At 47.6% G+C, this 1,153,433-nt stretch overlaps 11 protein-coding genes, 3 long non-coding RNA genes, 2 other non-coding genes and 1 pseudogene across 34 annotated transcripts; 10 read left to right on the forward strand and 7 right to left on the reverse strand.

Moving 5' to 3' along the window:
- Positions 1-5,798: 5,798 nt before the first annotated feature.
- AZIN2 (antizyme inhibitor 2) lies at positions 5,799-41,333 on the forward strand. Its single transcript, XM_012765356.2, has 11 exons — positions 5,799-5,975; positions 6,069-6,189; positions 6,865-7,036; positions 8,609-8,782; positions 15,921-16,093; positions 16,968-17,102; positions 17,907-18,072; positions 20,326-20,488; positions 21,739-21,851; positions 37,770-37,984; positions 40,981-41,333. Exons 3-11 carry the CDS (start codon positions 6,932-6,934, stop codon positions 41,117-41,119), a joined length of 1,383 nt encoding a protein of 460 aa, XP_012620810.2. The 5' UTR covers positions 5,799-5,975; positions 6,069-6,189; positions 6,865-6,931; the 3' UTR covers positions 41,120-41,333.
- LOC105871790 (uncharacterized) lies at positions 19,381-45,946 on the reverse strand. Its single transcript, XR_012914010.1, has 3 exons — positions 45,671-45,946; positions 43,130-43,195; positions 19,381-19,875 (listed from the first exon to the last, which is right to left on the reverse strand). It is a non-coding gene; the product is annotated as an uncharacterized LOC105871790 (long non-coding RNA).
- Positions 45,947-61,577: 15,631 nt separating this feature from the next.
- Positions 61,578-92,024, reverse strand: TRIM62 (tripartite motif containing 62). 2 transcript variants are annotated; one of them, XM_012765354.2, is made up of 6 exons: positions 91,916-92,024; positions 90,980-91,413; positions 78,846-78,941; positions 74,212-74,468; positions 73,256-73,371; positions 61,578-63,921 (listed from the first exon to the last, which is right to left on the reverse strand). In XM_012765354.2, exons 2-6 carry the CDS (start codon positions 91,385-91,387, stop codon positions 63,371-63,373), a joined length of 1,428 nt encoding a protein of 475 aa, XP_012620808.1. In that variant the 5' UTR covers positions 91,388-91,413; positions 91,916-92,024; the 3' UTR covers positions 61,578-63,370. The 2 variants fall into 2 exon arrangements, with proteins under 2 accessions (XP_012620808.1, XP_012620809.1); XM_012765355.2 differs by having other exon boundaries at positions 90,980-91,504; positions 91,916-91,992.
- Positions 92,025-120,663: 28,639 nt separating this feature from the next.
- LOC142869869 (small Cajal body-specific RNA 1) lies at positions 120,664-120,817 on the forward strand. Its single transcript, XR_012918419.1, has one exon.
- A 27,062-nt stretch (positions 120,818-147,879) lies between these two features.
- ZNF362 (zinc finger protein 362) lies at positions 147,880-187,046 on the forward strand. Of its 3 annotated transcripts, XM_012765349.3 has the most exons (9): positions 147,880-148,205; positions 161,464-161,589; positions 166,876-166,939; positions 167,124-167,370; positions 170,746-171,073; positions 171,833-172,057; positions 181,866-181,944; positions 182,058-182,216; positions 185,240-187,046. In XM_012765349.3, the coding sequence occupies exons 2-9, from the start codon at positions 161,552-161,554 to the stop codon at positions 185,354-185,356; spliced, it is 1,257 nt and encodes a 418-aa protein (XP_012620803.1). In that variant the 5' UTR covers positions 147,880-148,205; positions 161,464-161,551; the 3' UTR covers positions 185,357-187,046. The 3 variants fall into 3 exon arrangements, with proteins under 3 accessions (XP_012620803.1, XP_075852430.1, XP_012620801.2); XM_075996315.1 differs by lacking the exon at positions 161,464-161,589 and having other exon boundaries at positions 147,881-148,205; positions 185,240-185,378; XM_012765347.3 differs by lacking the exons at positions 147,880-148,205; positions 161,464-161,589 and adding an exon at positions 161,606-163,247 and having other exon boundaries at positions 185,240-185,378.
- On the reverse strand, positions 185,756-187,462 carry LOC142863119 (uncharacterized). Its single transcript, XR_012914019.1, has 3 exons — positions 187,037-187,462; positions 186,804-186,909; positions 185,756-185,842 (listed from the first exon to the last, which is right to left on the reverse strand). It is a non-coding gene; the product is annotated as an uncharacterized LOC142863119 (long non-coding RNA).
- On the forward strand, positions 186,044-187,046 carry LOC105871786 (uncharacterized). The gene is given in 2 exon segments (XM_075996323.1): positions 186,044-186,392; positions 186,395-187,046. Coding segments are annotated over 2 exon segments (618 nt in total). The 3' UTR covers positions 186,664-187,046.
- A 9,447-nt stretch (positions 187,463-196,909) lies between the features above and the next one.
- A3GALT2 (alpha 1,3-galactosyltransferase 2) lies at positions 196,910-210,030 on the reverse strand. Of its 3 annotated transcripts, XM_012765351.3 has the most exons (5): positions 208,947-210,008; positions 202,040-202,123; positions 201,743-201,832; positions 201,338-201,475; positions 196,910-198,701 (listed from the first exon to the last, which is right to left on the reverse strand). In XM_012765351.3, exons 1-5 carry the CDS (start codon positions 208,967-208,969, stop codon positions 198,014-198,016), a joined length of 1,023 nt encoding a protein of 340 aa, XP_012620805.1. In that variant the 5' UTR covers positions 208,970-210,008; the 3' UTR covers positions 196,910-198,013. The 3 variants fall into 3 exon arrangements, with proteins under 3 accessions (XP_012620805.1, XP_012620806.1, XP_075852487.1); XM_012765352.3 differs by lacking the exon at positions 201,338-201,475 and having other exon boundaries at positions 208,947-210,030; XM_075996372.1 differs by lacking the exon at positions 202,040-202,123 and having other exon boundaries at positions 208,947-210,015.
- Positions 202,384-202,507, forward strand: LOC142869632 (uncharacterized; annotated as a pseudogene).
- A 2,122-nt stretch (positions 210,031-212,152) lies between the features above and the next one.
- PHC2 (polyhomeotic homolog 2) lies at positions 212,153-321,216 on the reverse strand. Of its 11 annotated transcripts, none has more exons than XM_012765328.3 (16): positions 321,097-321,203; positions 265,099-265,326; positions 262,180-262,338; positions 261,075-261,152; positions 260,494-260,658; positions 258,620-258,706; positions 257,193-257,505; positions 254,865-254,933; positions 245,140-245,540; positions 244,704-244,869; positions 223,049-223,251; positions 221,248-221,377; positions 220,289-220,403; positions 218,526-218,667; positions 217,283-217,559; positions 212,153-213,558 (listed from the first exon to the last, which is right to left on the reverse strand). In XM_012765328.3, exons 2-16 carry the CDS (start codon positions 265,270-265,272, stop codon positions 213,404-213,406), a joined length of 2,634 nt encoding a protein of 877 aa, XP_012620782.2. In that variant the 5' UTR covers positions 265,273-265,326; positions 321,097-321,203; the 3' UTR covers positions 212,153-213,403. The 11 variants fall into 11 exon arrangements, with proteins under 11 accessions (XP_012620782.2, XP_075852455.1, XP_012620786.2 ...); XM_075996340.1 differs by lacking the exon at positions 321,097-321,203 and adding an exon at positions 320,310-320,587; XM_012765332.2 differs by lacking the exon at positions 254,865-254,933 and having other exon boundaries at positions 321,097-321,216.
- Positions 292,194-292,356, reverse strand: LOC142869628 (U1 spliceosomal RNA). Its single transcript, XR_012918223.1, has one exon. It is a non-coding gene; the product is annotated as a U1 spliceosomal RNA (small nuclear RNA).
- A 38,525-nt stretch (positions 321,217-359,741) lies between the features above and the next one.
- On the forward strand, positions 359,742-362,434 carry LOC142875553 (toll-like receptor 12). The gene is given in 2 exon segments (XM_076010121.1): positions 359,742-361,023; positions 361,026-362,434. Coding segments are annotated over 2 exon segments (2,691 nt in total).
- A 3,963-nt stretch (positions 362,435-366,397) lies between these two features.
- Positions 366,398-387,595, forward strand: ZSCAN20 (zinc finger and SCAN domain containing 20). Of its 2 annotated transcripts, none has more exons than XM_012765319.2 (8): positions 366,398-366,491; positions 372,765-373,291; positions 380,001-380,187; positions 380,641-380,717; positions 381,012-381,096; positions 383,195-383,881; positions 385,009-385,437; positions 386,008-387,595. In XM_012765319.2, exons 2-8 carry the CDS (start codon positions 372,875-372,877, stop codon positions 387,276-387,278), a joined length of 3,153 nt encoding a protein of 1,050 aa, XP_012620773.2. In that variant the 5' UTR covers positions 366,398-366,491; positions 372,765-372,874; the 3' UTR covers positions 387,279-387,595. The 2 variants fall into 2 exon arrangements, with proteins under 2 accessions (XP_012620773.2, XP_012620777.2); XM_012765323.2 differs by having other exon boundaries at positions 385,012-385,437.
- A 7,395-nt stretch (positions 387,596-394,990) lies between these two features.
- CSMD2 (CUB and Sushi multiple domains 2) lies at positions 394,991-965,264 on the reverse strand. Of its 3 annotated transcripts, XM_075996375.1 has the most exons (71): positions 964,884-965,264; positions 902,147-902,363; positions 856,493-856,605; positions 769,357-769,551; positions 757,070-757,277; positions 690,870-690,982; positions 677,620-677,697; positions 672,406-672,493; positions 671,591-671,715; positions 662,725-662,846; positions 647,493-647,596; positions 644,032-644,144; positions 629,036-629,218; positions 604,990-605,316; positions 602,130-602,324; positions 589,905-590,043; positions 588,717-588,904; positions 587,798-587,986; positions 587,478-587,594; positions 581,204-581,419; positions 579,581-579,769; positions 573,818-573,987; positions 563,983-564,139; positions 562,121-562,312; positions 558,502-558,628; positions 538,657-538,859; positions 533,129-533,320; positions 528,400-528,538; positions 524,541-524,728; positions 514,719-514,913; positions 513,621-513,737; positions 510,291-510,404; positions 503,556-503,651; positions 498,658-498,861; positions 498,173-498,297; positions 497,954-498,050; positions 496,877-496,981; positions 492,364-492,482; positions 491,780-491,849; positions 489,714-489,830; positions 486,580-486,789; positions 482,459-482,647; positions 479,187-479,364; positions 477,730-477,875; positions 470,051-470,131; positions 469,481-469,594; positions 464,932-465,120; positions 462,312-462,458; positions 458,948-459,136; positions 454,245-454,430; positions 453,301-453,495; positions 451,404-451,577; positions 450,017-450,190; positions 442,886-443,059; positions 440,912-441,100; positions 430,137-430,310; positions 427,446-427,628; positions 423,295-423,471; positions 421,955-422,134; positions 421,375-421,548; positions 418,732-418,905; positions 418,323-418,396; positions 416,785-416,896; positions 416,070-416,249; positions 410,190-410,255; positions 407,846-408,007; positions 406,240-406,352; positions 405,220-405,307; positions 403,436-403,574; positions 401,994-402,206; positions 394,991-398,441 (listed from the first exon to the last, which is right to left on the reverse strand). In XM_075996375.1, exons 1-70 carry the CDS (start codon positions 965,068-965,070, stop codon positions 402,047-402,049), a joined length of 10,824 nt encoding a protein of 3,607 aa, XP_075852490.1. In that variant the 5' UTR covers positions 965,071-965,264; the 3' UTR covers positions 394,991-398,441; positions 401,994-402,046. The 3 variants fall into 3 exon arrangements, with proteins under 3 accessions (XP_075852490.1, XP_075852488.1, XP_075852489.1); XM_075996373.1 differs by lacking the exons at positions 394,991-398,441; positions 401,994-402,206; positions 403,436-403,574; positions 405,220-405,307 and having other exon boundaries at positions 405,974-406,352; XM_075996374.1 differs by lacking the exons at positions 394,991-398,441; positions 401,994-402,206; positions 403,436-403,574; ... (5 more) ...; positions 671,591-671,715; positions 672,406-672,493 and having other exon boundaries at positions 405,974-406,352; positions 964,884-964,948.
- LOC105871778 (uncharacterized) lies at positions 698,851-703,410 on the forward strand. The gene is made up of 3 exons (XR_012914132.1): positions 698,851-698,938; positions 702,228-702,309; positions 703,323-703,410. It is a non-coding gene; the product is annotated as an uncharacterized LOC105871778 (long non-coding RNA).
- On the forward strand, positions 708,232-708,842 carry HMGB4 (high mobility group box 4). Its single transcript, XM_012765317.3, has one exon. It carries the CDS (start codon positions 708,232-708,234, stop codon positions 708,787-708,789), a length of 558 nt encoding a protein of 185 aa, XP_012620771.1. The 3' UTR covers positions 708,790-708,842.
- A 12,685-nt stretch (positions 965,265-977,949) lies between the features above and the next one.
- Positions 977,950-1,016,469, forward strand: C2H1orf94 (chromosome 2 C1orf94 homolog). Its single transcript, XM_012765313.3, has 7 exons — positions 977,950-979,110; positions 997,108-997,799; positions 1,000,919-1,001,179; positions 1,002,265-1,002,440; positions 1,007,234-1,007,314; positions 1,010,745-1,010,941; positions 1,016,058-1,016,469. Exons 1-7 carry the CDS (start codon positions 978,782-978,784, stop codon positions 1,016,131-1,016,133), a joined length of 1,812 nt encoding a protein of 603 aa, XP_012620767.2. The 5' UTR covers positions 977,950-978,781; the 3' UTR covers positions 1,016,134-1,016,469.
- Positions 1,016,470-1,153,433: the final 136,964 nt, after the last annotated feature.

The following is a 1,153,433-nucleotide window of genomic DNA, read 5'->3' on the forward strand; positions in this document are numbered from 1 at the left end:
CAAGGAAATCCAAACTACGGAACTCAGCATCTTAGCATTTCGTCCGTGTAGGGGAGGGTGGTGACTGTAATTCCCCATTCAGCCAACACTGCGACTCTGCCTTCTCAGTGCTGGGTCCTGGGCTGGGTTCTGAGGCACACACGGGGCCTCTGCCTGCCTGTCCCTGTGTCGGGGGACACAAACACCTCTAAAACTTAGAATTCAGGCTCTTAAGGGTTGGGGCCCAATACTTTGCTTCAATATGACCCTGGGACTCACCAATTCAAATTCCTCACCAGTGCACAGCCCTGAGTTTGAGTCCAGGCTCTGCCACTTACTTGCTGTGTGATCTTGGGCAAGTTACTTGGCCTCTCTGTGCTTCAGATGAATGAGAGTAATAATTTCCACCTTGCAGGCTTGTTTTGAAGATGGAGAAAATGAGTGTAGTGTATTAGTTGTGTGACCTTGAGCAAGTTAGTTATGCTTGTTTCCACTCTTGTAACATGGGGTTACTGATAGCACATACCTGATAAGGTTGTTGTAGAGTTAAAGGTTATATAAATCTGCAAACAAGGCTGCGTGATAGTAAGGACTCTAGGAATGTTAGCTGCTCCTGTTATTAGGCACATGGTACAGTGCCTGGAGCGGAGTAGATGCTCAATAATTGGTGGCTACTGTTGTCATTAGTTTCCATCCTTAACCTGCAGACAGCTCCAACCTTATAAAGCCCTAAGGCTGCTTTTCTGTTTCTGGTTTCTAGTTACTTCAGGGTCTCCATCCAAATGATGCCTTCAAGGAGTCTGCAGCGCAGTGGAGCCCTCACGACCTAAACACCTCCCATTAGGCCCACCTCCTAATATTGTCTCATTGGGGATAAAGTTTCCAACGCATGCTTTTTAGGGTATACATTCAAATCATAGCAACTGGTATACTGACCTTAAAAGAGGGGAAGTCATCTTCCCTACATATGACAGAGACTGACGGCTGGCCCACAATATCTCGTCTCCTTGTCTTCTTTAGTATGTCAACTTTATCTGGGGTTGGTAGGAAAAGCAATGTACCCAACTAAAGACTATGTCTTCCCACCTCCCTTGTAACTAAGTGTCACCATGGATATATGTTTTGGCCAATGATATGAAAAGAAGTGTTTGATCATAGTATGGGTTGAATTGTGTCTCTCCAAAAAGTTATGTTAAAGTCCTAACCCTTAGTACCACAGAATGTGACCTTATTTGGAAACAGGGACTTTGCAGAGGTCATTAGGGGAGGCCCTAATCCGATATGGCTAGTGTCCTTATTCCTTGGAGAAAATTTGGACACAGAAACAGACATCATCAAGAGAGGTGGTGATGTGAAGAGACAGGGAGAAGACAGCTCTGTGACTGGACTGATGTATCTCCAAGCCAAGGGATGCCAAGGACTCATGGCAAACACCAGAGGCTGGAAGAAGCAAAGAAAGATTCTCTCCTTGGCTGGGTGTGGTGGCTCACGCCTGTAATCCTAGCACTCTGGGAGGCCGAGGCGGGCAGATTGCTCGAGGTCAGGAGTTCAAAACCAGCCTGCGCAAAAGCAAGACCCTGTCTCTACTATAAATAGAAAGAAATTAATTGGCCAACTATCATATATAGAAAAAATTAGACCGGGCGCTGTGGCTCACGCCTGTAATCCTAGCTCTTGGGAGGCCGAGGCGGGCGGATTGCTCAAGGTCAGGAGTTCAAAACCAGCCTGAGCAAGAGCGAGACCCCGTCTCTACTATAAACAGAAAGAAATTAATTGGCCAACTGATATATATATATATAAAAAATTAGCCGGGCATAGTGGCGCATGCCTGTAGTCCCAGCTACTCGGGAGGCTGAGGCAGAAGGATCACTCGAGCCCAGGAGTTTGAGGTTGCTGTGAGCTAGGCTGACGCCACGGCACTCACTCTAGCCTGGACAACAAAGTAAGACTCTGTCTCAAAAAAAGAAAAATTAGCCGGGCATGGTGGCTCATGCCTGTAGTCCCAGCTACTCGGGAGGCTGAGGCAGGAGGATCGCTTGAGCCCAGGAGTTTGAGGTTGCTGTGAGCTAGGCTGACGCCACGGCACTCACTCTAGCCTGGGCAACAAAGTGAGACTCTGTCTCAAAAAAAAAAAGAAAGATTCTCTCTTAGAACCATCAGAGAAAACACGCCCTACCAACACCTTGATTTCAGGTTTCTAGCCTCGGAAGTGTGAGGCAATATGTTTTCATTGTTTTGAACCACCAGTTTTTGGTACTTAATTACAGTGGCTCTAAGAAATTAACAGAGGTAGACTTTTGGAAAGCCTGAATAAATTGATGAATGGGGAAGTATTTCACAAACTCTCCAGTTCTATGCGCATGTAAGGCATTTTTATTATTGCAATGTTTGTGACTGTATGATTTAGGAAGAATAAGGTGAATCTAGCTGACAGGATCCTGACCGGAGATCAAAGGCTCTTCATCCCGCTTCAGCTCCCCGTTCTTGAGGGTGTGGCACAGCAACCATGGACGCTAAGGTGACAGTGACATGAGAGACCAGCAGAAGAGGCGCCACCAGCCTTTGGGTTGGATGCCAGCAAGCTGACTGGGTAACTTTTGCTGAGCTGGGGCCAGAATCCTCAGCTACTGGTTGGCAGTCAGTCAAGCACAGAGGTTAAGGGTCAGGACAGACGTGGGTTGAAATCTGGGCTCCACCCTTACTTGCTGTGCAAGTTACTGCACTTCTCTGACCTTTGGATTCCTCATCTGTAAAATGGGAACAGTTATAGCTCCTATGCCATAGTGTTGTCATGGAGATTCAGTGACATCACATACCCAGTAAGGAAAAACACAAAGCTACGGCCTATCTGTGCCCAGTCCAGCATGCAGATTTTTCTTCTCTGATTCCTCACCCTTGACAGATTACACATGAACAGGCAAGATCCCTGTTTGGGCCTTCTTACCTCTATTGATTCCTTCAGTAAGCACACTGAAGGTACCTATTAAGTGCCTACTGTGTACTAGGTGATGAAAAAGCTGGTGAGGCAGACCCAGACCAGGCATCCACATGCAGCCAGATCAAAGAATGATTAAGCCAAAAAGTTGAGCCAAAATTATTTGGGTGCCCCTCCCCTCCTCTTAGTTTCATCTTTTGAGGTTTCTGCCAACGCCGTCTTCATCTTTCCCCGGTCAGTAGATGCCTCTTCTCAGGAGGATCTTGTGATCTTGTTCCTTATGAGAGGATAAGGATTCTTGTTCTCATACTATGGTGCAAATGACTACCAATCTCTCAAAGCATGGACCTGCCCATGATGCTCCTGTAAAGTTGCTTCCTGAAAGGCTGTTCATAGGCATAGAAAGCAAGAAGGTTCCAGGCAGAAAGGCCCAGCGAATTCAGTTTGAACCTTCTCAGTTCTCACAGGGAGAAATCAAGCTAGGCGGAAGTGACCCAGGTCTAGCCAAGGACACCCAGCAGTCATGTGGCCCAGCTGAGTGGGGAGCAGAACATGGCTCTCCCTGATTCCCTGGTCACTGCCCTACTCCCTCTGTGTACTCAGCATGTTCTAACTAGGTTGTGCAGAGTGTCCTGGGGAGATACTGAGGCAGGACAAGAAGTGCCACTGGCTTTCAAAAAGCCTACAGCCTAGGCCGGGCGCGGTGGCTCACGCCGGTAACCCTAGCACTCTGGGAGGGCGGGCGGGAGGATCGTTTGAACTCAGGAGTTTGAGACCAGCCTGAGTAAGAGTGAGACCTGTTTCTACTAAAAATAGATAGAAATTATCCGGACAACAAAAAATATACATATAAAAAATTAGGCGGGAGTGGTGGCGGATGCCTGTAGTCCCAGCTACTCGGGAGGCTGAGGCAGAAGGATTGCTTGAGCACAGGAGTTTGAGGTTGCTGTGAGCTAGACTGACACCATGGGACTCAACAAAGTGAGATTCTGTCTCAAAAAAAAAAAAAGCCTATAGCCTGGCATGGGTCACGAAGACTTGTTGTAGACCAAAACACCTTGTGCCCCAAAGATTTGAAATGCTGTCTTCATTGTGTACTAAATTCTCCAATGTGTACAAGATTGTTCTAGATTCTGTTCTGTTCTACCACTGTCTCTTCCTGTTCCAGCACCATGATTTAAATACTATAGCTTTATTAAAACATTTTGACCTGGCAAAGTGGCTCACACCGGTAACCCTAGCACTCCAGGAGGATTGCTCGAGGTCAGGAGTTTGAGACCAGCCTAAGCAAAAGCAAGATCCAGTCTCTACTAAAAAAATATAAAGAAATTAGCCAGAGAACTAAAAATATATATAGAAAAAATAGCCGGGCATGGTGGCGCATGCCTGTAGTCCTGGCTACTTGGGAGGCTGAGGCAGAAGGATTGCTTGAGCCCAGGAGTTTGAGGTTGCTGTGAGCTAGGCTAACGCCACAGCACTCTAGCTCAGGCAACAGAGCAAGACTCTGTCTCAAAACAAATAAAAACAAAACAAAGACAAAAAACTATAGCTTTATTAAAAAATTTTGGCCAGGCACAGTGGCTCACACCTGTAATCCTAGGACTTTGGGAGGCCAAGGTGGGAGGTTTGCTTGAGGCCAGGAATTTGAGACCAGCCTGGGCAACATAGAAAGAACATGGCTAAAAAATTTGCCAGGAGTGGTGGCACATACCTGTAGTCCCAGCTACTTGGGAGGCTGAAGCAGGAGGATCCCTTGAGCCCAGGAATTTGAGGTTGCAGTGAGCTATGATGACACCACTGCATTGAAGCCCAGGCAACAGAGCAAGACCCTGTCTTAAACAAAACAAAACAAATCAAAAAATACAAAAAGAAACCCCTTTTGATATCTGGTAGAGGAAGTCCTCTTTCTTCTTTTTCAAGAATGTCTTTTCCAGATGAACTTTTGAATTAGCTTGTGAGTAAGTAACACAGTTACTGAATCTTCTTGAGCACTCTTGGTCACACCAGGCACTGGGCAGTCTGGGGAGCCAGGCACTCAGTCCTTGCCCTTGGGAGCTAACAAACTAGGTTCTAAGTGTAACCAAACAAGAACTGTACAGCGACAACAGGACTCTCTTGCTATGGGTAGCAAGAACCAAAGGAGTGAGGATTTCAGATAGGTGTAAGTGCTGTGACTTCCATCGTTCCTTGGGGCTGGGAAAGTCAGGAAAGGCTCAGCAGAGGAGGTGACATTATACTGGACTTTGACGGATGAGCTTGTTGGTGTACAAGAGAAGAAATATTTTGAGTTGAGGAAGTCAGAGAAAGTTTCTTGGAGAAGGAGACACATTTCACTTGAGAGGTAAGAACTGGCTGGGTTCAGAGGACAGGATAAAGGGAGGGGTTGCCTGAGCTGGAAAAGTTGAAAAAAAGGCTGAAGACATGTTAGCTGCCTTTGGAGTTGGAGGAACCAGAGAAGATGCCTGGAAGAGGCAATTACATATAGGATTTACTATAAACGTGATACGAGGAGATGACATTTGACCTGGGATTCGAAGAATGAGAGAGCAGTTAACCAGGCAGAGAAGAAGAGAGGCACCACGTTGAGGCAGTGACAGAAAAGGCAAATGCCCGCCCTCTAAGACCTAAGGTGCGGGATCTAAGGGTCCCCCCGCGGGGGCTCTCGGTATTCGAGGTGGCTGCGCTGCGGAGCCGGTATCCCGGCGTGTGGCGGACACGGAGACCGCCCCTCCGAGGACTGCGGCGCAGGTCTGCGGAGGCTGCCCGCTGAGCTGAATGCTTTATGCCGGAATCGACCAATGGGATGGCGGCACTCGGTTGTCAGGGCTACGGAGGGGGCGACCGAGCGGAGGCGGGGCTTGGGCTCCGGGGGCGGGGCCTGGGCGGGGCTTATATAAGCGGACAGCGGGCAGAAGGCGGGGCGTGGGGTCGGTGGCTGCTGGGCGGGCGGGGCGCAGGCCGCGGGGCCCGAGCCGGGGGGAGCGAGCGAACGGAGGCGCCGAGGATCCGATTCACTCGCTTGGGAGACCTATGGGCCGAAGCCGTGTAAATGCGTTTTAAGGCGAGTGCGGGGAGTGGCTTGGGGAGCCTCGGCGAGCGGTCGTCCTCGGCTCCGGTGCTGACCTGTCCCATGGCCCCTCTTGCCTCCTCTCAGCAGGGGCCTCGGCTCCGCAACTGCCACTCCTCCTCGGGGTGTTGCACAAGTTTCGAGGTCACCGGCGACCCCCCCTAGCAGCACGCCTGGCTCTGGCCCCCGCGAAGGAGGACGGGGCTTGGTAAGGGGACCTGGGCGGGGGAGGGTGCGGGACCTTGGCCCTGCACTCGGGAGGGGTCACCGGACAGAAAAAGAACCTCCGTCATCTGTCCTCTCCGGGGAGCCCGCAGCCACCACCCACCGTGTGGCGCCCCCGTGCACGCTTAGAATTCTAGCACGTCAGGGTCAGTCCGGCTCCCATTTACAAACGGGGAAACTGAGGCTCGGAGAGGGGTTGGAGTGTACCCAAGGTCACGCAGCTGAGAGCAGACGCAAACTTTAGCTCCTGCTCTAGGTCTGTGAACATTTGGTGTGGCCACTGGCAACCTCTCTAGGTGGGCGTGGTCAGGACTGGGGGTGCCCTGGAAACTTCCCCACCCAAGCTTCTCAGATTTCCTGCTCCCCCTCTCTCATTCTTTCCCTCTTTCCTAAAACTCAGACTTTCAGGACTGGAAAATATCTCCAAAACAACTCATCCATTTTACAGATGGGGCAACTAAGTGAGGCTCAGAGAGGCGGTGACATCTGGGCATCCTTGTCCCAGCCTAGAATCCAGTAGTAGAGACCTTCTCCACCCTTCCCAGTGAACCTAAGTTCCCAGGCTTCTGCTGGGGGACGGGGCTGGAAGCCCTGGCCCGGGGAGGTGAGGGACACAGCAGATATGGCCCGCCAGCTGTCCTCTTCATGTCTCCCGCAGTGTGTTGCATACTTCTAAGCGGCGGCTGCGGCAGCGGCTACATCCAGCCCTTCAGCTCCTCCAAGGCATGGCTGGCTACCTGAGTGAATCGGACTTTGTGATGGTGGAGGAGGGCTTCAGCACCCGAGACCTGCTGGAGGAGCTCACTCTGGGGGCCTCACAGGCCACCACGGTGAGGGACTGGGAGTGTGGGTGGGTCCCTTGTCCCCTGTGCAGGCCCAGCTGCCTCCCCTGGAATTTGTCCCGAAGGCCCTCATCTTATGCTTTCAGTTATTTGGTATGCAGTTCTTGCTATTGGCAAGAGACAGCCTCATTTTACCCTCAGTTCCTGGTCCTTGCCCCCAAACCTGCCGCTCCTATGTTCTCTGCCTTGAGGAACAGCACCACCATCATCTACCCAGCCTTCCAGGCCAGAAGCCTGGGAGTCCTCTCCTCCCACCCTAGGCATCACCACACTCTGTGAATTCTGCCTCCATAAATAACCCTCCATTGTGCTCAGGTAGAGCCTCACTTTGTAGTTCAGTCCTCACCTCTCTAAAGCCCCCCTGACCTCCTCCCTGTCTCATCCCACCCCTTCCAACTCTGTCACAGGTCCGCTCAAAATCAGAATTCTTTGGCAATTCCTGGTTGCCTACAGGATCAAGTCAGAACTTCCCTGCCTCCATAGTCCCGATTCCAGCTTTTCCCACAGTATACATTACACTCCATTAGAGCTGAGCTATTCTATTTGAATTTCCCAGTGATACCAATGCCATATGCTCTGTTACCATGCCTTTGTCCATGCTGTTCCCTCTGCCTGGAACATTCTTCTCTCAGCTTCTCTGCCCTTTACCCATTTCTAGTCAGTCTCTACTTCTCATCAGTGTTGCCTTTTCCTGATTGCCCCAGGCAGATTTTGTATTTTCTTTCTCCTGGGCCACCCACTGTACTTGGTAGAGACTCCCATCTAGCATTTATTGCATGGACTTGTAATTACCTAAGGAGTTCATTCTCTACCATACCCAAACCGCTGCAGGGCTACAGTCCTGTTTGGTCATCTCTGTTCCTTAGCATTATGTTTGGCACCAAGTGGGTGTCAGTAAAAAATGGTGCATAGAAGGGAAACTGAGTCCCAGGGAAGGTTTAAGCAATGTGGTCTCACCCACAGCCTCATACATGTTCAGCTTTCAGCAAATTTGATGACCAGTTGTCCACAGGCATAGTTGGCTATGGCAGTGGGACTTCCTTGGCTTCACTGAGCACCTGTATGTGAAAGACTTCATTGAGCACCAACAGTGGGCTGTAGGCCATAGCTTCTGCCTTCAAAGAATTCACCCTTTTCTGGACTAGACAGATGTATATACAGTTCAATACTTGGGAAGCATATGTAAAATGCTTGCTAAGGGAAAGTAGCATTTGAGCTGAAACTTGAGGGTGGATTAGGATTTTACCAGACACAGTGGGGGAAACGTATCCTACATAGAAGGCATCGTGGGAACAAAAGCTTGGAGGTGGCAAATGATTCAGCCTACTCTGGAGTAGGCTGCATTGAGGGGAGGGACTGGAGCAGGATCACAGAGCTCTCTGGATGGCAGGCTGAGGAGTTTGCCTTCTGTCCTATAGGTTTGGGGAGCCCCAGCAACTTTACAGCAGGGTAGCTTTGTGACCACAGCTGAGCTAGGCAGGCACTTGGAAGGACCAGGGACTGCATGCACAGCAAGGGAGCTGACTGGGGTCTCATATTCATCTACCTCTTGTCACACAGGGTGACGTTGCTGCCTTCTTCGTGGCGGACCTGGGTGCCGTCGTGAGGAGGCACTTCTGCTTTCTGAAGTGCCTTCCGCGAGTCCGGCCCTTTTACACTGTCAAGTGCAACAGCAGTCCGGGTGTGCTGAAGGTCCTGGCCGAGCTGGGGCTGGGCTTCAGTTGTGCCAACAAGGTGAGCCCCTGCCCCTACCGTGCACTGACCCTCGGTGCTTACTAAACACACATATGTCCGGGTTGGTACGGGTGGGCTCCGGGAGTATCTTCTATGTAGGATACGTTTCCCCCACTGTGTCTGGTAAAATCCTAATCCACCCTCAAGTTTCAGCTCAGTGACCTATAGTTGGCCCACTCTGGGAGGGCCACCTACTCAGGAGGGGGCTCACGGGATGAGGGAGGGAGAAACGAGCATGGAATTTGTCAGCCTTCAAGTTCCAGACTGGAACTTTGTGTGTTACTGGGTAGGTGGGTCACCTCTGTAATGGTGATTCTCAATTTTTTTTGCATAGAGCTATATGTGCTATTCTTCTAATTAAAACAAAACATCTTTATATTGTTGGATTTATTTTCTTTTTTTTTTTTATTTATTATTATTTTTTTTTGGTTTCTGTATTTAACTTCTATGGATTTATTTTCTTATTTCTTTTATAATCTTAATAATATATGGCCGTGTGTTTTCTTAACTTATCCTTTTAGAGTTTTGTTGTTGTTGCCACCGATTCTACTGTCTTTCTAATCTGATTTCTGCTGTCTTAATTCCCTCCTGCTCTCTTTCGGTTAACTTTGCTTATATACTATCCTTCAGTATTCACTGAACTCCTGCAATGTCACTGTGCTAGATGGAGCTGGCAACACAGCATTGGGCAAGGCAGACTCTGTTGTCCTTGATTTGAATGCTTAGCTCATCTGTTTTCATTCTGTTCTTATTAGGTAAAAGCCTTTAAGCTATAAAGTTTCCTCAGAGTAGAGCTTTGAAACTATCTCATTTATTCATTCAGCGAACATTTATTAAGTCCCTCCTCTGGGGCCAAGTACTATTCTAGGTGGGGATTTAGCAGTGAACAAAACAAAACAACAAAAGCTCTTCCTTCATGGAGGTTGCTTTAAAAAAAAGTAAACAGGCCGGGCGTGGTGGCTCACGCCTGTAATCCTAGCTCTCTGGGAGGCCGAGGCGGGCGGATTGCTCGAGGTCAGGAGTTCGAGACCAGCCTGAGCAAGAGTGAGACCCCGTCTCTACTATAAATAGAAAGAAATTAATTGGCCAACTAATACATACAAAAAAAAAAAAAATTAGCCGGGCATGGTGGCGCATGCCTGTAGTCCCAGCTACTCGGGAGGCTGAGGCAGGAGGATCCCTTGAGCCCAGGAGTTTGAGGTTGCTGTGAGCGAGGCTGACGCCACGGCACTCACTCTAGCCTGGGCAACAAAGAGAGACTCTGTCTCAAAAAAAAAAAAAAAAAAAAAAAAAGTAAACAAATTAAACAATGAAAATGTATAGTATTTTAGATGGTACGTGCTGTGGAGAAAAAGCAGGAAAGGGAAATAGGGAATGTTGGGAGGCAGGATCACACTTTTAAATAGTTTGGTCAGGGAAGGCTTCACTGAGATTTGAATATGGACCTGAAGAGCTAAGAGATCAAGCCAGGCTGATAACCAGGGGAAGAATATTCCAGGCAGAGGGAACAGCAAGTGCAAAGGCCCTGAGGCGGGGGCAAGCCTGGTCCACATTTGTTTGTGATATTGTCATTACCATCATTTTCTCGATAGTTAATAATGAGTGTTTTCAAGGGAACCCCTTTTTAATCCTGGTCAGCAATATGGCTGGATGGTGTGAGGAGAGTTCTAGAAAGGGCTTCTGGAAGAGAAAGGAGGAGAGTTAGCCTGGGCACATGACAAGGCTGGAGCAATTCCAGGTTGGGAAGAAGCATGCACCAGAGCAGGATGATCAGAATGAGCAGATTAACCTGTACAAGGCACCAAATGTGAACACTATAGTAGATGAGGTGCTCTGTCTTGTCTTTGCTTTGATTCTTGCTTTGCACACCTTGTTCTGTGCATGTCTTACATAAAGCCCTGTGAGGTACACAGGGAGAGATGCTGCTACTTTACAGTTGAGCAACCTGAGGGTCCAACTGCACGTGGCTGTGGGTGGCAGAGCCAGGACTCTCCCTGCTCCCTCCTGCAGGAGGTCAGGCCTCCATGTGGATGAGAAGGAAGAGGATCCTTTTTGGTGGCCTGGGTCTAGGGGTGAAGAATAGGACCAAACCCCCCTGATGAGAGTTCTCTCTTCAGGAAACCTAGGGGGGAGGCACTGGGTCCCCTAGCCTTGGGGGCTGGCCTCCCAAGGGCAGAGTTGTGGGGTGTTAGGGCTCAGGAAGACCTTGAAGACAGAGACTGGGGAGACATCTACCATTGGCTGAGTGCGTCTGTCATGCCAGGTGCTTTTCCAAGCGTGTTCCATACATGATCTCGTTTCATTCTCACAAAAACCCTGTAAGGGAATTATTTTTTACTGGAATTGTGAAGATAGCCTGGTGAGGACACATTTAACAGATAAAGAAATGAAGCACAGAGGTTGTGCACCAGGGTCACTTGCTGGGAGGTGGCAGCTTGAGTCTAGTAGCAACCCGGTCTCAGCGCCTATCGCTACCATTGTTTCCATTCCTCACAGAGGGACGGCTGAGCTGGGACTTGGAGGTGATGAATGCCCTCCACTAACTGCCAGGGCAGAGAGGCCTAAGCCCCGTCCCTGCTGGGGATCATGCAGACTCTCCGGTGTACTTACGGAGAGGCGGTGCCCAGCACTTACAGCTTTTCTCGGAAGGCGGAGGCTGCCCTCTCCTGGTCAGCTCTAGTGGGTGGCCATGTGCAACAGCGCCGTGCCTTAGTGGATGCTGACCAGGGCCCAGGGCCCAGCACGAGCTAGGGCTCGATGTATGACAGACGCACATTTGACAGGCGCCAGGGCCAGGGGCACAGGCCACCCAGCCACCTTCCCAGGGACCTGGTGTCATCTCTCCTGTCCCTTCCCTTCCCCTCTCTTTGTCTCCCTCAGCATCCTCCCATCTTTTTTTTTTTTTTTTTTTTTTGAGACAGAGTCTCACTTTGTTGCCCAGGCTAGAGTGAGTGCCGTGGCATCAGCCTAGCTCACAGCAACCTCAAACTCCTGGGCTCAAGTAATCCTTCTGCCTCAGCCTCCCGAGTAGCTGGGACTACAGGCATGTGCCACCATGCCCGGCTAATTTATATATATATATATTAGTTGGCCAATTAATTTCTTTCTATTTATAGTAGAGATGGGGTCTCGCTCTTGCTCAGGCTGGTTTCGAACTCCTGACCTCGAGCAATCCGCCCGCCTTGGCCTCCCAGAGTGCTAGGATTACAGGCGTGAGCCACCGCGCCCGGCCAGCATCCTCCCATCTTAAAAAGCCTTCCCTGGACATCACATCTTCTTCCAGCCCAGTCCCTCTCCCCGTCTTCGTGGCTAAACTCAACAGAGTTGTCTACACTTGTGTGTCTGCCCTCATTGTTTCTTTCCCGAAGCACCTGTTCCTAGAGCTTCCTGGCCTCCACTCTCACTGCTCCAATGAATTTCCTCTTACCAAGGTTCCCAGTGATCTTCAAGATCCAATGAGCACTTTACTTTAAACATAAATTGTGGAATTATTCAAATAATACATTGATTCATTCACCCAAAAAGAAAGTAGGACATCAGCTTTATGCTTCCACAGATAATCACTATTATGGGTTTAGTAGATATATAATATTTAAAAATACCTACATAAATGATCTACCGAAAATATATAAAATATTTGGTGATTTTTTTTTGTAACAAAATATAAAAGGTGTTTATGTGGCATGTACTGTTCCACAACAGCTTTAAACTCAGCAGATTCTGAAAATATGTCCGTGTTGATGCATTTAGACCCAGTCTGGGGGACACTTATTACCTCTTATTATCTGACCTCTCAACAACATTCAGCACAGCAACATATTCCTTTTCAAAAATACTCGACAATAACATACACTCCTACTTATAAAGACTTCAGAAGTATATAAGATGAAAGCAAATGCTGCTCTACCTGCTGCACTTGTGACAGTCGAGGCAGCTCCTTCCAGCCTAATGCAAGCTGTAAGACAAGGTTTGCTTTTACAGGAATGGCATTATAATCTGCCTGTTGTTCTCCCTCCTCACCTCTGCAGGTCCTGGAAGCTGGCTCTTCCTGTCTTCTACTGCTCTCTAAAGGGTAGCATTCCTCTGGATTCTGTCTCAGGCCTCCCTCTCTTGAAAATCTTTCTTGTTAGGGAATTTCTTCTCCTCCCATGGCTTTAAATGCCATCAATACACCACCACCTCCCACAATTTAGTCTACAGCCCAGACCTGTATATCCAGCTGACGTGATACCAGAAGACGCTTGGAACCCAGCATGTTCAAATGCACAGCTGACCTCTCCCCGCCCCCATCTGCTGGGTGTGGGGAATGCCCTCAGACACCCTCTCCCCTCCCTCCCACGTGCAACCCATCACCCAGCTTGCCAGCCCTGCCCCCAGAACTCATCTCCTGACCTTTTTAGAGCTGGCTCTGTCATCTCTCCCAGGGCGATTGTGACAGCCACTAACCAGTGACCAGAATCCCCTCTGGCCCTCCTTTGGGTAGCCAGAGTGACAGGCATCTAGACCTTGTATTTAAAATGTAAATCTGACCACATCATTTCCCTTACTGAAACCTTCAAACTCTTTCCCATCACATGCCTGGTGAAACACAAATCCATATACAGCTTTCCTGGTTTCCTGGGTGGCTCTGCCCCTTCCCTCTGGCCTCGTCTTCCCCACTGCACTTACCCTGCTGGAGCCACTTCAGCATTCTCTGTTCCTTGGTCAGGCTGAGCACCTTCTTGCCTTAGGACCGCTGCACAGGCCACTTCCTCTACTGGGAACATTCTTACATTCTTTCCTTCCTCCTTGGCCTTGTGGAGTTCAACTTAACTTTCTGACCCTCAGAAAGGCTGTCCTTCGCCCCTCACACCCAGATCTCTCTGTCCCACATCCTCTCGCAGCCTATACTTTTCTTCACGGCTCTTGACCATTTGTAATTCCATCATTATTCAGTGTTCATTTGGGACTACCTGTCTTCCCCACCAGGCTGAAAGCTCCATGGGATCAGAGACCCTGTCTGTTTTGTTCACCACTTGTTTTCACTAGCTAGCACCAATCACAGAGCCTGGCAACTCAATAGATACCTCTCAGTGTAGCATTGAGGTCATAGTCCCCATTAGAGCACTGTGGTTAAGAGCTGGTATGCTTAGGCTTGATGGAATCCCAACGGTGCCACTTACAAGCTGTGTGACTGCACAAGTCACTTAACCTCTCTGAACTTATGTTTCCTACTTGATAAGATTGTTATGAAGATTAAATGAGAATATACATAAAATATTTAATGCAGTGGCTGGCATAGGATAAACCTTCAGTGAATGACTATACTTATTAAAGTATTTATAATGAAAGCTAAATCACAGAGCCCCAAAGTGCTACCATTGCCTCTTCTTCTCACCTCACATGGAGGGGCAGGGAGCAAAAACACATTTTCACATCCATTCACACTCGGGGTGGTGGCTCATCTGCCTCTGGGAAGCCAGTTGTGATGGCAGCAACTCCAGCTCTGGAGCTGGACCTCTGGGTCCCACTCTGCATGGCTGTGTCACCACAGATGGGTGGATCTCTCTGAACTCAATTTTGCCCTTTGTACAATGTGGCCAATACATATTTCATAGCATAGTTATAGGGATTATATGAAATAATGCATATAAATACCTAATGCTGAAAAGTTGCTAAATTAAAATTAGAGTCTTATTGCAAACTCAGGATGGCTAAAAATGGCTCTTAAGTCTCCTACCATCTTCCAAAACTGGCTCCCTCGTGACTTTTTTCCTTTATTCGTGGAGAGTCAGACTTGAGTTTGAAAGTTGGCTCTGCCATCCACTTGCTATGTAGTCTCTTTAAGCATCAGTTTCCTTCTCTGTAGTTTAGAGCTAATAGCCATCGGAATGGGTTATTATAAGGATTAAACAAAACAGTGAATCTAAATCAGGTTGGCAGGTTGGGAACGGTTGCTCACGCCTGTAATCCTAGCACTGTGGGAGGCTGAGGTGGGAGGATCACTTGAGGTCAGGACTTGGAGGCCAGCCTTAGCAACATAGGGAGACCCCGTCTCTACAAAAAATTTAAAAATTAGTCTGTAACTTGAATGCAGCAATCAGGTGGAGCCACACTCTGTAAAGGTGAGCAGGAGGGGCCTGCGGGGAGAGGGCTGAGCCAGCACACCCAGCACTGGGCCACCTTTGGAGTTGGGTGATTCCTGCCAAAAAGACCCTTGGTCTGGTTGGCTTTCTAATATACCAGTAGTATTCTGATTTACTTATTTATTGAGTTGGCACATAAAAATTGTATATATTTATGTTGTACAACATGCTTTTTTGGTATATGTATATGTATACATTTCTGAATGGTAAAATCAAGCTGACATACACATTAATTCATATATCATTTTTTTTGGTGGGAAGAACACCTAAACTCTACTCTCTTAGAAATTCCCAGGTATACAATATACATTGTTATTAACTATGGTCAATATGAGGAACAATAGATCTCTTGAATTTAATCCTCCTCACTAAAACTTCGTATCCTTTGACCAACATCTTCCCACTCTCCTCCTCCCCCAGTCCCTGGTAACCACCATTCTACTTTCTGATTCTCTAAGTTTGACTTTTTTCAATTCCATATATAAATATCTTTCTGTGCCTGGCTTATTTCACTTAGCATCATGTCCTCCAGGTTCAACCATGTTTCCACAAATGACAGGGCTTCCTTTTTGTAAAGGTGGAATAATATTCCATTGTGTATATAGACATTTTCTTTATCCACTCATTGTGGCTATTGTGAATAACACTGCAGTGAACATGGCAGTGCAGATATCTCTTCTACACACTGATTTCATTTCCTTTGGATATAGACCCAGTATGGGATTGCTGGATCATATGGTAGTTCTATTTTTAGTTTTCTGAGGAACCTCCATACTGTTTTCCAAGTAATACTCTTTTAAACATTTAAAGCTGCAAGGAAAATGTTTCAGAAGCCTACTTTAAGGGCTACCATGAGTCCATGTGTGCCTTTGTGTGAATTAGAAAATGTACCCCTTCCTTTTGACACTTAATTGTTATAATGATAAATACACTGCTTTTGTTAGAATGAGGGAGGCAGGGTTTACCCACCAGAGGCCCTGGTACCTCCTTACCACCACCTTTGGGACCCACAGGCAGAGATGGAGTTGGTCCAGCATATTGGTATCCCTGCCAGTAAGGTCATCTACACCAACCCCTGTAAGCAAATCGCACAGATCAAGTATGCTGCCAAGCATGGGATCCGGCTGCTGAGCTTTGACAACGAGATGGAGCTGGCAAAGGTGGTAAAAAGCCACCCCAGTGCCCAGTAAGCTGGGAACCACTTGTGTGGGGAGGTCCGGCCGGTGGGTGAGGGTGGAGGGGGTGGACGAGTGGGACTGGGGCAGAGGACCCTGACCTGGCCCTGGTCTCAGGAGGTTGGGTCAGGTCCTCCTGGACTAGGTCCATGGTATTATGGAGGTCAAAGTCACAGGCGTGAGAGAGCCAGAGGGAGTGGTCGGGAAAGCTTCATGGAGGAGGTCGCATTTGAAGTTGTCCTTGAGGAAGGAATAGAATTTGGGTGGGGGGCAAAAATAGTGACCTGCATAAGTAAACGCAAACCCTAATAGCATGGGGTGTTCGAGGGACAAGGAGAAGTTCAGTGTGGCTGGAATATGCCACATGAAAGGAATGAAGGAGACAGTGAATGACACTGGTCACAGGGCAGGGGCTTTGGAAGGGGTCAGGGCTGGTGTAGCTTTTACATGGTTACTGGATACCCCGAGGATTTCAGGGAAGGGCCTTGGGGTGAAAGGGAGGCCAGGTGGTGGATCATTCCTGTTCACCCAAAGCAGCTTCCATCATGATATTGGGGTTCTCCCTTAAGACACTGTTTAAAAATGGCTCCTCTCATACATGAAAAGTTGAAAACTCTGACTGGTATAGAGGCTGATTTGGAGGGATTGGAGCTGCCCAGAGGAGAGTCGGTGAGGCCTGGACCAGGGCAGGGGCTGCAGGGATGGGCCCAGGGATGTTTAGGGAATGGATTGGACAGGACTTGGAGGTTGATTGGCTGTGCAGGGAGAGGAAGGGGTCAGGGAGACTGTGGGGTTGGCAGCTCTGAGCCACGCAGTTCATAGCCCTTGATTCAGAGAGGGCTGGTTGGCGTGGGGAGGCAGGTTTACCCATACATGTCTCATCAGGATGGTTCTGTGCATTGCCACCGATGACTCCCACTCCCTGAGCCGCCTGAGCCTCAAGTTTGGCGCGTCACTGGAATCCTGCAGACACCTGCTTGAAAATGCCAAGAGGAGCCACGTGGAGGTGGTGGGTGTGAGGTGAGCACTGGGAACCCCTGCCGTTCCCACCCACGCCAGCCCATTGCCTCTTTCCCGGGACTGAATCAGTTCTGTATGAGACCTTCCCCAGGGCCTCCAACCAGGGCCTGTCCTTGGGCCTGGAATTCTGCCATTTGAGAATTTCCTCTGTTTGGAAAGAAGGTTTAGAATGGCTCCTACCCCCACAGTCTCTAGCAGGTCTTGTCCCAGCAAGTTCTACCCAGGGACCTGGCTTTGAGGGAGTTTTCCCAGCCTGTAGGACAAGGACTGTGCAGCCACATCCTTGATGTGCCTCTTTTCTTACAGGGACGTGGAAGAAATAATAATAATGACCTAATACATAGCTTCATTTCTTCTGTATTCAGGATGTGTCAGGCGCTGTGCTAAGTGCTTCATGTACATTATCTCACTTCCTAGTGTGGCCTGGGTCTTATCCTCACATTGTAGGTGGGGAAACTAAAACAAGACAGGCTGAGTACTTTGATAAGGCCATACTGCTGAGAGGCATATCCAGATCTGGCCAACTTTCTGGCCCTGGCTCTAATTCCAGAAAGTTCATCTCCAGGGGCAGCATGAAGAGATGAGAGGAGCACCAAGTGCTGAGAGACCTTGGATCTAGCCTCCTGTCCACTCCTCACTTGCTGTGTGGCCCTTGAAAACCCATTTAATGTTTCAGGCCCTCCGTTACTGCATCTGTAAAATGGGCAGTGTCCCATGTGCCCGCCCAAGGTCACTCCTGGCTGGGGCTGAGGTGGTGGCACCCAGGGCTCTGCACGTAAGCTAAGGCTCTTCCTCCCTTCTCAGTTTTCACATTGGCAGTGGCTGTCCCGACCCTCAAGCGTATGCTCGGTCCATCGCAGACGCCCGGCTTGTGTTTGAAATGGGCACCGAGCTGGGCCACAGGATGCACATCCTGGACCTTGGCGGCGGCTTCCCTGGCATGGAGGGGGACAAAGTGAGATTCGAAGAGGTAACCCTGGAGCCAGGAGTATGGTGCTGTGTGGGTGTGGGGGTGGAGGGTGTGGTGCTCACAGGAAGCCCACTGGCAGTGGATCCTATGTACCACATGCTGTGCTTGGTGCTTGCCCTGCGCTAAGTAGGCCGAGGCTCACAGAGGCTACAGCACTTCCTGAGTCCACAACAGAGCTGGCTGCACACCTGGCTCTATTTGAGGCTCAACCAGGATATATTTGCATAAGTCATAAAGCCCTTTAAGGGTCTGGGTATGTCTATTCTCATAAAGAAAATCAGGTGAAAAGGCAGGGGAAGGAAAAATGAACTTCGGTCCCCTCCCAGTTTAGTTCATTCTCTTCCATTCTGTCTCCTTCCCACCTGAGAGTTGATATCAAGAAAAATGTGTCCCAGCACTTTCTATTCAAACCACTAGAGGTCGCTTCTCCTTAGAAAGAGCCTCCTTCCGGAATATTCATACCTAGGAATTGACCCTAAGGAAATTTGGATGGACAGAAAGAATTTGCCTCAAAGATGATTGTTGTGACTTTGCTCATAACAGAAGTCCAGTGACTTCCCTGGTCCACATAATACTCAGGATTGGTTAAATTACGATTCATTATGTGATGGAAACATTTATTTACGTGGGGAGGTCATTCAATTTAATCTATTGATTAAAACATGTAAAAACATACATAGAGACTTACTGTGTTTATAATAAAAATGGTGTTTGTATAAGAAATAATTAAAGGAGCTACTCCAAAGAATTAGGGGTCACTTTTATCTTATTTTCCTTTTCTATATTTTCTAAAGTTTCTGTAACCAAATATATTACAGTTGACTATTTTTTTTTTTGAGACAGAGTCTCGCTCTGTTGCCCAGGCTAGAGTGCTGTGGTGTCGGCCTAGCTCACAGCAACATCAAATTCCTGGGCTCAAGCAATCCTACTGCCTCAGCCTCCCAAGTAGCTGGGACTACAGGCATGCACCACCATGCCCAGCTAATTTTTTCTATATATTTTTAGTTGGCCAATTAATTTCTTTCTATTTTTTTAGTAGAGACGGGGTCTTGCTCTTGCTTAGGCTGGTTTTGAACTCCTGACCTCGAGCGATCCGCCCACCTTGGCCTCCCAGAGTGCCAGGATTACAGGCGTGAGCCACCGTGCCCGGCCAACAGCTGCCTCTTGAACCATATGGGGCTGAGGGGTACCCACCCCCAGTGCAGTAAAAAATCTGCGTGTCACTTTTGACTCCCCCAAGACTTGACTACTAATAGCCCACTGTTGATCGAAGCCTTACTGACAACATAAACAGTTGATTAACACAAATTTTGATGTTATTTGTATTATATACTGTATTTTCACAATAAACTAGAGAAAAGAAAATATTAATATTAAGAAAATCATAAGGAAAATATATTTACAGTTCATTTAGTGGAATTGGATCATCATAAAGGTGTTCATCCTCATCGTCTTAACGTTGAGTAGGCTGAGGAGGAGGAGCAGGAGGAGCAGGAGGGGTTGGTCTTGCTGTCTCAGGGATGGCAGAGGTGGAAGAAAATCTGTGTATAAGTGGACTCACACAGTTCAAGCTTGTGTGGTTCAAGGGTCAGTTGTATTCAACAAATTGGTTATTTATGAAAGAAAGATCCACATCAGGGCTTCTAGAACCTGAGTACCAAGTGTGATATGAAGCGTGCCCCTTCCCATTGTGGGGGCATTGAGGAGGGTGATGTACACAAGCATGAGGGTCTCGACACTACCTTCTTGGTCAGCTGTCTGCAGTTACCGGCTGGGGCTGTAGCAGCTTCCAAGTCCTTCTTCCTGAAATCAAAGAAGCTTTCAAGATAGATTTGGAGCTGTAGCAAGTCTTCAGCATAACCCCCACATCTCAAACACATGATTTATTTATTTATTTTTGAGACAGTCTCGCTTTGTTGCCCAGGCTAGAGTGAGTGCCGTGGCATCAGCCTAGCTCACAGAAACCTCAAACTCTTGGGCTCAAGTAATCCTACTGCCTCAGCCTCCTGAATAGCTGGGACTACAGGCATGTGCCACCATGTCTGGCTAATTTTTTTCTATATATATCAGTTGGCCAATTAATTTATTTCTATTTATAGTAGAGATGGGGGTCTCGCTCTTGCTCAGGCTGGTTTTGAACTCCTGACCTCGAGCAATCCTCCCACCTCGGCCTCCCAGACTGCTAGGATTACAGGCGTGAGCCACCGCGCCCGGCCTCAAACACATGATTGTTCCCCACCTCACTCTCACCAGATTGCTTCTGTGATCAACTCAGCCTTGGACCTGTACTTCCCAGAGGGCTGTGGCGTGGACATCCTTGCTGAGCTGGGGCGCTACTACGTGACCTCAGCCTTCACCGTGGCAGTCAGCATCATTGCCAAGAAGGAGGCTCTTCTGGACCAGCCCAGCAGGGAGGGTAGGTGCCAGATGGGCAGCAGAGCTCCATTCTCCCCCGAAGCTGGGGACAGTTGATGGCCAAGCAGGGTTTGGTTTTAGACTCAGTGGCAGGGGGTGAGGGAATGTGGAGAATGGGTCTTTGCTTTAGGGAAACTTACAATCAAATTCTCTCACCCCAAGACACTTATTTAGAATCTTTTTTCCTAGGTATATTCATATTTTGTGATGATTGAGATCAAAACAACCTTAGGGAGAATATATACATTATTGATCCTATTTTATAGATGAAGAAACTGAAAGCCAAAGAGAATACAAGTGAATTGCTTAATAGCTAGTAAGAGCTAACGCCTGCATTTGACCCCATGTCTGTCTCCAAAATACAGGCTCTTACTCACCTTACGGCTTCTCATAATGTAATGAAAATAATTAATGACAACTTATGGTTGTTTAAGTCTACTCTATAGATGACAGAACATAGGCAGCGTGAGGTTGAGTCACTAGCCCAAGGTCACACAGCTGATCAGGGGCAGTGCTGGGATTCAAGTTCATGTCAGGCTGACTTGGTTCAGAGCTCCTCGGCCCACATTGCTAACATCAAAGCTCTTCCCTGCCCTTCCAGATAGATCAGTCCTCCCAGTGTCCCTGTGAATGAGAGGGGTGAGGGACTGTGATCTTGGGGCTTTGCTCTCTGCCCTGGGACCCTCAGACATGAGGGCCTCAGGACTGTGTGCCCCTCTTCAGAGAGAATTCATGTGGAGGGGAGGTGGACTCCAGAAAGAATGTCCTCTGTGTGTGTGTGTGTGTGTGTGTGTGTGTGTGTGTAGGAAATGGCATTCTTCTGGCTTCCTTTATAGACCTGAGGATTGTCCCATCTAGTCCAACCAGGAGACCTGACTTCTCATTCCAGCTCCTCCACTGCCCTATCATGTGCCTCTGAGCGAGTGGCCTAACCTCTTGGGGTCTCAAGTTTGGGTGGGCTGTTTTTCTGCCATGGCTGGGACATCTAGGGGCTCAGATGCAGGCTGGGGAGTGTGTTCTGGGCAGGGTTGCTCCATTGCAAGGGTGAGTGTTCCTAACACGGCAGTGAGCCCATGCCATCAGGATGACTGTTGGTGGCTCCTGTTGCAGGGTCCATTGTGGGGCTGAGGAAGGGGCAGGCCTTTTGCTTGATAGACTGTCATCCTTGCTGAGCCTACTGTCGTGCCAGCTCCCCACTATCATCCCCTCACACTGCTGCTTGTGCTGCCCTGCCCCCTCCCCTCCCTGCAGAGGAAAACGGTTCCGCCCCCAAGACCATCGTGTACCACCTTGATGAGGGCGTGTATGGGATCTTCAACTCAGTCCTGTTTGACAACATCTGCCCTACCCCCATCCTGCAGAAGGTGAGCCTACCCCATGTGGGCCTGTTTTCAATTGTGTATTTTTTTCAATAACATTTGTTGTGTTTTAATTAAATTTTTAAACAGCAAAACACATTCATTGTAGAAAATAGACAACGATGAAGGTTACCTCCCATAATCCCACCACAGAGATATACTCTGTGAACATTATATTTATTTTCATTCTTTTAAAAATGTATTATACTTTTTTTCATAAAGTTGGGATCATATTCTTTTATAACCTGCTTTTTTCATTTATATGGGGTATAGCTATTTCCATGCCATGAACTAATTTTTGACAACATGCTTTTTGGTGACTACATAGTATTTTAACCAATCTAACTCTAGTGGTTGGCCATTTGGTTTCCTGTTTTTGAGCACTGTGAATATATGTTGACATACGTCTCTGATTACTGCTCTGGGGTAAATTCCTCGAAGTAAAAATAAACGGTTCATGTGTAATGGGTTTTTCTACATTAACAGGGGAGTAGGAATGGACAAAACATTCCTCCTAGCTGGTAGAGCCCAGCCAGGGCCTCCAGCAGCTTTAAAAGGCATCTTTAAGAAAAGAAAGAAAACCAGACATACCATTGTATTTTCTATCTTTAGACCTTTGTTTGTGTGGCTTTTCTTCCCAGGAGGAAACTTTCTGGAAAGTGCCTAGCCAGCACCCTTGTGAGTGCTCAGTATATTTTTTCCCTCCCTTCCTATCCCAGCCACTGTCCAATTGCAGATCAGATGGGTCTGTAAAGTCAGCTCCTCTTTGTGGCTCTCCCTGCCCCTTATCCCACTGCTGGCAGAGGGAACCCTCCCGGTGCTCAGGCGCCCAGGCACGGTGGACATGTGTGAAGGCCTCATTCCATAATGAAGTATGGTTACATCCACCGGGCTGAGTAAACTTCCCTGATGTGTTGTGGAATTCAGAGTTTTCTGCCCTGACACACAGCGTTGCCTGCATTCTTGTGGCAGCCCACATCCTACTGCACAGAGAAGGGACCGGGCCAGCCTGAGCCAGCCAAGCCCAGGATATAGAGCAGGCGGCAGCTGCTTCCTGGTTCCTCCCCCTCATCCTGTTGCATGCCTGGTTTCATCCATTCTCCATTTCCTTGTGGCTCCTCAGAAGAGCAGAACTATGGGCCCAGCCCACTACCATACCCCCCAACCCCCAACCCCAGGATCTCTACTTTGACTTATCTCTACTTGGCATTCCTGACTTGGGCACCAGCATGTTACGTTCTCTCTTTGTGGTCTGTGCTGTTCCTTCTTTGGATGATGCCATGGTTTCTTCCTTTAGGCTGTCAATCACTCTCTGACTCTGGCGACATAAGCGGGTCCAGGGTGGGACCTACAGTCTGGTGGTGGAGAGAGACATTTCATAGATGACAATGACATAACAAATTAGCTCCAGTTGTGCTGGGAGTGTGTCGCCTGGCTAGGGGTATCTACACCTTCGTCCCCAAGGAAGGTCCCCCTCATGAGTGGTTATAGTAGCTTTGCATCCCTGCTCTTCCCTCCCAGGGAGTTTGTTTTTAGACCTCAGGTATCAAAAATTATATTAAACATAATCCTTGGCTCAAGATATATTTCTTATCATTGCACCACACTTGGCCCTTTCTTGTTTGTATTTTTTAAATTCAACAACTATTTGAGTATCCTCAATATAGAAAGCACCATGCTGAGGCCTGCAGAGGATAGTAGGTGAGTAAGAATTATCTGTGCTTTGGAAATACAGTACTGGTGGATAGAAACGTGTGTGTGTGTGTGTGTGTGTGATTAGTACACAAACTTCAACCATGTCATGAGAAAAGTACAGAATAAAAATTACTGGATTTTTTTCAAGAATATTTTAATACTGTATATATATCTAAAAGTTAAAGACTTTGAAAAAAAATCACAATTCCATTATCTACTTTAAAAAGTAACAATTCCATAGCATCCTCCATTATCTGTGTTCCGATATCCCCAATTGTCTCATAAGAGATTTTAATAGTTGATTTGCTGAAATCAGAAGCCAAAGAAGGTCCACAAAATGCACTTGCTTGGCATGTTCCTCTTAACCTACTGGTTTCCCCACACTATTTTTAAATCGTTAATTTTTTTTGGTAACTTATTTGTTGATGAAACTGAGTTGTTTGTCCTGTGGAGTTTCCTGCATTCCAGATTTTTCTGATTGGTGAATTTCCTGGATTTCCTCTTGGAGCTCTTGAATGTGCTTCTCTGTGCCCAGTATTTTTTTGAAATTAGGCAGATTTAGCAGTTTGAATAGATTTTCAGTTTCAGAATAAAAGCACCTCCTGGGAGGTGTTGTTGTTATTTTCTTTCTAGTATAATGAGCATCCTCATCATTTTACCACCCCATCTCTGTTACCTGTGCAGAGACCACTCTCTTGACCTGTGCATGATCATTCTCTTGCTTTCTTTTTTAAATACAGATTTATCACATCCAAGTCTATTCCCAAAATGTATTTGAAATTTATTATACTTGTTTTGTTTTACTTTATAAAAAAAGATACTTTGATGTATGTAATCATTTTGGGCTTTTTCTCCTTTAATATCACAGTCTAAGGTTCATCAATACTGCTGCATGTCTCTAGAGTCCATTCATTTCACTGCTGTGTAACACTCTTTTGGTGAGTATGTCACAGTTTATTTGTCCATCCTGCTCTCAAGGCATTTGAATTGTCTCTGGGTTTTTGCTAGTGTGAATACTGCCAGTGTGAATTCTGGTTCCTACCTCTGTGACACTTAGCAAGGAGAGGAATGGCTGGGGATAGGGCGTGGAATGTTCAGCTTCATGAGACAGTGCCAAACAGTTTTCTGAAGTGGTTGTACTAATTGATAATCCCCCCAGCAGTGTATAAGACACCCAGTGGATCTACATTTTCCCCAGCACTTGGTATGTCAGACTAAAAACATTTTCTCAATAGAATGAATCTAAAATGGTATCTCATTGTGTCTTGGTTTGCATTTCCCTGATCACTAGCAAAGTAGGACACCTCTTTGTATAGTTACTGCCATACACATTTCCTCTTCTTCCAGCGACTTTGTAAGTTGGCCATGCCCTTCACATCCAGAAGGTCTCCACTGAGTGTCTGCACTCACTGCCCCAGCTCATATGGCTCTATGTGCTCTTCTGACTTCTCCAATCTGGTATCTGTCCCATAACTCCATGGAAGGTGCTACTGAAAGTCACTTCCATGCTGCTGGCTCTTCCATGTGGCTCTTCTGTCCTCAGCAGCCGGTCTTCCTCCATCTTCACACTTCCTCTTTGGCTTCCGTGGCAACATCCCAGGTTTTGCCTACTCCTCTGCTGTTCCCACCTTGTCTCTCTGGCACTTCTTCTACCTCTCACCTTCCAAGTGTTGACTGTTGCAGGCCTCAGTCCTTGATTCCTAGGTGAATGCTTCCAGACTGAAGTTTTCAATATCTTCTTTACTCTCATCACTTCCAAATTTATATTTCTATCCTGGATTGCACCCCTGCACTCCAGACTTGTATATCCAACTACCCGCTTGACATTTCTACTGGGATCTCACAGGCAACTCAAATTTAACTTGTTTGGAACTGAATTCTTGGTTTTCAACCCCACACTACTCTCAGTAAATAGCACCAACACTAGCCAACTGTTTAAGCTAAAAAGTTGACATTATTCTTTTTTTTTTTTTTCAGACAGAGTCTTGCTTTGTTGCCCAGGCTAGAGTGAGTGCAGTAGCGTAAGCCTAACTCACAGCAACCTCAAACTCCTGGGCTCAAGCGATTCTACTGCTTCAGACTCCTGAATAGCTGGGACTACAGGCATGTGCCACCATGCCCGGCTAATTTTTTTATATATATATCAGTTGGCCAATTAATTTCTTTCTATTTATAGTAGAGACAGGGTCTCGCTCTTGCTCAGACTGGTTTTGAACTCCTGACCTCGAGCAATCTGCCTCGGCCTCCCAGAGAGCTAGGATTACAGGCGTGAGCCACCACGCCCGGCCAGGCATTATTATTTTTTTTTTTTTGAGACAGAGTCTCACTTTGTTGCCCAGGCTAGAATGAGTGCCGTGGCGTCAGTCTAGCTCACAGCAACCTCAATCTCCGGGGCTCAGCGATCCTGCTGCCTCAGCCTCCTGAGTAGCTGGGACTACAGGCATGCGCCACCATGCCCGGCTAATTTTTTTTTTTTTTTTTTTTTTTGAGACAGAGTCTCACTTTTGTTGCCCTGGCTAGAGTGAGTGCCGTGGCATCAGCCTAGCTCACAGCAACCTCAAACTCCTCCTGGGCTCAAGCGATCCTCCTGCCTCAGCCTCCCAAGTAGCTGGGACTACAGGCATGCACCACCATGCCCGGCTAATTTTTTGTGTATATATTTTTAGTTGGTCAATTAATTTCTTTCTATTTTTAATAGAGACGGGGTCTCACTCAGGCTGGTTTCGAACTCCCGACCTCGAGCAATCCGCCCGCCTCGGCCTCCCAGAGTGCTAGGATTACAGGCGTGAGCCACCGTGCCTGGCCTAATTTTTTTTTTTTTTTGTATATATTTTTAGTTGGTCAATTAATTTATTTCTATTTTTGGTAGAGACGGGGTCTCGCTCAGGCTGGTTTCGAACTGACCTTGAGCAATCTGCCCCCTGGGCCTCCCAAAGTGCTAGGATTACAAGCATGAGCCACCACGCCCAGCCTCAGGCATTATTCTTTATTCTTGCTTTCCCTCTCTTCTCACATGCAGTTCTCCTGCAATTCTTTTTTTTTTTTTTGAGACAGGGTCTCACTCTGTCACCTGGGCTAGAGTGCAGTGGTGTCATCATAGCTCACTGCAACCTCAAACTCCTGGGCTTAAGTGATCCTCCCACCTCAGCCTCCTGAGTAGCTGGAGCTACAGGCGTGCCACCACACCCAGCTAGTTTTTCCGTTTTTTATAGAGGCTGGGTCTCACTATTGCTAAGGCTGGTCTCCAACTCCTGGGCTCAAGCGATCCTCCTGCCTCGGCCTCCTAAAGTGTTTGGATTACAGGCGCGAGCCACCATGCCTGGCCTCATCTGCAATTCTTGAATTTAGTCCCCAAATACATCTTGAATTCATCTAATTCTTTCTCTGCCACCACCCTAATGCAAGCCACCATCACCTCCTGTCTGGGCTATTGCAGTAACTACTAACTGGTCTTCTGGCCCCTACTCCTGCCTTTTTACTGTCCATTCATCACATGGCAGACAAGACCATCCTTTAAAAATCCAAAGATCGTGTTCCGCCTCTGCTTAACACCTTCTGTGGCTTCCCACTGCTCTCAGAATATAATCTAGAGCCGGCATGGTGGTGTGCACCTGTAGTCCAGCTACACAGGAGGCTGGGGAGGGAGGCTAGCTTGAGCCCAGGAGTTCAAGATCTGCCTGGGTAACATAGCAAGGCCCCATCTCTCTCTAAAAAAAAAAAGAATCCAGACTCCTCACCACAGTTAGTAAGGTTCTTGCCCATCTTTCCAGCTGCCTCTGTCCTTACCCCTCCCCCTCGCTCACCTGCTCCAGCCTCACTGGCCTCCTTTCCTGGAACACATAAGCTCTTTTTGACTTGTGGGCCTTTGCATGTGCTCTGCCCAGAATGTTCTTGCATTCACTCCTGAGATGTTCCCTTCTTCTCTTCCTTTATGTCTCAGCTCAGATGTTACCTCTTCAGGGAGACCTTTCTTGACTACTCTTTCTAAAGTGGCCTCGTCTCTCACCATGAGATAATTTTGTCACCCTGTGTATTTTCTTTATAACATCTCATAATCTGTAATTACCTCGTTTGTTTTTGTTTACTTGCTTATAGTCTGTCTTCTCCATTAGTGGATAGGCTTCTATGCAGCCACCTTGTCCAATAAGTTCTGAGTTCCCAGCACCTGACACAGTGCCTGGCATGTAGGAGATACTTAATAAATATCTGTTGAATGAATTATGAATTATCCACTATATTGTGAGACCTTGAGGGAAGAAACTGTTCACATATATTTCCCCAGTACACAACTTGGCACACAGTAGTGCTTAGTATATGTTGGAATTGAATATATATATATATATGTAATTTTTTTTTTTTTTTTTTAGATAGGGTCTTGTTCTGTTGCCTAGGCTGGTGTGATGCAGTGGCATCATCACAGCTCATTGTTACCTCAAAATCCTGAGCTCAAATGATCCTCCTGCCTCAGCTTCCCAAATAGCTTGGACTACAGGCTTGTGCCACCATGCTTGGCTAATTTTACAAAAATTTTGTAGATTAAAAAAAAAAAAAAATTTTGTAGAGATGGGAGTTTTGTGATGTTATCCATGCTGGCCTCAACAAATCCTCTTGCCTTGGCCTCCCAAAGTGCAAGGGTTACATGTGTGAACCACTATGCCCAGCCAGGAATAGAATAGATTTTTAAAAATATATGTGAGCAACTTAAAATATAAAGGAACTTTTAACTCTACAATCCTCTACTCTAAAGCAACCCTGTTCATTTGTCTCTAACAATATGTCTTCTTTTACCATACACACATAGTGTTGTGTGGTTGCAAACCTCACTTATGCATTGGTAGTGACTAAAGTCATTGTGCACTTTTGGTAGCAGGTGCTGTACTAAGCATTTTACATAGCATTACTCTCTTAATTTTTATAATCATCCTATAGGGTAGATATAGTCATGGGTTGCTTAATGATGGGGATATACTCTGAGAAATGCGTGCTTAAGTGATTTCATCTTTGTGTGAACATCATAGCATGTACTTACACAACCTAGATGGTCTAACCTACTATACACTGAGGCTGTATGGTATAGCCTATTGCTTCTAGGTTACAAGCCTGTACAGCATGTTACTGTACTGAATACTGTAGGCAACTGTAACAAAAACATAACTATTTGTGTATTCAAACACAAAAAAGATAGAGTAAAAATATGACATCAAAGACAAAAAATGGTATACCTGTATAGGGCACTTAGCATGAATGGAGTTTGTGGGACTGGAAGTTGCTCTGGGTGAGTCAGTGAGTGAGGTCGTATGGGACCAGTTGTATATATACGCAGTTCACTGTTGACTGAAATGTCTTTATGTGGCACATGATTACCATTATCAATTTGCCATTTTATGGAGAAAACTGAGGCTTAAGTATCTTGCTTAAAACCACATAGTTAATATGGAATAATGCTTATTAATTATAGACTGTGAGCCCCATGGGGATATTCACCTTTGATTATCTATCTAGTACCAGAGGAAAAGCTCTTAACTACTTTTCTATAAAATTACCACCTTCCTATAAATTTGCTCTATCATTGGGCATTTAGGCATTGCTAATTTTTTATTATTCTTACTCATGCTTTCATGAATATACCCTCTGCCTAGAATGCCCTTTGTTAATCTCTCTGATGGCTGGCTTGATTTACACGCTTAAAGTATATTCACTTTTAAAAATTATTTTCTTATGCTAAGTCCCTGGAATAGGATTACCAGGCAAAAAGGCATGAGCATTTTTAGGTCTCTTGATACATATTGCCAGATTGTTTCCCAAAAGCTTGGATAGATAAGTAGTTACCAGTGTGCCCATTTCACAATAAGCTCACAGGCATTGCCTACTATGAACTCTTTCTTGTTGGCTAATTTATCTGAAATGGTATACATCAGTATTTCTTTCCTTACTATGTCTTTGACAAGGATAAACCATTTTGGTTTTGTTTGTTGTTTTATTTCCTTTGTTGTCTATGCCTTTTTATATCCTCTGTTCACCTAATTTGGGAGGTCTTAAAGCTTCTTACAAATAAAGATGAGCTTGCATGAGCATGTTTGCATGTATTTAATGTGATGTTTGATACAAATATTTTTTCAATCTGTTGATTTATTATTCCAGTTTTGTGATTCTTTTTTATTCTTTCATAGAATTTTCAACACATTATCATGTGCCTTAACTAAGTGTGCTGTAATTAATATTAATGAAATCTGTCTCTTTCTTTTGTGCTCTGGGAGTTATAGATTACCTTTATTTTATTTTATCTTGTTTTATTTATTTTTGAGATAGGTCTCATTCTGTTGCCTAGGCTAGAGTATAGTGGCGTCATCATAGGTCACTGTGACCTCAAACTCCCAGGCTCAAGCAATCCTCCTGCCCTAGCCTTCCAAGTAGCTGGGACTACAGGTGTATGCCACCACACCTAGCTAATTTTACTTTTTTAAAATGGAGACGGGGTCTTGCTGTGTTGTTCAGGCTGGTCTCAAACTCCTGGCCTTATGTGATCTTCCTGCCTTGGTCTCCCAAAGTGCTAGGAATATAGATGTGAGCCACTGCTCCTGGCCCACCTTTATTTTATATATTAAGCTTTTTCTCTTATAAAAATAGAAGGTTTATTATAGAAAATTTAGTACAAACAGTAAAATAAAATAATTCACTCATCCAACCATTCAGTGATGATGACAATTGTTAAAATTTATGTTGATGTCTACTTTTTTTTTTTTTTTTTTTCGAGACAGAGTCTCACTTTTGTTGTCCGGGCTAGAGTGCCATGGCGTCAGCCTAGCTCACAGCAACCTCAAACTCCTGGGCTCAGGCAGTCCTTCTGCCTCAGCCTCACGAGTAGCTGGGACTACAGGCATGGGCCACCAAACCCGGCTAATATATATATATATATATATATATATATATAAAATTTAGTTGGCCAATTAATTTCTTTCTATTTATAGTAGAGACGGGGTCTCGCTCTTGCTCAGGCTGGTTTCAAACTCCTGACCTTGAGCAGTCCACCCACCTCGGCCTCCCAGAGTTCTAGGATTACAGGCATGAGCCACCACACCTGGTCCTAATTGGGAGGATTTGATTACTGATTCAGATTCCTTATTCATTAATGGTCTCTTCAGATTTTATACTTCATTATGATTCAGTCTTGAGAGCTAACTTCAGTCTTGGTATGTCTCTAGGAATTTATCCGTTTTGTCTAGGTTATCCAATTTGTTGGTGTATAATTATTCATAGTAATCTCTTATGACCTTTTGTATTTCTGTGATAACAGTTGCAATTTCTCCTTTTTCATTTATAACTTTATTTATTAGAGTCTTCTATCTTCTAAATCTAGATCCACACTTGATAAGTGTTATTGCAATATGTTTCAGATAGACTCATACTTTGTAAAGTATAAACAACTAGAATAAAATGGAATGACAAGGAATGACAAGGAAGAAAGCCCAGTTCTGGCAATAGAAGGTCTCTCCATGTGGAGTGGGGTGACTAGAAATTATACTCTGAATTTTGCCCCCTAAGATTCTCATAAAACTCCCATGCTGCTTGTTCTCACTGTGTTCCTCCCTATTCCCAACCATACCTTGCATTTATGAAGTGCTGATACATATTTGTTGAATTTGTTGAATTACAACTTTATACTCTAAATATATGTCATTTTAGAAAACTGAATGAACATTTAAAATGTTTATATATAAACATTTTATATAAACATTATATATATATATATGTGGGAGGATTGCTTAAGGCCAGGAGTTTGAGATCAGCCTGGGCAACGCAGTGAGACCCTGTGTCTACAAAAAAATAAAAAATCAGCCAGGTGTGGTGGCATGTGCCTGTAGTTCCACTGCTCAGGAGACCAAGGCAGGAGGATCACTTGAGCTCAGGAGTTTGAGGTTGCAATGATCTATGATGCTAACTCCAGCTTGGGCAACAGAGGGAGACCCTGTCTCAAAAAAAAAAAAAAAAAAATTATCCCAACAAAAACCCTAGGACCTGATGGTATCATTGATGAATTCTACCAAACATGTGAAGAAAAACTGATGTCAGTTCTTCTCAAACTCTTCCAAAAAACTGAAGAGAACACTTCCATACTCATTCTACCAGGCCAGCTTCACCTTGATCCCAAAGATAGGAACACACAGCCTACCAAAGGCAAAGAAACTTGTTAGAGGGTGCCCAGTGTGACTGAATCACAGGAACAGCCTCCTGCTGAGTGGAGGAGAAACTTGCTAGAAGGTGCAGGCCAATGCTGAACTGTGAGGGCCACTAGGATGCATGCTATAATACTATATACTAGCTGTGCAACCTTAGGCAAGTGACTTAATCTCTCTGAGCTTTATTTTTCTAGCTCTTCGTTTGGAAAAAGAGGGGGCTTAATTTTAATTAGTAAGGTTGCTTTTGGTTCTGAAATGAGGCCATTCTAGTGTATCTTCACGAAGTTAGAGTTAGCTCCTTATTTAAAATATTCTCTTTTCCTTGTGGGGTTTTGTTTTGATTTGTCTGAAGTTTTAATCAAGAATAGATGCTACAAGCTATTGAATGCCATGTTGACATGTATGATAAAATGTAAATGTCTAGAGTAACCACTAAAAGAATAGAAGTAGATAATATAACTTCTAACATACAGGGTAATTAAAATAGTTTAGTTTTGACACCAGTATAAAAAAATAGGTCAGTGAAACATAGTTGAGGCAGTCATAAACTGGGAGAAATAGCGAAACCCATATATAATTGATAAGGGATTAGTATACAGAATATATGAAGAATTCTTAAATAAGAAATAGGCACAAATAAGAATCTTAGGAAAATAAGTAAAAAAGCAACCCAAAAGAAATATAGGCAAAAGACTTTACTAGGCAGTTCACAGAAGAGGAAAGCCAAACAGAAAATGAGAAGGTGCTCACTAGTAATCAAGGAAATGTAAATTAAAAATGAAAATGAGATACCATTTTATACCAACTAGATTAGAAAAAAATTAAAAGCATGATAATGCCAAGTGTTGGCAAGGATATGGTGTAGTTGGATCTGGTATATCTACTTTGGGAAACAAGTAGGCATTATTTAGATAAATTTAACCATAATGTATGCCCTACCTTCCAGCAAGTTCCTAGGTCTATATTGTAAAGAAACTCTTGGCATGTGTGTTTGAGAAGTATATCAGAACGTTCATAGGAGCAATCTTTACAATATAAAACACTGGAAAAACCTTAATGTTTGTTGGCAGGGTAATACAAATAAATAAATTACAGTATATCACATACAATGAATTTTACACAGCCTATTGTGTGAACTATGGCTATGTGCATTAATTCGATCAATCTTGGTAATGTAAGTTTCAACAACAAAAAAGATGGTTGCAGAGATCACATACTCTATGACTTCATTTATATAATTTCAAAAATGTGCAACACTAAACAATATATTATTTAGGGTTAGTTACACTCATGGAAAACCAAGAGAATGATGTGCACAGAATTGAAGATAGTGGTTACTTCTGAAGAGGTTAGGGGAGGGGAATGTCTTGGGGTAGGCCACATAGGGAGTTTCAAAGATGCTATAAATTTTATATTTCTTTAGCTGGGTGGTAAAATGACAGTCATTTTATTGTCATTCTTTTTATTTTATACATGATGTACTCATTTGTATGAATTACATAAACAAAAACTGAATCTGTTATTGCTTTATTAATATTCTTTGGTAGGCTCACATTTATTCTTTTATCACACAGCTTCTAATGTTTAGAAAATATCTTGAGGATTTTAATTAGTAATAGTTTATTTAATCTATTTATTAAATTATGGAGAATTCTCTTTTTTGCTTTACTGAGATTTGCCAGCTAGGAAAGGGTAGAGCTCATATATTTTATTTCCCTCATTAAGGTTTTATTATTTTCTTTGAATAAGTATTATTGTGGCCCAAGAACCTCCAAGAATTTAACTTAATGCTTTTATTACTATTGTGAGTGGAAACTTTTCCCTTTCTTTTTGAGCTGAGACATTGCCTTTCGTGCTAAACTCATTGATGTCCTCTATAAACTGTGCTTTGGATTTTTTTTTTTTTTTTTTTTTTTTTTTTTTTTTTGAGACAGAGTCTCGCTTTGTTGTCCAGGCTAGAGTGAGTGCCATGGCATCAGCCTAGCTCACAGCAACCTCAAACTCCTGGGCTCAAGCAATCCTTCTGCCTCAGCCTCCCGAGTAGCTGGGACTACAGGCATGAGCCACCATGCCCGGCTAATTTTTTATATATATATATCAGTTGGCCAATTAGTTTCTTTCTATTTATAGTAGAGACGGGGTCTCGCTCTTGCTCAGGCTGGTTTTGAACTCCTGACCTTGAGCAATCCGCCCGCCTCGGCCTCCCAAGAGCTAGGATTACAGGCGTGAGCCACCGCGCCCGGCCTGTGCTTTGGATTTTAACCTCACTTTGGATTTTCCAGGTGGGCAAATGTTATCTACAATGTAATATTTTATTTCTTCATTTTCTATATACCTTTTTGTTTCTTTTTTTCCTTTTAGCTATTGCCAGCATTTCTCATGATATACAAAATAGGAACAATGACACAAAGCTTCATACTTGGAGTCAGAAGACAGGGTAGCTAAGTAACCTCAGGCAATTTACTTAATCTCTCTGAGCCTTGTTTCTCTAGTTTCTTCATTTGGAAAATGAGGGGACTTTAATAACTAAGTTTGCTCTAGTTCTGAAATGAGGCCATTCTAGGGTATTTCCATGAAGTTAAGAGTTGGCTCCTTATTTAAAAGTCTCTCTCCATTGCAGAGTTTTGTTTTGTCAGTAGTTTTAATCAAGAGTAGGTGCTACAGGCTAGGCGCAGTGGCTCACACCTGTAATCCTAGCACTCTGGGAGGCCAAGGCGGGCGGATTACTCAAGGTCAGGAGTTTGACCAGCCTGAGCAAGAGCAAGACCCTGTCTCTACTAAAAATAGAAAGAAATTAATTGGCCAACTAAAAAATATATATATAGAAAAAAATTAGCCAGGCATGGTGGCGCATGCCTATAATCCCAGCTACTTGGGAGGCTGAGGCAGGAGGATTGCTTGAGTCCAGGAGTTGGAGGTTGCTATGAGCTAGGCCGACACCACGGCACTCTAGCCCAGGCAACAGAGTGAGACTCTGTCTGTCTCAAAAACAAACAAACAAAAAAAAAACAGTAGGTGCTGCAGGGTATTGAATGCCATGCTGACATACATTGGTAAAATTAAATTTGAACTGTAGATCTATAGTTTCCATATTATGAAGCCAGTGACTGACTTTGTTCCTATTATCTCTGCCTTTCATTTTAGAGATGAATTATCTCTTCATTGAAGATGATTCTTTGAATATGAGTATGGATTTGCTTAGCTAAGATTGCATGTCAAATTTCTGCTGTAAAAAAAAAATTTCTGCTATATGTTTATAATGAGATTTTGAGGGTTCCCTCCCTTTTTGAGTATTCCCCTTGTTCATTTAATTTTTTATTTTAAAATATTTTTGTATACTTTATGTAGTATAGGAATTTATTCTTTAAAACTTGGGGAATTATTTAGGAACTTCACCAGGACCATGTGCCTTTTTCACTGTTTGATCTTATTTCTCTTGTGCATCTGCTCATATACTGGACCTCTTTGAGGAAGGCGGCCAGGTGCAGCCAACAGGCCCCTGGTCTGAAACTGCTCAGAGTTCCATTACTAATGCTCTCCAGAACCTGGGGCAGGTACCCTCCCTTCTGAGTTTTCCCATCTGTAAAATGGGAATTGCAGCTGTGCCACCTGCCTCCCAGTTGAGATGTGAAGTAGTGGTGGAAAACTTTGTAAATGAGGAACCCCCTGCCCTCTCTCACAGAGGGGTCTAGTGGCTGGTAGACAGGGCATCTCGCACTTTTACAGATGCTTGTCCATTTCCACTCAGTTATCAGACTTGTAAACAGAGTTGAGATTTACAAGCTTGTTGCCACATGCTTTGGGAATATTTTGCAGATTTCTTTTTTTTTTTTTTTTAAGTAAAAGAGTAGCTTTGTATTATTTCCTGTGATGTTTTAAAATCATTTTTCTATCTATTTTTTATTTACACCGCTAATAAGAAGTGAGAGAATGCTAACTTTTTATAACTCAAGGGTGCCTTTTCTCTTTACTATGGATGAACTTTAAAACTTATTTTCTCAAAGATCCTTGTGGCTACATTTATAGAGCACCTCCCCTATCCCATCTTAAAAAGTTTTTTAATGATTGGGGTTACGAGTAATAATTCAGAGTGACTGAAATTAATTGTACTCATTAATAAAAAGCCTGTGAACAAGAATGTTAAGTTATATGAATAAGTATATATTTATCTGTCTCTCCTTCCTAAGAACATGAGCATTATGAGCACAGGAACTTTGTGTTTTTTTTTTTTTTTTTTTTTTTGTGGTTCACTGTGGCATCTTTAGCTCCTAGGTAAGAGCCTGGCACATAGTAGGTGCTCAATAAATACCTATTGAATGAATAAATTCATAAATATAGGATAGTTCTCATTCTTGATTTAAATAACTTGTGCATATTTTTATTAATGGGACTAATAGCTTATAATTTTTTTGTCAAATATATGAATTATTTCTGCTTATGGAACTATGACTTTTCTTTCTCAATTTTACTCATTCCTGCCCCTGGTTAAGGTATTGAAATGCCTTCCCTTTTGTCTCCATTGGTCTTCTTCATGGCCTCCTTCTATGCTCATTAGATGGCTTTTTAGTCATATCTCCCTCCCTCCCTCCCTCCCTCCCTCCCTCCCTCCCTCCCTCCCTCCCTTCCTTCCTTCCTTCCTTCCTTCCTTCCTTTCTTTCTTCTTTCTCTTTCTCATCACTCATGTATACCTATTCATTAATTCATTTCTTTTAAAAAATTTTTGTTCAAGTAAGCACCTACTATATGCCAGAATACTAGGAGGAGGAGGAGGAGATAGGGATGAATAAAACTACAGGATCCCTGGGCTCATGGAATTTATAGTCTGGCAGGGAAGACGGGCCTGAGAAGGTAGTTCACAAATATTCAATTATGAATTATAGCAAATACTGTGCAGGCAAAGGTTGGGGAGCATGGAGCTTTAGAAAAGGCTTCCCTGAGGCCATTTCAGCTGAGATCAAAGGAAAAATAAGAGTTGGCAGACTTGGGGCCTCAGGGAACAGTGTAGGGGAAGACAGGAGGTTGGGAAGGGAAGTAGGGTTTACTTGGGGGAGCCCAGAGCAACTGGAGTAACTGGAACACAGCAAGTACAGTGGAAAGTGGAACCAGGGACCGTGAAGGGCTGAGTCAGGATCCATCTTTCAGTTGTGACTCCTCCAGCATCTGCCTTGTCCACAAATGGTCTGTTATAGATTTCTTTCCTGGATTTGCAGTTATTTAAGAAAACAATTAAAAAATCTGTGCCACTGGCAGCTGTGTCTTTGGGCAAGTCACCTTAACCTCTCAGAGCCTCAGTTTCCTTGAAATGGGAATACTCATGTTTACCCCATGGCGTCCTCTGTGACCTGTGACAGGCCATGCAGTGACTATTTGTTGGAGACCTGACTTCCTTACCACCCTGAGAGCCCAGCTGAGGGTGGGTCTAACTCACCCATGTATTTTTGGCTCCTGTTACTGGGCCTGATGTGGAATGAGGGCATCCAGGAGGCCTTCATAGAAGGGGGAACCCCAGGGCTGGGCCCAGAAGACAGGCTGGATTTGAGGGTAGCGTAAAGACACTACGCTCAATGTGGATGTGTAGACACATTGAGGTCTGGAAAGTGGCCAGTGAAGACTGAAGCACAGAGATGGTAACAACAATAATCACAATAATAACAGTAATAATAATGCTAACTTACTGGACTCTTGCCATGTGGCAGACATTGTTCTAAATGCTCTACATACACTACCTCATTTGTTTTCTCAGTACCCCACTGAGGTAGGTAATGTTATTACTCCCACTTTACAAGTGAGCAAGTGGAGGCACAGAGAGATTAAGTAGCTTGCCCAAGGTCACACAGCTAGCAAGTGTTGGAACCTGGATATAAGACCTCTGTGGCTTCAGAGTGTAAGAGGCAACAAATGCAGAGAAGTGAGGAGGGCCTTAAATGCCAGGCTAGGAGGCCATCAGTTTTCATCCTGTTGGCTATGGGAGTCATGGAAGGCTTCTGAGGGAGGGAATCCTAAGGCTGTGTTATGCCCAGGTGAGCTGACGTGCCACTCCTTTTTCCTACAGAAATCATCCACAGAGCAGCCGCTATATAGCAGCAGTCTGTGGGGCCCGGTGGCTGATGGCTGTGACTGTGTGGCTGAGGGCCTGTGGCTGCCGCAACTACAAGTAGGGGACTGGCTGGTCTTTGACAACATGGGCGCCTACACCGTGGGCACAGGTTCCCTCCTCGGGGGGACCCGGGCCTGCCGCATCACCTATGCCATGTCCCGGGTGGCCTGGTAAGGGGGCTTTGCTGGGAAATGTGGGGGTGGGGGGAGCTGGGTGGAAGCAACAAGGGAAACCTGAGATTTGAGACTCTGCCTCCATGTAGTCCAATTTGACAAGCAGCTCTTGAGGAAGTGGGAGTCAGCAAACAGGAGGCAGGAAGGGGTGGGCAGGGGCTTCCCAGCTGAAGGAGCAGAGAACAATGGATTGTGTTCAAGGCACTCATGGAGGTTGGTCGTGACTGGAGAGGGAGGCAGGGTTGGATCTGTGAAGGCCTTGAAGGCCAAGTGAAGGACTTGGAGAGCAGAGGGAAGCATGGATCAGTTTGGAGCAAGGGAGTAACATGGTCTGATTTGCACTTTGGAAGGACCATCCTAGCTACTGTGTGGATTATGGGAGGACACAGGCAGATGCAGACAGAGCTGACCAGTCTGGGAAAGACTTGGTCTGCCTGCTTGCTGAGCCTCGGTCTCCCCATCTAGAATATGGGTGTAACAGTAGCCCTACCTGCCTCACCAGGTTAGGGCTGGCACCCAGTTAGGCAAGAAGTGTGCAAGACAGGAAAAGTCATGCTTGTTGAACCCTGACATCTAGGCATTTTAGGATTTATACTAGGCATTTTAGGATTATTTCCTTTCACCCACACAAAACTCTGTGGGGATCAGTATTATCACCAACAAAGAGGTCATTCTTCTGAGGTCACACAGCTGGTCAGTGGTGAAGTGCCCCTTTTGGGGGAGTGGAGAGGGCTGCGGAAAGCAAGGATGTTATGCTGGGCCCTGAGGAGTGAGTGAGCCCATGTCCTGAGGGACATGCTGGGTGCTTGACGGCCCCCAGGAACAATGTCACCAAGCCCTAGACTTGATGGGGCATCAGATAGGCTGATATAGCCTTTGTCATCAGGAGTGTTTTGATAAGGCCTGAAAAACAAACTTGAAAAACAATCTCCATACAGACTTCCTTATCACATCCCTGGCACCATCATCAGCAAGCACAGGTCGATAAGGCTGCAGAGTCAGCTGCACTCATTCCTAGGAACAAAAAATTCTGATGTGTAGAAACAGACATGTCAAAAAATTTCCCACGTCAAAGATGCCTCATCAAAATGTTCTGCTTTAGTGCCTGGCTCTGTGCGAGGTCCTGATGGGTACAGGAGCATCGGAGATAGCATGGTGGGCCCAGGTGCAGACTTGCACACACAGACACCAGCACAGAGTGAAAAGGCCACTGGGGAGGGAGGGACAGTGAGCTGGGGAGGGACAGTCAGGGCAGCTTCTCAGGAAGTACCACTTCACCAGCAAGGAGTCAGCCAGGCACAGGAAGGCCAAGCAAGCTGAGAGGACAGTGGTCTAGCCGAGAGGAGAGTCCGGTTGATTCAAAGAACTGTAAATTGCTCTATGTGCAAGGAGTGGGATGTGGGGAAGACTGGACCCAGAAAGATACTGGAGGTCCAGATTGGACTTGAAGTTGAGGCAGGAGGAGGCACTGAGGTGGATCAACCCCTTTTTAAGGATAAGGAGACAGAGGCTCAGCTACAGGGTGCTTGGCCTAGAGAGCCTCCCACGGGAAGAGAACAGCCTGGCTGGGCTTTGTATGAAGATATGACTACTAATTTACTGTTGAATTGTTCATAGCAGCAAAGAGGGGGCCTTCCTGCAGTTTGGGGGTGAGGGGACTGGAACGCACTGGAGCGATGGAGGGAGTGGAGGGAGCAGCTGGATAGAAGAGGGAGGGTCTTGTGGTGAAACAGATCCCTGCAAAAGTAAAGGACAAGCTGGCATGGCCCCTCCAGGCCTCTGGACACTGGACCCAGTGCTCTTTCCCCATCTTCTCGCCCAGTGTTGCCCCTTCCCACCGAGTAAGTGCTTGCCAGGTGCTGGCCGGCTGTGGGGCACCAGCAGTGAGGAGCTGAGATGTATCCCCTGCCCTGCTGTGGTTGAAGGAACTTCAGGGTGCAGATACTGAATCATTATTGTTACCAAGGAGAGGTACCCTGTGTATTTCACTCTGCTGTGTCCTGATTTCCCTGAGATTGTCACTGAAGCTGAGACCTGGAGACTGAGGAAGAATTAGGCAGGTGAGGGGTGATGATACAGGCAGAGACGAGCACAGGAACAGGCCAGGGATGGGATATGTGTGTGAGCCTGAAAGATGGCCATTGTGGATGGCACCCAGCTGGTATGCGGTGGTGCAGGTGAGTGTGGTAAGAAAGGAGGGCAGGGCCGGGTCTCCCAGGGCCTGAGAGTGGAGGGAAGCTGCTGGTGGCTCAAGAGCAGGGATTTGCCTTTTGGAAACATGAATCCAGGCCAGTGCTGAGAACTGTCTGGAAGGGGCAAGAGTGTATTGGGGAGAGTGGCTAGAGATAGTGGTGTCCGTGGGAATGGAGACAAGTGGGTACTGTGAGGAGCTGGGCTCAGAAGGGCTTGACTGGGTATAGAAATGAGATTCCCAGCTGTGGTGAGAGCAGCTGCCCCTATGGTGCAGCCATTTATCAACATCGGTAAGTGGGCAGAGAAATAGTTTGTGGGACTATATGAGGGGCAGAACATGATTTTTTTCAAGTCCTAAGCCTGGGATATGAAGAATGTGGGCTTTGGAGTGAGAGAGTTGGGTTCTATCCTAATTCTACCACCACTAGGGGTGTGATCACAGGTGGGACACTTCTGAGTCTCAGTTTGCTCATCAGCGAAATGGGGGTGATAATGCCTCCCTCATAGGACTGTTGGGAGGATACGATTAGATAATATAGGCAAAGTGCCCAGCAGGATGTCTGCCACATAGTAAGTGCTCAATCAATGTGGGTTCCTTTTCCTTGTTGGGGGATGGGAACCACAAGGGAGGAGGGAACCATGGGAGAGGGGTCAGCAGGCCTGCCCCTGCCCCTGCCCTCGGCTGGGCTCAGGCTCAGGTGAGAGCCCTGTGCCTGATGGGGCCAGTTCAGGGGCTGTGAGGAACCCCAGGCCTGTGGGACCCATGCCAGCTGCCAACAGCACCCCTCTCTCACCCACAGGGAAGTGCTGCGAGGGCAGCTGCTGCCTGCAGAACAGGATGAGGATGCCGAGGGTGTGTGCAAGCCTCTGTCCTGTGGCTGGGAGATCACGGACACCCTGTGCGTGGGCCCTGTCTTCACCCCGGCGAGCATCATGTGAGCGGGTCCCGTCCCCCCATGGAGAACCCCAGCGGGGCCGCAGTGATGCCTCTGGGAGAGGTGGGGAAGATGGCAGGCAAGGGCACCCTCTGGCCAGGACTCTGGTGCCCGCTCTGCCGCTCCCACGCTCCACCTGTAGTGTTTCTGCCCTGTAAATAGGACCAGTCTTACACTCGCTGTAGTTCAAGTATGCAACATAAATCCTGTCCCTTCCAGCCGTGTCTGCCTCCTCTGCAGCGCGAGGGGCCTGGCCAGCCAGGTGTGGGGGTGTTCTTGGGGTCTCCCTCTGTCTCCTTCCCACCTTTGTAAATATGAAGCAAATAAATATTTAGGTTTTTTTTAATACTCCAGTGGAATCCAGCAGTTCCATTCACAAAGCAGCCTGGGCTAGGCCTGGGGTGAGACTTCCCCATGCTGCACAAATGAGCCCATGCCCTCCACCTCAGTCCTGACTGTGCTCCCAAGTCCAGCTGCAGTGCAGGCCTCCTCCACCTGCACCCACCTTCTCAGACTCATCTCTCCTCCTCACGGGCCCCCAGGCCTGGCGCCACAAGGAAAGGGGAGCTGTCGGGGTTCAGGTGGGCAGTCAGAGTTGCCTCCCTTCATGCAGCTCATGACTAGCGAGTGGCCTCTGTGTGAACCCCACATCCAGCCTAAAGCCTGGCCCAAAGGAGGGGCAACTGAATACTTGATACAGGTGTGGAAATTCATACCAAAGGTACAGAGCCAAGAGATGGGTGTCCAGGGGGTTTTGAGTAGACCCTGCACTCTTGCTGTCCTTGCAGGCTGGCCAGGCAGTAAGAGTAATATGAACATGGGGTCATCTGTTTTGCTTATATGGGCAGTAACCATTAGAACAGCGCTGGACACAGAGTACTGCTGTGTCCAGTGTGGATAGATCTGATGTCCGCTCAGATGGCAGTGCTTATCAGGACAAAGGCTCCTTCACACTGCCAGGGTCCCCAGCTATGTACCTACAGTGTGTTAGCTGCTGAGCAAAGCAGTTCAAGTTTCAGAGTTCCCCCAGCTGCTGCAGGGGACCCTAAAGATTTTTCTTCTGCAATTAAAAAATTTGAAATATAATTCACACACTATAAAATTCACACTTATAAAGTATAGAGGTCAATGGCCTTTAGTATATTAACAGAGTTATGCAACCATCAATTCTAGAACATATTCACCACTCCAGAAAGAAACCCTATACCTGTTAGAAGTCACTCTCCATTTTGCCTTTCCCCCAGCCCCTGGCAACATTAAGCTATTTTCCATCTCTATGGATGTGCTTATTCTGGAGATTTCATTGTGACAGCTTTTATATCTTCACTTGGGCTTCTCTCTGGGCCAGCCTGGACATCCTGCTTCAGTATCTCATTCAGGCCTGGGACCTGCTCCTGCCTCTGGGGTCATCCAATGAGCAATGTGCCAGGTGTTTAGAGTGAACTTGGTGTGTGCCCAAAGCTGGGGTGTCTCCCTTTTCGAGGCTGGGCCTAGTTTCTGACACTTTGACAATAAATAGGCTGAAACCGCAAGACATCAAGACTCAGAGCAGTCAGAAAGGGTTGCTCTACTGCCCCTCTGTGATCCACCATGTTTTACAGTTACTGCCATGCGGTCTCAGCTCTCTACCAGACCATTTCTGAGATTACTTCCATTTCAGATCTCCAAGCAGATCTGGACGTGCTAATACTTTTTTTTCTTTTCTTTTTTTTTTTTTTTGAGGAGGGGGACAAACAGGTTTTTCTGATGGAGCTGGGCATGTGCTGCCAAAGGTGTGGGAGCCCCAGGGAGACACAGCTGGCTACGCTGAGACCCAGGTGTAACTCATTCCCTCATGTGAGGCAGGTTCACAGTGGGGGGAATGACACTGATTTTTACTGCTTTTGAAGTGACAGTAGCTGGCATGGAGTCCGAACAAATTTCTCACTGGAACCTTTCTAGAGTTTCATGTTCCATTTGTGCTGAGAATGTGAAATTTCACAGAAAGATATACACAAAACTAGATGTGACTTACTTGAGAATAATAGTTAACAGTCTTCTCTTTTCAGTTTTCGTTTTTGTTTCTTATTTCCACCTTTTTCTAAAGAGAAAGAAAAAAAAAAGCATTAAATGTGGAGAATGTTAAGGAGCTTTAGGTCTTTACAGCGGAATCTACCCTGGCTGCAAAGGCACAGCCTCCTCTGAGCTCCTCCCTAAGAAATCCACTGGCACTGGCCCCTGCTGCCATCTGGCTGTGTCTTGCTGGCCTCTCACAGACGTCTTGCCTGGAACCTCACCTGAGAGACATCTTCCTCCCAACCTCAGCACCTGCAACGTACCTGCACCTCCCCAAAGTCCTCCTGTGTGCTCATTCACTTTTTCTCTCTTTCACTCCTTCCTGGAGGTTAAGGAGCCTGCCACTGCCCAGACTGAGTGTCCATCCTCTCCCACTCAGGCCTGGCCTCCCCATCTTCCCTCTTCCCCTCCACAGTGCACCCTCCACTCAGCAGCCAGATCCTGTCACTCTTGTGATTCCACTGCACCAAGAATGAAATTGAAAGTCCTGCTGGGCGTGGTGGCTCACGCCTGTAATCCTAGCACTCTGGGAGGCCGAGGTGGGTGGATTGCTCAAGGTTAGGAGTTCGAAACCAGCCTGAGCAAGAGCGAGACCCCATCTCTACTATAAGTAGAAAGAAATTAATTGGCCAACTAATATATATATATGGAAAAAATTAGCCAGGCATGGTGGTGCATGCCTGTAGTCCCAGCTACTCGGGAGGCTGAGGCAAAAGGATCGCTTGAGCCCAGGAGTTTGAGGTTGCTGTGAGCTAGGCTGATGCCACGGCACTCACTCTAGCCTGGGCAACAAAGCGAGACTCTGTCTCAAAAAAAAAAAAAAAAGAAAGAAAAAGAAATTGAAAGTCCTCACCCAACTTCCTCTCTGACTCCCACTCCTCCCTCTCACTCAGTGTGGATGCCGGCCACAGTGGCCTCTTCTGTTCCTCAGACACTACACTGCTGGACCTGCATCTACCATCCCCTTGCTCTAGAATGATCTTCCTGGGTTATGTGTGGGGCTTGATCACTTCATTCGGGTTTTGCTCAAATGTTTTCTTTAATTCTAGTGCTCTGGGAGGCTGAGGCAGGAGAATTGCTTGAGGTCAGTAGTTCAAGACCAGCCTGAGCAAGAGTAAGACCTGGTCTCTACTAAAAAGAGAAAAATCAGCCAGGTGTTGTGGCATGTGCTTGTAGTCCCAGTTACTCGGGAGGCTGAGGCAGGAGGATCACTTAAATACAGAAGTTTTAGGCTGCAGTGAGCAATAATTATGCCACTGCACTCGAGCCTGGGCAAAAGAGCGGGAACCAGTCTCAAAAAAAAAAAAAAAAAAAAAGATTGTGATTGCAAGTATGAATCTTTCAGGCTCAGCTTGGGCATCTCTTCCTTCTCCCTTACTTTCTATGCCTTTATGCCTTGGTTAGGTATTGCTCTTCTGGGGTTTCGTCCATACTCCTCTGTGCTTTCATCTATCTTGTATTTGCCCCTATTAAAAAATAACTGATTACAATATACTGTAAATTTTTCTCTTTACAAACTTGTCTTTCTATCTAATGCTGTTAATTCCATGAAGACAGGTGTATTTTTCCTACTTGCTAGCATGATCTAGAGCCTGGGTCTGTGCCTGGCACACAGTAGGTACTTAGTGTCTTTTGCATAAACTAGGCTTTGAAGGTGTGGGTAGGGGGCCATCTGGCCCCGTCTCTGCTCCTGAATAGGCCTAGATCCTGCAGTAGGGAAAACACTCAGTGGAACGAAATAATGGGGGCCTTTAAAATAACCTCAGGGTTGCACTTGGAAAACACTAGTGAGCCCTAGCCGGGGAGGCACACAGGCATACAGGACGCTTCAATAGCTTTCTGCTCTTCCACTCAGCTAGGTGACTTTGGAGTCGGATCGCCAGATAAAATACAGGGCACCCAGTTAAATTTGAATTCGGATAAACGAATAATTTTTTAGCATACGTATGTCCTATGCAATATTTCGGACATTCTTATACTAAAACATGACTCATTATTTATCTGAAATTCAACTTTGAGCATCCTGCATTTTCTTTTTTTTTTTTTTTCTTTTTGAGACAGAGTCTCGCTTTGTTGCCCAGGCTAGAGTGAGTGCCGTGGCGTCAGCCTAGCTCACAGCAACCTCAAACTCCTGGGCTCAGGCGATCCTCCTGCCTCAGCTCCCAAGTAGTTGGGACTACAGGCATGCGCCACCATGCCCGGCTAAAGTTATACATTTATATTTTTAGTTGTCCAGCTAATTTCTTTCTATTTTTTTAGTAGAGACGGGGTCTTGCTGTTGCTCAGGCTGGTCTCGAACTGCCGAGCTCAAACGATCCGCCCGCCTCGGCCTCTCTGAGTGCTAGTATTACAGGCGTGAGCCACCGCGCCCGGCCGGCATCCTGCATTTATATTTGCTAAATCCAGCAACCTTATTCTGGCAAGTCCCTGTACGCTGGATGTCCCTCTCTGGGTTTCATTTTCCCCATCTGAGGAATGGGGATATTTCTGTGAGACTTGCCTCAGGGAGTCCTCAGAGCAACCCCTCCCAAAGGGTCGTCCTAGCCCTTTGAGGAGTCATGTGAGAAGCGCGCCGGTCTGGGGTGGCTTCTCGCTGAGTGAATACGAGAAGCCCCTTCCTCTACGGGCTTCGGTTTCCTCATCCGAGCATAGGAGATCGTCGAAGTTGGAAACCACACTCTAAACCATCGCTTGGCGGAACTACAATTTCCCAGCTTCCAGCCTCCGGAAGCCCTCACAACAGCCACTAGTCTTTGAGGCAGTGGACTTCCGGTGGCGTGACGTCACTTCCATAGCTAAGAGCCTCCTAGGCTTCGAGCCACGCACTCTCGCGCCCTCTGCCGGCTCGGAGGAGGGACCGACTTTACCAAACAGTGATAAGAAACGGCGGAGTCCATTGGTTGAAAGACGGAAAGACGCAGGTCCGCCTCCTCAGCCGTCACCAATGGAAAACCGAACCTTCGCCGAGGGCGGGGCTCCCACGGGAAAGGGGTCAACCCGGGACGGAGGCGGCCTGGGAAGGGGGCGATCTGCTCTCCGCCGGGCTAGAAGGGCCCAGTAACGCCGGAAGCGGGCTCCTTTGCTTATCAGCCACTTCCTCTTTCACTTAGGGAGAATCCGAATGAAAGAATCGGAAAGCTGTGCGGTTCTAGGAAGACTAGTCTCCGGTGTTCTCCTCACCCATTCATTTCATATCCGAGAGAAGACACCTGCTGAGTTCACGCAGAAAATGAGGGGCTTTGTAAGAATTCTTGGTTTCCAGGGCGAGGAGTTTTACATTTTAAAATTAAGAGCACCTGCTGTCCTCCCTTAGCCCTCACGCTTTATTCATGTAATCCACCCAAGCCTGTGAGGTGAATGTTATGACACGGACTCCGACTCCTCACTGCCTATGGCTCTGCCGGTTATTAGCTGTGTATCCTGGCCCCAGTAACTCTCTGCCCAGTTTCTGTGTCTGTAAAGCAATGGGATAATAGCACCTACCTTATACCATTGTTTTAAGGATTAAATAAATAACATTTAAAAAACACTCAGAACATCACCTGGCATAGTAACCACATAAGTTATTTCCATTTACAAATTAGGAAATTGAGGCTTAGATATGAAGTAACTTAGAACAGATAGCACCTAGTGGAGGCAGGTTGAGAAGTGTCTGTGCCTAAGCTGAGGGACCTCTCAATCACTATACCCATCCAGCTCTCTTCCTGTGTTTAAAGGAAGTCTGTGATGACCATAATTGTCTTTATAGCACCATGTGTATTTAGTAGCACCCTATTACCAAATGGCTGCTGTCTGGGCGTTTTAATAACTCTAATGAAGTTGGTGAGGTTCCATAACTTGTCCCTTAGTCCAGGGGCAAAGCTTCTGGGAGAAGTCAGAATGGATGGCTACAAGATCCATGTCCTGCTAAGCCCATTGATGGAAAATCAACTTCTGAACGTTATTATAAATTCAAGATCCTGTGAGATATATAAGTGGAGATAATTGTGATTTGATCTGGTAAGAGCTGTGTTAGTGGAAAGCACAGGCCGCCAAGGGAGGTCTGATTAGGGATGGACAAAACTGCCTGCTAGGATTAGGACAGACTTGGCAGAAGCAGCGGGTCTTGATGTGTGAGTAGAAGCTGGCCAAGTAGAAATGGGAAGGTTGAGGGGAGCATTCCAGACCAAGGTAATGGCGTGTACAGGGCGATAGTAGTGTGATGATTCAGAGCCCTTTCTTGAGAACTAGAGTACAGGATGGAAGATGAGAATGCAATGGAGTTTGAGGACATATGAAGGGTTATATTGTGGAGGTATCAGCAGGTCATCAGAATTTCTGAGCAAGCAAGAGAGGAGGTCAGCTTTGCACTTTATATGACACACGAGGAGGCAATGAAGAGGGCGTGTTAGGCAGTCTCTAAGACATTCTCAGTGATCCCACACCTCAGTATTCATACCATGGATAATTCTGTCCCCTTGAGCATGGACTGGGTTTATTGATTCTATTCCAATGTATAGAATATGTTAAAAGTGATGGGTTGTCATTTATGAGACTAAATTACAAAAAGGCTGTGGCTTCTGTCTGCCTTGCTTGTCAAAGAACTGAAGACTCTGATCAATGTCCAGCAAGGACTTGAGGCCTTCTAACAGCTGTGTGAGCTTGGAATTGGATCCTCCCCCAGGCAAGCTTTGGAATGACCACAGCCCTGACTGCAGCCATGTGAGAGGCCCTGAGCCAGAGGACCCAGCTGAACCACACCCAGACTGAGATAATAAATGTTAGTGGTTTTAAGTTTTACCTAATTTTAAGGTAATTTTTGGTGCAACAACAGATAACTGACACAGAGGGATTAGCAGCAGCGAGAGAAAGCAAGAAAATTAGGAGATTGTTGCTGTAGGCCATCTGTTTGATGATAAGAACCTGAATTGAGCAGCGGATGTGAGGGTGAAGAGCAGGGGATGAATTTGAGATATGTCTGGAAAAAGAATGGAAGACGTTTGGCAATGGAATTGGATGTGGGAACAAGGGAGAAGGTAGAGGAGAGAGCAGTGCCAGTGTTTGGTAACATGGGGGTTGGTATTTGCTAGAGCTGCCAGCAGGCAGGTCACAGGGGATGAGTTTAAAAAGTAGCTCCTTGAGATTTCTGGCAACAACAAGATAGATCAACAAAACAGACTCAGGTTGGACAAAGAAAATAGTCACTGTGAAAGAAATAATGCAGAAAAATAGAATTGAGCAAGAGCTAGAGGGAACTCTCTTCCCTGAGTTAGATTTACTTGTCAAAGTATATGGTAGACCATTCTATTCATCCAGTCATTCATTTAGCAAATATTTACTAAGTGCCTTCTCTGTGTTGGGCATTGTTTCAGGCACTGGGAGGAGAAAAGTGAACACAAAAGTCCCTGTCTTCATGGTGTACATAATTTGGCTGCAGGGAAGAATCAATAAGATTTTTAGCTTCTGGATGTCACTATCTCTAACATTGCTTAACTGTCTTAATCTTTGAGAATGTAAATACACACAGAGAGAAGATCCTTCCAATACTCTGTCTTCTCAGTTTCTTGACTTCCTTCAAAGCTCTGTCCTCGGCCACTCACTCCCATGGTCATACCCTAGACCATGCCATGAATCTAATTCTCTCATTATCACTTTGTGTTTCCAGTTATTCTTTCTCATATTCTGACTCCAACAGTCCTTCAACACCAGGAACTGCAACCTATTAATCCTACATTTTGCATTATTTCTCTCCCTGTTAATGTCCTTTCTTCTAACTATGTAAGTCAGAATAAGCTAAGTGGTGCTGCAACAACAAACAATCCCAAAATTTCAGTGGCTTACATTTCAAGCTTTAAGAGAAGACTTTCTTGAGGAAGAAAGAAACATTTATTTGTTGATCCCCTACTGTGAACCCCTTTGTGTGTGTAACTACCATGGACTATGCCTCAAAGATTTAGGAGGATTTGCTTTTTTGCTTGCCAGAGAGACAAAGGGAAGATATTTGAGATGGTGGGGAGGAAATGTACTAAGGTATGCAGGTGATGGCTTTAGTGCGTGGGCAACAATGATGATAAGCCACGTTGCCTCGGCCTTCTAAACATCTCTTGAGTTCAATTACTTCTCAGTATCCTGCTGCTACAGCCAAGGGTCCAAGTTACCATCATCTCCTATCTCTCACATCATCTTCAACTGCCCCTGAACCCATCTCCCCAACTACAGCCTTAATTCCTCTCCCATCCATTCTTCCAGTGGAAGTCAGAGTGATTGCCCTAAAATGAAAATTTGATCATGTTCCTTGCTTGAATCATGCCTTCTGCATGACGCTAGGACTTTTAAGCCAGTCCTGCACAGCTCTGAGGGTCTAAATCTGTGTGTCCATTAAGTTAGCCACCAGCTTCCTGCATCCATGGGGCACTTGAAACGTGGCTAGTTCAAATTGAGATGTGCTAAAAGTGAAAATACACCCCAGATTTCAAAGATGTAGTCCATAAGAAAATACTATAAAAGATTTCATTATAATTTTTACAAATACTGACTACATACTGAAAAAATTATATTTTGCAGGTATTGGGTTAAATAAAATATATTGTTAGAATTAATTTCACTCATTTCCTTTTACTTTTTTATGTGGCTATTAGGAAGTTTAAAATGATATATACATCTCACATTATATTTATATTGGACTTCGCTAAGCCCATATTCCTCTAGCTTCATCTTTCTTCATTCCTTTACTTTTAGTAAATGAAAAGTGTTTTTTTTTTTTTTTTTGAGACAGAGTCTCGCTTTGTTGCCCAGGCTAGAGTGAGTGCCGTGGCGTCAGCCTAGCTTACAGCAACCTCAAACTCCTGGGCTCGAGTGATCCTTCTGCCTCAGCCTCCCGGGTAGCTGGGACTACAGGCATGAGCCACCATGCCCGGCTAATTTTTTATATAAATATCAGTTGGCCAATTAATTTCTTTCTATTTATAGTAGAGACGGGGTCTCGCTCTTGCTCAGGCTGGTTTTGAACTCCTGACCTCGAGCAATCCGCCCGCCTCGGCCTCCCAAGAGCTAGGATTACAGGCGTGAGCCACAGCGCCCGGCCCGAAAAGTGTTTTTTTTTCCCTTGAAAGTAACAGAAAATGACTGAGGGCAATTGAAAATTAAAACTTAGGAGAATTGGTTGCAAGGGCCTTCTGAGTCAAAGGAATTGTTGATTGACCAGTCTGGGGAAGGAGCAGGGCAGCTCGAAGGCCTGAGTGGCAGAGGTTCACAGACATTAATGTGACTCAGCTCCATTTCTGGGTCTAACATCCCACATTCCAAATTCCTGGGAAGAGAGGATCTGATTAGCTCAGTTTAAATCAGGTGCATGTACTCTGGATCAGTCCTCTATGGCTACAGGAAAAGCTAGCTGTGAGCTGCCTACTGCTTATTTCCCACCCCTGCCTTGCAGCTAGTTTCCTAAAAGGCAGCATGAGCTCTCTAACCTCTAGGGGTCAGCAGATGTTTTCTGTCAAGGGCCAGATAGTCAATATATATATTTTTGCTTTGTAATCCATAGCGTTTCCTTTGCAACTACTCTGCTGTGCAGAGCAAAAGCAGCCAGAGACAATACATAAATGATTGGATGTGGCTGTGTTTCAATAAAACTTTATTTACAAAACCAGGCAGTGGGCCATAGTTTGATATAACCCCTACACTGCCCTTTCTGTTTTTTCTGTTCCTGGACTATCCTTTTGCTTTTTCCTTCCAGCAGGCTCCTAGTCATCCTTCAGGTCTTGGTTTAGACACCACTTTTTTCTTTTTTTGAGACAGAATCTCACTCTGTTGCTCGGGCTAGAGTGCTGTAGCGTCAGCCTAGCTCACAGCAACCTCACATTCCTGGGCTCAAGTGATCCTCCTGCCTCAGCCTCCTGAGTAGCTGGGACTACAGGCATGCGCCACCATGCCCAACTAATTTATATATATATATATATTATTTTTTTCAGTTGTCCAGCTAATTTCTTTCTATTTTTTTTTAGTAGAGACGAGGTCTTGCTCTTGCTCAGGCTGGTCTCGAACTCCTGAGCTCAAACGATCTGCCCGTCTCGGCCTCCCAGAGTGCTAGGATTATAGGCGTGAGCCACCACGCCCAGCCTAGACACCACTTCTTGAAAGTTTTCCCTAACCCTCCTCTTGTGACCAGTTAGTTGTTCTTTCTCTGTGCTCCCACAGACCAGTACCCCATCACTTCTCATGCTCTGATGTCATTGTTCGGTTCTAACCACTAGCTTACTAGTTCTGGGTCTCATTCATTATAAACTCAGCCCTTGTAATGCCTGGTACATGGTAGACATTTGAGTACCATTGGAAGAGTGGAAGAAGCCATGAACCTTGTGGCTGGCAGACAATCAGAACTAACATCCTGAGATCTTGGGCAATGGTGAGAATTCTGGACTTTTTTTTTTTTATTGGCTATGTGAGAGCCTCCTCCTGAAACTCTCTTACCTCAGCAAAGCACAGGTAATGTGACTACTTTAAGATAGGAGAAGTGGACAATTCTAAGGACTGTGAGCCCTGGAAAATGTGAGTCTGGGGTGAAATCAGGAGTGTGCCCATCCACTGCCTGGGGGAGACTTTCTGCTCCTTGGAAAGTTTCCCTGTGGGGCCCCACAGACCCAGGGGGCCCCAAGGAGGCAGGGGGAGGCAGTGTGTGGCCAAGGGCAGCCTTGGCCCACACTCACTCAGGGCCACAGTTTCGGGGTGGCAGAATGAACTTCCTGGACCCGAGGGGTTGGTCAGTAACGTCTGACAGAACCTGGCCAAGGGCAAGGGAGGCTGTGCGGCCCCGCCCCACGATTGTGGCCTCTGTGAGGCTTTGTCCAGCTGAGCACATCTTCCCTGTTGCTTCAAGACAGTAAGGAGAGTTTCTCCTCTTAATGTCACACCTAAATGCCATACCTTTGGGCCATACAGATGTGACAGGGTTTTCCCCAAGCATTTTGCACAAGGAGACTAAGAGTAAAAGAGAAATGGATCCTCCCTGTCATTGTGGTCCTTGAGTGGCTTACCTGAGCCCCTCATGGGGACGGCGGGCTGGGCCAGGTGACCCGCAACCACCGGCGGCATGTCTTCCACAGGATGCAGCTGACGATCAGCAGAGTGGACGAGGAGAGCAGGGCTGGGATAGCGATCAGCACAGCTTGCAGGCCACCCACGTCTGGCCAAAGGGACGGGGCGTCAGGGTAGGGGTAGTGGACTGCTCCCCGCGGGCAGGTGTGCCCCTGCCCTCAGCCGCTGTGGCCCACATGACATTGGGCTGCCACACATGGAGGAGGCATGGCGCAGGGCGAGAACAGGCTAGGGACAAAGAATGAGGGACCTTGGGCAAGTGGCCAGTTGTCCTTTCCTTTAGTTTTTGGAACTTGGAAAGTGCTTGGTACATGTTTGGGGACCAAAAGGGAGAGATGTGATACTGATGACACCGGGTACATGACATGTCATATCTTACTCATCCTGGCAAGCTGCCTCTGCTGTTACCACTTACCAATTGGGGAAGCTGTGACGCAGAGGCTGGCTTCTCTGAGCTTGTGACATTTATAAGGGGCAGAGGCAGGATTTGGACCCAGGTCTGCATGCGGCCAGGGCTTCACGCTATCCAGGTGTTTCCCTACACGCATGTCCTGAACGTTTACCATGAGCCAGGCATGTGGCCCAGCCCAGTAAGACAATACCTGGCATGTGGGAGGCCATCAGTAAATTCTAGCTGTCATTAGGCATTACTACTATTTGACTCATTCGGTCCTCACAGCAACCCAGCAAGGGTAGATATTTTTATTCCTATTTTCCAGATGGGAAGACTGAGGCTAGTGAGGTGAAGTGTCTTGCCTAAGGTCACATGGCTGGTAAGTGGCAAGGCCAAGATGCAAACACAGGCCAACTCCCTTTCTCTATGCCAGCGAAGGTGCCTGGGTAGCAGAGGCATCCAATATTACTGCCTCCGTTTATTCAGCTGAAGAATGGGAAGGAGTCGCTGGAGAAGGAGTAAACAGAGGACCTTTAATGGCTGTTGTCCAGAAAGGAGATCAGTCCTATCTGGGGGCTCAGAGGACAGAGCCAGGACCAGTGGAGACACGTGGGGACCCGTGTAAAGAAAGACAGCCTAATAATTATTGTCAAGTAGCGGGATGGGCTGCTGCACAGGTAGTGAGCTCCCTGTCACTGGAAGCATTCTGTGGTATGGGAGACTGCATGAATCACATTCCAGGAATACCTGTGGGCGCTCTGGGTTCTTGTCCCACAGCAGCTGCCAGCTTGCTGTGCTTGTCCTCTCTGGGGCTCTATGACCTAGGGGTGTGAGGAGTTGTCAAGCTTTGACACAGACACCAGTGCTCCCAGGAGAAATTCCCAGCTCCTCACCCCTTCCATCTTTCCCTTCCTCCACCCCAGCCCAGGCTTCAGCCTCCCTGGGCTCCCTGCCTCCAGCTTTGCTGCACCCTGCACAAATGTGACCATGCTCCTTCCTGCTGAGAACCTGCCATGGCTCCCCATGGCCCCCAGGATGGCTCACGCATGGCCTGACCCCAGCTTGCTTTCCTCTCCAGCTCCATCACTCTGCCCTTTCCTCACATTTGACCCTCAGTCACATGGTCTCATTTCTGGCCCCCTGTCCCTCACAGAGGCTGTTCCCCTTTCCTGGAACACCTTGCCCATCACCTAGCCTGCAGGTCTCAGCTTGTGCAGTATTTCCTCCAGGAGGCCTCTCCCCTCTGAGCTCCTGTGACCCCCTCTTCTCCCACCTGAGTGTTCAGCATATGTGTGCTGTGTTTGCCTGGTCGCCATGCACTCTTTGATAAATACCTGGGACGGTCTGTTGTTGCTTATCCCAGTGGCTAGCGCACAGCAGACACTCAGTAGGGTTTGTTGAGTGAGTGATTACATGAGGGAGTGGAGGCATGAAGAGCACAGTGGGGCTGTCTTAGAAGAGGGTGGAGAAGAAGTAGGGGGTCACTGGCCCAGACCTCCCCTACCCTGTAGGTAATGTCACCTTTTCTTTCTTTCTCTCTTTTTTTTTAAGACAGAGTCTCGCTTTGTTGCCCAGGCTAGAGTGAGTGCCGTGGCATCAGCCTAGCTCACAGCAACCTCAAACTCCTGGGCTCAAGCGATCCTCCTGCCTCAGCCTCCCGAGTAGCTGGGACTACAGGCATGCACCACCATGCCCGGCTAATTTTTTCTATATATATTAGTTGGCCAATTAATATCTTTCTATTTATAGTAGAGACAGGGTCTCGCTCTTGCTCAGGCTGGTTTCAAACTCCTGACCTCGAGCAATCTGCCCGCCTCGGCCTCCCAGAGTACTAGGATTACAGGCGTGAGCCACCACACCCTGCCAACCTTTTCTTTCTTGAGGACCTGCCCAAAGACAGTGCTTCTCTGGATTGAGTTGGAGGAAAGTAACCCCAGGGTGGGCTGCACAAACATGGCCTTCTATACCTGACTGCCCCAACCTTGTCCAATTCTGGGCATTTGGCTCCAGCCCAGGTACTATTTCTGGTTCACCTGCATCCCTCCGTGAAACCTGGCCAGTGCTAGGAGCACAAAGCCTGGATTCACACAGCTGTGCTGTGATCTTGCTATGTGACCCAGAGGAAGCCATCTCCCCTCTCTGGCCTTAGTTTCTTCAACCATAGCAAGGGAAAAAGTATCCCTACATCCATCACAGAGTAGTATGGGGCTTGGAGGAATAATGGAAGCATAGGTTTGGGCATCATGCAGCCCTGGGTTCAAATCCGAGCTTGACCATTTAATTGGAAAAATCATCTTAACTCTCCAGACTTTATATTCTCATCTGTGAAATGGGGATTAAAATAGTATCCCCTCCTAGGCTTATTGTGAGGGTTAAATGAGATGACAGCCAATAATAACTATTATGTTAATGATATCTCAAACAAGACCTGGTGCACAACTGGATCCAGCAAATCACTAGGTGTGCAGGGACTTGGAGAGAAAAGAGAGCATTTGAAGATGTGGGTTCCAATTGGGTTATAGAGACCAGAGCTAGGGAGGTGCCTTAGGAATCATATGGTCTGTATTTCCCCTTATATAACTGGCGAGGAGACTGAGATCCCCAGACAAGGAGGGGTCTTGCCCAGGATCATACTTAATCCCACACTATGTGGCTAGTAAGTTCCTTGGGCAGAGCGTGGGCTTGGGCCAGGACATTGGGTATTTTCTTTGGGAATCCAAAAACGTTCAAGTGGCTCAGCCCCCTTCCCATCCCACCCCTGGTACCCACCTGCTCTTGCCCCTTTCCCAGTCCCACCAGTCTGAGGGAAAGTGGCCCAGGAACAAGGGCTAGTGGCACTGCCTTCTACCCAGCCTGTGTCTAGGGGCCCTCCCCTCCTCACAATCAGGACCATCCAAGCCTCCCACTACCTCTGTCCCCACTCAGGGGTCTAGGCAAGTGGCAGAGGAGAGAGGTGAGCATTTACTTACTGTGCCGGTGGGCAGCACTGGAGAAGTTGCAGGGCAGCTGCATCCCCTTCATGGGGTGCTGGGACTTCAGCTCAGGAGAGTGGAGGCGGTAGGTGCTCAAGGCCTTCCCAAGGCATTTTATTTCTGAAAGGAAGCGGCAGGCAGAGGTTGCATCCCGGAGCAACAGGGTTCCTGCCACCTGCTGCAGCGGGCTCCAGACTCAGAATGGGGGTCAGGAAAAGTAGGCACCTGGGGCGCCCTGAGGTCAAACACCATGTTAAATTGATGGCTGTAGAAGAGTATCTAATGGCGTGGGAAAATGCTCACAGTCTTATTAAGTGTTGGTGGTGGGGGGAACAACAGGCTATGGAATGACAATTGGTAGAGTGTTTCAATTTTTTAAAAATTGACTCACTTTATAGAAAGACTATAAACCTTATCACCAAAATGCTAGTAGTGATAATCTCTGGATAGTGGCTGATGGCTAATTTTTACTTTGTATATCTCAACTGTATTTTACAAATTTTCTAAAATGAGCATGCTACAAGAAAAAATTACACAGGAAAGCAACACATTTCAAATGAGCAAACCTTTTGACCAACAATTCCATTTGTGGGAATTTACTCCATAGAATGCATAGAAAGACGAAGAATAGTATGTGAAGGAAAATCGTATTTTTGTAAAAGAAAATGACATTTTGTTTATGCATAAGCAAAAATTCCTGAAGGGACTTGCTCCAGCTGTTAACAGCTGCTGACTTCTAGTCTCTGTTGGTTATCCCTGCACAAAATCTGGCTGCGGGGTGGTCAGTGAGGCTTGTCTTGGGGGCTCAGCTTCTATCAGAACATCTTTACGGAGCGGTTATCTCTGGTCTCTAAGATTCCTCCCAATTTGGAGATGGGGTGGTTTTCATGATTCCAGCTTGACTTTAGCCAGTTTCAGCCTGAATCTGAGGCCCTCTCTGCCCCCAGTGGGAAGAACAGTAGGACACGATGCCCGCCTCAAGATGCTTAGGGTCTAGCGGTGGTGGGAGACCCAAAGTCCTTCTTTGAAAGCATGGGAGCAATGAATTCTGCTGGACCTAGTGACTGGCACAGCCTGCCTTGAGTAGCTCATGACAGATGGGTAAGATTTCAACCGGAAGGGAAAGGAGGGAAGAGTATTCCTAAAGCAGCTGTTTCAGGCCAAAAACCACGCTCACCATTCTCTGCTTGGGAGCCCAATAGTCCAATTGCTCTGATTCTAACATCCTATGCACTGTGTTTTCCCTCCTGCAGACAGAAACGCTGTGGTGTGTGGCCATTATTAGCCTGTGTCGGGGTGCTGGTGAGGACGGGGCCAAGCGCAGGACAGACCCTCTTGGTAAACAGGAGCCACCACCATGTCTGGCCTGGTCTGTGCCCACAGTCACAGCTGTAGCACTGCCCACATGGTGTCATAAGAAGTCCCCTCTCCCTTCCTATCCTCCCCATGGTCTTTCCCCCACTGCTTGTCAGGGTGCCTGAAATGCCACCCTTGGCCACTCTTTTGGGAGCAGTTCCTATTATAAATGTGCATAGATCAGGGAGGGGGAAACATCCCAAACCATAAGCCCATTGCCCTGAGGAACACGGGAGGGTCAATTTTGATGGAGGAATGAAGGACTCGGGGAAGGGCTTTCCGTGAGTGTGGTGGAGGGAGGTCCCCAAAGAGGAACAGGGAAGGTGAGTGGGTACTATTGAGCAAACCCCAGGAAGCTGCCTCAGGTTAGAACCTTAGCCCGTCCCTCTTGCTGAGCCAGTGAGGAACAGAGACCCTTGAAGTGGCGATGAAGGGAGCTGTCCAGGGTCACTGGTGAGCCAGGGACGGAGCCAGGGCCCACCCCAGGTCACCCACGTCTCTACCTGCAGCCCCGCACGGGTGAGATGCACATACCTTCGGCCTGTCTGGGCTTTTTCTGAGGCCTCTGGGGCTCTTACGTGTGTCTCCGTTGTCCCACTGGCAGGAAAAGAGCTGCTGGGCCCTGGGACCTTGCTCCTGGCACTTGGTCAGGCCAGGGCTTGGCCTGGGGTGGGCAGTGGGCAGGAGAAGCAGGCCTAGGGTCTCAGCCTGCAGGGAGTGAAGGGTGCAAACGTCCCTTTTCTGGCAAAAAAAGACTCTAAAACCTCCAAAGCACCTGCGGTCCCAGGGCACCCCCTTGGGCCATCAGTCTCAAAGCCCTCGCTTACCTGGAAATCCCTGCGGCTCCAGCAGCTGCCTGGGCTGGGCTGTGTCCCTGCTGGGGCTGGTGCAGCTGTGGACTCCGTTGCCGGCAAGCGAGGGGTCCAGGCCAGCTCTCCCCAGTCCCTGGGGAGGAGGACAGAGGACGGCTCCCAGCTCTTGGTGCCTGGGGCTGTGGGGGCCTTGTTCACTCCTCTTCTCCTTCTGCTTAGGTGCCGGGGTCCCCGGGGGAAGGAGGAGGCACCAGAACCCACAAGGGGGGTTGCAGGTTGCATGAGAAGAGCCGGTGGCTGGGAGTCAGGAGACCGGGGGCTGGGCTTGACTGGGCTCCACCGCCTGGTGTCTTCGCATCTGGGTCTCAGTTTTCTTCCGTGTCAGTGGTGGGGCTGAGGGCAGTGGTCTGTCCGCAGCCGTGCTGGGGTCTGTGATGCTGCCCAGCCTGCTTAGCTAGGCTGTCTCCACCCCTGACAGAACTCCTTGATTCTGTCCCCACTTTGTCCCCCACTTCCCCTCTCTGAGGAGCTGCGGTCCCCAACTCTGCTAGGCACCCCTACACCCCTTCCTAGGCATGAGGACTTTTCCCTGTGAGCACCCCCTCCTCAGCCTGCCCCTTCCCCTTCTATCCTACCTCCGTGCTCTCGGCTCGTCAGTCTCCCTCCCCTGTGTGTGCCTGGGAACCAGGACACCTGAGTTCTGGGCTCAGCTCTGCGGTGTGCTGTGTGGCCTGGAGCTAGAAACTAACCCTCTCTGGGCTTCGGGTTGGGCTGAGGATCACCTAGACCCTTCCAGCATTCAGACTTGATCACATCTAGTCCCACAGTTTTGGGGCACTCACCAGGACCTGGGGGGCTTTGTGTCTCTGACTCCAGCCTCCCGAAAGGCCCTCCCTGGTCCTGACATGAGGGTAGGAAGCCCCTGGGCCTCTAGCCCAGAGCCTCAACCTTCCCCTACTTCACCCAATTCCTAGGGCGAGCAGGGAGCATTTTGTAACAGTCAGAAATACGATAAAACTGCCAAAATTTTGAAAGCTGACAGAAGACTGTGTGTTCTACTCTGTATCTAGGGTTAAAAAAACACATAATTTTCATCACCATGGAAAAGAAAAACAAAGAAAAATGAATATATTTCAAAATAAAAGTATCCCCTCCCACCTCCTGCTATCTATTTTTTTGGAGGCTGTGTCTCCTGATTGCATCTCTCTCTCTCTCCCCTCTCCCCTCTTTTCCTCTCTCTGTCCCCCTCTCTTCCTTCCTCTCCTCTCTCTCTCCCTCTGTCTCTCCCTCTCTCCCTCCATCTCCTTCTCTCTCTCTCTGGGTTCCTGCTCTGCTTTCCATCATCTCCTCTTCCCTTTTGTGGCTCAGGATTACAGGGATATTGGGTGGAATCACTGGTGTCCCAGAGTAAGGAGAAATTACGGTGTCCTGGTGGGAATGACGATTCAGCACCCTGGCTAGTACTCCACCTCCCTCTCCCCCCTCCCCCTTCCTCTCCTATATACCCCCCAACCCCCAGGTAACTGACCTCCTGGTGGTGTGCTTGGGGGTGGCGAACAGAGCTGGGACCCAGGCAGGCTGTACTGCCCTTTTGTGAGCAGTCAGCCTCCCGGGATGGCCTCCCTGGCAGGAGGGAAGGCCTGTCCCCAGAGTCCCTGAGCCAAGCTCTGTGTTGCCAAGAGACCTTATCTCTGTTGTTTTCTGTCTCTGCTGCCACCCCAGAGAGAAGGATCCAGAGCTAATGGCCTTTAATTAGGTGCTGAGCAGGGCAAGCCGTGGGACCCAACATTGGACTTACAGAATCCTGCACCGTTAGAGCTGGGGCGCTGGCCATCAGTCAACTAGATCCCTAACTCCTCCCCAGAAGAGTCAGGGAAACTGAGGACCAGGGAAGGAGAGAGTCCTGCTCAGGGTCACATGGGGCCTCCAAAAGACACCCTTGGCCCCAGGAGACACATGAAGCGTGACCCACAGTTGACTCACAATCGCACAGTTCCACAATGGATGGAGTGTGGTTTAAGCTCCCGCTTTGAATCCCGGGGGGATCCCAGTTCTGGTGGCTGCTGCCTGTCGTGAAAGCAGCCCTCAGAGTTGAGAAGCGTTTCCAGAGAGGTCCAGCAAGGTGCTTTGCTTTAGCTTTGAATGGGCCTGGTCTGATTTTTAGTTCTGCTGCGCGCTGGCCACAGGTCCTCTGGGAAGTAATGTTTCCCTGCTCCAACGATGGTGCAGTAATAGCAACCTCACGGGCGTGTGGATGGTTAGGTAAGGGGTAAAAAGTGCCAGCGCTTTGCTTGCCATCCACAAATGGGGACTCCAAGGTGGGTGGTGGCCATTCAATCCATTTTTTTCCAGCCCAGGGGCCCGAGACTGGGCTGCCTTCGTCTCTGCTCTTCACTAAACCGTGTTAACTGGGGGTTCCCGGCATCAGCCTGACAACTCCAACTTGTTCATTCAGGAATTCTCTGGACACATATGCAAATATACCTCTTGGAGGCACCCTAATTTCCTGGAGTCCCCAGTTGGTATGCAAATTAGGCCCCCCCAGGCACTCCCAGACACTTGGAAACGGAGAGGGAAGCCTGGGAAGTCCAGCTCTTCTTGGGGCTGGGCTGAGGCTGAGTGGGGAACAGGCGGGAGGGCCGTGGGGGCTGCCCTCCTCCAGAGGGAGAAGGCACAGTGAACACAGAGCCCCTGGGCAAAAATGGGAGGGCACGGTTTTTGGGGAGTCATAGGACCTGAGAGAAGGGGGAGGTTGGGGGTGCTTTAGCCTCAGAATCGCCCCCCCCCATGACTTACTTGTAAACTGGGATACTCTCCACCCATCAGAGAGCCCCTGCCCACCCCTCGCTCACATCCCTCTTCCTAGAAACCCAAGCAAGTCAGTGACCTGCTCCTTTCTCCCCACCTCCAGGCTAGAGATGGAGACAGACCTGGTGCCTTGGAGAGCATCCAGTCTGGTCTCCCCCATTCTGCAGGTGAGGAGACTGAGGAATGGACCTCCAGGGTGAAAATGAGCCAACGAAAAGCCAAGATTAGGCCCAGGACCCCTGCCTCCAAGGCTGCTGCACTCCCGGGTCCTCCTCCTTCGGGGTGTCCACGTGCAGGGCCTGCCGGTTCCTAGCCTGGCTGCTTCCCCGTCAGGCTGGGAGTGGGACAGATGGACCCCCTTCGACATGGCAGACCTGGGGACTTTCCTGGCCCGGGTGATCCCATACCCCTCCCAGGGCACAGGGAAGAAGAGAGACTCCTTAGGGTCAGAGCCAGAGGCTCAGGGGACCCACCGAGCTCCAGGCACCGACTCTGGGAGGCAGCTGGAGGGAGAGGCAGGGCCTCCCTAAGTGCTCTGCACTTTACAGCTTTCCAATAAATCACATGAAATTGGTGTTATTATCCTCATTTTCCATGTGGAAAAACTGAGGCCCAGAGAGGTAAAGGCATGTTTCTAGTCACCCAATGAAAGAGCGTGGATTCGAGTCCAGGTCTGTGTGGCTCCAGAGACCAGGCTTTTGCCACCGTCCCATGGGCAACCCTCTGCCTGCTCCCCAGGCAAAGACCGACAGTCTTCCCTGGCTGGGAAGTGTCTGGACAGGCTCGTGGTGTGGTGTTTACTAGTGCGGGACGTAGGACTCCAGGCCAGTCACATCCTCTCTCTGAACCTCTTCTTTCCTCCCCTGTAAGATGAGCATCATATACTATTAACATTCACCCAGGAGAGCATGGATTAGCCATGCTCGTGTACGTACACCACCCGGGACAGAACAGGTGGGCCGCTGTGTTGTCAAAATGAATGGAAATGACGACTGACATCCTGTAACTTTAATACAAATCGATCATAACTCACAAAATGGGTGACATTTTAAATAAAAATACTGCTGGGGTGGCCCAGATTCTGGTAGTGGAAGGGGCTGGGTGGGGCTGAGGATTATTCTTGCTCAGGGAGGCCCCAGTGGGCAGCAGCTGTTGAGTAAGAGCCCCTCAAGTCCAGCTCCTCTGGCTCCTTTGGGATGGTGTGTTCAGAGGCCCCAAGTACAGAATCGAGGCCCCACGACTAGGAGAGAAGCCGAGGCCGGGAGACGTTTCTGCTCCGTCTTGCAGCCCACGCCTCGAGTGCCCGCCTCTGGGCAGGGACAGAGCCACAGGACAGGCCTAGAGGTGGGCTCCAGTCTCTCCGGAGTTCTTCACATCAAGTGCTGTGGCAACAAATGCAGATGGGCTTAACGTCCCTCCTAGCTTCCTCCTTTTGTGTGCCTGACACTGGGAAGGTGAAAATTACGTTTCCCGGACTCCCTTGTGGCCAAGGTTCTGGATCTGACTTCAGTGTCCCCAAACAGAATCCCTCGTATAGCTCTGGGTTTGGAAACTGGGTTAAGTGGGAGAGAGGCAGGCCCTGGGACACTCATTTGCTGGCAGGGCTGCTGGCAGAGGGAGCAAGCACAGTTCCGCAGTCAGCAGCTTTCTGATGCAGCGGCTTCCTGCAGACGGGAGCAGTGTTCCCGGTCACAACAGACATGATGAATTTGGTGGCTGGGAGCTGTTCTTGGAAATTCAGTCGAGTCTGCTCCTCCAGCCCTTCCAAGGATTTTGCAGGCCACCAGGGACCAGGTAATAAATCCTTGTCTAATTAAGCCAGCTAAAGTGGCGCTTGTTTTCTGCAACAGGATCCTAACTGAGATAGACGCCAAGTCTGGCGAGGGGTCCCAGCCAACAGCTCCTCCCAGCGCTTGGGTCCTAATGGTAACAACTATTCCCAGCAGCCTCCCCACACTCTAGAAGGTCACGGGGTCTGGCTGATGAGGGCTGGCTGGACCCTTCTCCAGAGCTGCTGGGGACCTTGATCATCCGGTGAGGCTTGTTCTGCAGGTGGCTTTAGGCTGATGGGCTCTGCACCAGCCTGGGCTGTGCCCTTATTCTGCCCTTAGGCCTGTGGGTGGAAGGTGGTGGCACAGTGACTGCAACATCTGGGCCTGACTACTGGGCACCTTCCACAGGCCCCAGCACCACTGCTCCCCTGCAGATCTGTGGGAAAAGCAGGAACCTCATAGTTCTTGGGATGGGGGTGACAGGAGAGGGTGGTTCTCAGACAAGCCTAGGACCAGCTACCGCCTGTGTCCACTGCGGGCTGGGGTCCAGGGTAAAGTGGCCCATCACTAGCTCGGTCAGGTGCAGGTCTTAGGCCACAGGGCATAGGAGGGCTCTGTGTATCCTTTGGGTCGCCAACCACTGGCCACACTCTGACATTTCCTGAGGCCAGGGCAGCTGGGCAGGAGGGAGACATAGGGAGGTAGTCCCCTGCCCCTGAGAGGATGGGGATGAGGGTTGGGCAGGGGTTGCCCTGAGGAGAAGCCAAGTCACATCCTTGGACCAAAGCTGTATCCCCATCAAGGTCAGAGCTACAGAACACGGATGCTGGAAGACAGGTCAGGAATCATGGGGCACAAATTCCATTTTACAGACAGAGAAATGGAGGCTGATGGGTAAACAACTGGCCTGAGGTCTCAGAGTGGCCAAGGTGGGCCAGAGTCCAGTCTCCCATCTCCTGGGCAGGGCTCTTGCTGGTGGCAGTGGCCCCAGAAGGCTGTGGTCTCTTGCCGCGACTAGATCCGGACAGTGTTGATCCGCAGTGGCTGGACATTCTTGCCATTGGCGTGGCTCTGGCCGGGGCTGAAGTAGGAGCAGAGCTTGCCAGGGAACTTCTCGCGGAAGGTATAGAGCCAGGACATGTCATCGGCATTGTAGAAGATGAGCAAGCCTTGGTCATAGTCCAGGAAGACACCCACCTTGTCGAGCTTGTCCCGGACGTTGAGCCGCGTCCAGGGCTCCGTGCAGGCGCTGTACTGGTTGCCGTCGTGCATGACGATGCAGTAGAAGCCGCGGCTGGGCTGGATCTGGATGCTGCCCTTGCGGCTAGCGGCTTCATGGGCCAGCCCGATCACCCACTGGGTCTTCTCCGCCACCACCACCTCCCAGTAGTGGACGCCGCTACTGAAGGCTTCAGAGCCCAGCACTGACACCTCCACGTCAAAGCGCTTCGGCGAGTCCTGCAGTGGCTGTGGGTGCAGGTTGCCATAGGCCACAATGGTGCAGTCATCAGACAGGATCAGGCGCTGGTGGGCAGTGCCTGGGTCCAGGGTCAGAGCAGCTGGCACTGCAGGGCAAAGGAGGGACAGAAGATGAGTAGAGAGAAGGCTGTTCATCCTCTATGCAGTGCCTCCCTGACGGCAGGGTTCCTGGTACAACCAGGTTCCTGGTTGGTACCAAGGAAGCCACTGCCTGCTGTATGACCCTGAATATAAGCTCACCCTCTCTGGGCCTCCTCTTCCTCCTCTGTAAGGGTGATGGCTAAGGTCCTTCCAGATTTAAATTTGGCTGTAGGGGAGCAGGGGCTATGGCTGCTTGTTCATTGTCTGATGCCTGGGGCAAGACACATATTGGGCACTCACAAATGTGTACCCAGTTAACTAGAACAAGGTCCAGAATTAGGAACTTTTCAAGCTGAAAGGAAGCTCAAAGATCATGTAGGTGCTACTACCTGGTAGGGGGTGATTTGGAAATTTGTGGGGGTGTTGGGTTTGTTCCAATGACAGGTGGGACCCAGGCATGCTAAAGACCCGGAGGAAATGCACAGGACAGTCTTACACAGGGAACTTCTGTCCACACCTTCCCCCACCCCCAGGGATTTCACACCAGCCATTTACGTGGATGAAAAATCTTTTTTTATAATGACCCGAAGCTACAACCTAACTCCATTTTATGTATGAACATGAAATCATTTTTGCAGTTTTTATACTGGATATTTTGGAATACTATCATGTAAACTGAGAGAAGGCTGGATTTGTTTTGTTTGGAACTTCACTAAGAATTTTTGGGTTTTTTGGAAAATACATCTCGAAGGACGACAGCACTGACTGACACAACCTACCTGTTCAGGACTGCACATGAGGGAGAATGGCGTTGATCTTTAACAAGAGCCCCTGACTACTTCATTTCTGGCGTGGTTGAGAGTGAACATCTACATATTGACATATGAAATGTTTTATTATAAATAATTCCCTTCTGCTTTTCCTTTACAGTATAGCCAGAGTATGTATATACCCGCATCACACTTGAGATTGTGAGAAAAGGTTATACTTGAAATTGTAGAAAGGTCATATTATCTTTGAGACATTCCAAATTATTTGTTAGGAAAAGTACACAAGGGCTCCTTTTTCTGTTACTGTTGGGCTCCGGCGCACGTTTGAATAGAAGAGAGCTCACTCCTGGAAATGTTTTTCAGATGTAAGCTCAAAGGAGCTTACTGGTGGGAGAATGAGACAAGATCCATCTTTCTGCAAAGCCAGCATTGAAATGATGCTCCAGCATCTCATAACCTTTCCTGAGGAACTCAACTGCCTGCCAGGGTGAATACAGATCATCCCAGTGATAGTATGTCCCTCTATCTTAGGATGCATGCCAATCTGCCCAAGGTCAAGCTTCTAGGAAGAGTTGAAAGTGGAGCAGCCTGTTCCTGTGTCTATTGAAAAAGCCTTTGAAGTTGAGAGGTACTATGACCAGTAACCTGCTTGTTGGTTCCAAGGTCCAGCACCTTGTCTGAAGCACTCAAAATGATTTAAGGGAACCTAAGCCATGTTTCTGCAGAGTTCTTCACTGAAATTAGTGGTCTGAGAAAAGGACAAAACACACACCTGAATGCTAAACAAGCACTGCCCTTGGGATAAGCAATAGGAGCTCATTCAACACCAGACTTCCTATACCACAAGCCATAACTACAGCTTTAATCGGACAAGAGACTGATTTCAGTAATATTTTTCCTGAGTGGCCACCAACAATGAGCTGCTGCATCCTTGAGTGCATTTGTGCCCCTGCTTCACCGTTTGAGGCATAGGGCCCCAATGTGATAATTTCAACATAAGTTTCCACCCCAGAGTGAATATGGGTCTTATGTAAGTAACATGCAAAGATAAAGTTCTCCTTCATTACATTTGTAGATCTCATGATTTTCCACTTTATAAATTGGAGAACATCAGAAAGGGAATTTGTAAGTCCTTTGTTGTACAACCTAGTTGTCTGAGTATACTATCATGTCTTAGTTTTCACAATAAAGTTGCCTTTTTTTTTAAATTTTTTTAAGTCAACCAGATCAACAGAATTTTTTTTTTTAAAACAAAAAAAGTACACAAAGATCTGAAAAGGTTGAAAAACACTAATTCTAGGCCAACTCTTCCATTTGACAGATGGGGAAACTGAGACCCAGAGAGAAGACATGACTAGTCTCAGAAGACATGGCCAGTCCCAAATACCGGCCAAGCGGGGACTCACCAAGGCCATCTGCAATCTGGCCCCAGTGATTGTCTCACTGCCACTCCCCACCCCACTCAGGCCCACAACAAAAGCCCCTGCTCACACTGTTCCCCCCCCCCCAACCTCCTTGCTGCTTGTTGCAACCACACCCATGAGGCTCAATTCAAACAGCCCATCCTTAGAAAGTCTCCCTGGTCACCCAGCATGTTTGCTTATGAAATTCCTTAACTTTGTTTGTGCCCTGTCACCAGCATGGGGTATACAGTCTTCTGTGCTCACATCACATCTTGTCCCATTTGCACCAGGAGTGCAGGGACTGTGCACCATGTAACTAGGCCCTCTCCTGCGTGTCCAGGGCCCAGCACAGGGCCTGGCATGAGGCGGGTATCCAGAAAGACAGAGCAAGTTAAATTGGCTCCATTCGTGGTAGGCAGGTGGCACAGGCTGGGTCACCTGGCTCTGGGCTGGCCACACCCGCTTAGCAGGTCTGGCTCTAAAAATCTCAGGACCTCTCCTCAAGACCTCTGCATACTCCTTCCTCCCCGGGGGACTTGGTGACCAGCCAAAGGAGGAGGGGAGCCTAGGACTGGCTCTCCTCAGCCTGGACAACCATTTCCAGGCCAGAGTGAGACAGAGGTGAGGAAAGGTGGGGAGAAGGAAGCCCGCCGCCGTTCCTCAGAGCGAAGGCCTTCTGCGTCCATTCTCCCGCTCTTTCCGTCTCTGGTGGGGTGGGGACACGACTATGCTCGGCAGGAGCACTGTCCCCGCTTTCATCACCTCTGTTGGCTGCGCCCACACACAGAGATAAGATGCCTCAGTGGCGGTGACTGTCCCCGTCAGGGAGTGCCCGCCGGTCCCTGAGCTGTGCTTCTGTTCATACACCCTGACAAAGCTCACTGCTCCTTCCAAGATCTCTGTCAGGAGTAAACGTAGCTTTGCATTTTACACTTTTCTTTCCTCTCCTTAGAACTCAGAGTGCTGTATGGAAACAATTAGCCCTGTGAAGAGAGGGGTCACTGGAAACACGACCCTCTGTCCAGGGACACGAAGGGGGGGGGGCGTGAGAAGACAGATGTGGAGCGTGAGGGTCCAAGGGTGGACGCCTGGCCCTGCAGGCTGACCGGTCACAGGGCGGCATGTCAGAGCCAGCAGGCTCCTGCCCCGCATTGCGGGGAATTCCCACCGTGGGGTGGCGGTAGGAGGGGACGAGGTGTGAGGTGTGCTGTGGCAGGAGAGCTGGGGAGGGAAGAAGAACCTAATCAGATATAGACGGGCAGCCCCTACGGCAGGGGGATGGGTCACACTCAGGTGTCTACAGCAGAGGGCCGAGGGGCAGAGCAGGCCAGTGTCCCGGCGAGAGTGGCAGCAGTTCTGAGTGCCAGGGGGGACCTGGGCCTTGTAGCCAAGGTGCCCAGGATGACTGAGACCAGCAATAGGCAGGAACCGAGGCTCAGGGCAGAAAGGCCCTGCAAGGGGTGGGGGCTCAGCCTCAGCCTACGCAGAGTAAAGGGGGCATGGCAACACCCCCCCTCCTCTGAGAAGTCTGTCCCTGTGTAGCCACTGGCAATCCCTCCACCCACCCTTATCCTCAGGGGATGTGACAGGCTCAGCACAACAAAAGCAGTCCCCTGGGGCTCACTGTTTTATAGGTCAGAGCTCATTTCTAGGTCCCAGGACACTGAGTTTCATAAAAACAAAAAGCCAGGCACTGAGCAGCCCGTCTGGTCTCCAGGTGTGTTCTCCACCCCTTTAAGCCTCTCTGAGACCTCAAGGTCAAAGGCACTCAGGAAGTCATGGACTGTGGAGGCCTCAGGAAATGTTTCCCGGCCACCGGTCGGTCAACCACTGTGCAGCGGCCCAAGCAGCAGAGAAAACCCTCCCAGGACACAGCCCAGCACCTTCCCACGGCAGCCAGTAGCTCCTGTTTCTTTGTTCTCAGAGACTCGGATTCAAGCCTGACAGGACAGGAAAAGCCTTCGGCTGTTTCCTCTGGCCCGGCCTTTGAGAAATTGCTCCCTCAGGCCCTCCACTTCTCAGGCCCTCAGCCGCATAGGGCAGGCGTTTACAAAACACCCTCACACCCACTAGCTCATGGGAACACCACAGCAGTCCCAGGGGCACAAACCACTGTAACCATTTTTCAGAAGAGGAGACTGAGGCTCCAAGGAGACCTCTGTGAGTTAAGTAGCTTGCTCAAGTTGCTGCTTGGGGTGGAAGCAGAGTTGGAACTTGAGCTGAGGTCTTTTTATATCCTGTTCTTTCCGTCACGTGGCCTCAGAAAGCCTGTTCGGCAAGACGGACGAACCATCATATGATTCACGATCATAACAGTAACAAACAGGTATCAAGTACCTACAAAGTCATAGGACTGTCATCACGAATAAATACTTTAATTTTCATACCTACCCTGGGAGACTATCCCTGTCTGATAGATGAGGAAATGAAGGCTCAGAGAGGGAAGCGCTTTGCCCTGGGTCACACAGCCAGGCATGACTGTGCTGGGACCCGAAATGATTGGATTCAGCTAAGCAGGGGTTGGGGGGGGGGCTTTTCCCAGAGCAGGAGCTGGTGAGAGCGAGCGAGCGGGGCAGTGTCTGATGTCCTTGGGACAATGGGCTGCCTGGCCCGGCTGGGGAGGCAGTGTGTGCTGGGAGCTGGGGAATCCAGACCAGGCGGGCGGAAGGGTGCACGGGAGGAAGGCTTTCTGACACTAGGCTGGGGCAGGGGCAGGGGGTGGGGGGTGGTCGACAGTGGAAGTTCCAGAGCAGGGGAGTGACAGGTGCTAAATGGGGTTTTCAGGTGACCTAGTGGGAAGCCTGGGCCGGGGGTGGGGGGAGGGAGGGGCAGACAGGAAGCTGCTAGAATCTGTGGGCTAGGTCTCTGGGGGCACCGCTCCCATCTGGACATAAAGGGCTTTGGTGCTGGCAGAGGAGCCAGAGTGACTTCACAGGCCCCACAGACAAAGGAAGGGGCCCAGCCAACCAGGCCACTGTTCTCTGAACTCCCCAGGGGCCTCTGCTCCCAGCAGGATGTTCGGGGCACATGCTACTGGCTGCCACTCTCTCGGCCCTTCTCCTGCAGGCAGCTTTCTCTGGGGCAGTGCTTTTCAACTGGGGCCATTTTGCTGCTCAGGGAACATTTGGCAACGTCCAGGGACATTTTTGTTTGTTACAGCTGAGAGGGGTGGCAGCTAGCACGCAGTGGATGGAGGCCGGGGATGCTGCTAAACATCCCATGCTGCACAGGACGGTGCCTATGACAAGGAATCATCCAGCCTCCGGTATCAACAGTGCTGAGGGTGAGAAGCCCCACTCTGGGGCAAGCAGCAAGCCCCACATCCATCTGCTCACCTGTGAGCGGGTCGAGAAGGGGATCCCAGCATCCCTGCTTTACAAAGGAGGAAACTGAGGCTCAGGGGAAGAAGTCTGCAGCAAGTTCCTTCGTTCAACAAATATTTATTGAGTGCCTGCTTTATGCTGGGCACTATTCTAGCAGCAGAAATGGGACTCACTCATTTCTTTCTTCATTCATCAACAAACTTTTACTGTGCTGGCTGCTGGGGAAGAATCAGAGCCGGCCCCTGACCCCTCTGAGCTCGCAGGCCAGTGAGGGTGACAGCCACGCCGACAATGAATGATAAAACAGTGAGACCAGGAAAGCCCAGGGTGGTCTGGAGAAACCCAGGAAGGCTTCTCAGAGGAGGTGTTTATAAACTAAGTGAAAGAGAGTAAGGGTTGGCCATCAAAGACTGGGGACTGTGTAGAGGGATCCAGGCAAAGGGAACGGCATGTGCAAAAATGTGCAGGAGGGGGAATATGGCTCATTTAAGAACTAAAGGATGGTTCATTGTAGCTGAGAATGAAACTGAGGGGAGAATGAGAAGTTGGCAAGGCCCAGATCTTACAGGGCCTTGGATATCAGGCTAAGGTGCCTGGTCTGAGCTGAGACAGGGATGGAGCAGGTGGCAGCTGGGACAGTGAGCTCCCTAGAACCCCTGCTCGAGGGGCTCCCCTGGGTCAGTGACTAGGCAGGGAAGAAGAGCCTCGGATGTGCTTCTTGCCTCCTGGAATTATGGCCCTCGCCCTGCTGGGCCCCAGTGTGGAAGTCCCTCTAAGGCTGAGAGCACGCAGAGACCCCTGCCCCAGGAGGACAGCCCAGAGCCACCAGCCAGTCTGCTGGGAAGTGGGCCCTTCGCCCCACTCTGGCCCCCTCTGTCAATGAGGGCACAGGACCAAGTTTAAGAGAAGTCGGAGGTGCCCTTCCCCTTCTGTGAAATCAGTAACAACTTATGGCACCCACAGGGAGCCCAGCTCTGTGGCTGTCCCAGCCCCTCCCCATCCCTACCCGAGGGCACAATCCGTGACTTGCTGGGATCATCCTGTTCCCAGAGCTGGGGACTGTCCTGATCCCTCATCCCCCACCACGGCGCTCAGTTCAAACATGGTCTGTCTGTGCCTTCTCTGGCCCGTCTCCTGCCCCCTCTGGGCTCCCATGGCGCCATGCAAGTCCCTTGTCACGGCCCTTGTCCCACTGGACTGTCAGATTCTGGCTGCCCCTCTATTTCCCCTGACTCCTCAAAGAGCCTGGAGGGGCTGTTCATGTCTGTAGGGCAGAAGAATGAATCCAGACAGGTGGAAAGAACTCTGGCTCCTGTGTGACCTTAGGACATCAGTGAGCCTCTCTGAGCCGCTCTCCCCAGCTACCTGTGCGTGTGTGTGAGGCCAGAGAATGGCCAGTTAGCTTAGTAGGTAAGGACCCAGGCTCTGGGATCTGACACCAGGTTTAAATTCTGGCTGTACCATTTACAGGCTGTGACCACAGTCAAGTTCCAAACAGCTCTATGCCTCAAATTTCTTCATCAGAAAAAATGATTATAATAATGGTGCTTACCTCAGGGAGAATTCCCTTCTGTATCTATGTCTCTCCTCTAAAGGACATGGGGAACACACAAGGTTCCCCGCTGCAGTCAGCCTGGATCTGCACTGTGGGCTTGTGATTTGGGGAAGGCATTGATCTCCCAGTCCCAGGGGCTGCTAACTCTTCCAAACACCTGCTTCGGACCTTCTCTCCTCTCTGCAAACCTCCCATCACCTCCTCCCTTGCCCAGCCGATCGTCTGGCTTCCCACCTCCCCGGGAAGGGTGCAGCCATCAGAAGAGGATTCCAAGTTCGCACCACGGCCCCTCGGCTTTGGCGTCCACTTGTCCCACCTGTCTGTGCCCCCTGCAGAGGCTGGCCCTTGGCTGCGTAGCAGGTCCCACTGGTGGGTGGCAGTCAAGGCTGCCACTCCTGCAACTCTCTCTCCTTCGTCCTCAACTCTGCCCCCTCTACTGTATCTTTCCATCATCCCGCAAATGCGCTGTAGTTTTTCTATCTTAAAAAAAAAAAAAAAACAGCCGCTGCCACATTCCGCCTCCTTCCCTTTAAATAAAATTGCTTGAAAGCACAGCCTCTACCCACTGTCTCCACTCTCTGATGGGCTCCAAATAGGCTTTTACCGCCATCACTCTGTCAAAACGGCTTTTCTCAAGGTCACCAATGACCTCCACGTTGCTACACCTGGAGAACAGCCCATTCTGGGTCTCCCACGCCTGGCTCTGCAGCCTTTGCCACTGTTGACCACTCTCTCCTCCACCTGCCCACCACGTGGCTTCCAGGACAGGCCCAGGTTGCCCTCCTGGCCCACTGACTGCTCCCTCTTAGTCTCCTGGGCTTGGTCCCCTCCTGCCCCTGACTTCTAGGAGTGCCCCAGGGCTCCAGATGTTAAGAGTGGCATTCTCTCTTTTCTATCTACCCTCCTTCCTCAGTGACCTCATCCAGGCTCACTAAATACTGTCCACATGTTAAGGACACCAGCCCTGACCTTTCTCCTGCACCGCTGACTTGTCAAACCAATGACCTTTTCCACATCAGCAGTGAGACATCACAAACCTCACAGGCTTCTAGTGATCTCGGCCCAAATCCTTGTTACTTTCCTTGTCTTCCTTCTTTTAAAAATATTTTTTATTATTACTATTTTTATTTCAAAATATTATAGGGGTACAAATGTTTTTGGTTACACAGATTTCTTTTGTAATGTTTGAGTCAGGGCTATCAGTGTGCCTGCCACCCAGACAGTGTTTGTTGTACCTGTTCCTTGTCTTCTTTCTCTCACACCTGAGACACAGGATTAGCAAATACAGTTGGCTGTCCCTTCAAAATATATCCTAAATCTGACTCCTTCTTGCCTCCTCCCCTCCTACCCTCTGGCTCTGCACTGTCACTTCTCCCTGGATAATGCAGTAGTCTCCTAGCCAGTTCCCCAGACTCCATCCTTCACCCCCTTCAGTCTATTCTCAGCCCACTAGCCTGAGGGATCCCCTAAAAACCCAAGCCGGCTCCTGTCACTTCACTGCCCCAGCCCTCCAATGGCTCTCATCTCACTCAGCATAAAGTTCTCACAACGGCCGACAGGCCCTTAAGGTCTGGCCACTGCTGCCTGTCTTACCTCCTCCCCTCACTTTCCGTCTCACTCATTCCACTCTAGCCACACTGGCCTGGCTGGTCCTTAAACATGCCAGACACGCTCCTGCCTCAGGGCCTTTGCACATGCTGCTGCCATGCCAGGGAACTCTTCTCTCAGGTATCTACCCGGTAGCACCCTCCTTCTCAGTGAGGCCTTCGTACTGGATCCCCTATCTCAATTTCTGTCCTACCTCAACCTCCCCTGGCTGCTTTCCTTATCCTGTCTCAGTATATAATGCACTGTGGATTCTATGCATTTACTGTCTTTCTCATACCCTAGCATGTAAGATCCAGGAGGGCAGGGATTTTTTTTTTGCCTGTTTTGCTCACTGCTGTATCTCCAGCACCTAGAATAGTGCCTGGCGTCAGGTAGGTGCTTATATATACTATACATGGAGAATGAGTCAGTGGAGTACTCGGCGCCTCAGTCTCCTCATCTGAAGAGTGGGTATGATAATGGAATCTACCTCATGGAATTTTATGAAGATTCACTGAGCTGACTGGTTGTGCAGGTGCCCAGCACAGACCTCACAGCAGGTGCTCAGCAATGCACTCTGCTCACTTCCCCGCCTTCCCCCTGCTGTGTTTAGGGCAGGGGGGCTGGGCTGGGCTGGGCTGGGCTGGGCCGGGCTGGGCCATGCCTCACCCAGCTCTGGCCCGTAGCCATCCATGCCTTACCTGGGTGGATGTCCTGGAACAGGGACTTCCAGATGGTGTACTGCAGAGGGCCTGTGTACTTGGAAGTTGGGAAGTCTTCATAGGTGAGGTTGGTCTCATGGATTTTCCCCTTGAGCCTGGAAGAAGAGCAGGAGAGGAGGCCGCACTGGGGACTGGATTCCCAATGCCCTGTGCCCTGAGTCACCTTCAAGGCAGCTGACACGGGGCAGGGTCAAAAGTGAGCAGTCTGCGGGACTCAGATTCAAGCGCCTGCCTGTGCCACCTCTGATCTCTCTAGCCATTAACCTCAGTTCTCTCGTCTTTTGAATGCTGTGCTAGCTCCAGCCTTCTGGGCTTGCTGTGAGGATTACGTGGCATAACGTATAGAAAGTGCTTAGCACAGTGCTTGGCTCAAGGTCAACACCAAAACTCACGATGTTAGTGATCAGTGTGGATCACCAACAAGCCAATGACTGAGTGTTATTCTTACTAAGGGAGCCTTTGAGGGCCACAGAGCCTGGGCTTGAATCCTGGCCCCGCCACTTACCAGATGAGGGGCTTTGGCCAACTGATCTAGCACCTCTGAGCCTCAGTTTCTACATGTGTGAAATGAGGATGACAGTGGTCACTACCTTCAAGGGGCTGGGAGGGTTACAGTAATATAAAGCTTTTATATATATAAAAACATGCATTATCACCATTATAAGTAACACATACAGTATATTTATAATATATGCAATATACTTAATATTATTAAATATCACCTATGATCTGTAATATACATGACATATCACATATAAACACACGAAGCCTTGAGCCCAGGCTCTGGCGCACAGCAGACATCCCATAAATGTTTGATGAAGGTCTGAATGAATGGCTTCTCTGCTAACGGCTCCGTCTGCCTCCGCTCCCACCACCCCGCACAGGCCAGGGAGGGGACACCCACCCGGGGAAGATCCCCAGCAGGTGGCACTTACCGCTCTGACAGGGAGGCCACCCCGGCCAGGAAGGTGTGCCGGTCGGTCTCGGCCAGCCGCTCCTGCAGGATCTGGGCCCCCTCCTGCACCTTGCGCAGCTGCTGGCTGTAGCGCTGGACTTTCTGCTCGATGTCGGTCAGCGTGCGGGCTGTGTCCGCCTCCAGCTCCTCCAGCATGGCCTTCTGCCGCTCGCGCAGCAGCCGGTGCAGCCGCTCGAAGGCCTCGCCGATGGTGGTCCGCAGGCTCTTGGTGGAAGACTGTGGGGGACAGTCATCAGGGATTACGGGAGGGGAGGTGCGGATGGGTGCTCCCTGGGTGAGAGGAGGAAACCGAGAGCCCTGACACGCAGAGGGGAAAGGGTGGGGAAGGGCACACGTGGTGGGGGATGGCACGTGCAAAGGCACCGGGGGTCTGGAACGACTGGCACGGCCAGGCACAGCATGGAGTTCTATGAGGCCCTGTAGGAGGCTGACCAAACCTTCCAGGAGAAGCCGATGAGGCTTGAACCAGAGGAGCAGTGGCGATGGGGAGCGACAGGGTTTGAAAGACATCTAGAGGGCAGCCTCTTTGGCCTTGGTGGCTGATTGGCTACAGAGGGGCAGGGAGAAAGGAGCTGAGGACAGTGCCCAGCTTTCTAGCTCAGGGGTAGGAGGGATGGGGAAGCTGGGGTTACAGGTAGGAGCAGGAGAAGATGCTGGGTTCAGTCTGGTATATAGTGAAGTCTTTATTTAAAAAAAAAAATCATTCATGAGGCTCATTCGTGAGACTCCAGGCAAGATGACAAGGGGATCACAGATGTCAAAAAGCTTTATGAACTGCAACGTGCTGGGTAAACCTTGGTGGTCACTCGCCCTGTCCTGCCACCCCTATGACTCTCTGGCTAAGGAACATGGTGTTAGGGCCATGATCAGAGGAGGTTAGGGTGGACTTGCATGATTCTGTCCCCAAGGGACCATGAGTGGGTGGAGGGAGGAAGGGCACTTGTTGGGTGCCCATCAGCCTGCGGAAAGAGTCTAGCTCTGGGTCTCCAGCTGTGGAAACTCAATTGCATAAGATCTATGAACCTTAGTTTTCTTATCTGTGAAAGGAGCAACAAAAATGACATTGCAGGGTTGGGGTGAAGATGAAATGGGGATGTTCATAAAATGCATGGAATAGTCCAAAGGGCAGAGAAAGAGCCTGGTGACTGAAGAAGTTGTCATTGAGAGATGGCTCCTGAGCTGAGGCCTGAGGGATCGGCAGGATATCAGCTGGGAGATGGGGGAACAGGCGGAGGGAACAGTGTCAGTGAAGATGAGAGTCAGGATGACACCGGGCACGGAAGCGCGGCCAGGCTGCAGCAGCATGTGGGGCCTGCCTCTGCAATTTTACTTTGTGGGATTCTGGCTGGGAGTTCATGGAGTCAGAAACCCCACTGTGTTCAGTGCCCAGGGCTCTGTGGGAGGCTCGACAAAGGCTCAATTAGGGCCTGTTCCCTCCCCGACACTGCTGCTGGCCTGCAGGAAGAACTGCTGGCAGCGGGCCAGCCTCCCTGCGCGCATGCCCACCCAGGACGCAGGCAGACAAAGGGGGTGGAGGAGAGGCTGCGGTGGCCTCCCCGAGCCCCTCAGCTGGGGAGGGCTGAGGCTCCCGCAACGGCACATTGCCGATGGGGAACATGGGTTTGTCCTCCCCACCCCACCTGGAGCTGCCCTCCAAAGGCCCCCAGGCCCCATGGCCACCCCTCTGGTTCTAGCCAGACCGCTCTGCAGCAGCATGGCCCACTGGCAACCCTCTACTCACTGAAAGTTCTGCTTTTCGTCCCATCTCTGCACCTGCCACCTTGCTGCCACCCATGCCCCTCAGGGCTCATCCAGGCCAGCTCCTCCCATTGTCACCCTTCACGCCTCCCCCATCTGCAGCTCCCACTGCTTTGAGGATGGCTGCCAAGTCTGCACGGAGGGCCTTGTGTGTCTCCTGAGCGCCATGCCCATTTTTCCAACTGTCTCCCCAACACGTCCTCCTAGGGTCTCCCAGGTCCCTCCAACTCAGTCCACAAAGCAACTCCTGTCTTTGCCAACAAACTCACCACCAGAGTGACCCTTCTAGAGCACAAGCTGGGTCACAGCCGATCCTGTGTTTAGGAACCTTCCTTGGCTCCTTAATGACTGTAAAATGACAATTCCTTAGCTGGGCATTCAGAGCCTTTTTCAATATGATTCTAACTTACCTCCCTAGTGCCACTGCATTGCAATTCCACCTGCCTAGAATGACCTCTCACCCAAACCCTTTATTCAACTGGCAAACTCCTACTCATCCTGCAAGACTTAGCTTGAAAGCTATTAATGCCTCTTCTGAGATTCCTTCTCTAACTTTTCCAGGCAGTTAGATGTTCCCAGAGCCTTCTGTAAACACTCTTAATACACTGTCCCACATTTTGTGTTTTCCTGCCTGATGAGCAGGAATGACATCTTCCTCAGCCCTGCACCCCCATGCCTGTCCCAGGGCCTGGCCCAAGGCTGGCAGCCAGGAGCTGCTTGATGGGGGAGGGAGGCCAGGAGGGAAGGGTCCTGCCCAAGACTGCTGCACGGAGCTGAGTGCAGGCTCTATCTGCTGTCCAGGCTGGGGGTCTGGTGTCTCCAGGACAAGAGGGGAGAGGCAGGAGAGGGTAGCTCAGAAGCGGAACATCAGAGTGACAGCCACCCCAGAAGCCTCAAGCACACTCCCAATGGTCCTGCTGACCTACCCGGCTTGCTGACCACAAAGCCATTGCTCTCACTGAGAAATCCTGGGGGACATCCCAGCACGAGGCTGAAACACACACTGGGCTCTGACAGAACAAATAGTAAGCTCCCAATTTGCCACTCACTACCTGTGGGGCTTCAGGCTGGTCCTTTGACCTCTCCGTGCCTCAGTTTCCATGCTGATAAGATTGAGATAACAACACTTTCTTTCCCAAAGGATTTTTTTTTCTTTTCACTCATTTGTTCTACAAGCACTTATTGTGTGCCAGGCACTGTGTGAAGTTTTGGGGAGTCCTGCTGTCATAGAGGTGACATTCTGTAGGGTTTGGCAAGACAATGATGGGGAAATACAACCCTCAGCACAGAGAAAGCTTCTGCTCCGCTGCTGTGCCTGGTTTATTCTAGTTCTTTCTAGGGCAGAGCCCACCTCCCTTCAGTGCTGGGGCTGGGGAAGCAGCCCCCATCCCAGCCCCCCAAATCTGCTGGAACACCCTGGGGCCTGGGGGAGCTGGGGCCCTTTCAGAAAGAGACCCTGCCAAGAATGTGTCATCAGGGCCAACCAAGGAAAACACAGGGCCCGAGGAGGGAGAGCAGAAAGGCCCTCAGGCTGGGCCATTGGAGGGGCAGGCGCCGCAAGAAAGCCGAGTCAGGCACCAGGTGAAATATGACCTCCAAAGCGTCCATAGGCATTTCTTGTATAAACACCCCAGTCCAGACAGGAAGCGGGGCTGGGGGAACTGGAGGGGGAGGTGGCCCCACAGGACCCCCCAGAGGCAGACAGATGGACAGGAAAGCGGGGGAGGAAGAGGTCAGTAGAGAAAAACAATGGGGGGTGGAGAGAGAAGAGAATTCTTCTGGGGGGGAGAAACAGACCCTAATATTCCCTTCTCATCTAGACAGAGGCTTCCATTTGCTTCTGATCAGCTGAGAAGTACAGAGTCACCAGATGGATGGGGAAACTGAGGCTGTGGGAAGCAATTAAGCCAGAGTCCTGTGACTGTTTCTCATTTGCCGCCCACTGAGGGTCCTGCCCAGAGACATTCTGGAATGTTCTATGAAGAAATGTTTGTCATGACCTTCCTGAGACCCCACAGCGGGTTGGTGGCCAAGCTAGAGCACAGATCTGGGTTTCCAGTGGCCTCTCCAGCCCCCAGGATGACCTCCGGAGCCCCGAGCATTCCTAAGGCTCAGCTCCAGCTCCTGCCGGCAGTGGAGCCAGCCTGGGGTCGCCTGGACTTTGCCGTGCACAGAGCTGCTCTGTGCAGCGGGGACTCTGCATCCCCCTGCCAGCCCTGAAGCTCGGGGAGGAGGGGGGGCTGGCAGTCCCCACTGTGCAGATGGGAAGACCAGGGGCCCAGGAAAGTGTGCAATTTACCCAAAATCTCACAGTGAGTTAGTGGTGAGAGACACCACGTCCTTCCTTCCTCTCAGGCCAAGGAAAAAGTTTTCCCCCCAGAGACCACCGTAGCCAAAGACGGCAGGGTCTGGCCCTACTTTCCATGGCCTGGGCCTAAGGGGTGATGATACCAGGGAGGGGCCACAAACCGTCAGAAGGGCTTCGATGGGACATGCTCAGGGTTGGCTTCTCCCTCGAGGGGCGTTTTTAATAAGGGGAGAGGGAAAAAGAGAGTAGGTACCGTTCTCCCAGCCTTTCAGGACGCCAGGGGTTTCTGGATGGCCCTGGTCCCACCCTAACTTTCACACAAAGTTGGAAACGGAGAAATGGCCCCATCCTGAACCCAGGCAACCAACTCAAATCCTAGCCCTGGGTCCCCTTGGGGTGGATCGGCCCCGTTTACCTTCAGGGAAGCCCCACCTTGGGCCCCGCCCTGCCCCCTCACTCTAGGTCTGGTCCCTTGAAGCCCCGCCCCATCCCTGCAGGCCCCACCCCCGCGCCCGGGCCAGCCTCACCTTGGTCTCCGCCAGTTGTCGCTTGAGCAGCTGCAGCGCCTCCGTGTGCTCCCGCTCGCTGTCCTGAAGGGCCTGAAGCTGCTCCTTCAGCTCCCTCTGAAACACACACGGCGGCGCGGGGATGGGATGCGGGCCACACCTGGCCCAGGCATCCCGTGGTGACAAGGAGCCTGGCCCTGACCGCTGCGAGGGGCGGGGGTTATCCTGTCCCTGTCTCCTGCCCCCCAACGCTTGCCTCCCCGTCACACTCCAGCCACTACCAGGTCCTATAGGGTCTGTCTCCTAAATATCCCCAGGGCCTGTCCCCATCTTTCACCCTGATCTTTGCAACAGCCTCCTCTCTGGCCATCCTAGGAGCTTCCTGTCTCCCTGTCACAATCACCTGCCACCTACACCCCTCGCCCCGCCCACACTTGGCCGCGCTCCCTGCTTAGAATCCTCTGATGCCATCCGAGGCTGTACCCAGTCCCTCAGATTACCTCCGACATCCTCCAAGGGCTCACAGTGGGCTAGACGCTGCTCTCTTACTTGGAGCCTCTCAGTCACCCTAAGGGAGGCATTACTATGATCCCCACTTTCCGATGGACAGAAAGATACAGGGAAGTCAAGAAACTGGCCCCAAAGCACACAGCTACGCATGGAAGGGTAAAGCCTGGCTCTGGAGACCATCATTGGGACGCCAGGCGATACATTTTCTACCGCAATGACAGCCACGGTGAGCAACAAATCCACAACAGACAGGATGACATTTTACATAAAAGCAGGATCAGTATTACGACTGGTTCTTTCCTTTGCCTCAGGTTCCAGTATGGTTTTGCAGGGCACTGCTAGTGATCTTGATAACATTTTCATATTTTATTCATCATGGATTTTTTGCATTAATTTTGATTTAAGAAATACTGCATCCAATACTAGTCATCTCGATTACTGAGTTTTAGGCACCTGCTTCAATCTTGGGCCTCCTTCACTCTAGGCCCATCCTTGTCTCCTGCGTCCTCCCCCCTCACTCCCACCCAGCAGGAGTGGCCTTCTCCCTGTCCCTCCACCACGCTGAGCTGGTTCCAGCCTTAAGACTTTGCACTTGGATCTCCTCTGGCTGGCGCCCTCCACTCTCAAGAGTTTCTCACAGCCTTTGTATCATTAGCTTATCAGCTCAGATGCCACCTCCCTGAAGAGTCTTGCCTGAGCACCCCGGGTACAGTGTCACCTCCTTATACCCCCTGTCACACACCTTGGTTCATGGTCTTCATAGCACCTCCCGCTGTCTGGAATGACAGACCTTACTCGCTTACTGGCCTATAGCTATGGCACATCTCCCTCCTAGCATGCAAGTTTCATGAGGGCAGGAACCTTGTCTGGCATGTTCCCGGCTGTATCCCTAGTATCTAGAACAGGGCCCAGCATGTGGCAGGGACTCAGGAATTATCTGGCCAATGACAAATGGGGTGTGGAGGTGGGTGCTCCCCGCACAGGGTCCAGCTGCCAGCACTTACGGGGAATCTAGCCCATGGGGTCATAGCCAGTTGTTCTCCTATCTGTCCCTCTGCCATCCCCATATTAGCCTGTGAGTCTTCCAGGGCAGTCCTCACTGCTCCCTCTCTTATGCCCGCCCCCCCCCAGCCTGGCACTGAGATGGGGCTCAAGGAAGCAGGAAGCCTGCCATGCGAATTAATTTCCTGGAAACAGCCTCTGAGTTCGCCAGTCGGCCTGGGCTGTGAGTGGTGCCCGGGAGGCTGACTTACCTGTTCACAGTCCCCTCCCTCCCACTCATTCAGCTGGTCAGACCAGGGAGGGTCCCCAGAAAATGTCTAGTTCGATTAATTTTACAGACCAGGTAGCGACATGGGAAATGGGCATGCTGACATGCTAAGGGAAGAATGCAGAAAACAAAATTATCTTTGCTTACTATTGCTTAGTCAGTGAACAGATATCTATTGAGCAGCTACTATGTACAGGCACTATTGAGGCACTGGGATACAGTAGTGACCAAGACGGACACAGTCCCCACTCCTACAGACTAGTCTAGTGGGGAACACAGACAACAAACAAAGAAAATAATAAAAGAGTGAGATAATTACCAATATGGTACATTCCCTAGAGAAAATAAAGCAGTGTGGGATGGGGGGAGTGGCTTTAGGTAGGGTGGTCAGTGAAGGCTTCTCTAAGGAGGTAACACCACAGATGACAGCTGAAGGATGAGAAAAGCCAGCCACAGAAACAGGGGAAGATAGAAAAATGGGAGCAGCTTGTTCTGCAAGAGTAGAGAGTCACACAGACACGATGGCTGGAACTCCGGCAGCCATCTCAGGCCACGAAGCAACTGTGAAGACGGAAGGCACAAGCTGAAACCAGAAGAGCAGAAGGAAGAGGAACCTGGGTCCCAGATGACCGCGGGGCCGCCACACCATCACTAGACTCAGTGACATGCTAGGAAGATGGCTCTCTAGGAAAAAAAAGCCCCCATAAGTGTCAATTGCCAATTTCCGTGGTATAAATGCTCCTGCCAAGGTGAATTTCAAGCTCTTAACTACTGTAAGGTAACCAGACACAGAGTTGGGAAGAAATGTGCGCGGTCAGCTCCCTGAGCTGGTGCAGCCGGCTCTAGCGCATCCGCCTGGCGTCCTTTCCCATAGACTTGCTTTACACGGGAGAGAAATGCACCCCATCTAATTTCAGCTACTTTAGTCAGATCTGTTACTAACAGCTGAAAGTCATTCCAATGTGTTCACGTGCAGCTGAGTCCTTGCAGCAGATGACTCTCTTTGCCTAAGAGTGCAGAAGGATCACTCCTCCGGATGGCCCTGGGGCCGTGCAGCTTGGGACACTGTGTGGCTGAGATGCAGATGTTTGAGGAGATGGGCCCAGTGCTAGAATTCTCCCCCTTGGTGGTCCCTGTGGCTCTCTACACAGAACCCAGCCACCCAGGCAGCTCTTCAGCATTTCTGAGAAATCGCCCTGGAGGCCACGTTCCTCACATTGCTCAGGGCACCCGAGGGACCTGGACAAATTCCTCTCTGATTTTGGAGTCAGGGAACAAGAACAGCTGGCTTGCTCCTTCCTCCTGGACCCTGGGAGCAAAGGAACACTTACTGGCCCATTCCACAAACATGTGCTGGGCACCACGTGGTGTGGTGTCAGGGATGGGGAGAGTGATGAGGGACAAGCTCCAACCCATGATGCCACGAGGTGCACATGAGTCGGGGAGACAGAGACACAGATGCTTACATCACAGTGAATACTGGGGTAGTGTTAGGGGCCCCAAACCTGACCATCCCCTCATGTTTCCCATCTTGGGAAGTGCACGCCCAACCCCCCACTGCCACCCAAGCCAGAAACCTGGGAGTTGTCTTGGACGCCCACTGCCCCCAAACCAGTCTGCCCAGTCATCAGGTTTGCCCTGGAATTTGTTGTCTTCTCTCTACACCCACTGCCCCTGGTTCATCACTTCTTTTCTGGACTGTGGCCCCAGGTTCCCCCCTACCTCCTGCCTCTGTGCTCTCCCACCGCTCCAAGCACCCCACACGGCAGGTGCAGCGAGCATTCTAAAGAGCAGATCAGCAAAAGCTCCCCCCACCCACTCCCCTCTGCAGGATTTCTATATTATCCAGGAAGAAAGGCACAAAACCTTAGGGCGGCATTCAAGGCTATTCACCATCGGCTCCAACCTTCCCCTCCAGTCTTATCTCTGGTCCAGACTTGTGCTGTCTAATATGGGATCCACCAGTCACATATGGATATTTACGTTACCCAATGAAATAAAATGGAAAATTCAGATCTGTGGTTGCACTGGCCACATTTCAAGTGCTCAATAGCTACATGCGACTAGTGGCTACTGTATCAGACAGTGCAACTGCAGAACTTTGCGTCACCCTGGACAGTTCTAGTGGACGGCACTGCTCCAGACTCACTCAGCATCTTGCAGCGCTCTCCTCCGGGCCTCTGCTTGTGCTGTGCCCTCTGGCCACGTTCTTCCTCCACTTGTTGGACTCCTAAGCATCTCTTAAGACCCAGATCAAATGTCACCTCCACTGGGAATCCATATCCCAAACTCCTCACGCTGTCACCAGATACTCCTCTGTGTGCACAGTGCCCCACACTTGTACCCTGATGGCTCACACTGCATTTTAATTGCAAGGTTATCTGTCAGTCTCCCCTGCGGGCCCTTGAGGGCAGGGACAGTGAGGGAGAGTCTCACACTCTCAGTACCGAGGACAGGGCTGGGCACAGCAGCCTCCGTAAGAGTTTGCAGGATGAACCTGCCCAGGGAAGAGACGGGCCTGGGTCAGAGCTCACCTCTGAAAGGGTGGGAGGGGTGAGAGGGCCCGGGCAGGCAGCCCTCCCTAGGTGGGCTAGGTGCAGAGCCCGAGGGAACAGTTTACTTGGGAAATCCAAACCCTAGAGCCCACAAGGCAGGACTTGGGAGGCAGCCTGAGCTCTGGGTCATCCACCCTCTATACCTGTCTCCTTCCAGGCCTGGGGTCAGACAGGCTGGCTCTGCTGTGTAACCCTGTGATGTCACCTAACCTCTCCATGCCCAGTCTCTCATCTGTGAAATGGGGTAATCATCCCTCCCAAGGTTGGGTTTAGCCTCGCAGGGCACAGGGCCTGGCACACACTGGGTGCTCGGGAGATGGAGCGGTCACCGCGTCCCATCTGAGGCTCCCCAGTCACTTCTTCAGGTCCTCACCCCTCACTGTGTCCAGGCGTCCCCTGCCCCTGCCTCCTTAGATGGCCAGAGCAGGACGGGCCCGGAGGGACCATCTGGTCCAAGCCCTTGAATTGCCAGAATAGGGAACACAGCCCAAGGAAAGGGACCTGATGGCCCACGGCCACACTGCTTGACAGAGAAGAACAAACTGGAAATTTTACTCCCAGCAGTGTGAGGTCAGACAGGAAACAGGAACCTGCTGATAAACTCCCAAGTAATAGAGCTAACCCCAAGGAAGGACACTGGTGACGGCAGAGGCTCAGGACCAGAGGGAGTGAGGGGGTGGCTTGGGTTTGAACTTCACAGGCATCTGGCCACCTCATTCTCACCACAGTCCACAAGATTAGGGCCTTTATTGCCTCCATCTCACAGAGGGGGAGACTGAGGCTCAGAGAGGTTAGTTAAACAGCTTGCCTAAGATCACACAACTAGTAAGAGGCAGAGGTGAGGTTCTCGGTGACTCTAAAAATCTGTGTTCGAAACCTCTTGGCCTCTCTGCCTCCTGTTCAGTTCAACGCAGCAACGATTTCTGAGCACTCACTGAGGGTCAGGCTTTGTGCTGCCCCATAGGGCTGCTGTGAGGATTAAATGACTTAATTCATGACCTGACACGATGCACAGGGTGAGCTCAATCCACTTTACTTGCTGTCATCATCACCATAGTAATTATTTGTGAAATAGGGACTCAGAGCCGAGGAGCTGCAAGGACAGTTTATTTCTGACGGAAGTGCCAGGGAAGATGATGGGCAGGGCTCCTGCCGGTCTCCAGGGAGGCCAGGGCATGGCAGGTGGGGAGAACTAGTCAGGCAGGGGCACACCTGGTATGTGCAGAATGTGGGGGCAGTCGGGGATGGCCGCAGCCAGGCATGTGACACATGGGTGGGGTCACAAGCTGGAAAGGCCAGTTGGGGCTAGCTGAGGCAGGGGCGGGTGTCGGAGGAGGCCTTGAATGTCAGCGTGGGGAACTGAACTGTGCAGGGCCCCATCAGAGCTGGGGCAAGGCCGGCTGAGGGCACTGGGGAGGACACACCTCAGAGGGCAGAGCCACAGCTCTCTGCCCCTACTGCTGGAAGGAGTCAGGGCTGGTGCAGCTCTGAGCGTACAATGATGCAGATACATCAGCTGCCAGGCTCTGGGGCTCCCACTGGTTTGAAGAGGCCAGGACCCCAAGGCCAGACCTCCCCTCCTTTGAGGCTACCCCTCTCCCCAGCCCAGGGGACAAAGCTGCTGTGGAAAGCCACCTCAGCTCTGGCTTCAGGGATCCTTCTTGTTCTGATGGAGACAGCACGACTGGAGTCAGAGAAGCCTGAATTCAAATCCTGACTGGATGACCTTGGGCAAATCACTTCTTCCCCTCTCAGGGCCCACCTCCAAGAGCCTCATTGTAAAATGGGGATAAGAACCCCTTCACAGAGGTGTGGTGAGAGCTAAATGAGATGGCACCTAGGCCAGGGCCCAGTGTGGTGCTGGCAGCCAGCAGGTGCTCAAGCCTCTGCTCTTCTCCATGCCCAGGGCTGCCCTCTGTTTCCCTCTCTGGCCCAAGGATGCCTGAAATCTGGGCATGGCAAACTGAACTTGACCTTCCCTCAATCCTGCACCTGTGCTTAGACCCCAGATGCTCCTCCTCCTCCTCCCAATATCCTCGAATTCTTCTGTATCCTCGAGCCCCAGCCCTCACTGTGCACTTCTGAGCCGCACAGTCTCTGGCAACCCCGGCTGCTCCCTGCCTCCGGGCTCTCCCAACAGCCCACCCTGCACACTGCCCGGTCCATCTGACCCGGCAGATGTGACCCAGCCACACTCATCTGCTCAAACCCTTCTGGGCTCCCAGCATCTTCAGGATCAAGCCCACACTCCCAGGGTGCTCCCAGGCCCTCCCTGAGCTGGCCAAGCCTCACTTTCCCATTGTTACCTCCCTGCCCCGTACCCTCCCCTCCAGCCACAACAAACCACCTGACTGTGTATTCATGCCCATGCCTGTCTCTGGTCAGACTCAGATAACCTGAGTTCAAGTTCCAGCTTCAGTGACACTTGGCCCTGTGACCTCAGGCATAGTTTCTGAACCTCAGTTTCCTTGTTTGTAAAACGGGGCAATGAGACCCACCTCATAGGGATGCTAGGAGGAATAAATGAGAGGGAGAGCGAGTGCCTGCCTACCAAAGCACTGAACCCTGTTCCTGGCACCTTCTGTACCCAGGCCATGGAAGCTGTGCACGTTTTTATTCCCTCTGCTCATCACCGCGTCTTCTCCTCTGCTCCCTGGCCTCAAGCACTCAGCACGTCCTTCAGGACTCAGCTCAACAGGGTAAGCCTCAGTGACAGCAACCTGCCAGTGTATGGCCTGTCACCCAGGACCATGGCAGGCCCAGCTCTCCTGTGGCTCTTTCCTGGGCCCGCATGGCGCTGGACTTCGGTAGCCACAGCAGGAGTGTAGACCAAAGAAATGATCAAATGAATCTCTGAATCCATGGAACCCACCTCCAAACCTTCCACATCCACCCTGAGTGTCCAAGCAGAGCTCAAGGTCGGGAAGGTAAATGATGCTGTGAAAACACCACTGGCCCGAGAGTCGGAGGGGCTGAGCTCTGGTCTAACCTGGGGCAAGCCGGTTTCCCATGGGTCTGTAATGTGAGGAGAGGGATGGCCAGATGGTTTCTGAGGTCCTCCACATTTGGATGGACCTCGGGCAGTTAGAGCATGCAAAGGAGGGTGAATTCTGAGTCAGAACGACCAGTTCGGATCCCAGCTCTTCTTCCTACTTGCAGTGTGACCTTGGGAAAGTTCCCGAATCTCTCAGCTACAATGTCTTCATCTGTGGAATGGCGCTGATCCCAGTTCCATGCAGGGAGTACGGAAAAGAAAAAGGGCTCTGTGAGGGTTAAATGCCCAAGACACAGTACCTGGCCCGTGGTACGTGCCCAATAACTTACTTTTTGCCCCCAAACTTTGGCCATTATTTTTAGAGTCATTATTCTGTCGTTGTCACTCCCTACTAGATCTTTTTTTTTTTTCTATAAAATAAAGATCTTGGGGCTCCCAACTTCAGTCCTCAATTTCTACACTGTGGCCTGCGCTACACCAAAGTGTCCCAGTGCCCCTAGGACAAGGGAAGTGGGGATGCTAGCAGCCAGCTCTGGATTTGACCCACAGCCAGATCCTGCCCTCTCCTGGGAAAAGTAACAGCAGAGGCTGCTTCCCTGGACACGGACGACCTAGCTGCCTCCCTGTCCACAGTTCAACATAAAGTGCCTCCACATCTGTCATTTCTTTGGATGGGCAGCGACTCTCTCTCTATACACATGAGGCGGGCAGTCTTGCTCACTCTGCCACCCCCCAGACTGGGTACCAAGGTGCAGAGAAGGCAATGCCTTCCAGTCTGCTGGAAGAAGCCAGAGCCAAGATTTGAACCCAGTCCCCTACCCCTGCTCTCTCCTTGGGTGGCGTCTCTGGATCCCACACCCCGCTTGCCAGGGCTCCCGTCCAAGCCTGATCCACTGCTGTCTTCACTGGCATGGAGGAGGACTTAGGAAAGGCTCCAACGCTCCCATGAGTCACGGAGTGGGTCGCCGAGACTGAATTGGATCCCCTCTCTGGAGGTTAGGATCCTGAGATTGCCAGAGGGCCGGATGACATGCCTGACCATGGTGACATGCCAGCCACCTGCCCTCAGGGTGTCAGCTGGCATGGACAGACCTTGTCCCAAGCCTAGCCCTGTGCCCAGTGCTCTCAAAACAAAGATAGGCAGGGTGGGAGGGAGACAGTTACCCAGTGCTCAGGGGCTGCATGTGGCCCAGTCAGACTGGCTTCAAAATCAGGCCCTGCCATTTATCAGCTTGGTGACTAAACAAGTCACTTAATTCCTCCAGCCTCTGTTTCCTCACCTGTAAATGGAATAGATAATAGTATCTGCTTGGCAGGGTGCTATGAAAACTGAACAAAGTAATACAAGAAAAGCTCTTAGCATAGACCCAGACATTGAGCTAAGGATCAATGAGTTTTGGCTGAGAAGCCCCAAATCCTTTGGAGATGGGGTCCCCTTGCTCCCCTTTGCTCAGTGGAGGGAGGGTTGGCGTTTGCTACTGGTATTTAGTAGGTAGAGGCCAGGGATGCTGCTAAACTTCCTACAATGCATAGGACAGCCCCGCACAACAAACAATTGTCCAGCACCGAATGTCAACAGTGCCGAGCACGATGTCATGTACTATAGCTGTCATTTGTTGGGTGCTCCTATGTGCCAAGGGCAGACAACATCAAGGGTAAACAACATCTTGTTTAATCCTAAACGCATTACTTCCATACTATCAATGAAGGACCCAAGGCACAGAGATGGTAAGTAAGTAACTTTCCTAAGGTTACATGGCCAGTAAATGGTAGAGCCAGGATTGGAGCTACCTGAGTACAGAGCCAGAGCTTTTGATCTTTCTGCTCTGCTGCCTCAGGGATTTATAATAAATGTAAAAGCTCCAGGCCAACTGCTAGGTAAGGTGTCAGGGGACTCAGGCTGAGTGCAGGCCTGGCCTCCTCTGGCTTCGAGGTCTTGGGCAAGTCCCCTCCCTCCCTCCCCTCCACTATTTCCCCATCTGTCAAGTGAATGCTACACCAGATGATCTCCAAGGCCCTGCCAGCTCTGAGTCAGTAATTCTCCAGGGGAGGTCCAGCAGCCACCAGCTGCTGGGGGAGGAGGGGATGTGAGGGGTGGGCTCAGCTTCATGCCCAGGGCATAAATTGCTAATGAGCCCTGCTTTCCCACCAGGAGGGAGAGGCAGGTGGGGATGGAAGGTGGCTTGAACCTCACCCAGGAGCATATCCTCTGCGGGAGAGGGGGGGGGCAGGTTTCTCTGCCACCACCTTGCCAAGCCCATAGGGGACATCAAAGCAAGGCCTTCCTTCTCAGGACAGAGAGGCAGATCTAGGCTTTCACCCCTCTGGGCACATGAGCTCTGACAAGCAGGAGAAAGGATGGGAATGCGTGTGGTCTCAGCCCTTACTGTGTGCCTGGGACCTCAAACAGCAGGTTCATCCCAGGTTAGCCTCATGAAATTCCTGGTAGGAAGGAATCCTGACCCCATTTCACAGACTGAGCATCAAAGTTTACATGAAGTGACTTGCCAAGGTACACAGATAGTGCCTGACACAGGTTTGGAACCCAAGTCTGTCTGACCCAGGACAGTATGCTAGAGAGTAAACAAGTGGCAGTCCTGTTTTTCTTTTCACCCAAGAATGAAAGCATTTCAATAATGTTTGTAGAAAATATATGTTCAATTTCTCCTGCATTCCACTGGTCACAGAATGGAGTGCAAAAGCTCAAAGCATAATAATTCAGATTTCCTGGTTTGCAGAAAGAACAAAGGCTCTGAAGCAGAGGCTAGAAAGTCAGGGTGGGGAGAGGGTGAGCAGCAGGGAGAGATCTGGGTCAGGCTGTGCCTTCCAGCCCTGGCCCTCTGGCAGTGTAGCTTTGGGGAAGTCATATCACCTCTCCAGACCTCAGTTTCACATCTATCTAATGAAGAGGTTGGATAGATGCTTTCAGACAGTCCCTTCAAACTCTCACAACTGGCACCCAGTCCTGTCAAAGGTTCGCTCCTCCTCCCTGTTCATGTGACTTCACAGACGGGGAGATGGGGACACTAGCAGTACCTGGCATAGAGGGCTCTGGAAGTGGAGGGCCAATGCTGGCCACATGGCAGCGCCCAGAGTCCCAGGGCTTGCTCACCCTCTGATGGGGCCTCCATCCTCAGATAGCTAGACAGGAAGGGGGTCAGTCATGTTTTCGGGATGAAAGGGACAGGGAGGGGGCAATGGTGAACATGGGCCATTTCTCCTGGGGCCCATGGGCATCTGCTGGGTGCTCACAGGAGCTCACTTATGGAGGGATTGGGACCCCCCTAATACAGGTAGAAGTAGTTATTTAGCTCCTGCTTAAATATTTTGAGGGCCAGAGAGCTCATTATCTCCCAAGTTATCCCAATTTTCACAAAATGTTTCAGCCAAAAGCCTTCTGCTTCTGAACACCCCACAGTCTGGGCCAGCTTAGGCTAGAGTTAGTCATTCATTCATTCAACCTTTACTGGTGTGTACTATGGGCCAGACTTTGGGGCCATAGATAAGAGACTATCCCTGGCCTTGAAGAAGTGTGTGCTAGGCTGGTATCCCAAGGCCAGGAATGATGTGAGGCTGCTGGATTTAAATGGTTTAGCTTGAGAAAAGGATTCCAGACTCAAATAATCTTGGGAACCATTTTATTAAACACAGTAAAATGGGTTTCTTTGCTACAAAACTTCTCCAAGGCTTTAATATGTAAATACATACTGGGAATCCTCCAAAGGAGCCCATACAGGAAATATACTATATTTCCTAAATAAAGCTGATCTTTGAATACTTTTTAAAACATCATACTTATTAGTACAGGGCATTTGGAGAATTGCAGCTCTAATGTTATTTTTTTTAGCCAGTGGAACTTGGGAAGGCTTCAGAGAGAGGACGTTTAAGCAGGGCTTTGCAAGTTGAGTAGGAGTTTTTCAGTGAAGAGAAGGCTTAAGGGAGACCAATTAGAGTCCTAGCACAACTATGCTCAGGTTTCTTTACGTGTACTGTTTCACTTAGTCTTCAAAGGTCCTGATGTGGGTGACAGAGCCAAGGAGGGCATCAAAATCCCCTGGAGACTACTAGAGGTCTACCTCCCCTCCTTGAATCACTTCACTTCTGGGCCTTATTCTCCAAATCTTGAATCTTCAAGTCCTGGCGCCTCTCTCATCCTGGCCCCTACTCTGGTTTAAATCCAAAATGGTCCTTACAGTATCCGGACTTGGTCCCAGCCTTAACCCCTTATACATCTTGGCCTGACCCTTGGCACCCTAACAGGCCCGCTCAGCAGCTTGCCGCCCTAATTTAGACTCCTCTCTTAGGTTTAATCCTCACCCGCCCAGCATGGTCTAGCCCCGTACTCCCCCTAGGCCCTGAAGCACACCTGATCGAGGCCCCGCCCCATCGGGTCCCCCAGCCTGCAGGAGCTCAGCCACTCTGTTCAGCACAAACCCACCCTCGCGGCGCCGCCCCCTGACGGTGGCCCTGCTTTGCTCACCTCTGACAGGGCTCCAGTCACAACCCTACCCCAGCCCAGTACCTGGTCCAGTTCCGATCTCACTTGTCCCTGCCGGCCCAGCCCCACCCTCGCCCTCTCCCGCACCCCAGTCGCTGAGCGGCCCCCAGTCCGGGTCTATCTGACACCGCCGGGTACGCACGGCCCCGCCCCAAGACCCCGCCCCTCGGCGCGGCCCCGCCCCGCCCTGCCCCGTGTTAATTCTGATAGGGCCCTGACCCTGCCGGCGCCCCGCCCCGTGCCAGTTCTGACTGGGCCCGGCCCCCGGTCCAGCCCCGCCCCCACCCCCGCGCCCCGCCCCCGCCCCGGGCCGGCCGGGCAGCGCACCTGCAGCTCCTCGAAGGCATCGTCGATGCCGGTGACCTGGTGCTGCTCGTGCAGCGCGGGCTCGTCGCAGAAGAAGCAGAGCAGCGCGCGGTCCGTGAGGCAGAAGAGCTTGACCTTGTCGTGCGCCTGGCAGGGTCGCGCGGCGCGGCGCGCGCTGAGGATGGCGTCCAGCGGGAAGGCGCTGTAGCGCTCCACTATGTTGGCCAGCTTGAGGCTGGGCGCGAGCGCGGGCTCGGCGAACGTGCGCCGGCACTCGGGGCAGTCGCGGGCGCCCTGCGCCTCCTGCCGCACCCAGTGCTCGGTGATGCAGCGGCGGCAGAAGTAGTGCTCGCAGCCCAGGCTCACCGGGTCCTGGTAGATGCTCAGGCAGATGGAGCAGAGCAGCTCGTCCTTGAGGCTGCACGCCATGGCGCCAGGGGCGGCGGAGAGGGGGCCTGCGAGGCAGGGGCGGCTGAGACGCGGCGCTGTCGGGGGCAGCGCCGAGCCACGGGCGCGGGGACGAGGCCCGCACAGGCAGGGTCGGAGCTAGCGGAGAAGGAAGAGGGCGCTGCCGGGAGGAGGGTAACGCGAGGAAGGGGCGCAGGGTAGCAACTACCCGGGACGAGCGCCCAGGAGGGCAGTCTCGAGGTGGCGGGCAACCCAGAACGATGGGTGCCGGAGGCAAGGGGCTCCAGGCGAGGAGGTTCTAGGGGGCGGGTCAGTCCGAAGGGACCGGAGCTGGGAGAGGGGGATCCAGAAGGGGGCGGAGACCCTGAGGTGTAGAAATCCCGGGTTGGGGGCGGTGGGGGGAGGGGGAGAAGCTGGGGATGGGAAATTCTGGGGGAGGGGGAAGCCAGGCCAAGCCGCACCGCAGCTGTGCCGGGCAGAGAAGAGGCGGGGTGCCAGCGCGCTCAGCTGCCGATCTCCGCCCCAACCCCGGCCGGCGCGGCCCCTTACCCTGGCGGGTTCAGCAGCCACAGCTTGGGTCCAGCGCAGCCTCTCAACCCGGAACCAGCCGAATCCGAGCTGCTGGTGGCCTCGGGTCCCTCCCCGCCCCCGTGGGCGGGACCCAAGCGACTCCGCCCCCGCAGCGGGCGGGGGGCGGGGCGGGGCCTCCAGCCTATTGACCCCCGCCCCGCCCCCACCGTCCTCTGGCTCCCGGGGAAGCGAAAACCAGCTGTTTCTCCGGGTCTCCGAACTGCATCTAAGTCTCGCTTAGGATCCCCGCGGCGGGACAGAGAGGGGACAGCAGATAATTTGAAAGGACATCAAATAAACTAGGAGCATCTTTCTGGATCATCAATTTGAAGGTTTAGGAAGAATAATATTTTGTATTAAAACAAGAACATGCCGTGCGATCTGCATAGAATACAATTATTGCACAGAGAAATGCCCTGCTTGCCTAGAGCAGGGTCAAGGGCCTCGCACTCCTAAACCCTCGGGTCCCATTTCCTCTTCCCTTAAGGAGAGCTTGCGGGAGAAGTTTGGGAAACCGTGGCTAATGTCTGACTCAGGGGGTTCCCTCCGTTCGGCACACATTTCTGGAGTGCTGTATTTGTGTGTGTGTGTGTGTACGCGCGCGTGTGCGTGCGTAAGGGGGGCGTAGAGCAGGAGGCGGAGGGAGAGAGAAGGTAATAAGACACCTTGCCCGGTGTGCCAGATGGAGAGGGGATAAGGGATTTCCAGGCAGAGGGGGAGCATGTGCAAAAGCATAGAGGCGGGAAAGGGGAGGACACATTGAGGGGAGTGCAAGTAATTCTGTACTGTTGTGGGCGTGGGGGGGAGGGGCTTGCGTGAGGTGGAGGAGGATGAAGGCCATAGTAAAAAATTTCTTGAAGGTGTTGGGCTTTCCAGCAGGGGAATGAGCTGGTCCAATTTGGTTTTCAGTAAGTCTCAGAGATGCTCGTTATATTATACCATCAGCAAGGTGAAGAACCCTTTCCCATGTCCAGGAGCAGACGTCTGTATAAGCACGGTGCTCAGCACACAGTAAAGGTGTGTAGCTGAGTAACAGCAGCAAAGATGTGGATTGCAGGAGGGAGGAAAGACTGAGCACCGATGAGGTGGCTGTTGCCATTGTGCCTGCAGGAGACAAGACCTGAACTGAGGCCCTGACAGTGGGTAAGGAGAGAAGGCCAAGGTATTGAAGTACAGGCATTATGAAATTTGGTGATGGATATGGGGGTGAGGGAGAGGAGGCATTGAGGGTGGCTCCCCAGTTTTTGCATCCTCCAGACATGTCTTCACTGGAGTTAAACTGTATTGGCATACAATTTAAGAAACAGCTCTAAGTTTAGTGTTTTGCTCTTAATGTGTCCTCTATGACACCCTCAGCTGGCCCAGTGTGTGCATCATTGCCAGAAAAATGTTGGTTGCTCATGCAACAGCCATTCCGCGACTTTTCCTTGTGGTCAGAGCCCTGATTTTGTTTATGTGTCCCCCTTCCCCATGTGACCAAGAAAAGGCTGACCCCAGCCCACCTCCAGCAGTGAGTCCTGTTTGGTCTATGTCCATCATGGTGGTTGAATTCCTCTTGCCAATGATGGTTTGGGGAACCTCTGGCCTGAAAAACCAGGGGGAAGCCTATGGCAGAGAGGGGTCTTCTGGAAAGGATCTCTTTACTTTCATAACAGTTGGCCCCCTTTCTGGGATGTGTTTGGTGGCTATGCTTGGAATTGCAACAGCCATCTTGCTCCCAGTCTGAGGATGCAGCCAATACATGAGGTAGGGAGGGGCTAAGAGAGTCCTAGGGAAGAGCAGCTTTTACTCTGACAAAGAGCCTGGGCTTTAGGACACGTGAGATGGTTCATCCTACTGCCTAAGCAAGTTTAATACTAGTATATTGTCACCTGACAACCCAGAGAATCCCAGCTGATACATTGACATGCACCCCAATTTTGGGGACATAAACAGGTTAGAGTCTAAATTATTGAAGCATTTGAAATGAAATGAAAGAAGGCTTGATGATGAATGAAACGGCGGCTTTGTTATTCAACATGTATTTGCTGATATTGACTCTGGGCAGGCCTGTGTGAAGGGAGGGAATAAACTATGCTGCTTGCTCCCAAGGAGCTGGTGGTCTAGAGGAAAACACAATGAGAAATTCGTAGCAGCACAGTAGGGTTTACTAAGCACTCTCACATGTATTCTTGGATCTGAGTCTCGAAGCAATCTTAACTAGTATATATTATTTTATAGAGGAAGATATTGAGGCTCAGAAAAAGGAGATGTGGTGGAAATTGCTAGATGTCCACCAAAATCCATCCTCCTGTTCTTCTACAGTAATAGAATAGCAGTTGGAGGAAGCAGCTGGCTCACTAGAGACTGTACATCCCAGGGCTCCTGCAGCCCAGTGAGACTTTGTGACTAAGTTCTTTCCAATAGTAAGAAAATAGAAATAGACCTTAAGGCATTGGGCTTTTGCTCTTCCATGTTCCATTTCCTTTTCTCCATGAGTTGGAACACAGGTGTGCCAGGGATCCAGTTTTAATAATGCTTCAGAAGGGCTGACAGAGCAAAGACATGGAAGGAACCTGGGTTCCTGAATGACACACGGAGTAGAGCCACCCACCAACGTGGTCTAGAGAATGGGAAATAAACTTACTTTCTATAAACCATTGTAATTTTGGTATCTTTATTGCAGCAGCGTAGTCTTCCTCAAGCTATTTAACAGCTGGTTTTGGAAGAGGTTTTGGTACTACTTTATGCTCTTGTGTAAATCTTTTCAGTACATAAATTCCTCTTAGCATCTAGCTCCAGTCACCTCCAAAGGGTATTGAATATGGTTTTCTCTGGTTGAAAGTCACAGTCTGTTTTATCTTTCACAATATTTTCCACTTTTTAGTCTTTTCTAAAGACTTTGAGCTGTTCTTCCCCTGATCTTCTTGCATCTCAGTTAAGATGCAGAACACAAAAACTGTTGGTTATATTTAAGTTTGGTAAGTCATTGCTCTCTCTGCACCTCTGTGTTCTCATCTGATGCAGTTGAGGGGTGTAAACTGAGACTTAGAGATTCTGACTGCAGTGTATGCTACCTGCTTCCATTCATACTCTAAAAAATAACATTTAGGAATCTTTTTTGAAAGCGGTCCAAGAAATATTGTTGAGTGAAAGAGAAAGAAAGAAAGACCTGAACACACACACACACAGACTTCCACATGCACGCAGGTATCACCCGTATAACATAAATTCTGTAGAACTATATAGCAATCCTAACTGTGTTCATCTATGGCCTGCATGATGGGGGGACATTAACTTTTACATCAGATAGCTCTGTTTATTCTATTAATTTTGTAATCAGAAAAATAAAGATACAGTTGATCCTCATTATTCCTGGATTCCATATTTGCAAATTTACCTCCTTCTAAAATTTATTTGTGACCCTCAAAGCAATACTTAAGGTATGTTTGCAGTTATTTTTGGACATATCTTTACACAGTGAGGTGAAGATTTTGAGTTGCCCACATGTATGTTCCCAGCTGAGGTTGAACAAGGTGACACTCTGCCTTCCTATTTCAGCTCTAATAGTGCAAACAAGTATCCTCTTAGTGATCTATTTAGGGCCACATTTTTCTTATTTTTGTGCTTTCTGTTGGTGATTTTGCTATTTAAAATGACCCCCAAGCATTGTGTTAAAGTGCTATCTAGTGTTGCTAAGCACAAGAAGGCTATGATGTGCCTTAGGGAGAAAATACATGTGTTAGATAAGTTTCGTTCAGACATGAGTTACTGTACCATTGGCCATGATTCAATGTTAATGAATCAATGATGTGTGTGTGTGTGTGTGTGTGTGTGTGTGTAGTTAGGTGTCTTTAAACAGAAACACATTTAAAACAAGATTGTGTATCAATCAATTGCTGAAAATGTGGCCAGAGACTCACAGGAACCTGACGTGTTTTCTCTAGAGGCAATGATTCATTATTTGCTAATTCAGTTTTTGCAGTGACTTTATAGGATATAAAAAGCACTCTGAATAATGACAGTCAACCGTATTTAAAATTGTTGTAACAGGCCAGGTGCGGTGGCTCACACCTGTAATACCAGTACTTTGGGAGGCCAAGTCAGGAGGATCGCCTGAGGCCAGGAGTTTAAGACCAGCCTAGGCAACATGGTGAGACCGCGTCTCTACAAAACACTTAAAAATTAGCCAGGCATGCTGGTACATGCCTGTAGACCCAGCTACTCAGGAGGCTGAGGCAGGAAGATCCCCTGATCCCAGGAGTTTGAGGCTGCAGTGAGCTAGGACTGTGTAACTGGGATTACAAAGCAAGACCCTGTCTCAAAAACAAAAACAAACAAAAAAAACCAGTTGTAACAGTATCCACCAATACAAAGTCCCAACCCCCACGTCCCTTTCCATGCAGGTCACACTCACTCAAGCCCACTTGAAGGCAGAGGGCAGGAGAACAAACATTGCTTAAGCAGCTCCCCGGTGCTGGGTGCTTCACGTTCATTATTTTATTTGAGCCCCACAACAGTCTCCAGACTTGACCTTTCCCTCCCCATTGGCAGATGAGGAATCTGCAGCTCAGAGTGGGGAAGTGACTTACCCAAAGCCAGAGCAGGTGGCAACACGGCCTTCTCCACCTCAATCTGCCGCAGAAGCTCCCACAGCGGTGCAGCCTGGAGCTGGGCCGTATCTGGGTGGTCGGCCCCTGTCCAGGAGACTTTATAAATGGTCCAGCTGGGCTCCCCTCTCAGAGCTTCCTGCCATTCCAAACCTCTGCCCGACCCCTCTGACCCCCCAGAGACACTCCTGCTCCATCTGGAGGGAGGGACCTTGCCTCCCTCCACAGAGAAAGCAGAGCCTCTCCAGGGGGCTTCTCAACCTCCAGTCCCTTCAACCTATCACTTTACCTAGAGGAAAGCCTCAAGTCCTCTGAGAAATGAGGCAGAGTGTAAAACAAACACACGGATGCAGCAAATGCATCTCTACCTTTCTTCATCCTCACCCCCTGGCCCCTGGTCCCAGAGGATGAAGCCTGCCTTCTGCTCAAAACTGGTTCCCCCACCTGGGCCCTGCTCTAATCCCCTCGGGCCTCCTCTGGGCCCTGACACCTTCAATTACCCCCCTCTCCACTCTGGGTTTTTGTCTCTTTCTTTGTCGTAGGCTGCTTTTCTGCGGCCTATAAACGTGTTCACGTTTCTTTTAACATGATGCTCTCCAGTCCCCACCCTCAGCTGCCACCTCATTTCGTGCCTTTCTCTGGCCCAGCTTCTCGAGAGAGGCGCCTGCGCAGCCTCCCGGCCACTGTCAACACACCGCGCCTGGCCCCGGCCCCATCACTCCACCGAGCTCGCCAATAATCTCCTAATTGCCAATTAAAAAGTTTCTGATACACAGTCGCTGCTGTAGAAAAACAAAATGAGAAGAAAACTAAGAAGATAATTGAAATATTCGTGATTCTACCACCCAGAAAGAAATATTGCTAATGCTTGGATTATATCCTTAACGACCTTTTCCACGTGTTATATATGCGCATGCACACGCACAGGCGAACACAGGAGTTGGTGGGGAGAGGAGGCAGGAAGAGGGGGGCAAGGGGGAGTGGGGAAAGAGAGAGAGAGATTTTTCAAAAATAGAAATGAGTTCACTCTCTAAATCAGTGCTTCTCAAAGCACAGTCCTGAACCACACGTGTCTTAGCATGGGTGCTAACTTTGAGGGCTGACTTTGAGATACGGAATGGAGCGAAAACAGTTCATTTGGGGAGTACAAGTGACACTAACAGGGAAGTGGGAAAGTGACACAGAGGAGAAAAGGCAGCCCTGTGAGGGTGCGTTATTGTCACAGCGGGCAATCGAACATTTATCTTGCGTGGAAACTCTAAGAAACGGTGCAAAAGCACGTGCCTCAGAAGTGTCCCATCCACAGGCAAGGGAGCCGGGGCATGTGTACTCCATCCTTGAGTGTTGAGGCCGCTCCCGGTGGTGTTTAATTCCCTGGCGCTTGTGAACTCACGTGTGCAGTCAGTGTCTGTATTTCTGGGGAACTGATCCCTCAGCCAGGATACAGATGCTAGAAATCAGAAGTCTTGGGAACACACTGATGGGTTTGAGGGACACGGGCAGGGCAGTGGCAGTGGCAGTGGCAGTGTCTGTTATATCTGACCACAGAGGACTGCACAGCTTGCCTGCAAGATACACCAGCCCTTGCACCTGCTCAAACTTGCACCTACATTAAGTTTCATGTTCTGTCACTGCTTTTTCAGTTGGTAGAAAGTCATAATTTATTAATAGAAGAGAAAGAAGAGGAGGAGGAAGGAGAAGAAGAGAAGAGGAGAGAAGAACAAGCCCCAGGCCCCCCTGCTGTAGGTGGTCCTGAGCAGTAACTGAATCTCATCATCTTTCTCTACCACCCACTCTAGACACCCCTCGCTTGGGCCGGGAGGGGCCACTTACTCCTGCCAGTCCGGAAGTCCTTTCTTTGCCTGCTGCTTTACTGGCATGAAGAGCCCAAAATTGCCAGGGGAGAGATATCATTTTAGGTTTAGTAAAACCATTATTATGTCCTTTGGTAAGAGCGTTCTCCCCCTACCCTCTGGCAACTAGAGGGTTCTCCAAGCTACAGAGGCATAGGCAGAGAAACTAGGATCTCCAAGCTACAGAGGCATAAAGTTTGGGGAAGAAAGCATATATCTGCAGAGCAGGTCGACAGGAATAAATGTGAGCGTGGCCACTCACTTCTGGGTTCCCAGACTTGTGTATCCCGCCTATCAGGGATACAGCAGCACATATATAATGGCTAGTGGCTCAAGGTATATAAATACATTGAAGGACAGCATCTCAACCCCGTCTTCAAGCTGATGCCATAACTATGGCTTCAAGTGGTTATTCCAACATTTTCTTAGGATGGTAGCTTCTGGGTAATATAGCACATAGAAGAACCAGTAAATAGCATGGTGCACTTCCTCCATGGTTATGTTATGGGGGATCTCAAGAGGATAAATCCTATACTCTGGGAACTCTCAGATAGTGGTGCTAGCTAAGATGTTGTGGACAGAGAAGGCAAATCTGTTATCAGTCCCACGAAGTTATAGAGGAATCATGGCCCCTGCAGGATGACTGTAGCCAACGTAACCAACCTGGCATCATGTGGCCAGGTGCTTTCCTTGAGGGATGGTATGGTATTAAGAGCTCAGCCTCAGTCTCTGCTCTGACGGATTGGACACGTAGCAGTAGTAATCCCTAGGTCAGCCTTGGAGAGAGGGAGCCCATGCTGTTGGGCCATGCATGGTTCCATCCCTGCCACATGGCTACTCGATTCACAGGCCCACTGTGCACGCTGTGGGGTGGCTGAGGAGAGGTAAACTCATTTCCACTGGTTAATTATCCTGGCTGTTCAGTGCCCCCTCTGCAAGGGGCACTGTCTGGTAGACAATGAAATAAGACAGAGATACACATATGTTGTGTCTTCTCTCAAAGATCAGTCCACATGCTTCTTCCCCAGACCTTATCAACTGCAATTTTTTAGTCTGGTTCTCTGCAGGTCCCTGAGCAATTAGCCAAACTGTTCACCACTGCCCTGGTGTCCTAATCTCGGTCACCTCTCTTTCTGCACCAAGTTGGTGGCTCAATATACTGCTTCAAGTTCTGCCCCTGGGAAAAAGTCCCTTTACCACTGCCCTTCGGGAGCCCGAGTGGGGCTGTACCACAGCAGAAGTGTATTTTGCTTTCTACCTGTCTACTATGCCAACCTGTCCATACACCAGACCCAAGTTCTTTCCTCCTCTGTCATCCGGTCATAAGGACCCCCCAGTTCATAGGTATGAGCTGAGGGAGAGGCTCCAGTGCAAACAGAGGTGCCAACCCGGGGGTCTGGGCTTGCTTCTGTAATTTATTTGTGACCTCCAGTCCTGCTCAGGTCTAATCCTGAATGTTCTATTTCCAATCTGCGATGGATTGCTGTTGCACCTGCCCAACTTTATCGCTTGGTAGATCTGATAGTACACAACTTACATGGCTCTGGCTACATGGTCAGTAGATCTTTCATGGTCAATTGCTCTGTATCTATTAGAACCCAGCAGCATGCCGGGCATTGGTTGTCACATATTGAGTGGTTCCTTGCTGCAAATGCCCCTACTCCAAAATCCTAGAAGTCTGCACTAAACCTCGTACTGGGTCCTGCCAAAGGTTCCCTCTGCATCTTCATCTACTATGAACTTCTATCACATGGCATCTATATGAACTTCTATGTTCCACTATGAACTTCTATCATGTGGCATCTGATAAGTATAATAGCTTGGAGCAGCATCCCCAGAATAAATGCGTGGAGCAGTATTCCCACATGAGATGTATGCCGTCTCCCAAATCCAAACAGGTCTACTGAGCGGCTCTTTCGTGGTAGTAAGACGTGCAAGGTACAATTACTTGTCCATTACTTTGGGGGGTATGTCTTTGCATGTCCTAGATCACCGAACCCTAAAACCTTAACTGTTGGGTCAGACCCCAAATCTGTTCATCTCCCACCCTCTCATGGCTTAGGGGGCGTCCAGGTTACCTGCCACTCGTTCTTCTGCAGGTCTGATTAATATGGTATCATCAACATTGACAACCACTATGGTGTTCTGAGGAATGGCAGGAACCACCCTGTGACAGAGTAGGAAAGGGAACAGCCCTGGGGCAAGACCACAGCCTATACTGCTGTCTGTTCCAAGTAAATGCAAACTGCTCTGAACATCCTTCCTGAAAATGACTGGGGAGAAAGGAAATGTATTTGTCAGACAACTGTTGCATACCAAGTGCCAGAGGTTATCTTGGTGACTTTTAATCAAGATACCCCACCTGGCACAGAATTTGCAGCTGAAGCTATCATTTGGTTAGGTTTGCGGTAGTACACAATCACACACCATGATCTATCTTTTTAAAAAATTTTTATTTTTGCAGTGGCCAGTGTGGTGAATAAAATAGGGATACCGTGGGGGCAACCACCCCTGCATTCTTTAAATCTTTGAGGGTGGTGCTAATCTCTGACATTCACTACAGAATGAAGAATTACTTCTAAATTACTCTCTTGTTTGGGGTATGTGTGTACAATTCCAGATCCTTACACTTGGTCTTCTTACCATTATGGATCTTTCTTTAAATATTAAGAAACTAATGTGAGGTTTCTATCACCTGCTGAGTTTATTAATCCCAATTAAGTACTCAGGGATTGAGAAATGGTCACAGGTGGGTATGCAGACCCACGAGACCCACTGTGAAGTGGGTTTTGGCAAAGCCTCCATTTGTCATCTTGCCTCTGTATCCCCTGCTTTAACTGGAGGGTCATAGTGGCAATTCGGATTCCCTGGTACTGGTGTCAGTCCAGACCCTGTATCCCAAAACCATAGAAATATCTGGATATGTTCATTCTCCAGTGTAAAGTTACTCTGGTTAAGTGGCTGTAGGTCCCTTTGGGGAAAGACTGGGGGAATTAATTCTGCGTATATATCCTGTGGCATTGTGGGACTTTTCCTTAAAGGAACCCAGTCTTTCTTTTAAACAATGGGCCCTGGGTCTGAAGACTGGCTTAAGCAGGGAAAATGGGTGAAGGATAGTGATTTTCCATTGTGAGGGCTCACATCAGTCTTCGGATCACATGTTCTTGATCTGTTTTGATTATATTTGTCAACAGTACCCTTGTTGGTTGTCCACTGATCTCACCCTTAGGAACTCCAGGGTCTAGTGGCCACCTCACAGATCCCTGTGGGAAAGGACCCCTTGGTTGACTTTCTAGCTTTGCTGCCCACCATGGTAATTCCATCCATCTTGCCTTTGATGGTCAAGTACTGCTACCTGGCCTCTGCTGTTCTGGAATCTTATTGTCACCATTAACAAACACTAGGGAGTCCTGTTTCATAGCAGCTTCACCTACAACATAGCTTAGAAAGGACAGCCACCACTGAGATGCTCAGTGACGCCAGTGGCCCCCTCACGAGCTCATTCCCTATTGTTCCAGTGAAGGGAGCATACTGGAGACACACTCAGCTGGTGGCCTTTTGGTTTAAAGCAATAAATTTCTTCTCTGAACCTTTGACTGCCTTCGCCAGTTCTGGCAGTTCATGTGTTTCTACATAGTTTATTGTTAGCAGTTTTTTTTGTCATTCATTAAGCTATTGCCTCTTAGGGTCTCTTAGCATTGCTCCCATTCTTCTACACCAAGTCGTGTCATGCTGGAGCCGGGGCTCAGAGATTCACATTCCAGCTCTGCCAAATGCTGCCTGTTACCCACTGCCACTGAGGAGTGCGGGGGAGTTGCCCAGGCTGAGGCAGGAAGGAAGGACTCGCTTCTTCCTATTGACTTCTGGTCAGCCTCTTGTTCCTGTGAGCATCACCCTAACAACGCTTCTTCACCCTGGCACCAGCAGTGCCTCCCCTTAGCAGATGCTGAACCCAGTTTGCAGTTTTTCCAACACTTCCTAGCACCAGCTTCCAACACTTTGATGCCCCTCTTCACAGATCTGGGTTTCAGTTTCTTGGAATCCCTCCTCTAAGCTAATTCCACCTCTAACCTTGTTTAACCACCCCTGGGCATGGTATCTGCTCCTGTCCTTACTACCTTTGTGATAACTTAGGGCTCTATACCTTCCTAACAATATTTTATATTAGAGTCTCTGTTTAAATTTGTAGTGTGTAGTCTGCTTCTTGATTTGACCTTAACAATTTTCTCCCCAAGTTCCAAGGAACCCTCCCAGCTCCAAGTGTTCATGCCAGGTGGTAGATCCAGAGGTCCAGGATAGAGCAGTCTCAGTCAACAGTCTCTTCTCTCCTCCACCTCTATGTTCCATTCCCCGTCCCAACTCAACACCCTCAATATCTATTCCCAGGCATGTCCTCCAGCTTTCTGTTGGTACCTACTAGCAAGGTCCTGCAGTTCTTTTAGTAGAAATCCTGTTTCTCTAGCCAGAGAGAGTACTTCCTCGGTGGTACCATGGGGAGACTTGACCCTAGTGATTGACCTAGAAGACACAGAAGAGGTAGGAGCAGGTCTTGAAGAGGGAAGATGTCATCTTGCAAGGTATCTGCCCTAGGTGAGGCCTCTGCACAGTCTCTGGGCAGGGGGACAGAGCCTCCTATCCTCTAGGAAAGGGGAGTGGGACACTCTTGCTGCTCTCGTCATTAGGTCGTGGACATGGTTTTTTAGCCCTAGCTGCCCTCCAGCTGCAGGAAATTAGGGGATTTAAAAATGCTGTCTTAGCAGTTTTCTGGCCTTCATACTGTGCCCTAGGTTGGTAGTGGACCAATTTCACCCGATCATTTCTTCCTTTAGCACATCAGTTGTGTTTAACAACTGCCAATGGATTCCACCAGTTCTTTAACTACCACTGCCTCCACATCTCTCAGATGCTGAGTAGACTTCAGAAATGCTGTATCCCCCTATACCTGTATCCTCGCCCCCAATTCACCATAGAGAAGAGTCCTTATAATGAGGCTTCTACAACATGGTAAGGGCTACTGACAATGGGGTCCTGTTGACATTGGCTGGCAAGTTATCCAAATCTAGAACCCACCCTTAGGATCTGCTTTCTAAGACCACTTCTGGTCTTAGCTTAGGAGACCAGAAGCAGATCCTAAGACAAAGATTTCAGTTAAATTAACTTACTTGAGAAGTGATAATTGGTAGGGAACTAGGAAGTGATAAAGCAAAGGAAGGCAACGAATAAAAGTGTACCATCAAGCCAGGGACTGCAGTTGGTTATTAAAGCTTGATTCAGCAGGGAAACCCTGAGAAATGGTGCAAAATGTGTCTCAGAAACAACTCATCTGTGGGGCGAGGGAACTGGGGTATTTACGTACCAACGCTGAGAGTCCTTGGTTCAGGGTGGATGCTAACAGTGGGCAAGAAAGGTCCCAGGGCTGTGGATGGGGACTTGATAGTGTCTGCAACAACCTGCATCTGCATCTGAGTCATCTGCTTCCTTGTTTAAAATGCAGATTGCTGACCGGGGAAACTGTGTGAAGCATACACGGGACTTTTCTGCAACTTCCTACAAATCTATAATTATTTCAAAATAAAAAGTTAATCATGGATAGGATGACTAAGGAAACAAATTATGTGTAAATGCAGTTAACTATATATATATATATATATATATATGAATTTAATGCAGGTTTCTGGGTTTACTTTCAGTGAGGATGGGGTACTATAGGAAGAACAGAAGTCCCTTCCATCTCTTACTTTAAATAAATAAAAATTCCAGATAAAATGTAACAGACATATTTAAAAATAAGTAGCTGAGCTCAAAAGCTGTAGACAGAGTTACCTGGGAGCAATTGTAATCACAGCCTGCATGAATGTGGGTGTGAGGGTTAAGTTTGCATTAACTGTGTAATGGTGGTAGTGGTTGGTGGGGGGAACCCTCGTCAAGAAATTGACATAATATTTGTCTTCGAACTGGTTAAACTAATGAAGCATCTTATGAAACTACCTATGGCACTCCTCTGCAATGCAGGGCATGTGGGATGTCTATAGAAAACAACTCCCACTGAAGATAATCTCATAGTAAAACTACTACAAAGTGCATGAGGAGGAAGATTGCTAAGAGAGAAAGTCATAAGATGAAACAACTTGGATCAATTCACATGCTGTGTTAGTTGGGTCCTCCAGAAGGTAAATGCAGAGATGCAAGGGGTTTATTGAGGGGTAATGCCTATAAAAGATAAAGTGGGGAAGAAGCAAATTTGGACAGGGAGAGCCTTAGACAGGATGCAGCTCTGACAGAGTCTTGGCCAACCCAAAGGGGAGCTATAGAACAAATACTGCTTGTTAGAGGAGTGCCATGTTGTGCAGAAATGGCAAGATACTAGTACCCTTGCCATGCTCAGTTATTGCTTAGGTGTGGCCTTAAATAAAAAACTGAGTTAGATCCTAAAGGCATTAACAGCTTGAGGTTATCAGCTAACTGCACTCCTTGTAGCTGAATAGCAAGCTCCTTCTTGAAGGGAGATCTGGGTGGTTATATATGCCAAAAAATTAGGATTATAGAATATTCTGAAAGACTTTAATGTAACTATGTTTAAAAGAGATGAAATTGGGAGTAGAAAACAGAAGGCAGGATGAAGAGCTTATCAAAAAAGAACCAAATAGAAATAGTAGAAATGAAATGAAAACTCTAAAAACTATTTAAAAACTCAATACAGTGGGATGCAGTGGCTTACAGCAAGCACTTTGGGAGGCCAAGGTGGGATGATTGCTTGAGTCCAGGAGTTTGTGACCAGCCTGAGCAACATGGGCAGACACTGTCTCTACAAAAAATAAAAATAAAAAAATACACACACACACACACACACACACACACACACACACACATACATTAACTAGGCATGGTGGCACATGCCTGTAGTCCCAGCTACTGGTGAAGATAAGGCAGGAGAATCCTAGGAGGTCAAAGTTACAGTAAGCTATTATCTAGCCACTGTACTCCAACCTGGTTGGCAGAGTGAGACCCTGTCTCAAAAAACAAAAAACAAACAAACAAAAAACCCCCACAAAAAACCTTCAGTAGAAGTTTCAAAGAGTAGATTCGACCCAGCTGGAGAGAGAATTAATATAGTGCAATGAATCTGAGGAAACCACCCAGAACGCAGCACAAAGATGAAAGAAATTATGATAGACGGTGTCGAATATTAGCGTAGTGAAAAACGGCTCTGAAGCCACACACCTGACATTAAATCTCACCTCTGCTACTTACTCGTAGTAAGGACTCAGGCATGTTTTTAAACCTGTATCTCAATGTTCTCACCTATAAAATGGTGATACACTAGTACCTACCTCATGGTGTTGCTACGAGGATTAAATGAGTGTGTAGTTCTTGCCACATAGTGAGTGCTCAGGATTTAGTATTATAGTTAATATTATAGAGGAATGGAAAATATGAAGAAGAAAAATCATGGAGGAGAAAATAAGAAGTTACAACATTCATATTAGATCAGTAGTTATACAAGGAGAAAACCGACAAGCATCTTTAGAAAAAATTATGGTGAAGAATTTTCTGTAAGTGAAGAAAAATGAAAAGGCATACTGAGTTCTGAGTAGGATAAAAAAATTCCATTCCTAGACATGTTTAAAAGAAGTTAAAAGAATTAAGAAAAATCTGAAAAGCTGTCAAAAAGAAAACATTATGCACAAATGAATGACCTTCTGCCTCAAGATAATTTCCTATCAGCAACAATAGGTGCCAATGGACTAATAGCTTCAAAGTAATCAGAAAAACAATTATTAATAGAATTCTACATTCAGCTAACCAACATTTAAGGTTGAATGTAAAATAGAGGTATTTTCAGATATACTCTGACAGAGATTTTACTAATTTCGGATTTTTGCTCAAAGATTTATAAGGGATGAACTTTAGCAAGAAGAAAATTAAGCACAGAAGGAAAGAAATTCTCTACCAGTCCAAATGGAATAACAAGAACCAGATTTACCCTCCCACCTGGAGGAACAAAGACAAAAAAACTGGACAAAATGCAGTCTTTATTTATTATTATGAACGACAAGGATGCATCCTGAGAAACACATTGTCAGGTAATTTCGTTGAGTGTACTTATTCAAACCTAGATGGTATAGCTTACTATACACCTAGGCTAAATAATGGCATAGCCTACTGCCCCTAGACTACAAACCTGTACAGCATGTTACTATACTGAATACTGTAGAAAACTATAACACAATGGTATGTATTTGTGTATCTAAAGATACCTAAACATAGAAAAGGTAGAGTAAAAATATAGCATAAATAACAAAAAGTAGTACACCTGTAGAGGACACTTACCATGAATAGAGCTTGCAGGACTGAAAGTGGCTCTGGGAGCATCAGGGAGTGAGTGGTGAGAGGATGTGAAGACCAAGGACATTACTGTACACTACTGTAGATGTTATAAACACTATGCACCTAGGCTACACGACATTTATTAAAATATTTTTCTTTCTTTAATAATAAATTAACCTTAGGTTACTGTAACTTTTTTACTTTATAAACTTTTTTTTTTTTTTTGAGACAGAGTCTCGCTTAATTGCCCAGGCTAGAGTGAGTGCCATGGCATCAGCCTAGCTCACAGCAACCTCAAACTCCTGGGCTCAAGCAATCCTCCTACCTCAGCCTCCCCAGTAGCTGGGACTACAGGCATGCGCCACCATGCCTGGCTAATTTTTTCTATATATATCAGATGGCCAATTAATTTCTTTCTATTTATAGTAGAGACGGGGTCTCACTCTTGCTCAGGATGGTTTCGAACTCCTGACCTCGAGCGATCCACCTGCCTCGGCCTCCCAAAGTGCTGGGATTACAGGCGTGAGCCATCTTGCCCGGCTATAAACGTTTTAATATTTTTAACTTTTTGACTCTTTTCTAATAACACTTAAAACACAGACACATTATACAGCTGTACAAAAATATTTTCTTTCTTTATATCCTTATTCTATAAGATTTTTTCTATTTTTAAAATTATTATTTTTTAATTTTTTAAACTTTTTTTAGTACAAACTAAAATACAAACACACAGGTTAGCCTAGGCTTACACAGGATCAGGGTCATCAGTATCACTGTGTTCTACCTCCACATCTTGTCCCACTGGAAGGTCCTCAGGGGCAATATAACCTGCCTGGATCTGTCATCTCCTATGATAACAGTGCCTTCTCTGGAATACCTACCTGAGGCTGTTTTATAGTTAACTTATTTTTATAAGTAGAAGGAATACATTCTAAAATAATGACAAAAAATATAGCATAGTAAATACATACACTAGTAACATAGTTGTTTATTCTCATTATCAATTATTAGGTACTGTACATAATTGTGTGTGCTATGATTTTATACAACTGGCAGCATAGTATTAATAGGTTTACCCTAGCATCACCACAAACATATGAGTAATGGGTTGCACTGTGATGTTACAATGACTATGACATCACTAGGGGATAGGAGTTTTCAGTTCCATTATAATCTTATGGGACCACTGTCACATATGTAGTCCTTCATTGACTGAAACATCATTATACGGAGCATGACTGTGTATGAAACAATGGTTCCCATTATACTGGACACCAGACAGCAAAGGGTAGTGATCTCTGAGAGATGGGAGACAAGCAAGGTGAGCTCTGCAATTTCCTTGGCTTACTCCCTAGAGAAAATTTCCAGGCCATGGTGCAGAGAGGGGGGATATGGACAGAGCTTAGAGGTTATTCTGAGATGAAGAGACAGAGCTTGGAGGCCAAGGAGGCCAAGGAAGCCAGAGTTTGCAGGGCAGAGTGCCAGAGGGGTGGAGAGCTTCACAGTACTGAGTACTGATCAACATGAGGAAATGACCCAAGCCTGAGGAAAGAACCTCCTAAAAATACTAGAGAAAAAAATTCTCAGAGTTCACACATAGCCAGGAATAGTGCCCTTCCCACCAGGCACAGTGGAAAATTCTCATAATACTTGGGATATTAGGTAGAGAACTCAGAAGGGTTTTGCCTCAATAATAGGGAACAATAACTCTAGACTAAATGCTACTCTTGTCCTGCCAAAGATGTTAAAATAAGACCTAGAAAGATCAAATTATTTCCAAGTAACTTAATTACGTTCAAAACAAAGCTGAAGAATATTCAAAGAAATACAAAAAGTATCCAGGACTCAAAAAGGTAAAATTTACAATGTCTGGCATCCAATGAAAAAATCCCCAGGCAAGTAAAGAAGAAAAAAAAATACTATTTACAAAGAAAAATTAATCAATCAAAACTAACACAGAAATGACATGTGATAGAATTAGGAGGAAAAAACATTAAAACACCTATTGTAATTAAATTTCATATTTTTAAGATGCTAGAAGAAAGAATAAACATGTTGAATAGAGTAATAGAAGATATAAAAAAGAGCTAAATCAAATATTTAGAGATGAAAATCACAATGTTTAAGGTGAAAAATATATTGAATAGTATTGATGGGAATTTTGACACTGTGGAAGAACTGATTTGTGAACTTAGAGATATTAGCAATAGAAACTATCCAAAATAAAACACAGAAAAAAAATTAAAAGAATATTAATGAGTCATGGGATAATTAAATTAGCCTAATGTATGTGTATTTGGAGTCCCTAAAGGAGAGAAGAGAGGGAAGAACAGAAAAAAAAAATTGAAGAAATGTCTGAAAATGTTCCAAATCTGATAAAAAATATAAACTCACAGATCCAAGAAACTCAACAAACTACAAACACATGAACCATAAAGAAAAATACACCAAGGCACATCACAATCAAACTGCTTAAAACAAGTGATAATGAGAATATCTTAAAATCAATTAGAGGAATAAGACATATTACGTACAGAGGAACAAAGAATGACAGTAGATTTTTTTTATTATAAGCAATGCAAGCTAGAAGACAGTGGCTCAACATCTTTAAAGCACTGAAAGAAAAAAAACCTGTCAACCTAGAATTCTATACCCATTGAAAATACATTTCAAAAATGAAGGTGAAATAAATACATTTCCAGACATATGAAAGGTGAAAGATTTCATCAGCAGAAGACTGAAAGTTTAAAGGAAGTTCTTTAAACAGAAAGAAAATGGTACCAGATGGAAATCTGGACCCACACAACAAAATGAAATGCACTGGAAATGGCAACCATATGGGTAAAAATAATGATTCTTTTTCTAATTACTTAAATCCTTAAAAACTATAACAAACTGAAGCAAAAGTACTAACAATGTATTGTTAATGTGGGGTTGTAACATAAGTAGAAGCATAATATCTGACAACAATAACACAATGGCCAGGAGGGGCTAAGTAGAGCTGTACTGTTATAAGGTTCTTATACTTTATGGGAAATGGTATACTATCACCTGCAGGTAGGCTGTTGTCTTAGTCCATTCCTGCTGCTATGAAAAACACCTTAGATTGGGCAATTTATAAACAAAAGAAATTTATTTGTCACAGTTCTGGAGGCCAGGAAGTCCAAGGTCAAGGCACTGACAGATTGAATGTTGGGTGAAAGCTCGCTCTCTACTTCCAAGACGGTGACTTATTGGTGAATCCTCCAGAGGGGACAAATGCAGACTAGATGGAAGGGCTAACTAGCTCCCTTCAATTCCTTTTATAAAGCATGTATTCCATCCTTGAGGGTGGAGTCATCATGGTCTAATCACCTCCCAAAGGCCCCACTCTTTAATATTGTTCCACTGGAGATGAAGCTTCAACATGAATGTTGGAGGGGACACAAACATTGAAACTATAGCAGCTGTAATAAGTTAAAGATGTATACTACAAATGCTAAAGCAACTACTAGACTCATACAACAAATTGTTAGCTAATAAGTCAACAAAAGAGATAAAATGTAATCACAGAAAATATTCAATCCAAAGAAGTCAGAAAAAGAGAAAAAAGAGAATAAAAACAAAATAGGACAAGTAGAAATCAGATAGCAAAATTTAAACCCAACCATATCAATGATCACATTAAATGTAAAAGGTTTAAATACCCAAATTAAACAGCAGAGATTTACAGATTGAATAAAAATGCAAGGCACAGCTATATGCCTACCATTTATTTTAAAAAAAAAAAAAAACGGCCAGGCGAGGTGGCTCATGCCTATAATCCTAGCACTCTGGGAGGCCAAGGCGAGAGTGGATTGCTCGAGGTCAGATGTTAGAAACCAGCCTGAGCAAGAGCGAGACCCTGTCTGTACTATAAATAAAAAGAAATTCATTGGCCAACTAATACATATAGAAAAAATTAGCCAGGCATGGTGGTGCATGCCTGTAGTCCTAGCTACTCGGGAGGCTGAGGCAGGAGGATTGCTTGAGCCCAGGAGTTTGAGGTTGCTGTGAGCTAGGCTGATGCCACGGCACTCACTCTAGCCTGGGGAACAAAGCGAGACTCTGTCTCAAAAAAAAAAAAAAAAAAATTGATAGAACTGCAAGAAGAAAAAGACAAATTCACAATTTCAGGAAGAGATTTCAACACTCTTCTACCAAAAGTTGATAGAAAAAGCAGGCACAAATCAGCAAAGATATAGAAGAGTTAAATAATTGACCTGATGGCCAACTTCATCTGATAGACATTTATAGAACATGTCGTCCAACATCAACAGCATATACATTAATTTCAGCTAACACAGAACATTTATCAAGACAGGCCATGTTCTGGGCCATGAAATAAGCATCAGTAAATTTAAACGGACTCAATTCATATAAAGTAAATATTTTTTGATAACAATGAAATGAAATTAAAAGTCCATAACAGAAAGATCTCTAGAAGATTTCCAAATAATTGGAAGCTAAATAACATACTTCTAAACAACCCATGGGCTAAAGAACAAATCGAAAGACAAATTAAAAGTATTTTGAATGGAATTAAAATGGTAAAACGCATATTAAAATTTGTAGGATGCTGCTAACATAGTACATAGAGGGAAAGTCAGAGCACTAAATGCCTATGTTAGAAAAGAAGAAAGATGTCAGCCAAAGGCCTCAGCTTTCCCCTTCAGAAACAAGAAAAAAGAGAAAATTAAATGTAATCAGTAAAAAGAAATAATAAAGATGCAAGCAAAATTCAGTGAAATAGAAAACAAAGGTAACACGTAAAATCAATGACAACAAAAGCTGGTTCACAGAGAAGACCAATAAAATTGACAAATCTCTATCTAGACTGATCAGGGAAAAAAGAGAGAATATACAAATTATCAATACCAGGAATGAAAGAGGTGACATCACTACAGATTCTAAATATATCAAAAGGATAATAAGGTAGTGGCATGAGCAACTTTGTGCCAATAAGTTTGATAACTTAAATGAAATGGACAAGTTCCTTAAAATATATAAACTGCCAAAGTTCATTCAAGAAGAAATAGATGATGTGAATAGCCCTACAAATGTTACATACATTGAATTTGTATTTAAAAGCCTTTCCACAGAGAAAACTCTAGGTCCAGGTGGCTTCACTGAGGAATTCTTTCAAACATGTAAGAAGGAAATAATACCAATTCCACATAAAGTGTTCCATAAAATTGAAGAGAAAGGAATGATTTCCATTTCATTCTATAAGGCCAGCAAATTAAATTCAACAATATATAAAGAAGATACTACATCATGGCCAAAAGGCTAACACACTTCAGGAATGTAAGGTTGGTGTAAGCATCCAAAAGCAATCACTATAATTCCCCATATTAACAGACTGAGAAAGAAAAGCCATATGACTGTCTTAATAGATGGGGAAAAAAAAAAAAACATTTAAAAAAAGCCAACTTCTAATCCTGATTTTAACACTCTCAGTGTGCTAGGAATAATATGAACATTCCCCAACCTGATAAAGATAATTTATTTTTTAAAAATAAATTGTATATATTGTATAAATTGTATATATTATTGTATATATTTAAAGTGTATGGCATGATGTTTTGATGTACGTACACATAGTGGAATAGTTAGTATAGTGAAGCAAATTAACATAGCCATCATCTTACATAGTTACCCTCCTCTTTTGTGGCAAGAGCACATAAAATCTACTCTTTTAACACAAATTCCAAATACAATCCAATATTATTAACTATAGTCCTCATGTGGTACATTAGATCCTACATCCCCAGACTTCTTCATCCTGCGACGTGTCCTTTGACATACATGTCCCTATTTACTCCTTCTTCCCAACTACTGTTTTATTCTCTATTTCTCTGTGTTTGGCTCTCCTCCTTTTCTTTTTAAACATTCTACATGTAAGTGAGATTATATAGTATTTTTCTTTCTGTGTCTGGCTTATTTCACTTAGCACAATGTCCTCCAGGTTTATCCATGTTCTGGTAAATGCCAGCATCTCGTTTTTTTGTTTGTTTGTTTGTTTGTTTTAAGGCTGAATAATATCCCATTGTATATACGTAGCACAGTGTCTTTACCTATTCATCCATCAGTGGACATTTCAGTTGTTTTCATAACTTGGCTATTGTGAATAATGCTGCAATGAACGTGGGAGTGCAAACAACTCAATAGAGACAACGCAAACAAATCAGTAGAAAGAAAAGAAATAATCTAATCTAAAAATGGGCAAAGGACTGAATAGTCATTTCTTCAAATAAGACATTAAAATGGACAGCGGGTATACGAAAAGGTGCTCAACATCACTAGGCATCAGGGAAATGCAAATCAAAACCACAATGAGATATAACCTCACACCTGTTAGGATGGCTATTAGCAAAAGGACAAGAGAGGCCGGGCGCGGTGGCTCACGCCTGTAATCCTAGCTCTCTGGGAGGCTGAGGCGGGCGGATTGCTCGAGGTCAGGAGTTCAAAACCAGCCTGAGCAAGAGTGAGACCCCGTCTCTACTATAAATAGAAAGAAATTAATTGGCCAACTAATATATATATACAAAAAATTAGCCGGGCATGGTGGTGCATGCCTGTAGTCCCAGCTACTTGGGAGGCTGAGGCAGGAGGATTGCTTGAGCCCAGGAGTTTGAGGTTGCTGTGAGCTAGGCTGACGCCACGGCACTCACTCTAGCCTGGGCAACAAAGTGAGACTCTGTCTCAAAAAAAAAAAAAAAAAAAAAAAAAGACAAGAGATAACAAGTGTTGGTGAATGGAGAAAAGAGAACCCTAGTTACGCTGTTGGCGGGAATGTAGTTTGGGGCTGGGAGATGGGTGAGGAAGGCAGAGGGGAGGCCACCACCCATCCCTCTACTCATGTGGCACAAAGTGTCCCAACCCACCAGCACGCCCTCCTAGCAGGGCCACTCCCTATCCCACCACTGGGCTCCACCGCCTGGGGAAGCAAGACCCTCTGCTTGCTTTCTTTCCTCAAAATGAAAATAGCTTTATTGTTGTCATCGCAAAAATAATATCGCTCATTGTTAAAAATTTGTAAGTATAGAGGAGAAAGTCGAATTCAAGTGAAATCCTATTATACAAAGGCCATTAAAATCTTGGTGATAGTCTTCCAGATAACTCCTTATGTTCACACACACACACACACACACACACACACACACACACACTTGGTGTAAACTGGATCGTAGTATTTTAACCATGGTGCAATCCAAGGTTTTTACTCAATATGTCATGGGCATCTATGTAAAAAAATATTTATCTTGTTATTTTCAAAAATTTGCTTCAATTAAATAGTCACATACAACAGTACAATTTGCATAAATGTGTCCATGTGATCATCATGAACATAGGCAGAATCCAGTCATCCCTTTATTTTTAGTGACCCCCCTATTTTTTTATGTAAATAGATGGACCAAAAACACTGCTGCAATGAACATCTTTAAATATATATCTTTTTGCATTTTTAGGAAAAATTTCCAGATATGGAATTATTGGGTCAAAAATGTGAATATTAAAATTTTTTAATATTGACATCCAAAAAGGCCCCAGGGCTAGGGCAAGTTAGTACCAATTCTCACTTCTACCATCAATACGGGAGTGCCTATTTCTCAGCACGCTTTCTGAAAGAAGACATTATTAATTTGTAATCTAATATGTGAACATATTCTCTCATTATTTTAATGGTCCTTTTTTGGTAATCAGCGAAATTGATCATCTGCTTATTGACTGTTGGATGCTTTCTTTTGTAAAATGGCCTATTTGTGTCCTTTGCCTATTTTTCTATTGAGTACCTTTGTTTGTTTCTTATTGCTTTTTAAGAGCTCTTTGTATATTAGGGATCTGACCTTAGACCATCTGGATTCTCAGGGTTTCTGGAGTTGGGCAATGCGGTCCCCGGTGAGGTCAGATTCCCAAGAGACTGGAGCAGTTCTGCCTCTGGTCAGCGGAGGGCAGCAGTGGGCAAGATTCGCTTTCAGGCCGGATGCTCAGGACTGCCCAGGAGCTGGACAGACACACACACACACACACACACACACACACACACACCCCTTCCTTCCAGGAGAGCTTCTCAGGAAACCACTTAGTCCACTGACCTTTAAAGGCCCACCACACAGATTAGTTTCCCTCAGTCTGCAGAGAAAGCTCCGGACAGTGAGGACAATCAGGCTCTAAAGCCAGGCTGGAGTCAGAATCCAACTCCTCCGACTCCTGGCTGTAGGTTGGGTGTGGCCTTCATGACCTCCCTACCCCTTGCTTTGTCCATCTGTAAAATGGGTCCAGTGGTAGCCACCGTCGCCAGGTGGTAAAGGTAAAGAGCACTGAGGAATGCGCTAGTTGTTCAGAGCGTGTTAGCCCTGTGCTGGGGCCCCCAGCCCACTCCCCATCCTCTGCTCCCATTTGCTCCTTGGCTGAGCAGAGAGAAGACGGTCACTGCAGTCACCGCTGGGGTTGCCCCTTCCCAAGCCCACCCCCTTGATTAGTTCCTTGCGTAAGGAAGATTCCCTTTGGGTTTGTAGGGAAGGAGCCTGCCAGGAAACAGACCAGCGAGGAGGGGGAGGGCTGATAAGGACCTAAACCAGGACGGCGGGGACAGCAAGGACCAGTCAGGCAGCAAAGGCCAGATCTGGCGATGGATGAGATGTGCTGGCCAGAGTGGGGGACGGGGGTGGGCACTCCCAGGTTTTCTACCCGAAGGACTGGGTGGACGGCCAGGGGAGCTGCAGAGATGAGTTCTGCTTGCATTGTGCTGAGTCTGAGGGGCTGGAGGGACTTCCCAGCAATGGGAAATCATGGCTCTAGCGTGACCTCTCTCTTCTTCCCCACCCCTCGCCCCCGCAAACCTGGGCCCATCCCCGCCCAGGGATCAGAGCTGCTCTAGACTAATTCGGGCCAAGGGAGGGGGTTGCCTCTTCCCCAATTCCTCTCCCATCTTCCTTGCTCCTCCAACTCCCCCTGGGTCCCCTTTTCCAGCTCAAGGCCCCCCACCTCTCCCTCATTCTGTGAGCGAGGCATGGCCCAGGGCTCAGGAGGGGAAACTGGAAAAATGGGTTTCTGCCAGGCACAGCTATGGCCTGGGGGTGGGTGGCTCATCAGAGTCGGCAGAGGGAGAGGGCAGGGGGGCAGGGGAAGGGGGCTGGGCCCAGGCTTTGCGGGGAGGTGAGGGGAGCAGGGAAGAGGTGGTGCTGCCTGAGGACTCCACAATGGGGGGGGGGCTGTCCCTGGGTGTCCCTCAAACTCCAGCTTGCTCCCAGGGCTAAGGCAGGATTATAGACTTTTATTCCTGTGTTTATATTAATAATGACGGCAATAACAGGTCTGTTTGTAGGTTGCCTACTATATGCTGCCTTCTGCTAAGGTCTCTAAAACATTATTTCTTCTGACCCTCACTTACCTTATGATTGATCTCCATTTGAAGATGAGGACACAGAAGCTCAGAGAGGTTAATCCACTTGCCCCAGGTCAAGCAGAGCAGGTGGAGCCTGTTGCCCTCAGAGGCTCAGGACACCCCTCCTTGTCCCTTCACCCCCACCTCCACTGTCATGGTGGGCTGTGTCCTGCACTGACCAGAAGGTGCCTCTGTGGCTGTGGAGGTGCCACCTGGGGGAGACTTGTCCTCAGGGCAGGTTGGGGACAGAGAGGCCAGGCCTTAGGAGTCTGGCCTGCAGCACCTTCCACTGCTCCGCCAGGCCTGACTATGGCTCAGGCAAGTGCCTCCTGCTCTCTGGTCCTGGATTTCCTCCTCTGTCCAACAAGATCAGCAGTTTCCAATGTGGGGTCCTAGGCACCCAGTGTCTCTGGAGTTATAAGCAAGGTGAAGGAGCCCGGAGGAGGATGGGTACATTCACCCGCCACTAGGTCACCCTAGCCATGGTGTTCCAATTGCCGCAAATTCTGAGCAAGTTCTCTTTAGTTTGTGGGTTTCATGGGGAGGAAAGGAATGAAACTGGTTGGTGCTCAGTGAGGAACGTGGTGGGGGGCTGACAAGGTAAGAGTTGGCAAGAGAGTGGCAAGGCTCTTTTGGTTTCTCCAAGAGCTGTGCTGTTCTATGAAGAAGGGACAGAGGAATGGAGCTGGGGGGCGCTGTGGGCCCGCTGTGTGGAGGGGGGAGGCCACCCCTCCTATCCAGCCTGAGGCAGGGCAGTGGGTGGCAGGGTGGGTGTGGCATCCGGAATCTTATCAATCCCGCTGGAATGTGTGAGGCTTGGCAGAGGAGCAGGTGCCGGCCAGGACCTGTCCTGGCTGTGGGTGGGGTCCTGGGGAGAGCCTCCACCAGGCAGGTTGGGCGGAGGCCAAGGAACTGCACAGCCACGACCATCAGGCATCCCTACCTCCGCCCCAAACTGGCTCCTCCTCCCAGCCACCAGGCTGCACCCCAGCTTCTCACCTCCCCGCCCATTTCGCCAAAATCATACCCTCGAGCTTGCTCCAGCCTTTGTTATGTCTTCACTTAGCATGGGGCACCTAAACTGTACCAGGCTTTTCTCATCAAGATCTTGTAATTAAATTCTCATAACCCATCCAATTATATATTTTTAATCACTAGTTTATAGATGAGCACTATAAGTCTCAGAGAGGTTAAGTAACTTATCCAAGCCCAGACAGCCACTAAATGTCAGAGCCACGTACTGGCTGACTCCAAAGCCAATTCATTTTTCATTTCGCTAAGCTGGGAGTTCAGGGAGACTAAGACCTGGGCGTTAACTTTAAGGTGTCCAGTCTGTTTCTAGAGGGATAGACAGACAGACAGTCTTGCACAGCATGAATGGTGACAGTGGATTCGGTGGATAGGCTGTGGGAAGGCTACCTTTTCTCCTACTGTAGACAGTTTTCTCCACTGTGGTGTATGGCTGTAGTCACGTCAGCATCAAATCAGCCCAGCAAATAAGGAAGAGGAAAAAAAAAGAAGGAGGTGGAGGAGGGGGAGAAGGAGGCAGAAAGAAGAGCAAGATAGTGCATGTGCTCTGATGATGGTTACAGTGCCTGGATCCAGCTTTCCATGAGCCTGTATTTCCCAAGAGTGTTATCCAACAATTTCCCATTTTTGCTTAAGCTAGTTTGACACTTGCAACCAAAGACACCAAATTAATGCCACTTGTATAGCATTTAAATGGCTTCAAAATGGAACTCTTGACTTTTATCTCCAAAACCTATGCTTTCCCTGTATTTCTACATCTTTGTATATAGCTCCGCCATCAACCCAATTGCTCAAGCCCTTTTGTCTCTATGCCAACTCCATATCTAACCTAGCAACAAGCTCTGTGAATCCTACAGAGGATCCAAAATATATCTCATCTCCATCTATCTCTCTTCATTTGCACTGCATCCTAGTCCAGGCCACCATTATCTCTCATCCAGATTACTGTGAATACCCTTATCACTAGTCTCTCTCCTTCAAGTTTATTTCTCCATAAATTATTTCTCCACATAACAGCCAAAGTGACGTTCCAAAAACATTAACCATATTATGTCACTCTCTTGTGTAAAATTCTTCAATAATTTCCCACTACATTTGAAATGAAATCCACACTCTTTGTCAAGGCTTCTAATAGGTAGCTCTTCTCTACCCTGTAATATCATCCTGCCTTCTTTCCATTCCATGAAGCTGCCAAACTCATTTCTGCTTCAGGGCCCTTGTATTTGCTGCTTACTCTGTTTAGAAGAATCTACATCTTCACATGGCTGTTTTCTTCTTATCATTCAGGTTGGGCCTTAAGTGCCACCTCTTATAGAGGCTTTCCTTGAGTACCCTCACTGATGCAGCATCCACTTCTCACTCTCACTGCAAATTACCTTCTGTTCTATCACCCTGTTTGCCTCCTTCATAGCACTTTTCAGCTTGTAATTTGAGGTGAGTCAGAAATAGACTAACCATCACAAAAACTAAAGATGAGCTTTGGATCAGCTCAGTCTCTGATTGCATTAAGGTGATCTGCCTCTACTACCTGTCAAAAGTAAAAATATATCCTCTCTTGAGGAAGAAAACATGATCCAGAGGTTCAAACTATCTCCACATTTTTCATACACAATGTCAAAATTTAATCAAAAGTTACCAAATATGCAAAGAGATATCAACTGACCAAAATATCAATAGAAAAAATAGATAGCAGAAACAGATCCACAGGAGACCTAGATATTGGCATTATTAGACTTTTAAATAGCAATGATTAAATGACAAGATGGGAAATTTCAGCAGAGAACTAGAAACTATGAAAATTATCAAAAATAAATTCTAGAACTAAAAAATATAACAATTGAAATAAAGAACTCCATAAATTGTTTGACAGCAGATAAGACACTATTGGAGAGAAAATTAGTTGGCTGGAAATAGGCCAAAAGAAAAATGTCTAGACCTAAGTAGGGAGAGCCTAAAAGATGTGAAAATACAAAAACAATGTAGGAGATATATGAAACACAGTGAAAATGTCTAAATTATATGTAATTGGATCTCATAGTGAAAGGAAAGAGAAAATAGGGCAGATGCAATATTTGAAGAGATGATGGTTGGGAATTTCCAAAACTGAATAAAGATATAAAGTCATAAGATACATGCATGAACTCTAGACAGAATGAATGTAAAGAAAACCATATTCAGGGACACAATAGTAAAACTTTGAAAACCAAAGACAAAGAGAAAATTTTACAAGTAGCCAGAGGAAAAATATATATTAATATATTATCTTCAAATAATCTACAATAAGACTGGCAACAGACTTCTCTACAGAAACCATGGAAACCAGAAGACAATGGAATGAATGATACCCTCAAATTGCTGAAAGAAAATACTTGAATTCTATATCCCTTACTACTATGAGGGTAGTAAGGGATATAGATATCTCTTTTCCCCTTTACTCATTCAATCCCAGTCATACTGTCTTTGTTATTCCTTGTGCATTCTTAACATGTTCACAGTGTAAGCTCTTTGCACTGATGGTTTCCTCCTGATTCATTCTTACCTCAGATATTGTTATGGCTATTGCTCTCATCACTTTCAAGTCTTTTCTTAAATGTCACCATTTCAATGAGGCCCACCTTGACCACTCCATTTACTTCACCTGGCACTCCTCGTCCCTCTTCCCTGAATTATTTTTCTCTACACAGTATTATCTTCTGCCATATTATATATTTTACTTATTTATAGTTTTTTGTTGGTCTCCTTTGACATAAATGTAAGCTGATATATGCAACTGATTCCTTTAAAAATGTGTATTTAAAATAATTCAAGCCGGGAGTGGTGGCTCACGCCTATAATCCTAACATTCTGGGAGGCCGAAGCAGATGAATTGCTCGAGGTCAGGAGTTTGAAACCAGCCTGAGCAAGACCCTGTCTCTACTAAAAATAGAAAGAAATTAATTGACCAACTAAAAATATATATACAAAAAATTAGCCAGGCATGGTGGCGCATGCCTGTAGTCCCAGCTACTCGGGAGGCTGAGGCAGTAGGATTGCTTGAGCCCAGGAGTTTGAGGTTGCTGTGAGCTAGGCTGATGCCATGGCACTCACTCTAGCCCAGGCAACAAAGTAAGACTCTGTCTCAAAAAATAATAATAATAATAATAATTCGAGCTCTTTTTATCAGGAGGGTCACTCAGGATATGTAGCATGCCACGATACCAGAAACATAAGTGTTGCTTCATTATTTGTTTACCCTTGTATTGGTTTCTTCATTGTCTTTTATTATAAAGTAAGACTAATTTTCTCTGGAAATAGATGGGATAGATAGACACTGATATGTGTTTAAATATGAATATTTCCAGTTGCAAAGTATACAAAACCTAACTACAAGTGACCTACAGAAAAAAGACACTTATTATCTCACATAAGAAGTCATCCAGAGGCAAGAATTCTCCAGTGTTAGCTCAATGATGACATCAATTTTCTGTCCATTTTCAAATTTTTGTTACACTGAGCAAGCTGATTGCTGTGCAGTTTCATAAGCAGGCATGAAAATATCTCACCAAAGAGGATGGTTGGCTTACGATGTGTTGTGATATCTGAGTTTAAGAGGTGCAATATTAAAACAAAAGCATGAGTCTTTTAAGCCCAGTGTGTAAAAATCTACTCTGAATTATAACTCAAAGGCACAACTGGAAAAATAGAAAAGAAAAACCTGTATGACTAGAATGGGACTAGGGGGAAAAAAGAGTTTTCAGAAAGATGGGGGGTGGGGATTGGTGCTGAGTAGACCAAACAGTAGGTGACCACAGCAGTGACACAGAGCAAGTGGCAGATCAGAAGAGAAGCCCAGGTCTTCAGACTAAATCCTCACTAGCACAAGCAAACTATTAAGTACTTCCCACACAAAAGGAAGGCCCTATCTCTGCAAGGGCCTTGGGAGACTGCATTATCACATGTGAGTCTGGGGTTAGACTTTGAGTCACCAGAAGTTGGGTGACAAGCCACTTGAAAGCAAGACTTAAAGGAAAACCACTTAGGCCTATGTCTTCTGCCTGTGCTTCCTTGTTAATATCAAGGGGATTGAAGGATGAAGACTTAAATAAATGTTATTTGTGGATTCAAAAACAAAAAAAGAGGATGGTTTCTTCTTGCATACCTTTTGTGGGTCTAACATACTTATTTACTGTGGCGCTGCCCTGGAGACCTCCCTGTCTCACATGCCAGTAATGCATTTCTAGACTGTTCCAAAACCATTTATAGGCAAAGACAATGGATTACTGTGACTGGCTTAGACTTATTTGGCTGCTCTGGTGGGAGGGGTCCAGCCTCCATGAGGCAGATGGCTGCTTGACACCTGACCAAAGTCAGGGTTCTGTTACCGAGAAAGGGTGTGCTGTTGGGTGAGTAGCTCATAGATCTCTTACAAATCATCTCTCAGTTTATCATTGAAAAAATCTCGTCACATACTTGAGTTCATCAATCCTCACCCGCCTGGGCATATTTTATCATCCTATTTTGCAGATGAACCTCAGAGATATTGGGTGACTTTCTGGAGGTTCCAAGGCTAAGAAATGTCAAAATCCTGTTTGGGGTCCACCAGCCTTGGATGTCCTGCCTGTGGGTCAGCAATAATTTAAAAACTGGGCCCACAACACATGTATATGAATATTTGTGGCAGCACTATGCGTGAATTAAAAGGTAGAAACTGCCTAAATGTCTATCAACCAATGAATGGATAAACAAAATGGAGTGTATTCATACAACTAAATATTATTTGGCCGTAAAAATGTATGAAGCACTGGTACATCCTATGACATTGATGAACCTTGAACACATTAGGCCAAGTGAAGGAAGACCACATACTGCATGGTTTCATTTAAATGAACTGTTCTGAAAAGGCATATCCATAGATTACTGGTTACCAGGGGCTGGGAGAAGGGCTGAAAATACTGAGGACAATGATAACTAAAAGGTACAACATTTCTTTTGGGGGGTGATGAAATGTTCTAAAATTGATTGTGTTGATGGGTGGCACAACTCTGTGAATATACTAAAACCATTTAATTATGATTTTAAATGACTGAATTGCACGGTATGTGAATTATATCTCAATAAAACTGTTACTAAAAAAATTGGCTGCAAATTGTTTGCAACTCCTTCTATGAACAGTGGTGTCTATGTCCCCTGTCTTTGAATCTGAGTGGGCTTGTGTCTACTTTGACCAACAGAGCATGGCAGAAGGGACACTATGTGACTTTCGAGGCTACCCTTTCAGCACCTTCTTCCCGGCTGTCCTCAGACACTGACTCTTGAGACATTGCCTCGCAGAACCCAACTGCCATGCTGTGAGAAGCCCAAGCCACACTGAAAAGCCACATGCGGGCCATCCAGGGGGCATTCCCAGCTAAGCCCAGCCTTCAGCCATCCAATGCCAGGACCCAGACACATGAGTGAAGGAGCCCCCGGCCCCTGGAGTCTTCCCAGTTAAAGTCACAGATATCAAGAGGCAGAGACAAGTGATTCCTGCTGTGCTCTGTCCAAATTTCTGATCCTTGCAGCCATGAGCATAACATTATGAAAAAGTTGTTTCATACTGCCAGGCTGGGGTGGTTTGTTATGCAGCAATAGACCATATAGAACCACTTTTCTACCCCTGGCTCTTCAACTCCTACCTCTGTCCTATCTGGTCCCTTCCCAGGTCTCTCAAGAGTCCCTCATTCAGGTGTCCTGGAGGAGCAGGTGGTGCTCAGACCTGGAGAAGGAAAGGGTCAGTTCTTTTCTTAGAGTGTTTTCTTCTACTATATGTGGTTGAAATTCACCTGTGGTTTCAAATTCCTATTAATCCCTGGAACACCTGCATTGACATCTGTTTGCCCTGGGAATTATGAACAGAGCTCTGGTTTGTATAGATTTGCATTTCTTTTACATAAATTTGCTGGGGCCTCAGTTAAACCCTGGCTCTGTCTCTTGTCCAGACCTCTCTTCTGAGCAAGACCTTCTCTTGCTCATGACCTCTAAACCCAGCTGCATGGCAGGCACTCCTTACCCCTCTGTGTCGTCCTACAGCACCTCAGCTCAGCTCATCCACAACAAACACATCGTCCTCCCTTCAACGCCCCCTCCTCCTCCTGTGTCCTCAATCTTTGAAGAAGGAAAACCATCCTCCCTGTGGCCCAAGCCTGAGACCCAGAAATCACCCTTCCCTTCCTATACTCACTCCTAGACCTTTTTATCTAGCGCCTGGGCTTTAAACATGTGTACTTTGATGACTCCTAAATGTTCATCTCTGGTCCTGACCTTTCCTCTGAACTTCTTTCCAGTGCGTCCACCTGTCTACGTGACCTGTCCACACGGACACCCCAAAGGTATCGCAAACTCAATGTTTCCAACACCACCTCCTGGTTTCCCTTCCACAAATCTGGTTCTCAGGTAGTCTTTCTCCTCTCGGGAAATGTCAACTGCAATCTCTCAGCTGCACCACCCACAAATTTTGGACTTAGCCTTGACCCCTCTTCTGCACCACGAATCCAGTAAGTCAGGAAACACTGTCGACTCTATTCAAAGTACATCCAGAATCCAAGCGCTGCCGGGCGTGACCCTATCACTCTGGAAGCCGCTGTCATCTCTCTCCAGGAGTACTGCAAAGGCCTCCTGACAGGTGCCACTGCTTTCAACTTTACCTTTGTCTGTTTCTCACACAGCAGCCCAGTGATCTTTTAAAATGAAGGTCGAGCCTGTCATTCCTCTGCTGGAACCTCCACTGCTTCTCACCTCCCTCGGAATAAAGCCACGGCCTGACAGTGGCTGTGGCTTTAACCCCATCTCCTATTGCTGACTCCCTCCCCTCTCCAGCCACCATGGCCCTCCTCCCTCTTCCTCGAAGATGCTCCTGCTGCAAAGCCTTCGTGCTGCTCTTCCCTCTGCAAGGAATGGTTTTCCTCAAGATATTTGTAGGGCTCGTTCTCTCATTCCCTTCTATCTCTGCTCCAGTGTTTCTAAAGGGGAGGGTTGGCATCCCGGGCTGCCCTCCACCCACTTGGCAGTCTCCAGCCCCTCCCCCAGCTTTCCTTTCCTCCATAAACCTTAGTATCCCACACTTCATGCAGTGACTTATTTTTTCCCAGTTGAATGGAAGCTCCATGAGCTGAGGGATTTATCCATCCTGTGAAACCCTGGTTCCTAGAGCAGCGCCCAGAACGCTAGAAGGCACCTTAATAGTCATCTGCAGAATGAATGAATGGATCCCAGACAGCTCCCTCACCCATTCCAATCAGTCACAAAGTCATTTGGATTCTGCCTTCTAAAAATTGCCTGTATCCATCCTCCCCCTCCCACCCCTCCAGCCCCCCAGTCGACAGCCTGGTTCCACACCCACCTTCTCCTCTCCCAACTATTGCAATTGTCTATGAACCCATACTCCTCACTCTGTCCCCTGTCCATCTAGGCTCTTGCCATGGCCATTTAAAACATTAATTTTCATTATTTTCCCCCAATATAAAAGTAATACATGTTGCTAATGGAAAATTTAGAAGACACAGATAAATGAGAAAAGAAGGGAAAAACCCCACCCATATTCCTACCATTTAATGATAAGCACCATTCACATTTTGAAGTGTTTTTCTGTGCACAAGCAAGGACACTCTTTTACATACAGTTGTGCTTCCACTGACTCTTCAGATTAATGCCCTATTTTGAAAAAAACCTATCATCATAGCAGCTGATGTTTACATTTCCTGTGTAACTTTATGTTGTTTATCTAACCGTTCAATGCCTCAGTTTCCTCACCTGTAAAATGGGAATAGTGTTAATACCCCCCCCTCATTAGCAGGTGATCAGCATCAAATCTGGACAGTAACCCTGGTAAGTGCCCAATAAGCGTTAGCTGTCATTCTCGTTGTTGCTACTGAGCACTCCTGCTGTACCAGACACCATCCCAAACGCATTCCACGCACCGACTCATGGGATCCTCACCGCCACTCTAGGAAGCAGGTGCAGTAATGACACAATAACCTAAAGAGGTTTTACAAAGGAAAGCAAAGCTGGTCATTGCTCTCCCCAGCTCGCAAGAGTCTGATGCTCCCACAATCCGTAGGATACAAAGTACTAATAACAGTAGCTGGCATTCACCAAATGCTTAACCTCTGTTGGGGCCACAGTGCCAGTTTTCATAACCGACCTGTTCGTAGCCTGATGGATCAATTAGGGAACATAATTTGCATCCTTCGGCTTGCGATTGGTTCGACACCAGCGCAGGCTGGAAGCAGCCTGCAAGCCGCAGCTGCCACGTGGCTGCTGGCTGGGTTTTGCTTTGTTTATCCTAACAATGGCTGCTCAAGGTGTGTTAGCGATGCTGGCGAGCGAAACAGCACTCCAGAAGAAAACCTAGATGTAATCAAAGCCCAGGGATGCTCAGAGATGTTTAAGTTTCATAACTATGCACATATTGCGATGACAAACACCTTTATGATTAAGATATCCACAAGAAAAATGACTGCAACTGCTAGACTGAGAATCTCTCACCCGAACACATTTTCAAATTTGTTGTTATGATTAATTTCAGAAGAAACAATACTAATAATAACCACGAACTTTTATTGAACTTACTATGTGTCAGGCTCTGTACAAAGAGCTTTATGTACACGATCCATTTAATCTTTACGACAACCCTCTTTGCTATTCACTCCATTTTACAGGAGGAGAAACTGAGGCAGAGAGAGACGAGAAGATTGCTCTGTGTCAAACACTTAGGAGAAAGCAGAGCTGGGCTTGAGCCTGAAGCCACAACCATTGTGCTGCACTGCAGGATTGTTGACAGTTCAAGGTTTCTTTCTTTTTTTTTTTTTTTGAGACAGAGTCTCACTTTGTTGCCCAGGCTAGAGTGAGTGCCATGGCGTCAGCCTAGCTCACAGCAACCTCAAACTCCTGGGCTCAAACGATCCTCCTGCCTCAGCCTCCCGAGTAGCTGGGACTACAGGCATGCGCCACCATGACCAGCTAATTTTTCTATATATATTAGTTGGCCAATTAATTTCTTTCTATTTATAGTAGAGACGGGGTCTCACTCTTGCTCAGGCTGGTTTCGAACTCCTGACCTCGAGCAATCCGCCCACCGCAGCCTCCCAGAGTGCTAGGATTACAGGCGTGAGCCACCGCGCCCTGCCTAGTGCAAGGTTTCTTAAAAGTGCATGATAATTAGATAGGCCACATTATTTCATTTAGTTTGCCTGACAATCCTAGGAGACAGGTACTGCTACTTCTGCTGTTTCTCAATGACAACCAAGGCACAGAGATGGCAAACAAATTGCCTTGGCAAAGTCAGACAGCCAGTGAGTGGCTGAGCCTGGGCACCAAATGACACCTGCCGAATCCAATGTCGTCGACCTCCCTGCTGGGGTGAAATTCTGATATTTCCTCTCATGGCACCACTCACCTGTCAGTCCACAGTTGTCATTTTACACACACCTGTGTGGTTATTCGATTGTCTCTCCAACTAGAGCGTGAGCTTTGTAATAGCAGGGTCCATGTCGAGTTTTGGTCATTTGTGTCCCCACAACAAAGTAGGTGCCTAATTAATATCTGTGGGCTGAGTGAGGAAATAATGGATTCCTCCAGAGGCACTGAGCTGGACTCAGCAGGTGTGGGGGACACACCTAGCTCCTTCTATCCACTGAGGCAGTTTCTAAGGCTCAGGATGTTGGGCTCAGCCTGTCTGGACCTCAAGGGCCGTAGAAGGATGTCAGTGCCTGAGCCCACCAATAGGTGGGGCCTGAAATTTCCTTTAATGCCCAGAGCTTGGACTCAGGTTCTTGCAGTCCCAGATAATGTTGACGGCCTACTCAATCCATCCCTTCTTCTTCCTGGCTGGGAAGACCTGTTTTCTTTGTATCCTGCACCCTCAACCAAGCACTCAAAGAGGACAGGCCCCTCCTCAGTGCTGGGGCATGAATCATGATGGGTCTGAGCCAATCACGGTGATTCCATTCCCTTCGCCAGATACTGGTGTAGGGAAAAGGATGTGATCCAATCCTGGCCAATGACAGCTGAGAGGAAGTCTGATGGGGAGGCTTCCAGTAAGGGGCTTCTTTTCTTAAAGATGCATAGGAGGAAATGCTTTTTTCCCTGAATGTTGTCATGTCTGTGGGTGATGGCAGGCACTGCTGCATTCATCTTGTGACCATGAGGCAAAATACTGCCAATATGTGAAAGAGGTTAACACCTCTTTGAAGTCACCATTGAACCACTGAAATTCCAAATGCCAAAGCTTCTCTCCCTTATCATCGTGTGAGAAAGTGAACTTCTTATGGCTTAAATCATATTTAACTGGGATTTCTGTTTCTTGCTGCTTGAAGCCTTCTGATTGGCACACAGTAAGCCTCCTGAGGCTGTGGCATTTGTCTATTTGTTCAGCTGTGTCTCTGTGTTTTGGTTCTTCATTTCAGGAGCAGAGGCTAGAAACTAACATTTGCAAGGGCCCTACTACAAATGCATTGTCTTATTTCTTCCACTCCATATCTACAAGTGTGCAAAATAGACTATTTGACTCCTAATTTATTGAGAAGGAAACTGAAATGCAGTCAGGTGAAGTGACTTGTCCAGGGCCACACATGGAGGCTCTCCATTGCCAGTAGGATAAAACCCAAACTTTTTAACATGGCATTCAGTGCCCTTCAGGCTCCTTTGTCCATTCTGCCCTCTCAGCTTCAAATATCCGATTCTGACTCAGTGGTGCAAAGACAGTATATGTAACCAAAGCATTTGTACCCCCGTAATATTCTGAAAATTTTAAGAAAACACCCCAAAAACCAAATATCCCATTTTGCCCCGCCTCACTCCAAGCTCCCCACCTCACTCCAAGCTCCAGCCAGACCTTCACATCCCCTCTCCTGCCCTTGCATATGTTGTGCCCTCTGCCTGGGATAGACTATTTCCTTTCTGCCTGGCCAAGTGTGGTTCACCCTTCAGGCATTGAGCTCATAGTCACGTCCTCTCTGAAGCCTTTCCTGACGGCCCAAGCGTGAGCCTGCCCCTCCTCTGCATGGCTTCTGTGCCTGGCACTCCTTCACCTGTCACTTGTCACACTTTATTAGAATTACCTGGCGTCATGTCTGTCTTCCCATGAGACTTGGAGCTTTTGGAGGGCAGTGTGGTGCAGTGGTCCAGAGCATGGGCTGTGACGCCAGAGTGTGACTCCCCCTCCATCACTGCCTAGCTATGGTGTATGCTCTCACCCTCCGTGCCTCACTGTCCCTCCCTATACAATGAGGATATTTTACAGTTTCCACCTTGCATAATTGCTGTGGGGACTCAATGAGTTCATGCATGTAAGATACACAGGGTGGGGCCTGGCACACGGGAGGTACTCAATACGCCTTGTCTATTTTTATTGTTATTCCCATACTCACAGAACTTGGCACCTCCCACACCAGGGGACCTCAAACTATGACCTGCGGGCCACATGCAGCCCGCTGAGGACATTTATCTGGTCCCCCAGGTGTTTTTGCCACCGCTGCCTGTCCTGCTTAGCAACCGACTTGTCCGGGGCCCACAGTGCGCATGTGTGGAATGTGCGCTGCACTCTCCAACAGTCTGAGGGACAGTGAACTGGTCCCCGGTTTAAAATATTTGAGGATCCCTGTCCCACACATTCAGCAAGTGTTTGTTGAAAGAACGAACGAGGAGTGGAACTCAGGTTACCCAGAACACAGCCCCTAGGGCTCTGATGTGGCCCACAGTGAAACACTGTTAAGGCTCTTGAATCAGACAAAACCTGGGCTCAAATCCTAACTGCGTGACCTGGAGCAACCCACTCCACCTCCCCGTATCTGCATTTCCTCATCTGTAAAATGAAACCAACACCTCCCAGGAAAGATTGTTATGTCTGCAAAAGATTCACCTGGCACAGAGCCTGGCTACAGTAGGAGCTCAAATGCCTCGAGTTTCCTTCCACCACGTCCCCTCTATGTCATCATTTTTGCCAAGGGCCACATCAGAGGAAAGAATTTTAGGAAATTGGCTTCTGTCCACTTAAAAAATCTCAAAGGATAAAGTAGTCTTTGTAATTTAAAGCCCCCCTCCCCACCTTGTGCTGTCAGATTCCCTGACCATTCTGGGGCCTTTGAACTCACTCAGCTTTGGCAGGAAACTGACCCCCCACAGCAGAGAGATCGGAAAGAGGGGGCCCTCCCTGCTGGCTTCCCGCTGAGCGACAGGAAGCAGGAGGAATGGGGAGGTCCCAGGCAAGCGCTGCGGCCCAGACACTGGTCCCGACTTGCCCACTGGCTCGCTGTGCAACCTTGACCAAGGCCTGTGCCTCTCACGGCTCTATTGGCCCCATATGTCCAATGGGGTTGGGTCCACGACCTCTGAGGTCCTTTCCGGAGCAGGCATTCTGGGATGCAGGAAGTGGGACCCCTCGGCTGCCAGGAGATCAAAGGGTGGTTTCCCAGAGGAGGCCCCACAGCTGCCTGCTCCAAGCAGCTCCTGGCTTCCTGCTCTGCACGCAGCCTGCTGTGCAGCCCTGGGAACTCGGAGGCCTTGGCTGAGGTCGGACGTCCGGGCTTCCTTACTCCCACCGGCAGTCCTGGGCCATAGGTTTCAGATGCTTGACTCCATTTTCCTCTCTTAGCCACCTGCAAGGGAGGCACCATGCCGCGTGCTCTGCAAGTTTAAGTCATAGGAAATGCCTGTCTGCACCTTAGGACACTTGTGGAACTTCTCGCTTTACCCTTCTGGAACCTCCTAGGACTCTGCATGGTAATGATCACACGCCTCCTCATCTGGCCTCTGACCTGTGACACCTGCTTTGTCTGGCGCCCCATCCTCAGATCCAGGCTGGCTGGTGTCTCCTCTGCTCAATGCTCCTTCTGTGCATTTGCAAGTGCCGTCCAGTCCTGCTCTCCCCTTCCCCCAGGCACTCACGCTCAACACATGATTATTATTTTCCTAGGTCATCACTCACCCCTGCAGAAGACTCTGAAGGGGACATTATTGCCATCTTCATTTTCCAGAAGGAGGAAACAGAGACTCAGAAAGGCAAGGTGTCCTTTCTTAGGTCTCCTGCAAGCCCCAGGTTAAGCCTGGTCTAGAGGACCTGGCCTCCTCTCTCCACATCCAGCACCCTGTTAAAGAAAAAATTATTCAACAATGATTTTTTTCCTGGGAGTAGATATATTTATTTCTGGTGACATACTTTAAGTGGCACTAATTACACAGTAACTATAAGGCAACTAACATGAAATGCAACAGAAACCACAGAAATGCAACTTGACCACAGCTGCATAGACTTGGGTCTTTCCGGCTGAGCACATTTTTAAAAAACTGGATGCCCACCCCAGAGCTATGCCGGTGAAATCTGTTAAGGAGCAAAGCTCTGAAGTGGTGACTCACCAGAGTACCTTGCAGCTGACAGATGATGGGCAGGGCATGTTAGTTATAAAGGAGTTACAGCCCAATTCACAAAAGTTACCAACTGTTTCTCTTTCCGGAAAGAAGAAGTCATTAAGAAATCCCTTCAATTAGGGTCTGGTGTGTCAGGTGGGAGTGCAGGGGAGGGGTGTTAGAGCAGTGTCAGAAGGACCCTGGTGGGCCAGACGGGGTGGGCATCATTAATAATCATGGTTGGCTTCTCAATACTGGTAGCAGGATGACTTCTGATTTGTAATCTTAGGCAAATTATAGATAAATGAAAAAGGGCAGTAGTCATACACGAAGATTAATAAACAGCACTCCAAAACTAACTGTGTAAGGGCTGTGCTTGCAGCAATGTTTCACCTATTCAACAGTACTTGCTAAAGCTTGGTAAGGTGCACGTTACACAGGACCATCGCGATAGGTATAGGGACCACAATAGGTATAGGGATCCAATGGGATTTTGCAGTGGGGAGAGAGATTGGGCTCAACTCTGAATACAGCACCAGCAAGTGGGAATTTATAGCAAAGGAATCGGGGTGCAGGGTGTCTGTGGATGGAAAGTTACTTAGAGGAAACATCACGGATAAGAGCAATCCTGGCTAAACTGACCTAACCGGATTCTTGCCAAAGACAGGCCAGGGTGACCACACATCACCTGGGGGATGGTGGAGGATGAGGGACCTGATCAGAGATCAAGGGTGAGGGGGTTCTTGCTAAATTGACTCATCAGAGTTCTTGCAAAAGCTGGATTTTACAAGAAAATGCATCGGTGGATCTAGGATAAGGTTCGGGAGCCTGACTAGAGTCTGGTTAAGCAGAGAATCTTCATCAGCCTAGTGATGCTCCCCTTCCTTCCTTCTGTTGGTCAGGACTCTTGGGTTTGCACAGCACAGAAATCCAACTTGAAGAAGCTTAAGCCAAAGGGGAAGTCACTGATTTATTGGAAGAATATTAGAGTAGATCTTAGAGTGAGACTCGGGGTGGCGGTGCAAATGGTGACTGTGTCACTTCCTAATTGTGCAGCCCACAGCAAGTAAGGTCACCTCTTGACTTCCCTATCTGTAGGATGGAGCCCATAATAATACCGCCTCATTGGGTTGTTGGGAGGGGCCAGTGAATTAGGCCAGTGACTGCAGCCCAGGGTAAGATATTTCATATTGTGGCCCAGTACACTCACACACACAAATGTAAAACAGAAGTCCATAAAACAGTATTCGTCCTTATGATGTGTGATATACACCGATATTCTCTTTCTACTTTAGCCTATCATAGTCTATTTTGTTTATTTAAAAAGTGCTGGTACCAAATATTTTCACCACAAAAATATGGTAAGTAGGTGAGGTGATGGATTTGTTAATTAGGCTGATTTAATTATTCTACAATGGAAACATATATCAAGACATCACATTGAACTTCATAAATATATATAATTATTATTTGTCCATTAAAAATGAAATGTAGCCGGGCGCGGTGGCTCACGCCTGTAATCCTGGGAGGCTGAGGCGGGCGGATTGCTCGAGGTCAGGAGTTCGAAACCAGCCTGAGCAAGAGCAAGACCCCGTCTCTACTATAAAGAGAAAGAAATTAATTGGCCAACTGATATATATATAAAAATTAGCCAGGCATGGTGGCGCATGCCTGTAGTCCCAGCTACTCGGGAGGCTGAGGCAGGAGGATCGCCTGAGCCCAGGAGTTTGAGGTTGCTGTGAGCTAGGCTGACGTCATGGCACTCACTCTAGCCTGGGCAACAAGCGAGACTCTGTCTCAGAAAAAAAAAAAAATGAAATGTAAAAAAATTTGTTAAATGCTGGTACCAACTCTTTAAAATGATTTTATGATTCCTCCCCCTGTCATGGGTTGTGGTTTGAGTTCAAAAATCATCCATGTCAATTAAGAGCCTAACAAATCATCTGGCATGTAACAAGGCTTAATAAATGTTAGCTGCTATTATTATTGTCGTTGTTATCAAGAGCAAGCTGGCCAGGACCGCAGAAGGACAGGCTTGATGGCAGCAGGCATTTCAGGACAGCCAGGACTGTCCGGCCTCTGTCTCTAGCCTCGGCTGCTCGGTCCGTGTGGCAGCTTCTCCTCCTTACCCCGGCTTTCTCCGTGCAGTAGGAGCTGCGACTGCAGGCTGCTCGGAGATGACATGGACACAGCTCTACCACCAGGCAGGAAAAGAGTGCTTTCCTCTCCCCCTGCAGCCCCAGTGACAACCATGGCCAACATCTATTGTGTGCTTATGAGGGCCAGACAACGTCTTCCCAGTAGTATGGGTCTTTGTGGGGACCTATGGAGGGGTCCTAGGCAGAGGATGGCTGTGGGCCCATTTCCTCTTCTCGGGCCCACAAGTGAACATTTCCCAGGTGCCTTGTAGCCAGATGGACTCACATGACTAGTTCTGGCCAATGAAATATGAGTAGAAGTGACTCATGGCCTGAGGCAGCTGAGAGTGACTTCTACCTCTCCACGCTCTCTTGCTTTCTTTAATCTGCCAGCTGCTGAAGACAGGGCAGCTTAGGAGCCATGTGTTAAAGATGCTGGGAACACATGATAGAAATGAGCATCTATGAAGTCTATAGGTGACTTCGTAGAGCTTTTACCTGCAAGGGCAGAATTTAACATAGAATTGATAGTTGTGACAGAGACCATATCCCCCTTCCCCCCACTAAGCCAAAAAATATTTACTATCTAGGCTTTTATTTAAAAAAAAAAAAACTTGCAACACCCCTGCTTCAAACTAAAAAATAAAATCCCTTGGAAAGCCAATTTGAGTCATGTGAACTTGGTTGGACCAATCACAGTCGTTGAGGAAATGAGGTGCTGTGGTTGGCCAAGCTTGAGTCAGGTGCTTGCCCCTCGGCCAATCAATGCAGCTAGGAAGGCAGGATCCTATAGCTGGACATGTCATGGACTGAATTGGGTCTCCCCAAAATTCTTATGTTAAGCCCTACTGCCCAATGTGGCTGTATTCGGAGATAGAGCCTTTAAGGGGGTAACTAAGGTTTAGTGAGGCCATAAGGGTACAGTCCTAATCCAATAGGACTGGAGACCTTGTAAGAAGAGGAAGAGACACCACAAGGGCACGTGTGTTCTCTCTCTCTCTCTCCATGTGTGTGCAGAAGAGGCCATGTGAGGACACAAGGAAAAGACTCTGTCTGCAAGTTGAGGAGAAAGTCTCACCAGAAACCAACCCTGCTGGCACCTTGATCCCGGACTTCCAGCCTCTAGAACTGTGAGGAAATAAGTTTCTGTTGTTTAAGCCACCTGGTCTGTGGCATTTTGTTATGGCAACCCAAGCAGACTAGACAGGAGGCACGGTTTCCCAGAAGGTATGTGCTGGTCAAGGGCAGGGTGACTACAGACATAGTAAATTAGCACTGGAAAAACCACTGCAAGCCAGGTAACAATTACTCCATCCCCCAGTTCGTGTCTGCTGCACTATTATCAAATACGATTAACACTAGATTATTGTGCACAGGAATATTTATGCCACTGGACAGCAATGGCAGCACTGTGGGGAGTTGCAGACAAAGCTAAGAGTAGATCTCAGATTTGCTTTCTCCTGCTCTCTCCAATATTCTTGGCAAGGCCCCACAAATGGGCTCCAAAGGGGGCCCTAAACATTCTCTGTGGGGTCCCCTAGATACTTTCTTGGTACTCATATACTTATTGGTACATAGATGCATATAGATTTTTATATAGATATTGACACACAGAAGAAAGTACGGAGGTGCTCAAAAGAATGGGAATATGTCAAAAGGACACAGGAGCTAGCCTGAAGAGGCTTCCACTGGCCAATCAGGGACCAATTTGAAAATCAAAATAATAATGACAGTAATATACTATCATTGGAAAAATAAGAATCATATCATGAGTTCATATGATGTAAATAAGTAAATACACTGGAGGAGAAGGGAATACTTTTTCCTTCAGTAGAATGCCAACAACTAAAGATAGACATGAGTTAGAAAGTCATCAGAGGATGGCAGAATTTGGTGAAATCCTGATGAGGAACAAGATATCAGTGTGGTCTCAGAGTATCTCCCAATGTTACATGTCGATTACAAAGGGAAACTTGGTAACTTTACAGGGTACTCTACCTTCATCAGATGATCAAAGTAAACATCACCTATATTGGGACAGAGTGACATCATGTGCTTCCTGATATGATGCACTGAATCAGTGGCATACCAACAGTGGGGGTGGGTGGTGGGAGTCGTCTGCCCCGGGTGCAGGCAGTAAGAGGATGAATGGTATTTTTTTTAAGAATGATAAAAATAGTAAAATGGACTAACATAGAATTGCTTTTTATTATTGCCATGTGCCAGTGATTTGGTGATAAAACAGTCCTCCCTGAAAACAGTTAAGCAATTGCTGTCATTACTTTTTGAGCTTTAATTATATATTATTCAGTATCTATATAAACACACACATACACACACATACACATATACGTATATGATTCAAATTAGCAAATTCTAATTAGTTATCTTTTAATAAATGTTGGGTTCAAAGTATAAATTTATTTGGAGAATTCCTAGGTATACAGTTAGCCCTGGCATAGGTGGACTCTGCAAAATGTGTTTGTTTTCAGAGCAAGTTCATTTTGGTTCTTCCTGTTGAAGCTAACTTTGGTGCAATTTGCATCTCTAACCCCTGTCATATCACATATCCCTGTGTTTAAATCGTAGACTCAAAATAAGCAATGACAACAGCAAAGTGATGGCAAGGAAACTAAACCTGAGCTAAATTCTGACTTGCCATGTGATTACCTGGAGTTTTTCCCCCATGGGTGACACTTTTGGAAACTTTGAAAAAAATGTACTCATGCTTTTCAGTCTCACTTCACTGATGGAAAAATGCTGCGGAATAAGGATGCAACAGTGAAAAGACCTTCCCAGACAAAATGATTGCACCACAGGAAGCTGTGCATGCAGTGGAGAAAAGCTAACCCAAGTCTTTGAAGTGCTGGGAGATCCAAAGTGGGATGCGTTCAGAGATTGCTCTCTGCTGTATGTGACAATCTTTGTTCCCTGAGTAGTCTGTTTTCTAGTGTGAAGTTTTAGGTGAGGCGAACCAGACACAAAAATATTTGGAATCGCCAGAATCAGACCTGATTACTGTACAGTAAAATATTAAGCTTTAAAAATTAGATATGAATAAATACATTATTAACAATTGTTTACAAGTTATATTTACACTAAGTAAATAAATAAACAAACAAATAAAATTGTTCCTTGAAGACTGGTGTAGAGAAATCAGGAAGTTCACTAATTATGCAACAAGAAAATGTAAGGAAATGAACATTTACACAAAACAAATAATCAAATCTCAAAGAAGAGAGCTGGGAGAAACCAACAGAAGATGCTGGTCTTATGGTGCCAGAAGAAATAAAAGGGAAATGTTTGAATGCCACGATTGTTTTCACCAAGAATTGAATACTCTTCAAAGACAATGAATCAAATAATGTCAATGTTAAGCCATTTTGTCTGTTTTTGCAAAAAAGGGAAAACATTGGAAAAATTTTTTAATCAAATATAAAAGAAATATTTGACGAATTTTCTGGTGAATGTATTTTAGTGAAAATTTTTGGATCGTGGAAATGTTTAAATCAGTATTAATCCCAAAGAAACAAAGCCATAAGTGACATTGTAATTTCTTTCATAATTATGAAAAGGGATTTTTATGAGTCTCTTCCAAACTTACCCCTAAGTTTACCACTTTTTCTAACTATTTGTATATATGTTGATTCATGTGAAATAAATTTTTCTAAATTAAAATTAAGAAAAAGTATTTTTCATCAGCGATGTGTGAAGATAGATTTATTAATCTGGCTATATTTTATTGAACATGAGTGTATGAAGGAGATCAATTTTGATGAAGTCATGAGAAATTTATAGAAGTTAAGGCATGAAAACAGAAACTGGAAGCTAATTGTACTTTTCTGTGACAGACCAGTATGTAGGTTTTTCCCCTTTCTTTTAAAAACTATACTAATGTAATTAAAAACTACTAATCCAATTAATTTTTCCTCTTTTTGTCCTATGATTTTTTTAATATTTTGTTTTCTCATTTTTTTACTGGAATATCTGTGTTTCTTTAATGGCCATTGTCATCATTGACATGATTTCATGATTCTTTCTGAAAATAATTGTGTCATGTAGAAGAGAAAGTGTTAATAAAAGATCCGTGCTGGGTGTTGAATGCCCTAGGTAAGCCGCTAAGGATACAACTTGCAGTTCTATTCCTACCAAAAATGTATGATCTGACTGTAAGCATGAGGAAACATCAGACAAACCCACACTGAAAGACATTTTACAAAATAAATGGCCCATGGGATCGTCAACAATGTCAAGGTCAAGGAAAACAAAGAAAAGCTCAGGAATTGTTTCAGATTAAAGGACACTAAAGAGATGTAATAATTAAATGCAATGTGCCATCTGGATTGGATCCTGAACCTGGAAAAAATAATTATGAAGGACGTTATTGGAATGATTGACAAAATTCAAACATGAACTGTGGATTAGACAACAGAATTGTATCAATGCTAAATTTCCTGTTTTGCATGATTGTATTATTGTTTTTGAAGAGAATACTGTTGGTCTTAGGAAATATACTCTGAAATATTTAGTGAAAAAGGGGCACAATGTCTCCATGGGAGTGTGTGTTTGTGTGTGTGCATGCGAAGATACGTATTTAAGTAGCACAAGAGAGAGTGACAGACTGGGGCAAAATGAAAACAATGGGTGAACCTGGATAAAAGATATTTGGGAGTTTCTTGTGCTATTCTTGCAACCTTTCTGTAAATTTGAAATTATTTCAAAATGAAAATTTATCAAAAGAAACCCTGAAAACCAAAATCCCCCCAAAACCAAACAAGTTAAGCTGAACCCAGTGGCACGTGAGGTAAAGGAAAAAGAAGAGGTAAAGGTGGCCCCAAGCTACATGGGTGAATGGAAGAGAGGAGAGAGGGAGAATGAGAGAATATCAATCCAGCAAGAAGAATGAATTCAGGGAAAGGTGATGAAGAGGCTATGGACATATGGAATCTCGGATTCTCAAGGGATGTGGCAGGGTTCAACAGTAAGCCACTGGGTCTATGGTCCAAACCAAGGGAGGTAAGAATTTCAAGCAGGAGGGAAGGGGTCACTATGGACAAATGCTGGTCCTATTTGACTATGAAAGATCAAATAGGATAAGGACAAACTTTTGTTTGGATTCTATCTTTCCACACTGTATACATATATCATAGCATCACTTTGTACCCTATAAATATACATGATTATAATTTGTCAATAACAAATAAATAAAGTCGTTTCCAGCAAGCAGTTAGTGATATATACCCACTAACATACCTAGGAAGACACAGATAAAGACAAAAACTCATCAAGATACTGAAAAAAATCAAACCATCGTCAGAATCAAGACTTCCACTGATTAGAAAGTGATGGAGGCGGGTTGAGATGAGAAGAGAAATTAGCGAACCCCCTGTGATTTTTTTTTTCTTTTTTAGAGACAGGGTATCGCTCTGTTGGCCTGGCATGCAGTGGCATAATTATAGCTCCCTGCAACCTCAGGCTCCTGGGCTCAATTGATCCTCTGGCTCAGCCTCCTGAGTAACTGGGACTACAGGCATGTGCCACCATGCCCAAATACTTTTTCTATATTTTGTAGAGATGGGGTCTTGCTCTTGCTCAGGTTGGTCTTGAACTCCTGGCCTTCAAGGGATCCTCCAATCCTGGCCTCCCAAAGTTCTGAGATTATAGGCACCAGCCACCAAGCAGCCTCCCTATATAATATTTGATAAAAAAGTGCAAGATATCTCACTCTTTCCTCACTCTCTGCTCCTGGTTCAGAAACTTAAGATTTATGTTGCAACCAGCAAAATGGGCAGTTGTGTTTCTGAGGTGTGGGTGATGCTTTGGGGGAGCCAGTGTTATTTTCCCTCCTCTGCATGGGTCCTAAACATAATCATTAAAAACCACAAGTCCTAGAAAAGCAGGGACCTGGGCTGTCTCCAGAATTGGAAGATTCTTGTTAACATTAATTTTTCTTTTTTTCTTTATGTCCTATTCCCCCTCCCATGACCATGTATTATAAGAAGAAAGACGTTCACAATAATTACATATGTTTATATATTACCAAACGATCACAACTTTTAAAAATGCCCAGCAAAAAAATTGGAAGAAAATACATTAAAATATTAGTTATTACTAAGTGAAGAGCCCAGAAGAGATTTTTTTCCCTGTCATCCTTTGACTTTTATTTATTTTCAAATGTTTCTATCAAGAGCAGGCATTGTTTTTGTAATGGAAAAAAAATTAATGGAATTTTAAAAACAAAAAAGGAAAAAGAAACATGAGAATGAACCGATGGATTTGGAGAATGGTGAAAGAATTGTCAGTTGAGGGATGGGATGGGGGAAACAGGATTGAGGTTCCTATTAATAATTGCTGAAATTTCTAGAGCACTTTCTGTTTTTCCAAGTGCTTACACAAAGCGGAGAGCTTTGTTTTTGCTTCCCCTCTGACTCTCCCTCCCGCTTCTCTCATTCCCAGGGGGGGCAGCTTGGGGAGATGTCTTTTCTAGTATCAGCAATGGAACTTTTTCCTCTTCTATCATGTGTTCTCCCAACCCTCTGGTCTTCTGTCTGGCCGCAGGGTGTTGACATTCAAATATCTACAACATGACCCCTCTGGTGTCTGTGTCATCACATCATCCCTTCCCTAAGGCGCGAACCACTGGAATGCCTTAGCTAATTGAATCCATTCATTCTACAAGTATTTATTGAGTGTCAACTATGTGCCAGGCACTATTTTAATCACTGGGTACACAATTGTGAACAGGACAAAATCTGATGGAGGAAGGACTGAGGGTACAAGGGTCTGTCATGGGGGGAAGCTGCTCAGTTAGTATTTCAGCATACTGCCTCACCATGGTTCTAATGGCTCTGATGCCACCCTGGGTGGGAAGGAGACCCTCGAAGGGCAGTTGTCACTGTTGACATGACAGGTGTGGAGCTGTACCAGGCTCCACACAGTTCATTGCTGTGTAGCCTTAAATGACTGACTTCTCTTGGAAGCTTGGCAAGTCTGTTGGTAAAATAGGGATCAGAAGAACCACCTCATAGAATTGTGGTGAGGATTGAAGGGTGGGGTAGGGGGATCCAGGGGTTAAGTGGAGCCTGGCTCAGAGGAGGTACCCAATATGGAGCAGCTATTCAATATGGTGCTAGGCATTTTGTTTTTTTAAATCTCTAGGATTTTCTTCGTGGGACTACAAACCTCATTTTGTCAGCCTCCAAATTCCTGTCATTCAACAAGCTGACAGACTTGGCAAGAGGCTCTAGCCCTAAGCTCTGCAGAAGCAGAAATTTGATTCTGTCAGGTCCAGAGGGTCCAGTCTGGGTGAACTTAGGCTGACAATACACTTGGGAATTTGATGGAGGAACCAGGTGTCACGTGGCTGAGCTGCAAATCTGCCCAGTGTCCTGAGTACCCATACCCACCATCGAGGCTGGAGGCGAACTCTTAGGGGCTGTCAGCTGTGAGGCTGGGTCTGACCCACAACCCTTCACTTAATCCATTGAACAACGCAGTCCACGGATGGTACTAGGCCCATGTTTACAGGTGGATAGCAAAACCTGAGGCTCAGGGAAAGACTGCATTCCCACAAAGGCATTGGAGTTAGTTATTAAAATGTTGCTTAGAGTCTGGGACCAGAACAAAAGGGAGGAGGACTGATTTATCCCATGAAAGACCAGGAGAAGGATTCTGATTGGCCTGGCTCGGGTTATGTGACCCTCTAGCCCCAGCTAGAACCACGCCCAAGGAAGGGGCCTGGAAGACAGCCCCAAATGTCTCACAGGGCATTTCACCCAGGCCACAGAGAAGCCTGGGAACTGCTTCTCTCCAGGTTGGTGTAGTGTTCAAAGGGGATGCTGAATTAGGACCAGGCCCCCAGCTCAGAGAGCTCGGGTCTGATATCAAGTCTACCTTGGATGGTATAGCTCTCTCCTTCCGCATCTCAGGAGATCCTCTAGTATCTCTGTGTTCCTGGAGATTTATGCTGTTGCTTGGGTTTTACGGCACCTTCCCTGTTCAGCAGGCCACGTGCAGGAAGTTTGTTTTAGTGGATGACTATCTGTTGCCTGCCTAGTGGCCCCTACTTCTTCTGGACCTGGCCCCTACCCTTACTCCACAGGACATTGGAGACCCTGCCTCACCGGATGCAGTTGATTGGTCCAGGGGTGGGCATGTGACTCAAGCCAGACCAATGAACGCAGATGCCCTTAGGGGGCTGATGCTCTGAATGGCAGCATGGGGCAGCTGTTGGTACCCATGCCTCTCCCCCTCTGGAGCAAGGCAGAGAAAGAATAAAGCTAATGTTCAAGGGAGGCCTGAGATGTCCTGGTCCCTGGTTTGATTTTTCCTGAGACCTCTGCTTTTTTCACAGTTTGGCTCTTCAATCCTTTCTTGGATTCAGTGAGTGGGTAACCTCCTTTTTCTGCTTATTTGCTAGTCTGAGATGGATTTGCAGCCCAAAGTGTGCAAAAAGAATTTCCCATTATTATATGTGAACAGAATAAAGCCTGGAATAATAGACTCAAGGCAGGCCAAGTGTTGGCTCCATCTCATTTTACATATGGGGAGACTGAAGTCCAGAGTGGGGCATGAATCTCCCAAGCCACACAGCCAAAAAGCAGGCCCCCAGCTGTCTGCCAAAGGACTTTGCCCTAACTATGACAATCTAGCCTTATTTCCCTCTGCCTCAGTTTCCCTGTCCTGTCCCTGTGGTCATTCAATTCTTGACAAAAGGTAGAACCAGATGTGGGCCACTTTGAGTTCTCAGGGCCAACAAAGGCTATTATTATTTAATTACTGCAAATTGTAATTAGGAGGGAAGGTAATTGCCTGCCCTTTCATTATGGCACTTCTGCCCTTTCCCTCTGGCAGCTCGGGGCAGTCATAGAAGGGAGCTGGGCCGGGGTCTGCTGTGAGGGTCCAGCACAGAGGGACTGCGAGCCTAGCTAGGGGGAGGGGCTGCGAACAGCTACTGCCCTCAGCCTCACTTTCCCAAGGTGATTTGTGGACGATAAAGCCCTTCCATACCCATGAATTCCTTCGACTCTACAGGAAAAAGGGGCTCACTCACTGAGCACTGGCTGTCTCATGGGCACAGTGCTGGGCTCTCTACCTTCTCTGGGTGAGATCATGCCCATCAAGTGCCCAGCAAGATGCCTCGCTTATAGCAAATGCCTGGGAAGTGGCAGCTGTGTGCTATTTCTAATCCCAGCCCACTGCCCCGGAGTGAGGACTATCAACCCTATTTTATAAATGGGATACCCTGGGTCCTAAAGCTACTGGGGACCAAGATTTGAACCCTGTGTGCCTGACCTTAAAGCACTTGCCTTACAACTTGCCTGAGTTACTGTTGGCCCATTTCACAGCTGAAGACATGGAGGCCTAGAGATGCAGCATGGCTTGCCCAAGTCTGATCCGGGATTTAACGGAGTCAGGACCTGTCTAGTCGAGGCTCTGACTTGCTACCGGTTCCCCTCTGCCCTCCTGCCCTTCCCCTCTGCCACCTCCCTTTATCCCATAACCCCCAGCTCACTACTGATGGTGACTGATGGCAAAAGATGACCAAGACTTAGTCTACACCCTCTGGCTAAGCTAAATTGCAGACCTGGGAGCCCCTGAATAAGGTCGACCTCTGCAACAGCTGTCACTGCCCGTGACAGACATTGCTAATCAGTCACAGCATTCTTCCTGTTGAGAGCCCAGTTTCCTAGCCCTTTGAGATTTAGATAAAAATTGACTGGAATTTCCTATCTCACATTTTGTGGAAATCCAATGATGTCCCTGAGATCTCTTTAAATTCCAGCAATTTTCAAAGTCCTGGTCACTTCCAGCTCCAACTTCCTACTCCCAGCCACCTTTGTCCTCTCCTCTCCCATCTTTTGTCTCTGCTCAGTGCCAAGCCAGGCAAGGCAGTGCCAGCCTAACACCCAGCAGGCAGCCCGTTTTACTGAGGCTTAAGGAGAGAGCGCGGGGTTGTAGCACAGCAACTCGAAGGGCGGAAGTGGAGTAATGGACATCCCTGTTCTCACAAGTCCTTCGGCCACTGGCCACCGGCCACTGCTCCCAGGCTCTCCCATGTTACTGATCATCCCGCACTTCAGGACAATGCTCACATATTTCAGCTTGTCCGTTTTCTGAGCCCCTTCACCTTCAGAAATTCAATCCCCATCACCTTTTATGGAGTGAATGAACAAATATTTATTGAGTATACAATCTGATATCAAATCACATGATTAGAAATCTGAATGCAGAATTGCAGCTGGGATAAGTACGCAAAAAAAAAAAAAAAAAAAAATGGAGAGGTCCGTGGAGCTAGGAGAGCATCCTGAAGGTAGCAGAAGGCCGCCCTCAGGATGTGGCTACGAGCCAGGACACATTGGGTGAGTAGGAGCTCACTTGGTGAAGGGGCAGAGATGGTGGGTGTGGTCAGGTGGGGGAGCACATTCCAAGAGGAGGGGACAGCCTGTGCAAAGGCCCTGTGACAAAAGGAGTCAAGATGTCTTCCATTAACTCACAGGGATCTTGTGTGGCTGGAGCAGAGGCCAAGAGGATGAAGGGGTTGGCAGGGGCCAGACCGTGTAGAGACTTGGAGGCCATATTCCCCATCGTGTTCTCACGGGGAGCAATTTAGACCTCCATCTCCTGCCCAGCTCACGGACAACCTTGGCATGGCCAAAGCTCCATTAACGTCTCTGCTTAACAGAGGGGCATATGATACTCAGCATCTCCTCAGAGAAAGTGGTAGAAGTTTTCCCCTCCCTGCCCCACCTCCCAATGGGAAGAGTAGAGCACAGAGAGATTCCATTTCGCACCAACAGGAATTATGCCACCACCCTAAGAAGGCAGAGCAGCCCGTTTGGAGTTCAAATGACACTTTTCCTTGGGTCATAACGAGGGAGGGACAGATGAGAAGGGCTGGAGAAGTTCCTTTGAGGGTAGGCAAATGTGGGCTGGTGTTCTCAGGGAAGATTTTCCAGGGGAGATGGGGTAGGAGTGGGTCCTCAAAGGACAGGTAGTCAACATTATTATGGCCAAACCCACACAATCTCTTTTAATACCTGCCCTGTGAAGTAGACATTAGTATGCTCAATTTGCACAGGAAAAAACTGAAGCCCAGAGAGAGGAAGAAACCTGGCTAAAATCACCAGCCTTTAAGTGACATAGCTAGAGTTCAAAACCAGCTCCAGGGCCGGGCGAGGTGACTCACGCCTGTAATCCTAGCACTCTGGGAGGCCGAGGCGGGCGGATTGCTCAAGGTCAGGAGTTCAAAACCAGCCTGAGCAAGAGCGAGACCCCGTCTCTACTATAAATAGAAAGAAATTAATTGACCAACCAAAAATATATGTAGAAAAAATTAGCGGGGCATGGTGGCACATGCCTGTAGTCCCAGCTACTTGGGAGGCTGAGGCAGGAGGATTGCTTGAGCCCAGGAGTTTGAGGTTGCTGTGAGCTAGGCTGACACCATGGCACTCACTCTAACCTGGGCAACAATGCAAGACTCTGTCTCAAAAAAAAAAAAAAAAAAAAAAAAAAACCCAGCTCCATTGGACACTTAAGCCTAATCTATTAACTCAACTCTATAGCCTCCTTGAGGGAAACAATCAACCATGGGATTCATTCATTCTCTCAGTTGATATACCACGTAGCACCACCACGCACCAAGCACTGCAGCAGAAGCAGCTCTGGACCAGCAGCTCTGGACCTTGACTAGAGGCCTGGCCCTGAGATTTAAACACTTCTCTTCTCTAGGTCTCAGTTTCCCCCTCTGCAAAATGGGGATAATGTTTCTGACAACCTCCATCTCCGGACTACTATGGGGGAGTCCAAGCAGAAAGTGCATGTGTTGGTGCTTGAGATTGCCTTTAGTTCTGATGGGAGGTACACCCAGTGTGAGAGACAAGGAGTGGCTGGCTAGCTTGACTAAAGGGACATGTAAACTGAGACTAGGGAAGAATGTTTCTGACAGAGAATATTGTGTAAAGCCTCTGAGGCAGGGAGGAGCTTGCCACGTTGAAGGGACAGAAAGGACAGAGGAGCTGGAGTGGAATGGGGGGAACCGTGAAATCATACGGAGAGCTTATAGACACAACAGTTAGAACACAATTAGGGGCTAAATGGTAAAAGTTAAAGAAAGGGAGGGAGGTCGATGGGCTGGAACACATGGAGGGCTTTCTAGAGGAGAGTAAGGAAGATTTGCAGAACTGGAGAGCATGAGAGCGGGCTTGCTGTCCATCCATTCAGCAAACATTTATTCTAACGCACCATGATAAGCGCTTTGCCAGGAGTGTGGCCAAAGGACCATGGAGGTCTTGGGAACCAAAGGAAGGTGCCCCTTTCCATGCAGAGGATCTAGAATGGCTTCCCAGAGGAGGTGATGTTTGAGCTGAGCCTTGACAAGTAGGTGTCATTAGAGAGATAAGAGATGGGGAGAAACGGACTAAGCATTCCAGGCAGAGGGAACAGCATGTGCAGAGGCTGGGCGACCTGAAGGTGGACAGTGTGTGATGTTTTCAGGGACAGGGTGGCATCTGGTGTGGCCGGATTTGGGGGAGATGAGTCTGGGTGCCAGTGGCACAGAGCTGAGTTCAGTCTCTCAATCCCTGGCTTCCTGCACCTCGCCCCACACTGCCTTCTTTCACACCATATTAATAGCATCTCGGAAGGTTCTGGAAGGCTTTTTAGAGACTTTCTAAGCTAAGACCTGAAGGATAAGTTGAAGGTGGCCAGGAGAGGTGGGGTGAAAGGGTAAGGAAGGGTGTTCCAGGCAGAGGGAACAGCATATGCAAAGGTTTTAGAAGGGAGATGGCAAGGCCTGAGGTGGCAGCTCACTTGGGCTGGCTGGAGCATGGCTTTGCAGGTGGTTAGAGAGGAGGCTGGTGAGGCAGAGATGGGCCAGATCATGTTACCCTCCCCCCTTAAATCCCTTCCAAAGGCCCCCACCTCAGCAGCCAAAGCCTTCAGGATGTGTCTCCCGTCTTCCGCTCCACCCTAAACTTCTGTGCCTTTGCTCGTGCTGTTATAAGTGCCTAGAATGATGCTGATGATAACACAACTTTTTGGAGGCCCTTAGAATGTGTTAGGTGTGTGACGAGCCTTATTTCACTGAACCTCTCAGAACGCCATGGTTGGTATCTTTTTTTCTTTTTTTAGATTTTTTTCCTTTTTAGTAGACTTAATATTTTTAGAACATGTTTAGATTTACAAAAAAATTGAGAGGATATTACAGGGAATTCCCATATACCTTGTCTAATTTTCCCTATGAGTAACATCTTACGTTACTATTCGTTACAGTCTGTTACAATCATTGATGGATACTTTTGTTGATACATTATTATTAACTGAAGTTCGTAGTTTATTTAGATTCTCTTAGTTTGTACTTGATGGCTTTTTTCTGTCCCTCTCATCTAGATTACCATGTTACAATTAGTTGTTACATCTGTTTAGGCTCCTCTAGGCTGTGACGGTTTTTCAGACTTCACGTTTTTATGACCCTGACAGTTTTGAGGTGCACTAGTCAGGTATTTTGTTGGTTGCTCCATTATTGGATTTTGTCTGTGTTTCTCATGACGAGACTGGGCTTGCGGGTTGCTGGGAGGATGCCCACAGAGGTAAAGTGCCATTTTCATCACATCATGTCACGCGTCCATGCTATCAACATGGTATTGTGACTGTTGATGTTGGCCTTGATGGCTTGTCTGAGGTCGCAGTTGTCAGGTTTCTCCGATGCAAAGTTACTCTTTTGTCCCCTCCCTTCCCAGACTGTACTCTTTGGGAGAAGTCAGTATGTACAGCTCACCCCTACAGGAGTGATTTGTCTCTTCACCCCCACTTATTAATCGACGATCTCAAGGAACCTCTCAACAATGGGTTGGTACTTTTTTATCATCCTCATTTCTGGAAACTGGAAGGCCTTCCTTTCTCCTGCCTGCCCTCCCACTCCCTCACCCCAGCGCCAATTTCCGAAGACTTGGCCCACCTCTCTGGGAAAAAGAGTGGCCTCTTCTGTGTTCTCCCACCGTGCTTTGTAATTCCAGCTAATCCGTGTCACACGTTTATTGTGGCCCTGCTCTGGGCCAGGCACTGTGCTTGGGGCTTGGGGCTTGAGAAGCAGCGGCCCCTGGGGGCCCTGTCCTCAAGTTGCTCCCAGTGTTTGCCACCCTGTGCTAGACTAGCACCTTCCTGAGGGCTGGGACTTTGTCCAGCGTGTTCCCAGCTCACAGGGTCTGATGCTTAGGAGGTCCTCAGTACCTATTGACTGAGTTGGGAAATGCTCTCTGGAGAACAACACTGGCAGATGATTGTGTGTGTGTCCTTCCCCGGGGACTGTGCGCTCCCTGAGGGCAGGGACAGCCCCGATTCATCCTGGCGCAGAGGCTGGGCCACAGGGTGGCTTGGGTGCCGCGAAATCCAAGCTGGTGGAAGGACCCAGGAACTGGCCGCCTCCTCAGGTGGAAGTGAAGTTTGGAAGCTGACACAGCCCGGGAGGCCGAATCAGGAGGACTTGGTGACTGATTGGCTGGGGAGGGTGAGGCGGGAGGAGGAGTCACACAGATGGCTCTGAGGTCTGGAGCTGGGGGACAGCCGGTGCCACCTCTGACAGACTCTGCGAGAAGAGCCGCTGCCAGCTTCAGGCCGCCCCATCCGTTGGGGTTCAGGCCTAGGGCCAGGGAGGGGTGGCCTGGCCTGTGCAAACTTCTGCCCCCCACCTCCATGTCCTCGTCTTTAAAAAAAAAATCTCAGCTTGGATTTTGAGCGAGATCGTTTGTTATCAGGTGTGAGGGTCCATTCTGGGGGTCCCCTCCAGCCTGCCGTCTTCGAGGGAGACCCCCAGGGGCAGCCTGGCACCGCGAGCGCTCGGCCTGCTCAGGGCCGTAGCCGCCAGGCCCGGGTCCCCGGCCCGCCATCTCCCGGGAGGGGGGTGGCGAGGCGGCGGCCGGGCCTGGGCGGGACAATGGCCGCGGCCGCCGGGGCCCGGGAGCCCCCGCGCTGGGGAAGGGGCTGTCCTAGGGCCGGGCGCCGGTGCCCTCCCCGCGCGGCTCGGGCGGGCGGAGGGGGGCGAGGAGTTCCTTTGTGGCTCTGCCTCCGGCGCGGCGCGGGCGGGGGGCGCAGTGCAACTTTGCGAGGCGGCGGCGGCGGCGAGCGCGAGACGAGGCCCCGGGGCCCGAGCGGGGCCCCCAGCGCGCGGCCCGCCCCCGCCCCCCGCCCGGCCCCCTCCCCTCGCGCGCCGTCGCCAGCGCCCGGCGCTGCCCACTCGCGGGAGCCCCCGGGGCCGGACGGGCTGCGCAGCCGGAGAGGCGGGGGCCCGACGCGGCCCCCCCGGAGCCGGGCGCCTGGCGCGGGGGCTCGCCGAGCGCACGGGGGGCCGCGCGGCGCTGCAGACCCAGCCTCCCGCCGCCGCCGCCTCGGCGCTTGCAGAACCCAGAAGTGAACAGCAGGCGACCCGGAAGGTTTGCGCGCGGCTCCGCACCGAGCCGGAGCCGGAGCCCGAGCCCGGAGCCTGAGCCGGAGCCCCAGCCCGGCCCTGCTCGGGCCGCCGGGCGCGGGGCTGCGGCCGCGTCCCGGAGGCGCCGCCAGCACAGCCAGGTCCGTGCGGGCCCGGGGCGCGCGGGGAGCGGGCCCAGCGGCGCCGGGCGCCTGCCCGCGGGAAAGTTGCGCCGAGTTGCGGGCGGGGGCCGGGCCGGGGCGCGGGCGCTGTCAGCGCGGGCCGGGGCGCTCCGAGGGCCCGGGCCGCCTGCGCCTGGGGCCCGGCCCGGAGCGGCGGCGGCGGCGGCGGGGCGCGCGGGGTAGGAAGTGTCTCCCGCGGCGTGTCTGGGGCTGGTCTCCGAGTGCGTGTGTGTGTGTGCGCGCGCGTGTGTGTGTTTTCTTAAGCCGGGCTATTCAAACCTGCTGCAATTCTCCGGTAAACAATGATTCATGGGGCTTAATGCAAATAAACGGATTGCAAACGGCGCGGTTCGCGCACTTTGCAGCCGGCCCGGTGGAGCGGCCAGTGCCGGATTTCTCCCTTTTTTTGCAGATCTGCAGAATATGGCGTCCCTGTCCTGTTTTAAAAATAAGCCAGGCTGCCATTTTTGTTTTTCTTTTGTCTGAAAATTTTAATAAAACTGTCTGAGAATGTGGGAGAGGCGGCTGGAAGCAGAGGGGGCACCCGAAGGGTTGGCTTTTTTTCCTTTTCTTTGGCGAGAGCCGCGAGCCTTTCGGGGAGGTGAGACACAATGCAATTGCACTTTAAAGAAAAAAAAAGGGGAAGCTGCCGGGCGATTTGGGGGGCAGGGCTGAGAATTTAAAGTTAACTCCGAAAGTTTTCTTTTCTTTTCTTTTCTTTTTTTTTTTTGAAAGGCAGTGAAATGCCGCGAAAGGATCCCGGGGCCCATTTCTCCCCCCAGCCAGCTGCCTTTGCAGGGTTTTTGGGAAAAGTTAACTGCCGGTTTCCTCGGAGCTGCGCTGGGGATGTGGAGGCTTGGGGATGGGAGTTTGGGGGGAAGCGGGAAACGTCTGTTGGAAGGAGCTCTACAAAAATGCCATTGTACAGAACTGTGTCCTCAGATCTGGGGGAGAGGGCTGGCAATTGGGGTTCGTAGCTAGCCTAGGGTTTCCAGCTAAGACCCCTGGCTTGAGGAAATAATCCTGTTCTCCCACCACCCTGCCCTGGAGCAGTGTGGAACCTTCGGGAGCGGTGTGTGTGTGGGGGGGTGGGCCTGTTTCCTTCATGGGTGGCCAGGCCCCCCTGGTAGGTGGCGATCCTGCCAGGCCCTGGGGTGACTCCCAGGCCCTTCACTCAAGTGTGCTTGGCTGTCTGCAGTTGCAGAGCCCCTTCCCCAACCTGGTGGTCTGCTTGGCCCCCAGAGGTGACATCTGGTGGTGAATAGCCCCACAGCTGCCCGTTGTGGGCTTTTGGCTGGGTGCAGGCCTGCAGCCCCAGCGGGTCCTGTCTGAGGGGAGTGGCAGGAGAGGTTGTCTGCTCTGCTGGTCACCAGAGCTGTGAGCTCTCCCCTGTGGTGGGCTCTTATCCCTTTCTGCCACCCCTGCCCTACACCCGGCAGTTTGAACTTCAGATAAGTTCCTAAAGTATCTCGCTGGACAGGTCAGGGCCTGCTGGCTCTGCACGCTGCTGAGGGGGTCTGAGGCAGGTCTGCAAGGTCTGGGGTGGCTGGTGGACAGTGTCAGCTCCCTGAAGACAGAGTCAGGTGTTGATGGCTGGGGTTTAGAGGTTCAGGGCTGTGGAACTTGGCACGCCTGAGCCAGAGGGTAACCAAGCCAGGCGCTGTTTAGATGGAGAAACTGAGGTCCAGAAAGTGGAAGTGACTTGCCCAAAGTCACACTGCCAGGTAGAAGAAGAGCTGAGCCAGGAGCCCAGATGTTCAGACTCCCATGGCGGGGGTGTCTCCCCTGTTCTGCACTGGGGGCCAAGACCCCTGGAAGATTCGTTTTGGACAGAACTGGACTGGAGTAGGGCAGCATGACCCCTTTACTCCCCCTCTAATTCCACCATCATAATCCTTCCTGAGAGGATTGGACTTTACAGTTTGTACAGCATGGTGTACAGTTGTTACCATGACTTAGGAAACCACGGCTGGGAGAGGTTGAACAGTGGCAGAGGTGGCTTAAACTCAGGCCTGCAGACTCCTTGTCTGCGACTTTTCCCAGGTGGACTTCAGTGCTCGTGGGCACATTTGAGAGAATTTGGTCTCTGAAATTCTTCTGCTGACCCTAGTGACTGTGTAAAAATACAGAGGCCCATCCCCCAAAGAATGTCAGAGCTAGAAAGGCCCTTTGAGGTCATCTGGGCTCAGAGAAGGGAAACCACCAGCTGGAAGTCACCTAATGATTTGGGGCCCAGCTAGGACCAGAGTCCTGGTCTACTGTCTCCATTCCTCTGTGAGATGCTCAGAGGGAGAGTGAACCACTCCAGCCACTGCCAGGCTCCACTGGGCCCAGGAGAGCATCGGTGGCTGGGGGTGATGCTCTACGGAGATGGGACTGTGGAATGATGACCAACACTTGGCGGAGACATGGGGACGTCTCCCCATCTTTAGTCTTGGGAAGCAGGCTGGTCCCAGGTGGCAAGGAGGAAGCTGAGATGTGGGTGAGGTGTGGACTGGGTCTGAAGCCAGGCTGGCCCCAGCCCTTCCCTGAGCAGACACCACCGTGCCCTGCCCCTCTGGCCATTCCTTCCTCCCTCCATCTGTTCATTCTTCCACCACTGATTAGTTTATTCACTCATTTGTTGCTAGATCATTCCTTTATTCTTTCATTGTCCATTCATTAGTTTATTGGTTAGTCATCTCAGAAGTCCATCTGTCTGTCTGTCCATCCATCCTCACCTCGGCTCACCCAGCCCAGGTTGGACAGACATGTGAGATACAAGTATAGTCCTCTAGGGCTCTAAAGCCAATGAGAAAGAAGAGGTGAGATTGCAGGTGCCTAAAGCGCTACCCAGGGCAGTATTCACTGGGTGCCTACGTGAGTCCCCAGGGAAGTTCTCAGAGAATAGGAGGCTTGAAAACAGCAAGGGGGTTCCACAGACCATCGCAGTGTTGGACCTGGGGCCGGAGATCAAGTCCATGGTGTCACATGGCTGTGTGACTCTGAATACATTCTTTCCCTCTCTGAGCCTCAGTTTCCTCATCTCTGAAATGGGGTACTCTCCGTGAATCTCTCATGGGTTGTTGGGAGAGTTAGCAAGACAGTGTCTGCCATGTCTCCCAGCCCTGGCACAGGCACGGGGTTGGAGCTCTGTATACGCCCACCAAATGATGAGGATTGTTGGTTACCGTTCTAGGCCCTGCCTTGATTTTGAGAAACATGTTGGTTTCAGAATAAGCCAAATGATCTGGGGACCCTGAAAGCCCGCTCTGCCTTGTCATTCTCCTGCTGAAACTTCTAATGTTTCCTAGGCATTTAGAAGAAAAAACATCCCAGGGCCTTTTTGGGCCTACAAAGCTCTTCATGGTCTGGGCCCTGCCCACCTGTCAGCTCTCCCTCCTCACCCTGGAATCTCACCACCTCCAGCTTCTTTCCGCACCTAGAGTTTACAAAGCCTGTTGGCAGGGCCTTTGCACATTCCCCCGCCTGGAGTGCTTTTCCCTAAGTGTTTGCATGGCTGGCACCTTCTTATTTCACAGGTTTCCGCTTGAATGTCACCTCCTCGGAGAGGCTTCCCAGACCACTTGCTCTAAAATAGCTTCCCACTGCCACTCCCTGTCACATCAGCCTCTTTGAATTTTCTCTTGTGGCTCTTATCAGCATCTGAGACCTTTTCATCTGTTTATTTGCACTTCTTGCCTGTCTGCACCACTAGAACATGCCGAAACCCCCTGCGCGCGCATGAGCAGGTAGTTCTGCCATGGTGTGGCTGGGGCCTTAGCAGAGGTGAGGCAAGGCGAGCCAGTCCAGGTGTGGCGGCAGCCCTGGCCGACGGGCAGTGCCTGGGAGATGCAGTTCTCCTTCCCCTGGGAGGCTCAGGGCTGTTGTCAGGAAATAACAAGATGATTAAATCACGGAATCTAAGGATCTCAGTCTCTTCCAACCTCAGAACCTTAGATTCTCAAAAGCATCTGCGAAGCTTTCCAGCTCAGAACCTGTGGACACTTGAAGTTTTAACATGATATGATCTTAGATTTAAACTCTTGCAAGGTGAACTTTCAACTGCCTTATTTATTTAGTGGCTCAGAGCAATCACTTTGTGCCAGGCCAAAGGCTTTATAAATATTCACATAGTTAATTCCCATTTTACAGATGAGGAAACCGAGCCATAGAGAGATTAGGTGACTTGCTCAAGGTTGTGGTGCTCATTGGGGCTGTTGCTGGGATTTGAACCCAGCACTCTAGGACTCCTCCTTAGAATCTTTCAGCTGTTGAGGGGAAGCCCAGCCTCACCTCACCTGACCCCTGCACAGACCAAGATTCCCTTTCCCACACCCTCTACAAAAGGGCCTCTGGTCTCTGCTAGAAACCCACTCCAGTGAGCACCCTCCTCACCAGGGCCCCCCCCATCCCCCATTGTGACACAATTCTCATGGCTGGGGAGATTTCCTCCTTTACAAAGTGTAAAGTGCTGTACCTCCCCATATGCCTGCGACGTGATGTTAGTGTTAGGGTTTCCCAGTGCCTTGACCCTGTGGTTTCAGGGCTTCAGTAGCCTCTCTCTTCCCACTGGTTTGTGAACTTCTTGAGGGCAGGCAGCCTCCGTGCACAGCATTGAATGTGTGAATGAATGAATGGGTGTGCAGACACCAGGCAGGCAGCCTCCGTGCACAGCACTGAACATGTGAATGAATGAATGGGTATACAAACACCGGGCAGGCAGCCTCCATGTGTTAAACGTGTGCGTGAATGAGTGAATGGGTGTACAGACACCAGGCGGGCAGCCTCAGTGCACGGTGTCGACTGTGTGGATGAGTGAATGGGTGTACCAACACCGCATGGACCCTCAGTGTTTCCCGAGCCCCTCCCATCTCTGTAGCCCAGTGCTTGACACTTACCCAGGGTATGTGGACAGGCTTGGTGTACTCAGGGAAAGGACACAACAGTATCCCTCCAATAAAGTCTGCACCAGATGACACTTAAGTACACAAATCTTGGAGAATTATGTGAGAGCCAAAGTCATGCCCTGTTAGGAGAGAAGTAGACTTCCACACCATCGAGTCAAACCTCATTTTACCCGTTGGGGAAACTGAAGTGGGAAGGCAGAGGGGCGGGCCTCGTCCAAAGCCACGTGCATCTGCGGAGGCTTTACCTGGTGGGCTTTCTGCTCCCCAGGTGCCAGCAGGCTGCCACAGTGTCAGCCTTGGGTTCAAAGGCAGGGGAAAGCCCCTGCTGGGGCAGCCGCTCCCTCTCTGGCACCAGTTTCCTCCACACTCCACAATGGGGACAACATTCCTAGATGTCCAGGGCTGTGCGTGGCACTCGGGTGGGGCTGAGGAAGCTGTCCGCGGTGAAAGTGGGTTGCGGCCATGGTGGTGGGGATGGCTTTCCGGAACTCGTGGCTGGAGCTGGCTGGATTTGGGGAGGTGACTGAGTAGGATCTTCCGTGGATAAGGTCATGGGGAAGGCTGAGGGATTTGGCTCTGGGGCCTGCATGGTCCTGCCGTGTCCCTGCTTCATGTGTGTGGGCATAAGTGTGTCCTTGGTGGGCTCCCACCATCTGGGTCCTTTTCTGAGCTTTGGGCAAAGGCTTCAGGGTCCTCGAGGGGACAGTCTAGCCAGCCATCCAGGTTCTGGGATTCTGTGGGGGCAACACCTGGCTGGGGGGCACACCCCTCCACACTCAAATACCCACATTCATACATATTCACATTATCGGCTATTCCACTGCATGCTGACCCTCCCACCCACCCCACCTTTGCCAATTTGAGGTTCTCCCTTGCTGTTTCAGAAATACCCCTGCAGATGCCCTGAATTGGGCTGCCAGGAGTTGAGGAGGCACGTCTGCTGGAGTGTGCAGCCACACACGGTGCGCACACGCCATACAGGAGCACGTGCATACACTCCTGCCACCTGCAGGATCACACACCTGGCCATGCACCCATGTGTGCCCTCCCAGGAAGCAACATGCAGCCGCATGCCCATTCATCTGCACGCCTCTCACACTCTTGATACACGCCCTGCTCGTCTGCACACACAGCTCTGTGCACCCAGGCCTACTTGGGCACGCCTGTGTTTTTCCACATAGTGTGTCTTGCACACACGTGCTCATTTACACCTGTGAGAACGTGACCTTACATTCTGGGCCTCGAACATGCACCCTCATGCACACTCCTGCACTCGGGCATGTGCCTTACACCCTGCCTGGCTCTGCTCGAAGTGGTGGGGCAGGCAGCTCATTTCCACCCCCACCTTCCTCCAGGGGTATTCTTGAGCACTTACTGTATACCAGCCCTGTGCTAAGCTAAGCCCTGTGCTAAGGTGCGCAGAAAACAGATGTACGCAGACAGGGAAACAGACGTCATACAAAAGGCCACACAAATAATTGTGTGATTACAGATTCTGGTCAGTGCTGGGAAGGAACTACTTTTCCATAAGGGCTTCCCTGTAGCCTCCTGCTTCTACATTCACTACGAGCAGGGTGACAGTGGTGGTGTTGGGGTGCTGGGAGGAATGGATACCTGGACTGTGACATTTTCTAGGTGAAGGGCATTCCAGGCAGAGGGAACAGCCTGCCCTGGGCCAAGACCTTGAGGTGGGACATCCAGGACTGCAGAGAAGGTGGTAGCCCTGCCACCTGGGGGAGGGCGTAGGGAGGAAGGGGCAGGTGGGGCCCAGTCTGGTAGGGCCTGGTATGTTGACCCCACCCACATGCCCACCCCAGACGCTGCCCACTCCTTTCTCTGACCAGCCCAACCTTCCTTCGCTGCCTTGCACTGCGCAGGGCCCACCCTGTCTGCCGCCTCCACCCCAGGCCCCACAGGCTGCGTGCTTGGCCGGGGTGGGGGGTGGGGTGGGGGGTGAGGCAGCAGGAGAGCAGGCGTATGGCCTCCTGCCAGGAGTTCCCTGCCCCAGGACCCCTGAGACCTGTCTAGAAAGCTCCTGGGGGCCAGGCCAGAGCTGGGGTTAGCAGTTGGCTTTCTTGTTTTGAGTTAATCCCAGATCTGGACCTCTGCCAGTCAGCTGGGCGGCCCCTGTGGGTCCTGAAAACTGCCCAGAGCTACTCCCCCCTACCTCCCAGGTAGCATCACTGGTTGGTCAGTTTTCCATGCCAGTCTGTGGAATGCTGGGAAAGGCTCTCAGGCCTTAGAGACCCTAACAACGATGACAACTGCTAATGCTTACAGAGTCCTTACTGTGTGCCAGGCACTATTCTAAAGACTTTGTATATATTAACTCATTTAATCCTCACAACAACCCCGTGGAAATACCATTATCATTCCCAGTTTACAGATGAGAAAACTGAGGCTTGGGGATTTAGGTAACAATACTAAGGGCCCAAGCTGGGGCTCTTTGGGCCCAGAAGCAGTACTTTTAACCCCTGAGCTGCTACCTTGTCCCTCTGAGGGTCCAGGAACCCAGGCTGTGATTTACTTGAACTCCTCCATCTTATAGAGGAGGGCGTGGAGGCCCAGAGCAGAAATGGACTTGCCAGAAAGTTCTGTCCCCACTGCCCTCCTATGCTGCATGACCTGGGACAGGCTAATACCCCTCTGAGCCTCATTCCTGACCCCAAACAAGGAAGAGATCATCACAGAAGCTTCGGGGGACAGGAGGGGACTGTAACTGATGAGGGACTAGAGGTGAAGGCTTCTTAGTTACCCTGGATGTGTGCTTCCTGGTAAGTCATTGGGCTGTCCGTGTATGTTCTAAGCATCTTTCTGCATATGTGTTTCAAAGAGATGTTCACAGCATCTATCTTAGGGGTCAGTGGAAGCCTGGGTCAGAGAAATGCTTGTGAAGCCTTACATGCCTTGTGCGGAGGAAGTATTATTATTATTGTTATTGTTATCATTTCAGGAGTTCCTATGGGGATGGGAGCTGGGCGTCCCCTGGGGAGATGGAAGTAGGGAGGGGCATGTGCTCAAAGCCTGCAGAACATTCTCCCAGCCTGGATGAGGGCCCTGGGGAGACCGGTGGCTGGGGTGGGGCTGGGGGGAGGTCCAGAGGGCAAAGGGATGGGGAGTAGAGGGCAGGGAGGGGGAGAGGCAGCCTGCCAGCTCTCACTGACCCCGGTGCAGAAAGTACCCCTCCCACTCTGATCAGCCCTGCCCAGCCCCGCAGGGCTGCGGAAACCCAGCCTAATTGGATCCAGGACCTTTGGAGCTCTGTCCTCACAGGAAGTTCCCAGGGGCAAGTTTCTAAGGCTGGCCGTGCTTGGCCAGGGTCTTGGGGGTGGGGCGGCACAGCACTGGGGCTCAGGGCTCCAGGCTGCAGAGTGGGGGGCCAAGGGAGGCAAACTGTGCATTTGGGGGACTCAGGAGCTGTAAAGATGGGAAACCTCAGCTTCTCCTAGACCATCTACCTGTCCCCTCCAGGTCATCATTCTGGCCCCATAATGACCTGTCCATTGAAAATTGTGACCGTGACCCTCCCTTGCTCAGGGACTTCCCATGGCCCCCAATGGCCTTTCACCCAGGCACCTTAGCTTGGAACTCTAGCCCCTTGTGAGTGGCCCTGGCCACCTTTCCCTCTTTCCCCTGTGAATTCCCGTACCATACCCACCCCTGACCAACATGTGGCCGTGCACTTGCCTGCCCCTGGGCCTTTGCACATGCAGTGCTTGCTACTTGCCCTCCCCTTGCATCTCCCTCTAGAAATTTCCCCTTCCATCTATCAGTAAGTCCCACCTCCGTGGAGTCTTTGTTCCTCCTTCAGTGGGATGAGCCCCCTCTTCTAGGAACACTGCCACTGCCCTCCCTCCCTGCCCTGGCCAGAACACAGCAGGAGCTGTGCCCCTCTCAGGGGCAGGGACCGTGTGTGAGCCTTTGCTGTCCTAGGAAGCTAGCGTTTTTGCACGCCTTTGCGCACACTGCCTCTCTGCTGGGAACTCTCTCCTGGCAGACTTCTGGGTCTTCAAGGCCTGCATATAAAGACCCCTCCTCTCATCGATTTTCTCAATGAACATTTATTGAGCACCCAGTGTGTACTAGGCACATGAGCACCTACTGTGCAGCCAGCTTGGCTCTGGGGCTGCAGCGGTGCCCCTGCCCCTGTGGGTCACGGCAGATGGGGAGGTAGGCCTGCAGGAGTATTTAGAGGCATGATATAAAGGTGGGGTTGGGAGAACGCAGGGGGCCATGGGAGTGTATAACAGGGTAGCCCATTTCCTATGGGGGAAAGGTCAGAAAGTGACCTTTCAGCTGGGACCTTAGGGAAGAGCCAGGTGAGCTGGGGGGGGGCTGAGTGGGGGAATGGGGCTGTCACCAAGAACCAGGCCCAGCCCTGCTCTTGGGGAGCTCACTTGGGGGACTGGATAGATCAGTATTAATAACCAGACATGTCACTCACAACAGTGACAGCTAAGTTTTGAGGGCAGGGTTCCAGCTAGGTGGGCCCCAGATGAAGGGACACAGCCTGTGCAGAAGCTTGGTGTATCAGTGCACCTTGTCTGGGGGCCCTGGAGAGACAGGTGCAGAGGGAAGGGTAGAGAGTGAGTGTGGCTGGCAAGATGTTCTTGGCAAAAGCCTGGGTGTCAGGCTGTGGACTTTGAACTGTCCCCAAAGTGATGGGACTCTAAGAAGGATTTTAAGCAGGAGCCTGAGTGCCCTGGGCAGGCTCTCCTTTGGCCTGGTGCTCCCTGCCAGAGCCCCTGGATGTGATGGGGAGTCCCCTCCTGACCCTGCTATCCTGGCTGGGGTCAGGGTGAGCCTTTGAATAGCCCCCTGCCTCTCCCTGAGCTCCTGTCTCTTGTGTTACAGGTGCACTCTAGCCTGGGTGACAAAGTAAGACCCTGTCCCCAAAACAAAAATACCTCACCTCCGTCTCTGTCCTCACCCCAAGCCTGAAACACCACCAAACTTGCAGGGCCTGAGGCCAGAATCCTATGTGAGGCGGGTGGGCTGGGCTCTGGGGTTTCTTTCTTTGCCAAAGCTTGCTGAACCTTTGGTTTTATTAAAAATATTCCTTAAAAAAATCAAATAACAGTACTTCTCCAGGCCTACCTCCCCATCAGCTGTGACATGCAGAAAAACCAGAAAATAGGGAGATGAAATAAATAAAAACCCACTTCTGGCTGGGCATGGCAGCTCACACCTGTAATCCCAGCATTCTGGGAGGCCGAGGCAGGAGGATTGCTTGAACCCAGGAATTTGAGGTTGCAGTTAGCTATGATGACACCACCATACTCTAGCCTGGGTGACAAAGTGAGACCCTGTCCCCAAAATAAAAAAAAACACCATCTCCATCTCTGTCCCCACCCCAAGCCTGAAACACCACCCCTGTTAGCATTTTCATCCCCTCTTTTCTCTCAATACCTGGTTTCTATGTAGATGCCATTACTTTGTCTATACAGATCATTTTTTAAATCTCTTCCTTTTCCCCCTGACTGTTGTATTACAAGTATTTTTTAAATGGCTGCAGAGTGGTTTGAATCCTTCTTAAGGGATCCGGTGTCAGGGTGGGAGGTACGGACTCCAGAGCCCAGTTGTCTGGATTCAAATCCTCCACTTACTGCTTGAATTCAGGCAAGTTTCCGGAGATATCTGTGCCTCAGTTCTTAATAGGGTGACATGAGTGTTAAATGAGTTGTTACAATGCCAGCAACATTGGCTATTATTAATGACCGTGGACTACGTTTCTGAGTAACTTCACTACAGAACCATCTCCCTGTTATTTAAAATTTTGGCAGATCCAGGTTTTTGCTATTGTAAAAAACCACTGAAGCAAACAGCCTTGTGCATATAACTTTTTCTATTTTGGGGTTATTTTCTAGGGATGGATGAACAAGAATGGGCTCGCTAGGCCAGGAAGTTTGAACATTTTTAGAGCTCTTGACACATTACTGCCAGATTGTTTTCAGAAATGATTGTTCCAATTTATACTCCCACCAGAAATACACGGGAGTGCTAATTTCACCATATCCTCACTAGTATTGAGTGTTATCATTTTCGTATTTCTTTTTGCTATTTTGACAGGTGAAGCTCATTGCATTTTCACTGCTAGGGAAAATAAACTGCTGTGTTTATTAGCTGTTAACATCCCTTTTGGGTCCACCAGTCTTTACAGAGCACACACAACCCCTTTTCAGATCAATTAGGAAGGTAGGACTTAGATACAGGAAATAGGGAACAGTGTGACACAGGGGACAACACACTGCCAGAGTGGGTGGAGAAGACTCAGAGCAGGGGGAGGGGGTTTTCTTCTGTCCAGGCCACAGCACTTTCAGTTCTCTCCACCTAAGCCTTCATTCATTCATTCAAAATTTACTAGGCACTGTGCGGGGCATAAAAGGTAAATGACTCAGCCTTGATCCCCCCCTGACCGAGTGCATATCTAGCAGCAGAGATGGATGAGAAAACAGACATAAAACGGGGTAAGAGGTGTAGTGATGATTGAAATCACAGGGTGCCAGGGAGCAAAGAGGAAGGTACCCAGCACAGCCCAGGAGTGGAGGTGGAGCAGTCCCCGAGGGCTTCCAGGAAGAAAAGGCCTGTAAGCTGGGGCCTGAGGGATGAGTTGGAATTAACCAGTGGCATGGGGAGGGCAGAAGGCACCAGGGAGAGGATGCAGCCTGTGCAAGGTGAGGAGACAAGGAGGGGAGCCTGTTGGTCTGGCTGGGCAGGGCAAGGTGGAGCAGCTGGCGAGGCCAGGGGACCCAGCAGGAGCTGGGCATGCAAGGCCAAAGCCACGCAGACATTGTTTGGAGGGAAGTAGGGAGCCATGGGAGGTTCTGAGTAGGGCAGGGTCGTGATCAGACTTACATTTTAGAGCTATCACAGTGGCTGTGGTAGGAGAGAGGAGCAGGGGAAGAAGGTGGAAGTGGGGAAACCTGTGAGGAGGCTCTTGCAACAGTTGAAGCCAGGGCTGAAGGGGGCCTAGCCCAGGGCAGGGGAGGTGGTGGAGACCCTCTTCTCTCCCCACCCTGTGGGGTCCTAACCAGCTGCAAAGTGTGGATGGAATGTCACCTCTTCCAGGTAGCCCTTGCGGACACCCCATTCCCTCCCTCGTCTGTGTGCCTCGAGCCTGGGGCTGTGCAGGGCCTGGCGTGCCAAGGTCAATCAAGTGCCCACCGGCAACTCACCCTGACCTCTCCCCTGCCCCTCTCTGCCTCCAGACCCCCCCATCTGTTTCCCGCCCCCATCCTTGGGCTGCCACTCACTTTCTTTCTTTCCTTTTTTAAGAATGATTTTATTGTTTTCATTATAAAAGCGACTGCACAGCATTGCTGAGAATTTGGAAACCAGAGAAACAAAGACAAGAAAACAAGATCAGCCCCAGCTGCCTCCCCCCACCCCATGCTCCCAGCCTCCCTCTGGGCGTGGTTCCCTGCAGCTTGCTTTTTCTGACGCAGGTTTTTATTTTTGCCTCCTTGTAATCATAGTGTCCGGACGGTTTTGGGTCCTGCTCTCTCCGGCTTGCTCTGTGAGGAGCTAGTTCCCATGTGGCCTTGGGGTCTGGGCAAATCTTGTTTTTAAACGTGTGTGGGATGGGCTGGGGAAGGGGGGCTGGGACAGAAGTTGCTTCACTGCACCCCCTGTCCTCCAGTGGGCAAGGCTCATTCCATTCCGTCCTGGGCTGCCCGTCCGCTTTGTGTCCGTCTGTCTAGGTCTGAACGTCCCCAGGTGGCAGGGCTTGGGACCTGGTGTCCCCCTCCCTCAGCGCCCCTGCCCCCGTGCCCTTTGTGGAGATGGCTGGGCTGGCCTCAGAGACCACCCTCCTGGGAAAGGGTGAGGGACAGACCTGGTTTCAAATCCAGACTCAGCTCTGTGATCTCAGGCAAGTTGCTTAGTCTCTCTGGACCTTAGTTTCCTTATCTGTGCAATGGGTCTACTTTAACAGTAAAATAATGGCTATAAAATATCCTGACGCACTTCTTGGCCCATAGTAAGTAACCCCCTTGGGCTACATGCCCGCAGAGGTGAATGAGCGCCAACCCTGCCTGTGAAGAGCATGAAGTCTGGTGGGGAAGACACCCAGGGAAACAGATAACCACGCCAGAGTGCGATCAGCCCTGTAGCGCGGGCCCAGACCTGTGTGCCATACTAACTCCATCACTTACTAGCTGTGTGACTTGGGGCAAGTTGGTCAACTTCTCTGAGCTGCAATTATTTTTTTTGTTAAATGCACATCTCACAGAGCGATTGGGGAGATTCAGTGACATGAATCATGACATATTCAACACGTGGGTGTTGAAATCAATGGTAGCTGCCATTTTATTATCATTATTATTGTTATTGTTATTCCCATATACAAGGTGCTGTTGGGAACACAGAGGAAGTGACTGACTGGGGGTTCAGGGAAAGCTCCGTAGAAGAGGGAACACTTGAGCTGGGTCTTGAAGGATGAGTAGAAGTTCACCAAGTGGGAAAGGACACTCTAGGTAAGGAGCCTGTGCTTCCAGGTTGCGATCTGTCAATGAGGGGTTTGTGCTTCGGGGGCCTGGGACATTGTGTCATCCCAACTTCCCTGAGCGCCCCACTGCTGCCGTCTGGGCCTGCCCTGCGGGAGGCGTGTCCCTCCCCGGCTGTAGCAGCCTCCTGTGGTCTGGTGGCCGTGGGTCCCTGCTCACGGCAGTTGCTGGATCCCTGTCAGTCCGTGTTTGGGGCTGCAGGTCTGTGTCTGTCACGTGCGTCTGGGTTTGGTGCTGTCTGTCTGCATGTTCCCGTGGCCGTGTTTGTCAGCGTTGGTATCCTGAGGGCCTCCCCGGCTCCACGTGGGGGCAGCCTGCATGCGTCCTCGGCCCCCAGCTCTAAGCAGTGAGCCTCTGTGGCCACTGTCCTCTCCCCTCCACTCGCCCGCAGCCTCTGCTGCCTCCTCTCCTGGCCGTCCAGTCCCTTCCACACGCGGCACCCGGAAGGGCCGCTCTCAGCCACAGGTTCCATCCCTCTGCCCGCTGCTTTAAGTCCAGCCGCCAGGCCTGGGGGTCAGGGAGCAACCTTCTCTGTCTGGCCCTGGCCGGTGGCTCCAGCCTCATTCCCGTGTCCCAGCCAACACTGCCCGCCCAGTGCTCCCTGCACACGCCTCTGCTTCTCACCTGCGGGCCTTTGCTCGAGCCGCTGCTTCTGCCGGGAGTGCTCCCCACTCCTTTGCCTGGCTAACTCCCACTCATCCTTGAAGACCCAGGAAGGCATCACCTCCCCTGGGAAGTCCTCCCGGGTCTCTGCAGGCTGGGTCAGTCCCTGGCTCTGGGCTGCTAGTCTCTAACATGGGGGCAGGAGCAAGCGACTAGCCCAGGATCACACAGCTGGTGAGTCGGAGCCGAGATCTGAACCTGGCAGGCTGTTCCGTGGTCCAGGCAAGGCGACGGTGGCTGGGAGCCTTGGAGAGGAGGGCGGGTTTGAGAGAGATGTCAGAGTGGAGTCCTGAAGTGTTGTGGGTCACAGTGTGTCTTGGCAGAGTATCTGGGCAGGGGGGGTGTCCCTCTCAGAGTCGGGGAGGACCAAGTCCAGCTTAGGCCTGCTGAGTCTGCAGCCTGTGAGACAGCCAAGGGAGGTGCCGGGGAGGCCACTGGAGCTGGGCCTGGAGCTCCAGGGAGAGCTGGGGGGGCGACTTGGGGCTTGGCTGGCCTTTAGAGTCCTAGAGGGGATGGGCCACCAGGGACTGAGGCCGGTGGGAGAAGGGGGCTCCCGCCCCACCCTGAGGGGCCCAGCAGATGGGGGTAGGAGCTCGGCAGCTGTGAAGGCAGCTGAGAAGGTGAGGAACCCATGGGTCATGGCACACAGGTGTTCTCCAAGGGCCCGGGTGGCAAGGAGGCCACGGAGGATAGGCCTGGAGGGCGGCCCATTGGCTCTGCCCACATGGCGGTCATTGGTGGTGTGTGGTGGGTCTCACAGGTTTTTGCAGAAGCTTGTGGGTCACTTGTCTGCTTCCTTCACTTAGCTCGGGGCCCCCAGAGGGCAGGGATCTTCCCAGTTGCCTCAGGTTCCCCAGCACTGGCCCCCAGTTTGGCCCAGAGGATGTGTCCGGTGCAAATGGTGGACGGATGGACAGATGGGCCAGCGGCCATCAGCAGGCTGTTCTCAGTAGCCGCTCTAGGAGGTGTGTCATTCGTCCAGCCATTCAACTCTTTTCACCTTTTAGAATAAGAAAAATGGGCCCCACTGCAGGGATCAGGGCTGTGTCTCGGGGCTCACGGTACGGAGTCTTGGCTTCTGCCTGGTGCTTGTGGCCCCGCCCAGACTGCCTGTCCTGCCCGAACACTGGCGTGTCACTCGCTGCCCACCCTGGCATGCACAATCATGCCCAGCCCCAACCGTCACCAGCACACAGGCTTCTCCCTGACCTCAGTGGTCCCCTGCTTCATAGCTTCCCTGGCCTGGCATACTCCCCGTTGCCTTCTCGCCACCGACATTGCCACCCAACCTCTTAGCATGGCATTCAGTGCCCTGCTGGCTGGCCCGTGTCTCTGGCCACCTCATCACTCTGCAGCTGTCATTGGTGCCTGCGGTGGCTACCTACTGTCCCTAGCCTGCCTGTGCTGCACACCTCATGCCTCTGCTCAAGCTGCTTCCTGTGCTGAAAAAGCCCTTCTGCCTTGCCCAGCCGTCTCAGACACACATCCGACCGCGTGTCGCTCCTGCTTCAAACCCCTCCCCCAGACCAGGCTCTGTGCGGCTTAGCCTGGCCCTGGCCACCTCCCCCGCCCCTGCCCTGCCCTCTCGTGCAGGGCCCAGGCCTGCACAGGGGCTCACATGAGATACTGGTGGCGAGCACCTAGCGATGTGTCTGACACCCAGTAGGAGCTCAGCAGATGCTTGGCCCTGCCCCGCCTTTCCTGCAGCTGGCACACAGTAGGTGGACGCCAGGGCTAGGGTCACTGACTGAATTCCTTATGACCGGCCAGACAAGGATGCAGAGAAATCAGGCAGAGGCTGTGCAGATCAGATTGAGTGACCAGGGCAGACCCCTGCTCCTCTGTGGGCCTGGTTCCCCAACTAAGGTGAGGGGTGGTCCCTAAGGACCTAAGAGGCCTAAGTGGCAGAGAGGATGCCTTGACCCAGATATGGGACTCTGGGCAAGGCCCCTCTTCCCCATAGCTCCCTGACCAGCGTATTGGCTCTGAACTTAATACTGAACTGAAAAGGAGGAGGAAGAAATGGCTCCTCCAGCACTGTCTGAGGAGCAGCCGGATACAGCAGGCAGAGTCCCGGGCCAAGGCAGCAACAAGGCAGGGCAGCTTGTTTTACCCCATTTTACAGATGAGGAAAACTGAGGCTTAGAGAGTCGACACCCAGCATTGCAGCACAGTGCTGCTTCCTGTTTCCCATCCATGTGGCCTGGAGCAAGGTGCCTCCCTCCTGGTGCCTAGTTTCTTCCTCTGAGAAATGGGGGTGAAAATTCTTCCCTGTTTGCCATCCTCCTAATGAGAATGCCAGTGGGCGCAGAAAAGCTTTGCAAATTGTGAACAGCATTAGATAATTGTGTGGGATTGTGTTTATGTAATTACTGAAGAAGGGATTCATTTACTCATTCTGTCATGCAACTCTCATTATTGATAACCTGTGGGCCTGCCTGGGTGCTGGGGATACCCAGATGAATGAAACAGGCCCCCCTGGAGGAGCTCCCCAGCTGCCTGTCCTCACCCTGGCTTTACAGCTCAGTCCCCTCCTCGTTTCCCTCTGTGGCCAACAGCAGGGTTGGGACAGGTCCTGAGACTGCCGAGTGAGTGGGTGCTCACTGTGGGGGTGCAGGCATGCATGCAGTCAGGATGCTTTGTCATAGCCCCAAATGGCCAAGAGATTGATGAGCCAGACTTTGGAGTCAGGCAGATTAGCATGGGAATCTCAGCTCTCTGCTTACTTCTGTGTGACCTCAAGCAAGTCACTCCACCTCTCTGAACTTCAGTTTCCTCACTTGTAAATTGGGGATGATGAGAGTTCCCTACCTGCCTTTCGGTGTCAGTGTGCCTGGCACCAGGTAGGCACTTGGTAACTTGCATCCTCCTCCCTGTTATTGTTTTGAAGTTTTTCTGGGAAAGGAGAAGTCCCGGGGATCTGGAGCAGGCAGGAGAACTCCAGGCAGGAAGTACTCTTGTGTCGGGCTGCAAGGGCTGGGCAGGGTTGGGATGGGCAGAGGGAAGGGCATCTTGGTGCCTGTGGGTGGTGGGAGCAGGAGGGCTGACAGACAGCAGGAGCTGCCCCAGCCGCTCCAGAGGAGGTTCTCTGACCCCCAGCCTGGCCAGGCTCAGATCCAAACCCCAGCCCTCAGACCAGGAATGAGGGGCGAGGACTTTTGCATATAGATATTGAGCCATTTGAATGTGGGTGTTTGCTCTATCAAGGTCTACGGTTTGCAAAGCAAATTCTCCAGGGGAACCAGCTTGAGCAAATCTCATTTCTAGTCTTGACTCTGGCACCTTGGCCCTGTGGTCGTAGATAGTCTCTTTTCCCCTCCAGCCTCAGTTTCTTCACCTATAAAATAGGATAACATTTCCTCTTGTGCCTACTTTCCAAGTAAAGATCACAAAAGATAATTCATAAAAAAGTTATTTCTTAAAATGTTGAGATTAGATTGTGTCCTTATTCAAGTTTTTCTTCTGAAACCCTATGGCTACATTTCTAGTAGGGGCTTCTCAAACTATTAGGACCAGGAAAAGAGGTTGAAGACACTTATTTTGTCCTTTCCAGTCAAAATAAACAATATCATTTAAGCAACAATAGCAGTTAGGTAAGTAATGTTTGTCAGCGAGTTAAGAGAAACTTGATAGGGAGCAAGACTTAATGGAACACCTCTGTGCAGCATGGTCCCTGTAAGTCACTTCTTGACTTACTCTAGGGTCGCAGGAAGACTCAAACCCTCTGGAAGACTGAGATATCCCTGAAGGCCCATCCTTCATACTGCCCTGGCTGAAAAGGCCTTCTAACTGCATAGGCCTGCCATGGAACTTGCCAGAGGTGAGGGCCACCAGACAGATTGTCACACACTTTGTCATACACTTTTACTAAGGACCCCTAACCTGCCCTAGTTTCAGGCCTCTCCCTAATTAGGCACAGCACTCGGATGCACATCCTTGTACGACCAAATGTTGCACATGGTCTTGTATGGCCAAATGTTGCATGTTTCTTGAAGGTAAATTTCCAGAAGTACAATTTTTTGAGTCAAAGGGCAATAATCATTTGGGTCTCTGTAAATCATCCTGCCAAACTGCCCTTCAGATAGGCTATATCTGGTGACCCTGAGTTGCCCTCTGTATTTTGATGAGGATGTCTGTACTTCAGGGGACAGAAGGGCAGGGGGCAGGGATGGGCAGTTGCTTCTACTCTGTGGCTATTTGCAGAGTTGCTCCAGGACTCCCCGGTTTGTCTCTGGGCTGGGCTGGGGGCTTCTGTGTGGAATACCTGGGTCCGTGAGGTTGGCTGTGCAGGCTAGGGCCCTCCTGGGGATGGAGATTGGTCTGCTGGCATCAGGGGGTGGGGTGGGGGTGGGCTGGGAGCACTCAAGCTGGATGTGACCTTTGTCCGCTGGGGCCCACTGAGGGGCACACTGAATTCCAGACTCTTCAGCCTGGAGATGTGGCTTCCCAGGCCTGGTGGGAGGCTGCTCTGCTGTGAGGCTGGGGGTCCCACGGGGATGGGGGCCCCGACTAGAGTGGGTGCAGCTGACCTGAGCTGGCCCCAGGCCGGAGGGGAGGGCTCCCTTCCCCGTGACAGTCGCTCTCTCTCCGCAGGATGGCCGAGCCTCGATTTAACAACCCCTACTTCTGGCCCCCTCCTCCCACCATGCCCAGCCAGGTAAGACTGACGTCGTAGGTAAGACCCTGCAGCTGCCCTCCCGCAGCGGAGCTGCTTCGCTGTGCCTGGGCTTTGGCTGTGGCCTGCGGGGCGAGGCCCGAGGGGGCTCGCGAGTGGGCTGGTGGCCGGGGAAGGCGGGGACACAGCCCAGGCCGCCTCAGTCCCTCTCCTCTCCGGCCCGCAGCTGGACAACCTGGTCCTGATTAACAAGATCAAGGAGCAGCTGATGGCCGAGAAGATCCGGCCGCCTCACCTGCCGCCCACGTCGGCCTCGTCGCAGCAGCCGCTGCTAGTGCCGCCGGCGCCCGCCGAGAGCAGCCAGGCCGTCATGTCGCTGCCCAAGCTGCAGCAGGTGCCCGGGCTGCACCCGCAGGCAGTGCCGCAGCCCGACGTGGCGCTGCACGCGCGGCCGGCCACCAGCACCGTCACAGGTGCGCGGCGGGGGCGGGGCCTGGGGGGCGGGGCTGTGGGGCGGGGCGGGGCCAGGTGAGAGCTGGCGGCACCGCCCAGGGCAGCTGGTCTGACGCGCACTGGAAGGACCCTCCTCCCCGCAGTGGACTGGACGGGGGCGGGTCACCGTCCGCTGGGGGCTCACCCTGGAAAGCCAAGTTAGCATGGAGAACTTGGGGGATCCGGCGAACAACCCTGGCCAGATTTGGGGGTGAGAGAAGACTTCCTTGGAGGAGTCGAAACGTCAGGAAAGGCTGGCGGCAAACTAGGGAAGTGGGGCAGGAAGAGGGGTGTGTAGGAAGCAAGAGGAGGACAGTCTGGGGTGGGGAGGGCCAGTCGATGATGATGGTGATGGCAGCGAACCCGAGGTGAGCACCTGTATGTGTTTACCGATAGTCATCGCATCACCCGCAGCAGCCTGGTGAGATGGGTGCTGTTAGTATTAGGTTGAACAGTGGACCATTTTGACTTACACAAACAGCAGTTTCACCCTAATCTGTCCATTCAACAGGTGAGGAAACTGAGGCAGAGAAAGGTAAAGCCACGTGCAACCATGGATTATAGCCAGTGAGAGGCAGGGGCAGGCAGTGTGGTTCCAGAGCCCATTTCTTAGCCCTTTTTCTACACCCAGTTCTCCTGTATGGCCCGGTGGGCCATGCTTAGCAGCTTGAACTCTACCCCTGGGCAGTGGGGAGCCGTGGGAGGTTTCTAAGTAGGGGAGGGACATGCTCAGATTTGGCAGGAGAAAGCTGAGTCTGGCTGCAAGGTAGAGACTGGGATGTCAGGGGACAAACATGGAAGCAGGGAGAACGTCAGGAGAGCCTGGTGGCCTAGGCAAGACAGTGGCAGTGGGGTTGGAGAGAAGTGCACAGATCTGAGGCACACTGAGGGGAAGAGTGGACAGGGCTTGGTGCTGGAGAGGGGGGAGATGAGAGAGTCTCCCAGGGCACTGCCCTGCCATGGGATCACAGAGGAAGAGCAGGACTGGGGACAGATGTGAGCTGAGTCTTGGATAGGTCGGGGAGGCTGGGGTGCCAGAGGGACATCCTGGGGTAGTGTCAGGGGGCTGCAGCCAACTGGTGCCCTCCTTGGAGGCTGGTGGACAGGCTTCCTTCAGAGGCCACTGCCGCAGGGCTTTTGTCCCCCTCCCGCCCAGCTCAGCCCGTCGCCAGCCAGGCGCCTCTCGCTCTCTCCCTCCTCGTCTCAGAGACACACTGTACACATCCCCAGTTATTATGATTTTATTAAATTTATTTTTTCATTATAAAAGTAATATTAAAAAAGTAATATAAGCATATTAAGGGAAATTTGGAGAAAAGAGAAACGAACGAAAAAAAAATCACTCATAATCCCCAGCTCCCAGCCCAGCAGCTTAGAGAGCCTTTTGGTCCATTTCCTTCCTTTTCCATATTTTTTGTTTGTTTTTTTAATATGCATGTGTGTTTTGCTGAGCGTGTGCTAGGACTGAACCCATGACTTTACCTTGCTTTTCCTACTAACCATTCTATCATAAACATATTTATTCATGTTTTATTATAAAGCTAATACATAGTCATTATAGAAAATATAGAAATTGCCGACAAGTTGGAAGGAGGAAAAATTAGCCTTAGTCGTACTACTGTTAGAATTTTTATGTTTTCTCTATAATTTATTGTATTTTATCCTTTAATCACAGATGTAAAAAATGGATGAATTTGCCAGGTAAAAGATTCAAATAACATAGAAGCAGATAGAAAAAATATGAAAATCTCCTTTTACCAAAAATTTCTTCTCCCTCCCTAGAAAGAACCACGGTTAGCAGTTTGATGTGTCTCTTCTCAGATCTCTCCCTGTGCACTCACACACATGTATATTGTCCTTATACACATATGTACATGTATGTAGTTTGCATTGTTTAAAATAGATGGGCTCATAATGTCAGTGGTTTGCTTTTTTCACCTGACAGCACATTTTGGCATTCTCTCTTGTCACTGCATCACCTCAATCTTATTTTAGTGGCTGTGCAGTCCTCCATATTGAGGACAGACCTCATCTGTTTGCAAAGCCCCTACTGAGGACAAACAGGTTGTGTCCAGTTTTGTCTGATCACAGTTTTATATGGAAGGCCCATGTACACAGATATTTGTGCTCATGTGGGCACATTTCTTAATGGTAGACTTTTAGACGCAGAATTGCTCAGTCAAAAGTTTATGTACATTTAAAATTGTAATGGCTGTTGCCAAACTACCCTCCATTAAGGCTGCACAAATGTGTACTCCCACCACCAGTGTATGATACAAAACATACTGGGCTGACTCCATATTAGCTTTTTCAGTGCACAGATTTTTAGTTCCTTTTTTAAAAAAGAAAAGTTTGAACCACATGATAGATACCATTTTTATCTTTTTATCTACTTAACTTGATATATATATATATATCAAATATATATATATATTTTTTTTTTATGAGACAGAGTCTCACTTTGTTGCCAGGCTAGAGTGTCGTGGCATCAGCCTAGCTCACAGCAACCTCAAATTCCTGGACTCAAGCGATCCTTCTGCCTCAGCCTCCCGAGTACCTGGGACTACAGGAATGCACCACCATGCCTGGCTAATTTTTTCTATATATTTTTAGTTGGCCAATTAATTTATTTCTATTTTTAGTAGAGATGGGGTCTCGCTCTTGCTCAGGCTGGTCTTGAACTCCTGACCTTGAGCAATCCGTCTGTCTCGGTCTCCCAGAGTGCTAGGATTACAGGCATGAGCCACTGCGCCCTGCCCTACTTGATATTGCTAATATTTCTGGTTCCTTCATTTTTAAAAGAATATCATTTATTACAGGAGTTTTTAAAAAGTTCATTGTCAAAGACTCAGGAAGTACAGTTAAGCCAAATTTTTAAAAAATGACTCCTAATTCTACCATCCACATCACATTTTGGCACATCCTCTCCTACTTATTTTTCTGTGGGTACATGTGCAATTTGTTTAAACAAACACAACCTCCCTTTTAATGGGCTGTTCAGTAGAGGAGGTTGATCACTGTTTAGTGAACCCTTCCTAATGTTGCATATTTCAATTTGCCTCTAAATTTTTGCCATTATGAATAAGATAGTAGTGAACACCCTTGCGCACACTCTTTTTCTGTGTCTCGAATTATTTCCAAAGGGCCTCTGTTACCTAACTCAATTTAGCGTTAAGGTACGGAAGGCATCTTACACATAACATGAGCTCGCATTTAGCTACCCCTGGGTAATAACTGAGGAATGGGAAGGGGAGGCTCAGAGGCCGGCGGCCTGCCCAAGTCACACAGCTGGGCGGGTGGGGCCGGGCGGGTCTCTGAGGCTCCCCTCACCGCGCCCCCACAACGTGTCTTCGCAGGTCTGGGGCTCTCTTCCCGGACCCCGGCCGTAAGCACGTCGGAGTCGAGCGCGGGCACGGGCACGGGCACCAGCACCCCGTCCACACCCACCACCACCAGCCAGAGCCGCCTCATCGCCTCGTCCCCCACCCTCATCTCAGGGATCACCAGCCCCCCACTCCTGGACTCCATCAAGACAATCCAGGGCCACGGCCTGCTTGGCCCCCCCAAGTCCGAACGCGGCCGCAAAAAGATCAAGGCGGAGAACCCAGGGGGTCCGCCTGTCCTAGTAGTCCCCTACCCCATCCTGGCCTCGGGCGAGACTGCCAAGGAGGGCAAGACATACAGGTGGGGGTCTCAATGAGACGGGGGTCCGGGTGGGCTTGGGACTGCAGCTTGGGCCAGGGCTGTCCTAGGAGCCCAGCACCTGGCTGAAGGGTGGGGCTAAGGTGCAGGAGGCGGGGTCTCCTGTGGAGCCCCGCCCACGTCCTAGCCCTGGTAGGGGGCGGGGCCTGGAGAGGGGTTACTGGAACCTTAGCCCCTCTTGGTGGTCTGTGGCTGGTAGTCACCCCCACAGCCTGGGGTTGTGAGGGTCTGTCCTCTTCCCTTTAAGCAATGTTCTAAACCCTGGCCACCTTAAAATCATATGAAGAGCTTTCAAAAATGCTAATGCTGGGACTGCACCTCCAGAAATTCCAACTTGATTTGTTGAGGGTGTAGGGTATGGAGGGGCAGGCATTGGTGGTTCTTGGAAGCTTTGCAGACAATCGTAATGTGCAGTGAGGTTGAGAACTATCTAGAGTGTTAGAGCCTTATCCCCTCCATCCCTGGGACGCGGCCCTGGGCAAACCCTCAAACCCGGGATCATGGGGTTTCCCTTTGAGCTGCAAATGCTCCCCCAGATGTAAGAGCTTCCTCTTCCAGATTGGAGGGTGCCCAGGCTGGGAGCCTGCCCCCCATCTTTCAGGTGGGTCTGTGACTCCTGGGTTCCTCCCAGGAAAGATCTGTCACAGGTGCAAGTTCTCTCTGCTATAGAAGGTCTCCTTGAGATGTACAGGCAGGGGCTGGGGAATCTCCCCAGGTGTGAACCTGCCTCTTGCCCCGCAGGTGTAAGGTCTGCCCACTGACCTTTTTCACCAAGTCGGAGATGCAGATCCACTCCAAGTCGCACACAGAGGCCAAGCCCCACAAGTGCCCGCACTGCTCCAAGTCCTTTGCCAACGCCTCCTACCTGGCCCAGCACCTGCGCATCCACCTGGGCGTCAAGCCCTACCACTGCTCCTACTGTGATAAGTCCTTCCGACAGCTCTCCCACCTCCAGCAGCACACCAGGTGAGTGGCCTGCCTGGTGCCGCCTACTGCAGCCTGTGGCCTGGTGTACCACAGCTCAGCACCTGTGGCCTGGTGCATGGAGCTGGTGCAAAGAAGGACAGGGGCCTTCTCTAGGTGCCATTTGCCCTTGGGGTCAAGACCAAATTCCTTTGCTTGGCATCTGAGGCCTTGTATGCAATGGTCCTTGTGGGCCTCACTCGCCTCTGCTCTCACTACTGCACTACCTTCCTGCTGCTTCTCTTCTCCGGGTCTGTGCACATGCTGTGTCCTTTACTGGAGACACTATCCCCTCCTTTTCCCTGTTTCTCAGGCTGTCTCCTATCCATTTCTCAGCCCAGCTTCCTCCAGGAAGCCCTCCCTGATCCCTCGAGCTGGGTAAGGGGTCTAGCCTCTGTTCCCATGCGCCGTGGTGTGTGTGCCCATCACAGCAGCTAGACTGTCACATACGTGTCCGTTTCTTTGCCCAATCTACTGGGGAGTTCTCCAGGGCAAGGGCTTGGTGTCCTCCCTTTCCGCATCCCCAGTGTGTGGCACACGATAAGCATTAGGCATTTGTTAAATATTTGTGGAATAAATAGGACTAGCTTCTATAGAACACATGATTCATGCATTTAGCAAATATTTACATTACTCTATGCCAGACACTGTGTCAGGCGCTGAGGATCCAGCAACTAGCCAGACAGACAGAAGTCCCTGCCCTCATGAGGTGTGCAGTCTTGTTGCATGTGTGGAAGGGCGGTTCAAAGATAGAAATGCTGTAAGGAAGGAAAAGTTTATTCGGGGGAGTACAGAGATCAGGAAGACTGGCTCACCAAATGAAATGCCAATAGGTATTTTCAAAAACCAGCCAAAGATGACCAAGATTGGAGTTCATCTGCTCAGAGGGGAGGAAACAGTTTTCCCACATGATGACTGTCACTTCTGGGAGCATTGTCACGTGTTTGCCAATATCAGCATTGTAAAAGTTAGGGCTAAAATTATGTCAGTTGTGGTGTTTGTGGCTTAAAGAGCTCTATTTTGAGGACTAATGCTATACAGAAGTCCCTATTTTTTAAAATCTAGTTATGTATTTAGGTTTTTGTCCCTTATTAATTTATCTCCATTGTCCTTATATCCTTTGTCCCATGGTGCAAAATGTTTCACCTCATCTGTCTCTCTGGCTTTGGGGCCTGATGTGCAGGTTGACAGTAAGAAGCCAATGGCGGCGTGTTATCGGGGTGGGGTGTCTGTTTTCTCATCCTCATGCCTCCTAAGGCATGGGTCTCACCCCACCAGTTTGTTTCAGCATTTTCTGATTTGGTTATTGCTTTGGTATTTTTTAATTTGGCCAAGTTTATGTAGATGGTGTGTGTAAAAAGGTGTTGATTAATAAAGAAAGTCCTGCTGGTTCCATGGTTCTTAAAATTAGGGCATGTGATACAAAGGCTTGAGCGTTAACTCTGTCAGGAGACTTTGTAAAGCTCCTGGTCAGGATTTTAATCATGTGCGAGTCTGTGTGTGTGTGTGTGTGTGTGTGTGTGTGTGTGTGTGTGTGTGTGAAATTCTTAACATATTTTCAGAGATCAGGAACCTAGAACCATCTAATTCATCTCTGCCAGATTGTGCCTATACAACCTGTAACATTGGGGGCACCTCTTTTTAGAAGATCCTTCAGGTTGCCAGTATTACTGGACTAGCAGGAATTAATATTTTTGTTTTTTTTTTTTTTTAATAACCGTAAAGGCTGGAATTCCACAAGCCATGAAGCAGGAGGCCTGGGGAGGCCACATTCCCACGTTTTGAAGCATAGTCCTTGTTTCTCTCTATCAGGCTTGTCATAGTAAATTAGTAAATTAAATGAGATTTGTCTTTAAATGTGCCATTTCTGGCAGGGTCATGGTTACAAATTTGATTTACCCAATTATATCCTATTAGGAAGCCAGACGGATTCTTACTGAACCTGTTTATAGAACTAATGATCATGAAAAGAAAAGGGTCTCCATAAAGGCATTTGGAATATTTTTTAGTAATTATTCCAAGTAGTTTTGTAAATAAGGCCAATTACGTATATTGTTTTTTTCTTTCTTTTTTTTTTTTTTTTTTTTGAGACAGAGTCTCACTTTATTGCCCAGGCTAGAGTGAGTGCCGTGGTGTCAGCCTAGCTCACAGCAACCTCAAACTCCTGGCTCAAGCAATCCTCCTGCCTCAGCCTCCCAAGTAGCTGGGACTACAGGCATTCGCCACCATGCCCAGCTAATTTTTTGTATATATATATTAGTTGGCCAATTAATTTCTTTCTATTTATAGTAGAGACGGGGTCTCGCTCTTGCTCAGGCTGGTTTGGAACTCCTGACCTCAAGCAATCCGCCCACCTCGGCCTCCCAGAGAGCTAGGATTACAGGCGTGAGCCACCGCGCCCGGCCTGTTTTTTTCTTTTTTGAGACAGAGTCTCGCTCTGTTGCCCGGGCTAGAGTGCCGTGGCGTCAGCCTAACTCATAGCACCCTCAAACTCCTGGGCTCAAGCAATCCTCCTGCCTCAGCCTCCCGAGTAGCTGGGACTACAAGCATGTGCCACCATGCCCGGCTAATTTTTTCTGTATATTTTTAGTTGGCCGATTAATTTCTTTCTATTTTTAGTAAAGACGGGGTTTCGCTCTTGCTCAGGCTGATTTTGAACTCCTGACCTTGAGCGATCCGCCTGCCTCAGCCTCCCAGAGTGTTAGGATTATAGGCATGAGCCACTGCGCCTGGCCCGGTATATTGTTTTCAATAGAATTATTATTTTTAAGTTTCTTTGATATCTAATTAGTTTATATCTACCTATATTTAAATTTTTATAGTCTCCCCCCACTCCAGAATTCTGAAGATTTAGTTGGAACAAGGCACCATTTAAGGAATATTTTATTCTGGTTTTTGAAATACAGCCTCCTAAATCAGGAATTAGAGATAAATCAAAGAAAGAATTTTCTCATATGCCATTAGAAAATAGAACATTAACCACAATGAAACAAGTTTCATCCAATACTAGGTAATAATTCCTGTTCCTCTGACCCTGGGTTAGTCCACTTTGCAAAGTTATCTGCTTCTGGACTAAGGACTCTCAGACCCTGCCTTGGCCTCTGGCAGTTTCTGGTCCTGTGGGGGTGTCAGCTAGGGAGCCTGTACCCATTTGTCTGTTCCCTAGTATAAAGAGCCAAGTGTATGTGTTACAGTCTTGGACTGGAGCTGTCATTCTCTTGATGTTTCTTTCAGAAGATTCAATTTCTGACCTGCAGCTCCAAGCAGAAGACTTTAGGCAAGTGTGAGGGGTAGGGGGAATCAAACCAGTTGATAAGACTAAATCAGGTATGATGTGTGATCAATTTTGCAGATTAAAAACACTATAGGGGCTGGGCGTGGTGGCTCACTCCTGTAATCCTAGCACTTTGGGAGGCCAAGGCGGGAGGATCGCTCAAGGTCAGGAGTTTGAAACCAGCCTGAGCAAGAGTGAGACCCTGTCTCTACTATAAATAGAAATAAAATTAATTGACTAACTAAAATATATAGAAAAAATTAGCCGGGCATGGTGGCACATGCCTGTAGTCCCAGCTACTCGGGAGGCTGAGGCAGGAGGATTGCTTGAGCCCAGGAGTTTGAGGTTGCTGTGAGCTAGTCTGGTGCCATGGGACTCTAACCCAGGCAAGAGAGTGAGACTCTGTTTCAAAAAAAAACCACTATAGGCAGCAAAGGCTCTGGCCCATCTTCAGGGTCTTTTAATTTATCTCATAAAGATGGGTTAGGATTTTCACTAACTGATAAGGGTATTTTAAATCTAGAGACAAAATTGTTTTAAAAGAAATGTCTTTGTTGTTTACTATGCCAGTCTCTGTACATTAAAATAGTTTTTTGTCCATATTAAAAAGCTCACAGAAACATAAATATTCATATTACATATTATATATTTATGTACATACACAATTAACCCAGAGAGGTTGAGTTCCTCTTCTTCTGATTTGCCAGCTTTTTATACCGCAACCTCCAAAGAGCAGCTGTCACTCTAGTGTTTGGCTAATTAAAAATAGGGAGAATACAAAACAACCCCAAACATTGCGAGTATCCCTGTTTTTATAAAGTGAGGGATCAAATCTTTGGTGTTGCCCCGTGGCTATCTGGAAACCCCAAGAGCATTCGCATGTAAAAGACACCTTGACAATCTTGTCCTTCTGAATCAGGGGCCTAGATTTGAGAAAGGCAGTAGCACACAGTTGGCAGAATGGGCCAGCTAATAAACACAGTAAGAAGTGATAGTCATGATTAAGAATTTTGTTTTCTTCACAAGTAGGCTTCGTTTAAAAATATCATTTAAGAACATGACCCAAAAAAGCAACAAAACACTAACAGGCCCTTGAAGGAGAGTATTTTGCCAGAATATTCCTTGACGTAGGGATTCCTCTTCATTCCTGAGGATACAATATTCTCTCTCTCTCTCTTTCTCTCTCTCTCTCTCTCTTTTTCTTTTCAGTGATTTGAGTTCATAAGGATAGGAAACCAAACAAACAACATAAGAGGATTCTGTCAACAATTGGAAGACGATTTATAAGTCACTAGGCACTGGCACATATAATTAAACTGATGTGTCCTAACGCCATGGCAGGGAGGCCCAGATTCCCAAAAGTCTCAGAATTCTTTAGACAAACAACTAAAAAAAAAACCCCCAAAGCTAAAGAAGTAACCAGATTCCTTGTCCTCTGCTATTCCACTGAGACCCCTTCCCACTTACTTGTCCCTTGGCAGAGACCCAGACATCAGATCATAGAATCAAATCTGTCTTCCCAATGTGACAGCCACCAATGAAGGGAATAAAGGTCATGTCCAAAACAGAGCCAGCCTGGTGAAGCAACAGAGGTAGAATTAGAAAGCGGGGTAAGCAAGATCCGCCCTGGGAGTTGAGAAAGATGAGCCTGGTGGCACTGTCGACGTGGCCGAGTGGCGTTGGTGACTCTGTTGCACCCGGCCTGCAGTGCGGAAAGGAAGGCCCGACAAGTAAAGAAAAGTAGGTGACTTGCAAAGTGTTGCATGTCCAAACCTCAGAAGGATGAGCCTTTTCACAAATAAATACCACAAGGCTTTATGGAGAGAATAAACAGAACATTTTCTGTTGTAGTTAATCTGATCATGGTAGAAAAACAGCAATTGCCGTGCAATTAGTGTGGACATAAGGGTCCTCATGTACCCGTAGACATCATGGTGCAAAAGTCAGGGCTGACATTGTTTGGGGAGGGCATTAGTAAATTATAGGAAAGGGCTCCAAGTTTTATTTATTTTCGGAACTAGTGCTAGACGGAGTGACTCTGGATTTGTTTGTTTATTTGGGGTGCAAAGTGTTTTTTGGTTTTGTTTTTCTTTCCCTGGCTGTGTGATGTTATGTACACGTGTAATAATAAGTGCAGCTGGGGAAGGTACCGTTTTATTTTCTCAAGCCTGACGATTTGTAGTAATAATAATAACAACAACTGTTCCTTGGCGGAGAGCTCCCATGTGCCTGGTCCCACATAGAGCGCTTTAGTACGAGGTGTCCAAAAGTCCTCATACGGTGCGAATTTATATTTCTTCATAAGAGATCAGGAATTTGAAAATGGGGAAAATCTCAAGGAATGTTTAACTTTTACTATCTCTGCCATCATTTTGGTTACAAAGCACAATATGGGGTGGGAGGGCTGTGAGGGGAGAAAAAGAAAATAAAAAATAATAAAAACAAAGCACAACATGGCTGAACCCATTCAGTATAACACGCAGCTTAATGCCTGAGAAAGGAAAGTGTTTGGCAGGGCGTGGTGGCTCACGCCTGTCATCCCAGCGCTCTGGGAGGCCGAGGAGGGCGGATCTTTTGAGCTCAGGAGTTTGAGACCAACCTGAGCAAGAGCGAGACCCCATCTCTACTAAAAAAATAGAAAGAAATTAGCTGGACAACTAAAAATACATAGAAAAAATGAGCCGGGCATGGCGGCGCATGTCTGTAGTCCCGGCTACTCAGGAGGCTGAGGCAGGAGGATCTCTTTAGCCCAGGAGTTTGAGGTTGCTGTGAGCTGGGCTGATGCCACAGCACTCTCTAGCCCGGGCAACAGAGTGAGACTCTGTCTCAAAAAAAGAAAAAAAAAAAAAAAGAAAAGTGTTAATTAATGAATCCTTAATTTTATTTAAACATTGAATAAATTCCCTCTTTGTCATAAATTATTTGTCTTCAATAGAAATTAATGTATTAAAAACTAACCCTGCAGAAGTATTTTATGAACACCTTTTATATGAAGTTACTTAATCCTTACAATTCTTACTATCTTTATTGTTATCCCCATATTAGAGAGGAGGAACTGGGGCTGAGGGAGGCAAAGTCTCTTGCCCAGCGTCACCCAGCTAAGAGGTGGCGGAAGTGAGGTTCAAGCGCGCGCCAGGGAGCAGCGTGTGCTCAGGGAGCAGGAGTGGCCGGGGAGTCAGGCTGCAGGAGGCGCTCGCGTGTGGCAGACGTGCCAGGCAAGAGAGCAGAGGGGGTCTTTGGAGCCCCTGGGGTGGGACTGGGGCAGTCCAGGGGCCCCGGCTTCAGCTCAGCTTCCCTGCACTGCCCAAGGAAGAGTGACCGTCTGGAATCAGGGTGAGCCTCCCACTAGCGTGATGTGGGAGGCAGGGCCAGGCGCCCCCCTAGTGGGAAGGCACCCTACAAAGGAAGGATGCTGTCGTTCAAATAGAGGGCTTGGGCTGAAGACAAGAGCTTGGTGGCCAGTGAGAACTGGCCGCTTGTTCAGTTTCACCCGGCAGTTGCTCCCTGAAGCTCTCTCTGAGCCAGCCCAGTGCCAGATGGGCGCAGGGACAAATGGGTGGTCAGAGGCTGGGAGGCTGGTGGATGCAGAAACTCCCATCAGAGGAGTAGGAGATGAGTCGGTGGGTCATCTGGGTTGGCAGTGGGGGCAGCTAGCACAGGCCCAGAGACTTGCTGGGGGGCGGCGTGTGTTGGGGGAGGTTGGTAATATGCCCCGCTGGGGAGCACAGTGGCAAAGGAGGAGGCTTTAGAAACCGAGGGCCAGAATGTGAAGGGCCTTGAAAGCTGGGAACAGGGTTTGGACTCTGTCCTGGAAAAGAGGCAGTCAGTGGGGGCTGCCAAGCAGGGCTGTGACAAGGTCAGACGCCTACAGCTACTGCCATGGGCGGGCCGGGCAGGGAGAGGCTGAGGCTGGGAGACCAGGGAGGAGTCTGGGCAGTTGTTGCACTTGGATTGGAGGAGGCCGGAGGGGCAGCTTGTTGGTCGAGAGGGCTTGGCTGTGTCTCTGAGGAAGGACCTGAAGTGCCTGGGGACTGTCTGTCAGTCAGTCAACAAACACTCACAAAATACACCTCAGGCATGGAAGTTTTTGATTATGTGGAGCATCTTTCTGTTGTCAGTGACTGACTTCAGAGAGAAAGAACTCACTTTCCTTCACTCAATCCACAGCTATGCAGGGGCTCCCCTCTGTGCCAAGCCTGTGCCAGGTACTGACTGGGGCGAGGGTGGTGAATGAGCCCGAGGGAGTTCTTGCTCTCGATGAGGCAGCCAAGAAAAAGTGACCAGACATTCACAAAATGAGTACCTGTGCCCAGACCTCTGGGAAGGGGGTGTCTTTGGTGCTTGGGGGCTGGGCTGCAGGGGGCCCAACCTAGCCTGGGGGATCAGGGAAGGCTGTCCTGATGAGGGGGCTTTTATACTGAGAACAGCAATGTGAGTTTTAGTCAGGTATTAGCTGAGAGACAAGTGTGGCTGGTGGAGGGAACAGCCTGGACAAAGGATTGGAGGTAGGAAGGAGCTCAGAGTGCCAGAGGAGTCAGTAAGGCCAGTGGGGCTTGGCTTCCAGGCAGGGGCGAGGAGTGTCTTGAGCAGAGGACCCAAGAGGTGGGTGTTGTGGGTGCTTTTTGGTTTTATTTTGTTTTTTTTTTTTTTTTAGAGACAAGGTCTTGCTCTGTTGCCTAGGCTGGAGTACAGTGGCACAATCATAACTCACTGCAACCTCAAACTGCCAGGCTCAAGCGATCCTCCTGCCTCAGCCTCCCAAGTGGCACGCACCACCACCCCTGGCTAAATGTTTTTTTTTAAAGATGGGGTCTCACTATGTTGCCTGTGCTGGTCATGAACTCCTGGCCTCAAGTGATCCTCCTGCCTTGGCCTCCCCAGGTGCTGGGATTACAGGTGTGAGGTACCATGGCCAGCCAGTTGTGGAGTTTAAAACAAAGTCATCATGTGTCCCAGGGACCCTTAGACCCCTCTGCCATCCTGGAGAGGAGTGAGGACGGATGCAGTGGAGGGGATGCTGGCACCAGCTGGAGTTGGTCCACATGACCCTTGAGGGGTCAATATAGAGGCAGAGTGCAGTAGCCTGAGATAATGTCCCCAAACATGTGGCACCCACAATGTACAGGTAGAATCCAGGTTCTCAGAACTGGCTCAGCCTAGCTGATGGGCAGAGCAAACCCAGTGGGTGAGATGGGCCAGGGCCTTGGTGGAGGGACAGATACCATGTGGCCGGATCTGGATTTTGCCTCCACTTAATGTTCCTTAGCACATTAAGCAAAGAGGTGCGGGCCCAGCCCGAAGGTCACTGCCCACCTGCTTGGCACAGGGGATTTGCCAGAGCAGGTGATTCAAGGCAAGCCCGGGGGACAGGGCAGGGGCTGGAGTGCGGACAGCAGTGAAGGCTGCTGTCCATGGGCGCCAGGCTCTGAGCTGCAGAGCCATGTGCAGACCTCATCTCTCAGGCCACTGCGTCCTCACCTGGGCTGCTGGACAAGCACTGTTGCCCAGTGTCACCTTCTTCATGAGGCTCCCCTGGCCACCCTTTTGAAAACTGCACCCCTCCCTCCCCTGGCACTCACAGTCCCCCTCACCTTGTTCTGCTTTCCTCGTGGCGTTTGTCACCTTCTGCGTGTGCTTTATTTACTTATTTCATGCTTGTGTGTTTCCACCGGGCAGTGGTTTTTGTCTGTTTTGTTCACTGGTGCATTCCAGGTAGCTAGCATGGTGCCTGGCACATGGGTGCCCGTTGTGGTAAATGTCGAATGGATGAATAATAGTAACACTGGCAAACGTTTACTGAGTGCTGACTTTGTGCCAACTCTAGGCTAAGCCCCCTACATGTGTTATCTGATGTAATCTTCACAAAGTCCAGTGAGGTAGGGAGCATATTTTTATACCCATTTTGCAGATGAGGAAACTGAGAGGATCAGTGATTTGCCCAAGTAAGTAGTAATAAATTGTAGAGCCAGGATGAGAACTCAGGAATGGGGGGACAGAAGGGTTCCCAGGAAGGACACAAGGGAGCTGAGCTTCAGGGTAACGCTGTCCTGCATAATCTCAGTTACTCATGGACAGGGGACTGGGCCAATGAGAGGGAGATGTCTCCTTCTTCGGGAAGGAAGTGGGGCAGCCAGGGAAAGTCCCTACAAAGGTGTGAATTTATGTTCTTTCCAATGGGTGGCCTGCAGGGTGGAGTTTTTAGAAGAATGCAATCAAAGCAGGCCCCTACGAGCTGGAGGCCTAGACTGGGTCTCTGAGTGGGCGCTGGTGGTGGGTGAGGGGCAGTGGGGACCTCTGGGGCGTGGGGAGGCTCTGGTCAGACTAGCAGTGGAGGCCAAAGGAGGAAGGGGGAGATGGTGGCCTTTGAAGTCCCCAGCTCTTGCCTGGGGCTCACCATTGGCCACTAGGGAGAGTGGGTGGACTGGGGACCCGGAAGCTTGGGGGCCAGAGGTCTGTCCCAGGCCAGCCAAGGGCCGGGGGACTGGAGTGTCTGGGGTATGTGTCAGGGACTTTCCCTCACCGGGCTGCCCGTTGCAGAATCCACACAGGCGACAGACCCTACAAGTGCCCACATCCTGGCTGCGAAAAGGCTTTCACTCAGCTCTCCAACCTCCAGGTGAGTGCTGCCTCCCGCCCACCCGGTGCACGGCTGCCCCCTCCCAGGGAGCATAACAAGGGGCTGGGGCTGGGGCGCCCTGCCCATGTGTGACCCTGCTGTGCTCCCTGCAGTCTCACCAGCGCCAGCACAACAAGGACAAGCCCTACAAGTGTCCCAACTGCTACCGGGCCTACTCCGACTCCGCCTCCCTGCAGATCCACCTCTCAGCCCACGCCATCAAGCACGCCAAGGCTTACTGCTGCAGCATGTGTGGGCGGGCCTACACCTCGGTGAGTGCCAGCGAGTGCCAGCCGCCTGCGCCTGCGGCCCAGAGAGCTGCTTCCTCTTCCTGGGCCTCATGCGGCCTCCTCCTCAGATCTGTACTGACTCTTCCCATTTTCCAGACAGAGAAACTGAGGCCTAGACAGGGGAAGTGATTCTCTAAGATCACAGGGAATCTCAGAGCCAGGGCCTCTGCTTCCCACTTCTGTTTCCGGCTGCCCCTGGCGCAGCCCCCAGCCTCCTGCCTGACTGTAGCCTGGGTTCCCCGGCCCTGGGATACTCAAGGCAGGGGTGGGGGGCCTTCCACCAACAGCGAGGGAGAGAGAAAGGCCTTCCTGCTCCTGGGGAAGCTGCAGCCCCCATTGTGGCCACACGGTGGCACAGTGACTTGGCCCAGAGCCACCCTTGTTTCTGGAAAGGCCTGAACTGCACTAGAAATAGCATCCAGCCCCTTGTCCCTGGGTGGGGATTTCCCCAAACAAGGGCCTTTTGGCATCCAGGTGAGTCACTGTGTGTGTTCTTCCGGCTAATCAAATATTCCAGTTGACAGAACTCCTATTCCCAACATAAAGGTCACTGAGCCTCGATTTCCTCATCTGTAAGATGGATTAACTCATAGGGCTGTTGGCTGGTGGAGCAGTGGCTAACTAGCCTGAGCTCGGTGTGTGCTAAACGCTTGCGCCCAGCTCTCGGGAATCAGGATGAACCAGACAGACATATTTTTTGCCCCCAGGGAGGTTAGAGACTACTGTTAGAGACAGGTATGAAACAAGTGACCACACAATAAACATTAATGGAAATTGTGGTAATTGCTTTGAAGCAGAGTTCCCAACCCTAGTCCGTATCAGCGTTTGGGTGCAATTACTTTTTGTCGCAGGGCACTCTCCCGTGCCGGGGAGGATGTTAAGCAGCATCCGTGAGATGCCAGTAGCAACCCCCTCCCCATTGCAACAACCAAAAATGTCTCCAGACTTTGCTAGATGTCCCTAGGGGGCAAAATTGCCTCAACTGAGAAGCACTGCTCTGAAGGAGGAGCACGCTTTGAAAGGCTGCAGCAGGGAGGACAGAGGAGTTGGGGAGGGGGTGGGTCCAGAGAGGCCACTTGGGGAAGGACCATGCAGCCGAAGCCTTGAAGGATGGTTAGATGGGGTTGGGGGGAAAGAGGGGAAAGAACCTTCCATGCAGGGAACAGTGAGTACAAACACATTGAGGTGGAACAAACTTGGTGTGTTACAAGAACTGAAGGAAAATTAGGTCCTGTGGGCCCTTGGGGGCCCTGTTTGAGAGTTTGGATACTTTTCCAGGTGAAATGGGAAGCCATTGGGAGGGGACCTTTGGTTTTTGTTTTAGAGATGGGATCTCGCTATGTTGCCCAGGCTGGATGCAAACTCCTGGACTCAAGTGATCCTCCCACTGCAACCTCCAGAGTAGCCGGGGCTACAAGCACTCGCCACTGTACCTGGCGGGGAGGGTGATTTTGAGAGGTCACTGGCCAGAGGCAGCGCATGGATTGTAGGCAGGGTGGTCAGCAGCACTTGTCGGGTGCCACCAGTGCTGCTGCTTGCTAAGTGCTGAGCCTGTGACATTTATTCTTCTCTGGAGTTCAGGGGGCAGAAGAGGTTGGAGAGGCTGAGGACAGAACCTGTAGGGACGAGGGCCCCAAGCAGGTGGGGGAGACCCCACTGGGCTGACTGATCTCCAGTCTGTCCCTGCTTCTCTCCAAGACTCAAGTTCTCCGTGGCCCCTACACCACCAGCCACTCCTGCGTCATCCATATCCCTGTTTTTCCAAGTGAAACCCTGACATCATATCATTTTATTTGTACAGATTTCAGTTTGTGTTTCTAAAGATAAAGACTCCTTTTGAGCATCTGCACAATACCTTTAGAATATCTAAAAGTAATTAACTGAAGTCCTTATCATCATCAAACACCCATTCAGCACTGACATTTTCATTTGTCTCATGAATGCCATGGTTTTGTATATTTACAATATTAATTTCTAATCAAGATCCAAATAAGGTTCCTACATTGTCCTGGGTCAGTATACCTTTTCATCTTGAGGGCCCCTCCTCTCCTTTTCTTCCTTTTGCTCTTTATTCACTGTAGAATCGTTTCCTAGATTGGGATTTGCTGACTTCTTCCCTCTGGTATTGTTTAACAGCACGTTGCCACCACATTTAGGGACTTCCTCTGCTGGCTTCTGAGCATGTTGGGGTCTGAGGCCAAGAAGTGGCAGTTGGGGCCGGGAGTACCGCCTCTGTTCCTGGCAAAGGCCGTTGGAAGGATGTGGCTTAGTGTGAGGGCCTCTGGGCCTGCAATGAGCCCTGGGCCACCTTGCCCACCCAGCCCTGGTGCCTCAGATCACAGCCGGCAGAGCCAGTGGGGGGCTTAGGGCTGGGTTCTGCCCCCGGGAGGATGGAATGGGGGGTGGTACAGAGGCCAGACTGGGGAAGGCGTGGTCCCCTCAACCCTTGCTGCATGCTAAGGGCTATATCTGTGTCACCATCGCAGCCTTTGAGGTTGTTCCTCCCCCATCCCTGCTTACAGAGGAGGAAACTGAGGCTTGGAGAGACAAGCTGACTTGTCCAATTTCCCGCTGCTAAGAAACGGCAGAACTAGGCTCAAACCCAGGCCTGCTGCCTTGCTCTTGCTGGAGTCGCCAGGCAGAGGTGGGCGTGGTGTAGACGCACAGGCAGGGCTGAGGGGCAGCTGGTGCACCCTGTCACGCCAGCTGGTAGAGGGCTGGGGGCCCGGCCCTGGGCAGCCACAGGTGGCGCTGCTGAGGGGTGAGCTGTGCTTGCTGGCTCCCCACACAGCCCTCTGGGCTTGTACTCTGGCAAGGGCCAGCACTCACCCCTGGCAGTATCGCTGGAACAATGCCGGGTGCCCATCTGACCCCCAAAGCCGTGGCCACCCACCACCAGCTGGCGCACTGACCAAGGAGCCCTCTAGTGGCCGCCTGTGGGAACCGCGGCCTCCCCTGCCTCCCTTACCAGCGGTTCCATGTTCTGATCTCGCCCCCGCCCGCAGGAGACCTACCTGATGAAGCACATGTCCAAACACACGGTGGTGGAGCACCTGGTGAGCCATCACTCGCCCCAGAGGACGGAGTCCCCCGGCATCCCGGTGCGAATCTCTCTCATCTGAGCCCACGGGAGGCGCCGCCCCGCCCGGCCCACTGGCAGACAGACCCAGGCAGCACCGGCCCTGACTCCCTCCAGGGGCCCTCCTGGAACCGCCGAGCTCCTCACGACCTTCCCAACCTTCCAGAACGCTTGGTCCGCAGAAGCCCTGCCTGGTCCAGCTCCGGGGCGGCCAGGCCAACTGCAAGATTCTGGACTGTTTTGGTAGCATCCAAAGACGATCTCAGAGCACTTTGAACCTCTCTGTTGGGTTTTCTTTTTGTTCCCCACCCTTCACTTGCTTCACTGTTTTTTTTTTTTGTTGTTTTTTTTTTTTAAGTTTGTTTTGGAAATAACAAAAAAGATATTTATTGGCCAGGAAGTTGGTGCTGCTAAGACCGAGAAATTAAAAGAATCGGACAGATGGACGCAGAGAACCACAGGGCAGCGTGGGACCTTCTCTTGCCGTGGCCTCAGGTCTTGAGGGAAGGCTCGGGCCTGCGTTTCTGGACTGCAAAGGGGACCACGAGGTGAGGGGGGCAGGGGGTCGTTGGAGTGCGCCCCTCGCCCCCGGGTGCCCCGCTCGGCCCTCTCGAGCTGTGCCCCGGGCGTCGCCCAGCAGAGGGATGCGGCAGCCGCCGGGGCTGCCCAGGCTTCCGGAGGCGGCGACGAGAGAGGGGCCCCGAGATCCGCAGGACCAAAGGGTGCAGTGATGGGCTGGGTGGCGGGCCCAGGGACGTGGGGTGGGGGCGGGCTGGGTAAGACCTGGCCCTCCCTCGCTGCCCTGAAGACCACCCCAGTCTACCTCGGTGCTGGCCAGGAAACCTATAGGCTACCTCTCCCGCCATCCCAGACTGTGGGCAGGGGGATGGGGAGGGAGTGGGCCTGGGCCTGGGACCCCCCTCCAGAATTTCCTCCAGATGGGGGCAGTGCCCAGGGAGGGGTCATTTGTCTTCCCTGCCATGGAGGGGGAATCCCCAACCCAGGCCCTAGGCCCCTCAGCAGGGAAGGGATCCTCGGGGAGGCGGGTCCCAGGAGCAGACCCTGTCCCCAGCCCCCACGGCACACCCCAATCTGAAAGCCATGCGTGTCCGTGTATATAGGAACCATGTACAGAGCCCGGAGAAGCCCCCCACGTCCCCCCGGGAAAAAAAGAAAACTAGACAGAAACTCATCTATATATTCTGTATCTGGAGTTCCGTTTTGAATATTAACTGTGTTATTTTTATACACTTTTTAAGCCTTAACTCGCCATTGATTTACCAGTTTAACGTTTCCTGGGGTTTCTTTTCCCATGGGGTTCTCTGGCCCCACCCCCACCCCTTTGTTTGACTTGCGTCGTCTGATAAACTCAGTATTGTAGCTTTTTGTCCGCATGTTACTACCCTGTAAATACGCTGTTATACATACTGTTAACACCCCTTTGCTTTTTTCTATGGGACCTCCAGGCCACCATATTTAGAACTAGTTACCTTATTAAAAAAGAGAAAACAGTCTGTTGGCTTCTCAGTCTGCATCTTGGTGGCAGGGAGGTGAGGGCAGGTGCCCCTCAGACACTTCAGGAAAGAAGTTTGCATTCTATTTAAAAAGGGGGTGGGGAGCAAAATAATCAAATGTGGGGGGAGAACACTAAAGGGGGCAAGAAACAAAGGAATTACAAACCCTCTGCTCTTTGTATTTCTCTGTTGTGAAGAATAAACTGTACCTGCACCCGGGTGGCGGCAGTGTGTGGCGTGCTCTGTGCGAGGGTGGGGCTGGGGGGCACCTTTCCACTGCTCCTCTCCCCGCCCCCGCCCCCAGATTGGGGAAGGAAGGAAACGGTTCCCTACTGTGGGCCTCTAGGTGGGGCATTGAGTGTTTCGTGTTGGTTGCCTCACCACTCTCCTAGCAAGTGAGTAGCAAACTGACTGAGGCTTTGTGCTAAGGATCATGGTGTAATTAAGCGGTGGGGACATACATTTACCACAAATTGTCTAGTTCTGGAGCCTTTTTGGATGTATTGGGTCCACCATGAGTCTCACTTCCCTGTTCCCTGAGGGGCACCCCACCCTCTCTGGGGGTCTATGGTAAGTGCCTGTTTTATGGAAGCTATTCTAGTGATAGGGGAGGGGTCAAGACTCCCCCTCACTTACATCCTCCCCCCCACCCCAGGTCAGTGTTTTGATTGCCTAGGAGGGAAATGCAGGAATTCCCCCAAAGTTTCTCAGGGCTGGCCCTATGGAGACATTGTGAGGGAGACAGAAATGACTCAGCTGCGAGTCAGTGTGGAACTCATCATCCGGAACTTGTTCCTCTGAGTCCTCACAGTCCTGTGTGTCAAGACTTGGCTGTGAATGATAGAAAGTTCAAACGGGAATTTATTGACTCACGTCACAGGATGGTGGTCAGGCCAACCTCAGGGCCCACAGGACGTGTCTCCGGCTCCTTCTGGCTCTGCTGAGTCAGCTGCAACCTCAGGCTCCTGTGGGGTCAGCAGCTCTAGCCCCAGGTTCCCAGAAATCAAGCCTGTCTCTCTGCCAGAAGCCCCAGTGTCTCAGTCTGTTTTATGGACTGGGTTATACCACAGATTGGGTAATTTATAATGAACAGCAATGTATTTGACAGTTCTGGAGGCCGGAAATCCAAGCATGGCACCAGTATCTGCTGAGGGCCTCCATGCTGCATCATCCCATGGTGGAAGGCAGAAGGGCAAGAGAGGGTTAGAGTGAGAGAGGTGGAACGCTCAGCCTCCAGCCCCTTTATAATCAGCATTAATCCATTCATGCAGGTGGAGCCCTCACGACCTAAACGCCTCCCATTGAGCACCATCTACCAACACTGTTGCATTGGAGAGTAAGTTTCCAACACATGCTTTTGGGGCACACGTTCAAATCATAACACCCAGGGAAAGTCTAGTTGGGTCCTCCTGGTTCTGACCGGTTGCGCTATGTGCTTGTTTGGCTTGGGCCTAGAGTCCATGCCCTAAGCCTGGAGCAGAGGGTGAAACGCCCATCCCAAGAGGAAACCAGACTCTGTTACCATCAGAAGGAGAAGTGGATGTGGGGTAGCCAAGAACCAGTATGTTTTCAGTAATCTCACCGGCCTCATCTCTCTCTGAAATTGACCTCCCATAGCCTGCTGTGCCATGAAGGGATGGGTGGTGGCAGCCATATCTGTGCCACATGACTCCATTGCAGCCACAGCTGATTGGCTGTGCTGATTGGCCAGCAGTGGACACCTGACTTGGTGACTTGATCCATGGATGCAGCCAGTGTGTGTAATGGCCATCCTGGTTCATTTGAGCAAATTGTGCACACCCCGTCCCAACTATGCATTCAGTGAGTACTAGTAGCTCGAAATCAGCCATGGCGTGATTTACACCACGGAAACTGGCAAATGCTATGAACCAGGGCTTGCTTTCCCCTTGAAGAACCAGTTGCTAGACGTCTGTTCCATGAGTCAGGAACAAGTTGGTTAGGAAACAGTGGGCACCTGAAATGCACGGCCCCGTGGACTGGGGGCTGGGTGGCTGTGCTGAGCCAAACACTAGCAGGAGAACAAAGGAGGCAGAGAGAAAAGCAGAAATGGACAGAGGAGACCAAGACCCTGACTGTCAGTCTTCATCCTCTGGTCATGTTTAATTTCCTTTTTGTTCTCACGTGAATTTAAGTTGCTAATAGTGTGATATTGGATTAGTTACTTAACCTCTCTCTGCCTGATTTCCTCATATGTAAAATGTAGATAATAGTGACCAATTTATAGCGTGGATGTGAGGATTAAATGAATCAGTACATGCCTACTGCTTAGAACTGTGCCTGGCACATGGTAAGTACCTGGTAAATATGCATGTTGTCATTGCTATCAATTGACTTAGCTCTAGTGGACCCATGTTCCTTGCAATTATTGATCCTTGACCAAGACAGCTGAAGATGTTTGGGAATTTCTGGAGGTGGCATCTGAACTGGCAGGCAGGGTGGGCCAGCATGAAGCAATGAGGACACTGAGGACAGAGGGCTGATTTTCATGTGCTCACCTGGGGACTGTGTGAGCACCACCGTCCCTGTGGGGCCCAGGATGGGTGCTGACGGCCATGGAGGTAGCAGCAAAAGGAGCTTTATTCTTCTTCCTGTTTCAGCCCCGAGTCCCTCTATACCCCCCACCTCCTTAGGCCTCTGGGGTCCCTAGGAGAGAGCCATTCTCAGAAGGGTTGTCCACCCTGAAGCTTCCTCAAACCCTCCCCCTTCTGAGGAAGATGTCCATCAACAGCACAAGGCTGCCCCTAGCCCAGGGCCTAGAAATTCCTGACGATCAGAAATTCCTTTATGGTCAGAAATGGCTGTTGCCTGATGAATCCTTTGCACTCCATGAACTTGCTAAGGGGAAGTCAGGGAAAGGGAGGCAAGTCATGTTTTCTGGAGCACGACAACAACCCCTGCAGGAGGGCAACTGGCACCCCCATTTTACATATGGGAAAACTGAGACCCAGCAGAGGCAAGGAACTTGCCCACAGACAGGGAGTTAGAAGAGGAGCTGGTTCACATCCAGACCTCATGGGCCCATGCTCAGCTCGCTGGTGGCCCAAGGGTTGTTAGGGTTGGCACACGTAGCACTTGGAATGATGCAGGATAAGATGAAGGACACACACTCTCCCACCTGAGGAAGTTATGCGCCAGCTCACAGCCAGCAAATAACCACCTATTCTTAGGCACACCTGGTCCGATCTCATCTCTAATCCCAACTCCAGACGGCCTTCCAGGTTTTGCTAATCTAATTTGGTTGGAGGCATTTCAAATTGCTTTTGACAGGAGAGATCTCTTATTGTGCATCATCAATAACCGAACCTACTTGTACAAATGATCATATTGTAAAAATCATATCAGTGTTGGACCAGGTAAATAGCCAGAATTGCTGCCCTGGCTGGGAACAGTGAAGGCTATTAAAAATGCAAAGTTCAGCCAGGCGCAGTGGCTCACACCTGTAATCCTAGCTAGCACTCTGGGGGGCCGAGGCCGGAGGATTGCTCAAGATTAGGAGTTCAAGACCAGTCTGAGCAAGAGTGGGACCCTCCCCCCCATCGCTACTAAAAATAGAAAGAAATTAATTGGACAACTAAAAATATATAGAAAAAATTAGCTGGACATTGGTGGCTCATGCCTGTAGTCCCAGCTACTCGGGAGGCTGAGGCAGGAGGATCGCTTGAGCTGAGGAGTTTGAGGTTGCTGTGAGGCTAGGCTAATGCCACGGCACTCTAGCCTGGGCAACTGAATGAGACTCTGTGTCAGAGAAAAAAAAAATGCAAGGTTGGAGAGAACACTACATAAAGGATTCAGAAGACCTGGAGTGAAATCCCAGTCTCTTAGGGGGCCTCAGTTTTCCTAACTGTGTGACAAAATCTCAGGAGCTTCTAGTGGCAACCTTCCCTATCTCCTCAGCTCTGTGACCACCTTCCCAGGAGGGTCTGACCACATCACAAACTCCTGTTCACAGCCTGTGTTTTTTCTGGTTGAGGATGAGGATCTGGACAGCAGCCATGGCTGCAGAAACTTACCTGCCAGATACTGTGGCCAAACTTAGCCCTACCATCCTGAGGCCAGAAAATGTCATTTTTGTGGATGTAGGAGAGAAAAAGGACATAAGGACAAGTTAGGAATGTCTAAATTAAGTTTTTAGAGAATTAAAGTTAGTTTTATTTAGAAGTCTTATCGAGGACTACAGACTGAGGGCTACAACAAGGGAACAGTCTTTTAGAGAGGTTTTATCAGACTGTTTTGATGTAGTATTTTTGTTCATAGTTTATATACAGGTAAAGATTTAGTATGTATAAAATTATACCTAAGTTTGGGTGTAAGATTGTACCTCGTTATAGTTTATAGAAGCATAATCACCCTGTCATACGTTATCTTATGTGTAGGAAAAGGCAAGGACTGGAGTCATTTTTTTTATTTTTTATTTTAATTTTTTTAGAGACTGGGTCTAGCTCTGTCACCCAGGCTGGAGTGCACCATAGTTCACTGCAGCCTTGAACTCCTGGGTTCAAACCATCCTTCTGCCTTAGCCTCCTGAGCAGCTGGGACTACAGGTGTGAGACACCATGCCCTGCTAATTTTTTATTATTTGTAGAGATGGGGTCTTACAATGTTGACCAGGCTGATCCCAAACTCCTGGCCTCAAGCACTTCTTCTCCCTCATTCCCTCAAAAGCAGGTCATTTATTTTTTAAGGAATGTAGTGACTCAGGCAAGAGAGAAGGGGGGGGCATGTTTCTTATTTTGTTTTGTCTTGAAAGTATCTTTCTTGAGAGCTAAATGTTTTCATAGAGTCAGAGACTTTGTGAAAGGATTTTGGCAAGTAAAAATGAACAAACATGGATTTTTGTGCTTGTTATTTTGCCTTATAAGTTTTTTCTTTTGGTAATAAATTATTTGGTGGCATTTATAAGATTAATGTTGGCTGTCTTCTATAGCTAGGAAGGGTCGTTTTTAGGAAGATCAATAGTCTTTAGTAGTAGTTGTAAAGAATGAGTATTAGGCCTGGCATGTATATTTGTCTATTTATTGAAAAACTTTGGATTGTATTTATTTTTTATTTAGTATTATTTGGTTTTTTTTAACATTGTCTTTTTTATATTTAATATATAAATTATAATAGGACTATTTTAGGATATTATAGATTATATATAGCAGTATATATTTAATAGTATTAAAGTGAGTTACAGATTGGAAAAATATAACTATTTAATAAAATTGGAATATATATTTGTTTATTAAATTATTATTTTTGTATTTATATTTATTAGGGTTTTTTCATGAAAAGTAATTTTGGACTAGAGGTGATTGAAAATGTTTTGTTTTTTGAGACAGGGTCTTGCTCTGTTGCATAGGCTAGAGGACAGTGTCATCATCATAGCTCACTGCAGCCTCGAACTCCTGGGCTCAAGTGATCCTCCTGCCTTGGCCTCACAAAGGCTCAAGTGATCCTCCTGCCTAGGATCACAGGTGTAAGCAACCACGCCCAGTCCTGAAAATATTTTTAGAGAGGAATTTAGTATAATAATTGTGAATGGCAAAAATTTAAAATAGTCATGGTTAAAATTTGATGCAAGTTTTTAATTGACAAGGAAATTTAGTTTTTGTTGTATGTAGTATTTAAAAATAATAACTAGAATTATGACTATGTCATATCAGGACTATTAGACTTTTATAATTTTACATAATTTTTAGAATATTTATATTAGTATATTCATATAAATATGATTATAGAAAATAGTATAATAAGTAAAATGACTGACAATGTATGCTTTTAGGAATTTATATGGTTTTTAGAATATTTATAGTTATATTAATAATATAACTATAAATATAAAAGAAATATCTAGTAGTATTTATTATTTGATAGTATCTTTCATATAATTTACTAAATAAGTTTAATTATTTAATATCTCTATAGGATGAGAGATATATTTTTTGAGGCTGCTTAGGGTCCCATGTGGAAAATTTTAAAGTTAATTTTAGGCCAAAAAGAGTTAATTTATAATTCTGATCTGGAGGAAATCTGTCAAAGATGTCAAAAGGTTTAAAATATTTGATTAGAATAGAATTATTGGTCATTGTGAAATAACATTTATGTATTTAATTATAGTAATAATTAAAAGACTGAAAAAGCAATATAGAAAGTTATATGGATGTAAAAATCTTTACCCTTTTAATGCTCAGTTTTTTTTAAGTAATCAAAAACCTAATAAAGACAAGATAACAATTATCTTGATAAAATATAAAATCTTTATTTTTTTCAGCCAGCTACCAAAAAGGTAAAGAAAAATCTCTTGTAGTGTCATTCTTTCTCTTTATGGGAAGTCTATGTAGATAAATCAGAAGTCCAACCTGCTAAAAAGAGCATTTGAATTGAATCAGACATGGGTATGTCCAGAAGAGTATGTCCAGAATTAGGAGTATATGTTATATGTTATAATGTAAACAAAAAAATTAGTAACTCGGCTAGGGAAATAGATGGCTGTTAGTAACAGTATGAAAGTTTTTTGGTTATAATTGAATAATTTAGACATATTAAGAGTGCCAAGAATATAGAATTAAGTTATACTGGAAGAAAATATTGTGTTTTTTAGACTTTTAAGGTAACTGTTTTAGTGTCAGGCTACAACAATAGAGTTAGAACCAAAGAAAAAAGTCACAGGAGTTGATGAAAGGTTGAAGGAGAGTGTTATCATCTTAGTCAAGCAAAAAAGATAAATCTTTTTAAGGAGAAAAGGAACAGAAGGCAATGATGTTTGGCTTGTAAATCATGTGTAGTGAGGTATAGGAAAAATAGATTTTTTGAGAGATAAATTTGAGAAGTTTTAGAAAGGAATATATTTTAGAATTAAAAATTAAAGTCTCTTGTAATTTTATTAAGAATAAATTAATTATTTTATGAAAACCTTGTTTTAATATAGACGACCAAAGTTTTAGTTTTGTATTCATGTATTTTTAATATTAAAGCTTAATTTTTAGAAACATAAATAATTTTTAAATTATAGTTAATTTTATATATAAAATTTTTTAATAATTTTTTTTCCTAGCCTGCCATTAAGCCAGAAAAGGATATTAATAAATTTTTTTATGAATCTTAGTATAAGTTATCTAAACCATTATGACTTGTTTGGATTTTTTGTTTTGTGTTATATTTTTTAAAAATTGGTCATTTTAGGAAAAAATTTATTATATATGATTTTTTTCATATAAAACTATTTTTAAAATAAAAAATTAATAGTATATCTTTATATTTATAATTTTTGTCTTTTTCTTATTTATTGGTGTTTAAAAATTTGTTTTGAAAATAATCTTTGAATAATCTCTGAATTAGGCAAAATTATTTTTTATAAAGAACATATGCCTTTTAATACTTTTTAAAATTAACTTTTTTGGTGTGTTATGTATGAGATTATATTAATCATATCTTAATTAGAAATTTTAATTCTTAGTAATCTTAAATTTTACTAAAAATCTAGGAAGAAAGTTTGAATTGTCTGTCACATATCAGTTTTATAGATGAGAATCATTCTATAATTAAAAAAATATTTTTATAACAATTTTTAAAAAGTGGAAATGACCCAAATATTTAATGAGTATCTATTATTTAACTTTAAGATTTTAAATGTTATGAAAAGTTTAAGTTTATATATATTATGAAAACTGAGGTATTAGACAAATGAAGTCATCATTTTAAGTTATTTTCCTGTTTTACTTTTATAGCTTGTAAATATCAGGTATTTAAGTAAGAATCTTAAAGTTAAATATACGGGTATTTTTGTTGGTAACTTAGAAGATATAACTGTTTGTATTAAATTAACAATGTTAAATTCATCTTTATTACAAATTATATAAACAAAGATTATTTTGTTTTGAGCTGTATTTATAGCTTTACAACTTTTTTTTTTTTTTTTTGAGACAGTCTCGCTTTGTTGCCCAGGCTAGAGTGAGTGCCGTGGCATCAGCCTAGCTCACAGCAACCTCAAACTCCTGGGCTTGAGTGATCCTTCTGCCTCAGCCTCCCGAGTAGCTGGGACTACAGGCATGTGCCACCATGCCCGGCTAATTTTTTTTTTTATATATATATATATCAGTTGGCCAATTAATTTCTTTCTATTTATAGTAGAGACGGGGTCTCGCTCTAGCTCAGGCTGGTTTTGAACTCCTGACCTTGAGCAATCCGCCCGCCTCGGCCTCCCAGAGAGCTAGGATTACAGGCGTGAGCCACCGCGCCCGGCCAGCTTTACAACTTTTAATGTCAAGTTCTGACAGCTCAAAGTATCGAGTAGAGAGAAATATAAAATTGTCTGACCAGTAAACCTAAGCAAAAAGATATATTGACAATTTAAGATATTTTTATTTTTATTTTATCAATAATTTTAAAGCCAGCTTATTTATTAAAGTTTATTTAAGTCAAATGAACTTCAAAAATATTTCAGCTTATTAATTTATGAGCGCTCATTATTTTATGTTACTTTGGTATTACGTAGATACAACATATGTGTGTATATATATATATACACATTTAAAAATAAATATATACATATACACACACACAAATGAAGATCTTATAGCTGTTATTTTAGAAGTTTAGTGATGAGATAGTAATATAGCCTCACTGGCTTATAAAAGATGGTTGGATTCAAAGTATTTTTGACAAAATTGGGAACTGTTTATATGGCTACACTTTATTTGTCCTGAAGGTAATCTTATGAAGGCTATGGAGCAAAATTTTGGATAAAGTATTAAATAGTTTTAATGACAGTTTGATTTAAAAACCTCTTTTGCTCTTTTTTTTTCCCTTCAGTTTTAAGTGAGCGTAGGGTTATATCTTTAATGTTTACATTTTAGCTACAACTGGCTGAATTGTGTAAGAAAAATAAAATCTCTAAGTAGCCTTGAAGTAGTAACACCATTAAGTAGTCAGTTTTATCTTACAACCAGTAGAAAAGACTGCAGATTTAAAATAGGCAGAAAAAAAAAAAAATAGGGAGATGGAGAACTTATAAGACTCTACATGTTAACTCCATATTGTAGGTTTTTTGAATAATGATCATTTGAGTTTTGAATTTTTCTTGATGTAATTTGTCTATCAATTTAAAAATGTGTACAGGAACAGGCCATAACATATAGTTTGCTGAAGTCCTAACAAATCTGGCATGCCTTCATGTCTGAGAATCCCATTTTTGGCCATTATAGTGTTAAATCTCTTTTAGTAAACTCCCATCCGGGGAGATACTTGCAAGCAGAGGCTCATATGTGTTATCCATGAAGCCTGGGGAGCACTGACTGAAGGTTGGTTGTCTGGCATCCCTGTGGTTTCAGTTTCGGATGATTTATTTCCCATCGTGAGAGCCTTGTTTATGGAGTCCAGTTGAAAGGGAAAGAAAGCGCTGTCACAACCTAGCCAATCAGACAGCCTCACACATCTGTTCCTTCCTAGCATCTTTCAAGCAGGATTCCTCTTCTTGAGAAACAAAATTCTCCAGGAAGGACTTATCCTTTCCTCAAGGAGTGAGAGCAACTAGCTGATTAAAAACTCAAGACGGTCAACCAAGTGGGAGGCCCGAGACTCAGGAGAAACTCACCCAGTTTGCAACCTTTGGGGAGCTGGAGGGGCTCAAAGGGTAGGTGCTGGCACCAAGGATCTGGGTCCCCAAAATGTTTTGGACAACCCTTGACAGTCTGCTCTGGATCCCTTTGTGGTTGCCATGATTGTCTATTAAAGAAAAAAAAAAATCAAGCTTTTTTTGAGTCAGAGTCTCACTCTGTTGCCCGGGCTAGAGTGCCGTGGTGTCAGCCTAGCTCACAGCAACCTCAAACTCTGGGCTCAAGCAATCCTCCTGCCTCAGCCTCTCGAGTAACTGGGACTACAGACATGAGCCACCATGCCTGGCTAATTTTTTCTATATATTTTTAGTTGGCCAATTAATTTCTTTCTATTTTTGGTAGAGACGGGGTCTTGTTCTTGCTCAGGCTGGTTTTGAACTCCTGACCTTCAGCGATCCACCCACCTCGGTCTCCCAGAGTGTTAGGATGACAGGCGTGAACCACCACGCCAGGCCAGAATCAAGCTTTTAAAGAACTTACGTTGGTTTTATTTAGATGTCTTACTGAGGACTACAGACTGAAGTCTACAGCCCGGTACCAGCCTTTACAGAGGTTCTAGTGGACTGTTTTAATGCAGTATTTTAGCTTACAGTTTATATATAGGTGGTGGAGATTTAGAGTACATCTGGTTATAGTTTAGAAAAGCATCACCACCAACTTCCTCAGACGTATGTGGAGGAAAAGGCCAGGATGAATGCAGTCGTAGGAAGCCCTGTGCTCTAAACTGTTTTGTCTTCAAAGCATCTTTCTGGAAAGCTGTTCGTGGTCTCAGAGTCACACGCTTTGTGAAATGCCGCTGGCAAGCAGAGATGAGCAGTCGGTGGCTTCTTACGTTTGCTATTTTGTCTCACAGGAACAATTTATGACAACATGATTCAAATAAGTATAAACTATGCTTATGGGTAGGGGAGGTAAAAAGGCAGAGCTCATGGCGAGGCCACCTGTGTTCCTCCCTGTGGCTCAGGCCCAGAGGCAGCTGTAAGTGCCCAAGGGGCCAGTCCTGGATCTCCAACTGCCAGGGTTACATAGTCTGTGTCCTTGGGTGGTTATATTTTTACCTACCCTGCCTCTTTATGCCTCAGTCTCCTTATTAAAAAAAGGAGGGGTGGGAGAGACTAAAATATCTCTCCAAGAGGCAGTAAGGCCAGAGGTGAAAGGTCTATAGACTGCTTGTACCAGGCACTGTTGCAGTTGTGCTTCAGCCACTGTTGACAGTGTGGGAAGGGTTGGCTAACGCCCATAACATAAACAAAATTTAAAAATAAAAAATTATAAAGTGAAGGAGGGGATTTTTCTCTTCAAGTATGAGGCTCCCAAGGCTAGGACCTCCTCCTCCCACTCACACAGACGGGCACACAAGGGAGCGAGTAGGGCTTTTTTCTACCAATATCTCTCTGCCCCCCAAAGTGCCATGCCGCTTCAGAAGGGACTTCGACTGGCTTCAGGATCTCCGTCCTGTGGCCACGGCCGGTGGGAACGGCCCTGGCGCTGGGCCCGAGAGGCGGGGAGGGCCAGGCGCCAGCTGAGGCCGGGCTCTGTCCTGGGCGCGCCGAGGCCCGGGCGGCGGCGCTAGTCCCGCAGCAGGTGGTACTCCTTGGGTGCCCAGAGCAGGCGCGGGCGGCGGATCTCGGCCCGCCGGCCGATTTCCGGGCTCCAGCAGAACTCGGGCGACAGCACCTTGGCGGGCTTGTGCAGCCAGAAGAACTTGTTGAGGTGGCTCTCGTCGTGCCAGCGCGCCTCCAGGCCGCGCGCGCGGTCCCGCCGCAGGCCCTGCGCGCAGTGCGCCGTCAGCTCGCGCAGCGCCGCCACGCTGCCCCCGAACACGGCCGCGTGGTAGTAGAAGTCGCCCTCGCCCGGCGCCAGCGCGGCGGCCGAGCGCCCGTCGCGCTCGAAGGGCAGCAGCAGGCGCGGCCAGTGGTAGTGCCAGGCGTGCAGCTGCGCCACCGACTCGGCCAGCGCCTCGGGCCCGAAGGCGCCGCTGAAGTGCTGGTCCACGTCCATGCAGAACACGAAGCTCGCCTCGCGGCCCAGCCGCCCGCCCAGCGCCGCGTGCAGCGTGCGCATGCGCCCCATGCACACGTCCTGCCAGCGCCCCTCACGCGCCACTAGCTCCACGCGCAGCCGGCGGCCCGGGCCCAGCGCCACGCGCGGCACGGCGGCCGGCCGCTCGGTGAACACGTAGTACACCACGCGCTGGCCCACCATGAAGTGCTGCTCGGCCGTCTCCAGGAAGCGCGCCAGGTACTTCTCCAGGTACCTGCCAGGCGGGGCGGGCGGCACGGTCAGCCTGAAAGCGGCGCCCCGCGCGGCGTGGCCGCCCCTCCCTCACCCCTTCATGCCGCCCGGTGCTCCCCATGCCAGTCCGTGGGACTGCGGAACCTTCCAGTCCTGGAATCGTTCAGCTTTGGGGAGGGTCGGGTTAAAGATGCTTGCCACACTTGCGCTGTGCTGGCCCTGTGAGGGACTGGCAGCAGTCGTCTCTTTAGAGCTCTGCCATGATGTGAGGAAGCCCAACCTAGCAGTGAGGAAGAGGGGCCCCACCAGTTTTCAGCAGTTGGTCTCCCATTTGAGACCTAGGCATTTGGGACCGGTGGGGAGCCCTTCCTGCTGAATCCTGTCTGAATTCCCGACTCACAAAATTATTGTGTGAGCTATAATTATAAGTTGTTTTAAGTCACTGGGTTTGTTTCTTTATCCAGATAACCAGACTGCTTGGAATACTGGACACTTTATATTAACAGACCTCGAGATTAAATAGTAATAACGCCTAATATTGTGAACATTTATCATGTGGCAGACACAGTTGAGTCTGTGTGTTATCTCATTTAAAGAGCTTCAGTAACTTGTACAAGTATGCACAGTGGTAGAGCCAGGATTTGAACCAGCTTGGCATTGGATCCTGTACCTTTACTCACAGTTTGCTCCATTTCTGGTGGAACTGTGGGAAACGAATCAGAGACCTAGGAAATAGCATCCCAGGGTGTTGGACTCATACCATCTTGGAACTCAAGATCCTGGAATTTCTTTTCCTTGAGACCCTGACCCCTAGGACTGATGCAGAAACACCCTACTCGGTATGCATAATGGAAGTGGAGGCATCAAGGCCCTGGGAGAGGCCAAGGCCCCAAGTGGCTTACTGTGAATAGTTCTGCCCATCTGGTCCATGGGTCATTCTTGGCCCTGTTTGCCCCCTTGCCTTTCTTTTTCTTTTCTTTTCTTTCTTTCTTTCTTTTTTTTTTTTTTTTTGTTGAGACAGAGTCTCGCTTTGTTGCCCAGGCTAGAGTGAGTGCCATGGTGTCAGCCTAGCTCACAGCAACCTCAAATTCCTGGGCTCAAGCGATCCTGCTGCCTCAGCCTCCCGAGTAGCTGGGACTACAGGCATGCACCACCATGCCCGGCTAATTTTTTCTATATATATTAGTTGGCCAATTAATTTCTTTCTATTTATAGTAGAGACGGGGTCTCACTCTTGCTCAGGCTGGTTTCGAACTCCTGACCTCGAGCAATCCGCCCGCCTCAGCCTCCCAGAGTGCTAGGATTACAGGCGTGAGCCACCACGCCCGGCCGCCCCCTTGCCTTTCAACAGCCCTCCTGGGGTGTAGGGACAGACTTGGAGGAGCCTTGAACAGTTGTCTGGGGTATCTGATAACAAAATTCCCTCCCCAGAGTTTCCAGTATCTCTTCCTGGATGGGAAGCTCTTACTGCCTTCCCAAAGCAGTCTATTCCATTATTAGGAATGCTTCCTTTAATTACCCTGAACTTTGTTCTCTGTATCTTGGGGGATGTAGGATCTGATTGCCACACTAGGCCAGGAGTCCCTTTTGCATCACTTGTGGCAGGTGGACACCTGGCTTGGACACCCCGTCCCGTCTATAATGGGGAGGTCAATGCCCCTTCCATTTCTTCTGCACACCTAGAAGCCCATCCATTGCCCGGGTGCCTCGGTCCTGTGATTGCCCTCTCTGCAGTGGTTCTGTCCTCCTCCCTCCTTCATCACCTGCTCGCATGGCCACTTCCTTGACTTGGTCATACCAGTGTCTGTCCCACTCTGTGAGGACTACATCCTTCTGTTCTCATTTGTTTTTTTGTTTGTTTTGGGGGCCATTGAGGCCCATGAAGGTCCAGGAGTGGGACTGCAGAGGGTATTCGGGCCACTGGCCCTAGCCTAGCCATCCAGGCTGCTGTTGCTGGGGTCTGGGGCCCAGAGCCTTGGTGGTGCTTGCTCTGGTGCTGTGACCTCATCCTTCTAGCTCACTTACTCTGATTACTGCCTCTCTCCCTTCCCCACAAACAGTCCTCCCTCACTGAGTCCTCTAATCTGGCGACCCTGCCACTCTCTCAGTGTCTGTCACCCTCTTCTCTTTATTTCCCTCTTTACCCAGTTTGGATTCACTCCCTTGAAAAACTCCTCAGCTCCCCAGTCCCTCTCCCTCCATCAGGCATGCTTGGCACCCCCAATTCCCACTATGTGCCTGCACCTTAGCCCCTGACCTCCAGTGGGCACTTACTGCAGAAGATCATCCCTGTACTTACGCAGTCACTCGCCCTCTCTTGTCATCACTCTCACTTGAAAGACTTCATGATTTTCTCACCACAAACCCAGTGTCTCCAGATGGACCAGCTCCAGCCCCTGGGCAGCCCCTTCTAGACATGGTTCTGACCCCCTGGCTACCTGTGTTGGGTGGGCTGTATGTTGCTAGTGTCCAGGGAGGCGGAGAAGGGTGGTCCTGTGCTCACCGTGAGTGCCTGGGACAAGGGGTACTGTCCTCTTGCTTCACTTTGAGATCCGATGGCACAGGGCACAGGGGAACAGAGTGCCCCACTTCCTACATCACATGCATACACCTCCCACTCCCTGCCTGGGCAGCACCACTCCCCTACCCAGGCCTTACCTGCCTATAGCAAAGACAGTCAGCCCAATGGTGAGGTTCTTCTGTCCAGCCTTTTTCTGGACCACATCTGGGTCGAAGGTGCCATCCCAAATAATGGGAGCCCCCCAGGAGGTACACGTCAGGACTTCAGGCCGGGCCCTGGCCAGGGTAGGGATGGGAGACAGCTCCATTCATCTGCCCACTTGGTGCATGCTCACTGCCACCTTCATTCCTTCTTCCACCCACAGATGGATCAGTCCCTGTCCCTAGAAGCCCTTAGCTTAGAACAACAGTTAGAGGACTGGACAATGTGTGGCCTGATGGGGCTGCTGGGGTTGACGGGCAGAGCGCCTGGCTCTGCTGGGGTGGGGCAGAACTCTGTAGGGTTGGGGGTGCTCTCAGAGTGGGAGGGATGGTAGCTCTTACCAGGGACGCAGGACACCTGTGAAGTTGTCTCTCAGCAAGGACATTGTGGCCGCTGGGCAGACGCCCATGGGGATGAGAACTTCCAGATGCCTGTGGGGTGGGGACAGAAATGAGGGATGGGTCGGCCTGCTCAGGAGCCTTCTTGCTGTGCTCCTTACAAGGAGGGAGAGCCCACGAGGACATGTGCCCCAGCCGAGCTAGCCACCACCCTTCATCCCTCGGGAGGCACTCGGAAAGACTCACTTTAACCCTGACCCTGGTGGTCCCACCTCAAGGGCTGGGGGAAGTGGCTTGTACCTGACACTAGGGAGCCCATACAGGAGTAGGCCTAAGAGGCCAAGTGCAAGTAGGATCCGTCGCCAGAAGATTCTCTTCCAGGCCCTGAGGGGAAAGGCATTTGTTTATATCTATCCACACTTATTTATATGTACATGTATATGAGAAATTATTTGTATAATTTTAACGTTTCATTTTATTTGCCTTTTTAAATGAGAATATATTCTATTCACATGGTACAGACATTCAGAGGGATAAAAGAGTATACACGTGAAAAGTATTTTCTGTTTCTGCTGACTGGTTCCTCTGCATGGAGGCAGCTGGTGTTACCAGTTTTTGTGTGTCCTTCAAGAGATGGTTTACACATTGCTTCTTGGCTTTTGGGCTAAGATCAAGTGTAGTATCTGTTCTTATCAATTGAATATCTGATATGTCCTAAAATTTAAAAAATTTAACAACAATGGTTTATGCATACACAGGCAAATTCTTTCTCTCTCTCTCTTCGTCTTTCTTTGTTGCCCCCACAAATGGCAGCACAGTGGACAAGCCATTCTGCAGTTTTCCTTTTTCAGTGACCATTACATCTATGAGGCTAGTCCATCTTGGTACTTAAGGAACATCCTTCCCCTTTTGTCCAGCTGCCACTGACTGGAGAAGGCATAATTTGCCTGGCCAGGGCCCTGAGGATGAGCATCTAGATGGCCAGTCCTTTGCTTTCCTCAGCAATGCTGCAGGGCATGACTTTGGGCACGTTTAGGGGCAGTAACCTTGTGGGTTGGGGTGCTTAGCCTGGATGGGGGGGTGAGACTGACCTCGGCCCGGAGGAGAAGGCCAGGGGAGGGTGCAGAGGTGTTTGTGGGTTTATAACTGGGGATTGAGAGCTGCCTGGGTCTTAGAGACTAGTCTCGGGGCTGGCTGTAGTCAGAGACCACGTGTCTGTGGTGGCTCTAGTCACTGGGCCGGTGAGTTCCTCCATTCCTGGCTCAGAGGATGTGGGCTTTGGGATTTGTCCATGGTTAGTTAGTTGTTTTCCAGGAAGGGCCCCAAGTGTTGAGAATTTTGACGAGCTCCTCCTGGGGGGCATTCTCCCCTCTTCTGCTGTGTGCCCACATCTCTAGTGACACAGGAACCATGTGTAGGGAGCACAGACACTGGGGCCACATTCCTGGGTTTGAATCCCAGCTCCAACACTCATTAGCTGTCTGGCCTTGGGCAAGGTCAGTCTCCTCATCTGTAAGATGGGGATAATGAGAATACCAGCCTCCTAGGGCTGTCATGGGCATTGAGTAACACAGCTAAGTGACTAGAACAGGCTTTGCCCATTGTTCTTGTGGGCTCACTAAACTTCAGCTTTTGCTGCTGCTGCTGCTGCTGCTGCTGCTCCTTTTTCCTGAACACACTTCATTGTCCCCCGGGCAAACTCTTAGCTCTACTTGCTGCCTGACAAATCCTTCCAAAGTCTGGCTCCCCTGGTCTCCTTTTTGAAATCTGCTTGCCTCAAACCCTCCTGCCCCAGCCTTGTCTGCTACCCTGTAACCATTCCTCACTGGGTGTAACTAGAAAAGAGCTCTGAGACCTACCTTGCAGGGGGGTGTGTGTGCCCATGTCCACCTGGGCACATCTCAGCACATAGCACCTCATTCTCTTCACTCAGCCAAGCCAGAAACCCAGCCCCACCCCAACCATCCCCTCCCCCACCCACCGTCTGCCACCAGCCCCCAGGTTGGACTGACTTGGCCTCCTTGATCTCTGCCCCTCCTCCTCCCTGCAGCCCCAGTGACTCCCATGGTGACACTGGCCTGCTTGTCTGTCACCAGGACCATTGCAGTAGATCCCTTCCTGCTTCTGCTCAGTCCCTACACATCCCCAGAATCATCTTGCCTTAACAGTTCCCATGTCACACAGACAGGTGAATCCCCAAAGAAGAAATACATTCAGTATTCAAACATATGGAAAAATGTTCACTCTCACCAGTAATCAAAGACATACAAATTAGAACATGGTGGTATGTTTTGCCTATAAAATGAGCACTTAAAAAAAAGCTGTAATGAAAATAGCCAGGCTGCAAGAGCACAGTGAGCTAGGCACTCTTACACTTGTGGTGGGAGTGTGGTTGCCACAGCCCTTTGGAAAGCTACTTAGCTATGGAAATTGAAAGCTTTCGATATTCATCCTGTTTGATTCAGTAATTCCCAACTTCTGGGACTATGTTCAAAGGAGATAATCTTCAGTGGGAAAAGTTTATATATCGAGATGTTCGACATGTATCAAGCACTATGCCAGGTCATAGAATTTTTTTTTTTTGAGACAAAGTCTTTTTCTGTTTCCCTGGGTAGGGAGCCACAGCTTACAGCAACCTCAAACTACAGGGCTCAAGCAATCCTACTGCTTCAGCCTACTGAGTAGCTGGGACTATAGGTGTGCACCACCATGCCTGGCTAATCTTTCTATTTTTAGTAGAGATGGGGTCTCACTCTCGTTCAGGCTGGTCTTGGAACTTCTGAACTCAAGCAGTCCTCCAGCCTTAGCCTCCCAGAGTGCTAGGATTATAGGTGTGAGCCACTGCACCTGGCCCAGGTCTTGGATTTCAAGGTGAATGAGACACAGACTTTGTCCTCAGGGTGTGAAGTCAAGGAGACATGGGTGTGGGTGAGGGAATTACTCTCAAGCCACACTGAAAACAGATGAATGGACAGTTGGGGAGGAAGTCAGGAGGCTTTCTGGAGGAGGTGACCTCTGAGGTAGGACCTGGAGAATTAGAAGTGATCCAGGCAAAGAAGTCAGTGGAGGGGAAAGAAGGACCATGAAAAGGAAACAACAATGTGCAAAAAAATGAGGAAGTGCAATGTGCAAAAAAATGAGAAAGCTTGGAATGTACCCTCTAGGGGTGGAGTGTAGAGTGCGATGGGGGTGGGGAGAGGCGAGGCTGCAGAGGTGAGCCGGGACCAGGGCACCCAGGGCCTGCAGTCCAGCCTCAGGGGTTTGGGCTTCATCTCCAAGGCCATGGGGAGTCCTGAAAGGTGTTTCCTCCAGGAAGTGACACAGTCACATTTTTGTCTGAAAAAAACCAGAAGTACCTCCAGCTGAACTGTTGAGCCTGACTCTGGTGGGGTGGGAGGGAGGGCACGATGGAGGCAGGAAGAGGAGTTAGGGGCCAGGGTGCCAGCCCATGGGAGCTACCGGGGCATGAACCAGGGTGTTGGTGGCTGAGTGGGGAGGAATAGGTGGAGTAGGGCTGTTGGGGCGTGGGGGAGGATGGGCAGGACTTGGCCATTGATGAGAGGGACAGGGCCGGAGGACTGGAAATCCCTGGTTGTCTGGCAGGAGGTAGGGGCTGGAGCCCAAAGGTGGGCAGGGACATTACATCATGGGAGAGGGAGACCCAGTGGGTAGAGGTGCAGGGGTGGAGGAGGGTTGGGGCGACTCCAGAAGTTTGGCTGTGAGGTCTAAGACAGGATAGAAACTGGAGGCGGCAGGGGGTTGGGATTGATGGAGGTGTGTTTGTTTCTGAAGGGTCTGGCTTAATAAACTTGTTATGAAGACTCTGCATTCATGTGGAAAAATGGTTACACAGGAACATTATAGGGAAAAAAGCAGGATCTAAAATCGATGTGCACCATGATCATAGTTTATCAAGAATAAAAATATGCGTTAGAAAATAAGTCTAGAAGGAAACACTTAAGTGTGCAATAAGATTACAGTAGAGTTTTTCTTTATTTTTCTCTCCAGTTGTCTATGATGTACTTATATTGCTTTTTTTAATAAAGGAAAATTTCAAAGTTAGTAATTTACCAGAAACCCAAGTTGTTTTATGACTTCCTGCTGACTGCAGGACAAAGACCCATCTCCTAGCCATGCCTAAGAAGCCTTCCAGATCTGTCCCCTCCACTGTAGCCTTGTCAGTGCTCACCGGCCCCTGGCCCAGTTTTCCTGCCTCTGGGAATGGCGACTCCACAGTGATCAGTCCAAGGATGGTCCCATAGCACCGTGTGAAAAGCAAATGGATATAAACAGCCTCAAGTTCATCAGTTGGGAACTGGATGAATGAATTATGCGTATCTATGGCAGGTTGAGTATCTCATTAATGCTTGAGACCAGAAGTGTTTTGGATTTTTTCAGATTTTGAAACATTTGCATTATACTTAACATCCAAACGTCCCTAATCTCAAAATCTGAAATCTGAAATGTTCCAGTGAGCATTTCCTCTGAATGTTCTGTTGGCACTCAAAGAGTTTTGGATTTTAAAGTGTTTCGGATTTCAGATTTTTGGATTAGAGATACTCAACCTGTACCATAGAGATCAAGGTGAACATTAAAAAGCATGAGATAGTTTTATATGTACTCTCTGAAAACAGACCCTAATCAGTGGAAAAGGGAGTAACATCACCAGTATGTGGAGGCCAGCTGTGCCTGTGGGAGGGAGAGCTCCTAACCTGTGTCCCTGTTTACAGTCATGTATGTCCGTAAAATACAGTCACATGTTTTATGTGTAGGAAGAGATCTGGAATAGTATTATCCAATAGAAATATGTGAGCCACATAAGTAATTTAAAATTTTCTAGTAGCCACATTTAAAAAGTGAAAAGAGACAGGTGTAATTTGAGACATGTTGGGTTAAATAAAAATATTGTTAAAGTTAATTGGTTTTAATTTTTCAATCTGTATACCTATGAGTCCTTCCTGACTCCTCTGAGTCCTGACACGCACCCACCAGCAATCCCTGTGGGTGCTGCCCACACCCAGCCTCCTCTCCTTCTGCTCCAGGCCACTATGTCCCTCACCTGGACAGCCTTCCCAGCTCCCCACCAGCCTCCTGCTTCTGCTCTTGCCCCTGCAGCTGCTGACGTGCATGCGAACACTGCCCTCCCCTCTTCAAGGCCTCCCTTCTCACTGCTCTTAGAGCCTAACTCACGCCCTGGACTCTAGTCTGCTCAGCTCCGTGGCTTCTGGCCTCTGCCACCTCCTGTCTCATCCCGCCGCTCTGCCCCTTCACAAGGCCGCCTGGCCTTCCAGCTCACCTCTGCAAGGCTTGTCCTCTCATCGTTCTAGTCTCAGTTACACATGTCCATCCTTCACCCTGCACCATGAAGTTTCCTAAGCTAGCAACGACTGTTTCCTTCCATTCTATATGTAGATTGTGCCTTTCCTGTCATCTACCAGCAAGCTCTGAATCATTCTGCAGTGCCAGCTTGCTCTTGTGTGGCACCTTGCTTGACATCCCCTTCCACTCCCTCCCCTAGTTTGCGCCTCTGTACCTCTTCCAGACCTCTCCTCCCGTCCTTGGAGACTCTCTACCCTGCCGCTAGGCTGTGAGTTTCTTTGTTTTAGTAGACTTTGTATTCTTGGTGCCAAATCCCAGAGCCTGCCTTGTAATTCATAGTATTAATAATTATTTGTTCATAAACTGTAACCCAGCCACAAAAAAAAAAAAAAAGAAAAAGAAAAAAGAAAAAAAAAATAATTATTTGTTCAGTAAATGAATGGAGCAATGAATGGGTCTTTGTCTTCATTCTCTTTTCTAAACTGTTACTTCTTTGCTTAAAACCCCATTTTCTTCAGGATTAAGTCTGCATTCCTTATTAATAATCCCAGACACCTACTGAGCCAGACATTTTGCCAAGTGTTTTATGTGCCTGTCTCATTGAGGTCTGACCACAGTCCCTTGAAGGAGATGCTGATTATCTCTACTGTATAAATGAGGAAACTGAAGCTCAGAAAGGTTAAACCACTTGCTCAGGGGTGCACAGTTGGTCAGTGGTGGGGCAAGCTTTGGGCAGGTCTGTCTGACTCCTGAGCCAGAACTTCCAGCGTGGATGGCATTTGGGCTCCTTTTGACCTGGCCCCAGCTCAGCCTTGAGGCTCCTCTTCCAAGGGTCCCAGCCTTGCTAGTTTTCGCTATAGGCTTGGCTTTTCCCAGGTCACCTCACGTTTCCAGCCGGTCACTGTCTATGCTGCAAGAGGCCTCCCCCTCCCCGCTCCATCTTCACTTCCTGTCCGAGCCAGGGCTGGCAACAGCTGGGGTTTTCCGGCTCCTGGAAGCCCCGTCAAAGCTGATACTGGCAGCTGGCATGATTGCCTCGGGGGTGCACTCTGGGGATGCAGGGCACTATGCAGGGGCTACAGGGCAGGAAAAGGCTGGAGGGGCCTCTGCCTGCCCTTGGTGGCTGCTCCAACCCTCTGCACCAGCCCCCTCCCAACCAGGGTAGGGCAGGCCGATACTTATCTCAGGCACTGGGCCGCAGCCAGGCAGAGCTAGTCCTGGGTGGCTCAGACAAGCTCCAGTGATCAGATCCGAGAGGGTGTGGAGACCCAGGCCTGGGGTAGGGACCCACCAGCTCCTCCTGCCCCTTTCCGTAGCCCAGTCTGGAAGCCCTCAGTCTATGGAGGCCCCTGCCTGGCCCACCCCCCACATTCCTTGAGTAGATATTTCCAGAAGGACCCAGTCCCACCCCAGCTCTACCTGGAGAAGGTGGGCCCTTAAGCCCCACACTGTGCCCTGCTCCCCACTCTCCTTGCTTTTAAGAAAAGGTTAAAGATCAGCCATTGGTTCTTAAGGGGGAACAAGTTTCCAGTCCTGGGCGGTCAGCCCCAGTGGGGATAGAGAGAGCTCTGAGTTCCAGTGGGGAAGGAACGTGCCTTGGGCCTTTGCTTTGTGGCTCGCTAAGGGGGTTTAGAGGAAGCAGGAGGAGTCCAGCTTTCATCAGCTACAAGATCTCCTGGGGTACGGCCTCCCCCACCTCAGTATCCATCTGCACAGACTATCCGTCTTTCTACTCCTTGGACGACGTCCCCTCTGTGAGTCACCTTTTCCCAGGACCTGTACTTTTCTCTGTACTCAGCTAGTACTCAGTGGCTAGCTTTGGTACCTCCCGTTTGGACTGTTTTGGCCACCAGACCGGACCCCTCTTAAGTCAACAGTCCCCACTCACCCGAGTCCCTCTTTGAGAGCCATTATCGAGAGGCTGATAGGACAGACTGCAACGAACTCTCTCAGCTCAGAGCCAGGGAGGAAATGGCCTCTTGCTCGAGAAGCGGCAAAGCAGCTCCTGCCCGCTGTGTCAGGAACCACCCTCACAGGAGCGAGCAGGGATGGACTGTCTGAGAGGGACCTGCCCGGGGCGGGCCCTCCTGGAGGAAACTGGCCCCAGGTGCCCGTGGGGCTGGCAGCCCCTTTGGGACCAATCACCTGGAAGAGGGTGGATCTGAGTAGGCCAGCTCTGGTTGGCTGGAGGGAGTGTTTTTGTGTAGACTCCTCGCCCTTCCCCAGGGGTCAGGGTATGGTGTTTGCCACCCAAGGGAAACCTGGTTCTGCACAGAGCCTCAGCTCAGGCTGAGCTGCAGGGCACTGGGCACTTGATTGTGACCTTGGACAGTTCGCCACATGGAGTCCTTTACCTCCTCAGTAAAATGGTGTACATACACCAGTCCCCAGGAGAGTGTGAGATCACGGATGTGGAGCAGTTCTGGAAAGTTTACTCTGGGCAGCATTTTTAAAAGTGAGCTGCGACCCATCAGAGGGCTGTGAAATCAGATTAGTGGATTGCGACCAAGATTTAAGAGTATGAACAGGAAGAGAAGTGAAAAGAAAATATCGGAATGTATTGTGTATAAGGGTAGGTTTTGTTTCATGAAATCTTTCCATTAATATATATTTAAGTGTGTATACAAGGTTGGGAAATATTTTTCAAAACGGTCACAATTGGTGTGGTGGCTCACACCTGTAATTTTAGCACTTAGGGTGGCTAAGGTGGGAGGGTTGCTTGAGGCTAGGAGTTCAAGACCAGCCTGAGCAAGAGTGAGACCACCTCTACCCCAATCTCTACAAAAAATAGAGAAAAAATTTAGCCGGGCGTGTTGGTACGTACCTGTAGTCCCAGCTACTCAGGAGGCTGAGGTGGAAGGATCATTTGAGCCCAGGAGTTCAAGGTTGCAGTGACCTGTGATGAGGCCACTGTACTCCAGTCTGGGCCACAGAGCAAGACTGTCTGGGGGTGGGGAGGGAACTGGGTCATGATCAAAAAGCATTTGCAGGCCAGGCGCGGTGGCTCACGCCTGTAATCCTAGCTCTCTGGGAGGCTGAGGCGGCTGGATTGCTCGAGGTTGGGAGTTCGAAACCAGCCTGAGCAAGAGCGAGACCCGTCTCTACTATAAATAGAAAGAAACTAATTGGCCAACTAACATATATAAAAAAATTAGCCGGGCATGGTGGCTCATGCCTGTAGTCCCAGCTACTTGGGAGGCTGAGACAGAAGGATCGCTTGAGCCCAGGAGTTTGAGGTTGCTGTGAGCTAGGCTGACGCCATGGCACTCACTCTAGCCTAGGCAACAAAGCGAGACTCTGTCTCAAAAAAAAAAACAAAAACAAAAACAAAAAACAAAAAGCATTTGCAAAATTCTGTGTAAAATGTAAATGATAGGAGCAAATTTATTTTTAAGGACATACCCTTCAAACTTGGAATAGGTTGGGACTTTTCAAATAAAGTAAAGAACATGGATACTTACTTATCTGTGAGTTGGAGTGGTTTTGCTTCCCTCCCTCTTAACCACATATATAAGAACAAACTCAGGTGAGGCCTGATCTTCATTTTCTTCCATAAAGGGAAACTCTAGGTCCAGGAGGTAAATGGCCCAGAGTCCTGGAGGCCAGCAGAGCAGCTGCGTCACATGGCCCTCATCCCTTAGCATGTGAGCCCCCTGCCAGCTCAGGGTCCTGCTAGCTACTCCCTGCCTCCTGAGACACATGGCTTTCCAGCCCCTCCTTCTACCCTTTGGGGATTAACTAATGGGTTTCTTTCTCCTCCTCCTCCAGATAATGGTTACATTTTAACAGGCATTCCAGAGAGCAGTTATCAAGATACGAGGAGTATTGGTTCTGTGCTTAATCTTCCTTTAGAGGTTCTGATTCAGTAGGTTGGGGCCTGGCTCTCAAAACCCATTTTTTTTTTTTTATTTCAGCATATTATGGGGAAAACCCATATTCTTAATAGGTGGAAACACTGCCTTAAGGACAAGCGTGAGGCTGGGCGCGGTGGCTCACGCCTGTAATCCTAGCACTCTGGGAGGCTGAGGCGGGCGGATTACTCAAGGTCAGGAGTTCGAAACTACCCTGAGCAAGAGCGAGACCCCGTCTCTACTAAAAATAGAAAGAAATTAATTGGTCAACTAAAAATAGATAGAAAAAATTAGCTGGGCATGGTGGCGCATGCCTGTAGTCCCTGCTACTTGGGAGGCTGAGGCAGGAGGATTGCTTGAGCCCAGGGGTTTGAGGTTGCTGTGAGCTAGGCTGACACCACGGCACCCTAGCCCAGGCAACAAGAGTGAGACGCTGACTCAAAAAAAAAAAAAAAAAAGATAATAAGCATGGTCAAGAGGAAGGAACAGTGAGGCCAGCTGCCTCCTCTTCCGTTCCCCCAAGGATGCAGGGATTTCGCCATACAGGACAGGGGATGCAGTGCTTGTTTTCACCCTCAGCCTGGTTTCTAGCGCAGGGCCTGGTTCACAGAGGCCGTGGTCAGCACATGCCGTTAGCAGCACACATGGCATCCTGTCCAGCTGGCTTGACTCCCACTCACCCACATGGCAATGTTCCCGCTTCTGCCTTTGCACATGCGGCCTTGGTCTGCAACGCCCTTTCTCCTCCTTTATTCAAGGCTTAGGTGTTACCTCCTCTGTTCTTATCATTTTCTACTTCAGCATCCAAAAAATGCTTCAAAAGTGCTTTGTGAACCAAAGCTGTCCCAAGGGCTCTTCTGGACACTGGGTAGCTCTATCCAGAGCTGTTTGTTGGAGGTTGGGAGTCTGAGGTCTGCCCCAGGTGTTCCAGATGCTGCTGGCCCAACAGAGTCCGTCTCCCAAGTGGGAATGGGTAGTGGGGCTGACAGTCTTAAGTGGCTTCTGGATCCTCCCAATTCAAAGGACACTCGTGTGAAAAACAGCTGGTATTGACTTTTCCCCCAGTGTGAACTGGGGTTAAGGGCATCCTCAAATGACCTGGCCCCAGCAAAGTGTGGAGAGTATGCTGTCTAGTTAAGGCCACTTCCCAGCCCAGGGACCCACCTCTCTCTGTATGGGTGAAAAGTAGCCATTTGGGCCTAGAGATAGGCACCCCTACTGAAGAAAGGCACAGAGGAGATGATGGATTTTACAGATTTATTTTTAAAAAACAAAAAAGGTTAAAAAAGTCCTTCATTTCCAACCCTGGCTGGGGGTGCGGGTGGGGAATAGAACAAGCTGAGAAAGGTGCCCACCCCCTTTCTGCAAAGGACACCCCCAGGAGCCTGCAAAGGACAGGGCAAGTCAGAGGCAGGCCCTCGCCCTTCCTGCCCTGCCGCCTCCTCAGGCAGCTCCAACTGCTGCTAGCAAGTTTTATAGGCAAAGAAGTGTGGGAGCGGGAGGCCAAGAGCTGCCTTCCTCACATCACATCACGGTCACATCAGCGGTTCTCTCCCCTCAGCGTTCACTGGGGCTTGCAGGGCAGCCGGGCAGGCGGGCTTTGCGGCCCAGCCCACCGCAGCTTGCTTAATGCTGTTTGTGAGCCAGGAGGGCGGTCAGGGGAGCTTCACAGTGTGGGGCAGGGGGTCAGAGACACCTTGACCAGTCTGGAAAGGGAAATCTCCCGATCTCTGTCTTTCTCTGATCTTGCCTCTCTGCACCGGGCTGTCCTTCTTTGCTATTCCCCATCCTGAGACCGAGTGGAGTCCAGGACAAAGCACTAAGTGGCTGTTTGCTACAAAACACCTGGAGATGCCAGAGGCTGGCCCTTGGCCCATCTGTCAGTCCAGGCTCCCACACAGTCATACAGTCATACACACAGCGTTAAGGCGTCTGTGCCAGCAGGCATGGCCCAACTGGGCCCAGCTTCTCTCTCTCCACCTGCAGAGGGTATGGGGGGAAACCCCGGCTGCTGCAGAAGCAGGCTGAAGGGGGAGAAGCTGGCAACGGAAGAGTTAACCAGGCCCGGAGAAAGAAGTGGGAGGAAGGAAGGCAAGGGCTTTCTAGGCCTCTATCCAGGCCTGCTGGCTGCCCTTGGAAGTAACCCAACTCAGGTTGGGGAGCCCTGACCATATACCCCCTGGAAAATGGGGGACAGAGAAAGGGGAAGAGAGCGGGGCTAGAGGATTGGGACTTTGGAGGAAGCCAGTGCTATCAATATTTACAAGCATAAAGCCCCATCTTCTTTGCCACCTACCTCTCTGCCCCTCCCACAGAAATGAAAGGCCCCTGAGAGCCACGGAGGAGGTGCCCAGACCTCCTCACCAGCCATGCCCCTAGGGAGAGCCCCTTCCCTCCGACTGGCCCCATTTCTGGGCCCCTCAGGAATGTCTGTCTGGCTCTGCTCAGTCGGGAGGAGGAAGCCTGGGCCAGAATGCTGGCTGCCCGGCCAGCCCTAGGAGTCCTTGAGCATGCTGATGCGAGCGTAGATCTTCAGGGCGGGCCCCAGCTTGATGTTCATGGCACTCATCAGGTGGTCCTCCTTGAGCAGCAGCAGAGCTTGCCCGTCGATTTCCTGGGCACGGAATTCCTCTGCTATCTCTTGGCAGCCTGAGGGAGACACCACCGAAGACGGTATCAGCCAGAGCTGCCAGTATTTACTCTTGGCAGCCACTGCACTTCAGACACATTGTCTTGTTTAATCCTCATAACCATACCTTGAGGAAGGTATTGCTATTCTTATTTTGCAGCTTGCAAGAAGCTAAGTGACTTACCTACCCATGGTAGCCTTGATCCATGCCTTCTTGTTTGTGCCCTTGTTCAGATCTCCCTCCAGGAACTGGACTGGCACTAGTGACCACTAAGGTGTTGTGGAAGTGACATCGTGTGATTTCCAAGGCTAGCTCAAAAAGGGCACAGTAGTTTTCACCTTGCTCTTTTGGATAATTTATTTTGGAGTAAGTCAGCCACTATGATGAGGACACACACTCAAGCAGCCCTCTAGAGAGGCCACATGGAGAGCAACTGAGGCCTCTTGCCAATAGCCTGCCATGTGAGTGAGCCACCTTGGAAGCAGATCCTCTGGCTCCAAACCTTCAGCAAAGTACAGTCCTGGCTGACGTCTTAACTGAGATCTCAGAGAGACCCCAAGCCAGAATTGTCCAGCTAAGCCGCTCCGAATTCCTGACGCACAGAGCCCATGAGAGAATAAGTGATGATTGTTTAAAGCCACTCAGTTCTGGACTAATTTGCATCACAGCAATAGGTAACTGGTACTGGGACAGGAGCGCTGCCGTGCACGCTGAGATGTGGCCATGTGTCAGAACTGGCAGTGGGCAGGAGCTGGACAGACTTGGAGGAGAGTGTTAGTGAGTGTTTAAGGTATCTTGCGAGACTAAGTAGATGGCCTTTGAGGAAGCTGCTGCGGAGGCCTACAGCAAAGTGAGGAAACTTAGTGGAGTTCGGTAAAAACAGAATCCCTGTTATGAAATGGAAAATTCTGCAACACTGTTGGTGGTGGTAACCCGGTAAGTTTAATGTACCTAAATGGACTGAGCTAAGGAGATTTTTGGGCAGAATACTGAAGGTGTCGCTTGGTTTCTTATAGCTGCTCATAGTAAAGTAAGAGGAGAGACAGAGAAAGTGAAAAAAAAAAATGTTCAACATAAAGGGGCTAGGATTTAAAAATGCCCAGCCTCTCCAGATGGTAAATGATGCTAAAATTAAGAAATGGTTTCTAGGCAAAGATCAAATCCAGGGCACAGTCAAGAAAACATGGCCAGGCCGGGTACGGTGGCTCATGCCTGTAATCCTAGTGCTCTGGGAGGCCAAGGGGGAAGGATTGTTTGAGCTCAGGAGTTCAAGACTAGCCTGAGCAAGAATGAGACCCCATCTCTACTAAAAAAATAGAAAGAAATTTGCTGGACAACTACATATATATATTAAAAAAAAATTAGCTAGGTGTGGTGGTGCATGCTTGTAGTCCCAGCTACTCGGGAGGCTGAGGCAGGAGGATTGCTTGAACCCAGGAGTTTGAGGTTGCTGTGGGCAGAGCTGATGCCATGGCACTCTAGCCTAGGCAAGAGAGTGAGACTCTATCTAAAAAAAAAAAAAAAAAAAATTAAAAAAGAAAACATGGCCAGGTGACACAGAGGGTGTGAATTAAATCTTTTGTTAAGACCTCAGAGAGATCCAGTGCAATTCCTCTAAGAATTGTCAATCCAAAGGCTCCCTAAGGAGTTTCTGGGGAGGCCTCACAGACCTCTGTTCAATAGCAGAACTAAGAATTGTTAAGGGCGCTCTCCCTCAGCTGCCAAAAAAGCCAATGTACATAAAGGATTATCTCGAAGACAATTCTGGGTGTGGTTTTTGTCTAATGGAATGGACCCCCAATAAGATTCACAGCCCATAACGATTTTAAGAAATACTGAACTACTGATTTTAAGGGTCAGAGGTGATATAAACTAAAAAGCAGCAGGAAGGAGGCTGAGAAGACTACTATGCTGACAACAGGCTACCTTTCAGAGAAAAGGAAGGATGACTCAGAGGCCAGTACCAAGAGTGAAAGAGAATCATTCTCAGGCTTGGAGTCGTAATCAGGGAAACACCAGCATGTGCCCTACTAGATTTCAGAACTGGTATGGATCTGTGACTCTTGTATGTTCCCCGTTTCTTCCCTTTTTGAGTGAGCAGGTGTACAGGGGTTATCCTGCACCTACCCCACTACAGATTGGGTTGGGGAGGGAGGGGAGCAGATAACCTGTCTCTAGTTTGCATGTCTTCAGATTGAGAGGAACCACACTTGAAGAGCTGGACCCAAGGAGCCTCATCCGTTATCTGTGTTTGAGTTAGAATTGTGATGGATGAGATGCTTTAATGACATGGGAGACTCTTGGGGAGTTTGGTAGGGGGCCGAGGGTATGTTGTGTGAGGAAGGAACATGAATCCCTAGGGTTCAGTAGAGAACTAGGGGAGCCTGTCTGTGAATGGCTGCCAGTGATCCCTGCTCCCCAGTATTCATGCCTCGTGAGTCTCCTCACAGCGAACATGAATGACCCAGGTGACCACTAGGATACAGCGAAAATGCCAGCATGTGTCTTCTGAGGCTAGGTGTAAAGGGCATGATGGCTCTGCCTTGCTCTTTCAGATCACCACCTGTGGGGAAACCTGCTGCCACGCGTGTCCTGAGAACACCTGGCAGACTGTGGAGAGGCCCATGTGGACAGGAAGTGAGACCTCTTGCCACCAGCCAGCCCCTGCTTGTAGATCACATGAGGTACCTTGAAAAAGTGTCCTACAGCCCTAGTGAAGCCTTCAGATAACCTCAGCTATCTTAACTGCAACCTCACAAGAGACCCTGCAGCAAAACAGCCCAGCTAAGCCACTCCTGCCTGAATTCCTTATCTACAGCAACTGTGTGGTGACAAATTTGGGGCATGTAGCATTAGATAAGTAACACACTGGGTGAAGCAACAGAGCCAGGATTTGGACCAGTTCTGTGTGACTCAGAAGTCTGTTCTTAACCACATTCCCCTCTCTGAGTAAGAGGCCTGTGGTTGCATCAGTCCCTGACCAGGTCGTGCACAGTGAGACTGGCAGACAGCAGAGAAGGTCCAGAAAGCATCTGAGTGGCGAGGCTCGCCTCTTCAGGTTCACGTCTGGATTCTCACAGCCTGCACGCCGCCACACAGGGCTCTTTCATGTCTTCCTGCCTCTGCTCACGTGCTCCCTCACATGGTCTCTCCCTCTCCCAAAGCACACCTGTCCACTGCCATTCAGCTTACATTTTCTTAATTTTGATATTCTCCTTGACAGATTTCCTATACTCCCACCTGACTCCCCTTCCCAACCTGCCCCAGGAGAGAGACAAGGTTAATTACATTATCATCTCTGCATTTCACACAGACCACTTACCATGCCAGAAAATATACTGAGTTATAGCTGTGGAATTTTATTTTTTGAGATGGGGGTCTTGCTCTGTTGCCCAGGCTAGAGTGCAGTGGCTATTCACAGGCCTGATCAGAGCTCACTGCAGCCTGGAACTCCTGGGCTCAAGTGATTCTCCCACTTAGCCTCCCAAGTATCTGGGACTACAGGTGTACACCACCGTGTCCTACTAGCTATGGAATATTAGGAATATTATTTTTGTTTGTGTTCTGCACTAGAATATAATCCCTTCCAGGCAGGACCTCCTCTTGTTGATCTCTGTACCTAAGTTTCTGGACCTGAGTCATTAACTGAACTACCTAATCCTCCTGGTGGGGGGAGATGAAATCTCTCACCCCCTCCCATTCCTTGCTATTCGAGGCAGGCATGGAACTTCCAAGGGCCTTACCTGGCAGAGAGCGGATGAATTCGTAGACATCTTCCACGTTCCATTTGGTGGGCTCACTTGGCAGGAAGTGATGTCCCATGCCCACCAGGTCCCGCATGTGCATGTCGGGGAGCTCCAGGTCCCGCTGGCCTTGTCGCCGGCGGGAGGTGGATGAGCTGGCTGAGATGGGTGACAGGGGTTCCTCATAGCTTGAGTTATCTGAGCAACGGCTAGAGTCTTCCTGGCTGTGTGTTAGCTGCAAGGCAGCAGTAACTGAAAGGGGTACAGTGCCTGTTGGCTGGGAGCAGAGAGAAACAGTTTTTTTTCAGGAAATAAACCATCTGTAACAGCAGTGCGGGGCACAGGCAAGCGTTTCTCTCTTCTCTACCTGGGTTACTACTCCATATCTTTGAGTTCCTAGATCAGGTATCATTTTCTGTGCTGTCCCCTCTCTGACCCTAGGCAGAGTTAGTCCCTCCCAGTATTGTCGCAGGTACCACACTGTACTGCAGTTATCTGACTACATGCCTATCTTTTCTTCTAGACGCAGGGTTTTAAATTTGGGCTCTGTGGGTTTCAGGAAGTGGTCTATGGACCACCTGAAATAGCATGTAAAATGTCTTTTGTATGTACATTTTGGGCCACAGCTTTCATCATTCTTCAGGAGGTTTAAGATAAAAATAATAAAAACAAGCAAAATACACATAAGGTTATGAAACATCATACTAGGCTGTGAGTTTCTTCAGGGCAGGACTGTCCTTAGAGCCTCAGTGCCTAACAGAGTTCCTGGCATGTGGCTGATGCTAAAAAGTTATTTAATGACTGAATCCTCATGTTTTTGGTAGGGACCGTCAAGAATTCACTGCTCTAGTATTCAAGGAGGCAAAAAGGTGGCAGATAAAGGGTGTAGGCTGCCTTCTCACCTACCTCCATGTCAGACAGGAGGTGACCTGAACAGCCTAGGGGAGACCCCATTTCCATGACCCCAGAAGTCAAGGATAGAGGCAAACCGGAAGGTGAGGGGTGATGGTGGGACAAGGCCAGTGAGGGGAGTAAAGGTCCTCATAAGCACCCATGGATCTAAAGGAAGGGACCTACTAAGGGACATGGGGAAGGCTTGATTGGACAGATCTGTGAGAGATGAGAACACAATAGAGTGTACTGAAACCACGCTGGAAGGGAACTTGAGTGTCTAGGGTCATGTATGAAGGGCAGCTGGTGGGAACTCATGGGAATGGAGTGTCGGGCTCTGCCAGCATCTCACCTGCTTCTTGGTATCCTTGGTAAGTGTTGGCAGACTGGCTTTGCTGGCCCGACGGCGGTTGTGGGTTGTGGCTCCTGCCTTCTGCAGCTTGCTCCGGTCAGAGTGGAACAGACCCACGCGTTTGGTGCATCCCACGTTGTACCTGTCAGAGACGAGGGACTGGGGAGTCAGAGCAGTTGTGGGGCTTATGGTCTCAGAATGAGAGCAGCCATGCTATCTGGCAAAACCAGAGTCCATCTATGGTTCCACTCGTAACTCTGCCACTTATCACTAGCTGTGTGACTGGGCAAGTCACTTGAGCACTGAGCCTCGGTTTCCTTATCTGGAGTTGGGGGTAATACCACTCACTTTCGAAGACTGGTTACACATGACATGAGACTGTGAACTGTTTGACACGCTGACTTGGATCACAGTGAGAACTCACAGCTACATGTGCTACTGTAAATATCACCCGTGCCAGGAAACTACTGTTCACTGTCCTGCCGGAGAGCAGCTTGGCAAAGCTCGACAAAGGCACCTGGGCTATCTCCAGCACAGCCCAAGGGGAAGAGGGCTGAAGACAGCTGAACTCTAGCTTGGCATGCAGAGCACCTGCCTGGCACCTAGAGATTTCTTCTCTTTTGGGGGCTTAGGGCTTCAAGGTTATCCGCCTCTACCCACTTGGTACAGAGACCACTGAAGGCCTTAGAATCAGGTGAGTATAAATCTCTAGGTCTGTGACTTAGCAGCTATGTCATATTAGGCACAACTTCTCCTTTATGCCTTAGTTTGCCAACCTGTATAAAGGGGACAGTAGTAATACCCGTCTTGTGGAGTTATTTTGAAGATGAGATGATGCATATCGATTGACTAGGACAGTGCCCAGCAAATGGCAGCTTCTCAATAAATGAAGGTAGTTTTTATTATAACCATTGGTTTTCTAAGCAGGGCGAAAGCTCGCAAAGGGAACGCTATAGTGAGTGCCACGGTTCTGGACAAGGCTTCCCATGGAGGATACCCGAAGGCAGTGGGAGCTGCCAAGGGCAGGAAAGGGGAATGGGTGCTAGTGGGGCCCAGGAGGGCCAGCTGGCCAAGCCAAAGCGCTGCTTCCTTTCCTTGGACTCTTCTGCCCTCTCTCCATCTGCTCTTAGGTTCTGGTTTCTCATGTGTGTGTGGTGGATTAGGGATGTAACCCTGCTTCCACACAGGCCAAGGAAATAGGAAGCTGGATAAGCCACACATGTGGCCTTGCAGGTGGACTACTACCGTGTTTCCCCAAAAATAAGACCTACCCATAAAAGTCCTAGCAGGAATTCTAAGCATTTGCACAATATAAGCCCTACCCCAAAAATAATACCTAGTGATGGGTGTGGCTGTGCAGCGTATTTGCACAACCCGTGCACTTTGTGGCGGAGCGGTAAAGAAGATGAGCAGCCCTTCTCATCTGCCCCATGAGAGCTCTATTGCTCGACATGAGAGACTGGGGCCAATGGTTCTAAAGGAAATAGAGTCACAAGAAATTGAGGATGGAATTTGGGGTTTGGAGAGTTATGATGATGTTCCAGAAGAAAATGACTTAACTGTATTTGAATAAATGTAGATTATTATACTGGACTTAAAAAAATAATACATCTCCTGAAACCCTAGGGTGTCTTCTTGAGGAAAAATAAATATAAGACCCTGTCTTATTTTCCGGGAAACATGGTACTGGAAAGAGGAGACAAAGGCACAATGCTGAGGAAATGGAATGGGCTGGGCATGGCAGCAGGGCTGAGGTCACTCACCTCTTTGCACAAGCCATGGAACAGAAGCGCTTGGAACGCTTGAACTTGTAGGCAAAGTCCACCCGGCCACAGAGCTCACACTTGAGTTTGAGGGGTGTACCCTCCTCTTTGGATTCTGAAAAGCATGGAAACAGCAAAGTGTAGAGAATGAGAAACTCCTGCAGGACTGCAGACAGCCCCACCACAGACCTCCCTACGTCATCCTGCCTCTTCCTCCAGCTCCCACAGCTGTGAAACACAGCAGCAAGCTAGCTTGGAAAATGTCAAATTGTTCTCATTACTGTTTTTATAACAACTACATCCTCTCCCCCATAAAGCACCCAAGTGTCTGATGATGCCACTTGTATAGTTGACATTTTTCTCTTCCAAGAGCTATAAGCCTGAGGCAAAACACAAGTGGGGAAGAAACAGCCCCTTCTTAAGACAGTGGAAGAAGGCAGGGGGCTTGCAGGAAAAGCTCTGGATGCTGGGATCACACCATCCCACCTCACTCCATCTAGCTGGCGGCTGACCTGGGTAGCAGAACCCAGAGGCCTAAGCTGCCGTCACTGCACAGCACTGCTAGTCAGTGGTTCAGGTGGAAAATGCAGCTCTTGCCTGGCTGCTGCTGTGCCTCTGAGTGACCCCAGTCCCGTGCACAGGCTCCCCAGGCAGTAATGAAGGGCTCAACTTGCCTAGCGCGGGTCCTACACTCACTCCTGCAACTTGCCAGTGATTCCCAGGGAGAATCAACTCTTAGCAACTTGTGGGTGGCTGGAGTGGGGTTGTAGAAGCAGGGGACAAATGGTTCCCCTGATTTCTCCCATCCCTGTTTTCTAGGGAGAGAGGCTGAGGGCACTGGGGAAAGTATTTACATACTCCCTGGCTCAGAGTTCCTCTATAGATATCAAGAAACAAAGCAGGGCCTGCCTTTCCAGCCCCATTGGAAGGCTATAAGATTGAGGGTCTGAGATGCCTACCTTGCAGATAGGGCTCTTCCATCTCCGAGTCAGTGGTGGTTGTGTGCTCTTGCTGTGGAAGTTTCTCAGGCAAGAACCCCTGTGCATACTTCTTCTTGAGATTCCCCACCAGCAGGGACGAACGTCCCACCTAGAGGACAGGTGATACGGAGGCCGTGAGGGTAGGTGGAGATGCTTCCATGCTGTCCAGCCTTATCACAATTACATATATAAAGTATCCAGGTGCAGATGCTAGCCCTGCTCCAACCTCCCCCCAGGTCATCATCCATGTGTGCCCTGCTCAAGGCCTTATTTTGCTGTTTAGCTCATGAGGCAAGATGCTAATGGGCAACAAAGTACAGAAATGGCTTCAGGCCAGGACCAATGGATCATTGCTCAGGAGTCTAAGGGCAGAGATCAGGTTTCCCACAGCTCCAGATCAAGTGCCAAGACCCAGTGCTCACATGGTGCCAGGCAGGGACAGGGCTGAGTCTGTGTGAAAGTGTGTGTATGAAAGACAGACTCAGCACTCGTTTTTTAATTTCTTAGTGTTGTCTACCTTACCACCGCCCCACCCAAGCCCAAGGTAAGGGCCGCTGTGAAAGAGAGCAGGATGACACAGACCGGGGCCACACAGCCCTCTGTGGTCGTCAGGATCCCAGAATGGCTTGTTCATGCTTTTGGCTCTCCCTTTGCTGCCTTTGTTCAGGCAGTCTGGTGGCTAGATCACATGGCGTCCGACTCTAGGGCGATGCTAGCCGTGCTATTCAATCTGCCTCCACCCTGTGAGCTCAGCTGGTTTCTAGTGTTACTCCCGGAGGCCCAGGGCAGCACCCAGTCTAATGAGGGAAAGGATGTAACAGAGCTACTTATGGCTAAGGTGCTCCGGGTAGATTTCTTTGCCATTGGCTTTGGACAACTTCCAGAGGGAAAGAGGACAAAAACCTTTCTGTCTTTTGGTTTTTAAGAACTGTTCACCCATCTCAGTTAATCAAGTTCAGGGTCTTCTGCTGACTAATCACACCATTCATGGATCCAAAGAATGAGCAAAAGGCAGATGGTATCCCAGGAAGATGGTGTATGTCTAACAGCCAGATACTTTTCATCATAGGCTAGTGTGCACCTGGCTCTAGGCTCCTCCCCACCTATAGAGCAGTACCACCTGTCCTCCAGGTCACACTGCTCAAAATCAGCTCTGGGGCTGTGTTCTAATAACCCATCTTTGTGATTCTCTTACATTTTCCTTTGTTCTTATGCTTTCATTGGAGGCACTTGCTTGTGCCCTTTCTGAATGGCCCTCAGTCTCATTCACTCATCTTTCAAGGCCCCCAGGTAAAAAGCCTCAGGTTGTGACCCTATTCCTCCTTACTTTCCCATATACGTATCTTGAGAATTCTGTTCTATGCAGGTTCCTGTTGTTTTCTAACTGGCTGAAGTTTTGCCATTCAGAGGTTCTGACATTCAAAACTCAATGAGGTCTAATTTCCCAAAGGCCATCTTCCCTCACCAAATATCCCAGAGTGAACTCTCTTTTAACCAAGGTGTCCCACGTCACCAGGCAGGGACATGGCTGAGTCTGTGTGTGGAAACTCTAACCCAGGGGTCTTGCTAATAATTCTTGATCACTGACCCCGCTTCTGGACCACGGGAAGATAATCCTAGAAGGAAATGGCTCTGACATTCTTTGGGGGAGGAAATTAACAAGGAAAGAGCAAATTGTTCACATTTTTAGAAATTTTACATGGAAATGTAAAAATATTCTAATACACATCCAAAATATACTTAAAAAAAAAAAAAAGAGGGGAAAAGAAGTAGTCCGTACCGGGAAAGGCTCCGCCCCCTCCTGGATCACAAACCCTTCGATAACATGCGTCAGGATTTGGGGTTTCACAATGGCCTGTGGTGGTTTATTCTCACCATTCTGGGGGGCAGTGCCGGCGATGCTGGAGGCAGAATTTCCGTTCCCTGAGGTCATGCCGGGGCTGCTGAGGTCGGTCAGTGCATGAACAATGCCCTGCCCTGTCTCTGCACAAGGGAGAGCAGGAAGACAAAGCAGGAGACATCAGAACCAGAGTCCAGGGCCAGAGAGGGACACTGAGGACTCACACTGCACCTGGCTTTTTCCATGGAGCCAAACGGCAATGCAAACCAAGCAGTGCCCTCCCTCAATCACCCATTTAAAAGTGGTGCAGTTGCAATGGATCACCAAGGTGAGTGCAGTCAGTTCTGCGACGATCTAGCTGATCAGCTGGCAATGTTTCTTCATTTCCCAACAGTGCTAAGAACAGTTTAACCAGGTTAAACAGACAAGAATTCTGTGTTGGCCGGGCGCTGTGGCTCACGCCTGTAATCCTAGCTCTTGGGAGGCCGAGGCGGGCGGATTGCTCAAGGTCAGGAGTTCAAAACCAGCCTGAGCAAGAGCGAGACCCCGTCTCTACTATAAATAGAAAGAAATTAATTGGCCAACTGATATATATATAAAAAATTAGCCTGGCATGGTGGCGCATGCCTGTAGTCCCAGCTACTCGGGAGGCTGAGGCAGAAGGATCACTCAAGCCCAGGAGTTTGAGGTTGCTGTGAGCTAGGCTGACGCCACGGCACTCACTCTAGCCTGGACAACAAAGTGAGACTCTGTCTCAAAAAAAAAAAAAAAAAAGAATTCTGTGTTGGAGGAGGTAAGACCTTGGTTGATACTGATTTGGACAAATAAGGTAACATTCAGTTTGAGGGAGAAAATTAAGTATTCAAGGTGACATCTGAAATCAGGATATGAAGCTGAACTATGTATAGAGCTTAGAGTAAGACAGAGTTTGGGTTAAGAGGTTAAATAAACCTTCCATGTCATACCTTGGAAGAAGATGAGATTTTAAGAGCCCTGTGGAAATGTCAAAGCACTGAGCCTCAGAAATTGAGGCCAAGGGAATTTGGGGGCTGAACCTCAAGTGCACACTATCATGCAGATCTGATTTCAAAGACTGTATATTTGGGGGTCACTGCATTAAGATAAGCATATATTCTATTTTTCCAAGGAAGCTGCTAGGCAGAGCTGAGATTTTCTATGCTGTTTCTCCTGGCCCAGTGCTCTCAACCAAGCCTCTTGCCCAGTTCTCAGCTATATACCAAATCTGATCATCAGCAAATCATAGACCCCTCCCCTCCATCTTTCTGTGGACAGCCTTTCCTGAGTTCTCCTTCTCCATGGGCTGCTAGCCTTCCTCTAAAAGACCTAACAGAGTGTTCTGCAAAGTGTGACGAGGGGTCGACACACAACCGCACCACGGTAGACTTCCTCTCTCCCACTTCAGACAGCATCTCTCATAAACTGCCTTATGTGGTAGGGGTGTGAGACTTCCTCTCCTCACTGTGTAACTCACTCCCTGCCCCCTTCCCAGGGCTCTTCCCACCACCAACTGCCCCGGAGCTGGGGTTGCCTTCAACAGAACTTCCTAAAAAAGCAAAAGCAAAGAAAGGGCCATTTCTTTATTGTAATAAGCCCATAAATATAGCCCAGTGTAGGGGGGGTGTGTATGAGAGAGACAGAGATTATTTGTTTTTAAAGTATGTTAGTACATTTGTTACTTAAGTAATTTTTATATAAAACTTTATATGAAGATGTTCTTATTTCATGTTAAAGATTCAAAATCCCATTACAGAATAGAAATTCACAGTGCTTAATTATATACTTGGAGAAATCAAGATAGATACATTTTAGAAAAGGTTTATAACTGGGTCACAATGGATGCTGATCCACTCAAGCTCATTTTCTTACTAATAGTCCTAATGCTCAGTAAACCAGGATAAATACTTTTTAATGAAAGAGAGTTGGCTATGACACACATCTTTAGTACTCAGTCCTCCGTAATGCAACTATATAATAAACTTCAGAGCTGAGCAAGAATCATCCAAGACATAGGACTGATGAGGTTTTGGGTTTTTTTTTTAAAAAACGAATTTTGTTTGAGACAGTCACCAGCAAGTTAGAAAATTTCTATTATGTCTATATTCATTTGAAAAAAATTTTTTTAAACAGCTTTGGCTTTCCTATAGAGATGGAGAAATTCCCCCTTTTAAAATCAGTCTTTCTAAATTGTAAAGGTGTTTGGGAACTGAAAAAAGAAATCTATGAAAAAGTAGGAGAACTGAGTTAATGACATAATCAAATTAAGTTTCTCTGCTTTTAACTTTAAAATATTAAGTCTGCGTTCACACAATTATATTTTTCTTATTTTATTTAATATTTTAAATATGCAAAGGAATAAAATATATTGTTTAAAATGATGAGTAAGTGTTGTTAAAATACAAAGCTTACTATGAAAGCTAAAATTTTATTTTTAGATGATGGCTATTTCCTCCTAATTAGAGCCTAGTAAAATATTCTCTGATGAATCTAATAAACTATGGATTATAGAATCACAGGATTGGAAAGTCTAGTTCAATGTCTTATCAATGCTTGAATGTTCCCTGTAATAGCCACCCCCCACCACCATTGAATTTCTGGCATTTGTCTGAATACCTCTAGTGACAAAGGAACTCACTACCCCTCAAGCAGTTTGTTCCCACCTTGAACAGCTCATTAGTTCTTCCTTATAATGAGCTGAAAATCTGTTCTCCTGTTAATTTCTTCCCAGTTATCCTGGTTCTGTTTCTTAAGCCCATAGAGAACAAGGTCAGTTAGATTTGTATTATGAGCAAAAACACAGGCTTAGACCTGGCTTAGAGACTGGTCTCTACTACTGAGTGAACCACGGACAAGTCACTGTCCCTCTCTGAGCCTCAGTTCATTGGATACTACATACCTTCGGTGTTGCTGTGAAGACTAAATGAGACAGTGAGTAGCAATGCAGTGCTAGCTGAGGAAGAAATGCTCAAGAGATGCTCCTGGTATCATGAAAGATGTCTTTCAGGACACCCAATATATTCTCTCCTCAAGGCCAGACCCCCTCTGCTCTCTTTCACCTACTAGGGTCTTGCTCTATTGCGTAGGCTGGAGTGCAGTGGTGCTATCATAGCTCACTGTAACCTTGATCTCCTAGGCTCTCAAGGTGACCCTCCTGCCTCAGCCTCCAGAGTAGCTGGGACTACAGGCGTGTGCCACCATACCTGGCTAATTTTTAAATTTTTTTGTAGAGACAGGGTATTGCTATGTTGCCCAAGCTGATCTCAAATTCCTGGCCTCAAGCAGTTCTCCTACCTCGGCCTCCCAAAGTGCTGGGATTATAGACTTGAGCCACTTCGCCCAGCCCTTTCAAGGATTCTTATACAGAAGGGTCGCAAGTTAACCATCTTCCTAGGTCCTGTTTGCTTATATCTTTTAGTGTCAGGTACCCGGTCAATACTAAGCATAATCTAAGAGATACGGTTAGTAAGATTTTTGGGTTTTTGTATTTGTTTTACACATGGTCACATCTCTGACTGAGAGCTCTGGTAGAGGTAAATTAGTGACTCCCTCATTTCAGTTTAATCAATTCCTCCTTGGAATTAACCCACTCTTCTCTAAATTCTGGGAGGACTCTCACCTCCAACCTTTCACTGATATTCCTCACAAAGCAGCTTCTGATACCTTGTCTCCTTTTATGGGATCTCTCTGTCCTTGCTTAACTTCTCTCCTCGCCCCTCCTTCCTGTCTCTCAGATCTGTGCCAGTTCTGTACAGTGCAAGACAGTGGACTAGCTCTTGAGGTCAGATTCTTTCCTCATGCCAAATACACTAGTGAACAGGTAAGTCACCAGCTTAGAGCAGCGCTCCCCAACCTTTTTGGCACCAGGAACTGGTTTCGTGGAAGACAACTTTTCCAGACTGGCGGGGGGGCTGGTTTCAGGACGACTCAAGCACATTACATGTATTGTGCAGTCAAACCTCTCTGCTAATGATGAGCTGTTTGCAGCGGCTCCCCAGTGCCAGCATCACCTCCTCAGCTCCACCTCAGACCATCAGGGATTAGATTCTCGTAAGAGGCTGGGCGCGGTGGCTCACGCCTGTAATCCTAGCACTCTGGGAGGCCAGGGTGGGCAGATCGCTTTAACTCAGGAGTCCAGCCTGAGCAAGAGCGAGACCCGTCTCTACCAAAAATAGAAAAGAAGTTAATTGGACAGCTAAAAATATATATAGGAAAAATTAGCCAGGCATGGTGGTGCATGCCTGTAGTCCCAGCTACTCGGGAGGCTGAGGCAGGAGGATCACTTGAGCCCAGGAGTTTGAGGTTGCTGTGAGCTAGGCTGATGCCATGGCACTCTAGCCCGGGCAACAGAGTGAGGCTGTCTCAAAAAAAAAAAAGATTCTCCTAAGGAGCACAACCTAGATCTAATTCCGCCACTGATCTGACAGGAGGCAGAGCTTATGTGGTGAGACACGCGATGGGGAGCGGCTGTAAATACAGATGAAGCTTCACTTGCTGGCTCGCCACTCACCTCCTGCTGTGCGGCCTGGTTCCTCACAGGCCAGGGACTCGTACCAGTCTGCAGCCCGGGGTTTGGGGACCACAGGCTTAGAGGATACAGAGTCAATGCTTAACTCTGGGAAGCAAAGACTTTTTGGAATCTGAGTTTTTAAAAAAGAAGATATTATTAAGATAGAGAACAAACTAAAAAACTCTTTCACCACAACATTAGAAACTATCACTCCCCATTATAACCCTGGGGAAGGTTACAGGAGAGAGAGAATCCAAGAGACAGAATGGAGAGTATTTTATGACTATACAAAAGGTTTGCAGCCCTTTTGCTTTGCAGTCATCTTGCAGGCCAACAGCTCATCATCTGCTTTAGTAACAAAGGAGTTTGGGCTATTTCTGGAATAATCAAACACAATCTCACCCCCTGCCAAGCTCAGTGCTCTGAGATTAATTTAATCTGCTTCCCGCTCTCCCAGACTTCTTTGCAGACTGCTTTGCGGCCTGCTAGGGGGAAAGCAGCTTAACAGTGAAACTTGCAGAAACCTGCCCTGCTGGCCCTGAGGCCAGATAAAAGAAACAAAGAAATACTCTATCTTCCCTACTCCATTCTCAGCCAGGCCTGAGGCTGTAAGTGCTGCCCAGGATTCCCACAGGTCTCAAGTGCCAGTCTGTAGTCAGGAACCTGAAACTGAAAGGTGGAGAAAGGACACCTTGGGCAGGAGAGGCTGGGGGAGGGGAGCAAAGCCAGGCTTCAGTGGGGGAAGGGGGCAGGCAGACTCTTGACTGCAGTTGAAGCTGACCACAAAGGGCCAAGTATGCAGGTCACAATGAACAGAGCAGCATGTTCTAGGAAGTCTTACATAAAATATGTCTCAATCCCTAGGCTGCTTCTCGTTCACAGCTCTGGCAGAAGTAGCCCTTATAGGGGCAGGATAAAATAGGAAGGACTACCCAGTGGCCCTTCTCTCTGCTCCTATTTGTTAAATTATCTGCTTTGGGGTTGGTCACCTCTGCTAAGTGAGCAGGTTTTTCTAGGCAAGGGACCTCTAGATTTTGAGGGGCTAATCCAATGTCCAAAATATGTCTGTTAACCTGGAAAGGATGGAACCCATGGCCTGTCTTCATTGCCCTCATAAAGAGTACAGGTCTCCCTAGTACCAAAACAAGCAGCTGGGCACCAGCTGAGATTTGCAGATTACTTTCTGAAACTATGATGATTTGAGAGCAGCTAGGCTGGTAGTACCTGCCTATAAGAGTGGTGTTTCTGGGTATCTGGCTATAAGAAGGTATAAGGGCTATTCTTTGGCCTACTTCTTCTTAATACATGAGGATTTCCTCAGCAAAAGGGAGGTACAGCATTAAGTCTACCCCTAAAGATTGGAGTTGAGCCCCCATATCCAGACCTGTGGATTCCCCGTCCCCTCTGAAACATTTATGCAGGATCCAAGCACTTGGCAAGGCAGGGGTGACCTCTAGAGGCAGAGGCAGGGAGGCTCCTGGAAAAATGGCCCCACCCTCACGACCAGTTGGTAGGTAAGTGTCCAGGGAGGCCAAGCTCTCGAGCCTGCTGAAGACAGAGGGCAGGCTGATCCCAGCTATGCCAAATTTGGCTGCTTCAGAAGCAGTTCTGATATTCAGTTATACTGGAATATGGTTTAGTACATGCTGGGTATCCCTTATCTGAAATGCTTGAGACTAGAAGTGTTTCAGATTTTGGATTTTTCAGATTTTAGAATACTGAATTTGAATTATATTTGAAAAAATATTTGAATTATATGCTTGAATATCCCAAATTCAAAACTCCAAACTGCTCCAATAAGCACTCCTTTGGGTATCAAGTTGGTACTAAAAATTTTTCAGATTTTGGATTTTAGGATTTGGGATGCTCAACCTGTACTCATCTGCAATGTGTAGTTTGGATGACCTAGCACTCATTCTGATTGCCCCTACAGACCTTGAGGGCTCAGCTTCAGAGGAAATGGAGACCAAGCAGAGCTTCTTCTAGCCTTTAGCTTGGTCAATGGCTGATTTCTTTCCACTTTCTCTGTCATGAGAAGGAGGGAGTATATATTTTAATTTAAAAGACTTCTAACTACTCCTGCTTGGCTGGAGTAGTTAGTAGGAGTAAGACAGAGCTAACGAAGTAGATAAATACTTTAAGGAAGCATAAAACAGCAACTTAAAGTACTGTAAAAAAAATGTAAGAAAGCAGAGTAGGTGATAACATGGATGATTTTCTTACAGTAAATTCTGTCAACCAATGGCAAAACAAGGTCTCATATAAAACACGGAGCACTCTCCAAGCCCCTGGCACTGAGGTCATGCTCACTGTGCGTCAGCTTGGCAGGCCCAGCCATGTGGCCAGGGTGGGGACAGCAGGGTTCCTAAGGAACTACTTACTCAGGAGGGAGCCTGAGTGCAGCACCTGCAAAGTGATGCCCTGTGAAACCATATCCAGGAGCCAGACGGCAGCGGACGTAGCTCGCAGCTGGTCCAAGCAGCAGGCTGTACTACAGCACAGTAAGCTGAGGGCAGAATACCCAGTCCTTGTAGAAAGGTCTGGGGAACGCTCTTTACAGTCTCTTTAGTTATATGGGCCTCGAAGAAATTAGTGCCACTCTGAAAGTGCAGGAAGCAAGATATGTCATTAGCACCGATTTGTTGACAATTTGTTTCCTACCCAGGGGAGGGTAGAAAAAGTAATCCTAGCTCTTGGGAGGCCGAGGCGGGCGGATTGCTCAAGGTCAGGAGTTCAAAACCAGCCTGAGCAAGAGCGAGACCCCGTCTCTACTATAAATAGAAAGAAATTAATTGGCCAACTGATATATATATAAAAAATTAGCCGGGCATGGTGGCGCATGCCTGTAGTCCCAGCTACCCGGGAGGCTGAGGCAGAAGGATCACTCAAGCCCAGGAGTTTGAGGTTGCTGTGAGCTAGACGCCATGGCACTCACTCTAGCCTGGGCAACAAAGCGAGACTCTGTCTCAAAAAAAAAACACAAAAAAAAAAAAAAGTAAAGGGGAGGGAGAGAGGGGAGAGGGCAGGTAGAAGAGGACAGGCAGGCTCCAGCTCTATCCTGACACCCCCGGCAGAGTCCATCGATTAAAGAGATTCATTTGGTTAACAACCTTCTTTAAAATGCAAGTAAGTCTCTACAGTCATTCACACCTTACTGTGAATCACTTGACCCACATAAGCAGATAGCTTTCCTCCCAATTTAGGGAGGGTTACTTGGGAGGGGGTGGGAAGTGATTGTTTTGGATCACCCAGCACTGGATCACAGAGGATTAGAGTTAAAAAGGCCCTGACTCTAACATCTTAATTTCCCAGTAGAAACAACTTGGCCTTGGGAATGAGGTGACTTACCCAAGGTCACAAAAGGCAGGCAGTGGCAGAAGCCAGTGCTTTAGACTTCCCTGGGTGGGCTGTGCTTTATTAGCCATGGGACAGCATGAAGGCACTTGGGAAAAGAGGACAGAACATGTAAACTGCGCTCTGAGACATATTGAAGCAGGGGCCAGACGTCGCACAAGGGCTGGAGCATTCTTGGGCTGAGAAGGGTGGGATGATTTAGAAGGGTGGTTACCAAACTGGGATTCCTATACTAAGGAAGGGATCCCTGATCAAAGCAGGATCCACAAGCCAGATTCAAGATTTTAAGAAGCCTAAAAGGAAATAGCATATATACCTGCAATAGGGCAAAATGTGCTATAATTTCATGCCATGTTTCCCAAATTCTAAAACGCTATCAGTTGTTAAGATGACCCATCATCTCCCCCATAAGAGTTTTTATACTCAGCTCGCATTGATTACACATGCATCTCAAGTGCACACTGTACATGTTACAAGTGTGCACTTTAGAACTGTCAAGAGTGAAGGCCATTTATTTGGAAGATGGCATCTTCTAAAACACACACAAAATGAGCTTTTGGTGGTGGGAAAATTGTAGGCCTCTTCTTACCCTGGGTCCTCTGCGTACCAAGGTGGGAGGAACCAAGGCCAAATGTTTGTAACTTTTCAACTCCGCTAAGGACAGAGCTGTCAGGCAGGCAAGCCCTCCTTGCCTGGAGGACACACAGCAGGCTGTGGCTCCCACACAGGATACACCACCACTTCCCTGCCCCTCAGGGCACCTTCCTCAGCTCGTCAAACAAGGGCAGTCTGCTCTGAAGAGCCTCTCAGCCACAGGGGAAGAAGACAGAGCAGTGACAGGAGGATCCCTCTGGGGCTCTGCTGAGGGTCACGGGGAGGTGTGGCCCTGGATCCACACCCAGGTTCTTTGCAGGAGAGCCAGCCAGAGGAATTGAAATATAGGCTGAGTCAGGGGAACAACCCCCTCTTCCCGCTTCTACCCCCCAGTGTCACTGCAAAATGCCCTTGTTGGGTCTGGGTTAGAAGGACTGGAGAGCAGATGGCCTTGGCCTTGGACCTTAAGCATCTAGGCTGACCATCTCCACTTAAGGCATCTGGTAGGGACAGGGCTCCTCCCTTACTGGCAGCCATTACCATACAGCTGACTTTCATGCTGTCTCTCAGGACTCAGGCAAAGAGAGCAGCCCTTCTGACTCACCCACAATCCCCAGCTGAAGTGTACATAAGCTGAATTGTAAACAGCTGAAGGTTTTCCAAGCTGTCACCCCCAGCTATGAGGGAAGGAATCAATGGAGCGGACAGCCGCCCTCCCCCGTGCAGTTCGGGACAACGGGAGCAATGGGGGATTTCCAGACAGCTGCTTGAACTGCTTCCCAGCCCATGGCTGTGGCTGCGACAGCGACAGGGGCCTTGGGTCAAACTCGGCAGCAACACCTGCAGGACCACAGGGTGGCTTCCAACAGGCCAGCGCACCAGGGAACAATAGCTAACCCTGACTGCAGGGAGTCAAGGGGGAGTTTTCAAAGAGTTGCACTTAACACTGGTGACAGAGGCCAGTCCGATGGTATCCACTGCCAGGGGCCAGGGCTCCCAGAGAGTCTCACATCACAGTGCTGTCAGATACCATGATGTCAAAAGGCAAAATGTCTAGCGCCAACAGGAGAGGTTATACAGCAGATACCGGGTCACAGGACGGAAAGGAAGAATGGCAGAGGGGAAAGAGCACTGGCTCTGGGGGTCAGACCTGGGCTTACATTCTGGTTCCATCTTTGGAACCAGATGTGACTGGTTATCTGTGTGGCTTCAAGCACTTAGTACCTGCTCCGAGTCTTAAGTTTCTCCATCTGTAAAAATTAGGATCATACTGCTTGCCTATCTTGTGAAATTACAGTAACTATTAGAGTGTGTACATGTAACATACCTGCACTGAATACATGTAGGAACTGTGACACATGGCAGTTAAGACTGAGATCAAAAGACCATAGGCTTAAATCCTATCTTGTAATGCCAGGCCAGTTACTCTAGGCCTCAGTTTCCTCATCTACGAAATGGGGTCTTATATGGCTATGGTGAGGATTAAGATAATGCAGGTAGAACAAAGTGGAATAAGCTTGGCTGGGCCACAGGAGTGCCAACAGTACTAAGACCTGAGAGATTAGGAAATCACCCTAATCTTACTTTCACTGAGCCTGGCCTCTTACAGCCTTAGAACAGAGCTGTTCTTCCAGTGGCCCAAACTTAGGGATCACTGTGTTCCTTAAGTGCCTTGGTCTAAGCAGGGTGTCCCGTCCTTGCCCTCTTGAGGTCAGGCTTCAGGCAGAAATGTTACCTCTACTGTGAATACAACATAACAGAAATGCTTCTGCCCTTTAGGGCAAGCCAAAGTCTCAATTCATTGTCATTGGCTATTAATCCAAAGGACAAGAAGACAAACACCAGAATTCCTTTCTAGATAGTTCTTTTATAAAGAGTCCCAGGGCATCAAGTAGACAGTGTAGAAGAATGCCAGAAACCAGAAAAGAGGCTAACTCTGAGACAAATAAAAGGAAGCACCATTTTACCTAGAAAATAGCAAATTTATGGAACTTATAATGCCAGGAGGTGATTTATCCTGTGAGAAGAAATCAGTTTAAAAGTCTAAACTCATGGAAAATGAATTTCTACCAGTTTACAAAAGAAATCTTGAAATGTTTAGTAAAAATCCCTAATTATTTTCAGGTTGATAACAAGAAAAGACAACCATGTTCTCCAATATGATGACTTATTTAATTTATGTGTTACCAACTTCAGGATCACTAATACTTTTAGACAAATGACAGAGATGGTGGTGGAGACAGAGTGGGGAGTGCTAAGCCTCAGTTGTCTCTATAATGGAGTAAATAATACATATCTTTTTTTTTTTGGAGACAGAGTCTCGCTTTGTTGCCCAGGCTAGAGTGAGTGCCATGGTGTCAGAATAATACATATCTTGCAAATCAATCCTACAGATAAATTCTGCTCCTGGAAAACATGACCCTCTTCCTTCTTGTAACCATTGTTTAAGTTTTCAATCACCCTACTTAACTGATAGAACAGATTATTACTGGAGAACTAAAAATGTGCATTTAATCAAATTTTTTAAAAAAGTATTTGCTTCACATAATTTTCTTTTAACTTACAGTGTCATTGCTTTGACTGTTTAAAAATGTCTTAATATAGCTGTGTGGCTTTAGGCCACATATAGATGGTTTCAAATATACTAAAGATATCAGTAACTAGGGATAATTATACAGTATTTGAGACATAATGGCCATGCAACTAGAGCTTTAAAAATAACTCGCAGCAGTCACGGACTTTCATTTTCTTGCCAACAGTTCCAATATTCAGTATCAAGCCTTGTCCTCCTAATATACTGGAGAGCTGGTTATGACGTGGCATCTAATAGTCATTCTGCTTAATAGAAATGATAATAATGTCCACTGCTGAAGAGAAAATCATCCAAGAAACAGACATTTGCTTATGCTTTAAAGAAAGTCATAAGAGCAAACTGGGACTCTTTTCAACATCTGGATTCATCTTAGAACACTGGCGATCTGTGTTTAACAGCAGTCATTTCTTTAGCAGATGTAGAAAAGAAATGTTCTCTTCTTTTGGAAATCTAAACTAAAATATCACTTGGAAACTGAAAGCATAGGAAAGCACATCGTTTTTTTTTTTTTTGAGACAGAGTCTCGCTTTCTTGCCTAGGCTAGAGTGAGTGCCGTGGCATCAGCCTAGCTCACAGCAACCTCAAACTCCTGGGCTCAAGCAATCCTACTGCCTCAGCCTCCCAAGTTGCTGGGACTACAGGCACGAGCCACCATGCCAGGCTAATTTTTTATATATATATATTAGTTGGCCAATTGATTTCTTTCTATTTTTATAGTAGAGACGGGGTCTCGCTCAGGCTGGTTTTGAACTCCTGACCTTGAGCAATCCGCCCGCCTCGGCCTCCCAGAGTGCTAGGATTACAAGCGTGAGCCACCGCGCCTGGCCTAAGCACATCATTTTTTTACTGTCGATAAATAATTTGGAAGTTTGGAAAAAACACTACGAAGTTTTCTACGCTGGCCTAGAAGGTCTTATAATAAATCCCCTAATGATTGAAATTATATGCTATATTTTGCTGTAGTTTTATCTTCAAAAATGAATACTTTTTAATTGTGTAATTCTTGATTAACTATAAAGTAGCCCATTTCCTGATCATGTCAATTACATTTTATTTTTCTTATTGATGGGGAAAAAAAGTCCAGAATTTGTAAGAAAGTTGTCTTAGGTAAGCAACTGGTTGATTATATTCCTAACAAGTCCCAAAATATCCATGTTGTAAAGTAGAATTAAAGGTTTGCCTCTGAATATCTTTACAGATATCAAATCAGTGTTCTGATGTAGCTAAAATAATTTTAAATAAATCAATGTTTAATAAAATGAAACCTACATCTATTTGAGGTGTGAATAAGTAATCAATTATCTCAAACAGGCAATCTTTTTTTTTTAAACAGAGAACATACTCAAAAAGAGTTTTAACTGGTGACTCACAATATAGTTTAAGTCATGCCATAATAACATTTAGAACATAAATCCATGTATGTTCAGATTTCTATCTTGAGGGGCAGTCCAGCTTTGGCTTCCACCAAACAAGGTGCTAAATCACTGAAAAGAGCCATTTCTGTCATTGGCACAACGGCCCCACATCACAGTGGATTACATAAGGCAGTCAGTCCTCACCCTGCGTCTCCATGGGTTGGGAGTGGGGTGAGCTGGAAGGGGTGGGCAGGCTGACACGAGCCTTCATTTCAGGACAGTCTCCTGAGGGGTACGCGAAAGCCCTTCTATATAACCACTTTTGTGGGAGTCCACCTGGCCGTAGAAAATCATCTTCATCCTTCCAGTTGCAAAATGGCACAAAATAAAAGGAATGAAAGAGAAACTATTATTTACGAAGACTCCTTATTCTCATTTCCCTACTCTCGTCTCTAGTAGGTATCTTTTCAGAAGAGAATCTTTTTGTAGGTGGGCCTAGATCTGTCTGGAGATTAAATATTGAAGGCCGGGCACGGTGGCTCACGCCTGTAATCCTAGCACTATGGGAGGCCAAGGCGGGCGGATTGCTTAAGGTCAGGAGTTTGAAACCACCCTGAGCAAGACTGAGACCCCCGTCTCTACTAAAAATAGAAAGAAATTAATTGGCCAACTAAATATATATAGAAAAAATTAACCAGGTATGGTGGCACATGCTGTAGTTCTAGCTACTCAGGAGGCTGAGGCAAGTGGATCGCTTGAGCCCAGGAGTTTAAGGTTGCTGTGAGCTAGGCTGATGCCACGGCACTCTAGCTGGGGCAACAGAGTGAGACTCTGTCTCAAAAAAATAAATAAATAAATATCAAACAGCTGAGAGAACTTTAATATAAATTTAGAGTGACTCAAGATGAGGGAAAAAATCCTTGGTAAATATCATACTAACATGGAGCAATATTCACCAGAACTGGAACCACGAACCTATTCCCTAGTTTTTTTTTCAAGTTTAATTTTATTGTGGCTTGCTGATCCATGCTAGTGAAGGAAGGACTCTGATAGGTGGGTGAACTTTACTCAGCACATGGTTACTGAATGCCTAGCATGAGGCCCACAGCCTAAGCAAGACAGAGACTTACAGAAGAGTCACTTTAAGGCAGTCAAGTAATCCTCCTTATATATTCAGAACAGAAAAAAATAGAGATAAAAAGACATTCATGAGCACACCAGTAGAGGTTCTTAATTCTGAGATAGTAATCATTTTGTGTGTGTTTCCTTAAATAAAAAAATCTAGGGAGGGGACAACCTATGTAAGAACATGCAAGGCCAGAGGCAAGAAGAGTTCAATTTTAGAAGATCTCTATCCCTTTATTCCTCTTCTCTTATGTATTCCCACTCCCTTGGAAAGATCAGAACCAAGGGATCCAAAGTATCTGAGACAGGAAATGAGTAAGGCAGGAAAAAGGATGTGGTCTGAAAAAGAGTGGATTCTGGGGCTGAGCCAGAGCAAGTAACAACAGGCAGAGCTGGGGGAAGGGGTCTTGGTGATGACAGGAAGAGAAATCTCAGGGTCAGTCAGCTTAGATGAGAAAGTCAATGACAGAGGAGATAAGTCTGCAGAGGCAAAACAACACCTTCCTAAGCAGTTATCCCTCCCTGAAGGATGCAGAGAAACAATGACTGAAGAGACCTACAGGCAGGAGAATCACTACTGAGACAGAAGGAAGAGGGGCTGGAGTGTCCTCTTTACTTTGAGGGAAGTGGAAATAATATATATGGAGTGTGCTTGACAAAGGTAAATTAAAAATTAACCCAGGAACAGGGAGAGAAGTGGACAGGGCAGAGAGATGGGTACATGATGAAACACCAACATTTATTAGGCACCTATGTGCCACATGTCAAGTAAAGAACAGTTGAGGGAGTGAAGGGGGTGAGAACAAGAGAGACTGCTCATGAAAATGCAGTTGGACAACTGAGAAACCAACTCAAGAACAACAGAAGAGTGAGCTAAGAAACTACCCACTTTCTCAAGATTAAGGCTAGAGAAAAAAGGCATCTATTCTTCCTCGTATGTGGACGTGCCTAGAAACAGATCCTGGGTGGGCTGAGAGGCAGAGCTCACTTGATGAAGAGTGCCTGGAAAGGGCAGGTGCCCAAAGAGCACCACTCCCCATCTGCCGGACCCTCTGCGGAACAAGCCTGCCCTTGTGAGTGAGCCAAGCCAGAAGCCATGGTTCCCGCCTTGTGGGGGCTGGAACTTAGGTGCAGAAATCAGCAGCGGAAAACACTATTTATCAGCTGATTCATAAGTGTGAATATTCCCAAAAACAGATCCAGATGTTGAGGACTATGTGTTAAAATCACTTCTATATTCTCCAGTGTTTAGGGCAGTCTGTACATAAAGCAGAAAGCTAATAATAAAGGTGTGTTAAGTCTAACCAAATGAAACCAAAACTACTTAGCTGTGCTGGTATCTTAAGATTCAAGACAGAATCTCTTGCCCTATAACCAACATAGTAAGGTACCTTCTTTCTATTCTAGAGTCAAGATCCTTTGAAGCCCTCCATCCCTCGTGACTAAATCTAAACTCTCATCAATAGGCTCTGCCACAGGTCTATTTTGTCCTGTACTAGAATAAAAAATGTGGTGGAGGGGGCTGAAATACAAGAACAAGAAGGAATTTCCTTGCCTCATTAGCCTGTAGTGTTCATGCTGACCTAGAAATCCCGGCAGTTCCAACATTTGGGTTGACTCAGGAGGGGAAGAAAAATCCCAGGTGAATGATAATTGGATTACCCAGTCATGCCCAAGAGCCAAATGGCTGGAAAAGGCCAGGTCAATAGGGTCTCCTACAGTTAAACTGACATTATTTTCTAAAACAAAAATCAAGACGCTTGGGCTGATAAACAATGGGATGGAATAGTTCAAATAGGGGCTGTCCTAGAAAAATTGGGGACATATGATGGATTTAGGTCGGTAGCTTATTTCACAAGGGACTCTCTGGGCCCAATATGCTAATGGACAGGAGATTAAGGATCAAAGAGGGGAGATATCTGAGGGGAAAGCTGTCACTGATTTGTAAAGCAGGAAAAAGAAAGGAGTATGCTCTGTAGACAGCACAGGAAGGTAAATATTTCAAGTATGCAGTAGGAAGGAAAGTAAAGTTGATCAAAACTGAAAGTGTGTTAGTGAAATCTGTCCAGGTATCAAAGGCGGCGGTGAGAGTGGGAAGCTGAAGGTTGGGAGGGTGGGGGTACCACTGGCACAAACTGGTATCCAAAACCACAGGAGTCCAGGGGCTAGATCAGATTGTAGCTTCACCACTGGTTTGCAACCTGACAAATTATTTTCCTCTCTGTAGATTTCAATTTAACTCTGTAGATTTCAATTTAAATAGAGAATCTCACATATCTTGATTTTAATGTAAAGAGGGAACAAATATAGTATACCTTCATTTGGCACAGGAAGGAGAGAAAAGGCTCTTCTAAAAATGGAAGAGAGGACACAGAACAGCTTGTCCCTTTCCATCCAATTAAAAACCTCGTGAGACTGAACTAGGTTAAAAACAAAACTCCGGCGAAGCCGCAGGCGCCTACCAAGGTAGGAAGCCCACCACCGATGAAGCGCAGCAGATGCCAGCAGTCTTGCCCCTCAACGGACCGTCCATCGCGGGGAGATCGCCCTCCCGGGGAGGACGCGACGTGTTAGGGTGGGGGTGTGTGGGGACTCGAGCAGGGACGGGGACACACGGAAGCGGGTGGCACGCCGAGGTTGACACAACGGCTTGCAGGGGTGCGGGCGGGCAGGGTCCCCAGGCGGGGGAGGCAGAGGAGCAGGGCACCTCCCAGGCGCCGAGAGGGCGAGAGCCGCGGCTGGCACGGCCTGGCAGCCGAGTAGGCCCGGGCCGCGAGGGGCACCGGAGGGCGGTGCCCGGTTTCCAGTGCGGCGAGCGCGGCCCCGGGCCCCCCTCCTGGCGAGAACCCCTCCCCCGCCCCGGCACTGACCTGTCCAGGGCCCGGCTGGGCCTGGCCGGGCGGGGCCTACGCAGCCCCTCGGCCGGGCGCCGCCTGGCGCGGGGTCCCGGGCCCGGGCGGGCCGCCTCCTCTCCGCCGGGAGCCTCCGAGCCGGGGCCCGGGGCTGCCGCGGCGCATCCGACCGCACCGGCCTGGCCGGCGTCAACAAAGGCGGCGGGGGCGCGAGGCCGGGGCGGGGGCGCGGGCGGCGGCCGGGATTGCGCGCGCGCGGCGGGCGCTAGAGGGCTGCAGCCGCCGCGGAGACAATGCGGCGCGTCCGGGACGGCTCCCGCGGCCGCCTCCGCCGGGGGCGGGGCGCGGGCCGGGGCGGGGCGGCGCGGGGCGGGGCGGCGCGGGGCGGAGCCGGCGCGGACGCGGGCCGCGCGCTTCCTTTGTGCGCCGCGCCCCGCCCCGCGGCCTCCGGAAGGCGCGTTAGGGACCCGGTTTCGGTTTGGGCAGGCGGGCGGCGCGCCACGAGGACTGCTGCCCGTGCCCTGGCGAAAGTTCCCCTTGGCGGGGTGGACTGTGCCTCCCGCCTGGACAGTTCACTCCCTGTGGGGCCTTGGAGGCGATCCTGACAATAATAGCGACCACCCGTCATTGAGTGCTTAATGTGTGCCAAGCCCTGCGTGCCCACGCTCTCCCCCTCATTGTCCACGATAACCCCGCCGTAGTCGTTACCCTCCCCACTGGGAACCGAGGAACGGAGGCGTGAAGCAATGACCGGAGTCACCCAGTCACACCTCCATAAACAGCTTTGGGCTTGCTGTGAAGGTTAACTGAGGAAGTAGATACCAATCGCCTGCAGTGCCCCGCACACAGTTGGAGCTCAATAAATATTGGTTCTCTTCCCAAAACACACTGGTTTAACCTGAGTCGTCCTAATGAAGCATATCCATTCAGTTAACATGCTAGGAGCTGTGGGAGTACAAAAGACGTCCAATGAGGCACACAATCCTCATCCCTGGGAGCTTTATGCGCCAGAGAGCTGCTGGATGGACGACAAATTTCTCAATTTTTGACGTCTCTCTATTCCCAACGTTTCTCCATATTCTTGCCTTCCTTAGCCTCTCTTTCCTCTCCTGGCCTTTCTCCCCTTAGGCCTCAGCTCATTTTCTTTGTTACCCTGTTTTACATTTATTTTATATTCCCTGGATGTTTACTTCTCCTCTTTTCCCCATTTCCTTTCTTTCTCTTTTACTATTTTTCAAATTTTCAAATCCTTTTTTATTAATATTCACAATCCCTTCCCCTGCCTCTGCATTTCTTACCTTACATTTTGTTTTATAAACTAAGTCAACACCGGACTGAACAGGCAACTTCTCTCTATTGCCCAACCATGCCCACACTTTACTACCTCCCTGCCTAATTTCCACTAGGCGTTCCTGGAATGCTTGTCCCCCAACTTTGCATGTCCAGGTCCTACCTACCCTTCGAGGTCTAGCCTCAAGAGCAGCAGTTGCAAACTCTGTAAAGGACCAAATAGTAGACATTTTAGACTTTGCAGGCCATATGGTTTGTCACAGTTACTCAGCTCTGCTATTGTGGTATGAAAGCAACCACAGCCAACATGTACGTAAGTGTGGCTGTGTTCCAATAGAACTTTATCTGTGGACACTAACATTTGAATTTCACATAATTTTCATGTCAAATAAATTTCACATATTTTCATCACAAAATAGTATTCCTTTGATTTTTTAAAAAAAATTTTAAATGTAAAAATCATTATCAGTTCATAGGATGTACAAATACTGGCAATGTGATGGTTTTGGCCCTGGGGTTGTAGTTTGCCAACCCCTGCTCTAGGAACAATGTCACTTCCTCCCTGAAATTTAGCTTGCTAATCTCTAGTTGGCAGTAACTTTTCCCTGTTTGCAACTTTTAAAGCATTTATCTAAAATCCCTCTGTGGCATCTATTGCATTTTAGTTTTTATTGTAAGTTTTTTTTCCTGTGCATTTTTCATCTTTTACAGCAGAACTTAAGCTCCTTGAAGGTAGGGTACAGAGCAGACCTTATTTCTCTCCATATTACCTCCCACCCCACAGTGCTTTTGCATGGAACAGGCATTCAAACATAAATAGAATGCAGCCGGGTGCAGTGGCTCACGCCTGTAATCCTAGCACTCTGGGAAGTAAGACAGGAGGGGGATCGCTCGAGGGCAGGAGTTCGAAACCAGCCTGAGCAAGAGCGAGACCCCATCTCTACTATAAATAGAAAGAAATTAATTGACCAACTAAAAATATATATACAAAAAACTAGCCGGGCATGGCGGTACATTCTGTAGTCCCAGCTACTCGGGAGACTGAGGCAGTAGGATCGCTTGAGCTCAGGAGATTGAGGTTGCTGTGAGCTAGAATGCCATGACACTCACTCTAGCCTGGCAACAAAGTGAGACTCTGTCTCAAAAAAGAAAAAAAAAACATATATAGAATGGATAAATATTTAACTCCTGGGTAGTTGACAATTGTTTCTACTGTGTAAAGCTACTCTCATGAGATGGGACCTCAAGAGCAGGATGCTTGTTATATCACCTTGATTAGATTTCAGAAGAAGATTTTTAAGAGCCTTATGGACGAGAAAGGTAAGCAAATGTCAGTCTTTTAGAGGTTGGTGGATAGCAAATACTTGAACAAAAAATGTTGATTATCACCAACCTGGAAACATGACATGAATCCTCAGTCGGGTATACAATACTTCTATCAGCAAATTGGTAAAAGATGAAGAAAACATGCTATTGAATTTACAAGTGGCAAAATTAAGCAGAGGAGTTAGTATAATGAGTAACATAATTCAGATATAAAAGCTTCCTGTCCCATCACTTATTGTTTCTGTGCTTCAGCTTTCTTTTTTTTTTTTTTTTTTTTTTTTTGAGACAGAGTCTCACTTTCTTGCCCAGTCTAGAGTGAGTGCCGTGGCGTCAGCCTGGCTCACAGCAACCTCAATCTCCTGGGCTCAGCAATCCTACTGCCTCAGCCTCCCTAGTAGCTGGGACTACAGGCATGCGCCACCATGCCCGGCTAATTTTTTTTGTATATATATTTTTAGTTAGTCAATTAATTTCTTTCTATATTTTGGTAGAGACGGGGTCTTGGTCAGGCTGGTTTTGAACTCCTGACCTCGAGCAATCCGCCCGCCTCGGCCTCCCAGAGTGCTAGGATTACAGGCGTGAGCCACCGCGCCCGGCCTGTGCTTCAGCTTTCTTATCTTTAAAATGGGGATAATAAAAGTTCCCACCTCAGAGGGTTATTGTCAGGATTAAATGAGGAAATATAACTATTTTTTTTTGCTAGGCTGGAACTATGGGCTAAAGTCACAAGACAACGTTTAACTGATATCATTAATTATATTTTGGTTCAAGCTATAAATTGCACAAGTTTGAGACTGAGGAGACCTGGCATGATAGCAGTTTCATGTAAAAAGAATCCTCAGAAACAAAAGCGAAATCCATCCTCTGAAGTGATTCTCCGTGAACCAACGGCATCATTCCCATGGAGGCGGAGGAGTTAATGAGGGGCCTGAGGTGCACTGCCCTGATGAAGGAAGGTGAAGGAAGGTTACTACACTAGGAGCCAGAATCATGGCACTGCCTTTTCACAGCTGTGTGACCTGGAGTCCCTTCCAGGGACTCCTCTGAATAATGGAGATAATACTACTTATCTCTCAGGGTTGTCATGAATGAGTAAAGGACTTAGAATAGTACCTGGCACATAGCAGGTGTTCAACAAATTTTAGTTCCTCCCTGCCATACCACAAGGATCTAGGAAACAGTCTTGCCCCTTAAACAAGCATATAAAGACTAGGGGCTTTTAATATTTGAAATTAATATGCTTAATTTTGAGGATCACGCTTTTAAAAAATTGATGAAAAGGTAGAATGTGGCTAGTCAAGCATGATCAGAATGGTGGGAATAGAGGTCTTAACAAATCATAGGTATCAGTAAAAAATGAAAAAAGTCTCAGATATTTAGCCTGGAGATATTCTCTTTTTTTAATGGGAGGGAGAGGTAAGAGACATGGCAACTGTCTACAAACACTGTATGAGATAAACTCTGTTACAATTCATAAGAAAGATTCACAACCAATTGTGGCAAGTTCCATGACAGCAGGTTTTGACTTAATTTGAAGAGCACCTTTCTGAGAATTACAGCAATTCTACAACAGAATGGGCTGCTTTTCAAAATGATGAACCCTTATCATTGCAACTGTGCAAATAGAGAATAGAAGACCTCTTTCCCATCTTTTAATTTTTCTACTATTCTTTCTTCACATTCTTTTTCTTTCCTTTTCCTTGATTCCATCCCCCATTCCTTATATAACAAATTATAACCATTTTGCCCTACCTTGTCCCAAAGTATTTTTCTTCTTGTTTCTCCTTCTTCAATTTCCAAACTCTTTTTCTCTTGGTTCTCCCCACCCCCACTCCCAGCACGCACTTAGCATAATGACTGGAACTGCCTCCCTGCGTTGCAGGCAGTGCATGGCTCAGAGCATCACTGAGATCGGGGCCAAGATTGCTGTTCGAACTGGCAGAGAGGGAAAGGAGAGCAAATGCATCTCTGCAGAAGGCGGAGGTACTGCTGGGACTCTCCTATCAGGCCAAGGGCTCCAGCAGAGTCTCCTGAATCCCTAGCCATGGAGAAGTGCACTTGTAGCTGAGCCCTCACAGACAGATGGGGATCGCAGAGCTGAGCATGGTTCCTGCAAAGCTGCTTTCTGTGAGCTGAGCTCATGCTGAATCCCCTTCAAGCTCTCCTTAGGCATTTCCCTTATTTTCGAGATATAGTAGCCATCTTGGCGTATTTCCAATTTCAAGAACTCCCTCTCGTACTAAAGGAAGCAGAGAACTGTGACAATTGGACACCTGCCTCAACTCTCAACTTGGCACGTGTATATGCAGATACACCTGATACCAATGACAGGTTGGCTTGGAGTCTGGCTCTAGAACCTTCCACTCTCTTTTTCTTTCCCTACCCTTTTATATTTTCTGGGTCCCCTTTCTTTATGCCTGGTTCATCTTCTCATTTCCCTCCTCTGATTCCACCCACCCAGCTTCCTTCTTGGGCTTGCAATAGTTTACCTTCCCATTCTATATGCCCAAGTGAAATATGCCAGGGGATGGCAAGGAAGATCGACTTCTCCCTTCCCCAAGTGCCCCGGTACGCTTCATACCATGAGCTGGGGACTGCTGGATGTTGGGGCTCTTGGGTACAGGCAGACCACCGGGCATGGCAGTGACAATGGCTTGCTGATGTGGTGATGGGCCAGACCGAGTCTCAGGCACACTCTTCTCCCCAGATGCCACTTCCTTCCAGTCATCAGGGGTGCACTGCTGGGGCTGTTAAGGGACAGGACAGAGAGATGGTCTTCTCATAAACTGCTTCTATATTTTTGGATGTTTTCCCTGTTTCCATGGAGCTTGGGTGGCAGGAAAGGACTTTAAGATTCAGTCACCCCCAAATTAGGGAGAACCCTCTCCTTTCTTGGAGTACCCAGTGATGGCTTCAACACTCAGCCTACCCAGAAACACATCTCAGTGGGGTCTGTGGGACTGCCTGAGCTGTGGCCTCCCCATTTGCTCCCTGGACTTTGGGGTCTGCTTACTCACCACCGGTGAAGCAGGCTGCAGCTGTAAGATGACGGCTGACGTGTGCTGGAACCTGCGTGGAGGGGTGTGGGACACGCCCTCGGGATGTCCATTCTGAGGCCCAGCATCTGGTGTGGCAGGGTGACCCTGCTGACTGCCGCCAGTCTTGTGCAGATTGGCAGTGGGGCACTGGAGTGGCAGGGCAGGCGTGACTGGGCCTAGTGGCATGGCATGGGCTTCTGAGCTGGGCTGGAGGGCCACACTGGGAGGGACAGAGGCGAGCTGGGGTTGGGTCTGGGCTTGGAGAACAGGCCGTGACTGCTGCTGCTGTGGCTGTGGCTGTGGCTGTATCACAAACTGGGGCTGCAGGTGCTTTGACGATGGCTGTGGGAGGAGCTGGTGGGGCTGCAGCTGAGCATAAGCTGAAGGGGGAAAGGCCAGGTTAGACAGCATGGCTTGACCTCGTCTTCTGCTGTCCCCCAATTGTGCCCCTCCCACACCCAAATACAAAGGGTTTCCCAAACTCATTGTCTCTTGCTTTCATTCCTTTCAGCCTTCATCTTTCATCTAGAGTTGCCATGGCCCAGCTCTCTCTTCTTGCTTTCCTCCTATGCTAACACACCGGGCTCTTTGGACTGTCCCTCAAAGCTCAGTTCAAAACTCATCTCCTCTGTGAAGGCTCCTTTGGCTGTTCCAGCTGTTCAGAGCAGCACTGGATTCTGAGTGTGCCATGTTCTCTATCTCTGCCACGCCCTTCACTCGCTGTTTCCATGCCTGCAATATCTGCAACCTCTCCACTGCCCAACCTGGCTGTGTGTAGCTGGTCCTTAACCACGCTCTGGCTGTGCTAGCCCTTCCCCAGGGAGAGCTAGTAGCCACACAGTCCTCAGACCTTGGCATCAGGCAGACCAGGGCTGGACTGCCAGTTCTTTTTGTTATATCCTGCAGGGCCTGGGACTAGCTACTCTCTGGGCCTCAGATTCTTAATCTAAAAATTGGAAATAATTACAGTTTCTGCCCAGAAAGTTGTTACAAGGATGAAATAAGAAAAAACTATGAGAATAAAATGAGAGAAAATGCCTAGAGTTTTGACAGGCTGAGGCAGGAGGATGGCTTGAGGCCAGGACTCAAGACAAGCCTGGGCAACACAGAGAGACCTCATCTCTACAAAAAAATTAAAAAATTAGCCATGTGTTATGGCATGCGCCTGTAGTACCAGCTACTTGGGAGGCCGAGGTGGGAGGATCATTTGAGCCCAGGAGTTCAAGGATGCAGTGCACTATTATTGTATCACTGCACTCCAGCCTGAGTGACAAAGTGAGACCCTGTCTCTAAAAAACTAAAAACTAAAATAATACAAGATAAAAAAATGACATAATGTGCATAGCACAGTGCCTGGCATACAGTCATGCTCAATCATTTCTAGTTATAAATATTATTTCAGTCTTGATTTAGGTTTCAAGTGTCCTGGGTTTACCTCTGTCATAATAATGCTTATCAAGATGGGCTATAATTGTTTCTTATCAATCTTCCCTTTCAGAACATGAAACCCTTGTGGTCAGAAAGTATCTATGTATCTCTTTATCCAGAATCTAAGTGCCTTACAGTAGATGAGTTTATTTACAAGTAGCAAATAAACTTATTGTCCTGATCTAGAATCTATTTGCTGCCATGTGTTGCTAGCTTTTTCTTCTTCTATTTTAATCAGGGTAACTCTTTGAGGTGAGGATTCTTGTATTTTTTAGTAATCCCTTCAGCATCTAGCTTATGTCCTGTATATGATAAGGACTCGGGAAATTCGGCTCAGAGATCGTCTTCACGCAGATCACTCTCTGTCTAGTGGCATGCCGGCTAGTTTAGGATGGGAGCAGCTCAGCTGAATCTGTCCTGCCTAAAGACTGCCCTCCACAGAGACTCCCTAGGCCAAAAAGCCAGCAGAAGGAGGCCGTGCTATGCAAATGTACCCACAGCTGGATGCTCACAAATGGTTTTTACGACCAAAGACTCATAAACAATAAAGATAAAGGCAAATCCTGGGTTCTGAGCTAACATTTTTAAAGGACCCTATGATGCTATAGGTGCAAAGTAAGCAGATTTCAAACTGAGCTAGGCAAGGTGCCTTCTTTCTTGAATTTTGTCTATGTACATGCAAGTTTCTAACTATCTCATCACAGCTCAACATGGAATTCCAAGTAGAATTCTAACAAGAGTGGGAAGGAAAGGAAAGAAACAAGAGGTGTTACAAAGGAAAAACAAATGGCCCTTGGTGGTTGCTGTCGTAGTCAGAGAAAGGGAATGCGGATGGCCTGCAGGTCTTAGTCTGGGTGACACTGGACGATGGGATGGGGAAACCTGGACACCAGTATGGTGTTGAGGGAAGGATGCTGGGTTTGAGGTGATGGTGGAACCCCTGTGGAAATTGCCAGCAGGCATTTGGTGATTATAAATTGTCCCTGACCCCAATCTAACCCTTGTCTCCTAAACCCACAGCAAACAGCTCAGAGTTTAACCACTAGGCAGAGATTGTTAATCAGGCAAACTTTACAATCAGGCATTCTTGAGAAAACTGCTGATAAGGCACTAGAGAGACACTGCAGATGCCATGTGGTGCCTTGTTAGGGTCCAGCAGCCAAAATGGTTTGCAGATGATGGGCATTATCACTGAAAAGGCAACCACACCTTTTTCTCCCTTCATATAAAATCATGGATTCCGGCACCTGGAACAGAGTCATTCTAGAAGCTGCCCCTTTGAGGTGGAAGCTGGAGCTGGTCCAGGTCAGGGACACTAAGAAGATTGGTGGCATGTCCTACCACTCGCTGGCTATGTGGCCTGAGACAAAATGCTCTTCCTTCTCAGGGCTTCACAGTTTTATCTGTGAAACAGAGAGTTGTGCTAGGTGTAGTCTCTTGCAGTTCTACAATTTGATGGGCTGGCTATAGCAGGAAAATAGTTTAAAGTTTAGGATTTATTTTTTTATTCTTTTTTTTTTTTTTTTTTTTTTTTTTGAGACAGAGTCTCACTCTGTTGCCCAGGCTAGATTGCTGTGGTGTCAGCCTAGCTCACAGCAACCTCAAACTCCTGGGCTCAAGCAATCCTTCTGCCTCAGCCTCCTGAGTAGCTGGGACTACAGGTATACACTACCATGCCTGGCTAATTTTTTCTATATATTTTTAGTCGGCCAATTAATTTCTTTCTATTTTTAGTGGAGATGGGGTCTTGCTCTTGCTTAGGCTGGTTTCGAACTCTTGACCTTGAGCTATCAACCTGCCTTGGTCTCCCAGAGTGCTAGGATTACAGGTGTGAGCCATTGTGCCCGGCCTAAAGTTTAGGATTTATAAGGTAGAAAAAAGAATGTTAGAGAGGAAAAAGGTTCTAAAACTATAGAGCATGAAGAGTATAGGTAACGACAATGCACATTTGGCCCAAAGTTGGGCACAGGAACTGCTGGCTTGGGTCTCTATTTCTGTGCTTTCCCTCCTAGTCCAGCCTCTCCCACACCCTGTGCTGCTCATGGACAACGGAAGGCAATCATTTTAGGACAAATGAGGCTAGTGTGCACCTCGGCTGGAAATAAAGCTCACAGGGCTTAAATAAGTTCATAGATCAAAGATCCCAAGGCATGAGGGGGGAGTGTAAATCCTTAACCTTTTGAGGTTCATAAAAATCAAAGACCATAATTTAACTCCAGCATTATCCCAGGTCAAAAATTCCTTTTGTATAGAGTATTGCAATGACTTTCTAACTGGTCTTCCTGATTCCAGTTTTTTCTTGCTATAATTCATCTTGTAGGTAGAATGCAAATGAATCTTCCTAGTGCACAGATCTTATCTCTGACTAAAAAACGACCAGGGACTCTCTTTTGTCTACAGTTTTCTAAAGTCCCTGGCATTCAAGATTTCTTTACATACATAAACTTTTAATTTTTATTATTTCTTTGACCCAAGCAATCCTTACTGTTCATTGTCCCCTGTACAGAGTTTATGCCTTTTCTCATACTCTCTGGAGTGCCACACATCAAATCCTAGTTGTCATTCCTGGCCCTTACAGCTGACGGGACTCTTCCCTTTCTCTGAGCTGCCACTGGGGGCTTTTGGCTTTGCACTGCCCTCAGCAGTCGGATGTGGGCTCTCGGGTCAAAATGCTTACATTTGAATCTGCTGCTTACCAGCTGTGTGACACTGGGTGAGTGTCTTGACCTCTCCATGTCATCATCTTTAAAATGGGGGTGAGGATGATACTTATCTCACAGTTATTTCAGTAAATGACTTATATCATTTAGTAGGCGGAATTTATGTGACTCATTTATTTCCTCCAAACTACCTTGAATTTAGTATATGCTCAGTCAGTATTGCTGAATGAATGACAGCATGGTGGGACTCCATTTGTGGGACTTATTTGTCCCACGGAACTTGTTCTCAAGGCTTCGAGTGTGCAGGAGATAGCTCACTGTCCTAGAGATGCTGGGACTCTTGCTCCACAGTCTCTGGGAACTGCAAGTGTGCCAGCCGCAGGCTGCAGGCCTGCTCGTGCACTCATTTTCTGAGGAGTCCACTGTAAGTGACTAGAGTTTGCAGCTACCAGGACTATAGGCAGGGGAGGATGCCTATGGGAGAGGAATGGCATATGTTTTTACTAACCATTAGTATTTGAGATTTAGAAAGTCAAGTGGAAATATAGTAAATAATTTCAGCCATTCATACTTACTCAACAAACATTTATTAAGCACCTACTATAGACCAAGCACTATACTTGGTACTGGCTAAAACATGGTCCCAGAATAGATTACAGTCTAGCAAAAGAGACAGTAGGTAGTCTCAGCATAGTTTGGCGTTATGATATGAAGAACACAGAAGAGGGCATTCAGCTTTTTTAAAAAAAGGAAAGCAGAGAAGATTTCCCAGAGGAAGTAAGTGTTTAACATGATTCAGAGTTGGGAAGATAACAAAAGGAACAGCATACAGGAAAACTCAGAAGCATAAAATACTGTGGTACATTCAGGGATTCACAGGCATCCTGCACAGTTGAAGCCCAGGGTATCTAAGGGAGAGGAGTCAGAAGATGAGGCAGTTTTAGGTTGGGTTTAAATTATGCTATTGGGAGGTTGTGGATGAGAGGATCCCTTGAGGCCAAAAATTCAATGCAAGCCTGGGCAACATAGCAAGACCCACCTCTTAAAAATAAATTATGCTAGCACAAGAGGCTGCTCATTTCCAAAGATGTCTTGTGTGATCAGACTTCAGGAAGTAACTTAGACTGAGGTTGACTCAAGGTCAGAGCTTCACATACACATAAATAGACAAGGAAGCTCTTTTTAGAAAAACCTAAAGCAATAACCACATGAATTTTCCGTGATGCATTCCCTCCAGGCTTAGGGTCGGAGGAGTTTGAGGGGCTATAGAGCTAAGGGAAGTTTTTCTGTAAGAGGAAACTAGGTTACAAAAATAGGGTTACCAACAGCAGGGGCAGTCTATGGTGGTGTATATATGCCTTAAAGTCTTCAGGCCTGCTCTGCAGCCCTCTTGCCAAACTCCCAAATACCCACCGTTTGCAAGATTCTTAGCTAAGCAGCTTGGAGCACTACAAAAGAAACTGGTATCTACATCTCTGTCCCTACTCTGCCCTTGGCAGAGGATAGCAGTTCAGCATAAGTGGTTAAAGTCAGGAGTTTTAGAGTCAGACAGATCTGGGACTGAATCTTGGCTCTGCCACTTATAGGCTGAGCAACCTTAGACAAATTGCTTAACCTCTCCGGATCTTGACTTCCTGTTCTGTAAATGGTGATACATACCACACAGGGCAACTGTTAGTATCAAATGGAGTTTTTCTCTAAACCACAAAGAAGTTCACTGCCTTTGCTCACTGCCTGGCACCCAGTAGATGCTCAGTAAATGGTAGCTATTCTTAGAATACTATCTGTTATTTATTTCTAACAATAAACCTATGAGACGACCGAGAAGTGTTTTTATTTTATAAGCAAGAACTGACAGTAGTTTCCAGGAACTTCTACAGTGTCATAGGTTAAGGAAAAATTGACATCATTTGACAGGTGAGGCATGGTGCTTTGCCTTTGGTATCAAATGTTCAAAGATGCAGATGGCTGAGTAACACACGTCAGAAAGCGCAAACTACTACAGTAAGCCTAGGAGTATTAGTTGCAGGCTGTTGAGAGGTTTGGAGGCAATTTTGGAGGGATGGATAACAAAAGGGATTTGTTATGCTAGGACATGGGGAGGTAAGAGCTATATGATGGGCCAAGTAAGTCACGGGAGTAGGAGTGGGGGAGAAGAAATAAGAGCATATTTGCTTGGCTGTAACAGAGGGTCTGCAGGAGGCAGCCCTGAGCAATCACAGTGGTGCAGTGGGCAATGTGGGGAGGGTCTTGAAGTCCCCACAGGAGTCAGGAGTCAGTCTACCAGCTGTGATTACCGTGCTATTTAGTGAGCCCTTACTACAGACTGGGCACTAATTCCCACAATCAAGTAGGAAATAAAGACACAGTGAAGTTTTTTAAACGAGAAAGAACTAACGCAGTCTCTGAGGAAGGTAATTCTAGCAGCGTGAGTAGGATGCCCTGGAGATCAGTTAAGCCTCCTACAGTCGACAGGCCTGAATGAAGCAGGAAGTCAGTGCAGAGGAAGTGTCATGAGACCCTGGCGATCAGCTGGTGATAAGCTGGGTGGTGACAGGAGGGTGGGAATAGTAGGGAGAGGGAACAGACGTCTGTCCCAAGCTTACTCTGTGCTGGTCTTTTGGCAGGCCATCTCACCCAACCTCACACCCTGTGGAAAATATAATCACCTCTGTTTTATAGATGAGGAAATTGAGGTTTATAGAGATTAAATAGCTTGATTATGGTCATTAAACTAGTAAGTGACGAAACTGGGGTCTGAAATCAGGTGAACTCCGAAGCCCGGGCTTTCCCCATTCTAGCACTCTGCCTTCCTGGCGAAGGAAAGCGATCTCAGAGTAACTCTGTGAGCCTGGGGTGCAGGAAGACCCCATGTGGACAGTGGCCTGGAAACTGGGAAAGGGGACCTTTCCATAGAGAAAGACTTCAGGGTTTTTGTTTTTGTTTTGTTTATGAATTCTCCAAATTTAAAAAATACCTTGCCTGCAGGTAGGGTGATCTCCAAGTAGGAGTATCCTATAGACAGCTGGAAATCTAGGGGGAGAGGGGACGAGGACAAGGATGGATGTGCTTTGAGAGGTCATTGGCAGATAGGTGATAGGTGTCTGAAAGGTATGCACAGACAAGCTCCTCTAGGAGTGAAACACAAAGGGGCACAGGGTTGAGTCTTTTGGAAGACCTACGGCTAATGGCAGTGGGGCAAGGGAAGGAGGAACAGGTCCCCCCCATGCACAGATGGCCACATGCACTCTGAGCTTAGGTGCTTCCCAGTGCCAGCTGAGATAATCCTCCTTCTGGTCCATTTTTGAAATGAACTCAGTTTTCAAAGCACAACTCAAATTTCCATACCCCCTACTAGAATTTAAACTCTCATTCCTCTCTATAGTATTTGTTGTGCTGAATTGAACAATCAAAGAGACAGAGGAAAACTACTCAGGGATGAGAATTAATAACTCTGTCTGAGCTGTACCTTTTCATTTGTGAAATGGAATAATCGCTGTTAGGATTAAATGAGATATGTAGGTAAAGCACTTAGTACAGCTCCTGGAACCTGGTTGTTCATTAATTGGTAATTATTATTATTAGCTGGCAGCACCCAGGGAAACAGTGTAATAGAAGGCTAGGGTGATGGATTTCAGGAAAGAAGAAATGCTCCACAATTCCAAGTCCCTTTGTGCATTGCAGTCGGCTTTCTCGCGTGCTCTCTCTCACATGCACACAACGCACACATGCAGTGAAGGATGTTAAGCAAAATATAAAACTCCTCCACTGATCATCTATATCCTATGGATCCCCCCCCCAATTTAAGAAGAGATTCTTAGTAATCTAATTTGGTCCTACAGGGGATAGTTGACATGACCTTGGCTAGTTCCATGATTTTAATATGAAAATTGTTAGGACTTTTTATTTCCAGCTAGATTACAGGACCACCTGTATGCTTTGGTTTTTATTGGATTCTCTAAGTAAAAGTGTGTTTACCCCACAGTTGGGTGGCTGTTTGGGAGGGAAATATGGTACCCAAAATCCTAGAATCAGCAGCATCCAATTGTCCAGCCAATAGACAGAAATCACTGCTCCCTGACACAGAACACCCTCTGTGTTAAAACAAAGCAGCTATGTGGCAGGCCTTCCCAACAGAGAATTCTCTCCCCTCAGCTGAGACCTGACTCGGGTGGAGGACACAGAACAAAGACCTGGCATCTGGACCCAACGGGGTGAAAAGGGCCCTGGATTTTCAATACCCGACATTTCCCTTTCATCACAGCATCTCCCTCCCGGACAGCAACTTTCTCCTCACCTTTGGGCCTGAGTGTGCACCCAAAGCCTGGAGTTTATCCACTAGAATGAGGACTCCAAGAACAAGCCTCCTATTGGGAGCTGTGGCCCAGCTCCCTTAGGACTCGGGTTCCCTGGAGGCCAGGCCCATGGGACCCTTGCTGCCTGCCCTCTTCTGCCCTCCGTTGTTCAGTCCTCATGTCACTGAGAAGGGCAAAGCCAGACCTTTTGCCTTCCCCTCCAAAGCCCAACCTCTTAGGTTCCACTCTCCCCCCTTATTCCCCTCCCCCACCTGCCCCCCCTATCCCTTTTCTGGGCATAAGGGACCTTTTCTATTTGCAGAGCCTAAAGAAGCTGGTTGCCAAGGTGACAGGAGCCAGGAGCAGCAGGGAGCTTGCCATGGGGGAGGGGCTTTGCCCCCAAACAGCTGTCAGTGGGAGCAGTCCCAGCTGGGACTGGAGGGTTTGCCTGCTCTGGGGGGAAACAGCCCCCAGGAGAACACATTCCTCTCTGCTACACCGACCCCACCCCCAACAAGTCTCCACTGGTTACTTTCCCTGGGGGCATTCAGCCAGCCAGCTCAAAAAATGCTCCAATAACAAACAAAAAATGCTCTCTCTCTCTCTCTCTCTCTCACACACACACACACACACACACACACACACACTAGCATAAGCACAAGCACCAGCAGGCTCTCCTCTCCTGCTCCCCAATCCCTTTCCTTTGCAATGGGTTGGCTGGGCAGAAGGCCAGAAGTCACCTCTGCCTGGGGAACTGTGGAGCCGACAGGTGCTGCTCCAGATCAAGTCCTAAGAATTATTTTAGTCTTTTTTGTTCCAGAGCCCCTGAGAGGATCTGCTGCTCCTAAACCTGCCCCAGCTGCCTACCATGTGGGAGGTGGGAGTGGGGGAGTGGAACCACAGGGCTTACGGAGAGGAAGGGGTGGGGGAGAAAGGAAGAATAGGACTGGACGGTGGGAGGCAGGAACAATGCAAGGCCTACTGATTTGCGTCTCTGGGGAGAGGGTCTTTGTGGGACTGCAGCTCACAGCTGCTCCATAGAAAGTTCTGTGGAGCCGCTGGGCTCTGTACTGCATTGCAGCCATGGACTGTGAGTCTTAGGCCTCACTCGCGGGCATTTAGGGTTACATGGGGTCCTCACCAGACTCTGCAAACAAAGTCTTAGAACCCCCAGATTCTTTAGACTTTGGGGTTATGAACAAGAAAGGCTCAGGAGCCCCAAATTCCTGTAAGAACTGAGGAGGGCCATCTGGCTTGATGATTAAGAACACAGGGTTTGGCTAAGACAGATACAGAGCTGGACCCCATTGCTGCCACTTACTACTTAGGTGACCTTGAGTGACGTATGTAGTAAGTTCATGGTGAGCCCTCTGAGGTTCAGTTTTCTCGTCTGTAAAATGGATAAAAATACCTACCTTGAAGGGTTCTTTCCAGGGTTTAGAGAAGTGGTATGCATAAAACATTATCCAGCACACAATGGATGTTCTGTAAATGCCAGTCCCCTTTCTGTCCAGTTTTCTTGAGAACTCAGAGTTGCCTAATAGTCTTAGGAGGAGCCCCACAACTGGTCTTTCTTTAGAACAGTCCTCAGAATTTAGAGGGCTGGATTAGATTTAGAGAGAGGATACATTTTGGCCTAGGCAGGAATGGGGTTCTCAGGAAGTCTTGAGGCCCTGACATTGCTCTAGGGTGTGTCAGTTGAATGAGAACCTGGGAGAAATGCTAATTTGGGGTCCTAGCTCTAGTCCAAGCTGCTACCGACACACTGGAAGATCCCCTAGTCATTACCCCTCTGAGCCTCATTTTCTTCTTTCATAAAAGGAAGAGGCTGGGCCAGTCTCTGGGGAAGGCAATGCCAGACAGTGAGAAACATCTGGAAGCACTGGGCAGTGAGGCCTCTGCAGGGAGGTGCCTTCCCCAGCTCAGCAGTGACCACTGGAATGCAGTGGCTGACCCAATGCCCCTGGGGGATTTCTAGAGCCTTATGAAGGTAAATAAAGGACTTTAACTTGGTTTCTTCCCAACTCATATGCCCTGTTTGTGCTTGCCTCTGTCTGGAATGCCTTTCTGTCCCTTGTCTGTTGGGTGGTTTCCTCTGCGGGATAGCATTTCTGACCCTTCCTGCCTGGCAGTGAGTCGACCCTCTGTGCCCACAACATACCTGGCACTTAGTCCTGTGATGGAATTTATGAAATCCAATGGACTTGCTTATATATCTGGCTCCCTTCTTTTGACTCCACACTCCCTTAGGTAAAGAATTCATATTTTGGCCAAGATATATTAAGATATATTCTCGAGATATATTTTCTTAAGGAAAAACTGCAGGTTGGAGTGGATGTAAGCTGGTCTGGATGAGGACAGAGGGTTACTGGTTGTCCCGCGATGTGATTGGGGTGATTCTCCCTTTCATGCAAAGCCATGTGGTCTGCTACTATATTTATTTCTGTGCTATAACAGCTTGATCTTGTTCTCTAGACTGATAGGTCTGGCTTCTAGGGCTCTTGGCAGATTTTCCCATTAAAAATTGCCCACAATAGGCCGGGTGCAGTGGCTCATGCCTGTAATCCTAGCACTCTGGGAGGTCGAGGTGGGCGGATTGCTCGAGGTCAGGAGTTCGAAACCAGCCTGAGCAAGAGCAAGATCCCGTCTCTACTATAAATAGAAAGAAATTCATTGGCCAACTAATATATAGAGAAAAAATTAGCCGGGCATGGTGGCACATGCCTGTAGTCCCAGCTACTCGGGAGGCTGAGGCAGAAGGATTGCTTGAGCCCAGGAGATTGAGGTTGCTGTGAGCTAGGCTGACACCATGGCACTCACTCTAGTCTCACAAAGCGAGACTCTGTCTCAAAAAATAAAAAAAAAAGCCCACAATAGGCAGCACTGGGGGAGTGTTAGCAGGCAGGGAAAGGAGGCTAGCCAAGGAATACTGATTCATCCCCTTCACAGAACCTGCCTCACAAGTAATCTGTTAGATTTTTTTTTTATCTGTTAAATTCATTTCCAAGTGTCATCCTCACTGGCAAGCCTTTCTTGGCTCCTTTCCTCAAGGCTAGATGGCTCCTCTGCACTCCTCCAGTGGCCAGAGCTTTGATATATCACAACCTATTGCACTGTACTTGTCTGTCTCCTCGACTAGAGCATGCCCTATTTGGAGGGCAGGGCCCAAGACTCATTTATCTCTGCACACTCAGAACTGGCAACGCGACTGGCAAACATTAATCAGCAAATGTCTGCTGGATGATGAGAAAATAAACTTCCCACTTCCCTGTCTCCCTGTGTGGCTCTTACACACTTCTGGCTAGCCCCTGTCCTTTTTGCTGAGTCTTAGAGAATTTCAGAACAGTCCCCTGCCAACCTCCCACTCACTCAAGGTTACGAGCTATGCTTGTGTATGCCAAGATTCCTCCTTGTGCCCATTGTGAAGAAGGACTTGTTTATTCCAACTGACGGCTTCCTTCCTTAAAGTTAGACTAGAAATACGAAACAGAGTCGGGAGCTGATGAGTACCTCAAGACACAGAGAAAGGAGAAAGACATGTGGCTAGTATCTTAGCAAGCCCATGGGAAAAGGGAAAGATTGAAGGTTTCCTCTTGACCCATAGTCCTGAGTTTTCTGGGCTAGGATTCCTTCTTCCTGGAGCCCTTACCTGGCGCAATGAGGGGGTGGGTAGCCACAGTGGGAACCGTCCGGCTGAGCCCAGCCCGGCCCTCCATGCTCCCTGGCACACTGCTGTTGCCATCTCCTTTCTTGAGTGGCTCCATCACACTGTCAGTTATGCCAGGCTTGCCACCTGCGGGGGAACCCTGAGCAGTGTTTCTGCCCTGTGATGGGGTAGGCAGAGGCTGGCTACCGCCAGGCGTGGGTTTCAGGGCCAAGCTGGGCAGGACAGGCTGAGTGGGGGGAGGGCCCGAGGCTGCTGCAGCTGGTGTCTGCTGTGTTCGGAGGGTCAAGTTCTGTACCTGGAAAAGAGGGGTCTGTGGGAGTCCAGAGAATGCAGGTAGGAACAATGCCAACACACAACCAAGAGAGGACAGAGTTAGGGATGGACCCAGGAATGGCTGAACAGGACAGTGGATTGTAAAATCAGAGAGAAAGGGAGAGAGAATGAGTTAGGGGCTGAAAGAGGAACCAGGAGCAGGTGGAGTTTCTAAAGAGGGCAGGAAAGTTTCCTAGTGACTTAATCCGTCAGCAGAAGAAACTGACTGCTGAGATGGACTGCAGAGGCAGGGAGGCCAGGCCCTCTCCCACCTGAGACCCTCCCTCCTTCCCCAAACTCTCAGGATTGGACAAATAACACTCAGAAATAATTCCCAGACGGGTGGGACACGGGGCTTCCTGCGGTGGGAAAGGCCAGGGCGAAAGTGAAAGTTAATTGACCAGCAGGGCCACCAGGCAAAGGATTATCTTGTCCTCAGAATGAGGCTAACAGCAGGCCTTTCCCAGACAGCCAGTCTTATTCACCCTGGTCCCTGGTGCCCTCTGCTGGACACTTGGAGGCTGTGCTACCAAGCCCGTTCTGCTCCGGGTCTCCACTCTAGCTGGGGATGGGAGATGGGAGTGGAGGGTGCTCCTTTCCCTGCTACCCACAGAATCTTCAGAGCCACTAGCATCCGTGTGCTCCCACCCACAGGTAGTACCCAGGGCGCATCTTTGCTCCTTCTTCCATGCAGTTTTCCCGATTCCTAGCAGCGCTAGCATGTGTGACCAGAGCTAGATTTCCATTTACGAAGTAGCGACAACAGAGTAAGTAACACTGAGGATGGTGTAAGGTGCAGGAGGTGGCACTGGCCACCCATCACTGGCAATCATGCTGGCCCAGGCACGCTGCTGTCTGGCTCCTGACCTATGTTTGAGGGAACGAAACAGGGTGAAGAGGAGCTGAATCCCGCTGGGCGGACGGAAGAGCAAGCCTGGGAGCGCTGGCACGTCCTGTCTCCCACCTGCTTTCCTAGACGGTCCCAGCCTCTCCAAAGGTTCAGAGCTCCTCCAGGGTGTGCGCCGTCCGTCCCCAGGATCAGTACCCGCTGCAGTGGTGCCCACCCCCCTGCCCTCCCACAAGCATGGAGTCCTCACCTGGGCGGGGGTGGGGGGCCGGGCGGGGGAGCCAGTGCCGAGCTCAGGCTGCACAGTAGCGACGGTGGCCGTGGGCGTGAAGATGAGCTGAGGGGACAAAGGAACAGTGCCGCCTAGGCTCCTAGCTACCTGCACCAGGTTACCTGGCTGGGCCTGGAATCACAGGAAACGAGGCGCCTTTTACCTGCCCAATGTGGGCTCAGCCACAGGACAGGATAGTGTAGCCTGGGAGCAGCTATGGAAGGCCAGGGAAGGAAAAATGGGAAGGCAAGGAAGGGAGAGACTGTCCTGACCCAGGCTGGGCAGTGAAGGGTGGGGTCGGGGACAGAGCCACTCTTGGGCTGCACCAAAGCCAAGGCTCCTTCAGAACCCTCTCTGAGGGGCTCATCCTAGAGGGGACCAATATTCCCAGGATACCCTGAAGTCACTATGTCCTCAGCATCCTGGGGAGCAGAGACCTTGGGCTGAGACAGATGCCCTAGGACCATTTTCTAGGTCTAACACACTGCTAAACCCATAGCTGACTCAGAAAAAAACTCTCCTCCACACGGGGAGGATATTCTTTAGATTAGATATATTCTTTTGGTCATTTTCTAGTCAAATTTAGATTGGGGTGGCGGGGCTAGAGACAACAGCAGTAGAGGAAGCAGTGGGAATCTGGTGTCTGAGTTTCAATTTGCAGGGGTGCGGGTTATATGATGTTCTCTGCATGTCACCTCGACCTCCGTGTGAGCCCAGCTCTGCGTCAGTGTGGACTTGCTGGGGCCATTTCAGGGTGCTTTCCCGAGAGCACAGGTGACGCGCCTGTGCCTGTTCTGCTGCCCTGCTTTGGAGAAGGGGCAGACAGGTGTCAGGACCCCAGCTGGGGCAGTAGAGGGGGACAAAAGTGAATTTGGGCAGTGTCACAACGTGGCTGTGCAGTGCCCTAGGGTAATGGAAGTCTGCTCCATGCCGTGCATCTAAGAGGCTGTTCCGGGAATGGTGATGTGCCTCAAAGATGAACTCAGAGCCAAGAGTAAAGTGCGGAGGCAAGACCAGAAAAGTTCAAGTTCTGGCCACAGGGGCAAAGGGAGGGGTAGGACTGTATTGTCCTCAGGGCGGCGTGTCCAGGGGCTATAGGGAGGAATCTTCAGAGTGGGAGGTATGAGATCTGAGCCCAACATGGAGCTATATGTTATTGCCTCCCAGGGAGTGTGCTGCTATTTTCTCAGGAAATTCTTCTAAATCTTAGGGACCTGTAAAGTTCCCAAGGATCTCTGCACTGCTTAGGGACAGGTGCAAAGGAGAGACTCTAGGTATGCATGTCCAGGGCTGGTGCTATCCTGAGTACATTCTGCCCAAACAAGCTCACCCTGATTAGAATGGGGGCTCAACAAGGGGGGCAATGGAGGCAGCAGCATGTCCTGAAGGTGGCTGCCCCCTTCACACCACGCCTAGGATGCACCTGTGGCCCTCAAAGTTAGAGGTGGCCATTCCGTAAGGACTGTCAGAGCAGGGGCAGATCTCCATTTCTGTAGAGCACATGGATGGCTACGCATCTACCTGTCTTACATGTCCAAGTGTTCAGAACTATCTAGGCATGCACCAGCATACTATACATGCTAATTAATTTGAGGAGTAGTTTCTGATAAATAGAGGACAATTCTGTTTCCCTCTGGGAGGAGAAGGAAAAGCGGCATCACGGGTATTCAGCCTGCACCCCACCCTCCGTGAGTCTCTGAACCTACACCAAAGCTCCCACTCAGCCCTCCAGACCCCTTCCTTATCTCCCCCAGCCCGAGTGTTTCTTCCCCACCCTCTCTAATCTCCCAGCTCCCAAAGTCTCCGCCTCTGTCCCTCCAGCGCCCAAGCCATGGCCCAGGCTGGGTACTCACCATCTGTGCCCTTAGGTACATCTGCGCTTGGCTCGCAGTCAGGCCTGGGGAAGACGTGTTGCCCAAGAGCACAGCCTGCTGGGCGATGCCCGAGGCTGCTGCGGAGTTGACGCTCTGAGCCCGGTTGAGGAGCTGGGCTGCTGCCGGGGAGGCTGCCAGATTGATCTGATGAGAGAGACACAGGAGACAGGAGGTTCTGTTGGGGAACGGTGTCCCCATCATCCACGTCTTTCTTTCCCCCCTTCTGTTCCTTCATCTACTCAGCCTCCTCTGGGACCATCTCTGGTCACCGGGCCTTGGGGCTTACCCAGTGTCTTGGTGCAGAGCCGCAGGGCGCCCAATGTTGAGGGAACTGTTATTAACAGAGAGCCTTGATCGGGAAGATGGCGGAGCTATTAATCTAAGGGTTAAGGGGGTATGTACTCTTTTTTGGTGGCAAGAACAACAGATTCCAGCCATGATTCAACATGGCTACAGACTCCCCTCAGCTGGGTCTGGGAACTCACGAGCACTGGGGGCAAGGAGGAAGGAGCTGGTCCCAGAGCTGTGGACTCTGCCTGCCGCTCCCCCGTCCTACTCACCGAAGACGACGGGGCTGGGGCCTGTGTGGACACATTGCTGCCTGAAGTGCTCCCTTGTCTGTTGGCCACCAGGCTTGCCTAGAAAAGGACACACTCCTCTCACTAGAGTCCCAGATCAACCCCAGTCAATCCTGGTCTCTCATCTTCCAAAGGAGGCACTGCAGGCCAGCGGCAGGGAGAGCAGCCTCTGGACTCAGTGCCCAGTCTGCCTCCTCTGTGTGACCTTGAGCAAGTACCCTGGCTTCCTCTTTGATAAGGTGGGGATAATGACAGTAGCTGCCCTGTAGGATTGCTGATAGGACTGGACAAGGCAGGCACTACTGGGCACTGACTGCTAGCTCCCACTGCTGCCTTCAGCCTCCACCACCATCACCCCCAGCCCCCGGCCCCATTCTGAGTTTGCAGACACTGTCTGGAATGTCCAAACTGCCCTTATCCCTTGGCGAGCTTCTTCTCATCCTTCATGCATCAGCTTCAATGTTACTCCAGCAGACAGGCCTTCCCTGACCACCCAGTGCAAGGTCATCCTCTTTGTCCTTCAGTCAGAGCAATCTGTTCTCTTCCCTTATGCTGATCACAACTTAGGTACTGAAATATTATGTTTCCTTGGCTATTTTGGTTCCTGTTTACTTGCTCTCTCCCCACCATAAGCTCCAAGAAGACACAGTTCACAGTGTATCCAGTGTCCAGTATAAATTTTGCATACAATAGGTACATAAAACATTTTGTTGAGTGAATGAATGAATGTATTCTTCTCAGCCAAGGAGGAGAGAGACTGGCAATGACAGACACGCTAAATGGGCGATGCCCCTTGCTTGTGGATGCCTCGTTGGAATCCCCGACCCCTCTCTAGACGTGCAGTGATGTGGTTAAGAAAGGGGCTCCCCCGTGCTTCTTCCCGGGGCTGGGCACGTAAGAATCCCACTGCTCCACTCTCAGGCTGTGAGGCCTGGGGCTCTGCTCCTCACCAGCCAACAGGGGGCAATGACAGGAGTGCCCCTTTCACAGGGATTCTGGGAGGACTCAGAGAGCGCAGTGCCTGCTTCCTCTCCCTTTCACTCTCACAACCACCGCCACTGGCACCAGTCGCCCCTCCGAGTCTCACCTGCTGCACGGCCGCCAGGCTCTGGAGCTGGGCGCTGCTGAGGTGCTGCTGCTGGAGGGCTGCGGTCTGCAGCATGAGGTGCTGCTGCTGCGCGGCGTACATCTGCTGCAGGTACTGAGCCGCCGTGCTCGGCTGCCTGTGCAGGGCCTGCTGGATCACCTGGGGCGGAGGGAGCCAGAGGTCTCAGTGGCTGCACAAACGCCCTTCGGCAATAATGCCCAGTCCACCATGGTTCTCCCTAACTGCTCAGAGAAGGACACCAGGACCTGTGACCACCACCGTGACCAATCACTACTGTCCAGGGGTGGGAGAAGAGCTGTGTGCAGAGCTTTATAAAAGTCTGCTGTCTATCTCGCCTCTCCCTCCGGCTTCTCCCAGCATAGTCTGCCCTGTGTCAGCTGCCCCGGGGGACAGTCAGCAGCGCACCCCTGCTCTAACCAACTCTGGGGCAGTAGGGAAGCTCAGGGGACAGAAGTGTCCCATGCCAGGCTTGTTAGGTTCTCCTCTTCCCCTACCCCACCCTGCCAGTTCCCTATCACTTTTCAGCCTCAGAGGAGGGTGAAGCTCAACAAGGCAAAGAGAAGAAGGGGTGGAAGGAAGAGCCAAGTTGGAAGGGGGCCACTCCATGGCCAGCCAGACTAACACTCAGGCAAAGGCCACACCCTTCCGTGAGGGCTGGGACTTCAAGGCAGACTTGGGGCTGCTCCCCAGGTTCTGCCCACAGCTTCCTGGAAGTCCCATCAGTCCTTACAAGAAGGTTGCCTTGGTCTTGCAGAGCAGGCCAATGCTAGAGGGATGACACATTCCTCTTTTATTTTTTCCCCTCCCTCTCTCTTTCTATCACCCCCTCCTTTTTTTTATTTTAGCGTATTCTGGGGGCACAAGTGTTAAGGTTACATATATTGCCCATGCACCCCCTCCCCCCTTAAGTACGAGCTTCAAGCGTGTCCATCCCCCAAACGTTGCACCTCTTACTCGTTGTATCACCCCCTCTTTTTCGCTACTGTCTCCCATTCCCTGGCCTTACTGCTTGTTCCCTCTTTCTTGATGGGATTGGCTGAGCAGCAGTCTCTAGGAAATGACAAAAGGTTGCTCTTTGATCCTCTCCTGCCCCCGAGAACAAAGAACAGCGAATGCCTTTCTCCAGCCCCATGATCCTCTGTCTTCTTCCCATGAGTACCAGAGACATTTCTCTTCCCTTCTTCTACTTGTCATTCTCTTGCCATCTCTTCCCAGGTGATGCCTTGCCTTGGCCAGGCTTCTGCCTACTTCTTGCCCTTAGCTCTGATGAATTCCTGACCACTGGTTATTTCCACCCATGGGCCCTATCCTGGCCAGCGAGCCTCTGGTTGGAATCTCCCCAGCTTAGTGTGGTTTCTAGGGCTGGTGACTCTAGGACAAAACAATCTCTGGGCTCAGATTTGGGGTTCTGTGAAAACAGCCTGACCTCAAAGATCCTCTATGGGCTCTGCTCCCCTGAGACAACCCCCCACCCCATCCCATTCCAACTCTTCTAAACATTTCCCCCATATTCCATGCCCCTTAAGTGTACTCTCCTCTCCAAGATTCTCTTTTACATGAACTCCATTCTTTGTATCTCCTGATTCTCCCCAGAATTATTTGTTCTTATTTCCTTTACCTAGGCCTTTATTTTAGACCCCTGAGAGTGACCTCCCCAGCAGTTCAGCCAGCAGTAGTTGAGATACGGTGACTCCTCGAGTCCAGAGAGAATGCAACCTTGGGTTATTCCACTTGCCAGAGCAGAAACCCCAGATCCCTTTTGCTGAGAGTTGTGACGGGTGAGCACATCCTAATGTCATTGCTGGAAACTAGAGCTAAAATACTCATGCATGAAGGGGTTGGGGGAGAGGGGGAAACAGGGTTTTACTAAGTATGAGATGAAAATAACTGGGAGTGGGGAGAGTCCGGCGTATCTGATGGTATCTTCTTTAACTGGATTTTTCAGGCCCTCTCACTGTGCTGTGGATTCTCTTCTATTCCCTTATCTGGGCCCAGGGCCCAAGCAGGACAAGGTCACCTTCCTAGTATATCCAAACTACAATAGCAAAGTTACTTAGAATAAACACTTCTTGGTTGTGGTCACTTTTTTTCTACATGTATTATCCAGAAACCTCAAAAAAACATTGCAGTGATTAAAAACATAGGTTCGGGGTGAGAGTTAGGTTCAAGTTTTTGCTTTATCTGAATGACCTTGGACAAGTTATTACTTTCCCTGAGTCCCAGTTTTCTCAACTCCGGAATTATACCTAATAATAACTATTCTCACAGCTGGAGGAGAAGAAGATAGACATGCAAAATGCTTAGTACAGTGCTGGGCACATAGCAGACGGCAATGCGTGGTCATGACCGCGTTGTGGAGCAGCATGCAATCACCGGGAAGGCCTCATGGATGACACTTTGCAAAGTGCTGCTTTAGGGAAGAAGCTAAAAAGCTGCAGAGACAAAGGATTGTTTGGGTTCTTTTATGGTCCTCCATCTTATAAAAAACTTAAGGATTTATTCTTTGCAGGGCAATGGTCATTTAGAGAGTGGGTTTGGTTGTGGCTAAGCAGCTCCCAGCCATGTTTTCCTGTTTGTTAATTTTACTTGTCTGCTCTTTCCACTTCCACACACTCTCCTTCCCAAACAGCACTCTAGGATCTGAACCATCGGGTAAGAAAGGAGTTTTTCTGATCTGATAAGTATTTTCCTTATCTCCAGACCTCCTTGACTGGATCCATCTTGCATCAGTTCTCCTCCTCTAACTATGCTCAGATGTAAATCCATTAATCCACTCCTTTACGCCCATGCTAGAGTTATCACACATCCGGCTATTCCATCAGACCACGCCAACTCCTCCTCCTGGCTAGCCCTGAACATGATTAAGGAATATAATTCCTGGATCAATTAGAGTCTTACCTGCACAGTCTGCCGGTCGGGGATACCACTGTATACAGAAATTTGGGGACCCGTGGGGCGGCCACTTCCACCACTGCTGCCATTGTTGCAGCCACTGCTGCTACTGGTCCCGCTGGTACTGCTGGTGACACTGGCACTGCTAGACGTATGTGAGACTGGTAGCTCATTCTCCATGGCCTGTGGGCTGGCAGGGTCAGGGCACTTGGATGGCAGAAGAGCAGGCAGATGCTAGGAAGGAAGATGCAGAAGTGAAATGTTTAACAAACGCTTACTAGAGAACACACATAGTTGACCCTTTGTATTCGTGAGTTCCACATCTGCGCATTCAACCAACCATGGATTGAGACTATCTGGAAAAAAAATTACATTTGTACTGAAGATGTACAGACTTTTTCTTATCATTATTCCCTAAACAACACAGTATAGCAACTATTTCTACAGCATTACACTATATTAGGCATTATAAGTAATCTATAGATGATTTAAAGTATTTGGAAGAATATGCTTAGGTTATATGCAAATATTATACCATCTTATGTCAGAGACTTGAGCATCAATGAATTTTGGCATCTGCAGGGGTTCCTGGAACCCGTCCCCTGTGGATACCGAGTGACAACTGTACAGTATGTGCACAGTTTTCCAAACAGCCTGGGGTGGGGCCTCTTGGGAGCTGAGGTCCTGAGACACACCTGCCCTCAGAAGGACGGGGCCAGGCTTGATTCACTAGGTGAGATTTGAGATCAGTTCTCCTGATTCTAGAGCCTATGATCTATTCATTCTGCCAGAGGAGGTAAAACTAGTAAAGGAGGCAGATTTCCCACAACGTTCTCCCTAGCAGTGATCTTAGGGCTCGTCTCTCCCCCTGCAGCCCCTTCATCTTTGAAGTGGGGAAACTGAACATCAGAGAACTTGTTATTTGTTCATTTATACAGCCAGCTAGTGAAAGAAGTAGGACTAAAAATCTACAGAGATTAGAATGAGAGAAAAAGGCAAATAAGGAGGAAATAAAATAAAATGTTGATTTTGTTTTGTTTTGTTTTCAAAGCAAAAAGAGCTCAAGTATGTTTGAAGTTTCAGTTTTCTCTATTAAGTACATACGTACCAAGTACTCTCTGACTCTAATGCTGAGTGGGTCCTATGCAGAGCGATTTGGTTAAAATCTCAGGTTTTAGAATCAGAAAGACTTGGCTTCATCCTGGCTCTGCCACTTTCTTGCTGGGAAGTCTTGGCAAGTCACACTTGTCTAACCTTCTGTTTCCTGATCTGTCAAACGTAATGGTATATGGATTGTTGTGAGCATGAAGTAAAATGATGACACAAAGTACTCGGCAGAGTGTCACACAGACTGAGCGCTCCATGAGCACTGGATGCTGTTGTGGCCTGGTTCTCACCGTCCAGAGCCAGGAGATCAGGCCTCTCCCGAGATGGAACTGGCAGAACCTCTTGGACCCTCCTGTCACCATCAGTAAGGAGTGCCAGAAATTCCTTCAGGGCCCATCCTGTGGTTCAAATACAGAACTGGAAAGTGCATATTCCCTTGAGGCTTGTGCTTGGGAGTGGAGGAGAGCTGGGAAAGAGGGGAGGGTGGCTGGAGAGGCACACCAGACCGAGGCTCAGTTTCCTCTCCTAAAATCCTCATTTTTCAATGTATAAGCTTTTCCTTCCTACATGTAAAAATATTTGTTATCCCATCATAGATATTCAATCTTCTGCTTGCAGATTATACCAATTTAATAAATGGAGAAAATATGATTTTTCGCATTAATAAAAAGTGCAAAATAGTCATTAATGTCCTGATGTTGGCTCCCCAGTCCCAGTCAGTTGGGGTTACCGTTTCGCAGGCTGCCTTCTTCAGACGGGGTGAATTTCACTGTGGGCTGATAAAAGTGTGGGTAAATGCTAAAAGACAGGAATGTTGGGAGTCAGGAAACCCAAGCCACTCCAGGTGGCAGGCAGCAAGCTGCTTTTGGCTTCCAAGGCAGTGTAGCAGTCTTCCAACTGCACTCATGACCTGGCTCTTTAAGCAGTGATTTTTTCCTAATGTTTGTATGTTTGTTTTCACTGCCAGAGGACAAGGCCCTTGTCCATGAATTCCATTTTCCCTGAACTGCACTAATTTCTGGGCCTCATTGTGGCTACTCATTTGTTAAGGATGTTTATGTTAATGATGACGCAGGAATCAATGAAACAGTGAAGTCAACAAGTACTTCCTGTGCTCTGCACTGTACAAATCTACCTTATTTTATGTTCTAGGAAGGATAGGCTAGGCTGGGTAGAAAATGGTAGAAGGCATAATTCCTGATCTTGTAGAAACTGAAAAACTGGTTATAGAGAGGAGGCTCAATTGAAATGTTAAGGATCACCGAGCAACAAATCAGGAAATGACAGTTCTGTTCAAACATGGATACCCCATAGAATCCCAAGGTCTTGCCTTAGTTCAGTGCCTCACCTCCCTTCCCCAAAGTGTTGACCAGCATTGGGCTTTGGTTCTTGCTTTTTATCTCACTCTAGGAAATCTCAACCGAAGTACTTATAAACATAAAAAATAGAGTGGAGAAACAGGGCAGCAGCCACAGCAAATAAAGAGAATAGCATAAACCCCATCCTGGATGGTCAGGCCACAGCTCTTTGTTTTTATTTTATTTGCAACTGCCACTAGGGCAGATATAGTGGACAGTATACACTGAAACCTTGTGGAGAAATAAAACAAGACAAAATTATAAAGACAGCATGTCATATCTTTATAGAAAAACTGCACAGGCAAGGACAGCCATTGCTTCTCATGTAGGAGAGAGAGACTTGCCGCAGCAAGCTGGGGACATAGGCACAGTGCACTGCCAGCACTCCTGCCCACCGGCTCTTTCCTCTGCAGGCAAGCATGTCTTTTCCTTCTCTCCTCACTCTCTCATTCTAGGCTTCACCCCTCCCCATTTGTCTTTTCTGTCCAGTAGTTTTTGCTTCTCCCCACCCCTGCCCTTGGTTTTCTGACTCTTGCTCCTCCTGCCACTTGTCCCTACCCTCTCTCACACCTGTGCTCACGCTCACTGCCCTGCACCACTGATCACTGGCACAGGCCTCGGTGTGCTCACACTTGCCTCATCCGGCTTTGACTCTCCTGCATAAGAGCATATTCCCCCTCACTCTCACCCTCTCTCACCCTCCTGCCCTCTTGTGATTGATCTCACTGGTTGCTCTGGTTCGGCTCTAATGAGCTCTCTCTCCCAATCTTGACCTCCCTGCTCTCTCCCCACGCTGTCTCCTGGCCCTACTTGGCCTCCCTCTGGCATCTGGCTCCTTCTGGCTTTCCTTGTACCTGCTCCCTGGAGGCACAGGCTCCAGTTCCCTCTCCTCTCACTTGAGCCCTCCCTCTCCCTGAGCAGCTCTCTCCCCCGAGCCTGATTAGCACATCTCTCTCTCTCTCTTTCCACCCTGTCTGTACTCTCTGTTCTAGCTGATGCTTTTATAGCCACAGCTGTCTTTCAAGTGTGCTCTCTCTCTGGCTGTCTCTCAATCACTCATGCTAAACACAGAGGAGGGGAGGATAGACTCTGACTAGAGGATTAGGGGATTAACCATTTTTAAGTGTACAATTCAGTATCATTAACTACACTCACAATGTGCAACCCATCACCACTATTTCCAGAACTTTCTCATCACCTGAAACAGGAACTCTGTAACCACTAAGCAAGAACTCCCCATTCCCCCTTGTTCCCTTGCCTAGCCCCTGGTAACCTCTAATCTACTTTCTGTCTCTATGAATTTGCCTATTCTAGATATCTCATATAAGTGGAATCATATAATATTTGTTCTTTTGTGTCTGGCTTATTTTACTTAGCATAATGTTTTCAAGGTTCATCCATGTTGTAGCATTATCAGAATTTCATTCCTTTTTATGGCTGAATAATATTCCATTCATTTTGCTTATTCATTCATCTATTCATGGACATTGGGGTGCTTCTATCATTTGGCTATCATGAATGATATTACAGTGAACATGGCATATATCTAAGTCCTTGCTTTCAATTCTTTTGGGTCTATACCTAGCAGTGAACTTGCTGGATCATATAGTAATTCTGTGTTTGGGAATGTGAATATCCAGTTGTCTCTGTACCACTTGTTGAATCACCCTGGTTCTTGGGCTCACAGTCCCCCTAAGCTGCTCAGTGGGTATATGAACCCTCCAGGATCGGACCCTGCCTGCCTTCCTGGTCTCATTTTTTTCTACCATTTTTCCATACTCCATTTTCACTGGGCTTAGCATTATTCCAAACGACCTGAAGCTTTGGACACCTCGCTCCTTCCTGCCTCTGTGGCTTACTCATGCCATTCCCTTCCCCTGAAATGCCTTCCTTCCATTTTCACTTAACCAACTCCTTAGATCTTCAGAACAACTTGAGTTTCTCCTGTGAAACATGTACCAAATGCAACCTCCTCTAACTCTTTCTTGATTTCTTCAAATGAGGTTCCAGTTTCTTCCTTTAAGCCATCCAGTTGGATGGCTGCTCCCACAACACTTTGTACTTATCTCTGTCTTAGCACTTACAATGTAATCTTACAAGAAGGTGATTTGTTTGAGGGTCTATCTTCCCCACTGGACTCTGAACTCCAGCAGAACAGGGATCATGTCATATATTCCCATATAAACATGGTGCTTCATTCCATAAATGTTTATTGAATAGAACTGCTTAAAACACACCACATTCCATCCTACTCTTCATCTGAAAGCTTACTTTCCACTTCGTCTGTGAAATTCCTCCCAACTAGTCTAAAACATAAACCACCCATGATTTAATATTAATATCTTCCATCAATGGTGTCTATACTACTAATAATGTTATATATCGAGCACCTACTTGCCAAGCACGATAGTAGATGCTTTATTATACTATGACCTCCCTTATCGGGTAGGTATTATTATCCCAATTTTGTTAATGGGAAACTTACCTAAGTAATTTATCTAGGTCATCACAGAACTGGGATTTAAAACCGGGTCTGAATCCAATGCCAGAACTCTTCCCATTACATTCCACAACTGTACCCATAATCTCACGTTAAGCCATTATTTCAATGACATTGGGTAAGGTCCATGTCAGAGCACACTAGGTTTTCAGAGTTGAAAGGAACTGATATCACTGAATTTAATCTCTAATTATTACTCAATCTTCATTAAATATTTCAAACATATAAAATAATCTATGTAATGTACACATAAATGATAATATGCATGGGTACCCAGCAGCCAGTTTAAAAAATCAAATATTACTGTAACTTTCCTCATTTTTCCCATGCAAAAACCGAGGCACAGTTTTTGGAGAAGTGAGTGACTTATTCAGGATGTCATGGCTCCTTTGACTCTCCCCAAGTACCAAGGAAGGCTCTCCCCGAAAACCTACTGGCCTCATGGTAGCAGAGATTTACTGACGAGAGGGATGGAGTTTGCCCTGAGGAGAGATCAGAAACCAGAGTCTTGCTAAATGTCACTGTCTCATTGGTCTCCTAGTAGAGAAGGGAACTTGAGTTAGAAAGAAACAGAACTGATCAGGAAGTGTGGACACATAGAGTAGCTTTCAAACTTTTTCTTCCACAGTTCCCCTCTTTGAACCAAAATTTTCAATTCATATGTCCCCAGTCCCACCGTCTTTCTGCTCACAGCGCTGTGCTGTCTGGAAGCAGAGGAGGCATGCCTGAGTCCCGGCGAGGGTCGCCGAGGCATCTGTGGCCTCTCCTTACGTCCTGCCCTCTGGTGCCCCACATTAGAAAATCTAAACCTTTATTTTATTTTTTTTTAGACAGAGTCTTGCTTTGTTGCCCAGGCTAGAGTGAGTGCTGTGGTGTCAGTCTAGCTCACAGCAACCTCAAACTCCTGGGCTCAAGCAATCCTTCTGCCTCAGCCTCCCAAGTAGCTGGGACTACAGGCATGTGCCACCATGCCCGGCTAATTTTTTCTCTATATATTAGTTGGCCAACTAATTTGTTTCTATTTATAGTAGAGATGGGGTCTCGCTCTTGCTCAGGTTGGTTTCTAACTCCTGACCTCAAGCAATCTGCTCGCCTCGGCCTCCCAGAGTGCTAGGATTATAGGCGTGAGCCACTGCGCCTGGCCGAAAATCTAAACCTTTAAACTTCCACTTTATCTAGGCTTTAAGCATTTTACCCAGCCCTATTCAATTTCCTTTTAATTTCTCCTCTTATTCTTCCCTTCTCTTCCTTCTAACTAGTTCTTCCTTTCTTTCCCAAGGCCACCCATTCCTGTGGACGCCCACTATGAACCGCGGCCAAATCTCATTAGTGGCTGACCTCCAGAACTGGAAGTCTGGTTCCAGCTCATTGTGTGGTTTTGTGTGAGCCCAGGCTCTGAAGGGCTGTGATTCCTATTTCACTCAGTTCTCCTCTCCCAACCGCAAGGGACCACACTGTGAGGTGCTGACTGTAACTGGCCAGGCGGGCGATCGTATTACAGGTCTCTGCTGCCCACAGGGCCTGCGACCAGCAGCTGGAGAAACGCTGATGCTTCTGCCCTCCCAGGAGCCGCCAAGTCTAGGAAACACTAGGCCTTTGTCCCCAGCGTCAGGGAAATCCATTTGCTGTGGATTATAGCTGTGACAGAGGTTCCAGGAAAGCAGCGGAGAAAGATACCGAAAAGAGCTTGCGAAATCTAGCCCAAAGCCCTGGGGTAAGGCGGGGTGAGGCTTTTCCTAATGGAATCAGAGCCTGACGGGAAATGAGAAGTCTAGTCAGCCCCACGATGGCTGCTGGTATTATCGTGCCTGTCGTTGCTGTGTACGGAGAGTCCGGCAAGGCAGGGGGAAGATGCTCTTTTGACATGGCCATGGCTCTGCCTCTGCTCTGCGGTTGCCTCTCTGTTGGAGACACAAGGCAGTAACAGTGCAAGATCCAGGCACCCTGGACTTAGGGGATCCAGAGGAGACTTCCTTACTCCTCCAAGTTGCTGCAGCGACACAGCATCCTGATTTGCACCATCTAATTATGCCCCTGGCAGCAGTCGGAAGCTGCTGATATGCTGGGCGCAGTCCAGATGGATTCAGCTCAAATCTCCTCAAAAAGCTCCCCGCCCCCAGTTCCCTGTGTGTTGCCACCTTTAGTGTCTCTGGAAACCAAAGATAATAAATGACGGCCAATATAAATAGAAGTGAAGGATGAGAAGTTAAAGCTGATCATATAGTCCCAGCAATCCAAATAGCATGATTTCATTGTGAAACAAAACACCATACATATAAGTGAATAAATTTTTTCTGCAACCTTACTGTTTCTTCCTAATTTATAAAAGAGAGACTATATCAAGTATTTATATTATAAGCTAGTGTGGGTTGGTTGAAGAATATGAGGAGGAAAAAGAAGGATTTGCTCCCTTTTGGAAGGGACATACAGTTAAAGCCACGTTGTGCAAGTGCTGAGTGTCTGAGGACCGAGACTTGAGGATGAGTCTGTCTAGACGTGGGCAGCTTTGGTCTTATTGCTAGAGCAATGAGGGGGATATACATTCTGTATCTTCTATAAGTCCCTCATTTAACATGAGTGGTGCCCTTATAAAAGAACACCATGTGAAGAGACAGACACACCGAGGGAGAAGATACACGCAAGACACATACAATCTCCACCACATGAACACGAGGCAGAGATTGGAGTTGTGCTGCCATAGGTTAAGGAACACCTGGGACCACCAGAAGCTAGGATAAGGCAAAGAAGGATTTCAGAGGGAGCACAGCCCTGCTGACACCTTATTCATACTTCTAGTCTCCAGAACTGAGGGACTATACATGTCTGTTGTTTTAGCCACCCAGTTTGTGGTACCTTGTTATGGCAGCCCTAGGAAACTAATACACTGCCAATACTAAACCTGACTAGCCTAAAAAGGGCAAATGAAACTAATGGTAAAAAATGATGCAAAGACATAAAAACAACCTTGTTAACATAGAGCTTGGCGTGCTCCAAGGCAGGGGTTCTCAAAATGTGCTCCCTTGGCAACTCTCCCAAAATGCAAATTTTCAGGCCGCACGTCAGACCTACTGAATCAGAAATTCTGGGAATGGGGCCCAGCAACCTGTGTTTTCACAAGCCTCCTGGCAGATTCTGATGCCCAGGAAGTTGAAAGCCATTACTCAGAAAGGCCTCATTATCAACTCTATTATGAAATTAAAAAGTGGTAGTCAAATTTATGAGATGAGATGGTCATAATGAAGTTCTTGAAAGTGGGGGCTAGAAGCGGGAGGAGTGGGATGGGGGAGGGTTACCAAACATACTTTTTCCCTGCTGAGAATCCCAAAATACCTCCATGTGGAAAGGGGAGAATGTTGGCAGCACTCACTTTAGAGATCTTCCTGTTTCTCTCCAGCCTCACTGCCTACCACGTGCCCACACACAGCAGATTCCAGAATTAGTCACACTCTGTGTCTCATGCCTTTGCCTAGACTGTTCTCTCTGCCTGGGCCACTCCCTGTGCCTCTCTCCCCCATCTCCCTGGCCAGAACCCGTCCTTCTCTGCCATGTAGCCATAACATCTGCTCGTCCTACAGGCTTCCCTTCTGTACCTCAGCCTGGATTTGGTGCCTTCTTCTCAACTTTGATAACATAGCAAGTCAGCTGATTTTTTCACTAGGCAGTGATTCTATTACTTTTAGATCCCTAATGCCTAAGATGGTACCTGGCCAGCAACAGTCTGTATTTGTTAAATGAGAAATCAAGCTTGAAGCTGTATTGAGAAACCTTTACCTCCTGATGAGGAGTCCTGGGTTATGATACTTAAGCACCCCATGAACGTACAATGTTACCTGAGAAGGTAATCTTGAAACTATTAATAGCCATTAACGCCTTTACTCAAATTTGTTGGTCCAATAAATAGGGCCTAGGACACATAAATTTTGATTTGGGAATGGAGCGAGAGGGGGAAATAAAAGATAAGTGGTGTCAAAGTGATGGGCATGGGGACTCTGGTAACCGTAAAAGGTAGTTGCAGAAGATCCTTGTCAGAAAGTCTGGGTTCTAGACCCAGCAACACCATTTCCCAGCGAGGAGCGCTGCATCAGCACCACACGGAGGTGGTATGTTACCTCCTACCTCACAGAGCTTTTGACAAAATAGATACAGAAAGCATTTTGGAAACAAAATCAAATGAATGCAAAGTATCATGGGAGAGAGTTCACAAAGAGGGAAGGATATTCTACTCCATGAAATGAACAAACATCACTAGGGCATAGTCTACACATGTGAATGCAACCCTGGCCAAGGTATTTAACCTCTCTGTGCCTCATTCTCCTCTTCTGTAAAATGGACAGATTTGTAGTACAGACTTCATTGGTTTCTTTTAAATAACAGGTGAAATACTGCACTTAAAACACCTAGCATAGCTCAGCCACAGATTGGAAAGAGAGTACATTAGGATAGGATAGCATATGACTTTTTCCCCCCCAGAATATTATAAAAGATACTCTAACTTCCTTCCATAACTCAAAGTCAGAAAAATCTTTCTCGTGTCTAGTGACAGAGTAAATTCCTTATGCCATAATCTCAATCAGTTTATCCTTGTAAACAAGGATAAACTTAGCAATGCTATGTATTTTGTGGATTTATACATAGAAGTCTCAGCAGCCAAGACCACAGAAAAGACCACTATAAAAAATCTCTCCATCTTGAATCTCTCCACAAAACACAGAAAGCACATGCACACATACAAAGCAACACACACAGCACATGCACACAAAGCATACACACAGCACATACACACAGCGCATACACACAAAGCATACACACAGCACATACACACAGCGCATACACACAAAGCATACACATAGCACATACACACAGCGCATACACACAGCACATGCACACAAAGCATACACACAGCACATACACACAGCACATACACACAGCGCATACACACAAAGCAATACACACAGCACACGTGTATACACAAGCATACACACAGTACATACACTGTGCATACACAGCACACACTCAAAGCTACCATTTCTAGTGCTTGCCATTTTCTGCCACCCCTGCTCAGCCTTGTACTGATCTGATGCTGGGTTAAACCATGCTAGGCTGATCTTTCTGCCACTGCTACGTCCTGACAAGCATAACTAAGCCAAGACAGGGGTCATGGGAAACAGCTGATTATCAGGCTTTCTGAACAAAGTTCAAGGGGCTAGAAACGTATCTAGTTTCCTTCCTTCCTTCCTTCCTTCCTTCCTTCCTTCCTTCCTTCCTTCCTTCCTTCCTTCCTTCCTTCCTTCCTTCCTTCCTTCCTCCCTCCCTCCCTCCCTCCCTCCCTCTCCTTCCTTCCTTCCTTCCTTCCTTCCTTCCTTCCTTCCTTCCTTCCTTCCTTCCTTCCTTCCTTCCTTCCTTCCTCCCTCCCTCCCTCCCTCCCTCCCTCCTCCCTCCCTCTCTCCCTCCCTCTCTCCCTCCTTCCTTCCTTCCTTTCCACCAGCCTTCTTTTCTCTTCTTCTTCTTGTTCCACCCCTCCAAACTGGGCTGTATCTCAGGCCCACCAGTGGCCCTGTGGATACCACTTAACTCTTTGTAGCACTTGGGGTCAAAGAGTTTGCTGACCTCCATGAACACTAGAGTCGAGAGTGCTGGGTGCCCTGATTTCCTGTGACCACCTGAACATGCTCCCCCAGGGCTTCTTCCAAGAGTATAGCCTTCCTCCCTCAGAGTTTCCCTTTACAGCCCTATGAGGAGATTAAGGGAATGGGGGTTTAAATACTTTGCTATATTCTAGAGAGACAAACTGCCAGGGATGGATGGCGTCTGCTGTCATGAGACTTGCATTTGGTATATAAATCATCTTTTATCCATTGGGAGGCCAGTGTTGTCAGGCCTGGTGCTGGTAAATGACAATAATTCTTGCCATTTATTGCTTGCTCAGGGATGGGAGGTTTATATGCATGATCTCATTTATTCCTCACACAACCGTATGATATAGGGATTATTTCCTCATTTTTCACATGAGAAAACTGAGCTTCATAGAGGCCCTATAACTTACCAGAGGCCACAGAGCTAGGAAATGGCAGATGTAGAATACAAAACCAGGGTTGTACGTCCATGCACAAGAAGCAGAACTATTTGTGCTGACTCCAGTGTAGGCTTCTCTGGGCCAGTCAGTGCTTATGAATTTAACGTGGCTCCTATAGTCTGCTGTATGAAAGACTATTTTGGCTGGGCATGGTAGCTCATGCCTATAATCCTAGCATTCTGGGAAGCTGAGGTGGGAGGACTACTTGAGCTTAGGAGTTTAAGACGAGCCTGAGCAGGGGAGGGTGAATTAAAAAAAAAAAAAAAAGACCAGCCTGAGCAAGAGCAAGACCCAATTTCTACTAAAAAAAAGAAAAAAAAAGAAAAAATTAGCCAAGTGTGGTGGCACACACCTGTAGTCCTAGCTACTCCAGAGGCTGAGGCCAGAGGATCACTTGAGCACAGGGATTTGAGGTTGCAGTTAGCTACAATGATGCCACTGCACTCTACCTGGGGCTGACAGAGTGAGACACTGTCTCAAAAAAAAAAAAAAAAGGACTATCTTACATGAGTCATCTCAAGCAGTAGGGTTGGTCCAAGGCAAACTTGTCAAGTGTAACTGTCCCAGGCTCTGCCTGGTATCTCAGAAATCTATCACACTTGGAGTAATAATTAGGGTATGTTTAACATTTGTAGGCTTTTCCTGTTCATAAGTATTTTCATATGTATCTACATATAAGACTGGTCCTTTTAGCAGTGTTTACAAAATCATTTGCAATCATTTAATTGAAAAGTAATATAGAGCAAAAACAACTGCTCCCCAGTGATTTGGAGAGAGGGGGTAGAGGGAGCTGACCTTTCTGAATGCCCAATATGTGCTGGGCACGGTCTCAGGGAACCAGCATGATTTATGAGAAAGAGGAAGAGGTATGTAGTCAGAGAAAGCTGTTTTGATTCCTGCCTCTGCCCCAGCTGGGAGATCTTAGACACGCTACTTAATGTCCCTGGGCCTTACTTTCCTTATCTGTAAAACAGTGGTAATCATATTGCTTATTAAGAATTACTGGGAAAAGTAAATAAGAAAATGCAAAACAAAACACTTAAGCACCACATGCAGCACAGAATAGGCACTCAGCAATGATCAACCTCCCTTTGCCTGCTTAACCTTTCTAACATTGCTTTAGAGCAGTAACTACAGACGAGGTGACAGGTTCTAGGAGGTAAAGTACTTTTCCAGGATCACAATACCATTAAGTGGCGTAAACCAGAACACTCTGAATCTAGAGCTCATGTACTTTGAATGTGGAAAAGGGAAAACTCTCAAAACATTTGGGCTTTGAATCCTTTGTAAGTATTGAACATGCTCTTGGTCCTAGCTTGGACGTAAGTTTTCTACCAGACTCTGAAAAGCCCCATTCTCAAATTCTAGTAATTTTCTTCTTGAGAAAAGAATAAAGAGAAAGGAAAAAAACCTCACCTACAAGTGAAACTGTAAGAAGTAACAATCAGGATAGGCATAAGCCACTGGGTGTGTGTCTGTGACAGGGGGTGTTCACATATGTGCAATGATGTACACATGTGTGTTGGGAAGAAAGGGGGAAGTGAGAGACTGGCGGTTAGCAACTGCTGTTACTAGATAAATCCCCCCACAACTCCAAGCTCTGTGCAGTGACAGTGCTTTAGGAAACCAAAGTGAACATTTAACGTGCATTCTTATTGGGTCTACTTTTCATGCAACGACTGACTGATCAGTTCTTAAGGTGTTTGGAGAATATTGAGCCTACATTACATTGTGAACAGGCATATAACTTGAACTTTTACCTTCCTTTTTCCACTCCCTTCTTCCATCCTGAAGGCCTCGCTGCTTTGGCCCAGCCCGCCACTGAGAGGGCCCAGCCCATCCTACGAGGTTTCCTCCTGCATTGCTTCTGCCCTAGCAACTTGTCCTGGCAGCTGTTTCATAGCTCTGGAATCACAAAGCTATTCCAGAATCCCAGGCCCAGCTCTGGGGCCTCCCACCCTCATTTATCCCAAATAATAGCCTTTAATTCCTATTAATGTTCCTTTCTAACAGAGACATACTACATGTCTGTGGTCAGCCTATGATCTCCTGTGACCACCAGCCTTTTGCTTCCTATCTTATTTGTTCTATTCCATTTCACACTCTTAAGTTTGCTTTTCCTCTCTTAGCATACCCATTGGCTTTTAGTGTCTTGTATTTCCAACCCATTCTCTACTATTTATAGGGGAAAACTGTCTAAATGGGTAGGTCCCCCTCTACCCTCCACACTCTTCCAGCCAAGTATAACTCTAAACTCTATCCTACTTCTTTCCTCATATTTATAAAACTTGGGTAGCTAATTTTAACAACTAAAGAAGGCAGAACTAGGACTAAGGGTGGAAATTATAAGGAGACAGACTTCAACTCAATAGGAAAAAGTACTTCCTAACGATTGGAGCTGCTAAACAGTGGAATGGCGCTGCTTCCAGAGAACAGCGCTCCTGCTGTGGAGGTGTCGAGGCAGACGCCGGGCAACCACGTGGCAGGTGTGACGCATGCGGCATCACCTCTAGGGCCGCTTTGCATATGGGTAGTACACAATTCCATGAAAACCTGTACTGGACACCAGAAATCCACCTGAAATTCTAAGCTTTTTCTTATATTTACCGGGTTTCCCTCAAAATAAGACAGCGTCTTACATTTATTTTTCCTCAAGAAGACACCCTAGGGCTTATTTTCAGGGGATGTGTTATTTTTTTTAAGTACGGCACAACAATCTACATTTATTCAAATATAGTTAAGTCGTCTTCTTCTGGAACATCATCATAACTCTCCACACCCCGAATTCCATCCTGAATTTCTTGTGACTCTATTTCCTTTAGAACCATTGGCCCTAATCTCTCATGTCCAGCAATAGAGCTCTCATGGGGCAAAAGAGAAGGGCTGCTCATCTTCTTTACCTCTCTGCGACGAAATGCATGGGTTGTGCAGATACGCTGCGTAGCCACGCCCATCACTAGGTCTTATTTCGGGGTAGGGCTTATATTGCACCAAATGCTTAGAAATCCTACTAGGGCTTATTTTATGGGTAGGTCTTATTTTTGGGGAAACACGGTGACTCTTCTATCTGTGAACATTTTAGATGCTAATCTTGTTTTTCAAGCTGCAGGGCAGATCCTAACTGGTTTTAATTCTAGTTATTAATGAAAACAGTGAATCCTGTTAGCATGAACTTCCTGAAGCTCATCATCAGTGGAGAAAATCACTGTTTTTATTTTATGCATGGGGCAGCCACAAAGTGGCCAAGTAGAAAAGCTCACCTTTTTTTTTGGATTCCCACAACACCTGTCAGCTACCCAACCACTCACTGACCACTACTATCCACCCTTCCCATATTTATTGAACAATTACTCTGTGCTTGGTGCTGAATGGAATACAAAAATGACTCAGATATTGACTCTGTTCTTAAGAAGTTAACAGTTTAAGAGGGGAAATAAGAAAAAGTACATATATAAATAGAACAGGAGGCAGCAAATTTTTCTGTAAAGGGCCAGATAGCATATAGGTTAGGTTTTGGAGACTACACATGGTTTCTGTTGCATATTCTTCTTTGATTCCTCTCCCCTCCCCCCACCAAAAAAAAAATTTTAAAATGTAAATATGATTCTTAGCTTGAGGGCTTTACAGAAATGGGTGACAGGCTGGATTTGGCCTTCAGGCCCCAGTTTGCCCACCCCTGAAATGTAATAAGGAAAGGGGTAACTTTCACTTGAACTGGCAAAAGTTTCATTTCGCGTAGGTCTTTAAAGATGGGTTTGATTGGGGACATTCTAGGTGGAAGGAGACCACTCACATTATACGTTATTCCCTGTTTTCTATTCTTAGAGCAGAGACTTTAAAAGGGTGGTCAATATATCACCTTTAGGCTTATTAGAAATGCAAATTTTCAGGCCCACAGTGGTTCTCAGACTTTAGCATGCTGAGCCCCACCCCACCTCAGATATCTGATGCTACAGGACCACACTTTGAAAACAACTATTTTGGTGAACATTAGGGAAGCAGAGGTGGAAGATATATAGAAGAAGATCTGTACTTGAGGGCCTGAAGATCTGCAGAGTACCAAGTTTGTTCTATGTAGTACAAATACTCAGAAAGGAGCTTCGAGCCACTGTGAATTAGAGACGGCTTTTTTCCTCCAGGGCAGGAGCTCTGAGTCTCGTGAGGCTCACCCACTGGAGACAGCAAGTCACTGTGGGGGGCTGTATGGTTAGGAGGATCTTCTCTTCTGAGTCTTGGTTATTGGCAGGTCTTGTTCCTGACATATTTGCATATTTTTACCACTCCTACAAAATGGTCCCCTCTGCATCATGCCTGGGACTATCTCCTTTGATCAGGCAAAAATAGCAGTGCTTCTATTTTAGCATTTAAATTAGATGGCTTCTAAAAATTCAGATGTAGAGCTCAGGGAGGCTGAGCTGTGGAGAGGGAAAGAAGGGAAAGACAAGCCAGAGAGAGTACACAGAGGAATTTCAGAGAAGGCTATGGGCAACCAGACACACAAGGAGTCATTAATCTGGCAGACAATGAATGGCAAAAGGCAATTAGCTTGCCTGGGGTTATAGCAAGCCAATGAAGTATGCAGTATGGCAACTGAGGGTCTAGTGTAAGGGCAGGTTCACTGCTAGGAACTCAAAAGGAGGCCAAGAAAAGGGAGGTTAGAGGTGGGAAGCCACCTGGGGCTAGCATGAAGGGAAAGGAAAGTGCTCGGGGTTTTCATGGATATTCATTATCCAGTGGAAGTGTCCAGGTGTGGCTGTGTGCTTGCCAGGATTCTACATGCCACTATCCTAGGACACAATCTGGAAGATGAACTAGATGCTTGGGTTGGGTGCACACACGTGTGCATACACACATACATGCACACACACAGATGCTCTCTTCATAGTGCTGCCTCTTCATCACCTGCTTAGTCTAAGCAGGCAGAAGGGTAGGCTGGGGAATGCCTGGCTGAGTAAGACTAGGACTGCATGCCTACACATGGGCAGAGTTATAACAGACACAGTTCTAAACTTCAGTCTATGGGGCTTCCTTCCACAATTTAAAGCATGCTTGTTTTTTCTCTCACACGCCTCATTTACATATGCGTTCTCACATTCTGTTCCTTGCAGGCGCTCACAGCCATGCTAATGGTTCTTATCTGCCTATACACGTTGTCCAGATACATTCATTTATACAACCTCACTCACAGTCATTCCCATACATTAAATACTGCCTCCTGGTTGTAAAAATCACTTCAAACGTCAAAGTTGCTTCTATAGCTTCTGTTCCTGCTGTCTGCAGGGCCCTCCTAGCTTTGTCATTCTTATAAAAAAGGAAAATGTACCCATACTGGCTTGACTGAGTAAAGAGCCCAACCCAAAACAGATTGTCCTACCGTGGGATGCAGGTTTGTGGCTGTGGTGTCCCCGCCTTCAAGACCATCCCATTTATCTCTCTTTGTTCCACTCCCTCTCTCTTCCTGAACAACACTGCAATCACACACATACTCTGTGTTGGGGGAAAAAAAAAAGGACAGCCTAATTTCCTGATGATTATGTTGTTACCTAGCAACAGCCAATCAGGGGCTGGGCTTTTTGCCTGCAGTATTTCATGCAAATAGTTTGGAGAAATTGCAGGGTAACCCAGGCTGCTTAGTCCGTCTTCTCAGGGGACACATTACAGAATAAAACCAACCCGAAAGGGGACTACTGAAGCCAGGCACATGCTTCAGATAGCAGGCCATCTGATCTCTCTCCTTGCTGCCTCTGTCCTAAACCCCGTTATAAAAGCACTAGGTTCCACAGACAGATACTTAGGGAGGCCAAAAACTTGCTCATGGGTAAAGCAGCCATCCTTTACCCTGGATCTTTGTACTGAGGACTCGCGTCCACAGCCACCTCTGATACCCTGAAAACCCTACTTCCCAGGAAGGCCAAGAATGTGGCATAGTTGCCTGTGGAGGTGGAAGGAAAGCTCCTTCTCAGCCCTCATGTTCAGAAAGGAGCCAAAGCCTGGCACTTCTAACCTGATTTATGAGCCTCATCTATGCCCATGTTGGCCTAGCTCACAGGGAAAACATGTTATGTGCAACTGCATTCTTCCTGGCGCTAACTGGCAAATCCTCATTTAAATTGGCTGAATGAGAGAAGCCATATCACTTATAAGACCTCTTAAAGAGATTTTTTTTCCTCCAATAAGCTCTGAGCATTTGATATAAAGTCTTGTCAGGAGCACACGCACTAACTTTCTGTAAGGCTCAGGGACCAGTTCAGTGAGATGACTAGTACCATATAAAGTAGACTCAGAAGACAGCCTCCAAGCCTGTCTCCTGGGGGTGGGGGGCAGGGGCAGGCTTCAGATGGTAGGGATCAGATTCAGTAGTTTTGTTATTGCTGTTGTTGACTCAATGCTAAGTAATCCAGGGACAGTGAAGGCAAGAATAAACTATGACCTCAGCCGCTAGATAGCTTTTTTTTTTTTTTTTAATTTACTTCCCTGTCCTGAAATAATGCAAGATAGCTCTTAAGTGTTCTCTTAATACCAACTCCAACCAGCAGTTTTACAAAGGTGCATTGTTGGTTACATGGGGACAGTGAATAGCTATATCAGCCCAAGCCACCATCAGGAATGGAAAACCAATTCAAAATTCCCATCTCAATGATTTGTAGTTTTTACATATCTGCAAGACTAGAGGTGATTATACTCCAATCATTACAGGAAGGTAGTACCAGCTCTGCAACCTCTGACGTTCACAGCCTCACCATCCGGAGCTGTATTATGGAACCAAAGAAAAGAACTGTCAATCTGCCTTTGTTCAGAAAGGCAGAGTTAAGGAATCCTACTCGTCTATGGTGGCAGGGAATGGGGGGTTTGGATAACTCTATTCCTACCCTGGTCCTATAGTAAATTTCAGAAAATTCTTTGATTCAGGTACTTTTATCCTCATAACTTTGGAATACACAGTAGAAATCCTGTTTTGCAGAAGAGGAAACTGATATGTAACTTGCTCAAAGTTATATGGTTACAAAATGGGAAAGCTGGGATTAAAAAGCAGGGCCTTTGACTCTAAAGCATAGACTGTGATGTCCAAACAATCCAAAACACCTCCAAGTCTTTATAGCAATAAAAAAGAGGAAAGGAAAAAAGGAAATGGCAACAGAAAGCTACTTTTCAAAGTTAAAAAAAATCAACTTTTTGTATTATAGGCACCCAAAGGTCTTTCATCTGAAGTTAAATGTTAAACATTTAGTGACTCTCACCTCCCTCTGTACATTAGGACCACCAGGTAAACATGTCGGAAGTACTGATGCCTGCCCCCGCTCTCCTGACCAATTAATTAATTAAGAATTTCTTGGAAGGTGGTGCAGAAAGGCAATGTATTTTTTAAAAGCTTCTCAGGAATAGCACAATCACTTGGGAAAATGGCCTGGTAATTTCTCATAAAACTAAACATTCACCTGCCCTATAACCCAGAAATTCCATCCCTAGGAGTTTACTCAAGCAAAATGAAAACATATGTCCATAAAAAGTCTTGTATAAATATGTTCATAGTAACTTTATTCAGAGTAGCCCCCAAACTTGCAATATAACCATACAACGAATATTACTCATCAATAAAATGAATAAACTATTGATATGTGCAACATGGATGAATTTAAAAAATACTATGCCAAATGAAGGAAGGCTTATACAAAAGTAAATACTACATAGTTCCTTTTATATGGCATTCTAAGAATAGGAAAAGTTAACTTATGGTGGAAAAAAATTAGAGCAGTGGTTGTCTTTGAAAGTGGGGTATAGAGGTAAGAAATGGCTGGGAAGAGGGCAGAGGGAATTTCCGGGGTGATGTTAATAAAAGTTTGTACTACATCAGTGTATGCATCTGTCAAAACTTGCAGAATGGAGTTCTTCAAATTTGTGCATCTCATTGCATATACATTTTACCTTAAAAGGAAAAATATAAGTATTGAACTCTAGTTTATGATATGCAGGCTGAAGTGTTTAGGGGTGAAGTATAATGATACCTACAACTTACTTTGAAATGCATTACAAAATGATGGACTGATGAATAGATAGAGGGATTGACAGTTGGATAGATATGTGCAAAGGCAAGTAAGACAAACCGCTAATTATAGATTCTGGATAGGATACATATAATGTTCACTGTTTAATTCTTTCAACTTTTTTTGTATATTTAAACATATTCATAAGAAAATTTGAGGAAAATTCCCTAGGTGATTCCAATGAGCACATGTTGGGATAAAAGACAAATTTTAATTATCTTAGTTGAAAAGTGTGAGATGAATAATACTGTGCCCCCAAATCTCCAGAGATAATTGTAATTGCACCCCTCTCAGAAGAAAAAAAATATGAAACCCTGGAATAAATGTCCAGCTTGAAACAAGAATTCCTAGAGTTAGGCTAAACATTTTAGAGACACTGTGACCTACTTCACACTGGACTTATATACGACATAGACATATCATTTGACAGATGGCTTAATGGGACAAAATGTTTGAAATCAGGACAGTTCTGGAAAATATGGGCAATATGGTAACCATACGATGCTTTTGAATTAGAAAACCTTAAGCCAGCTTCAGCAGATGTGAGAGTAAGGTACTTATTCTCCACTCAGCATATGCTTAAGGGTTCCTACTTCACCCCTGCTTCTCCTCAGGGCTTGCATCTCTAGTCTTCTCGGACTCTGGTATTGTCTCTAGCCCCGTTTTCCCAAGGCAGACTGCAAATCCACGGGGCTAATGTGGGATCAGGCATATGGAGAGGCAGAAGCTGGTGTGTAGTGCCTCGAAGGATCTGAACGGACAGTTTATTTTAATGGGGTGGGGAAGGGTGAGGGGAGGGGTACAGGGGAAATAATGCAGTCAAGTGCAATCTGGGGCCCTATTCCCTGAGCTGCCCCATTTATTCTGCATAATTGCTTCATTTCCACTGCCAGAGCATCTCAAAATGAATTTCATTACTAGTGCCTTGGATATCATATTGATTACCAGTTTCATCGATCCCTATCTTGCTAATTAGCATATAAATTAGCCATTTGGGGGAGGCATTAGGCAAAATTGAATTTTCTCCTTAATCTTCTTTCAGAAGGTAAATGAAAATGGATGTGGCCTGTTAAGGCCCATGGCCTTCCTCGACACAATCTAAGTGCTGTTCACAGCCAAGGAACCCTCTTGCTGAGGGAGGGAGAAAGCTCACAGAGGAAGCCTTCCTGCCCCATAACTGATGTAGCTGCAGTCAGAACCTCTTACAAGTTATCAAGAAAATTTGAGACAGAGGATTTGCAAGTTGAGATGTGTTTCCTTGGAAGAGACACTCTTAGCTGACAGCCAGCACTGTCCCCCTCCCACATAGACACAAGATATAGCAGTATCTTATGATAATCCTGTGATATAGCAATCCCTATGGTTCGCTTCCAAGCTAGAACAGAGAATATCATTCTGCCCTTTGGTTAAGATGAGGAATCTGGAATCAGAGGATCTGTGGGAAAGCCTGCTCTGCCTCTCACTAGCTGTGTAATCTTAAGCACATTCACCTCTCTAAGCCTTAGTTTCCTCATCTGGAAAATGGGAATAATCACTTCCTTCATTAGGTAGAGGGCGAATATACTTGGAGCAGTTAGCACAGGGGCTGGAATACAGTAGAGCTCACTGAATGTTAGCTTCCAGCTGCACCACCACCAGGCACCCAGAGGCCAGATGAAAATCTTAGGAAACTGAATGCTAGGGTTCTCCAGAAGGAGCTGTTCAGCTTTGAAGTAAATACTACTCCAAACTCCCAGGTGCTTAGTCCCTGGAACAGGTTACAGGTCAGCAGTCAGGCCACCGTAGGCCAGCAATTGAGGGCCACATCTTGAGCCCTTGGGAGTATGTTGAAAATGCAGAATTTTGGAGCCCACCCCAGACCTCCAGAATCTGAATCTACCTTGTAACAAGATCCCTTGGGTGACACATGGGCACATGAAAGCTTAAGAAGCACGTTTTGAGCCATCCTCTTAATTAAAATCTTACCCTGTTAGAAAAAGGAAGGGACTTTGGAGATTACTTAGTCAAAAACCAACCAAGGCTCAGAAAGGCTAGGTAACTTGCCTATGGTCTGTCCATGGCAGAGCCCAGATGAGGCTTCCGTCTCCTGACTCTGAGACTGATCCAGATTCAGCCATGGCCCTCCTGGGGCTGTCCCTCCAGCAGCTCAGCAGCTCTGCCCCCTTTCTTTGGGGCGGTCACAGTGGTGTTGGTTTTGACCCTGTGTCGGGATACATCCACCATGGAAAGGAGGAGATTCTGTTCCCTCTGGAATATCGTTGGGGGTTTTGAGGCCTGGTGACTTGGCTGACCTCAGCAGAGGATACTGATGTGATGGAGGAAAACACTCCTGATGACCTCTGTGAACACCTGCCCTTTGAACTCAGAACGCTTCAAATAAGGAGATATAAGAAATTGCTGACAGTGATGCCCCCAGAGAGGGCAACTCAGTGGCTGGGAGGCAGGTGGGAGGAAGGCATGCTTTTTCACTTTATACCCCTTTGTATCTTTTAGATTTTTGTTCCTTGTGCATGTAAAACATATTCAAAAATTAATTAGTCCATAATAATAAGAATGCCTCAAACAGATTGCAACTAAAACCAAGACCCCATCTGGCCCTCCATTAGATCATCTAGCTCTGCTTATGACAGCACTGCTTTTTTTTTGCTTTTCTCTTCTCCTGAAACCTGAGACTCAGAAGCACTGTGGAAAGGTTCTGAGGCTGCGGTGCAGATATAGTCTCATCTTGCCTTGGCACTATGAGCTTCCTCATTAGGATGTGAAGAGCTTTGCAAAATTTTAAATGATACTAAGTAAGTACAATTCTGGCTTAAATCTCACCTCCACCCTGCTAAATCACAGCAAGAGGAAAGATGGGACTTTCCTCTAATGGGATTTCACTAGATTTGGAATAACCAGTAAAAATGGAAGGGCACTAAGCTTGTTACAAACATAATATGCATAATATAATCCCATTTTGTTAAGTACATGTCACTTAATGTATAGCTTAGCTAGGAGGATATATACCAAAATGTTAATGATGGCTGCATCGTCTGACAGGATTACAGCTGATTTTTATTTTCTCATTTGTCCTTTTCTTTATTTTCCAAATTGTCTGTATTTTTTAAAATATCTGGGCTTGCTTAAACACCACAATATTTTTAGCACAAAACATAAATGAAAGATGAAAATGCTCGGGAAAGGATGCTCACTGTCTATCTGAACAACCTGTCATTCAGAAGCTGGTGGTGGCCAGGCACGGTGGCTCACGCCTGTAATCCTGGTACTCTGGAAGGCTGAGTGGGTAGGATTACTTGAGCTCAGGAGGATTACTTGCCAGCCTGAGCAAGAGTGAGACCCCCATCTCTACTAAAAATAGAAAAATTAGCTGGGTGTAGTGGAACGTGACTGTAGTCCCAGCCACTAGGGAGGCTGAGGCAGGAGAATTGCTTGAGCCTAGGAGTTGGAGGATGCAGTGAGCTATGACGACACCACTGCCTCCACCCAGGGCAACGGAGACTTTGTCTTAAAAAAAAAAGCTCGTGAAGGCCGGTCACAGTGGCTCACACCTGTAATCCTAGCACTCTGGGAGGCTGAGGCGGGCGGATTACTCGAGGTCAGGAGTTCGAAACCAGCCTGAGCAAGAGCGAGACCCCGTCTCTACTAAAAATAGAAAGAAATTAATTAGCCAACTAATATATATAGAAAAAATTAGCCGGGCATGGTGGCACATGCCTGTGGTCCCAGCTACTCGGGAGGCTGAGGCAGTAGGATTGCTTGAGCCCAGGAGTTTGAGGTTGCTGTGAGCTAGGCTGACGCCACGGCACTGACTCTAGCCTGGGCAACAAAGCCAGACTCTGTCTCAAAACAACAACAACAACAAAAAAGCTGGTGGTATAGGTCTGCTCTCATTGGCCCACGGTGTCCAGACAGCTGCTGCACCAGGGGTTGGAGGCTCTTCGTTTCCTAAAGCCATATTTCAATGGATCCAGGGACTATTTGGTATTTTTCAGAGCTAGAAAGCACACACAGATGGGAGGCACCAGACTCCTAGGATCACCTCCCAACAGAGAGCACAGCTGGCTAAAGTCAGCTCTAACACAGATATTGACCATGCAGTATTCCTGGGGCAAGTCCATTTTACCTTGACAGCCTCACCGAGAATGGCTTGGGGGGTAGGTGAAAAGAGCACAGTTTCTGCTTTCAAGTATTTTTACAATACTGTAAAGACAATGAAAAAAAATACAAGGCAAGATGTAAAACATTCTACCACAGATGTATGAGGTGAACAGTGGAAGAAGGCACTGTGTGGCTCTGGGATATCCAGGCCTGGATAGGATCCACCTCTGGCCTGTACTACCAGTGTGACTAGGATAAGGCGCTATTTCCTTGTCTATAAAGTGGAAATAACAATCCTTGAAGGAACACTATAAGGAATAAAGGAGATGCATGAAAAACTTATAGAATAGTACACTCCAAAAAAGGTGTTGTAATTATCATTACTTTAGGCACTGAGCTCACAAGGGCCATGCTATAGTCACATTATCATTGTTACTGTTCCGACTTAGAAAAAGTTCCAAGGAGCCATACAATGATAGATGAATGGATACCAAAAAGCTCACAGTCATTGGCTGCAAGTTTTCCTGGCAGATGCCATACGAACAGGCCAATCTTTTCATCTGCTGTAAGAGACTTAAGCACACTTGACTTTGGAGATACGTAAAGAGCCCATTTAGCCACTGGACAACTTTTCTCATTTTCCAGGCCTTCGCATAACCCAATAGGTGGTTTATGTCTAAAGACTATGACTCAACCCATTCTTTTGAAATTTCTATAGCAAGACCCTTCCATCAGCCATTGAATTTGGCAAGGAAGCTGGAAGAACAGGGGCCAGGAAGGGAATACAGAAACAGAAGTCACAGTCCCTGACCCTAAGAAACTTTAGGTGGGAATGCTTAGGATATGTGGCAGGGGAGGAAGCTTTAAAATATCTCTAAAATAATACTGAATGAATGTAAATATTTGATAATTCACAATCATCTCTAATTTCCACAATAACTACATTTCTGAAAATTGATGCATCAACGTTTTTGTTTATAAAGCATGGGGGACTCTTAGAAATCAGTTAAGAAGAAAAATATACACCTTAGCAGAAAAAATAGGCAAAAGATATGAGCAAGCAGTTATTATCTATAAAAAATTATAAATTATAAACCTATAAAAGGATGTTTAATCTCACTCATATCTAAAGAGATGCAAGTCAAAATGTCAAAATAATGACTATAAGATTGGCAAACATTTAGAAATTTGATAATGGAATCCTCTGAAACAGTTAAAAAGACTAATAAGAATTATACATGTTGGCTGGGCGCGGTGGCTCACGCCTGTAATCCTAGCACTCTGGGAGGCCGAGGCGGGTGGATCACTCCAGGTCAGGAGTTCGAGACCAGCTTGAGCAAGAGCAAGACCCCATCACTACTAAAAATAGAAACAAATTAATTGGCCAACTAAAAATATATAGAAAAAATTAGCCGGGCATGGTGGCACATGCCTGTAGTCCCAGCTACTGGGGAGGCTGAGGCAGTAGGATTGCTTAAGCCCAGGAGTTTGAGGTTGCTGTGAGCTAGGCTGACGCCACGGCACTCTAGCCAGGGTGACAGAGCGAGACTCTGTCTCAGAAAAAAAAAAATTATACATGCTGATATGGAAAGAGCTCTAAGATATATTATTAACTGAAAATATGTAGATTAGAATAATGTACTTCAGCTTGACTGCCCTTGGTGTTAGTAAAAAGGAGATATATCAATGGATCATCATATCATTCTTTACTACATTTAAAAAATAATAAATAAATAAAAGCAGTAAAGCAATTGCCTGAAAATTAAAAGACTTCAGTCTAAATATAAATGCTTTTGTAATATAAAAGTTACATCCATTTTATTTGGGTGGTAGGAGGGGGGTGGTGAATGAAAATTTTTTTGTCTTTTTGTAAGCATGAAACAAAGTTTATTGAGGAAAGACAGACAGGATAGGTTTACAGGATAGCAAGAGCAAGATATAAGTTTACAGGGTAAGAGAAAGATACGTTTGCCACAGAAAGACAAATGGACTCTGCTGTCGTAACAAAAGGGCCATGGTGAATGTAAATTTTAGAGTGGTTTTGCTAAACTACTTTATTTCTTTAGTATAGTGAGGGAATGGGAATTGAAAGAATGAGGGGAGGGTTATAAGAAAACTGGTATTGAATCTCAAAGGCCTCAAACCTAGTTGTGGATTTAAAGTGCAACACAGAACCATTACTGATTTGTTTATAAAAATAAATGATTGATATGATCACATGTTTTTGAGGAAGACTAGTCCAAAGGCTGTGTGCAGGACAGAGCAAAACTGCAGAAACATAAGAAGAACACAAGCAGAGGCCATAACAGCAATGTGAGCACAAAGTCACCGAAGTCTAGGCCCGCCTGCAGGATGTGGAATGTGTATCTGTTTGAATGAAACGTAAGTCATGTCAAGGCTCTCTGTGCATCTGGTAGCTACTCGCACAGTCTATCTTCTCTCTAATCTTTTGCATTCTGATTGCCACCACCTTTGTCTAGGCCCTCACCATAATGTGGCTGAGTAAATGCAAAAGCCTTCTCATAGGTTTTCCCTCTTTCTCTTCTAACTCATCATTTCCAGTTCCATGAGTTTAATCTTTCTGTAATATTGATTTTACAGTCCACTCCCTTAGAGACCTTAATAGCTTACCTTTAAGAAAGGTTAGTGCAATTTAGTATGATAATCACTGCCTTCCAATTGGCTCACCTAGCCAATATCCCTATTCATTCATTCAACAAAGTATTGAGCACCAACCATGTGCCAGACACTGTTCTGGGCAGCAGGGACACAGCAGTGAACAAAGTGCCTTCCTTGCGGTGTTTATATTCTAGTTGAGAGAGACAGAAAATAAATACCAGGTGTGTTAAAATGCTTTGGAGAAAAGTAAAGCAGGGCCAAGGGGATGGGATGCTGGGCTGGTAAAGGAAGTAGCTATTATATAGGGTAGTAACTGAATGACTCTCCAGTAAGGGACATGTGAGCAGAAACTTGAAAGAAAGAATGCAGTGAGCCATGTAGCTATCTGGGGGAAGAGTGTGCCTGGCAAAGGGAACAGCTGCAAACGCCCTGGGGTAGGAGCACGTTTATGTGCATAAAAACAGTAAAGACCCCAGTGTGGCAGAGCTGGGGTCAGAGGGGTTGAGTGGGGATAGCGCAGACTGCCTCACGTGGGGCAGTGGTTCTCAGCAGAGGGAGGTTTCACCTCCCAAGGGAAATATGGCACTGTCTGGAGATACTTTTGGTTGTCACAACCAGGGGTGGGATGCCACTGTAACCAGTAGGTGGAGGCTTGGAATGCTGCTAGACATCCTACAATGCACAGGGCAACCCCACATAACAAAGAATTATCTGGCCTCAAATGTCAGTAGTGTCAGGGTTGAGGAAACCCTGCGGTAGGGCCCTGCGGGCCATTTCAGGAACTTTGGCTGTCCTCCATGTGAGACAGAAAGCCGTTAGAGGGTTGGGAATAAAGGGCTGTCATCATCTCACCTCCATGTTTAAAGTGTCACTCTGGCTGCACACGGAGAACAGACCGTAGAGGGGAAGGGCTGAGGCAGGGACATGTTAGGAGGCTTTTCCAATGATCTAGGATAGAAATATGGTGGTTTGAATTGGTGCTATGATTAAGGTAGCAGGAAATGGTCTGAGGTTTGAATTGATGCTGTGATTAAGGTAGCAGGAAGTGGTCTGGTTCTAGATGTATTTTGAAGGTTGAGTGGATAGGATTTGCTGATTTCATCAAAATGAACTATAATCACTTAACCTTCTTATTCTGTTACATATATGACAAGTTCATTCCTGCCCATGCCTTTCTTATTTAGGCAAAGTCTATTCACTCTGGATTTCAAGGCTTTCATATTCCTTAACCAAAGAAACCATCTCTTTTCTAAAGCGCCTGTAGCTTTTCTAGTCTCTGCCTCCCAACTGATTTTATTTTATTTTTAAATAATTAATGAATGCAGTCCCCTACTACCACAAATCATGCAGTCCAGTGTCCCACACCTGGGGAAATCGCAGGGTGCGGCACATCCAGAGTGCAATGGATAAGCCTCGCCCTGGGAAAACCACCCTCCTGATCATGGCATGCCCCTGCTGAGTAACTTAAACCTCAATATTCTTTTTTTTTTTGAGACAGAGTTTTGCTTTGTTGCCCAGGCTAGAGTGAGTGCCATGGCATCAGCCTAGCTCACACCAACCTCAAACTCCTGGGCTCAAGCAATCCTGCTGCCTCAGCCTCCTGAGTAGCTGGGACTACAGGCACGTGCCACCATGCCTGGCTAATTTTTTCTATATATATTAGTTGGCCAATTAATTTCTTTCTATTTATAGTAGAGACAGGGTCTTGCTCTTGCTCAGGCTGGTTTCAAACTCCTGACCTTGAGCAATCTGCCCCCCTGTGCCTCCCAGAGTGCTAGGATTACAGGCGTGAGCCACTGCGCACAGCCAATATTCTTTTCAAATATGTGATGAGATGCCATACTTTACGGTTAAAACTAACTGGGTGCCTGCTACCACCACTTTGTTAATATTGTAATGGACCTCCTATCCACCACAGTAGAAGAAAAAATGAATTCAAACATGTAAAGTACAGGGAAGGAAGAAACAAAATTTCACTATTTGCAGATTACATAATTGTGTATGTAGAAAATCTGAATCTACAAAATAAGAGTTTTACAAATTTCATGTAGAAACCAAATATATTTCTAAACACTAGCAATAAAGAGTTAAAATTAAACTTTAAAAGCTACATTATTTATAATAGCAATGAAAGAATAAAGTACCTAGGAATATAACTAACAGAAGATGTACAAAATACTTTTAGAGAAAATTATAGAAATTTAGTCAAAGACATTTTAAAAGACCTACATAAATGGAGAGATATACAATGTTTATGATTTGGAAAACTCTATATTATAAAGATATTATTTCTTCCCAAATCTATCTATAGATTAAGTGTAGTAATTCCAATATAAATTCCCCCAAAAATCTTTTAAAGAAACTTAACAAGCTGATTCTAAAATTTATATGGAAATGCAAAAGACCAAGAATAGGCAAATCACTCATGAAGAGAACAATGTGAGGAGAATTGCCCTATCAGATATCAAGGTCAACTAATTAAGAAAGTTTGTTATTAGTGTGGAAATAGACCCTGTTTTTTTGTTTGGTTTTGTTTCGTTTTTGTTTTGAGACAAGAGTCTCGCTCTGTTTTCTGGGCCAGAGTGCCATGACGTCAGCCTAGCTCTCAGCAACCTCAAACTCCTGGGCTCAAGCAATCCTCCTGTCTCAGCCTCCCAGGTAGCTGAGATTACAGATGTGATCACAACTGGCCAATAGATCCTGTTCTTGACCTTCAATTGTTAACATCTCTTACCAACTCTGGCATTAACTGATGTCACATTAGAAGCCTCAAACTGGTCATGGTGAGAGTATTTATACCTGGAAATCAGCAAATACTACAAATCAGGGATTTTTGTGTATAGGATAGAAGTGGGATGAGTTAGTTGCTAAACATTTATCAGCAATGCAACCAAATAGATATTCTCAAGATAGACCCATATACTCATGAACTTTTATTACATGACAGATGGGTTTGTCAGATTTAGGAAAGGAATGGACATTTCATTAAATAGCATGGTAAAACGAGGCATCCATACAGAAAAATGAAATTGATCTCTCACCTCACAGAAAACCCCAAACTTAAAGTGGATTAAATATTTAAGTGGACTAGACAAAAATATAAGACTTTTAGAAGAAAACATAGGAGAAAATTCTAATTACTTCAGAGTAGGAAAGGATATTTTAAACAATAAAAGACTGATAAATTTGACTACATTAAGATTAAAAATTTCTGTTCATCAAAAGGCATCATAACAAGCTTTATACTGAGAAAAATATTTGTAGCATGCATAATTAAAAAGGATTTGCATCAAAAATTGTTAAATGCCTATAAATCAATAAGTGAAAGATACACAGAAAAATGGGCATTACATTTGAATTGGTTTTTTTCTTTTGGGAAATACTACATGGCCAATAAACATTTTAAAAGTTCACTTTATTAGTAATCAGGAAAATACAAACTAAATTCACAATGGGATAAAATGTCATACTCATGAAATTGGCAACAATTTTAGAGACTGACAATGTCAAATACTGGGAAGGATGTGGAACAATGGTAACCTTCATACAGAATAGGCAGGAGTGTAAATCGATACAATCACTAGAAAACAGCTTGGTATTTCACAGCAAGGTTAAACACACCAATACAGTATGACGTAGCAATTCTATTTTTATCTATGCACCTATCCCAGAAAAACTCATGCACATGTTCATGGTGGTATTCATGATGTTCACAGTGGTACTGTTTTTTTAAAGCAAAAAACTGAAAATGACCCAAATGTCCACCAAAAGCAGAAAGTAAAAATAAATTGTGGTATATTAATTCAATGGAATGGTATACAACAGCGAAAATGAATGAAATACAATCTCATGCATCGACACAATTCAAATCTCAAAAAGATAATGTTGAGCAAAAGAAGCAAGACTCAGAATGAATACAGTATGATTCCATTTATAGAGAATTCAAAACCAGTTAAAACAAAAAAGGGGCCAGGTGTGGTGGCTCATACCTGAAATCCTAGCACTCTGGGAGGCCGAGGTGGGAAGATTGCTCAAGGTCAGGAGTTCAAGACCAGCCTGAGCAAGAGCAAGACCACATCTCTACTATAAATAGAAAGAAATTAATTGGCCAACTAAAAATATATAGAAAAAATTAGTTGGGCATGGTGGCACATGCCTGTAGTCCCAGTTACTCAGGAGGCTGAGGCAGGAGGATCACCTGAGCCCAGGAGTTTGAGGTTGCTGTGAGCTAGGCTGATGCCATGGCAGTCTAGCTGGGGCAACACAGTGAGACTCTGTCTCAAAAAAAAAAAAAAAGGTATATTGTAAAAATAACAGTATATTGTTTAGGGAATCATTCATATGTGATAAAACTATAAAAGAAAAGCAAGGAGATACTTAGTGGTACTTCCCGGCAGAGTAAGAAGGTAGATGCAACCAGAAAGGGGCACACAGGTGTCTTCTAAGGTTCTACTTCCTAACTTGGGTTATGGGTAAATGTTGTTTATTTTATTCTTCAAATACTACATATACATTATACATTCTTCTGAGTAATTACACATGTCATGGTAACAACTGAAAAGACATATCATGTCTACCCTAAGCAAAGGTATGACTGATGCTAAGCTAAGACTGACTCAGATGCTATGTCCACTCTACTAAAAGTACTTTCACTGAGGTCAAAGACTTCAATGTCACTAAGGCTAATAAACATTTTTGATTCTCATTTTCCTTGACCTGTCAGCAGTATTCAACATGGCTGACTACTCTTCATTCTTCTCCCTGAAACAGTGTCTTACCTTGGCTTTCATGAAACCATATTCTCCAGGCCATTCTTTCTCAGTCTACTTCAAAGGCTTGTCTCCCACCACTCATCCATTCAATATTGGTGTTTCCTAAGGTTCCCTGGAACTTCATTTTTTTCATATTCCATTCTCTCTCACTAGACATTCACATCCATGTAAAAAAGATTTAGATCTCCAGCTCAGAACTCTCCTCTGAGCTCCAGGTGGATGTATCCCATTACCTTGTCAATATCTCTACTTGGCTATTTCAAAGCAACTAAACTTTAACCTGTTAAAAACGAAACTCATGATTTCCCTCCAAAACAGTTCTAGCATTCTTTCTCAGTGAATGACACTACCAGTCATCCTTGGCAATTTTACTTGATAAAAACAAATAGCCTTTTGTTTTTCCTTCCTTGGAATGAAAGAACTCACTCTCTTTTCTTCCTAGGAAAGGGTTGAAAATGACAAAAGTTATTTTGGTGATGACTCCAAGTTGGAATAAAAAACATCTAGTAATTTAGGTTTCCTACAAAGAGGGAACTCAATAAAGTTAGTTCCTTTCCCTCTAATTAAGAGTTTTTCCAAAACACAACAGTAATACTACATAATTAAAGTATTTTCCTCTCTCATTCTTTTAACCCCTTTGTACACATTTTCTTGTCTCTTTTTTCTACTTTGTTTTTGCACACAATAGGTTCTTAAATAGTTTCTGATTTTTCTTCATTTCCTGTTTCTACTTTTTTCCTTATTTCCCTCAGCCTCTCTCTCCATGACTGAATTAGAAGATGGTATTTCAATCAGCAAATATTCACTGAGCACCTACTACGTGCACTCTGGGATAGAGTGGTGACCAAGATAAGGTTCTTGCTCTGATGTGCATGTGTGTGTGTGTGTGTGTGGTTTTTTTTGAGATAAGAGTCTTACTCAGTTGCCCAGGTTAGAGTGCTGTGGTGTCAGTCTAGCTCCCAGCAACCTCAAACTTCTGGGCTCAAGCAATCCTTCTGCCTCAGCCTCCTGAGTAGCTGGGACCACAGGTATGCATCACCATGCCCGGCTAATCTTTTCTATATATTTTTAGTTGGCAAATTAATTTCTTTCTATTTTTCTAGTAGAGACGGGGTCTTGCTCTTGCTCAGGCTGGTTTCGAACTCCTGACCTTGTGCGATCCTCCCACCTTGGCCTCCCAGAATGCTAGGATTACAGGCGTGAGCCACTGTGCCGGGCCCTCTGGTGTGTTTTATACCTGGAGTGAGAAGCAACTAATTAAAAAGTCAGATAGTAATATGAGCTAATTTGGGAATTAAAACTGAAGGATATGGTGGAGAATAACCGGGTGACTATTTTAGATTAGGTGGTCAGGAATGGCCTTTCTGAGGCAGTAATATTTAAAACTGAGACAAGGAGATAGTCATTGCATCCATTTGCATTAGGGACTAGTGTTTTGTATCAGTTAGGGAAATTCTCTGCCACTATCTCTTCAAATATGCTCTATCCCAAAACTTTTTTTCCTTATCTTCTCGGACTTTCATTAAGGCATATTGCTAGGTATTCTCACTCTAACCTCCATGTCTCTTACCCTAGCTTGTAAATGATCTATCACTTTACCTTCTCTGCTGCATTCTGGACAATTTCTTCAGACCCATCTTCAAGTTCTGTCTTCCACTGTGCATGATCTGCTGACAAATATGTTCACTGAGTCCTTCATTTTTGTCGTTGCATTTTTCAGTTTTAGAAGTTCTGTTTCAACTCTCTCATAACATTTTTTATGGATTCCTTTCTTACAGATATTTTCAAGCTTATTAAAAATCTCTTCATACATGGTCAGCATAGTTACTTTAAAGCCTGTCTCATGATTCTAATATTTATAGTTTTTGTGGGATTCCTTGTGTTGTTTCTGCTGGTTATTACTCAAAGTATCTTGTTTTGTGGAAGGAATTATCTTTGGCTGCTGGTTATTATACTAGAAAAGAGATATTTTTAAGATTAACTTGAATTCTAGCATAATGAAACCATTCTCTAGAAAGGATTTTTCTTTGCTTCTGTCAGGCGCCAGAGGACACTACTAGTATAGAACCATCCTGGTTAAAGTCAAAAGTTTGAGGTTCCCTGGACCACCTAAGTGATATAAACCTGAACTGCTCCAGGAATGGTTACTTCTACTTCACTCTGACTCTGAAGGTATAGCTCTTTAGGGTCCCAAATTAAAGAGGGAAGGAGTTTATCAGATTTCTTACTTTGGGTAGGCTCTTAGCTTAGATTTATGTTTTCCTCTCCCCAAGAGAGTACCAAAACCTCAGCTTGACTACACAGATGGTTCTTCCAGACTAGCAAATGCCTTCAGATAAAAAGAGGGTTTGAGTGCTAAGTTTACCTCTCTGGGTTCTTACTTTACTCTAGAGTTTGTCCCACGCCTATCTTACTATTTCTCTCAGCCTTTTTAATTCTCAGTGGTCCTAATTACTTCAGTCATGATTACCAGAAGCGAAAGTCCCTAGATTAATTGTGATGGAAAGCCAATGGATGATTTTTAAGCTGGGGAGGGAGGTAATCAACTAGTTTATTTTTGTCCCATCCTTTCAGACTCCATTTATAGGCAAAAAGAATAACATATTAAAATCATTAACCAAAAAGAAGATAGTTTGAATTGTACGAATTCATTATTTGTACTAGTTTGCTTCACATTTTCATGAAACTTCATGCAAACTTTCATGTGAAAGTTTGTCCTCTCTCCTGACCAGACAGTAAGCTCTTGAAGACTAGATATCCTTTCTGTTTTTAGTAAGTTTTTAGTAAGTCTCTCACCCTTTCCCTAGGACCTAGGATGAAAAGATAAAATACCAGTCTTCTTGCCTTCCTTGTCACTACACTGGGGCTTGAGGGCCCCAGGGGAGAGAACTAGATTCTCAGGAACTCATCTCTTCCCCCATCCCCCACCTACTTGTAGTAGACCATTAGTTGAATACTGAGAATAAGGAAAACTATTTTACATTAAGTTTGAGGATTTAATCAGAGTGTAAGAATTTACAAATAGGTAAATGCAGAGTTCGATGCTGTTCAATGATATCTAGCTTAGAAATCAGACTTTCTCATACACTCACTGCTGACAGATGCATGAATTGGGGGAAATTTAAAAAATATACATCAAGAGTCATAGTAGTTTATATAACTTTTGTCTCAGTAATTATACATTTGTCTTAAAAAATAATCATGGGGGTTTACAAAGATCTTAGATACTTGGATGTCCGTCACAAGAGGGAAAATTAAAGATTTAAAATCCTAGTGGTAGGGGATGAGTAGTTGTACCTTCATATAATAGAATATTATTATATTTAATGACAAAAAAGGTTCACAATAAGGTGATTAAAGTATTTTATGGAAGATAGTGTTAGGCAAGATCTTTTTTTTTTTTTTTTTGGTAAAAAATATATATATGCTCATAAACTTAAAAAACTGGGAGGAAACAAAAACAAAATGTTAATAACATTACTCTGAAGTGCTGGGATAACAGGTTTTTTCTTGGCTTTGCTTTCTTTTTCCCTTAATTTTCTATAATGAAAAAATATACTTTTATAACAAAACAACATTGATTATTAAAAAATAAACCAGAGTTCCTTTACATCTAATCAGCTACCTCTCAGACTAGCCCTTCCCAGGTCCAATCTCTCTGTGTATCACTGATTAGCAGAGAAGTCTACATTCTCCTAATTCCATCATCTGTCCTACTTGGTCCATACACACCTTTTTGACCACCCAGAATAAACAGTAACATTCATCTGTCAGTGGGTAGGAGACTCATAATATGTATTTGTTGAACTGAACCGAACTGATTGCTAAGAGCCAGAAATGTACCCATATAATGGTAACAGAAGGTCACATATTTAAAATGTGATTGTTTTCTGCCAAATAATCTCCATTTTAAACTATCCTTGTGGTGTTACATTATCTCTCACACCCAAACTAAATAAAAATATTTTGAAAGAATACTCAAAGGGAACAGTGTTATTATAATGACTTCATATATTTTCTCTGGAAGGTCTGTTTGTTGAATATTTAGTAGTTTTGTGTAGTGCTGGTCAATAAGGCTTAATTGCCTCTGCTGCTGAATTGTCTGTCGAATGGAGAGAATCAAACCTGCCCCCACTCTATTATAGAAAAAAATGAATGCCTGGAATGAGCTGGAATTTCCAGGAAAAAATACCAGTTCAATTTGTACTAATCCTTATGGGATTACTGCACTGATGTCATTTTTAATATGCTTCGCTCTTCCCCTCTGGTACCCGATTCGTCATCTCCTTCCTCAGCTGGCTTTGCTGCTTCTCCTTAGAGAGCAGATTGTCTTTGTGAATGACTCTTTCAGGGAGCATGTGCAGAAGCCCAGAGCCTCACTCCATGGGAACGTAAGAGACAGAGCTAAAGAATGGGCTAAGAACAGCAGCTGAATGGAACAGGTCATGCTGCTTCTCAAAGCTGAAAAGGCCAATCCTGTAAAAGAGTTGATGGGAGCACCTAATCGAGTTTAACCCCACAAGCCGTGTGTGTGTGCGCGGAGAAGGCTAGAAATGTAGCTTTGCACATGAGAAGGGTAGTGATATTGCAGGGCTGCTATCCAGACACACTTACTCAGTCATCTGCTTGATTCAATTTTATTTGTACAAAGGGTTTGTTGAGGTAATGGGCAAACTAAGCCTTTAGGGATCAAGGGCTATGCAAATAAAACCTTAATGGAAGATTAAATCAGCTGATGTCCCCCCTCAGTGCTATTTGCATTTGCAGGAATGGAACTGGCAATAGGGAGAATGAATCATTCTTACTATATTTAAGCACTGATTTTAAAATGTCTTCTTTACAAAAATAGCAGTCACTATAATAACACAGGCCTGGTAATACCTAGTAACAGATAACAAAAGCACCTTCCTACAAAGAGAACGAATATCATATTGCAGTCACAGTTGAATAGCAAGCATGATAAATCAAGGCACCAACTTTTGGGGTCCTCGTTTTGTTTATTACCTGATGAAGAACCAAGTCTTTGTTCACTTGGACACTTCTGCTTATTATAATTTCTAAATATGGAGTGAATAATTTTTAAAGATGGTGTGAATTACAAAATAATTTCTAAATATGGAATGAATGACATCTTAACAGTTATGTATTACCTAGTCCATCATTATGCATTATATTCATTTCTTTAAAAAGAAATATTTCAAAAGAATCAAAATTATTTTTCTGTGAATTCTAGGAGACATAAATGATCTGGCAGCTAGTGTAAATACTATATTATTCTTCTGCTTTATATTTCACTAAAATATATTTAAATCACTAATTAGGAAGTCTCAATACAATCATTTGTTCCCCCTTCAAAGATATATTATTGTTGATTATTGTCTTTAACATTTAGTCTATACAATTGGGAGACAACAAAGAATAAACCTAGAGATTTTAAACTACCTTAAGATATTGCCAGTTTTCAAAAAACACACAGAAAAATATACTGGAATGTCTCTATTTCTTTTTTTATATTAATAAAAAGCTTAACATTTGAAAATCAATGTAAATAACCATATTAATAGAATAAAGAAGGTGATCATATCATCATCCCTATAGATGAATGAAAATCATTTGACAAAATTCAATAATCAATCTTCATAGCAACTCTCAGCAAACTAGGAATAGAAGAAAACTTCCTCAATTTCATAAAGGACAAAAACCTATAGCTAACATCATATTTATTTAGTGAAAAACTGAATGCTTTCCCCCTAATATTGAGAATGGCCATTCAATTTTCTATTCAATATTGTACTGGAGGTGCTAGATAGTGTAATATGGTAGGTAAAAATGCAAAAAGATTGGAAAGGAAGAAGTAAAACACTCTATTTGCAGACAGCATGATTGTGTTTGTACAGAACCCTAAGGAATCTACAAACAGCCTATTAGAACTAAAGTGAATTTATCAAGGTCACAGGATGCATTTACAGAGAGAGGTTACGTAACTTGACCAAGGTTACAACTACAATTAGTAATTAGAAGAGTCAAATTCAAGTCCAGGTAGTCTGGCCCTGTGGTCTTCCTCTTAACTATTACTTCTATGGTAAATTAAAAGTCAAGGTGTTACCATATACATATGTGCAAACACTAAATGTTATTTCTCCTATTCAGTGACCACTAGCTTCACCCTAAATTTTAGTGAAGGGGAATAAAAAGGTGAGTTGTGAATTCCATATCCCCATTCTATATACAAAAAGCATGATTGTTGATTGCCCAATAAAATCAAAGGTATGCATTTAATCCTTATACAGGCCAGCACATTTCACACTGAAGAAAACCTTCACTCATACAGTGCCAGATATATGTTCCATATCTAGCACCTACCCTAATAAATGGCAAACACTCAAGTTCAGTGCAACTTGTCTCTAATACTAGAAAACAAAACTTCAAAGAGTATTAATGATGCATCAGTAGCATCACTATTGTAGATGAAGGATAGCGTGCTAATTGACAAATTCAGAAACATAATTTAAAAAACTGGTGTAGACTTCAAAAGTAAGGCACTAATGCCCAATTAGTCACAAGCCAAAGTAAAGGCTGGTAGCATTTATATCTTTGCAGGAGAAACTCCGGGTTATCATTAGGGACCTTACATTTGGATTTTTAAGTAATTATAATCAAGGTTGTTTATATCATGAATAACAGAAAGAATAGGATAACAAGCACTGCTAAATTAACAAGCACTTATTGAGCCTACTAGCCAATAATGAAGTCTTGAAATAGAGCCAATCCACCAACACTGGACACTGACACATGGGCAGAAAGAAGTGACAGCAGGAGCCTGAGGTAGAGTCATCATGATGAATGAAATCAAGGAGAATGCTAGCAAAGTAGTTGATAAAGGACCTTATACAGAATGCACAGCTAGAAAACAACCATGGAAAAATCATTCCATGGTGGCAATCTATATGAAGATCATAAGTTTAAAAGACAGAGTTGCAAGCACAGTCAGACATTGCTAATAGAGACTACAACCTCAAACTAAAGGGTTTATCTTCGAGCAACAGGTGGTATAGTATTGGGCATGTGTCAGAATTTCTCAAACTGGCCTATATAGGTAATAATATATTGTCTTTACTGCTTTATTGTTGTTTTGATCCACTTATATGTAAATCATAAACTTCAAATTATTTTTCTAATAAAAGAAGCTGTGATTACCCATCCAACTCTGTTTTACAATGCCTCTTGTGGCACACAGTACATGATTGCAAGATGAATGGCTCGAGGTTGTGTTTTTGGTCTATTGACAACTGAATTATGGTGCTACTGAGGGTAATGCGGTACGGCATTGTAAGAGATATCATGGTGTAGTGGAAAAACTTGAACATGTCATTTAGTATCTCTAGATCTCAGCATTTTCACTGAGTACCTAATATGCATACCTAAAAACTGAATTTACAGGGTGATTATGAAGATTGAGATGCCCAGCATATATAAGATGCTAAATAAATGACCACTCATATTTGCACATGTATTCTCTCTCCCTCTGACAGATAGACACCCCCCCCCACACACACACACAAGGTTAATAGTTGAGGGTGATTTATTGTCCCACATAACTTGGCCAAAGGACAAACTATTATAATTATCCTCAGTTATTTTCAATGTGCTCAGCAAGGACACGGAGAAATACATTAATTCTGTGGTCAGACAGTATTTAGTGGACGCTTCCATAGTTAAAATACTATTAGCATTTATTTGTCAGATTCTGACACTATTGTTTTTGTTTGTCTGTTTTTGTTTTTTTATATATTTTTAGTTGGCCAATTAATTTCTTTCTATTTTTAGTAGAGATGGGGTCTTGCTCTTGCTCAAGCTGATTTTGAACTCCTGACCTTGAACAATCCTCCTGCGTCAGCCTCTGAGAGTGCTAGGATTATAGGGGTGAGCTACTGCACCAGGCCTGACACAATTGTTTTGATCTTTTTCTTTCAGTGGCTCAGAATGTTTTACTCCTTGTTTGAATATTGGGATGCGACATCAGAATAAACATTTAACACTAAAGACCACTGAGAAAGAATTTAAGTAGTTAGTAGGGCAGTTGAAGGGTTTATAGCCAAGACTCAGTAACCAGTTATAGCTCTGTGTAACCATAGATCCTCAGTAAATCACAATCTGGTCTTCCTGAGCCCTATTTTGAAATTCCTTTGCAATCTCCTGCCATTCTAATAGCAATGAATTATCTCTAATCATGTGGTGGATAGCATGTGGGGAAGATCAAAATCTCCTAAATCCTATTTTGATTTATCTAGATGTATGACTTTGTTACTTTAAATAGATCTACTTTTTAACTATTCAAAAACCATGTCTTAAGTGACAGAGTTTCTTTAAAGAAAAGAATCTACTGCCAACATGTATGGCCCCTAGAAAATATGTTAGAGACTTCTACTTAAAAGTTAAATAAACTGGGACCAGATTTACTCTTTTGCCTTAAACAACCAAAAAACTGAACAAAATACAGAAAGCAATGATTTTCAGACACTAGCTGACAGACAACACAAGCCTGAGACCTCTGAGAAAAGGGAAACAAAGTGAACCATATGAGTATACCAGTTTACTACTGCCTGGAGGCAATTCCAGGCTGCAGTGTAGTGAGGGAAGACCCAAACAGCCCAGTGGTCTCACTGAGTTGAGTAGACAGAAATTAGATATACAGGAGGGGAAAGTGGCTAGAATTTGTGGGACAGATAAAGACTAGGGAGGGGAAGGGAGGGAGGAGGAGAGAGGGGGGAGAAGGGGGAAAGAGGGAAGGGAGGCAGAGAGAAGGAGGAGAAGACGACTCTGATTCTAAAGATAGGCCTCCCTGGAGTCTTTGACTGAGTACTGATCTGCACATGCATGGGAGGAAAGTATTCAAGACTACTGGAAAGGAGTAGGCAGAATGATTCCCAGAGTTCATACAGGGCTGAAAATCATCTACTCAGTCAGAGTAGAAAGACCTTGTAATACACAAGGAATAGGAATCCTAAGAAGGGTATTGCCAAAGTAGTGAGGGCTAAATCAGTCCTAGACTAAAGTCTACTCTAAACTTTTATAAAGCTTAAAAACAATCTTTGAAAGGACAAAAGTGATTCCAAAGTTAATTACATTCCAAAACAAAAGCCAAACTACTCAAAGGAATATAACAGAATTCAGTAACCAAAAAGATAAAATTCACAATGCCTATATCCAATAAAAAATTATTATACATGTAAAGAAACTGGAAGATAAGACCCTTAACCAGAAGAAAAATCAATAAACAAAAACATACCCAGAAATGACAGGGATAAAAGAACTAGAAGACCAGGTTATTAAAACATCTTCAATAAATATGTCCTATATGTTCAATAAGTAGAGGAAACATGAACGTTAGGACAGAAAAAAGAAAAATGTAGCAAAGACCTAAATTAAACTTTTAAAGACTAAAAGTACAACATTTGAAATAAAAAAAAAAGACTGGATGAGATTAATAACAGATTAGAAACTTTAGAAGAAAAGATCCATGAACTTGAAGACATAGCATTAGAAATTATCCAAAGTGAAGCAGAGAGGAGGGAGAGAGAAAGAAGGAGAGAGAGGGGGGGAGAGAGAGAGAGAGGGAGAGAGAGAAGAGATTGAATAAAAATAAACAGAGCATCAGTGACACTGGGACAATATCAAGCAATCTAATATTCACAACACTGGAATTCCAGAATGAAAAGAGATCTGGGGAGAAAGGGAACATGAAAACTATAAACTCACAGATTCAAGAAGCCTAAATCCAAGCAGAATAAATATAAAGAAAATGACTCCAAAGAACATCATAATCAAATTGCTGAATTGATAAAAAGAAAATCTTAAAAGCAGCCAGAGAAAAAGAGATACATTATAGAAGACCAAAGATAAGAATTACAGCAGATTTCTTATCATAAGCTATGCAAGCTAGCAAACAATGGATAGACATCATTAAAGTCCTGGAGGGGGAAAAAAAATCTGCCAACCTATTATAGAATCCTTTACCCAGTAAAAATATTTCTCAAAATGAAGATAAAATAGAACTTTTCAGGTAGTTAAAGCCTGAAGAATTCTTTTTATTTTTTTAAGACAGAGTCTCGCTCTGTTGCCAGAATTAGAGTGCTATGGCATCAGCCTAGCTCACAGCAACCTCAAACTCCTGGGCTCAAGCAATCCTCCTGCCTCAGCCTCCTGAGTAGTTGGAACTAAAGGCATGTGCCACCAGGCCCAGCTAATTTTTTCTATTTTTAGTTGCCCAGCTAATTTTTTTCTATTTTCAGTAGAGATGGGGGTCTTGTTCCTGCTCAGGCTGGTCTTAAACTCCTGACCTTAAGTGATCCTTCCACCTTGGTCTCCCAGAGTGCTAGGATTACAGTCATGAGCCACCACACCTGGCCCAACACTGAAAGAATTAATTTCAGCATAACTTCACTACCAAAAATGCTAAAGGAAGTTCTTTGGTTAAAAGAAATCAATAATGGGAACACAAAGACATAAAAAAAGTATCTGAAACAGTAAATAAGTGAATAAATAGAAAAGTTATGTTTTATCATTATTATTATTATTTAGAGACAGGGTCTCAGTCTGTCACCTGGTCTGGAAGGCAGTGGAGTCATCATAGCTCACTATAACCTCAAATTCCTGGGCTCAAGCAATCCTCTTGCCTTAGCCACCCAAGTGGCTGGGACTACAGGTACACATATCCATGCCTGGCTAATTTAAAGAACTTTTTTTGTAGAGACAAAGTCTCACTATGTTGCCTGGCTGGTCTTGAACTCCTGGCCTCAAGCGATCCTCTCATTTTGGCCTCCCAAAGTGCTGGGATTACAGGCATGAGCCACCATGCCTGGCCTCATTTTTAAATATCTATAAAAAGATAATCATTGCCTATTTAAGACAAAAATAATAACATATTAAATAAAATACATGACAACAGCACAAAAGGCAGGAATAGAAAAATGGAAGTATATAGTTTAAAAATTCATGATACACAAAGTGATATACTATTATTTGAAGATAGACATGGATAAGTTAAAGATGTATATTATAAACAGGAAAGCAACTACTAAAAATAGAAAAAAAGATATATAGTCAATAAACCAATCATGAGAATAATATATGGGGTCATAAATAAGAAACTCAAATAGTTCAAAAAAAGCAAAAAAGATAAAAAAAGGAGAGAGAGAAAAGGAACAAACAAAAGATGGGCCAAATAGAAAACAAATAGCAAGATTGTCAATTTAAAGCTAGCCATACCTGTATTTATTATAATAAATGTAAATTGTTTAAGTATCCTAATGCATAAATTGTAATATTGGATTAAAAATCAAAGATGCGCATTCTATAGAAATACATTTAAAAATAAAGACATATAGAGGTTAAAAGTAAAATGGTGCAAAAAGTACACCATGCAAACTATAAGAAAGCTTGAACAACACTGCCAACCTAATTTATATATATACAATATTGCACTCAATAACAGAATACAGATTCTGGCTCATAAAATAAGTCTCAATAAATTTAAGAGAATTAAAGTCATACAAAGTATATTATCTGAGCATATCAGAATTATACTTGAAATTTTTAATGGAGAGACATTAAGAAAATCCTTAATATATGAAAACCAAACAGTGCATTTCAAAATAACTCATGGGTCAAAAAAGAAATCATAGGGAAATTAGAAAATATTTTAAACCTAATGAAAACTAAAACATTACATATCAAAATTTGTCAGCTATAGCTGAAGCAGTACTTAAAGAAAATTTTAAAACATCTATATTAGCAAAGAAAAAAGGTCTCAAATCATTAACCTCAGCATCTATCTCAAGAAGCTAGAAAAAGAAGACAAATGAAATGCTAAGTAAGCATAAGGAAGGAAATAATAAAGAGTGGGAATCAATGAAATAAAAAGCAGAAATAATATTAGGAAAAATCAATGAAATAAAAAGCTGGTTCTTTGAAAAGATCTATAAAATTGATAAACCTCTAGCCAGAATAATCAGAAAAAAGAGAAAACACAATTATCAATAACAAGAATGAAAGAACTCCTACAGATATTAAAAGGTTAATAAGGCAATATTATGAACTACTTTATGCCAATAAATTAAACAACTTAGGTGAAATGGACAAAGTCTTTGAAAGACACAAATTATCAGAGCTCACTCAGGAAGAAAAACTGAATAGTCCTATATGTATTAAAGAACCTGAATTCTTGGTTTAAAACCTTTCCACAAAGATAACTTCAGGCCCACATGGCTTTACTGGTGAGTTCTACTAATTAGTCAAGAAATAAATAATGCCAATACTATATAAACTCTTCTAGAAAACAGAAAAAGAGGGAAACTCCTACCTACTCATTTCGTGAGGCCAGAATTACCCTGATACCAAAACCATGCAAAGATATTAAAAAAAGAAAAGACATTAAAGACAAATGATACCTGATGGAGATGGACAAACACAGTGAACTGCAAAAAACACGGAGAAGGGAAGAGGATAGAGGACTGAAAAGACTTTAGACCTTGTCCCATTGTCCTTTGTTGAATGCTTTCCAAGTATAAAGTCCTGTATGACATAGTGTTTAATAGTATGGACTTTTGAAGCCTGGGTTCAGGTCCTGGCCCCACTAACTTACTAGTTGCATCACTTTGGTCAAGTTACCTATCTTCTCTGTGCTTCAGACACATCTATAAATGGAGATAATAATAGAACCCTCCCGCCATATGGTTGCTATGAAGATTAAATGAGTAAATACATTTCAAATGCTTGCACCAGTGCCTGGCACATGGTACTACATAAGTGTTTGCTGAAATTATTATTCTACATGTTATAATAGTTGGCTGTTGTCATTAAGTCATAATATTTTCCCTCAAAATGAACTAAGCAGTATGATAAGTGACTATCCTCACTATATTAGTTCTCCGTTGCTGCTATAACAAATTACTACAAACTTAGTGGCTTAAAACAAGAGAAATTTATTCTTTTACAGTTCTGGAGGTCAGAAGTTCAGTATTACTTTCCTTTTTTAATTTTATTTTTAATCTTTTTAATTTTTTTTTTTTTGAGACAGAGTTTCACTTTGTTGCCCAAGCTAGAGTGAGTGCTGTGCCGTCAGCCTAACTCACAGCAACCTCAAACTCCTGGGCTCAAGCGATCCTCCTGCCTCAGCCTCCTGAGTAGCTAGGACTACAGGCATGTGCCACCATGCCCGGCTAATTTTTTCTATATATTTAGTTGGCCAATTAATTTCTATTTATAGTAGAGACGGGGGTCTCGCTCTTGCTCAGGCTGGTTTCGAACTCCTGACCTTGAGCAATCCGCCCGCCTTGGCCTCCCAGAGTACTAGGATTACAGGCGTGAGCCACCCTGCCAGGCCAGAGGTTCAGTATTACTTTCACTGGGCTGAAATCAAGAGGCCAGCAGGCTGTGCTTCCTCTGTAGGTGCTAGGGAAGAATCTCCACTTCCAGGTTCTGGTAGCTGCTTTGCTGTGGCCACATCACTCTGATCTTTGCTTCGATGGTTACATTGTATCCACCTTGTCTGTATCTCCCTCTGTCTCTCTCATAAGGATACTTGTGATTGGATTTAGGGCCCATTCAGCTATCCAGGATAATCTCTCCCATGTCAAGATCCTTAACTTAATCACACTTGTAGACGCTACACTACAATCACACTTGCAGACACTTTGTCCTAATAAGGCAACATTTACAGGTTCCAGGGATTAGGACCTAATATGTTTGGATGGTTATTATTCAGCCTACTATGCTCATCACTAGGAAGAGATTGATCAAGTGTGGAAATCATAACATAAACAACATTTATTATTAAAGGATATTTAGCTCTCTCTACAACAAACCTGTTAGGAGATGCAACCATGTTACAAGGCACAATCCATTCACCTAGAGGTAGGTCCCAAAAGTGCAAGCATAATATCCACATTGAACTATAACACCTCTGTAGTACAAACATGCAAATCTATACGATTATACACTCATCACAAACTTTGGGGGAGGAGGAGCATTCTTGGAACTTATTGTGATTCAAACAAAATAACTTATTAAAATCACCAGTAAGAACCAAGAAAACTAGGAGAAACTAGATTTGATGACGGCAGTTATGACTAAAGGAAGGTTAAAAAAACTGGCTCACTCATAATGACCACAGGTACCTGCACTCAGACCCTGCATATTTACCCGACATGACACAACAGTGAAGAGCTTTGGTTCTCGAGTCAGGCCCCAGTCCAAACTCTGGCTTTCTAATGTATTCCTGATTTGACCTTGGGCAAGTTATTTCACCTTTTTGGAGCCTGTTTTTTCATCTGTAAAGTGTAAATGATATGAATGCTTACCTCACAGAGTTGCTGTGAAGATTAAGAACTCATCATGCAATGCCCTAGCACGACAATTAGCATATATAAGTGTTCAATAACTTGTAATCACAATTATTATTATGTAACAAATATTACTACTTCCAATACAACCCCATCTTCTATTTCAGGAGAAATACTGCCACATCTTCAGTTTATTTATTTTCAGGATCAGGGAAGTTATTCCTCTGGGGACTGTGATCTCATGGGGGAAAGCACCACATAGACAAAGCAAAGCAAATAATTCAGTCTGTAATTCTGGTATGGATATCCTTGGGGACATGGGAAAAGAAGAATAAAGAAAGGACTTTGTAAACTAGTGAAGAACAGGAAATAGGGTGAAGAGTTTGATGTATGACTAAGAGGACTAACATACAGTACTTGACGTTTGGGGGAAATAGGGAAATAAATTAAGACTTTAAAAGGCAGAAGTCTAAAATAAGGGATGCAACAGATTCATTCTCTATAGGAATTTATTAAATGATGATAACTTTGCACTTCGGAGAAATGAAGGCTGAGGAAGAAGTTATGACAGGGACAGTGAAATCATGAAGATAAGACAAAGTAAACACAATCTAGCTCACTTGACATACCGGAATCCCAGTACTGGGATTGAGATCAAGTGGAGGATAGACGACGAAAGCTGAAAACTAAAGAAAGTTTGTATTTAGGACAAATAAAACACTGCAAGCAACTCTAAGACATGTGTGGTGTGCTGTTTCTCTCAGTATTTCCAGCAGTTGGCCCAGTACCCATCATGTCCTCAATAAATTGGGGTTGAATGAACAAACATACATATTCAATAGCAAAAACACTGGCAATAGACGAGAAGTCAAATTAGAGGTTCCTTTGTAACTGTACGATTCTGTCTCCGGTCTCACTCCTGTCCAAACCACACTCCATATTGCTGATGGGATCTTTCTAAAAGGCAGATCTGATCACTGCTACTCCTAAAGGGCTTTCATAGCTCCCCATGGCTTCTACCATAAAGCCCAAATTCCTTAGCTTGACAAACCAAGCCTTTTGTGATTTGATGCCAGCCTACTTTTCAGCCTCATTCTGCAACTACCCTCTTCATATGTCATGCTGAGGTCCTGCTGGGTTGTTTGGAGTTCCCTACTACACCCCTCTCACACACAGACACCCAGCCCCCACACACACTGCTTGCTGTCTGCCCAAGGAGCTCCTCCCTATGCGTCAAATGTCACTTTCTCCTGAAAACTTTTCCTGACACTTCTGAGCAGGGTTAAATGATCCCTCCTCTAAGTTTTCAAAACACTTTGTCCATACTTAAGTTACAGCACGAATGATGGCACCATAATTAATGTTTCCATTAACTATGTTCCCATTAATGCTTTCATTTGGAAAATTCTGGAGTAACAGGATTGGGTTCTATTCCTCTTTGCATCCCTAGCCACTAGCATGGGGTTTAGAAGCTTTTAAAACACTTATTGAATAAATGAATAAATTGTAAAGGCCAAAAATAGAAACAAATCTTAAATATGTGAGTGAACAAGACACAGCGGGATACTAAAATAGGCAAGTCCATCCTTGTAATTGAAAGATTTTGTCATGCTTGGCAGCTACATTACTCCCTTCCAATGGTCCCTTGCTATCATGATTAGAGACCAAATTTGGGGCTATATATACTACAGGCCTAACTCAGTATGACATTCCCTATCTTACATTATTCCTAATCATTTCTCACATTCACTTTGCCTTTGAGAAAGCAATTTCATTTTCATGTACTTTAGTGCCACCATCTTTTTTTAAAGTAACGGCTATTTCAAAATGCTCTAAAAGCCAAGCTCTGCTCTCTTACTCGAATTCTCATTTTCTCTCTCTTACTAAGTGGAATGGAAAATTTCAGTTAAATTAAAGATGAGAATAATCTGAGCCCAAACTTACTGCACAACTTTAGGGAAGTTATTCTACCTCTATACATCTCAACTTTCTCCTCTTTCAAATGGAATCAACTCTACCATCTAGGAGGACACAGGAGATAATAAAAGGTGAAACTTACACAGTACTTATTATGCACTCACCTGTATTAACCTGTTTAATTCTATAATTCTTTGAGGTAGGGACTATGCAAAGACTGGAGCACAGAAAGAGTGTGGACTTCATGAAGACTGTGAGGGTCACGGTTAATGAGTGGTAGAGGCAAGGCTGGACCCCCAGCATTCTGGCTCTAACACCCCCGCAGTTAACCATTATCACCTCCTGTCTCTCTGCAGGCCAGTGAAAGGTACTGTACACAGAACAAAACCCCAGTACCTTAAAGTATGAAAGATGTTAAAAATTATTTTTTTCAAACCAATGCAAGCCTTATTTGTAACTGAAAACAAAATAAAAGTGAGAAGAAAAGGAGACACTGAATGGTAGGCTTCAGATATGGGACAGTGCTCCATATGTCAATCCAAATGCATTAAGATTTTAAACCACCCATCATTTATAGCTAAAATAAGAAGGGTCTCTGGTGATTTTAGCCATCGAGGAGATGGATTTGTCCTTCACTGGTACTATACCTACAATTAAGATGACACTGTCACTACATGAACACCTACCTTGGGGTATGGCTTTATGGATCAAGGAGTTAGGTTTTTCTCAGGAGTGACAACCAAAAAATAGAAATAACACAAGATATGTTTGTTATGCTTTTTATGCAGGAACAGAATTTTACTTTTATTTTACTTTATTTTTTGAGACAGGGTCTTGCTCTGTTGATACAGAGTGCAATGGCATCATCATAGCTCACAGCAGGCTCCAACTCCTGGGCTCAAGCAATGCTCCCGCCTCTCAAGGAGCTAGGACTGCAAGTACATATGTACCACCATGCCCAGCCCAAATTTAATTTTTAATAGAAGCATTAAAGAATTAATTAAGTGCATATCACCCTCTACCCCAAAATTAATTTAGCACAAAATTTAAGGAACATCCACTAGATGTTCCTTACCTTCAGTAATATAGTAATACAGTACCTTCAGATTGTTATCAACCTCTTAAATTTCCTTCTGGGCAATGGACCATTTAGAAAGTACTGAATAAATATTTGTTGAATAAATTAATACTATTTTAGAGATGGAGTCATAGAAGCTCTACATTTCCAGACAGTTCCTTAGAAGGAACAGGTGCCTTATAATGGCAATCATTTGCCCTAGAGAACTCTACTATTCAGTATGTCTTCAAGAGGGAGAACTTACTTAAGTCTCTTGAGAAGTCTAAAGCCACCTTTATCTGTACCCATGGTTTCTACATCTTTTTCTTCCCCCATCAGAAAGAGAACAGAGAAAGATCAGGTTACATTGCTTCTTTGAGCCTGTATAAATTCCTGTGAGGTTCTCTCTTCTTTCAGGCAAAGTTTCCCTGGCAACCATATTTACACACTCACTCAATTCCCACCCCTCCTTTGATTCACTGGTTGGTATAAAATTAATTTGCTGAAGCTTACAAGTTAATCAGTTTAATAGACTCACAAAATTCTAGATCCTGGTTTCTTCCCAAAACTTGCTTCTTAAAGAGCCTGCTCACTTTCTTGAATATAATTCTCTTTAGTTTAAATATTTTTGATCATATTTAATATGTATGATGAATGTTTATGGCTATAGGTAAAGAATATTCTCTTAAGGGCATCTGTCCAATATTATTACTTAGGAAGATCAAGAGACAAAGAGGTACCTTAGTTCCAAGTAAGTAAGGGGTCAGATTGTTACCCAGCAATGATAAGGCACTGGAAGAGAAGGGTCAGGGACCAAAACAAAAATGCTGGGGCACATGAAATGATGAATCAGGTCCAAGATTCTGGGAGATCAGAAATCAAGACCTGGATAACAGGAATGGGGCATGAGTTATCAAGAATGGAGTTTCATTAGTTCATTCACCAAGTATTGATTAAACACCTACTAGTGCTTGGTATTGGAAAAATAGTAGTGAGTAAGTCAGACATGGACTCTACCTTCAGAAAGTTTATCGTCAAATAATTGAATAGTGAACCAATGTTGATTCTGTTATTGAACCAAGTATCTTTGTGCTAGGGGCTCACTATATGATTTCCTGTAAGGGCCAGAATTGGTTTCAAAGTAGGGATAGCACAAGGATCTATAGATAGAAACAAATTCAGGAAGTCCTCACTGGAGTAGGTGAGTTGGCAAGTCAAGCAGTCTTGGACATATACAATAATTTCTTTACATTTAACCTTCAACAACAATGATACATGAGCCTTTAGATGGGGAGATGAAGAAAGGTACATTTATCACAGGGAGCAAGGCTAGATATTTTGAAGTATATCTAGGTTTTCCAAAAAATAGAGTGAAAGTAGTTAAAGATATGAGTTATTCTTAAGCCCATTCAACAACCATTTATTAAGCATCTGTGATGTTCAAGGAATAGTTTTAGGAGTTGAAGTTATGGGTATGAAAAAGACATAGTCCCTAGCAATTACGACAATGTGGTAAGTGTTATAATGAGATGGTAAAGTACAAAGGAAGATCAGAGAGGAAGGATACTAACTCTTAAAAAGCAACCTGGAGCATGCTTCTGAGAGATGTTTGAATTGAGTCTTAAAAGATAAGTGGAGAAATTTATTGTTTTAAGCTAATAAATTTGGGGATAATTTGTTATGAAGCAATGAATGGGTAACTACTACAGTGCCTTAAGGAGACTATGGTGAATACCCAGCCATGCAAACTCTGTTTCACGATGTATACCACAGGTTATACTGAAAATCTCTTCATGTTTTTTTTTTTTTTTTTTTTTGAGACAGAGTCTCACTTTGTTGTCCAGGCTAGAGTGAGTGCCGTGGCGTCAGCCTGGCTCACAGCAACCTCAATCTCCGGGGCTCAGCGATCCTACTGCCTCAGCCTCCCGAGTAGCTGGGACTACAAGCATGTGCCACCATGCCCAGCTAATTTTTTGTATATATATATTTTAGTTGGTCAATTAATTTATTTCTATTTTTGGTAGAGACGGGGTCTCGCTCAGGCTGGTTTTGAACTCCTGACCTTGAGCAATCCGCCTGCCTCGGCCTCCCAAAGTGCTAGGATTACAGGCGTGAGCTACCATGCCCGGCCTCTTCATGTTCTTAATCTCACATATTCTTAGGCTCACTTGGTCCATGTTGGGAGTAGAAAATGAGAATAAGCACTCTGAACGGGAATGAGATAGGTAACAGGAGGAGGTGACACAATCTGCCTTGTCTTATTTCCTCCACAAAGAAATCCAGGTTGGTTGGTGTAGGACTTGGTCAAATGGTCAGTTATCATCAAGTGGTGTCAGCACTTGGTCAAATCATTACTCAGAGAGACCAGGAGTAGGAGGAACAAGAGGATAAGTAAAAGTTGTTTTAGTAAGAACCACAGCCATGAAAACCAGAAAAACTTAATTTGTTATCAGTTCCAAGTAGTGATTATAAAGCCGAAAATGAGAAAAAATATTAATAAAAATTAAGATTTTTTGTTTTTCATGATTGTTGTAGGTAGATGAAGGAATAGAGGAGGCAACAAAAATAAGAGTAGATGAAGGAATAGAGGAGGCAACAAAAATAAGAGTAGAACAAGAGTGTCCCAGACAACTGTGGGAAACAGTTAAGTTCAAAGCTGCTGGGTAGTCCACGGTTTGGGGGTGAAAGGGTTGCCAGATTGCATCAGCCTGGTTTAAAAGATACCAGATCAGGGTAGGCAAGTCGTAGTATACCTGTTTCCCTCCAATTTCTGGTTCAGCAGGTTGAAAATGGTCTTCATAGTTTCCCACAAACAAATGGGTATATCTGACTACCAAAGGAATAGAAATGAACTCATGTCTCATTTAAATTGGGAGTAACAACAGCATCAGGACTGTTACTCTATCCAATAATATCCTCTGAACATGAGGGATGAGTTTCCAGAAGTCATCCTGAGTAAATAATTCCTTGCCGCTTTATTCTCTATTCTCTTCATACTGACTGGGTATCCACTTGAAGTTCAAAACATCTCCGTTTTGCCCTTGATATCACCAGACTCAAGGAGTCTAAAATGAGAGGACCACAGGAAAATGTGATTGTGCACCATGACACAGCAAGGACTTTTAGGCCACCTAACCAAACCAAAGGCTACAGAACGAAATGTTTTCCCAGCTTCAGGAGGTAGTACTGATACCTTCAGGCAGAACTGCCTATACAATTTGTGGGGCCCACTGCCAAAAGGAAATGCAGGGTTCCTTGTTAAAAAATTGTTAAGATTTTCCAGACAGCAACAACAGAGCATTAAACCAAACATGCAGCCCCTTATAACACAGAGCCCTGGGATACTGCAGAGGTCACATGCCCATGAAGGTGGCCTTGCCTTCAGAATAGTATAGCACGGTCCTTTAGAAGAGCTTTAGAGTCTGAGCTGGATCCAAATCCCATCTCTGCCACTCATGTGGGATCTTAGGCAATTTATTTAAGCCTTTCCATGCTGCCAAGAGGATGTGTGTTTATAATCCAGTATTGGGAAGATTAGATGGGATAATAAACAAAATGTATATACAAAGTGCTCAGGACAATGCCTAGCACACAGTAAGCACTCAATAAATGTTAGCTATACTATTTCTGTTCAATGAAATGCATAGTTATCAAAGCAGTAAGTTTTAAGAAATAAATTGCTGAACTGCTATTAAGAATAGAAAAGAAAGAGAAAAATATTTTAGGACAACTAAAATAATAAAGCAGATAGGGAAAATTAAATCTTCCGCTTGACTCTGCTCCCTTTTTTAACCACTTTATTTCTTTTCTTCCTTCCAGTGCCAAACATACAAAGGGTGATCTACATGCTATCTCCATTTCTTACCTGTATCTCATGCCATGGTTCCCTTTAATCTGGGCTTTTAATATCCCCATGGTCACCCCCACCCACTAAACTGAAGCTATCATTTTCAAAAAGTTCCTAGTGATCTCCTGTTTACTAAATATAATGATGTTTCACACTTTCTACACAATTTCATACTGCTGACCAATTTCTCCAGCTTGAAACCCCTTCTTCTCTGACTTCCATGATACTACACTCTCATGATTAACGGCATGTCTAACTGGCCTTGTATCTATCAGGTATACAACAGTGATGAACAGAATGCATTTGTCAGATGAATAAATCAGATGGTTCTTTTGCTTCTCTGATATTCCTTATTTTCTACCATACTGACTCTATTTCTTCTCCCTACCTCCCTAAATGTGGACAATCTCCAAGCTTCAGTCCTTGGTCTTCTATACTTCTATTTCTATGCTGTTACTAATGGTGAACCCAGCTAATCATATGGCTTCAATTATTACCTTCTATGCACGACTCCTTGACTTCTCTCTTTTGAACACTAGCCCCTCACTTCCAATACTTATGAGATGTGTCTACTGAGAAGTTCCAGCATTGCCTCAAGATATCTAGCACTTAGCTTTCCCTCCTCTCCCCCAAACTGGCTTTCTTTTCTGTCCATCCTGTTTCTGTTAATCCTTTACTTAAGGTCAAGACTATATTTAATGCTACCTTATCTCTTATCCTCCATATCCATCAGTCACAAGGTTGTGCTCACTTTCCCTTTATACTACTTATTGACCTATCTATTCTTATTTTCATTGCATTCTCCTAATTTAATTCCTTCTCCTCTCACATCTAGACTACTTAAATAACTTACTTACTAGCTGTACAGTTCTCTTTCTCATCCTACTAAAATTTATTCTCCATATTGCTGGTGAGAATCTTCTTAAAACACTACTTTAATGACCCCACACTTCCCTAACCAAAAACCATTGACTTACGATCATCTATACAGGATAAAGTCCTAACTCTTTAGTTTGGCATTCAATGCCTGCTACAATCTGGCTTCAACCAAACCTTACAACCCTCTACTTGAACCTTCTGATCTTGCCAGACTGGTTAACCTCATCAATTAGCCCCTGAGAACTTCTTCTATTTTCTGACCCTGCGTTTTATGAACATTAGTTTTCCTGTCTGAAAATCCCTTCTACCTTCCCACCACAAAATTCACCATGTATTTGAAAAAGCCTTCTTTGGTAATCATAGTCCACAATGATCTTTTCTTTTCTCCATTTCTATAATATCACATGTTTAACACCTCAAAAGTGTGCTGAATTACTATTTTACATATGTGACTTCATTTACTCCTCACAACTATATGAGGTAGGTGGCATTATTACAGATGAAGAAACTGAAGTCAAATACTTGCCCCAAGACATGAAGCAAGTACCTGGTAGAAATGGGATCCAAATCCTTGCTTAGCTGAAAATAACCCCCACACTATACCACTTCTCTCATTTTCCTGTCTCCCCCAAATCATAAATACAGCATAGTATTTGCACACAAGCAGGTGCTCGGTAAATAAGTTGATTGAGAAGATTGCTTAAATACCACCCATGATTTTCTAGCACTTACAGAATTATCAATATCAGCAGAGCTCATTAGGCATGCTACCCAGTGACTCCTTTACATAACTTGATCTGTAATATAGTTCAAACCAGGAGATTTGCCAAAAGTTCACCACGATTCATCCTAAAAATAAATTTTGGTTTGAGCAAAGCTAAAAGGCCTTTATCTGATTCAAACATTACGTGAGTTTTGGGGATGAAGTCCACCTTAATACCTCTGAACCCATCCTTGCTCTGGTTCTAAATATCAGCAAGTAAAACTAGGTTGGCTAGTTGATGGCTTATGAGGTAAAATTGACTATTTATAGTTCTAGAGATAGATGCTAAGGCAACAGAACATGATTTTCTCTGCTCTAGTAGCTAAGACCTCAGTAAAAGAAGCCCAATAAAGATGAATCATGGTTAGAAACTCAGATGAAGATAAGAAGATAATAGTAAGGAGGGAGAGAGAACAGAAAGGAGGCGGCATTGGAAATAGCCCATGGAGGAGGTGGCACTGTCCTTTTGCACATAGTTGCTTGAAGCTGTCAGATCCACTGCTGTTCTAGACAGCTGGCACCACCCAACAGTGGGCTCTATCATATTTGCATGATTCATGGTCTTAGTCCTGAACTGTTTGTCCTGACCCATATCACAGTCCAATCCTCTCTTAATCCAGATCATTCCAGCTTCTGATCTTATTATTCATTTCCCCATGCTTCGCTGATTTGACATCCATCCAGCATTGCTCCCCTGCCTATGACCTGCATCTTCCTCTTTTTTATGGTTTAGATTTATCCTCCTAGGATGCTGCCTCTTGTGCTGAAACTTTTGCCCAGCTTTTAGGCCCTCTACTTTGTAGACTGTATTGTAAACTACTCCCTTTCTACTTCTTTATGTTGGACCCTTACTTGGAAAGATGTGGGTGACAAAGACCCGAATTGAGGCTTAGAAAAACTGATGAGGGGAAAATATGAGGAAGAAAAACAATAAGAAGACAAACATCACTGGAAAATTGTGGTAGGAATTAGAAATTCCAGGTTACTTTTAAAAATTTACATTATGGAGAAAGAAAATAAGCCAAGGTTGTACTATAAAACCATTCCTCAGAGATACCATACTCTTTGTGTGACTGCATTCATTGTTCCTTTGGCTGCCCTTTCTGTCCTTTCTGATTTTCTCTGCAAGGGAAACTCCTATTCATCCTTCAATACCTTGCTTAAATGTGTTCTCCTCTGCAAAGCCTTCCCTGATCCTCTCAGCCAGCTAATCCTCTGCGTGTGCTTCCACAGCTCTTTATATTTCGCGTCTATTATGCTGTTAATCACTTTTACTAGCAATTTTATTTGTTTCTCCCACTACTTCTTTCAGGGCAAGGACTAATTATCTTATTCATCTTTGCATCACCAAGACACAGCAGAGTGCCTGGCATGTACCAAGTGTTTGTTGTGTGATAAAAGACATCAAGAGCAACGTGGAAGCGCAATTTGCACTTCACTTATAAAAATCAAATTGATTCCTGGTACTTTTCGTGTGTAACCACGTTTTTCCTTGATTTAGAAGAAACGACTTTAGATTCATAAAGGAAACTCTATTGATATCTCTGACATATTAGCCAGCTTTTCATCCCCGCTGGTGACAGAAACATTTTTTTTCTCTCCTCACACTTCCAAGAAACTCCCAGAGCAAGCTTAATATCAGTGGCACATCTCCCCTCCTACCATTTCTATTGTAGTGAAAGCTAAATTACGCTGTGAGCCTAAAGCTGCCACCAGTCTTAGTGAATTGGGGGAGGGGGATAATTACCAGAAGACACGTCGGTCTGTAGCAGACCTTAGGAGGGGGGTGGCGGAGGAAGATGAATTTAAACCTTGCCGTATAAGAAATCTGTTGGAAACTCACGTAGAACAGCCGCTTCCTCTGTACATGACAGACCCGATCCAGGTGTCCAGCAGTGACCTTTTCCCACGGGTGTCAGGTCATCACCCAGCACACAAAACAAGGGGCCAGTGCCTTTCTCGGGCATCCCTCCTTCTCAAACCTTGGGGCCTGCTTTTCCTTTAGGGGACTGTCCTCTCTTCCCAGCTCCAACAACCCCAGTTCCCTCTGCTGCGGCCCCCACGCGCGGCTTGACTCCGGGTCAAAAGTGCCGGCGGCCGGGCTGTCAGGCCGGGCCACGCAGGGGCGCCGCGGTCAGGCCCGCGCCCGGTCTCCCCGCACTCTGCGGGACGAGCAGAGGCGACGCAGGCCGCGCGAGGCCAGGGGCCGCGGCGGCGCGGGCCTCTGCGCGGAAGGGGGCTCGGTCCCCGCAGAAAGCGCGCGAGTGCCGGGACTTCAGCCGGTTCCTGTCCCCCGCGGCCGCCCGCAAGTCTCGGCCGCGGAGCTCCGCGCAGCCCTCACTGAGGCTGGGTCCCGGCCCGGTGCGCCGCCGCCAGTCGGCCGCCGGCCCCGACGGCCCGCTCCCCGCGCGGGCCCCACGCCGGGATCCCGGGTCAGGCCGCCCGCCGCCCGCCTGCCGGTGCCCACGGCGATGCCCCGCCCCGCGCGGCCCGGCCCGGCCGCCGCGCTCGCACCCGGCCGTGACAGCTGGGTGCCCAAAGGGTTAAGCCGGCAGCGCGGCGGCCGGTGTCCCCCGCGCGCTGCCCGTCCGCCGCGAGCCGGCCCCAGCGCGCACGCGCCCGCCCGTTACCTGCGGTCGCCTTCGCGCTCCTCCTCCACCTGGCCGCTCTCTCCCGGGGGCCGCCCCTCAGCCCGCCCCCTCGGCTCGGCGCCGCGCACCCTGCTGGCTACTCGGACGCGGCCCGGGGAGGAGGGGCGTGGGGGCGATTACCATATATTAGCATACCAGCGCGCATCACGTGGCCGCCGCAGCCAATGGTCACTCTGGAAAGGCGGGGATTGAGCTAACCACGCCTCCGTGCTGCTCCCGGCCTGAACCGGTGGCCATGGCAACGTCTGGGCGGGCGGGGGAGTGGGGAGACACTGGAGCCCAGTGGCCCCACGGGAGCATCTCCCCTACCTGAGCTCCGCGTGGCGACCCTTTTCCCACCTCGCGGATGGAGAGGGGCCAAATTTAGCCAGAGAGATTCAGAGTCAGCAAACATGGAGCACTTTCTACATGCCTAACACTTTTCTGCAGAATTCGATTCTGGGGTAACCCTGTGATGTCTGTACCACTAACCCCACTCGTTAGTAGGGAATGCAGAGGCTCAAAGAGGTTAGATCACTCACCCAAAGTCACAAAACCATACTAAATGGCAAAAGTGGAGATCTGAGCCCACTTTTTACTTCAGGCCCAGGGCTCCCCTGAGTTATTTTCTCCAGCAGGGGTCTCCCAGTACCTCTTCACAATTCCAGGTATACGAAGCAGTTGAGAAAACCCTCATACATAATTTGCACAGTGCTTTGCTGTTTCCTTACTATGAGCTTTGAGGTTGGTCAGCAGAACAGTTATGCTCATGTTACAGATGAGGGAAAATGAGGCCCAGAGAGGCTATGTGACATGCCTTAGGTCCAACAGCTATTAAGAGCTAATGCTTAATTACCATGATTTATACTCAAGCCCACTACTTTAGAAACTTTTAAATTCACTCTTCTCAACCCGATGGAATTGCTATGACCATTTTACAGATGAAGAAACTGGGACTTTGGGAAGTTAAGTAAATTGCTCAAGGTTACACAGCTATGAAGTAGCAGATTCAGGGTTCAAATCCAGGTTTATTTGGCTCCAAAGCTAGTCTTGTGGAGTCTCATTGTATCAGGTTTATTTAAGTTAGATTTGGACTTTAGAACCTCTTCTCTAATAGAGCTTTCTCTCCTCTCAATATGTGACTGTGTTATCTCTTAATCCTATAGTAAATATATCTTGTGATAAGTGACATATGTTAAGGTCACAGAGGTTAAATATGAAAAGAGAATAGAATCACCAGGTAGGTAGTGGCACTCTAGAATTCTGTCTCTCCCATTTTTACCACTAGGGATTTGATAGTTTAGTTAAAGGCAGAGTCGTTTAAAAGTACAAATATCTACATACAGACTTATCTCAGTGGTTCTCTAACTTTAATGAATTTATGAATTATTCGATAGGGCTGAGTGCTTCAAACTAAATATACTAAACTTTATAGACATTTTAAGGGATTAGCAAAGGTAGTTTTGAATATGTGTACATTTCGCCTTGCTGGACTGACCTAAAACCCAATTTCCTCCTAGACTGTGACTATTTGGTACTTAAGAGCACAAATGTAGAGACAGACATACTTGGGTTAAAATCCTGACTCAGTCACTCATTGGCTGTGTGACCTTGGGCAAGTTATTAATACTTAACCTCTCTGTGCCTCAATTTCCTCATTTGTAAAATAGAATAAAATGTTGTGAGAATTTAATGAGTTAATGTATAAAAAACATTTAGTACAGGTCCTGGCTCAGGAGTAAACCCTCCATAATTGTTAGCTATTGTCATTTCTGTTGTCATCCCAGGGGCTTTCCTAAAAACAGACAACTCACATGTATAGAATCTCTCTAGGCTTCCTAGCTGGCTTTGGAATTCTGAAACTGCTCCCATCCCTTGTGGCACATTAAACAGCCTGTTGTGCTGGTGAAAGCTTGTTATCTCTCCAAATGACATTCTCTCTTCTTGGGATCATAAATAATTCCTGGACTCAAAGGAGCTGGTTTCTCTTGCACATCTCCCAGCACCAAATTACCGGAGTGGCTCCTTGCAGAAGGGGATCTTGACAAACAGTGGAGCCATAAGTCAGGCTCCTTGAAACACTTTTATGAGCGCCTTAATGAGGGAGATGAGCTGTCATCAGGAACTCGTCCAGTCTTTCCTGGCCACAGGAAATGAGCTCTTTGTGCTCAAATGGTTTCCAAAGCTGAGGCGCAAAGAGTTTTCAGGAAGTAGGCCAGAGATGAGAAGCTGTTGACTCAGAGAATCCCAGGGCTAAACAGCCCCCATCCTGCCATTCACCCTGTAGGGTCAAATGACTCATGGTCTTATTGCAGCAATAGCAGCACCAAAGGGTGGTTTGTGTTTGGGGGTGTTAATCCTCCCCCGTTCCCCACTAGATGAACACTTCCACAGCCAATCCCCCGCTTCCCCTGCAAAGATACTGCAGTATAGAACAGTGATTAAGAGCATTGTTTCTGGAGCCGAAGAACCAGATTTGAATCCTGCTTCCACTACTTGATTATTTGTGTGATGTTAGGAAAGCTGCTTAACCTCTTTGCATCTCAATTTCCACATCTGTAAAATGGGAATAATAATAGTGCCCATCTTATAGGGCTTTTGCTAGGATTAAATGAGTTACTAAAATAAATTGCTTAGAACACCCTATAGTATGCACTAAGAATGTATTTGCTAATTAAACAAAATAAATGTATAAGCCCAGTATAAACAATGCCCCTTGTATAGAGGAAACTGCAGCCTTAAGAGAAGTGCCCTAGGCCCTCCCTCTCCACGTGCTTCCCCTACCCCCTTCTGACTTGCATATAAATGTTGCACAGGAATAGGAAGAGCCTGTGCTTGGGAGCTCTAGTTTGCACCTGGCTAGTTTGCAAAGCCTTTGCTCTATAAACTTGGCCAAGTTATTTTACATCTCTGAGGCTCAGTTTCATTACTTGTGAAATGAGACTAATTTCCTCTCATTCAGTAAGATAGTATCTTTCAAGAGGTGATGAGGGCCTGATCCAGACAGATGTCTTGCCTGATTCAAATCATCTTGCTCTTTTACTGAACTGTTTCTGGTGAACATCTTTGCTCTACAGATAACGAAAATAATTAACATTTACTGAGCACTTACCTTGTTCTTGTGCTATATACATCATCTTATCTAATCCTTGCAGTAGCCTAAGGCCCGAAGAGATTAAATAATTTATTCAAGGTTGCAATGGAAGTCAGTGGCAGAGCCAGGATTCAAGCCAGGACTGATTCCCAAATCCCTACTAATAATGCACCATGCTCTATATATAGGTCTCCAACTCCAGCTTGGCTCACAGGACTCAGGGAATGTGTGTTATATTTTTTTAGCATTCCTCCCCCATCCATTCACACACTCTCTTCAGTCACACACCAGCACCCGGCATAGTAAGTGCTCCATATATATTTACTGAATGAATGAAAATAAGGGATTGTGACATCCTCTTATAGTGATGAAAGCCCACTTTTTCTTGGGCTGTCCCTGGTGGGAAGAAAAGCAGCTGGCAACCCTCCTCCCCACCCCCTAGCATTTTCTTCCTGCTAATTAATAATGTGGAAGCCCTCCCTCCTTTCCCCACAGGGAAGTCAGGCTTCTTGGTTTCAGAGACCCACAATAGACACAGCGATGACTCATCTTCAGTGTACATTCGGAGAGGTGTCAGGGCCACTGGAGCTTTTTAGGGCTCTGTTAGTATGCATCAGTAAGGTGATTTCCAAATAATGGCCTTGGATAGATACATTAGTTTTCTAGAGCTTCCGTAACAAACTACCACAAACTGGGTGGCTTAAAACAACACACATTTATTTTCTCATAGTTCAGGAAGCCGTAAGTCTGAAATCAAGGTGTCATCAGGGTTGGTTCCTTCTTGGGGACTCAGAGGAAAATCTGTTCCATGCCTCTCTCCTAGCTTCTGATGGCTGCCAGCAATTCTTGGCATTCCTTAGTTTGTGGATGCATCACTCCAATCTCTGCCTCTGTTACCACATGATGTTCTCCGTGTGTATCTGTGTCCAAATTTTTCCCTCCTATAAGGACACCCCGGTCATTGGATTAGGGCCCACACTAATTCAGTATGACTTCATCTTAACTTGATTACATTTTCAAAGACCTAATATTTCCAGATAAGATCACATTCACAGGTACTGGGTAGTAGGACTTGAACATATCTTTTGGGGTACATAATTCAATTCACAAGAATATGTTTGGGGTAGAGTAGAGGGGAATGGAAAAGGAAGGAAGGGTATGAAGAGAAAGGGGAGATGGTCCATGAGGGGCAGATCACATAGACACAATGGAGTGTGACCAAAGGTCCCTTAGGAATAGGACTAATCTTTTTCTTCTTGGCCAATTCCATTCTTTTCCAAAGACATCTCTAGCTCATAGTCTTACAATAATAAAGCTGGAAGGGACTTCAGAGATGCATTCATTCACTCAACAAACATTTATCAAACACTCTGAGGAGCTGGGCATTCAGAAGGAAAAGACATGGTCTCAAGAATCGGTGGCCCAGAGAGTGCATATGAGTTATCTAAAATGATTAAGTTAAAGTACAGCCAGGAACAGAATGGGGTATCCTGAACTTCATTCCTGAGGCTTTTTGAAGTCTTCTAGGAAGGTTACCCCTACCCCTGGGCCTGCACCTCTGGCACACAGACGGATGTAAATTTTTAAAAGATATTTGTGTTCTGAGGATTATTACCAACTTCTCCAAGTTTCCATGGGTTGGTCCAGTGTTTGAGGCAACTTTGGAGCCTTGAACAGAGCTAGAAACATACCCTCTCTGAAAGTGAAATCCTGTAGCCATTCTTCTTTTTGGTTCAATTAATTGCTTGGTCTTTGAAACATCATCTCTGGATACAATAGCAAACTTGGGCAATAATAGAACTCCTTAAGGGGCAGAGACAACATCTTGTTATTTTTCTTGCCCCCACTGCTAATACAGAAGCCATCATGGAATCAGCCCTCAATAACCATTTGTTCAATGAATGAAAGAACACTGCTCCGGTTAGTACCAAGGGCTATTTATGTCTTACTCTTCTATATCCCATGCTCTGTGACAGTGCTGAGTTGGTTTAAGAATACCTGGATTACACTCTCAAAGTCACAGTTCTTTTGACACGAATATTCCATTTGTCACTACAGCATTAGAAGCAATGATATTTTAATCCCAATATCGGTGGTTGATACGCATATTGTCCTGCCTTGGGCTGTCCTGAGGTGAGATATCAGCCTGGAGAAGTGAGGCTGAAAACTGGGGCAGGCCGGGGTCAGAGATGGGGTCAACTCAGCAGGAGTTGTCAGATCAGAGCAGGGGTGAGAAGGAGGTCAGATGGGAGATCAAAGTCCAGGAACTAGGGCAGGTACAGTCCATCCTGACTCTCCCGAGGATGAGGGCCTGCTGGCCGGAGCCCCTTGGGAAGGCATCTCATAGGCAGGTCCTCTGAGCAGACCTTCTGTTTGAAGGTCCCCGGAGGATTCTTTGTAATTGATCTGGGTTTCAGTCCCCGACTCCCAAAGGGGATATAATCAGTCAACATTATGCAGCAGGCCTTATGTTCACATAATCAGATACACTTTAAAAACCTGGAAACAACCTTTTTTTTGTTCTAGCCACATGGCCCCAGGCTTACTGCTAATATTTAGATTCACAATTTTAGGTCTAATTCTAGCTGTGCATCGGAATCGTCCATGAAATTTGTTAAGATACAGATTCCCAGATCCCATCCCCAGAGATTAAGATTTCTAAATCTGGGGCAAGCTACTGACACCTCGAGAGGCAGTATGATACAGTGGCCAAGCATGATGACTCTGGAGCGAAGCTGCTCAGGTTTGATTCTGAACTTGGTGGATTTCTTAACCTTTCTGTGCCTCAGTATCTTCTCTGTAAAAGAGAATAATAATATCATTCCCTTTAATAATTCCCAACAATAATAATAATATTCAGCTCTTTGGTTTGATGTGAAGATTAATGATTTAATACATGCAAGGTCTTAGAATACTAAGCGTTCAAGAAATGTTCCTTACTATTGTTATCTTTCTTTTTACCAAGCTCTGCAAGTGATTTAGAAGCACAGTCCTTCCTTCACTGACTCCTTCATTCACTCATTTGTTCATTTGTTCTATAAATACAGAGTACTCCTACTTGCCAGGACCCATGCTATATACACATAATCCTCCCTGGTTTATGGTCTAGTGGCTAAGGCAGAATTGGGCAGTACTGTTCTACTCCTTGCCTTTAGCTCTCCAAACCTTCATTGGATTCTGAGGCTCTGGGCTTCACCTCTGGTGTCCTTAAGGCACAATGACTTTTATTTCACAACCCTAAAATGGAAAGAACTTAGTAGTCATCTGGATTTGGTGTTCCATTTTCTAGCAGAGTGACACTGGAGAAATTGCACGTAGAAGGTACCATCTGTCTACTGCCTGCTCAGCATCTTTGTTCTGGAAATGGCCTCACTTCTCCTGCATCTACAGGGCTGGAAGAACAGTCAAATACACTCATGATTTTGCCCTTCACCCCAGGCCACAGCTGATTGGTCAGGGTGGCCACCTGGCCCAAACTGAGCCAATCATATCCCTTTTCCAGGCTGCTGAAGACTTTCCGCCTGACTCAGGTGCTCTCTTGAAGGGAGGTGATGCAGGAGGAATGCAGGAGCTGTTGGCAGTGGACGTTTTCTACCATGCATCCCAAGAAAAAAGAAAAAGCCAGTTAGTCTGCAGTGAGAAAGAAAAGTAAGGCCAATGCTTGGATTTCTCAGGGTGCTAAGGGTCCAGATTGCCTCCCTACCCTGGGGTTCAGCTCCATCTTCATCCTGGGATTCTGTAACACATCCTTTATCTTTACAGTAACTCCTCTTTGTGTTTAAGTCAGCTCCAGCGGACATACTTGTTTTTACCTGGTTCTTGGAAGGTAGGCTTTACCCCCAACAGCTGGTCCTCCTGTGCTCAAGATGTCTGTTTTTCAAGGGCTGCTCAAGGGAGAAGCCAGTGCAAGGGTCTGGTCTGGAGTCTTGAGATAAAAAAGCTGTACCCCAGTTCTGGAGCCTCTGGCCCTACTTTAATGGGCTTTTGGGTCAGGGAACTTTAAAAGCACAGGGAGGAGAAGACAGTCTGGGGTCTTGAACACCAGTTGGGTGCCTGGCCATGCTTTCGTGGGAGGGACCCCAATTTTTAACTTTTCCTCATTAAAGGGAATCTTCTGGAGAGCTACAGTCTCTCCTGCCACCTGTCATGCCCAATGCTGTTCTGTTTCTTCATATTCACTCTCCTGCCACCTGTCATGCCCAGTGCTGTTCTGTTTCTTCATATTCAAGATTGCTCGGACATTGATGCCCTTTCCAAATTGAGCCATATTTCCACCACATACCTGGAATTGGTGCTTAGGACTGATCTGTTTCACTTAGGGATGGGGGTTGGGGTGGGGAGTGGGAAGGTGAAGTTCAGCCCTTTCTGTCTTAGTATTATCTAAGCTTCTGGTGTTTTCCTTATTTTAGGCCAGCCTCTCCTAGCATGTCATTGAGCTGATTTATGTTACCTCTTCCAGCATCTTTTTTAATCAGTTAGACATTAGCTCCTCCATTTTACAGATAGGGCTGAGATTTATCAATAGCTGGTTTACAACAGTACAGACTCAAGTGCTTGTTAATAGCGAAATATTTTCCTATTGATTGCTGCCACAGGGCCCCTAAGTGCCCTCCTCCCAACCTTCCCTGACACCCTCAGTTTCTCTGCTGGGACTCTCCCCCCAGACCTCTGTACCTTCCAGTGACTAAAGGGTTAATACCTGGCACAGCAGGGACCTCCAGGATACTGCTCTGCAACTTTGGCTTGAACACTTGGCATGCTTTCCCATTTGTTCCTGCCCTTGCCTTACTTGTTAGATATTTTAAATATCCTCCTTGTTTACAGATCAGGTTTAGAAAAGTTGACTAATTGAATCCATTCTTTTACTTGGTCATTCATTCATTCAACACATTTTTATCAGGTGGCATCATTGTGCCAGACCTGGGCTAAGTGCCAAGGATACAATGCCAAACAAAACTAACATAGTGAGTTCGGATTGGTGCAGAGACAGACAAAAAATTAAGAGGTAAGTAGATAAATATATACTATCAAACTCTGACAAGTACTACCAATAGAAACACTGGGGTGTTGCAAGAGAAAATCATGCAGAGACTTACTTTTAGATGGGAGGCCTCTGAAGGACTTTAACATGTTAACTGGTATTTGAGTTGTATATAACTCACTATGGGTTTTGAGCCTGGGACTTCACAAAGCATACGAAGACTCAATTCTCTGAAACAAATTCAATGAGTATGTCTTGAGTCACACACAACAATTGGCATGCAGTGTAAATGATTCTAGTACCGCATGAGTTGCATAGAACTCATGCACAGAAAACAAAAAAATACCAAATTTTTCATTAAATTAGGAAGTATCATTTTGTTTTCAAAGTTTTTATTCTATTTTCATAATAAAACACCATGGCCCCAGGGAAAAAAGTATTTTTTCCTAATATGGCAATCAATGTGTTAAGAGTTAACCAGACAAAGAAAAGGAAGAACTGTCCAGGCACAGAGGCCAAAGCATATATGAAGAATTTGGCATTAGGTGACTTCGCCAAAGGTCACCCTGCCGAGAGGGAGGAGGGCTGGGTTCTGGGCCCAGATGTGTCTGACTCTGAAGTCTGTGTTGTTTCTTTCTTCCTGGATTGTTTTGCCCCTGCTCATTCAGCCACCTTTCCTAGATCCTTGGGTGTGGACTGCAGATCTACACATTACTGCTGTACTGCCCTACTACTATATTGTAAAAACCACTCTTGCAATATAGGACACAGCCATGCCTCAGCCTCCTGCCACCTCAACAAGTGCATCTTTCACCAAATGGAGCCATCTTATCTCAAGAGCCACAAAAGAATATTAGAAAAGCTGCATAAGGAGTCTTCTAGAAGCTAAAGACTGTAATGGGGTGGGAAAAAGAGCTTTCACTCCTCAGCTATACACAGCACCTACTCTGGTGCCAGTTCTGCCCACAGCTCCTCTGAAGGCAGCTTTATGCATGATCCTGAGGCAGCTCCTCTATCCCTGGGCAGAGCTGAGTAGTTCATTGTGGGTACCTGGCACCAGGGCAGGTAAACTGTAGGCAAGGGAGAGGCAAGAACGGATGAACTGCACTCATGGATTTGGACAAAAGGAAGACTGCTTGCAGAGCAGAAAGTGAGAAAGCTGGTCTAAGGAATTGAGAAGAGAAGGCAGAAGAGATACCAAGAAACCATGGCCTGGCTGTGGCAGACACTGCTATTGCCTCTCAGTATCATCATCCTCAGTGCTGACAAATGTTTGACAATTGGCTCTTGGTGGGTGGAGGGTATGGAAAGGGTGCAGCCCAGATTCATTGTGTTTGCCAATTTCTGTGGTGTAAATACTCCCACAAAGGCTGATTTTAAGTCATGGTAATAAATGTAGAATTGGGGAAATAATATATGCAATGAGCTGGGCATAGTGGCTCATGCCTGAAATCCCAGTGACTCGGAGGCTGAGGTGGGGGGATCACTTGAGCCCATGATTTTGAGGCTGCAGTGAGCTATGATCGTGTCCACTGCACTCTAGCCTGGGTGACACCGTGAGACCCTGTCTCAAAAAAATAGAAAAAGAATGCATGAAAGCAGCTCTTATGACCCTTTGTGAGCTAGTTGCAGGATACCACCGAATTATCTCCTTTTCTTTTCTTCTTTTTTTAAAAACTAATAGGAAGTCCCCTCCAAGATTAATCAGGGCATGTGGTCACCTTTCCTAGCCTCCTTATGTTAGATAAGACCATATCAGCAAGATCCAGTCAATGGACTATGAGCAGAAGTGAAGTGGGCAACTTCTCTGTCACATCCTTAGAAAGGTTACTGGATGCCCCCTAGTTGCTCTGTTTCCTCCTTCCTGCAGGCTGGAACGCAGATATGATGCAGATGAGGACAGTACCAGAGGGGAGAGCAGGAGCAGCAAGTTGCAAAGAACTTGGAGCTTTGTGCAACCTCGTGGAGCAGAGCTGCCTGACAACCCCAGGCTACCCACGTGCCTCTGCACTATTTCCTGAGAGAGAAGCAAATGTGTGTCTTATTTCAGATTTGCCTTTGGGAGTCTCTTTATTACGGCAGCTTACTCTGAAGACTAATACTTAGCCCTGGAGCTACCCAGGGTTTGATGCATTTTGTGGATATCTTTACTACAAACCCCACCTTCCCTTTAAAAGTGTCCCACATGATTCTGTCTATATTAAAACCAGAAGATTATTAATCAGCATTTGCTAGTCTGTGCTACAGAAACCATCCCAAAGTCTCAATGGCTGACAACAATAAAATTTTATTTCTCACTTACGTTAAATGACAGCTGCAGGGCATTTAAGCTTCTGCTCTATGCTTCGTCACATTCTAGGTCTAAGATTGAAGGAGCAACCCCCATATTAGTCTGAAGACAGAGGAAAAGTGTAGTGATTGAATCTTGCAATGGCTCTTAAAGCTTCTGCTGAGATGTGGCGTGCGTCATTTCTGTTCACATTCCACTGTCCAAAGGAAGCCAACGCCTAGGCTGACACCAAGAGGGCAGTGAGGTATTCTGTCCCAACAGAGGCACTGCAAGTCTTGTTGCAATGGGCAGGGAAGGGTAATCCTTTTTCTGAGAGTCTGGCAAATAGTTAGGAATTATAATACAATCTACTGCAAGAGCCTAAAATGAAAAACATGCATCATGTCAGGGTAGGTGCTATTATTATTGCCATTTTACAGATGAGGAAACTGAGGCATAAAGAGGATAAGGGCCACATAATCATATGGTCTCATACTTGCTTTTAGAACTGAAATTTCTGAGCTCACTTCGGTTTTTATGTTATGGATCAGGTTGTTATTAATAAAACCTTGTAGATAGTCTACAATACCCCTTGCCTTGTATAGACTATTTTTGAAGCCAAGCTTGGGAGTCTGTGATGAGCTCACTTAAGGTCAGTATGCAGAAGGAGGGGAAAGGGATGTGGACTATAAATTTAAGAGATTTGGGGGCTGGTCTAGGGGCTCTCCCACTAAATCCCTGTTCAAACTCAGAAAAATGTTTAACCTCTCTAGGTCTCAATTGTCTATAAGTGGAAGGGCTCAGAGCATGCAATTAATAAGGTCTTTTCTGGCTCTAAGATGCTAATATCAAATTTCACTATTCCCAGTGAAACTTTAGAGGCCCTATTCTTTATTTATAAACTATTGAAAGACGGTATTGATAAACTGCCCATTTCTGTTCATTTGTTCATTCACTCAGTGATTCAATCAAAAGTAGATGGCGTGCTGTCTGTGCCAGGCCCGGGGGGCACAGGGGCGATCAGATCTGGTCTTTTGTTTCCAGGAGTTCACAGTCTGTTGGAGGAGACAGACAAGGGTATGGATCATGGTAAACGTGCAATAAGTGTCCTAATTACAGAGCTATAAAGAAGATTTACGAAGATGCTGTAGCAGAGCGGGAGGAAGCTGCTTCCCCAGGTTGGGAGTGGTTCTAACCGGTAGGAAGAGATATGGGGAGAGGAGTGGGCAGAATGAAGATGATGAGTTCCGCTAGGGACCTAGGGACATTCGGGAGGCCAGCAGTTAGCTGGGACTGAGGCTGGGAGGAGGTGTAGATTCAGGATGTGGATTGGGGTCATTCGCAAATAGATGGTCACTGAAGTCATGAGAACACAAGAGATTATGATTTTCCTTCCGTATATTGTCCCTGGATGTTGGGCCAAGAACAGGGCCCTGCACTCCCAGTGGCCTGACCGCACAGGATGGCCACACACACCCATATTTCCCAGAAAGGGTCCTGCAAGGGATTGACCTAAGCCGGGAGCAACAGTGTACACGTCGGCCCTGAAGGAACAAACGTGCAGCGTCAATTCCGTTTTATGGCCTTTTCTGATGCTGGAACACGTAGAGAGGGCACTAGGTCATCCTCGGTGCAACAGGGACATAAATCAGGCAGTGCCCTGCTTCCTGAGGCCCCAGGAAGACAGGACCTGCTCGGCTCTAACTGGGATCAATTACAGGCCATTCCTCCGCCTCCCGAGCTGACTTCATGGACTCGTGCAGGCCTGGCCCCAGGAGGCCCTGTGGACAAGCAGCTCCCAGACTGTGTCTGTGACAAGATGCAGAGCTCTAACCTGAGCGCGGCAAAGGAGAGAGAGCCGTTTGCCTCAGTGAGGAGGCTGAAAATAATGACGATGAGACAACAACATCTACCTTTGTTGAATGCAACGGGCCAGGCGCACGCCAAGCACTTTACCTCCATTATTTCATTTTAACCTAATAACCTTCTGAAGTAGGTTCTATTGTTGAATTCATTTTACAGATGAAGAAACTGAGGCTCGGTGAGGTTGAGTGACTTGCCCAAGGCCACCCACTTAGCAAGTGGTGGAGGCCTAAATTCAAACCCAGGCCTGTCCACCTCCAGAGGCTGAGTTCTAACAAATGGCAAAGAGACAGCAGGCATAGACAGCTTGTTCTTTGGAGTCAGAATAGTTTGGATTCAAATCCTGGCTTTGCCACTTCCTAACTGTGTGATCTGCAGCACGCTACTGAACTTCTGAAGCCTCAGTTTCTTTGGCTGTAAAATGGGGAAAGCAGAACCTACCTTTTGACATTGTTATGAAGATCAAGGATAATGTATGTAAAGTGTATATATATAAATGCTCAATAAGTGGTAATATTACTATAATCATCACTATCCTCATTCTTTGTCCCGGCCCGCGGGACCTTCTGTTACTCGTGGGGGTCAAGGGGGACCGTGCCTGAAAGAGATGGGCGAGAGAAAGGAACGAGACCAAGAAAATGGTTGTTAAGGTCTACTTTACTTAGATTCTTAGTAGGTTTTATAAGCATACAGAAACAAGGAAGTAGAAACAAAAAATGCAGTGGGGTGATGGTGAGTCTTGGGTTTGGGCTAATCAGGCCCAATCAGTATCTTAATATCGAGGTTTGTTTGTGACTGATTATCCAACCTCAACCTGGCAGGTGGTCGGGAACAATTGCAGTTAGCACACCCTGGAGCATTTCACGGCCAGCACGTCATGGGACGCATTCTTTTCGGAGCTATAGCTGGAGGGTGGGGTGCTGTTTTTGTCCTAGGAATTTTCCAGGGCGAGGCCCGCGCGTAGGACAAGTCATAGGGGAGTTGAGGGTCTTTGAGGGTCCTTGCCTCTAACATCTCCCCCTCTCTTTATTAATATGAGGGAGATTTATATAGGTTGGTGGAGAGCCTGTCTTAGGCTACGCAATGGGCTTCCGCGACCAGCACCCCAAATATAAGATTGGGCGATTAATGTGAAGGTGAGGCCTATGTCTTAGGCTATGTAGGTGGCATCTAGCTCTGGCACTTCTGATTATGAAGTGTGCCCTTGGGCATGGACCTACAATATTCCTGTCATGGAGTCACCTCACTGTCGGCGGGGTGTGCATCTGGTACACGGCATCGCGATAATCCCGTCATGGGCGTCTCCACAGCTTTTGGAACCAACTGCGTTCCATGTCTGAGGCAAGGTCTGAGAAATTTAGACCTTTAGTGGGTGTATTGGGAGACTCTTCATGGAGGTCTTTTCTGGAGCCTCTTTGTTCTAGCCGTTGGTAAAACACGGAGACTGATTTTTGGGTGGCTGCGTCTACCTGTGACTTGACAAAATCAGTTAGTTTTTTGAATGCCCAAGGCCCAAAGGTGAGGAGCAACAGAAAACCTACAAGCGGCCCTAAGACACTGGGAAGCAATGTGGATAGCCAGGGGGATGTAGAAAACCAATTTTGATACCATGCTTTACTCTGTTCTCTTCGTTTTTTTCTATCTTCTAGGCTTTGTCTAACCCTTTCAATGCTATCTTCTACCAGACCTGTTTTATCTGCGTAGAAGCAACATTCTTCTTTGAGTGCTTCGCACAAGCCTCCCTCTTGGAGGAACACTAAGTCTAGGCCTCTTCTATTTTGCAACACTACCTCAGAAAGCGAAGCGAGGGATTCTTTGAGATATTTTAGGCCCTGCTGTAGCTCTTGGAGATCATTATCGATGGCAGCAGAGAGCTGCAGGTATTGCTGGTTGGAGGTGACTAGAGAGGCTATGCCTGTTCCAGCCCCTGTGGCACCAAGGCCTAGAACAACTGCGAGTGTTATGGCCGTGATGGGCTCCCTCTTTTCTCGGGGCATTGTGGTGCCACACTCCCAAAATTTGAGCAATTTGTCAGCAGGATGTACAGTGAGTCTGGGGAAAAGCATGACTAACACACAATATTCTCTATGCTCAAGAAACGTTGCAGTGACTACATATGGGGTAAGGCCGGAAGAACAAGCAAAATAAGAGGTGTTAGATGCCTGAATATACTGAAAAGTGGAGTTGACAGTAATTGACTGATTGCATATTTTCTCTAAGGGTGCGGGAGGGAGCATTCTTGGGCTAAGAAGGCAAAGGCCTAGGCCTGTGACCTGGCTGAGTGTCAGGCCACCATGGGTCTCTAGGCCCCATCTGAGTCTGCTGGTGTTGTTAGTAAATAATCTTGGAATGGGGGAGACTCTTGTTTTCTTGGGAAATATTACAGGTGTCCGATAGAGGAACTGAATTAGTTTATCAGGGGGGTAATGATTATCTAGTTTGCCCTGGAAAGACGTACAGTTAACTGCCCAGTCATTATCATTTTGTATTAGCCACCAAATTTGAGAAGCATTGTAAGGGAGTATTATGATATCTGGATCCTTTCCAAAGAGCTTAAGGGAGTTTTCTCGCCCCAAGCAAATAATTTTAGATACTAAGTAGGGGTAGGTGGGAAGGACTTTAGGGGGGGAAGCCGATAGGTGAACCCAAAAAAGGGGCTTGCCCTGCCAGAAGAGTCCTGTGGGCGAAAAGGGGGTAGGGAGGACAATGAAGTACAAGGGGGAATCGGGGGAGAAGTAGCCAATGGCCTGGGCATTTATGGCCTGCTCGACCAAATTAAGCACTTGCTGCCCTTCTTTAGTTAGGGAGCGTGGAGAGGTTGGATAGGCATCTCCCTGCAGGATGTCAAATAGGGGTTTTAACTGTCCTGTGGTGAGTCTCAAATATGGGCGAAGCCAATTAATGTCGCCTAGAAGGCGCTGAAAATCATTAAGGCATTGAAGAGAGTCCTTTCTGATTTGTACCTTTTGGGAGAAGACCTTATTGGGGAACAATTCAAAGCCTAGGAACAGGTGAGGGGGGCAAACCTGAATCTTTTCAGAGGACTGGCGGAGGCCTCGAGCTTGTAAGGCCGAGACAACCTGCATGGTAACTTGATGTAAGGTTGTCTCGTGGGCCCCGGCAAGAAGAATGTCATCCATATAATGAATTATATATATCTGAGGATGTTGAATTCTAAAAGAATCAATTGTCTGAGCCACATATTTTTGGCAAAGGGTAGGGCTGTTGGCCATGCCTTGAGGCAATACTCGCCATTGGAAGCGCGGAGAGGGTCCTATACAGTTTACTACCGGGAGACTGAACGCGAAGTGTTTGCAGTCATCTGGGTGCAATGGTATGGAGAAAAAGCAATCTTTTAGGTCAATGACTATCTTATAGTAGCCTCTGGGGATAGCTACGGGCGAAGGCAAACCAGGCTGGAGTGCCCCCATGGGAACCATTGTTTGGTTAACAGCCCGTAAATCTTGTAGCAGCCGCCATTTGCCAGTCCTTTTTTTGATGACGAAAATGGGGGTGTTCCATGGTGAAGTAGAGGGCTCTATGTGTCCGGCAGCTAATTGTTCCTGCACTAACGCTGTAGCTGCGGCTAGTTTGTTAGACGGGAGGGGCCACTGATCGATCCAGACAGGTGAGTCACTTTTCTAAGTGATTTTATCTGCCTGAAGTGCAGGGGGATCAATGGCCCTTACGAAAAATGGTCTTTGAACCCTAGTCCTGATCTGTCTGACTTAGGGAGGGTGGTTAGGGGTGCTCTTAGTCCCTGACCCTCTTTGCCTAAACCCTGTCCTGGGAGGAATCCCTGTTTAAGCATTTGGCTGGTTATAACTTTATTGGGGCTGCACATAATTACATTCATTTGTGCAAGGATATCATGCCCCCATAAGTTAACAGGTAGGCTCGGGACTACGAAGGGTTGAGTGGTACCCCTGTTTCCCTCAGGGTCTTCCCATGTTAAAATTTTTGAGCTCTGGAGAGTATCTCTAGACTGTCCTATACCTTGTAAGTGCATAAGGGAGGGCTGCAGTGGCCATGAATCGGGCCAGGCATCTTGGGCAATAACCGTGGAATCAGCGCCTGAATCAAGAAGGCCGTTAAAAAGTTTACCATCTAATTTTAGCCGCAGGGTGGGCCGTTCTTTGGTGATAGCTTGGACCCAATAAAGATCAGAAGAGCCAGGGCAAAAAGCACCTCGGTTAGAGGCGATGGCTGGGAAGGATGTATTAAGGGGCAAGGGTAATGCCTGAGCTAAGCGCTATCCCTTAGAGACATACACAGGGCCGGTAAGCGCACTGGCTAAGATGTTAATCTCCCTGGTAAAGTCACTATCTACTATGGAGGGGTGGACTATGAGCCCCGCAAGAGTGGAGGAGGCTCGGCCCAGAATAAAAAAGAACATATAAGCTGGGGGGGGCGGTCCAAATGAGCCAGTGGACAAAATTTGAACACCATCCTCAGGTCTTAATATTGTGTCGGAGGAGGCACACAAGTCCACTCCTGCGCTCCCTGTGGTTGCTCGGAGGAGTCTAGAGTCTGGGGGCTCTCTTGTCGGCTGTTCCCTGAGGCCGACTGGAATTGAATAGGACGGGGGGCCCGGGGCTGGCCCCTCAGGCCGTTTCCCGAAAGGGGGGGCAAGGGGTTTCCAAAGACATCAGTCTTGGAGCGGCACTGATTGGCCCAATGCTTTCCCCTCTTACAGCGAGGAAGAGGGAGGGGGGCTGGGCTGGCCTGCTGGCGGCTCACTGAGGTTAGGGGTGGCCAAGGAGCACTGCCTCACAAAGTGCCCTGGTTGACCGCATTTAAAGCAGTCCCTCCGTGCCTCGGTCCCTTGGATGGCGGCCCCAACCGCAAGCTGCACGGCCTGTGATACCTTATGGGTAAAGGGGTCAACATCATTACACATTCTAATTATGTCATTAAGGTCTTTATTTTTGAGTTTGCCCCTGAGGATGGCCCTGCAGGTGCTGTTGGCATTTTCATAGGCTAACTGTTTAATAAGCCTATTATCCTCATCTTTGTGTCCGAGGGTCCGTTCAGCAGACTCTAAAAGCCTGCCCACAAATTCACTAAAAACCTCTTGAGCTCCCTGGGTGATTTTTGTCAGGGGAGTAAGAACAGATCCCGTAGAGGGAAGTGTTAGCCAGGCGCCGAAGGCGGCTGGGGCGGTCTGGGACAAAAGTCCAATTGGGAGTCTCCTTTGGCTCTGTTCAGTGGCAAATCTCTCCTGTCCGCTAAGCTTTTCAAGGGTCCAAGATGCAGAATTGGGTTTTTTTAAATTATTAGCAGCTGTGGTCTGACAGCGGTAGAGAAAGTCGGCCTTCCAAGATAGGAACTTCCCGCGAGAAAGGACCGCCTGTACTAGTTTGACCCATTCTTCGGGGAGCAGGTAGCCGCCCCCTGAGGCTGCCTCTAGGAGGGAATAGGTAAAGGGTGCATTGGGCCCACACGCCCTAACGGCAGAATTCAGTTCTTTTAAGGTTTTAAACTTTAGTCTGCGAAATTTAGTGGGCTGTTTCTTTTGGGAGGTCATCATTTTCGCTTTCTCTTTCCCTCCCTTCCGTATCCTCATTATCTGAATCTTGGGGCAGGGACTGGCTTGAAGAAGGGGCGGCAAGGTCTCCTCGCCTATTAGACCGGGTAACTACCGGGAATGCTAGGGCTTTATGGGAGGACTTTAAGGATTTCTTATTTAAGGTGGCGTATGATTGGGCAGTCTCATGATGTGGGTGGCTAATGAAGACCAAATCTTTAAGCGTATCTTGGAGGGAGGACAAGTCATTGGAAAGCTGGGCAAACTCTTTTTGAAGTTGTAAGACATCCTTTAATTGCATAACCCTTTGACTTAAGTCTTTTTTGGCATGCAAAAGTAAGGGGATTGTAAGGGGAGGCATTAACGAAGGTGCGCAAATCTGGGGCGCGTAAGGAGGCAGCCATTCGGGATTGTGATATCGGGCCGCTTCCTCTTCGAGGGCTGCCTTCCCTGCGGGGTCGAGGGACTCTTGGAGGGGTTGTTTTTTGAATATCAGGTAATTAAATGCATGAGGGGCTGTACCCTCGGGTAAGGGAGGGTAGAGGGTCTTGGTGTCTGGCCTACTAATCGGGAGCTCGTCCCTAGATGTCTGGAGCTCAGCAGAGGGGTCCTGAGGGGGCATATTAATACAAACCGAGGGGCAAGGGGAAGGGCATGTTGGTCCCTCAGGATTATTAGGGGAAGTTGACCCTTCGGCCGCCTCTAAAGACGTTCTCGAAGCGAACCGCGATACGGGTCGGAGGCAGAATTCTGCTACTGAGAGCAGCTGCTTTTTATTGGGGTCTGAATCTGCTCCCTCAACAATATTTCTGATTAGTCCCCAGTACGAGAAAATGGATACAGGGACGGCATCTGGGCCCTGATTCAGAAGTAAATTGTTTAAATCTCTGCCTACCTTCTGCCATTTGCGTGGGTGAATCTCAGGTCCACCAACAATAAACCAAGGGCAAGCACAATCAATGAACATGAAAAACTTTACTAGATCCTTTTTCTTAACTCTAATTCCTCTCTCTCTGAGTGAGGCCTTGAGATCCTTAATAAAAACGGCCTCTTTAGACAATGAATGGCCCATCTCGATGGGATGACAATGTAAAAATTTACTCACCAGTCCGTCGACTCTGTGAGCGGCAGAACGAGGGTCTCTGTAGGGTTTCCTTTGGCCGAAGAGCGCTCCGCGGCGTCACCCGACAAAGGTCCGTACCTCGGGCCCCACGTTGGGCGCCACTTGTCCCGGCTCGCGGGACCTTCTGTTACTCGTGGGGGTCAAGGGGGACCGTGCCTGAAAGAGATGGGCGAGAGAAAGGAACGAGACCAAGAAAATGGTTGTCAATGTCTACTTTACTTAGATTCTTAGTAGGTTTTATAAGCATACAGAAACAAGGAAGTAGAAACAAAAAATGCAGTGGGGTGACGGTGAGAGTCTTGGGTTTGGGCTAATCAGCCCCAATCAGTATCTTATCTGTATCGAGGTTTGTTTGTGACTGATTATCCAACCTCAACCTGGCAGGTGGTCGGGAACAATTGCAGTTAGCACACCCTGGAGCATTTTGCGGTCAGCCTGTCATGGGACGCATTCTTTTCGGAGCTATAGCTGGAGGGTGGGGTGCTGTTTTTGTCCTAGGAATTTTCCAGGGCGAGGCCCGAGCGTAGGACAAGTCATAGGGGAGTTGAGGGTCTTTGAGGGTCCTTGCCTCTAACAATTCTTGTCTCTTTTCTTTGCTTACCACATTCAAGTAGATGGAAGAGTGTGTGCAAAAGCCTGCTAGCATGAGAGAGGCAGCATACTTGGAGACCTGAAATTGGTTTCACATGGCTCAAAGTGAAGAGAGGAATAAAATAACTGAGAATTGAAAGCAAGAAGTAGACAGGGGCTGGATCGTGCAAGGTTGCTTCGCAAACCACAATGAGGATTTAGGGCCTTATTCTGAGGTCAGTTGGGAGCTACTGAAGAATTTTAAGCAGCTAGAGGAGTAGCATAGTTGATTTTGCTTCTCAAAGAGATGTGTTAGGCAGCCCATCTTGTTCCCCCTACTACTCCAATGCACACAACAGTGCCTAGGACATAGTGGTGTTCAAAAAATATTTGTTGAACAAATTTGCCCAAAGTTGCTGTTTACCCAGGTTTTATGAGAACAGGAGTACACTCTCACCAGCCCAGGGAATGATGGCATATTTTAGGGATAACAGTGGGTGCCATGTATAGAAAGCCAAGAGCAGAGACTGCAACTGGGAGGTAATCCCGGATCCAAGGTGGCTGCAGGTCGTCTGCAGACAGGATGCCCAGGTCACCACTGATGCAGTGTGCCTGCAGGTCACATCCCAGCCTCTGTCCCACCTACTGGCCCTCTCACTCTTAGTTTTGATTTTTCCAGCACTTTGGCTTGCACGTGGCCCATTATGCTTTCACTGCTCCTTCTATATTATGAACGTTCAGTCTTAGATCCTTTTGATAAGTGGCGTATAATTTGTTGTTGTTTTTTAATTCAAAGTCTACAAGAGAAAATCTAATTGGCTTAATTTCACCATTTTTCTGCAGCACGAGTCTGAATGAGGGAGGCATGCATTTCTAAATAAAATCAGGATTCTGTGAGGTTAAAAGGAGGGAGGAGGAATAGTTGCCGGGAAGGCAATCAACAGTGGCCACTGTGTTATACAAATAATGATTTGACCACACATTTTGGTAAGTGCCCTGAAGAGTATAGGGTGCTGCTATAAGGGAGTGTAACAGGAGGACCTAAATTAGATCGGGTAGGGGTGCGAGGTTTCGAAAGGCCTATGGATTGCCTGCTCTTGAGTCAATGCTAATAATGTTAAGTAGAGGGCAGGCTAAGCTGCTATAACAAAAAGTCCCAAAAGACAGTAACTTAAATGAGATATACATTTATTTTTCTCATATGCATAGTCCTGAGATGAGTAGTCCATGGCTGGCAGAGCCGGCTGTGTTCCAAGGAATCTTCTGGGACCCCGGTTGGTGGGTTGATGCTACTACCTTTAATATGGGGCTCCCACCTCTGGGTCCACAGCACCAAGGTGCCCACATCCTAGTGGCAAGAACTGGTGCCCAGTGCCACACCTAGCTGCCAAGGGGGATGGGGGAAGTAGAGCCCCGCTGGGGCTCTCTCTGTTAAGGTTTTAGGGGGTGCTGAACAAAAGAAAGGGGGATGGAGCTCACTGGGGGCAAGTCCAAGTCTCTGCCATGAGCACCCTGGCCTTGGGGGAGGAGATGGAGGGCGCAAGCTGTGCTAAATAGTCAAAGGCAGGATGGAGGTCCAGTAAGGTGAGGAAAAATGCTGCCATCTGGACTTGGCCTGTAAGTAGTTCCTATGGCCCCAGAGGGCAGGAGCCAGGTGGCAGTGGGTTGAGGGTGAGAAGTGAGAATACGGAGCTAGAAGTCCAAGACAACTGAGTAGCGTTTAGGGAAACCACAAGACAGTGCACAGGCTGAGGCTGGGGACCTCAGAGCTGCCGCCATCCCGAGGTCTGAACGTCTCAGAGGAAACAGCCATTGCTTGAGCTCAGAGGGGGCTTCATGGAGAGGGCCCCAGCAGGCGCGGAGACCTTCTACTGTGGGATGCGGCAATACACACCAGCCTTGTGGGGGAAGCCGGAGCAATACACACCCTGCCTTCCCCTCCTCCCGCCCTCCAGTCTCCTGCCAGGGCTCCTATTGGCTGAACCCAGCAGGACTCCTGAGGACAAGAGAGCTTGCTGATGCAGTGCCCGGAGACTGGCCACCTGGTGCCCAGAGCAGGGTGGAAAAAGGCAGGGAGCGGGTGTGTAGGGGCAATGTGAAGAGCACAGCAGACTCTTCCAAGATTACACCTGGCACACGTGTACCATGGACTCACCATCCTTGTCTGGATATCTATTATCTGTGACATGAAAAGAAAAGCTGGAGGCCTTACCGCTGAGGGTGGGAGAGCTCTCCAATAAGGGGAAATGTCCTCACCCTGATTTACAAGGGAGCTAACAAGAAAGATTCTGAGAAGAAAATTTGAACCATGTCTACGACTGGGGTTTAGGTAGGCATAAGTGTGTTTGGCAAACTGGGAGAGAAGAAGAAACACAGAGACAGACCACAGTGAAGAATGACAATGTGAAGAGAGACAGGGAGAAGAGCTGTCTGGAACGATCCGTCCCTCACAGCCCTTAGAAGGAACCAACCCTGCTGACACCTGGGACTCCCAGCCTCCAGGGCTGTGAGAGAATAAATTCTGTTGTTCAGGTCACTGAACAGTCAGTGGCACTGAAGTGACAGAAGTGACAGAAGGCAAATTGGAGGGGAAAACCACGAGGCAGAATCCATTCAACTGGTTTCCCAGTGGCTAGGCAGAATGGTGGCCCCCAACATGTCCATGTTTACATCCCTGAAGCCTGTGAGTACCTTACAGGGCAGAGGGGACTTTGCGGGTGGAATGAAGTTCAGGAGGTTTTGATGGAGAGATCATCCTGGCTCATCCAGGTGGGCCCAATGCAATCACAAGGGGCCTTATAAGAAGGAGGCAGGGGGATCAGGGTCAGAGAAGGAGCCATGAGAATGGAAGCAGAGGTCGGAATGAAGCAGGGCCACAAGCCAAGGAGTGCAGGAAGCCTCTAGGAGCTGGCAAAGCCAATGAAATGGATTCCCTCCTAGAACCTCCAGAAGAAATGCACCCTGCTGACCTATTTTAGACTTGTGACCTCCAGGACTATAAGATAATACATCTGTATTGTCTTTAGCCACTAAATATGTGGTAATTTGTTACAGCAGCAATAGGAATAGAATATCCCCAGTGATGATTAATATTATAGTCTCTTAAACACACTAGGGACTCAGTAAATAGCAGCTGAATGAATGAAGGAAACCGGAATGAAAAATGAGACTCAACTCGGGATCTGAGGAGTGGAGGGAGGTCATGGCTCTACTTCCAACACCTGTAGATGTGGGGGGAAAGCCCATCTCTCTAAATAACGTACCCCTTTAGGACTCCCAAGCAATCCCACTGTGGCTCCCCGCTAAGGGGGCAGAACATCGTGGAAGGAGATGAGTTTCTCTATCGTCTTTGGAATAAAAAGGCAAAGCCCAGGACGAGGGGCACAGGCATTGATCCCAGAGGGTGGCAGGCAGCAGGCCAGCAGGGCATTAAGAGGCATTGCAGGGCGAGCACTGCAAAGTGAGCACCTGTCCACGTGGAGCACCAGAGTGAGGTCAAAGGCAGCGCGGAGGAGGCAGCAGCCTCGACTGGCTCAGACGCTGAACTCCCACAGGCACGAGGGGCACGAGGGGCATGGCAACCCTGTGGTGGTCTGAGCCCTGCAGCCACCTGGGTTGGGGCGGGGCAGTACCGAGCTAGCAAAATGTGTGTCCAGATGATAATGTGGCCTCATTCGGATAAATCCAGTCTGTGGGCTCCAGGTTACCCCTGTAATAACAAGGGAAGAAGCTTGTTATGCATTGAATTATATGCCCTTCACCAAAAAAAAAAAGTTATGTTGGAGTCCTAACCTCCGGTACCTCAGAATGTGATCTTATTTGGAGGCAGGGTCTTTACAGTGGCAATTAGGTTAAAATGAGGCCATTAAGGTGGGCCCAGTGTCCTTATAAAAAGAGAAAGCTTGAACACAGAGACAGACCACAGTGAAGAATGACAATGTGAAGAGACACAGGGAGAAGAGCTGTCTGGAACGATCCGTCCCTCACAGCCCTCAGAAGGAACCAACCCTGCTGACACCTGGGACTCCCAGCCTCCAGGGCTGTGAGCGAATAAATTCTGTTGTTCAGGTCACTGAACAGTCAGTGGCACGCAGTCAGTGGCACTTTGTTACGGCAGCCCTAGCAACTGGTACACAGCCACTCTCCCCTGTTCCGCCTCCCACCTCTGCGCATCATCCAGGGGGCTCAGAGAGCCGAGGGGCCGCGTGTGAGGGACCAGGCACCCCACGGGGCAGCAGGAAGGGGCAGCTGTGCGTCCGTGCCCAGCAGGGGAGCCGGAGCAGCACAGTGTCCGGGCCCTGGCAGCACAGCTGTGGCCAGCTCTGCCTGGCAGGAGCAGCTGTGGGAAATCAGGCTGGAAAGGATGCATGGGCTCTGTCTCCGGGTGTGGGACACCCCGGGTTAGCAAGACGGCGGGGCTACGGTGGGGATGGACTTGTTTTTAGCGTAAGCGAGGCATGACCTGGGAAGTGATAACACTTGGTGGGATGTTTTACAGGGGGGCTGGAGATGACTTGATCTCTCAAAATCATGTTCACACACTCACACGGATTGTCCAGCTCCTCCTCCCCACTCTTCCCTCTCCATCAGCAGCTGAGGGTAGCACCTCTCTCATTTCCTGGAACTTCAGTGCTCAAAGTCACTGTGCCCTGCATATTTCTGGGAAGTGGCCCCCGGATCTGAAGCCTTTGGGAAGTAGGAAGAAGCTGTTCCCCATAAGAAGGTTTTGGATCCTGCTTTAGATGGGGAGAGGGAAGGAGATGCCTGGGAATCAAGGTCCCTGCGGGCCACGGAGGGAAAGGTAGTTCAGACAGAGGGAACAGTATGAGAAAAAGGTGAGATGGAGTTGGGTGTAGCAGGTGAAGAGGTTTCATGTAGCAAGGGGTGCCCACAAAGACCTAGTAGAAGATGGGATCCAAGAGGAGACCAAGGGCCAGATTGTGACTGCCAGGTGTCACAATAGTGCTACCTGCTGCTGGAAGGAGGAGTCCGAGGCTGGCCTGAGATGACACATGCTCAGGAGGACTTTTAACTGGAGTCTGCAGATGAGTAGCTTGGGATGTCTACCGACTAATGATCCATTTCTATAGACGGCTTTCCGGTGTACAAAATGCCTTCACAACCTCCCCATCTTCCAGCTATCTATTGCTACATAACACACTAGCCCAAAACGACATTCATTTTGCCCATAGACCTGCAGTCTGGGCAGGGCTTGCAGAACAGCTCACTGCTGCTCCACTCAGTGTTAGCTGGGGCAGCTGGAACCATCTGAAGTCTTTGTCCTCACAAGTCTGGCAGAGGATGCTGGGGCTGTGAGTCAGAACCCCTCCATGTGGTCTCTCTTTGTGGCCTGGGCTTTTTCTCGACTGTGGCTGGGTTCCAAGGGTGAGTGTGCTCAGAGCAAGAACCAGGTGGAAGCTTTTCTAACTTAGCTTTGCAAGTCTTGATGTACCGCCTCTGCCACGTTCTGCTCATTAGCAGCTGGCCACTATGTTCTGCGCATGTGCAAAGGGAGAGGCATTAGATGCCACCTTTTGTTAGGAGGAGTATCAAATTGTGGACATATTTAAAGCCACCAGCCTTGGGAAGTAGGCCTGATCATCTATGTACAGTCCACAGAAGCTGGGTGACTTGTCAAGATCACACAGTCACCAAGTGGCAGAAGTAGGTCTAACCATAACACACACATGCATACATGCACACAGGCAACACACCACACGCACGCACACACATGTACACATATATACACACACACATCAAGTGACTCTTGTTTGTAGGCCACGTGGATAGATTATAGTCATTTTAAGCTTAAAATTTGAAAAGCTGAACTCCTAATTTTCCTAAGCCCGTCCTCCTACAGTCTTGGTGTCACTCTTGACTTCTGTTTGCTCACATTCCATGTCAAACCCATCAGCTGATGCTGCCAATTCTATCTTCAAAATACACCCAGCCCCTAACCATGTTTTAACCCCTTACGCCCAGTCTGTCCCCATGGGCCACGCCCATGTTATCTCATACCTGAATTACGGCAGTCGCTCCTCCCTCGTCTCTGCTTCTGTCCTCACGTACCCACCAGCACCCCCAGCCATTCTGGTCTGGTCACAGCAGCCGGAATGATTCTTTGATAGTATAAATCAGATCACGTCACTCCTCTGCTCAAAACCCTATAATGACCCCGCATCTCATGCAGAATAAAAGCTGAAGTCCTTACTGAAGTCTACGCCCCCCCCAGCTGCCTGTTGCCCCCCAGACCTCTCTGACTTCATCTCCTCTCACTCTCCCTGCTCATTCAACTCAGTCTCTCTGGCCTCCTGGCTCCCACCTACCACCTCAGGGCCTTTGCACTTGCTGTTTCCTCTGCCAGAGAGCTGCGTGGCTCCTTCCCCATTCTTCAGGCGTCTGCTCAGATGTCACTTTGTTAGAAAGGTCTTCCTGGATCACACTATTTGAAATTACAACTCCATCCCTACCTCTATTCCTCACCATTCTCCATTATTGCTTTATTTTTCTCTATAGAACTCATGATTACATTACATATTATATATACTTACTTTAACAAATTGTCTGCTTTCTCCCATTAGAATCATGCCTCACAATCTCGGAGAATTTATATGTTTTGTTCTCTGTTTCTTCCCCACCACCTAGGATGGTGCTTGGCATATAGGAGGTTGTCATTTGTCGGGTGAATAAATAAAAACTACAATTGTGCTTCTGTCAACTTCTCCTTATATTTCTAAAAGCTACGGTGTGTGTGTTTTGTTGCTCTAGGAATATAGCTTTTATTACTTCAACATGACCCTCTTTAATCTCACTTAATGATTTGGTCTTAAATTCTATTTTGTTTTCATATTATTGTTATTATTACCAAGTTATGATCTTTTCATTGTTGGAAAGACTTCAAAGTGTTTGTTTTGTTTTGTTTTAGGTTCAAAGTCATGTTATCTGCCAAGAAATTAGGATGGGAGAACAGAACTCTTAATGACCTAGGAGAATTGTTTTGTCTAAAGGCGAAAAGTCCCTACAGTGGTGACCTATGTGCAAAGTCATCAGTTTTGTAGCTTTAATTCGTGGTTAGTAAACATAGTCATAGGCACGCACACACACACACACACACACACACACACACACACACACACACGCAGACACATCTACAAAACAACCAACTTCCCGAAATACAAACGCAAAATCCCTCCCAAGCATGCAGAGCTTACCAGAGAAAGGGAACCACTATTGCAAAAATCCTTGGGTGGAGGTGGGTCTGCCCTTTCTGATGAACAGAGAAAAGACCAAGTGTGGCTGGCAGAGAGAGAGAGAGAGAGAGAGAGAGAGAGAGAGAGAGAGAGAGAGAGAGAGAAAGCTGTATGGATGGTATTCGGTGGGAGGCAAGGGCTAGCTCAGGTAGGGCATTTTGGTAAAAAATTAAGTTTTATTCTAAGTGTAATGGGAAGGGAAGCCATTGCAGGGCTTAGGCAGGAGAGGGAGGTGATCTGGTTTATATTTTTAAAGGCTCACTCTGGATTCTGGGCGGAGAATGGTTTGCAGGTGTCAAGATGAAAGCAGAGAGACAAGTCCAGAGACCATTGCCATCATCTGGGCAAGAGATAATGGACAGGTGACCTCGGAGCCTAGTGGTGGAGGTGTGGAGAAGTGGGCAGATGCAGGATGGGCCTTGATGTGGCATCAGCAGGGCCAGCTGCTGGGGATGAGCAGAGAGAGGAATCAGGGGTGACTCCCTGGTTCGTGGATTGAGCAACTAAGTGGATGGTGTCATGCTACGTACTGAGACTTCCCCTGCAATGTGGACACTTGGAGAGGAGCAGGTTGGGGTGGGTGTGGCAGGGCAGGACAGGAAATCGGGAGTTTGTTTGGGTTAAGTTAAATTGGAATTGCTTATTTGACCTCTAAGTGAAAGGGACAAATAGGCAGTTGGATGTAAGAGTCTGGAGCTCAGGGAAGAGTCAGTGCTGATGAGAAAGACTTGTAAGTCATTGGCAAATAGATGGCATTTAAAAGTCATGAGCCTGGATGAGATCACCTAAGGAGAGAATGCAGAGAAAGGAGCTTGGGATCCCTGGGAATATGCTCATGTTTGGGCAAAGTTAAGTGGGAAGCAGCAGCCTGGGGAGAGAGAGGGTCCAGAGAGCAGGCCCTGCCAGAGTCCAGGCCAGCGGTCCAGTGGGGCAGACAGAAGCGGCAAGTGACAACCACAGTGAATTGGTGGCACATGTAAGATTTCTCAGAGATCCTTGGGGAAGGGAATCTGGTAAGGTCCTAATGTCCTGAAGTCTGGCAGAGGGAGGGCTCAGATGGTTGCAGTTTACACATTAAAGGGAAGTGTGGCCTGCTGGCAGGAGGAGCAAAGGGTCATCTGGGTCACTTCTCTTATTATGGGTTTGTCGTCCCCATCTACCAGGAGCCTCCGGAGGGCAGGGACTCTGCCGGCTTTGTCTCTGTACTTCAGTGCCCTGCTCAGAATAGCTGTGGCCCGGACAAGGGAAGAGAGTGAATGTATAATAGGCCTTGTACATGTGGCCTAAAAAGGAGACTGTCTAAATAATAAAATGTTCTGGCCAAAAGGACAAGAGACCCTAAGAAGCCAAGACCAGGTGACTCCTGAGGGCCCAACCTGCTAGCCCTTTCTGGGGGTAGGAGAGTGGTGTGCTTTGCTGCTCTCCCGAGTGAGTGGACGTTTTGCTTCTCTTCCCAGAACTGTCGAGAACTCCATCATCCTCAAGCAGAGCATCATGACATAGACAGGGAGCCACACGGAGAGGGAAATTTTAGCTGGCTTCTCTTTCCTCTGAGCTCCCACAGTGGGTCCCTTGGGGGCTGGGTGGGGAGAGCGTCCACATCTGCAGGAAGAGGGAGATCTCAAATAGGGGTGGTGGGTGGCTGGGGGCAAGTAGGACTACATGAGGGGACAGAGCTTCTGCACCCTCCTAGGCTGGCCTTTGGTTTCAGTTCAGCCTGGTGTTCCCTTAGGAAGGGGTGACCATTGCCAGCCATAGAAGCAGGGACAGCTGTTCAGGAGAAAAGAGATAGTTGAAGCAGAGATGAGAGAGAGTGAAACTACTGCCCTGTCTCTGATAGTTCCGCTCCCTGGCTTCAGTCCTTCCCCGGGCTCAGCTGATTTAGGGTTCTATGAGATACCCACACATCCTCCCAATAAATTCTGCTTAGGTAGTCTGCATTTGTTTCTGTTTCCTGACACAAAAAGAACCTCAACTGATGACAGATAGCACAGTCCAAGCCACCCTTGGCCTGGTCCCTTTCACTTCCCCAAAAGGGTTGCCACTGCCTCCCAGCAGGTCTGCAAGGAGCCCTTCTCTGGAAGCTTTGTCCACATGCTCCCAGCTACATTCCCATTTGTTTTGTGGATCAATGAAAATACTCCTCCTTCTACAGCCCTTGTGGAGACATCTCTGTCTATTCTTGCAGTGTTTGAAGTACCAGGAAACAAGGGCATCCTTTCTTCAAGGCTGTCTGGGAATTACACCCCAAAGCACCAAAGCCACACAGGCACTAACAACAAAGGAACTTGCAGTCAAACCCTAAATGTCTCCCGGAAACCCCAGTGGGGAAGTAATAACTGTTTGCGGAGAAAGAAACTACCTCAGGGATCTTGGCAGGCCACTGGACTCCCTGGGGCTGAAATTCTTTATCTGGAGAATTAGGGGGAAGGGGGAGTGGGATATATACACACAAAAATTGGGTCATTAAGATTAGGGGAGAGCATAGTATGGCACATAGTATGCTCTCAACAAATGCCGGTTATTTTTCTTAGTAAAAGGGATTCTGGGTAGCCAAAAAGGGGATTCTGGGAAATGAAACATTTCTGGTTATGTTGTTTAAAGTGCCTGTCAGGATGTCTGGCACATGGGAAGGTGCAAAAAATGGTAGTTTTATGAAAAATGTTCAGTGTTGGGACAAGAACTGAAGTGAACTCAGGCAAGTGAACCACTCGAATTGGTGGTGGTGGAGTTGTGAAGTGTTCTTTTTACTTAGAATTCTAATATGGTTGTGCAATGAAATTGCTGGAAACTTGCTCTGAGTAGGGGTTATATTTGCTGACCCATTAGCAGCTCGCAGCAAGGGTGGTCACTTGGGTTTGTCAGAAGTCTGCTCTCCAGGAGGACAGGAGCACCTTGGCGGGGCTGGGAAAAGGGAGGATGGAGAAAGAAAGAGAGAGGTCCCTCCAGAAAGTGGCCTCCAGACCAAAGCAAAGGCATCTATTTTCATTTCATTTATTATTTTGTTTAGTTGCAATGCTGGTTTCTGAGTTCTCTTTCTTCCCAGAGCGGTTCTCTGGGCAGCCCTGGACAGTCTGCTACATGAGAATTGGCCTGACTTCAGCCTCCTTGTACAAACTCTCCCCACTAAAGCCCAGGGAGGGGATGATTAGGCACCTGTCTTCTGGGTGTGTGTGTGTGTGGTGCAACGGGCAAGGGGCTATGGGGGAGTCTTGGGATCTAAGGACTTCACTTTTCCTCCCATGATTAGGAGGTGGAGACTGCTTGTTACCAACAACCCTCTACCCGCAGCTCTGCCACCTGCCTTCTGCTTGGCCCTGGAAAATCCCCTTCTTCTCTCTGGGCCTCAGTTTCCCCATCTGAAAAGGGAGATGTTGGACTAGATGAACAGAGAGGGCTTTTCTGGCTCAGGCAGTCTGTAAGTCTCAGACTCCTGAAGGGTGACTGGAGAAAGGAAAGAAACATGGACAGGAATCGCAAAGAATTTCCCATCAAACACTCCCTGCCCCTCCACCCCCCACTTGGGGAATTAGGGTAAAGTAAGTTAATCTCCCCACTACCATAACAAAGGGAAACTGAGGCAGTCCCATTCTACTATTTCCTTCCTTTCTACCTGACTGCAAATTCCACTCTTTTCCATTTAAAATAGGTAAAAGCCAGATGGACAATCCCCCAAAGGGTAAAGTCTACAGTTTTGCATTCTTTACCTAAATGCTCTGCATTATGGCACAGGGAGTGATACAGTCAGACATGCACCCCGGCCTCGTGCTGTGTTATAATGATCTGTTATGTATCCTTCCCCCGCTAGACTGGGGGCTCCCCAGGGACAGAGACTATGCTACATTTAGCTGTATAACTCTAATAAATATTGGAGGATCTCAATCCTCCTTTGCCATCCATAACTTATGATCAATTGAGAAATATGCTGAAGAATAAGCTGCCATCTTTACTACTGGAAAGCTGACCTTGGAGACTAGGGCTTAGAGCTGCAGACATAGAGGCTTCCTAAGAGTGACCAGAACTAGCTTTATCCATCCAGTTATAGACAGTAAAGGGAATGTGTAGCTTTTCTCAGGTGGGGGTTTGTCCTTACAAAACTGGAAGCATGAAGGAGCAGATTAAAATGTGTACTCCCAAAGGGAAAGGAAAGAGGAAGGCGGAGAGCTACACACGCCCATGTTCTTCCCCAAACTCATCAATAGTGGAAGTCCCACTTCTTCACCAAGGAGGTGTGAGGTGTGAAGGCAAGCCAGAAGCGTTATTCTAGTGGAGGTTCCCTCACATGGACAAAAACATCAGGAGTGGGTAGGAAGCATTTTCCCCTAACCACACAGTTCTAGGCATGTATCATGAACCCATTACATTTCATCCAGATAGTGGATATTTACCACCTTTTTGGCTGTCCAGGATCTGAGTCTTCTTTCTATGTTTCCTTTTGGGGGGAGATGGTTTGCTCACCCCAGGGAGGAAGAACCTGCTTCTTGCTAGGGAAGATGGAAAATGTCAGTATCTTGTTTTCTCAATCCTCTTGAACTGTAGTGGAGACTCATGGACTAGTGTTTACCAATCAGATGCACCTAATCCTGACTTTGAATTGCAAGACAGTGACATTAAAAAGCAGGAACCAAATGGAATCCTTTTTTTGGTAATGGGGTAAAGGTGGCAGAAGGTAGCTATACCTGTTTTTTTGATCTAGCAGCAGCTCCAGTGACTGGTTTCTGGTAGATTGGCAGCACAAGCCAGCCCCAGTAGCAGTGGAAGTGGTGTCCCCACAGGATCAAGTCTGTGGCATGATTTGGGGTGCTGTTCCTGGCTGTGTGGCTATGGGCTCTGGTTTTCAAGGGTCCCTGCGGATTCCATGAGCTATCCCAAAATTCTTTTCCTAAATTTCTTTTCTGCTTCAATCAGCCAGCGTCAGTTTCTGTTGCATATAATTAAACCCTGACTAATGCAGAAATTTGTACGAAGAATGGTTGTTGACAACAGATGCACAGGAAAAGAAGGGGAATCTGAGAATTGGTTATTTGGGCCTGTTGGGACCAAGGACAGTGAAAATCCAGCTTCAAGTAGAGGGACTCTGGCAGCTCAAGCATTCGTTGGTGAGACAGTCAATTAAGTTAAAACTTCTAGTTTTAACTTCTAAATCTTCTAGTTCTGGAAAGAAGTGTCCCTTGAAAGCAAGTCTTTAAGAGGCTGAGTGGCCACTGCTGTACAACAGTCTCCGGGGCACAGAAATTTCATCCCATGAGTGGGATGGCTGCTTCTGACTATGTTGTCCAGGCTCATATCCTAACTCCTCAGCTCCAGTGTCCACTAAAAGTTAAGGACTTATTATGACAGTGATGAAAGAATCTCCTTTTTATCTTTTATTTTGTGGAAGCAGGAATTCAGAAGAAGATGTAGTATTAATATTACTGGAGCCAAGAGTCAACCAGTGGAAGCTGGAACTATGGCAGCCCTGTCCTGCAGGATTTGGAGCCACGGGAGCATTGAAGTTGCTGCTGGAGGTGCCACCAAAGCGGAGAAGGAGGGGAAGAAACATCCTGACTCCTCCTTATCTCCCAACCTCTAACCTCTTATTCATACAGAAGACAGAAAATATAACTATGATATGCCTAGGATATGGAGCAGAGGAGGGAAGAAGAGGAATGGATCTGAGAAACAGGAAATGCATCTTGTCCCTAGTCAAGAGTTGTATGACTACATCAGATCCCAGGGTACCTGGAAGGCAATAGCCAAATCAAACCCAAGAGGAGAGCCAACAAGGGTAAAGTTTTGCTGCTTTATATGGGCAAAACCTAAAGAACACACATGGAAATAGACTCTGAGTGTGCTAGACTAAGGAGGGAGCAATATGATTTTAGATTGGACTGAATTTATTGATATGGGTGCCTTTACTAGAGATCCTTATTTCAATTGGCTAGTTTGAGTAATCAGAAGGGATCTTGGCTTCTCTAGTCCCAGAATGGGCCCCCAGAAGATCGTCCATTTGTGAAGTTATTGAGAAATACACAGTGACAGGAGCACTATCATGGCTGTTCTCTGTAAGGCTGGGGACAGTAGTAGGAAGCTGAAACTTGCAGTTGAAATGGGTGCCCTGACTTCATTAGGGATAAAAGGAGCTTAGGGTGGGCTGGGCGTGGTGGCTCACGCCTGTAATCCTAGCACTTTGGGAGGCCGAAGCAGGCGGATTGCTCAAGGTCAGGAGTTCGAAACCAGCCTGAGCGAGACCCCATCTCTACCAAAAAATAGAAAGAAATTAATTGACCAACTAAAAATATATATACAAAAAATTAGCTGGGCATGGTGGCGCATGCCTGTAGTCCCAGCTACTCGGGGGGCTGAGGCAGTAGGATCGCTGAGCCTCGGAGATTGAGGTTGCTGTGAGCCAGGCTGACGCCACGGCACTCACTCTAGCCTGGGCAACAAAGTGAGACTCTGTCTCAAAAAAAAAAAAAAAAAAAAAAAAAAAAAAAGGAGCTTAGGGTGGTAGACTCCAAGCAGTAGCCCTTAACCACTAGGACCCGGGGGACATAGTTACCAAGTGGGCATAGAGCAGGAGTTCAGATGCCAGATGAGTACCCAATGCCCCATGACTATCTACCCCTTCACCTGTCCCCTGACATCCCTTTCTGCTAATACCTACACTTCAATGGAAGGCTTCCACCAACTACAATGCAACCAACCATCTTTTGAAAAACTGATAACACATTCACCTATCCCCAGAGAAGTCAACCTATATCTCAGTAGGAACTATATCCAGCTGTGCTTCCACGAGCTATGGGCAATGATCATTCCTTGGGTAACACCGCTATCCTGCCTCGAAATCCTGTAATCTGTGGAATAAAGAATAAAATTAACCGTCACTAACATGCTATTAAATAATAGCGAGGGAAAGGAAAGAAGAGCAAAACTAGGTTAAAATAGTTAAATTCGCGCATTGATTGAAACTAAGAATCAGTTGTAAAACAAGCCATTATTTTATGTACCATTAAGGAAAGCTATTCCATTAAATATTGATATAATGCTTTCTCATCACTTATAACTTAGAGTCATTTTATATTTATTCAGACATAGACATAGATTTTGTTCTTATATAACCCTTGTGCATACATATAAATTAAAATATAAGAAAAATATATTGATTATGGTATTCCTCAAACTTCTTCAAATTCATAGTTATACTCTGAATTTCTGCCACATTATTTCTTCAACAAAGAATATTTGCCCCACTGTCCTCTTTCTGTGCCTTTTTGCACAGACAATAACTTTTTATTTCAATGTGGAATCATAATGTAATATTTTTGAAGACATTTTAAAGGACAATTAAACTATAATGGGTAGTACCAACAATATACATAGCTCAGTTGAGGTAATAACAATATGAATGGCTATGACCAATAAGACAATGCGCAGGCGATGGTAATTATATCATGAATGTAGCATGTTACCAGCAGTAGCAAGGTGCTATTACTTGTACGATGCAGCCCTATTGTAAAGGTGTTAAAAATATGAGAAAATGAACACCTTAGAATTGATGAAATGCAATAGTGTATATAACATACACATGACATCACAAGAAAGAAAATACAAATATGTGCTAAGTCCTTTTTTCTGATGATATATTTTACTTCTGTTCTCCAGTAACCCTTCCATGTCCCATTTGGCTTAATCTGGTACCTCAACTGTGGTTGTTTGTTTGCTTATTCTTTCTACCCAGTAGGTTAACCAAAATCTTCATTTTTGAGGGATCTGAGGCATTGATAGTTCTACCAGCAGAGTTACTGTGGAAAAAATTCTTGCCTTCCCCCCCCACATTTGTGTAATGGGTAACTTTCCTCTAGCTGCTCTTAAAATTTTCCCTTTCTCACTTATTTTCAACATTTAAATTATAAGCTTCTTTATTGTGTTTATCCTCCTTAGGGTTTCTTGAAATTCTTGGCTCTGTGGGTTTATGGTTTTCATTAAATTTGGAAAAATTCTGGCTCTTATTTTTTCATTCTCCTCCGTCACTCCACTGTGGGACTCTAATTACACACGTTAGACTGTTTGATGTGGTCCTACAGGTCACTGAGGTTTACACATTTTTCCCTGCCTTTATATTTCTGTATTCCACTTTGGATAATTTGTATTTCTAGGTCAAGTTCACTAATTATTTTCTTTTGTAGTGTGTAATCTGCTATTATCCTATCCAGTGAAATTTTAATTTCAGATATTGAATTTTTCAGGTTTAGAAGTTTCATTTAGTTTTAAAAAATATCTTCCCTTTCTCTCTTCATTATGCTCATGCTTTCCTTTAAATCTTTGAGTACAATGAGTATATTTAATATTAGCTCATTTAATATCTTTGTCTGCTAACTTCATTATCTCTCATGTCTGGGCATGTTTATATTAATTGATTTTTTTCTTGGTTATAGGTCTCATTTTCCTGCTTTTTCATGTCTTATCAATTTTTTTTAGGTGCTGAACATTGTGAATGTTACATTATTGACAAGCTGGGTTTTATCGTTTTCCTATAAAAAATATCAATATTGAAGTTTGTTTGGGCAGGCAAGCTATTTGTGGATCACCTTGATAATTATAAGACTTCCTTTTAATCCTATGCACTAGGCATGTTTAACCATGTTAATAAGCGTGACCTGATGGTTGTCTACTGAATGCTCTGTGTGTTCAACAAGGTCCCTCATCTCTGGCTAGCCAGACTGTAGCCTCTCCCAACTCTGTGAGAACTCTGGAAATTATTAATCTTATAGCTGTGCAACAGCTATTCTTTGTCCACTCCTGTGGAGTTTCGTTCTAAACATACTCAACTCAGTGTTCCCACAGAAACCCCAAGGGACCCCATGTCGATTTCCAGAGTTCTTTGTTTGTGTGGCTCTGTACTCTGTACCACAAACTGTAGTTGTCTTGACCGTCTGTTTTTTCGGCTCACTAAGACTGCTGTAATATGCTCAGGTTCCCTCTGCTTCTGTTCTGGGGTGCAGTAAATGCCTACAGGAAGAAAGTCAGGACAACTGTGGCACTTGCTCCCTTCATTTCCCTTCTTTCAGGAGTCACCATCGTATAGGTACTGCCAGCTCTACGATTTGGATGTGTCCTCTTCAAAGTCCAGGTGTTGCCAATGAGGTAGTATTAAGAGGTGGGGGATCAGGTCACAAGGGCTTCTTCACAGATGGGAATAAGGCTTTTATAAAAGAGAGTTCACACAGCTTTTGGCTGGCTTGCCCTCCGCCATGAGAGGACACGGTGTTCCTTCCTTCTGGAAGGTGCAGCAACAAGGCGCCATCTTGGAAGCAGAGAGCAGCCCTCACCAGATGCCAGAACCTGCCAGCACCTTGACCTTGCACTTCCAGCCAGAAGACTGTGAGAAATAAATCGCCCAGTCTGTGGTATTCTGTTGTCGTAGCACAAACAGACTAAGACAACGTGCTAATATCTGAAAACAGTTGTTTCATATATTCGGTCCAGTTTTATGGCTGTTCATGGTGAGAGGACTAGTCTGGTACCAGTTACTGCATAATGGGGGGAGTGGAAAGTGGAATTCTTTTTATTAATTTTTTAACTGTTCCTTTTTATAACTTTTTGAAGTTATAAAATTAATTAATTTTCAATTTTGCTGTTTGTTTGTAACATAGACATTTATGGCTGTACATTTCCCCATGGACACTGCTTTAGCTTTATCCTGCGAGTTTTGCTTTGTCAGTATTTTTGTTATTGTTCAATTAAAATATTTTCTAATTTTTATTATAGGTCCTTCTTTTACTCATGGATATAATTATATCCATTAATTTCCATATCCATGGAAAATTATATCCATTATATTCTACAACTATTAGTCCTCTGTTGAACGTATTTGTATTACAAATCCCTCTCCTGTGTGGTTTATCTTTTTACTTTTGTAGTCGTATCCTTTAATGACACAATTTCTTAATTTTAATGAAGTCCCATTTCTGAAAACTTTTTATGGCTAGTTCTTTTTATGGCCTATTTAGAAAAATTTTGCTTAAGATCATGAAGATATTCTTCTATATTTTCACTTCAATTATTTATTATTTTATTTTTCACAGTTAAGGTTATGTTGCATCTTGAGTTATCTTTTGAAGATAACTAGAATTAACCAGGTGCCTTTCTATAAATCAGGTGACTAGATACGGTTAGGTCTGTTTTTAGGCTCTATTCTGTTCCATTTATATCTTTTCCTGTGCCTTCTTAGTAAAGAATTTTTTTTCAAAGTATTATATGTTTTCTACTTTGTTGATTGTTGACTGTCATGCTGCATTTCTTTGTCCCTCCCTATCCAATTGTCCTCCCCCACTTTCTTCTTTGCCCAGGGAAGCTGATCGGAATGGACTACATTAAGGATTCTTTTCTGTCTCTGATTCTGGGCCCAGTAGAGAATCCTGGCAAGGGATCAGAGGGAGGGGAGACAGGTGGGATATTTACGCTCCGGATTGCCTTTGGTTTTGTGACTCGACCAACTGCCATTGCTCCTCTCAAGGCGGCTGATCTGGTGAAATTCCTTCTCCTTCCAGGTTCTGGTAACATCTCCCTGTCCTTCTCTCTTCAGTTCAGAGGTGACAGCTTCTATGCCTGCTAGTCCTGGGTTCCTCAACTACCCTAATCCCGGCTAACACCTTTGTGATTAGTTTCTTTGCATATAAACCTCTCAGAAGAACCTTAACTTGAACGTGCTGTTTCCTGGTGAGACCCTAACTAATGCACTGGCATGTTAGAAAGCTTTTTAAAAAATGTCTTATATTCTCTATCTTTGCTAAACATGCTTTCTTTTTTATAGTTTGTTTCTAGAAATTCTTCAATTTCTTATGTGGACAATCATAGCTTTTTGTAAACGGAGACCCTCGTGTTTCCTCCTTTAAAATACTTACAATTTTATCATTTTAATTTCTGTTCTTTTTCTTTCTTATTCTCCTGGCTGAGGCCTCCATTATAAAGTTGAGCAGAAGTAATTTTAATTGTCTCATTCCTGGCTTTAAATTGAATGCAACAAATCGTTTGCCAGTAAGAATTGTATTTGTTGTAGATCTAGGGGAGATGCCCTTTTATAAGTCAAGGAAGTTTCCTTCTCTTTGAGTTTATTATTTTTTAAAACCATTAACAGATATTGACTTCTATTGATCAGTATACTGCATTGTTTGAGAGAATAATGAAGTTCTTTAGTTCCTTTCCTTTTCTTGTTTGGCTCTCCCTTGAATCTTGGCTCCATCCTCATACAGCAAGTCAAGGTCAAAGCCATGGAGACCGTCTTTCCTTGCCCCAGGCTGAAAGGGCAGTAATGGAGCCTCAAGTGAAGCTTGGGCTTTTTGGAATCTTCTATGCAGAACATTGTAAGACGTCTGTGACGGCAACATTTCAATGTATTATTTTGCTTACGAAACATCTGCTTTTATAAAATCCCGATTTACTCCTTATTAGGAGCAAGGAGAGCAAGTAGCAAGGGGGATGATGAGCAGAGAAACCATGTTCTGATACCCATGTCACTGGCGGCAATCCTATGACCCAGGTATTGGTACACTTATTTTACAGACAAGGAAGCTGAAGCTTAGGGGGCGAAGTGCTCTGCCCAGAATAATGACCGAGTGGGATTTTGGATCTGTGGCCCTAATGTTATGCTCAGGAGCACCGCTTGCTTCCTCACAACAGAGAAGTGAAACCTGGGCCCCATCTCACCACTGGTATACTTCTTTCTCTCTCTGACCCTTGGAGCCTCAGCTACAAGTATTCTGGACCCACTCTTCCATCTAGTTCCCCAGAAGTTTACAGTTTGGAAGCACTGTGGCCCTCTAACCATGGTTCCAGACCTCCTGGGCACACTGCGGGCTGCATAGCCTGTCACTGTTGTGAGTATTGTGCATGTGTGTGTGGACAGGAGGGTAGAGTCTGGAAGAGGCAGGAGGGCAGAGTGGGATTCTGATTCTGCTTCTCTGTGGACTAGGCTTGGTACCGTGTGATGGGCAGGCACTTGCTGCTGCCTGGTCTGCTCCTGTCCCTTCCTCTGACCACAGGCTGGACCGTCTCTAACTGTCTAGTGACTGAGGGCTCCCAGCTGCCTCTGTTTTCCTGCTTCTTCCTGATCTGCCCATTGGACTTCAGCTTGCCCCTTCTTGCTGCATGCAACTCGGTGACCAACCTGACACAGACCTTGGAAGCAGTGCCACAGAATGTGGAGGGGCTCTGTCTTGGTGGTTTCACTTCTGTTCTGCCCCGGGATGCCTTCTCCAACTTCCCTGGGCTGAATCTGAATCTCACCCAGATCCTGCTAGGAGCTCTCCGGGGCTTGGGGCAGCTACGACATCTCTCCATTTCTTCCCACGTCAAGGGAAGATTTATCCTCCTACCTCCTGATGCCTTTGTTGACCTGAGATCCCTCTGGCACCTTGCTTTCCTGGGCCCCTGCCTGGATGGGAACTTGGGTGTCCGGCTGCCTCCCAGTGTACAACAGCTGTCTGTCAAGTCTGGTTGCCTTCAGGATATAGGGGTGCTGGCTGACATCTTCCCTGATCTGGTGCATGGCCCTTCCTCTGGAAATGCCTGGACTCTGGACATGTTGGATCTGTCATTCAACAGGAAGCTGACGATGACCAGGCCCGGGGCCCTCCAGGGTCTCCGGGTAGGGACTTTGAATCTGGACCACACAAAGATGAAGGCAGCTGCAGTGGTTGGACTGGGGCTGCGGAGGTTGGATGGCCTGTCTATGATATACACTGATACAGTTGAGCTGCCTGCCTGGACAGTTGCCCACGTTGAGCTGCAGGAGCTGAATTTGGGAATTAATAGGATAAGGAACATATCTTTAGAAGCCTTGGCTTCCTGCCGCAGCCTGAAGAGCTTGAATCTTCAGAGCAATTGCCTGACTGAGCTACCACCGGGGTTCCTGGCTGCCATGCCCAGGCTTCAGAAACTGAACCTCAGCAACAACCAATTGCAGAGTGCCGTGCTGTGCAGGAATGAGACAGCGGCTGTGTCTGGACTGCAGGCCTTGGATTTGTCCAATAATGGGCTGCATACCCTGCCCCCAGCCACCTTCTCCTGTTTGCCCCACCTGCGAGAGCTGTTACTTCAGGGAAACCAGTTGGTTCGCCTGGAAAGCCAGGTATTTCAGGGTCTACAGAGGCTAGAGACCTTGAATTTGGGCAAGAATCCACTGGTAACTCTGGATGAGGGCTGGTTAGCTGCTCTGCCTGCACTGAACACTCTAAGCCTACTAGACACCCGCATGGTGCCGAGCCCAGCCTGGGATGGGAGAGTCTGCGCAACTTGAGACTGCAGTTCCCCTCTGACCCTTCTGGGGTAGGGTTGTCGCTGCCCCCGAGGCTGACTAGCTTGGAGCTTCTTACAGTCTCAGGCACGAAACATTGGAATTTTTCCCCTAATGTCCTTCCATTCTTGCAGACCTTGACTTTAAAAGGCTGGGGACTGCAGCTGGAGACCCAGAATGTCTCCAAGATCTTCCCTGCCCTTAGTGAACTCTCCCTGCTTGGCAATAGCTTGCAGGCTCTCTGCTCCCAGGACACCTCCAGTTTTTTCCTGTGGCAGCTCCCCAGGCTCAAGTCCCTGAGCGTACAGGGAGATGGGCACAGCCCCAGGCCCTGCTGCATCACAGGGCTGCCCGACCTCCTAGAGCTGAAGCTGCAGACACTGCAGTCCAGAGCCCGGCCCCGCCCAGTGTGGCTTGAGGAGCTGGTGGGTGAGCTGCCGAGGCTCCAGGTGCTGCTGCTGAGTCGGACAGGGCTGGAGACACTGTCTGCGGCTGCTTTTCAGGGCCTGAGCAGTCTCCAGGTCTTGTTGCTAGACGGGGAGGAAGGCCTTGTGCTGGACGACAGCCTCCAGGACCACAGTCCTCGGATGCCCCCGTACATGTATATTCTGTTTTCATCCCTGGCCTGCCTGTGTGCCAATGCCTGGGTGGGGCCCTGGCTGGAGCGGTCCCCCAGAACATACATGCACATAGTAAGAACGCAGCTGTGCCAGCCAGAAGCTGGGGGCCGCCCCAGGGATCGCCTTTTCCCCTTTCTCCAGAGCCACTGCTCCAAAACTCTGGGGCTGGGACTCTTTTTGGGCAGCTCTGCCCTGCTGCTTCTGCTGGTCTCCCTGCCCTTCTTATGGGAAGCCAGGAGCTCCTGGATCCTCTATCTCCAGGGCTTGTTCAAGGCTTGGCTCCAGGGTCTGAAGGGTCAGAGGGATGAAGGCAAGAATCTCCTTTATGATGTGTTCGTGTCCCACTGCAGGCAAGACCAGGGCTGGGTGGTGCAGGCGCTGCTGCCCACTCTGGAGGGCTGTCCTCCAGCTGGCTGGGGGCTGCGCCTCTGCCTCCCCAAGCGGGATTTTGAGCCAGGCAAGGATGTGGCCGACAGTGTAGCAGACAGCATGGCGGGCAGCTGGGTCACACTCTGTGTGCTCAGCCGCCAAGCTCTGACCACCCCCCGCTGCCGCCTGGAGCTCCGCCTGGCCACCTCCCTCCTGCTGGCTGCCCCACGACCCCCGGTGCTGCTGCTGGTCTTCCTGGAGCCTGTCTCCCGCCACCAGCTCCCCCGCTACCATAGACTGGCCTGGCTGCTCTGCCGAGGAGACTATTGCATGTGGCCCAAGGAAGATGAAAAAAAGGGTGACTTCTGGGCAAGGCTGAGGAGCAGGCTGGAGTAGGCTGGGTGAGGGCAGATTGGAGGTGCATGTGTGTTGGAGGGTGGGGTAAGAACAGCAAGCCAGCCCGGCAGAGAGGCGGTGGGTATGTGTGGTTTGTGAGGCTGAACTTCGCTTCCCCATAGGAGGCGGGAGTGCTGCATGTGCGGGGAGTATCAAATGCTGGGAACACAGGCTTTGGAAAGACTATAGAGGCGGAATGAGAAAATTTGGGAGATGACAGGTGGCCATGTGGTATGTGATGTGATTTCAAGATCTCCAAATCTTCAATAAATTTGCTAAATCCATGAAATGGTTGGCTTGATTGAACTTTTTTTTTTTTATGGAAACCCACATGAGGCAGAAGGTGAAGAGCCTGGAGTGATGAAAGGTGGGCTTGCTAACAACCTGTCTAATAGCAGGAAATAAACTTTCAAACAGAAAGTAAGGGAAATAAATTCACAGCATATACTTACCCCTTTGAAGAGGAAACTCACAACACTTCCCTTTGTTTTGTTTAATTAAAGCACCTATGGCCTAACTGGTTATCTCTAAGAGTGACCTCAGCCTTGAGGAGCCATAAGCAGACAGTAAAGGTACAAACTCCCTGCTCCAGCTCTCTGCCTCAGTTCCTGCTAAAAACCAGATTCCGAGGACTCTGAGAAAGCCAGCCTCAAAGAGAAAAGAGAAAAATAAGGAACACCTGCAACAATGTTGCCACTGCTTCTGTTATCAGTCTGCCTACGAAGAGAAAAAAACCCATTTTTACCCTTTAAAACTCCAAGCAACTTCCCCTCAGCTGCCTGGCATTTCGACTCATGTGCTGTGGCCACTCCCTTCCTCTCTCTCTCTTTTGCATGCTCTCTTTCTTTCTTTCTTGGAGAAATAGATAAACTTTTACTTCTGTATATCCTAATCACTGTGTGAGAAATCTACGCCCTGCTCCCTGGGTATGAATTCCACACCCTTTCAAATCACAGAAACTGTAGTCTAGAAGAAATAAGGTCTAGAAGAAATTGGGAATTCAGGGAGCATATGGAGAAAGAGGGAGGGCTCTGGGAAGTCCTATGCTGTGGAATGGGTCCAGGCCAAGTTCAGCTTGATCTTCAAGAGGCAAACAGGACCCTTTTGCCATCTGGGTTATAGAGGAATTGGCAGCTGAGGACCAAAAAGCTGGATGCTGCCCAGAAGGCAGCAGACTGATTGCCTCTCCCCTCAATAAACACATGAAGCGTCTATCTCCTTCTGAGACTCATAGCAACACTGGGAGGAGGAACAGACCCCTTGTCACTCTGTGCTGTGGCCATGCTAGCCTACCTGTAGCTCCCAGAACACCGTGCACTCCTGCCTCTGGGCCTTTGCACATGCTGTTCCTGCACCAAAGAGCACCTGTCTCCTAGGGAACTCGTAAGTATTCCTTAAGATGTGGCTCAGCCATCACCTACTTCAGAGGCCTTCCCTGACCTCCCAGCCTGGGTAAGCTGTTGCCTCTGGGTTCCCACAACTTCCTGCACCTCCTTTTCTCAGAGGACTGATCTCAGGTCTGGGGATGATCACACTATAGTTTGGGAAGAAAATGTTATAACTTCTATTTCTATTTTTGAAAATCTCACCTTATTCTAAAGCTTGACTGCTTTTTAGCCATATGGCTTTGGCCTGTTACTTAACCTCTCTGTATCTCAGTTTCCTTTTCTGTGATATAGGGGAGAATTAGACCCTCCCTCAAAGGGTTTCATGAGGATTAAATGAGTTAATATGTATAAAGCACCGAGAGAAGGACCCAATAGTGCATTGTAAGTGTTCAAGAAAAGTTAGCTATTACATGCACATCATTTATAAGTGAAAAAATACACATATGTTGCGAGTGTGTGCTCAAAATGTTTTACTTATAGGAGTGCTCTATCAGGAAAGTTTAGAGATCAGGCCATGTGGGCAGAGACCAGGGCCTTCATCTCTGCATCGTTAGAGCCTGCTGTTGGCACAACTCAGAGAGTGTCTCAATGAACAACTGTGGCCATTTGGATTTGCAGACCAAATCCTGATGGGTGCTGAACCAGAGAGAACTCGGATCTGGTTGAGCTTCTGTTGCTTATTTCTATACGACACTGGAGAGAGCACTTGGCCTCCTGGGGCCTTCCTTAGTTTTCCTCTTCTGTAAAATACCAGCCTTAGACAAAGGTTCACTGAAACCATAGAATAATTCCAGGCTAGATTGGGGTGAGGTGCGCCCTCTTGTGTCCTAATGGTGTCCTCTCTCTGTGCACACACCTCCCTTCTTCCTCTAGATGATGTCGAAGTGGATGTCCTTACCTGACCTATAAAGCCGCCCCTCCAGCTTTCGATCCTGACGCTCTATCAAATATTGCCAGCCCCACTCCCAGCACTCCACACTGCCACACTGCTTCTCCCCCCTCAAATCTTCCACCTTTTCCATATATGGTTTCTTCCTCGTGCAGTGTGGGACCTTTGGAGCCACATGCCCAGGGGTTCAAATCCCAGCCCTGGCACCCATTGGCTGTGCAATAATTTCTCTAAGCCCCCATTCCCTCTTTGTAAATCAGGGATAATGATACCACCCTCATAGGGCTGTTGTGAGACTTCAGTGAGGACTGTTTACAGGCTGCTATTATGTTTACTGAGTAAAATCACATGAGTTATTACTATGAATAAGTTGGAACATGTTTCACAGAGGAGAAGGGGTTTGAACTAGGTTATTAAAACTAAAATATAGAATTCCCCCATTTTAACACTAACCAACATGTATCGAGCCCTTACCATATTCTAGGTACTGTCAATTAACCTAAGTGTCATAACCATTGATAAAACTAATAATAAGAGCTAATGACTTTAAACACTTTCTGCATGTTGGACATCTGAGCTCTTTACACACTTTCCCCCATTTATTCCTCTCAAGCAGCCTGTCAGGAAGATGTTATTACTATTATTCTTATCTTACAGATGAGGAAATTGAGATATAAAGAGGTTAAGTAATTGGCCCAAGTTTTCACAACTAATCAGTGGCAACACCTGTATCCAACATTTGAAAGTAAGAAGTTTCAGACACAAACAGCTTGGTTCCAGAGACCATGCTTTACCTACATCATCTCTTTTAATCTTCAAAACACTCTGTTGTGTAGGTTCTATTATATTACCTGTATTTTACGGATGAAAAATCCAAAGAACAACAGAGTATAAAGTAATTTGTTTTCAAGGCAACACAGCTAGGAAATAGTTGGGTTGGGATTTGGATCCATCTAACTACAAAATCCACATTCTCAATTCCAAATTAGATTGCTCATACCCCAAAGTATTCAGTGGTACAAAGCAACTACATTTATATTAGGATTATTCTGTAATAATGATTATTAATAACATTCTTCCAACACCCACGAAGTGCCAAGCTCTGTACTAACTGATTTACATAATAATAGCTAACATTTGCTGTGCATTATTAGGACCCAGGCCCTGAGCTAATCGTTTTAGGTGTATTATCTCATGGAAGTCTCACAAAAACCTGGTGACATGGATGCTATTATTATCCTAATTTTACAGGTGGAGAAAGCGAGGTTCAGAATTCATCCAAAGTCATGCAGCTTAACTGTGAGCTGGAAAGTGAAACTACAACTGTCCAATTCTCTCCTGCCCACCAGGCTGGTCACCTCTAGTCACCCTCTCTATTTCTTACTGTTTCTGCTTTGACCTCTCACGGTCTAGGGAAGCACCACGCCCCTTCAATAGGCTCCGCCCCCTTCTGCTCGAGTGGCCGCCCACTGGGCGGTACCGTTATCCCTGAGCCTATGGAAAGGGTCATCATCGCAACAGGCCCCGCCCCCAAGCATTGAACTCATTCCGATTTGTTCAGTGCCAGGGGCCGTGAGAAGATGACATATTTATTGGCTAAGGACCTCTGAAAGGCAGCAAACGGAGGGGGCTGCCCACCGGAGCTCGCGCGGTTCCTTCTGGGAGTTGTAGTCTCAGACGCTCCATTCCCGGGGTGGCGCCGTTCGGACTCCGCGTCCCAGCATTCCCTGCGCGAGTCCTGGAGCACTTCCGCCCTGTTGTGAAGTGGGTGTCTCGGTGGGTGAGTCCGGGTGGCGGGGCGGGGGCAGGAGAGACTCAGGCTCTGGGCTGGAGACTAGGAGGTGGTGGTGACACAGGGGTCTGGGGAAGGTGAAAGGGGAGAAAGAAGCTTATATATGGTGGTAGAGGGTGAGGGGCGGTCAGAGGATGAAGCGTCCGGAGATGGGAAGGGTCATAGAGGGGTCGGGGATGGGGAGGGAGATAGAGGGCCCTGGGAGTGAGACGGGTCTTAGGAGGTCTGAAGGTGAGGAGGCAGAGAGGTTTTGGAAGTGGGAGAGCTATAGAATGGTCTGGAGACCACAGAGATGATAGATGGTTCTGGGGCCCTGACAAGAAGTGAAGATAAGAGGGCCTGAGCTTGAAGCCCTACCTTATAAATAGTGCTCAGTCTCTACTTACCTTCCTAGAACAAACATACTTAATTTGATACCCTCGCTAATGGTCGTTTCTGCTGGAACCCAGTGGGTGGGACTGGCTATTGTGTTCTGCCCCAAATCTGCACTTTTGCCTATGCTTGATGGAAGTGAAAGACACCACCATGCACTTTATCTACCTACCTGCCGTATCTACTTTACCCTCTGATTCCTATTGCATTTGAAGATCCACGGATCTTGAAACCTTTCAATTTCTTTGACGTATCTTCAACCTGCCCCTTTCTTGGCAGGGTTTTTGCAGAAGCCTCCACCTTTTCACTCCCCTGGCATGAGCAGACACATTGCAGCTGGTGTGATCAGTTTAACCCACAAATCTGATTATGCCTTCTCTTAAAAACCTTCATTGGGTCCCATCATCTGTAGAATTCAGTCTGAACACTTTAGCTTGGTATTCTAGACTCTTCATAAACTCCTTTTGCAACCTGATCTCCTGCACCCCACACTCCAGGGCTGTCAGAATTTTCCCCATATCTTGGGTAGGCCATTTGCTTTTCCATCATTGTATATGCTGTTCTCTTTGCTTAGAATATTCTCCCATCCACTGTTCTCTGCCAAGAAAACTACTGTTCCTTCAACAACCCACTCAACTCTTAGTTTGTTCAATTCTCTTAAGCAGATTAAATGACCTCCAGCTCCCATGACTTCTCTTACTGTATCTGCCATGTTTGATCATAATTACCTCTGACTTTTGTTTCTTCCAGTAGACCTGTGAGCATCTCCAGGACAGGAACAATGTCTCAGTCCCCTCTGTTTCCCCATTGCCTATCCCAGAGCAGTAAACACTTGATGTAAATCAGTAAATACTTTATGGATATGTGAATAAAGACCATCCAGGGTAAGCTTTGCTATACTAGGCTTGAAGATGCTATTTCCAATGGATTTTGACAGGCAGGAGCTTTAGCCTTTTCCTGCCTGTCAGGGCTATCTGCGGGAAGATGAGACTGATTTAGTGCTGATGGGAGTTTAAGCCAGGGGTGGCAAATACATAGAATACATGCTACCACTTCTTCCTGTGTCCCTGACAGTCATGACTAATTGGTCACAGCACATATTTACACAGTACTCATAGCCCTCAGCACAGTACTTTAGGCAGCCACTTCTAGTTGATTGAAGTTTGTGCTTAAATGAAATCTATTTGCCCTTCCTGGTTTAACCACTTAAGTGTGAGGTCAGCCTGCTTAAAGCCATAGCTTGGATGATCAGGCAAGTGGGCCTGACAGCCTTTGGGAACTCCCAGTTTTTTCTCTTTGGAGGTCACAGACCAGTCCTGGCCTTTCCCATGGAATTGGGGAAGATCTTCCCATCCTACTATTCACTGAGTGGGCTTCTCATTGTCTACCTTCTTACTAACCCAGGAGCCAAGATGCCTCTCAGCTTCCCTGTGTTTGTAAAGGGATCCTGATTTTGATGGCAGTCAACACCTATCCCTTGTTGCTTGAGGGAATCTGTACCTTTTCTAGGCCTTCCTGAATATTGGAAGGGACTTTTGAGATCATTTAGCTGACAGGTGGCAAAGTGACAGCCCATGTTGAATGAACTCCACCATCATACTTTATGTAATCCTCATGGCATGTGAAACAATTTTGAGATGGTTGCCAACATTTAAAAATCTAGAGTTCTAGCTTCTTTTGGAAAAATTGGAAGGCCTAGGAACACTGTAGGCTTGTGTCCCCCTGGCACTCTGTGGTTAGCCACAGTCTGTACCCAGTTCTCTTTACTCATTGACTCATTTACATTGCTAGGCCCCTGTAGCCATTAAACTTGTAGCCACTGATTCAAGTTTCCCTGCCCTGTTCTACCCCCATCGTACTAATTGGGGAACCTGGGGCAACTGCTGAATTGGGCCAGGCTGTATAAGCTGCTGCCTAGGTAGGTAGCCACTGGGGCTACGTGACCTGTCTAGAGTCACATGGCTGATAAATGGCAGGAGTGGAACTAGAACCCCAATCTGGTCACTCGTGTCTTAATGTACTTTTTATCTTCCCATACCATCTTCTCAGGAGTTTGGATGACGAGCAGACACAGAGCTATGTGATGTGGTTAAGACAAACGGTTAGAGAAAACAGATCTGGGCTTAGATCCTAGCTCTGCCACTTGCTGGTTGTGTAACCTTAAGTGAATCTTCTTCCTAGAAGCTCAGTTTCTGTATATGTAATTGAGGATATAGTGGGAGTCATACCTTATCATATAAGCACATTCTGAAGTCAGCACAGAAGGTGAAAATCACATTTAGCCAACAATCAGCTAGTCTAAAAATCCTTTGGCAAAGAGCCATTTCAGAAATCAACACACTATCTTTCATTAAGCTAAGCAGCAAAGCCGAGTTTTTTTGTTTAAACATTAAATGAAAGAGTTGGCTTATGGTAGGGACCATGCTGTATGAAAGATACTTCATTCACACTCAGTGGAGAGAGAGGCTCAAGGGAGCCAAGATTAACCTGGGGAATAGCAAAGTCCTAGGTGTCATTACCACACACATGCTCACTCTGCAACAGACACAGTGGATGGAACTGGCTGTGCTGTTTAAATTATGCTTTCTTTTTTTTCTTTCTGGTCTTTGTATGTAGTAGAAGTTGCAGCTCAATGAAATGCAGTTCAACACTAATGACACTCCACTTGCCTACCTGGAGCATTCTGTGAAATTATGATTGTAGAACACTTAGCATTGCTCCTGGCACCTTATAGGCACTCAGTAAATGGGTACTCTTGGAGGTTGCTGCTCTGAGTGAGGCCTGGCCATTCTTGGTAGTCTCAGGACTGAGGGATGCTGCTGTCCATTTTCCCTGTTGTTGGCAGACTGTGTTGTCTTCCTTCTCCCCACAATAGGCTACTATCCATATTTTAGTCTAAAAAAGGATTGAAAAGGGTTGTGGTGATATATGGTCCCTGGGGCTTTCTGATTTCTATTTGAAACTAACCTTTGGGATTTTCAAGTCTTTCCAGAAGAAAATACCTATTGTCTAAGACTTGGCTTTAGGCCTGATGGGACTGTTAATTGCTTATTTTGTTGTAGTGTCCTATTTATGCAGCAGCAGAAATGTCTTTACGTGCTTATTGACTGTCTTTCTCACTAGACTATAATTTTTATGAAGGTAGGGATTGTCTGTCCTAGCTATTGTTGGATTTGTAGCTCCCAGCGCAGTGCAGGGTATATAGTGGGTATTCTATAAATGGTGAAATAGTCCTTGTGTGAGAAAGTGATAGTAATGTGTTTGGACTAGTGCATCAGTAAGGATATAGTTAAAAAAGAAATTTCATGAAAGGTTAATTCTTTATTATAAATTATAGATCATCCACGTCCCATTAAGCTTTGATGTACCAGATTTACCTTGTTTTTAATTGTTTTTTTTGAGACAGAGTCTCACTCTGTTGCCCAGGCTAGAGTGCTGTGGCGTCGGCCTAGCTCACAGCAACCTGAAACTCCTGAGCTGAAGCAATCCTTCTGCCTCAGCCTCCCAAGTAGCTGGGACTACAGGCATGTGCCATCATGCCTGGCTAATTTTTCATATATACATTTTTAGTTGTCCAGCTAATTTCTTCTATTTTTTTTTTTTTTTTTCAGTAGAGACGAGGTCTTTCTCTTGCTCAGGCTAGTCTCGAACTCCTGAGTTCAAACGATCTGCCCGCCTAGGCCTCCCAGAGTGCTAGGATTACAGGCGTGAGCCACCACGCCTGGCCCAGATTTACCATTTTAATAAAAGGCAATAAAACTTTTTATGGCCTTGCTATTTACCAGATACTGGGCTGGGCAGTGTGGATACAGAAATGAGGATAAAGTACTGGCCCTAGTAATATAGTCTAATGGGGCTGTCAGGTGTGGGAACAGGTAACTATAGTAGTATAGGATAACACCTACATTAGAGGTATATACCAACTGCTTTGGGAATATAGGATTGGGGAGGTAATTCTTGGAGGGGAGGAATGGAGGCAGGGCATGACAAGGGCCTGTCAAAGAACTCTTGTCAAAGGAGGTGACATTTTAAGCTGATAGCTGAAGGATGAGCAGGAAGTTGCCAGGTAGTTGTGAGTTGTGCTCTCAGCCTCTTCCTAAGTATATGGAGGTCTTTAGGACAAGCTCTTACTTTTTATCACTCTTGCCCTGTTTCCATTCAGTCTAGTCAGATGGCCTAAAATGCTAAATAGCACCCTTCCTCCATTCTCAATTTAGCTGTGTCATCCCCACTTGGAAGCAGCTAATAGCCTCCTTTGAGTGGTGTTTTTTTTTTTTTTTTGTCAGCTAGACTTGTTGGGAATGACACAAAGAGCTCATTTTCTCAGATAACCCAGCAAGGGTATTGTCAGGGAGGCTGTAATTTCCCTGGGGACATACACATATTCCTGTAATATAATGTAGAAAGTGGTAAGTGTCATAGAAGGATGGAAATAAAGAGGAGAAAGGAATTCCTTCTGGCATGAGCAGGAAGGTCATTTATTCTTTTTTTTATCTAGTGTGCACAGAAAAGGGATTAATTGTAATCCTTGCTTCATGACACGCCATCATTGTTAGTTGATCTTTCATGACTTTACTGTTTACTGAGTGCTTCCTGTGTGTGCTAAGCACTGTGATAGGTCCCCCAGGAAGCTAATGATCTAGTGGGTGAGATAATTACAATAAAGGATGATCATGGTCATGGTAGAGTAAACATAAGATGCTATGGAAGCTTGTGGCTGAGGACCAAATCTTGCTTCAGGGTACAGGGAAAGCCTTGTGGAAAAAGTGCAATTTAAGTGGCAACCTAGTTGGGTGAAGAAAGGGAGGAGACCACAGCATGGGGGAAAGTTCAGTAGCACAGTGTAGGATCTGCAAGCGGTGCTGCTGGATCACCGTGACTAGTGGAGCATGGTAAAGAGATGAGGTTGGAGACTTGGACAAGGACAGGATAAGATATAAGGTTTATATCTTATCCTGAGGGAAATGGGAGGTGAAAAGTGTTTAGCAGGGGAGTGACATAGTTAGGTTTTGATCTAGTCTGGTGGTTGTGTGAAGAATGGAGCAGGGATTGGGGTGAGGGGAGTGCAGGCAGGACATGTGTTAGGAGGCTGATCAAGTGAAAGATATGATTCTCAGGACCGACATGGTAGCATTGGAAATGTCAAGTGGACACAGCTTGGTGATGAATCGGATATAGGGGATCTTAGGGAAGGATGATGACTAGGCTCCTGGTGTGGGCATTTGATGGAAGGTGCTACTTCCCTGAATGGGGAGCTTCAGAAGGCAGACAGGTTAGCAGGAGAAATGATGAATTCATCTTTTGACCCATTGAGTTTGGGGTGCCTAAGGGACCATCAGGTGGAAATGTCATGAAAGGGTTTGGATTTTGGGTTGTGGAGGTCTGGAGACAGGTCCTGGCTGGGGTTTTGGGAGTCATGTTAAGTGACGGTGACCAATGCCAGATGTGTGAAATGACAAAGGGGCATTGTAGCGTGAAGAGGAATTTTGTAAGGAGAGCATCCTTGAAGGATGTCAACCAAGCTTTCAGGCTTAGAAAGAAAGGCCTTAAGGAGGTAGTTAACATTTGGAACTCCAACTGAGGGAAGGTTAGACTTTGGGCACATGTAGGAGTGAGGAAGGCCACACTAGGGTCAGATCATGGAGGCTTGGATGCCAGGCTAAGGTGTTGAGGCATGTCCCAGAGGACTTAATACTGTTCTGTCTTCCTCCAAAGCATACTAGCTGTCTGCTTTGGTGCCAGATTATGGATCTCACTTCCATAATGGAAAAGAGGCATCTCTTAACATCCTCGCCCCATGCACAGAGGGTGGAAGGTATAGGAGAAGTGAGGAAAGTGAGGCTTCTGGGTCCTCTTGCTCAACTCTGTCCAATGTCTTTCTGTCTTCAGAGCCATGGGGAGCAGTTCCTCTCTGAGGAGCCCCTTGAAGGACTCACCGTAGATGCAGGAAGCTGTTGGATGAGGATAGCCCAGCTGGCGTGAAGCATCCAGACTAGACCATGGCGGTGGCCTTGGAATCCCAGGCCCAGGCCTCTCCCTCACCAGAGCCTGAAGAAGTCCTCATTGTGAAACTGGAAGAGGACTCATGGGGATCAGAATCCAAATCCCAGGAGAAGGGCCAGGAGTCTGTCTCTGGCCCCGAGGCCTCCCGCCAGCGCTTCAGGCAGTTCCAGTACAGGGATGCAGCTGGACCCCACGAGGCCTTCAGCCAGCTCTGGGCTCTCTGCTGTCGTTGGCTGAGGCCAGAGATCCGCCTCAAAGAGCAGATCCTGGAGCTGCTGGTGCTAGAGCAATTCCTGACTATCTTACCCAGGGACGTCCAGACCTGGGTGCAGGCGCGCCACCCTGAGAGTGGTGAGGAGGCGGTGGCCCTGGTGGAGGATTGGCACCGGGAGGCGCGGGCTGCAGGACAGCGGGTGAGGCAAATGGTCTCTTCTTCAAGGAGGGGATCGGGCAAGGCAATGGGGCTATGACTAGGTTAATAAGTGCCCAAATCACAGTAATAATAACAATAATTATTGAGCAACTGACATTTATTGACCACTAGTGTACTCATTTAATCCTGTCAACAATTTAATAAGGTAGGTACTGTATTCCTGATTTTACCAATGAAGAAACAGAGGCAGAAAAGAGATAATTTGTTCAAGGTCACACAGCTTCTAGATGGTAGAGTCAGGATTTGAACTTGGGCATTCTGACTCTAAAGCCCGCATGTTGAATCAGTACTCTAAACTGCCTACCAGGACCATACTCACAGTGTGGTAATTTGTATTGTGTTTTGTACTTAACAAAATCTTTTTACATATATGATCTCTTTGGAAGCTTATAGCAGTTATGTAGGTAGACAGAAATAGTAGTATTTATCCCCATTTTATAGATTAAAGTAAGGCCCATAAAGTCAGGTGGCTCACAAAAGGTCACCCAGTGAGTGAACCAGAGCCTAGACTGAGATCCTTAGGTTCCAGAGTCGTCATTCTTTCTGCGACATGACAGATACCTCATCTGCAAACCATGAGAATTAAAATACGTATGAGCCATGAGGCTCAAACGAGATATTAACTGACATTTTGTGAGTACACACTGTGTATCAGGAACTGTTCTAAAGTTTTTATGTTAATATATCCCTCATCTAATCAACTCAGCAATCCAATAAGGTAGGTGTTGTTATCATTGCCATTTTTAAATGGGTAAACAGAGAGGTAAGTAAACTTGTCTAAATTTATATAACTGAGTGGTAGAACTGAGGTCAAGGAAGTGAAAGTATCGTGGATTTAACAGTCACGATTTCAACAGTTTGCAGGTGACCCTGAAGACCCACAATATAATGTATGATATTACTGTCACACAAATTTTGAATTCTGCTTTGAAGCTGGTATATGTAGAAGAGATCCTTTAGCTGGCTGCGGGCTGAGCCAGCCACCCAGAGCCTTCATCTAAACATAACTCTGTTGTTCTCTACTTGTTATAGTCAGTAATTCTTGTGTATTATCCTTAACCACATTTTGTTGGGGGAAATTATAGCTTTGGGAACATCCCTTACAAATGGCAGGGGTTTTCTGTACATTTAAACAGTAAAGCTCTATACAGATGTGAGATTGGAGGAAGGAAGGTTTGAGGTCTATGGCTTTGCTCTTTGAATTCCTTTACAAACTGGTTAAAGATACAGAAAGAATAATATTTAAAGTTCCAGAACTAAGTATGAGACAGTGTGCCTCATTTTAATATACCACCACCCTACCTTCCCCTATATTATTTCTTTTAAAGAAACCAGTTATTTGTCTTAAGTGGTAGTGCAAAAAGAAATGGAAATCTTAGGCCTTCAGAGCTGGAAGATGAAGAACTTGAGACGCAGAGAGGAGAATTCACTTAAATCAAGATCTTTATGATTCTTCTATAAAATGAGAGGGTTGGACTAGACCAAAGGTTCTCAAATTATGCTTTTGTGAACTGACCAAATGTTGAACTGCTTCTAAGATTGAGAAAAAATAAAGTAATGGAATCTTCTCTATTATGTATTTTTTTTCCCTGTGACTTTTAATTTTATTTTTTGACCCTTTAATCTGCTCCTGAGTGCTCACAGATTTCAAAACAAATGGACAAATGGCAGAGGAGCTTGTGTTTTCAGACTCTGTTGTAGCATGTGATCTTACATTGCAGAGTATGTAACTTAGTTACATTCTCTGCAAGTAATATTTTTCCAAGTCTTAATAACATTATTCCTCCGAGTAAACCACCACCTGAAAAAGGTGGTGACTACACCTTTTTAAAAAGGGCTAAATGTCCCCTAAGATATTTTCCTAAAAGAGATCTTTCAGCTCTGCTGTTTTGTGATCTTTAGCTTGTTTCTTCTATCATCACCATCTTGCAGGATCCCTCTCTCCATCAGATACATAGACATTTTTTTTTTTTAAAGTAGGCTTTATTCTTAGAGCAGTTTTAGGTTCTTGGCAAAATTGAGCAGGAGGTACAGAGAGTTCCTGGCCTTGTCCTCCAGCCTCCTCTACTATTAACATCCCTGCACCAGAGTGGTACGTACATTGTTACCATTGATGAAGCTGCATTGACATATCATTATCACCCAAGGTCTGTAGTTTACATTAGGTTCACTCTTGGCGTTGTACATTCTCTAGGTTTTGACAAATGTGTGATGGCATGTATCAACTATTGTAGTATCAGATAGAATAGTTTCACTGCTCTAAAAAATATCCTCTATGTTGTGCCTAATCACCCCTCCCTTCCCCCAACCCTTAGCAACCACTAATCTTTTTACTATTTCTATAGTTTGCCTTTTCCAGAGTATCATGTAGTTGAAATCATATAGTATATTGCCTTTTCAGATTGGCTTCTTTCATTTAGTAATATGCATTTAAATTTCCTCCATGTCTTTTCATGGCTCCATAGTTCATTTCTTTTTAGTACTAAATAATAGCCCATTGTCTAGATGTACTACAGTTTATCCACTCAGCAACTACTGATGGACATCTTGGTTGTATCCAAGTTTTGGCAGTTACGTGTAAAGCTGCTGCAAATGTGTGCAAGTTTATGTGTAGACATGAGTTTTCAGTTCATTTGGGTCAATACCAATAGTCATGATTTCTTGATTGTATGGTAAAAATATATTTACCTTTGTAAGAAACTGTCAAAGTATCTTCTAAAGTGGCTATACCGTTTTGTATTTCCACCAGCAATTCATGGGAGTTCCTGTTGCTCCACATACTTGTTAGCATTTGATGTTGTCAGTGTTTTGGATTTTGGCTATTCTAATAAGTATATGGTGGTATCTTGTTGTTTTAATGTCTAATTCCTAATAAGATGTTAAACATGTATGCATATATTTACTTGACATCTGCATATTTTCTTTGGTGAAGTATCTGTTCAAGTCTTCTGCCCATTTTTCTGTTGGGTTGTTTCTTTTCTTATTGTTGAGTTTTAAGAGTTCTTTGTATATTTTAGACAACAATCCTTTATCAGAGGTGTCTTTTGCAAACATTTTCTCCCAGTCTGTGGTTTGTCTTCTCATTCTCTTGACAGTGTCTTTCATGGAGTAGAAGTTTTTAATTTTAATGAAGTCCAGCTTATCAGTTATTTCTTTCATGGGTTGTGCCTTTGGTATTGTATCTAAAAAGTCATTGCCATACCTAAGGTCATCTCAGTTTTCTCCTAAATTATTTTCTGGGAGTTTTATAGTTTTGCATTTTATATGGGTCTATGATCTATTTTGAGTTAAAATTTTTTTTTTTTTTGAGACAGTCTCACTTTGTTGTCCAGGCTAGAGTGAGTGCCATGGCATCAGCAACCTCAAACTCCTGGGCTCAAGCGATCCTCCTACCTCTGCCTCCTGAGTAGCTGGGACTACAGGCATGCGCCACCATGCCCAGCTAATTTTTTGTATATATATTTTTAGTTGGTCAATTTCTTTCTATTTTTAGTAGAGAGAAGGTCTCGCTCAGGCTGGTCTCGAACTCCTGACCTTGAGCAATCCGCCTGCCTTGGCCTCCCAGAGTGCTAGGATTACAGGTGTGGAGTTAATTTTTTTGTGAAGGGTATAAGGTCTGTATCTAAATTCCAGTAGGATGTTGGGAAGAAATAGTGAGAGGGGATGTCCTTGCCTTGTTCTTGATCTTATTGCAAAAGTTTTGTATTTCTCATCATTAAGTAGGATCTTAGCTGTAGGGTTTTTGTAGATGTTCTTTATCAAGTTGAGAAAGTTACCCTCTGTTCCTAGTTTGCTGAGAGTTTTTATCATGAATGAGTGTTGGATTTTGTCAAATGCTTTTTTTGCATCTATTGATATCACATATGATCATGTGATTTTTTTTTTTTAGCCTGTTGATTTGATGGATTACATAAATTGATTTTCAAATGTTGAGCCAGGCTTGCATACCTGGGATAAATCCCACTTGTTTGTAGTATATAATTCTTGTTATATGTTTTTTTTTTTTTTTTTTTTTTTTTTTTTTGAGACAGAGTCTCACTTTGTTGCCAGGCTAGAGCGAGTGCCATGGCATCAGCCTAGCTCACGGCAACCTCAAACTCCTGGGCTCAAGCTATCCTTCTGCCTCAGCCTCCCGAGTAGCTGGGACCACAGGCATGTGCCACCATGTCTGGCTAATTGTTTGTATATATATTTTTAGTTGGCCAATTACTTTCTTTCTATTTATAGTAGAGACGGGGTCTTGCTCTTGCTCAGGCTGGTCTTGAACTCCTGACCTTGAGTGATCCTCCCGACTCAGCCTCCCAGAGTGCTAAGATTACAGGCGTGAGCTACTATGCCTGGCCTCTTGTTATGTGTTGTTGCATTTGATTTGCTAATATTTTGTTGAGGATTTTTGCATCTATATTCATGAGTGATATTCGTTGGTAGGTTTCTTTTCTTGTATCTTTGTCTGGTTATTAGGGTAATGCTGGCCACATAGTATGAGTAAGGAAATATTCCCTCTACTTCTATCTTCTGGAAGAGACTATAGAGAATTGATATGATTTCTTCCTTAAATGTTTGGTAGAATTCACCAGTGAACTTGTCTGAGCTTGGTGCTTTCTGTTTTGGAAGGTTATTAATTATTGTTTAAATTATTTAATAGATATAGGCCTATTCAGATTGTTTCTTTTTGTATGAGTTTTGGCAGATTCTGACTTTTAAGGAGTTGGTTATGAAATGTATGGACATAAAATTCCTTAATTATCTTTTTAATGTCTATGGGCTCTGTAGTGATGTCTCCTTTTTCATTTCTGATATTAATAATTTACATCTTCTATCTTGTTTTCTCAGACTGCCTAGAGGCTTATCAGGGTTATTGATCTTTACAAAGAACCAGCTTTTGATTTTATTGATCTTTTCTATTGATTTTGTTTTCAATTTTATTGATTTCTGCTCTAATTTTTATTATTTCTTTTTTTTCTGCATACTTTAGATTTAATTTGCTTTTCTTTTTTCTATTTTCCTGTGGTGAAAGCCTAGATCTTTCTTCTTTTTTAGTATATTCAATCAGTGCTATAAAATTTTCTCTAAGCACTGTCTTCACTGCATCCCACAAAGTTTGATAAATTATATTTTCATTTTCATTTAGTTCAAAATATTTTAAATTTTCTCTCAAGATTTCTTCTTTGATTCATGTGTTATTTAGAAGTATATTGTTTAGTCTTCAAGTATTTTGGGATTTTCTAGCTATCTTTCTATTACTGATTTCTAGTTTAATTCTGGTATGGTCTAAGAGCAAACATTGTGTGATTTCTGTTCTTTTAAATTTGTTAAGTTGTGCTTTATGGCCCAGAATGTAGTCCGTCTTGGTGAATGAAGGTTCCATGTGAGCTTGAGAAGAATGTGTTCTGCTGTTGTTGGATGAAGTAGGGTATAGATGTCAGTTATATCTAGTTGATTGATGGTGCTGTTGAGTTCAACTGTGTTCTTACTGATTTTCTGCCTGGTAGATCTGTCCATTTCTGATAGAGGGGTGTTAAAGTCTCCAACTATAATAGTGGATTCATCTAGTTCTCCTTATAGTTCTGTCAGTTTTTATCTCATGTATTTTGATGCTGTTACTTGGTGCATTAAGGATTGGTATGTCTTCTTAGAGTATTGACCTTGCATCATTATGTAATGCCCCTCTTTATCTGTGATAAGTTTCCTTGCTCTGAAATCTGCTGTATGTGAAATTAATATAGCCATTCCTATTTTCTTTTGACTAGTGTTAGCTTGTTAGCTCTTTCTTCCTCCATTTACTTTTAATCTATATGTGTCTTTATATTTAAAGTGGATTTCTTGTAGACAACATATATTTGGATCTTGTTTCTTGACCCACTCTGGCAATCTCTTTTAATTGGTATACTTAGACCATTGGAATTTAAGGTAATTATTTATATAGTCAGATTAATATTTTTTAAGTTTCTGGTCTAATAATTCCAACATTCCTGCCATTTCTGACTCTGGTTCTGATGCTTGTTGATTCTCTTCAAACTGTGTTTTGTCTTTTAGTTTGCCATTTTTGATGCTTCTGGATTATTTTTTAATGTCATGAAAATTTTACATAATTTATCTTTTATGAATCAAAAAATGTTTGAGGCTGGGCATGGTGGGTATAATCCTAGCACTTTGGGAGGCTGAGGCAGGAGGATCCTTTGAGCCTAGGAGTTTGAGACAAGCCTGGGCAACATGGTGAGACCTTGTCTCTACAGAAAATTTAAAAAATTAGCTAGGTTTGGTGGCATATGCCTGTAGTCCTAGCTATTTGGGAGGCTGAGGCAGGAGAATCCATTGAGCCCAGGAGTTCGAAGTTGCAGTGAGCTACTTTAGCCTGGGTGACAGAGTGAGACCCTGTCTCCAAAAAAAAAAAAAAAAAAATATATATATATATATATATATAAAACAGTGGCAGCCTCATTGAAACTCTTGTATAGCCACCCTACATTGAACAGATAGCACTCATTTAGTAGTATAAATGCTGGTCTATTTATTGAAGTCAGTCTGATGGTTTTCTCATCATACTTGAAGCTACCTTTGGATTTTAAGAGAACCAGTTAACCTCTGGACCACAGTTGTACTCAAAATAATATTCCCTGCCCTACCAAAGTGAGGCTTATTGAACTGACGATTGGCTGATGATCAGGAATTTTGCCCTCTGTGTGTAGGAACTGGACTTGTATGTAGAAGAGACCAAGTCCTTAAAGGCAGTGCAAGAATCTCAGAGCTTCCAGCTGCAGCCAGTGGATTCCTGGCCTGAGGGACAGTCCCAGAAGCAGTGGGTGAAGAGTACATGCTCTGGCCTTCCTAATCATCTAAATGCCAAGGTGGCACCACAGTCCTTAAAAGAAAGTGGTGAGTACCAAGAATCTGGGAACATCAGGGAATAAGCCTTCTCAGGAGAGAGGATAGGAGGTAAGGAAGGGTACATGGGGAGGAAAGATTGACAGAATTCAAGGCAAGGGACAGGATGGTGTCTGAGGGACACACTGACTGAGAGGTAAGGTAAGTAAGCATTGTAAGAGATGCCAGCACGCCCCACTGTAGCTGGAGTCCTGCAGCAGGTGCAGGCTGGGCCTGGGGTGGGAAGTGGTCACAGCAGGTCAGGGCTGGCAGCTCCCGCCTCACACACCACTTGGGGCAGCTTAGGAGCTACATGCTCTAGAAGGGAGGTGAAAGGGGAAGTTTGCACTGGCTGCAGGGATAGTCTAGTTTGATCCAAGTATGACTTTCTGAAAGCTGGATCTCAGAGGGAGGTGGTTTTTGGGAACCCGAGCTTGGGTTTCAGAGACTTTTTCTTTTCCTTAGCTGTCCTTGCTCCCCGAGTCCCTACTCTCCCAAAGATGGGGAGCGTTGGAGATTGGGAGGTGACAGCCGAGTCCCAGGTAATCTGCTACTTGTTCTTCCCTTCCCGTCATTGCTGCTCCTGTGCCTTCATCCCTGTGCTTCTCCTCTCTCTCCATGGCCTCTCCTCAGCCAGAGGGCAGGAGGCCCAGGCTGTTAGCCTTTGCCCCTCACCCCCCAGTCTTCTGGGCCTCTCTCTTTGGTCATGCTGCCCCTCATGGTGCACACACGTGGCGTCCCTCTATTCCCATTCTCTTTCTTGGAGCCTGGTAGGGTTTCCAGGCTATCTTCAAGGGTCAGTGATGTTCGAGGTCCTTCTCTTGTGCATCTTGTAGGATGCTCTTGGCCCTGGCAAGCACGTTGAGATGGAGTTCTGCAAGGACCCCCCAGGAGACGACTGTGGGAACAGCGTGTGCTTGGGTAAGGAAACATCCCCTTTGAAGATGATGTTCTTATGTTTCTGGTACATTCAGTTCCCAAATAGGGTTTCATCACTCCCTTAAGAGTTGTGGCTCTGCAGTCTCCAGAATTTCAGAGCTAGGAGGAAGACTTGTTCTCTGTAGCCCACACTGTGATGGCAGGGGTGGAGTCTGCCTGAGTAGAGGCTGGCAGGGTGGCTTCCATGAGCCTGCCCTCTTGGGGCTCATTGTGAACTTCCATACGTTCACTGCAGTTCAGAGGCCGGGCGCAGCTTGCAGTCCCAGAAATCCAAACAGGCCTCTCAGGGGCAGACTCGAGTGAACTAAGCCCATGAGACCAATGTATTAAAGCCAATGAGAAACATATATCAGTGGGCACAAAACACTTAAAGCCAATGTGACCAGCACAGACTCCTTGTTCTGTAGACACACCGATGTAGGAGGCCAAATAGTAACGGGCCATTTCCCTCTGGAGCCTGGGGTCCTTGCGGGGGAGTTAGACATGAGAACGTGGTAAGGTAGAAGAGATATGGTAGGTCTGACTATGGTAAGCTTAGATACTAGAAGCTTGTAGGCCACTTGTTTGACAGTGCAACCCCTTTTCCAGTCATGACAGCTGGGGGAAAATAGGTTCAAAGGAATAGACTTTGGGAAATGCTGAACTAGGTTATCCTTATGCGTCTTTTAGCTCTAAACTCTTTTTCATCTAGTTTTCTTCAAATATGTATTTTAATTAAAGGCTTCCTTTTTTTTTTTTTTTTTTTGAGACAGAGTCTCACTTTGTTGTCCAGGCTAGAGTGAGTGCCATGGCGTCAGCCTAGCTCACAGCACCCTCAAACTCCTGGGCTCAAGCAATCCTCCTGCCTCAGCCTCCCGAGTAGCTGGTACTACAGGCATGCGCCACCATGCCCGGCTAATTTTTTCTATATATATTAGTTGGCCAATTAATTTGTTTCTATTTATAGTAGAGACGGGGGTCTTGCTCTTGCTCAGGATGGTTTCGAACTCCTGACCTTGAGCAATTCGCCCGCCTCGGCCTCCCAGAGTGCTAGGATTACAGGCGTGAGCCACCGCGCCCGGCCAAGGCTTCCTATTTTGTTAGAGTTGGCAGCTATTGGGACAGCAGTCCTTTAAACATAGCCAGCTGTTTTGAAAAAAAGGGAATTAATTTTCTCACATTATTAGAGTCCATGAGGACATGCTCCAACCTCAGTACAGATTGGCTCAGCAGTGTCCTAACGACTCATATTCTTTCTTTCTCTCTGCCATCCTCAGCATTAGCTTCATCCTAAAGCTGTTTTGTCTCATGATCAAAAGATAGATGCCAGTGGCAATGGAGGGCTAGCAAGAGAGAGAGTCTCTCTCCTCCTCCATGTCTGTCTTCTCCCCCTCCATCTCTCTCTCACATACACATGCATGTGCACACAGAGGAACCTTTCCTCCAACCATGGAATTTAGGTCATGTGCCCATCTGTGGTCCAAATAACAATCATCTGTTATAATGCTGTTTTTTTTTTTTTTTTTTGAGACAGAGTCTTGCTTTGTTGTCCAGGCTAGAGTGAGTGCCATGGCGTCAGCCTAGCTCACAGCAACCTCAAACTCCTGGGCTCGAGTGATCCTTCTGCCTCAGCCTCCCGAGTAGCTGGGACTACAGGCATGCGCCACCATGCCCGGCTAATTTTTTATATATATATCAGTTGGCCAATTAATTTCTTTCTATTTATAGTAGAGACGGGGTCTCGCTCTTGCTCAGGCTGGTTTTGAACTCCTGACCTTGAGCAATCCGCCCGCCTCGGCCTCCCAAGAGCTAGGATTACAGGCGTGAGCCACAGCGCCCGGCCTATAATGCTGTTTTATAATAACAACAAAAAAGCAAATGAACAAGACAAACAGGTCCCTTAACATTTTTGGAATAGTGGTCCTATTACCTCTAGTTACCTCTCCCTATCCCTCCAGATATTTTAAGGATTAACATGGGTATTTTTTTATCAGCCTTTTTCAGGGAAAGGATCTATATCAAGTTTCAGGACCATTTTGGACAAACACTCATCTCAACAGATCATTTCTACTCAGTCATTTCTCTTCTTCCTTTTGTATAGGAGTTTCAGTTTCAAAACCAAGTATTATCTCCCAGAGAGAGCAAGGACCAGAATTTTTGGGTATAAGTCTTAAAAATTCTTGGAAAAGGAACAATGCAGATTACAGCCTGGAAAATGAGCAAACAAAACCAGCTCAGGCACTGGCCTGGAGGGACTCAAGGGCCTGGGAAGAGCAGTACCAATGGGACGTGGAGGACATGAAGGTGTCAGGTGTTCACTGGGGCTACGAGGAGACCAAGACTTTCCTGGCAATTTTGAGTGAGTCTCCTTTCTCCGAAAAGCTCCGTACTTGTCACCAGAACCGCCAGGTGTACCGGGCCATTGCAGAGCGGCTAAGGGCAAGGGGCTTCCTGCGGACACTGGAGCAGTGTCGCTACAGGGTCAAAAACCTCCTGCGGAATTACCGGAAAGCCAAGAGCAGCCACCCACCAGGGACCTGTCCCTTCTATGAGGAGCTAGAAGCCCTGGTGAGGGCTCGGACGGCCATCAGAGTCACAGACAGCCCAGGAGAGGCCGTGGCACTCCCCAGGCTGGGGGATAGTGACGCAGAGATGGATGAGCAGGAGGAAGGGGGCTGGGAGCCCGAGGAAACAGCAGAAGACTGCAATGGTGCTGGCCTGGTCACTGATGAGTCCGCCCAGGGGCCCAGGATTACAGGAGGCCCAGCTCTGCTCCAGAGTCGTATTGGTAAGAACCAGGGGTTTAATCAGATCCAGTTTCCAACCCTTCTGCCAGCCAGACTACTGCCTCCTGATGTCAGGACTGCAAGTCTGGTTTGATGCTACTAGAGTAAGGAGCTATGTTCCTTAGGTCATCCTCAAACTCCTTCTTTCTTCTCCCAGGACCAAGTCTCTTAGTTACAGAAGCAAACACTTTTCAAACCTTAAGGGACCTCCGAGAGCATATCCAGTATTTCCCTAAGTGTGTCACTGGTAGTATGGAGAAAATCACAGGTGCTACATGAGTGAACTTTTAATTCTCATATCTATTTCTCTTAATGTGAATGAGCACATTGACCTGTGATTTCATAGTTAGTAAATCAAGATAAGGAAGGACAGTGAGTGAAATATTAAATAGAGCAGAAATCAGGGCACCATAGGCTTGAATAATCAATATGTGGGCAACTCCTAGTCATTCATTATAAAGTGGAAACACTGACCTCTTGGATATGAGGCATTTTATGTAAAGACATACAGAGGTAGGAGCAGAGCCAGGGTCCGAGCCTATGGCCCCTTCCTGCCAGTTTTGTGTGGTTTTCCCTCCACCATGCTGCTGCCCTGGGGTGTATCATTTGCCTGCAGAGGGACTGAGACTAGACCACCTCCTTTTCATTCCTCTATGAAAGAGGACAGGACATCCTCAGTTTTACTATTGCAGGATTATCTGAAATCATTTATGCCTCGAATCTTTAGGGGTTCTCAGCTTCCATGTTTTGTTAAAAGGAGAATTGGTGAAGTAAATAGAGGATAGATATTGAACGGATACAGGGAGAATCTCACAGATCCCAATTACAGGCCTTTCCCTTAAATAATCAGCCAAAACCAGGAGGGTGAGGTCCCTTGATACAATTGACATAAGACCTCTCCTTCATCCAAGACTCTGTGTTAATAGAATCTCTTGGAAGGGGGTAGGGGTGGGAAGCTCTGGCTACTCTCCTAGCACACCCTGAAAAGCAAAGGGATATTCCCCAGGCCCCTGGGTAGTTTCTGAGATGTTTGTGTTCTAGGTATTCAGAAGGGCAGGTGGCCCCAGTCCTTGATGACATAGGCCAATCTCATTAAGTCTCACACCTCTAAACTTTTCACCCCTGACAGCAGGTGTGCACTGGGGCTACGAGGAGACCAAGGCCTTCCTGGCGATTCTCAGTGAGTCCCCGTTCTCTGAAAAGCTTCGCACCTGTCACCAGAACAGCCAGGTGTACCGGGCCATTGCAGAGCGTCTGTGTGCCATGGGCTTCCTGCGGACCCTGGAGCAGTGTCGCTACAGATTCAAAAACCTCCTTCGAAGCTACCGGAAAGCCAAGAGCAGCCACCCGCCAGGGACGTGCCCCTTCTATGAGGAGCTGGACTCGCTGATGAGGGCTCGGACCGTGGTCAGGGCCATGGGGACTGTCAGGGAGGCCTCAGGTCTCCCGCGGTGTGGGCAGAGCAGTGCTGAGGCTGATGACCAGGAACCCTGGGCTGAGATGGCAGATGAAGATGCCGTCAGACCTCCAACCCCATGTCCTAAAACCCCAGACACAGGTAAGCCTGGAGTAGTTGGATGTCAACAGAATCTTCAGGCAGGTAGAAAGAATGAGGGAGCCAGGCTTGTTATCTCTGTCTCTTAACTAGAGAGAATGGGATTGGGTAGGAAAAAGGATTTGTACTTTGCCCAAATTATCTAATCTCCGGCTTTGTGTGATCCTCCAAATCAGTCAGTCAGTCATTGAGCTTTCAGTAGGATACATCTGGGCAGTTATAGAGTTATTCAGTCTTGTGTGACTCAGGTTATACTGAATGTGCTAGAAGAAGGAGGTGTTTGTCATTGAATATTGAGATGGGGAGACTGGCTGTCTTCTTGGGCTGGGCCCTGTGGCTTACTTGGAGGGGTCACCATGTCCCAGACTCCGTTCCTCAGCTTTGCAGGTCAGAAACGTACGCATGCACTGAAACTTGATTGGTTTCATGTTAGTCACATTTATAAGATGTGAGATATGAGATACAAGATACAAATTCATGTTAGCCTAATTCGTAAGACACAATACACAGAGATATATATGTAGAATTGCTAACTGATGAATGAAGAAAATAAATTTCTGTCCATTCTTTCAGGTTTTGAGGTGAGACCTGAGGATGAAGACCAGATTTCAGAGCAGGACATTTTTGAGGGTTTGCCTGGAGCCCTGTCCACATGCACTACAGAGGCTGTCTGCCGGCCTCTTGACTGGGAGGCAGACAGTGAAAATGAAAATGAAAATGAAAATGAAGGCACACAGCAGTGGGGAAACCCCCCACAGGAGCAGTGGGAGGAATGTTCTTCTGAAGAGGACTTAGAAAAGCTCATCGACCATCAAGGCCTGTACCTTGCGGAGAAACCCTACAAGTGTGATGCATGTGTGAAGAGCTTCAGTCGGAGTTCCCACTTCCTCGCTCACCAGCGGATCCACACGGGTGAGAGGCCCTACAGATGCCTTGAATGTGGCAGGAACTTCAGCGACCGCTCCAACCTCAATACCCACCAGAGAATCCACACTGGAGAGAAGCCCTACAGATGCCTCGAATGTGGGAAAGGCTTTAGTGACCACTCCAATCTCGTCACCCACCAGAGAATCCACACAGGGGAAAAGCCCTATAAATGTGGGGAATGTTGGAAAAGCTTCAACCAGAGCTCAAACCTTCTGAAACATCAGAGAATCCACTTGGGAGAAAGTCCTGACCAGTGTAGTGAGCCTGGAGAAGACTTTGGCCAAAGCCCATCTTTTAGTGCTCACTGGAAGAGTTCTACAAAGGAGACATCTCCTGAACAACCTCAGAGTATCAGTAAGAACTTGAATTCTCCTGGCCCACACAGCACCAACTCAGGGGAGAAACTCTATGAGTGTTCTGAGTGTGGAAGAAGCTTCTCTAAAAGCTCTGCCCTCATCAGTCACCAAAGAATCCATACAGGGGAGAAACCATATGAATGTGCCGAATGTGGGAAAAGCTTCAGTAAGAGCTCCACCCTGGCCAACCACCAGCGAACCCATACGGGGGAGAAGCCGTACAAGTGCGTGGACTGTGGGAAGTGCTTCAGCGAGCGCTCCAAGCTCATCACACACCAGAGAGTGCACACGGGGGAGAAGCCCTACAAATGCCTCGAGTGTGGAAAATTCTTCCGTGACCGTTCTAACCTCATTACTCACCAGAGGATTCACACGGGAGAGAAGCCGTACAAGTGCAGAGAGTGTGGGAAGTGCTTTAACCAGAGCTCCAGTCTTATTATTCACCAGAGAATCCACACTGGGGAGAAACCCTACAAGTGTGCGGAGTGCGGCAAAAACTTCAACAACAGCTCCCACTTTAGCGCCCACCGGCGAACCCACATGGGAGGGAAAGCATCGTAGGGGACACCTCCCCCCACGACAAGGGAGAGAGAAATGTACATATCTTATGAGATGTATGCCAGAAAGAAACTTTCCAGCTTTTAAGCTTGGTGTGTACCCAAGGAAGTTACCTTGGTGTATAATCCAGGTAATTTAGAAGTGAATTATAAATACTAAGGATCCAGATTCGAAGGCACTTTTCTTAAGTGTAATTTGTTTTTCTCCTGTACAAAACCCACACACACTTCTCAGGCTATCATTGTATTTGCTGGTATGTAAGAGCTTTGTCAACATTTGAGCCAAACTGATAATTTAGGGTTAAACTGGTGGCCCTGGGCAGTGATCGTGCCTTCACACCGCCCACGTGTACACACGCCCCGCTGGCAGAGGCTCTCTTGTATTCTCAGTTGGGCACGTCCTCACGGGAGAATATTGAGACGCTGTGAGAGAGGGGCTGGCCTAGAGCAGACCACTGTGAGCTCAGCAAAGTGTGGGAACAACGGTGGCAGCCTTACAAAGCCATTAATCACAGCAGCAATAGCCGGTGTTTATTGAGCAGTTGCTGTTCGGCATGCTCTGTGTTGAGCACTCATTTCGTCCTCACAGCAGCCCTAGGAGATGATACTAGCTTTCTCCCCTTTTCCCAGAGGAGAAAAATAAGTTAAGGGACTTAACTTATTTAAGTTAAGGGAAAGTTAAGGGACTTGTATTGGTCACACATCTGAAAATGGAGGAGGCAGGATTCAACCAGATCTGTCTCCTGAGTCTGAGGTGCTCTGAACGCTGTACTGAATTCCCTTTCTCCTTAGGCAGGTAACTCAGGTGCCAGAATCTCCAAGCACTTTGTAGATCACATTTCCTGTTGTAATCACATTATGAAGTATCCTTTTAACAAATATGGAAAGTAAGAATCCCTAAAGATTAAAGGATTGGGATTTTCAGAATTGATGCAAGGCCGAGCTATTTTCAAAGTACTTGGTGTCAGTTTTCATCTTTTCAGTAATATGGGTGAGAGATATAGGTGGGTTGGGATTGGGAAGATATGTGGCCAAAGTGATTTTTCTTCCAAATAAGATGCTTCTCTGGCTGAGGAAATGGGGTTTAAGGGTTTCCCTTTCCTCAGGGTCAGTCCTGCTTCTTGGCTGAATGTAGGTTACACCTTACAGAAACCTGAGATTCCTCACCAGAGCTCACTCGTCCTTACATTTTTGCCTCTCTGACCCTTTCCCTTTGGGTACAGCAGCAGGTTTGCTCCTGCTCCCCGTCCAAGGCTGAGGTAGGAGAGAGGTGGAAGGAGTTGGTATGGATGGTCCTCCACTGGGGGGCTTTGAGACTGTAATGCATTCCAGGCTCATGGGCCATCCTGTCCCAGGCCTGCCCCGCCCTGTCCCTGCTTCCTACATGTTGTCCATTGAGACCCACCTCCCACACAGACAGGTGGAAGCAGAAAGGGTCACACAGGATGGTTTTCTAATTTGCAGCACTTGGCCTCTGGAATTTCTCCTTAGAAGTATTTAAAAATGTATGTTGACCAAGGACTTGGGTTTCCCGAGGGTTTTAAAGGAAAATCCCTCTCCTGACATCCTCTTATGACACTGGGATGCCTTTCCTACTCTGCTTATTTCGTGGACTTGGCAAGTACCTATCAGTGGACATGCTGCAACTTTGAAGAATGGAACTTTCTATGCACACGTGAGGAAGTCAATGGAGAGATTCGCTGTTCCCACACAATGAGATCACTCCCGAACGCTTCCTCTGCTTCAGAACCTCCCTTCCCAAGAACCAGATCCCCTGGTCAGCTCCTCCCCAGTTTACTGCTTCTGGCTCACATTATCTCTGGGGAGGGGGGCATTGTGGGACGAGCCCTGGCTTGAGATCAGCAGATGTCAGTAACTGCAATACGATGATGTGCGGAGTCACGTGAGCCGAGAGGAAGGGTCACAAAGGAGAGGGAGGCGTTCCAGAGAAAGGCACTGTGGTTGGAATACCCTGGGTTTGGGGTGGGTGCGGAGTGGGAGGTAAGGAACGGTGAGAGCTGATACTGGAGGGGTGCTGGGCAACGTCATGGAGGGCCTCACATGTGAGTGGGGCTCGGACATCAGGGCCAAGGCGGCTTGTTCACTTGTGCACTGTCAAAATCTAACAGCAGAATGAAACTTGCATGTGCTACAGTCAGGGTGGCCTGTTGGGATACTTATTGTTCCAGTTAAAATGTGAGGGTCTAACCCAGAGCAGCAGCACACTGAAGGGGAGGACAGCAGAGGAAGCCAGAAGATTGGGTAGAGTGTGTCCCCATTCAGAATTGGGGACACAGGAGGAGATGTAGATAGGGCAGGAAGGCAGGAGATGATTAGTTTGAGATATTTGGGACTTGAGGTGCCTAATGGAAATCTGGGTGACAATTGCCTTTGGCTATCTGGGCCTGAAGCCAGGGGAGCGGTTAGGATTAGAGCATTATCTGGGTATGCACAGTAGCTAAACTTGCAAGAAAGGGAGTATTTTGAAATCAAAGAAATATCATGTGGCTAGGACAGAACTGCTTGAGAAGCACTAAGATGGAGAGGAAGGTGCCCCTCAAAGGAGATCTAGACCACTCCTCCTACCCCCAGTCCCCACCATTTTTTGGACCCTGCTTCTCTTGCTGCTGACAACTGCATTCTCAACGTAGCTCTGAATTTTCTGGAACCTTCTCTGTGGAAGCCAAGCTGAGCTCTGTGTGGAAGTGAGATTAGGGGTCCACTTTCCCCCCTCATAGTAGTGTGCTAGTGTCCCATGTTCTCAGTGAACAGTTTTGGTGTTTATTGTCTATCACTCTTGCAGCTCTTAAGTACAGATTCAGTCATGACAGTGTGGGCCGGGGGTGAAAACTGGGCTCAGGTGGTCCCTTGCTCTCTGACTATGCAGCTTTGCCTTTGGAAGACGGACTCTTTCCAGGGCCTTTAGTGTTTGGGGCCTGACTGTGATCTTGCCGGGCACCCAGGCATCCTCCGGCAGGTCTGTGCTGCTCAAATAAACTGACATCTGGTTTGACGCATCCTGAGCTTTGTTAGTGTGAGTGTGCTCTGGGGAAGTAGAGTCATTCTGCGGAATGAGGGGATGGTTTCTCAGCCTGCCTGGCCACAGGTCAGACCCTGGTTTTGAAAAACGAGAGCAGTGAGTGCTGCTCTGGGAGGGTGTTAACATGTGAGCTGCCAAAGACAGGATCATCTCCCCAGGTGGCTGCACCCCTTACTTGGTTTCTGTACCATCCTCCCCAAGAAGGGCACTGGCTCCTCTGAAGTGACCAAAAGGTACCGGAGGGACTTTAGGCCTCCCATTCCCCAGTGCCTCAGCAGGTAATAGACACCAGGTAGGGGCAGGGAAATGTGGGACCAGGGCTTTTTTAGCTACCCGGTTTCTGCTTGGGCCTGGGCCTCTGCAGCTGAGCTCACAGTCATGGCCTCCTCGGCCTTACTGTGCCCCATAGCCTCCTCCCTGAGCCGTGTAAAGCAACCGGGTCACCCATGTTAAAGAGTGTAGAGTCAGGGCCTCTGGGCAGCCTTTCTCCCTGCCTCCGGGGCCCCGGGCCGGGATAGCTCTGTGCCTTTGGATTGCAGAAAAGAGTTTAGTCACTTTATGAAGGGCAGTGGCACCCTGTGGGGACAAGGGTGTGGTTTTGAGGTAATGAAGGCAGTGATGTCTGTAGGGGACGTGGGCATTGCAGCTGGACCTGCGTCACCCAGGCTGCCCCGGCTCTCTGTGTTCCAGAGTCTGTCCTGGGCTTCTCCGTTCACTCCATTCCAATTGCTTTTTCTTTTTTTTTTTTTTAACCACCGTGCATCATGTAGATGCTGATGACACCCAGACCTGTCTCCCACCCTGGCCTCTCCTCTTAGCAGCCCAGCTGCCTGCGGCCAGCCCTGCTTGGATGATGCTGATTGAGCACGTGCATTCATGCACACACTCAGTGCCTCCCAAGCAAGCCGCCTCCACCTCCCAGTGAACCTTACGCTTGTCCCCGACTCAGTCCTGCTAATGCACATTCTCCCTTCTAAGGGCCTTTTCAGGTGGGCTGGGATTACCCAGCTGCCTGAGAGGTTTCTCTGAATGGACTCAATACCTACAGTCAAAATGAATCATGCAAAACATCCCCTTGTCTCAATTTTCATCCATGCTTCCTTTGGATGTCCCTCTTCCCCTCCTGTTAGCAGCAAACACCAATCTCAAGCCCCTGCCCCAATCTGCTGCATACAGTTGGAGCTCAGGGAAGGCTTTGCAGGACAGGCAGGATTTGAACTGGGCCTGTAAGCCCAGATGATAGGCACTGTAGTCTAGTCTCCCCCAACACAGGTCCTGGCTGTCTGTCTCTTCACATGCCCAACATCAGTGCTGGCATGTCTGTGGCATCATTTTTTGCCCTTGGATTTTCAGCAAACCTGCATTTAGCTGCAAATGCATGTTTCAGGGGGTAAAGGCATGTTCCTTCCTTACCTGGTTAGTTGCCCCAGCCCACACTGCTGCCGAGCAGGTGACTTCGCTCCTCATTTCCCTCTGTTGCATCTCACTGGTCCCGGTCAGGAACCCTCAAGGGAACCCTCGCCCCAGTAACCCCAGTGTATACTGCTCAGAAGAGATAGAGCTCAGGAGGGCTGGATTTTTCTTAATGTATGGTCAGTTCTCCCACTTCTCAAAGCTTCTTTGTTTCAACAGCCACTTAGTTAAGTCAAGACAGAGCATTAAAAGAGTAAAAAGCAGAATGCAATTAGGTAATTTGGCCTAAACACACCGTAGTAGGCTAGAGATTCACACAGACATTGATTTTCCAATCAGGGCACTGTTGGCGGTTCTCCTTGTATATGAAGATTCTGATCCTGCCTGCCATCCTATGATCCTTATTTCCGAAGTCACATTTTCCACATTGCGTTGTAGGAGAATACCTCATAATTGTGCCACCTACAGGGTGAGGGCTACAGGAAGGGAGATTAGGAAGCAGACTCTCATTGCAGATGTATCTGAGCCCGAGCGGGAGAGGAGCCACAACTGGTTTGGACAGGACTGTTGTCACTAAAACCTTGAGAGTCACTGGGGCTCGGGGAGCCCTGACTCGGTGGCAGTCAACAAATGTGACGCAGAGGGGAAAGGGGTCTTCTCCTTCCTTCCACAGAACACAGCTGGGCTTCAGTGCTTTGGGGGATTCATGGGCCACAAAGTAGCTTGTGCATATTTACGGGCAGTGGAGACCAGCAGGGGGTGGTAGTGAGAAGTTTCTTTGAAAACTCCACTGCACACTTGAGCCGGGGGCAGGGCAGGAGAGGACGCCTCGATGCACAGCACCATGGGAAAGGGCTTGTTCACGACCATGGAGGAGGACCCCCAGAAATAGATGGAGGAGGTAAGACTAGCGGGGCTGGGGGCCCAATGTCAGCAACGAGCGGGGGTAGCTCACGCAGAAACAGGGGACGCAGGAAAGACGGTGTTCTCTCCAGGGATCTTTCTTGATCAGTCAATTTCATATGGAAACTAGCTATTTGTGATTGATTTTAGTTCCTTCTTGGTGATTTTAAAATGGATTCAATTCTGGCCACCAGGAGGCTCAGGGATTTAATGTCCAGTTCAAAAAACAGAACAATCCCTTTCGTTTGGCGATTTGTGCACCAATCCCTGGCTTCATTTTGTTTGGCTTTGTTCTCACTTCCCTGTCCTTCATTATTTTCTTTTTCCTGTACTATTATGTCTATCTCTTAAAGCTAGTCAAACCCTTTTTTGAGATGGAGTGTCCTGATAAGTTAATATATTATATTAAACTACTACTGAAAAAAAAAAAAAGGAATGTGTTTTGGATTCTTCTGGTATCTTCCTGGTCACACCGAAAGCATGCAGGAGAGAAGGAGGGAAGTCAGGAGACCCAGTGAGGCCATCAGGAAGATGGGGCCCAAGATCTCAAGCACCTCGTGCTGGGTGGGCAGCTCCTTTTCACTGCCCTCTGGTTCTTCAGACAAAGTGGTTCTTCAGGCACGTGGACAAACCCGGGAGTTGTTGGCTCTTGCCCGTACAGATGGCTCCCTGGTCTGCTGGCCTTCTCGTACATCTACTTTGATGCCCCTCCATGCTTGGAAATCTGAGATGTCCGAGACCCAAATAATGCAAGGGTGATCATAGATGAGAAGACACGCAAGAGTTCAGAGGCTTGAATCTTGCCTGGCTCTCTGATTGCCTTGCGGTGGTTTCAGGAGCCGAGCTGACGCGCCGTGCGCGAGAAGGAGGGGAGAGCCAGAGGGTCTTAACGGGGATTCTTTCTTCTCCTTCCTCCTTTTATTTTCCTTCTTCTGGTAACATTCAGAAGACTTTGTAGCTCAAGCTTGAAGTTTCTTAACTTTGCCTTATAGACCCTGTTATCCTCAAATTCTAACCATGAATCAGTACGGAAATAGTAGTATTTCAGAGTTTGACATGGGTTTGCTCAGAATCCACTGGAAGCCTGTTTTTTCCCGTAGGAGTCGGAATCTCCAGTGGAGGTGGGAGTGGCGGTCGGCACGCAGTAATATTCTGTGTCGTGGGATGAGGATGAGCTGTGAGGGGAAATGGGTCGTGGTCTCTCTGAGTAGCAAGCTCTGGGGCTTGCACATGTTTTTGTGTAACTTCTTTCTAGAAGTTGCTTTGTTACTGACCAAACCCACAGGGCTGACCTCCTTGGAAGTCAGGATGGAGGCCACAGACTCTTCATTGTCCATACTCTTGCTGTTAGCCATGGTTTGGCCTCAAGTTTGGCAGGGCATAGAGGTCAGTGATAAATGTCAGGGTCCACCAAGGCTGGCCAGCAAAGCCAGGCAGGAAGAACTGTGTTATCTGAAAGGGTCCAATGTAGGTAGCCAGAGAGCTGGCCAACGCCAGTACCATTGAGAATGTGATATTAGGGGAAAGTCCTACCTGAAGGAGGTGCCTTGTGGGCTGGGCTGATACCTGTTGGCCCCATGTCAAGAAGCTGCTGGGTGCTCACATTGCCAGAAGTTCTGGGCTGACCAGGACTCCGACTGGCAGGGCGCCTAGTCCTCAGGCAGTGGGAGTCATCAGGTGAGATTGGGACATCCTTGGGGTTGAGGTCTGGAGAAGGGAGTGAGGGGCCTGATGGTGACAGGGCTCAGGCAGCTTGAAGAAGGATTGGAGGAGAGAGGGGAGCAGGGAAGCCGGGCAGATGAGGAGTTGCAGAGGCACAGAAAAGGGAAGGGAAGGGAATGAGCAAAGGGACAGGCAGGGGAGGGGACGACCGAGATTGGAAGGCAGGAGGGGTAAGAGGTAGAAATTAGGGCCAGCTGCCCTGGGTGTCTAGTGAGTGAGGCGGGCGGACAGCCGGCACTGGGCTGTAATTGATCCAAGCACTGAGTCTGGGTGCCAGGAACTGGGAAGAAAAGTTAAAGTCCCAGTCCTAGTCTATATGTCACATCACGGGTTTTTTTAAAACAATTTTTGTTGTAGTAAAATTCATACAACATAAAATTTACCATATTACTTATTTTCAAGTGTACAGTGGTGTGAAGTACGTTCACGTTGCTGTGCAACCAATCCCCAGAACGTTTTCATCTTATCAAACTGAAGCTCCACATCCATTAAACAGCAACTCTCCGTTGCCACCTCCCTCAGCCCCCGGCAACCACCACTACACTTTCTGTCTCTGTGAATTTGACTGCTCCAGGTACTCGTGTGAGTGGAGTCATACGGTACTTGTCTGTCTGTGACTGGCTTACTTCACTTAGCATGATGTCCTCAAGGGTCGTCCATGTTGTAGCATGTGTCAGGGTTTCCTTCCTTTTTAAGGCTGACTAATATTCCCTCCTACATATGTGCTACATTTTGTGGGGCCATTATTCATCTGTTGATGGGCATGCATTGCTTCCACCTTTTTGCTATTGTGATTAATGCTGCTATGAACATTAGTGTACACATATCTCTTTGTGGCCCTACTTTCAATTCTTTTGGGTATATACACAGAAGTAAAATTGCTAGAATTGCTGGTAATATGGTAATTCTATTTTTAATTTTTTGAGGAACTACCATACTGTTTTCCATAGTGACTGCACCATTATATTCCCACCAACGGGGCACAAGGGTTCCTATTCCTCCACATCCTCACCAACACTTGTTCTTTTCTTCTTCTTCTTTTTTTTCATAGTAGCCATCCTAATGGATGTGAGGTGGTATCTCATGGTGGTTTTGAGTTGTATTTCCCTAATGATAAGTGGTGTTGAGCATCTTTTCATGTGCTCGTTGGTCATTTCTGTTTCTTTTGCAGAAATGACCATTCAAGTCTTTACATACTCTGGACATTAACCTCTTATCGGATATATGATTTGCAAATATCGTCTCCCACTCCATAGATTGCCTTTTCACTCTGTTGATTGTATCCTTTGATCACAGTTGTTCATTTTAGTGTAGTCCAATTTATTTATTTTTTCTTTTGTTGTCTATACTTTTGGTGTCGTTTCCAGGGCATCACTGCCAAATCCAATGTCATGAAGCTTTCCCCCTATGTTTTCTTATAAGAATTTTAGGTCTTACGTTTAGGTCTTTGATCCATTTTGAGTGACGTTTTGTATGTGGTGTATCCATTATCATTTTTGCTGGGAATTCCCAACATGTAGCAGTGGTAACACAATGCAGTTAAGAAAGGAATTTCTACATTTCCACTCTTGGATTTTAGCCCCAAATAGGTCTTTCCTTCTCTTCCCCAACAAACACTTGCCCCTAGTCATGAAAGAGGCCATAAAAATGTAAGAAAACCAATGCAAAAATTTATATTTTATTTGAATTCAAAAAATTTAAAATTGCTTTCAAATTCAGGAAAGTACCATAATGCAGGACCCCGGGGCGGGGGAAGCCTCATATACAGAGACAGATAAATTAAATGTATATACTGCAGACAAGCCAAGAAGGTGTGTAGATTACATATTTACAGCACTCGATGTTTTCTGAAAACCATATTTATACATTTTATTACATTTACAAAAAAGGCTTCCACTACCATTTACCTACAATAATGAAAAAAAATTTACACCTTTTTTTCTTTCTTTTTTGGTACTGTACAAACTTTGTATAATAAAAATATATCTCTGTACAAAAGATTTTTTTTTTTAAATTTTTGTGTTTGTTTTACTTTTTTTTTTCCTCTTGGGATGGTGGAGGGTGAATGTGTGAATGGTGGGGGAAAGAGCCTAATCTGCCCTGTTCCCTTCCAAGCCTTTAGAGGTGACAGAAAACGCCAGGTGGAGAGGGTGACGCACAGCAGGGTGCCAGGGCCCCACCTGCAGGTGCTCCTTGGGCATCTTGTGGGACTTACAAGAAGACACCGGAGACAGGGTGGAGGCAGGGCTGGGGCAGGAGTCCACTGGTGGTGTGAGAGGAGCGTTAAGAAGGGGAAGACAGAAAGAGCTTCCTGCCTCTGCTCCCAGGGGAAGAAAGAGATGAGCGTGTGTGTTTGTCTGCATCCGTCCCCTCCCGCCAGGCCTGGGGTGCCAGGTCCCGGCGGGGTACGCCAGGGGTGGGCGCCCGCCATTGCCAGCCTCCATTGTATCTGCCAGAAATCGACACTTCTCATTTTACTCTGGTCGTCCTGAGCAACAGTCAGAGCTTGACTTGTTCCAACCCAGAACTTGCTTAAGAACCAAGTGTCCCTGCCCCTCCACTCCCACATTTCTACTTGTTATTTCACTATGTGACATGAACATCTGAGGCCAGCATGTCACCCATGCACAGGTGCCTACGCCTATGGGGACCTTCCTGAGGACAGAGGAAGTGGCTCTAAATGCCATACTTTGATTCCTAAACTTGTTAGCTTCCCAACAATACCCATATAGAATTTATTGATGACCCAAGCACAATGAAGCTGTCAAAATAAATCAAAGCCACAGGCAAGGAGCTGGAGAGAGTGACTTGCAGTCGCTCCATTCCTTTGAGTCAGGAGCTGCCTGGCCCCTTGTCTGCTACGGTCAGGGGCTGCTGGGAGCCAAGGGGCCAGCGCCGACTCCAGGAGGCCTGGGGTGCTGGGTCCTTGCCCTGCTGCTGCCGGGTGGACAGAGCAGAACCCAGACACGACACACGGGTCCCCTGCCTGGCCTGCTAAACCTGGCCACTATAGATTCACCTGCTTCTCCCCATCCTGGGTGCCCCTTTAAACTGGGCTTTTCCGCTGGTGTACTGGACTCTGGGTCAGATCGTGTCTGAGTCCACACTAACTCTGTGGCTCATGTCTCCTCACTTTGCTGGGCTTCTGTTTTCTTACCTATAAAATGGGAATAATAGGCCCTACGTTTTGGTGACATACAGGCTGGAAATAACATAGGTGGATGTCAGGCACAGAGAAGAAGCCCAGTGCACGGTGGCCGTCACTTTCGGGTCCCGGCTGGCTTTCTCCCCTGTCCTTCCCAGCACCCCCTGCCGTCTCCATCTGGGCCACAGACTTGTTTTCTCTTCTCCTTGTCATCGACAGCCAGACTTGATCCTGGGCTCCCGGCCAGACTCCTGCCCTGTCCCCACCCCACCCTAACAACCCGTCCTTCCTTCCCAGAGCTGCCCTGGACCCCAATGACTTTTTAATCCACTGGGCTTAGGACTCAATAAAATTATGTTTGGGGAAAAAAAATGCAGAAATTGCTTTCTGAGCTATTTCCAAAGACTTGTTTCCTGCCCTTGGGGTAATCCTTGCTGTCACCGCGAAGGTGGGACCGCCCATTAGCAGACGGCTGGTTCCTGCACACTGACCACTGGGATGTGTCCGACGGGTCCAGCCGCTGTGTCCCCGCACGCGGGGCAGGTGGGGGCGTGGTGGCTGCAAGCTCACTCGACCTCCCTGTCCTCATGCCCTGTCCGCGTGTGCGGGGCGCGGGGCACACGCATCCCCCACACACACTTCTCTGTCCGAAGCCGTCGTGGTCTCTTCCACGGGCGCGCGTGGAGGAGAGGCGTGTGTGACTGTGTGCTCGGGCCTCGCACACACGTGCACACGCACAGGCCGCTCTGCTGTTCTAAGTCCAGGAACGTCCTTCCTCCCTCTGCAGCGAGTCAGGGCACGGCGCGAGTCCTCTCCGGGGTGGCGGGCGCGGACGGTGGCAGGGCGAGGGCGCGAGTCCCAGCATAGCAGACATGGGTGGGGAGACAGACGGAGACGGGCACTGGGCGCTGTGCTCGGGGAGCCTGCGTCCTGCCCCGGGGGAGCTGGGGACAGAGAGAGGCGGGGGTGGGGGTGGGGGAGGGGGTAGGGGAGGGGGGAGGGGGCAGGCAAAGCAAGGAAGGAGCGAAGGGGAAAGAAGGACAGAGAACTGGTCACCTCCATCTGCATCTTTCATTTTCAATCTTCCCAAACTGGGGTGGAGGGTGGGGAGGGTGGAGGTGGGGAGGACACACAGCAGAACGAGTTTTTCTGACTGTTGTTTTTTTCCCTTGTGGGCCGATGTACCCATTTGGCACCACAGGTCCACTGCCTGGGGGCCACCATACTCTTAGGGGGCCAGGAAAATGTTTTATTTTCATTTCTTTCAAAATCAGAGGAAAAAATGAGTAGAATAATAATGGAAATGTAATAATGGGTCCAGCGTGGATTACATTCATCTTTATAACAGCAGAATTGTAAAGTATCATTTTTAATGTTTTTTTTTAACAGAGGAGGGGCTCACGACCGTCAAAACACCGCCCTGCTCCTTGCCCCTGGGCTCACTGACCCCACAGGCCTCACTGCTTCCCTAGTAGGATTTTTTTATTTTTTATTTTTATTTATTTTTTTTTATTTTTTTATTTTTTTGAGACAGAGTCTCACTTTGTTGCCCAGGCTAGAGTGAGTGCCATGGTGTCAGCCTCGCTCACAGCAACCTCAATCTCCTGGGCTCAAGCGATCCTCCTGCCTCAGCCTCCCGAGTAGCTGGGACTACAGGCATGCGCCACCATGCCCGGCCAATTTTTTGTATATATATTTTTAGTTGGTCAATTAATTTCTTTCTATTTTTGGTAGAGACGGGGTCTCACTCAGGCTGGTTTCGAACTCCTTACCTTGAGCAATCCGCCCGCCTCGGCCTCCCAAAGTGCTAGGATTACAGGCGTGAGCCACCGCGCCCGGCCTAGATTTTTTTTTTTTTTTTTTTTTAATTTTATTTTTTTTAAGGTCGGGGTTTCACTCTGTTGCCCAGGCTGGAGTGCAGTGGCATGATTATAGCTCACTACAGCCTCAAACTCCTGGGCTCAGGCGATCCTCCTGCCTCAGCCTCCTAAGTAGCTGGGACTATAGGCATGTGTCACCATATCCAGCAGATTTTTTACTTTTTGTAGAGATGGGAACTCATTATGGTTCCCAGGCTGGTCTTGAACTCCTTGCCTCAAGGTATCCTCCCACCTGGCCTCCCAAATCACTAGGGTTATAGGTGTGAGGGTTTTTATTTTAATTATAGCTGTTCTTGTTAGGCATCATTTGAACTTACCATCTAATCACTCATTCAAACGTACCTGTGTCTGTTCAGTGTGGCCCTGAACCGTGTCCCTCCCCGAGCCACGCAGTGCCTTCTCTGTGCTCTGGCTGTGGGCAGAAGTGGTCAGGGGGCCTGGCTGCCTAGACTTGGAGCCACCCACCCCGCTGACCCAGAGGTGATGGCACTATGCTGGGACCCGGAGGAGCCCAGGTGTGGAGCGAGGCGCGTGTGTGAGGGTCACGGGGCCGTCTTGTTCTTCCTTAGACTGCTCAGCAATTCACGTGGCGACTCGATGTTCAGGTTCATCACTGACCACCCCCAAGGCCTGAGCTACCTCCTCAGAGGGGATTTTCCTTTTTCTTTTTCGCTCCCTATTTATAAAAGTTTTGAATAGGAAAAAAGGTAGGAAAAAGTAAAGATTGAGCATAAAGATGCAACCCCAGGAATAATGCTGGCGTGTCACAACAATGCCACTGGAATCATGTAGTGATTTGTTTGTTTTGGAGAGATGTGAAAAGATGGGGAAAACTCTTTTAATAACTTATTTGGATTCAAGAGCTGTCTTCATAGATTCTGAAACCAATTTTTGTTTGTGTATAAACTATCTTAATATTGACAATTTTGAACTTTGACTTAAGGAGCAGAAATACTCAAGAGGATAAAAGTGTGTGCAAAGAGGGAGGGAGCCTCCGGGGTGGCCAGCAGAGTGTTTAATAAAAGTGGATGTTTGCTGTGTCACCAACTAGCATGTTGGTGGGGACCCAGGCCGGAGACTCTCAAATGACCCTTGTTACTCTTGTCACTCTGGGCAGGTATGGTCCCACCGTCCCATCAGCCGGTCCTCACAGGAGCCTGTTCCCCTGCTGAGCTGCCACATCTGTGTCTGTCTGGCCGGGAGCCCCCACCATCCCCACTGTGCAAACAGGAGCCCAGGGTAGCCGAGGCTGCTGGGGCTTGGCCGGTGACCCGCTGGAGCTTTCCTGGGCCCTGCTGGATGCCCACCGCGCTGGCTCTGTGACTCCAGCCCTCCTCCAGCCCTGGCGAGGCTAAGGTGCGAGGAGGTACCTGAGAGGGCACCTGCCTATCCCTGCACAGTGGGATGTGCAGGAGAATACGCGGTGGCACGGACACCCTGAGGGGGCAACTCCCGAGGGTCCCCAGGTCCTAGAGGTGAGGGTACATCTAGGAGGACACTCGAGGAAGAGGCAACGCCATTCGGATTTGTCTGTTCCTTCCCTGGGGCCTGTCAGATGTGTGTGTGTGCGCGCGTGTCTGCACCTCTGTCCATGTCACGGGGGGTTCCTCCCCTCTTGGCCCCCCAGCAGGGACTGTGTCAGCCCATCCAGTGTGCCCTCCGTGGTGGTTACTTTTATCTAATGACCTGCCTGGGCTACGGCGCCCAGTTGTCTGGCCAATACCCATCTAGATGTTGCTGTGAGGCACTTTTTAGGTGTGATTAGCACTGAACCAGCGGACTGTGAATAGAGCCAACCCCCCTAAGCGGGTGGCCCAGCAGTCAGCTGAGGCCTGAAGAGAAAAGACTGAGGTGCCCTGGAGAAGAAGGAGTTCTGCCTCCTCCTGCCTTCGGGCTCAGGATGACATCAACCCTGCTGCAACTTCCAGCCTGCCAGCCTGCCCTGTGGATGCCACCTCGCCTGCCAATTCCTTAACATATTAATAAATCTCCCTATAAATATATCCATTTATATCTCTAGCTCTATATGTATTACAGCTACATATATAAATATATACATACACATCTCTACCTATAGATGTATAGCTGTAGATATATATACATCTATAGAGATATATGTTGTGTGTATATATACACAATATACCTATATATACATACATACACACACATATGTATATATGCATCTTTGTGTATCTCTATATATCTCCAGAGCTTGGCCTTGACCCAGAGGGGAGATATATATATATCTTATATTGGCTATGTTTCTCTGGAGAGCCCTGGCTAATACACTCTACTTGGACATTTTGCCAAGCCCAGGGGTTACGAGCGCAGTCTCTGGAGCCCGCCAGCTGGGTTGGATTCTGACCACACTCCTTATTAGCTGTGTGATCTTGGTCAAGTAAACTCATTTCTGTGCGCCTGAGTGTCCTCACGCAGAGCAGGGGTTCGGCAGGTGAGACCGCAGAGGGCCGGGCTCAGCACCTGGCGCAGCCGTGCTCAGGGCACGGCCCTCCTCCAGCTGGGCATGTCTGTGCGGGTGTGCGCCACTCTGTGTGTGGGCACCTGTGCATGCAGGGGTCCCCTGGATCCCAGCTGCCTCCCGCATCCCCATCTCACCGGCTGCTGGAGGCGGGGCTCTCGGTGGCGGTGGAGGCGGCGGGGCCTGGGGGCTATACCGCGGTACACACTGTGCTGACTGTGAACTCCGCCTCGTTGGCCATGATGTCTGTGGGCTGGATGTTGCGGTCATACATTGGGTTCTCAAATGTGGCCCGGACATTGGTGTTCTCGTGGCCGGCATAGCCATTGAACGGAACTTTGGGTCTTCTCCTGGGAATAAGACAGAGTGATGCAGAGAGGCTCAGGGATCTAGAGAGGGAGAGGTGGGGAGAGAGGGGGGCTTTCTTCCTTCCAGAAGGTTGCAGTTCTCCTGAGCCAAGAATGCTCCACCTGGTGCCGGCCTTGCTGTCCCCCAGCCCCGCACCCTCCTTCCCACACCTGTGCTTGTAGAGATAGAGCACGAAGCCCACGCCCTGCCTGCCCCGCACCTGTGCTTATAGAGCCAGAGCACGAAGCCCGCGCCCTCCTTCCCGCACCTGTGCTTGTAGAGCCAGAGCACGAAGCCCGCACCCTCCTGCCCGCACCTGTGCTTGTAGAGCCAGAGCACGAAGCCCGCACCCTCCTGCCCGCACCTGTGCTTGTAGAGCCAGAGCACGAAGCCCATGCCCCTCCTTCCCGCACCTGTGCTTGTAGAGATAGAGCACGAAGACCACGCCCCTCCTGCCCCCACCTGTGCTTGTAGAGCCAGAGCACGAAGCCCACACCCTCCTTCCCGCACCTGTGCTTGTAGAGCCAGAGCACGAAGCCCGCACCCTCCTTCCCGCACCTGTGCTTGTAGAGCCAGAGCACGAAGCCCGCGCCCTCCTTCCCGCACCTGTGCTTGTAGAGCCAGAGCACGAAGCCCGCGCCCTCCTTCCCGCACCTGTGCTTGTAGAGCCAGAGCACGAAGCCCGCGCCCTCCTTCCCGCACCTGTGCTTGTAGAGCCAGAGCACGAAGCCCGCACCCTCCTTCCCGCACCTGTGCTTGTAGAGATAGAGCATGAAGCCCGCACCCTCCTTCCCGCACCTGTGCTTGTAGAGCCAGAGCACGAAGCCCGCACCCTCCTTCCCGCACCTGTGCTTGTAGAGATAGAGCATGAAGCCCGCACCCTCCTTCCCGCACCTGTGCTTGTAGAGATAGAGCACGAAGCCCGCACCCTCCTTCCCGCACCTGTGCTTGTAGAGCCAGAGCACGAAGCCCGCACCCTCCTTCCCGCACCTGTGCTTGTAGAGCCAGAGCACGAAGCCCACACCCTCCTGCCCGCACCTGCGCTTGTAGAGATAGAGCAGGAAGCCCGCACCCTCCTTCCCGCACCTGTGCTTGTAGAGCCAGAGCACGAAGCCCGCACCCTCCTTCCCGCACCTGTGCTTGTAGAGATAGAGCACGAAGCCCGCACCCTCCTTCCCGCACCTGTGCTTGTAGAGCCAGAGCACGAAGCCCATGCCCCTCCTTCCCGCACCTGTGCTTGTAGAGATAGAGCACGAAGCCCGCGATGATGAGGGCGATGAAAGGCACCAGGATGGCGGCTGCCACGGAGCTGCTGTTGGAGGCAAAGTGGCGGCCGATGGACTCGGGGTCTGACTCCAACAGCCTGAGGTCTGTAAAGTCCCAAAGCACAAAACTCACGTCACAGCGACATACCCTAAGGTCCCGGGCGGCCACCCTATGCCACCACACACTCTGGGGACGTGGGGCTGAGCTTGGGATATTCCTTCCTCCAGCTCAGTGGGGTGGAGTGGAGGGCCCTGTGTGCCCACGGCCGCCACCTGCGTCCTGGCACATGCAGCCCCAGAGAGTCCCACACGCTTCTGCCTTGTGTTCGGATCACAACCAGAGCACTGTGTTCAGCCCTGGGGGTGACAATCTGCAGAGGGACCTGAAACCATGTCACTGAATAAGCTCTCAAAAGGGTGCATGCAGCCCTTTAGAAGTTTCTACACTTCTTTGGCCTTAGGAACCTTTTTCAGTTGAAACCTTACAAGGAGGCCAAAACGCAAGACAGCTGAAGGCACAGCTGCTACTTCTGGAGCAGGGGTCCTCAAACTACGGCCCACAGGCCACATGCGGCCGGCCAAGGACATTTATCCAGCCCGCTGGGTGTTTTTGCTGCCACTCCCCCGTCCCAGGCCCACAGTGCGCATGTGTGGAATGTGCGTCGCACTCTCCAACGGTCTGAGGGACAGTGAACTGGCCCTCTGTTTGAAAAGCTTGAGGACCCCTTTTTCTGGAGGGTCTCCCCGCCCAGCACTGGGAGGGCTCACAAGAACATGATTAGCCCCTGTGGCCCCTGTTAGTACCCCCCTAGCTGAGGGGACTGGGGCTCTGTGAGGGGACAGGGAGCCAGAACAAGAGCCCCCATTTTCTGAGGCCTCCCCAGTGTGCCAGGATGCGGGTAGGGGCTGCCCGCAAGGCGTGAGGGTGCCGTGTGGAAGAAGGTGGTCTCAGCCCTGCGGCTCACAGGGCGGCGCGTAGGTGACTCCGGGGAGGAGCCAAGTGGGGTGGGCAGGCGGGGAGGCGGGCTGCTGCTTCGTGCGCAGAGGTGCCTTCTGGAGCTCAGAGCTGGAGGGAACGCAACGGACTGCCTGGGTGGGCCGGGCCTGGGCATGGGAGGTGTCAGTGCCCGGGCGTACGGTGGCTGTCGTGCACCCATGACGCCCCGTCTCCCCCTCCACTGCGTCTGAGAAGCCAGGACCCCTCCTCCACCAGAGCCCAAGGCTGGGCACTAGAGGCTCTGGGCCAAAGCTCTGAAGTGTGGACATTCGACATGGATGGCATGCAGCGAGCGTTAGGACAAACGAGGGAAGCCTCCTTGACGCTCAGTTTTCTCCTCTGTAAAATGGGGACAATACCAACCTCCTCCCAGGACTGTGCTAAGGAGGAATCACAGCTAAAGGTGCCCCCCAGGACCCCAAGTTGAATGCTTCACGTTGTCTTTGTTCCTTGAGGCAGAGGTGATGCCTGAGGGCTGGCCCAAGAGTGTGGCTGGGGGCCGCATCTCAGACCCAGTGTCCCCTGAGCTGGGGGCTCTCACCTCAAGGACTGAGTGTGACACAGCCTGGCAGAGGTTGGGAGTGTCATGCACGTGTGCTTGTTCTGGGACAGAGATTCCAGAGCTCTGGTCAGAATCTCAAAGGTGTCCCTCACCCACAAGAGGCCGCGGAGTCCCCAAGCCCTCCCCGCCCCACACCCGCGGTTTCTCTCCCTCCCGAGAGCTCGCACCCCCCAGGGGCAGACACTACTGACCAAGCCTTTGAAAGCCGAACTGCCCAAAGCCGTGGCCCTTGACGGAGCCCTGGTAGATGAAGGTGCCTCCGGAGGACTCTGAGGAGACCTGTGAAGGGGGGAGCAGAAAGAATAAGATGGCAGGCATGCTAGAAGGATCTAGAACTCCGGCTGGCCAGGTCAGGCCCGGCCAATGACACGCTCATTGTCACAGGCTGTCAGAACTGCTGGTGTCACCCGCCGACCCGCTGCTCTGACACACAGAGTTTGCCTGGCCACACCTAGGCAAGGGGGGCGCGACTGGCTAGCCGGGGTGGGCCGGGGGCACCAGCTGCTTGTATGAGGCGGGGGGAGGTTTTATTTTCTACTGGTCACATCACTTGATCTGTCTGTGCTTCAGATCATTTGGAAAATGGGAATAATGACAGCAGCTATGTCACAGGGCTGCTGTGAGGATAATAATGCGGATAGTGTCAGTATAGACAAAGCACCAAGAAGCCTAATTGACAGGCCTTAGATATGCGCTGGCTACTGTCTCTAGGATGAAAAACTGACTTTGGGGGCACCATGGAACAAACTGAACCATGATTAAAATGTCCCTGGCAGATTAAAGGCACTTGGGAGAGGGCGTCACAGTTCCAGTGGCTATGAAGTTTCTGGAGGCAGCTGGGGACGGCTCCCCCTGCCACCGTGTCCCCACAATGTTCACGCATAGCCTCAGCTGCCGAGGGTGCGCTGTGGGGCTGCTCGTGCCACCACCTACTTCCAACCCTGCTCCTTTGCTGGGGCAGCCTGTCTCATGTGCTCTAGGCTGACCGTCCTACCTGTACCCCCCATACCCCACACCCTGGCTGGCTGGGGCCCCGACGGTTGGTGGCTGCCCGAGGCCATCGCTTAGCTGCTCCTGGCCCTCCAGAACCTCCTCCCAGATTTCCATGTCGATCCTGGAAGTTCCCATGCCCTTTTGTCCCTCTCTTCTGGGCAGTGACCTGGCGATTGGGGATGGGGCAGGGTACGAGGAGGCCAATTTGTCGAACTTACATGCCCATCTAAAGCCCAGTGGTCATCTTTGAACTTGTTCACAAAGATCTCCGAGGGCCCTGTAATCTGGTAAACCTGGAGCAGGAGGTGGAAATCTTCTTTCTTGTAAATTCCTGGGGAAAGGAAGTTCAGGGGGCGCACCTGAAAGATCTGGGAACATTTCAAAACCCAAATTTGTGTGTATGCGGATGTGAGTTCCTGAGCGGAATTTCAGGTGTAGATGTTAATGTAAACGTTCCCTGCATACTTTTAGGTAGGTAAGTCTAGTGTTGCATGAGAGTTTGTACAGGCTGAACGTGAGTATACATAAGGACGTGCATAAGTGTGTTAATAACTGGATTACTGGGTTGGGACTGTGATCCTGTGTACACATGCATGTGTGAGAATATAATTTTGTGTATTATAATCTGTGTGTTAATGCACTGGGATGTCTATAATTCAGTGGGTACAGGGATGCCTGAAGGCACGTGTGTGCATGGGACGATGTGAGTGTGTGTACGACTATGTATGAGAGCAAGTGAGTGAATGCGATTGTGCAGCTGTGTAGGTGTGTGCACGTATGGATGAGTGGAGAGCATTACGTGCGGGTTGTGTATTACTCTGTTCGTTCATTCTCGCATGCATCCATTTTTCTATCCATCTATTCAATCAACATTCCTTTTGTAAGTTACTTTTTCTGATTATAGAAAGATTGAAAATTGAGTACCTTTTGGAAAATGCAGAGATTCATGAAGAAAAATAAAATCCTTCCTGACTGTACTACTAAGAAATAACCATTGTTAATATGCTGGTGTAAATACTTCCAGTTTTCTTTATAAATATAACTTTTTTCTTAAAAAAGGATTCTTTTGAAAAATACATCATAATGGGTACATTTCCCCAAAAGCTGGCATAATATTTTATCCAGCAGATATATTATCATATAATTAAAATACCCATTTCTTTATTTTGAGGACATTTTCTAGTTCTAGTTTTTATGTAATACAAGTGTCCCTATAATGGGAACATCCTTTACCATAGATGTTTGCCTCCCTTCACATGAATTTCTTATGATAAAAATCTTAGAAATGCAATTAATGGATCCAATCATTTTCGAGGATCATGACATAAACTGCCAAATTGTTTTCTAGAATTGTACTATTTTAGACTTTGAACATTGCTGAACCTGACCAACACTAAGGTTTATCACTTTAAAACACTTTGAGTTGATAGAATAAGTGGAAAATGACATTTTGTGTGTACTTTTATTTTCCTTTTGATTTCTGCTAAAAAAAGAGTTTTGTTTGTTGAGTGATTGTACTTTGACTTCTGAAAACTCTCTGCTCCTATTTTTGGCTCAGTTTTAAGGCTATCAGTCTGTTTTCTCTTTGTAAGAGTTCTTTATATATTTAAGCTATTAATGTTTGCCATCTAACCATTTTCCTTTCCACACTGGCGCTTTATCAGGCAAATAAATATGAATAGACACCTCCCATTTCCCTGACCACCAGACAAGTCTGAGCCTTGCACAACAGTCCCATGCAATGACATTGCTCATCCTTGCAAAGGGTGTGGGCCCATCCTCCCTCGCCACCTACACTGCTGTCACGAGTGGCCCACTCCTTACCAGCCAAGTGCAGCTCCACACCGCTGTGGTCAATCATGGTGGCGTTGACCTTGCTGTTGGCCACCTGGAAACCAGTCACTCTGAGCATGGCTGGCTGCTTCTTCCCCTGGTACTCATAGGCCCCTTTCCACAGTGAATTCTTGGCAAAAACATCCCCAGGAACTACAGGAATTGAGAAACAGATGTGAGAGGGACTTTGCATGTGCTGATAGAATGGGGGCCACCCGATCCCAGGGATCCCAGTTCACTCCCTGAAATTGTTTCCTTTCCCCAAAGCCTAACGTGGTAGAATGGGTGGTAGAATACTCTGGCGTCTTGCGATCCCCTTGTGTTTCAGAGAGGATGGGTGGAGGTGACTGAAATCAGCATGTCGAAGAGATGTCTGTACTGCCATGTTCACTGCAGCACTATGCACAACAGCCGAGATATGGAAACTACCCAAGTGTCCATCAATGCATCAATGGATAAAGAAAATGTGATATAAATGTATATACACAAGGGGATACTACACAGCTTTTTAAAAGAAGGAAATTCTGTCATTTGCAACAACAGGGATAAACCTGGAGGACATTATGCTAAGTGAAATAAGCCAGGCACAGAAACACAAATGTGCATGATCTCACTTATCTGTGGAATCTAAACAAGTTAAACTCATAGAAGCAGAGAGAAGGATGGTGGTTACAGAGGCTGGGGCAGAGGATGTGAAGATGTTGGTTAAAGGGTACAAGTTTTAGTAAGACAGAAGGAATAAGTTTTAGTGATCTATTGCACAGCATGGTGATTGCAGTTAATAATAATGTATCATATATTTTAAAATTGCTGAAAGATTTTAAATGTTCTTGCCATAAAAAATGATAACTAGATGAGGTGATGGATATATTAGTTTGATTTAATCATTTCACAATGCATACATATATTATAATATCACATTGTATCCCATAAATACGTACATTATTTTTCAATTAAAAATAAACTAAAGAAAGAAAGGAAAAGAGAGAGGGAACTAGAAGGAAGTGAGGGAAGAAGAAAAGAGAAAAAAAGGAGTGAAGAGGAGACAGGGAAATTTGGAGACTGGGAAGAAGTGAGAAGGGAGGAAACTGCCATGTCAGTATAGCGTGGTGGGCAGGAACACGGGCTAATGAAGTCGGACAGAGCTGGATTATAATCTTAGCTCTGTCACTTATCAGTTGTTTGATCATGTGCAAGAGCCTTAAATTTCTCACCTGTACAGGCTATACTTGTAGTCCCTGTGGGTGGGAGCCATCCACTTAACTCATTAAGGTTAAATGACCTAATGTAAATTATATGCTACATAATGTTTGGTTACAAAAGCACCTAATAAGTGATAGCTACTAAAATTGTCATTTACCCTTGTAATAATTCTCTATGGCATGTATTATAATCCCTATTTTTTTTTAGATGGGGTCTTACTCTGTCACCTAGGCTGAAGTGCAGTGGTGCCATCATAGCATACTGTAGCCTTGAACTCCTGGGCTCAAGCGATCCTGATCCTCCCACTTCAGCCTTCCAAGGGCTGGGACTACAGGCACGCCCCACCATGCCTGGCTAACTTTTAAATTTTCTGTAGAGATGGCATCTTGTTATGTTATCCAAGCTGGTCTTGACCTCTTAGCTGCAAGTAATCTTCCCACCTTGGCCTCCCAAAGTGCTGGGATTATAGGCATGAACCACTGTGCCTGGTCTATGATCCCTATTTTACCAGAAGGTAAACTGAAGGTTAAAGGTGAAGCTCATGTGCCCACGGACACAGCTGGTCAGTGACCACAATGGCACTCCAACTGAGTTTTCGGTGCCAGATGTAGTCTTGTTTCCTGTGTCATACATATGTGATGCAGAAAATAAAAGTAGAAGGTTTAAAAATGGATGTGGTAGTCTGTAAGATTTTTGCCTTGGTCAGGCCACACCTGTAGTTCTGTGTTTAGTTCTGGATGTGACACTTTCAAAGACACAATACTTGTCTTAAAAATGTAACAATTTCCAGGATGCTCCCTGAGCAGGACTGGGTCTATGTGTCTGGGTGACATCCCGGCCGGTCCTGTGCCAGGAGAGGCTATAGCAATGACTGGTTCCAGTGCTGGAAGCTTTGGACACGTTTCTGGAAGGCCCTAGCTCTCTCTTCCAGATGAGGTTTCTGCTTCCTTCGGGCTCACTTCCTCCCAAAGCCTGCCTGGGCTGGGGAGGTGCGTGGGGAAATTTGCCGGGTCTGTACATAGTTTTCATGCACTTCCACTGGACACTCAGCAATTTACGTGCATGGCTCTGGCTAGCCAGGTGAAAGAAAGTAGCACCAGCTTTTTAAACCAACGATTTGGACCATACATACTCGAGGCTTGCGTGAGCGGCGGCTCCCGGGCAGTGTTGACGGGTCTCCCACTGGGCCGGACCTCTGCTGGGGAAAGAGAATGGAAGGAAACGGGTTCAGACTCTGGTTCACACTCTATTGGAAAAATAAGGGTCACCTGTCTGACATTAGGTCAAGGGGTTCTTTGACATCTTGCTTTGGACTTATCTTCTTAGACCAGGAGGTGAACTGCTTTGATGGTCTGGTGATGCCGTGGCCCTCTCTCAGAGTAATAAAATACAAAGAATGACAAAGGAAATCAATTTTATTAGTACAGTTATTAAAATATTAAACAAGACATTAGGATATGGTTGTATATATGATGCCACACTACTGCATTAAATATCAGAATTTAGCAGCAAGTTTAGTAACAACCATAATCTTGAAGTAGTCAGCAACATTAATATTTTACAATATTGGTAACAATTATAAAATAATACAAAAATGTCTGCAATTTCTACTGATGACAAATTTACAGGTATTGCCAATAATACTATGGGTGGCCATCTATATTCAAAATTAATAGAAATGTAAAATTCGAAAGCAAACACATATATTTTCCCATCCTAGTCCATGGACTCCCTGAATGCCCTTACTTGGGTTAAAAGCCCTGTCCCTGACTCTGCTTTCCTTCTAGATGCCGTGTATGAAGGAGGAACTTGTACCCATCAAAGGTGACCCCTCGGGCCCTGGTGGGTGTACTGATGGAGTGCTTTCCTCTCTTGGAGGGATGGTGTTAAGACTGAGAAGTCTTCACGGGCAAAGGCAAAGGCAAAAGCCTTGGGGCTGAGCCTGAGATCCTAGACTGCAGGTGTCCGCTGTGCCACTTACTGATTGTGTGATCTTGACTAGTCACTTGACTACTCAGAGTCTTTGTCTATCCATTGAAACATGGAAAAATACTAAAACATACATCGCAGGTCTATGCTGAATAAATGAGGTTATGAATTTGAAAGTCATGGTCAGTCAATATTAACATCTTTTCTTCTTTTGCAGAGAAACAACAGAAAATCTGCCTTGTCACCAAGTAAGGGCACACTTGCCAATGTTTCCCTTGGAGGGGAGACACAGGGCATTAGCAAAACCCCTCCATCTCTGGAGGTCAGCTCTGGGTATACAGAAAGCCATGGAGAAATTTTCCATAAAGACTCAGTGAGAGTATACTTCTGAACAGAATGCTTTATTGTCTCAGGGTCTGTAAGATGAAGGGAGCAAAGACGGAAAAAGCATTTTATGTGCAAGGCACTGTGCTAGGCATTTATTCATGTGATCTCATTTACTCCTGCTGCTGAAACTGTGAAGTAGAGATTATTGTCCCAATTTTATAGAAGACAAACTTGCTGAGAGGCGGAAAGGTGAAGGGGCTTGCTCAAGATCATACATTAAGGCCGGGTGTGGTGGCTCACGCCTGTAATCCTAGCTCTCTGGGAGGCCGAGGCGGGCGGATTGTTCGAGGTCAGGAGTTCGAAACCAGCCTGAGCAAGAGCGAGACCCTGTCTCTACTATAAATAGAAAGAAATTAATTGGCCAACTAATATATATAGAAAAAATTAGCCGGGCATGGTGGCGCATGCCTGTAGTCCCAGCTACTTGGGAGGCTGAGGCAGAAGGATTGCTTGAGCCAGGAGTTTGAGGTTGCTGTGAGCTAGGCTGACGCCACACACTCACTCTAGCCTAGGCAACAAAGTGAGACTCTGTCTCAAAAAAAAAAAAAAAAAGATCATACATTAAGGGGTTGAGTTGGGATTCAACTTCATCTACTGCATCTAAAACATTTTATATTTTTAAATATGAGTGCCTATAAATAACATCAAAAAGAATAAATTACTTATGAATAAATGAAACCAAACAAGGCAAGACTTGTACACTGAAAATTATAAAACACAACCAGAAGAAATCAAAGATTTAAATAAATAGAAAGACATTGCATGTTTATGGATTGGAAACCTGAATATTGTTCAGATGGCAACACTCCCCAAACTGATTTATAGATTCAGCACAAACGCTGTCAAAATCCCAGCTATTTTTCAGAAATTGACAAGCCAATCTTAAAACCCATATAGAAATAAAACACAAAAGAAGAACAATCTTGAAAAATAATAACAAAGTTTGAAGATTGGCAATTCCCAATTTCCAAACTTACTACAAAGCTAAAGTAATCAGGGCTGAGGAGTGCCAGCATATGATAGTCACAGAGATCAGTGGAATAGAATAGAGAATCCAGCTATGAACTCATACATTTATGGTCAAATGACTTTTGACAGGGGTGTCAAGACAATTCAGTGGGGGAAACAATAGTCTTTCCAACAAATGGTGCTGGAACAACTGGATATCCACACACAAAAGAATGAATTTGGACTCCAACCTGACACCATAAAAAATTAACTCAAAATGGATCAAAGATATAAATGTAAGACATAAAACTGTAAAACTCTTAGTGTAAAACATAGGCAAAAATATTTGTGACCTTGGGTCAGGCAAAGTTTCTTAGATATGACAGCAAAAACATAAGAAATCAAAGGAAAAATAAACTGGATTTCATAAAAATTAAAAAGTTTGGTGCTTCAAAGGATACCAACATAAAAGTGAAATGACAACCCACAAAATGAGAAAAATTTGCAAATCATGTATCTTATTAGGGCCTTGTATTCTAAATATATAAAGAACTTATATTAAGAACAACCTTAAATAGACAACCCAATTGGAGAAATGTCTATATAAATCCTTTGTCCATTTTTTAAAGAAGATATACACACATAAAAAGATGCTCATCATCATTAGCCATTAGGGAATATAAATCAAAACTACAGTGACACAGGCAACAAAAGCAAAAATAGACAAATGTTATTACATCAAACTAAAAAGCTTTTGCACAGCAAAGGAAACAATCAATAGAGTAAAGGAACAATCTATGGAATGGGATAAAATATTGGCTAACCATACATCTGATAAGAGGTTAATATCCAAAATACATAAAGAACTTAAATAACTCAATAGCAAGATATAAATAACCTGATTAAAATATATAAATAACCTGATTAAAAAATGAGCAAAGGATCTGAATAGATATTTCTCAAAAGATGACACACAAAGGGCCAACAAATATATGAAAAAATGTTCAGCATCACTAATCATCAGAGAAATGCAAATTAAAACCACAATGAGATATCACCTTACACCTGTTAGAACAGCTATTATCAATAACGTTAAAAATGACAAGTGTTGGTGAGGATATGGAGAAAAGGCAAGTTGTGTATACGGTTGGTGAGAATGTAAATCAGCACAGCCACTGTGGAAATGATATGGAGGTTTCTCAAAAAATTAAAAATTCAACTACCATATGATCCAGCAATCGCACTACTGGGTATATATCCAAAGAAAATGATATCAGTAAGTCAAAGAAATATGTGTACTCTCATGTTTATTGCAGCATTATTTACAATAGCCAAGATAGAGAAAAAGCCTAAGTGTCTATCAATGAATCAATGGAAAAAGAAAATGTGATACATCTATAACATATATATATATATATACATATATATATATATATATATAGTATAGTGTGTGTATATATAAACACACACAATGGAATACTACATAGGCTTAAAAAGGAAACAAATTCTACCATTTGCAATAACATGGATGAAACTGGAGGACATCATGGTAAGTGAAATAAGCAAGGCACAGAAAAACAAATATTGCATGATCTCATTTATATGTGGAATCTAAAAGAATTGAACTCATGCATAGAAGCAGAGAGTAGAATGGTGGTCACCAGGAGCTAGGGCAGGTGGCCGGGAGGAACTGGGGAGATGTTGGCCAAAGGAGGCACAATTTCACTTACTAGGAGATCTATTGTAGAAAATGGTGACTATAGTTAATAACAATATATTTATTGTATACTTGAAAACTGCTAAGTAGATTTTGTATTCTCACCCAAAAAATGGTGAGTATGTGAGGTAATGGATATGCTAATTAGCTTGACTTAGCCATTCCACAAGTGTTTGTATATGTATATCAAAACATCATGGTGTATATCATATTTGTTTGTCAATTAAAAACAATTAATTGGGTGAAAAAACTGAAACAAACAAAAAAACCACAATAAGATACCACTTTACACCTACTTAGGATGAATATACTAAAAAAAGATGGACAATAACAAGTGTTGACAAAGATGGAGAGAAATAGGAACTCTGGTGCCTTGTTGGGGGAGTGCAAAATGGTGCAGGCACTTTGGAAAGCAGTTTGACAGTTCCTCAAAATGTTACACATAGAATTACTCCTAGATATATAGCCAAGAGAGTAAAAAATATATCTATACAAAATGTGTGCATGTATGTCCACAGCAGCATCATTCATAATAACCAAAATATGGAAACAAACTAAATGCCCATCAGTGGATGAGGGGATAAATGGAAAGTGGTATAGCCGTCTGCAGAGCACTATACAGCCATAAAAAGGCATCAAATTCTGATAAGCTATCGCATGCACGATTCTTGAAAACAGCATGCTAAGTGAAATTAGCCAAACAAAAAGGGCAAATATTGAATGATTCCACTAACATGGGGTGTGTAGAATAGGCAAATTCACAGAGACAGAAAGTAAAATAGTGGTTACTGCTGGCTAAGGAAAAGGGGGAATAGGAAGTTATTGTTTAATGAGTACAGAGGTTCTGTTCTGGATAATGAAAAAGCTCTGGAAATGGACAGTGGTGATAGTTGCACAATATCATGAATATATCTAATACCAATTTTACCATAATAAAAACTTAAAAAATAAATGTACTTAAAAACCCTTATATTACTATCATATATGGAAAACAAATATTATTTTCCATAAATAAAAGAAATCTATGACAGTTCATACAATGAAAATGAAACAGTGTGATTAAATTCTGGCTCTGAAGGCTTCTCCCTGCAGGGCAGGGCAGCACAGTAGTTAAGAGCACGATCCTCAAGTTAGACTGTCAGGGTTTGGATCCTCAGCTCTTACCCTTTACCAGCTGGTGGCCTTGGACATGTTAATTCACATCTCTGTGCCTGAGTTTCCCCACATATTAAATAGGGATACAAACAGCCCCTGCCTCATAGGTGCCTGTGAGGATGAAACGAGTCAAGTCATACAAAGTGCTCAGGACAATGCCTGACAGGGGTGAGACCAGCTCCTGTAAGGCAGAGTTCAGTGCTACTCCAGCACCACACTGATCCTTTACCCTTGGTCCTCTCACTTAAGACTGGACTCAGACATCACCTTCCCCTGGAAGCCCTCCCTGATTTCTTCCCTGCCCCCTTTAGTGCCCTTGTTTGGTGCATCCCCCTGTCCCTTCGGGTACTGCTGTATCTGGTAACGTGTCTGTCTGCTCCAGCGGAGCGTGAGCTCCTTTAGCAGAGTCGTGGCCATCACCTCTGAATCCCCCGTCCCCTGCACAGGCATGATGCTCAGTTGAAGAACTGAGAAAGACTGAATGAAGAAGAGGGGGAGGGAGGCCTGGGATATCTTGGTAACCCCAAGGGACCCATGTGGGGGATGCTGTTTAATCAAGGTTATAACATGAGTAAGACATTATTCCAGCTTGGTGGGAGAAAGAGCGTTTGTCTGCCCGAGGATTAAGCATCATCCCGTGAGAGCGTTTCAGTTGGGGCAGAAGGCAGCAAATACAACTTGGGACTGGCTCAGTATGTGCCTCTTAGACTGCTCTGGTTTGGTCTCCTGGAGACTCATCGCCTTAGGAAACCAGAAGCAGGGCCCAGCTCCTGGAAATCCAGCTTCTTCCTTCTCTTTTGCCCTCTTTCAGCTCAAGGTCACAGCCGTCACCTTCGGCTTCCCACCCTGGCGAGGTCACCGCGCGGGCTCACTCACCCAGGCAGATGGGCGGCTTGCCTGTCCAGCTGCCGTCCGCCTTGCAGGTGCGGTGCTCGGAGCCCCCCTTGAGGGAGAAGCCCTCCTGGCAGGAGTAGATGAGCGTGTAGCCCATGGAGGGCAGGTCCAGGGCCCCGACGTTGGCATGGGTGGGCGTCTCCGGCTGCCTGCAGTGGTGGGCTGGGCGAGAGGAAAGACACTGTTGGACCTGCGGGGATGAGGGGCTTCAGGGGGCCTTTTGGACCCTCCCCCTGTTCCCTCCCTTCCTAGGCCCTTTCATGCCCAGCCCCCCTCCCCCATCCTGCCCCCCGACCCCAAGCTCCCTGTCTGTAGGAGTGGCCGACATGGAGGTCAGGCGGACACTGGCTTGGTCAGCCCTGCAGGAGCCTAGGCAGGTGGCACTTCTGAGGAAGGAGTCACCATGGTCAGAAGCCCGATATCTCTGCCCTGGGGCCTGGCCTTAGACTTGTTAGCTTTTGCTGCCACTGGATAGTTTTTTCTTTGCTAAGACACGGGGATTGCCTTCTAACATCAGAAATGCTCTCGTGTGGAAACGTCTTCTGTGAGGCCCCAAGGGGTAAGACCACAAAGAGACCGATATTAGCCCAAATGAGAGGTTGTGAGTTCCCTGTCATTCAGAGCATTCAAGCATGTCCTGGACACCCAGCAGGGGCAAGAGGAATTTTCTCGGGATGCTGGTGAAATCTGCACTCACGGACACAGTCGGGCGGGGTTCCGCTCCAGGTCAGGTTGGGGAGGCAGGTCCTGGTGGTGGAGCCCTGAAGCAGGTAACCTTTCTGACAACGGAAGAGCACTGTGCTTCCAACCTGTGGCAAGGACAGCGACGGTCCTGTCGTCCCCTTCCCTCCAGCAGTGCATCATACACCTGTCCCTGACCACTCGCTCTCCCAAGACCCAACTCTGATCGGCTGTTGCCACTGCCTGCAATGCCCTTCTGCCTCTCTGCCTGGGCCACTCTTATTTATCCACAGGCCTCGTCCGGTCCCCCGAGCCACGCTGCAATGTTACAGTCTGTCGTGGTACACAGAGCGCCTGGTTCAGAATCAGAAACTGCTGCATCTGAGTTCTGGCTTCTGTGTTTACTCCCGACAGTCTGCATGGAACTCTGCAAACCTTAGCCTTCCTCCGTGCGACGCAAGGATGACCATCCCCGCCACAGCTACGCTGGAATGTCCTGGCACTCAAGTGCGATGGTGGATTTGACAGCATTTTATAGAATGTGAACAACAGTGCAAAATAAAACTATCATTTGTGTATGTGTCCCTTTCTTCTATGAAACTGTAAATTCCTTAAGGACAGGTGACTTCTTTATAGATACAGCCCCCAAGGATCTGGCATTGTGCTTTGTAAATATCTGTTGAACAGAATTGCCAGCTCCCTCTGTCCCTCCCACTGCTCAGCTGTGTTCTCCACCTTGACACTCCACAAGCCCCTCACTGTCCCCGTCACTCACAGTCCCCGACACTGCTGCTACCACCGGCTCCAGCCCTCCTTCTCCTGTCCACCGGCGTGATGTGGCAGATCAGTTTCCCACCTTGCAACTCGGATCATACTACTTCCCAGCTTAAACACTCATGTATCCCTGTCACCCACTGGAGCAAATGCAAATGCACCATGTAACTCTTAATTTTCACGCCCTTCCTCCACGCCCAACCTGTTTCTCTCTTGGATTTCATCATGTGATTCAGCAAATGGCACCTTTATCCACGCAGCTGTGCAAATCAAGCACCTCAAGTCATCTGTGAATCCTTCAACTCCTAAGTCAGACCCATCAACGGGCCCCCATGGTTCCACCTGCAGAACGTGCCCTGAACTCTTCACTTCCCCCGTCTCCGCTGTCACTGCCACTTATCTTCCACCCAAGTCACGACGACAGTGTGCTACCTGTCTAAGTGCTTCTATTCTTAACCCCGTTGTTCACCCTCTACTCAGCAGCCTGAGTGATATTTCAAGTGATGAATCAGATTAGTCACCTTCAAATGACATTTAGAATAAAATCCAAAATATTTGTCATGGCCTCAGGGCCCTGCATGACCTAGCCCATGGCTTCCTCTTTGCAAAAACCTTCCTGTTTCTGAAGAGCATACTTTAAAGAGGCAGAGCTCTTCCTTTCTCTGCTCTCCAAGGTCTTGTCCTAGCACTGTCCCGAGGACAGTCTCTAGGTCCTCTGATGCTGACAGTGACAGGAAGGGACAGGGAGCAGGAAGGCCCCATCTTGGTTGACCCCATTACCTGGTAGCCCTGGGAATTGTTCTGAATCCCAAACTGCGGCATGCCGGGGTCTGCACACATGGTCAGCGTCGGATCTGGGTTGTCAAAACAAAGACACAGGCCACAGGGTCACTGCGGCTGTCACTGCCTTGTCTCAGTCTGGGGAGCAGGGGGAGCAAAGGAAACAGAGCCACATCCTGGCTGCCTTGCCTTTTCAGACCCCCACCCCCATCACAGCCCCAGCTGACGATTCAGTTCCCCAGAGCAGGTGAGCTCTGGCTAATTTGTGCCCTGCTCCGAGACGCTCAGAGGAGGGGGACTTGTTTCCTTTCGCAGTGAGCCCACTGAACACAGGGAAGGATGGTCAGCATCTCAGGCCCAAAAGAAGGTTCCCCCAGCTGGGGCACTCTCTGCCGCAGTGGCCTCTCACCTATGCAGCTGGGCTGGGTGCCGCTCCACGTCCCATCCGACTGGCAAAACCTGCGTGGCGAGCCCACCAGCACCAGCGGGGCATGGCAGGAGTAGGAGACAGACGACCTGTAGGAGAAGCCTCGGTCCTCTCTCCTCCCGTGGGCCGGGACACCAGGGTCTCCGCAGAACACGGCTGGGAAGACAAAGGGAGGGAGGCAGGTCAAGTGGCTTTCTGGAACCTGGTCTCCCTCTCCCGCACCCCCACCATTGTCCTCTGTGTTGCTTTCTTCCTGGTTCTGCTTGAACTCTGGGAACTGGCAGCCCCAGGTAAGGGCTTACACCTGCCTCGGTGCCACTGCTCTGTGGTCCCTCTCCCTCCTACGTTCCAAGTGCTTATTCACGGAGCACCGTTACAGGAAGTTCAGGACATTGAAAAACATAAAAAATTACAATCCCACTATCCCAAACTTCTTTCCATTTCCACACACATTCTCTTCTAGTCTCTAATCAGTTGTATGCAAACTTTCACAGACAGAGCTGAAAACCAAAGTCCAGGTGATTATGAATCTTGCTTCATTCACTTAATATTGCCCTGTAAACATTTGCCACATTTATGATGTCATTATCACTTATTGGCTACATGATTTTGCAATGGTTGGTTGTACTGTAATTACATTTTGTCATAACTATTATATTGAACATGTTCTATTATTTTAAGGTTACATATGGCTTTTCTTTCACATGTATCATTTTTTAGGAGAAGTTTTTAGGAGTGGAGTCATTATTTTTAAAGGTTTGAACATGTTCGCAGTTCTTGATGTGTACTGTCAAATTTCTTTCTCCAAAGGATGCACGTTTGCACTGCGGTGGGGAGTGTGTGGGCATATCCATTTCGTTCAGGTCACGTTAAGATCAGAGAGTGTCACTGACTACGAAATGCACAGCCCCCGACATCTCTTCAAGCATTACTTTACGCTGAGTGTCGGTGTGTGCACAGAGTCATGAGGTTCACAATCACGTGCAAAATAAAATGGAAGTTGGACCTGCAGCCCATTCCCTGGAAGCTGGGGAGTCCAGGCTGGCCATCAGCAATCGATTAAAAGCCGAGTTGATCTCAAGTTACCATATCCGGGAAGGATAAGATGTACAAACGAGTGAAGAGTGAGTGGCTCGGCCTTTCTAATAAGCAATGTGATGCCAATTAAAGTAATGAGATGTCTTTTTAAATGCCTCAGGCTGGTAAATATTTTAAAAACTGGCACAATCCATTGTTGATGAAGGTGTAATCAAGGAACATTCTCCTAAAGTGCTGTTGGTAATGTAATATGGGACACTCTTTCTAGAAGACAGTTTGTCAAGAAATGAAGAGTGACTGTCTTGGCCCAGCACTCTCACTTCTAGGACTTTGCCATAAGAGTAAAAAGAAACACAATTTTTAAGGATACTTGTTGCATAACTACATCTAACATAATTAAATTAGAGATGGCCTAAATTCAGCACCAGTAGGAGATGATTAAACAAGTAGTGGTATCTACACCAAGGAAATTCTTTAAAGCCATTAAACGTGATGACATGCAGATCAGTATCATCGAAGGTGTTGATGGAAAGGTTTTGGTGACCTATCAATGACTACAAGTTAGAAATCGCATGTACAGCACGGCCCAATACCATTCATAGAAAACTGTACCCAAATTGCTATAGATGCAGAGATGCATGGGGAACCACGTATTAACAGAAGCACAATCAGAAGCTTAATTGTGGTTATCACTGGGAAGTGATGAGTTGGATGATTTTTACTTTCTTCTTTGTATTTTCTAATGTAGTATAAATTTTTTTAATGGTGACCATAATTTATCATTAAAAAGCAATTCAGCTATCTCTCCAGAGGACAAGCAAGGTTGCTGAGTCCAGACTCAACTGTGACCCTGTGACCCTGTGACCCTGTCTGCATGTTTCCCCGGTGGTACGTGAAGGTTGGTAGACTAAAATGCGCCAAATGCCTGTGTCCACTCTGGGGCAGCTGGCCCTGAGCACTGCTGAAATTCCCAAACGGAAGCAAATTTTCAGAGGTACCCAGTGTCATGAGCACGTGGACAGTTTTCCGCAGAGTTAGATAAATTAGAAAGAAAAATCAGCTTCCTACTGTTTGTTCAAAGCATGGGCACAGCCAAACCTTCCAGACCCCATTCATGGGTGTAAATGACCTGGAACCTCAGTAAGGAATGAGCCCTGGAATGGACTTGGGGTCTTCAGGGTACAACTGGGCGAGGTGGATAAAAACTAAAGTATCGCACCAGAAAATTGAGGGTCCCCCCAGAAGTCTTCTCTGTGCAGGGTATTTTCCATGAAGACAGATACGTTCCTAGCCCTGGGTGTTCCTGGATCTTTGGGTACCAGCCCATCCAGTTAACAACCTTCAGGTCAAAAAACACCCCCCTTATCTCTGGCTTAATTTCTTTCCACTGTGACTCCAGACAACGTCTGAGGCCAGGGCTCAGTTAAGGTATTCTCGTTTTTCTTGCTCTAACCTTCCCTACCTCTTTAATAGCATCTTTGATGACGTGCCTCCCTGACTTAGGGGAGGGGTGACCTACTCTAGGCCTTCCGGCAGCCGAGCTCCGAGGCCGGCAGGGGAAGGAGCCAGCAGGTAGGAGCGACTTACGGAAACACTGAGGCAGCTCTCCGGTCCAGGATCCGTTTCCCTCGCAGGTGAGCACCGCGGGCAGGGAGAGCTGGTAGCCCTCCAGGCAGGCGTAGGTCACGCTGGAGCCCCACGTGAAGTCAGACCCCACCACCTTCCCGTTGGGGATGAGCTGAGGCGGCATGCACATGATCGCTGGGGGGAGACCAGAGCAGGCTGAGTGCTGGCGCTGTCCTGGGGACCCCAGCCCCCGTCACCATCACTGATATCACCGGCTACCTCGCACCTGCCGGGTGTCTGGGCTAAGCAGGAAGAACCAGAAGGGACCCCTGTACTGCGGAAGTCTGGTCTTCTTGCACCTTACAATGGCTTCTCTCAAGCGTGACAACCCAGGCCCCAATGTTCAAGGCCCGGGCCTTGCTTTGGTACCTTTGGCCTCCCTCCTGGCAGATGTTCAGGGACAAGTTCTCACCTTGCACACCCCTGATAGGGGTGATAAGGGCTCTGCCTTATCACCCCCTCCTTTCTAGACGCTCATGGCCTACATCTCACTTTTGCACCTTATTTGGCCCTCCGCCCACCTCTGCAGCCCCCGACGCACCTTTGCAGACGGGCTTGGTACCATTCCACGTTCGGTCCTTGGTGCAGCTCAGCACAGATACCCTGTGTGATTCCATCATGTAGCCAGGGACACACTGATAGGTCACAGTTTTGTTGTACCTGAAGTCATTGCCCAGCCGGAGGCCATTGGCTGGAATCCCAGGGTCCCCACAATTTATGACTAGAACAAAAGAGAGACAGCGGTATTCACTCCCAGCCCAGACCCCGTTTCTTCTCAGCGTTCCAATCCCACCTCTGTTACTCACTGCACACATCCTAGACGGAAGGCTGTCAGATCAGGGATGCCCAGCTGGGAATCGCCAGTTCTGAAGTCCATTTGGTCCAATGCCCCACCTTGGCCCTGCCCTTGCCCACACCATCCTTATGCACCCAGCCATTGAGCTGTGGAGACCAGCCTTCTGACTCACCCCCCACTAGGAAGTACCCAGAGAGCTCAGTCCCTAAATGAGGCTGGCGCAGAGGGAGAGGGGGTTCCAGGTTGAGGAGCCTAAGGTGTGTTAATGAACCATATAAAATGATTAATTTGTCTGTCAAGGGGCTCCTTGTCACCTGCTGTTGCGCTTAGGGGGCCTCTCTCTGCAGGCTGAATGGCCTGGAAGCAGGGTCTGTGGCCCATGAAGTGGTCCTGCCTGTGTTATGGTGGCAGAGAGGGTGGGGTTTGGTGAGCTCTGGTCCCAGAACAAAAGTGACCTGGGACTTCAGATGGAGCCCGAAATCACAGACTAGGACTTTGACTGGAGAATGTTGTCAGATTCTCTGTTCTCATCTCCTCCTTCTATCTGGGACCCAAGGAAAAGGTCTGGGGCTACCGGTGAGAGAAGAAGGACAGGGGAGCTGTGAGGCTACGCGCTGCACAGGGCCCAGGCCAGGTGGGGATGGGTACGAGGAAAGAAGGAGGTGACAAGGATGGTGGGTGGTGGCAACTTTCACGTGGAAAGAGAATTAGGCTGAGCCTGGGAGGTTAGCCCAGAAAGAGAAAAGAAAGCCCAAGGGATTGGCTAAAGCCTGAGAAATGGCCAATGTATATTCTCAACCTCCATGAGCCTCCCGCATCTTATATGTAAAATGGGGCTAATGGTAGCTACTTCATGGGCTTGTGGCGACAATCAAACAATATATGCATATAAAATAACGCACTCAGCTCAGTGGCTGCCACGCAGTGCACGCTCAATAAAGAGGCTATTCACGATTCTCTTTCAGCCTCAAGTCCTACCCCTCCAGCCGGCCTGCCCATCCCCCCACCCATACCCTTCTTTGGCATGCAGGAGCTGGGCCACCCAGGCCCCATTTGCCATGGAGTCCAGAGGGCCTGGCGCTCACCTGTGCACTCGGGGTCACTGCCTGTCCAGGTGCCATTGACCGAGCAGTGACGGCTGAGCAGGCCCGTGGCGTAGTAGCCTTCCCGACACTCGTAGACGATGGAGCTGGAGAAGACCAGGCCGTCACTGAACATGACGCGGGCGTTGCTTGGCGTCCCGGGGTTCCCACAAGAGATCACTAGGAAGCCAAAAGAGCACGCTATTTACCAAAGCTGTGGTGGGCATCACCTGGGGACCAAGAACTGCCCAGAGTGGAAACCACGTGCTACACAGGGACCCTGTGGATGGAAATGCTTCTCATGCTGTTTTCACATCGAGTTATCTCAGCCCTAGACAGGAAGGAGACACCTATATGAATCTTTTTTAATCTCTAAAAAATCCTGTCTTTTTTTTCTAGAAAAAGACTATATCTGTTTTATTATCACCCCTAAAATTTTAAACACAATTCCTTAATATCATCAAATATTCAATCAGTGCTTAATTTTCAATAGTCTCATTTTTTTTTTTTTTTTTTACAATTGATTTGTTGGAATCAGGATCCAGATAAGGTCCACGTGTGACATTCGGCTAACATGTCTCTAAGACTTTGAATCCAGAGATTACTATTCCCTCTTCTATAATGTATCTGTTGCAGAAACTGGGGCATCTGCCCTGCGGAACCTCCCACTTTCTGGGCCTTGCTAACTGCATCAGTGAGGTATAGTTTAACATGTGTCTCTGTGCCCTGCAGTTCCTGTGACCAAGTTGTGCTTTTTGGCAAAGGCACTTCATAGGTGGTTTGTATCTTTCTTATTGTGTTGGATCAGGAGGCACAGAATGTCTGTCTGTTTTCTTGTTCGTGGTGTTGAGGCTGCACGGTGGTTTCAGGTTTGCCCACCTAACCCGGCACTATAATGCTCCCATCAGTTTTTCACTTAATGGTTTTAGCAGCAATTGATGGTTGCTGGCCAGATTCATTATTCAATTAGGGACTGGAAAATGGTGATATTCTATCATTCTTTCTGCATTAGCTGGAGCTCTTTAACAAAGAAATTACCCATCATTAAATATTTGTTTACCCTGAAATACAGTTCATATGCGAAGGCCGTGTAATGCTTGATCCTTCTGATTTTTTTCTTTATCAGAATAATGAGTCAGTTTCTTAGCAAGCTACAAAGACAACCAAGGAGGTTACTTAAGAATCATTTCAAACTCGTGTATTTATGCCATACCTTGCCACTACTATTCTTATTGAAGCTCAAATTATCCCATCTTTGGCCAATGGGAGCCTTTTCAAGTTGGCTCCTAAGTTCCTCTCCTATGATCCTACTTATCAGTGGTGGATTCCTTGCTCAAGCGACAAGATATTCTATGTTTTTCTTGTATATTTCCAGCCCCAGCCCTGGAATCAGCCATGACTCCACAGAGCCTGGTTCCTTATAACAGAGAATGGATTTAGAGACCACAATCTGGGCACAACAAGGACTTATTGCTGCTGAGCTGGTCATGGGTTCTAGAATTTAAGAATGGCTAGAGCTGGGGAAAGAACTTTTTAAACTGAGAATGCATTATGAGTTTATGTTGATACTGCTAATCCAAATTTAGAACTAAGGGTTTTTCCTTAACCTCTTCATTTTTATATCTCTTTTATGCTGAAAATATTGGTTTGCAATGACAACAGATAATTTGTATTTGTCTTACACATATATATATATTATAGTAGTGCATATATTATAGCTCTGGGATAGTAATATCAATATTATTGCTAACAATATGATTGCTGAAAACAGTTTTAAGATTTCTCTGCAATTTTCTTTGTCCTTAGGATATATACCACAGCCAAATTCCATCTTTTCAACTCAGTTGAAATAATTTTCTGGGTTATTAAGTCACCAACTTGATACATAGTAAGGTTCATTTATTTTCATTACGATGCTGATATTTAGAGATTGCACATTTGTAATAACCTTTGATTTAATTTTGTAAGTATGTATATTTGCATAGTCCAAAAGTAAAATCTACAAAATGATTCCTATATAATTATCACCACAGATAGGCCTTGACATCTATTCATTCAACAAACATTTGTGCTGCCTGGGTGCCCGAAATTCAATAACAACCAAGTTATGTCCCCTGCCCGTGAGGAGTTAGTCTGTTTTAAGAAATCTGCCTATAAACAGATGAATTAAAATATGACACAATAAGTGTCACACTTGAAGGGGAAAAAGCACTAAGAAGGAAGAAGCTTATCAGGGCTGGAGTAGAATCCTTAAGGATAAGTAGGCACTTGTCAAGAGAAGTCATAAAAGCTGTGTATTTTCTCTCTCTCTCTGTCTCATAACAAACATTCATTTCAGGTCCAAACTTGTAATCATCCACTTTCTGACCCTGAACAGTCCTGACATAGTAAGTGACTCCACCTTGGGATCTGAGTGGTGAGACAGGGAAATGGGTCACATAGATATTTAAGAATATATGAAATTATCCTTTGTGTTACACTTTCCCACTACTGCACACCTCTCTTGCCATGCTTTTGAAATTCTATGGAAACCCACTTTTCAAGTAGCAACCCCAGAAAGGCAGGACTCTGGCACACAAGTGGGTGAGGGCTCTGACTCTATTTGTCTCACTTCCCAGGCGGGTGTCCCCGACGATGGGCTGGAACATCTCCCTTGCTCTTCAGGATCCTCCACAATCGAGCTCCCTGCAGCCTGCTCACCAACGCCTGCCTCTGCTCTCTCCAGCTCGCTCCCTCTGGGATTTGCACTCCGGTGACATTTTGGTCCCGTGGGGCCCATAATCCATTGATCCTGCCACTTTCTCACTGCCTCTTACTCCACTCCTAAGTCTGCTCCCTCCTTACCCAGCTTAGACGCCAAGATCCATCATAATCACTGCCTGGCATTCACCCCCTCCCCTTGCCACTTTCTGCCAATGTCTCACTTGCCTGGCAAATCCCAGCTCTGCGCCCAGCGCCCCGGCTGCTCTGTGCCTGCGCCTGTGGCACAAAGCATGCTTGAATGGAAGCACGGCCGATGCTGTCTCTCTCGCTGCAAAGTGGTGATCCCTCACGTTAAGCGGGCCCTCGGTGCTGCCTGGCACTTGCACACGTCCCCGTCCCATTCCCCCTCCCGCCTCGCTAGATGATTATTTCCTGTCACCTCCTTCCTCTTCCACATCTTCTTACTCAACCTTGCTCCCCGCTGCTCCTCCTGTTCCTGACCAGGACAGTGCCGTGCAGGCAGGACTTTAGAGAGCTCTGGGGACCAGCTGCAAAAAGCTGGACTCTGGAGAGAGAGAGAGTTTCACAAAGATTTTTTCCCCCAGACATTTAAAAGTGTGTGGAAAAATATAATTTCCTCCATTGGTGTTACCTTGGGACACATCATTGAGGGCCTAGATTACTTTGAAAGAGTTTTTAAAAATTGGATTTATATTTCTTTTGGCGCTTTGAATTATTTTTTTAAAACACAGCCTCCTCCCTTAGACTGTAAGCTCCAGGAGAGCAAGGTGTGTGTCTTAGTCTGTTCAGGCTGCTGCAACCAAATGCCATAAGCCACCCGGTGGTTTATAAGCAGCAGAATTTAGCCCTCACAGCTCTGGAGGCTGGGAAGTCCAAGATCGAGGCACTGGCAGATTCAGTGTCTGGGAAGGGCCTGTTTTCTGGGTTGGAGATGGTGCCTTCTTGCCGTGTTCTCACGTGGCAGCAGGGAAGGGAGCTTTCTGGGTGTCTTTTAAAGGACACTAATCCCATCTCATGGCCTACTAACCCCCGGCGGCCCCACCCCCTAACACTGTCACCGTGGAGGTTAGGTTTCCACATATAATTTTGGGGGGACACAAACATTCAGACTGTAGCACTGTGCCTGTCTTGGTCACCATTATCCCCAGCACGTACCACAACAGCAATCATCGCATAGTTATTGAAGGAAATTGTATGGAAAATGAAGCAATCCATGGGCTAAATTCAAATTTTTTTTTTATTTCTTTCCTTTTTAGGTGAGGGTGGGAGTACGGCTGTCTTTGGACTGCTAACGAAAATGAACGTGAGCTGCCCGTGCCTGTCCACTACCGGGCCGAGGGTTCGCATGGGGCCGCGGGAGCAGGCGCAGGCGCAGGCGGGGGAGCTCTGGGGCTGGGCAAAGGGAGGAGCAGAACGGTCACATACATTACCTCCACACTCAGGCTGCGAGCCGCTCCACGAGCCGTTGGCGTGACAGGTCCGCTCTGACGATCCCCGGAGCACGTGGCCAGCTTCGCAGCTGAAGCGCATCAGACTGCCTGGGTCGAAGCTGTCCCCCAGCCGGATGCCATGGGCCGGGACCCCAGGGTCGCCACAAAGCCCCACGCTGGTTCCTACCGGCCAGAATCAGACAAAGCCCGTTGTCTTTGCACCGGAGAAAAAGGAGCGGAGGAGTCGGAGCGAGAAAGAGATTGGGTCATGGCTAAGGGGAAGCAGCGGGTCCCACGAATGAGGGAGGTGACACCTGACTGCGCACCTAGCCCGTTACCTGGATAGCTCCTGTCTCACTACTCAATGGTCACAGAACACAAAGAGCTGAGGCCGTGGGCAAGCCCCTGGGCATCAAGCAGGAGAGGAAGCGAGGAGGCAGAGGGAAGGTTCTCTGGCCTGAGCCAGTGTGGGATTTCAGTGGTCCGAGTTGGCCCCATCTCCTTCCCCCTTCCCCTCTTCCCCATCAGCACCTGCTGATTCTGTGGTGCCCTCTCCACTCTCAATGCCACCGTCCCAGCTCAGATGTGTTGCCAAGGAAGAGTCCCTTCCTCCCCAAGCTAGGACCAGTACTTAGGAAGTCACAAAATGATGAAATCTCAGAGCCAACAGGGTTTTGGAGGTTTTCCAGTTTAGTTCTCTATCCCAGACAAGAATTGTCTCTGTAATATTTCCAGTGGGTCGTTTTCCAGCCTCTCCTAACACAACTCCAGAGAAGGGAAATGACAGTTTGGATTCCAGGCTGTGGGCCAGAATGACCACGTGGTTAGATTACAGCTCAAAACTTTCTTTCTGCTTTCTTCCTCCCCTACCCTATATATCCCTTTCCCGTGGAGAACAAAGATCCCCAAAATAAATCAAATAGACTCCGAGAACACCATTAGCCCAATGTCTTGGAGCAGTGTCTAGATGGAAGAGTTTTATGCAGAGGGATCATCACAGAAGGGACTCTTCCGAACGCCTCTTCCTCCTGGACCTTGCTCCGTGGATACCTGGGAGGTGCTTGTTTTCCCCCAGTCACTTCCACCAGGAGTCCACACAGAAGGGACCAGTTAGCAGGCCTTCCTCTAGCCTAGGCGAAAGGAGTCCTTGTGGCTCATGTGCAGTTCTCAGTTTATTAATTAGGTGATTAATGAGTTAATAAGGGAAAGAAGCCAAAGTCCTGGGTGGCCATATGGAATGGTATGTCTAGGTTTTCCTGGGCAGCCAACAGCCTTTTAAAACAGTGGCTTTGGGACTCTCTCCTTTCTGAGGAGAACTATTGTCTGGCTCAATATTCTGGCAGTGCCCTAAATTTTGGAAGACAGGCTCATCTGGGAACGTCCAACTGCAAGAACAGCTGCACATCTTATGGGTGAGGCCCCACATTGAAGAGAAGGTTTCTGCATTAGGAGCAGGTCAGGATCCTGACCTATAGAAGGGGCTGGCATGGGACGGGCTAGGGGCCCATTTCAATGCCAAGGTGGGCTCCCTGAGGAACATTAAGCTCCATGAACAGCTGCCCTCTTGGGAGAGACGTGCAGTGTGGGGTCCCTTCCTAGCGCTGGGCAGCCCCGCCTCAGAGAAGACGACTCTGCAGGGGGCTAATTTTTTAGCTTCATGGTTTCCGTTATTGGTGGGAAAATTCCCTTTCAAATATTTTGCTCTGTTACACAACATTACCCATGAATGTTAACGTGGGAGCTTTGGCAGCTCCCCACATCTGCTGTTTTGACAACATCTGTCAGTATCCTCATAGAGATTTGCAATAAAATGAATTTATTAACAGGAAATGTCTGGGGACTGGTGTTTCAGGGTAGTAGGGAAGAAGACTGTACCCCCCTAGGCAGCTGGGACATAGGACAAGTTGGGGGTGGTGGTGAGAAAGGAAGGGAGGCAAACTGGGGCCTGGGAGTCTGAGACAGGGCAGAGAGGACACAGGAATGGGGCTGACCTGGGCTGACAACGGGAAGGCTCAGACTGCCCAGGAACTCAGGGGATCAAGTGTCAGGACAGGACTCTGCCATAGGTTGACCTCAAAAGTTGTGCCTAGGCCAGGTGTGGTAGGTCACGCCTCTGTAATCCTAGTACTTTGGAAGGCCGAGGTGCATGGATTGTTTGAGGTCAGGAGTTCAGGACCAGTCTGAGCAACATAGCAAGACCCTGTCTCTACAAAAAACAGAAAAATTAGCAGGGTATGGTGGTGCATGCCTGTAGTCCCAGGTACTTGGGAGGCTGAGACAGGAGGATCGCTTGAGCCTAGGAGTTTGAGGTTGCAGTGAGCTAGGATGCTGCCACTGTACTCCAGCCTGGGGTTACAGAGTAAGACTCAAATCTCAAGAAAAAAAAAAAAAACAACAACCAAAAAGCCCCCCCCCCACCCCCCAAAACCCATTGTGCCCTTCCTAGTTTTGGTATCTCTTGGCTGCATGGGCTTGGCCAGAGCTGACTGAGGAGACCACGCTGGGCTCGGCCCACCATGGCTGAAGTCCAGCTGGGGCCTCTTCTAGTTGTGCCCTCTGCCTGCCAGGGAGGGGACAGGGCTCCAAAGGATTTCCTCCCCTCCGTCAGTCATGCTCACACCTTGCGAGCTCGGCCACCTCCCGCCAGCCACGTGGTCTGCCGGAGCCCTTCCCCCACGCCACGTGCCATACCTGAGCAGTGGGGGAGGGAGCCAGTCCAGTGTCCATCCAGCCCGCACATCCGGGTGGCGTTTCCCACCAGAGTCCGCTTGCCGGTGCAGCTGTAACGCACGACCGCCCCCACGGTGAAGCTGTCTCCGGACATCTGCGAGTGAGGCGGGGAGCCCGGGTGGCCACAGGACACCACTGTGGGGAAGAGCAAACGGCTCAGCAGCTCAGCGCAGGGAAGGACCGCCATCACACAACACACGCCAGGCTTCTTGTGGGCGGGGGCAGGAGGAAGAGAAACCCTGGGCATCTACTGAAGGACACTTCCCGCTGGAATGGGCAGGCAATGCCCACCCGCCTCACTGGGCAGCTTCCAGACGCGTGACAGGACTAGTGCCTGCTCAGCACGTGGCGGGTACACAATAACATTAGCTTCTTTGCTTTCTTGCCCCTTGTGCACTCCTCTCCCTATTTCCTCACTGCCATGGGACACACCCACGGTGTCCTTGGCAGGAAGGTGGTACACAGAGTATACATAAGACGAGACGGGAGGTCTGCCATCCTTGGACTGTCTTCATTGGCCACAGCTTCCAGAATGAGGGCCACAACATCTTACAGTCACCTCATCAACTGTCCCCAGCCTGTCCCCTGCAAGCCCCCTTTCCTGAACCGCCACGGTATAGCTGTGAAAGCCAGTGATAAGATCAGAACACCAGAGCTGAGAGGTACAGGCTAGGGCAGGGTGACACTGTCACGTCACCGGGCTTGGGTGCCTGTTGTTCTTGTCGCAGGTGGATCCCAAGCTTCTCTCATTTACTCAGCACAGAAGTATCGTGTGCCTGTTACGTGCTAGACACTGTTCTGTGTGTTTGGGAGAACAAAGTCCATGCTCTCACGGAGCTTACATTCTAGTGGGGAAGACAGACTGCACATAAGAAAATAAACAGGTAATTCCCGGGGTTGCTGCGTCAGGAAAAGGGTGTTCGGGAGCGAGGTGAAGGTGCTGTTTTTGAACAGGGTGGTTGGGGAGATCTCTCTGAGGAGGGAGACGTTGGAGCAGTGACGTGAGTGCAGGGCAGATGTGAGCCACCCATGACGCGGGGGGAGGGCCTGTGAGGGAAGGGGCATCAGGTACAGAGGCCCAGAGGCCAGAGTGAGCATGGTGGGTTTGAGGAACAGCAAGAAAGCCAGGGATGCTGGAATAGGACGAAAAGGAGACGAGGGTGTTGAGAAGTTGCTAGGAGCCAGATCACAGCATGGGGTCTGGATTTTTATTATAAACATCTGGGAAGCCACTGGAGCCCTGTGATCTGATCATACTGGTGATGGTGTGGAGAAGAGACCAGGGTGGGGCAAGCAATTGGGAACTGTCATGGATCAAGAAGAGATGAAAATTACTAGAACGAAATCTTGGGGTCTAGTAGGAGATCCTTGCGGTCCTGGCTTGCACCCAGAAAGGGCACAGGGCATGGCATGGATGCTGACCATGACAGGCGATCAACGCTGTCCTGAAAATGAAATTTTGGCAGGGTATAGGGATGGCAAGACTAGGTCTTATGTGTCTTCACTTGGTCTTAATATGGGCAAACACTGTCTAAATGCTTACGGCAGATTACCTGCAAAGACTGCTACCAGCGATTCCTCTCATCAAGAGGTGGAGTCTGTTTCCCCTCCCCTTGAATCTGGAGTGGCCCATGGTGGAAGTGATGTCAGGCCTGCTGTGTCCTACGGGGCCTGGCAGCTTCTGCCTTCATTTCTTTAAGTACTACTGCTGCCATGCAAGGAAACCTGGCCTCGACTACTGAATGATAAACAATCACGTGGAGGGGGGACCATGGAGAACAGTCACCATGCCCCAGCTGACAGCCAGCGTCAAGGTCACCAACATGTGAGTGAGGCCATTTGGCATCTTCTAGGTGCCACAACAGCCAATAACATGCGGGGCGGACATGAACGGCCTCCACTAAACCCTGCCTGAATTGCCAATCATAAGCAAGAAAAGGGTCATTGCATCAAGCCTCTAGGTTTTGGGATGATTTGTTACACAGTACATGATAGAGACAAAATGAGTATGTCGCTGCAGATCCTGGGGGTGAGGGGTTATATACCGCGTGTGGGAAGGTACAGACTGTGGTGACCAGAGGGCTGACTGTGGCACACCATCTGCAAAGGTGGCCCCCAACAATTGTCCCCATCCCTGAACATGCATGCCACCCCTCCCCTCCTAAAGGTGGAGTCTATCATTCCCCTTCCCTTCAGTCTGGACTGGCCTTGTGCCTTGCTTTGATCAACTGAATGTAATGGAATGAGGTTTTGGGAATTCTGAGATCTGGATTTAAGAGACCTTATAACTTCCCTTTTTTACCCTAGGAACCCAGCTTCCAAGTAAAGAAGACTGATCCCAACTGCTGGAGGGAGTGGCCACATGGAGAGACACCACACAGAGGAGAACGGCCTTCTCCTCAGCCCCCACCTGGCACCAAGGTCCCAAACATGTACGTGAGGCTGTCTTGGATCCTCCAGTCCTGACTGAGCTGCAAAGGGCACAGATGGGCCATCCTTGCTGTGATGGTTAGTTCTGTGCCAACTTGACTGGCCACAGGGTGCCCAGATATTTGGTCAAACATTCTAGGTGTATCTGTGAGGGTGTTTCTGGGTAAGATTGTAAATTGAATAGGTAGACTGAGTAAAGCAGAACCCCTCCCCAGTGTGAACTGGGTTCCTTCAATCCATGGAAGACCTGAATTAGACAGAAAAGACAGAGTAAGAGAGGATCCTTTCTCCCTGCCTATCTTTGAGCCGGGACATTGGTCTTCTCCTGCCCTCAGACTCAGACCCAGACCGGAGCTACACCATCAGCTCTGCTGGGTCTCCAACCGTAGAACTTGGGATTCTCGGCTTCCATAATTGCATGAGCCAACTTCTTATACGGAACCTCCCCAGAAATAGACAGATATCCCCTATTGGTTCTGTTTTTCTGGAGAACCCAAGCTAATAACACCTGCTAAGCCCTGCCTGAATATCTGGAATTTCAGGGATTTCCGACCTATGGAATTGTGAGAAAACAAACACAGTTGCTATTTTAAGCCACTAAGTTTTAAGATGTCTTGTTACATAGCAATAGACACCCGATGCCATGAGCTTCAAGCGTTATACCATTTATTCCCTAAGACGACCCTATGAGGTCGGCACCGCTTCCATCTCCATCTTACTGGGGAGGACAGCGCAGCCTGGAGAGGACAGAAACCCCCCAGCTCACAGATGTGGCCCGTGGCCGATCAGTCCTCCTGGACTCCGGAGGCCACACTCTCCCGCACACTCCAATCGACTCCCTTCTGCGGTACCGTTTCAACACTACCAACGAATTCTCTTCTTCTGAAAGGAGTGGGCTCTCCAATTATAATTTAAATGATTCTGTGATTGTTCATTAGAGATTTTCGGACTTCCAGAAATTGTCCAAGTTTAACTCTCTAATGATATTTCAAAAAAACCTCTTTTTAATGGAATTACGGCAGACATAGAGACACAATGACATAGTGCACAGCTTAGCGAATTCTCACAAAGTAACTCTCATGAAACCACCGTTCAGATGGAGAACTAGAGCATCACCAGGGCCCGGACGTCCCTCACGGCCTGTACCTGTCACACCTCCTCCTTCCCCACATGCCCTGACTTCATGCACCACTGTTAGCTTTGCCTGCCTCTGCTTCCGCACTTTATATAAATGGAGTCACACACCGCAGAGTTTATATTTGGCTTCTTTCATTCAACACTGTTTGTGAGACTCATCTACTTTGTGTGTAGCAGTAGTTCATTCACGACTAATGCAATCTAGCAGGGCTGGCAAACTTCCTGGAAGGGCCAGATTGTACATATTTTAGCCTCTGAAGGCCACAGACAGTCTCTGTTGTGTAGTCTTCTTTTTCTTCCTTTTTTGGTTTTTCAATCCTTTAAAAATGTAAAAACCATTTTTAGCCCAAGAGGCATAGAAAAACAGGCCAAGGGCTGGATTTTGCCCATGGGCCAAAGTTTATTGATTCCTGTTATATAGTGTACCATTTGTATTAGTTATCTATTGCCATATGACAAATTGACTCAAATTTAGACAATAATAAACCTTTCTTATCGCTCACAGTGTCTGTCAGCCAGGAATTTGGAGATGGCTTAGCTGAATGGTTCTAGCTCAGATGGCTCATGAGGCTGCAGCCAGGATGTCTGCTGTGTCTGCAGCCATCTGGAGGCTTGACTGACTTCCCTGAGTGACTAATCTAAGAGAGAAAGGCAGAGGTGCCACTGTCTTCCATGACCTAGGTTTGGAAGCCACACACTACCATTGCTGCCATATCCTGCTGTTCACCAGACCAACCTGATATGACGTAGGAAGATACTATATAAAGACAGTGAATACAAGAGCCAGGGACCATTGCGCTATTTTAAGCCTGGCTGCCACACCATGGCATGAATATACCATGTTTTATTTATCCATTTCCTGTTCCTAAACATTTGGGTTGTTTCTTGTTTTGGACTTTTGTGAACAAAGCTGATAGGGACATTTTTGTTCATGTCTACTGGTGTACAGATGTCCACGTTTATGTTGGCTACCTCTAAAGATTCCTGTAATAGTACTTGGCTGCATTTTCTGATGTTCTTATTTGGCTTTTTTACCCTTATCTGGGATTTGAGGATAGTGCTAACTTATGGTAATACAATAATCTCTGAAAAAGTATATGCAATGACTTCATGAAAAAAATGAAAACTATTTCATTTGTCACAGGCACACATACTTGGGTGTCTGTCAAATTAGCAACCAGATAGCTGGGTGCAGTGGCGCATGCCTGTAGTCCCAGCTCTCGAGAGGCTGAGGCAGGAGGATCACTTGAGACCAGGAATTTGAGGGCAGCCTAGACAAACATATCAAGATTCTGTCTCTAAAAACAAAAAAATTATCAACCAGTGTATACTCTATTGTTCTATTCCCTTCCTGTTCTTTTAAAAGAGGAAGTCAACAGTAATTTTTGTGACAAAACACAAAACAATGACAATACCATTTGGCTGCTGTGGATAAAGAAAACAAGACAAGAATGTGTGATACCAATGAAGGGAATGTGAATAGCTGCTACTGCATTTTGCAAATTGTCAGTAGAAAGATTTTTAAAAAATATTTCTAATGTTCATACCCATGGGTCCAAATGGGATCTCTTTAGACCATTTCAATGGCTCTCTAGCTGCTAAATGCAAATTAAGTTTAAATATGTATATGAAAATAGGCAAGGTCTTGCATTACACGGAGTACACATGTAAGAATATTGAAAAAAACTATAAAATTGTAATAAAGCAAAACCCAATAATGTAAATCAGCTGTGCTGAGTCCCACATTGAAAGGAAAAGGACTCCACACTGATTCCTACACCCTAAGTATGAGAGCTGTACTTATGGCTATTTAGCTCCCTAGACACTGGCTTCTGTTGTTTCCTAAAGCTCTAGAGCTGGACCATGCATTTTCTTTGGTCCCTGCATATCCATACCAATTAAAGCAGTTTGCCTTCAACTGGAAGGAACAGGTGATTTCCATGGACTGGCTTTGCCTCGGGATATGTAAAGTCCTCTATAGCCACAGCCCTATTCACAGGTACTTGTAACTTCTAGATGTAAACATGCAGTTAATCCACTAAAAAAGGTCAGGATAATGATGAAACATCACTGAAAATGGTTTTCCTGGGAGTCACCTGGGATCAAAAGAATTGGACTTCATTAAAATTAAAAACTTTCATGCATCAAAAGACACTATCGAGAAAGCAAAAAGATAGCCCATAGAATAGAGAAAATATTTGCAAATCATGTATCTGATAGTATCCAGAATACATAAAGAACTTTTACAACCCAGTCAATACAAAAACAACCCAATTAAAAATTGGGCAAAAGACTTGAACAGACATTTCTCCAAAGAAGATATGCAAATGACCAACAAGCACATAAAAAGATGCACAACATCATTAGTCGTTAGAGAAATGAAAATAAAAACCACAGTGAGATAGCATCTCACACATACTATAATAAAAATGGCTATAATAAAAAAGATAAACAATAACAAGTATAGGTGAGAATAGGAAGAAATTGGAACCCTCGTGCACTGCTGGTAGGACTGTAAAATGGTGCAGCCACTTTGGAAAACAGTTCGGCAGTGCCTCAGGAAGTTAAACACAGAGTTACCATATAACTCAGCAATTCCACTCCTGAGTATGTACCCAAGAGAATTTCACAACATATGTTCACACAAAAACTTTTACACAAATGTTCATAGCAGCATTATTCGTGACAGCAAAAACATAAAAACATAACAGCCCCAAAGTAGAAATATCTATTAACTGATAAATGGAAAAGCAAAATGGTATATCCTTTCAAAGGAATAGTATTTGCCCATAAAAAGGAATAAAGTACTGACACACGAATGAACTTGGAAAACCTTTTGCTAGGTGGAAGAAACCAGACACAAAAAGCCACATACATAATTCCATTTATATGACATGTCCAGAATAGGCAAATCCATGGAAATAATCCACAGAGCAGATGAGTGGTTTCTAGGGACTGGGGAGTGATTGCTAAGGGGTTCTTTTTGGGGTGTTGTAAATTTTCTGGAGTTAGACAGTGTTGTATTTGTGATGGTTGTATAACTTTGTGAATATGCTAAAATCACTGAATTGTATCTATTAAAAGACTGAATTTTATGGTGTGTGAATTATATTTCACTAAAAGAAGAAAGAAAAACTGCCAATGGATTAAAGCATCCAGCTGGAAGAAAAGATTGTCAGATAGAATTTACAAATCACAATTATATGCTTTTTATATTTAAAAGTAAAATGATAAAAAAATACATTATGCCAATACTAAATGAAGGAAGCTGGTTTTAAATTACAGGTTCACCTGTTTTATTGTACTTCACTTTATTACACTTCACAGATACTGTGTTTTTTTACAGATCGAAGGTTTTGTGAGTGACAGCTACAAGTCTCATCACAATTTTTCCAACAGCATGAACTTACTTCATATCTCTGCATCACATTTTTGGTAATTCTCATTATATTTCAAACTTTTTCATTATTATTACACATTTTGGTGATCTGTGATCAGTAACCTTTGATGTTACTGCTGTAATTGTTTTGGGGCATCACAAACTGCACCTATATAAAACGGAGAATTTAATAAATGTGTGTGTTCTGACTGCCCCACCGACTGGCCCTTCTCTCCCTCTTCTGGGGCCTCCATATTCCCTGAGACACAATAATATCAAAATGAGGACAACTGACAACCCCACAGTGGCCTCTGTGTGTTCAAGTGAAAAGAAGAGTCACACGTCTCTTATTTTAAATCAAAGCTAGTAATGATTAAGCTCAGTGAGGAAGGCATGTCGAAAGCCAAGATAGGCCAAAAGCTAGGCCTCTTCCATGGAACAGCCAAGCTGTGAATGCAACGGGAAAGTTCTTGCAGGAAATTTAAAGTGCTGCTCTTGTGATGATAAGCGAATGATAAGAAAGATAAGATAAGTGAATGATAAGAAAGCAAAACAGCTTTATTGCTGATAGGAAGAAAGTTTTAGTGGTCTGGATAAACGATCAAACCAGGCACAGCAGTCCTTTAACCAAAGCCTAGTCCAGAGCAAGGCCTTACCTCTCTTCAATTCTATGAAGGCTGAGAGAGGCGAGGAAGCTGCAGAAGAAAAGTTTGAAGCTAGCAGAGGCTGGTTCATGAGGTGTAAGGAAAGAGGCCATCTCTATAATGTAGCAGTGCAAGGTGAAGCCACAAGTGCTGATGTAGAAGCTGCAGCAAGTTACCCAGAAGATACAGCTAAGATCACTGGTGAAGGTGGCCACACTAAACAACAGATTTTCACTGCAGATGAAATAGCCTCCTACTGGAAGAAGTTGCCATCAAGGATTTTCATAGCTAGAGAGGAGAAATCAATGCCTGGCTTCAAAGGACAGGCTGACTCTCTTATAAGGGGCTAATGCAGCTGGTGGCTTTAAGTTGAAGCCAGTGTTCATTTACTATTCTGAAATCCTAGGGCCCTTAAGAATTATGCTAAATCTACTCTGCCTGTGCTCTACAAATGGAACAACAAAGCCTGGATGGTACATCTGTTTACAGGAAGGTTTATTAAATATTCTAAGCTCACAGTTGAGACCAATACTCGGGAAAAAATGTTCCTTTTGAAATATTACTGTTCGTTGACAATGCACCTAGTCACCCAAGAGCTCTGATGGAGATATACAAGGAGACTAATGTTGCTTTCATGCCTGCTAACACAACATCCATTCTGCAGCCCATGGATCAAGGAATAATTTAAACTTTCAACTATTATTATTTAAGAAATATATTTAATCATAAGACTATAGTTGCTATAGATAATGATTCCTCTGATGGATCTGAGCAAAGTAAATCAGGCAAAGTAAACCTTCTGGAAAGAATTCACCATTCAGGATGCCATTAAGAACATTCCTGATTCATGGGAGGAGGTCAAAATATCAACATGGACAGGAGTTTGGAAGAAGCTCATTCCAACTCTTGTGGACAACTTTGAGGAATTCAAGACTTCAGTGGAGGAAGTAACTGCAGATGTGGTAGAAATAGCAAGAGAAGAGAATTTGAAATGGAGCCTGAAGACATGACTGAATTGCTATAATCTCATGAGTAAACTTGAGTGGATGAGGAGTGGCTCTTTGTGGATGAGCAAAGAAAGTGGTTTCTTGAGATGGAATCTACTAATGGTGAAGATGCTGTGAACATTGTTGAAATGACAACAAAGGATTTTGAATATTACATAAATTTAGTTGTTTAGTGGCAGGATTTGAAAGCACTGACTCCAGTTTTGAAAGAAATTCTACTGTGGGTAAAATGCTATCAAACAGTCCTGCAGTAGTACTACAGAGAAATCGTGGGTGAAAGGAAGAGTTAATCAATGTGACAAACTTCACTGTTGTCTTATTTTAAGAAATTGCCGCAGCCACCACCCTGATCAGTCAGGAGCCATCAACATCGAGGCAAGACCCTCCACCAGCAAAAAGATTAGGATTGGCTGAGGGCTCAGATGATCATTAGTACTTTTTTGAGCAATAAAGCATTTTAAATTAAGGCACATACATTGTTTTTTTAGGCATAATGATATTGCACACTTAATAGACTATGGTATAAACATAACTTGTATATGCTCTGTGAAACCAAAAAAATCCATGTGACTCTGTTTATTGTAATATTTGCTTTACTGCAGTGGTCTGCAACCAAACCTGCAATATCTCCAAGATATGCTTGTATAGTAGGATAATTATCTATTAATTATGTCAATATTATTATTAACTTCAGATAAAATAAGCATTGGGGCAAAAAGTTAACATAGCTAGGGTCACTTTATTATGATAAAAGCTTCATTTGACCAGAAGGTACAATAATTTGAAACTACCAGGGGCTCTGAATCTCAGCTAGCACCACTGTATACAGGGAGTTGTCCATTTCCAGCCCGAACAATTTGTTGGTCCTAAATGGGGTGGGATGGCCTGGTCAGGGTCCTCAAGTAAGGGGCGTATGGGCAGTGAGTAGCTGTACCAGTCTCCTATTATAACAAGAGGTATAAGGGCATAAGGAAACGGAGTCGTCCAGACAGACTGCACATCATCCACCAAAGGTATGTCGCTGAACGGCCTCAGCTCAGCGCCCATCACTCCTCTGGCATCTTCACTCCACCACTGGGAAAATGAGGGAAGAGTAATGCACAGGGTTCACCTTCAGGAATCAGAGGAAGAGCAGGAGGCAAGGGACTGCTTATCTTATAAGGACATGTGAGGCCAGCAACCAGATGTCAGGATGCCAGGCATCTCCCCCACCTTTTTTAAAGACATGCTGTCCTCCTATCTTTTCTCAATAACAACTATGCAGTTACTGTTCATTGAGTAGCTACTGTGTACCAGAGACTATGCTGACACTATTTATGGATTTTTTTCATTTTGTTCTCTAATAACCCTATGGAATAGGTAATAGTGTCATTTTTATTTTATTTTTTTGAGACAGAGCCTTACTTTGTTGCTTGGGTTAGACTGTCATGGCGTCAGCCTAGCTCACAGCAACCTCAAACTCCTGGGCTCAAGCAATCCTTCTGCCTCAGCCTCCCGAGTAGCTGGAACTATAGGCATGCGCCACCATGCCTGGCTAATTTTTTCTATATTTTTAGTTGGCCAATTAATTTCTTTCTATTTTTAGTAGAGATGGTATCTCGCTCTTGCTCAGGCTGGTTTTGAACTCCTGACCTTGAGCGATCCTCCCGCTTTGGTCTCCCAGAGTGTTAGGATTCTAGGCGTGAGCCATCACACCTAGCCATATAGTGCCATTTTTATAGATGAAGAAACCAAGGCTCCAAGAGGTTAGTGGACTTCTCCCGAACCACACAGCTTGTTCAGTGGCCCGTCCCAAATTCAAATCCGGGCTGGTCTGCCTCCAGCACCTGTGGTGTTTCTGCTTCCGTCCTCCAAAGGGAAGGGGTAAAGTGGGGATATGGCGTCCTGGTAGGCAGCCAGCTCTGAAGGAAGCAAACCCCAAAGTCCGAAGAGGTTGGTGGTGGCAGCACTAGCGAGGAAAGGGACCTCTGGCCGGGAAGAGAGAGGGCATATGAACTGACATGGCAGCTAGCCTAACTGGGGCTCGAGAAGGGCTCTGATAACCAAGGCGCAGTCAGAGTGACTGTGACACACATAGGTGCCCGAGCCCACACACATGCACAGAGGGGAGGACCATTTTGAGCGGTGACATCTACTTACAGAGACACTGGGGGCGGGGACGGTCCCAGGTGCCGTCTCCCTGGCAGCTGAGCACCGGGGTGCCCAGGAGGTAGAAGCCGTGGTTGCACTGGAAGGACACGGTGGTGCCATAGCTGAACCTGTGCGGCCCGCTGGCGTGCACTTGGCGAACGCTGTTTTCTTGGTGTCCAGGGTCTGTACAGTTGATGACTACAGTCGAATAGGACAATGAGAGGCAAAAACATGGACGTGAGAATTTTCCTAAAATGATAACTCGGAAGTGAAAACACGCATATATTCCAAGTATAGCAGAACCTCCAGCCTGGAGCCAGGCAACGAACGAGGCAGATCCTATCCGGAAGGTGAGCTGGTCCTGAGGTTGCTGTGCCTCTCCCCCCTCAGTCACCTGGCCAAGGGATCCATCCTTCTGCATCCCGCTAGATACTATCTCCTTAGAGACGCCTTCCCCCTCCTCCCAGGCTGGCTAACCACCCGCTTCCCAGCACCCCCTTGCACAGGCCTCTACTGCTCCCTTCCCACCTGCACGGTGATGCATCTGAACACACAGGTCCCCCAAGGGCACGAACGTCAGTCCGTCTGCCAGATCCCAGCACAAGGTGCCTCCCGCAGAAAAACTCATCAAGTGTAAAACTGACACATTTGAACTGACTTGAACAGGGGTTGGGCTCTTTTGGAAATAGTTTTTATCACTTTTATGAGCATATCAGGGAGATATTGACATCCTGGGGGATAAATTTGACTTTGAAATGTTAAAGTGTTTTAAAAACAGTTTAACTCAAAATCAGAGTGAGATTTTAGAATAATGACAATATTATTCATAACCCATTATGTGTGCTTTTGCTTTCAAACATCTTCACATAAGTCTCAGATTCATCATATGAGGTGGGCAGGGAAGGTATTTTTAAAAAATCTTTGCTAAGTCTTTTAAGGTATAAGGTATTTTTATCATTGATGAGACTCTTTGAGGCTTCAGTACCATAAAAAGCCTTTAAAATCTTTAGAAGCTCTTCCTAAACATTCCAAGTGGGGCCAGCACACCCTTTGCCCAGCCCGCCTGCTGAGTCTTGGTTTCTTCTTTGTGCTTTTTGTCCTCCCCCAACTCTTCATCTCAACTGTTAGACACTCTGCTTTTTATTTTTCATGCCAACCCCTCTGCTACTTAAACATTTCCATCAAGAAAGGGGATCTGGCCGGGCGCGGTGGCTCACGCCTGTAATCCTAGCACTCTGGGAGGCCGAGGCGGGCGGATCACTCAAGGTCAGGAGTTCAAAACCAGCCCAGAGACCCCGTCTCTACTATAAATAGAAAGAAATTAATTGGCCACCTAATATATATAGAAAAAATTAGCTGGGCATGGTGGTGCATGCCTGTAGTCCCAGCTACTCGGGAGGCTGAGGCAGGAGGATAGCTTGAGTCCAAGAGTTTGAGGTTGCTGTGAGCTAGGCTGACGCCACGGCATTCACTCTAGCCTGGGCAACAAAGCGAGACTCTGTCTCAAAAAAAAAAAAAAAAAAAAAAAAAAGAATGGGGATCTATTAAATGTGGTTACAAAGGAGCTGTAGCAGTCATTTTGCAACCATGAGGAAAGACCAAGCTATTGCTCTTAACCTCACTGAGCAGCCACAGAAAGGATACTACTTCTAAATTTCTTGTTTATGTGAGGAAAATAAACCTATTTTTTTTTTAAAGAATGGGCTCTATATAATAAGGGTAATTTATTTGTTCTATGAAATGTAAACAAGAAGACATAAACGCTGAAACTAAGTTTCACTTTCCTTCTATAATCCTTGATGAAATTTACACAGCTGTATTTATGAGTTGACAACGTCCTCATTTCAGACCCTTCTTGCCCCAGGTCTCCCCTATCTGATCAGAATGAGGCCAGGACTGACTTCCTTGGCTTCTGCTCCTGGGCTACAGAACCACAGATAGCAGAGGCAGCGGGGAGTAGAGTGGGAGAGAAGAATGACTCACTTCTGCAGGTGGGCAGCGTGTCGCTCCACTGCCCGCTGGCCAGGCACTGGGACCGGGCAGCCCCCTCAGCCATATACCCAGGGTTGCAAACAAACTTGACCACGTCATTGAGGTTGAACTGGTTGCCCTGAGTGAGGCCATTGATAGGGTTGCCTGGGTGTCCACAGGTGATTGCTGTAAGCAAAACAGAAGAGAGGTGAGCCCTCCTATTATTCCACACCCTCCAAATTTATTCTCTTTTTACCTGGCATCGCTCATGCACATCAGTGAAGTTCAGCCCTAAGTCTAACTTCAGTCTCTTTTGATGTAAAACCTTCATTTCCTGAAATTGTCATGGGGACATTCCATCTTCCTTAAAGGCATGTCCATAGCTTGGACAACTTGAGAGAAATCATTCTGTGACTTCCCATGGGGCATTAGGCTTGGATTGCAGCTCTCTGTGGTCTGAGTGGTCAGTCCTATCTTATTTCTGCTGCCTGGGCTTTCTGGGTGCTGCAGAGTTTTACTGGGCGCTTCTCAGATTCCTGCCCTGCAGCTCTTGGGCAGCAGAGGCTTGAGGGTCTGAAACATGGCCTAGGACCAGAGCTCCTGCTGCCAGGGATGGAGGCTCTTTCTGGCTAGAACTGAGGGAGACAGCAGAACTCAGAGTGCAGTGGCTTTGCTGTGACTGAGAGGGACAGGTGGGAGCAAGTAGTGCAGGCAACTCTTTCCAGTAGCACAGCCGTGCGATGGTTAATGTTATGTGCCAACTCAGGTAGGCCACAGCACCCAGATATATGGTCGAACATTATTCTAGATATTTCTGCTTTAGATGAGACTAACATTTAAATTAGGAGACTTTGAGTAAAGTAGGTTACCCTCCATCTTGTGGGTGGGCCTCAGCCAATCAGTTGAAGGTCTTAATAGAAAAAGATTGGGCTGGGCATGGTGGCTCATGCCTGTAATCCCAGCACTTTGGGAGGCCGAGGTGGGAGGATCACTTGAGGCCAGGAGTTTGAGGCCAGCCTGAGCAACACAGTGAGACCTCATCTCTACAAAAAATAGAAAAATGAGGGGCGGGGAGTGGCGTGGTGGTGTACGCCTATAGTCCCAGCTACTTGGAAGGCTGAGGCAGGAGAATTGCTTGAGCCCAGGAGTTTGGGGCTGCAGTGAGCTCTGATGAAGCCATTGCATTCTAGCTCAGACAACAGAGTGAGATCCTGTCTCTAAATAAATAAATAAAAGAGAAAAGAAAAGAAAAAAGAAAAGACAAAGACTGACATCCCTGGAAGAAGAGGGAGTTTGGCCAGAGGCTGCTTTCAAACTTGAACTGCGGCTCCTTCCTGGGTCTCCAGCCTGCAGCCTACACTGTAGACTTTGGACTTGCCAGTATCCACAACTGAGTGAGCCAGTTCTTTAAAATAAATCCTCTGTGTATACACACACATCTGATTGGTTGTTTCTCTGCAGGATGCTGAACTAACACAGGCTGTGATGGGCAGAAGGATTAGGCACCATTGGAAGGAAAGTGGGGCCCTCGTGAAGCTGGAGTGCTTTGCAGGGTCGTGTGCACAGAAACATCTAGACCTGCCTCTCCTGAGGGCGGAGACTATGACACATTCAATTCATGTTTATCCACAACAACTGATACGTGCCTGGCACACAGGAGGTGCTAAGGAAATGTTTATTGAATATGGTCTCACAGGCTGAGAGAAGCAGTAGAAAGGGAAGGTCAGTGGTAGCAGAGGAGAGAGTTACAACTAGGCTGAGCTCACTACAGGGGCAGGAGGGCAGGAGAGCCAGAGGGGGTGGGGTGGTTAGTCCTGGGCTGGGAGAGACTCTTCTGCCGAGGCGGGAGGGAAGACAGAGGATGGCTGCAGACGGGAGGGATGTGTGGGTCCGGGAGCAGACAGTGGATTACTGTCCGATGGCTTCGATCATCTGTGCAAAATGGAAAGCAGCATTGCATGGTTAGCTAGTAACTGCTGGGGTTTGTGTGCATGGACTCATTTAATCCTCACAACCTCGAGAGGCAGGCACTGTCATTATCCCCATAGGAAAAGAGAATTTCAGAGGAGTCAAGAGACTTGTTCAAGGGGCACAGTTTCTAAACTCAGCTGAGTTTCGAACCCAGCTTCTCTGACTCCAGGCTACGTTAACTATTCACTTTAGTTATGTGCTGAGAATATAGCTAGAGGCTGTGGAGTATGGGTCTTCAGAAAAGAGGTGGAATTGTGAAATTGCTGGGTAGGGAATGACAAGAGGGGCCACTGGGGAGAGCTGGGAGGTTCTGAGAGTCTGGTTGACACTGGAAACCTTGAATTTGTATGTGATGGCAGCTAACGCGGTGCCTAGCACAGAGGAAACACTATAAACGTTTGCTCTTTTACTCTTGCCTTCCTCCTCAAGATGCTTGGGCTCGGTGTAAGAGATCCAGGATTCTGTGATGGGGCAGGGTGTCAGCATCCCCACCACCTCCAACATCAGCAGCATTGTCATGACAACAACAACAACGGTGACAAGGCCGACAGCTGCTGCCGCTCAGCGTCCGTGTCAGGCACCATTCTAACCATTTTACATGTATTGATTTAGTTAATCCTCGCCATAGCCTTTGAGGTACCTGCTTTTTATAGATGAGGATACTGAGACTGAGATAACTGACTTTTCTACAGTCACATAGCCACAGGAAATCTGGTGCTGGAGGTGAGCTGTGAACCCAAGCAATCTGGGCCCCTGTCCCAGTGCCTGACTACTTCACATGCTGCCTTTTAACACAGTCCAGTCCAACATTCAATGTCAGGGCCAGGTAGAGATTCACCAACATTCTCTATTATTATTCCCTAAATCCTTTCATGTGTACCATGTGCCAATTTCCTGAAGGCATTTGAATTTGCATCTTCTGGATGAAACTAAATATGCTTTGTTTAGACACATCTGAAGGAGTGACTGAATATAGATGGGTCTTGCCTTTTTTTTTTCTGAATGGGGTCTTTCTATGTTGCTGAGGCTGGTCTTGAACTCTTGGACTCAAGGGATTGTCCCACCTCGGCCTTCTGAGTAGCTGGGATTATAGGCATGCACCACTGTGCCCAGCTTGGATCTTGCTTTCTGTAAAGCTAATACTTAAGAAGTTATTAAGACTAATTTTCATGCATTATTTATTGAGCAAGTCTTATTATTTTATGACCCTATCCCATATATGAAAAACCAAATGAAGAAGAGCTAAAAACAAAAACCTGCCTTACAAAAATTAAGAGGAAAAACCTGCACTTTATATAAAGGCTTATTTTAAAATTTAAAAAGTGAAGAATTTTCCAAATTATTTCTAGGCAGCAGAAGATAATGGTGGTCTTAAATCCAAAAAAAAAAATGCAGATTAACCAGAAGGACAAATAAAAGTATAGAAAACTCAGGCCTGTAGCATACCTAGAATGCAGAGAATGCTACAAACTTTACATTTAAGTAGAGAAATAAACATTAAACCCAGGCAGAGTTATTTCTCATGCTTCTGTTGCAACCTTTCATGGACAGCAAGACTGTATGGAAAAGAGAAGAGAGGAAGGGGTGAAGGCCTAATACTGAACTCAAATCACTGCTAGAAAGAGAAAGACCATCTTAAATGTGACTACATTGAAAAGGAATCCTGGTATGTCAGTGCATGACGACAGGAAAGGGACATAACAGTGTGTGTGATTCTCCCCCATTGCTTCTGGAAGAAAAGAAAGAGACATCCTTTGGGCGATAAAGGGAAAAAGAAGTAAAGATGGGAAAATATGGGGTTATGCAAGGCAAAAGAGAAACAAACAAACAGACAAAAAATGAAGGACACACAGCCTCTCCCTTAACACACACATAAACGCCTCTATTAAAAAAACAAACAACAAAACAAAGCCAGGCCAACATCTATACAAATTAGAATGAGGAAAAGGAGTAAAAATCATCAAAATAATAGTCTGTTACACTGACAGAAGAGGATACTCTTGTAAACCATCCTAAAGCCACAAACTAATAGAGAACATCAGCCTAAATCTGTACAAAGCTACTCAAAGAATAAATAGGAAAGAATCAAAGTATTCGAGCTGATGAAAATCTATTCACCAAAAACAAAATACATGACGTATAAAAAACCATAGCAGCACTCTAAACTGAAATAGAGAGTGTCAAGTCGGCATTTGGAGAGATTAAAAACCACCTTGAGAATCAGAAAATCAAAAACTAAAAGCACAAGTGGATGAAAAGTCAGAAGAAAATAAAAGATAACTGATGACACACAGGAGAGAAATAGAAGAAAAAGATAAAATCAACCGAGAAATGAAGACTAAATTATAAAAAGCCCAAGGAAGAATATTCCCAAATGATAATTTAATAAGAGTTATTGAAAAAATTAGGCACATAACCAAGTGAATTAAAATGAGATAAAGAAAGAAGGAATAAGGATAGAGGATAAGAAAGAAAGAGGCTGAACTAGGAGACAGGTAAAGAAGATGCAACATACATATAATTAGAGATGATGGAGAAGGAAAACAAAACAGGAGGCCAATACTAGTGTTTAAAAGTATAGCTTAAGAAAATGTTTCAGGAATAAATGAAGACCTGAATCTATATATTCAAAGGCCCACAGAATACCTGGTAAAATTGTCTTGGAACAGTCAATTCTGAGGCATAACCTAGTAAAAATATTAGACTTTAAGGATAAAGAAAGAAACAGCAATCAGGACCCAGAAAACCACCAAATAACCTATAAGAAAAATAGAAGTAAAGTAATATTATAATTCTAAGGGTCAAATAAATAGAAACAGAGAGAACAGTGGTTACCAGAGGTGGGAAAGTGGAGAAAATGGGGAGATGTTGGTCAAATGATACAAAGTTGCAGTTATATAGGATGAATGAGTCTAGGGGTCTAATGTACAGCATGACTATAGTTAGTAATACTGTATTGTACACTGGAAATTTCCTAAAGAGTAGATTCGGGTATTCACACCCCCACCCCCAACACAAAGATAACTATGTGATGAAATGGACATGTTCATGTGCTTGGCTGTAGTAATCATTTTACTATAATATATATTAAAACACATGTTGTACACCTTAAATGTATACAATTTAAAAAAGCATGGTGCTAGAGGGAAAAAATTTAGTAATATGCAAAGCAAAATAATGATAAAGGAGAATTTTTAAGAAAGTCAAAGAAAGAAATGGTGACCAAGGCTTTTATATCCAATCCAGCTATCCTTCAAGTCTTAAGGCAGCCTCCTCAAACTACGGCCTGCGGGCCATATGCGGGTGTTTTTGCCCGTTTGTTTTTTTACTTCGAAATAAGATATGTACAGTGTGCATAGGAATTTGTTCATAGTTTTTTTTAAACTATAGTCTGGCCCTCCAATGGTCTGAGGGACAGTGAATTGGCCCCCTGTTTAAAAAGTTTGAGGACCCCTGTCTTAAGGTTTAGAACAACAGTTTTAGGCATGTAAGAATATGGAGAATATTATGCAAAGGAAGGCTAACTGAGGAATCTGCTATCGACTGAGCTGGACCCTACTAAGAGATAACTGGGAAAATAGCAGAAGCACAGGTGAGCTTTAAATACATTTAATTGTAGATCTGGGAATAAAATAAAAGTGAGGGAAAAGGGTAGAATAATAGTATATGAATACTATAATAATGTTTTATGGTCTGAAAAAGTAGAAATAATGCAACTAAAAATGGAAAGTGAAAGGAGAGAGAAAAAGGAAGAATAAGCTCATTGATTGTTATACAGCTAATAGGTGAAAGTCACAGGATACTATTAAAAATTGACAAACTAGGTAATAAAAGGTTGAATAAGAAAACAGGGGTCTAATGGCATTAAAATGTTACAAGCACAAAAGCAAACAACAGAACAAATATACAAACTTTCTTAAATACCAAAAGAAATGGGAAATAAAAAGCAAAGAAAGCACATCATACAGAGAAATACCATAAATATATTTTACACACATAATTGCATAAAACACAATAGAATTAAGACCAAATGTATCAGTCATATCGATATATATGAATGAGTTTAAGCAGTCTACTGAAAGAAAAAGATTTTCAAATTATCTCACAAGACAAGACCCAATCTATGCTGTACATAAGAGTCATACTTAATTTAAGAGATTCAGAAAGACTCAAATAAATGAATGGCCAAATGTATACCAGGCAAAAGAATGAAAGTTAGAGGTTGCAAGCCTAATATCAAGCAAGGTAAAATCCACACTAAAAAATATTAAAAGTGACAAAGAAGTCATTTTTAAAGCCTAAACCCACAATTTGCAAAGGAGATATAATAGTTAGGAATATCTATGTACCAAATAATTCAGCAATCATTGTTATATAACAGAAACCATAGAAAATGAAAGGAAAAATAGAAACACACAAATAATAGAAAACTTTAAACACATCTCTCAGAACAAAACATGTCGAGTGGACAAAAAATAAGTACGAATGCCAAAAACACAGACAACATAATAAGATACATCTTACGAATATATATAGAACATTACACCCTAATACTCTTTCTTCTCTAGTGCACATGAAACATTGATAACAACGGATGAAATAGTACGTCTCAAAGAAAACATCAGTAAATTCCATGAAGTATAATATTATATATACTGCAATAAAATTAGAAATCAATAACATAATAAAAACCAAAAAGGCCCTTCTACCTAGAAATTTAAAAATCCTTTTGTTAAAAATCTTCTAGGTAAAAGGGGAAATTAAAACCAAAATTACAGAATCTTTTTTACTTTCTTTTTCAGAATCTTTAACAAATTATTAGAATCTATGGGATACAATCGGCAGTGAGCAAAAGAAATTTCATAGCCTTAAACACATCAATAAAAATCAATACAAATGAAAGAATGAAAATATGTGAATTAAATTCCCAACTCAAAAGCTAGAACATGAACAAAAAATAAACCAAAAGAAATCACAAGGAAGGAAATAAACAATAAAGGGGGACGCAGTAATTAATGATGCACAGAACTGAAAACAACACATGGAATGATTTCATCATTGAAAACAAAGTAGCGACCATGCAAGACCCCTAGCTGATCTAATCAAGAGAAAAAGAGACCGTCCGCGCTGAGCCTGAGCCGGGCGACTAGGGGGAGTGGCTGACATACTTACGCACACAGAAAGGGGTCTTGCCCGACCAGTGGTGATCCTGCTGGCAGATGCGCACAGACATGCCGATCAGGCGGAAGCCGGCGTTGCACTGGTACACCACGCTGCCGCGGTAGTTGTAGTTCTCCCCGTTGATCTGTCCGTTGACGATGGGCTCAGGAGTCCCGCAGTGTCCGGCTTTGGTGGGGGATGGGGAGGAGCGTAAGTCAAACACGAGCTTACAGAAAACGAGGTGCAGCTCGGTCAGGGTGCGGGGAGACAGGGATGGTGGGAAAAGGACCAAGCATCCACCCCCCCATCGGCTGTCCCACCGCCCGCAGAGAGTAGCAATGCAAGAGTGACTTCAGGAATCCCGGGCATGAAAGAAATGGTGTGGACTTGGCAACTCCAACTCCCAAGGTTGCATCCTGAATGGCCATCTGTTTCTGAACTTTAGTTTCTGTCCCTGTACATGGGTGGGAAATGATCACTGTCACTTTCCCACCTCTGGGATCACCCCCTGCCTTTCTCATCAACCAGAATTTACTGGTGGGGGCACCTGTGTCTACATTAAGGCAGACGAAGCCTAGGTGCGTTGAAAAACACCACGTGAAAACTTGCTTTGGCTAAATTCATACTTCCTTCTTCTTGAGGGGCACCTAGGTGAGTTTTTATGAAATGGAGTTTGGGAAGAGTGTATTCCTGGCATTTCCACCATCTTCCTTTTGCCGTGTGGAAAAACCCATGACTGTGTCCCTAACAGGGGGGACAGCACTGTTCACTCCCCGATGGACCATCCAATCTATCCCGTAAGGTTTGTGTGGCTGGGACTCTGTTTTGGACTTGAGGGGTCTGAGAAAGGAGTGAGAGGAGAGAGAACCTTAGAATCTAAGGCTCAGGCAGGAAGTGGATTAGCCATGGGGAAATGATAACTTTGTCCTTTGTAAGCCAGGTTGTTTTTATGCTTGCCATTTGCTTAGTGTATATGTATATATATGCGTGTGTGTGTTTGTGTGTGTGTATATGTCTATACTGTCTGTAAAATTTGCTAACGTATAACATAAAAGACATTTTCAGGGTGTTGCAGGAATGTGTCTCTGGAAGTCTCCCAAAGGTGGGGACTGGGGTGCATCATATAAGGGCCATTAAGCAGGGATTGTCTTTCTGATCAGAATGAGAACCTCTCAAAGGCTTGTCCCATCAGACTCGAAGCTCTACTCATCCTTCTGGGTGCCCTAGAGAAGCTAGTTCAGCTTCTAGTCGTGCTAGACGCCCAATAGTTGGTGTTTGGATTAAGCATTTTACGTCGGCGGATGAAATGATACTGTTCAAAGACGGATCCCAGCTGTGGAAAGATGTAACCTGCCCTGAGGAGGAAAACAGGGCAGGACAGGCCCTGCGGGTCACTCACCCAGGCAGCGGACTTCAGAGCCGCTCCAGAGCCCGTTGGCCATGCACTCCCGCACCCGGGAGCCCACCAGCGTGTACCCCGAATTGCAGGAGAAGATGGCCGTCGCCCCGTAGACGGACAGCGTCCCGACGCGGTGCCCGCTGGGGGGCAGGGGCAGCTCTCCGCAGGAGATGACTGGAAGGATCACAGAGCGCCAGTGAGCCACCCGGAAGGGGGCCACGCGTGCTGCTGCTGCTCAGCGAGAATCACGGCAGCAGTGAGACCTGTCTAGCTGTCCCCACCCAGAACTGCTGACCAGGATGCGGGTGGTGACGCTGGCGCGCTGTGACGGCGCAGCTGCAGGCGTGTCCAGAAGCCCCTGAGGAGCACCCAGGCTGGTCTCGAACTCCTGGCCCCCAGGAGCCCCAGAACTGCTGGGATTACAGGCGTGAGCCACTATGCCCAGCTCTGAGGGGTTTTAAGACGCCCAGGCTGCACTGCAGACTCACGACCCACAATCTCCAGACACTGGGCCAGGCGTGTGTATTCTTACAAACCCCTCGGGTGGTTCCGACCAGCCCTGCGGCTGGAAGAGATGGCGACTCTGCGTGCTCCTTAGTGCCTGGGGCGGACACAGCAAGCGACGCTGGGGCCCTCTTTTGCTGGGCTCGGCAGCAGCCTCGCGCTCCTTCGCCACCAAGCACTGGCCAGAGCTCTGGCTGAGTGTGTGGTGAGGCCAGCCACCCAGGCATCACAGCGAGGCCGCCACATGCTGGCGACTTTACTCTGCCACACCTGGTTCCATTCCACTTTATACACCGTGTATAAAGACACAGAGTATTGGATGACAGGTGCTGGAAGACTCCGCTCCTCCTCCCACCCAGTCTCAAACTCCCCCTTCTCACTGACCAGCCACCTCCTTCTGCCTCTTTACAATCACTTCCTTCCTCTGCGACACCCTTGCTGATTACCTAAGTCTTATGAGCACGTCCCTATCATAGCGGATGCGTGGTGAGCTGCTCGGAGCCCTTTTAGGGAAAAAGGACTTATTGCCCCAGCTGCTGGCAAACACCCCTTGGCTCTTAGCTCTCTTCAGGCTGCCTTGGTTCAAGAGTCCTCCCAAGTTCCTGCTCCCTCCTGGGCCAGCCTGCATCCAGTGACTGGTCTTGCCCCAACTTGTGACAGTTCTGAAGGGCCACCCCAGCTTCAGAGGTCCTCAGGGGTGGGGTGGGGGTCAGCTAAGGCTGTCACTGATGCTGCATCAGAACTCAATTTCTCCTCACCCTACTCTGCTTCCCTTCCCTTCCTTTCCCGCCTGCAGGTGGTGATCCCAGGAGCACTCCCTATAAGCCTGTCTCAGCTGCGTCCCAGGGGCCCTGACCTTTGAAACTATATTCAAGAACCAAAGAAAAACAGTGAACAGTGAAGAAAGAAAGGCAGATAGACTTAGGTCACACTTAGGTGGCCTGTCTCCCGTGCTATGCTCATTCTTCCTACACACACTCCAATTTCAGGCATTATCACACCACATTGTCATTGCTTCTTTATTTGCCTGCTTCTCCTGGAGACGATAAAACTCCTTGTGGGCAGGAGCCACAATCTTTTACCTTCATAATCTCTGCAGTATGTGGCATATAGGGCTTACAGCAGGAGCCCAATGAATGTTCAATAAAGGAATTAGTGGATGCTCATCAGGACAAAGGTAGCTTTTAATGAGATGACAAGATGCTAAGAAGGATTAATACTTCCTTAAAGGAGTACTCAGTTTCCCAACTCCTGATTGTGGGTGAGTGTCCCAGAGAGGCACACTGCAGTCCCTGATGATACCCGCTTTCCCCTCCTAAGTCGCCCCATGCACGAGACAGTTCATGTGGCAGGCACCCCACCACACTCGCCCACCCTCCCCTCCTGGGCTTACTTTGGCAGGTGGGCATAGAGTCCCCGAGGCTCCATTTGCCATTGGCCTGGCAGCGGATGACCCTCTGGCCAGTGTAGTAGTAGCCAGGGTCACAGACCAGCATCAGCTGGGCCTGGAACTGGTACTGCGTCTCAAAGATGAGCCTCCATCGGCCGTGCTCCACACCGATGCTGCTGACATCGGGACAGGCCACAGCTGGGGGGACAAGGAGCAGGGAGCAGGATTAATTAATTGTGGAAGACACTGCTGGAGCCCTGATCTAGGGATTGGAGGCCTTCATGCAGTCATCATGGGTCCAAGAATCTCCAGTCCCCAGGTAGGTTTGGTAAATGAATGACGAGGGCTGGGTGGGGGGTGTGGCAAACTGAGGAGCACAGATCTGCCAAAAAAAAAATCTAGAAAAAGGGAGGTGGTACTGTGTCCATGGTGACTGCAAGTTCCATTCGGTCAGATCCTCATTTTGCAAGAGAAACCAGAAATCTGGACTTTTTATGTACAGTTTCCTGGTTTTAAAATGTTTCAAAGCCATTCAAAATCTGTTATAAAGCACAACGTAGGCCAAATAAAATGAAACAAACACCCGTGTCTTTGGACTGGCCATGGCCCAGTAACCTGCCAGTTTGTGACACTGGCCTGGAAGTTGTTATTTTAGAGTTTTGTGACCAAGGGACAGTCAGGCAAGCTTTCTGACAGTTTCTCCATCCACAAGGAAGTGGGCCAGGTCACTCTGAAGTTCCGTGGTGGTTTGTGGAAGCATCTCGGGGCACAGTGGCCTGTCGTTGCTTAGCGAGCAGGTTTGGCTCCCATCTCCTCTCCCTGAATGCCCAGCCTGCCCTCCACAGGTTTTCCCTCATTACTGTGCTTTTAACTCACTCCTTGCAGGAATCTTTTCAGCGGCCCACCCTGCCCTTCCTTAGACCCACCTCCAGCGCCCAAGGACTCACGGACACACTTCGGAGGGACATTGTGGTTGCTCCACAGGCCTGAGTCCAGACACTCCGCAGTGGCCTCGGCGCCTTCCTGGAGGTGGTAGCCTTCACTGCAGCTGTACACGGCCTTGGTTCCCACCGTGTACTCCTTGCCAAACACCAGCCCATTCTTGGGGGCCTCAGGAAGCCCGCAGGAAAGAGCTAGCCAAGGAAAACAGGGGCCGTGAGCATTTCTGATTAAGATGGTTTTCTGAGATATGTTTTTCTTTCCTCTCCTTCCAAGGTTCCTAATCAAATTATACTAAAAGCTTAGAAAAGGGAAAAGTCTCATAATAAAAAAGAAAATGGGATGGTTATCGGCATAAGATTTAAAAGAATTGGAAGACTGAATTATGTTGATGGATTAAGTGGAGCAAAGAAGCTCCACATATATGGGAGGGAGCCTCAGGGTGAGACCAGTTCTCCATCTGTTCTCACAAAGGCAGTATTCAGGCATTCACGCATCTACTCTCCAAACAAAATAGAGAGGGGTTTCTTCCCCACTTAAGGGGAACTCCCTTGAAAGAATTAGGGCTGCTATGTGGAAGGTGGCATCCCAGAGGAAAGCTCTTTTAATTCTAGGGCTTATGGTCTCTTGGCCTAAAGACTGGCCCTTTGCCTGCTCACCTCTGTCACCAAATCAACTTCTTATTCATGGGAGAGACCCAGTGGGCCAAGATATCTGTATATAACAACAACAGAGCTAATCCACATCTGCTGCCTGGAAAAATTATCCTAGCCTTTACTTTTTAAATATGTATAATCAAGGATCAGTATACATATGAAGAAAACTAGCGGTGTGAATGAGATAAACAAGATAAGATTTAAAAAAATGTTTAAAGCTCTGGTTTAGGAAACAGCTAATTTAAGAAACAGCAGATATATAATCTTTAAACTTCTGATCAGTATTATCTTAAGAAAGTCCAAGTGACAGATGGTATTCATAAATTGAGAACAGAATGCTTTGAAAAAAGAACAACAAAAAGAGAACAAGGAAATGCTCTTTTAAATGAAAAATATGATTGTGAAAATAAGCATTCACTAGAAGGGTTGGAAATTAAAAGTACAGGACATGTCCCAGAATATAAACCATAAAGTGACAGAAAATGAGAGAAGAGGACTGAAAACACAGAGAATCAGTCCAGGAAGTCCACCTGCCAACTGTTCAGAGCTCCAAGAAGAGAGAACAGAGAAAGTGGATGGGATGGAATTATCACAGATGAAAATTCTCAGAGCTGGAGAGAGACACAAGTCCTCAGATTGAAAGGGAGCCAGAGGCATGCAAGGAGAACAATTTTGAGATATACCATCACAGAATTTCAGAAGTCCAATGACACAAGGACATTTATACAAGTTCCTAGAGAGAGAAAGGATATGATATACCTGTGAAGGAGTGACAACCAGATTGCATCAGACTTCCCATCTGCAACACTGGGTGTTCAAAGACAATGGAACAGAGCCTTTAAACTTCAGAAGGGAATTATTTGTAACCTAGAATATCACTGAGTCAACTGGGCAAGCATGTGTGGGGGCAAAAACAAAGACATTTGCAGACATTTAAAGATTTGGAAAATTTACCTCTCATGAACGCTTTCTGAGGAATTTACTTAAGGCTATATGCCATCAAAAAGAGGGAGAAAACTAAGAAAGGGAAAGATATGGGATACAAAAAAAATGACAGAAGTAACTCAGAAGTAGAAAGAAAAGGAACCCAAGGAGACAGCTCAGGAGAGACATGTGTGCAGCAGCACGGCCAGGGCTATATCCTGTAAGGAGCAGGGTCACATTACGTTTATAGAAGGACTATACGTTACTTAGGTAAGAGTGGACCATTTGGCCTTTGAAAGAAAGTGATACTTACAAAGCATGCTTGCCCTTTGATAGCTGAGGAGCTCTTGCAGACAGAGAGATTAATCGGGGTCACAGTATCCACTACTGCCCCTCACCCCCACCCCCTCCGGCAGCTGGCCTAGAGCTCGGCCCGCCCACACCGGAGCCAGGCTGAGCCTGGGCAGAGGGAAGGCCCATCTATATAGACTAGTGGTGATGCTCGGTGCTACTGGAATCTCCAGAACCAGGAAGAGACGTCGGGACAGGGCTCCGTTATGATGTGGGGAAGGGTAGACTGTCCAGGGGGAGAGAGGCTGGAATACAAGATGGAAGGGGGAGTCGAAGGCTGCACGTGGGGCCAAAAGATGAGGACCAGGGACACAGAAGGGACGAGGAAACAAGGGAGCGTTTAAACATGAGACCCTCCTAATGCCTCGACAGCAAGACGTCGAGCTCCTTCGGTAGTAGCAGGTTAGCCAAACTGTCATATCAGATCAACTAACAGCCTAGCTCCCTTGAACCCTTTGGGAAGAAATACTTAGGTGCCCACTGACGTCTTGCGTAGACAGTCGTCCTGGCACAAGCTGGAGAAGGAAGTGGGCAGCAGCCACTTCTCACCGGCCCTGGCCTGGCCCTGCTCTCGTGGATAAGTAGGGGGACGGGAGATAACTTCCTAGCCCGAGGGATGAAAAGCCTGAGTCTCATGATCACCATGCCAAAATGCAGTGCCCCAAACCAGAGGGTAGGAGAGCAGGGGACCCCTCACAGAGCGTTGAAGGCTTGTGGTGGAATGAGATCTCTGTGGAGAGATTATGTAGACGGAGAGAACGGCTGGGGGCAGAAAGAGGAAGCATTGGGAGGCACAGGGACTCTCACGGGGAGTGGAGAAGTCACGGTTTGGAAGCCACAGTAAGGAAAGGAAAGAACAGCAGACCCTTCCTGGCCCTGAGTTATGTAGGAAATGAGGGGGAGCCGGGGCGATTAACACCCTCCACTTGAAAGGCCACACCATAAGTGCTCTCAGAGGACAGCCGCTGTCCCTGGAGGGAAGAAGTGAAGACAGGCTGCTGGGCAGTGACCAAGGGCGTATGCCTGCCGGCCGGGGAGCAGGAATTCCAGAGCACGAGAGGGAGCTGAGAGGGAGGACAGTTGTGGGAAGCTGAGGGTGGAATGGGGAGAGGACACACACAGCAGCGTGGAGACAAGTGGACAGAAGCCAGAGGGGCTGAATTTCGGGTGGCGACATGAGATAACAGAGACGAGAGGCTTGGTGGCTTCCAACTAGAGCGCCGGAAAAAAGACCCGTCCGTGTTGATGCCATTAGAGACACGGAGACGGAAGCCAAGTGACATTTGTCATTTGTGGACAGTCCGCTCTCTGTGACCTTTGCTCAGGGCTTGGAATAGAATATTAATAACGCATTGTTTTCATTCTTTGAGAAACGGCAGGCACAGGAGAGAAGGTTGTGAAGTTTGGAGGAGAAAGCTGTCATTAGAAAGTAATTCACCACACCGGGAACCAAAGAAAAACAAAATCAAACAGCAATGTGATTTCCTGTTTCTGACTATATAATTGGCAAATAACACAGCACATAACGTTGAGACCGTGGGAGAAAAGACAGTTCTCATGTGCGGCTGGGAAGGAGAAATGAGGATAAACTCTCTGGGGTGTCAAAAACTGTAATTATCAAAAGCTGCAAATTTTGCACATGTTATGATTCAACAGTCTCACTTCTGGGAATTTATTTTAAGGGGATAAATATGGAATTTCATAAAGATGAAATTATACATTTATTTATTTATTTTTCAGATGGAGTCTCTCTCTGTCACCCTGGCTAGAGTGCAGTGGTGTCAGCCTAGCTCACAGCAACCTCAAACTCCTGGGCTTAAGTGATCCTCCTGCCTCAGCCTCCCAAGTAGCTGGGATTACAAGCCCATGCCACCATGCCTGGCTAATTTTTTCTAGTTTTAGTAGAGATGGGCTCTTGCTTTTACACAGGCTGGTCTCAAACTCCTGACCTCAAGTGATCCTCCCACCCTGGCCTCCCAGAGTGCTAGGATTACAGGCCTAAACCACTGCCCCCAGTTGGAATTATAAGTTTATAGTAGCAAATACACACACACACACATATGGAAATCTATAATAGAATGATACTTGAATAAATGACAGTTTTCCCATAATGCTATGCAACCACTGAAAATAATGACAGTGAAGTGTATTTGATGATATGAAAGATGTTAACAAAATATTAAGAGTTTTATACACTGATGATCCTAGTTTTGTAATCAATATATAAAAGACCAAAGGAAAAGTGCTGTAATGTTAATAATGGTGATCTCAGGGGATATGATTACAGGTCATTTTTGCTTTTTTTCATTTGCTTCATTTAGTGTTTTTTCCCCTCAGATTTCTAGTCTGAATGGATATTACTTTAAGGGGGGAAAACCCATAAAGTATAAAAGGCAATACACGCAAACAGGCACATTTCAAGGGTTTGGTCGAGCCACTGCTCCATGAGCCCAAGCCCTTGGGCTGGGAGCCCGCCAGCTGTCCAGGAGGAGGAGGTCCCTGCTTACCCCTGGGCTCCCGCACCGTTTGAGCTCCTGATACAGCACGCCCTTCCGTGGTCACGCTGCATCCGTGTGCTCACAAACCCACCTTCCTCGTGACTCTCACAACACTGAGACCGCTACGCACATGTAAGCCCCAGGCTCGAGAGATTATGGATCCTCAATAAATGTTTGCTGAAAGAATGAATTAATTATCAAAGAGGAAACCCACACGGGGAAGTGGCTGGTCCTGGACTGGGTCCGAGCCACCCTGTGACCTGCTTCCCGCCTGTTCCTCACCTTGACAGAGAGGAATGGCCTCGCTCCACAGGTGGTAGCCCTGAGGGTGCCGGGTACAGATGGCCATGCTGTGTCCCACCAAGCGGTAGCCGGCGTTGCAGCCAAAGTGGATGGAGCCCCCGGGCTGGGTGCTGGTCTGGCCCAGGATGAAGCCGTGGAGAGGAGCCCTGGGCAGGCTGCAGTAGGGAGCTGAACAGCAAGACTAGACTCAGTACCGGCAGAGAGAGAGACGTGGCCTTTCATCTGGCCCTTCCCCTTCCTTCTCTCCCCATGTCCTTGTCTTCACCCCTGCCAGGTCCTCTGCCACTTAGGGAGGTCAACCTGGAGTTCAAGGTTGCTATGATGCTACTGCACTCTCTAGCCCAAGCAACAGAGGGAGACCTGTCTCAAAAAAAAAAAAAGAAAAAAGAAAAGAAAAAAGAAAAAAAAAAAAGAAACCTCTCAGGGGTGACTCAGGCTGAGTTGCTTGTAGCATCTCACGCAAAAGGGAAGAATAGCAGTTGAGCAGCAATTCACCATGCTGATTGCTAAGTTAAGAACTAAAAGCTATTAAGGAGTTTCAGTACCATGTGGTTGGTATTGAAAACAGCCAGTTGGTTTAGCAAAAAGCCAAAACTAAACAAAGGGAAATAAAAACCAGCTCTGGGAAGCGCTGGGTCCTGTCGCAGCCTGGAGGTAGCACCGACTCCACGGCCAAGTTCGGGCTCTCAAGTCCCCTCAGCTCCCCTCAGGCTCAGAGAGCAGAACCCGATGGGGTTGGTTCCAGAAAGGTGTGACCACGGGGGTGTGGACGTAGAAGTCAGGCAGGCCTGGGCTCAGTTCTCATTTGTGACTCGGGAAAAACCACGGGAGCTCCTTCAGCTCCAGTCCCCTCCCCTGTGAACTGGGACCGGTGATGCCCACCTCACAGGTTTTGGGACAATTTGAATAGTATATAAAGCCCCCAGCGCAGAGCAGGGCTCTTAGTGCTCAGTAAGCGGCCGGTCTCCTTCTTCCTGTCACATAGGGGAAGGGGCCGAGACGGAACTGTGGCAGCGCAGGAAACAAATACCCCGACAGTGCTACTTCCCCCAGCACACGGCTTCCACTTGTTTCATTCACGTATTCAACAGATACTGAGCGTCTGTTTTGTACCCAGCGTTGTTCTAAGTGCTGGGAATACAACAATGAAGAAAACAGACAGCAATCCCAGCCTGCGAGGAGAAGTCCCATCACAAACCCTGCCAGGTGTCCTCGGGGGAACCTGTGAGGCCGAGAAAGAGGGACGACCGAACACCACGCAGAACAGCCCCTTCGTTTGCGCCAGCCGACCTGGAGGGGTCTCCCAGGCAGCCGTGGTTAAGGCAGGATTGGGCGTGTGGCCCTCACAGCCTCCTCACGGAGAGGGCCGACGGCCTCTGATCTGATCACATGCTGCCGGGGACACTGCTGAGCTAAACGCCTCCTCGCAAGCCAGTCGGGTTCCCTTGCTCAAGATGTGTTGCATTCCTTTGTCCCCTGTGTTCTATGTATTTCGGATCTTTGTGCCTACCTGGCTCAGGAACAAGAATCTCAGCTATAAAGTATGCTTAGTCACAGTGACAGCCGCAGGTGCAAATTACCCAGGGCTATTGGATCTTAATTATTAAGTACTAATTGTTGCACCATGTAATTAATTTACTTTCTACATGGCATATGTATTGTAATTACAACTGATTCATTATCCCCAAACATGTTAACCTTTAGAACATCAAGGAAAGAGTAACTCCTTAATAGCTTTTAGTTCTTAATTTAGCAATCATCATGGTGAATTGCTGCTCAACTGCTATTTTTCCCTTTTGCGTGAGATGCTACAAGCAACTCAGCCTGAGTCACCCCTGAGAGGTCCCGTAAGGTTTCTTTTTTCTTTTCTTTTCTTTTTTTTTTTTGAGACAGGTCTCCCTCTGTTGTTTGGGCTAGAGAGTGCAGTAGCATCATAGCTCACTGCAACCTTGAACTCCAGGGCTCAAGCAATCCTTCTGCCTTTGCCTCCTGTGTAGCTGGGACTACAGGCATGCACCACCACACCTGGCTAATTTTTTTATGTTTTGTAGAGATAGGGTCTCAGTGTTGCCCAGGATATCTCAAACTCCTGGCCTCAGCGATCCTCTGCCTGGGCCTCCCAGAGTGCTAAGATTACAGTCATGGGCTACCAAGCCTTGGCCTTCAGGTTTCTATTTCATCATGAGGAAATTGAGGCCCAAAGCAGTTAAAGGTCTTGTCTAATAGGATTATAGCTATTAATAGTTAGTGACAGAGCTTGTCACTGTCCCTGGGGCACTCAGCCGGGGAGCCACCTTCCCCCCACCCTGTGTGCACCGGGGAAGGGAGGGTTTGGGCAGACTGTGTGGAGGATACGGACTCTTAGATAGCAAAGATCTGTCTCCTCCTCTTGGCGTCGCCTGGGTGGCTCTTCCCTGGAAGCCACACCAAGGGTTCTATAAGGCTGTTCAATGGGCCTCTAGGTTTCGGCTGCTCTCATGAGTGGGAGATCCACTAGGCAATGGATCGAGGCAAGTAGTACCTCAGGCAGGTTATAATCTGACATCCCTTCCAATCAGTATTCTTCAAACGTTTGTCTGGAATGGAGGCCAAATGCAGGCAGGGCACAGTGCTGAAGGGAACTGGTGTGGGGGATCTGGAACCGCTCATGGTCTTAAGCAATTCATTCTGCCTCCAAGCTTGCAGAGCCCAGCCTGCAGTTCACTGGACTCAACCACCTCCAAGGTGGGCATCAGGCAGCGTAAGTTTTCTTCCAACAGCAGACAGTAATCCCCATCATGGGAGTTCAGATAAATCCCATTTTCTCCATGACATTATATTCCCAGGATATTTCTGTGTTCCTTAAAGATTGTTGCCCAGGTCAGCCCTCAGCCCTCTGGCCGGCCTGGCCTCGGATCTGACCGTGCCTGTAAGATAGGCTTACAGAGCAAGAGAGATGCTCCTGGCCTTGAAATACAGCCCATCCTTTGCTGCTCATCTGATATTTGCCTGTTAGAGACTCGTGTCTTAGGGCTTTTTAGTTTTAAGGAACTTTTGGTAACATTTCCTGAATTTCCTAATGGGACAGGATCACCTTTCAGCATCATGAGATCAAATATAACAGTTAAGTGTATTCTAAAGAGCCAGGCTGGCAGTATGAGAAGAAGAGAGGGAAGCAGTTGAAAGTGGGGAAAGGAAAAGAAAAAGAGGTAGGAAAATGCCAAGGACTACCAGGGCAGCTTTAGGTGAGGGCGATTTAGAGGAGGGGAAAGGCTGCCCAGTCCCCACATGTGGGTGTTTTGGGTGAGCAGCATAAGGGGCTCAGGGGCCATGCCCTTCTCATGAGTCCTCACATGTTACTCACCTGAATACCGAATCTTAAAGCCCTTCCGATTGTAAGCGTGATCAGATGACCAGCGCAGGTACACAGAGTTGCTGGAGCTGGTGACCACCAGGGGAGCTGAGTAATTCCCACTGAGGGCTTTCAGCAGAGGACTTTGTCCTGAGGGCCCTGGGGAGAGAACGAAGCAGGATTGCAGAGCCTCAGAGCTGTGGCAGACAGGCTCGAGTGAAGACACTAGGGCTCAGGGGATTGGGCAGCTTGCTCGCCGTCAGCAAAACCATCTGTACCCATACTCCCCTCTGCATCCATGGGCTTTGCTCAAGGTGCCCTTTTGTCCGGAGCTCGGTGCTAAAGCCGTGCTCTAGCAAGTCTCTTCCCACCTCTAGGAGTTGGCAGGTGAGATGAAATCTGTTTGCCATGTGGAGATTTGACCAAGGTCAAGCAGCTGGTTCAATGAACAGCTGGTTCTCAAACTGGGACCTCCCTTCACTTGGCTGCCCTATTTCTCTTGTGCATGCTAAAAACAGCTCAGTGCCAGCCACAGATAAAAAAGTATTTATTGAATGCATATATAGCAATAAAGCTGGAGGAAAATGTCATATCTGATAGTCATTAGTAATGGAGATTCCCAATCTTGCTTTCTAAGGCTCTGTGAGAAAGGCCTCCTTCTTCCTTTTTCTTACCATAACTGCCTAGGATTGCATCCTGGGGGCTGGCTCAAGGGAGGCAGAACATAAAGCTGGATAATCCCTAACACAGGATTTATCACCCTGAGAAAGGCCCTAAGTGATGGGTGTAATGTGCTGCTAAGACCCTAGGAGCTTGGAGAAAGTAATGGGCCACATTAAGCACCGTCGAGCCATCAGAACTGTGTGGCAAACTATGAGGGAAGGAGGCAAAGGCTCAGAGGAATGGCACACAAACAGGTCTGCTGTGTAAGAGCAGGACACCCACTAGCTAACTGTATTTCTCAGGAGGGCCCCGAGGACACTGTTTCCTGGAGCAATCAGGAGGCGGGGAGCTGGTGAGGAGGTGAGCACCAGCATTGCTGAAAACCTGGGTCCAGGTTGTCCTCTGCAGGTGAAACTGATAGGAGGAGATGCTGTGACAGAACTGGGCTCCCTGGGAGCAATGAGGAGAGCTCAGAGTACAGAGGCCAGGTGGGAGCACTGAACCGTCAGAAGCAAGGTTGGCATAATTTCTAAAATGGGCAGAAAGGTTGGAATGGCAACTGGAAGGACCTCACCTACAGGATCTACAGAGATGGCTCATAGAACATGGTATTCTTAAGGGCAGAATAGATGGGCAGCCAAAAAAACATATATGAAGATATGAACAAAACAAAAGAGACCATGAGGACATAACCAGACGGTAGGACTTTCCCCCAGTGGAAAGTCCCAAAGCCTTGCCCAGTTTGCAGACCCAAGCCAGGTTTCATTCCCATTCCAGAACACTTTGGCTGGGGAAGAGGCTGGTCCTCTATGAAAAAGGACCCTGCAAAAAGACACCAATTGTATGTAGTAGTGATTCCTCCAGTTCTTTCCCCAAATGACCAGCCACTATTTAATCAGGCAACTGAATATTATAGAAAAGGGAATGTTCAGAAATACCTAAGACTTTTGGATACAGGATGTGAATTCAACGCTAACACTGGGGACCCAAAGTGATACCATGGCTCCTCTATTGGAGGAGAGCTGGGTGGTTATGAATGGATCTGGCCCAGGTCCCTCACATGGTACAAACTTAACCAAGTAGGAGTCTCAACTGTAGTAGCTGTGCCAGATGCGGTATCTATTTTTTAAATTTTTATTTATTTATTTATTTATTTATTTTCAGAGGCAGTATCTTAATCAGAGCAGGTTAACACAGTCTTGGTTATGCAGAATGCAGCATTAATCTGGCAATCTTTTCCATATGCTTCAGAAAGGAGGATCAGAAGCAGTGTGTATTCACGTGAAGTAGACACAGTCTACATTCATGGTTTTGCCCCAGAGCTACTATGTTAATTCTCCTGCTTTCTGTCATAATATAGTATGTAGGGATGTGGACCATCTGGACATCCTGCAGAATATAGCATATTGGTTCACTATATTGAGGACATCATTTTAATCGAATCAGATGAGTGAGAAAGGACAATTAGTGTAGATGCCTTTGCAAGATACATGTGCTCCAGAGGGTAAGAGATAAATCCTACAAAGTTGGCAGTGAGGTTTTCGGGTCTAGTGGACTGGAGCGTGCTGAGACATTCCTTGCAAATAAAAGAGCAAATTATTGCACTTGCTACCAAAGAGGAAGCACAGTGTTTGGTCAACCTTTTTGGGGCTTGGAAGCAGCACACTCTTCACTGTAGAATATTATTATGACTCATTTGTTGGTTGACATTCAAGGATGCTAGCTTCAAGTGGGGGCTAGAGTAAGGAAGGGTTCTGTAACAAGTTCCAAGCTCCAATACAAGCAGCCCTGATGCTTGGGCCATGCAACCCATCAGATCCCATGGTATCGGGGTTTCTGTGGCAGAGAAGGACAGCATGTGGAGCCTCTCTGGCGAGCTCCACTAGGAGAACAGCAGCACAGACTCCTAGGTTCTGGAGCCAGCCCATGCCATGTGAAGCAGGCACCATTCAGCATTTGACTGACTTACCATCAAAGATCTCAAACTCATCATACTGCTTCTCGCTGAGGAAGTACTCCACTGTGAGGGTGATGTTATATTCAGGCTCCACTCTCACCAGCCAAGAGCAGGTCTGGAACTGGGGGTAGCTTCCGGGGTAGCTCTGGCTCAGGATCACGCCCGTGGAGTCTGTCAGAAGCTCATTCGTTGGGCAGTGCACTGGGAGGAAGAAATAGAAATATGTTGGGTGGAGATGGAATCAGGGCCAACACATTTGCTTTTCTCCAGCACAAAAGACAATCATTGGGAAATCAGTATTTGGGTACATTCAAACAAGACCTCATATGCCCTTCATTGTACTGCTCTAGGACAGGAGGTGACCTCAGATCTTATGTGAATGTCACAGTATTTGGGGGACTCCGGCCAGACCAGTTGGTTAGAATCACTTCCAAGCTCAGTTGTGGACACACTACCTGGCTTTGGAGTAGGCGGGGATGGTACATACATACAGATAGGAGTAGACATCCCCAAGTCCGAAAGAGGTCATCTATGAAATGGGTTCAATTTGTACAAAAGTAGTACTGTATAGGGCAGAGATAAGACATGGGATCTTTGAGTCAAACACACCAGGATTTACAGCCTACCTTTACTACTTACTACCTGTGTGGTTGTGAACAAATTATTTATTCTCTGTGTAATGGCTTCTCCATCTCCAACACAGAGAGATAGCATCTACCTTACAGGGCTTTTGTATCATATAAAATATTATATCATATCATGTGAAATAATATATGTAAACATGCAACACAGTGCCTCAATAAACTGTAGAGATGATGATAGTGATGATAACTGCATCTTGAATAGAAAGGATCTCAGAGCTAGGCTGTGGCCTAATTAGTAGTAGAAACATATCAAAGAAAAAGTCACTCTGAGGAAGGCATTGCCTGTGCAAATTAGAAAAGGAGGAACCAGAAGAGCAGGGTTGGGTTTTCTGGTGTCACCATGAAGGGTAGGGGAGATGCTGGTTCAGAGAGGCCTTTAGCAGGCACTGAGGGGGTGCTCTGTCCTGGGGCACAGGGAAGTGTCATGATGCCATGCATGAAACAAATTTTAGGACAATCCACCTCCAGTTGCTGGGGTTGAGGACTCCAAAGCAAAGTTCTGAGGACTAAATTAACTTCTTTATACCTTAAAAAGGCATGCCATTGACAACAGTTGTATTCCCATCACTGCAAATGGAGAAATTGGTATGTTGCAATAGATGTACCTGTAGACAGGCTTCCTGAGTGTGCTGGATTCTGGATCACTGATAAAAGGGAGTTTCTGGGACTGCAAGGCCAAGGACTAATCCCTGGATTGTAATCTCGGGTGCTGCTACTCTAGGGAGGAGACCTTGCCATGGGCTCTGCACCCATCTCACTTCACAGAAGCAGGGCTTGCTATTGTCCCTGGGAAAGGGCTCCGAGCCCGAGGCTGGCTGTGGCTCAGAATTGCACAGGACGCAGTTAGGATGACTCCTGAGCAGTCCTGGGAGAGCTTCCTTTTTATCGTGTAAGAGGAAAAGGAAAGCAAATGCCTTCTAGGAGGAAACCCACCTGGCTGTTGACATGCTCCCTATTTCACTAACCTGATGACCGACACAGGTCATTGGGGTGTGGTGATATTTAAGTTCCCTGAGGCCTCATGGTCCTCTCCTACCTCCCCGAGGTCCACTCCCCATGTTCTTTACCTTTCTACCTGAAACTGCCTCTCTCGACAGAGAATGACCATGCTCTCAAATGAGATTGGTCCGTGGGTTTTCCTTTTGGTGTGCAACTTTATCAGATTTGGGCATTAGTGTTTACACGTTTCATTTTTTCCCCTTATGCTCAAGATTATCTGGTCTTTTAAGATATAGTGGTATTCTTCCATGAGACCATTTTTGGTATCATTTGCTGCATAACGCCCTTTTGGTTAGTGATGGCTCACATGTATGATGGTGGTCCCATGAGATTAGAATGAAGCTAAAATTTCCTGTTGCCCAGAGATGTAGCCATTGTAATGAGCCAGTGGAGCACGTGTTGGCGGTGATGCTGGTGTGAACAAACCTACCGCGCTGCCAGCCATGTAAAATTCTAACATGTACAATTATGTACAATACCTAGTACTTGATAATGATAATAAATGACTACATTACTGGCTTATGTATTTCCTATACTATACTTTTTATCATTATTAAACAAAATTAAATTAATTAATTAATTAATTATTTTTAGAGACAGGGTCTCACTGTATTACCTGGGTTGGTCTTGAACTCCTGGGCTGCAGAGATCCTCCTGCCTTAGCCTCTGGAGTAGCTGGGATTACAGGTACGTGCCACCATGTCCAGCTAATTTTTTTTTAACTTTTAGAGATAGGGTCTCCTTATTTTGCCTAGGCTAGTCTTGAACTCATGGCCTCAAGTGATCTTCCTACCTCAGCTTCCAGAGTAGATGGACTACAAATGTCAGCCACCACACCTAGTTATTGTTATTTTAGAATGTACTCTTTCTACTTATTAAAAAAAAATTAATTGTAAAACAGCCTCCAGCAGGTCCTTCAGAAGATATTCCAGAAGAAGGCACTGCTGTCATGGGAGGTGACAGCTCCATGTGTGTTATTGCCCCGGAAGACCTTCCAGTGGGACAAGATGGCAGTGATATTGATGAGACCAACCCTGCACAGGCCTAGGCTAATGTGTCTTTGTGTTTTAGTTTTACCAAAAAAATTTTAAAAAGTAAAAAATAAAAAAATTTTGAAATCCAAAAGAACTTGTAGAATAAGATATAAAGAAAGAAAATATTTTTGTACAGCTGTACGATGTTCGTGTTTTAAGCCATGTTATTACAAGAGTAGAAAAGTTAAAAAAATTAAAAAGTTTAGAAAGTAAAAACATTACAGTAAGCTAAGGTTAATTTATTATTAAAAAATTAGTTTTAATACATTAGTGTAGCCTAAGTGTACAGTGGTTATGAAGTTTATAGTGGCAGGCAGTAATGTCCTAGGCCTTCACATTCACTCTACACTCGGAGCAACTTCCAGTCCTGCGAGCTCCATTCATGGTAAGTGCCCTATACAGGTGTACCAGTTTCTATCTTCTGTATTTTTACTGTACCTTTTCTGCATTTAGATGCACAAACAGTTCCCACTGTGTTACAATTGCTTACAGTATTCAGTACAGTAACATGCTGTACAGGTTTGTAGCCTAGGAGCCATAGGCTGTACCATACAGCCCAGGCGTGTAGGTTTGTGTAAGTAACCCTATGATGTTCACACAGTGATGAAATTACCTAATGATGCATTTCTCAGAACATATCCCTGTTGTTAAACAATGCATGCCTGCACTAAAAGGTATTGAATAGTACACTTTAAGTGGGTGAATTGCATGGCATGTGAATTATATCTCACTGAGCTGCTATTAAAAAAAGACTGAAAGGTCACATCTGAAGAAGCAAGAATGACATGAAATCCCAGAGGAAAGCACAGGACTGAGAATGGGGAATAAAGCCAAGAAGACAGGGGCTACGTAGACACAGAAACAGCACCAGCGATGAGAGGCTGGAGCAAATCGAGGTGGTTCTGGAGCAGGATGAAGGCTGAAGTTCACTGTTACTGGGGGCTGTTGTTTGGCATGTGTGTGGGTCAGCCTGAATTTCTCAGTGGACTGGGCAGCCTAATTCAGCAGCTTGCAGCTCCTCCCTTCCTCATGAACAATCTATATTGCAGATTCCTCCTACTCTTGCTTTCTAAGGGCGGGGGAAAGGCTGGCCTGTCTCCCTGTAGGCTACTGAATATTTGTTGGTAGCTCTAGAAGCAGTAGCAGTATGGGTGATAATTGTCCCAGCCAACATGGAGCCGTTACTATGTGCCAGGCATAGTTCTAAACTGCTTTACATTATTAACCCATTTAATTCCTCATGATAAACCCATAGCCTAAAGTACTGTCATTCTCATCATTTTACAGGAGAGAAATTGAGGCACAGGACAGGCAGGTACCTTGCCCTAGCTCAGATGCCTAGTGAGTGGAGGATATTGTTTCTGATCTTAGCGGGGGTCACTGGGTGCAGCAAATGCATGTTCTGCGCAGGCAGTACGCTGGGATGAAGACTGCTGTGGCCCTGGGTTGCCTAGCGCGGCACACAGGGTCTCGAGGACAGCCTGGGCACTCCAGCGAGGAGGGGTCGGTGTGTGAGCCCACCCCTCCCGGAAGCCCCAGGGAGGGACTTCCTCCTTCAGTATGCAATTCCTTCCTCCTTCAGTATGCAAGGCTCAGTATGCAATTCCAAGGAGTAGCCAGGTAAGAGAAAAGGAAGACAGAAATAAATGTGGCCAGTGTGGCCAAGCCACAGCCCCAGACCTCAGAACGGGGCAGAGAATCTATCTAGAGTCATCATCATTCATTCCTCATTCACTCATTCATTCATCAGACAGCAGGCATAGGTGACCTCTCACGTTCAAGGGCAGCAACTGAACTAAGAACGGGAATAGAAAGAGAAGAAAACAAAGACTTTGTTCAGGAGGAACTTCAGGGCTCAGTAGAGACACGGCTCCACGCGATTACCTTCACATATTGGGGGTGGGCCTTCAAACTGCAGGTAGGTTCCAAGCTTGCAGGTTAGGATTTCACTCCCCACTAAGGTAAACCCAGGGAGGCATCTGTAGCGTACGATGTCACCTGTCAGAGAGAGACCAGCATGGGGGTTTTCTGGAGAAGTCCAGATAGGGCTGATGGGTGCCCCTTAGTTACCTTGAACCCTCTTCCACACAAGATAATCGGTGACGGGTCATGTTCTGCTTGGACTTGAATAACTAGCTCCCCTCTCATGGCCCAGCCTTGCCTGAACCTACGAATGTTTCATAGTCCAGGAAATTTTGTACTGTCTTGCATGGATGTATTTCTCAAAAACATGCTGACTTGAATCACAGAAGAAAAGCACTTTCCCAGCTCCTCTTCCAGGGTATGGCTAAAAGGAAAGGTGACTGTATTTTGGGTGCACGGTCAGCTGACACAATACCAACCCTCTGGCGTGGGGCCTATTGTTTCTCTCTCTGTGGAGGAGGGGGAGACGGCCCCACCTCTACCAGGTCCCTCCCCCATTCTCCCCCAGCCCTGCGGGCTTGGGACTGGTACCTATGTTGAATTCTTCATTCTCTGTGACGACTTCGGCGTTGGGGAGGATGGTGGGAGGAGGGCATTTGGTGAGTGGATAAGCTGAAAAGATACAAGCAGACAAGTCAGGGTGACAGCAGCATTCTCGGGACACGTGGCCACTCATTTGTTCAGTTCTTCACTTTCTCATTCCTCACTCACTCCTACGACAGATGCTCATGAGTATTGTCTGTACGCAGGGCAAGTTCAGCCAAGTCCTACTTTGCTTATCTTCTGTAATCCTTGCTGAAATTAACAGTAAGGAGGGGGGATCTAGGAGGAAGCCAGTGACACAGGCACCAGCACACTGAGGGCAGGAGAGGAGCAGTTGCTGAGCACCTCCTGTAGATCAGGCACTTCCAAAGGCTGCCCTCCAAGCCCCTCAACAGCTGACCACGCTGTGAGGTGTTTTACCCTACTCGTGAGCAGGTGAAGTCACTTCTCCAAGGTCGCACGGGAATTAAGTGGCACAGGCAGGATTTGAATCCAGGTCTGGCTACTCCCAAATCCAGTATTCTTCCCCCTGCTTTACCTACTGTGTGTGGCCTCTGTGAGCACCCCCTGAAGTCCGCTAACAAGCCGACCCTTCTGCAAGCCAGACAAGCCAGGCACGTCTGGCTTCTGAGAATTTTCTAAACTGGAGTCTGCCCCTACGGGCAGAGTCTGGACAGTGCTGGTGGGCAGGATGGTGTTACTGCCGCAAAGCTCAGTGCGGGCTCATAACTTGGCTTCCACTGGCCGGCACGTAGTTAAGCACTATACAAGTCTTAATTGCTATTGCTGTTATTATTATTATTACCATTCCCCAAATCACCCCACCCCCTGCTATGTTTCTAAAAAATGGTGTTCTTTTTTTAAAAATACAAATGTAATACACTGTCATTAAAGAAATGCTGAGATTTTCTTTGAAGGCCTTGGCAAAGAAAGCCAAACTCATCTATTGCCCGCTCTGAGATAACCAGTTAACCTTTTACTTTACGTTCTTAGGGTGTTTATTTTCTGAATATATAAATATTTTTCTCTTATACAATTTGCATCATATGTTATATACTTTGTGTTGATCCTTGTACACTTACTATCATATTGTAAGAATTTTTCCATATAATTAAATTTCTTTAAAAATATGATTAAAATGACTTCATTGGATTTATTATTATTATTATTTCTTTAGCTAAGACCTGGGAATCAAGAGACTTCATTAGATTTAATCATAAGGACTTAACTAGAAATTATTTAACAGATACTCTATTGCTAACCATTTAGGTTTCCAAAGTCTTGCAATTTCAAATAAAACTGTGATGAAATCCTTTATACATGCATCTTTTATGATTGTTCTCCTCTTCTTTTTTAAACTAGAAATGAATAAAGCACATGGCCCTTTTAAAAGTACAGGCATCTCCTGCTGAACGTCAGTAATGCATTCCTGGAAATCAGACGCTCTGTGTACAGATGCTAACTAGGAGCCTGTTTTTAGTGGGAGAACATTATAACGTGTTGTACGTCGATCCCAAACCCCAAAAGCAATTAAAGCACAATAAAATACTTAAATAGACACAATGAACCATTATGCTAGAAGTTAAATGCCTAAAACATCACTTCATGATCACCCAACAATTCAGGCTGTAACGAGACGGTGGCTTCGTGCGTTGTGGCGCACACACTTTGCACACTGCACCATGAACATTCAGCGCGCCAGGCCAACTTCCTCCGCGGAGAGACTCTGGGCAGAAACAAGCATCAAACACGAAAGGCTCGGGGTGGGGTGGGGTGGGGTGGGGGGGTGGGGTGTATTCGGCACCGGCACAAAGTGGAAGAGCCGGCAGCATTGGAGACACACAGCCCACGGTGGAGCTGGGGCTCTTTTCCAAATGTTCACGTGGGACTCTGACATTTCACCAACTGAAGCTGGAATGTAACGTGAGACTTCTCCTGCATGTAGATTTATTTAAAGTGTTGTTATGTTTTGGGCATCTAACTACAAATTTCTTCTATGGCTGTGTTGGCTGAAAAATGTCATATTGAGAGGTATGTAAACTTTATGAAGTGTGGGGATTACAACTAAGAAGCACTCCTGAGGTAGCCAAGAGGGTTTCACGTTGATTTAACATAAACCAGGGAGTTCTTCGTCTACGTTTGATGCGTGCTGTCCTGGAAAACTGCTCCAATTGATACTGTCAATGGAGTGACAGTTGCTCCAACACTGGGTGCCACCGTTCTTCTTTCATCCAGTTCATTTAATGATTATCTGCTGGGGGCTCAGCCTGAGTCAGCACCGTGTCAGGTGCTGAGAATGCAAGAATGAGCAGCACAGATACAGCCCTAGTCCTCACAGAACACAGAGCGCACTGGGGAAGGAAGTCACCAATCTTGATCTTTGTCAACTTGAAATACAAAAAGGCAGAATTTATTTTCTTTTAATTGGCACTTGATAGCTAATTAGGTTAAACATTTTTTTCATATTTTAATGGGCTATTTGCATTTCTCATTTTAACTGTCTATCAATGTCCTTTGCCCTTATTTTTCTTACAAACTTGAAGAACTCTATGAATATTCAATATTGACCTTAGCCTGTTAATTATATTTTCACAGTTTATTGTTTGTTTAGTTTTAGTTATGCCATGCTTTTGATTTGTACAAGTGTTAAATTTTTATTTAGCCAATTATCATTTCCCTTAATAGGATCTGTAAGAATTTTTATATCTTCCATTCTCAGTCTCATACTAACCTTTGAAACTTCTAAGGCATACTAAACTTATCCAGAAAAGAAATCAATAAAATGAAATCACTTAAACATAGACTGGATATTTTATGTTCTGTGATTGCTATTTTGATTGGGGTGATTTTCCACTACATTTTAAAATTATTTTTCCAAAAATTACAAATTTCTGCTCACTACAGACAATTTATGGAATGTTAAAAAGCAATAAAACAAAAATTCCTGAAATCCCACCATCTAGGCATAAGCATTGTGGACATTTTGCTGTCTGACCTTTGATCTTTTATAGACATTACTGCCCTTGCCAAACACACACGCAGTCTTTCAACATAGTTGGTATTCCACTGTATCTACCATGTTACTGCTACAGAACTCTAGGGCAGGGGACATTCAAGACTGACTCCTCCATTTCATTTTGTGCCTACCCTCCTTCTTCCCCTTGTTGGGGAGGCATCAATACAGATTCATCAGATTCCAGTACATATTAACATGTTAGCTGGTGGGTGGGCGGGGTCATTGCTTTATGTTAAGCAACCATCAACAACAGCCACAGTGGGCAACTGCATAATGTACTCTTTCTTGTGTCTCTTTCTGGGTATGTTCTAGCTTTTGTGTGCTTTTTTGTGATTTTCCTTTTTTTTTTTTTTTTTTTTTGAGACAGGGTCTTGATCTGTTGCCCAGGCTGGAGTGCAATGGCGTCATCATACCTCATTGCAACCTCAACTCCTAGGCTCAAGTGATTGCCCTGTTAATTTTTTTTTTATTTAATTTTTGTAGAAATGGGATCTTGCTGTGTTGCTCAGGCTGGTCTTGAAGTCCTAGCCTTAAGCAATCCTCCTGCCTTGGCCTCCCAAAGTGCTACGATTATAGGCTCATCTGAAACTTTTAAAGCCAAAATAAGCTTAGGAAAAAAATGTAAGTTTCCATGGTTGATTTAAACTTAGCAGAAGACTCAGGGCTCTGCTTTTGAGTTTGGGGTCCATGCCCAGCTAATATTAAAATGCCTTCCTTGGACTTTGTTCCTTGTATATATCTCCTTCTCAAGAACCTCACAAGGAGGGTGGGAGACAATAAGCACTGCATTTTCTGGTTATACTATTACCTGGGGTTTAAAAAAATTATCTTTTTTTTTTGACTAAACAATATAAAATAAACATTTCTCTATATCAATGAATTGTATTCTACATGAATGATTTTTCATGACTATATCTTCCCCTAGCTCTCTCACTCTGGGCATATATATAACATTTATATACCCAATCTCCTATTATCTTACATTTAGATTATTTCTAATTTCCCTGTTATATAAATAACATGTCAAGGCATATTCTTATGTACATGTCTTTGCACAATTCCCACAAGTAGGATTTCTGGGTCCTAGATTGTTGTATTAAATAGTAACCTTTGGATGCAAATAACATCTATCAACTCAGGCTAGAATAAAAGAGAACATAAGGGTGGATTTGGAGCCAGACTTCATAAAAGCAGAGGACAGGAACTGAAGAGCCACCAGAAACTAAGGCAAAATTTCCCCCATGTCTCAATCATTCTCTTTCTGCACACTGGATTGTTTTACTTCTTGGTCCACATGGAGCATAGAGGGAGGCAATCCACTGCACCTGGGTTTATGTTTTCTGTCTTCAGGAGATGGGGCCAGGTACAAGCAGAATCTCTTAGGTCCAATTTCAAGTTCCCAAGAGAGGACATCTGATTATCCCTGCTGGAGTCAGGTCAGATGTCCACAGCCAAGCTACTGTGGCTGGGGGGCAGGAGTGTGTGCGGAGGGGTGTCATGAAGTATAAACACAGCTGCCAAGTGCCCACAGATGGGGCGGTTCAGGAAATCATCATGAGTGGTGTAGGCACCACAGTGAGTTTTGATATGTAGCTAATCACATTGTGTTAAGACTGTTGGTATGTATTCTCAAGCTGCCCACCACCAAGGGGGCATCTTCCTGCAAACTTTCCAATAGGATTTTCATTAAAAAAAATTATCATTCCATATTCATACACTCATGTTTCTAGGATTATTCACAATAGCCAAAAGGTAGCAACCCAAGTGCTATCGAGGGATGAATGGATGATCAAAATGTGGCATACACATACAAAAGATTCAGCCTTACAAAGGAGGGAAACTCTGACACATGCTGTTAATCCAACATGGATGAACCTTGAACATCATGCTAAGTAAAATAAGCTGGTCACAAAAAGACTAATGAATGTATAATTTCAATTATATGAGGTACCTAGAGTAGTCAAATTCATAGAAACAGAAAGTAGCATGGTGGTTGCTGGGGGAGGGGATAATGGTGGAGTTGTTTAATGGGTATAGAGTTTAAGTTTTGCAAGATAAAAAAGTTCTGGGTATGGACGGTGGTGATGGATGTACAACAATGTAAATGTACTTAATACCACTGAAATGTACATTTAAACATGGTTGAGATGGTAAATTTTATATTAGCTGTATTTTATCATAGTTAAAAATAAAAAAAAATTTAAAATTATCATTACAGGTTATAGCAATTCTCCAGTATAAAATAATTCACCCTTTCCATAATGCTTTTTGCTTTGAATTCTATATTTTTTGTTGATTGTTACTATTGTCTTTATTTGCCTAATACACCGCTGGCCATTCTTTTATGTTTAAACTGTGTCACTTTGTCTCATATTCCTGGCATAAAAAATATAGTTGAATATTATTTAGCCTAATCTAAGAGTCTTTGCTTTTTTAATAGGGAATTGGACTTTAATAAATTTGCATTTTTCATTATAGTGGAATGATTTTATATTACTGCTTTATCTCGTGCTTCTTATATCTTTGCTTCTAAATGGTTTTCTTTGTTTTCTAGCTTTTATGTTTGAATTATGTTTTGCTTGCTTTTTCTTTTAGTGATTTAGAAGTGTTATGCTTTATTTTAAATGTATTAGTGAGCAAAATGTATATTCATCTTTTTTTTCCAAAATGTATATTCAAAACCTCTATTTCTCTAATTATCAAATTCAACAATTGAATAACATAAAACATATTGATTTCACCTTCATGAAAGATCAGGACGTTCTCCTATTCCTCTTCCATCTACTCGGGCATTTATTAACATAAAATTATAAAATTATTATTTTTAGTACTCTAAGAATTGTTGTATTTATATTTTCCTTTGAATTTATGTTTTCAGTTATTACTAAAGTCTGTGCTTAGCTAGTATCAGTGCTTCCCATTTTTATCTTTTCTTTTATCCATCTTCTCTATGTTTAGTTATTGGCTCGTCCCTCTCTGGGTGGTTACATCCTGGAGTAAAAGTTCATATTGAGACTAGGGTGGCACTAATTTTAAGCTCTTGAATCCTGCAGATGTGAAGCCCCCAACTTTTTCACCCTCTAAAACATCTATAGAAATGTCTTCTTTATTTTCTGTAATCTAATGCCAAAAATCACTCTGAGAATTGTCTGATTTGCATTCCTTTGAAGTCAACTTTTTCAGTCTGGATTCTAGTAGATTTCCTTTTATAAATCGAAATAATTGCCAGGCTGTTTACTGTTTCTCCTGGTAAACAGCAAGCTCTTTTATTCTATTAATATATACACAAGTTTTCTTTCATCTCAGAAAAGTTTTGTTTATTCATTACTCTTCCATCCATTTGGTTCCTTTCTTTCTAAACGTTTTTACCTGTATGTTAGCTCTTGTCCCTGCGTCTCCTCGTGTTCCATCCTCTCTCTGCCCTTCTCTGGGTTGAGATTTTCAGGTTTGTCCTCTGCATCGTTTCCCGACAGTGCTGGCTCTGCTCTTTGCCAATTTCTATGCCCGTGCATTTCTTTTCAGACTTATTATTCTTTTATTATCTAGCTTCTCTTATAAATAAAGTTTTAATTTGAAACAATCACAAAGGTATAGGAAAAGTTGGAAGTATAGCACAAAAACTTTTCCATGCTCCATCTGAAAGCAAGTTGCCAACATGATGCCCCATGACCCCAGAATACTTTGGCATGTATTACCTACAAATAAGCAGATTCTCTCACACAAAACAACCAGTAAGGCCTTGATCTGAGCTGGTATTTAAGGGCTGTCTTAGTCTGTTTGGGTTGCTATAACAAATTACCCTAGATTGGGTAGTTTATACACAACAGAAATTTATTTTTCACAGTTCTGGAGGCTGTCAAGTCCAAGATCAAGGCATTGACAAATTGGATGTCTGGTGAGGGCCTCCTTACTGGTTCACGGATGGCTGTCTTTTGGCTGTGTCCTCACATGGTGGAAGTGTCAAATGAGCTCCCTTGGGCCTCTTTCACAAGGGCACTAATCCCATTCACGAGGGCTCCATTGTCATGACCTACTTACTTCCCAAAGACCCTACCTCCTAATACCATAAGCCCACAAGAGAACTTTCTACATATTTTTTTCCTATGCAATTGCCCTGTAACAAATATGAGGAATCATCCAGGTCCCTAACTTGGAATTCTTAGAAGAAAAAAGACTGCCAATAAAGACAAACCCACCCTAAATTGATCATGCTCTTCCTACTTGGAATCACTATGCCTTCATTCGTGCATGAAAACACAGTACTTGTGTGAGGTCAGTCAAGGGTGTAGATTCCTTTGGAGAGGGAAAACCCTCTAGAAGGTGCTAAGGGACAAGCTGGGGCTCAGGTAAACAGACAACCCAGCCAGTGAGTCATGAGACTGAGTGGACCTGGCACCGAGGATCAGCCTCATATGCCTCTCCACCCTGGTCATGTGGAAGAGGAGGAGAACTTACATTTACGGAGCTCTGTGTGAGGAGCGCTCACACAGGCTAATACATTTAATTATCATCACTCTGGGGACACCTAGGCCCAGGGAGGCTGTACAAGTCACTCAAAGTCACGCGACTGGCGAATGGTGGAGCCAGGAGCCAAGCCCAGGCTTGACTGGAGGGCCTGGCCCCTCCCACCCCGCCAGGCTTCCATACTGACCGGAGAAGGCTGTGGCGAAGATGCCCCCTGTGGCCGCATCGCGGTGGAACTTGAGCAGGACCTGGTTGGATGAGCTGTGCAACGTCCTCTTGGCCAAGCTCCGAGTGAAGACTCCGAGCCGTGGAGCCGTCTGCTGTGGCCCATCCCTGCATGTAGGGAAGAAGGTCCTGGCATGTCACCAGTCACCATGGCTGCCTGTTCCATCTGGTGCCCTCAGTGACCTTAAGAGAGACCTGGAGTGGGGACTGTGACTCTTCTTGCACCCAAGACTTTTTCCCCAGTGGCCTAAACACCTCTCTCCAACCTCCCCTGACTCAGTATCCCAACGCACTTGATAGAATCAGTGAAGCTCACGCTGATTCTTCATTCACTGGATGCTTCGCCAGCCAGTGGGCTCTAGGGCAATGCATGCACTGTGGAGTGAGGCTGCGTGTCTCACCACAGGTCCTCTCAGCACCACGACGGGGCTGTGGAACTGCTCTAGGAATCTCCTGCTGCTATCCACGCTGGCCCCACTTCCTTGTCCCCCAGGCTAAGAGCTATCCCCACACTGCCTTTTTAGGCAAAGGATTTCTTTCCTGGAACCTTTTCTAGTCTCTCTCATCTGTTTTTAGCTATTACTTGGAAATCAAGCTAAAATCAACCCAGAGAAGTCTGGTTACAGATATCTGGCCCTGGGAACTTTGGGAGACAATCCCACTATCCTCTGATGATTCCCAGAATGGCAGTAACCTCCAAACAAAGGAATTGTAAAATTATATCTTTGTCTAAAGATCCAGTGGATTGAAAAAAACTGTCCAGGAAACCATACTTATCAAATAATAATTTGTATTCCCATTTTCTAACTTGTCATATTAACTCAAGTTCTACCATATAACTATATAACTGAGAGCCGAGCTGTCCAATTCAGTAACTACTAGCCACATGTGGCTATTTATGTCTAAATTAATTATGATTAAATAAAATTTAAAAATCAGCTCCTCAGTCAATCTAGACACATCCAAGTGCTTCCTAGTCACATGCAGCTAGTGGCCACCATATTGGACAGTGCAGCCATAGGACATTCTCATCATTGCAGAAAGTTCTGGGATAGCTCTGGCTCAGCATGAGATGACCAGCAAATTCCACCCCAAACCTCTTCTGTTAGTCTGGGTAGCTTATCTCAGGTACAAGTAGAATGCTGGTTTGAACTCAGGAAATGCTGAGAAGTCTGTATGTCCACACCCACTCCCATTCACACACCCACTGGTACCTTCCCTGGCCCGGGCAGAACAGCAGGCTGGGAGCCACTGCCCTCGTGCTCCTCTCCCTTTAAGGAATGATAATGGATAATTGAAGCTGAGCCTCATTCCACCATGCTTATTTGAAACCCAGAAAGCTAACAGCCATTTAAATCCACTCAGCTCTTAGTTTTCCGATGGGTCACCCAGTTCAGAGCCCCCGGCACCCAGCCCTACCAGACGGTGATGAAGTCTCCGGAGGGCTCTGTCTGCAGCAGGCTGAGGTTGAGGCGGATGCCATGGCCGATGGGCACGGTGATCAGCCACACACAGTCCTGGGAGCTGGAGTACGGGCTGGGGAACCCCGGGGAGTACACGGTGCCATTGGAAGAGGTGACGTTCCCACCACAGGGAACTGCCAGGGAGGGAACACAGACACACAGATGAGTGCAGGGGCCCACCCCACTTGAGGATTCAGGGACTTCCTAACCAACTCCCAGCCCCCAGCACCAGCCATCCTGTCGAGGAGGTTAGGCGGGATGGGGGAGAGGAGCCTGGGCTGGGGGTGGCCGTGCCTGGCTCTGCCCACCTGTCCCAATGCACACTGGTGGGCCTGGTCCACCTGCAGCCACCCTCTGTCTCTTTCTCATGGCAGAGACCTGCCAAGAAGGAAGGTCACACTGAAGCTACCCCTCTCTCTCCCCAGGAATGGGAGAGGGCAGAAGTTAGGGTTAGGGCTGCAGTGTTTTTGCCAGGAAGAGCTAAGAAACTGGGAAAATATCTTTCTTTCTCTCTGATGTGCTCTTTCTACAGTGGTACTTTTGGTCTTGACCTAGAGTTGAGGGTTCTTATGGTGAAGCTGGGGTTGGGTTTAAATCATAGTGAAATCATTTATTGACCAGATGCCCCTAGACAAGTAGTTGGGTCTCTCTGAGTCCCAGTTCCTCACCTGTAGAAGGGAACTAGGAAGCCCTCCCTCATCGGAAGGTGGTGGTGTGGGGAAATGAGGAGTGTGGAGCGTTCAGCCCAGGGCCCTGCTCCTAGAGGAAGAATTCGCCACCCAGGTGGCGTCCTCCCTCCTTATCCTTGGCTTCCCCAAGGGCAATACCCGATTTAAGATCCACTCTGATTTAGGATTTAGGCAGGTGGATGGAGAGCCTTGAGGTCTCCATGGTATTTGGACTCAGTCACCAGGGAACAGAATAAACAGGGATGCTGGACAAAAATCACCCTGAACACCCTGGTCCTGAATAGCGAGTGTGTTTGGCTGATATGGGGGCACCAAGCAGACGTCTGGACAGGGGCAGACGAGACTGAAGAGAGAGAATCCCAGCTGCCTCCCGGCAGAGGACAGGGGTCCTGCGAATGTAAATTAATCCAGAAAGTAGTACACAGGGACTCATCATCCCTCAACATGGCCTGCGGGGCCAGGAGGAGATGGATATTCTAGTTCTGTCCCATGGCACTCACGCTGGGGGGACACAGCCAGACTCCAGCATCTGTAGGGCAGGCTGCAGCATGCTGTTATCATGAAAGGCCACATGGACATTTGGGGGAGCCCCTCATTGGGTCTTGTGAGAGCAGGGAAGGATTCCTGGTAGAGTTCACATTTGTACTCAGAACTAACAGACGGCTAGGCTAAGTAAGCAAGGTGGGAGAGGGGAATGCCGCAAGGGGAAGGAACAGCATGTGCTAAGAACCAGAGGCAAGGAAGCACAGCACGCGGGAAGACGGAAAGCGCTTCAGCGCTGGTGTGTGAGAATGGAGACCCTGGGAGGTAAACAGGGACCAGGCTCAGAGCGACACACTGTGCTACATTCAGAGTTTGGAATTTACCCTGAGGGAGACGGGGATGCCTTGCTGGCTTCTGAGCAGGGGGTGTTGGGGCCTATGGGTGTTCCCAGGGCTCCTGCTCACTGTGGAGCGTTAAGATGGAGGAAAGCTGGGCAGTGAGGAGTGAGGTTAGACCGCAGGGGCACTCAGCTAAGCCTGGATCCTTTGTTAGATAATTAGGATGTAGGAAGCGGGACTTGGTGAATATGGGAGGTAGGGAAAAACAGAGGGTGTCTGAATGAAGGGCTGAGTAACCGGTGACTGTAGGCGCCCACTGCTAGATAGGGATTTCAGTTTAATGGCAGAAAGACAACGAGTTCAATGTGAATATGTTGGGATCTAGACGCCTCTGGATAGGAAGACATTTAGTGAGCCATTGGCTATACAGGTGTGGATCTCAGTGAAGAGATAGAGGTTGCAGATTAAGGTGGCATTTGGGGACATGGAAGTGGATGAGCGAAAGAAGAGAAGGGAGTCTAGGAAAAATTCCAAAGAATAACAACACTTCAGGGGCAGCCAGAGGAAGAGATGATGAAGAAAGGTGGCAGCACAGGCAGAAAGGAGGCTGGCAAAGTCAGAGAATATGGTGTCAAAGATGCCAAGGGAAGAACCTTTCTCAGGAGGGAGAAGAGTTTCTGGCTCAAGACGGCAGACTGAGGACGTATTGCCCTTTCTCTCTCCTGTGAGGCTGCAAAAAGATAAGCAAGGAGTACGAAGGGAACAAGGGGGATGAAGCTTGTCACATAGCACGTGATCAGCCAAAAATTCCAGAATGATCAACTGGTTATGCACCGGATGCTCTGAAAATCTGATAAAATGAACCGAGGCTACAATAGTTTTAGAAATTATAGTCTTGTATTCCAACATCAGAACAGCTCAGTTTTGCAAACAAGACCTCTTTTTCTATGGAGAGTTAACCCCGAGGGTTCGTGTCTGCGAGCGAGTCCTCTGTGGGGGCCCTGGCTCTTGAGAATCAGAGATGAGATGTCCCATTTTGCTGCAGAAGAAACTGAAGCTCAGAAAGGCAGGGCGGTTAGGGATGGAGCCTGGCGGGATCTGTCCCCAGAGTGAGGCGCTGTCCCCTGGGTGACTGTCTTGCCAAACCTTCCCCTTTCAAGACCAGCTCCTGCCTCTCCTTCAGGAAAATGCTGGACTGTCAGGATGAAGACAGAAGGAAAATGGAACCGAAGTGTGTGGACAAGGGTGGGGGCAGCATAATCTCTCTGTCATCTTCCATCCTCCTTTTGGCTAAGGAAGACCCAAGGAAGGGCCACCTCCAGCTCCTTGAGGTAAAAGGGGGCAATTGTGTTCTTAGAAAGAGGCTTCCTTCTTTCCTGCCTTCAGGACGGTGCCATGACTCCCTCTCCCTCTCTGCCCCTCAGCACACTGCTGGGCTCCTGCACCCTCGTGTGGAGCCCGTCCTTCCACTGGGGGCACCTAGACCATCAGGCTGGATCTCCCCCAGGGCTGCATGTGTCTTCCCTTCGGTGGGGCCCACATCTCCCTGAACTCTGCCACCAGGACCCTGTCCCATAGGAGAACAGGAGGGACCCAGGTGTGCCTGGACCTCCAGCACTGGTGGCCCTACGGAGCAGGCAGGTGGAATGTGGGGCTGCTTCGGATCAGTCTCCAGGACTAGCCCAGGAAGGATGAACAGGGACGAGGGAGGGACATACCTTCACACCTGGGCAGGGGGTGGTCCCAGTTCCGGTTGGTGCCATGTTGACAGGTGAGGACAGGGTGGCCGATCAGTTGATATCCTGGGAGGCACTCGAAGGTCACTGACTGTCCAACGTTGTAGCCAGCTCCCCTCACAATGCCATTGGCGAAGGGCTCTGGGTCTGGGCACTCTTGAAGTTCGTAGGCTTGAAAAGATCAGGAGAAAAGGTTACCTTATTCTCTGTGGGTATTTTCTTCCCAATCAGAATACAGGAGCAGCAGAGAGTTATCAGAATGGTAAGGCACCAAGACCTAGACTCAGATGGACCTTGGTCATTTACTAGTCCTTGGCTTTGGGTAAGTTATTTAACTTCTCAATGCCTCAGTTTTCTTATTTATAAAATGGTTAAGGTAAGGACTAAATAGGGTGATATGTGCATAGCTCTTTACACATCGCTGGCACATGGTGAGTGCTCAATAAATATTACGTTATTATTAGCAGTACTCTCTTGGGAAGGAGGCTCAAGGAAAAATTGCTGAACTGAACCTCTATTCACTGAGCCGCGTGTGGGGCCAGGCGCAGGCTGGGTCCCTTTCATGTTGCTCATCTCACGGAACCTTCATGGTGAGGATCAAGGTCACGGACAAAGGAAACAGTGGAGGTTGGATTTGAGTAGGGTCTTTCCAACCTATTGGGAAGGAAGACTTCTGGCAGGAAGATGCCAAATCTGTGGCAAGGAGTGAAGCTTTTCAGAGAGAATAGCCGGGCTAAAGGAATGCGTGACTGTCGCAAAGCAAGTCCCTGCAGAGAGCAGAGAAGCCGCTTCTGCGAGAATGGGCGGGGCTGACTCGGCAGGAGCAGATGTCTCAGCAGAAGCAGCTGAGGCCCGTCCATGGGGAGGCCGCTGAGGGACTCCCCGAGCAAAGCCTTCCGTTAATTGGGTCCACAGGACACAGGACAGCCTTCGTGGCAGTCATGGGGCCCGCTATGCACTGGAAATCGGCAGTGGGAAGAGACAGAGTGTTCTGACGGTGGCAGTTCTTAGTGGAAGCAGTTGAGATGGAATGAATGCTCCATGGAAGTGGATGCATTTATCATAGATAATAACAATATAAATAACAATGATCTTGAAGCTAACATGTCGTAAGCACTCAAAGATGGTGGCTGCGTTATGTGTTTCTGTTTAGTATCATATAGGGAGTCCCAGTGGGGGGAACAGGGCAGGTTTCCCTGGGAAATCGTTGTGGTGACTGAGTGTGTCAAAGTCCTGAGCCGCCACGTGGGAGTGGGGGCTGGTTAGTGGCAGGAGAGGCATGGGGGGCCCTGGTGGCAGAGGGGGTCTGGGCGATCTGGCAACGAAAGTCTTAGGGGGAGCAGGGAGACTCGCTCAGGGAGGCCACCAAGTGGGATGAGTCGGGCCTTTAAGGAAGCCTCTGGGGACTATGTGGAACCAAAGGTGGTGAGGAGCCTAAGGGGGTAGCTGCGTGTGGGCAGCCGGGGCAGCCTTGCTGACAGCGGCGGGGCCTCTCTCACAGGAAGCATCTCGAGTGGAAGGATCTTGGCTTTTCAAAGGGGACAGAAACTCCAGTGAGAGAGCCTCGATACTGAGAAGGATCTCAGAGTCTGTCCCCTGGAAGAAGGGAGAGGTCGGGTCTGGAGGGCAGAAATAGACCCTGAGAGGAGGAATCAGTATTAATACTTCCCCGAAGAAGGGATCCTCAGGGAGAGCAGCCAGGATGAGTGGCTTGTCACAGCGAGAGTGGCCGGTCTCATCAAAGGGACGCAGTGGGCTGAGCCTGACTAGGTGTGTGGGTGGGCGCAGGGCAGCCGCCTTGTCACAGTGACGGCACTGTCAACCCTTACGCTTATCAGAGAGGAGCATCCTCAGGGAGCGTGCACTCGGGCCTGTCAGAGGGTGTCATGGGTTGAATCATGCCCCCTCTAAGTTCATGTGTTGAAGTCTTAACCCCTAGTACCTCAGAATGTGACCTTATTGGGAAATAGGATCTTTACCTATCTTACCAAAATTAAAATAGGGTCATTAGGGTGAGCCCTCATCCAATAGGACTGGTGTCTTTATAAAAAGTGGAAATTTGGAGACAGACTGACACGCAGGGAGAATGCTCTGTGAAGACGAAGCCAGAGGTGAGAGTGACACTGTCACAAGCCAAGGACCTCCAAAGTTGCCAGCAAACCGCCAGACGCCAGGGGAGAGGCCTGAACAGATTCTCCTCACAACCCTCAGGAGAAACCACCCCGCCAACACCTTGGTCTTGGACTTCCAGCCCCAGAGCCGTCAGACAGCACATTTTTGTTGTTTAAGCCACTCTGATTATGGCACTTTATTAGGGCAGCCCTAGCAAACTAAGACACAGGGGGAGTCTTGGTGTGAGGTGGTGAATCTGTCCCTGACAGGGGACTGACCACACGGGTCCAAGTCCTGTGGCAGACCACGGCATCTGTCTGAAGCGTCAGGACCCGACTGATAAGCACGCACCTCCCGTGTGATGGGCACAGACGCTCCTGGGTAAGGCTGGCCTCAGTGACAAGCCCCACGAGGCTTCCCTGGGGGTGGCAGCTTCATTACCGCTGTCTGGGTGCGAGGCCAGTTCCTCCTGAGGCTCCCCCTGAGGTGACAAGCCCAGCCACACCCACTGACATGTTCCCTGAGATAGGCCTGGGAGCACTGTGAGGAAGAGCCCTCTGGAGAACTGGTCCAACTGCACCCACCCCATTTAAGGCTTTCCTTAAATGACAAACCTAATCCTTGCTCAGTATTCCCCTCTGACGACGGAGGAGTTCCATGCCCTATTACTCTTGGCATGAGAAAACCAAGTTTCAGAAAATTGCACATAGTGTGGTACTATTTATATAGAAAATGTGGCCAAAAAATTCTGTAAGACATTACAGAGTTTTTACAGGTACATATAATATATGTATGCCAAGGAACAGGAAAAGGTCTGGAAAGGTCACATGAAAACAACAGTAGTTATTTCTGGGGAATTATTATGGGTTTAGAGGCTGTAGACAAAGAAAGCTTTGGCTTTACTTGTAATATATATATATATATATATATATATTTTTTTTTAGATCTCAATGTGTTGGAGCTCAAGGGATCCTCCTATCTCAGCCTCCCAAGTAGCTGGGACTACAGGTGCACCACTGTACCTGGCGAATTTTTTTAAAAATTGTTTTTGTAAAGACAGGGTCTCACTATGTTGCCCAGGCTGGTCTTGAACTCCTGGTCTCAAATAATCCTGCCTCAGCCTTCCAAAGTGCTGGAATTACAGGCATGAGCCACCACGTCCAATATGTTTTAATTTTTTTTTACAATCATATATTAATATTGGTTAAAAAATCTAAAAATATATTTAAAAAATAGAAGAATCTGGGGAAGGATTTAGAACCAGGGGTTCCGTAAGTCACAACAGGAAGCATCTGAGGGAGAAAGATGGCTCATCATGTACAGCTGCACTGGTTGGGCACAATCTCCAAACCCACAGGTGATGTTAGGCCCACCGCACAGGGGAAGCCTGAGTTGGAGTGGATGGGGCCCTTTCCAGAGAAAGTGCTAGGCGGAGTGGGCCCTGTCACAGGATTCCACCTTGGAAGGTACAGCCACAGCGAGTCTGGCTGGGCCCCACACCGAAAAACCCTGTCTCACAGCGCAAGGCTGTTAGGGCTGTAGCTGGAATCTCCGTCCTGTCATAGGAAGAGCTTTGCTGAGAGTGATCGGGCCTGACACACAGGGCAGGACCCAGAGGGAGTAATTCGGTCTATCAAGCCCGCCGGGAAGGGGCTGGCTGGACGCTGGGGCATGCCTTAGAAGGGACAGACGGCCACTTGCCCAGGGAAAGCTGTCGGCTGTCGGGTCTGGACAGAGGCGGAACCTCGCAGGGTGCTGTTGGGCCTGCCACCCTGCAAGAGGCTGTGGGAGAACAAGCTGTCACACGGGTGAGACAGCCTTGGGGACAAGAGACATCCACCATGGAAAGGAAGTGTCCCTGGACGGGCCTGCCACCCACCCCGCCCCTTCTGGCACTCCATCTTCCCCACAGGGAAGGGTGGGGAGGTGGGCAGTTGGGGGTACGGGGTTGGGATGGGCAGGGGCACTAACGCGGCCCCCCTTGTCCTTACCCTGGTACTCCAGCTTGAATCCTGGCCGGTTCTGGGAGTGGTCGCTGTGGAAATACACGGTGGTCTCGTGGGACGTGGACAGCAGGGAGCCAGGGAGCTCGCTCCCACTGAATCTCCCCATCATGCGGCTGGTCTCGTAGGGCCCGTTCCGGATTTCTATGAAGTCATGGTTGGGCTCGGTGGAGAAGTTCAGGAACTGGATGTGAGCTCCTGGGAGCAAGACAGAGAGGCAGACAGTGCCCAAAGCAACACAGTCCCGCTTCAAGGGGGCAGAAAGCATCTCTCGCCAGAGCCCGCGAGTCCCTACTGCTGGCTTCCCACCCAATCACAGCTCCCAGAACACACTTTGGGAGTTGCTGGTCTAGCCAAGTCTCTTGCCTTCAGACAGGATTGATCTTAAGAGTATATTACTAATTCAAAAGTAAAGGCATCAGTCATTTCAGAGCTCCATTGGAGCCCATTTTATTTTAATAAAAACAAAGTTCAGGGTCAACACACGTTTTAGTTTGCGATTCATATGTCTAGTATCAGTATAAAGAGAGTTTTGCTAAAATCAACTTTTTACTTTAAAATAACGCCCTCTCTGCTTAATTCAAAGACATGACCTTCAATAAAGCTATTTTCTGAAAACCTTAAGATAATTCAGAAATTTCAGGCTTAGAAGCATACACTGTCCCTCCTGTTCCAATAAGAAGCCACATGAAGTTTACACTTTGGGCTCTTAGTGGATGAATAAAGATCTCCTAGCAACCTGACAGGTTAAATGATTCTAATTAAGCTATTAATGTATATATTAATATACTCTTTGGAGAATGGAGGTGTGAACATGAATATATGTTTACTGATAAGATTCTCCAAAATTAGATTACTATGGATGATGTTATTGAATAAATATATTTACTAAGCATAGGGAAATGCCCAAAATGTATTGTTAATTGTGAAAATCAGAGAGCAAAATGGTATGCGGTATACAATTATAATTTTTGTATTAAAAACATGGAAGAATATTCACTCATTTGCTAACAATATTTACTGAACATCTGCCATGCAGCAGGGCTGTGCTAGACGTCACACGGGATGAACAGGATCAAGGAAGCCCTTGTCTTCATGAGAATTACACTCTAATGGCAGAGGACTAAGCCGTCAGTGATTATCTCTGCATGATGGGATTACAGACGGGTCTTCGTTGTAAAAATATGCTCATCTGTACTTTCTAATTAGCTCAGAATGAGCACATATGTGCTTTTTTATTTTGCATCTGGTTATTTAAAGAATAAAATAAAGACTTGACATTTAGTGGTGAAGCCCCTTTGTCTCCTGCTGTGTTCCAATCCTCTCCTTCCTTCCACAGAAGCAGCCACTAACACGAATTTGGAAAATATCCATCCAGTTCATGGTTGTGGATTCCTAAATATATCTGGGTTTATGTGTTTTAAACATTTATATAAATGGTATTATACTGTACATACATTATTTTTTACATGCTATTGTGTTTTTCGAGGTTTATTCATGTTAATATACAAAAATATAGTGCATTCATTTTAACCACATGTTAATTAATTCCATTTTATGAATTATCTGACCACACACGACTTACTTCCCTACTAATGAACATGCAGATTGTTTCCAAATTCCAGATAATTTTGCAATGAGCAAGCATCTTCGTACATATAATCTGTGGAGCCCTCGCTCTGCATTCCCCACCCGTGCATCGTACCCTTGCACAAGAACACTGTGGACGGCATGCCCTTCCAAGGGGCTCTTTAAGGATTGCAGTATTTCTGAATGGAGTTGTGCAGCAAGAGCTGGACTGTGACCGACATCTAGTGGCAGAAGCATGTAGATGCAGTGACTCTTTACACACTGAAACCAGGTGCCATATTAGGGACTGGGTTGGAATCCAACATTAATTTGAAAGCATGGGACCTTGGCCTCTGTGACTGGACCCTGCAGTAGACTTATTCCCCAAAGCCTGAATAAGCACCTGCAACTTACAGATTGAGATCTCAGGGGCCGAACATAAGGACTCACAGCAAACAGTCATCTTATTTAAACTTCTGTTTGCCTTTGGATGTTTCCCTCTCCCCACCTTCTATCATCTCAGGTCCTTCTGCCCCAAGACTTGATGCAGAGACATAGGGTCTCCCAGATCCTCTTTCCTCAGTATCTCAAAATCTACAGTCTCCCAAGGCTGCCAAAGTTGTCATTACTTTGTACCCACTTTCCTTAAGAAGATGGTACAGAATAGAAGACTCCATCCTTCAGAATGTTCCCAACCTCTCTCCTCCTCTCCAATCAGATTTAGAAGGCCAGTTAGACTGCTTTCTCCTGAAAGCCTCCTCTCTAATCAGAAGACACACTCCAGGCTGAATAATAAGGGATGAAATGGGTGAACTTGGTTTCTGAGGCTCACAGACTGGGCCCTCCCAGGCCTGTGCAGGAATAATCCCCTCAGGACATTTCTTTCCTAGGAGCAGAGCAACGACTTGTGCAAGAGGTATGTGTACAGCCCATCCATCCCACATCAGCACAAAGCCTTTATCACTTCAACGTACATATTTTGGGTTAAATTATATTCCCAGTGCACAACACCTGGATCACCAGCAATTTAACTTTGTATCCACATCTGTCCTCCACCCCCTGACAACCTCCATGCCTGGCACACTCCACCAAAAGGAAAAAAAAACTCTTTCCCATCTCTGGGCCAGCTAGAATGTATGTATGAAGAATGCAAACTCAATTTCCTATTGGCTTTGGCTCAATTTAATTAGGATGATAAATTGGATATTGGAGTTTAAAACACAACTTGAGGTCCAGTCCCTTGTAAAACACATTTTTTTTTCTTTTCTAATCATCCCTGAGTAATTACTCATTCCACATTCCTGGATTTTAGTTCATTACTCAAACCATAATAATGGAACCCCCTAAGATTCCATCCCTCCCATACTTTCATTTCTGCCATTCCTAATTGATCTTCATGCCCGTACAAGAGGTCGACAGACCAGAAAACAGAGAGGCAGAGTGCTAAACTGAGTGGGCCAAGGTTATGCAGAGGGATTTTGGCAGATAGTTGTTTTACACTCAGGGGCCTGGGTGTGAGGCCCCTGTCCCGTCTAGGGTTTGCGGACACTTACCAAAGCCCACGGGCAGTGCTATCGTCCAGGCGCAGTCCATGTTACTGGGGTAGTTGCCTGGGAAGCCTGGGCTCAGGATCACCCCCTCCATCTCGTCCACTGTTCCCCCACACTGTGCTGTGACAATGACACAAGACAGGGGTTAGGACAACCTCAAGACAGGGTATAGGGCCCTGCCAGCATTTGGAAGCTCCCTTAGAGCAGCAGATTTTAACCTTTCATGACTCAGAAATCATTTGAGAATCCACAGGAATCCCCCTAAAGAAAACTGCACACACGGGCAAAATTGAATATGTAGGTTCCAGAAGGGAAGTACACCCTAGGACTGCCTAGGAGTCTATAAACCCAAGTTATGGACTCCTGGGCTTGAGCATACCCTTCACAGGTCAGTGCCCTTAGTGAGGACACAGGAAGGTGAAAGTGGCCTGCGCCAAGGCTGACCATCCCCCAGGGCTCCCTCTCCTCACTGCCTAACACGCTCTTCCAAGATGGCAGAAAACGGACAAAGGAAAGGGCTCCTCCTCTGCCTACCCTGGGCCACACACCGTGCCGGGCTCTTTACAAACACGTAGTACATGGGGCAGGGTGGCAAGGTGGTCAGCGGGTGAGGCTCACCACCAGAACCCCTCGGAAAAGTGACTGTGATGAGCATTCCATGGAAACCAACCGCAGGAGTGACCTGAGGGCTTGGGGACATCTGACACGCCAGTAGAAGTGATTTCAGGGTCATTTGAGGATGCAGGACTGGGGCACCACTGCAGCCTGGTCAGTCGGCATCAATTCTGTGCTTTCATGTCTTATTAGGAAGAGGTTGTGTGAGCGGAAAGGGGCTGGCCAGCCACGGAGGCCCAGAGACAGGAGCGGAGAGGTGGGAAGCACAAGTCCAGGCAAGCGCTTTCCGGGGAGAAAGCGGCTCGGCAGATGGACCAGAAAACAGTGCAGAGCAGGCGCTGGCCTTGACCGCCTGGGTCACAATCCCACCTTCACTTCCTATGAGGCCTCGGGCAAGTTCTAAACCCCTCCAAACCTCAGTTTCCCCCAACTGTAAAATGGAACTAGCACAGCACTTATCCAGCTGCAGCACTTATCTAGTTGTTACGAAAGTGCCACGCTTCACGTGGGACAGGGCTGGTAGACGTGATAAAGCCTCGGTGGACAGCAGCTGCTGTTACTATGACGACCTTGGCAAGGTCTCAGTCGTATGATGGGGGGAAGTGCCTTGTGCTGGCCCATCACATTTCTGACCTGCTGCATAGATGACCAGATCCTGCATCCTGGTGAAATCACAGAAGGAAAATGCCATTGTGCCCAAGTGACACTCCCTTGCCTCCCCTCACTCCCTACCCCAAGGTCAGCCTTAGGGCACTTGACTGTCACCTGGGCACCTAGAGAACCCGAAGTTTCTCTTCCTGACTCTGCCACTTTCTTTTTAATCCTAAAAGACTTAGATTTCCTATTTGCAAATGGAGGGTAAGTCATACCTCCCCTGAAGGTATCTCAGGAAACATGGAACCCCTGCCTAGCATATAGTAGATGCTCAATAAACATGCATTTCCCCTTTGTCTACCCTGACCAGAAGCCCCCAAGGAGGGAGACCCTGTCCTTTCTTCTATCTGTTGATCTCCTCATCCATCATTGCTTTAGCATAGGGTAAGAAACAAAACTGACCTATGTCCTTGTTTCACATTTAACTCTTGGCATTTCTTTAGTAGTGGATTTATCTGTCCGTCCCACAAAAAGTCATAGGGGTAAGCCCAAAGTGCCCAGAAGTTTCATTTGGGGTCTGGAGATAAGCTCATGGGGAATCAGAATGATCATCACCATGTTTTCAAATGAACAAATCTCCTGTAATTTTTCATTTGCTGGGCAGAGGATTCAAAAAGTCATGGCAGCCTTAAATGAGAGTTGGAGGTCATAAAAACATCAGTCTACAACTATCGACTTGGGACAAACCTGGAATAAGAAACATTCTTCCGGTTTGAACTTGAACTTGATGATATGCCCCTGAACTCAAATCCCTGGGAGGAAATGGATTTGCATGAACGGTGAGGTCTGGGCTCTCTTACCAATACAGAGCGGAGGAGGGTAGTTCCAGCGCCGCACGGTCCCGGGCATGCAGGAGATGTGGGCGTGGCCCTGGAGGAATCAGGAAGAGGGGTGGGCTAGCTGCCTCGCGGCAGGACTGCATGTGCAACCCACAACAGGGGGCTTGTTCAGGGGCCTCACGTTAAGGAACAAGATACGCAAAGACACACAGATCCACCGTGGGATGGCAGTAAGGCAAAAGGAGAGAGATTTGGGGGAAGGACAATTATTAACAACCATCACTAAAGAATTCTCATTACTAGAGGTTTCCTTGTGAGGTTCCTTTAATTACTAAATTCTCTGATGGCCTTCAAAGGGAAATTAAATTTTCCCAAGCCGACTCAAACCCAACTTTGCAGGAACACGTTGGTATCTGGCTGATGCCAAATTATTAAAGTCAGCAGAGTTTGTCTTTTGCATGAACAGCTCCAGGAGGGAATAATGGTCCCCAAGAGAACTGGCGGCTGCTCCCTGTTCTTTGGTGACTGTACTCGGCTGGTGCAAGGCTGGCCAACCACATCCCAGGGGACACCTGTTTTCTGTCCTGCGTGTCAAAGGGAGGTACCTGGAGGGCGTATCCCGGCTCACACTGGAAAGAGACCACGTCGTTCACCAAGTAGCGCTCGCCAGTCTTCACCCCGTTACTGGGCACGGCAGGTTCCGGACAACTGCTCAGGCCCACCGCTAGACAAGACAGAGACGGTCAGAAAGGAGAACGAGCCTGCCCAGCAGACCAGCGCCACAGCAGGCCGGGGATGCTGGCAGCAGAAGGAGGGCCTCCAGTTTGTGCTTTCTCTCAGTCTCAGGGCTGGTGCTTCCCAGCCCTCTTCACCTTGCAGCACATGGAGAAAAACAGAATGTTTAAAAGGCACACAGGCTCAACAGGCCAAAGCTCCTTGGGGCAGGAGGGTGTCATCCCAGCGACTCTGGGTGCCCTGCCCTTCGACCAAGCTCTGAGCTACAGAGCTGCCCAGCCCTGCAAACTCTCAGACCTCTCTGTAGGGCTTCTACCTCCTACTCCTGACTTCCCTCTGTCTTTCTAAGGAGACAGCTCCTGCGGGCTGAGACGTGGGGAGAGGCAGAAGAAAGGTGAGAAGGAGGTAGGGCATCTCAGCAATGCTTGGGCTAAGCCAGAGTCCCATGCTCTGGGCAGACTGTCCTGGGGCACGTTTGCGAGTGGGTAACTCTCCACGTTCTGTTTTCAAGGTCAAGCCAGCCCCTTCCGGGGCGATGCAGTGGGGGCCGCTGACACTTCGCCTGCCATGGCCAGCTCTGGCCTCACTTAGCCCTGGCTCCCATAACAGGCCCCCCCTTGTCACTACGCAGTGATAGCCACCGCTATCCAGACCACTCCGAACTCACAGGCAACTTGCGTTCCTTAAAATCTCTCCTTGGATCATGGGACTGCCTTGCTCAGCAATGTGAACCTGGTCCCTGTTACATAGATCCAACCTTCTCATCTTGACATCTACGACCTTCACCATGTTGGCCTGGTCCCTTTTCAAGATCACCTCCGTGGACTCTCAAGTCCTCCTTTGCTTCCTTTCTTGATTCTTCAAATTCAACCGTGTTCATTTATTCCTTATTCTGTACCTGGCATGGTACACAGTGCTTTGCTAGAACCCCCACCCTGACCCTCCTCCTCCTCTCCCTCCCCGCCTGCCACACCTTCATCCCAGGGGCACTCACTGAGCACCTCCCATGAGCAGTGGGGGCCAGTGACTCACACATGTCCCCTCATACCCTTCAAGCGGGTCTTGGCATTCCGTTTTACAGACGGGACACAAGCAGAGAGAGGCCCAGGAACATGCCCCTAGTAGCCACAGAGCTGGGATTCAGACCAAGCCCAGCCTGCCCCCGGGTCTGCCCAAGTGAAGGCCAAACCCCGAGGCCACGTGAGCTCAACTGCCCCTGCTCTGCCTGCCTCCCCTCCTGAAATCACCTTCTTCCTGCTTTCAGTCCCCTCCTGCCGCCTCCCACACAGCAAGCGGGAATGTAGCAGCTCCCGACTGGGGGCTTCCTGCCTCTCCTGTGCCTCACAGAAGCCCACCTACATGAGCAGGTGCTTTGGATGCACTAAGTAAATTTCCATGTGTTGCTGGACTGGGCTTGCAGGGCATCTCTCCAGGGGCAAGGGTGCAAGACTCAGGGGCAGGCACAGGGTAGCTGCAAACCGAGTTCTCCACCAATTCCCAAGGGGTCCTCCTCACCACAGGCGGCAGAAAAGAGAGGAGCATGGACTGTGGGTTTGGGTCTGACCCTGGGCACCAGCATGGCCCAGAGAGCTTGTGAGATGGCAGCCTCAGCCCTCCTAGTGGCTCCCTTGGGGGATACAGGCTCCCTGAGAAACCCATGTGTACCCAGTGCCTGCAGGGAGCCAGGGGCTCGTGGAAAAGGAACAGGGAAGGACTGGTCAGCTGAGGCTCCAGCCCCCAGCCCACCTTCTTGTGCAGCAGGTGATGGGTCCTCATGCCACACTGAGATGAGATGAGACTCTGACAACTACATGTGCTTTTGTTTCCTTCTGAGGGAAATTTATGTATAGCGAAATACACAAATCATACACATCCATGTTGTAATTGACATAACTGTGAGTGCACATGTGCTGAGATTTGAACTTGCACCTGTATAACCCACCCCCCCTACCAACACCGTGGAATATTGTTATCACCCTGGAGATTCCCTCACGTTCTTCCCAGGCAGTTTCTGGCCTACACGTGCTTTTACGATGTGGATGTGATGTTTAGAAATCAAAGCTCTTTGGGGCCTATGTCCAAAAATCTCAGCAGCTGAGACAAAAGACCTCAAAGATAAGCATTAAAACAATCATCAAACTACTTTAAGCCCTTAGTCTTGTCATTTTGTCTCTTTCTCCCCTGTATGCCAAGTAGAAGTAACTCAGGGTTTAGAGGGGTGGTCACAACCTAGCCACTAGAGACCCACTTACTGGAAAGGCAGTGGACAGAAGAAGAAGAGGCAGAGAGAGAAAGGGACACAGCAAGGACAACAGAGTGTGGTAGGAGGAAAAAAGAAATGGGGAGAGAGGTGAGGCCAGAGAACAAAGGAGGCAGATGGAGAAAAGCCCATTCTAATTTCTCTTACACTGCACAGCTTGATTTTATTTAAGCTACGCTATAACAAAAGAAAAAAATTTTTTATCATATGTAATTTATTACTTTTGAAAGCATATTGCTCCATTTCCATTCCAATTAAATAAACATTAAATATGAATCGCAGCCGTGGATGTGACTTTTCAGTACCCTTCAAAACCATTTGCCTCTATGATAGAGTTAACTCTCCAGCCTCCGTGCCCTCTTTGTAGATTATCTTACAAGACAAAATGTAACTACAGGGTCCTGGCTCCCAGGAATTCCAGTCTGTATATACCGATGAGGACCTCTGTTCTCCCCCTAGCTCTTCCCACCGTGTGTGTGGACAGCACATGAGAAGTGTCAGCTACCGAGAAAACTGCCAGTTCCCCTGGACAAAGACAACTGAGAAGAGGTGAATTCTTCCTGGGGATGAGGCAGTAGTAGAATGACAAAGTGATTTAGGAAGGAAATGTACCTTTGGAAGAAGAAAGACCAGAGAAGATTCTAAGAAACATTCAAAGACTCAAATTAAAATATTGATACAGAAATAAAACTGGCAAAAACAGAGAGGAGAGGGTAAAAGGAAAAAAATGTGACTTATTCAGAAACCCAGGAAACTTTGTCAGGTGAGTGAAGTTTTAGACATCTGCAGGAAGGAAGTCGCAGGGGTCCTTGTCCTACCTTCTACCCCTCAGGGACTTTGCTTTTGGCTGTCCTAGGTCTTTCTTGACAGGGGCATATGGCAGTCCTTTCAGGTGATGAGCTTCTTGGGATCCAGGTAATCCTCCCCAAACACATAGATAAAGTTCTTTCATTTTGGATAGTGCTGACCAATCAGGCACCTAGCACCAGCTGGGCCTTCTGTCTGCATGGGCCCATGCTGTCCTGGATGGTCAAGCCAGCCATGCCTTCCTGCATTTCTTACTTCTCATCCCAAACTTATCTCTGGCATACCAGTCTGTAAGGCTTACCTGGCTAGGTTTAGCTCCCTTCCTCTGTACTTCCGAAGTGTCTAAAGGCCACACTAAAATTACTAATTCCATGTCTTTCTCTCCTCCTAGACATTGTGCTTTTGAAGGCAGAGACTTTGCCTTATTCATCTTTGTCCTGTGGGCACCTAACACAGGGCTTGGCGCATTGCGGGTGCTCAATGTTCCTTCCTGACATTTGCATTTCTACCTGCCCCAGGAAGAAGTGACCATTCTCTGAACCACTGTTCTACCATCTAGAGACATCCATGGGAGCACATGCAATACTATGATGCACTTCTCTGTCTATTTGTCTGCCTCTCCCTAGTGGACCCTAAGGGGACAGACCCATCTCAATGTTATGCAATCCTGGCAAAAGCCAGCATCGCATCTGGTGCATTGTAAATGCTCAATAAGTATTTGCTAAACAAATGTGGAATAAATGCTGCTGGAAAGGGGATGGAGCAGGAAGTCCCAGGATGCAAGCAGTCTCCCCAGAAGACACATCCACAACTTTTCTGTTCTGAGTATTCAGTAGTGAGCCCTTAGGGGTGCTGGAAGCCAGGAAGTAGGGGTTAGAGCCTGCAGGGAGAAATCAGGTAGAAGAGGAGTGAAGTATCCAATGACGGGAGGAACTCCAAAGATAACTGCATCTCAGAGCTAGAGGTTAGAGAGGCCAGTTTTTAGGATTAGGGGAAGAAAGCACCTCCATCTTTTTATATTCTAAATTGTATACTGGGGCCTAGGCCAGTGACCAAGTCCCCTTCCCACTCCTGGTGTAGACACTGAGCAAGAACATAGGTTTTTGAATACCAGGCATCTGGGTGAGAAGCCAGCTCTGCTGTGCAGCCTTGAGGAGGTTTCAGGCCTTCTCTGTGCTTCAGCATCCTCACCTAGGTTTGTGGTCAGGCTTAAGTGGGATGGAGAATACACAGCCCCAATATTAGCTCAGAGTGGGGACTTGGTAACCCTTAGCTCCACCCTGAACACTGTACACAGCAGGACCCCAGATTCTCACTTTTGTATTCCAAGTGGAAGCCGGCTGCAGACACGCTGATGTCTGAGTAGAAGTGAAGGTAGAGCTGGTTGGAGGTGCTGTTCAGGAGGGCAGGCACGGTTGTTCCTAGGGCAAGGACACCAGGGTCATTGAGGTTTAGCTCTTCCAGGCCCCCACCCTCCTCCCTGTCCTTCTTGCTTTTGCCACCTGCTGACATTCTGCTCCCAAGGCTCCCAAATGTCCCCAGTGATCAAACTCACTAAATGACAAATTAACACCACTCAGAGGGCTAGGTCTCCAATGGCCGAGGGAGGAGAGACCCCAAAGCACTTCCCGCAAGATGAGCAGTGGCAGAGCTGTGTGCCTGTGGGACAGTGAGCTCCTCAGGAGGCCTATGAGTTTGGTCCCCTCCCCACCACCTTCAGAAAGACTCTGGCATGCAAAAGCATGCGCCATGCTACATCAGAAGTCTGCCATGGCAATGGAAAATGATGTAGCCACTTCGGAAAACCATTTGGCAGTTCCTCAAAAAGTTAAACACGGGATTACCATGTGACCCAGGAATTGCATTCCTAGGTATATACCCAAGAGAACTGACAACACATGCTCACACAGAAACTTGTGCATGAATGTTCATAGCAACATCAATTGCAATAGCACAAAAGTGGAAATGACCCATCGACTAGTGAATAGATAAACGAAATATGGTATATCCACATCACGAAGTGCTGACACACACTACAACTTGATGAACTTTGGAAGCATCATGCTAAGTGAAAGAAGCAAACATTCCATTCACATGAAATGGCTGAAATAGGCAAACCCACAGAGACAGACAACAGATTAGTGGCTACCAGAGGCTGGGGTGTGGGGGGCAGGTAGGGTGGAGAGTGAGTGAAAGTGGGTGCCTGGTTTTTTTGGGGGATGATCAAAATATTCTGGGATTAGATAGTCGTCAGGGTTGTAGAACCTGGTGAATACACTAAAAACCACTGAAGTGTCCACTTTAAAATGATGAATTTTATGGTATGTGAATTATGTCTCCATGATTATGATGACAATGTCTACCACGACCCTCCAGATTGGAAGCCACCTTACCTGAGAAACTCCCCAGCATGGTTACAGTGTTATCTGCACCGTCAAACACTTCCAGGGAGTCCCAGTTCTGCTCCGTGACAAAACTGATGACCTGAATCTGGGAGGCAGCAGGATGGCACTGTTGGTCAGGCAGCCTGTGTCTCTTCCTTCTCCCTCCTGGCTCAGGGCTTGGCAACGGCCAGCACCTGTGGGTGGCCACCCGCCCGACCAGGCCCCTACCTGGATGCCAGCGCCTTCGGGGACCATGATCTTCCACACGCAGTTGAGGCTGTTGAGGTACGGCTCCGGGAAGCCGGGGGACAGGATGGTGCCCCTGCGCTCCGTGAGGTTGCCGCCACACGGCACTGCGGGGACGGGCAGCTGTGGTCACAGGCTCCCCAAGCGGACTGCTCCCCGGGGCCAACTTCTGCTGGCAACCCCTGCCCGTGGGGCTTCCTCCTTCGTGCCAAGTCCCGCCTTCTCGCTCTGTTTTCTGCCCCCCTCAGGGACCTGGACCCCGGTTCCTCCCTTCACACGCGCCCCCGCCCCAGGACGCACGGCTGTCTCACACCAACCCGCAGGACTGGCGCTTCGGCCTGGACGGGCTTTCTGCCTAGGTCACGCTGGTGGGAAGGGGCTGCTGTGTGCCTCGGGGCACCTGCTGGGACTTGCTGCCGCCCCCAGGGAGAAAGCCCCGGCCCCAGCCCCGCGGTCCAGGCACTCACCCACACACGTGGGCGCGGAGACGTTCCACTGGGCCAGGGCCCCAGGCACCGGGAGGCACTCGATCTCTGGGGACCCCTGCAGGACGTAGCCGGAGCTGCACTCGAAGCGGACGACGGCCCCCACCGAGAAGTCGCTGCCCAGCCTCTTGCCATAGCGGGGTTCCGGCACAGAGCTGCACTGCGTGGCGCTGGTTCGGGGCACCGCTGTGGGGGACAAGGGCACTGAGGGGCAGGCCTCATCCCTCTAGAACCTGGCCCAGGGACGGACACGCATGGGACTGGAACACAGACAGTCTGGAGGGGACCCCGAGAGGCTCCCAGGTCAGGGGTGGGGACTGTCTAGGACGAGGCCCGTGTTACTGAGACACGCTTGGACACCCAGTGTCACAGCACAGCTGCTGGAGACGATGAGACACAACATGAGCCCCCGGCCCAGACTTTAGGCCCAGTTTTGTTCTTTGCCTTCCCAGTGATGCCCCTGACTGATCGGGGTCCCACAGTCCCCGACAAGGAGAATGAACTGCCCTTCCTCCCCCACTTTCAATGCCTCCGCCCTGCCTCTTGCTGTGCTCCCCATGCGCCTTAAGATCCTTCCCGGAGGCCTGCCTTCCATGACCTGAATCTTCTTTCCCTCTGCCCACACTGGTGGCTGGGACCCATCGGCCCGGCTCCAGGACGGCATCCACTATGGGAGGACTACCCCTGTGCCTATGGGAGGACTGCCCCTACATCTGTGGGAAGACTACCCCTGCCCCTATGGGAGGACTGCTCCTGCATCTGTGGGAAGACTACCCCTGCCCCTATGGGAGGACTGCCCCTACATCTGTGGGAGGACTACCCCTGCACCTATGGGAGGACTGCCCCTACATCTGTGGGAGGACTACCCCTGCACCTATGGGAGGACTACCCCTACATCTGTGGGAAGACTACCCCTGCACCTATGGGAGGACTACCCCTACATCTGTGGGAAGACTACCCCTGCACCTATGGGAGGACTGCCCCTACATCTGTGGGAAGACTACCCCTGCACCTATGGGAGGACTGCCCCTACATCTGTGGGAGGACTACCCCTGCACCTATGGGAGGACTAAACCTGTGCCTATGGGAGGACTGCCCCTGCGCCTATGGGAGGACTGCCCCTACATCTGTGGGAAGACTACCCCTGCACCTATGGGAGGACTACCCCTACATCTGTGGGAGGACTACCCCTGCACCTATGGGAGGACTGCCCCTACATCTGTGGGAAGACTACCCCTGCACCTATGGGAGGACTGCCCCTACATCTGTGGGAAGACTACCCCTGCACCTATGGGAGGACTGCCCCTACATCTGTGGGAAGACTACCCCTGCACCTATGGGAGGACTACACCTGTGCCTATGGGAGGACTGCCCCTACATCTGTGGGAAGACTACCCCTGCACCTATGGGAGGACTGCCCCTACATCTGTGGGAAGACTACCCCTGCACCTATGGGAGGACTGCCCCTACATCTGTGGTAGGACTACCCCTGCACCTATGGGAGGACTACCCCTACATCTGTGGGAAGACTACCCCTGCACCTATGGGAGGACTGCCCCTACATCTGTGGGAAGACTACCCCTGCACCTATGGGAGGACTGCCCCTACATCTGTGGGAGGACTACCCCTGCACCTATGGGAGGACTGCCCCTACATCTGTGGGAAGACTACCCCTGCACCTATGGGAGGACTGCCCCTACATCTGTGGGAAGACTACCCCTGCACCTATGGGAGGACTACACCTGTGCCTATGGGAGGACTGCCCCTACATCTGTGGGAGGACTACCCCTGCACCTATGGGAGGACTAAACCTGTGCCTATGGGAGGACTGCCCCTGCGCCTATGGGAGGACTGCCCCTACATCTGTGGGAGGACTACACTTGTGCCTATGGGAGGACTACACCTGTGCCTATGGGAGGACTACACCTGTGCCTATGGGAGGACTGCCCCTGCGCCTATGGGAGGACTGCCTGTACATCTATGGGAGGACTACCCCTGCGCCTATGGGAGGATTGCCCCTACATCTGTGGGAGGACTGCCCCTGCGCCTATGGGAGGACTGCCCCTACATCTGTGGGAGGACTACCCCTGCACCTATGGGAGGACTGCCCCTACATCTGTGGGAGGACTACCCCTGCACCTATGGGAGGACTACCCCTACATCTGTGGGAAGACTACCCCTGCACCTATGGGAGGACTACCCCTACATCTGTGGGAAGACTACCCCTGCACCTATGGGAGGACTGCCCCTACATCTGTGGGAAGACTACCCCTGCACCTATGGGAGGACTGCCCCTACATCTGTGGGAGGACTACCCCTGCACCTATGGGAGGACTAAACCTGTGCCTATGGGAGGACTGCCCCTGCGCCTATGGGAGGACTGCCCCTACATCTGTGGGAAGACTACCCCTGCACCTATGGGAGGACTACCCCTACATCTGTGGGAGGACTACCCCTGCACCTATGGGAGGACTGCCCCTACATCTGTGGGAAGACTACCCCTGCACCTATGGGAGGACTGCCCCTACATCTGTGGGAAGACTACCCCTGCACCTATGGGAGGACTGCCCCTACATCTGTGGGAAGACTACCCCTGCACCTATGGGAGGACTACACCTGTGCCTATGGGAGGACTGCCCCTACATCTGTGGGAAGACTACCCCTGCACCTATGGGAGGACTGCCCCTACATCTGTGGGAAGACTACCCCTGCACCTATGGGAGGACTGCCCCTACATCTGTGGTAGGACTACCCCTGCACCTATGGGAGGACTACCCCTACATCTGTGGGAAGACTACCCCTGCACCTATGGGAGGACTGCCCCTACATCTGTGGGAAGACTACCCCTGCACCTATGGGAGGACTGCCCCTACATCTGTGGGAGGACTACCCCTGCACCTATGGGAGGACTGCCCCTACATCTGTGGGAAGACTACCCCTGCACCTATGGGAGGACTGCCCCTACATCTGTGGGAAGACTACCCCTGCACCTATGGGAGGACTACACCTGTGCCTATGGGAGGACTGCCCCTACATCTGTGGGAGGACTACCCCTGCACCTATGGGAGGACTAAACCTGTGCCTATGGGAGGACTGCCCCTGCGCCTATGGGAGGACTGCCCCTACATCTGTGGGAGGACTACACTTGTGCCTATGGGAGGACTACACCTGTGCCTATGGGAGGACTACACCTGTGCCTATGGGAGGACTGCCCCTGCGCCTATGGGAGGACTGCCTGTACATCTATGGGAGGACTACCCCTGCGCCTATGGGAGGATTGCCCCTACATCTGTGGGAGGACTGCCCCTGCGCCTATGGGAGGACTGCCCCTACATCTGTGGGAGGACTACCCCTACATCTCTGGGAGGACTACCCCTGCGCCTATGGGAGGACTACCCCTACATCTCTGGGAGGACTACCCCTGCGCCTATGGGAGGACTACCCCTGCGCCTATGGGAGGACTACACCTGCGCCTATGGGAGGACTGCCCCTGCGCCTATGGGAGGACTACACCTGTGCCTATGGGAGGACTACCCCTGCGCCTATGGGAGGACTACCCCTGCGCCTATGGGAGGACTACCCCTGCGCCTATGGGAGGACTACCCCTGCGCCTATGGGAGGACTGCCCCTGCGCCTGTGGGAGGACTACCCTTACATCTGTGGGAGGACTGCTCCTGCACCTATGGCAGGACTACCCCTGTGCCTATGGGAGGACTACCCCTGCGCCTATGGGAGGACTGCCCCTGCGCCTATGGGAGGACTGCCCCTGCGCCTATGGGAGGACTACCCTTACATCTGTGGGAGGACTGCTCCTGCACCTATGGCAGGACTACCCCTGTGCCTATGGGAGGACTACCCCTGCGCCTATGGGAGGACTACCCCTGCGCTTATGGGAGGACTGCCCCTGCGCCTATGGGAGGACTACCCTTACATCTGTGGGAGGACTGCTCCTGCACCTATGGCAGGACTACCCCTGTGCCTATGACAGGGCTACCCCTACATCTATGGGAGAACTACCCTCGGGCCTATGGCAGGACTCCCCTGCACCTATGAGAGGACTACCCCTGTGCATATGGGAGGAGTATCCCTGGGGCTATGAGCGCACTGCCCCTGTGCCTATGGCAGGACTGCCCCACATAGGGAATGCCAGTCATCCTGGGCAGAGCCAAATGAACAGGACCATGCTTAGACCCTGGGCCCTACAAAAGTGGATGTTCTCCTGGACGAGGGGAAGTTGGGCCTGCCAGTGAAAGCCCGGGTGCTCCAAACTTTGCCTTTCTGGGCTAGTAAGAAAGAGAACTAACATGGATGAGTTACTTTGTACCAGCTATTTCACGAACTCTCTTTTAATCCTATCAGAGGCACATTATTATCTTCATTTTACCGGTGAGCAAACTGGACCTTGGAGATGTGGAGTGCCTGGTGCCCAGGTGGTGGGCTGCAATTCAGATCTATGTCCACCTCATGTCACAGCCTCTATTTGCCCACCCCTGTACTGTGCCTTGCAGACAAAACCAAGCCCATAGGTGGGAGTCTAGGGAAGAGCTTGGGTTGGTGTCCCCAGTGCCATCTGGACCACACCAGTCACTGGGTGGGGGGTGGGGGAATGGGATATGAGGGGTAGGAAGAAATTAGTTTCCCATGTCTGATTTCCTTCCTCATTGGACATACAGAACATTGGTCTAAGAAATGTCTGCTGGATAAGCGAATGCATAAGATTCAACAGAATTTCAGGAAATTGCCCCGCAATCCAGTAACTGCCCCCACGCACCCTGAGAAAGAGGCTGAGACTAGGGGTCAAAGATCCCTGTTTCTTTGGTCACCAAGTGCCCTAAGAACAGAGATTGCCTTTTCCCCTCTGGCATCTGCATCCTGCATACCTTGGTAGACAAAGTGGAAACCTCTGGCTGGGACTTGGCCTTTGGCACTGAACTTGATGAGAACTTGATTGGAGGTGGCCAAGGGCAGTGATTCTCCTGCCGAGATAAGGGGCGAGAAGCAGAAGAAGACAGTGAGTCCAGGCCAAGCAGATAAAATCCCACCAGGAAGCGGGGGCTGGCAATACCCCACGCAGCAATCCCTTCCACATTGTAGGCCTTCCTGAAGTAAAAGCTCACATTTTTACTGCACTTTACAGTTTAAAGTTTACAGAAGGCTTTTGCACCCATGGTCTTAGTGTGACCCGTGGTCAGTTGGCATGACAGGGCTCAGCATCCTCATGTAATAAAGCATGAAAGGGAGGTTCAGAATGATTAAATGTCCTGCTAGAGAGAAGAGACGCTGCTAAATATTGGGCCACAGAATGGAGAGAGTGACCATTACACCAAGCTGACTCAGTGGTTTATTTGGAAAACTGACATCAATCTGATTTTAAAAAAAAGGCACTGGCTTCTGGAAAAAGGGTCAAGTGATCATCTGCAAGCAGCTGGCCTTTCCCAGACCATGCCCCGCCACCCCTCAAAATGATCAATAACAGAGCTATTGCATAATTCATTGCTCATACTAGGACACTTGAGAGTCAAACAAAGTACTATTAATAATTATGCTGGGACAACCGAATGGAAGCTGGGACTGCCCCAGGCAAACCAGGATGTCCTGATACTCAACCAATGGCACACAAACTGGGGGAAAACCTGCATGGGCACAGGAAGGTGGTGGAGGCAGACAGCCTGTGTAGCAGAAGATGAAGGCATATCTTCTGCTTGGTGTGATACAGGTGGCCCAGGGGACAGACAGCCCCAAGAGTACCAGCAGCCATGGAATGTAGTCACCTTCCTGGAGCAGCTCAGGAAGAACACGGTGGAGGCAGTGGCATGGCCCCTCTACACGCTGCTTCTCGGGACCCCTGAGCAGGGCCATGGGCCCACTCTCAGAAAGGAAGTCGGGGTCACAGAGAGCCAGGCTAATGTCCACTGCAGCGAGGGCTGGTGTAGGGACTCACCAAGGAGCCCCTGGGAGGTTCCCACCAGTGCTTCCAGAAAGCCCATGTGATGCTACTGACCATGGGAGCAAAGAGCCTTTTTCAAAGTTTCCTTAGGTTGACATGTGACCCAGAGGGCTGAGCCTGGCTGGGAGTCACTGCCTCAGCTAACTTCTCACCGCCAAAGCAAAAAGAAACTCAGGAAGACAAAGCCTGTCTTCATGGTCACCGCCACCGCCAGCGCCTCCTCCCAGTGGAGGTGAGCAGAGCGAAGCCTCGCTTTTCCATCCGCACGTCATTTAGCCTGACGGAGGGGGATTGGGGCCCCCTGATCTCTCACAGACCCCACGTTGGCTTTGGCCCTGGACACACGCAGGCCTCCCGCTCCACGGGAAAGCGCGCCGTAAACTCACTGGGCATGAGAGGATTTCAGTTCTAAGGAAGGAGACCGCCCTAAGAAGTCAGAGCAAATACTTGTATGAGAATTACAACAAAGAACAGGCAAAAGTCTCAGAAGAGTTTCAGTCATGGTTGTCACAAGATTAAATCTAGCATTGCGTCTGTGAAGTCAGAGGAAGAAGGATCTGGGATTAATAAAAGCCACAAAGAAATGAGAAATGCTAGCACAGGGCAGCTGGATTTCACAGAAATTAAAGAGTGAAATGGAGATGAAATTTGGGAAATTCTCCCAGAATCCACAGGAAAAGGATAAAGAGATTAAAATAACGAGAGAAATGACAAGCAACATGGAAAATAGATGAAAAAAATCCAATACGCATATATCAAGAATTCCAGAGAGAGAGAAGACAGAGACATTGAAGTTCGAGAAAAAAAAATAATTTAAGAAAGAAGATACCTTTCCTAAGAATTTGGATTCAGACTGAAGTAAAATTTGCCAAGTGCCAGATCTAATTAGTGAAAAGAGAGTTCCACCACAACACATCCTAGAGGGCTTTTTAATTTTAAAAAGAAAGGAAGAATGTGAAAATCATATAGCCAGAAAAGCATAGGTTACTTATAAGGACAAAGAATCAGGTTGGACCCCAATTTGTCTGTCTGATGAAATGTTGGACTATAGTGGAACATTGACTGCATTTTTGAAAGATAAAAGTTTGTGACTCATAATTTGATTTGCAATCAAGTTGTCATTTATATGATGTGTCAAAAGGCAGGCATTCTCGTATATGCAAGGTGACAGAAAGTACTGCACAGTTATAAGCTTTACTTAAAAAAAAAAAAAACAACAAAAAACCCCAGCAAACCTAAAGTAGGAAATTTAAGAACTAGCAGGAATAAATATAACAATAACAATATAACAATAATAACAATAATAACTATTGTTAGTGAGGTAACAAAACTAAATGCAAATGTAAACACTTGTTCTTGGGGAAGAATTCCACAATTTAAAACTAATTCCTAATAACATTAATATAAAAGTCCAAATATACCTAAAAAAGTTAGAAATCAGAGATGGGTCAGGTATGAATGAAAACGTAAGGAAGCAAAATCAAAACAACACCAACAGAAACCCAGAAAGAACAAAATAAGATGACAGGTATCAGAGCAAATATTTTGCTTGTAAAGTATATAAGTAAACTTCTAATGAAAAAAAAAAGACTCTTGGAGAAAATAGGAGAAGATCTATTAGGCAAACACAGATACAAAAATTGTTAGAAACACAAGACAACAAAATATCACAACTGTAGTGGGAAATATTTTAATGCAACATTCTCAATCTTTGATATCTCAAATAGGAAAACATAAAGATTGCTGAGTAGTGGTCATTAAGCTTTTTTCCCCCCCAACACACCTCAGAGACACTGTTCATTCTCATTAGTACCCATTGTTCATTACCAGTGTTTGTCCAGATAAGGAAAGAGACTCACTGTCTGAGTATACTGATATTGGTATCTGTAAGTCTCATACCTCAGTCTATCTATCTACATTTCTATTTCTATTGGTCCTATACACCCAGGTCTATACCAAGTCTACATCTATATTTATATCTCCAGGTCCTAAATGTATACCTGTCTCTTTTCCTGTAGATCTTTTACCTATCCTTATATGTCTATGTCTATAGCTATACCTATATCTGTTTACACTTGATTTTAGCCAAAAGGCAGAGAAGCAATACTTTTACATCTATTTTTTTTATGTTTTTTGAGACAGAGTCTTACTCTGTTGCCTGGGCTAGAGTGCCATGATGTCAGCCTAGCTCACAACAAACTTAAACTCCTGGCCTCAAGTGATCCTCCTGCCTCAGCCTCCCAAGTAGCTGGGACTACAGGCATGTGCCACCACACCTGGCTAATTTTTCTATTTTTAGTAGGGATGGGGTCTCACTCTTGCTCAGGTTGGTCGTGAACTCCTGACCTCAAGGGATCCTCCCACCTTGGCCTCCTAGAGTGCTAGGATTATAGCTATACTTATATCTATATATCTCTATCACCTACCTACCTATCAAGAGATAGAGCACCCTACCCTGGGAGAACCTGAATTATACTCTTGGTTGGGTGTGTGTGGGGGGGCTGGTGTTATTAAAAAATCATGTCACTGAGAATCACTGATATAATGGATTTGAATAACAAAACTGAGTAAGACTGATCTAATGCTGCTACCAAACTCACTCCTAACAATAACTCTAGGAGGCAGAACTTTCACTCTTTCCATTTTGCAGATGAGGAAACAAGCTCAGCACCATCAGGCATCGTGCCTGAAGTCGCCTCGCCAGCAAGTAGGAGAGCTAAGCTTGGAGTCCAGCTAGTGTGACTGCAGGGCCTCAGCTTGCAGTCTTGCCTCTCGACTCTGCAGGGGACTCACATTCTTCCCAGGTACTGAGGGAACTGAACAAATGTCCGTGGCTACTGAGAGAATCTCATGAAACCCCCAAAGTATAATAGAAGTGGTATAGGTCATATTCTCCAACTATATGGCAATAAAATGAGAAATTAACACAAAAGTTTAACGCACCAAGAATAAAATCTGTGTCCTTGAGGGAAAAGAAGAGACATTCTTAACCAACGCTTGGGCAAAATGATTAAAACAACACGTGTTATCATGGGCTATTTAGAAAGTAATGATGATGAAAATAGTACATATCAAAGTTTATGGCATGAAGCCAAAACTATGCTGAGAGGTGAATATATTACTGTAAACATGCCTTTATTCTATGGAGAAAATAAGGAACATAGGTTTCGAATCAAGAAGTTAGAAAAAGAAGAAAAAAATAATCTGGAGGAAAAAAGGAGAAAGGAAATTATGAAATAAAGGTGGAGGTTAATCAGAAAATAACAAACTCCACAGAAGAATGGACAAGAATGAATACATTGGAGCAATCAGAATTTAAACAAACAAAAAACAAATACAAAACATCTGACACAACTGAGAAAAAATGGGACTATGAAGGCAGCATTTGGGAGAATAAATAAAGGCAGGGATCGACCACTAATAAAAGGAGATTAAACATCATAGTGTACTACATAAACTAGTTTGCTAAATTTAAAAGAAATCATGAAATGGATTTTTTACAATTGATAAAATGTCAACGTCTATATTAAAGTAATGTACCTGAATAGACCAATAACCATGGAAGAAAATAAAATAAAAATCGCTGAAAAGGAGGAGATAAAATAATGAGACAAATTTATTTGCAGATGAAATTGCTTCTTGCCTGGAGGGGTCAGGAGAATGAGTTGGTAATATCAGCACCATTATAAAGAGTCCAATGACTTTATAAAATGAATATGCCAAGAATGCCAGTCTTTGAATATACTAGCAAAGCCCAGTTAGAAAATATAACAGGGGAAAAAAGACCCATTTACAGCAGCAACAAAAATCTCCGTGAAATATCTAGGAATAAAGTTAAAAAAGGAATACTGCCTAAATGAAAATTATAGCACCTTCCCGAAGGTACAACAGATAAATAAATGGAGAGACATACCATGTTCTTGGATGGGAAAAAGAGTTAATGTTATAAAGACCAGAGTTCTCCCTAACTTAATCTATGTGTTTTATGAAATCGCAGTCAAAATTTTGATGCAATGTTTTTAACCTGACAAAATGATTCTAAATTTTATTTAGAGGCAAAAGTAAGCATGAATAGTCAATAAAAAATTCAAAACAAGGAATGACTATGGGGACTTCTAGTACCATAAGTTTAAAATTGTTATAATAGTAAACACTGTTGTAGTGTTACAACAACTAAAACTTAAACAAGAATAAACAGACCCTTTCAAGAAAGGAAAGAAGGCAAAAAAACAAAACAAAACAAAACAAAAAAACCTCAAAACATAAACCAGACCCTTAGAGGAAATGGATAAAAAGTCTACGAACAGACTGTTAACTTCATAAAAATTTAGTATATGTAAATCTGGCATTTTGAAAATTCTGCTAGGATAACTGATTAACTATATTTGAAAGAATATGATTAGATTCCCTACATCGAATAAAAAAATCAAAATAAATTCTAAAGGTACTACAGCAATATGATGAAACTAAGAAGTAAAAGAAAACACAGAGGATTATTTATTTGATCAGCATAAAAGCCAAGGAGAAAACTATAACAGAAAACATTCATAGATTTGATATCATGGGAAATTTACATTTTCTAACATTAAAGCACCCTGAAGAAAATTATATAGCAAATGACAAACTGGAGGGGAAGGCTTTTTATAGCATATAACAAATACAGTTTATAATGATATGGACCTCTATTCTATAAATAAGAAAATAAATGCTAATAGAAAAATTGGCACAAATTCACAAATAAATACACAAATAAAAAATGCATGGGCCAATAAACATTTCTAAAAAGGCTAACCTAGCTGTAATAAAAAAAGCAAAATCAGATGAGATACAATTCTCACTTTTCAAACTGATGACACTTTTGTTTTTTTTAATTACCTGGTTTTTGTGAGAATAAAATATGCCCTCTTATTCATTGTCAGTGAACAAAGTGACAAGATCTTTCCAGAGGGACACTTGACAATCTGTTTAAAAAGCCTTAAATACCTCGCATATTCTTTAACTTGCCAATTCCACTTCTAGCTATTCTCAGGTCACGGATGTGTATGAAGAGATATGTCTGACACTTTGAATTACTGACCATAGCGTGAGAAATTAGAAACAATCTAAATGCTCAGTAATGGGGAATCCATCACATAAATTTTAAATAACTATGTGAGAGATTACTGTGCAGAATTTAAAATCCTATTCTAGAAGAAAAAAAAATGACAGCATAAAGCTCGTAGTGAATATTTCAATGAAAATATGTATATTGGTTTGTTCAATAAAATATGTAAAAGATTAGGTCTAAGTAGATAGACTGGAAGGAAATACACTACATCTTATTGGTGGCTCTTTCTGGAGGTCTTTATTTTAATTCTCTATGTAGGTTATTTAGTTTTGTCCCTAAGTTTTATACAGTGAAAATGCAATGTTTACAATTAGAATAAAATTGGGAAATGCTGCTACACCACTTGGGGGCGTGTGGACACAGCTTGGGGGAAGCCCCCTGCTGCGCTCCCAGGAGCTGGTGGCTCCTGTCATAGAGGCAGCACCAGGGCATGACACACACAGAGCTGTGTGGTTCCACCTCACGTGGACATGTCGTCGTGCTTCCAGAGCCTCTTTCCTTTTAACCAGCCACGACGCCCCCCGCCCACCACCGTCCCCATGCTGGCCGAGCCCCAGGTACCTGTGTGGGAGCCCGAGAGGGAGCTGAGCAGCCGCGAGTGCTGGCTGTGGCCGTCGTGCACCTCCACCACGTCGTTGAGGGCCGTGTGGAAGAAGGCGAACTGGCCAAACACCACTGCGGGGAGACACGGTGCGGAGAGCTCAGCGTGGAAGACAGGGCAGGCGCTGCGGGCGAGCAGAGGGGACAGGGGGTCTGGGGGCCCCAGGCCAGGAGGAGGGCCACCCAGAGGAAGCTATTGGTTCATGTTGCTCGCTGAGCCTTTCTACTGGGCGATGAGCACACTGGCAGGACTCCCGGGCACAGGGAGGCGGGCAGCTGGGGAGGCCTGGGCTGACACATCGAGTGAGGACTGCACCCAAAGGTCTGGCCGGTGGAGGTGGCAATGCACTAACCTAATTCTTTCCCAGGAATAAACCCATGAACAGGCTTTCAGTACCATGCCCCATTGTCCGTGCGATCTTGGGACCCCATGTTCTCCCTTGCTTTTCTTCAAAGGTCCGGCAGAACAGGGCAGCCCCTCTCCCACAGCTAAGAGGAAGGGGGGGTGAGTAGCAGCCTCCTCCTGGGGAGGAGCGACTGTCCCTGGAACAGGCAATAGCTCCTCTCAGCTCCCTCTGGCAAAGCTCAGAGGGAAGAGGGAAAATGACATTTATTAAGCACCTACTGAGTGCCAGGCACCATACTTGCTATGTATATCATTTTCTTTGGCCGTGACTCTTCTGGATATTATCCATACTTTGTAGACAAGAATCTGAGGCTCAGAGGTTAAGAGAGTTCCCAAGGGCCACTCAGCTCATGTGGGGCGGGCGGCTGAAAAGCCAGTGGCCACAGCCCAGATAAGTCCCCAATCAGACAAGGTCAAAGGTCCTGGCCATTTGATGGGTATTCAGGCCCCAGTTATACATTGCAAGGGGTTTCCTGAGCCCTCCCCTTGCTGCCAGTTCCTGCTGCATAGGCTGAGGTCACTCCGGACCACAGTGGGCACAGCTCCCATTCAGCTACCTGCCAGACCCCAGGTTACTCTGCCAGCACCGGTCTCCTAGCTGGCCTGGTGCATCCGAGGGCAAGAGCCAGGGCAGACCCTTTTCCACTTTGGCTCAGAGCCTTCAGCATGTAGGAAGTAGGATGTACATGTGTGTGTTGTATATGTTGTGTGTATTGTATATGTTATGCATGCTGTGTGTTGTGTATATTCATATGTGTTGTGTATGTTATGTATGCATGCACATGCTATATCATATGTGTTATAGTATGTGTTGTGTGCATGCGTTGTATATGTTGTGTGTTCTCACACGTGTTTGCATGTCATATGTGTTGTCTGTATCATGCACGGTGTATGCTGTCTGTGCTTTGTGTATGTGTTATGTGTGCTCACATATGTCATGTATATGCTGTATGTATTGTGTGTATGTTGTATATGTTATGAGCATGTGTTGTGTGTATTGTGTATGTTTTATGCATTATGTATGTTGTATATGCATGTGTTGTTGTGTTGTATGTGTTGTGTGTACATGTGTATGTTGTGTGCACATATATATGTTGTGTGTGTTGTGTGTTTGTGTATATACACATGTCAGAGCAGAGAGGGACTTAGGCCATGGAGTAGACTGCCTGATAAAAAAAGCATTTACAATGTTGAGTACAGTAGTGAATGGAATGTAAGATTCACTGTTCTCAAATCACGGGCAGAAGAGCAGGAGGAAGAGCACATGCCCGCACCCTGAAAGTGGCTACTGAGTCAGGGCTGGTGGCAAGGGTATCTCCGTCCTCTCCTCTTGAGTGGCGAACAGGACAAGCAGGGTCTCTGCATTCACAGAGTGTACATTCTAGTGGGAAGAGACAGTCAAAACCTCCCCCAAAATTCAACCAAATGCGTAAGCAAATAGACAAGATAATCTTAGCTCGTGTTAAGTTCTGGGCATATGGATAGAATGATGGGGCGAGGCAGGCCACTTTAGATGGGGAAGCAAAGAAAGACCTCTGAGAAGATGATGCTGGTGCTGAGACCTGCGCTGGGGCCCAAGTCAGACCCAGAAGGAAAAATCTGCCCTCCATTCCCGGGCTCAGCATCATTGGCAAAGAGAAGATGCTTGGGACAGATGTCCACAGCTTTCAGCTCAATGCCACTGACCAGCTTTGGGGTTGGCTGCTTGCAGAGGCATGAGCTCCTCGCCACTGGAGGAATTCAAACACAAACTGCATGCCCACTTATCAAGGAGTCTGCTCTGGGTAGCACATCAGATTGGACAACCTTTTAGGACGTTTCTAACTGTGATCCGGCATGTCTAAAACTCCTGTGACATCAGTATGTTGGGGAGCGTGTGCAAGTGCACGTAAGTGTGCAGGTGCTGGGGCAGGAGTGGGTGCACTGATGGCTGGAGCTATGGGTGAATAGGAGACTGGGCATTTACAGAGGGCAGGGACATGCCTCGCTCATCTCTGTAGCCCAAGGACCTAGCCAAGTGCATGGCCCCTAATAGGTGCTTACTGAATGTCTGGTGAATGACTCAAGCATCAGGCCGTGGCCTGTTCTTACCCATCCCAGCTTTGAGAATAAGCAACCAGGTCTCTGTAGGTTGCCGCAAGCCTCTTCTAGGTGATTAGGACATACTGATGCCCTTTGCCACACCCAACACCAACTATGTTTAGAAATACTTGTTAGTCCTCCTATAAAGAGGAGACCCAGGGAGAGAGCAGCCCAGGCCAGTCCCCTGGTTGCCTTTCAAGATCTTCTTGAATACCTGCAGGGCTGGCAGGACTCTTGTATATCCCCACTGCCAACCAGGTAATGAGCCTGGTTCTTTCCACCTGCGTCTCTTTGAATCTGGAGGGTTCTCTCTCTTCTTAGGGCACTAGCCTGCTCCTTGCTTTTCTCTTATTTGTCCTATTTATAACCTGGACCAGGCTCTGGTTCTCAGATGGGACATCAGAATGACGTGGCTCCATCTCCCTCCATCCCATTCCTTTCTTCCTTCCTGTTCCTTGGCCACCTGCTCCTGGGTTCTCAACAGGCCTGGGTCTGCAGCGGCTCCATTCAGACTGGGGCTGTGCTGGGCAGGCCCCAAGGACACCTTGCCTTCCTCCATCCTGGCCATTCTCTCACCAGCTCTGCATCCTGGGTTCCTGCTGGGCTCACTTGTGCCCGTCTTCCTCTGTGTCAGGCATGCATCCCGCAGCTTGCTTCAGAGCATCAGCACTTGGCTGCTCTGTTTGGGAGACTGTTCTGCTGTTCCCACGATGGGAGGGGATAATTGGGAAGGACCTGAGGAGTTGCCCGTTTTGGAAGGAGGGAGAGGAGTTAGAGAGAACATAAACAAGAAAACCTCATACCATAGTCCTTGGGCACGGTGACAAAATACAAGCAGATCTGTCCACTGGTGTAGTTCTGGGGGTAGTTGGGGGACAAGACCACTCCGTCTGAACCCACGTACTGTCCCCCACAGGGAGCTGAAAGAGAAACCGGATAGAGAGACAAGTGACCCGGTGGGCCTCTCACCAATTGTCCATCCTTCATTTTGCTCCCAGCTTGAGCTTCTGGCCCAGGTGGGGCTGCCCCGAAGTGGGTGGAGAAGGGAAGTCTGAGGACGCCGCCCTGCCCTGCCCAAGGACATGCATCCCTCGCCTGGTACAGGGCCTGAAACTCACCCTGATGCTGTCAAGGGCCATCTTGGGCAGATGTCAGCCCGTGTTCTCTAACTACTAACATTAGCAATGGTTCCTGAAGGGACAGCCTTGAAGGACACAGTAGGAACTTCTTCTGCTTACAAGTGGGGTCTAGAAATGATCTGCTGCCCCATGGCCAATGTCTACACCTGGGCAGTCAGTGTCTGCGTGAGTAGGGAGCGGCAGCCCGTGCAACCCAGCCACCTTCTGTTCCCTTCCATGGTGTCTGATTTCCACATGGGTGGGCCTCAGAGCCTGCCTCTCCCACCTGGGCAAAGGAGGCCCCCTGGGCTCTTCAACTTGGGAGGTCACCATGCTCTGGGGTTCTGACACTCATTTCTGTGCCTCTTGTTAGGACCCCTCTGTGGCTAACCCAGACCTACCTGGGATCAGCCTACTCTGTAGGCCTTACTTGGACACATCTGATCCCTGAGTGATTTTCCCTATGCCTGGGAGCAAGTCCAGGGGCTTCCTTTAAACTCCCTTCTCCCTGGAGTGAGCTCCCTGGTGTGGCATGTCTGGGGGCCTCTGTTGAGGACATGAGCATCTGTCTTAATGGGGGTGGGGACACTATGTGACCTGAGAGAGATGACACTTTGACGGGGACTGCACACCTGGTGAATTATGAGCCATTCTCCTCTACAGCAAACCCAGGTTTGTCAGGCCCTGCTGGGAGGAGCCACCCTTGGGGACCATGGCCCCTTCCCATAGCCGACAGCCCCTTCTGCCCCTGGTTGCTCAGACCCCATCCCTGGCTCCCGGCACCTGTGCAGACTGGGCGGGGATTGTTCCACACGGGCTTCCCGTCAGGCCCCAGGACGCAGCTCAGGGTGGCGGAGCCCTCAACTTCGTAGCCCCCGTGGCAGTAGTAGGTGATGGAGGAGCCCAGCTTCAGGTCGGACCCCACTCTCGTGCCGTTCTTGATGGAACCAGGATCAAAACATGACTCCCGCGGGTTTTCTGGGAAGAAGAAAAACACACACATGCACACGCACAGAGGCCTGTTAGCAGCCTGTTTCTCCGGTGCAGCACCCAGGAGGAGAACCCGACTTTAGTTAGCCACAGAGAGCGCATGAGGTTCAAGACTGTTGGTCCTGTTCCCTTGGGTCTAGAAACTCCTCTAAATTTGGTTAGAAATCTAAGGCTGGAAATCATATTAAAGAGGGAGATTCCCCCTCCTCTGCCCATGTTCTCACTGTGGTGCACAGAGGAAAGAGCTCCAGCCAAACCTCCCAGGCTGTCTCTCATGCCCCCCTGGCTCTGTCCCGGAGGAAGCATGGGAGCTGACGGTGCCCGACCCATCTCAGCTGCAGGGAGGGTCACTGCGGTAGAGGCCAGTGTGCGGGTGCAGCCCACCCCCTGCTCAGCCCTGACCCCCACCACCCCCAGCGTGGCAGGCCTCCTGGACTTTTTGTCTCCAGCTGGGAAGCAGGGCGGACAGCATGCCTCTGGAGACGGCTCTTTGTCTCCCTCTCCTTCTGCCCCACACACTACTGGCTAGGGGGGATCTGGCACCTGCTCTGCAGGCCCAGTCACATCCGCCTGGTGCGAGCACTGCGGAGTGCATGGGTCCCCATACTTAGATCCAGGGAGGAAGCAGGAAACCCCACTTCCCTTCTGGTTAGGGTTTTCCAACCTCTGGGACAAGTCGAAGACTCCAATATGGTTTTCTAGGGCTTTGCACAGAGTGTTGGGTACTTGCCAGGTTATTAAAACCTCAGGATTTCCCCATTTGCCTCTTGATCCTTATGGTCTGCCCAATCAGTCATCTCGTAGATGTGCCCAATTGTCATCTGTTCTGTCTCTCTGCACCGGACAAGAACATACTTGACATTGCCTGAGGACTGGGAGCACTAGCTCTATACGTCCCTCACTATTAGCTCTGAGCCAATGCTCACGTCCATCCACTATGGCTTTCCTCAGGCCCCCTTCTAATAAGCTCACTGATGGTCAAGAAGCCTGTCCTCAGGGCTGGACAGTGGCAGGGCATGGCTGAGGCCAGACTGTACCAGGGAGATGCACTGAGAATCAGGTTTCTATTACAGTCCTGGAGGCTACGCTATGGGGGGCACCAGAGAGGTCTAAAGAGGGGAGCTCACAAAGAGGTGCTGACAGTCCTTGCAGAAGGATTCAGAAATTCAAAGAGTGGAGCTAAGGAGGAAAGAGCCAGAACAGAAGGGATCAGAGTTCATTCATTGGAGATGAATGGCTCAGGAGAAATTTTGCTGAGGGCAGTCCTTGTCACCTGGGTACCTTTTAGACAACCTGCACAGGAGGCAGCCGCTGCTTGAGGCTGTCACTCAGATGCCAATCAGGCAGCTGGTGGATCGGGTGGGACTCTGAGAGCCTATGATCCTGTCGAGCCTAGCTACTCTTGCATTTGAGCCCTTGTGACCATCTTGGTCTTTAAGTCTTCACCCATAACTGAGGGTGGAGCAGTTCTGGATGTACTATTGCATTTAAACTCAAGTGGGACCCAGACATTGGTCACTTGCCTTCATTAAATCTGTCCTCTACGTAAGCCTAGTGGCTCTGGCCAGAATATAACTGGCCATTGGGTGACCCATATGTGAATCACAGAGATAAGGGAACATGTGTGTGTACATATATACATAGGTAACTCTTCTATTTTATTGAGGAAAAGACCGCCACACATTGGCAGACAAGGCTACAACATTTTTAGTATAAATATCTAGAATTTAATTATTATGTTTTTTATGTGGATGTATCTATTTAACTAGGAAACATTTTTTATATGTTAAAATATATCCACATTTTGTGTGTATGCAGGGAACTATCACCATCTCTTAGGTTTCATCTATCCTTTTTATACATTCAAAGTGAGTCAAATCTTATTTGAAGTTCAGAAAAGTTAAGTAACTGGGAAGCAAGTTCACACAGCTCATAAGAGGCAGAAGTAGCTGTGGCCCTGATATCCATTTCCCCTCTTCGTCCTTCTATCATAGAGCCCAGATTTTATCCAGAACCTCAAGGCATTAGCTGAATTCCACATTTCCCAGCCTCCTGGGAAGCCAGGTCCGGCCAAAGAGATGTAAACACCAGTCAGACCCCATCTGCTGAAAACAATCCAGTAGTGTCCTGTCTCGTTCAGAGAAAAAGCCAAAATCCTTTCAGGCCTCTGAGGCCCTGTGCATGTGGCTCCCAATTGTCCCCTCCATGACCTCTGCTCCTGTCATCCCTTTGTGAAGTTTGCTGAGACCACACTGGCCTCTGTGTGCGGGACAATCCCCGGCTTGCATGGCTCCCTGTCTCACCCCTTTCAGGACTAAGCTCAGTGTCTCTTCCTCAGTGACTCTCCATGAGCAGCTATTTCAAATTGCAATACTCCTCTCTCCAACGCTCCCTGACACCATTCTCTGCTTTCTCTCCACTGTGATTAATACTGCCTCATCTCCTATATATTTACCTTATATTTTTCTGCCTTCCTCCACTAGAATGCAGGTCTCGGAAGGGCAGCTTTTCGGTTTTGTTCGCTGCTGTATTCCAGTGCCTGACACATGGTATGCACTTAATAAATATCTTCCGTGGATTCATGTGGAACTTCTAGAAAGTCTGCTTAAGGGAAGTTGACTCAGCTGACGAATGCTCGCTGGCCCTTCCCTCCTTCCCTCCTTCCTCTCTTGCTCCCTCAGTCTAGAACTCAGACCTGATGGCTGCAGCCTTGGTTGCCATCTTGGGTCCAAGATACCCTTGAGGTTATTTTGGGGTCAGGGACTAGCACAGGAGAGCAGAAGGACAGACGGAGACCAGGTGGAGCCTCCTCACCAACCCTAAATCATGACCTCCAGACTTCCTTTACGAGAAGGATAATAAACTTTTACCTTGTTTAAGCAACTGTGTTTTTGGGTAACAGTTGCATTGGCATTGGACCCCCACTGGGTATGACTGCCCCAGAACTTTACAGACACCACAATGTCCTTTCTTCCCTACTTTGTGTGGCAAACTCATACACTCTTCAGTGCCACCCTCTCTGAGGTTTCCTGAACTCTGCCTTCTCTCCAGCAGAATTCTGTTTTTCTTTCCCTGGCTATAGCATGCATCATATCATACTGGTAGGCTTGATAAGTGTATTTCTTTCCACTGGGCTCTGAACACTTGGAGGGCAGGTGCCAACACCTAGTCTTCTCATAACCTTGGTAACTAGCAAAGCACTTGGCACAAGGGCTGGCCATATTTGGCACATAATAGAGACTTAATAAATGGCTGCTGAACTGTCTGGCTGAATACTTTGAGGCTTGGAAAATCAACCACCACATCAATGCTTCCATCTAAAAACTCTGTTCTATATTTACTCATGTGTCAGAGCAGATGAGCTCATCATTCCAAGCATTATCACATTAATAACAACGACAAGGATAATGATGATGATGATAGCCCCTTACATAGGAGTATCACTTCATAATTTCCAAAGCACTTTCCAATCTGTTATCTCATTTGTGTCTCACAATACCCTCTGCAGAAAGCAGGGCCAGGTATGCTCATGTTCAGCTTATCGATGAAGAATGTGGTGATGAGAGAGGACAATGAGTTTCCCAAGCCATTCAACTATTTAGAGGTGGAATTACAACCCAAATCGGGTATTTAGTCTGCCAGACCAGGGCTCAGCCATGATAACACTAAATGACTCAAACATCATGATGACGATAATAAATAAACCCAAACCCTCCAAAATGGGAAAATTAAAAGAACCAGTTTCTCTGTGGTCCTAACAGATAAGGCTTACTTCCAAACTTTGCAACAGCTGGATCAGAGCCATCCACTGAAATACAAGCAGCTTTTAAAAAACATAAATCTTTGAATACTGATATGGGAAGATGCCCAAGATCTATTGTTGGGGGAAAAACAGAAAAACAAAAAAACCAGATTGCAGATTAGTACATACAGCGTTATCTCATTCATACGGAGCAGGGATCCGCAAACTGCTCAGCCTAGGTCACTGGCTGCCTGGTTTTGTAAATAAAGTTTTATTGGAACACGGCCTTTTGTTTACATATCGTCTGTGGCTGCTTTAGCATTATATCAGCAGAGCTGAGTAGTAGCGACTGAGATCATCTGGAGTAAAAGTACTGCCTCCCTGGCCAGAAAAAAAATTGCTAACCCCTGGTTATAGCATTTATATTACTTTATATTTATAGAAAATACCTGAAATGAGATAACACATTGTTAATAATGATACTTCAGGGGATGGTGATACTGGAGGATGTTAAGTTCTTAAGAGTATATCTCTTCTGCATTTACAGTGTTTGAATTTTTCCAATAAACATGTATTACTTTAAAAATAGGCAAAAAATGAAGATATTTCCATTTTGAATTTAAAAAGGATGACCCGTGGCAAGAGCAGGTGGTGGGAATGAGGGTGGTAGCAGGTGTGGAAATCTGGCCGTAGCTCCCAGGCCCACAGTGTTACTTCCAAGGGCTTGAAAGAGAAAAATAGATATTTTTTAGTACCTTCTGGTAAAAATTGATTTGCCTTGGCCTTTCCTGAGTTATTTCAGGTTCTTTAACACATGCTTGGAACTCTTCCCTCTGAAACACCCTGCGCCCCCACTCTTGCACAGAGAGGGCTTCTACTCACTTGGTAGAGCTCTAAGTGGCCCCTGCTCAGACAGGCTGTCACCACTCTGAAGTGGGCACCCTGTTTTTCTTCCTCAAAGTAGGCTGTTTTTGTTTTTGTTTTATTTTTTCTTGCTTGTCTACTCAGTTACTGTCTGTTTCCCTCACTCATCGTTAAGTCACTCTGGGGTAAGGACCATGGCCATTTGCTCACTGCTGTGCTCTCAGTATCCAGGACAGGGCGTGGCATGAAGCAAGAGTTCGCTAAACATTCGTTGAGCCATTGAAGGGTCTCATGCGTGCGCATGCATGAACGTATTATCCTGTCCCTGCCTAGTGGAGGCCGCCGCACATGCTGGAAGAAGAGAACGAAAGTCTCCCTACCTCAACCCCTTCTGCTGCTATCTCTGGTCTGGAGAAAGATAATGAACCTCCCTGGGACTTGTATCCAAAAGGCAGGGTCCTCTCTCTTCCTTTTGTCTCCTTTTAGCAAGGGTAAAGCTACCCAGCAGGAATTATTCAGATGAGAAGTGGCACTGAGCAATGGCCTCCTAGAAGTCCACAGATGGCATGGCTGCATTCAGAACCATCTCCTAGAAGGTCCAGCCAGGGACCTTCCTGACACCACAGCTACCTCCAGAGGCAACTGAACAGAGACATCTAAAAACTCGCCCTCCTTGACTTAGAATTAGGTGAGCCTCCAGCATTTCATCTGCAGGAGAAATGCCTGTGGGTCTGGTTGTCACTAGGATATGAACTCCATTGAGACTTTGGTTCCCTGCTCTGTTCTCAACCCCTATAACAACCTCTGGCACATGGTAGGTGCTCAATTAACATGTACTGAATGAACAAATGAATAAAAACGCCGGATCTGCCCTTGCCCCTTATCCAAAAGCCTCATCCCAGGCCACTGCTCAGTGGACACTCGATTTAAACCTGGACTCTCTGCTGATCTCTTTGGGATTTGGAATTGGGATATGAACTGGGATGTGATTCAAAGTCAAGAATGCGGCAGCCACGCTTATCCCAGGAGAATGGAGAAGCCAGGAACACTGATCTGCAGGGAGAAGAGAACGCAGCAAATGCTCAGAAAGGAGCGGAGGAGACAGGGTGGTCCTGGGGGTGGGTGATAACCTCACTCTCAGGTCCTGATTTTAGGCCCTTGGGAGCTTACGCTTCCTGCCCTGGAGCTCTTGTATTCTAGAAACATTTTGCCTTTTTGTGTTAGAGTGAAATTTTTGTTATCTGTATTGTTAAAATATAGAACATTTTTTCACTTAAATTAGTTTGCTTGTTAGTTGTTTTCCTATGTTTCAGCTTCCCCCTTGGGAAGCTGGTAGGACACGTGGAAAGGCCCCTGGTCGCACTGCCTTGCATGGAGGAAGGGCTGACCCTGGAGTGGTTTTCACGGCGCTAAACCCAGCTGAGTCCGGCGATATCTAGCTAGATGGGGCTCTCGTGGGCTCCCCTGACCTCCCAGAGCAGGACCCCTGAAGCCACAGCTCCCAGGAGACTCAGCATTAGCAGAGGCCAGAATCTCTCTAAAAGACAGACATAGATGGCTTCCAGATGCCAATTTTTCTCCTCCCCAGGATCCAGCCCTGCCTCATGTGTAAGTCCTCCTGGGCTACATCTCCATCTACGGTGTTCTACAGACACACAGAGTGCAGAACGTCCAATTCCTTGCTATGGACTGGAGGAGTATACAAACACACATATCACAAATTCCCATGTTACAAATAATCCACCCTCATACATGTACACGTGCAAAACATAAGCTCACACTTTATGCCTTCAGTAAACAAAAAAGAAATGTACTGTGTTCCACTGGGTTAGTCCCATGAAGAGGGGTCCATGCCCTTCTCTCTTCTCAACAAGGACACAGCAAATGAAATACCAGTTACACAGGAGAAAGGCAGTGGGATGGAAAAGAGTGGCTCAAAGTGCATGCCAAGCACCTGCTGGTACTGGGCACTCTGCTAGGTGCTGTGCCTGTTCACCAACCCTCACAATGGCTCCTCTATCTCATGTCACTGCCCCCCTTTGACTGATGAGGAAGCAGATGCTCAGAGAGGTTAGGCAACTTGTTTTAGGCCATACAGCTAATAAGTGGTGGAGCCCACCCTATGGAGAAAGATATGGACCATGGGATCTGGTAGCAAAGCAGACCCATTCCAGGGTTTCAGGGATTCTGAGACAGGGACAACATAGGGTAAGTCAGGGGCCCCCGTGTTGTCCACCAAATGGGTTATCAGAGGTAGTGGGGGTTATCTTCTGACTAGTATCAGAAGGTGTGTAGTCTGGGAAGGCAGGCTGGCAGCTTGAAGTTCTCAACAGGCACCCCCTACTCCCCAAACACCCACATTTATCTTCATCTTGGCACTTGTACTGCGTATGTTAGTGCAGTGGGGGAGGGTGAGCCAGTGGGCTGTGCCTCCTCTCTTGCCTCTCCCTGGTAACCGGCCTTCCTTCAGTTGCTTGGCTGGTTCCGATGGTAGCTGGGAAGACCTTATTCCCTGGGCTGTGTTTTGGACTTGAGGACCCATCTAGATGCCATCTTGGGCTGACAGCTGGAAGTGGAAAGAGCTCCACTGGGACAGAGGACTTGGAGGTGTGGCTCTCAGCCCATGAATTTCCCTGGAGAAAACCTGGGGGAGAGATGGCCACAGCCAGGTTGCCCTGAACCAGGTGACTGGAGAGGAGGCTGAGGGAATCTCTACCCAGTAGCTTTCTGTACCCAGGGAAGAGGAAATGAAATCATCTTATACGAATGAGGCTGACAGTGGTGCCATTTGGGGTGAAATTTTGGAATCTCTGCCAAGGAGAAGAACTCAATTGTAACAAGTCAGAGGCATCTTTGGTGGCCACTAAGGCTTAGCTGGGGTTAAAGGACATTACTTGTGGTGGCTCTAAGCATCATGTTTACTCAGCTGTCCTCAGCCGCTTAGGTGTGGATTTAACAAAGGGTGCAGTTTTGCATGGTTTATTCAATAGAAGGACTAGTGGGCAGGAAAACTGAGGGTACTGATGAGAATTTGGATAAAGATATGAATGATAACAAAATGGTGATGATGATATGGCAGTGGGAATGGTGGTGGGTAGAGCAGTGGGGGTCCCAGGCTGGGTCTAAGTCAGGTGCCTTCTGTTAGAATTCCAAAAGATCTGACTGTTTGATCTGATATCAGCACGTGGAGAAGGGTTTGGATATGGAGGTTTGCCAAATGGCAGGTACCTGGAGGAAGCGAGGAGGCAAAATATCCATTCCCCACGCTAGCCCCATGGGACACGAGGACTACAAGCAAAACATTCTCTATCCTGTGCACCAATACTCCAGAACAGTACCTGAAGAACAGCAGACAACTGAGAGCTATGGGAGTTCAGTGAATTGATGGATGTAAAGTACTTAGGGTTGCGCTGGCAGTTGGTAAACACAGAGTTAGCTGTGGTTAGGAGCATTATCTGCTCGCTCATGTGAGATATTCCCAGGGGTTCAGAAATATTTAATGAAGGGACACTTTAAAAGGTGGCTGAGGTCCTACATTATGCAAGTGGGGAATATGAGCCAGAAATTTTTTAATTTTAACTGGTAATGTGACCCCATTTGTACACACAGGCTGATGAGGCCAGGGAGAACTTGGGTTATAGTAGAAATAACAAAATCCATCATCTCTAGAGTATCTGCAGAGTGTTAGTCCACATGGGTATGATGCATACATACATATACATATAAAATATGCACGTGTAAAATATCTTTTAATCTGAGCCTTCTGCAATATAATTATTATTGCCACCATTTTGTAGACGATGTTCCAAGAGATAATAACTTGCCAAGCTCACAAATCAAGTAAGAAATGGAGCTAGGATTTGGGTAATGGGGTTTGGGATAATTAGGGAAGAATGAAAGGTCAAAAAGAGATTAACAGAGTAGAAGAAAGTGGAGTGCTCGAGAGCCTGGAACAACTCGCAGGGCTTCTGATAATATTTAAACATTATGGGATGTGTGATACGTGCCAGGCACCACACCAAGGGCTCTAATGCATGGACTCATTGATCTTTACAATATTAATATTTCTGTGAGAGAGGAATTTTCCTGCCATCATTGTACAGATGAAGAAATGGAGGTTTTGAGAGGTTAGATAAATACATGAACTTTCCATCTGACGGTCTATGCTCTTGACTAGGCAGGGACCTCGGCTGTCTTTGTAAATCAATTTTTACTGGAACACACCCACACTCATGCCATTATGTTTGGTCTGTGGCTGCTTTAGCCCTACAATGGCAGAGCTGAGTAGCTGCAACAGACAAACCTGCAATATTTGCTACCTTAAAGAGAACAATTGTTGACTCCTGCTTCTTATCCCTACACTGTGAGCTTGCCTTGATTAGTTCAAAGGTGCAGTGGGAGCAAGACATCTGGAAGGATATGCAAATGTGATCAGGAAGTATCAGAAAGTGACCAGTCTATGACAAAGTGCCACAGTATGGCCAAGGAGTGTTCTGGGGACAGAGGTCCAAGCATTGTGACCCTAGGATTGGATGGGCTGTTCATATGGGTGTTGAAGTCACATGGGATGGTGGGGGGCTTTGGGATAGAGAGGAAAGTTGAGCCTCATGTCTGAACCCTCCTTAATGAGAGGGAGTGACCAGGAAGATATTAGCTGAGAGGTACTGAGTGAGGCTATGAGACTAAAGTAGAGCTAGGAATGACCCTCTAAAAAAGGGGAGAAAAAGGGGAGAAAATGGGAGAAAAAGGGGAGAAGAGGAGTAATGGTTTGGAAGTAAAAATGAGGTGCCAGGAGAATGCTGGTGCCCTTCTCTCCCAGCCCCGGGGCACGTGGGAGTGAAGGACTAGGCCAGCTAGGGACCGCAGGGAAGGCAGGTTCTCTGCGGGTGGCAGCAGTGCCAGGGTTGGCATGGGCACCCTGTGGTCCCGCCCAGTGCTCTCCTCACTGCACTGCACTCTCCCCCTCTGCTGGTCCTGCCCTCAGCAATCTCTGGCACCAGGGCCCTTACCTGTGTAGTCGATGACGAAGCCAGCATTGCTCACAGATGCGTCGCTGCGGAAGGCGAGGAAGAGGCTGTTGCTGCTGCTTTCAATGCGGCCTGGGAGCTGGGAGCCGTAGAAGCTTCCTATGAGAGGGCTGAGAGAGTCCCGTCCGTCGTAGATATGGAGGAAGTCATAGCCAGGCTCCAAGTTAAAGCTGGGAACAAAAACATCCCACCCCCACCCACTAAGGTCAAATGAAGGCTCATGCTGGGGCCTTAGGCTCAACCACAGGATGGGGCCTCCCAGAAAGCAAGCCCCCCCCACTGGCACTCAACCCCCGAGGACTGGCTGGAGGGCGGGTGAGGATGAAGCCCCGGTGACCTCTCGGTCAGGTGAGAGGGTGGACAAGGTAGGCTTAGGGGCAGAGGAGGCAGAGTCCACAGTCAGCGTCCAAAAGTCTGGAGCTGAAAACCTAATGTCCTCCTTACACAGAAGGGAAAATGAGATGCCCACTCTAGACATCAAGTGTTTAGCGTAAGTGGGTCCAGAACGCAGGTCTCACACCTGACACTAACGTTTTTTATACTGTGTGACTGTGTATCTCCTCTCCTAAGAGGGAGGGAGACACTCTGGGAGCCAGTCCCAGGCAGGAAGGGGCCTGTGACCACGAAGGAGCCTGGCTTTGTGCCTTTATCCAGAGCCAGTCCTCTTGCTCTCCCTGGGGCTGCTACCATCCCACTCCACGCGCCCACAGGTATGCCTCTCTTTTAGCTATCCTGGCCCTGGTGTGGAGGAAAACCCATTTTAAAAATTGTCTTAGTTTAGTAATTGAATACTAGAGTTCAAGACTGTAATTCGTCCCACTGGAACAGCTGGAGTGAAAATGATGGAGCATGCCAAGTGTTGGCAAGAACGTGGAGCCCCTGGAGCTCTCACGCCCTGCTGGTGGGAGCGTGAATGGGTTCAACCACTTTGGAAGACTGTTTCGTTGTTAGCTACCAATCTGAACACATGCCTGCCCTCTGACACAGCATTCCACTCTTAAGTCTATATCCAACAGAAGCAATCGATACCCAGCAGGTGTGCCAAGATGGCAGCAATAGAAAAGTAGATGAGCTTGCAGAGAAGAGATTTTGGATGCAAATCCATCCATGCCCAGCCACGGGCTGGGATACTCAGGTACAGTAAGTCCTCAAGGACATCAATAGGCTACTGGATACTACAACGTAAAGCTAAATGACATATAACAAAACCAATTTTTTTCCTCATCAGTGTTACAAGGAAATGACATTGAATGAAACAATATTATTTGAAGACCTGCTGTACATTGTTTGGCTTAAAGTGGCAGGTTCTTGGAAATGATGTGAAACGAGGACTTCCTGTGTGCCATTTGGCTGGCCTGAGAATGAAATGGCGATTTGACCCTTTGGCTAAGACATACAGTAGAGAGAGGAGGCCACACATCTCTGCAGCTCAGGGTAAGGCTGGAGAGACAGGGTGGAGAGCTGGGGAGGGGCACAGAGCCAGCCGTACGCCGGCTTTCCTCCCGCTCTGCCCCTCTCACACTGGTGTCGGCTGCCGGGTGACACAGTGTTCTTGCACTTGTAATTCAGCTTCTACCCATCTATTTTTTCAAAAGTCACCAGGGAAGGGATTGGAGTGAGTCAGTCTTGGTCACAAATGATGGCACTGCCACTTCTTAAATAACATCTTTCTGTCTGTCCCTCCCTTCCTTCAATCATCAAATTTTATTTGCACCCTGAATATGTCCGGCACTGTGCAAGGTGCCAGGAACCCGGAGACATGCCAGACACCCCCCCTGCCTTCGGGAAGTTCACGGTGCTGCAGGAAGTGAGGAGTGAGGTTATGAGATCGAAGCAGAGCCAGGAATGACCCTCACAGAAAAAGGGGAAAAGAAGAGTAATGGTTTGGAAATAAAAATGGGGTGCAAGAAGAACGCATGCCTCCTACCCTGGGGCACATGGGGTGAAGGACTAAGATGTGTCAACAACAGAGGGAAGTACACAGCCTGCCCCAGGCAGAGCAGGAGCACAAAACAAGGTTCGTGGGGAGCGTGAAAGTGAAGCTTTCACGGAGGAGGTCAGGCTTGAGCCAAGTCTTGGCAGTTGAGAAGACCCTCAGAGGGTGGAAGGGAGGGCAAAGGAAATCGCTCTGAAGGAAGAAGCAGAGGCAAAGTCACAAGGGCACGACTAGTCTGAGCGGCCCTGGAACCGCAAGGAGTCAGGCTGGCTGGCGCTCAGGGCTTGGGACGGGCTTGGGGACTCACTGGAGAGGGGGGCAGGGGCTAGCCTGTTTGGAATGAAACTCCAGAGCTTGGCCTTTATTTATAAGCAAGAGAACTATTATGGGGTTTAAAAATAAAGGATCTATTTGTTTCTTTGTTTTTAAATCACAATATGGTTTATATACTATGAAATGATCATTCCTCTCAGTTTTGACACATGCATATCAGGACCCAGAACTGTCCCACCACTCCAGAAAGTCCCAGTGACCCTTCCCAGCCAAGCTCCCCCACGCCCAGACGCCAGCACTGATCAGAATTCTTTACCATAGATGCGTTTTGCCGATCCTACAATTTTATATGAGCTGAATCATACATTACGTGCTTTTTTGTGTCTGTCTTCTTTCACTCAGCATAATATTTCTGGGATTCATCCACGGTGTTGCATGTATCAGTAGTTCATTCTTTTTTATTGCTGAGCACTATCATTATGGGAAGTTAAAATGGAAACTGGGGTGGTTATTTCAGCATTTTTGAGTGACAAGATCACTCTGACAGCTCATTGAGGGAGAGATCGGCAGGGAAGGCGAGAGGGGGCAGAGCACCCCGTGGGGAGATGAGGGCCGTCATTTAGACGAGAGCCCAACGGCAGTGGGGGGATGGAGAAGAGGGAAGAACTCGAGGTGCGTTCAGGCTGTGGCGAAGTAGGAGAGTGGGCGCCAGGCCAGGCCTGACGTTCAGGACGGAGCCCCACGTGTGGGGAGAAGAAAGGTGCTCACGTGAGGAGCCTGCAGCCCGACAGAGCCCACACTGGACAGGGAGCCGCTGTGGGCTCCAGAGGCCGTGGGGGCGGGTGGCAGAGGGGAGTCCCTGTGACAGGAGGGCAGCGCAGCCGTGCGGGTGGCTGGGCCTCTCCAGGAAGGTGTGGGCGGGAAGGAGAGGAGGGGCCGAGACAAAGTCTGGCAAAGGCAGCGGGGTGACCACAGGCCACCGGAGTCACGGGAGGGTGTGGAGCACCCGGGGAGAGCAACCTCGCAGACGGCGGGAGGCAGCGTGAGGACGGAGGGGTGACCCGGAGGCGGAGTGGGATGAAAGGCGGCCGGTTCTGTTTGGTTTGGAGCCAGGAGTTCGTGGGCGGCTTTTATCAGAGGAGCTTCCCGTGGAACCGTGGAGGCAGAGCCAGATTCCAGGGGGCTGGGAATGAACGGGGGTGGGCGAGGAGGGAAGGCAGAGGCAGTCCTTTTGAAGAGCTCATCCGTGAGAGGCATGAAAGGGCGCAGGAGCAGGATGGGGGCTGGGGCTGTGCCAAGCTGGGGGGCGAGCGCAGCAGGGGGGCGAGGGGCCGGCACAGGCCACCTCTCTGAATCTTGGTGTCTTCAGAGGTAAGACAGAGATAATGACAGCTACTCCATAAGTGACTGTGAGGATTAAGTAAGATAACATGTGTGCAACCACTGAGAACAGTGTCCGGCACGTAGGAGATGTTCGGTCACCGCCAGTTTCTCTCTCTCCCTGTCAACTGCTTCACCTGCCATGGAATGAGACCTCTGCTCACAGACCTGCGCATACTCACCCCGAGACCCGGGGCTGGACCCGCTAGCTGCTCTGAACCCTTTGTCTCCCACCCGGGGAAAGGTACATACATGTTAAATACCAGGGCGATGACGTAGTCCGGCGAGACGGTCACTTTCCAGTCACACTCCTTGCCTGGCGGGTAGGGCTCTGGGTAATTGGGCGACAGGATGACTCCCGAGGGTCCGGTCAGGTCTCCCCCGCAGGGAGCTGGGGACAGAGGAAGAGAGTAAGGCGGTCACCCTCACCACTGACCATGTGGTAAGGCACGGTAGCGGGGGTGGGGGCTGACAGGACAAAGTTACACCCTGGCTTGAGGGGCTGAGGGGAGTGTGGAATGATGCAGTTCTGCTTTGGAGCGATGGGCACGTTTTGGAGATAGCCATGGTGGTCGGACGACATTTTGAATGTCCCGAATGCCACTGAATGGTTAATTTAAAAATAGATAATTTTATGTTATGGGCATTTCACCTTATAAAAAGAGATATATCTTCTCTGTGGGGTGGCTGTAAAGATTACTGGAGACGTCTGCTAAAGCGTTTGGTATAAAGAGTCAAGATGCACAGATGTCACTGTCTTTAGACATACGGAATATGTGGTCTCCTTCCGCTTCCTCACTCCAGTTTCCAGGTGGGCTTTGTGGGTATCTGTTCCAGCGCACTCCATGTCAGGAGGAGTGGAAAACACGCGCACGTTCACCTGCCAAGCGCAGCTGGCCTCCCACACTGCCACTGCTCTTGGCGTCTGCTCGGGCTGCAGACACCTTCCAACTTTCCAAATTGCCTCATCCAAGAGTGCGGTGTGCCTCCATTGTACGGAGACGTGACAAATCCCCAACGAGTTGCAGTGGGTGCCCTCCCCCGAGGTGACAGGCCTTTCAAGCAGGCGAGGAGGGAGGAGGTGGCCAGGCCATACAGCAACCTCCTGGGACCTCCTGGGCAGCTCCCCCAGAGCCCGAGGCAGTCTCCCCCTACTAGGCTGAGGCTGTCACACTGTGGCATGAGGACTGGACGGCATAGAAGCCAGGAAGTGTGTGGTGTCGCTAACAGGAAAAGATGGCTTAGGCTACAAATATGGCTCAGTCTGGAAACCACAGGGCACCACTGGACATTGGCAGTGGAGTTGGCAAACGGCGAGCCCACAGGGAGCACAGAGAGCCATTTAAAGGGTGGCCAGGAAATCCAGGAAGAGGACATCGGGGTGGGAGCCAAAGGGTACGTCCGAGCACCAAGGTTACGAGCAGCAGCACTTGCCTGTCGCCAAGACGGGCTTTATTGCCTCACGCTGCGGCTTTCCCTCAGGGCCAGGCTTGAAGGGCTGGGCTGGCCCCTAATAGAGTCTGAAAAAATGACTGGCCTTCAGGTCAGGACATAAAAGCTGGAAGTGGCTGAACATAAAACCTGAGTGGCCATGAGCACTGTTTTTTTTTTTTTCCCGTGGGAAAATATATCCCAAGTACCATCGTGAGTACCACGAACACTCAAGTAGGCACCTGCTACGTGTCAGACCTGACGAACGGCATTTCAGACACATTATCTCATTTGTGTCTCATGAACAACTCAGTGAATGGTGAATTATCCTTCCTGATTTACAAACGAGAAAACTGAAGCTCACAGAGGTTGTGAAACTTGCCCAGAGTCACTCTGGGACTCAAACCCGCACCAGCCTGGCTCTGAAGTCCAACGTTCTCCCTTCTCTGCGGGGTAGAGGAGAGGTCCTTCCCGAAGGCCAGCAGGGGAGAAGCCCCAGCTGTGAGAGCTCCTGTGGGTGAGGATGGTTCCTTGAGTCAGGTCTGTTTGTGCCCCACCGCCTCTCCTCCACTGAACCCTCTCGAGAGCAGAGGGCTAGATACGTGGGACTGCCCAGACGCCTGTACCATCGGGCTAGAACCTTGAACTTAGCAAAGCAAGACTGCAGTGTCCAGCCCAGACAGTGGCCCTGCCCAGGCCAGCCTAGAAACAGAGTCTGTGTAGCCAGGGAGAGCAGAAAGCCTGTGTCCTCTCAGAAGTCCCAGCTCCTTCAGGGACCCTTCCAAAGGGGACACCATGTGGCCTCCATCCTAGGCAGGGATTACCGGGCTCCACCTCCCTTTGCCAGCCTAGGGGCTTCTTCCTGCAAGCTCGCCGCAGATGGGGGAGTCTGCGTGTGTCCGAAACTGCCCCTGTGACTCTCCTGTCAACCCTCTAAGTGCTTTCAGTGTGTGTGGGTTCTAGGCCTTTGCCCTGGCACAGCTTTCTCCCCGGTGGCTCCTGGCAGCGGGCACCTGCTGCCCGCTCAGGACCCCAGCATGAGCTGCACGCACTGCCCTCTGCCAGCCACCCCAGGGCCCCGGATGGATTCCCGGGCTCCTGCTGCTCAGGGCTGCTTGAGGGGTCCAGCTGAGCTTACTAAACCTCGCTGCCCCGGCAGGAGCAGGCACACACCGCTAATCCTTTCACATGGCCAAGAAGTGGGCGGTCCATGCTGAGGCAGACAGTTGTGAAAAGGGCATTGATTTGAAAGTTGCACGGTCCTGGGTTCAAATTCTGACAAGCCACCCACTGGCTGTGCAAATTTGGGCAAGTGATCCCCCTCTCTGAGCCTCCATTTCCTCATCTATAAAATAAGAGTGATGACAATGGCTTCTAAAACCGCGCAGCGCTGACTATGAAACAGGCATGGTTCTAAGTGCTTTGCAATATTTTCTTTTTTAATCCTCAAAACAACTCCACAAGGTGAGTATTACTATTTTCTCTATTTTACTGGAGAGGAAACTAAGGCACAGGGGACGTTAAGCACTCTGTCTAAAGCCACACAGACTGTTGTGGTGAAGCCAGACGTGAATCCAGGGGGTTGGAATCCTGAGCTCTAAACTCACCACGTGGTGATTTCAATTGTGGAAATGTAGCTCACCGTCTAGCCCACTGCCTATCATGGGGAGACACTCGGTAAATATTTGTCTCCTCTCGATAATGAAGGGTTATCAAGGCCAGCTAGACCCCACATGGCAGAATGCCCGGGGAGCTGGAAATTAGAAGCTTGTCACTGGGATTTCCAGTTTGTTTGAGAGAAGAGGCAAAGGCATTTATTTTGTTGCCTGAGGAACATTTCCCAAAGCCGAGCATAGAAGAATGGGCACTGAAAGCTGAATTAACCTCTCTGCCCTGCCTGCTGCACACTTACTGCTCTCATCAGTCTAACACCGCGCGGCCCTCCTTCTCCACCTGGGACAGTCTTGTCTCAGGACCTGCTTTTCTGCAAAATAGCTAAGGCATTGCAGCCGTGCGGCATGCCGAATTTGGGAGGGGCCTCACAATTCCCTTGGCCAGATGGAATTCTGGCATAGGAAAGGGAAGTGAGTCCAAAAACTTGCAGGAAGGAAACAAAGAAGGGAAGGGAGGAAGGAGGGAGGGAAGTTAGCGTTCCTCGAGATGAAGGTTAGGTGTGTCCTCCCCCGCAGTGACATAAGGGAAGCGCATTTACCCTCCCAGATGAAATTCAGGCTCAGAGAGTTGAAGCAATTTTCCCAAGGCCACTGTACGAGTGAACGGAAGAGCCAGAAGCTAACCCTGGCTCCTCTTGCCTACTTCAATATCCCATGCTCTTTCCTATGCTGCACAATACATCGCTAAGAGCCGAGCTGGTTCTAGAACCCAGGTGTCAACCTCCTGTCCCCGTGCACTCACCATGCTCCTGACCCGCATATCTAGGTGACTCCTAATTCTCACTGAGGAACAGGAGTTAGTGTCGCAGAGTCACCACTGGCAAAGGCCAGTCCTGGACAGTGCCTCCCATCGAGCCGCGTGAAGAGGGGTGCGGGCCAGCGCAGAAGGTAGTCCCTGGCACCTGTCCCCAGCAGGGGGGTGGCGTGGGAGGTAGGAAAATGAGAGGCTTTGCATTCAGCCTGGCGTGGGTGTGAATCTTGGCTTTGCCATATTCTAGCTGTGGGATTTGGGGCAAGATATCCAAATTTGTCTAAGTTTCAGTTTCCTCAATTGTAAATGAGGAAATGGTGCTAATTTCAGAGAGCTGGCTGAGAAAGTTAAATGAGGTCACCTAAGTAAATGCCCAGTATAGGGCAGGCACACAGTAAGGGCTCAGTGACGATCGGCTTTCTTCTAACACCCAGCGCTGACATGGGAGGTAAATGCATTCGTTATTTCGCCTGAGCAGAAGAACCATGTGGAAATGAGCACCTGGACATTTTTGTTTGTATTTCTCTTTCTTTCTTGTCCTCCTCTCCCTGTCTCAAGCAGTGAGAAGGCAGGATTATGCAGGACCTACCCTTCACAAACAACATGACTATGGACAAGTCTCAGGGCCTCTGTTTCTTCATCTGTCAAATGGGGAGATTTTAAGACTGAGGCTAGATCTAAAGCACCAGGACCCAGGTAACCACTAATTTCCTTGAGAATGGGAAGAGTGAGGTTCTTTTCTTTACACCCTGGCCCTGTGGGTGTCCTGCTAGTGCTTCAGGTAGTAGAGAACCATTTGGAAGCCTGTTGACCTTCACTATCCAAGGTGACCCATCGTCCCAGAGAGAAAGGGACAGACTTGCCTGTCATGGCAATCTCTGGGACCATTTTAGCAAGTGAAGAATTCCTAGTGTTGTGTGTGCTTGGAGTATGAGCGTGTGAATGGGAGTGAGTGAGTATGGGCACACTTGCATGCAAAGCAGGGTAAACTTCGGGTTTCTGGGACTTTCATCCGTCCAATTCTCCTGGCCTCAGGCTCAAGACGCAGCCGCCCCTTCTGTGGAGGGGGCCGGAGCGCACAACCGTGGGCCCAGAGGGCAGCGTGCGCCCTGCAGCTGCTTTGTACCGATGCACGTTGGCGGGCTGGGCTGCCAGAAGAACCTGTTCTCGATCTTCACACAGCTGATCTCTGCACTTCCCTGCAGGGCGTAGCCAGGGTCACACTGGAACACCGTGGAGTCGCCGGCTTCCCAACTGTCACCGCTCCGGCTCCCATTCTGCGGGACCCCGGGGTCATTGCAGGACGTTGCTGTAGACACTGCAGCAAGAAAACAGAAGGGGGAGTGGAGTTGCCCGGGGGTTGGCTGGATAAGAAGCTTCCAGCACATCACCCTTGCTGACCGATATCACCGGTGCCACTACCTCGACCGACCACCGTCACCTCCGCACCCTTGGCGCTGGCTGGGGCAACACTGCCGTGATTCTCACTCCTGTTATCGTCACTGCCGCCACCAGCATTGTGATCGCACGCTGGCATGCTCACTGCCATCACCACCACCCTTCTACCAGTACCTGCACCATTACTGTCATCCACCTGTCATGAGATACCAGGGGTTAAGCACAATTGCACTGTTATGATTGTAGAATTGAGTTCGGTTTGATCTAAGACTACAGGCATTGTTACATAGACAAAACGTTGCAATTTTGCATAATGGAACTAACTGTGATCAGTACGAGGGAGAGACAAGATAATTAAGCCTAAACTTTCTGTATTCGATCAGAAGGTTTTGTAAAAGAGTTTGGGAGTTGGCCTGCCTGAGTGCTGAGCAGTGGTAGAGAAGTCTCAGGGAGTTACTGAAGCCAGGTGATGACCATGCTCTCTCTTGAAATGGCAAACAACCAAAGGTCCACCAGACTGAAACCATGTTCGAAGAAAAGTCAGATATTTGTAGCAAGTGGCAGAGCAGAGTTCAAAACAAACATAAGTAGCTGAGGTGTATTAAAAATCCAAAATACCCAGGAATTTGGGAAATGTTTGTTGTCTAGTACCTGACCTAGTCTAACACAGAGCAGGGGTCTTATAAGCAAATGCTGAATGCATGATAAAAGGAATGAATAAATGAAAATAGAATGAGCGAGAAAATGAATGAAAAAAAAAACGCAGCATGAAGAAACACACAGGAGGAAATGGTGCAAGAGTAAGTCCAGACAAAGGATTCGGAGGCAGCTGCAACAACTCTGACTGCCTGCACAGCATAGAGCTGACAACAGGGCCTGGTGCCTACCTATGCCATCCCTCACAGACTGTGGTCAGCAGACCAGAGGCAGAAGGTTCTGGAAGCTACAGGATAAATAATGCTCTTTTGCTTGGAGTGTCCGTGTTCTCAAAAATTTCAGGAAAAGTTACTTTTACACAAAAACAAAAGAATTTATTGGGGAGTAGAATGTAAAATTCACATTAGTTTATAAGCAAAAACATGAAGCCTCAAAGAGATTTTGTGCTTGCTACACCCTCAGTGGGATATGCATCCATTCTCTTCTGCTATTAGGAGAACTTCAGTAGAAAAGTTTGAGAAGCACCAGCCTTGGGCAACTGTAACACACTGATGTTACTAATTATGGTATCAAGGATTGTGTGTGAGTCCGGACATAGTATTTAATATCATATACTCAATAACAGCAGTATTTGGCAGTACTCAACAAACTATGGCCCACAGCCAAGTCTGGCCCTATGCTTGTTTTTGTTAATAAAGTTTTATTGGAACACAGGCACACTTATTTGTTTATATATTATCATAGCTTTCATGCTATGATGAGAGAGTTGAGTAGTAATGACAGAGACTGTATGGCCCACAAAACCTGAAATATTTACCATCTACTCTTTTATAGAAAATATCTGCCAACCTTAGTATATGGTACCCTATCTTAAGCCCCCCTCTTGAGATCACATTTAAAAACCTATCCTTTGCTTTAATCATTAACACCATCAATGATTTGCTATTAATATATTCCAGCCACATTTATAAAATCTTCCAACACAACACACTCAGTTCCCCCTTCCCTTCCTCCCTACAGGGCCTTTGTACATGCTGGTCCTTCTGCCTGGAATGAGCTTCCCGCAGATCGTCTTATGTCAATTCCATCTTGTCATTCAGTTTTCAGTTCCAATGTCACCTCCTCAGACAGGACTCTTTGATCACCTTCCTCTGGGCTTATCCCTCAATCCCCTTCCATCAATTTTATCTTATTATCCTATTTTGTTCTTTTCACAACAAAATCTGTAATAATGCTAATTTATTTGTTGCCTCTCTGTTGTGTATCACTTGTGTATCTCTATGAGAACAGAGTCTTTGGCTGTATTGCTCCCAACTGTATCTCCAGGGCTTGGGATGGAACTCAGCACACACAATAGTGCTCAGTAAATATTTGTTGAATAAATGAATGAATGAACAAATCATCACCATCTGACACTTACTGAGTTTATTTATAAAGTCAAATAAGCATCAATCTTTTTCCATCCCAATTAAAAACAGGCTCAGCTCTCAGCTCTAGCTTTACAGTACTCTGTACACATGCAAATGACTCCCTAGAATAAAAATATCTCCCTGCTCTGACCATACTCGGGAAGACTATTTATATGGGAGGCGACAGAGCACCCTCATGGGTTTGGGAACCAGACGCTTGAGTTTTGATGCAGGCACTGTGACTTATTAACTCCATGACCTTGTATGAGAGACTTCAGAGCCCACATCTGCAACACGGATTAATAATGGGGCCCACACCTTATGGTTTTTGTGTAAATTATAAGAGCTGATGTCGTGGCGAGCTTAGTGTGGCGCCCACTCAATAGATGGCTGGGATTATGCTTCCCGCTCACCTTTTTTTTTTTGTTCTCTCTTTCTCTCTTTAATGCTCCTGAATTTGAGCTGCTTGGCAAAACACCAGGGAAAGGCTGGATCCACGTGGTGCAGACAGGATGTTAGATGTTACACAGTCATGTTTACTTAATAAAGCCAAGCCTGCACTAATCGTCCCTGGCATTTCTGCACAATCCCCTGTCAAACACACACTGGAAAGTTAACATGGGGTGAGCCATTCTCTCTTCCCTAGAGTAGTCCTGGTATTTGCTAACTGATGACAGCAACAGGGAAGGTGACCTTTCCCAAGCCTCAGTTATGCCCAGAACACTGGGCCAGGCTGTCATGGCTTTTCTGGAGCCCTGGCCAGGTAGCTTTGACCACACGACTCTGTGTGGGCCTAAGCAACGCTCAGGGCAGTTTGCCCAAGGAAACCCTCGTGTAGGAGAAAACCACCCACTCGTGTGTTCATAGCTGCATGTGCTCATTTGTTCACTAAGCAATGAGTGAGCACCTGCTGCATACATACACTACGAGGGAATCCGGGAGGCATGGCGTAGCCCTAACCCTCTAAGAGCTTTTAGTGGGATGGCAAGTAGGTGGCCAGCATTAAGATAAGGCAGAATGCCTTGTGACAATGTGCTGAAGACATGGAAGTAAAGTGCTGGGGTGACATGGGCTACAGCAATATATTCTGAATGGGGAGATCAGGAGGCAGTGGCATCTGAGATGGACCTTGAAGGATGAAGAGGACTTCTAAGAGCTGGGTAATGCATGAGAGGCAGCCTGAGCACAGCGCAGGAGAGCACCCAGGGACTCTCTCCCACGTGGCTACACCCAGGACGCACCGGAGGTCAGACAATGCAAATCTGCGGGGGAATTTGTCAGCACAATTATAGGCTTTTTTTTTTTGCCTTAAAGCCATATCCTCAGTGGAAGAAAATATATGTCTGGCCTTAATTATTCATAACATGCCTTTCCCCAGAGAGTGGATGAGTAGTCTCTTCAGTATTCTACCCTCCTCACTGCTGGGAGACCCTTCCATCACTTATCCCAGCAATTTCCAAAGTTTGCTCCAGGAAATGCTAGTCTCTTGAGATGGCCTTGAAAAAAGTCACCCGTGATCAAATATGTTTGGAAATTGTGACCTGCCAGACAGCTTGTGAGTTTATATGTACCAGCACAGCAAATGTTCTCGGGGTCCCACACTCCAGACAGTCTCTTTAGGTCTGCTCAAGCTGAGCTCCTTCCCGATATTACTTGATCATGCAAACTTCCTTTTCTTACCATACCAATTAATATTCCAAGGAACTCCTGGGAATAGAGTGGAAATGCTAGACTGGAAGCTTGAACGAGTGTTAAATGGACAAGCTAATAAGTATAAACACATGCGATCCCGGAGACCCTCATCTGCTCCCCATGCTGCTAAATGCTCATCTCCACGGAGAAGACAGATGCATTAAAGAGCTAGAAGTGCGATCTGCAACCCTGTAACAGCCTCAGCAGTGCCAGGGACAGGGCCCAACCACCAACCGGGAGGGAGTGTTGGGGCAGAGCCATGGCACAGGTGTCACATAGACTTGCTATGGAATCACCATGGAAACTCCCCCCCACAGTGGAGTAAGGAGATGGTAATGAAGACAGCTGCTGTATACTAAACACAAGCAGAAACCGAGGCAGAGGCACCTGTTCAGGGAGAGGAGTAAAGGAAGACTCACTTCAGAGGAGATGAGACGATGCAGGGCCGGGTGAGGCAGGACCAGTCACATACGTTATCTAAGCCCAGGAACCGGATGCGTGAGCAGTGCCCATTCAGGGCAGCTCCTTGTCACGCTCCTCCACAATTGGCAATTGCAGTGCACAATTACTGGAATTTAGATTGCTCAGGTGTGGCTTCCAGTCCTAACTGAGACCTGCACCAAACTAAGAACCCAAGTGTGCTGCATGTCATATTAGATCTTTCATAACTGTGCCCCAAACACTGGCCAGTGTGGCATGGCCCGCATCCCTCTAGGCTCCCTGTGTCTCAGCCACAAGGGACAGCCCTGCACTTCCAGAGCCCACATTCCTGCTTCTGTGCTTGTTCATGTGTTCTTTGTACCTAAGATGCCCTTTTCTCTCTTTTCCATTTAATAGGGGTACACAAACCCTCCAAAGTCCAACTCAGTGGCACCTCTCTGTGTCATAGATCACTATTCCCTCTGGGAAACACTTTCTTTTCTTTCCTTTTTTTGAGACTGAGTCTCGCTCTGTTACTCCAGGTAGAATGCAGTGGCATCATCATAGCTCACAGCGGCATCAGCCTAGCTCACAGCAACCTCAAACTCCTGGGCTCAAGCAATTCTTCTGCCTCAGCCTCCCTGAGGCTACAGGAACACACCACCGTGCCTGGCTAATTTGTGTATTAGAGACAGGGTATCCCTCTTGCTAAGGCTGGTCTCAAATTCCTGAGCTCAAATGGTCCTCCTGCCTTGGCCTCCCAGAGTGATAGCCTCGCCCAGCCTCAACGCTTTCTGTCTTACTTGATGCTCCAAGGCGACCATTACAGCCCGTATGTCTTTATCTGGACACTTATCAGTTTGCATTTAGGCGCAGGTTAACCTGCCCGCCTGTCCCGCCACAGTGGGCTCAGCACGGATATCTGAACAAGCAGGCACTAACCACGAACCAGGCACATAGCGGATGCTCCATAAATATCTTCACATGGATGGAGAAATGGAGGAAAGGAGGGAGCAGAAGGAGGTGGGTGTCGTGTGGCAGGACACGTGGGGGGGGGCTGCAGGGGGTGTGCACAGACCTGAGAACTGGATGGCGAAGCCCTGCTTGCTGGTGAAGAAGTCGGTGCTGAACTGCAGGACGACCGAGTTGAAGGTGCTGTGCAGGTCCCTCGGCAGGGCCGGGCCGCTCAGCTCCTTCAGCAGCACCCCGCTCTCCACCGGCCCGTCCCAGACGCGCAGCACGTCGTGGACCTCCTCCGTGTCGAACACCAGGAAGTGGAGCCTGCACGGGGAAGAGGCAGCCGTCACGCCGGGCTCAAGGCAGGGAGATCTGGGGGGTCTCTGAGAAGCTGGCCTGGCCGCAGTGAAGGCCGGGGTGAGGCTGTACCTCGGTCTCCCATAGAGAGACACCCTTAGATAATCCCTGCCCACCCCAGGGGCCAGGCAGGCAGGGTCTCCACACTGGGGCCCCGCAGGCCACAGACAGCTCTCAGAGCCAGACCGCTCAGCAGTAACCTGGATTCTTCTGGGACCAAAGGTTCTGGCGGGCAAAGGTGCCTTGGCTAACAGCCTGCGTGACTCTGTTAATCGGTTTTTTTAATGTGGAATAATTTTGATTTACAGAAAAGTTGCAAAGATAATACGCGCATTCCCACAGACCCTGCACCATTTCTTCCACTGCTAACATCTTATATTTCCATGGTACATTCGTCACCGCTGAGAAGCCGACGTCCCTGTACTACTAGGAACCAAACTCCAGACTGTATTTGGGTTTCACCAGTTTCTCCACTGATGTCTTTTTTCTGTTCTAGGATCCAATCCATCTATCACCATCTCTTTTTAAAAATAGCTTCTTGAATTTTAAAAATAAGACATGCTCAAGGCAGGAAAAGGCGAACAATGTACAGATGTACTGAATTTTAAAAAGTCTCTCTTTCACAAAACCATATATATATATATTCACACATATATAGTGTTCCCTCAAAATGAGACTGTATTTTACAGTTTTATGTAACTTTCTTTCTTCACTTAATACTATATTGTGGACATATATATCTCCTTTTTTTTCTGCAGAAATGGACATTGTTATATTTCACTATTTCACATAAAACTGCAAGGAACATTTCCATCTTTATGTAGCTTTGCACATTTCTGTTAATGTTTGAATTGACTCATAGGAATAATATTTTTGGTGGGAAAAGGGTATCTGTTTAAAAATTATTAAATAAATGCTGAAAACTATGCTCTCAAATGATTGTATCAATTTATGTTCCCACTAAACAATATTAATATTACTATTCTCTCTAAACTTCACCTCACCAATGTCAGATATTATGTTATAAATATATTCTATATTAAAATACTCCCACATATGCTACACCTAAATGGAATATTATTGATGTTTTTTGAGTTTAGATAATTTAGTAAAGTTGGGTATCTTCACACAAATTCATTGGGTGTTTGTATCTCTGTACACTCTTCATCCATGTTAATTTGGTCATTGGTCTTTTAAAATTCTATTTAATTATGCATCATTATTTTTGTTTATCTTTATATATTTTGATTTCTCTTTTATATGACACATTTGTTGCTAATATTTTCTCCTAGTGTCTGGTGACATTTTTGCCTTTAAGCTTTGCTATGGTGTCTATTTTGGCATAAAAAATCATTCATTTTGTGTAATCATACATGTTAATTTTTTCCTTTAAGGATACTGGATGTCACATTATGCTTGGGCAAACCTTCATCCCCAAAATGATTAAAAAACAAAACTTTAATATTTTCCCAGAACTTGTGTTGTTTCATTTCTTGAGGTGGCTAAGTTCATTATTTGTCCAAATGGACACTCAATGGTCCCACACTGATCTAACATAGCCTCTTCTATATTTTGTCTATCAAAACATCTGTTTAGTGCCTCCTTGACATTTACCAGTCTATACTTAGCTTACCTATTTGTTTACTCTCCCTCTCCCCAACTAGAACATAATTTTCATGAATGTGGGACCATTCATGAAACCCTGTTGTAGCTTCAGTGCCCCGGAGGAGCCCGACACCGCGGGTGGTGCGTGTGAATACCTTTGAAACGATGGCACTCTTGTAACTAAATAATCCAGGTTCTACCCACTGGGTCAAATGTCCTCTTGGCCGTGGGTCTGTTTCTAGACTCTTCTCGGGTCCAGTGCTCCCTCATTTACCCCTGGACTCTACTTGCGGTACCAGGAACATAGTGACTCAGCTTACTGAGGTCATAGTCTCAAATTTTAATATTCTTACAGGACAAGTACCCTTTCATGTTTTTTCCCCAAAATTTCTTAGCTAATTTACCAAATTTACTCTTAAAGATGAACTTCGCAGTTACCAAGTTCCCTCTCCAAAAAAATCTGATTGAGATTTTAATTGGAATTGCACACATTTATTGATTAATTTGGGGGGAATTGATGTCTTTATGTTACTAATTCTCCCCTCCAGGAACACTGTAGATACCATTCATTCTTTGGAAGTCTACAAGTTTATGGGTTTTGTGAGCAAGATTAATTCTTAGTTATATTTTCTAGTTATTCTTTGTTGAACATATATATGTGTGTGTGTGTTCCTCATTTTCAATCACCAATTATTACTAGCAGGATCCAAGCCAATGTCCCGGATTCCCAGGGTAGAGCCTTTCGTAGATAGAGGTGGGGAGTCCTCAACACCAAGAGCGGTGTGAGGCTTGGGCCCCCCACTTGATGGAAAAGCAGGAGGAGCAGCTCCCCGGGCAGGAGAGCAAACACGCACACTCACTGCCGTGCCAAGCTGCCCCCTCCTTCTCTGCTTTGGGTGTTGCTCGGTGTGCCGTGAAATCAGCAGCCACCGTGAGAGTGGACCAAGCGCGAGCCATGCTGAATGTGCTCTCAGAAAAGGGAGGCTGGCAAGGCCCACACTCATCAGGGAAGGAAGGAGGCAGGAAATGAGACCTGAAGTTTGGTTAGCATGAATAGGAGTGTGTTTGCTTTGGATTTAATAATATAAGACCCAGGACAGAGGGGAGGTGAAGGTGCCTGGGAAAAAGGCAGCTGCATCCGTGAGTTCAGGTGGGGTGAGGATGTCAGAGAACAGAGCTGAACTGAGGGAGAGAAGAGAACGAGGGCCTGGGAATTAGCTACGGGAGCCAGGGCTTTGTCCTCTTCTAGTTAGAGACCGTCCGAAGTCCTTGAGGTAAACGATCGAATGAGTGAGTGAGGGAATCAATGAATGAGTGACTGAAGTCCCAGTCTGACGGGAAGTTGAGAAACCGGAGAATGTGGAGACCAAGCAGAAATGAAGGAAAACATGTTTCTGTAACAACCACTGTGTATACGACACTTTCACATTATCCCATTGAGTCTACACAAACATCTTTATTTTGTAAGTAACATGAGTCCCATCTTTAAAAATGAGAACACCTAGGCTCCTAGAGGGTCAGAAACTTGTCCAAGGTCAAGGGCTGGTTAGAGACGGAGCCAGAATGACCATTACACTATAATAACCTGGGTCAGGCCTTAGCGCTTCTTGATACCCTTTCCCCGACGCCGCCGCCCACAGCTCCGGGAGGACGGGGCCGCGGCTGCGCCAGGCCTGGCAGGAGAGGCTCTCTCAAGAAGCAGCAGTTTACATGTGCATCACACAAAGGCTCAAGGCCTGGTACTCAAGACCATGAATTAAAAATACCAGGTCATTGCGTTCAGCTTAGCTGATCTGACAGTCAGAGTCAGAGGCCTGGCGTTGACGTGCAGAGCAGCGCAGGGGAGGGGACGGCGAGCCGGTCCTCTGCGTGCAGAAATAACGCAACGTGGCAGCCAAGAGGAAGGAGGCTCAAGTTCCAAACCTTTTACAGTATCCATTTATTTAAACCCCTCCTCTGTGCTGGGTGTTGGGACGTACCAGTGACAATGACAGACAGGGTGCCATCTTCCGGGAGCTTCGGGCGATAGGTGATTCCGCTATAGACACAAACCCGCTGCAAGCTTACCAGCTGCGGCAAAAGCAGGGCAGGAAACGGCCAAGGGCTGAGGCAGAGCAGCCGTTTAGCCGGAGTGGCCGTGGAAGACCTGTCTGAGGAGGTGGCATTTAAGCAAGACGATGGGCTCAAAGAGGGGCGGCCACATGGAGAGCAGGTGCGGTGGGAGGTCGAGGGGAGCTTTCCGTGCATAAAGGGCAGCATGTGCACAGGCCCCAGAGGGAGCCGGCCCAGGACACGCGAACAGCAGGAGAGCCACAGAGGCGGAAGCTGGGCCACGGGAGGCCGGCAGAGCCACGGCTGTGGGAGGAAGTCTGGATTTGGCCCTATGAGCCAAGGGAGGTCATTGAAGGAGTTTAAGTGGAGATCTGACAGGGTCCAATTTTCATTTTAAGATCGCCCCTGCTGCCCAGGCGAGAACAGAGTGGCAGGGGTAAGAGCGGATACAGGACATCAGCGAGGGGGCTGCTCCAGGGGGCTGGCAACCCCTTTTACTATAAACCCTTGATGGCAGCCCGTGAAGACTGAGTTTTGCCAAACCGACCACATTTATTAAGACTCTTACAGAATACTTTTCTCATCTTTCAGAAATCAAAGTCGATACATGCTAACTAGAGGTTCTGGTTGATAGAGATAATTCCAGGCCAAAGCAGACATTTGGGTTTGTCTGAGCAGCTCCCCTGCTGGTGAATATTGTGGGTTTTTTTTTTTCTTTTTGGATTTTGATATACTGAAAACAGTTTGCAGCCCTGTCCCCACTGTGTTCCCAGTGGGGAGGTGCCGGAGTGAAGGAAGAGGTGGAAAGGTCTTCCCTCCCGTGGAAGCCTTGCTTGCCAGCGTGTTTGTGTCTTCGGGCCGCAGACGCGGAGCAGGCCGGCGCCGGGAGGACGGAGGAGGCGTGCTGCGTGTCAGGCTCTGCACCGGGAGTGGCCGAAACGTGTGAGGCTCTGAGTCTGCCCTGAAGGGTGCTGCTGCTTATTGAAGGAGACGCACGAGACATGATAATATGTGCGCTAGGTGCTAAAGAGTGCGATCACAAAAGTGCGATGGAAATACCTGGAGCAAAAAGAAAGCTGAACATTTGTAGGAAATCTCCTATGTGTCAACTGCTTTATGTATAGTGCCTAATAGCTTCCTAAAGCCCTGGAGTTCAGGGCCTGTTTTCACCGTTTTGCTACGGGGTTGCTGACGTTCCAAGGGGTTAACAGAGGCGATTCGAGGGGGTTAAACAGCTAGTAAGGGTCCGAGCCAGTACTCGAACCATGTCTGTCTGGTACCCAAAGCCTTTCCTTTACACTGGCTTCTTTTTATGCAGAGAGGCAGGGAGAGCTTCAGGGAGGAGGTGTCTTTGCAGTAGTTTTGAAGACAGCAAAGCAAAGCATGAGGACATTAAGGGAGAAGAAGGGGGTGTCCAGTAACAGAACGGCGTGCACAGGGGCATGAAAAGAGTAACTGGGTCTCCTGCGTCCAGCCTCCTTCCCACCCTCCTCATCCACCTCTCCCAGCAGGGCCAGTGGCGTCTTCCTGAGCCAGTCCTCTGACCCAGTCACTCCTCTGTCCCCACGGAGGAAGTCAGACGCCCAGGGGGATGCACTGCGGCTCTTACGAACAGCCCTGGCTTCCTTCCCCCCTTCTCCTCACCCTCCACCCACTTCTTTCTTAGTCTCTTGCTTTGGGGCCTCCCCTCTGCCTGGAAGGGACCCTGCCCATGCCCCCCCCCATACCACCTGTCTTGGGTTGAATTGTGCTCCCCAAATGATATGCTCTAGTCCTAACCCCTGGTACCTGCGAATGTGGCCTTGTTTGGAGAAAGGACCAGGTGTAATCAAGTATGACGATAAGGTCATACTGGATCACGGCGGGCCCTAAACCCAATGACTGATATCTTATAAAAGGAAAGAGAGGGAGATTTGGATGTGGAGACGTAGAGGAGACACAGGGATGAAGGCCCTGTGAAGGCGGGGCAGAGAACGGAGTGACACATCTACAGCCCGAGGAGTGCCAAGGATTGCCAGCCACCTCGGAAGCCAGGAGACAGACACGAAACAGGTTCTTCCCTAGAGTCTTCAGAGTGATCGTGGCTCTACTGACACTGCATTTGGGATATCTAGCCTCTAGAACTGTGAAAAAACAAATTTCTATTGTTTTAAGCCATTCGGTTTGTTAGGCAGCCCTAGTAGACCAATATAGCACCTGACTCCTAGAGGACTCCCACATCTGGGGAGGAGCTGTTCCATAGGCCTCTCCATGTCCTCCCCACACCCCAGTCTGGTGAGACGGACGCTCCCCTCTGCTCCTGCTGGATCAGCGTCACCCCCTGGCCCACCTGCCTTGCTGAGTCCCCTCCCTGCTGTGCCACGTCTCATTGACCTCTCCATCTCTGGAACCGGCACCAGGCCTGACCTGCACTAACCACTTGTCGTTTGATTGAACTGATGAAGGGATGAGTGGCTCACCAGCTTTCAGGGACCCCCCATAGTTCAGCCAGACTCACCCATTGTGCTTGCCAAGCTTGCGCCACTCTGGAGAGGCAACTGAAATTAATCCTATGTACTAAGGGGGACACTGGCTACTTCTCTGGAAGTTCTGATATCTCTCTTTACTGCCCACATCCAGCCCTTGGATATTACAACTGTACCTTGCTCTGTCACTACCAAAGATATAGGATCTAGCCACACAGACCGTGGGCCACAGCCAGCTGCTGAGTCTAAACCCAGGAGGAATTAGGGATACTACAGTCATGGTCTCACACTCTCTAAATGCAGCCTGGTAGGTTCTCTGAGCCTGTACTGGTGCTGACAGTCACACATTCAATCAACAAACGGTAGGCACTCGATGCGGAGAATATACCAGGCACTAGTGATGCAGATAGGACTGTGGCATCCTTCTGCCCATAAATATGGTGTCATGTGTACCACACACCATATGTAAAGGACAGAGAAGGCCCCTCACATGGGCCAAGGGGATGAGACCGGGCCTCTTGGAGGAGGTCACGACTAAGCTGAGCCCCGAAAGATGAACAGGACGAGCACGGATGCAAGAGGTGCAGTGTGAGAAGAAAAGGGAATGCAGGAAAAGAGGATGTGCAAGGACATGGGTGGGACAGAGAGACCGGCCACCCAGGAAACAACAGCTCTACAGGAGGCTAAGCATGGGGTGGAGCTGGGTGAGACCTGGAGCCATGGCCTAGGGAGTGGCAATAACGTCTGAGCTGCAGAGAAGCAAGGAGGATGTGGTCCCTGTGGTCCCAGTGAGGCCAGTTTCCATGGTGCTGGGGCAGGGCTGAGGGCAACGAGGGAGGAGCCTGATAAAGGAGGGGTCTTCCCTTGGTCTCAGTGTCCTAGGTCTGGTTTCTGGTTTGCCTGGGTTGCATCCTGGCACATAGTATAACCTGCGTCCAACCCCAGGGAGTAGGCCGGCTCAGGTCCCTGGGCCCCACTGTGTCCCTGGTTCTCTCTCCCATCCTCTTAGGGCTGCCCTGAGATCTGATGGCTCTGCTGCGGCTGGGCCCTGACTTCATAGCTGGCTGCAGCCTGCTGCAACTGCAGGGACATCCTGGGCGGTGGGGATGTCCCTGTTCAAGCTGGATCTCCACACACCTTTTCCTCACAGTGTTTCTAGACCATTCCCACCTCCTACAACCATCTAAGAGGTGGTTCCCAGGTAAGGGAGCTCCCACCTGGCCCTTGTCCCCTCACCTCTTCCCACCAGCCCACCACCGAGACTCCACCACGCTTTGCTGGAAAGGCTGGTGGAAGGTTCACGACACTCAGCTTCAGCAATAGGAGATTTCCTACCAGAGCCTACATCCAAGACGCTAGGAGGGCATCAGTTCTCATGGCAGGGCCCTAGCCCTCCTGAGTGCCATCCACGGGCAAAACTCACTTCTGGGATTAGTGTCCACAGTTCTCTCAGTCTGAAGGGAACTTGGACACATCAGGCATTTTTTGGACAATTCCCACCTCCCTGCTTATAGGCAGTTCCTCTGCACCCATTGCATATGGAAAGACACGCAAGAATGAGAGAAGGAAAACAATCCACGGCATCTCGATGTGTCGGTTTCACTTGCCTGCTGACTGGGCCCCAGAATACAAAAGGGCATTGGATGCTCCCCATCAACTGTCCCCAGCGCAGGGGCACCGTGGACCCTGCACGGATGCAAGTCCTGCCGGCGGATCTTTACATCAGGGGAAAGTGGCAAATGAATGAACAGCTGCTGTGGGGAGAGTGGGTCAGAAATCACTCCTGTCCCCAAATGAGAATGCAGCTTAAATTATCCTCGGTGACATTGAAGAGGACAATAGGAAAATAATACTTGTTTTATCAAATTCCCCCCTCTAAGCTACCCGAGCTGCAAACCAGCAATTAAGCCATGATCATAATAGCAGACAATAATAATTAAAGCATCATGCTATCTAAGGAGCAAAACCCAAGAAGACAGCCCAAAGCCCAAAGCCAGCACTGGTGACTAGAGCGAAATCAAAGGCTCTTCTCTCCTGGGACCAGATGGTATTCAAAAGAGAGGGAAAGAAAAGATTCTTCGGTCATTTTCAAGAGTGAAAGAATGAAACTGGGCTTCAGGTCACTGATAAAGCCGCGTGACGTTCTAGGGGGGTGACTGGTGCCCTGGACTTAGGCTGTTGCCCTGTGCTTCCTGCTCGTGTGCTGGGTGACCTTGGAGCAGGTGCCTTCTCTTCACCAACACCCTGTACCTGGGCGCTCTGCGTCTGCCTGTCCTTAGACGGAGCCTGCGTCTGTGCGAGGGACTCTGTGAGGGGCAGTCTCTGTCTTTGGAAGAAATGTTTTCTTTAAATAAAAAACACTGACTGTGGAGTAAAAGACCTGGGTTCAGATGCTAATTCTGTGATAGCTAATGTGGTGACCTTGCAGAGCCTGTTTACCCCTCTGTACAATGGCAGTACCGTCAATCCGCCAAGCAGTGTCGCTAAGAGGATTATCGTAAACGAAATCACGTACAAGGCACTTAGCACTGGACCCAATACGCAGCATGAAAAAAAACCAACAAATGGTAAAATACCTAAAACAAATTCCATTTTTGTTCTATTTTTAATTTTTTTTTTACTTGGCTAAGAGAACTGTGTTAAAGTCTCTCACAACGATTTTTAAATTTCTTGTATTTCTAATAGATTTTGTTTTATGTTTTCTAATTAGGTTACTTAGTGCATAAAGATTCATGACTGTTAGCATTACTGTGGACAATGCATTTTATCATAGGAAAGAATTCTCTCTGTCCCCTTTAATTTTTTTAATCCTAAATTGTAACTTTTTTTAAAAAAAGAAAAACAATATTTTGTTTATGTGTGTTCCTGTGCTATTATTTTGTCCCAACCTTTTATTTTAGTATTTTGTTGTTCTTCTGTGTAGCAGCATTCTTTTCTCTTTTAACCAACTCAGGCATCTCTGCCTTGCAATATGATGTTTAACATGCAGGTACCAGTTCACGGCTCCTGACAGCTCCCTCTCCCTGCCCACAGGTCTGTCAGCAGTCGTTCCACATGCCACAGTAGATCTAGGCTTCCTTTTCCCCATGTGCCATCACCTCGGGGCCTCTCTCTGGGATGCCGGATACATCAATCTGCCTTCTCCTTTTGCAGACCCTTTGCTCACCATCTGAGTTTTAAACTCTGCTCACCCACTTGACCTTGGTTCTTTGCTGATTGTTCAACGAAGCCCCTATATAGGTCATTTAGAGGCTTCATTCTATAGCACTTTGAATGATAGCACTTCTCTGCTCTGGGCCATGTATCTGTGGACCCTCAGAGTCTCTGGTCCATCTGAGCTTCGGTAACCTTGGTCTGTTCCCCCCATTCCCTTCTACCTCACATATTGTGGAATAAGAAGCCCTTTGGAGTGGTTTCACTTTTCATGAAGTTCTATCTAATTCATTGTTTGCCAGGAAACTCAATGAATCCTTTCACTTCACTGAGGATATTTTAGTGATGGTCACTCCACCCCCCACCCCTTTCTCAGAGGAGTTCACTAACCTTGTGTACTTTATTATTCCTTCTGCTCCATTTGCTCATTGCTCTTATGCAATTCTGCTGCCTAATTGGCACTCTGTCTTCCATGTTTGTCTACTTTTCTTTCATTATTTCTGCACCTTCATACTTTTTCTCTGTAGTCTTAGAGATATTCTTGAGCTTATCTACCATTTTAATGCTTTTATTCCTTACAAGATAAATCCTGTTATTGTGGATTTTAACTGTTATTATAGGTTTAATTTCTTTGCACTCCTTACTTCCCTCCATCACTGTCCATCTCAGGGACTCCCCTCCCCATTTCATCATCCATATTCTACTTATCCATAATTCTTATGTTTAAATGAGAATATTATATTTATACTCATTTACATTTTCTTTGGTCTATTAAAGCATAGCTTTTTCAGAAAATAATGTTTTTCTATTTTTTAGGAAAATGGTTCTCTTTTTGAAAAATGCTATGTTTTAAGTGGCATGATACATATTTATTTAATTTATTTTTTGCTAATTTTTTACTGTTTCCAAAGGGAAAAGGAGAGATCTATACTGGTGCAGTGTGGTGAACCAACAAGGTATGTGCATTTCTTTGTTGAACGGTTTATTCTCCTCCTAATGTTGGAATTCATTTCTGGGATTGTAAACTGGCACTCAAGTTGATGCATTCTGGCCAATTCAACTCCCCAGTGCAGCTTGCCCGGATTATTGTACATGGATAATTTCAAGTAGTTTGTATTCCTTTTTCTAGAGGTGTTCCATGAAAGAGTAAATTGCCAGAGAACACCACCATTTCTTAACACTACATTTATACCTACCAGGCTATACACATCTTCCCCTCCAAAAAACATCTGCGTTCCTTTTGGCTAGTCCCCAGTTTGCTGGAACCTTAAATCTGACAAAGGAATACCCTACTGTGCACATACTTCTCTGTTCAGGTCCTTCAGGAGGTTGGCTCTTGCAGTGCCAGTTCACAGACCTTTTCTGTTTAAGGTTTAACTCACTATTGCAGCCACAAAATAAACCTTCTGGAAGCTGCTGAACCTGCCGGCGACGATTCCTGGCAAGAGCTGTGAACACAAGCTTCACTTCCGGTACCTTCTGCCTCCTCTGGGCTGGCTGCCCATTTGCTGGTTAGAGGGAGGCAACACTGACCACAGTGGGGAATTGCTGCCCTGTTATTGATCTGAAACTGCAGCAGGGGAATCCGGGTTTCAGGCACAGCCAGATGTTTGTCCAGCCCAGCATCCTCCCAGGAAGACAAGCTTCACTGGGCAGGGGTCCTAGTTAATCAAAACTATCCCCCTTGCCTCCCCCCAACTCCCCCTGCATGGTGACCAACATCCAAGAATGGAGTTTTCAGTTATTCTATGCATTAATCATTAAGAAGCATCCCTGCAGTTTAAAAACAAGGACTATTAGCTAAATATGAGCTTTATGGGTGGTAGGCACAGAGATCAGAATGTCCAGGAGCAAGAAGTTCTCTAGCCTCATGGGCCCCAGATCTCTGCAGGGAAAGCACACCTGCAAAGGACAATCTCCTCTCCCTCCCTCCTCCCCTTCCACGCAGCCAGCCATTGAAAGCCTCAATCCCAACCAACTCAGTTCTTCTGCATGTAACCAGGACGCCTTAGTTATGGCTAGGCTCCTCCCTGGGTTCCCGGCTAGTTTATCCCCTGCACCGCTGCCATGCATCTTTTTGCCACTGCAGACAATGAGCTCTTCCAGAAGCAGCAAGCACATTCATTCACACCTTCCTCTCTTTTACCTGCCTGGGAAGTCCTTAGTCCCACTCTGCATGGGGAACTCCTACTGCTCCTCAAAGTGCAGCTGGAATAATGCTTCCTGTCTGTAGTTCCCCGCCCCCAACTGCCAACTAGAATTATGATCTCCTTTCGCAGACGCTTTTCTATTGTGTTTCGTGCATGCTTCTACTATAGCATTTATCACATTATGTTAGAATCGGTAGCAGACACCGTCGTAGGTTGGATGATCTGTACTCCATTTCCAAACCTCTCATTTGTCTCTGCTATTGAGACTCTAAAAGCAAAGCAAAATTGATTTCCCATTTTCCCTCCACCAGGCGTGGCAAGTTCTGACTAATGAGATGTAGGAAGATATCTCTAAGGATGGTGGTTCTTCCCAAATGAATACACAAACCCTCACTAGGAGAGGATGCCCTTTCCTCTTCCCTCTTCTTTTAGACTGGAACACAGACATGATGCCTGGAGCTGCAGCAGCTGACTAGGTGACCATGAGGAGGAGAGCCTCGGGATGGCAGAACAAGAAGAAGTGTTACAGCCTCCTGAGCAGTTGCAGCAGGTCTGGATGGGGCCTTCAGATTCTTGTTCCGGGAGAAAAATGAATCCCCATCTGTTGAAGCCAGCTTTAGTCAATTTTTTATTGCCATTCCTAACTGATATAATTTCTGTCTATAATACTGAGACCCTCATGAGAAAAGACTGTTTCTTATTTATATTTATACCCTCAGTGTCTGGCAGCATGCCTGGCACTGAGTAAATTCTCCAAGTTTTTGAATTGATCTGAACATTGTTATAGTCTTCAAAATGTTCCAATGGCTCCTTGTTATACTGAGAAATCCATTCAGAGTTCTCGGCTTGGCCTTCAGGGTCCTGCAGGGACCCCTCGTTACCAACACAACCTTATCTCCCCCACACGCAGCTCCAGCCACATCTAGTGGGTACCCTTTCCTAGACAGACCCCATATTTGCCCTGCATTCCTGCCTCTACTCCCCTGCCCTCCCCCCAACTGGAAAGATCGCCTCTGCACCCCCAGGCAGAACTCCTCTCTCTCCTCCATCACTGAGTCCATTGCTTGGCTTGCATTTATAGCATCTACTTTATCTTGGAGGCACCTGTTTGCTTGACTATTTCCCCACTAGAATGTGAACCCCTGGAAGACAAGGCCTGGCCTTAGTCAGTTCTTTGGGTTTTCCACTGCACAGGGGTACATGGTCTCTGGCACAGGGCAGGGATTCAGTGCATGTTTTGTTACACGGAACTAGACCAAGGCCCGAATGGCAGGCTGGAAAGAGTGACGTCTGGAGCTAGACAGAGCACATTGAAAACACACGCCACTGGGTAACGGGGAGACCTAAAGCAGGTAATTTATCCCTTCTGGGCTTTGGTGATCTCATCTATCAAGTGGGGACAACAGGAACTGGTCCAGACCTACTATGCTGTGGATATTTGATAAATATTAGGCAGAGGGGCAGAATCAAGAACAAAAGGCTTTGCATCCCTTTCTTCTCCAATTTTCATCCAAGCTGGCCCACTGATTATAAAAAGGAAAACTCAGACTCAACACTGGAAACTGAGGAGAAGTCCCTCCCACATGGGATGGAACTTCCACATTCTAAGTAGCGATGACTGTGGGCAAGAGTGCCCGGGAGGGAGCGACTCACCAGCCTGCTCTCCTGCTGGCAGCTGCCAGGCCCGGATGGAGTCTCTCGGCCACCTGCCCCATTCTTGACACTTGCCAAATGGTGCAGATGCCACTTGGGTTCAATAGAAGGGTCCTCCTGCCAGCCCACTCTTGTCAAACACATTCGGGAAGGGCCCACTTGCCAGTGTAACCACACCCAGGGTGAGCCTACAGGTTCCTGCAGTCCCCCACTGCCCGTCTTGGGGACTCCTGGGGAGGAACCATCCCTGTCCAGCTTGCTGGGGTGAGCCAGGCCACAGATCCCTCTGGTTACCCCCCCATGCTTGGTCAGGGCTGCGACAGGGTGGGGAGAGGCACCTCAAAACCTTCCCCTGCCTGGGCCCCTGGAAACAGCCTCATGGGGTGACCTGCTGCTTAGCCCTCCCACCTGGACGCCTGCTTCCACCCACCACCTGAGACCCGTAAGGGGCAACTCACAGCCTGCTGTGCTTAGGGATGCCCTGCTGGGGTAAAATGGACAACTTTCCAGCCAGCTCCTGCTTGTCCTCACATGGGAATTACGTGCCAACCATATTCTATGTGTTTTGTATGTGCTCACTCAACTCAGTCCTCATTGCAAACTTTCAGTAGTTATTATTATTACTCACCATCTTACAGATAGGAGAACTGAGGCACAGGGGGCTTGAAGAGCTCCCGAAGCAACGTTGCTAATAAGAGTGGCAGATAGTCTGGTGCCAGAGGCCAGCTCTTAGCTCTGCCTCGATACTGAATGAACAGTCAAACTCATGGGACATAAAGAATCCATCTGAGTAATCAAACCGATTGACTGCAAAATGCAGTCAATGCAGGGAGAAACAGACAACATTGTAAAACAAAACATAAACAGTATTCTCAGAGAGATGCAAGATGATAGTATATTGATAAAAACAAAAGTAGGCTGTCAAGAGCAGTCTGGAAACAAAAAATGTAGTTTCCTTGAAATAAAAACAGAAACAATAACAAGATTTCCAAAATAAAGGGGTAGTAAATAAGAGGATAATTACTGTTGAAGACTGAATTAATGAAAACACAAGATTGCTGGCAGAATAAAAACAAGATATAGAATTTTCAAATCACTAGAAGAAAAACAGAGCCAATTAAATTGGATCAGCTAACAACAGGAAGAGTTAAAAATAAAAGAAAGCAATACGGAGGCATAATATGGTTTGTTTGAAAGAAAGCATAATACAGTTTATGTAAAAAGAAATATAGATCTTTGTAATCTTTTCATATTCTTAAATATCCATGGAACATATATAAAACAAAACATTTCAAAAAATAAAAAGGCACAGTGCAGTAAAAGTAAAAATAATAGAAAAGATCTTACAAAATATATTAGCACTTGGTAACTTTTAAAAGAAATCTGAACAAATTATGGACTATTTAGAAATCAGCCTAATTGAACATTCTATACGAAAAAGACAAATTCCTTCAAGAAAATATACAAAGAACTGGAAGCAGCAAAGATAATTAAATATCATTCTGCCCACTAACTTGGTGAAGACGAAAGGGATTGACATCTAGTGACGTAGGGAAAACAGGCCTCCCATAGACTTCCGGTGCATCTGCAAATTGCTATAATATCTAGAGGGAAATTTGAGGTCACGTATCAAAATTTGCCTTCTGAGAATATATCCTAAGGAAATAAATGGAAAACTGCTCGAAGATTCATGGATAAGGATGTTCATTGGAGTGAGAAGCTGCAAATATTCACTTTATCAATAGGGGAGTAGTTAAATTATGGTTGTGCACACAACAGGTTCTCTGTAGCCATCACACAGGATGAGGCGGATCTATATATTGACATGATAAGATGATGATATATGACTAAGTGGCAAAACAAAAGGCAAGTCACTGGGCCATGCACCGAGATGATCTTATTCGAGAAACTGTGTTTATTGCATTTGCTTTATATATAAATATTGGCAGACGAAATCTTTAAAAGGATAAGTAGAACAAACAGATATCATGGTTATCCTACACGGGGTGTGAGGAGAAATAAGATTACGGAGAAAGAGCCAGGCATGGTGGCTCACACCTGTAATCCTAGCATCCTGGGAGGCTGAGGCGGGAGGATCCCTTGAGCTCAGGAGTTCAGGACCAGCCTGAGCAAGAGTAAGACCCCTGTCTCTACCAAAAATAGAAAAAAAATTAGCCAGGTGTGGTGGTGCACACCTGTAGTCTCAGCTACTTGGGAGGCTGAGCCCAGGAGTTTGAGGTTGCTGTGTGTTAGGCTAATGCACGGCACTCTAGCCAGGGTGACAGAGTGAGACTCTGTCTCAAAAAAAATAAAAAATAATAAAAAATAAATAAAAGATTACAGAGTAAGACTGTGGGAACGTTTGATTTCTACTTTATAAATTTTTTTATTGCTTGCACTTTGAAGTTTAAAAATGAGTATCTATTTTTGATAAGAAAAATTCTATACAGACATTCCTAGTGAAAGAGATAACAACTAAATAAGGACTCAAACACAAAAGGGGCTTTCTGTGTTTGTCTAATTGTAGTTATGAGTTCCCTTAACTTTGCTGCTGGTTATTCAAGAGAGGGGTATGTGTAGGGGTGGAGAAGTGAGGGAGAAAGTGGAGGAGAGAGGGAGAGAGGGGGTAGAGGGAGAGAGGGAGAGAAAGAGAGAGAATGAGAGTAAGAGAGAAAGAGGAGAAAGGGAGAAAGAAGGGAGGAGAAGAGAGATGGAGGGAGGGGGTGAGCAGGAGGGAGGGGAAGAGGAAGAGGGTGCGAGCACAGGAGTGGGGCAGCTGTGCACGTGCTGCTACACACCTGGGCTGTGGTGCAGGCTGCCTTGGGGGACCGAACGAGGCAGGGAAGGTGTCTCTCACCCCATCTCCCTCTCTCCCCAGCTTTCCTCTGAGTACTTAGCGTTAGCTCCTTTGAGGTTGCTGTGGCTTCGAGAAGCATTCCAGATTGAGGACTGATGTCATCTTCACTTTCTTCCCACTATTGCCTATCTTGGGGTCCCCACATGCACACGCAGCATGCCCCCATGACTTCCTATCTCTTGCCACATCACTCCAGAGAGGACACTTCTTGTATTTGTTTCCATCTTGTCTTCCTGAGGGCTAGGAAGGGAGCCTCCTGCACACCCAGCATTCTCAGCAGAGCAAACGGTCCTCACTCCTGCCCAGAAATCCCTCCATTGATTTCCTGCGCCTTTCAGGCCTCAGCTGCTCCTAGATCCGCTCTGCTCCCCCCCCCCCAGTTCCTGTCCTAAACTTTAATTCCCAGAGAATTAATGCTACAGCTCTGAGGTACGCTACCATTGCTATTTCATGGTGGAGTGTACCCTTCTCTTTAGAAGACGTGTGCCCAAGTATCTAAGAATGAAATATCACGGTGTTTACGACGTACTTTTGAGTCATTCAGCAAAAACGGGGGCAAAAGGATGGGAAGAAAGTAAAAAAGAGAGGAAGCACATATGGCAAAATGTCGCTGAGTCTGGGTGGTCGGTATGCAGGCGCTTGGTGTACTGTTCCTCCAACTTTTCTCTATGTTTTACATATTGTATGTTAGCCAGCAAAAAATGAGGAAAGTGAAGAACCCTCAATTTCCATATTTACTGAAGAGAGCAAGATCAGTTGGTGTGACCACCTGAATGTCCCCCGAATTTGTCCCTATTTCTCCATCTCCACTGCCAGCGCCTGGGTTCAGGCCCCCTCACCCCAGCCACACTCTGGGGACAGCCTCGTCACTGGGTTCTGGGCCCAGCCTATTCCATTCCACCATTTGCCACAGAGCTGCCAGGAGCTGCCCAAATGCAGCATCGCAGCCCCCGAGGCCCTCCTCCCGCTGTCCCAGCCTCCCCCACCAGCTTCAGCTCCCACCATGGCGCCGCCACCCAGCAAGCCGCGGGAGCCATTCCCAGCTCCTTGAGGCTGGCCACACTGCTTCACTTCCTCCGCCTGGAAGGCCCCATCCCTCCCACCAACCTTCCTCCCCCGTTACCTAGCAACCTCCTCTTCCTCCCTCAGGTCTCGGCTCTACTGTCACCTTTCCAGGATAACTTCTCCCACCTCCTCCTGCCCGCCTTCTCATTCCCCTTCTTCCCTAAGCCGCCGCCTGTTCTGTGCATACAAGTGTGACTCATCTTCGTGGACAGTGACTGGGTCTCATTCATCTACGTAACGCCCGTGCCTCGTACAGGCACCACCAGGTAGTAAACAAACAGGTAGTTGTTACAAGAGGGAATGAACGAATCAATGAATGAATGATGGTCCAAGTTAGGAAAGTGGGAAAACCTTCTCCTGATTTGCATATGTGTGAAACATTAAAGCCAAATAGTCATTATGTTCTTGATTCACTCATTGTTCACTCACTATTTATTGAAGGACTATCATCGACCCACTAGTCATAACTCCTTTTATACTTGAGTTCTGCTTCATTCATTTGTTCACTCACTCATCAAACACTTGATACTTGCTGAGCCCTGGGAACTGCAGACTTGCAAAGATCAATCAGGCATAGAACACAGCTCTGGGAGGGGAGGTCAGACACGAGCATAAATAATGGGGAAAAGTGACCAGGGTCATAAGGGAAATACAGGCCACCGGCAATGGGAGCGCAGAGGAGGGAGAAAGGACTCCTAGGAGTCCTCCAAGAGAGGGATGAGGAATGACTTCCTGGGTGAGCTGACATTTGCACTTGACTTTGACGGATGGACATTTTAGACAGAAGCCTTTGGAGGGAGGAAGGCATTCCAGATGAGGAAACAAAGGCACAGAGCTCAGCCATGAGCTTGTGTACAGGGGTCCCCAGTAACTGAGCTTCGCTGGAATGTCACTGAAGAGAAGTGGTGGAAAAGGTTGGGGAGGTAGTCTGAGGCCACAGTGCCTTGGAGCCAGGGCAGGAGCTTTCATTCTGTGAGCAAGGGGTGCCATGGAAGGTCTAATCAGAGGGTGAACGGTCCAGGTGTGCTTCCAGGTTATCCCAGCAGGGGCGTGCAGGATGATTGTGTGTATTTCACTCCTCCCCTGAAGACTGCAAAGTCCCTAAGAGCACCGCTGATCTCATTTTACACAGGGTTTAGCTTGAACACTTGCACATAGTAAACACTTAGTGCATTTCTTTAGAACCTGTGAATATATGAACATCTATTTCTCTTGCAGGGACACCCCCCTTCAGCCAGTTCTTCCTAATTGGAAACTCTCAAGGGCAGGGATCTTCTCCTAGCTACACTTCTGCCCCTTTGCTTGGCCCCCCACTCTTTCAAATCCTCAACACTTCATTCCTGAACCATTGCAATTGACTCCTGATAGATGCCTTCCTATGAGCTCTCTGCACTGCAAACAATGCTGGTGGACCAACCCTGCTCAAGAACCAACCATAGCTCCCTCTTGTTTATTGGCATTTAAGATCCTTCACAACCAGGCCACACTCTAACCCTATTTATCTCCCATTCCTTACCCACAAGTATCCCCTACTCCAGCCTGATTCTTTCCTCCCAGTTCCCTCGTTCCATCCTCCTTTTCACACTTCTGCTCATACTGCTACCCCAACCTGTTCTTCTCCTCATAGCTCACCTGAACCACAGCCCAAGGCCCAGCTTTGCCAGGAGTGTGATATAGGGTAAAGATTCAGAAAGACCTGGCTTCAGATCCCAGCTTTCTGAGTCTCTGTGCAAACTCAGACATGATAAGCATTCTCTTGGAATCTCAGTTTTCTCATCTATACAATGGGAACAATAATAACAGTGTCTATTTATTATTAGGGCTTATTATTATCAATGGAGCTATTGTGAAGAGTTAATAAGACAGGCTCTGTGCTCAATAAAGGGTGACACTCCCTTCTTTTCTGATTCCTTGGACGTTCCTCACAGGAGGAATTCCTGTGAGTCAGGTGCTAACAGAGGAAGGAAGCTGTATTTTGAGGGAGTATATACCACGTACCAGACACTGCTGGGCTTTTGTCATTTATTCCCTCTGCACCCCTAAAATACAAATATTTTTGTCCTCATCTTAAAGATGAGGAAACTCAGACTGAGAAAGGGGAGCAACCTGCCTGGGCTCACACAGCTCTAAACGGACCCTTACTAATTGTCTTAGAAATAACCACGACAACTGTTATTAAATATTTGCTATGATCCAAGAACTACGCTGAGCACCTTGCATGCAGTATCTCATTCAAGTGCTTTGTCCCGACACTCGTGCTCCACAGCAGACAGTGAGACTCAGAGAGGATAAGGGACTTGTCCAAAGTCCTGCAAACAGTCAATGGAAGGGCTGGATTCAACCCGGGGACTCAATGACTTCAAGTCCATGCCCTCGGCGGCTGCGCCGTCACTGCGCAGTCACGGCCGGCGAGGTGTGTGGACTCCGAATGCAGCCCTGTGAGGCTGAGACTGGCCTCTCCAGGTTTTCCATGGGACCTGGCCCAAGCCTGGGGTCACAGCAACCACTCCTGATCACAGGGGCCTCCAGGGGAGGCAGGTGGGGCTAGGCATCAGTGGGTGGCTTCCCTGAGCAGCTGGCAGTGTCACTTTGCCAGCCCCGACACTTACCCAATGGTGCAGCCGGCATCCGCTTCGATGATCCAGATGCAGTTGAGATTGTGTTCATAGGGAGCTGGATACCCAGGCGACAGCACCTGCCCCGACGCCTCTCCTTTCACTGTCCCTCCACACTCAGCTGAAAGAGATCCCAAAAGAGTGAGCTTTGTGGGGTGGCCTGAGCTGGCAGCAGTCACTCAGAGGCTCCTCTCGCCTGTGTGCCCCTGAGTCCCTCTGGCTCGTTCCAGGTGATCGAGCACAGCATATAAAAAGGTCCTTGGATGAGACTTGTAGCCAGAACCTATAAAGAACTCCTATAACCCAACAATAAAAAGACAAATAACCCAATTAAAAATGGGTAAAGGATTTGAATACACATTTCTCCAAAGAAGATATATAAATAGCCAATAAGCACATGAAAAGATGTTTGACATCATTAGTCATTAGGGAAATACAAATCAAAACCACAATGAGATGCCACTTCATATCCACAGGGATGGCTACAGTCAAAAAGACAGAAAATAACAATTGTAGATAAGGATGCAGAGAAACTGGGGCCCGCCTGCATTGCCGGTGGAAATGGAAAGTGGTGCAGCTACTTTCAAAAACAGTTTGCTGTTGTCTCAAAATGTTAAACATAGTTATATCAGGTCCAGCAATTCTGCTCTTAGGTATACACCCAAGAGGAATGAAAACATGTTCATATAAAACCTTGAGCATGAATGTTCATAACATTATTCATAATAATCAAAAGATGGAAACAAGTCAAATGTCTATCAATTGATGAATGGATAAACACAATGTGGTAAATCCACACGATGGAATATTATTCAACTGTAAAAAGGAATATGGGCTCTGATAAACGCTATACCATGGATGAACTTTGACAATATTAGCAAAGTGAAAGAAGCCAGACACAAAAGGTCACACATCATTGAATGAATGGATGGGTGGATGATCAAATGAACAAAAGAAGCTTATTGCTTTCCAGGCAAATTACTACAAGGGTCTGAATCAAGGGAACGTTAGTGAAAATGAAGAGGAGGATATCTATTGCAGAGCTCTTTAGGGAGGGGAGCAGTGGATTAGGCAAGATGCTAGAAGAAATAGCAGAAGGGATGAAGGTCACAAATGAAAGACTAACTCTTACCTGTTGCTACAAAGGACCTATCAAATATCTCATGGACCCCTTGCCTCACACAGGACCAGTAAAGAAGCCTTGGGGGAGGGGCCCTCTATCAGATACTTTGCTTGCTGGGATGGGAGGTGCCGACCTTATTAGAAGGCACCAGGCTGAATGTGCCCAAGGCAGGGGTAGGGTGCTGGTGAGAGGATGAACCACGATTGTAGGGAGGAGGCTTGACTGACTCCACAAACAGAGGAGATAGCTAGAAAGGTGGCAGGACATGATCCCCATCCTTGGCTAGAGCGTCCTTCTATATTCCAGACAGGGAGGTCCCTCCTGCTTCCCAGAAAGCAAGCATTCGGAGGCAGCAGCATGGGGAGCCCATTGTCACAGACACACCTGCTCCTTTCCCTGTAGGACACCTGGTCTGGGACCTAGGGGTGGGTAGGAGGGGCTGAGTAGGCCAGCATGCAGCAGATCCACCAGCACCAAGGCTGAAGACTCTGCTCTGTCTGGTCTTTTCCCTTCTTCCCATCCTGCTTCCCATCCCTGCTTCCCATCCCATGGCTGCTTTGTTTGGGCTGCAGAGTCCACTTGTAAGCAAAGAAAACTTTCGGATGCTTTAAGCTATAGCAGCCATTTCTGGTAGACCAGGATGAAGTCTACCAAACAGGACATATATAAAAATATACACATAGCCTCGCTCCCCTAACAGCAGTGGGGCCAGAGGGAGTCTCCATGGGGAAGGCCTCCAGGTTTCTAAGTATAAATGCTCATACTAACGTGGCTTGAGAGGATCCAATCAGTCCAGTCCAACTGGAATTTTTTATTCATTTTTTTTGAGATAGGGTCTCACTCTGTCATCTGGGCTAGAGTGCAGTGATGTCATCATAGTTCACTGCAACCTAAAACTCCCAGGCTCAAGGGATCCTCCTGCCTCAGCCTCCCTAGTAGCTGGGACTACAGGCGTATACCATAACGCCCTGCTAATTTTTCTACTTTTTGTAGAGCCGGGGTCTTGTTATGCTGCTCAGGTTGTTCTTAAATTCCTGGCCTGAAGCAATTCTCCTATTGTGGCCTGCCGAAATACTAGGATTACAGGTATGAGCCACCAAACCCAGCCCCAGCTAGTATATTTGATATTCAAGGAATCTTATAGTGAATTCCTTTTGCAAAGCAAATAATTATCTTATCCGTGAATCATCACCCCTCCTTTGCATTTTGTGTGCTCTGGCTTGCTTGCCTGTGGCATTAGGCTGCCTTCTGTTTATGCAGGCACCTCCCAGGCTACCTGATCTGCTTTTCTTTGACTTCCTAGTGCCTCACATAGGCCTGCTATGGGAAAGAAAGGAGGGATAAGAGGCACAAAGGGAGAAAGAGAAGGGACACACCTGTAGACTGGGTCAACCTCAAGGACAAAAGGAAAGGAAGACCCTAGAGGCTATGTAAAGGCCACTGCTTTGGTCTGTCCACTTTCTGAGAGTCTAAGTTCATGCCTTCAGCCTTTGCACCTGTTCAGGCCAGAATGTCTATATCCCCACCTTGTCCCTATTGGTGAATTCTAACCCATCTTCCAAGTCTCAATTGAAATACCACCTCCTATGCAAAACTTTCTCACATTCTCCCAACACCTTGCATATAACTCTTTTAACAGCGCTCCTCTTATACGATAATTATCTGTTAATGTGTCTGTTCTCCTTGCTATATAGTATGGTCTCCCCAAGGGCAGGGAAAAGGCTTTTTCTTTCTTTGTGGGTTTTTTTTTTGTCTCCACCCAGACATACACTTGCACCAATTCTGGCATGTGGGGCTTGTTTTTACATGTTTTTCCAGTAGATGTTTTTGTTTTTACAAGATCAGCATGGGGCCAGGGGAAGGGGTGGAGAGAGGGCGAGGCTAGGTGCTGGGGAAACAGTGTGGTGGGGATCCATGAAAAGCCTAAACAGAAGCCTCCAGAAAGCCTCGGCTGACATTCTGGAAGAACCACATGCTTGAGAAGATGCAAGTTCATTACTGTGTTCTTTCTTAGAGTGAGATCGATGCTAGTTAATGATCTTGCTCTTTCCCCTAGAGAGGGGAGCACGAGCCCCATTTTACCTATAGGGGAGCTGAAACCCAGAGTGAGCTAGAGACTCGTTTGAGTCTTGGTGTTGCAAGAAACCCTGAAACTCAGGCCAAAGCACCACCTCTCCTTTTCTAAGGGACTCTACCACCTCTTTCCCATGACTTCTGAGGGCATGACTTGGCTCTGGTCCCGCTTGCTAAATGCGTGACAAAGGCAAGCCACCCTGCCAGACTGTGCTGCAGCATGGGTGCAATGAGGTGTGAAAGCAAGGGCGTGGAGAGGGGCACGGGCGAGCCGTGATGCCTGTTAACAGGAGCATTCAGTGCAGGTAGGCAGCCAGCAGATCCTGGAGCATGGGGTCCAACCGGAAAAGGCCCAGGGCTAGAGCTTGGGGTTATCAGAGACCCGAGTAGTTTCTTGCAGAGCAAGAGGCCTCCTACCGACACAGGTGGGCAGAGGCCGGTCCCAGGTCCTGCGTTCCCCACTCAGACACAGCAGCTCCTCGCTGCCCCGAAGGCTGTATCCAGGGTCACAGCTGAAGGACACAGAGCTCCCTGCAAAATGACCTCCATCATGAACCTTATAGCCAAACTGGGGCGTTCCTGGGTCCTCACATTTGATGAGTTCAAAACCTGGTGAAGACAGAAGGGGCAGAGTGAGCAAGACCTACCGTGCGCAAACCGTGCTTCCTCTCTTCCCTCAAAGCCACGTCCTCAAGGAAGACACCTTAGCCACCACCCCCAGGCTCTGATAAACTCAACACTCAGGATTCCGGCCACATTTCCATGCAGGGTTGAGGGTGTATTAAGGAGCTCTAGTTTCCCTGTTGCTATATGTAAATGATTTCAGCTTTAATAGTTTTCAGGCCTAGGGTCTGAATTTTCTATTTCTTTTGTTTGACCCCATAGCATTTTGCTAGCAGGAGTTTTTCTTTCCATTGTGCTCACTGAGACATTCTGATAAGATAGGGTAATATGGAAACGTCACTTTAAATGTATGTTTAAGAGCTCAATTATGACTTGCTTAAACATACTCTGTCGAAAAAGGCTGGAAAAGGAAACAGACTTATTCAGAGCTCCCACTACATGGTGCTGTGTGTGTTATCTCTCGTTTATGATCCACAGGACTCTTACAGGTAGGTATAATTATCTACATTTTACAACTGAGAGCATGGACGTGGGAAGGCTAAATGAATTGTTCACACAATTGTCATATGATAGAAATGGAATTCAAAGGTGACTCTATTTAATCCTCTTTCCACTGAACCACCTGCTGTAACAGGCGAAGATCCCTCTGCCAGACGGCCTAGAGCCAGGTAAGGGGAGCCTTAAGTATACTCATTGGGTTTTTTCCCCCTGACAGCTGTATTGAGATATAATTCACTTGCCATAAATTCACCCATCTAAAGTATACAATTTGATGTATTTTGGTATATTCACAGAGTTGTGCAACTATTAGTATTACCACAATCAGTTCTAGAACATTTTCATCACTTCAAAAAGAAGCTCCATACACACTTTCCCCTGAGTCCCTCAGCCCTGGGGAACTACTCATTGATTTTCTGTCTCTATGGTTTTGCCTCTTCTGGAAAATTCATTTAAATGTGCTCATCAATATGTGGCCTTTGTGACAGGCTCCTTTAGCTTAGCATGATGTTTATAATGGTCATCCATGTTCAAGAATGTCTCAGTATTTTATTCCTTTTAGTGGCCAAATAATATTCCACTGTATGGACACATCGCATTTTGTTGATCCATTCACCTGTTGTTAGATACTCACTGGATTTTAAAACAGACTCTAAGAGCACATTCGTTGTACCGTGTTTCCCTGAAAATAAGACCTACCCATAAAATAAACCCTAGCAGGATTTCTAAGCATTTGCACGATAGAAGCCCTACCCCCAAAAATAAGACCTAGTGATGGGTGTGGCTATGCAGCGTGTCTGCACAACCCATGCATTTCGTCGCGGCAGGGTAAAGAAGACGAGCAGCCCTTCTCATCTGCCCCATCGTGACAGCTACTATCCCAGAGGTGACCAGAAAGGTGCGGGCAGCCCCACCAACAAGGTGGGCTCCCCCTGTGGGGTCCTGGCCATCCTGTGTGTGCTGCAAGCTGAGGCTTTGAGAGGAAAATAACACATCCCCTGAAAATAAGCCCTAGGGTGTCTTCTTCAGGAAAAATAAATATAAGACCCTGTTTTATTTTCGGGAAAACACGGTAGCTAGTGAGCAAGCAGAGCTCAAATAAATGAACACAGTGGGAAAGGCTACTTTCATTCCGCAAAGATGCAAGAAAGACTTACTGGAAAAGTGCAGTTCAAAGCCCTTGCTGGTGTTTTCTGCATCGGTGATGAAATCAAGCCACAGATTGCTGGATGTGCTGTTCAAAGTGACCCCCAACATCTCAGAGTGGCTGAACACACCCAGTAAGCGGGCTGAGTTGTTGTTGCCATCATAAACCTGCACACGGGAGAGACCCCAACCCAGTGTCGTCAGCACGGACTTATTTGGAACCTCGCCTTCCACCCCACAGCCCACATTTCTGGGGTTTAGCACTGATGACAACTGTTAGAGGCTCAGTGAGTCATCAGACGCAAGGAAGCCAGCAGAGGGACGCTAGCAACTGAGCAAGCTAGCTCGTTTCCCTTGGCGTCAGTTGTGTGCCCAGCCTGTCTCCAGTGTGAATCTAGTCTTTGGGAACTGTCGCTAGTCTAACCCTTGCTCCTTCAACCCCCATATGGCACCAGCTTACTCTTCAGCAGGCTGGGGAGGGGAGGTTGGGGTTGCCTGCCTCCCAAGCCATCTGTTTCTGCAGACAGGCAGGCTGAAAGCACTCAACATCGCTACATTGCTAAATCCTCAATCCTGTCCATCCCGTGGATGAGACGGCCATCCTCCCACCTGACCCCAGCCCACTGTTGCAATGGCCTGTCTTCACCACTCTGCTGGACATGATCCCTGAGCTCCAGGAAGGATGGAGTTAAAAAGATCCGCATGTCATGTTGACTTTCCCTTCCCCAAGCTCAGCCTCTGCCCCTTCCTTCCTAAAATGAGGGCTCCAGCTAGGGCCTGCTGGGCTTGCCAAGGGTGGAATCGTGCAGGCATCTGGCTTCCCCGACTCCCATCTGTCCCCTGAACTTCTGAGCACCAGCGAAGACAACAGTCATCAGAATAATGAACTGGCTCCCCAGGTTTTGAGGTTGCTGCTCCTTTCCAGATAATTGTACAAATAACAACAGAAGTTGTGATTGAGTGAAAGACCCCCTGGTGCTTTGGTAAATATCAAAGATGGGAGCTATGGGTGGGTGATGAATGTTTGTGCACGGCACACAATGTGGTGCCAGCTGCCAGCAAATTGGAACAATATTTCCATTCTACTATTTATGAAGCAAAGCTTTCTAAAAGAAGCCATCCTTCAAACGAACAGTGCTGTATATTACAGAGATTTGTTTCGGCTCTTGGGAGTGTCAAGTCTGTTTCCAGATCCTATGTGCAATTGCTTTATGTCACTGACTGACTGAGTGAAGTCTGGGATTACAGCAGACATCGGAATGGTACCAGTTCAAAGAGTTTAGCCCGGTGCTGCATCTGAATTGTAATAAAAATATTTTTACCCATTAAAATTAATGAGTAAATTGGAATTAATGGATCGAGGGATTAATCATCAATGGTTGCTAACACTGAAATAAGAAAGACAACCAGACATCATGTATTTCTTAATGGAAGACACATCACCACCTATGGAGTTATCTTGCCAAAAAAAAAAAAAAATTGAAACCAGATCAGATCATGCCACTGGATCTAATTTCCAACTTACAGGAAATATTGAGGACAGTGGAACACATGAAATGATACCCTGGAAATGTAGTCAACAAAATCTAGGATGTAGAAAATTCCACTGAACAAATGATGCGATTTCTTCAATGAATAAATTTCAAGTGGGATAAGAAAAGAGATTGAGGGAGAAACCCATTTTTAAAAAACGCAAGACAACTAACCCAATGTGTGGAGCTTATTTTAATCCTGATTCAAATAAACTGTTAATTTTAAAAGTATCATGACACTTATGAGATTATTGGAAATTTGAATATTCACTGGATATTTGATGATATTTGAGAAATTATTGTTAATTAACAAAAAGTATATGGGAACAGGATATTTTCCTTAATTTCCAAGCATAATTCATCCTGATTCATTAAGAACAAAAATGTTGGCCGGGCGGGGTGGCTCACGCCTGTAATCCTAGCTCTCTGGGAGGCTGAGGCGGGCGGATTGCTTGAGGTCAGGAGTTCGAAACCAGCCTGAGCAAGAGCGAGACCCCATCTCTACTATAAATAGAAAGAAATTAATTGGCCAACTAATATATATACAAAAAATTAGCCAGGCATGGTGGCGAATGCCCGTAGTCCCAGCTACTTGGGAGGCTGAGGCAGGAGGATTGCTTGAACCAGGAGTTTGAGGTTGCTGTGAGCTAGGCTGACACCACGGCACTCACTCTAGCCTGGGCAACAAAGCGAGACTCTGTCTCAAAAATAAAAAATAAATAAATAAAAAAAAATGTTATTTGTGTCATTTCAATAAAAGACTAATTTCAGAAAAACTTACAGAAAAACACAAAGGAAAAAAACAACTTTCAGCACTTAACATTTTGGTGACCATTTTTCCAGGCTTTGTTCTATGGATTTTTTCTATAGATTTAATTCTTTCTTATTTTATAAAAACAAGATCAAACTAGAGATACTATAGGTCAATCTTTTCTTTCACTTAATATAATGTGTGTATATTTTTAAGTCATTAAATATTTCTTCCATAACAGCATTTAAATAGCTGCAGGGATTTCTATCAAATTAACTCATATCCACAGTATAATTTTTCATATATCAGTGTCTAAATTGTGTGCCCTGGCACATAAGAGGCACTCAGTAAACCCATGATAAATAAACCAATGCTTTTTGGGGTACATTTGTTCTTAATCTACCTAGAATTTATTTTGGCTTATGAAATAAGAGTCTTCCTTATCTCCCTCCCCCTGATAGATCAGCCATTTAGCAAAACACTGTAAGTATTCCACCCACCAACAATTTTAAATCCATTTTTTTAAAAATATATAATCCATATGTTAATTGCATACATTTGGTTTTGTTTGTCAACTTTCTACTCTACTACATTTGCCTATTGTTTATTCCTGTGCATGACCCACACTGTTTTAGTTATTATAGCTTTTATAATCTATTTAAATATTTAGTAGGGAAAGCTCTCATTTGTCTTCTTTTAATTTATTGACAAAACAAATTATTCTCCCAGATTTACTTTTAGATAAACTCAAGAAGAATTTTCCCAAATTAAAAAAATAAAACAAATCTCTCTAAATAAAATGTGTAATTCTTTTTTTTTTGGAGACAGGGTCTTGCTCTGTCACTTAGGCTGGAGTACAATAGCATCATCCTAGCTCACTGCAACCTCAAATTCTTGGGCTCAAGCAATCCTCTGGCCTTGGCCTCCCAAGTAGCTGAGAGTACAGGCATAAGCCACCGCACCTGGCCCAAAATGTGTATTTCTGACTGAGTCAGATTAAATGTATGGATTGATTTGAGAAAAAAAACATGTCTGTGTGATATTAAATCTTCTTATCCATATGATATTAAGTCTTCCTATCCATATACATGGTGTCAGACTCCATTTTAATGAAGCTGAATTTTTTGTCTCTCGGTGACATTCTGTACTTATTCCTGGGTATTTTTATATTTTTGATTGCTACTGGGAATTGGGCCTTTATATACATTATTTCCAACAGGCTATTACTTGGTGGTTCAGTTCATCATCATATGCAGGTGATGGAAATGTCTCTTTCAGAAATCCAAGAGACTCTATACACATTTGTGGCATCCAATAAGGCAGGTCAGCAGCATGGCTGGTTTCAAAATGAATATGCTAAGTGGACAGCTTTTTAAACACATTTACAAGTGTAAGTATCATTTCTATGAACATTCCTGCATGCCCACTGCACACATGTGCTTGAGTTTCTCCAGGGCATACACCTGGGGTGGAGAAGCTGGTGCAGGGAAGGCACATCTTCAGCTTGGTTAGATATTGCTAGATTGTTCTCCAAAGAGGAATACCAATCTATTCTCTCACTAGCAACGCCTGACAGTTTCCATGGCTTTATATCCTTGCTGACACTTGGTATTTTCAGTCATCACGATTTTTTCCAATTTGATGGGTGTGAAATGGTATCTCACGTTTTAATTTATATTTCCTTGATTACCACTGAGGTTGAGCATCTTTTGACATGTTTATCAACAATTCTACTTTTTTCTTCTGTGAATTGCCTGTTCATATCCTCTGTTCATCCACAAGCATAAATTCTCCATGCATTTATTTTAGTTATAGTACCTTTAAAATAAAGGCTTATCATCTTCTCAGTAAAGTTATGAACATTTTTGGGGGCTTATTTCTAGGTGTCTTATAGTTTTTGTTTCTATCATAAATGAGATTTCTTCCCCTGATTACATGTTTTAATCGGTTACAGAAACATCAGCAGCTTTGCTGAATTGTCTTACTGGTTCTAGTAATTTATTAGTTGATTATGTTGCATTTTCTAAACAAAAGAGACAGTTTTTATATTCCTTCCTAATTTTTATATCTTCTTTTTTGGGGGTATAATTGTAATGGTTTGAATCTTTAGTACAATGCTGAATCCTACTGGTGATAGTAGAGCTATTGCTCTTGTTCTTGACTTTACTAAAAATCCTTAGGAAATTTAAACATTTTACTAAAATAAGAAAGTTCTAGTCACAATTTTATGAGATATTTTTAAAAATCATGAGTGGTTATTAAATTTTACCATATGATATTTTGGAGTATATTAGCAGCATAATGTGTTTTTCTTTTCTAATCTGTTTATAGGATATTAGATTAAGCCACATGAAATTGCCAATATTTGACCAGCTTTGACCTACAAAAATGGCAATTTCATATGGTTTGTCTAACAAATAACATTATGACCTTTTCTAATTTTGACGTATACTTACATTCCTAGAATCAAGCCTACGTGGTCATCTTTGTTTTAATACACAGCTAGATTCAATCTGATACTGTATCTAGAATTTTTAGATCTATGATCATAGGTGAGACTGGCCTAAGAGTTTCTGTTATTTTAATTTTAATTTTTAATTATAAATTGATAAAATTACAGCTGTATATATTTGAGGGGTATAAAGTGATATTATGATTTATGAATGCAGTGTGGAATAATTAAATCAAGCTCACTAACATAACCATCACTTCAAATACTTATCCCTTTTTCCTGGTAAGAACATTAAAAATATATTCCCTTAGTGATTTTGAAATGTGCAATATATTATAATATATGATATTTAATATTCGCCATGCTGTGCAATAGATCTCATAGAAAAACCTTATTGCTCCTGTCTGAGGTTTTGTGCCCTTATCATCCCCGCCTTCCCCCCATCAACCCCAGCTTCTCATAGCCATCATTCTACTCTCATGTCAATGCTTCTACTTGCCTCATTTTAAAAAACAAATGGGGAGGTGGATCTCTATTTTTCTCTTTTCTGAAACAGTTTGATTATTGCAAGGACTGATTGTTTCTTGAAGTTTTGTTAAAGCTTACCTGTAAAATAGTCTAGGCCTGGGCTTTTGAGAGAGAATATGAGTGAATTCCAGGTTTTTTTAATAGTTATTGGTTTTTTCCAAGTTCTCATTTTCTGAAATTAGTACTTTTTATTGATAAAAATTTCCATCTCATCTGAGCTTTCAGATTTCTTGGCTTATAGTTGTTCTTAAATATTTTATTTCCATAGTCCCGACCATATCTATGATTATGTCCCTTTTGTCATTCCTGATATCACACATTTATGGCTTCTTTATTCCTTGATCAGGCCTGCCAGGTTAGTCTATTTCATTAGTTATTTTTCAAAGAACTACTTGATTTTGCTGATATTTGCTGTTCTTTGGGTTTCTTTTTCTAGTCATTTCTGGCTTTATTGTTGAAAGTATCTTTCTCCTACTTCCTTTGGATTTATTCTGTTATATTATTCAAGCTACCCAAATCCTATTTATTTTTAACCTAGGTGATATGTCAGGGACTAACAGAGATATATTAAAATCTTCCATCATGACTGTAACTTCATTAAAATTTCCTTAGATTTCCAGAAGTTTTTATTTAATTTATTCATGCTATGTTATTTGGCACATAAAGTTTTACTGTGGATTGATTATACATTTTATTAATATAAAAGAATTCTTTTTCATTTCCTTATGAGATGTGGGAGAAGTTCTCAAATTGATCTTACAATAAACTGATTTCATTTTTCTGTGGTTTGCTATCTTCCGTTCATTACCTCCATTCCGTTTTTTAATTGGGTGATCATGTTTTTCATCTCTATTCAATCTTTCTTCATCTCAGATTGCTCTGTTTTCATTATTGCCTATTTTTATGTCATAAATATAAAATTCTCTCAAATCCTGTTAAGAATACAAATTAGAAGCCTTTAAAGTATTTTTCTTTTCTCTGTTGCCTACAGAGGGGCAATTAGCTCTGATTCCTCAGACAGGTCTCTTACTTCTGATCTACTGAATATTTACACATCCGTTTAGTTTTCTTATGGGAATGCCATACAAAGCTAGAATGGAAATGGGGAATGGAAAACCCAGTAGTCTCTAAGAGGAAACAAAAGAGCTAAACCCAAGGAAGCCATAGCAGGAGCCTTTGTTACCCCTAGTGCTGAAGAGTACATGTGTGTGCGTGCATGTGTACATGTGTGTGCATCACCCTGCTGTACCTGGCTTGTGAACAAAAGCCAAATGAAGGCCAGAATGTCACATCAAGAGAGAACTGGCTCTGCGTGGTCTCTCAGACCCAGCACACCTCTAGAGGAGCTAGCAGGATTGAGATCTGGTCCCTGTCAATGGTCCATGGCGTGTCCTCACCCTACGCTCTGCTGCTCTGAGCTAGGTGGTCTTAAGTTTCCTTAAGGCTTCTAGCACTTAATCCATAGGCAAGATTTCACTTCACTTGTGTGATTTATGGTTTGATTAGGCCCCTTCTCAATCTGGATTCTCTCTTGGGCATTTCATTTGGCAGAAATTTCTTTAAGTTGCATGTGAAAGGCACCCTTGCCTAATTTATAGTGCTGAGACCACATACCCTGTTTTTATGTCCATTTAGTCATTCTAATGGGAACCCAAAGAGGATGGAATTATATGCATGTGCTTCATTTGCTATCTTGAGCTGGAAGTTGTCTTTCTGTACCATTGTATTTAAAGACCCTTCCTGTCTTGCTCATGCCAGGGTAGCAGCAAGGGTCACCCGGCAGGTACCAAAATAATAAGAATCAGGAAGTTCTGGAGTGGGAGGGGGTGATGTTTAAGAAATCTGCAGTTATTGAGGGTAAGGAACAGATCTCAGGTCACACGTGCAAGAAAACAGGCATCTCATGGGTCAGAAATGCAAGACCACTGCAGGTTTGGAGGGTTAGTCAGATGCATGAAATACTGCATCTTTGGAGATGAGTAAAGCGTGGATGACGTGACAGGTTTCCTTGGTCAGGAGTTCAGGTGTGCATCAGGGTTTCTTGGGAGAGATAGGTCTTCAAGATTAGGAAGGTGCCAGTTATGGCAGGTGGGTCAATTATACCAGTGCAAGAGCAGGATGCTCTTGGAGTTGACTCTTCTGCTCTCCTTCTGCAGATATCTGTGTCGAGGTAGACTAGAGTGACAGGTTTAAACAGGAGGGCTGCTGCAGCTGATTGCAGTTGCAAGGGCAGTTGTGAATCCCATTTACAAAACTACAACTGAGAGTCTCTTTGATATCTGAAAGAGCTCTGGTACCTATGGATGTCTTAGGTTCTCCCTCAGGAGGGCAAGCAGCCCTGAGGAAGAGAGAACAGGAAGGTGATACATGCCACAAATCCTATATCCCTGTGTACCTTGTCCTTCCTGCCTCAGGACCTCATTCTAGAAGTTCTGTGGTGACAGGGTCCCTTGGGTGGGCTTTCAGCCAAGTCAGAAGCCACAGCCTGACCTTCTGAGGAGAACTAAAGAGGCTTAGACTCAGGAGGAAGATGCTCTCTGCCAAGAACATCAGGGCCAATATCAGAAGGCTGGGTGGCGGGGCCCACTGGGCAGGTGACAAAGTCTGAAGTCTGGGAAGTTCCTCATTGAGAAACACAGGCATTCAGGCCCCTCTCCCCACAACCCTGCAGGACTACCTGGGGTCCTGCTTCCTGCAAGAGTCCCCCCGACCTCTGACCCAGGTTTTATGCCCCATGTCTCTCCTTTCTTACCTTGACGGTCTCAGGGAGTCTCTCCTCTGCCTGTCTACTAAGCTGCTCACCTGACCCTGAGGCCAAACCGTGGCAGTGCAATGGGTGTACACACCTGTTGACTATGTCTTAAGTGTCACTCTGAATCTGACCACTCTAAGTGAGAAGCTCAGGCACTGGCCATATACCATGTGACCTCCAGCAATCTCGGAGCCATTTCTGCTGGCCCTATTTGGCCACATGAATAAAACCACTGCTCATAACTCCTTCAAAGCCCCAAACTGCAACCTATGCCTCAAAGCCACCTTTCTGTGCTGACGGCCTTCATCCAAGAAGGCCTCTGCATTGCCCAGCTCACATCACTTCCATCTATGTCACTACAGAGAGGAAGTCCCTCTGGCCCCACTGTCCCAATTGCAGTCTGTGGGGTTCTGCTGTTGGTGATTAACAAATGGATGGAGAGAAGGGTGGGTCAAGGGAGATGCCTAAAGACATGGTCGTTGGAAGGGTATGAAGCCTTGTCTTGTGCCCTCTTGTTTGCAGACACACACTGTGTTTATGTGGCGCTGGAGAGTGGAGCTCAAGAAGCCAGTGGAATTGTTCTATCCTATTTCATGCACACCCAGTCCCACCCAGTCATCTTGTGAGCACATCTTCTCAGATTCAAAAAGGATTAGGTAAGAGTGAGAAACACCTTTCTCACACACATGCACACACACACAGGAACAAGAGAACAGATGCCCCGGCAGGTGGGCCACGATGTCATCTGTACATAAAAAGGACAGAACATTTATCACTCTAGGGAGAATCCAAAAGGATGTGGATTTAATGGTTTCTCTTTGGATTTTCCAGAGTAGTGGCCTCTGGTTGTTTCAACTTTTTCCATTGTCAGACTTCTCTGGCTACAGGAAATAATAAAACTATATTATTATAGAATAAGCTAAAAAATTCCTTAGCCTAGAATGAAAATGGATACCCTATGTGTGAGATTTTCTTTATAATCCATTTTATTAAGGCAGCTCTTTAATAAATTCTCTAAAGTCAACTCTGATTACACATACACCCCCCCCCACACACAAACACGTTATTGGAAATAGCCACTTAATCACATACACACAAATAAATTACAAGATATATGTATGCTCAGAGTCTTAACAACTCCCTCTTTAAGACCCTCTCTGTAATCCAGGTCCTGTCATTTCTTTCTCTTATATATGTCTTGAATTCACTTTCTTTAACCCCACTGCCACACACAGGCCATCATCAGGGCACACTGAAGCCACTGCAGTAGCCCAGCCGTCTACCAAAGCATATACTTGAAACATGCACAAGTGCACATACACAAAATACAGGGACACAAGTATGTACAGACACGGAGGCCCAAAACCATATGAATACATAGATACCAACTCACACACATGGGGAAATGTAAATATAAAAGAATCCATATCCACATACATGTAGCTGCATAAATGAATGCACACGGGCACATGTACACACATTCTATGAGATCTTCATTGCCTGTGTTGATGGTCAGGGTTCACAATGAAAAACTGGATCCATTGCTGCTCTGACTGAATTTCTTATTATTTCTTATTATGTAGGCAACCCATACTCAATTCCATATGTATATGATAGCAGGCAGCTTCTAAGCAAACTCTTCTAAAACCATATTTTTAGACACTCTCATACCTCTCTTTTTGGTCCTCACTTTTTCCCACATGAGTGAGGACCCTATCTTGGGTCTCAGGAAGAAATGAGAGTATTTCGATTATTGACACAGAAACAAATGAGCGTTGACCGCACTTTTGCATACCATCGCATACATACCGTATGAAATTATCAGTTTTACCTTGAGGACATCTCCTTCTGAGAGTTCGAATGCCCTGGCTTTCAGCTGAATCCCCTTCCCTGGCTGGGTCTGGATGGAGTAGATGCATTCGTGATTGTTATTGTAGTTCACAGGAAAGTTGGGGGACAGCAAAGTACCCTGAGTGCCCGTGACCGAATTCCCACACTCAGCTGCAAAGAGAATCAGAACAATCGCAGATTAAGCCCCAGCAGCCGTATCCAGAAAACAACTCACAGTTCTGGAAAACCTTACAAAGATACCAAGTGGTTTGCCTGTCTACCTGCCAGGATGCCTGCACACCTGCCCATTTGCCTGCCTGTCTACAGGAATGCTGACCAAACTTCTTTTTAATACCTTCCTACCTGTAGCTCTGCCTGGTCTGTTTATCGCTTCCATTCTGTTTGTCTGTCTCTCTCTTGCAGAAACAGAAACAAACCCACCAGGCACCTTTACTTCCACAGTGCGCTAAAGCAGCCGCTCCCCACACCTGCACCCACGGTATCATAGCAACGGCAGTGACCGAGGAGGAGGCAGGCCCGGGAGGAGGGGGCAGTTAAGGGAGGAGGGGGCAGTTAAGCGAAGAGAGACAAAGCCTTTCAGTATCAGAGGATAGAAACCAAGTGGGGACAAGAGCAAATAAAAATGGCTAACCCTTTTATGCACGACACCATGACAGACACTTTACAAGGATCATTTCAGTTATTAGTCACAACAACCAACCCCATAAGGTAGGCACAATTATCCCTGTTTTAAAGATAAAGAACATGCTACTTAGCAATTTACACTACGTCTCTCAACTCGTGAAGAGGAGGGGACTGCGAACTCCAGCTCCTTGGTCCTGGAGTTCAGGACCCCCGAGGCTCTGGAGAAAGTTTTAGCAGAGTTTCATTGACCCCCTGTTTCATTCAACAGCTGATGAAATCACACCCTCCTCTGTAAATCTGCTTCTCTTCCAGCAGAATGAGTCATTCTTTCCCCATTGTTCCCATACCTTTATTTATAGCAGTCATCACATTTTACTTGACTTATTTGTTAACATTTCTCTCTCCTCCGCTGCGCTGTGGATCCTCTGGGGCTTGGGCATGTTACTGTCTCCACGACACCAGTCAGTGCGTGGGCAGGGCGTGTGCTGGGGAGCCGTGCATGTGGTTGGCTCTCTAAGATCTTAAACAATCGCAAAGCCCCTCTCTGCGCCTCCCTGTCCCAGAGCACCTGCCGCATTGCGCCCTGACTGCTTGCCACTCGCCTGTGTCCCCCACCCAGACTGCAAGTGACTGGAGGGTCATGCTTGACGAAGCTATGACTTGCCGAGGCTTAGCCCAGACCGTCTGTAAGATAAATATTTACCCAGTGAACGAATGAATGAATATGGAGTACACTGACCTCAGAAGATGTACAGTCCTAAAAATAATTAGGTTCCGGAAGGATGTAAATACAAGTCCAGATGGCGGGCCCATCATTTGTCTGGACATATGGGGAATCTGGCACATGTCTTGAATCTTTGAGGTTGTTAGTGGCAAGTCTGCTTTCTCTACATCGTCCCTCAGTGTCCTTATTCTAGGCATAGTCCTTGGCTGGAAGGACCCTGAGGTTGACCAAGGGGCCACTGCTCTGACAGAACAGTCGACCCTAGTTACTCTAAGCCAGCCGTGTCCTAGGCTGAGGCGGCACAGATGAGCCCACGGAAACATTCAGAGCTGACCCTCCTGTGGGCTTAGTGATGGGCTTCTGTGTTCTCCTGTCCACAGGGCTGTTCCCTAGTCTTTGGGGACCATATGGCCCACTACCAAGTCCCTACTTTTCAACGGGCCCTATTCCCTGGGTCCTGCCCCATTTAGTTTCCTAAGACTTTAAATAGCCCTCCTTTATTTATGTTAGAGGAGAATTCTAACTTTGAAGCGCTTAAACTTAGCCTATTTGCAAACTGACCAAATATCATGACGAATGTGCTGAGCTGGGGCATGAAACTAAGGGGGCAGCGGTGGACAGGCACCCGCGGGCAGCGGAGGCTGATAACTCACATAGATGCGTTTTCACAGTGTGTGTGTTTCCTGAGCACCCTCAGATAAGGGTGGGGAGGGCTGCTGAGGGCCACGCGCATCTAGACATTTATCAGTCACAGCACAGGGCGGCCCTCTGAAGCAGCTCTCGCACCATTCCCTCCATCTAGGCAGAGGCCCGTGGTGCAGTGGGATGGCCACAGACTTTGGAGCTAGACAAGTTTTATCAACTCTCTGACCCTCAGTCTTTTCATCTGCCTTCATCTGGACAGTAATAGCATCAGCATCAGACTGTTGGATAAATGCACGAGATTTTATATGCAAGACAGGGAAACATCTGGGGAGTGGTTGCACATAGTAGGCCCTCAACCAGTGTTATTCTCTCTCTCTTTCCCCCTCTGTCCCAGGTGAATGTATGCAGATTACCTACTTCCATTTGGAGCCCCGCTCTGGGACTGGCAAAAGCTAAGACGCTCACGGGGAGCATGTGTTATCTGCCCGAGGTTCACAGCACCCTCACGGCTCCTGCTGCCTCTTGCCCTCCACCTAGTTCCCTCAAACATGGGCTTTGGCATATCTTTGGACCTCCTTCCTGGATCTGCTTCCTGCATAAGAGCTTTATGTGTCATCTCTGCCACCGCACAACCCTCTCCTCTTTCCCACACGCCCAATACCTGCATGAGGAGGGGCTGAGAGTTTCAGATGTGGCTAGTCCTTGGCCAGTCCAAGGTCTCAACTCCCTGCCAGGCCTTTGTCCTGGGCGCCAGGGGGTTCAGGAGGGTAGAGGGACATGGCGCTTGCTTCTGGGAGACTTTCCAAAGTAACAGAGGAGGTAAGCAGATGCACCGAGAAGCCAAACGCAGGCGTAAATGGAAACAAATGAATGTTCCAGAGAAACAAACAGTCACAGGCACAGGAAAGTGCCACTGCTGATTCCAGCATCTGTGACTTCTGTCAACCCTGTTGGGAGAGGTCTCGTTAAGGGCAGGGGCTGTATCTTATCCTTCTGTGTGGGGCTCCCGAGGCAGTGGGTTAGGTCTTCTCCATCACGCCATGGCTCCCAAGGACAGGGCCATGCTGCCTACTACAGATGGGGCTCCCCTGGGGTCAGGGCTATCTCTTCCACATTGAATTCAGGGGCCCCTGAGGTCAGGGGCTGTGTCCCCCTTCCTGCCCCAATGTCACACCGTGAATTAGAGCCCAGGGCTGTTCATCTCCTTCCCAGCTGGAACGTTCCTGCTAACTGTGTGGGCTAAATCATGCAATTTACACCTACGGTGCGTGTGGCAACTGGGAGCATCTCCCGGTGGGCATTCCCACCACACCTCCAGCCCCAGCCTCTGCAGCAGGGCTGCTGGTAATTAGAGGTGATTGTAATTGCTGTGCGTTATTAATATCATGTGAAACAGAAGACAAATGTAATAATGAAAATATTGTGAGGTGTCATGAACAAACAGTAATTGGAATAATAAGTTAAAGAATGAGTTTATGTAATGAGATCAATGAGGCAAGAGCTCAAGGGCTGTGTGCATCTGTGGTCCCGGATAATCCCATTCAAGAAAAGATTCCCCCGGAACCACTTAGCTGCGGACGTTTTCCCAGACACTAAAGCAGCTGCTAGCACCCGGGTACAAACTGAACCGCCCGGGGAGGCTCCATGTGTGTCTGAGTGCCTGTGGCCAGGCCAGGGTGGGTGGGTGCCTTGGGGCATGGCTACAGGGGAAGAGGTAAACTTTGGTTTCATTTAATTGGTCAAACTAGAATTCTGCAACTCTTTGTCTTAAGGTTTTCTCTCTGAGATTGTAAAAGGTCATTGGCAAAATAATGATAATTGGTTATTTTTAAATAATGATAAGGTTACTGGCAAAATGACAATAATTAAATGGCACCTCCTGGTTTATGTAAATTGTGTCATTTAATCTAGAATAAAGGCTGTGAGTTGGATACTGTTATCTCCATTTTTTTCTTTTTTGAGACAGGGTCTTGTCTTGCTCTGTCGCTTGGGTTAGAGTACGTTGGCATCATCATAGCTCACAGCAACCTCAATCTCCTGGGCTCAAGCGATCCTCCTACTTCAGCCTCCCGAGTAGCTGGGACTACAGGCATGCACCATCATGTCTGGCCAATTTTTGTATTTTTTGTAGAGCTGGGTCTCGCTGTTGCTCATGCTGGTCTCAGACTCCTGGCCTAAAGCAATCCTGCTACCTAGGCCTCCTAGAGTGCTAGGATCACGGGCGTGAGCCACCACACCTGGACTGTTATCTCCATTTAATGAACAAGGGAGCTGAGGCCGTGGGGCGTTACTGACATGCCCGAGATGTAACTGCCAGCAAGTGGCAGAGTGGAGACTCCACCTTGGCCGGTGTGACTGCATAGCCCAGGCCACGCCCGCCCTGCCAGCCTGTCTCCACTGTCCTCTGCAGAGCCCGAGGGCTCCGTGGGGTCGTCTCAGGCAAGGCTGACATCACCCACTTTTGAGGTGCTGGTCCCTTTTTCAGTCAGTTTAGTGCTGCTTTTATCTGTTCTGTGTATTTTTATGGGGGTTTCTGTAATATTTCATTTTAAGCAGGTTCCGTGGCTAACAGTGAGCATGGTAAGTGTTCCACGGATCCAGCCAGTGTTTCATCCAGCCCTGCATTTTGAGGATCGGGCAGGCAGAACCATGACCCTTGTATGTTAGGCATAGCCAGCAATCATCCCCCCTTCCTAGACTTCCCCCTACTTCCCCTATCCCCTGGGCCTAGAGCTCTGAACAGCCTATTCGGAGCTCTCAGGAGGAGGCAGGCAAGGCCAGGTTCCAACCTCCAACCAGCTACCCCGGTTAGCATCTCCTGTCCTCCCTGTTGCTAGCTCCAGACTGGCCTCCCGGCTGTTCCCCACACACTGAACCTGCTCATAGCTCGGGGTCTTGGATTTCTGTCTCCCCTTCCCCCAGACATCTGAGAGGTTGGCTTCTTGAATTCTTGCAGATCTCTGCTAAAACATCAACTCATCATAGAGGCCCTTCCTTCCCACTCTTCCTACAAGGGCAGCCCTACTTCCAGCACTGTCTGAGATGACGGTTTTCTCTGTGCCCCTGCACCCTGCCTGACACATTGCACATCTTTGTGTTTATGGCTTGTCCCCCTGCCCCTAGAATGTGGACCATGCATGGAGAGACTTTCTCTATCTTGCTCACTTTCACACCCCCAGAAGCTGGCAGTGCGCCTGACTGACATGGAATCAGTGCTCCCTATATGACCCAGCTCCTGGCCTCGCTCCTCCCCTGCTGGAAGGATGAAATTTTTCTGGGGAGTCTCTAAGAGCGAGTACCCCCATCAAACTAGTCAGAGCACCCCCCCCAAATGGGGACTTCCTGGGGGCAAAGGCCATACCTCCTCCCTATGGGCCCACCCAGCACCCACCCAGACTGCTCCGCCAGAGGCATCCTTAAGCCATGGGTCTGTGTGTTCAGGGTGGGGAGGTGAGAGAACTGAAGTCGAGTTCAAGTGCACGGCCCTGTGGACCCACTCCGCATAGTTTAGTCTACAGAACAGCCCCACGAAGCAGGTACTGCCACCCTGGTTCACAGATGAGGAGGCTGGGGCAGAAGGAGGTTAGGTCACCTGCCCCTGCTCCCGCACAGGTAAGTGTGTGCTCAGTTCTTCCTCAAACCCAGGCCTGTTTGCCTCTTGGTCCGTGCGCAGTCCGCCACCTCACACCAATTGGCTAGCACCGGGCCCACCCCACTAGTGAAGCAAAATGAAAGCACGTGACCACCTACCAACACACCTTGGCAGAGGCGAGCTCCACAGGCGCCGTCTGCCCCCCAGGCACGTGATGCGGGCGGTGCCCTCCAGACGGTACCCGGGGAAGCAGGAGAAGGTCAAGGTGTCACCCACACCGAACTGCAGGCCCTTCCGGATGCTGTAGGCCGGGACCTCGGGCTCCTCGCAGGGCTCCAGGTCGTACTCTGCAGAGGAAGGCAGCGGGACAGTCGGGCTCAGAGACATCTCGGGAGACGCAGAGCAAGAAGATGGGCACACTCAGGCCTGAGTGCTGGGGGAAGGCCGGAGACAAAGACAGACAGAGGGACAGAAGGCGCACATGCTGGCCCATGAAAGGCGAAGGGGAAAGAGGCGAGAGCCCAGAGGAGCAGAGGCAGAGATAGAAGCGGGGAGGCGAGGGCGGTCTGCGCCCCGCTCCTACCGGCAGCGGGAATGGGCACAGCACTTCCGGAACAGGCTTCCCAGAAGGTTCCTCAGGAAGCAGCCCTCCTCTCCTCTTCCCGCTATCTCCATTTTAACCCCAAGCCTTGGGGCTGGGGCTGGCAGACTCTCCCGCCTCTTTCTCTGGGCACTGAACTAGATAAATGCAACCGGCTGGTTCCAGAGGGTCAGAATGTGTGACCCAGCCTCAGGCAACTCCCACCAGGGAGGAGACTCTATGCCTCAGCGACGCTAGCACTTGAGGCAGATGGCAAGCATGACAGGTGGCACTTGTGAGCCAGGGACCTGCCTGGTGCCTCCAGTGACAGCATAGAAGCAGCCCCTTGTCCCCAAGGCCATCTCTCCTCTGGGATGCAGTCCCCCAGGGCTCTGTGCCATGAGGAGGAGGGTCTCATCTGGGGGGAGGCACACTGGCTGGATACGTCCCATCAGCCAGGCCAGCCCAGGCACGTGGCAGGTGGCTTCTGTGTTGGAGGCCAGTGGGGATGGGGTGGGGTAGAGTTCCTAGAGGCCAGATACCTCCTGGTCCCCGCAGGAGGAATCCATCTGCTATCCCTGGTCCTGGCTGAGAAGGTGGGGTGCTCTGGGGCACAATGGGACAAGAGGGGTGGGCAACGCAATATAGAGGAGCCCAGCGTCCTCTCTCCTCCCTGAGTGCCGATTGAAAGAGCTTTCTTTTCAGGATTCCTGAACACGAGATAAATATCTAGTACTACTTAATTAGCATTGATGAGGAAGGTCCCAAACGAGACTAAACCACCGAGATATGTTAATTTCAAACCCCCTTCTCTGAAATTGTTTTAAATTGCTGGAGTTGTAAAATAGTGGAAGTGGAATCAGGAGACAAATTTGGAATTACTGGGGCAGGAAGGGACTTTATGAAGTCCTCCAGTTCAACCAGCTGGGTAGGCCACGTGCAGAGTGAATCCAAGACGCCATCAGAGAAGATGCCCAGTGAACCTGCTACCTCTTCCCAAGACCATTATAGGGAAGTTCTTCCTTGTGTCTAACTCAAATATCTTTTGCTGCAGCATTGAGATCATTCTGCCAGAGACTGGAGAGTGGGTTAGCATCCCTCTTCCTAGCAGGAAGACCAGAGACTGGCAGCAGAGTGAGAGAGCGGACCGCTCCACTGTCTCTTCCTCTTCCCCCCACCCAGGGACCCTCGCGCTCGTTACCTGAGAAGGTGATGTTGAACCCTTCGTATGACATGGAGAAGTCGGAAATGAAGCGGACCTGCGCCGTAAAGTTGCCGTAGAGCCCGGCGCTGATGGGAGCTGGCAGCCGCGAGCCAGTCAGCTGCCTCAGGGGCTGGGTGAAGCTGCCGTTCTCGGTGATGAGGAGGTAGTCGTGGCCACTCTCCAGGTGGAAGGTGTGGAAAGTAAAGAACACACCTGCCGAGAGACCACAGGGTCAGGTTGGTGACGGTGAGGTGGCTGAAGGAGCCTAGCTGTGAGATGGGATCCGCACAAACATTTCCAATCTGCAAATGTCTGTCGGTGTGTGTGATCTATTGGTATCAAGCACGCGTTGGTAAAACGTCTGGGTGACTCCGAATGAATGAACCTGAACAGGCCAGTACACGAAGAGCCAGTCAGGAGAAGGACACATCTCTATAGTGTCAAAATCTGAGAGATTCATGGCTAGGCCTATGAGAATGCTTCGTAGCCATTTACTAATTCATTCTGCAAGCATCTGTGTGTTTGTTGAGTCCTTGCTATGGGCTAAGATGCGGGGTTAGGCGAGGGGAACAAGACGTTAAATGAATAGCTGAAATCCAGAGGCGCAGATGCTATAGTATAAACCAGGTAGCTCAGCGTGCTATGGGGCAGAGTAGAAAGCAGCTGACAGAGGAAGAGAGGAGTGTGGGGTGGCTTCACCAAGGAGTGAACATGTGATGTGGGTCGTAAAAGGAGGCACAGGACTTGACCAGGTAAGAGAAGAAAGAGGTTCCAGGCAGGGGAGCTGCATGTGAAAAGGGACAGAGGCGCTGTCAATTCCAGGGCTCAGTGAGCAGCAGGGCGTGGCTGGACCCACTCAGCAAAAATACCTGGAATTGAGGCTGGACAAGTAGGCTGGGGCCAGACCCGACACCTTTCTGGAGGCAATGAGAAGCCATCCTGTCTAGAGCGGGTCAGGTTTCAGTTTTAGCAAAGTGTTGGTGGCTGTGAGGAGGAGGAAGAGGAGGCAGAGGGATCAGTTAGAGTGGCGGCTGCTCTGTGTTGGGCGTGAGCCCTGGGGTCGGGTGGACCGGGCAGCAGGCACTGGACACAAAGGAGGAATGCAAGGATGGCTGGGAGCATGCTGGCCTGAAGGATGGTGATGTCTTTCACTACCTGCAGAAGGACACACAGAAGGTAGAGGGACGGGGTGTAGAAGAGGAAGGGACTTAACCTTTTCAGCACTCAAGCAGTGGTATCCAGTGGCCGCTGCAAGGTCGGATTTGGCAAGGCGGAGGAAGGTTATGGGGCGACAGGATCTGAACACCCAAAGTAACTCTTGAACCTGTCCAGATGGCAGCTGTGTTTGGTGGGCATGTAGGCATGTGTGTGCCCACCCACAGTGACTGTGCCAAGGGAATACATACTGTGGACAGTGCCAGGGTGGGAACATGGTTAGACTAGGTGTGCTGGACCCACTTGCTACTCATGGTGCGGTCCAGGGACAAGCAGTGTGGGCATTGCCTGGGAGCTCTGTGGAAATATGGAATCTGCATGCAAACTAGATCCCCAAGTGCTCTGCAGGCACAGAGGTTTGAGAAATACTTCTCTAGATAATTACTAATATATTTTTGATAAATGGTGGTTGGATCCAAGCCCCTAATGCTGAAGCATTTTAAATGTTTTTATATTCTTGCCTCTCTGTTGAGGGAAGCTGGTGCTCCCGGAATATTTGGGCTTCTATGGGTGGGGGCGGAGGAGGCAGCACCCAGCAGAGGGGGTGGGACCAGGGATATGGCTGTGGACGCCCTGTGCCCAGGCACCTGAGATGTGCTCATGTATGCGCTGCTCAAAGGAGCAGGTCCCAAGCACCTACCCGGCGCCGAGTCTTGTGCTAAGCACTGAGAAAGATCTCCCAGCGTCACGGAGGGGACAGACAGATCAGTGGTGAGAATCCAGACGGGGCACAGAGGAGGAAGGGGTAGCTATGTCTCAAGGCTTGGGAAACTTCACAGGGGCTGTGGGCACGTGTGCCCACGCACGTGCTATACTCCTGACACACAGACACGTGTGCAAATGAGAAAACTGTCCTCAGTCTACAGAGCTTGAGAAATATACTCCTTCCCTCCTACCTACAATACCAGGTCTGGGGGAGAGAGGGTCAGAGACAGTAACAGGTGGAAACAAGTTGATTAAGCGCCACGCGCTGCACTCTGCTCTCCTAGCACGCAAATACAGCCCCTCCGAGGAGCAAACATTTGGCTAGGATTCTGAGGATGAGCAAACAACTGAGATAAAACCCCTGGGTTTCCCAGCTGTGCTGACTGCTTGGGGCTTTTTGGGCCATTGTGAGAAAAACAAGATACTGTCACAGAAATAGAGATGCCCCGTGTTGGAGTTTGAATCCAGATTTGATGTGACAGATGTACGCACGTGGGTACTTCACTGGAGTGAACCATGCAGGACCTCAGGGACGACATCGACGCCAGGCTTGGGGGAAAGAAAGGCCTGGGCTCAGGAGGAAGACAGACCTGCATAAGAGCCTGTCTACTAGCTCACGGGTCTTGGCCAAGGTTGCTTAGCACCTCCTGAGTTCCAGGGCCTCAGCTGTAGTATGTAGATGGTAATATCTCCCTCACAGGTGACACCCAATCCATAAAGTGGAGAATAGTTGGGATAGCATATGCAAAGCACCCAGCACCGTGCCTGGCACACAGTATATGTGCAACAGTAGGTGTTCTCTCTGCTTAGCTCACTTAATTCCCAGACAGCCTTGTGGGTTAAAAGAAGCCAGTTCTGGGGTCTCAGCAAGGGCACATTCTCAGGACTCCTGAATTTGCTGTTCCCCTGGGCTGGACATGTGGCAAGTTGAACTACTCTGAATTTCCCAAAGTTTTGAGTTTCCTGAGCTGTGCCTCTGCCTATTAGGGAGCAATAGAAGTCAGTGGCTTAATAGGTCTGTTAGCCCGAGATACTTTTATAAACAGAGACCGAGGAATGCCCCCTGGAGAAGGGTCTGGGCTCAGTTCAATTCGATTCATATCACCAAATACTTCTCGAGTTCCTTATTGCCAGGCACAGAGCCAGAAGCTGGGGAAACTGCAGGAAACCACACAGACCCATCTCTCAAAGAGCTCACAGTCTGCTGGGGAGACAGATGATGAGAAGGCAAGTTCTGTATGGCGGGGTAGAGTATGAAGTTGAGGAGGCGCAGGACACTGCGGGAGCCCACGGCGGGGAAGGCAGCCCAGAGGCAGGGCTGGGGACAGGGGTCAGGGAAAGCTCATGAAAGGAAGTGAGAAGGATGAAGTGTGGGCCACGCAGGGGCAGTGGTTGAGATTCTCGTTCTCCTTGCTTGGGGAGAGGAAGCGTTCCAGAGAGAAGAAAATTGTACAAACATGCAAAGCTCTAGAGGAGAAACAAAGCCTAGCAAGCTCTAGGAAGTGAGAAAACATTCTGTAGAGGGCTTGGAATGAGGCTGAGGGAGGTAGGAAAGCCCATGCGGCAATGCCAGCTATTTTACAATGTGGGGCTCTATGTTACGGGTTAGGTGACACCTTTAAATGTTTCTAAGGGAGAAAGGATCTGGCCACCATCCATGACCTCTTGTTGATTCTCTGCAGAGCCATCTTCATCCTGGCTAGTTCCTGGTCGTCCTTGAAGGCTAGCTTAAGTCCCAACTCCAGGACACCTTTCTGACTCCCAGGCTGGGCTCTGGATGCTTCCTCACCTCTAGGTGCTCTATCACACGTGGGCCATGCTATCCTGGCATCTCCATGCAAGCTGCCTGCCTCTACCACTAGACCATGAACTTCCTGAAGGCCGGCAATGGCAGAGTGGCTTGCTCAGCTGTGATTTCCCAGCAACCTGAGTAGTGCAAGTATCAAATAAGCATTTGTTAAATAGTTGATGAGCTGCATTGACTTCTAGGCAAAGACACACATAGCAGTGCATAGAGGAAGATACCCCCTAGAGTCACAGATGCCCAGACGCAGAGAAAACCATGCCCACTGTGGTGTCTTTCTAGGGTTCACGAGGGCTGCCCTTCTACCCATCCGCATGCCACGGGGTAGCTTCTGGCTCCTCTAACATCCTATTCTGACAATGCTGGGTGGAAACAGCTCTGCAGGATGAACAGGGGCACTATCCCTGTCCCTCCCTCCTTAGGAACAATACTGTGGGAGCATGGGAACAACCCCAGGCCTCCCCTTGACTGCCTGGAGGGTCCTGTCCTGCCCCAAAAAGCTCCGAGCCACGCCAGCCTGGCTTAGGCAGGCCCAGTGAAGGCCAAACTGTAGCTCGTAAGTACATGTGGTGGGACTATAAATGATTTTTCTTTCAAATTTTCTTTTGCATACAAATAGTATATTTTACATGTAATATATGTTTATTGCTCAAAATTAGAAAAAAGCCAAAAGAGGAAAATAAGAGACAACTAGAAACAACAGCTTGAGGTATCTCTTTTCCAGGCTGTTTTCTATGCATACAAAGATGTCTTATAAACTAAAAATATTCTTTTAGAAAACTTCCTTTTTTACTTAACCATGTATTGCAACCACCTCTCTAGGTCTTTAAATATGCTTTCATATTATTCCTTTTAGTAGCTACCTAGTATCTTATTCTATGGCTGTAACATATGTTTATTCAACATTTCCTTATTGATGGACATTTGAATAGTTCCCAATTTTTCAATATAATAAATAATGTCTTTAGGGGACATCCTTGCAGCTAAACATCATGTACAGTTTTACTTATTTTCTTCAGAAAATTCCAGTAAGGGGCACTGCTGGGTCCAACGGCATGTACAGTTGGCCCTCTGTGTCTGTGGGGGACTGGTTCCAGGCCCCCCCCCCCAAGCTGCGACAATCTGTAGATACTCAAGTCCCTTACAGTGTACTTTTAAGGCTTTTTGTTCATCTCACCAAACCACCCTCTGGAAAATTTGAACCATTTCAGACAAGGTCAGCAGGGAATAGTATTCATGTGTCCACACTCTCCCCCAGACTGTTAGCATTTTCTTTGATGACTTGAAAAGCGAAGTGGTATTTCATTACTGGTTGAAATTGAATTTCTTTAATTATAGCGGGGTCAATGTTTTTCCATCACAATTTTTTCTTGGCTCTTCTACACGTTAATTCTTTTAGATCAGAGGTTCTTAACAAAAGGCATGCATCAAAATTACTGGCAAAGTGTTCTAAAAACAGAGATGCCTGGTTTCCACCTCCAACACAGAAAATCAAAACCTCTAGGGTAAGGCCTGAGTGTTAGTGTATTTTCCAAAATACAAGAACCATGACTCTACATGAACTTTGGAATAAGCTTCTGAGGGTAGAGGCCATATCTGCCTGCTTACTGCTGATCCCCAGCCCCAGTATCTGCCACTTAGGCGGCATTTAATAAGCATTTGTTGGCCAGGTGCGGTGGCTCACGGCTATAATCCTGGCACTCTGGGAGGCTGAGGAGGGAGGATCGCTCAAGGTCAGGAGTTCGGAACTGCCTGAACCAAGAACCCGTCTCTACTAAAAAATAGAAAGAAATTAATTGGCCAACAAAAAAATATATAGAATATATATAAGCCGGGCATGGTGGCGCATGCCTGTAGTCCCAGCTACTTGGGAGGCTGAGGCAGTAGGACTGTTTGAGCCCAGGAGTTTGAGGTTGCTGTGAGCTAGGCTGATGCCACGGCACTCTAGTCCGGGCAACAGAGTGAGACGTTGACTCAAAAAAATAAAAAAATAAAATAAATAAGCATTTGTTGAATAAAGAGTATACACTTAATGTTTATTTGTAACCAGCACTATTACTCTGAGCTTGGACCAGTGTAGCCAAGGAATACAAAGGCATGGCATCAGAGGAGTTGAGTTATGCAAGAAGGGACCACTGTGTTCAGTATCCCAAGGGTGGACGAGGAAGAGGGAGCAGAGGTATCTAATGTTGAACGGGTTGGTGACCCCCCATCATAGGAGAGTTTAGTGGGAGGGTGTGTTGCCATCTTGTGCAGTGTGATTTAGAGCAGATTCCTGCACCGAGTGAGAATGGATAGCTGGTAACTTTTAAGATCTCTTCTAGCATGCAGATTTTAGATTCTCAAGAATATTTATTGAGTGAGTTCTGTGATTCAAAGAGATGGGAAAGTTCTGGAAGTTATTTTTCTTGTTGTTGGTGAGAAAAATTCAGACTAAGCCCAGAGGTCACTACATAGAGAGATACCCATTGAGGTCGCCTTGACCTGGAGAACTTGGGGCCCTGACCGGTTCACACCCCAATACCTGCTATGGGCCTCAACACTCACCCTTGCCGTGTGATGTTTCAATAATCCAGGTGCAGTTCAAGTTGTTGGGGTAGAAGTCAGGGAACCCTGGCGACAAGATGGTCCCACTGGAGCCTTGAATGAAGCCACCACAGAGAGCTATGGAAGGAGCGAAGAGGGCAGTGAAAGACTGGAGTGGCTCAGAGAGCTCACCCCAGGGTGCTCCTGGGATCCGCCCCCCATCTCCTCTCTACCCCCTGCCCTCACTGTTGGGGGGTGGAGTCAGTGGCCCTTTGGGCTCCTGGTGTTTCATGGCGAGAAAGGAATCTGCTACATCAGCGCCCCCTTATGGTGCGCCTCACCTTCACAGCTGGGCAGGGCCCGGCTCCACTGGAAGTTGGGCTCACACTCCAGGGGCTCCGCGTCACTTAACGTGTAGCCCGAGTCGCAGCTGAAGGTCACCAGAGCGCCCACGTAGAAGTCGTTCCCATGCCGCTGCCCATTTACGGGGATCCCTGGGTCCAGACAGTGGTCTGACTGTAGTGTGATGGCTGGAAGAGAGAGGCCACAGCTGGAGCAGACAGCTCCCTGTCACCACAGAGGGACCCCAGCCACCCCGCAGAGAGGGAGAAGAAAGCCCTGATTAATAACAGGCAGAGGTTGCTAATTACCAACTCGAGCACTGTGGCTGTCAGTGTCTGCTGAGAGGGTGTCTAAAGACACATCCCCCAGAGAACACGAGCTGGCTCAATCATTTGTTCATTCGTCTGTTTGTTCAATACGTAGCTGGGTGTCCACTGTGGTTCAGGCGCTCAGCTGAGGCTCAGGGATACAGATACGAGTAGGGAAACGACCCGTCCTCATGGCGCCCTCAACCCTAACTTTCTATGGGGGTCTACAAAGCACTGCAGTAACACAGATCTTTTTAAATGGGGGGACGAATGCAGAAGGTGGTGAGAGAGGGCGAGAGTGCACGCAGATGCCAGCTCACTTCAGCTTCGTGGTCCGTCAAATACTCAGTCCCTGAGTGCCCAGCAGAGTGATGCCCAATCAGCTGCATACACAACAGGCCATGAGGTCTGCACACTAGGACCCGGCGTGAAGGTCATGAACGACTCTAAGCTCTCATGCCCCCTGAGGGATGCTGAGAGTGGGGGAGCGCCTTCCCCAGGGCACAGCCTAACCGAGAATGCCACGGGGACGGGGCCAAGCTGGGGCCTATGGTGGAGCAGCGGTCCCCAGACATTTCACCTCTCCCTGTGCCTGGCCACTGAGACTCACTCTCATAGCGGAGCTGGAAGCCGATGTCCGAGTGGCTCTTGTCGGTGGAGAAGAGGAGGTAGAGGTAGTTGCTGGTGCTGATGAGGAACTGGGGGACCTGGGTCCCATGGTAAACCCCGATCAAGGGCGCTGAGTACGTCCGCCCATCTCGTACCTCCAGGGTGTCATAGTTGACCTCGGTTTTAAATCTGCCCAATGATGGAGATGAAGACTTCTTGAGAAACTGAAGGCTTATTAATTTGCAAATAACAAAAGCCCTGGCTGACCCAGGGCTTCAGAACAATCAGCCAGATTTGGCTGGCTGGGATCTTTAATATAATCGAGCACAGTCCCTGGCAATGCGGAAGGACCTTCTCTACTCTGTTCAGCACTCCTCCCCTCCTCCCTCTGCGGGAGCAGCTCTCTCTTCCCAGGGCCCAACCCCTCTTACGACCCAGAGGCACAGTGACCTGTCTCATGGGGTCAGAATATTCTAGGCCAGGGGTCAACAAACCAAAGTCCCAGGGCCAAATCTGGTCTACAGCCCAGAGAGCCGAGAACGGTTTTTACATTTGTAAAGAGATATTAAAAACAAAAAGCACAGAAGAATATGCGTCAGAGATCTGCAAGTGGGCAAGTGGCCCGTAAAATCTAAAATATTTACCATCTGGCTCTTCACACAAAAGTTTGTGGACTGCTATTCCAGGCCGTGAGCACTTTTGTCTGGAAGGAGTCCATGTTCTTATCTGGGTGGCTCCTTTCGCCACCCCAGGGGCACAGCCAGGGAGGGAGCTAGAAGTGGGGCACGTGAGCGGGGTTGGGCCTGAGGTCAGGGAGGCCGCTTCCTGGATTAGGGATTGCCAGGTGAATGCCCTTCAGGTGCTAACGCCTTGCTTTAACACGTGATGGTGTCTGTCTGTCCACAATCCCTTCTTGGGGCATGGCGGGGGTGGGGTGGGGGCTCTGACAATGCAAATGATACCCCAGCCTTCTCTTCGCCCCTCTTGCCATAATCCCCTAAACAGTGACAACCAAGCTCATGGGCGGAGAAGGGAAGCCCACCCACCCAGGGCAGTCGGGGCCAGTGCTCTGTGACCTTGCTGACAATTCAGCGTCAGTGCTGGTCCTCCCCACCCATTCCCAATCCCTCCCACATGGCTCCACAGAAATCCCTCCCTGCCCCTCCCCCAAGGCTGCGGTGATGGGCACCTGTCGAAGGTGATTTTGATGGGGTAGCCGGGCTGGGCTTCGATCACCCAGGCACAGCTCAAGGCGTCCTTGTAGAAGCCGGGCCAGCCCGGGGAGAGGATGGTGCCGCTGGGTGAAGTCAGGTGCCCGCCGCAGGGAGCTGGGGGGACAGAAGGGAGAGAAGCAGCTTTCTTGGGGGGACAAATGAGCAAACAAACAAAAAACCTCTCCATAAAATGTGTCAGCCAACAAGTGTTGTTTTTGTTTTTATGGAAAATTATATAAACTGTAAACTGTGAGTTTTGTCTATTGGGATTTTTATGGATATGTCCAGTTATATCATGTGGAGTTTTATTAGAAGCCAGAGGGGAGAAATGAAAAGAATCTTTTAAGCAAAGTACTTTTGTCATTCTAGAAGGGCCGAAGTATAGCTAATATTTGGGTCACACTGTTTTTTTTCTTTGTTTCTCACTCAATTGTTGGGCCAAGGCAGAGGCAGGAACCCAGCCCACCTCCTGGCATCCTCCAGCACAGGAGGGTGGTCAGGACCCCCATGCTCAGCTCACGGCTGTGCCACTGCCTGCTGCACTGTGAGCCCCGGGAGGACATGGGCTGTCCTGCTCGTCTTACACAACCAAGTATCCCCAGCATTCAGCATAGTGCTTGGCAGGCAGTCGTTCCTCAATGATTATCGGTTGGGTGAATGAATGAATGGCAGGGTGGATGAATGCAATCCTTGGCAGGCAACTCCACAAGACACTGGGTGGTCTAGGCACAGCTGCTGGCAGTCTCTGGTCTTGCCAAGCCTATTATCTGAGCCCCTTGCTCTCCCCTCTGCCCCCACACCCCTGCATCCCACCCGGGCAACCCCCTTCTCTGCTGTGTCTTCCCACCACCCCTGCCTCTTCCTGCAGCCAGACCCTTGGCCCCTGGGCTGGCTGTTAGAGCTATTCCTCCCCAGGGCACACTTCATTGCCTGCCCCTTTGGAAGTCATGCACGGCTGTGTGACTGCTTTGACCAATAAAATGAGAGCCAAAGTGAAGCATGTCACGTCCGCGCAGAAACTTTAGGAGCCAGTGCGTGATTTGCAAAGTTTCTCTCTCCGCCTTGGCGACTATGGAAGCAAGTCTCCCATCCATCGGCGAGGGCCTCTGGGTGACTCTGAGGAGCAGACACCCTGGTGACTTGTGCTAACCATGCAGCCCCAGTGGTCTGTGTGAGATACAAAGTCCTGTCTTTAAGCCACTGGGGTTTGGCGAGGGGGTGGGGGTATTGTTAACACAGTGTAGCCCAGCCCACCCTGAAGAACATACTTCCCCAAGGCTGATGATGGGATGATGACACCCGCCTCCAATGCTGCTGCCACTGCCATCACCACTGCCCTTGACAGAGAGCTGACTCCACATACACAGTCGTGTTCGCTATGCACAGGACAAAGAGCCCTGCGAGGTGGGTGCTGTTATTACTCCCTAAGAAAACTGAGGCTGACTCAGGTTCAGTAACCAGCCTTTGGTTAGCAAGTCACAGAGCCTGGATTTTCCCAGGCAAGACAGCACAAACTCAGAGATCTTGAGCTAAGTGGCCTCCCTGTTTTAAAGGAACCAACCTCTGCTTCCTTTGGACCCTCTTCCTGTAGAAATACCAGATGCCCAAACTGCCCTGAGTAAGACCGGGGAGGGAATAAAGAGATATATAGCACTCTCTCTCTGCAAAGTTTGTAGATTTCCACAGGTGATCAGGTTCATAAACTATAGCCAAATGGAGCCCACCCTTCTTCTCTTAATTCCATAACCTTCTGGAATTATCTTAAATAGTTGTCAAGCATTCTTAATAGAAAATTATATTAGGAAGTTTAACAAGATAATAATAGTAGTAGCAGTCAACTCATACTGATGACCTACTATGCTAATTGCTTTATGTGTATTATCTCATCTAAATGCACACATTTATAAAGTTATTATCCCCATTTTACAGAGGAGAAAACTAAGGCCAAGTAGGTTAAGGGACTAGATCAAGGGCACAGAGCTAATGAAGTTAAAGCTGAGATTTAACCTCAAGATTTGTACCTCTCAATCTCCCCGCAGCACCTAACAGTACGACGACCACAGCTGGCAGTAATGAGCTCGTGTGTTTCGAGAGCTTACTACATGTCAGGGCTTAACGTGGATTATCCTTGGGATAATTGCAACACTAAAAGGCACACGCTATTATTATCCTCATTTTATAGGCGGGGATTATTACCCCATTTTCAGTAAATTGAGGCTTAGAGAAAGTAAATGATTACATAGTGCCTATATGAAACATTGAGAGAGTAAATTGCATATGGGTATGGTCACTTCCTCAGCAACCCCCATTTTCAAAACCCATCTATCCATCTCACTGCAACCACTGACGCTTTCCTCTCTGTCTCCAGTGGGCATATGGGACCTTGGGGGTAGGGAGGGGCGTGCCTGTTGCTCCATCCCAGCGTCCCGTGCAAGCACTGAGTGTGTCAGCAGTGAGGAGGGGCTCTTTTCCAGTTCAGCCCAGGCCCAACCTCTCTGGTTGCTGGACTGTGAGCTCTTCGTTTACTTTCCAGGAAGCTGCAGGTCACACGTCACTGTTCCTGCCTAGGCTGCTCGCGTCCAGTGCCTACTCCATCAACAAAACCCCAGCTACAATCTCCAGGGAGAGAAACTCAGTTCCTTCCTCTGGGCGTCACCATTTTGTTTTCCTTCTCTGCTCTACTGTTTCATCGCTTTGCCTAGTTAATCTCTTCTTGTGCTCATGAGATTGTCAAATGACCTCTATGTTTCTTCAGCCCTTCTCTCGCTCTATTGTTCACCTTCATATTCCAGAGTAGTAGTTGCCTGGTAGGTATGTTGGTGGGGGAGGATTCCTAAAGGCAGTGTCTTTTCAACATTTGAAAAGATGTTCAACCTCACTCTTTTTATTTTATTTATTTATTTTTATTACTTCATATTATGAAGGTACAGATATTGTTAGAGCAACCTCATTCTTGAAAAGAAAAATACATATTAAAACTAGAATGAGACATTCTTTCTCATCCATCAGATAAGCAAAACCCTAAGTTGAATGACACAGGTGGTTGTGAGGAACCAGAAATTCTAGTACCTTGCTGGTAAAAGTGCAAAATGGCACAACCTCTATGGACAGGAATTTGGCAACACCCTGCAAAATTCATACGCATTTATTCTCTGACCCAGCAATGCTAGTTCTAGAACTCTATCCCAAAGATACACTGGAAAAAAATATGAAAAGACATATACATGCACGAGGCTATATAAGGTAGTACTGTTGTAATAGCAAAAGAAGGGAAATAGCCCAAATGTTCTTCAACAGGGATCTGACAGAATAAGCTGGGGTGATAAGCAAAATGGACTATTTATGCAGCTCTAAAACAAGAATGAGGAATATTCTATATAGGGTCATGCAGTGGTCCCCAGAATATACTGTTAATTGAATGAAAGCAAGGTAGAGAACAGAGGTATAATATGGTTCTATTTATCTAAGGAAGGACTAGGAGACATACACACATATTCATCCATATTAACAATCAATGAAAGGGTAAACCGAAACCCAAAAAGATTACCCATGAAGGAGAGTGGGAACAGAGTAGCGAGGACATAGAAGCTAAACTTTCTCAGAATATACCTTCCTTTATAGATCCAACTTTGAAAGTATATAAATATTTTATATAATTAAAAAGGTTAAATTTGATAAGTAACTTCTAAAAACTCAAAAGCACAGTGAAATACATGAACACAATACTGTATCAATTGGTGGCATAGTCACACATGAAGAAATTAGTTAAAGAGATCTTAAAACACAGTAATTTGATAGCCCATCCTTAGCAGGATATAAGGACAAAAAGAACTGGAAAAAACCACACACACACCCCAAACGTAAACTATTCTTAGTAATCACATGCTGTTGGTAGTATTGGTATTACTATTCTGAGACCTTGGGTATGTTTTATGAAATGGGAAATTATGCTGTTGGTGCTGGGAACTGGGATTTTCAGCAAGAGTGAAAGGAGATACAGATATGAAATCAAGGAAGTTAAGTAAAAAAGAAAAAGTGTTTGTACACTTGAAATGAAATGAACCTATGATGCATTTTCTTTTATAAAGTATTTCCCGGCTGTGTTCATTGAAAAGGCTTAGAAACAAAGACCAAGTCAATAGGAATAAGCAACTCTACTGTACAGATTCTAAATATCAACTTCCACTAAAAGGAACCAGGGCTCCTTGGAGAAACAATTGATTCTAGGTCAGGAGCAGAAAATGTACAAGATGAGTCTGGGCCAACTTCAAAGGGCTCCCACTAGCCAATGGACAATTTGAGCATCCATTAGAATAATAATTACAAGGGATTTAAATACATAAACTATGTTTAAATCCACTAGACTGTAATGACGTTTAAAAATGTTCAACTTTAGAAGATGTTAGGGAATCAACCCATTAATAATGAATTAATAAAAACTGATAAAGAAAAATAATGTTCTTTCTTATCCTTTCTTTTAGGTACTATATCTGAGAGTAGCCAAATAGTTGATGAGGACATGTTTTCTTTAAGCACAGTATTCCAGCTTACAAAAGAAAAATAAATGACAGAGTGTTACCATTTTGCAGTCCTTAGGCTATGATCATCAGTGCTTCCTAACAACCCCAAAGAGAGACAACCAAACATTTTGTGTTTCTGATGTAGACACAGAGCCCTGCCTATAAAATATTATGGCTAAAAAATGGAACCTGAATCTGATTAAGTTTCTAGGTCTTACTGCCAATTAAAGGAAATATAAGAGAGATAGAATCATTTAAATAGCCTCCCAAGGAAGCAATTGGCAAAATTTAGAATGCAGGAGACTCCTCATTCTGAATAATTCTCATTTATCTCAGGATAAATGACCCAACTTCTTCAACAACAACAAAAAAAAATCACAAGGGGGTAGGGCTAGACAGCTATAAATTAAAAAAGACTTGAGACATTATCAGCCAATTGTAACGCATGAACCTAACTAGAATTCTGATTTTAAAAAACTACTATAAAAGAAAATATTAGCCAGTTATGGAAATCTGATTGTATTAAGCAAATATTTTTAATTTTCAAAGATAGTAGTACTGTGGTCATGATTTGGAGTTTTTTTTATCTGTTAGAGATACATACTAAGATGTTATGGCTGAAGTATTATGTCTGAAATTTGCTTCAAAACAATCCCAGAGCGAGCAGGGTGGTGGGGGGATGGATGGGGTATGAATAAAAACAAAATAGGCCCTGAGTTTATGGTTGTTAAAGCTGAGTGATGGGTACGTTATTATTATAATTGGGGGTTATTATACTATTCTCTCTGTTTTGGTATAGATTGGAAATTTTCCTTTCAAAAAATGTTAGGGCAAAAAAGGGAAATACATGCTTATGTGCACGCACACACACACAGAGAGAGAAGAGAAAGGAAGAGAAGGGAGGGTCCTCCTTTGAATAAGGAGAAAAGCTTAGCAATAAGACACAAGAGGGGCCCTGTGGCTAACCCAGTGCCTGGCACACAGTAGGTGCTCAAGAAATGTTTGTGGAAGGAATTAAGTATTGATTGAAAAGTCTATACTAGGTGTTATGGCCTGAATTCTGTCTTTCCCGAATTCATAGGTTGAACCCCTAACCGTTATTGTGACTGCAGTTGAAGATAGCCTTCAAGGAGGTAAACGAGGTTAAAAGAGGTCACAGAGTAGATCCCCAACCCAGTGGGACTGGTGTCCTTACTAGAATAGGAAGGGACACCAGGGGTGCATGTGCTCAGAGAAAAAGGCCACATGAGAACAGACATAGAGAACGTGGGTAGCTGCAAGCCACAGAGAGAGGCCTCAGGAGAAACCAAATCTTCCAACACTTTGATCTTGGACTTCCAGCCTCAATAACTGTGAGAAAATGAATTTCTACTGTTTAAGCCGCCCAGTCTGTGGTATTTTGCTATGTTAGCCTAGGCTGACTAATACTCTGAGCTTCTCCTGAGGGTCTGGTGTCCCCCAGGAGGGAGGAGCCACCTGTCCTGACCCCTGATGCTCAAGCTGTGCAAGGCAAAGAGGAACTGGGAATGGTGACAGGGTGGGATAACACAAAGAACGAATACTCACTGGCCTTGCAATATGGCAGACTCAGTGCTTTCTGTGTGCTTTTCCTTTACCTATGTTACTCTTCACAACCACCTGTAAGGTGGGTACAGATCTTATTTCATAGCTGAGGAAACATAGCTGAGCTACGAGGAGCTTAGGTGACTGGACAGGTTCACACACTAGGAAGTGGCAGAGCCAGAATTGAAATCTAGGTGGACTGGCTCCAAAGCCGGAATTTCTAACCACTATGGTGGGCGTGGGAATGCCCACCCTGACCGCTGCTGCTGCAATAGCATGTGTGCTGCCTATAAAGGGGTTTAGTTGACTAGCTGTCCAGCACGAATGGCCAGAAGTAGTGAACATTCTCTCCTCTGACAGTGACTCTGAGTGATTATGCAGCTGGGGTGGCCTCTTACTTGCTCCAATCCTGCCTCCCCACTGCCCACCTGTTCCCCACCCTCCAATTTGGCCTCTTCCATTTGTGGTGGAATGAAAGAAGAATGAACTCTGGTCTCAGATAGACCTCATTTGGTGGTTAACAGCGATGATTCTGGAATCAGAATACCTGGACATGAACCCTGACTCTGTCATTCACTTAGCTGTGGTCTTGAGCAAGTTACTTAACCCTTTGAGCTTCAGTGTCCTCATCTGTGAAATGAGGATGACAGTACCTACTTCATAAGGTTGTCATGAGGATTCAGTAGGCCAATGTATGCAAAGCACTTGGCAGAAGTTTAAACTAAAAAGCTTCAGCACAGCAAAAGAAATAATCATCAGAGTAAACAAACGACCTACAGAATGGGGAAATATTTACAAACTCTGCATCTGACAAAGGACTAATATCCATAATCTACGAGGAACTCAAACTGAACAAGAAAAAAGCCCAAATAACCTCATTAAAAAGCGGGCAAAGAACATGAACAGACATTTTTCAAAAGAAGACATACAAATGGCCAAGAACCATGAAAACATGCTCAATATTACTAATCATCAGGGAAATGCAAATTAAAACCACAAAGAGATACCATCTTCCTCCAATTAGAAAGGAAAAAGTCAAAAAAACAATAGATGCTGGCAAGGATGTGGAGAAAAGGGAACACTTACACACTGCTGATGGGAATGTAAATTAGTACAACCTCTATGGAAAACGGTATGGAGATTCCTCAAAGGGCTAAAAATAGATCTACCATTAGATCTAGAAATTCTGCTGCTGGGTATCTACCCAAAGGAAAAGAAGTCATTATCTCAAAAAGATACCTGCTCTCATATGTTTATCGCAGCATTATTCACAATAGCAAAGATATGGAACCAATCTAAGTGTCCATCAATGGATGATTGGATAAATTTCAGAAAACGTGGTGTATATGTATACATACACACATACACACACTGTGGAATACTACTTGGCCATAAAAAAGAATAAAATTATGTCTTTCACAGCAACATGGATGGAACTGGAGGCCATTGTCTTAAATCAATACTACATGTTCTTACCTATAAGTGGGAGCTAAATAATGAGGACACATAGTAGAATAATAAACACTGGGGACTCAAAAGGGAAGGAGATGGGTGTGGGATGAGAAATAACCTAATGAGTACTATGTCCACTAGTTGGCTGAGAGTTATACAAAAACCCCAGACTTCACCACTATGCAATATATCCATGTAACAAATCAGCACACGTACCTGACAAACCAATAAAAAAGCACTTAGCGTAGTATGTAGCACAAAGTGCTTAGTTATTACTACCTGGGAGATTTGGGGCAAGTACATTTACCTCACTGGTTTTCAGAATTCTCATGTATGAAGGACAATTATATCTTTCTCACAAAAATGACAATAAGATTAAATGAGTAATTGTTAGAAACTCAATAACTACCCTTAAAATTCCTCCTTGGAGGCTTAAATAAGCTACAACCCTCACTCACTTAGGTTTCTTTATGGGAGTGGGGAGAATTGACCTTATTTCTTTACTATAGGACTTGTTTTTTCTGATTATAAAGGGAACACATTTGGTGTACAGATAGAGAAAATATGTGGATGTGTTTGCACCAAACTGTTAAACCATTTTCCTCTGGGGAGTGAGATTGAGAAATGAGTATTTTCACTTTGAACTTTACTGCTTTTGGGCATCATTTGAAATTTCTACAACTACCAAATGTTCCTTTAAAAATTAAGAAATGAAAACACACACTCACTGTAGCTAATTTATCTCATTTTTTTGTGTATTTCTTGTAAGCAGAATTTGTTTTAAAAACTCAGCTTGAGAGTCTTTGTCTTTTAATAGGGAGTTTAATTACATTTATTGTCATAACTGATATGTTTGTCTTACCACTGTCATTTTGCTTTATGCCATCAATTGCTGATGCTTCCATGTGGTGTCCTGTCTTCTTTGTCTTTTGCAATAGGCAATATGTTTCCTTTTGTTTTAATTTTCTACTGAGATGTGGAAAGTAGAAAACCTGCTTTTCATTCAATTTGTGGATGCTTTTAAGGCTTTCATAAATGTGTTGAAAGTTATATTCTCTCTAGTGATGTAATTCAAGAAAAATACAGTACCAGGGTGGCCAAGAGCCTGGATTTGAATTCTGGCTCTATCACTTAAAAGCTGGGAGGACCCTGGGCAGGTGACTTAACCTTTCTGTACCTCATTAGTGATAACCACATCTATTTCCTAGGACTGGTACAAGGTTGAAATGAGTTGACACTTGTAAAACACTTATTATAGTGGGGCATGATTGTTTGCTTCTTCCTTTAAAGAGACAAGGAAGAGATGTATGTGGGCAGCAGGGAGATAGCCATGCACTCTTGGGTAGTGGCCTTTACTACCCGGGAGTTTTTCTTTGGAAATTTCCAATTTTAAACTGATTTTGAAACTTTAGACCACAGACCCAGACAAATCTGCCCCATTCATTTATATATTGTCTAAAGCTGCTTTCGCATTATGACAGAAGAGTCAAGTAAGGACCTTATGACCCACAGAGTCAGAAATACTTCCTATCTGGCCCTTTAAGAAAAAGTTAGTCAACCCCTGCTCTAGATCTGCCAGATGATCATCCTTCTTTCTAAATTTAGGAGAAGCCATCTTCTCCCTTGTCCTATTATAGCCTCTCAAAAGCTAAGTGGCTCTTAGCATATATTAAAAGATTTTCAAAAAGACCATTAGCTTCTGCATTTAATTGTCCACAAGGTGGAGATACTTAATCAAAAACAAAATTAGAAAAAATGGAAAAGATAAAGATGCTGATTACAAAGCAAGGCTCTCCCATGGCACAGACCAAAGGAGGGGCAGGTTCCCGGGGGCTTCTATGCCCAGCTCTGTCTAAGGCTTTAACGCTGGATTTGGCCACCGTGGGCGGCATCTGGCTCTCACTCTGCCTCTCTGACACCCGCTCCTCAGGTCCCTGCGAACCAGGCTGCGTCACATGCCCATTACTTTGAGAAAACCCAGCAGGCTCTTCGCAGAGCTGAGTCAGGGTCTCCAACAGGCTGCCTCTTACTTCTGGGGCCAACCGCTCCCAAACCTACAGCATTTTCCCCTCCAGGGACAGAATGAATAAGACTGTTTTAATTTTAAAATGAGGACTTTGCTTATGAAATAGTGAGCCACTTGAAGATCCATTAACAAAGGTCAAATTCTTTCACGTGGTCTTGAGTGCTTTCCTGCATCAACAGAGCCCTGGTCTAGGAGCACCTGATTCAGGAGTGCGGGGAGTGGAGAGGAGGAATCTGCAGTTACCAAGTCCTGAGGCTTCTTCAGTGGGGCAGACTCATTTGGGACTGAGCCCCTGCAGGCTCAGGGGCAATGGAGATTTGGGCTTCTACCCCAGAACTGCCCACAATCTTGGTGGGGAGCTAAGACCAAGGCCCAGGGAACTGGTAAAGAAAAATATAATAATGGTAAGACCAAGGTCCGATAGAGTGGTCCAGTGGTGGCTCACGAAGAACAACAGGAATTAGAAGGAAGAGATCAGATGGGCTAGAGACAGCAGGGAAGATGTCAGAGGGATGAACCGACACAAAGAAAACCCCCCAAATCAGAGGTGATGGGTGCATGCAAGGGAAATGAAGGGGCTGACCTACAGGAAGGTGAAAGGCCACTGACTGGCAACCCTCTGCACGGGCACTTTGTGTGGTCACCTGTTTCTGTGGCAAACAGCTCCACCAGATATGTGAGATTATGCCCCACTGCCAATGAGGGAGCTGAGGTCTTGGGAGTTACCTAACCTAAACCTATCAGTTCCGCGGCTGGGAAGGGCTGAAGCTGGGAGTTTCATGTTGTTTCTCTAGCTCCAAAGCTTAACTTATTTCCAAAAGTGCTGACTGCACTGGGGAAGAATGGCAGGTTGTGAGGTTGTGCGGACCACATTGTGGGGATCTTGGAAGTCAGAGAGTCAAGTTTGTTCATGTCCTGGTTGGGGCGGGCAACCGGAAGGACGGAAACGCACCACTTGATCTCTCAAAGTGGAGCGAACACTGATCTAATTGGTCCAACAAAGAGATGGTTAAAATTAAGTTAATGCCAACGTCCAACCCTTAGAAGAGCGTTAATTCTCTACCAGGCACTGCTCCAAGAACTGTGCATGCCCATGATAAGATACCCCTGCAAGGAGGTTCCCATTATCAGTCTGCATTTTACAGATGGGGAAACTGAGGCACAACGAGGTCAAGTCGCTTGCCCAGGGTGACTTGGCTGGTAAGTTGTAGGGTAGTGACGGCAGGCAGCCTGGTCAGGGCTCTGTAGACCTTTCACTGACATGCTTCTTATTAGGGAGGCCCTAGCCCAGGTGAAAGGGCATTCATTCATTCAGTGATTCATCAACCAGTCCTGACTGAGCATCTACCAAGAGTCAAACAACATGCCAGGTGCAAGGATATGAGGCTGAGGAAGATTCCTTAACCTCACACAACAGAGAGCACAGCTGGCTTTATGCCAGAGACTGCCCTTTCCAAACACATTTTATTATATTATCCCTTCTTTTCTTTTTGTTTTGGCTGAAAAAAACAAAGGCTCAGAGGGGAAAAAGCGACTTGCCAGGATTCCAACCCAGTCCTCTCTGACCTGAACGCCTGCCTGGACCCCTACCCATGTGCAGTGTGTTCCCAGTGGTCTCTCCTCTCCCAGCCTCCTGCCTGTCAGCTCTGGGCGACGCTTTCTCTAAGGCAGGGCCCTCCTTCGGTCTCCCGTCCATCCCACTCGTGGCAGGGTGCTGAGATTTGGTTTTGCGGATTGAGGAAGCCGAGAGGCCTCTTAGGTCTCTATTCTCTGCCCATCACATGAGATTCGAAGGAGCAGCTCCCAAAAGGAGAGAACCGCAGCCCCTGCCTCCTTGGATGCCATCACTGCCCCCCCTCCCCAAACAGCCTTTGGGACGCTCATTCTTCGTCCATCTTCACAAATATTTACTGAGCACCTACTCTGTGCCAGGCACTGTGTTTGCAACACAAACTTCACCTCATTCCTGCCCTCAAGAAGCCTTATCTGCGTTTAAATGTCTGTAGTTTGGTAGAACAGACGGCTGGTGTGTAAACGTGAGCCCAAACCCATCCTATGTGTCGAGGGAGGACCGAGGAGAGGCCATAATGATAAGCCTTGTGTTTGCTTCAAGCTGTGTTGCTCCGGCTGGTCTGCCCGGAGCCTCCTGGGCACTGACTGTGAAGACATCGAGGCAGCATTTAACAGGGGCACAAAGGCCGAGACTGGGAGATATCCTGGGAAACTGGGGGGAATTAGCACGTGGAGAAGGCAAGGCTGGCAGGAGGCTTGAAAGATTTGAAAACTCGCAGTGCTGCCAACACTGCTTCGGGCTGCCGGGGCTCCCCGGGGAAGGAGCTGGAAACAGGGCTCCTAATGGCCGCGGTACTGAGAGTTCCCAGTTGAAAGAAGAGGTGTTTTTGATGCCTGACAGTTCAGAGCCAGCGTTTCTCCACTTTAATCTCTGATTATAATTCAAATTCCTGTGCGAAGTGGTCCTACAAAGCCCCTGATATTTTAGTGTGAGGGCAGGGGGGTGGCCCTGGGTCCTGGCAGAAGAGGAAGGATGGATACAGAAAGGGACCAGTGTGGTTGGGGCCACTCGGTCCCCCCCAGCCTCTCTGGCTGACAGCCACCGCCCCCAGCCCGCGGGCTTGTACCTTCACACCGCAGCACGGCGCTGTTCCAGACCACGCTGCCCTCCTTCAGGATGCAAGTGATGGTCTCCGAGCCCTGCGTCCCGAGGAAGCCTTCGTCACAGAGGAAGGAGATAGAGCTGCCCAGCTGGAGGCTGTCACCAAACCGTTTGCCGTTTACTGGAACGCCAGGATCCGGGCACTCGTTGTGTCGGAAGGCTGTGCAGATGTCAGGGACACGGTCAGACAGAGCTGGGGTGCAGGACTCCCGAAGAAAATGAGCTTCATCATGATGGTCAATCCTAGACCCCCACCACTTCCCCACGAACCGCCACACTGGAGAAAGAGCTCGACACCTGGGGCCTGGCATGAGGCAGGTGCTCGTTAAACTTGGTCTCTGCCTTCCCGAGCACCTGCTCCTGCTGCGTTCTATTGGACATCCATTTACAGATCAGGAGTGAGCTGAGTGTGTCTCACATGATCTCACTTACACCACATAATGATTCTGTGAAGTAGATATTGTTACCCTAGTTTACAAATGGGGAAACTGAGGGTCAAGTTGGTTAAGGAGCTGATCTGTCTCCCCAAGGTCAAATTTATTCCATGTTTCCTTAACTCCAGATGGGTATGGGATCATTTATGCTTCAGGTGAGCTGGACTCTAAATCCTGTGACCCTAATAGACACTAAGCATCATAAAGTAGGTGCCCTGGAATGGACCCTGTCTGAAGGCATTTCCTTCTTTTCCATCCTGTTGCCAGGACTGCTGCTCACTCTGCCCGGGCAGGTGACCATGCAGCGAGGTGGGAGTAGAGTTGGAGCATCACAGATATAAGAGTGCTTTGCCTCTTATTTGCCACTTGGTACTGGGCAACTTATGTCATCTTGCTGAGCCTCAGTTTCCTGACCAATGATACGGAGATCGCACCTCACATGCAGGACCGTTCTGAGATGGAAACAAAGTGACAGTTGATGTGAGTGTGAGAGTGGCGAGTGAATGGGCAGCACCTGATGGGCAATGAGCGCTCATGAAGCGGCAGCTCCCTTCCTTCCTCCCCTCCCCTCCCCACATGGAAAGACACCCTTCCTGCTCTGCATCCACCAAACCCCTTCCCCACCTTCCTCCATCTGGGGTGCCACAGCCCTCAGGCTACACGTCTCTGAAGCCAGGCCCTGTTTGCATCCCTGCTGTGGCAAGGATGGCGACTTTCCAGCGCAGACCATGCTCCATGGCTTCATGGGCATGTGACCCTTTAAAACTTCCAGGCCTCTGAAATTCCTGGAGGCTGTTGGATCTGGCTGGAGGCAAGAGGCCTGCAAACCTGGTGGTCCTTCCCCCTGTGGATGAACTGCGGGAGCCCCTGACATGGAGACGGCTGTCACGATCCCATGTAGGGCCTCGGCCCAGTCCCCAACACCCATCCCTCTGAAAGTCTATGTCAGCCTAGACTCCAGTCTCCCAACCTTTCTTGGTTAGGAACTGTGACCGTGAAGTTGCCCTGGCATTTAGAAAGACAGGGTGGGAAGGAAAGCAGTGCTTGGCATCTGGGAGCCTAGGTGTTTTCTGTTCAAAACCTGATCAGTCACACACACACGCGCACACATGCATGCACAGATCCATGCATAGATGTATGTACACACATGTGCATGTCCAGGCACACACGTGAACACACATGGCAGGGATATGGCGCTATTTCCAACATCTGGGAGCAAAAGCTCTAAGTCACCGATTAAAATCCTGCCCACTTCCACCTATGTGCCTTATCAAACCCCAGTTCCTGGCGTGTGAAAGGGGGCAGACCTTGGCTTACGGAGCTTTTGATGCGAGGCTACAGGTGACAACTCTAGGTTGCTCAGCACAGGGTTCAGAACACAGTAGGTGCCCAGTACATGGTAGTTACTGTCGTCATTGTCCATTATGCTCCTTGTGGAAGAAGGAGCTCAACGGGGCCCCAGGGACAGGTGGGACAAGCCCTCTCTGCCCAGGGTGGGCGTGGGGCTGGTGGAGCTCAGGCCTGTCAAAGAGCACCAGAGGGGCGAGCTCTGCGTGTGTGTCTGGCATGGGACAGAGCTGGCATCGTGGACTCGCCCTTCATAAGCAACCGCTGGGAAAGCATCTGGTTAGTTGCTCAGGTAGACCCAGCTCCAGCACCCTCCGACTATTGGTCGTTGGCCAAGTTCGCTGGATTTATAGCTTGTTGTGACCTGATGACCACTTCTTGCTGTCTTTGGTGGCTTGCTATTTGCAGTCTCCAAGCTTCTGTCCCTGCCCCCACCCCCACTGTAACTGTGACATACAGAAATAAAAATAATCACCACTGAGCTTCAGGCTGCTTCTAGAGAAGGGGCCTGGAATGGAGACTGGAGGTGACAACTTTCCGACAGTGGCCCAGAGGGGCTAAGAGGGAATGCCCTGAGAGGTGGCCCCAATAAGCCTCGGAGCCGAACAGAAACAGCCCCAGACCTTTGCTTCTGATTTGACGCAGGGACTAGGTGGAGCCGCTCAGACAGGGAACCGGAGCTCATGAGAACCACTGAGAGAATGACAGAGGCTTTCTTGCCCCTGGGCCCTTTCTGGTTTTGTCAGGGCCTTCTAGGAGGGGGAGAGTGGGAGGGGAAGATGAGGTTCCTGGCTCCTTTTACATTATACATCACACCCATGGGACACAAATGCTCTAAAGAGAGTGGCTCCCGGGAGAGAGCGATCTGCTTAGCAACCAGCGCTCTATGCTTTTTCCTGGTCATGCTGGGAGCTCCGTGCCTGGCACCGCAGCCCAGCGATGCCCTGGGAACCCACACCAGCCGTCCTCCGTGGGAGCACCCTGAGTCACCCGGGAGGCAGACACTCAGAGGGACTGTCAGCTGACGACAAAGGGAGGACTCACTGGTGAAGGTGATGTTGAAGCCCCTCTTCCCCGTGGAGTGGTCAGTCTGGAACTCGAGTCGGGCCACGTGGCCGCTGCTTGTGATGGAGGAGGGGAGCTGGTTTCCCGAGAAGGTGCCCAGGACCGGGGCCTCGGCAGTGGCCCCATCCTTGATGACCAGGAAATCAAACTGAGGCTCCACATCAATGTCGTTGAAGGCCAGGTGGATGCGGCTCTCGGGCCTGGCCAGGATGAGCCAGACGCAGTGGAGGTGGTTGCCGTAGTCCTCTGGGTAGTTGGGAGACAGGACGACCCCAGACGGGCTGGTGAAGTTGAAGAAGCAGGAGACTGCAAGAGAAGAGCAGGGGAGGTCAGTGACATCCCCACCATTCTGCCAGGGCGACTGAGGGCTGGCGGGGCAGCTTCTTCTTAGTCTACAGAGCCACAGAAAGAAAGGGTGGCACAGGGCTGGGCTGGACTGGCCGGGCTCTGAGCTCTAGGCATGCTGGGCTCCATGCTGGCCTTAGGACTGGGAGACCCTTTGGCAAAGGTGGGCGTAGCGGCGCTGGTCCATATACGGCTGTCAGCACGCTCACCCAGACAGTGTCTGCATGCTCTGGGCCCCTTGGGTGGGAAATACCACCATTCAAGCCTAAGTGTGGAGTCACAGTTCCTGACCTCTCTCAGCTTGGTGTGCAGCAAGAGGAAAGGACACTGCTCAATGACACAGTGGTGGTCATTCGCCAGGGGGTGCCCAGGGTGGAGACAGTCCAGGTCCATTTCTCTCCTTTAAACATTTTTGATGGGGAAACGATAGGTGTGTCACGGGGATTCTGACCACCCCAAGCTACCCCACTGTGCTAAGGAGGTGCCGGGAACACCGTTCTTCAAGACCACAGCTTCTGAGACAACTGGGGGAGGGAGGTGACAGCATCCCATTGCAATGCCCCGCCCCGTCCTGTGACCTTTCCCTACTTCGTTCACCCTAAGGATCCACCCCTGTGAAAATCCTTATTTTAAACCCTTTTCATGACAATTCCTGATAGACCCTGCAAACAAGGAGGAGGCAAGAAAAGTGCTATGAATAGAAATACAAACAAATACTAAACCAAAGTCAAAAAGGAAAATAAGTGAATGAAAAAAATAATTGCAACAGCTATGACACAGGGAAAATATAAACAATATCAGTATCAAACTACAGCTTTTACAGTTATATAAGAACATCACTGAGATGATGCTTAGAGGATTCACATGGGAGAAAATAGAAATTAATATGGTAATGCTAGGAAAAAATAAAGAAAAACTATAAAACCCAAATTGTTGGGGCTTCATGGAAACTCACACACGCATTTATTTGCAGTTGTGGAGTAAAGTTGATATAATGCTTTCTGAAGGGAGTATATGAGTTTTTATCAAGAGCCACAAAACTATTCAAACACTTTGACTCAGTAATCTCTAGGAATTAATTCAGAAGAAAAAGAGCCGCCTGGGCAAAGATGTGTACAGCGACATAATTTTATTATGGAGAAAAAATGCGAACAAACTATATGTCAGCCTAATAATGTGAGGTAAATTATAGCCTTTAATGTGATGCAGTTTGAGCGCACTCATTAAAGTGATAAATATGACCCTGTAGAAAGAGTGTTAAACATCTTTTTAAGTAAAGCAGTAGATCATAAAATTATATGTGTGCTTTTGATTATAGCTATTAAATATTTGTTTATATATGAATGAAGACTGGACATGAGCCCCCGAATAAAAATTGTATTAAGGTGGTAGGTTTCTGGGTGAGACGTTTTCAAAATGAATTAACATTTAATTTTTCTGACTGCAAAAATGAGATAGGTTCATTCTCAACATGTTCCAATATACAAAAGTACAGAGAAGATAAAAACAAACACGGATAAACATGTGAGAGTCCCTTTATAACATTTATATTGACGTTTGGTGTTAATAATATTGATGCTTAGGTGAGTACAACGTTTGACTTACTAATTATAATGAAGCTAAGATGAAACATAACAAAATCATGTTTGCCAGTGAAAAGAACCACACAGAACAAAGGGACCGGTGATTCCTTGGGGTGACTTTCTTCCTGGTTCTTACTGACTCCCACTGACTCCACCCATCTTCCCCTTTTTAACTAGAGGTATTTCTTTTCCAACATACTGCTGAAAAAGCCCTCCCAGGAAATTCAGCAAAGTAAGCCTGGGCCTAAGACACATTCAATCTCCTCCCCATAATCCCAGGATGTTTTAAGTAAAGAAAGAATTTGAGCTCAGGGGAGAGAAGGACATGAAAAAGCTTTTTGGCAATGCAAGATACAGTTAATAGCAATGATTATTATATATTATCAAGGGTCTACTAAGTGTAGGCACCATTCTAAGTGCTTTCGCCAATTACTCAATTTAGCTGTCACTATGACACTGCGCGGTAGGTAGTGTTATTAACCCCATTGAAAGATGGAGACACTGAGGCACACAGAGGGTAAGTAACTTGCCAGGGTCACACGGCCAGTAGATGTTAGTGCTAAATTCAAACCCATGCAGTTTGGTTCCAGGGACTAAGCTCTTAGCCACCCCTCAACACCATCTCCCAGGGTGAGAACCGTCCTGCCCACTGGGTCTGCTGGCGGGGGGTGGTATCCTGGAATCTGCTGAGCACCTGCCCACCCCAAGCCTTATGTCACCACTGAAGTGGGGAGGGGCTGGCCAAGGATGTCACATGTGACCATCCTGTCTCCAACTTGTGGGAGTCCAGCTAGGAAAATAATGCAAATAATCGGGATCATAACCCAAAGGCAAATACCTTAAAGACAGAGGAGCAAATGCAAAGCTCTCAGCCTGCAGAGTAAGCCCAAGGCACACTGAAGGCAAACAGAAGTGCTGGAGTTTCAAGGGAAGATGATCAGGGTGCCGTAAGCATATGAACGGATGGATTTGCTGCAGAGGAGAATCTGATTAATAATGCCCGAGCCCCCGGCCCGCCCCTACACTCTGTCCCTCTATTCTTTTTTCTCTCCAGTCTTTCTCCAGGGTCACCTTGATGTAAAGCTCCAGGTTCACCACTTTGGAATTCGAGCAGTTATATTTGATAGCTGTGCTTATTATTCTCTAAACTTGTTCACGTGTTTAGTTGTTTATGGTCAGTTCCTCCCTCCCCCCAGCATGTGCACGGATACTCCATGAGAGCAGAAATCGGGGCTGATGCCCAGTGGCTCCTACAAAGCCTGGCGCGTTGCTGGTGATCGACCAATATTTGCTGAATGAATCAATGAGTATCTAACAATTGGTACCACCTGAAAAGATGGTGATGTGTAAGCCATCCCACTTCAAACCTCAACCAACAAAGTGGACCAGAGTCTATAAAAATAGGCTGACACCTGTGTCAGTTCTGGAAAACAGGGTAAAATACTACGCCGTGACCTTTGATGCATTTCTCTTAGACACAGTGCCTCTAAATAATTTAGAGTAGAAAAGGGTGTGACCCAGCCATGTTGTCAAACACCAAAGACAACAGAAAGCTGCTCTCATGTATCAAAGGCGTCAAAAGATATGCTAGTCACATAACATTCATAAAATACCACTCAAATATGCTTTCTATCCAACCAAGAGATGAATCAAAATGAAGAACTGAAGTATGGGCAAATTGTGGCTAATAAAAAGTAAAAAAAATTAAATAAATAAATTGCCAATAAGCAAATAAACCAATATAATAACGAATTCAAATAATTGCTATAAACATAGTTATAAAATGGAATGCAAATGTAACAAATATTCCTTGGAAGAAAAGATATAAGATTTTATTCCCACCCAAACCCTAGGGTGAAATATTCCAGATTATACTGATATAAAGAGTAAAGTTAGAACAAGGAAATATGCTAATTTTCTCATCTTGCAAGAAATTCTGTTTTATAGTTTCTGCGGTTAATTTTAGAAATATAGGTTGGAGCATGTTTTTAAAGATGTTAGGTGTAATTAGTAATAGAATATGAAATAGCTTATCTTCAAAATTACCAAAGGGAAAAAAGCAAAGCAGTCAATTTAGAGAAAAAAAAGAAATTCACAGGAAACAACAAGGAAGTATAAAGGGAGGGGGAGACTGTAAATTAAGATGCTAGGAGAAAAAACAACAAAATGTCATTTATGACAATGTATACAATGTATACAATGTATATATGTAACATGTATAAATGTATACATGTTAACCTCCCAGTAATATGTAGCCCTCACTCTGGGACAAGACACACAGCTAAAACAAAGTGACTCTGAAGAGTCCAAAGTCAAGGAATGAGCCAAGATAGCTCAGGCTTGACATTAGAAGAGGTTAAAATTTACCAATGCCCACGTCCCAAGGATTCCTGTTTAAAAGCTCCCTAGGTGATCCCAGGGAGCCCAGAGTACAGCCAGGGTTTGAGAATTACTGGTGGAGACAAATATGAATAAAAAAGGAGTTTTAATATTAATATCAGACTCTTGGATATTATAATATTACACTTGACTCTTAGATGCTCCTTTTTTCAGGCCAAGAGACTTCTGGACAGCTACCAAGAGACATTTCTTTTTTGTACCTGAAAAGTGACTGGGCTGATAAACTGACAGTCAGAACAAGAATGTGGCCCTACCAGGCTCTGTCTTCCATCTCAAGAGAGCACTCATGCCTGTTGCAACAAGGGCAGGAAAAGGAAGTGTGTGTTGTCCTACAAATCTCTCTGGCTCTGGAGAATTATTCATGCACTTTACCACTTTACATCATAATGTTTCTAACACAGGAGGAGCCTGCTTCTCAGTGACCCAAGTGAGGGACCAAATAAATAAATAAATAAAAGAGTTGTAATTGGATTTCATCACTATAAATTATCCAGGTTAAGAGATAATATTGTATAACATTAGATTATTATTTAATATGATCTTGAATGGAAAATAAAAACGGTTTAAAAAACCCTCCTCTACTTGGTTTTTGTCTTTTGGTGTTGTCACTGCTGGATTCATTACTTTCAAAATGGTAATTCAATTTCTTGGGGACTGACAAAGAGAGTCTTCACTAATCCTGACAGAGACCTAAACCAAAATCCAAAGATGCTATCTAAAACATGGATGATGGGCACATTCCAAAATGAAGATACAACAGTTATGATACTTTACGCCCCGAAGCACTAAAAGGGACAAAATACAATATACTAACCTGAATCCAAAAAGTAAGTAAAGATAAAGAGGATTTGAAAAATACTACGAGTGTGTATGTGTTATACGAAGCTCTGTAGTCTTTAAACAAGGAACACGACCTTCTTTACAGGTACCCATGGAATGTTACAAAAACCGACCTTACATTAAGCTATAAGAAAATCCCCATAAATTCCACTACAAGCAAAATCTGTTAGGCCACCTTTCCTGTTTACAGTACAAAGAAATTAGAAATTAATAAAAGAACAAAGAAAAATCCATAATCACTTAAAATTTCATGAAACTCTTTCTTAAGTAAGTTCTTGAGTTCAATGAGGAAACAAAAGCTGTCAATACAGACTAATTATAATGATGATGCTACTAGGCCACAGGTATAGTAAGGAGAAAATTCACAGCCTTATTCATTATTAAATAATAAAGAAAATGAGTGAAATGAGTGTTTACACTTAAAATGTTACAAAGAGAATAATTGAACAAGATGAAGAAGAGAGAATAAAATTAGAAATGATAAAAGCAGAAAAAAATCACTGGCTTTGGCAGAGACCAATAAAAGAGAAATTTCTGATTGGTATACTCAAGAAATAAAACTAGACAAGATACATGCCCATAGAGATAGGAGGCAATAATAAAATTAAGGTGATAATTCAATCATAAAAGAATAGTATGCATAACAAGCTAATAAATTTGAAATTGTGACAAAATGGAGAATTTCTTAGGCAAATTCTAATTACCCAAAGTAGTGTCAGTGAAAAAACCTGAGGAAACAGGAAAATACTTAGGGGGTAGACGGTTGCATGGTCAATGCTTTAAAATCTTAAATATATTGCTAATAGCCATGCTACTTAAATAAATCTTGATAAAAATACTTCCATAATGATAGTATGTATAATATACATATATACCCACACATTGACACGCCTACAGTGTAAACAAATAATCCTATATACAACGTGTTAGCAAATCAAATTCAGCCCCCAAACAATAAACAAACATGACCTATATAACAAAAACAATAAAACTTTACTGATAGAAAGTTAAAAAATGGAGAGACCAACTATGTTCCTGAAAGAAAAGAGTTCACATTGCTAAGATGATGGTTATCCTCAAATCATGGTACAAAGTTAACACAATTCCAGGTAAGATCCACATCACCATTTTCCCCCTGGAACTTAAAACCATTAAGATCCATCTGTTGGAAATAAATAGCTGAAAATAGCCAAGCTGTCCTTGAGATCTCCACAGGATAATAGTGTACAAGCTGCTAGTTGGCATTCTAAGAACGTCCCGTGTCTTAACTCATTAACCCTCACAGCAGCCCTCTGAGGTGGGTATTATTATTAACCCATTTTACAGAGGCAGAAGCTGAGTCCCGGTGCTCCAGTCACATAGCCCGTAAGTGATGGGGCTGGGGTAATGAACCAGTCAAGCTGGTTCCAAGCCCAGGCTCTCAACCATGACATTTGCTTCCTCCCAGTGGAGGGAAGGCTTGCCAACTCAGATATTAAATACTAAAACATATTATAGAGCTGCAACAATACAATCTGTATTGTATTGGCTCCAAATGAGAGATCAATGGGACTAAAAAACAAACTCCAGAAATGGACACAGGAACATATGAATTTTACATGATAAAAGGGGATTTTCAAATTAGCAGGGGAAGAGCTCATTGATCAATACATGAAGCTAGGATGAATTGCTACCCAGCTGCTGAAAAAATTAGATCCACTCACTCCATGTACTGGAGAAGTACTAGAAGAAAATATAAAGGATATTTGTAAAATCTCAGAGGTGGGGAAGGACTTTCTTAGCATTATACCAAAATTAGAAAGCATAAGGGAAACAATATTTTAAACTACAGAAATGGAAAATTTTTGGATTTCAAAAATCACCATAAATAAAAGTTGAATAGTGAGGAAAAAATGGAGAGAAAATATTTGCAAATTATTACAGTTAAATATTTACTATGCACAATATATAAAGAACTGCAATTTGATGAGAAGATAAACACTCAAAATAGAAATATTGGCCAAGGATATGAAGAGGCAACTAACAAAAGAATAAAGTTGGTCAATAAAGATGTGGAAAAATGTACAATATTATTAGAAAACAAAAACATAAAACAACAGAGCTATCAACTTGGCAAAGAAAAAACGATAGGAAATTTTCAAGAGAGAGCACAGAAGCTGGCTGGGCAGACAGACCATGCAGTTAAGAGGTGGGAGAGAAAACAGGAGAGTGGTGTCATACAGACGAAGAAAGAGGGTTTCCAGAAGGAGGAGGGGCCATTTGTTTTGAAAAACTTGGAGAGTCATGTGTCATCTGGGCTGAAAATGATCTGTCAGGTTTCAGCAACAAGGAGCTCCCTGGATGGCTCGGCAAGAGCAGATTCAGAGGTGGGGTGGACACAGAAGTCGGACTGGAGTGTGGGTGACAGGTGACTAGGAGGTGGAGATGAGGAGGTGGACGCTGTGAGGCTAGACAGACATCTGCCACAGAAGTCTGGACGTGAGTGTGAAAAAAGATGCTTTTTTTTAAGATGAGAGAGGCCTGAGAAAATTTCAATATTGATGGCAAGCAACTGGCAGAAAGGGAGTGGCTGAAAAGACCAACGTAGGAGGATGAATTACGCGAGGCTCGAGGTTCAGGAGAGGTGAGAGGCGGGGGAGAATCTATAGCAAAAGGTACGAAGCAGTGGGCTGCAACCCATCAGCGACTGGTCATGAAACTGACATGGTGGGTCACGAGTTGCATGTTAAAAAACGAAACCAAACCAAACCAAAAGAGGAAGAGAATGGAAAGTATCTGAGTTAACTAAAGGTAGGAAACATACACTTGTGAAATGTACGTTTCGATTACCTGCAAGTGTGCACTGTGTTGCAATATCAAAATGCATTTCTCACTGTGACATTAAAGGTGTTTGAAGGTTCCTGAGCGAAAGCCTAAATGGTGATATGCTGAATTTTTTCCTTAATGTGTAATCTAAGGGGCATCGGCGTTTAATGAGAGAGAGGACTGGCCACCTCTGTGACAAAAGGCAGGGAGGACAGAGGAAGTGTGAGGATGGGCACGGGTCTGCAGGTCGGTGCCTTCAGCGTCAGGAAGTTGAGGGCGTTGCCTGCGAGGTGGGAGGCAAGGTCATGCTCAAGAGCAAGGGGAGGGGAGGGGGCTGTTCGAGAGTTCAAGGGGAGTGGAGAACACTTGGGATGGTTTCCAGGGAGAGGTGGCGAGCGGCTGACTTGAGAAACTCAGATGGATTGCCCGGCGCCGGTGCAGGCCTGATTGAGATTGGTGGCCATGCATCCGCAGCAGTGCCAATTTGACTGGTTGGGCGATTTTCTCCAGCAATGCTCACTCAAGCAGAAGTGGCCCAATCAGATTGTTCTGGCTTTATTGTGTGTCTCTGGGTCAGTAAACTGAGGCAGTTCTGCTGATTAATGTTAAAGCTGAGCTGGAAGCAGAGCCTTTACAGACCCACCCTTAAATTTCTTTCTCCTCTATCCTGCTCAGAAGCTTAGGGTGTATTGAATTTCTTCTCAGGTATCTTAATGTCATATTTGGCACTGGAGCTTGGTGAGAGTTACTTAACTTCATCGGTCCCAAGGAGGCTGGATGAGATTCTCAAGGTCACTTGTGTCAGGGGTGAAGCTAGTCACCAGGCAGGGCTCATTCTTAACAGAAACAAGATTAAGTTAACTTCCTCTCTAAGGAGAATACTGAGGATACCTTCTAGAAACTCACACGTCTTCCAAAAGGAGCTTCAAGAATAAACAGACAATACTGGCTGTGTAGTTCCTGAGTGCAAAGATGTAACCCAGTCCAAAAGCCACAAATTGCGCTCAGGTTTTTGCATTTTTTTTTCTGTCCAATTCCCACCTCTTAGGTAGGTAGGATTTGGGCACTGGTGTCCTGAGACAAATTAGCAAGGCATGCAACAGAGCTAGCCCCCTCCCATTCCTGAAACACTTCCGTTCTGTCTTCTGAGACATTCCCTCCATGTTTTCCACCTCCACTGACTGTCCTTTGGCAGTCATGTGAAAGCTTTCCTCTTCTATCTGGCTTTTACATTTTGAGATATGAATGGGTCTAGTTAAGGGTCATCTTCTCACTTGCCTGATCTCTTTAGGGCATCTCACCCCACGAAAGACTCCTAAATGGAGACCTCCAGGACAGACCTCTCCTCCCAGATCCAGACCCATGGATGCAGCAGTCTTTGAAATTTCCCCATCTAGCTGGAGTACAGATGGAGCACCTGCTGTGTGCTACTCACTGCTGTAGGTATGGGATGAGCAGCCCCCAAGATGGGCAAGCAAGTACTCAGTCCCCGTGACGTTTACATTCTAACAGGTGACAAGGAAAATAGGACTGGGCGAAGGAAAAAGACTGAATGGAGTGAGGGTGGGCTACTTTCAATAAGGGGGTCAGAGATGGCCTGTCTGAGGAGGTGGCCTCTGGACATCCTAAGGGAAGATCACTCTAGGCAGAAAGAATCACAAGTGCAAAGGCCCAGGGGCAGGACTGGGCTTGGTGCACGCGAGGGAGAGAAGGGAGGCCAGCATGGCAGAAGCATGGTGATGGACGGAGCAAGGGACACGAGATGCACTGAAAGGATAGCAAAGGTCTCTTAGACCCTGAGAAGGAGTTTGTATTTATCACACAGCAGCTTCAACTAAATACCTCCAAAACCAAACTCCTGGTCTTCTTCCCAGCTTCTCTAGGACCTAGAATGTTCCCTGGCTTCAATGAATGATTCAGCCCTGCCATCACCCAGGTGTGGGCTTGCCCGAGGCCCTCTCGCCACTCCCTCTGTGCCTCTGCCTCCCAAGTGAGTCCTGGTAGCCCAGACCTCCACACACGCCCGCCACACTCCAGACTTGGTGCAGAGCTGTCTGGTGTGCGTCTGCACCGGAGAGCACCCTGGCACCTTGAAGCATGCCCCAAATTGAACTCTTTATCTGTTTTCCTAAGTCTCCTTCATTCCTTATCTCCATGGATGACAACACCCAGGTGCCTAAGCAAAATACATCAACTCCCTCTCCCTCACTCTCATAGCCAATCAGTAAGGAGCGTCTGTTGATTCTCTTGTCCTTGTCACAGCCTCACATCCCTAGTAAGTGGAGGTCCTCTTCCCACTGCCATGGTCTACCTGGCCTCCTACTTGAAATCTCACTCCTTTTGTATCAGTTCTCCATATTGGCTCCAGGGCCAGTTTTGAAAATCACAAATTCTTGTGCTGTTATATCCTCCCGCTGCACAAAGGATAAAGTCTAGACTCCTCAAAGGCGCACAGAAGACTCTCAGTGACCTAAGGCCCTTGCCACTCTCTTCTATTTTTATTTCCCCATCCCCACCACTGCACCCTACATTCTAGTCAGATCAGACTACTTGTAGCTCTACAAAAGTATAAAGATAGTGCTTTTGCTCAGGTGACTTTCTTTTTCTAGAATGTTCTCTCTTCCTATCCACCTGCAAAACTCTGTTAAAGCATCATTTCTGTTGAGTGATATGTGTCCCTCCCACTCCCCTACTTATCCTTCCTAGCTGTAGTCATAGAGGGCATATATCAGGCACACCCCGTCCAGTGCCTCAGCCACCCCTGGTTACAAATCCACCAGCTCGAGGGCTGTAGAAGAAAATTCTGCTGCTAGTTGCCCCGGGTGGCCAAGCATCTTCCAAATCAAATCCTCTCCCACTCCTACCATGTTGGCCTTGTCTACATAATAGCACCAATACTAATGCTACTAATAATAGCTATAACAAAAATAGGAAACCCATACTTGCTAGGAATTTGCTACATGACTGGCACTGGGGTTGCAACAATGAACAAGACATGTACAGGCAGGTCTGCCCTCAGGGAGTTTATAGTCCAGTGAGGGTGCCAGACAATCAACAAGTAAAATAAGCATCATTTATTGTGATAGATTCTATTAACTATTCACAATCATCTGATCCCTCCCTGCCCTTGCTATACACCGCTTTAGGTGGAGCCTTCTTTCTCACCCCTGTTGACTTTGGGCTTGGCCTTGTGATTAGCTTTGGCCCATGGAACTGTGAGTGGACGCGACATAGGCATTTCCAAGCAGAGGCTTTAAATGTGCTTGAGTGGTTTGGCTCTGTCCCCTGGAGCTTTTGCCTTCTGCCATGAGAACGTGCCCAGGCACAGGCTGGTGGTTCAGCCTGGGTCTCAGATTGAGAGCCACGAGGAGCCCAGCGGAACCCTGCAGAGCTGCACCTGACTTACACCCCTCCTGGAATGTGAGAGAGAAATCACTATTTATTGTTGGAAGTCATTGGGATTTGGGGGTTGTTTATGCCACAGCTAAAGTTGGCTAATACACTTATGAAAAGGTGTATGAAGAAAATTAATAGTGAAGGATTGCTCGTTTTAATAAGGTAGCTAGAGACAGCCTCTGTGGGAAGGTGACAGTTAAGGAATGACGAGAAGGAGCCTTGTTAGAACATTCCAGCATGGCAAACTGTAGTGCAAAGGCACTGAGGCAGGAAAGAGTGTTGAAGGAAGAGTGACCTAGGCTGAGCAGAGAGCAGTAGGAAGAGGTTAATCATACAGAGCCTCGCAGACCTTTGGCTCAAGAACCCCCTTACTTGAGGCCCAATCCCTTTCTTGACACAAAGTCTGTTGGGCCATTGTTAGGGAGACCACATAATATATTTCCCAAACTGGGACACTATTGAGAATGAAAGGTGGCACTATTAATAAGTACCTCAACAAAAAGTGTGTACTGGGATTGTCCCAAGAAAATAGGGATATTTGGTCACCTACTCATGGTCCTTTTATTTCCTCCCACAAAAGTATCCTTTACCCTGTGAAAGTCATGTCTGCTTTAAGTCTCTCGTTCATAACCCAGAACTCTCTAGAACTGGAATTCTAAAGTGAAGCTCAATGGTGGGGGTCTGATGATCCTATGTCCTTATCCTCTACAGCTGGGTCCTATTCCCTGTACCCCACAGAGGTTGGCAAGGTTCCTGGTATAAATGACCTGACCGCCTATCAGTAGTACAACCTCGGGGAATGACCCATTGCCTAGAATTACCCTGCAGCCAGGATCGATTCTTGCCAGGCTTCTGGAATAACCCACCCAAACCATTCCTGGTGCTCACCCTCACCCTTAGACCCTCTTTGTCAAGATGCTCAGAGGTCTTTGCCAAGGCCAGGCTCTGAACATGATATTTATCTGTGTGCTCTTGAGCTGCTAGCGGGGGCTCTCACGGACCCGGCGCACAGGGCAGATTCTGATACCTCGTGTGGAACAGGCACGAAGAAGGCGCCTGCTCTGTGCTCCTGGGAAGTAGCTGAGTCCGCACTCCTAGGGTTCAGCTTTCACCTTGAAAACAGACCATAAATTCTTTGGAAAATGTATGTAGCCAAACCAAACCACAATGCTAAAGTTGGAGCAAATGTGCATCTTTCTAAAAAATGTGGGTATGCATGTATTTTGCATTTACTAGCAGTACACTTTGGTGGGGGAGGGAGGGGACAGCTACTTTATCTCACCAAGTCTTTTTCCACACATATAAAAATTGCATGAATAACTTCTAAATCACAGCTTTGTCACAAGGACTCAGTGGCTGAAGCCTGTGGATGCATGGAGTACGGCACTGTGCCAGGCACATGGGAGGGACACCTTCAGTTCTGGCTGAATGTGAAACAAGAGTCTTGTACCTGCTCTGCTGCTGATAGCTGTCTCCACTCACGCTTCTGCTCGGGGTATGTCCTAGCCTCAACCACCTGCTAGGGAAGCAAGAGAAGTGTCTCGACACTCCTCCCCTAGCATCATCTCCAGCAAGCGAGACCCCAGACCAACGGCTTGCTCTCTGCTTCCCAGTCCCTCTTCTCCTCAAGGGATGAACAGGTAACTCCCAGTCCAGAAGACTGACAAAACTCCTCCTTTGCAGAAATGGCTGACTGGTTGCCAACTATGACTTGGTGTGTCACCTTCTCTGGGCAACTCAACTTAGGGAAGAGAGACACTCTGTCAGCTGCGGGGGCGGGGGTCCCCTGGTGCTGAACAGCTCTGCCCTGGAGTGTCGGATGTTCTGTCAGTCTCCAGCTGTGCTGTGGGATTCTGATGAACTGTGACATGGGGGGTAACAGATAGAAGCCCTGGTGACCCAGTCTTTCCATGTCCCAAGCAGCAAAGGCTACTCAAAAGTGCTTCTCACTCCTGTAATGTTCCACAGCAGCCTGTGCTCAGCCCGTAGGATCCCTGAGCAATACTCGTAGGTCCTATCCTTGCCACATGGCTGGGTCCCAGCCAGCCTCTGTGCCCAGCAGGGGTTAGCTTCAGCTGCTCTTGCTAACCTGGTCAGCCGGACACAGGTGTTACCTTAGGAGAAAAGTATCTTGGCATGATACAAGAGCCCAAGCCTTTCCACTAGCCCAGAGGAATTCAAGAGAGAGTGTGGACTACCTCTCCAACAACTCAGGCAGTGCTCAGAAGACTGCAGGCCCAGGCCATTGGGTCTTTGAGGCCCTCGGGGAGCTGTCAGAGAGAGAGCTATGCCATGCTTTCTAAGCCTATTTAATTAGAGCATCTTCACGTAGGGCATCTAGAACCAGCTATAGTCCAGTCATGCCTCAGGCCACCAGCTGCTGAAGACTGAAAAAGAATCCTTAGTGACATAGGAAGTATGTTTGGATTTCCCTTCACAGGACTCACAGTAATCCAGGGAGTTTACAGCTAGCCTGGGAGAGCCACTTTCAAGACCATGGGGGAGGCATCTGAGTCCCAGAGCAAGATGAGAGTTAATCAGGTAGTGTAGGACTGGCAGCCCTGCTCCTGACCCCCCCCCCACCGAGACCCCCAGAAAATTGACTGTGTACATAGGACTGGAGGAAGAGCCAATACGTGCAAGAGGGTAAACCCAAGGTTCTCTTAGAAAGCCAAGCCCTAGAAAAGTAAGCAGTGCCTTCCCCGAGAACCCCAGTCTCAGGATACTCACAACATTGGGGGCTGATAGTGATGCACTTATGTCCAAGTGAGACATGAGAGGCTCAAAAATGGGGTAGATATACTGGTAGAACTCCAAGCGCCAGCTCCCGAGCCAGCTGCTGTGAAAACAGAGCTTGGCTGGCGAAACTTGGTGTCGCCTCCATAGCTCTGAGTCAGGCACAGCAGAGCACAGTAAAGGCACACGCGTAGCTTTGAACATTTCACAGAGATAATGGAACCTGCTGGCTTGATCCCAAAGGTGAGAGCTGGAGGGAGAATGACAGAGATACCCTATTCCCCCAGAAGTAGAGGTCACAGCCCAGGATTAGACTCCTAAAGCTTGCTCAGTTTCCCCAGCCCCCATTCCACCCGTGTAGCTGTGTTTCTAATATGCCTTAGACCAGGTCTCTTAATAGCAGGAATACAGCCTTTGGACTTGGCCTTGGATTAAGCTGTGTTCACAGTTGGGTCTTGGACAGATTCCTAGGTTGGATTGGATTGAAATTTTGCCTATGCTACAATCTTCCAAGAAGACTTCTGAGAATCTGCCAATTGGAATACATTTTTCTTCCTCTACATTCTGGTAGCACTTTGCGGCCACATCTATTATTGCAGTAATTCAGAGACTGCTTTATGATAGAAGCATGTGCTTATCTCATTCATTAAACGATGAGCTCTTGGAGGGTAAGAACCATGTTAGAATCATCCCCATTACTTGAACAGTGTTAAGTACAATGCCCAGTACGTGGTAGCCCCTCCCCTCCACATTTTTCTGCATTTAAATTAAATGAAAAACATCAGATAGTATTGTCAGAGCATTGGACCATGCATCCCATTCCTTGCTAGGATGTCAACATGGAGGTCAACTTTCTGTGGACCCCAGGAGACCATGATCATCATGACAACCCGGCCAGCCTTGCAGCAACGACATATGACTACAACATATTATCACATGCATCACAAGGCTGCCATCTCGTCAAGAAACCAACCCTCGCAGAAATGACTCGCCCCTCAAGCAAAGAGCAGAAAGTAGGTGTTCCACACTAGCAGCTCAGCAACACGGCCTACCATCTAGGTCACTTAGGAGGGGTTCAGGACTATAATTCCTAGGCCCCGTCCTGGACCTACTGAATTGGAATTTCTCAGGATGAGGCCAGGAATTGTGTATTTTAAAAGGCTTTTTAAGTGATTCTAAGGATTGGGGTTTGGGTCCATTTTAGACTGGGCAGGGCCACCAAAGATATCTCCTTCTGCTATAAAGTATCTGCCTATTGAAACAGAAAGGTAACAAGTGATGTATGTGACCCACACTGGCCTGGTAGGAAAAGTGTTGACTCTACATCCTTGGACATTCTGGAAGGAAATGCTGGCAGCCTCCTTGGGGAGCCATTGCTTCATCCAGTCCAGTTTCCCCAATGCCGGACTCCTTCCACTCTGGTTTACCCTTCCCGGCTGCCCCTGCCGCCCCACAGAGCTCCATAGCCTCGACTCTGGTGCCCACTCTCCAGCGCGGGAGCAGAGACAGACCCTCCCCACCTCCTGCCACCACCACGGACTTGCCACTCCCAGCAGCCACCCCCTCGGGCCACTGGGAGCCCTTCCGAAGATCAGGGCTCCTCACCTCTGCACATTGCCAGCCCAGTGAGACCACTGGGCAACAGAGGGAGGGGGCCCTGGAACTACCAAGCTCCCTGCTTATTTCTCGGGGCCATCTGTGGGTCAGTGGGACACCGAAGGAAGCCTAGAGAAACGAGGAGAACGCCACACCAAGAGAGGACGCTCACACAGACCTTGTCACGTCCGTGCCCTGACACCAAGAGTTCCCAGGAATATCATCCCCGCACTCAGGCTGATGCTGTCCAACCTTTGCTGATCCCACCTCTGGCTCTGAACATTTGAAAAAGGCAATTTCCAAGGGCTCTAGCTATTGTGATCATATTTTCTGAGCCAAAGGAAATGATGTTTGAAATTGCACTTGTCCTAGGAAATCTGGGATCGTATGTTTACAGGGAATATCAGGGTTCAGCCGCGGGGAGGGGGGAAAGCATGGACATGCTTCACCTGTGCACAGGTGCCGAGGTCAAGGTGGGAGGGAAGTGGAAAAAGTACCTGTCTATTTAAAAATAAAGGTAACAAACAATGCATGTGACCTATCTGGAAAAAAAAAACCCCAAACCACAGAGCTGTTATATTTAGAAAAATGAAAGTAGACGAACAAAAAGAGAGATACGCCATGTATCTGGATAGGAAGGGTGTGCCTTATAAAAATTCCCATTTTCTTCAGGTTAATTTATAGTTTAACAAGAGCTCACATACAAAATCCCAGTGGGATTTTTTTTTCACCCGACAAAATGATTCTAAAATTAATCATGAACAACAAACAGATGAGAATAACAATGAACACTCTGAAAGAGAAAATAATTAAGAGGAAGGAGTTGTTTCTAGCTCTGCCAGATATTAGAACATATTATAAAACAACAATTAAAATTATTCAATACCGGTGCTAAGATAGAAACAGAGTGGCAGAACAAAGTGGCTGACTCAGGAAACAGACTTAACTACATCTGAGGATTCAGTATGTAATAAAACAATTCATTTCCCTCAAATCAAAAGGGAAATGAATTACTTAATAAATTGTGTTGGAAAACTGCATAATAGTTTGGACAATGTTATACATTCATCTAAATAAACTCCAGATGGATTAACAAATTATATTTTTAAAAAATCAAATTACTGACAAATAACCAAAAATAGAACAAACTGTTTCTCAGATCTGTGGCAGAATGATAACTTTGTCAGCTTTGAAGAGAAACTACAAATATTGAGAGGTTTGTCTATATAAAAATGTTTAAAACAACTACACAATGAAAAATAGCAAAGCAAAAAAAAAAAAAAAAAGGAAAATGAGATTGGGAAAATATGTATATCAAATACCATTAAGAGTTCCTAGCCACAATATGGGAAGAGTGCCTTCAAATGAAAATATCAACACCCTAGTCTAGTAGCCACGTGTCAGTACAGATAGTCCCTATATAGGAATTGCAAATAGCAACTAGATAGTTGCTAAATAGTCCATGCTAGACAGGGCTGGGCCCAGGCTGGCTGGAGAAAGGCCAAGAATGAAGTCCCCATCTGGTGTCCTGTGATGGAAATCCTGGCACCCCTCCTGACCCCCCTCTCCTATCTCTTGCCCCAGCAGGGACATGCCTCTGGCCTGTGGTACCCCAGCAGTCTTGCTCTGGACTCTGCTCCCATGGGCCCTCCTTCCCTTCTTCACTCACATCCATTTGGCAGCAGCCAATCCCTTTAGGAACTACTGCAAACCCAAGTACCCAGACCGGCATTGTGTGTGTGACATGCGTGCTTGTGTGGGTGTGCACGTACACACTCGCCTCAATGTATCTGAAGAACATGTCCCTTTTGCACTGGCCCAAGACCAGTGGCTTTTCCCAGAACCCACCACTGCCACTTGGATGTCTCCTTTTCCAGCTGGGCCCCAACTGTCCTCCCAACTATCCTAACAGAGATGACATCAAGTTTATGCTCTATGAGAACAGGGGCTGTTGCTTTTTTTCTGTCCAATAGCCGCTATGATGCCTGCCATGTTGCAGGTACTCAAGAAATGTATGTCCAATAAAAGAATGGACCTAAATGCATCTGTGTCACCAGTGCTTTCTCATTGAAAAACTAAATTGTAAACCACAAGGGACCACATGGAGAGAGCTTCTTGAGCTCAGGGACTGTGCCCAGCTCCTCTCTGGATTCGCGGCACTTATCATCATAGCAGTTGGCACTTTATGGTAGGTGCTGTAAGGATATGCTGTAAGGATATTTTCAACTTATACTTGTTATAAGTTGTGCTGTAAGGATATTTTCAACTTATACTTGTTAAATTAGCAATTTTTAAAAGGCCACACAAATACTTGAGGCTTAGTGAAGCTGGTAACGTTTACAAGCAAGATATGTGACCTAGACAAAGAAAACTACAAAGTTGTTATCTTTAGAAAAGTGAAAGTAGACAAACATAAAAGAGAGACATGCCACGTTTCTGGATGGGAAGAGAATGCACTGTATGAATCTTAATCTTACAGCTTTTGCTACTGGCATTATGAACCGGTATAACATTTTGCGGGAGCCATGTAACAGTATACATCAAGAGTTATAAAAATGTTCATGCTCTGGCCCGATAACATCACCCCTGGAAATTTATCCTAAGGAAATAATTAAAGAGAAGAATAAAAAGCCACATGCATGAGGATGTTCATTACAGCCTTATATAAAACATAATTGAACATAATTGGTTGAATAAGTCATGGTCCATTCACTAGACAGAAGATCCCATAGATCTAAGAAGGATAACTATGAAAGATATGTAGCAACATGGTAAGATCCACACCATAACATGGACATTAAAACACACAATGCAAAAATGTTAGGTTCACTTTGATTAAAACCACACGAAATATGCGTGTAGATGGGTAAGAATCAAAAAAAGAGTGGCCAAATTTGAAACCAGTTTTGGTTAAGGGAGGGAGGATAAGAGTATTTTAGTTACTTAAACTTTTTAATTTGTTTAAACAATTGCATTTAATTTAAACATTTAAAATACCCAACCAAAAGTCTGTGTTGAGTATCAGCTTGAGCTAAGAGCTCCAGATACTCACTGAAGTAGAGTTCTAGCACATTATATAGGGCATGGCACTAAGAGTTCGCCCCTTCAACCTGGGCAGAATTGTCCCCAGATGCTCTGCAGTTTAGAACTTGACCAGGAACAGCCATACCCTCTTATGCAGCTGACTTTGTACGTAGTAGGTGCTCAATAAGTCAAGATGGATAGATATATGGATGGGGAGAAGGAATGAGAAAAAGTAAAGATTAGGAAAAGGTTTCAATTCCAATATATTGCATACTGGTATATAATATTGATAGAGTTCCAATAAGGGTCATAGATTTAACCTTCATGAACTTGTCTAACTCCTGCCAACTTCTGTTACCTTCATGGGAGTAACTCAGCCAACAGTTTGCTTCTCTACTCTGGCCTGGTATTTTTGTTCTAGGCTTATTTGTCATTACTTCTTCAAAGGACCCCTTGGATTCCAGAAATCTGGTACAATGGACAGAATGCATTACTTGGAGTAGGAACATGGGTTCAAATTGCTGCTCTGTCAATTAATAGTTCAAATTCTAGCCCATCATTTAACAGTTCTATAGCACTTGTGTTAGCTGTCTTATTTCTTTGAACTTTGTTTTCACCTATAAATTGAGAGAATGCATCATAGAATTGTAGGGAAGATTCGTGTCTTCCCAATGACATAAAACATTTGCTAAACATTGGCATCTTCTGCTCCTTGTTTTCTCGCTGCCATAATGCTACAGACTTTGATAGTGGCCTCGCTTAAAATGCAAATCCACAGGATCCTTCCTATTTGGAATTTGACAAGACCAAGTCATCCTGGACCAGTAGTTCTTAATATGGGATGGTTTTCCCCCTAGAGAATATTTGGCAATGTCTAGAGACATTTTTGGTTGTCACAACTTCTGTGCGGGGTGGCTGCTACTGGCATTCGGCAGGTAGAGGACAGGGGTATCCTATGACGCACAAGATTGCCCCATACAAAAATAATTGTCTGGACCCAAATAGCAATAGTGCTGAGGTTGAGAAACCCTACCCTAGAGTGATGGCCCATGGGAGAAATCAGCTTCCTGAGGACCCTGTGACCCAATTCACTCCTTTGTCCTTTAGAAGTGTGGAGCAGAAGGTGGGAGGGGTGGGGAGGAATGCAGAGGGCAAGGAAAGGAAGACACTAGGAGAGGGCCATTTCCCATAGCATCCCTGTCTAGAACATCCTCCTTTGCCTCCAAGCACTTTAAAGTGCAGCTCAAGCCCTGTATACCCTGGGGCATTTTCTTTATGCACCCAAGGCTCCCATTCTTCCTCCCATGACCTCTCGAGATTAGACTGCTGATTTGCAACTTAAACTTTATACATCCCAGTAGGCCCTGCCTTCACATTCCATGCATATGCCACACACATTAAGAACTGAGCAATTAGGATTCACACCTTCTACGGTGGTTTGCAAGATGGTAAAGGAAGGCCCGCATTCCTGCAGCCTTGGCGCACATCTCTGGTGAAGGGGCTGTTTAGAAACTTCTTTTGAAAGTGGCTGCTAATGGCCTGATAATTGGTTTTCTGGCTTCCTTATGAAGTGTGAAGTATTCTGCTAGCCTGTCAACAAAGCATCAAGTATTGTGCAAACCACCATTAGAGTTATTTGTATCTTCCTTCCCATTGTATCTCTTGTAGGGGAGGGGTAACTGGACATGGTTGCATGGGAAAGGTTCACCACACTTTTGCAAGGAAGTGGGCAAGGAACCGGAAGAGCTTCTGGAAGGTAAGGAGTGTGTGCAACCTGGCCAAAGCTTCCTTTCGCCAAGACAGCCGGGGCGAGCACATTTCCTAGGCAGAGACCGAACAGCTCTGAATCCAATGCAGGGTGCTTGGCATGGGGCAGGCACCCAGTAACTACCACCAAACAGATGGGAAGTGGCACTACTTGCCATTGATGCTGAGCATTGGTCCCTGGGGATGTGAACTGACCAAGGAGTAAGAGGAAAGAAGCTGGCTCCATCTTTTCTCTCAAAATGCTTTTCACTGTGAGATACATCATCTTCTTAAAAACCTAAATAAAAAACACTATCTATTGAGCATCTACTACTGTGAGGGCACTCATAAGCCAACAAAATGATTCCGAAGTCTCTGCTTGCTACAGAGAATGTTTTGGAACATGAAGGAAGAGTATATTTGTGTAGTCTTGGCAGGGTAATTCCTTAAGTGAGGAATTGTTTTGAAGAAAATGTTTCAAGAGAAGAATAATGCATGGCTTTGTATTTGTTCAATTGTTCAAAGAAATTTGAGCCATCAAAATAATTTCCCCAATCGCCTTTTAACTTCTAATAAGGAAACAGCAGTTTGTTTGCTAAGTATTGCATTAATATTTATTGTGACTAATGTGTTGTGAAATTTAGGACACTTATGCTGACTTTTGCTAGAGGAGTTTTTGTATGTATATTTATGAACACTTTAAAAACAGACAGGTAAATCTTAATATTTTATGTTTTTGTAGACATTTATAGATGTTGTCCCTTTTCCATTGCTCACAGACCACGATATATCTGATCTAGAGTCAGAAGTAGAATGACAAAGTTTAACATTGTCCCTTAATCAAATATGACCTGCTCTATAATGATCCACTTTAGAAGTAGTTTCTAAGCATTTATTGTGGAAAATGGGAGGACTGCTCATGCCATAGTGACTTCTTTCAATAAATATGATCAAGAAGGCTTAGAATTTTGGAGGCAGAATGGAGTGCTACCCTATTGGATAAATCAGTAAATGAAATCCAGACCAGGAATTCGAGACCAACCTGGGCAACATAGCAAGACCCTGCCTCTACAAAAGCAAAATAAGAATTAGCCGGGCATGGTGGTGTGTCCTGCAGTCTCAGTTACTTGGGAGGCTGAGGCAGGAGGATCACTTGAGCTCAAGAGTTTGACGTTACACTGAACTATGATGACATCACTGCATCGACCTGGGTGACAGAGTGAGACTTTCTCTCTTAAAAAATAAAATCCAGAGAGGTAGAGGAGATGCCTTAGCCTCGGTCATAAGCTGAGCTGGGACTAAGAATCAGGTCTCCAGATTTTGAATCCACAGTTATCTCAGTGCGCCAGGCCTTTCTTATCTGCATACCTTCACTCCCAGTTAGACTATGGGCCCCTTGAGGGCAAAGCTCGGGACCTACAAAAGCACCAGCTTAGGGGCTGGGTGCTCAGTAGAGAGTGGACAGGTGGCAGTCCCTCACCTTCACCAAATGCAAATGCGACCTTGCTAAGTGGTGCAAAGGCATGGCCAGTGGGCTCCTGCGGCCTCCTCCACTGAAGCCAGCGTCCCTGAGACTCAAACTGTGTTCTGTCACACTCGAATGTCCAGACAAACTTGAGCCATGGAAGTGCCTGGGGATGTCATCTTCCTGTACCCCAGAATTGTCTAGAAGAAGAAATGCCATCTTGGCCCCCTGGAATGCCTGCTTCACAGTTCTCACCGGCAAGCCTCAGGTCCCTTGTCCTTGTTTTGAACCACAGGGAGCACCGATCCATACTTGCGGGGACAGCCCTGTCCTCTTTCCTTCTCAGCTGTTTGCAAGCAGTGCCCAGCTCGCTGGAGGCTGCCAGCCCTGTTTGTGGGAAGTGGGGCCCACTGAGCAGCACTGCAAGGTCTCCTGCCTTAGAGAAGGTTTTAGAAAGATGGTCTAAAACCACTCCTATGAGCCAAAGGGTCCAATCAGTTTTTGGAGAACTCAAGTGATAGCCCCTCAAGTAGCATTCTGTCACCTGCATCGCTCAGCTTATGTGGCAGGGAACCTTATCCTGGTCCCAAGGAGCTGGCTGGCTCTGCTTTCCACTTCAGTCCTACCAGCTGTCTGCCCCAAAGGCTCCATCCTCTTCCATTTCTCCCTGCCTTGTTTTATGTAGACGGATGTCAGAGATTAAGCCCCCACGGTACCTGGGGTTCCCACAGCCTGTGACTTCATCTTCTCAGGCCCTGCCTCTAGCCTGCCCCTGCAGGGCCTGCCCTGTGCACTTCCGCCTGGCCTCGGTCTCTGCAGTGGCCAGAGCCTCTGTGCCGGCTCGCCTGAGCCTTCCTCTGGGCCCACAGTCCCACCGTGATAAGAGGCTAATGCTGTCGGGCTCTATATTCTAACCACACTAGGGAGCAGAGATGGGCAGATGTCATGCAATTTAATTCTTTTTTCAATAAAGGTGATTTGTTCAATGTGTATCTAAGAGTGATTTGATCTTTAAACCTCTAAAGAATTTTTATATAAATAAACTCAAAAGTCATCAAAAATGCTCTGTTAGACAAAGAGGTTTTTTTTTTTATCGTTTGAAAGATATAATCGCTGTGGTATGAACCAACTCACGAACTCTCGGTCATCACACAGACCCTGCTGGTCTACCAGGCTAGCCCTCCCCCAGCCCCCAGGGTCGTCATTCTCTAGCATGCAGGACTCAGAGGCCCCGAGTAGCCCACCGAGGTGGGTGAAGGATCAGAGGGTCAGGCTGTCTGCCTTTCCTCGAGAGAAGCCAATGGAAAGAGATGGAGTGGTGGGGTGGCCAGGGTTAGGAGGAGAAGACGTGATGTCCCAGAGAAGCTGGAACCTTTGATTTTCCAACACAGACCATGCCTGAGCCTCCCTTGGCTATGCACAGCCCCTCACACTTGCCAATCCCACCGTGACTGAAGACTTAGGTATCATTTGCGTCGCAGAGTATGGTCAGACCATCCAAGAGGAAGGAAGAAGGGCTTCCTTGTTCTCTCCACAGAACAGACCACACACCTCCAACCCCTTCCCCAAAAGATCAAGAATCCAAAGATAGCTTGATCCTCCAGCCCTCCCTAAATCCAATACAAGAGGAAGCAATTTTAGGAAACCTTATATCTGGCAAGGCCATGGTTTCCCAGGGTTCCCAGAGGCTGGTACAGAACTCACAAACGTGCCGTCTCTTCCACCCTGATTGATTGTACGGTGTCAGTGGCTGCCATGAGGGTAGCAGGAAGTGTCTGGGTCTGAGCCTGTTTGGCCAAGCCCCAGTGACATCTATCTTGCTTGTAAGGACCACCAGGGAGGGTAAGACGGCATTGAAGAAGGTCCCCAAATGTCACCAGCAATTATTCTCAGTGCCATGGTCTATATCATTGCTGGAAATGAGGACCCAACTAGCAACATCCCAAGAAATAGAAGAAATCAACCAGAGGAAAGCGGTGGTTACAACCTGCCAGGTTCCGGGGGATGGGGCCCCTGGACTAGCTAGGAAACGGGCCCCTGCCTGTCTGTCAATGAGGACCCTGTCGCGGCCTCGTCCCTGCTCACTTACACACGCAGCCTGGCTTCTTAGCCGACCACTGGTTATTCTTTTGGCACGTGATTGCCTTCTGCCCCACCAGCTCAAAGGCAGGCTGGCACTCAAACTTGAGCGTGTCACCGTGGCGAAACCGGGAGCCTTCCCTCCGGCCATAGGCAGGTATGCCAGGGTCACCGCAACTGCCCTGCTCGATCTCTGAAAGACAGGAAGATGAGAAAACAGACAAAAGGTGACTTTATACCTCTCTTGGAGATGGAGGTCACATGACACGCTCTGCTGCCTTTCTTCCAGGAGGCAGTGCTCAGAGCGACACGGGTAGGACTAATGTTCTTAGAAGGGATGAGATTCACGAGTAATCCTGCAATGTCCTGTTTTGACACAGCGCCCCGCAATGAACAGGCCTGGCAGTTATCAAATGCATGGGACTCTGTGTCCACATAAAGTGCTCTAGCTGCTCGGGTATTTTCATTCCAGGAAGGTGGGTCTGCATACTTCGTAGGTTCCCTGTCCCAGGAGCTAACAAGTCCCAAAGTTTGGAGACTTCCTTACTGAACTTGACCCTGCATCTGGGTTACTAATCCAGATTACTGGGAGATGGTAAGTACGCTCCATTCCTGGGCAGCAATGGCGAGTATAAGACAACAAGGCAGCCAGTTCTCTCTGCCTGCCTTTGTCCCAAACTGGAGATTTAATGAGAATAAACATTCACTGCCTTCTGATGCAGAGGCACTTTCAGGAAGATTTTTTTAATTCGATTTAAAATGGTAACAGGTAAAATGAAACAAATGACTCATGAAGCATGCGTCTAAAGTTCACTTGAGTCAACAGCGATTAGTCAGATGTGGAGTGGGTTCCCTGAGCAGGCTCAGGGGCCTGCACTCAGTGGGCAGGGCAGGCTGGCTGCCTCACGGGAGCCAGAGGCTTCTGGAAAGGAGTCTGTTCTGGTCAAGTCCCCGCAGTTTCCTCCAGAGTCACCCCCACTTCCACCCACGCTGTGCTTAGTGTGTGGGAGATGAAGGAGGTGGTGGGCGGGGGAGAGGAAGAGGAGGAGGGAAAGGAGAGGTGATCTGTTCCCAGGGAGGAAGGCGCCTTGCAGGAAAGACAGGAAGTCATGAAGGAAGTGCCAGACTGTGAGGTGAGGACTGTGACAGCCCTGTGACTTGGGGGAGAGAGGGGCCTGCAGCCATCAGGGGAGAGTTTTGGACACCTTCCCAGGGTTCTCAGGACAAAGGAGGCCTGCCTTTCCTGTAGACATAATTAAGAGCTATCAGCAGCCATGGTCCCCGAAGTTGGTGTGTGTGACCCTGTCATGGGTGAATCTGCAAAAGCTTCCTTACCACAACTGCAGGGTGTCTGTGGGCTGATTAGGGTGGCTTGTGCCAGCCCCAGGCACTGTCATATACGGATGGGCTCTTGACCGTTGCATTCATGTTAACCCAAAAACTAGGGCACTAGCCCTCTGCTGAGAGCTGGCGAGACAAGGCAGTCCATACTGGGATTGTGTGTGTATATGTGTGCATGTGCGTGTCCGTGTGTGAGATCTAAGTCAAACATCAAGGGTCCTCCCGTGGGGTGGTCTGTGCCAGGTCCAGGGAATTCCAAGTACAAGCCAGCCCACCCCCACCTCTCACATCCCCTTGGCCCTCTGCACACACCTGCTGTAAACACATCGGAACCCCCTTTGAAGCTGCTTTTGCTCCTGCCCGGGGTGGAGGAGGCTACTCTGAGGCCTTCCAGGGAAGATGGCCCCTGCGCTCTAGGTCCCAGAGCTCCAGGGCATCCGAAGGAAAGGAAGAAGGGGCCCCTTTGACCTGGGAGGGCAAGCAGCAGAGCCCTCCTTCCAGATGTCCCCAGACATGCTCCCTGGGATGCGAGACCCTGGGATGGCGGGCTGTCACTGCAGCCGTTCCGAGATCTGGTGAAAGTTACCCGACATTTGACGACAGAGCTGGATTCTGCTGCCAGGAACAGGACCCAGATTTCAGGTTTCCTAGCAAGGCCCCACCATGCTGTAGAAGATATACCTGTGGGTGCACCTGCCTGAGCTCCTGCCCACAGCAGCTGGCCTGAGGCTGTGATGGTCTCAAGAGACCAAGCATCCTTAAGGCAGGAAGGAAGCTCCCTCCCAGCCCTCCCGCTTTATAGGCACTGCCCTATGCACATGCCCACACCCACACAATGTCTCTTGTCATCAGTGCAATAGTAAGCACCTACTGTGTGCTGGTCCTGGTGCTGGACACTTGAGACCTGGGCATGGTCTGTGCTCTCAAGGAGTGAACAAACAAGGAACAGGTATTTATGACACAGGTGATTCACGCTATGGAAACACACAGGAGAAGCACCAAACTCAATCTTGGAGGATTGGACCCAGAATAGGGTACAGGAAATGAGGCACTGGCCTCATATACAAAATTTCAGGGGGCATCAAAAACTCAGTAATCAAGACAAATAGTATCTTAGTGCAACTTTTTAAAAAGAAAATCACAATTAATTCCAGAAATCCAATGCACAATAAAGAAAAATAGCAACATTTAAAGTAAGCCTAGATTTGATCCTCCACTTGGAGAACAACTTTTGACGTTAGCTGTCTCAACCCCAGTCCCAGCCCTGTTGGAGCCTGTCTTTAATTAAAACATTGATTTGTTTTTATCTTGGGTATTTTGCATTAATATTGATTTTTTTAAAAAATTGCATTAAAATATCATTTATCTTAATTACTGGATTTTTGTATCCCCTACCCCCTGCCCTTAAATTTTGGTGAGTGCCTGGCTTACCTCACCCTAGTCCCAGCCCTGGGTCAGGGAAGACTTCTTGGAGGAGGTAATGTCTAAGCTGAGGCCTGAAGGTGGCAGAGGAGCCAGCAAGGGGAAGGGAATAGCAGGCGAGAGGGGAGGGGGAGGGCCCTCCAGGTGGAGGGAAGAACCGGTGCCAAGTTCAGGAGGTGAGACTATTTGTAGGACCTCAATCTGGCAGTGACAAAAACTACCTAACAGTTATCACAACAAACTTCTAGTTATATAACTAGTGACTCGTGCACTGATTACATGCCAGTGGCCACTCTGAGCACTTTGCATTGACTGAATCATTTCACTCTCACAGTAACACCCATTTTAAAGGTGAGAAAACTGAGGCACGGAGGTATCATGTCATCATGCAAGGCCTCAGAGGTAGGAAGTGGTGCATGTGAGATCCACACTCCAGCTGTGTGGCTCCAGGGCTCTCAACCTCTGTGCCACGACGCCCTTCTACAAGCATAAGCTCTTTCTACAAGGTGAGAAGAGATGAGGCTGGAAAAGGGCCCACCTACAAAAGGGCCTGGCAATCTGCTTAGGAGACTGGACTTGAGGTAGTAGGTGAAGGGGAGTCAGTAAAGGGCTTCATTCTATTTAGCATTTAAGATTTTGTATTTGAGAACTATCCCTCAGACTGCTGCCTGGACAATGGTCTAGGAGCAGCAAGCTGGAGTCAGGGAGATCATTAATCACTCAACAAACATTTGAGTATCTATTTAGTGTGAGTCACTGTACTGGGCATGGGGGCACAATGGAGACCAAGGCTGACACCAGCCCTACCTCCATGGAGCCTCCATTCTAGTGGGATTCTCATGATCATCCAGGAGATGTTTAATGGTGTCCTGGACTGGACACAGGCAGAGGGGATGGGGAGAGGCAGAAGAGTCTGGGAGGTCTAGAGCAGGAAGAAGCCACAGGCCACACCAGGAGTAAGGCAGTGGGGCAAAGGAGGGACAGGGGTCTACGCCTGGAGGGCTTGGCCTGGGCACTGGGTGAGCTTTCACTGAGCTGAGAGTGCAGGTGGAGGTGCAGGGCTGAACAGAGGGTCATCGGTAGGGCGTGCTCTGTTTGGAGGTGCTGGTGGGATCTCAGAGTGGAGTTACACAGTAGAAAGTGGCTACGTGGGTCTGAAGTTCAGAGAGCAGTCTGATCTAGAAAGTCACAGATGGCAAAAGAAGCCATGAGAAGGAGGAGACCACCCAAGAAGAGGAGAAGAGGTGTCAGTCCAGGACAGGACGGTTGCAGACATCGTAGGGACCGGCAGAAGAGTAGACTAAACCCCGAGGAGAGCGGGGTCACAGAAGCTCAGGGAAGAATGAGGTTCCGGAAGGAGATCAACAGCCTCCAACGCTGCAGGGAAGTTTCCAGAGGATGGAAAAGCAGGTTAGTGAAAGGAGGTCACCGTTGATACTGGCAGGAGTAGACTGAGTGGAATGACAGGGCCAACACCCAACGGCAGAGGAGGACGATGCAGGGCGAGCAGGTGACTTTCAAGACAAGCATTTCTCGGCAGTCAGCGGGGAGAGAGACATCGGGCTGCATCTCATGGGGGGTATGGCTGGGGAGGTGGTTAAAATAGTTTTAAGAAAGAAGAAACTTGACCATATTTAAATGCTAGAGAAGAACAAAGGGGGTGGAGATAGATAGATAGACAGACAGACAGATGAGGGGTACTGAATGGTTAACTGAAGATATGGAGGAGAAGTGGGGAATTTCCCCCATTCTGAGAGCGAGGCCCAGGGAAGGCAGGGGCATGGGACCCCGAGCACGCCGAGGACTCCCCTTAGATACCAGGAGGGACCCGCCTTCCCTCATGACAGGAGTGACGAGGGAGGGGGGTGGCACTGAGTCTTTTGGGTGGATGGCAAGAGGCCGAGGGAGGTCCTTTCATGACACAGCTCTATTTTCTACGAGGAGGAGGAGGAGGAGGAGGAGGAGGAGGAGGAGGAGGAGGAGGAGGAGGAGGTCACGGTCTCTGCGGAAGGGGAGGGGCCTGTCGAGGGAAAAAGATTTGATATTGACAAGAACGTCTGAAACGGCTGCTCTGGAGAAGAGGCAGTCGTGGCTAGACGGATTGCCGTGCACCTCTGGGGCCCACCGAGGGTGGGGATGGCTCGTCTGTAGGGACACACTGAGCAGGGCTGTGTGACTTGTTCCTGCAGAAGTGGAGAAAGGGGTGGCAGGACCGGCTGGGGGGGTGGGGCTGGGTTTGGACAGCGGAGAGGACAACAGGGCAAGGGGCCCAGGGTGCTGTCAGAAGAAAGGCCGAGGCGTCAGCCAAGGTGCTTGGGCTGGGGGAGAGCTGAAGGGAGCAGGGGCGATGGGGCGAGCAGAGCTCAAAGACAGTGTGGGGAGCGGGAGCAGAGGGCATGGCAGTGGAGCTGAGATTTCAGAGGGGCTACATGGCAGGCCCAGCTGCAGCCAGGGTGGAGTGCACTGAAAGGAAGCTAGAAGGTCAAGGTGTGAGGAACAAGGGGACAGCAAGATTGGAGTGGGAGGAAGGGCCCTGTGACGGGGACAGGGAGGGTAAAAAGTGGCAGAGCTGCGAACAGCAGGTCAAGGGAAGGAGTTCGCACGTTGGGGGGATGGCAAGTGCACGAGCCCCTCTGGAATGTGAAGTTCATCGTGTGGAGAAACGAGCTGCAAGCGCTGGAGAGGGCTACGGGGTAATGGTGACCTCGAGGGAAGTCAGGTTCCAGGGAGCATCTGGCAAAGAGGTCTAAGGTATAGCGGGCCGTGTTGACCAGAGAACTAAGACTGGGTGGAGGAGAGAGCAAAACAGAGCAGGGTGGAGCGAGAGCTCGGGAGCTCTCGCCAGGAAGGCACAGGGGGCTGGAGGCTGGCTTCTGTCCCTCCCACACCTCCTGTCCTGCCTGAGCCTTTGCTCCAAGCCCAGGGTCAACTCCTGCTGGTGACACAGGGACCAAGGTCCCCGCCTTCCCGCAGAGGGCTCCCTGTGCCCCACTGCCTTTCCTGAAAGGTGCTTGACCTTGGCCTTTCTGGTGAAGTGCCGACTAAGTCTGACGTCAGGACCCAGAACTGCAAGTAGATAAATGGAATTTTGACTTGGAGAAAAGTCACACATGCAATTTCCTGTTATCTGGTTTCATATAATTCCATTTTATAAATGTTTCTCCCCCAGCCCCGCCTCCACTTTTGCCTACCAAAAGTACACCGGGAAACATGACATGCTTGCTCCACAGAATTCGCCGAGAATTCTGCCGTGCCGGGCCCTGCCACTCAGCATCATTGCATGTCCCCATCTTCTGTGACTGCCCTCACTGTCTTCTCCCTGAATCTTTCAATTCCTGATAGCAAATTGGAGCCTTCTCTCATCTCCACATCCGCACAGACGGGACCACATTGTGGGTCCCTGTAAATCCACTGAGTATTTGATGGACTCCAAGGAGGGAGGCCTGGCTGGGAGCAGGACGGACCTGCTTCCCTTCCAAGCCGGTGGGACATCACCTGCTCCTTCACTTCCTCACTGTCCCCTCAGCCCGAGTGTCCCCTCCCCCCGCTGTCACATGTCTGGCTCCTCACATTAACATACTTTAGCTTAAAATGTCACCTAATAAGGGGTGGGGAGCCCGCGGCCTCAAGGCCACATGTGGCTGTCCACATCCCCAAGTGTGGCCCCTCGACCGAATCCAAACTTCGCAGGACCAATCCCTTCATTAAAAGGATTTGTTCTGTAAAATTTGGGTCCAGTCAAAAGGCTGCACTCAAGGATCCAAAAGGCCACATGTGGCCCCAAGGCCGCAGGTTCCCACCCAGTACTTTTTCTTTTCTTTCTTGGAACCCATTCTTTCCCTTCCCAGCGCTGGCCGCCCCTGTAACTCTCCGCCTATTTATTCAACGTGTTTTATTGGCTTCTGTCCTACACATTGGGGGTGGAGCTGCAGGATCGAAGGGTAAACATTTGTTCCCTGGAGCTGTCTGGGTTGGGCTTTGGGGACAAGCTGATTCACCAACTCGGCCCTCTTGTTCCCAATCGGCTGCTGGGTTGGCCTCCTTGTTTCTTGTCTCCCCACCCCTAGAGAGTCAGCCCTATGAAGGCAGGCGTTGATTATGTTTTGCGTACATACTGTGTACACACCACTGTGCCTAGAACACAGAGGATACTCTGTTTAATGCATGAGTTTTTCCAGTTCTGCAAGGAAACTGTGCCAAATGCCATGCTAAGTATAGAGCTGCCTGACCCACCGCCCCTGCCCTTGGAGAACTCAGAGTCAGGTGGGTATGGACATTGTTACAACACAAATGATGAGGGCAACGAAGGAGGCATAGACCTGACCATGTGACGTGTGGAACAGTAGAGGAGGCAGCCCCGGCCTCTGGCTGGGAGCACCAGACAGGCTTCGTGGAGACCATCCAAACCTGGGAATCAGCCTGGGTTCTGCCCGCCCTTCCCTCCCCGGTCCCCTCATATCGTCTCCTCCTCCTAAACTCCCGGCATCCTCTGCTCTCTGTCCGTCTCTCCCTGCCTGAGGCCAGCCCCGCTGGACAGCAGCAGCGGCCTGGTGCTTCCGCCGCCTCTTCCCTCCACTGCACACTCTACAAAGTAGCGCAGGATTGCTCAGAAGTAAAAATCTGGTCATTCTTGTCCCCTGCTCATGGATCATTTCATGGCTTCTTAGAATCTGCAGATTAAAACCCTAAGTCCTTGGCATGGCAGGACCCTCGCCCACCCCAGCCTCATCTTTGGCCATCACCGACCCTGAGATTTATACCTCACAAGATTGAGTGATCTGGAGGGAGGCGAAGTCATGCAATGGCAACAGGTCAGGGTTATGGGGTCACAAAGGCCAAGACTCTGGCTCTGACTCGAAGGAGTAGACCTTGGGCACATTACTTATTTTCTCTGAGCCTTAGTTTTGTCATCTGCAAGATGGAAGGGTCATAATAACAAGGCTGCTGTGAGGATTTAATGGGCTCACAGATATGACAGTTGTCAAGATGCCCAGCACATGGCGTGTGACCAGGAGCCAGTCGGTGATGCCTCACTGTTGTTCCTGCTGCTGCTGTTTGCAGAGCCCAGCCGGCTCTCACACGGCTCTAGCTTGGCGCCTGCTGTCCTCTCGTCCCAAAACGAGCACCCCCTGCTCGCCTGGCAGACAGTCATCTTTCAGTGTCAGTGCAAGTGTGTCCCAGTCTGGGATCTTCCTTTCCATCACCCAGGTGACTTGGTTGCTCTTCTCTCTCTCCCAGCCCCTGGGACGTCGCTGCTATCACAGCCATGGTAATAGCAGTGTGGGGCGCGTGTTTCTCTCTGCAGTTTTGTGTCTCTCTGTCAAACAGTACATTTCTCGAGGACAGAGACGGTGTTTTTGAAATGTCTATACCTGGGTCTCTAGTAGGGTGCAGGGCACAGAGGGGACATTCAATACACGTTTGAGGAATGATGAGGGGAGCGTGGAGGAAAGGATGGAAGAAAAGCAGCAGGAAAGGAGGGAGGGCGAGAGCATAGTGTCTGGAGAAGAGTTAGAAGCTCAGCGTGGTGGGAAGTTCAAGTGCTGGTGAAGAGAAGCAGCCCGAGAAAGGGTTGAGGGGTGGCCAGAGGGGGACCGTGAAGAGCCTGGTTCCATGAGTGCTGAGTCACTTGAACTCTACCCTGTAGTTGTTAGCTCCTTGAAGCCAGGGCTCCGCTCCCTTCTGCTCTTTGTATCTCCAGAACCAAGCCCAGCTCCTCATGCATAGTGAGCACTCCAGACCCCTCGTTCGATCAGCTCAAACTCCTAGTGAGTGACCAGGGCCAGAACAGACTGGATTCCACCGGGTTTTTCTGGGAGGAGGCAGTTGCTGTGTGTATCTAGCTAAACTTTGTCTCCCGGTGCCTGAAAACCCTTTAAAGGTATCGTGAACGCTCAATGAGTGTTCTAAGAACATGCCTGCTGTCATTCCTGGCTAAAGTTGGCCTCCCAGCTCGTGGGGACCTGCCAAGCAGAGGTGTACTGAAAATAACAGGGGAGAGGTCAGAAGTGGCCCTGGGCTTGGCATCCGACAAGAGGAAGGACAGTGTCTCAGCACAGGTGGTATCAATGATGCTGGGTGGCTGCCCTTGTTCTCGGTCACCTCCTCCTGCCCAGCACCACAGTGGTGTGTTCCAGAGACGGGTGTGGCCCTCCCAGCGCAGGGCATGTCTCAGCCCTCTTCTGCCCACTTGCTCACAAACTTCATTCCTACGGGGGTTTTAACCTCAATCTATCCACATGTCAGCTTTCTAAGCCAGTCTGTCCTGTCTCTCAGGGATGTCCGACAAAGTTCTCATCCTTCAAGCAAGTCTCAGTTTCAGACCTCAGCTCCTCCAGGGCGCCTTCCCTGATGCCCCTGAGCAAGATTAGCTGCTGCGCCTTTGTATTTCCCTGTCTTTTGGCACTTACTCTACACTACGGAAAACAGACTATGAATTAGGAGAAGGCAGAGATCGTCCTGTTGTCCCTGTTGCCTCAGTGTCCTGAACAGTGTCTACCACACATCATAGACTCTGAAAATAGGAAAATGTTCAATAAATAGATGAGCTCATTTCTAACTCGAGCGCCCTGGCCCGGCGGGCATCCTTTCCGCAAAATCCCCACCGCCTCACTCCCTCCTGTCTCCGGGTCCAGGCCCAGCTCCTTCCTGCCCCGGCTGGCCTCCCAGCCTCCACACTAGGCTGCCAGATCCCAGACTCCAGTGAGGAAGCAGGGAGACTTCCAGATTGATGTTAAGACTTGTTAGCAAGTTGTGTGTAATTTTATAATGTTTCTGGTAAGTGCTAATTGCCTGTTCCTTAAATATTTCTTGTTCTACTGGGAAGCAAAGCAATTGCAACTATGAATGCATTTCCCGCAGCTGGCTGCCCCCATGGAGGGAGATTGAGCTTCTAGGCCCGAAGAGCTCAGATATTGATAGATCGTGAGTCCCCCCCCACCCCCACCCCCAACCTGGGATGGTGACAAGCAGAACTGGAAGGATTTCTGAGAAATAACTGTCCCAATTTCTTTCCACCAGGGCTCATACTTGTACCGAGGAGGAGGGGTGATACTGCAGTACCATCTGCCTGCCCCAAGGTAGCAGCTCTTCGCCCAAACTGGGGCAGACGGGGTATTGATGATGATGTGGCCAGGTGTGCCTGAGGGAGAGGTGGAAATGACGACGGATAGAGGAGGCCTCTGTCCCCAGATGCCTCATGCCATCCTGCGGAACACCTGCACGCCAGCTACCTTCCCGTCCCCGAGCCAGGATGGCTAGCTTGTGTGGCACTGCCCGGGAGCTGGAATACCAGGAGGGATAAGAGGGGGACGGAGGAAATTCTGAAGCTTCAGGCAATGCTGGTGTAGGTTGGAAGAAGAGCTGCAGGCCTGGGTATACAGGGAAGGGAAGCTCTCAACTGAGCACTTACTAAATGCCAGGCCCTGTACTGGCTGTTCACTACACTGGGTCCTCAGGAGACCCTGGGGAGATCACGTTCATCAGCCCCTCTGCACAGGTGACAAGGAGGGACTGGCGCACAGAAGTCAAAGAAAGAGCCTGATTAGAAATTGGAGCTGTCCAACCTCAAAGCTTACAGGGACAACAGAGAATGTGTGGGCTTTTGGCACCCAAGCATCAGAAGGTGGCAAAGTGGCCCAAGATGGAATTAAGAGGGTGCCTGAGTGTCCCCATTGCAAGAGTCGTTACGATGGGATTCAGCAAGCTTTTCCAGCACACACTCTGTGCCAGGCACTGGGCTAGGCCCTGTAGCACTGGGGAGATTAATAAACTGTAATTTTTGTCTTGAATAGATTCACAGAAGCCAGAACTAGTTTAGAATAATTATCATGGAGAATGCTGGATGCTACGTGAAAAATTTTGTACTTTATCCTAAAGGCAATGAGAAGCTGTCATTTAATTTGTTTTTAAGTAGGAGAGAATTGTGCCAGATTTGGATTCTGGGAAGATCACTGTGCTCCGAGTGGCAGATGGGTGGGGGATGGAGGGAGAGGACTGGAGACAGGCCTGCCGGGTGGGGGGGCTGTGCCCCATCCAAGTGAGGGTGATGCGGGACAGGACCGGCTCACCACAGCAGAGGGAGAGGAGCAGGAGGCTGCAGAGTGAGAACCAGGAGCTGGGAGCGCAGTTAGAGGAGGGAGAGGACAAGGAGGAGGCGGAGACGAGGCTAGCAAAGGGCTGGCTGGCCCTTTCATGGAGACGGCACACAGGACAGTTGTGGACGGGGTGGGACGGCTAGCTTGGAGGGTGCCATGACTCCTATGTTGAGGCCCTTAACCCCCAGTGTGACTGTACTTGGAGATGGGGCCACTAAGGAAGTTAAATGGGGTCCTAAGGGCAGGGCCCTGATCTGATAGGACTAGTGTCTTCATAAGAAGAAACAGTGCAGAACTCGTGTGCTTGCACTCTCTGTGTGCACGCACCGAGGAAAGGCCACGCGAGGATGTGGCGAGAAGGTGGCCATCTGCAAGCTGGGAAGAGAGCCCTCACCAGAAACCAAATCGGCCACAACCTTGACCTTAGACTTCTATTTAATGGACTCCAGAGTTGCAAGAAAAGTAATTTCTGTTGTTTAAACCACCCGGTCTCGATAGTTTGTTACAGCAGCTGACTAACACAGCAGGATTGGGTTTGAGATGTTTTGGGGAAGCCATATAGAAATGTGTAACAGGTAGATTAAAATACAAGTGGGGGACAGAGGCAGAAGTCACCAGGTTTAGGTTGCAGTCGAAGCCATGGGAGTAGAGGCAAGCAACTGCAGAAGGCCATGGAACAAGGAGACTGAAGGCTGAGGACAGGCCTGGGAAGGGGCCCGAGGAGCCTGCAGCAGCTGTGGAGGAGCAGCTAGAGAGGGGAGGGGAGAGACGCCAGACAGCAGGATGGGCAGGGACAAGGGGTCCCATAGGGTGCCAGGGGACTCAGCCTGCCCACCTTCCTGCAGCAGATGGGGCTCCTCACCCCATCATGAAGCTGGAACAACAGAACAACAGGCTTCGCCCCTCGGATAAAAAGTCCAAGGTGGGAGGGGGAGGAGGGAAAGGGCAGGCCCACCCAATCTGACCCTTCAAAGGTTCTTCTTCCCATTGGGCAAAGTGCAAAGGCTTTGTGAGGCCCTCAGGCCATCCGTGAGCTGGACGCTGCCTCCTGCCCCTTCTGTGTCCTCACCCAGCACTGTGCGCACGGGGGCCCTCATTCCCCAGCCCGTCTCGTGAGCACTGAATGAGATGAAGCAACGTCTTCCAAACTGGTGTTTAGCTACGAATCCTCTCTTAAAAGAAGGCTCACAAGGAGTAAACAAGAAGGAGAAGAAATGGAGGCGGGGCCAGAGCCCTCGCTCCCAGGCACACCCCCCCATGTTGGTGGTCCCCGGGGGTACCCTGAGTCTTTGCATGACACTTTGAAACCCCTGAGATAATGAACATAAAGCTTCAGGCACACAGTAGGCTCTGCACAAATGTCACGTCCCCTTCTTTCCAGCGGAAACACAACAAGCACATCTAACTCCTCTTTCCTGCACAACAGCTCTTCAAATATTTGAACACAGCTCTCGAGTCTCCTGAGTTTAACTACTTTCCCCCCGAAGTAAATCTTCGGGGTCATCAACATTTCCCGCTGGGATTGGCTTAAATCCATTCCTTATCCATCTCAAGCTGAGGTCCCCACATCTCAGCTGGATGCTCTGACGCCCGACCAGGGCAGAGGAGAGCGCAACTAACTCCCTGGGATAAGTTCTAGTGGCTGATATTTATTCACACTTCATCTTATCCTACTCATTTAGCCAACAGCTCTACCCCCGTCCAGATCTTTCTGCACCGTGTTTGCCGATTGGTACTGTCATTCCTTTCAAGTTCATGCTATTTACGTCTTATCCAAACTACTGGCAAAATATGGACAGATTAAGGGCATGCGGGTGACATGGGATCATTCCTCCCACTCCGGGAACGTTCACTACTGAACATGGTAGAATTTCAGAAATGGGGGAAAACTTAGAAACTCTGCCTCAAATCCGTTCCTGTTTTGAAAGTAGTGAGTGACAGAGCTGGGACCCGAGTCACGGTCTCGTGATTTCCCGTCGGCTGGCTCCCTTCTGCCCCACCGCTGCGTGTGTGTAACTTACACACCAGGATGGCCCGTTCATTGACCTACCCGTGGACGGGTCCATCCGCTACTCACTAAGTGCCTCGCAGTGTGCAGCATTTCTCATATTCACGTTTTTTTGTCTAACAATCTTCACAGGCCCTCCGTGACCTTGGTTGTGTCATTATCTCCATTGTGCATAGGAAAAAACAGAGCCCTAGAAAGGTTCCATGACCTGCCATGGAGCTAGAAAGTGATAGAGCCAGGATCTGCACTCAGCAGGTGTCACCCTGTAAGTGTTTGTTCTCTGACTGCTGTTCTGCCTCACCTAGACACAGGGCTTCCTGTTCTCAGAACAGTACAGCCATCATCTTTACCCCAGGGGACATCGTGGTATGACAGGACAGTGTTAGTGTAGGAAATACGGACTAGCTTCCTCTTAGGGGATGAACTGTGTCCTTCAAAAAGATATGGTGAAGTTCTATTTTTTGTTTGTTTGTTTTGAGATAGGGTCTTACTCTGTCGTCCAGGCTGGAGTGCAGTGGCTAGATCACAGCTCACTGCAGCCCTGAACTCCTAGGCTCAAGCAACCCTCCTAGCCTCCTGAGTAACTGGAACTACCAGTGTATGCCACCATGCTCAGCTATCTTTTTTTTTTTTTTTTTTCGCAGAGATAGGGCCTCAGTATGTTGCCCAGGCTGGCCTCAAACTCCTGGCCTCAAGTGATCCTCCTGTCTCAGCCTCCAAAAGTGCTGGGATTACAGGTGTGAGCCACCACGTCCAGCTAGATATGGTACCTATAAGTGTATCCTTCTTTGGAAATAGTCTTGGCAGATGTAACAAGATGAGGACACAGTGGAGTGGGGTGGGCCTTTAATCCAGTATGCTGGGGTCCTTATAAGAAGGGGAGAGGCACACAGGAAAGTGCATGATGACAAAGGCAGAGACTGGAGTGATACAACCTTGGCTACAACCAAGGAACACCAAGGGCTGACAGCCACCACCAGAAGTTAGGAGGAGGCAAGGACGGCTCTACCCAGGGTCTCAGAGGGGGCATGGCCCTGATGACACCCGGATTTCGGACTTTCAGCCTCCACACTGTGGGAGAATAAATTTCTGTGGTTTTAAGGCAGCCGGCTTGTGGTACTTTGTTAGGGCAGCCCTAGCAAATCAATACACCTCCTGCACTTAGTCTGGAAACAGAGCATGGGTCCTGGAGCAGGAGCAGCCGTCGGTCCCCGGTACCTGGGGGGTGGGGGGTGGGGGTGGGGAGCGGGTGTCTGAGCCACAGGGGAGGCCTTCGCCTCCTGTCCCCCTAGCAGCCACCTAAGCATTCTGGGGACTTAAGGCTCACTTTCTTGATAGAGCCTTTCCTGACCCCCAGAAAGGATGACTTCTCTGTACTCTCACTGGCTCTCTGGGCAGCCATCTGGCTTCCACACCTCATCCGTTTTCCCCTCTGTCTCAGCGCTAGAGCAGCAGCCCCTAAGGTGAAGCCCAGGCCTGATGCCCCTGTCCCCCTAGCGCTGGCCAGGTGTCTGGTCCCTAACAGGGGCTTAGCGGTTCATCACGTGTGGATTGGCTTCTCCCTCCCTCCTGTGGGGATTGGCGTTAGCAGCTGTTGGCCGACAGGTGGCTGGGAGGCGCAGAGAGGGCTGATGGTGGGGGTGTCTCTTGGGCCCCGGAGTTTGCAGTTCCCTTGATGCCCGTTCCCAGCAAGAGCTGAAGACCCTTTCTGCACCCTCCTCGGGCCACCCACACTGGTGTGCATCGTCCCTAGCCCTAGGCACAGTCACTCACCCACCTCCTTGACACCCAGTTAGGGCAGCTTGGGAAGCTACTGTTCTCAGTCTGAAGATTTTAAAAATGAGTGAAGCCTCCTAAAAGACGACATGAATCAGGTATGAATGGGGGACGGAACTGGCGTCTGTGCCTGGTGCTGGGTGCCTAGCGTTTTAAGTGATTTATCCCAGATAATCCTCGAAACAACCTGGGAGGCCCACGGAACCAGGAAGGAGGCCGGGGCTCAGAGAAGTCGAGTAACGTGCCCAAGCAAAGCTAGCACAGGACAGAACCAGGACTCAACCCAGGGCTTTCTGACTCCAGATCCAGACCCCAAGTCTCTGACTGCCAGGACAGACTTCATGTGCCCCCAGGAGCGGTTACCTTCGTAGGAAGCCTTGAATCCCAGGGAGCTGCCGCTGCCATCGGTCTGGAAGAGGAGCCACATTTGATGGTTGGTGCTGACAATGAGGTCTGGGACCGATGTACCTGTCAGGCTGGCAGAAGAGACATATTTAGAGGCATGCCCCCAAATAGGATGACTGCCCGACCCAGGAGCCAGGCCCACTCAGGGGAAAATTCTGGGTCCCACTGTGTTTGTGACATGGGAGCCCAGTGGTGTGGATTCTGCCTGCTGGGAAGACTCACTGCCTCTCTGCCTCGGCCACGGGCAGAGCTTGGATATCAACTTGGACTCCCTAGCCCAGACCCCTGGGCTCACAAGGGCTTTCCATGTCCTCGCTTGCTCAGGGGACGGGGACTGCTGGAGCCAAATCTAACCAAGGGGGTGCCCACACTCTTGCAAGCTTTGACCTCTCATGTGAGCAGTATTGCAAAAAAGACACCCCCACACCCCACATCTGTCTTCATATGGGTTTCCACTCACAGAAACCCATTTCTCAGGTCAGAGGGGAATGGGAGCCATTCCTTAAAATGAGACACCTCCTTCCATTCTAGTGTGAGAAACGAGGCTTAAACACAGCCGTCACCGGAGGGCCACGTTCTTTCTGAAACAAAGGGTTTACACCTGGGGAAGATTCTGATTAACCACCTCTCGAGTCAGACCCTGTGCTGACCAATTTCCCGCCCATTATCTCATGTCCGTCCTTGTCACAGGTGAGGGAGGAGTGTCACCCACATGGCACCAATCAGAAGGCAGGTGCAGAATGGGTAGTGGCACTCCCAAGGCCAACCTGATACAGAATGGTGGAGCCAGCACTCTGCTTGCAGGCTGGGGTTTCCGGAAGAAACCTGGCTCCCTCCTTCTGTTGACACCAGACAAATCACCAGCACACGCAGAGCGGGGCAGAGGGCTGCAGAGGGGGCGATTGGATTAATGGGTCCTAATCTCTGCTTCAGCCCAGGGTTTCAAAGTTGGGGGGCTGTTGCAGAGAGATGGTCATTACAGCGTGAGTGCCTGGGGTGGAGCTGGGATAGAACACCTGGGACAGAACAGCCTGGCCCACGTGCCCTCCCTGAGCTTGGGGTCCTGACACTCCGTAATGACTGACTGAGGCTGGCCTGTGCTGGCTCCTAACCCTGGGCTGGTGGTGAGCAAGGGAGAAGCCTGGGCCTCTGCTTTTCCTCTGTTTAACCCAATTATGACAACAAAGTAGCCCAACCATTTTGCGTGTGTTTCCCTAAAGGTTTGAGATCAATGTTGGCTTAAAGAGATCTGGGTGGAGGTAGAAGAGCCTGTGGGCCTAGAGAACTTGTTGGGGGCTCCCTCAAACTATACTGATCTGGAGACCGGGGCCAAGCTCTGGCTCTGCTATTCATTTGCTGTGTGACCTTGGGCAAGTAGCTGAGCCTCTCTGGGCCTTTTCCCTCCATGTTAAATAAGGGATTGTTTTGTATGATCTCTAAGACTCTTTCCAGCTCTGATGTTCTAAGGCTCTATGTCAAAGCACAGTGGGATCATGGGAGGAAAGAGAGCTGGGATCCTGGCCTCTTGGCACACTGGGCTGATGCACCATCCAGGGAGTGAACTGGGGCAGACGGTGAGTGATGGGGATGCACCCAGAGTGGGGGAGAGGTGGGCGAGATGTGTGATTTTATGTGTCAACCTAGCCAGGACACAGGGAGAGCAGATATTTGGTCAGACACTATGCGAGAGAATGTTTTTGGATGTGAGAGTGTTTCTGCGAGAATGTTTTTGGATGAGACTAAAATTTAAATCAGTAGACTGAGCAGAGCAGTGTGGGTGGACCTCATCCAGTCTGCTGAAGGGTTGGAAATGCAACAAAAAAGTGGACCCCCTTGCCCCAAGTAAGTGAATTCTTCCTGCCTGGCTGCCTTTGAACTGGGATATCGGCTTATTTCCTGCTCTTGGACGTGAACCAGAATGTTGGCTCTTCTTGGGTCTCGAGTCTACTGGTCTTCAAACTAGAATAACACCACCAGGTGCCAACTCACCGCAAAGATCCTGGAACCTGTCAGCCTCCAAAATCACACGAGCCAATTCCTTATAACAAATATCTATCTATCTATCTATCTATCTATCTATCTATCTATCTATCTATCTATCTATCCATCCATCCATCCATCCATCCATCCATCCATCCATCCATCCATCCATCTACCTACCTATCATCATTTCCTATTAGCTGTTTCCCTGGAGCACCCTCACTAGCACAGCGGACCAGGCAGCAGGGAGAACGCCCTTTGGGCTCACACTCCATGCCTTTGTCCCCAGCCGTGTCACCTGACTCAGCAAGTACCATCGGATGAGACGGGTCACATAACTGCCCGGATGGCATCACCTCCAGGCAGGTGTGGGACCAGGCAAGACTCGGGAAGGTGTGAGAACCATCCAGAACAGCACAGCCTCTGGACAAGCAAGCTGTCACTGAGTGGCCATTTCTCATGCAGCATCGGAACCAGAGGGAGATGGCCTGGAACTAGCCTGGCCGGGAGGGGCTGTGTCATGGGACAGAGTCCTTGACTGAAATGAATAGACAAGAACTCAAGTGCTAGTTCTGTTACCAACGTTCTCTGCAACCTATGGGCCTCAGTCTCCCCACCCGTAAAGGTAAATGGAGCTAACACCTTTCTCACACGGTTGCTGTGGAGCATGACATAACTGATGCAAAAATTCCCGCCACAGTGCCTGGGTGGCGCTCCATGTCTGTGACTCCCCTCCTCCTCCTTGGAAGGGAGGTGGACATGGTCAGGCCTGTCTGTCTGAAGCTGGGCCACATGCACTGAGCAGGAGCGTTTCCTGGCTCTCATGTCAGGCTGTCGGTGGGCAAAGGAGAAGCTACATGGCCCCCCAGGGCACAGGCCCAATGTAGTAGAATCCCAGGACAGCCTGATATCTTCCTGTCCCTTGACTACACTACACCATACTGGCCTTTCTTGGCTCAGGAAATGTGGTCACTATGAGTGTAGGCCCCGAGTCTCTGAAACCACCCATCTCCCAGATGGTTCAGAGCCCGCAGGGAGGTTAGGAACACACTTCCATTGCCCCGTCTGAGGCCAGCCTGCCACGGATGGCCATGGCCCAGAGTGAAAGCTGTCTGGTGGCAGAGCCGGGTCTGAACGGAAGCAGACGGCCAGGGCAAAGGTCCAGGCTCATGTGTAAAACCCCCATCTCCCCCGCCCCCGAGAAATTACTCATTCTGTTCGCTTTTCCTGTGAATTCCCAGGGGAGAATTTGCCCCATCTGCTTTCCCCCAGGTTGGAGTAGAGAGAGGTGGAGGGATTGTTGTGGAAACCAGGAGCCCTGAGAACGCTGTCCCCGCTGCGCTGTGGTCACCAGCAGGACTCGGCAGGCCCATCCCACCACCCCCAGCCCAGCGCCACGCGCCGTCCCGCCCTCCAGATCACACGCCCGCTTCACTTACACGTATAGAACCGTCTTCTGGTCCCCATCCTGCCCACCGTCCCCGACCGTCAGGGTGTCATAGCCCCTCTCCAAATCAAACTCCTCAAAGGCGAGCTTGATCACCTGGGGGCGGGAGCACACGGTTAGGAGCAGGCAGGGACCTAGGAAGCCTTCCAGACCCTCACGAGGTCCTGGCGCCCAGAGTCACTGGTGACACCATCCTACACACGCTGGCCATCCCTGCGCCACCTGAATGTGTGTGACTGTTTCCCTCCAGGCTAGACAGTCTCTGGAGCTCCCTGACGCTTCAGAAGATGTTCGCGGCACATCTGGCCACTTCCAGAGGCTGTCGCCGCAACCGGGCACATCTGGCTGGCTGTGCGATGACTAGACTCCTTCTTCACGCTTTAACGCGCAGAGCCCCCTGGGCTGGCAGCAGTTTTTCAGGTCACATGTGGAGCTGCAGCTCTCCTGCCCCCAGGGACCTGTCGGAGTTTCTCTCTGCCTCTCTGCCTGCCTTTCTCCATCCTTTTTGTTTGTTTGTTGAATAAATGAATGTTTTCAGAAGGAGATTTCGGCAAGATTCCTCCCTCTTGTTTTAATCCTGCCTTCCACAAATATTTACTAAGCCTCAGCATATGCGAGGCTGGGAGGAGGCGTTTCGACAGCGAGTGCCACACGGTCCCTGCCCTCGGTGAAAAGAGGAGACGGAAAAGCAAGCTGGTAACCACAGAGTTGGGGGGGGGGCGGAGGTCGCAGCGCAGCTGCGGTGACAGAAAGGACCTGTGGCAGGGGAGGCCAGCGTGATGTGGGGTCTGAGAGCATTCTGAAGGCTGCAGAAGACTTCACCAGGCCAGGGGGATGCTGGGAGAGGGAAGGGGATGTTCTGAGGAGGAGTCAGGTGTACAGGGCCTGATAGATAGAACATTCTGGAATAAGTTGTTCAGTGTCTGTTGACTGTGGGTCTGCAAACTGAGCACACCTGCTAGCTGCCTTGCTTGCTCTGGGGGACAATGTGACAGGCCTTCTGTGCAAGGAAGGGACTCGGGAGGACCCAGAACTTAACAAATTTGCCTGGGGCTGGGTCCAAAGGGTTTCCTTTCCCCCTACACCCCCAAACTGTTTTTTTTTCCAGAGGGAGGGGCAGTAGAAGAGTTTTAAGTGGTGGCTTCCAGGGACACATGGTGTTTGAGAAAATGTCAGTGTGGCTGTGCGTGTGGAAAGGACTGGCAGGAGTGAAGCGGGTGGTGAGGAGGTCCCAGGCTTTCGAGGTTGTGCAGGGAAGTGACAGGGGAGGAGCGAGGGGGCCGGAGCCAGGGCGGGTCCCAGCGGTATGCAGGGCTTTGTGCCTGGAAGATGGGGGGCTGAGGAGAGGGCGGGGTCTAGGATGAGCTGCTGGCTTGGGCCTGGGCGACTGGGTGAGTGGGTGGGGGGGCCATCCATGAGGACAGGACGCACTGAAGCACCCACCCCTGATGTCTAATCTGGACCTACCTGTCCATTTCAATCTGGTTTCAATCTGATGATGACCTTCCCTCCCCCAGTGAGAGGCTGAAGTCACCCCTTTGTTTGCTACTTTGCCCCCAAAGAAGCACAGAATCCCCATGGATATCTTTTCCTGCTTGTGAGGGACGCCTTCTTTAGGCTTCCTCCATCCGAAACGAAATGCCCAGCCCCCACATGCTGCCAGGGAGCCTGTGGAGTCTCACCCCAAGGTGCTTTCAGGTCTCTCGGGAGCAAACGGAAGCTGCCCCCATCCAGGAGCCTGGGTACCACCTGGGCAGGCCCCTCTGCACAGGCGCAGGGCTCAGAGAGCAGCATCTCTGGGTAGCAGCATTTGCGAGCAAGTCAGGGAGTCTTCCGACAGACCCGGGGCAGGGGGCAGGGATGGCCACTGCTGGGACAAGGTCGAAGGGGACTTCCTGGGGGAAACAAAGTCTGGGCTGAGTTTGGAAGATGAGCTGGAGTCCAACCAAGGGATGCGGAAGGGAGAGCAGTCCTGGCAGACGGAGGAGCAGGGTGGCTTGTCCAGAGGCCTCTAATTCATTTGGAGTTAAGTGACAGAGCAGCAGAGGGTAGTGACATGAGAGAAATCGGAGGAGCCAGATTATGAAGGGCTGGTCAGTCATGCTGAGAATTTGGGGCTTTGTCCTGAAGACAGCAAGGAGTTACGCAAGAGTCGTGAGTAAAGGCACGCCGTGAGATGGAGGCTGTAGGAGCAACAGCGTGAGGGGTGGTTGAAAGCCAGGAGCCCCATCGCTGGGCTGCAGCGACAGTCCAGGCGAGGGAGGGTGTGGGCCTGCGGCCAGCAGTGGTCGGGTGGGGCAGGAAAGAGGAGATGGAATTTAACTGTCAAGAGTGAGTGGGGATTCCTTGGCCCTTCTGGGTTTCCCAACCGGAATGTTCCTTGCCGGAGAGTAGCGCCGTCATGGGATCATTTGCTCAGGCTGGAATATCCTTCCCATCTCTCGCTCCTCATAGTCCTGCTGTACATGTTTCTCGGGCCTGACACACGGGAGGGGCCCCTGCACCTGCCCCCTTCTGGTCCCCCCAGCCACTCCCGCCATGGCGGCCCATTCACGACTCTGACCTGCACAGGCTCTTCCCTTTCCCCTTCCCTCTCCTAGCAAATGTCTCCTCATCCTTGAGCTCCCTCTTGTCCAAGTTCTCTATCTGACTTTGAAAAGGGGAACACTCCCCGCTCAGCCCCTCTCTCGCCTCTGTCTCGGTGCTTCCCCGCTGCACTGTGACAGACCTGTTTACTTGCTCCTCCCCCACCCTGCCCTCCCAGAGCACAGGGGCCAGGTCTGGCTACCTCTGTACGACCAGCACCTGCCGGTGTGCCAGGCACGTGCTAGTGGCTCAGGAAATGTGGACTGGGAGAACATTTTCCAACCCTTTCCCCATTCTCCAGCTTGGAGGAATCACTAGGCTCTTGGATTCTTCATAGTAGTTGCCATGGAGAACAAAAGTTGGCAAATCTTTTCTGCAAAGTGCCTCATAGTCAATATTTTCCCCTTTGTGCATCATACAGTCTCTGTTGCAGCTTCTCAACACTGTGAGACTAGCACGAACACAGCCCTGTGCAATGGGCACGTGGATGGGCATGGCTGTGCTCCAGTACAACTTCATCTACACAACAAGTGATGAGCTGCATTCGGCCCTGAAGCCACAGTCTGCCCACCTTTGGTCTAGGAGATTCTCTGAGGGCTTAACCATAGTCTTTGGTCATCTTCTCTTACGAGATTTTGTCACTACAAGAGCTGACACCTACGATGGGCTTGATTCTGTTCTGTGTACTCTACACACATCAACTCAGGTAAAACTCACGACAATAGCTTCTTTGCTTACCTCCATTTTACAAATGGGATAGCCCAGCCACAGAGCTTAGGCAGCTTGCCTAGGGTCACGCAGGTAAGTGGCAGAGCGGGGACTCACACCAGGTAGCCAGAGGCCAGGCTCTTCGGTACTCTGCTCTAAGGCGTCCCAGCAAAGTCTCAGGTCCATGAGGTAGGGACCATGACTTACCCTCTCAAACCTTCCTTAAGCTCTTTTTCTGGGTCCCAGCAGGTGTTCAGCAAACACTTGCTGCACATGAAATACAGAAGGCAGCCAGCACTTTCTGAAGGAGGGGGGCCTGGGCTCTGCGGGGAGTCAGGGTCCTGGTGCACATTCTCTGCACATCAGCCCCTTCCTGGGGCACAGGACACTGCTCACCCAGCCACCAGCCCAGAAAGGCAGTGTATGATTATGAGGCCTACAATGGGAAAATATTGCTTTGAAGGCCAGAACCCAGAGCCATAAAACGACTCACATCACTGGTTAGAGCTGCCGTTGACGTGAACCACATTTCGGAGCCCGACCCTGATGTAGGAGCTAATTACACCAAGATGACTGTTGAACACACACAACAGCGCGGCCTCAGGACGGGCCCCCAGCGCACAATGTACTACGCTTTCCTTTTCTCCTTTCTTTTTTTCTCCTCTGCTTTGGCCTTTGTTTGAAGACGGCTCCTATAATGACTCATTAACTAACATGCAGATCAATCAAGCTCACAAAGCGCCTTTCTGAAGCAGGAGAGATGGCAGCACATGAAATAGGCATGATCAAAGAGGCACATTTGTATACAGCTCAGACACCCAATTTAAACCCATTAGATAAATGAATAAACAAACTCATCATCTAGGACATAATTACAGAGCACCTGCCATGTGCCAAGCACTGAGCTAGCTGCTTCCCGTAAGTTATCCGCTTGCTTGGCAATTTAGAGCAGAATCTAAATGCTAGGGACACGGTGCTGATGGTGACTGGTGGAGGACTGCAAAGGAGAGAGGGGCGGAGGAGGTGGGCCTGGGCCTGGCAGGATGGGGAAAAGTGTGGCGGTGCCGTAGCAGTGGAGGGCAGGGAAGAACAGCCTGGCGGAGTCTGTGGCTGTAGTTTGCCTGCAGCCAGAGTGGGCAGTCTGCACTTCACGGTCAAGTTGATGAGAAGCTGTAATTCAGCATTAATTCTCCCTCCAGGGAGAAATGGAGGCAGAGAGACCAGTGGGAGACTGGTGCAAGGTTCAAGAGCGCAAGGAGGAATCAGGGGGACCCTGAGTCTGTATTCCTGGCAGAGGGTGGGTGAAGGGGGAAGTTGGGAGACTACATCCCGCAGAACACGGCCACCTTGTCCTGAGAATCACAGGGGATGGAACGGGACCACAGAGGATGCCCATCGAGGCCCCGGAGAACATTCTGCACTTCTGAGCACTGTCCAGGGTCAGCCAAGGGAAGGGCTTCTTGTCCCGCCAGCCTGTGCCCAATGTCTGGGTGATGCTGCAGAGGACCCAACGGCTCAGGGGAGTTTTGTGGGAAGCTAGAGTCCCAAGAGATGTAGACCGAGGCTGTTCTGTCTAATGACTGCTTTCTGACAACACCCTCCTGCCCAGGCTCTCTGCCTCTGCCCCCATCCTTCACTCTGCACCAGGGCCTCCCAGGGCCTCCCTGTCTCCTGCAGCAGGGGTTGGAAGACTATGGTCTCAGCCAAATCTGACCCGTGCCCTGCTTTTATATGGTCCCCATAGCTAAGAAGGAAAGGACTCAGGCTTTGGACTTGGGGGAGGCTACGGAAGGGTCCCTTTGGAGCCACTCCACCATGAGAAGGGGGCTCTGGAGGTGCCCAGGGAAGCCTCTCCCACCTCTGCCATCTCACACAGGGCCTTGCACAGAGAGGGCATGAGTAAATGTTTGCTGAATGAATAAGTGAGTGAACAAATGGGCCAACAAAGGCGTTCCTGACATTTGCACTACCTAGTGATCACTTGCCTGCGGAGTTATTTCTCAATTCTTCAGGTCTACAAAGGAAAGAGTGACACTGATAATCCCCAAGGAGTGAATAATCAAAATGCTGTTATCTTTGGCTTTGAAGTTCATGAAATGAGCTTTCCTGTCCCTCTTTCTCCCCTGCTCCTCCCACCTCCTTCCCCCTCTCTCTGCGGCCTCGCTTTGCCTTCTTTTCCAGCAAAGGTGGATTAACTTTCCTGATCAAATACAGCGAGGCTCATATGCCAACTGGAGCATATGTCTGGCCTTCGTACTGAGAAGCTGCGAGAGAAAGACAGATGTGTGTGGGTAGGGGGCACCGGCGCAGGTCTGGGCTTCGGGCCTGGCTGTGTCTTTTTCCACGAGGCTGAACTGAATGGTGCTAACGTGAGGAGGCCTCAGGAGGAAGGCCCTAACCCCAAGCCCAACTCGGTGGAGCCAGGCTAGAGGAGCCATCCTCCATCAATGCTTAACATTTCCAAACAACTCCGAGCTTCTCCTCTGTGCCCAGCGCTGTGCTAACCGTGGAAGGATTAAGCGAAATGTCATCCCTGCTTTGGGGGTGCTCCAGAGCTATGAGGGAAATAGATTCTAAACAGCACAACGTGATAGGCACAAAGACAGAAGGTGCTGATGAACAGAGGAAAGAGCAAGGCCTGGCGGAGTCAGGAAGGCTTCTCAGAAGAGGGGGCGTTTGGACTATGTCTCAGAGGGGCACAGGAATCTGCCTGGAGTAAAAGAGAAGGCAGGTGGGGCCCTGTGCACCCAGACAGAGGTCTTACAGAGACAGGTGTGTCTGAGACCCTGAGCTCAGCGTGGCTGAAGCTGGGGCTGTCTGCGGGAGGGCGGGGGTGGGCCCCGTCTGCTTTGCTGGGGGAGAGGACTATTATTTATCAGGCAAGCATGGCTGGGCAGAATCACCAGGGTGCTCTTTAAAATTACATTCCAGGCACCACCCTAGACACACTGAATCAGACCTTTGGGGAAAGAGCTTGGGAATCTGTGTTTAGAAAGTCTCCCCAGATAGTTCTGATAAAATTTGGGAAATATTATGTAGGCAGATATTATATTAATATTAATATTAGATTCATATTATAAGGACTAAGATAGCTCAGGTGCCCAAGGTGGGGCTAACATTGCCCAAGGGCAGCCCAATCTAGGGGAGAGTGTGCAGACCGCATGTGGACTAGAACAGCATCACTCCCTCTGAGATGTCCTTTCTCTGTTCCTTGAACCTATCAAGCTCCCAGGAGGATGAACTGGGGTGTTTTTATTTGTTTTACTCCTAGTTTATCAAGTAGAGACATACCCTTAACCTGCCACTCCAGTAAGACGGGAAGTTCTTATTGCTCCCACAGTGTGGAGGTGCACAGCCTGTCCGTGCTCCGTTAACGCGGGCATCGTGATGTAGGTTCTTCGTCATCCCCACACCAGAGCATCTCTGCTGCTCTCTTTGAGCAGTCTTGTTGCCCTTGGAGGGCCCCAGTCACTGGGACATTCCTAGCTCCCTCCCAAGCACGGCTAGCAAAGGTCCTACAAAAGGGACGGAATTCCAGGAAGGATCGTCACATGCACGTTGTGTGCAGGTGCTCGGAATGCGTAATCATCCCGGTTATGGGGAGGCCAAGGGGGCATGTGTCCCGCTCCGCACTCCTGCAGGCAAGCCTCTCACCCTTCTACAACAGCATCTTTCTTCCCCTGCTCCCGGCAGAAGGAGCCCTGCACTCTCAATTCCACTGCCCTCTCGCTGCAGAATCTCCCTTCTCTCACTGCCCTCCTTTTCCTATGTCTTCAGTCCCTCCCTCTTTGCTTGCTTTGCCCTCAGCCTACACACACACTCCAGTTTCCAATATTTTAAAGAGATCCCCCAAAGTAGCCCCAAACATTCTCTATCCTTCCTCCCTCACTCGCTACCACTGCCATCCTCCCTCCTTTGCCCCACTGTGAAACTCATCTGAGAGCTGTCTGCTCCTGTCCATTCGCTCCCTACCCACTGCTGTCTCTAGCTGCTCCCAGAGCTCCACTAAAAAGTCTGCTTCCAAGGCCAAAGCCAAGGGTCTCTTTTTAGTCCTTTTCCAACAAGACTTTTTTCATCATTACCATGAACAGACATGTCCTAGCTGGAAACTTCCTGCTTTTGCATCACTGAGTTCCCCTCCTGCCTCTCAGACTGCGCCTTCTCTGCTTCTTCCCCTTTTTCCTCTTGCTCTTTCACCTACAAGGATGGTGTCCTTAGATCCTCTCTGAATCTGCTGATTTTCTTCACCCTTTCTAAGAAATGTTGCCCATTCCTTAGGCTTCTGTTCTCACCCACGTGCTGGTAACACCCAAATCTCTCTCCTGAACCTAGATGTATCCACTGGATGAACCACAGATATTTCAAATGCACCCTGTTTCCCTCTTGCCCCCTGCAAAGCATGTTCTTCCTTGTGTATTTCCTTTTTGAGTCTCCCGCTGATCCGAGCCAGATGGCTCTGAGTTGTCATTCCTCTGTTCATTGACTCAATAGAGACTGAGTGCCTACCATGTGCCGGGCACTGTGTTGGTCACTTGGGATGCGATGTTGAATAAGACCCCTCCTCCTGCTCCCTCAACCCCCACATCCAATCAGCCACTCAGTCCCGTTCCATTCCCTAAATCTCTCTCATCTGTTTCCCCTCCAGGTTTCCAAAGCCTTGGCTTGTGGCCCCATTTCTCCTACTTGGGCAACGGCTCCAGCCTCCTAATAGGCCTTGCTTCCTCCAGTGTCCCCCTCCAACCCTCTGCACTGTGGCCACAGTAATCTTCCAAGGACTCAGACCTTCCTGCTAGTGCTTTGGTTCAAAAGGAGGAATGTCCCTCGTCCTTTCCAGGCTCACCCCATGCGGTCAACCCCAGCCCCTCCCAGATACTCTAGTTCCATCTGACAGCGCAGCATAACTACTTAAGTGCATGGGCCTCGGAGCCAGAACTGGTTTAAATCCCAGTTCTGCCACTTACTGGCTATGGGCTGTGGCTATTTCCAAACCTTTAATCTATCCATGATTCAGTTTATTCATCCATCCAATGGGTCTCTTAAAACCTAATTCATTATCCTATTAAGAGCATGACATAAAATTATTTCTATAGAGAGCTGAGCTTGGTGCTTGCCATAGGCATCCGATAAGACCTATATTATTGTTAACAACTGTCTAACACTTCTAGCTTTAAAAATGTCAGTTGCAAGATAAAACCCAAAGTTCTTTGCCAAGCATGAGGGCTCATCATGTTCTGATCCTGCTTACCTTTCAGTTCTCACCTGGATCCAGGCACGCTGAATTACTTTCAGCTCTAAAAGGCTGTTTCAAACCTCAGCGCCTACTGAGGTTTACTCTGAGATATTGATTTCCAAGCTTACCCATCTTTCAAGACCCTGCTCAAATGCCACCTCCTTTGTAAAAACTTCCCTGACCTCCCAGATAGCAGCTCCTTTCTGGGTTTTCCCACAGCACTTTCGCACACGTCCGTCAGCACTTATCCACACTCTAGCTTTTTGTTTACAAGCCCATCTTCACTCCTGTGTGCACATTCCTCCAGGGCGGAAGTCGTATCTACAGTCAATGAATGGAGGAATGCCCATCTCATAAAACATACTGCGAGCTTGGAGACACTGTGCTTTCTGCTGGAGGAGACATCTGAAGGTGAGTGGATAATGGTCCTTGGACACACCTGTGTCTTACCTGTGCACCAGTTCCATGAACAGGGTTAGAACACAGCATCCATTTTCCCTGTTGTCTGCCAGAAGACAGCTCAGCTTCTATCCCCCAGTATAGAATTCTATACCCCACTTAACCCCTCCTTGTTGTACTGTATGTTCACTGACTCTTCTCCCACCTGGTGTCAGGATGGGACTTTCTTCAGCCTTTCTGGGCCCCCTCAGCACCACTGCAGCCCACAGATGACCCACAGAGCTGCTGGAAACATCCCTCTGCACACTCTCAGGGTGCTCTTCAGCAGGGCTATCTTCAGAAACCCAGGCTCATATGACCTCTTGGGGTCCACTTGTGGTGGGAGAGTGACCACATGGGGTCATTGACCTCCACACACTGGCCAAGGCTAGGCCTTCTGGGGTGAATCTAATTATTTCTTAGAAAATTCTCAGGCCTCACCTAGACTTCCCCCTACACCTCACCTTCAGGTTCAAAAGTAAACAGAGATAAGCATCTTTAACAATGCCCAAGAAAGAGCTCTCGTCAACAACTCAATATAACCTCAAGGTGTATGAACTTCTGGTCTAGCCTCCATCCTCATCCCTTGGGGCTGAAGCATCCTCCCCCATTGACTAGGTGCACCATGAAATGGCTTAATAGGATGTGAATCTGTCTTTGTAAAGTGCTGGGCAGAGGAAACCTGCTTCCAGTGTTCCCAGCACTATGGCCCCAGATACCGGGACCAAACAATTTTAAAGTGTTGGGTAAAATTTAAAAAAGAAAGAAAAGCTTTTAACAAGTTAGTAGTGCTATGGACTGTATCCTCCCCACTCCCATCAAATGCATATGTTGAATCCCCAATGTGACTATATATGGAGGTGGGGCTTTTAGGGAAGTAATTAAGGTTAAATGAGGTTATAAGGATGGGGCCATAATCCAATGGGACTGTTGCTCTTATAAGAGGGGGCAGAGACTTCAGACACCATCCAGCTTTCTGTGTGCACAGAGGAAGAGCCATGTAAGGACACAGGGAGAAGGTGGCTATCCACAATCCAGGAAGCAAACCCTGACCAGAAACTGAATTTGCCAGCACTTTGATTATGGACTTCTGGCTTCCAGAATGGTGAGAAAATAAAAACAAATGTCTGCTGTCTGCGCTAGTCTATGGTATTGTGTTACAGCATTCCAAGTAGGCTAGACTAACCTAACAAAGAATACTCATAACACACAGCACTGTGAATGCACCGAAAATGCAACTTAGAACATGAAGCTGGCTTTAGCCTTAGGTACATTTTAAAAATTTGCTAAAGTGGGTTGGGCATGGTGGGTCATGCCTATAATTCCAGCACTTTGGGAGGCAGAAGTGGGAGGACTGCTTGAGGCCAGGAGTTCGAAATCAGCCTGGGTAACATAGTGAGACTCTGTCTTTACAAAAAATAAAAAAATTAGCTGGGCATGGTGGCACACATCTGTAGTCCTAGCTACTTAGGAGGCTGAGGTGGGAGGAGGATTGCTTGAGCCTAGGAGTTCAAGGTTACAGTGAGCTATTATTATGCCTCTGCTCTCTAGCCTGGGTGACAGAGTGAGGTCCTGTCTCTAAAAAAATAATAGTAAAAAACATTGGAAAAGTATAGCTTTCGTTTTCAGGGACTCATGGAGAAGAAGGAATGGGAGACAAAAGCTAGAGCCTACCAAGGTGAGGACTCTAGTATGACACACCCCTGCATATAGCGGGGCTAGTGAAAGCTACACTCATAGCGAGGGTGAACTAGAAATAAGCCTGTCTTCCTTCTCACCTGCCACTGCCATCCTCTGGGTGGATCTGGAAGCTAATCACTTATCTCAAACCTTGACATTAACACTGAATAAACAAAAACCAGAAAACTTTCACTGAGAATCCAAAACTATAAGTCGGCCTTCACGTGTGTCTGCAGCCTCCATGTTACTTGGGCAGTTTGAAACCTTCATACTGAGAATTCAATGTGAATAAGTTTCTGGCTGGTAATGCTCCCACAAACCAACATAAACCTTCTCTGGAAGAAATTACCTTCCACTCAGGTCTCAAAGAATTCCCAAAGTTTATCCTTTTAACATACAACCACAACGAGTAAGATGTGCAACGTTTGGGGGACGGACATGCTTGAAGCTCTTACTCGAGGGGGGAGGGGAGCATGGGCAATATAAGTAACCTTAACGCTTGTACCCCCATAATACGCTAAAATAAAAAAAATTGCAAAACAAAGAAGGAAACATAGTTCTGGGAGCAAGAGGTGAGAAACAACAGAGAACAGAATCAAACTTGCCAAGACTTCAGATACTGACATTAGCAGACACAGAACGTAAAGTACGCGTAATACATTTTAAAAATTAAAGAAGGTTTTAAACATATGAGTAAGGGCAAGAGACTATAATATGTGACCAAGAACATTTGAAAAAAACCAAATAGGACTTTATAAAATAAACATTATATTTGAAATTAAAATATATCTTTAGTAAATGAACTTAACAGAGGTTAAACACGGCTGATCAGAGAATTAGTGAACACAGTGAGAAAGGGAAAATAGGACAGAGGTTAAAAAATACAGAAAATAGAATGAGAAAGATTAACACATCTTATCAGACTTCCAGAAGGAGAGAAAAGAGAGAATAAAGAAGAGGCAATAGTTGAAAAGATAATGACTAAACATTTTCCCAAGTTGATGAAAGACAACAATCCATAGATTCAAGAAACTTAATTAATTCAAGCAGGATGGATACAAAAATATTCACACCTAGACAAATAAAAGTGAAACTGCAGAACACCGAAGACAAGGAAAAGATCACAAAAGCAGCCAGAAGGATGTCACTCAAAGGAATGACATGAACTGACAGCAACAATGGAAGCTAGATGATACTGGAACAGTATCTCCGTATGCAGAGAGAATATGACTATCAGCCAAGAGTCAAATGTCCAGTGAGTACCAGTGTTCTTTCACAAAAAGGGAGAAACAGACATTTTAAGACAAATATAATAAGAACTTAAAAAGTTTGTCATCAATAAAAAAATAAATTTTAAAGCATGTACTTTGCACAGAAAGAAATTTCAAAGAGAAGGACTGATATACAAGAAGGAGAGGTCAAGACAATGCTAAATAAATGAGTAAATCTAAATGGACATTGGCTTTATTAAATAATAACAATAATGACTTGTGAGAAAAAGTAAGATAACATGAAAATCACATGTACCGCAGAGTATGAATTGGGAGGACATAACTAAAGTCATAATCCCTGACTTTCCAGGAGGAACACAAAATTATTATCTAATGCTAGACTTTATTAAGTATGCATATTAACATTAGTATTTCTAGAGGATTTAGGGTAACCCTAAAAGAATAGAAATGATTATATAATTTGAATGGTCTAAATTCTCTAGTTAAAAGATATATTGTCAGACTGGATTTTTAAAAACCCAGCTATACACAAAACACATGTAAAGCACAAGGAAATACAAAGGTTGATAGTAAGAGAATAGAGATGATTTGTTAGACAAAGATCAAAAGAAAGCTGATGTAATAGCTGGGAGGGGGGAAACTTTTAAGGTCAAAAAATTGCTACAGATAAAGAGAGTCACTACATAATTATTTTTGAAACAGTTGATTCACCAGGAAGATATATGATTCTTAACTTGTGTGCTCTAATAACACAGTCTCAAAATATGTATAGAAAAATGGACAATACTTCAAAGAATAATAGACCAACACATTATAATAGTGGGAGATTTTAATATTCCTCTCCCTGAAGTTGACTGATCATGAAGACAAAAAAAAATCAATTAACATATAAAAGATATAAACATAATTAACAAGCTCGATGTGATGGACATATTAGAACACAAAAACTGCAAAATGTACAGTTTATGTTTTCAAGTCCACACAGAATATGTGTGAAAAAGAATCACTAATGGTCCAAAAAGCACAAATATCAAATGATTCAAATATAGACCAATGTTCTCTGACTACAAGATTTAGAATCAGTAACCAAAAGGCAGCTAGAAGAATCCTTTGTTTGGAAATTAAGAAATACTTTTAAATAATTCATGGTTAAGAAATGAAACAATAATGGAAACTAGAAAATATTCACAACTAAACTATAACAGAAATACTGCACATAAAAATCTATAGAAACATAGCCAAAGTAGTCCATAGAGGGAAATTTATAGCTCTTGATGCTTAACTGACATTGAAAAATAATGGACTAAACATCAAAATTAAGATGCTAGAAAAACAACAGAATAAACCCAAGAATAATTGAAGGAATGAAATAATAAGAGAGCAGAAATTGATGAAATAGAAAATAAACACATTAAAAGGAGTATTAATAAAACCAAAGTTGGTTATTTGAAAAGACTAAAAAATATAAGACTTTTGGTAATACTGATTAAAAAATGATGCAAATTAGAAATGAAAAAGGGAATGGAAACACAATAGCTGGGATAAATATGATAAGAGCTAATATGCACAACTTTATATCCAATAAATTTGAAAATTTAGTACAATGAACTCAAGAAAAACCAGCTGACCTAAATAATCCTTTAGTCATTACAATCTATAGTCTAAAATCTTAAATCTGGTGGAAACCAGATAGTTTTGCCAAAAAATTCTACCAAACTTTCAAAGTGAAAGTTATTTCAATCTTCTACCAATAACCCCAAAGGATAGAAAGAGAGGGAATAGTCTTCAAATCATTTCATGAGGCTAGTAATATTGAATACAAATATCTGGCAAGGGAAATATGAGAAAAAAAACCCAAGCCAATCTCACTAACAAAATAAAAGCAAATTGTTAAACAAAATGTTAGCAAATCAAATATAGGCATGTATAAAAATGACAATACTAAATGACCAAATTAGGTTTACCCTAGGAATGCAAGGTTCATTTAACATTAGAAAAGTCAACCAATGTCACTACACTAAGAGAATAAAGGAAAAGAATAATATGATTGTATCAATAGATGTAGAAAGGTGCTTTATAAAATTCAATGTACAGTCTTCATAAAAGCTCTTGGCAAACTAGGGTTAGAAAGGAACTTCCCCAATTCAAAAAGGAGTATGTATAAATTAAAAATAAGCAAACTTCAGCAAACATCATGCTTAATGGTGAAGGAATAAAAACATTCTATTTAACATCAAACAATGACCAGAAGGACCACTGTCATAACAATGATTTGTTATTACACTGGAGGTTCTAGCCAGAACACTGAGGCAAGAAAGAAGAAACAAAAGGCACAATGATTGGAAAGGAACACATAAAACCATTGTTCTTTGTAGATGATGACTTGTCTATGTAGAAAACCCCAAAGAATGCATAGATAAATTATTACAAGATAGTGGCTATATGTAAAAATCAAAGTACAGAAATCAATTGCATTTCTAAACACCAGCAAAAAACAGGTAGAAAATGCAATTTAAAAAGATATGATTTATAATAGCAACAACAAATATAAGATTTTTAGGAGTACATATAAAGAACTAGGTAAGATATGCAATGGAAAAAGTTATATAAGTTTTCAAAGCCATTAAAGAAAGCCTGAGCAAAAAGATATACCATATTCATGGACTGGAGACTCAATATCAAAAAGAGATCAGTTCTCCTCCAATTGATCTGTAGTTTTGATAAAATTAAAATAAAGTTTCCAACAGGTTATTTTGTGGATTTTGGCAAGATACTTTAAAGATTTATAAGAAAGAACAAGGGTACAGAAAAAAACTAATAGGAAGTACACATATGAAAAGATGTATATAGCAGTGTAAAACTATACACAATAACATAGATAAACCTTAGGGACATAATTGTGTGTGAAGTTGATTAAGAATACAAACAACATGATTACATTTATACGACATTTAAATTTTGGCTTACTAAGCAATGTATTTTTAGGGATACATAGTTAAGTGATAAGTATAAAGAAAAGCAAAGGAATAATAAACTTACGATTGAGGTGACAGTTACCTCTGAGGGTATAGGGAAAGGAATGGGATTGGTGAGGAACACACATCGCTAAGGTAACGGTGATTTACTTTCTTTAAGTTGGAAGATGGCTGCACAGGTGTTTGCTGTATTGGTGTTCTTTCTATCTTGCTTACATTTTATAAATATACTTTCTATCTGCTTGATATTAATAAAAACAATTTAAAAGAAGTGTCTGTAGAGAATCTATCACCACAAAGTTCTGGGTTTGAAACCAACTGTCCCCAACCTGGCCCTGCCCACAGGACACCACCCCCTGTCCCCAAGAGGCTTACCTTGGCGGGGTTGAGAGCTGTGATGATCCACACACAGTGTGCGTTGTTGTCATACTGAATGGGGAAATTGGGGGAGGTGATGATGCCCGAGGGGCCTCGAAGGTGGGCATCACACATGCGGGCTGCAGAGAGGAGATGAGAGATAAGCCTTTGAGTTTAGACTACGTCCAACTCCCCTTCCCGCCTCCCACTCACAGCCCAGAAGAGACTGAATCTGTAGGCCCCACCCCAGACATAACCTTCTGCTTCCTGTGCCCTTCCCCCACAGTTCTCTGCAGGCTGAAAGGGAAGTCACAGTGCCTGGAGCACCGGGGCAGGAGCAAGCCCCAGATGCCCTGTCCTGCTGCTCTGTAGGCAATGACAAATTTCCCAGGCAGGTTAAGCATCCCCTCTGTGTGCCCTGTCCACCCCCTACACCCCTACTCCACGGTGATGGAGTAGCTCTTCTTCACCAAGAGGGTGTGGGCTAGTACCGCTGATGTTCACCTAAAGCCAGGTGGGTTCCGGGCACCTATGGGCCTGCTAAGCAACCCAGCTCTGCTGACCTGCCTGTTTGCCTATCTGCACTCCAGTTCTCCAAATCAGCTGAGTGCTGCTCTGAACCCAAAGCCACTGAACCGGGAGGCTGGCCTCATTCCAGGTCCTGCCAGTCCTCCTGCTGTGACACCCCCAGGTCTCTTGAAGTGGAATCTCAAGATGTCCTTGTCAAGGCCACCCCATTAGGTCACAGAATGTCAGTGCCCAAGATCTCTGCCAAGGCCCCTGACTCAGCCCAGTGCCAGGCACCCAGAGTGATCTCAGGGCTTCCCAAATCCCTCTCCACACTCGGCTCGTGCCTGAAACAGGCTTTTGACTGGAAGCATAAAGATTCAAGGTGAATTAGAAGAAGTGCTCTACTCAAGTAGATATAAAGTGTTATCAATCACAGCTTAATCTAATTAAGCTCTTTAAAATAGCTTCTAAACTAATTAGATTAAGTAGTGATTGATAACAGTTAAGGTACTACATTGTACCTAGCTGTTTGCTTTCTTTAAAAACGTGCTTTAGTTCTAGCCACTTCATTCTTCAACGTTAGTGCTCAGCTATTTTAATAAAGGGTTCTATGAGCCTGTTCTGTGGCTGCCCACATGGCAATTCATCCCAATTGTAGGCAAAATGCCTAACAGTAAAGAAATAGTGAGCGAACACCACAAGCCTAACTATGTAAAATGAAAGTGGTGTCAAATCTGGTTTCCTCCGAAAGGGCCAAGTATCCTAGAACTCCTCTCCACGCGTGGACAGGGCCGTGATAAACCTTTCCCAGGGCACCTTTCCCAGGAGGGTCTGGGAAGCAGGTTCCACAGCTCCTGGACATAATGAATCTCCTCGTATTTCACGCACTGGTTCCTGTGCTCATTCACTCCGGCATTTATTGAGCGCCTGCTACGGGCCAGGCGGAGTGTGAAGAAGGCGTCTGACACAACCGCCTCTCTGTGAGGGGCCGTGGCAAGTGGAGGAAAGAGGTTCGAAAAAAGTTTCCACCAAGCAGAGCAGGTGTTGTCAGAGGGTTATTTGCAAGAGGCTTTTGGGTCAGAACCGCTCCCTCTTCTCTGCTCGCTCCACACCCCTGTGAAGAAGTTCCTTCTGATGCCTCGCCCCAGCCTGCTTTTCCCTCATCCTGAGCTCAAATATCAGTTGAATCAAGTTTGAGCAAATCCCTAAGGGAATCCTCCCCTCCACTGCCTTGTGTGTGTCTGACTGATCCTTTAATTCCGTGCTCAGAAACGCTGAGATGGTACCCGATGACGATGGGCCGTATGGTAGTATGGCACCGTGGAGCCAGGTCAGGCTTTGGGCTTTGCCAACGTAGCCTTCTGGACCTACATCTATTTGCAAGTTGTTTGAGCCTGGATACGTTAGGAAACCTCTCTGATCTGCTTCTTCATCTGCCAGAGGTGAGTGATACCACCTCACTGAGACATGGGAAGGATGAAATTATATGAGATGATGGTTGTGAAGGTTCAGCCCAGGACCAGGGACAGTGTCAATATTCAACCTTTGGTCAACCTTAGTCAATCTGGGACTAGCAGATTCCCAATGCCATGTCCATTCTGCTTCTCTCTGCCCAAGATTTCTCCCAAGGCTAAGGCTCTTTTTTCTACCTTTCCTGAAGTATCTCGACATATATTCTTTCCCTCAACCACATTTGGGATTGATATTACTAAAAAAAATTAGAATAAGATAATCAAAACCCAAACCCTGATCCCATCCCACCTTTGCAAAGAGGCCCTGTGGATTCAGAACTCTAGCCCTGCAGAGGGTGCTTACAAATCTTTACCAGCACCGTCTTACTGCACTGCTGGAAAGTCAGATTTTGCTGCCAAAAGTCCTCAGTTTCAGACTCAATTTATCTTGCACTTGTTTCCCAGAATTAAATGGTATTTGCAGTCTGTTGAAACAAGCTGAAGGTAATGAGAAAGAACAGACTAAAAAGGTATTTACCACTTTAAGGGTTTAGAGGGGTTTAACTAAAATATTACAATCTGCAGATAGTTAGCATGGAACACCTTAAACTAGGTTGGAATGGAGAAATAGCTACACTTTTCCTCTGCTGTCTGGGCGAGGCCAGGGGTGCTGTGGACAGGATTCCCCCGAGCAGCCAGTTCCTGGGAGCCCACCAACAGATGGAAAGCTCAGTGCAGTGACTCAGATGGGCTGGCAAAATTGTAGGTGATCAGACAACATCTCAATAAATGGATGAACATCTTGTTATGTTTCTCTATTTGCCTTTTCCCATCAAATGCTCTTCTGGCTAGCTTTCCGGAAAGACTTCTTGGAGACCTTCTCTGCCTGAGTTTGGTCTGGATGTCACTACACCATATAATGGGGAACAGTGTCCCAAGGGGCCACCTACACCCACAGCCAGTTCTGGCACTGAAACAACTTGGCACCAAAAAAGGGAGCTGCTCCAGATGCAGGTGCCTCTGGTTGCCTGTCTTCTCCCCACATCCTATTCCTGCCCTGTTCCATGCTGCCCTCCCTAGCTTCCCTCCCTGCCCTTTCCACAGTCCTGTGGAACCACCTCCCGCCACCGATTCCAAAGCAAGCAAACCTCTGCTCATAGCTGCAACATCTTTCAGAACCTCCCACTCCCACTACTGCCTCGACTGAAGCCCACCTCCCCCTCCCCAAGCTACCACCTCCTCTGCGGCCTCTGCAGTGGAGGTCTTGCTCCCACTTCCCAGTATTGCCTTCCACAAATGCTTGCTGAACACCCCTGAAGAACTCTTCTTGCCCTACGGAGACCTCCACTCTGTTGACATTAACATCTTCTCTCTACCCATCAGCCCCCTCCTGTCTTGTCTTCTGTCCTTACCCAACTTAGATCCCATGGTCCACCATTATGAACATTTTCTTGCAAATCCTCCCAAGTCCCTTGCTTCTTTTTCCTTTAATCAGTTGCCTGGAAGACATCAATTGTGGATGAACCCCTCCACCCACATCCTCCCTACCTGCCCCCATGCGGTTGAGCTTTGCTGGAAAAAAAATCATATGAGTAGGAAGATTGATGTCATTATAAAGTCATGATTATCCACCTCAAAAAAATCCTACCTGCTGCCCAGTGACCCTACATTTAGCAGTATTAGCTCATGCTCTCATTCTGCTGAGAGACCTTTTCATGCCTTCTATGTGCCACTCAAACCTCTTGCCCTTCCCTCCCCCCCCCCCCAGCTGGTGACCTTGCCTCACTGTCTATGGAGGAAACAGAAGCCATCTGGCAGGAGCACCCTTTCTCCCACTCCCTGAAAGTACAATAGTGTCTGTGTCTGTGCTCATTTTCTTTTTCCCTCCTGTTCCAACAGAAGATGCTCCCTCCTCTTGGAGGCTGACCCCTTCTCGTGAGATCAGGCACCCTGCCCTCCCTCTGTCCCAAGATCAATCATGCCCATGGCCACACCCAGTGCCCTGCTGTCCTGGGAACCCAGAAAGTCCAAATCTCAGATCTTAAACCCAATCATCCCACTTCTTCCCCCACTGCTTATGCTCCCAGCAGAGTGACTTTGGTCTCAATGCACCTGTTGTCTCTTCCAGCCCTCTGGCTCCCACATCTCTTCCCCTCTATCTATCCCCTCCTGATCTCTCTTCTTTCACTACCCAGTCTGGACCTCCAGACGACTCACCAATACCTTTAGCTGCCTCTACACTTTCATATCTGCTTGGCGAACTGCCTGCCTCTGGTCAATACTACCAGCCACCTCTTCTATTCCTAATCCTGGTGTTGAGTCAGTCCTCTGCCTGGCCTCCCTTCAGTTCCTGGGCCAGCTCCTTGCAGAGACAACATCAAACATTTGATGTTTGGTGGAGCCACATAACTCCAATGGTTGCATTCAGTGGTTATTAGACATGACCTCTCTGGGGTACCCAACCCCACCAACCCTCCTCTCATGTGAGACTCATATTCTTTGGCTTCAGTGTTGCCTCCTAGCTTTTCTCCTACCTCTGCCTGACTCTCCTCAGCTTCCTTCTTCTCCATTAATTCCTAAAAAGTAGCTGTTTAAATCTGGGTAAGGGGTATATGGAAATTCTTTGCACATTAATGCAACTTTTCTGTAAGTTTAAAATTATATTAAAAGAAGTGAGGAGTGGAGGGGAAGCAGTCCCGCACGGTTCCATCCAATACATTAACCCCAAAGGACGTCCAGCCGCCGTTTTCAAGGAGAAGCAGGATTCAGCCTTTGGAGTCAGGGTTTGGAACTCAGCTTTGGGCAAAGCGGCTGACCACTCTAAGCTTCAGCTAAACAGAAAATATGGCTACTGTCACTTTCCTCATAAAGAAATTATGAAAAATGCTTAGTGCAATCCTTTATACGAGTATAAATACTTTAATAAGTGGGAGCTTTATCGTGATCGCATATAGGTAAGGGACTTGGGGACACTCTCAGGGCTGTAGCAAGGGGGCATGTATTCTAGAGCAGTGAGAGCACATCATCCAGGGAGAGTAAGTGGAGAGGAGAAGTGAGGAGACAGGAGACGGGAGAGGAAGGAGTAGGAGAGAGAGGAGAGATGGAAACAGAACTCTGGACAATCGTGTTTAAGGGGCAGGCCCAGGAAGCTGAAGCAGTGAGGGCCACCAAGAATACAGCCACTTGTAATGATCTGGCATTTAATTCAGCTGGTTTGTGCCACATTTCCCCTGGTTCCCTCTCATTTTACAGATGAAGAAAAAGACACAGCACATTTTAGTGATTTTCCCTGTGCCATACGCCTTGTTAACAGCCAAGTTGGAACTTTAGCTTAGGTCTCTGAGTCCCAAGCCTGGCCTTCTATACACTAAAAAGGCTTTTATTCTGTGTGTGCGTGTGTGTGTGTGTGTGTGTGTGTGTGAGACTGTATGGATATAGATACAGATATATAGATAAAGTGGATTAGTCACAAAGGAAATATAATATATGATTTTCTGTTAATTATTTGCTTTGTGAATCAACAACTGTAAAAATCTCATCTGGGCTGGTAATTAAATCCCTATTCTCCATCAACACCAATCTGTGGTCACGAGGAACCAGGTCCCCTGGCTGTTAATTTAGTCCTCCTTCATTATACCAATTACCAACGGTTTACAAATAGTGTTCCCCAGAGCCCCAGGGGTACCAGGGCTTAGAGGTTGCTGAGATTGGTAAGAGAGGGGGTGACTCCAAATCTCCTGCCCCTACTTTAATCAGAGACACTGCACTTGTTTTATTTATTGAGGTTCTATAAAAATTCATTTAAAATATTAGACTCCATATGTAAAATAAGTCTGATAAGCCCTATATTATACCACCCTGCCTATACTTGGGGCTGAACAGAATTAGTTTCACAATGTTTCATGTTGCCTTCAATCTCCATTGTATAATCAAAATTATCTAGGAGTCAGATTAGAAGCTTATTTCTTCTGGTGGGAGGAAAAGAAAAGAAAGGCCGGTGAATACCTAATTTCAAATTCCAAAATGAGGGTGCAGTTCCATATTGTTCATTCATTTCAATCACTGATTCATTCAGCAGGTCCTCAAACATTTGTTGAGAACCTATTATTTGCCAGTCCCTGTGTTTTAGTAGAATTAATTGTGTGGAAAAATGAATATTTCAAATCAAATCATATTTTAAATTCATTAGAGAAAAAAATAATACCATTGTGAATGGTAGCAATCCTTTTTAGAATGGGATCTTTTGGCAACCTGCTTCTTAGTTGAACTTCTTGGAATTGAAAGAGTTTTGTCCCCTTTTTATTTTTAAGGTGCAGTTCACCTAAACGCTTCTAAAAAAAAATCACAATTACGATAGTAATTGCAATGAATTAAGAACAAAAGATTTTAAGAGAAAAACCTTAAAAACTGCCAAAATAAAGGACGCCTAAATCTAATATCTGTCTCAGCTCTTGGCCTCTAGGAAGCCTGGGACAGACTGTCCAAGTCCAAACTCAGGAGATAGCTGTCTCTCTTTCCCCCTCACGATGGCCTGTTGGAGAGGAGAAAAAGAGGGAGGTGAAGGCAGGAAGGTTAACCTGTGCTGAGAATCCACGCTCCACCACTGTCAGTGCTGGTCACTTTCTATAAAATGACTTGTCTAAATTTTACAATCACCAGGCACGGAGGTTTTGTTTTACCTGTTCACAAATGAGGGCCCTGTGGCTAAAAACGATGAAGGAACCCAGCCAGGGCCAGCAGGCTGATCGGTGTCAGAGTTGTGATCTAGATCAAAGCCTCTGTGACTCCCAAATTGTGTGACTGCAATAGGATTGGACAAGACAGCAAGGAAATAGGCATCTTAAAGAACCAACAGTCCCGCTAGAGGCTGAGGTTTGCTCCATGGCTTGAGGAAGCTGTATACTAACAGTGCTCAAGCAAGTTAAACTCAACATGTATTACCTAAGCCTGGCAGAACCATTGGCGTCACTTCTAAACAAGTACTGCCTCGACTACTCCTCAAAGGAATGACATGAAATAATGTAAAAAGGAGATTCAGAGAGGTGAAGAAACTGGCCCAAGGATGCCCAGCTAAAAAGTGATGATGGTTGGATTCGAACCATAATTTCTCCCTGTTTTGCAGTGGCAGAGGATGTAATGAAATGATGTGAAAAAACTTAGCCCAGTGCTTAGTGAAAATGGAGCAGAGAATTCAGAGTCCTGTGGGTCCAAAGCACTGGAGAAAAAGATGAGCATGTTATTTGACTACGAACTTTCTTAAGGAGGAAACACAAGCCTTTCCCCACCGTTGGCATGTTCATGTAAACAACCATCATCACTAAAAGAACAAACTTCCTCTAGTGAAAAGGTCTTGGGACAGATCCGATCCCACTGCCTACAGGCCTTGCTAGTCTGGATTCTCAAAAGGAATTTTGAAACAACAGATTGGCAGAGTTGCCCACACTTGATAATGCTATGTCTCTCTCCACAGCTGGTGTCTTGGTTCCCTGTAACTGGAGTGGTGTACTATTCAATTATTCCATTATCCAATCTCTATGCGAAACATTTTATTGAGCACCTACTCTGTGTCAGGCCCTATTTTAGGAGGTGAACAACACAGAAATCCCCGCCCTATCTAGCTCATATTCTGCTAGCACAAGGGTATTTGATTTTTTCCTTCTAGCATCTCCCAATTCATAAACTGTTTACACAGCAACAGCTCCATTTGATGTTTACATTAAACACAAGAAGGGTCGAGTGGGTACTATCATCTCTGTTTTGATAGGTAAGGAAAGCTTAGGGAAAATAGGTGATTCGCCCAACTGCTGAGTTACAACAAGAATACTTTTATTGTTTTTTTCATTTTTTAAAAAAACATAGTAGCTATGAAAAACCCCTGAAATAATAGAGCTAAAATTGGTGGAATGCAAAGTATATTATAAATTTTGGATCACAGCCACTTTAAAGTTGAGTGAGGATGAATAAATCTAGAGCTGATTTGAAAGATGTTTTCATGACACTTCTTCTAGATTACTTATCGACTCATTTTTAAAAAGGTAGTGGGTTTCAGCTCTAACTTTGTCCCTTCCTTAGTAGAAAAACAATCTAAGTTATTTTTCCTGGACCCCTCTTACTCTGCATGAATTTCATCTTGATGCATATGCCTAGAGGAAGGCATAGAATCCTTAGAGGGATCTAGAATGTAACTTTATAGTGGGGAACATACCTTCTCTTCCGAAGGGGCACTCAGAAGAGCACCTGCTGGCTTTTAAAGGCCATCGAGCTGCCTAGTGCTCAGGGGTTTTCTTTGCTGGTGCCCTGAGAAATGAGGTCAGGGGCTTGCTTCTCCACTGCAGAAATAGTTTCAGGTCTGATATCTTAAGATTATTTGGGGCCTGGGGGATAGGCCAGCACAGGCTTGGCTTATGTGATACCTGGGAATGTGGGTGGCAGGTGTAGAGTTAGGGGAATCCCACTGATAAGCCTTTTGATATCAGCGGCCATGTCACTTCCATGTAGCTAAGAAACACTCTTCTAGGAGTGACAGGTCTCTTTACTGCAGAGTGAGGGGACAGATACAAGGGCGTTGGGACAGGAGGTCCGGTATGTGTATGTGTTATAACGGGGGAGTTCAAGGTGGCTTCCTTTCCTAGTTAGGTGTGGTTGTAATACGTGTTCAATGAGCTGGCAACCTGTTTTATTGTATGTGACTTCCCACTGGACTGTAAGGTGGGCAAAGACCATGTTTATCTTCCCCACCTCTGTATCTCCTAATCCGAGTACCAACCTTGAAACTGGGAAAGTGCTAATTAAATATGTTAATTAGTAAATAAACACAGGGCACAAGGGTGACAGCCTGGGCCTCAGAAGCTGGGAACTGGGCTTCATCCTCCACACCTGGCCCAGGTTCTTTCTGTCCGGCCTCCCTTCCCCGGCACCCTCACCTCGGCAGACTGGCCTGTGGTCGCTCCAGGCAGCAAACATGTCGCTCACTTTCATACAGGTGATCCGCTTGGACCCTTGCAGGTCATAGCCCTCGTTGCAGGTAAACTGGACACTGGATCCTAACCTGGGAGACAAGGTGTGTCTGTGAGGTCAATGCCGGGGCCTGCCATGCCCCGCCCTGAGTTCCTCCTGGATCTGTAAAGTGCCACATGGAACATTGTTTCTCTTTCTGACCCTTAATCTCTGCTCTACTGTTTAATCACTTAAAATCTCCATTGGAAGGAACATCTGCTCTCCATCTTTTTTTTTTGGATCATTTAATTGTTTTAGGATTGAGTTAAAAGGTGACTTTGTGAGCAAAACAGCAATCCTCAGAGATCAGCATCAGTAGGACAGCTGAGGGTGGGTGGATGACACCCGTAAACTTTAATGAAAATGGAGGATCATGGGAAGATGCCTGGATAGTTAGAAAGTTTGCAAAACATACCATCTCCGGGCACTAGGGTCTCCTAGATTATCACAGGTGTACGTTGCCTGCTGGTGTGTCATTACTGAGATGGCAGCCTTTGTACCCTGGATGTGAAGGTTTGCTGGTGACATTGGCAGTCTACAGTCCCCCCATACAGCCTGGGCACTCTTTCAAGGATGGGCCCGGGAGAGACTGTCTAAGGCCACAGCTCTTCTCCAGAAAGTATCTGTTCCTGTATCCACCCCATTCTCTCTGTTTTTGCCTCCAGGTAGGCGAGTCCCTGTCTTCCCTCAAGCCAGGCCACCCCACCTTCTTGCAACCAGAAAGTTCCCAAATAGATCTTACCTGAAATCCGAGCCTAGTCTTTTGCCCCTTTCGGGTATGCCAGGATCTGGACACATATTATGTCCTTGGGATACACCAACCTGAGTTACTACAAGGCAAAAAACAGCACATACAGAGATGGATAATCACAGGAAGGCACCGCCGCGGCAATGTCTCAGGGTGGGAGGTGGAGGCAGAGACAGAATGAGGCCCTGTTTTGCTGGGACTGTGTGGGGTGGCTGGGGTTTCCTGAGTGTGCAAGGTGGGCAGCTGCTATTGACAAGTCCCTTTGTGAGCAAAGTCATTCAGACCATGTGGGTTCAGAGACAGGCCTCCACCCCAACAACCACCCAGGTCCCTCATCCCACACCAATGGCCAGAGGTGGCCTGTCCACAGCCCTTGGGGACTTCCTCACCCTGTGCTGCAGATCTCGGGGTGGAGAATCTAGATGAGACGAGTCCTCCCACCTCAGCCCCAAATGGAGAAATGACTCAAAGAAAGTTAAATAAAAGGTGGATGCATGATCAGAAACGGCAAAGAATGTAAGAGAAAGCTGCAGTCTGAAGTTCAAAGCAGGGACTTTAGCTCAAACATGGACATTTATTCTGAGACACCTCTTCCCACCAGACACTTCTCAAGCCAGAGTAAGCAGTAACCAGAGCCTCTCCACCCAATGCCACCAGCCAAGAGCACTGAGTAGACATGGCACCTGTGATGGTTCTGGTAGGTGGTGTGATGCTCTGACACTTGCCAATGCCAAGACGCTGTTTACAAAACCATATGCATGGTTGTCTCGGCTAGAGGGGAAGCTTGGTCGGGGGCGGCGGATATACACTGGGTGGAGAAGGTGAGCAACCCTCTGGCCCCTGCCTGTTCATTGTTCGTGGGATGCACATATTGATGAGGCTGGAACCACTCACACCTCTGGGTTCCTGGCTTTGAGGATGACAAGGAGCTGTGGCCAAGCATACAGCCTGGTCACAGAAGTTCCCTTCCAGGACTCACCAATCCCACGATCCCAACAGCAGCCTCTAGAGGAGGGATGACAGGCACCGGGAACAACATTCCCTGAGTTTGTACATTTCCTCCCGTTCCCCTCAATGCCCATGATGTGAGCAAAATGCTCCATGACCCACACGCCCACTCCCTCACATAGGTACACAGGCATTCATCGAGCACCTACTGTGTACGAGGCTTTATTTGGATCCCACGAGAAATGCTGAGGATAGTCAAATATGTTCACTGTCCTCAAGGAGCTTCCAGTTGAGTGAAGACATGAAACATGGAAATAACTTTGGAACCACAAGGGGAGGGGTGAAAGATTCATCTGCAGGCATGTTCAGGGGAGGACCAGTCTCATAGTGCTGGGAGAAGTATGAAAGGCTGCCTGGAAGAGGTGGCATTTAATATGGCCCTTCTGAGGTAGAAGGCTTTGAACAAATGGCAACAGAGACGACAAAGGCAGACAGGCATGAGGGGTGAGGTAGAACATGCAAACAGAACTAGGGGTCACCCTGTGTAGGAGGGAGGGTGAAGGATGATGAGAAAGAGTAGAAGGTGAGATTGCAGAGATCAGAGTTGGAAAAGGCTCTATTTGGACCCTGAAAATCACAGGGAGCCCCTGCAGAGTTCCAAGGGGAAGAAGCGGGTGGTGAGACCCCATTGCTCAGGGGTAGGCTGGTTACTGTGAGATGAGGTGGGAAGTTTTGTGACTGTCCAGGTTGAGGACAACAAGAGCCTGGTAATGGGGACAGCCATGAGACAGTGAGAAGGACGTGGCAAAGGAGGAATCCCTGGGGCTCATGGAGGACCAGGGCATAAAGGCAGGGAGCAGGCGTTTCCAGGGCTGGGTGCCCCTTAGGATGCAGGGGGTATGATGGAGGGAGGGAAGGCAGGGAGCCCTGTTTTAGACTGACTGAGTCTGAAGCTCATTGCTACAGTTGCAGGCCTGGTGTAGACCATGTTCAAAATTCCAGGTAGCCTAGGGTATTACTGGCAATGGAACCTATGGATTTGACAGGCTGCACGCTCAAGCCAGACACCAGGTACCCCCTTGGTTGTGTGCAGTGAATGCAAGGCCTTCTGGGTAGCTCCCTTTTTCCAACATTCCACACTGCCAGGTTAAAGCCAGTCACCCCACTGGAGGCTTGTCCCCTACTCCCCCCATCCCCTTCCTTGCCAAGCCTCTCCCTCGAAAGCTTTTGTATCCTAAACTTAACACAGTCACCATTCCCACCAGTCCAGATGCCTTTAGGCAGGGATAGTGGGATGGAGCACCGCCCCTCAAAGTAGAGCAAGCTCCTGCCTCCTGGCAGCCTCATGGTTTGCAAGTAATGGAAAGAAGACGATAACCCTCTAGGGTTTCCTCCTGGGAAAAAGAGCGAGGACTCCTGAGCTGTACTTGCTGGTTTACCTGTTGGTAAGCCAGTCCCCCACACAGCCTCACGGAGATCTGTCCCTACTGCCTAGCTAAGGACCCGCCTTCTTTTTAGGTCCTCCCTACTCAACCCTGCCCACGGACCACACCCATCCCAAAGTCCCTGCCAACCACTACATGGGAACCATGCAGCCCCCTGTAGCACATGAAGAATATACAGCAGTTTCCTTTCCCCTTCTCCTGCCCTCTCATTCCGTAGTGACACCACCCAGGAAGCAGACAGAGCAGAAGGCTGCCCAATGACGATGGGGCGGGACCAGAGAGGAGAGACCATGGCGAAGCCCACCCACTGAGCCACAGCCCCCGACAGACAGGCGGACCCTCCAATCAGCCAGCCCCGAGGAGGATCAAGCACCACCCAGGAAGTCACAAACCCAGCGGTGACGCAGCTCGCACCTGGCCCAGTGCCATCTTCCAGGGAGCACTGAGCAGGTGACAGCAGTCCCAGGAGGACCTTCAAGGTTCCCCGGGAAACAAGCAAATTTCAATCTCAGTGAACAGATTACTGCCTGAATTATGGAGGCAAGAGGCGTTCCCCCTTTCTTTCTGTAATTCCAGCCTTCACTGTCTATTCAAAACCAGTTGCTTATATTTGCTGGTGGCTACCAAGGGACAAGAATGAAGGGTAATCGTTACCTGTCTTGGGAGGGCCACTATGGTGAGAAGAAGCCGCAACATGCCCAGGAAGGCAATGCCTTCTACCAATGTGCAGGGCGACACAGACAGGTAGGTGGCCAGAACCGATGGCCAGGGGTCCATGCACCCATGGACTGTCTAGTAAAGGCAGCAAGCCGGGTCCACTCCCCCCCTAAAGCTCAGGACAGCTGTCCACAGGGGATTTGGGCAGAACACAAAAGGCCAGACCCCCGCAGACATTTGGCTACCTGCATCCGAAGCAGCTTGAGTCACACACCCGTCTTTCTCCAAGGAACTCTTAGAATGGAGACTGATATCTTCTTGGCAGAGAGGCATATACTTGTGAGAGTGTTTGCATTATTTCATTAGAACAGGGTTTCTTCATCTTTCTGAGAGTTCTGGGCATCTCTGAGTAGCTACTGAAAACCATGGACCCTCTCTCCAGGAAAGTGCACTCACAATGTCACATGTCATTGTTCAGCTAGTTTATGGGCCTCCTGAAGTCCTCAGTCAGGAAGGCCATCTCAGATCCAACAGGGCCCTTGGGAAGAAGGCAGGGCAGGGATGTACATCGTCTTTCTACAGATGTGGACAGACACTGAGACATTAGCCTCTGCGGGGGACTCGGCTACCTGACGACACATTGGGATATACACTCGGTCTCCCAAACCAGGGCTGTTTCCTTAAGTTTGACTGTGGCTCGGGGCAAGCTCTGAAATTAAACCAGTTCACATGGTCTTTCCCGTGACTACAGAGGGAGGGAAGTGAGGTTCCAGCCCTTGCTGCAGATCCCTGATCCCTGGCCTGTCCCAGACTCTTCTAGCACCCTGCCCCCTCCCTGAGCCCCTAGGCGAGCACCAAAGTAGGGCTGGGCTGCCCCCTTGCCCCTCAGGGTGAGGGCGACCATTGACGCTGGTCCCCAGCTGAACCCAGCCATGGGTGGCACCTGTTTCCACTCAGAGAGCTTGAAAGACCAGAGAAAATCCCCACACCCGGGTTCCGCTCAGTCAGGGCTGGGGAGTGAGCTGACCCTGCCGCACTGTCCCCCAGCCACACACAGCACAGAGCCTGGAACCGCGACGCCACCCTTGCCTGCCTGTCCTCAACACAGACTCCCAGGGAGCCAGTAGGACCAAGACGGAAGGAGGGGCACGGGGACGGGAGGGTGCAGGAGCCAGTGAGGCCCAGGAAGAGTGGAGGGGCAGAGGGGAGGCAGGGAGGGTAGGAAGGCGGTTGGAGGGGAAGGAGGAAGAGGAAGAAGGGTGGAGGGGGAGAAGGCCTTGAGAGGCGGGGGGGGGGCAGAGGACAAAGGAAGGGAAGGAAAAAGGAAACCAGGAGGTTGGTCCATTGTTTGGGGGACCAAGGAAACCCCCACACTCCCCCAGAAAGAAAATGGAGAGTTTCTGGGAAAACCTCCTCTGCTTTCGAGCCCAGCCTTCTGGGGTACCCGGAATCTTCCCCAGGCCTCCTGCGCTCTAGCGCCAAAGCCCCTCAGCACAGGCTCTGGTCAGGTGTTCCTGGGGCTGGCACTCCGGACCATTCCCCAGCACTGGGCCTCTTAATCTTCCAAACACTCGAGTGGGAACATGTTATCCAAGTCATCATCCACCCTGTGCCCAAGCAGAGGCCGCAGCACTCCCCACCGGACCAAGAGCGCCTCCCCCACCCCACCCAGTCCTCTCCCTGCCCGGCCAGGTCCAGGGACGCTCCGAGGCGGTTACTGGGCATTTCCCTCCCCCGCCCCGTTCCCAATCTGGCCTTGGGAGGTGGAACTGGAGCCCTGCAGCCCCCAAGATCCCTGCCTGAGATTACTGACTCCTAAAAGAGGAGCCAGAAGGACCGTCTTAGCAGGTGGAAGTGATTCAAAAGGAAAAATAAAGAGAGAGAAATGTAGCAGTAATGGCTCCCTGGACTGCAGTTCGAATGGGAAGTGAGGGAGGAAGAGGATAAGAAGGGAAATGGGAGGAGGAGGAGAAGGTAAAAGACAAGCCCTGGGCTGCTCTTGGCACCAGGTGAGTGTGTCCATGCACAGAGCCCGGGAGGAGGGAAGCAGGGCCGAAGGGAAGTCATTCGCATCATCTGGCTTCCCCGCAGTCACAGCGCCGCGTGCGTCTGACCTTGAACAAGAGGCCCGGCAGGCGGGCCCCGGGCGGACACTTACACACAGATGTCTTCTGGCTGTTGTCTTTGCTGGGCATCAGCTTCACACCCCGAGACTTCAACTCAATTTGCTTCTTGACTAGAGAGGAGACAAGAAGAAAAACAGTTTGAGTTGTCTGTGACCGGGGACAGGGCTCCCTCTACAATGATCCCTCTTGTGGCCTGGAACGTTCCATGGCTGGTTAAAGCCAGGAACAACTTCGGGCTGCGACGTACCAAGAGCAATGCTCCAATGCAGCAGGGTCTCAGACACCAAGGGAGAGCTGCTAGCAAGGCTGGTCCTCTCGGGGAGGCAGAAAAGGTGGTCTCCCACCTGTGGGATGTTGAGGGGCTCTGAGAATCCCTCAGTGGTTGCTCACAGATGTCTGAGATTTCACTAGAACTACAGAGTTCAATCTGCTACTCAGCACACTGTTCGTGAGCACCTACACGCGAAGTCTTGCAGCCCACCCTCCACATTCTGCTCTCCTGCACGTTCCGCCTGCTGAATTTCTGATCCAGCCGCGACAGGGTGTGGTAGATTGGACTATGGGCCCAAATCGTCACCACTGCACCCTTTGCAATGTGATTTTGTAGTTCTTCCCATTATAGAGGTGGAGTATATTTTTCCATCCCTTGACTTTGGGTTTGGGCATGTGATTTGCTTTGGCCATTGCACATTTGGAGGCTTTGACATGTCCAAAGGCTTGAGAAGCACCGGCCAGCTTAGGCGTGCCCTCTTGCATCCTTGCCATCATTGTGAGACAACATGGCTGGTCCCAGGAGAATGACAGACACGTGGGGCGGGGTCAGCCTCACTGAGCCCAGCCTACATCAGCTGACCTATGCAGGCAGGGGACGCTGGGTCCTGGAGATCACGGGGGGATGGTATCTGGCCCAGGTGGATGCCTGATAGATTCAATCTGGCTTTGACCCTGTCACTAAGTCCATTCCTCAGCTCACCAGAACTTTGCCAAATAGCACTCAAAGAGTGCCAGAGCTGAAACACCACATTTCCAAAGGCCATCCCTTTTATGAGCCACCCTCCTGTGGTCTGACTACCCCTGCTCCCCAAGGCATTCTCCTGGTCTCCAAGGGCTTCATCCAGTCTCTGGTTATAGGCTTTGGTGCATCTGTCCAATCCCAGATCCCCGTGCCATCCTCCAGCCAGCTCCTGCCCGCCAACTTAGCCCTGCTCAGGCTGATGCCCGGCAGTGGTGATAGCAGCTGTGACCAGGCACTTCCTGTGTGCCAGGCCCTGGGTGCTTTACGAGTTCTTTCCTTAACTCAGCATCCTTGACTCCTCTCACACCCACACACGATCCATCAGCAAATCCTTCCAAATATATCCCAGCTGCAACCACTTCTCAAAACTTCCATGTCTGTCACCCTGGTCCAAGTCGCCAACACCTCTCCCCCAGTTGCCATGGTCTCCCATCTTCCATCCTTGCCCACATAGAGTCTGTTCTCAGCACCAGAGCCAGAGGAATCCTGTTAAAACGTAAGTCAATCCATGTTACAGCTCTGCTCAAGACTCTTTCGTGGCAACTCATCTCTCCTAGAGTAAAAGCCAAAGTCTTTAAAATGGCCCGCAAGGACCAATCTGCTCTCCCCATGACCTCCTTAACCCTATCTTCGACCTCAATCACGCCTCTCCAGCCTCGTGGGTCCCCCGATGTGCCTGCAATATGCCAGGCATGCTCTGCCACAGTCTGCCAGCTCCCCAGCACGCTCTGCCCCCAGATAGCTGTACAGCTTGCTCCCTCGTCCCTGGAAGTATTTGTGCAAACACCACTTCCTCACTGAGGCCATCACTGACCACTCCGTTAAAATGACACCACCAAACCCAGCTCTCTCTACCCCTTTCCCTACTTTATCTCCCCAACTTTCTAACATATGATATTGTTTGCTTAGTTATTTTTGTCACCGTATATTGCAATGTATGCTCCCCAAAGGCAGGGATTTTATTCATTGCTGTATCCTCACTGCCTAGAATAGTGCCTGCTGGCGATCGATACTCATTTCATTGGGTCCGCATACTTTCAACGACCTTGACCGGTAGTCATTACGCCTACTTGGCAGATTATAGAACGGAGTTTCAAAGTGGTTTGGGTGCCGTGCCATAGGTCACACAGCCGGGAAGCAGCTCTGTTCTCGGCTGAGCCTCAGCTTCTTTCCTTACGCCCTACCCCAAAGCAATGCCAGGACATCGTCAACCTTCCCCAGGATCTGCGCCTTCCTGAGCTCAGGCCCTGAAAGTTCATATATTTGCTCCAGACTCGAGGTAACATGCCAATTCGCAAACCAAAGCCACTGCGATCAGATGTGCAAGGGAGCGGCTCCCAGTCCCGCGCTCTCGCTACGTTCCCCAAGGTGCTGTCCCTTGGTGAGCCACTGTCTATGCTGAATGCCTAATAAAATCCAGTTATTACCACAGATGCAGCCTCCCCACATGCATTCAAACCCTTTTTATAAATGTGCATTACTCTCCGTGTGTATCCAGCAGGAAAATTTCCAATGAACACTAACGTGCACCCATTATCAAAGAGAGGGCATTAGTAGGGAAACATGCATTATTCAAGCCCAGCTAATACAGTGCAGCAGGGAGGAAATCCCTCTGATACGCCATCCCTAGGAGGACAGGAGCAGTTCCAGCACTCTGACAACAGCTCAAGCCCTTCCCCTGATGCCCCAGCACTGGGATAGGGGCAGGTGAAGGGTCTCTATGAGCCAGTATGGCCCATTTGGGGCTGGGACTGTGGAGATGGCTCAGGGCACCTGGCCAAGTAGGAGGGGAGGTCAGAGTTGTCCCTGTCCCCTTGTCTCAGGATCTGGTGTCACTGGAGGAAGAGGATGAGGAAGGGGGCCTGAGCACCAGGAGGCCATTCCCAGGGCAAAGCTGCTTGGCTTTTCCTTACAGCTGCTGCTGGGGGCGGGTATGGTGTGAGATGCCAGTGGCTGCAGGGAGAGGCATTGCTACGAGGGAGCCCCGCTTTCTCTCTCTCCAGGTTGCATGGAGGAAAATGCTCCTGCTGCTTCTTGCTCCTCTCAAGGCCCCACAAGGAATCCTTATGATGTCTGTGTCCTCTCCGCTCAGCTCATCCCTCCCAAGGAAAGACTGTCTAACCTGACAGGTCACTGCTTAATATTCACCGGGCTGCTTTTAGTTGAGGATGATGTCATCATGACTCCCAAGCTGGGACTAACTTCTCTTCTTCCTCTTTCATGTCCTGCTACTTCCCATTGGATGCAGTTTGTCAAGGTGATAAGAACTGAAGAAGAAGGAACCACAAAACAGGGGGCTCCAGAATGTGCACATGAACTTTGTGACTGTCTCCTCCTTTGAGCTGGGTCTGAGAGGTTGCATCACCCATGTTGCCTGTGACCACCATGTGGTCATAAGATGCACATTAGAACCCACGGGTGGAGTCTTTGTCCTCATCTTGTTAGCCCAGGAACATGCATTGGCTGCAGTGCTTTGGGCAGGGATACCTCATACTAATAACATAATCTCTAAAAGATGAACATCTAGGCCCAGCTGGCCAGGGCCCATACTCTGGGGACACAGAACCTGCATTTGGCCCACTCCATGTGGCAGTGGATGAATGGGTCATGGAAGTTCCTTGGCTGAAAGATGAGCTCAAGGCAAGATCCCATCACTAGAGATGTGAGCATTAAAAACACACCTCCAGGTGCTGGGGCCTCAGTTCTTGAGCAATTCCAGGGAAGTGATCACATCCCGAATTATACATAGTAATTTGTTTTTCTTTTTAACAGTCTGCCCAGGTGGGTGGTGAGTGATCATGGAATACAGAGCACTGTGTGAAATCAGCCACAAAATGAGCTCATTGAAGAGCTAGCTGGACAGACTGGGGCAGGCTGGGGTGCAAAATGTCAGAGAACAAGGGCTGCTCTCCTCCAGGCCTCCTGAGTGCACAACCGGCAGACTCAGTCAGAAAGGAAGGTCAAACCCAGCAGATGGACAAAACAGCAAGAACCTAGAGAAATTCTGATGTATTCATTTATGGTGTTTGCACATCTTTCGTGGAGCGCCCACTAGCCTGTGCCAACGCTATTACACTGAACGCCCAGTCTCTAAGGAGAGGATTCTGCAGCTGCTAATACGGTGGAGATGAAATGGAGCCTGGAGTTCATGTCCACGTGTGTGTGCACATATCCGTGCACACACGCACATCTATGTCTACAACAAGCTCACTCACAAGTATACATTCATGCACATGGAAACATATAGCCACAAATATCCAGATATAGAATACAAGTCCCACACCTATACTGTCCACATTTTTTTCACTGTACATGAACAAAGTCAGGACTCCCAGGAGAATAGTGCTGGCTCTAACTGGTTGATGGAAATCTTACTAGGTGCATTCATCTCCTCTGAATGATAATGACTACAGGAGACTGCCAGGCTGCTCCATTCATCCTTTATATTCTGGTTAATTACAAGACATTTCCCCGCTGTTGTAAAGGTTAGCGGGACACATGGTACACATTTAGCTAGAAGAATCTGGCAATACAAATGCCTCTCTAGTCTGCGGCATGAGTTATTGGGCTGAGCTAGCGGGAGACAAGAACCTGTTAGTGGAGGAGACAGGAGAGGAGGCCTAACCTGTCTCCAGTGCTCTGGGAGTCAAGAAGTAGATGGAATCTGCAGCTTCTTTTCATCCCAGTGGATTCAGACTTCCCTCTGTAAGGGGAGCCCCTCCACTAACCTTGACCCTCCCTTTGCCCTGCATTTGGCTGTCCTGCTAGCTGGGGCATCTTTTCCTCTACCCCTATACTCACTGCTTTACCAAATCCAGTTTACTCAATTTTAGAAAATTTCTCCCATGTGTACCCTTCCTTCAATGTTCTAAGCCACTCCTGCATAAACAGAACCTTGTTTGCTTGGATTTTGTTTGTAGATTCCCCCCTCTGGCTCATCTTTTAAAAAGTTAAAGGGGGTGATGTTTCAAAAACTGAAATCTGATCTCCCCTTTTTCCTACTTGAAAAATTGCTAGGTATATGTCTTGCATTTTGCCCCTCCTGTGTTGCTGAGGGTCTGCCTTGCCGCTTGGCCTCCTACCCGGCAGAAATGCTTAGATACCCACAGTTCCTTGCCAGGTGAGGCCAAGTCTGGCACATTGACTGTTCCCCTCACTCAGATTTATGCCACATATGTAAAATCCAGTGCAGATGCCTAAGACCTAATGCTTCAAGGTGTAGACCTTCTAGCAGATGCTGCAGCCATTACTATGGAGCCAAAGGGAAGAATGGTAATTCCTGAGCAGAGTTGGGAAGGCTCAAAGTAACAAAAGATGATGTGTCCGTTGCAGGTCAATGGACTTACAGGATAAATATAAAACTGTTGGTACCAGACTTGATCAGGATGTTGCCAACACACAAATGAAGCGGCTCGGATGGCACCACCTGTGTTACTGTCCTGGCATGCCCAGTCACCATGGAAGGCTCAGTGAAGATCAGCAAAGGTGTTAATCCAGTGGAAACCAGGCAAGGTGTGATGTTGCATGTTGATGCCATAATTACCAAACTTAAGAAGCAGCCTAAACCTGTGACAACTCCCGAAGAGATTGCTCGGTTTGCCACAATGTCTGCAAATGGAGACAGAGAAATCAGCAACATCATTTCTGATGTAATCACAAAGGTTGAAGGTGTCATCCCAGTAAAGGACAGAAAAACACTGAATGAAATAGAAATTGAAGGTACAGAGATTGGCAAAGATTACATCTCTTCCTACTTGAATAACATGTCAAAAGTTCAGAAAGGTGAATTCTGGGATGCACAGGATTTCCAGCGCCCAGTCCATTGTATCAAGTGCCCACTGAAATAGGAAAAAAGCTCCAGGTTTTGATGCCATAGAAAGAATCAACAGAGCTACTGCTACTGATGGTATGGTGTTTGGAAAAGAAAGCTTGACCCTACATCCTGAAGGTGTTCAGCTTCGTGACTTAGGAAAAGTTGGAGACGTTATTGTGACCAAAAATGATGCCATGTTGTTTGTTACAGGGAAAATGTGACAAAAAACTCAAATTGAGAAACATATGCAATAAATCATTGAGCAGTTAGATATTGCTATTAGTGTCTACAAAAAAGGAAAACTATGAACATGTAGCAAAACTTCAGCTACAGTGAAGATCGATGGGAAAAGTGAAGTGGAAGGAAATGAAAAGAAACAGACCCAGACACTGAATACTACAGGAGCTGATGTTGAAAAAGATATCAACTAGGTGCTTTGCTTTGGTGCATTTCATCCTTTGATTCACCGCTCCAGCTAATGAAGAGTAAAAAAATTACTATAGAAATAATTGAAAGAACACTTAGAATCCTAGCAATAACCATTGCTAAGAATGCAGGTGTTGAAGGATCACCGATAGTTGAGAAAATCGTGGAAAGCTCCTCAGAAGCTGGTTACGCACCATGCTCGGAGATCTTCTGAATATGGTGGAAAAAATAACCATTGACTCAACTAAGGTTGTAAGAACTGCTTTGTTGGATGCCGCTGCTGTGACTTCTCAGATAACCACAGCAGAACCTGTAGCCACTGGAATTCCTGAGGCAGAGAAGGGCCAGGATGGTAGATAGGAGACGGTGTTGGGGGTAGCATGTTCTCATTCCTGCAGTAGTGCTTTGCCATTATTAGTGAGCCAGGCGCGGCTCTTCACTAATAACTTCAGTGAATTCAGCTGGAGAAAATGAGTAAAGGAAAGATATTTAAGGGACTCTCTGTAGCCACTGGTCATTGGTTTCAGTTGTCACCTATCCATGCAATGTTTTTTCTCTCTACCTGGAACATTCTTTCCTGTGCTTCTCTGCCTGGCTACCTTTTATTGGGTAGGTAGCCAGGGCCACCCATGGCTATCTCTACCTCTCTCAGGTAGAAGTTCATTGTCCTCCTCCAGACTTCACTCAGACCACGCTGAAACCCTTGTTACCCTGCAACACCACGTCCTATACTCCAGCTGCTGCCCCACGAGCTCGTAGGTCTACATCCTGTGACTGACACAGAGTCAGGCACACAGAAAGTTCCTAGTAACTATTTGATGACCGAGTGGATGAATGACTGTCATAAGAACGTGTGCTATAAGTCCATTTCCTGGCAAAAGGAGTGGGTGACACACGAACCCTGCTGAGGTGAGGAGGGCTGTATTTTGGGTTTGTGCATCGGTAACAGGCTCACTCTTGACTGAACCCAGCAGCTCGACTTGGTGGGTGCCTGGCCCTGGGCTCCTCAGCCGGGTAGCAACAACCCTACAATTTAGACAGAGCCTGCAGAGGCCTAGAACCTGGGAACGAGGCTGAGAAGAGTTTGGCAGCTCAGCAGGCCAATGAGAACAGGACAAAGAGTCAGAGTGTGGACCACAGGATGCCTGAGGCGCTTCCATTTTGGCCTGAGAATGCAGGTAAGTCACAAGCAAGGGTCCAACATGTTCATGTGTAAAACAGATGCCTCACCTGTAACTATAAAACGCCTCAAGCATCTCAGTAAATGCAAAGTGTTTTCAAATGAGTAAGTTTATTTTGCAGACAAACTCAGTGCAGGACTTCTAGAAGGCAGAGGAGCCAGTGGCTTTCACCATGGATTATCTTCCATCTCTCGGTTACCAGGCCTGGCTTGACAAGAAAGGCAGTGAGAGGAACAGCGGGGCTAGGCTGGGATGTGGCTGTCGGGAGGGACAGGTACCAGAGGGACAGGTACCAGAAGATGATCACGAGGTCTGAGTGGGAGGCAAAGGGCAGGTGTCTGAGGAGGAGCCAGAGGTTCCAGCTCTTTCTCTCTCACTGTACGTGTTTTACCGTAAACAGTGAGTCTAGGTGGTTGGTGGGGTATGCCGGTTGAGGATTCCATTTCCCGAGCACCCACCACGTGCCATGTATTTTACCAGGGTCTCCTTCTATTTCCAACAGCCCCGTGGGGTTAATAACTGTCCCTGTCTCCAGATGGGGCAATAATAGTGCAGGTGCTGTCCTCCCCGCCAGGGAAGTCCCCTCCAGGTGGGATTATCGGCCATTGGGTGCATTAAAAAAGGCTCTCCCCACCATCATTCTTTGTAGATTTGAAAAAAAAACAACAAAAAACCCAGGAAAGCAATTAACACCCTGAGAAGGACTGGAAACATTCCCCACCTGGAGGCAGAAGGACAGATTACACCACCTTGATGGGCTTCCCAGAACTGAAAGGAACCTTAAGGATCTTTTAAAGTCCTGTGGTTGCCAAACACTTTAGCTACAGGAACTTACCATTTTAACAAACTCGTAAGTAAATACCCACTACACAAAATACTGTAGATCAAAGAGAAACTTCTCTGGCTGAAGTGGGAGTGGATACCTGGAGTCCCACCTGCTCAGCCTCTATCAAACCAGCTGCTGGTAGACCCCTTGGCCTCCAGGGAACCCACTTTGAAAATCATTCTTTCATCCCCATCCTCTCATGTTATATACATGGGGAAGGGAATGGTGCCCCAGAGCTTTCTACACTGAGCTATAGATCCACAGAAAAACTCCTGATACTCAAACACTACTGCAGAATCAATGTGTCCCAAGCAAAATTCATCCCCCATCTGTCTCTTCCCTAGATCACCTTGGCTAATAGCATTGTATTTTTTTACCCACTTAAGTTGGAAACCTAAGATTCATCCCTGACTCTTTCATGCCCCCCGCCCCCCCCTAAGTCTAACTAGTCATGAGTCTGACTTGGTTTACCAGTGATTACCTCTTTGGTCTGTCTCTTCCTGTCCATCTCCACTCCTGCTTAAACTTTGGGCCCTGTCATCTAACTCCCCAAGACTCTTAACCGTCCTCCCAATTTTGATTCTAAAGCAAAGATCTTCCCAAAATGAAAATGTGACCCTGTCTCTCCTCTTGTTGAAAACTTGGTATCATCTCTTATCTGTGACCCATGGGATTAAGCCCAGGTTTACCAAGGCTTTTAACAACTGGACCCTTCCTCACCCTCCGGCCTCAGGACCCACTGCCCCTCTAGCTTGCAGGCTTGCCTTGAAGTTGGCAGACTTTTTCTGCAAACGGCCTGGAAGTAAGTAAATTAGGCCCATGGGCCACCAGTCTCATTCATTTGTAACTGATCAACTCTGCCCTGGTGGCACTAAAGCAGCCACACAGTGTCAATGAATGAGCATAGCTGAGTCCCAATAAACCTCTATTTATAGACACTGGAATTTGAATTTCATACAATTTTCATGTGTCATAAAATGTCATTCTTCTTTCTGTCTTTTTCGTCAACTGTTTAGAAATGTCAAAACCCATCCTTTGCTAGAGGGCAGTACCAAAACAGGTGGATGGCTGGATTTGGCCCGCGACCCCTGCTTTAGACACGTGGTAAATTTGTGGTTCCTTAGATTTAGCAGTTTCACATTTTCTTGCCTTTGCTCTACCTAGAACGCTTCTTCCTATTGTCAGCTGGCATATTTTTGAGATCCACATTTAAGTCACTGCCTCTCTTTTTTTTTTTTTGGTTTTCCTTAAGTCCCTCCAGCAAAACTGGAGGGACTTAATTGCCCTTTTATCTCCAGCCCTGGAACTCTTAATCAGGCCTTAATTATAGCTCTTATCATGCTGCACAGAGTTATAGATTAATGTCCATGCCTCTCTTTAACCTGTTCTCCTTGAGAGCAGAGATGGGCCTACTGGTGTTCATCTTCCTATGCTGTCACATAGCGATGTCACACTGAAAATGCTTATTAAATGGAACACAAGTGTCCACCTTCCAACAGCCTGTTCCAGCAGAGCTTGACTAGATCTCAGATCTTCTGATACCCTGGGGTATTAGTTAAAATCGTGTCTGGCCACGAACACCCCTAAACTCTGATTGGACTGAAACGAGAATGGAATTTGCTATGTTATAAGTTATCTTTTATTTTAAGTTTACTTTTTGTTTCCCTGGGAAAAAATACCTGTCAATATAATTAGGGATTGGTAATCATTAGCTCTGGAGTGCCATTAGTCACTTGAGACTCTAATGCCATAAAGCTGAGGGTGGGAGGAACTGATCCCATGGTGGGGATTCTTCCCTGGCCCTTCCCAGTCTATTTCTCAAACTCCTCTGCCCTGCTCTGGGCCCTGGGAGACTGACCGCTGTGGATGGCTAGAGAGCAAGAGAGCCCGGTGGCAATGCCAGTCAGCACCCCAGGGCACAGAGCAGGACAGAGCAGGGCCTCTGTTCCCTTGCTCCTGGCTTCCTGTTGGGTTTGTAGATGGGAGGTGCAGCAGAGGGCAGGGAGGGAGGTGACAGGCTACTGATTCCATGGCCCCCTCCTCCTGCATTGGCTACTGGAGCCTGTGGCCACCTCTTCCTGCCCTGGCAATAGATGCGCTGGCTCCTCCTCCTGCACTGTGGGTTGGCAACACCTCTCAGGCCTGCCAAGAGGCCCCTCTTTCACGGCCCTAGTTCTTCCCTGGCCCCTTCGGGGTGGCAAAGGCCATCCCACTGTTTAGTCCTGGGGACCTCCCCATCCCTGTTGCAGCACACCTTCTGCCTCCTGCTGAACCCTTTACTGAAATCTGTCTCCGTCACTGTTGTGGACTGTATTTGCAACAGCAAAACCTAGAGTGGTCTTTAGTGGTTCCAAAGTTTTCATTCCTTTAGAGTAGTGGTTCTCAACAGGGCTGCTTTTGCACATGAGGGACATTTGGTGATGTCTGCAGACTTTTTTGGTTGTTGTGACTGTGTGTGTATAGGGGGGAGTGCTACTGGCTACTGGCCCCTGTATTCCCGTCCTCCTGTACTGCATCTAGCAGTGGGTAGAGGACAAGGACACTGCTGTAATCATTCTACCATGCATGGAACAGTCCCCCACAACAGAATTATCCAGACTGACTATTATGTCAATAGTGCTGATGTTGGGAAACCTTACTTTATGTAGTTACCAACTGAGTTACTAAATAAGCACTGCATATCCTTGCACTATGCACTCCTGGTCTGGAAAACTCTAGAAAAAGTAGGTCTCAGAGGAGGATCATTTACTAACACAATCACAGCAATTATACATGCCAGACCCAGAGGTTAACACTGTTGGGGTTCAAATTCTGACTCTAACACACCATGAATGAGACATTGAGCCAGCTATGGACCCTTTCGGTGGCTGCCTTTCCTCATCTATAAAATGGGACTAATAACAGAACCTATTATATATAAGTGCTGTTAGGATAGAATGAAGTAAAAAAATGCCAAGTGCCTAAAACCTCTTAAAGCCCTCCTTAAACACGGACACACACTAATATGCAAAACTCCGCTCTGCGCTGTGCTAAGGGGGCTGAGAGAGGAGGAGACAGGAGGATTTGTTTTTAAGACATTGGCAACTAAAATGGTGTTTTTCAGATCATGCGATGTTTCCTGCTACACACTTGTGCAATTAATCTAGAGGTTGCAATTAGCATTAAAACATGGAAAAGAAATTTTCAGGGTACATCACACTTAGTAAGGGTAAATGCCACTTGGTGACATTTTCCTTTTAGTTCTGTAGATGCATGTGTGTACTGGGTTGTGATTAATGTTTTTTCTACGGTGGGGTGAGATTAGCAAAACAAAGTTGAAAAGCTACTGGTTAAATAGGAAAGGGAAGACACCCAAAGCACTGTAAGAAGAGGCCCTGTGATTTTGCAGAACTCACAGAAGCCTGTGTATGAGTATGAGCTTAACCACTCAGAGGCTGTGTGATCTTGGGCTAGTTATAGAATCTCTCTGAGTCTCAGCTTCCTCAGCTGAAGAAAATGGGAATAAAAACACATACATAAAAAACACATACATATCATTGCATGACGGGGAGGGGGGCCTGGTGCACCATAGGTGTGCAACCCATGTGTGATCTGGAGACTGCCCCTTTGGGGTTCTTGTTGCCCATGCCTGGCATCAAACCATAACCAATTACAATGACACAACTTAACATATTAGAAACACCTAGCACTTATTTAACCAGATACAATGATAACATCCGTCTCTGCTTTTCTATCCTGGAAACCACAGTAGAAAGGTTCGGATAGTGGTTCCATTCACACAGAGGTGCAGCCTCGGGAGAGGAAAAATATCTCCAGGAAAGCTGTCAGGGTGAGGCTTTGTTAAACTAGTCAGACCAAGTTGGTTTCTTATTTACCTTTTAAATATTTCATATGTGTCCTGCTACCAGGGCTAAGTAAACGAGGCCGTTCATAAAAGTTTCCAATTTTGAAGGCGATGCTTCTGCTTCCAGGTTCTAGCCAGAAAGCTTGGCCCTGGGGCCTCGTGGAGAGGGCTCTGCTCTGCCCTGAGCCACTTCCAGGGGCGGCTAGCAGACGCTTGGCCTCCGAGGACCAGGGCTTCATACTGGGACTTATATTTAGTGTGTAATATAAGGTTGCTGTTGAATCTATTAAAACCAACATCCACTTGGGAGTGGTAATAGTTACAGACTTGATGAGCACGTTATGAGGCCAACCCTTGGTGTTTATCTCTATAAATTTTGAGTACTTCAAATAAACTCAGTGTTGAAAAGGAATGTTCCATCTGCTGGAATTTTGATCTCCTCCGGTTACAGAGAGCGCTCCCTTCTGGGTTGACCCATTCCTTTTTATAGGTGGCTCTTGGGGTTAGGAAATTCTTCATTACTGCAGCAGAAATCTGCTTACCTGCAATTTCCACCTGCCATTCCTGGTCTGATCTCTCGCCACTAGACAGCTCTTCGCAGATTTGAGCATCAAAGCTACCATGCTCCCTAAAGTGATTTTGCCTGTGTTTGTAATATACTCGTGTTCTAGATGAAATGAAAGAGAGTGGCAACGTGGGCTGCTCTCCCGCCTTGCACAGAGCCAGCCTAAAGCCGGTGGTTGAGAGGGTGGGCTCTGTGCTCAAAGGGTGAGGTTCAGACGGCCTTGGGAAACTGGCTTAATTTCTCTGAGCCTCAGCTTCCCTGTGCACAAAATGGGTTGCTGACAGTGTTTTCCTCACAGGGTAATGATGAGGACTTAATGAAGTACTACTTGTCAATGGCTAGCACCATGCCTGGGTCTCGGCGGCCACTGAATGCGTATTAGGATGAGCGTGGCCTCAGAGGGGCAGCTCAGGCTACACAGCTCCATAAATGTCACTCCCTGGGGCGGGTACAGAGACGCACAGTGGCAGGTTTCCGGTCTGCAGGTAGGAGCAGACACCAGAGGCAAGGAGGCCCTGAAGCCACACTGGACCCAGTCTGGGGATGGACGAGTCCTCCAGGTGCTGTCTCCACCACCCGCCCAGGGAGCACGACAGTCCCGGTCCCGCCTACCTTGGTACTGGGCGCTGAAGCCACGCTGCCGGTGGTTGCCGTCTGACGTGAAGTGCAGCCGCAGCCAGTTCTTGCTGCTGATGACGGGGGCTGGGAGGCTGGCTCCGGTGAACCTGTGGGGACAGGAAGCAGGCGGGGTCAGGGACCAGAGCTGGGCGGAACAGGGACGTGGGCATCCTGGAATTGCCCCACTTCCCTTTCACGCTAGGGCCTCAGCCATGCCCAGAGCAGGAAGGGTGGCTGTGTCGCCCCAGGCCATCGGTAGCATGGGGCTGAGCGGCTTGAGATGGGTCCTCCAGGGCTTCATCCCACTGCAGGGTTCCCTGAGATGCTGAGACACGGGGCTGACCCTTGCGGCCAGCAGGGCAGGGTAAGCACCTCCTGCTTCCATCTCCGAAGCATTCCACCCTTTTTCTTTTGTCTAGGACTTCGCCTTTTCTACCTGGAATATACCCACCCTAACCCTTTCTCCTGCACCACCCATGTCACCTGAGACAATGCTGGGAAGGCCCTCAAATGTCACATTCCCGGGAAAGCCCTTCTTACTCTCCTTGGCTTCAAAGCCAACAGATCTGGATTCAGATCCAGCCTTCACCTGTGTGACCTTGGGCTTGTTACTTAACCTTTTTAAGAATGACAAAAATACCAGCCCTAAGAGTTTGTGAGAGTAAATGAGAACCCTTGTGGGCAGAGAACCTAGCTCAGTACTGGGCACATATCGGGCCCAATAAATAGAATTTTCCTTTCCCTTTCTCTGTGATGCTACAGCATTTTATTCAAATGGTAATTCCTTTATCTAGGTGTGTGTCTCCCTAAGATAACTCCTCAAGGGGGACAATGTAGCCTCGTGGTGAAGAAGTTCAGGCTCTGGAGGGATCAGCTGTGTAATCTTAGGAAAATTTCCCAAACCCTCAGTGACCTTATCTATAAAATAGGGATAATAGACCCTGGCCTCAAAGGGTTGCAAGGATTAAATGAGATAATACACAGAAAGACCTTAGCACGGACCCTGGCCACAGCAAGCTCTCAGTAATGGCAACTGCTATTTTCTTCTTCATCTTGGTTCCCAGAACCTAACACAATACTTGGTACAAAGTAGGCATGTCAGGGTCCCAGCAGAAAATAAGTGGCACAGTCATATGAGAATAATCCCGAGAATTCAAGGAATGACTCTTTACAAAGGTGAAGGCAAACTCTGGGAAGACCATCAGGGAAGGGTAGTATCCTGGGGCTGGTAACTGGAGGACTTATTGTCACTCTCCATCCTGGAGTGGGGAGAAGAGGGAGTAGTTATCCCTAAATAGAGGGATACTTGGAAAATCCACCCTACAGGACCCAGATCTTCAGTGGGGCTGTGACCAGTTTGTGAAAATACCACCAGGAGGGAGCAAGGAATGAATACCCAGAACTCCCTCTCCTCCTTCCCCTCCCGTTGATGCTCCTGTTGATCTAGCCCAATTGGAAGCCAGAAGGCAAGGGAGCAGAAGGATGCAGCCCACAGGTAAGCCTCCCCAGGCATGGAGCAGGGAGGAGAGGGCACGGGAGGGGGACTGGAGGGCAGACAGAAGCGCTCCGGCACAGTGGGTCTTCATAAATATGCATTAGACAAAAGAACCAACCAAATAGCTTCACACCCCGCAAAACCGACTTCTTACTATAATGAAAATGCTGACACACACCAAACTTCAGGAATATAACCCATATTGCTATGGTAAGAACTATTATAGAAACCAATTACTGTATTTCACCAGATCCCATTTAAAATAGTTTATTACAGACTGAGTCATTTAAGTTTTCTAAGGAGTCACAAACGTATTGTGGGTTATTTTTTTTCTCCAGGCCAAATTCAATTCTATCTCAATGACAAATCTTGGAGGCTATTTACATAAGGGACACTGAAATAGGGAGAACTTACCTGAATAATTCAGAACCAAAGCCTCCTTATTTCTAAATGGAATGAAGAGGAGAGGGTGCTGAGGTCTCCCGAGCAGGATGAGATTAACGATCCCGATTATATCCAGAAGTCAGGGAGACTTCCCCAGCGGAGACCAGGGTAGGACTGACTGCTTTAACCTCTGCTTGCACGGCCTGGAGAAGCCCTAGGGGACATCTCCCACCTCCCATTTCTCCCACACCTTTCCCCACTCCCAGGAATCCCAGTAACTGTTCATTTCCAGGGCTGAAACGCTCCGGGCCCTGTACTGCCCATGCATCTTTACTCCGTTCTGCCCCTGCCTCCCTGGGCATAAATGTTGAGCATTTGAGAGTTTGCTTGGCATCTATCAAAGAACTGGGGGCTTTCATGGCAGGATCATCACTTCGAACTTTGCCACTGAGACGGTGTCAGGCCTTGCTCAAAACCCTCCATGCAAAGGGGCAAACTACCCAGACGTGCAACCCCGCGGACGGGTCTCCAAAGCATTACGCCGCGTGGTCACAGGGTGGATACGGCGAGCACGCACTGTGTGGCTCCACTCCTATGAGGCTCTGGGCAAGGCCAGTCTTTAGTGAGAGAAAGCAGGTCAGGGTTTGCGGGAGCTGGGGGTGAGCGCAAAGGTTGGAGCCTGGCTGGCTGCGAAAGCACACAGGGCACCCTCGGGGGTGGTGGAGACGTTGTACAGTTTGAATGAGGTGTTGATTATATGGGATGCACAATGTGTCAAAGCTCCAAAGAACTGTACATTTCAAATGGGTAATTTTATTTTGTGTAAATTATGCCATAATAGAGCTAATTAAAAACAAATCAAAACAACACAAACCTTGGCTCCTATCCTCAGACTAAAAGACCTTACTGAGGCTTTAACAAAGAGTGTGCGCCTTCACCTCTCCTGCCTCTTTCCCTCCTCACTCTTTAATCCTTGTGCTCCAGCGACATGGGGCTCCTTGCTGTTCGAAACCAGCCAGGCCCGGTCCCGCCTCTGGGCCTTTGCACTTGACATTCCCTCTGCCTGCTACGCTGGCTCTGCTCTCAGACCTCCACCTGGCTCAGCCTCTCACTGAGCCTTTGATCAGATGTCACCGTCTCAGGGAAGCCTTCCTGGTGTCACTCCTGCCTGTTTTTTTGCCCCAAGAGTGCACACACACACACATACACATGTACTCACACACACACACTGTTCTCCAGCCAAACAGAAGAGCTTGCGTGTACTGGAATGCATGCTGCTCTGTTGTGGGCCTCTGCCTTTGCACTGGCTCTCTTTATGCCCTTTCCCATTGCACCACCTAGCTGCACAGAGAGGTAAAGGAACTTGCTCATAGTCACACAGCTATTAAGGGAGATTCAAACCCAGGCCATCCCTTTCAGAGCCTATGTGCTCAGCCACTGCATTGTACTAACATACACATGCAAGGATGAAGGCAGGTAGTGGGACAGTCTAGGCTGAGTTCTATTCTGTTCCTGTTCTGCCCCTCTCCCCTCCCCCCAGGATTCTCTTTAATTTTGCTCCCTCTTAGAACCATAATTAAAGGAGAGAAACACAAAGAGAGATTCTCCCCTTCAAACCTTTCTGTCCACATTAACTTCACTATGGGGGGCCTGGGGAATTCCAAGTTCGCCCAGGAAATTGCTATTGCAGTGCAACATAAAATGTATTTAAGCAATTACACTCAATTTTTTTTTCTTTTTGGTAAATTGACTTCTGTTAAATGGGGCTTCATTAATGGAATCTGGCTTGGGGAGAATAAAGTAAAAAATCACTCCCTTTAATGCATGTAGTTGATTATAGAAAAAAATGCCTTTGAGTTCCTCTGCAGAAAGCTCTGAGCTCTTCTCATAGTAATAGGAGAGCTCGGAGCAGGCTTGGTGGACACTATTTCTTCTTAAGAAGCTTCTCATGCACTCATGTTAGGGTTGTTGGTTTAAATCCCAGCATTCTGAAAACTGACATCTTCAGGAGAGCATTCATTCACGTACTCACCAAGCACATACTGCGTACGAGGCACTGTGCTTGCCAATGGAGGCCACTCCCACTGTGCTTCCCTAGATACAGGATGTCCCTGCAAAGCCTGTAATCTCTAAGATTCAGCTGCAATGTCTCCTTCTCTGTGCAGCCTCCACTCCTTCTCCTTCAGTAGTTTCTGGCTTCTGTGTTCCCAGGACACCTCCTGTGGGCATTATCTATTAACTATGCTCTGTGTACAGCCAGGCTCTGATTCAGGGATGAAGCATGTCTGCATCCCAGTACCAAGCATGAGCCATCCCTCCATCCCCAAGGCTGGCTTAGGAGAATGTGAAATCTAGGAGGTGTTTACCACGTTATCCCTACTCCCAAGCCCTCTTTCCTTCCCACCTGCCGTCTGCTTGCCTCCCAGAAGGATGGAGAGGACACCATGATGCAACCAGGGAAACCCTCTGGAAGGGTCTTGGGCAGTGGTGGCCAAATGGCCCCAAGGCCCTTTTGGAGGCTGATTTCTGCTTCCCCCAAACTAAGCTACCTCTCATCCCTTATTGACTCAGCCTTGACATCCAACTTCATCACAAATGCTTTCTGTAATCAATTTTCCTTTAGCCAAATTCCTAAGACTCTTGCTATGTCAAGATAAATCCTTTTCCCAGACAACCCCATGATGTTATACATTTTCTAGGAACTGGGTGAATGCTGGGGACGAATGCAAGTCGAGCCACTGGTCTCCTAGTCTCCAGCCTTATCTTTGACAAGAGCCCCCTGGGTTCCCAAGGCTTGCTTTCCCAGCAGTGCCACCCCTCCCCCCCAGTTGTGCAGGCAGCTCCGAGAGGCCTGAGCCAACTCCTGGCCACCTACTGTGTGTTTGGGGTTGGTCACTATGATCTGAACAAACCAAAGCTCCCCCAAATCATGCCTGCTCCTTAGTGCACCTTCCCCTTTAATCCTTACCACCCTCCCAGGCAGCATCCTCAACCCCTCTCTTCTTGCTCCATGGCCAACTGGGGCACACTTGTGACCTTATCATTTTTCACTTGGACTACAGAGACAGCCTTCTGGTCTGTTCTCTGCCTCCATACCATCCTCTACACTCTGTGAGGAGATGGGATCAAGTCCCTGCCTTGCTGGAAAACTCAGGAGTAAAGGGTGAACCCGCTGGCTCCTGAATAAAGTCCAAACTTTATATTTTCTCTCTAATGAAACCTACTTTGAGCTCCAGCTACAGAGAGGGCTTGTCCATCCTGGAACAAGCAAGTACTTTTGTGTCTCCATGCCTTTGCATATGCTGTTCCCTCTGCCCAGAATGCCCTTTCATGCTGCCACACCTGACTACTTGGGGAAGCACTGATCCTATAGACCTGACCAAGTGTTTCCTTTCTCTACCTCTCCATGCTCTCTGTCCCCTTGTATCCCCTTTGCCCCACAGGTAAGCCCCTGCCATTGTCTTGGGCATACCAAACTAGAATCATCTTTTGATTTGACCATCTCTCCAACTAGGAGGCCAGCTCCATGAGAGCTTGGATAGAATCTCCCTTGTCTCAGAATCTCCGGCAACACAGCAAAGTGCCTGGCACACAGAGCTAATCAATCCCATAGAACAGGGGCTGGTAAACTATGGCTTGCTGCCTGTTTTTGTAAATAAAGTTTTACCAGATCACAACTATGCCCATTCATTCACTTACACATTGTCTCTGGCTGCTTCCAAGCTACAACAGCAGAGTTGAGGAGTCATGCCAGAGCCTATAGTTTGCAAAGCCAAAAATATTTATTTTCTGTCTCTTTACAGAAAAAAGTTTGCTGACCCTTATCACAGAAGCTTCATAGATTATGTAGTTGGCTGGTAAATTAAAATTTAATTTCTAAGTAGGGAATTGTAAAAGGACATCTACACAGCTTAAACATTGGATTATAATGTAAAATACTTAAATGCACATTTATTTGTCAATCAGTTTAATGCAGGACCAAGGCCTTTCCTTTGACCATGGGTTTGTTTCTCACATTGCCTGTCTTGTATAAACCATAGCTGTAATGCATCATTCACCATTTCCAATTTTGCTACCGTTCATCCAGCCAACAAGTATTTATCGAGCACCTATTATGTGCCAGGCATTGTGCTAGGCACTAGGGTGCTCCATCCCATGCCCCCATCCCCACGTCACTTACCCAGTGGGGTGCAGGTGTCTCGCTCACTCACACCTAATATTTAGCAAGCAATTCTTTTTAGAGACTCTCCTTCATGGACTCATTCCAAAGCATTCAATTTAGTTTCCATAGATGCAACTGTATTTCCTATCACACTCATATTTCATCAGTTTATGTGATGTTTAATTTAAATCACATAATTACAATAACAAGTATGACTGGCACTGAGAGAGTTGACAACAAAGCCAACTGAATCTCAGAGAGTGCAAGACTCAGCTGCTGGGAGCAGGGGTGCACAGGCACTGAGGCTGGGGATGGGGATGGCAGGCGGCCAGGTGGCGGCAGGTGCTCAGGGTGCCATGGGCACCAGTCAGGAAGGTCTACTGAGGCCATAGGAGTGCCAGGTAATCAGGGAGCTGCTTTGGTCGGGATGGGTTAAGAATGCATTTATTATATATGCTTTATGAGTGAATAAATAAATGAATAAACAGCAGTCGCTTGCTTCCAATAGTGGGGTATCTAATTATATTCCCACTGCTCTCAGGAGAGTGGGAACAAACTAATCTTAGATTTGAGAAGAACTTCAGAGGTCTTCAAGGTGTAAATCCTAGCTATGTATGAATCCCAACCACAGCACTCTCGACAAATGGGCAGTTTTCAAAATGATTTGTTTGGAATATTTCCAACAATCAAGAACTCACCTCCTTGCCAAATTCTCCCTGCCAATCTTGATGCATATCCACTCTTTTCCCAGTTACTTCCTACTCATCCTGCAGGTGTATCAGCTCTGGTTTCAGGAAACCTCTGCTGCCAAGTCTGGTCTGCTTCTCTGCATGCCCTCTCTGCTCCCTGCACTTTCTCTACCAAGGTCTTCTTGTCTCACCATGCATTGCTCGGGCAGCTGCCTCACCCACTAAACTGTGAGCTCCTCGAAGACAGGAGCTGTTTCTTTCTTATTTACTGTTCTTTCCTCAGTACCTTGCAGAGTGCCTGACACAAGGAAACGGCTCAATAAGTTTTACTCCACGGAAGAAGGGATGATTGGCTGAATGAGACCATGCTGGTGAAAGCAGAGGGCACAGTGCGGGGGGCAAAAGCGGAGGAAGAGGCAGCACGCAGTTGAGCCGGGGGACAACGACTACCACGCTGGCTTCATCTGGGTTTTCCAGGGCACTGCCCACTCCTGCCAGGAAGACATGCTTCCCCAGCCCTGGTCCCTTAACCCTGGCTGTGTCCCCTTCACTTATCAGCCGCTGGTGCCTTCCTGAGGGACTATTCTCCGGCTGACCTATCCCCCAGGCAGCAACAGTGGGGCCTGATAATCAGTGTGGGCAAATGTTCCTTCTTCCCCAGAAGCAACTCAATAAACCCAACAAATTATCAGAGCTATTTCCTGCTCAGCTAATTGTTAGCTCCAGGGAACTCACACAAACTATGTCAGGTAAACGTTTTTCCTCCAGATGCCTGGCTCTCTGGAGGACCTGTGTGTGTGCCTGGGAGTGCTGAGGGCAGGGCTCCCGGCTGTGTTTCCGCTGGGATGAGCGCTCCGCCACCGATATCCTGGGTCTTGCACGTTGGGCGGTGGCACATCGAGGAGGTCCAGGGTGTGGCCCGAGGTGTTGGTTTCCTCCCCTTCCGTGCTCCGCTCAGCTGGCAGGGCTGATGGGGGCGGGGTGTCGTGCCTTCCATGGAGACGATGTGCCCGTGATGCCGAAGTGACGGAACAGGGCTGGGTCTGAAGATGGGAACTGCCGCCAGGTGCCACACTCTGGGGCAGGGGGCTTGTGGTGGGTCCCTGCAACTTTTCTGAGTTGCTCAACTCCCTCCTTTTCTGCCTCCAGGTCTAAAGTAGGCAGCGCTACTCTTTTCTGAGTTCGAGAAGCCTTTGAAGACCAGCCTCCCTCCGTGAAACCGCGGCTCCTGAAAGCGGCAGCCATGTGCAATCACATGGCAACAGCTGATTGGATCGAGGTGGCCATGTGACCCAAGCTGGACCAATCAGCTGATGGTACTTCTCTCAGGAAGGTGGGTCCCTGTGGTCCCTGCTTTGAGGGTGAGGTTGGCAGAGAGAAGGGCTGATATCTCACTGTGATGAAGAGAAGGCCACACAGGCTTGGCTGTCCCAGGGGAGATTTGGGAAAGGGTGTCGCAGCATCATTTCTTCCTCTTTTGTTGCTGCCTGCCTGCCCTACCCCCATCTCTCTCATACGATGTCCTGCACCTTCCAAGGTTCTACATTCCTGCCCTTCTGGTTTCCGTCCAGTCTGACCACCTCCTGGGCCCTTAGCTGGCTGTCCCCCATCCCCAGCCCAGGTTTCTATTACTATAGGTTGGAGATCCAGGGCAACAGCCTCAAGGCCTGGCAGCCTCCACACCCTAGGACCTTAAAGCCCGCCCCCATCAGACATGGCCCAGGGACAGGGCACAGGCCTTAAGAGCCTGGTACCACAGCGCATTCACACTCTACTTAACCCTCTTCCCCTTCCTGGCTCAGGTATCTCCCTAAGTGGAGATGCCACCTGTCTGGTTCATTTCCTGTTTTGTTCCCCACAGAGATAACAAGTGTAAGGTTAAAGGCTAAGGGCCAGGCCCCTGGAACCAGACAGTCCTGTATTTCTGCAGTCCCCAGCCCCGAGGCCATGGACTGGTACTGGCCGTGGCCTGTTATGAGCAGGGCTGCACAGCAGGAGATGAGCAGTGGGGAGTGAGGGAAGCTTCATCCGTATTTACAGCCGCTCCCCATCACTCGCGTCACTGCACAAGCTCTGCCTCCTGTCAGATCAGTGGCAGCATTAGATTCACACAGCAGCGCAAACCCTACTGTAAACTGCACGTGCAGAGGATCTAGGTTGCACGCTCCTTACGAGAATCTAATGCCTGATGATCTGAGGTGGAGCTGAGGCGGTGATCCTAGTGCTGGGGAGTGGCTGCAAATACAGATTATCATTAGCTGAGAGGATTGACTGCACAATAAATGTAATGTGCTTGAGTCATCCGGAAACCACCCCTCACACCCCCTGTTGTCCATGGAATAGTTGTCTTCCATGAAACTGGTCCCTGGTGCTAAAAATGTTGGAGACCACTGCTGTATTTGAATCCAAGCTCGCTAGCACACAAGCTCACACTAGTTGTGTGAACATGAGCATGTGGCATAACTTCTCTAAGCCTCAGTTTCCTCATCTGTGCAATGGGATTCCTCTGTATGGATATGCTTGTGTATATAATGTGTCCAAGACTGTGCCTGACACATAGTAGGTGCCTCACAAATGTGAGCTATTTCCCTCCCTTGCTTAGATCTGAGAGGAGGGGTGGGATCTTTTCAGTGCCTTGAACCCTACCTCCAGAGGACACAGGGATTAAGCAGACCCCAGAGCAGCCTGGCCTAGGTTTCCCCAGGGAAGTGAGGCTACCTACATCCATGCTGGTGACAGAACAGGGCATGGGTGGATGGACAGAGCACCATGTGGCACCCAGAATGGCCAGTACACTTGGCCATCACCTTCCCTCTTTCCCCCTGGTGATCCTAGCTGGCCTACACCAGCTGCTGTTCCCTCAGCCTCCGCCTGCTCCTGGCAGACATGACCCGGAGAAGGACCTGCCCCCTGCCTTGAAGGGTGGCAATGTTTGCCTCACAGAGGCCCCCAGGGCTTGCATTTGGATGCTACTTCTCACCCAGAGGAAATGCTACAGATGGTTTATTGAGGAGCCACCTGGGAGCGTGTGCCTGCCACTTGGCCACCATTCTGAGTTTGAGCATCGATGCTCCCTGACCCCTGAGGAGGCAGCTAGGCAGCCCTGCCTGAGACCAGCAGCTCTGACGCCTGATTGGACGAGTGAGTCTCCCGGCGGCTGGAGAATGGGTGGGCTAAACATCTCATGCACACTCAGGCCAGTGAGGAAGGTGTCCTAGAGTCCCACAGAGCTGGATTCTTATCCTGTCTCCACCATCTACAGCCATGTGACCTTGGGGAGGTGGCTTCACCTCTCTGAGCCCCTCTTTCCCCAGTTTATATCTCATAGTGTGATTGTGAGGATTAAAGGTGATGCAGTGATGCTCACAACGTCCCACTAAGACCTTAAGACATGGCAGCTACATGTCTTGATCATGCTATGTTACTGTGTCTCTGTGTACCAAGTCAGACTTGTGGGCAAAGGGACTGACATGTACTGAGTAGAAAGGAAATTGGGGTAGTCAGCACATGGGCCCTAGAAGGAGACTGCCTGCATTCAAATCTCAGCCTTAAATTTACTAGCTACTTGGTTAGACAAGTAACTGACCTGCTTTGGGCCTCAGTTTCCCCATCTATTTAATAAGGACAACAATAGCACCCACTTCATGGAGTTGTTAAGAGGTTTAAGTGAGATGATGCCTGCAAAAGCTCCCAGCACAGCGCCTGGCACAGAGCAAGTACCCAGAAAGCATCCAAAAATGGGGGTGAGGTGAGCTCCTGTCTTCCCATAGCGGTTGTCCCCACCCCAACTAGGTTAATCATGTCTTATACTTTTGGTGTCAGGTGGCAGGAATCCAGATCACATCAGCCTAGAGAAGAAATTCTGGGCTGCTGTAGACAAACCATAGGAAGATCAAGGGATATAGCTGCCTGCAGGGGTGACCAGATGCTACAAGGCCCCTCTCTGTGTCCCCTCTGTTGTCCTCTGTCTGCTGGCATCATTCTCTCTATTGCAAATGGTGGCTCATGGTTTCCAAGGCTAGAACCATGACCACCCTTGTAACTCCCTGACTCACCCTTTGACCTTCAGCAACAGAGAGAAGGTAAAGAGCTCTTGCCTTGGTCCTAATTAGAAAAAGTCCATGAGAGGCCTCTGATTAGTTCATTTGGGACACATCACCCTTCCTTGGGGCTAAGGACATATCCCCACTAGAACCCCATAACTGATTTAGGGACAGTTCTCCGGAAGAAGGAATATGCTCAAAAGAAAGGAAGGTCCCAGGTAGGCAGAGCCAAGGTGTCTACTGAGGGTGGAAGAGCTGGGGGTTGGACTGAAGGGACAGGGCCACCCTCCACTCTGCAGTGTAAGGGAGGAGGTTTATTAAGGCCTGTGAGGGGTACCCCCAGATCACTGTGAGCAGGGTGTCCCCCCAAAGTCCAGCTTATTCTAGATCTGCCCCACATCCTGCCAGGGGTAGCCAGGCATGCCTGCCTCCTGCCATGCTGATCCCATTCTTGTGCTTAATAATCTGTCCAGTTTCCTGTCCCCTATCTCCCAGGCCACCAGCTTCGGCCAGCCTCTGCCCTATGAGCCAGACCCAGCTCCTGCAGATGCTGGAGGAGTTCTGTGGGTCACCCGGCAGGTCGGCTGACCTGCTGGACTCAGAACATCCCATGACGTGGAGATAAACTGCTGAGCTCCGTCTGTGATGAGAGTCGACCCAGGTTAGCAAAGACTCACCCGCATGCCTTTACATGTAGAGATTTAGACAACTTACTCTTGTTCTACCTTCCCTCCCCTGCGTGTTCCTTCTGGTTTCAGCCTCTCCCTGGCCCCAGCCACGGGAGCTCCTAGACTATAAGCAGAGGCCAAACACTTGAGCCAAGAAGTCACACAAAGCTGAGTTTGGAGCCTGGCTCTGCCACTCATGGCTGTGTGGCCTTGGATGAGTTACTCCCTCTCTCTAGGCTTCTAGGGACGAGGTACCTAAAGTATGATCATCATTTTGATTAAAATATCATGGTCACATCTGATTGGATAACAGTTCCTGGCATGAGGTCAGTGCCAAAGAGCCTCTAAATCTGGCTGCTTAAGGCCCAGCCTTCCCACCAGTCTGGCTTTTTATCCGTAGAGATGCAGGGAGGGTCAGATGCTTTTCTGACTGCCAGCCTCCTGCCCAAGGCGTTCCGTCCTACAAGCACTGCTCCTCCCTGGCCATCAAAGCAGCAGCTCCGCCGCTCTAGCGGGTCAAAAGCTATTTATTGAGATAGGTGTGAGTCCATGAGCGAGTGAATGGACTGAAAGAATATAAGAACGTGAGAGTGAATTGGCAAGCAAATGAGTGAATTAGTGACTTAATGAGTCAGCAAGTGAGTGAAGAAGAGTGTGTAGAATTGAATAGATCATGCTCTCTCCCCTCAACTAATCTCATATGTGACAGCGTACATTTTCCATCCTTAAATTTTCCATCTTTATTAATGCAAGTAGGGGTTAAGGATGGCACGGGAAAAGTTACAGACCACCAGCTGGATGGGAGAGATACTGTGTTAGTTTCCTATTGCTGCTTTAACAGACAACTGCAAATTTAGTGGCTTTAAACTACACAAGTGTGTATTATCTTACAATTCTGGAGGTCAGAAGTCCAAAATGGATTTTAGTGGGCTAAGATCAAGGTGTTGGCCTGGCTGTACCCCCCTCTGGTAGCTCTAGGGGAAATCCCTTTGTGTGCCTTTTCCAGCTGCTGTGGCCGCCTGCATTTCTTGGCTGGTGGCCTCTTCCTCCATCTTCAAAGCCAGCAGTGTGGCATCTTCACAGCTCTCTCTGCCTCTGGTCCTCGGCTTCTGTCATCACGTCTCCACTGACTCTGCCATTCCTGCCTTCCTCTTATAACGACCGTGCAATTATATCACGTCCACCTAGGTAAGCCAGAATAATATCCCTGCCTCTAAATCCTTAACGTGATCTCATCTACAAAGTCTCTTTTGCCAGGGGAGGTAACAGATTCACAAGTTTTGGGGCTTAGAATGTGGACATCTTTGGAGAGCTGATATCCTACCTTGCTCAGAATGGAAATGCAACCAAGAGTCCTACCCCACAGAAGGGGCTGGAGGAGGATAGAGGAAGCTTCAAAGCATTTATCAGATATATGCCTGTGCCAGGTACTTTGGCTCTTGTTATCATTGCTTTCGTGAGCACTGGGGTTTTTAAAAGCTCAGGTGATTCCAGAACGCCCTGAAACTTGAGAAGTACTTTGACAGAAATATGCCAAGAGCATTTATTGGCTGCTGTGATTGAGGGTAATATCAGGTCCTACGATTCCTGGAGGTAACAGAGCAAGGTGTCTCATTGCTGTCAGCTGGGGTGATTTCTAAAAATCTTTTTATTTTGAAATAAGAATAAGAGTTGCAAAGATAGTACAGAAATGTCCTGTGGATCCCTTACCCCACCTCCCTAGTGTTAGCATCTTACAGAACCATGGTAGATGCATCGAAACTAAGAAATCAGCACTGGTACATTATGACTAACTAAATGAATAACTTTATTCAGACCCCCCCCCCCAGTTTTCCACTAGTGCACCTTTTTTTTTCCTGTCCCAGGATCCAATCCACCATCTCTCATGGCATTTAGTTGTTAAGTCTACTTAGCGTCTTCCAATCTGGGTCATTTTCTTAGGCTGTCCTTAGTTTCTCAAGACTTTGAGATTGTTGATGAGTACTAATCAGGTATTTTGTATAATAGAACGTCCCTTAATTTGAGTGTGTATAATGTCTTCTCATTATTAGACCTGGGATGTGGATTTGGGGGAAGAGCACCATGGGGGCGAGATGCTCTTATTATGGCATCATAGAAAGGCTGTGTGTGATATCAACATGACCCGTTACTGGTGATGTTCACTTTGACCACCTGGCTGAGGTGGTGTCTGACAGCTTTCTCTACTGTAAAGATACTGCTTGACCTTTTCCATGTTCTATTCATTAGAAGTGTGTCACCAAGCCCAGCACACACTATAGGGGAGGGGAAGTACCAGTTGTTTTTATTCCCACAATTTCAATTTGGTTAATCCTAATGGCTTTATCATCACCTCCCTACTTTTTGCAGATATGGTTGTAATGAGCTAGACTCGCCCAAAGTTACCCAGCTAGTAAATGGCAAAGCTAGAATCTGAACTCATATCTGGCTCCAAAGGCCATCCTCTTCCCACTTCTTGTCATTGCTCCCAAGGAAAGAGGCTTCCACAGTCTCCGAGGTGGGAGCTCCCTCCCAGCTTGCCTGGATGGTGCTTTTCAAATCAGTCCATGGACTGTGACCCATCAGTGGGTCTTGGGATCAGTCTGGGGTTTGCACTTTAAATAACGAAATAGAGGCGACTATAATAGAAAATAAGAATACGTCACACACGTAGTAAGTATGGTTTTGTAAAACTTTTTATTTCTGCAACCTTTCTGTGCTTTGCTACTTTTATCCTGACAATGGAGATACAAATAGCAACCCCCATGGGGCTGTTATGAGGATTGAATGAGTTGATATACATAAAGTGCTTAGAACAGAGCTGGCACACATTAAGCATTATATAAATATTACATACACGTGTAAATGAGCTGTGATATAAAATGCATTTCTTGTTGTAGGCTTCAATCAAAACGTTTGAAAACACTGAACTCACATCTCTAGACCAGGGCTCGGCAGATTTAGGACCCTCAGCCTATATATAGCCTGTTTTTGTAAATAAAGTTTTATTGGAACATGGCCACACTCATTCGTTTTGTATTGTCTATGGGTACTTTGGGAGCTACAACGGCAGAATAGGGCACTTGCAACAGAAACTCTGTGGCTCACAAAGCCTAACATATTTACCATTTGGCCATCTAGTCCAACGGCCCTGCCTAGAAGTCATCTCATAACGCAGGGAATATTAGACGCCTTTTTCTAGGCATGTGGTCCTGTTGTGCCACTGCCCTTGTAGGCACGTGTGCCTCTGCAGAACACTCTAGGCGGTGTGACTGCCAGGCACTTGGGTCTCCAGAAGTGCATGACCCTCTACTTTGAACCAATGCCTAATGGTAGAAGGCCAGAAACATGGTACTTCGGTTGGGGTCCCAGCAGGAAAGAGATGGCCATCCAAATTAGAATAACTCAAGGAGCATTTGATAAAGAGGCTATCTACCAAGGTGAGGGTAGAGTGTAGGGAAAGTCACAGAATATAGGAAGGTAGCAGAGAACTCAGAGGCAAGTAATAGCACAGCTGTTACCACCCTAGGCAGGAGGGTACAAGGGATGGGGCAATTCCTGAACCTAGAAGAAAGGTCATTTGAAGAGGACACCTTAGTTGCAGCAGAGTCCTTAGTCCAGAAAGGACAACCAGCTCCAGGTGACCCCGCATGCGGGGAAGAAGCCAGGAGAATAAATGCCTCGATTTCACCTTCCTCCATCTCTGATCTCCTGTTGGGGGTCCCCAGTGGCCAAACTCACATCAAAGCCAGAGGGCATGGGGCCCACTGATGTAGCCCACATGGGTCGGCTTCCCAGGCCAGAGAAAGTTGAAAGGAGAAACCTTGCAACCTTCCAACCTTCCAACCTTGCAGAAGGTTGGAAAGAGGCTCTAAAAGGGCAGACCTTAGATACCCAGCACACATGGTGTTGATTTAGAAAGCCAGGTTCATTCACCTTCCCTAAGCTCCCCTCAACAAGGAGTCCCCCATGCTTCCTCCCTCCAGATCGGAAGTTTGGCCCAAACACCAAAAGTCTGCCATAACTTTTACCTTGTACTGCCTTCTCTTCCTGTGTCTGCTAACCTCCAGAGGGTTATCATGGGGTTAATCTTCCTGGGTCTTATCATCACGACAGGGGTGTGAGGTGATGAGCAGAGGCACAGGCAAGCTGCATGTGTGAGCCTGAGCAGAGTCTGAGCAGTATGTGTAGACTTGAAAGTTCTTCATGTCTCATCTTTTGATCTCAGGAAGGAGCTGTGTGCCCCATCCATCTCTGCAGCCCAGCTCAAGTCCAACACACACGTAAGCCAACCTCTAGCCCCTTGGGAGAAAGAACCAGAGTGAAGAAAGCTGCCTAGGCTGAGAAATGTCCTCAGAGTGATCTCTTCCCATTGGCCACACTCCCCACCCACCAAGCCCAGTCTTCCTCAGCTGGCATCTGATATCTTACAGGCCCCCCAATTCAGCCCCCAAACTATACTTATCACCTGGAGGGGATTCTCTGGCCAATCCCAAACACTCAATTTATGAGAAATCATGGGCTCACAGGGATGGCCCCTCGCAGCAGGGCTGGGGCCAAAATTCAGGGCTGGGGATTCTAATCAGTTTCTACTAATACCTGTGTTTTTCAGAAGATAAACATTGATGTCAGTTTTGGAGCCCTGGGAATGGATTTGGTAAAAATGTAAAATGTAGTCTGGTCTTAAGCAAGTTTCCTTGCCAGGATCAGTGTCTGACACCTGTTTCCTCAGTCCCCCAGGAAACAGTTCTATGCAGGCAGGACAGAGCACAGGCTTGGGTCCTGCCACCAGTGGTCAAAATCCACAGTCACACGTGTTAGCAGCTGTTTGACCTTGAACACGGTACTTTCTATGTTAATGAAACTGGGTTTTCTAGTCCTATGAATCTGGCACTATCATCAGTCTATGAGTTACATTAAATCCAGCGCCATACAAGCACCTTGCAGTGTCCAAAGGCCAAAAACGATACTTCCTTATCTTTTCCTTCCAACTGGAAGACTAGAATCTTTGTAATTTCTGCAAAAATCCAGAAAGCAACTAGTTTGATCGCAGCGGTTATAGCTTTGTGCTCTACCGCTAAGAAATGGGGATCCCCCGCATGAGCGTGGGCAGGGCTCCTCATGGGCTAAGAGCGCCACCCCATTTGTAGGGACTCAAGTGTAATTACTAACGTCTCAAGGTGCTCCTCCCTCTCTCCCCTGATTTCTTCAGAGAAATGAGGAGTTCAGACTCATAGCCCAAGTGCTCAGGTTTTAAATTAGACAACTTTGTCCTGACAGGAACCGAGTCACAGCTGTCACACCTGATTACTTTTAGAGTTACTACTAAACCCTTTGTACAGCATGAGCTGCCACTGTTCAAGGCAAACAGAAAGCTTCACATTTTATCCTGACAGCTCTGGAGCCATCCACCTCCTCGTGTTCATTATTTCCGGGCTGTCTCTGGAAGGGATGACGTGACATCCTGACAATCGTATAGTGAGGGAGGCAGACCCTGTAGCCTGTTACTACACCTGAGTGATTTTAAGCCCCCAAAGCTGAGCCAAACCCCACTGCCTCCAAGGAAGCCAAGAAGAAATATTTCTGGGGGAAATAGCTGCTTCGTAGCCTTCTTTGGGTAGATCATCATCTTTTGTAAGAGGCAAAAATGGACCCGCAAGTAATGTAATCAACCAATGAGAGTCCCTGTGTACAAATGTCCTCAGGCATTGGCAGGGATTGGTCAGCTTATAAATGATGTCACAAGTCCCTTCCTCTGACCTGACAATGCCACCACCACTGAAAAGGCCCACCCCTGACTGCAGCTCTTGCAGACAGAAAAATTCACCGCAAGTACAGCACCTTCTAGATTGCTCCTGTAGTGTGGGCACAGAAGTCTCTGCTGTCCAAGTTACTGAATCCAGAAAAAAAATGATCTTATGAACATGGGAAAAGAAGTCCAGCTAAGGCCCAAGGTGAATGTCTCTTCTTACATCCACTTTTTGCTGAATTACAGAAACAAATTCAAGGAGCAGCAGCCAAACACCTACCTTGGCTTTAAAGAGTTCTCTAGAAAGTGCTCGGAAAAATGGAGGTCCATCTCAAAGCATGAGAAGGCCAAGTACGAAGCCCTGGCCAAGCTTGACAAAGCCCGATACCAGGAGGAGATGATGAATTACGTGGGCAAGAGGAAGAAACGGAGAAAGCGGGACCCCCAGGCACCCAGACGGCCCCCGTCGTCCTTCCTACTCTTCTGCCAAGACCACTATGCCCAGCTGAAGAGGGAGAACCCAAACTGGTCAGTGGTACAGGTGGCAAAGGCCACGGGGAAGATGTGGTCCCTAACAACAGATGTGGAAAAGCAGCCATATGAACAAAGAGCAGCTCTTCTGAGAGCTAAGTATCAGGAGGAACTTGAAGCCTACCGCAGGCAACGTAATAACGCCAGGAAGAAGTCCCAGGCATCGGGTAGGAACCAGCGTAGAGGGAAATCTTAGTCAGCCAAAGCTGATGGATCCACTTCGAGAAAATAAAATGCCATTCAACGGTATTGCCTGTCCTGGTCTCATGTGCGGCGTAAGAGCAGCCCGTGGCTGCTGCTTTGGCATGGCTTGGTGGAGAGATTGGGGTGGGGAAACTGATCTTGGGAAGAGGAGGGGAAGGGAAGGGAATGGAGGGGGGAGGGGAAGGGGGAGGGGAGAGCAGGGGAGGGGTGGTTTTGAGAGAAGTGGCAACGTTGTCCTAAGGGCATGGCTTGGGTAGGCGGGTGGTAGTCCCCAGAGTGTATGGAAGCCAGCAGTCGTGGAGGTAGGGGCATCCTGGCCCCAGGTGGTGATCCAGGTTGGAGGACCCTACTCAGGGTCAGGTGCAGGAACACGAGGCCAAGTTCTAAGGAGGAGGGTGGCAGGACTGGGCAGACTGCCAGGGCCAGAAAGCCTGGAGTTCAGTTTAGGCTCCCCTTTCAGGCCACAAAAGAGAAATGTGACAAGACTAGGAGCTCATCACCAGGGTGGGACCAAGCCAGCAGGTTAGAAAGCTGGAGTTTAGATGGGCCTTTAGGGACCCAGAGTTTCCAGCAAGACTTAGCTACCCTCAGTGAGCCAGGGTGGAAGCCCAGTGGTGTTTACTAGTCAGGATGAGGCCAGGGGCTGATTATACACACACACACATACACACACGAAAACCAACAGGGAGGGCCTCTGCCTGCAGCTGCCAGGCTTAGAGCATCCACCCCGTCATTTCTCAGTGGATATAATTAAACTTTTGGTGCCCTGGCATCCATTCTTCTTGCTCTTGGTCACAGCACCCTGACTCCCTTTTGGGACTCCCTTCAGTGGCCAAGGCTTGATCAGAAGACAGAATTCCCCTGGCCCCAGTGACTGGGTCAGCGACAGGCATGTGACCCACGTTAGCCCAATCAGGTGGATCTCAGGACTTTTGTCAGCAGTCCTGGGGGCGAATGCAGCCCAGGGGGGGCTGTGACAGCCACTTGCCACCTCACGGAGCCTGAGAACGAGGCCATATTGGCAGAGTCGCTTCGGCAGCAGAGCTTTCTCCTGGACTTTTCTTTGAAGCCGAGCCCACACGTTTCATTTTTTGCCTAAGATGGTTTGAGTCAGGTTTTCTGCTACTTGACAATAATTTGACACAAATGGGCTTGTGCTGTAAGTGTCTGTGCAGTGACTGGAGTTTTCAGGCAACGATATACCGTGGGCAACGTTTCATACCAATCAATAAAGATTGAAATGGAATATTTCGAAATGGTTCTTTTGACTTCTTGACATCAGAAAGATTGGGCCAAAATGCAAAACTGCTTTTTTTGTGTGTGTAACCAGGTTATGCATGAAACAGACCTCCCTCACTCCACCTCGAAACCCTAGTCTGTGTCGGAGGACTTACACTTTCTACTCTATGGCACTATTTGAACTTTTACTTTCAAAACAAAAGCAAAAATCCCTATCTTTGAGCAGTCTTGTAGAGCCGCCTTTGGGGATGGGGGTAATACGGTGGAGGGATGTCGATTTCAGGGTCTGGAATCAGACAGGCAGCACACGGAGGATTCCCATCTCCCAGACGCTGTGCTGGGGACAGGCTGTTAAGTTCCTGCCCTGTGAGAACTTTCCTGTGCTGAGTGAGAGGGACATGGGCATGAGTCACAGCACTGCAAGGCATGGTGATGAAAGTGAAAACACAAAGTGCCAGGGACGGAGTGGGGACCACCCACCAAGCCTATCCTGCCGTCTACATGAAGGAAGCAGTCCCATTCCACTTGACAAGCTTGCACGCGAGCTGGGAGAACTCCACGCTCCGTGCGGCGCCCCACAGCTGCGACCCCAGCTTGGCTCTGCTCCCCCTCCCAGCCCAACCTCCACCCTCTCGGGAGACGCCCTCAGTTTCTGCTTCATTGAGAAAACAGAGATCATCAGGCACAAGTGCTCTCCGTTTCCTTCGTTCTCAAAATATGACCCACACCCATCCTTTCCTCCTGGGCTTGTGCCTCATGGGGAGCCAGACCCCTCCTGCACCAGCGTCCCTCTGCCCTGCCTCCCTCAGGCCCCCGCCCCTTACTGTAAGGAGGATGACCCTTCAGTGTGAGCTTGCACAAGCTCACTGGGAGCCGTGATGTGGTGGTTCCCATCGTACATCGGCAGGACATAGGGCAAGGGCTCATGCCTTGGAGCCTCAGGTTGCTCATCTGTGCAATGGGAATAATGCCTGCCTTTACAGGTTGTTTTGGTGATTACATGAGGTGACACATGCAAAAGTATTTGGCACAGTCCTGAACACTTAACAGGGATGGTGGAAGACACCCTTTAGGCTGGCTGTTCCATAATCCCACACCCTTCCTCGTGTTCACACCCTTGTATAATTCCTTGCCGTTAAATGTGGGCAGGACCTGTGACTTTCTTCTGACTAAAGGAGATGGACATCACTTCTGTGATTATGTAATGATGTATAGTAATACTCCATCTTGCTAGTCAATTTGCTCTAGAGGTTCTCCTTGCCACCTGCTAGCCTGCAGCCAAGTTTGAGAAGCCCATGCAGCGAGGAACTGCAGGAAATCTCTAGCAGCCGAGGGAGGCCTCAGACCAACAGCCAGCAAAACTCAGCAGCTCTCAGTCCTACAACCACAAGGAACTGAAAGCTGCAGCAGCCATACAAGTGGGGAAGTGGACCCTTCCTTCCCCAGTCGAGCCGCCAGATGAGATCTTGGCCCTGGCTGATACCTTGATTGCAGCCTTGTGAGACCTCGAGCAATGGACCCAGCCAAGCTATTTAAGGGACTCCTGATCCATGGAAACTGTACAAATGTATGTTTCAATGTTTAAACTGTGTTGTTTTAAGCCACTAAGTCTGTGGAAATTTGTTACACAGCAATAGAGAACTAATATATTACTCAATATATGCCAGCTTCTTATGATTCTAGAAGAGACTGTCATTAGTCTTGTTTCCACCTCCAGCCTCTACCCTCCCCATTTAATTTCCTTTCCTTTGTTACCAACCTCTTGAAGGTGGAGGGCCCCGCTCCCACCCTCCGGTTCTAATTAGTTCCTGGCTTGCACTACTCCGTAGTGGTTCCAGTCGGGCTGTCTTAGTTCCAAGCCAAACCGTGGGCTCTCGATGGGCAGCAGATGTGTGACGTGCCACCCTCCACTCCGGGAAGACGTCCCCCGCACAGCCAGGCCCCGGCCCTCATGCTACGACTTTCTGCTTTCCCGAGTGATTAATTATGTGGATGTGGGTGGCCACGGTAGAGTTTTGACAACAGTTTGCGGTGCCCCTGCTGAAAACTAACTCCATTAACAGTCCTTTATGAAAAAGACAACAGGAGGGTGTGAATCCGCTGGCTTTAATGACTGCAATGTAATGACAGTGGAGGAAGAGGGAGGGAAGGAGGAGGAGAAGTGGGGGAGCCTGGACCTGAGATAATAGGTGAGAGGAAAAGCAGGCGGGAAACGTGGTGCAGTGCCAGCATGCCAGGCCCACTCAGCTGGCCTTGGGCGCCCCTGTGCTTGGGAGGAGGAAGGCAGACCTACGCCATCTTGATGGCTGAATCCTCCACTCCGATCCTTCTCTCTTAGGGCCCTTTTCCGTGTTCATGGAGCCATTCATGAATTCATTCATTCATTCAACAAATATTTATGCAAATCGCATGCCAGCAATATAGCAGCAACTGTTCTGGTGCTAGGCATGCTAGGCCCCTCACCTCTCATCACCCTCTCACATTGCAGTGAGGGGGAGACAGACAATAACAAAAGCCAACAAATAAACACACCAGGTCATTTTTCTATAGTGTCAAGTGCTCGGAAGAAAATAAGCCCGGGTAATGGTAACGAGATGACCACTGCAGTGGAGGGCACTTGGAATGGGTGGTCAGAGGCGATATTTGGGTTTAGATTTAAAGCATAAGAAGGAACCAAGCATGCCAAAGTCTAAGGGAAGAGTCCTTGGAGCAGCAGGGCAGCAAGTGCAAAGGTCCTGAGGCAGGAGTGAGCTTGGCATATTAGAGGGACAGAAGGGAGGCCAGAGTGACCGGAGGTGTGGGAGAATGTGTGAGATGTGGTTGGAAAGGTGCAGGCCTTGGCAAGGGGTTTATGTTGAAATCTCAGTGCAATGGAGAGTTTTCAGCAGGGAGGTGTCATGCACTTCCATTTTTGATTTCTTGTCATTGGTCATTCTAAAGTCTTCAGAAACTATCAAGTGCCACCCCCTCCAAGGACTGCAAGAGGCAAGCCTAGAAAACACCAAACCCGTGGCATTTTCCCCTTTTAAGCAGCCTCCACCGATATTCCTTGGAGCAGCTGTAAGCTAAAACCCAAATGTGGAAACTGTGAAACTTCTCTTTCCGTGATTTGTTTCCCAGGGATGGAGGAAATGGGTGGGCGTGAGTAGCAGAATATTCCAGGGCAATACTTCTTCCTGGGTCTTGCATTTCCATGGGGAACAACTTCTCCTAGGCCAGTGGTTCTCAGTATTGAGCCTGCATTAGAGCCCCCTGCAGGGCTTATTAAAACAGATCGCTGGGCCCCACCCCCAGAGTTTGATTGGAGCTATAATTTGCATTTCTAAAAGTTCCCAGGTGATATGGATGCTGCTGGTACGAGGACCACAGAAGAATTTGTCTCCTTCACTCTGTGGAGGTATGACATGGCTGCCTGCTGAGTTGGAGAAGAAAAGCTGACCATACTCAGTTCCCCCTCCCTCCTCCTCCCCTTCCCCCTCCCCCTCCCCCTCTCTGGCTGCAGAGCATATGCAGGTAGCTCTCTAACCAGCTCCTCAGTAATAAAGCTGACATGCTGATCCTCATCTGTCTTTCTCCTGCATCTGCCAATTGATTCTGCACTTGAGAGGGGAATGAGTATATTTATTTACTGGGTTTCCCTCAAATGCCAACAGATAAGTTGATTCCACAACAATCAACTGGCATTTGGGCTGCACAGCATCGTTGGGACATTATAGTTAGTTTCAGCCTCTATTAAAACATCAATTGTTTGGGGGAAGAAGGTCCAGTTCCTGGGCTGTAAGACTGGAGGTCAGGTCCATGGACAGGGTGAGGTCATCAGGATGACGTCACAAAGGCATTGGAACTCCTGTTTCCTCTCATGTGACCTCTTGTCACACTTCCGCAAACAATACCTGCCCTACAGGTATGCTGGGGAATAAACATGCCTGGGACACCAGCGAGCATCCTAGGAATGTGGGCCCCTGCCCTGGTCTCTAAAGGAAGGGGCAAAAGCTGAGAACCACACTTAAAAGGTAGTTCAAGCAGGAGAAACAGCCTGGCCAAAGGCCCACAGGGAGCTTTGTGAGTGACCCTGCGTGCTGGCCCTGACCTCGTGACACGATGAACATTCTGTTCAGAGGCCGTCCCGGGGAGCAGTTGCCTTGCAGGGGCTCTCCCTGCCCAGTGCTCTGTGTCCAGTCCTTCCTCTGCTCTGGCTGGCCGGGTGAGGTTTCTAACACTCCTCCCCTTCAACAGCGAACTGTTTCAGTGGTTGTGCGCCACCCGTGGCAGTCTGCACGGCGTCATCAGACCCTTGTGGCCTTGCCAGTTGCCCCATCCCTGACACTCACTGTGGCAGCAGCTGAGATGGCTCCCAGCGCTTCCTGCCCCTGATGTTCACACCCTGGGTGACACCCTCCCCTCGAGTGTGGGCTGCACCCGGTGACTCGCTTCTAATGAATGGAACAGGGCCAAAGCGATGGGATGTCACTTCTGATATTAGTGTATAAAAGACTGAGATTTCTCTCTCTGGCTCTTCTCTCTTGCATGCTTGAAGCGAACTGACATGTTGAAAGCCACCCTATGGAGAGGCTCATGTGGCCAGGAACTGAGGGTGGCTTCTGGCCAACACCCAGGGAGGAACTGAGGCCTGCAGTCCAACAGCCTGCGAGGAACCGAATCCTGCCAATACCTGCGAGTGAGCTTGGAAGTGGACCATTCCCCGGTGGGCACCATCACTGCAGCCTGTGACGGGCCCAGCCAAGCTGCACCCGGTTCCTGACCCACAGAAACGCACGCACGGTCGTCTCCCACCACTGAGGCTTTAGGGAATGTGCTACAAACTGAAATAATGAATACAGATTTTGGTATCAAGGGAGGAACAGTGCCATGACATTTACCTAAAAACCAGGAGTTGGGCCAAGGCTGGGAGTATTCCGAGGAGCTTGCTAGAGAGATTCTCAATTGCCTCAAAGAGACCGTTGGTAGAAATCTGGACTTTGAGGTCGCTGCCGGTGGGGACTCAAAAGGAAAGAGGAATGTGTTATTGGAAACTGGAGTGTGTTATTAGTCTGTTTTCTGTTGCTTATAACAGAATGCCTGGAATTGGGCAATTTATAAAGAAAATGAATTTATTTCCTGTAGTTGTGGAGGCTGAGAAGTCCAAGGTCGGAGGGCTGCATCTGGGAGGGCCTTCTTGCTGGCGGGGACTCTCTGCAGAGTCCTGAAGAAGCGCAGATAGCACAGCGGGGGGGGGGGGGGTGTGCTAACGTGCCTGCTCGGGTCTCTCTTCCGCTTCTTACAAAGCCACCAGTTCCCTTCCCATAATAACCCATCAATCCAGGATTGGTTGGGCCATTCATGAAGGCAGAGCTCTCATGATCCAGTCGCCTCTTAAAGGCCCCACCTCTCAGTACCGCTCCATTGGGGATTAAGTTTCCAACATGTGAAATTTGGGGGACACATCCCAACCACAGCATGGAGGCAGGGCATCCTTGTTAGGTGGCACTATTCTAGCTTAGTGACGTTGTCGTCTGCAGTTACATGGAAGGCAGGATATGGACCTAATAAATCTAATGATCTAGCTATGGACACGTCCAAGTGAAGTGTTGAAGGTGACTTCTTCTTGCAGCTTATGTGAGAAGAGAGGAAAAACTGTTAAACAAAAGGATCCAGGAACTGCTAGTCTTGAAAATTCTTAGCTTCCCGAGACAGTCAAAGATGCTAACATTAAGAAATGAGCACTGTCAAGAAACAGTGGTTCGGGGAGGTGTGACAGGCTGTGCAGCCTTTGGTTAAGGCCTCAGACCCAAGGATCTCGGTATTATTTCGTCACACAAAGGCCCTCTAAAGAGGTTAGGATAGGCCTCGCAGATCCTGAGATCAAACGCTGGGGACTGTGGGAAGCACAGGGCTGTGCGTTGGCCACGTTCGCAGGTTTTAGCAGGAGGCCCAGGTTGAGAAGGGTTCAGTTCAAAGAGATTTGTGGGTGTGGCTTTTGTGTAACAGGGAGAATCTCAGTGTGATTTACAGAAGATCCACAAAGGTTTTGAGAAAACTATTATCAGAATAAACACTGACAGCTGGGACAGAATGGGACAGAGATAGTACAAAGTAAAAAGAGGCCACTGGACCCCCAAAAGTCTCAGCAGGAAACAGGCAGAGAAAAACAAATCAGCTTCAAACACATGCTTCCTCTCATGAAAAAGGAAGGGTGACTTAGAGCTTAGAAGGTGGAGCTAAGAGTGCTGGAGAATTATTCCCAGGCTTTGAAATCTAATCAAGAAAATTTCAGCATTTTCCTGGCTGAATTTCAAAATTGTTATGGACCACTAATTCTTTGTGCCTCACATTCCTCCCACCCTCTTTGAGTAGGAATGTTTATAGCCAGAATGCCTATCCCACTATTGTATGTTGGGCATGTGGTGGCAGATAATTTATCTCTATAGTTTTGCAGATCACCAGATCCAGAGTAAGAATATTCTAGAACCTGTACTTAAGGAAACATAGCCAAGTGCCTCATCCACGCCTGAACCTGATTTAGATGATGAGATTCTAAACTTTCAGCTGATGCTATCATGGGAAAAGACATTTGGAAACCTTGGGAAGGAGTGATTGTATTTGCATGTGGAAGGGACACACATCACTGGGGGCCGGCCACAGGGCAGATTGTGGTAGGCAGCTCCAGAAACGACTCTGGAATCCATGCACTTGTGCAATCTCCTCCTCTTATGTGTGGGCTGGACCTAGCGAGTTGCCTCTAACAAACAGAATACATAAAAAAATGATGGGGTGCAGATAACATGACTCTTCTGATAACAGGTTAAAAAGACAGTCACTTCTGTCTTATCCTTTCTCTGGGGTTCTTCTCTCTGGCTTGCTCTGATGAAGCAAGCAGGCGTGTTCAAAGCTGCCCTGTGGAAAGGAACTCAGGGCTGTCTTTAGTCAATAGCACCGACGAACTGAATCCTGCAAACAACCATGTGAATAAGCTTGGAAACCAATCCTTTTCCGCTGAGCTCTGAGAGATCAATGCAGCCCAGGTGCACACTTTGATTGCAGCCTCATGAGAAGCCCTAAGCCAGAGAACCCAGCAAAGCCACACCTAGAATCCTAATGCACAGAAAGTATGAGCTAATGACTGCTGTTTCAAGCCACTAGGTTTTGGGATACCATGAGACACAGCAATAGATATCCAATACGCCCACCCTAAGGTCCTACTATGCCATATTTCCCCCAGAAACACTACCCTCTCCTCCCTCTTCCCAGGGCCTTTGCACATGCTACTCCTGGCTGGGTCATCCTTCCCACCCTTTAGGTCTGGTAAACTTCCGCCTACAGGACTTAGATCAGGTATTCCTTCCTCTAGGAAGCTTCTTTGACCCTTTCACCCCTTCTGTGTTCCCATAACGGCTTAGGTAAGTCCATACGTTGTCATCCTAACAATAGCACATTATAGCTATTGTTTTTCTCCATAACTGGTTGAGGAGGGCAAGGGCTTTGCCGTGTTCCTCCTCAGATCTAACATAATGCTTCACATAAGAGTAAAACAATAATAGCAAACTTTTATTGAATGCCTACACCACACCTGGTACTGTTTGAAGCAATTTAATGTAATTATCTTACTTAATAAAGAAATCCAATGAGGTAGGTGCTTTAAACACCGCGTTTTACAAACTTGAACACCAGGTTAAGTGCTCAGGTCATGCTTGCTGGAAACTGAACAACTGAATCAGGAGAGGCATCCTGCTCTGTCCTGTGCCTGGCAATGGTCAGTCCCCTTTCCCTCAGGAACTCTTTGCAAACTCCAGAGTTGCACCTGAAGGCCTCCTGGGTACCTGGTCCCACACTCTGCTTGACTGGTTACGTAATTTGGTATTTCCAGAGAAATACCTGGCCCCATCCCTTTGTGCCTCCAAGGGTAGGCTTGGCTGGCACCCAGAGAGTTTGACGGGCACCAGAAACCACACCTCCAGCTTTTTGCTCACAGCTGTGCCTCTGGCTTGCAGACAGAATGAGCATTTTCCTCTCCTCACACCCTGTCATTATAAACCACGTAAATTCCTCGATACCCATGTTCAAACGAACAGATGCGGCTCTGTATTTTTAATGCATTATCTGCAATTAGCAGCAGTGGGCATGGAAGAACTCTGCGGTCCCCGGGGCTACCCCTCGCCGATGCAGCTGCGAGTACATTTGTGCCGAGGAATCTGGCCAGGCTCCTCTGGCCCGTACAGCCCTGGCAAGCGGGTGAGGGAACTTCCATGTGCACTGTCAACTCTGCCAAGGAGTGGGACAGGGCTGCTGACACCTGATCATCACTCCACTGCTAACCTGGCCCCACTTCCACCCTTCTGTGCTGTCTAAACACCCTGGGAGAATATCCTCCATGGGCGACCCCCAAGACAGGGCAAGCAGCAGCCCCCAATGTCATGGGCTAAAAAGGTGTTCATAGGTGTGAGGTCTATAGTGTGCACTAAAGATCTATAAAATGCAAAAGAGGGCATCTGCATGGACTTGGAAAAGAAGGGGGCTGGCAAGTGAGAGTAAGTGGGTGCTCCACAGCTCTGTCCAGAGGAGAAGGGCATTTTTAAAATAAATATAATATTAATAACTAGCATGGATTGGGCACTTACTTGTACTGGGCCCTATTTCTAAGTGCTTTCCAGGCATCCTTACATATAATGCTAGAGGCAGCCTCCAGCCAAAGACCACGAGGAATCTACCTGCCATTGAACGAAGTTGGGTGCATTAACTGGTGGCAGTAAGGGACAATGCACACCACAAGGGACTGTGGAGTGCCTCAGTAAGAAGGTGCTGGAAGGAATTTATTGTAGGGTTTGGGCTTGTCTTAGGTGATCTGGGGGAGGGCTCAAGGAAGCAGAGCTTTGCTCTGGATTCAATACTGTCTGGAAGTTGGTGTAATTCTATGATTGGGTACTCAGTACATTTTATCTAGGAGGCAGGAAAAATGAAGCAAGACAGGAGTTGTAATTGGCCAAGAAGCCACCATCACTCACGTTAGCCAAGATGTGGAGGGAGAGGGTTATTAGATCATTTTTGTTTTTGAATAATGTTCTTGTTTCTGTCTGAGTTCAGACATGATTTTGAAATGGTCTTATTTTTATCTTAATCCATCACGGTCCTAGAGTGGCCTTGTCTGGCGTTGACATTCGGTGAGATTATTTATGGCCGACAGGAGAACCCCAAGGCCTAGGTGTGGGTGCCGGGGCGGCGCCCGGCAGCACGAGGCCTGAGAGAGCCAGGCCAGTTCCAGCCATCGGGAGCTGCTCTCCTCCTTCCCAGCAGCCTCCATCACTGTGCCAGTTTACAGAAATAAAGAAATTGAGGCTCAGAGAGATAAAGGAATGCGCCTGAGTGTTCTCACAGCTAGGAGGTGGTGCCGAGATTCCAGTGAGCACCGAGAGACGCAGCAGAGGGGACTGGAGGGGAGAGGCTGGAAACCAGGCTGACCAGGAGGGGGACTGGTCACAGTGGAGCAAAAGAAACCACACAGGGTTTCCGAATCTGTCCCTGCTGTGTGGCCCTGGGCAATTTATTGAACATCAGAGATTCCATTTCTTCCTCTGCATAATGGGAACACAGAAAGCTACCTCCCAGGGTTATTCTGAGAGTCAAAAGAGAAGACAAAGTACAAAGCACCTATGCCACACCTGGGAGACAGATGCCACTCTGAGCACTTACTGCATGCCACGCACTGTTCTAAGAACCTCACATGTACTAACTCATCTAATACAGCAACCCCATGAGGCAGATTCTATTACAACTTCCAGCTTGCAGGTAAGCAGGAGGCACAGAGAGGTTAAGCAACTTGTCTGAGGTCACACAGCTATCAAGCAGCAGAACTCAGGCATCCTGGCTCTAGCATCCTCATTGTACCAGCTGCAGGGTCATTGCACCTTCCCATGCCTTGCTGCTCCAAATCATGAGCTTCAAGACTCTACTCCCATTTTGATGGTGATTTAATGCTCTGGAACTCCCCAGGCCCCAGACTTTTGCTTGCAAATGGGTCTAAGCTGCTTGTTTGGCTCTGGTTCAGAGAGCATTCATTTCCTTTAAGAAGGTCAAAACAATCTGGGCATGACAGATAATACAGATTCAAGCTGCTGCAGTCGATAGATCAAATAAAATGTAGTATTGCCTTGCTGGTATTTCTATACCTTTCAGGAGGTTATAAAGTCAGAGAAAAACACTGGGAAATGAGTAGAAACTAGAGAGGGAGGAGAACGAGCCAGGGCTGCGGCACAGGCCCTCTTTTGGCAGGACTGATGTGTGGGCAGGAGGCAAATGGCTGCCTGGGAGGAAATGGGCCAGACTTGGCCTGTCTCTGTCTCTCTTGCAACAGCAGAAAGCTGTCCGGGCGGCCATGGCGCCAAGCCCAAGGCTGACTCAGCATCGCCTCTTCCTAACCTGTTGCGTGGGTGTGTAGGTTGTGTCACAAGTTCTGGGAGAAAGAGAGGCCAGGACTCCCGTAACCAAGGTCCTGTATGCCCCTGAGCCCCTCCAGTCCCCCTGAGCCCCTCCAGTCCCCAGCCTGCTACCACTCGGGGGAGATGAAGGCCTGGAACTCACATCCAAATTGTCTCGGCTGTTTGGTGCAATCCCAGATCCTCGCCATCAACCTTTGTGAGGCTCATCTGTTCTTAATTATATCTCTAAATCCCAAGGCATTACAACTCTGAGAATTTGGGAAATTTAGCTGCTTAGAGGATTCACAATAATCACAGAAATCCCTGGTATTTACAGAGCTCCCTTTTGCAGACTGTGAAAGCCTGCTAGACAACACTGTAGTGGTGAGGGCACCCTGAAATGGCTCTCGAGTCCTCTCCACTGAGCGTCAGGCCTTTCGTCTGTATTATTTTGTTTAGCTCGAGGGGATGGATGAAAAGAATATTTTTTGTCATCCTCCTGAGGAAGACCAAGAGAAGAGAGGGAGGTTAAGCGAATGGAGAAGACATGTCCCAGGTTGCCTGCCAAGCCCCTGCCTCCTTCTCAGGACTGCCCCGCTCCCTTCCCCCAGACGCCCCAATCCTTGCTGAAGATCTGGGCCCCTGCAGCTATGGCGGAACCAGCTGAGCCTGCTCTGTCCTCGCTGCAGCTGAGGGGACAAGCAGCCGACACTTGACGAATGAGCGGAGCCAATCAGAGTCTCTCTCTTGATAATCTGAATTGAGACATGTAGACATTGAGAGTCAGTTGGGTCCCTAGAGTCAGAAGGTCAGGCAGACTCGGGGACCAGAGGGACCATTTGGGACTCTGTGTACTACCTGAGAGTTGCTGTCCAGCACTTTCTGTTCCATGTATTGGTTCACTAAACCTTCTGATTCCCAAGCTGGGAGCCAGCCCCGAGACATTACTGCATGAAGATAAGGCGTTGGAAATAAACGCAGAATCCCGCTTTGTTTTCTTGCACGCAACATGCTTTCCCTTCAGCTTCAGCTGGGGATGAGGCCAGCGCCCCCTGAGATGTGAGCAACCACTCTTCCCCTGTAGTGGGGACAAACAACATCACAGGCGAGTGGGGGACCAGCTTGTGGTCCATTCCAGGGACCCCTGCTGACTTTTATCAGACACCAACACTGGCCTCCCCTGAGCTGCCGGGGTGTGGGGCACAGCTGCCCCTGACCTCGCCAGCTTAAAGGAGAAGGACTGAGCAAAGGCTCTTCAAAGGAGCCATTGTCATGACACGGCACAGCCATCTGCTCCCCCCACTGCTCTGAGAGCAGCAGCAGCAGCAGAGGCTGAGAGCAGCAGACAGAGGTCCAGGGAGCACAATTCGATGAGCAGCCCTCATTGATCCATTTACCTGCTTGACGGCTGGCCAAAGTCTGTGTTTGAAAGATACCCATGGAAGGTCAGAACTGGAAGGACACGGTAGGGAGGCCCCAGGACAGCCCGGGATTGTCACAAATTGTAAAAGCGAGCCCCAAAGACGCTACTGAGATGTGACCTTTCCGATTTCAATCAAGGGAATCCAAACAGCTGCCATTGTTTATGGGACAGCCTTGGGGAGGAGTATTGTTGTGTTTTGTACTTCAATTTGCCACAGGGAGGAAAGCAAAGAGAACATATATTTATGTGAGCCCATAGGACTGAATCATAAGCTCTTTTGAACTAAAAGAAAAAGCACATTCTCACCACTGAGGTAATAATGTGTTGTCACTAATTCAGAACCCCCACTGTCCCTGCTCCATGGGACACAGACCAGCACGATCAAAGAGTTCTCTCAGCCGGAGGTTCCAAATGGAGTGTGTGAGACAGTGGCTTCTATGATGCCAGGTTTTGCCCAGCCCTTACTTAGCCACGTATTTCAGGGCCACTCTGCCCTGTCCCAGTGACAGTGAGACTCCAGCAGGCAATTCATCACGAACCCCTTTCCCTCCTGTCAAGTGGATTCTGGAAATAGTCTTTTGCACCCTCCAACCCCCATCTAAGGTGCCACAAGCCATGGGATTCAGTCCCTGGAGTCCGTGCAGCCTTGGTTGTCACTCCACCCCAGTGTGGCCCATCTGCCTGACCGGTCTGCCCTGGTCTCTGGTCCCCAGGCTTGCCCCCACAGCAGCCGGCTGGGAGCCTGGTGAAGCTCCTTCTGCATGGCTGGGCTTTGGGCCCATTTTCTCAAGGGTTGGGATTCCTCCTCCACATTTCTATCAACCCACAAGTGTCCCTGACCTAAAAGTCACACAAGCACCTGAGTCACCTGCCCATCTTGCTCCCTTAGACTTAGCCTTATGAAAAATGCCGGTCCAGATGAGGGTAGTCTGCCTTAGTAGCCTGGATGGCTGACACTGAGGGTTGGTCTGTCCCCAGCTCCTGCTCTAACCAGCATCACCATAATCATGAGCGTTGGCTATAGAGGAAGAAAGAACCAGCTTTGCATTCTGTCCAGACTGCTAACTGTATGAACTTGGGCAAGTTAGCTTACCCCATTCTTCTGAGCCCCATTTTACTCACCGGGGTAAAGGGTATATTGAAATGAATTCAACATGACTGGCATAGAGCAAATGAGAGAATAAATGAGAAAATGTATATAAAGAACTTAGCATAGAGCAGGGGTCCTCAAACTTTTTAAACAGGGGACCAGTTCACTGTCCCTCAGACCACTGGAGGGCCGGATTATAGTTAAAAAAAAAACTATGAACAAATTCTTATGCACACTGCATGTATTGTATTTTGAAGTAAAAAAACAAATGGGCAAAAACACCTGCATGTGGCCTACGGGCCGTAATTTGGGGATGCCTGGTATAGAGCATCACCTCTAATATTAATATCTAACATTCATTGAGAGCTTATAATACTGAATTCTGTGCAATAATCTTGTGATATCCTATTATTCCAAATTTTTAAATGAGACACCTGAGGCTTGAAAAGCTCAGTAAATTGCTCAAGGTCAACAGCTGGTCAGTGGTTGAGCAAGCACTGATTGTGACCTCACGGAGAACAAAAATTATGATTCATCTACTTTAATGTCATAGTATAATGCCTATTATATACTAGGCACTCAAGAGATGTATGTTGAATGAATGCCTGGATCACAAGTCAATGTTCCCTTGAATAACAGGAGCTTAGCTCTATTTACTTATTGTTTCTCTCTCTCTTTTTTTTTTCTGGGGTGGGGGGTGGTACTAAGTTGTTGTTTTATTCCTGCCAACATTTGTGTTCTTATCCCTAGTATAGCTATTACTGGATCTTTTAATGCATTCAAACTTTCTATTTGAATGAATACATTTCCATACCACCTACTCTTTAATCAGAGATTAAGAGATCTTAACTCACAGATTCAGCACTTTGGACAGAGCTAGGATTTTTGAGCTAATGTGTAGTCGGTATTGGATTTGCATTTAAAAACTATTTACATTAAATGCGTGACCCACATATGAAAAAATACTGCATTCTCCACTTCTGGCTCAGTGGTTCTGGCTCTCTCTTCCTTCTCATAGTCTATGAGATGAGAAAAGATTTCCATAAAGATTTTATGAGTCCAAGAGAAACATTACTCACACAGGATTTATTTCAAAGGCATCATTCTGAAGCTGTGGCACGTTGTTTAAAGGGGAAGCAAAGCTCATATTGTTGGAATTCTTATACTCAAATAAAGTCCAAATTCTGCAGAACATCCTCTTAATGCCTACCAGGCGAACAACTTCTTCAATTTGGTTCAAATCAGCAGACTATAAAGTGCTTTCAGTGTCTCTGGGCTCATACTTGAAATCAGTGAAAAGCAACAATGAGAATATATTTTCCTCATTCACAGTAAGACAGGGAGAAAGGTAATTACTGTATTGATACTTTCAGACGTTCATACTCTAGGACAAAAATATATTTTTGATGCCCATTGTGTGCCAGGCAGTGGGCTGAACACTGCGAGGCAAACAAGGCACATTTCCAGCCCTTAATGACCTCGCTGTCTGGTAGGGGAGAGACATGTACCCACGTGCGACACACTATGCAGTGAGACAAGTGTTATGAAAGACACAGATCCAAGAGCCTGTCAGTTGGAAACTCATTCCAGAATTGTGCGGGATGTCTACTGTCTTTTGTCTGGTGGACACACTCATAATCATTTTTCTGGAACTCTCCTCTATGAATCCTTTCCTGACTCTCCAAGACAGAGTTAGTGTTCCATCCTTGGTGTTCTCACAAAACCTTGGAGGAAGGTAAAGTGAGAATGACAGACACGAGATAAGTAATTATTGAGTATATATAAAAATGTTCTGCAGGAGGAAAGGGCAGGAAACAACTGTCAAGGAAGAGGTAGAGAAGCCTGAAATAGTTCTTGAAAACGAGGAGAAGGTCATTTTGGCTGGAGAAGGCAGGCAGGATAAAGGCATGGCAGTGTGAATGGTTATAATGTGTACATAGAATGGCAAGTAGCTTGGGGTGGATATGGCAAGTGTAAGGGACATGATGACAGGGGGAAGATGAAGGTGCAAAGTTAGGATAGGGTCAGTTTTTGAAAATCCTTTGCTAGGAAGGTTGTCCTTCACCCTGTAGGTGGTGGGAGCTATTTAAATACATTTTAACTTTTCCTGATTTTCTTTTCGGTACCCAGGAAGTAGTATATGCTTGTTGTGAAACTTTTAGAAAATACAAAAGAACATGAAGAAAATGCATTAATAGTATGTACTCAGTTCATACAACATATTCAGTTCTGTATACTGATTTTTCACTTACTATCATACATTAAGAATTTTCCCATTTCTTTCAATATTCTTTGGAAGTATAATTTTAATTTGCCACCTTTTGTATCAGCCGTATGCACCACAGTTTATTAAGCCATTAATGTTGAACATATGCTGTTTTCTTTTTCCCGCTATAATAAATAACACTACAGTGAACATCCTTGTACATATCATTTGACACTAACATCTCATTATTTCCTAGGTATAAATTCCCAAAAATGATATCCACATTTTACATTTTAATCATTACTGTGAAATTACCTTCCAAAAAGGCTGCGCCAATTTGTCATCCCATCAACAGGGCACGAGGCTCAGAGAAGTTCAATGACTTGCGTGAGATTAAACAGCTTGTGAGTGGAGGGCTGGGAGTTAAATGTGGGTGCAGGTATCCATGGGGCTGTGGCAGAACTTCGGTGGGGTGACGGCGAGTAGGGTGGCCAGAGGTAATTGAGTCTGGAGGACTAAAACTGACCTGGGCAAGGATGGACGGTCTAATGAGACAGCTTCAAAAGACAGGCTGTCAACGGACAACACTTGTAATTTCACGCTCTCCCTAAAGCTGCGTATGTCATGACTCTTCCCGCTTCAGAATGTTCAGACCAAAGAGAAACGAGACATGTCTACTTTTCTCTTGACTGTTATTCCTTTATAGGCTCAGGCATCAGGCTGGCATTAATGGCACTTGCCTGTTCTTCTGAAATTTGGTTCAAGGAGGATTCCCCATTAATGCTCTGGGTTCGCTGAAGAGTCAACACTGGGCATCTGTTCCCGTCATCCGTATAGGAAATTGGAGGCACCCCTCTCTCTGAGGTCACACCTTGTTTTCTCAGTTGTCTCATAATTAGGACATGAGTCAGTAAAGAGTGAAAGATTTAGGATCCACAGAGCTCTCAATCCTCATAACTTGAAACACTAGCTAGCTTCTTTCCCCCTTTCCTTCCTCCCTTCCTTCCATTCTTCCTTCTTTCCTTCATCCCTTTCTTCCTTTCAGGGCCACAAATGCAATAACATAAGTCTACGGCCAGCATCAGATCCAAACTCAGGGAGTCAACTCATCAAAACGTGATGTCTTAGACATCACAGACTTCAAGGGGATTCAGCCATGTGCTCTGGCCTGCTCCATAAATTCCCTCTATCTCACTTCCAATAGTGTTTGTCCAGCCCCTCCTGGACACATCCAGTCATCTCATGAGGAAGCCATTCTATTCTACCAGAAAGATCTTTGTGCTGAGTCAAGGTTTGGGTCCTGCAACTAGCTGTTGGTCCAGTTTCTGCCAATTATCTAAATCTTCTTCCATAAGACTTTTAACTACCTGAAAATAGGTGCCATTTTCCTCTTAGTAGGTGATGTGTTGGTGCATAAATGTCTTAGGCTTAGAAAGACCTGGAATTCCAATTCTGAGTCTGCTAGTAACCAGCTCTGCATCCTAGTCACTAAACATCTCTGAGCCTCAGACTAGTTCCTGGACCACAAGTGAGGATGTATTCACCTTACAGGAGAGTAGGGAGGATGAAATGGAATGTCAGTGGTGTGGCAAATGGGGGCGGTCACCAGAGGTTGGGGTCCCTTCACAATTGCCTTTTTCCTAAATCAGTGTTTCTTAAAGGTAGTCTCTGATCTGTTGCAACAAGATGGCCAAGAGTGAGTATTTAAAATGTAGATTTCTGGATCATACTCCTAATCTACTGAGTTATATTCTGTGCGAGTGGTATCTGGAAACTTCTATATGTTTAGTTCAGAGCAGTATCTATGGTGCCAAGAAGTTGGAAGGCCTTAACACATATAGGAGCTTTCCAAAATTTCTGGGGTGAGGGGGTCCAGCATCAAGAACTTATGTGATCCCCGGAATGCATGGCTTGAACTGGGAAATGAGGCCCCACTTTTAGGCTGCCTCACTCTTTTGCTTGCTGTCAGATGGAAGCCTTCCCTGCTCACGGGATCTGCAGTGTGGAACTGGGCGGGGATTGGGAAAGGTTCTTGCAGATGAGGGCTCTTCAATAAGAGGCAGCCTCGGATGGGGAAGAAGCAGGACAGGGCAGGGGCTCATGGGGCAGTCTGGCAGATGCGAATTCCAGGCACACTTTAGGCCGGGCAGGGAGCTGGAGGCCTCCTGTGACCACAACAGACACAGTGGACAACAGAACGCCCAGGCTTTTCCTGGACACAATGGATGTCAGTGCAGCCAGCTCCAGGCCCACCCTCTGGTGGAGCTGGGTCTCCCAAGAAGCCCTAACACTCTAATTTACCCTGCATGTCCTCTTGTCCTCTCATGCTCCTCTTTCCCTGTTGTCTCCCAGTTGTAAGCTCTCTTCTTGTACCCAATTCTATGCTGATGGCTCCCAAACATCTATTTATAACCCACGCCGCTTCCCCAAATTTCAGATTCTTACATCCATTGACCTCAGGTATCCCATGGGCATCTGAAACTTAGGATGCCTTTTCCCCCTTTCTCCTCCTGCCATCCCACCCATCATTTACCCACACTAAGAGTTGTCAGCCATCTCATTCCTCCTCCTTTGCCCCTCAGGTTTGCTGGGTCACTAACCAAATGATGCTGTTTTTATGTTCTTTGAGTCTCTTAAACCTCCCCCTCCTCTCATTCTCCACTGCTATTGTCTGTGTTAAGCCAGACCTCATCGTACCTCGCCTGGGCTACTGCAGCAGCTCATGTCTGTGCCTGCACCCATCCCCCATCCAGCTCTCCGGCAGCAGCCAGAGTGGTCTTTCAAAAATGCAAAGGTGATCATGTCACCTCCCTGCCATAAACCTTTCAGTGGCTCCCTACTGCCCTCTGAATAAAATACAAACAATCTGGTCGACATCTCTCTCTCCAACCTCATCTGCTCTCAATTTTCCACATCCTTCAGCTACTTTCATGAGCAGAGAACCTGGTGGGAAATGCCCCCTTCTTCTAGGACCCTGGGGTGACCAACCCCCTTAAAGATCATGTTTTCTGATTTCTGTCTCTGCCCTTTCCTTATTGTCACTGCCCCCAACCCACCTCACTATCCAATTCAGCATGGACAGGGGAGACAGGGAGAGAAGAGCAATTGTTGTAATTACTACCAAAGCCTGTGTGCTCTTACTGTGCCTTGCACATTTTCAGGGTTTACATTAATTTTCTCATTTTAATTCTCACAGTATCCCCAAGGGACAGAGCCAGATGAAGAACTAGAGACCCAGAGAGGTTAAATAACTTGCCCAAGGTCATGCATCAGTATGAGCAGTACAGACGATTCTTAAGTCCAGATTGTTTGCCTTCCGAGACATATCAGAAAACTGCATCAAAGAACACGCATAACTCAGATCTCTTTTCAATGTTCTACGCAGAAAAAACTGCCCTGCTTGAACAGAAGCCCCTTAAGATATACTATCCTCAAAAACCTAAGTGCTTAGCCTGGCTTATGGAGGAGGCACTGTTATCTACCACAAGATGATTAGGACAACAATGAAGTTAAATCCCAGCCACTGCCAGAGAATATCTGCCTCTGAATTCAATTTGGTTCAATTCAATCCAATTTAATTCAGTGCAGTTATCAAGTGTCCACCATGCAGCCCATAAAAACTGGCCACGGAGGGTCCAGCGAGAAAGGCAGAGGCCCCTCTTGGAAAGTCACAACTAACTCAGGCATGGGGTACCACACAAGAAGTCTGGAATGGGGGTGCTGGGAACCAGGGTTCAAGAGGGTTCAAGGCAGGAGTCTTGTGGTTGGCCCTGGAGCACGTAGGAGGAGAAAAATTTGCCAAATTCTTGTGCCAGTCCCTGGTCAATGGCAAGTTTTGCAATTTTTCTAATTAGAATTGTGAATTCTATGCCCGTATTTCTTACAAGATGTGTGTATAGAGAAAGATCCTGCCATTTATAGTCTAATAGGTATTCTCTTGTGACAGAGGAATTGGCTCTGCTATTTCCCAACGGAGTCACCTTGAGCAAGCTATGTTAACTTTCTGAGCCTCAGTTTCCTTATCTGTAAAAGGGGAATGAAAATAATACCTGCCTCAGAGGTTGTTGAAAGGGTTAAGAGATACTACGCATATTAAGTGCTTAGCACAGCCCCAAGTGCCTTAGAAGGAGTGCAAAAAGTGTAAACGAATACAATTCTTATTCTGGACTGGTTAGCTTGAAACAGATCATAATGAAAACTCCAATATCTAGCCTGGTTGCTGATGTTTACTAACATGTCTCTTGAATTAAGGAATGCTCGTGTGGAATGCATGACTTAGGAGTGACAGTTGGAGGGCCTGGGATGCTGAGCTGAAGGTTTAGACTGTACCCCACAGGGGACAGGAGTCATCGAAGGGTTTTCAGCAGGGAAATGGCATGGCCAGATATGGGTGTCTAGAACAATCACTCCGGGCCAAAACACAGGATGAGCAGGAGGGAGAAATTCTGGAGAGGAGTGTTCTAGGGGTGAGGGCACCTGAGCAAGGTCAGGGGTACTGGGGTTACAGAGAAAGGGACAGATTGTCAAGCCCTGCATGTGGCAGAACTGGCAGGATTTGGCAACCAAGAGCCGGGAGCAGATGACAACTGCCCTGCTCTATGTGATGTTGACAAAAGAGACAATGCAGTTAGCCAATCAGGGGAGAAGCCGAGGCCCTGATTTCGCTGGGGATGCTGATCTTGTTGTCTGTCCTCTTCCCCCACAGAGCCACCAAGCAGAGGTGGCTGCAGGGTTCATGAGTTGCCTGCCCACAGAGCAGGGCACAGCTTATTATGGGAAATTCCTTCATATAACAGGTCTCGGATCTTACAGCCGGGGCCAGCAGCCGGCCGCGGGGAAGGGCTTCCCCTTGGCAGCCAGGCCTCAGCTAAGGGACAGAAGTCATTCCTAATTGCAGCATGTTTTTCAGGGAAAGTCTCCAAAGCTGCTTAGAAAATAAAAACCTCTCAAAGCAGTCCAAATAAAGGGAAAGTGACTCTCACTTGTTTAGAGCTACTTTGTGTTCAGCACCATCACCCATTGGTTGTTATTCAGCCTTCAGCTCGGCTGCAGAAAGAATCAGCTGCCCGTTTTAAAGATAGGGAAACTGAGGCTCAGAGAGCTTTTTCTTTCAAATACGACTTTTTTTTTGGGGGGGGGGGAGGAACCAAAATTCAAACCTAACTCCCTGACTCCAAAGCCCATTTTCTTCCCTCTATGACATATTTCATAATCTTTAATTTTAAAAGTCCCATTTCTTCCAACACTCACATTCTGTGGCAGTGTAAAATGATGGAATGCTTTTAGAAAGCAATTTGGCAATAAGAATCAAGAATCTTAAAAAATATTCATTCTGGGAATTGCTCCTAAAGAAATAATCATAAATTCAGGGGGAAAAAAAAGCTTCACACACAAAACTGTTCTTTACAGCAATATTTAGAACATAAACAACTAGAAACAGTCTAAATGTCCACAGAAAGAGGAATGGTTAAGTACATTGTGATATATCCACTTAATGGGATATTTTGAGGCCAAGGGTTGATAACCACAGAGCAAATGCTAACGTTATCAGTGCAAAATAATCAGGATGCAAAATTATTCGTAGCATCATCTAGCGATGGTGCCATGGAGCCACTGGGTTTCCATTCTGGACACTTTCCGATGGCCCCTTCCAAATCACTCTAGATTAAAAGAAATAACACTAACTTCTCCTATGAAGCAAAAAATAAAAAAAAAAAAAAAAGAAATAACACTATTCAATATGGACAACATATGATTTTTTAATTTTATATAATGTGAGACTAAAAACATCTCTAGAACTAATTTTGTTGTTTTCATTGATTTGTAATGTAGAATTTAGTAAAAACTACAGTTGCCTTTAATTCCTTCTGCAGAAATCTTGGAGCTGCCAAACCTATCACTCTTTAATACAGTTCTGGAGGCACTGGCTAGGTAAGAAGCCAAAAAGAAAAAGAAAACAGCATACATATGGGAAAAGAAGAAACAAAATGACATTACTCTCAGCTAATATGATTGTCTAATCTAGAAAATCTAAAATAATCAACTTTAAAACTATTAGAGCTAATGAGAGAGTTCAGTAAGATGGCTAATGACAAAAGAAAAGCACGAAAATCGATAGCTTTCTTATTTACCAGCAATAAACCATTAGCAAATGCAATGGCAAATTGATCCCATTCACAATAATAATAAAAACTATGGCTACCTAGGAAAAAAACCTAACAAAAAATTTATGTCGCCTATATGATGAAAACTACAAAATTTTATTAAAGATCATAAAAAAGACCTAAAAAGTGAGCAACATACCATGGTTCCAGGCTAGGAAAAGTCACAATTGTGAAAATGGCAGTTTTCTCCAAATTAGTCTATGATTTCAGTGAAATTCCAACCAAAATCACAATAGGATTTCTTTGGGGGGGACATCCGAAAAACTTATTTTAAAATTCATCTGGAAAAGTAAATGCACAAGAATTGCCAACAAAATGTTTTAAAAATGATATTAATGAAGGTCTTTTCCCACTTAAAAATTATTATAAAGCTATGGCAAAGTTCAAATGATACAATTATGGCACAGAAATAGAATAATGGAGAAATGAAACAGAAGAGAAAGTCCAGACAGAAAACTATGAATAGAATTGAACTTAGTTTATGATAAAAGGGCTATTTTGAATCAGAAAGGACAGGTTTGGGAATAATTCATTATGCTTTTGGAACTAAAATAAAGCTAGACCTGTAGCTCTCACCTGGTACAAAAATATAATTCAGATAGATTAAAACGCTAAGTGTAGAATATAAAACCCTGAGAGTTCTGGAAGAAATAGAGAAGGCCATAATCTCCAAGTAGGGAGGTATTCCTAACCAAGACATAAAATTCAGGAGTTTTATGTGATTAAATCAGGAGACCAACTGATTTGATCACATAAAAAATTTAAAATTTCTGCTGTGAGGAAGAATAAAGCAAAGCTAAAAGACATGTTACTGACTGATAAAACTATTTTACAGTATGTCTTAATTCTAATATTAATATTCAAAATATACAAAAAACACATGCAACCCAATAGAAAAATGGGCAGAGAAGATGAATAGATAATTAAGAGAATAAAATAGAAATGACCATAAATACATGAAGAAATTATTAACTACACTAATAATTGGAGGAATAGAAATCAAAAGAATGAGCTTTTATTTTTCACCCACTGAGATGGATAAAAATAACAAAACTTTTATTTGGAAAGGATGTGGAGAAACAGCTAGTCTCAGACATGGGTGATGGAAATGTTAAATTGGCACAGTCTTTTTGGAGTACACTTTAGCAGAATCTAAATTTAAAAATAACATATACTTTGACCCAGAAATTCCACTTTAAGGAAGCTATGCTATTAATGTTCCTATGTGCACTAGGATATACTCATAATGGTATTAACTAATTGTTCGAAATGGTGAAAAATGTAATTATTAGGCAGTTATTAAAAAAATAATGAGGCAGATATATACACTGATATTGAAAAATATCTAATATGTACATTTAAGAGAATAAAAATAAGATGTGGAATAATATGTTTATGCTCAACCCCCTATTCTGTGTATGTGTGCATGTATGTGCAAACATGTATAAATGCATAGGGACACAGGTCTGCAAGGGTATATGCCAGCTTGTTAATAATGCTTGCCCCTGGGGAGGACAGTGGAATTAGGGTAGGAGTCTGACAAATAGAAGACTTTAACATTCTATTCCATACTCTTGGGCACATCTCGGATTTTTCACAATAAGCGTGAATTGCTTTTGTAAATAACAAAAACATATAGCTATATAGACACACACACACACAAGCATATATACACTTTATGAACACGGCTCTTTAAATTAAAAACAAACAAAGCCATGCCTAGAAGAAATGGAAGGGAATGCATCAAAATGTTCATGCACAAGAGTTTATTTATTTATCTAGTTTTTGTCTCTCTTCTAAATTTTCTTTAATGACTATGCCTCATGTTTACAATGGGAATAAAAAATAATACTCCATTCTTTTTAAGTTCTGTTCCCTTTCTGCTAGACACTAATTCAGTAACATAACTGCTTTTTTCCTCTTTTCTGCTGAGGATGGTCAGGCGATCTTGAAGCAGAAAGCAGGGGCTGGGCCTCCCTCGGCCCTCACCCTGACTTGAGCACATTTGTAGGAGGTGAAGGACCAAGCGCAGATAAGCATGAGAGCAGATGAAAGGGTTCATGTTATCTCATTAAAAATGATTAATGGGATGTTCCTCGCATAACACAGGGTATCCCAAAAGTCTCCATACAAAGGAAACATTCTGTAAAAGTTTGTATTGAATATTTTGTAAATAAAGGAACCTTCGGCTACAATTTCCTATTTTCCCTATGCATGGTGACTTTGGGGACACCCTGTAGTATGTGTGTAATAAATCGATGGGGCTTTAGTACGCTTGTGAATGTGTCATCACACCATCCATCCATCTAATGCCCACATCAGTAGAAACATCCATGTCCCATCTCTTCCCAGTGCTATCTGAATGGATGAGGAAGGGAAAGGAATTAAAACAGAGAGAGAACTAAAATTACTTGTAAGAAAGGAGCCTGGAGTGGGTTTTACTGAGCACTTACTATGTGCCATCTGTCTCTTGAGCACCAGTTTGGCGCTACTCTGCCTACTTTGCAGATGGGAGCACTGACAGCTTTGTCGCTTGCCTGAAATTGCCCAGTGGAACTTGCTATATCTGAGTCCAGACCCTGGGCTCTTGCTGCTGGCTCCCAGGCAGAGGGTGGGTGAGGACAAAGGAAGGGGCAGTACAGCACGAAGGAGCTTTCCCCCACACACTTTCAAAAAGTAGGTGTCTGAACTCTGAGCCCTTTTCTTTCTCCCCAGGCTGAGTTCTGAAACTTCTCATGATGGTTCAAGAAAGTGCTGGAGGGAATGCTGGGTTATGTCTAAATAAAGCCCCCAAGTGGGCGTTCCTGCTCAAGTATGCAAGAGCTCTTTGTGACTTCACCCCCAGAGCCTACAACTTGTGGAATAAGCATTTCGCTCAATGCACAGCCAGAAAAATACAAACTTTCCAAAAATATTTGAATGTTGACAGCAGATTCTCTTGCATTCCAGTGAATAATTGGCTTGTGTGAGTGTGTGTGTGTGGGTGTGTGTGTGACCTAAATCTGCAGAACTTGCCATTCTGTGACTATACAAAATAAATTTTCATGTCCCCGATTTTCCAAATCTCAGTGGCTAATTGCCAGCCTAGCCTTTCCCTAGGATCCTTGGGGTGGTTGATACGGGTTGTTGAGGCAGTCCTCTTGCCTGCTGGCTGCAGCCTGCTGGAAGGGCAGGAGATTAATCACACACACCTGGTATCGGGTCTACCCCTCCTCCTGTCCTGGGAGGTCTCCTGGACTGCTGTGTGACAGTGGTGACGGGGGAAGAATGCTCAGTGTCACAGCAACGGGGCTACCTGGATAATGGATTCTTGTCTTCTGTACCCACTCGCTAGAGCCACTGCCCTATCCACAGGTTTCTGTGGATTGCCCCAAATCTCAGTGGCTCCCCAAGGCTGAAGGGAAGATATTCGGTGAGCTGGGTCCCACCACAAAGCTGCCCAGGCCCAAGAGTTACAGCTCTGTAGGTTCTCCTGCACATTGCCCTTTGACACATTCACACCTGCAGCAGGTGATGCTAGTGCCCTGCCCGTCACGCTTGATCTTGCAGAGCAGACCAGCTGCCTGCCGGTCCCAGCACTGCATTCCTGCACTCGAGGGCATCCCCCCATGCTAAGCCACTTTGCCCACGTGCACGGCAGACTGGAAAGGCTGGGGAATTAATACCCCCCCCAGCACCAGGGGCAGCCCTCATTCAATGGCTTTCAGGAATAGGTGTATAAACACCCCAGCCCCCTCGTTCTTTGAGTGGGACAATTCTAAGACATGGGTTCTGCAGACCTGGGTTTCCCAGAGTTTCCCTGTGGGACTGTGGCCCAGGCCCCTACTGTGGTAACTGGTGTGACCACACACCCTTCATCGGCAGCTGTCCCTTCCCTATATCATGTCCCCATTCTCCGCTGGTGTTATCTCCAAATAAAACACTTGCACTTGAACCCTTGTCTCAGGCCTGCTTTGGGGAAACCCAAACCAGGACAATACCCTGGTGCCGGGGGTGGGCAAGGACTCCAGCATTAGACATATCATGTGCCAGGAAGCAGCACTTCCGTCATGCTGAGGCATGCAGTTCACTGGCTGGGTCCCCATCTCTTGCAGGGCAGGTCTTCGCTCAGGCATCCTGTCTTCCCCGGGGTCCCTCGTCTTTCTCCCCTAAGAGGCCCCAGGTACTCCTGTGGAGAAGGGGTGCCGCCTTGCTCCCCAGCCATATCCCAACCTCAACATCTTTGAGCTTCCATGGCCACATCAGAAAAATGGGAGGAACACTGGCCCACCTGAGTCAACGGCTACAGAGGATGAACAGCAACACTAGCCACATTATGGAGTGTCACCTACATGCTGCATGTTAGATGCTCCACTTAAGTGCTGATTTAAAATTCACAACAGCCCTAAGAAGAGTAAATTATTATTCCTGAATAGCTGGGTTTTACAGCTAAGGAAACAGAGGCTCAGAGGGGTTAAATATCTTGCACAAACCTTGGAGCTGAGGTTTGCAACCTTGTCTGACCCCAGGGCCCTCTAGGCAAACAGCCTCTCAGAATATTGGCAGCCATAGCACCTGGAAGGAACTGCCTTCACAGGGTGTGTGTGCATGTGTGTGTGTTTGTGTGCGTGTGTGTGTGTGTGTGTGTGTGTGTGTGTTTGTGTGGGTTTGCTGGTCAGGGCTGAGAGAAGCTGGGATTGGCCCTGCGTGGAGGAATGGAGGGACTGGGCAACAATCTGAGTCCAAGGAGGCAGGGGCCAGAATCGGTCCAGTCGAGGCCAGCGGCAGAATCTGAGGGTGGAGGGGATGGGATGTGTGTTGGGCGGGATGGTGAATGGAGGGGATCTGAGACACCCCAAGACGGTGGCAGCAGCAGGCCCATCCCAGGGGCTGTGGCCATGAGGTAGCTTAAGGCTGTTCGCTGAGCTGGAGCTCTTCCTCTGGAGAGACGTGGACACACGGTGCAGGGGTCTGGCTTAGGTGGCAAAGAGGTGGCAGGCTGCCCTGGCTGTCCCTCTAGAAAGGCTCAAAAGGAGGAAGCTGCATCTCGTCCAGCTTCCTAGACATGGGACGTGGGCTTCTCCCAGCCCCCACGAGTTTGTGTGGCTGTGAATGCTGAACATCTCCGCAGCCAGGGCTCTCTGGCTTACGAGATGGCGGGTCTGAAGCTGCAGTGCTTGGGCACCCGGGGCCCGACCCCGAGCACCAACCCCTGTCCCAGCTGTGCCCTCTGCCCGCACCTTGGCAGCAGGCACCACAGCCTGAGCTGCTTTCACGTCCCCTAAGATGCAGCCAGCAGCATCTCCCCACACTCCCCAGATCCCAGAGGCCGGGAGCCATGCAGGTCCCTGAAATCAAGCTGGGTTTTCTTTTGTTAAGTCACAGGATAAAGCACTTTACATATTAATCAGGTTAGGAATCTGAGAGCACATATCAGGGGATTGAAATATGTAGATTTTGATGATGAATTCATGCTCATCAGAAAACCACTGAATCATCCTAACTTCATTATCAGGAATTATTTGATGGGGGAATTGGCAGGGGGTGGGGGTGGAGAGGGGAGGAGGGAGGGGAGAGGATTTCCTGGTTCTCAGCACAGACCCTGTTCTCTTCCAGCAATACATTTTGCAGCAGGGCGATTTGTTTCCGTGAAGGGGTCTTATCCTCCTGGAGGCCTCAGCGAAGCCTAAGGACATGACCTAGTGACGTCACACCCTGAGCCCCAGGTCAAACCAGGTAGAGAGACCTCAATAACTCGGCCAGTGCAACTCTCTTTACAGTCGTTCTAAGATCACCCCAGCACAGTCCCTCCTGTGACACTAACTCCCTGAGTGACTTGGGCAAATCACTTGCTCCTCCCTGTGCCTCAGTTTCCTCATCTGGAGATGAGGATGATGCCTGTCAAGTAACAGAGTTTCTGGGACTGGAACCAAGGAGAGGGGTCAGCACTGCCAGTTGGGTTCCAGGCTCCCTGTTGTGCTGGGCTCTGTTAGGTGTGGGCACCTGCTGAGAAGACACAGACAGAAGAAAGGAACTCTCTGAAGAGTGGGAAGAGGCATTGTCACTTTAAATAGGTGGTCAGAGAATGCCTCACTGAGAATGTGATCTTGGAGGTGGCACAGGAAAGAGGTGAGGGGCCGAGTTATGTGTGGGGAAGAGCATTCCAGGTGCAGAGGACAGCAAGTGCAAAGGCCCTGAGGCAGGAAGAGCATGCCTGGGGTCTAAGGAACAGCAAGGAGGCCACTGTGGCTGCAGGAGTAAGAGGGAGAGCGGGAGGAGGTGAGGTCAGGGAGGCAGTGGGGCAGGGTTAAAGAAGGCAGAGCCTATAAAAGAGGGTGTTGGGGCCGAGGCAATCTCATGGAAAGGTGAGAATCAGAAGCTAAAGTGGCTTCTCTATGGAGTAAACTGAGGCACAAGCAATGCAGAGCCAGGCTAGGCAGACAGGAGAGGAACACCCTGTGGAGCTGGGTTTGTGTGGATACAGATCTTGTGGAAGACAGAGGCTGTCATGACCCCTTCATGTGATGTCTACAAATGCTGGCTCAGTGGCAGGTGGCCTGGACACACCTGGGTGGTGGAAACAGGTCTGGCTCTGCCACTTGCTTGGGGAGTGATGCTGGGACTCAGTTGCCTCCTTTGGGGAATGAGGCATTTGCACAAGAACACACTTTGTACAGAACTTTACAGAAGCTGCAGCTTAGGTTATTTCTCCAGGTCTCCTCTTTCCTGGGATAAACGCGCTGCTGCTGAGCTCTTGGGCTGACGCTGTGCGTGTGCACGCCAGACGGCCGGTGGACGCAGGGCAGTGGGTCCCGGGCCGAAGGTAAATCGGGCAGCACTGAGGTCAGGAGGTTACCCCCCTCCATCCAGGACTGCTCCCTTTGGGAGCCACCAAGGACACAGCTGGGTGACACAGAGCAGGGAGTCTCAGCCTCAGCTGTCCCTTAGAGTCACCCAGGAACTACTAGGGACAAAGTGAGTTCAGTTACCCCAGGGCGGGGAGCGGGAACAGTGTTCTCCAGGGAACCTCACTGGGCTTCTTTGAGGGAAACACAAAACATGTCGATTCAAGTTTGATGAACATGTATTAAGTGCCCCCCCCACAAGCAAGGTGCTGTCACTGACGTTACCTTATTCAACCTTCCCAGAGACTCTGTGGAGGGGGCATCTCCCTCCCATTTTGCAGATGAGGAAACCAAGGTTCAGAAGTCAACCAGTCCAAGGCCATATGGCTCGTAAGTGTGGGTGTGAGGTGGTCTCAGTCAAGAGCCTGGGTTCTTAGTGGCTTTCTTACAGTGGACCAATTTACTCTTCAACCCCCACCCTGACCCTGGGAGGCAGATTTAGAGAGGATGAAATGAAAGTTCAGAGAGATGAAGCGGCATGCCCAGGGCCACACAGACAGCATGATGAGGCAAAGCCAGCATTTCCTGCCAGCCCATGCAGCCGGGTGGCTGGAAAGTGCTATTTCTCACGCAGCACCCCCTCCCCAAACAGCCCCAGCGGGCTACAGTTCTTGCTTAAGGGATGGAGTGGAGTCATCACCAGAGCCCGAAGAGATAAAGCATTGCAAATTGAATGAGAAAATCTATTTTCACATCCTGATGAAGACATAACTGACAATGAAAGAGTGAATTGTTTTAGACAAAAACACAGCCCCCTGATTTTCTCCTTTTTTTTTTTAAAACTTGGAGTTATAGCTTTAGAAAAATAGGAGCAGCTGACTATCACAGATAAAAATGCCCTTTTGCCTAATTGGATCTTTAATAAGGAATCCTAATTAATTCCCCTGAATAGAGAACTTTTACACTGGTGTTATCTCAGCCCCTGTGCTGACGGGCTAGCTATTTCCAGATGCAGAATGATGAATCTTTTCCAGCCGGGCTAGGAGTCGCCAGAGACTTGTCAACTTCCCTGTGAAGGTAATTACTTGCTAAGGCACCGGGGGAGCTGGGGTGGGGAGAGGGCTAGGGGGAGGGTGATCACAGGCAGAGGGGTTGGAGGATTTCCGGGGAGCTTAGGAGGGCACTGCTGGGCAAGGGCTGGGAGGAGATTGGCAACTGCTAAGGAAACTGCTGGTGGCAGGACGGAGGCCATGTCAGCATCTAGGATGTCACCGTCCCCAGCTCAGAGCAAGTCCCAAGGGACACTTGCCCTCATGTGAAAAAATGTCACTTGATGGAGCCTGACAGATTCCAATAATCGTGAGAGCAGAACTGGCAGCAAACAGAAGTCAGGGAGCAGGCCTGCCTGCGACTCTTTGTGGCTGGGGCAAAGGCTGGGCTGTCATTGCCCGGGGACCTTCGTGGCATCCATACAGACAACACTAAATGAAAGGGGTTATCTGGACAACTTGGGCCACAGACCAGCAATGAGAAGGACGAGATGGACGTGGCTAAATGACAAGGGCCATTTGTTAGCAGTGAAAGGGGAAGGCTGATGGCAGTCTGTCCCGTGCTCCCCGGGCCAGCTGCTAGGGAGCTGGCAGCACGTGCCTGACAAGGCCTCCATGGGCACGGCTGTCTGTGAAGCCAGCCGGCAGCTTCAACCAGCCAGAGCCCGAGGCATGAAAGCAGCCCAAGGGGTGGGGGCAGCTGAGGCCAAGGCCTGGGAGCATCCTTCTGGGGTACCCAAGGCCTCTTCCCAACCTTCAAGATCTAGAGGGCCAGAGAAGGCAAGAGGATGGGATGCAAGCGAGCCTGGCTTTGGTCTGCAAGTTCCTTGTTCTGTGACCTTGAGCACCTTGAGACCTCGCTGAGCCTCAGCTTCTTGCAGTTGCTGGAAGATGCAAAGGAAACAATCAGTGTAAATACTTCACATGTAGTTGGCACCCACAGATAGTACTTGTCTTTTCTTCCTCGAATCCTCTCAGTTTCAGAAAAATCACCTAAGAAGGCAGATTTCACTGGAGGAGAACCAGTCGTGCTGTAATTATATGTGAAAAATCAGGAAGTCTGTGTGCACCAAGCCACGTGCTCCCAGCAGGCTGGGGAGCTGGTGGGGAGGACCCATCACCTGCCTTATAAAAGTTGGGCGACGGAAGTTCAGAAAGCCGGGTGGCTTGCTCAGAGGGAAGAGGAAACATCATTGTTGTTCGCCTCTGACTTTCTCTGCGTGCCCTTCAGGGCACCGCCAAATGGCCCTGGGATCTCAGGGCTGCCTGGCCCAAGGGGGACGTGACAACCTCCTACTGTGGCCTCCACCCTGAGCCAGCCTGAAGCTGCCTCCCTGACTCATCAGCTGCAGAGGCCAAGACCCACAGGACCTTGAATCTCTGAAAGCAGCTGTGTGCAGCCTTGGCACAGACCGCATGCTGGGAGTCTCCCGGGGCGGGGTGGGAGGCGGCGGGGGAGGAAGGCCCTTCCGGGTGCTGTAGCCACGTGAGGGCAGAGGAAGGACAGCAGCAAGAGTTAAAAGCTGGGAATCTGGGCCTGCTCAGAGTCTTCTGTGCCCAATTATTTCTTGTAACTCCATGTAAGATCCCGAGAGGGTAAAAAAGTTAACCGAGGTCACAATATTAGTTGGTAGCAGAATTGATATTTGAACCCAACGTGGGCTCTGAAAGTCATGCTCCACGCTGCCTTCCTTGGGGTCAGGACAGAAAATGAATCAGAGCCCGGAGGAGCAGAAGAGAGAAAGGGGGCAGATTGGGGTTTAGAGTCCAGAGGATGGGGGTCCAACTCCTGGCTGTGACATTCACTATCTGCATGACCTTTCGCAGGTTTCTTAACATCTTGATGATGACACATTCTTTTACCAGAGTTTTGTAAGGATTAAATGAGATGATGCACGTAAAACCCTTGGGACGGTGTCTGACATACAGTAGCTCTTAAAGATGATGACATCCCTTGAAAGTATGCTAAGGAAGTTGGTAATCAGAGACTTGAAGACACCAGATAGACTGCATCAGAACCTGCGGTAAGGGTAAGGAACAATTCTAGCTAGGAGTTCTGGGATCTGGAGAGGGAACAGAATGGGCAAACCTAGCTGGAGAGGAGCGTGTGCAGGTAAGGAGGAAGCTAAGTCTCCAACGCTCAGTTTCTTCATCTGCAAGATGGGTATGCTAATAGCTAACTCAAAGATGCTGATGAAGGTTCAATGGGACATGGTATGCGACAGCCTCAATTCAATCACAGAGGCCATCAATAGATATGTGCCTGTGTATTTATCTTGACCTCGGTCCTGTTGCCAAAGGGGCTCTGAGACCAGGCAAGGTGAGACGGCTGCCACGTGCTTTTCCTTTTGGTGCCGGTGAGATGGGTCTGTAAGGAGGTTGCTGACACTCTAGGATGTCAGAGGCTATATTTACTCAGCAAATTGTCAAAAAATCTTTACACACGTCTGCACCAGGACTCCACGGAGCACTGAGGCTTCAGAGATGATGAGCCAAGTCCATGCTCTTAAAGAGTTCATGTTGGGAGGAGGATGCTAGAAAAGTTAGGCTTGTGCCAGTGCAGTGGGAGCCAGGAGTGGGCTGGGGGGCTGCAGATATAGCACCACGTCTACAGGTTTCAGGAGGAAGATATCCTTTGCATGGTCTTACACCAGGTAGACAAGGAGGTGAGGCTAGACTTCAATGGCTCCTTGAAGGAAGGAGACTTTCTAGATCAGCACTGTAATCCCAGGGATTATCACAAAAACTGGCACAGAGTAGGCAAGCAAAAACATTTGTGAAATAAATTCATAAAGTCCATTTGGAGTCAGTGTGCTTCCTTCTGTATAGCAGATGTGCCTGCCCAGACTCATGCATAAACCACAACCAAACCTGTGTGTCAGACATAGCTGGCGGGTTTCCATGCCAAGAAATTGAATAATGAATCCATTCGTCAGAATATGGATCATTTCGTCATGGGCAAAATCCACCTCCGCCATGTTACTGTTCTGGAAAGAGTTCTGTCTAGGCCCAGTGTAGCTCTCAAACTTAGATCTGCTTCAGAACACCCAGGAGAATGCCTAAAAATACCGAATCCGAGTCCTACCCTCAGAAATCTCACATTTAGTGGTGTGAGGTGGGGCCCAGGAGCTTGCATTCTGAAATACCTTTCAGGTACGTCTTCTGAGGCAGAAAGTTGGTCAGTACATCCCCATTTGGGAAACACACGCTCAGTTCCAGAGGGTGTTTTTTAAAGCAGGGGTGTAACTGAGATGGATCAGAAGCTTTGGTGCTCCTAGGAGCTGCCCTGTCTGAGAGCTGCCTCTCTTCTCCCCTTCCCTTGCCTGTCACCAGACAGACAGATGTCCTTTTATTTCCAGGAAAACAATCAATGTCTGAAAAGCCCATTTTCTACTTCGCTCTTTGATGTCCTTCGTAATCTCCTTCCCCAAAGCCTCCCACGCCCCATTAGTTCATGGTTCTCCACTCCAGCGTACCTTGGAATCGATGGGGAGCTGTCAGAAATACTGATACCTGGGTCCCCCCAGCCCTTGCCCCCGGACATTCTGATTCATTTGGTCTGGGGAGTCACCTTGTCACACTGCTGGTTCTCACCGGGATCGGGGTTGCACTAAATCCTGTATCTCTTCACCTTTTCTCTGGCCCAGAGATCATCGTCACCAGAACTCTCTGCTTTCTCCGAGCCTCCCCCTCTGCCACATCTCTGATGACCAGAAGAGAAATGCACAGAAGAAAGACGAGCCACAGGCAGGACTGGCCTTGGAGGCTGGAGGCTGCAGACAAGGCTTAAAAGGGGTCCCCGGCAGTCACCAAGTTCATTCTTGACAGTGGGAAGCCTTCCATCACCCACTGATTGCCTTTCCTCCGGTCTCCCTGGGGTTTGTCGGCAGGAAGCAAAGAGCACTCTAAGGACTCCTGGTGGCATAGGTTGCCGGCAAATTGATTCCGCCCCAACCCCAGGGCGGGGCGAGTGAGCATCATATCTCTCACCTCCTTATTGCCAGACGAGGGGTGCTGCAGCTCAGAGGAAGTGAGGGGAAGCGCTGAGCCTGACCCTGGCTGCAGAAATTGACATCAGGTGCCAGACAGGCATTTGCTTTTAGCAAACTGGCTAATTTTAACCTCTGCCTCCCAGACCAAAACTCTTTTGAAGGAAAGCAACAGAAAAGAAAGTGATATTTAACACATTTCTATTTCTGTGCTCTACAGTCTCTCTCTGAGGTTGCAAGTTGGAGCCTAATTGATTTTAGTCAAAAGGAAAAAAAACAAAAAAACAAAAAGGAAAAACAAACATCTGAGAAACCTCACTCACGTTGCAATCAAACCTCTCCAGTTCTGTCGACTGCTGAGCTTTTTTTATTTTTTTTAAGACTGGCCAAGTGACTTGCATAATTTAAGATCCTTTCTAGCACTGATCAGCCTGCTCTGGCCAAGCAGTTTGCTGATTAATTATTAATCAGACTGAGTTTAGGATGAGTAATCAGCAAGAGTCAGTGCTAATTTGCAAATGTCCCCCAGGAAGGTTATTACTTAAAATACTTGATGGAGAGGCTCCATGTTAACCTTTGCAATTAGCCACAGGACATTGTCACCGGTGAGGCAGAGGCAGATCTCTCCTCCAAACAAGCCAACCTTGGACACCTACTAAGTGCCAAGCCCTGCATTTGGGGCTTTTCAGGGTTCTGCAGGCGATGGCAGGGGAGGGGAAGAAGGGCACAGAAGAAAGACAAATATGTAAGTAAGCAAGAAAATATCGGGTATTGACAAATGCCTAAGATAAAACAAGACGCTGTGAGAGGGAAGAAGGGATTCCCTTAGGCTGCATGGACAGGGAAGGCTTTTCTAAGGAGGGGAAATTTAAATTGAACTCTACATTTCAAAAAAGCCAGGTCTTTTCTGAAAACAAAACAAAACTTTGAAAGAAGAGGCTTTGAAGACTTAGGAGGAGGAGGATCTTAAGCCCCAAGGACAGCTAGTGCAGAGGCCCTAAGAGGGAACTTGCTCAGCTCACCCAAGGGGTTGGGATGAAGGAGAGTGTGCTGGGCACAGTGGGCGTGAGTGAGGGACAGGAGGGACGTCAGAGGCAGGCAGTGGCTGGACAATGGAGAGTCTTGTGAGATTTTATTCTAAACATGAAGGGAAGCCATTTTGATCCCTTAAACAGGGGCGAGACATGACTTGGCTTAGAAACATGAGCACTCTGGGTGCCATCTAGAGAAAGGATTCCAGAAGGGGTGGAAGCTAAGAGGCAAGGCCACTGGGTAGCCCAAAGGTGCTGGTGGCACGGACGGGCAAAAGCAGCTTCCCCCTTGAGCACATAGGTGTGGGAAGTCCTGGTGAAGACTGGTGGAACAACAGATTACAGGTGGGGAGGGGAAGTCTGAATCGGGTAGAAACAACCCAAATGTCCATCAATGGACAAAAGGATAAACAAAATATTGTTTAAATATATAAGGGACCTAGGCTCATGTCTTTAATCCCAGCACTTTGGGAGGTCAAGGTGGGAGGATCTCTTGAGGCCAGGAATTTGAGATGAGCATGAGCAACATAATGAGATCCCATCTCTATAAAGAACAAAAAAAATTAGCCAGGCATGGTGGCACGTGCCTATAATCCCAGATACTTGGGAGGCTGAGGCAGGAGGATCACTTGAGCCCAGGATTTCGAGGCTGCAGTGAGCTGTGATAGTGCCATTGCACTCTAGCCTGGGCGACAGAGTAAGACCCTGTCTCTAAAAATATATATACAAGGAAACATTATTCAGCCTTCAAAAGGAATGAAATTTTGGCACATGCTACAATGTGGATGAATCTAAAAAACCATTATGCTAAATTAAATGAGCTAGACGCAGAAGAACAAATATTGAATGATCCCATTTATATGAGGTACCCAGAATAGCCAAATTCATACAGACGGAAAGTGGAATGGGGGTTACCAGGAGATAGGGGTGGGGTGGGGAGTTATTATTTAGTGGGTTTGGAGTTTCTGTTTGGAAGGTGAAAACAGAAGAACCCTAGAGGTGGGGAGTGATGTTACCCCCCACTGAGTCTCTATGTACTTAATGACACATTTAAAAAAAAAGAAGTCTGCTTTGAACATGTTCATTTAGAGATTCCTACACGGAGCCCAGAAGACCCATTAGGACTGAAAAGTCAGACTGAGAGCCACTGGCCTATGGATAATGTTGAAAGCCAACCTGTGACTGGTTTAGGTTACCTGAGAAAGAGGACAGATGGGAAGAGGCAGGTCCTGGGTAGTCCAAATGTACAGGCTGGACAGAGGTTGAATAGTGGAAGAAACCGCAAAGGAGACTAAGAAGAAACGGCCATAAGGCGGCATGAGCTGTGTGTTTCATGTTAGCCAAGAGAAGGAAATAGTCCAAGAAGATCAGATGATCACGTGTTGCCAAGAGGCCAAGTCAGATGAAGACGGAGAAGTGACACTAGATCTGATAACCTGGAAGTCACTGGCAATCTTAGCAAGATCAGGGCAGAAACTGAGAGAGAGCTGTCTCTGGCATTGGCTGACCATGGGGTGGTAGCTGAATGGGGGCTTGGCGGGTGCAGTTTTGGTTTTGGTTTTGAATGGAAGATATTAGAACATGCCTCTATACTGTTAGACGTGCTCAGCAGAAAGAAAAAAAAAATTAAGGAATACAAGAAAGAGATGAATTTAGTACGGTAGTTTTGGGGAAAGTGAGATCTGGAGCACAGGGGAGGGGCTGGCCTTTGACAAAAGCCAAGACACCTTGTCTACTGAAACACAAGGCGTGGCAGAGAGGTTGGCTCCCCAAGCATTTCATCTGCTCATCCACATTTCCTGGCTGCCTTGCAGTGAGGCCAGACCACGTGATTGTTTCTGGCCAATGAAATATGAGTTGGAAGGGATGTGGATCGTATCTGGGCGAGGCAGTGGAAGGCTCACACACTGGATTCTCCGCTCACCTTCCCTGCCATGGCACTGTGGTTACAAGGCAGTGGAACCCCCTTGAGCCTGTATACCCACGTGCATGACCACGTGGATCAGAGCTGCTCCCACTGACCCATGACAGAAATGTAAGATGAGCAAGGAATAAACGTTGGTGGTGTTACACCACTGAGTTTTAGAGTTAATCAAAGTCAAAGAAGGAAGTGGCAAGAGATGAGGCTGGGATGGTAGACCAGGGTTAGATCCAGATGGGCCTTATGTACCCTACCAAGGGATTGAATTTTATTCTGTAGACAACAGAAGATGATTGAAAGCTTCTGCCTGGGGCTTAGCATGTCAGATCTGCATTTTAATTAAGACATTCTGGTAGCAGTGAGGAGGATGAATTGGAGAGTGCCAAGACGCTGGGAGATCAGTAAGGAGGCTATTATATCCCACAAAGAAGAAAAGATATGATGGGCTGAATTCAGGAGGAGGTAGCAAGGATAGAAAGGCATGCTACAGGAGGTAGAATAGGACAACTTCACAAAGAATTGAATGTGGCTGGTGAGAGAGAAGGATGAAACAGGGATGATTCCCAGATTTTTGGATAACTAGGTAGATGGCAATACCATGAACTAAAAAAGGAAACAAGCCATTTCAGAGGTCAGTTATGAGCAAAGTTGGGACATGTTGAGTTGGGGATACTGGCAGTGCATCAAAGTGGACATGTCCAGCAGAAAGATGGCTCTATAGTCTGACCAGCTCACTGGGGATGCTGGGCTAGGGACCTGGATTTGGGAGTCAAATAGGTGGTGTGTGAAACCATGAGAGCAGGTAAGTTACCCAGGGGGAATGTGTGCAGTGAGCAGAGAACTAAGGCAAGAACAGAGCCCAGAGAACATCAAAGGGGACACAGAAGAAATGGCCAGAGAGGTCCAGAGAGAATCAGATCGTGTAGCATGAGGCAAAGGGAAAGTAGAGTTCCAAAAGGAGGAAGTAACCAACAATGCACAGTAATGCAGACTGTCCAGCAAGATGAGACCTTGACAATATCTTCTGGAGTTGGCAATTAGAGTGAACCTCGGTGGTGTCACACAAAGGAATAAACCTTGGCCTTTGGGATGGGGCAGGCAGGGTGGGGACGGTTCTCTAATGATGACCTTAATGTGAGTGGTTTCAGGGGAAGGCTGGAGGGTAGAAAGTGAGGGCGAGCACGTGAGGAATGAATGGGAAGAAAAGGCTTAGAAGCAGTCAGTGTAGACCGCTCTTCAAAAAGCTTGGATGAGAAATTCCCAGAGATGCTAGAGGTCTGCCTGCCTCCTCCGTGAAGCCCCTCTGTTTTATGGAAATCCAGCCTTGCCCTCTCCCTTCTGAAATGCCCCAAACTCTTGAGTTTTGCCATTTCATCAGACTGTCATTGCTGGTCTTCCGTGTGAATCCTGCTTCCCTGGTGAGTGTGTGGGTGTCACACACCAGCCACTAGATGAAGAGAAACTGCGATGAAAAGAAATACAGGCTTAGGGCTAGAACCAAGGACTTAAGTCAGTCTCACAAAACTGGGAAGAGGTTGCAAGAGCAAGAGAAAGGCAAAACCAGCATGCAACACTGGGTAGGTTAAGCCCAGAGTGAGCAGAACAAACATTGGTGGCCAAACATGCAAACAGAGAGCGGGAGGGGGGGCCTTGAACATTCTGAATGAGCCGGCATCATTCCAGAGGACAGGCCTTGCCAGAATGAGGGTCTTCTGGAAGGGCCAGGGCGACTCCTTCCATCTGTCTTAGCGGCGCCGCCGGGCATCTGGCAGCTCCTCGAGCGAGGCCGAGGACAGCATCTTGTCTGGTGCCCTTTGCGGTCCCGGCACGAGCCTCCTCGCAGACGCAGTGCTCAGCGCGAACCTGTTGCATGCTGTCAGACCCACGGGGGACAGGCCAGCTGCAGGACCTCAGCTTCCCACGCACAGAACCTTGCCAAGTCACAAGCTTTCAGAGCCACTTTGCCCACTGCGACAACATCAGCTCGCTTCCTGCTCCTCCCAGCTGTGGCTTTTTGTTCCCTGTCTGAGAGCGAGTTCCATGCCGATAGTCCGCGCAGAGGGCTGGAGGCCCAGCCCACGCCCCTCCGGACGTGCTCGCGCCAGCAGCACGCCAGGGCGCTAATCCTGTCCTTCTGCTAGGCTGCGGAGCTTGTAATGCTGTTTCCAACTCCGAGAGATACAGGAGATGAGATTTTAAAGGGCTGGTTATTTATGGCCTGGCTTCTGATGGATATAACAGATGCAATTTCATGGGCTCCATCAAAAAAGAACAGTTTCTCGGTGTAGCTTAAAGCGTGGTGATGTGGCAGCGAGCGAGAGAGGAGCAAGGGAGCCGCAAACCCTCGGGAGACCAGGAGGCTGAGTCTCAGCTGGAAGAGGCCCGTTCGCTCACCAGCCCGACCGCGTTGGGGTCAGCGTCCTCAGTCAGAGGCTGTCTGAGCTGTTTTCTGAGCGTCTCTGACAGCTTGAGACCTTGGCCCTGCCTTGTTACTGAACTTCAAAGAGGAACAACCCCAGAGGACAGGCACCAGGCCTGTGCTACCTCCAGGTATGAAGTTCACAGGTGAACAGGGCACTGTGATGATGAGCCCTTACACACGCGGGACCCTCTGCCCGGATGCCATGTCCTGAGCTCTTGCCACAGCGCCCTGCCCGGCAGTCAGGTCTCAGCTTAAACCCCACCCCCTCAGAGAGGCCTCCCCTGGCCCTTTTATCTCATAATAGGGTCCCCACTGCTATTACTCCCCGGCCCATTCATTTCCTTTATGGCACACACCATAGTTGTATTGTACTTGTATTTTGTAAATATCATTAATGTTAGTCTCCCCCACACATAAGTTCCCTAACGGCAGAGGCCTTATTTGTCTTCTCCACCATTGTCTTCCCAGTGCCAAGCCCAATGTCAAACAAGAGAAGGGCGTACGTAGCTTGTCTGAATAAACTGTGATGGGAAGATGTTAATGAAGATGGACGTGGTAAGGCAGGCGGCAGTGACGATGATGAAGGAGGTGTTGCCAAAGATGACGATGCCGGAGCTGATCATGAAGAGGACTTCTCAGGCCCTGCCAGGGCACTCACTTGAACAAACTTTCAGGTGTAGCTACGATTTCATCCGCCCACTCTCCCCAGTCTTATCCCAAAGACTGTCGCTGATAAGCGACTGAGGACAGCTGTGTCCCTGAATCCAGTCCCATCTCCTTCCTTGCTGCGGCCTTGACTTCCCCATTGTCTGGGGCTCCTTTTGTGCTGGAGGGACCAACGGCAGTGCTGGCCCCGTCTCCACCCAGCCCTGCTGCTTCCTCGTGTCCCCCTGCTCGGTAAACGGCCCTGCCCCAGTCATCCAGCCAGAAACTTGAGAACCGTCACCCCCTCATCTCCACCCCTTCCCAGCTGCTACAGTTCAAGGCTGGGTCATCTTTTACCTGGGTAGTCACAAAAAGGTTTTCTAGCTGGCTTCTGGGCCTTCTAGTTTGACCCACTTAAAGTTCAGAGTGATTATCTTGCTCCCCGGCTTTCCGCAGCCTACGGCACCCTCTCTGGCTAACGGACAGGGGCAGCTTCTTCCCGGCCCACGCTCTTCCTGCGCTCGCTGTAGACCACAGCTCTGCACTTCCTCCCTTGCTCGCTGCGCCTGACGTGCGATGCCCCAAATGCCCACACCATGGCAAAGTCTCACCCCTCAGTTCAACCCCCAAACCACCCTCTATGGGACTCATTTATCTGAGTCCTCCCAGCACCACCTCCCTCTGACAGGAAGACTGTCGGTCTTTGTGTTCGTCTTCCCAGCGTGAGGTTGGGGTGGGCAGACAGCCATGTGATCTGGGTCTGCTCCACGAGAGCACCCCCGGGTGACATTGGTGTTGAGGCATCCCTCACGACACCGGTCTGAGGCACACGGCCCGGTCTGGTCCAACCAAGGTTTATCTGAGGGCTTTTGCAGGGGCCACTAGGAAAGAGACCCTCCCTTTCTGCCAGGATTTGTAAACAGGTAGGCTATGGAGAGCTGATGGTGGTCACCTTTGCCACCCCCGGGGAAATGAAGAATGAGATGAGAATGAAGCTGACACATAAGAGTTCGAAGCCTGGGAGTGAGAGAAACATCATGTGTGCACCTTGATCCAGCACTGCCTGAAGTCAAATCTGGACGTCTCAGTCACAGAGGCCACACGTTCCCTCTGTCACTTGAGTCAGCAGGAGGTGGGTTTCTATTTCTTAAACCAAAAGAATCCTGGCGATTACATGCTATTTTCAGTCCCCAGGGGAACTTCTTAGTATCTCATAGCAAAGTACCTAACACATGATATTGTAAAGCATTTAATTATATTCTACCTCTCTGCCCTGCCTGGGAGCTCCAGGGTGCAGCTTGGCGCATGGCTATTACATAAACATTTGCAGAGCGAATAAATAACTCCTCGGGATCCCAGACTGTGTCTTTGTCTCTCTAGCACCTAGGAGAGGCTAGTTCATGGAAGGGTCTCAATAAATGATTGCAGAAAATAAATAGGGGAAAAGTAATAAAGAACATTCATAATCTAAACCAATGGTTTGATAAAGTGTACGTGCATAAATAAATAAATGAATAGTTATTATTAACAAATCCCCACTGGCATGCTGTTCTCATTCTAACTACATCTGAATCTAATGGTTCCTGAATGAAGTATCTAGTTAAAAGTTGCTGAGATCAAATGGTTCTAGTTGGCTCGAATTCCACGTGTAAAATGCCTAATAATTAAAACAAGGTCTTTCGAGGGGAGAAAGAGTATTGTTAGCAAAATTTGCAAACTGAGTGTCCGCAGAGTAGACAGAAGTTTTTATATCCTGACCCATAAGAACAAAAACAAACAAAGAGAGGGGAACAAGGTGAAGAAAGTCCCTCGTGGCTCTCATGAGGTAAAAAGGAGGTGCTGAGTTGAGGAAATTGAATGATGAAACTCAAAAGGGTTGGTTGCTGGACCCAGAGAGTAGGTGAGTGAGGCTGCCTTCCAGGGAAATTCTCTCTCCCAAGCCAGCCCAAGTCTTCCCAGGCAGGACCAGGACCTGGGAAGCCCAGGCTGCTGGGCAGGTGTTCTTCCATTCCTCGCCAGGTGGAGGGAGCAGCCCAGGCTCAGAGATGGACGCCGGAGCCCCAGGGAGGGTGCAGGTGGGGAACATCCTCCCTAGAGAATTCCTGGGACCACTTCCTCTTGGGCCTGTGTCCCAGGGATCCGGGAGCACCTGCACATTGAACAGGAGGACGAGGCAGAAGCCCTGGAAGAAGGCCCTCCTTCCTCCCCTCCGTCTCCTAGATCGAAAGGCACCCACCCTTCGGGGGCAGAAGGTCTCGGTGCAGCCTCGAGGCCTTGTTCTCCTGCCCTGGACAGTGTCCTCTGAGCCCTGGAGAGGCTCAGAGGACAGTGCTCTCCTCGCTTCTGCTCCCTCAAGTGTTTGGTGGAAGCGAGTCTGTCACATGCAGGCCGGTGAGGACCGGGCCTGGGAGTGTGGGGACATAGAGAATGGGCAGGCAGAGGCTCAGGGATCAGAATGAAACAACTGGAAAAGGAAAAGCAAGTGTAGGGAAGAGGGCCAGGAAGTGAGGCCGAGAGTGACCCACAGGCACTGGCCACAGAGTCAAAACAAAAGAAATGGGGGGATTCCACAGTCTACACAGAAATGCCACAAGTGGGAAGGAGCCGTGGGCTCCCCCAGGCATGCACACACGCTCAAAAGGTTGGCACTGACACTGGTTCCTAGGACGGGGGGCTCTGATTCTGAGTGCAGGTCAGACCCTGGCTCTGCCTTCCCTGTCGTAGGGAGAAACTGCCACAGGGGGTGGGGGACATAGAAGGAGAGAAGAAGGCCAACAGAACCCCCCCCCCAGCCACACAGACAGAGACGAGAAGGGGGCCCAGGCCCAGCACCCCTCCACTCTCTGTCTGGTGACACTGTCTCCTAGAATGCTGCTTGTTCCCTCTGTCCCTCTTCCCCTGCTCCTTGGGTTGGGCGCTGTGCCTGACTCACTGTGGAGTCCTCTGACAGAGCACCTGGTGGTGGCTGAATTAGCAGAATCTCCTTATACGTATCCAGCAAAGCAGCTAACTGGTAAGTCTGGGGCCGGGCAGAGAAGTGATGCTCCCACGATATGCTCGCAAAGTGCAGCTCTGGGAAGGCAGTTGCAACAAAATCACCGTGCCGGCTCCAGACCTTTGCAAGGGTCCTCTGGTCGGACCCAGGGACTCTCTACAAGCCAACCTCACCTGGGTTTCCAGGTAATTCCCCTGGAAGCTGGATTAGTTGGGGCAGCCCAGCTGTGCCTTTCTGGCCTGGTGAATTGCCACTGGGCTGGAAGGCTGGGGTGATGGCCTCAGTGGGACCACCCAGCATGAGACCAATGAGCCTCTGACTTGCTGGAGAGGCCTCATCCTATCATTTTCCCATCAAAGAGAGAGGCCCTGACTCTGGTCCCCCTCCCAAGAGTCCATACCTAGCTAGGGTGGGCCAGGCAGCACTATACATGCTTAGCCCTCCCAACATACTTTGCAGGTTGGTAGGATGAGCCCCATTTTTCAGATGTGGAAACTGAGGTTCAGAGAGGTTAGTAAATCTCCTAAGATGAAACAACTACTAAGAGGTGGATCAAGATTTTGAGCCCAAGCCTGTCTGAGTTCCAAGCCTGCTTTCTCCCCAGTTAGATGCCAAGATGCAGGCTCAATGTCTAAACTCGGGTAAACGGCACAAACCTCCTCTCTCATATTCTTGGAGGGGACACCTGGCTTTCCCTCCTTTCTTGTAGCCTAGGGAGGATTCTGGAGAGACTCAGGGGTGTTGAGCATGATGCAGAGGAAGGAGGAAAGATATTTCAGGTCTAGTGGCTTCTTGGTGACCTTCACTTCACTGATTTTCTCCATCAATGGGGAAGCCAGCTCTGTGGTGGCCTGGTAATCATTTCTGCTCAAGAGGACATGATCCTGATGTCCTGCAGGAAGCCAGCTCCCCAAGAATCAAAGGGGTCTTCTGCATCCCCCATCCTAGCCCTCTGAAAAACTCGAGAGTCCTCATGGGGAACTTCAGCAGTGGTGAGAGCATTTTCCTAGAATGTGATGGGAAGGGATGGGGCGCCATGATGGTCGCAGTCAACTGGCTGGGTCAGAGAAGAGCCAGGAAAGACACCCTGCCCCCCAGAAGGGTCAGTGAGAGGAAATCTGGCCCCTGAGCTGAGTTCGGTGAACTGGGTATCTAAGTGTGCGTGGGGGTGTAGGGGGTAGACTTCTGTGTGTGTGTGTGTATGAGAGGACCTGGGGTGATGACTTTGGCATGTGTATTTGGCTGTGACTTGCAGGGGTGTGTGTCAGAGGTCGCTTGGCTGTGTGTGGTGTGCATGTAACTGGGGAGCAAGACCAGATCTACCATCTGCACTGTAACCCTCAGCCATCCCAAGCCCAGCTTTTTTTCATGGGCAATCACACACACACACACACACACACACACACACACACACACACACACACACACACACACACAGAGCAATCACCTTCAGGGAGAGCAAGTCTAAAATACTAGGGAATCTCTCAACATGTCAGAGCCACAGGGTTCAGTGTTCACCATAGTAACAGCCTTTTCCTGTTCAAAACATGTATTGCTGGATCCCCAAAGGTTGGTCATGGACCAGCAAAGCAGGAGGCATTGGTCCACTGACTGATGAGCACACTGCTGACCTCGCTGGGCATTGTGTGTGCCCCCCGCCCTCATCTTTCATGATGCCAGCACAAGGTCACCAGTTCATCATCTCCTGCCATATTTTGGCTTTGAATTGTCCGTTTTATGAAATCATATCTTGAAGAGTTGGCAGGTTTTCTTCTAACATCCTTTCTTGGCAAAATAAAAAAAAAATTACCAATCTTGTGTTTCTCCAATTGTTTGGGAATTTTACTAGCCCATGAAATCCAAATAACTGGAGCCTCTAATTGAAACTCTCTTGTTGTTATCACCATGTGGGGGAGGAGAAGAATATGGAAATTGAGTCAGGGACATTGCATGCCACCTCCCTTCTGAAGCAGTGGGAACTTACTATTTGGTAAGGGAGATAGTGGATTTTTTTTTTTCTCTCTCTCAAAGGAGTTCCTGTCTTCTCAACAGGTGAAGGGATGCCTGGTTGTTCAAATCCATCTTTTCTAACAAGATCTGTTGTCTTTCTGTGCCTTGGCACAGAACTCGAGAGAACAGCCTGAAATCTTAATGTATGCTTACAAAAGCAGGATACTCATAAACCAGCAGCATTGGATTTTTACAGGAATCCGGGGATACATAAAGGAGAGGGGCGAGGGGGAGAGCTGATTCTTCCCACACATACGTCCAGAGCCTCCGAGTTTGTTTTTCCGTAATTGCTATGCAAGTATAAATTAGAACAACAAATGCATCCTGCCTTGCCATGGTGACACCAACCCTGTAAATAATTATAATTTAATCTTATAGCAAAGGGTTCTGAATGACTCCCCTAACCATTTCCTCCGCTTAATTCCTTCCCCACTGAGTGACTTAATAGAAAAAGGAATACTCCTTCAGATTGGTTTCACTCCAGAAGTTTGGACAACGTGTAGGCTCACACCTAGGGGGGCAGATGCTGCAGGAGACCGTTTGGCCCACGGATAAACAAGTGAGTCGCTGAGGCCTCGGGCTGGAGGAGGGGGACCAGGCAAGGATGCTCGTCTTGGCACCTGTTTATTATAGAGGTGAAAACTTGGGAGCAACTTAACAAGAGATCTGGCAAGTCAACCATGCCACCGTCTTACAAGGGATTGCTACACAGCCAGGAAAAGCCATCCAGAGGTAGCGCGTCACAGCGTGCTGTCCTGGCTTGGAAGACAGGCTCAGGAATCTCATTAAGCCAGGGCTGGATCCCAGCTCTGCTCCTTTCTAGCTGTGTGACGTCAACAAGTCGCATGACCTCTGGGCCTCATCTCCCTGGTCTGTAAAAGGAGGAAAATGACGCTACCTACGTCATAGAGTTTTTATCAAGATGAAATGAAACTACAGCTCTGAAGAGCTTAGAACTGGCCTGGTGCATATTGGTAGAAAATGCTCAACAAATCGCACAAGGATCACACATTTTATATTTTGGAGGCGTCTGTCATGATACAGGAAAAATTTTCATGACACAATGTTAAGCTAAAAATATGTGACTACAGATATATTAAGATCCTAACTTGGGAATATTAAAATACGTATAAATAGCCACCTAGTTTGGTCTAGACCAAGCAAAAAAGGTCAAAGGGGGGTACATCAAAATTGTAAAAATTGTAAATTATATCTCTGTACCTTTGTATATTTTCCATGTTTCCTACAAGGAGCATAACATTTACAATCAACAAAACAGGTATTTTTAGAAAAAAGAGGCGGGGAACGCAAGGGTCTTCAGGGCTGGGCAGGTCATTGAAATTCCAGTTCAGCGAAGGCTCATCTAGACATTCAACTCAACTCCCTGCTCATAATCGCCAGCTGTTGCTGCTGGACCAGTTTACAGAACATCAGCATCCACCGGGGGGTTTAATGCCTTTCTCACATGTGCCCCTCTCAACCCTCCAACCAGGGGAGGAAATGACCTGGCCGGGTCCACACGACAAGCTCAAGACGCCATGGTGTCCTAACTCCCAGGTCAGCTGGCCTCCCAGTGCACCAGGACGCTTGAGTTTTCTGGTTACAATGGCTCCCAAATCTGAGTTAGTATTTTGGAGGAGTCCACTCCCATCCCTCATAAATAGTCACACTTGGCTCCTACCGTGAATTTATCTGATTTTCTCACCTAACAGACAATGAGCTCCTCAAAGAACCATGTCTGAGTCAACTGGTGTCTCTACCACCACGAGACCTGGCACAGAGGAGGTATGCAGCAAACGTGCCTCCTCCTCCTGTTTTCCTTCCCTCCCCTCCTCCCCACTCCCCTGACTGCCATGTTTCTGTCTGTCCTAGTCACTGTCCTTCCCTGACTTTTGCAGCCACCCACTTGCTGCTCCACTCAGAATCCTTGGGGATACCTCCTCCACCTTCCATCCCTGCGCACTGAGCCCTGCCGCCCCCTGGCACCACACAGCAACTAAGGCTGCAATCATGACCCATCCCAGCCTGAAGTGCATCAGAACACATCCTTCTGCTGGTTCCTGGTGTGCTGACAGAGGTCTCCTGATGCCCTCATCCTGATAACACAGCCATGATGAGAATACAAGAGAAGATTCCAAATGCCACAACGCCATTGTGATGCTTGTCATCCAAACAGAAAGCTGGATGCTTCCCTAAGTGACCTCCCCCCCCCAACCCCAACTTGAGCCCATCCCATGAGCCCAAGTCTGGGAAGCAAGCAACAAAGGCTGGTATGTCTTCAGTCATCTCCTCCCTAACCCACCAGCATCTGAGAACCTCCGTGGAGCACACCAGAGAAGAGCCCACACTTCTCAGCAAAGCCAGAACAAGAGGGGGGAGGTTAGTCCTTCCCTTCAGACACTGAGAAATGATGCCTTTCCACTGGTGCAGGACCCTGGGAGTGGGAAAAGCAATTGCCACTTACGGTTCCAGTCCCCTTGTTGGATACGACGCATATGTCTTCCAGAAATGGAACAATATTTCAAATCATTTTCCTGGATCCTGTCCACATCCTGAGACCAGGACATTTTTAGTCTTAATGCAAGTTATTCAACCAAGGCCCATCATGAAATTCTTCAGAAAGAACATGCTTCAAATCAAATATCAAAATCACTGTAAAAATTTACCCCAGCTCTAAAAATAAGCAGTGATTTCTCATCATCATGGGATGAAAAGGCTCCAACAGTAGGTGCAGGGAAGTGGCAAAGAGGCCCCTGGATGTAGGTCCAGGCACTAAGGAGATTGTGTACATTCAGGAAATTCACAGGTGCAGAGAACAGGGGAGGGAAGGAAGGAGGTGGGGACAGTGTGCTTACCAGAGGGAGGAGCCTTCGGTCCCCGTGACTTCCAGAAAGTCGTACCCATCCTCCAGCTGGAAGTCAATAAAGACCAGGGCGATGGTGTCTCCCAGCTCGGCCAGGATGGTCCACGTGCAGTCGGCGTTGTTGTGGTACTCCGAGGGGAAGTGGGGGCTGGAGATGATGCCACTCTGGCCCCGCAGGGTCCCACCACAGGCATCGTCCGCTGCGGGCACAGAGACAAGAGGTTCACATGAGTGGTCTGGTTTCCAGGCCCGAGAACTCACCGTGGGCTTCACCCACAAAAGGCAGGGAGGGTCCTGGAACATGATGCACAGACAGTTCAGACAAGATCCTGGTCAGAACTGGCCTAATCATAATGACACCAAACACTTCCATAGCCCTTACCATGTGCCAGGCACTGTGGTAAGAATTTTAGATATTATTGTTTGCATGTAACAGAGAAAGGAAACCAAGGCACAGGGAGGTTAAGTGATCTGCCCTAGGTCACACAGCTAATGAGTGGTGAACTCTGTCCCCGTAGAGGACACTCTTAACCACTACACCACAGTGGTCTGCAATGACCAGGAAGAGATCAGCTGTCATGTGGATTTCCATGGTCACTAGTTTAGTGAATAGGATTTCTTCCCACCAGATCTTAGTAAACTTCAGATGTGATGCAACAAAACAAAACTCAACACCAGTCCCCAGGGTAAAACTCAAGCCTCTTGGTGATGCCTGATTCCCTGGAGCTCTAGTAACTGCTCTCTCCTCTCTGTTCCCTCCCTCGGCCATGTGTAGCATATGCTGTATTAGAGATAAGAACTAAATTTTATAAAGAAGGGGAAAATGCAATGTCTGTGTTCAACTGTATACCAGATGCAGCAAGGTAACAATAATGAAAGCTAATATTTGTTGAGTACTTATACTATATCAGGCACTATTCTAAGTATTCTGCATATTTCATTTAATTCTAACTATGACCTCATGCAGTACTTTTCCCATTTTACAGGTGAGGAAACTGAGGCACAAAGAGATTCAGTCACTTGCCAAAGATGACACAGCCCATAGTTGAAGGCACTGAAATTCAAAGCCCTGGAGGGTCTATGCTCTTAGCCAATACACTCTTCTGGCTCCCAAGAGTACAACTCACACTTTGAGGACATAGAGCAGCAAATAACTTTGCTTGGATAAGTCAATCAGGACAGCTTAACAGAGGAAGTTCCATTAGAACTGAGTTTTGAGGGATGAATAGGAGCTCACTAGGCAGAGAAGAAAGGGAAGAGCATTTCAGGGAAGAGGGAACCACAGAAGTATGGGCATGCAAGGCCATGTCTCAGATAAATAGCTTGAGATGGCTCATGACAGGGTGAACAGAGAGAAATAGTGTATGATGGTGACGGTAATGTAAAAGGGGACACATGGCAAAGAACACCGGGCTAAAAAGACTGGAAGCGGGAAAGTGTAATGGAGAGGAAATGGACTTTAGTGTTAGGAAGGTCTAGAATTGAATATAGGCTCCATAGTTCCCCAGGCACGTACATGACCTTGGGCAATCTCTTTCTCTAAGCCTCAGTCTGTTTCTCTGCATATTGGCTTGTTGTGGTAACTGAACAGGAAAATAAACGTGACAGAACTCAGCATTAGCCAGGGACTGGCATATGGCAGATGCCCGACTAGCGCTCAGTTCTCCTTTTCCTTCCACTTCATCTTAGGGATCAGAGGTAGTGAGAAATAGGATTCGACTTGCATTTTAGGGAGAACACCCTGGCCATAGCACAGCGGAGAGCTGAGTCAGGAAGCAAGCAGGACACTCTTGGCAGACACAGCCCCCAAATCCAGGTGAGGCTAGATGAGATTGAGCTAAGTGCTCGGGGAGGTGGGAAGGGGACTTATTTGAGAGATATTTAGGAAGCAGAATCTACAGCACTTAGTGACTGGGAGGTCTGAAATCCAGTTTCTGGCATAAGCAGCTGCATGGATGAAAGGTGCTATTTCCTAGGGCAGGGAAGCCAGGGGTGGAAGGCAACTAGGAGTTCAGTTCTGGACACAGAGAGCTGTCCGATGTGTCCAATGGTGAGATCAGATTAGCAGATACATAGGAGCCATCAGGGCTAGAGAGAGAGTGATTTTGTGTAGTGGCTCTGAACAAGTCTTACTAATATCATTCTACAGAGTCAAGAGAACCATGAGTGCACTTCCAAATGCCAGCTGTTAGGCATGTCTGAGCACAGAAATGCAAGGGCCTACCCACAGTAGGTGCCCACGAATGCTTCCCTCCCATAGCCATTAACTGAGCACCTACTGTGTGCCAAACACTGGGCTGGGCCAGCACTACGTTATGAAACGCTTGATGTGATCCCTGCCCTCACCTGCTTCTCAGAGAAGGGACGGGCAGGCGAACCAGTCGTGGCAACGTGGAATTGTCATAACGGAGGTGCTGAGGGCACAGTGATAGCACGTGGGAGGTGGGGAAGGCTTCACAGATGAGATAACATTTTTGTTTAGACATTCATTCATTCATTCATTCATTCATTCATTCAACAAATGCTTACTGAGCACCTACTATGTGTTGCCCACTGTTCTAGGTGCCGGGGATTCAGCTGTGAATAAAACAAACAAGCATCCCTGTCCTCGCAGAACTTACACTCTGCTCAGAGGGATAAAGACGATTCCAAGATAAATAAGTAAACTCTACAGCAAATGAGGTGGTGAGCGGTGTGGAGGGGGACGCAGTGCACCCCGTGTTGGCAGCAGGGTGTGGACATTTCAGAAAGGGTGGTCAGTAAAGGCATTTGAGCCAAGACTTGAAAGAGTGAGAGAAGGAGCCATGTAGTTATCTGGGGGAGGGAAGAGCATTCTGGGCAGACGGAACAGTAAACACAAAGGCCATGGGGTGCAGAGGCTGGACTGCGGAAGAGCATCAAGAGACCCAAGGGGCTGGAACACTGGGAACGGGGAGAGTCACAAAGGTCAGTTGGGGCAGACCACGGAGGGCCTTAGAGGCCGCTGTAAGGATGTGGACCTTTACTCTGAGTGAGATGAGAGGCCAGTGGAGGGTGCTGGGCAGAGGACGACACGATCTCATTTGTGTTAACAGGATCCCTCTGGCTGCCGTGTAGACAATGAAACGAACAGGGTAAGCTGGGGGCCTCTTGAGACTGCCACGATAATCCAGGTAAGCACCAATGGTGGCTTGGACCAGGTGGTGACAGAGAGACGCAGTCTGGCTGCGTTTTGAACACTGAGCTGGCAAGAGCCACTGACCGAGGGCTGTCTGCCTGCTGAGCCTCAGGGGAGAGGGCGTCTTTGGCGGAGAAACAGCAAGAATTGTGGAAGTCGGGGGGTGTGGCGTGCTGAGGGACTTCCCAGGCAGAGCCTCTGAAGGGACAGGTGGAGACGACAGAGCTGGGCTGGGCAGGAAGGCAAGGGTTGGACTGGGAAGGGCCTTAGATGTTGAGCAGGGGAGCCGAGGTCCTGCTCTCCTCCTCCTCCCCCTTCCTCCCCTGCTCCCCCAGGCCGGATGCCCAGCCCCAGGGAGGGAGGGGAGACGAGACGGCCCTTGCTTGGTGACACATGCGGTGTAGTGTGGCTGTTTGCTGGTTTTATCAGGCTGCACGGAGTTTCCGCCCTGGCTATCTCGCTGGAAGAAGGCCGTGAAGTCTGACATCCGAGGCAGAGTTTGTCTCCTTCTGATGTAAATAAATTCTCCGTGAACGTTACGGGGGAGATAAGGCGGAGGAGCCAGTCAGCAAACAGGAGATTTGTCGGTGTTGTCCCCAGCAAGCACTGGGCCTGCCCATCCCCAGCAGTCCTGCCACCGGCCCTGACCACACCAGGTGGAACCGGCTGCAGCCCTGGCCACAGGGGCTTGGTCTTGGCTGCACTGGGGCAGGGGAATCACGGTGAAGGAAGGGAGAGTTAGCCCAAACCTTGGAAGAGGAGGAGGAGTGTGCTGGGGGGAGAAGAAAGAAAGGGGCTCCAGGTAGAGGAAACAAGCCTTCAAGGGTGAGAAGGCCTGAACTGGGTACCTCTTGGGGAGTGGCCAGCTGGCCACTGCAATGAAAGGGCCAGGTGTGTGAACTGAGCAGTGAGAGTCAGAATGGGAAGGGAGGGCAAAGGTCAGCTCAGAAAGGCCCTGACGGTGCTGCTGAGGGGTTCCGATCTGACCTGCAGATGTCAGGGAACCATGGCAGGTATGGAGAAGAGGGTTTTCAGCGGGAAGTAGAGGCCCAGGCCTATTTTAGAACGATGACTTTGGCCCTAGTGATGGATGGGTGGTGTGGTTGGGGGAGGGTAGCAGGTAGGGACCAGAGACAGGAGAACAGAGAAGAGGCTGCTCCAGTCGTCAAGGCCCCAACTCTAGGCAGTGGCGGTGGGAGGAGAAGGAGTGGGAAGGGACTCAGGACGCAGGCCGGGAGGAGCAAGAGGATGTCTCTCCAGCAGGGAGTGGGCCGTGCAGGACAGGGAGGGAACCGGCCCCAGAAGAGACACAGCTCTGCAGGAAGTGGTGGCCGCCCATCTCTGCTCAGACCCCCATGATGAGCGTGAGTCCTGGGGGACAGACAGGGCAGTGGCTGTGGGCCTGGACACCCAGAGGCTGTGGGGCAGGGAGTCAGCGGGACGAAGTGGGAGCTCATTCCACGGAACAGAGAAGGCTGGGGACAGAAGGGACATTTAAGGAGCAGGAGGAGCAAAAGCACCAAGAGGAGAGAAAGGGCAGCCGGGAGGGAGGGGATCTCAGTGGGAAGCGAGCAGGTCACCAATGAGAGGCGTCTGGAGGGGACGCCTGGAGCCGGCTCCGGAGCTGCGGGAGGGTGAGGCCCGGCCGGGCAGCCACTCTGCGTGGAGGCGTCCCAACCAGGCCCTTGGTCCCATGGCCTCATCCTGCGCATCGGGTGGACAACAGGGAATGCTGGATGGAAGCAGGTCTTGGAGGAAAGACAATGAGATAATGGCCCTGCAGCCTTCGGCCCACCATGGCCTTAGAAACCCTTAGATATCCATGTTGTTCTCAATCCCAACCCAACAAGGCCTCCTCGTCCTCTCCTAACAGGAAACCTGGCTCTTCCAGAGTTTTCCATGTGGGCGAGTGCCAGCACTATTCACCCAGTTCCTCAGGCCAGGGGCTGGGGTCACCCTCAGCGCCTCCCGCACCCCACACCCACCCAGTGACCGGCCTTGCAGTCCTGCTAAGTGGCTCTCGTCTCTGTCCCCGCCAGTCACTGCCGCTGCTCTACTCTAAGCCATGTCGAGCTCCAAGTTGACCACAGCCACGAGGCCCCTGCTGGTCCCCAAGCCTCCCTCTTCCTCCAGCCCACCCCTTCCTCACAGGGGCCTGAGGGGAGCTGGCAAGCACACGTCTGGCCAGGCGACTCCGTGAGACACCCCCTCCCTCCCATCCCAGCCGCGCTGGCCTCCTCCCAGCTCTTCCGATGCACGGAGCATCTCCCTGCTCCAGGACCTTTGAAAGTGCTATTCTCTCTTTCTGGATCCTTCTTCCCTATCTCTGTGGTAGGAAACAAGGGGCTGGCCCCTCCTCAGCCTTTAGGTTCCAGCCTCAGCAACACTTCCTCAAGGATCTTTACAGAAACAAAATACCCCCCAACACACATTTTCCGTGCATCACATATTTCCCATAATTAGTTGATCAATTATGTCATTATCTATTTAATGTCTACACAATAAAATCCACGAAGGCAGGGGCCATGTCTGTTCTGTCCCTAGCACCTAGCACATTTCTTGGAATAGATAGCAGGCACCCACTAAATATGTGTTGAACAAACAAATGTAGCAGGAGACTGAAGCTCAGAGAGGTTAAGTAACTTTCATAAAGCCACACGGGAAGTATCTGAGTCAGGATTCCAGTCAGGTTTGTCTGGTACCGAGATGGTAGTCTCCTCCGCTCTAATGTACCTCCCTGCTGGGTAAGGGCTTGGTGAGCCATTCCGAGATTTTTCAAACTGCCCAATTTTAGTCCATGACTTCTGGACTGTACCCGAACTGAGGACCTGGGAACTTGAGACCCTCTGGCCAGAGCCCCCGATGGACTGTGAAGATGACACCTCTGCTGTCTTAGCCGTCCTGCCTCTTGGGTTCCTCTCACACCGTTGCTCTTGCACCATCCTGTTTTGATTGAAGACCCTGTAAAAGCTGTTTGGAGGTTTTCCTCACACTTTAAACAAGGCATCATATTTCATGGTTACAACTTCAGAGTCATAAAATATAACCTTCAGCTGACACCACTGTTCTAAAATATTCATCTGCACTCTCTCCTGCTCCGGCAACGGGCATTCGGCACTGCCGCGAAGCCGCGCAGACTCTGAGGGGCAGGTATGTTGTGCTGATAGTTGCCTTTCCAAGTTTATGACTTTATTTATGATCGACTTTAAGGTCTACAGAAATCTCTTCAATTAACCATAATTTTAGAGAACTCCCCCGCAGTCCCCTTTGACATCCGTTAACTCTGCAGTGACTGACACACTTCAGGTAGGGATGGAGGAAACAGCCCTTTATCTGCCCTGTTCCAGGCCAACGCCAGGGCACCGTCGTGGATGCCTGGAGGTTTTGGGGCCTTCACAGTGGCTTCTGTTCATGTCACCCTCCCTGGGGCCACTCAGCCTCTGAGGACGTGAAATCCCAACAGTCCCCGAGGGTGAAGCCGCCATCTTGCAGGGACGAGAGAAAGTGCCCAGAGCTGCAGCCCTCCCTCCACTGTCCAGCTGAGGCTCCCCTGTCCATGCCAGGGTCCCCGTCACCTGCTCAACCTCCTCAGTTCTCTGTTCTTCGGGGCTCTGGACTCCGCCCCTTTATCCTTGGCTTTCACAAAGACGCTCCCTAAAATTAAGAAATAACCAAGTCCCAAGAACATCGCTATTGCCCCACGGATACTCCTTCCACAGATGCCGCCACCCGAGATCCTTCTGAGGGCAGGAGTGTAGACAGGACGGGGCATTTGATTGCGTAACTCTCTGTTGAGCTTTCACTGTGGGCCAGGCATTGTGCAAAATGCTTTACTTGCATTTCCTCATTTGATCCTCCAACCTCTTGGAAAGATAGGAATGCTCACACACATTTTACAGATGAGGAAACGGAGGCTCGGTGCGTTTTTAAAACTTCCCCATGGCCGCATAGCTACTAAATGCTGGAGCCGGGGTTTGAACCCAGGACACTCTGACTGCAGGCCCATCCCATTACCCACCCATTTCTCTGCTGCCCGGGCCTCCATCGCTGTCATCCAGTTCTTGACGTGGGCTACATCTGGCTCCTGGAAGCGCCAGACACTGGAGATGGGGTTTCCAGGGATAAGAAGCCTCCTCCTGCTCCCCTCTCCTCTGCCTGAGGGGTCCAAGACGGGGGCTTTGTGCTGCGGCGGGGTGGGTGGGGCAGGTGAGCCTCGGGTTAGGCTTCCTTCACAAGAAGGAAAAGTAGCTCCTGCAGACTCTGGCCCCTGCCCTGAAGCAGCATCTGCCCAGCAGAGTGACCTCAGGCCCTTCCCAGAGGTGTCTCTCTTAAAGATCTCATGGCACGAGTTAAAGTGGAGGTGGAAAGCAGCCACGGAGACCGGCGGTCCCTGGCCTGGTGGCTCCACACAGGGGGTGTGTGCACCTGGGGACCAGGCTCCGGGCCTTAGACCCGGAGCTGAAGGAGCCATGGAAGTCACAGTGTCATTGTGAGTCTCCTGCCACAGGCCCGAGGCCACCATCCTCGCCTGCAGCGGATAAGGGTGGTGAGGGTCATGGCCGTTAGGCACCCGGACTTGGGCTGCATCCTGGCTCCCCCACCTTCCAGCTGCGTGATCCCAGGTGAAGCACGGCATCACTTTGGGCCTCCCTTCCCTTGCTAGTTATCGGAGATCACTGTACCTTGACCTCCTAGGGGTTCCGTGAGGATTGTGTTGGGTAACACAGGGTCCAGCACATACTTAGGGCTCAGTAAATGCTGGCCAGTGTGGCCGTGGCAGTGAGAATCACAACGATAGCTTGTTCTCGTCGAGTCATTACTGTGAGCAAGGCCCTCTGCTACGTGCTTAGTTAGCATTTATCAACTCAAACCCCACTTCCAGCTTTTGAGTGAAGCACTGTTATTATTCCCCCTTACAAGTGAGAAAACTGGGGCACAGAGAACTTGAGTAACTGGCCCAAAGCCACTCAGCCAGTGGGTTTGAGTGGCAAGGCCAGGTGAATGGACCCAAGAGCCCATGTTGTAGAATGTTCTGCTATAGTCATAGTGATGGCAAAGGTGACAGGAGAAGCACGTTAGCGATTCCAGCAGTGGTAAAGGAAGCCTATAGTAAGAAGTGGCTTTGGGTAGTCATGGTCCACACCAAAGCCCCAGTGCTCAGAACCACTCAAGGTCCACGCTGTGCCTGACACAGCGTTTGGTGCTTTCTGTGTGTTGTTTATTTTGAGCAACACGATGGGCACAGCACGCAGAGCCCAGATCCTTTTGCTATCTACAGAGCTGCCTTGGGGCTCTTATGCCTCTTTCCAGCTTAGGACTCCCCCCAGCTGCAGAGTGAATACCCGCACATGGATGTCTCACAGGCATCTCAGACTTCACCTGGACAAAATGAGCTGTCTTGATTCTCTTTGGGGGACAATCTTCCCGCCCCCTACCACAGTCACCCCAACTTGGTCACTGGCATCCCCACCCACCAGCACTCCAGAAAGAGCTGGGAGTCCGCCTTGACCCTTCATTCCATTAGCACCCACATCCAATCCATCAGCAAGGCCTATCAGCTGTGCCACAAATCCACGCACGCCCAGTCCACTCACGTCCCTCTGTCTCTGCTGCGGCCACCCTTGATCAAGATGCGTCAGCTCCAGCCTGGTTGCCCACAATGGCTGCATCCTAATTGGCTGGCATAGTGAGGGCTGGCCGCAGGCCGGTCCAACTCCGAGCACTGTCCGTGCCCAACACCACTGCTTCTCTTTCACATTCTGTGGGCTCCTCCTCCTGGGGCCAGAAAATTTGGAATGCAACTCGACAATTGCAATCCAAGCTTCTGCAGACCAAATGCCCATTTCCCCAGGTCTGGTGGCAGCCTGCAGTGCTTGGCTTGAACCTCAGAGGCCACGCACTTCTTGCTCAGGCCAACTTTCTCTCTACCACCTGCCTCTCAGCCCCCAGCGCATCTGAACTCTGTTCCTTCCCCAGGAAGCCTTCTTTGATCCCGGGCCAATGCCCCTCCCAAGTCAGAGGCCGGTTGCTGAAATCCACATGGTTCGCCTTCTCATGGATCAAAGAGGTTACCAAAATTCAGCATCTCCCAGGGACCTCTGCCTTTGAAAATGTGCCCAGAGTGATACACAGTGAAGGGAGTTCACCGGCGCTGCCTCCCTTCCCTCTGCCAGCTGGACCAAGCCTTGATGGGCCAGGATACTTGGGATGGACCTCCTGGGGGGTCAGCCTCAAACCTGCTCTGTCCCCTGGGTCCCTGCTGCTCCCTATTACCCCCTCGTGTATGGCATGTCCCCAGACAGAGCCCACCTTTCAGCTGGGCACGCGGCATTTCCTGGGTAAAGCAGACATACACGGCTCTCCAAGCTGCTCTAGTGAGCTTTGGATCTAAAGAGATCCTGTCACTCAGAGCTGCTGGGCAGGTGCAGTAACCCAGGCCAGTAATTTCCCTTTCGGGCTTGCATGCCTGCGCCATCCTGATGGTGAGTCAGCCCTGTCCAGACAGCCGTTCATTCAGCAAATATTTACGGCCCACTGCCCTGTGGATGAGGTTCATCCACTCGCAGATGCCAGCCCTTGAGGCTTCTGCACAGGAGGAAGAAAGGCCAAAAGGCTTTTAATCCTTCCCGAGGAGGAACCTGTGAGCCCTGGCATGACCGCCGCTCCTGGCACAGCGTGGGCGCGGCGAGCACCCTTTGCTGCTGTTTAGCTTAACTTCCTAAGGAAGGACAGTTGGAAAATCACTTTCGGAAAAGCACTGTATTGAGGACAGTTCTCAAGATATTCTTGTAGATCACAGTGAATTCGATTAGAGAAATGGAACTGAAGCCTGGGGAGGTCGGCGAGGGTGGCCCTGGGGGCCCTGAGAGCTGGGAAGGCATTGTGTTCCTCCCAGCCTCTGAGCAGAACCACATCTCTGCCCCCTGCCCACGGGGATCAGGGAGTCTCCTGGGCTCGAAGCCCTTCCAAAAGCGAGATTGGGATCCTCAGCTGGCCTCCCCCGTGTGTTTGGAAGGGAGCGTTCTCTGGTACAGATGCTATGAGGATGGGCAGATACAGCAGCTTCAGACTATGGTTAGGCCAGGCACCTGTTAAGTAGGGGCCAAGGTCTCACCTGATCAGGTCATGCCTGATGTCAATCTCTGGAAAAGAGGCAAGTCCCTAGTTAGAAATGGAGCCTGGAAGGACAGGATTTAGGAAGGCAGGAAATGGGACTCTATTTCCCCTGGGCTCTACCAGGAAGGATCACCATGCCTGAGGCTGACTCTATTGGCTGATGAGGGGTAAACAAAGGTGAGGTCATGTGGCAACTCAGACCGACTGGCTGTGGCTTGCCTATTGGGAAGGCATTTGCAGCTGTGCCTGGACTCAGGCAGAAGGCATGCTATGATCAATTAATTATGTCTGCCACGTGAGTAGGAATAAGGGGAACAGGTACACGTGCCAAGTAATTTTCATCCCTGGAGTCGATAATAAAAAGTATGTGCATGTGCTGGGAGGAGGGAGCTGCTTATCTCCGGAGCCAATTTTTTTTATAGTAATTACAGAAAAGCTTCCTCCAAGAGAAAAGTAAAACTGGAACCAAAGGAGGAGCCACTTCCACCAGTCATTCTCACCTCCTAGACTGTCGTATAGGTGTTCTGGATCCACACAATGCAGAGATGAGAGTTTCAGGAATGAAAAGGTGGTCAGTAGTGCAAAAGGCTGCCAAGAGGTCAAGAAATATAAGGGCCAAGACGATTCCCACCTGATTTGGCGGCGGGATGCAGAGTATTGAGGCAAAGGCCAGCCTACAGCGGAGTAAATGGGAGGTAAAAGGGAGACAGAGGGTGGATGGGCTTTGCTGGCATCATGGGAAATCCTACCGTGCAATGCGGTAGTTTTTCAAAGGTGGTTCAAAATTATCTACATGCATTATCATCTCAATTTATGTACTTTTTGTACCATATGCATATGTGCAATATGTGTTAGAAGATAAAAAGGAAATGCATAAAATTTGTGATTAAAATGGGCAGATTTTGTTTCTTCTTTATTCTTTTCTGTATTTTCTAAGCTTTTAAAAGTGAGCATGCATTTATTTTTGTTTTTTAATTTTTTGAGACACAGTCTGGCTCTGTCACTCTGGGTAGAGTGCAGTGGCATCATCATAACTCACTGCAACCTCCAACTCCTGGGCTCAAGTGATCCCCTTGCCTCAGCCTCCCAAGTAGCTGGGACTACAGGCACAAGCCATGGTGCCTGGCTAATTTTTCTATTTTTAGTAGAGATGGGGTTTCACTCTTGCTCAGGCTGGCCTCGAACTCCAGAGCTCAAGCACCCCCCACCACCACCCCCAGCCCCTCCCCGACAGTGTTAGGATTACAGGTGTGAGCCACTGTGCCCAGCCTGTTTTTATCATCAGATAGACACTGGAAATTATTTTAGAAATGCACATGGCTGGTGAGTGGCGGAGGGGCAATAAGGAAAAGACAGGTGACCAGTGATTAGGGTGACCAATGCCGTGGTTTGCCTGGGACGGAGGGGGTTTCTAGGATGTGGGACTTCAGGACTAAAAATGGGGAAGTCTTGGGCAAACAGGGAGAACTTGTTCACTGAAGCTGGGAGGCTGGGGCAGACACAGCATTGAAGAGAGGTTTTTATAGGGGGGTGTGGTTGGGCTAAAGTGGTTTTGAGCATATTTGGAGGCTGAGAGGTAGGAACTATTACACAGGGAGAGAGGGTGGATTTATGAGAAAGAGAAGAGGACAATTGCTAAGGCGAGGTCGGTACGGAAGCTGTTGGAGGAGCAGTCTGTGCACAAGAGGAGGGATGGTCTGCAGGGGAAGAGAAGTGATGTTTCATCTGAGACAGCAGGGCAGACTGGCTAAAAATAAGTTTGTGGATGCAGGGGAAGGGAATGCAGGGCACACATGAAGGTTAGGAGGTCAGGTGAGGCTCAAAAGCCCCTAGAAAACCTGGGGGCCCTGGGGACCCTTGGTGCTTCCCAGACTTGGGCTCCCCATGGTGGGTCCCCATGCCCCGCTGGGGTGCAGCTTCTGCCCTTGAGACTGGATCCTACCAGAAACTCCGGCATCCCCTCCCACCCACTGTCCAATCCCTCAGACCCCTCTCTGGCCACCTACCTCGGCAGGAGGGCAGGGGGAAGTCCCACGTGGCACTGTTCTCAGAGCCAGCGTGGCAAGTGAGCACGGCGTGGCCCTCCAGGAAGAAGCCCGGGTTGCAGCTGTAGCGGACCTTGTCGCCAAGGTTGAAGGTCGAGCCCTGCTGGACGCCATTGGTCAGCCTCCCTGGGTTCCCGCATGTGTGACTGGGGAGAACTAGAAAGAAAGGAAGAGACATTTAGCCCCTAAGCTGGGTTCAAGCCCTGACACTGGCTTCCTAGCCTCACCTCCCTAGGCCACTCGGCCTCCCTGCGACTCATTTCTTCTGTGCACGTGGTTGGCCACTGCTGATCTGCTCGCCTCATATCTGCTGATGCTCAGAAAATGGGTTACTCAGAAGAGATCACACGTTAAGGAGGATCCACACATGAGCTCTGCACTTGGACAGCCAGGTTGCTTGCTTTTTCTAATGTGCAGCCCTGGGTGTGAAGTATGTCTGTCCCGATCACTAGAGATGCCACCCCAGGGAAGTCACTTTAACCTCTTGGGCATGGTTGGTCTGATTTCAGACTCCTCTCCTTCTCACCAAACACCATGGGAGGGACACAGAACATGGCATAGAGTAGGTGCTCATTAAATCCAGGGTCCTTTCTTTCATGTTGGTTTTCCCTGGAAGCCAGAGGGGTACATTGGCCCAGCAGGTGCAGGGGGGTTGAAGGGGTTGGCTGATGCTGCAATAGGCAGTGAGGTGGGAAGACAAGAACTGTAGTGCCCATCGGACTGACTCATTTAAAGGGGAAAATTGGGAGCGGGGAGTACAATGCAGTGGGGGGCTGGAGCCAAAGCAGTTGGGGCCAGTGGTGAGTGCACCCCCATTATCTGGAAGAAATGGTCTTAGTAAGGGCAGAAGAGCATCATGACCCAGCAATTAGCATGGAGGGAGGACAGCTCCTCTGTGCCTGCAACTCACCTGTCCCACCTGACCCAGCTCCCCCGGCCCTCTGCCTTTCTCTCGAGTTGGAGCTACCTATTCCCTGAAGGTGCACAACTCCCACCATTTCAAGACGTCCCAATAGGGTGAGGACAAGGGGTTTCGGCCATTCCCAGACCACTGTCCAAACCTCTCCATTGACCCACCTGGCTTTGATTTATCAGATTGTGAGAGGCCACACAGCAGGGTGGTGGAGAGTACAGACTTGTGGAGCCACCATGCTTGGGTTCACTTCCCAGCCCGACAGCTCACCACCTGTGGGACCTTGGGTGAGTCTTTTAACCACTCTGCACCTCAGTCTTCTCTTTTGTAAGATAGAGATCACAAGAGTACCTTCCTCGTGCCAATTTAATTGTGAGAATTATTAATAAATGAGTTCAGGTATGCAAAGTGCTTAGGACAGGGCCTGGTGTGCAGTGAGTACAACACAAGTGAACCCAGGCTCCCAGGCCAGTGGCAGAGGTGCACAAGTAAAGGGACACTAAGGGTTATGATGGGCTAGGGACCAGGCAGGGGACCAAACCCAGTCGGTGGGGGGTCAGGGTGGGAAGTCAGAGATGACTTCTTGGAGGAGGTGACATCTATGCAGAACCCTGAGACATTAGTAAGAATTAGCTAGGCCAAAAAAGAGCAAACAGCATATGCAAAGGCCCTGAGGCCAGAGATAACCTAGGAGCTCAGGAAGCCTGGAGTGAAAGGGTGAGGTGGCAATGATGAGGGAAGTAGAGATGGGTGGGCTTCGACTCTAACGGGATCCCTAAGCCCTTGAAGTGTCCTCTTTATAGCCACGCTGCTGTTGGCACCAGCCTCCCAGGACCCTCCCTACCAGCCCTGATGATCTCAGAACCCCCCAAAGGAAGGCCTTCCCACTCCCTCTCCTCCCCTTCTGAGAGGAAACAGCTCAGTGTGGAGGGAACTGGCAGACTTTGGAACCAGATCTGGATTTGAAACCAGGAGCTCTCACTGCCTTATTCTGTGTGACCTTGCCTCACGTGAACTCTCGGAGCCTTAGTTTCCTCAGCTGAGAAAGGAGGGAGGCCAAGAACATCTAGTGGCTGAGGGGGTTACCAGTACACATGCTGCATGGCTGGCACTGGGCCCGGCACGCAGTAGGTGCTCACAAGTTGGCAGAGTCTCATTCACAGGTCTCATTCCACTGGGTGGCAGGGCCATGAGGGCACAGGCCTGATCTGGCTCTCAGGCATATCCTGGGAGACTAACATGGTGCCTGGCACTTGTAGGGACATATTTGTATGTTTGTTAAACAGCTGTTTGGGGAGTTATTCATTCATGTATTAATTCTTTCGTGCAACAAAGATTCACTGTGGGCCTACTGTGCTTGGTGCTGGGTATATATCAGTGGTCTCAGCCCTCAGAGGCTTATATTTTTGTGGGATAATTAATCTTAAAGAATGAAGAGCTCTTCCTCCCCCATTCTCTACCTCTGAAGAGATGACTGGATGAAAAGATCAACCTCCATCACCCTGTCGTTGGCCCAGCTTAGCATTTCCCATGATCCCCTGCTGCTGGTTCACTTGGAGCTTCCCCGGATCTCTGCTGCTGGCTGACTTGGTATTTCCCATGATTCTGTGCTGTTGGCTTACATAGCATTTCCCATGACTGATGCCCCACTGCTGGCTTACTTAGCACTTTCCATGATCCCCTGCTGCTGGCTCACTTGGAGCTTCCCATGATCCCCTGCTGCTGGCTCACTCAGAGCTTTCCATGATCCCCTGCTGCTGGCTCACTCAGAGCTTCCCATGATCCCCTGCTGCTGGCTCACTCAGAGCTTTCCATGATCCCCTGCTGCTGGCTCACTCAGAGCTTCCCATGATCCCCTGCTGCTGGCTTCCTGCGGAGGCAGTGACTGTGATGTGTGCATGTTTATGAGTGTTGGGGGTGGGAGGGGCAGGGCAGGTAAACATTTGGAGAAGAAAGCAAGCTAAGGTGAGGGGAGGGAGCCAACCAGGGGAAATGAGCTGAGAACTGGTGTAGAACTAACGTTTCATTTTCTGCAACGAGATGCAAAGACCCAATTTAATTAAATTACTAATGTCAAATTTTTAATGAACCTGCTTCTGCTTTGGGCTTTCTTCCTTCGAAATTAATGACTGGAACGTCACTATAAATAAAAGTCGATTCTTCTTAAAAAGTCACTCTCAAGCATTCACTGCTCTTTACTTAATGAGCTGTTCATAATCAGACCACTCTGACCTGGTGCCTCCACTGGGACCCGGGTTTAATGAATGGGGGCTCATTTCCAGCCCTACCTTGTTTTTTATCCAAAGCTCTGCTCTTGTGAATGGAGGCTACACATGAATGGAGAGAGGATAGACTTTGGGCTTAGAGAGGCCGGGGTTCAAATCCCAGCCTGACCACCTCTGTTTAAGTGATCTTGAGCTGTAAACCTTACCTCTCTGGGCTTCAATTCTTCCTCTGAAAATGGGGATACTTTTTCTTCTCATAAGGCTGTATTGGTTTGCTAGGACTGCTGTACCACAAACTAGGTGGCTGAAAACAACAGAAACTTATTTTTTCACAGTTATGGAGGCTAGAAGTTCACAATGGAGGTGCCAGCAGAGCCATGATTCCCCTGAAACCTGTAAGGGAATCCTTCCTTTTCTCTTTCTAGATTTTGGTGGCTTTCTGGCAATCTTTTATGTTGCTTGGCATGTAGATGCATCACTCCAATGCCCCATCTTCACATAATGTTCTCCCACTGTGTCTCTGTGTCCAAATTTCCCCTTTTTATAAGGATATCAGTCCTATTGGGTAGGGCATATCTTCACGATCTCACACTATCTTGATCACCTGCAAAGACTCCGTTTGCAAATGAGGTCACATTCATAGGTACTGGGTGTTAGGTCTTCCATATATTTTTCTAGAAGAAACAACTCAACCCATTACAGGCTATTGTGTAGATTAAAATTTATAACACTTTCCTCTGAGTACCTGGTATGTTTCAGGTCCTGGACTAAAAGATTATTTTACTTAATCATCAAAACAATCCTATGGGTTACACATTATCCTCATTTTACAGGTGAAAAAACTGAGCAGAGAGCTTAATTAACTTGCTTGGCCAAGGCCACACAACTAAAGAATGTGAATCTGGGTCTTTCTGGCTCTATCATTCAGCATTGTTAATTGGAATCGTTGTGCCACTTCTGACAGAGGCAAAGCACCCGAGCACATAGTGAGTGTTTTATTAAGAGTCCCCTTCCCCCCTTTATCATTCCAGGCATTGCCACAACACGAAGGGAGATTGTCTGGCTGTCCAGATTTAAAAGTCTGATTTTTTTTTCCAGTCTGATTTGCCAATCCTGTACTTTTTAATAATGTCAAGGGCAACATTTAAAGTGTGGTCTTTTGTTATGTGTCTAATGTGCAACTTGCTGGACAGACATAGGAGATGGGAGATAAGCCACAAAGTGAAGCCTTTCTAAGGCACAATGTTCTTTGATTTTTTTTTTTTTACTTTGCCCATGTGTTTTTCAGCACAGATACTATTATAACCGTTCCTGCCTTCCCATCTATAAAGCTTCCCTTTGATTGCTTACAAAATGAAGAGTGAGATATTTACATCCAACGCAGCCCAGAACAATATTATTAGAGCTGTGCCTGACATTGAACAATTCCATTGTAGATTATCTGTGGGGAATTTTGTCCCTTCTACAAAGCCCAGCTCTTGCCAATCAACACAATATTCCCAGTGATTGTATGACAATGAATTTCCACTGTGGCTGAAGTGCAGCAAAAGGTACATCGTGCCTTTTTTTATTTTTAATTTGAGTCTTTGGCTCCCATATTATAATGAAGAGTCATTTATGCTGTCTGGACAAGCACCCTCCATATGTTTTGATTTCCTATCTCCCATCAAGTAACTTGTTTCATCTCCATGGTCACGCAGTTGATACAGAGTGGCAGAATAGCTGGGAAGAAGGATTTAGGGACAAGGATTTAGCTTTCCCAAAAGGCTCAGCAGGGAAAGAAGAGACAGTGTGTATGTGCATATGTGTGTATGTGCATATATTATATATGTGTGATCTGGGGGTAGTGAGCAGTGTCAAAGGAGGGGGTAATAAAAACCATGATCTTTTGAGTACTGGATCTCCACTAGGCACTTCTGCATCACACAGTATCTTCCTTAATCTTTATAGCTCCCTTATTTTTAGCTGTTTGTCCTTTTAAATGTAACTTATTGCACATTTACTCTGTGCCATCCTCCGGGTCCAGCACTTTGCATATATTTCCGTCCCCACAGAGTTGTCTATACTTGCTTTCTCCATTTTTTCTCCACCCATCTGATATATATTTATATTATATATTCGACATATATCATTATATTATATATTTTATATGGCATATCATATATTATAGAAGATTCATAAATGTCACATATTATATATATTTTATGTTTGACACGTCCATTTGTTTATTGCTTGTTTCTCTTTGCTGCACTGTAAGCTCCTTGAGGACAGGCATTTTGGGGGTTTCTTTTGTTCACGCTATGTCTTAGTTCCCAGAACAGTGCCTGGTGTATAATAATACCTTGATAAAAGTGTATCGAATGACTTAATGATCTCATTTAATTTTCTCAACAACCTATTAAGAGAGGAGCTATTACTGTCCCTTATTGAGATAAGCCTGGTTGCCCCGAGGCTAGGGCTTTCACCCGAGGCCACTCAGCTCCCTGGGGGGCAGAACTGGGTTTCCACACCCGTGCCTGGCAGCTGAGCCTGTGTCCTTCCTGCCTGCACTAAGCTATTCTTATGTCCTCACAAGAGACTCACAGTCACTCTCCTCGGGAGGGAGGGAGGATTGGGGCCACAACCAGGCAAGTCGACCTCTAGCTCTGTCCTGTACGTTCCCTGCTGCTTGTCAGCCGCACAAAGGCAGGGGTGCCGGGGCCTGAGATGAGGCTCTCGGCCCATGGCAAGTGGGCCCCGGCCGGCCGGCTTCTCACCCTGCTCACCGTCGGGCGTCAGCTGTCTGCCACGTGCGTGTTTGTGATTTTGGAAACTTCAGCACCACAGTCACGTGGGAAAGTTTCGTAAAGATGCCTGGACCCTGTCCCCAAACCCACTGACTCAGAGTATCAGAGGAAGAGCCCGGGCCACTCCGGCAAAGAAGACAGCAAAGCTGGGATAGAGGACGACTTGCAGGAGCCTCCTTGAGGCAGTTCCTCCACTAGCCCAGCTGGGCGTAGCTCCCTGAGCCTTAGCTGCTCAGTGTCCACAGCCTGTCTTGCTGCAGGGCTTTCCTAAAATTCCCTGTCCTCCGTAGATCACACCAGCCCTGTCCCTCCTTCTCCTATGAAGACCCTTGTCATCTCTCCCCTGGGCTTCTGCACCCAACTCCGATCCCCTCACTGCTGGCCTGGCCCCCTCCAACACATTGTCCCCACTGATGTTGGAGTGAGCCTTCCAGAACAGCAGACTCATCATGGCTCTGCTGACCCACCACTGACCCTGCTGAGTGCCCACATGCCAAAAGTGGGCTCCTTATCACCAAGGTGCAGAGGCCAACGCAGGCCCTCTGGCCTTTTGGGCGATTCAAGCAAGAGTTTGAAAGATGAATCAAAGATAAAGAAAAGGAAATAGAAATAGAAATAAAAAGAAAAGCCTTAGGACTCTCCATTGTTGTCAAGCTAAATCAAAGCTTCAGCTCAGGCAGCCTCACCCTTCCATGAGCTGATCCCACTGACGTTTTCTGCCTTCCCTCCTGCTCCTCTATCGTGTCCCCTGCACCACTGCTCTTCTAAACCACAGGTTCCCCAAGTACACCTTTCTTTTCTTTCAAATTCTCCATCTGGCAAACTCCATTAAGGTCACCTCCTCTGTGAAGCCCTCCTTGATACTAATACCTTGGTGTTGTGTAAAAATCATAAGATTCCACAAGAACACATCCTGATAGAATGTAAATTATGCCATAATGTCATGGCTACAGGTGACTGGGGAGGGACTGGAGGGACAGGCAGTTGGCATTTGAGGATTGAGACCCAAATTGAATTTCTTTTCTCTTATAATTTGGCCCTGAGGACAGGTGGGCGTTGCATTGGCTTCAGGTGGGCAGGGACTTGTGTATTTTTAGCCCCCACCCTCTCTATTAACATAGGATTTATTTTTGGTCTTTATAGCTAGTCTTTAGGTTGTTATCATGAACCTCATTTTGCCAAACAGAGTTGAATTTAGAGACCTGAAGGGTGACACAGCCAGTGATAATAATAGTCACCTTGCAGATGCTCTGCTCAGCACTCCTAGACTCTCCTATCTCATCTCACCTGAACAAAGGTGCTAAGACTTTTACAGGGGGAGAAACTGAGGAACAGCTGGGCTAACTCTGACCCAGAGCCACACTGCAGGTTAGGATCCAAGCTGCGTTTGAATCCCAAGCCACTTGAACCCAGGGCCTGTGCCTTTTACCAGATTGTAACCTACATCTCCCAGGATTCAAGGCCTATGTTTGGGCCAGGTGCAGTGGTTCACACCCATAATCCCAGCACTTTGGGAGGTTGAAGTGGGAGGAGTTCGAGACTAGCCTAGGCAACATAGTGGGACCCCATCTCTATAAAAAATAAAAAAATTAGCTGGGCTGGTGGTGCACGCCTATAGTCCCAGCTACTCAGAAGGATCACTTGAGCCCAGGAGTTTGAGGTTACAGTGAGCTATGACCACACCACTGCACTCCAACCTGGGAGACAGAGTCTAAGACCATATCTCTTAATGAAAAAAAAAAAAAAAAAAAAAGGCCTGTGTTTGTTTCACTGCTTCCCCGGCATGGACCCAGTACTCTGGGCACCTTCAGAGACCCTTTCCCTGCCAGGCCTAGAGCATGCCTGACCCACGCCCAATCAGATCTCTCCTTGGCCCCTTTCCCCCAACCCGGACTAGCTGGGGCTGCAAAGACATCTATCATCGCACCAGTGGAGCCACAGAGAATGTCAGAGCAGAATTCCCCTGACACTTCCTAGCCATAGAGCCCCATGGCTTCCTCTGCTGAGCCTGTGATTCTTTGGAAACAACACCACAAGGCGATATCACCCCAGAGTAGAGTTGCCAAGTAAAATACAGGATGCTCTGTTTAATTACAATTTCAGAGAAACACAAATACTTTTTCAGTATAAGTATATCCCTTGGACTCTTTGGGACATACTTATGCTAAAAAATTATTTGTAATTTGAAATTCAAATTTAACTGGTCTTCTTGCATTTTAATTTGCCAATCTGGGCAACCATGACCCAGAGGGAGGAGGTGTCTCCTCTGCATCAAAGACTTTAACCTCTTAAAAAGCTGGGGCCATTTTTCTGGGGAAATGGAGAAAAAAGGGAAAAGGGGAAGGGCTAGTCCCCACCTGTAAGGAAGACTCCAGGGGTGGGCCACGCTGCCTCCTTATTCCTGCAGTCGCTGTCTAAGGGGTGCTCAGTTTTTCCAAACCAATGCCATGTGCCACTCTCTTTTCAAGAGACCACAGCCTGCCTTAGCCCCCCAGAGGAAGAGATTCATGCTGGGTCAGGTCCTTCAGGGTGCGGCCTCTGTCAACTCCTCCAGCCCTGCCCCGCTCAGCCCACCCTGCCCGCCCACACCCCAGCACACGAATTACCAAACCTGTCCAGACACAAGAACACATGGAGAATCAGCGGCACCCTATGGGAAAACATCGCCAACTACTGTTAATGATAAGCTTTGAATAGCTAAATATGCAATTGGGGGCTAAATTTGATTAACTGCAGAAGGGAGCCTGGACATGTTATGCAAGATGTGTTCCACACAAGACTGGCTGAGAAATAAACACCATGGGAAAATCATTCTGTGGGCCAGGTGATGTTGGAAAAGACTGCAGAAAAAAAATCTCTCCTTTTGAAGAAATCAATGCTCATGAGTTTATCCGAGAGTTTCTGCAGGATAGAAACCTTGCTTAACCTTGCTTAATTCAGAATTTCCAAAAATTGGACCACGGAATCACTCCCTTGACTTTTTAATTTTTCTTTCAGTAACACCTATTAACCTCTGAACTGTTCTGTGAAATGAAACTGAAATGCACTCATTTTCTTTCCTTCTTTTTTTTCCCCCTCACAAATACGATCTCCCTTTGGCCCATGCAAACCCGTGGTTTTCTGGGGGTGAGAATGGCCTGAGGTTCTCCAGGACCCATTAGTGAGTCACTTCTGGTGACAAGATCAATTCTTACCAAAGGGGTAAACTTGTCACTTCCCGTTGAATGCAACATGCTACTGAAGGACAACAAGATGTGTTCTTTCTTTTCATTTGACAGCTTTTATAGCAGGGTATGTTTTCCATCTGGCTGGGGCAGAATGACCCTCAGGCCTGGTATGCCTGGGCTTTAGGAGGCTTATGGCCAGGGCCAGCCATGTTTGGCCCTCAACCCTGCCCAGGTACAGACATGATGTCACCCACTGTGATCTTAGCCCTGAACCAATCTGGCAAAGCAATTCAAAGAGGAGGAGGCTGAGCCTGGCCAGAGGGTCCTGCCTTAAGGCTGGGAGTGAGTCTGCCCACCTGGGAGGTCACTCTATCCCTAGGCAGGGCTGTCCCCCCCCCCCCCCCCCGGGGCTGCGTAATTGGCCTAGCTTTCTCCTTAATCTTCCCCAGGTGGGAGGCCTGCTGTGCACCTGGCTCTGCAGCCCCTCCCCAAGGCTGGGGCTCTGTCCCTCCTACTCTGCTGCCTAGCAGGGAAGTGCTACCTGGGGTCCCAGCACCACCTGGGATGCCCACAGTGGCACCCAACCCACCTCCAACCCCTGGGCCAGCAGAGCCCGAGAGCTCCTGTTTCCTCCACCGACCTCCCTGCCCTGGGCCCTGAAGGCCAGCGTCCCTTGCAGCCATCTCTCTTCTCAAGGCAAGAGACAGTGGAACTTGCCTCTCGCCAGAAGCAGCACAAATTTCCAAAGGCTCCAGACCTCTTGGCCTCTTTCCGTTCAAGAAGAGTTAGACAGAGGGGCACGAGGAGGAACTTAGAAGCCAGGATTCTGACTACCCTCACCCAACTGTTTCTTGTACCCTGTGCAAAAGATGGTGGGTGCATCTGAGTCCCCACAGGGTGTTCTGTGGGTCCCACACTCCTCACTGTCTTCTTCAGCATCAGCCCCATTGCTCACCCACCACTTCTACCGACTAACTTCACACCAATGCTGTCTCTTTTATTAACAATTCTCATAACAACACCAAGGTGGGCACTGTGCCCATTTTACAGGTGGGGAAACTAAGGCTCAGAAAGGGTGAGCAATTCACTCACATTCATACAACCAGGAACTGGGGGCGCTGGGAAGTCCTCCTAGTTGGCCTGACTCTGGCACCTTCTCTCTTATTCATTGCAGTGAAGAAGCAGAGAAAGGGTGGTCAATCACAGGAATGTCTTGCTGGCTGGGAAGTCACTTTGAGGTGCCATTTCCCACAGGTTCCTTCCACTGGGCCAGTGATGGAGCTCGGTGAACATTTTGCAGGTTGAGAATCGGGAACAGTAGGGAAGGAAGGGCCCTGCCTTTTGCTTTTCCATGTACTTTCACTCATCTCTGGAGCCTGACTACTTCTCCAAAGGCTTCTTGGAGGACCCCGTGCAGGGGGAGACCTTCTGTTCAGGTCCTCTGAGGTCACAGAGGCAGGAAGTGAAAGAGGCTCTGCTATGCAACAGACACGGGTTAGCAGAGTGGACTTTGGAGACACCCTCTGGAGGTAGACTCCGGGCCCACGTTCAAGTCCCAACTCTGTTACTTAACTAGCAAGTTCCTCCACCTCCCTGCATCTCGGCTTCCAATACAATGGGAGTAGGAACTGCACCCAGCTTAGAGCACTGTCAGAGGATTAAGGAAGATAAAACAGGTAAAGTGCTTATTTCAGTGCCTGGCACACAATAAGTGCTCAGTTCATTTGGATGTGATTATATTTAAGTCCCTGGAGTTCCCTGGAAGTATGGGACAGGCCGGAGCTGAAATGGAGAGGAGCTGGGAACAGGGGCTGGAAGGATCGAGGGGCCCCCAGAGCTGGAACACGGGAGGCCATCCCCTGTTCCTCCAGGCCCATGGCATCACCTGGCCCCACACCGCTCTTGTCCAGCCAGGCAGGGGCCTGCTGCCTGGAGTCTGAAAGGCCTCCTTTGGATCCTGATAAGCATAATTCATGAATGTTCCTACCCAGCCCCAAACTGACGAGGGAGATGCCAGAGGTGACCCTGCCCATCAGTGGGCCCTGCCCACCTCTGTCCCTCTCCTCCGCTGCCCTGTGCTGCCCCCGTCCACCAGCCAGTGACTCACAGCCTCAGGGATGACGGGGAGGGGTGACGTGGAGAAGTCTCCTGGAGGAGGAGTTCAGCGTGGTCTTGGCAGAGAAGGGAGGCCGTTCCAGGTCAGGGAGTGGCACACACCCAAGAGTACAGAAGCCCCCACTGCGTGTCGTCCAGGCTCTTGGCCCTAGAGCTGATTCCTAACTTCCTGCCTGCAGCCAGAGTCTTAGCCTAGACCTCCCTCCTGGCTCCAGACCCCAGGTCCTGCTACCCTCGGGCTGCATGGAGTCTCAGAGATGACCCCAACTGCACATGGCCCAAACCAGACTCCCGTCCTTGCCCCAAACCTGCCTCTCCTGGTGGGCTCCTTGTGCCTGGGACCAGCCCATCACCCCTCCAGCCATCCAAGTCCAAACCTCATCCTATCTCAACTCGGTCCCCTGAGTCGACTTCCTTCCACCTCTCAAGTCTGCCCCCTTCCCAGTGCTCAGGGCCCAGGGCCAGTCCCACCCTGTCTCCCCTTCCCCTCTTGGACTTGGAGATGATCTCCTCACTGCTCTGTGCTCAGACTCACCCTAATCTATGCATGCTCTAAACAACTGTAGGCTCATGGCTCTTCCCTCTTGCTGCCCTCTGGGGGCTCCTCATCACTCACAGGACAAGATCGAGCTCCCTGGAATGTCCCTCAAGGTCCTTCATGAACTGGCCACACCTGTGTCTCCAACTGTGCCCCTCACTGTCTGCCCCCACACCCAATGTTCCAACAACACTGTATCCTTCTATATCCCCCAGCACAGTGTGTGTGCACACGCGTGAGCATGTGCATATGTGTGTGTGTACAGGGCAGGTGTCCCTGTAGCCATGCTGGTGTCCTGGTGTTACACGTGCATGTGTCCATACACATATGTGTAACTTGTATAGGCATGTGATGTGCGGGTGTGTGGGTGTGTGTGGGGAGGTGGGGTGTGTCATATGGGTATTTATGTGCAGGAGCCCATCAAGGGGGACCAAGGCAGACAGAGTTGAGAAGCCAGTGCTTGGCATAGTTGGGCAAAACTTGATGTTTACAGCAAAGCTGTAACATCAGTTACAGCTGATGGGGAGTTGAGATAGGATGAGTTGAGATAGGATGAGGTTTGGACTTGGATGGCTGGAGGGGTGATGGGCTGGTCCCAGGCACAAGGAGCCCACCAGGAGAGGCAGGTTTGGGGCAAGGACGGGAGTCTGGTTTGGGCCTAGCTGCTAACAGCCCCAGGGATCAGGGCCCAAGAGTACAGTGCTACCAGCCTGCACTGGTCCCTAAGTGAAATCAAGGAAGCTGCACTCCCTCCACACCTGGTCTGCAGCTGCCCTGGGGCGCAGGGCATGTGCATGGAGATGGAGCCTTGCACCAGGGCCCTGGGCATCTTGTCTCCGTCCCACTCAGGAAGGACGGGGATGAGAGACCCCAGGCAGTCTGTATCATCCTTGATGTCTACAAAGAGCCACTGTGGACCTGATCACTCCACCACTGTGAGTTTACCAAAGATAGACAAGCTCTTATCCCCAGCTCCTAACTGCTTACACCCTGAAGTCATAGCATCACTGAGAACCTTGGGGGTGTTTCTAGACACCCAAGGACCCCATTTTTTCTTTGCTCTTTGTCCTCTATCTGACATCCTGACTTGTGGTCATTCCTGCCTGACATTGGCCATGTCTCTGATCTCCCCACCTTCATCTCCTAGGCTGATCTGTTAGCACTCGTCTCCAGGGCTGGCGGAGGGTTCCGGAAGCAGGCCTAGTTCTTTCTGCCTCCCCTTGAGCGAAGTGACATGAATCTATCTAAATGCTAGGGACACTGTCCCTCCATCCTGTCATCTGTTCATGTCATCTGGCATACGCCTTAGGGGATCTGCCCATTCACTGGCTCGTGCAGCTGATTTCTTTGCAAACTGGTGTGTGCTGGGAGTCTGACCAGGAGGAGGAGCACCGGCCCTGCCCTGGTGAGGCTTACACTCTAGAGAAGGTGCTTTTGCATTCAGGAAACTGCCAGAGCCCATCCCAGGCTGCAGCTCCCACCAAGAGGTGAGGCGATGGACTTCGAGGGCCTGCTCTGTGCCGGGCATTCTGCCGGCCTCTTACAGTGTTGATTGCCAACGAGTGGATCCTTCCACAGCCTTCTCCTGCCTACAGCAGTGGTGCTGGACGATCCTTGAGTGGACGAAGCTCTTTTCTGCCGCACGGCTTTTGCATGACTTTCCCCTGGCCCAGAAGCGTTCTGTCCTCCCCTCTGCAGTGTGCACTCATGCCCGTCCTTCAGCTCTCAGCTCAAATGTCACCTCCTCAGAGAAGCCCACCCCGACACCTAATCCAGCCCCAACTATCCTCTGCCCCACCACGCTTCACTTCACCTTCAGAGCATTTACAGCCATGTGTGGTCATTTTATGTTCTTAATTATTTTTATTCTTATCCACACGCATCTGCACATGCACATAAGCTCACTGAGAACAGAGAACTTGTCTGACTGTTTTCACTTTTGTAGCCCAGCATATACTGTGTTTCCTTGCAAATAAGACCTACCCATAAAATAAGCCCTAGCAGGATTTCTAAGCATTTGCACAATAGAAGCCCTACCCCGAAAATAAGACCTAGTGGTGGGCGTGGCTACGCAGCGTGTCTGCACAGCCCATGCATTTCGTCGCCGAGCGGGAAAGAAGATGAGCAGCCCTTCTCATGTGCCCCATCCTGACAGCTACTATCCCAGAGGTGACCGGAAAGGTGCGGGCAGCCCCACCAACAAGGTGGGCTCCCCCCGACAGGTCCCGGCCATCCTGTGCGTGCTGCAAGCTGAGGCTTTGAGGGGAAAATAACACATCCCCTGAAAATAAGCCCTAGGGTGTCTTCTTGAGGAAAAATCAATATAAGACCCTGTCTTATTTTCAGGGAAACATGGTAGCATAGTGGCCAACACACAGTAGATGGTCAAAAACTCTTTGTTGAATATGAATGGCTGGAAGGATAAATGAGTAGATGGATGGCAACCTCGATGCACTTAGTTCTCTGAGAGATGGTTCACTATATATTTATCATAAACCCCTCTTTTTTGAGCTCACATCTGTGGGCTTGTGCTCCTTAAACATTTCCTAAGGCAGCGGGCATCAGTAAACGTTTGCTGAATGGCTGCACATGCCAAGAAAAGCTAGCTGTCCACCCAGTTCCATCTTCCTTCTTTGGGCACATGGTTAGACATTTCCCAGATGTCCTTGCAGTTAGGTTCTCTCCAGCGGAACGTGGGCAAAAGTGATATAGGCCACTTCCAGGTTCGGCCCTTAGAAACCTCCACGCAGGCGCCTCCATGTTCCTTCCATGTGGGCTGGATCTCATTGACCAGACTGGGGGTCAGGGGTGCGGGTCTCCAGGCGGGAAGGAGGCTTTCTCCCTGAATTATCAGGTGGAGGACAGCTCCCCCACCAACCACACTAACACCTGCCCGGGACTGAGACATGAGCAGGAAACGAACTTTAATTTGCTGAGCCATGGACGTGTGGTATCATTTGGTCACCATGGCCTAGCCATTCTCTGCCACACAGGCAGGACCAGCTTATCTCGTGCCGCGAGTCCTGGCGGTGTCTGTTTGTCTGTGCCGCAGCCATGGCCTGTGCTGACTCGCCATGTTTCTGTGTGGGCTGCCTCGCGGCTGACCCAGGAGCCTGCCCTCTCCAAGCTTTCCGCAGAACACAGTCTCCACTGCTCAGAAGCCTGCCTGAGTCTGTGGCTCTTTCTGGGATTCACGGGCTAGCATCCAAGAGAGGCTTTACCATTTTGGAGTCAGGGATCTTCTGAGAAAAGATAAAACACATGCGTCGTCTTCCCAGGGAGACAGCAGTCACAGGCTCCTGAGGCCAGGCATGGTCCCCGGGGCTTCTGTCCCGTGTGTCCGACCTGTCAGCCCTGCCCCAAGCTCAAAATGTGCCGGCCAAACAAGAGTGTCGCCCGTTCAAGCTGACTCTGCTCCCTGCAGGATCTGTATTGATTTCATCGACCCAGGAGCCAGCTATGACCATGTCCAAAACTTGCCAGACTGACCCCTCATTTGCAGGGCACTTCCTGTGCATAAGGGTGCAAACCCAGTGCTCAGAATCCCAGCAGAGCAGCACTGCTCGCTGGTGTGGGACCTTGAGCAAGTCTTTCACCTACCTTAGACACAGTTTCCTCATCTATAAAGAGGATAATGATAATGATCTACCTCTTAGGGTAGCTGTGTGGATCAAGTCACATAATCCATGCGAAGCACCCAGCACAGTACAATGCCCGGCACAGACCCGGGGCTGGTAATACCTCCTTCCACCCCTCCTCTTAGCTGTGAAGTAGGCACAGTGCTATTATGATCTCGTTTCTACAGATGAGGAAACGAGGACCATGGACATGAACTAACACGCCCCCGATTGTAAATACAGCACACTTGACTGCCTTTCACAGCTGATTGCTGCAGGGTTGCTATGGAAACCTGCAGGGCCCAGGGTGAGATCCGGAGAAGCCCGGTGAGGGGCGAGCAGGTGGCAGTTCTTTGGTTGGGGGAGACACTGACTTAAGCCTGGCCACCCAAATACCGACGACCATGCACAGCCACGGAAGCCTGGGGTCGAGGAGGAGGGGTCACGCGCACAGCAGCACCATTCACAACGGCCCGAAGGCGGAAGCAACCCCAGTGCCCATCGGGTGAACGGGTACACAAAATGTGGTACGTCCATACAATGGAGTCTTGTCCAGCCTTAAGTAGGAAGGAAATTCTGACACATGCTACAACACAAATGAACGTGGCAAAAGTATGCTAAGTGAAATAAACCGGTCGCAAGATGACGAATACCGCAGGATTCCACATATACGAGGTGCCTGGAGTAGTCAGGTTCATAGAGACAGAAGGTAGAAGAGAGGTTCCCGAGGCTGGGGGCAGGGGCAGTGGGGGTGAGTGCAGACTACAGGGGACAGAGCTCCAGTTTGGGAAGATGAAAAAGTTCAGGAGATGGGTGGCAGAATGATCGCACGACAATGCGAATGTACTTAATGCCACCGAGCTGTGCGAGTAAACGGTTAAGATGGTAAATTGTGCTATGTGTATCTTTACCACAACTACAAAGAATAATTTTTTAAAAATAAGGAGGAGGAAGCAAAGGTGCCGGTTCATCACTCTCGGCCCCGTCGCACTCGCCCCAAGGAGGAAGAGAGGATGGTCCACGCTGGGAACTCCCGGCTGAGCCACACTGCCCAGGTCCCCACCCCCTCCCTCCTGCCTCATTGCCAATTCCAGAATTATTTATCATCAAGGAGCTGCCGGAGATGGAATGTGAATTAGGAGCTCAGCTTGATTTTGTTTTATCTTATTTTCCCCCACGAGGCGCCGCCGGAGCGGGGCGGGGCGGGAGTGTGCCGAGCTTTGTTGTGACTTGTCGCCAAGCAAATGCGTGTCAGCTTCCACGCGGGAGGCTGCGTGTGGAGCGTCCTGAGGCCTGTGCAGAGGATGCTCATTCCAGGAAATAATTACTCGGTGTCCCTTCAAGTTGGCCCAAAAAATAGAACACCGAGGAGGGAGTGCCGTTTTACCTTCTTAATTAGTCTCCTCGTTTAACCTGGGCCATTACTAGAAAGGCGTGGAGGCTCTGCAGACGGGCAGGCCATGCCTCGGATTTGCACCACGTGTACCCGAGGCGGGCCTTGCTCAAGTCTCCTAACGTCGCTTAGCCACTGTCTTCTCATCTGCAGAATGGGGATAATGAAAGTGCCTACACTGCAGGGTTACAGTGAGGCTTGATAAAATGGTACGCGAGAAGGGCTTGGCAACCCTGTGCCAATGTGTGGGAGCTGACATTCGTGTCATCCTTGTCATCATCATCATCATCACCATCATCATCATCATCATTTCTGAAGGGCAACTTTGTATAGGTCGACACTATTAGACAAGATAAAGTGCTGGGGTTTGGTCTCCTTTCTCTCTACTCTCTATTTAAGCATTCCACTTGCAGCGCCAGAACGGTGACACAGAGGGGTGAGTGTCCTCCTTTGGGGCCCCCACCAGTGAAAGGTGGAAGCTGCTCCCCACCTGAGGCTGGTGCCCTGGGGGAGCTGGCGTCCAGGCTGGGGCTCTGTGTCCTGGAAGCAGGGCGGTATAGCAGCTAAACACACCAGATCTGAGTCCAAATCTCGCTTGGCCTCTTCCCAGCTATGAGATCCTGGCCCTGCTTTTTTTTTTTTTAATTATGGTAAAATGCACATAACATAAAATTTATCATTTTAAGCAACTTTAACTATACAGCACAGTGGCATCAAGAACACTCACACTGTTGTGCAACCATCACCCCCACCCATCCACAGAACTGTTTTCTTCTTGCAAAACCGAAATTCTGTGCCCGCTATAGAATAACATCCCATTTCCCCCTCCTGCAGCCCCTGGCAACCACCGTTCTACTTTCTGTCACTATGCATTTGACTAGTCTAAGTATTTCATATAAGTGGAATCATATAGTCTTTGTCCTTTTGTGACTGGCTTCTTTCACTTAGCATAATGTCCTTGAGGGCCGTCCGGGCTGCAGCCCGGGTCAGGCCATTGTGGGCCTGCTTTTTAAGTTCTGCAATGCAGCAGACAATAGGCCTTACAGTTGTTGTGAGGATGGAATCTCTCTCTACCCTGTTGCTCATACGAAAAACCTGGGAATATTCCAGAACCTTCTCTTTTCTCCACCCCCACATCCAAACCATCACCAGCCCTGCTGACCAGACCTGAGTCTGAGCACTTCTCTCTGGCTCCTGTGCTACCTCCCTGGTCCAAGGCCCAGTCTCCTTCACCTGGGGTCAGCAAAGGCCTGCTGCCTGGACTCTGTGACTCCACTGTGGCTCACACAGGCCATTCCTCACACAGCAGCCAGAGTGACCTCTTAAAACACAGTCAGAGCATGTCTCTCCCCTGCTCAGCACCCTCCGAAGGCTTCTCATCCTCCTTCAAATTAAACCCACCTTCCTTCCCAGGATCTGCAGAGACTCCTTGGCCAGCTGCTGCTGGTGCCTTTCTCACCATGCTCCGGCCCCAGCAGCCCTGCTTCCTGTTCCCCAGGATATCCAAGCCAGCTCCTACCTCAGGGCCTTTGCATGTGCTGTGCCATCTCTCTGGCACAGCTTAACTACCATCTCTCTGAGACGCCTCCCCTCACCACACAAATCAAAGATTATCGCAGGTCCTCTCTGCAAAGATGTTCTATTTTAATTCTGTGCATGGCACTTACCACAATTAGCAGATTTTCCTCCTATTGTTTATGGTCTATCTCCCCACACCAGAACATAAGCTCCCTATGCGTAGGGACCCTGTCTGGCCCATTCATCAGAACAGACCCAGAACCTGGCCCAGAGTCATTGCTCAATAAATATTTGTTGAATGAACTGACAAATGAGCAGTCGGACATAATGTACACAAAGCACTTTGCACAGAGCCTGGCAAGAAGTCACACTAGATGGCAGTCATTATGGTCATCGTTGTCATCAGAATTATTACCCTGGATCTCCTGCAGCATTGAGCGGCAAGGCCAGCCCTAGCTTTACGACAGAGATGAGATCAATAAGTGTCTAGGACTTTCTGTGTCGTGATGGGAGCTGGAACTCATCTAAGGGTGAGTGAGCAGGTTTGGTGCCTTGCGGGTTTGTATGTTCCAGCTTAGCTTCCATGAATTCTACACGGTCCTGTCCCACTCCCCGGTGAGGCAAAGACACCGAGGTTGACGTGAGAAGGCCCAGGAAGGGTGGGCAGGGCTGGGGCCAGGAATACAGGCCAGTGGGAGGAGACAGAGCCTGCAGCTGGGAGAGAATGCTCTCCGGGCCTGCAGGGACTGAAGCCTGACAGCACCATGACCAGCAGCACCAGAACGGTTCCCGGGCCTGCGTACCCTGCAGCAGGGACACTGACCAGAACCCTGATCCTGCCAGTGAGCAGATTCTTTTATCAATGGGCCTTCCAGATCTCCTGCCATGTGCCTGCTGCTAGACCCATTAACTCAGCTGCTGTGTGCGTGTGCCTGTGCTGCTGCGAGGTGCCTGCAGACGCCACCCTGAAAAATAATCAAACAGCTCTTTAAGTGATGCTTCATGCAGGGTTTCCATGGCAACACTTTATGAAACAGCGAGGCGAACTTTGGTGGGCTCCCCTTCCCTCCTCCTTCCCTGGCTGCCCCAGGGATCCTCGTTCCATGAGCCCATGCTCTCTGCCAAAGCCCCGGGTTCTCTTGGCAGCTGTGGGACCTTGGGCTTATTACTTACCCTCTCTGTGCCTCAGTTTCCTCACTTGTAAAACGAGGACAGTAAGAGTATCTATCTCACGGGATGGTTCTGAGACTTAAATGAGTTTGCATGTAAAGCACCTCTGACGTTGTTAGTGTGATGAGCAGAATTCTAGAATGCTCGCAAGCACCCCCCCTTGGTCCCACCCTCAGAGTCCCCTCCCCTTGCATGTGGGCGGGACCCATGGAGGTGATGGGCTGTCACTCCCATGCTGAGCCTCGGTTCCATGACAGAGGTGAAAGGATATTTTTTTTTGCAGATGTCATTAAGGCCCCCAACGAGCTGACTTTGAGTCAACTGAACAGGAGATTATCCCGGGTGACCCGGCCACACCAGGTGGGCCCCGAGGGTGCAGAGGTCAGACGCTTACAGCCACAGAGATTCTTCCGCGGACCTTGAAGAAGCCCGCCGTCGAGATTCCACGGCTGCAAGGACTGAATTCTGCCATCAGTCAAGTGAACCTGAGAGAGGTCCTCAGCCTCTGCTAAGATCCCAGCCTTGGCCACCCCCGAATTACAGCTGTGTGAGTCCCTGGGTAGAGAACCCAGCGGGGCCGGGCCTGGACTTCCGACCCAGGGAACTCTGAGACAATAAACGCGTTTCAAGCTGCTACACTTGCGGCAGTGTGCTGTGAGCGACAGAAGGCGGAAACGGCTAGAGTTTAACAGATGTTCACTGCTGCGGGCACCACACCTCCTGGCCACGCGGCCACGCGCCCTCCCGCGCCGCGTCGCGACCGCCCGCGTACCGGACTCCCCCGCGGCACGGAGCCGGCGCTCGCTTTCCTGGATCACGGAACAGACGCTTCCCGCGTGGTCGCAGCGGAACGACGTCTGGAAATTGTGTCCCGCCGACCCGGATGGGAAAGAAAAGCACCTGCTCTGACGACCGTGGGCGCTTTCCTCTGTTCTCCCCGAGGCTCGCCGCCGAGAAGGCGCGTGGCCGAGAAGGCGCGTGGCCGAGAAGGCGCGTGGCCGAGAAGGCGCGTGGCCGAGAAGGCGCGTGGCCGAGAAGGCGGCGGCGAAGCGGCGACACCCCGGCTTCACTGCCACTGTGAGCGACACGCAAGCCCGGAACTCCGTGAAGGCGGGACCGCGGGCACTCGTCCCCGCCAGCCGCCCGCGCGCCGAGCAGGCGCTCACAGGTCCGTGCGTGCTAGATCGGAAACCAGCCGTCGTCTCCCGTCCCGTCAAATGCGGAACTAAAGCCCAAGTCCTCCCGTGGCCTCACAGGGGGCCGCTGTGTTCTGGCCCTGCCACCCCTGTCCTCGCGCCCTACCGCTGGGTGGCAGTTTAGTCCCAGTTTGCCTGGGATGTGTCCGGGTTTAGTACTGAAACTCCTATGTCCCAGGAAACCCTTGGTCAAGGCAAAGCAGCACCGTTGGTCACCCTGTCCCCCTCCCTCCTACTGTCCCCGACTCTTTCCATTTGGGCCTTTAGGCAGCTCCTCGAGCCCTTTGCCGGTGTCTGCAAAGCTCCCTGGTCCACAACCTTCAGGTCTCTGCTCAAGTGTCAGCTCCTCCAGGAAGCCCTCCTAGACTGCCCTGTCCCAAATAACACAACTCACTGCTCTCTTTCCCTGAGCCTGCTGTTGTTTCTGCATGCCACTTATGCTAATCTGAAATTAGATTACTTTTTTGCTTGACTTGTCCTGTCTCCACGCGAGAAGTCAACCTCTAGAAGGGCAGTGACTTTGTCTTCTCATGCTGGCTCCTAGTGGCATGGGCATATGTCACATGAAGCCTGGTCTGCTAACTTAACCCTCAGCCCCTTTCCAATCCTGGGGCCATGTGACAGAAGAGGGTGCACTGGCCTACAGGGGGACTCACCCCACCCCAGTCCACTGTGTCCTCCCTGGTGCTCCCAGAGCTGTGCTCTCTGCCCTCCTGCTGTGCCCCTCACCCCACTCCATCCTTCCCTTAGGTGAGCAGCCTCCCTCCCCCAACCCCCAGAGGACTCGCCCCCAGGATGGGCCTCAGCCCCAAGTCCGCCTCCTCTGTGCTGGAAACTCTTTCATTTGTCAGCGGCTTGAGAAACCTCACATCTGCTCTGCCTCTGGCACACCTCACTCAATTATTCAACACACAAAATCCACGGGAGCCGGATTCACTCACACAGACATTATCAGACCACTGACTTGGAACCTCGATGCTCTCTGGAAGCAGTTTCTTCCTAATTATTCATTAATTTATTTTATAACTCTATGGAGTAGCCTGGGCCAGCCTTTGGGGACAGGGACATAGACCAGACAGAGGCCCTGGCTTCAAGGGCCCCATGGTCTTGTGGGGGAGACACATGTGTAAGCAAATAATTGCAAGAAGATGGGGTGCTGGGTGGGAGCCTACGCCCCGCGCCGTGGGAGCCCCGGGGCCGCGTGCATTTCCCCATGGAAACAGAGACCTTTCTGAGCTCGAGAATCAGACGCCCCCTCTCCCAGGTGACGGGGTCTCTCTGGAGGATGAGAGCTCTGCATTTGTTCTCAGAGTTTAGCAGACGTCTACGTACATGATGTCTTTGGAAAGCACCCACTGACTGGGTACACATCTGGCCTGACGGAGACTCTGGAATTAGCAAGCTACTGGGAAGCAACAGTCCAGGAAGCATGTCTGTGGTGGTGGGGTCTGAAGCGGGCCATGGCTCCCCTTCTTTTCTGATCCCTGTGTTGGCCCAGACAACCCCAGGCCACGGTTTGTGACTCCATCTTCTGCCGTTCCAGGCTAGTACTGGTCCTCAGACTAAATCCGGTCCAACAATGTGTTGATGGGCATCAGCCCCCTCCCCTGCCAACCCCTCCCACGCAGGCTGGAGTCCCACTTTCCAAGGCAGAGCACCCCACACCATGGGTCCAGGAACATCACTGCTTGGTCCCACCCACTGCACCACAGTCCTCTGCAGGTGTGTTGGGGGGGGGCATTTGAGGCTTTGTAGCTGATGTTGCTGGCCACCCTTGTGAGGGCCTGCAGTCTGGCCACTTCCCCCTGTTCAAGCCCTGCCTGGTCCCGAGCCCCAGCCCTTCCCCACAGCCTGCCATTGATGTCCCCTGGAGCCGTGGAGGACTGGAGAGCTGTGTTCACTGGGAAAGGGGTCTCCTGGCCTAGCATGCCCTGTCAAATTTGGAAGGCAAAGGACACCAGTGTCTCAGTGACAGCTGGGAGAAGGTGGCAAGGTCATGGTGTGGTTCCAAGCACAGTTCTAGAGTCAGACAGACCTGGGTGTCTACTTTAGCTGTGTGACTTTGAGAAATACACTGCACCTCTCTGATCCTCAGGTGCCTCATCTGTGAGGTGGCAATTATTAAGACTTGAGGATGTTGAGACGATTAATAAGGTAGATCATGTAAAAAAAAAAAAAAAACACATATAGACCCTAGCACCAAGTAAGGACTCAATAAATGGTATAGTAGCTGTTCAGGCTGGGTGGAATAGAAATCGTTCCAGCAAATTCATGTGGTTTGGGCTAGAGAGAGGATGCTCAGTTTCCTTTGTTCAGCTCTCAGGCTGCAGGGCCAGCAGCCTCGCTCCCTACTGGTATCTTCCTTGCACGCTTCCTTCTCTCTCTGTAGGCTTCGTCCACTCTTAATGAGGGTGAGTAGACCCACTGATGCAGCCCCTGGGGAGGAGGAATGGGCTCTGTTTGTGGGCAGCGTTGCTATTTTAGGGGCTTGCTCTGTTATCCAGGAGAGTTTGGGGTTTGAGAGGTTCCCATAAAGACTGAATCTGGGAAAAGCATGTGCAACTTCTGTGCAAACCCTGTGGGTGCCAGTTACTTCCATGCAAGGGTTGTTAGGTCAGCCTGGGTTCTCGGTGGATATTGAAAGCAGGATTCAGTTGACAAATGTATGATTTTCAAGAAACCTCCAGGGAACACATTTATTACCACTTCTCTATTCAAATGCTCCAACAGCTTCCCTCTTACTCACAGCAAATGCAAGGTCCTTTGGATGGTCCGCAAGGGCCCATATGAACTGCTCCCTCTCTGCCCTTCTCTCCTCCTCTCTCCCCTACCCACCACACACTGCTCCTGCCTCAGGGCCTTTGCACTTGCAGTTTCCTTTACCTGGAAGGACCTGCCTCCCCAAGACAGCAAGATTCACTCCCTCAACTCCTTCAGGTGTTTCCTCAGATGTCAGCTTCTCGGTGAAATCTTTCCTGACCCTCCTGTTTAAAATTGCAAGCCCCACCCCCAGACACACCTCTCCCCGTCTCTGTTCCCTGCATTAATAAGTGCCCAGCATGTCCTATAGTACATGTAACTGCACTGTTGATTTTCCCTAGAGTGTAAGCTCATGAAGGAAGGGGTTTCCGTCTGTCTCATTCATTCCTGACCTTAGAGCATAGAGCAGTGTCTGGCGTGTTGTCGGCTCTCAGTGAGTATCTGGTGAATGAATGAACAGCAAAGGAAGGAGTGCAGAGCCAGTGCACAAGAGCCCGCCTGGAAGTACAGATCCTGCTGTCCAAAGGTCGAGAGCCTGAAGCCCGTCTTCCTCACCCTGGTCCCAAAGCGGTCTCCTGAATGCAACCCTGGCAGTGCCACTCTCTTCCTTAGAGCCCCTTGTCCAGCCCTTACTCACACTGCACAATTATCACCTACCGATGCCCCTGTCTCCCCACCGGACTGGTGCTACTGGGTCTTGATAGCCCATTGGAGTCTCTTGGGAACTTTAAAAATACTGATGATGTTTGGGTTCTACTCCCAACACTCTGCTTTATTAGGTTGGTGCAAAAGTAATTGCGGTTTTAGCATTGTTGAAATTTGCCATTTGACACTGGAATACATTCTTAAATAAATGTGGTCATGGTAAACATCATTTTAATGCACATTTCTTACTTTATGCTTTTTGATAATAATTTGTTTGCTTTTATTTTATATATATTTTAGACTATGAAATGACAAAAAGCAAATTCGAGCGATTTTCTTATTTGAGTTCAAAAAGGGTCATAAATCAGCAGAGACAACTCGCAACATCAACAATGCATTTGGCCCAGGAACTGCCAGCGAACGCACAGTGCACTGGTGCTTCAAGAAGTTTTGCAAAGGAGACGAGAGCCTTGAAGACGAGGAGCGCAGTGGCCGACATTGGAAGTTGACAGCGACCAACTGAGAGCAATCATCGAAGCCCATCCTCTCACAACTGCACGAGAAGTTGCCAAAGAACTCAAGGTCGACAATTCTGCGGTCATTCGGCATTTGAAGAAAATCGGAAAGGTGAAAAAGCTCAATAAGTGGGTGCCTCATGAGCTGGCCAAAAATCAAAAAAAATCATCATTTTGAAGTGTCGTCTTGTCTTCCTGTATGCAACAACGACAAACCGTTTCTAGATTGGATTGTGACATGTGACAAAAAGTGGATTGTACGTGACAACCAGTGATGAACAGCTCAGTGGTTGGGCAGGGAAGTTGCAAAAGCACTTCGCAAAACCAAACTTGTACCAAAAAAAGGTCACAGTCACTGTTTGGTGGTCTGCTGCCGGTCTGATCCACCACGGCTTTCCGCATCCTGGCGAAACCATTGCATCTGAGAAGCCTGCTCAGCAAGTCGATGAGATGGACTGAAAACTGCAACACCTGCAGCCGGCAGTGACCAACAGAAAGGGCCCAGTTCTTCTCCATGACAATGCCTGACTGCAGGTTGCACAACCAACACTTCAAAAGTTGAATGAGTTGGGCTGTGAAGTTTTGTCTCATTTGCCATATTCACCTGACCTCTCGCCACCCGACTACCACTTCTTCAAGCATCTGGACAACTTTTTGCAGGGAGAACGCTTCCACAACCAGCAGGATGCAGAAAATGCTTTCTAAGAGTTCACCAAATCCCAAAGCATGGATTTTTACACTACAGGAATAAACAAACTTACTTCTCATTGGCAAAAATGTGTTGATTGTAATGGTACCTATTCTGATTAATAAATATGTGTTTAAGCCTGGTTATAATGATTTAAAATTCATGGTCTAAAACCACAATTACTTTTGCATCAACCTAATATTTGGTCTGAGATGAGGTCTCAGCATGGAGATATTTTTTAATAGCCTTTTTCAGCTTATAACTGACATATATTTAAAGAATGCACAGTTTATTTAAACTGCATGTATTTGAAGTATACACTCTGATAAATTTTAGCCTGTGCCCACTCCTCTTAAACCATCACCACAATCAGGACAGTGAGGGTATCAGTCGTCCCTGCGCGTTTTCCCAGGGGCCTTTGTAGTCTCTCTCCAATCCTCTCCCTCCCCCTCTGCAGGCAACCAGTCATCTGCTTCTCAATTAGTGTAAAATTTCTGGAATTTTATGTAAATGCAGTCATACAGTATGGACTCGCTTTTGCCTGACTTCTCCCACTCGGGATAATTCATTTGAGATTCATCCACTTTGTTGCTTGTCTGTCATTCTTGTTTATTGCAGAGTAATATTTCCCTGCATGGATATGCCACAGTTTGGTCATTCATTCACCTGTTGATGGATGTTTGTATTATTTCCAGGTTCTGGAAATAATATTTCCAGGTTCTCATAAATAAAACTTCCACAAATATTTGGGTACAAGTCTTTGTGTGGATATACGTGTTTATTTGTTTGGGGCTAATGCCTGGGAGTGGCATGGCTGGATCAGACGGTAGGTGGTGTGTGTTTAGCTTCTTAAGAAACTGCCCAGTTTGTTGTCCAACGTGGTTGTACCATTTTGTATCTCAGTGTGTGAGAGTCTCAGTGAACATGGGGGTTTTTAAAGGCTCCCCAGGTGGTTCTAATGAGCAGCTGGGGTTCTCTGAGATGGAAGAGGTGCCGTGGAGTGATGGCCAGGAGGCTCTGCAGCAAGACTGTCTGGGTTCAAATCCCGGCTCTGCCACTTCTAGATGTGGCACTTAGCCTCTCTATGTTCCATTGTGCTCAGCTATGAAATGGTGGTGACAATAACTGTGCCTGCCTCATAGGGCTGCTGTGAAGAAAGAAGTGCATAGAATGTACCTAAACCGATCCCTGGCTTCATGGCTGTCAGGCTCTGAAATTATGCAAGAAGACAAATGCATGCCATGTTTAATGCCATAAACACACAACCTTCAGGAGGTCTAAGGTTCTTGTTGGGAGGGGGGTGTCCTCTGGGTAACCCTCTTCTTATTTTCACCTTGCACCAGCCAAGGCCAAGGGGTAAGAGTGATAGTAAAGGATGCCCTTGAGCCTCAGTGGATGCTGGGTGCTGTCAGAAAGTGCCCTGTAACTGTGGTCCTTGCCGCCTCACATTCTCACCTAACGCTACGTGGACATCAGACATCTCAGGACAACAGTCCTTCCAAAACACTTCTTGTCTACTAGCTTACAAAATGCAGGCAGGAATAGCGGTATAATTTGCAAGGCCCAGTGCCAAGTGCAAATGCAGGGCTGCTTGTTCAAACAATGGCTAAGAATGCCCGGATGGCAGCAGCAGAACAGGACACCATGCACGGGCCCTTGGTGCCCAGTGCAACTGCACAGTCCTATGCCTGTGCCCCTGGCCCTGAATGCAGATAGCTACATAAAGGGCGCATCCTTCCTATGAACTATGTGGCAACAGGATGCATGAGGGGGACACTGAGGAGAGTCCCTGCCTTGGGGAGTTCACAGTACAATGAAGGAGGCAGAGAGGAGAGAGGGAAGCACAGCACAGAGACCTGCGTCCCATGGCCAAGGCAGGAAGTGGAATGATAGGAACTTAGTGGAAGCAGCTCACCTGTTCTGGGAGGCAAAGGGGAGGCCGGAGACGGCTTCTAGGAAGAAATGATGCAAGACCTGAATCTTATGGGACAGGAAACCTACACAGCTCCCTGAATTTCTAGAAAGTTCCCTGATCCAACGAGTCCAGCCTTGGGCCTCTGGTCCTGACCCCAGATTCCAGCCAGGCCACCAGCAGTGAAGCCTTCTTGACTGCAATTCTAGGCCAGCCTTGGCCCCACCTGCACATCCCTATGGGGCAGCCATAGAAGTTTTCTGCTCTTAGGATGGCAAATCCTTGAAGGCCCCGTCTACATACAGTGAACCTTGGGTCCAAGTCATACTTGCCAGTGACACTGAGTTTTAAATGTAAATCACACGTGGCGGGAGGCCAGCATGCCAGGGAGGCCCTCGGCGAGTGCGGAAACCTAGCTGACCCTGGGCGTCTCTTGCTCCAGGGAGGGGGGTTTGTTCCTGGGCTCATGTGACAACCTCCACAAAGAGATGAAAATCTTCATTTTATTGTGAAAAATCATTTCCCAACACAGAGCCAACCGCCCAGGGTGGTAATAGAAGTGAAAAGGAAGTGAGAGAGTCTAAGAAAGTAATGGTTTTTAGCTAGAAAATAAAAGCTGTGGGGGAATTAAGGAGTGGCTGTTGAATTCGACGGTGGCTCTGATTTGCGAGTGTTTGAAAACAAGAAAAGGATGATTTATGAAATCATTTCAGCAAGTGCTTCAGCCAGGGCAAAAATTGCTCACTGAGTGGGAATGAATGCTTTAGTGACAGCTAAAAAGGCAGCGCGACTGTTGTGAGTGTACGCCCGGGGAGCCCGCGAATCGGCCCGGCAAGGCGCTCGGGCTGCAGCTGGGAGTCCGGTCAACACTTCCATAAAGCGCCAGGTGGCGGGGGCAGGCCGGTCCCGCCCCGGTGGAACTGACCTTTAAACACAAGGAACGGTTTCAACATTTTGCAAAGTGTTTTCCCTTGCTGCCAGAGAAGTTAATAGGGGCGTGGCATTATTATTCATCATGACCCCATTGCAGCCTAGAAGCTTTACTTAAACTCCGCGTGAATGTGTTAGTCATAATGATGTGAGGCGATGCAGAGGGGAGTTGATTTTAGTGGAGAATTGATTTTAATATTTTATAAATGGCTTTGATCTCATATTTATGGAATCATTAAAGGTCTGATGAGGTCACCAAAACATTTTTTTTTCTCAAGTACACACTTTACTGATTTTTTTTTTAAATCAGGGAACTATTCTGCAAGGATATTTGGGAATATGGGTAGACTCTCACACCCTGGTGTGCATGCACAAACACACACGTGTGTACCCTTGCTTACTCACCAGCACACCTGCACCCACAGGTGAACTCGGGCTCAAGTGCACACACCCCCTGCCCTACATCATGAAGATATTTCTACCGACTTCTTTCTCTTTTCATGGTGATACCACGTCCTCCTCTCTTGACTCGCCAGGTCAAATCCCAGCCAAAGGCCCATGAAAGTAAATCAACAGGTATCCCACGAGGAAAACACATGCACTCTTTATAACCACAAAGTCGGGGCTCTCCCAATGAGACCAGGGCCAAGCGATTTGGGGTGTCCCAGTGCCGATGCCTCACTTGGGGCAATGGGTCTCTGAGAAGAGCCCAGGTCACACTCCCTGCTTCACTTCTGTTGCACTTTCAGACCTCCAGTCTGTGAAGAAGGACCTTCGTGGAGCAGACACAGGAAGGATGGCTGGTTTGAGAGCTCCACCCTCTGGGATAACAGAAATTCGGAGGATGCCGTGTCTCCCTTGGACGGTTTTCTGCGAGGAGGTAGGAAATCGCAGACGAGAAGCCTTCACTGCAGGAGCACTCTCAGATGCTAAAGCATGGGAACCGCCCACCTCGATGATTTTTTCCAACCTCTGGCTGATATTGCAAGGAAGGAAAATTTGATGGGACGTGTTCTCGGTGTGCCTGTGTGATCTGGGCCCAGATGCTCTCCAGCTACTCATTTAACACTCTTGCTAAACTCTCCCTGAGGCTGACATAAGAAGTAAGAGCAGATGTAAGCAAGGGGGGGTTGGGTTGCTCTGTGTTCTCTCTATTTTGTGACCAGCATAAGATGGACCAGCTGGGGAACCGGGAGACTCGGATACAAGGTCTAGCCCCGCAACTTGACATTTGATGGCCAGAGCTCCAGTTTTCTCATTTCCAAGCCCCTGCCCTGACGCTGTTGGTACAATGACCCAGTGGGTCAGTGGACACAAAAGGGTTCAGAAGTCTATAAAATCTGGTGCACATGAGAGGGGTTATTTATTGCCTAGCAGTGAGCCTTGTACTTCTTCCTGCTCCAACGTAACTGAAAATGCCCTTTATGTGTGTTGAGAGGCATCTTTATCTCCCATCCATACAGGAGGGGACACTCTAGCTTCTTTATTCCCTTCCTGTCCCCACCCTTATTTGTTCCTTCTCAGGAAAAGAGGAGTAGCAACCGACTATTGAAAACCCATTACCTATTAGGTGCATTTTACTAGGGGCACAGTCAATGCACTAGCAGGAAAAGGGGCCAACTCTTGCATTTTGCTCCAATTTAATCTGCCTTCTATGGGGAAAGCACACCACTCTGTCCTCGTGGCCAGCCGGTTCCCTGTGTGGCCAGGTGGGTCAGTCTGGCCAGCCCTGCTTATGGGCCTGGCTGTCTTCTCTTTGGGAGGAAGATGGGAAGCCCCACCCATTCTCCAGTCTGGCCCTGTCAAAGTCCCTCACTTTGGGGAGCTTATCTAGAAATGAATCCAGCTGGTTCTTTGGGGCCTATGTGGTGAGTTATCTTCGAATTCCATCTTTCCTTGCCTGGGAACTCAAATGGGAGGTGGGGTGAGTCTTAAGCCCATTGTCCTCTTGCTGTTCATCTTTACAGTTTTCCACAGATCCTAGGAGGCAAACAGACCCCCAAGGTGACCCCCACCAATTCTCCACCTTCTTGTGTTCATGCCTTTGTGTGATCCCATCCCCTAAATGTCGTGGGGCCTGAGACTTGCTTCTAATCAACAGAATGGGACAAAGGGGAAGAGGTGCCACACCCACGATTATGTCACACTGTGTAAGACTGTCTGAGCAGAGTACAGACAGACTCTCCTTGCAGCTTGATGGGGGAAGGGGCCACCTTGGAGAAGCCTGTGTGACGAGGTGCTGAAGTTGGCCTCTGGAACCCGAGGGTGGCATCCCCCCCACATCCAGCTGCCAGCACCCCAGCTGGGCCTGGAACTGGACTCCTCTTCCAGATCAGAACGAGCACAGCCAACACTCGATGGCAGCCTCGTGAGACCCTGAGCAGGGGACCCAGCCAGGCCGTGCCCAGACTCCTGACCCACAGAAACTGAGATAATAAATGTGTGGTTTTAGGCTGCCAAGTTGGTGATAATTTTATAATTGTGATTATCAACAGTTGTGATCATTGGTAATTGTGATCATTTACTATGGAACAATAGAGAACCAATACACCCAGCTCCTTCTGGGGCTTTACCATCCTATTGCCATCTTCTTAGGGCTCGGGGAACCCGCACCCTTCTCGGTCACCTGCCCCTCTAGGCATGTTCTGGCACATCCTGCCTGTTCTCTCGCCCCCTGGAGTGGGTAGGTCCTGTAAGTCATCCATTTAGAAGTGATAACTGAAACGGTGGGCGCCAGTGAGCTCATAGGAGGAAGAGCTTGTGGTCAGAGAAGAACAGGACAAGGACCAAGCCCTGGGGAATGCTCCCACTTAGAGGTGGCTGGGCCGAATTGAAACATAAGTGTAACATAGGCACCCAATTTCAAAGGCAGTATGAAAGAATGTAAAATATCGTATTTTACACTGATTACAGGTTTAATAATATTTTGGATATATGAGGTTAAATCAAGTATATTATCATTTGATTCACCTATTTCTTTTTATTCCTTTAATATGGCTACCAGAAATTTGAAATGATATACGTGGCTCACACTGGAGGTTGACAGCGTATTTCTACTAGACGGAGCTATAGATAGAGCTTTAGAAATGATCTCTTGAGCATTTGCGGGTGCAGGCACTGGGCCAGCTGATTTGTAATACTGCCTACTCTTACCCTACTTACAGCCCCGTGAATTAGGTACTGTTATTTCCATTTTACACATGGGAAAGTTGAGGTCTTGAGAGGTTAAGTGACTTTCCCAGGATCACACTCAGAATTTGTGAAAAGGCAGAGATTCAAAGCCAGATCTATCTGACTACAAAGCCTGCGCTCTTGACCTCTGTGCGGTGCTGGCCCTTAGATGAATGACCGAGTGAGCGAGCGAGTGCGTCTGCTTCAGACGGTGACGGAAGGTGGAACAACTTCAGCTCTCGCCCTCCAGGCTCCCTAGCCAAAGGCAGGTCCCGCTGCGGAGGTGGTGCCCAGGCGCAGTCCTCGCCCCGTGGGAGGCTCCACACCCTCCCTCAGCAATCCCTGTGTCTTTGGTCTTTGATCCCGGTGCTCCAGATCTCACCCACGGTCTCTGCTCCCGTAAAGCGAGGCCAGCTTTGTAGAATCACAAAGCGACATCCAAGGGCATCCCAGACCGAGCTCAGGCCTGGGCACGCAGGAGCAGACGATGCTACGGGAGTCTCCTGGGACGTCCCGCACCCTGCCCTCCCTGGCGGGGAAGAGCACCTGCCACTCCACACAGCAGCGCTGCCTGCCAGCAGGACCTTCCCCAGAGGGGAGGTGGCTCCTCTGAGGCACAGCCCCTACCCACCTGCAGGGACCACCTGAGTCCAGGTGTGTGCAGGCACAGGGCGGGGCCTCGGGGGAGGGGTCCCTATGTCCATATGTGCCCACCCACTCTTCTCCTTCTTCCTCAGGGCAGGGAGATGACCTGCCAGGTCACTACATGGTCACTGGCAAACTCTGCATTCTGATCCAGATCCGTGCAACTCCTAAAGGCGTGCTCTGTCTACCAGACCCCACGCTGCCTCCCTCCTCAACCAACCATCTGCGGCACTGCCTAATCCTCCCAGCCTCAGTTTCCTGTCAGTAAAATCGAGATGCTAACACCCGGCGGCTGGGAGGATTCACTGGGTAACGCACGTACGGAGCAGAGCACAGTGCCTGGCACAGCAGAAATAGCCCGCAAACGAGAGCAACGGTCATCATCAGAGCCATTGTCATCATCGTACGGCGGCCCTGGCGGTGTCTGTGGGGACTGTTGGGCAGTCACTGTCAGTTAGGAGGGTCATCCATGCACTTTGTCCTCCTGGGAGGCCCCACCCGGGCCACACTAGCCGTGACCTCCAGAGTCCCCAGGGCTGGTAGGAGTGTCCTGTGTGCATGGGTCACCTGGCGTGGGTGGCCTCATGGAAATGGGCGCTCACGACCAACCCTCCCCCAGCCTTGCAGGTGGGGCAGCCACCCAGCCCGGCCCTGGCGCTGCTCAGAGGCTGGGAGACCTGCAGAGCCAGCAGAAGCACCGAGCCCGATAGCCACGGCTTCGGGCGAAGCTGGACACATCCCGCTGTCCTTTCTGCATTGTGCGTGGGCCAGAGCAGAGCCACCAGCTCCAGGAGTCACGGCATTGGGAAACGAGGACGGAGGGGTGGCTTTGCCGTGGAGCCCAGTGGCAAGTGGCTCATTGCTCCTTTGCCTTTGGGAAACTTTGGCAAGCTCAAGTGGGATTGGTTCAAGTGCCTTAAGCAGGCTGGACAGGTGCCTATTTGAGCAGGGGTGGGAGAGTGTTCCCAAGGAGCCCAGACTCCACCCAACCTCCCCCTCCTGCCTGGCCCCTCAGAGGGCCTGGGGCCCTGGAGCATTGATGATAAGACGCATTCCTGTAAGGCTGTCAAAGGGGCAAAGGAGAGGTGGGCAGATGGGAGAGAGGCAGTGCAACTGCCTAAATCACAGCTTGATACTTCTGCCAGCCCAGAAGGTAGATATTGATATCTAATAACATTGGTATTTTCCATATGACCCTGCCCAGGAGGGAAGAGCCTTGTTAAAGGCCCTGACACACTCCTGTGTGTGCCCCAGCCAGGGGCAGGGGCTGGGGAACGGGCGGTGGGACTGAAGAAAGGGACTCCCTGGGGACTTCTGGACAGCAGATGGGGCAGTGGGACCGATAGGGCTTGAGAAAAGGGGGAAAGAAAAGGAGAAATGTGGCCCAGCCCTCGCTGCACCCCCAAGGCTAAGCCGGGCTCGTCTTATACCTTTCATAGCATCGAGCCGCTTGGGGCTGGCGCCATCAGAGATCGCAGCAGTACATTTATGTGATGATTATCTGATTAATAGTTTTATGTTTTCCTACACTGTGGTAGTCTTAATGATACCCCCACAACCCCGCCTAAAGATGTCTGTGCCCTATTTTCTAGGACCTGTGAATGTGTTCCCTGACATGCTGAGAGAGGCTCTGCAGGTATCACTAAGTGAAGGATCTTAGACGGGAGGTCATTCTGGATTCTCTGGATGTGTCCGATGCAATTTCAAGGGTCCTTATAAAGAGGGGGGGAGGAGGATCAGAGTCAGTAATTGGAGCTGTGACTTTGGAAGCAGGTGGTCACAGGGATGGGAGGAAGGGGCCACAAACCAAGGACAGCAGGCGGCCTCTAGAATCTGAAAAGGGGAAGGAAACCGTGTCTTCCCTGGGGCCTCCAGAAGGAACCAGCACTGCCAGCACCTTCAGTAAAACTGATTTTAGACTTTAGGACTCCAGAATGGTAAGATAATTAATTTGCATTGTCTTAAGCCACTAACTTTATAGATATTTGTCTATAAAGCAGCAATAGGAACCCAACACACAGACCATGAACTTCAGGAGGGCTACTGACTTGGCTACTGAAGTTTCTCCAAGGCCGAGCACAGGGCCTAGAGCAGCAGGACAAGTCCCAGAGCTAACGGACTAAGTCTGCATTCAGGCTTCTCCTTCTCACAGACTGAGAGAATGGGTGGGGTGGCTCAAGGAGGGTAAGCTATCCATCTAAGGCTGCACAGCCATAAGTCAATGTCAGCCTCTGACCCCAAGTCCTAGCTGACTCAGGCCGAGTCTGCCTCTAACCCCTTCCTCGAGCAGATGCCAGGCCCAGCCCAGCCAGGATCCAGCCCTGCTGGGACCCCACCCTGCCCGTCCTATCTGCCTGAGGATGCTCCGGGCCTGTTGCCTAGCACCCTGGCATGGCGCCAAGCTGTTTCTGCAGCAGGAAGAACACTCCAGTGCCAGTGGCAGGCTCAGAGGAGGAAGCAGTGCAGCCAGCCAGGGGGGACGTCTTAGGGAGGCAAGGGGGCCTAAGCTGCACCCCACTATTCACTCATTCCTTCAAGTGCCCATTCACTCCAGGAACTGCCCCAGCTCTGCAGGCCCCAGGGAGTCCTGGGTTGCACTGGACAAAGCTCCCGCCCTAGGGTCAGTGGAAGAGGCAGCCAGTGTGACAAGTGCCCTGAGGAAGTGAAGAGCACCTGGCTGCCTGAAGACAACTCTTCTCTTCTCTTTCTTGGCTGCTTGTGACACGCAGGGGACAGTGCTTGGGGCTAAGGGGTCTTACAGGAATGACCATGCGCCCTGCCCTGTAGGACTCAGGGTCTGGCTGGAGAGACAGGACTCCCACACGGGAAGGGCCTGACCCCGACAAGGTCCCTCCTAGTGCAGGGAGGGGGAGGTGACCAGGACAGAGCTCAGGGAAAGGCTAGGTCTTTTACAGGAAAATCCCAGGCAAGCTGGGAGGAGTGAGAGAGTCGAGGGATGAGTCAGAATAATGGGCTGATGCGGTTTTAGCAACTGCCCGCCGCCCTGGGCCGGTGGCGGTGGGGGCTGCTGCCCTCCTCCTGCCTCTGCCCCCACGAGGAGTGGCGCCGACAGCCCTGAGCAATGGCTTGGATGCTGTAAACACACATCATTCATTTGCCTACCTTAAGGGCAGCTTGTAAGTCTTTCTTTGTGTGTGTTTTCATCAAGAAGTAATCTTTACAACCACGAAAAATGTCCAATAACATTTCTCTCCCTTGGCAAACATCCCCCGTATATCAAAGGCTCAAATACACAATGCAGCGGCTCACAGGGACAGGTGTTGGCGATAGCTTTATAGCAGCCTGCAAGAACTGTCTGCCGGTCACGTGGCCTCACACAAATCTCACCTGGCTCCAGAAATTGATCACTCAGCATGCATAAGAGATTCCTCCCACTGTTTGCTCATTCCGCCTTTCTTCTGGAAAGGCCTCTCTGAGCCAGGCATGGGGCCAGGCACTGGGGACACAGACACGAGCAAGCCAGGCTGCTTGTCCCCGAGGAGCGAGTGTTATCAGGCACTGTTCTAAGTGCTCTGCAACTTGTTTAATCCTTGCAAAAGCCCCAGAAAGTACTCTGACTATCCCCATTTCACAGATGAGGAAACTGAGATCTAGGGAAATGTAAGTGACTTGCTTGATGTCACAAGGTTAGTCAGTGGCAGACTTTTCTTACATGTTTCCTCCACTGGACTGTGAGCGTCCCAAGGTCAGGGGCTGAGAGTTGCTCATCTCAGCACGGGGCTCAGCACAAAGCAGCCCTCCGGAGTATACCGGTGAATGTATGAGGATGAACTCAAGAACCAGAAGAGACCAAAAAGCCCATGTCAGGATCTGACTCCTACATTGCACAGTGAAGCCACCAAGTCTGAGAGAATGGATGGAGCTTCTCCCAAGAGTGACCTTCTTAGAACCAGAGCTTCCCGCCCTCTCCACACTAGCACACTTAGATGACAGCACACTTTTCACCTCTGGGTGTCCCTAACTGTGAAAAGAGGATGGAGCAGCCACTATGAGTGAGATGCGAGGTCAGGTGCTTGACGTGTGATGTGTCCACCTAGGCCACCTCTTGGGGGGCAGGGGTGGACTGACCCAGCCCAGCTGGCTGGAGCTAAGTGCTTCCCACTGCCCAGAGCTCACTCAGACTGTCCCTGCTGGGCAAGCCCACACCCTTCCCTTCAGGAGCCAGAAGCCAGGCTAAGTGCAGAAAGAAAGTGCGAGGGGTCACTGTGTCTCTCCCCAGGGTCCCTCCCTATCACCAGAAGGCCTGCAGGCATCCAGCTACACCCAGACCTGTTCTGCAAGGTGCCACAGATCCAGGGACACCCATCACATGGATCAGAACCCACTTACTGTCTATACCAAGGGCTCCTGATGGCTTTACAGCGAGGCACCCAACAGCATAAGTGCCCACCCTCTCTGTTCTCCTTACCAAGTGTCATTCTCCACGGTGCATAGAACCACCAAACGCAGCACCGATGTGTCTGTTTACATATTTACTATATGTCTCCTGGATTAGAGTGCAAACAGACTTAGCTTTGTTTACTGCTCTATTCCTCATGCCTAGAACAGCACCAGGTACAAAGTGATTGCTAATGAATGGATCTCTTTGAGAATTTCAAGACATTCAATAGTTCCATGGACTTCACCTTCCCAAGTGTACACACACACACACATAGGCACACACACAAAAGGCTGCATACATTTCTGAGGTCCAAGGGTTAGGGAACCTCACATGATGTCTGGCCATCCAGATTTCTTCTGAGATAAGATTCCTTCCTAGCCAAAACCTGGTTTGCTGCAAGCAGAGATGAGGCCACCCAGGCACTAACTAAAGGATCCACCTGTCAGTCTCCCCTCCCCAGTGGGACAGGGGCATTTGGAAGCCAGTGTGTCCCCTTTGGATTCCTCCTGATGCCCCGCCGTGGCCCTGTGGATGCACTCTCTGTGCGTGCCTACAGCCCTGCCTTGGGGACGCTGAGCTGAATCTGAGCTCTGCTTCCCTCCTGATAGGGAGAAGCCCAGCAAGTGGAACTGACGCATTCTCAGCTCCCTCCGCGTTGCCTCCAAGCATGGCTAATGAGCATGCTTGACCTCGCACGCTCACCCCCGCAGCTCCACAAATGTCACTCAAGATCCCTCCTGACATCCAAATGCACAGGGCACAGTGTTTTGAATTAAAAGTTATATTCTTGCACATTTCGTTTCTCTACTCTTTCAAAAGCAACTTGCTGATAATTCCAGGCCCTTTGATGCTGAGCCAAGAGACCAGGTTGCTGTCTCACCTGAGCAGGATGTGCTGATTCGGCTTTCAGAGGAAGCCCAGGGTTTCAGTTGCTACGGTGGGAGCCGGAACAGAAGCTTATCTGTCTCAGCCCAGGGGAGTGACCTGGACGAGGAGTCATGCACGGACCAGGGCAGGAAAGGACTGGGGACTTGGTCAGATGGGTGCAAACAAGGGCTGATGGCAAAAGGAGGGGCTGATAAAACAAAGTCTCAGAATCCACAGGGGAGATCATGGACTCTACTGCAGGCCCAGAGCAGGGCTGTGCATTGGACATCCTCCACCTAAGGCAGAAGCAACAAGGGGCATCACCACCAGGACATGATGTGGGTGGTCTGAAAAAGTCTCCTTGCACCAAAATCTCTCTCCTGCTGCCCCATCAAAACTCCTGAGCTTCCACCACTACAGACCCATTCTTTAGACGAGGCCTCTGGCTCTGCCACAGTGTGACGTCGGGCAGCTCTGAGCTGCTCTGACCCTCATTTACAAGATGGGACGGTAATAACTTCCCCGTTGGGCTGATTTAAGAATTAAATGAAATAATCCCTGTAGAGTTCCTAGCATTGGGTTGGCATAGAAAAAGTGTTCAGTTGATATTGGCGCCTTCCCCTTCCCTTTAGGTTCTTCAAGTGCCACGGGGTGCAGAACTTCTCCAGGAGAGAAATGGCAGCTGCCAGGACCAGGAGGAGGGTCAGGGAAAGGGGAGGAGAGAAGTCGGACCATCGCCCAAGATGCCATTCAAGGGGAATGGTAGATGGGGGTCGGGGGAGCGGGTAAGGAACTTAGGAGGTAGGAGGGAAGGAGTCAGGAAGTTAGCAAGAAAGAAGGAAAGAAGGAAGGAAACACTTCTACCTGCTCTGGGCCAGGTCCTGTCCAGGGCGCCGGGGTAGAGAGGTAGCAAGGCAGACCCTGCCATGGACCCCGTGCCTGGCGGTGGGACTGGCAGAGAGAGGACAGATTAGCAGCCAGGCCCAGGGGGTGTGGGGGGTGATCAAGGTGATGGGGCAAGAACAGCATGCTGGGAACAGGAGACAAACCCAGGAATGTCCAGACACCTGCCCATTATCCAGCACACTCTCTCTGCCTACCCCTCCCTCGGTGTGGTCTCTCTCTCTCTGTCTCTGTCTCTCTGTCTCTCTCTAGAGGTGGGTCTCACACTGTCACCCAGGGTGGAGTACAGTGGCTTGGTCATATCTCACCACAGCTTTGAACTCCTGGGCTCAAGCCATCCTCCTACCTCTGTCCCCAGAGTAACTGAGATACAGGTGTGTGCCAACACGCCCAGCTGGCTACTTTTTTTTACTTTTTGTAGAGACAGGGTCTTGCTATGTTGCCCAGGCTGGTCTTGAACTTCTGGTCTCAGGTGATCCTCCTGCCTCGGGCTCCCAAAGTGCTGGGATTATAGGCATGAGCCACTGTGCCCAGCCAGGGTGGCCTCTCTTAATTCTCCCCAGCTCAAAGCCCTCAGTGGCATGCTGCTGTCTTTGGGCTACATTCTAAACCCCTTCCAGGGACCCTGGGACCCTCCCGCCAGACCAGGCCTCTCACTATACCCCTGCCTTCCTGCTGCACCGGGCCCCTGGGCTGCACTTCTCCCTGCCCCGAGCCTTTGCTCCGCTGCCTCCTCTGCCGGAGTCACCCTCCCTGACCTGGCTCTCGGACATGCTAACCCCGTAGAAGGAGCGCTCAAGGAACAGAACCTATGATTAGGGGACTGGAAGTCTCAACTATCATGTCCGCTCCCCCCCTACCCCGGGCCCTCCTCTCAGGCTGGAGTCTGGGGCTCCTCCCTCTGCCGTGCGCCCCTAGCACCCGCATGACCTGCCATCATCTCTCTGCAGGTGATCTGCTGGTCCCTCTGCCCAGGGTGTCTCATTCACCCTCTGCACCTAGCTCAATGCCTGGCACCCCGTGGGTGCCCAAAGGACATTTGTAACAGCTCTAGGGTGAGCAAGGCATATACTGCCCTTGTGCCCTTGTGGCTTCCAGACTAATGGGAAGACAGACATTAATCAAATAAAAATAGTAATCAATTAACAATTACAAGCGATGATAATGTCGACAAAGAACAGATTCTGGGAGCCATGACAGTGAGCAGTGAGGGGCTGTATCTAGTCTTGGGGGCCTTGAGGGCTCCCCGTGGATGTGACCTCTGAGCTCTGTGCAGGATGACAGGGGACTGAAGAGGAGGGGATGGAGGGGGAACAGCATCCCAGGTGGCAGGAACAGCAGTGTACAGTCAGGCAGGCACAGTTCATTCTGGGGACTAATGGGAGGCCAGTGTGGCGGGGGTCAGAGAGCAGAGGAGGCTTGGTGAAAGTGGGGACCCAGGGGTGAGCAGGGACCCAGCCTGCGGGACCCCCTAGGCCATATCTGGCTTTTGGTCCTGATCTTGAGTCCCAAGGTGTGTGGGCTTTGCCTGGAGGCATGCTGTGACCTAGAGAGGCACATGCCTGCTCCAGTGGGAATGTTTGTCCCTGCAAAACTCATGCTGAAACTTCATCCCCAGTGTGGCCTATAGAGAGGTGGGACATCTACGAGGTAGTTGGGCCATGAGGGCTCTGCCCTCTTGAATGGATTAATCCATTCTCACAGTAATGGGTTAATGGATTAATGGGTTATCATGGGAGTGGACTGGTGGCTTTATAAGAAGAAGAGACATCTGTGTTAGCACGATCAGCCCCATCGCCATGTGATGTCTGAGCTACCTCGGGACTCTGCACAGAGTCCCCACCAGCAAGAAGGCCTTCACCAGATGCGTCCCCTTGACCTTGAACTTCTCAGCCTCCATAACTGTAAGAAATAAATTCCTTATCTTTATAAATGACCCAGTTTTCAGGCATTCTGTTATAAGCAACAGAAAGGGGACCAAAACAGTGCCAGAGTTTTGAAGAGGTCCCCAGATTGACAGCAGGCCCAGCGAGCAGCTGACGGGATGGGGAACAGACCCAGCCCCCAATGAAGGGGCTGTTGAGAGCTCGGCAGGATGTCAGGACCCAGACAAGCAGGCCCAAGTTGAGAAGAGAAGTTGAGCCCCAGCCAGAAACCAGAAGATGAACCAAGAAGTCCAGATACAAGGACTGAGATGACATGGAGGGCCCTGGGGCAGGAAGAGGAACAGCCTGGCTCCCCACCACACACAATATGTGCACGCGTGCGCACACACACACACACACACACACACACAACTATACACTCCCACCAGCATTCTTGCACAGGGCGTCAGGCTGACAGCAACCCAGCCAGTCCCTGATACGGTGGCTTCATGCCTGCTTAGCCAGCCTTGGCTGCCCTGAATAGCGTTGTACTGGCCAGGGTGGGCCTGGGGACGGGGCTGCACCAGAGACTGCAAACCCAGCCACCCAAATGGGGGCTGGCAAGCCTTGTCCCACTGACCAGAGCTTGTGTCTGCGACCCTGCCCCATCCTAACCAAGGCAGCTTTCATGTCTCCTTCTTTGAACCTTATGCCACTTTTTGTTTGTTTTTGGTTAGGACACATAGGGATATCAACATTAAATTAGGAAAAATCACTACAGCTTCCACAACCTACTACAAGAGTCAACATTAGAGGGAAGGGGGCGGGGCCAGGCCGACGTGATTGGCAGCAGGGCAGGGAGGCGCTGGGAGGAGCGCTGGCTCTACGGGGACTAGGGCTGGCAGAGGGCTCGTTCTGAGCCAGCCTGTTCTAAGCACTTGAAGCACATCGTTGATCCTAACAACTGTGTGACATGGAGCTTTATTGCACCCATTTTACAGATGAGGAACTTGAGGAAGAGAAAGGTTAAGGGACTTTCCCAAGGTCACGCAGCTACTAGGGAAAGAGAAGCGATTCAGCTCAGGAAGTCCGACTCCAGAGCCTGCACTGGGGGCACATAATGGTCAGCGTCAGTACCAAGGTGCAAGAGAGGTGCCCAATTTGGTCTTTGAGAGGCATCCGGGTATAAAGGGACAGTATTCTATTATCCAACATATGAGTAGTTCTTTCGTTCATTCCCAATACATTTATTTAGCACCCACTGTAGCCCAGGCTCTGTGATCTCTGGGGATTCTGCGCTGAGCGAGATACACCATGGGGACAGACAGGTCCCAGCTCAGGACGTGAAAGGTCGTGAAGGCTTGTACAGGCGGCCTTGAGAGTCCTGCAAAGAGGCATTTGGCCAGACCTCCAGGATGAGGGTCAGGAAGGGCTTCCCAGCAGAGCAAGTTCTGGGATAGGTCCCAGGTCTAGAGCACCTGAGGATACACAAGAGTTAATCCAGAAAAGAGCAGGGAAGAGCACTGCAGGCAGAGGGAACAGCATCTGCAAAGGCCAAGAGAGGACAGCACCAGCATCTCTAGGAACTGCAGAAACTTGGGATGGCTGGGGTGATGTGAGGACTCCTATGGGCCCACCTTGCCCCTGCACGGAACCTTCTGTCTCTCCTGCCTCTGATGCATCTTCATCATCCTCATCATTACCAATCATAAGCGCTAACGTTTGTCACATGACTATGATCTGCCAGGTACTGCACTAAGCTCTTTGCAAGGTTATCTCATTACATCCTCTCAGCGACTCTAAGAGGCAAGTACTATTGCCCTGCCTACTTTACAGAAGAGGACACTGAAGCTCAGAGAGGTAAGTAACTTGCCCAAAGCCACACAGCCAGTGATATCGGAGCCAGGATCAGCAGCAGCTGTGCCCACCTCCTGTCCTGGCAGGTGCATTCCTTTCCATGAGACGCCCCTCCATATCCCTGTTGCTCTGTGCACCCATGTGACAATGTGACATGCCCCTGTCTCACCTGCTGCTTTACTCTGCCCCTTCTCCGTTCTTCTCAAGTCCCCCTCGCCCACCCCATGCCCCACCCCCGGCTGGTGGGATGCCAGGCTGGTGTGCCTGGCGGGACCTGGCCTCCTCCCTTCCTCGCCGTGTCTGACGCAGGGTGGAGCGGGGCGGGGTGGGGGGGAGCTGTCGGCGCAGAGAGCCGGGCAAGCCTACTTCGTTTTTTCCTAACAGGTTTCCTATGGCATCTTTGAATTAACGGGACAGAGATAAAGGAGGCGTTTCGGCCGCCAGCCAAAGCAGCTGTCAAGCCAGGCCAGGGGCCTGCTGAGAAATGGCCCTGCCTCTTCCCCCACCGCGGGCGCCAGCGTCCGAGGCACCGCAGGCTCAGCACCTCCCAAGCCTCGTTTCCAGCCAGACGGGCAAGGGACCGGGGATGCCATCGGAGACAGACCTATGGCAACAGAGACCCTTCTGGCTTTGTGCGGGGCTGTCAGACAGCAGAGCCTAAGACACTGCAAGAGAGGAGAGGGAAAGCAGACGGGAGCCATTGTGTTGGCTTCGCTGGAAAAGCTTGTGTGTGCTTTGTGTGTGTGTGTGTGTGTGTGTGTGTGTGTTTGTGTGTGTGTGTGTACTTGTGAGCAGCTGCGTGTCTGGTGCTGAGTGTGCCCAGGTGTCTCAGACTGTGTTACAGGAGTCAAGAGCAGGGACTCCAGAGCCCAGCAGCCTGAGTCCGAAGCCAGCTCTGTCATTTACTAGCTGTGTGACCTTGGGCAAGTTCTCCAACCTCTCAGGTTGGTTCAATATCAGGTTAGAGCAATATCAGCTTCAGGTTAGAGCAATATCTGACGTCCAGCCAGTGCATTGTAAGCGGTGATTACTGTTGTAATTGGGGGTCTCTCAGTGGGCTTACGTGCCTACACGAGTCTAGGTCCTGTGCCTGCTTTATGGGTCCACCAGATGCTGGTGGCGACTCAGTAGATAAAATGTATGGCCTGGAGCCAGGGGAGAGCCTTCCCCAGGGACCCTTTCCTGGCCCGGCGGTGGGCACCAGTGGGCCGGGGGCTGGGACTCTTGGGGAGGGCCTGGCTAGTTCTGCAGTGAAGACATGGGGAGCTTCCCAAGAAATTAGCTGCAGGTTCAGACTACCATACCCAGCATGATCCTTGGGGTCATCCTAGAACTCCAAGCCGTCTTTTAAAGATGGGCAAACTGAGGCCACTGGGTCCTTCCTTGCTGTTGTCCGAGGCAGAGTACAAGAGGGTGGCCATCAGTGCAAAGCGCTGGCAGGGAGGTTTTGTTTTTCCCTAGCAGGTTTCCTAGCAGGCCAGGCCATGCAGTGAAGCAGTGGCTGAGCAAAGGGAAGACCTGCTGACTCTCTGCAGACACACAACGGTTCATGCACGCACATCCCGGCCACTGACTCGGAGGGGATAACCTGTCCCAGGCCAGGTACACAGTGGACACTCCATTAAGAGAGTTACTTCGCTTTGTTTGCTTCTGCATTAGAAGAACTCTCTGCACACTCAACCACTGCTGCCGTTCCTCCCTTTGTCCTTCCGTCCACCTCGTAGTTATGAGCACCTACTGCATGCCGGGCTCTAGCCTAGGTGCTGAGCAGAGTCACAGCCCCTGCTCTGTAGAAGCTTCTAGACTAGCAGGGGAGATGACATTCATCAGAAAGCCTGAAAGTAGATGCCAACGAAGGAACAGTAATTGCTGTTCTCACCGAAGATGAAGAAGTGAAGGGAGATGGAGAAGTAGAATTCGATCCGGTCTCTCTGATAAAGTGATACTGGATATCGGGACTAAAATCTGAAGGATGGGGCAGGGGACTTCCAGGAGGAGGGACAGGCACAGCAAAGGTTGTGTGTGGGAGGAGCCACAGGCCGTTTGAGGAACTGAGGAGGAGACGCGGCTGGACACGGGGCGAGAGGCAGCAGTCACCTGCATGATCAGACACGGACCGTGAGCCAGGTGTGTTTGCAGACTCATGAGAGACACCCTCCGGGGCTCCTAGGCACACTTTGCTGGGCGAGAGGAGGAAGAGCAGGGCTCCAGGACTGCCCGGCGGGAGGCTCTGGGGCTGCTGCGAGAGAGCGGGCCGTGTCCCTGGGCGCGTGTGAGCGTGCCTAGGCGGCTCTGCTCCCCAGATGTCTGCAGCCTCCACTCGGGTTGTTTGCGCCCTTGCTCCCGCTGTTTGCAGGTCAGCATGGCAGCTATTTGCGCTCACCCCCACTCGTCTGCAGGCCTCATCCTCAGGAGTATGCAGTCACCACCCCAGCTGTTGACAGTCACCGTCCCAGCTGTTTGCAGCCACCACCCCCTGCTCTTTCTAGTCCCTTTCCAGCTGTGTGCAGTCACCACCCCGATCACTTGCAATTTCCACCCCCTTTTTGGCACTAGGTAAGGCTTGCTCGAGATGGGTTCTAACAGCAGCCATTACTATTAGCTTATAGTTGCGTGCCTGTGTCGTGCCAGGGCCTTTGCTGAGAGATTTTTACCTGCTCTCTCTCGTCTGGTCCTCACACTAACCCCTCCATTTGGTCATCAGATCTCTCTGGCCTGGCCTACATCAGGCATTCGGCCAGCAGCTGGGTGTACAGTAAAGACCAGAACTGGACACGTCCCCACTCTCCTGGAGCTTTCGATCTCATGAAGGACACAGGCGTTCATGAAGCAATGATACCACCAAGTATGTAGTCACAGAGAAGGACGGGCCCATGAACAAAGCAAAGGCACTTGGGCTGGACAGGCCATCAGAGAACCCCTGGGTGATGACTCTTGAGAACTGAGGAATGGGCACAGTGAGATGTGGCAGGGGTAGGGGTAGGGGTAGGGGTGAGAAGAGCCCCCAGACAAACAGAGGGGACACGTGTCAGATGCCTCAGAGGGAGGGCTGAGAAAGGATAGTGAGGGCAGCATGGGGGGCCAGTGGGAGCCAGACTTGGGGCTCAGGTCAGGGTGGCCTCGAATTTGTTGGTTTCTGTTGAAGGCAAGAGTGAGGGCAGCGAAAGCAATTAAGAGGCGCCATCAAAGGATCAAGGACAGAGGAAGGAGGGACAGGAGCACAAGAGACCTTGGCAATCTCTGGATCCCAGTCCCAACCCTCCACTTTCTAGTGATTTGTCCTTGAATAAATCTTTTAACTACACTCTGCCTTGATTTCCTCTTTTGCTGAATTTGTGGGGAGGGGAGAGGTTATCCCAAAGCTTCTTGGTGTGTGAGTGCTTCAATGAGCTCACCATATCCACTGCACCCGGTATATGTCCCCAGACTCTAGCTTAGCACACGGGCACATAGTAGAACTTACTCAATTCTTGTTGAGTGACCCATTAGGCGGCTTCTGGGATGGGGTGTAGATGACCTGCCAGTCAGGGGAGGAAAAGGTACCCCAGCAGAGGGAGCAGCAGGTGCACAGGCAGAGGGCCTATGAGGGTATGGCATCCTCTGGACATAGCGTGGTCTTGGTGGGGCATAGGGCACAGGGAGGGAATAGACTCGGGTGGGGGCAGGCGGGGCCTAGGTCATGTCCAAGGCATTTGGATCAGACCCTGAGAGGCCAAGGGAGCCCCAGAGACTCAGAGCAACAAAGGCAGGGCCTGGGGGCCTTTAAGAAGGATGATTAAGGGAAGGGAGACCAGAGAGAAGAGTGGCTCTGGTAACAACCCAGGTGACAATGGCTCTTTTTGTTTTTTTTTCATTTAATGACTATTTTTGATCACTTAGCAGGTGCCAAGAACTGATTCAGGGGCTCATCCTCCAGAACATGGATGATCCAGCTGGTCTGATCACCTGCCATGCCCCTCCCTGCCACCTCCCTTGGGACATTTCTCTATTTGGAAACACTTTTCCCTATAGGAAATTCTGGCAGGTCAAGAAGGAGAGGAGAGAACTGGCATCACCTCCTTGGGGACTGGTTATGCAGAAAGTGATTTCAAAGAGTCTGCTGGTATATTTGCAGAGCTGGTCTGTGACCACGGCTGCTTCCTCCTGGGGACAGGCCTGGTCCCCATGGAGTGTCCACTGTCTTAGTCTTTCCCTTCCTGCTGCAGAAGGATGTCTCCATGGCCAAGGCCAACGTGAGGACTTGTGAAGCTGCTGGTCACAGGGGTGCTTCCCCCCTAGGCTGCCACCCATTCCACCGACCCCAGGGGTAGGGTATCTGAAAAGAAAGGTCTCACAGGAAGGCTTACATTTCTGTGCACTTGTTTGCCAGATGCTGCTCTCAGAGAGTCAACATCAAGGTCTTCGAGGGCAGACGAAGGGGCTTGCACCATAACCAGGGGTGCTGTGAAAATCGTAGATTGCATGGGCCTTCCTCGGCTCCCAAGTCAGAATCTCACGGAGCGAGCCGGGGAACCTACATTCTAACAAGCTCCCCAGCGCTCCAGATATAGACGAAGGTGGTGCTTCTCAAACAGTGCAGGGATCCCCGGTGGGCCTTGTAAAGTGTCAGTTCCCATTCACTAGAGGTGGGGTGAGGCCCGAGCTTGGCATTTCTAATGAGCTTCCAGGTAGTGCTCACGTTGCTGGTCCTCAGACCACATTCAGAGCAGCCAGGCACTCAACTGAGAAGCTTTGATTTCCAAACTCTTTTTTTTTCTTTTTAAGGAAACAAGCCCCTCTCAAAAGAAATCTTGCACAGAACCTCAATGCATAAAACAGATGACATTAATATGGAAGTATACAAATGCCTAATGCTTGCTTGTTTTAGAACCTGTCGGTGTAAACAAGGCAGCTTTGATGAGGACAGCAGTGCTGTATTCAAGGTTTCCATTGCTGTCTTACATGGGCCTCAGCATCCCTCATATTCAAGCCAAATGTGGGCGGCAACCCAATGCCACCGCTTCGCAGCTGCAGGGGCAGGTGATGGGGAGGAGGCTGCCCTGGAGGGATGGAGCCCCGGGCTATGCTGCCTCCCTCTTGGTGTGAAGACTCAAAGCTCAAAGCTCAATGCTCAGCCCTTCTTCCCCATCCACCTGCCTCTCCCTGGGCAGTAGCCACAGTTAAATGCAACAGAGAGCCAGGCTTTCTTTTCTTTTTTCTCTTTTTTTTTTGGAGACAGAGTCTCACTCTGTTGCCTGGGCTAGAGTGCCTTGGCATCAGCCTAGCTCACAGCAACCTCAAAATCCTGCCTCAAGCGATCCTCCTGCCTCAGCCTCCCAAGTAGCTGGGACCACAGGTGTACGACACCACCACGCCCAGCTAATTTTTTCTATTTTTAGTAGGGATGGGGTCTTGATCTTGCTCAGGCTGGTTTCAAACTCCTGACCTCAAGCGATTCTCCCACCCCGGCCTCCCAGAGTGCTAGAATTACAGGCACAAACCACCCTGCCTGGCCCAGAGAGCCGGGATTTCTAAGGGAAGTGAGAGTGAGAGGGCGGCTTCGAGGAACAATCGCTAGTGCACACTGGTGGCCACGATGCCAGGCACCCTAACTAGTGGTTTGACAGCTGGGAAGGACAGGACGGACTGTGGTGGGCCAGGCCCCGAGGCTGCCCAGGCTCCTCTGGAGGAAGGCAGGACGCAGCTGCATCTGCAGGGGTTGGCAGAGAGGAGCAAGTGGCCTGTCTGTGGGGAAGGCATGGCACTGGCGGGAGGGGCATGCGGGCAAGACCAGGCCAGTGGAGCTGGAAGTACCTGAGTGTGAATCCTGGGGGTGCCACTTGCTCACTGTGTGGCTCTAGGTAAGTTGCTTGACTTCTCTGGGCTTTGGATAGAAAAGAAATACTCAGTACTTTCAGGAGGGTCAAGGGGGATAATATACGTGAAAGTCTCTGCCCCTAGTAGGTCCTCCTGTGCCTTTGTTTTCCCGAGCTGGAAGCCAAGATCCTTAGGGTCCTTCTCCTGCTGGTACAAACCTGGACTCCCTTTCAAGCATCCAGTCTACACAGCGGAGGCCTGGCGCCTCTCTGATCCCTTGCCTTTAGGGGAACACAGGTGGTCTCAGTGCACTCGCAGGCTGCCAAGGCACAGCTATCGATGCTCTTGAGCAAGGACCAGGGAGAAGCAGTCACTCTGTGCTCTGAGCTGTGTCCCTGGTCCAACCCTTGGATGCCACTTAACACCCTGGATGAAGAAGTTCCACTAGTGAGTCTGACTGCCCATCACTGCGAGCTCCTTGAGGCCAGAGGTGGCACTTCATGCACCTTGCACAACCCAAATCCAGCCCGAGGCTTGGCACAGAGCTGGCACCAGCCAGCATCTATAGAATGACAGCAGCCGGTTCCTTTCCTCGTGCCCATTGCACTCTCCACCCTCCACTTTCCCCCGACATTCAGGGCTGCAAGGCTCACACCCTGGCAGCAATACCCTCTTCCCTCTGCTCTCTCCAGCCATGTCCTTCCTTGTCTCCCAAATACTGCTTAAGGTTTGCCCTCAGCAGGAAATCGTCCCTCCCTGGGGAGGCAGGGGCAGGGGAAGGGAAGCCGACATGTGACATCCTTGGCACAGCACGGAGTCCTCACACCAAACCCTGTAAGGGACGCATCAATGTCATACCCATTTTACAGCTGAGGAAGCTGAGGCTCAGAGTGGCATAGGGCAGGTGAGGAGGGCCAGGCTCCCAGTGCAGGTCTGCTTGTTCTCAGTGCCCTGCCCAGAATTTCTACCTTCCTTCTTCCCTCCTGGGCCATGACTCAGCTCCTCCTTAACCCCAGGTCCTGAGAGAACTCCTGGCTTCTGTCTGTGCTCTTCTTGCTAATAGCCTAAAGTCCTTCCAAGTCTGCTTTCCTGGCTCCAACCTCAGGCCGCCATGCTCTCAGCCAGGGCTCCTGCCCAGCTCTCCTCTCCCAGTGGGCACGTGGAGCGTAATGCAGGGCACTGGGCAGGCGAACACACCTCCATCAGCACCGACTCCAAGGTGCCTTTCGTCCTCCGCCTGGAGACCCAGGCAGGGACAAACAGCACCTGACTCTGACATGGCACAGTAGGTACAAGAACGTCAGGTCAGGAAATGACCCAAGATTGCCCCAGGGCAGTGGGTGTGCATCAGAACCAAGGGTGCCCAGAAGAGGAGGGCTCCCGGGAAGTGGGGTTCTGGGGGAGGCTTCCTGAGAGAGGCGGGAGGACCTGGATCCCCAAAGGCAGCAGCATCTGGAGCAGGTGCTCGTGTGTGTGCAAGGCCTGAAGTCCGGGCTGCACGGGTCGCTGGCCCCAGGCTGGGGGTGGGAAGATGCTGCCGATGGCTGACAGCACAGCAGTGACAAGGGCTCAGCAGGCAGCAGAACCCCTCTGCCCAGGAGGGGCTGAGGTAGTCAAGAAGCCAATGACATGCACAGACCTTCTGCCACCATGGGAGCCAGTCCTACATGGAAGACTCCGGGGCCACATAGACCTACATTCAAGTCCTGCTTCTTCCACTCCCTGATTCCTTGGCCCTCGGCAATCCCCATCTGTAAAATGGGTCATGACAATCCCTATGTTATAGGTGTGTTGTGAGAATTAAAGGGTATTATACGTAACTAACATTTACTGATCGCACGTTATAACGCTACTCTGAGTGTTATACAAGGTCCCTCCCTGCCGTAAGATGTGGCTTTGTGAGTGGTGACTGGAACAGCCAGGGCATGGAGGACAGCCACCTGACATCTGATGGGACATGGTCTCTGCAGAGGCCACCTGCTGCAGCAGCAGAACCTTAGCGGGGGTTCAAGGGGGTTCTGAGAAGCTAGGCTGGCAATAGGAGGTGTTAGGAACTGCGTTCTTCCCTTAACTGAGCATTTGCAGAGAGCTGAGGCCCTACTGCCCCATCTTGCAGGTCACTTGCCTTCTCAGAAACACTGCTTTCCCTGTCCCACTCTAGCATGTCCTGCCACTCTCTGTTTCTATTTCAGTTTTCTTTCTAGTACCTAGTCTATTATTATTTTTGGTTAAATTGTTGATCGTCTCCTAAGGCTAGACCATGACCTCCAGGAGAGCAGGGACTGGTTCCACTTTGTTCATGGGTGACACCCAGCACTTAAAACACCTGACAGGCAGCAGAAAGTCAACTACTATTTGTTGGCTAAAAAAAAAGCTAAAAAGATAATGAAAGAGCTGATAGAGAATCAACCATGTTGCATCTGCATCTCAAAGTATGGTCTGTCTACTAATAGTCTTTTCAACCAGTGGTGCTAGAACAACTGGACATCCATGTGGGGAAAAAATGAACCTTGATCCTTACTTCACCCCATACACAAATATTAACTCTAAGTGGATCATGTCCCTAAGAATATGTACAAGCTAAAACTTAAAAACTGCTAGAAGAGAACAAGAGGGAAAACCTTCATGGCTTTGGGACAAGGTAAAAATCTCTCTCTCCCCATATGTGTAATATATATATATGTATATACACACACAAAATCATATATGTAATTTTATAACTTGTTAATATGAAGACAACTCAATTTAAAAATGGGCAGAAACTTGAACAGGCAACATTCAAATGGTCAATAAACACACACAAAAATGTTTATCATCATTAGCCAGCAGGGAAATGCAAATAAAACCCACAATGAGATACTACCACACACCCATTAGTATGGCTAAAATTCAAAAGACTGAGGATAACAAGCTTTAGCAAGGGTATGTCTGCTATACGTTGCTACATTGCTGATGGGAATATAAAATGGTATAACCACTTTGGAAAACAGTTGAGCAGTATTTTATGAAGTTAAACATACACCTACCATATGACCTAGTAATTTCATTCCTAGGTATTTACCCAAAAGAAATGAAACATGACCACACGAAGTCTTAAATATGAATGTTCATTCACTGTTGCTTCCCCTTACAATGGACCCAAACTTGAAACAACCCAAATTTCCATCAGTAGGTGAAGGGATAAACAAACTGTAGTGTATTGGTACAACCGAATATTCTTCAGCAGTGAAAAATGAACCCCTGACCCATGTAACAACATGGTGGAATCTCAAAGTCATTGTACTGAAAGAAGCCAGACACAGAAGAGTCTATACTGTCTATATTACACGTGCAATTCCACTATGTGCAGCCCTAGGAGAAACAAATCCAATCTGAAGTGGCAGAGAGCAGATCCATTACCTGGGATCGCAGGTAGGAGAACGACTAAGAAGGGGTGCAAAAGAACTTTTTGGGGTGCTGGCGGTGTTTATGTCTTGGTGGTGTAGTTAGGCGGATACATAAACTTGTCAAAACTTATCAAACTATATCTTCTGGAAGGGTGAATTTTATTGTATGTTAATTATATCTCATCAGAGGTAATTAAAAAAAAGAAACAATTAGAATAGGTATCCAAAAAAGTGCTAGGATGTGTAGCAAGGCACGTAGTAATCAGAGGTCCAAAGATCCACACACGGGCTGTGAACTCACTCCAGGAAATGGAGTTAGAGCCAATTAAACAGTTATTTAATTTGAATTACTGTGGATTCACCCCATTTAAGGTGATGAGAGTGTTGCGGGAAACACATTACTCTCCCCTCTCCCTATGCTTTCTCACCACGGGGAGCCCATGTCTTCCTGGGTCTGCCTCCTCATACCCTCTGCTGCCCTGCGCTGTGTCTTCCCCAGCACGGTAAGGGCCACACAGGGGAGAACTGGCCTCCCCAAATTCAGGGCACTTAGAAAGAATCATGGGCTCTGCTCTCAGAAGATATCTTGATCCAAATCCCAGCTCCACCAAGTCACTCGATCACTTTGTACTTCAAATTCTCAAATGTAAAAATCTAAGACATTTAAAAGCATCACCCTTTGGTTGAGGCCAGAGGTGAGCAGACTGTGGCCACACAGTTGCCTCCTGTCTTTTCCCGTCTCCTCCAGGTTAGGGTCGCCAGATAAAATACACCATCTCAGTTAAATCTGATTTCAGGTAAATAATGAATCGTTTTTTAGTATAAGTAAATATTGCATGGGGCGTACTTAAACTAGAATATTGTATAGGACATATTTATGCTAAAAAATATTTGTAGTTTACGTGAAATTCAAACTTAACTGGGTGTCCTGTGTTTCTAATTGTGAGATCTAGCAACCCTATTGCAGGTGGCCCCAGATAAACTATCTTTGAACCTTTAGGTTTCCAGAGAACACAGTTTGAAACCCTTTTAGTTTACAGCAGCGTGTCCTCAGCAAACGTGAGCTGGGTGGGTGGTAAATCTTTGTAATTCTTCCATTGGAGTATAGCAGAGAGATGGAAGAAGGGGAGTGGAACCAGCAGGAAGGAGCTACCATGGCGGGTCCCTCTGCCTCAGCCAGCTCCGTAACCTGATGGAGCTCAGCTCCACTCTAAGAGCCAGTGCAGGTGCAAACCTCCCTGAGTGGGGGCCAGAGGAGGGTGCAGGCTGATGGTCTGCAGAGGAGTCCGGAACTGATGCAGAGAACACCAGAACACCAGGAGTCACAAAGCATCTTAAATGACTTGCTCTGGCCACAGGGGCTCCTGGGCAAGTCATTTAAAATCTCTTTCTGACTCAGCTTTTTTAATCTCTAAAATAGGCCTCGAAACCAAGTTAAAATACAAGTTACAGGGTAGGAGAGGAAAGTCACAACATATAAAGTGGACAAAACAGTGATACCCAGAATATATTAAGAGCGCCAAGTCAGTTCATAAAATGGAAATAACCCAACAGGAAAAAAAAAAATGGGCAGGAGATAGGAACAAAACAAAACAAAACTTCAAAACAAAAACAAATGGAGGATAAGCATATGAAAGAGGCACATCATTAATAATCAGGAAAATGCAAATCAAAACAACAATAAGATAGCATGATTTGACTATCAGATTGGCAGAAATGAAAGAGACTGATGAAATCCAGTGTGGGGAGAGGGTAAGGAAATCAACCCAGGTCGTTGGTGGGAATGTAAATTAGCAGGGCTTTTGGGGAGGACAATTCAACAACATCAAAATTACAGCTTAAATAGTTTTGGTTTTGGTTTTTTTTTTTGAGACAGAGTCTTGCTCTGTTGCCCAGGCTAGAGTGCAGAGGTGCTGGCCTAGATCACTGCAACCTGAAACTTCTGGGCTCAAGCAGTCCTTCTGCCTCAGTTTCCTGAGTAGCTGGGACTACAGGCGGGCACCACCACACCTAGTTGATTTTTTCTATTTTTAGTAGAGACAGGGTCTCACTCTTGCTAAGGCTGGTTTTGAACTTCTGACCTCAAGCGATCCTCCCTCCTCAGCCTCCCAGAGTGCTGGGATTACAGGTGTGAGCCACCACTCCTGGCTGTGCATAGTCTTTGACCCAACAGTTCCACTCCTCACTTCCCACCCAATAGACATTCTTATTAATACATCAGCTCATAAACATGAATGGACAATGGTACTCATGACAACATGGCTTTGACCAGATCACTGGAAACACCTTCAATGTCCAGCAATAAAATGGGTAGATAACTCGTGGCACAGAATTCTAGATAGCCACTAAGAAGAAGAAATATGAATATAGAAAGAGCTCTGAAGAATATGGCATGTGTAAAAAAGCAAGTTTCAGAATAATACATTTTGCATTATCCCTTTATGTAAAAGAGTATGACTACATGTGCATTTGTATATGTATGTGTGTGTATATATGTGTCTATACGTATGCATATACCTATGTCTATGTATATGTATATATCCCTATCAGGATCTAAGTACAAAGATATAAATGTATAGGAAAAGATCTGGAAGGTTACACCTCAATCCGTGAACTTGAAAACCCCTGAGAGGCAAAGGCAGGAGAGGGCTGGTGAAGAGGGGGACTCTCAGTTTGTACTTCGCTGATTTCTAGATTGAAAATTTTACAACAAAATAGAGTATTGATGTATTTACCTTTATCCTTTAAGAACTTGGTTTATCGAATCATGGTGGGTCATACTGGCTCTCTTCCTCACCTTCCTCCTCTCCAACTCACTTTCCCCTGACATCACTGACTTCCACTTGCCTCCCTCCGCCCTCAGCAAGGGCTTCCCTCCTCCTGTCCAAGGGGAGCGTCTGGGCCTGGGCCCTTGGCCCCATCTCGGCCTCTCCTGCCCACTCTGCGTATCCCGGGCCCTCAGCTATCAGCAAGCTCACGCTTCTTGCACCATCAGCCCACATGCAAGCTCTCCCCCTCTCTCTCCCCTTCTCTCTTTTGCTACGTCTACTTCCTCCAGCTGCCATCTTGGCTTTGCTCTTCTTAATGACCAAAGATTGAAAGAGAAGTTAAATGAGCCCCCTCTTCCTCCTGAGCCAGGCTCAGGACCCCTGCCTCCCGCCAGGCCAGTTCTCCCAATCCCATGCTCCCAGCACCAGGGCTGCTCCGTGGGGGCCCTTCTCAGAGTTGTCTTTCACACGTGCTTAGGGGCTCCTTGATTAATGTCTGTCTCCTGCCCTCTCCCTTAAGACCCATGAAGGAAAGAATTGCACATGTATTTTTGCTTTTCATTACATTTCCAGAACCCAACTTAGTACCCAACACATGGTAGATATGCCATAAATATTCATCAAAAGAAACACATTTAGTTGGATGTCAGTTAACACCTTCCATCCTGGAACTACTTCCCTGAAGCCACTTGCACTTCCCCAACACTGATGGGCCAGGAATCTAACCTCACTGGCCCAATCCGCAGATCAGCTGGTTTACGCAGCTAAGAAATGTTTCCATGAGCTCCCATCAGTCCTGAACACGACAGATGCTTGGTAAATGTTTCTCGAGGATGAAGAGAAAGAGAAGTTCTCTAAGAGCCGATCTAGGTATATTCCCATAAAGTCCATATTCAGGCTACAATGTGTTGTCCTGGCTTCTCACCATCCCAAGCTGTGTAGATATGTGTGGTCTTTGAGTGGCCAAGGTTGGAATCATCCATTTTAAACTCACAATGCAGGACTACACTGTCACCAATGGAGGCTGCCAAGTATCTGATTCGGCAGGGCCTGCTGGCTTCAGGGCTGTGCTCTGGTACATCGGACCTAGTCCCTCTGGACTCTATTCCTCCCAGCCCAGCAACTAGGACCAAAAGCCACTGCCAGGCCTCCCACCTATGGGCTATTGTCTCTGCACTTGGCCTCAAGTCAAGACCTAGAACCTATACAGAACTTTCAAGTCCTCCAGAGCCCTTAGGTCCACCCCAGATCTCAGGAGACAAAATCATGCCAGTTGGCCTCACCCCCAACTTCTGGATCATTCTCTAACGATTCTGTTCACGTTCAGTTCCCAGCTACAGCAGGGCTTGAGAGTTTATCATATCTCTGTTCTTTTTTGACCCTAGAAAGAAACTGACTCCTTGCAAATAGGAAAAGCAATGCTTTAACAATTCCGAAGTCCAGTTGTGCTCATATTCAGTAACCCGGAGCAGCAGTTCATCTAGGTTTTTCTGTTGATGTGCACCTGACAAGTCTGATTCCCAGGCATGACAACAACCATCTTTACAGACGCGCACACCCTGGGGCTGGCGCATGCCTCGCAGAGCTCACCTAGAGTGCTACGGTGAAAAACACAATTGACAAAGTAGGAACAAGCAGCCAACTGGAAGAAAATATGCACAATAGACATAACAAACAAAGAAAGAATGCTCTAATATTATTCAGAGCTCTTGCAAATTGCTGGAAAAGGAAAAGAAATTCAAATGACCCAAGAAAAAAGCAAAGGACAGAAAATTCACAGGAAAGGAAATGCAAATGGTTGGTAAACATGGCCAGACACTGAACCTCACTGCTAATCAGAGCAACATGCAATTACCACACCCTCTGGCTGTATCTGCCACTCTCTCCTCCTGCCCCAACCCAGGAAGCACACTGCCTGCCCAAATAAAATTCACGGAGGGAAGAAAAAGTGTGGAAGGATGACTAGAAGCCACACTTTGTCAAGCTTTGAATCCCCCAGTCCTGGCTTTCCCATGAACACCTCTTTGCCTACAGGTCCTGGCACAGGTGTGTGGATTCTGTACAGATCAGCTGTCGGGGCACAACATGCAGGGAACAAACAGAATGTTTTGGCAGCAAGTACTAATCGTCCTGGAGCTACAGAGAGCTGGGCAGACAAGAGGGCTAAGCCAAGTCCTGAGAACAGAGACCAGGCAGCTCACTCCAGGCAAAGCGGAAGGAAAGAGTTGCCCATCCAAGGGGCCAGCCTTCCAGGCAGGCAACTGGAATTTCCAAAGGGCATCATCTCTGGGTGGGATGGGTTTGTGTGCCTCTCCTGGAAGATCAAATTAGAGAAATGGTGGAATTGATTCCATGAATCAGAAAAGAAAAAAGGAAAGAATGGAGGAAGAGAAGAGGAAGGGAAGGAAAGAGAGAGAAGGAGGCATGGAGGATGGGAGGGGAGGAGTAGAGGGGAAAAGAAGGAAGAAACTAATGGGTAATATTTATTGCATGTGGCACTATGCTTTGCATACTGTCTCATTTAATCCACAGAACAACCCTTTGAAGGAGTTATCATTAGCACCTGCAGAAACTGAGTTCAAGTCACTTTCCCAAGGCCGTGCAATGTGTAAGTGACCATGCCAGTTCAGGAGGCTCCAGGTGCTGTGTTCTGAATCTCTCCGATGCCTGGCCTGTGTGCAGGGCTCAGCCCTAGGCACCTAGCAGGCTGTGAAGAAACCGGAGTTGGTTTTGCTGCCCATCGGTGCCTCGGAAGCTGCCTGAGCCAGATGGGCCCGACAGGAAGGACCTGGAGGGCTGCCAAGTTCAGGATCATGTGGCAGATTTGGAACTGGTGTAATGGCTGGGTGAGGGGAGCCAGGGCATGACTCGTGGCCCAAAGATGATTCCCAGTCCAGGTGTGGCTCCTGCATGTCCCCGTGGGTGCCCACATGTCCTTAGTAATGGTATTATTATTCTCCTCTTTCTGCATCTGGTCTGATTAATCTAATTTGCACATGTGAATGAGAAGCTGCTCTGATCTGTTTAATATGTTGGGACCGCATCCCAGCTCATTTGCATGGCAGGTCTGGCCAGCAGAGGTGGCTCCTGTTCCCTGCCTTCCTCCCTCCCACAGCCCCGCCCTCCCACCAGGCAAATTCTTGCTGAGCAGGCAAATGGTGATCCGTGCTGTTGCTTTTAAGTCTTAAAACCCATTAGGAGTGTATTAGCAGACGTGCTGAGAGCTCATTTGAGTAATAAAAATCCTTTTTTGTGTGCAGCTAATAAAACAGAAGAAAGAAAAGAGAGAAAGAGAAAGACTTGGAGGGGGAGAGAGAAGGAGGTTATCTTCCAGCCACAGTTAGGAAGGAAAGCTGGGATCTGTCTGCCCAGCTCTTGGAACCAGGCTCCTTGGCTTTGGTGAAGGAACTGGTGAGGGGAGGAACATGAAATGGGAATCTAACAAGTAAGCGCCTTCTTTTCTAGCAGCCTCTACCATCAGGCTGCAGTCCAGAAAGGTAGGATGGCCATCTCCTCTAACCCCTAGGTGCGAATCTGGGGACCCTGCTAGGGTTTTGAATATTTGCTTCCCCCAAAACTCATGTTGTAGTGTAGTCCCAAATGTGGCAGTATTGAGAGATGGGGCTTTTAAGAGGTGACTGAACCATGAGGGCTCTGCCCTCATGAATGGATTAATCCATTCATGGATTAGCAGGTTAATAGGTTAATGGGTATCATGGGAGGGGAACTGGAGGCTTTTTAAGAAGAGGAAGAGACACTGGAGCTAGCACATTAGCACACGCAGCACCCTCGCCATGGGATGCCCTGTGCCGCCTTGGGACTCTACAGGGAGTCCCCACCAGCAAGAAGGCCCTCCCCAGATGTGGCCCCTTGACCTTGGACGTCTCGGCCCCAAAACTGCAAGAAATAAATTCCTTTTCTTTATAAATGATTCAGTTCCAGGCATCCTGTTATAAGCAAGAGAAAATGGACTAAGGCAGACCCCCCCGCTCATTTGGATGCAGAGCGACTAGTTTGCAGGCCAGTTGTGGCTAAAAGCCCGAGGACAGTCACCTTGTCCAGGTGTCCTTCTGCCTGCCCGCTGCATTAGCCTTGCTGCTGTTCTCACGCGAGGCTGCCCTGACTGCAGCTGCAGGTCTGTAGACGACCAGCCTGGTGGCCTCAGATCCACTTCTCTGCTTCTCCGGATGGCGGCCTCAGACGGCCCAGGTGAAAGAGCTCAGTGTTGTGTCTGGCACACAGAGGACCAGTTACATAATCAGCATCCGGCACACAATGAAAAGGCAGGGCCCCTTGTCCTAACATAATAAAAAATTCCAAAACGGCAACAAGAGAGCATTAAACCAAGCTCAGGGCCCTTCCACAAGTGGGGCCCTAGAAGACTGCGTAGGTGATGTCCCTATGAAGCTGGCCCTGGCTACACGTTAGGCACTCAATTATTTGTCACTGATGTGTGACTGCCTCAAAGAGTTGATCCTCAATTTAAGAAAGTCCAAATATCTAAGTTGCATAAACAGCCCAGACTCCCGGAGTCTGCCGTTAACAAGGACATTGAAGAAGAGGCTTTGGAAGGTCCTCCCCAGGCATGTCCAGCCTCCCCGACGCCTCCCTCTGGTGAGTGCTGGCCCAGATAGTCCACGTTCCCCTAATAGCCCATTAAGGCCCCATAAGCCAAGACTTATCTGAGTCCTTTTGTGCGAATCCAGGAGAAAAGCTGCACAGAAATCCTCTTACAGTTAATCCCTCTGAGAACAGGGGCTACATCTACAAGAATGCGGAGCCAGAGGAAGAGGCAGTAAAATTAGAGGACGGGCAGAGAGAAGGGTCTTTCCTGAGACGAACAGAGAAGCAGGCTATGGCAGGCTAGGCTGAGCTTGCACTGCCAGGTCTACAGTAGCCACATTCTTGACCTTGGGCAAACCCCTTCACCCCTCTGAGGCTTTCCCCCAGTTCTTTAAAGTATGGTAAGGGCAGTTGGACACATACCCACGGATATTCATCCGTGTTTACATTTGAAAAAGAAGAAAAGAAAACAGAAATGTCCTTCAAGAGAGGATTTTAGTACATCAAATGTTGCTAACATTTGCACAGTGGAATTCTATGTAACCATTCAACCATACTGATATGGGAGATTTCTTTTTAAAGATGTCAAGTAAAGGCATTTACATTTTTTATCTCTCTTGAAATACACTGACAACAACAAGAACAAAAAATATAGGAGAGTAACAGCTGTATCTTTAGTGAAACAAGGAAATGGTCTCAACCACTAACCAGGTATATTTGCCAAATATTGCAAAGTGTGAACCTAAACAAGGAGAAATGTTGACAGTCGCATGTGTGTCCTCAGACCTTCAGCAAAATGCAAATTTCCCTCAAACAAATTATCTCAGCTCTCAAAAGGTCTTCAGTTAATTTTTTTTTTTTTTTTTTTTTTTTTTTTTTTTGTGGAGACAGTCTTGCTCTGTTGCCCAGGCTAGAGTGTCATGGTATCAGCCTAGTTCACAGCAACCTCAAACTCCTGGGCTCAAGTGATCCTCCTGCTTCAGCCTCCTGAGTAGCTGGGACTACAGGTGCACACAACCATGCCTAGCTAATTTTTTCTATTTTTACTAGAGATGGGGTCTCACTCTTGCTCAGGCTGGTCTCGAACTCCTGACCTCAAGGCATCCTCCCGCCTCGGCCTCCCAGAATGCTAGGATTACAGGCATAAACCACCACACCTGGCCCTACAATGAACTTCTGATGGAAGTGACAAGATGTGGGGATGTGGACCAGAGACCTCGTCAGCACTACAGGCAGGAAAGAAGATGACAGGGCTGGAGGGGAGACCCTGTGCTTTTCCACCTGAAGGTCAAGGCCCCTGCCTCCCACCTAGGGAGGCTGTGGAGTAAGGCACAGTACCACACAGGGCAGCTCCAGCACAGAGCAAACAGAAACATTGGATTTGGCGAGAGGATACCTAGACCACAAAACCCGACCTGCAGTGCAGAACTTTTCAGTTCATTATCCCCTACTTCCCGGGCCCCAGAGCACCACACACTCTTCTTTAGCAAATATTTGGTCCAATTCATAAAAAGAGATAATTAGTAGGGAGCTAGCTGGAGAAGCGCCAGAAGAAGTTAACAAAATAAATAAGCAAAATAAGAAAGGAAGAAATGCATAAAGTAAAAGGCTGTGGGAAACACAGACCTTGGAAGGAATTATCAAAGGAAGCAAGATGAATTCAGAAAAACATGGTTCTCTGGTCTCAAAGGAACTACAGACTTTTTTTTTTTTTTTTAAAAAAAGGAATTTAGAAAGACTTTCAAGCTTCTAAAGGAGAAATTATAAGATAAGCAAAAGATATGAAAAGTGAGCTGGCAGAATAGGGGAAAGGAAAAGAAAGACCACACTGAAGGCAGCCGAAATAGGAGATGGAAAAGGTGGAGAAAGAGGAGGAGGGGGAGGAGGAGAAATGAACTGAACATACCTGGAGACCCAAATCAGGGACTTGACAGGTAAGCTTGAGAAAATTAAATAAATACATGGAAAAGATCAAATATATAAGCATAAATACGATTATAGAGAAGATCATAGATATGGAATATTGACAAAAGAAATTTGACATATCCATAAAGAAAAACATACAAAGATATAATCGATGAAAACATCCTTGAAATAGTGAAAGTTGAGTTTCAAGATCAAAAGAGCACATAAGATCTCCAAAAATTTTATATACAACAATCGCCTTCAAGACATATTCTGGTGACGTTACTAAATTGCAAGGCACAAGAAGGAATTGTATGGACATCCAGCCAGAAACGTCAGGTTAAACAAGAGAGCAATAAGTCTGGTGGACCTCCAGTCAAGCCATTCGAGCTCTGAGGAGAATTCCGGCTTAAGAGTTGCCTATCGAGTGAAGTTGTCATTGAAGTATTTAGACAACAGGCAGACATTCTTGAGAATGTAGAAACTCAGGGAGTACAACTAACAACACTCATGAGCCCTCCTTGTAAAAAGTATCTGACAGTGGACTTCAGCACACGAGGAGATCAACCAAAATACAGAACTTTGCAATGTAAAATATATGGCAAGAAAATTGGTGGCGAGTGTTCAATCCTACTAAATATGGAGCTAAGATTACACAGCTGTGAGAATAATTGTACAGAACAGACTATAAATGCTATAGATCTTGCCAAATAAAAAACAAATTTAATTTTAAGCCAGGAAAGGGAGGTTACAGAAATACGAACAGATGTAAATGCAATGATCTTCTCATCTTTTAATGCAGGAGGTTAATAAATATTATAGTAATAATAAAAAGAATAATAATAATGACTTCAACTTCCTAATGTGTTCTTTAAACTTTGTTCTTAACCTTAGAGGTATATTTTAGGAGCTAATGTCTAGTTATCTGAAGTTTATTTACTCCTTAATTTTTTTCCATCTGTTGAATTCAAGTAAAATTTGCAAAAGTAAAAATAAAATGGAGAGTATGTAGCAATCCTATTTTTCTCTAAAATTCTTTCTTTCTAGCTCTCTCATTAGCTTGTTATCTCCCTAGCTAACCAGAAGTCAGGGGTTATGCTCTCAAATGTTAGCAATGTTTTCACTTTTGGACTGTTGGAATTTCGTGTGATTATAAAATGTCTTGTATTTATATTTTGGCTGTACTGCTTGAATGTTAATAATAGTCATGAATCATTTAGGAAGGCTAAACCATTATTCCCTTTCCACGGTGACATGATGGCCCCACACCAGGAGGCCACGTCTTGTGTTAGTGGCCGGGCCCAGCTCTGAAGTTTGGGCTTCAACACTCCCCCAGTCCTGTAAAAGGGGGACAATAATAATTAATAACACCTGCCTCAGAGAAGCATTGTGAGGACTTAGCACAATAATGGTCATAAAGTGCAGAAGCGATCAAAGTGCTTCATCAATGTTAATATTCAGAGTGGCCACACAGTCTCATTGCATGCTAATTAGAAGTGATTTGTATGCTGCCTCCGATTTGCCACATAAATTTAAAATCTCCCCATGTTCTTTGGGGAACAGTTGCTGATTGTTGTCTTTAGGTCTTCAACTGCTGTTAGGCAGAGCTGTTATTAAATAATTAACAGAGGACTTAAGTTCACGCGTGGGGATTTTGTGGCTACTCGGAATTGTTTCATGAGGATTGCCACATAAATATACTCTTGCTACATCTGTTAACTGAAAAAATAAAATTAAAAAAAATTTTTTTAAGTGATTCTAAAATAGTATGTGTCACTAGATGGCAATGAGTAATGGGCCACATTTTTGTAAAATGAGTGGGGGGCTGCAGTGGACCAGGTGAGGATGCTGAAAGCAGGTGTGGCTGGGGGAGTGGCCAGGGTGGGTCAGTCTCCCCCAACCAATAGCAACTGATTTGCATAAACATCACCCCTGCAATGATCACTCTTCACCTGACTCCACTCTTCCTTCTCCAACTCCCATTCCCCTCCCTCTCTCCCCTCCCCCTCCCTCCCCCACAAGCCCTAGTCCCAGGTACTTAGGGCTGGAGGAGCATTATCCTAAAAGCAGTTGCTGAGATCTGTGGGAATTACAGCTCTTCCTTCCCCTGGAGGTCTTAACAGTGGAATTGGATTAATCTCCTAGAACAAGTGCTCTTGTTTCCTAGTGGAAAAACAGAGGCTTTTGATTTCCATGAGATAAGATTCCTCTGTGGTAACATAGTTCTGTGCTTTCTGTCATTGCTTTTTACAAGGTGACTAATAAATAATCCCCATTACACAAACACAGCCCACATCCATCATGCGCAGACTGCAGGCGCTGAGGGATGATCCCTAATGGGTAATAATAATAGCTACCATTTATTGATTGGGTGCCGGGTGCCAGGCACTGGGCTAAGCAACCCCATGCATTATCTTCACAGGAGGATGCGGTCCCTCTTCTGCCTCTGCCTTCCTTGCCTGCAGCGAGATTTAGGCTGCTCTAAACCTCTCCAGCTATGTTGCTCCTTCTCCATACATGCTCGTGTCCCCTCCATGGGGATGCGCCCAGAGGCAGCTGCCCCCTAATAGGGACTCTCGTGCACCGTCCAGGCACCTCACTCTGCCTCCTCCTCTCCTTGTCCTCTGTCACTATGATGGTCTATCCCAGACTGGCCTTTCCTTGAACAGATGTGGCGGTGAGAGTCAAGCCTCAGATTGAGCTTTGGATGGAAGAACTCTTGTTCTAGGCTTTTCAGGCTGCTCCAAGAGTGGACAGCTATTGCTTTTATTTCCCCAGCATTTCTCTTCCCATTAGAGAACTGTCCTGCCCCCATCTCATGTGGCTCTAGAGACTGTCAATCAAGTCACAATGCCCTACCTGCCTTGTGATTTGTGTGACTGGCCAAAATGACATCCCCTCCCCCAGCCCACTGAGATTTGTCTTGGAGCGTGGCACATCACCCAAGCAATGCCAATAACAATTCTTCCGTGACTTCTGATATATGGATGTTGGGAGAAATATGATCTCTCTCTCACTTTCTCTAGGATCATATAAACTCAAAGCTCCCAGAAGCTATCTTGTTGCCACATGACAGAGAAAAAGCAGAGCTGAGCGATGAACAAGGCCTCAGTGACACTGGGCTCAGCTGTTCCCGAGGCCATTCACCCTTTGGACTTCCCTGGACCTTAAGACAATAGATTACATTTCATGTTCAAATTTCTATGAGTTGGCTTTCTCTCCCATACCTCCCCCAAAATCATGGAAATAGGCTAAAGATATTGTCATTGGAATCCAGCCAGCTCACTAGAGCATTTGGAGCCACAGCTTTATCTAGTAATCAAGGGTTTCTTTGCCAACTTCATTCTTTGCATATATACTATATTTCCTTGATTCAAGCATGTCATCAATAATGACATGTGCTGTCAATTTAATTAGAGCTTCTTGAGGAAAATAAGAAAAGGAAAAACAGCACATACTGCATTTGTTGATTCTAAGATTTGTCTTGATTTAAGAAGGGTTAAACTCTTGGATGGGGTGCAGAGGGGCAGGGAGCACGTCGAGGAGCTATGGAGTCTCCCGAGGGGGCTTTTTAGGAAGAGCTGGTCTGAGGTGGGGTCCAGGCATCCCTCAGGTCTGGCCAAATATCGTCTTATATCCATGCAATCTATTATTTGCTACCCTCTCCTGCATCAAGGAGCTTGATGTTCCCAGAGAGGGTTCTCTGTCTGGCCCTGGACCCGCCATCCTCACCCTCTCTCCCTCTTCCCGGCAGTGACCTCTGCTCAGTGCTTTCTGGGTGGGGCTGGGCAGCCCAGGTCCTGGTGCCATTGGTCATTCGCCAATTACCCCTGGCGACAGTGGACATGGAAAGGCTCAGCAGGGACACAGTCTCCGACCACTTTTTGTCAATGGCTCTTCATGCTGACACGGCAAAACCATGAACCAGGCCCCGTTTAGTGAAAATGATTTCTCGATAGGGAAGCTAATTAGAGCTGAGATAAAGAAATCTTCCCGGAGAAAGAGAACATGCCCAGATCAAAGCACATTCAGCTAGGGAGACCCTCTCTGCCTTGCTCAAGAGGCAGAGGGAGGGTGAGAGATCTACTTCCTGGATGGCAACAGGTCATGTGCTTGCTTCTGGCTTAGGCATTTTACGGAGTCACCTCTGATAGCGAAAATAGGGTCAGTGCTTATGTGCTTAGGCTATAGGAGAGGATTTGGTCAGGGGAGAAGGGAAGACTTTGAAATGCTCCTAATACCTCATTTGCCAGGACACCACCTACTTCCCCTGTATGCAGCTGCTCTGTGACATGGTTATGATTAGATGTGACGCACGCAGGCCCTATAGGCTCTGTCATGCACAGGCCTTGATTTGGCCCTGGACAGGGCAAAGCCACCATTAGAAGGTGCAGGTCAAATTAGCTACATGGCCACAGGCCCAATACTATGAGCAAAGAGGAGCTCACTGACCTTGAGCCCCCCTTGCCCTCACCAGTCTGGGTTCCTGCCTCACTTTCTCTGGCTGGTGACACAGCTCCCCTAGCACTGGAATCTTATATTGGGACTCCACTGAGCTCAGGAATCTGTCTTCCCTGGATGACTCCTGTTCCTCTGGTATCTCAGATTTATATTCCCGTGGGGCCTATGCAGTCCCTTCCTAGGGTCAAGCATAAATCGCACACAACATCATGATGCTGTCCTCCAGCCATCCAGCAATCCGATCCGTGATGCCTGAGATCGGGGATGACAAAGACCTCATACGCGCCACCATTCCTATCACCCTGCCCATGCAGACACCACTAATTGATCTCTGCACTCTTCTCAGTGACTCTCAATTGGCCTCAGCACGTGGTTCTTGTCAGCCACAACTAACTGACTGATACTGGCACCCAAGATGAAATCCACTTGCCCTCTCTGCCAGGCCCTTCTGTCAGTACATTCTTGGCCCCCTGTCTTTTAGGACTCCAGCCCATCTTGGTTCGCCACAGGCCCATTCTGATTCTCAGACAGGTGCTTCAGTCTAGAGACACCTGTGGGACTGTCCTCCCAGGCCTCACCACAGTCCCCTGGTCCTTAACTCAGAGCTAATGTCCTTCCTTCTAGGAGGAGGATGCTGCATATCACAGCTGGAGAACTCTGTGGCCTCGGACCCCACCCACACTTGCTTTTATTATTCTAGGAACTTCAAGCAAGGGCACCAGTAGACCGGCTGCTCATAGCCCAGCCATCCCACCCCTGATCACTACCTAACCTCCCACCTCCAGTTCACCACCATCCCATGCTGCTTCCAGAAGAACTTTGTCCAGAGTATAAATAACAGGTGAAAATAAATGAGCAGCCTGGTCTTCCAGGGTCTCAGAAAGAAACTATCACAGGGCTTATTGCTAACCCCCTTATCTTGCAATTGCTGGTTTACCAGCTTGTCTGTCTTATTCAATTGTGAGCTCCTAGAAGGCACCAGAACACCTGGCCCTATTTATTCATTTCTCTCCTAATAACTAGCATGATGCAAGACTGGATGAATGAATGAATGAGCCACAATTCGTTGTTGGGTATGAGCTCAGTTAGTTTGTGCTCTGCTTCCTCTTCTCTGAATCTCCAGCCATGGCCAGGGTGGAGTCATAACCACGCCTTTGCAAGGTGACCCAGGCCAGGAGAGTGAGAGCCCCCAAGGAGTGAGCCAGTGCTGGTGAGGAAGGTCAGCGTCCCCCAGGAAGTCTACTGCCAGACTCTCAGGCTCGGAAACCCTGGCACCACCATCTAGGCATAAGAATGTCCTCTCCAGGGGACAGAAAGCTAGCTCGATGCCTCCAGATGTCCTGCATCTGGTATGGAAAGAGAATTCTGGAGCCTAATGCTGGTGGAAAAGAGGACCTTTGAGTCTAAGCCCAGAATCACACCCACGATGGTATGCAGGGCGCTGGCCCACCTCGACCTGAAGCTCCCCCTCTCTTTCCAGGATTCAGACACCCCTAAGCATCAGGCCTGCCCTCCACCTCCTGGCAGTGCCCACCCCAGGGCATGCACACAGGGAACTCTCACTTGGTCCTCAGTGAACGGGAGGCAGGTCAGAGCCGTGGCCATGGAACAACAAGCGTCTGAGAAACAGGCGTCTGCCGAGATTCCTACAGCTGCTGAGATAGGGCGACCCCTCAAGTCTGGCCTCCCCTAACCTCTGCTGGTGGACCATCTTCTACCCGTCCAATTGGTGAACCACTGTTTAAAAATGGTAATGTTCACTGTTAAGAAGGGAATGAGGAAATGGATATACCTTGCTGGTGAGAACATAAATCTCTCTGGAAAGCCATTTGAAACCACATACCAAAAGTCTCTGAAATGGCCATGCCCTTATAGATTTACTCTAAGGAAATAATCAGATGTAATGCAATGATTTATGTATAGTAATTTTTCATGGCAGCATTATCTATCACAGAAGAAAAGTAGAAACAAGCCAAATTTTAAACACAGGGGATTGGTTAAATAATTACAGCAACATAAATAGTATAAATATATATTATATATTTATTAATATGTTTCTAATTTTATGCATGCATATATACGCATATGTCTGGAAGAATAAATAACAACATATCAATTGTGGTAATATCTAGGGGGTCGGATAACAGTTGATTTTAATTTTTTTCTTTGTGCTTTTGTGATTTTTCCTCATTTTCTCCCACGAACATGTAACACATAATCTGTAAAAGCAAGACATGTGGTCTTGAAAAAAAAGATGAGCACAACCAAGTCTGGCTGTCAAGATGCAGTTTGAGTATAAATTGTTTGACTCTTTGTAAAAGCCTAGAGATCTCACTTAAACCAACAAATGATTATGCTTTATAAAGCACGCAGAGCCAAATCAGGATTCTGAAATTTGCTGCCAGTTCTCTGCACTCATCCATCAGTGGCTCCAACTACAAGCCGGCACAGGTGACAAACAGAAACCACAGATGTGCTCCGCACTTTACGTTTACCACCCATCTTCCCCCATGCTCCCTTGCTTAACCTTCCCAAAAGGTGAGTCTCATTCAAACTTGCTCCCCCAGGGAGTGGCCTGGTTGGGACTTCAACCAGGTTTCCTAACTCTTAGCTATGCCACGTTTCCTCTTGTCATCAAGCACTGTGGATAGGCAGAAGCCTCTGTGAGTCAAGAAGCCGAAATGCTAGGCCCAAGCACTAAGAAAATGACTTAGGCAAAGTCAGTAGACTTTGGTCCAGCTGAAGGCAGTCTCTAGTGGCCTGCCATGGGACTCTACCATTGTCCTGTTCAACAGAACTAAGTGGAACAACAGGTTCAAGTTCAAAAAAGCTTTCTCATCTAACTACACAGATGGGCAGCTTCTAATAAAGTTGAAGCTTCATAGGAATAAAAGTGAAGTCTTAAGATATTCACTTATTAATATGTTCATTTAGTCATTAATGTTTATTTATATTTCCTTGTGTGGTTATGTGTTTAATGTCTCTTCCCTCACGAGACTGTAAGTTTCATGAGGACGGGGTCTGTGGTGCTCACAGCCATATTCACGGTGCCTCTCAAGTGCCTTGTATACAGTTGGGTGCACAATGGCTCTTTGCCGAGTGAATGGAGGAGCGGGGCTGGGAGCTCCATAGGGTCTCAGAGGGCAGAGGCTGCCTCTGCTCAGGAGTGGGTCCCTGCTGCCTGGCACTATGCTAGTAATCCCTGATCAATTACTCCATGCTGCGCCTCTGTTCCCACTAGAGGCTGAGCCCTGGTCTAATAACTCTGCCTAATAACTTCCAGAGGCAAGGGTGGGTTGGGGTGGGCTGATGCCCAAACTGTCAAAAGTCCAGAAATCAGCTTGGTAAACTGGGCCAGAGGAGTCCCATTTCCATGAGCTCCAGGAGAAGCAAGCATTGAGATGCTCCATTCAAGACGGGAAATACTAATGGAAACAGAGTCTATGGGCACCTGCTCCTGAGAGCTTTCCCCACGCCGGTTCTCTGGGCCTCTCCACCAGTGTGGTTTTATGTCTCATTTCCAATAGCCAGTGAAATGCCTACAACGTGTTCCCAATGGCTAAATGAGCTTAATGAAAAGGGACCTGAGTTGGGTGTGAAGGAACCTGGGGGTTAGAACCAGGTCAGCTGCTGACAGTCAGACTATGGACAAACCACTTTGCCTGGCTGGTGGCAGTTTCTTCATTAGCAAATTGGGGATTTGGGCTGAATGGTTCAAAGTTTTCTTCTAGTTTAAAAACAGTCTATCAGGGTCTACAGCATCTAGCCCCATGCCCTCTCTGCTTGCCCTTCTTTTGCATTTCTCTCCACCCGTCCCCTCCAGCTAGCCCTGACTCCTCGTTCCCCACACGCATCAGGCCTGCCTCAGGGCTTTTGCACTGGCTGTTCCCACTGCCTGGAATACTCTTCCCCCAGACTTCACGCCTTCACCGCTTGCAGGTCTTTTCACGAATACCACCTTCTCAAGAAGGTCCTCCCCAGCTGCCCGTCTAAAGTTGTAATCTCCCTACCCCGGGTCCATCTTATCCCCCTTCTCTGATTTGTAGTTGGCTTTGCATTCATCAACATCTCTATGCTGTACCTTTCACTCATTTAGCTTGTCTATTACCTGCTCCATATACTAGCATGTAAGCTCCATAAGGGCAGGGATTTTTATCCGTTTTGTCCGTTGCTTTATGCCCAGAATTTCAAAACTGTGCCTGGCTCATGGTAGCACATGCTCAGTAGCTTTTTGTTGAATAAATGAAGGATCCTCCTTCAAAATCACAGTCACATAAACATGGCCAACGAAATACTGACAGATCCCAAACAGCTCCTTTCATTATAGCTGCCAGGGCCCCTGCATAAAGGGGACACCTTTGCCTCTCCTGAGCTTGTCTGCATTTTGCAGTAACCAGGACTGGCCGTTGCTTTCCTGGGGCCCCCATCTGCAATGGGCCCCCAACGCTTAACTTTTGTGAACCAACCATTAGCCCTTAGAAAGAAGCCCAAGGCCAAGCCCAAGCCACAGGTTTGCTAATTGTTCTCCACGTGCACCAGCAAGCTGGCTAGGTGCTAAGGCCATCTCCAAAGGCACAGCAGCAGGGACCAAGGGCAGACAGGCGTTCCGGGGAACACGGCTTTGGGAGCAGATATTGTGATTCCTTTTCAAGTATTACCATTCACTGTCATGCCCGTTATGGAATTTTCAATCCATTGTTCCCCAGGCAATAGGTGCCCGCCAGGCAGAGATAAACGTGCACTCCCCGTGCTGCGGGGGTCCTTTGTGCAGCCACCAGCTCCCAGTGCCCACGTGCACACGACCTGCCCCTCTCCATGCAGAGGGGCATCCTTGACGCAACACGGGCTTTCTCTTGCTTCTCTCAGGACTGCAGGGTAGAACCCACCAACTTGTCCTGGGGCCCTGCGTCCCTCCACTCAGCCAACATGTGTGCAGCTCCTGGAAGCTTCAGGAAGATAAGCACAGAGGCAGGAAGGCCCTCAGGGCAGGGGACAGGTCTTTGCCAGAACCAGCACTGTTCTGGGTCCCCAGCTCTCTGCAGGCTGCCCTGCCCCTTCCTAGACCTCTGAAAGGAACTTACAGCTGCTGCAAAAACCAGGAGACAGATGTAACTATTTCCAGACTCCTGCCTGGGGAAAAAGGGGACAAAGATACTATGAATGCCACTTCAAATGCATATTTGGGGAGTAAAGAAAATCTCTCCTTTCTGTCTCTACTCCCTCTTGAGGTCATCTCATCTGACCTCCTGGCTTTCAATACTATCCACATGTTGAGGGTGCTCCGACTTACAGCTGCAGACAGGCTCTCTCCACTCAACTGCCTGCCCGCCACTTCCTCCCGGATATCTGGCAGGCGCCTCACACCCAGCAGTCCACGCTCAGCTCCTGATCTGCGTGCCCCAAGCCTGTTCTACCCACAGGCTTCCCCTTCTCAGTTAATGACAGCTCCACGCTGCCAACTGCTCCAGCCCAAACCCTTGGAGCTACCCTCGACTCCTCTGTAACACTCACAGCCAATCTGCAGCCCATTCTGTTAGCTCCACCTCAGACTCTGTCTGGAAGATACCCCCTTCTCGCCCCTCCCCTGCTACTGCTCTCACCCTGAGCTCCCACCTCTGGCCCCTCACCCCTGTATTTTGCCTGCATCGCTGCAGTAGATCCTGGCCGGTCTCCCTGTCCCCACTCTGCCCGCCTCTAGCACACTCTCAACACAGCACCTGGTGTAAGGCAGGTCAGACCAGGTCATCCTCTGCTCAGGGCCCACCCATGGGCTCCGCTGTGCTCAGGGTAAAAGCCACATCCTTCCCCTAATATAAAGGCTGTGCATGACCTGGTCCCTTCTCTCTGACTTTGTCATCTCCTACCATTTACCCCCCCTCACTCTGCTCCAGCTGCACTGGCTGCATCTCTCTTCTCCAAATGCGCCAGAGAAACGCTCACCTGGAGGGTCGGGGTGCTGCTGGCTCAGAGCCCGGGGACTCCCCAGGAGGCAGTGGCATGGAAGCCACAGACCATTGGGTGAGCTCTTTTCCTGCAGCCTAAGCAAGTGACCACTGTGCCCTATGCCCTCATCTCTCAAGCAGCTATCACAGTGGTTTGATTTCTTCTCTCTCTCCTCAACCAGGGGCGGGGAACCTGCAGCCTTGGGCCACATGTGGCCTTCTGGATCCTTGAGTGCAGCCTTTTGACTGAATCCAAATTTTACAGAACAAATCCTTTTATTAAAAAGCATGCAGCAGAGAAAGATGACACTTTTTTTTTTTTTTTTTTTGCCTCCTTTGGTGCTTAAAAAAGAACAATCTTGAAATCAGACGGCCTCAGGTTCCTATGATTGCAAGGGCAGGGGCTGGGTTTTCCCAGTCCTTGTTCCAAGTAGGGATTTAAGGCATGCAGACGGGTGGGTGGATGGATGGATGGATGGATGAGTAAATTAATTTTTAAAAACCTAGGTTTTCATAACCTTTACAATGTTTGGGGGCATCTTCTCCTGTTTGTGCTTGAACGGACAGTGAGAAACCAAGAAAGACACTCTGTGTTCCAAGAAGCCTCAGCCAGAAGCCAGCGGGTCCATGTGCCGCTTCTAAGCAGGGTGCGTGCTGTTCTCCGAGGCAGCAGGTGTGCGGCCCAGGAAAGACAGGACGTACTCTCCTGGCTTGTGAACCGTGCAGCTGCGAAAACCACAGTCTTCCGATGTATTTCCCAAGAAAACAAGGAAGTCCTCCCACATCCTAGCCTCCACTTGAGAAGGACGTGGAGGCTTCAGGAGAAGAGTCTCGTGTGTTCCCAGGGCAGGCAGGGATTGCCGGGGAGGAACCACGCTCAGCACCACTGGGCATGGCTGCAGATAAGCACGCTGTCATCTCGTTGTGCTCATGCCGCAACCCCATTTTACAGTCAAGGAAATGAGGCTCGGAGATATTAGAGAACATTCCCCAGGTAGTACAGTGAGTAGCAGATTAACTCAAGAACTCTGCAATTCCAAAACACAAATGCATCCTATTGTTCATCCAGCTGCTTCCTGCTTCCCACTGCCTCCAGAAGGGGTAGGGCGACAAGCTAGGAGGGTGACATGAGGGGACACCACTGCTCTGGGGCTATGCTTACCTGTGCCCGGGGCAGGCTAGTGGCCAGGTGAAGCTGCCATGCCTTCTCAGGCCCTGTGCGGCTTCCTGGATCACAAAAGGGCTGCAGAGATGTTGGGGCTATGGACAGCAGGAGGGTTGTGGGGCAGGGAACTGGCCATGCACCTGCATCCCTGCAGACATGTGGCACCTGACAGGCAGGGTCCAGACCAAAACTAGAGATTAGAAAATGCCTTGGAATCAAAGTCAATCAGACTAATGGATGAGGAGTTGCTGATTTAAAGCAGTGTTACCGTATCGTGGATCCATCGAATTAGCAACTCAGATCTGTCGTGGATTTCAGAAGGCATCTAGGGCAACCCTCTCCCAGTTCAGCCAAGCTTCTCACACGCAGAAACTTCAGCAGGAGAAGAATGTGGGTGCAGGCACCTGGAGTCTTTTAAAAGATGCCCATTTGAATTAGACTCTCTCTCTCTCTCTTTCTCCATATGTGTGTGTGTATTTTTAGTTTATGTATACGAATATATTTATAAATATATATTTCGTTAAAATACATACTTAGTTTACTCTTTGACTTATATAGAAATATATATTTAGTTAAATACATATGTTTAGTTTACTATTTGATTTATGTGTTATATATATGGATTTATTTTATATATGATATATATGTTTTATGATAAGATTGGAAAATGTGTCAAGTTTAGCCTGTAGATTTGGGTACTCCTAATACACCATATATTCCCAGGGCTACATAGTATTTCACTGATTTTTTTCACATTGAAACAGCTCAGAAATTGGGATAAGCCTTACTGTCAAAGGTATGTCATAGTTTAATTGGCAGAAGTTTCTCTTTTTTTGTGACACATAAAATAATGGCACGTCTTACAATCAACAGAATGTTAACTTGGATAAAATCCAGTACACAGAGCAGCAGTTTGAGAACTATGCTAAGCTTGATCAATCGCAAAGCTTGATCAATCAAACTCTTGCTTGATCACCTCCAGAGATGAGGAACTCATTACCTCATAAGGCAGCCTACTCCAAATTATGGTAATTAAAGTTATAGAAAACAACTTCTTGATTATTAGCTAAAATTCACCTAGTTCTAACATCTCTCTACTGGCTATCATTCTGCTCTCAATCTAGAACGAAACCTTATTTGTCTTCTGGGTGACAAACCCTCTTGTCCCTTCCAGGTCTTCTCTTTAGCTGTTCTTTGCGTGATCATCACTTGCATCATTTATTCCTCCCAAATACCTGCTCTGCTTGGGTCTTGTGCTGGAGACACAGTCCCTGACCCTCCAACACGCTTTGCTACAGATCAATGCTTTGCTATGTGGGTTTCCTTGCTCCGAATGCACCTACTTCCTGAGATCTGGAGCCTACAGTCCATTACTAGGGCCGTGTGACATTGGCTCTCACTATGCTCATAGGTAACTGACACCTCTGTGTAGTTTTCACACAAGCCAGGACTTCACTGCTGTTGGTTTTAGCTTTAGTTTACTCTTTGATTTTGGACTTTCTCCCATGTGCTATTTATCACACAAACAACACCAGAGCAGTCATGAAGAAGAACTTTTTAAAAATCTCGGAAACCCCACTGTCCTCTCGTGCCAAATTGCTTCTCTTATTTTCATCCAGTCCCTCTCCATCTAAGATCTACTTTACATGGTTGTCATAAATACGGGAATCATTGTGCATTCCCCTTTTTTTTTCACTGAAAATAATATCATAAACATCTTTCTGTATTACTAAATAATGCTATTATAATTTTAAATGGCTGCATAAATCTATTAGGTAGATATACCATAATTTGCCAAGCCATTCCCCTATTGTTGGACATTTTTACAGTTTCCAATTTTTCATCATTATAAATAATGCTGAAATCAACACTTTCGTGCATATAACTTTCTTCTTCCGTTGAATTATTTCTGTAGGATCTGTTCCCAGGGGGGGAATTACTGGGTCAAATGACATGAGCATTTTATGACTCTTGATACATGTTGTCAAGCTGGTTCCCAAAGGGCTAATTTGCATCGCCACCAGCAACGCACGAGCGTGCCCGTGTTTCCGCGAACGCTCCAGCGCTGTATCGTATCCTCCAGTTTCTTTGGCCTAATTTCACAGAGATAAAGTGCCCTTTCATTGTGTTAGTTTCCATTACTCTGTTAACCATCTAGACGACCAAGTGGCCTGTCCTGTGCATTTATTTGCTGACTCTATTTCCTCTGGTGTGAACATCCTAGATATCTTTCTTACCACCTTGCATGGGTTCGTTCTATAATAAATACACAGAGTGACCCTCGCTGCTGCATATGCTGTAGTAGTAGTCAACAATCAGTTGTTTTTCTTTCCATTTTAGATGATTTTTATTGTACAGAACTTTTACATTTGAATATCATCTGATTACTACATCTTTTCCTTTTGTTAGATTCTTTAAGTGCAAAGCTCGACACTGCTCCTATTACAGTGAGATGTGTTTTGATCCAACAGTCCTAGCTGTGTGGAATCGTTTCCTTCCTTTTTGCGGGCTGAAGTCAAACCACCTGGGTTCAAACCCACATTCTTTTACTAGCTGTGTGGCCTCCAGCAAGTTACTTAACCTCCTTGTGCTGCATCTGTAAAATGGGGACAATAATAGTGTCTACCTCGTAGGCTTGTTGTGAGGATTAAATGGCACTTGGAAAAGTGGCTGGCACCTGGTAAGAGCTCAAGCCATGCTAGCCTTCACTATCATCCTTACAATCATCATCGTCCCATGCATTTGCTTTTTCTCCCTGCTCTGAATCCTCTGCATAATTTCCCAGTGTGATCTCCAGGGCTTCATCCACATCATTTATAACCAGAGACTCCAGAACTTCAACATGCATCTACCCATCAGACTTGTAAGGTGAGCTTGTTCAATCAATTAAGTCACATCATGAATGTCTATAGAACAGACAAGGATATCATAAACATTCTTGTTCAAGCAATTGTGAAAGCTAAGCTGCTCCACGCATAGGACATTCCTTCTGTTCCGGCAGCATGGACACCCATCCACAGGGGAATGTGGGGAGTGAGCCCTGGGCTTGGTCTCCACTTGTCCTGGCACCATTCCCAGTACTAGTGGAGGTCCTGGTCCATTCTACTCTGGGCAATGGTTTCCCCTGCCCCCTGCAACTGGTCCCCTTGTGTCCAGTCTGCCCCTGCCCTCCCCGCCATCTCTAAAGCACAATTCTCACGGTGTCACTTCACTGCCCAAGACCTGTCAGTGCTGCCCTTCTCTGTAAATTAAGCCCAAGCTCCTTCCCATGGCCTCCCAGGCCCTATGTGAGCTGGCTCCTGCCCCTCAGGCAGCTCGGCTCCTGCTGCTCCCCTTCCTACACTCTGCACTCTCGCCCTGCGGGATTTCTTGCACTTGCTCCAATGCCGATGTTTTCTTTTTCCTTGCTTTTGGTTTCATTCACTCACCAAATATTTATTGAGCACTTAACGTGTGCCAGGACCTGTTCCAGGTGCTGAGGATTCAACACAGAACAATAACAATGCAAAAAATGCAAAGCCCCTGACAGCAGGAAGCTCACATTCTGGTAGAGAAGAAGGACAATAAGAGAATCATCAAATAATCATATATATCAGGGGGTGATAAGAAGTGCTGTGTTGTACAGTATGGTCAAGAAAGGCCTCTCAATATGAGGACATTTGAGTACAGACCTGGATGGAACAAGAGAAAGGGCTATGAGACCACCAGGCAGAGTGCAGGAAAGGGGAACAGAATGTACAGAAGCCCTGAGGCTAAAATGTGTTCAGTGTGCCCACTACTATGCCCGCTCCACTTCCCTAGACTAATTCCTGGTAATGGAATTTATTATCAAACCCAGTCTGTTTTACTCCTAAAATATTGCTTGTTAAAGGTCTTGAGGGAAAAACAGAGCACTGGAAGGAAAGGTCTCAGAGCAGGGAAGCAAATTCATGGTCCACAAGATCTCCAGGTCTTGGAGACCTGGAAGCAAATCCAGGTCTCGGGCAGCCACAAAGTCCCCAGCAAGGCCAGGACTGGGGACTGCAGGCCCAGAGAGGTGCCCCAGCATCCTGCTTGCACCTTCTCCTTTCTGTGGGGTAGGAACAGGTGGGAGGGGCGGGCCTGGAGAACTGCGTGACTTATTTTGAGAGGGAGAGAGTGTGGGCTTTGGAACCAGACTGGTTTTCAGACTGTGCATGGCCCTTATGTGCTGGATAAGCTCAGGCCAGGTAACCCACCTCTCTGGGCCTTGGCTGCCTTATGTATGAAATGGTGTCACGAGGTGGTGACGTATAGGTGTTTGCCAGGTCCCCCTGCCTTGCTGGGCATGTTGAAGGTACTCAACAAGTGCTGCTTCCTGTTTCCTTCATCTCAGAGGCCCTGGATTATGGATCCTGCAGCTTGTTTGAAGATAAAGGACTGTGAAGCAACTCCTATCATTTAATGGGATCGAAAGGGGAAGGACGGAGATGTCGTCTGCCCACCACCGAATCTCCAAATCAGAATCTCCCACCCAATGCTCTGAGTGCTTTTCTCTCCTGCTGTTGAAATGAAATGTCAATGGGTTCAACCCTCAATTTTTCACACTAATGAGGGGAAGGGCTGGAAAGAATAATCCCAAACACTGGCTAATCACCCCCGAATTATCAGTTAATGGGAAGAGGTGGGATTGAAATATTCAGTCTGGTACTTCTGTTTGGAAGCGTTCCTTCTGCCCTGATCCTGGGCATGTGGGGTGGGAGATAAGGCACCCCCAGGAAGAGGTGGCAGAAAGGCATGCATCCCCCGAACCTCCATGGCTGGGGGCAGTGGAGGAAGTTCTGATGGGGTCATTTGGCCCAAGTGCCCAGGAGGGAGACAGGTGTGTGTGTCCTGCTACACAGTCCCTGCCGGAGTAGGGCCGGAAGGCTGGCCCCCTCCCCTTCTATCCAGATGGGAGAACTCACGTCCCGGTCCCCATGTTGTTTCTCAGTGCCACAGAAGCCATTCAGAGGGGTGCCAGGAGAGGGTTGGCAGTGGTCCCGAGTGAGCCAAATTTGGAGTTCCATGGGCCCCGGCCTTGGGCACAGACCAGGGAGGGAAGGTCAGCCTTGGGGCACCCTGCTGCCTCCCGTGGCAAGGGCGTTTATCAGCTGAAGACCTGCGCTAATAGGTGTTAAATAGAGTTCAATGCAGAAAATTGAGAAGTAATGAGACTTGGAGCCGAGAGAATAAATTAGAAGGTGATCACGTGGCCAAGAGCCTCCACCTGAATGCTGAAAAGAAGCAGTCCTGGTGGTCAGAGAGCTCTGAGTCAGGAGAAAGGCCAGAATGACAAGTCCACCCCAAACTGAGGCCAAGGGGTGGTCAACAGCAATTGAGCAGTTACCATATTTTCTTGGTTCTAGGGTGCAAGCTTTCCCATGTTTTATTAATAATATCTCTGAAGCTGGGATGTGTTTTATAATTGATGACATGTCACACTTTAATTGGCAGCAATTTTTTCTTTCTTAGTGGCTCATCAACTAACACTGCATCTTAAGACTGAGGGCATGTTAGAGTTAATGAAATACGGTACCAGGTACCTTAAAGAAATCTCTTTATTTATCTGGGTCTTTTTTATTGGGTGAGATGATCATTTATCCATTCACTTGTTTAATCAGTATTTATTGAGCATCTACTATGGGTCAGACCCTGGGCTAGGCTCACATGTCTGCTTTTTGAGTGTTTATCTCCGCCAGGCACTGTTAGAAACTCTGGACATGTGTTGCCTCATTTCTTCCCGACAGCAATCCCATGGAGTGAAGTTTATTACTGTCATCATTGGCTTCTTATGCCAAGGGAGGTCAGAGGAGGTTGAGTGACCAGCTCAAAGTCACATGCTGGCTACTAACTGGCTGAGCTGAGAAGCAAGTCTTCCTCCAGACCTGCGTGAGTTCTAACCTTGCTGCTCTGCTGAGTGTTGCAGCTGTCCAGAAGCACACATGGGAGTGGAGAAGGCAAAGAAGGAAGAGGAAATACACAAGTGACACCCATGCTGGATAGAGCCACGCAGGGAGCTAAGAGAGAATATAACAGAGCTGTTGTGCACAGGGGCAGCCTCCTGGATTCAGTCTGGGCAGAGACTAGAAGAGTTCAGGAGAGGGGAGGCTGTGGAGAGGGGACTCAGTGTGTTTGAATGGTAAGTGTGGAGATAGAGTACGGTATAACTGAGAACTGGACAAAATCCAATGTGGAGGAAGGGGGTGGAGGTGGGGCTGATGCCCAGGGCTTTGATGGCTAGGTAAGAAGTTTGGACTCCATCCTGGATGCAATTAGAGGTTTTTAAGTGAAAGCTTTCTGAGATCCTTACACCCAAGCATCCAATGATTCTCTGAATCTTTTGTCAAATGGTGAGTGAATATAGACTCCTAAAAGGAGGGCTCTGGAGCAAGGCCATCAAGTACAGCTGGTCAGGTTGAGTACTGTGAAAGTATGCCAGGCAGAGGGGAAATGAAGACTGAAACCCAGTCTATATTCCATCCACTAAGCCATGTGTTCATGGGGCCATGTTCCCTCAGGGTGGCCACTTGTGCTAATTTGCACAAAAGCCCTATACAAACTAGCAGGGGTCCAGGCCAGGAGAGGCGAACACTAGCTATTATTGTGGGGTCCCTACCGTGTGGCAGGCCCTGACTAAGGTAGCATGGTGGCAGAGGAAACAAAATGCAGGTGACAGCCTTTCCCCTTGGAGAGCCATATGGCTTGACCAAAGATTTTGTCAGGGGAAAGAAAGTTTTATTCACTCCCACAAAACACACCATGCCCTGTTATGGCACCTTCCTTTTGCTGAGTGCCTACTAGCTGCCAAATGTCACACTAAGTGCTTCTATACCTTATCACTAGTGCAAAGCCTCTCAAAAGGAAGAGAGAGCAATCCTGTTGTCCACCGGAGGGAAGTGAGAGATGCAGTGCCTTGCCTTGGTCACACCGTGGGGACGTGGCAGAACTTGAACTGACCTCCAGAGACCTAACCAGGCAGGAAAGCAGCGTTCTCCACGTGCTAGAGGAAGTGGTGTTTATTGGATAGCAACTCTGTGCTGGACATTTTCCATGCATTCATTCCTTCAATCCTCATTACAACCCATTGAGATGGGTGTCATAGTTTGTTTTGCAAAAAAATCAGATCAGGGAGTTTGGGAGACTTGCCCAAGGTCTCACAGCTGGTCCAAAGGAAAGCCAGGTGTGAACCCCCATCTTCTGCTCCTGTGCTGTGCTCTTAGTCCTCTCCCAACAATGTTTAGGTCTCAGAGCTCCTTGAAGGTAGGGGCCACTTCTTATTTATTTATTTATTTGAAACAGAGCCTTGCTCTGTCACCTGGGCTAGAGTGCCATGACATCAGCCTAGCTCACAGCAACCTCAAACTCCTGGGCTCAAGCAATCCTCCTGCCCCAGCCTCCCGAGTAGCTGGGACTATAGGCGTGCATCACCACACCCAGCTAATTTTTTTTATTTTTAGTAGAGACAGGGTCTCGTTCTCCCTCAGGCTGGTCTGGAGCTCCTGACCTCGAGTGATCCTCCCGCCTCGGCCTCCCAGAGTGCTAGGATTACAGGCGTGAGCCACGGTGCCCTGGCCAAGGCTACTTCTTATTCTTTCTAGTATCCTTACTCTGAGCTTGGGACTGGCATATAGCAGGTGCTCAGCAAATATATGTTGAATGAGTAAGGAATGAGTGAGTGGGGGCAGAGAAGTGAAGGAGAGGTAGACATTACCTGCAGGGAGTCAGCTGCCTGAGAATGCTCTGTCCTCATCACTGTTTCTTCTGACACCCTGACATGAGGACGGCCAGAGCACTAGAGTTTGGCATAAAATCATCTTCAGGCTATGTTAATACTCTTCCCCAAAGGGGGAAAAAACATCACTATGCATGATGAACTATTTGTGGGATTATTGAGGACGTGATATGAAAATCATCCTGATTCCCACTTATTGAGAAGTGCTGCCCAATTTGTCTCAAATGTCACATCTCTATGTATTAATTTGCTACTCCACAGTACTGATTAAAATGAATGTTCTCCAACTCCCAAGGCAGAGCCATAGGAAATGGAGCAGGTTCACTCAGGAAGCACACACCATCCCTCCTGAGCGCAGGAAATGGACATTCGTCACCTCCCACCCTGGGGGAGGCCTTGGCCTGCTGTTCTGCTGTTCTGGCCCAGAGCGGCCTAAACAGTGCAAACTGCATATTCACTATAATATATATATATATGATCAAATAGCTTCCATTAGTCCAATTTTGAGATGTCTGCATAATGTCACAAAATTGGGGAACTCTTTCAGAATGAGAAAATTATCTGAGAGGCTAAGGCCAGGAGAGGAGAACCAGCAGGTCTAATTTTGGGAAGGGATAAAACCAAGAGGGGTTCATTTCTCCCATGCAGTGGGTTCCAATCCCATCTCTGCACCCTAGTTTCCCTGTGTGCACAGTGGCATGATCACCTTCAACCCTACCCCCACCTCCAACACCAAGAAAGCCCACTTTGTCCCAAAGCTTGCTCCCACCCCTCCTCTCCTGGTATAGCAAAACAGGGAGCTCCACCTTCGTCTGTCCATCTCTCCCAGATGTGTCTGGCTGACCCTGTTTCAACACTCTGTGGTCATCGTGCAGCAATGATATTACTGAGCTTCCATTGGTAGCAAAAGCACACCAGGGTATTTTTTTACAGAAGTGACACTAAATGGAGTTTTTCTTCCTCCCTGTTCCTTTTGGGAGGGGAGATGGATGGGGGGAGAGGGCATAAATTTTGACTGCAAAAATGAGACCTGCATTAAAAATCAGGGAGTGTACACAGTAGGTGCTCAATAAATCTCTCTTGCCAACTTCATGTGTGAGGTTAGCCTCTCTGGGCTCAGTGTTTCAGAGAGACTAGGGGTTCATGGGTAGGTTGCAGGGCACCTGTGAACTCCCTAGGAATTCTATGGAAAAGTGTTATGTTTGTGTTTGTGTGAGTGTATGTCCGTGTGTCTGTGTGTGTGTCATAGCTTTCAAGTCCATGATCCCCATAGTCTAGAGCCTACTGGACTCGTTACTAAGATCCTTAGCTCTAAAGCCAACATCTCTGATGCAAAGACAAGAGGCCATGAATAGACTAAGTTCCTGGCTTGGCCTCATCAGCTCTGGTCCACCAGGTGACAAGACCAGATATTTCATCTCCATCCGGTAGGCACGCTCTGCTGGAGGCTCACAGATTTAGAGAACATTCCGCTCCTTCTCCAAAGAAGCCACAGTCTGGTTGTAAGACTAGACACACCATGAACAGCCGGATTAAGGATTTTATGCAAGCTCAGGAGCCAAGGAACTGGGGTAGGGCTGGGATTGTGACCTACAGAGTTGACATATTCCTCCCACCTCCTAAAATAATCCCTGTCAAGTAAGGTCAGGATGAGAGTGACTTAATTAATTAGCTGACATTTATCGAGCGCTGGCAATTTGCCAGGTCCTGTACTGAGCACATCCTGTGACTTGTGCGTTCTCTTCCTTCATCTTCACAACGGCGCTATGAAGTAAGTATTACTCTCATCCTGATTTTATAGGCATGGTGCTTGGAGCTCAGTGAAATGACATCTTGCCTAGGGTCATGCAGCCAAGTGTGGGGCAAGATGGAATTTGATTCCAGATGTCTGAAGCCAGAGCCTGAGATCTTAGTCCTTGTCCTGTACCGCCTCCCCCCGCCTCCATGGTTACCAGGGAGTCTGCAAAAGTAAGTTCCCTCCTCCTTCTAGATTTCTATGGGGAGATAATAAGTAGAATAGAATAGGCTGGGTTTTAAGAAAGCAGCCTGTATTTTGGTAGTGGATTACCAAGATCACAGATAGACTTAGCTAAACAAAGAAACACTTGTTTGAGATCTAGACTACTGGACAGACCTAACAGACTGAGACCCAGCACTCAGAGATGGGCTCTCCTTCACAAAAGTGTCAGAGTGATGGCACAATCTTCATACTGCCACAATGCAAGGGTGCGACCAGGGTTAGACATTAAAAACTAGCAGAGACTCTTACCTAATTGACATTTCTGATCTGCTCATAACTCTCGCTTACCTGGTGATCTGTCTGGAACAGACAGAAACAATCCTGTACGACCTTTGTGAGTTGTGTGTGTGGAAGGCGGGAAGTCTAGGGCTAGAGTGGGTGAAATAATGTCCAGATGGCAGCAAGACTAGAAACACCAGGGAGAGACATGCTCCCTGGGGGCGAATTGGGAAGATGTGGTTGTCCCCATACTCATAGAGACAGAATGACACACAGGGAGAATTAGAGAGCCAGAAACAGAAAGGGAGTCACAGAAACCAAGACAAACAACCACAATCAAGGGAGATTTAAAGGTGAAAAAGTAAGAAGATAAAGCTAAAAGAATAAGATGAGCATTTAAATGGGTATTTCTCTAATCTTGGCATGGAAAAGGCCTTTCCAAGTATGGCAACAAAAGTAGATATCATAAAAGAAATACTAAAAAAAATTAAAATGGCAAATCAGTGGCATAAAAATGAAAATTGCTGCACATCAAAAAGAAACCCATCATATTAATGTCCTTAATATGCAAAAACTGCTTACAAAGAAGATAAGCAAAACACTAACACCCCACTGGAAGAGTAGGCAGAGACAGGGACAGGCGATTTATAAAATGATTGACACCTGGCCAGTAAGTGATGACAGGTGCTCCACCTTACCTATAATCAAAGAGATGCAAACAATCAGGACAACTGAGATTTCATTTTTCACTCACTGTAATCAATGGAGCAGATTTAAAACTCACCAGCATGCAACGTTAGCAAAGTGGAGGGACCGGGCCGGCTCACGCACTGTTGCTAGTGTGTGCGTTAGTATAACCGTTCTACAGACCCTTTGGAATTCCGTATCAAAATGTAAAATCCGTACACTCTTTGACCCAGCAATTGCACTTCCCAGAATTTATTCTAAGAAGATAATTAGATGAGGGCTTAAGTTGTATGTGCAAGGGATGTTCTTTGCTTGAATGTCCACAGAAGATGACTGGTTACATAATTGTGGTACATTCAAACCACAGCGCCTTCCTCGCTGATTCTCATTAGAAAGGACAAACCAGGGAGACTTTTATTAACACAGGGAAATGTCGGCCTCATTAACCAGATTACAGAATTGCACATATGACATGATCTGCGCCTGTGTGCGTGTGCATGCATGTGCGTATGTGTGTGTACGTGTACAGACAGACGTACACTCACTGGAATGGCAGGGGTGAGGCCAGGCCTGGCCAGGCAGCCCTACATGGGAAGAGCAGACAGGGGCAGACCTGGGAGTCAGGAGGAGGAGGAGGTTCTCGGGGTGAGGACTCCGGGAGCCTCTTTTCAGACTCAGTACTGAACTTGGGGTTGCCAGACCTAGCAACTAACAATACAAGATGCTCCGTTCATTTCAATTTCTGATGAACGGATGATTTTGTTTCCGGTATAAGTATGTCCCATGACATATTTGGGATATACTAAAAATTATTCCTATTCAAAAAATTTGAATAATTTAAAATTCAAATGAACGGGGCGCCCCATATTTTGCCTGGTAACCCTAGCCTGAGAAGCTCGGGAACGCATCTCGGGTGGCCTCCGTGGGGCCACGCGAGCCAGCCTGGAGGGATGCTGGAGCCAAGGCGGATTTCTGTGCCCTCCCCTGGCTCTGCCGTGCCCAAGGAGTTTTGAGGGAGGACAGGCCAGGACAGGAGTACAGTCTTTAGTGCCAGAAAAGCCACGTTCAAACTCCTGGCCATCAAGTAGACTTAAGTTGCACGGTACCTCCCCGAGGCCCAGCCTGTACCTCTGCAAGATGGACAGCAATGCCTGTCGTCCAGCGGGGGTGGGGGGATTAAATGAGATAATGTATGTAAAGTGCCAGGCATACAGTCAGTGCTTGATACAGGTTGATCCTCTTCCCTCCTGTCCAGCCGCTGCAGCCCATCCTCTTGCCCCCGAGGATTACAAACCCAGCATCTTCTGTCTTCTCTGGGTTTGACTATTGGCCTTTTGGATCTTTGCCTTGAAGCGGCAGCAGCCGTGAGCTGACACTCTTCACCTGACTTCACCTTTCTCCAAAATCCCTACCAGCAGTTCGGCTCCTTATCTGCGCTGTTCACATTCCGGGCGAGGGTGGAGGAGGATCAAACTCGCTTTGATAGCAGACATTCAGGGATGTCAGCCAAGGGGAGCTACAGGAGCAGGGCTCTGATACAGCACCGTCGTGAATAGAGAATTTAAGGAAGCCATCCTCACTGGCGGCAGCCCAGGCGGAGCCTGCCTGCCTGCCTGTCTGTCTTCCGCTTGCCGTCCAGCACAAATGTCTATGGTGGGCTCTGCAATGGAGGGAGGAGGCCGATCTCCTTCCCTGAGAGCCAAATCTTCATAAACTCCTTTACTGGAACTCCCCCACTACCCCCCATGAGGCCCAGCAAGTCTAAAAATCTGCCCAGGCTCACCCAGTTAGTCAGGTGTAGGTCCAAGAAGTTAGTTTATCAGTAAATCCTGAAACATAGGATCATTCCGTCTCTTGTTGAATAAACCCAGTGGCAGAGACAGGCCAGGGCATCTATAATGTGGGTATAGTCACAGCAGTGGCTCACCCTACTTGTTCCTCCCTCCTTCCTTCCTTGCCCCACCACTTCAGGTGTTCCAAAAGTGGGTGCAACTCACGTTTTTCCAGATGCACAAATTGCCCCACAGTCCAGTCCCCAGCCATGCCAATGGCGCTTGGTGATGGCTACCGCCTTGGCTTACTGGTGCCTGCCTTCCTTGTTAGCACAGACACCTGTGACCCACTTTACCACGCAGCACAAAGACAGCCAGCCACGTATCCTGCAAAGTTTGCAAAACCCTGCATAGGTGATTGCATAGAAACTCACTCAACTAGGACAACCTGCATTTGCAATGAATGGTCCAGCATTTGCTGGGGCCTCAGCTGCAAGGCTTTATTTTCTTAGCATCAGTGACTTAGAGACCTGACAGCATTATGTGGCTTAGATAGGACAAGACATTCCGTCTGCAATGCTGAGCATTCTCTGGCCTGAACTATCTCACCTGTGCCAGGCAGGTAAGAGGAGGGACAGGTAAGAGGAGGGACCCACTGGCCTGTAATTGATCCCTAATGTTTTGTGACCTCTTTTGAATCACAGGCCCTTTTGTGAATTCTGCATCTGTGTGGTCCAATATGGTGGTCACAAGCCACATGTGGTTACTGAACACTTGCCATGAGGCTAGCATGACTCAGAACCGAATTTTAAATTGTATTTAATTTTAATTAATGTAAATGCAAATAGTCTCATGTGCTAATGGCTACTATATTGGACATCACAGCTCTAGGCCACTGGTCAGGAAACTTTTTCAGTAAAGGGCCAGAGAGTAAATATTTCACAGGCTTTGCATATGGCGTCTGTCACAATCGCTCAGCTCTGCAGCTGTAGTGTGTGCAAGACGGACAGCATGTAAACAAATGGGCGTTCCAATCAAAATTTATTTACAAAAGCAAGCTGCTGGCTGGCTAGATTTGGCCAGGGGGCCTGAGTGTGCTAACCCCTCCTGTATACACTCCCTAGAAAAAAATACATATATCCTCAGGTTTTTTGTCTCTAATTTTAAAGAGTTTGCAGATCTCCTGAAGCCCTGCTGTAGACCCTAAATTCCAGGCTAGAACCTTGTTTTCAAAGGGCTCTGTGAATGTACCCACAGATCCTCTCTGCCTAACGGAGAAGTGCTTGTCTCCCTGGCAGGGAGGTGTGGCCAGGGATCCATGGGGACACGTTTTTTCCTTAAGATTCATGGAAGTCCAGCCCTTGCACAGAGATCCACAAGGATTGCTGAATGAGGGCCCAGGTTCCCCATGCGTCTGTCACTCCCAGCATCTCTGTAGGCACCTCTTCTGAGTCACTGACTCAGACCCCCTCTCCTCTGCCCTGCTCCCAAATACAGTCAGTCTCCCTAAGACCAAAATATTGTGGAAGGAGCTCATGGCCAGAGGGACTTAGGAAGCTTCTGAAGAGGCCTGTCTTAGTAATGAGCTTGTAGCCAGCTCAACCTTGGAGAGAATTAGTTTGGAATTAGGACCAGGGCAAAGGTACAGCCCGGATGACCAAAATTGCAGACTTGATATTGGGAGGAACTGATGGTTTTTAAAAATGAAATTGGGCTATCTCAGAGTCCTCACATTAAAGACAGGTAGGTCTTGGTCAGGAGCCCTCAGTTAAAGCAGAATTATGTCAGAAGCCCTCAGTTAAAGCCATGTGGAATTGTCTTGGAAATCTTTAGTTGAAAATAACAGAGGCCTTCCCAGGAGCCCTCAATTCCTCAGGTTGAAGCATCAGAGTGGCCCCCGTGCCCCTGCCACCAGGGGTGGCTTTAGCCAAGGAGGTAGGACTTGCCCTCTTTATGTGGTGTACTGCTGGCCAAGACAAAGGCAGTATCTATTTCTATATCACTACAGCTTCATTCAAGAAAGCATCACTTATTCCCTAAGCTTTTAAACAAAGGCAAAGGAAAAAAAGCTTTCGAATAACTGGCACGCGTTACTAGGGTGTTATGTCATTATTGTTATTAATTATCATTAACAGTCTTAAAATATGCCTATTAATGATCTCAACACAAAATAGCAGTGCAGGTCTTCGCCAAGAGTGGCATAATTACCTATTAATGAGATGTAAATTTCCCAGGGAAATGACAGAGATCACAAGTACCACCTTCTGAACTAACATAATAAAGTTAATAATAATAACAGTGTATAATCTGAAGATATTAGTGTTAATTTGAATTCTAACACCATATTTAAACAGACGGAGAGAAGTGCAAATTATTTGCATAGCTCAAACCAAAAAGAAAAAAAACCCTAATCCATGCTATTAAGGAAAAATCGATTGTTCTCTGGATGATATAAAACTAACTCTTTGCGGTCATTATATTGAGCTTTCAGCTGCTAGTTTTATTTCTTTTACTTAGGCTTTATATCTCTTTTACTTTCAGAAACAACCTCAGGTACCTTATATAATTAAGCCCAATACAAAACAGAATTAAAAAAATAAAAACACGGCAAAACCTAGTTAAAGGGAGCAGAGGAGTAGATGTCACCAGGCCCTCAGGATAAACTATTGCAGCTGAGCTCTGATTTCCATCCTCCGCTTCCTGGGAACACCAGAGGGGCGATTGAAGTAAGTGAGTTACTGGCTAACAACCAGCCTTGTTAGGACAGGCACGGCTCAGAGCCTGAAGAACTTTCCCTCCCCGCAGCTGGGGGAGGCCCAGCCCTGCCCGTTAGACATCACATCTGCTGTTGGGACATCACATCAAGGCTCCAGGGACACCTACCTTCATAGCTGGCGTGGAAGCCCTGGGCGCTGACCGCGTAGTCGCTGATGAGACGCAGAGAGAGGGTGGTGGCTGCGCTGACGATGGTGGCCGGCAGTTGAAAGCCCGTGAGCCTGAAAGACAATGAGGTGCCGTGAGTTTCCCACACGTCCGTTAAGCATTGATTGAGCACCTGCTGGATGCACAGTGCTGATCCAGTATATTTATCCAATATATTTATTGGATATAAATAATCCAATATATTTGGATTATTAATAATTAGATTATTAGATTAATAATTAGATTATTAGATTAATAATAATCTAATAATAATTAGATTATTATTAGTAAATATCCAATATATTTATTATATATAAAATAATGAAGCCATGCATATTAGAAGGAAACAAACTTGAAAAAAAAACGACCTTATGCTGGGGAGGAATACAAAAGAGGCCTGACTTGAGATGCATGGAGGGTGTTCAAGGACAAAAATTATTCTCAGCAGAGGTGATGAAAAGCAGCAGTCTGGCCCTGAAACATGAGGGTGTGACTCCCCTAAAGCCATGGCCTAATCCCCTAGCCTCTTCTGTGTCTCCTGGTTCAGTTTCTCCTCTTCCAGTTGTTTCTTCTCCTGTCTGCTGTCTTTCAGGCTGAGGTTCCATTAGCCTCCCCGCGAGTTTACAGCTAATAATCGCCAGTGGACAATATTTATTCACATATGGAGGAAAACATGGCCAACTCTAAGTAGCAGGATGTGCGGATGCTTCTCATCATAGACTTTATTCTTTTAAAGTAATGTCTACTGCTTTTATAGAAATAAGTGCTTATTAGTTTAAAAAGGAAAACATAAAAATGAAAGCCCAACATGATCTAGAAATAATCATTCTTGACAGCTGACATGCAAAGAGATGGAAGGATCAATAGATGGAATCATAGTCAACAAAATAATTTCATACAAATGGGATCACGCTGTGCATGCCTTTGAAATTAAAATGTTTAAATTTTCTTTCTGGAATTTAAGTGAGGAGAAGGAAACAGGGTTTTGAAAATAAAGGAATACTTGAGCCTGAGATAGTATGTTTTTTAGCACAAGAGGGTCATTTTTAGAGATTCCTTTAAAGTTAAAAAGATGCCACTGAACACTTCAGAATACATTTAGGAATTACTTTGTCTGCTGTGGGGAGTCCATGTCTGGTGGCCCCCACAGGAGAGCTGAGGGTGCGCACAGGTGGGAGTGAGGTGGCCAGTCTCCTGCCCACCTCTGTCCTTAACCCCCTTCTCTTAGGCTCAGCCTGCCTCCCTCCCCCCATCAGGGATCTGGGATGGAATTCGAGGCTTACTTCTACTCTCCCATTTTCAGATAGTTTGGAATATCTGTGGTGCTCCTGGATCCCACTCTATACCTTCCATTGCTATCTAATATCTCGATGCCCAAGATATCCCTGAAGAGCATGAGTATTGGGATCAGACAAGTTAAACCAGACATTTGTTAATACCTGCTGTGAAAAGTCTTGTGCTAAATGAACCTCTTGCCCTTCCCACCATCCTAATCTTGGAGGATTCATGTTAACTCAGAATAAACTAAAGAAAAAGAAAAAAAAAGAAAAAAGAAAAAGAGAAGAAAAAAATGATCAAATTGTGAAGTGGGTAACCACATAAGCTTCAAGGTCATCTTCTTTTCAAGTATGAATATATCCAGCCAAAGCTCCCTACCTCACCCCATCTTCATATTCTTTTTCTCTCTTTCTCATGGGTCAAAAAATTATATATAAAATAATGAAGCTATGCATATTAGAAGGAAACAAACTTGAAAAAAAAAACCGACCTTATGCTGGAGAAGGCCTTTCTAAGCAAGACTTGTAGAGAACTCCTTTTGCTTCTACCTTCCCATCAGTCTTCCAGGGAGCTGCCCACTGCTTGGGGTTCTGACAGGTACCCCACCTGCCCGAGAGCCACAGAGCTGAGCAAATGATTATGCATGGCACACTATTTCTCATTTTTATGGACTGGCTCAAGGTGTGGGGGAGAGGGAAGAGGGCACACACACCCAAATAGGGTCATTCTGAGTCCTTCCATGGAATATGATATATAGACTCTGAAAGTCTTTTATTTTTGGATCTTAAATCATTAGAATAGAAGCTTGGGACTGCCGCAGACTTTTTATCAACACACGGAGACTATCTGCTTTAGAGAAAATGATATCACCACACAGATATACACAAAAGCTGAGCAACAGTAAGAGAAGAGAGGCAGAGAGCCCTGATGATATATTTTTCAGATCCTTAATCCAGCCATGCGGAGAAATCTATCTCTTCAATGCCCAGTTACATGAGCCAACATTCTTTCTTTCCTTTCTTTCTTTTTTTTTTTGTTTGTCTCAAGCTAGCTTGATTTGGGTTTCTATCTCTTGAAATTGATTGAGTACTGATGAATACAACATGAAACCCTAGAAGGCTCAAAGGAAAATATTGATGGATGTAACTACATAAAAATTAAGAGTATGTATGTGTGACAAAAGAAACCGTAAAAAGATAATGAGAAAAATGCAAACCGAAAGATTAGGTATAATATATGTGACAGGAAGACAGTCAGTATTTATAACTTGGAAGAGCACTTACGAATCAATAAGAAAACAATAAACAGCTAAAAGGAAAAGAGCAAATGGTATGAACAAACAAAAACAGAAAAAGGATCTACCTTATTAACATCAAAATATGAAAACTAAATCTACAAGATTCATTTGTCACCTAATGGATTGGCAAATAGCCAGAGTTGGCAAGGGTTAAGGAAAACAGATCCCGCAGTTATCAAAAGGATGATAAGGAAATACTACAAATTACACACTATACATTTGACAAAGTATTAATAAATGAAATGGCCTTGAAAGCACAAACTATACCATAACTTTCCCAATATGAAATAGATCATTTGAATAGCCCTATAACTATTAAGGAAATTGAATTAGTAATTTTAAAACTCCCCAAAAAGAAATATCCAGGCCTAGATGTTTTCACTAGAGAATACTACCAAACCTATAAAGAAGAATTAACACCAATTCTACTCTAAACAATTTCTCCAGGAAACAGAGGAGGAAAGAACACTTGTAAACTCATGAGGGAAGGCCAGTATTACCCTGATACCAAGCTAGAGACAGTACGAATTTAAAAAACTAAAGATCAATATTTTACATGGATATAAACACAAAATCCTTAACAAAATATTAGTAAAGAGACTTTAGCAATATATAAAATAATTACACACCATGACCAAGTGGGGTTTATTCTAAGGATGCAAGGCTAAAAAACCAGTCAGTGTGACCCATCATAGTAACAGGCTAAAAATAGAAAAATCACACGGCCATATCAACTCATGCAAAAAAAAAAAAAAAAAGTCTCTGACAAAATTCAACACTCTTTATGATTAAAAAAAAAAAAAACTCAGAAAACTCAAAATCGAGGAGAACTTTCTCAACTTTATAAAGAATAGCTACAAAAATCCTATAGCTAACATGACACTTAATGGTGAAAGACTGAGTGTTTTTTTCCTAAGACTGAAAACAACACAAGGATCCAACAATCCAGTTAGGAAATCAGCAAAACACACGAAGAAACCTTTCACCAGAGAGGGTGTCTGGATGGCATATAAGCACATGAAAAGATGTTCAATGTTATTAGCCATTAGAGAAGTGCAAATTAAGACCATGATGAGATACTACTACATACCCATTAGAACAGCTAAAATAAGAATATTGTAGTGACAATACCAGATGCTGGTGACAGTGCAAAACAACTTGACCTCTCACACATCGCTGGTTGGAAGGTAAAAAGGTAAAAGTCACTCTGCAAAATAGTTTGGCAGTTTCTTTAAAAAAAAAGAAAAAGAAAAAACACACACACACTCTAATTATGCAACTCAACAATTGCACCCCTGTGCATTTAGCCCAGAGAAATGGAAACTCACATCCACACAAAACCCTATGCGTGACTGTCCACAACAACTTTATTTGTAGTAGCCCAAACTGGAGACAACCAAAATGTCCTAGTACAATAAACAAATGAGTATACAAACTTTGGCATATCCATACCACGAAATACTACTCAGCAAGAAAAAGGCATGAACTATTGATACATGAAACAACTTGGGTGGACGTCAAGGGCATTATGCTGAGTTAAAAAAAAAAAAGATTTTTTTAAAAAGCTAATCTCAAAAGATCATATGTCATAAGATGCCACATGATTCTATTTCTATGACATTCTTGAAATGACAAAATTAAAGAGATGCCAGGGGATAGGGATGGGGACAGGAAAGGAAGTGAGTATGACCATAAAGGAGTGTCATGAGAGAGATCTTGGTGGGGATGGAAAGGTCCTGTGTCTTGATGGTGGTGATGGTTCTGTGAATCTGCGCATGTGAGAAAATGACATAGAAGTACACACACATTGCACTGACATCAGTTTCCGGGTTTTAATATCGTATTATAGTTACATAATATGTAAGGCCTAGGGGAAATGGGTGAAGGCCACATGGGACCCCTCCTAGGAATCTATTATTATTTCAAAATGAAAAGTTTTAAAAAATGTATGTATATATACATATATATATATGGTTCATATTACATTTCTATTGGACAGCACCCCAGTCCTGCACTAGATCTAACTTAACCTCAGTCTGTCTGGACAGGGCTTGGAGCTCCCACTTGGTCCTTGCCAGGCCCCTCACTTCAGCTGCCTCCTGTCTGTTCCACCCTACAAATTGCTCCCTCCCCACCCCCACCCACGCACTGGCTGGGACCTTGCTGGAAGTGGACTGACCACCACACCTGCAGCCCAGGCCACAGGGCCACCACTAGCCTGTCCCTTGGCCTCCTGTTGATTTGCACATGCATCAGATACCCCTTCCCCCACCAAATATTCACATTAGATTGTTGCCAGCCCATTGGATTGAATTAAAATAACAAATTGTCCCCAAGGAGGTCAGACCTATATTTGGTCCCCCAGGCCCCACCCCAGCAGGCTCTGGTTTCCTCTGCCTTCAAGTGGGCCCGATTCAGAGCAGCTGCAACGCATCTCTCACCCACGTCTGCCAGAATCATTCCGCCCTTCCCAGACTCTGCCCGGGGACCTTCAACCACAAAGAGCCTCCTGGCAGAATCTCCAACCTCTCCAGGGCTTCTCCCAGGAAGTCCCCTTGAGAATGGCATTCCTCCCACTACGTAGACATTGTGGATTTTAATCCCCAAGTTAGTTCTGGGATATTTTTGCACTGCCATTAAAGATTCCTAGACCCTACTTGCTTGCTGCTATATTGACACAAGCTGCGAATAGCTAATGTACACTGTCAACAAACAATTACAGTTTTATCGCTTGCAATATATGGAATTGCAGCTTACTAGGCATTTTCTCTCATCAGATATTTACCACTGCTCTGCTATTTATCCCAGGGTTGGTAGATGGATGGTTTCTAGCATGGAGGATTCCTCAAAGGCGCCAAAGCCGGGGGAGGGGAAGTGAAAGCTTGAATCTCCCCAGCTGGACGCTTGAATCATCATCTCGCCCCCTCCCCCACCCACTCATCATCTTCGAGATCGATTTTAGACGAGCTGACGACCCTGCAGTCGGGAGGACCTATTGCGCTGCCTGTCGAATGGGCCAATAAAACTTTCAGATTTTCCCATCTTTTATCTGACAAGTTTAAATACCATATTGAAAGGAGGGAGGTACCCTTCCATAGTGAGAGCCAGACTTAGTAGGGAAAAAAGGTAAAAATGATGGTGAGGAAGGAGAGAGGCCCCCCGCTGCTATTGGCTACCCTCCTTGCTGGCTCTAAAACGCACAGAGAACAGCAATCTGTAAACAGGTGGCGCAGCCATACTTGTAAAATAAAACTCATCCTCTGCTTTGTCAAGACGTACCCTCTTTCTCACTTCCGCAAGCACCTTGTCTTTGCTTTTCCTCCCCGCCCAGAGATACCCCGAGTCTTGAACACTGGTGATGCCCACAGCCCCAGACTCCTCACTCTCAGTTCAAAATCTATCCGTGGCTTTTCACTGTTCTGAGGATCAAGACCAGAATCCCTAACGAGGTCCCCAAAGCCTGTAGGGCTTGGCCTTGCCAGACTCCCCGCTCTGGCTCCTGCCCCTCCAGTCTTCTTTGGTCAAGGGCATCCCAAGGGCGGGGGCCGTGGTCAGCCCAGAGTGCAGGCAATAAGGGGGTGTGTTTCCTGTTGAGAGTTTGAAAACGGTAATAAAAATGACTTTAAAAGTCCCCTTCTTATCACCATGCGTCCACACTCCCATGTCAGTGATGAAATACTCCTCCCCGAGTTTCTCCCCGCCCCCCTCCTTAGTATACAGCTGGCTTCGGTTCTTTTAATTTGCCGTAAGCCCATCCTCAGGGTCCTTACGCACGCTGTTTCCGTTTTAGAACGCTTCCTGACTCTTAGGGGTTGTCTAATTAACTCCTTCTCATCATTCAAATCTTATCTCAAATGTCTCAACATCACTTCTGGAAAAATGGGTTCCTGTCTCCCCAGACTAGTCTATTCCATACTCTCACAGGTCCCCGTGGAAGTCACCGGTATTCGTCACCACGCGTTTTCAACTTTCCTTCTGGGCACAGGGTGGAACAGCACCTCCCAGCCCTCTGAAGTCAGGCCTGGCCAAGGCAGCCTGGGCAGCGAGTGGGGGCGGCAGCGGGCTTTGTCTCGGAGGGAGCCTGGAGCAGCCTGCGCTGCGAAACCATTCCCTTCCCCTCCCCCGGGGTAGTGCCGCTGGGCTTCTGTCTGCTGCTGTCTCTGAGCGGCTTCACCAAGCTGAGAGCCCCTCAAACCCTTCTGAACATGCAGTCTGAGCAAGACAGAAGCTTTTGGTGGGTTCAGCCATTTCAATCAGAGAGTTTGTTATCACAGTGTTTTCAAATGTAGGTTTTATTGTGAGTATCCAGCTCCGCCAAGGCCAACAGATCGGAAGTTCCCCACTGGAAAGGCAATCTGTTCCAGTTCCCAAAAGAAGGGGACGCACCTCGCCGTGCAGGGTCACGGGCACCTGCAAAGCACCAGGGTGTGTCAGGAGGCAGAAGGAGCAGGGACCGTGAGCAAGAGCCTGTATTACGGTTTCCTGAGAAGGAATGGGCGGGGCGGGACGCAGCTGAACAGGACTCGCTTGAATAATTTCAGAGGGCTCCAGGGTGTATGGATCACCCTGGGTGCTTTGATACCCAGCCCTGAGGTAGTTCGCAGAGGGGGACAGTGGGTCAACAGTGATCCTCAGTAAAGGGGGTGGCTGGGCTCTACCCAACTGGGGCAGCTGGGTTTGCATATGAAAGGCCCACTGCTGGGAGAGCTGTCAACAAGGTCCAAGATGTCAAAGCATCAGAAAATACAAAAATTAAAAAAAAAAAAAACTTGATTAATACACACAGCATAATCTGCCCTTCCCTGACTGGTATCCTGTTTCTTTTCTTCCCCAGCATGAACCACAGTTCCTAATGAAATGCTTAGTGAGGTCAATAGTTTTCATTAAGGTCTCCCTGTCCAGCCTGGGAGCCCTGGCAGGGCTTGGTTTGCTCCCCTGCACATGTATTTGTGAATGAATGACTGTATTTGTGAATGAATACGTGGCACTTCCAGGGGCCACTGATGCTGGCAGTGTGGACCACAGGAGGAAGACACATCCGGACATGGGCTCAGTAACACTTGCTGACTTGGCGATCCCCCTACATACTCATGAAATGAGGTGAGATAAAAGGAAAAAGCAGACTGATTTGAACATCTCCTCCTCCTCCCAACCACCCCAGGAAAAAGAGGGCCTTTTAAAGGGGATATGGATAAGAGGGGACAGAGGAAAAAGCTTGGAGCGTAGAGAGGGGGCAGTAAGCTCAGGTGAGAAGGTCCAAATGGCCAATACCAGGACCAGCTCAGGTGCAGTTAGAGCAATGGAAACTTCTCCCCTTCATGGGGGCTGGGGAAGGTGGCAGAACCTTAGGGGGGATTGCTACATGGGGCACCCAGGGAGACTAGACTGTACACACAGGGACTCCCATTCTAAGCAGGGGGACTTGATCTCCCCTACCCAAGTCTGGCACAGGTACAACTGAGCTGCTCACCTTCAATATCACTGAGGCCTTGAGCACAGCAGTGCCCAGTGTGGGCCAAGACCAGAGGATCTTCTTGGAATGTGGGGTCTTTGTAAGACCTTGCTTGGGGGAACCCCAACAAGGGTAAGATTCCTTACCTTTGTGCATGGGGGCTCAAGGTCAAACTTTTAAAAAATGCATTGATGTGACATTTCTTCCACTGAAGTGTTTGCACATTCCCACTCATGGAAGTAAAAGCTAGTTTTCTTACTCTAGGAGACAGTATCCACGTCTGTGAATTTCAGGGCTCTACGCTGACCAACCACCCACTTCCACAGGCTGGAGCCTCTTGGCTTTGAAGCACCAGGCTTGGGGCAAGGAGACCCTGAAGGAACCCTGTGGGATGAGGGGCAGGTGAATAAAGGTGAATATTCCAAACATATAGTCTGGAGTAAAACAGAATTGAAGAGGGGGAGAACAAGAGCTGTCTTGAAATCCCTGAAGGCCATGCTTGACACACCAATGTCCTCATGAAATGCTTGGCAATGAACCAGGACCACAGGGCAGAGGACCCAGGGAGACACCCTTGGGCTCCACATCCAGAAGAGCATCGGCACTGACACCTGCCAAAGGTATGAATGCTCTGCCTCTTAAGTTCAATTCAATTTTAATCCCTCCACTCCAATATTTATTGAGTGTCAGCATGTCTCAGATGCTCACCCTCAGAGGTGGGTGGGAACATACCAGTGTGAGCTTTGGGCCAAGCTCACTAGGACATGGCTTTGCTTGCTTCTACCAGTCAGAGAACCTATGAGAAAGATCATCACAAGAGTCTGATCTCAATGGACTCCAATCTGGAACCCTGGAGTCCATCAATACGTCAGGGTGGCCCCATTACTGGGGTGTATGTAAATCTTGATTCCTGCTTGGTAGAGAAACACAGGAGGGAGGGAGAGACTGAAGAGTAAGGCTTTGTCCACATGTCTTCCAGACACCAGGTGGCCCTTTGAGGATAGGGGCAGAGCCCTGAGTAGTCTCTGCAATCAATGTTGTTGGGGCTGGTGCCCTTGGCTCAAAGGAAACCAGAGATCTGAGGCAGCTCCAAGGACATAACGACTGGGAGTGAGGGACTGCCCATCGGGAGGCAAGGCCCCAAACTTTGCCCTTGTCCTACCTGGATTGCCTTTTCCTCTGCCTCAATTCATCTCTCTCTCCTCCACCCATACTGGCTTCATTGCCCTTGAATGTGCCACTTTTCCACCCACCTCAGGGCCTTTGCATATACTGCCCCTAGGGCCACCTGTAGCCACCCAGGCTGCCTCGGCTGTAGCTACCACTAGGTAGGTACAGGGCTCAGGGCTCAGTTTGAATGTCACTTCCTCTGGGAAAGGGTTTAGAGAGTAGAGAAAGGAGTACTTCTACTCCATAACATTCATCCCAATCATCATGAATCGATTTTCTCATCGAATTGTTATATATGTGTCTTTCTGTCTTGGTGGTAAGTCCCTTAAAGGCAAGGACTCTATTTAACTTATTCACTGCATCACTGGTGCGTAGCGCGTGTTAGACGCAATATAGGGTGAATACGTGAAGGTTTTACCATGAGACAGTGGGAAAGAAAGCCCTGACTGCTTCCAAGGTCGGCCCTGGCTGACATCGGGGAACTCGGGATTTCAGGAAGGTTCCCACCGTTCCCAGGACTGGTAAGAGTGGTCTCAACTATTTGTATAAACATTATGGTTTACGCTGAACAGCTGTTTTCCTGGGAGTCCGGAATTTTGGTAAGTGCCAGGCAGAGGGTGCCTGGATAATCATGTCCCAGCAAAAACTCTGGGCACTTGGTCTCTGCTGAGCTTCTCTGGCTGGCAATATTTCACATATGTTGTCACAGTTCTTTGCTGCGTGACTTCACGGGAAGAGGACGCCGGAAGCTTGTGCCTGGTTTCTCCCGGACCCCACCCCATGCACCTTTTCCCTTCGCTACTTTTGCTGTGTGTCCGTTCGTGGTAACAAATCTTAGCTGTGAGTACAGCTACGTGCTGAGTCCCACAAGTCCCCCTAACACGTCATTGAACCTGGAAGTGGTTGTGGGGACCCCCAACTCAGAGGGTGACAAATTAATACAAACCAGTCTTTTCTGGAAAGTACTAAAATTAGGTCATTCTTCAAGGCATTGTTCTAGGGTGTTCCTTAGTTAAATAGAATTGGGAAATGTTGGGTTAAACAAAGGAAAGATTTCTCAGAAAAAAAAAAATAAAGTGCGTTTGAGAGCTTTTAATAATGAATAATAAAAAATGAGTAAATGTAAACCTCCAAGGCTAGAATAGATTACATAGTAGGTCCCAAACCCATTTGACTATAAACTTTTATTCTTAGGGCATCCTGTGGGCTGGGGTTCTGTGGGACCCTCTCTGGGAAATGATGTGGCCAGAAAAGGCAGGCCATTTAGCTAAGGTTATTGCTACACAGGCTGTGAGGCTGCTGCCACTGCCTGTCTTGGAAGTCCTTAAACCCAGAGTGACCAAAAGTCTCCCGGAGATGGTTCTGTGCTGCCCCAGTCTCTGGAGATGCTTGTAATAAGCCCCATTTCTGAGGGTGATCCATGCACGTGTCTTCTTTGCAATCTTAAAGGGCCCAACTAATATAGAATTATCCAAGAAAAAACAGTAATATAGTAAATTGGGCCTTTATTAAATGGTTCGCATTTAAGGCTCTTAGCATGTCAAACAGCAATATGAAAAAAGACATGTCAATTGACCTTGGGAATAAAAGAGTAAGTGTAAGCAACATTTGTCACACTGACAGGCTTGGCAAATAGTGTTTTGATTTGCCAGCAGCCCTACTCCAGACAGCAGCCACAAGTTAGATACATAAACCATTAAGCTAAAAACAGAACTATCATTACAGGCATCATCTAGTAATTTGCAGGTAATTGATGGACATTAGTCATAATCACGCACAATACACAGACACACACACACCCCTGCAAACACATGTTCTCTCTGCTAATGCCCACTTGCATTTCATCAAGAGCTTCTAAAACTGGGAAATTTGGAAAAACCAGGCTTTCTGTGCCTTTCTGTATATATAATCATAGATCCTTTTGTTCTTGGAGAATCCTCTGGGCTGGGGTTCTGTGGAACCCTCTCTGAGAAACGATATGCCCAGAGAAGGCAGGTCACAGAGCTGACAATGTAGCTACATTGGCCATGAGACCACGGCCACACTCAGTCTTAGAAGTCCTGAAACCCAGAGTGACAGCCTGTGACAGTCTTGAGATCTGGGGATCCTTGTAGTAAGCCCCCTTTTCTGAGGGTGATTTTGCATTGGCCAGATATCTGCTGAGAAAACCCAACTTACATCCAAAGGATCTTCTCTAAAATGCCCCTGTCTATACAGAAAACATCTATTAGCATCTGCAAACTTCTGCTTTCAGCTGCATACAAACATCTATTTTTGGAGGCCAGGATACCTGTCCTAAGCACGGTTGGGCGGGAGCAGTGCTAGGCCTGCAAATTTCCATGGATAGTGCACTTTCTAGGATGTGTGCTGTCTTTAGAAGCAAGATCTGGAGTCATAGCAGACCCACCTGCTGAGGCCTAAAAATAGGGGAGAAGCACTGTACGTTCAGAATGCAAATCCTCTAAGCACACTCACTCTGTCAAAACCCAGGGGTGTTTCCTGTGGAACTGCAGCTTCTGGTTCTGCGGCAGGGAGCTCTCCTTATATGCCCTATCCCAACAGTTCCCAAACCATGTTCCGCAGAATACTACCCACCATGATGTGAGTAAATTCGCCTGGGAAAATAAATAATCTGGGGAAATGCTGCCTACGAAGTAGCACCGTGGTTCCCAGACTGCACCAAAGCGCTGCAATGAATTTTATAAGGATACTGTGGGATATTTTAAATTTTCAAAGGAAATGGTGGCACTCAATTTCTGCCGGACACACAACTATTAGCTCAAGCTAGCTCAGAGTTTCAACGTAAAGCTGTGTTCCATTAGATGCCATCGAATCTTTGCAAAGCTGAGCACTGGGTGGTTGGTGTGATATGAAGTAGGTGCCACCTGATTTCAGTGTGGAACAGGATGTGAGAGTGGTAACATCGTCCGATCTGATTTCAATGTTTGCGAATCTTTGCAAAGTCCAGCAAGTACACATATTCTATTAGTAGGCGGTTGTGATTATTTAAGGATGAAAGAAAAATATTTTTTCTTTCAATTTTTACGTGTTACCTCTTCAAACAGATACGATGATACTAGGGTATAAATACTTACTCAGTTCTGTGGACCTAATTACTTCATAAACGGAGCTGATAGGTATTTCTTTTACCCATGGAGCACCATGGAAAAATTAATGAGACACTAATGGCACCTAAGAAATTTGGGGAACCTTTGTGTATTGGTGTTTGAAAGGCTCTGAAAAGTCCTGAAAACTAGACAAAGCCGGTGGTGGGAGCCAGCACGCCCCGCACGTCTTTTCGGGATAGCACCCCCGTGAGTGGACTGACTGACTACGACGGTTAGGAAACTAGACAGATGTTACTCACGATTTGCTCTATCATCTGACAGGCTCACAGGAGACGAAAGGCTGACTTATTCCCACTGGTAGCATTTAACATTTTTTTTGTAAGTCATTCATTCAACAAATACTAATTGTGTGCCCTATTAAATGCTATGTACTATATGCTTGGTTCTGAGGATAGAAATTCATAAAACGTGGACTTGCTCTCAAGGGGTTCACTCTTAAAAGGAAGCATTTACACTAATTTATCCAGAAATCCAGCCTCTTCTCCTCGCCTTCATTACTGCCAGCCCAGACCGGGCTCCCTCCATCTCTGGCAGTAGCTGCAGTAGTTACCGCGATAACCTCCTAACTGGCCTCTCCACTTTCCCCCAGTCCCCCTCCAGACCGCCTTCAACAGAGCAGCCTGCACGATCACTGTAAGTCAGATCGTGTCACGTCTCTGCTCAGAACCCTTCCAAAGGCATCCCCCTTGATTTGGGATAAAAGCCAAAGTCTTCATCATGGACAAAAGGCCCTGGGAAATCCTCTAACCCACTCCTATTCCATGACCTCTCTCCTTATCACCAACGGAGCACCCCTGTTCACTAACTCTAGCCATAATGGCCCCTGGCTGTTCTTCAATCACCCCTGGCAAGTCTCTGCCTCAGGGCCTTTGCACTTGCTGTTCCCTCAGCTTTCTTCACTTATCTTTCCTCTTCCCCAAGATGTGTAGGGCTGGTTCCCTCCTTTTTAGGTCTTTGCTCATATGTTCTTTACACTGAGGTCTTTGATGACCACCCTACTTAAATTGCAACCCTCCTCTCCCTGTCCCACTTCCTGTCTCCCAATCCCCACATCCTGGCATCACCATCTGATATACTATATATATTTGATCAATCCTTATTTATTATGTCCGCCTTTCCCCACTCGCATGTGGACTCCACGAAGGCAGGGATTTTTATCCATTTGGTTCACTGATCTAATCCCAACATTGAGAACAGTGCCAGGCACACCATAGGAGATAATAATTAATTTTTATTGTTATTGAAGACACAGTAATAATGCAGTATAGTAAGTGCAGTGATAGAGATGTGCCCAGGGAATTTGACAGCACCAGCCCGAGATTGCCTGAAAAGATTGAAAAAGGACTGTCAGCCAGTCATGCAAAGGGCAGGGAGGGTCAAAGCAGGACAGGGGGGTCACAGGTCATTTCAACCACAGGGAATGCCACAAGCAGAGGAAATACAAACCCAATTTACATTATAAAATTGTTCCCCAACCAATGACAGGAGAACAAATGGATACAACCAGATGTTCCTCCTCCACTTGTTTGCCATGACTGCTTAATTACCAGTCTCCCCAAGAGAGGGGATTTTTCTGGAGGCTGCTCAGCCTTCTAGCAGATGCAGACTTTATTTACTTCCACAGCAGCCTGGAAAACCCTGACCCAGCTCAATCTTCCATGACGGAGACTGAAGCATCCAACACGGTGGGTTGGGAGGTTGGCGAGGATGGGAATGGGGAAGGGGGCTTTGAGGAAGAGGGGCCAGCATGTTCCAGAAGCCTGCTGCTTCTGTATCTGCCACCCCTAAATCAGGCCCAGTGACAGCACCCACTTGGGAATGGAAGCTGCTCTCCATCAAGGCAGCACTTAAATCCTGGACCACCTCGGGGAGCTCGATGGAACAGCTGAGACCTGCCTAGGCCCTGAGATGGTGCCAGGCTAGGATTGGCACCACCAGAAGAGCTTGGCATTTTTTGTTCCTCATGTACCAGGGAGATATAAACAACAACAGTCGTTCAAATATCACTGAACAGCCAGTGGTGTCTCCCTCTGGGTTCTCAGTCCCGGGGACTTTGTGCCCACCTAGGCTCTCTCTGATGGCTGCTGAGGCCGAGCTGGGGAGGGAGCAGGGGGAGCCTCTGGGAATTCCAGGGGGGCTCGAATGCTGAAAATGTCTGCAAGAGGCAGTGGCGGGTGTCTATCTTTACAGACAGATAGGGACCACCGCCTACCGGCTCCTGTACCACGATGCCCTTCCTGTTGCCCACCAGAGCCTGTTCTGAGCATGGAACCTGATCTGAAATGATCGTGTCCTCGTGTTAAAGACAGCGCTGTACAGTGTGCCACAGGTAGCACCTGTGCCCAGGTCATGACAACCATCATCATTATCAGCTTCTGCACAGCCACCGCCAGAAGGTGCCAGGCATGACGCGGGAGAAGCCCAGTCCCTATCCTTGTGAGCTGGACAGAAATGCTTCTTGCCTTGGTTGGAGGTAAGGGCCAGGATCCAGGACACCCGAGGCACGACGGCCACTGTTTTCCCATGTTCCAGGAAACCAAGATAAACAGGAGCCTCCAGACCACGGCCTTAGGGAGAACTGTGGACACAGAAGGGCTCAGCGGTTCTGCTCAGGCTGGGTTTCCGGGGCACACTGAGCCCATGCTGTGCAGTGTCACAAACGGCCACCAGAAGCCAGGTCGCAGGTGACAATGGTTGTGAACAGCAGAGGGTCAACCAGAATTATATCCAAACAAAAGAGATTTGCAGTTGATAGTACAGGGGCTTTGCCTGTGGGCCTCACCTGTTGACATGAGAGGGAGGACCCACGGGGCAGTGAGACACTTTGGTCACCTGAGACTGTTTGCAGGTGGTTCGGGGACTCCCAGGCTCTACTTCCAAGTGGCTGTTCTGAACCTCTAGCTCTTCTCTGGCTTCTGGAATTTTTCAGGGCCACCGTGTTGCTCAACTCCAAGAGGCGCCATTCACATTACAGTAGGCGGCCCTGGATTTTGAACTCTTACCTCATCTCTGAATTCTGCTTTTCTGCCTAGACCCTTAAAATCACATAGCTGTCAGTGGGAATTTGGAGCTGGGTTTCACCCCGCTGATGCCATCTTTTGGATCACTTTTGGTGCCACACTCTGCAAAGCAGAGACTAGACCAGAATGAGATGACACAAGGAAGACGTGAAACCCTGGAGACAGTGGCAAGGCTGAAGGGACTGCCATGTGACAAGAGCTGAGGTGTCACTTCTGCTGACCACGCCAGTTGATGCTGCCCTGCCACACCCCATCAGCTACTCCGCGTTACTGTCTCCCAACATGTGCCACCACCTGAATGGCTTCTGTGATGGGCTGAGTGTTTTTGTCCCCCCAAAATTCATATGTTGAAGGCCCAACCCTCAATGTGATGGTGGGACCTTTGGGAGGTAACTGGGGTTAGCTGAGGTACCGAGGATGGGGCCCTCGTGATGGGATTAGTGCCCTTATAAGAAGAGATGCCAGAGAGCTAGCTGGCTCTCTCTCTGCTAGGCGAGGACACAGGGAGAAAGCAGCCATCTGCAAGCCAGGGAGAGAGTCCTTGCCAGAACCTGACCATGCTGGCCCCCTGAGCTTGGACTTCCAGCCTCCAGAACCATGAGAAAATTAATTTGTGTTGTTTAAGGCACCCAGCCTATGGTATGTTGCTATGGCAGCCCAAACAGTCTAAGACAGATTTTGGTACAAGGAGTGGGGTCCTAAATATGGCACCGTTCCCTAGGGTGATACACCAGCTACCTGGTATCACTTTGATTACCCTGGACCACTTCCAGCATGGAAGGGGCAGAAATAGATACTTACTCTGGAAATCAATTTTCCTTCCCTGCTCACAATGCTTCTACCAAAACTACCACCCATGGATTTGCAGAACGCCTTAGCTGTCATCATGGTACCCCACACAGCATTGCTTCTGAGTAAGGAACTCACTTCGTAGCCAAAGAAGTGCAGCAATGGGCCCATGCTTGCGGAATTCACTGGTCTTACCAGGTTCCACCATCCTGAAGCAGCTGGCTTGATAAAATAACAGAATAGCCTTTTGAAGACTCAGTTACAGCACCATTGAGGTGACAATACCTCACATGGCTGGGGCGAGGCTCTCCAGAAAGTGGTATATGTTCTGAATTAGCGCCCAATACATGGTGCTGTTTCTCCCACACGCAGGATTCATGGATCCAGGAATCAAGCGGTAGAAATAGGAGTGGCTCCACTTACTATGACCTCTGGTGACCCACTAGCAAAATTTTGCTTCCGTTCCCATAACCTTATGCTGTGCTGGCCTAGAGGTCTTAGATCCAAAGGGAGGAATGCTTCCACCAAGAGTCACCACAGTGATTCTATCGTACTGGAAGTCAAGACTGCCACCAGCCCACTTTGTACTCCTGAGTCAACAGGCAAAGAAAGAAGGGACTGTGCTGGCCAGGGTCACTGATTCTGACTACCCAGGGGACACCGGACTGCTCTGCACAGTGGAGGTCAGGAGAATGTGTCTGGAATAAAGGCCACTCCCAGGGCATCTCTTGGATTACAACGCCCTGTGATTAAGGTCAATGAAAAGCTGAAACAACCCGAGGCAGGACTGTCAATGGCCAGACCATTAGGTTTGGGTCAACCCATCAGGTACAGAACCAGGAGCAGCTGAGATGCTCGAGGAAGGCAAAGGGAACAGGTGGTGAAAGGAGTTAGTCATAACTATGACCATGTGACTCGTTACTGAAATAAAGACTGTAATGAGTATTCCTCTTTATTTTGTTATGAATGCTTGCTTGTGTGTGTATATTTGTACATATACGTATTCATATATAGGTATATATACATATACATATGCACATATATTAAGCAAATATATTTGTTTAATTTTCTCTCGTATTTCCTTATCATGTAACATAAGATATGATGACTTTACATTGTAGTATTTAAGTGTTGTTATTTTTACATCATAGTATGTAAGTTAAGGGAGAAGAGTAAACATTGCTCACAGGGGTTATTGCATTGTCAGATGCACGCAGGATAGTTACATCATGTTAGACAGAATCATAAGTTTGTTATTGTCCTTATTTGGCGGTTAAGTATGTCTTAAGGGGTGCATATGGGGGCCAAGTTGACAAGGGGTGGATTTGTGATGGTCAATTTTATGCGCCAACTTGACGGGGCACAGGGTGCCCAGATATTCGGTTAAGCATTGTTCCGGGTGTGTCTGTGAGGGTGTTTCCGCATGAGATTAACATCTGAATCAGCAGACTGAGCAAAGCAGATCGCCCTCCCTAATGTGGGTGGGCCTCCTCCAATCCATTAACGACCTAAATAGAATAAAAGGCTGAGTAAGGGACAATCTACTCCCTCTGTCTTCAGTCTGAGGGGGACATCAGTCTCTCTCCTGAGTCAGCCTCCCTGGGTCTCCAGCTTGCCCACTGCGGATCCTGGGACTTCTCAGCCTTCCTCCTCATGTGAGCCAATTCCTTATGGTAAATTACAGACACGTACGCAGTCGGCCCTCTGTATCTGTGGGCTCCACATCCACGGAGTCAACCGACAGCAGATTGAAAATATTAAAAAGTAATAATAATAAACAAGAATACATTAAAAAATGCAAATAAATATAGAGCATAATAACTATTTACATAGCATTTACATAGTATTAGGTATTATAAGTAATCTAGAGATGATTTAAAATACACGAGAGGACATACAAAGGTAATATGCAAATAATCATTTTGTAACAAGGACTTGAGCAACTGCAGATTTTGGTATCCATAGAAGGTCCTGAAACCAAACCCCTGTGGATACTAAGGGACAAGTGTGTATGTGTAGGCTCACTATGGTATAGACAAATAGATAGATAGACAGATAGATAGATAATCTCCTACGGGTTCTGTTTCCCTGGAGAACCAGAACAATGCAGTTTATTTATAGGGATGTGTTTGTTAATTGCCCGTCTTCCTCTGCCTGCATGTAAGCTCCATTTAGAACAAGGACTCTGTGCATCTTGTTTACCCTGGTACATGCAGTGCCTGGCTCAGTGCCCGGTACACAGCAGATGCTCAATAAATACGTGAGAGTGAGGAGTTGGTGCTGTCAGAGAAGCTAGAAAAAGAAAGTGTTTCAAGAAGAAAGAGGTCATTGGCAGCAAACCCTTTTGAGGGGCCCGGTAAGAGAGGGCAGAGAGGGCCCGTGGGTTTGGCACCGAGGAGAGAGGTGGCGTCCTGTTCCCGAGCAGTTTCAGCGCAACGGCGGGGCTGGGACAGGACAGAGTGGGCGAGAGGTTCATAGGAAGGGCACAAGCGAGCCGAGACACGAGGTGTAGACAGCTCTCTGGAGAAGAGGCTTCGAAAGGAAGAGGGTCAATGGCAAGCTGCGTTTACACAAAAGCCTTTTGTGCCCCCTAATCAGAACACGCTCGTTTCTACCTTTCTCTCCTGCCCAAGCCTTCCTGTGGCTTCTCTCGGGGCACACACCATTAATCATCTCTCATTACTTTATTTTTTTAATAGAATAAGCAAGTTCATGGGCGTTTGTTTCAGTCTGATATTCATTCTCTTGGCAGGATAATAACTGATACATTAATTGACCTCATTAATCAGCAGGGACAATTAGAAAGAGGTAAGTGGAGGACAGTTTGCTGTGTAGCTTGTTTGAGAAAGAGGGAAAGGTCACCACATCTCGGAGTCAGAACCGGACACTTGCGTGGCTGACTGACTCCTCGCTCATCCACCTGCTTGGGTCCCTGCAAGCAAAGTGGGGAGAAGAGGGCTCCCAGGAAAGTTCAAACTTAGTGGCCCGTAGGCTTGACATGGGTCCATTATTACTGCCGGGCTCTGCCTCCACTGAAGCCCTCTTCCTTTGGGCTTCTGTTCCTTGAGCCTTTGTTCCTTGGGGAAAACAGGTCTGCCTTGCTCTAGAGATTTCCAAGAAAGGCTGATGAGAGTACAACTGTAGTAGATGAACCTCTTACAATGTAGTAAGAAAGCATGCTACTTCCAAGCAACCCCTGGTGACTCTTTTGATCGAGTGGAGTTTCTCTGCCAAGTGAATTATCATCATCTTCATTTCCTTTTGAAAGAGTTGCCGGGTGGGAAAAGCAAGAAAATGTGACAGATATGGAATATCCTAGTTTCAACAAGGCATTTATAAATGTAAAAGAAGGGGAAAGGTGAGCTAGACCCCATCACAATGAGACTGATTGGTTCCTGGCTCGACAACTGTACAGAGACACCAGCTGGGAATGGGGCTGTAGTGGCCTATGATTGAGCTGAATCCTGAGTCCTGCCCGGCCCACCATACTTTTTAAATAAACTCCTAATTGTGGAATAATTTTAGATTTAGAGAAAATCTGTAAAGATAGCACAGAGTGTTCCTATGTACTCTTCATTCAATTTTCCCCAATGTTAACATCTTACATAACCACAGTGCCATTGTAAAGATGAAGAGATTAATGTTGGTATTTTACTACTAACTAAACTATATCTGGATGTTTCCTGTGTTTCCACAAATGTCCTCCTTTTGTCCCAAGATCTGGTCCAAGATACTACATTGCATTTGCCTCGTAATTTTTAACATCTTGTCTGGGCACGGAGGTGGCACCCTGGTCGACTTCCGACTGGGGTGAAGCCAGCGGGGTTCCCTGGGTGACTGAGTTGGGGATCCAAAAGGCTTCTGCAGGTTTCATCTAGAGGATCTGCATTAAAGACAGAGAAGAGCCAAGTTTCACCCTTGCTAGGGTCCTAGATCCAAACTGTAAAAGTAGTTTCCGAACAGGCCACTGCGGAACATCTTGGAGTTCGCGGTCGTCTCTGATCACGTGACGTGGTGCTCAGAAGGTGTACAGACCTCAGGACACCTAGGGACTAGATCCTCCACAAGGAGAACATGATGGTTCCAGTCTGTCCTCGTGGGCTCGTTCACTTCCTAAATGCTTTTATTTTTCTAAGTCATTTTTTCTAATAAAAATCCTTTAGAAACATAGGGATGAGGAATAATATAATAAGCACCCGTGTATTCAGCATCCACCGAGGAAATGAAACGTTGCGAACACCGCAAACCCAGTCGGAGCCCCTGGGGAGCTCGCTGTCCCCTTGGCATGGGGACAAGACCTTTCCTACTCTGGCCTCTGCTGCTTCTCCCATCAGTCATTGGCTCTCACGCCACACGACAATAACCACGAACCTGCAAAAGCCAACCAACCCCCAGCTTTCCAGCTGTAGCAGGAACATACTGTTCTTCCTCTGCTCTTACCCCACAAGAGTCAACACAGAAGACTTCTGTGACCTCGTGGGGGGAGGTTCCCCACACACCACGCAAGTCATCGGCGCTGCGGCAGGCGCCAGCTGGGCGTCCTCTAACTCCATCCAATTCTGACACCATCTCCCTGGAGTTAGCGCCAGATCCCACAGGTTGAGGGCTCAGACCCCAAGAATGAGCCCCCTTCAGAGGCCAAGCGCAAGCCCCAGGCTGTTCACCTGCGCTTGCGATGGGAAGGGTTTACCTTGCCGTTCCCACAATCCCCTCCTCTCGGGCAAGCGGCTCACAGAACTCAGGGAAACGCTTACATGTGCTGCTTTCTTCTAAAGAATGTCACAAAGGATACTGATGAACACCCAATGAAGAGAGGCACAGGGCAAGGAATGGAGAAACGGTCTCCCCACTCTGGGCACACCACCACCCTGCAGGAACCTTCAGCTATCCGGAAGCTCCCCAAACCCAGCCTTTTTGAGTTTTTATGGAAGCTTCCTTACATAGGCGTGATTCATTAAACCATTAGTCATTGGAGATCAATTCAACATTCAGCTCCTCTCCCCTACCCGGAGTTTAGGGGTTGGGGATGAAAATCCCACCCCTTTAATCATGGCTTGGTCTTCCCAGTGGCTAGCCCCTATTCTGAAGCTACTTAGGGGTGGCCGGCCAACAGTCAGCTCATTAGCATTCAAAACGACGTCACTTTGGAGATTCCTAGGATTTCTGCAATTGTGTGCCAGGAGAAGAGACCACATGCAATTTCCAGAATATCGCCATGATGCGTCCACTTAGGCCCCTTGACACCCTGTTTCTCTGCTGTTGTCCCCACTCATTCATCTCCTGCTGTCTCCCAACCCCGATTCCTGCTGTAAGACTTCTTCCAGCAGCACCCCCTTAGCAACACCTTCCAGGATTCCTCCAGGCGCTCTGCCTCCGGATGCTCCTTGCTCTGCACACACCTCCCCGCGCTGCCCTGGCTTGTCTGTTCCCTTCACGTTTCTGCCTCAAGGCCTCAAATTCCCCAGGAAGGCCAGGGCCCAAGTCTGCTCCATCTCTGGATCCCAGAGCTAAGCACAAGGCGCTTGGGCAACAGGTGAAAGGCCTGCAGTTGAGTGTGACAATTGAGAAAATAGTCTCTAAAGCTAGCAGCACTTGGGTTTGCATCCTGGCTCGGCTGTGTGACCCTGGGAAAGTGTCTGTGTCCCATTACCCCTTTGTCAAATGCACGGTTAGTCACAGTATCTACCTTATAGGGCGTTGAGATGATTCAGAGACTTAATACAGGTGAAATGTTTAGGATGGTGCTTAGCACATAGTAAGTGCTCAGCGGCCATTATAATTATTTCCATCAAAGTGTTCAGCACCTTTGTAGCTATAGTCAACTGGGTTGGCTTTGCACAAAAACAGGACCTGTGTTCAGAACTTGGGGTTTGGGCTTATCTGGGAGTAGATCCCAAGAAGCACAGTGAGGGGAGGAATGGGAAACAGGGAAGAGGAGGCAGCCGAGAAAGGGGCCCTGGTCACATGAGGTGCCTTTGTGGGCAAAGGGAGCCAAACCGCTGGGGAACGCTGGGAGCGGGGATAGAACATGCATCTCAGCGAGATGCAGGGAGAGGCGGCTGGGGTGTTTAGCCACCAACTCCCTCCTTTCTGTTACCGGCTGCTCTGGGACATTGGCTCCAGCCCCGGAGCTATGGACGGGGCAAGCACGGAATCTGCTGGTCTGCCCTCCACCCCCATTCAAGGCCTGAGCAGATGGGGGTGGGGCGAATGCCGGGCAGGACTTCCGACTGTGCCCTGGCTGCTTGGCATCTTGGTCTCCTCCAGTCTCTCTAGCGCCACAAGCCCTGCCCTGGTCTCCCTGCTGGACCCCATCCTGACCACAGCCTCCCAAGGGCTGGCACTGCAGAGACGCCACAGTGCTGAAAACGGACTCAGGTGCCCAGGCAGCCGGCCTTGCCATCCTCCGCACCAGGCCTACGGTGGCAGGAAACTTCCCTTTCCCTCTCCTAGACCCCCAAACCCTGAGCCTCCCTCACCACTTCCATTCAGACGTCGTTTTCTGCAGCTTTGGTAACAGGAGGCTCCTGGCAGGGACGATGCCCTGGCACAGTGGTAGGACCCAGAGCCCCACGTACAGCAGTTACACTGATTGGTGGCCCAGTCCCCGCCCCCTCCCTGCAGGCGGCTCAGAGGCTGGGCCTGAGAGGTGGGTGGAGAGGGCCCAGCTGCCAGACGCCTACTGCCTACCCTCAGGCCCCTGCCGCCTCCTCCTGGCCCCCCACTTCTCATCGCTCCCTTCCACGCCCCCTCATTTGTTTGTCCCCAGCGCCTGATAATTATTCTGTGTTTATTAAACCACGGCCTGGCTCTGCTCACCCGGACTCTGCCTACCGTAGATTTTCCTGCGAGGACTGCAGAGATCGTAAAAACAACAACCCACCTTGTCTCTCCGGCTTATTTACTAACTTGGCCATAAATAATCAGGGCGATTTGCATATTACTACTTGGCTTTTTATAGCACCACACATCTGAGCGCTGGCAGGCAAGCTGGGGGTTGGGGCGAGGAGGTGAGCCATGCGCTGGGCTGGCAATGACATTGGCCAGAGCTGCTTCTGACTTCCCCCTTGAACCCGGAGTGTCTGGCAGGCGTGGCTTCTTCTGGTCTAAGAGCAGGGAGAGAACCAGCATGGAGGTGGGGGCGTGGGAGGAGGGAAAGCCAGGCAGAGTCTCCTGGGTAGGGCAGAGGTGGACACAGCTGTAGGGGGAGGCCGATAACTCCAAGATGTCCCTTTGCAAAGGATGGCTTTTGAGCTGGGAGAGGAGGGCGCCTTCCCCAGGCTCTTGCACCACACATAGGAGTTGGTCAGAGCAGAGCGTTCACACATTTCAATCAGGCCTCTGGCTCTGCCATTTACTTGCTGTGTGACCCTAGGCAAGTCACTTCCCCTCTCTGATCTTTGTTTCCTAATCTGTGAAATGGAGAAAATGGCACTGCCTGCCCCAGAAGATCTTTGTGATGATTCAATAGGGAAGGCCCTTAGCATGAGCAAGGGCTTGATATTATTATGTCAATGAATATTAAAACAAATCCTCCACATTTCTATAGCTATCAAAAAAATTATGAAGAAAAATAAAACAAGACCTACTCTAAGGAAAGAGCGACTGCCAGGCCACAGTGTGCACGGCTGTGGCACCAGAGGGAGGTAAGCAAAGGGCCCGCAGCAGCAGAGGGACGCTATTCGCCGAGGCAGAAGAGACCGGGAGCAGGCCGGGTCTAGAGCCAGAACCGCCCCCTCTGCCTGCTGTCTGGGCTCCTGGGTATTGGGGTGGTGTCAGCCCTGAGGGTCCCGGCACACAGTCGGCCGTCAGCACTGCTCACCCTGCCTTATTAGCCTCTGGTCCAGGCTGGTCCAGAAGCCTGGGCCCTGCACCCCACGCGGCAGTCCTGGATTGCATTTGTGCCCCACGCCCTATCAGACAGGAGGCATTTGACAAGCTGGAAGCCCTGGATGCTAAATCCTTAGATCTCCACTCGCCTTGAACCTTGGGTGGGGCCCCAGCCCAAACCGAGCTTTAGGATCTGCTGCCTCTTGGGCCCTGGTCAGTGAATGAAGTGTCCTAGGCACTGAAACCCAGCCCCGGTCCTCACCTGCAAATCGGGGGACTGGGCTACTTGCTATGCCCCAAGGGACAGAAGCATGAGGGATCATGGCAGGGCACGAAGAAAGAGCAGTGACAACAGTAACATGCCTGATAAGGCCCTGCAAGACCAAAGGGTTCCCCAAGCCATGGCTCAAGTACTCATAAGGTCACATGAAAAAGGATGAAGTTATCAATATCACCAGCAGTCAAGGTACTTCCAGCAAGAGCTACACCCCAGTGGCTGGGACAGGCAGGATGGGGGCCCACGGGGCCTTCATTAGTGCCAGCACCACCTTCCTGGCACACACCTTCCCGCCAGTTGTGCCCCTGCCTGGCACCCTCTCCCCTCCCACACTACCCTTCCTGAATACGCAGGCCACCCAGGTGGGTCCCCCAGGCCATCTCAATTCTAGCATTCTACTTATTTACTTCGGAAAGCTTATCAAAAGCTATAATCATGTTGTTTGCTTCTTTGTTTACTTATTAATCTCTCTAACTGGAGGCTAAGTTTGGGAGCACTGGGAATTTGTGTAATTCCTTCCCCCTCTATTCTCCAAGGGTGACCACGTGACCTAGTATAAATAACACATTGTACAGCTGCCCTCAGTGCCCGGTCCCTGACAGGTGCTCAGTGAATACCTGGGGAATGAATGAATGAATGAACACCAGCAGCGGAAGCTGACATTGCTGGTCTTGCAACACACCCTGGCTCCTGGTGGGCACCTCGTGATTTCCTAATTTCCCTGCCCAGATCCCTGTCCAAACCCCCGTCAGACCCTTACCCGGCTGGTTCCATCTCACCTGTGTTTGTTCAAATGCCCACCCCTCTGCCACGGCTGCAGCTGACCCCCTGAATCGCACCTCTTGTGAGATCCAGAAGAGAGGGGAAGAAGACAGCCAGGCAAGCACAGGGTGCCGGGGGCCGAGGGCAAGGACGGGGACAGGAAAGGTCAGCAGAGGTGGATGCCACGGAGGACCAGGAGGCCCCGCCAGGAACAGGCCTTTGGGTGTGTGGGGATGGTGAACATCCTGGGAAGAGGATGTGCAGGTGAGGGGGGCCCTGAAACACAACTCCAGGGGGCTGAGGGACGGTGGGTGCTCCACCCTGGGGAAAAGCCGTGTGTGAGTGTGGGGCTGGGTGTGGCATCAGCGGTTGTCTGGGTGGCAACGTCGCAGCTGGCTTTTAAAAATTCTCCTTTATAATAGTCTTCACTTCCCAAGTTTCCTAGACTTAGGGTTAATTTATACAATGAAAACATACATATCAAAGGAGGCAGGAGAGAGACCAGGAGGCCGAGGACGCAGAGCCCCTGGAGGGGCAGGTGCTCTGGGGGAGGGCGCCCCCAGCGCGCCCGCCGGGCATCCTGGAATTCCTCCTCATCTGCAGCCACACTGCTCAGCTCCCCGGCAGCCAATGTGGGATTTGCGCAAGTCATGGGGCTCCCCGTTTCTATTTTTTTTCCTTCACTCTTCCACTTTGTATTTTGTAAGAATCTAATTTTAAACTCTCCAGATGCCATATTTTTGATCTTTTCAATTGATTCTAGGCGGAAATGGAGTAACAGAAGTGCCGTGAATCTTTGTAATGGAAAAGGATAAAAAGGCCATGAAAACTTGGAAAGCGGTCGCTGCCCGGTTTCCTCCCAGCCAGGCCTCGCCATGGGTTGGGGGGTGGGGAGGGGTGGGCACCTTTCCTCCCAGCTAGGACTCGCCATGGGTTGGGGGGTGGGGAGGGGTGGGCGCCGGTCCCTTCAACAAGCTTGCCCCACCCCCGGGGCATTTTCCAACATCTGAAGACATTTTGGGTTTCTGCAGTGGGGGAGGGGTGCTGCTGGCCGGCCAGGGATGCTGCTCACATCCTACAGTGTGGAGGACGCCCCCCTACAACGAAGAACGTCCGTAGTCCCAGATGTCAATAGTGCCGCGGTGGGCAAAGCCCGCTGGACACTTTCACGTGCACCGTCTCACTCTGACAGCAACGCGGCCCGCGGCTCTGACAGCTGCCCGTCCTTGGGCTAGCCAGACGGCCATCAGGGCTGCCTAATAAGACAATGCCCTGGCTGCCCCTCAGCACCGAGGGCCACCGCTCACTGCGTCTGTGCCCATCCCAGTGTTAGTAGTGGGGCTCCAGGGCTCAACTGCCTGAGTTCAAATCCCAGCACCACCACTCAAGTCACTGAATCTCCCAGAGCCTCAGTTTCCTCATCTGTAGAATGGGAATATCTATTTCATAGGGTTCTTGTAAGACTTAAAGTGAATCCAGGCAATCCGCGAATCCAGGCAAAGTGCTTAGAACAGTGCCTGGCACATAGTAGGTGCTCAGTAGATAGTAACCATTAATATTATTGCCCAGATGCATGAGAGGAATCCCTGGCACCAGCACTCACTGTGACTGCAGTGTGTCTCTACCACCGTGCACAGAGGCACACACTTCCCTTCTGGCTCCCACAAGGCCCCTTGGAGGGCTTACAGCCTGTTACCACCACTGCACCTGTGTGCACAGCCCAAGCGTCCTCATTTTCCAAACGAGGGGATTGTTGGGTCAGCTCAGTGAGGGCAAGTGCATCAAGTCTTTCCCTGTCTATGCATGGAGTCCCCAGATCAGGACACCAGGATGGGACAAGACCCCGGTGTAAGGAATTTTCTGGCCTCCCCTCCAGTGGGGAGTCAAGCAGGACAGACGTGGCCCTCGGACCAACTCCCTGACCCTGGCGAGTCTAAACTCAGCAAGAGCACATCCTACCTTCGCCCTTGACCTGCCTGGGACCCGGACGCGGGCAACAGCTCAGAGCAAGACCAAGCGAGCACCCACCAGGCCTCCTGAGACTCCACGGTGGCATTCCGAGGCAGCAACATTCGGACTCAGCCTAAAAATAAACCCTTAAGCCTTCAGCTATTTTTATTACCAAGTAACACATGTCGTTGACATCCATTATGGGTGTCCATGGCATACACGACTGGTAACAAAGGAGTAGCTTATACCTTCTGACAGTCACTTTAATGTGGACGCTTTAAAATGGCCAAGCTAGGAAGTCCCGCTGTGGCCATGCTTCAGGACGTACATTTGAGCTGGCAGGGCTGAAGACCAGGGGACGTGGAGGACGGGGAGGGTGGCAGAGAGGGCAGAAGGAGGGGTGCCCGCGGCAGGACGGGGAGCATGAGATCCCAGGGCGAGGGCCCATCCGAGGGCGAGGCAGCAGGCAGAGAAGGACGGCCAAGGGCAGCCTCCAACGCCTGCGTCTGGGCTGGCTCTGCCCAAGGCTCCCAGCCCCACCCTTGCTTCTGCTGGTCTTTAAGGCTCTGTTCTCTGACTCCACAATTGACAGCCCCCAGGGAAGCAAAGCAACAAAACCCATCCCCAAACCCTTATATGCAAGGGGAGGCTTCCCAAGACAACTTCCTCCTTTGGTGTGGTCACTCTGCTCTGAGAGTGTCCCCTAGACAGCCTGAAACAAACCTTCCCCTTCCCTCCTGTGCCCAGTTCTGCCTTCGGGACCCCAACCCTTGCCTTCTTTGCCCACCTCAGTCTCCTGCTCTCAAAGACAGGGCCTAACTGCTGGGCACACACGGCACTGCGGATGCCAAGCAGCAGACCTCAACAGGCCCGGGCTGCCGTCCAACTCGCCAAGGGTCTGGGCAGTAAAACAGCCCGGAAGCATCCATTAGACACCATCCCCGAATCACCATCCCTCTCTGGGCTAGGTCTGCCTGGGTACAAAGGCACCCCCACCCCCAGCCTCTGCTGGGCCAGCTGCACCGTGTCCAGGGCGCTGACTGGGGCCAGCAGGCCTGGGTTTAAGTCCTTCTCTGCTGCTCACCAGCTGCTTGTGCTTGGGACAGCAACCTGACCTCTCCAAACCTCAGTTTTCTAATCTGTGCAGTGGGGGTGACAATGCTCACCTCATGGAATTATTGTAAGGAGTAAACGAGGTAATTCACAGAAAGTCTTTAGCACTGTGCCTGGAACATAATAAATGCTAAAAAAAAAAAAAAAAAAAAAAAGTTTAAATTTCTGGTATTGTTCTTACCACCCATATGCACAAACTCTAAAGCCTCAGTTCCAAACCTGGGCTCAAAGACGGGCTCCAAGGAGTCTGTGAGTCCACGCGCTGAAGTGGAATGGGAAATCCTGAACGAATGTGTGTGTATCGTGCGGGGAGAGTCCGTGGCTGTCATCAGAAGGTCAGGGTGGTCCACAAGACCCCCGGCCCAAGTCAGGAACCTGAGACAGTACCGCACAGTGGTCAAGGCTGCGGGTGGCACTGAAGTCTGACCACCTGCCTCCAAATGCTGAGTCCCTGTGACCTCAGCGGGTCACTTCATCCTTCTCTCTTCAGTTTCCATCCCTAACACGGGGACAATAATAATACGCACCTTGTGGGCCCACCGAGAGCCCCAAATAAGGCGCTGCGTTTCAAGTGGAGAAGAATTCTGAGCGCACAGCCGTGCTCTATACATGAGGGTGTTTATACCGACACACACGCGTGCACACATTCTCATCTGTCTGGATCTGCACAGAACACGCTGTACATGCAAATTGCCGTGGATGTGCTCCTCTTTCTGGCCAGGAGCGGCTGCTCCAAGACCTGCTTTTGCTGCCTCCCACCCTCCTCCTTGCTTGTTCCCTCTCGCACCCCCCCCCCTGCCTCGGAGTTTCCTCTCCCTCAGCGTGCCCTGATCCTTGGCGTCTTGAAACGCCACCCAAGTCAGCAGAAGGACGGCGCAGAGGAAGGACAGGAGGGGAGAATCAAAAGTTTGGGGCTCAGCCCCTGCCAGGGATGGGAGACATGGTGCGAAGCCAGAGATCCGGGTCCTGGGAGCTGCGAAGGCCCCTGGGGCTGGTGCTGACGTGGGGTCAGAGGTCAGGAGCAGAGTCCAGCTGCAGGGAAATGGGGGCTGGCCAGAGGCAGGTGGCATCCGGCCCTGGACAGAGAGATGGGGCCAGGGCGGCTCAGGCGCCCTGCAGCACAGCAGGCATCCGAGTGTCCTGGCGGGGATGCTACACCCCGGGACCCTCTGGGAAGGCAGGGCTGCTCCCCAGTCAGCTGGGCAGGACGGGCCTGGGGTCACTGTCCGAGGCCGAGCAGAGATGGGGACAGTACTCAATAATCAAATTAGAAACCTCACAAATTCCCGGAAATGAGAGCGAAAACAGCTCTGCTTGGAGGGAGACAGCGATCGATGGCATCACAGGCCGGTCACGCCCTGGCGGACACACGGAGAAAGCCGCCCAGCTCCCCTAGCCCGCGGCAAGGGCACACGCTGGGGCGAACGTGGCCACCCACACAGGATGGTGACCGGCAGCCAGAGAGGGCTGGCGTCCAGGGGTGCACGCCAGAAACAACCCTGCTCCCTCACACGTGGTTCCTTTCAGTGACTCACGGCCCTGGGTGGTGATTACAGGGAGAAATACTGAGAAATATGTTTACTCCAATTCTACGCTTGATCGGAACGAAACACACATCATTAGCCATAAACGTGGGATTAAGACAACAGAGCATTATTTGTGAATGATAAGCAGACATGGGCACAGATATAAACACGCACAGAAGATGCAAATCTGAGCAGCCAGTGCTTAGTTCTATTGCTACTGGAACTCAGTTCTTCCGTCCTGCCTGGATTGGGCACTTTCCCAAATTCCCAGATGATGTGTGTGCACGAAAGTTTGAGAAGCATCCGTCCAGACCAGCCTGCCAACACTTTAAAAACTAGGGGCTCCTTACGATCCACACAAAATGGTCACTTCCATCTTTAATGCGGCTTAAAATTTCAAAATACAGGGCATAAAACTAGTCAAAGCAAGGGTCATGCTGCAGGTGCTGCTTCAAGCTGCACACGGGCTCCCTGTTGGCTCTCCTTCTCCCAGCGCCAGGAGGCAGGGTTGAGGGAGGCATGTCCCCGGGTGGAGCATCACCCAAGTAGAGCTACAGCTTCCCCGCCATCCCCCGCCCCTGTGCAGGTGGGGTGTCTGGGGACCAGCGAGGGGCCACCACCGAAGTCCCTACTTCTGCACGGAGGCTTCCAGAAGCGGGGCATTCGATGCTTCCTGAGCAGGGAAGTTCCAGCTAGATACAAGTGTTAGAAATGACTTGAAGTTCGCTCCCCTGCAATGGCCATCTCACAGCCTGAGTGCCTCCAAGTGACATGGGCCATGTCAACAGCCCTCGTTTCCACTAAGAGTCTCCTTCCTCCAGGTAAACACCCCAAAGTCCTCCAACATCCACCGTGCAACATAAAGTCCCTCTTCACCCTGATCGTTCTCCTGAGGCCCCACTTGACTTTGTCAACGTCCCTCTTTGGGTACGAGTGGGAAGGAGTACACTAAAGCATTTCCCTTTTCTTTTACATTTAGCTTTGTATCAACCGAAAATGCATTCTTCTTATAAAAATAACACGATCATGTTACCGAAAACTTCTAAATATAAAAGATTTAAAAATCATTTATAATCAAGCCATCCTCATACCCACATTAATCCCACGTTGCTGTATTTCCTTGCAAGCCTTGCTCATCTGGGTATATGTTCTTACATAGTGATACACGTAGTGCACAGATAAGTCTGTAATCTGTTTTGTTTTTTTCTTAAACATTTTTCTATGCTGTGACGGTCTTGATCATCAGCCTTAGCCTCCCCCTCCGCTGTGTAACCAAGAACTAAACTCAGTTTCCTGAGATGGTTGGACCAGTTCAGAATAAAAAGAGTTTCTCCACCAACGTTTTCACATAGCGGCCTGTACCCCATTGTTCAAACTGTACCCCTCAGGATTTTATGAATGGGGCAACTCCTTTACCCTGTACTGGTGTCATCTGCTTTTGGGAAGGCCTAAATGCACAGGGTGTTCGTCCATTTATTCATTCACTGGACAAGTATTCGCTGAGACCCACCCTGTATGGAGCGAGTATTGCGCCAGGGGTCCTTTATAACGGTTAGCAAGGGGGCTCTGGTCGCAGGAGCCCATGGAGCTTTCACGGGGGTGGTGAGCTCAGCAAAGCAACAGAGCACAGGAAAGGGAAGAGACACACATGCATTGAGAACCCATCCTGGGCCAGACACGGGTGTTCGACATGCACACATCAGTTCACTGAGTCCTCTCCACAACTCGCCCGCTTTGCAGATGAAGAAGTTGTTCAATGGTACTTGCCCAAGGTCAAAGAGCCAGTAAATGGCAGAGACAGGATTCGAACCCAGGACTGCCTGACTTGAAAGCGCTTTCTGAGTTCCCTAAATTCACACTAAGATTGTAAGAGGCTCTTTCTCTCCTGGCCCTCCAGCAGGCTCTAGAAATTTTAAAGGGCCATTATGAGACACTCCCAAGAATGTGCTTCCATTATTTCATAAAAGAAAGGCAAAAATAACAGAAGACTGCCTAGTCTCGGGGGTGTGATCACGTTCAGAGAAAGGAGGGGAAAGGGGGGACCTTTCTACAGAAGCACATCAGCCGAGAGCATGATTTAGACAAAAGTGTAATTGAGACAGCGCCGTTTCCATTTGACCAGCTAACAGACATTTGTGCAATTTACACCTTTTCAGCATCACTCTGACATCCGAGCATCCCAGCGCCAGCTCAGGCTGCCTCTTATCACCACCAGACTTTGAAAACTCCCCCCTCCCCCCTCATAATTACTCCAGGCAATCAGCACCAACTGATCAATCAAACAAAGAAAATTGCAGGTTTGAAGCTTTAATTAAATCTATCCGGCACTATCTAATTAAAGAAAATCTTTACACGTCTACATACTCCAAAATAGAAGGAGCCCACTCCTTCAGGGTTCTACAAATAATTTGCCATGTTGCGGCCTTCACCCAGGTTACACGGGAGGAAGAATGTAGCAGAGAAAAGGCCCCATTCTAGCTTCCTTCCCTTTTGGCCCAAGTTCAGATAAATTCCAGTATGGGGGGATCTAGGGGGTGTGGGAGAGGAATCACGTCTCTGGTAGGTTCCCTCTAATCCATTGCTGCCGCTTCAGGTAGATGGGTCCTTTCTCCTGCCTGCCATGGGGCCAACTGCCTATGGAGCTGGATGGCACTGATTCAGGGCAGGGACAAAACGCTGAGAACCTGATCACATCTTATTAGCGCTGAGCTTGTGAGCCACTTTGAACTTCAGCTTTCTCCTCTGCAAAGTGGAATGCATACAATACTTATTGGATTGTTGAGGGCAGTAAATAAAATCATGTGTCTAGGAAGCTTCAACATTCAAACAGCATAGGAGCAATGCTGTGGGCACCTAAAGCCTGGAGCCTTGCAGTAGGTGAATATTTTCAAACCTGCCTGGGTCTGCAAGAACTCTTTGTGTCTTCATTCCCTCACCTACCAAGAGCCTTGACAGCTTTCTAGCTGTCTGGATTTCTTTCTCGTTGGATAGTGATGAATTCTTGTTATAACTGAAACCAAGCTGGACTAATGGAGCTAGCATCTGTCACTGTTACTATTACCCTTTGCTTTTTAGGGTTCATATAAGTCTAAGATCTACCTTGTCTATGATATGTGGCTACAGAACTCTGGAGAAGGGAGAGGTTGGATGTGCCTCCACCAGTTGGCCAGGGCATCACAAAAGCTCCCAAATCACTAGTTGAGATCCCTTCGGGACACAATAATCAAAGTGAAGATGGAGCCAAAGGTATAATAGCTTCCTTCCTTCTGCTGTTTGGTAAGACTGCCACTGCTATCAAGGGACAAAGGGGAAGGTGGCAATGGTGATGAGAGAGACTGAACCGGAAGGATCCAGTGAAAGACTGCCAGGTGCAGAAGAGCTCGTGGATATAAACCTTGGAAAAACATTTTATCCTTTGGGCAGGATTGAAGACTGCATTGCCAGCCCCCAAGTTACTAGGGGCAGAAATCACTTCAATGACGTCTCCAGCCAGACTAGTCTACACTGTCTGCAATGCCTTCACCATGGTACCCAGGGGACCCCAGCAGCCTGCCGCTCCTAGGGGGACTGGTACTGTGATGTGTGAGGTCTAAGTTTGCATGAAGTTTATTTTTCACTTAGGTTAAAATCCGGTCCATGAGCAGTAGGTGGTGGGGTGGAGGGAGTGGGGTTCCACTGCATACGGCCTATCCAAGCTTCTGCTATTTCCCATCTCTAGAGAAAGAGAGAGCAAAGGATCAAAGGGAAGCTTTTCTGGGCCAGGCCCGGAAGCAGTACACATCACTGTGTCCACTTCTACTAACCACTAAGCCACGTGGCCCCACCTAGATGCAAGGGGGCTGGGAGTATTGTCCCCGGTTGGACAGCTGCTTCCCACTGACGGCTCCACGCTGTGGAGGAGGAGCAAGATCAATGGTGGGCAGTAGCCTTCTCTGCCACCCTGCCCAACACGCCACTGGAGAAGAAACCCTTTGCCAAAGACAAAGGCTGGAATTGTTGAAAGAGCTAAGAGCAGTCCTTGAGTGGGGTATAAATAATCCCAGACGATCAGGGGTATTGTACAGTCCTTCTAATACATCTCTGGCGTCACTTGATCATACAATTTCAGAGCTGGAAGAAGCCCTGGAGTTCCTCTAGATCTAAATCCTCATTTTGTAAGCGCAGAAAATGCAGCTGGCCCTACATGAAGACCACAGCAAACCAGCGGCAGAACTGGGACAGAACCCAGGTCACCGCACCTGTTTCTTGTCACCACATCATGTGACAGATCAGACCCACTGGAGGGTGCAATAATTTGGCTTTTAGTTCACCTAAAAGCTGAGAATTGGTTTACTTCTATGTTTACTTTGATTTGCAGGGAATGAGGAACTCAGTTCTCGAGAGGTGTTTATTTGGGAACCATTTCTGCTAACAAAGAAACAGGGAAGACTAGAATTACGAACCCAAACCTGCCTCTACCCTGGGGACACCATCCTTGGGCTATCAGGGTCCCTTGCACAGCGATTTCTGTGGCCCCAACGGTTCAGGGAATAAGACTTGAGGATAAAGAAGAGGGCCCTTCCTGTCTCAGCAATAGCCCTGCAGGCAGCCAGTTGGAAGAAAGGGGCAGGTGAGGGTCTAGGGGTGGCCGACTCCATTAAGGGGTAATGTCGAATTGTGGCCAACACCTCATGACACCGTGGGCAGGACTGACCATAAGGAAGGGTGCAGGCAGCATGGCCTTTTGGCCTAAGCCTCAGGCTCCACGGGGCCTTAAGTTTTGGCTGCTATTAAACAGCAGACTTGGTGAATGAACAAGGTGAGACTTTGCACAAAAATTGATTTTGACCTTGAACCACAGGGTCCTACTGTGAGTGGAGAGATTGCTCAGGCCCCCGACTCTGCTGCCCACCTGGCTTTGTGTGCCACCCGCTGCCAACCCCTCCCCACCCCACGTCTGCCCAGACCCTCTCTTTGGCATTGGGGGATGGAGCACATGGCTGCCCCACGGGGCCACTGCCGTTGGTTTCCAGAGCCCTGTCCCTGGCAGACCCCACTTCCTCCCCTTCACAACCCCCTTCAGCCCTGGTGTGGTTGTGCCGACCTGCGTGAACTTGGGTGTCAATTAGACCGGGGAGTTTGAATCTGGCTGCCACAAGGCACGAAGCCTCTTTGAGCCTCAGTTTCCTTAGGAGTAAAAATGAGGGTAATAATTCTTACTTGCAGGAAAACTGTGGGGATTAAATGAGATATAGCACATAAAGCACCTGGCACACACAGGTACATATTCATGCCAACCCATGGCTCTCCTCTGAGTCCACTCAAGTCGTCATGGCTCACGGTTCAAGGAGATAAACTAAATGTTTTTCCCCAAAGTCTTGCAGTGTTTCCTTGGCCCGATATTGCTCCCCAGAGGCTCTGAGCCCACAGTTAGGGTCAGTGATCTCACTGGGGAGCTCAGCAGGCAGCCCCAAAACTTGCCCAATGAAGGATCGTGAAGAAAGCTGATTGTGGTAACTCCAAAAGACAGGCCACTGAAAGCCCCAGGAAGCTCTACCCAGCAATATACAGCAGGCTTTGGCCTCTGTACCCCACTTCAGCTGACTCCTTCTTAATCACAGCTAACTTTCGTGATTAACACACAGCTCCCACCAACAGGTTTGCCTCCGGATGGCAAATTTGCCAGCATTTAGGGTGAATCAAACATATTTACTTTGCAGATGTTAGAGGTTTGATAAAATCCATAATGCCTTTGGCCTCAAACCCTCTTCCTATTAATTATTAAACCCTTGTGTGTTTCAAGGGTAATTGAATCCATGTTTCTAATTAGTTTACACTTAATTCATCAGAACAATTTTTAAAGGGCTGATGGATGTCCCAATAAGCCTCATGGGCAGTTTAATGAGTCTTTATTTAAAAAGAAATTGGGTTGGGCACGGTGGCTCACGCTTGTAATCCTAGCACTCTGGGAGGCCGAGGCGGGAGGGTCGCTTGAGGCCTGGAGTTCAAGATCAGCCTAGGTAATAGCGAGATCCCAGTTTCCACAAAAAATAAAAATTAGCCCGGTGTGGTGGTTCCTGCCTATAGTCCTAGCTACTAGGGATGCTGAGATAGGAGAATCGCTTGAGCCCAGGAGTTTAAGGTTGCTGTGAGCTATGATGATGCCACTGCACTGTACTCGGGATGACAGAGCAAGACCCTGTCTAAAAAAAAAAAAAAAGAAAAGAAAAGAAAAGTAAAAAAGAAATCGGACACACACCAAACTGTTAACGTGGGTTACCTCCAGGGAGCAGGGCTGAGACAAGGGCCTTGGAAGAGGCACTTGTACTTTTCATAATCTATACACTGCTGCACTGCTTGACTTTTTCAAAGTAGCAAGTGCCTATGACTTTTACTATTTTAGAGAAACTGCTCAAAAACGAAAACGGATGGATTTTTTAAAGGAAATGGAATGAGTACAAATGAATCCACAGCCGTCAGAAGGCATCCCGGCATGGGGGAAGCCTGGTTTCTGGCTCTAGAAGACCCACCCCCCATCCCCCTCCTTTAGCCACTTAGCAGCTTAGAGGCCTTAGATGCTACTTAACCTCTGCAAAGGGAATTAATACCACCCACCTGCTGGGGGTGTTGTTGCATTATTAGGCAACAAGTATAATGCCCGTTTAAAACCTTTCAGTGTGTCCCCGCTTTGCTTAGGATACATGTCAATCTCCCCAGCGAGGCATCCAAGTTCCCAGGTTATCTGGTCCCAGCCGCTCCCACCTCCCCACTACACCCCCGCCACAGGGGGCCAACTCACTGCTGTTCCACAGCTCGCCTTTCCCTCTATTTTGCCCAGACCTATGCACGCACTATTTTCTTGGCTTGAAACGCTCTCTCACCCTTCCTTCCATGCCCTAGTGGAGATCCCATCCTCTAGCAAGCATTTGTTCATTCATGCCATAAATATCTGTTGAGCACCTACTATGTGCCAGGCACTGTGTTAGGCCCTGGAGCTACAGGGGAGAGTAAAAGAGAAGGAATTCCTGTAGTGGAGGAGCTTACAGACTTGTGGGGGAGAAGGGCATACAACAAATACACACACACACACACACACACACGTAAAGCCATAAAGGATGGATGCAGGTTAATCTGAGTAGGTATCACAAGTTGGGAGGAAGGGGTGTCCCTGAGGATGGAAGTGATGATCGAGTTCTGTGAAGACTGAGTAAGTGACAGTTAAGGAAAGGGGCAGATGGAGGGAGGGCACCCCAGGCCCACAGATGGGCATCTACAAAGATCTTCCCCAGGACCAGGTCAGGTGCCCTGGTCACGGCGCTTGGCATCCTGGACTGTCTACCTAATTATTAACCTTTGTCCCTAAAGATACGGTAAGTTCCTAGAAGGCAGAAGCTGTCTTGTTAACTGTTGTATCTCCAACACCTGGCATTCCTAGTAGGCATTCAATAAATGTTGAATAAATGACAATGAATGAATGAACAAATGCATCTAGCATGGTGGCTGGCACACAAGAGGTGTTCAGTGTTCTCGTGTCTTTGTTCCCCTTTCCAGCGTCCTCACTGTTTCAATCCTAAACAAAGACTCTTCCCTCATCCCCACGAGTCCTCCCAGCCTCCTCCTGCCCACAAGAGCACATTCCTGAGGGACTCAGAGGAGAGGACCCTTCAAGGACAACCCCATTGATGTGCAAAGCACACTTTTTAAGGAACCAACAGACAGGTCCTTTGGGGGCCTCTGCTGTGATACATATTCATAAGAAGACAGTAAATCTGGCAAATTTGTGGATTTTTACAACTACCAAACAGGTGTCTAATGCCAGTTGAGTGAAATCTGCAACCAGCTCCAAATGACTAAAACTACATTCCACCTTAGGCTGATGACAGAATGTGTATTGCCAGTAATTGAGGGAACAAGTTGTAGTGTTTCCCATAACTTGAGCCCAAATGTCTAAATTAAGGGATGCTTAGCTGTGCTTAACTGGTGCAGTCATCGCCAGTGCCCTATAAACCCTCCAGTATACGGTGATGGAGTTTATTAGCAGCGTCTCCATAGATTATGTTTGCTCATGTCCCATTAGAAAACTTCATTTCACATTAAACTGCAATGCAATAGGATGTTTGCCAGCACGGAAAGGCCATCTAATTGCGCAAAAGCAGGGACGTGGGGATTGTTTCCGTAATTCATCCAGGCAGGGCTGACACTGCATTATCTGGAAGGCTCTTTCTTCTTTCCTTGCTAATTTTCCCAACTCCTACAGGCTCCCAGCCTTAAGGCAGGCTCCTACTCCCGTTTCCCACCCTGATCCATTATGAGAAGAATCTGATCAGCTTCTATTGTAAATTTAATTTGAAGCAGCCAGACGCTGCCTCCTGGCACCCTGGGATGCTGCTGCTTGTGAATAGCTCTAGATGAAATGTGAGATGCTTTCAAGGAGATGGCTATGAACTCCTGGTGGAAAAAAGGAGTCGCTGGGAGATGAATGGCATCTGCATAGAGAACAGGCTGTGCGTACTGTGTCTCTGGGCACCTCCTCATCAACCATGCCAGGTGCAGCTGCCAGGAGACAGCATCACTGAGAAGCCCCCATTTTGCAGAGGAGGAAACTGAGGCTCAGATGGGTTGACTCACTTGCCCAAGGTCACTGACACAGAAAGAGGATTAGAACCCAGGTTATGCCAAAAGGCATTAACTCCTCAAATCAATCTACCCCCAGGTTTCTCAACGTCAGCACTCCTGGCATTTGGGGTCAGATAATTAATTCTTTGTTGTGGGCAGATGCATTGTAGGATGTTGTGTAGCATCTCTGGCCTCAGTCTAGTAGATGCCACTAACTCCCCTGCATTTGTGACAATCAAAAATGCCTCCAAACATGGCCAAATGTCTCCTGGGGACAGGGAGCAAAATTGCCTTCAGTTGAGAACCACTGCTCTACACAAATTTATTGGAGATTTTGGTCTTTTTGCTTAATTATGCTAATTTTTTCTACAAATATACAAGTATTACTTTACTTTCCATCTCATCATAATGAAAGCAGTTTACATACTTTATTTAATTTAATCTTCACCAGCCAAGATCTCGATGTACTCACTTTGCAGATGAGGATGCTGAGGATAAGAGTCAAAGTGACTTGCCAATGCCACGCAGCTAGGGAGCAGCTGAAACTCAAACTCATGTCACCCACATGCAGCACCGGTGTGTTCTGTCACTGCATGGCTCTGCCACAGCTAAAACATGATAGCAAGCTTGACTCCCAGCCTCAAGGAGCTTAGACTCTAACAGGAGGAGGCTCATTGCTCACAACACAATCCAGGAGTGAGCATCCAGGGAAGGGTGAGCTCGAAGAAAGGCTGAGATTGGGGTAGGGAGGTAGCTCTTCAGCCTTTTCTTGGAATGCATTCATAAATAAAGTAAAGACGATCAGAGTATTGGAGGAAAGAGGGGAAAGAAAGATGCATTAAAAATGCAGTTACAGCGGTAATAGCAAAACTTGTACCTATTAAGTTTTAGACAACAAACACAGAAAGCCCCCAGGTGATGCCGGCAGAGAGAGATCTGCTGCAGGCCTCTTGGTGGCCCTGCCCCAGTGACTGTGTGGGAGGGGAGAGGAGGAAGGGCTGTCATGGGATCAGTAATACCATGATACATACACACTACATACATGCACATGACACATACGTACACAATGAATGACTCCCCAAACCTAGTGCCTTTCCACCACCCACAGCATCTGATGAATGGACCACAGATGAAGTGTCAGGACAGGCACCAAAGCCCTCCAGAAAGGTCCAAGTTACTAGGTCCTAAGAACAGAAGGGCAGGGAAGGATGCAAACAATGTTTATGGACCCCTTCGGGATCTGCAGCAGGTGGCTCACACGCGACAACCCCATAAGGCGAGGCAACGTCACCTCCATGTTATAGGTGAGGCTTGGAGAAGCCCAGCTGCCCATGAGGTCATAGCATTAATAAACTTAGAGCCCAGCTAGGTATAAATCTAGGTCTGTCCCCACTGTACCCTTCTGTCGCACAGGAAAACACTGAGAGAGGTGGAGACCTACCTGCTCTACCAGACAAGGGAAGAAACACATCAGTGCAGCAAATACCCTGGTAGGCCCTGAGAACATGTTTTATGGATACTGGAATTCACTGCAGGCTGATCTGGTTTGTTTTCTGTTTCCAAGCCAGACACTGCGGAGCTGTCCTCTACCCCTTCCTTTTTCTTATTCTCGCTCCACAGTCCCTATAAATTCACTATTAACTCTGGGGACAACTCTTCCCATAACTTTATACAAATCCACACGTCTCTGCCCTTCATTGGTATAGTCCAGGCTACTACAGCCTCTTGCCCGGCCCCATGGCCACCAGTCTGGCCCCCACTTCAATGCATTTTCCACACTGCAGCCAGGTCGTGACAAGATCTTCTGCTTAAAAACCTTTATTAGAAGCGTATCCACACAGCACCTGTAGCTAATGTCATACTTAATGGGGAAAGACTGAATGTTGCTCCCCCAAGATCAAGATCAGGAACAAGGCAGAGATATCTACTCTCACCACTTCTATCAATACCAGGGTCTAGCCAGTGCTGTCTGGCAGAAAGAAAGGAAGGAGGAAAGGTAAAAAGGATGGGAGTCAGGGAGGGAGGGAAAGGAAAGGAAAAAGAAAAACAAAGAAAAAAAAGAAAAGAAAAAAGAAAAGAAAAGAAAAGAAAAGAAAAGAAAAGAAATAAAGGCATTCAGATTGGAAAGGAAGAACTAAAATTGTTTTTATTCCCAAATATAAACAAAACTATTTGAAGGAGTAGTGAATCCAGCAAGGTCATAGGATATGAGGTCAACATACAAAAATTAACTGTATTTCTACATACTAGCAATGACTAGTCCAAAAGTTAAATTTAAAAAATTTCCATTCACAATGGCATCAAAAATACAAAAACGTTTATAAGAGAAATTTCTGTTCGAGTTGGAAAGCCAACAAGATAACATGTTAACCCCCCCTGCGCCTGACTCTCTAAATTCTCACAGAAATGATCTAAGGTATGTAAAGAGACAGAATATCTACGTCAACTTTGAAAACCAAGGAAAAGAGGCAGATACTTACGTGTTACAAACACTAAGGAATTTTGACAAGGTACAGAGCCAGTAAGAGCTGATTAAGAAAAACACTAGATAAGCAGGAGATTGACAGAGAAATACAGCTTAAAATGTGCTCTAAAGAAATAACTCTAACCACTAGTAGAATAAAACTCACAGAAAGAAAGCAAAGAAAACGTGCACTTGAAGACAGAGTAAAGGAAATAACAGTAAGTGAGCTTAAAAATAGAAAGTATTAAGTATCAAAGAAGAGCAAACATATCAGTTATCACCAAAAAAATGTGAGTGGACTCAATTTCCTGTTAAAAAAAATAAAGACTCCCAGTTAGGATTTAAAAAAAATCAATTACTGTGCATGCTGTACTAAGAGCTACCCTTAAAACAATGACATAGATATATTAAAGATACACAGATTTTCAAAGATGGGAACCAATAAATGCAAACCTAAAAGAAAAAAAGTGGCAATAATAGTATCAAAGTGGAATTTAAGGCAAAAAACATTGGTGGATAAACATAATTTTTATAAATATATATAATTTACTCTGAAGATCTAATAGTTAAATATATTTATGTACCAAACAGTATAGCATCAAAATATATAAAATAAAAACTTAGAAATAAAAGGAGAAATCAATAAAATCTACAGTGAAAATGTGAGACCAATACACTGCTTATCTTGTCAAATATCAATTAGGCAATAAATAAGAAATCAGAAAAATTTAATGATACTAATAACATAATTTTTTTTCACCCTTCAACCACAGATTATCTATTCTTTTCAAATACTCACAGAACACTTCCAAAAAATGGTCTTAGGGGGAAAAAAGTCAACAAATTCTCCAAAGTAAAAATCATAACCTGATCATCATGCAATAAAACTAGATAATACTTTTTTAAGTACAAACAAATAGCACTTGAACATTTGAGGGGGAAAACCCTAGAGTCAAAGAAAGAACAAAACTGCAATTAGACACTCTTTCTAAAATAACAACTAGCCATCAAAATTTATGGGATGTGGTCAGAGCTGTACTTAGGGGAAAATGCCTCTTAATGATTTTATTATCAAACAAGAAATAATAAAACTAATTCAATTCATGAAATCAGCAAAAGAATAACATCAGCCTAAGGTAAGTGGGAGAAAAGAATGGATACAGATAAAAGCAGAAATCAATAAGTTAGATAATAGAGAAAGAATAAAATTGATAGCCCTAGCATAGGAACTTGAAAAAGACCAATAAAATAGGCAAACTTCCGGCAAGACTAATTGAGTAAGAAGAAGGAAAACACGAACACACAGGAGCAGACGTGAGAAAGGGTGTAACCCAGGCACTGTGGAGACAACAACTTCGACAGGAAAGACCGTGTACCACCCGAGGCTAATGCACTTGACAATCCCGATAAAATGGGTGACTTCCTGGACTAGCATACAGACAAAAACTGACTCGTGAATAAGAAGGAAACCTGAGCAAACTAATAACAATGCACGAACATATAAAAAAAAAGTCACAAAGACCCGAGCGTCCCCACCAAACATACGCTCGCTGTCTCCCCGGCACACCCCCAAGAGAGCACCATTCCGGTACCTTTGGGGACAGCACGTTCCAGTGCCACTTGGACCACCCTCTAGGGCCATTTCCCCCCCAAGGTGTGAGTGCCCCGGTGCCAGGGGTGCTAAAAGGCAGTGGTCAAGCCCGCATGTCCTTGGCTACTTGTGCGATGAACTGGAATGAGCCTATCACAAAGATGGTGGAGATCAGGAGCCCAAGCAGGGACAACCTCCTCAGACGTGGCTGGTCGGCCGGAGTGGCCCGTGCCACGGCTGGGAACACAATCAGGTCCTTCTGCATCCTCAGGACAAGAGGAAGCCTCCCCTGCCGGCACCACTTCCCCAGGTCATGGAAACCCCCACTCATCCATGCCTTGGAACACAGGCCAGAGCAGTCCCCGCTCTGCTGGGTCTTCTACACATCCCTCTCCGCGTCAGGAAACCCACATGTCAGAAAGCAGGGGCTTGACCACGTCTGTGGGGACCCTGCCTGAAGAGCAAGGGAAGCTCGGATAACCCCGGCAGGCGGGATTGCAGCTCCAGCTGTCCACACCTCGGCCAAGTGCCCGGGTGACCGGCTCTGACTTTCAACATTGGTCACATCATCAAAGGTGTACGAAGCTGCCCCATAGACCGTGTCATCGGAGCTCAAAATCCAACAGAGAGGACTCGCTCCCTTGTGACCTCTTTCAGTCTCGTGGTTTTAAGCACCATCCTGTCCCAGTCTCCCCATTTATTATCTCTAGCCCCGACACCCTTGAACCCTAAACCACACACTCAAGTGGACGTTCGACGGGTCCACCTGGGTATCTAACAGGCACCTCATATGTCATTTGGCCAAACTGAAATCTTAACCTCCAGCCCCTACCCCATCTCTCGCCAATGTGCTCCTTCTGTAGCTGTCCCCATCTCAGGAAACAGCTACTTTTTTTTTAAGAGACAGAGTCTTGCTCTATCACTCAGGCTGCAGTGCAGTGGCCCAATCATAGCTCACCGCAGCCTTGAACTCCTGGGCTCAGGCAATCCTCCTGCCTCAGCCTCCCAAGTAGCTGGGACTACAGGCAGGTGCCACCATTCCCTGCGCATTCTTAAAACACCTTTTGTAGAGATGAGATCTCACTATGTTGCCCAGCCTGGTCTCAAACTCCTGGATTCAACAATCCTCCCCCTTAAGCCTCCCAAAATGCAAGGATTACAGGTGAGCCACCGCACCTGGCTCCACAGCTACTTTTTTCTACCAGACATTAAGGCCAAAGAGACTGGGATCTTCCTGGCCCTTTGTCCCTTATAGTCCTCATCTAGAGCCACAGCAAGCCCTGTGCACTCTGTGTTTGGAATACAGCCCAGAGCTGACCGATTCTCACCAGCTCCTCACTCCCGGGAGAACCCAAACCTCCTCCTTCTCTGCCCTGGACCGTTACGGCAGCCTCCACCTGGGCAGCCTCCAGCCTCGCCCCTTTCCCTCCACTCTCCCCACAGCAGCCAAAGATCCATGAAAGCAGGTCTCTCCCCTGCTCAGAACTCTCTAGGGTTTCCTGTTCATTTCAGGGCCAAGGCCAAAGTCCTTACATGGCCAATGAGGTCCTGCAGGATCTACTGCCTCCTGCCCCTCCCAGCCTCACCTTCCCCTTTCCGGATTCCCGGCCATGGGCTCTGCTCTGGCCCATAGCCACTGGCCTCCCACCTTCCCTCGTCTACTCGTGAGATGGATTCAAACTAGCAGATCATAGAGGTGACTGATTCTGGGATGACCTAGAATGAGGCCTCCAAAGCTGCAAGTCCCTTCATCTATGAGGCTGGGTTATCCAGGGTGGGCTGTGCCATGGTGGGACCACCCTCCAAAGCCCTCCACATTGTCTGTGCCCTCAGTCTAGAAGCTTCCCCCACAGGACACCATACACGATGCTCCATGATTCAGCTCTCTGCTCAAACGTCTCCCCCTTGGAAAGGCCTTCCCTGGCCACCCTAGGAAAACCAACGCCCCACCATCACTCTCTTACCCCACATGCTTTGTCTGCATAGCATCTGGCACACAGACGTGTCAGACATGTCCATGCCTGTCTGCCCATTAGCATGTCACCTCCAAGAAGGCAGTGCCTTTGTTTTGCTCACTGCTGTACCCAGCACCCAGGCCGGTGTTGGGACACAATAGGTGGTCATGAAATACGTGTGGAATGGGTGACTGAAGAGGACCCTAATCCCTTTACCAAAGGTTCTCAGACCACCTATGGAGTGCTGAACCCCACCGAACATCAAGGGAACATGGATAAGCTCGGTCTTGCCTGGGAGAAACTACTAGTCAGCGGATCCCCAGATGCCCCCACCTCTGCAGCAGACTTCCCAAACTTGCCTCTGCACTGCCCTGAGAGGACAGGGCAGGGGAGGAGAAGAGGGCCAAGAGCTGTCCGGTGCACATTTACCCTAAATGTGCACATTTACCCTAAATGTGCACGTGACCCTATTCCAGGAGCTGGGAAGCCAAAGGCCCAGACGGGTCTTAAACAAAGCTCTGAGGTTAAGCACTTGGCAGGAACCACTCATTAGTGCATCATGTCATTAGAAGCAATTAGCACCTCTGCCTCCCCAGGACTTGGCTGGTAGGCCATTAACCCTTTGGCATCCTGAGGAGCTGGGGAGCCTGGCTGGCAGGACAGGGACAAGGCTTGTGATGGAGCATGGCAGGCCTCTGGGTCAGCAACACCTGGAGAGCTTTGATGCTGGGGCCTTCCCCTTTCCCCCGGAAAAGTCTGCCCTTCCTGCAGAGAGTGGACACCTTTCCACCCTGTCTCTCTCCTCACATGTGAACTCCCCCTCTTGGGATGCAGTTCAAGGGTACAAGAAGCCATCTCACTCAATCTGTATTTTTTTTCTTCCATCAACTGGGATGGAATTTGAGAGAGTGGGAACTTTCCAGATTCTACACCCACAGCCAAGGCCCTGTAAATGCAGAGCAAATTCCAGCAAAGTATTGATGGGTGATGATCGATGAATATATGATGCAAGATATGTTCACTACCCATCACTATCAGCCTTCAATCCCCATATCTTCTGGGTCCAGCCTGCATTTCTGTGTGTGCAAAGAACACACACCAGCAGGTATACACACATATATACACCTGTGGGTGCAAAATCAGTTTCAATAAAAATACCTAGATTTCTCTAGAACCCTTGGATGTTTTCTATCTAGTCTTCTCAAATGTCCTACTCATCAATCCTGCCTACTGGAAACCTCTAAGCAGGAGAAAGGAATTGGGAAATGCAAAGAAAGCAGAGGAATTGAGGGAAGGCCTCATAAAAACAGCAGTCTTTGCCGGTGACCATAAACCTTTCACCGGAGCAAGTTCTTCCTCTCGGTGAGCTTGGCTCAGAGCCCAGCTGTCTGCTACAGCGAGCGTGGGCAGGGAAGTACCTTGTTCGCAGGTTCTCTGGCTGGGGTGGACCATCAAACACAGACAGGACATCAAAGTCCTCTTCCAGGGCAAAGGACTGGAACACGAGCTGGATCCGGTGCTGGTCCTCCGCCGTGATGGTCCACGTGCAGTTGGCATAATTGGGGTAGCCGTACGGGAACCCTGGGCTCTCAACCGTCCCATTGGGGCCGTGCAGTTGGAACGTGCAGTTCTGGCCTGGGAGAGAGAAAGGCAGCAGTTTAGTGTGGGCAGAAGAACTTCTACAAGCTTCCAGAGAGACAGGAGCAATTCGTTAAGAGAATCGTTCATCCACTTTTTTCCATGTGCTTCCTACGGGCCAGCCCTATGCTTGGCGCAGAGGAAGGCATACGGGTGGCTCACATGGCCCGTGAGCTTGCTGTGTGCTGTGTGCTGTGCGCTGTGCACTGACAGGGTGACAAATTGCGTATCATTTTATTCAAGCCTCAGAGCAACTCTGCGCAGTAGAAAACAAAGCCTCAGAGAGTTTAAACTAAAAAGCAACCAATACTAGCCTAAACTCAGACTTCTCCTTCACAGCATTAAATACCAGAATGACAATTTCAAACCTTCTCCGTTGTCTGCATGCAGCCTCCTGATCTCAGCTAATGTCCTCCCCTCCTGCTCTCCGTAGAAAATATAATAAAAGCCATCAGCGAGGATTCCCTCGTCTTCCCAACTCCAGACCCTTCTAGAAGGCCCCATGCTGTCTTCCTTCTTCCTACAGAGGACCCCCCTCTCTCTCCATCTAAACGGAATCTTTCCATGTGCCCCTCGGATCCCTTTCCGCCCTACTCTTCGAGAACCTTCTACGATCCTGTGTCTTGTATGTGTTCAGTCGTTTCCTCTCTCCTGGAAACTTCTCGTTTTAAACGTGCTCCAGATCATTAAGAAAACAATTCCCCACTCCACTCCTCATCTCCCCCCAGCCTTGTCTCTCTCTCCTCCCCTTCACAGCCAAATTTATAGAAAACACAATCTGTCTATACTTTCTGTCTCCATTTCCTTACCTCCCACTCACTCTCCAGCCCCATCGGTTCTGCCTTCTGGTCCTATAGATCCACCCAAACAGGTCTACTAAGGTCACCCATGGGTCTAGTGGGTATTTTTCCATCTTCATGTTAACTGACTGCTCGGCCACCTCCGATGCTGTTGACCTCCCGGCTTCTAGAAACACTCCTCCCCCTCCCCGAGGGTCTCAGACCTCACTCTGCGCGAGCACCACCTGGGGCGCTGGCTCAGATGGAGACACAGATGGACACCTGGGTGGGGCTGGAGAGTCTGCGTGTCCACCTGGCTCCCTGGTGATGCCGCGACGCTGCTGCACGGGACCACGCCATGAGCAGCAGCGCCCCGGGCTTCCGCCCATGTCTCCACGCCCCTTTCCCGCCGCTGCTCTTTCTCTGCCTCCTTCTGGCTCAGAGTTGGGCCTCTCCCCTCTCTCTGGTCTCCTGTCTCTCTGGACCTCCCAACTTGTGCACAGATGACTCACGACACCGCAGTCCAGGCCAGACCTCCCCTCTGCGCCCCAGGCCTGACACCTCCTCTGGGATGCCCCCCCTGCCTACTGTGTCCTCCGCTGCTGATCCATAATCCACGGATCATGCCTGATCTCTTTGTCTACGTAAGGCCACCTCCCTGGCTGATTCTCTGTCCAGTATTTCTGCCCATTGCTGAGAGAGGGCTGTCGAAGTCTTGAATTATAATCATGGAACTGTCTGTCCCTCTTTTAAGTTTTATCACTTTGTTTCACATAACCCAGAGCTCTACTGTTTGCTACATACACAGGTAAGTTTGCTAATTCGATTTTGGTGAATCGACTCGTTTATCATCTTGTAATGCTTCCTCCCCCCTTGTTAATACTCTTGTCAAAACTTAATCCGATGATATTGATATGGTCACTCTTGCATTTTTTGGTTAATGTTTGCATGGCTTATATCTTTTCATCGTTTCATTTTAGGCCTTACCTATATCATTACATTGGATGTAAATTTCCTGTGAGCTCGGGCCATGCTATTTTATCCATTTTGCATATTTCTGTCTTTTAATTGGTGTATTTAGGCCATTTAGATTTAAAATAATTATTGATGGGTTAGGGCTTAAGTCTCCTATTTTATGATTTGATGTTTTTTTGTGTTCCCTTTTTATTGTTCCTCTCTTGTATTTGCTATTATTTTGCATTTTCATTTTTTCCTTGTCTTCCTGTGGGTTACCTTCAAGTTTTTTTAGAATTTCATGTAATATTTCTGTAGTGTTTTTCAGTACTGATGCTCCCCAACTTACGATGGGATTAAATTCCCAATAGACCCAACATAAGTTGAAAATATCTTGTTGAAAGTGCATTTAATACACCTAACTTACTGAACATCATAGCTTAGCCTATCCTACCTTAAACACGCTCAGAAAACTTACATTCTGTAGCTGGGCAAAATCATCTAACACAAAGCCTATTTTAAAATAACATTTATTATAAATAGTTTTGGATCAAGACATAAATAAATAAAAATCAGTAAATAAATAAGGCCCACTTAGAAGCTGACACCTTCCTCTCCTTCACATCCCCACAGCTAATCTACCACTTGGTCTCGGTCTCCACCTGCCCCCAACCCACACCAAGCTCTTCCCTGAACTCCCATGGGGACTCCTAACGGGTCAACCACATGTATTCTGGTCTTTGCCCACCATTCTTCACACTGTAGCTGGGAACATCTTTTCAAAACAGAACTCGGATCAAGTCATTCTCCTCTCCCTCTGCCCCAAACATTCAGCGGCTCCTCATTTCTCTTCGATAATGAAAAAACATTTAAGGTCTAGAAGGATCTCTATGGGGTCAGGCCCGCAGTGACCTCTCAGCTTCATATCCACCAGCATCCCCGACAAACTCCGCCCTTCTCAGTCTTTTGTACCTGCCACACTCTCTCACTGCACAGCCTTTGCATATGCTGTTCTCTCTGCCTAGACCACACTTCCCTCCCTTCTTGGCATAGCTGTCTTTCAGATCTCAGCCTAGTGATCCTCCTTCATTGGGTGAAAGCCCCTGCTATATGTTGTCATGACACCATAACCTCTCTTTGGTAGCACTGATCATAGAAGCAAATTTCCATGCTTCCATATGATTGTTTCATAGGTATCCATATCATAAGTATCTGTCTTCTCAGCAGGCTGTGAGCTCCATGACAGCAGAGACCACATGTGAGTTTGCCTATCTTGGAATCTACACCCCAAACTGCGTTACCATGGCACACGGTAAGTTCTCAATAATTTAATATATTGCGTGCATTTATTTAGTGTTTTGCCAGACACTCTTCTAAGAACTTTACCTATATTGATTTGTTTAATCTTTACAACAACCCTACATGGTGGGTACTATTAATATCATCTCTATTCCAGATGAAGAACTAAGGCAAACAGAAATTAAGGAATGGTGCCCAAGTCATTGCTACGCAAAGGGATTCAAACATAAGCAGTGCACTTTGAATTCACATTCTTCAGCGTGATGCTGATAAACTGACTCAACACTAATTTTTTTAAAGCCCACATTAGGGATTAACTGACGAAGGACAGCTAATCTCTAAAATGACTTTTAATATTAAGAAATCTCTTAACACAATGTATGCCATTAAATGAGAAAAAAAGTTAAAGTCTTCGAAATAAATGCTTAACAGGCATTTAATAAAATTAGTCATGTAACCCTGATTAATATTAGCGTTCGGAACTAAGAAAAAGAGTATTTTCTTACCAAGGTAAAGGTTGCATTTTAGAAGTAGCTGATTAAGACCAGGGACTAGACAGAGATGCCCCTATCACCTCTGGGATTTCACGCCTTATTGGAAGGGCTAACCCATGCGGCACAAGAAAAAGAAATGAGAAAAGAGGAGGCAAAATTGTGGTTTGCAGATGATATATTAAGATACCTACAAAACCCAGGAGAATTAATTATAAAGCTATTAGAGCTAATAAGAAATTTCATTAAAGTAGCCAAATGCAAAATAATACCATCTGTCACATTCCTATATGCCAGTGATAGATAAAAATATGAAGAAAAAAGATCCTGTTTATGGTAACTACAAAATGCACATAATCCATAGAAATAAACTTAATAAGAAATAGGCAGGCACTATATAAAAATAACTTTTACAGAGGGGTAAAAATTTGAATAATTGGAGAGACATAGTGTAATCTTGAGTGGAAAGACTAACTACTGAAAGGTTAATTTATAATATTAACCTCTTGAAAAGTTGTAGAAAAGTTAATTTATAAGTTTAATGCAATTCTGGCCAAAAGCGCAATGACCTGTTTTAAATTTGGTAAAATGATACCTAAGTTTAACTGGAAAAATAGATTATTGCAGACAATGCACTTTTTTAAAAAAGAAGTAAATTTAGTAGTCTCATCCGACAAGATAACAAACATCACAAACAACACTTAGAAAATAGTGTGGGAGCAATCCAAGAGAGGACAGATAGAACTTGAAATGATGTTGCAAGAATACTAATACATACAATACACATAAAAATTGACATATGGATAAGGCAATATTTAAAAAATCAATGAGAAAAAAAAGATATTTGCAGGGTCAACTAATTAACAGTTTGGCAAAAGAATTATGTTATCTCCTCTGTTCACACCATGCACCAAAATAAATTCCAGATGGAGCAAAGAATTCAATGTTTAAAAAAATCAGTCATAAAATAATTAGAAGAAAATATAGGTAAATTATCTGACTGATTTTCTGAACATAATGTGGAAGATACTATACGATTGATAGTTTCATATAAAAAGTATACGTCATGTCAAAAATAGAAACAAAATTTTAAAAGTATGCGAAAATGTTACATAGAAAAGTAATGACATTAGTTTAGAAAGAACTATTACCAATATTAGGAAAAAAGTATTATTTCTAATAATTGGACAGGATCTAAATAAATTAGTTCACAAAAGGAGATCTAAATAGCCCAGAAACCAGAAAACTGTCCAACCACAGTAATAATGAAATAAAGCTTCTATCTAAATCTACAACTTTCAAAGGAGGCCTGGATATACTTCCCTGAACTTCCCCTTACTGGTACGGGCACCAAATCTACTTGGCCCATGTCCCTAAAATCTGCCTGGTGAATGTCACTGCATCATGTCATTCATTCATTCATTCCTCTAGGCTAGACCCTATGATGAAAGCCATGGTGCATCACAGACTAAGCATAAGTAAACCCATCCACTGGGTAGTGCCATGCTAGAGGGGCGCACAGAGTGATTCTGAAGTATAGACGCTACGGGGGCCATATCTTAAGGTCCCCCCTCATTCATGTCATGGATAACCACTGAAATACCAACATTCACCACCATGTGCAGCCTCCCAGACCTCTGCCTTGGCTCAGACCTGCCCAGATCTAGAGATTCTGATTCAGAATCAGGGTGTGGATGGTATAGCTCTTGCTATAGAGAAAGAAGGGGAGGGCTCAGAACAGAGCCTCTGGGAACATTCTGTACGGTAAGGAAACAGGAAAGGTGACAGAGTAGGGGCAGGTGGAATAGTAGGAGAGGAGCCAGAGGGCAGTTCCATGCAGGAGAAGGTGACTCAATGTGGTGAACACCACAGAGAGACGAAGATGAGGTCACTCAGTCTGATGTCTAAATGGTCCCTCCGGAAGTAAGAACGCTGAGAGCTGGAGCTTTGTTCTGGTCCCCGCCACATCCCCAGTGCCCAGAATTCAATAAGTATTTGCTGAGTGGATACATCAATTCCAGCAGAGGCAGGAGGGAGGGTGCAAAGTGGGCATAGGCCAGATCGTAACAGGTAAAGGCAAGACTGGCTGATGAGACCGTGGAAGGCCGTTATATTTTAAATAAGAACACAGACATTTTGCTCACTGTAGAAAATACAAACAAGATTTTAAAAGACAAAACTAATCCTAATCTCATCTTCCTTCCAGAGGCAACTGTTCTTAATATTTTTCTAGGATTTTTTTTCTAGATTGTTCCATGCCTATTTCACATTGTTGAGATAATACCGTATTTTGTGACCATTCAGGTCATTTCTCGGTTTTCTTCTGTAACAATTCAGTAAACATTATAACATGAGCTCTCCCCAAGATATCGAATCTGTTCATAAACAGCATTTTAAATGGACGCACAACTTTCCAATATATGGTTATACTAGAATTTACTCAACCATTCTCCTATTGTCAAACATTTAAATTGCTTCTGGATTTTTTTTTCCCTGTTATAAATTAGACCTGGACCCTCTTTTTTCAGTAAGTTATTCTTCCACCTTAAATTACAAAAGGCAATGTGCACTTGTAATCTGCACAGATACGCACGTTTCCAATGCAAGCATAAATGTTCCGTTTCCCTCCCTTCCACCCAATCCAAAGTCACCAAAGTTAACAACCAGGTGTGCGTCCCTCCCCCAACCTTCTCTCTCATGCAAACATATGGACACATTCTAGCAGAGTTTTTATTATTTTGTTTTTTTAAAAAAAAGATCGTAGTTTAGCTCATTTCTCTGCAACTTGCTTTCTCACTTAACAATACATTGGGGACACCTTCCAGGTCAGTAGATACAGATCTAACTCATTTTTTATATAAATGTGTAATATTCCATGCCATGGATGTATCTCAATTTATTCAAACACTCCCCTGTTGATGACCATTCAGGTCATTTCTCGGTTTTCTTCTGTAACAATTCAGTAAACATTATAACATGAGCTCTCCCCAAGATATTGAATCTGTTCATAAACAGCATTTTAAATGGACGCACAACTTTCCAATACATGGTTATACTAGAATTTACTCAACCATTCTCCTATTGTCAAACATTTAAATTGCTTCTGGATTTTTTTTTCCCTGTTATAAATTAGACCTGGACCCTTAGTTACGTCTGGTGACAGGATGCTGGTCGGTGCAGCGGAAAATGCTTTTCCGTGGCTGCAGTCCCAGAACGAATGTTCACTTATGCGGTAACGACATCCAGCTTCAGTTTTCGGGGGGCATCTTGTCCACAGTAGGCTGGCTGACCTCTGTCGGAGACGGTCAGAAAGGGCTAGAAGCCTGATGCATTTGGAAGGCCCCCAGAAATCGAATGTATGTTAGTGAGGTGAGGAAGCTCTAACCCAGAGCAGACACCCCAGAGTGAAACGCTAATGGCGTGGGGGCCCATGCCAAATGGCCAAGTGTCCTTTCATGCTCATGAAATGCTGGATTTCTTCCAAGCAAAAGCCTGCCCATTCTTCACTTCTGGTGATTGATGCTCTGCCCTGTGGACAGAGATGCTGCTGCTGACTTTCACGGCGATGGCACCTTGCATTTCTGTCCCAGTAGCCAGGACAGTCTGCCTTCTCCCACTCGCGCCTTTGGCCTCTGGTCAATGCAGCCACCAAACAAGGCCAAGACCCACATCAGGCTCAAGAACAGTCCCAGAGAACTGGACTCTTCAGGTTGTCGCTCATTCATTTTGGATGGTTTTCCCCAGAACAGATTTCCAAAAGTGCAGGCTGCCGGGTCAGAGGGGGTGAACATTTCTGATCGCCAAAATACCTTCTAGAAAATGTGCACCAGTTTCATTCTCAACAGCTCTGTCTAGGAATGCTTATTTCAAGGCATCATTGCCAACATTGTGTATTATCTTATTGAGAAGTTTTTGCCTGATAGGTACAAAAAATGCTATCATGTTTTAGTTAGCATTTCTTTATGACTCAGATTCAACATCTTTTCAACTTTCCCTAATATTAATCATTTTAACTCCTCCTTTTGGGAACTTATTTGATGACATCCTTGGCTCAGTTTTCATCGTGGTGTTGATATGTTCTTACTGATTTACATATTTACATATATATCATATGTAAATTTCTATGCATCATATGTACAACATATTTGTTCTGTAGTTGTTTTGGCCTTTTACTTTTATTATGCTTGACATCCTGAGGTCTCTAAATTTTATATACTTAAATCTTCTATAAAGTCTTACTATTTTTCTTGTCAATTTCTGCTAATTCTTTATAGAGCTGGGATTTTAATCTTTTGTCGTATTTGTTGCAAATATTGTTTTTTACCTTGGTGTGTGCTTTTTTATTTAGATTTCTCATGTCAATTAAAACGTTCAATTTCTATAGGCAATTTACCTTTCTTCTTTCTTGGTGGTATTTTTCCTTTATTGACATTGGGAGAGACTTCTCTCAGTTACAGATTGGTTGGCTTCTCATCTCACTCAACATAAAAGCCAAAGTCTTCACTGTGGCCCCCAAAGATTCAAATGAATGGGCCCCTCCACCGCCTCGCCACCTCCCGCTTACCTCTCCTCCCCTCGTCCCTGTGATCCAACCACGCTAAGTCCATCACACACACACCCTGGGACCTTTGCATTTGCCGATGCCCAGAAACCTCTTCCCCCACCTCCTCAGTGACCACCCCAAGTATAATTCAGGCCCCCTTCCTCTCAGACCTGGTGTTCCAGGGACCTGCTTTATTTTTCTCCATAGCACTTAGCACCTCTGACATATATTTTCCTGTTATTTTCTGTGCCCCCTCCTGCCCTTAAAATGCAGTCTCCGTGGGAGCCGGGGAGCTATTTTGTTCTCTGCTCTATCCCCGGCTCTCAGACATGAGCCCAACCCATAGTAAATGCTCGCAGAATAGTAGCTGGTTGAATGAATAAATGAGTACATGAATATTAATCGCCCACCCAGCTCTCTGTGCATGCATCGTTCCTTCAGCCAGATAACTCCAGGCACTTTAAGACTCATTACCTCCTCCAGCAAGCCTTCTGAGAACCCTCAGGACAGCATCAAGCATTCTTCCACGGCTTACTCAACTTTCACTGTGAATAGCATCGCTTTCGCCAGTGGTGGCAGAAGGGTGTGTTTGAGTGGCCATCTCCACCGGTGTACTCCTGGAGATTGCATTCATATTTTATCTGCAGCACCCAGTCCAGTACTTGCCCACGGCAGACACTCAGTACATATGTTTTGAATGAATGAGTGAAATGAATCAATCTCTTTATACTATTCAGACAATACCCGCCAACTTCATCTGTCTATGTGTTGATGCTTTATTTTGGAGGTGGCTTAGTGAAAAGGTTAAATGCATGAGTTTGGGAAGCAAAAGATTTGGGTTCAAATTTCAGGTTTGCCACTTAAGACCTTGTGGACAATTTGTTTAAACTCTTTAAACCTTGGTTTTGACATCTTTCAAATGAACCACCCCCTTCTAGGGTGGTTGTACAGATTAATGTAATAATATCTGATAAGTAGCTAAATGCTCAGTCTGGTACCTGGCACACTGTTCGTGATCAATAAATACCACCTAATCTTTCGGTAAAGATTTATACTTTTCTTCATATAGATCCCAGTCACATCTTGTTAAGGTTATTCACAGACATTTTAGGCACTTTTTGTTGCACTAGTGAATGACATTTTTTCCCCATTATTTCTTTTCTAACTAGTTATTACAACTACACAGAAAAACTATTGATTTTTATATATTCATCTCACATCCAACCATGTTTCTGGACTCTTATTAATTCTAAAAATTTCTCAGTTGATTCCCTTGGGTGTCTTAGGTACACAATCATGTTGTCTACAAATAATGATAATTTTGAGGCGATAACTCTTTCGAGAAGTTTGGCAGGAAAATTCAATTCAATTCTGCAAATATTTATTGACTGATAAGGTCAATTCTGGACAAATTTCATTGGAGATGCCAGTGGGACGTCCAGAAGGAGATGGCCAGAAGGCAATTAGGGCCACAGCCTGGTGTTTGGGGGTGTGGTCTGGGCTGGAGTTATGGGTTTGTCAAAGCCAGGCAATTAATGGAACTGTCCTAAGAGGAAACACAGAGGGGAGCTGCAGCTGCTGGATAAATCATGATGCCCAGCAAAGATGTCTCACCTGCCACACGGAGAACCAACTGGACAGCAAGTCTACGGTCGGCCTCTGGCCCGTCTCTGTGCGTGCCTTCTGGCAAGAGCACTTGTCTGCAGATGGGAGAGGCAGGGGTCAAGCAGTATCTTTGGCCCTCTGCAATGACCCTTTGGGGAAGTACCGAGAGTGTGGTTGTTAGTGGTGTTGGCATCGAGCCTCATCATGGCCCCTGCCCTGCACATCATGTGCCTCAGCCACACCACCAACTTGTCACCTGCGCTGCTTGGCCCTTTGCCTGGAACGTCCTTCCTCTGCCTTCTCCACCTAGCAAATCTGACTCCCGGTCCCAGATGCGGTTCACACAGCACCTCCTCTGAGTGGCCGCCTCTGGTTTCCAAGCAGAGTCACTGTTCTGTCCCCATTGCAACACGCAACAACCGTCCCCAAACTCCAGACCTCTCCTCTTGCAATCTGAGTTGTTCACAAAAGCAAAGATGATGAGCCACTCTTGCCTAAAACCCTTCCATGGCTTCTCTGGACAAAGCCCCATATCCTAAACAAGGCCCACAAGACTCCCCACGAGCCAAGCCCCGCTGCTCTTCCCCCAGGCTGCACTTCTTACGGCTCCCCTGCCCAAGCCAGACTCTTTGGCGCCTCCAGTGCTCAGTGTGCTTTTGCTCACTGCAGTCTTCAGACTCGCTGCTCCCTCTGACTGAAGCATCCTTGCCTTGCCTCCTGCTCTGGCCAACTCCTGCTCATCCTGTAGGTCCCTGTGTAAAGTCCACTGCCCCCTAGTGACCTTACAGAGCTCTACGCTAAGCCGTATCCCCTCACCCCAACACACACCCAAGTGCACACCTGCTGTGTGTCCGGGGGCAGGGGTGGGGTGGGGTGGAGGGTGGTGGGGTTGCACACCACACTACACCGCCCAGTGTCTGTCTTCCCAGAGAGATGTGGATTCCACGGGGGTAGAGACCATGTTCTGTCCAATTTCATACTGGTTCCCAGAGGAGTAAATGCTTATAATTTTACGTTTCCTCGCCATCTATTGTGAATACAGGTCTGACCTTCTCCTACCAGAAGCAGGGCTTAGTCGCCCTTGACAGTTCCCAGTTTGCCACCTCCTCCCAGTCCCTCACTGCAGTCCATCTAGACACCTGCCTTAGGCACCACCTCCTGGTGACCACCTCCCTTGTGGGACAGCCAGCTGCAGCCTGCCTGACTCACCCCACGACCCTCACACCCCACATGGACCACACAGACATGCCACAGGGACCACCTCTCGGTCACAGTGTGACCTCCTGAACTCGTGGCAGCTGGCTCTAAACTCACCAACTAGAACTCCTTATGGGAAACCTGCTTGGGTAACGCCCTGGACCCCAATAAAGACCTCTGCCTGCAGGGCCCTCTCGCTCTTGCTCCCCACCCTCTGGGCGAGCATGTGTGTCCGAGATGGCTCCCCTTCCCCTTGGCCCTGCCACGCATGCTGCCCTCCTCTCTCGGGGATCTTGAAGCAATAAACTGCTTCTGTCATTTCACGTGTTTTGCTGAGCTGTCTCCTGTGTGTCTCACCTGACTGACACCCCCAAACCTGAGTCTCCTCCCAATCAGGGCTCTGCTAGGGAGCGGCTCTCTTGGCAGGAATAAAGTGGACACAGCTCAGACAAGGGCCAGAAGGGCAGCTGCCAGCATAACCAAGTTCCCTGTGAGAGGGACATCTGGTCACAGGTTGGACACTTGGGCATTAGGTAGTCCACCAAGGTAAAGAAGTATCCTGTGAAAGGCGCCCTGTGAACACCCACGCCCACCTGCCCTGGAGCCCTGTTGGCTACTCTCCTCCAAATTAGAGGAAAATATGACACCCAGCACCAGTGCACTGCCTGGAACCCGGCAGGTGTGCAGTAGAGACATATGAAACGGCTGCACCTTGTGCATAATTCCATTAGCTCACGTGTCCTGCAGACCCGAAGCTACCCCAGCAATCCCAGCACCAAGCCCAGGGCCTGGTGTCTGCTGTGGCTGTGTGTCCATGTAGGTGTTAAATGAGAGAATCATCACAGATGTTTCTAATGAAGTTGTGCATCGATTTTTTTCTTGCTAGAGGTTTTAATAATCAGAGATTTCCATGAATGTATAATAGACTAGCCCAGGGTTTCTCAACCTTGGTACTATCGAGATTTTGGGTGGGATAATTCTTTGTCATGGGCACTGTCCTGTGCACATAAGATGTTTGGCAGCATGCCTGGATTCACCCACTGGGTGCCAGTAGCACCTCCCAATTGTGACAACCAAAAATTTCTCCAGACATTGCCAAATATCCCCTGGGGAGAAAATCACCCTCATTGAGAACCACTGGTCTAATTCTTAGCCATTTTGGAGCTCCTAACAAAAGTTAGAAATACTCTCTCTAGAATAATGCCCACAGGAAACTAACCTCCCACCTTTTTTTCCATTTCAGGGGATTCTCTAGCCAAGGAAGTCTGTCCATGGGCCCCATAGCCCAGAATTTTTGATCTTTGTTGGGCCACGCCCCTTTGGTAGCCTGGTGATGCCATCTCAAAGATACCCTTAAATACATAAAACAAAATACATAGAATTGCAAAGGAAATCAATTATATCGAAATACGGTTTTCAAAATATATTAAAAAATGGATCATATAGTAATATAGGTAACCCTTTATTAATATATTATTAAGAGGTTCTAGCAGTAGGCCTGATAAATATTGTAGTTTAAAGTATAAATGCTATTTCAAGGTGGTTGTAACAACTGTATTTTTCTATGTAAAGATCCGTGATCTTATCAGTGACAAATTCACAGATACTGCTAATACTACTGTGTTTTGTTGCCTATACTCATGATTGATAGAAATGCTAAGTTTCAATAAAAGATTAGTGAAAATAATGCAGTTTTCCCCATCCAAGTCAGGGACCTGTGCATTCTATCAAGAACCCCAGGGGTCTGAGCCAAATTCAGTCTTTCATGCAGCAAGTCTGGGGGAGGGCTGCTTAGTTCTAGGCTGTGTGGCAGGGGGGGGGTTGTCAGTGGGCAGTTGGGGGTGGGGCCATGGGAGGAGTGCACAGTGCATAATATGGTCATGCCCTCAAGCAGTTCACAGTGGAGAGTAGGACACAGGCAGACACGGCCCATCTTACTAACTCTGTCTACTCCTGACGGGGTTTAGGGAGACCACAAGGTTAGATCTTAGGGGAACAGAAGGGAACACAGACAGACCTAGAGAGACTGGCGTTTTCATGCAGGTCTAAGAAGGGGACCAGCATCCGTCCATGTGCTTCACTAACATTATCCCCTAACATTTGCAATGACTCCTTGAAATGGCTGTTACAGCCCTGCCCCCATTACATTACAAGTGAAGACACTAAAGCTCCTTAAGGTTTAAAATCACCTTCAAGGTCAAACAAGCAGCAGAGGGAGAGCTGAGATTCAAACCCAGATCTGTGGGAAAGCAGGGCCCAGGCTGTCACTGCCCCTGTCTCTGCCAGGCTGCAGGGATTTCACACGCCATCTGGGGACGCAGTCCCAAAGCTGCAGTCCTGGTGCTACTCTGTGCCCAGCGCCAGAGGTCAGAGCCTGGGATTTATTGAAAAGAGCTCAGCACAGTTGCTATGCTTCAGGGACATGGAAACAAAACAGGGTCTCCTTCTTGCTCTCAAGCCGGCAACAATGGCACGAAACAACGCATGGCAGGGGGGGCGAGGCAGCAAGCTGGCCTCTGTGCTACATCCAATTGCTCCATGGGAATAATCCCATGCCACTCAGCTTCCTAATTCTGACTCCAGGCTCTCTGATTCTCCTGGACATGCTTAACACAGAAGCCTCCGCTGTGGACCAAATATGATTTTCCTTGCCTGGCGATAGAGATGCAGCTGTTTTCTCATCATCTTGAGCCAACACTAGCCAGGGGATTTTTATTATGTTGACAGGGAATCCTGGGCCTGCAGAAGTATCTCTGCCTTGATGATGGCAGAGACTCTCACTTATCAAGTTATGCCACATCCATGAACTGACACTAAGAGAAGGGGCCATGTGTGTCGGGGAACAGGGTCTCTGCCAGCCTGGTTCTGCTCCTGGCTGGGTCTTTCAGAGTAAAACAAGGAGCTATCATTGAGTTTTCCCCAACTGAGAAGACGCCTGAACTGCGGCATTTGTCCTGGGGACAATGACTGACCCATGAAACTTCAGGGCTTAGTAAATGCTTAATTCACTTATTTACTCATTTTGAAAATCACATTGAGCACCCACTGTGTCCCAGGCTCTATCTATCCCTGGCTTCATGTAGCTCACAGACTAACAATAATAGATTATTAAACACTTTTCTGAGTCAAGTGCTGTCTTATACACTTTCCATGTAATAATCCATTCCATCCTCACAATGGTAGTAGATAGGTACTACTACTCTTCCCACTTTACAGATAAGGAAACAGAGGTCCAAGAAGGCCAAATAACCTGCCCAAGGTCAAACAGCTGATAGCAGTGGAAACAGGAATCAACTCCAGGCAATCTGGTGCCAAATCCTGTCCCCATGGATGAATGGATGGATGGATGGACGGGGGAGTGGAGAGAAGCTAATTTGGGGCAAGTAGCAAGCCATACCTCTTTCTAGAGCACTCTCATGGGGCAAAGGGCACTTTGCCTTAAGGAGCCCTTTCCTCAAGTGTCAACCATCTCAGCCCAAACACCCAGGCTTCTGCCCTGCCACCTGCCACCTGGGCATGCGCCCACTATGTGAGGCTCACCACGGCTTCAGAGGGGGGCCACACAGGGAAGCCTGTGCACAAAGAACTTCCCACAAAAAAAATAATAACAACTTGGGGGACAGAAGTGACTTGTCAGAAGTATGTGAAACCCAGCTTCTCTGCCTGTTTTCTCTCACCATGAGCACTTCATGACAGCAAAGACACCCCGATTTGCTATTAAATCCCAAAGACAGGGTTTGGCATTTCATAGACATTCAGTTAATATTTGTTGAGTAAACAGATTAATATGTCTGGTTGTCATCTGTGCCTTTTTATGTTATTTTTTTTTCCATTTGCTTCTTTACCCATTAAAACCTCATGGCTACTGTTTTGTCTGGTGCAGCTGGCCTCACCCCTAAGGAAAGTAGGCGACTTCAAGCCCTTTGCCCTCATGAGATGCACATTTGAAAAATAATAAAAAATGGAAAAAACTCTAACGTGGTGCAGTGGAAAGAATCAGAAAGCCTGGGTTCTTAAGTCTGCTTCAGCACTTACTAGCAAGCTATATGGTCAAGTCCTTTAGTCACTTAAGGCCCCTGTCCCTCCATCTATAAAATGTGGCTCTCAAGGCCACCTTCACAGAGATGCTCTGAGACAGCTGGCCCAAGTGAAGGGTGGGTGCCTGCCTGGAGCGAGAGAGCCCTGTCCATGGTCCTGAACTGTGAAAGTCCTCAGGGGAGGTTGTTTCTCCTGACCCCAGGCCACTGGAGATGCCTGTCCAACCTCTCCCGGGGTTTCTACACCAGGTGAGAAAACAACAAAGAGAGTTGGTGAGATAAAGAAGCAGAGGGAGGGTGAGAGAGAGAGGGAAAGGGGTGATGGAGTGAAGGTGGGGGCAGAGAGCACTAGAGATCCACACTGGGTCCCGAGTGCCCAAGATACCGTGACCTGGCCTTGGACCAGGTGGAACCACACTACAGGTGGAATGGATTGCCACAGGAGCCTGGGTTGTGGCAGTGACCACAGAGATGTACTCCTGAGATGTTCCTGGCACTTATTCCTCAGCAGTCAGTAACAGGGAGGAAGAACAAGTGCTCGGTGGGAGATGAGGGGTGAGGAGACTCAAAATCAGACAGGATTAGGACCAGGCTCAAGGAGGGCATGGCATGTGGTCAGAAGCTATGGGGTGCAGCCGCTTCTTCCTCTGTAGCAACCTCACCCCTTCATTCCCCTGGCAGCTTCAGACTGGACATCTGGTGGGAGCCCAAAAGATCACTCATGGAGACAGTCCCAGCAGCTACAGGGCCAGCTCAGTCCAGACCTTTCCTTAAATCAAGGCATTCAAAGGTCATCTGCAATTTCACTTTGTTTTTCCCAATCTTTAGCAGATGTGTTGCTCATTGTACATGCAAAGGAAAGGGCTTTGTGTTTTGATGCCCCCAACGGCACATTTGAATTTTATATGAGCTCTGCTGGTGATTTGAAAATTGTTCCTATCAAAAGGGGGAGTTCAAATCAGCCCCCCTCTGCTCAAGCAAATTAGTGATGGGGCCAGGCCTGGCCTGGCTCAGCTCAGACCAGCCCGGATGCCAGCGAGGACTCATTACTCACCAGATATTCACTGTGCTTCTGCCACGTGCCAGGCACCGGACAGAGGTGGACTCTGCTCTCACAGAGCTTCCCTCTTGCTCACCCCTCCCCAGCCATGTCTGCCTCCCTCCTGCTCCTCCAACAGCTCGGCCATTCTCTCCCCTCGGGGACTTTGTTCCTGCTCTCTCCTCTTCTCACAAAGTTGTTTCCCCAAGTAAGGCAAACTCTTCACTCAGCATCACCTTCTGAATAAGGTCTACTCTGACTACCCTCTATAAAATATTGACTCACCCCCCTGACCTCTGACCCTGGCACCTCCAATCTCCCTTACCTGCCTTCTTTTTTTCAATAGCATGTCTCACTCTATAGCATCCTAAGTAATTTTCTTATATATTGTTTATTATTTTTTCCTCTTGCTATAACATTTGCTTCATAAGAGCAAGGTCTTTGCTTTATTCATTGATGTATCCCAAGTGCCTACAACAGTGGCTAGCACACAGTAGGCACTCAGTTACTGTTTGCTGAATGAATGAACAAACTACAATCCAGTGCACTTACAAAACTACGGCTCGTATAGACCCAACTCTTTAAAGGCCCAGGAAGCCAAACCAGTTAGTGTGGCTCTGTCTGAAAGCACTATGGGATGGAAGAGCCCCATAGGCCCAACCCACGGTGCAATTAGACCTGGGGAGGGAGGAAGCCAGGTGCCACTGGCCCACTGCTTCCACAGCTGTCTCCCCACCAGACTGGGCTCCTTGGGGACAGAGAGCATGGTCCACCTTTTTCACTACATCCTTGAGGACCAAACACAGAGTTGCCATAAGATGCACATGTCAGGAAGTAGAAAGTTTTCAGCCGTCATTTATCATGCACTGACTGTGTGTCCCACACAATGCTGAGCTCCATACTTGCATTATTTCCATCAAAACTTACAATATTACAAAGATGTAGGTATTATTACTCTTGACCCCGTTTAAAAAATGAGGTTTAGGGTAAGTAACTCACCCAAGTTCGTACATATATTGTAATAACAGCTGGCAAAGCAGAGGTTCAAACACAGGTGTGTGCCACTCTTGAGACTAAGATCATAACATATGTGCTCTACTATTGCACTGAGAGGAAAGAGAGAGTGGGATGGAGGGAGGGAAGGAGGGAGAGAAGGAGGAGAGATGGTGGGGTGGCCAGATGCAGCATGGAGGTCTAAAAGCACTAAGAACCTTTTCCTCTTGGCTGGACACAACTCCATTACAGGACTGCCCCTCTCTCCCTGTCCCCAGAGGAAGGGAAGAGATGACAAATTTTGGGGCCTGGAAGAGACTTTATTTTAATAAATTATTTTAAATTATAATATTCTCTCTCTCTCTCTCTCTCTCTCTCTCTCTCTCTCTCTCTCTCTCTCTCTCACACACACACACACACACACACATTAGCTTGAATGAACTGAGGGAAAAATATATCTGAGTGGGTGGACAGATAATCTAAAAATTGTGTCAGGGAGTAGCAGAGAAATGCACTTCCTCTTAAAATCTCTATAAAAGGAAATCCTAACAACTCCATCATTGCCCTTTGCCCGTACACATGCAAGCCATGTGAACAGCATGATTAGGTTGGGCATGTGGAGGCATCTGGCTCAGAACCTGCCCCAATGGCCTCAGATTTCCACCCAGAAGACATCCCCATGGCTGTTTCCCCAGATGCTCAGTTCTGCCCTTCATGGCCTTTGCTCATCCTGGGCTTCCCCAACCTCATCAGCTACAGCCCCAGCATATATGCCTGCCTGCTACCGTGGCAGCCTCCTCACCCCAGCAGGGAGCTCCACCCACAGGTGCTCCAGCCATGAGGTCATTCAAAGTGGTTCTCAGTGTACTGCTCTGCAGTTCTATGGATGAGGGTGTTAGAGACCCTCCAAGGCCTCCAGAAATCCTTGTGATGCTACCCTTCTTCTCCCGTGGGTAAACTGAGATGTGTCACCATGCCAGAGAATGAGGCAGAATTCCCATGGTCACCTGCTGGGTAGTCTTGAGAAGACTCAAAAGTATATGTTGAATGAATGAGTGAATAAATGAATGGGCCTCCTGATGGGAGAATCTGTAAAGAGTAAAGTCCAACAGGGGCCTCTAGAACCTAGTCAGTCCCAGTGCTGGAGACTTCTGGCAAGAAACTCACTAGCTTAAGGAGTAGTATGGGGGCTATGGAAAGAACAGAATTCAAGCCAATTCAATGAATCTTTACTATGGCATCCCACAAGACAGTCTGATCCTGCCCTGGCAATGCTCACAGCTGAAGGGCAGCTGGAGAGTGGGTGTATAATAGAGAAAAGCAGGGAATTTATAGAAGTAGAAAAGAGGGACATGGAGGGGGAGGTGAGACCCAGTTTTATCCCCACCATTGTGAGCTAAGCTCTGCTTCTAGCTAAGCCACCACATGGCTCAGACTTCCTAACTTAGGCTGGGAAATGTGTTCTGTCCCTGAGCTTCCTCCTGGTGGCATTTCCCATCTGAATTCTTAGGATCAAGAGTTACCCATCTCCCTGTGCCTCCCAAAAAGGAAGTGTACCGTGTGATCATGCGTGAGTTGACAGAGCCAGAGGTGTCACACCAAAGGGGGTGGCAGAGCTGGGACTCAGGACCTTTGACTCCTAACAGATCCTACAGATGCAACATCCTTTGAAAACATGTCTTATCCTGAAATGGCTAGGAACACATGTTCACTTACAGTATAAACTCCGTGGAGGATGCACTTGGGTGAACAAAGCAGGAACACACACTTACGCTTAACCATCAAATGTCCATAGTCACCTTTGCATGAGTGGGAGTTTATTATGGTCAGCAAGACCTTTACAAGTACAAAGCCCTGGTGATCCTGATGCCCCCTACATTCCAGTGGCCTCTGCTGAGGGACAGTGGGGAAAGGTGTCAAGAGGAAGTGTCATTCAAAAGGCACTTGGGAATGACATCAACAAGATGGCAGAATAGGAAGCCCCAGATCTCACTCCCCACCCCCTCCAGAGATACTGACTTAACAACAATATACAATCCCAAAAGCCTTCATAAGAATTACAGAAACCAAGCAAGAAATTCCCGTACCCCAGACAAGCTCAAAGACAAGAATAGTCACATTGAAATGTTGAAGAAAATTTGTTTCATGTGAATTGTGATAACTCTTCCCCCAAACTGGCATATCTCAAAGAGACTGACAGAAAAAGTCCAACTTGCAGCTTCTTCCTTAGGAAGGAAAGAGAAAAGTGTAATGTCCTTCCAATGTTCCAGCTTTTCAGGGGGCTGCTGAGGGACTGGTTTTTGTCTTGCCTAATTCAGACAGCTGATCAGCATACTTTGGATGTGGGGAGGTGAGGCTGTGGAGAACAAAAGAGAACTCAGTGGCTGGTGCAATATGAGATAACCTGTCAGACACCAGAGAGAACAAGAGATTACAAGCTCCTGAAGAAAAAGAAAGTTAAAACCTCTTTAATTGGAAAATTACACACATAAATCCAGAGAAGATGAATTGCCAGGAAAAGTTTGTGAGGTCCCCAAAACCTCTAGCCAGGCTGACTGCTGAAAATCTTCCCTTGTACAAAACCAGTCCATAAAGACTGAGAAACAAGGTTGTTTTATCAAATTTAGAAATCACAGCAAAAAATTATAAGGCACACAACAAAACAAGGCAACATGGCCCAAGTAAAGGAGCAAAATAAATCTCCAGAGGCTGGCACAGTGGCTCACACCTGTAATCCTAGCACTCTGAGAGGCCGAGGCGGGAGGATGACTCAAGGTCAGGAGTTCAAAACCAGCCTGAGCAAGAGTGGAGGCCTAGGCAGGTGGATTGTTTGAGCTCAGGAGTTCGAGACCAGCCTGAGCAACAGCAAGACCCGGTCTCTACTAAAAATAGAAACAAATTAATTGGGCAACTAAAAATATATAGAAAAAATTAGCCAGGCATGGTGGTGCATGCCTGTAGTCCCAGCTACTCAGGAGTTTGAGGCAGGAGGATCGCTTGAGTCCAGGAGTTTGAGGTTGCTGTGAGCTAGTCTGACACCATGGCACTCTAGCCCGGATAACAGAGTGAGACTGCCTCATAAATAAATAAATAAATAAATCTCCAGAAACTGATCCTAAAGAAACAGAGATCTATGAATTACCCAACAAAGAATTCAAAATAATTGTCTAAAGAGTTCAATGTGCTACAAGAGGAAACAGACAATGAAATGAAATCAGAAAAAATGATGCACAAACAAAATGATAATATCTACAAAAGGATAGAAACTATTAAAAAATAAACAACAGAAATTCTGGAGCTGAAAAATATAGTAACTGAATTTGAAGAGTCATTAAAGAGGTTCAGCAGCTGACTTGATCAAACAGAAAAAGAATCAGTGAACTCAGGGACAAGTTATTTGAAATTATCAAGTCAGAGGAACAAATAGAAAAAATAATGAACAAAAGTCAATAAAGCCTAAGGGACTTAAAGGACACCATCAAATGGAGCAATGTATGTATGAAGGAAGTCTTAGAAGGAGAAGAGAGAGAAAAAAAAAAAAAACACCAGAAAGCTCTTTTGAAGAAATAATGGCTGAAAACCTCCCAAATCTAAAGAAGAAAATCAACTCCAAATTCAAGAAGCTTAAAGGACTCCAGCTAGGATGAACCCAAAGAGGTCAACACTGAGACACATCAACAGTCAAAGACAAGGAAAGAATCTTGAAGGCAGCAAGAGAAAAGTGACTCATCACGTACAAGGGAGCTCCCATAAGATTATCAACAGATTTCTTGGTAGAAACATTACAGGTCCAGAGGCCAAGGGGATGATATATTCAAAGTGCTGAAAGGAAAAAACTGCCACCTAGGAATACTTTATCTGGGAAAACTGTCTATCAAAAATGAAGAAGAAATAAAGTCCTTCCCAGATTAAAAAAAAAAAAATGCTGAGGGAGTTCATCACCACTAGAATTGCCTTATAAGAATTGTTAAAGAGAGTCCTTGAAGTTGAAATGAAAGGACACACTAGATAGCAACATGAAATCATATAAAAATATAGAGCTCTCTGGTAAAGATACACATATAGACAAATACAAAATTTTCTAATACTATAAAAGTGGTGCATAAATCACTTTTAATTCTGGTATAGAATTCAAAATATAAAAGCCACATAAAATATAATTATAAAACTATGTTAATGAATACAAAATATAAAATGATGTAATTTTGACATCAATAACATAAAATGTGTGGAGGGAGAGAGATGAAAAAGAGTAGAGTTTTTGCAAGCACTTGAAATTTAGTTGGTATAGATTAAGATGGATTGTTATAATTATAAGATGTTTTATGTAATCCCCATTGTTACCACAATGAAAATACCTATAGAGGATCCACCAAAGAAACTAAGAAATAAATCAAAGCATGTTGCTATAAAAATAATTTAAAAACACATAAAGGAATGCAGCAAGAGAGAAAAAAAGGAACAAAATAACTATAAGATATATAAAAAACAATTCACAAAATGGTAATAATCCTTCTCTATCAGGAATCACTTTCAATGTAAAGGTAATCCATTAACTCAACAATCAAAAGACAAAGAGTGGTTAAGCAGATTACAAAAACAATATCCAACTATATGCTGGCTATAAGAGACTCGCTTTAGATATAAGGACATACATGGCTAAAAGTGAAAGAATAGGAAAAGATATTCCATGCAATTGGTAGCTAGAGAGAGCAGAGTGGCCTGTACTTGTATTAGATAACATAGACATTAAGTCAAAAGTATCATAAAAGACAAATGAGTACATTATCTAACAAAAAAGGGTCAATTCAACCAGGAAAATATAACAATTGTAAATATATATTCACCTAACAGCAGAGCACCAAAATATATGAAGCAAATGTTGACAAAATTAAGGGGATACATAGATAGTAACACAATAATGAGAAAAGATTTCAATACCCACTTTCAATAATGGCTAGGTTAACAGAACAGACGATCAATAAGGAAACAAGTCCTAAACAACACTGTAGACCAATTGGGCCTAACACACATATACAGAATACTCCACTCAACAACAAAAGACTAGACATTTTTCTCAGAAGAAGAATGCACACAAAACATACTTCAGGATAGATAACATGTTAGGCCACAAAATAACTCAACAAATTCAAGAAGACTGAAATCATACCAAGTATCTTTTCTAGCTACAGTAGAATGAAACTAGAAATCAATAGCAAAAGGAAAACTGGAAAGTTCATAAATATGTGGAAATTAATCACCATACTCTGAAAAACCAATATGTCAAAGAAAAAAATCACAAGAGAAATTAGAAAATATCTTGAGACAAATGAAAATAAAAACAAAACATACCAAAAACTTATAAAATGTAGCAAAAGCATTACTAAGAGGGAGTTTATAAGTAGTACATTACACATCCATTAAAAAAGAAAGATCTCAAATCAACAACATAACTTTACAACTCAAAGAACTAGAAAAAAAAGAAGAGACTAAACCCAAAGTTAGCATCAGGAAGGAAATCCTAAAGATTAGAGCAAAAACAAAGAAAATAGAGAGTAGAAAAACAATCGGAAAAATCAACAAAACTAAGAGTTAGTTTTTTGGAAAGATCCACAAGATTGACAAACCCTTAGCCAGACTAGCTAAGAAAAAAAAGATAAGACTCAAATAAAAATCAGAAATGAAAGAAGAGACATCATAGCTGATGCCACATAAATAAAAAGGATCGTAAGAGACTACTATGAATAATTATACACCAACAAATCAGATAACCTAGAAGAAATGGATAAATTTCTAGAAACATATAGCCTACCAAGACTGAATCACGAAGAAATAAAAAAATCTTAACAGACTTATAACTTTAGGGAGATTGAATCGGTAATCAAAAACTTCCCAACAAAGAAAAGCCCAAGACCAGATGGCTTCACTGGAGAATTCTATCAAACATTTAAAGAATTAACACCCATCTCTTCCAAACTCTTCCAAAAAAATTGAAGAGGATGGAACACTTCCAAAATTATTTTATGAGGCTAGCGTTATCTTGATAACAAAATCAGATGAAGACACTACAAGAAAAGAAAATTAGGGAACCAATATCCCTGATGAAGACTGATGCAAAAGTCCTCAACAAAATACTAGCAAATCAAATTCAACAACACAATAAAAATATTATACACCATGCCTAAATGGAATTTGTTCATGAAATGCAAAGATGGCTCAACATATGAAAATCAATGTAATACCCCATATTAACAGAATGAAGAACAAAAGCCACATGATCATCTCAATTGATGCAGAGAAAGCCTTAAGACAAAATTCAATACCCTTGCATGATAAAAACACTGAAAAAACTAGGAATGTTAAGGGAATTACCTCAATATAATAAAGGCCATATATGAAAATCCCAACAGCTAACATCACATTCAATGGTGAAAACCTGAAAGCTTTCCCTCTAAGATCAGGAACAAGGGAGGTATGCTCTCTCTCACCATTCTATTCACTATATTATGGGAAGTCCTAGCCAGAGGACAAGGAAATAAAAGCCATCCAAATTGGAAAGAAAGAAGTAACATTATATCTGTTCACAGACAACATGATCTTATACATAGAAAATCCTAAAGTTTCTACACACATGCACACACACACAAACACACACACCTGTTAGCACAAATAAATGAAGTCAGCAAAGACACTGGTTGCAAGATCAACACACAAAAACCAGTTACATTTTTATACACTAAAAATGAACAATCCAAAAAAGGAATTTAAAAAGAATTTCACTTACGATAACATCAAATAAAATAAAATACTTAAAAATAAACTTAACCAAGGGGGCAAAAGACTTGGACACCAAAAACTACAAAACATTGCTTAAAGAAGTTAAAGAAAACACAAATAAATAGAAAGACATCCCATGTTCATGGACTGGTAGACTTAATATTGGTAAAATGTCCATACTGCCCAAAGCAATTTACAGATTCAATGCAATCTCTATCAAAATCCCAATGGCATATTTTGCATAAATAGATTTAAAAAACTATCCTAATATTTATATGGAATTTCAAAGTATCCCAAATAGCCACAACAATTTTGAGAAAGAAAAACAAACCTGGAGGCCTCATACTTCCTGATTTCAAAACATATTGCAAAGCTACAGTAATCAAAAAAATATAAAACTGAAATAAAGAAAGAAGTATAGACCAGTGGCATAGACTAGAAAACCCAGAAATAAGCTTTCACATATATGATCAAATGATCTTCAACAAGGGTGCCAAGGAAATAGTCTCTTCAATAAATATATTGGGAAAACTGGACGTCCACACGCAAAAGAATAAAGTTGGACCCTTACCTTATCTTACTATATAAAAAATTAATTCAAAATGGATTAAAGAGCTAAAGATAAGACCTGAAATTATAAGATTCCTAGAAGAGAACACAGGAGAAAAGTTTCATGATATTGGATTTGGCAATGATTTCTTGGATATGACACCACAAGCACAGGAAACTAAAACAAAAATGGACAAATGGAACTACATTAAACTTAAAAACTTCTGCACAGCAAAGGAGATAATCAATAGAGTGAAGAGGCAACCTAAGAAATGGTAGAAAATAATTTTCAAACCATGTATCTGACAAGGGTTTAATCTCTAGAATATGTAAAGATATCCTGTCAGTCAGCAACAACAAAATAAGTAATCTGATTTTAAAATGGGCAAAGGACTTTAATAGACATTTCTTCAAAGAAGATATACAAATGGCCAACAAGCATATGAAAAGATGCTCAACATCACTAATCATCAGGGAAATGCAAATCAAAACCACAATGAGACACCCACCTCATACCTTTTAGGATGACAACTATCCAAAAAACAGAAAAGAACAAGTGTTGGTGAGGATGTGGAGAAATTGGAGCCCTCGTGCACTGCTGGTAGCAAAGTAAAATGGTGCAGCTTCTATGGAAACCAGTATAAAAGTTCCTCAAAAAATTAAAAATAGAATTACCATATGATTCAAAAATCCTACCACCGAGTATATATCCAAAAGAATTGAAAATAGGATCCCTAAGAGACATTTGAACACCAATGTTCATTTGTAGCATTAATCACAATAGCCAAGAGGTGGAAGCAACCTAAATGCCCATTGATGGATGAATGGATAAAGAAAATGTGGCATATACATACAATAGAATAGTATTTAGTCTTTACTAAAGAGGCAAATCTTGTTATTATGCTACAACATGGATGAAACTTGAGGGCCTTATGCAAAGTGCAATAAAGCAGTCACAAAAAGACATTACTGCAAGATTCCACTTATGTGAGGTATTTAAATAGTCAGACTCTTAGAAGCAAAAAATAGAATGGTGGTTGCCAGAGACTGGGGGAAGGGGACGAGGGGAGCCGTGGCTCTATGGGCACAGCGTTTCAGTTTTGCAAGATGAAAAAGTTCCAGAGATCTGTTGCACAACAAGGTACATATAGTTAACACTACTGAACTATATAACTACGTACTAAATGTTGAAGATGATAAATTTTATGTTATGTGTTCTTTACCACAATAAAAGGGAGGTGCTTGGAAGTTTGGGTAGGATTTATACAGAGAGCGATATAAGGAGTATAGTAGGACAACAATCAATTGGTAATTTTAATCTCACCCCGTTAACATGCTTAGAGCGACCTTTCCAATTCTGCTTTATTTTTTTTTTCAGAGCACTTATCACCACCCAACATAATAACATATGTTTGCTTATGTATCTGTTTATTGCCTGTGAATGCCACACATGCAAACTCCCTGAAGAAAGGAATCTGATTTATTTCTCTCTTGTTTATTAGCAAATCCTCAGAGTCCAGAAGAGCGCATGGCCTACAGTAGGTGCGCAGTGAATATTTGATGAATGAAGGAATGAATGCATGGATGTGGAGGTGGGGAGAGCCCGGAGAGCATCTGGAGCCCGGGGCTGCTCTCCTGCATTCTTCAATCTTCTCGGTAAAGACAGAAAAGATGAAAGGGAGGAAAACACATAACGGACTAGAAGGAGCACATGTTTTACTCTTGTCTTCTGGAAGACCGGGTGGATGTGGGCAGACAGTCTGAGGAACTCCAAGGGGACACGACCCATGCCCTCATGGGTCAGATGGTCCAGGTGACACCCTGTGCCCCTGGCACTCACTCACCCGCACACTCTGACGTTGCCTTATTTCCTTCCCTTCTGTCCACTCCCTGGCTTGCTCAGAACTCCCCACCCACAAGCCCAGCATGGGGAGAAACAAGAAGGGGCCACGTGTCCCCCCCAGTGGATCAATGCGAGGTTCGTATCCCAACTTATCACCCTGAGGTCCCAGAGAGAAACCAAATTGTAACTGTCAGGAACATGACAGAACTGTCAAAAGCAGACAAAATCAGCCACATAAATTGTGAAACCGAAGTCACAGTTCTATTTGTTCTGCAAGAGTGAACATCTCACATTTTTTTTTTGTCGAGATGGAAAATAAAAACAAAGGTTAGGGGCCTTGCAAGCGTCTCATCCCTGTGGAGAAACCCGCCTCCTGCAAGTCTGTGTCTAGCAACGCCCCTCCCCATAGACCTGGGTCCACTTCCATGCAGCAAACACTCGGGCAGCCTCACAGCTGGCGTGGGCAGGTGCATGGAGGAAGTGACTATGACCCAGTCTCTGCCCTTGACCCTTTACCCCCAGCTGACAACGCTAGAGCACAGAGCCCGACCAGAACCAATAAAGCTGGACACCAACTCAAATCCACTATGGTGGGATCAGGGACGGCTTCTTGGTGGAGGTAACATCCACTTGGGGCCTTGGGAGACAAATAAAATTTCATCAGTTGGAAAAGGAAGGGGAGGAAACTCCAGAGACTGGAGAAGTCATATATAAACGCACAGAAGCTGGGGCAGGTAGAGAAAGCGACACCAAATAGGAGACACTTGGAAGTCAACAGCCGGGCTGGGAAGGGTAGCCCTTGCTGGGAGCCTGCCCTGCCATCAGCACCAGGGCTTCCTGGTTTGGAGAGCGAGCGCGGCCCTCGTGTGTGCGTCGGACACATACAGGCGGGCTGTGCACAGACGGTGCAAGCACGCTTCCCATCAGCCTGGGCCACGCACATGCGTGTGCGGGCGAGCGGTAGCGATCTGGCGGGCTGTTCTGCAAAAGCCCTGCAGCACCGCTATTGCTCACCAAAATAGCATCGAGTAATTTAGGTCAGGAAGTAAGGGCTGTGTTATTATTACTAGTTACTGGTGAAGTTATTTAATAAGAATGTCACATCCAATTGAGACCATGGTGGGAGCTGTCAGCAGGAAGAATGTAATTACACTAACTGGAGGTGCTTCACGGATCCACACGGAGATGGACTCTCCCCCAGCCCCACTACTGCCTGGAGGGCATTTCCTTCGGGGGAAAGCTCCCCCCCACCCCCCCGTGCCAGGCCCCAGAACAGCCAGGTCTGCTGCTGCGGTCCAGGTCTCAGAACAGGCACCTGAGGCCGGATCTCCGGGACCCATTGGTGCCACCATCCATGGCCCAATTTTCCAATGATGCTCAGATGGGAGAGGGCCCTGAGGCTCCAGCCCCCTTCTCCAACTGCATGTAAAATCCAACTGCACTCTGCTTCACCTCAAAGCTTACACCCTTGGGGGTTCCTAAGAGTCCTGAGCCCTCCCTTCCTGCAACAGCAGTGGGACAGGGACAGGGAGTGGGGAGTGCGGGACAGTGTGACTCTGCAGGGAGGGAGCCAGGCTGGAAGGACTCTGCTTCCTGCTGTCCTGTCCGAGGCCTCACTGCGGCCCAGGCAGGCCGTGGGGCACGGAAGGCCACGAGTCCAGCCCACGCGTCCCCTCGCCCAGACCCACTCTGGTTGCGCACAGCAGTAACTGGCTGGAAACAAACCTGCTACGGAGGAGGGCCTCCCTTCCCCAGTCCTCAATCGGTGTTTCCTGGACCATCTCCAAATTAAACAACTCAGGCTGGAATCCTCGTCTCAGGTCTGCCTCAAGGGAGCCCAACCTAAGACACTTCCCTCCCGAAGTCCCCCAGCAGCTCCCAGCCCCCTCCCTAGAAGACAGAGCCAGCTCTTCCCACAGCCCGGGCTTGGCTGAGCCCCCCAGTACCGCCTCCTACTGTTGGCTGCGCCCTGAATGGAACCACCTCCCCTTGGCTGGGACAGTCAGAACCCAGGCATCCTTGGCTCTGCGCACCGCTCTGTGATCCCTGGTTTTGGGAGGTGGCATGGCTGTGGCCTTCTGACTTGGGGACAGAGACAGTATGAAGCCACTGCCCACTCACCGAGTGTCATTTCTGGGACACAGAGGGCGCTGAGCTCTGCTTCACCTCAAATCTTACACCCTTGGGGTTCCTGAGAGTCCTGGGCCATCACTTCCTGCAATAAGCAGCAGAACAGGGACAAGAGAGTGGGGAGGGCTGGGGCAGCGTGACTGCAGGGAGGGAGCCGGGCGGGAAAGACTCTGATTCCTGCTGTCAGAGGCCTCACTGTGGCCCAGGCAGGTTGTCCTTGTGGTCAGGAGGAAGGAAAAGGAGACAGACGGGGAGAGGCTGGAAGAGAGAGACACAGACGGGGAGAGAGGAGGGACACAGAGACAAGGACATGCAGAGACAGATGGGTAGAAAGACAGAAAGACCTGGCAGAGAAAGTCACAAGAGACAACCAGGCAGTAAGAGAGATGCACAGTAGAAAAAGAGACACAGAGGCAGATACAGAGAGATACTGCAACAGACTGGGAGACGGAACAGGAGAGAGAAAGAAACTGAGAGTCAGAAAAGTGGCAGAGACAGGAAAGAGGCAGACACACGCAGTGAGACCAGATCCGGGTAGTGGAAGGCAAGAGGACGTCGTCGTCCCAGAGTGAGATGCTCATGACAAAGGCTCTGCCAGCCCCACACCAGGCCCATTCACACTCACTAGGGAGAGCTGGAGACTAGTGGGGCTGTTTGGGGAGCTTAGCTTCCAACGGAAGAATGGGGCAGTAGCCAGGTAGGAGTTCAGGACCCAAAGAGACTCCCCCCTTTTAAAATTTTGAACTTGTTTTAAGTTCAAGGAATAGAATCAGTGTAGAAGAAAAATAAAACAGAGGGGTAGAGAGGAGATAAGAGGCAAATCCCAGAGGAGGGAGAGAAAAGGAAGGGGCCTAGGGCCCTGGGAACTGGGAACTGCAGGGCAGACGGGAGAGGAGGGGTGGTCACAGGTGCAGGTAACCAGGGCAGGGCAGGACGCTGGAGAAGTCCATGATGGGGGGGCTGTGTGTGCTCAGAGAGGTGCCAGCGAGGTCACGCTGTGATGGAACCGGGGCGTGTGCCTTGGAATGGCCACTCTTAGGTTAAGACAGGAAGCTGACCAGGTGGCGGACAGAAAGACAGCTAAGCAGTGCTGGGCTTGGGTTTGGGACGTGGGTACACAGAGGCAGCAGGGTTCACAGCCCCTGTGGCGGGCCCAGAGCTGACGTGTGGGACTGACCTAGGGCCAGAGTGAGTAGAGACTGAGGGCCCCAGTGGGACAGTCGTTCCAGGGGTGGACGGTGGAGACTGGTGGCCTTGGCAGTGGAGGAAAGGGGCTGCTCCGGACAGGATGTTAAGGGGCTCAGGATCGCTAGCTCTGAAGATGTGGTGCATGGCAGGGCATGGCCCATGCCCTTCGCCTCGCCCTGCTCCTCCACCCAGGAATCGGGAAACAGGGCCTGCATTTGTCCCTGTTCCTCTGGGAAGTGGCCTCTCCCCTGACCCGCCCAGCAGTCGGCCTCGGCTGTCCCCCGACTCCCCTTCTGCTCCCGCCCAGGGCCAGGTGTCCTTCCTCCCACAATCTCTTTGGACTCTGAGCTCAGCCTAGACCTGGCTGGAGGGCCTCTCTCCTCTACACCCAGCGCTGATGGCTCAGAGGGGGACAGCTGGCCCCGCCTGCCCACCTGCCCCAGCACGGGAAGCTCCTGAGGCTCCTCCTCAGAGCACCTGAAGGACCAAGCGCAGAGACTGAGGCAGAAAACCTCTCAGGTGGTGACAACACTGGGGAACCACCTCTCCTCCAAAGACTGCAGCCACAGGCAGGGCCACCTTGCTCAGGTGTGGGGATGTGATCACTCCCCTACGCTCCTCACCAAAAGCACGGGCAGCCACGGCTCCAGGCCAGCAGGTTGTCTAGGACGAGGTGCCTCCACCAAAAGAGAAGCGTTCCAGGAAGCATGAAGTTCAGGTGGAGCCACAGTCCCCATCCTGCTGAGCACAGAGCACCAGGCCCTCGCCTCCCCAAAGGCCCCACACCGCCTGGCAGGCTCTGAGCAGTTGCCAGGCACGGTTGCCAAGCACAGACTCACATCCTGGGTCATCGGAAAAAAAAGCCCTGGGGAGGGGATGTGAGGGGGGGGAGGAGACAGAGCCTAGAGTGTGGTCTGGGAGGGGTCCTGCCCCTCCACTCTACGGCCCAGAAAGACAGGGACTGGGAATGGGGGAGGTGCAAGATCAAGGCCTGACCCACCCCTGAGGCTGGAAAGCTGGGAGCTGGGACCCAGGCCAAGCAAGGTGTTCATGATGCCCAAGTCCTGGCACGCAGAATTCACATGCACACACATATCAACAACTACAGACACAGATGTCCATGCTATGCCACCACATATGTGCATGTCCCCAAAGACACGTGCATCTTGCATGCACAGCTCTACGGCATGCACATAGCTCTTCAGCACACAACTACATGCCCCACATGCCCTGGACAGAGGGCTCCACGGGCCCTCCTGCTGCCTGGCCTTCTACCAGGCCCCCAAAGGCCTTCTGGAAGAATCTGTGCAAGGCTCTGGGTGTCCCTTCCACCTGGTGCTGTCTTTGCAAGTGGTGTAGCAGTGTGCCTATCTGGCGATATTGCGTGTGCATGAGCACACATTATGTGTAGAAGTGTGTGTGCATGTGTGCCTACACTACAGGTAACAATATGTGGAAGGATACATGCATGGGGGGGAATTTAAAAAGAGCCCATGATAGCTAGGGTTCGATCTGCACCACCCTCACCATGACAGACACACACGTGTTGCAGGGCGTCAGCCACTCCGGCTGGCTCACTGCCCCCAGCACACACACCGGCATCCGGCAGCACAGCAGGGAGGAGCGAGCCAGCCCATGGCGTGTCGGACAGACCTGAATTCACAGTTCCTCTCTGCCATTTGCTGGCTGTGTGACCCTGGGCAACCTGCTTGCCCTCTCTGAGCCACAGCTCCCTCATCTGTAAGGGAAGCATAATAATACCTCCCTCACAGGCATGCTGGGAAAGCTAAATAAGATCATGGATGTGAAACTCCAGGCCCTGGGGAGCTCAATAAACATTAATTACCACTCATTCTCTCCCTTCCACCCACCCCTGTGCCTTTCACTCATGCAACTGATAAATATTAATATTTATCGAGCGCCTGTGTCAAGGCTGCTATAGGCACTGGGGGTGCAGAGTCCCTGTCCTCATCCTAACGCAGCTTGTCCTCTAGTGGGGGAAACAGACGGTAAACAAGTCAACGACGGCAAATAATGTAACGAGCGTGATCAGAGCTAGGAAGAAGGTGTCGCGGTGGCACTTCATCTGCGGTGGTCATCTCTGAGGATGCCACCCTTGGGCAGAGACCTGTGGGGTTGAGTGAGCCATGTGAAGATCAGGGGAGAGCATTCCAGGCAGAGAAGACGGCAGGCATAAATGCCTGGAGGCTTGCTGTTTCCCCGGTAACGGCAAGAAGGCCACCACACCTGGGGTATGGAGAAGGGGCAGGAGCAGTGGGAGGTGACAGGGGGGCAGACTGCAGTCAAGGCCAGATCGAATCAGGACGGCGTTAGCTGCGTGCATGCGGGAGGGGTGACTGAGTCAGAAGCACATGCTAGGGTCTCCCTCCAGCTGCTTTGTAAGGACAGAAGCGCAGGTGAGGACAGGGAAGCAGGCCCACCAGCCAGGATCGACCGTCCCAGGAGACAGACGGCTTTACAGGCTCACCTTGCCCAGCCTGCCCCCAGAGCCCTCCCCGCCTCCCACCTGCCCTTGGCTCCATCTCAGGATGCCTTCTCTGCCGACTCCTGACTACAGAGTCCACTTTCCAACTCTCTGAAGCATGTTTTCAAAGGCCACCTCCCCAGAAGCCACTCTCAGGTCCCCACCTCTGCACACCTACAGCACTTGGTACCTGGTTTAACCAATGCCATCCCACCCAGGACTCAAGAACTAATATGGTATCCAATTCTCCTTTACGTACCTACCCACCAGATAGAGCACATGGTAGGTGCTCAACAATTGTTTACATTCAATGTGGCACCTGTCCCTTTCTGTCCAGAGTTTTGTACCCCTCCCCGCGGCTCTGTCCTCCGTCTCCCACTCACCAACCAATGCTTCGTTTTTGTTGAACGTTATTAAGTACCTGCCATGTGCATGCTCTCATTTCACCTTCCCAACTACCCTATGACACGGGGCTGTCATAACCCCACTTTACAGGTGAGGAAACTGAGGTGTAGAGAGGTTAAATAACTTACCCAGGTGGCAGAGCCAGCTAACAGTGGAAGTACTAGATAAGAACCAATTATCTGTCACCCAAAGTCAAAGTTCTGTCTGCTCTATTGGAAAGCAGGGGGCAGGGGGAGAGGGAGTCATACCTCAGTTTCTTTTCAATAAACAATCAGATGACTATATCTTTACATTATTTCCACATGCTGGCCTGGCCTGGGGATTTCTCTGCCCTGTACTCTCAAGGAGGGTGCATAGACCAGACCCCAGCTGTTGACTTGGCCCTGGTATTAAATTCGCCATTCTGCACCTTCTCCGTCAACTCACTCCAGGCGCCCAGCTTGAGGGGGGCCTTGCCCACCACCAAGAACCACAGGAAGTGGAGGGCAGGCTGAAGCCACAGACTCACACTGGCCCACGGCCTCCAGGCCCAGGCCTCCTGGGAAGGTGGCCCAGAGTGGGGCTCCATGGGCCCACCGTCACCAAGCTGCTCATTCCTTCTCAGGCATAAAATTCCCTTCTGGTTTGCAAATGAGCCAAGGCTGGAGTGTCCAATCAGGGGGTTCTTCGAGCTCCCATCCAGAGGCACACCTCTCAGTCTTTGCACCATCTCACCACTCAGCCCGGAATACCCTTCCCCCCTGTGATGCAAGGGTTGGATCCGTGGAAAATATCTCGCAGGGCTCACGATGGCTCGCCTGAACCATGAGCAGGGGCCAGGGGCACTCAAGCTCAGCTTCCCCAGACAAAGGGGACTCCAAACTCCCAAGGCCAGGAATTCCCCACGCACGAGACAGCTGACCTCCTAGCCAATTCCTATAAACAGCCTGCACCGAAGCAGCTTGCGTGTGCCCTCACTGAGAATGAGGCTCCCACGCTCGATTTGCAAGGAGGAGAAGCAATGACTGGGGAGGGGTGAGGACCCTCCTCTGGAGCACAGACCCAGACTGAATGTCAGCAGAGTGCCACGGCCCCAGCACACCCCTCGTGGGGGCATAAGGGAGAGGGGGAGACCAGCCACCCCCACCTGCTGGCGCTGACTTTGTCAGCTTTCCTTTTCCCTAATAAAAAAGCCCCCACCTTCACCCTTGCCACCTGATATTGCAGGACTCATCCCGAGTCCTGGTGGGTAGTGGGGGTACCCCTAGAGCCCATCTTGCTTAGTACTCACATCTCTGTCACCCTCCTTCTTCCCATTGAGACTGGAATATCCCCTCCACTTTATCCTCCCCAGGCAGGATCACTTGCTCCCTCCCCTCTGCTCCTGTGTCAGCGTGACTGGGTTAAGGGATGCCCATATAGCTGGTAGAACACCATGTCTGGGTGTGCACTGAGTCAGCAGACCAAGCAGAGCACAGCAGCCCTCGCCAATGTGGCCGGGCCTTGTCCAACCCACCGAGGGAGCAGATAGAACAAGAAGGCAGAGGAAAGGCAAATGCTCTCATGCGCACACTCTTGCTCTCTCTCTCCTTAAGCTGGGACATTCTCCTGCCCTAGGACATCAGAGCATCACAGCTCTTAGATTTTGGGCCTCCAGACTCCAGAACTTACATCAGCTTTCCTTCCTACCCCTAACCCCCACGCGCCCTTCCTCAAGCCTGCAGACTCAGACTGAATTCCCAACCAGCTTTCCAGGGAGTCCAGCTTGCAGACGCCGTGTCATGGGACTTTTCAGCCTTCATAATCACGAGCCAATTCCCATAATAAATCTTCTCTCATATATGTGAGTGTGTGTGGGTGTGCACATGTATGCATGTGTGTGTGTATCCATATTCTATTTCTCTGGGAAATCTTGGCTAACACTGCCCTCCAACTCATTCATTCAATCACCAAGCATTGGCTGAGCACCTCAGTGTCAAGGCCCTGTGCTAGGTCCCAGGACAAAATGACAGGTGAGACATGGTCCCTGTCCTTGTACAGTCTAGCACCTTCTATTAGCACCTCTCTCCCTTTTTAAAAATATCACTTGTTTCCATATCTAGTTGTCCACTAGACTGCCAGTTCCTCCCGGGCTGGTACAGCTGTCCAAGCGTCTAGCACAGCACTCTGTACTTGAAGTTGTCTGCATCATAGAAAAGCAAGGCTTGCAAAACCACCGGGGTTGCATGAATTTAGTCGGCCCATGATGACGGAATTGTGCAAAAGGCTATGTTTCACAACTCCCGATCCCCGGTCCTCCTCCCCAGTGGTAGGCTTCCAGCTTAGTCGAAGAGCGCATGCCCAGGGACAGGGAGCGTAAATACAAAAGGCCATGCAGCTCTGGCAGCCAGACAGGCAGACAGGGGAGGGAGTTCGTCTGCCAGGCCGCCTCACGCTTGTGGCCACCACGGTTCTCTCCGTGCCTCCACCACTTCAGGAACATCTGTTTGCCTGAAAACAGCCCACACACTTTGCCCTCAAACTTCAAACTCTTTTTTAAATCTCATCACAGCATAGCCTGAAGAGAGGAAGATCATCAAATGGGAGTTTCTTTTCTCTTTCATAGCCAAGGGGATAAAAAGGCTGCAAAGATCCCTTCAGGTTAATTCAGAAATGTGAAAACTTAATATTTTAATTTCCACATAAGTAATTACTATTAATATATCATCACAGTAACATTTGCTGTCTTATTTTAGATTAGATATAAAAAAAGAGGCATTGAGACACACTCATTGTTAATTTTTATACAATCTTAAAGTGGGAAAGGTCTTTCTCTAAGTATGGCACAGAACTGGAAAGCCAAAACCTAGGCAAATTTGATCACATAAATAGGTAGAACCTCTATTTGTAAAAAAAAAAAAAAAAAAAACAAGATAAAATAAAGATACAACAGAGTCTAAAGACAAGGTCCAAACTGGAAAAATGATTTGCCATGTTATTCATCTTTCCTATGCAAGGAATTCTTACAAATCAATAAGAAAATGTGAACAATGCCATAGGAAATGAGCAAAGGGCTGGGCGTGGAGGCTCACACCTGTAATCCCAGCATTTGGGGAAGCCAAAGTAGAAAGATCGCTTGAGGCCCAGTGTTTGAGACCAGCCTGGGCAACATAGAGAGACCCTATTTATACAAAAAAAAGAATTAGCTGGGTATGGTGGTGTACACCTATAGTCTCAGCTACTTAGGAGGTTGAGGTCGGAAGATCGCTTGAGCCCAGGATTTCAAGGCTACAGTGAGCTATGATCGTGCCACTGCACTCCAGCCTGGGTGACAAGAGTAAGACTCTGTCTCAAAATTAAAAAATAAAAAAAAATTTTAAAAAATAAAGAAAGAAAAGAAAAAGATAATGAGCATGGTACATGAACAAATTACTTTTAGGGAAAAAAAGATACAGATGACTGAGAAATATGAAAAATTCCTAGTTTCAGTTAATATTAAAGAAATACAGTAAAGAGATCTCTTTCTGATACCTATCAGATTGGCAAGTTTTTAAAAAGTTGTTGTAAAGGGATAGAGCAGTGGTTCCTGGACCAACACATTAGCATCACCTGGGAACTTGTTGGAAATAAAAAATTATCACATTCATCCCAAACCTACTCTACTGAAAACCTACTCAACCCCAGACCTGAATCAGAAACTCTAGGGGCCCAATAATCTGTATTTTAACAAGCCCTGCAGGTGACTCTGATGTAGCGTTACCAAGAACTCTCAAACACCATTGGCAATATTTAAATTAATGCGATTTGGCATTTTTACCAGCATAAATGCATAACCCCTTTGAGACAACAAATCCATTCTATAGACATGTTTACTTATGTTGAAATCATTCACACACACACACATGCGATTATTTTGCTGTGGTATTGTTTGGAATAGCCAAAATCTAGCAAAAGCCCCCAAAATAAAGAACTATTTCACTAATTTATGGTAACTTAGGGAATAATATATAGCCACTAAGGAGAACGAAATGCACCTACACACGCCTACCCAGAAAGATGCATAGGAGCCATTGCATAGAGAAAAAAGCACGCTGCAGAGTAATACATGTGACATATCTGGAATGATCCCATTTGGTGAAATACAAAGAATTTGTGTTGTATGTCTACTTTCTTATATGTTTTGAAATGTTCTGGAATAATTCCAAAGAAACTATTAGTAGGACTGGGCTCTGCGGTGGGGAAAAGGGCTTTTTTTCACCATATGCTCTTCTCTGCCATTTGAATTTTGGCCCTGAGCATTATTACTTTTATAGTAATTAAAAAGTAGTTATAACTAATTAAACTTAAAGGAAAGAGAAAGAGCAAGCGCGCGAGAGAGGCATGGCTGGAAGGGGAGGGAAATGAGGTCATTTAGGTAACTGCATGCTGGAGACCATTCCGGCCCCGGCCGAGAAGCTTGGAGGGCTCTTCTGGGCTTTATCCTCAGTCACACAGGTTGCTTTGGTAAAGAAAAACTAAAATCTCTGAAAATCTCGCTGAACTGGTGGCTTTCAAAATAAATTACTTGTTTAACAAAGGAAAAAACTCACATCCATTAAACAAGGCAAAGACTCTTGAGCCTCCAGATTTTCCTTCCTGTAGGTTCATCCCACCCAATTGCACGTGCTGTGGACTGTGAACCACTGAGTCGCATTCGGTCCCAAGCAGAGTGTGAACAGGTGGTCTCCTTTGCATATTATATGTGAGTGTGAACACCAGTGTGGACATATCCCATATTTTTGGTTCAGAGTTAATAGAGACTGTTGGTGCATTAGGACAGGCACAGTCTGTTTCCACAAAGCCATGTGAACGCGGTCTGTACGTTGAGGTTCCAGGCCTGAGGTACCAAGAGTTTTCATTACGGACATCGTGGAAATTGATCAGAGGAGTCCAGGCTCCTATATCCAGGAATTCCTTCTAAGAAGGTAATATGTTTTATTTTCTAGTTCACCATTTTTGACCAGCCAGTCTCCAAATGGGTTTGCTTGAGCAACAAATTATGAAAACTGTGATCCATCCATTATTCAATCATCCTTCCCTCTACCCATCCTTTCTTTTGTCCATTCATCTGTACAAACACCCATGAGTCTACCCATCCCATGAATCTATTGGTCATCCATTCCATCAGTCCTTTCATTCAGCCATTCCATTTCATCACTGTAATCTCTATTAAGCCAATCCTTCCATCTGCCCATTCACCCTTACACTTCTCCTTTCACTTATTCATTCACTCCATCCTATCTATCCCATCTATTCATCCACTTTACCAGCTCAATCAACCAAATCCTTCCATCCTAGTCATCCATGGATTCATCCATCCTTCTATACACACGTCCATCTATTCATCCCTCCCAAACACCCATCAATCCTATCTAGCTATCCATCCCATCCACCCATCTATACAACAATTGCATCTCCTCTTCCCACCCCAGAGCCTGGACTTCGTTATGCATCTGGAGGTGAAGACACTGGGGCAAACAAGGTCTAATGACTTTACAAGGAAAAAAAGTGATTGAAACTCTGCTACTTTCCCCAAAGCCCACTGAGCTCTTTTCACCCAGGAAATATCTGAGCATTCTCAGCAGCAAGTCTTTATCCAAACTCCAATTCCTCTTCCTTTTGTGCAACAGATTCTCCCACTGGTCTCCGACCAGTTGGGGCTTCTCGGTGCTAACAGAGTAAAAACATGACACTCAAAACTAGCCTGTCACCCTCAGAATCCATCCTGGGCCCAGGTCACAAGATACTCCTTTCCCTCCTTCACTCCCCTCCCTTCGACTTCTAGCCTGCAGTGATGTCCCAGCCAAGATGTCAGTGCCCCGGCCCAGTTTACACCCTGGTCTGGCTTGGTCCAGCCTGGCCTAAAATCATTCACAACCCAGTGCCGCTCAGCAAGGCATCAATTGAAGAATGTGCCTTCTAATCGGGAAGGGAAGCAGCCTATCATGTAATAAACACCTCCTACAACACAGGGACTATATTAGGTGCTTTCTTTTGACACCTAATTTCATCTTCACTTCAATTCTCTGAGTCAGGCAAAGAGTCTCAGAGGAAAAACTGAGGTTCAGAGAGGTTAAGTAATTTGTCTAAAATCACACAGCTGCTAAAAGGGAGTACGAGAATTCAAACCCAAATCTGACTCCAAAGCTTTGGCTCTTTCCACTGCAACAAATTACCATTAAGAGGACAATTTCCAAGCTAATCTGGGGAGCACAAATCAGAACGATAGGCAAGAAAACGTCCTATTTTTCAGATTCTCTAACCAAGAAAAACTGATCATGCAAATCATAAGTTACGGTATTTACTGAGTGTTAACTCAGTGTCAGGTGCTGGCTAAAGGCTTTCTGTATATTATTTCATTTAAAAGAAAGTGAAGTCACTTTGATGATCCCTCTGGGGATCCCTCTGGGGGACACACTATGGTCGAGCAGGTACCAGATCGAGGTTTAAGGGTTTGGGGTACGTATGTTGTATGTTGAGCCGTGCAATTTCCTCCAGGAGAGGGATTTGAGCAGTAGATGTTTACTTTGATCACAAACCTATCGTTAAGGTGGGTATTCTCATGTCTTTGCAAATACATAGTGGTCCAAATCCTGCTGCACCACTTACTTGCGGTTACTGTGGCCAACTTATCTCTCCTCCCTGAGCCTCTGTTTCCTCCATCTGTAAAATGTAGATAATAAGAGCATCCAGATCTACAGGAGTGTCAAGAGATTTCAGCATAATTTTTGACGCAACAGTTTGTTTAACCTTTCTGTTACTGTTGGCTACTTTTTTTGTTTCCATTTTTCCCCTGTATAATAAATACTGCTATACATCTTATACATAAATGGTTGAATGCATCTCTAGTTATTTCTTTAGGGTAAATTCTTTGAAACAGAATACTGAGTCCAACTATATGAATATTTTAAAGGCTGTTGATAATGCATTGCCAAGTTGCTTTCCAGAAAGTTTGTATCCATTTACACCCTACAGGCAGTGTACGAAAGTGCCCACCACACTGCACCCTTGCCAGCAGACAGTACTTTATTCTGGAACAACTTTTCTATTTCTCCTTGCATACACATTCGTATATAACCTTGCACAAGTGCATAAATATGATCCTCTCGTGCACGCTGGGATCTTAGTGCTATTTTACTTTTTTCACTTTTCCTTTTGACACTTAGGCTTCCTCTTCCTCCCCACCTACCCACACGGCCCACTAATCAACAGGCACTCCAGGTAACCTATATTAAAATCTAGTTTGCATCTTTCCCTAAGTTTCTTCTTGCTCATAAAACCATATACAAACTGCTGTGGTTTGAGTGTCTGTCACCTCCAAATCTGTGTTGAAATTTAATCCCCAACGTGGCAGTGTTGAGAGGTGGGGCCTTCAAGAGGTGATTGGATCGTGAAGGCTCTGCCCCTTTAAATGGATTAATCCATTCATGGATTAGTGGATTAATGGATTAATGGGCTATCATGGGAGGGGAACCGGTGGCTTTACAAGAAGAGGAAGAGAGACATGAGCTAGCACCCTCTGCCCGCTCGCCACGTGTCACCCTGCGCCACCTCGGAACTCTGCAGAGAGCCCGCGGCAGCACGAAGCCCTCACCTGCTGTGGCTCCTCCACCTGGGGCTTTTCAGTCTCCCTAAGTGTAAGAAATAAATTCCTTTTCTTTATAAATTACGCAGCTTCAGGTGATTTTGTTCTTCAGAGTTTTGTGGTAATTCTGTTAGGAGCAGCAGAAATGTTGCGGTAATTGTGTTATAAGCTTCAGGAGTTTATGGTAATGCTGTTAGAAGCAACAGAAAACAGACTAAGACAGGGACGTGAACTTACATACCCACGTGCGCACATTTGCATATACAGCAGGGGGTTGGCGTTGTCTGTCTTTTAAAAATTGGATCATCTTACGCGCACTTTTCAGCATCTTGCTTTTCTCAATAAGCGTGATGTTTCAATCAAATGAAGTAATGTCTGCAGAGTCCTCAGCACCCAGACTGGGGCGCTGAGTGTGTGTTATTTATCGCCGACATTGTTGCTGCTATAAACACGAAAAGAACTGCCGTCCCTCCCGACACTGTGCGCTTCACGGCTAAGGCGACTCCCTCAGTCCTCCCAGTCTTGCAGGGAAGGGACGGGATAAGGCGATGTCCCTAGAGTTGTGCGTGTCCTTCCACCGTCCCCGGTCACTCATCATATTAACTAAGGACCTACTATGTGCCAGGGACTGTCCGTGGTCCAGAGACAGGATGATAAGCAAAGCCAGCCAGAGTTCCCGCCCTGCTGAAGCTGGCGGTCCCGAGAGGGAGATGGGTTACAATAAATGAAGGGCTTTGATCAATATCCAGCTATCAACTGAGATAAGCTATCCAAAGGCAAGAAACATAATGCTGTGAGAAAGACCTAGACTGGGGGGTCTAGGAGGGCTTCTCCAAGGAATTGAAACTTGAGCCATGGTTATGGAAGTGAAAGGGGCGAGAACCCTCCAGACAGAAGACTCCAAGGGCAGCAGCTGGAGGCAGTGCGGCCCTGCATGGGGCCGGAGGAGGACCGCGTGCTGGGTGCAGGCTCTGAGCAAGGCCGGGGCCCCTTGCAGGCAAGCGCCCAGTAAACGGCTAGAGAACACCTGCGGCCCCTCCAAGGGCGTAAAGACAAGTTTTCTCCCAGTGCCTCTGATCTCACTGGATTCAGCAGGCCCGTCACCTTGGCAACCATGACGGAGTACCAGGCCAGGCCTAGGTAAGCGTGTCGTGTGCATCACCTCTCTGCGTCGTGATGAAGACTCTGTATATTACGCACTATCGTTCTCTTTTTAGAGATGGAGAACTGAGGCCGGAAGAGATGGCTGAGTCTCTTCCACAGGCTCGTACTGAGCAGGGCCAGGAGTTAAGCCTCGGTCTCTCTGAATCTCCAATCTGGGCTTCAGAGAACACAGAACAGAGAACAATACTGTTCTCTGAGGTCCTAAGCCACCTCCAGCGGTGACTTACAAGTTTTTCCTACATGGCTGGGATTTGAACCGGCTGGGCTGATTCCAGTGTCCATGCTCATGATCACTTCCCAACCAGTGACCACATGCTCCCCCTCCTCTACGACCTGCCCCTCTCCAAGCTCACTCCCTGCAGCCCCAGCCGGGACACAGACACACACGGAACTTCTCATCTGCCCCGCTGAATACCAGGCCCTTTGCAATTTGGAGGGTCTGAGAATCCCTCTTCCTGGGATACCTTCCTCTCCTTTCTGCCCCTGAAAATTGCCTGCTTTACCTTTAGGCCCCACCTCAAACATCCCACACCCGAGAGTGACCCCACCCCCACGTACACACATATACACGCACACACACACACACACACACACACATACACGCACACATATGCAAACCGTTTGCTTCATCTTCTGGGTTCCCACGAGTCCTGGTTCTCGCTCTACATCCATTGACTGAATTTCCCTAAATGTTCTCTGAGCCCCTACTCTGTAAGATGCTGTGCCAGGAGCTGGGCAAACCACAGACAGCAAAGCAGACAAGCCCCTCCTGGGACCTACTTGGGGAGCCAGGCAGGACATTTTTTTTAAAAGCATATATACATGTGGGTGGTCACTGGGACTGAGAAGGGACCGCAGGCAAAATAAGGAGGGAAGGCATCGCTGGGGATGAGGGCGCTGGGGAGGCCTCTCCAAGGTGGTGACATGAGAGCAAGAGTCGGGGAAAGTGACGGGCTTGGCCCAGCGGCTCCCTGGGGGACGGCCGAGCCCCAAATCTATCTAAGGGCACCAAGAGCAGTCTGCCCTGTGTGTGTGAGGAACAGCAGGGAAGTCCCTGGCCGGGCAGGGTCAGTCAGGGCGGGTCTCAGGGGGCATGGGGTCAGGAAGAAAGCCTGGGGGGAGAACACGGCCGGGACCCTGCCTTATTTCTGAATGGGGGCCACTTCCGAGCAGAGGGATGGATGATCCGCCCAGCGATGTCCACAGCTCTCCAGCTGCTGGGCTGGAGCAAAAATGGCAAGAAGCAAGAACGGAAGGAGGGAAGCCAGGGAGGGGCCCCTGCGGGGTCTAGGCAAAAGCAGATGATGGACTCCACAGGGCTTGGGGGCAGGGGCGTGAGGCTGGGACCCTGGATCTATGCTGAAGGCAGAGCCAACAGGATTTGCTCACAGCTTGACGTGGGGAGAGGGAAAGAGAGAAACAGCAGCATGGAGGATGACTGCCAGGTGTCTGGGCGCCATGCTGCCCAGTGACTGTTCCCACGTGTGCACCCCTCTCCCCGGGGAACGAAAGCTGTGAGCTCCTCTCGGGGGAGACGGGGTCTGTCTGCCTTTGGACCACTGTCCAGGGCCGGGCCTGTGAAGGTCCACAAAGTGTGTGAGTCACGACGTGTCCCTGAGCAGCTTCTCTGAGCCTGCTTTTTGCCACTGTGGCCTTCAGGAAAGAGCCAGGGGTCATCCTGTCCCAGCTGCCCTCTCCACCTCCAATCCGTTCTCATCTCTCCACAGCTGACGACCGCGAGTGAACCGGGGGCACAGCCAGAGGCCAGGGATCTGCACAATGGAATCAGACAACCTGTCCCTGGAGCCGAGGCCCAGAAGTGGCTCTTCTCTGCCCCCTCAGTCTCCTCGCAGGAGGTCACCTGGCCCCCCAGGAGAGGAAGTCCTGAAGTTCAGGGGCAAGCACCCTCCAAGCCCAGTGGCATCCAGCCTTTGCAAGGTCCCGGTGAGCCTGCCCCCACCTCTATTCAAGGCAGGAAAAAGCATTGCCCCCTTTATGCAGATGGGAAAACTTAGGCCTGGAAAGCGGCAGGATCATGCGCAGGGAGTGATGTTAGATGAGCACGGCCCCTTCTCTCCATTTTCTTGTGTGGAATTGCAGAGGAGGAAGTAAATAATGTTCCGCTCAGCAGCATGGGCTGTGGAGTCCGGCAGCCCTGGATGTAGCTCCAACATTTACCAATCATGTGTGATCTCGTGCCATTACTTAACATTACTGAGCCTCAGTTTGCCCATCTGCAAAATGGGGATAATAATGCCAAGTATCTTATAGGTGTGTTTTAAGGCTTATATTAGATGGTGTATATAAAATGCTTTTGCACAGAGGCTCATAGCAGGACAATACGTGAAGACAATATTATCGCTGCTATTAGTATAGAAATGGTTTGTGATTATTCCAGTGCTGGACTTGGTCTAGGACTCCTGTGTGGTGTGCCACAGTGAAAACAGTAGTAAATACACTAGATAGTAAAAACACTATCAAGAGACTCTGCATGGGTGGTGATATGTGGTAGTGACAGTCCCAGCTCCATCCCTTCCCTACTGTGTGATCTTTGTGCAAGTCATCTCACTCCATCAAACCTCAGTTTCTACGTCTATAAAATGGGAATGACTACACTACCTACCTCAGTGGGGTCTGGGGCCCATGGAGTGTGAAAATGCTTATGAAACATGTAGCACAGTGCCTGGGTACAGCTATGTGCCCAACATAATCGGAGTCAGAATGTGACAGGCACCCCATGGTCCCAGTGCATGCTCACCCCAGAGCAGCAGCCTCCCGGGCCAGTACCAACAACAGCTACCAGGGAAAGAAGCTGTGATTGACTCTTCTCTGTCTTTTCCAGACTAACTCCCGCCAAACCTCCAGGTATCAGTTTAAACATCACCTCTTTCAGTACGTCGTCCCTGATAGCCCCCACTGGCTTCCCGCCCTTCCCCTGTGCTCCCATAATCCCCATCCTAGTCCTGAGCTAAACCCTACTGTGATGTTCATCACATTGCATGTGGATTATCTGTTCAATTATCCATCCACCCCAGAGGTGATGTATTAGGAAGAATGAAAGCTTGGGTGGGGGGACAGATGCCATGCATGTCACCAGCTCTACATCCTAGAACCCTGCACGGTGCCTGGGACAAAGTGGGAGCTCAACAGAACTTGGTTAAATGGGTGCATGGATGGTTGGATGCGTGGAGGGGAGGCAAAAAGGAGTAAGGAAAGAAGGGAGGGAGGGAAGGAAGGAAAGAGGGGGGAGGAAAGAAGGAAAGGGCTTGTCACCACTACTGCCTTATGCTGGTGACTCCTCTGTCATCTCCAGGTACTTGCTCAGTGCTGGCCCCTCATCTGCAAAGCAAATGCACGGTGCCCGGCCCTAATCTCACATCAGTTTCTATCAAGGAGTTAACCAAGGAGAATGAGGTCTGACGCCAGAGCTGCTGCATTTTAAACAGTGGTCCCATTTCCTAATAATTCACCTGGTTGGAACACATTCTCCATTTACTATTCCAGGGGACAATGAAGGGAAAAGAAAAATGAACAATTTATTTTCTTATTTAAATATGTCACAGAGATAAGCGGGCCAGATGATCAATGTCTTAGTCAACATCTCCTCCCAGCCTGCTAACGGCTTCGAGAAACCTCCAAGGCTGGCTGGCATCTACAGCGTAGCCCAAGGTGGGTGGCCCTCCTGCCACGCCTCCCCCTGCCCCAGCCACCCTCTGCTGCAGGCAGTGCAACCTGCAGTGTCAGGAGAGAACACTCTCGTCCCACACGTGTCTGCCCGGAGGGGAGGGAATGCCTACTCCATGCCCCAGAGGGCCAAGTGCCAGAGGCACATGCGTTCCAGTCTCTCTCTAACCCGTCACTTCCTCCTTATCCTGGAGGAGTGACTTGTCCAGATATCATCTGGGGGAAGAACTTGGCACGCTTAGCTCAGCCCTGACTGCCTCACACCTCCCTAAGCTTACCCAGCAGGCTGGCGAATGGGTGGGTGAGTTTCTCCAGTTCAAGAGTGATGTATTAACAAGTCACTTTGGCCACATATTCAATGCCATGTTCTCCAATGAGCTGTATTGCTAATAAAGCTGACATTTTGATCTCTCCATTGGACTCCTCTTGTGTTTTTCACTTACTTCGTCCCAGACTTGAGAGAGCAAGAAAAGCACTGGGGGAAGGGGGGAGATGCAGAGGAGAAATCGGACACGTATGGTGTTCCCTGCCTGGGGTTCCCAGACCCCCGTGGGTCTTCAGAGCCAGTAATGAGAGTTTGTGAGCTATTTCCAATATTTCAAAGGGCCTAACAGAAACTGCATTTATCCACAATCAAAATGCACAGGCCAAATAAATGCCAAGTGTCTGCTTCAGGCTGGAACTATTCCCAATCAGTGAGGTCACGCTGCCCTTTGTCCGTTCTGATTGGTGGGACTGAGCTGTGGCCCTCCGGGGACCCCGGTCTTGCCAATTAAGGGATGTTGGTTTCCCCAGCCCCTCTGCTGACTGCATGAGAAACTTTAGCCCCTTGGCAAGGCTGCCTGCTGCTTTGAAAGAGGAAATTGAAATGAGGTGCATTTGGGGAATGAATGAGGGTAGCCTCGATCCTAGACAAAGGGAATAAGAATGAGGTCCCAAGAGAATACCTTTTCCCAGGGCCAGAGAACAGAGCCACCCAGGGAAGGACGGTAGACAACTCACTGCCTCAGCGCAGACAATATATGGGGAATAAAGGAAGGGCAGGGCCACAAGAAGGTGCCAGCAGGGGCTGGGCTCCATAACAGGATGGCAGAAAGGTAGAAAGAAGGCCACATCTCTACTTGTGTGAGTGACGCCTGCCTCACTTGGACGTGGCTTCGCCCTCTCGCTGCTCGAGGGGCAGATCTGAATGAAGCTGGGAACTCTAGTGAACCTTGTCCCTGGCCCTTGGCTGAGTCTCCCTGTGTAATTACTGCAGGGTGGGTGGGATTTGGGGAGAGAGCTGCTCTGTGCCAACAGACCTGAAAACATGGAAATAGACATGGGCAAAGGAATCTATGCCCCTCTTAACAAATGCAGTCCCGTGGAAACGGTGCCTTAAAACACAAGCTCCTTGGGAGGAACTCAAGAGAATGGGAGAGCATGGCTCGCCATCACAAAGTTGGGTTGCTTGGAGGGAGGGGGGGGGGAGAGATGTTTAGGAGTCTTGCCCCCCACCCAGGGCAGTCTCAGCAGGGGGGGGTGGGACTTCCTTTCTGCCCATGCTAGGGAGGGCTCAGAGGGCACCAACACTCCCTGTTCTACCTGAAACGAGTGGGTAGAGCAAGCCCGTCATTTGAGTGCCCAGAGCTGCCCGGGAAAGTGGACGCGGAGGGTGCAGCAGAGACCCGGCACCAGCCCCGATCCTGCAGTCGTTCTGAGTGTTCGATGCCCAGGATGTCCGCATACAGTGGGAGGAGGTGGGCAGCCCCAGCCAGCCCCAGGCCAGCCCTTCAACGTGATACATGAAAAGACCTGTGCTTCCCAGAGTACCAGGCACACGTCCAGCCATTGATGAGCGAATCCGTCCCTTCCCCTCCCTCTGACCACTCTTCTTTGCCTTTTCCCCATCTGCCGCAGCCCCAGAAGGGGGGCGTGTTAGTGGCTCATCAGTTTAAACACCTTCCAAGGCCCCTGTCACCCTAAGAGCTCAGACTCTTTGCCACTTCTTCAAGGGCTACCGACCTCTCGCTGACCCTTGTCGTGCCCGTCCCCTTCCACCCCAGGGAGTGAGCCCCTACATCTGCCTGGCTGGAGCATGAACCGCCAGGTGGAGGAAGCCAGTTCCGATGTGGGAGTCCACGCCGTGGCTGCCGCAGTTGCATTATTGTGCTCCATCCACCCCAGAGAAAAGGGCCGAGTTCCAAGCCGCCAGCAAAGACGCAGGAGAAGGTGTGGGAACCGTTTGAGAGGCAGAAGCCCCCAAGATTTGGTTAGTGAAAGGGAATGGATGGGTGTGGAATCGAAGGATCATTCCGCAGGTTTCTGGCTTAGGAAAATGCATAACTAGTGGAATAATTTGTGGGGGTGGGGTGGTGAAAATTCAAAGAGTTCGGGGTGGTAGAATTGCTGGGGGTGGGAGAGAGTCACATCAGCGACAATGGGAAGGAAGAATCTGGTTTGCGGCATCCTGGCCGTGGGGGCCGTGGGTGGTGTGTGGGGCCACAATTCACGTGCAGAGTCTTGACGGAAGACCTAACTACGGAGATTAGCAGCACATGGATAGTGGCATGAAAGCCATAGGAGGGAATGAGATGAATTAAAAGAGAAGGCCAAGGCCAAAGACCTGGAAGCACCAATATTAAAGCAAATTTTACATGGGGAGCAGTGATGAGCAGTGTCAGATGCTGACGAGCGGAAGCGAGGGGAGAGGACAGTCAGAAGGCCAGCGGCGGGCTGTGGCCGGGCTGCGGCAGGTCCAGGAGCCAGGAGACACACTTGGATTTGGTAAATAGGAAGTCACGCGGTGCCCCGGGCTGGAGCACTTCCCCTGGAATGGGGAGGGTGGAAGCCAGATGACAGCCGCTAAGAAATGAATTGGCAGACACCAAGTCGAGAAGCATGGCTGGGGAGGAAAGGAGAGAGACAGGGTGACAGCCAAAAGGGGGTGCAGAGTCAGGGGAAGGGCTGGTTTTCAGTGTATTTTAAGATGCAAGCGAAGCATGTGCATGGGGAAGGTAACAGAGGGGAGAGCAGGGCTGGAGAAATGGGCACGGGGGCACCAACTATGACAGTGGCGTTCCTGGGCCACACAAGGTACAGCGTCCTCAGCGCCTCCTGCACAGATTTGGCTGCAAGGTTCACGCAGCTGTTTCCTTTAGCATCACCCTTTCTATGAAGCAGGAAACAAGGTTGTTCAGTAGAGTGAGTGAGTGAAGCTACCCCAGAAATAAGAATGGTCCCAGGATGGAGCGTGCGGTCAAGAGTCAGGACAGGACACACCAGGGACTGAGCTGAGTGGGAGGTGCCAACAAGGGCTGGAGAAAGAGGAAAGATGGGTGTAGGGTAGGGTCGGATGGACTTCTAGCTTCAAAATCTGAGGCCCACAGACACTGGGTAGGTTCAGATCCACAGAAGTCTACCCTCTTACCACCCTAAATGATCCTACTCTTTTCAGACTGATGGGCTCATTCTTACTAAGGTGTTGATGACTAACATCTCCCATACGATTTAATTTTAACAATGGCTTCCAAACCAAAGATTTCAGCAATAACTGAATTCTCCTGAAACACAGGCTGACACAGACCAGCTATCTCACTGCTCCGTATCAAAAATTTCCACCACTCCCTGGCCCAGCCTCTCAGCAATCCTTCATCCTGTGAAATCTGCCATCATTTGGTGTGGCAACAGAAAACAGAAAGGAAAACCTCACTGTATTTTTGCTGCCCCAGAAAGCAGCCACCAGGGTGTTCAGTTTGATCTGACAGCCACTTGATGAGCATTTATGCATTTACTCATTCATTCACTCACAATATATTGAGCATCTGCCATGCTGCAGGCACTGTCCTAGGTGCTGGGGACACAGCTGTAATAAACCCTCCTTCGCTGGGGTATAGACTCGCTACAGGGGGCAGGAGAGCTGCGTGCTCTGAGCCAGGCACTCTGCAAGCACGGACCTCTGCAAGCATGACTTCCAGGTCAGGACTTTTGCTCCATTTTATGAATGTGACAACTGAGGCCAAGAATGAACTAGAGCCAGAATTCGCCCTGGGCAGGCCTTACTCCAAGTTTGTGCTCAGAGAATGCATCACCTAGTACTTCTCAGACTCTCACAGAGACACGATCACCTGGGATCTTGTTAAAACACAGATCCAGTAGGTGGGGTGTGGAGTCTGAGAGGCTGCTTTTCTAAGAAGCTTCCTGGCAAGGCCTTGGACCTCACATTAAAAACGAAGGGCCTCATGCTTCCCAAACTCATCTGATCATGAAAACTTTTTCCCCACCAGGCATTTATCTAATAGTCCCTACCTCACTTCCTGAAACCCAAGGAATGAATGAAACTCAAAGAATGGCTTAATAAATGAATGAATGCTGTCCCTGGGTCTCCCAGTGTCTCTGTACTTCCCACCTTAGCACCCCTATTTGCATAACTGTCAATTTGCCTCAGTCTCCCCGCAAAGCCCCTTGGATCTACCAGGGACTGCAGACTCTCTAAATGCCCTTCCACTGGGCCAGGGTCCTCCCACCATGCCAGCTCCTGGGCCCCACCCTCTGGAATTCCCCACCCCCAGGCAGCCCTCTGTCCTAAAATGCCAGCCGGCCCCCACCAACAGACCCAAAGAAAATGGCATTTTGGTGCCTTGTGTCTGCACTTCATAGAATATTAAATCTAGAATAATGGGAATTAGTACACCAAAAAAGTTGAGGATAAGACTCCCTCGAATGTCCTGATTTCTCACCTAACAAATCCCAGGCCAGAGGAAAGACTTAAGTGATTCCGGAGCTGGGAGCTGTCAGGCCAGCCCTCACCACCCGCCTTTTGTGAAGTGCCTTAAGCAGTTTAGGAACTAATGCAGCCTCCCGGGCTAGTGCTTTCCCAGTCTCCTCTGGGGGCTGCCTAATCTCATCCACACAAATCTGGTCACTCTGGTGACCACCCTGGGCTGCCACCATCTCTGGGAACAGGTCCTGGTGCCACCCAGCAGTGTCCTGGCCAATTATTAAACGAAGGGCAGGAGGAGGGAAATGAGGAAGTGTGGGCTGACGGGTGCAGACAGAGCCTTGGCTCTAAAGCCATCGAGGATGAGATCTTCTTCTGGTCATTCTTGGGTGGGGTTAAGACTGGGCCATCAGCAGGTGAGCAGGAAGAACTCATCAAAGATACAGATCCCCACACCTTGCTCCTAGACACTCTGGTTAAGAAGATCAGGAGAGGGCCTCAGAATCTACATTTTTAACTGAGAAATCTGTACATTCATTAAGCCTATGGGCTCTGGAACCAAACGAGGTTTAAAGCCAGGCTCTCCCCCTCCCTGGCTGTGTGGTCTTGGGCAAGCAACTTAATCTCCTTAAGCCTCAGTTTCCTCAACTGCGAAATGACCAAATTCTTGGGAGCAAGGCTTAAGAGAGGAATGTGCAGCTCTCACGCAGCACAGGGCCTGAGTGTTGAGTAGGGGCAGCTCCCGTGAGGAGGATGATGATGATGATGATGCTGACGGAGCAGGGAATGCAAAGGGGTTACCCACAAACACAGCTTGCGGGTTTAAGCCTTTGCCCCGGCCCCTCGCTCTGCCCCAGACATCCTCCCCCCATAGCGTCCCCCTCTGCTCGCTCTTGATGAGCTGCTGGCACCTTCTGAATGAAGCCATGAGGCCTTCCCTGTGGTCCCCCACCCCCTCCTCTGTTTGCTTAGAGCTCCCCGGGCCTTTGGCAGCTTGTAACTGTCCTTGGAGGAGGGAGCTCGGTTTGAAATGGCATTTGGATCCAGGATCCCAGCCTAGGGGCGCTGCACTAGGTACACCATGAATGTTCAAAAGAACCGGCCCACTGGTCCTAAGCAGATGGAGCAGCCAGAGCCTTAAAAACTCTCCTTGTTAGCAGAGCTGCTGGGGCGAAGCCTGGCTGAAGGGAAGGCCATGGGAGGGGGGCCTGGGGGCGCTGAGGCTGGAGGCCACAAGGTCAAAGGTCAGGAAAGGCGCTAACTGATGGTGAGGCTGGGGGTGGAGAGGAGGACCCTACAATGAGGATGAGGAGTCCTGGTGTCCCTGGGGAAGAAGAGGGACCCAGAAGAAAGGGAGGAGGGAGGTAAGTGGAGGAGGGAGAGGGAAGGGGAGAGGCAGAAGGACCGCGATGGTGACAGGCACACACGCCTGGACGAGGGAGAACGCAGCAGGTCTCCCCACTGGCAGCGTCAAGCGACCTGCTGAGTCAGCCCCAAGCAGATAGATTTTCTATTTTCATTTTCTTTCTTGATGAAAGTTTCGTGATGTTCCCACAGGGTGAACAGACCTGTGATTTACGATCCACGATTTACGGAGTGGGTTTCAGGTACTCTGACAGTTCCAGCAGCCGTCTACTCACCCTGGGAGGACGGGGCACAGGGTGGACAGCGCGTGGAAGGAAAAGGGTCCCCTCACCCCTCCTTGCCGACCTCTTCCTGGTGGGGCTCTGAGTGCCCACGGAGACCTGCCTTCCCCAGGGCGCCCTGCCCTCACTGTCCCCCACCCTGTGCCTCTGGACACCAAGCCGATCGGGCCACTCCCCTGCTCCAAACCCTCCAGCCTCCTCGTGGCTCTTGGCAGTTGGCAGCCTTCCTCCAGACCCGGGGACACCTCGCTCCCACTCAACCAAGAGCCTGGCGGATGAGCCTCTGCTGTCCTAAGACGTTTCCTATTCGCCCTCTTAATCTGCTCACTCCTGCTGACCCTGCAGGTCTCAGCTCCCTGCGAGCTCTTTCCCTGACCCTGCAGTCTGCAGAGTTGCCATTCTTCTTTTTTTCAAATTGTGATAAAATACACATAACATAAAATTTACCATCTTAACCATTTTGAAGTGTATAGTTTAGTGGCCTTAGGTACATTGCATTGCCGTGCTGCCATCATCACCACCCACCCACAGAACTCACCTTGCAAGACTGAAAGTCCGCGACCATTAAACACTGAACGCCCCATCTCCCCTCCCCCAGCCCCCAGCAACCACCATTCTACTCTTTGTCTCTATGAATTTGCCTGCTCTAAACATCACACACAAGTGGAATCATGCAGCATTCGTCCTTTTGTTTCTGGCTTCTTCTTTTCACTTAACGTAATGTCCTAGAGGTTCATCCGTGCTGTAGCAGGTTCAGAATTTCTGTTGTTATTGAAGCTGAAAGATATTCCACGTAAGGACCAAGCATACTTTGTTTATCCATTCGTCCGTCCACAGGGACCTGGCTTGCCAACACCATTTGGCGACTGCGGATCACGTTGCCACGAACATGTGCACAGTTGCCCCTCTGTGTACACTTACCACTGGAACCTGCCTATGTCCCAGCGCATCTGGGAACTCCAGAAACAAATGCCTGCTGAAGGGCTGAGTAATCCCTCACATCCTCTGGCTGGAGCACCCATCCATATTAATTAATATGTACTTTAACTGGGGACTTCAAGAAACACAGGGCCTTGGACCAAAAGAAAGATCTGTGGAATACAGGAGTCCAGGGTAGAGAGGAAGGCTTGGGGTCTCCTCCAGGCCCTCCATACAGACAGCCAGCCCTCCAAGAAAGTGGACCCAGGTGGGCCTGAGACCCCACCCTGCCCCCCAGCTCATCAACATCCTCATGTCTCGACTTTCGCCTCCCCCAAAACATTGATGGATCTTACCACATCTAAACAAAGCATTTCTGTCCAGAGAAAGATGACATAAACAAAATAGACAGATGAAAGATTGGAAGAAGTTATTCGTGAACCCTAAAACTACCAAAGGGTGCTATCTGGACTATTAAATAGAACTTATTCAAATCAATCAAAAAAATTTTTTTTAAATTTAAGACACGAAATCCAATTTAAAAATGAGCAAAGAATATAAATAGAAAATTCACAAAAAGAGGAGCTCAAACAGCTAACAAGCATATAAGAGATGTTTAAATTTACTAGTAATCAGAGAAATGCAAATTAATACAATGAGATGGTACTTTACACTCAGAAGAATGGCAAAAGTAGAAAGGTGGCTAATACTGGGTATAGACGAAGATGTGGGAAGACAAATCTTAGAGGAAATGAGACCTGCCACAGCCAGTGGAAAACACTATAGCAGATTACAGAAAATTAACGTATTAACTCAGGGATCCCAATCCTCCGTTCGTATCACCCAAAGTGATTCTCACACAGGGGTCCAAACAGAGCATGTGCAAGATGTCCTTCAGGCCTTGCAGTGCGGCGGGGAGGAGCTGCCCACCACCCAGAGGTCTCCCCCCAGGGGGATATTTACATAGAAGGAATAGTGAGGAATGCTAACTCATCATGCAATGCAGCAGTTAGAAACCACACACTGCACACACACAAGGAGCATGGCTAGAGCTTTAAAATACGGTGCCAAGTAAATAAAGTAAGAAACCAGATGAAATTTATAGTTCAGTATCATTTATAGAAATTAAAAACATATATACATACAACCAACTCTACATATTTTATAAGGATCCATGCAGATTTCAAGACATATCACACACAGCAGAATGGGCACCTACTGGGAGCACAACAGCAGCCTTGGGATCAGGGATGAAGGGAAGAAAAAGTTTTAAATAAAATGAGAGGAATCTCGCACAGACTGAGGATCGCAAAGTGCTATGGGCTGAGAGTAGGATCAGCTCAGTGTTATGCCCCTGGGTGGGGAAGGAGCCGGAAACAAAACGCATCAACTGTGCCTTCCAGGAGATTTGGGGAAACATCACTGCAACACTGTCCTCTTTCCATGCCTCTTAGAACAAAATGTCATAGGAGATGGGAGTCCCAGTGGCCCCTAAGAGCAGGGACTTCTCATCTCGCTAGAGTTAAAGGCCTCATTCCGCTCTTGTGCCCTGGATGGATGTGCTAGGCAGTGAGAGGGCAGCCCCGGCAGGCACTTCGCCCACACTCAGCTCTCGGTGAGGGTGGGCGTGTGGGGAGAAGGCGGCGACCAGTGTGTCTGATGGGCTCTGGATGGGGATGGCTTGTTTCCTCCTGTTGGAGTTCTCGGGAGCAGTCACACAGGCCACCAGAGGGTGAGAATGGACCAGGGCCCAGAAGCTCAGCAAATCCTCCCTCTGTCACCCACTCCCCTGAGCCCTGGTGCATAGCCAGGCAGGCTGTCGGCAGAGGTGGTGAGCTCCCCATCCACGCAAAGCCAAGCCAACCTAACCCCCAGGCCAGATCTCCCATGGATGGGGCTTAGACTAGTAACCTTTTTGGTCCTATTCTAACTTCTCTGGCTCCTTTTTTTGTTTTGTTGATTAAAGAGCTAATCCAAATTCATCATTGCATAGACAAAGTGTGTATTATTCTTCCCATTTTACAGGTGAGAAAATGGAGGCCCAGGAAGATGAAATGTTTCACTCCCGATCACATAGGTTGCCAGAGGCATGACCCAGGCTAGAAGACTGGCTTCCTGGCTCCCAGGCCAAACAAGGCCTTCCTCCCAGCAGAGCATCTGCCCTACGTCAGCCCTTCTAGGACTGCACACATGACAGGGACCAGGAGGGCAGGGCCACACAGGTCCCTGGCAGGAGGGAATGCCATCATCAAGGTGGCTGTTTTCATGCTAAGAATATTTTAGCATGGACTGAAAAGAAACCATTCAACTGTCACCTCTTTCTTATTGCCAATTCCACACATCAGCCCCATCTCCTAGCCTCTCTCCATCCCTGACCCCAACTCCTGAAAAGGTGATGGAGGAGGCCATGGGGGCCGCAGGCAGGAAGTGAGACTCAGGCTGGGTGGGGGAAGGGCAGGATCAAGCAGCAACCTGAAGACAAAGCTCCAGGGGCCTGAGTCGACTCTACCACACTTGCTCATCTCAGAAGGGGCCATCAATCATTCTGCACAAAATGCTTGCACATTCTCTGATAATACACTTGTATCTCAAATTTCAAAGTCTCTGCTTTTTCCCTTTAAAGTTACAACCGTCACACTCGCTTACTTTCAATCAATAAATAGATGGAGTTACTTAATAAGAGAATTTATTCTGTTTTCTATTTGAAAACCTAGAAGATGGACACATACTATTTTTTGAGGTTTCTGGATTATAATTGCACTTAATTGAGTATAAATTAGACATTGGCAGGGAGGAAGGCTACTTGTGCTGCAAAATGAGCCCTTATTTTCTGCTCTAGACCACACGGGAGATTCTCAAAGAAATTTCTAAGAGTGATTGGGTGCTCTCAGTAATTGAACTATACATACATTATTTTTAGCATCGTAAAACTTTCTTATAATGATAATATTCACATCCCCGGAAAGACCAATTCAGTTTAAAATTTTCCAATAATACAGAAACAAACAGATAGAAAGTAGCAGGCAGTTTCTAGTGGGAAGATCCCCCAACAGAGGAGGGCCCTGGAGGGAAACCCCTACTCCACCCTGGGCCCCCAACATAGTGGCTCTAAGGTAGGCACGACGCCTCTCTCTGATGTTGGACTTGACATGAGCCGCCCTGGTGCTCCTGGCTTGTGCCAGGCATATTTCCCTGATAGGGTTCCTGGTGGTGGCCACATGGGACCCCCAGCTTCTCCCTGGAGAAGGACTCCTTACAGCAGGGAGAGGAGCCTCCAGCATTTTTGGTCCCGTTTCTGGGACCAAGGGTTGATGAGGACTTTTTGTCTGCGGAGATATCACAGTTCAAGCAAGAAAGAAACTGACCCAAGTTCAAGGAGTCCTGGGGAGGAAGATGAGGATTCTACAAGAATGTGGAGCAGGTAAAGCTATTCCTGGTGTGTTCCCTCCATTCCCATTTCCTCTGTTCAATTGGCTATAAAACCCCACCTCGTCTCCCAGTCTCACATTCCAACTCACCCCACCCAAACCGCCCAACAGATCCTGACTCACTCCCATCTCATGCCATCCCACTGCATCTCACCTCCACCCATCATTTCCCAATCGTCCCGCCCACCCCATACTGTCCCATCCCAACTTATTCTGACACATTCCCACCCCATCTCATCCCATCCCAGTCAACCCGTTGAATATTCACATCCTAGCTCTCAAGTCACCATAGCTCACTCAATCCTGTCCCATCCCATCCACCACCTATCCCCTCTCCCTACCCCATTCATGTACCCCAACCTACTCTTGATCCTGCCCCAACTCACTCCTTTCTACTTGATCTCAGGCCATCTCAAATTACCCTACTTCTCCAATCCCACCCCATGCCCTCCCCTCTCATCCCTTGTGTGGCCAAAGTTGTCATCTGTGAATGCGTACCGGGTCATGACCATCCTTCATGTCACATTAAGCTCCCTGGGAAAGCCAAAGGGTCTCACCTTCCCCCCAAAACTCTACGAACAAAGTGTGCAATTGGGTGCGAGAGGAGAAAATGAGATACAGAGTCTCATCTTCAAAGGAGGAGTATGAAAAGATAGAAGTCCTGGGGGTTGAGCTCTCAAGAGTCCAGGGAAAAAAATAAATAAGAATTTGCTTTGTATCTCTTAACTTACAAGAATAAGGAAAGAGCTCTAAGAACCACACCATCATTTTCAAGTTGAGAAACTCCCACATTGCTGAGCCCACTCTTTGTTCTCTGTGGATCCAAGGGAGAACCAACTTCTACATAAAGCTAGCGAGCCCTGAGACAGAGGATCTGTGGGGATGAGGACTCTGCAAGAATCCTCCATTTGCAGGTTCACCCAGATGTGCCCCTGTTATTGGGGAAACTCTCCGGACCGGGCAGCAGGCAGAGAGGGGTTTGGGAGGCCATATCCCACCCAAGGAGAGAACACCCCGCCAGGAGGGCGGTGCAGTGGCATTCTCCAATCTCTAGGGGGAGCTGGAGGGTCCTCCCTCTTCACCTCCCCAGAAGAGGAGCGCAGACCTGAGTTGATGGCCTGGTGAGTTGACCAGGTTCTAAGGCATGTGCTTTCAGCCAGAAGAGCAAAGAGGAACGACTTTCCCCACTGCATATAGCAGCGCCTTAGAGTGGCAGAGTGTGTGAATTGCTTTTCTTAATTCTAAGCGGCTGGTGCAGAAAGCAAGTAGACTGTAGTTGTAACAGTAATAATGGCATCTAATACACATTGAATGGCAAGAATGGACCCAGCACTGTGACAAGTACTTTCCATAAATAAAGACAATGAGCCCTTGAGTCAGGTAACCCTGAGATTCAATCCTGCCTCCTTTACCTACCTGCTCTGGGTAGGTAGGTCATACTAGGCCAAATTATTTAGTTTCTGAGCCTCTGTCTCTTCAAATATGGCATTACAGTGAGAACTGAGTAGTCATGTCTACGAAGCATTTACCCAGCACTCAGTAAAGGAGAGCTATCATGCTTGTGCAGATGGGCTGGGGCTGCCACCCACTTGAAGTTACCCCTTCACCCATCCCTACTCTTCCCAGCTCCCACCTGCCTTGGGAGTGTCCAAGAGGATGGTCCAAGGGAAAGGGCACCCTGGGCTCCAGACAACCTGCCTCTCATCCTCTCCCCAGGTGTCTACTGGGGAGTGTCTACTCAAGTGTCTACTATGTGCTGTGAGCTGGGCTACAGTGCCCTGCCTGCGCTCACAGTCCTGTAGGGAAGAAAGACCATCGCCATCTCATTAAGCAAGAAATTCCAAGATGTCCTGATGAGTTTTACAACAGAGGAAACATGGGGAGTCGTGAGAGCCAGCAGAGTTCCATCTAGATGGGTGTTTGGAGCAAGAAGCCCAGGATGACTTTGCGGCCACCCCCAGGAGCTTGTGGTGGAGATGGATGGCCAACAGCCACTTGAGGACTGGAAGTGTGGGTGGGACCCAGGCCTCCAGTGCCAAAAGCAGCACCGCATAACTGATGGGGACAGCCCAGTGGACGAGCAAGGCTGAGGAGGGCAGCCTGGGCAGAAGCTTCCAGGGGCACAGCACCATCTGGGTCCCTGAGAAGTTGACCAGCAGTGTGGTTCTGAGTAAAAGATTTGGATTCGGGTGGCCCTGGATCCACACTCTGGCTTAGCCATTTACTCCTTGCGTGGATAAGTTATGTGTCCTTTCTGAACCTGTTTCTTGGTCTATAAAATGGGGATAATGACACTGCCGACCTCACTGGGCTGCTGGGAGAATTGAATTAATACATGCCAGTGCTTGAAACAGTGCCAGTGAAGACTCAGTGAACATTAGGTATTGCTGTGACTCCCCTGGGTGCCCAGAACAGCTTTCTGAGCACTAGGTGGGGGAGGACATGGTGAGGGCACACAGAACTCCTGGCTGGTTCCTTTGTCCTTAGTGCTTCTGTTTGCCCCCCCCCGCCCGCTTCCATTTAATAGGCTCATTTGATGAGGTAGGTGTGGCACTGGGCCCATTGCATCTCTGGTTTCTAATCCTTCCCAAAACGCAGGAATTACTTGTCCCTGTTGCAGGTTAGGAACCTGAACCTTAGAGAGGTCTGAAGATCAACTAGGTCTTCAACAAGACTCTGCTGAGCCATCAGATTCCCCTAATCCTGCTGGTTTGATGATGGTGGTGAAACAGGCAGGTCAGGCACATGAGTGCTGCTGAAGCCACCTGCTGGGCTATTCTGCACAAGCTCACACCTTGCAGTGTGCAAGACGCCACAGTCTGGCCCTCCAGTCCCTAATGCACGATTCTGGTCTCACCTTTAACAAAGCTACACACTCACCAGCCCTAGATATGGTCAGCGCTCTCTGCTGTAGTCAGCTTATTTTTTAAAAAACCATAAACCCACGGCTCAATTGCAAATGGAAATTCAAATCCATACACCCATTGGTGACTGAGCAGTTAAATGTCTCTCTCTGGCGCGAGGTTGTGGGGAGAGTTGTGTGCCAAGAGCTTGTTCTTGCATTGGTTCTAGAATTTAGGGAGTTGTCTCACCAATCTGTGCCACTTAGTTGTGGGGAAGAGCAACTGGGGATCAGGTGTCTCTGTCCTGGCCTCCTGGACTCCTACAACTCCTGATTTAGCCTTATCAGTTCCTGGAAAACTATTCAAGAAGAAAAATGTAAAAAATCATCTGAAAGAACAGCTATACATCAAGCCCGAATTCTATGCCAGGTCCTGACCTAGGTGCTGGAGCTACCAAGAGAAATAAGCACTGCCCCTGCCTTCAGGAAGCCCACAGTTTCCTATGTCAGGCAGACAGACGAATGCTTTTAATATAATTCAATTTGTGCTATAATAGAATACTGGGTACAATCAGTGCTCTAGCCCACAAGAGGCCGACTAAAAGCAAGCACTCAGGCAAAGTATGCAAAGTAGCAGAAATTTTTTTAAAAAATAATTTAGTTTTTGAGTTTTTTTTAAAGTCATTAAGTAGTTGGCATGTGAAAAATCAGAACTTTGTCAGAATTCCTTATAGTTTAACATTGCTTTCATTTTTAATTAGTTATTAAGGGCGTGGGAGGTATTATAGCCTTTTCAATGCTTGGGGCTTTTTTTTTTTTTGAGACAGAGTGTCACTCGGGGTCCCTGGGTAGAGTGCAGTGATTGTAGGTCACTGCAAGCTCCATGTCCTGGCTGTGAGCAATCCTTCTGCCTCAGCCTCCTAGGTAGCTGGGACTACAGGGTGTGCCACAACACCTGGCTGGGTTTGGTGGTTTTGTGTATTTTTTTGTTGTTGTTTCTTGTTTCTAGAGACGGGGTCTCACTGTGCTCAGTCTGGTGGCTTCTTAATCCAGGGGAAAGTAGCTAGGTTTGAGAATAATTGAAGGTATAAAACTGACAAAACTTGTTGGCCACCTGATATAAAAGGAGTTGAGGATGATCCGAAGGTTTCTGAGCTCAGTAACTGGACAGCTACAGGTACCACTGGCCCACACAGGGAATACTGGAGGCTTAGGAGAGATGCTAATGAGTTTGTTTTGGAAGGGACACATCTAGGTGAAAATGTCCACAAGTCAGGTGGATATATGGGCTGTCTGGACCCAGAGTTTCTGTGGACTAGGAAGCCAATAGACATACATCAGGAGAGACATCTTGGCAGGAGAGATCTGTCTAGAAGCTTTACAGTGTGGGAGGGGAAGGGATGGACATGGATAAGCTCACCCAGGGATGGAAGAAAGGGAGTGGGCAAAAGCACACAGAATGGAATGTAGCAGGCCTCATACTCCAGGGAGGGGAATGAGTGTTGGTATTAAAGACTGAGAAGGAACACACAAGAAGTAGGAGAGAAATCAGAAAAACATAGTGTCCCGGAAGCCCAAGGGAGAGAAATTCTAAAAGGAGTGACCCAAAGTGTCCAAAGCCACAGAGGTAAAGAAAGGACAGAGAAAGTACAGTGGATCTGGCAATTAGTTAGGATGGTCATCGGCCAGGAGGCTGGAGTGTTCCAGTGGAGTGCTGGGGACAGAAGCTGGGCTGCAGGGAGTGGCTGGTAGTAGAGAAAGTGAGCTGAAGACCCCTTTGGAGAGAGTATACTGTGACACACAGAGACGTGTGTGTGGCTCAAAGAAGCCAGCAGGGCCCGGAAGGTTCCTGGGCCTGTTTTATGTCAAAGATGAACCTGTACATTGGCCTGGGGGCAATGTGTTATTAGACCAGAGGATGGGTAGAGGGAGAGCTGGTAACCCTGAGAGCCCCTAAGGTGGCTGGCGTGGGGGAGGGGGCAGGACACAGGCTGAAGGTGTGGAAGGAAGAGGGCAAAGGCAGATGAGAAGTCTCCCCTTTTTCCAAATTCTTCTATTCATTTTATCCAGTAATCGCTGACCTAAAGGAGAGAGCCAGTTCAGTCCTGAGCGTCTTTTAAAGTCTACAGTGCGACGTGAACACTAAATAAATGTGCTTCCCCCTCTAATGTGCCAAAGCCTGCCCATCTTCCCTCACCAAGTCCATTTCCTAATCATTGCCGCCTGCAAGGCCAAACGGCCCATCTAAATGCGGGAAAGGTTTGAAAAGAAACGCACTGCGAGCACGGAGCAGGGCCTGCCCGGGAGCGGCGACTCCCTCCCAGACCGTTCACACTGCGCCCCGCCCCCAACTTCTCCACTGACCAAAGCCTGCAGCGCGAATCGAGCAGGATTCCAGCACCGCGGAGCAGGGTGCAAGCGCCAGGGAGTCGGCCTTTTCCTCTCCCCAGCGGCACGACATGGCCAAGGGGCAGGACAAATCTAGCCAGAAAAATAATCCACTCGGATCCAGAGTGATTCTCCAGGCAGCTAAGCCAGACTGGGGGCCTCACCTGGACAATCGTCTAAGAGGCCTGACAGCCAGTAGCAGCGGTCCTCCCACCGCCCATGTGGCAAGTCTGGGTGACCAGCGGCGACGGTGTGGACAGCCTCCCAGTGGGTGTGGGTGTGCGCGAGGCCAGAGCTCCCAGGCCCGCGCGCCGCGGGCGCCCCTCTCTGGGTGTCAGTGGCTATGACTCTTAGCAGAACCTAAGAAAGTCTGGTCAAGTAGGGATGTGAGAGCCAGAGCTGGCTCAAGGCGCCCTCCCTGACCGCGAACCCCAACATTTCGAGGCTGAGGGGTAGGCGGCACGGTCTGCGGAAAGGGGCTCGCAAGATGCTGGAGGCCAGAGTGGACCAGAGAGCTCACCACTCACGGGCTTGCCGGGGGAGGGCTGCACTTTCCAAGAAGGGGCACTGGGGTGGCTGAGGCCAAGCCTTCAGGGGTTCAGTAGGTGGTTAAAAAACAAAACCAAAAAACCAAAACAAACCATAACAACAACAAAAAAAAACCCCTCACGGCTGCAGGCTGGAGGTGCCCTGAGTCCAGGCCTGGGCATCAGGTGTTTCGGGTTTTCTCCACCAGTGGGTGTCAGTTCTGGGGCTAAATAAAAATGCGTCCCTGTTTGGACCCGTCCCCACCCGGGCACACGGAACTTTCTGGGTTGTTGCTAGGGCTGGTGCTGTGGGTTCAATGGGAGGGAATCAGGCGAGGCCAGTGGCCTCCACTGGGTACCGGGTTCCCTCGAAGGTTCGCGTGCCTCCCTCGCAGGCTGCAAGCTAAAGCCAGACACTGGCGAAGTTCCGGGACTGTCAGCACCCGCCAGGTCTGCCCCCTCCCGGACTCGGTCGTGGCGAGCCGGTCCCGCCGCCGGCGCCGCCGCCGCCGCAGCCGCAGCCCGGGCGCTCGCTCGGCTGCAGCAGGGCGCGGGAAAGGGCACTTTGGCGCGGAGTGAGAACCAAGGGAAATGTGGCGGCGCGGAGCCTAGCAGCGACACTCCCTCCCCCGTCCCCGGCTACAACCCCTGTCCCCTCCTCTCCGTCGCTCACCATCCTCCAGCCCCCACCTGAGCCCTCCTGCAAAGAATGCGCGGGACCCCCACCCTAGGCGCGCGCCCACCTGAACCCCCTCCCAGTTCCGACTGCCGAGGGAGGGGGGTGTTTGGGGAGGGGGACGGCGGCCGCAGTCTCCGGGCGGCTCGGGTGGGGGCAAGGGCTTCACCGCGAAAAAATGGGCGGGGGCAGGGAAGGGCAGACCTTGCGGACGCGCAAATGGGGAGGGGGCGCGCCGTTCCTCTCAGGCCCCCAGGACTAGCGTGCCTAGCAGAATCCGGAGCCTAGGGAGTACGGCTCCGGGAAAGTTTATCCGGAAAAAGCCAGGCACCTTGGGAGCTAGGAGGCTGGAGAAACTGAAGCCACAGTCCAGGTGCCCCGCAACCCCGGGAGAGGATATCTGCCTCCCAGGCCCCCACACGGGCGGGATCGGGCCAAGTTGCGGCTGGGGTTGGTGGTAGCAATCAGGGTGTGGGTGGGGGCGAGGACGTGGCTGAGGGTGGGGTGGAAGACAGAGGCAAGGATGAGGAGGTGGAGGGTTAAGGCGGGGATGGGGCGGGGGAAGGGACTGCGAGCCGGTCAGGAAGGGTGGGCTCCGGCTCGGGTGGGGCGCGCGGCGCCGCCGGCTCCCCGGCGCGGCCGGACTTACCCGCGGCGGCCGAGGCGCTGAGCAGCCCCCAGCCCAGCAGCAGCAGCAGCGGCGGCGGCGTTGGCGGCGGCGAGCGGCCCCAGCGGCTCCCCACGCCCGGCACGAGCGCCGAAATCCCGGCTCCGCCGCGAGCCCTCCCCGCGGGGCAGCCGCAGCGCCCCAGCTCCCGTCCCCGCGAGCGCGGCATGGCGCGGCCGGCAGCGCCGAGGGAGAGGCTCCGCTCGCCGCCGAGGAGAAAGGAGGTCAGGAGAGCTCTGGAGCTTTTTTCTGCTCGGAAAAAATCCCGGTACGCGGGAGCCCTGAGCTTCTGCGGCTGGAATGAACCAAGTGTCCGCCCGGCCGGGGAGAGGCGCGCTGCGCTCTCGGAAATGACTCGCTCCAATCCCGCTTCGCGGGGTTCGCGCCGGGGGGCGGGGGGTGAATTATCCCCGGATTAATCACTCCGGAGCCGCTTCTCCGCCGCTCCAAATGCTGGGGGAGGCGCAGCCGAGGAAAAAATATTGGGGGGTGGGGGTTCCTCTTCAGCGCCACCTCCACCTCCAGATAAACCACAAATTACATCTAAAGGGTTGTTTATTCCTGTTTGTTTTACAATTGACCAGTTTCTTTTAAGTTCAGTCCTCCCGTTTTCATTTATAAGATACCCCATTAATACACCCTCCACACACACACAGTGACATAGACACACGCACTCACACACACAGGCATACACACACACACGCCTCTTCCACGTTTGGAAATTGGAATTCTGTCTGGGAAAGGTAACCAAAGAAGGACGCGTTCTCCAAGTCGTGGCTCTTACTAGCTGATCTTGGGTGGTGGCTTTGAACTTGCAATCTGGGGCCGGGGGCGATGCTTAAGAGCCTCATTCACAATAGCCTCCTACCCCAGCCCAGGAGAGAGGTGTGTCTGTGTAGACTGAGTCAGGGTTAAGAATTAGAGGGCAGGTGGGGTGGTACCAGGGGTTACCGGTTCATTAGACACTGTGCGGTGCCATCCCTACCCTAACACGAAACATCGGGATGAAGGAAGGAATGCTTGTGTTGGGGGCGGGGGGGGGGGGTAGGGAGGAGGTGGGTTATGGAGGGGGTGAAGAGGGAAGCTTGTGGAAAGACGGTGCAAGAGTTACTTGTACAATTTATCTTCGAATTTAAATAACCGGACCCAGCTTCTTCCTTTCCCCCTCCCCCTCCCAGCCACGGCCCCAAACCCGGCGAGTTCCTCCCAGTGGCGTGAGCGGTCCCCACCTCTCCCCAGTAGCCGCTGCCTCCCGGCTCCAAGGGCTCAGCGTCGGTCCCCGCCCCCTCCCCCACCGGACTCGGTCGCAGCCTGTCTCGTCTACCCTAGACTCCTCCGCCAGTCACGATGGCTCCTTCGCTGTCTACGCCAAACTCTCGGCGAGAGGGGAGAGACGCTCCGGGGAGGGGAAAGGCTGGAGTGGACCGGGAGGGGCAAGGCCGGGGAGGAGGCCCATGCTGGCGCTAGCGGCTGAAAGGCACCTGCCGATGGGCGCCCCCACCCCCTTTGCCAGAGGTTCAGGACTGGGGGGGCAGCGCGTTCTGGCCAAGCCGGAGACCTGGCATCTGTGTGGCCAAGGCGGCAGTGGCTGGCGGGCGGCGGGATCTGGAAATTTCCGGAGAAGGGCGTAGCGAGGGGCTTTGGGGCTGGCGACCCAGGTTGGAAGGAGGGGGCAGGGTCAGGGGACTGGATGGTTGTCCTTACTCCCCAAGAAAAACTTGCTCCCGGGATCCACGCTCTCGCAGCTCCTAGATGCGGGTCTTCCTCCCTCCCCCCACCCCAAGTTGTTCCGGTTTCCCCGCATGAGCTCACCCCACAGCTGGGGAGCCAGCTCGGTGGCCCGGGGAGGGCGAGCCTGCTCAGAATCGGCGGCCCCGTCCCCACCCCCACCCCCCACACACTTGCTGGCCCGCCCCTCCCGACGCCGCCTAGCTGGGTGCCAAGAACCAACCGAAGCAGCCAGAACTCCTCAGTGAAAGGCCTGCTTTATGTCCCTGGGGCAGCGAGGAGGGGGCTTTTCCCGTCCCATTGTCCAAACCCAGCCCCCGAAAGAGAGGGCTCAGCCTTCCCACCAGCCCTGGAGAGGAGGGAGGGACTGGCTAGGCTGGGAGGGGTGGCGGCTTTGGGGGCGGTTGGCTGGGCATTGCTTGGGGGTGGGCTCCTGACTCCTAGTCTCCTAATTTCGGCCCCTCCCCATCTCTTGGAGGTGGGGTTCCCCTCCAGAGAAAGGATCTGGCAGAGATGCGCAGGCCTCCTCTGCAGCCCACATCTGGGCAGAAGCCAGTCTGGCTGCTCTCTAGTTCTGGGCCTCCAAACCAATGGATTTTCCCTCATCTTCTCATCCCCAGAACTTGTCTCTGTGGCTGCAACCAGCAGATGAAGTTTACCCCAAAAGCTTCCCTGGCCATAGGAACGTTTGTCATCCTTCTCCCTGGGGGCTATGGAGGTAGGGGCACCCTTTTTATCCCTGTGGTCGGCCCAGTTACTCACATCCTGCACGGATCCTGCCTCTCTCTGATCTATTTGGGTCCACATGCATTTGCTGAGCGCCTCCCGAGCTCCGGGCCCTGAGCGAGGCTGTGCTGTGGGCGATGAGAGAGGCACAGTGTGCGGTCCCGCTTCGGGAGGACACAGGGCAGAAGCCCACACATAACTGATGCAGCCAGACAGCCATAATCACCATGACTGAATAAGGGGCGTGCTACATAGAGCCCTATTAAGACGGTGAGCTTTTCTTGAACTTGGGGGATTGGAAGGCTAATATAAGGAGGGAAGCAGGATTTTGGCTGGCCCCTGAGGTCCAGATAAAGATTTTAACAAGGTGAAGATTCATTTACTCAACAGATATTTATTGAGCATCATCACGTGTCTGGCTGTTATGCTTGATAAGGAGTAGACACCTAGTGAACAGTCTCTGACTTGATGAAGCCAGGCAGTAAGTAAACAAATATTCATAAACTTACTAGTTAAAGGATGCCATGAACGGAAAGTGCATGGTGCTAGGAGAAAGAATACAGGGTGTATTTAAAGAGATGGTCCAGGAAGGCCTGTCTGAGATGGTAACCTTGAAGATGTGATCTGACATCAAGCAAGGCAGTTAGTTATGCCAAGAGTTGGGGAAGGGGCTTTGGGTACAGAGAAGGCTGTAGAAAAGGAAGGGGACCTGGAGAAAGGGGGTGGGGCTGTATCAAGGTGAGCAACGGGAGGCACCTGGGAGAGGTGAGGGGAGGGGAGAGGCCAGATCATACAGGGGCTCAAGGGAAGATGAGGAGTTTGGATTTTATTCTTGGGCAGTGGGAAATAGAAGGTGTATTGATTTGCTAGGGCTGCTGCTAGTCCACAACAAAGTACCATAGACTGTGGCTTAAACAACGGAAATTTATTTCCTCGCTGTTCTGGAGGCTAGAAGTCCAAAATCAAGGTGCTGGTAGGGTTGGTTCTTTCTGAGGCTTTTCTTCTTGGCTTGTAGATAGCTGTCTTCTCCCTGTGTCTTCACAAGCTCTTCCCATGGTACGCATCTGTGTCAATTTCCTCTTCTTGTAAGGACACCAGCTCATGCTAATGACCTCATTTTAACTGAATTTCCTCTTTAAAGACCCAGTCTCCAAATAAGCTCACTTTCTGAGGTACTGGGGGTTAAGATTTAAACATATGACTTTGAGGGGAACACAATTCAGCGCATACAAAAGGAATGACTTTTCAGGTGGAGGGAAGAGAGAGAGCCCGGATACATGGCAGTTAGAACATGTATGTAAACAACCATAGTCTGTTAAGACTGTATGGGCAGGCATGGGGAGGGGCACCTATAATTATAGCACTGTGGGAGGCAGAGATAGGAGGATCCCTTGAGGCCAGGAATTCAAGAGGAACCTGAGCAACATAGCAAGATCTCAACTCTACAATAAAATAGAAAAATTAGCCTGGTGTGGGTGTGCACACCTGTAGTTCAGCTCATTGGGAGGCTGAGGCAGGAGGATGGTGTGAGCCCAGGAGTTGGACATTGCTGTGAGCTATGATTGTGCCACTGCACTCTAGCCCTGACACTCTATCTCAAAATAATAATAATAAAATAAAAAAAAACTGTACATGGCATGGTTGCTTTAGCAGCAGTATCTAGAAAGGTAAGCAGCTCTGAATACAACAGGTGGATTTTCATTTCTAGGAACGAAAAGCCAAGTGACATGTCCTGGCAGATGTCTGGCTTCTCTGTGGGAAATAGACAAGAAGGGAAGGGGCACCACTTGGAAGACTACTGCAATAGTCTAAGCCGGGAGAGTTGTGGGCAAAGGCAGGGATGGGGACCTAGGAAACATTTGCAGGGCAATAGAGAGGCAGGAGTCAAAGAGATAGTAATAGCCCTACCCCACCCAGCCTAGGAGAGTGGGGCTCCCAGCACAGCCCCCAGGGCTGGCTCCCTGCCTGCCCCTTCAACAGACAGCCTGGGTTGAGGTGTCTTTACAATATCACATTGCAAAAAAGCCCAATGCAGTCTAGTGACTCGCCAAGATAAGCCTAATGTCCAGATAAGATCAGAGTTTGTTTTAGAAAGAAAACAAGCCCTGAAGCTCCAGAGAACTCGGCCTCAGTCAAGTAGGAACTGTAGACTAGATGCCTGGAAGTTTTCATTCTGACCTGAGAAAAGGATCAAAGAGGTTTCCCGGGAGAGAGGGTGAGTCAATGGGGGGCTCTAGCAACAGTGAGGGCAGAAGTGGAGACAGCAGGGCAGGGAGGGGAGCAGAGAAGGGCCCAGGCAGGCTCTGAGGGAAAGCCCAGGCCCTGAGCTGGGGTGGGGATTCTTAAATCATGAGCATGACCAGGTAGAAAGAAGCAAGCATTTCTGAAGGACAAGGCTGTCGCTGTAGAGATAGATGGCAGGGAAATGATGCCCCAGGAATGGTGACAGAAGGGGTTCCTGATGGAAAAGCTCAGAAAGGAACCGAGGTGACCTCTAGGAGGGAAAAGTGAGGAGGGGCCCACAGCCTGGGCTCTTCTTCCAGTGTTGCCACATGCTGGGGCCACCAAATTCTGACACTCTTAAAGAAAATTCTCCATTTGTGAAGCAAGGAAAGGAACAGAGCTCACACCAGGGACAAAACGCCAGAGGTCAAATTTTTCCTTCATGTGTCAGAGACCATAATCCGCAGGAAAAGGGCTATTCCAGGCTGTCATCTCTACTTGAAGTTCACTCCCGTGATCAGTGATGCTATCGTGCCTACATGCCTTTACTCACGCTGTTTTCCTCTGTCTGCAGTACCATTCCCTCTCTCCTCTAATTCCTACTCATCACTCAGCTCAAGCGTCACCTCCCCCATGTAGCCTTTCCTAAATGCCCCCTACTCATACCCTCTGCTGGGTTAGACAGCCCTTTCAACATGGACGGCTAGCTGGACCTCAAAAATGTCTACTTTCCCTTCTGCAGTATAGAGATTCTCAACTGAGGGTGATTTCCCCCCCAGGGGACATTTGGCAGTATCTGCAGACATTTTTAGTTGTTGCAACTGGAAGGTGCTACTAGCGTCTATGGGGTAGAGGCCAGGGATGCTGCCAACATCCTACAATGCACAGGCTGCCTCTCTCTACCCCAAAGAGTGACTTAGCCAATAGTGCTGAGTTGTCACTGAGAAGTGGCTGCCCAGCCAGCACTAGATTTCCCAGTCCCCTTCGCAGTTGGGTGCAGTCATGAGACAGGATTCTAGCCAACGGAATGCAAGCAGGAGTGATGTGTATCACTTCAAGACTTACCCCATAACATTCCTCGACTCTTGCCCCCCCCCCATCTGCTGGCTGGATACAGACCATTTGGGTCCCCAGGGAATGGCAGAGCCACAAGATGAAAAAAGCCTAGGTCTCCAATTACCATGTGGAAGAAAGGGACCACTAACCAGGAACACCGGCATCAGGCTGTTAGATGGGAAATTATCTTTACCAGTGTTAAGCCACTGAAACTGTGGGGTTTGTCACAGCAGCTAGCAATACCCTTGTACGCACTTCCTATTTTCCAATAAATTTATTTTCCAATAAATTTCCTATTTATTCCAATACCCTTGTACGCACTCCCCATTTTTCCTATAGTATCCTGTGCAGTAATTTGCTTATTCCTCACACGATAATTCATTTGTTCAGCCACAAACACTGATCTGCATGTCAGTCTCGGTGCTAGGTGCTGAGGGAACACATATAAAGAAGGATTGGACGTTACACACAGCCCCTGCACTCGGGAGTTGAAGGCTTATTGAGAAGAGAGTTAAACAGCAGAGCATGATCGATTACTCCAGGAAGATACAGGGTGTGAGGGAAACAACAAGAAGAGCTCCCAGCTCAGCCAAGGGAGAGGGGCAGGTGAGAGGTGGCACTTTCCAGGAAAAAAGCACAGAGTGGGAGGTAGTCACAGCATGAAATCTGCAGCACTCACAGCAGCCCAGGGCACCAGAGGAAGAGGGAAATCGACCTCTGTTCTGTGACCCAGTGGTCTCATTTGTCTCCCCTGCTGGACAGCCAGCTCCTAGGGCAGAAACCTTCTCTGGTTTCCTGAGGCCCCAGTGACTGTATTGTGTCTGGCATTCTCTCCTCTTGGATGTCTCCTGGGACCCTAGCCCCAGCCTGCTCAGACCTGAACTCACCCACTCCCAGCTCTCCACCATGGTCTGCCTCTGCTCAGCTCCCCAGCTCACGAAATGGTTTCCACATCCACCTAGGTCTCAAACCAGAAACCTGCGGGGTCACCCTGGACTCCCCTCTCACTCGGCCCCCACATCCAGGCCATCACTGAGCCCTCTGGATTCTGCCTTCTAACTACTCCCAGAACCTAACCAGGGTCCTCACCAGCTGAGTAGCAGTGCCCACCTCTGCTCTTGCCCCATTTGCTGTATCTTCCTTTCTGCCACCTTTTAAAAACACTAACCTGATTTCACAGCTCCCTGTGTTCATGGACATTTCCCCATCGTCTACAGGGTGAAATCCAAGCTCCTTGCTAGACCCTCCCCACAGTAGCCTCCATCATCTGCCCCTGCTGCCCCTCTGGCCTCAGGTTCCCCTGCCCCTGAACCCTTATACTTTCTCCTGCCATGAGCCATCCTTTCTCATTCCCTCCACCAGGTCCTTGTGCTACTCTCTCTGCCTGGAACATTCTCCTCCTTCTGTATCTGGCCTTTCCCTATTTGCCCTTCAAAACTTAGTCCAGGTGTCAGCTCTCACAAGCAATATTGGCCAGTGCCATTCAGAGTGCCTGGTAAATGGTAGACATTCAGGGAATCTTTTCTGGGGCAATGGAAGGATGGATGGATGGATGGATGGATGGATGGATGGATGGATGGATGGGTAATATTTGCTCAGTAATATTTGTGGAATGGACCCAAAGATGTCTCTCCTGGACCTCATTATCTGAGTTTCTTAAAGAAATGCCTTTACTGAGTTATGATTTAATGTTATGCTGTCTTCAGAGAACCCTGATGTGAGAAACTGACCAACTTAACAACATTTCTGTCTTTTATGAAAACAGAATTGAATATATTGCCCACTATGTCATTCAGTGTCCTTTATACAAGGACTCATGATAAATTCATGCTTGGGGTTATTTCCAGGAAACATTTTGTCTCTGCAGATGAAGATGTGTATTTTCTGCTGTCAGAAAATAAAAACTCTGCCACCCGATGTGTTTCCATTTTTGCTTTAGCTGACAAATAGGGATACCCAGTTTTATTACCTTATTACCTCCATGCGATCTGACCAATTCAGGTGCCCGAAAGCAGCAACTTTTTCTGCTTTCTTTACATGGAGTCCATTCTTGCTTTATTCTGCAATGCTGTATTTTGTACTTTTTAATCTGAAAGCTGCCTAAAATCATCTCAGCAGTAAGCTAGCAGAGGTTTCAGACAAATGCATTTTGGTGACCAATATCGCAGTATGGAAGTTATGGAAGGAAGGGCTGAGCACCAAACTTCCAGTTGAGAGGGATCCCATAAAGAGCCTGTCTAGGAATCCTTGGCGCGTCTTTCATGACTTCGGTCTAGAAGAAAGACCCCAGCAGGAGGCAGAAGGCCAAGTGGATTCTGACTTTGATGCTACCTTACTGGACCCCCACTGCCAAGCCATATTCTTTTCCTCTGTCAACTTTGACCTTCCTTCCCCCTAACCTTAAATGGAGACCTCATGGGCTGCCATTTTACGTTACAAGGTGGTCAGTAATAACAGCTAAATAACAATAATTATAATGTTTCTTTTACTGAGGACATCCCATGATCCAGGCACTGTGCTGAGAACTTTACATGCACTTCTCTATTTGAACCTTCCCTCTACCCAAAACTTGTCTATTGTTTTTACCACTTTGCAGATGAAGAAATGCCAGAAGTTAAGCATGTGCAAAACCACACATTAGGAAGTGGCAGAGTGGGAATTCAGATTCAAGCATGCCACCAGCCCCTGCCCAAGCTCTTAACTACCTCCTCACATGTGGGCAAGGAATGAAGCTATACTAAGGGATAAAACCTCCTGGGAAATGGCAGGGATTGCTGACGGTGTTGCCAGGAGAGAGAAGCCAAGGAGTCACAGCTTTGCTTCCAGAACACTCCAGGTTCCTTTTCAAAGCCCCGGAAATGGCTGGCTGCTCTGTAGCCCTGTTCTGTTGCTGAGACAACATCCAGGCCTAGTCCTACAAAACATGGCTGCAACCTCCTCTTCTTCCAGCTCTGATGTTTCATCCCTCAAGAAATTTGCATGGGCCCTGCCTCTGAGTGGTTTGACTCATTCGGCATTATCGGCATAGTGATGGGGGTCTCTGTGGCTTTTAGGGGCTTACAAAATGTTTGAGGCCTAAAAATTGTATAACTAGCTCCACAACACAAAGAAGAAAACTGCAACCATTGAAATCAGTAAATATTTAATTAAATGCAAAGCGTAACATTATGTCAACTTCATTAACTGTTGAATTTGGTTGTCATAAAAATTTCATGGCATTTGATAACAATTTGTAGGTTGGAGTCTTCTCACCGCACAAGATTTCTCCAGTAGGCACCAAGATTGGTGAGAAATCACAGCCGATCGTAAATTGAATAAATTACTCATGGCCAAAAATTTTCAAAAGTAAAATGGCAAAAATCCTTTCAATTTTCTTTTATAGCCGAAAGTTATATTTATCGTGAGAGGTGGGTGTGTTTCAAATATGTAGGATGAGGAACAGGACCTACTTACAAGAGTAAGTAGGCTTAGGGCCTAGGAAGATGGCAAAAGAGGCCAGGTCATGCTGCCATTCTGAGTTTTCCAACCCAGGCTTGTCTGCCTCAGAGGCAGAAGCCTGGTGAGTAGAGGCTTCAGCTGGAGGATAGATAAGAGAGTTTCCTCCTCCCGAGACTTTCCTGGTTCTAAATAGGAAAGTAAGAATCCCAGAATCCTAAATAATGACAGTCAACTATCCTTGGGTACGTACATTAGCTAGACCTACTATTCTAAGCACTACATGGATAATCTCGAGTGTCACAAAACAACTCTATGAGGTCACTATTTTATTATCTTTATTTTCTAGATGAGCAAACTGAGACATAGAGGTTAAATCACCTTCCCAGAGGCATATGAGTAGTAATGGGGGATTTTAAGAATTTTTCTAAGCAGAAAATGATTCATAGATGAAATGGTATCCCTGGATATCCATGAATATCCATTGAATGCTTCACTTCAAACTCTAAAAAAAATTAAAAAAACAAAAACCAGGCTGGGACCAAGCCTGTCTTCTTCACTATTCTATCTTCAGCACCATGAACAGTGCTGGGCACACAGACACATGTGCTGGAGGAACATGACTACATGTGGAATAGGGACGGGATTGTCATTCATGTCACACTGCTCTGTGTCAGCACTTATGGAATGCTTTGCCTCCCCCACCCCCTTCACTAGGTTGTGACTCTGTCTAGGGTAGAGGTTTTTTTTTTTGTTTTGTTTTGTCTTTTTTTTTTTTTTTTTTAGACAGAGTCTCACTTTGTTGCCCAGGCTAGAGCGAGTGCCTTGGCGTCAGCCTAGCTCACAGCAACCTCGAACTCCTGGGTTCAAGCAATCCTGCTGCCTCAGCCTCCCAAGTAGCTAGGACTACAGGCATGCGCCACCATGCCCAGCTAATTTTTTCTATATATATTAGTTGGCCAATTAATTTGTTTCTATTTTATAGTAGAGACGGGGTCTTGCTCTTGCTCAGGCTGGTTTCGAACTGCTGACCTCGAGCAATCTGCCCGCCTCGGTCTCCCAGAGTGCTAGGATTATAGGCGTGAGCCACCGCGCCCGGCCAGGGATAGAGGTCTTGAGCATCTCTGATCCCAGTGTCTTGCACAGTACTGGCCCATGTAGGTACTCAAAAATTAACAATGTCTGGAAAGGAGTAAGTGATGATTCGAGTCCACTTCTCTATCACGGAACAATTTCCCCAGTATAGCAGAAGTTTTTCCTCCCCACGTAAAGCACAAAAGCTGTTATTCAGAAACTCCATCAATAGGGAGATCAATGTACAGCACTTTTCGTGTGCTCCTCGTACGCCAGTTGTTGTTCTAAGGACTTCCCATGTATGGAGCAATTATTTAGTAATAGAACAGCTACAACGATTCTGCAAAGCAAGTATTCTTCATTACAGTCCCATTTTACAGATGAGGAAACTAAGTGGGGTAGGCTGAACCATGTCCCCCCCCCCCAAATTCATATATTGCAGTCCTAACCCCTAGTATCCGAGAATGTGACTGTATTTGGAGATATAGCCTTTAAAGAGGTGGTTAAGATAAAAATGAGGCCATTATGGTCAATCCTAATCTAACATGACTGGTGTACTTTTAAGAAGAAGAGAGTGGGACAGGGATACACACAGATCATGTGAGGACACAGGGAGAAGACAGCCATCTATAAGCCAAGGAGCAAGACCTCAGAATGAAGCCAACCCTGCCAACACCTTGATCTTGGCCTTCTAGCCTCCAGAATTGTAAAGAAATAAATTTCTGTTTTAGCACGCAGCCTGTAGTGCTTTGCTATGGCAGTCCTAGCAAACTAACACACCAAGGCACAGAGTAATCAGTCTAAGTCTACATTGCCAGAAAACACATACTCAGAATTTGAGCCCAGGTAGTCTGGTTCTATAGTGTATGTGTTTCACAATAATGGAAAGGTTCTTTGTGCTGTCCAATATGGTAGCCACCAGCCACATGTGGCTATAGGATAGCACTTGAAATATGTCTAGTGCAACTGAGGAACTGAATTTTGAGTTTAATTTACATTAAAATAAAATTGAAATTAAAATAACCTTATGTGGCTAGTGGCTACCATATTGAATATTGCTTTATACTGTTTCTAAGTACATCACTTACGGTTTTTGCAGAATCTTCTAGAAACCTCATCTATGTGCTCTAAAAGCATGGTGTATCTTTGTTCCTTATCCATGCTGTATTTTATTTTTTCTGCAATCCTTTCTACTTTAGCCCCTGTGCCTGGTCTCCTGCTGAGGGTGAGAGAGCAGGAGTGAGTGAGCTGGCTAACTTTGCAGCATCCTGTGACCTGGGCAGTGCAGGGTCGTTGGCGTTCTGCTCTAAGCTTAGGTGTTAGCCAACCAAATGCCAAGCAGCACAAACACTGAGTGACATTTTCAGAACTATTAATATTTCATCAGAAATGATCACTTTTCCTTTAAATACACTATTTTAAAAGGTTTTCTACATTCTTAACTATAATTTTATTCAGTCTAGGTCCTCGGAATTTTCCCCAAAGGAACACATCTTCAATTTTATAATGAAAATCAAAGAGGAATGAAGCTCGGATTTCAAAATTTAGAGTCAACATTTCCAGGAACTCAGCTCCTCTGTAAAGAGCAAGGTTGTGTATTGGGCACCTACTGTATGCCAGGCACTTTACATACAGTATAACATTAATTCGTCCAATACAAATTTATTTATTCTGGCCTACTGTGTGCCGGAAATGGGATCCTCATAATAATTTATAGAAAAGGATTCCCTCTCCACTTGCTCGAATTTACCTCCTCAAAGAGGCCTGCCTGGGCTGTCATCAAATGCTGCCTCCTGTCCCATCCCCATTGCCTCACTTTGTTAGGTCTTTTCCACCAGAGTCCTGTTTCATCTGCAATTATTGCTGCTTTACTTGCTTGGCTAGTTGTGATCCATCTCCCTCCACTAAAATACACCAGGGCAGAGACTCCATCAGTTGAGTCCACCCTCCTCGTGCTTCTTCTGTGCCCAGCAATTCACCTGGCACAGAGGAAGGGCTCTATTCTTAACAGTATCGGAGGGAAAATGAATAAGGAGGGGAGAAGTTAAGAAAGTTGTGAGAGTCACACAGCTGGGAAGCGAGCGTCAGGATTCCACCCAGCCCCACACCTACAGGCTTCCAGCTTCCTCTACCTGCATCCATTCTTCCTTCTCTATCCTTTTGCTCTTCCTTTCCTGGGGAACCACTGTAGGAATAACCACTGACTCTTGGGACCAGAGAGCCGCATTTGGGCAGAGGTGCTGTGTCTGCTAGTTGCATGAAGTCCTTCGGTGAGGTTAAGAACCTGTTGATCAGTGAACAGCTGACCTTGGCCCTTCTCACTGCCCCTGCGCCCCCAGCCCCTCGACCTACCAAAGCTCTCTCAGCTCCTAGGGGCGCCAGATCAGGCCTAGCGTGCTGGGCCTTAGTTCCAGCTCCCCACTTCTTGATAGGCCTTGACCATAACTCTTTGTGACTTTGAGACTCGGTTTCCGTACATGGGGAGCTATAATAAAAAGCGGTACTGAGTTCATGAGCTTGAACAGGATCGAATATGAGCCCAGCGCTTGGCACAGGCTGAGCACCCCATAAAAGGGCAGTTAGGGTTAAAGTCAGCAGATGAGGGTGGAGGGCCCCCAGGCAGGCCCCGAGGTGTGTGTGGAGCGCAGGGTGGGGCTGCGACGTTTTGGCCTTGACTTCGAAACCCGAGTGCGCCCTGGGCTCCTGCGGCCCCGCCCCGCCCCCACCCCGCCCGGCGGGCCGGCCTTGGGCGCTGAACCGGGCGCCCCGCGCCCCGAGCCGAGCCGTTGCGTTTGAAACCCACATAGAGAATTCCAGCGCTCGACGGCGAGGGTGTGGGAGCCACTGGCACGCAAATTGGCCAGAGCCGCCCCTCCGGCCTGCCCTGCCGAGACCGTGCCCTCTGGACGGGCGGGCGGCTTCCCGGAGCCCGTCCCGCTGCCCGGCGGCCGCGGCAGGTGTCCGCTGGGGGCTGGGCCGGCGGGCTGCGGGCGCGGCTTTGTCACCCTCGCCGCTCTCGCTTCGGGGCGGCAGAGCGGCTGCGGCCGGGGCCCTGGCGGAGTAGCCGGGAGAGCACAGCGGCACTTGGCGGCGGGGTCCGGGGGCCGTTGGCCCTCGGCCTGCGCGGAGCTCCCTGAAGGCCCGAGCTGGAGTCTGGCGGGCTCCTGCCCCCGCGGCGCCTAGCACGGTGCCGGGCCCTCACCCAGTCATCGCAGGGCTCAGCGGGCGAGGATGGGCTGAGCCCAGGCCCTGCAAGGTGTCACGGCGGTGTCGCAAGGGGGGAGTGCCAGAGACCCTGGGGAGAGCCAGCCCTCCCCTTCCAGCTGTTCCCAGATGTCATTCTGCCCGCCAAGGCGCCTGGTTCCTGAGCTACGGGGGATTCCACGGTTACTAAGCTACTGGTTTTTGTTGACTTTTAAATATTTTCTTCTAAGGGAGAGGGGGAGGGGGGCAAGAGTCAGGAAAGAGCGAAAAACGCCAAATCAAAACAAGCGCCCCCTCCCCAAAAGAAAGCTGTCTTCCACCCACCACTCCCGCACAAATCGAAGGCCTCTGAACACCATCGCCTTGCTGGGGCAGCAGCCAAGCAGGACTGACCCACTTCTGCCAGGACCCATCCTCATCTCCCTTTCTGGTGAATGAGGGGTGGTGGCGGATGGTCCCCTTGTCTTCGAGCCCTGGGTGGACAAAGGGGCTTCCGGAAAGAGAGGAGGAGGATGGCCAGCGGGAATGGGCTCTCTTCATCCTCGGCCCTGGTGGCCAAGCGCCCCTCCGCCCTGGGCCCATTCCCCAGATACATCTGGATCCACCAGGACACACCCCAAGACAGCCTAGACAAGACTTGCCATGAAATCTGGAAGAGAGTTCAAGGCCTGCCGGAGGCCTTGCAGCCCAGGACCTCCACGGAGCAGCTCTCTGTCTCCATGGCTGGGACTCTAAGAGACCACGGATTCAGCTTCCAAGAAGAGTGAGTATCCACCTACTTGGTCAGCAGCAAGGAGGGAGGGACGAGATGAAGGCTGACCTTGGGAATGTTTTGGTGCAGTATTCAGTCTGGTTAAACCCAGAAGAGTATATGCTTTGGCTCCTTGACCCCTCCCCCCACGGTCCTTTGTCCAATCTTTATGGAAGAGCTGACCGAGGTTCTGAAGTTACCTGGGTGAAGGGCCAGACCAGGGCCATATTCCAGGCTGCCTCTTCCCCAGCCCACTAAGGGGACATTTCTCAACCTAAAGGCGTGCGGACCCGAGGTCCCTGGAAAACCACCCTAGCCAAGGCTAAGGGGTAGATGGCTTGTGGCGTTCCCCAGAAGCAATGAGAAGATCCTTCCCCTCTCCCACCTAAAGGCTGGGCATTCGCACAGATGAGTCTTGATGGTTTTAAGCCACATCTGGAATTCCCTAATACAGGGAGCAGCTGTCCCATTCAGCCTCCACAGAAGCTGCTGCAAGAGCACACATCAAAATATTTACTGGGAAGGCATTGACATATTCAGAGGACATAATAGAAAATTAAAGTGCGGGAAGATGGCTGTAAATAGCCCGTTTCCTGGATGGGAAATCCTGTGACTGGGAAACACGGAGCTAAGTGTTTTTCCACCAGGGCAAAGTTGGGCAGATATTGGTGGGTATTCGCAAGGAGAGGAAGGAGTGGAGAGGAAGAAGGGACCTCATTAGGAAAAAGAAGTCAATCTGCTGTAGTTGTTAATGCCATTGTTGAACACTTATTCAATGCTTTGCATCTTCAAAGTGGGCTGCAAACTTAATTAATCCTCTCAGAGTCCCTATGAGGCAGATATTAGTGTCCCCATTTTACAGATGGATTAAGTGTTAATAATTAAGTGCTAATTAAAGCCTAAGTGATAATTAAGTGCTGCCTGCTCCAACACATGCTCCTGCTCAGTTCAGAGATGCTCTGGAGCAGGGGAGTCGTTCAGGCATTTATCAGCTGCCTCTGGTTTCAGGGATGTCTCAGTAAGAGCTGAGAAGAAAAGCAACGTGTAGCTGATACCCAGACCTGCACTACCTGATGTCCCTTTGCGGGCTCATTTACTTGCTGCAGATCAAGGTGGAAGGCACTTTGGCTGTTCCTGCCTCCCCTGCCCTGTGCTCAGCACGACATGGCTCAGATGGGAATGGCTTGTCTGCAGCCAAAATCCTGCTGTGAGGCCTTCAGTGGCACTGAGCCCTTCTCCTCTGCCCGTTGCCATCTGCTCTGGGACAGGGCCTTGGCAGGAGAGCCCGTGGGGCTGTGCTAAGCTCTCAGTGGCCAAGAAGCTGATGTCCACTTTGTGGACCAAGGGTCAGGAGCAATTTCCAGTAGATGGCACCCTCTCTGCCAGGTCACACTGAGTTAATGGAGGCAGACTCTACTTCCAGTCTGCACTTGGCCAAAAATTGAACTGGCGCACCTTTGGCCAGTTGCTTAACTCCATTTGGCCTTGATTTCCTCATCTGCAAATTGAGGATGATATGCCCTGCCTTGTCCACCTCAGAGTTGATAATGAGCATCCGATGTGATGGGAGACAGGGGAATGAAAGATACATTACACAAATGAGGCTGCTCTAAACATGTACTTCTTAGGGTTAGGGGTTTTTGTTGTTGTTGTTGGCTTCAATCTGGGGTTTTCACACTATGCTCCACAGACCCCAAGGTGTTTTGGGGGCCATCCTGGAGTCAAGTGGGCTGGTTGGAGCCCCTGATCCCCACTTTAGTGAGAGCTGTTCAGCTTTCATCAGTTTTACTTACCGAAAAGTTCTAAGTGAGGCTGTGTTTGAAAAAAGGGCCACGCTACCAAGAAAAGAACACGCTAGGAAACCACTGACTTAGATGTATAAACGATGTCATAATCGTGTAGATGTCAACCAAGCAGAACACAATGAGCTATTCTTGAAAGAAAGGAAGCTGTGCTGGTGGAATCAGATAACTCTGGTTTCAGATTGCATTTCAGCCTTTGCCAGCTGAAGACTTTGTTATGTTTAATTTATCAGAGCTTTGGTTTCCTCATCTGCCAAGTGACAATGAATACCATGCATTTCATAGGGTTGTTGGGTTTATTAAATGGGATATTTAAACATTTCTGGTAATAATGGGGATTTGTGAAAATTCCTTGTAATGGTGGTGGTGATGATTATTTCTTAAGGCACTACAATTATTACATGAGGTAGGTACTATTTTAAACTCCCCCCCTTTTTTTTTTTACTGTTTATTATGCAAATTTTCAAGCACATAAAGTAGTATAGTGAATGCCTATGTGCCTGTCATTGAGTTTCAATAATTATCAAATTGTGCCATCATGGTTTCAGTTGTTCCTTACCCCTCATTTTTAAATGACATCCTTTGTGCAGATGAGGCAACTGAGATTTGGAGGAGTTAATTGTTTTCCCCAAGGTCCTACCATTGGGAAGTGGTAGAGTTTCAGAAATGAAACCCAGGACCATCTTAGCCATTATGCAATAATGTGGGTTGTCTTCCCTTAGAATCTGAAGCATCTTTGAATAGTCAAATTATTAATATTTGGGAGTCCATGTTCTAAATGATCACACAGGGAACTGTCCACAGTGTTTCTGGGATGCCTTTAGCCCTGCAAGACACCTCTCAACTAGTCTTTCCATTGCTAATTTTGGTGATGTTTTCTTCTATTGGGGTAGGTAGGTAGTGAAGTTCTAGAACTCTTGTTAGCCAGACATTTTTTCTTGACTCTCCCCCTATATGTCATAGAAACCCAGATGTCTCAAATTTGAAGAGATTTTGGAGGTTGTCGTCTGCTGCTTGAATCCCTTCCTCAATGTCCTTGCCAAGTGGTACACTTGTGCCACTTGGACACTTTCTTAGATGGGGAGCTTACTACTTCCTAGTGCAGCCCCTTCCCTTACTATGTACTCTCTCAAAAGGCCATTTTCCTCCTGTAACTAAAATCTGTTTCTATCAAACTAATACCCATTGATCTGGATGCTGCCCTTAGGGCCCCAACCCAAATCTATTCCCTCTTTTCTCTGAATAGCCCTTTAGAGAGTAAAAAGACAGTGACAATATGCCTTCTAGGACTTTTTTTTTTTTTTTTTTTTTTTTTGGTCTCTGTAAGATAAATACTTCTGGTTTTCCAAGTTTCTTCTCATGTGCCAACTTGGTCAGTTTCCTGTCCTCAGTGCTGGTCCTTGTGGCAGAGTGACTGCCAGAACCAAGTACAGTAATGCAGATATGATCTGATCCATGCAGACTGGATCCTCCTTGTCTACATTCTGCCTTCCTGTTAATGGCGACCAATACCACGTTCACTTTTCTCCCCAAGCTGACTTCCCTCTATGGACACATTTGGAGTTCATTCATTCATTGAACAAATATGTATTAACCTTCTACTATGTGCCTGGCACTGTGCTACAAACTAGGGGGATAGAACCAGATAAGGCCCTGTCTTCCCAGAGCTTACATTCTAGTAGGGGAGAGAAACAGAAAGCAAGTAAACTATTATAAAAACTGTGATAACTTCAAAATGTGGAAAGAACTGGCATTCTAGTTGGAGGAGATCGATACAAAACACATAAAAATAAACAAGGTGATTTCAGGTAGTGATGACAGAAGTAAAGCAGAGTGAAGTGATACGAGAGCTCCTTTAAGTGGGATGCCAGGGAGGGCCCCTCTGAGGACAGGTGACCCTCTGAGCTGACACCTGGCTTCTGAGAAGGAGCCAGTCAGGTGATGACGTGGTGGAGTACGTCTGGGCAGAAGGGAGAGCTAGTGAAAAGACTCCGAGGTGGGCGTGAGCTTTGAGAGGAACAGCAGAACCAGAGAGAGGGGAAGGATGGGATCGTGGTATAAGGTATACCAGAGGCAGGCAGGCACGAACTGAGAAGGCCTGAGATCACCGCAGGGAGTTCAGATTTTACCCCGTGTGTCATGGGATGCCTTTGTAGGTTTGTAGGAAGGGGGTGTGATGTGATCAGATTAGCTATTGCTTAAAATCTATCCAGCTTCTGTGTGTGGGGGGGTGGGCATGTGAGAAGGGAGGCTGGTAGGGCTCTGGGAAGGTGCTGCACGAGTCCAGGTGAGGCCTGATGGTGGCGGTGGCTGGGCCAGGATGACTGTGGTCGGGATGGAAAAAGTGGGGGACTCAGTGTGTATTTTACAAGGAGCCAACAGACCTGTTGGTGATTTGGGTACATAAAGGCAGCGAAGCTGAATTGAGGTTTTGAGCTTGAGCCCCTGGTTAGACGGTGGTAGCAATTACAGAGGTGGGGAAGAAATGGGGAGAAGTGGGCAGAAATGGTCTTCAAGGGAGAAATCAATAGTTCTATCTAGTGCTGATTCAATCGAACAGAATCTTGTTCAGTTATCTTTTAATTAGTCTTAAGTTTGGGCTTAGAAAATTATGGCGAGCCACTTATTCAAAGATTACCTATTCGTTCATTCCCCTCATCTCTAAAACTTCACAGCCTCAGAATGGGGGCGTTGGATTTGCTGGTGACTGCACTGTGCTAACTAAGGAGCGGCATTTGTTAACTTCCTTGTTTACAGATTCATTCAACAAACGCAGTGCCAGGCCCTGTGCTAAGTCTCAGGGATACAGATATAAGACAGAAGCCCTGTCCTCAAGGACCTCCTGGTCTAGTGGGTGGAATGGACACAGATTCACCCGACAACAACATTCAACAAATATTTCATGTGCACCTGCTGCGGCGTGCCAGACCATGTCTGAGACAAATACAATGGTGGAAAAACTGAGGATGGCCTCTGACCTCCTTCCTGGACCTTCAGTGTCTTGCAAAAGGCAGAGCACAGCACATTATGATGAGTGTTCTGATGATGGGAGCACGTGGACCCAGGCTTGACGCTTAGGGAAGGCTTCCTGGACAAGGCTGAAGGAAGTGAGCTGAAGGGACAGCAGCTGAGATCACTGCACTGTGAGTGTGATGGAAGACGGGGACACAGCTGTCTGGTAGCAGAAGATGTCACAATCAGTAGTAACTGTGAAGGTTTCTGTAGTTGAGTCCCCCAAGCTAGGTCTTGAGAAGAGAGAAAGAACAGCCTAGTGAAATAGACCAGCAGGTGCAGGGAAAGATGACAAATTCCCTGGGGATGAAATGCAGCAGCCTGTGTGAGCATGGGTGAGGGTGTGAGGGTGAAAGGTGGCCTGGAGTTTGCTGGGTGTGGTCTGCTTCCAAGCCCTTGGTCAGCACCCAAGACCTCTCCATCTACTCATCAGACAGAACTTTGTCTGTAGAGCCAAAAGGCTTTGGTAGGTATCATTCCAAGCCAGATCCAAGTAGGAAAATAAATTTACAGAAAGAAAAGATATCTGTTTTAAGCATTTAAAGAAGCCCAGAAATGATTTCTTGATTGGCAACCTCCTGGCAACATAAGTGGCAAGAAGGAAGAGGGCTGTCTTGTGCCAGCTTTGGCAGCAATTCACTGCCGGGTCCCATCAGCCCGTCCTCCCTGCTGGTGGAGCCATTGAGACTTGGGAACCCAAAGGGCTGCCTCATTTGAATTGCTCCCAAACAAACCAATTCTTTGTGCTACTGTTATTTAAACAATTAGGTGAATCCCACTATTCCAGAAAAGTTGCTTGGAATACATAACCTCTTTCATTATCGTTATTTACAAAGCTTGAAACCTGGCAATGGGAGCGGAAGGACAAGACTTGTAGGTGGAAACTTGGGCTGATGTCCTAGACCAGAAGCCTGCTCTGAAGACCTCTGGAGTCTCATGTTCTGGGCTACGGCTTTCTCCTCTTTGAGGGCTCAGACACCACTTTGAGAATCTGAGGAAAGCTGCTGTTCACCCTTTTGCCTGAGACACAGCCTCACATCTATCAGTATTTGAGAAATGATTTCAGAGACCCCTTGGGCTGCAGGTTGGAATCCTTTGCCCTGAGACCCAACGCTTAAGCAAGAGAAATGCTGGGTCTCAGCACCCCAATCTGCTGCCATCGATGTGCTCCTCCCCAGCCCCCAGCCCTTGTTTGACAAGTGCACTAGTGCATGAAATAGTGCTGGCAGACCAATGCCCCACCCTCCCCTCCTCCAGTCCCCTCACACATCCTGGCAGTCCGCCTTTCTGATGGCCATTGGCTCCATGCCACCCCACTCATCTCTCTTCTGCCACCTCCCAATGCCTCGTCTTTCTGCGTTTGGTTCCTTTCCCTCCAGGATGCCCCCCCCCCTTCATCAGCTTCATATTCCCAAAGCACGTCAACAGCACTGCTCAGACATCTTCCAGGGCTCCCTATTGCCCTCTGGCCCCTTGGCCTTGTCTCTAGGGCTCTGTGTCTGTGGTGACCCTGCCTGTGTGTCCAGATGCACTTCTCGCCACTCTCCCCACACTCTGGAAGCCCAGAGGGGAGACCAGCAAACAGGTGCACGTCTGCTTGCCCCTTGCTCAGTTATTCTACTGCTGGCAACGCTTTTCTCCCCTATGTCTGCTTATCAAGATCCCACCCATCCTTAATGACCTGGAGTAAGTGTGTCCTCCTCTGACTTTTGCATTGCTTGCCCCATTCAGCATTTCTTTCTCTTTCTCCTTCTTCTATGTTCCTCTTTTTAATGGAATCTCAGCATACATCCTAGCTGTAACCAAGTTCCTCAAAGTTTCTCTGCTCTATTTTCCTCATCTGAAAAACGGAGAAGTCAGAATGATACCTTAAAGGACTACCATGGAGGATGATGAAACAATGTGCGTAATACTCACACAGCAGGCACCGGGAACAAGAAAAAGACTCCATGTTCATCTTCATCATCGTCACCACCACCACTTATTATTGTTATCATTGAGGTTAAAATGTCAGGACAAGAACAATATGGAAAGGGGAGACTTATATACCAGGAAATTTAGGCTAAGGGAGACTACTCAATTGAGGATAGACTTTGGTCTGAGATTCTGGCAACCGGGACAAAAGGAGAGAACATCAGCATGGGTTTTCATAACTCACACTGTCTAATAAGGAAAAGCAGCAGAGATCTTCATGAGAGATGAAGGCTTCCCTAGCTCTAAGGATGCATGGTGTGGGTCTTTACTGGCGAGTGATGGAATGGAAGAGTCAGTTCAAAACTAGCTTTCTTGTCGCCTGCCGGCCAGAGGGAAGGACACAACGCCCCAATCAGATGCGCTGTTCCGGGGTGGGATTTCTGGTGAGGAGGTGGTCATCTCACACACATCGCATGCTGCCTTGTGGCAACAATTCCTCCTCCCCCACCTGACCATGGGCTGCTTAAGGGCGAGGGCTGTGTCTTACTCATCTTTGTCTCCCCAGTGCCCAGCCAAGTTCCTGGCACTCGGTGGCTCTGCAGCATAGATGAATGAATAGATGAGGAAGTGGATGATGGATGAGCTGTAAAACTGCCACCCCAAGGAGGGGGAGGCCCAGAGGTGGCCAAGATCCAAGTAAAGGGTCATGGTCATCAGAGGAGGCATTTAGGGACATAGGGACAGAATATCGATGAGCCAAGACATTGCAGGTGTTTCTCCTCCTGTCTTAGGCTGCAGAGAAGGGGACTGATATTGTCTTGAGTACCTCGTATGTACCAGGCTCTCTCTTTGAATTTTCTGTTTTATTTCATTGTCTTTAGCTACCTTTCCCAGTAAATGGTCAATATTACTTCCATTTCATAGATGAGTAAGGAGAGGTTCAGAGAGGTTAGGCAACTTGCTCAGGGCTGTCAACACAGAGGCAATCAGAGCAAGGGACAGGAGTTCTACACGGACACCAAGAGTCCTTCAGAACAGCCCTTCCGTGTCTGCTTAACACCTGGAGCCGCCAGTGTTGAGGAAAGACGAATCATGATTAACGTCCCACTTCTAGGGTCCCCCTCTGTAATTTAATTTTATGGTTTCGGGAGCTCCGTTGCAGGTTGTGGGAGCCTGCAGAGATGGGCCACCAGTGGTTTGGTTTAATCCCCTTTTTAATATCTTTGTTGCAACGTTATTTCCAATTCAGCTCCCAAGTCACATTAAAAAAAATACCTCTTCCTTAGGGTAAGCCTTCCCTTATTAAACAGATTCAAATGAAAAGTTTTAAAGATAATTTGAACAATACGAATCACTGTGTAGCTCCCAGCCGAGGCTCCTTTATTGCTGTATTTATTCCCCAGTATTTCCTGTCTCATTCCCCAGCTCACTGAGTCCCTCATCTCCCCCAACCCTTCCAGTCCTTGGCCCAACTCACGCCTGCTCCCTGGAGGGAGAATCATGGCGGGGAGGCGGCAGAGTCTCACTTCTGCTTGCCAATATCCCCTCTAAGGCTGTCCCACCTGCCCTGACTGACAGGCAGGAAATTGCTGCAAAGCTTCTAGAGGGAAATTTGCACACGCACCCTGGTACCATGTGCGGAGGTGGGATGTGGAATTGGGGGGGCGGGTGTGGCAAGGTGGAGAAAGAATAGCTGCTCAAAATGTGGATACCTGAGCCCCAATCTAGACCAGCTGGATGGCCATTTTTCCAAGGGAATCTGCATTTGAAGCGAGCACCACAAGTGACCCTTATGCATATGTATGGAAGGTTTTTTGACACTTTGGAGGTCAAAGACGATGGAATCTCAAGTTTAAAAGGGAACTGAGGGATTCAGCTTTGGGAAGGAGGTGTTTCAAAGAAAAGTGCGGCAGGGAGGAAGGAGACTGACATTTATCAAGTTCTAAGTGTATGCCAGGGACATTGAAAAAAAAAAAATCTACTATGTGTGAAGACCTTCGCTGAGAAATTAGATGAACACAGAGACCAGGCTTGGCATTCAGGGAGCTGTGAGATGTCAGTGTTGCCTCCTTTAACTCTGGGTGGGTATCACCATCCCACTTTGCAGATGAAGAGACCGAGATCTGGGCGGCTTCCCAGATTTCACACCTTTAGTGAGCTGGCTGGGGCTGTGAATGGGGCCAGCGGGACTCCAGAGCCTGCAGCCAGGCTTGGCTCTCCCCCACGCTGTCTCTCAGTCAGGGCTGCTAACATTTGCATAGTGCTCGTTACAATTTACCGAGTGCTCTCACATTCATCATCTCACTTAATCCTCACCACGGCCTGGAGAGTGCTGGAGGGTTGGGGGCGGGGAGGCGGAAGCTTTCCCCAGGCCCAATGCTTAGCCCCCTGCCTCCCACCCAGAAAGTCCCTGGGGACAGAGCTCAGCGGGTTTCCAGGTACTTTGGGGACACAGGTGCACAGGCCCTGGGAGGGCAACTGAATCTGCAGCTCTTCTCAACTGACCCCTACCCCCAAACTGAAAGAAGTTGGCTCAGGCCCTTCAGGAAGAGAGAAAGGTGGGATCCAGCTTCCTTCCCTGGTTTCTTTCATTCCTGCTCTATTTCCAAGCAAGAAGGCTGTGATGGTGTGTGTGTGTGCATGGGTGTGGTGTCTATGTGTGCGTGTCTGCATGGGTGTGTGTGTGTGGCTGTGGTGTGCATATGGCGATGGTGTACATGGGTGTGTGTACAAGACTCTGGGGTGTGTGCATGTATGTATGGGTGTGTGCACGCATGGGTGTGTGTACATGAATGTGGTGTGTGTGTATGCATGGGCATTGTGTGCATGGGTGTGTGTATGTATGTATGTGGTGTGTGTGCATGGGTGTGTGTATGTATGTATGTGGTGTGTGTGCATGGGTGTGTGTATGTATGTATGTGGTGTGTGTGCATGGGTGTGTGTATGTATTTATGTGGTGTGTGTGCATGGGTGTGTGTATGTATGTATGTGGTGTGTGTGCATGGGTGTGTGTATGTATTTATGTGGTGTGTGTGCATGGGTGTGTGTATGTATTTATGTGGTGTGTGTGCATGGGTGTGTGTATGTATTTATGTGGTGTGTGTGCATGGGTGTGTGTATGTATGTATGTGGTGTGTGTGCATGGGTGTGTGTATGTATTTATGTGGTGTGTGTGCATGGGTGTGTGTATGTGTGTATGTGGTGTGTGTGCATGGGTGCCTGTGTGTGCATGGCTGTGGTGTGTGCTAGGCTGTGATGTGTGTATAGGGAGAGGAGTCCCAGGCAGTTCAGTGAATCCAGGATCTGGAGGAAAGGGAACAAATGGAGAAAGACACAGGCAGCTTGATAAAGAGGTGGCCACCTCCCTTCCTCCACATTGGACAGGGGCCATGCTGAGTGCTATGTCACATGTCCCAGAGAAATAGAACATGGGTCCCTGATCCCCATGCGGACAGGAAGACCCAGAAGTGCACACCAGCCTGGTCTGGAATAGTGCCAGGCTAGATGCCAGACCCTCTGCCTCTGTGAGGGGAGGCCTCTCCTTGTCTGGAGCCTTTGGTGGCCCCGCATCCCGTGGCCGTGCCTCCAGCCTGTCCACCAAGTTTTGCCTTCTGCTGCCTCGTCCTCTAGTGCTTGGCTGCTCCTGGCAGCTCCCTGGCCTGCCTCTGGCCCTCCTCAAAACTGAGGCTTAAAGAAGGAAAGTGAATCGTAGACGGTCACCCTTCAGGTCTCCTGGCTGCAAAGCCTTTGCTATTTCTCCCACTTCTGTAGAGGTTTCAGAGTCACGTGGACCTGGGATCCAACCCTGTACCAACACATTCTCTCGGGTAAAGTTGAATACGTCTTCCTGAGCCTCAGTTTTCTCTTTCTAAATTGGAAAGGAAGATGCCCCCATCCCTCCTGGTTGTGGTGGGGCAAGCACCAACTATATTACCTAGCCCCTGGTAGACTCCTATTAGACACTGGCTCAGGCCTCAGTCCCCTCCTGTCACTTCTCTGGATTGCCCCGGGAGACATGCCCCTCATCCGTGGGAACCAGAGCCTGACACCTTCCTGCTCGAATCTCTCCAGTGGTTCCTCCGTGCCTTTAGAATAAGATTCCTTAGCATTACCTCCAAGGCCTGGAAGATTCTGACTCCTGCTTTTATCTCTACCTCTCCTCACATGCTGCCCCTCTGCCGTAGTAATGTCCCCACTCAAACATTTTTCCCACCAGTGCACCAAGCTCTTTTCCACCTCACGATCTTTGCATATGCTATTCCCTGTGTCTGGAAAGCTCTTCTTTGCTTTCTTTATCTGGCTAAATGCTTGTTCTCTGTCAAGCCCCAGCTTAAATGACACTTCCTCAAAGAAGTCTTTCTTGCTCTCCCAACTTAGGTACCTATCACTAGTATTTTTACACACAGCATTTTACTCTTGGCTTTCAAAGCAGTATCACCTAGTGGTTAAGAGAGCAGCATCTGAGTGCCTTGATTCACCCTCTTTGTCCCTTGGTAATTCTGTGACTTTGGGGAAATTAACTTCTCCGTTCCTTGGCTTCTTCATTTTTTAAAATTGGAATAATTGTATCCATCTGTGTGAGGTAGTTTTTGATATATAATGAACCACCCCAAAACTTAACTGAAAACTAGCAACTACTTACTTAGCCCCTGTTTCTGTAGTTCAGCAGTTTGGGTTGGGTTCAGCTGGGTGGTTCTTCTGATGCGGGCTGGGCTAGGCGGAACTCTGCTCCTGCTCACTCATGCACCTGCACCCCTGGGTCTGGCCAGCTGTTGGCTGAGGCACCCTGGAGCTTTCCTCTATGTGATGTGCTATCTTCTAGCAGGCTAGTCTGGTCTTGTTCACATGGACATTGCTGAGTCCCCAGAGAAGTAAGAGGCTAAGCCCTAATACCCCAATGCTTTTCAAGTCTCTGCTTCCCACTGAATCAAGATGGGAGGGAACTACCAAGGAGTCTGGATACAGGAGGGTGTGATCAGATGGTGGCTGTTACTATGACCAGCCTACCACACCATCCCATTAGGGGGATTGTGGGGATTAAAACGACGGTTTTGCATATAAGTGCTTAGCACAGTGCCTGGATTGTTAGTTAGCACTAAATAAATAAATACCCCTTCCTGTTATTTTGTGAAATAGGACCCAATGCTTAGACATAGTAGGCAGCTTGCTAAAGGGTTGGCCCCCATTAAATGGTGGGGATGTGAGTCTAGTTTCTGCCTTCCTCCAAGACTGACCTCTTAATTACTACGCTGTGCTGCTCCACCCACGCAGACCCGTAAAGGCAGAACCCCTCCCAAAGCCAGAAGGTCAGTCCACGGACGGACCACCATTCCAGCCCAGGTCTGCACCCGACGCCCCAGCCCTTCACTTGCTTCACTCTAATCAGCCTTGTTGCCTTGGGGACTGTGTTTGTCGTCGGCCTAAAATGCCATAGCAGGAAGAAAATATTTGTTTTGGTATCCTCCTCCAACACTAACAATTTTCTGCTTGCATTTTTCTGTTGTTTGGCTCAGATGAATAGCAGTTTTCATCTTTGCTCTGTGTTATCGTGTACACAGAACTGCTAACAGCATGCTTGCTTAGTCATTATTCTGGTAAGGGGTGCCAGCCAGTCAATAGCCTTTATTTTTATATGACTAAGTACACTGCAAATGCAGAAATAATGCACGGCGTCCAAGTGCAGAGTCACCATCGGGCGACTCTCATTCCGGGAGGTAGGCAAAGCAGAAGTGGCAGCCGGTGGGAAGCCGGAGACACAGCACCGGCTCTGCCTGGCTTCCTTTGTCAGGAGCCCAGGAGCTGGGTTAATCTCCCCGAATCATTCATTGTGATAGAGTGTGGGATAGATTGTATGGTTTTTACTAACCTGAAGGAGAAAGCAAACAGCACAGGAGAGGTGCCAGGACCAACCGGCGAAACTTCTGGGGGGGGGGGTGTGGAAACCAAAAAAGGTAGATCTCAGGCAGTGCAGGTAAGCGGGCTTACCGCTGGAAAGTTGCAGGGTGCCTGGAAAACCTCTCTGTGAGCCCCAAGGTGATGGCTCAGAGTCAGAGCCAACGTGGGTTCCGTGTGGGGTCTGCCAGGGCACTGCCTCGCAGAGCTGAGAGTTCTCAGCGTGGGGCCGAGCAGGATGGTTAGTGTCATGTGATCAGCGCACTGGGATGCCAGGCCAGAGCTGGGACGTGAGATGGAAGGCCAGGAAATGGAACCGAAGCCACACCGGTTACAACCAGAGGAAGGAGCTGGGCTGCCTTTGGCCTGGGAGGGGAACAGGGGCGTGCACCGGGCAATTCAGGACTTCTGAGAGACGGACATGGGTAAAAGCGAGTGAGCTTGTTTGTTCATTTATTCCACAAATGCTCCCCAAGCTGGAGTTACCTGCCAAGCACCGATCTAGGTTTGGTGGCCTCTGTGGTAATAAGACAGAGTCCCTGCCCTCGTGGAGTGGGTGTTGTGGGGAGTAAAGATGTAAAAAAGATATTAAATAATAGTAATAAATGCTAAAAGAAAATGAACAGATTGATGGAGCAGAAAGTGTCTAGTGGGGGGGGCTCTTTTAAAAAATGGGCAGGAAAGGCCATTCTGCACAACTTAGGTGACGCTCCCATTGAAGCCTGCGTGATGAGGAGCCAGTCAAGGGACAATCTGTGGGACAAGTGCAAAGGCCCTGGGGCTAGAGTGAACCTGGCATTTCAAGGAGTAGATAGAAGCCCAGTGTGGCTGGAAGGAGGGGTGTGGCCAATTTGTGCCTTGCCCTGAGGATCACAGAGGAGCCTGGATTTTATCCTGTGTGTAATGAGAAGCCACACAAGAGTTTTAAGCAGGGGACTGGTTTGATCTGAGTTCTGAGAATGTCCTAGCTCTGAGCGGCCTGCAGTCTTCTAGAACAGATAAGAATAAGCCGATCTTGTTTTCTTGGGGATGAGGTGGGGGAGACCCCGGACCGGGGACTTCTAACTATGTGGCGAATCTCAATGGCAACCAGGTGTCTGATAACGGCTCTTGGCTCTCCGGGAGGAATGGAGATGAGATGACAAGGAACGGGTTGATTTATTCCCCTAAAGTGTTGATCCAGGATTACTGTCAGGCCGGGGGGAGGGTCTCCAGCAGCGTCCCCAAGGCTCTGCCCCGGACTCTCTCCCGTTCAACATTTCTATTCGTAAATTGGCGGAAGACTCAGAAGATGTGCTCATCAGACATGCAGCTGACACGGAGCTGTCAGGGACAGCTAATGCCACGGATGACAGGCTCGAGATTCACTGTGATGATCCTCCGCAGGCTGGAGTGATGGGAAGAGTCCACAATATCCCCGACTGCATTCAGGCTGGGGAGCAAAACCCAGCCGAGGGGCGGGGGCTGGGGAGACCTTGCTGGGTAACTATCTCCTGAAAAGAAGCCCAGGCTGGGGTGGGGAGGGGTCAGTGGAGGCAGCTGGACCCAGCCATGTCCCCTCACCAGCCTCTTCTCTTTCTCTGTGACAAGGTCCTTAGCCTTTCAGGGTCATTCTTCCCATATGCAAAGCGGGGATGATCCTGCCTGTTGCCCGGGGGGTGGAGAGGGTTAAATGTGAGCACATGTACGGAAGCCTGGCCTCCCGTCTGGCCCGTAGTGTGCTCATGACAGGTGCAAGGGACATAGGCGCTGTAGAGACTGGGCAGGGAAGGCCAGAGGTCCTGGGCCAGTCTTTGGGGAGCACGCGGAGGGCTCACAGCCAGGGTGGGGCCCTCCGTTCTTGGCACAGCCCTGCCCCTTCTGGGAATGTCAGCTTTCCAAGAGCCCCGTTGGCACCTGCAGCGAGTCCAGAGGAGAATGACCTGGAGGGGTCGGATCTGGAAGCCATGTCCCCTGAGAGCCATCGTGAGGTCGGAGTGCAGAGAGAGGAGGCTGCTGTGACTGGGAGGAACTCGAGTGCTTTCTCAAACACCACAAGGGTAGCAGGGTGGGGACAGGGAAGCTGTGCTCGTCACGGCACCAGATGCCAGCAGCGGTCCTGTGCAGGGGCCTGTGTGGGCGCACACTCAGATCTGACCACTGATAATAACATTATCATTGTGTCGCCAGCATTTCTGGAAGCTCATTATGCGCGAGGCTGGCACTAAGCGTTTTGCACAACTTGTAGAACGTGCACAGCCTAACCCCGAGAGGTGGTATTATCCCCACGTGGCAGACGAGGAACACAAGCTTCTGACGGGCAGAGCAGGGGCCACACCCAGCCTGGCTGGCGTGGGGGGGGATTCGGGTGTCCTTTCAGGTGCTGAGAGGGAACCATTGTGGGTGGTTTTTGGTACAGGGACCTCAGGGCCCTGTGGGTCCTTTTAGAACTATGATCCCCAACCCCCGGGGCTGAGGCCCAGTGCTGTCACCACCCCCCTCAACCCTCACCCCGGACCCCCAGGAGTCAGTGAGCAAAGCTTCATTGACAGCCCTCCCTGTCGCTCACCGCCTGAGCTCCACCCCCACCCCCACCTCTGTGAAAAAATTGTCTTCTATGAAACCCAGTCCCTGGTGCCGAAAAGGTTGGGGACTGCTGTTTTAGAAGCTACTTTGACTGCCCCTTGGAGCTGGTATTTTAAAGGATGCAATGGTGAGTTGTGTGTGTGTGTGTGTAACACTTTTATTTTAAAAAATAGAAAGCAAATACAGACACGAGTAGCGTGACGAGTGTGCAATGGCCCCGTGTGTCCATGTCCTGGCTTTAGCAACGATCGACATGTGGCCAGTCTTGTTTCATCTATTACATCCTCTCCTTTCTTTTCTCTCCCTCCGCCGGATTAAGTTTAAAGGCAATCCTGGACACGATTTTATCTGTAAATACTTCGGTATGTATCTCTCAGCGATAAGGCCTCTTTTTGTTGCTGTTGAAGTATAACCGCAATGCCATTATCACAATTTTTTAAAAACTTAACATTATTGTAGCGAGTCTTTCTAACTCAGAAGAGCTGTTGGTATATAGCTTGCTTTGCAAGGTGCTGCGCGGGTGGGAAGGGAGGCAAAAAGTAGTCCTTCTCATGTCTGATTCCTGAGACTTGAGACGCACCTGTTCCCTTTGAGGAAGAATGAAGAGGAAGAAGAGGAGGGAGATCTAAAACTTGGGACCATGGATTGGCATCCCCTTTATTCAGCTTGTTCCCAGTGGGCACAGCCCTGAGCGTGCAGCCTATTTATAGGCGTCAGTCTAGACACAAGAAGGAGGCAAAGGAAGGGAGTAGATGAGAGGGCAGGAAGAGGGAGTAGAGAAAGAGTGGAGGGAAAGAGAAATGGAATAGGAAATGGCCTTGCCGCATGTGGCCCTGATGGCCCTCGAGGAGCTGGCCAGGACCCAGCCAGGCTAGCTGATGCTCACATCTGACATTCGTGAGTGTATCCCATGCACGGGCGCCGTGCTAGGCACAAATTACTTCCCCAAACCCCCCCAACCCTTCCATGGGGCAGGTGCTGTCAGGTGTCAGACTCACTTTACAGGGGAGGACCCTGGGCTTCTAGTGCCTGAATTCGAACTCAGGCCTGTTTGGCTGGAGTCTGCGTTTTCTTGGCATCACTCCCTGCCTCCAAGCCTGGGAGGTGACATGCAGGGCTGGCGTTCAGGAGGTGCAGTTGTCTCGGCTGTTGGAATACTGACACATTCCCATATCTTTAGTACAGAGCTCTTCCCCCAAGCTCCCCAAGCACCCTGGCCCCCAGCCTCTGCCCCAGGACCCCTGGGCCTCATCAGGACCCAGCCACTTATGGGTTGATGCCCAGCACGGCAGGAAGCCTGGAGGACTGGAGCCTGTGCCTGTTCTGACTGATTGTCAAATGCAGCGGCTACTCCCCTGGTTCTGTGTATGGTGGCACATGAGTCGTGTGCCTGCCTATTTCTGTTCTGCATCCGCATATGTGTATTTCCTTGTATGCATCAAACACACGTGTGTATGTATGTCCATGTGCACGTGGGTGTGTGAGTGCTCATGCACAAAGAGCATCACCAGGAAGGCCTGGTCCTGCGTTGCGTGCTCCAAGTGGATAGTCAGAGCTGGAACATCGGGGCCTCCCCCACTACAAAGCCTGAGTCGCAGCCACTGAGCTCTGCTCTTATTTTTCCCTCTGCCTTTTCATCATCATCTCCTGCTGTGCTCCCTGAGGTAGAGTGCTGGGTGGTTTCCAGAATGCTCGGTGCAGGCCACCTCATCCATCCCTCCTCGTAGGAGCCCATCGAGAAGGGGTTGTAGATGGCTCTGAGGTCATGGCCCTGGTCCTCCTGGGAGCACCAGGGGGGTACCCCTTGCCAAGGCTGCTGCTGTGGCAGGTGGGGCCAACTGGAGAGAGCCAGTAACCATGACCGAGAGTCCAGGTGACTGCCAGGTGCCAGCAGGCAGGTGCCAGCCAGGAAAGGTCCAGCTGTGGGGCCAGGGTCTGAGGCAGGTATAGGCCAGCATTCAGGTATGGGGGGACCCTTGTAGGTCAGTGCAGGGAGCAACCCACAAAGTGAAGCCCAGTCCAGAGGCTGTCATCTGGTTAGAGGCCATGCCAGCCAGGGTGGACATGGGTATCCCTGGGACCACAGTGTGGAATCCAGGGTCCAGGGACACAACCAGGTCTACATGTGTCCTGGAGACATGATGACTGACCCTTGGATAGCCCTTACCCTCTGCCAGATGCAGTTCGGAGTGCTTTGCACCTCCATGATACTCCTCTTAATTGGATGAGGAGACTGGGGTACGGAGACACTGCCTAGGGTCACACAGATGGGAAGTGACCGAATCAGATTATGAGCTTGGGCTGTCCACTCCATCATTATGCAACGAGGGGACGAAGGCTGTACTGGACTCCTGGGGGCTTCCCAGAGCTCAGCCCGAGTGCTGTGCATTCTGGGCTTAGAGCTATTGATTCATTCTAGACCCCTTTGGTGCTGGGCAGAATTTCCCAGTGAGCTACCTCTCTGGTCTGTCACTGCATCAGGTCCTGAGCATGATAAATGGGAGAGGCGGACTAAAATTAAGGCTCAGGGAAGCTGGGACTTGCCCCAGCTTACTCAGCGAGATCGTTGGAAGAGAACTCAGGTATTTCCAGGTATTCCCCTCCCCAGAACATCTTGGTACTGCACCCACCGGTGTGGAGCTCTCTTGGGAGTCTGCTGTTTATCCATTTTCTCTCTTGAGAAAGCAATGTGTTCCTTTGTCTGGAAGAGTGTTTTTGTCGTGTCATGTATCCATCTCCTTTCCCTGGGGCCTGTGTCCTGCTGCAGAGCCGCCCCTCGGCAGGCTGGCACTAACACCGTCTTGTCTCTCCGACCTGTTTGCAGGGCCCTGGAGCTCTGCAGTGGCAAAGATGAGATCTCCCTGCTGGTGGAGCAGGAGTTCCTGAGCCTCACCAAAGAGCACCTCATCCTGGTCAAGGAGAGCTCAGGGGAGCTGGAGGTGCCTATTGGCCGCTCTCCCGAAGGGACCAAAAAGCTGGCTCCCTGCATTCTTGCACCTCCCCTGGTGACAGGCAGTAGTGAGCGCCCCAGAGCCTCCTTCAGTGCTGGTGACAAGCTCCTGGAGCAGAAGGTGGCCATGCCTATTCTCGGCAGCCGGCAGGACTGCGATTCTGCCATGTCTACAGTCACGGGGATCCTGCGTGCTGCCAAGGTCAAGAGGGCCAAGGGGTCAGAAGACAGGGGCCACAGCCTGGGGGCCTCCAACTTGGAGATCAGCAAGCTCCTGGCCCAGTTCCCGCTGAAGTCCACGGAAGCATCCAAGGCCCCTGACAACAGGATGGTGCTGGAGGAGACAAGAGCCATCAAGGACTTCCTGCAGAATAGCATGTTCAATGGCCCTGGGCCCAAGGAGTCCACGGGGCTGGGCCCCTTCTTACTGCCGCCGCCCCTGCCGCCTCCTGCGGCCTCTGACAAGCTCTCTGAGCTCTCTGCTCAGAAGAGGCAGCTCCCAGTGTTTGCCAAGATCTGCTCCAAGCCCGAGGCTGACCCCACCGTGGAGGGGCACAACGTGACGGGTGAGTGGGGCTGGAACGGGGCTAGCGAGCTGGCCTGCCTAGAGGAGGTCCTTCCCGGGAAGCCAGTCAGGGCCACAGCATGCACATAAAGCATCTTTGTGCAAAGCAGGACAAAGCAGCCTCTCTGGTGGGCACAGCCCCCAGGTGCAGGCTGTTCTCAGCCCCCACAGGCCTTCTTTGCTGGCTGCCCCTGTGCAGGGCACAGCTTGGGTAAGCAGCTCCAGAGCCTCTGATCCCAACCTGCTTGGAGAGAGAGAGGCAGAAACCATGCAGTCACTGGCTCAATTTTTGAATCTGCCAGGTATTCACAGTACATTGAAAAAGTGTTTACTCCAGCGGGGTCCAGGGTGACACTGCAGCACAGGGACTCTAAGCCAGAGAGGACAGAAGTAGATTGGCAGCTAGGGTCATTTGTGTCTAATGGGGGCACCTGTTCTGACCACGAGGGCTGGTCCTTTCTCTGGGGCAGGGGTGGATGTGCAAATTATCCAGGAAGAGTTCAAGAGTGCTGGCCCCAGGATTTGTGCCCTGGGGCTCCAGGGATTTAGGAGGAAATCCAGCCACCTCCCAAGTTTCTTCCACCTTAACCCCAGGATCCTGCCTTTTGTTCTGACCTAGCCACTCAGACCCAAGGATTCCAAGCAGACAGACTGATGGCAGTGGCATTTGCCCACAGTCAGCAGTCACGAGGACAGTAGATCATACTCGTGTCAGACAAAAGAAAAATGACCCCCGGGCCATGAGCATGGACGAAGGCGGCCCAAGTCCATCTCCCTGAGAAGATAGGAACAAGGTTGCCCTAAGGGAACATTCTGTGTGATGGAGCATTGAGGGAAGGCCCAGGGATGAGAGGTGTGGACAGCAAGCTTGACTCTGGGTTCTGGGAAGGCCTCCAGGAGCCAGGGGGACTTTGGGACAAGGGGCTGCAGGTGTGAGAAGTTGAGGGGACCTTCCTCCCACCCTTCTCCAGGAGGAACACATGGATGCCCCCTTGGCGGTTCAGGCTGCTGGTTTGGAGGTGGTCCTGTCCCACTCGCCCTCCCCATCGTTGGTGTGCGTCCGTGTGTACAGATGTGGGGACAAAGGTGTGCTGAGAGAGCTTTGCAGATGTGAGTGTGTCTGCTAGGAGTGGTACATCTGAGCACGTGCATGTGCCCGTCCTATGCATAGCTGTGTGCATGTGAGTGAGTCAGAGGAATGACAGGAAGGACTGTGTGTGTGTGTGTGTGTGTGTGTGTGTAGTACCTGCATGAAGACGGAACTTTGTAGATGTTTCAGGCAAATATAGGTGTGAGCGAGAGCTGGAGGTGCGCAGGTCGCTGGGGAAAGGGCTATTATTAGTGGGTGCTGTTATCTCAGCACACTGGCTGGGGGCTAAACTCGGCAACTGGAGAAACTCTTGGAAGAGACTCTAGGGATGTGATCGCCTAAAAATATCGTTATCTCCTAAATTGGCTCAGGCTAGAGCAGGTCTTTCCTGTGCTGGGACAGCACTATGGGGGCAGGGCCAGTCCCATGCAGATTCAGCTCCCAAGCCACTGGGCTAGGGGTGCTGAGAGCTGGTGGGAATGGGTCCACTCCTGACAGGTAACACAAGGGCACAGGTCCTCTGATCCAGCTGCTACCAGAGAGATGCCAGGTGCCTGCCCTGTGTCTAGTACAGTGCGCTGACATCAGACAGGTGGGCGCGTTTCCCAGGGAGACCTTTAAGGACCTCCAGGCTGAGGCAGGAGTGACTGGGGCTGGGAGGGTAAGACTCTCTTCTTCAACCAGAGAGCAATGCCTCAACAAACAAACAAACAAACAAACAAACAAACTAAACAGCTAGTCCAGGAGTGGTGGCTCACACCTGTAATCCCATCACTTTTGGAGGCTGAGGTGGGAAGATTGCTTGAGGCCAGGAGATCAAGACCACCCTGGGCAGCATAGTGAGACCCTGTCTCTACAAAACAAATAATAAAAAATTAGCTGGATATGGTGGCGCATGCCTGTTGGGAGGCTGAGGTAGGAAGACCACTTGGGCCCAGGAGTTTGAGGTATTATAATACCACTGCACTCCAGCCTCAGCCACAGAATGAGACCCTGTCTGAAAAACAAACAAACAAACAAAAAAAACAAATAACCAAACCAAACAACTATATATAATTTCCTCTCCATACTTAGTTTAGTTTGAAGAAAGTCCCATTGCTGAACAACAAATGTGGGTGCAGACCACTGCTGTGGAGGACCCCATGATGGTCCAGACAGTGTCCTTGCATTTGGAGAATGAATACTCAGTGTTTTTGGAGAGAGCCCTGGGTCTGGTGCCAGTCCCATCCCTGCTCTGCCCTCCAGCCATGTCCAGGGTCCCTTTGATGCTTCCAGGCCTTTTCCCACAGCTACCCAGGCTTGTTGAGCCTCCCTCCCCCGCACTCCAGGATGTAAGGTCCTGCTGAAATGCTACTTCCTTCTGGAAGGAAGGACCCTCTCAGACAGAAGTTTTGTCAGCCACCATCTTCTTCCATTCTGTCCCTCTGTCAGCTCTTGGTTCCCATCTGCCTTGTCCTGGAGCTATTTCTGAGCATGTCTCTCTCTCCTTTGTTGTGAGCTCCTGCAGGGCAGTCTGGCGCTGACTCACAACCGTGTCCCCAGCACTCAGGTCAGGGCCTGGCACAGGCGAGTGAGCTGAATCACCTGTGAGCAAAGAAACAGAAGTAGAATCCCTGATGAGGGACCACGGTGCGTGGACCGTGTGTCCTGTAGGAGCCATGTGCTCACCGAAGGCAAGAACCGTGCCCAAGTCATCCTTGTATCCCCAGCCTGGCACTGTGAATGATTGGAAGGAAGGAAGGGTGGAAGGAAGAATGAACGGTTGGATGGAAGGAAGGAAGTCAAAGAGATGGACAGATGGACCGGTGGATGGACGGATGGATGACTAGATGGATGCATGAGCTGGGCAGATGAGAATGGGCAGCTCCGGGGAGAGACTAGGGTTGTATCTGGCTGAGAGAGTCCCCCAGAGTGGTCTGAGCCCCGGGTGTGTGCTACAGCAGCTTCATCATTTTGTCCACACCAAGGTGCTCCTGGTGTCTAGCACTTGGCCTTCTAGAGGCATTGACTCAGTTTCCTTCGTGCTGTAGAACGGAATCCTGGCACCAAGGAGCCGACCAAGGGTCGAGAGAGCCTCTTCCTCAGCCAGTGGCCCCAGAGCCGGAAGGACACCTGCGGTGAGGAGGGTTGCAGTGACCCAGTGGGCACCATGTCCATGACCCTGCCGACCAAGAAGCCAGCAGGGCCGGCCGAGAAGAACCTGCTCTATGAGTTCTTCGGGGCCACGAAGAATCCAAGCGGGCAGCCGAAGCTTCGCAGCAAAGCAGAAGTGGATGGGCCGGAGCTGAAAGGTAAGCCAACCCTACACAGGGAGAGAACACAGAGGAAGGGGTTCCAGAAACCCTCCTGGGTCCCAGGAATGGCTCTGGCTGTCTTATCCATGGGCAAGGCACTGCCTTTCTCTGGGTATCCATTTTTAAACCCATGAAATAGGGAAAATGACTTTCTCCCTATATCCCTTACTGGGAATACAACTGCTAGAGAAATGCATTTATCTTTCAGGAATCACAGGAGCATTATTAGTGATCAATTTTGAATATAGCCCTGAGCCAGCATATATCATATCCTCTCAAGTTGGCCAAGCCAAAAAAAAAAAATAATAATCCATGTTTTAGACTAGTCCTACTTTAAGATTATTTATGTCTCTGCTTTCTCTCCCGTGCTCCCCTGCAACTATTTTAGTCAAATCTCCTTTCCTTAAAAAAGGGGGAATATGAGGATTACCAATAAAGGGGAAACTGAGGATTCATTTCTAATTCTCTAACAGGATGTCTTAGGGAAGAGAATTAACTGGAATTCATCTCTTGAAACAACTCAAACTTACCTCATTCACTTAGACGAATATTGAGTCATTCCACACTGAATTAATGTTTTAAAATATTAAATAATTATTTCCTTATTGATACAACAACCTGTGCAAGGTTCTCAGTGTTGCCAAGTATATGTCCTTAGGGAGGGGCTGCTGGAATGGTTTGATAAGAATGAATTCCAATGGCATAACGATTGTTCATATAAAGCTGGGTTTTTCTAAAGCACTTCAAAGAATTTTGTTTTGTAAGTAGGCGAAATGCAGCCCTAGCACTCAAGTTTATTATATTCCCTTGCTAAACTACCTCCTTTGCTAGTGAATGATGGAAAGAGAAGCTCCAAGGCAGACCATGCTGGGATTTTCATCCCTTCCAAATTGGCAACGTGTAAACTCACATTTTCCTATATTTGGAAATTCGCCAGAACTTTGAGGAACCCCCCCCCCCGGAGGTTAAAAGTCATGACCTCTGAGAATATGAATCCCTGGGACAATTGTGACGCTAAAGGCATTCTGGCCTCTCCCTGCCTCAATCGCTGAACCACTTTTTACCTGTCCTGTGACTTACAGTTAACCCACCTGTGACCGCTGCCGACAAGAATAACTTCAAGTACACAGGGAACGTTTTCACCCCACGCTTTGCCACAGCCTTGACCTCAGCAACCCTGAACCAGCCACTCTGGCTCAACCTGAACTATCCACCTCCGCCGGTGTTCCCGAATCCCTCCAACTTCCCCCAGTATCAGGTGAGCGAGTGGGCCCCTTGTGCATGAGGTGTGGCTTGCAGAGGGCCTGTTCCACAGAGAGCATTTAGACTCCCTTGAAGGCCCACCCTGTACTCCAGAGGCTTCACTGGGACTGTGGGTGGGCACCATCAGCATGGTAGCTTGTCAGTTAAGTTTTTTCACTGTGGCCATATCAGACCTACCACTTGGCACACGCGCGCGTGCACACACACATATGCATATATGGTTCTACCTCTCCCTCGTCTGAATTCCAGTTCACTCCGTGCTGTTTATTCCAGAGGTGCATTGCTAGTCTTGGCTGGTTAAGGGCTTGGGCTCCCAGGGTAGGATGATGGCACAGTCCTTGTTTCCCACCTCCTTCCTGTGACTTCCTTTAAAGTTGGATGACATACATAATCCCTAGATTACCTGGGACAGTCTCAGTTTAGGTCTTTGGCCCCATAATAATTATTAATGGCATTGCTTTTCACTCTCAAATGTCTTGATTTGGATGACAAATTAGTTGTCCCTGCCTGTCTGTGATTCTGTATCTGTGAATCTAACCCACCTTGGATCAAAAATGTTTTTAAAAACTTAAAAATAACAATGGAACAATAAAAAATTATACAAATACAAAAACAATGCAGTATAATAACTGTTTATATGGCATTTCCATTGCATTAGGTATTACAAGTAATCCAGAGATGATGTAAAGTGTACAGGAGGAAGGATGTGCGTGGGTTGTATGCAAATACTACGTTATTTTAAATCAGGGCCTTGAGCATCTGTGGATTTTGGTATCCACAGGATGGGGCTGGGGGCCTGGAACCAGCCCTCTGAGGACACCAAGGGATGACTGTATATGGCCACATCCAAGCAGTCTGAGCTCGTACCAGCTGAAGGCTTGGCACACATTCTTGGTCTTGGGCTCATGGCTAAAAGGGAATTAGTGGCCAGACACAAAGGGACGGTGAAGCACTTGTAGCAGGGCTGGAAATTTTACTCACAGAACTTATTTATGCAGGGAAAATGCAGTTTCTTTATTTTGTCGATTTAACTTAATATCCCTTAAGACCTACCGCCCACTGGGCAAAGGAGGGAAAAATTAAATAAATGTCCACTCTGGTTTAAACCTTCGTCCAATCCAATAACTTAAATAGTCCCTTTAGGTAGTGCTCAGGTTTTTTTTTTTTCCAGTAAAGATGTTCAGAGTGGAAGATTTCTGCATCTCCGTTCCCCTAGCTGGCTGCTCTCCAGCACGGCGCGCAGTTGTGCAGGGAAGGCAGGAGCTTAGACTTGCACGTCCAGGGTCCCGGCAATCTGCTGCCAAAGCCTGGACTGAGGAAGTAGAGAAGGAAATAACTCCCGACACTCGGCTTGTCATGCCTCTCTGTCCCTTCCCCTCTCTCCAGCCCTTGGGTCCCTAAGAATGTCCTCCTTTCTCCAGCAGAGCAGCAAGGCGTTATGGCATAGGTCCTGTCCAGAGAGGGTCCTCTCCAATCCATATATAGACTCTCTGAGCTGGCTTACCACGCTTAGCTCCTGAATCGTAAAGGAATTTTAGCAAAGTCTCTCTCTCTCTCTCTCTCTCTCTCTCTGTTTAGTTTTCAGGTCTTTTGTTTGTTTGCTAAAGAAAACAAGTACTCAGCCTTTCCTCATGCTTTCTCACCCCTTCTGCCCCTGGGTGAACTAAGGGGGACATTAGAGTGTATCAGTTTTATATTAGTGCTATGTTATCCATGCACAGTAGTCTGGGGAGAAATGTCCCATTGGCTGATTCGTTGACTCCTTCGCCGCTGTGCTTCTACCCTTGTGTTTTTGTGTCTGCTTATTCACTGTTCATTTATTCGCCCACTCATGGATTTACTCATTTCTATTTCTCTATTTACCATTCATTTAAGTAACTTAAGAAACCTCTGCTTCACACTTACTAGAGTCTGACCATTGTGCTAGGTGAGGGGGTTCCAAGATGACTAACGCTGGGGGGCGGGGGGCACGCGCCTGTAGTCCCAGCTACTGGGGAGGCTGAGTAGGAGGATTGCTTGAGCCCAGGAGTTCGAATCCAACTTGGACAACATGGTAAGACCCTCTCATCCCCTGCCACACCCCCAAAAAAGATAACTAAGAAAGAAGCTTGGAGTCTAATGCAAGTTGAAGTATAAATCAGAGACCAGCTGCATGCACTTCCAACCCTAAAAGAGAAACAATCACCTAATTTTATTTAGTGTTAACTGATTCACTCTAAAATGCACTTACAGAGCTCGCCACGTAAAGCTAATTTGCAGTGGTTTGCTTTATTAAGTAGGGATAGCATCTCTTTGCTGTGTTAATTTCTTCTGGCTCGACTTTTGGGAGTGCGTGAGATTTGGGCCCATCATTTCCTGAGCATGAAGGTCCTCTGTCTTTGGACATGATGATGTTTACCTACGGGGCCGACTGGGTACCCGGGCTTCCAGGAGAAAGCAGTGGGGAGACCATGGCTGGTAGGGCCCTCTGGGTTCTACGAGGCAGTGTAGGCCTGGAACTGACCCCACTGGAGTTGGCTGTAGGTGGCGTTGGCCCTCCAGGTAGTAAGGAAGGACAACATAGTTTACCTTCTCCGAGCTTTGCATGGTCTCATAGTGCTGCCCAGCTTCAAGACAGCCGATCACAGGACCTGAGGTCCTAGAAAGAAGGCAGGTGCTGAACTCGGTAGACTTGAGTTTGAATGTTCTGCTGCTTCCAAGCTGGGCCTTGGGCAAGTTAGTTAACTGCTCTGAGCCTGGCTTCCTCCTTTGCAAAATGGGTTTGTAGTAATTACAGCAGCATATGCTGATTCAGTTGTGAGGATTAATTGAGTCCACAGATGGGAAGGAACTCTGTAAAATTTAAACTGTGATAGAAATGTTGGTCTTTATTATTATGCAGCCCTGATCTTGCAAGGAAATGGGGTCAGGGAGCTCCGCAGACCTTGAGGGGACAGAGAGGAGAAATGGGGAACAGTCTCTCCTGGTCTCCTCCCTGCTCAGCGTGAGGAATAAAGATGAGGTTCCAAATTCAATTTACTCAGAGATCTGGGTGGAAGGACTCAGAGACGTGGAAGACAATGTCCCCAGCCCTGAGGAGCTTCAGAGGCTCCCGGGTGGCTTGGCATAAAGGGACCCTGCTATCAATTAGGGAGGGAGGGTGTATGGGAAGAGGCTGTGGCCTCCAGCACAGAGTGAATGCTTATTTACCCTTACTTGTGATTTTACAAAATTGCAATTCTAACAACTAGAAATGCCCTTAAAGCCGTGCAGTGTTGCTCGTGCTAATGAATGTGGCACCATCTCCTGAATCTGCTCCCCAGGACTGAGCAGGCCTGGGCAGCTGTTTGTCTCCCACAGACCCCCGGGCTGCCTGGCACAGGCAGATATGGGGGTGATAGGGCCCACAGTTCTTTGGCCTGGGGAGGTCGGCTGTGGAAGGCAGAGTGCTAATGGGGTTGAGAGGAGGTGAGATGGAAGAGGGGCGCTTAGCAACCTGCCCAGTGGCCGTGGAGACACTCAGGGTTGGGAACAGGCAAGGCAACCTCATCAGTCTGACTTCCCCATCCAGGTTCAAGCCAAGCCTGGGCCTGTAGGGACCAGTAACAGAGAGGGGCCATCCGGATTGCAGGGCTTGGAGTAGAGGGAGCAGGCGACGCTTTGGTGGAAGTGGGGGTATCCCATGCACGGGAGCAGAAAGCAAGGGGGGGCTCTGAGAGGATGTGCGCTCTTCGGGACCTAGAGAGCTGGGAGACTTGCCCGCAGACTCCATCTCAGGGATTCCATAGGCCGTGAGGAAATCCTCAAGGGTACAGTGCCGGCCATCAACACGTTTATCGTTGGCACAAGCTGAGCCGAGAATGGAGGCAGCATCTCGGGTGTGGAATCCTCTGAGAAGATGTCCTGGGCTGGGTGGTGCCACATGCTAAGGGGTGACTCTGGATGGGCAGGTAGACACAGAGTCTGAGACTGGAGGGGTCAGCCCGTGACCCCTTCCACAGCAGCAGTACTGCGTGTGTGTGTGTGTGTGCACGAGCGTATGTGTGTCTATGTGTGGACACATGGACACCCCAAGGCCACCCCAACACACCCAACACGTACTATGTACTGGGCACTATTCTAAGGTCTTTAGACGCATTGACTCATTTATCCTCACACTAACCCTCACCATAAGCTATAAACACAGGCATATGCATGGCTGTGTAGACACACAGCAACAGAAACCTGAACTATACACCTGGCCTTATATTTGTGTGTAGCAACACACAGCTGCATAGGCACAGATGCTAACACCCATGCACATGTACTCAAATAAACACGGATGCAAACACACATACACATGCAGGTGTACATGGACACATCCCGTGTCTTAGGGCAGAAATGGAGTTTGGGGACAGGCATTTCGAAAAGGTGCGTAGACAGCCACAAAGATAACGTGGCCACCTTCACAGGCGTTGCAGTCCTGAACACACATCATTTTATAGACAAGAGCAAAGAAGCTCAGAGAGGTGAAGAGACTTGCCCAGAGTCACAGAGCCATTGAGCTGCAGACCTGGGATTCAAGAGGCAGCCAGACTCCTGAAGCTCTTCCCTTACACACTCCCTCGGGCTGTGAAGTCTGCTAACGAGGCTTCCCGAGTGGCCTGATTGTGTTGTCCTGTTTGATCCCAGCGGCCTCAGGCAGCCACGGGTCTGGCCAGCAGTGCGAGGGGACGGACTCAGCCCTGTCTGCCGGCTGAGCTGAGTGCCTGCTGCTCTCCGCAGGAAGCCCCTTGCCTGGCGGCACTGAGCCTCTCCCTTTCTCCCCAGGGCGTGTACCCGCCACGGGCAGCGGCAAGGATGCCCTATCAGCAGCCCGTGCACCCCCCGATGGGGTGCTACTCCCGGCAGGTGAGTAGACGACCCCCCTCCTCTGTCCCGGCTCCACGAAGGCCTTTGGGAGCAGCAAAGGGGGCAGCTGCTCCCTGGTCTTTGTCCAGCTGGCCCCCACCCCCCCACCCCATACTTTCCGGTCCACTCTTGGCTCCAGGGTGCAGACACGCATCCCAATCCGCTCGCAGAAAACACAACGTGGTAACAGCTGGCAGTTAACAGAGCCCTTCCTACGTTAACTAATTTAATCTTTGCAACCTCCCTGGCAGGTAGGTTATAAATAGGGAAACTAAGTACAGGGAGATTAAGTAACTTGACCAGGGTTATAAAGTTAACATGCAAGTGGCAGCAAATAGCCTCGGGGACATAGCATGTTTATTTTCCCACTCTGGGTCTAGAGGTGGGCTGAGCTGGGCTGTGGGTCAGGCTCAGGTATGTTCAGCACATCTCTCCTTCTGGGTCTGCGCTGAAGATGCAGTAGACTGTCATTCTTCCCATGGCGGGTGGCAGGGGCACCAGAGGGCAAACAGAGACACACAAAGCCTTAGCTCAGAACTTCCACCCACCTCCCATCGGCCAAAGCAAATCGCAGGGCTTTGCGCAGCATCAGGGGGGCTGGGGAGTCCTATTGTTCCCATATAGGGTTGCTAGTAAAATACAGGACACCCAGTTCCATCTGAATTTCAGATAAATAAGGAAAACATATTTTAGTGTAAGTATATCCCAAATACTGCATAGGATATTCTTGCGTTAAAAAACTTACTTTTCAAAATTCAAAGTTGAACTGGGTGTCCTGTATTTTTATTTGCTAAATCTGGCAACGCTACTTCCACGGGTAGGCGGGACCAACGTCTGCGGGACAATGGCAGAATGGCAGCATTGGGGTTTGACCTTGGGTAGTCTGGCACTCCAGTCACCAGGCTTTATTGGATCTTGTACACAGATACACAAAAGTGCAGCATCAAAATACAGAAATACACACATAGGCAGACAGAAACACAGGGACAGTTGTACACATGCTACCACACTGCAGGTCATGCAGGAACAGGTGACAGACACTGAGTCTTGGGGCGGGGATGGAGTGTGAGGAAAGGAACTTAGAATGGGGGCGTAGAGGGCACCGAAGACCAACCTGCCACCCCACCAGACTGGCCTTGCACCCCCCGCAGGCAGACAGACACCCCCACACTTCTCTCTCCCCAGGGAGCTCCACCCTTTCCCTGCAAACTACTGCACCTCTGACCTGAAGGGTGTTAGAACGTTCCAGAGGGTAGGGAAGGGCCCTGGGTGTGGGCTACTTTGTCACCCAGGCGAGGACTGCTTTTTCAGTAGCAGGGGCTCTTTGCATCCTGAGCTGAAGTTGGGATGAGCGGCAGTCCGGGTCATAAGGCCTCAGCCACGTCCCCTCCACCCCCTGCAGTGACAGCATCGGCTGGCTCCAAAGAGGATCTTTTTAGATAATTACATGCATATGCATGTGTGTGTGCATATATTTGAATAAAATAATATGAAAACATGGTAAAAAATTTAAAAGCTTAGAGGCAATCACTGTGTACTGGTTTCTTACAATACCCTTCCAGTGATGTCTATTTATATAAACATTTTTGTACAAATGGGGCATTCTGGGCACACCCTCCTATTGCTTTTGCCAGTGAGGAGTATATTTGGGGATGGCTCCGGAGCAGGATACAAAGCTGTATTTTATGGTTTTTATCAGTTACGTGGAATCAGGGGCACATTTTTGAACAAGGCTGTATGAGTTCTAGGACCTGCCTCTTCTATTCCAGTTCCTCACCACCCTGAAGACCAGGGGCATTTTCTGCCACGCTGAGCCACAGGGCTCTGTCCTGGAAAGGCGCCTCCCAGGCCCTCTCTGTGAGCTCTTGGCATGTTCTGACCTTGAGCTCATCATCCTGGGGTCTGGGGCCCGCATCCAGCATCACTAGGTCCTCCATCTCCCCGGGGGGAACCACAGAAGGCCCGGGAGGGAGGGCTCCGGCTTCCAGAGGGGTCACAGCAGGGAGATGCTGGCCCCGGGGACAGGCTCCGGCTCACTCTGCTGGGGTCCTGAGCACAGCCCATTCGCCGCAGACGTTAGCAAGTCGCCTGACTTCTCTGAACGCCAGATTCCTCATCTCCAAAATGGGTATGATAATGATCCCACCTCTCAGGGCTTTATGGAGTTTTAATGAGAGAATCCACGAGAAAGGCCTGGTGGTACACCCCATGCACTCAGTAAGTGCTCGCCTGCGTGGGCTTTTTATTAGATAAAGGCTTGCAGGTGAGCCAGGGCTGACAAGGTGCCAGCTCCTGAGCTCTTGGACTCTAGACTCTTGCTATCAAAGTGGAAATCCAGAAGCTTCCCCAGGGTTGACTGAAATGCCCCTCAGCACACCAGAGGGGAGATGTCAGCGCCCTGTGGGAGAGGGCTTTGTGTCACCACGGTGACAGTCGGAGCTGTCAGCAGTGGGACACAGCGCTCATGTTGTAACCAACGCCCCACAGTTTTAGCTGTTCCAGTAGACACTCAGTGGTCTCTTCTTTCCCCTCTCCTTCCTTCTTCCCTCCTGCCTCCTTCCCTCCCCTCTTTCTCTCTCTCTTGCCTTCGTTCATTTAGTGTATTTCCATGGAGCAGCCGCTGTGTGCCAGGCCCTGTCTCAGGTCTGGGGAGAGATCGGTAAACGAGGCAGATGAGGTCCCTGCCTTGTCAGGGGCAAGACAGAGGGAGCCCCAGTTCTTGGCGGAAGTTTGTTCCCGGTGGGCTCGGAGACCCCACTGAATTCCTGCATTTCCTTCGGGTTTGAGCTTTTGCCCTTCCTCCTAGACTCCCACTGTCATCTGTGGCTACTTAAATTTAAATTAATTACAATGAAGTAAAACTCAAAATTCAGTTCCTCGTTCACACTGTTCACATTGCAAGTACTCAATCGCCACGTGGGGCTGGTGGCTGCCACGCCGAGCTCTGCAGAGCTAGGACGTTGCTGCTGTCACAGGAGTTTCCACTGGGAAGGGCTGTCTTGCACTGGGAATCTGTTGAGATCCTGATATAAAAGCGGGAGCCATGTTGATCACAACAGCTTTTTTTGTAGTAATAAAATCCTTGAGAATGAACAAGGGGCCCGGGGATGGTTATTGACAGAGGGGAAGCCAGGGAAACAGGAAAGAGAACAAAAACAATATTTATTTGCTATTTATTATGTGCCTGTCTCCTTACTTATAAGGACTGACTCCCTCTCCACATAATGTATACAGTGTCTGCCCATTTTACAGATGAGGAAACTGAGGATCAGTTGCCAGGTTCACTACAGAAGCTGAGCCCTGTGCTTTTGCTGTTCCAACATGTTGCCTTTATGTACATCATAGTGACTGAGGGGCACAAGTGGCAGCTGGGGTCAAGTTTAGGGCTAAGGAATGGTGACCTTGCCCCTGTCTCCTCTCTGACCTGCAGGTGACGCCATACAACCCACAGCAGATGGGACAGCAGATTTTCCGCTCTTCTTACACCCCACTGCTGAGCTACATCCCCTTCGTCCAGCCCAACTATCCATACCCTCAGAGGACACCCCCGAAGATGTCTGCCAATCCCCGGGACCCTTCCCCCATGGCAGGGGACGGGCCGCAGTACCTCTTCCCGCCAGCCTATGGGTGAGTTCCCAGCCCACACTGGAAGCCCCACAGTACCCAGACAGCTGCTAGAGGGGGAGGCAAGCGGGGGGAGCGGGGTGGGCTTCCTTGTGCTTTCTTGGGACATGTGTGCCATAGGCTTTATACCTGCGGCCAGTGGCTGTGTGGGTCCTGCAGGGACCTGGTGGGAGGTCAGCAGGGTTGGGGCCCCCTTTTGTAGGTCAATTTGGGGGCTCCATGCTTCCAGTCTGGTTGTAGAAATGCAACTGCACGGTAAGTAGCAGGCGGACACCCCACCCCATTGGTGGGGCAGGTAGTAAAGCACGACCCACTTCCCTTTACCCGTGAGCATGGTGTATAGCAAGACAAGCCAGGAAATCTTCTGAGAGCTCCCCACCAGCTGCAGCACCCCCAGCGCCTTGCCAGGGTAATCTCCCGAACCTCCCATTCACTTGGGGACAGGCCCTGCTGAAGGGCTGTCCACTGCTCACACCTTTCCACCAAGCACCCCAACTTTCAGAGGTGAGGGCCTCTATGGCCTGGGTGGTCTGAGGGCTCAGCAGCAAACAGCCAACACAATCTCCACATTTGAGCTGAAATTGCACTCACATTTTGCACGCTGTTGAGTGATAAATTTGTGTTTGTTTTAACATAACAATACGTAACCGCTCATCCCCACCTGCCGAACCTTCAGCCAGTGTTGGTGCTCCAGGCGGCAGGCGGTGGCCCAGGTGGTGGCCTGTGTCATCCCTGTGAGTCCCAGCCTCCGAGGCACGCCCTGGGGACTGGCAGCCCCAATTTGAGAAACCCAGTTTATAGGATTAGGGCCAAACTCCTCAATCTGACAATGATTCCCACCCGCCCACCTCCCTGTCACAGAACCTTCACTGCAGTGCCAGCCCCGGGTCCCCAAACTCCCATCCTTTCAATCAGTGTTTTCCCCAAATATCTTGTTAAAAGGGATAAATGCTAGAAAGTGGCTTCCGTAGTCAGATCCATTTGGGAAAAGCTGTAAGAAACAAAGATAAACAGATTTCTTAACTGTTGGAATTCTCCGATCATTTAATTTCCTAGGGTGTATGGAGAATGTTCAAGAAGGCGGTCGATAGTGTTATTTGAGCGTGAAATCCACACCCTTTTTATCTTTCTTTTTTTCCTCTCCCCCCTCCCCCCTCCCTCCCTCTTTCTTCCTTTTTCTGGTAGAGCATGGCGTGGTGTGGGCACCCAACACAGACCGGGGGGTGCCCTGTTGATTCACATAGCGCGCATGAGGCTAGCCTTCGGGGGGACGTGTGGGTGAACAGGCCGAGCTGCCTCCCTTCGGGAAGCTGAGGGCAGATGGGATGTGGGCACAGCAATGGCGGGGCCCTGGCAAAGCCAAGACTATCCGAGTGGCCCTGAGGACCGAGGGGGAGTCCCGGCAGCGTGGAGGCCCCAGCCAGCAGCCGTGGGAGGAGGCGTTCCAGGCACGAGGGGCAAGGCCCCCAGACGGGAGACGCACAGCGGGCTGGAGGCCTGGGGAGAGAAGGCATCTGGCTGAAGTATTATTAAATAGATTTGTCCCCGAAAAGGGTGGAAAATAGGATTGGAATAGGGAGATGGGGATTGGATTAGGAAAGGCTTTGGGCTGCTAGGCCTGGGAGTCTAATGCAGATTTGTGCATATCAGGGTGAGTTGACGGGCTGGAGGGGAGAGAAACGGAAGGAAAGAGAGGATGTAGTCAGGATGTGAGATCAGGGATCCAGACACACCACCTGAGGCCGGCACGTTGCCTGCGTTCCGTGCTGCGACTCCGAGCTCATGGGAAGACAGGTGTGCTGCAGAAGCTAGAACTGGCTGTCCCAGAGGAAGGGTGGTCCCAAGCTCATAGGTCTGCAGAGGGGTAGTGGGGTGGGGGGTGCAGGGGGAGTGGGCTGGAGACTGAAGAAGGCACAGTTGGGGAAGGGGAGACAGTCTGGGGAGAGCAGCAGGAGGTAGTGGAGGCAGAGAGGAGAGTGCCGAGGACAAGTGGTAGTGACAGGGTGGATTGGGAAGACCAGGCAGTGAGGTCAGAAGAGTGATGCAAGGGGCACGATCTGTTCACTCGAACAATATTGACTGAGCACCTTTGACCCCCTGGCACTGGGGCAGGCACTGGGGATGCTGGAGAGAAGAAGACAAAGTTTTTCCTTCTGTCAAGGAGCTTTCATTCTAGGGGAGAAATAGGCAACAGGAGATAAGCAAGTGGGCGTGGCCAGGTGCTAGGGGTAAGAGGAGAGAGGATCAAGGGACGTCTGGGCCAAGACCCGAATGGAATGAGAGGATGAGCCGTGCGTGTGTGAGGGTCAGCACTCAAGGCAGAGAGATGGAAAGCACCTCGGCTCTGCGGGGGGAGCACATGGCTGGAGCACAGTGAGCGGGAAAGAGCAGGTGGAATTGCAATCAGAGAGGTGGCCAGGGTCAGACCGCCCCAGGGTCATACCAGGTGGGCATGGTAAGGGGCAGTGGAAGCCTTTTAAACCTGCGAGGACAAGTTCTAGTTTTCTGTGTCAGACAGACCATGTTGGCCAGTGTCTGAGGAACCACCATGAAAGAAGAGCTGATGGCAGGAGGTACAGTTGACCGAGCAAGGGGTGCGGGTGGCACAGACAAGGGCAGTGACCATGGGGAGATGGGCGAAAAGATCTGGGATGTTAGTTTCTCTGGGAGAATTGATGGAACTTGATGGTGGCTGGATGTGGAATGAGGAAAGGAAGAGTCAAGCACGATTCCTTGGTTTTTGACCTGAGCAACTGGAGGAATGGCAGTGCCTAAATACCAAGGTCAAGGTGGATCTGTTTATGACGAGTTCAGTCTTGGTCACGTGAAATTTGAGGTTCTTGCTATGCAGATGAGTGGAGCCACTGACAGGCAGGTGGCTGCGGGAGTCTGGAGCCCAGGGGGGGAAGAGTTGGGGCTGGTTATCAATTTGGGAGCCATTAGCACAGGATGGTATTCGAAGGCATGGATGGGATGGGGTGGGAGGAGACCCCATGGACGGCGTGTACGTCTCGGGGCACCAGCATGTAGAAAGGCTGGGAAGACGTGGAGGAACCAGCAGGGCTCTAAAGGAGCCTCTCTCAAGGTGGGAGGGAAGATGAGAGAGTGTGGAGTGCAGGGAGCCAGGTGAGGAAGGCGCCTCCTGGAGCGAGAGGGAGGGATCACGGAGTGATGACGAGAGGGCCGGCAGGGCAGGGCGTGGCACGCAGAGAGCACTGAGCACAGCAGCGGTGGCGGTGGCGGCGGCTTACCCGGGTGCTGGATGCTGCCAGATGGAGCTGGGGCTGCACGGGCCAGGGGAGGGCGCGTGGGCCTCAGCGGAGAGTTTAGTCTGGGAAACAAGGAGGGTCAGTAGACAAGGAGGAATCGGGAGACTAAACTAAGTGATGGGAGAGGAAGGAAAGAGCAAGTGGCTTCCAAGTCCTCGGGGAAGGAGGAGGAGAGCCCTCCCTGCCCTCCCAAGTCAACTTGCGTACTTTCAGCAGGGTGGGATAACCATACGATTTATCTCCCAAGCAATAATAAATTTGAGAGTTAAAAGGAGCACAAAACATAATTATACCAGAAGCACCAGCGTAGAGGCTGGCCCAGGCAAACTGGGATATGGGTTCACAATTCCCAAGAGGCAGCTCAAGCTCCTCCCCCTCCAGGAAGCCTTCCTTGATAACTCCAGCCCACGCAGATCACGCCTTTCCCCGCCCTTTCCCTGCCCTCTAGTATATGTCCTGTCCAGACCATGCCCTTGGCAGTTGATCCAATCAGAACCTGGAAGAGCTAAATGCATGTGTGGCAATCAGATGTGAGGTGTGTCATGAGTAATCTGCTCCTGATAATTGTTAAATACTGAAGTATGGGTTATGGCCTTTATTCTATTATCCCTATGATGACATCACTTTCAATCATTTATCTTCCAACATAATTTTTGAAAGAGAGTAAAAGAGGTTAGGCTACCGCTGGCATTAGTTGCTTATTAAGCACCTACCTCATGCCAGGTGCTGGGCTGGGAGCTGGGGGTAAAATGATGAATAGTCCGTGTAGTGTCCCTGCTCTCGTGGAACTTGATGAGGGGCTGACACATACTCCAAGCCCAGCTTGTTGATAGTCGCTCACAGTGAGCAACAGATACTGTCACCAGCTGAGGCTTTACAAATTAGTGCAGTGGTCTGTCCCCATTGCTTCTTCCCTCCCCTGCCTGCCCCTTCTTTCTGTTCCATTCATTCATGGGAAGGTGCCATGAACGTGAATCCCTTCTGTAATATGCATCTGCCCGGCTGCAAAGTGATTGAGAATCCCCGGATTAGACTAAAGCTGGCCATTTGCTCTGCTGCAATTATGCAGAGCGCTGCTCCCATTCATTCACACGTCCTAGCAGATGGGTGAAGGAATTGCAGTAGGATCCCAGACGTGTGGGTAAATGACTCCATCTGGGGAGGTCAGGGAAGGCTTCACAGAGGAGACGGCTTCTGAACTCTATTTTCCAGTGTGACTAGAAGGGTGTGCCAGGGAGGAACAGGAGAGGTGTGTGTCTTTCTGCTCTCAGAGGGTGAGGCTCGTGTTTTCTCAGCTCTTCCTTTCCTGGGAGTCTAGCAAAGCCCCAGGCACTCAGTGATGTGTCCAGGCTTCCCTGACGGAGGTGTTGAAGTGAAGGGCCCGATTTTAGCTTGGTTCTGGTAAGGGGAGGAAGAGCCCGGGGTTGGCCGGGCTCTAAGATCAAATGCTGGGAATGGCCCCTGGGTTCTCTGAGGGTGTGGGGACTTCCCGGAGGAAGATGCGTGGTCACGGGCACACAGGTGAGATGCTCAGACGCAGAGAGGTTCCCTCCCCGAGGTCCCTGGCATGGCGAAAGTCTCCATAAAAGTAATCTTCACAGGCTCCCAGGGGCCTTCTGATCTAAGTAAGTAAGTGGCAGAAGCAGCTCTTTATTGTCCTCCAATTGTATCATTTTAATATTTCATTTTCCCAGAGCCAAAGACTTCTTATTATGCTAAAGCTTTTAGCCTCCAAGCTTGTCATGGTCTTCGCAGTCTTTGACAGCCACAAAATTAATACCTTATTTTTTTCTAATCTCCCCCATAACATCGGGAAGCTCATCATGGCGCCCTCCCTCCCTCTCTTGCAGGTTTGGCTCGACGTCTGGTGGGCCTGTGATGAACAGCCCCTATTTTTCTTCCAGTGGGAACGGCATAAATTTTTAGATCTCCTTCCCGTCTCCCCCCTCCTCCCTTAGCCCTCGGGTCAAGGCTAAGGGCTCTGGGATTCTGGATTCTGCAACCGCTTGGTATGAAGTTTGGAAAGCCAAGGTTCTGACCAGGCCAACAGAAAACAGCAAGACCAGACCCATCGACCGACCAGCACTTACACGCACAGCACAGACACCCCCCGCGTATCCACGCTCGCTCTGCTTGTCCACACACGCACCTGTATTTAGCTACACGAGTGATTTTTGTTTTTGTTGTTGTTGGTAAAATAGAAGTAAGACACTTAAATGTAGAAAGTTTGTATTTTGTGATAAAAGTATGAGCTGCTTGAAACAGAGTGTGCCTGTTTATTTGTTTATTTTTGTAACATTCTGTGCAATCTTCGCTGCTCGAGCCCCCCCCCCCCCCCCCCCCCCCCCCCGCCACGGGACGCAGCATTTACTTAAGACGTGGAAAGAGAACCTCCGTTGGAGTCCTCGCAGCACTGCTGTCTAAACTCGGGTTTCCAGGGCTCGTCAGCGACAGAGCTTATCTCTTCTCTCCTGTGACCCACTCGCTTCTCAACATCCTACTTTATGCATCTCAGGAAGGGACATCTTAAAAGGAATGCACCCTCCTTTGTCCTGTCCCAGGTGGAGGGTTTACAGAAAAAGTCCCTTCTAGACATAGGATGGGAAAATGTGGCCTGGAAAACAATTTCAAAACTAATACTAAATGTGACAGTCTCTTGTACATCAGCCGGAAGTAAGTCAATCCCCAAACTGCCCCTAATGGTGGTGTCCTTGCATCTATGTCGTTCAGCTTTTATCAAGGACTTGAATAAGGGCGTTGAGCGCATCCTAATCTCATTTATGCAGAACACAAATCTGGGAAGAGGAGATGGCCTGAACTGGTGACAGCACATGTTCCAGTCCCACGCCAGGCATCACTAATCAACTGTGGCATTCCGCTCCCCTGGGCCTGGACAGAGCCACAGAATCGTTCTCCCTGGGGTGCTGCAGGCAGCCAGCACTGACCAGAGTGGTCTGTGAATGAAACCCATGCGCCATCCTTTGGCAAATTCTAACAAGACGAAAGCAAATGGGGATTAATGTAAGGGCATACTCTTCAGTCTAAAAAGTGAGCTGTGTACATACAGGATGGACTAACGTTGTCAGTTTAACCTGCTCTACCACCAACCCTGCTGGTCACCTGGAAGCCAAACCCCACCCTGGCTGAGGCCAGTGGGAGCCAGTCTGGGGAACATCAGGCCCTAATCCTGACAGCAGTGAGGGTTGGGGGTCAGGAAATCACTAATGTCTCGGGATGGGCTTAAGCCCAGTGCCCACAAGAGCTTTTCTCTTGCCCTCGTAGTGTGACACCATTGGCCTCACTGGCCTTTCTTTCTGGGTCTCTGGAAACATTTCTCTCCCAAATTCCCTTGGGACTTCTGCCTTCTCCCTTTCTCTGTGGTCTGAGTCTGGGATTCCCAGTGAGTCCTTCAGCCCCTTTCCCCAATGCTGGACCCTATTTCCAGTATCTCATGTTTCTTCTTGGCTAATAGTCTGCCCTGAAGGGCTTCCTCGGTTGTACTTCCAGATGTTTCTCCAAGATGGACTATGCTTTGCTACGCTCCCTCCCTTGATCACAGCCTGTTGGGAGGCAGAGGAGTGAGAGAAAGAGTGCGGGTGTTTTCCTTTGGCCAGATCTGCTTTCATAGCCACTTTCCAACTTTGACCCTGGGTGGAGAACTTAACCTCTCTGAACCTGAGTTTTATTAATGACAAGAGTTGTAACGATTAAAAGCTAATATAGACTTAATATAGACTTGCTGTCTACTTAATGTAGATTTGTGGTTTTAAGATGATGGAGTGAAGATGTTTCTGCCACTCTTCTCTTGACACTTATCCCCAAATAACAAGGGGAACAAAAAAGCCTATACGAACTCCATCCTCAATGAAAATAGGAGAAGTTGGCAATCCCATCCCACATACAAAGGCAGAATAGGGGTGGAGGAGCAGTACATGTCTTAGCAGAACAGGGGAAGCCCATGTTGAAATGCCTGCCAAAGAAGACAGCAACAGGAAGCAAGCCATTTTCCCTGCAGAGCCCGGAAGAACCTGGGAACTGGGGGTGCAGACGCAGGACATCATGGAAGGTAGGCCTGGCGAGAAATGAAAGCAAGGGGTTGATGTGAGAAGTAGCTCCTATCCTAGCCCCACACAGCCAAGGCTCATGGACAGTTCTATAGAAGACAAGAGGCATTTTCTCAGGGGAAACTTAGAGACTATGCGTAAGGACTGTGAAGACCCCAAAGCCAGCAGCTACCTACGCTTTAACCAAGAGGCTCTGGGGTTTGGAAAGTCCTCTGTTGAAACCGAATTGCCCTAAGGCATTCAGAAGTGCCAGTGACAATTACCCTGCTATTAATGCCCTTTTACAAAGAGTTTCCAATCAACTTTTTAGGGCCTCTTAATAGGAATGGATAATCTCCAACAAGAAATAAACAGATCAAAACTGAGGTAAAAGGGAACTAAGGAAAGAGAGACAGACCATAATAGTCTAAGGGAAAGGATAAAACATTTAAAAAATAATTACCATATGCCAAACACTCATTTTAAAACGTCAGGACAAGAAAGTGTTTTTGGCAATTAAAACAGTGATAGCTGATTTAATTTTTTCAGGGAAAGAGTTGGAAGTCAACATCAGAAAGCTCTCATGAAGCATAAAAAAAGACACAGAAATGGATTATAGGAGATAAAAGACAAGAAAATGAGCAGATCGGTCCAGGAGACCCAGTATCAGGCTAGCAGGAGTTCTAGGCAGCAGAGTGAAAATAAAGGGGAGGGAAAATACTAATGAAAAAAATATAAGAAAATTTCCCAGTTTGAATAGTCCAAGCCAGTGCTTGGCAAAATGAATAAAGAAGACCTCCGTCAAGCGTATCCTTATGAAATTTCAGAATAGCAGGGATAAAGACAAGATTCCAACATTTTCAAAACACCTGCTCACATGCAGATGTTCAAGAACCAGAATGCCATCAGATTTCTCAACAGTGACATCAGCATCCAGAAGATCCTGGGACAAAGTTGTCAGAACTTTGAGTGGAAATGATTTTCAACCTAGAATCCTAAACCCAGTCTCTTATCTACGCAGGTAGAATGAAGGTGTTTTCAGATATGCAGAGCCTCAATTTACCCCCTTGCCCATTTCTCAGAAAGTTAAGGGAGGGTGTACTCCACTAAGACAAGAGGGTAAACCAATGAAAGAAGCCATGGAACCCAGGAAATAGGAATTCAGTGTGGGAGGGAGGCTAAGGAGATTCCCCAGGTGATGAGAAAAAAAGATCTTAGCCCAAGAGCCATGAAGAATCAGAGCCTTGGAGAGCCACCACCACCAGTCTAGATGCAAGTAGGAAGGTGGCAACGTCTGGAAGAGGAGGGGCGTGTCAGCGGGCGGGGGGCGAGAGGGGCGTCTGGGAGGGCATGGAGAGAAAGATAAGGATTGATTATTCTGATAGTGTTGACTCTATGGAGAATTGTATCGAGAGTTGTTTTATAGCGGTTGGTGGGGGTGGGAAGGTTTGACTATAAATTCAAATAAAAAATGAAACAATTGTTATTAACTCCACAGTGAATATTTACGTGGTCATAATAATAAAAAGCTCAAATATGGATTTTACCAAAAATGGTGATATAACTGTAATGGGAGGATGGAGGTGGGGAGAAGGGTGTGAACAGAGTTCAAATCGTCGTTTATCATAGCAGGAAGTCAGAAGGTTGTATCTAAAATGGATGATTCCAGAGATAGTGGAATTCACACAACCATCTAGAAATCTGGAGGCAAACAGTGCGAAAAGCCAAGAGGGCCAAAAGTGTTGCCTGCGAGAAGCAGGGTGGATTTGGGGGGGATGGTGGTGTAGGGACCCCTGCCTTGCTTATGAGTTTGGCTTTTAAACCTTCTGCATGCCTTACTTTAATAAAAATAAGCATTTATTTAAAAGAGAGAGGAATTGCACGTAGAACAACATCTAGTATGATGCCTGGCACATGGCAGGTGTCAAAAATGCTTGTTGAATTGTACTGAGCTGCCTCCCGACACTCTGGGCCCCCTGCCCAATCCCTCGTCCCAGGATGTCTGAGTATCGGCTTCTCAGAAACTTTTGAGAATTTTGTACACTATCTGGGTGATGGGTATGCTTAAAAGCCCAGACTTCATCACTATAATATATGCACATGTAATGGAAGTCAACTTGGACCCTCCCCCAATCTATTGTAAATAAAATAAAATAAATTCTTGAGGAGGAAACTTAGTTAAGGGAGGGCCCAGAGCCATTGCCCAATGCCTTTTCAACACATTGTGTCCCTGACTCTGCTCACCTGTCAGGGAATTCCAGAAACAGTTGGTGAGTAATGGGAACAGGGACCCTGATTCAGGACCATGAAGCCCAGAAGGGACTGAAAACCCCCACTATTCTCGGCATTCCTTCCAGCCACCCGCTCCATGCCACTCCATTCATTCAGCACGTGTTCACTGAAAACTTATTCTTAGGGATGTAGCAGTGGGCAAGACAGACACAGTGCCTGTCCCCAGGAATTTGCAAGCACGGGCACTAAATCTTAGTTACTACGAAAGGTGATAAGGTTATCAAAGGGACACACTGGGAGCTACCAGAGAACATATCGTGGACACCCAAACCGGGTTCAGAGGGTCAGATAAGTGACATCTGCTCTTGTCACACTCCTGGCCCCTGCATCTATTAATACTTCTCACGTGATATGTTTTCAAGTCATAACCCTCCAGTCTCCTTCCTGGACATACTCTATTAGTGAATCTTAAAACTATCGACCATCCCTGTGTGGGTTCAGCAACAATGTTGAGGAGCAGCATGGTTTTTTGGGTCCTGGAAATACTTCATGAAATAATAACAGCTACTAATCATCAAGCACTTCCAGTGGAACAGGCACAGTGCTATATACATCACATTTATTATATAATGTTCATAATAACCCTGTGAGGTATATATTTATTACATATGCAGAAACTAAGGTTCAAAGTGATTAAGTGTCTTATTTAAGGTCACATGATGGGTGACTCAAAGTCAACATTCTTATGCACTTTTCCTCCTGCCTCCCCATTTCTAGTAACAGCCCAGAGTAAATTAACTTGGTTGGAACTTGTGTCGTATGCTTAGTGGCTGTTAAGTTTTCAGGCAACTGCGACTGCTAAGTCGTTTTCCAGTATTAAGCCACCATCACAGGATGCGGGAGGCAGGGGCTGGGGCTGGGAGGGAAGCAGTGCTGGACCTCCCCTAGGGGAGGGGCCCGTCACCTGAAGCTCCTCCTCCAAGCCTCCCTGCTTTGGGAGGACCTTCTCAGTTCTGTGCTCTTTGTTCCTTGGTATAAAAAGGGTTGCCAGTTGGTACCAAATATGCATTTCCCCTTTTCTCCTTAGAATGGAAGCCCACTTCCAGATAAATACATGACCATTTGGAATATGTGACTTAGCTGTGGCCAAAAGGGATGTAGGCAGAATTATTTTGTGTGATTTCTGGGGACAGAAGCTTCATGATGAGGTTGATGGAGACAGAAAGAGCTTAGGCTCTTGGTACCTTTGATATTCTGCAGGTACCTAAGCCTGGGCTTTGTTTACCCAGGAGAAAAGTGAACTCCTTTTAGAAGCCACTGTTATTTTGGGTTTTGTTCACATAGAGCCAATCCCAATCCTAAACGACATATTAAGAAATGATGTAACACCATTCCTTGGAGAAGAAACCTTCTCGAAGGGAGAAGGCTTTCTTCTCCCCAGTACTAGATGTTCCTGAGATCAGATTATATCCATCCATCCATCTATTCATTCTTCCATTTATCTATCTATCTATTTATTCACACAATTACTTAATAGACATCTATTAAATGCTCTGCTTGCACCAGGTACTGGGAGAGATGCTTAGTTATATAAGCGAACAATCATATTCTCTGCCCTCACAGAGCTCTCTAGCAAGAAAGAAGAAAGACTTTTCAATAAGGAAGATTTTTCTTGCTACAACCATACTGCCCAGACGTTACCAAACAGAGGAGAACATTGGCTTAGTGGGGTCAGTCTCATAAATGAAACATATCGACCATTTGCTTCACTTTACCAGGAAAGAAACAGTCCTAGAGAATGCAGAGGTGGCCCATCTGTCTTTTCCAAGATTGCACCTTTCTGTCCAATGAATGGAGCCAAGTCCCCACTATCAGTCAGGGCCCCAGGTGGGAGACAGAAGTGACTTCAGTTATTTCAACAGAAATAATTTAGTATAAATAATTGTTACCTCTGCACTGAAAAGCTGAAAAAGCATAAAAAGAATTCTAAGGGTAACACAGAGGTGGTAACTGCAGAAAGCAGGGACCTCCCAGAGGGAAGGGGGTGGGGTGATTAAAACTCGGAAGCTGGGGAGGAACCTTGAGGAGCTGAAACTCAGACCCCTGGATCCTGGAAGCAGGGAGTGCTTGGGTGGTGTCGGTGTCTCTGGGCTCAGCAGAGGGGTCTCTGGGGTGAGGACCCAGCCTCTGGGGAGGAGGCACAGTGAGGCTGGCTTTGCCAGCATTGGGAAAATGGCAAATTGGATGCAACTGCTGCTGATGGGGAAAGTCGCCATTGCTAGGGTGATGCCGACCAGAATGGAGCCAACCAGAAATAAACAATCCCTTCATTCCCCTCCAGCTCGGGTCTCCTGGTGCCCCTTGAGGACAGAACCTAACAGGCAACCGGCAGGCAACGCAGAAATGTGGTTTGCAGAGTTTTCAGGATCATTAGGCCAAGGAGCTGGTCTAATAACTGGACCACCCTCTGTTGGGGGCAGAATGTTTGTGTCTCCCCAAAACTCTTATGTTGAAGTCCTAATCCCCACTGTGATGGTATTCATTTTTGGAGATGGGGCCTTTGGGAGGTAATTAGGGTTGGATGGGGGTCATGGGTGTGGGGCCCACACGCACAATGGGATTCTCCTCTTTATGAGGAGAGACTCCAGAAAGGTTGGTCTTTCCCAAAGAAGAGGTCACGTGAGCAGAGAGTGGGACGGTGTCTGCCTACAAGCCAGGAGAAGTGACCTCAGAATGAAACCTACTTGCCAGCACCTTGAACTTACCCTTCCCAGCCTTTAGAACCAGGAGAAATAAATGTCTGCTGTTTAAGCCACCCAGTGAATAGTATTTTGTTATGGCAGCCTGACCACACTAAGATTCCCCCCTCCCCAACAGCCTTGACATGGAAACTTTTCAAGGTTGATGAAATGCTCGGAAATTGTCCACCATGGAAGTGACCACTCAAGCGTTCTCTTCTGAGACTCATCACAACCAGTTCTCCAGCACCCCAGGCCTTAGAGGAGAGAGTGCTTGTGTTCCTGGAGATTAAAATTCCTTGGACGAGACTTTTTTACACAATCTTTCTCCAAATCATCTTCATTCTTCAGAAATTGCCTGTCGTCCTTCAGAAATCACCCCAGGAAGCAGGGGGTGGGGCAGGGGACGATCAAAAACTATTAATCAACAGACAAGCCATCTTCTTGCTGCTTCATAAAGTCTTAGGGCTCAGCTTCAGCAGTTTATTAAATTACCAGAACGCCAAGAAAAATAGCTTTAATAACACATTTCTGCCTATCTATTATTTTTTTATAACCCAGAGTGGAGAATTAAAAGGCTCCCTACCATTTAAAATAGCATTTTTAAAATTAAAATGAACACGTTAGAGGGATTTTTTTTTAAAACTCAAGAAAGAAGCCATTGATTCTGGATGTGATTACTCTAAGCCGAAGTTTTATGGCAAAATCTTTGTGTGGTGTAAAGAAAGGTAGAGAAATGGTTTTCCTTGAAAGGTTTAAAAGTATATTAATTAGAACAGGTGGATGGGCAGGTCACTTTGTCCTCTCATGTGGTTCAGTGTTACAGACACTATTTTCAAGAATTACAATACTGAAGTAGCTGAGACGGAGATATTGTCTAGAGACCAGCTGGCCACCCAAAGGGGGCCCCACTGCGGTGGGGGAGGAGAGTTGTGGGGAGTGTCCATAGCTCAGACTTTGCATCTGACCTCTGCAAACTCAAATCATTATCAGGTCCTTAGAATGGACCAAATTCACAGGTTAGTGTATAATCCCTTACAGATTCCTCAATTTTTCTTTTCTTTTTTTTAGAGACAGGATCTCTCCTGTTGCCTAGGCTGGAATGCAGTGGCATGATCATAGCTCACTACAGCCTGGAATTCCTAGGCTCAAGAGATCCTCCTTCCTCAGCCTCCCAAGTAGCTGGGACCACAGGAGCACTCAACCACACCTGGCTAACTTTTCTAGAGACAGCGTCTCACTATGTGGCCTGACTGGTTTTGAACTCTTGGCCTGAAGTGATTCTCCCCTCTTGGGGTCCCAAAGTGTTCGAATTACAGGTGTGAGCCACTGTGCCAACTCTTCAATAATTATTAACAAACACTTATTGAGCTCTAAATACCATGTTTCCCCCAAAATAAGACCTACCCATAAAATAAGCCCTAGCAGGATTTCTAAGCATTTGCACAATATAAATCCTACCCCAAAAATAAGACCTAGTGATGGGCGTGGCTATGCCGCGTATCTGCACAACCCATGCATTTTGTCACGGTAAAGAAGACGAGCAGCCCTTCTCATCTGCCCCATAAGAGCTCTATTGCTCTACATGAGAGATTGGGGCCAATGGTTCTAAAGGAAATAGAGTCGCAAGAAATTCAGGATGGGCCGGGCGTGGTGGCTCACGCCTATAATCCTAGCACTTTGGGAGGCCGAGGCGGGCGGATTGCTCAAGGTCAGGAGTTCGAAACCAGCCTGATCGAGACCCCGTCTCTACCAAAAATAGAAATAAATTAATTGACCAACTAAAATATATATATACAAAAAATCAGCTGGGCGTGGTGGCACATGCCTGTAGTCCCAGCTACTCGGGAGGCTGAGGCAGTAGGATCGCTGAGCCCCGGAGATTGAGGTTGCTGTGAGCCAGGCTGACGCCACGGCACTCACTCTAGCCTGGGCAACAGAGTGAGACTCTGTCTCAAAAAAAAAAAAAAAAAAGAAATTCAGGATGGAATTCGGGGTGTGGAGAGTTATGATGATGTTCCAGAAGAAGACGACTTAACTATATTTGAATAAATGTAGATTGTTGTACCATACTTAAAAAAAATAACACATCCCCTGAAAATAAGCCCTAGGGTATCTTCTTGAGGAAAAATAAATACAAGAGCCTGTCTTATTTTTGGGGAAACACAGTATAAACAGGCACTATGCTGTGAATGACAGATAAAATGGTGAACACGTTTTAGCCTGTGCCACAAAGTGTATAGTGTGGGGGTGGGGAAGGTGAGAAACACAGATAAATACACTATACAATGTTTCTACTAATACAGAGAAGCACAGGTGCGGTGAAGATGTAGAGGGTTGTAGTACTAGTTATTTGTTGCAGGGTAACCAGTTACTCTAAGACATAGTGGTTTGAAATGACATTGATTATCTCAGTTTCTGTGGTTCAGGAACCTGGGCGTGGCTTAGCAGGGTCCTCACAGGCTGCAGTCCCGGTGTCTGCTCAGGCTGCTGTCTTATCAGAAAGCTTGACTAGGGAGGAGCTGTCTCCAAAGTGAGGACTCAGGTGTTTGTTGGCAGGACTCAATTCCTGCATGCTACTGGCTAGAGGCCTACCTTGGTTCTTTGCCATGTGGGCCCCTCCATGGAACAGCTCACAACACGGCAGCGAGCAAGCAAGAAAACAAGAAAATATGCCAGCAAGAGTCTACTAACAAGACGGCAGCCATAATTTTTTTTTTTTTTTTTGGAACTAAGCTAGTCATGCAAGTGGCACTCCATCACTTTTGCCATATTCTATTTGCTGTGTGTGAGCTGCAAAATCCAGCCCCAGGGGAGAGGAGGATATAGAAAGGCATGAATCCAGGAGGTGGAGGACATTAGGTGCATTGTCAGGAGCTGGAGGAAAGGACATGCAGATAGATGCGTGGCGGAGGAGAGCATTCCAGGTAGCAGGAATTAAAAAGGCAAAGAACAATGGCAGCACCTGCTTTGCACGATCGTTATAAATATTAAATAAAATATGATATATGCTATGGGGAGGGTGTGATGGCTCACACCTGTAATCCTTGAGAGGCCAAGATGGGAGGATAGCTTGAGGCTAGGAGTTCAAGGCCAGCCTGAGCAACTTCATGAGACCTTATCTCTATAAAAATATAATATAATAAAATAAAATATTTGCTGGGCATGGTGGTAAATGCCAGTAGTCCTAGTTACTCAAGAGGCTGAGGCAGGAGAATTGCTTTAGCTCAGAAGTTTGAGGTTGATGATGATGCCACTGCACCCCAGCCCAGGTGACAGAGGGAGATCTGGTTTCAAAAAAATCAAATACATAATAATTAAAAATATGTATGTATGTGTATATATATATGTAATGTATGCTATAACCAGTGGTGATCAGAGCCATGCAGAACAGTAAAGCTGAGAAAGGAATGCAGAGTGGGGTGGTGAGCTACTCTTATTATATTTTTTTCTTTTAGTAAATTTTATTTTGAAATAATTTCAAATATGTATACAGAAAAATTGCAAGGATATTACAAAGAGCTCCCATATACCTTTCATTCAGGTTCCCTAATGGTTCTCACGTTGTCCTGTTCGCATCATCATTCTTTCTTCTCTATTTATTATTTTCTGAGCCATTTGGCATTACACTGCTCCTTACCCCTAAATACTCTAATGTGTGTTTTCTAAGAGCAAAGGCATTTTCTTTACATAGCCATAGTACGGTTATAAAAATCAGGATATTAACATTGATACTATCATCTAATTTGCAGACCTTATTGAAATTTTAACAGTTGTACTTTTTTTTTTTTCCAGGTCCACGATCCAATCCTGGACCACACATTCCATTTAGTTGTCATGTCTCTTTAATCTCCATTAATCTGGAATAGTCAGTCGCTCAGCTTTTCTTTGCCTTTTGTAACCTTGAAATTTTTGAAAAGTGCAGACTAGTTTTTTTGCAGAGTGACCCTTCAATTTGGGCATATCTGATACGACAGGAAAACCACAGAAGGGATACGTCCTTCTCGGAACATCACATCAGAGACACATGAGGTGACTCTTTCCCTCTGCTGGGGACATTGACTCTGATCATTCAGTTAGGGTGACGTTTGTCAGCTTCCTCCAGCATAAAGGCATGATTTTTTTCCCTCTGCAATTAATAAGTATTTTGGGGGGGAGATACTTTGAGTCTACACAATTATCCTGTTTCTCATCAAGCTTTTTACCCACTGGTTTTCGCATCCACTGATAATTCTTGCCTGAATCAATTACTAAGACGATGGTTGCCGAATGGTGATTTCCTACTTCCATCATCATTCCCTCTGCATTTATGAGTTGGCTTTCTACTGGGAACTATTTTTAGACAGGACCATCAGGGAAGGCTTCTCCGAGGAGGTGACATTTGTGATGAGACCGGAACGCAGTGAGGGAAACTAACATGGAGACTATCTGGGGGAATGGTCCAAGGCAGGGGGACTCTACTCCTTCCACAGGGTGGTGAAAAGTAAATACAGTGCTGCATGTAAACTAGGGCACATGGCTTTTAGAAATGACTCAATAAAAGTAAACTGCTATCGTTACTGAATAGCGACATCGAAGCTGAGATCTAAAGGCAGGCGGACCGGGGTAGTGAAGTGGAACGGGAGTTGGGGAGTCCGAGTGTGGGAGGCAGAATTCTAAGACCATCTCCAAGGATCCACGCCCTTGTGTGACTCCTCCTTCTTGAGGTGGAAAGAAGCTGTGACTGGGGTGGGATCTCACGTCCCTGATTAAGTTATGCTACCCGGCATATCATGTGACTCTATCACGAGTCCTTGAAAGGGACAAGGTCCTTCCTGGAGAAAGAGACTTAAAGTGGGGGAGATTCGAAGCAGGAGGAGGATTTGATGTGTCAGAATTCTCCACTGTTGGCTTTGCACATGGAGTTGCCCATGTGACAGGGGCAGGATATTGGCCCCTGGGAGCTGAACGCCATCCCTGGTGCACAGTCAGCAAGAAGCAGAATTCTGCCAACAACCTGGATGAATCCGGAAGATAACCCTCAGCTCCGCCGGAAGAGAACAGAGTCAGCTGACACCTTGATTTCAGCTCGGAAGACCCTGAGCAGAGAGCCCGGTCACACTGTGCTTTGACTTCTGACCTATAGAAATAGAGAGATGATAAATGGATGTTGTTTTAAGCTGCTATGCTTGTAGTGGTTTGTTATGCATCAGTAGAAAATGAACACACCCGGTAAACAACATTAGGAAAGGTCTCGAAGTGGAAGAGCATGAGGACATGCGGCAGGGCTGGAACACTGTGGTGGGCAGAGGGGTGGGGAGAATGAGAATGGAGCTGCAGAGGCAGGCCGTGTGCTCAACCAGCGCAGGCGGTTCAGATCCGTTCAGTTCAACCAACATTTGCTGAGCACCTAGGTGCCAGCCTCTTGGCCTGACAGGCTGGAGTCCCAGCGATAAGTAAGACTCAGTTTCTGCTGTCAAGGAGCTCACATTCTAGAGGAAAAAATCAGCTCAGTGGCGAATCGGAGACCTGTAGAATTGCAGCCCCATGAAGGCAGGCCCCTTTGTCTGTGTTGTTCATTTATGTATCCCAAGTGCCTAGCACGGTGCCTTGCACGTAGCAAGGGATAACAATTGTTGAGTTGAATGGAGTTGAAGTGATATCTTATCTGGGCCAATGATTTTCAGCCAGGTGCAATTTTGCCACCCTGGGGCAATGTCTTCAGACATTTTTGATTGTCATGGCTGAGGAGGTGCTACAGGCATCTGGTGGGTAGAGACCAGGGATACTGCTAAACATTCTGCAATGCACAGGACAAAGCCTCACCGCAAAGAATCACCTGGTCCAAAATAGTGCCAAAGTTGACAAGCCATGACTCAGATGACAGTGAGACCCAATGAAACCTTTGCTCTCCACAACAAAAGACACTCTTTAAACAATGCTTATTTCAGCATGTCTCTAATCTGGTCAGGGCTGGATAAACAGTCAAATCCCCCTTTGCCGGATCCTCTTAAGTCTTCATGTGGTCCAGCTTCCTTTCATTGGCATATTTTTTTCAGCAAAACTATCAAAGTCATTCATTAGAATCCACTGTCTTCTTGTACTCAATACCTTGCTTTGGTATGAGAGGTACCAAGTGGTGTGCTGGTCAATGTTTAACAAACAGCTCTCAAAAAAGTATGCACATGTGATACATATGTACATACATTTGTTCAAATTTAACTGATACAGAGGATACATAGTACACAATTTGCAAATCATAAAATATATGCTATTTATTGTAAATTCCATATAGCCAATTGGTCCCCATAGAACGCTTTCACTGATTTTTGCTGAACTCATATCTATGGCCAACCTATGGAAGCAGTTGGGGCAATGAGTATAGTTCGGACATGAATGTTGCCTGATATTTTCCCTTTCATTAACGAGCAAGATGAAAGTGAAACAATGAAGGTCGGAACTCCACTTGTTCGTCAGCCATGTAAGCGACTGCTTTGCTGAACCAGATAACAGTTTTCAGATACTGGAAGAATAGATCCTCAATTTTTGTGTCATTTACCATGTAACATTTACAGACATGACAGGCTTTTAAGTTTAATCTGCATTATTAACATTTTCTCCATCACTTTTTTAAGTGTAGACAATCAACAAAACAACAAATCAAGCCGGATTTGTAGGATTTTTTGATTCCCATGGTATAAATACTTCCATCTTGGCAGATTCAAGCTACTGACATAATGTCATCGAACACTGACTGAGCTGGGAAGAGATGTGCAGTAGCACACGATGATGCAGTATTTCCACCACTCAGATGTAATAGATGCAACTTCGAGAGCACAGATAGCAGTAAGATGTAAAATAATTAGGAAGTGATGAATTCTGAGTATTGATTATCTTTGTTTTTAGTAAAACTTATTTAATTGTAAATTTAGACAATTTAACATTTAATAATGTTTGTGCTTAACACCTGGTTCACAAAATTCCCGAAAAGTTTACACTCAACCCCTGCAAGCCAGTATGAGGTGTCTCCAGCACAGCATTGGTTTAACCATTTGAGACCCAGTAGTGATGGTCCAACTTACTCTCTAGTTGACACTTTCAACAGATCCACTCTCAAGGAGTCATCTCACTTTGAGGTTCTGGGGATTGTGTATTAACTACACACATGTAGTGTGTATGCACTTATCCCATGAGAGCTCATCTTGTCTACATGTCATATCACCTGGGCGTGTTGGCCTTATCAGTATTATGGGAAGAAGATATCTGACTTTTCAAATCTGGTGCAAACCATTGACTTTTCCTTCCCCTGCACCCTGTGGGGTTCTCTTCCAAGCAGTAGCAGTGGTGAGCAGGGCAGGGGAGGAACTATGGCTTCAAAAATCTTGATTGATTAACCCTGACTACCACATGCTTGCAGGAGAAACATGGAGTAACGTAACGCACTCAAGACATCCTCAAGCACACAGCTCAGTATATTCTTATATTAATGACCCCTTGGTGTCATTCCCATATAATGTCACATTTTAACCTCTTCCCAAATCCCTTCTGTTTTGGCCCAATCCCTCTCTGAGTTGGGGCTAGCTTGACTCGGTTTTGTCCCAGACCCATTTGCAGCTGGGTTTTCCATTGCTGGTGTAATCAGTGAGAGGAGCATGGCAAGTGGTGTGGTGGCCACATGGCTTAGGTTTTGTGGGGCTCTCTTTTCGGGACATAGAATCCAGCCACTTCCATTGCTGTGTGAGCTGCTTTCATTGCTGTGGTCTCAAGGAGTTAAACACACGGCACCCTCTGAGTTACATTACCTGTTTCTTCCAATGTCTTAATGAACTCTTCATGTTTTCTTAAATTCCCCAACTTAATAGATTTTTATATTTCCATCCACTAAGCATAAAACACAAATTATCCCTAAATGTATTTAAGCCACATAATTATACCTTATTCACTACCAAACCTCTTACCAAACACACTTAGTGCTTAACCTACAAATTCTCTTCTTCTAATGCAACACATTTCCATCTTAGCCAGTTTTAGACTTTGAGGACATTATTTTGCTTTCTGGAAAGTATTTATTTATGCTTTTTAACAAAGAATGGGTGCCCATTCTGGGCTAATGGTGAGGGATATATTAATGAATAAGAAAGACAGACATGGTCCCTCCTCTCAAGAAGCTTTTTGTCTGACTGGGGAGAAAAACAATAAGCAAACACACACACAGATATATATATATATATATATATATATATAGTCAACATGAGAAAAGCACCATAAAGGCAAAGAATGAGGGGGTAGATTCTGGGGCCAGGGAAGGCACTGCTGAAGGGGACACTAGAAATAAAGGATGCAAGGAAACGAGCCAGAGGAGGAGCAGGACTAGAGTGTGGGGAGGAGGCGTCCAGGGACAGGGAGCCACTTGTTCCAGGACCCTACGAAGAATAATGAGAGGTCTCTCTACAGCACAGGGATGGAGGAGGTGGGTGGTACGAGGTTAGGTGTGAAATTGAGGTAGATCCAGACGACACAGCCAGGTGGGCTCTGCTGTAGCTTTTATCTAACCCTAATAAGCCGCTGACATCTTAACGTAGGAGCGTGAGTGCTCCGGTTCACGGTCTAAACCGATGGCTCTGGATGAGAGGTGGAAAGTGGATTGGGGATTGAACACAAAGGAGGAGGCAGAATGACAGGGGGCGGCTGTAGTCTGGGAGCTGACGGTGTGAACTACAGTGGTTGCAGTGGAGAGGAACAGAAAGGGAGAGGTTAGAGAAAATACTTCGGAGATGGAAATGACTGACCGTACTGGGGAAATCGTCATGGGGAAGGCGATGAGTGAAAAAGATGTGTCAAGGACAGCTCAGGTTTCTGGCTGGGTAGACGGAGGGGTCATTCACTGGGGACACTGCGTAGGCACGCGCTCAGGAGGACGTGCCGGACGTAGAGGAGGCCCAGCTCCACGGGAAGGCAGGGAGAAAAACAAGATAGCTCGAGCTCCTTCCTTTCACCTCTCACCAGAAAGGACGGATTAGACAAAGTGGGAATTTTCTATGGGTAAAAAGTAGTGGCTGTTTTGCTCCCATCCTCTCTAATAACCAGCTAGTCCTTGGTCTCACTGTCTTTGGCCATTCATTCAACAATTTTGCCCAAGTTCGAGCACTCCAAGACAATGTTCCTTAAAGTGTCGGGCAGGTAGCGCCGGTGGTGGCCAGGATGACTGCGCGTGGCATAGAAAATGACTTCTCAGTGCTGTATGGACACGGCATCACATCACATTGAATCACACAGTGAGAAAGTAATTTCCTTTTCAATTCTTTCTTAGGCCTTCTGATTACATCAGGGAGAAAGGCTCAGTTTGGTGTTAGTATGTCTTTACACCTCTATAACACTTGATAATCTCTCTTTTTAACAAAGAGAGAACAAGGCCACAGTCTCGGAGCATTTTTAGCAGGCCACAGTCTCTAGCTGGAATTTAATAACATGGTTTTGTTTTACTTGTAAAAAAATTTTAAATTACCTCCTATTTATGGCAAGTAGTATTTTTTTTAATTTACAGCAGTGAAATAAATAAATTTATTTTAAAATGAAGCTCTAAGTACAAAAAGGGAGCTGTGTAAGATGCTGATTAAATAATAGTACACTTGGAACAGGCACGGATCATGGAGGAGGAACATATGGCCAAAGTCTGGAAAACATAGCATGACACTGAAGTGGTCATTTGTTATTCCTGTCCCCTCACTTCCTTCTTGAGGAGACATTTTGTGATTTGCTTTGGTGAATCATCTCTCCCTTTCTCTCAGCCCACTCCCAATAAAGTCGATTTCTCTCCAGGGCCCTAGGGGGCAGCACTGGGAGCTTGGCTAAGCCAATTAGCATATTTCATCACCTTGCTGGGAGCTTGGCTAAACCAATCGGCATATTCCATCATCTCAGCCAGTGGTTGGCTAAGGCAATCAGCATATTCCATCACCTTGGCCAGTGGTTGGCTAAGGCAATCAGCATATTCCATCACCTTGGCCAGTGGTTGGCTAAGGCAATCAGCATATTCCATCACCTTGGCCAGTGGTTGGCTAAGCCAATCAGCATATTCCATTAACTTGACCAATGGTTGGCTTATCCATGGGCACCTGATCCAAATCAGCCCAACCAGGTCCAGAGCTGGGACTTGAGTCCAATCAGTTTGGCTTTAGAGGCCGTGCAGGAAAACACAGTGCTGTTCTGCCTCCCACATGCTATGGCTTCTGAGCTGCACTCTGAAGGATGACTATCACCGTTAAGTTAGTAGTCATCTACCCACAGGGCCTTGTAAACTGGTAAGAACTCCATTTGGAGCTCCATCTCAAGAGCACTAGGAAACGCTTAAATGTTTTTTTAGCAGGAAGACGACAGGCCTAGGTCAGTATTTTTAAAGACCACTGTGGCTTTTAAAGCCCTTGGCATAGAGTCCGGCGCCTAGTAAACGTGAGTATTAAATTGGAGACTGTCCAGTATTTGCAGGGTACAGAATTGGGGCTCAGCAAATGTGCATCTTCACCCCCTTCCCTTCCCTTCTGTTTGTTCCTGAGGCAGCCTCTATCAGAAGGAGCCTCTCAGAGCCTCCGGGGAAAGTAGTCTTAAGTAGGACGCAGCCTTGCCCAAGGGCACTAAAGTTTAGCTGGAGCCTGTTAGCTGAGGACAAAGGCAGGAAGCAAAGGTCAGTGCTCCTGGAACTTTTAAACTTTGGTATCACTGAATTTTTACAGTTGAAATATAATAGGGGCTCCGGAGTAATGAGTTAATGAGGCAAATGGAAATTTAACAAAAAAAAAAAAAAAAAAAAAGAAAAGAAAAAGGTAAACCAGTGCCCTGGTTAAGGTCTGACTTAACAGGGGTTGCTAGAGTCAGAAGAACACTCCTTTTCTGGGTCACGGCCAACGGGCAGACAGCATGTTTAGCCTACAGGAAACAAGGTTTGTCTGCTCACAGGCCCTATTTGCACGTGGGAATGAATGCACAGCTACAGGAGGAAGATGAGAGTGTAATTTGGAGATAGAAGTAGTCAAAGGAATTCAACTGAGAAATAACATCCTGGCACAAACTTAAGACATAAAAATAAAATCAATTTCACAAGACTCAGAATGCCTGATTCTTCTTGTAAAGTGTCCGCATAGAATCCCAACAAGCTTCAGCGCCCTCGGTCTCCCCGCCCCTCCCGCCGCTGCATCCTTGCTCCAGCCCAGAAGGAATTTCGGGATCCCCCGGTCCTTCACTTTCCTGTGTCCACAGCCGGCTGTGGACATCAGTCCTGCTGCTGCTCCCACTCCCTCCCAGGCTTCCTGGATGCAGACACTCACCCAGACCCTCTTACTGGGCACAGGCACCTCCTGGGTGACACCCACTGTCCCTGGCCTCTCACTGCCCTGAGCTTGGACTGGCTTCATCACCTCCCTTTACTCCTGGACTCCCTCTTGTGTCAGGGCAGTTTGGCTCAGTAATTAAGCACAACCTCAGGAGCTGAATAGATATACCTGTGGGGTTAAGTACTGGCTAAGAAAGCAGGCTTTGATGCCAGGTTGCTGGGGTCCAATTCCTGGTTTCCCCACTTACCACATGTGCTATCTTGGATTAAGTTATTTAACTTCTGTGTGCCTCAGTTTTCTCATCTGCAAAATAGGGATATTACCTACCTCACAGAGCTAGGAGGTTTGTTAAATAAATTCCTATGTGTTACAAACGGAGAACAGTTTTTGACACTTAGTAAGTGCTCCATAAGGATCAGATATTATTATTATTATCTGAATCCTTTCCCTACCATTTCTTCCCAGCTGTGAAACTGTACAAGTGATTTAATCTAAGCCCTGGCTTCAAAACTACCCTCCTTGTCATTCTGATGAGCAGATAGGAGCAGTTATCAGAAAAGCTTTGTGACTGCTAGGCTTAGAATGTTTTGTTTTTGTTTGGCCATGACCCAGGTGAAGACTACTTAGCTGTACTTTGTAACCTGTGTCATTCAGCCTCTTCTCTCCCTGGAGGATTTGTTAGTAACTACACCTTTTTTTTTATTACATTCCTTTTGCTTCCTTATTCCCCAAACACTTGGTCAAGGTTTCATGACTTTTTTTTTTTTTCAATGCAGAGCATAGTGATTTTCAAATGTTAAGGGCCAGGCCATCTTAGAACGGGGCTAATCCCAGGGCTTACTGCACAGATTGGCTGTGAGGATGACAGGAGATAACATAGATGGCCTTGATAAAATGTCCTTGGCAACTACAGATAAGAAATCTGGGGTCATCTTGGACCCTCTCTCTCCTTCATTCCATCCATTTGGTTGGTCACTAAGTTCCATCAATTCAACCTTCTTGGTACCTCCTGAATATGCCCCTCTCTCCCCATCTTTAATGTCATCTGTCTACTCAGGTCACCCTTATCTCTCACTGCAGGCGTCCCCAAACTGGTGGCTTTTTCTATGGTGGGTTTCCTTTCTGTGATCCATCCTGCCCCTCCTGATGGCTAATATGAACTTTCTAAAACAGAAACCTGACTATGTCCCTACTTAAAGTTGTCTTGTATTTCTCATGGCCTCAGGGAATGGCCAGACTTCAACTAGGGTGATCATCACCCCCCACCTCTACCATCGGAAATGTTCCTAGACACCTCCACAAACATCAACCCATGGCAGTAGTCATACTTTTAGTAACTGTCAGTTGGGAAAATGCATGAGGCCAAAAATACTATGACTTTTAAATGCATCCGAATTTTTAAAAACATTGCAGTGTTTATTTATACTTAAAAATAGTAGCATATATATTTGCAGTATTTATTTATTCAGCAGGAAATGCTCAGTGCACATAAGAATTTGAGGATTTCTTCCAAATAAGCTTATGGCCCTATGAAGGTCTTCAGAGACTCACAGGTTGTGAATAATTGGCCTAGGACTTAAACTCTAAGCTTCTTTCTCCCTCCAGTGCGCCTAAAGAGCCTCTGTGCACACCACCTTCCCACATATACCCAAGCTCCAGTTGTGGGGATCTATTTCTGTTTCTCCAGAGAACAGTAGAACTTTCTACATGTTCTCAGAAGGTCTCTTCCCCCACCTTTCTCTCTGGTGAATGCCTACCCCCTTTTCAAGCCCCATTGCAAATGCCACCACCTCTGATGAGCCCAGCAGTTTGCTACATTTTCCTCTGCACAAAACTCAATTTGCACCAAACTTAGTATGTTGCAATAATGCGTTGATTCCCCCCACCCACCTTTAAAAGCTCCTTATGCAAAGTTACCTTGGCTGCTTTGTCACCTTTGTGCCCTATCCACTAAGCCAGCTCCTGCCACTAGGTGCTTAATAAATGTTGGGACTAATGAGTGGATGAAGGTATAGTCCCTAAAGAGGTTTGATCTCACCAGCATAGATGTGCTAATGGAAAAGGATTACATGACTGTCCAAGGTAGCGAGCATGCATGTCAATATTGTCTTGGGGGAGTAACAAATGCTGGGTCTCTCATGCCAACCAGGAGGGGGATGGCATGGAGACAGTCTTTTCTAGGGAGACTTATGAGCCCCCCCTTTGCATCAGGGATAGGTTTCCACTCCACCTGTGTTTAGGGAAGGGAGCCCAGCAGACTGCTCCTCATCTCATGGAGTGCTTGATCTTGAGCTCCCAACTGCCTCCAGAGAGAGTGAAAGAACATGTGCCAGTAGACAGCACCCTCACTCATGAGTGTGTGTGGGGGTGTGTGCGTGTGTGTGTGTGTGTGTGTTTAAACTAGTCACTGTCTATCAGTTTCACTGGGAAGGAGAAAATCCCCCTTTATAGGATCTGCTCAGCTATCCAGCGTCCTGGTACTGAGAGGAGATGTTTGATGGAGAGAAGAGGCAGGTGATGTCAACTGTACCATGGATGAGAGACAGCAGGGTGAGGGCTGCCCCCCAGCCAGCTGCTACACCACCTGTGTCCCCAAACATTCAACTTTAACCTGGAAGCAGGGTGATCACACCTGCTTCTCTCCCCTGTGCTCAGAGTCCACAGTCTAAGGGGATTGGGTTCAAGTTCAAGTTCCACTATTGAGATGCTGTGTGATTTAAAATGTTTAAATGTAGGCGGGGCACCTCTAGTCTCAAAAATCTGCATAATATTGGGAACGGTGATGCAAGGCGTTAAAGAAAAAAAGAGAGAGAAAATAAAATATATATATTAAAAATAACAAATTCTTTTTAAAAATCCACATAATAGATATTAAACTAGCAAAATGGTGGTGTTAGAACTTCATCACCATGGCTGGGCGCGGTGGCTCACACCTGTAATCCTAGCACTCTGGTAGGCCGAGGTGGGCGGATTGCTCGAGGTCAGGAGTTTGAAACCAGCCTGAACAAGAGTGAGACCCCATCTCTACTATAAATAAAAAGAAATTAATTGGCCAACTAATATATATAGAAAAAATTAGCCGGGCATGGTGGCGCATGCCTGTAGTCCCAGCTACTCGGGAGGCTGAGGCAGGAGGATTGCTTGAGCCCAGGAGTTTGAGGTTGCTGTGAGCTAGGCTGATGCCACGGCACTCACTCTAGCCTGGGCAACAAAGTGAGACTCTGTGTCAAAAAAAAAAAAAATGTTTAAGTGTAAATATTATATTCATACAAAAGAATATTTTTAATGTATGCTCATAAGAAAAAAGAATAAAAACCCCATATTACCATAATTCAGCATAAGAAATGGGCTATTGCTGACACACTGACTCCCTCTGCGTGTCCTGCTGTAAACTTATACCAAACCCATATTCCTTCTGGATGCTCCCAGAGGTAGCCACTGTGCTGCATTTTATGTTTGTCATTCTCTTGCCTTTCTTTATAGTTCTCCCACATACGTAAATAATATGTATGTTTATGAACTTTATTATGGGCTCCAATCTTTGTGTGTTCTTCTGTGATTTGTTTTTTCAATCAACATTATGTTCATGAGATTCATTTATGTTGACGTGTTCGATAGTTATTCATGCATTTTCACTATTGCATAATGTCCCATTATATGAATATACTGTAATGTTCTTGAAGTTGGATATATTGGTTGTTTCTAATTAATGGGTAATATGAATAAAGCTGCTATGGACATTTAAGTACAAGTCTTTGTATGAACAAATGTGTTCATATCTCTTAGATACACACCTAGAAGTGGAATTGCAGAGTTGTGTGGCAAGTGAGATTTAATATAATGAAAAGCTTCCAAACTATTTTCCAAAGTGGTTGTACCTCTTAAGATTTCTACCAGGAATCTATGAGAGTTCCAGTTGTTCCATAGCCTGGCAATACTTGGTATTTTCAGTCTTGTTAATTCTAGCTGTTCTAATGGATATGTGAAAGTATCTCATCGTGATTTTCATTTGACGTTTTCTGATCAAGCTTCTTTTCATGTATTTATTTTCCATTCATATATCTTCTTTGGAGAAGTGTCTGTTCAACAATTTTGCCCATTTTTAATTAAGATTTTTGTCTTCCTATTTTGGAGTTATAAGAAATATATATATATATATATATATATATATATATATATATATATATATAAATCCTTTGTCAGATACACGTGTACATGACTATTTTTTCCTAGTCTGAGAGTTGCTTTTTCATTTTCTAAAAATACTATCTTTCAAAGATCACAGATCAAAGGTTGATGTAGACCAATTTACCATTTTTTTTTTTCTTGTATAGTTTGTGGCCTTTTGTGTTCTAAGACATTTTTTCTCCTAAGACCTCTTTCAGGTCATAAAGATTTTCTTTGAGAAGTTTTATAGTTTTAATTTTTATGTCTAGATATACTATCCTGTTCAAGATAACTTTTGTGTGTGGGGTAAGGTAACAGTCAGAGTTCACTTGTTTTCCATATGGCTGTTAAGTTGTACTAGCACCATTTGTTGAAAAGACTACCCTTTCCCCATGGAATTACCTTGGCACCTGCGATAGGCAGAATAATGTCCTCCCCCCGACAAAGATGTGCATGTCCAAACCTAACATGTGAATAATGTGAATATGTTAGATGACACAGCAAAGGGGAATTAAGGTTACAGATGGAATTCAGGTTGCTAATATCCTGATCTTAAAATAGGGAGATTATCCTGGTTTCTCTGGGTTGGCCCAATGTAATCACAGAGGTCCTTAAAAATGGACGAGGGATACAGAGCACAAGTTAGTGTGATGCAATGTGTAAAGGACTTGACCTAGTATTGCTGAATTTAGAGATGAAGGAAGGGGGCCACAAGCCAAAGATAAAGGCAAGGAAGTAGATTCTCCCCAAGAACCTTTAGAAGGAACACAGTATTGCTGACATCTTGACTTTAGCCCAGTGAGACCTCTGTTGGACTTCTGACTTGCAGAACTGTAAAATCATAAATTTGTGTTGTTTTAAGTCACTAAGTTGGTGGTAATTTGTTATAGCAGCAATAGAAAACGAATATAGCACCTTTGTTGAAAATCAATTGATCATTTATGTGTGGCTCTTTTTCCATACTCTTTCATTCATCTACATATTTATCCTTAGGTCAAATGCCATATTATTTTAAGTGGTGCTAGGAAAACTGGATATCCATATGCAGGGAATGGAGAAGAATGAAATTAGACCCTTATCTCTTGCCATACACAAAAATCAAATCAAAATGGATTAAAGTCTTAAATCTAAGACCTGAAACGCTGAAACTATCAAAGGAAAACATTGGGAAAACACTTCAGGACATGGGTCTGGGCAAGGATTGTTAAGTAATACCCCCAAAGCATGGGCAACCAAAGCAAAATTGGACAAATGGGATCACATCAGACTAAAAAGCTGCACAGGAAACAATCAACAAAGTGAAAAGACAACCCACAGAATGGGAGAAAATATTTGCAAACTATCCATTTGACAAGGGATTTATAACTAGAATATACAAGGAGCTCCAATAACTCATAGGAAAAAAATCAAATAATCTGATTAAAAATGGGCAAGAGATCCGAATAAACATTTCTCAGAACAAGATATACAAATGGCCAGCAGGTGTATAAAAAATGCCCAACGTCACTAGTCATCAGAGAAATGCAAATCAAAACTACAATGAAATATCACTCACCGCAGTTAAAATGGCTTTTTACCAAAAAGGCAATAACGAAGCTGGTGAGGACAGAGAGGAAAGGGAACCCTCGTATGTTCTTGGTGGAAATGTAAATTGGTGCAACCACTATGGAGGTTCGTATGAGAGTTCCTAAAAAAAACTAAAAATAGAACTACCATATGATCCAGCAATCCCACTGCTGGGTATGTATTAAAAAAGAAAGAAAAATCAGCATTTTGAAAAGATAGCTATACTTCCATGCTTATTGCATCACTATTCACAATAGCCAAGATTTGGAATCAACCTAAGTGCCCAATCACAGTGCATAAAGAAATCATGGTACATATACCCAGTGGAATATTACATAGCCATAAAAAGGAATGAAATCCTTCCATATTCAACAGCATGGATGGAACTGGAGAATATTATGTTAAGTGAAATAAGCTAAGCACAGAAAAACAAAGCTCACATGTTCTTACTCATATGTGGGAGCTAAATATTAAAATAATTTATCTCATGGAAACAGAGAGTAGAAGAATGGTTACCAGAGGCTGGGAAGGGTAGTGGGGAGCAGGGAATAAAGTGGGGATGATTAATGGGTGCAAAAATATAGTTAGTTAGATAGAACTAACAATATTTGATAGTATAACAAAGTGACTATAGTCAATAATAAGTTATGGTATACTGAAAAATAACTGAAAGAGTGGAATTAGAATGTTCGTAACACAAAGAAATGATAAGTGCTTGAGGTGATGAATACCCCTATTACCTGACTTGATTAATACACACTGTATGTTTGTCTGTATCAAAACATCACATATCCCTATAAATATATACAACTATTATATACCCATAATAATTACAAATTAAAAATTAAAAAACCCAAAGGCCACACTGTCTTGTTACTGTAACTTTGTATAGTATAAGTCCCCTATTTTTTTCTTCTTTTTAAAAATAGTCTTTGTTATTTCAGTTCCTTTGTATTTTCATGTAAAGTTTTGAAATTTCTGTATAAAAGCTACTAGGGTTTTTATTTCAATTCCATTGAATCTATAGATTGAAAACCTGACATCATAACAATATTGTGTCCCAATCCATGGACATGATATATTTCTCCATTTTTTAGTTCTTCTTCACTTTGTACATTTTAGTTTTTAGTGTACAGGTCTGCGGCATATTTCATTAAATTTATCCCTATTTCATATTTTGTGATGCTATTGTAAATGAATGGCATGGGTTTTTTATTCCAATTGAGTGTTGGCAGTTTATAGAAGTACAATCTATTTTGTATACTGACCTTACCAAACTCACTTATTAGTCCTAGTGCCTTTTTTGTACATTACTGAGGATTTTCTACTTAGAGATCATGTCACTTTATGCCTTTTATAACTTTTTGCTGTCATTCTGTACTACCTGGGAGCTCCACTACAATATTGAATAGAAATGGTGAGAGCAGACATCTTTGTCTTGCTCTGAATTTAGGGGGCAAAGCATTTAGTCTTTCAGCACTAAGTATAATGCTAGCTGCAGGGTCTTTTTTGTAGATGTCTGTTATCAGACTGAGAAGGTTCCTTTTTATTCCTAGTTTGCTGAGAGATTATATAATGAATAGATCTTAAAATGTTCAAATGCTTTTTCTGTATCTACTGAGGTGATCACAGTGTTTTTCTCTTTTATTCTGTTAACATACTGCATTATATTGATTCATTTTTGTGTATTAAACTAATATTGCCTTCCCAATTAGTTAAGATGTATTATCTTTTTGTATATTGCTGGATGCAATTTGCTAATATTTTGTTGAGGATTTTGCACCTTATGTTCACAAAGGATATTAGCCTATAGTTTGCTTTACTTGTAATGTCTTTGCCTAGTTTTGGTATCATAGTAATTCTGGTCTCATAGAAGTATTTGGGAAGTGTTTCCTCCTTTTCTATTTTCTGAAAAATTTTGTACAAAATTGGTAATATTCTTATTTTTCCTTAAACATTTTATGGAACTCACCAACAAAGCCATCTGGACCATGTGTTTTCTTTATGGGAAGGTTTTAAATTAAGAATTCAAATGCATTAAATAGATATAGAACTATTCAGATTCATTCTTTTTAAGTGAGCTGTAGTAGATTTTTTCTGTCAAGGAATTTGCCTATTTTTTGCATAAAGTTGTTCATAATATAACCTCCATGATATGTAATGATGGCCCCACTTTCCTTCCTAATAGTAATTTGCATCTTCTCTCTTTATTTCTTCATCAATCTCACTTACCATAGATCTAGCAATTAAGTTGTGGGTTTTCAAAAAAATGATATTTTAATTTTATTAACTTTCTAAATGTGTTCTATTTCTTATTTTATTAATTTCTGGTCTTATCTTTATTATTTATATCTTTCTATTCCTTTGGTATTAAATGTTCTTCTTTTTTTTATATCTTCCTAAGGCAGAAGCTTAGATAACTGACTTTAGACATTTCTTCTTTTTTAACATAAGTATATGAAACTCTACATTTTCCTCAAAGCACTCCTTTAGCTTCACCTCAGAGAGTTTGATATGTTTTGTTTTTGTTTTCATTCTATTTGAAATGTTTTCTAATTTCCTTTGTGATTTCCTCCTTGATATTAATTAGAAATTTTTGGTTCCATTTCCAAATATCTTGGGATTTTCTAGGTAGATTTTTGTTACTAATTTCTAACTTAATTCTCATCCAGAGACCATGTGATTTCAATTATTTTACATTTGTGAAGATTTGTTTTATGGGCCAGCATATGGTTTATCTTACTTGTCCACTTGGAAAGAATGTGTGGTCTGGTGCTGTTGGAAGAGTGTCTATGAATGTGAGTTACTTCCAGTATTTTGAAAGTTCAAGTTTCTATTCCTTTACTGATTTTCTGTTTGTTGTGTCAATTACTGTTGCAATCTCCAACTCTAATTGGGACTTATCTATTTCTCTTCTCTCTTTTGTCAGTTTTTATTTCATGTATTTTGAAGTTCTGCTGTTTCCGAATTTCATTTAAGTTGCCATCTCTCTTTGATTAATTAACCTTTTATCTTTATGGAATGACCCCCTTTATTTCCAGTAATTTGTTTTGTATGAAGGTCTACTTTGTCTAATATCAGTATAATTATACCAGGTTTCCCATGGTTAGTATTTGTACAACATACCTCTTGCTGTCATTTTACTTTAACCAATCTGTGTCTTCATATTTAAAATGTGTTTCTGATAGATGGCATATAATCGGGCCTTGCTTTATAAATCCGGTCAGACAATCTCTGCCTTTTAATTGGAGCACTTAGACTATTTACACTTAATGTAATTATCAGTATGGTGAGGTTTAAATTTACAATCTCCTAATTTTTTTCCTATTTGTCCTATCTGTTCTTCATTTCTTTTTTTCCATTGCATTTTTTTAAAAAGCATTTCATTTTATTTCCACATTGGCTTATTAACTATACTTCTATCTTCTAATTAATTAACTAATTAATTTTAGTGTGTGTCTTAAGATTTACAACATGGTTTTATAACTTGTTAAGTCCATTTCAAATAATGACTAATGTATGTCCCTCCCAACAGTATTGTGGGTTGAACTGGAGCCTAGATTACCATGAAGTGACTGTTGGTAGAAATATGGACATTAAAGGAGATTCTGGTGATGTCTTAGAAAGAAAAGCAGAGAGCTGTAGAGAAAGTTTCTGTTGTCTTGGGGAATACATATATCATCATGGACAGAATGTTGCTAGAAATATGAATGTTAAAGGTGCTTCTGGTGAACTTTCAGACATCAACGAAGGGCATATTATTGGAAACTGGAGGAAACTTGTTATAAAGTGGCAGAAGATTTGGCTGAATTGTGTTCTGTTGGATGGGAAGAACTTTTAAGCTATGAATCCAGCTATTTAGCTGAGGATGTTTCTAAGCAACGTGTTGAGGGTGTGGCCTGGTGTCCCCTTGCTGGGAGAGGAGAAACACAAACTGAAGCAGGAATTGCTAAGCAAAAGGAAACCAGGGCTTGATGATTTGGAGCGTTCTCAGCCCATCCGGATAGTGTGCTCTGGAAAAGTGGCCAAGGGTGTGACTGCACAACCGTTTGCTGCAGAGATCAGGCACGTGACTCATGGAGCCAGTCCACCATCTCAGCAGAAGCTGGAAATAGAGATGTGATGATCCAAGAGAGGCACAGGTGTACTTCCTTTATTGCTCTTTGCTTTGTTGAGCTTTGCAGATACTGTATTTTTTACAAATTGAAGGCTGTGGCAACTCTGTAATTATCAGTAATGTAATGTAATTATCAGTATGGTGAGGTTCTCTGTGTAGAGAAAGTTTATTTAGGTACCATTTTCTCAATAGCATGTGTTCCCTTCATGTCTCTGCGTCACGTTTTGTCAATTCTCATGATATTTCAAACTTTTTCACTATATTGTATCTGTTACGGTGCTCTGTAATCAGCAATCTTTTAATGTGATGATTATAATTGTTTGGAGTATCATGAACTGTATCCATATAAGATGGCAATTATTTTGGCCTTTTGGAAGTATTTACTTATGACTTTGCTGATTTTCTTTATTGTACGTATTTCTTTTCTTTTTTTCTTTTTAGACAGGGTCTCACTCTCTGTTGCCCAGGCTGGAGTGCAGTGGTGGCCTTATCATATAGCTCACTGCAACCTCAAACTTCTAGGCTCAAGCAATCCTCCTGCCTCAGCCTCCTGAGTAGCTGGGACTACAGGAACATGCCACCACACCCGACTACATTCTTCTATTTTTTTTGTAGAGACAGGATCTTGCTCTTGCTCTGGCTAGTCTTGAACTCCTAGACTCAAGCAATCCTCCCACCTTGGCGTCCCAAGGTGCTAGGATTACAGGCATGAGCCACCATGCTCAGCCTATTGTACATATTTCTAATTTTAATAACTCTGCTCTTACGCTTCCTTCTTTTTACTGCCATTGGGTTTATACTATTGTTTCTTATTTCTAATTAAAGTTGGAATAAGCTTAGTTCATTAGTTTGTAATCTTCTTTATAAATATAAGCTTTTCAGCCTATAAATTTTCCTGTAAGTACCATTTTAGCTGCATCCCACAGTTTTGTTATATATTTCAATATTGTTTAGTTCTAAGTATTTTCTAATTTCCATTATGTCCCCCTTTTTGACATGAGTTATTTAGAAGTGTAATTTTTTTTTAATTTTCAAGTGAATTTTTTTTTAGCTATTCATTTGCTGCTATTATCTAGCTTAATTGCATTATGGTCATTAAACATGGTCTGCATAATACAAATTATTTGGAATTTGTTTAGACTGTGTTTATTGTTCCTTATTTACATGGGAAAGTTGTTATCCTCCAACTGTTGCTGCAGAGTTCAATTAGATTAAGATTTTAATTTTATATTCACATCTTCTCTATCTCTACTGACTTTTTTCTTGCATTATGTATTTATTGCTGCACTATCAGAATGTTTTAGAATCTTCCATCATGAAGACAGATTTATCAGTTTCTCCTTGTGGTTCTATCTGCTTTTGTTTTATTTATTTTGAAGCAATATCATTATGTGTGTACAAATTTAAAATTGTTTAAATTTTCCAGTGAATTGAACTTTTATCAATATGTAGTAACCTTTCTTATCTCTGGGAATGCTTTTTGTTTTAAAGTCTATTTAACCAGATAATAATACTAACAGAGACATGTCAGCTTTCTTTTGTTTAGTGTCTAACTGACTTATCTTTTTCCATCTTTATGCTTTAACCTTTCTGTTTATTTCTGATTACTTTCTGTCTCATATACAGTATAGAAATGAATTGTTTTAATTCTGGCAACCTTTTCATTTTAACTGGAGAATTTAGTCACTTTATATTTTTTAGGATTTCTGGTAGAGTTGGACTTTATCCTACTGTTTAATTTGTGCTTTCTCTTGGTATTAGTCTTGCTCTTTTTTGTTTTTCCCAGTCTGTCCTACTTTTTTGTCCTCTTATGGATTGATTGATTTTTATCCTAAACTTATTCATTATCCCTCGAAAAATATGGAAGTTACACAACCTGTTTTGTTCTATTAGTGTTACTTTAGAAATTTTGTTATGTATATTTAACAGAATAAGTAAAATATTTATGCTTTCCACCCAAACAATTCTAGGAATTTAACTACAATTTCCCTCTTCTTGACTAAAGGCTATTGTTGTTCAGTATTTTTTTAATATCTGAAATTAGACATTATTATTGCTATTTGTACAGCCAATATTTATTTAGATTTACCCACATGTTAATATGTCCCTTTATCAATTCTGGAAAATTCTGTGTTACCATCTCTTTGAATATTGCCATTTGTCCATTCTGTCTGTTATGAAGAATGGCCAGAAGGCAGGAAGAACTCACTGAAGTAGGTGCACTATCTAAGGTAGGGTCCTTCACCTGGCATCCCATTCCCAGCAGCGGGACAAGAATCTCAGATGCCAGGACAGAATCTCAACCCTGGGATGTGGGGAACTGATAGTTAATGGTGAGCTCTCAGTTGAAAGGAAATGGGCATATTAGGCCAGTTGACAGAGAAGAAGAGATAAGAGAGACTGCTCAACTGCGGAGAGAAAAAGCAGCCTGGGTCCCCAACTTGCCAATTTCTGTCCCTGCAAGACTCAACTGGCCTCTGACACCAGATCTTGTACACTCATAAGATTGCCCAACCAAAGACGGCCTGTGTGGCTTTCTGCTTTTGCAACCAGAGTCCTAACTAGAATGCCTGAGACTTACTTTCTGCATCTGTAAGATGAGACAACATCTTCCTGGCCAAATTTATAAAAAAAAAATTTCAATGATAAGAAACAACAATATAAATAAACAATAAATAAGAAGACACCTTCCTGGCCCCAAACAAAACTAGCCTGTCCACAGACAGCCATGTCACAGGGCATGGTGTTCATGGGTCATAGCATATTTTATTTCCTAAAACAGAGGGAACTGCCTAGTTTTCCATTATGCTTTTGAGAGGATATTCACCTCCTCTCCCACGCATATCTGTTAGCTAACTTTCTCTCTGTTATACTTGGATATATCAAGTATTCACATTTTGTGAAACTGTAAGTATAAAGGATTTTGAAAGAGAACTGATATTTATTGAATATTTTACAATGCATGCTCTCCTTTTTACATAGGTGACTTCACTTATTCCATCCACATAGCAACACAACAATGTCGAATTCACGGATGCTCAGAGAATTGTTAGGACTTGGAATTGGAATCTGAGCCCACATCAGTTTGCCCCCAAACTCATCCATATTTTTCCATCTTATCACCATCCTAGATGTGAACAATGAGGGCTAACATGGACAAGTCATTAGGGAATGTGGATGATGTCAGCAGCCTAAACAAGACCATTCACTGGGCCTTTGGGGCTCCCAGTCACCCTGGGCCCAAAGTCATCATGTGACCCCCACAGCAGAACACTGAATTGAGTAGGGACTTTGGGAAGGAAGGGGCATTCTTTTACATCGATCTTGGGGAAGGTCATGGAATGAGAACAGGTAGCTTCTAGAACACAGTAGACACTTAAATAAGGAGTTGAAAGCTGTAGGTACCAACAGGGACCCAGTGGTACCACAAATGAGTGAAGCAGGCTAGATATGGGTGCACATTCAGACGTGGGGGTGGTTGTGTTCATCCAGAACCCAGAGCCCATGTCCCAGCCCACAGGCAGCCTCGTGGCTGCACCACACTCAGCTCTGGCCAGCTACTGCCACGTGGGAAAGCAGGCTCAGCTTGATGCTTCTTCCAATTTTCTAGGATCCAGGAATCTGGATTTTTGAGTGATATCTCCAGACTTTTTCCCCCATGTTTCCTATCACTAGTCAGAGTCTAGTTTGCAAATCGGCATTAGTCCCACTCTGACTTTCTTCTCCTTTGAAGCTCCTGCGGGAGTCGAACTGGTGCCCTGATGCCACGTGAGCCACAGACAGGCAGGGCATTGAGGGGGGAGGGAAGGCCAATCCCGTGTTCCTCAGGAGACATGTCATCCCTGGGATGCATTACTGTCATCTTGGTGTGAGCTGCAGACGCCGGCTCAGTACAGCTCTTCTTACATCACCTGGTATTTTGGGGCTTACAAATATAGACTTGAGAAGGGAATTGAGCTTATGTTGTGTGTGTTTCCTATGATGATTTCTATAAGCATCGTATTTTGAGGACATGGCTCGCAGAGGAAAAAGAGAATTTATGATTCCTTGGAACGTGGTAGGACTGTCAAAAATACATGAAGTCAGTTACAGAAGTTGTGCAACTTAATTCATGGCTCTACTTGCTGCAATGGTGTAAACGTGGCAAAGTTTCCATCAAGATGAAAAATAACCACAGCTTTTTCAGGAAGGTGGTCCTCTGTACATCTGGATCCTTCCTCCTCTCCTATCTCCTGAGGTTCAAGCCCAGGGGAGGAAGCAACTAAGCTAGAAGACAGGTGCTAAGTAAAGACAGGCAACTTTGGAGTCAGACAGTCCTGCTGGGGTAGACTGTTTGATTCTTCTTGAATAGTCCCTAAAGGGGAAGTGGACCTCCCACTCCACCTATTTTGGGCTTTGGCAGGCGACTTGCATTGGCCAATAGAATATGAGAGGACATGACACACATCACGTCTGAGCAAAAGCTTTTGGTGTGTGGTCTGAATCGGTCTCTTGCTCTTCCCCTCTTCTCTGAACATGGACACATCCCACAGAGGGGCCGCTTCTTCCACCCGGGCCCCAGGGTGAGAAGATACACAGAGTAGGGCGACATGCCCCATGAGCCCAGGGTATATGCGTGTTGTTTTAAGCCTGGAGATTGGGGAGTTGTTTGTTATACTTCAAAGCTGACTAATATACCTGGCTTTGCCGTTTCTGGGCTGTGTGATCTTCAGAAAATTGCTTCATTGATTGAATCCCGACATTCGCGGATGCTTAGCAGGCGACAGGTTCTGTTTGGACACTGGTGAGCAGGCTGGTGGGGGAGACATGAGTTAAGTGCTGTGTTAAGGGGCTAGCACAAGGGTCAGGGAGAAGGACCTCTGACTCAGGAAATCAGAGAAGACTTCCTGGAGGTCGTTAGTATGGGAAGTACCCATGTTTAATCTTGAAAGACAAACCAGAAAAAAAGAGTGGAAAAGGCATATATTTTATATATATATATATATATATATATATATATATATATATATATTTTTTTTTTTTTTTTTGCAGACAAAATAGCCTAGGCAGAAGCTCAGATGACATTCAAACGGAGGGCTGCTTAGGACAGGGCAGAGACCAGGTGGCCTCTGAGCTCAGGCTTCCTTCCACATAACGTCATCCTTACGCTGAGCTTAGCGAAGGAAGCACAGACGCACATCCCGAGTCAATAGTGGTCCCCGGTTTGTGCCTTGGGCTATGTCTAGACACTCAAATGACTACTGTGAATTGCTGTGCCGGGGGAAGCGACCTAGCAGGAAATTGGCAGCTTTCGGGACTGAACAATTTTGGAGGCGCTCTGCTACCATCGGTCCCGGGCGCCAGGGCCAGGAGGTGGAGAGGCTCGAGCCCGGGCTGCCGCATGCTCACCGCGGTCGACAAAGAATGGCTGATGCGGAGTGCATAATTTACTTGTGTCCCTGCATTCGTCAGACCAAATGAAGAGTTCCCTCAGCTGAACAGAATGGATCGCCCAAGCTAATCCCAGAGTCTGTCTGGGGTAAGTGAAGCATGGTAGAAAAGTACTATGGGAGGTTTGCTGCCGGGAAATATATTGAGTCCAAACAGGAAAGAGATGAGAAAGGGGCAAAATAACAGCCCAGAAGAACAAGGTGCGCAGGCACTAAATCCTGTCATTAGCTCCCAAACAGGTGCGAGATATTTCATTACCGCCCTGCCTATACCCAGCTACACCTTTTTTCTTTCTTTTTCTTATTTTAAAGTTATCACTAAGAGCAGCCGTATTAACCAGGACTAATTTGTCTGAGTCCTGCTCTCCTCATACCTGACTAACAGCAGCAGTAAGGACACCCAGCTTCCCCTGATTCATTCACCTTGAGCCTCGAGTGCCTGCTGTCATGTGCCAGGCACCGTTCTAGGCACTGGGGGCGGGGGCAGCAGTGGCAAAGCAAAGTTTCTACGTCACAGAGCTCGCATTCTTCTAAAGACTCTTTGGGTGTCCTCCTTTAAAGTGGCATAGTTCCTCATACCCACCGAGGTGGCACCCTGAGTTTCTGGAGCTCCTCTGGAGTTGGCCTCCGTGTATCTTCTTGTCTGATCCTGACAATAACTCTGCAAGGTAGCTGGTGTTGATCTCAGAGCAAAGACACTGAAACTAGAGTCAAGGGATTTTCTTGGAGTAAAGGGCACAAAAGGCTGGTAGGGGGGTCACTGTTGACCTGGGCCCTGGGCCCCACACATGCTCACTTGTCTAACTCCTTCTGCTCTGGGCTGTGAGGGAAAGTGACAGCCATCTGCCCAGCATGCTTCATAAAGGGTCCCTTCTTCAATCCCGCCATATCAGATAACATGGATGAACTTTGGGAACATTATGCTAGTGAAATACACCAATCACAGAAGGTCAAATAGTGGACTCACATGAGTCCACTTATTTGGGGCATTAAAATAGTCAAAGTCATAGAAGCAGAAAGTAGAATGGTGATTGCCAGGGGCTAGGGAGAGGGGAAATGGGGGGGGGTTGCTGTTCAACTGGTATGAGTTTCAGTTATGCAAGATGAACGAGTTCTAGAGATCCGCTGCAAAACATTGTCCTTGTCCTTGGCAGTAATGTACTTGACTCTTAAAAATGTGTTAAAAGGGTAGATCTCATGCTGTCTATTCGTGCAGTAGTGATAATGGTAATAAAGTGATCCTTCTTTTCTCCTAATGAGCTGGAAACATGGACCAGGAGTCCTGAGTGAGTGGGAAGAAGGAGGAGGAGGGAAGACCACTGGACTTTCCCCCCACGTGTGCGGGGTGGGGTTGCTCATGCCTTCAATAAACAAGTCTTTACTGCAGACAACTCAGTGCCAGGTACCCTTCCAGGCACTGGGGAGGCAATGGCAAATTGGACCAAAGAGATTTATTCCTTCTGGGAAATTAGATTCCAGTGGGTGAGGCAACAATAAACAAACGAACATCCAACAAAGTCATTTCAGACTAAGACAAGGGCTCTGAAGGAAACAGGAGGTGTTGTGAGGGTACTTTGGCACTGGGTTTTAGAGAAGTGGCCTCCATGAAATGGTTGCATTTGAACTGAGACCTGAGGGATGGGAATAAACCCACTGTGCCAAGAACTGGGGGGGAGCATTCCAGGCAGAGGGAACAGCCAATGCAGAGGCCCGGAGGTTAGGGAGGTCTTGTTGGATTCCAAGAACAGAAAGGAGACCTGCATGGAAGTGTCGTGAGCAAGGAGGGTGTTACAGGACAGGGTTGGGGAAGTGGGCAGGAGCCAGATTATTCCAGGCCTTCAATGCCACATAAGTGCTTTGGGCTTTATTCTAAGAGCTATGTGGCGGTAAGGAAGGGTTTTAAGCAGAGGGTTGAAGGATAAAACATGAGTCCACCCACCCTTTCTGCTTTAGAAACTATCACTCCAGCCGATCAAAGGAGAATGGACAGCAGGGGGCAGGAGGAAAAGCTAAAAAAGCACTCAGGAAGCTGTTGCGAGAGATGATGACCAGGCTCGTGCCCAGGCAGTGGCAGTGCAGGTGAAGGCAGGAGAAAAGAGCTGAGATGCATTTTGGAGGTGAAACTGATTCCACTTGGTGACAGATTGGACGGGCCAGGTAAGGATTCCTTGGACTTAGACCTGAGCAGTTGAGTAATTGAAGGTGACGTTTTGGTGACATGGAAACACTGAGGGAAGAACAGATCTGGGGGTTTCAGAGAAGTGGCTGTGGGGACTGGAAACCAGGAGATGCCAACTGGACAGCAAGTGGGGACAGTTGTCCAGCTGCACCTGGAGCTCAGTGTAGAGGCTTCGGAACCAGACAGTGTGGCGTGTCTGGGAGAAACGACAGGCACACAGTGGCTGGGCATTGCCGGGAGTCTGAGCAAAGGGGTTTAAGGATGTGCAGAGTCAAGAAATAGGTTTCTTGTTTTTTGCCGATGGTGTTTTTTCTTGAGATAATCCTGCATCTTCTCACACTGTAAAGGCTGTTTTTCCCCAGAAGGCAAAGGAGTTAAGAGGAGAGACAGAGCTCTGTGACCTCTGTCATCGCCCTCTCTCCTTGTTTCCAGGCTGTCCCCAGAATCCAGGAGCTGCAAGACTCCAGGCCACGGAGTGGGAGAAAGTGACGTTAGCTGGAGACCAATGCCCTTGTCCCCTGAGCCTAATCCTTCCACTACCTAATAGGAAGGGCATTCAATGAATGAGAAACATGCAGACACATCACAGTCAGGTGGAGGAGACTGACAGCCCAACTCGGGGACCAGCAAACCGCAGCCTAAGGGCCAAAGCCACCTGCCACCTGTTTTTGTAAGAAAAGTGTATGGCCCACAGCCACGCCCATTCCAGACCCAACATGAGGGCTGAGTCATTGTGACAGGGACTATTTGGCCCTCAAAGCTGAAAGGGGTTATGTGCCCCTTTAACAGAAAATGTTTGCCAACTCCTAGTCCAACCCATTAGAAGTGTGCCTGCAGAACTTGTCACCTCCCTCCATTGTGGCTTTGTCTCCTCTGTCCTAGACCAGCTCCCTGGGCAAAGCTTTTTATCCTTCCAGCGCACTCCAGGTTATAGGAACAACCTTAAGGAAGCAGCCTCAAGCAAGGTATCCTAGGAACAGCTGCACAGCCGGGTGACCTAGAGGCTGGAAGATAGCTTGGGAACTGGGAGATCCTCCGGGACCCAACAGCGCTAACCCACCAGGTCACCTCAGTACTGCCCACCCACCCCCAGAAGCGAGGGAGTGTCCCTGCTCTGCCGTGATGGTGACTGGGACACATGCTCGCCTCATTCTCTTCCTCTGTGTCTTTCTGCTCCTTTTTCTGCTCTCTGCTGCCCAATCGCCGTCTCATGTCAATACCCCCATTGGCGAGAATTTGGCTGGTCTTGTAGGATAACATTGCTTATTTGCGTGGAACTTTCTGGCCAGGCCAAGTCAGAGGCCTGTGGCTTACCTGCCCCTTGACTTAGGTGCTCTCCTGTGGTCCATCAGCTGGGGTCTTGGTGGGGGTGGTCAGATAACACCAGCAGGACACCGTGGGGAGGACTCCACTGTAAGGGAGTAATGGAAATACCAGGGTTCGGAGGCTGGGTCTGCTCTGCATTTTCATGAATATCAAGATGGGCACTGTCTCCTTCAGGTGGGTTGGAACAGTCCTGACAGCTTCCCATATTCAGAGGTGGGGGTCCACAAGGCCTGGCTGGACAGTACTCGCCCCACATCTGTCACTGGCTAAATGTCCAGTCCCCAGGAGCCATGTTTTTCTCCAGAACCTGAAATAGAAGTGGCTGATCAGAGACGTGTCTTGCATCTGATTTGCTTGGGAAACTGTATCTTATTCCTTCGACACTTCTCCTCGTTGCTCTCCACAACATTGCCACCTAACTTGGCTGCTCCCCGAAGCTCACAAGCTATTTAGAGAGATCTGTCCTCCCCACTCCCCAAAAGTCTTCAGAGAAGCATGAACAATTCAGTCATTTGCTTCATTCAGACTTTCCAGATGTCTGATGTTGGGCAAGAGATGCCTGCTTGCTGCTGACGAATGGCACTTTTTTTTTTTTTACCTTCCACACATGTGTTTGACGTTTTGCAGATGTAGGCATGTTAAAAAGAGGATTGATTTGTTTTATTAATGAACAAATGTTGAAATGACACTCCAGAAATTTTTGGCAAGTCACACATAATCCCACTGTTCTAATGCAACCACCATTCCTACTTTCCCATATTTCCTTCCTGGCTTAGTTCATCTTAGACACATATAAATACAATTATGAACACAATGTTCCCATCACTTGGTAAGCCTATTCTTTTATTTATTGTTTCATCATACATATTCTCCATCTGTTTCCACATTATCTTTAAAATTATTCATTTTAATGATTTCCTAACAGTCCTTTGGAATGTATATACCATTTCCTTAGTGATTAAGTTTCAGACTCTTAGTGCTTAAGAGTGTGGTCTTTGGTGTTAGCTGGCCTCTTTCAAAACCTAATAGCTCTGTAAACTTGAGCAAGTTAGTAATTTAATCTCCTCAAGCCTCAGTTTCGACATCTATAAATGGAACCAATAGTAATTACTCATAGAGATGTTGTCAGGGTTAAAATGAGATAATATTATACAATTGATCCTCGGACAACATGGGTTTAAAATGCATGGATCCACTTATAGGTGCATTTTCTTCCATCTCTGCCACACCTGAGACAGCAAGACCAGCTCCTCATCTTCCTCCTCTTCCTCAGCCTATTCAACTTGAAGATGATGAAGATGAAGATCTTTATGATGATCCACTTCCACGTAATGAATAGCAAATATATTTTGTCTTCCTTATGATTTTCTCAATAACATTTCTTTTCTCTAGTTTACTTTATTGTAAGAACACAGCATATAATACATATACCATACAAAGTATGTGTTGATTGTTTGTCACCAGTAAGGCTTCTGGTCAACCAGGCTATTAGTATTTAAGTTTTGGGGAGTCGAAAGTTATACTCAGATTTTGGACTTCAGAGAGGGTTGGTGCCCCCAACTTCTATATTGTTCAAGGGTCGATTGTATATGTATTGGTCAGGAAAGGCTTTTATGTTGTGGTAACAAACATCCCCCCCAAGTCTCAGTGGCTTAAGAAACACAGGTTTATTTCTTCCCCATGTTACGTGTGCATCGTGGGTTGATTGGTGGTGGGATGGGGGTGGGGCTGGTGTGATTCTGCTCAGTAGGGACTCTGCTGACAAAGCAACCCTGGGTGACTTCTGTTTACAACTCACTTGATAGAATTACACGGGCCCCACCCACCGACAAGCGGGAAGAGCGGTACGGTTTTATCTTATACCCTGGAAAGGGAAAACCAGAAATATTTTATAATTTCCACAACAAAGAATTGTGTAACTATATGCTGTTATGATTATTTCTACAACATATAATCAAAATGAAATTACACATGTAAATTTCTTAGCACAGTGTCCCAGGAACCTAGGGAGCATTCAGTAAAGGTAGACACTATCATAATTGCTATTATTATTTTGTTACTATGTTTTTTCACCTTTTTTTTTTTTGCTATTATAAGTAGTGCTTTGATTAACATCCTTGTGCAGATGTTTTTTGCTTCTACTGAATTCTTTCCTAAGGATGAATCCTCAAAAGTAATATTAAGTGCCTAAGCTTTGAGGTCAGGAAGAGGAAGAGTCAAATTCTTACTTACTGGAAAAAACAGACTTACAGGATAGGGAACCAAGGCCAAAAGTTCTACTGGTGGTGGTTAAAAACTTCCAATTTATATTTTGAGGTACCAAGCAGAGGTGCTGAATTTTTTGTTTCTTATATCACATCACACCCTCTACAACTACAGTTTAATTTCTGTCTTACTACCGTAAGAAGTGTAGAAAGTGTAGAAAAACTACTCTTTGTGTCTGACTTGTGTGTGATCTTGGCCTTCCTGAATTCTCATTAGTCAAATAAACCTGAGTTCTGTCACCTGGTGATGTCATTCACAAGAGCTGAAGCAGAGTTGAAGCAGCTGCTTTTGTCATGACAGTAATAGCGTGCACATTTTACATGGCATGTGTTGTCATGGGCTAGCTCCAGACCCGGGGTCTAGCCTGAGGCCCCAGGTTAGAAATTGTGTAGTTTGCCTTTCAGTAGCTTTGCTTCTGACTTGGGACAAGCTACTTAACAGTTTCGTACCTTTATTTATTCCTTGATTAAAAAAAAAAAAAGATACAGTAATATCTTAGCATCTAATAGGAGTAGCATAAACTTGATATTTCTTCTGTTGCACAGAGGCAAAATATCTTTATGGTTTTTGCTAAGCACAGTCATGTTGAAAAGAAGATGTCTGTGGATTTGTCTATTAAATATTTAGATCAGTGGTTCGCAACTCTCAATGTGCATCAGCGTCACCTGGGGGAACTTAAAAACCCTGGAGACTGAATCCCACACTGAGGGACCCTGATTTAATTGGGCTGGATTTTTAAAAGCTCCCCAGGTGATTCTAATATTCAACAAAGTTTGACAACTGTTGACTAGACCAGTGGTTCTCAAACCTGAACGTGCTGCAGGACTCCCTGGAGGGCTTGTTAAAGCCGGGAATGCTGGAACCCACCTCCGGAGTTTCTGATCCGGTGTTCAGTTGTTGTGGGGTGTGGCCTGCTAGCAATCTGCATTTCTAACAAGTTCCCTGGTGATGCTGCCTTTGCTGGTCTGGGGTCCACACACCGAGAGCCACTGACAGATGCCACCACTCGCCCTCTGTGCGTCTTCCCTGCCGTGAAGGGTTTTGAAAGGGAAAACTGGGGCAAGCCCTTTAAAGGCAGGAGAATGGACAGAATGTCCTCTTTGCATCTTCCTCGGACCTGAGAACAGTGGAGCTCTTTCCTGAGATGCTGTCACTACAGGCAGAGCCTCAGAAGGACAGCCTCTTCCACAGCCATTTGTTTTTTTTTTTTTTTTTTTAAAGAGCTAGCAGCCCGCTGAAGCACTCAGCCTGGGCTCGGCTGGGCTCAGCAAGCCAGTGCCACCAGCCCTCCCGTGAACTAGAGACATCAGTCTCTCTCCTTCCATTACCTCCATTAGCACGGTTATTTGTGGCAATTCCTCTTCCCGGCTGCTTGGGATACAAAGTGCCAGCTGTTAGGCTGCACACGATGTCTGAAACTCCCGGGCCAGAGGAGGCATCTGATGGTCTCTGACCCAGGGGACCAGAGCAGGGTAGGGCAGAGGTGGGGGAACACGATGTAGCCTCACCCAGGGTGGGGGCGTGGGCAGAGGAGGGGGCTGGCCAGAGTCACTCTGGGCCAAAATATCCCAGATGAAGCCAACTGGCCTGAAGATACCTGAGCAATCTGAGGACAAAGCAGGGGATGTTTTTTTTCTCTATTATTATCCGGATAAATGTGGTGATGAGGAGGTGGCGTGGGGGTGGGGGGAGCCATGGGGAAAGGATAGGGCTAGAAATATAATATTTTTGCATATCATCTGAATGACTGGCGTGCACGTTCTGCAGGATGGCCAAGGGATGATTTAATCACCCTGAGTTTACAGAGGGAACTGCTCAGTCCTACAGACCTTCTGCTTTGGCAGATAAAAGCTTCTCGGAATTAACAACAACAAAAGCAGTAGTAATAGCTCACACATAGCGCTGACGCTGTGCCACGCACTGGGGGAAGTGCCTCACCCGCTTCATCCTCACATCAACCTTATGAGGTCTGGGCTGATATTATTCCCATTGTTTAATCGAGTAAACCAAGGCACAGGGAGGTGAAGTGACTTGCTTAGGGTCACACAGCTAATAAGGATTTGAACCCAGGGACTTTGGGCCGAGTCTGAGCTGTCGGGCCTACAGGGGCTGCATGTAGGCACCCTGGCACTGGCTCAGCATGTGGACCCTGAGTTCGGACCCTGATCTGCGGATAGGTTCTGTGGGCCATAAGTGGGGGCATGGCTCCTTCCTGGCCTAATCGTTATTAGGTCAAGTGTGTCGCATGAATATCATTCTCTCCTAGGATTATTTCTCTCGGCAAGAGAGCAGATCTTTTGCATGGGCAGGCAGAGTTAACTTCCCCGCCTTCCCTTTCTGTGTCCAGCCTCTGCATCCACTGGATGCTGTCATGATGCCCCCAAACACCCCCCAGCACCATGCCCACCTAGAAATACCTCCCTCTCCCATTTCAGAAGCAGCCTCTCCTTCTGATCCTACAGGGACCCCATAACTACCCTCAAATAAACCTAATGGTTATATCACTAAAGGGAGAAAACAGTCCATTTATTTTTTTCTACCAAATGTCCAACCACTTCAAGCATAAACTCACTCTCCTTCCGCCCATCACTCTTTCCTTCTCTCTTCTCACTAGTCATCATTTTTTTCCACCTGCGGGATACAAGAGACAAAAAATGGACCAAGAGTTGATCAAGCCAAAGTCTGGTCCAGCCCTGACATCCACGAACCATGAAACCGTTGACGGTTTTGGCAGTATTGTTAGTGGTTACGAGCAATGATCTCTGGCATCAGACATACCTGGGTTCAAATCCTCGCTCTGCCAATTTTGGACCTGTGGCAAGTGGCTGAATCTCTCTGTCTCTGGGACAATAATTCTGATCTTGTAGGGTTACTGAGAGAACTAAATGACTACAAGCCACTGAAGTGCTTAGCGCACTATCTGGCACAGAGAGCAAGAATTCAATTAGTGGTAATTACGATCGCTGTTTTTGTGACTGCTCCCCTCCCTGACTCAGTTTCCTCGGGGGGTGGACTGCTGGATTTCTGAGGGCCCTCCCAGCTCCAACATCCTCTGACTCATTGGCATCCTTCTCGTTTCAGGTTTTTTATTAGATTTTCACGACTGACTCATCTTTCTCCATCGCTTTCCCTTATCATCACCCTCCGTGAAAAATGCTCTCTCCTTCCCTTTTGTGCTCAGGCCATCGCCCCGTCATCTCTGCCCTGGGGGGTTGAATAATCCAAGCCAGCCAGCCCCTTGCACGCCACTGCCACTCGGAGTCGGATTCCACTGGATTTATAAGGCACCGGAGGAGTAGGTAGTCGATATGAATAACCATTACGTTGGGGAGGGCTTTTTCTTCTCCCTCTGACTGATGACAGCTAAATTACTGCTAAATATAGGCCCTGAATTTGCATGAATCTGCAGCTTGCCACAGCCAGGCTGGGGGTTTTATTGACAGCTGAGGCACTGGAGGCAGGCAGGCACCTGCTCGGGTGCACCTCTTCCAGGGAGGCATGGAGTCAGGCGAAGCGCGCCCCTCCCTCACCTTCTCTCTCAGAAACTCACTCTTCTCTGCAAGCCGCCAGCCCTGTTGGTGCCAAGGAAAGAGCCTGGGCTGCGGGTTTGAATCCTAGATCTGCCATCTAGCTTTGTGATCTTGATCAAATGAATGAACCACTCCCTATCCCTTCCCCAGCCTCAGTTTCCCCACTAGTACAATGGGACCAATAAATGCTAACTGTTATCTCATATAAGGAGATGTTTTGAGGTAGACTTATCCAAGTTTCTATCTTGTCATAGCAGCATTTTTTTGTTTGATTGTTTGTGTTTGTTTTTTTTGTTTTTTCCTGTCCTTAGGTTATTGCTTCCAAATCCCAAAATGGTATCTCCAGGCATCAAATCACATCACAATTGAATTCAAGGCAGAAAAGGGAGGCAGCTTTCTTTGTCATGTCCCTTTTCAACAAGGGGCATAATCTTGCATAGAAGCAACCAATAAACTTCCCCTCAAAGCTCATAGCAACAACAACAGAAATATTCATTGGGTACTTACTAGTGACAGGTGCCTTTTTATATACTTTTCATGGGTTAACTTAATACTTAAGACAACCCCAAGAAACAGGTGCTATTTCTAAGGTGTAGAATAGATTAAAACAATTTTCCTTACTCATCAGATACCTGTCAAGCTGAGATACAAACCCAGAGAGCTTGGCTATAGAGCTTGGGCTCTGTCGCTGGAACTGGAACAATGCTTATGTTCACTTGTTCAGCTCTGGACTGTGACCAGTGAAAGATGAGACCCTGGGACTGCTGAAGAGATCTGCTTTCCTGAGCATGTTAGACTTGGCTAATATGAAAACCAAATTGGTTTTCTGTAAACTGAGGCAGAAGGGGCAATGGTTTGGAGTAGAGACCGGAGTTGCCTGCATCTGTCCCACTACCTCCTGGGGTTGTCAAGGGTTAAGAGACAGACTCCCCTTTCTCTGTCTGCTCAGGGTGCATAGCCCGATACTAGAGACTGGGTGGCTTAAACAGCAGAAATGTATTTCTTATGGACTGCACAAGGTAGGTTTCATTTGGTAGCCTCTTCTCTTGGCCTGTGGATGGCTGGCATCTTGCAGTGTGTTCACATGGGCACTTCTTTGTATGGAGAGAGAGAGAGGGAAAGAGAGAGAGAGAGAGAGAGAGAGAGAGAGCACTCAAGATTTCTGGCATCCCTTTTTATAAGGAGTATAATCCCATTATGGATACTTCACCCTCATGACCTCAACTAATCCAAATTACCTACTAAAGGCCCGATCTCCAAATACCATCACATTGGGGGTTAGGGCTTCCACATATGGATTTTGGAGGGCAAGGATCACAATTCAGTCATAGCAGCCCCTGAGTGCCTTTTCCAAAGTGTCTGGTAAATGAGAGTTCCCCTCCCCTTCTCCTAGAATTATTGATTCAATTTGTTATTCAGGACATGTAGTATGAGACTAACCTTAAGACAGTACAATCTAGTTGGGGAGAGAAGACAAGAAATGGTTGGGTCATGACTCACAGTGGCTTGTTCAGAGATGTAGCAGATGGGACTCCTGTCTGTCATGGCGGCCAATCTATTGAACTTCCAGATCTATCCTGGACTGACACGCAGCAGGGCAGACCCCCGCTAACTAAGACGGGCTTTTGGTCCTCTCAGGTGAGACTACTTGGGGCTAGAAAAACCTCTGTTGGCAGAACCAGTTTTGGAGAAAGATGATTTTCTTTGGCCAGGGACAGCTGGACTACATGGGGATGAGGCTCAGGCTTAAAGCCTGTGACATCAGCAGAAGATATGGCAGTGGGGGGAGGTGGCAGTGGGCGGAGACAAAAGGGCACTGTATCAGACCTGCCAGTCTCCGCCTCCAGGGTCTCCATGGTCAGAGCTGTGGGCAGGCTGATATTTGAGTGAAGATTGGGCAGAGGGATGACACCATTGCAAAGTTTGCAAGAAATGTTGCCAAAGGAAGAGCATTGGCATTAAGAATCAATGGCTTTAGGCCGGGCGCTGTGGCTCACGCCTGTAATCCTAGCTCTTGGGAGGCCGAGGCGGGTGGATTGCTCAAGGTCAGGAGTTCAAAACCAGCCTGAGCAAGAGCGAGACCCCGTCTCTACTATAAATAGAAAGAAATTAATTGGCCAACTGATATATATATAAAAAATTAGCCGGGCATGGTGGCGCATGCCTGTAGTCCCAGCTACTCGGGAGGCTGAGGCAGAAGGATCACTTGAGCCCAGGAGTTTGAGGTTGCTGTGAGCTAGGCTGACGCCACGGCACTCACTCTAGCCTGGACAACAAAGCGAGACTCTGTCTCAAAAAAAAAAAAAAAAAAAAAAAAAAAAGAATCAATGGCTTAGAGGTGCCGGTCGTCACATGGAGGGAGGCAGAGTGAGGGTGGAGACGTGTGGCCCCCCACCTGAGCCAGGGCAGCCACCTGCGGGAGAAACCAGAGAGAACACCCGCCAGAGTGGAGTCCAGGTCCGCACCAAGGAGTGTGGTTGGTGTGGTCATCGAAATGCCATCTAAAAGGCCATAAAACAAGATGCCCCTATGGTGCCACTGGGGAGCCACGTCAGGACAAGTGACAACATGCATGGTTGTCCAGTGATGCAGATCCCAAATGGAGCCAGTTCTGACCTCTTTCCACCATGGCTAACTGGCAATATTGGACAACTATCAAATTTCTCCAAATCTCATTTTTTTTTCCATCTGGCCAATGAAAACAAGGATGGGGGTTGAGGATGACAGGATATATGTATGCACAGTGACCGGAAGTGCCTGGCGCACAGGAGGAGGGAGGCTGTGAGCTCTGTCTTCTGCAAGGTAATGGAAATGTGCATAGAGACAGGCTGCCCTGCCTCACGGGTCCCCCTGCCGATGACAGCCGCTACCTGAGGCTTTGGGGATGAAAGACCAGTGTTGGGCAGAACGTCACCCTGGGAGAGGCTCTTTGAAACCCTCCTTGATAGATGATGAATCAACGGTCAGCTTCATTTCAGAGGCAGGTCCTCTAATCCCAACTTTTCATCTCCTCGTCTGTGTCTCTTAGGCCTCTTTGGGGAGGTCCCGGCCCCTTTGTCTTTCAGGATTAACCCAGAAAGGGTTTCTTTGAGGTCCTACCCTTGCTCCCCAGATGACCTGGGCTGACCCTGGGGCTTGAATTCTAGTGGCCTTTCAGTGGGCTTTTGGCAGTGCTCACTTCTGTAAATCCCCCTGGCCCCCACCCCAGGCCAGGTCTGTGCCAGCCCTAACCTCCCCCAGAACCCAACAGCAAGAGGTTTTGTCCTGGAAACTGCAGAGGCTGGGGAATAGTCTTGACTGCTCTTTGCAGAACAAAAGCAAAAAGATTCCCGTTGGAGACTAGGGAGGCTACTGGGACTTCCCCTACCAGATTCCTCGGCTGGGTTGTGTTTTTCTACCCATCCCTCCCCCATCGAATCCTCCAAGGGGCTCAGGGTGTCCTGCTTTCTGTCTCTGTCTTCTACTTAAAACCCCTATCCCCAGATGAGCCCAGTTTAGTTTCCTCCTGGAATTCCAGGAAAGACCCGGCTCTGGGTCTCATCCTCCCTCTGTCCCCACCCTGTACTTCAGGAACCTCTTGCCCTACTCAGCCTGCCAGCAGCACTGATTCCTCTTGGAGTGTGAACCTATGGAGTAGATCTGTCTTTACCCTCTAAGAGCCGGGAACCTGTCACCACGGCTGGCTTCCCTTGACACTCGTTCTGTCTGCAGTTGCATCCCTGCTAGATCCATCCCCATGTGCCTGGATGTGTCTACCGTCTCCCCAGCATGGCTGGCAGCCAGCCAGCGCCTGCTCCGCTGTGTGAGCATGGGAGCTAAGAGGCTGGAAGTATGAACTTTAGAACTTCAAATTTAGATATAAAATATTGTGTCCAAAGCTTTCTCCAAGTGGTCCCTGACCCACCAGAATGTCACAGCCCAGTGGGCAAGTGTCCTTCTCAATGCCCCTTATCATACATTCCCCTTTGTGGTCAAAGGTAGGACTGTGTCTTGGTCATCCTTGTATCAGTTGTTCCTATCCCAGCATCTGACACATGGTAGGTGCTTGCTGAGTATTCATTGGGTGAATAAACGATCGATGAATGAATGCACTAAGACGTGGTGCGTCCTGAATCCAGGGGAGAAATCAGGAGCTTCTCCAAGGCCCCTGGAAGATGAACGTGCATCACTGTGCAGACACTTCCAGCGATGGGGAAGTCACTTTTTCCTGAGACAACTTATAACATTGCTTTTCCTATAGAGAGCTGTGTCTGTCCTTCTTCAACTTCCACCCTCTGGGTCAAGCTTTGGCCTGGGAGACTGCCCAGGATTCACTTCCCCTCTTGGGCCCCTAGAGAGACTACTCACATCAGAGGTACAGGCACCACCTTCTCAGCATCTGCCAACACTAGTGACAGTTGCTGTCCTCGGCCAGACCCCTCCCAAGACAAGTTAGGGGGGTAGTCCCCACCTTCCAACTCACTACAAGTTTCTGTTCCCAGAATGAACCATAATTCTTTTGACAGAACAAAGAGTATCAGAACAAAAGAGAACTTTAGAGCTCGTATAAATTGATCACCTTAATTTACAGACAAGAAGACCGATGCCCAGAGAGGAGAATATGCTCTGCGGGTCATGCACCTGCAACCAGAACCCAGCTCTCTGGGCTCCCCGCCCGGCACTGCTCTTGCTGTGCTCTGGAGCCTCCTTCCTGCAGCTCCCAGCATGACATGTGGGGGTGACACAAGTCCCCCACTTCCTGATAGGCTCCAAATACGCACTCCCCTTGGATTGTCAGATTCCCCTGCATATCCCATGGCTGGGGCTCCTTCCTGCTTTGCATTGAAGAATGGCCTGGAGGGCCACCCTCAACCCTCGGGGGGTGTGGTCCAGGCTGGCAAATTGTCAGGCGTGCCAACTTCTCACGCAGTGTAGGGTGGGGCTTAAGAGCATGGCCTCCGGAGCCAGACTGCGTGTGGCTTGGATCTTGGTTCTGTCACTCCCTACTGTGGGATCTTGGGCAAATCAGTTGTCTGTGCCCCGGCCTCATAATCCATAAAATGAGATAAGTTAGAACCTAAGTCATTAGGGCAGTTTGAAGCTTAGATGAGGGTAAAGTGTTTAACCCCATGTTAGGTAAGTGCTAGCTCTTATGATGGCTGACTCCCTTCCTGATTTCCCTACACTCACTGGGGCCAGCTCCCTTGAACCAACGACCACCCCTACAGGGACCTGGGCCCAGGTAACCTTCTGTGCCACAAGGGATTGTCCCTAGCATACACGAAGGGGCGCTCATAGAACTCCCCATATCTGTTTCTTTCCCCTAGCCACTAAGCCACCAGGGAAAGATTCCCTGTTTCCAAAGATACTTAGTGTTCAATGATGCTTATGACAAATCCATCTGAGGAGGTTCCTTCTCCTGGGCAGTGTGCACAGTGGTTAGAGTCGGAATGGGCCTGGGCCTGACTCCCCAAATGTACATCTCAGCTCCACCACTTTCTAGACATAAAATGACTTTGCCTCTCTTTGACTCAGTTTCCTTATTAGCAAAGGAGGGGGGGGGCGATACTACCTGCCCTGAACACTGTGTGAAAATTAAATAACACATGTGAAGGATGATGATGTTTGATGTTCAGTTCATCATTGTTAGTGGTGATGTTAGTTAAGATTTATTGAGCACTTAGTGTGTGCCAGCCACTTTTTAAAGTGCTTTTAGCTATATTAATTCATTTAATCTTCACAACAACCTTATGAAATAAATACAATTTTTATCCTCTTTTGCCAGTTAAAAAACTAAGATATGGAGAAGTTGAACAACTTGCTTGTGACTAAGATTTGCAGCCAGGTGCTCATATACTTATTCAGCACTCGACACAGTGGGGTGTCACACACAATAGCGGTGGCTACAGAAGCTCTCTGATTGGTATTAGAATTTGCGATGTATCTCAAACAGGCATGAGTCTGCCTGGAGCCATCTTTCTCCAGAAAGACTGAGCCAGCACTGGGAATACAGATCAGCATGGAGAAAGAATGGGAGAGAAAGGAACCCTTGGCAGAGAGCAACTGCTAAATTTACCGTGCACTAACCTCTGACCATGTGCCCAGGTTTGCAGCCCAGGGGCAAAACAGCTGCTGCTACCATCTCCCAGGGAGCACTTGGCAAAAGGATCCTGCAATGGAGATTTGGAGTGGTTTAATTATAACTGTCGCCTAAATTGATGTTGGGGGTGAGGAGAGTGGGGTCCAAGACAGGAAGGAGAAAGGATGTTGGGTACTGTGACATAGCCTCGGATCCTCTGGTCTAGCCTCTGACCCATAGAACACACATGGGGTTCCTTGATTTACCGTGAGACCCACTTGGCATGTCTTGGGCTCCGATCTATCAGCATTCACAACGAATCTCAGATCTTCTGGCCTTTCCTGAAATGAAGTCAATCCATCTTTCAGCCCTCAGTCTTCTGGGAGCTTGGCCAACCAAGATCTATATGCTGACTGCTAAACTCACTCTGAGTAGCTCAGAAAACTGCCAGACCACCCTGCATGTGTCTAAGCACTACTTGGGTCAAGGAAGCAGGTCCTGTCCTTTGCTGTTACTACAATTCCTATGAGATTACCACCATGCCCAGCACACAGTGGGTATCAAGGTACCACCGTGCCCAGCACACAGTGGGCATCAAGGTACCACCATGCCCAGCACACAGTGGGCATCAAGGTACCACCGTGCCCAGCACACAGTGGGCATCAAGGTACCACCGTGCCCAGCACACAGTGGGCATCAAGGTACCACCGTGCCCAGCACACAGTGGGCATCAAGGTACCACCGTGCCCAGCACACAGTGGGTATCAAGGTACCACTGTGCCCAGCACACAGTAGATATTCAATTAATATGTTACTGCTGTTGTAGGGAGGTCAGATGGGCAGGAAGAAAAAAAAAACCCTGGTCAGAGACAATAATCAAAAATAGTTGTTTCATGAGGAAATGGTGCTGGTGGTAGTGGTGGGCAGGTGTCCCTCCCAGTTAGCCCGGCATATGATCACAACTCCAAGAAGCAGTGCCCCAAACCCTCGGCACCCTTGACCCTGTGGTACATGCATATAGCACTCAGGACTCACAGCCCCTGCTCAGTTTCCCAGCAGGCAGCAAGAGCTCAGGATTGAAGAGTTCTGCACTCCAGGCAAGCAGTGCTCTGTACCCTGGATAGACAGCCATCTGCACTCCAGGCACTGGGCTCCCGGGAGCAGCACCTGACTCACCAGGTGTAGTTGTAACTGCTCCATGAAGCTGTGCTTGTGCGGGACGACAGCGCTGGGTATTCCACGCAGACTGTACTGCACACATTGGGGCAATTTTGATAATGAAGGCACTCATCCTGGGAATAGGGGTGTGGCCTCAGTCTGCGAGTCTACAGACAGCTGTCAGAGCCTGTCCAGAATAGAGAAGCCCCGCCCTGTCCTTGCGGGGGGCCTAGTTCTATGCTCTGGACCGCTGCGTTGGGAGAAAGACCATACCTGAAGACCCTCACATTTCAGGAGTGGGTCTTCCCTCCTTTAGAGTTCTGATAGGGCTGGTCTTCAGTGAGATGGAGAGAGCTTTATAACTGTATACCTTTTGTAGCGACAATTTTTCTTTTAGAAATATTCTATGCATATATAATCCTATCTATACATATATGCATATATAATTTTTGCATCAGTGATGGAACATTCAGTACCTTGCTTTATAAAAAAATACATGTGCATGTTTTGTCTATATTAGCTGTCTTATCTTTTTTCATGGCTGCCTAACATTTCATTGTATAATGTCCCACAATTTATCTAACTAGTTCTCCATTGATTGACATTTAAATTATTTCCTGTCTTTTGCTACTACTACTGATCCTATAATCGTACATGTCTTTGGCACATGCGTGAGCATTTCTGAAAGGTAAGTTCCTAGAAGACAGACTACTGGGTGAAAATCTATGGACCATTTTAATATTTCCTTGAGAGGGGTACAAGATGCCTTTACGGAAAGAGTGGTGGACATATACAAGGAAAATGTGGTGGGTGTTTTGGCACAGCTTACGGGAAGGCTAAACATAACCCAAGGATGCACACACTGCATGGGAAAGCCACTCCCATGATTCTGAGGAAGACAGCCTGGGGCTTGGCTCTCACGGTCACTGTTTCCCAGGATGTGCTTTTCAAAAAGCTACTCTACCACACCATGTTCCTGGGCCTCCATCTTCTGGAAGTTGGTTCCATTGTCACTCCATTCTTCGATAGATTACATCTATTCATTCAGGTAATAGGTCTCAGAGAATTCACAAAGCAGAGGTCATTTGTGTCAGTGGCTGGTTTGTGCAATCTCAGTAATGACCAGTTCACACTTTTGTTCAAGTGGAATTCACCCTGCTTTCCATCCCTTCCCATTTGCCATGGGCTGCTTTCTTGGTGTTCTAAAGGAAGATCAGCCACCTTGTTGGCTCTGCAGCTGAACTCATGTCCCAGTATGTTTTCTCTCTTATGGGATTTGATGAGAGAACAGTTGGCAGAGTTATCCAAGCCACATCATCTCAATCAAAGTGGTGAGTCCAAATAGGGGCAGAAAAGGTCAAATTATCACCCTTTCCTGAAGATATGGTGTTATATCAAGAAAACCCCAAATAATCTGCCAAGAGACTACTGGAACTGATAAATAAATTCAGCAAAGTCTCATATTACAAAATCAATGTACACAAATCAGTAGCATTTATATATGCCAACAACAGTCAAGCTGAGAACCAAATCAAAGACTCAATACCATTTACAACAAAGAAAATAAAATACCTAGGAATATATTTAACTAAGGAGGTGAAAGACCTCTACAGGGAGAATTAGGAAACACTGAGGAAGGAAATAGCAGAGGATGTAAACAGATGGAAAAACCATACCATGCTCATGAGTCGGCAGAATCAATACTGTTAAAATGTCTATACCACCCAAAGTGATCTGTTGATTCAATGCAACCCCTATATAAAATACCAACATCATTTTTTGCACATCTAGAAAAAATAATTCTATGCTTCATATGGAACCAAAAAAGACCCAGTGTAGCCAAAGCAACCTTAAGCAAAAAGAATAAATTGGGAGGCATCAATTTATCAGAGTTTAAGCTATACTACAAGGCTATAGTAACCAAAATGGTATTACACTGGCTCAAGAACAGAGACATTGACTATGGATCAGAACAGAGAACTCAGATATAAAACCATCCCCATATTGCCATCTGATCTTTGACAAAGCAGACAAAAACATACACTGGGGAAAAGAATCCCTGTTCAATAAATGGTGCTGGGAAAATTGGGTAGCCACATGTAAAAGACTGAAACAGGATCTGCACCTCTCACCACTTACAAAAATTAATTCACAATGGATAAAAGACTTAAGCATAAGGCATGAAACAATGAGAATTCTAGAAGAAAATGTTGGAAAAACTCTTATAGACATCGGCCTAGGCAAAGAAATTATGAAGAAGACCCCAAAGGCAAACACAGCAACAACAAAAATAAGTAAATGGGACCTGATCAAGTCAAAAAGCTTCTGCACTGCCAAGGAAACTATCATGAGAACAAACAGACAACCTACAGAATGGGAGAAACTATTTGCATACTATACATCTGATAAAGGGCTGATAACTAGAATCTATATAGAACTCAGGCAAATCAGCAAGAAAAAAAAAATCAAAAAAACCCATTAAAAAGTGGGCAAAGGACATGAACAGAAACTTTTCAAAAGAAGATAGACTAATGGTCAAGAAACACATGAAAAAATGTTCAACATCTCAAATCATCAGGGAAATGCAAATCAAAACCACAATGAGGTATCACTTAATTCCAGTGAGAATGGCTTTTATCAAAAAGTTCCAAAACAACAAATCTGGCCTAGATTCAGAGAGAGAGAAACACTCATACACTGCTGGTGGGACTCAAACTAGTGCAGTCTCTATGGAAAGTAATATGGAGATATCACAAAGAACTAAAAGTTAAACTACCATTTGATCCAGTAAGCCCGCTACAGGGCATTTACACAAAGGAAAAAAAGACATTCTATAAAAAAGACATCTGCACTTGAATGTTTACGGCAGCACAATTCACAATTGCAAAGCTGTGGAAACAACCCAAGTGCCCATCAATACATGAGTGGATTAATAAAATGCGGTGTATATATACCATGGAGTTCTACTCAGCCCCCCCAAAATGGTGAACTAATACCTCTTGTATTAACCTGGATGGAGCTGGAGCCCATTCTTCTAAGTGAAGCATCACAAGAATGGAAAAACAAGCACCACATGTACTCACCATCAAATTGGTACTAATTGATCGACACTTATGCACATATATGAAAGTAACATTCATCAGGTATTGGGCAGCTGGGAGGTGGGAGGAGGGGTTGGGTAAATTCCCACCTAATGGGCGCAGTGCGTGCTATCTGGGGGATGGGCATGCTTGAAGATTTTACTTGGGTGGTGCAAAGGCAATTTATGTGACAAAAGTGTTTGCACCCCCATAATATTCTGAAAAAAAAAAGTGGTGAGACATGGACAGTGGATGCAGGAGACACAATTCCAGGCTGATGGGGGTTGAGGGAAGTCTTTGTTAGTGGTGGTAGTTCAAGAGCTAGGCGGGATCCTGACAGGTGGCTGAGTAGAGGGGGATGTAGGGCCCTGATGGGCTGGGCAGAGGGAACACTGATTCAGCCCATGCCGTGAGCATCTGGCCCACTCTTCTCATTTTAATAGATGTTACCAAATTCCTCAGCAGGGAGCCTGCACCAATTTTTGTTTCCACTGACAGTACACAAGAGTGCCTATCTCTCCACCCCGTGCCAGCACTGGATCTTATCAAAATTTTGAATTTTGCCACCCTAACAGATGAAAATGATGTCTCATTTCAAATGTGCATTTCTTTAATTATAAAAGGCAGTTTAGGTCAGAGGATATATAATTACAGTCAGATAGGAGGAATAAGTTTCAGGAGCTCTATTGTATAGCAAGATGACTATAATGATCATATAGTGTACTCTTGAAAAATGTATAGAGAGTGGATGTTAAATGCTCTCACCACAAAAGTGATGACTGTGTCAAGTGATGCATTTGTTAATTAGCTGTATTCAACCATTGCATGATGTATATGTACTTCAAAACATCGCGTTGTACACAATGAAAACAATGTTATCCATCAATTTTAAGAAACAGAATTTTAAAATGATGAAGAAATATATTAATAGCCACTTGCAAGTCTTTTCCTCTGAGTTTTCTTTTTGTGTTTTTTGTTTGCTTTGGTTTTGGTTTTTGGCCATTTTCTTTTCCGTTGGGTTATCATTTTTTTATTGATTTACAAGAGCTTTTAATATGTTATGTAAACCAGACCTTTGTCATATGAGTTGCAGATTATTTTTTCCCAGTTTCTTAGTTGACTTTTGAGTTTGTTTACAGTACTTTTTGAAGTTCAGAAAATGTAATTTTTACTGAAATGAATCAATTCTTTACTTTTTCACTTTAGAGTTTATGTCTTGCTTAGAAAGGCTGTCTCCACTCCACAGTCATAAAAAAAAATTCTTCCACGTTTCTTTCTAGTACTTTTATGGGCTTATTTTTTATGTTGAAATCCTTTCTCCATCTGGAATTTGCTTTGGTGTGAGAAGTGAAGAGGAGATCCAACTTCACTTTTTTCCAGATGGCAAGTTGGTTGTCTCAACACCCCTTGTTGAATAATCCTTTTTGCCTAAGTGATGTGAAATATCGTATTTATCATATACTAAATTCCTGCGTGTTCTTGGATTCCTATCTGGACTCTATTTTCCTTTACTGTACTGGCTTGTCTTAGTACCAAGCAGTTTTAAGTATTATAGATTTTTATTGTATTTTGACATCTGGCAAAGGCTTATCATTTTTCTTTATTCTTGAATTCTAGAATTTTTCTAGCTAATTTGTTTTATTCATGTAGACTTTACGTCAGCTCCTCTGTTCCTCCTCACCCCCTAAATCCCACAGGTATGTTCATTGGGATTGCACTGCCTCGTGTCTCTTTCAAAGGGAGGGAGAGCAGGATCTCCCTGTGCTAAGAGGCCCTTTGGGTAGATGTCTGTACTCAAGCTTGGAAAATAGTGTAGTCAGCCCAATTTTTTGGCAGAGACCTCACCCCCCCAACCTTTCCCCAAATCTGATCTTCTATAGGCAGAAGAATATAATAATAAAATAAGTTTGGAATACCTTGGGTTTAAAAAAAAGTTCAATAATTTTTTTCTTGATCATCCATTCAGCAGATATGAATGGGTGCTTGCCACATACCAACTGTGCAGCTCCAGGGATACCACGGGGGAGAAATCAGATGCAGTCCTGGCTTTCACGAAGCCGATGGTCTAGCTGGGGGGAAAAACATTGACCCAAACAAATTCCAAATATGCATTTACTGGGGCTTGTGATTTTTCAGTGCCGAGCAGGGAAGGGTGAGGACCTAACCTCTGGGCTGAGGGAAGCTCTGCGGAGCTTTCGCCATGCACTTACCACGGAAACTTTCAAGGCACAGCATTTCCCGAACTTCCTGGCTATGGAGCTCTTTTCAGGTGGCCTTTCTGCGCTCATTCCTGCAGGATCCTCTTTGGAAACTGCTAACATTTTTGCTCCCACTTGCAAGGTCTGTAACCCAGATCTGTCTCATACGAGTCAGGTGTCCTCAGAGAGGTGGCCCGATCTCTCCGAGCCTCATTTTTCTAATGTGAGAAATGGTGTATTCATTTTCCACGGCTACCATAACAAATTGCCAGAAACTGGGTGGCCTAAAAATGACAGAAAGTTCTGGGGGTGTCGGGAGGGCCGCGCTCCCGCTGAAGGCTGTAGGGGAGGATGCTTCTCGCCTCCTCCAGCTTCTGTGGGCTCCAGCTGGTCCTCGGCTTGTGGCTGCGTCACTCAGTCACCGCCTCCGTCTTCGTATGGCCACCTCTTCTCTCCCCGTGTCTTCTCCTTTCCTGCCTTTTATAAGGACTCCTGTCTGTGGATTTACGTCCGCCAGCATAATCCAGGATGATCTCATCTCGAGATCCTCAACTTCATTGCATCTGCAAATAACATCACATCGACAGGTTCTGGGGCATGTCTTTCGTGGGGTGGGGCCTCAATCCCATGCTCTCCGTAAGGGAGTCACAGAACTTGTTTCCCAGAGTTGCTGTGAGGGTTCCATGAAGCAAGGCATGGGACGCTGCCTGCGTCAGAATGGGTGGATGTTTTCATTTATTTACTTTTATTTCAAAAATTTTCCAGGGGTACAAACGTTTGGGTCGCATCTATTGTATTTGCACCGCATGTAGAAGACTGAAACAGGACCACACTGCTCACCACTCACGAAAATCAACTCACAATGGATAACAGACTTAAACCTAAGGTGGGAAACCATAAGAATTCTAGAAGGGAATGTTGGAAAAACTCTTACAGACATTGGCCTAGGCAATGAATTTATGAAGACGACCCTAAAAGTAATCACAGCATCAACAAAAATAAATAAATGGGACCTGATCAAATTAAAAAGCTTCTGCACAGCCAAAGAGAGGGCGGACATTAAATGCTACTTTTATTCCCTGCTTCTCCCAGCAACCTCAAGAGGGTTTGGCACTAGGAATTCACAGGGAAGTGGGAGGTGCCAAGGGGTTTCTTCTCTATGTCCACAGGAGAGAATTTCATTTTAGATGCAGAATCAGGGGAGGGAAATACTCCTCCTCTTTTGCTCAGGGCTTCCCCCATGTGAGTCCTGCACCTCTGCGGGAGCCATTTCTGACCTTTCCTCCCAGCGGGTCCTGGCCAGCTGCCCCCGTGCAGGCTTGGTCCTCTCCAGCCTGGACCTGGGCTTATCAAGTCATCAGTGGACGTTTCTGGGAACTGAGGAATGTTTCTGGGGCCTGAGCCATCTTCTGCTCCTCTGATAGCTCCCAGGGGACTCCCGTCTTCAAAGAGCGCCTGGATGCTTTTCTGCTTTGCTGCAAAACAATGACAAGCCCTCCAACCTCTTCCCTTGTCTGACTTCCCTTGTTGAGATGTGCTTGTCAAGCCGATGTTGAGGGTCCATGAGTCAGACATCGTTCAGGGGGAAAGAAACAAGCATACAAGGAAGTGGCTTAAAGGGCCCCATGCTTCCTGGGTGTGTCTGTGTCCTTGGCTCTCATTCTGATTTCTCCAAGCCCCCAGCCTCCACAAAGGCAGGCCCTGTGCCTCGGACCCCTGTCCACTTCTGGACCTCCCTCTCTGGTCGCCATGCCCTTCCTCCCATGGTGGTCCGTAACCCCCTCATAATGACAAATTGATGGCAATTGCTTACATGCAGCTGTTCAGTCCTGGGACTGCTGAGAGAGAACTTAATGTCCAGGGAAGTCCCCCAGGAGACACACGCTGCTTGAATTATGTAAAGGTGAGCAGAGAAGGGTAAATTTCATATGCAGAAATCCTTTATAGCATTAAAATTTCATGGGAAAAACTGAACCCTTGGACTCATGTTTCTGGTCAAAGCTTATCTTCTTTCACTCAGCACACATTTATTAGACTTTTATTATGTATAAGTCCACAGTCTAGGTGCTATAGGGGGAAAAAATACATTAATTGATCAATCTCGAACCTTTCCTATGGGCTCCCCTATCCTCATGTGCATACACCCTGGAACAGCAAGCTACCCCGAGATAAAACTATACCCAGATGGCATCGTATCATCCCTCCAGCCATCTGCTCCCCCAGTGTGTTATTGAGGACTTGCTGCGAGCTAGGTTATGTGACCGGCACCGGAAGTACTGAGCTAGGTGCAGGGCAAGACATTTGTTGAAATGAAGAAGGGGATCCAGTTTTTTTAAGCACTTTTTAAAAATAGATATTTATTTCATATTTTGAGGGCACGTGTGATATTTTGATACTCTTATACAATGTGTAATGAATGAATCAGAGTGATGGTGATATCCTTCACCTCGAAGATTTATCTTCTGGCTTCTTTGAAATATATAATAACTTATATATAACAATAATAAATTATTGTTAACTATTATTTCCCTACTCGAACTTATTTCTTCTATCTAATTGTATTTTTGTACCCCTTAACAACTTCTCTTCACCACTCCGCTTCCTTCCCAGCCTCTGGAAACCACCAGTCTACTCTCTATCTCCATAAGATCCACGTTTTTAGCTGCCACATATGAGTGAGAATATGTGACATTAACATTTCTCTTTCTGTGTGTGGCTTACTTCATTTAACATAATGACCTGAGGTTCAATTCATGTTGCAGCAAACGACAAGATTTCATTTTTTTGTGGCTGAATAATATTCCATTGTGCATATATACCACATTGTCTTTATCCACTCATCTGTTGGTTGAGTCCGTATCTTGGCTGTTGTGAATAGTGCTGCCTAAACACTACTATTCCTCCATACTGTTCTCCATAATGGTTGTACTACTTTACATTCCTACCAGCACTGCACGAGAGTGCCTCTTTCTTTGCATCCTCACCAGCATTTGTTACTTTTTTTTGTAATTTTGATAATAGTCATTCTAACAAGGTGAGATGATATCTCATTGTGGTTTTGATTTGCATTTCCCTGATGATTAGTGATGTTGAGTGTTTTGTCATATACCTGATGGCCATTTGTATGTCTTCTTTTGAGAAAAGTCTATTCAGGTCTTTTGCCCATTTTTAAAATGGATTGTTTATGTTTTTGTTATTGAATTGTTTGAATTTCTCATCTATTCTGGTTATTAATGCCCTACTGGAAGGATAGTTTGAAAATATTTTCTCCAATTCTGAAGGTTGTCTCTTCACTTTGTTGATTGTTTCCTTTGCTGTGCAGAAATTTTTTTTAGCTTGATGTGACCTCATTTATCTGTTTTTGTTTTTGTTGCCTGTGCTGTTGAGGTCTTATCTCCAAAAATATTTACCCAGACTAATGTCCTGAAACATTTCCTAATGTTTTCCTTTAAGAGATTCACAGTTTCAGGTCTTACATTTAAGTCTTTAATCAGTTAATTTTTGTGTACAGTGAAAGATGGAGTTCTGGTTTCATTCTTCTGCATATGGATATCCAGTTTCCCCAGCACATTTATTTTTTTAATCACTTTTAAAATTTTTTATAGATTTAGGGGGTACGGGTGCAATTTTGTTCCTGGATATATCATGTAATGGTGAAGTCTGGGCCTTTAGTGCAACCATTACTTGAGTAGTATACATTGTACCTAGTAAGTAACTTCTCATAGCTCATCTCCCTTCCACCCTCCCACTCTTCTCAGGCTCCAATGTCTATCATTCTGCTCTCTCTGTCCAAGTGTACTCGTAATGTAGCTCCCATTTATAAGTGATAACGTGTGATATTTGACTTTCTGTTTCTAAATTCTTTAACTTAAGATAATTGTTTACAGTTCAATCCGTGTCGCTACATGATTTCATTCCTTTTTATTGGTGAGTAGTATTCATATATATATATGCTTATATATATACATATATATATACACTACATTTTCTTTATTGTTATGGTGATTTTTTTTCTTTCTCCAAGACACTTCATTTTGCCCGAATTCTTATGGTAATTCTCTATCTCTGCTATGGTGAATAGTGCTGCAATGAACATACGAGTGCAGGTATCTTTTTCATATGATTTCTTTTCCTTTGGGTATATACCCTGTATGGGATGGCTGGATCACATGGTAGTTCTATTTTCAGTTCTTTGAGAAATATCCATACTGTTTTTCATAGAGGTTGTACTAATTTACTGTCAACAGTATATAAATGTTCCTTTTTCTCCACATCTTTGCCAATATCTGTAATTTTATTTTTATTTTTTGGAGACAGAAACTTGCTCTGTTATCTGGGCTAGAGTGTAGTGGCATCATCATAATTCACTGCAAACTCAAATTCTAGGGTCCAGTGATCCTCCTGCCTCAACCTCCTGAGTAGCTGGGACTACAGGCATGTGCCACTGTGCCCAGCTAATTTTTCTATTTTTAGTAGAGACGGGATCTTGCTCTTGCTGAGGCTGGTCTTGAACTCCTGAGCTCAAGCTATCCTCCTGCCTTGGCCTCCCAGAGTGCTAGGATTACAGGTGTGAGCAAATGCACCTGGCCAACATCTGTTATTTTTTGACTTTTTAACTAGCCATTCTGACTGGTTTAAGATAGTATGTCATTGTGATTTTAATTTGCATTTCTCTGATAATTGAGGATGTTGAACATTTTTTTATATGCTTGTTGTCCATTTGTATGTCTTCTTTTGCAAACTATCTATTCATGTCCTTTGCCCACTTATTAATGGAGTTATTATTTTTTGGTCGTTGTTGAGTTCCTTGTAGATTCTAGACATTAGTCCTTTGTTTAATGCATAGCTTATAAAATATTCTCTCCCATTGTGCAGGTGGTCTATTCACTATTATTTCTTTTGCTATACTTTTTAGTTTGGTTAAATTCCATTTGTCTATTTTTGTTTTAGTTGCATTTGCTTTTGAGGTCTTAGTCATAAATTCTTTGCTTAGGCCAATGTCCAGAAGCATTTTTCTTACATTTTCTTCTAATATTTTTATAGTTCCAGGTCTTACATTTAAGTATTTAATCCATTTTGAGTTAACTTTTGTATATAAATTTTTGTGAGAAATAGGGGCCCAGTTTCTTTCTTCTGTATGTGGCAATCCAATTTTCCCAGCACCACTTACTGAATAGGGTGTTCTTTCTCCAGTGTATGTTTTTGTTGACTTTGTTGAATATCAGTTAGTTGTAGTTATGTGGCTTTATTTCTGGGTTCTGTATTCTGTTCCATTGATCATGTGTCTATCTGTACACCAGTAGCATGTTGTTTTGGTTACTCTAGCCTTGTAGTGTAATGGGGTACAACATTACAGGTAATGTGATACTTCCAGCTTTGCTCTTTTTGTATAGGATTGTTTTGGCTATTCGGGTTCTTTTTAAGTTCCATCTTTAGGATTATTTTCTATAATTCTGTGAAAAATGATGTTGGTATTTTGACAGGAATTGTATTGAATCTATAGATTGCTTTGAGAAATATGGTCATTTTAATAATATTGATTTTTCCAATCCATGACCATGAGATGTTTTTCCATTTCTTTGTGTCATCTACAATTTCTTTAATCAGCATTTTGTAGTTTTCCTTATAGAGACCTTTATCTCCTTTGTTAAACATATTTTATATATATGTATAGTTTATATTTAAATATATTCCTAGGTATTTTATTGCTTTTTGTAGCTATTGTAAGTGAGATTGACCTTTATTTGGTTCTCAGCTTGATCATTATTGATGTATAAAAATGCTATTGATTTTTGTACATTGATTTTGTATCCTGAAACTTTACTGAATCATTTATCAAATCTAGGAGTCCTTCAGCTGAGTCTTTAGGGGTTTCTAAGTATAAGATCATATCATCAACAAAAAGAGATTATTTGACTTTCTCTTTTCCAATTTGGATGCCTTTTATTTCTTTCTCTTGCCTGGTCGCTCTGGCTGGGACTTCCAGTACTATGTTAAATGGAAGTGGTGAAAGTGGGTATCTTTGTCTTGTTCCAATTCTTAGTGGGAATGTTTTCAATTTTTCCCCATTCAGTAGGATATTGACTGTGGGTTGTCATATATGCCAGCACCATTTATTAAAGAGATTGTCCTTTCCAGAGTGCATAGATTTATTTCTGGGTTCTCTATCATGTTCCATTGGTCTGTGCATCTGTTTTTATGCCAATATTATGCTGTTTTGGTTGCTGTAGCTTTGCAGTACAATTTGAAATCAGGTAGTGTGATGCCTCCAGCTTTGTTCCTTTTACTCAGGAATTCTTTTGCTGTTTGGGGTCATTAGTAGTTTCATATGAATTTTAGGATGTTTTAAAAAAAATTCTGGGGCTGGGCGTGGTGGCTCACACCTGTAATCTTAGCACTCTGGGAGGCCAAGGTGGGCGGATCATTCAAGGTCAGGGGTTTGAAACCATCCTGAGCAAGAGTGAGTCCCCATCTCTACTAAAAATAGAAAGAAATTAATTGACCAACTAAAAATATATAGAAAAAATTAGCCACGCATGGTGGTGTGTGCCTGTAGTCTCAGCTTCTTGGGAGGCTGAGGCAGAAAGATTGCTCGAGCTCAGAGTTTGAGGTTGCTGTGAGCTAAGCTGATGCCATGGCACTCTAGCCTGGGCAACAAAGTGAGACTCTGTCTAAAAAAAAAAAAATTCTATGAAGAATGCCATTGGTATTTTGATAGGGATTATATCAAATTCATACATTGCTTTGGGTAGTGTAGATGGATGTGATCAAGCATTTTAAGGATGGTCTTGTAAAGGAGATACTTTTTAAGCTGGATCTTGAAGGGCAAGTACAATTTGGGAATAATGTCTATGTATGTGCATGTAAAATACAAGAAAGGTGAAGCCTCCCATCCATTTCCTTTTCTCCCCAGAATGTATGTGCATTCCCAGGGCTAGGTCAATTCTGGCTCCCTCAGGAAGCTCAGCCTCACAAGCTTTCCCCTCCCCGGGCTACCCTTTCTCTCTGCTTTGCATTGACCATGCGGCAGTGTTAACCTCTTATTCTTGATTTCCAGGGGAGTCAACAATACAGAGCATTTGGGTGTGGGTAGCCCTGGGTCCCTCCACCCTTCCTGGCCTCCCCAACTGCTCCCCCAACTTGCATGTCTAAAGAGAGGCAGGCTCAGTGAAGCAGTGCCCGTCATGCCCTCATCCCATGTGGGTTTCAGCAAAGAGAAAGCACTATGAACAGAGTTATCTTGCTATTGCTGGACACATAAGCCCCACAGAGAAGGGGACTTTGCCTGTCTTTCTCACTGCTGTATTCCTGAGACCTAGAATGGGGCCTAGAACAGCATCTGGCACACAGAAGGGACTCGAGAAATATTTGTTGAATTTATTGAATGAATTACACCAAACCCCCAACTACTTAAAACCCATAAACCCAAGACAAAGCAGGGTGGGCAGAGGGGCGAGGCAGGCAGCATAACTGCAGTAGCAGCAATAGCCGAGATGTAAAGCTCTGGCTTTATCCCCTCATATTTAGAATAAAACCCAAAGTTCTGAACTCCTAGTGAAAAAACAAACAAAGAAACAGAAAGAAAAGAGAAAAAACCCAAAGTTTTCCCCATGGCCTAGACAATCCCTTTGACATATGCCGCTCCAGCCACGCGGCCCTCTCGAGACTCCCGTGACCCCGCCCAGCACGTCAATGCCCCAGGACCCGGTGCAGAGGCCGTCCCTCTGCCCAAATCGTGCCCGCCCACCGCCCCGCCCACCTTCCCCATGCCTCACTCCCTCACCTCCTTCAGGTCTCTGCTCAAATGTCATCTCCCGGCCAGCATGCCTTATTTTTCTGATTATACGTAGTGAATATTCCCTGCCATTATCATAAACATTATTTCTGTATTGTCTCTTCCCTTGGAGAATAGCAGCTCCAAAAGGGTGGGGGCTTTGTCATTTTTTTGTCATTTTGTCATTTTTGTTCACTGCTGTATTGTCTGTGTGCCCAGCACACAGAGGCTGCCCCATACAAATGTGCCGTTGAATGAATGGAAAAGAACGGACAGGGACTGTACCGCAAAGCTGTTGATGGGGGCAGAACACAGGAGACGCCTGAAGAAGAGTCAAAGAGGCCATTACCAGAGCAGCTTCCAGAACAAGTGCCAGTCAAGCCCTAGAGAGGCAGAGCATTTAGACCATGAGAATTGTCAAGGATGTGGGAAGGTATAGAAGGCCTCTGCTGGTCCACGCAGTGCCCTCGTGTCAGGGAGACAAACGGTGTCCCTTTCTCTAGGTGGGTGTAGCCTTGTGCGGGGTGCTGCATGGTGAGTGGGGTGGGGCCTAGATTTTGGTTGACACCCATCCCCTACTGATAGGTGGCTTTGTGCAGGGTGCACCTTGCATAACCCTATGTTATAGCATCAGGTTGTAGCTCCATCGAGGTCCTGTTGGGGACAAATCTGAATGTCCACCATGTTATTTCTCCCTTGCTCAGTTTGGGCAAAAAATAATAACCACCCTGAGTTTCAGCTTGGTGACAAGACCAGCCCAAAGTCCCATGGCTAACAAAGGGTAGAATTGAGATTTGAACTCCATTTTATTGGACAACTTGGTGCATAGACTCACATTGTTCTCTTGCTATTCAGAGTGCAGCCTGAGGCCAGCTGAGTTGGCATCACCTGGGAGTTTTTATGAAATGCAGATTTCCAGGCTCTGCCTCAGACCCAGTGACTCAGAATCTGGAGAATCTGAGATGCTCTGAACACATCGATATTTGAGCAACACAACACTCTCCTACTCCTGGGTTTCACGCTGTTCTATTACTTTTCTACTCAACTCGGGATTGGGTCACCTCTACTTTGTTCACATGGCCTGTCACCAAATGTTGTCAACATGCTCAGCCAGCTTGGGGCTCTAGGAAGAGCACTGGACATTTAGTTGTGCTTCAATAGCTATGTGATGTTGATATGTTTCACTCCTAAGAGTTTAGGCTTCCTAATCCAGGGGATTAAAAAAGGACTAACGACCCAGCGCTTTGTGGGGCTCAAATGACATGAAGGATGGGAAAGTGCCTTGTCGATTGTAAAATTCTACCCAAACACAAAAGATTATTGCTTCCACATAGTGTAATATAAAGACCCCTGGCATAGACTGCTTATCTCTAGAATGCTACTTCAGCAAAGTAAAAGGAGGGAGAAGATGAATGACCTGGGGTCAGTGGACTCCAGTTAGCAGACTGGAGTAGACGCAGAAACCCACAGACTCATTAAACTTATGTGGCAACTAGCTGGTGCCTGAGGGTTTCAAACAGGGCTTTGATGGTGGAGTTAGCTCCAATCCGGAGAAATTAGGAAAGGGAAAGATGGGTGAAGTTTAGGCGGGCCATTTTCCAGGGTAGAAAGCCTCTGGGGGACCATGCGTGGTGAATGAGTGAAAGGAGAGGAAGGGTCCCATAGATAAATAAACCACCTGCTTCCCAGTATCGCAGAGGATACCTTCCATGCCCAGCCACTGCCTGGCTGTGGCCCCTTACATTTGGCATCCCGGTGTTCTGTGCCCTGCAGAAGTGATCAGTAGTGTTGGAGCTACATCAATGGGCAAGAGCTTGGGGGATGCAAGTTGTTAGGAAAAAGTGGCTCAGACCACAGTGGAGCTCTTGGGGATTAGGCAGAGACTGCAGAGGGGGATGGTGGCTGGCTGGGTCCTCCTGACATCACCCCCACCACCTCCTAACATCACCCTCCCACTTCTATCACAAGGCTAGACACATTTACAGTGTTCAGTAAATGCCCAGAGAATGGATAAGTGAATGAATGGATGGAGCCCTTTGCTCTTAGGAATTCTCTGTCTCAGTAGAACCTGCCCTAAAGCTCACCCATCTCTGCGGCTCCCATTCTCCTTTATCCTGCTCTATTTGTCTCTCTCTTTTTTGTCCAGAGCACTCATCCTCCCTTAACATACTATAGAAGTTAATTTGCTTATTGCTTACTGTCTGTTCCCCCTCCCCCAGAAAGCAAGCCCACTGGAGCATGGATCTTTATTTGTTTTATCCATGGGCTCATCCGTGAAACAGTGCTTGGCCCATAGGAGATGCTCCACATGTATTTGCTGAATCAAACTGAATTAAATGAGTTAGAGAGAGTGGCAGTGTCTAACTTAAATTCTTGTCTGGTTTTGCCACCAAACCACTGTGTGACCAGGCCTTCACCTTTTTGCCCCTCAGTTTCCCCATGTGTATTCAGAGAAGGTTGGATCTATCTCTAAGGGTACTTTTCAGCTCTGATTCTGTGGCTCCTCTTCTGTGGCAGTTGTCTTTCAGGATAGCTTTGGAAGATCATTTGCACAAAGTAGTGAAGAGAGCCCTGTAGAAGAAATGAACAGATGTGGGTGGGAATCCTTGCTCTGACACTTCTTAAGTACTGAGACTTTGGGTGAGACACTTGTCTTCTATTCCGTATATGATGCTCCTAGCACGGTGCCTGGCTTGCCTTAGGAGTTGACTAAATGTTAGCGTCTGCCTCTTCTCCCCATCTGGGCTTGCATGCTCCATGCCAAATGAGCCTCGGCTCATGCACCCGTGTAGCAATGGCCTGAACAAACTTTGAAAGCTATAAAGTCATCCCCAAATGTAAAGGGTTATTACGGTTACACACATACCCAGTCCCCGGCCTCCCTATGCACGGATGAAATTGGCACCATAGTTGCTATTTATACCAAAACTATCTCATGATTCACCGGCCTTCCTGCTCATCAGAAATGTTGCACCTGACGAGACCAAATTCACATTGGGTTTATCAAAGTCTAATTAAAACTCAATCATCATGTCTAACATGTTGCCTTATTATTTTGGCTTAATTAGGGTGATGAGAGGGGGCTGAAAGCAGCAATTCCAGCAGTGCCGTGATACAACATCTGGAGAGGAATGGGGCTTAGCCAGATGAGCAATTAAGTTGAACTATGCGCATGTAGCACTACACGCACATAGCGGGGATCTTTGCATCTGACAGCTGTCTGGCCGGCCCCTCCCCAGCTCAGCCTTCGTGGAAGCCAGACCAATATGCTGCCTTCTCTACCTCCTGGAGTATCAGGAACTGGTCAGAGAGCCTTTAGGGAACAGGGTAGCAAAGCCACCACTGTGGGGAATATCCCTCGGTCATGATTTTCAGTCACAGGGAGAAGGGAAGTGGGAGCGCTTGGTGACAAGAGAAGATGAATTCTCCCTTGGGTCTTGGATTTGGTCGGCTGTGGTCAAGATGCTGATGTGGATCATGCCAGAAAAACTCAGTCCTCTTTGAAATGTCATCACCCATCTCTTCAGTTATGAATATCCTAAAATTGAGCACTTCTTCCTCTGCTCCCAGAAACAGGCATGGTGCCTGGGGCAAATTGTTCGAATCACCTTAGAAAGTGCTCAGCAATGTGGAGGCTGCAAACTGATCCATGAGGCTTATTATAAGAGTTAAGGTAAGCTGGCTGCTGCAAAAAGTAGACCCTGTGGCTTCCAAGGGTCCTGCCTCCTGGCTTTCGTACTCCTGTGTAATTTTCTTTCTTTACTCTTGTGTAAAAGCTCTTGAGTGCAGCCTGGACCTAATGATCTATTTCTCATGAATTTGACGTGGCAGCAGAAAGGGATGTCACTTTTGAGGTTAGGGTATGGAAGACAGTGAGACCATTTTAACCATTTTAAAGTGTGCAGTCCAATGGCATTAAATACACCCATTGGTGTTCAACCATCACCACCATCCATCTCCAGAGCTTTTTCTATTTTGAAAAACTGATGCACAGGAATTTTTTAAGAGCCAAGGCTGGACGTGGTACGCATCACTTCTTCTCATATTGCAATGGCTACAATTTAGTCTACGGCTATACCTAAATGCAGGGGAGACTGGGAAATGTAGTCTGGCTGTGTCCCCAAGGAGTAAACATGTATTTTTGGTGAGAAACTATTAGTCTTTGTCACATTTATGTACAACAGCATCTACATTCCAAAATAACACTGAGCCACCAGTCCAATGCAAACACCATTAACTCAAAGACAAAGTAACCCATAGTCCCCCATGACTATGCTGGCTCCCAGGTCCCTCCCTGGTGTGTTCTTAATTTTAGAATTGAGGACTTTTACAAGAAATCTCTTAAAAAGTAGATGGCCAAAGATTCCCTGATGTTTCTCTGAGAAATTTTGCAAAATGCATTCTAGACATATTATATCACCATGTCAGTGTTTGCTCCTTACATACTTTGTAATGTTTTTTTAATTGCTTGGGGGCATTTGCTAGAACCCAGAATTTTGTTCTCTAAAGACTCTCCTCTCCTGAGGCAGCTTCCTTCAGCACTGTCTCATCACGTCAGAGGTGGGCGAAGTAGAATTGATGGCCTCAGACCATATGACACCTTCCTTGCCCCAGCCGGGCAACAGGGGCTCTGTAGGGAAGCCCACCCATCCCAGAGAAGGTTGGTTTTCATTTTCAAAGACAGAGTACCCTTTGGGGGCCATCTGGATCTTGAATTGCCTGAGATATGGCCAGGGTGACCAGTTCCATTCCTTAAATCTCTCCTTTCTAGCATTTTTTAGAGTCTGTTTTCATGAGAAAGCATCTGTCCATGAAATAAAGAAGAAAAAGCAGAAAGCCTGTGATCTCTTGCAGTCTCTCTTCAAGCCCACGTATATGAGTTTAGGGTGAGTGGTTTTGCAAATTCTCTGCCTGTGAAAAGTTCATTTTCAGACCCAACTGCCTTAGAAATTGCCAAATGGACTGAAATTTGCATTTCTATGAGTAGCTGGTGTTATGAGCAGTTATAGATACTTGGGCTCTACTTATCTGACCTTGAGCTGTGCCATGGTGCTAACTGAGCAGCCACTCTTTGGGTGGGTACCATCTGTTCACTCATGGTACCTGGCTGGGTGAAGTGCATGCAGCAATCACTAGCCCCATTCTTGGGGCCAGAGTTCCTGCCTTCAGGGGGTTCGTAGTCTAAGGAGGAAGATATAATTTCAAGATAACACAGTGGGATTAGGGTGGAAGTGTGCATGAGACATCACAGTGGCAGAGAGGAGGGTCCTCTAATCCATTTTGGAAGAAAGAGGGAAAGTCTAAGAAATTTCTTAAGGAGATAATATTCGAGTAGAGTTATAAAGGATAAGTAGGAGATAAGCCAGAAAGAGTGCAGGATAGAATATGTAAGGAAGAGAAGTCAACATAGAGACAGGAGAACATGGCACATGCTTGGAACTACAAATAGTAGGGAAAGTAGTACAGTGGTGACAAAACAGGTTTTGGAGTCTGACAGACAAGGGTTCAAATCCTAGATCCACCAGTTTCTACTCTGTGATTATTGGTCATGCCATCAGCCTCTCTTGGCCTCAGTTTTCTCATCTGTAGAGCAGTTGAGAAGATGAAGAGAAATATATGTAGCATTGTGTCCAGACCCAATAAAAAAGCTGAATAAATACTGTTGCCCAGTAGGCAAGTATAAATGTGGGTCTAATCTTAAGAAGGCTAATCTATGCTAGAGACGTAGTCTAGGAAATCACCAACCTTAAAGGTGACCACTGAGGACATGAGAAGGAGTGAAGCTGTCTCAGCTAGCTTCTGCTGCACGGCAAATCAGCCCCAAACTTTGTGACTTGAAGCAACCACTTGTTATTTTTCATGACTACATAAGTTCTGCATCTGGACTAAACTTGGATGGTCTTAGACGGGTTTGTTCATGTGTCTGTGGTCAGGTGGCAGTTTGGCCAAGGCTGGCTGGTCTGAGATGGTCTCGCTCACCAGCTGCTTGGTTGGTCATTGGCTGGGGTGACTGGACCACAGGACTGTCATCCAGCCCAGGCTTGCTCACAGGGCAGTGAGGCCCAGGCTGGGAGCTGGCATGATGCTGCTTTGCCATATTCTATTAGCCAAACTAAGTCAAGGCTGGCCCAGATGCAAGAGGTAGATACACAGACTCCACCTCTTGACAGGAACAGTTATAAAGTTACATTACAAAGAACGTCAACATAGGGGACATAGAGAATTGGGACCATTTTTGAAAATAATCTACCATAGAACCTACCCAATACTAGGGTCTAGGAGGGAAGGAGAACAAAACCCAGCTCACAACTCTGTCATTCAAGGCCAAGAAGAGGAATACTGATTAGTAGCCTAAGAGATTTTGGGAAAACCAGGAGAGTGTAGTGTCATGGAAGTCAATGAGAAGAGAGAGTTTCTAGAAGGGAGAAATAATTAACAGCATCAAGGCTGCTGAGAATCCAAGGAGCACACTGCTGACCATGGTCAGGGTGACCATCACATCCCAAATAAAGGTCAAAAATGGTGACCATGGTGAGGACAGGTTCACGGTGAAAGCAGACTATGGTGGTTTGCAGCAAGAATTGGAGACAAAAATGCATTGGCAATATTCTTGGAAAGTTTTGATGAGAAGAAAGGAGACAGATTGGGTAGTGACTTGTTAGGAGTAGAGGGAAGAATAGTTTCTATTTTTTTTTAAAGGTAGGGGAGACCTGAGCAAGTTCAATGCCGTTAGGAGGAGCTGCTGGCGGGATGGTTAGACAATATAGGGAAGAAAGGGAATCATAGAAGAATATTCCAAAAAGGTGGGAGGTAATGAGATCTGGGCTCAAGTATCACTTTGTTGAGGAGACATATAACTGGAAAGCAGTAAGAAGGGACAGTTTTAGACTTAAGTAAGTTCACAGGTGGATGGAAGAAGGCTGAGGCAGTTCCCCTTTCCAACAGCTTCTATTTGCTCTGTGAAGCAGTAGTGATTTCACTGCTCAGAGAGAAAGGGGAAGAAGTGGCATTGAAGAGAGGGTTAAAACTCTGCAACAGCCACGGTGGGGAAGAGAGAGAGCTGACAAGGGAAATAGAGAAGGATTGCCAGGCAGTGCTGAGGGTCCATTTGAAGTAGGAGACCATAAATTCAGAGTGGCACTGCTGATTTATAGTGACACCAATCTGTGTGGGTTTCCAGCAGTGCTTAGCAACGAGAGATGAGCAATAATTGGATTCATCCAAAGTTGGTGTTTTTCCAGAAGTTGGATTGGGGGGATGTTGGGGTAAGGGTATTGGCGAGAGAGAGACTGAAATGATAAGAGATGCCATCTGAGCTGGAGAGGGTAGGACGTGAAGACAGCAGGGGCTGCTATACAGAGGAGAATGAATGCTAGTGTCATGGGCCAGCAAGGTAGTGTCTTGAGTTCATCTCTAAGGAGAGAACTTGCACCGTGCTTCATACAGACCATGCTCCTCAATCGCCGCCATACTTTGGTGACTTCCACAGTTTACTTCCTAACCAGCTCTCTGCGCCCCCACTCCCCCAACAAGTCACAGCCCACAGAGACTTGGAAGGGCTGGGGATCAGTAGGAGATAGGACCGTGAGTCCCCGTAGCTCCCTTCCACAAAAGTTCAGCAAATGACACTGGCACCCACTCAATTGTCCAAGTCAAAATCTTGGGGGTCCTGCCCAATTCCTCTGTTTCCTCAATCTCCTTCACCAAAGCCATCACCACATGTGGGGAGACCTTGCTGGTTGCTTCATCTTCGGGCTCCTCTTCACACAGCATAGACAGGCTGCTCTTTTAGGAACATGAACCACATCATATGTACCACCCAGGCCTCGGCGGAGATCATGGCAAGGAGTTGGGGAGAGTCACATGTTGAAACAACCACTCTGGCTGCAGCGTGGAGGTCAGGTCAGACAGGTGACAAGAGTGACTGCAGTCAAACCAGTTGCAAGGACATTGTAGTAGTAGTTCATTCAGGACCAAATGGCAGCTGAGACTAGTTGGGCTTGAAGATGGAGAAAAGTAAATGGATTTGAGAGATATTTTAGGAGGCAAAAAGAAAGGCTTAGAATACCATTTCTACCTCTCGCTCCTATATTTCCTGGCCAATGCCTACGAATTGTTCTGAGGTCCACGTCTACCTTCTCAGGGTGCCTTGCCCTGACGTCCCAGAATAGGTGATGTGGAAGCCCAACACACATTTGCGTAACTGATATGATGTAGAAGATTCTCGTGAAGATGGAAGAGACCTGAGTGTGCACATGGACTAGGGGAAGAGCTCTGGTAGAGAGAGAGACTGAAGATATCAAGGAGAAGAGGAAATTGGTAGAGCGAGGTTCCCAAGGAGGAAAGGGGCATGGACTTTGCAACACGGTGGAGGGACTGGCCTGGATCTCAGGAAGCATCTAGTCCTGCACTGCCACCGGGCTGGGTCACACCGGGGAAGAGCCATCCCACGCTGGGGCTAGACCAGTGGTTACCAGTTCTTCCTAGCGTGAAGCCCCGTTTTATTGGAACCTCAGCATATTTCCTGGGCTCTAAGCTGTAACTACATTTTTAATATCCATTGATTGAGAGAATGCATGATAGCAAGAAGTTCTATGAATTCAGGAACGCTTTTAAATAAACTTCCTTTTTGCTAATCACAACTTTATCCATTTTCCTTTAAAATACTACATGGGTTTTTTTTTTCCCCTAGAAAATGCCTAGTGACCTAGAACTGCAAATCTAGATGCCCTCTGCCCCAAGCTCCTGAGTCTGCAGGTTGAGAACTGTGATCTAGTCTAGACCATCTTCTAATGAGAATTGATCATATCTGAATGCCTGCCTTCCCCTGGCCAGGGACAGCCTTGGGGACAGTAGTCCTTGCCTTTTTCACATCCCCAGCTCCCAGCATAGGACATGAGACAAAATGGGCTTTTAAAAATTCAGGTTGGGCCAGGCGCGGTGGTTCACGCCTGTAATCCTAGCACTCTGGGAGGCCGAGGTGGGCAGATTGCTTGAGGTCACGAGTTCAAAACCAGCCTGAGCAAGAGCCAGACCCCGTCTCTACTATAAAATAGAAACAAATTAATTGGCCAACTAATATATATAGAAAAAATTAGCTGGGCATGGTGGCGCATGCCTGTAGTCCCAGCTACTCGGGAGGCTGAGGCAGCAGGATTGCTTGAGCCCAGGAGTTTGAGGTTGCTGTGAGCTAGGCTGACACCACGGCACTCACTCTAGCCTGGGCAACACAGTGAGACTCTGTCTCAAAAAAAAAAAAAAAAAATACATAAAATAAATAAAAATTCAGGTTGAATGAATGAAAGTAGAATTATTTATAGGATTATTCTTCTTATTATTATTTAACTTGTAATGTCTGGATATTCTTCCATATTCAATTTCTAAGAAAAACACTCCTGATTTTTCTTTCCTTCTAATGATTAAGATAATACAGGTTCAACCCATTGCTTAAGGTGCTGGTCTGTTTAAGCGGAGGGAGCCCGCCCTGGCTCGGTCCGTTTTCCTGTTTCTAGATAGTCGTTAGCAGAGCATGATCTCCATGAAGTGCCTGACGCATTCCGCGGAGTAAAATGTACCAAACGGGCAGGCACATCCTGTCCTTCAGATGTTCCAGCTCAAAACTCAAATTTCTGCACTTATTTCTGCATGCTTATTTGGCTAAATGTATCTTGGAGGATTAGCTTAAGCCACCGCACACAGCTGATGTTTTATTTTGAACATGAATGTACAAATCTGAAGGGAGAAATCACCTGGCATTACGTGCATAAAATCAAGAGGCATTTCAACCCTTGGCACTTTAATTGGATCCTTTTGATGGGAGAGGCCAACAGAGACACCGAATCCCAGGATGTGATTCTGTCACTTCAGGCTGTCCTGGGGATAACGGAGAGAAAGCTGGCCGTGCGAGCTCCAGGGTGGGGGCACTCCTCGCCAGGAACGGGCTGACAAACGGACTGGAGAGTTCAACCGGCAGGTCAGCCGCCCTCTCACAGACGCCAGCTCAGCCCGTCTCGCCACTCAGTAGGTGCCCTGCTTCCAGCCACAGGTTTGGCGTGGCGGGGATGTCCCGCACGGCAGGGGACGGGCAGTCTCTGCGGGGGAAGGCTGAATGGCGACCTTGAAACAGGTGGAGCGTGAAATACGTAAACACACTCACACACACACTCACACATACACCCACGCACATTCACACTCACACATACACACAAACACTCACATACACATTCACACACACTCACACTTACACTCATACATGCATTCACACACATACACTCGCACACTCTTTCACACACACACTCACATACACACACACAGACACACAATCACACATGCATTCACACACACTCTCACACACACATACACATACACTCACACACTCACACATACATTCATACACATACACTAACACACACATACATTCACACCTACACTCACACAAACTCATACATGCATTCACACACATACACTCACACAGTCTTTCACACACACTCACATACACTCACACAGACACACACTCACACATACATTCACACACACATACAAATACACTCACACACATTCACGCACACATACATTCACACACATACACTCACACTTTCACACACACATACATTCACACAGACACACACACAGACATACACATACACTAACACACATACATTCACACACATACACTCACACTCTTTCACACACACACAAACACACACTCACACATACATCCACACACATACACTCACATGTACACTCGCACTTACACACACTCATGCATACACTCAAACACTCACACACACATTCACACACACACTCTCACACGGACTCACACACACTCTCACATACACGCACACACACACTCACACACACAATCACACACACTCACACGCTGCAGGGCTGCGGCCCAGACGCAGCCGATGTCAACTCCTGCTCTGTCTGGGCCAGCCTCCTCCGTGTCCTCGGTCTCGTCCCCCCACATCCCGTCACCTGCTGCCGTCTGTGGAACGTGGCTGTTGCCTGAGGACGCCCTCTTAGGCGGAGCCTGTCTTTCCAAATTCCTCGTGACCAGCGGGGAGGCTGGCTGCTCTTGCTCCTCGCAGCTGCTTCCAAAGCACCTCTCTCCTCTTTTTGAAAGCCACCACTCCTTTGAGACCTGGCATCGGCATCCAGGCTGCCCCCAACACACACACACACACACAGCCCGAGCTGCAGCTGACCTGGCTGCCCTCACTCACTGACGACTTAGTTCCTGCTCTTCTTTTTTTAAATTTCAAAATATTAAGGAGTACAAATGTTTAAGGTGACATGGATCATTTTTGTTATGCTTGAGTCCAGGCTTTAGGTGTGCCCATCACTCAAATGGTGTTCACAGTAACCATTGCATTGGTTTATTCCCCTCCCCTCCTCCCCCCTGCCCTCGGTTGCTTTCCACTGAGTTTTGCTTCCTTCTGTGCACATGTGCTCATCGGTTAGTTCCAATTTAATAGTGAGTGCATGTGGTGTTAGTTTTTCCATTCTTGCAATACTTCACTTAGGACAATGGACTCCAGTTCCGTCCAGATTGTTGCAAAAGGCATTGATTCATCTTTTTTATGGCTCAGTAGTACTCTATGGTGTCCATATACTGCATTTCATTAATCCACTCATGAATTGATGGGCACTTGGGTTGATTCCACATCTTTGCAATTGTGAATTGTGCTGCTATAAACATTTGAATGCATTTTATCAAAACATTCCTGGTTCTTTACCTTCCCCTATATCCTAGTGACTGAGTACTCTGCTGATACCCTGTCATTGTGGGCCCAATTGTGCCCTCCACCCACTCTCTCAGAATGTGGATAGGTCCACTACATTTGGATAGGTCCTTTCAAGAGGCAGTTAAGGTAAAATGAAGTCACGTGAGTGGGCCCTAACCTACTACGACTGGTGCCCTGAGAAGAAGAGGAGATTAGGAGACACATATGCACAAACTGAGGGGCAGCCCTGCGGGGACACAGTGAGAAAGTGGCCAAATGCAAGCCAAGGAGAGAGGCCTCAGAAGAAACCAAACCTGAGAATACCTCGATCTTGGACTTCTAGCCTCCAGAATGCTGAGAATATAAATTTCCACTGTTTAAGACGCTCTGTCTATGGTATTTTGTTAGGGCATCTCTAGCAAATGAATGCACCCATCCTTTTTTATAGCTCTTCATTCTGCAATGACAATTCCTTCCACTCCACCACGGATGCCCAAGGCTTCCCCTTCAACTGCAAATTATCCCCCTAGTGTACTACTACTTCCAAATTCCCAACACCCTGCCCTCTGGCTACAAACTGTCCTCACACTTGCTTTCTTAAGAACTCCCCCACCCCCAGATCATTCTGGAATCCAATTTTCGATCCCCACTCCTAGCCCCCAATACACTCACCCATTTCCACTCACCCTCGGCCTCCCTTTGTCTTCACGTCCCTCCTTTCGTGGTCCACTGCTCTAATTACCTCCTTGCAAAGAGCCTCAAATCCTTCGCTCATCTCTCCGTTTCTCATACTCTTCTGGAAAACGCCGAGTGGAATAAAGTGTCACAGCAGAGCTCAGCCATTTGTCCTCTCCCTGCCTACACCCAAGCAGGCTGCAGACATCACACGCCCAAGGTAACCAGCTTCTCTCGTGTTGTTTTTCAACGTGACCCTTTTCTTCACCGAGACTTACATTAAGAAATACCATAGCAGCCCCCATGAAAATCTTTCTTGAGATGAGATAATAGGTAATCTCATCTGTTACCAAGTTCAGTTCCGATGTGAGTCTTTAGGACTGTCATCGGTGGCCGGCAGTTACAGTGCCCGGGTCTCCCCCTCTCTAACCACTCTCTAAGAGGCCTCTTCCACTCTCTGTCTTGCAAACTGCCTCTGCCCCAATTTTCTCGGCTTCTTTTGCAGCAAAGGCTCTAGAACAAGATGGGCACACACACTCTGTTCTTCCTCATCTCCCGGTTGTTCCTTCCCTCGGTGCGGTCTGCCTTCAGCCACCGCTCCTCCGACTGTGCCTGACCTTGCCCAAGACCAGTGACCTCTGTGCTACTAAATCCCGCAGACACTTCACTCTTAGGAACCTCCCAGCTCCACTTATCACAGCCGGTTCCCCCTCCTTCTCAAAACGGGCTCAGCGACATCACCCTCTTCTGTTTTCCCCCTGTCCTCTGGCCACTTCTCAGCCCTCTTCCTGGTTTCCCTTCTCTACCCAACATCGGTGTGGTCTTCTGTGCATGTCCCCGCACTCACCTTGGGACGCGGTCTCTCCGACCTCCCCTCTCACTCTCATCCGTGTCCAGAGCTTCCAACACTGTCGGAGGCCGATGACTCCCTGCTCTGTAGTCCCAGAGCAAGCCTGTCCTCTGACTTCCACGCTCGTGTGTCCTGCTACCTCCCCGATTTTCTCCGCTTGATTTCCAGACGTACCGCGTCCACCTGTCCTCTCTCCCCACACTTGAGCTTCTTCCCGTCTTCTCACCTTGTGCAAATAGCACCACCCTCTGCTCAGTTTCCCAAGTCAGAGAGCTGAGTGCCGTCCTCACTTCTCGCTCTTCCCATCCCTTCCCACACATCCGTCTAGTATCAAGTTCAATTCTTTCCATTCTCCCGAATGTTCCTTCTCCCTGCTGCTGCCCACCGGTCCCGGTAACTCTCACCTCTCACCAAGACAACTGCGCGGGCCTCTTTCCTAGCTTCCCCGGCTTGGCGCTTGGCTTCTCCAATGCATTCCCCGCACGGCTGCTAGAGTAATCCCTTAAAAAACACAAATTGAACCATGGTGTTTTCCTGCTTAAAACTCTCCAAAAGTCTTCCATGACACTTAAAAAAATGCACACTCCTTTTCCTGGCTTAACTGGGCCTGTGTGGTCTGGACCCTAACTCAGTGGTTTTCTCATTTCAGCCTCTTTTTCAACAACTCTACTTCAGCCCGCTGAGCTTTCACCTTCTTAACCAGAATAAATCTAGGTGCTTTACAGACCTTGTGCTATCTATCATCTTTGACCCTCTCCCCTCACTGTGCATGGCTAGTCTCTTCTTATGTCTCATTTATACTTTTTAAAATAAAATGTATTGAAATGCACAAATCTAAGCTGTACAGTTTTGACAGATAGATACCTCTGTGTCACCCACACCCTATAAAAGAAGTTCTCTCATGTCCTCTCCCGGACAATTCCTATCCCCAACCCAGAGGCAAGCCCCTATTTTGATGCTTTTATCATTGGCTTTTTCTGTTTTAGAACTTTGCATGCATGGGTTAATACAGCATGAAAACTTTTGTGTCTGGTTTCTTTTGCTCAGTGCAATATCTGTGATATTTACCCATGTTGTTGCATGTATAAGTAGCATACTTTTGATTCTTGATTAGTATTCCGTTTTATGAACATATTACAATTTTTAAACCCATTTTCATATCGATGGATGTACATTTGGGCTGTTTTGGTTTTTGGTTACTAGTAATACATTTTCCATGAACAACTTTTCGAGTGGATATTTGCTTTTATATCTCTTTTGTAAATACCTGGAACAGAATTCTGGGGTCACAGGGTAATTCTAGGCTTAACTTTATAAGAAACTGCCAATTCCAAAGCAGATGTACCATTTTACATACCCACTAGCAATACATGAGAGTTCTGGTTGTTTCGCAGCCTTAGTAATGTTTTGTTTTCAATCTTTCGAATTTTTGCTATTCTAATGGATACGTACGTAGTACAACTCATCATGGTGTTAATTTGCATTTCCCTAACAACTAATGATGTTAAAAACTTTTTCATTTGTTTCCAACCATTCATATATTTTCTTTTGTCTCTCCTGGAGGCCCTTAAGGCTCTTTGAGACTCTCTTCAAGTCTTTTAACTACAAATTTATTGGGTTATTTGTACTTTTTATTTTGGAGCTGCAGTTCTTTATATATTCTGGATACAAGTCCTTTGTAAGATAGATGTTTCGTGAATGTTTTCTCCTAGGCTGTGGATTGCTCATTCATTTTCTTAATGATGTCTTTTCACAAGCAGAACATTTACATTTTTGTGAAGTCTAATTTATCAATTTCTTATTTTATGGTCATTGCTCTCTCTGCCATGCCTAAGAGATCTTTGGTGACTCCAAGGTCACAATGGTATTTTATGTTTTTTTTTTTCTAGAAGGTTTATAGTTTCAGGTTTTACATTTAGGTCTGTCTATACATCTTGAATTGATTTTTGTGCACAATGTGAGACAGGCTTTGAGGTTTATTTTTTTCACGTGGTCATTCAGTTGTTTCATAATAAACTGTTCAAAGGCTTTCTTTTTTTAAGTTGGTAAAAATATATATAATACAAAATTTGCTGTTTGGGGCATTTTTAAGCATATAATTCAGTGGCATTAATTACATTTACTGTGTGTGTTTTGCAATTGTCACTATTTCCAAAACTTTTTGATCACCCCAGACAGAAACTCGGTAACCATTAAGCAATAATTTCTCATTATTGCTGCCTCCCCACTCAGGCCTTGGTAACTTTTAATCTACTTTATGTTTCTATGAATTTACCTATTATAGATATTTCTTATAAGTGTAAGCATATAGTATTCATCTTTTGTGTGTAGCTTATTTCATTTAGTATAATATCTTCAAGGTTTATCTATGTTGTAGCTTGTATCAGAACTCCATTCCTTTTTATGGCTATATAATATTTCATTTTTTATATATATTCCACATTTTTAAAAAATATTTTTGTGTGTTAATAGACATTTTGTTGCTCCCAACTTTAGGCTACTGTGAATAATTCTACAATGAACATTGACACACAAGTATCTCTATTCTATTTTTTGGGGGGTGGGGGAGAGACAGAGTGAAACTCTGTCTCCCTGGTTAGAGTGCAATGGCATCATGGCAGCTCACTTCAACCTCAGACTTCTGGGCTGGAGTGACCTTCCTGTCTCAGCCTGCCCAGTAGCTGGGACTACAGGCATATGCCACCACATCCAGCTAAATTTTCTGTTTTTTGCAGAGATAGGATTTTGCTCTTGCTCAGGCTGGTCTCTAACTGCTGAGCTCAAGCAATCCTCCTGCCTTGGCCTCCCAGAGTGCTAGGATTATAGGCATGAGCCACCTCCCCCAGCTGATTTATCATTATTTTTTATCCATTTGTTTTTTAGGTCATGTAGAAAAAAGAGGAGCTACACATTTAAAATACAATTATAGTGGCTTTAATATTTGCTAGGTATTTACCTTTACCAGAGGTCTTTATTTCTTCACACAGCTTTGAGTTACTGTCTCATGTCCTTTCATTGTACCCTGAAGGACTCACATTAGCATTTCTTATAGGGAAGATCAAATGGTAACAGATTCTCCCCCCTTTTATTTGTCTAGAAATACCTTAATTTCTTTCTTATTTTTAAAGGATAGTTTTGCCAGGTATAAGAATTCTTGATTGACATTTTTTTATTTCAGTGCCTTAAAAATCCCATCCCATCGACTTCTAGCCTTCATAGTTTTGGATGAGAAATTGGATGCTAATTGTATGGAGGATCCCTTGGTGAGTAGCCTCTTTCTTGCTGTTTTTAGGATTCTCTTGGCTTTAGTTTTTGACAACCTGATTATATAATGTGTCTCAGTGTGGGTCTTTCTGCTTTTATGTTACTTCAAGTTTGTTGACTCGTTAGATTTGTAGATTCTTAAATTTGATATAGTATCTTTGTTCAAATTTGGGAAGTGTTTAGGTATTACCTCTTCAAACATTCTTTCTCCCATTCTCTGTCTCTCCTGCTTCTGGAACCGTCATATGCATATGTTGATTTGCTTGATGGTGTCCCACAGGTTCCTCGGGCTTCATTCACTTTTCTTCATCCTTTTTTCTTTCTGCTCTTCAGGCTCCATAATTTCAAGTATATTACCTTGAATTTCACCAATTCTTTCTCCTGCTTGCTCAAATCTGCTGTTGAGCCCCCTCTAGTGAACTTTTCATTTCAGTTTTACAGAATACTGACAAAGTTGGTTTTGAAATTCTCTGCTTACTTTTCAACTTTTTTTTGACAGGGGATGAGAGCTTGGAGCAGCCTCCTCTGTTGTATTGCTTATACCACCTCTCTGAAAAAACTTTCTTTTCCCCCTTTGATTGCTTGGCGCTGTTGTTGAAAATTAAGTAACACAAATTTTGATTGCTGCATTTGAATTACCACTCATGGTGAACTAGTCTCTAATTTTCCTTGTGATTTCATCTTGGACACTTGGATAATTTTGAGATGTATGATCTAATTTAGAAATATTTATGGCTTTTGTAGATATTTCATTATTTATTCATAATTTGGCTTAGAGAATATTCCTGTTTTTGTTTACAAAAATCTTTGCAAGGGTTTTTTTTTTTATAGGAACTTCATTAAGCCTATAGATCAATTTGAGGAGAATTATTATGTTAAATCTTCTAATCCATGAATATGGTATGTCTCTCCTTTTATTTAGGGCTTTTATTTCTTTTATCAACATTTTATAATTTTCAACCTAGAGAATCTGTACATCTTTTGTTAATTTCTTACCTAATTATTTTATTTGTAGTTATTATAAAAAGTATTATATTTTTAATTTTGGTTTCTGCATGGTCATAGATATATATGAATATATATAATTGCTTTTTGTGTATTGATCTTGTATCCTGCAACCTTGTTGAATTCACTTAGTAATTCAAGAGGAGTTTTCTTTTGTAGATATTTTTGGATATTCTACATATGAAGTTATGTAATTGTAAATAGATTTGTTTTAGTTCTCTTTCCAATATGCATTTATATTATTCCTTTTTTCTTGCCTTATGGCAGTAGGTAGGAATTCCAGTTTTGTTCAATAAGGGTGGTGAGGCTGAACATCTGCATGTTTTTCCTGATCTTAGTCTTTCACCACTAAATGTGATGTTAACTACAGGTTTTTTGAAGATCCTGTTTATCTAATTGAGGTAATTTTTCGTCATTCCTATTTTTCTGAAAGTTTTTGTCAGGACAGGTTGAATTTTGCCAAAGGTTTTGTCTGCATAAATTCATATGATTGCATGACTTTTAAAAGTTTATATGATGAATTACATTGATTGAGCTTTGAACATTGAACCAGCCTGGTGTACCTGAAATAAATTTCATCTGGTCCTGGTATGAATTGGTAATATAATTTGCATATAATTACTTTTATGGATTGTGAGATTCAGTTTGCTAATATCTTTTGAAGACTTTTTTGTTTAAATTCATGAGAGATATTAAACTGTTGTTTTCTTTATTTGTGCTGTCCTTGTCAGCCCTTGTGAATGGATTAATGCTCTTATAAAAGAGGCTTTAGAGAGAGTTTGCCCTTGCCCTTTTCATCCCTTCTGTCATTTGACACACAAAGTCCTCCCCTCTGGACAATACAGAAGCAAGGCTTCACCTTAGAAGTGGAGATGGGACTCTCCTCAGACACTGAACCTGCCAGTGCCTTGATCGCAGACACTCCTAGCTTTGAGAACTATGAGAAATAAATTTATGTTCTTTATAAATTACCTAGCTTTAGATATTTTGTTATAGCAGTACAAAAAAGACTAAGACAGTTGTCTTATTGTATCAGATAGTACTTCCAGTACTATGTCAAATAGGAGTGGTGAGAGGGTACATTTTTGCCTTGTACCTGATTTTAGCAGGAAGGTATCTAGTTTCTCACCATTAAGTGGGATATTAGCTGTAGGGTTTTTGTAGATTTTCCATATCAATTTGAGGAAGTTCCTTTCTATTCATGGTTTGCTAGAATTTTTTTATCATGAGTGAATATTGGATTTTGCCAAATGCTTTATTTTTTGCACCTATTGATATGATCACATAATTTTTCTTCTTTAGCCTGCTGATATGATGGATTATATTAATTGAGTTTCCTCCAGATAGCTTTAATAGCATTTATCACTATTGTGTATACACAAACACGTGCACAATTTGTGGTCACTTCTTTTTATTTTCTGTCATCTACACTAAACTATAAACTCAAGTACCTGGTATACTGGGTACTCATAAATAGTTGAATGAATGAACTATCTCCACTTATATTTATTTGTATCTATTGAGAAGCTATGGAGGGAGGATGGCAGTTTATTGGAGTCCAGACGTAAGATGGAGATGGAAGAGACAGGGGGGAGAGATGCCATGATATCTGTTTCTCTCTGATTCCAGACAGCAGGTTTAAGCCTCACCAGTGAGAGGGCTAAAGCCAGCAGCTGATTGAGTTCTTTTGTTGCGAGATATCATGGACCCAGGGAACGATCAGGATTGCTTTGGGCCTAGGTAACAGAGTGTAACTGAGTTGTAGGGAAGACTGTGATCCTGTTTTATAAATGTTGTAATGCGGCAGGTGGGAGCTCAGAGCAATGGCAATGTGAGCATTAAATGTGACCTCCTTTGCATCTGCAGGCTGCATTTGAGGTGAGTATAATATACAAATGAATCATAGCTCTGTTTGATATGCTTTAAAATGTCTAGATTTTAAAAACAATCTGACCTGTTTCCTTTCAGGGCAGCTTATCTTTACTGTGAGTCCTAGTCCCTGGGAATATCAGTTCTATGCAATTGGTTTCACAGTTTCAGATGCATTCTCCAAAAAGTTCTCATATATCATCTGGGCTGGCAAACCCTTCTTTTGGATCTTGTGTCTAGATGATCTAAACTGCTGTAACCCCAGAGCCTTCCTGTGGAGAAGGAGTTCTGCAAGAAGCCTGTTTTCTTCATATCTAGACATGATTTGCCTGCTTTTACTAACGATCATCATCTAGACCTTTGCCAACTTGCAACAACTTTTACTCTTTGCTTTCAGAAAATCTTAGACTTGCATGCTGGAAGTCTTCTGATTCTTATTACGTATTTCTATCCAAGCTGTCTACAGTGAACACCTGTGGGCTATTTTTTCCCAGCACCCATCGATCCATCTTCTAGTTTAAAGAAAGAATCTTCAGTTTTTTGGGGGGAACTACTCTTTCTCCACTCTAAGATTCTGTGGTTTGACCCCTGCCAGCTCTCAGGGTAGGCCTTAATTATTCTAAGCTAAGCAGTGTATGGCATAACTTTAGGCACTGGGTTTGGATCAGGTATGACCATATGGTATGGCCTCATTCATCTAAAACACAGTCAAGACCCTGAACTTTTGTAAACTGTTATGAGAGAGGAAGGCTCTCTCTGCTGAGTATATATTGTAAAGGATGAAAGATCTGGTGCAGCTGTAGCCTTCCTATGGCCTGAAGGAAGAACCTGTCAAAGCCAACACATTTGGGAGAGCAGAGCTGAACCAAGAGACAAAAAACTGGGTCTTGTGACATTGCTTCTACCCCTGCACCAAGCCATGCCTGAAAATAATCCTATCCCCTGAAATGTTCAGTTTTATGATTTACTAAACTGCTTCCTTTCTGATCAGGTCATTTGGGGTTGGATTTTTCTGTGCTTTGCAGCCAAAATGATCATGACCAAAACAATATTTCTCTTGTCCTTAAACACTTCCAGCCAAAGGTTTCCTACTTGCTTTACCGTCTGCTGTGTGCTTGGTGCTGACTTGGGTGTATGGTCCTGGACCTCAATTTTCCCTTAGATTTTGGATTGACAGCTCTTGGCTGGGCTTGGTTCTAGTGTTTCCTCGTGGAAATGCCTGAACCTTATCCCACAGTCCCATAGCCTACCTACAATGTTGTCTCCTGGGTCACTGACACCATCTTAAGCCAGACCCCAGATTTGGGTTTCTGACTGGCCACTCCCAAGATTTCCTCTCTGGAAGAAATTTCAGTCAAGCTGTTAGAACTCATTCAGAACTGTCCACAGGAAGAATGTTTCCCCACTCACAGTCTCTCCTGATATGTGTGTGGTCAGAATGAGGCAAAGAGCTCCAAGCAATCTTATGTTCTAACCATGGTGTGTGCACATGTTTGTGCCTGTCCTGGACCTTTGGGCCTGGGAAACTCAATTATATATTATGCATCAAGTTTTGTTATCCTCAAGAGGGATCCCAAGAGAAGAGGGGGACCAAGGTGTGTATTCAAATAGGATGCTTGTGCTTGTTTTAGGAGATGTGATGGAGACTGCCTAGGAGTCACATTCATCAGTTCCATCCCAACTTCTAGTACTAGCTGGAAATCTGTGTATTCACATACATTGATAAAACCCAGTGAATTATTCCAAATCCAGCATCTCAGGGTGGCTGTTCCTACTGCACAGACACTCATGTGCTTGAAAGTGTTGAGGCAGCAAAGATGCCACTGAGGAAATAGCACTTCATCCTTCTGGGTGATCCTGCAAGACAGAAAGAATCATGGATTATCCTTTCTCTCTATGTAAATGGAAACTAGCAGAGACTGAGAATCACAGAACCACAGAATGTGTGGCAGAGCCCGAAGGGCCTAAAATTAGCTAAACTTACTCTTTCAATATACAGATAAAGGATTCCAAGTCCAGAGATGCCAAGTGACCCGCCCAAGGTCACAGAGTCAGCTGGTGGCAAAGTCAGAATAAAGACCCAGTTTTCTTTGCTTCCAATGCAGGGCTCTTGGACCATGTTCCTCTGGGACTTCATAGTCATCAGGAGAATTGCTTCAGAACCCTACATGTACATCTTACTTTTAAGGACATAATACTTTCAGGAAAAGTTCAGATTTAGTCCTTCATGAAAGGAAGTATATCTGTTAGCTCTTTTAAGGTAATGGACTATCCCAAACTTACTGACTTTAAACAACATCGACTTATTATTACTCTTAAATCATGGATTGGCCAGGCAGTCCTGGTCTGAGTGGGGCTAGGATGCTTCCAGAAGTGTTCTCTCAATGCGTCTGCTAGCTTGTGGGGATTGACCTGTCTAGAAGGGGCTCAGCTAGGATGGTCTCTGTCTGCCTTCTGTGGTCTTTCATCCTCCATTAGGATAGCCTGGGCTTATTCACATGGTGGCCGGGCAAGATTCCAAGAGAAAGTGCAAGGCTTCTTGAGTGGCCAGCCTGGGACTAACACGCTGTCAGTCTCATCACATTCTGGTGACCAAAGCAAGTAACAAGGCCAGCCTAGACTTAAGGGGTAAAGAAACAGACTGCACTTCTAGACGGGAGGAGGTACACAGTCACATTGTAAGAGGCATGGGCACAGGGATGGAAATAATGGTGGATATTTTTGCAAGCAATCTGCCTCAGATGGTGGGATGCCCTCTTGTTTTCAGAAAGGGCCTAAACCATCTTAGTTTTTTGGCACAAATATAGCAGGAGCTTAATGCCTATGAGTTTTGCCATCTCACTATTCATGAGAGTGTATGTGAATGAGTCAATAACATGTGTGTGTGTATACATGCTTGTGTGTGTGCATGTGTATGTGCATGCACATGGAAAATTGTGCTGTCTCAAGTCTTTGGAGATGCAAGATTCTGCAAGGACACATTGTAAAAACAGGACATTTCAGGACCAAGGAGAGCAGCCTAACCTGAGAGTGCAGGGATGCCAGTCCCCCAGCAGATCCCATCTCAAGTAACTATAAATTAGACTCCCTTTCCTGGTAGCAACAGCATATTGGGTAATAGAGTTTTTGTTTTCTGATATCAGAAAATGCACAAACTCATCTGCAAAGAAAAGTATTTCCTGGAAAATCATCTCAAAAGGAGCACTTTAGAGAAAGGAGATCAGCTTCAGATACAGCCATCTTCCCTTTTTCTAGGGATCTCGATGCTGAGGAACAAAAGCCCATCAGCTCCCAGTCCACAGGCTCTTACCTGAAGGCTCAAGGCTACCACCACTCCCAAGTTTCCAGTACATTCTAACCCACCCCAGCTTTGTGGCCTCAGAGTGGACAATGTTCATACTCCTTAGCTCAGCCACACTAAGCTTACAGACTTTCTCACAATGAATATTTAGTAAATAGCTGCTGAGTCCCAGGCACTTGGCTAGGTGCTAGGTATATAGAGAGACAAGAACCACTGTGGCCCCATCTCATACAGCTCACAGTCCAGTGAGGAAAGAAGACAATAAATAAATAAATAGTCTAATATATAAATACACAAAAACTGTGATAAATGATATGAAGGAAATGACAAAGTATTTTAAGAGAATAAAAAAGGGGAGCCAGTTTAGACTGCGTGATTGGGAAAGTCCTCACTGACCAGGTGATGCCTTTGCTGATATCTGGAGGATGAAAAGGGGTCAGCCATGCAAAGGAAGGAGGAGGGGTCATTCCAAGTAGGGTAAAGAGCATGTGCAAAGGTCCTGAGGCAAGAAATGTTTAGTATTTTGGAACCTGCAAGAAGCCCAGTGGAACTAAAGTCTAGTGAGTAGGAGAGTTCAAGATGAGAATGTAGACATAGCAGAGACTCAATTATGTATGGTCTTCTCAGCTATGTTATGGACTTTGGATTTTATTTTAAGAGCAATAGTAAAACAGAGAAGTATTTTCTCAGATATTCTCAGGAAATTCAGATATCCTTCAGCTCTTGTTGAGGATTCCTGAGTTAAGAAATGTTCTAGGAAACTAAAGGGGAAACACTCCCAGATTCATTCCCCATTCCCCAAATGAACAGGTTTGCCAGCTAATTTCCTTGTCCTTGGGGAGCAGCCCAGCTATCCAGCCTCTGTGGCCTAAGCTGTCTGACCTTGAGCTGTCTGTTGGTCCCCCTGCCAGGCCCAGTGGGCTCTTTCTCCCTCCTAAGACTTGTCTTCTCCTCTTCCCATGTAATCAGAACCCAAGATGTGCTGCTATCACTTGTCCCAACTTCAGTCAGTTTTGCCTTTGTTCTCACCTCTTCCTTCCTGGCTCCTGGACCGCACCTTCCCTTAACCAAGATGCCAGGCCCTCCATCCAGCACAAACCGGACAATCCACTCCTTTGCTCTGCCAGGGGTCCTGCTCCTTTTCTCTCTGCTAGGGCCCATTTACTCATTAAATGGTCAAGTGACTCCATTCTTTGGGGAAATCTTATCTTCCTTGCCATTGATATCAGCCAGTGTTACCAATATCTCACCACCAATAACCCCACGTAATCTTTCCTCAACCCTGTCCATGATCCTCATATGTTGAAAGACATCTCTCAAACACGTCGTATCTAATAAGCATAGCTAAACTTTATCAAGCACTTTCTATATCCAAAGCATTGCCTTAAGTGCATTCCATGCAATGTCTGATTTAATCCATGTACAATGCCACAACGCAAGGGTGGCAGATTCTTTTCCAAAGATGGCCACAACAATATAATCTGTTTCACATGCTCTTCTAGAACCTATCCCCACACCATTAGGAGATGCAATTCAATTATTTTCCTTTGAATCTGGCCTCCCCATGACTCACTCATAATCGATAGAGTGCAGTGGAAGTGACTTGCTGATTTCTGAGGCTTGGTCATAAGAAGTGATGTAGCTTCTCCTTATTAGAAGGGACACTTTCTTTGCAGCCTGAGTTGCCATGTAGGAAGACAGGCCACTCATAAGTGCTCCATGGTGCAGTCCCACTGTGTTCTCTCTCCATCGACATCTGCTCCTGACTGCCAGCCATGTGAACAAGCTGCCCTGGAAGTCCAGCCACGGGAGTGAGCCATTGTCCTAGTCCATTCTCGGTTGTTTATAACAGAATACCTGAAATTGGGTAATTTGTTTTTAAAAAGGAATCTATCTTTTGTAGTTATGGAGGTTGAGAAGTCCAAGGTCCAGGGGCTGCCTCTGGTGAGGGCCTTCTTGCTGGTGGGGACTGTCTGCAGAGTCCTCCAGTGGTGCAGGGTATCACATGGTGAGGGGGTGAGCGTGCTAATGTGCTAGCTCAAGTCTCTTTTCCTCTTCTTATAAAGACACCAGTTCCCCTCTCATGACAACCCACTAATTCATGAATTCATGAAAAGATGAACCCATTCATGAGGGCCAAGCCTCATGGATCAGTCAACTCTTAAAGGAACCATCTCTCAGTATTGCCACATTTGGGATTAAATTTCAACATGAGTTTTGGAGGGGACAAACATTCAAATAGCAGCCACCTTGGATTTCCAGCTACGTGAGCGAGCCATCCTATTATTCCAGTCATGTGGATGAGCCACACTGGGTGTCCAGCTCAGTTGAGCCTTCAGACCCAGCAGTCCCAGATGACACTGAAATTCAATCACAAAAGTCTCTACATCAGATCTACCTAGCCTAGCCTTTCTTAAGTTCCTGACCCACAAAGTCATGAGTGGTTGTTTTAAACTGCTAAGTTTTGGGATAATTTGTTACAAAGCAATAGTTATCAGAACGATAGGTATCATCATTGGTCTTGTTTTATAGATGAGAGATCTGAGACTCAAAGTAAATTCCCTCTCTAAGGTCACAAAGCTCATATGTATTAGGACTAGAACCTTAGGTCTTTCACACTGCACAGCCTGTGCTATCACTGTTCACCTATGAAGCAGCAGGCTGTGCAACCTGGCTATGGGTTCCATATGAGTTCTTGGGTTGTGGATCCCATTCAGGGATAGAACCCAGGTTGGGAACTCTTACTCGAGGCTCATGTGGGGAATTAGCCTCAGGAGCTGCCCTCTGGCCTCCAAGTTGGATCTTGTCACCATGGTGGTCTATGTCCACCCTGTCCTGCAAGTAGCAGGGCAGTTTCCCCCAAATTCAGAAGGCTGCATACATTGCAAGTTAAGAGCACATGGACTGGGCTCTACCATTCAGTAGCTGGATGACCTTGGAGAAAGAATGAAAAACGGGATGATGATAATGGAACCTAATTTATTGGGTTGTTTGAGATAATAAATGAAATAATGTGTATAAAGTACTGATCACATTTCTTGGTAGTTAGTATCTTCCATGTAAATACTCCTTCTTATTCTATTAATAATTAGGTACCATTGTTATTATGGGCTGGAAACAGATACACACTGATCCCGGTAGATAAACCAAGCTCTGTTCCCCACTCCTACTACACCACAGAGCCCTTTAATAGGATTTAACTCACCCAGTTGTCCTCACACAGCAGTGATTAAAGGTAGAACACCTTCTCGGGTAAGTCACGAAGCACACGCCTTGAGTAAGAGGAGGCTGTCCTAACACACTGTCCCTGCTCCCTATTTCTTCACCTGAAGGCGGGATTGCCACGGCAGGATGATTAAGAATTTGGGTACCTGACTTCTCAGGCTCTCAGTGTTCTCATATGAAAAATGAAAATGGTATTGATCACCTCATGGTGACTGTGAGCAGTCGATGAGATGATGAATGTCTGGCACTGGAGCACTGCTTGGGGAGGACTAACGGTTCTTCCTTGTCCTCACTGCTCTTCTCTGGGCCACTCTCCAAAAGGTGGCTAAGAGTTAGGCCTGTCCCTCCCCCCCCCCCCTCACTGCTCTCAAAGATCTCTGGACTTGTAGCAAGTGTTTTCAAAGAGTTGAATTCCTTCCATGTAAATTCAAGCAAAGCAGGGGCACCTACCTGCTCACCCTTCTTGTGGGATTCAGAAGCCCCCCTCCACTCCTGGGAGACAGGAAAATTGGAGTTTAGAGCTTCTGTGGGGCTCCTCACTGTCACATGGGCTTTGAGAGTCCCAAGAAGAAATGAAAGAATGGTCATGGGAAGACTGCTGGATCTGGGGGTCAGAAAACCTGAGTATCAGGCTCTTGGCTCTTTCCCTTGTGATCTGTCTCTCTTTGGCAATGGCACTGAGCCTCAGTTTTTAAATCTGTAAGAATAGCAACAATAGTTACACCTGTCTAATTTGTATTTCGTGCTTATTGTGACATTTAACAAGAATAAGCAGGTATGACAAAGTCTATGCAGATGTCCCTTATTGCTATTAGTCTTGGGCAGGAATCCAGTCTACTTGCACAAAACTGAGACAGCATTAGCAGGAGCCCTCAGAGAGGAGCAAGGAGCAGAAGCTTTGTTCTGTGCACTGGGTGTCACTTCCACTCTCCTAAAGGGAGTAAACTTTTTTGCAATGCTCATATTTCTTGCTCCTGTGAATAGCATCATCCTAACCATCTGTTTTAGTCCATTTGTGTTGCTATAAAGGAATACCCAAGACTGGATTATTTGCAAAGAAAATAAGTTTGTCTCCCAGTACTGCAGGCTGTACAAGAAGCATGGCACCAGCATCTGCTTCTGGTGAGGACTTCAGGAAGCTTCCAATCATGGCGGAAGGTGAATGGGAGCAGGCATCACATGGTGAGAGAGGGAGCAAGAGAGAGAGAGGAGGGAGGTGCCAAGCTCTTTCTAACACTTAGTTCTTGTGGAAATTAACCGAGTGAGAATTCACTCATTACAGTGATGATAGCACCAAGCCATCCATGCGGGATCTGCCCCCATGACCCAAACACCTCCAACACTGGGGATCAAATTTCAACATGAGATTTGAAACAACATGAGATTTGAGCCAAACAAACCATAGCACCAGCCCTGTAGAAGCAAGTCTGGACTCTCCTCTAGCTCACTATCCATATTCAATCATCATTAAGTCCAATGGATTCAATAAGAATAATTAGTGATTATAAAGCATAGTTCTAAGTGCTTTCCATGATCATCTCATTTCATTCATGGAATGGCTATGATGAGGTGGTTGCTTTTGTAATCCTCCCTTTATAGATGAAGAAAGTCAAGGTGCAGAGAGGTTAAGTAACTTGTCCAAGGTCACACAGCTGGTAAGGGCTCTAGGAAGGCTTTGAACTGTGTAGGCTGACTTCAGCTTTTGCACAAAATCACTACACTAACACTCTGCCACTGTGCCTGTCTCCATCACCTCTTGCTGAGATTCCTGCGGTACCTTCTGGCTGGTATCAGGGCTCCAGTCTCATCCCTCTATAAACCCCCTCCCACACAGCTACCAAAGAACTCTTTCTAAATCTAAAAGATGGCTCTGATCAAGTCACTCTCTTATTAAAGTTTTTCAAGGGCTCCCCATTCATCGTCAGCATGAAGTCCAGACTCCTCCATTTGCCCGTAAATCCTTGTGTGCTCTGGCTCCTTCCTGCCTCTCTCTAGCCTGCTTCCCACTGAACCCTGTCCATTTTACACTCAGGAACACTGGTGTGTTCTATGCTTTTTCATTCTGCTGCATTTTGGTGTATTTAATTCCTTTTTCCTCCTGCAATCCCTCTTCATCACCTGAAAACTCCTACTCATCCAATTCAACTACGAAGCCCTCCCCATCCTACCCAGGCCCTTCCCCTCCACTCCCTGGACATCCTGGGCTTACTCCCAGTGCAGTGTCCATCACTTTGGAATGTGACAATTTGTCTGTAGACCTATCTGTGTCAATAGACTGCAAGTTCTTGGAGGCAGGATCTTCTTTAGCTACTGACACCTTTCATAGGCCAGTACCATAGGACATTAATAAACACTACTAAAAAATGCTTTTAGGGGTGCAAAGTCATTCCTGTTAGTATGCTGGTACAATACCAGGTAACAGTGCCCTCTGGATTCCAACCTATCACCTTCCCACAAGAATGCTCCCTCTCTTCTCCAAAAGCCAGACATGCACACGAGTTTCAGCATGCAGACACCCTTTCCTTCCACCCACTTCATCCTCTTTCTCCTCTCATTCTCCTGGCTCCCCCGGCTCCTTCATGTGCTGGAGTAGACCCCTCACTGCTTCCATCATCAACCAGAACAGACAGGGTTCTTCTGGACCACCTGCTGTCTCACCTGGGTTTAGCTGAGTCAAGGCACGGAATTTTCAAGAGACACAACTTATTGAGCAAGCAGGGAAAGCAAAGAAGAAAGAGGTGGCTAGTAGAGGCGGCTGTTATTGATCCTGGGCTCCTACTTGTGTCTTCCTTCCACACCAGGCTGTGAGCTTCTCAAGGGCATCTTAATGCAGCACAGGGCCAAGGTTGGGAATGTTTGCAAAATGAATGAATAAATGAATGAATGACTTGTTGGTAGATTATTTGGCTCAGTTCTTTCAATGGGACACTGCTAAGAGCAGCCCATTGGGGTCACCAGCGTGAGGGTTACTGGGAAACATTTTGCACAACATGCCTGGCAGAGGATGCAGGGACATGTTGTTCCTTCAGGATTTCCCAGGACACAGGATTCCTCAGGGCTGAGTCCCAGTCGAGAGTAGAAGCCAGGGAAGGAGCAACATTTCCCTGTGGCTCCAGACTGGAATGCCAATTCTCCACTTGAAAAGAAGACCATCATCCAACTTATCCCTGCTCTAGCCCTCAGGGTAGATCTGTGGGACGCTGCCAGGGAACCCGCCAGGTGTTTTATTTTTCTGCATTGGTGTGTAAATGACATCTAGCTGCCTTTCCGACCAGAGGGAGGTTTCTGCTTAATTCAGGCTCTGGAGAGACGTCCAGGCAACCCGCACCACCAGCGGAGAGGTTTATCTAATTGTACATGCAGGCCCACCTCCCTGTTCTGCTTCAGGAGGCTTTGCTATTTATTGCACACGCCACAATGCACGAGCTGTCACCTCTCTGGTGAAGCCTTCCTAGCCACGTGGTTTGCAATCCCTACCGGAGTCTCCTTCCCCCCAGACTGCATCACCCACATGCAGTGGAACCTGGTGGCAGTGTACACATCTGCTTTTGCTACATGACCACCACCGCACAACTTGTACACTTAAAACAGTAAGCATTCGTGAGCTCGCAATTTGGTGGGGGGTTCTGCTGCTCTCCACTGGATTCCCTTCTGCATCTTTAGTCACCTGTCAGTCAGCTAGGTCCCATCAGCCAGGACATGGGACCCTGAGCCACACACCTCTCATCCTCCAGTGGGCTCACAGCAGCACAAGGTTCTGAGGTGAGTGCAGAAGCCCAGAAGCCTCCGGAAGCCTGAGCTCAGAAGTGGCACAACATCCCATCTGCCCTGTTCTTTTGGCTAAAGCAAGTCACCAAGGCCTGTGGTGATTTCAGTGTTGGGAAAGTAGGCTTCACTCTCCAAGAGAGGAATTTTGAACTCATGTCGCAGGAAGGCGTGCAGAACTCATGTCGCGGGAAGAGAAATGATATGTGGCCATTTGACCATCTACAAGTAGTCTGTTGTGCTGTTTTATCATTTAAACCTGCACTTGATAAAGATCGGGTCTGAGGCTACGATCCAGGAATTAGAGTTCCAAGTAACTGTCAAGAGAAAGTCTCGTGTTTAGCCTATAGCTGCGGCTTCAGAGTGTTCAGACAGAATTCCCAGGTTTGAGTTCTATCTCTGCCATGTATTCACTGCGTGATCTTGGGCAAGTTATTTCCTTCTTTTGAGCTTCCATTTCCACTTCTGCATCTCAGGATATTAATAATACCAGCCACGCAGAAGTGTTGTAAGGATCAAATGACATCTGAGTGCAAAGCCCTTAGCACACTGCCTGGCACGAAATAAATGCTTAATAAAAGTGGCTTCTATTGTTATGAGAAACAACAGCCATTATTTCACCTGCCACAAACGAAAGCAATGGAATCCCTTGTTCCCACACTCTTACACTGTGAGTTCCTCAAGGGCACAGACTGTATGTACAAAAGTATTCGCGACAGCTTTGTTTATTATAGAAAAAAATTTGAAAGCAGCATAAATATCCAACAGTAGGGGGTTGGTTAAATGAATTTTACTGTATCGACCCAAAGGATTGCATTGTAGTCATCAAGAATGATATAGAGTCATGTGCACTGACATTGAAAGCCGAGCATGATGTATTGTCAACTGGAAAGGAAAGTTACAAAATAGTGCACGTAGTACAAAGCCATCTGTGTAAAAGATATTTATGTGTGGATGGACACACAGAAGGCCTGATGGAAAGGTATAAAAATGTGAAGATAGGGAGGTGATACTCTTCATGTTGTGAGATTGTAGGATTTTCCCATTTATCCTAGATTTTCTAGTTTCTCTGCAATGAAATGTATAACTTTTTTTTTTTTTGAAAGATCACAATGGGAGAGCCACCTGGGTCACCATGAAGACAAGCTTCAGATCCACTGCTGTGTGCCAGGCCTTGGCACTAAGAGCGTTTGAGCCTATTAATGCCAGGTCTGTGCCGGGAGCCTCCTCCATGAGGCTCTGGGGTGTGTCCCCGGCAGTTGCAAACATTCACTCCTGACCCTCGCTGTGGGGCTTCCTTGTCCTGAGGGCACCAGTAGCTGCTTCTTCCTCCCTCTGCTCTCGGAAGCACTCCAGCAGTTCCCATGGAGCCAGTGTCGGGGGAAGAGTTGGGGTTTCTGTCTTCAGGGGCGGCCCCGCTGCCCTTCCAAGCAGCTTGGCAGATGGAGGGAGAAGGACCAGCCCCGGGTGCCCAGGCCTGCAGCTCAAGCCAGGGCGGTGGATAGGAGGGGAGGCCTGAGACATCGGAGAGGCCGGACCTCCAGCTTCCTGCACTGCCTCATTAACAGGCTGGAAGGGAGGGTGCGAGCCCACGGCGGCTGCAGAGGCACAGAGACCCCGCCCCTTAGAAGGACCAAACTGCTTAAACATCCAGAACATCCATCAGCCGTGATGTGGCCACTCATAATCTCCCCCAGGAGATCCCTCAGAGAAATAAACAGTCCACGTCAAGCCACATCACGTCTCCCTGACTCACCCGAATCCCCAGCTGACTTCGCTCCAGGGTCCCCTAAACATCTCCACCGGGCCCTTCCCTTAGTGACTGTCCTAGTTCTTCCTGGCGAGACTGGTGGGTCCGTTTACCCTCTTAAGAGTCTGCTGAAAGCAAAGAGAACAATCCCAGCCACTTAAACAAAGGGAGATCTGACGCCTGTTACCAGAAGGGTATTTGTCACGTCGGGAACGGACGTGGCCCGTAGTAGGAGTGGGTCACCGTGATGAAGCAGCAATGGCCGGATGCCGGCACCTGGCAAGTCTGAGTGATCGCTGATCCGGCGCAGTGACTGGGGGCTTAAGGAGCCTGGCACCCGGGGGATTAAGATAATCAAAGAAAACGGGGTTTGGAGAACAATACGCTGATTTTTAAAATATCTGGCAGAGGCATTTCCCTGATGTCTCTTCGGATAGGTCAACAAGGCCATTTCCCTGGTTACTCACAGAGAAGCACGGTGGACGTGGCTCCCGCCCTTGCCGTGCCCAAATGCAAACGTTTGTGGGTGTGTGTGGATGTGATGTTGAGTCACAACATTGTTAATTATGAGGAAGTTTAGGGATTGAGGCAAACTTTCTCCCACCCCCATTTGCCGACAAATTAAGGCAGGCTGGCTGTGAATTACCAGCCATTATTCTTCCCTTTCTAGCTCCGGTAATTGGGTTAGGATACCTCTGTTAGACAATCATGCCTGCAGAACTTGAGCTAAGTTAGAGCTCTTTATAAATTAGGCTATAAATGGGAATATGTTCCCCATCTGGTATCTAAATTTGGAAAATCTGCCATTTTGCACGAGGCACCCAGATACACCGTGAAGCCCAGGGTTCTGTGGCTTCTACAGGGGCTTGGGAGGCAGCGTGGACGTGTGGTAGTGGGGAACCTTCGGGCTTTACAGAAATTGCTGAGACGCCACTTCTGGCTCTGCTATTTATTACCTACGAGGCCCTGGACAAGCATCTTAATATCTTTGTGCCTTGGTATTTTCATCAGCAAAATGGGGATAATGAGAGCGCATGCCTCGCAAGGTTACCATCATGCTTAGTAAGACGTGCAGTGCTTAGATTGTCACCTGGCAGAGAGGAACCGAGTGGACCTGATGCCCACTGCCACCCTGATTAAAGTGCATGGCGTTCCAAGGGCACAAAGGCACAGCGCAAGGCAAGCGTGACATCGGTGAGCTCTCTTTCCAGACAAGGTGGCCTCCCCTGTCGCAGGTGTCTGCTGTAACCCAGCTGGGACGAAACCCAACGCCCTGCCCGACTTCACACCAGCATCCTTACGGCCAAACGTGGCTGGAGGAAAACTCCAAGCTGTGCCGACTGCTGTCCCTTTCAGTTTATGTCCCAGCCTTTCAAACAGTCTCAACCCTTTTCTCTCCTCTGTCTGAACTAGGTTGTCTTATCCGGCCTCATGCCTTGAGACGCCTTGTTGAGGCTGACGGCTCCCAGATGTGATCTCCAACCCAGACATCTCCCCTGAGCAGCCACATATCTGGTTACTTACTGAACATCTCCACCTGAATGTCTAATGGACATCTCTAACCTAACATATCCACAATTGAACTCCTGATAGCTATTCTACACCAGCTCCTCTTGGGGTCTTTCCTGTCTCAGAAAATGGCAACTTTATTCTTCTAGTTGTCCAGGCACCAAATCTTGGAATTGTCTGGACTCCTTTCTTTCCCTTTCCACATCCAATCTGTCAGCAAATCCTACTGCCTCTTCTTTCAACATGGAGCCACGGTAATACCATTGCTCACAGCCACTGCTACTGCCCCCCCCCCCCAGATGATCACCTCTCACCTGGATGATTTCAGTCGCCTTCTGATTGCTTCTTCTGCTTCCACCGTAGCACTCTTACACCCAGTCTCAACACAGCAGCGAGGTGGGATTTTGATCCTTTAAAAACACACAGCAGACTGTGTCACTCCTCTGCTACAAACCCTCCCTTAACTTTCCGTTTCACCTCGAGAAAAAGTCAAAGGCCTTCCAATGGCCTACAAGGGCCCCCACTGCTTTCTGTACTCAGCCCCTGTGACTCTCACCAACACTGAGTTTGTGAAGCCGTTGGCCTCCCTGTTGCTCTTTAAATGTGTCAAGCAAGCACTCACCCCAGGACTTTTGCACTTGATATTCTCTCCCCCTAGAGAGCCCTTCCTCCAGACATCCACAGGATTCGCTTCACTCAGGCCTCTGCTCAAGTGTCTCTGCTCTGGTCCTCTCTTGGAGGACCAAGAGAACTGGGATCCTTCACCCCAGTTGCTCCCAAACTCCCTCTGCTTTATTCTTCTCCACGTTCTTTCTGATCTGTTTTGTCCACCGCATAGTCCCAGAACCGAGCACACTTAGTTCTCAATGAACCTTTGCTTCCTGAATCCATAAGTGGACCTTCTCTCCCCAACCCCTTGTCGTGGGCATGTGGAGGTTATGGTGTTGAGCTGACTCCATGATGGGGTCGGTGGGAAGGACCTGGGAGGTGGGTGCAATTTTGTAACTTATGAATTATCTGTGAACCCCTCTCTCCTAGAGCAAGGCCTGGCCTGGAATGCAAGGACGATCAAGTCTTCTAAGGTTCTGCAATTCTGACATCTCTTTCTTCATTTACATAACTCCAAGGGCTGCCACTGCTAAGGAATAAGGGGACTCATGAATGGTGTGTGAGCCATGCGTCTGCCACAGTTTTCTGTGACCCAACTGTGTCTCCTTTCAAAATCTCTGGTGGGCAAGGAGGAAGGGGGCTTTCATTTTTTCTGCACCCTCTGGAATCTCATGGTTGTGCTCCTTTATTGAATTGGGCACTTAGTAATGGCTTATTGATAGATTGATTGCTCTAAAATGTAGGGGGAGCCATGAAAGGCTAGGAGAGGTTCTGCAAGGGGGTTTACCATCTGACTCTGTAACTAGAAATTTAACTAATTGATTGCCCTTGGCAGCAGAGAGGCTTGCTCACCTGTGTTCTCTGCCCAGCAGAGCTATTAGACAGTGCAGGCTACAACCCCCAAATTACAGAGCTTAATGAAATAAAAGTTCATTTATCACCCATGAAAAGTCCAGTTAGGTGTTTGGAGGTGGTCTTCCAAGAAGGAATTCTGGGACCCAGGTCTGTCCATCTTTTGGTTTTGCTACCTCTTAAGGTCTTGGAGTTCTTTGTTAGAACCTCTGTGAGCAGACGTGGAGAGAGAGTGAGTATCCTGTGTAGGAGGATCGTGTGAGCCAGGCTTGGGCATAGCAAATATGCTCACTCTCGTTCCATTGGCCAGAATTCAGTCACGTGGTCACACCTAGCTGCAAGGGAGGCTGGAAAATATCATCTAGCTGTGTGCCCAGGAGGAAAAGGAAATAGTTTGATGAATAGCAGGTTAGCCCCTGCCACCACAGAGAAACTGAAGGTCAACATCAGCTTGCCCCAGGCCACATAATGACAAATTCTGTTTCTTAGGCAATCTTGGATAAGCTAAAAGTCACTACGTCTCAGTTTCCTCTCTCCCAAAATCCTCTTCTCCAATCCCTTTTCCTGCTGATCCGATTAACTCTTCAGGAGGGTGAACCATTTAAGATTTATTTACCTATGACTTGGCTACTTTTTCATTTTTTCTAGGTTCTACTAAGTGGTCTCTGTTACAATTCAAGCTGATACCTGTGAGCTGCTGCACTAGAAGCTTTGTCAAAACTTCCATCCATCTTACTACCCTGTTGTTATTAGTTATTGAGAAATGTCCCAAAGAGAGGCAACAACATATGCAAAGTCCTCGAAAGAGGAGAGAGCCCAGGGTTGCTGAGGAGTACCTATGTCCTGCAGGCCTGGCAGAGGGTCCTGGGACCAGGCATCTCGAATCCAACACTGCCAACTGTGTGAGCCTCAGGCACGGTATGTAACATCCAGGGCTGTTTTCATTTCTGTTAACTAGGGGTAATTGAGGCATTGATCTCATAAATATACACTGAAGATTGAATGAGATAACACATCTGGAGTATTTAGAACTGCGTCTGGCATGTTAGCTGTTATTATTGTCACTGTATCACCATCATTATGTCATAATTATTGACCATCTTTGGCCTGGGTCTTTGCTTCAGAGAATTTTTCCTTCCAGGCAGCCTCTGCCTTTCTAATCCAGTGCCCATGGCGCACAACCACGGCCCCCGGGGCAGACCACGTTTCTGTCGCAGGTGCTGCGGCTCCGCTGAAATCGGAGCTCGTGGCCTTGTGGCTCAGCTTCTCAGATGGCGAGTGTTCCGAGCCTGTGGACTTTAATCAGCATCAGAGCCATCTGCCCACTCTTGCCCTGCTTTTCCATAATTGCATTTGCTTTGTGCTGTGTGGGTCAGAGTTATGTTCATCGGACTGGTTGTTCTGGAAATCCCTACCCTGCCAGGAGTTTCGCGCTTACCCGTGTGCTGCAGCTGGCTTTACATTTCAGCTCGGAGCCACAGCCAGGGGACTCTCCGAAGCCCATCAGAATAAAACCCTTGTGAATGAGGAGACGGCTCTGCCCGCTCTCCACTGCCTCCTGTTGACCCCCTTTTCCCAGACAGAGAGGGAGCCCTCCTGCCCCGCGGGGACTCACTCCAGACAGCTGGGGGTCAGTGGGACAGCAGGAGTCAGCCAGGTGAGGCCCTGTGAAAACAAGAAATCTCTGTACAAGCGAGGGACTCTCTAGTCGCCCGTCTCAGGGCCTTTCATCCCAAGCAGCAGGCAGCAAAGTGATGTTCCAAGAGGACAAAGGGACTCTGACAGCTCGTGGAGCTCATTGTGGTGGGGATGTGAGCCGAGCAGGACTGAGCTGGTTTGCTGCTGAGATCCTCTGCGTGTTTACCTACACACACAAAAGGAAAGGGAGTAGGGTTAACCCTTCATGGAGCCTGTCTCCAGTTTCCCTCTAACTGCTCGTTCATTCATTTGTTTAGTTGGTTATCAAGAAGAATTTAACATACACATATCATGTTGCAGGCATTAAGATTAGTATTGGGAAGACCAGTATAAACATGGCTGCTCCCTCCCTTGAGGAACTCGTGTTCTCAACACACAGCAGATTATGGAAATGCTGCAGTAGACGTGAGCATTAGGTATTGTGGGAACACAGAAGAGGAAGGGGGCGATTTTGCCTGAGGGAGGATAGTAAGGCAGAGAAGGTTCCCCTGGACAAGGAACATAGCAGTCTTGAAGAAACAGGCTGAGAATCAGGAATGTGCTGAATGAGGTTATTTGGGTTTCAAGTAACAGAAACTGACTGGTCAGTTAAAATAGAAGAGATGCATTGAGAGGGTCCTGGTTGTTTCAAGGAATCCGAAAGAGATGGGCAAGTACATCTCAAGAGTGGCAAATTTGGAAGACCTCGACAGCAGGAGTCTGTGACCCTCCTTTCTGCAGAGCTTGTACTCAGATAACTCACCTCCTCTGGTCCACAATTTCCGGTTCTTATTATAGAAGAACCTGATTGGCCCAGCTTGGGTCAGAGGTCGATTCCTGGTTTATTTATCTGCTCCTGAAGACCCAAATCAGGTCGTTTAGACCCAACCACTGAATCCAGGGCAGCTCTCAGACAAGAGGGGTCATAATAGGCTTAGTGCCCACCCCAGGCGCTGGCTCCTGCGAAGAGACAGGGCATTCCGGGTGGAGAGATCAGCTCAGGCAAAGGCATCGAGGCATGGAGCCAAAAAGGTGCACGGTATGATTGTTGCGAAACAGAAAATTGGGAGTTATTTCCTTTGTGCAATCTCTGTAACATTACATGTCAACAGAACATCCATTAATCATGTCATATTTTGTATGCATGAAGGGAACCTGTTATTTACAATCATTTTAGTTAGGGTTTGTTGACTAAGTTCAGCAAAGTGGCATTTATTGGAAGCTTTTGGGGAGGTGGTCACAAAATTGAAAAGGAAGTGAGAAAAATCACACTTGCAATCAGCAGGATCAAGACACCTCCAGGAAATAGGGTGGCCTTCCTCTGGTCCCTGCTGCTAGAATGCATAGAAGTGAGTCGTGTACAATAGGATGTCCCCAGAGACGTGCAAGCCAGACATTGGCATGGGGGGCAGTAGGCACTGGTTCCAGGAACTTTGCTCCACAGCAGAACAGCAAGATTGCCAGTGGCAGGAAGCTTCAGACTTCTTCAAAGTGAACAGCTTGCCTAGTCCTGAATTGGGTGCATTTTAGAGCAGTAGTTCCCAACCTTTTTGGCACCGGGGAAGACAATTTTTTCATGGATGTGAGGGATGGGGGAAGACAGAGCTCAAGCAGTGATACAAGCGATGGAGAGTAGCAGTGAATACAGATGAAGCTTCACTTGCTCCACTCAACTCCTCTGTGCACCCCCCATTCCTACGTTTTGTGGAAGATGATTTTTCCACCTAAGTAGAGGTGGCAGAGTTCTGTGGCCCAGAGATTGGGGACTGCAGTTTTAGAGGAACAATTGTTTTGCGGAGCAGTGGCTGTTCTGAGAACCAAGGCTGGTGCTGATGTGGAGTGTCAGGAATCAGCCCTTGCTTCAGGGCCTGTGGAAGAAGGTCCAAGGTCTCCATGGAGCCTGGAGAGCTTGCAGGTGGACTGCGGCCAAGGCCAGGGCTGTGCATCCCTCTACTTGCCTCTCCCTACATTTACCACCCTAGAGCATCTCCACACCTGCTGATGCTTCACCCCAGGGAGATTGAATCCTTGGACACTGGGGTCAGGCAGGCTGGGTGTGTCTTCAGGCTCAGCCCTTTCTAATTAAGTTGGCTTAGGTGAGTTGACCTCACCTCTTAGCCTCAGTATTCTTATCTAAAACATGGATATGATTGTAATCATGTCATCGGGTGGTTGTGCAAATGAGATCGTGAATGTGAAGCACAGAGCATATAGTGGATGCTCAATAAATGGCAGTTGCCTTTATGGTTGTATTTTCTAATCAGTATTATTGTCAGCTCTCAGGAGTATCTCTGCTGGCTCTCCGCCTATGGGCCTAAAAACAAATACTCCATAGAAGGATTTCTCCCCCTCCATTCCTCTGGGAATCTCTCCAAGCTCTGCTTCCTGATTCTGCTGGTCCACCTTGCCTGTTCCTCATTTATGACTGATCATCATAGATTTGCATTTTTATGATCCACCAAGACTAGGAAGGAGACAGGACCAGATGGGATCAGGATTGAGCAGGTGGCTCTGCTCTGCCGCTGGCCTGGCAGAGAGGTTGCCATCCATCCTTGATGCTATGCTCGTAGGAGCATAGAGAACTCAGGCTGGACTCCCACCAGCTCCTGTATTGTTTAGGAAGGCATTCATCTGCAAGTAACAGGAAAATTGGTTAAAAGTAGTTTAAACAAATGGACATTTGTTTTTCATACACCACAAGGTGTCTAGAGGTAGGAGGCTTCTGGAAATGGCTCAACAGCTGAATGTTGCCAGAGGCAGCATCTCTGAGATTCTCGTGGCCTTTTCCTCTGCATTTTGCTCTGTGGCCACAGAAGGATGTTACAGCTCTGGACAGGGCACGCATGCTCAAGGCAGGAAGAGGAGGAAGAAGGGGAAGAGGGAGAGACAGCTCCAGTCCTACCTTCCCCCTTTCTTCAAGGAAGTGGAACCTTCCCAGAACAACTCAGATTTCCATGCAGGTGCAATTGGCCAAAAAAAGTCCAAAGGCTAGCCCTGCTTGCCAGGAAAGCAAGGACTAAAATTGTCATGTGTGGATTAGAGACTAATCATGGTTCATCTTCAAAGACTGGGCACATTATTGCCATGAACAAAATCAGGGTTCAGTGGGAAAGGAAGAAAGAGGGAATGGATATTGAGTGGACAACAGACAAAGTCTGCCCAGCTTCACACCCAGGAAGTCAAGCTCTGTGAGTGTGGACCACAGAGCTATGGCCAGGGCGGGGCTGTACCCAGGATTGGGGTATGAAGTGCATGCCGCCAGATCCCTGCCAGGGCATCGGCAGGTGTGGAGATGCTCTAGGGAGGTAAAATGTAGGGAGAGGCAAAAGAAGGTGTGCATAGCCCTGGCCTTGTCTGCAGTTCACCCGCAAACTCTCCAGGCTCCATGGAGACCTTGAACCCCTTTCCACAAGCCCTGAAACTATGGTCGATTCCTGACACTCCACATCAGCACCAGCCTGTAGTCCTGGTTCTCAGATCGACCACTCCACAAAACAATTGTTCCTCTAAAGTGTGCCCAAGTCAGGACTAGGCAAGCTGTTCACCTGAAGAAGTCTGAACCCTCCTGCCTACTGGCAATCTTGCTGTTCTGCTGTGGGGCAAAGTTCCTGGGAACCAGTGCTTCCTGCTTCCCACCCCGAGTCTGGCGTGCACATCTCTGATGACATCCTGATTAGATTGCCCGAGTATCTCTTTGGATCATGTGGTAGACACTGTCTGGTCCCTTCCCAGTTCCCTTTACCTATTCATGCACCTCTCCCTGAGCTGCTGCAAATGCTGTGCCTAATGACTTCTGACTGTCACCTTCTTCATAGATTTGCCCCGGGCATATAGGAAACCCCTGCCTGGAGAAGCTAAGGAAGTGACCTTCAATGAGTAGCCGACAGGGGTGGATAAACACCTGGTCCCTTGATCTCACTGCATGGCTGCTCCGCAGTGTGATTTACACCCCAGAGCATCCCTTGGGTTGGGCAAGGCTGCACTGCCCAAGCCCACAGCCTTGCCTGCCTGCCTGGCTCTTTCCCCTTCCATTTCCTGCTTCCTTTTGCTCTTTACAGGTTTTCTTGGACAGCACTCCCTCAACAGCTCATGTGCATCCAAATCCCTCCAGCTCTGTTTCTGGGGAATCAGGCCTAAGACAAGCCCTGTGCCAAGACTGCGTTTTGGAAGTGCCATTAGGCCTTGAGTACTATTCAAGATTTACTGCCTGAGAGCCAGATGACCCTGGTAACCAGAATGCTCTGTCATCTATCCCTGTCCACTTCACATAGGGAAGACCCTCCTCACTCCAGCCTCTGTCTTCTGCCCTCTCATCTCCACAGGGCTCCCTGCTCCCTCAGCCCTGACCCAACCTCCCAGCTCCCACCATTCCAGGTCCTTCCCATCCGGTGGCAAACAGACTTGCCTACATGCTCAGACTCTTCCTAGAACACTCCTTCCACCTCCCGCCTTAACTGAGAATGAGATCTCCCCAGAAGATGCTGCTGCCTCTGTGTCTTCTCAAGTCGAGGCTGCTCATTCTGCCAAGGTACGAAATCTCAGGTCAGCATTCTCTTCGCTCCTCATGGCCACCCTCAAGCCATTACACCTCCACCCTCATATTAAAACACTTCTCTTTTTGTTTCTCATGTCACCTGGCTATGTCATTAAAACCGACTGATTGCATTTCCTTTGACACAGCAATTCCCCTCCATACAAAAATATTAGTGTGAAGTGAAAGGACATATGTAAGAACGTTTATGATGGCATAGCTTGTGACAATAAAAAAAGAGAGATTAGAAATAATCTAAATATCCATCAATAGTGAGTTGACAAAAAATTGTGGTGTAGTTGCAGAATGGATCGCCACACTCCTATTAGGAAGAAGTGGTAGGATTTTGTACTGACATGGGAAATGTGAATGATATGAAACAGTGAATCAAGCAGAAAAACTGTAGACAAGTATAGTATGATATCATTTTCATAAAGGAAAAAAGAAAAATATGCATATGTTTATAAGATTGGGAGGATTGTCCCTGCAGTTAGCAGTGCCCCTGCAGTTGCTTCTATGGCTTTGGCCAAGGAACTGCTCAGAAGCACCACACAATCTTCAGAGTCCATAAAATGAGTACAGAGCTATTTATCTAGCTCTTGATACCATGTACTGATGCTTGATTTGTCCTCATGGGAGGAATCTAATAGGTGGTAGTAAGATTCAAAGGCTGTGTCTCAGAGCCTGGAAGAATGGGTTTCCCCCATTCATAAAGCCCTTTTAAAGATGTATCTCAAAGTTGTATGTATGGCAGAGTCCCCATCTCATCCTCCAGATAGGACATATCCAAGCAGGAAGTCTGCCCCGAGTGCCAAGAAGCTGTCATGAAATTCAAGCTTCATTGCTTTCTCTTCCTGTTTGAAACCCCCTCCTTCTGAAAATAGCAATCAAGTCAATCTAACATCGTCCCTCCCTTCCTAGTTCTTGTCCGCAGGAGCCTGGTGGAAGAGTCTGGGGCAGAGATACCCACAGGGGAAGTATGAAGATAGGAGGTGGGGGAAGGGGGGCTTCGACTTCTCATTGATTGCTTTTGTAATGTTTTGATTTCACTGCTGGGAGAATGTATTGTGTTGGTAATAACAAATAAAGATTAAAAATGAATCTAAAAAAATACTACTTGACCCATCATGCCTGAAGGTAAATATCTGATAAAGAGGATACCATCAAATGCAATGGTTAAGAACAGGGACTCTAGAACTGCACTACCTGGGTTCTACGCCCACCTCTTATTAGCTTTGAGGCCTTGGGTAAGCTGTTAATACTTAACCTCTCTGCAGACTGGCTGCACAGTTTGTGCCCTATGTGACTCTAGGGGGCGCCGTCCACACGGACTGCAGTGAGAATGGCAGGCTCCCTTGCAGCTGGGTGGTGGTGCAGGACCATAGTGAAGCCCTGCCTCTCTGTGCTGTGTTTCCCATTTGTAAAATGAGGATAATAATAGTATCCGCCTCCTAGTCTTATTCTGGGTACTCAGTGAATTGATACACATGAAGTGGGTAAAACTGTACCCAGCACATAGTAAATACACAGTAAGTTAAGTGTTGTTATAACTACCATCACCATCACTACCATCACTATGATCATTATCAGCAGCAGCAGCAGCAGCAGCAAGATAAGTCCAGGGAGGGGGTCTGTGTTCTTAGGTCCCAATCCCTCTGATCTCTGGAGCACAAACGCTAAGCCAACCTCCAATTCTGTCCAGAGGAAAGATTTTTACCTTCACTTGGAGATAGAGCCTTCATTGTCTGATGAGGGTCTGCTAGAGAACTCTCCTCCAGAGAGGCCGTTGGCTTTAAGGCAATGGTCCCTGGGGAAATGGAACGGATCTAGAAGTCTTTCTGAAATTGCTAGAAGGCTGGAAGGAACTCTCCAGGGTCCTGGTTTTAGGAAATCCAAACTGGTCCACCCTCCGGAGTTCTGACTGTTGGCTTTGCCACATGCAACCTCATCAAGAAGCCCCTCCAGTTAAGAATTTGTCTAAACTCTGATGTTTGACGCTTCTTTGAAAGATTTTCATTTTAAAGACTTCTCAATCCAAATTAAAACATCTTTGATGGTGGAATTTATAGGCCTTTAATAGATAAGAGAGAGTATTTTGGGCTGAGGGAGTTTCCAAAAGGTCCACCCTGTAACAGGCTATCTCCAGCTAACCCCGAGGAACATGTATCCCTGTTATTCTTGCAAATATATGCTATGTGGTTCCATAAATGTGTTACCTAAAATCAAATATTCTGACACAGAGCAAATGGAGATGCATCACATATAATAGATCCTGTGCAAAGAAGCTGAAGGTACCAGCTCATACCCCAGTGTGTTCTGTCATTAGGGGCACTGGAATATTGTGCATGGGAATTAGGGGCAGGTTTCTGTTCCTGCACCCTCAAATGCTACAGAGGGAGGGAGTGGTAGGTTGTGGGAAGACTTAGAGTTGCCCCACCTACGGCTTATCTGGTGCATCAACTACTGGATTTTGTTGGTTACAAAGGAAACTTAGGAGAAACACAAAAAGCCAAAGTTTCAGGCAGTCTTTAGATCTTAGGCTAAGGACTGGATCCGAACTTTGGATCATCTTGGACTTCACTGGGAGTGGGGGAAGTAGGGGACAGGGAAAAAGCTGTTCCCTGCTCATACCCAGCTCTAGCCCTGCAACCATCTCAGGTGGCAGTCCTGCAGGGTCTGAGAATTATCTCCCTGGGGAGGACCCGGCATGCTTCATACCGCCTTCCTCTCCCTCATCCCCTCTCTCATTCCCTTCCTCATTTCCCCTCCTCTGCCAGTGCCTGTGAGTTCACTCACCACCCCTCTCCTGACCCGGTCTCCAGCAGTTGGACACCTGTGTCACCACCCACCCACCCCGCATACCTTCCCAGTGCAGGCAGCAACTAAACAGGTATGTAGGTACACCTGGTTGTGCTCTGGAGACTTTCCTATCATTTTCTGTGACATCATTGTGCCCCGAGTTACGCCATGCCCTCTGTAGGTGCTCTCTCTAGCTTCGCGGCTGGTCCATCACACTTTTTGTTGTACCCATTTTAAAGTTAAAGAAATTGAGGTTTAATTCTTTTCATCTTTAACATGGGGAGAATAAGACATAACTTGTTCAACTGCTGTCAGTTTTGTAGGTAATGTTAGTGATGTGCACAGTATGGGACAAGGCACTTAATACTCACCGTCATTGCTATCATATCCAATTCCCTTGCTAGACCATAAGCTCCTCAAGGTCTGGAGCAGTGCATTTCCTAATTTCAAAGCTACACTATTTAAGGAAGGTTTTGTTCCTCAACAGGGTTCCCTGACATGTTGAGGATGTGAATCTGTAAAGATAACTGCCTTGTATGGTCTCCCACATCAATGTGAAAATTTACTGGAGTAGAATGATAAGCATTATGGTAATTATTATTTACTGCACACCAGCTATAGTCCTGGGACTATGCTGTGCATTTTACAAGCATGGTGTATTTAATTCAAGCAATGTTGGAGCTATCCCAGTTCAAGGTTGTAGAATAAAGAAAGGAGGTTATATTTCCATACTCCTAACCTCCTCCTTGTACTCAGAGATTCATTGACCCTTATCTCCAGATCCCATTACTCTTGAGATGCATCCTTGAAATATCCTTAATATCCTTCCAATCCTGGATTTCTTAGCAGCTTCATTGCCCAGCAACTCATTTGGAGCCTGCAGAAAACTCAGACGCCCTAAGTGCTTCTTCTATTCCCCACCACCACTTCTCCTAGCATCCTTCACATTGAGATAGTGAAACACACAATCAAACCCTTGATTCGATATCAACTTCTAGAAATCTATAGTAATACTAATAGCAGTTACTGTTTATTGAGCCCTTACTAACCACATTAGCTCATTTGACATCACAGCCACCCTGAGTTAATACTATTTCAATTACCATTTTACAGATGTGCAAATTGGAGGTTAAGTCATTTGACCACAGTCACCCAAATAATCAATGTCAGAGTTGAGAGTTGAACTTATGTATACCTCACTCCCCAAACTAAGCTCTTAACCACTGCTCTTGAGTTATTACACCTTATTGTAAGTCTCAATATTGTTGTCCCAACAAGAGCAGAATTGCTTTGATGATATTGTGGTTTTAATGCAGAGGAAACAGTCTGAGTTTTCCTTTTGAAGATAGTCATAAGCTTGAATCACAGCTTTCGGTTACCGGCTGAGAAGGGTGTCTAGTGGAGGCAGAGACAGGGACTGTGAATTAATCATAGGAATAGGAATGAGCAACTAGAAGTTGGACTATGATGGGTTGAAAGTTTGGGGCCCCAGATAAGAATGTCTCCTGTTCAGAGGATGGATGAACTGTGGTAGACATGACTAGAACTTATAAATATCTGTTTCTTCTCTCTTTCCTGGGAATCTTTGAAGTTACATGGTGCCCTGTGACTAATTCTGGTTAAGATTGTGAGCAGAAATAATGTGACACTCTGGGGGAAAAATGCAGTGAAAACTCTTGAATGACTGTCTAGATCTCTCCCTTGCTGTGGCAAACCCCGTATTAAGATATCAGAGTCACATGGAAGCCCACCAGATCGCCAAGGCGCACAGTAGAAGGGAACTGTCTTGAGAGCCACTGAACTTGCTGTGGACTTTGCATGGGTAAGAAACAAATCTTTGTTGTGTTAAGCCACTGATAGTTTGGGGGAGTTATTTGTTATTGCAGCATAACTTAGTGTATCTTGACTAATGCCGCTGTTTACCTTGTACACTCACCTGGCTTGATGAGTAAAGAGTTGGGAGGGGGAAAATGGCCAGGTGAAGGATAGTAACTGGCAATGGGCTGACCTGGAAAGATAAGGTGTAGTCAGACTCTAGGAAGAGAGACTGAGCAGTCTCAGGTGTCTCTTGAGCAAGGAGTGGATATTCAGGGGTGAATGCCAAAAGCAGGTGTCCCAAAGGACCAAAGCTAGGGGCAGATCACAATGGAAGAGGGTTGATTTTGCACGCACTCCACCCCACCCAAGGACCTGTGCAAGCAGGTGCAATTGCTGCAGCATCTGGCTGATGCTGGTTCTAGTGGAGTCAGACATCCTTTCAGATGGCGAGCCCTCGTCTTGCTTCATCCTCCGCAATGTTCATCAAAATGCTGGACCCCCGGAAGATGCAGCAGGACTGTCAAGATCTACTAAGTCCTCAAGGCTCTACTCAAATTCAGCCTCTTCAGAGAAGGCCTCCCACATTCCCATGGCCACATCTCCCCCACCCGCCTCCTCAGTGTGCCACAGCTCACAGACTGTCCTTTCATGACATCTACCTCTGTCTGCCTCGACCCAGAGCTTCATGTGCCTGGCACTGTCTCTCCTCTATGTGATGAGCTCCTGGAAGAAAAGGGCCAAGTCTTGTCCACATTGGAGATTTCCCCCAGTATCCCCCTCTCATCTCTTTATATCTCCAGTAGAGTGACACAAAAGAGAAAGCTAGTGGGCTTACAAAGGAAAAGGCGAGTCTCACCTGAACCGAGCCCAATTTTCAGCCTGAGATCCCTTCCTGTGCTTCTTGGGATTGACCTAGACATTTCCAAAGCATAACTTATATGTCTATAAGATTATTTAACTGATAGTGGTCCACCCAACTCACAATTAACTCCGTGAGAGCAGGGTCTGTGGGCATTTGGGTCCCCATGAATATTTCTAGATCCTGCCTCAGGGTTCTGTCCACAGGAGATGCTCAACGAAGGTGTAGAATGAATAAACTCCTGCTCCGTGAAGCCAAGGTGGAATATTTCCACTTCTTGCCAGCTGACTCTGTCTCCTGGGACTTTCTTTTCCAGCCTCGTTCTTAGCCAAGTTGTCAAAAGAGGTGATCAAATTCTGGCCCCTCTTTGTCCCCGGCCCGCTGACATCACTGACTTCTGAAGAGAGCTCTTCATTTGAAACTTCTTTGGCTTTTCAGGACAGGAGCAGAGAGAAATGGGCCCTTCATTTAGCTGATTGAACCAACAAAAGAGAAGTTTGAGACAGAAAATGAATATAGATCCAGCCGCAGCAATTAGAGGGGAAATCGATAGAACATCATCAACAGCGTCAGACCCGTGTCAGTCGGCGTCTCCGGGGATGGGCTGGCGGCGCAGTGTTCATTTCATTTTTGTTTTCCTAACTTAATCCCAGCAAGCGAAGAGGGATAGGCGTGCTGCACGGGCGGGGCTGGCGGGGGAGGAGCACGGAGGGAAGAAGACAAGGCAGGAAGGATGGAAAGAGGAGGGCAGGGTCCCTTCTGCTCCCACCGCTGCCCCTGTCCACAGTGGGCAAGTCTGATCTCTCACACGATCCCTCACACTGAGGGCTGCTCAGCCCGGCTCTCACGCCAGCCCGTGTGGCAGAACGCTGCCCCGATGTCACAGGCCCTCGGGCTGAGGCCGACTTCTTTAGAGCTCCCTGGCTCTGCCTCTGAGCCAGCCAGATTTCTTCCCTCCTCGCCAAGCTCCTTCTCCTTGCGGGAAGGCTCTGAGCCTTTGCTGGGTCGCACGTGTCTTTGAGACGTTAATGATGACACGCAGAGGTGGAGAGCCTGGATTTGGGAGTCACAAAGATCTGGGTGTCACCGCCAGTTCCACTTCCTGCTAGCCTGTGGTCTCGGCCTCATTACTCAGCCTCCCTGTGCCTTAGTTTCTTCAATAATAAAATGAGGGTAACAATAATACCTATCTAACAGGGTGTGACAAGGATTAAATGAGTTATTATATGTAAATGAATTAGTGCTTAGAGCAGTGCCTGGCACACAGTAAGCTCTGAGCAAGTGTCCTTATTAATAAAAGTGATGGAAATACCTCTATTAAAATACACACATTCACACACATGAATACAATCTCATGAAAGCAATTCCTAACTCTTGTCCAGCAATTCTTGCAGGGCGGGGTCCAGACTCTAGCCCGGCACTGACTCCTGTGTCTGGCTCCCTGTCTGCAGAATCGGGCCTGTAGCTTTACAGGGGCTGTAGGGGACAGATGCAACAGGACGTCGCCCAGCTCTCCCACTTAACATCAGTCCCACATTCTGGTCTGTCTACTTTAAGCCCAGAGGAAGGCTCTGCCAGGCAGTGATTCAGGGCAGAGACTCTACTGGGCTCAAGGGACCTGGCAAAATTTGTGTGATCGAGGCTGGGATTGACACCCAAGAGGTTGGCCCCAGGAGCAGGAAGGAGCAGTCAGAGGCATCCCTGGTTATCTCGGGCTGATGTCATGCTACACAGGCCTGAGGGGCCCAGACAGTGGCTGAAAATGCTGGAACTCAAGCCCAGCCGGGGAGAGGTATGGAGGGATCTCAGAGGGTGGGATGTGAGGTCCCAGCCAACAAAGCTGCAGCGATTCAGGACTTAGGAGACCTGGAGTGAAACCAGGGCTGGGTCTGAAGACCTCCAGTGGGGACGGAGCACACACCCAGGACGGGGAGGCTGTGGCTTGGGACTTGTGGGGCCATCTCCAGCTCACGGGGCAAGCATGACTGCCTTTCACTGGAGGGGCAGGATCCCTGACCATGGCCAGGCTGGTGTCCCCAGAGACCTGGACGTGGGCAGGGCTGACACTGCAGTGGGAAGTTTCATCTTGTCTCCCAGAGGAGGGAGTGGCAGCCAGGAACAGACCCCAAAGTGTTGATCCATCTTCTCCAGAAACGCTGGAGATGCTGCTGCTCCACTGAGCCAGAAAGTTGGGAAAGGGCGTGGCAGACAGTGGAGTCAGGGGACTCAAAGGACAGAGTTGGCCTTTCAGATGCAGCAGTGCAAGTGGATGACGAGCAGGATGGCCAGACTTGGACATCCTTCTCCGCCACGATGGGCAGGCCAACCAGCTGCGGGGGTGGTCTTCCATGGTGACCTTTAGCCTGGATTTGTCATATCTAGGGGGGCCATGAAGAAGTGGGAAGTGCCAACAGCGCCTGGGAGGTCCTGCCCTAGAGGGGCCCCCGGGGATGTAGCTCCTGCTCGTGGCACAGTCATGCACCTCATCAACCATCGCTTCCACGTCTTGCCGAGGAGAGGGGGGAGTGGAAAGAGAGAAGGATTTGAGCATCAGTTAGGCCTGGGTTTGAGTCCCAGCTCGGCCACTTGTTAGCTGTGTGACTTTAGACAAGGGATTTAACTTCTCTGGGCCTCAGTGTTTTGGTCTGTAATGGGGAGGAGAATCACACCAACTCTAATGAGGATCCCAGCTTGAGTCTAAGCGAAATTCAGATACGTGCAGAGTGGGCTCATCAGAAACTAGCTGGCATAACAACTGATGGGGCATTTTATCCACACACCTGTCCATCCATCCATCCATCTGACCATTCAACATATATATATTGAACACCTATTCTCAGCCAGGGAGGAGAACTCTCCTGAGAAAGAGAATCAGACAGAAAGGACTTGACCCAGTAACACAGTCTAGGGCTGCGATTGAGGGGTGGAAAGATGAGGAGAAAGAGAAAAAGGAAGGGGAGGGCAGGGGGCTGATTCTTGAGTACAGCGTGGTTTCTGTCACTTGCTCTTGTCTCCCAGCCCAGTCCCCAGCGTCCTCATATCAGTGTCCAGTAATGTGTGTGTTGGGGGTTGGGGGCCCAGGTGCTGTGGAGCCATTTCAGCAACTATTTAACACACCAGGGCACAAACAGGACTACGGTAGGGCCCTACTGACAGTCTGTCGCATTGAGTGGGGTGGGGAGAGGAGAGACGACGTCTTCCCCAAATTTTCTGCCATGCAGATGGCAGGATGGAGGCTCCAGTGCAGTAGCAGAGAACACAGTGGCTGGTGGCTCAGTTGTAGGGACCTGGGTGCAGGTGAACAACAGCAAAGACTACAGAGCCTGGCAGAGCCACGAGGAACAATGAGGAAAACCACTTATGAGGCCCAGCTGACGTGGCCCCTGGGAACCCACAGCAATATTTGTAGGGGGCTGGAGATTAAGCCCAGTGCTTGGGGAATACAAGTCTGTGAAATCTGAGAATGTATTAGTAATGTGGTCCCATTTGCGCCAAGCCTGTGGGGGTCGCAGTTGCACGACCTTGCAAAGTTATTGTACGAGCACCTGAAGATACTTTTAAAGGGCTGGGTACTTTGTAGATCCTTAAAATGGGAGTTACAGTAATGGTACTGTTACCGTTGCTGGTGTGAAAATTATTATGGCACAGATTTAGGCAGGAGTGTCTGTTGCCACCAGTTCTGGCTGGTCGAGCAAAAAGCATGCTGGGAGGAAGAGCGAGAAACCCAAATCCCAGTTTCCTAAGCGTGCATCAATTTCACACATTTCCGGCCCAGTGCTCTGGAATGAGGAGGGGAGGGCTGGCCTGCTGACAGCTGCCCGTAGCTGAAGCATGACAGCTGAAGACTGGCAGGGAGGTGGCGAAGGAACTGCAGGGGCTGGGGAAGAGCCACATAGACACAGAGCCCCAGCTCAGCACCGTGAAGGCCTAGCGAGCTTCTGTGATGAGCCCGCACTGTCTTCTGTTGAAAACAGTTGGGATGGGCTTGAGGACATAGCATGTGTCACTGCAACAATGTGCCAGGTGGTAGCAGCCAGCACTGAGGAGGGCATGGTCTGCCATGGGCCTCTGTTCCTTGTGCCACATGGCATCCTCACCCTTCTTCTGGCTGCTTCTCTCTAGGCAACCACCCCTTTTCCTAGTCCAAGCTTAAGCCAATCAGAGAGCTCTGCCTCTACCTGAACTCAGTGATTGGGTCAAGGAGCAGCACATGGTCCAATCAGGACCTGCTGTATGATGAATCTTCTCCTGGGGAATCTGGGATGTTTCCTTGGCTGGGCTTGAGGCAGTGAGGGTGTGATTGCTGGAGCTGCTGCAACCCTCTTGCTACCACAGGGAAATACTTGAGTGAGAATGGAGCCTACCTGGAGGACAAAGGCACAGAGAAAGAGAGAAACCAGGTCATCTTGGGGAAAATTGCTTGGGCCTCTCCTTCAAACCACACCTGAAGCTAATCCTACTTCCTGGCTCTTAACAGTTATGAGAGCCATATATTTCCTCTCTCTCCATCCAGTTTGGATTGGGCTTTCTTTAACTTGCAACTGAAAGAGAACTGAGGGCAACAAAATCACTGTGTTCAGGGGTCTCACTGTCTAGGAGGAGAGAGAAACAAGTAAATAGGCAGTCATGCCAGACTGTGGTGGCTTCTCCATGGCTATAAACAGGGGTTGTGGGACCTCCCAGGGCTTGGGCATGTGGGGTGTCCGTCAGTCCTGAAGAATAGGATGGGCTGACACATGGAAATCTGGGGAGGTAAGAACAGAGACCGCCTCTGTCCTCACTATTTGAAACTCTCAGTCACCTCCAGCATCATCCTACTTTCCACTTTATAGTACATTCCACTACCTTTTCTACTCCCTGCTTTTGGGTAAGATTGACCAAATATCCACCCATCCATCTACCCACCCACCCATCCATCCACCCAAGCTCAACTACAGTGTCACCATCTACTCCAGCAGCAAAACTAAATCAACATATCTATGCTTGGGGCTCTTGGGGGTTTCATGCAGCCTTGCCTGGGGTCCAAGGTCATTACAAAACATCTTCATGTAGGGCAGCCAATATACCTTGAGATTGCCAGAACATTTCTGGAGAGAAAATTTGGCCAGAAGGAGGGACAGGCAGTGGGAGAAGAGACTGAGGTGGAAGATGGTCTCCATAAAGCCACCATCTCTTTCCAGAATCAGGTTGTCTTGATGACAAGAGCATCTGCTGGCTCCTGCAGGGGCAAGGAACGGGCTCTCCTTTTCATGGGCGGTGAACTTTACATGAGAGGGGAGAGGGTAGAAGGCAGGTTAGCTGATTATGCTACTCGTTCACAACTGCATTCGGTTAGCTGTCTGTCCTGTGCCGGTCACAGAGATGCCTGGGACTCATCCCTGCCCTCAGACAACAGATGGTGCATACTGACGATGGCTCCACACCGGGAGTTTTCCGTGGTGCTCCTGTGGGTTTCTCTCTGGCTATCAGTGCTCAGATTCAAAGTGAGACAGATCCAAGTCTCACTCCCCTTGCAGTTGTGGGTCCAGACCTGATACTAATAATACTGACAATTAACATTAATTTTGCTAATTCTACCAAATCTAATTATTTTGTTCATGACATTTTATTTTCTAAATACAAAAGTAATTCTTGGTTAATTCAGAAAATTGGGAGAGCACACAGAAAAACACAAAGGAAATAAAAATCATTAACCCACTGCCAAGTGAAAAATGAAGTTAACATTTGGAAAATACTTGTTTCTAGGTATACACACACACACATTCATAGTGCTGTCTATATTGTTTTGTAGCCTGCTTTTCCCACTCTGCGTATATTCCAAGCATTCCCTCATGTCAATAAATATGCTATAACTTCATTTTAATGATTCCATAGCATCCTATATTATTAATATTCCATAATTTGTTTAACCAACTGCCTATGGTTGGATATACAGATTATTTTCAATTTTCATCAACATAAATAATGCTTTATTGAATATACTTATATATAAATAAATGCATGTACATTTGCCTTGATCCTGAAGATAAATTCCTAGAAGTAAAATTGCTGAGTCAAGGGTATGGATGCACATTTTAAAGGCTTTGGGTAGATATTGCCAAATCGACCTCTAAAAATGCTGCACCCATTCACTCTTTCTAGCAGTGTACAAGAATGCCCAATTCCCTACTCGCATTGTTAATTTAATTTGCATATCTTTCATTTCCAGTGAGGCTAAATTTTTTTCTTCTGTGTTTATCGTCTATTTGCAATTTTTCTTTGGTGAATTGCCTACTGATGTCGGTTGCCCATTTTTATGGAGATGCTTATGTTTTTCCTTTTTGACCTCTGAGAACTCTTCATATCCATCAACCTTTTGTCTATAATATATGTTCATAATATTTTCCCCAGTGTCTCATTTGCCTTTTAATTTTGCTTATAGTGTTTCTTTAACCCAGGGAAGATTTTATTTTTAAGTAATCAAATTCATCAATCTTTTCCTTTATTGTTTTTACTTAGAAATGCTTGAATGCCTAGTAATGTTTAGAAAGGATTCGCCACCCGGAGTTTATATAAACGTTCCCCTAGAATGTTCCTCTCATTCTTTTACGGTTTCAATTCTTTTATATTTATCTCAGTGACCACCTGAAACCTATTTTGTTGTTTGTTAGGCAGTAAAGCTGTAATGGCTGTAACTTTATTTGTTTTTTTCCAAATAGTTAACAAACCTTCCCAGCACCAGGTCATCCTTTGTCCCATATTTGAAGCAGATCTATGCGATGTCAAGAATACCTGGCAGCTCTAGAAGTAGCAGTGATTTCTCTGAATGGGGTGGCAGGCTGAAGACACAGTGGGCACATCTTTGTCTCAGTTGGGTCCCCAGTGCCTGGCATTATTTATGCAATGGTATTTATACAGCGCCTACAGTGTGCACGCTGGGGGTGCTGGGGTAGGAGGGAGTACAACAGCACCTCTGCTCAGCACTTTCCAATCTGTGCATCAGATATGCAGGACACTATAATGTGCCCCTACAGAGGCAGGGCATTTACTGCCCAAGTGGTCAAGAATGTCAACTGTTGAGAGCTCACAATTCCCTCCCTGGGAATCACCCTCCTTCCCTCAAAGGGTGCTGGCTCGCCCAGGGTTACATACTCTCCCTGGGGACAGCACCCACCTCATAACTGGTCTAGGAGTAGAGTTAAAGGCCTGACTCCCCTCCCTCAATTCAGGACAACTTTGAAGGGCCGCCCCAGGGTGAGATTTGCCAGGGTCTCAGTTACAACTGCTACACCCCAACTCAAACTCTCTCTCTTCCCAAGCCTGTTTCCCTCATTCATTCCCTTCCAGATGTTCTGGAGACCACTCCCTTCCCCCATGCCTCCGCCTCTGCACAAGAAACTTGTGCATGCAAATTTCCATCTCGGAGTCCTGGGGAACCTCACCTGAGACAAAGTGTACGGTGGTGGCTGCTGCTTGGCTGAAGATGGGGGGTGGATGACGGCAGGGTCACAGCAGCCTGGCCTGGGCAAGGCTCAACCCAGCAGGCTTGGAGCTGTCTTCTTCATCTACCTCACCAGCGTGTTATATCCCCGGCACTGTCAATCTCTTAAATTACATAACGGGCTCTGAATAGGAGCAAGACCATTTAGCATCAAATTACGAGTTTTAGTTTTAGCAACAGAAGTGTGGTTTCAGACAGAAGTCCTCTCCTAGACAAACTCGCACCAATTAGATCCTGTGCTCAAGGACAAGATACTAATAAATGTCACAACTTAATTGGCTTGTTCTCACCCAATCCCACCTGATGGTGCTTCATTTCCCTGATCTGAACAAAACTGGGCCCTTGTACTTTAGGCTTTAAGTATAACTGGGTTCTTCTCGTAGGAATCATCACAAAATTGCTTCCATTTCTTGGCTGATTTTGATACGTGTGTGTGTGTGTGTCTGTGTGTCTGTGTGTGTGTGAGTGTCCATGGAGTATATGTGTGTGTGTGTGTACAGGAGGCTACAGGGGGGTGCCTCTTAGTCCAGTGGCCATAGGGACAGAAGCACCCAGCTCTGCCTGCGATGTCATGTGCCATCACACATTCTGCTTGTTCGCTTTTGGCTGCAGCAAACTCAACAACCCCAGAGAATAAGATTTATTATCTCATATTACAATCAGTCTGGAGGCAGAGCAGCTCCAGGGTTGATTAATTCAGAGGCCCATAGATGCCATTAAGGACCCAGGCTCTTTTTATATTTCCTCTCTGCCACCCAGGGTATCTCGGCTTTGTCTGCTCCTGCTGGTAGCTAGAGCCACTTCCAAGCATCACCACTAGACCTGTGGACATCGAGAGAAAGAAAATACCTTCTTTTCTCTTGGTCTCCTCCAAAGAGCAAGTGAACCTCTCGAAGAAGCAACCTTGCAGCTGTTCCTCCCGGTACACTGGTCAGGATGGAGTCCAGTTGCTGGCAGTGGGAATGGGAATGACCACGATCAGTCTAGACTCATAGGATGCACCACCCAGGGCTGCGTCCACTTCCACTGGGGAGGAGGAAGTCAAGGTATTGAGGGCAGGCAACCACCACACCCACTGCACACACCAGCTCACATGGGCAAAGGCAGAGTGAGACTGGCTTGCTTGGTGGCAGGGCAGGGCAGACCTGCAGGTCCCTTATAGTTGAGTAATCATAGGAGGAGGGACTGACTGGCAGGGAACAAGTTAAGGTCCTGAATGGTAGGGGGTCTCTCCAGAGCTGCCCATATATCTTCTAAAGTCTTTGAGCTGTCACAAATGGCTCCCAATTCCTTTGGGAAGATCCTTACCATAATCTTTAGACTGTATGGTTAGAATGAACATTGGTCGGGATAAAAGACACCCAGAAGAGGAGAAAAGAGGGCACTACAATCAAACACTGAGCTACCATGTTTGTTCCTTGCCTCTTGGCCCAGACAAATGGCATGCTAGGATTTTTAAAACACTTGCAAAGGCAATTTCCTGCTCATCATTTGTTGATCTTTGAGGAATCATGCAAGGATGGTAGTGGCTGGAAGTCAGGGAATAGGTAAAGGTCATTCATATTTTCAAAGCCTTGGAGAGGTCAAGTTCTACAAGCCATTGTCTCAACCCAGAAAGGGATATCCAGTGTCTGTAGGGGCTGGACAGTGAGTGCCCAGATGAGGACTAGAGGCTCACTGTCAGGTTGCATGTGTTGATTTAGAATAAGTCATGTCAGACTGACCTGACTCCCTTCTATGCCAGGGCCACTTGAAATGAGAGCGGGACATGTGGTAGACATGAGGTCAGCTCCTGCATGCCCCTGCTCTGCATGAAACTGAAAGTCTCAAGCCTCTCCAGCTAGTCTTGCTCAATCTGCGAGATGCTGCAGAGATGTCTGGTTCACCCATTTTTCCTCCTGCTGGCATATCCTAGTGCTATTCACCAAGGACCCAAAACCAGACCGTGGGGCTTCTGGGCCAGCAGTCATCCTCTCCCGCTCAGCTATTCAGTTACCCAATTCATACACCGATGGCCAAATATTTACGAGCGCTCACTGTGGGATGGGAATGGTAGTAAACGCAGAGGATGCAGTGAGGAATAATACAGGCACAGCCCCTGCCTACATGGCATGTCTAGTGGGGCAGCAAAGGAGTCCTTGCCCCTGCACTTGGACTAGAAGAGAGCTTTTCAAACCTTGATGTGCAGAGAGATCACCTGGGGTCTTGTTAAAATGCAGATTCTGATTGAGTAGATCTGGGACAGACCTGAGGTTCTGCATATCAAAGAAACTTCCAGGGGGAGCTTGTGTTGTTCATCCATGGACCACACTTTGAGTAGCAAGAGACTAGAACACCTTGCGTGGCAGGGATGCTCACTCTCTTTCTAAGGAGCCCAAAACTCCAGCCGTCTTGGATCAGGAGTCTGCTGTGCACTCCCCACTCCGTATGTCTGGGTGTCCATCCATCCCTGACCTCAGTAGGGAAATGACCTCGCTCTGGCCAACAGTTTCCTAGGGGCTCTTTTGCAGGTGTATAGAATCTCTGAGCCCCAAGGACAGTGATGGCAAGATGATGCAGAGCTCATCAAGTCAGCCAGTTCCCATCTCTCTTCTCCTTCGAAGCTGCTCTTCCCCCTTTTCCTCCTCATCAATCATCCTCATCATAGCAAACACGTATCTAGCACTTACCATGAGCCAGGCACTGTTCTTAGCACTGTTCTTATCACCATTGGTATTCATACATTCAAGGCCCATAAACGAGCCTATGAGATAGATGCTTCTAACAGGCAGGGAGATATTAGAACTCCCATCTTGTTGGCTGGGGAAACCTAGGCACAGAGAGGTTAAGTAACTTGCTCAAATTCACACAGCTAGTAAAAAAAAACACCCAGGCTTCCTAGCTCCAAAGTCCATGCTCGCAACCTCTGCACTCTACATTTTGTCAGAAACGCTGAAGACTTTGCATTTCTCCATTGTGAATTCCAATGAAAAGAGCCAAAGCCCAACAGGGAGCATCTTGACTCCTCTGACAGGTCTTTGCTGTGGCACAGCTTGGGACGAGGAGGAAGAGGAGGCCACAGACAGGTAGACAAAGCAGAGTGAGGATGCATCGGCTGGTTGGCTTTGAAATCCTGGTGAGATTAGATCTGCCTGTTAAATTGCCTGTAACTTGCAGGTGGATTTGGGGAGCTGAGGGGGCGTGGGGGTGAGGAGGCAGGACGTGGCTGCTCTTGCATAAAGAACAGGCACCAGAGGAGACAAATTTCCTGGCTCTTGCTGCAGAAGCTTAGAAGTGACACAGCCCAGGACTGTGGGACTGTGGGCACCCAGGGGCCCTGAGTCCAAAGGGGGAGCTCCCTTCCTTACTCATGTGGAGACCACTCGGAGGTGCCCTGAGGGTTGGCCTGACTGATGGGCCACTCCAGGGAAGCCAGCGAAGACATCACCATGGTCTCCATTTCATTCTCTTCCCTCCAAGTCTTTCCTCAGTGTGGGGTGATGCCCTGGAGGTAGGAGGGGGACAGGAGATGAAAACCCCATAAAAATGCAATGACCTCATCTCAAATGTATTAATGAGCATGCTTGTTTCTATTATTATTGTCCCCAAATAATTTTTTAAACTTAAACTGACTTAAATTTAGCCTCATATTTTCCAAGCCAGCTTTGACTCATGGGAAAAAAAAATTGACGATTACATGGAAACAAACTTTGCTTTAAATGCACTGTTCCTAGCCGAAGCCTCAGAGAGATTGGGCTGATGAAAGACCCATCGGATCACCCGGCCTCAGAGGCAGGCACGGGGCGCCAGGTGAGCGCGGTGGGTGTGCGTCTGAGTGAGCCCAGCACCGCGCCATTTTCCCTCCACGTTAGCGTCCAGGTCTTGTCTGCCCAGTGGGTGGGGCCCATGTCAGGGAGGAAGGGAATTTCAGGGACAAAAGAGCCACAGTTTTCCCCTTTCTGTCTAACTTTTCCATATAATGCAAGGTTCGTGGCTTTATGTCTCTGGAAGTCTCTTTTCCACTTCTGAAAACTGGGAGAAAACTGTGACTTTGGAGTAGAGCACAAAGAGCCCTGGTTTATGCAGGGCTCTGACCCTGGCTCTTCTGTTTCTGCCATTCTGAGCTTGCGAACGTGAGCCACCGATGCCCCCCTTCTGGGCCCTGGTGTCCCAGTCTGTAAAGCAAGAGGGCTGGCCTAGATGGCTTTTGAAAGCACTGACCTGCATTGAGTTAGTGAGGACGTCAGGTGGTGGGAAGCTCGGATGGGGCTGGAGAGGTGGCCGAGCGGCGGTGGCCGGGTGGCGGTGGCCATGTGGCAGTGGGTAGGCGCTAGCCGTGCTGGCGCTCGCGCTGTCAGGTGTGGCCAGAGGCAGCCACACTGCACAGCAAACAAGGAAGAACACTCCCTGTGCCCTGCAATCTCATGGGACATCCCCACACCAGTCCACAGGGGACACGTGCAAGAGCACACATGGCCACACGTTACCTGGGGGAGGGAGCCAGAGGTAATCTTGGTGTCCTCGCAAGGCAGAGGGACAAAGAAACTAGGTGTACATGCGACAGCAGGGACACAGTGAGTGAAGAGATGAGGAACGTGTCAAGGTCTTAACGCAGTGTCGCCTATGCAAACTGCAGCAGCCCTTCTTCTCCAAAGATACATACAAATTCATGGACACCCCTGCAACACCCGTGTGTGGCTGCGTATAGCAGGAGAGGAATAGTGGGAAAGAGAAATGCACACAGACAAACCAAATCAGAGGGGTCATGACTTTAATACTGCGTGGGCCAAGGAGTAGCCAACTCTGACTAACTTAACCCTTTGCATCTGGGGCCCAATAAAGACCTCCAAACAAAACAAAACAACAAACAACAAAACAAAACAACACAAAATGAAAATCCCACACTAGCATTCTTCACTGCACCCTGTAGGTGATGAGGAAAGAAAAGGTTTCTTGCTCTTCGTTTTTGTTTCTGTGAGCAGGAGAATGATGCAATTTTATTTGTGGTTTAAAAAGATTTCTCAGGTGGCCGTTTGGAGAATGGACCAGGGAGAGGTGGGGCTGGGGCTGGGAAGACCAGGGAGGAGGCTGCAGCCAAGTCTGGGGTCTATGGTAGGGCTTGACTGAAGGTCATGGCCAGGCAGGGGTGAGAGGGGAAGGGCAAGTGAGCCTCCAAGATCTGGCCCTTTGAGGCAGGGATATGCATGTGAGCCCGTGGTTCACCTGGCGGGTCACAGAGGAGGCTAGTTCTGGTCTAAGGGACAGTGTGGACACCTCCAGACTCAGGCAGAGATGCTGTGGAGGCAGAGCCTGGGCGAACTTACATTCCCCAAGTAGCCGGTCCTTTTGGGAGAACTCCCAAGACCCCAGGGCCAGAAGGAGTCCCCAGAGGTAGAGCTCAGAGGTGCCCACAGGCAGGTCCTGGGGCTGGGAAGCAGGGGTGGGTATGGCATGTGGGGCAGACACAGTGGAGAGCTGGACAGGGATGGGATTTCTTTGTCCTTTGCCTGATTTGTATTCTTCTCCTGGCTCAGCCCAGTTACCAAGCCCCATGTGGCAGGGCTTCCCTCCACGCCTCTCGTGCCATCCTCACGCCATCCTGGCAGGGTCAGGGCTACAGCACTCAACCTTGACCCTGGGCTTTTAAACCAGATTTGCCCACTTGGAACTGGGCGTTCCTGGCCCTCCACCACGTCCCTTCCCCAACTCCCAGCGAGCACTGTGGACCTTTCCACTTTTCCACTCCTTCCTCACTCTGCACCTGGCTGCACCGCCCCACCCCTTTCCTTGCTTGTTCCTTGAACTGCACCCAGGAAAACATGGGCTTTCCTGTTCTGACTTAGGGTGTCCCAAAGACACATCTTATTCCTGCCATCTGGCCCATCCCGGTCCTGTCCATTTGTCTCTGATCTTCGAGACCCCACACTGGTGCCACCTGAGGCTAGTGGCAACCGTCGGTCCGGCGTGTGAGTCAACTCGCCCAAGGCCAGGCAGCCAGCGCAGCGGGGCTGGATGCAGGCCCAGCGCCCTGACACCCGCCTCCAGGCTACGGGGGAAGAGAGAGCGAGCGAAGGCCCCAAGGTCAGGCTGCTGATCTCAGGGGACACTGATGTTTGCTCCCTGCCCGGAGCCTGGGGAGCCCCTGAAAACAGAGCTCAGAGGAAATGACTCTCTGTGGCAGATGAGCCTCAAAGTTGATTTCCCAGGAGGAGCCCAACAAGGCCCTTGAAACGTGGACATCAAGGAGGAAAATCAATCGTCTTTTAAGTTTTCACCTTGATGATTGATCCGCTGCTTCCAGCCCCTTTTTTCTCTCTCTCAAATCTTCAGACATGGCCTCTCTCCCTTCACAATGATTCCCCTCTCATCTTTAAAGTGTAGGGTTTCCTGATTCTGATCTGAAACCAAAATACATCGCCTTATGCAAACTGACCAGGTATTGGTCACGTGCTTCCAAACTTTGTATTTTCTCTGAAGGAGGCCCTGCTTAGGCTGCAAGGAGGGGAAGGGAGAAAACTCACATATAGCATCACCTCGTAGCTAATTCTCCGCCAGTGCTGTCTGGGTGGCTCTTCTTGACACTGCATCAGATGAAGACACTGGAATCAGGGAAGAGCAGTAGTGTGCCCGATACCAGACACGTGGTTTGCAGGTGACAAAGCAGGAACTGACATGGAAACTCTGTGCTTCCACTTCCTTCCTGCCAGCTCCAGCTGGGCAGCTGTAGAGCCTCTCTTGACCTTGGCCACAAAGAGGTTGAGCTATCCAGGAAACCAGCCCCTGAGTCATGCAAGGGTGGCTGGGTGCTGTTTGTTCGTTAGTTCAGTATGTACTGAATGCCGCCTCCTTCCCCAGCAACTCTCCTGAGCACCTAAGGCAGAGACGTGAACAGCACAGAGATGCCCTTCTCGCCAGATATTGCTGCCTAGTAGGGAAACAGACCACTAAGGAACCATGACAAGTGAGAGAAGGGCTGTGACAGGGTGAGCACAGGGTGCTTGGGAGCATGTACCAAGGACCTCCAATCTCACCCAAGGTGCAGTTGGATGGCGCTTCCCAAAGAAGAGACTGACAGTCTGAGATCACCACCTCTCTATGGAATGGGTAAGCGTTAACCTGGCCAAGTGGGGCAGTGAGGGTAGGGTGCGTGTGCCCGACAAAGTGGGCACTGACAATAACAGTGAAACTTCCGTATCTCCTGCCCTGAATCAAGAAATGTTCTCAGCACTTCACATGTGCGAACTCATTTGATCCTTACAGCAGCCCCATGATAGAAAGTCCAGAGGAAGACAGAGAAGGACTGAAGGGGTTTAATAGGTCTGAGGCGGAAGCTTAGCCAGACAGGAGGCTACAGAGGCAAGCAGGGGCAGAGGTGGAGGCTTTGTCAGGTGAAATTTGAGATACCCAGTGTGAATTTCAGATAAGCTGCAAGTTTGGTTTTTTTTTTTAGCATAAGTATATCCCAAATATTGCACAAGATATACTTATCCTAAAAGAATTCTTTGATGTTGGCTTGAAATTCAAATTTATCAATAACTGAGCATCCTGCATTTTTATTTGTTAAATATGGCAACCCTCCTTTGTAAGCCACATGGTAGGGCTCAGCCTCTGACCTCAAAGCAGTGGGGGCTCCTGGAAGGTTTTGCAAAGGAGGTGGCATGGCCAGCTCTGTGCTATAGAAAACTGCTCTGGTTGCATCATGGAGGCACATGCAGAGGCAGGGAGGGAGGCAGCTTAGAGGACACAATTCTAAGTCCATGGCAACCACCTGTCATCCAAGTGGCACCTACCGACCAGGTATGCTCTGCCTTTCCCACGTGTGACTCAAGCAGCCCAGTTGCACTGCCAGGGGGTGTCTGGTTACCTGCCCTCCTCGAGCTCCCAGAATGACTCTTGAACCTGGGCAGAGCAGTCATGTGAAAGTGTGGTGGGTCCCTTAGGACTCTCGGAAACAGGCTTCTAAATCAGACCTTGGTGGCGACCCATGGGGAGTGAGGCTGGAGCTGGGTTCTGAAGGATGCATCAGGAATTCAGGTCACTCTATGGCAGCAGCTAAACCACATCCTAACTAACACCCCCTTGCATGGGGCCTGCTGCTGTAGCCCCAGCTCTGTGAGGCCATCTGCATGGAGTTAGTTGTATCTTTTGCTTTATGTTAAAGGAATTCTCTTCCTTTTCCTGTGACTGTTGGCATCTTTCTGTCAATCGTATCACTGTCACCTCGAGACAGTCGCACACCCCCCAAGGAACACGGGAAGGGCATCCAAGCCATGGAGATGGCATGTGCTCTGGTGTGGGGGCAGGGAGCAGCACGGTGCCTCCCGGAAGCTGTGAAGAGCTCTCTAGAGTCGGAGGGGCCGGTGGGAGAGGGGAGTGGTAGGAGCTGGCAGGACCTGGCAGGGGTCAGAAAATGAAGGGCCTTGCACATTAAGAAGCGGGAACTTTCACTAAATACTTGGAGAGAGACCTAGAAGGATTGTCAGCATGGGACTGATGTTTGGGAGGGTGGTTTGAAAAGAATCTGGTGTTGGTAAGAGAGCCTGAGGGTGGCAGGTCCTGGAAGGAGACAGCAACAGGTCAGATGGAGGAGGGTCTCCTCCGGGCATGTTCTGGGCGCCCTGATTTTCTCTTTCAGGAAAGAGAGGAAGCAGGAGTCAGAGAATGCCAGAGGGCAGGCGGGGGCCTCATCTGCCCTTTTTCACGAGTCTGGCTAGGCTTTTCCCCCAGTGTGGCAACTTAAAACAGAAGTCATTGATTTTCAACCTGCCTGTCTAAAGGTCAGCTGCAGTGCCCCGGCTTCAGACTGTAGGTCTGCAGGTCAGCTGGAGTGTGTGTCTCATTCTGGAGCCCAGAGTGTTCTTATAGTATAAGTTGGATGCTTCCAGGGGGACAAGCGGAAATCTCAGGGTGGTTACTGTGTGATTTCCAGAAGCTTTAGAAGCAGGAAGTTCTATAGTAACAAGTGTATATCAGTTAGCTTGAGGTTTGACTCTATATAACATAAGGATCCAAAATGAAAGTGGCTTAAACAAGCTGGTGTGCTGGTTTTCTGGTGTCATTATGGAGCGAGACTCCATCATCCTCAGCACACGGCTTCCAACCTCAAGGCCACCTCATAGTCTCAGATGGCTGTTGGAGCTCCAGCCATCACATCTGCTGTATTTGGGCCAAGAAAGTAGGAAGTAAAAGGGAAGTGAAAGGCTGTACTTTCATCATTTAAAGAGATGTCTCTGAAGTCTCACATAGCATTTCTGCCTCAATCCTATTGGTCAGAACTCATTTTCACAGCTACTCGTATCTTTAAGGGAGGGTGGGAAACAATCTTTCCACTGGATGCCAATGTCAAACTAAAAATTGAAGTCCTTTTACTCTGAAAAAAAAAAAAGAATAGAATAGCTATTGGGGGACCACAGTGTACTCTCCCATAAGGAGAAAACACCAGTGTAGACACCCTTGACACTGGGTGGCATTGACCTTGATCTAGAATTGGCAGTTCCTCTGGTAGCAGTTGCAGTGCTGGTGTCTTCAGCCTTGCAGCAAGAGCTGACACGCTTGCTATTGTTAGCAGCAGAAGTCATCCCACAGGGACCCAGAGTGGAGAGGAGAAAGAGGATGGACATTGATGGTTGCCAAGAAAAATAACATCTAGGGCACAAACGGACCCTGGCAGGAGGCTCCCAGAGAGTCTCACAGAGTCTGTTAAGACTAAACTAGAGAAATACTGTGTGTGCCTGAAATTATGAGCTCCTTCCTCTCCCAGGGGGGATAACCCGAGAGCCAAAAGTTATGAGCCTTATTGTCGTCCCATTGCTGTGTTTCCTTGGTCACAAAGGATCCCACCCCCTCTGCCTCCCCTCCCACCCCACCCCCCGACTGTGCCCCAGCTTCTTGGCTGTCTGTGTGACTGAGCTATGGAAATTGTGTTCCCATCCATGGGGACTTCTTAAAGCTAAGAGCCGCTTGTGGGACCTGAAATTGTCCTCGCAATGATTTCATTCAGAGTAATAACAGCATCGGATGCTATAGAAATCTCATCCTCATGATCATAAGCATTTATAATAGCCCATCATTGAGCAAGTGCTTACATTGGAGAGGAATTTCCATGGAGAAAGCCAATCTTTCCAAAAACGTTAATTTTTTTTTGTGAGGAAATTAAATGAGATGCCAAATTATCTCTTGTCATTATGTTGCCCTTCCCTCCTGAGCATTCGCGGCTCTGATCAGTATGACACTTTCACGTGTAGCAATGCAGATGGGGAAATTTGCCTCCTGATGGAGACTCCTGGTTTGCCCATTAGTCAGCGCTGCATAAGCATCCATCGCCTGCTCTCATCGTACAGTGGGCAGAGCCCCGAGGCAGACCTCGAGAGCCCCCCATTGAGAGGTACACAGGGGAGACCCTCCCCCTGGCAAAAAATAAAACCAAACCTCAGAGAGATGGTCTTGGAATATGTGGATGAGAGGACAGGACTTGGGAGCACCCATTCCTGACTTGTCTTGTTTCCGTCCTGAACGGCCCACCTTGAGTGATGCTCCTTGTTTCCTTAGCTAAGACTGGCTTCTCTTTACGATCTATTCCAGTTCTACACCCTGCTTTGCTACCTCAGGCCACCTTGGGAAACTCCCGCCGTGGGGACCCTGGTGAGCCAGCCCTGGACACACCCCAACTCTCCCACCCACTCACCTCAAAAGAGAGCCCAGCCATCCAGTGGGGGTGGTTGGTGTGCACAGAGCTATTTTACCCCTTGGGGACTCCAGTCATTGTCTCTAGGGATCGTAAGCTTCTCAATGCCCTACAAAAACTATGAAGCTTGAAAAAGAAAGCTATTGACTTCAAAACACAAAAAGAAAGCAGCAAAATCAAAATTAATAAGTATTTACTTAAATGTCTACAAAGTGTAGCATTATGCCACATTCATTAATTGTTAAATGTAATAGTCATAAAATTGCCGCTACACTTAAAAGCTATTTGCAGGTTAAATAGTTACTTGGAGCCAAATTATCTCAAAAGCAAAAATCATAAAAATCCTTTCGATTTCGATTTCTACAGCAAAAACTGAAATTTGATGTGGGATGTGGGTGCATTTAAATATGTTTGATGTGAGGTGGGGTATAATCTCCAAAAATGAGTACTCGGGGCCTTTGAAAGTCATAAAATGTCTGTGGGGATGTGGTTTTGGGAGAATGTGATTAAATATTAAAGAATCTGTTAGATTATACACCCAGCCATCTAAATGCCACTATGGCAGTGGTTACATAAATTATGGCAAACAATAGACTGTCATCATGCAACCATTAAAAAGAATGAAGTATACTTATATGTGCTAATAGAAGACATCCAAGTTGTAGAACAATATCTACAGTATGATTTATTTTGTGTCAAAAGACTTCGTGTGTGTACACAGATCCTTATGTAAATGTGTGCTATAATATGTGCATAAAAATTGTAATAGGATCCACAGAAATACCAGTAGTTTATCTCTGAAGATCAGAAAGAGAGGTTGAGGGGAACTTCTATTTTGAGGCTATAACACTCATTTGAATTGCAAGAAAAGAATTTAGTGAGTGCCTAGGTTACTTCTGTAGTTTTTGAAAAACAACAACAAAATTGCAGAAGGGAGTGATCCGCAAGCAGACTGGAAAGGGAGGAGTTTGCAAACCGGGAATCAGCATTGTTCATCCAGTACTGTCCACGGGAAACGCCTCTGAGCGTGGCCCGCCCAAATAGCTTGTCACTACAGAGGTGGGCAGAGGGGCATCCAGGGCTGATTCGACAGACCCACCGTAGCCCCAAGGACACAGCCCTCCAGATTTTTGCCCTTCCTTTGCTCAGAGGCTATGTGCATTAGCAACCTTCTGATTCAGTGTAATTTCATGATTCAACCAACGTGCATTGAGCATTGATCGTATTAGGTTTCTGTGGCTGCCGTAACAAATTGCCACAAATTAAGAGTCTTAAAACAACACAAGTGTATTATCTGAACAGTTCTGGAGGCTGGAAGTTCTAAATGGGTCCCACTGGGCTAAAATCGAGGTGTCAGCGTGGCCGCATTTCTTTCTGGAGGTCCAAAGGGAGAATCCATTTTCTGGCCGTTTCCTGCTTCTGGAGGCTGCGTTCCTTGGCTGGTGGCCTCTTTCCATCTTCAAAGCCAGCAGCATTGCACCTTCAGATCTCTCTGACTCTGGTCTTGTGCCTCCTTCCACTTACAAGGACCCTTGTGATTACACTGGGCCCACCCAGGAAATCCAGCATAACTTCCGCCTCTCCAGGTCAGCTGCAAGGCCAGTTGATTAGCAACCTTCGTTCTACTGGCAAATTTCATGCTTCTGTGCCATGTGACCTAACATATTCACAGGCTCTGGGGATTGGGATGTGGACATTTTGCAGGCCATTATTCTGCCCACCACACCAATCAAATGCCAAATGCAGTTCGAGGATTTGAGAATACAGTGATGAGATTGATACGATTCTTGCCCTCAGGGGCGCTCCATCTGGAGGGGAGACAGGTGGCAATGCTGTACCCCTCAGGCAGGACCTGCAGGAGGGAAGGGGTGGTCAGAACCAATTTCTAGAATTTTAGCTTATCACCCATCTCAAAGGCATGAAGGGTCAAATTTGAATTTTGGAGGGTGACAGGTGGAGGGATTTATTGGTGAGAGCTGTCAGTGCACTGTGCGTCCACCATGACCCCATGGGGAAGGAGGGGACACCCCCTTACCTTATGCCAAGTGGGGAAGGGAGTTTGAGGGAACCTCAAGAGTGGAGAGCTGGATATGTGTGCCTTGGAAATAGGGGGCGACAATGTCCTGGTGGCTGACACCATCTAAAGCAAGAGGTCAAGGCTTGGCTGATGGGGTGAAGGAGAAAGAGCGAGCCCAGGCTGCCCTGGGGAGTAGTGACATAGCAGGGAGAGGAGGAGGACGGGCTGCCCACGAGTCAAGTGGAGTGACAAGGGGAGCTGCCCCGGAGCCACCTGCAAGAGGAATTTTCCCAAGAAGGGTTCTTGAGTTAGCACCGTGCGTCACTCAAGCCCAGAGAGAATCGGTACCAGTCACTGCAAGTCCAGCAAGACCTCGCCTGTCCTGATCCCCTGAAGCAGGCTCAAGCTGGGGAGAGGGAAGCACTTTCCCTCTAAATAAAGCTTTGAACAGCACAGAGAGGTGGACAAGTCCGGGACGCACGGCTAGTAAGAGGCAGGGTCTGGGTCCAGCCTGAGCAGTCTGGCTCCTGAGCTCCTGCGCTTAGCTGCCGTGCTCTGATGTTTGCCTTCGCTTACATAGTCCCCTGTGCCCGAGAGGCTCTCCCTTCTTGTTCTCCACTCAAAGTCCTACCCATCCTTCAAGCTCCTGCTCAGATGTTTCCTTCTGTCTTCAAATCCTTCGATTCCTGCCCCCAGCCCGGAAGGAGGACTGCTTTGCTGCCTGTCCGGGCTGTGGTTGCACTTGTTACCACTCCGTTAGAGGAGCACACTGCACTGCCATGGTCTCTTCCCAGGTCTGTCTTCTCATGCAGCTTGTAGCTCCCAGAGGCAGAGGTGGAGTCTTTGTGGCCTCAGGACTTACTGCAGAACTGGTGGTAAACAGAATTGAAGTCTTCCTGGTTTCACACCTGCGACTGTATCCCTGACTCATGCAAAAAAATTGCAGAGATGTTGGCTGTTGGGCTCTTTGACGGGGCTGCGGGGCCTTGGGAAGAGCTCAGAGTCCGGCTCAGGAGCTGAGGCCAGTGCAGTGCTCAGCGCTGACGGGCTGCATGCAGCCTGCCGGCTCCTTTACTTTCATCTCCTCCCCAGGGTGCTGGGGGCTTCCATTTGCCTTGTCCTCACGACCTCAGCCAAGTCTGGCTGGCCCAGCAGGCTCAGGGGACTGTTAGGCACTGACACTTCCGTGCCAGCTGAAAATGTCAACCGGCTCCTAGTCTGTGCCCACACTACTGCCTCCATGACTCAGAATCCCTGGGAATGGGGTTACTGTCGGAGAGGCCAACTTGTGGCCAAGTTTCCAACTGTAGAAAAATTCCTAGTCCAGGCCAACCAGGAAGGGGGGATGGGATTGAGGCTGGGAGCTATTGCATACATTAGCAGGAGGGGAGTGCTCTCGTGTTCTTTTCCCCGGCCCTCTGTAGGCACCCCTGGGCACCTTCTCAGCCTCCTCACTTCCATTTCTTCATTTCACAGCTGCAGAACTGGAAGCAGCCTTCAGGTAAGGCAGGGTCCAGCTGCCAACACCCCATTCAGTTTTGAATGTACAGAGCTCAGGCGCCTGTGGGGAATTCCGGAAAATCCATCCAGTTAGCAGCTGCGTGTGGGAAGAAGTTGGACCCCTCTGCTACAGACTGACCACAGCATGCACCCCTAGTTACCCACAGGCCCTGTAGGACTAGCAGATGGGTAGGACGTGCACATACATTCCACATGCACACACGTGCAGACACCCACACGTGTCACTGAGAGTACTGTCTGATTGTGTACACGGCACAGGCTGGGAGCTCTGAAAAAGAGACACCAGCATGTGCTGAGAACTCCAGGGGAGACTCCTGGAGGAAGTTAGCTTGGTGGCCTGGTGAACAAGGACAAGATGTGCCATTTACAGTGGCCTCCTCTCTCGCTCATTCACGCTTCAGCTCAACTGCTGCCGGCAGTTGACCACCCTAGAAAACTCATCTCATCTCACTATTTTGTTTTATTTTCCCTTCTGAACACTTACCCTTATCCTAAATTATCTTATTTTTTATTTGCTTATTGACTTGTTTATACGTTTATATGTTTATTGTGTAGCTAGTCCCGTTAGGGTGTACACCCCCATGCAGGCAGGGACCTTACTGTTTTGTTCATCCCTGCATACCCGCCACATGGCACATTCCAAGTGTGTTTAACAGTTATTGTTTCAGTGATTGAATGAATGAATGAATGAATGAATGAATGAATGAATGGTTGAGTGAGTGGAACGTCAAATAGAAACATGCACCACCACTGTGCCAGCAGCAGACTTTTATTCCCCTGACCTGAATCCACTCATGAGATTTCAGAAGCTCTACCCTTCTGGAAGGAGCCCTTCTGCCTGTGGGCCTTGGCCTTGGGAATAGCTGTGGCAGATCCACCTGTGGCCATCATTGCGGCTGCAGTCCCCAGACTGCCCAGACCAGACAGGGACCCTGAGACCCTCTTTAGACCTTCTCTCTACAGGCTAGATCACCTTGCTGCAAAGACTTGATTGGGAATTTGGGGGATTTTGTTTTCCTACTAATGAAAATATCAGTTTATGGCAACTCAGGAGACAACGAGGTGAAACCTGTCACTTATATCCAGCTGGCGTGGGGCTGGAGGCTTTCAGACATATCAATATGCAAACGTGAGCATCAGGACATATATATTTAGCTGGGAAAATGTGTAGGGGCTTCGGCCTCAGAACAAAACCCTTAGCCAGAGGGAGGACTTAGTGATCTAAGGAATGTCTTTTAAGCCCAAGTCTCTCTGGACCAAAGGGTGGAATTATTCCAAGGTAAATAAATCAGCCCTGTTCTTCGTCTAGGATCAGGTAGCTTTGAGAACTTTAGTGACCCAGCCACCTTAGCTAAACCATTAGGGCTTGGCTGTAAATCTGAGAACAATCCTTCTTCTTTAAGACAAAGAAAACCTTTAAAAGTGACATCAATTATTTCTCCCCTTTTAAACAAAATTTTATTTTATTCTAAAAGTGCATGTTCATTGAAGAAAATTTGAAGACAAAGAATGATAAAAAGGAAATTAACATTATCGTCATTCTACAACCTAGATAGAGAAAACCACTTGATTAACAGCTTTCTTCTTTCTTCCTTCCTTTCTCTCTCTCTCCTTTTTTCTTTCTCCAAGTATTCCTTTTTTTTCCCTAGGGAGATACTTATATATGTTTTTTTTTTCTAAATCAAGTGGCCATATGTCTGTTCACACACACACTTACAAATGTACCGTGAACATTTAGTGATGCCTGTCTGTATCCTCTGAGAAATATGGTTTTAAATGGTTTTATAACATTCATATTATTTTTGTTTCATGATACGTGTAACCATACTCCTTTGCTGGGCATGTGAGTTGTTCTAATCCTCTATCTTCTCATCTGTAAAGTAGAGGCAATAATGAGATGTACCTCACATGGCAGTTTGAGGATAAAATGAAAATAATTCATGTGAAGGGCTTGGCAGAGTGCCTGGCCATTTTATATGCTCAATAAATAAATATTAGATTTTCCTATTATCATCAATTTTGACCTGCTTAAAAAATGCTATAAAGATCACCCTTGTAGCTAAATCTTAATGTAAATTTCTGAATGTTTCCCTGGAATAAACTCTCAGGAATAGGATACTTACATCCAAGGTTATGAACATGTTTAAGGATTTTTGATGTAAGAGTACCTGTTTCTTGTACCTCTCCAGCACTCAGTAATAGTACAACCTTTAATCTTTTTCAATGTAATAGGCCTGTTATTTAAATTTAAATATCCTTGTTAATGTGGTTGACAATTTTTTTCATATGTTGATTGGCAACTTGTGTTTATTTGTCATTCATCAGTTTGTATATTTTGCTCAGTTTTTCCTGTTGGGCTCTTACTTTTTTTCTGATTGATATTAATTTCTGTAGAGTCAGGACATTAACCGTGTGTGTGTGTGTGTGTGTGTGTGTGTGTGTGTGTGTGTGTGTGTTTGTTATGTGTGTTTGGTATCAGTTTCCAGTTTCGTGTGTTCTCTTTAAAGCTTGCTTTAGGAATCTTTTCACAAAGAGAAATTATTATTGTAAAATATTTATGTAGTCAAGTCCTACGTTTTCTCATATTGTGTTTTTTTTCTCACTTTGCTTTTTGGTTTAAAAATCCCTTTGCCAACCAGAAAGCAAGTAAGTATTTATCCTTGTTCTACCTTTATATGTTTTCTGTTGTTTTGTGGTTTTATATCTTACATGTAACACTCTAATCCAACAGGTCTTCATTTAGATATGGGCTGTGATGTAGTGATCAATTTTATTAATTTCTAATAATGAGCAAGTTAGTGATTCTTTACCCAATGTCATGAAATACTACCTTGCTTGTGTGGGTCTATTCTGGGGATTTCTAGCATATTGCAGTGATACTTTCATTCTTTTACCCGTACCATACTCTCTTAATGCACCTTTAAAATATTTTTTAACATAAAAAGTGGCTCCTTTATTCTACGGTTTCAATTTTTATTTTTCCCATGTTTACTCTTCCAGAATAACTTAGAAGTCATTTTGCCAAGTTTTAAAAGATTCTATTTAGTTGTTTATTAGAATTATGTTTTATTTATGAATTAATTAGAAATAAATTAAATCTTTTATTTGAGACTTCTTGTCAAGGAACATAGTATATTTTGGCATTAATTCAGTTTCTTTTATGTCCTAGAGCAGGGTTTTAACTTTTCTGTGATATAAACTTGGATGGATTTCAATTCATCATTTAATTGTGAGGCTTTTCATTGTAACAAGGGAGCTTAGCTCATCGATATCTGTTGTCACAATAAAAACTAGGTGGCTTTATTCCTGTTATTTTAAGCTTTTGTTTTCATGCTTATTATTTTATTTACTCTCTTTTTATGGTTGTTTCTGTATGGAAATACATTTTCTCTGTTCCTTTTGCATGATGAATTTGGAGTTTATATCCTGTTTTTGTCCTAAAAAGTCATTTTAAAATTTAAAAAGGACCACTTTCTCCCTACTTCCTGTCAGAAACCGTCATCCGCACTTGCTTCTGAAAGAGAAGAAATCTAGTAAAGTTTTATTTCTCTCGATTACTCCATATTTCAGTTAAAAAAAAGGAAAGAAATATAAGCTATTAGATCTGGGTTAGTATTAACTTATTTTAAGGTGTTTTTTTAAAAATTGCAAAGCATGAAACTCCATTAAAGATAATCGTTTAGCCTTAGCTCCATCTCATAGTTTATTCTATGGTTCTTTAAATTATGGCTGCTGCAGTCTTAAATTCTATATATAATTCATTTCTTAAGCATTAGGCTATATCTTCAAGTGGATCTTTCTCACCGCAGCCCTGTGGGACGTATACTCCGAGCCCTTTCATGTAGGAGAAAACCTCCCTTCTGCCCTCGCAGGAATGATAATCAGGAACGACAATCAGAACTCCCCATCACTCTTTCCTCTCGTGTTGCTGCTTCTTGTCTGATGTTTCCTTCTGTGGACAGATCTAAAGCCGGTCTGATGTTCTTCCCTTGTAATAAACTTGTTTTATTTTCTCTTGCATTGGGCAACTCTTTCTCCTTATCTCTGAAATCCCAACTTTTTATTAAGATCTTTTTAGTTGTCGGTCTGTTTTCCTTTCCTATTGCTCAATAAGTCCTTTCAACCTGCAGAAATGGCCAAATCTGTTGTCCAAATAGTTTTAAAAATAAATAATTTGACTGCACACGTTCTATCCAGCTTCATTGACCTGACTTCCTAAATCTGTCTTGAATTCATTGCCCCTGCGACTGGTGCCTCTTTTCTTTTTAAATCTTTCTATTTTCATCACTTATTTCTTTCCTTTTGAAATGAGGGACAATTTTCCAAACTTGCCTTCCACTTCGCTCTCTGTTTCCTGGAGAATCTAACTGGCTGTTGTCCTTTACCTTCATCGTAATCTCTAAATTAAGTAGGTGTGTTCCATTTTCATGCACTTTCTCAAAAAGAGTAATGTGTGTTGCGTGCTTCTTGCCTGCCCGACACGGTACCCAGTGCTGTTCACACATTGTTATCTTGTTTAGGCTTTGCAACACTCTACGAAGAAGGTGCTATTTAAATCCCCTATTTATAGGACACTGGTGGGCTCTAGAACTGTCCAGGACTGCAGAGCCAGCACGGGGGGAGCCCATGTTCAGCCCAGGCTCCCGTCCCCCACCATGTCATCTGCTAGTCCACTTTGTCCTATTTGTCCTCGTACCTGCACGGATGAGCTTCCGCTTTAGATTCATAGATGTGATGACATTTTGATCTCATAGAGAAGACAATTAAAAATTGTCTAAAATTATCTCCTGCTTCTTTCAATAACTTACTATTTAGGGAGACACGTTATCCAATGTCTCAGATGGGCCAATTCGTTTGAACTTCTGTTTCTCTCCCCAGGTCGGGTTGTTCTCTATCCCTTTGGCCTCCCGGGGGAAAGTTCTGGCTGAGAGGGTCAGGGTGGGCCTCTGTTCAAATCTGCAAGCTTCAGACACAAGGGAGAAGAGGAAAGAGTAGGTTTACTGGAAATACACTGGATGTCCCAGAGACTCAGCAGGCCAGGGAGGAGGGAGGGAGATAGGGAGACAGGTGCTTCGGGACCCTTTGCCTAAGAGAGGTGACCTGGTTATTCCTGGTGAGACACCCCAAAGCAGGGGACAGTGGTTCTTGGTTCCCCTGGCCCAGTCAGTCCCTGGGGTCACAATGGCTCCCAGCTTCGTGAGACTCTGCATCCCGGGGTGCTTCCCCACGCCCTGGCCAGATCCCCACGTGCCCCTGACATGCCCACAGCCCATCCGCCCCTCTGTGCCTTCCCTCTGGGATGTTGGGGGGCAGGCGTGATAACAGTGGAGTCCTGCCAGGATCTCTTTCTTTAACTTCAGAGGGACCCCAAGTCCATTCTCTATGGACCGGGTGCATGCCAGGCCGCTCCCATCTCAGAACCTCTCTGGAATATTCCCCCCCTTGCCCTCCACAGGACTGGCTCCTTCTTGACGTTCAGGTATTAGCTCAAAGCTCCCATCCTCTGAGAGGCTGTCCTAACCTAGTGTGGCACAGCCTGCCCCCCTCCCCGGCCCCGGGCACACGCTCTAGCACATCTTGCAGCATTGCTTACTCTGAAATATCTTACGTGTTGGTTACTAGTCTTCTGTCTGTCTCTCCACATGAGAATATAATCTGCATGAGAATAGGATTCCCGTCTTTCCTGTTCTTTCCTCTGTATCCGCAACACCAAGAGCAGTGCTCAGTAAAGGTGTGCTGAGTGACCGAGCAGAGCAAAGGGATGAGCCCACTCCTCCACCACACTCAGCCTTCCTTCCCTCCCGCCCAGTCTGCCCCCGTCGTTCAAAGAGCCCCTTATGCTCCTATCAGCTCTGCCTGCTCTACAGCACGGCGTACGTTCTCGCCGTTTTGATATTCCACTGGTAATTTCAACCTGACCGGGGCGCAGGGCTGGAGGTAAGGCAGGTGGAATCTCTAATGAGAGCGCCGGCTTTCCTGGAAGTTCAGACTGAATTTCAATCAAACCCTTTCTGTCTTTGCCTGGCCTCGGAGGTCATGGGCAAGAAGTCGGGGAGGTCTTCGGGGAGCTGGGCGAGGCAAGTTCTGCCTGGAGTGGCACCTGGTGGGCCAGGTGACTTCTAACAGGGCCTTCCACACCGGGCTCCCTCCTGCCCCTCCCCACTCGGAGGGTCCCCGTAGCTGCTGCAGGGGAGTCGCCTGGTGACCACCTGTCCCCACAGTGTGGCATTCCACCCGATGCACCCAGGGTGTGAGAAGCCGCTGCACCCCTCTGCCCTGCCCCTCCCCAGATTAG

This window comes from Microcebus murinus, chromosome 2 (assembly GCF_040939455.1).
Source record: "Microcebus murinus isolate Inina chromosome 2, M.murinus_Inina_mat1.0, whole genome shotgun sequence".
Lineage (NCBI taxonomy): Eukaryota > Metazoa > Chordata > Mammalia > Primates > Cheirogaleidae > Microcebus > Microcebus murinus.

Bases quoted from the DNA above. Each gene is read 5' to 3' on its own strand.
- AZIN2 (XM_012765356.2), top strand. From the start codon at position 6,932: ATGGCTGGCTACCTGAGTGAATCGGACTTTGTGATGGTGGAGGAGGGC. The intron at 8,783-15,920 runs GTGAGCCCCTGC...TGGGACCCACAG, and splicing joins GCTTCAGTTGTGCCAACAAG to GCAGAGATGGAGTTGGTCCA. The intron at 21,852-37,769 runs GTGAGCCTACCC...TTTTTCCTACAG, and splicing joins CTACCCCCATCCTGCAGAAG to AAATCATCCACAGAGCAGCC.
- TRIM62 (XM_012765354.2), bottom strand. From the start codon at position 91,387: ATGGCGTGCAGCCTCAAGGACGAGCTGCTCTGCTCCATCTGCCTGAGC. The intron at 78,942-90,979 runs GTGCGCTGCCCG...TGTGTGTTTCAG, and splicing joins ATGCCTTCGAGGAGCTGCAG to AGGGAGCTGAAGGAGCAGCT. The intron at 63,922-73,255 runs GTAAGGCATGGA...TTTGCCCTGCAG, and splicing joins GTTCCAGGACATCCACCCAG to TGCCAGCTGCTCTGACCCTG.
- ZNF362 (XM_012765347.3), top strand. From the start codon at position 163,192: ATGGACAGATGGGCCAGCGGCCATCAGCAGGCTGTTCTCAGTAGCCGC. The intron at 167,371-170,745 runs GTGCGCGGCGGG...GTGTCTTCGCAG, and splicing joins GGCCACCAGCACCGTCACAG to GTCTGGGGCTCTCTTCCCGG. The intron at 171,074-171,832 runs GTGGGGGTCTCA...CTTGCCCCGCAG, and splicing joins AAGGAGGGCAAGACATACAG to GTGTAAGGTCTGCCCACTGA.
- A3GALT2 (XM_012765351.3), bottom strand. From the start codon at position 208,969: ATGGCTCTCAAAGAGGGACTCGG. The intron at 202,124-208,946 runs GTGAGTGGGGAC...CTTTCCCCTCAG, and splicing joins GCTCTCAAAGAGGGACTCGG to GGCCTGGAAGAGAATCTTCT. The intron at 201,476-201,742 runs GTAAGAGCTACC...TACCCTGGCCAG, and splicing joins ACAGGTGTCCTGCGTCCCTG to GGCCCGGCCTGAAGTCCTGA.
- PHC2 (XM_012765328.3), bottom strand. From the start codon at position 265,272: ATGGAGAATGAGCTACCAGTCTCACATACGTCTAGCAGTGCCAGTGTC. The intron at 245,541-254,864 runs GTAAGTGGCAGC...TTCCCCCTTCAG, and splicing joins CACTCAAGGTCACCTAAGTA to CTTATGCTCAGCTGCAGCCC. The intron at 223,252-244,703 runs GTATGAAGCGTA...TCCCTTGTGCAG, and splicing joins CCAGCAGTCCCCAGCTCATG to AGACAGGGCAGGGCATTGTT.
- ZSCAN20 (XM_012765319.2), top strand. From the start codon at position 372,875: ATGGCGGTGGCCTTGGAATCCCAGGCCCAGGCCTCTCCCTCACCAGAG. The intron at 380,718-381,011 runs GTAATCTGCTAC...TGCATCTTGTAG, and splicing joins AGGTGACAGCCGAGTCCCAG to GATGCTCTTGGCCCTGGCAA. The intron at 385,438-386,007 runs GTAAGCCTGGAG...CCATTCTTTCAG, and splicing joins TCCTAAAACCCCAGACACAG to GTTTTGAGGTGAGACCTGAG.
- HMGB4 (XM_012765317.3), top strand. From the start codon at position 708,232: ATGAACATGGGAAAAGAAGTCCAGCTAAGGCCCAAGGTGAATGTCTCT.
- CSMD2 (XM_075996375.1), bottom strand. From the start codon at position 965,070: ATGCCGCGCTCGCGGGGACGGGAGCTGGGGCGCTGCGGCTGCCCCGCG. The intron at 581,420-587,477 runs GTGAGTGTTGAG...GTCTCTCGGCAG, and splicing joins TGAAACATCACACGGCAAGG to GTGTGTTCTTTACTTTCCAC. The intron at 538,860-558,501 runs GTAAGTGTCGGG...TTCCCCGTGCAG, and splicing joins GATGCCGGCTGCACCATTGG to GCTCCACTTCCTGGTGTTCG.
- C2H1orf94 (XM_012765313.3), top strand. From the start codon at position 978,782: ATGAGGGGTGGTGGCGGATGGTCCCCTTGTCTTCGAGCCCTGGGTGGA. The intron at 979,111-997,107 runs GTGAGTATCCAC...ACCTGTTTGCAG, and splicing joins GGATTCAGCTTCCAAGAAGA to GGCCCTGGAGCTCTGCAGTG. The intron at 1,001,180-1,002,264 runs GTAAGCCAACCC...TGTGACTTACAG, and splicing joins GGATGGGCCGGAGCTGAAAG to TTAACCCACCTGTGACCGCT.